Here is a 1,153,433-nt window from a genome sequence, read left to right on the forward strand (position 1 = left end):
TGACTTCCCCAAGGAAAGGCAAGACTAAGTGCTGGTTTTCCACTGGAGCCAAACTTTTTCTCCATCTCAGGAGAGCGATTCCATTCTTGTCAACTCCTGTGGATATGGTTTTCATTTTTTTTTTTTTTCTTTCAGATGTTACTACTTGAAAATTGTGGGTTTTTTCCAGCTCATTAAGCCTTATAAATATTATGATTTGACAGGTCACATCCCCCAGTCAATTTCCCCTTCATAAACTCTGGGCTGTTTGGACAGTCACAGAAACTAGGCAGGGAGGGCGTAGTTGGCAGGAACGAAGACGTGCCCCCCTCCCTTCCTGCACATGCTGTCCAGCCCATGGCACAGCTCTGCTGGAAAAGTACACTATGAGGGAGAAAAACTTTTAAGAGTAATTATTATTGTGCTGAGGAAATAAGATTGATTTTCCTTAAAACCACTTCTTTGGAGTATCAGGCATATACCAAACATCTTTCAACCTCTTGAGTTTGAAATGGGTTTGTAGGTACACTTGACAACTGACTTTAAAACAAAGGCTTTTGGAACTAGTCGCTCTCTTCTCTAAATATGTTTTTTAAAAAGGCATATGCTCATGGAGGGAGGAGTGGGATGAGGAAGTAGAGAAATAATGGAAAAGAAACAGAGGCGGTGGGGGTGGGGGGGGCGCGGGCAGTGCGGGGAGGGGAATGGGGGAAGGGCCAGAGAGAGGGAGAGTCAGAGACAAAGGACACATGAGGTTTAAGTGTTCAGCTTCCTTTTCCCTTTCATTAGCACAAATGATGGGGCTACCCGTGGGTTTCAAATCCACTTAAGCTCTTCTTGGGAGCTGGCGGCGGCCTGAGGCACAGGCTGACTCTCAGAGGAGAACTTGGCAGCAACAGACTCAGAAGTCAGACAGAAAGGCTCTGACATGTGAGCTGTCAGGTGATGTCAACAACAGCTGACTTATCATAAGGCCTTAGGAGGAAAACCAATGGGAATCTTGTTTCTGAGCGTCCAGTGCCGAGCTCGCTCCCTGCTAGGTGCTTGGAAACAGATCGAATAGCATAATGGAGTGATTTTGTAATCTGTCATAATACCATAAGCCACAGACTTTGACCCCTTACAGGTATAATAAGCTCCTTTGAATAAAGCTGCACATGTTCTCCCTATGGGGAGGGAGGGAGGGTACCCTTCTTCTAATTACATATCCAAAGCAGATGTTTTGCCTGAGAACAAAGCATTATATTCATTAGCAGCAATCTTATAAACCAGGTTCTTTTTACTAGCCAGTTAACTAATTGACAGTTAAGAATTTGTATTAATAATATACTGCAGCCAGGCATTGCTTAATCTGACAGTTTTATTAAAAATGTAGGCAAGCTCTGCAAGCCAGCATGACTGCTAGCCCTTATGTAGGAATCCTGCTTACCCAGGATCTTCACTCGCCCATAAAACAATACCACAGAGACAGAAAATTCCCAGGTCCAAGTCCAGAAGTCAGCAGAGTCACTCGCTTGGATGGTTTTTGTTCCTGCTCCCTTTGTGACACATCTGAACAAGGGAGTGATTTTGTCCTTATTTTCTTAAAGTCTTATTGGTATGATTCACTTCTTCTCCAGATTATCCAGATAGTAAATTATCCTGACTCTTCCTTTCTGCTTTTCTGTGTTCCACACCCTCTTTTTTCCCCCCAAATTTATTTATTTGTTTATTTGTCTGCCTTGGATCTAAGTTGCAGAGTGTGGGATCTAGTTCCCTGACCAGGGACTGAACCCGGGCCCCCTGCATTGGGAGCACAGAGTCTTAGCCACTGGACCACCAGGAAGGTCCCCCACACCCTCTTTTGAAAAAATTTACTTTATGGTATAGACAGAACTGTTTCTCAAGTCATTAGCAACTCCATCAAAGGTTGTGTAAGTGAAAATGGATAACCCACAAGGTCTGACTGTATAGCACAGGGAACTCTGCTCAGTGTGATGTGGGCAGCCTGGATAGGAGGGGTGTCTAGAGGGGGATGGATACACATATATGTATGGCTGAGTCCCTTTGCTGTCCACCTGGATCTATAATAACATTGTTAATCGGTTATACTCCAATATAAAATTAAAAGTTTTTTTTGTTTTTTAAATCATGTAAGTGGTGGTAGAGATGGTGAAAGGGAAAATCTATCATCTTACTTCCCTTTCCAGTCTTTGTCTTCAAAATTCTACCCAATTTTCAAGAACCAGCTTAAAGACTTCCTCCTCCACTACATCTTCTCTAACTCCCCTCACTGGTGAAAATCAAATATTTCCCTCTTCCACTCTCCCAGCATTTGCACCAAACCTCTCCTATGCCCATGACTCACCTGATTCTAACCCCCTCAGGGCAGAATCTGTCCCATCTACACCCTCATTCTCTCTCCCAAGATCCCTTGTTTATAGCCAATACTGACTAGATACGTCTAGATCAGATAGCAATTCCTCTTGTAGCTATAATCTCAGTCAGTCTATAAACACTCTTCTGGTCTCTGGTTTTTTTAAACTAGGTTTAGATTCTAGTCCTCTGTGGCAGGACCTTAAAATACCTCTTGTCCATCTTCCTGCTTCAGTCTCAGCCACCTTCAGAGGGATCTTTCTAAGATATAAATATGGACATGAGATTCCTCTGCTTAAAATACTTCTACAGTTGTTCATTCACTCATTCGTTCATCCCCAAAATGTTTACAGAGGAGCTCAAACTGTGTGCTATCCACTGTGTTGGGGCTGGGAATTCAGCCGTGAAGAAAAATACTCCAAAATCCTGCACTTGTAGAGCTGACATTCTAGTGGCGGACACAAACAATACATAAACAAGTGAGTATTAATATATCGTATGTCAGATGGTGATAAGTGCTATGGGGAAAAGAAAATAAGTGGGTGGGGCATCTGGAGCAAGGGGAGGAAGCCCAGCACTATCCTGGCTTGGTCAGGAAAGGCTTCTGTAGGAAGCCTACTGAGTAGGCACTGGGGGAAGTGAAGCGGTGAACCCAGTGGAAACTGGGCCTGGGAAAGCCCCCCACTCCCCAGAGGCAGAGGGAACACAGTGTCAGGAAGGCCCTGGGGCTGAAAGGAGCATGCCAGGAGGGGTGTGCCTCTTGCTCTAAATCCCTCTTCCTCCTCTCCTTTCCCTCCACAGAAATGTTTTGGGTTTTTTGGGTCCCCTTTCTTTGTAACTGCATAAGCACTCATGCTACCTCACAGGGCATGTGACAAAAGGATTTGATTGGATAAACACTGACTTGGCTTGGAAACTCAGGGATAAAATTTTATTTGCATTCTTGGATATGTTTTAAAATTTCAAATGAGGGAATTTCATGGAGGTGCAGTGGTTAGGATTCAGCTCTTTCATTGCCAGAATCCAGGTTCAATCCCTGATAGAGGGACTAAATCCTGCAAGCTGCATGACATAGCCAAAATAAAATAAAATATCAAATGAATTTAAGACTGCTTTAACTATCCACCAAGTCAGGTTGTGTGGTAAGGAATGACAGCCTCCAAGTTCAGACTCAGGGAAGCTTTCTTACAGGTCATGGAATAGAAAGATTCATGGACCAAATTAAATTTCCAGAATAATATTGTTTACTGAATCTATTTAAAACACAGAATGGGAAGTGGAGGGACATGGATGGGATGGGTTGCCCCATCCTAAGGATTGGGGCAAGCAGCATGGAAGGAAGCTCACTCTTCTCCACTTGTGTTGTAGTTAGGAGCACCCAAGTTGAGTCTGGACAAGGTAGTGGGGGTTAGTAGTAAGATGAGCTACCCTAGAGCTACCTCATGCTTGCTTTATTGGAAAGACACAGGGCAAGTACACACGCACAGAGTCAAAGATTGCCAATCCGTTTACTGAAGCTATGAATTCTGTCTGCATTTCTGGGGCAGAGCACATATGGGGCCATAAAGGATGATACTGACGTGACTGAAAAGTCACCACTTTAGAGATGACATATCTACCAGCCTAGAGATAGTATAAGCCAGAATGCATGTCTTTCTGTTCTGTCTTTTTAAAATATATAACATATCTTACAAGTTACCAATTACTCCCTAATACTTAGCGTATCTTATGAATTCTATGTTTCATAGGCTATTTACTCACTCATGTATACTTATCAGATCCTGAGTTTTCTTTTTCATAAACTTACTCATTTACTTTCTATCTATGCTGAATCCTTATAATGGGTTTTATCCACCTATGGGTTTTTCTTTCTTCTACAGTACAATTGGATATACTTAAATAACACAGCAAACACAGACACTATAGGCTGGAAAAGAGAGATTCTAAAACACCAGTTTAAGTGTATCTGTGCCCCAAGGCGATGTCTAAGGGAGGTAATTACACCCAGCAATTTAGGCCTCTCACCACCTGCAGCGCATTCCCATGATTGGCTTATTGAAGAGCGTGAGCATGTTTAAAGGCAAAAGAAAAATGAAAGTCATAAAAACCTCTGAGATCATTAATTATGTAAACCCATGCTGGCTGGTTAATAATCATAATAGTTCATTGGAAATTTTTGTTTCCAGTCATCTTAGTAACTCAGAATCTTTTTTCTTTTCCTGCTTACACTCAAGAATTTCTAAACTGTTTCCAGAATGGTATTGGTCAGCTGAAAGAAAGGAATTTCAGGGGCAGTTGTTTGTTTGTTTACTTATTTTGGAATCACTAATTTTTATGCAAATTGCTTTTTAAAAGTAAACTTTTTTGAGAAGTATGCTTTGCATCCAATAAAACACACCCATTTTAAGTGTGCCATTTGATGGGTTTTGACAAATATTTACACTTATATAAACACCACCACAATCAAGATACAGAGCATTTCCATCATTCTCCCCAATTTCTTCATTTCCACAGCAGCAGTTGGACACAAAAAGGAAGTTTCCAAAGCACCCATTTTTAAAAGATTTACCTTTAAAAGCCTAATTCTTCCCTTTTTGGGCAAACTGAGATAATTTTGTAAAACATCATTTAGAAATTTCTTTCCAGTAGGTGCTAGACAGTGCCTCAGAGAAGGCAATGGCACCCCACTCCAGTACTCTTGCCTGGAAAATCCCACGAATGGAGGAGCCTGGTAGGCTGCAGTCCATGAGGTTGCACAGAGTCAGACAAGACTGAAGCGACTCAGCAGCAGCAGCAGACAGTGCTTATCCAACATATTGTTTTTAGTTATTGGTGTCAATTAGGAATATCAGTTCAGTTCAGTCACTCAGTCATGTTTGATTCTTTCCGACCCCATGGACTGCAGCACACCTGGCCTCCTTGTCCATCACCAACTCCTGGAGTTTACACAAACTCGTGTCCATTGAGTTGGTGATGCCATCCAACCATCTCATCCTCTGTTGTCCCCTTCTCCTCCTGCCCTCAATCTTTCCCAGCATCAGGGTCTTTTCCAATGAGTCAGTTCTTCACATCAGGTGGTCAAAGTACTGGAGTTTCAGCTTCAGCATCAGTCCTTCCAATGAATATTTAGGACTGATTTCCTTTAGGATTGACTGGTTTGATCTCCTTGCAGTCCAAGGGACTCTCAAGAGTCTTCTCCAATACCACAGTTCAAAAGCACCAACTCTTCGGTGCTCAGCTTTCTTTATAGTCCAACTCTCACATCCACATATGGCTACTGGAAAAACCATAGCTTTGACTAGACGGACCTTTGTTGGCAAAGTAATGTCTCTGCCTTTTAATATACTGTCTGCTAAGTCACTTCAGTCATGTCCGACTCTGTGTGACCCCATAGACGGCAGCCCACCAGGCTCCCCCGTCCCTGGGATTCTCCAGGCAAGAACACTGGAGTGGGTTGCCATTTCCTTCTCCAATGCAGGAAAGTGAAAAGTGAAAGTGAAGTCGCTCAGTCGTGTCTGACCCTCAGCGACCCCATAGACTGCAGCCTTCCAGGCTCCTCCATCCATGGGATTTTCCAGGCAAGAGTACTGGAGTGGGGTGCCATTGCCTTCTCCGAATATACTGTCTAGGTTGGTAAAAGCAAGAGAGTTCCAGAAAAACATAGGCTTCTGCTTTATTGCTTACTCCTTGGAAGAAAAGTTATAACCAATATACTGTCTAGGTTGGTCATAACTTTTCTTCCAAGGAGTAAGCAATAAAGCACAAGCCAATGTTTTTCTGGAACTTTCTTGTTTTTACGATGATCCGACGGATGTTGGCAATTTGATCTCTGGTTCCTCTGCCTTTTCTAAATCCAGCTTGAACATCTGGAAGTTCATGGTTCACGTACTGTTGAAGCCTGGCTTGGAGAATTTTGAGCATTACTCTACTAGCATGTGAGATGAGTGCAATTGTGTGGTAGTTTGAGCATTCTTTGGCATTGCCTTTCTTTGGGATTGGAATGAAAACTGACCTTTTCCAGTCCTGTGGAAAAGATGAGCTGAGTTTTCCAAATTTTCTGGCATATTGAGTCCAACACTTTCACAGCATCATCTTTTAGGTTTTAAAATAGCTCAACTGGAATGCCATCACCTCCACTAGCTTTGTTCATAGTGATGCTTCCTAAGGTCCACTTGACTTAGCATTCCAGGATGTCTGGGAGTGGCGGCTGTGCAGTGCTGGAACAACTTTGAGGAGAATTAGCAGTATAGGTGTTTTAATAATTGGAGTCAGCCTTGCCTTCTGCCCCTATCTTGAGAAACAGTCTGACCACATTTCCAGAGTTACTTGTTCCCACTTCTGGACCCTCAGCCATGGCCAGACAGGATGTGTGACTGCCCTTTAAATGCACCACATTCAACATGCAACCCAATACAACCTTTGTGCACTTGCCCATGTGATGTTCCAGCCATGAGAGCCCTTCTCCAGGGGCCAGTTCAAGCCCTGCTTCTTTGAGGAGCCTTTCCCAAGCCACCCAAACTGTTGGAAATCTCCAAAAGAGATCGCCTTCTCTCCAGCACATCCACATTGTGCACACTCAGCGCACACGGTTAGCATCACTAGCTTAGCGTCCCTTGTGTGTCCCTGTCTCCTCCACAACTGGATCGCTGACTGCTCAAAGGCAGGGGTGACCCGCCTCGACCCCAGCAGTGTGCAGTGCTCAGTGAACAGTCACTGAATGACTGTGCCCGTGAGACGTTTCTTGGCAGAATACATTCTATTTGAATAGGACCCACAACACTCCTTGACTCACAACAGATAATTGGATGTCTATGCCATGCTCTAGCCAACCATCTCAGAGGGACACAATGGGTATGTTGGGTCCTGCAGTCTAAAAAAGAAGCCATACTGCCTTAGGGAAACCTGACGTGTGACAAACTTACAGAGTATATAAATTATGCCTTTTTTGGAGAGCAGGAAAGAGCTTTCATAAAGGGGAAGGAAGAGGAGAGAAGAGAGAATGTCCATAATTACTTTCCTTACAAATTATTGTTTCACTGTACAGAAAGCCGTCGTCACAGGGTTCCTTGAAAGCTTGATTCCCTTCTCCTTTGCACTCTTGCAGGACTTCCTCCGTGCATCTTCTTTCTCTTCAGTTACAGACTTCTCCTTTCTACTGGGTCCTTCCCCTGATGCCATGAACAACTCTAGTTTTCTTTAATTAAAAAGAAAAAAAATTTATTCTTTCAAGGTCCTTGATCTCCTACAGCTGTGACTGTCTCTCCCTCCTTCACTTCTCATCCAGTTTTCTGAGTCACTTCCATTCATTGTCTTCACTTGCTCTATGTCTTTTCACTTCTAAACCTGCCCCAGCCTGGCTTCGTTCCAGACCACCTAACTGACATTGCTCTTGCAAAGACCACTGAACTTATAACTGCTAAGGCAAACAGTTCATTTTCAGCAGCATCTTTGCTTCATTCACAGAGCAGATCATTCTTTCTTCCTCCAGGTTTTCTTCCAATTTTCCCAAAGCTTTCTCAGTGTCTTTTTTTGTACATCTCTTTCTTTATCTGTTATCCTCCAAAATGTAGTCATTACTCAAGATCCTGCCCTTGACCTACTTTTTTTTCTTTATATTCCTTTATATTTCTCTTTCTAATAATATTTGTTACCAAGCTTGTACACCTGTACAATGAGAACACTGGAATCTATTTTTCCAGCCCAGGCCAGATCTCTTCTCCCAAGATTTAAGTGTCTTCTATCAATATTTCAATGTCAACATGCACAAATTCTATTCATGCTATTTTAATAGCATCACTATCTCCTCAATACCTAAGTCAGAAACCTGGACATCATTCTGACTTCTTTCTCTGCTTTCCTTCTGCCCCTCATTCTTCTGGCTCCACTTTAGGTAAACACCACCCCTCACCCCTACCACCTCCAACTTCCCCTGTAATCTGGTCTGGAGTTGAGTTTTACTTGGCCAAGAGTGAATTCCAAAGACAGTGAGTGAGCACAGTGACATTTGGAAGAATTTAAATTAACCCAAAAGATTTTTGCTTCAGACTATGAAGGATTAAATATTGCAGGAATTTCCCTTCAACCATAAACAACTAGAATACCAAGGGGTTTTTTTGTTTTTTTTCAGGCCAAATATTTGAAACAGTTTCCAGACATGGGACAATGGGTCATGAATTGTAATCCCTGAAAGAAGGGAAAGAAACAAAGAATGAAGAATAAGAAGGAATTGAAGCAGCCTGATAACCTTGCCAAGTTAAAAGAGATCAAGAGTTTGGGGAATTTGTGTTGGACAGTGTCAGAGTGGAGGGAGGTAAACAGAAAGAGAGCTCTAGAGAGTTCTGTGCCCGGGACCATTTCAAGGCAGAAAGCTGGGGCAATCATAGGAGTTACCCCATTTGTTTCCTAGCTCTCAGGGATCACTGTCCTTCATTGCCTGATAACCAATGTTTCATGCATTTAATCTAGTTCCCTATTGTTTCAGGCGGGAGAGTAAATCCAGTTCCTGTTACTCCATCATGGCTGAAAGCAGAAGTCCTAAAGGCTACTTTAGATCTGCCCTAAAAAATTTAAAAGAAAACACTGAAAGGATCAAACTCAAATAACTTAGCTAAATGTCAGAACAAAGTCCAAAACCCTTTAACAATACAACAAAATCTAATGTCCAACAAAGTAAAATGCACAATGTCTCTCATCTGCTAAAAATTATCAGCCATACAAAGAAGCAAGAAAATACGACCAGTACCCAAGAGAAAAATCAACAGTAGAGACATTCAGAAATGACAGAGGTAATGGAATTAGCAGGCAAAGAACTTAAAACGTCTGTTGTAAACCATATAGGTGTATTTGACAATGCTTTTGTTTGTTTTTTTGACCTTGTTGTGGCTTGTGGGATCTTAGTTCCATGACCAGGGATCAAACCTGGGTCCCTTGCAATGGAACCACAGAGTCCTAACCACTGAACGACCAGAGAAGTCCCTTATATTTGACAATATAAAGGAAAACATAAGCATGATGAGGAGAGATATGAAAGATCTCATTTTAAAAAGAACCAGAGACTTGGATTATAATATTGTTGCTTCCACATGTTTGTTGTTTGACCCAAGAGAATGACCTCCCCTCTCTGGGCTAATGACATCCCTGCTAATACTCTTTTCCTCCAAATCGCTTTTTCATCCCATAAATTCTGTAGTTGAAATATGTACATGTCTCCAGCTCTATTTCCCAGTCATCTCTGCCTAGTTTATGGCAAGTCTCCTATCATAATCACCAATCTTTTTCTCCCATAATAACCAGAGAGATTTTCCTAAAATAAGAAATGAACCATACCTCTCTCCGGGCCTTTCATGGCCCTAATGATGAAGTCCACAGTTCACACTGCAGACTCCAGGCCCTTCCTGGTCTGGTCCCACCCTTCTTGCTTCTTTGAGCCTTTCTAGAAACCATTCTTTCCTTTTCCTCATGGCTCCACTCCTACCCTTTCATCTTGAAACTTCCTGCCTAGAACATTTACCCCAGTAATTTTTTCAGTCAATTTCTGATCCTTGATTAAACACCACTTCCTCAGGAAAGGCTTTCCTGACCACCTGCATCCCTCCCCATGACTCTCTTAAGTGCCACTCCTGCTCTGTAACTCTTATATATTTCTGATTTGATAGTCACGGCACTTATCTCACCATATTATAATCGCCTAATTGTCTCTCTCCATGCCAGCCTCTGTGCCTGTTTCCCTGTGGTAGCACAGCACCTAACCCAGTATCGGGTTCTAAAAAGAACGAAAGAAAGTTTACCCTCCATGATATATTTCAGTTCTGCTCCTTCCAGACCCCTGCTCTAGGACATGCCCCTGTAACCCTGCATTCCCAAAATAGCCTCAGATCAGCCTCCCAGTCTGAGGGTCTCCTTCATCTAATCCACCATGCTCACAGCGGCAAGAACCATTGTCCTCAAGCATCATTTTGATCATATCACTCCCCTTCTTAGAAACCTACAATAGCTCCAATTGCCTCTTGAATTAAATTAAAACTCTTAATCATGGGTTTCAAGGGTCTCTACCAATTAGCTGCCTCCCTTCCCCCACACATAGCTGCTGTCATCTTTTCACAGGCCCTTAAGCATGGCTTCTCCTGTGGCCGCAAATCTGCTCCACGACCTACCTCCTAAGCTCACCCCTATGGCACTGTCTCCTTTCTTAGCTTTCTCCTCTCTTCTTTCTTTTTCCCTATTATCTTTCCCTAGTTTAAAAATATTGCTCAATAAACATTTTCTTCATGATGGTTTCCTAAATCAGATCCACATGACTTTGCCCTTTCTATTATAACTTGTCTTCATGTATGTAGAATATTTGTGCTTATATGTACGTCATTAGCATCCCATGCCCTGTGGCTTCCCCTAACTTATGTTTGATACTGTCTGCACTTTAGGATTCAGCAATGTCTTTTCATCCTTCATGACTTACTCACGCATGTTCTGTGCCTGAGGTCCTTGTTTATCTTTGCAGTAGTGATGAAGGGGAGACTGGAAGGTGGGAACTCCTAAAGGAAACCTAATTTCCTTCAGGCTGATGACGCAGTCCTAGCTGAGCAGCAGGTAGTCTGTGCTCAGGATCCCTGTCATGGGGGAAGTCTTAGTGTTGTACAAGGGACAAAAACAAACATTTCTGAGTCCCCATTCTGTGCCAGACACTGTGCTAGGAGCTTTACACACGCAGTCTCATGTTTGCCTCCTAATAACTGGGTGAGTTAGGTTGACGTTTCTTGACTTAACAAGTACATTCAGAGTCAGAGAGCTATGTATAATCTGTGTTGTCTTTGATAAAAGTCTTTCTGATCCAAAATTCATGCTTGCATTCTCATACAAGGAAGACATGGAAGAATAGACCTTCTGGTAGAATGCCCCAGAAGGGCACCAAAATCAGGACGTGTGCTCCGACAATGCTGTGTCATACAACATATATTGTACAGTGTGGCCTATCGCTTTGTTTATGAAGAAGACGCTTGCCAAGCCCGCATCGAACGGCTCTGTCACCCTGTTTGCTTGTCTAGGTCTAGTGAGAAAAGACTCCTCCTATAAATGATTACTTTTAAAATTTTAGTTAAAGATTTCTTTAAGAACTTGATGAAAGCCATGGACTCTTTCCCTCCAAAAGATAATAAACATATGACATTTACATACAAATCAGGGTGTTTGCAGACACTTCCTTTCTTACTTCTGGCCTATGTTTATCAAGACCCCAGGTCTACACAGAAAATTACATTTTCTCCTTATGCCTTTCCTACTTTGCATAATCCAGAATCTATTAATGGTAAATGTTTGAGGACTCTGTGTTAATATCGTTCATATACATGTTTCAATATATCCTGGAGGACTTCCCTCATGCTCCAGTGGTTAAGACACCATGCTTCCGCTGCAGGGGGCTCAGGTTTGATCACTGGTCTGGGGAAGATATTGCACGTCACGTGGTGTGCCCTCCCTCAAAAAATTTTCAAAAGATAAGCTGCATAAGTTTTTACTTACTTAACGATGCAAAGGTTGATTTTAAAGTGGAGACCTAAGAGAAAACCTTGAGATTGAAAAGAAGTTAGAGAAGGAGCTTTGGGGAAAGTAAACAGGATCCTTCATTCTGGTTGTGCCCATATTCATCTGTGGTCTCCACTGTTCGTTTTAATCCCAATACCTTAATTTCCATATCAGATTCATTGGGATGGGAGATAACATTATCATTTGTTTCAACCTACTTTTTTGAAGCACTGCACCAGAGTCTGCTCTGTTTACAACGGGTAAACTCATTTTCCTAGGAAACTCTTTTCCTCAAGGAGAAAGAAAAAAAATATAAAAACACGTGGCATCTTTTGGAATGGCTTTTTGAGGCTGAAGAGTGACATCTTTTGGTGGAAAGATGGAAGGGACTTCTTATTAGGCCACTTTTAACTTAGACGTGTAGGAGACCAAGTGTCGATTTCTTCATAGTGTCTATGAACCCCCTAAAGTTGTATGTACAGTTTTGGATGTAAACTGTACCTTTTTCTTAAAAAACAGTCCAGAGCTTTTACAAGGTCCTCGGAGGGTTCTTTGCTCATGAAAAGCCGGTCCACTGAATTGGGTCTGGGTTTTCTTAAAGTGTTTGGGGTCAGAAGATTACCTGCCGTAGAATCACTGGGAGAAGCTGCTGAGCATTAAAAACTCAGATTCCTGGGCCCCACCTGCCATCTTCTGAATTAGAATTTCTATGGGAATGATCTGGAACTCTGATTCTTTAACAACTTACCCAGGTGATTTGGTTAAACTTCTGAAATAGCTAGGTTTCAAATGTTTAACATCAACAACAACAGTTACTTCAGTTGTGTCTGATTCTTTGAGACCCCATGGACTGCAGCCCACCAAGCTCCTCTGTCCATGGGGATTCTCCAGGCAAGAATTCTGGGGTGGGTTGCCATGCCCGCCTCTACAGGGTCTTCCTGATCCAGGGATCAAACCACATCTCTTGTGTCTCCTGCATTGGCAGGCAGGTTCTTTACCACTAGGGCCACCTGGGATCACCTGTTAGAATAAAACGAACAATTACAATGTAGGGATGTGCTTACATTTACCTAAACAGGCCTGGGTTCAAATGCCAGCTTGGCTACTCACTAGCTACATAACTTGGGCAGTTATGAGTCTCTCTGAACACTAGTTCCCTCATCTGTAAATATGTGGCTAAATAATTTATCTGTCTTGAGGTAATATTGCCTAACATGTAGTAGGAGTCCCTAGAATATTATTTGTTGTTCATTGCTTCTCTTAAACATGGAATATTTCCCAAACTCTCCAGGTCTAATTTTTTCAAGTGCTTTATGAGGCTCTTTTTCATAAAGATATTGTCAATAAACAAAAAGATTCACCATTTTCTATAATGATCCACATGCCATGTATAAAGAGGTTTTGTTATGCCATCAAATATGCCTGAACTGTAAACTATAAACTGATATTTTGTCTCAATAGACAAATTAGCAATATTCATATTCTGTAGGTTCTACTATACTGCAACTCTCTCTGTGGACTCATAGTGATTTTAGCAAAACGAAAGCATATATACCAGAATTTACCAACAAGAACAAAGTCTTTTATGCTTAATAGGCACAAAATTGAGAATGCAAAATTTAATGAAGTATCTACTTAGTAGAACATCTCCAGAAGCAAAAGAAGAAATTCCTATTTTTGTAAAACCAGTTGTAAACTCCTAAGTTTGGTAAGAACACCCTCACCAACCTTCCTCACTCCCATTCCCATGCATACACTGGATTGTTTTGAGCAGATTCCTTCCTTCTGGTGATTTTGTAGTTCTGATCTACTACAGCTGTATATTTTTCATCACTGGGAAATCATTTACACAAACATTCATTTTTACATACCAGTGGACATTTATCCTGGCTTACAATGTAAGCAGAAAGTCTACAGTAAATACAATGCCTAATAAAAACAACAAACTCTTCTAATTCACTTTCTCATAGAGTTCCCACTTGATTAACTAAAAAAATCTAGGAATTTGTCCCTGGTGCTTCTTTTGAGGCTAGACATTTATTTCAGTTCCTGGCAGAAAAAGACTTGTTTGTTTGGAGCAGAAGAAACTGTGGCTTCATGGAGAATCGGTATTCAAAAGGTGGAAAGCAGTGGTCTGCTTATCTTTAAATTTCTCATCTTATTTATCATTCTTCAACCTATTTATCAAAAATCTTGAATAGACTCAGGTTTTGTATTCTTTGATTGCCATCTGCTGGTGGTCCTCTATACTAGAAAATAAAAATTCCCAGGAAAATTGCAACAACCTGGTTATTACTTGATTTGAGTAGTTCTCAAAACCCCAATGGAGAAGGAAATGGCAACCCACTCCAGCACTCTTGCCTGGAGAACACTGGGGACAGAGGAGCCTGGTGGGCTACCAATAGAGTAGTCTATGGGGTCGCACAGAGTCAGACATGACTGAAGTGACTTAGCAGCAGCAACAAAACCCCAGTGAGAAGGGTATTTTTAATGCCCACAGTAATACCAGAGAGTTGTGCGAAGGTTCCAGAGGACACGCCTCTCAGGAATCATGTCATGTAGTTGTTTCCTGGGAAGGTGGTTGCACAGCTACTCACTCTGCAGGGCCAGTGGCTTTAAAAGAAAGAAAGAAAAAAAGAAAAACAAGACTTTATTGTTTAGAGAAGTTTTAGGTTCTCAGCAAAATTGAGTGGAGAATGCAAAATTTGCACATACTCCCTGCCCCCACACAAGCACAGCTTCCCCTACTATCAATATCTGGCACCAGAGTGGTACATTTATTACAATCAATGGACTTATATTGCCACATCTTTATCTTCTGAAGTGATAAATAGTTTACATTAGGGCTCACTTTTTGTATTGGACAATCTATGGATTTTGACAAACGTATGATAACGTGTATCCTTATTCACCATTGTAGAATCATACAGAATCATTTCACTGCCTTAAAAAATCCCCTGTGTTCCATCTGTTCATCCCTCCCTAACCCCTGGCAAACACTGGATCTTTTTACTCAATAGTTTTGCCTTTTCCAGAATGTCACTTAGTTGGAATCATAAAGCAGGTAGCCTTTCCAGATTGGCATCTTTCACTTAGTAATACGCAACTGAATTTCCTCCTTGTGTTTTCATGGCTTGTTAGCTCTTTTTTAGTATTAGATAATAATCCATTGTGTTGATGTAGAACAGTTTATTTATCCATTCATCTATTGAGTCTTGGTTGCTTTCAAGTTTTGACAAGTTACGAATAAAGCTACTCCAAACATTCACATTCAGGTTTTTGTGTACATGTAAGTGTTCAGCTTATTTGGGTAAGTGCCAAGGAATGCCACTGATGGATGATGGTATGGTTTCTGGCTGCTCATTTTTAAAAGGATTATGTAGGTAGTATTGGTCATAAATATTTGTTAAAATCTACTTAACCTTTAGTCCCTAGACCCATGATGGGTTTCAGGTATTCAGAAATCCCACCAAAATAATACACAAACTAAAGGGTAATGTGCATTTTCTGGGGGTATGTTTCATTGTTTTCCTCAGATGCTCAAAGGTGCATCAGGAAACAGCTCTCTGGAAACTTTGAAAGGAGTATAGCTGAGGTGCCCACACAGGTGGTATGACAGGTGTCATACCACACAGGTGGTATGACATACCACCTGTGTGGTATGCCCACATAGGTGCCCACACAGGTGGTTCTCTTTGCCACCAGACATCTGTTACTGGGAATTTGCCATATTCCTGATACTATTAGCTCCCACATTAAAAAGAAAATAATAATAGTAATGCTAAAAACAATATCTGGGACTTACTAAGAATCTAATTAATAAGTTAAACTTTACTTAAATAAAGTAAAAAAGTTTAACTTATTACTATATGTCAAGTCTTACAATGACCCTATGTTTAGAAACTATTTTCAGTTTATAAAAATGATGAAGGGTCAGAAATATGACATTGCTCAAGTTTGTACAGCTAATTGTGAGGCTGAAATTCAAATGCAGGCCTATTCAGATTCCATTCCTGTATAATGAAGACAGTAAATCAAAATTCCTGCCTTTGATGACTTCCATGAGGGACGACTGAACTGGTTCCCTCTGCTGGAAGGAGACCTGCTGCTGCTGCTGCTGCTAAGTCACTTCAGTTGTGTCTGACTCTGTGCGACCCCATAGACGGCAGCCCACCAGGCTCCCCCGTCCCTGGGATTCTCCAGGCAAGAACACTGGAGTGGGTTGCCATTTCCTTCTCCGGTGCATGAAAGTGAAAAGTGAAAGTGAAGTCACTCAGTCGTGTCCGACTCTTATTGACCCCATGGACTGCAGCCTACCAGGCTCTTCCGTCCATGGGATTTGCCAGGCAAGAGTACTGGAGTGGGGTGCCATTGCCTTCTCCGGAAGGAGACCTAGGGATCCCCAAAGAGAAGAAAACATCTGAACTAAATCTTTAAGGGCAATAAAGACCTGGCTAGGCAAAGAAGATGGAGGCAGTGATGGAATTCCATGTAAGAAAGCATCACTTGCCATGACACAGAACGTGAGAAAGAGACTGAATTTAAGTCATACTGACTACATCCCAGCAACGCCTGGCAAAAATAACTTGCCAGCTCTTGGGGCAATAGGACAAAGATCAATCATCTCTGGCCTTAAAGAGGAGAAATTTCAAAAGTGGATCAAAATAGATAAACCAGACTTCACTAAAGTTATAAACCTTTGTGTTTCAAAGGACACCATCAAAAAAGTGAAAAGACAACACATAGAATGGGAGAAAATATTTGTTAGTCCTACAAGTAAAATGGGACTTGTACCAGAGTAGATAAAGAACTTTTATAACTTAACAGTAAGACAACTCCATTTTAAAAAGGGCAAAAGATTTGGATACATTTGTCTTTAAAGACGATATACAGATGGCATATAAGAATATGACAAGATGATCGACATCATTAGTCATTAGTTCAGTTCAGTCACTCAGTCATGTCTGACCCCATGGATGGCAGCATGCCAGGCTTCCATGTCCATCACCAACTCCTGGAGTTTACTCAAACTCATGTCCATTGAGTTGGTGATGCCATCTAGGCATCTCATCCCCTATCATCCCCTTCTCCTCCTGCCTTCAATCCTTCCCAGCATCAGGTTTTTCCAATGAGTTACTTCTTCCCATCAGGTGGACAAAGTATTGGAATTTCAGCTTCAACATCAGTCCTTGCAATGAATATTCAGGATTGATTTCCTTTAGGATGGACTGGTTGGATCTCCTTGCAGTCCAAGGGACTCTCAAGAGTCTTCTCCAACACCACATTTCAAAAGCATCAATTATTCAGCGCTCAGCTTTCTTTATAGTCCAACTCTCATATCCGTACATGACTACTGGAAAAACCATAGCCTTGCCTAGATGGACTTTTGTTGTCAAAGTAATGTTTCTGCTTTTCAATGTGTTGTCTAGGTTGGTCATAACTTTCCTTCCAAGGAGTAAGCGTCTTTTAATTTCATGGCTGCTGGCACCATCTGCCGTGATTTTGGAGCCCAAGAAAACAAAGTCTGTCACTGTTTCCATCGTTTCCCCATCTATTTGCCATGAAGTGATGAGACTGGATGCCATGATCTTAGTTTTCTGAATGCTGAGCTTTAAGCCAACTTTTTCACTCTCCTCTTTCACTTTCATCAAGAGGTTCTTTAGTTCTTCTTCGCTGTCTGCCATAAGCGTGATGTCATCTGCATATATGAGGTTATTGATATTTCTCCTGGCAATCTTGATTCCAGCTTGTGCTTCATCCAGCCCATTTCTCATGATGTACTCTCACTAGGGACATGCAAATAAAATCCATAATCATTTTATGCCCACTAGGATCACTAAAGCAAAAAAAAGATGATAATAAATGTGAAGAAATTGTAACCATTACACATTGCTTTGGGATTGTTTCCAGTCCAAACTCATACTTCTTGCCCCACAACAGGCCAATAAATTGAGAGATAAGGTGTTTGGGCAAGGAATATTCATCTTATTTGGAAAGCCAGTAGGCTGAGAAGATTGTGGATTGGTATCCTCAAAACCCATCTCACTGGAGTTAGAATTCAGACTTCTTTTACACTAAAAGCGGAGGAGGTGTGTGGCTGGTTGTTGCAAACTTCTTAGTGCTGGCCAGACCCCAGAGGGGAATGTAATGATCTTTTGTTTTTGCATATGTCCATGTAGATCTGCTAACAAAATTCCTAAAAACCTCCAACAAGATAAATGTTCTCTGTTCCACAACTTTTTATCTCTATATGAATGAAAAGTGTTATACCTTTAAAGGCTTGGGAGGCAGAGCCTTGAGAACGGGCTATGATGCATATTTCAGGCTATAGGCAACATTCCTTTACAGAAGTGCAGGGCCAGCACGACCAAGCAGAGGCAACAGAGCACAAGGGCTAGAGCTAAAGGACTGGATCCAGTATGGAGTTAGGTTTGTTTTTCTCCGTTATAGAACTGTAAATGGGCAGACACTTTGGAAACCAGTTCTTCAAAATGTTAAATATAGAATTACTATGTGATCTAACAATTCCACTCCTAGGTATCTACTCAGGTGAATTAAAAACATGCAACCACACAAAAACCTATACATGACTGCTAATAGCAGTATTATTCAGCCAAATGGTAGAAACAGCCCAACTGTCCATCAACTGATTGTATAAATAAAATGTGGAATGTCCATATACTAGAATTTTATTCAGCCATAAAAAAGAATGAAGTGCTGGTATAGGCTAAGCATGGGTGAAACTTGGAAACATTCTATGCAAACTGAAAGAAGCCAGTCACAAAAGACCACGTGGCACATGATTTTATTTATATGAAATATTCAGAATAGGCAAATTCACACAGACAGAAAGTAGATTAGTGGTTGCCACAGGCTGGAGGGAGACGAGGGAGAATGAGGAGTGACTGCTACTGGTACAGGGCTTCTTTTCAAGGTGGTGCAATTTTAATCCTGTCCACCACCTATGAAGGAAAAGGAAATGGCAACCTACCCCAATATTCTTGCCTGGAAAATCCCATGGACAGAGGAGCCTGGTGGGCTGCACCCCACGGGGTTGCAAAGAGTCAGATACAACTGAGCGACTAACACACCACCTATGAAGTAGAAACTGCTATTATCCCCATTTTTTTACTGATAAGAAAACTGAAGTAGAGAGAGAGATGGAGCTGGTATTTAAACCCAAGTATTGTCCTTTTATAACAGTTTATAACTTTTCAAAGCTCTTTCATACAAATGGAATAATATATGCAGAAGTGCTTTGTGGATGATAAAGTACTATGCAAATGAAACTAATTAAACTATTTTAATGTAATCTGATTTGACCTCCACGATATTCCAGCGAGAGAGATAAGGTGTGTAATACTAGATCATTCTGTATACAAAAACAAACACACACAATTGTGAAGTGCAAAGTAAAGTGACTTGGCCAAGGTCACAAAGTTAGTATTTTCAGAACTAGTACCCACATTTTTTAAGTTTTATCTCTTAGGATGATAAATACTGTAAGTATTTTTCTTGCCAAGTGTATTTATAACTACATTAATTAATAGAATTAAAAGCATTTTAGTGCTCATAAATAAATCTTCGAATTATCCCTTCTGTTTTTTCAATGCCAGTCACTCCATAGATATCTTCCTGCTCCTCCCCATTTTTCCCCTATTCTCTAATACCTGGACTCTGATAGACTTTCTCTTACCCACTCCATGAATTAGGGAAGAGCCATCCAGGCTTCAGATTCCTCAACGCAGGGAAGACACATTCATCCTCTTAATAGAATGAGACCAGAGCATTAGCTCTTAAGACAGAGTCAGAGTGCAGTCACTAGGAGAAAGATGGATGTCTACACAGCATTTGAAAATCACTCTTCAAATTAAAAAAAAAAAGAAAAGAAAATCACTCTTCAAAGTGATTAAATGTACTTGAATTTAGATGCTAGGGATCAGAAGGAATTAGCTAAACTCAAAAAAAAAAAAAGGTCGGATGAGTGAACCTAAATCTGGTGAAATCCTACACACTTGGGCTACGTTTATAGAGCTGTAACAACGATTTGGCTTACCCAGTGGCTCAGCGGTAAAGAATCCGGCTGCAAAGCAGGAGACACAGGTTTGATCCCTCAGTTGAGAAGATCCCCTGGAGGGAAGAAATAGAACCCACTCCAGTATTCTTGCCTGGAGAATCCCATGGACAGAGGAGCCTGGCGGGCTATGGTCTATAGGGTCACACAGAGTGCAACACACGCACACAACAACTTATTGAAGACCTACTGTTGCCAGGCATTGCGTTGGGGAACTTTCATTTACTAAGCACACACACACACACAAGGTTCTTTCCATTTCACAGATGAAATTAAGCCATTTCCCTAAGGTCACATAGGTTGTAAGTGGTAGAGCCAGGATTTAAATTTTAAACTGATTTGGAAGCCCAAGCTCTTGCTTTCTATTCTCCCTTGCTTTTCTCCATCTACACTCTAGCTATCGTTTTCAGTTGAACTTTGGCTATCTCAGTTCTGTCTCATCAGATTTGGTCTGCAATTGTTTCCACCTGTGTTTCCTCAAGTACTATTTTTTATGATGTGTAGTAAACTTTATTGTGTCCTGCCTACATGAGAGACACAGTCACCTATCCCTTCTATCTTAGCTTATTTGGTATAGCTGTATATTCTTCTGCTGCTTTTATTTATTGACACTAGATTTGGGGGACGATTTATAGCTGTGCTACTCAAAGTGTAGTTTGAGGTCCAGTAGCATAAGCATCCGGAGAAGGCTTTGGCACCCCACTCCAGTACTCTTGCCTGGAAAATCCCATGGATGGAGGAGCCTGGTAGGCTGCAGTCCATGGGGTCACTAAGAGTCAGACACGACTGACTTCACTTTCACTTTTCACTTTCATGCATTGGAGAAGGAAATGGCAACCCACTCCAGTGTTCTTGCCTGGAGAATCCCAGGGACGGGGGAGCCTGGTGGGCTGCCGTCTATGGGGTCGCACACAGTCGGACACGACTGAAGCGACTTAGCAGCAGCAGCAGCAGCATAAGCATCACCTGGGACTTGTTAGAAATGTGGACTCAAAGGTCACACCCTGGACTTACTGAATTAGGACTTTCAATTTATTAAGATTCCCCAAGGGAATGTCTGACCAACTCTTTGTGACCCCATCAACGGTAGCCTGCCAGGCTCCTCTGTTCATGGAATTCTCCAGGCAAGAATACTGGAGTGGGGAGCCATTCCCTTCTTCAGGGGATCTTCCCAATCCAGGCATCGAACCTGGGTTTCTCTCATTGCAGGCAGATTCTTTATCATCTGAGCCATATTTAAGTAAATGAATGAGTGGTTAAATGATTCCGAAAAGGAGCACTAGAGAGCTGGAGGAAGGAGCCAGCAAGCAGACTGTCTCCCTTATTCCTGGCTTTTGACCTCCTACTCAGACACAAATTATAGTCAGACATCCAACTAGTACAACATATTTTGTTTCAATAAACTTGACATATGACAGACAAATTAGGAAGTGGTTATTCATTGTACAAAAAGATGACAATGATTCTCTAAGACAGTGTGGCTTCCAAACTAGCAGTATCAGCCTCACCTGGGAATTTGTGAGAAATGCAAATTTTCAGACTGCCCTTTACTGCCTGATTCAGAAACTCTGGGGTTGGAGCCCAGCAATCTGCATTTTAATAAGCTTTCCAAGTGATTTTCCTGCAATTGAAATTTGAGAACTACGGTGCCAGAGGATTAAATGAGAAGCTCCCCACCTGATAAAAGAATGTTGAAGAACATATTTACTGTTGAAGGAGACCTTATTTGTATTCTATGATTGAGTTTTTCTATGGGGCTTCCTAGGTGGCTCAAATGGTAAAAAATCTGCCTGTAATGCAGGACACCCAGATTCGATCCCTGGGTTGGGAAGATCCCCTGGAGAAGGGCATGGCTCCCCACTCCAGCATTCCTGCCTGGAGAATTCCATGGACAGAGGAGGCTGGTGGGCTACAGTCCATGGGGTTGCACAGAATTGGACATGACAGAGTGACTAAGAAATGGATCTTCAGAATCTTCCAGATTGTAGTTGTGTTTCTTTAATAAAGCATTTAACACATAAATAAATTACTACTTATACATTTACTATGAATAGATGTATAGGGTACAATAGAAAAATATCACACCACACTGCACATGATGAGGGTTAAGTATTCTTTTATGACACTTCTACTGAGCTATTACTTAAAATATACCTCTTGCTATAAATAATGGTCAAAAACAATGTGAAAAGCATGGCTGTATATGGCACAAGGTTTGGTAGTTCTCATCCATAGCAACAGGAAAAGAACTGTAAACAGGCACACAAAAGAGTTAATTTTAAGGATCAAATTAGTAATCCTTGCTAAGGGAGAACATTCCTCAGGTTTTAAAAACGCTTTATATTTCTGTGCTCCTGTCTCAGATTCAAGCAGCGAGTTTGATTTCTTAGGTTGGTTGGGTGGTTGTTTTTTCCTGAGTGTCTGGGTTTTAGTGAGATGAGATGAAGGCACCCAGCAAATTATTAAAATCCCTATGCTAGACTACTATCAATACTATGTATGTCAACAACTATTAAAAGCAATTCATTGTTTTGGGATGAAATGTCCTATAGATATCAATTAGGTCTCTCTGGTCTATTGTATCGTTTAAAGTTTGTGTTTCCTTGTTAATTTTCTTTTTAGTTGATCTACCCATAGGTGTGAGTGGGGTATTAAAATCTCCCACTATTATTGTGTTATTGTTAATTTCTCCTTTCATACTTGTTAGCATTTGTCTTAAATATTGTGGTGCTCCTATGTTGAGTACATATATATTTATAATTGTTATATCTTCTTCTTGGATTGATCCTTTGATCATTATGTAGTAACCTTCTTTGTCTCTTTTCATAGCCTTTGTTTTAAAGTCTATATTATCTGATATGAGTATTGCTACTCCTGTTTTCTTTTGGTCTCTATTTGCATGGAATATCTTTTTCCAGCCCTTCACTTTCAGTCTGTATGTGTCCCCTGTTTTGAGGTGGGTCTCTTGTAGACAACATATGTAGGGGTCTTGTTTTTGTATCCATTCAGCCAGTCTTTGTCTTTTGGTTGGGGCATTCAACCTATTTACGTTTAAGGTAATTATTGATAAGTGTGATCCTGTTGCCATTTACTTTATTGTTTTGGGTTTGAATTTATACGCCCTTTTTGTGTTTCCTGTCTAGAGAATATCCCTTAGTATTTGTTGGAGAGTTGGTTTGGTGGTGCTGAATTCTCTCAGCTTTTGCTTGTCTGTAAAGCTTTTGAATTCTCCTTCATATTTGAATGAGATCCTTGCTGGGTACAATAATTTGGGCTGTAGGTTATTTTCTTTCATCACTTTAAGTATGTCTTGCCATTCCCTCCTGGCTTGAAGAGTTTCTATTGAAAGATCAGCTGTTATCCTTATGGGAATTCCCTTGTGTGTTATTTGTTGTTTTTCCCTTGCTGCTTTTAATATTTGTTCTTTGTGTTTGATCTTTGTTAATTTGATTAATATGTGTTTTGGGGTGTTTTGCCTTGGGTTTATCCTGTTTGGGACTCTCTGGGTTTCTTGGACTTGACTGATTATTTCCTTCCCCATTTTAGGGAAGTTTTCAACTATTATCTCCTCAAGTATTTTCTCATAGTCTTTCTTTTTGTCTTCTTCTTCTGGAACCCCTATGATTCGAATGTTGTAGCATTTAATATTGTCCTGGAGGTCTCTGAGATTGTAAGACATACAGATGGCTAACAAACACATGAAAAGATGCTCAACATCACTCATTATCAGAGAAATGCAAATCCAAACCACTATGAGGTACCATTTCACGCCAGTCAGAATGGTTGCGATCCAAAAGTCTACAAGCAATAAATGCTGGAGAGGGTGTGGAGAAAAGGGAATCCTCTTATACTGTTGGTGGGAATGCAAACTAGTACAGCCACTATGGAGAACAGTGTGGAGATTCCTTAAAAAACTGGAAATAGAACTGCCTTATGATCCAGCGATCCCACTGCTGGGCATACACACCGAGGAAACCAGAATTGAAAGAGACACGTGTACCCCAGTGTTCATCACAGCACTGTTTATAATAGCCAGGACATGGAAGCACCCTAGATGTCCATCAGCAGATGAATGGATAAGAAAGCTGTGGTACATATACACAATGGAGTATTACTCAGCCATTAAAAAGAATACATTTGAATCAGTTCTAATGAGGTGGATGAAACTGGAGCCTATTATACAGAGTGAAGTAAGCCAGAAAGAAAAACACCAATACTGTATACTAATGCATATATATGGAATTTAGAAAGATGGTAACAATAACCCTGTATACAAGACAGCAAAAGAGATACTGATGTATAGAACAGTCTTTTGGACTCTGTGGGAGAGGGAGAGGGTGGGATGATTTGGGAGAATGGCATTGAAATATGTATAATATCATATATGAAATGAGTCGCCAGTCCAGGTTTGATGCACGATACTGGATGCTTGGGGCTGGTGCACTGGGATGACCCAGAGGGAGGGTATGGGGAGGGAGGAGGGAGGAGGATTCAGGATGGGGAACACATGTATACCTGTGGCAGATTCATTTCCATATATGGCAAAACCAATACAATATTGTAAAGTTAAAAAATAAAATAAAATAAAAAATAAATAAAACCTTTAAAAAAAAGCTACAAGGGGGAAAAAATAAGAAAATAAAAGCAATTCATTTAGTATTTACATAATGTAGAAATAAGTGAAGATAATCCAAATGAGAACGAACAGTAGTTATTTATTCAGACCTGGCTATACAGCAAGAGATTCTGCCGCCATCACTTGAGTTTGGGAGAGACTCAAAGCCAGGCAGGGGAGTGGGGATGCTTTAGGGTAAAATAACAGAAAGGCTTCAGTGTGCTCTGATGGAGAAGCTGAAGGCAGGCTGGCTAGGAGTGGAGTATCCTCCTAGTAAGGCAGCATATTTGACTTGTTGATTCTGATTTGCAAATGGGGTGCAAAACGTTGGAAGGCTATTCCTGATGTTCTGGGGCAGTTGCTGAAGACGTTGTGTCTTGGCTTTGTGGATTACTTTTTGTAAGGGGTTAGAGTTCTATGGTCAGATACATTTGGCCATTGCCTCACTATCCAAAAGGCAAAGCAACTATTGAACCAGCAGGGCAAGTTTATTCTTTTATTCAATACTTACAGTCTCTTGCCAACCTGCCCAGTGAATCAAAGATTAAATGACGGTTGCATCTTGTCAGCCTGTAGGTCAGTTTCCCTCCCTTGATCTGATTAGTTAACATTGGCAGGGATGGCACACACCAAGCTTCTGGTGAGCTGGAAATGCCTGCTGATGCTGAAACATCCTCACTGGCTATCAGTCAGCTCTAGGATGGCTACACTGAGCCTGTGGTAACCTAAGTGAGCCATAAGAACTAGGGACCCCACAGTGGCCATAACCGTTCACCCCTCTGCAGCCCCACAACAAAGCAGGTCCCCAGTCCAGCTGCCTGCCCTGACTGATTCGGGCTGCCATGTCGCTTTCACTTGCTTCTGAAGTTACTCAGCCAATCTCCACTGTGGGTGGGATTGTAACAACTTCAGCAACTCAAAAAAGTCAAACATCTAATATTCTCCTTTTTCAACTAAAGATCTCAGCAAGATAACAACTGCAGCACATGAAGCAATGGCGAGAGGATCTCACCATAAAGCCCAATTACCATGGACCAGTGACATTCTTAGTGACATGTGCACCCTTTCCAAAGTTCGGGATCTTCCAGCTTATGAGGCAGAAATTTTATCTCACCATAGAAGATAAAAACACTAAATACTCCCTTTTCGCCTCTCTTAAAACCAGGGGGCTGGCTGTGGCCTGGGCTCCACCAACTGGACAAACTTATATAAACCCTAAACTTCTCTATGCAAATACAAAAATCCCTTAAGAAATCCCTATTTCTCATTATTATGTCTTCTGATATTTAATAGTGTGTATCAGAAAAATGAAGGAGAAACAAGGGAAGGAAGAAGAGGGAAGAGTCAATGAGATCTGTTTTAAACGGGAGATTTTTTGACCAGATTTTTCAAGTTTAAATAGAAAGTCCAGTTTCTGAGATTATAACAATTAACATGAATTTATCTAGCACCAAAAGACTAGAACATAGAATCTGACAGGTTTAAAAACAGTTAAAAATGGTGCATCAAAAATTTCAATATGACAGTATAAATTGTGTATTCATTCATTCAACAAATAATTTAATGTGCACCTTCCATATGCCAGACATTATTTTTCAGGTACCTAGAGTACAAAAGCAAACAAAACAAGATTGTAATTTTGTAGAGTTTACATTCTAGTGAAGGAATAAACTTTATAAATAGACAAATTAATATAGAATATATCATCTGGTGACAAAATTGCTGAAGAAAAGTAAAAGCAAATGAGGAGATAGAAAACGAAAGAGATCAGGAAAGGCCTATCTGAAGAAGCAATATTTGACCAGAGATCTGAAGGAAGAGGGGAAGGGCTCCACTGGGAGAATTGGGTGAAGAAAATGTGTAAAGGTCTGGAGAGCAACAAGGCCAGTGTGACTGGAGTGAAATAAGGAAGGGGCAGTGATAGCAATGGAGTCAGAGAGGTGGGGGGTTGGGTAGGTGACTCATGACCTCTGTGGACCCAAATCCTCGGCTTTTACTCTGAGGTAGTATTGGAGAAGAAAATGGCAACCCACTCCAGTGTTCTTGCCTGGAGAATCCCAGGGACAGGGGAGCCTGGTGGGCTGCCGTCTATGGGGTCACACAGAGTCGGACACAACTGAAGTGACTTAGCAGCAGCAGCAGCAGGAAGACTTTGGGCTATTTTGAACAAAGTTACATCAGCTTATAGGCTTTAGAAAAATCACACACACACACATACACACACAAGCGTGTTTGTATGTAAAATGTGAAATCTGAATAAGACCTATAGATTATGCCAAAGACAATTTTTTGATTTTGATATTGTACTATAGTTTTTATAAGATTTTACCACTGGCTTTAGCAATACGTGAACCGTGAACTTCCTGATGTTCAAGCTGCTTTTAGAAAAGGCAGAGGAACCAGAGATCAAATTGCCAACATCCGCTGGATCATGGAAAAAGCAAGAGAGTTCCAGAAAAACATCTATTTCTGCTTTCTTGACTATGCCAAAGCCTTTGACTGTGTGGATCACAATAAACTGTGGAAAATTCTGAAAGAGGTGGGAATACCAGACCACCTGACCTGCCTCTTGAGAAATCTGTATGCAGGTCAGGAAGCAAGAGTTCAAACTAGACACGGAACAACAGACTGGTTCCATTTCAGGAAAGGAGTACGTCAAGGCTGTATATTATCACCCTGCTTATTTAACTTATATGCAGAGTACATCATGAGAAACGCTGGACTAGAAGAAACACAAGCTGGAATCAAGATTGCCAGGAGAAATATCAATAACCTCAGATATGCAGATGACACCACCCTTATGGCAGAAAGTGAAGAGGAACTAAAAAGCCTATTGATGAAAGTGAAAGAGGAGAGTGAAAAAGTTGGCTTAAAGCTCAACATTCAGAAAACGAAGATCATGGCATCCGGTCCCATCACTTCATTGGAAATAGATGGGGAAACAGTGGAAACAGTGTCAGACTTTACTTTTTTGGGCTCCAAAATCACTGCAGATGGTGATTGCAGCCATGAAATTAAAAGACGCTTACTCCTTGGAAGGAAAGTTATGACCAATCTAGATAGCATATTCAAAAGCAGAGACATTACTTTGCCAACAAAGGTCTGTCTAGTCAAGGCTATGGTTTTTCCTGTGGTCATGTATGGATGTGAGAGTTGGACTGTGAAGAAGGCTGAGTGCTGAAGAATTGATGCTTTTGAACTGTGGTGTTGGAGAAGACTCTTGAGAGTCCCTTGGACTGCAAGGAGATCCAACCAGTCCATTCTGAAGGAGATCAGCCCTGAGATTTCTTCGGAGGGAATGATGCTGAAACTGAAACTCCAGTACTTTGGCCACCTCATGCGAAGAGTTGACTCATTGGAAAAGACTCTGATGCTGGGAGGGATTGGGGGGAGGAGGAGAAGGGGACGACAGAGGATGAGATGGCTGGATGGCATCACTGACTCGATGGATGTGAGTCTGAGTGAACTCTGGGAGTTGGTGATGGACCGAGAGGCCTGGCGTGCTGCGATTGATTCATGGGGTCGTGAAGAGTTGGACACGACTGAGCGACTGAACTAACTAACCACTGGAGGAGACTGTCTTGTCTCTACTATTTTTGTAGCTTCTTGTGAATCTATAATTATTTCAAAATAGAAAGTTAAAAGAAGAAAAGGATCCCCGGCTGCTGTGTAGAGAACAGATGTGAGGCAGGACAGAGGTGGGGAAGCAGGACTGGAAGTAGGGAGTGAACAGGATGTGAAATATAGGGGCCAGCAGAGAGAGGTATGTCAAAGTCTTTTAGGGGACATAACTATTGATATTGAAGAGTGAAAACTATATGGTGGGTAAAGGAAGAAAGAAAAAATAGTAGAAATGGTGACATGGTTCACCCTCTTGTATTCTGTAGGCCCATACTTAAAACTATGTTAGTTAGAATCATTTTTCTCTCTCTTTTTTAAGGTATCCAATGGAGATTGCAATGTCTCCCACTTATGAAGTCCTTTAACAAAGCTCATTAAATGGTAATATTGCTAACATGTTGCCTGTAACCTGGACTGAAAAGTATTTTCCCATCTTTGTGATTCCCATTCACAGCCAGACTGGACTTCATGGGTTTCTCCAAATGTTCTCTGAACTGATTCTACCTGGATTTTTTCCCTCAATTCCTATTTCAGTTTCAAGGCCTGGTTCAATTGCCACCTCTTCTTTGAAGCCTTCTGATTCTCTCTGCCAAAAGAAAGAGCTCTTTACTATGAACTCAGAAATAATTTTATTTATATATTTCTTAAAGCATTTATCAATTCCTTTCTCTGGTTTTTGTTACGTATTGGAAAAGTATGTCCTTCTCATTAGACTGTAGACAAGTTTCCAGAGGTGAGAGACCCTGTCTCACCTAGCTGCTAGAGAGTAGTCCTTGCTAGCTCCAACTAGAGAAGCCCACACACACAGCAACGAAGGCCCAGCGAAGCCCCCACCAAATGTTTAAAAAAACACAACATTCCTGTGCTCCCCACATTGGCTAATAGTATATGCGAGCTCAATGAATTTTTTAAAATTTATTTTTAATTGGGGAAAAATTGCTTTACAATGTTGCACTAGTTTCTGCCATACAGCAACCCAAGTCAGCCATTCAGTGAATGTTAAATGTTGAATGACTGAATGATATCACTGGGTGATGTTTTCATGTAGCTTACAGTTACTTCTGTGTATAGCTATTAGCACTTCCAGGAATACTTCTTCCACCTCCAACCCTGGGGCAAACTTACTTAGCATTGTAATGTGAAAGAGTGATACATCTTGATTCATGATATGAATATATTCCATTTGGCCTGGTACTTGAAGTATATAGGTAATGGAGGAGAAATATTGTTTGAAATGTTCAGAGACAGAGACCACTCTGTGGAAAATTCTTCCACTCATGAGCTTTTCAAATTATATGCAGAGGATTTGGTTGTCATTGGAGCCTTGTTAAAAAGGAAAAATCTCTCTTTAGTTCAGTTCAGTTCAGTTGTTCAGTCATGTCCAACTCTTTGTGACCCCATGAACTGCAGCACGCCAGGCTTCCCTGTCCATCACCAACTCCTGGAGCTTGCTCAAACTCATGTCCATCGAGTTGGTGATGACATCCATCCATCTCATCCTCTGTTACCCATTTCTCCTCCTGCCCTCAATCTTTCCCAGCATCAGAGTCTTTTCCAAGGAGTCAGATCTTTGCATCAGGTGGCCAAAGTATTGGAGCTTCAGCTTCAGCATCAGTCCTTCCAGTGAATAGTCAGGACTGATTTCCTTTAGGATTGACTGGTTGGATCTCCTTGTAGTCCAACGGACTTCCAAGAGTCTTCTCCAACACCACAGTTCAAAAGCATCAATTCTTTGGTGTGCAGCTTTCCTTATGGTCCAACTCTCACATCCATACATGACTACTGGAAAAACCATAGCTTTGACTAGATGGACCTTTGTTGGCAATGTAATGTCTCTGCTTTTTAATATGCTGTCTAGGTTGGTCATGGCTTTTCTTCCAAGGAGCAAGGGTCTTTTAATTCATGGCTGCAGTCACCATCTGCAGTGATTTTGGAACCCAAGAAAATAAAATCTGTCACTGTTTCAATTGTTTCCCCATCTATTTGCCATAAAGTGATGGGACCAGATGCCATGATCTTCCTTTTTTGAATGTTGAGTTTTAAGCAAGCTTTTTCACTCTCCTCTTTCACTTTTATCAAGAGGCTCTTTAGTTTCTCTTCGCTTTATGCCATTAAAGTGGTGTTATCCACATATCTGAGGTTGATATTTCTCCCTGCATCTTGATTTCAGCTTGTGCTTCATCCAGCCTGGCATTTCGCATGATGTACTCTGCATATAAGTTAAATAAGCAGGGTAACAATATACAGCCTTGACGTACTCCTTTTCCAATTTTGAACCAGTCCATTGTTCCGTGTCCAGTTCTAACTGTTGCTTCCTAACCTGCATACAGATTTCTCAGGAGGCAGGTAAGGTGGTCTGGTATTCCCATCTCTTTAAGAATTTTCCACAGTTTCTCTTTTAGTAGAAATATATACAATATGTAGCTTATACAATTGAAAATGTCATATTTTTAAAAATCCTGGTGAAAATCATGCAAAAATAGAATTTATCAGACTTCATTTGTAGAACACAAACCTATAGCAATTATAATTATTACAAACAATAGCTATTTTTAGTAGACTTTATTTTTTTAGAGCAGATTTAGGTTCACAGCAAAACAGAGTGGAAGGTACAGAGATTTCTCATGTATTTCCTACTCTCCCCCCCAACTCCACCCCCATGCTGTCATGCAAAGCCTCCTCCATTTTCAACATTCCTCACTAGAGCAGTACATTTGTTACAAGTAATGAACCTACCTTGACACATCATCACCATCAAAGTCCATAGTAAATACGAACTTTCTGAGCTAGTGGTAAAGAACCCGCCTGCCAATGCAGGAGACAAAAGAGATGAAGGTTTGATCCCTGTGTAAGGAAGATCCCCTGGAGGAAGAAATGGCAACCCACTCCAATATTCTTGCCTGGAGAATCCCAAGGACAGAGAAGCCTGGAAATTTACAGAGCATAGGGTAGTGAAGAATCGGACATGACTGAAGAGACTTAGCATATTTTAATAATAATTCTACATATTTTTCTTAATTAATGCTTTCCAATTTTATAAACTTCAGGACCCACAAATATTTGCTTTTCAACAAGGTGATTAATGTTTCCTTTTAGGTTCTAGTCTCTATTGAGAATTATTCTTCTTATGCAAATATACAACCTTGAAATTGCCTGAAGTGATCTCTCCTGTTTATTTCTGGCCAGTCTTCCAAATTATATTTCAATCTGGGTGGGAAATTTAATTAAGTGCTATTTTAAGGCTTACTGTGAGATGTCAATCCTTTTTTTTTTCATTAAGAATTTAGATATGTTGGTAATGAATACAATTAATTCATAAAGGAATACTCTAAGTTTGTTGATACATTGTTGACAACTAGCTTTAGTGCAATAAATTATCGGCTTTGTAATCATAAAAGTAGGGATAGAATAAGAACAATATTGACAAGTCCAACAAACTCAAGCAAAGAGAGGAGCCAAAATGCAAACCTGCTCCCAACACTAAAGAAAACCACAGCCTTCAATTTCTTTCTTAACATTGTTTTCATGCTTTCAGAGTGGAGCTGCAGTTCAGTTCAGTTGCTCAGTCATGTCTGACTCTTTGCCACCCCATGGAAAGCAGCACTCCAGGCCTCCCTGTCCATCACCCACTCCCGGAGTTTACTCAGACTTATGTCCATTGAGTCGGTGATGCCATCCAACCATCTAATCCTCTGTCATCCCTTTCTCCTCCTGCCTGCAATCTTTCCCAGCATCAGGGTCTTTTCCAAGGAGTCAGTTCCTCTTATCAGGTGGCCAAAGTATTGGAGTTTCAGCTTCAGCATCAGTCCTTCCAATGAATGCTCAGGACTGATTTCCTTTAGGATGGACTGGTTGGATCTCCTTGCAGTCCAAGGGACTCTCAAGAGTCTTCTCCAACACCACAGTTCAAAAGCATCAATTCTCTGGTGCTCAGCTTTCTTTATAGTCCAACTCTCACATCCATACATGACTACTGGAAAAAACATAGCCTTGCCTAGATGGACCTTTGTTGGCAAAGTAATGTCTCTGCTTTTTAATATGCTGTCTAGGTTGGTCATAACTTTTCTTCCAAGGAGCAAGCATCTTTTAATTTCATGGCTACCGTCACCATCTGCAGTGATTATGGAGTCCCCAAAAATAAAGTCTGTCACTGTTCCCCCATCTATTTGCCATGAAGTGATGTGGCCAGTTGTATGAAGACCTACAAGACCTTTTAGAACTAACACCCAAGATAGATGTCCTTTTCATTATAGGGGACTGGAATGCAAAAGTAGGAAGTCAAGAAACACCTGGAGTAACAGGCAAATTTGGCCTTGGAATACAGAATGAAGCAGGACAAAGATGAATAGAGTTTTGCCAAGAAAATGCACTGGTCATAGCAATCACCCTCTTCCAACAACACAGAGAAGACTGTACACATGGACATCACCAGATGGTCAACACCACAATCAGACTGATTATGTTCTTTGCAGCCAAAGATGGAGAAGCTCTATACAGTCAACAAAAACAAGATCAGGAGCTGACTGTGGCTCAGATCATGAGCTCCTTATTACCAAATTCAGACTGAAATTGAAGAAAGTAGGGAAAACCACTAGACCATTCAGGTATGACCTAAATCAAACCCCTTATGATTATACAGTGGAAGTGAGAAATAGATTTAAGGGTCTAGATCTGATAGAGTGCCTGATGAACTATGGAATGAGATTCGTGACACTGTACAGGAGACAGGGATCAAGACCATCCCCATGGAAAAGAAATGCAAAAAAGCAAAATGGCTGTCTGGGGAGGCCTTACAAATAGCTGTGAAAAGAAGAGAAGCAAAAAGCAAAGGAGAAAAGGAAAGATATAAGCATCTGAATGCAGAGTTCCAAAGAATAGCAAGGAGAGATAAGAAAGCCTTCCTCAGAGATCAATGCAAAGAAATAGAGGAAAACAACAGAATGGGAAAGACTAGAGATCTCTTTGAAAATTAGAGATACCAAGGGAACATTTCATGCAAAGATGAGCTCGATAAAGGACAGAAATGGTATGGACCTAACAGAAGCAGAAGATATTAAGAAGAGGTGGCAAGAATACACAGAAGAACTGTACAAAAAAGATTTTCACGACCCAGATAATCACGATGGTGTGATCACTGACCTAGAGCCAGACATCCTGGAATGTGAAGTCAAGTGGGCCTTAGAAAGCGTCACTACGAACAAAGCTAGTGGAGGTGATGGAATTCCAGTTGAGCTATTCCAAATCCTGAAAGATGATGCTGTGAAAGTGTTGCACTCAATATGCCAGCAAATTTGGAAAACTCAGCAGTGGCCACAGGACTGGAAAAGGTCAGTTTTCATTCCAATCCCAAAGAAAGGCAATGCCAAAGCATGCTCAAACTACCATACAATTGCACTCATCTCACATGCTAGTAAAGTAATGCTCAAAATTCTTCAAGCCAGGCTTCAGCAATATATGAACCATGAACTTCCTGATATTCAACCTGGTTTTAGAAAAGGCAGAGGAGCCAGAGATCAAATTGCCAACATCCGCTAGATCATGGAAAAAGCAAGAGAGTTCCAGAAAAACATCTATTTCTGCTCTATTGACTATGCCAAAGCCTTTGACTGTGTGGATCACAATAAACTGTGGAAAATTCTGAAAGAGATGGGAATACCAGACCACCTAACCTGCCCCTTGAGAAACCTGTATGCAGGTCAGGAAGCAACAGTTAGAGCTGGACATGGAACAACAGACTGGCTCCAAATAGGAAAAGGAGTCCGTCAAGGCTGTATATTGTCACCCTGCTTATTTAACTTATATGCAGGGTACATAATGAGAAACGTTGGACTGGAAGAAGCACAATCTGGAATCAAGATTGCCAAGAAATATCAATAACCTCAGATATGCAGATGACACCATCCTTATGGCAGAAAGTGAAGAGGAACTCAAAAGCCTCTTGATGAAAGTGAAAGTGGAGAGTGAAAAAGTTGGCTTAAAGCTCAACATTCAGAAAATGAAGATCATGGCATCCAGTCCCATCACTTCATGGGAAATAGATGGAGAAACAGTGGAAACAGTGTCAGACTTTATTTTTCTGGGCTCCAAAATGACTGCAGATGGTGACTGCAGCCATGAAATTAAAAGACGCTTACTCCTTGGAGGAAAAATTATGACCAACCTAGATAGCATATTCAAAAGCAGAGACATTACTTTGCCAACAAAGGTCTGTCTAGTCAAGGCTATGGTTTTTCCTGTGGTCATGTATTGATGTGAGAGTTGGACTGTGAAGAAGGCTGAGCGCCGAAGAATTGATGCTTTTGAACTGTGGTGTTGGAGAAGACTCTTGAGAGTCCCTTGGACTGCAAGGAGATCCAACCAGTCCATTCTGATGGAGATCAGCCCTGGGATTTCTTTGGAGGGAATGATGCTGAAGCTGAAACTCCAGTACTTTGGCCACCTCATGCGAAGAGTTGACTCATGGGAAAAGACTCTGATGCTGGGAAGGATTGGGGGCAGGAGGAGAAGGGGATGACAGAGGATGAGATGGCTGGATGGCATCACTGACTCGATGGACGTGAATCTGAGTGAACTCCGGGAGTTGGTGATGGACAGGGAGGCCTGGCGTGCTGCGATTCATGGGGTGTCAAAGAATTGGACATGACTGAGCGACTGAACTGAACTGAACTGAACTGATGGGACCAGATGCCATGATCTTAGTTTTTTGACTGTTGAATTTTAAGCCAGCATTTTCACTCTCCTCTTTCACTTTTATCAAGATGCTCTTTAGTTCTTCTTCACTTTCTCCCATAAGGATGGTGTCATCTGCATATCTGAGGTTATTGATATTTCTCCCGGCAATCTTGATTCCAGCTTGTGCTTCATCCAGTCCAGCATTTCTCATGATGTACTCTGCTTACAAGTTAAATAAGCAGGGTGACAATATACAGCCTGGACGTACTCCTTTCCTGATTTGGAACCAGTCTATTGTTCCATGTCCAGTTTGAACTCTTGCTTCCTGACCTGCATACAGATTTCTCAGGAGGCAGGTCAGGTGGTCTGGTATTCTCATATCTTTCAGAATTTTCCACAGTTTATTGTGATCCACACAGTCAAAGGCTTTGGCGTAGTCAATAAAGAGTGGAGCATTACCCATTCTAATGTCTTTTCAACCCATACTTCCCTTCACATTCTCTCCAGTGTTAAGACTGAGGTTTCATTGCACCCTAAGGGCCTTAGGAAGCTACTGAATGAAAGGACTGCAATGGGTTAATACTTTTTACCTCGTCAAAGTTCCAACATGTGGATCATGCTCTCAAATTTCAACTGGAATAATGTTGAGGATGCTTTTTGTAAATAATTTGTACAGGAATATCCCTGGTGGTCCTGTGACTAAGATTCTGTGCTCCCATTGCAGGGGGCCCAGGTTCCATCCCTGGTTAGGGAACTAGATCCTACAGGTAGCAACTAAAGATCCCTCATGCTGCAATGAATATTGAAGATCCCACTGCTGCAGCTAAGACCAGCACAGCCAAACAAATATTTTTTTAGAAGTGTTGTACAAATGTTACTTTGTTGATGTTATTGTTGTCATCATAATGCGGATAACTTGTCACCTCTGTGAAACCAAATAATATCCTTCAATTTATATTAGAGGAGATTCAGCTGTTAATGGGGAAAATCCTGACACTGAAATCAAGTAATGAGGTATAATGTTAAAGAAGATTTGCTAAGCTTTGATAGTGAAGGTTATCCTAGGGTGGAGAAGGGGGAAAAGACTGGAAATAATTGCATGTATCTTATTAATTTGGTTCTTTCCAGTCTCTTTGAGGTTAATTACATTAAGCAGAAAATTAAATCATGTTGACTATGGCTACACAAATGTATTTTGGTATGTATAAATGTAAGTCAACACCAGTAGTTGCAAGCATGAATGAGTGAAAGATTCACTCTAAGGAAAAAGCAAATTATTAGGAGGAACGAAAGAACAGCTAGGCTTTTTACATTTGAGAGGAAATATCTACCTAGTAATTAAAATGAATTGGTGAAAATTGTCACCTACAGAATAAATTTACATATAGAGAAAACTTTAAAAATGTCTTTTAACATGTCCTGTAGACTAAAGAAAATGTATTGGTAGCTCTAGTTCAACCAAATTCACTGCTATTATATCTTTCAATTAAAAGATATCTTGAAAGAAACAATTGTCTAAAAACAATTAAAAAAATTAGAGTCAGAAAATTGTGATTAATTAAAGGTATGATTCGGATTTGCCTTGGAGAATATTTGGGTGACCTGAGTTCATCTATGATGAATAACATTAAGTTCTAAGACAAAGTGAATTTATACCTTTGAAAATAGAAGATACATTTTCAAATCTTTAACATTTTAATTTGGTAAAAAAATTCATATTTTAGATTGGTCTAGAGTTTAGCAAATAAATGTGATTTGTTCAAAATTTTGTTTCACGGTTCAGTTCTGTTCAAACCACTCATATGCATGACCCAAAGCTGCAGCAAATTACTCCTGCAGAAAAAGCATCAGAAGAGGAATATTTATCATGAATAATTTATATTGACACAAGGTTATAAAACTGATGTATTATCTTTATACAAATGCTGAGTAAAACCTATAATCAGAGTAATAAAAAGCAACCATTTCAGCAGTATTAAAACCTGGGAAAACTTTATTACAAATTCAAGAGAAACAAGAGGAACTTCGGGATCCTACCCACTGCAGTTGAGCCAATTTTATGACAAATTTGTTTCTGAAGCAAGGCAAATTGCTTTGGGCATATCAGCATTCGGTGATCACAGTGCTGTGCTGACTTCATAGTCCAATTCTCTTCCCCTCACTTCTGTTCTACTTCTTCCCCTCAAATACCGTCTTTGAAAACGTTATACAGAAAAAAGTGAGGATAGGAATACAGAGAATTGATTTTTTGAAATTTCATTTCAAAATGGGTAGGTAGGACATTTGAAAGGGGAGAATGCATGTGCATATAGTCTGTTATGAAGTCATCCCTGATTATGATAAATACTATCTTTGAGGACATGAAATAGAAGATGATAAGTGACCAGATTTCTTTTCTAACAATGGAAGGTATATTGAAAGGAGCCTAGTAAATAGACTATATAACCTTAAAGTGAGTTAAAATACAGTGTAATATTTATCATATTGTTTTCCAATTTTCACTGTGAAGTGAAGTGAAGTCGCTCAGTCGTGTCCGACTCTTTGCGACCCCATGGACAGGCTCCTCTGTCCATGGGATTTCCCAGGCAATAGTACTGGAGTGGATTGCCAAACAGCCTTTAATCTTCACAAAAGCTCTGTGAGGTGAGTCGGGTGGGCCTTTCCTTTTGGTCCCCTGAGGGGCGATGCAGATGTTGGGACAGGCCCCGGTCAGAACTGCCTCGGGAAAACAGGCTCGTTCGCAGATCAGGGCACCAGCAGTCTCGGCTCCCAGTTTGGCTGACACCAGCTTCTGGGATCTCACAGTCGGCGAACAAAGAGGCTGCAGAGAGCGTCTGCTCCCCCAGCGGTCCCTCCTCCTAGCGCAGATTCCTGCCCACGCTCTGCGCTGGAGTGCCAGTTGCTCTCAGGGGAATGCGAGGGTCAGCGACGAGTTGGTAGTCAGGGGGCTCTGGCTTTGTGGCGTCAGCGTAATCTGAGTTTGAACCCCCAGACCTTCTCTTACTGTGCTTGACTGTAGGCAATCTATCTGAGCCTCATTTTCCTTTATCTGGAGAGTGGGCATGCTTTATTCCAAGGAATTCGCCGACCATCATTTAAAGCAATAAAGGTCTTTGCCTACCACGTGTGTCGAAGAAAATGCTATGAATATTTTAGCTCTGGGATAGGTCGGTCACCATCTCTACCAGCGTGGGAAATCTCCATCTGCAAAATGGGCGCAATGTAGATTGCGGTCTTTTAAGAGCTAACATCGCTTTGCAAAAGGCCCCTAACAAACCCCTCACCGGCCCTCCTCGCAGCTCCCGCTTTGTCCCCACGCCGCCCTATCCTGAGAGACCCTAGTTTCCAAACTGTGGAGGAGCCGATTCGGAACTTAAAGAAACATTCTTATCAAACCAGGGAAATAGAAGAGAGTGTATGACAGGGTGACGTAGGTATGGAAGACAGGGGAGGCAAGGAAGACTCAGCTCTGCTTCGAATGGGTGCGACCCCGCTCGCAGGCAGGTGAACCGCCCGCGCCCACTGCTCGGCCGGGAAGCCTCGGCTTGGACCCAATAAACAGATCTTCGCGACCTGGAGTGGGACCCTGGGCCAGGAAACGGAAGTGGGGGGGGGACGAGAAACTTTAGGGTAGACGCGGGGCCTTAAAAGAGGGTCTACCAGAGCTCGAGGGGCGGAGCTGAAGCTAAGCGGGCAGGGCTAAGGGCGGGACCTCGCGGAGATCTTCGGCTGCGCGCGCCACGTCTCCTTCAGCGAGCTAGTGAGGGAGAAGCGAGGGGCGGGGGAGGGAAAAACCGAGTGGGGCGGGAGCTCTCTCTTCTCGCGAGAGCTGGAGAAGGCAGCGGCAGTGGCGGCGGCTTGTCCCTGAGAGTAGCGTGGGGGCGGGGAGGAGAGGCGGCGGCGGCGGCGGCGTAGGAGCTACGCCACACGGGGCCGGGGAGCTGGGAGCTGGATTGCAGAGCGGGGTCGTGGCGGCGGCGGTGAGAAGAGGGAGGCGGAGGAGGGGGTGCCATGGCGGGGCAGCAGTTCCAGTACGATGACAGCGGGAACACCTTCTTTTACTTCCTCACCTCCTTCGTGGGGCTCATCGTGATTCCGGCCACATACTACCTCTGGCCCCGAGATCAGAATGCCGGTGAGTCCCGCCGGCAGCTGCCTGTTGACCCGCGCAGGCCCCACCGGCTCCTCCGGGCCGCGTCGCTCCGGCCCAGCCCAGCCCGCCGTGCACAGGGTGATAACGCCCGCGCGGCCGGGCCTCGCGTCCAGGCGTCCGCCGCCCGCGGGGCCCGGGCTCGGTGGTGTTTCCCTGGGTGTCTCTCTGGGCTCCTCCCACCCCCCTTATTGTCCTCCTCAGGAGTTTCGCTGTGCTCCCTCTCCCCTATTGTTCTGAACGTTCCTTGCAGCCGTGTCCTGCCCCTTTGTCTTCTCTGCCTCGGGTTTTATTGGTATTTTTCTTTATGGAGGGAGCAGGATGGGATCGCGAGGATGGGAATTGGAAGGTGAGAGAAGAGTTGGCAAAGGAAGAAGACAAGCGTGCAGGCTCCACTCTGAGCCGCCAAGCCACGGTCCTCTTTCCCCGACACCCCCGTTTCCCTGTTGCAGCTGTCGTTACAGATGTTTAGGGCACCATCTGAGTTGGGTGGCATGTATAGGACTCCAGCTGAGCTCCCCAAACGTCCCCCACCTCTCCGTGCCTTTCCCTCGTTGCCTTTTCATTTGTTCACTCACACTGTGGGGGTTGGAAGCAATGATGTTATTCTCCTTAGCAAGAATTAGGCATTTCTCTATTTCCTTCTCTTCGAAGTTTCCTGTTTATGGCGAAAAAAGCTTAAGTATGAAGGAAGGATTAAGGCTTGTAGGTAGATCGGTTGTGAGGTGGTTGGTCCATTTTCTTTCAGTTCTAAATTTTTTCACTTTGAACGACATTGGTGTAGAACACATAATTAAATAGATTCTTGTCAAGGCATTTTATGTTTGGGTAATGTTTAGATTCCATTTGTTGCACTCTTGTTAGGACATATGGCAGGTGATATTCTTAAGACTGATAGAACTGCAAGGCCTTAATAGGTTGTTTATGGAGGTTGCTTATGGTGCGTTAACAGTAACAGGTTTTGAGTATGAACATTTAGGGAAGGTTTTCTGTTTCTCAAGAGCTCTGGTAACTTGAGTAAATAGACTCTCAAGTTGGGTGTGTTGGGGGTCTACGTTGTCCAGGTGATATACTTTACTTTGGGGACATTGTGACCCAGTGAAGCATTGAATCAACCCAGGTCTTGTTAAGCTTTAAGACTGATTCAGTGCTTTTGGCTGCTTACTGTTTCACAGGAAAATAAAATAAGTTCAAATATTAAAATATCATATTGTATTATTCAAAATTACTACTACAGACCCACACCCTTTATTCAAAATGCTTGAGGACAGATATACCACAGAATTTTTCAGATTTTAGAAAGATAATACCTGCCCTAACAAGCCATTAAGGGTCTAAAACATCACTAATAATCAAGCAAATTATTCCAACAGCTTTTTAAGTGAGTGACTTAATGACTACTTTTTAAGTGAGATGAATAAAGATTATAAATAGCCTCCTATCAGTACAAGTCACCAAATTATTTTCCTTCAAACATATGTAGGCATATGATGATTTTGAATTTCAGAGTTCTTAGGGCAGTCTTGACTTTTCAGGGGTATCTTCTATGTGAAAACATAAAAAGATTTCCTTTGCCAGCAGTTATACAACCTTAAAGTTGAGTTTAATCTTTGTTTAGTTATTTTTTACAAGATAACACTTTTGGGGGCTTTCAGTTTTCAGGTTGACGGTTGTTTCAGTGTTGCTCTTTCGGAATTGTTGGGCCCATGAGTCCATCAAGAAAGCATGGCGCCATTTCAGGTGTGCAAATCTTGGATTTGAAAAATAGAAGTAGCTTGGTCTTTGCATTGGCATATTTGAGATGTTAGTTGAAGTTACTCTGTTAGCATTATTACTGGAATCCCTTTTCTGTTGTTGCTGTTTAGTCCCTAAGTTGCTTCTGACTCTTTTGCGACCCCCATTGACTGTAGCCTGGCAGACTCCTCTGCCCATGGGATTTCACAGGCAAGAATACTGGAATGAGTTGCCATTTCCTTCTTCAGGGAATCTTCCTGACTTAGGGATTGAACCTGTGTCTCCTGCACTGGTTGATGGATTCTTTACTGCTGAGCCACCTGGATAGCCCCATTTTGCCTTAACTTTTGTCTAATCTGTTGGGCTAAGTGCACTTATAATTAATACCCCTTTTAGTAGTTGAAGGGTCCTGTTTATCTTACTCTCTTGGTTGTTTGCAAGTTCACTGAATAAGTGACTGAATACTTTTTCTGACCATTATGAAAAAAGTTCTGTTTGAAGTAATAACATGGAGGATTTGGATTTCCTTAGTGGTTAAGGAATAGTGGTTCTTAGCCCTGACTCCTTGTTAGAATCATTTGGGGGAATGACCATCACCAGGTACTCTGATTTAATTGATCTGGAGTGAGTGCTATGTATTGGTTTTTTACAAGGTTGTAAATTGTAGCTAGGTTGAGTTGCTAAAGTAGGTAGTGGTCTTTAGCTGGAATTGTCGTTTGGGGAGGTGGCATATTTCTTTTGATATGGGCACTTTGATAAAAACAAAAAAGTCTCTAATGTCTTAGCCTTTTGGTTTTACCAAGCTAAGAAGCATTTAGAGTAAAACAGTGCTATAAAATAATGTAGTTGAAAGCAGAATATTTTTGTTAAAGTAACTTTAATAGGTTTACAGTGATACTTGACAAGAGAAAATTAATGCTGTAATTATTACAAATTCAAATAATCCTGCTGCTGCTGCGTTGCTTCAGTCGTGTCCGACTCTGTGTGACCCCATAGACGGCAGCCCACCAGGTTCCCCCGTCCCTGGGATTCTCTAGGCAAGAATACTGGAGTGGGTTGCCATTTCCTTCTCAAATAATCCTGAGAGGACTTCTATTCTTTCCATAGGTTAAGGATTATAGATCATTTGAATTGAGATAAAATATGTCATTACTTTTTCCCAAATTTGGGTTTTTGTTTTTTTTTTTACTCCTTACTTTTCAAAACTAGTTTTGAAACCTGGGTCTGCCAATTACTGTGTTAATCTTAGGCAAGTGGTTTAACTTCTCTGTGTTTTAGTGTACTCATTTCTGAAATAGAGACAGTAGTTATGTTCCATAGAATTAAATTAATAAAATAGGTATATGTAAAGTGTTGAGAACAGTGTCTGGCACATATTGGGGCTGTTAGGGCCTGCTGTTTTTGCTGGTTACTTGGACTTTCTGGAACAATTTGATTTGGTACACTCATGTACTCAGATTGTTTGAAAGGATTAATGAAACTTTAAAAGTTGAATTCCTTTATTCTTTGTTCCTTGCCTTTCAGATATGTACAAGTGATTTAGCTCTCTGACTTGGGAATGTAAGAGTTCACTTTTAGTGCTCAATAGTAAAGTGAAAAACTCATTTGAATTAGAGGTTTTGGGTTTAAGTTTCAGCCTAGTCCCTGATTAGTTGTTTCTGAACTCTCATCCTCATTTTCTAAGAGTAGTAATAATAAACTGCTCTACCTACCAAGAAGTGATGATGAGAAGCAAAGAAATAAATGCATATAAACATGTTTGCTTTAAAACTAAAGGCACTGTAGAAATTTGTTCATTTTGCAAGTTATTTATAGAGCATAATGGGCTTCCCTGGTAGCTCAGTGGTAAAGGATCCACCTGCATTGTGGGAGACCTGGGTTTGATCCATGGGTTGGGAAGATCCCCTGGAGGAGGAAATGGCACCCTGCTCCAGTATCTTTGCCAGGAAAATCCCATGGATAGAGGAGCCTGGTGGGCTACAGTCTGTAGGGTTGCAGAGTTGGACACGACTAGAGTGACTGAGCACACACATAGAGCATATAAGACTGCTAGATGCTGCTTCTAGGTGATAGATCAGGCTTTTAAGGGTTTAGAGCTTTTTTCTTAATAAGTTACATATACTCAATGCAAAAAAGATCAAAGGGACAGAACAAAAATTGCTTGTAATTCTGTCACCCAAAAACAGTTAAAATATTTTGGTGTGGGCATCTCCTTTGAGATGACTTTAGGTATAGTAGTCCCTTTTCGTATTGGGGGAGATCCCACATCCCATTCCAGTCTGAGACAGATGATTGTAATCTTCATGTCAGGCGCTGCAGCTGTTCATTGAATGTTTACTAGCCTCAGGATGGGAAGTGCTGAATGCACTCACTGTATCACTTTGAGTTAGACTCAAGTGTTATCCCAATTTTATTAATGAGAAAATAGAGCCAAAGAAGAGCTAACCAACTTGCTTAAAGCCATATTGCTGCTAAGTGGAAGATTGGTTGTTGGACCCAAATTCATCTTATGCCAAAGCTTCTCTTGCTAGCCACTACCTTGCACTCCCTCCGTAATTAGTATAACGCATTATAATAAGTATTAAAATGAGAAGTGCAAAGCGCTGTGTGCAAGGCAGTATATTTTTTGAATGTTCATATTCCACTTAGAACATACAGTCTTCCTAAAATTTTAGATTTTGAAAGGGGTATTAGAGATCTAAAAAGCTTGACTCATTTTAAAATCAAGTCATTGTCTCTGTTCTGTCCAGACAGAAAGGGTACCAGACATGAGCATAGACACATTTAAGTTCCACACAGTCGAGGAAACCAGCTGAAAACCTGGCAGTACAAGTTTAGGTTTTATAAATATGGTGACAAACATTGGAATTAGTAAATGCATTACATAAATTGTTTTTATTTAAAGGTCATCTTGCATTCTAGCTTGATCTTGAAGAAGCTGAAAGACAAAGATAGGTTTATTTTCATATCAAATACAACTTTCAGATGTTCATTCCCTTAATTATACTTTTTGTTCAGAAATTTAAAAGTCCAAACAAATGTATCCAGGCTTCCCAGATGGCTCAGTGGAAAAAGAATCTGCCTGCTAATGCAGGAGATGCAGGTTCAGTCTCTGCATGGGGAAGATCCCCTGGAAAAGGAAATGGTTACCCGCTCCAGTATTCTTGCCTGGAAAATCTGATGGACAGAGAAGCCTGGTGGGCTACAGTCCATGGGGTTGCAAAAGAGATGGACACAACTCAGCAACTAAGCAACAACAACAAATGTATCCATATTGTACTTGGACTTCTTTGAAAAAAAGTTTCCTGTTACCAGACTTTATTGATAATAAATATATTTACACCATCTCACCATCATATTGTTTGTTTGAAAGGCATTATTGTTCATTTTCTTAATAAGTGAAAACTAAGTCTCCCTAGAGCCTGAGTTCCTCTGCAGAGTTTATGATTAACTTCTATCCAAAATTATTCCCTTCCTTGTCCTGTACCTATTCTTTTCAAGAGTGAAGAGTATCAAAGGAATGGGGGACTGAAACCAAGCAGGACCCTGCAGGACCCTCCCAGGTACAAAAGCCTTTTGGTGTTCCCCATTTCTTGTTTGTAGAAAAAGACTTCAGTCTCGTGGGCCTTCCTTGAGTTCCATAGAGCAGGCATAGGTAGTTACTTAAGTAGGGAAGTCATGAGTAAAAAGAGTGCTAGTTCATCCTCAAGGAATATACAGGACAGTCTGAAGGATCTCTTGGAGTTGTTCTTTAGGAACTAAGACCCGCATCCCTGAGGTGACATTGGAAGGTTGATAGTTGAGATTCCTGAAACCACTCCACCTCACCACCCCAGTCAGAAGAAAGTCGTGTATCCTGCATCCCCGAAGCCCCCAGAGGTTGCCTTTAAAAACCCTTGGAGTTTGGGTTGTGGAGTTTGGGTCTTTTGAGCATGAGCTGCCCCTACTCCTTGCTTGGCATCCACGATAAACACTGTAGTGTCCTTCACCACACCTAGCATCAGTGAATTGTCTTTGCTGTGGTAGGTGGGTGAACCCAAAGTTGGGTATGGTAACATAAGGTGTTCCTTACATTTTGGAATTACATTTGTGTCAGTATGGATGAAGGAATTTTCTCATGTGTATTCCAGATGTTTTTTGCTATAGATTTTTGCCAGTTTAGTTAAATCTAGTAGTTATTGATTGAGCACTCACTGTTTACCTATATAAAAACAGCCGACAGTACAAAGAGGCATGCAGTGTAAATACAGTCTTTTGTTAGTTTATAACCCTGATGGGGTGGGAGAATTAGAATTAGACAAATACGAATTATTATTAATATATCCAAAACACAGCAAAGAAAATGTAGGAAAAGTGAAAATAAGTGCTGTGGAAGTTAGTTGGATAAAGTATTTGCATCTAATTGGTGGTAGTCGTCAGTATCTAGAGGTGAGGAAAGTCTCTTTAGAGTTAGGTTGATTTTGACTGGACTATTAAAGGATGAGGGATTTCCCTGGTGGCTCAGTGGTAAAGAACCCTCCTGCCAGTGCCAAAGACACGTGTTTGGATCCCTGCAGTGGGAAGAACCTCTGGAGAAGGAAATGGCAACCTACTTCAGTATTCTTGCCTGGGAAATCCCATGGACAGAGGAACCTGGTGGGCTGTGGTCCATGGGATCACAAAACAAAAGGGAAAATTTGTAGTTTTACTGTTTTAAGTGTATAGTTCAGTATACACTGTAGGGTTCACAATGCAGCGCAACCATCACCACTGTTTCCAAAATTTTTCATCAACTTAAATAAACTCTGCCTGTTGAGCAGTAGCTTCTTATTGTCCCTTTCCTTCAGCCCCTGGTAAACTCCATATATATAGACAAAACTATATAAATTTGCCTATTACCAGTCCATTCTGAAGGAGATGAGCCCTGGGATTTCTTTGCAAGGAATGATGCTAAAGCTGAAACTCCAGGACTTTGGCCACCTCATGCGAAGAGTTGACTCATTGGAAAAGACTCTGATGCTGGGAGGGATTGGGGGCAGAAGGAGAAGGGGACGACAGAGGATGAGGTGGCTGGATGGCATCACTGACTCGATGGACGTGAGTCTGAGTGAACTCCGGGAGTTGGTGATGGACAGGGAGGCCTGGTGTGCTGTGATTCATGGGGTCGCAAAGAGTCGGACACGACTGAGTGACTGATCTGATCTGATCTGATTCTAGATATTTCGTATAAGGGGAATCATACAGTATTTGCCTTTTCATGTTTGGCTTATTTCATTTAGCATAATTTTTCTAGATTCATCCATATTGTAGCATATATCAGAACATAATTCTTTTTATGGCTGAACAATATTCTGTTGTATGGATATATCCATATTTTAATTCACTCATCTATTGATGAACACTTGGGTTATTTCTATTCTTTGTTGTGAGTGATGCTGCAGTGAACATTGTATACCAATCTGTGAGTTCTTATTTTCAGTTCTTTTGAATATATTCCTATGGGTGGAAATCCAGTTGTCCAAGCAGTATTTATTGAAGAGACTGTTCATTTTTCACTGAATGAACACAGTCTTTTCAAGAATCACTTGGCTGTAGATGTGAGGGTAGTATCTGTTTTTTCTTGGGATTTATTGAGCATAGTTTACCAGTGAGGACCTCAATATTAGAATACCTCTAGGCTGATACCTTAACTTCTTTTCCATCTGTACTTCCTTTGGTGATCTCACCCAGTCTCATGACTTTAGGTATCATCTATGTGACTCATAAAAATTACATTTCCCAGACTTACATTTCCAATCTAGAACTCTTCTTGAACTCTCCACATTTCTATTTGTGTATCTAATAGAGATCTTATTATGCAAAAAATCAATGTGATTTCTGTCCATTCTCCCAACCTTCCTGACCTGTAGTCTTTCCCATTTCAGTTAATCACAACTGTTTCTTCAACTGTTCTGGCCAGCAGTCTCGGAGTTTCTCTTGGCTTATCTCTGTCTTATGTGCTGCTTCCAGATGTTAGTGTGTCCTGTTGGCTCTACTTTCAAATTACATCTAGTCTGACCATTTCTAATTGCTTTGCTACCAGCACTGTCCTGTTTTATTGCCTAGATTATTGTTAGTCTCCAAACTGGTCTCCTTGTGTCCACCCTTGCTCCTTGCAGTCTGTTCTCGAAATAGTAGCACAGTGATCCTTTTTTAACTGAAGCTGGCGCATGTCACTCTTGGACTCAGAACCCTTTAAGGCTCTCCCATCTCAATCTGAATAGAAGCTAAAGTCATAGAGTGGTCTATAAAATCCTTCATGAACTTTTGGACTTCATTTCTTGTTCCTTTCTCTCTTGCTCCTTCCATTCCAGTCAGACCAGCTGCTCCACCGTTCTTAGGGCACGTGAGGCATGCTTCTCTGGAACCTTTATGGTTATTGCTTCCTGTGCCTGGAATGCTTTTCCTCTAGATAGCCTGTTGTGATCTTCCTCATCTCTATTATGGCCTTGCTCAAATGCCATCTTCTCAGTGTTGCCTTCTTTGAGCACCTTATTTTAAGTTGTTAAGTTTCTTTCTGCCTGCAAAAAAGCTCTTCACTTTTTCTGTTTTATTTCTCTTCACAGCACTTATCATCTTCTAATATACTATAAAGTTTATTTTTTTACTGCTGTCTTCTGAACTGGAATGTATGGTCTGTGAGAGCTGGGACTTTTATATTGTTTTTTGATGTGTCCTCAGTGTCCAGAAAGATCTGGGCACATAGTAGGTACTTACCAATGTGTACTTAATAAAGGACATGTAATAATGTTTTCTAGATAAAGGAATTCTGTACGTTCTTTACAAATATTTATATAGTACCTATTATATTCTTGGCAGCTGGAAAGGGGAGGGGTGATTATGTATAAGAAAACAATGTCTGCTTCCAGGAGTTGAGTGCAGATTAATAAAAATGGACTTTATTACTGGCTGCTGCAGAATGGTAGTGCTATTCATGCAAACTGCTGAAAAAGAATGTATAGTCCTACTTCTTTTTTTTAGAAGAGAGCTATATACATGTTAAAAACTTTAGTAATTCCACCTCTAGGGCAGTGTTCTAAGGATATAGGTCTAAATACAGGACTAGAGAAAGATACTGTGATATTGTGACTTAAATATATTATGGTCATCTGAATGACCAAATATGTACTTCTTATATACATTTATGTATAACCTCCTTGCCCTTTCTCCAAACCCTGCTCTGTGCATCTCTTCTGTTTGTCCATTCCTGAGTTGTATCCTTTTATAATAAACTGGTAATATAGTAAGTAAAATGTTTCTCTGTGTTCTGTGAGCTGCTTTAGCAAATTAAACCAAAGGAAGAGGTTATTGGAACCCCCAGTCTATTATCTGGGCTAATGACTGGCATCTAAAGTAGGGGGGCTTGGGTGTACAGTCTTGGAGGACTGAACCCTCAACCCTACAGTCTGGGTAGATGGTGTCAGAGTTGAGTTGAATTCTTGGACACCTAGCTGGTGTTCCAAGAATTGCTCATTGGAGGTATGGAGACTTTCCCCACCCTCACTTTGGAAATTGCTTCTCAAAGAACACCCTGTATGCCCATAATGCCAAGAAGTTAGGAACAGTTTATATGTCTAATTATATAGGATGGTAGGTATATTATGGTGTCTTAATTTATTTGGTTATTAGTAGTCATTAAATATTGTTTACAAGTTTCTAAACATGGAGATATTTAGAAATTAAAAAACTAAAACTTTAGCTTTATGTGTTTGTGTCTCTCCATTGGGACATTGGTACATTATACAGTGCTTTCCTTAAATTAGCTTTTGTATGTCCTGTTTGTTCTGCTGTCTGAGAAACTCACTTGGGCATTTGTTGCACTGGGAATAGTAGTAGATGTCATGTTTACTGCTGAAAAGAGGGTTTTGAGGGTCCTTGAGAGTCTTGATTGAGGCAGCCCCACAGCCCTTCAATTGAGGGAAGCATATTGTCCCTAGAAATTAGTTGCTGGAATTGCCTTGTTCACAGAGAAATCTTTCCTGAGTATGTACCATCCACCTTGCCAGCTTTTTTCCTGCTTCCCAGATGTTCTCCTAAAGAGGACTACAAAGGAAACATATTAAAATGTTATTAGTGATTATTACCTGGGTGTTGGAGTGGTGAATGTTTTCTTCCTTCTGCTCTTATATATATGCTGAATTTATTATATGGATTTATATTAATGTCTAAAAGCTTATTTAAAGAATCTCTGGCCAGATTGGCTATGATCTTGAGGAAGACATTCTCAGTACCTCTTATGTCTGTGGGTCCTTTCAGCTCAGTGAATTGTTTTTACTTTGGGGTATGTAGTGTTTAAGGTTCTAGTGGGATGTACATCCTTGTGTTTTAAGTTGCTTTTTTTTTTTTAAAGCTATTATATCTTTAACAGTATTTGAGTTTCGGAGACAGGGATCAAGACCATTCCCATAGAAAAGAAATGCAAAAAAGCAAAATGGCTGTCTGAGGAGGCCTTACAAATAGCTGTGAAAAGAAGAGAAGTGAAAAGCAAAAGAGAAAAGGAAAGATATAAACATCTGAATGCAGAGTTCCAAAGAATAGCAAGAAGAGATAAGAAAGCCTTTTTCAGCAATCAATGCAAAGAAATAGAGGAAAACAACAGAATGGGAAAGACTAAAGATCTCTTCAAGAAAATCAGAGATACCAAAGGAACATTTCATGCAAAGATGAGCTCGATAAAGGACAGAAATGGTATGGACCTAACAGAAGCAGAAGATATTAAGAAGAGGTGGCAAGAATACACAGAAGAACTGTACAAAAAAGATTTTCATGACCCAGATAATCACGATGGTGTGATCACTGACCTAGAGCCAGACATCCTGGAATGTGAAGTCAAGTGGGCCTTAGAAAGCGTCACTACGAACAAAGCTAGTGGAGGTGATGGAATTCCAGTTGAGCTATTTCAAATCCTGAAAGATGATGCTGTGAAAGTGTTGCACTCAATATGCCAGCAAATTTGGAAAACTCAGCAGTGGCCACAGGACTGGAAAAGGTCAGTTTTCATTCCAATCCCAAAGAAAGGCAATGCCAAAGAATGCTCAAACTACCGTACAATTGCACTCATCCCACATGCTAGTAAAGTAATGCTCAAAATTCTCCAAGCCAGGCTTCAGCAATATGTGAACTGTGAACTTCCTGATGTTCAAGCTGCTTTTAGAAAAGGCAGAGGAACCAGAGATCAAATTGCCAACATCCACTGGATCATGGAAAAAGCAAGAGAGTTCCAGAAAAACATCTATTTCTGCTTTCTTGACTATGCCAAAGCCTTTGACTGTGTGGATCACAATAAACTGTGGAAAATTCTGAAAGAGATGGGAATACCAGACCACCTAACCTGCCCCTTGAGAAACCTGTATGCAGGTCAGGAAGCAACAGTTAGAGCTGGACATGGAACAACAGACTGGTTCCAAATAGGAAAAGGAGTCCGTCAAGGCTGTATATTGTCACCCTGCTTATTTAACTTATATGCAGAGTACATCATGAGAAATGCTGGACTGGAAGAAACAGAAGCTGGAATCAAGATTGCCAGGAGAAATATCAGTAACCTCAGATATGCAGATGACACCACCCTTATGGCAGAAAGTGAAGAGGAACTCAAAAGCCTCCTGATGAAAGTGAAAGTGGACAGTGAAAAAGTTGGCTTAAAGCTCAACATTCAGAAAACGAAGATCATGGCATCCCGTCCCACCACTTCATTGGAAATAGGTGGGGAAACAGTGGAAACAGTGTCAGACTTTATTTTTCTGGGCTCCAAAATCACTGCAGATGGTGACTGTGGCCATGAAATTAAAAGACGCTTACTCCTTGGAAGGAAAGTTATGACCAACCTAGATAGCATATTCAAAAGCAGAGACATTACTTTGCCAACAAAGGTTCGTCTAGTCAAGGCTATGGTTTTTCCTGTGGTCATGTATGGATGTGAGAGTTGGACTGTGAAGAAGGCTGAGGGCCAAAGAATTGATGCTTTTGAACTGTGGTGTTGGAGAAGACTCTTGAGAGTCCCTTGGACTGCAAGGAGATCCAACCAGTCCATTCTGAAGGAGATCAGCCCTAGGATTTCTTTGGAGGGAATGATGCTGAAGCTGAAACTCCAGTACTTTGGCCACCTCATGTGAAGAGTTGACTCATTGGAAAAGACTGATGCTGGGAAGGATTGGGGGCAGGAGGAGAAGGGGACGACAGAGGATGAGATGTCTGGATGGCATCACTGACTCGATGGACGTGAGTCTGAGTGAACTCCGGGAGTTGGTGATGGACAGGGAGGCCTGGCGTGCTGCGATTCATGGGGTCATGAAGAGTTGGACACGACTGAGCGACTGAACTGAATATTTATGTTGCCTTGATAGCACACACAGACATGCACGCGCATACAGATAAAAGTAGCGTCAGAAATTTTAACATGTCAAAAAAAACTTCTGGATGTGTTAAACTTTCCTAATGTTCTTTGGCCATGTATGCCAAAGCATTTAGAGGTGAAGTGTCTTGATGTCTTCAGTTTACTCTAAAAAAATGGGGGAGAGAGAGGGAAAGAAGGAACTAGAAATAAAGCCAAGAGTTGCAAAATATTAATAGTTGGTGAATTTAGGTGAAGGGTATTGTTCAATGTAATATTCTTTCAACTTTTCTGAAGGCTTGAAAATTTTCAATATAAAAATTTGGGAAAAATAGTCCCGGAATAAAACATTAATTTTAAGAAGGATGTGTCAGTAGTATAAGAAATGACTTACTAGGATAAAAATATATTACAATTAGGATAAAATTATGTGGGGGAGGTAGGATGAAGAGCTTGTTCATGAATTTCTGTAAATGGATGATGGTGGGTATGAAATTGCTATGGTTTTCACATTTCATTGGTACATCTAAAAGCGATGAAACTTTTATTTTAAAATGTCAACTTATGTTGGAAATGACATATTTGCCACCTCTTCAAACGTACAATGAAAATTTTAGATGCCAAATTAGAAGTCTATAAGAAGGTACATGATTTTAAATTCTTTTGTAATAAGCAGGCACACAGATTTGAAGATCTCATCTGGCTAACATTCTTTTAGCTCTTCAGATTCTAGGAGTACAGTGCTAAGGGTTCACTCTGTACTACAGACTGGCAGATCATTCTGCAGGACAGATGGATGTGACTGTTTTAGTGAAGGCATTGTATAGCTTATGAATCACAATCATAATAACCTATCCCCAAACCTGGACTATTCCTGTGAACATACAGACTTTATGATTGCTGAGAGCAGTCATCATGTGTTGCTCTGTTGTTTTCTAAATCACAGAATTATTTTATGACCTTGTAATTTCCTTTTTCTATAAATGTGAGTAATTTCTTTAAAAAGTATAAATTAATGATATTACTTAGGTAGTTTTTCCTGGCCATGAAACTAGTAATTGTATAAACTGCTACTGCTAAGTCGCTTCAGTTGTGTCTGACTCTGTGCGACCCCATAGACGGCCTCCTACCAGGCTCCCCTGTCCCTGGGATTCTCCAGGCAAGAACACTGGTTGCCATTTCCTTCTCCAGTGTATGAAAGTGAAAAGTGAAAAATAAAGTCCCTCAGTTGTGTCCGACTCAGCGACCCATGGACTGCAGCCTACCAGGCTCCTCTGTCCATGGGATTTTCCAGGCAAGAGTACTGGAGTGGGGTGCCATTGCCTTCTCCTAATGAATTCCTTTTTATTCTAAGTGTCTTTAAAAGAAACCATCTGGAAGGACTTCACTTTTTTTCTTTTCCATTATGGTTACAGGGTGTCGAGTACAGTGCCCTGTGCGGTTACAATAGGACCTTGTTGTTTATTCATTCTGTATATAGTAGTTTGCATCTGCTGGTCTCAAACTCCCAAGCCAGCCCTCCCTGTGGAAAGATTTTCCTTTTGACAGTTACTTTGACTTGAGGTCTATAGCATTTTGGAATGTGTACTGTGAATATTTAGTTGTGCTGGGTGCCACTGTGTTACTGTGTCAGCCAAACCCCATGCTACTTACTGATTAAATATCCTCCTACAAGGCTAGGGTGTGAGTTTTGGATTGGGAGTAAGAAGACAAGGTTCATTACACATTGTGCAAGACTTTGGGGGCTAAAAACCATGTGTACTTTCTCTTGGACAGAAACATTGGGAGAATATCATTCCTTTGAATAGATCAAGCCATCTGGTTATTAAAGAGACTTCAGCATGTTCTTGTAACATGTTTCCTTGGTTTTATGCTTAAAATGGGAGACGGTGGAGGCTTAATTTAATGAAATACAGATTTAAAAATCTCCAGTGATGTTTTCAAAAGTGTCCATAATTTAACTGTGAAAATCAGGAAATTAACATTATAACCGTATCATTTTCAGACCTATTCAACTTTTGTCACTTGTCTCAGTGGATGTCCTTTTCAGAAGATTTGTTTAAGAATCACACATCACATTTAGTTGACGTGTTTCTTGCCTGTCCTTCACGCTGGAACAGTTCTTCACTTTTTTCTTGACTTAAGATCTTAGGCCAATTATTTTGTAGAATGGACCCAAAGTTCTGTTGTCTGATGTTTTCTTATGATTTGATTCAGGTTATATATCTTAGAGAAGAATTTTGCAAAACTGATTCTGTGTTCTTCTCTTTGTGTTCTATCAGATGGCATATAATTGCATTTGTCTCATTGGTGGTGATGTTTACTGACACCTGATTAAGATGGTGCCCATCAGATTTTTTGTATTAGTTTCCTGTTGTTGCTGTAACAAACCACAACCTCAGTGGCTTAAAACAATACACATTTATTCTTTTATAGTTCTGAAGGGCAGACTTGCCAGGCAGGTTTTACTTGGCTTGTCATGGTGTTGGCAGGGCAGGTTCTTTCTGGAGGGTTTAGAATAGAATCTTATCTTTTCCAGCTTTTGGAGACAGCCCGTATTCTTTGGCTTGTGGCCCCTTCCTCCATCTTCAAAGGAAGTCACTCCAACCTCTGCTGCCAAGGTCACATCATCTTCTCTTTGACCCTCTTGCTTCCTTATTAGGAACCCTGTGATTATATTCAGTTCAGTCGCTCAGTTGTGTCCGACTCTTTGCGACACCGTGAATCGCAGCACGCCAGGCCTCCCTGTCCATCACCAACTCCCGGAGTTCACTCAAACTCAAGTCCATCGAGTCAGTGATGCCATCCAGCCATCTCATCCTCTGTCATCCCCTTCTCCTCCTGCCCGCAATCCCTCCCAGCATCAGAGTCTTTTCCAGTGAGTCAGCTCTTTGCATGAGGTGGCCAAAGTATTGGAGTTTCAGCTTTAGCATCATTCCAAAGAACACCCAGGACTGATCTCCTTTAGAATGGACTGGTTGGATCTCCTTGCAGTCCAAGGGACTCTCAAGAGTCTTCTCCAACACCATAGTTCAGAAGCATTAATTCTTCGGTGCTCAGCTTTCTTCACAGTCCAACTCTTACATCCATACATGACTACTGGAAAAACCACAGCCTTGACTAGACAGACCTTTGTTGGCAAAGTAATGTCTCTGCTTTTGAATATGTTATCTAGGTTGGTCATAACTTTCCTTCTAAAGGAGTAAGCGTCTTTTAATTTCATGGCTGCAGTCACCATCTGCAGTGATTTTGGAGCCCCCAAAAATAAAGTCTGCCACTGTTTCCACTGTTTCCCCATCTATTTCCCATGAAGTGATGAACCAGATGCCATGATCTTCGTTTTCTGAGTGTTGAGCTTTAAGCCAACTTTTTCACTCTCCTCTTTCACTTTCATCAAGAGGCGCTTTAGTTCCTCTTCACTTTCTGCCACAAGGGTTGTGTCATCTTCATATCTGAGGTTATTGATATTTCTCCTGGCAGTCTTGATTCCAGCTTGTGCTTCTTCCAACCCAGCGTTTCTCATGAACTCTGCATATAAGTTAAATAAGCAGGGTGACAATATATAGCCTTGACGGACTCCTTTTCCTATTTGGAACCAGTCTGTTGTTCCATGTCCAGTTCTAACTGTTGCTTCCTGACCTACATACAGATTTCTCAAGAGGCAGTTCAGGTGGTCTGGTATTCCCATCTCTTTCAGAATTTTCCACAGTTTATTGTGATCCACACAGTCAAAGGCTTTGGCATAGTCAATAAAGCAGAAATAGATGTTTTTCTGGAACTCTCTTGCTTTTTCCATGATCCAGCGGATGTTGGCAATTTGATCTCTGGTTCCTCTGCCTTTTCTAAAAGCAGCTTGAACATCAGGAAGTTCACAGTTCACATATTGCTGAAGCCTGGCTTGGAGAATTTTGAGCATTACTTTACTAGCGTGTGAGATGAGTGCAATTGTATGGTAGTTTGAGCATTCTTTGGCATTGCCTTTCTTTGGGATTGGAATGAAAACTGACCTTTTCCAGTCCTGTGGCCACTGCTGAGTTTTCCAAATTTGCTGGCATATTGAGTGCAGCACTTTCACAGAATCATCTTCAGGATTTGAAATAGCTCAACTGGAATTTCATCACCTTCACTAGCTTTGTTCGTAGTGACGCTTTCTAAGGCCCACTTGACTTCACATTCCAGGATGTCTGGCTCTAGGTCAGTGATCATACCATCGTGATTATCTGGGTCATGAAGATCTTTTTTGTACAGTTCTTCTGTGTATTCTTGCCACCTCTTCTTAATATCTTCTGCTTCTGTTAGGTCCATACCATTTCTGTCCTTTATCGAGCCCATCTTTGCATGAAATGTTCCCTTGGTATCTCTAATTTTCCTGAAGAGATCTCTAGTCTTTCCCATTCTGTTGTTTTCCTCTATTTCTTTGCATTGATCGCTGAGGAAGTCTTTCTTATCTCTCCTTGCTATTTAGAACTCTGCATTCAGATGCTTATATCTTTCCTTTTCTCCTTTGGTTTTCGCTTCTCTTCTTTTCACAGCTATTGGGACCACCCAAATAATACAGAATAATTTTCCCATCTCAAATGTTTAATTTAGTTACATCTGTGAAGTCCTGTTTGCTATGCGAGATCATACATTCACTGAATCTGGGTACTAGGATGTCGTAGACATCTTCAGGGGGAGCAGTTATTCAGCATATCACTTCCCCATTGTAAAGTCATTCTCTTCCTTTTGTAATATTTTGTGGGAAGATACTTGGATCTCTGGTTCCTGTTAGTGGAGAATACTATTTGGAAATCAAGATCTGGGTGCTAGGTGTGTTCACTGCTACTGAGATGTCATTGTTCCTAGGCTCACTTAGTCGAGTTAGGAAAGATGTATGTATGTATGTGTATAGGTCTACATCTGTGTTTCTATATTAAAAGATATTAGTTGGTTCATACTGATGCCTTCAGTTCCAGTCTTAATACCACAGAGGTCATTTCATATTTTCTAATCATACATGTAACTCACTTCTCTGACATGAAAAACTGACTCCAGTTGTCCTTACTGTATTAACTTACTTGATAAGTCTCCTTGCATATTACCACTCTCCCTTCTGCAACTGCTCCTCCCCCTTCCTGAATCCCTCTTCATCTTACCCGATTCTGATAAGTCTTGCCACATAGCGCTCTCATGGGGATTCTTTCCTCAAAGCATGGTGGTAACAGGTAGGTAGACTTCTTAGATGGCAGCTTTGGAGCATTCTATTATATGCAGAGTTCTTTTATTTACTTATCTGGTATCTCGTTTAAGGACTTTGGTTTTGTAGGTGTTTTTTTATTTTTCTTGCCATGCCACGTGGCCTTTGGGGATCTTAGGTCCCTGACCAGAGTTCAGACCTGCACGCCCAGCAGTGGAAGTGCAGTCTTAACTACTGGACCACTAGGGAAGTCTCGTTGTTTTTTTTAATATTATGAAAGATGTTTTACTTGATACTAAACAGCTAATGATCTGTTTTGTTGGCAACATCCAAAGCATTATAGTGAGGGGCCTGTTGAACATATACCTTCCCTCCATCAGCCCTAATCAGGGTGTTGACCTAGGCCAGATCAATGTTGTAGAGCTTCTTCGTAGATGTGATACTTTGTCTTTGATATCCATAATGAACACAAGTGTATTGCTTGCTGTCTTCTATTGTCTTCATGACCATCTTCCTGCTCAGGGGGAACTTGATGATGACACAATGATTAAGCTTATTGCTCTTCCAAGGGTAATTGGGCTGCCTTTGGAGTATCGTGGGCCACCTAGAAGGTGGGTAATGTGATCTTCTCTCTTTCTGTGGCTGTGGATGTCTTTTAGCACTGCCTTCTTGGCCTTCCAAGCTTTCGTCTTTGGCTTTGGTGTGACATAGGCTTCTTTCTTTGCTTTTTGTATGCCGTCTTCATGAAAAGGTAGATTTTTATTTTAAAACTTAATCTAAAACTTTTTTAAACTTGGGAGACTTATTTAAACCAAGTGATTGTGGTGAGCTTAGAAAAACAGTATATGGTATCTTGTCTTTGGTTTAATTCCTTTTAAAATTGAATTGCAGATTTTTCCTGGGGACTAGAATAATGCCTTTTGTTACAACTTTTAAATCTGTTTGAATTTCTTATGAGTTTGTGTGACTTTTCTCATTTAACTTAATTATTTTTATGTTTGAAGAGTATCAAACATATTTCATATTTCAACTATTTTGCACTTTTTGTTACTTCTATAGCAGAAGAAGAAGGAGGAGAGAATTTTCTTAGAAACTACTATGTAATTAAATATTTTGGGTTCAAGTCAGGTTTTAAGTTTTTCAATTAAAAGTTATATCTCACATGAGAAATGATTGCCTGGTAGTTGAATAAAATTTTCCAGATAGATCACTTGTTCTAAGTGGTAGAAAATTGAGCCTATCTTGTGAATTTTTCTTAAAACGTTAAGTAGAGAGTACTTTGAGGAGGGCATGGCAGCCCACTCAGTATTCTTGCCTGGAGAATCCCTATGGACAGAGGAGCTTGGTGGGCTGCAGTCCATGGGGTCACAAAGAGTTGGATATAGCTGAGCAACTAAGCACAGCACAGAGAGTACTTTGATGTTCCAGTGAAGTATTAGCATGATAATGAAGGTTAATATGGTTTTAACTCTGATTTTGCCTTCACTGTGAAAATGGTTTAACTTATCCCCTTCTTTTTCTTTTTTGACAGAGCAAAATCGATTAAAGAATATCAGAAAAGTATATGGAAGATGTATGTGGTACCGTTTACGGTTATTAAAGCCCCAGCCAAATATTATTCCTACAGTAAAGTAAGTAATTGGTTTCAATTAAAAACAAAACAAAACATGAGTTGTGTTTACTCTTTGCTAGGTATCATATGAAATAGGGGTATAAAGATGAATGGGCTTCCCAGGTGGCGCTGTGGTAAGGAATCCTGCCAATGCAAGAGACACAAGGGATCCAGGTTCAATCCTTGGTTGGGAACTGCCTGGAGTAGGAAATGGTACCTCACTCCAGTATTCTTGCCTGGGGAATCCCATGGGCAGAGAGGCCTGGTGGGCTACAGTCCGTAGGGTTGCAAAGAGTCAGATACAACTAAGCACATAATGATGAATAAAATCTGTGTCTGTGAAGAAATTGTAACCTTAGTAGGAGTAAGATGTGATTAGTAAATTTGAGAACAGTCTGAACTGAGTGGTTTAGAAGTTCAAAAGAGAGAGAGGGTACTTCTGACTAGAGGGAGGAGAGGAGAAAGAAGTCAAATTTTGAAGGAACATCTTAAATATCTTGTGTCAGGATTTGAATTTTGTCTCAGACTATGGAGGAGTCTTTAAAAGATTATCAGAAGCATGGAGGTGACATAGTCAAGTTTGCATTTCATAGTGATTGAAGTTTGTGGATGCATACTGTGTGGCAGGTGCTGTACTAGGATTTCATATGTTACTCATTAGCTTTATATTAACTTTTAGGTAGATGTTTTTGCTTTTTCTCAAGTGAGGAAACTGAGACTAAGAAGATGAGGAAACTTGACTAAGTTCTTGCAGCAAGAAGTGGTAGAGTGAGGATCTGATTACTCTTTATTTTTGCAAGGCCATCTACATAAATAGGCCATTAGCATGTTTAATCAGAGTAGATGTCTTTGATTTTTCGAGGCTTTGTTGGTTAGCACCTGGGCTTTGGATCTTCACCCTAAGTCATCAGTTTAGAGGTAACATGAAACTGAGGGCAAGTGAAAGAGCTGTCATTAGTGAAGGACTGCTGCTGCTGCTGCTAAGTCACTTCAGTCGTGTCTGACTCTGTGCGATCCCATAGACAGCAGCCCACCAGGCTCCCCTGTCCCTGGGATTCTCCAGGCAAGAACACTGGAGTGGGTTGCCATTTCCTTCTCCAATGCATGAAAGTGAAAAGTGAAAGTGAAGTTGCTCAGTCATGTCCAACTCTTAGTGACCCCATGGACTGAAGCCCACCAGGCTCCTCCGTCCATGGGATTTTCCAGACAAGAGTACTGGAGTGGGGTGCCATTGCCTTCTTTGTCTGAAGGACTTTACCCTGTGAATTACCTGCATATATCTATCTAGTAGATAGGAGGGCAAGACCTGGCAGAGGAAATTAGTAAAAGCAGAACCAGTTATTTTTAAATCTTGGTTTAAATGATGATAGTTTTCAACATATGTGTATTACTTAAGGAGACTTAAATAGTTCCTTTGTAGAGGGAGGGAAATCTTAGCTTTAATGTTATGAAACTAAAAGGCAAAATTAGTGTTTACCAGAGTAGTTTCATATTTGCTATGTATTCCTTGCTATTGCTTCTCTTTTTAGATTAAACTTACGAGGCACCAAGGCAGGTATATTTGGCTTTCCAGTTTCTTCTCTTTTGGGCTTTGGTCAACACATTGTGGGTATCTGAACCTCAATTTCAAGGGGAAAAAACCTAACTTTGTGATGTTTTCTTCAGTAATTAGTAAAGATATTTACTTAAATTGAACTTCAGATTATTGGATGTTTAAGTAAGAATTAAATAATACTGGTAAAAATATAAATAAGGTCAGGAGCCATCAAAACTTTTTTGCTACTTGACCCTGAAGCATTCTTTCAAAATTAAGCAGTCATTATCTGTTACTTTAATTTCTGGAAGTTGCTTCCAAAATGACTTTTAAGGTATGCTTAAAGAAAAAACATAGGACACTAATTATTGAAGCCACATGTAAGGAAAATGCATGTCTTTTCAGAGAAACCAAACATGCTTTTAAAAAACTGGACCCAGAGCATGATGTAATCTGTTATGTTTCTTCCTTTGGTCTCGCTCTCAGGAAATCAGGATGGTTTTTATTGGTTGTGGTAGTTTTCATCAGTTTGGGAATTCTCTCAACAACCTGCTTGTCCCTTTATGCATTAGCTCAGAGGGCCAGATGCCGCACATAGAGCAGTCTAACACGGGGTGTAGTGCATTTTAGGTATTTTGTTCCCTTTCTCTTCTAACCTTGTTTGCTTTAAAAATTTTACTTTAGTGGTTTTCAGTTTCTCTTTTATCTTTGTTTTTTGAGCTTTGTAGCCTTTTGGGAAAGTTGGCAAAACAAGATGTGGAGTTACTAAGTTTGTGTGGAAATAAAATATAATTTAAAATGTTCTTTAGCATATTGAAGGTATTAGCAAACTTTGGCTTTGAGTCACAAGTTCCTATTTTAAATTATTTTCATTATTCAGTCAATAAGTAGTTACTGTGTGCTGTGTATGTGTCAAATATTATACTAGGTGCTGATATACTGTGAGTAACAAAATACTGGCGAGTAAACAAATGATAATAGTTTAGTAAGGGTTGTAAAGGAGGATTGGGGTGCCATGAAAGAACAGAGGTAGGGCTCTTAACTGGCTTGAGACAGTGAAGGCATTCTTGAGTAAGTGAGGGGTCCTAGTTGAGAGCTGAGACGTGGGCAAGAGTTAGTGGTAACAGCCGAGAGCTGCCATGAGTTGTTTGTTTATCATCTGTGAAGCGCCTTTTAGATGCTTTACATACCTTTGTTGTTGTTCCTAAGTCAGGTCCGGCTCTTTGCAATCCCACCGACTGCAGCACGCCAGCACACCAGGCTTCCCTGTCCTTCACTATCTCCTGGAGTTTGCTCAAACGCATGTCCATTGAGTCAGTGATGCCATCCAACCATCTCATTCTCTGTTGCCCCCTTCTCCTCCTGCCCTCAATCTTTCCCAGCAACAGGGTCTTTTCCAGTGAATCGGCTCTTTGCATCAGGTAGCCAAAGTACTGAAACTTCAGCTTCAGCAGCAGTCCTTCCAATTCAGGGTTGATTTCTTTTAGGATTGACTGGTTTGATCTCCTTGCTGTCCAAAGGACGCTCAAGAGTCTTCTCCAGCACCACAATTTGAAAGCCTCAGTTCTTCGGCACTCAGCCTTCTTTATCGTCCAACTTTCATATCCATACATGACTACTGGAAAAACCATAGCTTTCCTTCCAAGGAGCAAGCGTCTTTTAATTTCATGGCTGCAGTTGTTGTCTGCAGTGATTTTGGAGCCCAAGAAAATAAAATATGCCACTGCTTCCACTTTTTTTCCCCCCTCTATTTGTCATAAAATAATGGAACCAGATGCCATGAGTTAGTTGTTTGATGTTGAATTTTAAGCCAGCATTTTCACCTCTCCTCTTTCACCTTCATCAAGAGGCTCTTTAATTCCTCTTCGCTTTTTGCCATTAGAGTGATATCGTCTGCATATCTGAGGTTTTTTATATTTCTCCTGGCTATCTTGATTCCAACTTGTGCTTCATCCAGTCCGGCATTTCACATGATGTACTCTGGTGGCTCATATGGTAAAGCATCTGCCCGCAATGTGGGACCCTGGTTTGATCCCTGGGACGGGAAGATCCCCTGGAGAAGGAAATGGCAACCCACTCCAGTACTCTTGCCTAGAAAATTCCATGGATGGAGGAGCCTGGTGGTCTACAGTGCGTGGAGTCGCAAAGAGTCAGACATGACTGAGTAACTTCACTTCACTTGACTCACTTTACTCTGCATTTAAGTTAAATAAGGAGGATGACAATATACAGACTTGACATACTCCTTTTTTGACATACTCCAATTTTGAACCAGTCTGTTGTTTCATGTTTGGTTCTGTTGCTTCTTGGCCTGTATCTAGGTTTCTCAGGAGGCTAGTAAGGTGGTCTAGTAATTCCCATCTCTTTAAGAAATTTCCACAGTTTGTTGTGATCCATACAGTCAAAGGCTTTTAGCTTACTCAGTGAAGCATAAGCAGATGTTTTTCTGGAATTCCCTTGCTTTCTCTGTGATCCAACAAAAGGTGGCAGTTTGATCTCTGGTTTCTCTGCCTTTTCTAAATCCAGCTTGTACATCTGGAAGTTCTTGGTTCACATACTATTGAAGCCTAGCTTGAAGGATTTTGAGCATTACCTTGCTATCATGTGAACGGAGCACAGTTGTGCAGTAGTTTGAACATTCTTTGGCATTGTCGTTCTTTGGGATTGAAATGAAAATTGACCTTTTCCAGTCCTGTGGCCTTTGTTGAGTTTTCCAAATTTACTGACATATTGAGTGCAGCACTTTAACAGCATCATCTTTTAGTATGTTAAAAAGCTCAGCTGGAATTCCATCACCTCCACTAGCTTTGTTTGTAGTAATGCTTCCTAAGGCCCACTTGACTTTACATTCCAGGATGTCTGGCTCTAGGTGAGTGACCACACCATCATGGTTATCCAGGTCATTAAGACCTTTTTTGTACAGTTCTGTGTATTCTTGCCGCCTCTTCTGCTTCTGTTAGGTCCTTGCTGTTTCTTTGTTTTATTGTGCCCATCTTTGCATGAAGTGTTCCTTTGGTATCTCCAGTTTTCTTGAAGAGATTTTTAGTCTTTCCCATTCTATTGTTTTCCTCTATTTTTTGCATTGTTCACTTAAGAAGGCTTTCTTATCTCTTGCTATTCTCTGGAACTCTGCATTCAATTGGGTGTATCTTTCCGTTTCTTCTTTATATACCTGCTGCTGCTGCTGCTGCTAAGTCGCTTCACTCGTGCCCGACTCTGTGCGACCCCAGAGATGGCAGCCCACCAGGCTTCCCTGTCCCTGGGATTCTCCATGCAAGAACACTGGAGTGGCTTGCCATTTCCTTCTCCAATGCATGGAAATGAAAAGTGAAAGTGAAGTCGCTCAGTCGTGTCCGACTCTAGCTACCCCATGGACTGCAGCCTACCAGGCTCCTCTGTCCATGGGATTTTCCAGGCAAGAGTACTGGAGTGAGGTGCTAATCTTATTTAATTCTCGGACCCACTCTAGAAATTGGAAACTGAGCTAAACAACTTGCCAAGATCTCTTAGGTAATAAGGGGTAAAACTGGGATTTGACTTTTTGTTCCAGAGCCTATCACTGGATAGGAAGGTAAAACTGGAAGTATTCTAGGTATTCTTTGTCTTTGGGCATGTGGAAAGCAGCTTCCAGTATTATGCCCTTTAATAAGGTTTAGAACGTGGATTTGGCCAGGTAGAACAAAATTTGTGTCTGAGTGCCATTTGTGTTTGTTACTCTGAGGTTAGTTAGAACTGAGCATAAAATCCTGTCCACATGCTCAAGGAGTTTGCAGTGAGCCAGAGGGTCATGGTTTATGTTTCTTTGACTGTAATCATAGTCTTCCTGTTGATTATCTTGACAGCGGTTATGGATTGGGTAGATAATTTGAGTTGAGTCTTGAAGGATAAGTACAGTTTGGATATGTAGAAATGAAGAATGGGAATTCTAGGTAGAAAGACCCAGGAGAGCAAAAGCATGATGGTGGAAAAACTTAGGGAACTTTGGGAGGTGGCGATTTATTTTGTTTGAAAAACTAGGATGATAAAAGTAAAGAGGTAGGTAGGAATTGGGCCTGAGAAACTCAGTCCAGATAAACATGTTTTAAGCTATGTTTCTATCAAGAGAGCTTAAATGCATGAAATGTTTTCTTTTTGTGTTTGAAAACAGATCACTTCGGTTTGTTTGACTAGGATTCCTATGATTCATTTATGTCTTTGTTTAACAGTTCCTATCTAATATAACAGATTGTGATACAAAACATGTAAAAAATAAAAATTATTCCATTTCATCACTTAAAGATAAACACCATTAAGATGATTTACCTTCTATATTTTTATTTATAATAAACTTTATTTACAAAAAATAGGATTACATTGTACATACAGCTTTGAAATCTGTTTTTCTATTTTAACACTGTAAAGTAGAGAATCTTCCACAGCAAGTATTTTTAGAGTCTAGATAGCATTTCTCTATAGATATACTGTTACTGATCTGTTCAGTACTCTACTGATGGACATTTATATGTGTTTTCAGGTATTAATTATATCTGTTACCACCCTTATACTTTATAAACTTAGTTTTAGTTTATTTGCTTCTTAATTTCTTGAAGTGGAGTAGATTGATAGTTTAAAAGATATATAGTTCTTTAGGGCTTTTGATAACCTTATTGCCAGATATTCCGTCAGAGTGTACATTGTATGAGAGTTCCTTTTTTCCTTAGCTTCTCCAACACTGGTAATATCAATTTTTAAAATGTTTTTATTAAATAGAACATACTGAAGTAGAAAGAAATGATTTTTCCCCCAAAACTATATATTCTTTTATGTCTTTTTTTTTTTAACCTGTAGTGCACATCTTTCTATCATGCTCAGTTGCATCTGACTCTTTGTGACCCTTTTGACTGTAGCCTGGCAGGCTCTTCTGTCCATGGGGTTTTTCAGGCAAGAATGCTGGAGTGGTTGCCATTTCCTCCTCCAGGGGATCTTCCCAACCCAGGGATGGAACCTGAGTCTCCAGTGTCTCCTGAATTGCAGGCGAATTCTTTACACATTGAACCATCTGGGAAGCCCACATGTCTTTCTGTATTTGTTAGCTAAAAATGTTCCATTTTGTGGCTTTATCTTGGTTTATTTAATTAGTCTCCTATGAATGATTTAATTAGTTCCCAATAAATGGACATTAAGTTTGTTTCCAAATTTTTACTGTTATGGTAAACAGGACTACTTAAGGCCACTTATCTTTGCGCAATTGACCAATTATTTTTTGTAGTTTACCTTACTAGAAGTGTAATTGCGAGGTCAAGAGCAGTTCTTTTTTACATTAAATGGTTAACTGAATAGTAAGTATAATGTATTTGATCTAATTTAATGCATCCAGTAAATGAGAGTTGAATTAACTTCTTACTTAAATTCTGCAAATAGGAACTGAGAGAATATTACATGCCAGGCACTGCTAGATTCTAGAGAATTCAAAGGGGCATAAAGACACTGTCATTATTATATCTTACAACCCAGTGATTACAGAATTTAAGTCAGTAACACTAATTTAAGTCAGTGAGACTACTTTAGATTATTCTATGCCTTGGTCTTGCCAAAATGTCTTTAGAATCTAAAGGAAACCCAAAGAGTTGTATTTACTTATATTTCACTTATCTTTTTTCTCAACAGGAAAATAGTTCTTCTTGCAGGATGGGCATTGTTCTTATTCCTTGCATACAAAGTTTCCAAAACAGACCGAGAATATCAAGAATACAATCCTTATGAAGTATTAAATTTAGATCCCGTAAGTAGTATTTTTATATAATGTACATTAGTTTAATGATCCCTTGAAAATACTGTAGGCCCACAGCCTAAAAGAAAGTGAGTTGTGCCTAAAGAAATCAGACTCCGATCAGTTAAAAAGATACCTAATCTGTTTTTATTCTAATGCATATATATATATATATGTTTTTGAAGCTACAGAGGTCAATTACCATCCTATTAAGAGTTGGTTTGTAATTGCTAAAATGTAAAAAATATTTGGAGGTGAGAAGTTAGTATATTTTTAAAAGACGTTTCTAAGATTGGTTTAATGCAAAGTTAGAACCAGGAGGTTTATTTATGTTAGTTGGATAGGACCCTGTTTTAGTTGACACTAAGGTAGTATGTTAAGTCTTTATGTCTTGTAAAGAACTGGTAGCTTTGTCATAGAAATTGAGATTAACCTGGAATGTATCTGTTAGGTGACTTTCTTCTTTTTTTTTTTTAACATTTTTTAAAAATTAGTTTTTATTGGAGTATAGTCGCTTTACAGTGTTGTGTGTTAGGTGACTTTCTTAATTGAACTTGATTGATGGATCTAAGTAGAAAATTAGTCTTTTAAATTTATCTGTGGCAAGTTAGAACTGAAATGTATGCTAGAGATCATCTAGCATTTTCTTCTGATGGAGGAAATGAGGCCTGGAAAATCTGTGTTTTGTCTGGTGTCCCATAACTTCTAGTAAACAAACTGAACCTAGTGCTCTTTCCATTTCTCCCCCATACTGCTCTCTTTTATTTCTTGTCTCTGCTCAGTAGATGGCTTGATCCAGAGATTCACATAACGCAAAGTAAGGAGTGTATTTATCTTCTGGTTTTCTGCTTTGTAGAAGAAAAGTTTGCATACCATCTGAATTTTCTTATTGTGATGATTATGGTCATCAAGAGAGCTATTTTAAGTTTTAAAGGTTTGGGGACAATTTAATGCCATAAAAAAAATCAATGTGAAAAATTGATGAATAGAAATTGAATCTAATTAGGAAACAACTAAGGTAAACTAAGTTACTTAATATTAAAATGTTGTCAAACAGATGAAACCAAATAGTCTTCAGATTATTTCTTAGAAAAGAGGTTAACCTTTGATTTTTTTTTTCAGCCAGACTTAATTAACTTGATCATTCTTTGATATTTAAAATTCTGTGTCATTTTATTTTATTTAAATGGCATTCATATATTATCAATCTCAAATCATCTATGTGCATGGCATATAGTTAGATGCCCAGTAAAATAAAATATATCGAATAGCATAAATATTTTTACTTAAAAATATGTGAGTGAAATTTATAGGACAAGATATATAGGATGAAAACTTCATTTTCTGTAACTATTGAGTAGTTCAATATTTTAAGTTCAGAATGGGATGGATTATATTTTACAGTAGCCTGCCTATTTTTACTAAAAGAAAGTCTTTTCTTTTAGGGGGCAACTGTAGCAGAGATTAAGAAACAGTATCGTTTGCTGTCTCTTAAATATCATCCAGATAAAGGAGGTGATGAAGTTATGTTCATGAGAATAGCAAAAGCTTATGCAGCGTAAGTATTTTAGGACTTGTTATACATTTTTAAGTTTTCTATTGGAATAAAATAGTAATCAGTAAAATAATTGTCATATACTTTTTTCAAGTGTTGACCTCATATGTTGAGTCTTCTATGGAACTTCCTGATAACCCTGCAGGGGTAATTTAGCTAAACCTTAATTTTAAGTAGTGCTTTTGCCATGTGAGTTGATTAAGTAGTAAGTGATATGTTAATTGAGCTATTTTCAAAGCATACTGATTAGAAGAGGATATACTAACACTTTGCTTTCATTTCTAGGCTTTTTATTAGGCTAGATCTAGTTCTTTTAAATGAGACAAGCATACAAGCATTATAGCTTGTTTCATTTAAACTATTTAAAGATGAGTTTAATTTTTGGAAAACAGGATAGAGGATATAAAATTTAGTTATTTCTTGGGTGTTAATATTGCAGGAGATAAAAAGGCAGCTGGATTCTTCACGAATTATGATAGGTATATCCCACACAACCCTTACGTTGAATTAAAGAGTAAAATACAGACAAGATGTTATCTGTTTTTGAGGAAAACTCAGTAATGTACAATTTTGTAAGCTAACTTAAAAAATATAAGTAATAGAATATGCAGATATAATAGCAGGCTGTGAAAGTGGAATATGAATGACAAAAGTTTGGGAAATACTGTCTTATGCATTTTTGTGCCTAATAGAAGTATATTGACCGTGTCTCCTTTCTCCCTGCAGCCTCCTCCCCCACCCCCTCCATTGGGTGTTTTCTGTGTGAATATGCTTCTGTAATAAAGCAGTACTTGCAGGAGCTTCTGAAGTGTGCTCTACATTTTCTTTTCTGTACAGCAGATGTTCTCCAGATTATTCTTTCAGTTGGTGTGTTCTTTCCCCCTTTTTTCAGTGTCTCCTTCATGCATTTACCCTTGGTGCACAAGTATCACAATATAATGCCTTAGTTGCTGTCTTCAGGTAATTGAAGAACTGGAGATTTCCAGATGTCAGATAGCCAAGATTAATTAGTGTTTTTGGTACAGTTACTTTGCCCCCCTTAGTTTTCAGGTATTGTAACCTTTTCAAGGTCATGATTTTGTTCTCAGGTTACTGGAAATCTGGCTTTATTATGTATGGTCACTATTCTAAAAAGTACTGAAGAATAATGTATGGCTTTTGGTTTTAACTTAGTTGCATGATCATGATGTAGTGTTTTGTATGTAAAGGGTCTAAAATAGTTGATGGTCTATCAGGCAGATGAAGAAGTAAAATGATTACAGGACCCAGAACTCTTGAGTTGTTGTAACTTGTACAAATATAACTAGATTAGTTAAAAGGGCACATTTTACTGAATATGTATGTAATAGGTTTGAGTCATTGAATTGAAGCTGCTGTCCTAAGATACGTATTTCAAGCAACTTGTGGAATGCAGTTATAGACTTTGATCTACAAAGTTTTTCAGAATTTGCCTTGGTTATTTAAGCTACTTTCTCTTCCCTTATTTGCTCATTATAATAAATAAGTGGGTCATTTCTATTTCTTCGGGCCAGATTGTTACTTGAAGGAGGTATGGTTATTTTTGAAGAGTTAGGCCAACTTATGAATTCTCTGATTCATTTTTCTGGATACAGTTGGGATTTTGCTTTTGGGTGTAGAACCTGTGTTTAAACTATTTTTTAACACATGGGCAGCATGAGTTAACATCCTTAAAACTATTTTAATTTTTATAGCCTATGTTTGCACATATTCTTACGTATGAATACATAACTTAGCTGTGTATAGCCAACTCAGGCCACTCATATATAATTTAGTGAAGGCATTCTCTGGATTAGGATTTAAAATCTGAGGTCCCTGAAACAGTATACAGAATTTATGTGTATTTGTAAATGTGCATTTTTTTTCCAGGACAAGAGGGGCATAGATTTCACTAGATTTAGATTCCTAATAGGATTTATGGTATAACCTCCCACCCTCAAAGTCAAGGAATATAATCATGTTTCGGAAACTTGACTCTCCTTGAATTAAAAAAAAAATTACATTAGTACCAGTGGTGTTGTGTGAGCTTATTATATATAAATTATACTGAAATCACACAGCTTCTAAGTTCTTTAAGTCTTAGAAATGGTATTATACTGAAGCACTAACAAGAAGTGAAAAATCAGTTGCTTTCTTAAACTGACTTAAAAAAAATTGATAATTCCTTTGACTATACAGACTGGTTATACAACAGTTGTACACAGATTGGTTTAATGAATGAATTAATGAAATTTTAATCAGATGTGTGTGCAGGTTGAAAAATCAAATGCTTCTTTGATGTGAGCTGTGCTTTATTTTGCTAATCTGAGGGCATTGAATAGAGAACAGAACAGTTTATGTTCCTGCCATCATTAGAAAGGCAGAAAGGAACGAGATAATTATTTTGGGAAAAAGAATCTGATTAGGAGACAGAAAATTTAAAGAAACAATAGCTAAAGCTCTTGATGAAGTGGACAATTATACAGGGAAACCAAGGCAAACGTTTTTGAGAAATATCCCTTCCTTAGCAGAAAAGAATCTTAGCACCACTCCTTATTAACTTGCAGTCTAATAATGCCTTTCCTCGGCTCTTGTATTTTACTGTGGCCTTAGGTCAAATAGTGTAAGTGAAGTTACAGTTGAATAAGGACTAAAGATGTCGAGGTGCTTGTTTTCATAAGTGACCAAATTGATAAGTGTAAAAATATTTTCAAATCATTGAAAAATTTTGCAATTTTATTAAGGTATTTCTGCATTCTTTGTCTCAACTTGGAGCTTTATTAAATAGAAAATACATTGTATCCTAGGTACATATGCCCTGGGAAATAAATTTATGGCTAAAATTCAGTTCAGCTCAGTCATGTCTGACTTCCTGCGACCCATGGACTGCAGCATGTCAGGCTTCCCTGTCCATTACCAACTCCCAGAACCTACTCAAACTCATGTCCATCCTGTCAGTGATGCCATCCAACCATCTAATCCTCTGTCGTCCTTTTCTCCTCCTGCCTGCAATCTTTCCCAGCATCAGGGTCTTTTCCAATGAGTTGGTTCTTCACATCAGGTGGCCAAAGTATTGGAGTTTCAGCTTCCCCCTTCCAATGAATAGTCAGGACTGATTTCCTTTAGGATTGACTGGCTGGATCTCCTTGCAGTCCAAGGGACTCTGAAGAGTCTTACTAACACCACAGTTTAAAAGCATCAATTCTTTGGTGCTCAGCTTTCTTTATAGTCCAACTCACATCCATACATGACTACTGGAAAAACCATAGCTTTGACTAGACAGACCTTCATTGGTAAAGTAATATCACTGCTTTTTAATATGCTGTCTAGGTTTGGCATAGCTTTTCTTCCAAGGAGCAAGTGTCTTTTAATTTCATGGCTGCAGTCACCATCTGCAGTGATTTTGGAGCCCCCCAAAATAAAGTCTGTCATTGTTTCCATTGTTTGCCCATCTATTTGCCATGGAGTGATGGGACCAGATGCCATGATCTTAGTTTTCTGTATGTTGAGTTTTAAGCCAACTTTTTGACTCTCCTCTTTCACTTTCATCAAGAGGCTCTTTAATTCTTCTTTGGTTTCTCCCATAAGGGTGGTGTCATTTGCATGTCTAAGGTTATTGATATTTCTCCCAGCAGTCTTGATTCCAGCTTGTGCTTCATCCAGCCCAGCGTTTCTCATGATGTACTCTGCATAGAAGTTTATAAATAAGCAGGGTAACAATATACAGTCTTGACATACTCCTTTCCCAATTTGGAACCAGTCTGTTGTTCCATGTCTGGTTCTAACTGTTGCTTCTTGTCCTGCATACGATTTCTCAGGAGAAAGATCAGGTGGTCTGGTATTCCCATCTCTAAGAATTTCCCACAGTTTATTGTGATCCACACAGTCAAAGGCTTTGGCATAGTCAAGAAAGCAAAAGTAGATGTTTTTCTGGAACTTGATGATCCAGAATGTTGGCAGTTTTGTCTCTGGTTCCTCTGCCTTTTCTAAATCCAGCTTGAACATCTGGGAAGTTCATGGTTCACATGCTGTTGAAGCCTGGCTTGGAGAATTTTGAACATTACTTTGCTAGCATGTGAGATGAGTGCGATTGTGCAGTGGTTTGAGCATTCTTTGGCATTGCCTTTCTTTGGGATTGGAATGAATACTGACCTTTTCCAGTCTGGTGGCCACTGCTGAGTTTTCCAAATTTGCTGGCATATTGAGTGTAGCACTTTAACAGAATCATCTTTCAGGATTTGAAATAGCTCAACTGGAATTCCATCACCTCCACTAGCTTTGTTCATAGTGATGCTTCCTAAGGCCCACTTGACCTTGCATTCCAGGATGTCTGACTCTAGGTCAGTGATCACACCAACGTGGTTATCTGGGTCCTGAAGCTCTTTTCTGTATAGTTCTGTGTACTCTTGCCACCTCTTCTTAATATCTTCTGCTTCTGTTAGGTCCATACCATTTCTGTCCTTTATCGAGCCCGTCTTTGCATGAAATGTTCCCTTGATATCTTTAATTTTCTTGAAGAGATCTCTAGTTTTTCCCATTCTGTTGTTTTCCTCTATTTCCTTGCATTGATCACTGAGCAAGGCTTTCTTATCTCTCCTTACTATTCTTTGGAATTCTGCATTCAAATGGGTATATCTTTCTTTTTCTCCTTTGCCTTTAGCTTCTCTTCGTTTTTCAGCTATTTGTAAGGCCTCTTCAGGCCTTACATGCAAAAATGCCTTTTTGCATTTCTTTTTCTTGGGGATGGTCTTGATCACTGCCTCCTGGACACTGTCATGATCCTCTTTCAATAGTTCTTCAGGCACTCTGTCTATCAGATCTAATCCCTTGAGTCTTTTTGTCACTTCCACTGTATAATTGTAAGGGATTTGATTTAGGTTATACCTGAATGGTCTGGTGGTTTTCCCTACGTTCTTCAATTTAAGTCTGAATTTTGCAATGAGGAATTCATGATCTGAGTGACAGTCAGCTTCCGGTCTGTTTTTGCTGACTGTATAGGGCTTCTCCATCTTTGGCTAAAATTAGGTTTGAACATAAACATAATCTTTTGCCAGTAGGTCTGTAAGAATGTCTTCCTTATTATGTTATTGGTCATTTTTGTATGTTTTTGACTGCCTTGTCTCCTTAACAACATTGTAAAGTTTCTGAAGGAAAGAGTTCTTTTAATGTTTTTGTTTTTATTTTTATTTTTAAAAACATCTATGCCAGGACCTGGAATAAAGCTACTCTTACCCCGTGCCTTGAACCATTGCCCAGGTCATATATGTTTACATATTTTTTAAAAAAATCACTGTCCCTCATATTGCCTGAGTTGGGAAGCTGTTGCTTTAGCAAGTATTTGCCTAGTCTTCCTGGAAGTTGGCTTAGGAGAAAACTGTGATCTCAGCACAGTACAAATGACCTTTACCACAGCAGTGGAATTTTATAGGTGTTATTTTTTTCTTTGAGAATGTGGTGCAAGTTTTGGAGGGATTATTATTAATCATGTATTAAGTTTATATTTAAAATATAGGTATATGTCATTATTAAAAGCATGCCCATTGAAAAAATTTTGGAAAATAAGTGAGTGTATAAGATTGAAAAAAGTCACGTCTAATTTCCCCTGCCTCCTTAGAAAATGTAATAGCCTTTAAAGTTTGATCTTCTGTCTTGAACTGGCTAAACTTGAGAACTCTTGGGCCAACTAAGAATTTGTATCCGGGTTCATTAATTAGCATTTTTTGTTAATGCTGAATTCCTTCCTTACCTGTCCCTATTTTTTTTTCAGATTTCAGAGGGTTTTTCTTGATTCTCTGAAATTATTTCTTTTAAGAAATGAGTTGGTTGGTTAATGGAGTTTGTGTAGTTGAGTACTTATTTTTCAGATGTGGTTTTCTAATTTTGCACCTTTGTTCTTTTTATGCTAGTTTAACTGATGAAGAATCCCGGAAAAATTGGGAAGAATTTGGAAATCCAGATGGGCCTCAAGGTGTGGTAAATGATGATTAAAAAAATACTGGGGTTAAGGTATTGCGTATATTATGAAAATGTTAGATTTAAAAGAACGTTTTGATTTTCTTAGTTTGTGAATAGAAAAATTACAACCACACAGAGTTAAATGGATACGTAAATTGAGCTTCCTTTACTTAATTTTTCTAGAGATTAGTTGGAAAGATAGGTCTTTGATTTGATGAGAAGAGTAGTCAGTTTCATTATTCATCATTTCCAGTTCAGTTCAGTCGCTCAGTCGTGTCCGACTCTGCGACCCCATGAATTGCAGCACGCCAGGCCTCCCTGTCCATCACCAACTCCTGGAGTTTACTCAGACTCACGTCCATCAAGTCGGTAATGCCATCCAGCCATTTCATCCTCTGGTGTCCCCTTCTCCTCCTGCCCCCAATCCCTCCCAGCATCAGAGTCTTTTCCAGTGAGTCAACTCTTCGCATGAGGTGGCCAAAGTACTGGAGTTTCAGCTTTAGCATCATTCATTTCCAGTTAGTGGTCGATAAAAACAGGATGAAAACTCTGTTTTTTCTTTACTGACTAAACATTTTCCCATATATTCATAGTGTTTACATAAACTCAGGACATGTAAATGGATTTAAGTGTTCTGAGAAGAAGGAATTCATGTACTTTGATTTTTTTTTTTTTTTTTCTTTTGGGAAAATTTGAAGTTTCAGATGATAAACCATATCACATCAACTTTTGTGTATGAGACACACATAGTAAGATAATCTTAAAGTTTTTTGGAAGTGACAGGGGAGGTAGAATTTCGGGATATAAATAAATGAAGCTGGAAGTTCAGACTCTTCAAAAATACTCTTCCTTTTTTAGCCACAAGCTTTGGAATTGCCCTCCCAGCTTGGATCGTTGACCAGAAAAATTCAATATTGGTGAGTACACTTAATAAGACACATGATAATGTGTTAGATATATCTTGGTAATATAAAGATAACATTACAAAGAAAATTCCAGTATAGTGTTTCTAATTTAACTGTGTATTATGGAAACTTCTTACGTAATGGAGAAAAGAATTGGTTCTTATTATTACATTGAGGTTTGGGGGACTGTACTCTAGTGTGGTTTTAGAACCTTCAAATTGTGATTTGTTTTGGAGGTAGTTTCAGATTGGGTCCTACCCTTGGTTTAGGGAACTACTGTTTCTTATGGTGTTGACATTTATCCCTAAGTAGTACTCAAAATTTAAATTACCCTGTATTCTGCATTTATCCAAGCTAAATTAATTTTAATGTGTCCTAACATAATGGTATGTATTCTATATGGTACTTTAAGGGGCAGCAGGATGATCATACTTCAGTCAGTGATGAGAGGCTGCAGCTCTTAAAACGTCAGAGATTATCTTAACCTGTTGTTTAGGAATTCGCTACTTCTCCTTTCTTGAAAATAATTATCTAGGGGCTGTCTTTAAAGCAATAAAAACCAGTCTGTCATTTGTAACATTACAATCCTTACAGTCATTTGTTTTGAAAATGGCTAGTGTCATTTTATGGCTATTTATTTACATGTTTTCTTCCAGGGTATATAGTTGTTGTATATAAGCATGTTGAGGGAATACTAGAGAAGAGAAAGATTGTTAGCTACCAGATTTGGGATTGAGTAGTAGGACAAAAATCCTACCAATGGAAATTACCTGCAAACAGCATTATATGTTCTGTTTGATATTGAGGCAAGGAAACCAGGTTCTATCATTTATTTCTGAGGCACTAACTACTTGCTAAGATGTGGATGACTCTTGAACAACAGGGGCTTGAACTGTGTAAAGTGAAAGTGAAAGTCGCTCAGTCGTATCTGACTCTTTGCGACCCCATGGACTACACATCCATGGAATTCTCCTGGCCAGAATACTGGAGTGGGTAGCCTTTCCCTTCTCCAGGGGATCTTCCCAACCCAGGGATCAAACCCAGGTCTCCTGCATTGCAGGCTGATTCTTTACCACTGAGCCACCAGAACTGTGTAGGTCCACTTATATATGATTTTTTTCCCCAATAAATATGGACTACAGTACTCCACAATCCATGGTTGAATCCATGGATGCAGAGCCACAATATGGAAGGCCAGCTCTAAAGTTATATGTGGATTTTCCACTGCAAGGAGGTTGGTCCCCCAGCCCCTACATTACTCAAAGTCAACTGAAGTTGGCTCTCCCTATCAGCGTGTTTCACATCCCTGGATACTCTTTTACCACCAATTTATATAAAGGACTTGAGCATCCCTGAACTTTGGTATCCTTGGGGGTTTGGAAACCAGTTCCCCTCAGATACCAAGGGATGACTGTATATGCTGCAGATTCCCTATCTGCAAAAAGAAAACAATAATGGTACCTTCCTCATAGAGTTTGAAAGTAAGGATTAAATGAAATACATAAGATGTGCTTTTAATAGTGCCTCTATGTAAGCCTCAAAATAAGTGTTCATGGATGTTGTAATTTACCTCATGAAGGAATAAATGGTCTTCTTTTTCTCCTTTTCAATTCAAGGTTTTACTTGTATATGGCTTGGCATTCATGGTTATCCTTCCAGTTGTTGTGGTAAGTTCCAGCTCTTTTTATTAACATTTTTTAGGGAAGAGAGTGGATGGCATGATTTGGGGTCTCCTTATAAGATCGTAATTTGTGTTAGAATATAATCCATAATCCATTAATCCTTGAGTTTTAAGAATTTCATATTCAACTATCCTTTAAGGTCTTCTAAAGGTGACATCACTTTAGTATGTTAAAATGTGTCTCCTCATGATTCAAAAGTTACACACACATGAGATAATACAGATATATTTAGAATTTAAAATGAAAGTCTTCTGTCACCACATCCCCCAATTCCATTTCTCTGTTGGAGATAATCGCTGCTAAGTTTGTTGATTTCCTTTTCAGATCTTTTTCTATGCATTAAATGTATATACATGTTTTTTAAAATGTGGTCTTATTATATATATTGTCCTGTGATTTTTTTGCTTCATACAGGAGTACAACATGTAGAACAAGCTCATTTTTAAAAACGGCTGCATCAGTTCAGTCAGTTCAGTCACCCAGTCGTGTCTGACTCTTTACGACCCCAAATATAGAGATACCATAATGTTTATGATTTTATTGTTTATTACCTTCATGACTGGTGGTATTCTTACTGATCTTAGGGTTCCTATGATCCTGGAGTGAGGCTTACAGTTAACCTGTCTTGCTTTCTTCATAGGATTGTTGTGTTAGAATCCAATTGTATGGAATAATGTGAATGAAAGTAGTATATCAACTGTAAAATTGCTCTTACACTTATTTGTCAAACATTTATTGAAGACATGCCATGTGTCAGAAACCAACTTGTTGCTTATAGCAGTGGGTTGTTTCATTCCTGTTTTGTCTATAAACAATTTCTAGTTGAAACTTAAATCTTTAAATCATATATATGTAATGAGATAGGCTGGTATTTAGGCATCATGCAGCATAAATACTTGCCAGATAAATCGTTTGAAATTTATAGTAAAGGTATTTGTTCTAAAGAGCAGATATTTTTATTGGTTTATGAACATTTAGAAAATTTGACCATAAACATTCTGCATCAAAGTTAACATTTATTGTGGTTTTCATGTTTTTTCCTTGTTTAATTTTGTGTCTTAGGGCTCTTGGTGGTATCGCTCAATACGCTATAGCGGAGACCAGATTCTAATACGCACAACACAGATTTATACCTACTTTGTTTATAAAACTCGAAATATGGATATGAAACGTAAGTAAATTTAAGTAACTGTGATAGTAAATTATTTTCTGAGTCATTTATGTGGAATTGGTATATGTATTCAATTGGAGAAATTCCATTTTATAGTTTTAGGGATATTCAGTTCATTATAGCTGAGCTGAGCATAAAGCTGGAGGAAGATGCTAATGCCTTTTGTCATATTTCTTGATCTGTAGCTCTGTTATTCTCATTCACTCAGCTGTATGTATATGTATACATTTTCCCTTCAGAGATTTTATGGTAAAGCTCCTTGTGGACTAATTTTGTAGTAATTCCAGCTAACATTTCTTGAGTATTTGTTGTTGCCAAGTATTGTGAGGCACTATCATGTATATGCTCCCATAAATAAGTGCTGTTTTTAAGCACATTTTATAGATGAAGAAACTGAGCTCAAGGATACATAGTGAGTGACAGTTGGGATAGAACTCAAGCAGTGTGGCTCCCAAGCCAGTACATTATACCATGCTAATGGCGTAAAATAAGTAGAGGTCCTGGGAGTGTTTAAAGAAGTTTGCCAAAATATTTCATTCCCAGAGGCTTATTTCAGAATTTATTATGACATAAAAAGTAACATCCTAAATACTTTCTTTGATCCCATAAAGCTAACATTGTAAATTTTATCCCTGGAATACTTTATATTACCTTTCAGAATCACTGCTCTGTTGAAATCTTATACATTAAAAAAAAAAAAAAGGACCTAAGTTTAAAATTGTGCTTCATGGGTGGATGCATTTTTGTTTCAAAACCTGAGTGGACTTTGTCATATTTTGTGTTTGCCCATTTGATTAGCTCTTGGTAATGAGAAAGAGATTTATCATATAATCCCAGGATTATATGACTGTGTGAGTTGATTTTGTATTTCTGAAGAACAAGCAGGTCTTTTATTTCTGAGGAATGAGTGAATGTTACTCTCCCTTGTGCACATGTACACTCTTCTTTGTGCTGGGTTGAAATATTAATGTATAAACATTCTCCTTTATGAAAATATTTCCTGTTTGTAACCAGTTTTAATACGTTTTTTGGATCAGTGATGTTGATTTCTGTTTCATTTCTGAGGGTGGTACTTAGCCTTACACAATTCTGTCAGAAAAGCTTTGTTTAGCTTTATTTAATTTTGTTTGGTTAGTTATCATTGGTTTTAGGACTGGCACCATTTATATAGCTGTCTTAGGAACCGTTGATTTCATTCAAACATTTGAGGGTAGTAATAGTAATAGCTCACACACATTACTGTGTTTATGTGTATGAGGCACATATGAAGAAATTGAGGCCCATAGAGAAGTGAAGAATATTGTCTTAGGTCATTCAGCTAGGACTTGAAAGCTTCAGGGTTTATGCACTTAACTCCTATACTGTCCTGATTTTTGTGAGAACACTGCTTGCATTTCCTGCCATAAGGTGAAGATTGATAACTCTAGTGCCAGTCATTAAAGAGCTTGTATAGACTAAGAAAAGTAACACTAATATATGTGACCTCAACTCGTGTATTTCAAGGAACACTGTTCCCACAAAGCCCTCCATGATTCTGTAATAAAAATTTTTGTAAATTACAGTATATTTTAGATTACTCATGGCATTGAGGAGTCATGAAGTGAAGAAACCTGAAACCCTTTTGAACCCCCTTTTCTCTTAAAGCAGTTAGTAATGTCACATAGAATCCTTGCTGCTGCTGTGTAGCTCAGGGAACCCTACTCAGTGTTCTGTGGTGACCTAAATGGGAAGGAAATCCAGAAAAGAGGGAATATATGTGTACGTATAGCTAATTCACTTTGCTAAACAGTAGAAACTAACACAACACTGTAAAGCAGCTATCCTCCGATAAAAATTGATTCTTTTTAAAAAAGAAATTTTATGTGGAACACATGATAACCTCTAGAAACCAGTGCTATTTGTGGTGATTTTAATGCACCTAGTTGCTTCTGGGTCCTTAATTTGACGTGTATTTCTCTTTACTTGTGATAGGTAATATTACAAACACTTTTTAAAAATGAGATGTTTCTTTTGTTGTGAGAGAAATTTATACCTGTTAATATTGATTTTAGCATTGTGTGTGATTAGAAAACTGCCTCCCTCTAGGATTAATCTGGTATCGTTTGGGGAGGATGATTACGGGTCAGTAAATTTATTTTTCTTCATATTTCTTTTGTTTTTTTAGGTCTTATCATGGTTTTGGCTGGAGCCTCTGAATTTGATCCTCAGTATAATAAAGATGCCACAAGCAGACCAACAGATAATATTTTAATACCTCAGGTTAGGCCTGTCTCCCAAATTCTTTGATAAACATTTAAATATTAAAGTTTATGCTTTATTAAGTATACATTTTTTAAATAATTATTTTTTTTCCCTAGCTCATCAGAGAAATTGGCAGCATTAATTTAAAGAAGAATGAGCCTCCACTTACCTGTCCTTATAGCCTGAAGGCCAGAGTTCTTTTACTGTCTCATCTTGCTAGAATGAAAATTCCTGAGACTCTTGAAGAAGGTATTTTGATTCTACTGTCTGTAGGGTTTTAGTGGTACAAAAGCAATAGATGTAATTAGGCCTCATGGTGCAGTGTTTTTGTCACTGTTCTTTTTTGCTCAATCACATAATTACTCAAGGACCTTTTAAAAACAAATCTATATGCTACATACATAATTACTTTCACAAATACTTTGAAGGTCTTAGTAAAGTCAAATGATTTGGCAAATGTTAAAATGTATTTCAGGGTAAGAGAATACTCTATGAAAAATGTCTAGTTAATTGCAGATTATTCAATAATTCCTGATGACTTAAAAAAAAAAAAAGAATTTGAAGCTTTTTGCGGGGAGAAAACATGGATTTCACAACAGATATCTCAGTTATCACCACTAGTACCACCACCATACTCCAGCTGCTGCTGCTTCAGTTGTTTCCGACTGTGCGACCCCATAGATGGCAGCCCACCAGGCTCCCCCATCCCTGGGATTCTCCAGGCAGGAACACTGGAGTGGCTTGCCATTTCCTCCTCCAATACGTGAAAATGAAAAGGGAAGGTGAAGTCGCTCAGTCGTGTCCGACTCTTAGCGACCCCATGGACTACAGCCCACCAGACTCCTCCATCCATGGGATTTTCCAGGCAAGAGTACTGGAGTGGATTGCCATTGCCTTCTCCCCATACTCCCGTAGTAGTTACCAATAAAATGTCTGTTTAATCTTTACTTAAAACTTTATCAGTACTTGAAGCCATCTGTTCTACTTAAAAAAAATAAAGCATTAGATTAGGACTGTGGTGTCTCCAGGAATATTGTGAATTTGAATGTCACCTCTTTTCACTTGTATTATTTCCATTGAAAGTTTTAAAAGAAAGTTATTATCCTTAGAGAATAAATTTTCTTTCTGAATGAACCAACCCACCCTCCCCCTGCTTTAAGCCAATAATGCAGTGAAATGCCTTTGAAAACAAGGTCAGTTGATGCTCAGTGATTATTGATAGTACCATAGGCTACGTATGATGGAATTAAGGAACACTATTAAGGCGTTGTTTATTGAAGTTGCAAAGTAGTAATTCTGTTGCTAATGTTCTGTACAGATATGAAGCCATCTCCATTTTTACCAATTATATAAGGAACAGGAAACAAATTTATTTTAGTTTTATCAACCCCACTGAATGATCTCAGTGGTTAACTATTATTGCAGTATAAGTGAAAGAATCTCTCTCCCCTTCTCCTATCCTCTCTCTCCATTTAGTTGACATCTATTCTCAGTCTTAGTCTTTGGACTTATCCATAATTATAGAAACTTAGATGCACAAGAAGAAAATTTTTGAAGTTCTTCAGTTAGTGAGGTTATGATTAAGTTTAAGACTGTTACCAGAAAAAAAGGTAGGGAGTAATTTATAAAGCCAAAAACCATGATATTAAAAGTTTGCCTTTAAAACATTTAATCTGAGCTAGGGTTTTCTGACTGATTTTTTGATGTGGTGCTGCCGAGGAGAAACAGTTGTGTTCAGCCTATAAAATTCTGAGGTCATATGAAAAATTTGTTCGACAACTTAAATTTAGCTTTAGTCTTGGACTACAGGTAATAAAAATGTTTTTGTATAAAAGAAGAATGATTTGTTTCAGGTGTTTTATTGTTTTGCAGATCAGCAATTTATGCTGAAAAAATGCCCTGCCCTACTTCAAGAAATGGTTAATGTAATCTGCCAGCTAATAATAATGGCCAGGAGCCGTGAAGGTGAGGAGGAAGCATAATTATGTTGTACTTTTTCTCGCAAGCATATAGTACAGATTATACTTTTAAGATTTATGGGAACCTAATATATTTCTGTCTTTAAGTTGAATTGGCTTTCCCAGTTTTGCTTATGGTTTTTCTTATTTTTCCTGTATTTTCTATCATGTAAGGTACCACAACTTATGGTTTTTAATTCAGTTTTTTCATTGTTTTATTGTTTATTTTTTTCTTGTTTACAAAAGTTTAAAATATCCTTTTCTTCCTCTGAATATTTTTAGAATTAGGTTAACAATGAGTTTGAAATAATTCTTTTATGTGCTGTGATGATTCATCTGACATGTGTTTTTTGCATCAAGGGAAAAAGAACAAGGGAGTTTATGGTCTATAATGGAAAGAGACCCTTATAAAAGAAGGGAGTGGTTGTGTTTTGTTGTTATGGATGATGTAATTTTGTGGCATGACATCAATATGTTCTTAATACCAAAAACGTCTTATGATTTACTGGTTTGGAAGTGGTACAAAGAATGTTTCTATTAAAATCAATGGTTGTTGCTGGTTAATGTACATTTGATCAAGTTTGTATATTTTCTGTGTCTTACCAGTAACTTTTAAAGGAAAGTCAACACTGTGATCATAAAATTTGAGGTGTTAAGGATGTTCACGTGGATTTGTGTTTGTTATGAATTGTGTACTCTGAACATATAAATAGTCCAGCCCTGTTTTTGCTTTTCCTTCTGTTCTTTCTAAGAAAGGGAGTTTCGTGCTCCAACTTTGGCATCCCTTGAAAACTGCATGAAGCTTTCCCAGATGGCTGTGCAAGGCCTTCAGCAGTTTAAGTCTCCCCTTTTGCAGCTCCCTCACATTGAAGAAGACAATCTTAGAAGAGTTTCTAATCATAAAAAGGTAATTTGGCACTTTAATATTAGTTTTAAGCCGTTTGTCATGTCACTTAAAGGTAACATTAATGAAAATTTTTCTAGAAGTGGTTATATAAACATCTTAGATTTACAATGTTTCAGGCATTCTAAAACTATGCCTCAAGTGATTCTGTTAACACTTTCTTGAATAGATAGCTGTTTGATAACATTTTATTAATACTACTGAAATGATCTTACTACTTTGAGGGGGGTCAAAATTTTAGCAGTTAACACTTTGTTCTTTATGTTGCCAAAAGTAAATGTACTGTGTAAAAATGCACTGTATACTTTTCATTTATTTCATTAATGGTTTAAAGCTTGAGCAGCAGTTTGTTGAGTATGAACAAAAAAATTAAGCATTCAATATATAAGTAGGTCATATAAAGATAATTCTTATTTAGAAATTATAGTCTGTATATAGATTATGAGAATGAATCTTAAGGCACAGCAAAATATGTATATAAATGAAAAACCTGAGGAAATATAGGAAAAAATGGAATGAAATTATAATTTTAAACCACTTTGTATATATTAGAGGACAGAAGATAGACATTGGACTTGATAGTAGTAAGGTAGAACTAATAAATGTATATTAGAAATTTTTAACAGAGCACTCTTCTCTCAAGTAAGTGTGTTGCTCTTTTAAATTTGATCACATTTAAAGTCATAATTGAAAACTTCAGCATTCAAAAGCAGGCATTTCACATGCCTTATGATCTAATCCCTATCTGTGAAAGTAAAAATTAATAACTGGCACCAAGTACTCAGAAATTAAAAAACCTTCTCCTTGGTATTCATTTAGCCAGGATTGGTACTACTGCAGTAACAGTTATATTTAGAAAATAACAAGAATGAGAATATTGCATCAGTTCAGTTCAGTCACTCTGTCCTGTCCGACTCTTTGCGACCCCATGGACTGCAGCACGCCAGGCTTCCCTGTCCATCACCAACTCCTGAAGCTTGCTCAAACTCATGTCCATCAGGTTGGTGATGCCATCCAACCATCTCATCCTCTGTCGTCACCTTCTCTTGCCTTCAGTCTTTCCCAGCATCAGGGTCTTTTCCAGTGAGTCAGTTCTTTGCATCAGGTGGCCAGTTATTGGAGCTTCAGCTTCAGCATCAGTCCTTCCAATAAATAGTCAGGACTGATTTCCTTTAGGATTGACTGGTTTGATCTCCTTGTCAAGAGTCTTTTCCAGCACCACAGTTCAAAAGCATCAGTTCTTTGGCACTCAGCTTTCTTTATGGTCCAACTTTCATATCCATACATGACTATTGGAAAAACCACAGCTTTGACTAGATGGACTTTGTTGGCAAAGTAATGTCTCTGCTTTTTAATATGCTGTCTAGGTTGGTCATAGTTTTTCTTCCAAGGAGGAAGTGTCTTTTAATTTCTAAAAAATAAAAGAATATTGCATAGTAAAACCTAAAGAGTACACATGTAGCTATATACTTGGAAATAAATTCATATTCTTAAAGGTTTTTATCATTAAAATTAAAAATAGAGGTCTGCAAACTGAACAAATTAAATGACAGTAGTTCCTGTTTGGGTCAAGAGTCTATATGAATGTTACTATTTTTTTCCTCCAACTTTAGTTTTTTCTAATTTAAAAAATAACTGTGTATTAACTTTGTAATAAAAAATTCTTAGATTTAAATTTCCTTGGAGAAAAAGGCTGTGAAATGCCACTAAAGTTGTATTTTCTACTTTGAAATGTATATAATTTTAACATTTTTCTAAAAGCTTTTGGATTTTTAGTAAACATACTAGTAATTTTCTTTTTATGAAGAGTTTCATGGCTTTAAGATTTATTTTCTGTCTCCTTTTAAATTTAGTTCAAAATTAAAACTATCCAGGATTTGGTGAGTTTAAAAGAATCAGATCGTCACAATCTATTGCATTTCCTTGAAGATGAAAAATATGAAGAGGTTATGGCTGTCCTTGGAAGTTTCCCATATGTGACTATGGACATAAAGTCACAGGGTAAGTGAGAGGTTTCCTGTTGTTTCCCTTTTGATGGACCGGCTCTTGTTTATTTGGCTCAAGGTTCTCAAAACACTTCACTTCATAACTTTTAATTAGACTGTAGAATTGTAGTTTACCTGTCAGATTTGCTGTGATGAAAGATGTAGTTTTGGTTTGAGAACACTTTTGTTCTATAGTTCAACTCTTAACTTTTCAAATAATAGAAGAGATTTCCAAATGTAATGGAAGATATTTGAAATGTGTCTATTGTTAGTATAAAATGGCTGCTTAGTTCTAAAATTAATTTTTTTAAAAACCTAACTTATTTATACATATTAAGCTTTGAAAATCACCACGTTCTGTGCCACATTTCATGTGTTTTTCTTGACTTATTTTCATTTTTATGTCTGCTTGGAGTGGAAAAAGAGAGATTATTTTTTACTTACATAATTGTCCTATGATTCCCATTTTACAACTGAATATAATATTTTAGAATGGTGACAGAATTAGAGATTATTCTGCTCCATTCCTTCATTGTGACATTATTCTGAGCTTTGGCATTTACTAAGTTGCTGTTGTTAGAATATTCTTGTGGGACCAAGAATACAAGGATGTGTTAGGAATCGTTCCTATTTTTAAAGGGCTTGTAGTTAAGTTCATTTTATTATTAAGACTTTTGGGGATGTGTATAGCAAATGTGTTTTAAAAAAATAAACAAAAAAACATTGCAGAAAACATCTTTAAGGTGCTTTTTTCATATAAACTATTTTGAAGTTCTTGCCTTAAAAAATAAGTATTTTTAACATTGCTTAGAATACTAGTTTGGAGGTATTTGATTATACAGGTAAAATCTTGTGAGTATAAAGTTTATACAATTTAATAGAGTGACAGAACCCTCTTTTATTATCACTAAGAGAAAGCTATGGTAATCCTCAATATACTATATTTTAAAACATCTGGACTTGAAACTTGGCAGTGCCAGCATAGCCATTTTGTGGCCTTGGGCATTTTACTTTATTCCTTAACCTCAGTCTCTTTAAAGAAATAATAATAATGCTTCATAGAGCTAATTTAAGGATTAAATGAGTACATTGTTGAAGACATCTTCTGGAGAAATTTATATAGAGTAGATAGTAAATTATTTTTCATTTAGTAGCCTTAAAATTTTATATGTTTGAAATACTAAAGTCTCAGATTGATTTGGATAAATAAAGTTTTGCTGTTTGCCTTGACGTAGAGCTTGATTTTTATTTATTTTTTTTAATGTCTTACAGTATTGGATGATGAAGATAGCAACAACATCACAGTAGGATCCTTAGTTACAGTTCTGGTTAAACTGACAAGGCAAACAATGGCAGTAAGTAGTCTGTATTTTTATGCTTTGAAAGTTTATGTATCTGAGAGTTTAAGATATTTATGTTTATTTTCTCACTTTAAGTTATACATTTTCAAAATCAAAATTATATAGTTTTGCAAATCTAATTTTGCAGATTGTTAGCCATTTTGAAATTTTAATTTTAGATTTTCTCATTTGTTTTCACACACACAAAGTTGGAAGATAGATGAATTCTTCAAATGATGATTTGTTAATTCCCTATAAAGCATTATAATGTAATCTGGGTATCTTTCTTAAACTATAAAATGTTATACAGAGATTGATTATTGATTATTGTTGAGAACTTACATTACCTACTCCTTTTTAATCAGTTCTTGAGAGAATTTACTCCCTTTTATTTTTTATTTTAAAAAGTACAGTAAAATAGCTCTTTTCCTAATTATGTAAAAAATTTATGCTGTCCAGGAAACAAATTTAGGCAATGCAGAAAAGTATGAGAAGAAATTAAAATGACCTAAAATTCTACCACTCTGAGATCATCATTTTTGAAGCTCATCCCTTTAGATAGCCTGATGCCTGAATACCCACAGAATTAAAATGATATTGATAACATGGATCCCTTATTTCACCCCTGCTTCCTTAGAAAGCCACCTTACCAGACCCAGATGACCAGAACTCAGTCTTGTGTAAATCCTTTTGTATCTTTCTCCATGCTCATGTTTACTGTCTGGACCTTTCAGTGCATATATGTACATGCATATATATGATTTGCTGGTACTTTTCTCATTCCTTTTCATTAAATCTAGTCATATGTATGTTTCCTGCATCTTGTTTTTCTCAGTTTCTGTTACATATTTATATTACCTGCCAAGCTAAGCACACCTCCCAAGTTGCAAGTATAGTTGTAACTACTTTTTACTAAACTATATAGTATTTCAGCTCAGTTTTATTGAACCAGTGGTAGATTTTAGCCTATTCTACTCTGAGGTCTATGGGCATCTGCAGGAAATATGCTGCATTTAAAACCCATGTCTAAAACCTGTGGTAGAAAAAGCATATTTTTAGTTGTTGTTGTGTTAGTTGCTCAGTTGTGTTGGACTCTTTGGAACCCCATGGACTATATAGCCTGCCAGCCTCCTCTGTCCATGAAATTCTCCAGGTAAGAATACTGGAGTGGATAGCCATTCTATGATTCACAGTAGGACATATCAAAACAAAGCTACTGATTTTATGGTAGCAGGTGGTAAAGGAAGCATTTGTATATATCATGGACTCTGGATGAGAGGTGCCTCCTGGGAGATGAGGCTGCTCTAAGCTGGTGGCCAGGGTTAGGTTTCGACACTGCCTACGTGCTTTGGAATTCCCAGCCCGAGAAATGAGCACAAAGTTGTCCTTGGGCTGTTGACATTTCTCAGGTAATTGGTAAAGAAAAAGCAGACGTGGCCTGGAGAAAGGGGAAGAATCAAGTATTTATCTTCTAGTATCAATTGTATTTCAATATAATTATTAGAATTCAGCTAACAAATGAAGAAATGAAGCAGAGATGATAGAATTAGGCTAGGTGATTACAAACTTTTTCTCTAAAGGTTCAGTCAGTAAATATTAATATTTTTTATTTTTACAGACCATACAGTCTCTGTAGCAATGGCTGAACTCACAAATGGGCATGCTTGTATTCTAATAAAAGTTTGTTTACGCGGGTACCTGTGGCGGATTCATTTCGATATTTGGCAAAACTAATACAATATTGTAAAGTTTAAAAATAAAATAAAATTAAAAAAAAAAAAAAGGCAAAAAATGGGCCATAGTTTGCTGGCCCCTGCATTAGGCCAACAGTTTAGAGCCCAATAGTTATCATCATTTTTCACTTGTTAGCTTTAATAATTCTGGGGAGTTTATGGAACAACTCACTTATCATGTTCTATATAGAGTCGCATTGAATTCTTACTGGATTTCAAATTCTAAATTTATAGTGTCTGTACTGATTCAGAATGGATTATTGGGTAGGTGGGTATGTCTCAGATATGTAGATTTTCTTGGTGTTCCACTTAGTTATATCTAAGTTATATCAGTAATAATAGCAATATTGCATACAATCATAAATAAACTAATATTGGTCTCATAAAGTTTTGATGTTAGAGTAATATAATGTATTCAGATTTTCATAACTTTAAAATAGTGATGTCTGATTACTGTTAGAATAAAAGTAAAAATTTAAATTATGAAATGACTGACTTTATAGTAATTTTACATATTTTAAGGCATTGCATTTATAAATTTAAATAGAATGTACTTTTCAAAATACATTCAAGACAGATGTGAGATACTTCAGAAGGTAACTTCTAAGGTGTCCTTTAGTGATGGCCAAATTTGCACACATACATCATTTAGTAATTGCTAAAAGCCCTCTGTCTAGCCATGTGTTTGTCCCCACCTCCTGTGTTTGTCAGCAGTTAATAAACTTACTGATAAGGCTTCCCTGATGGCTCAGTGGTAAAGAACCCACCTGCCAGTGTAGGAGATGGGTTCGATGCCAGATCCAGGAAGATCCTACATTCTGTGAAGCACCTAGTTCTGTGTTCCACAACTATTGAGCCTATGTTCTAGAGCCTGGTAGCCACGACTGCTGAGCCCACGTGGCGCAACTGCTGAAGCCTGTACGCCCTAAAGCCTGTGCTCTGCAACGAGAAGCCACTGCAGTAAGAAGCCTGCACACTGCAGCTGGAGAGTAACCTCTATTCTCCGCAACCAGAGGAAAGCCTGCACAGCAACGAAACCCAGCACAGCCAAAAATAAATAAACTTACTGATAATATATATTGAAAGATTGTTTTATATGAAAGTTAAATATAAGTGGAACAAAGGTTTTATTTTTCTTGCTCCCTCTATTCTAGGAAGTATTTGAAAAGGAGCAGTCCATCTGTGCTGCAGAGGAACAGCCAGCAGACGATGGGGTAAAAACTTGAGTTTACCTATCTTTTCTGGTAAAAGAACTCTTTTGTTTAGTCCTCTGATTGGTTTATCTTGCTGTGGAGAATAATTCACTTTACTAAAACATTTTATTAGTTAAGCCATTTCCATCTAAAATTTACTATGACTGTCAAATGAAACTATTGCTACAATGTCTGAGTGTGTATGTGTGTTGTGATTTATAGCAGGGTGATACTAACAAGAACAAGACAAAAGGAGGATGGCAACAGAAGAGTAAAGGACCCAAGAAAACTGCTAAATCAAAAAAAAAGAAACCTTTAAAAAAAAAGCCTACACCTGTGCCCTTATCTCAACCAAAGCAACAGAAACAAAAACAGGCTAACGGAGTCGTTGGGAGTGTAAGTTTACTATCTTACGTAAAGACTATCATTATTATCATCTTTGTTGAGATCTGAAGTACACTAAAATGTTTAAATCTTATATGTACAGCTCCTGAAGTTTTATAAATGTATGTACCCATGATACCCAGATTAAGATATAAAACCCACCAGCACCCTAGAAGGCTCCCTGGTACCCTTCTCAGTCAGTGACCCCTCCGTCCACCCCCACTCCCTTCCCCACTATGCTGTTATTACCATAAATTAGTTTTGCCTATTCTTAAAATGCGTGTAAATAGAGTCATTTGGCAGCTTTCATTCAACATTGTCTTTGACATTCTTCTGTATTATGTGTAGCAGCAGTGTGTGTGTGTGTGTGTGTGTGTGTGTGTGTGTGTGTGTGTATGTGAGAGAGAGAGAGAGAGACTGAGAGATTCCATTATATGAATATACTACAATTTGTCCTGTGATTGGTAGACATACAGGTTTTTCTAGTTTTTGCCTATTACGAATAAAGGTGTTATGATTTGATACATGTCATTTTGTGGATATCCATTTTTCCTTGATATGTGCCTCTTAGTAAAATTGCTGGGTCATAAAATAGGTGTATGTCTAACTTGCTGAAAGAGCCCATTTTCTAAAGTTGTACCTTATTATGTTCCTACCAGCAAAATATGAGTCCAATTGTTCTACATTCTCACCAGTACTTGGTTTTACCAGTCTTTTTTATTTTAGCCACTGTAATGGATCTGTAGTTGGTATTTCTGTGTGTGGTCGTTTTTGTATTTACCTTATGACTAATAGTATTGAACAGCTTTTCACATGCCTACTGGCCATTTGGATATCCTCATTTATTTTTGGATTATTTGTCTTCAGACAGCTCTTAGGATTCTTTTATGTATTGTGGATAAGTGTTTCTTTTAACTCTTAATGGAGTTTTAGATGATTCTTTAATAAGTGTTTCATCAGTGTTTATGGTTAAGGGCTTTTGTGTCCTGTTTAAGATATCTGCCTATCCCAAGGACACAAGGAGAGGTAGATACTTTGTTTACTTCTATAAGTATTACTACAGTAATTTACTTGTTATATTTAGCTCTATGATGCATCTTTAATTTTTGTGAATAGTGTCAGATTGGGATTATGGGCCATTTATTTTAGCACCATTTATTGGAAAGCTCTCTGAATTGCAGTCATAATTTGTTGTAAAATGAGTTACTTTAACTGTATATGTGGAAATCTCTTTATGGGCTCTCCTTCCATTGATTATTTGTCTCTTTTTGTGCCAGTGCCACACTGTCTTAAATATTGTGGCTTGAAGTCTTAAAATGGAATAATGTAAGTCCTCAAACTCTTATTTTACTTCTTCAAAATTGTCTTGACTACTTTAGGTCACTTGCATTTTCAGCTAAAAATTTTAGAATAATTTTGACAATTTCCACCCCCAAAAAAGCTGCTGGCACTTAGACTGGTATTGTGTTTAATCTTTGGTGCAATATGGGGAGAATTCACAGATTAACAGTATTGGCTGTTTTTATTCATAATTATGCTTTATCTTTATTATCTCCCTTTTTCTCAGCAGTGTTTTGTGATTTCTCTTGGCAGAGAATGACACACCTTTCATTAGATTTACTCCTGTGTATTTGATGCTTTCTAGTTCTGTTGCAAACAGCATTAAAAAAAAGTTTATTCTTCAGTGTTTATTGCTGGTGTATAGAAATACAGTTGCCTTCTAAATATTTACCCTGTATCAAGGGTTCTTGATGAATTGACAATAATTGTAACAATTTTCAGATATGAAAAAAAGATTTTTTGGCTGCAATCCAAAAGTCTACAAATAATAAATGCTGGAGAGGGTGTGGAGAAAAGGGAACCCTCTTACACTGTTGGTGGGAATGCAAACTAGTACAGCCACTATGGAGAACAGTGTGGAGATTCCTTAAAAAACTGGAAATAGAACTGCCTTATGATCCAGCAATCCCACTGCTGGGCATACACACTGAGGAAACCAGAAGGGAAAGAGACACGTGTACCCCAATGTTCATTGCAGCACTGTTTATAATAGCCAGGACATGGAAGCAACCTAGATGTCCATCAGCAGATGAATGGATAAGAAAGCTGTGGTACATATACACAATGGAGTATTACTCAGCCATTAAAAAGAAAACATTTGAATCAGTCCTAATGAGGTGGATGAAACTGGAGCCTATTATACAGAGTGAAGTAAGCCAGAAGGAAAAACACCAATACAGTATACTAACGCATATATATAGAATTTAGAAAGATGGTAACAATAACCCTGTGTACGAGACAGCAAAAGAGACACTAATGTATAGAACAGTCTTATGGACTCTATGGGAGAGGGAGAGGGTGGGAAGATTTGGGAGAATGGCATTGAAACATGTAAAATATCATGTATGAAACGAGATGCCAGTCCAGGTTCGATGCACGATACTGAATGCTTGGGGCTAGTGCACTGGGACGACCCAGAGGGATGGTATGGGGAGGGAGGAGGGAGGAGGGTTCAGGATGGGGAGCACATGTATACCTGTGGCAGATTCATTTTGATATTTGGCAAAACTAATACAATTATGTAAAGTTTAAAAATAAAATAAAATTTAAAAAATAAATAAATAAATAAATAAAATCAAGAGCCAGAAAAAAAAAAAAAAAAGATTTTTTACATACACAATCATGCCATCTGGGTATGGAAACAGCTTTACTTTAATATTTATGCTATTTCATCCTTTTTGCCTTACTGGTACCAGCCAGAACTTGCAGTAGTTGATTTGAAGTGAAGATGGCAGTCACCTTGTCTTATTGGTCTCATGGAAAAAGCATACATTATTTCACCACTGAGTATGATGTCTAAACTGTTTATCTGGGTTTGATGATACTTTGTTTAGGATCCCTGTATCTATTTTTAGGAGAGGATATCAGTTTGTCATTCTTGTATTATTCTTGCCCGGTTTTGGATTACATTTATGCTGGCCTCATTAGTTAGAGATTACTCTCTTTTTCCTGGAAGGATGTGTAAGATTGGATTTGTTTCTTATTTGGAAGAAGTACATACAGAAGCCATCTGGGCTTGGAGTTTGAAAAAGAATTTAGTTAAAGAGTCTATTTCTTTAACATAGTCTACTTTTTTTCTCATATCAGTTTTAGTAAATTGTGTTTTTCAAGGACTTTGTCTATTTCCTCAAACTTGTCAAATTTATTGACAAAGTTATTCATAATATCCTTATTTTTGATGTCTCATAATATCCTTATTTTTGATGTCTTTTGGATCTGTAGTTATATATCTTTTATTCCTAATGTTGGTAATTTTATTGTCTCTTTTCCTTTATCAGTCTTGCCTAATTTATGAATTTTATTAATCTTTTTAAAGAACCAACATTTAATCTTGTTTGGGTTTCCCTTTTTCATATCTGCTTTCTCTTTAATTGATTTCTGATCTGTATTATTTGCTTCTGATTTCTTTGCATTTAACTTGCTGTTGTTTTTCTTGCTTCTTGAAATGGACTATTTTGTCTGGGACATTGACTTTCCTTTCTGCATTATGCTATTAGTTATTGAAGATAATATTAAATTCCCAAAGCAGTTCTTTCCTATAAACTTCTTATTATATTGTATAAAATGTTATATAATTGATGTTTTTGAAAAATGAATCAGCTTACCATTGTCATAGTATATTTTGCAAATAGAAATAAAAATTTTTTTTTGTTTCATGAGCTATGAAGAATGAATAAAATAACTGACAAATAAGCAAATAAGTCAAACATTAAAGCTCCTCAGCCCGACTCCCATATATTTATATATAAGAATGTTCATAAAAATTTTTTTAAATTCTATATCAATAGTGAAATTGTAGTCTTGAGCCAGTTTAATTATAATGACCATAGATTAGTTTCAGGGACTCAGGATGTATTCACTGAAACATTCAAAACTTTTGTGGTTGCTTTTTCCTTTTAGGAAGCTGCAGTAAAGGAAGATGAAGAAGAAGTTTCTGACAAAGGCAGTGACTCTGAGGAAGAAGAAACCAACAGAGACTCTCAGAGTGAAAAAGATGATGGTAGTGACAGAGACTCTGATAGAGAGCAAGATGAAAAACAAAACAAGGATGATGAAGCAGTAAGACATAGGTTTAAATAACTGGAATTATACCTCTGATGATAGTTTTGGTTTTTGTTGTTGTTTTTGTTTTGCTTGCTTACTTTCTTTGCTTGTTTTAAACAGTACTGCTGCTAAGTCGCCTCGGTCATGTCCGACTCTGTGCGACCCCATGGACTGTAGCCTACCAGGCTCCTCTGTCCATGGGATTTCCCAGGCAAGAAGAGTACTGGAGTGGGATGCCATTGCCTTCTCCGTTTAAACAATATTAGTATATTTTATACTGTTGCATTACTTTCAGACAATGTTTTTGAGAGATGGTAGTTGTAATTATGAAGAAAAATTATTTCTGACAAGGACTGGAAATCCTAATTTTCTTAAATCTTATATTGTTAGAGTAAGACCTGGGTCTGAGGTGAACTTAGCTTGTTCTCCTAAGGCAATTTTTTGTGTTGGAGATAACTCTGGAAATATGAGGAAGGAAAGGTGGGTTATGAAATAGGTAGCAGTTACTTGGAAGAGGTTCTCAAAAATTCCAGGCAGTGTTTAGGGTAAAGAAACATTGCTGTGGGCTCTAACGTCAAGAGGTTGGTTAAGGGAAAAGCTAATATTTACAGAATGCCACCTTGTTTCAAGAGGTATATAAGACGTTGAGAAAAAGGGGAAGTCACTGAGGGATTAAGATGGTAAGGGTATAGGGAATAGAAAAAATCTCATGGCATGGCATGAAGTTGCACATGACTTATGAGAAGGCTTCAGCAAAGAATATTTGGTGAACAAATAATGGCCCATAGATGCTCACTGCAGATGAACTGTAACTTGATCAGCCAACTTTTTTTTTTTTTTTAATGTTTGTGTTGTTCTTGACTGGGCCATGGTCTAAAAATAACTCCTGTGGTTTAGGAATTATAAAGAGATTCCCTGAATAGCCTCTGAAGCAAAAGCAGAGGCCGGAAAAAAAAGGGGTGGGGGAGGGCAAAAGATAAAAGTATAAGGAGATAAAGTACTTGCCTTTGGGATGGGAGAAAAATAAGGATGTCTGTTTTTAGCAGTTGCTGGCCCTTGAGTGTTTTCTGTACTTTGAGAATTAAGTTGGTTGCCATGAAATTAAAACCTATCAAAGAAATTATTACCTCTCCCTTTCTTTGAGAAGGAGTTGACATATTTCTTTCTGATTATGGCTCAGTTGGTAGGAATCCTTCTGCAGTGCAGGAGACACAGTAGATCTCTGGGTTAGGAAGATCCCCTGCAGAAGGGCACGGCAACCCATTCCAGTATGCCTGCTTGGAGAATCCCATGGACAGAGGAGCCTGGCAGGCTGCAGTCCATGGGTCACAGGAAAGTTGAACACAACTGAACAACTAAACACAACATTCTTGCTTTGACAGAAAGTTGACATATTTCTTTGTGATTATATTAGGGTTAGTAGAGGTGACTTCGGAGAAGGCAATGGCACCCCACTCCAGTACTCTTGCCTGGAAAATCCCATGGGTGGAGGAGCCTGGTAGGCTGCAGTCCATGGGGTCGCTGAGGGTCGGACACGACTGAGCGACTTCACTTTCACTTTTCACTTCCATGCATTGGAGAAGGAAATGGCAACCCACTCCAGTGTTCTTGCCTGGAGAATCCCAGGAACGGGGAAGCCTGGTGGGCTGCCGTCTATGGGGTCGCACAGAGTCGGACACGACTGAAGTGACTTAGCAGCAGCAGCAGAGGTGACTTTGGGGTTTTGATAAACTGATTTCTTCAGATGACCAAAAATACATTCATTCAGTTGACAATTATACAAATAGCAAATACTAATAGGAATACAAAGCCAAATGTGAAACAGTTTCTGCTCTTGAATGATAGTAGCCTGAAGGGGAAGGCAGACTAGTGAATAAACATTATAGTACAAAAGAGACTATGCACATTGTGCAAGGGGCAGTGATGGCACAAAGACCGGTGTGATCAACTCAGCTCTGAGAGGATGGTCTGTGGGACCCAGGAGCTCGTACTTTAGGCTCCAGGTGCTCCTGAAAAAATAATGAGTAGGAATCTGCCAGGTAGAGAAAAAAGAAAGCAAAAATCCAAACAGGGTTTAAGAGTGAAGTAAGTCTAGCAGTTTGAAATGACTAGAATAAAAAGTGAAGAGAGGAAAGCAGTGACAGGAGACTGGAGAGACAGGCTCAGGTCAGGTCATGATTGGCAGTGTAGTTCATGCTAGGCAGGTTAGATTTGATTTATGAAAAGAAGCATTGGAAGTTTTGAGCAGGGAAGTGATTTGTGGGACTGAACTCTAGTATTTAGCATTGTCAGGAATGCCATCTGGAAGAAGATGGACACCCTTCAAAATGATAAAAAAAAACATGCTTGATTTCCATTATTTCTAATTTTCACTTTACTAGGAGTGGCAAGAATTACAACAAAGTATTCAGCGAAAGGAGAGAGCACTACTGGAAACCAAATCAAAGATAACACATCCTGTCTATAGTCTTTACTTTCCTGAGGTGAGTTATTCATCCACAGCCTAGTGTTTTCCTTCCTCTAGTCAGATATTTCTTAGTTGCTCTTGATCCTTTCTGTAGCGTGAATTGACTCTTATCCTCTCTGTAGCGTGTACTGACTCAGATGCGCTGAATGTGTTTTCTCGATATGTCACATTTTTGAAGCATATATTTCAGTATGCATTACTTTGAGTAAATGAGTTGTTTAAAAGGAGAATTGTCAACTTTTTGAGTACCTTGTTGTTGTCCTGGGCTTCTCTCTCTCCTGTGCCTGGATTTCTGAGGGTTGTACTTACTGATGATTTCTCATTTGCAGTTCAGGCAGTCTTAATCAGACAAATGCATATTTTGCCTCTGACTTTGTGTGGCTTTTGTGAGTCTCACGCTTGTCTCTTACTTCTACCATGTTTTGAATAGGATGAAAATGTTCTTAAATTCTGCTCATGGATTTTTTTCTGGGGGTCCTATACTGGCCATCTGGAGACACTAGACTTGTTCTGATAATTGCCCTGATCCATGGGAAAAAGGCAAGCCCAGGCCTGAGGGACCCACTAAGTTGAGTAAGAGCTGATCCCCAAGCTCCAGGCTGATCATTTCGATGTTCTTTGTTCCCTTGTGCTTGTTTACTTTGTGGTTGTGGCCTGTTGAGCTTTCGATCTCTTTGATAGGCTGTTTGTCTTTCAGATGAATTTGAGATCAATTTGAGATCTTGACATATTGCTTTTGCAGACAGTTCTCTGTGGCTAGAGGTCAAGGACTATTGCCTTTTAGTTCAGGGAAGCAGTTCCACAGACTGCTTCACAGCTTTGCCACAGAACCTTCTGCTCACCACTTGTGTTTGGCGGGTGATTTCATGTATAAATATGCTTTCTGCTCTAGAATGTCAATCTATAGTTGCTGGGGGCTGCTGAAGGCAAGTTCCTATTACTAGTAATTTGGCTCTCCTAATAAATGAGTGGCTGTGCACAGACTTTTGTTTTTTGACTTGGAGAGCAGTCAGCCCAGGATTCCATCTTACTGTGCACGCTGATCTTCTGGCATGTCCTGAGCTATAGCCCATCTGTTAGGGGCTTTTCGCCCATTGCAGTATAGTCTGCCAACACCAAGGCTCCTGAAATCAAGCGAATAAATTTCATTCATTGATTGGTTTTAAAAGTACCATGGGATGCTGTAAGCTGCATAATTTGTACCCTTATTAATAGACAGCTTCATTTTAGACCATGCTTAGTTAATAGGCAAAGCATTCATTTACTCCCTTAGAACATTTTAGCAGTGAAAGTGCCTTCTTGTAATTTTATCTGCATGGTAAAACATCTCAAAGTGCTGTTTATCAGATAGACTTTATTTGGGATTTTCCTAACTTCCTACTTGTTTACCTTCTCATTTACCTACCTATCCACCACACTAACCACTTATAGTACTCAAAGTTTTATGTTCATAATTGACTTAAATGTTATTAAAACTCATATATTTAACAAAAATGGTTGGGAATCCCACGCAACAAAAAACCAGTTTTGTTTAAAGTGCAAATAACTCATGGTAGAGACTCTTTTCTGCTTTAACCATGTGCATCAAGAGAATCTGGGTGCAATGCCATAGGTTGACAATCACTAGCTTCTTAATGTTTATTTTTCTTAAATGAATCTGATTTTAATCAAATAGATTTGGGGCAGTGGGAGGCATTCTCTAAATAGAGATAAAGAATAAATGCACATTCTTGAACATGTATGTTCTAGTAATGATTCTGAAAATGAAATGTCAGACTGCTTAAAGATAGAAATGTTTACCTCATTTCATTAATAATCATTACTTTTAAAATTGTTATTGAAATATAGTTGACATACATTGTGTTAGTTTTAGGTATACCATCTAGTAGTTTGATATTTGCACACATTATGAGATGATCACCACAGTAAGTCTGGTGACTGTTCCCATACAGAGTTACTATAATATTATTGATCATCTTCCTTATGCTGTACATTACATCCCATGACTTATTTATTAATATAGCTGGAGGTTTGTACTTCCAAGTCTCCTTCATTATTTCTCCTGCCACTTCCACCCCTCTCGCATATTTGTTCTGTATCTATGAGCCTGTTTTCATCTTATTTTGTTTCATTTTTTAGATTCTACAAATAAGCAAGATCGTGGTATTTTGTCTTTCTCCGACTTCACTTAGCATGATATCCTCTAGGTCCATCCATGTTGTTTCTGATGTCAAGATTTTGATTTCTTATGGCTTGAGTAATATTCCATTGTTTATATGTACCTTCTTTGTCTGTTCATCCATCAGTGGACGCTTCAGTTGCTTGCATATTTTGAATATTGTAAATAATGATGGAATGAATTGATGTGCACATATCTTTTCAAATTAGTGTCTGCTTTTTTTCCTTGGGATAAATTGCTAGAAGTAAAATTGCTGAATCATATGGTAGTTGTAGTTGTAATTTTTTGAGGATCTTCCATACTGTTTTCCAGAGTGGTTATATTGATGTAACTGTAATTTTATTGGACTCTGTGTCCTAGGCATTTTAACAGGGTTTTTTTTTTTTTTGTATTATCTCACTTTATCTTCACAACACAACTTGAGGTAAGCATTCATCACTTAACAGAGAAAAAGGGTGAGGTTTCAAGGAGTGAAATAATTGGGTCTGGATGACTTTGAAATAGACATTGGCAGACTACTTGCCTGCAGACAAATCTGCCTCCCAGCTTGTTTTATAAATGAAGTATTATTGTAAATGAAGTTTTATTGGAACAGAGCCACACTCATTCTTTCTGTAATACAATGGCAGAGTTGAGTAGTTAGAGCAGAGTTGAGTAGTTATAGCAGACTCTTTGGCCCTCTAAGTCTGTGGGTTCTGCATCTGCAAATGTGGCGGGCCAACTATACCACGACATTTTATGTAACAGACTTGCGCATTCATGAATTTTGGTATTCTGGAGGTGGAGTGATCCTGGAATCGATCTCCTGTGAGTACAACAGTACTCCACTTTGAGTCTGTTGTGTTTCTGCCCATTTTGTGTGTGCAAAACACACGTAGAAAGACATGTGTATACAAACTATACCTTTTGTTGTAGTCCTAACCCTTGGATTAAGCAGAAGTTGAGTTAGTCATCCACTTATGATTTGTTATCCTGTTTATTAATGTTACATTGCCTTGTAGTTTAAGGCATTTAAACAAAAGCTTTTAGTTGCGCTTAGTGTACCGTTATTGGGAAGATAATAAACTGTATTTTAATGTCTTAAGATTGAAATAAAATAGAAAGCACAAGTGATTTTGGCTTAGGGACATTCTTCCTATGAAACTATTTTCAATAAAAAGTTATTTTTTAAAACTTTTCTTGGATAATTGAGACTCTAGTGTTGCTTTGGTTAATTGGATACAATTTATTTTACTTTTAGGTCTAAAACTTTTTTTAAGTCATTTTAGAAAGGTATCTTCCCTATCCCATTCTTAAACAGTGGATGCAAAGTGGATGAATGAATAAAAAGTTACTGATCTGTGCTGTGATGCAGTGGTGGTTGCTGACCACACTGAAGTTTGGCGCTCCCAGACTGGTCTTCTATTTTTTTTTTTTCCCTAGATTTTTGTCTCCTGTCAGTGTTTCCTGCTGTCATTGTGCACTCTGGTGACAGTTTCTTTACTCAGCCTTTTTTATGCTCCTAATCTTTTATGTAGTACAACTGAAAATGCTGAGCTTATTGAAATGGTATACCGTAAATGGTACAAATAGATTCTTAGAATCTGAGATGCTGTCTTATAAGTAACATGTTTTAATGTATTGATTTCTGGTATTGTTACCATTTAAGTCCCTTCCACTCCTGCTTTCTGCCTTTTGCTTATTACTAGGTAAGATTACTAAAATTATTTGCTAGATGAATTCGTGATAGCTTATACTGTTTTATTTTTTAGCATATCTTTTATCATTTAAGGTTAATCAGGAGTTTTTAAAATACAGAGGTTCATCAGTAGGGTTTAAGGGGCCATTTGAAACCCCAAAATTACATACAAAATTCTTTTGTTGGAGAGTGGCTCTAAGAACAATTTATTCATTCAGTAAATGTTTATTGACATCTATTTTGTACCAACCATGGTGTCTGTGCTGGGGATACAGCAGTGGCTAAAGGGCAATACAGTTGACCCTCTGCATCTGTGGGTTTTGCATCCATAGATTTGATCACCTGTGGATTGAAAATGTTGGGGGTGGATTCCAGACAGTCTAAAAAGGCAAACTTGAATTTGCTGGGTATTGGCATAGCAATTACATTGTATTAGATATTATAAGTAATCTAATCTAGAGGCTAGATAAGGTGTACAGGAGTATGTGCATAGGTTATATGCAAGTACTGCACCAATTTATGTAAGAGATTCCAGCATTCATGGATTTTGGTATCCGCATTGTGGGGGTGAAAGGGGAGCTTGTCTGGAATCAGTCCCCCTCAGGTACCAAGGAGTAACCATACCCCTAAAATGAGATAAGGCAAAACTGTATTTCTGTAATTCTTTCTGGCTGTTTATACTCTTCTCTTTTTTTCTTTGCAGGAAAAGCAAGAATGGTGGTGGCTTTATATCGCAGATAGGAAGGAACAGACATTAATATCTATGCCATATCATGTGTGTACACTAAAAGATACGGAAGAGGTAAGTATCCAACAACATTATTTAGATATAGAAAACAGTATAGAAATCCATTTATCATATATGGCTTATTGCATTTTATTGAAAACACATTTTATAACTGTTCTCTGACAGCTTTTGGAGGGAGCTCATTGGAAATTTATAGAGTATTAAATTGAGGTAGACAACTTGGTGGTCTTTTAAAACCTTGTTCTCAGCTATTAGTTTTCACTAATACTTGCCTTACCATATCTCCAGAATTTAGTTATGTTTTACAAACGCTTGTGAGTTTTATCCTCGTTGGATTGGTGCTCAGAAATTATGGTTTGTATCCTCATTGAATTAGTGCTTTTGTGTTAAAAACAAATGTAAGTACTAGTGGTTCATTTTTTAAAGTGGAATTTTTTATTTTATTGGATTGTCCACTGTCAGTGACATCATTTAAATAACATTGTGATGAACATATTTTGACCTTGGATTTCCTTGTTTTTCTTCTTGATTTTTTTACGTTACTATTTGAGAAAGAAGGTTCTGTCTACCTGGACTTGGTGGACAAGAGCAAAGCTTTTGAATTTCAAGAGAGTTCTATAATGATGATTTTTTAAATCCCAAAAGTTTTTTCCTACCTTTGTAACCAAGTAGTAAATGTTTAAAGTAGTTTATTGTTGTTTGACACTTAGCGATAGTGCCAACTTATGGGTATCTCTTTCTCAGAGTAATTTTAACATTTTTTAAAATTTAAATTTTACCCATTTTTGAATGGATAATTCATTTGCCTAGTTAGTGTTTCAGAAGATATACCGAAGTGCACACACTGAAATGTATCTTGTATTCCTGTCTCTCAGTCACCCATTCCACTTCCTGGAAACCATCGATATTACCAAATTTTTATGTATTTTTCATGTGATATTGTAGTAAAGTACAAGCGTATACATAGGTATATTCTTCCCAGTTTTGCACAAAAAGTAGCATACATCATGTTCTGCACCTTACCTTTTTCTCAGTGATAAAACTTGGAATTTGTACCATATTAATACAGAAAAAAGCTTCATTGTTTGTTTTTACAGCTGCCTGATATTCTTTTGTGTGGAAGTTTATTTATTCAGTGCTCAGCTCTTTAGTGGACTTACAAGGTGTTTCTTGTCTTTTGCTGCAATGAATAACCTCATATCATTCAAACACATCTATAGGATAAATTCGTAGAGGTAGAATTAATGAATTAGAGGCTCTGTACATTGTAATTTTGATAGATATTGTTAAATGTTTATTTCTCCATAGGGAGAAAGAATGGTCAAGTGTAGTATGTTCATTGCCTCTCAGTTTGTGAGATATAGAAAAATGTTGCAGGCATATTATCATGCCCCCATAGACCATTCATCCATGGTTTTGACCTCTTTCTTTTTCTCTGTGACACCAGCTGAGTGTCCTGTGGTTTAACTCAGTGCTGACACTATTTCCCCAGACAGCTCAGATTAAGGTTCAGTCCCAGAGGACTGCTGTTGCCCCGCTGTCCATCTTTAGATGCCAGTTGCAAGTCCCAGGTTGTCATCTGTAATTCTGATCAACTGGCTGTAAATCATGGTTTCCACGATCCCTTCCTTGGGTTCAGTAATTTGCCAGAATGACTCAAAAACTCAGGGTAACATATTTACCAGTTTATTATGAAAATAGTATGATGAAGTAGATGAATATCCAGATGAAAGAGATATATAGGGCAAGGTATATGGGAAGGGATGTCGAGCTTCCATGCTCTTTCTGAGCAATCCGCTCTCCCAGCACTTCTGCATGTTCACCAGTTTGAAAGCTCCCTGAACCCCTTATTTTGGTATTTTTATGGAGGCTTTATCACATAGGCATAATTGATCATTAACTCAGTTTTCAGCCTCTCTGGAGAATAGGGGGTAGGACTAAAAGTTCCAGGCTTCTACTCATGGCTTGGGCTTTCTGGTGACTGGTCCTCATCTAGGAGACCAAGAATTGCCTCATTAGAAGAGAACTCATTCTTACCATCCAGGAAATTCCAAGGGATTTGTTAGCTCAGTGTCAGGAACCAGACCCAAAGACCAAATTTTACAACAGAAGATGCTCCTTATGTGCTCTTGTCACTTCGTAATTACAGGGATTTGAGAAGCTCTGTGCCTGTGATTGAGGGCAGAGACACATATATATATGTGTGTGATGAATGTATTTTCTGTTCTCTCAACATTTGTTCTAGAAATAAGAAAATTTGGCAAGAACTATTCCTGTTTGGTGAAGTCTGTTTTAGTTCAACATTTCATTTATTTTACTTTTATACACAGCTTCATTTCTTCAAATTATCAAGATAGAACTTGGTTGCTTTAAATATGTTTTCTTGAATTCTGGAGATAGAAATTAACCCCATCAATTCTGCCTATTTTTATTTCCTTTTTACATAGTATATATATGACACAATTGTCATATATGTAAATACATTTGTTGTCATTAGAACTTTTGTAACATGTTTTAGGACCTCTTCTGTCATCTGAGTAAGCATTGGCTATTAAATACTCTCTGGTCTAAATAGGAGGGCGCTATTGTTTCTTCCACTCTTTAAAATACAGATTTTAAGTTCTGATTTATCTTCTAGGTAGAACTGAAGTTTCCTGCACCAGGCAAGCCTGGAAATTATCAATATACAGTGTTCCTGAGATCAGACTCCTATATGGGTTTGGATCAGATTAAACCACTGAAGGTAAGAATAATGACTATTCTGTAAATATGGTGTTCCCTAGAAATTGTCATACTGAGTGAAGTAAGTCAGACACAGAAGAACAAATATCATATGACATTGTTTATATATGCACACTTAAAAAACTACAAATGAACTTATTTACAAAACAGAAATAGAGTCACAGATGTAGAAAACAAACTTATGGTTACTGGGGTGATAAAAGTGAGGGGGCAGGGATAAATTGGGAGATTGGGATTGATCATATGTATAGTACTATATATATAAAACAGATAGCTAATAAGAACATGCTGTATAGCATAGGGAACTCTACTCAATACTCTGTAATGCCCATATGGGAAAATAATCTTAAAAAAAAAAAGTGGATTTACGTATATGTATAACTGATTCTTTTTGCTATACACCGTGTCAATCAGCTATATTCTAATAATAACGTTTCTTTGAAAATGAATTTTGTTTTAAATTTATGGTGGGTATGGATTTGCATTATTATACTTGTGTGGGAAATAAAAGTTACCACTTCCTCCTTTTTGACAAATTTTCAAATACCTGAGAAGGAAGGAAGAAGAGAGATACACAGAGAAAAAGAGTGAATCAAACCACGCAAAAAAATTTTTTATACATTTTTGAAGTAATAAAGGGAACTTAAAAAAATAAGGTTATCTATTTGAATAAGTGTATTACATCTTAGGGAAGCAGTTCTAGTTTTGAAATGTAGAATAACAGGGAAAGAGATCCTGTCATACTTTAACATAATACACTTGATGGACTGCTCTCAATAATAAACTTGTTTTAAAGGAGTATGATGATTTAGAACCTTGAGTATAACTTACCAGTGTGATAGGTTGCAAAGAGTTGGACACGACTGAGCAACTGAACTGAACTGAACTGAAAGTATGCCATACCTTTATAGGGCCTCACCAGATGGTTTCTGTTTTCTTTAGAAAGACACATGTATTTCATTTTAGAGTATACACTTGTGTGAGTATCATTTGAAGCACATTCTCATCGATGTTACCATTTCACTTGTGAAAGTAAAAGGAGTGAAGTTGCTTAGTCATGTCCATTTCTTTTCGACCCTGTGGACTGTGTCCATGGGATTTTCCAGGCAGGAGTACTGGAGTGGGTTGCCATTTCCTTCTCCAGGGGATCTTCCCGACCCAGGGATCGAACCTGGGTCTCCCACATTGTAGGCAGACCCTTAACCATCAGGGAAGTCTCTTAAGCTTTTTATAAAAGGCATGCTATTGTGTTAGAGAGATTGTGCTGAAGAAGTGTTGCGCTGTGTACTGGGACTCAACTGAAAGGAGCCAGCAAAGGCATGGCTTTTTTTCCCCATGAGGGCGCTGTATTTCTTTCCATTGGCTATAGGATGTTAACTTCATGAGTAGTCTGGAGGCTGTAAATACCTCTTTGGAAGTCACACTTGAACTTTTTTTCCATCCACAGAAGACTTATTAAGAACAGTGTTCCTGCTCAAGAGTCAGAATTATTCATCTTTCATGCTGCAGAATAAATAGTATATAGCGCCTGTAAAATCATACTATTAAACTACACTAGAAACTTAACTATACTAACATGTTACTAGATTCATGTTTTTATTTCGTGGATGAGTGTTCTTAAATATGTTAAATTTAGAGTTAAAAGATGTAATCTTTTCAAGTGCTGCTGTCAAAGAAAACCTTTTCTGTACCAGATATTTCTTCCATTATTCCTCCTCAGATTTCTAATGTCTGCATTTAATTCTTTTTTCTAGTTGGAAGTTCATGAGGCTAAGCCTGTGCCAGAAAATCACCCACAGTGGGATACAGCAATAGAGGGGGATGAAGACCAGGAGGACAGCGAGGGCTTTGAAGACAGCTTTGAGGAAGAGGAAGAAGAGGAGGAAGATGATGACTAAGCAGGGACCACAATATTTGCACATATTTGCAAATTTTTGCTGTTTTGGAAGTGTATAATAAACCAAAAGCAGTGCAGAACTGATGTTGAGGGAAGTGTTCCTAGAAATGGGTGTGTTACCGAGGCAGTGGTGGTGCCTTGGTACAGTCTGAAAGATGCTTAAGGTTTGTGAAAGCTTTCAGGTATGGGATGGTGCATTTATTTCATCTGCAAATGATAATAAACCCTTTGTTATAACTGTCCAGAAGTGTGGGCTATGTATTATCTGATCATCTGTGGTCCCAGTAAAAGTAAAGGTACATGAAAAACAATCTATAAATGAGTGACCTTTCTTTGTTTAGCTTTAGTTTTAACATTAAAGTATGTGTGATAAACACCACAAATGTTTTAAGTAACATCTGCTCAAGTTTTAATGTCTTAATAAGCTCTATTATTCATTTACTGACATGTTGCAGTGATATAAGACTATTTATAACAGCTCCATTCATAGCTTTAAACATTTTATTTTTGCCTGTCTTGGTCATAAGTTGGCATTCTGCCACATTCCACATAATCTAGAGGGCTACATTTTGGGATTTTCCTTTTCTTAATTGCCCAGAGTTACCAGAAAGATTATAAAAATGGCTTTTAATGGCTTAAAACATTTTTAAGCCTCTATTTTAGCAGATCAATGCAAGATCTAATTCTTTTTATAAGCTATAGATCTAAAAATGATTGTGGGACCATACGTTCTCTGATGTTGGTGATTGTGTTACTAAACCTTTTTAAAAAGGTCACTATAAAAGCTGAAAGACATTGTTAGCTTTTAATCTACCTGACTCTGTCAGAAGCCTTTTAAGGTAAAATATAACATGCAAAGGAGGCGTTTTTTTGTATTCATTTTGGACTCCTGTCAATAAAATAGAAGTTTGACTCATTTTATGTTTGTAATGGTGTGTGTCTTTTTACTCCCAGAAAGGGATATAATAGGAGAACTCATTCTTTTATTTTTCAACTAAAAATTTAGTGATACTGTCCATGACTGCTAAAGTGACTGCTGTTTCTGTATACTATAGAAAAACCTGTGATTGAGGGGAACTTCCCAATCTTATACTCTCACACAGTACAGCCTGCAAGGATCATGCTTACAAGGAGTAGAAATGTGTACATGATGAATTATTGAGGTAAAATGAATATTTTTGTTACTAAATATGGAGGAAACATAAGTTTATATTATAGTACTTATGGTAATAATCCTCCCCTATCAAAATCTCCATAGATCCAAGTGCTGTCAGAATACTAATTTGTGGCCTTGTTTATTTAAAAGGTTGCCACTTCCCATGCAGAACTACCACTGGTATTTTGTTACTGCAGTAGTTGGAAATAAAATTTGAAACTGACCAAAGCATGAATTATTATTTTTTTTCTTGGTTCTAAATTTGGGATGTAGTATTTCCTATAATATGGTCAAAGCAGATTTTTTTCTCTGGAGCCTCCATTGTCTGTTTTTGTTTTAAAGGTGTTAGTGAGACCCTTCCTTGGCAAGCAGGAGTACCACTGATTTGTTTGTGAGGATTTGTTTCATTTTGTAAGTAGAGGGTAGGTTTAATTTTCAGGTGAGGTTTTGCTGGGAAGCTGCTGGTCACCTAAGTGAGGTGGAAGGGAGCAAGCCAGCCAGTAGCATCCAGGAAAAGGAGAGGTTAGAGAAAACTCAGGCGGTGTGAAAATGAGCAAATGAAACGGTGTCGCTACACAGTCCTGGCTTTCTTGAAAGACACTTTTGCAGAAAAGTACTTACTCTAGTGGCTGTTTTGTCTTAAAGAGGTTTTATAAGTTATTCAAACAACTGGCTTTCTCATTAAGACAAGAGGATGATTTCACAACCTAGTAACTCACCACAATGCTTAAAAAAAGCCAGCATCACCTTATTGGGAAATCCTACAGGTCTGTGTTGCTTTGCCATTTGTGTGATATATCTGTACTTCACAACCAGTAACACATTTTCCTGTAATGAGTACTTTCAGTAAGCTCTTTCCATATTGCCGTAGTGAAATGACTGAGCTTTCATTTTATCATTCTCTTCTCTCCAGCGAGTCTCGAACTCTGCATCCCTTCTTTCCTTCTCTTGAGATTGAGTAACTAATTTACCCTTGTGTGCATTTAATCAAATGGGACTTTCATTAAGTGTAGTTTCAATTTGGTCCCATCAAACACTGACATTTTGTCAACAGAACAGATGAACATACAGATGAAAACCATCAGTGTGTGTATGCAAAGTGAAAGTGTTTTTTTAATGAAATTAAGCCACTTAAATTGTGTAGTATTTTTATCTTTTTGAATTGGTGAAGTACCTATTAAAAGGTACTCCTCCAGAGGAGACCATCAGTGAAAGTCTTTCAGTTAAAAATTTTTGTTGCACAACTTGAAGCTCTACGTGCATATCTCAATCTCAAAGTCAGGTGTTCATATCCTTTAAAAATTATAAAAAATTTTTTGTGAATTTTTTTTAAATTAAGGAGTACTTGGAATAAGGTTTTCTGTGTAGAACATAACTGTGTTCTCTTTATCCCAATTTGCACTGCGTGCTGGAGAAGGATGAGCCTGTCTGGCCACAGGGCTCCCCCGTGAGGGGGGAAGCTCAAGTCCTGGGTAGAAGCAGAGCAGGTGGACCAATGGCCTGATGTGGGAAAAGGGAGCAAGGGTGTGAAGGAATGTAAAGAGGCTCTGAGCGTGTTATTCCTGACCACAACATTTATCCAGTCATTTGCTTCAGCCAAGCAAAGATGGATACTGGAGTGGTCTTTAGCAACAATTGTAATTCTACATGTAATTCCACATCTCACATATTTTTTGAAGAGTTGTTCATTGTTCACCACCTGTTTACTGAATTTCAGTGTGTCCAGGTCTGTGATCAGACACTGGGGCTATTTAAAAAAAAGAATTTGTGTTCTTATGGCTCACAGGTATTAAGGCAGGCAAATAAATGTATGGCAATCTATTTTAATCCATTTGCATTCTAATGGTCATTGTTTGGAATGCGTTTTTTTGTTTGTTTTTCCACTGTAGGCAGAGGAGTTTTTTTTTTAGGTGCTAGCTATTTGTTGGTTTTCAATGTTTCTTTAAAGCTTTTCCTCCCCAAATATTAAACTTTACAGACTCCCCAGTGTAATCTGCTCTATGATAACTGAGACAGCTATCCTATAGTGTGACATTTTACCAGCTGTGCAGTGATTAGTCCAATTATGTCTTAAAAAGTTAGCATCAAGCATCTTCACATTTAAACTTGATGCTCAGGCTATTTTGCAAAACTTAAAAAAGCTGTGATCTTGTACATTTTTCTGTAATTAGCTAAAAATTCAAATCTAGCAATCATTGGCATGCTTTAGGGCTGTGGTTTTAGCTGGGGATGTGTATCTCCCAGGAGTATGCAGTAATCAGTCTATTGGGAAAATGTTAAAGTGGTTGTTTGTATTTAATCTCAACCTTTTAAATTTCTATTTTTGTGTGTTTTATAATGTACATAATATATTGTACAATTGTACACTATAATTTATAAATAAATACATTTATTGGCGTATTAGACATTTTTTTCTGATTTCAATGCTTGATCAAATATTTGGATATGCTGCCTTAAAGTGTTGCTGTAGTGCTGTTTAAAGTGTTGGTATAGTGCCATTTAAGCAGAAATGAAGGTTTGGGGTTTTAGTACTTGCCATTTGAGTTCACAAGATGATGCTCCTTTGCTAGAGTCAAAGGGTCAGCATTCACTGTGTAGCAAAGTGGTTATTTTCTGCGGTGGAACTGAGTAGGTATGGTGACTGTTAATAGATGAGCAGAGGGTTCTAAGCAGCTGTTGTCCACAGAATGAACGTGGAACGGCTGAGGGCAGAAGTGCTAGGTGCGGCTGCCAGGGACTTCAGCAAAGTCTGCAGCTCTGTTAGTGGTCCCTGCAGTCAGTGGCTGCTGCAAATTGCAGGTGAGTGTGAGAAGGGCTGTCCACTCTTTAGCACTAGATGGTCCAGCACTGACCTGTCAGGCTTGGTATGCAAAGGGAGCTGTGTACCTTTTACCTTCGTGAACACCTGAAGTTTACTTTTTAAAATCTGCATAACTGCTGCAGTGGATACCACTTTGTTGTTAAGTTGCCAAGTCGTGTCCTCGTCTTTGAGACCCCATGGTCTGTCACTTGCCAGGCTCCTCTCTCCATGGGATTTTCCAGGTAAGAATACTGGAGAGGGTTGCCTTTTCCTTCTCCAGGGGATCTTCCTGACCCAAGTATAAAACCCATGTCTCCTGCATTGGCTGGAGGATTCTGTACCACTGAGCCACCTGGGAAACCCCTGGATACCACAAAGGGTATGAGCAAATTTCAGAAAACTTTAAACCACTTTCCTGTAGTTTCTAGCTTGGTTCCGGTAGAGGGCGATAGGGCTACAATTTTCTTTAGCAAAAGAGTGGTTTAGTTTGTGAGACAACCAAAATTGAAGACATGCTGTGTAATTTATTTCTGTCATCACCTTCTAGGCTTACCTCCTTCCCCCTTAGTGTTTTACTTCTTATATATGTCTTTTAATATATTAAACTTCTTGGTTTTCTGGCTTGATCCATTGAGCCCCTTTGTAGCAAACTCCAGAAGACAATCCACATTTATTAATTGTGCTATAATTGTATCAGATTGTTTGCCTGAGAGAAGTGGGAAGTCAGGTAGGACAAAGAAATCCTTTTATTGTACGAAATTGGTTTTGGGATGGCAAGTGTCAAAAACCATGAAAGGGTCTGACTGTGCAAGCTAACACTCTGTGCAGTGTCATAGATGTTGGAAGAAGACAGGAGACCCCAAGTCAGAGGCATCGCAGACAGCTTCCTGTTGCCTAGTTACTCTCTGTCCCCCCTAGTTCCGACATAGAGGGACAGGTAGACGCTCTACAGCCCCACCTGGGGCCAACGTAGAGCAACCCAGGTGGACGCTGCATATGCTGAGGAATTCTGAGCTCAAGAAACCTCTCTCACGTGTATTGCAAGCATAGCTCCCCAAGAGGGAGGTACTCTTTCTTCCAAGGCTGTTCCTTACGCAAACATAAAAGGATAGTTTGGAACAAAAGCAGTGTGCCTCTGCTCACAAGGTTTGTAGAAACATGAGATAGCTATAGAAAATTGTGTCTCAAAAGTTGGAATTCAAAATATATAGTATCTGTATTTACAAAGACATGAGCTTCCCCAGTGGTTCAACAGGTAAAGAATCTGCTTGCAATAAAGGAGACACAAGAGACTTGGGTTTGATCCCTGGGTCGGGAAGATTCCCTGGAGGAGGGGATGGCAACCCACTCCAGTATTCTTGCCTGGAGAATCCTCTGGACAGAGGAGCCTGGCGGGCTACAATCCATGGAGTCGCAGAGTCAGACATGACTGAAGTGACTGAGCACATGGGGTACTTATTTTCAAACAGAATGAGTTCTATTTAGTGAAAATTAGGACCAGTGAGCGGAGAAGGCGATGGCACCCCACTCCAGTACTCTTGCCTGGAAAATCCCATGGATGGAGGAGCCTGGTGGGCTGCAGTCCATGGGGTCGTGAAGAGTCAAACACGACTGAGCGACTTCACTTTGACTTTTCACTTTCATGCATTGGAGAAGGAAATGGTAACCCACTCCAGTGTTCTTGCCTGGAGAATCCCAGGGACGGGGGAACCTGGTAGGCTGCCGTTTCTGGGGTCTCACAGAGTTGGACATGACTGAAGTGACTTAGCAGCAGCAGCAGCAGGACCAGTGAGACCGTCCTCCTTGACAATAAACCTCTCACAAATGTTTTATTGTCAAAGATAATTTTATGTTACAGTTGACAGTTTACTTATGTGTGCCAACTAAAAAAAGGTCCAAAATTTTCCAAATTGAATCCAGAGCAGTGTGACAGTGGAAAAACAGGTGTCTAAAAATGAACAACTATAGTTGTTATATATTGTAACCATAAAATCTTTTGATAATTGCCTCTGTGCCTTTCCCCAAAACCTCAAACTAAAACATGTCCTTCGCCGACACCCATCCACCTTCTCTCCTAAATCACACTCTTCCCAACAAACTGAACTTGTGCCTCCAAGTGAGTCTGGATCCTTGTAGAACAGCTGCCAGTCCTTTTTTGTAAGATGCTACCCAAGTCCAAGAAGTCTTCGGAACATCTTTGACTGAAATAATCGAGAGACCTCTGAAATATTTTTCTGAACAGTTGTGCTGGCATCTGATCATCCTTTGAAAGAATATTTATTTTTTTCCTGTGAAAAGTATTTAGAGATGATGCAAATAAATTTAGAGGGTAGTCACATTTGCTGATTATTTCAATGAAAAATTAAGCATGTGACTAAAATTCAATGAGTGACTTTTTAAAAATCATGATTTTTATTTAAAGTGCACTGAGGACTCCCAAGGAGACATTCAGTAATATTACAGGATAAGTACACACACACACCCACACACACAAAGTCGCTCAGTCTTGTCCGACGCTTTGCGACCCCATGGATTATAGCCCACCAGGCTCCTCGGGAGGGATTGGGGGCAAGAGGAGAAGGGGATGACAGAGGATGAGATGGCTGGATGGCATCACTGACTTGATGGATGTGAGTCTGGGTGAACTCTGGGAGTTGGTGATGGACAGGGAGGCCTGGCGTGCTGTGATTCATGGGGTCACAAAGAGTCGGACACGACTGAGCGACTGATCTGATCTGATCTGATCTGAGGCTCCTCGGTCCATGGGATTTTCCAGGCATGAATACTGGAGTGGGTTGCCGTTTCCTTCTCCAACAGGGTAAGTATAGCCTCCCTCATTTTTAGGAATTAATCCACATCTATATATATCTTTGTGGAATTAGTCTACTTTATAATCGCATCCACAGTGTCTCCAGCTTTTAAATTTCTTGATTCTCTGCCACTTTTCTCGTGACTCCAGGTGCCGACTATCCTGTACATCAACTTTTCAAATTTTTCCAGGAGCCTATAGTTCCTCTTTTTGACATGACAACACATATATGAGTGAGAGAGAGAAAGGGGAACACTGAGAGAGGTGCCCCCAGTTGAAGGGAAGCAGGGCCTCCCTTCCAAGTATCAGAGTTGCAACTCTTCCCACCACCAAGTCCGCATTCAGAACTCCACAGTTCCTTCACCATCCTGAGAAGATACTGCTCCATCTACCCCACCCCGCTCCCCAAGTGCTGATCTGGGTCTATTATCATGGAAATTATAAGGATTAATGTGATTTTCAGCAGGGTGCTCTTGAGAATTGGAAATGAAACTAGTGTTATGACTCATAGCATTATTTCTTTATACACTGAGCCCCCACATCTTTCAAGTCTTCTGACTTAATGACAGGATATCACTTTGAGTGTCAGGAATGACACCTCAGGAGCAGCACATTTCAGATGAGCTTAGGTTTGAATTTTGAGTAGAATCATGACTGTTTCAGTGTATTGAAATAATAATTTTTAGAATGAGAAAAAAAAAAACTCATCTCCCTTGGTGTGATTTGTAAAGTTTTCTTTGCATTTAGTACCAGGTACTTACAATCTGATTGAACCAAGTGCCTGCCCACACCTCCCCTCCCTCAACCCCCTCCACAGCCTAATAAAAGAGCCCGGGATATAGGTATGGAAGCAAAATCCATAGATTTTAGTCTTGGTGCTACCTCCATCGGGTGGCATTACAGTAGGGAGTTAATGAGAGCATGAGTGTACATGCCAAGGCCCTGGGAGGCTCCCTGTCCCCAGCTCTGATTCGGAGTAAGTCGTACTCCCATCTGCGCCCACAGAGGGCAGGGGATTGACCTGAGGGAGAGACAAGGAAATGAAGATGCCGGTAAGAGAAGTGACCCGTCACAGCTGGTGACAGACCTGGAGCTGCTTCCAATAGCAGGGCGAGACCCAAAGCCCACCACTGCCTGGGCTCCTCCAAGGGCTGCAGGTGCAGGTACCTGAGGTAGAGGGGAGCAGCAGAGGATGCGCGAACAGTGGACTGTGGTTTACAGTTCTGGGTGCTTGGGATGCAAAGAGAGCAACACAAGAAAAAATCAGACAAAGATCCCTGGGGACATTCTAGAAGAGGAGGAAGAAAGGACAATAAACAAAATTTATATAGTATCACTGAAGGTGATAGGGCTTCCCAGGTGGCTTAGTGGTAAAGAATCTGTGGCCAATGCAGGACACTCAGGAGACTCCCATTCAATCCCTGGGTCGGGAAGATCCTCTGGAGAAGGGAATGGCAACCCACTCCAGTATCCTTGCCTGGAGAATCCCCATGGACACAGGAGCCTGGCAGGCTATAGTCCATGGGGTCACAAAGAGTTGGACATGACTGAGCATGCACGCACACATTGATGGTGATAAGAGTGATGGGAAAAAGAAAGTAGAGAAAAGCAAAGCAGGCAGATGGAAAACAGGTTTTAATTTTTATGGTCAAGACGGGTCTCATCTCAAAGCTGACATTTGGGCCAAGGAGTGAAGAAGTTAGCCTGCAGATGTTTGGGTGAAAAGCGTTCTAGTCAGAGGGCGAAGCGGACACACAGGCTGTAAGACAGAAGCAGCTGCAAGCGTGGGGAGCAGCAAGGGGACATCAAAGTGGCCGGAGCAGAGCCAGGGGAGAACAGCAGGAGAGGAGCTCAGAGAGACGAGGAAGGTCAAGGGTGCAGCAGGAAAGGCCCTGAAGGTTGTTTAAGGACTGTGGTTTCTGCTCTGAGTGAAGAAAGAGCCACTGCTGGGTTTTGAATACAGGAATGACAGGATCTGGCTTCTGTCTTCAAAGGATTCCTCTGGCTATTGTGTTTAAAAAAAAAACCAAGTGAAGGAGAGAGGGGTTGAAGTAAGACTACCAGTTAGAAGGTTACTGAAGAATTCTCCCTGGAATTTTTACATGTGTTATGAGGCAATGGGTAATATACAGACAGACCTCAGAGACTGCAGCCTTGTTCCAGACCACTGCAGCAAAGCAGGTATCGCAATAAAGTGAGTCACAAGGTGGTTTTTTTTGTTTGTTTCCAGAGCATATAAAACTTATATTTGCACGATACTATAACAGTGTGCAATAGCATTATGTCTAAAAAAACATATGTACCTTAATTAAAAATGCTTTATTGCTAAAGCACCATCATTTGAGCCTTCAGCGAGTCAATCTTTTTGCAGTAGTAATATTAAAGATTACATTTACAAATCATCACAACAAATACTATAGAGAAAAAGCTCGAAATATTGTGAGAATTACCAAATTGTGACACAAAGACATGAAGTAGGCAAATTCTGTAGAAAAATGGGCTTGATAGACTTTCTTGAAACAGAGTTGTCAAAAACTTTCAATTTATAAAAAAGAAAAAAAGCACAATGAAACTAGGTATGCCTGTATGAAGGAAAGAAAGTGTTAGTCGCTTAGTGATGTCCAACTCTTTACGACCTTATGGACTGTAGCCCTACGCCTCTGTCCATGGGATTCTCTGGGCAAGAATACTGGCATGGGTTGCCATTCCCTTTCCAGGGGATCTTCCTGAGCCAGGGATTGAACCCGTGTCTCCTGCCTTGCAGGCAGAGTCTTTACAGTCTGAGCCACCAGGGAAGCCTCTATGCCTGCATAGCTCTCCCTTTGTCCAAGTTGGGGCTTCTATGGGTTGGCAGCCGTGTGGAGGTGGGGTGTAGTGTTTGGATTTGGGATGTGCATATTTTGAAGGTAGAAGGTGCTGATCTCTATAACAGCCATTTCAGTGGAACAATTGGAGACAAAAACCCTACTCCACGCAGGCTTGAAATTCCAAATGGAATTATAACTGCAGTATTGGGACCAGAGCAGACAAGGAGGCCCATGACTCAAGAGTGGGAATCCAGAAACAATCCCACATGTGCAGATAGACTCACACACTTAATATATGTGACAGTTTGGCACTGCAGACAATGGGGGAAAGGAAGCCATTTTCAAAATATGGTGCTGGGACAATAGGAAATCCATTTGGTTAAAAAAAAAAAGATGCAAGGCTTCTGTCTCATGCTTTATACAATAATTAATTCCAGGTTGCATGCATGTAAGTCTAAAATTGAAAGGCAAAACAATGAATGCTTTTGAAATATAGGAGAATTTATTCATGACCTTAGGGTAGGATACAATGAGCATGTCTAAAAAAGAAAATTGAGAAACTGAATTATATCCAAATAAAGGACTTCTGTTCAAAGACACAATAAAGAAATGAAACAGCAAGCCCCATAGTGGGAGAGATATTTGCCACACATGTATTTGACAAAGGACTTGTATCCATATTAAATAAAAAATGCTGACAAAACTGGTAAGAAAAAAAGACAGATAACTCAATAGGAAAATGGTCAGGCTTAAAAAGACACTTTGTGTCACAGACTGGGTTCTTCAGAAGCAGACCATGAGAAGGAGTTTGTGGTATGAGATGTTTGTTAAGAATCAAGATGCTTATTGTGAACCAAAGGGAGAAGAAGGTCTGGGAGGAGAAAGCAGCTGAACTTTGAGGCAGGCTCAGCAAAGCCCAGGTTAATCCAGTGGAGGTTGCTCATTGATGTGTCCTGTGTCCCGTGCCAGGTTGATGCAGCTGTACCTTGCTCAGCCAGAGTGTGAGCTTTCCAGGAAGAGCATGACCTCGGACAAGGTGGTTCTCTGCTGTTGAGGCTGACCCTGAAGAAGCCGCTGGTTGGAGGCTGTCTGGGGACCACACTTCCTGCTGCTGGGCAGTAAGTCCTTCCTGGAAGAAGGAGCTGAGTACCATGTCTCCATATCTACTACAGTTCACAAAACACTATATCCTAAGGTCCAAAAAGACACACAAAAACCTGCTCAAATCCTTTAGCCATCAGGGAATGCAAATGAAAACTACAGTGAGATATCACTACAGACTCACAAGAATGGCAGAAATTGAAGAGATTGACAATGCCAAGTGATATTGAGGACAACTGGAAATCTCATCTACTCCTGATAAGCTTGTAACTTTGTAGATTACTATATAAAACAGTTTGCCATTTGTTATTAAACTTGATGGGGTTTCTCAGCTGGCTCAGGGGTTTCTCAGGTGAAGAATCCACCTACCAATTCAGGAGACTCAGGAGACGCTGGTTCAGTCCGAGTGGTGAAGATCCCCTGGAGGAGGAAATGGCAACCCACTCTGGTATTCTTGCCTGGGAAATCCCATGGACAGAGGAGCCTGGCGGGCTCCATAGGGTTCATAGGGTCACAAAGAGTGGGATACAACTGAACAACTGAGCACACCCCGCTCCCCCCCGACACTAAACTTGACATGCATATACAGTGACTTAGAAATTACACCTTTAGGAATTTATGCAGCAGAAATGCATGCATATATGCACCAGTAGGCATGTACAAGAAGCCCTATTCATAATAGTCCCAAACTAGAAGTAACCTAAGTATTGATTGATAATAGAACGGATAAATCAAGTTTTCTATGTTTATCCAAAGGTTGAGGTGGGCAGCCTCCAAGGTGACCCCCAGGGATGCCTGCCTCCTGGTGCTCACACCCTAGGTGGTCCCCTCCCACACTAGACCAGGACGATCTGTGTGACCAACAGCTTACAGCAGCAACGTGTCACTTCTGAGATTAGGTTACACAAAACATTGCAGCTTCCATCTTGGGAGCTCCTTCAGTCACATTTTTTTTTTTTCTCTTGGACTGTTTACTCTGGGGAATCTATGTCATGAGCAGCCCTATGGAGAGGCCCCTGTGGCAACACTCTTGTCAACAGCCATGTCAGTGAAAGCGGAAGAGGATCTTCCAACTCAGACTAAGTCTTCAGTGATTATAGTCTCAGGCAACCGCTTAACTGCAGCTACACGAGACACCCAAAGCCAGAATACCCAGCTAAGCCATAAATGATCCCTGACTTTTAGGAGGTAGGTGATATCATTAATGCTAGTTTCAACCCACTAATCTTGGGGTAATTTGTTACACAGCAGTAGATAACTAGCGCAATGGGGTTTTATAAAGTAATGAAAATAAATGAAATACAGTCGAATTTGTCAACATGGGTGAATTTTACTAACATGATATTGCACGAAAGAAGCCAGGATCAGAATCCATTTTTTTATTATCCTACTGTTAAAGTTCAAAAACCAGGTAAAACTACAGTGTTGAGGGATGCATGCCTAAAAGGCAAAACAATAAGTCAAGCAAGTGTTGGTCATAAAAGTCCGGATGGTGGCTACCTTTGGGGGCAGACAGGGAAGTGGGAGAGGGCCTGAGGAAGGCTTCTGTTTTATTTTAGCAAAGGTATTTGTTTCAAATAAATCATTAAGCATTATGGTTCTGTTTTTACCTTCCACTCCCCTCCCCCCTTTTTTGTATATGTGTTGTATTTTCATGATAAAAAAGGTAAACAAAGAATGGGAGGAGAGAACTGGAGAAAGAGTGCAAGCAACTCTTTAGAAGAATATTGTTACAAAAAGACCAAAGGTGGGGGTGGGGGGGGTGGGGGAAGAAAGAGAGTAGTGGCTGGAAGAGAAATGAAATAACAGTGTGTCTTATGCAGAAGGAAATCATCTACTAGAGAGGAAAAACTTACAAGACGAGAGAGGGGAATTGCTGAAGCCAGGTTCTGCAGTAGGCGAGAGGGATGAGCTGGACTGAGTCTGGACTGAGCTGGGTGTCAGCCAGATATAGACATCTCTATATCTATGTATCTGAGAGAGGGAGACAGACAGGCATTTTAAGTAATTGGCTCAAACAATCGTACAGACTCAGTTCAGTCAGTTCAGTTCAGTCGCTCAGTTGTATCTGACTTTGCAATCCCATGGACTGTAACACGCCAGGCCTCCCTGTCCATCACCAACTCCTGGAGTTCACTCAAACTCATGTTCATTGAGTCAGTGATGCCATCCAGCCATCTCATCCTCTGTACAGGCTGGGCAGGCCCAAAATCTCTAGGGTGGCTGCTGGCAGCCTTAGAGACCAGGGAAGGGTTGGTGCAGTCTTGAGTCCAAAGGCAGTTTGGAGGCAGAATTCCCACCTTCCTTGGGGGAAGTCAATCTTTTCCCTTTTGATCTCTTCAACAGATTGGATGAGACCCACTCACATTATGGAGGATAATCTACCTTACTCAGAGTCTACTGATCAAACTGGTAATCTCATTTAAAAACTACCTTTACAGCAACATCCAGACACGTGTTTGAAATATGAGAGTCCTTTGGCCCAGCCAAACTGACACATAAAATTACCACTCACTGTGAAGACTTTGACAGTATTTGTCAATTAACTTGCTTGGGTGGAGAAGGAGGGAGACAGTCAGTCGGCTGCTAGGACTCCTTGCCTTCAGTTTTCACTAGAACGTCTGCCTCCTGATTTTTCTGTCCACCTAGAGAACGTGCACACAGCATTGTGGGAAATGGAGAGGATGGACTCATTGTGTGAATCAGGTAAAACAAGGCCCAAGACCTTGATCTTTTTGAGTTTGCAGCAAGAGCCTGAGGATATTATTAATTCTGAGTAAGCAAGATATCCACTTACATCTTTCTTACACTTTGGCAAGTCTTGTGTTTGAAAAGATGGGCTCTTCATCACATTTAACGCAAGTTATTCTAAGTGGTGGGGCTAGCAGAGCATTAAGCTAATACCTGCAGAAGTCATGGGCAAAAGTGCTCTCAGAAGTAGTGAGGTTGTTCCTGGGGGACTTTTAACCAGGAGCTCAGTTATTCCCTTGTCTCTGAAGACCCTGAAAGAGGTGCCTTCGGTTGAAAGGGTCACTTTCTTCTGCCCTGTCCCGTGAAGCACTGGCTCCCCCAGGACTCTGCCCCTTCCATGCAGGTGTTCAGTGCAGGTGTTCAGATTCAGGCGGGAAGGGACTCAGGATGTGCCGCGTGTCCAGCTGCGGCCGCCAGGGGGCGCGAGGAGGCCGAGGAGGAGCCGGGACATCCGGGGCCCCTTCCCGGAGCCGGCGGTCGGAACCTCTGTGGCGGGAACGCCGCTGCGCTCCCGCAGCCCCGCCGGCGCCTGACGGCCGCAGGGCAGGCCCCCGCCACTCCCGAGGTCCGGGCGGCCCGGAGTCCAGACCACGAACCCCCTTCCCACTCCCCGGACCGAGCTGCTTCTCCTCGGACCTCTGGAGGCAAAAAGGAGTCACTGTCGCTTTGATTGTTGGTCTCTCGCCCTGCCCAGAGTCCGCCCCCCTCCCCGCTGTCCCCAGGACTCAGCCCCTGAGCCCTATCCTGAGGGCCGACAGCTTCCTACGGTCATTGCCTCGGAGGAGTGACCCAGGGAATTTGGGGGTCTTTTGCTAGAGCAGGGAGAAAATACAGGCACCCCCAGGATAAATACATTCCTTCCGAGCTGCCAGGGGCCTGGCTCTGGGGCCAGGAACAGGGTTGCCAGACTTAGCACACACACAGAAGAATGCCAGGTAAATAAGAATTTCTCATAGACAACAGATTATTTTTTTAGGATGTGTGTCTCATGCAATATTTGGTACACACTTATACTGAAATGTATTTAACTATATATTTTTATACTATGTGTTTAGGAAAATATGCTAAATACATTACATAATATGTATAAACATTATTAATAAATATACATGTATCAGGAATATACGTTTGGTATACTAAATGTATATGTGTGTACGTGTGTGTGTTTCTTGTTTCTCTGAAGTTTGAATTTGACTGAATGTCCTATATTTTTTCTGGTAACTGGCCAAGAATGCATGTATGTGGAGGGAGGAAGGGCAACCTGTAGATGAATGGAAGAATGCGTGACGCGCTCAGTACTCAGACACTCATTTCCGTTCTTTTGAATGTCTTCTTATCTATATATTTTAAACTCCACTCGTAAAAACCTGGATAGTTTTTTTTTTTTTTTTTGTAATACAATTTCTCTCTGTTTTGTGTCTGGTAAACTCAAGTACAGTTTTGTCTGTGACTTTTCTCCCAAGCCATCAGCTTTCTTAACAGATTTTAAAAAGAAACAGCCAATCACTTAGATCATGGAATTCAGTTAAAGCTGCTGCCCTTTATGTCTATGGAACCTTTCCTTTTGAGAAGCTTAATGTTTTTATATTGTTGTTGTTGTTCAGTTGGTAAGTGGTGTCTGACTGCGACCCCATGAACTGCAGTGTGCCAGGCTTCCCTGTCCTTCACTATCTCCCTGAGTTTGCTTAAACTCATGTCCATTGAGTCAGTGATGCTATCCAACCATCTCATCCTCTGTCGTCCCCTTCCCCTCTTGCCCTCAATCTTTCCCAGCATCAGAATCTTTTCCAGTGAGTCAGCTCTTTGCAGCAGGTGGCCAAAGTAAACTTCTTTTAATAGGCAAATTTGTGCTTTGTCATTTTGGCAGAGAGGTTTACTTTCTGACTGGAGACCAGGCTGAGTAGGACTGTTGGGTGGGGCAGAAATATGGAATTCATGATGCCACTGATACACCACCCTGTGCAAAGCCTGCTGGAAGCCTCCTGGAGACTTCACTTCTGGATAAGCATTTTACAACCACCATCCTATAGGACACACACCCCCCAACAGTCTGTGTGTCTGTTACATTTAGATTTTGGGTCAAAGGACTCAATCCCCAATGAGGGACCTGATCCCTTATAAAATTCCTAGTAACACTGCTTGGCCCTTGTTGAGCTTATTTCCTCACTCCACTGTGGAACCCCATCCAAAATAGGACTGACTCGGATCTAGATATGCTCTCCTTGGTCCTGACGTGCTTAGTCTGGGAGGAGAGGAAGTCAAATGTATTAGTTTCCCAGGGCTGCTCTAACAAGTCACCACGAACGGGGTGGCTTCAACAACAGAAAATGTATTGTCTCTGTTCTGGAGGCTAGACTTTTGAAATCAAGCTGTCAGCAAAGTTGCTTCCTTCTGAGAGCTGTGAGGAAAGGATCACTCCAGGGTCTGTCCTTTGCTCGTAGATGGCGTTTTCCCCTGGTGTCTCTTCACACTGTCTCCCCTCTATACATGTCTGTCTGTGTCCAAAGTTCTTCTTTTTATAGGGATACCAGTTCATATTGAATTAGAACCCACCCTAATGACATCACTGGAGAAGGGAATGGCAAACCACTGAAGTGGTTTCAGCATTCTTGCCTTGAGAACCCCATGAACAGTATGAAAAGGCAGAAAGATAGGACACAAAGATGAACTCCCCAGCTTGGTAGGTGCCCAATATGCTACTGGAGATCAGTGGAGAAATAACTCCAGAAAGAATGAAGGGATGGAGCCAAAGCAAAAACAAATCCAGCTGTGGATGTGACTGTTGATGGAAGTAGAGTCCGATGCTGTAAAGAGCAATATTGCATAGGAACCTGGCATGTTAGGTCCATGAATCAAGGCAAATTGGAAGTGGTCAAACAGGAGATGACAAGAGTGAACATCGACATTCTAGGAATTGCGAACTGAAATGGACTGGAATGGGTGAATTTAACTCAGATGACCATTATATTTATTACTGTGGGTAAGAATCCCTTAGAAGAAATGGAGTAGCCATCACAGTTAACAAAAGTCCGAAATGCAGTACTTGGATGCAATCTCAAAAACAACAGAATGATCTCTGTTCATTTCCAAGGCAAACCATTCAATATCACGGTAATCCAAGTCTATGCCCTGACCAGTAATACTAAAGAAGCTGAAGTTGAACAGTTCTGTGAAGAACTAAAAGATCTTCTAGAATTAACACCCAAAAGAGATGTCCTTTTCATTATAGGGGACTGGAATGCAAAAGTAGGAAGTCAAGAAACACCTGGAGTAACAGGCAAATTTGGCTTTGGGAGTACAGAATGAAGCAAGGCAAAGGTTAATAGAGTTTTGCCAAGAGAATGCACTGGTCATAGCAAACACTCTCTTCCAACAACACAAGAGAAGACTCTACACATAGACATCACCAGATGGTCAATACGGAAATCAGATTGATTATATTCTTTGCAGCCAAAGATGGAAAAGCTCTATACAGTCAGCAAAAACAAGACTGGGAGCTGACTGTGGCTCAGATCATGGACTCCTTATTGCCAAATTCAGACTTAAATTGAAGAAAGTAGGGAAAAGCACTTGATCATTCAGGTATGACCTAAATCAAATCCCTTACGATTATACAGTGGAAGTGACAAATAGATTCAAGAGATTAGAGCTGATAGACAGAGTGCCTGAAGAGCTATGGACAGAGGTGCGTAATATTGTCCAGGAGGTAGTAAGCAAGACCATCCCTAAGAAAAAGAAAAGCAAAAAGGCAAAATGGTTGTTTGAGGAGGCCTTACAAATAGCTATGAAAAGAAGAGAAGTGAAAGGCAAAGGAAAAAAGGAAAGATATACCCATTTGAATGCAGAGTTCCAAAGAATAGCAAGGAGAGATAAGAAAGCCTTCCTCAGTGATCAATGCAAAGAAATAGAGGAAAACAATAGAATGGGAAAAACTAGAGATCTCTTCAAGAAAATTAGAGACACCAAGGGAACTTTTCATGCAATGATGGACACAATAAAGTACAGAAATGGTATGGACCTAACAGAAGCAGAAGATATTAAAAAGAGGTGGCAAGAATACACAGAAGAACTATACAAAAAAGATCTTCATGACCCAGATAACCACGATGATGTGATAACTCACCTAGAGCCAGACAACCTGGAATACGAAGTCAAGTGGGCCTTAGGAAGCATCACTATGGACAAAGCTAGTGGAGGTGATGGAATCCCAGCTGAGCTATTTCAAATCCTGAAAGATGATGCTGCGAAAGTGCTGCACTCAGTATGCCAGCAAATTTGGAAAACTCAGCAGTGGCCACAGGACTGGAAAAGGTCAGTTTTCATTCCAATCCCAAAGAAAGGCAATGCCAAAGAATGCTCAAGTTACCGCACAATTGCACTCATCTCACATGCTAACCAATAATACTCAAAATTCTCCAAGCCAGGTATGTGAACAGTATGTGAACTGTGAACTTCCAAATGTTCAAGCTGGATTGAGAAAAGGCAGAGGAACCAGAGATCAAATTGCCAACATCTGCTGGATCATCGAAAAAGCAAGAGAATTCCAGAAAAATGTCTACTTCTGTTTTATTGAAGCCTTTGACTGTGTGGACCACAACAAACTCTGGAAAATTCATAAGAGATGGAAATACCAGACCACCTGATCTGCCTCCTGAGAAATTTGTTTGCAGGTCAAGAAGCAACAGTTAGAACTGGACATGGAACAACAGACTGGTTTCAAATAGGGAAAGGAGTACGTCAAGTCTGTATATTGTCACCCTGCTTATTTAACTTCTATGCAGAGTACATCATGCGGATAAGGTAATGGCACCCCACTCCAGTACTCTTGCCTGGAAAATCCCATGGATGGAGGAGCCTAGAAGGCTGCAGGCCATGGGGTCGCTGAGGGTCGGACACGACTGAGCGACTTCACTTTCACTTTTCACTTTCACGCATTGGAGAAGGAAATGGCAACCCACTTTAGTGTTCTTGCCTGGAGAATCCCAGGGACAGGGGAGCCTGGGGGGCTGCCGTCTATGGGGTCGCACAGAGTCGGACACGACTGAAGTGACTTAGCAGCAGCAGCAGCAGCAGCAGAGTACATCATGAGAAATGCTGGATTGGATGAAGCACAAACTGGAATCAAGATTGCTGGGAGAAATATCAATAACCTCAGATATGCAGATGACACCACCCTTGTGGCAGAAAGTGAAGAACTAAAAAGCCTCTTGATGTAAGTGAAAGAGGAGAGTGAAAAAGTTGGCTTAAAGCTCAACATTCAGAAAACTAAGATCATGGCATCTGGTCCCATCACTTCATGGGAAGTAGATGGGGAAACAATGGAAACAGTACAAGACTTTATTTTTTTGGCCTCTAGAATCACTGTAGATGGTGACTGCAGCCATGAAATTAAAAGACACTTGCTCCTTGGAAGAAAAGCTATGACCAACCTAGACAGCATATTAAAAAGCAGAGACATTACCAACAAAGGTCTGTCTAGTCAAGGCTATGGTTTTTCCAGTAGCCATGTATGGATGTGAGAGTTGGACTATAAAGAAAGCTGAGCACCAAAGAATTGATGCTTTTGAACTGTGGTGTTGGAGAAAACTCTTGAGAGTCCCTTGGACTGCAAGGAGATCCAACCAGTCAATCCTAAAGGAAATCAGTCTTCAATATTCATTGGAAGGACTGATGCTGAAGCTGAAGCTCCAATACTTTGACCACCTGATGAGAAGAACTGACTCATTTGAAAAGATCCTGATGCTGGGAAAGATTGAAGGTGGGAGGAGAAGGGGACGACAGAGGATGTATAGTTTGATGGCACCACTAACTCAATGGACGTGAGTTTGGGTGAACTCTGGGAGTTTGTGATGGGCAGAGAGGCCTGGCGTGCTGCAGTCCACGGGGTGGCAAAGAGTCGGACACAACTGAGCAACTGAACTGAACTGAACTAATGATGTCACTTTACTGTGATAGACCCTATCTCAAATAAGGTCATGTTCTGAGGAAGTAGGGGTTAGGATTTCAATATATTTTGAAAGTATATTCAACCTGTGTGTGTGTGTGTGTGTGTGTTAGTCACACAGTCGTGTCCAACTCTTTGTGACCCATGGGCTGTGGCCCACCAGGCTCCTTTGTCCATGGAATTCTCTAGGCAAGAATACTGGAGTGAGTAGCCATTTCCTTCTCAGGAGATCTTCCCAACCCAGGGATCAAACCCGGGTCTCCTGCTGTGGGCAGATTGTTTACCATCTGAACCACCAGGGAAGCCCTAATTCAACCCATAACACCAAGAAAACCCCGCTGAATGAAAGTGCAATTCATTGGTACCTGAAAGATGACTGGGGGCGAGGGGCATCCCATCTGGACCTTGATAGCCAGCATTTTGGCTGCCAGGCTGGAGCTATGGTTAGGAAGCTCCCCAAACCCAGGAAGTGCTGGCTTCCTGGGAGAGCCCACTGTTCCCATCAGATGCTTAAACTTGGTCAAAGAAACCAGCTGAGCTCCTAACAGGAGAGGTGCTTTCCTCTCCACATATGAGCCTTTATGTGGTAGAGATGCTCGCCCCAGGGAGGGGGTTCTTGTCTTCCCCAGGGCAGAGGCCCACTTGTCTTCTTTCACTGCAGGTGAAAACAGGACCCTGAGCAGAGCATCCTCCATGGATTTGTCCAACACACGTGACACCCAAGTTCACTGGGGAACTGGGAATTGGTCCAGGAAAGAAAAACAAGGGCAGGCATTTGGAGGACTTGAGGTAAAATTTTAATAATGTGTAGTAAATGTTTATCATAATTTGGGTCTCATAAAACCCTGCCTCCCTGGACTGTATGTTCTTACTTGGATGATAGAACTCTAATGCAGTGCTGTGTTCTGTCATATACAATTGAAATCTGAAGATTCAAAACAATGCTTTGCCTAATTCTTTCTGAGTATAGTCACTGTAGAGTTTCAAACTCAGGCTTTGGTCACCTTGTTGTTCCGTAAGATTTTAATATTCTAATTAGTAACAGGAAATCTTTCAGGTAAGTGGGAGAATCCCAGTTCCTCCAGTGATTTATGGAGACAAAAAGAATCCAGTCAATCACTCTGTAGTTTCCAGAGAACCATCACCTGTCCAGTAGCTGCTAAGTTCAGAGTGAAATCAGGCTAATAGCACGTGCGGTCTCCCAGCATTACTGGTCCTCCGGGAGAGTCTCCAGGCCCCACCGATGCTAACTTGGTAGTCAGGGCCATCACGTCCTGCCATGTTTGGAAAGATTTTTGACAACCCTCTGCCCCCAGGCCTAATTTTGAATGATCCTTCTTGCCAAAGTGAGATCTGTTGTCTTATTATGTTGGGGATATGAATTTTCAATTTCCCTACAATATTAATGTACTGAAGGTGCAAAATTTGATATGTGAACAAATGGGATGGAGAATGGCTTCAGGGAGGAAGTCCCCATTCTGTGACGGCCAGTGCCATTTGGGGCTTTGGAGGTAGTTTGTAAAATGAATTGGACTCTGTCCTTAAAAATAAAGTTATTTGGCAAAGTGAGGAAGCCTTGATCCAGCAGAGAGCCCTTAACACCCTTCTGTACACCTTTAAAGATGTTGGAAGCTATGACTGCTAATCAGTGCCTACAGATCATTTAAATCATCAGTTTCTTGATCCATGGTGAGCACGTTAATAATGTTCCTTCATGCATTTTAGGTGAAAAGAGATTTTGGGTGGAAGACTAATCGAATCGCTCGTGTGCACGGGCGCCGCCGCCCTTTTTCCTGCCTTCCCTCTTCGGCCCCCTCCTTCAACACGTACCCCCATGCTTTTGTGAGTCAGCTCTGCCCCCGGGTACCCACTCACCTTCCCGTGCACAACATATGCTTTCTTCCTGTCAGTTCATTTCTTTTTTCTCCTCCTGACATACATTCATACCTGTGTCCCATCATTTAATTGTTCTGTGTCATGGTATACATTTTATCTTAATTTTCTTGTCTACCATCTTATCCACCTGCAATGCAGGAGACCCTGGTCTACCATCTTACATCTAGCTTTTCTTTAGCAAACACATGCTTGTTTTATTCTGATACTGTGCTCTTGATTGTGTCTTCTACTCAGTTTGCCATTATTACAGTTTTTCTTTTTTTCTGTTGCTTTGGTTTTTCTCTCCCAGTGGTGGAAGTGAAACTGAAAGTCACTCAGTCGTGTCTGGCTCTTTGCGACCCCATGGTCTGTACAGTCCATGGAATTCCCCAGGCCAGAATACTAGAGTGGGTTGCCATGCCCTGCTCCAGAGGATCTTCCCAACCCAGGGATCAACCCCAGGTCTCCCGCATTGCGGGTAGATTCTTTACCAGCTGAGCTACAAGAGAAGCCCAAGAATACTGGAGTGGGTCACCTATCCCTTCTCCAGCAGATCTTCCCGACTCAGGAATCGAACTGGGGTCTCCTGCATTGCAGGTGGATTCTTTACCAACTGAGCTATGAGGGAAGCCCACTCCCAGGGGTGTGGAAACCAAATCGCAGGTGCTGAAACTGATCAACATCGCCAGCAGCCCTGGTACCAGCAGCCCTGTTGCCATACCTCCCAGGCTCTTCACCAGTGAGCTCTCTAGTTCTTGCGAGAGCAGGTGTGATCAATCCCCATCTGGCCCCCTCCAGCCTGTTTCCAGAAATTTGGGTGGGTCATTCCCACCTGGCAATATGTTTAGTCTCCTTCCCTGAAGCTGAATGTGCCTACAGGGGTCCTGCTCTTCTCCAGTGCCCCTCTGTAGGGCTTGTGGGGGAACAGCTCAGAAGTCACCTGCAGGGCTGGTGGGCAGAGCAGGCAGGTTGATGAAGAAACTGGTAAATGAAGTGTATGGTGTGGGGAGTTGTTCTTCTGGATTATTTTGAATAAGGCGCTTCTCTAATGTCTTGTGCTCAAAAGGCACGTTATTGAAATTGTTAAGATTGCTGCAAAACAGATGCTCCAGGTTTGGTGAAGTCAATTCTGTTTTTTCCTTTTTAAAATTTTGGATTGATGATCTTCTAAAGAGGTACTGGAATGATGTTTCTGACTACTTTTTGAGAGTCTCTAGTCTTCCCCAGGGAATGTAATATGCCTTTTTTCCCCCTCTGACTGTCTTCAGGATTTCCTTTTCATCTTTTATTTTCAGCAGTTTGAAAATGATATATCTAGGTATGATGTTTTTGTTTTCTGCTTGATGTTTCTGAGCTTTTGGATTTGTGGTTTGGTGTCTGTTATGAATTTTGAAAAATTCTCAGTCATTAGTGCTTCCAGTATTTCTTCTGCCTCATTCTCTCTCTTCTCCTTCTTATATTTCAATTGCTATATTAGACCACTTTATATTGTCTCGTTTTAAATATAAAAACATATATACATTGTGAGTCAAGGATGAAAAATAAATATGCAAACACTAAAGAAAGCTGGAATAGCTATATTATATTAATAGCTGAAAAATTAGACTTTAATATAAGGTATATTGTCAGGGATAAATAGTGATGTTACATAATGATAAAGGGATCAATCTTCTAAGAAGACATAGCAATCCTAAATATCTGTGTATCTAAGGCAGTACTTAAAAATACATGAGGAAAAGACTACTGGAACTGCAAGGAGAAAGAAAAAAAATGGAGAAAGAGACTTCAACAATTATAGGTGGAGACTTCAAGGACTGATAGAAAAAGTAGACAGAAAACAGTAGACAAAAAAGATCTGAATAATATCAATATTGACCTAATTGATGTTTATAGAATACTCAGAAACAGCAGAAAACACATTTTTTTCCCCAACACATTTATTTCCAACAAAATATTCACCAAGGTAGACCATATAGTGGCTCATAAAGAAAACCTTAACAGGCTTAAAATGGAAACCTCTTCTTGGTTCCTGGAGTTTTGGCTTGTGGGCAGGAGTGGTCGTGCTGCCTACAGAGTGTGCTTGGCATCCTTGCTGGGCCAGTGGGACGGAGGGCAGGTGGGCAGGTTAAAAAAAAGGGAATCTCACAAAGTATGTTCTTAAAGTATACTAGAATTAAGCTAGCAATCAGTAACAGTAAGATATCTGGAAAATTCCCAAATATTTGGCAATTAACACACTTCTCTGTAACCTATGGGCCTCAAGAGGCTAGAGATGTTGGTCTGTTTGTTAAGCTGAGCCGAGAATGGTGCCTGGCACACAGAAGGCACTCACTGCATACTGTTGAGTGGATGAAGGAGTAAACATTTCCGGTCATTCCACTTATCATAAGTTAGGGGAAGGGCATTCCAAAATTAGTAATCTTTGAGCACCTGATATACCAGACAGCTCAAAAAGTGCCTATTTAGTATAAAATCCCTGTAAAAATAGGGGTGTACTAGACACAGAATGGGTAACGTCAGTTATTCCAGATCAGGACCCCAAAATAGATCCAACGCTGTCTCTGCTTTCAAGGAACTCTTTTCTCCTCACTCAGAGATAGGGTTAGAGTCACTGAACTCTTAATCTAGAAAACTAGATGTTCACAAGTGTTTAATGAGTTAGTATCTCTCATTCATTTATTCATCATTTAACAAACATTTATGGAGTGCCCACTATATGACAGGCACTGTTCTAGGCACTACATTGCTCACTGGATCTATCCAAGAAAAAAATTTCCAGTGTCCAACTAGAGAGCAATGGTTGGTATTCTCCTAAAGAATCTGTAATAACACAGACATTTTTTATTATGTGTAAAAACACCCAGTGTGATTGATTAGATTTACTTTAAAATCTTAAAAAATTTTATTTTATGGTTGGATTTCATTACATATTTTTTAAAAATGCCAACTCTTCTTAGGTTGAAATGCCAACTCTTCTTAGCATGAAAAAAATCATGCTCCTAGGATTTATAAGTTCCTCCACTCTCAGAGGTATAAAATCAGTGATCTTTTTTCTATTTTAATGGGCATGCTTAAAATTTTGTACTTAATGCTTTTTGCAGTTAAACTTATGTGTATATGAATATATGTATGTATTGAGAAAGAAATTAAAAGGGGAAACAACTCTGTAAAATTTACATAAAGAATAATTGTTTCCTGTCCCTACTCTCCAGTGACAACAGTGTTTTCAGCTGTTGTTTCTGATATTTGCCTAAATTTCTGATTAAACTGCATATAATACCCTTTCTTATTTTTTTATTTTAGATACAGTCTGTTGATCTCTTTTATCTGAAGATAAAGTTTTATCTTGAAGACCTCATCCCACCTTTTTCTCTTTCCATGCTCCCAATAAAGTTATGGCATAATATTTAGTGAAATCAATACTTAATGATAATATTGTTTTGAAAAACTATATATCATTTGAATTGAACCATGTAATGTACTACATTTACATTTTCTTTGTCTTTCTCTGACTTAATAATTCTGTCTCTTTCTCTATTAAAAAATTTTTTTTTCTTGGTTTTCTAAGTACCTATCACAAATTTACCCACAAATGGTCTGCCAGCACTGATAGTACCTACTGGACATGGGAGACATGTATGGATGTTCTCAGGCTCTCTGAAGAAGGTGGGTGGGGAGGGAAATCGAGACTGGGAGTCAAGAACCCAGGATAAGCTCCAGAACAGCATTTGAATATACAAATCCTGATGTATGGAGGGACAAAGACCACTTGAGAGATTGGACATATATCACTGTAGGAGTGATGGCTCTGAGAAGTGTGGTGCTCCACAACTTCATAGCCCTGATCATATCCCCACTGAAAATGGAAGAGTATGTGATATTGTGGGGAAGACTGTGGTATTTGTATCCCAGCAACTCACCAAACATCCAGAGTCTAGCAAGGCAGACATAAAGAAATGGCTAACTTCAGGCAGATTTTTGAGTAAACCCTGGGATATGTATTCCTGATTAGCATTTCTGGGGGGAAGGAGTGGGAGCTTATATAATATAATGTGTATCATGCTTTGTTTTGTATGAATTGGTTGTACTAAAATACTGATTAACAGATGCCATCACCTGTTTGTGGAGTCACCACACCTATCTGGGCGATCAAAATTATTAGTGGGAGAGCTCCTCCCATCCCTGACTAAAGAGATGAATGATGTATGCTGTGGCCAGGGTGGTGCTTGGGAGGTCCAGAGACAGTGAGGGTGCCCCCTGTTGTTGGGAAGGCCTGGGTGGAAAGTCCCTAGGTCTTGTGATATGGTTAGAAGTTTCAGTTCAGTTCAGTTCAGTCGCTCAGTCGTGTCCAACTCTTTGTGACCCCATGGACTGCAGCATGCCAGGCCTCCCTGTCCATCACCAACTCCCGGAGTTTACCCAAACTTATGTCCATTGAGTCAGTGATGCCATCCAATCATCTCATTCTCTGTCGTCCCCTTCTCCTCCCACTTTCAATCTTTCCAAGCATCAGGGTCTTTTCAAATGAGTCAGCTCTTCGCATCAAGTGGCCAAAGTATTGGAATTTCAGCTTCAACATCAGTCCTTCCAATGAACACTCAGGACTGATATCCTTTAGGATGGACTGGTTGGATCTCCTTGCAGTCCTAGGGACCCTCAAGAGTCTTCTCCAACACCACAGTTCAAAAGCATCAATTCTTCGGTGCTCAGCTTTCTTTATAGTCCAACTCTCACATCCATACATGACCACTGGAAAAACCATACCTTGACTAGACAGACCTTTGTTGGTAAAGTAATGTCTCTGCTTTTTAATATGCTCTCTAGGTTGGTCATAACTTCCCTGCCAAGGAGTAAGTGTCTTTTAATTTCATGGCTACAGTCACCATCTGCAGTGATTTTGGAGCCCCCCAAAGTAAAGTCTGCCACTGTTTCCACTGTTTCCCTATCTATTTGCCATAAAGTGATGGGATTGGATGCCATGATCTTAGTTTTCTGTATGTTGAGCTTTAAGTCAACTTTTTCACTCTCCTCTTTCACTTTCATCAAGAGGCTCTTTAGTTCTTCTTCACTTTCTGCCATAAGGGTGGTGTCATCTGCATATCTGAGGTTATTGATATTTCTCCCAGTAATCTTGATTCTACCTTGTGCTTGATTCAGCCCAGTGTTTCTCATGATGCTTAGAAGTTTAGCATCTGAAAATTGGACTTTACCCAAAGTGGTACCTGAAGTGCAGTTTTATCAGTTAAGATGTTGATGATGTGGCCTTTGGGTAGGTGAGGGATAAAACTGAGAATAAGGCAACAGGGCCCTCTGACCTACAGGATTCATTCTTGTGCCAGCTCCAGATCCATCTGTGTGTCTTTAGAGTACTTCTCCTGCTAAAGTATTTTCAAATGAGAGAGCAACAATATTCCAATTGACATACTTTTCCAAACCAGAATGTTTTCTTAAAAGGATGTATAAATCTGCCTTAAGAAATTTATTCTCTGCTTCTAATATACATCTTAAAGCAGGGGAACAAAAATTGCTGCAATCAAATTTTACTTAAGATTATTCATGTCAGCAAAATGGTCTAGAAAGCTCCAAAACCCTTGTTTCCCCCAAAAGACATCCAAATACAACCAAAACCTGGCTATAATAAACTTGCAGGAGGGTTGAGGCCAGGAGGGGCATGTATCTCACTTCTGCGGACCCCTCAAGGGGCATCAGCCTGCCATGTTTCTCCTACACTGCCCCTAATTTCTTCTAGTTTCTTTTAGTTTTTTCTCTCTTATCTTGACAATATCCTTTGATCTTTCTATTTTCCATTTCTACTCTCATATTTTTAATTCCAAAGATCCTCTTTTATCCTTTTAATGTCTTTTTTTTTTTTTTTAATAACAACCCATTCTTATGTTAGTGATGCAGTATGCTATGTCATCCAGGACATTAATGGTAGTTAAAAAAATTTTTTTCCTCCCTGAATTTTGCCTGTTTTCTCCAGAAATCATTTCTTCTTGTTTGTTGGTTTTGGTCTCTGCCTTTTATGTTCAAGACCCAAATTTAGTGAAGTTCTTATTTATTTTGGCCACACCACATAGCGTGTGGGATCTTAGTTCCCAGACCACAGATGAAACCCATACCCTCTGCAGTGGAAGTGTGGAATCTGAACCACTGGACCGCCAGGGAGTTCCCTGCTGCTGCTGCTGCTGCTAAGTTGCTTCAGTAGTGTCCAACTCTGTGTGACCCCAGAGACGGCAGCCCACCTGGCTCCCCCATCCCTGGGATTCTCTAGGCAAGAACACTGGAGTGGGTTGCCATTTCCTTCTCCAGTGCATGAAAGTGAAAAGTCAAAGTGAAGTCGCTCAGTCGTGTCCGACTCTTCGCGACCCCATGGACTGCAGCCTACCAGGCTCCTCCGTCCATGGAGTTTTCCAGGCAAGAGTACTGGAGTGGGGTGCCATTGCCTTTTCCGAGGGAGTTCCCTAGTGGTCCTTAAAATGTGACTGGAAGCTTTCTGTGTATGGGCAGCCTTGTCACTGGTGGGGGTCTTGCTGGGCCTTTCACGTGAACCCCACCTGTCCAGGTGTGTAGATCTTTTCTCCCTACGATATCCTGCCTGGGGGTCTAAGTCTCACTGCAAACAGTCTGATGGCTGAGTAGGGTGGGCTCTGCAGGTCCCACTGTTAAGGATACGAGTTTTCCTGGATCTGGTTTTGGTTACAGCATCTCCGCCCTCAGCTGCGTTGTGTTGAGGGGCCGTCACCAGCAGCATGAGAGGGGGAAGGGGTCTGGTCTTCTTGTTCTTAGTCCCCCCTCACTTCCACTTTTGGAGATTCCCAAAGTCTCTAGTTTCAGAGGCTTTCATGGTGTGAAGTGTGTGCTTCATGGGATCCCTAACTTCAGAATAAACGTTCAGATTTTAGGAGTCCCCACCAGATCTGTTTCCTCTTGTCCATTGGCCCAACTGCTTTGCAGATTCTACAGTTTTGTTACTTTTATCTCCTTTTCCTCCTGTTTCTCAAGTGTGTTTGTGTCATTTGGATTCCCTTTTCCTTACTGTAACTATTCATTCATTCATTCATTCATTCTAGGCACTATTCTAACATCTTGACTTTATATCAGTTCTAACTCATTTAATCCTCACAACAGTAGTACTATCTCCCATTTTACAGATGAGGGAAGTTAAATAAAGCACAGAGCGGTTGAGTTTCTTGCTAAGAGTACAGATGTGGTCAAGCCAGAATTCTTGCTCTAAGCCACTGAGCATCACATGAAAGTTACATGTTTCTTGTTAAAATTTATTTTCATTTTAGTTTTTGCTATTCCCATCTCTTTTAGTGTTCATATGAATATAACTCCCACAAACCAGGAGGAGATGGGCATCCCTCACTCGGGAGTCCCCCAGACTCTCTGGGTTTTGTACTAGTTCAGGATTGTTCCTGGTTTCAATCACTGGAAGGTCAGTAAAGGACCATTCCCTGATGGTGCTGCCATGTCCTGTCACTGCCGAAAGCCAGTAGTTCCTACATCCCCACAGTATCCCTGAGTTCTCACCTGGCTGTTTTCCCAAGGCTTGCCTACAGCCCCCATGTGGTTCAAGAGAAGATCCCATCCTCCCATCCATTACCTGCAGGCAAGGCCTGGCTTTTATCTCCCATTCCACAACAGACACACACAGCCGAGGGACAAACTTCACAGCTAGGCTAAGGTCATCTTAATAGTTCTCAACACTTTCCTCAGACTGTGAGTTTTTCAATCTTGAATATCTCATCTGGCAAGTTGCAATTCCAGGCAACCCTTTCCCTCCAGAAAATCCCACCTCTTTACTAAAGGATGCAATACGGCTAATTATACACCTAATCTACATGGATCTAGCCCCTTTGCCTGCTGATTGCCTTTCCGTCCCTTAAATTCAGGATTTTCACATCCAGGGAAGTCCACAGAGTCCCACCACTTTGGCTTAACAGTTACCTACTTCTCCAGGCTTAATAGTTGCTAAATCCCTTTGGTATTGGCCCCTGGCTTCTCATGTGCTATCTTGGTTTCACCTGCATCAACCCAGGATACAAAACTCAGCCTCATCACCAGTTTCTACAAGAACTTCAACCACATCAAGCACGTCACAATTTCTGTGGTCTTTCCTGGAGATCGTGACTGAGAGTGCTGTAGGGCTGAGGGCCACATGTACAGCGTACACCATCCTATTGTCTCTTCACCCCCGGCCCCTGCTCTTCTCTTCTCCTACCTCTCCGCCTCCCTACCTTCTACTACTCAGTCACTTCTTGCTAGTTATGGTCCTTTAGCACACATTGCAGAACATTGCAATTATTCAGTTGTGCAGCTGCCCTCCCCAGGCAGCTACTGTGCCTGGAAGAAAGCAGAATCCATCCCCCACCTTCTCCAAAGGTGGACTTAAGCCAATCAGCATGTACTAGTGGCTGTCATTGGTTCAGGGATGGGGCATGGACCAGTTCCAGCCAACGAGATGAGAAGATTCTCTAGGAAAGAAACTTCTTAGCTCCTCTGTGGGAGGTACCTTGAGAAGCTCTCTCTTATGTTGAATGTAAATGGGGAAATACGTAGCCTGAAAACAAGTGGAAGCCATACTGGGATGCTGAAAGCCAGGCATGGGATGATTCACACCAGCTCTTTGGTTGTATTGGGCTTCCCTTGTGGCTCAGCTGGTAAAGAATCTGCCCGCAATGTGGGATACCTGGGTTCGATCCCTGGGTTGGGAAGATCCCTGGAGAAGGGAAAGGCTACTCACTCCAGTATTCTGGCCTAGAGAATTCCATACAGTCCTTGGGGTTACAAAGAGTCAGACATGACTGAGCAACTTTCACTTTCACTTTTGGTTATATCACTGAGTTGGGTCAGCGTCACTGAAAACTCACTGGACTCCCTGCCAATGAATGGTCTTTATTTTAAAGCCAATCTTGAGGTGGGTTTTTTTGTTTGTTTGTTTTTTCTGTTAATGTAACTTTACCTTTCTCTTCCTTCTTATTTGCCCCAGACTCAAGTTTTCTGGGTTCAGCTTCTAACACAAGTGGGCTTGTCAAAGAAATGGCTCATGGTAAAGCTGATTATCCTTATAGAGAACTCATCAACTATTTGCTTCTTATTCACCAACCAACTGTTTTTAAATCTAAAGACAGTGAAAAAGTTTAGGCTGCATTATCTCATTCAAGTTCTGTTTCAAGGACAATGTTTGTATTCTTGCCCTTCGGTAACTAAAGGTCCCATCTTGGAGATCTTCCCTCAAGTAAAGGGAGATGAAGCTTCAGATGATCAATGACTTTATTCCAGAAACTGAAACTTCTGGCAACCCACAACAGGCTATTCTATAAGCGACATTTTAAAAATGTAGTTTCTCTTAGCTGGGCCCCCTGCTATGTCCTTCCTACTTTATACACACACACACCCTTTTCTGTAGAAATTGGGTCTAGAAGCAGTAACTGTTATCAGCTAAATTGCATATATTCCTTTTTTTTTTTTAATTGAAGTATAGTTGATTTACAATGTTATGTTAGTTTCAGGTGTACAGCACGGTGATTCAGTTGTGTGTGTGTGTGTGTGTGTGTATACATATGTATATAAATTCTTTTTCAGATTGTTTTTCCTTATAGTTTATTATAAAATATTGAGTATAGTTCCCTGTGTTATACAATAGGTCCCTGTGGTTTCAGTTCAGTTCAGCTCAGTTCAGTCACTCAGTCATGTCCAACTCTTTGTGACCCCATGAACTGCAGCACGCCAGGCCTCCCTGTCCATCATCTATTCCCAGAGTCCACCCAAACCCATGTCCATCGAGTTGGTGATGCCATCCAACCATCTCATCCTCTGTTGTCCCCTTCTCCTCCTGTCCTCAATCTTTCCCAGCATCAGGTCTTTTCAAATGAGTCAGCTCTTCCCATCAGGTGGCCAAAGTATTGGAGTTTCAGTTTCAACATCAGTCCTTCCAATGAACACCCAGGGCTGATCTCCTTTAGGATGGACTGGTTGGATCTCCTTGCAGTCCAAGGGACTCTCAAGAGTCTTCTCCAACACCACAGTTCAAAAGCATCAATTCTTTGGTGCTCAGCTTTCTTCATAGTCCAGCTCTCACATCCATACATGACCACTGGAAAAACCAGGGGCTTGACTAGACAGCTTGTTGATAAAGTAACATCTCTGCTTTTTAATATGCTGTCTAGGTTGGTCATAACTTTCCTTCCAAGGAGTAAGCGTCTTTTAATCATCTGCAGTGATTTTGGAGCCCCCCAAAATAAAGTCTGACACTGTTTCCACTGTTTCCCCATCTATTTCCCATGAAGTGATGGGACCGGATGCCATGATCTTAGTTTTCTGAAAAAGCCAACTTTTTCCACTCTCCTCTTTCACTTTCATCAAGAGGCGCTTTAGTTCCTCTTCACTTTCTGCCGTAAGGGTGGTATCATCTGCATATCTGAGGTTATTGATATTTCTCCTGGCAATCTTGATTCCAGCTTGTGCTTCCTCCAGCCCAGCGTTTCTCATGATGTACTCTGCATAGAAGTTAAATAAGCAGGGTGACAATATACAGCCTTGACGGACTCCTTTTCCTATTTGGAACCAGTCTGATGTTCCATGTCCAGTTCTAACTGTTGCTTCTTGTCCTGCATATAGGTTTCTCAAGAGGCAGGTCAGGTGGTCTGGTATTCCCATCTCTTGAAGAATTTTCCACAGTTTATTGTGATCCACACAGTCAAAGGCTTTGGCATAGTCAAGAAAGCAGAAATAGATGTTTTTCTGGAACTCTCTTGCTTTTTCAATGATCCAGTGGATGTTGGCAATTTGATCTCTGGTTTCTCTGCCTTTTCTAAAACCAGCTTGAACATCTGGAATTTCATGGTTCACATATTGCTGAAGCCTGGCTTGGGTGACTTATCTATTTTGTATATAATAATGTGTACGTGTTAATCTCAAACTCCTAATTTATCCTTCCTCCTGCCTTTTCCTCTTTGGTAACCATAAATTTGTTTTCTATGTCTGTGGGTCTATTTATGTTTTGTGAGTTCATTTGTATTTTTTTTTTTTTTAGATTCTACGTATAAGTCATACCATAGGATATTTGTCTTTCCCTGTCTGGCGTACTTCACTTAGTATGATAATCTCTAGGTCCATCCATATTCCTGCAAATGGCATTATTTCTTTCTATTTGGCTGAGTAATATGCCATTGTGTGTGTGTATACACCACATCTTCTTTATCCATTCCTCTGTTGATGGACAGTTAGGTTGCTTGCGTGTCTTGGCTATTATAAATATTGCTGCAATGAATATTGAAGTGTGTATGTCTTTTCCAATTAGGATTTTCCCTGGATATATGCCCAGAAGTGGGATTGCAGGATGAAATGGTATTAGTAACTCTATTTTTAGTTTTTTAAAGAACTTTCATATTGTTTTCATAGTGGCTATACCAATTAACATTCCCACTAATAGTGTAGGAGGGTTCCTTTTTCTTCACACCCTCTCCAGCATTTATTTGTAGACTTTTTGACGATAGCCATTGTAACTGGAGGGAGGTGATACCTCATTGTAGTTTGGATTTGGATTAATCTAATTATTAGCGATGTTGAGCATCTTTTCATATGCCTGCTGGCCATCTGTATGTATTCTTTGGAGAAATGTCTAATTTCATTTTTTTTCTATTTTTTGATTGAGTCATTTATTTATTGATTGATATTGAGCTGTATGAGCTGTTTGTATATTTTGGAAATTAACCCCTTGTCAGATGCATCATTTGCAAACATTTTCTCCCATTCTGTAGGCTATCTTTTCATTTTTACATAGTTTCCTTTGCTATGCAAAAGATTTTAAGTTTAATTAGGTCATTTGTTTATTTTTATTTTTTACCTCCATTACTCTGTTTAGGAGATGGATCCAAAAAGATATTGCTGTGATTTATACCAAAGAGTATTCTGCCTATGCTTTCCTCTAGGAGTTTTATAGTATCCAGTCTTATGTTCAGGTCTTTAAACCATTTTGAATTTATTTTTGTATACTGTGTTAGAGAATGTTCTAATTTCCCTCTTTAACAAGTAGCGATTCAGTTTTCCCACTTATTGAAGAGACTGTCTTTTCTCCATTGTATATTCTTGCTTCCCTTGTTATAGATTAATTGACCGTAGATGTGTGTGTTTATTTCTGAAATGTCTCTCCTGTTCCATTGGTCTGCGTTTCTGTTTTCATGCCAGTACCATACTGTTTTGATTACTGTAGCTTTGAGTATAATCTGAAATCAGGGAGCCTGATTCTTCCAGCTCTGCTTTTCTTTCTCAAGATTGCTTTGGCTATTCAGGTTTAAAAAAAAGAGAGAGAATATTGCATACACTCTTCACTTTATTTGAAGTCTCTTTTTCTGTCTTTTTGGAGTATATATACAGATTTCACTGATGCTCACTTTCTCCAATTCTAGGAGTTTCTCAGCACTCCAACATTGGTTTCTCATATTTAACTTAGGGAAAATATTTTAGGGGGTAAAAGGAAAACTAGAAAATAGCCAAAAGTGTTGGAGAGTAGCTGTATGAATTCTGAATAAAAATTCATCAGTTTCAAACAAACATGGTTCAAAGCAGTAATGATGCCAAGGAGACAGCATTTTCAGAGCATAGAGGAGGTGGGAGATGGGAAATGAAAGTCATCCATTCAATTTTAATAAATTAAGATTTTTTTTTTTTTCTGATGGCAGATATCCAAAATCAATCCTTTTTGGGGTGGGGAAAAGGAAGGAATTGGGTGTAAAGGACTATACTAATATTGATTAAAATTAGGTCACTTTTTTAACCCCTAATTTCTTTTATTCATTAAGCTTAAAGTATTTGTTGATTTCCTACTACAGACCAGACACATGTTGGGGATTTAGTGGAGAGCAAGCCTACTTCCCTGGCAGCTTACAATCTACAAACTAGTGACCAAAGGAAAAGCCCTGGCTGTTGTCCCCCGCAGCTCTGCTGGCTGTCAGCACACGCCGTCACTGTACCAACTCTGTTACCAGACACTGCCCTTGGGATTAGGGTCACCAGACTTGCTACCACCAAAACTGCCAGGTCCTGAGACAAATATTTCCACTAAGTCAATCCCTGAATATCAGCCAAGGCCACAGGCCCAGAGCCACAAAGTTAGAGGCCCCATCTGAAAGGAACTATGTTTTAGGCCCAGGAGAATTGGAATGAGTCACTTTTTCCTTGAATGGGAGTGATTTTAACTTCATTTGATCACCTTTCCCCCTCCTCAACTCTTTTATCTTTAAAATTTGGCTTTACTAAAACAAGACTACATATTATCAGGTCTAAAAGAACCCCATAGACTCTGGAAGCTCTTAGGTATGGAAGGATAGGGAGTCTGTCCCTGATTTTGTGTTAGTTGTGCTGAGCACGATGCATGGGCTCAAAGATATGAGGTGATGATGAAGCTGAGTGGGGACAGGAGGATAACCTGAATGAGTTGAGGAGCAATCTTCAAGCTTAAAGCACTGGCTGAGGCCGTGGCTGAAGGTAGCCTACAACCACCAGGCAAAGGATTAATTATTATTTCATTGATGAAAAAGAATTGAGATTTAAGATTTATGACAATTATAAGCAAATATGCTTGCAGATGTGATAAGAAAAAATTATCACTAATCAACTAATTCACATTAACTTTTTATTACCACAAAAGTAAATCTTCCTTTATAGAAAATATAAAAAAGATAGATTAAGAAGATAGACATTACTCATAATCCTATCACCAAGTGATCATCACTATTACTGTAGTGATGTATTCAGTATTTGCAAATCGCTGTTTTTAAAAATAAGATTCTATTCTGCATATTCTTTTGTAACTTGTGTGTTTTCATGTCATGGCCTTCAGTGGCATCCTTTTGGTGATTATGTTGTATATTCTATAATGTGGACATGTGACTGTTGTTCAGTTACTAAGTCATGTCCAACATTTTGTGACCCCCATGGACTATAGCATGCAGGCTCCTCTGTCCTTCACTATCTCCCAGAGTTTGCTCAGATTCATGTCCATTGAGTAGGTGATGCTATCCAACCATCTTATCCTCTGCTGCCCCCTTCTCCTTTTGCTGTCAATCTTTCCCAGCATCAGGGTCTTTTCCAATGAGTCAGCTCTTCGCACCAGGTGGCCAGAGTATTGAAGCTTCAGCTTCAGTATCAGTCCTTCCAATGGATATTCAGGGTTGATTTCCTTTTGGACAGACTGGTTGGATCTCCTTGCTGTTCAAGGGACTCTCAAGAGTCTTCTCCTGCACCACAGTTCAAAAGCATCAATTCTACAGCACTCAGCCTTCTTTATAGTCTAACTCTTACATCCGTACATGACTACTGGAAAAACCATAGCTTTGACTATAGGGACCTTTGTCAACAAATGATGTCTCTGTTTTTTAATACTGTCTAGATTTGTTATAGTTTTCCTTTTCAGGAGCAAGCGTCTTTGTGATACATTAACTTAATCTCTTTTTATTGGTCATTGAAGTTGTTTCCTGTTTAACCTCACTACAAAGAGCAGTTTTGCTTTTCATTTCCAAAGATTCCTGCTTGTATAGTTTAAACAAAGATCTGACCCTGTGGAAGGCAGAGCTTTGAATTGAAGAAGTGGCAGTTTGGGGAAACCAAGAAATCTGGGTCTACAAATTGTGTCTCTTGTCTGATTAATCAAGTTAACCATTTGCCTCAACTCCCCCTCTGGCAAAATGTGATCATGAGCTTCATGCCTTCCATAATGCTGAATTTCTTAAATTCTCAGGGACATTTTAGGGAAAAGTATGCTTTGAATAATGTAGAAACAGTGTCACGGGGCCTCTTGAGCATGGAAAACGGGACTCCTTTTATTACTTTAGGGATGGAATCTTGGCCTTTAAAACTTCCCTGTTCTTTCTCCATGCTCTCTCCCCCACTGTCACCGTCCCAAATTGACAGTTCAAAGCACTAGTTTATCAGATCTTATTCTCATGAAAGAGAGGGTGCTTTTTCCCCCTTAGTAGTCATGGCCATAGCCACAACCGCAACTGAATTCACGTCCAAACCAAAGTATTAGTCTGTTCCAGACCAGCAGGTAAAGCAATTCATCAGGCTGTAGAACGATAGGACCATAAGAGACCAGAAAGGTGTTCTAGTCTCCTACTCCCATCCCTACATTATAGAGAGTGATTCACCCAGTGTTATTTGGTTAATGGCAGAGCTGAAACAGGAGCAGTGCCAGGAGGCTGTGTGACCAGATGACTAAGTACTGTGTCTTTGGGACAAACAGCCTGGGTCAGTCTTGTATCTAACACTTCTGAGCTATGTACTTGAGGAACTTATTTAAAATCCTCAAGTCTCAGTTTCCTTATCTGTAAAATGGGGGTGATACTCATAATACGTACTTCGTAGGGTTGCTGTAAATGAGATAACATATGAAAAGGACTGGTACATAATATTTCCCCAGTAAATGTTTGTTATTATTATGATAACAAGGGTTGTGTTTTCTATAGCACTGATGCCCTTGTCCAGGACACAGTCTTAGTTCTTTACCTGATTCTTGTGTTGGAACCACAGCTCTCCACCAGCAGCTGACAGAGGAGGATTACTCTTCAGATAGAGGCTACTCTAAGTAGGTTTGTGTTTGGGAGGCCCTAAAATTAGCCTGCTCCCTCTGGACACTTCTTGCTTACTACAAATCCAGTAGCATTTGTTTGGAAACAGTGGAGCATGCTGCCTATGGTCTGAGACAGAAATGTAACCACAGTATCAAAGAAAATTGACAACATGGCACAGCTAAGCATCCTGATCATAGCCCAGGGATGTAGCCCAAGACCTGGAGATACATTAGCTCGGAAGGGCCCCTTTTCTTCCCACAGACTCCTGAGCTTGTCTGCAACCATCCTACCAAATTTCTTTTCTCTTATGTGTTTGACTTAAAATTTTCTTGGAATTAAAAACATGAACTTAATTACTTAAGACCTATAGTCATGGTTGTGTAAAGAAAGAAATCCCAGTAAAATTGCCAATTTTAAAAAATCTAGCTGCCATCTATCTAGTTTTTTAAAGCAAGTTTAGTTAATTTCTATTTTAAGCCTCATTATACGATTTACCTGTGCTACCAATGCCTGTATCCCAGATACCCTTGACTTAAGGACAGGTCTTGTGGGCCCCAAGGACCAGAATTACAAACCCTCACAGAGCTGGGTAGAACAACTGAAAATTCCTTTATTTCAGGCAGATCCTGCCAAGCCTTTTTCTTCTTTTACCGGATTTGGGAAATAGTCTCGATTATTTAGGAAAATTTTATTTGACTTCTCTGAAGAACCATTTTAAAGTGAAGACTGGTCGTCTCAGGCCAACATACTTTGCTGAGTATAGTGTAGGATTATGTTCAAGGCCATGGGCATAAAATACTACCACTGCTGGCCAAACGGAAAGCATCCATTGGGTCCTGTTTTCTTTCCTCCTCCTCTTCCTCTCCCCCTTTAATGAAATAAACTTGTATTAAATGAGCAAAATGAAAAACTACCAAACTTGCCTTTTCCCACACAAAGCAAAACAACAAAATTACATGATTAAGTAAATTAAAGTGGTGAATTTACTTCTTGCTCAATAAGTACAATGCTTTGATTTCAGAAAAATTTAACTTTTTTCTGTGTTTATAATCTGAGGAGGGAGATTTCTTATTTCTTTCTTATGGGACTCTGTATATATATTCAGAAAAACCTCAAGTTGTAATTTCATTTTTTCACTCTCAGTAACTGTCCAAGTTGTGGCCTAAACTTTAATTAGCCCTGGTTGATGTTTGGTCCTGGCTAAATTTGCTTGTTGCTCATCCCCAGGAGTAAGCCTGTGGGTGGTCACATATTAAATGGATGTTTCATTTTGTAGGAAATACTTGGGAATAAAACATCAGGATGGGGTGAAAGAGGTGGGCAATGGGGAGCCTTGCTCCACTTAACAAAGAAAAGAAGAAAAAGTCCCTTTACCAGTATAAATTGATTTGCCACAGAGAATACAATAGGGCATGGAGGGTGAATAGCAGCCCTTCTCCCATGTAAGGACCATTCCACCTCATGAGGCCTCTATTATATTTATGAGTATAAACCATGTTTACACTTCTGCATTTACATATAGGTCCAGGGCCCAGGTCAGTGCCCTGTTTAAAAGAACTAACCATATGCGTTGTATGTAGCTGTATACATATGACCATGGTATGTTCACCTGTGTAGGCACACTCTTCTGGCAAATGCAGTCTCCTAAACAATGATGTCATTAGAATAATTCTTTTTGTTTTATTTGTCCAAGGTCAAACATTCACTCTTTCAGATCACCGGTATCTTATAAGCCCGGTGCTGGCTCACACTGCTGCAGGACTGGGACAAAGAGATGATGTTACAGTCTGGTTTCCATGGCAACAGAGGAGGGGTAATGAAAACCAAAATGTTGGAAACACCCATTCTGACAATTGTAACATAATTCAGGTTATTACAAGGATGTAACTACTAAAGAAGCAGAAGTGTCATTACCTTGCAGCTCGTGTTGGCAAAAAAGCTACATTGCACATTTCTCTAGTTGGGCTGCTAAGAGGAAGGAAACACACACACAGACACACACACACACACACACACACTCGCGCGCCTCGTTTTCTGCATGTAAAATGTGTGTGTTCTTTAAAAGCCAGTGGTTGGCTGGTTTTCCGGACATGATGTGGTTGAAGCTGTCATCGTAATGGAAATTCATTGCTGTAGCTATGGTAAATCGAGTTTTCTGCCTGTGCTGAATGCATTAGTCTAATGAGATGTTTGCAGCCGGAGAGCAGGGCTGCTGGAGACTAACTATGAGCTACTAACACACGGGTGGAAGATTAGCTTTTGCAACACTCGGTTTGCATGTACTGAAAGTCATCTGTCTTCTGAGTCAACATTCCCGGCCTGGTAAAGAACCTGATCAGGGCTCTGGTGCACGAACTGTAGGTAAGGGAGATGCACAATTGGTGGGTGTGCCGCTGCCATGGGATCCTTCTGTTTTCACGATCAGCATGACAGGTTACCTGTTTCAGATCTTCTGGGTTGCATGTCTACCTTTACAACAACGCACAAGCATCCTGCACTAAAACTGCTGAGGCTGGCAGGTAAACTTTAGTTCCTTCTGCTCAGAATACAGTGATGTCTTGGCCAGATCTCAGAGGGGGAGATGTGGTATAGAATTATATAGTTTACCCATTTGGTGTGCACTCTACTTTCACTCTGCATTTGAATATGTAGAGAGTTACTGTTTTTCCCAAATGTGAACTCAAATAATTGGTTCGCTTATTTTTGGGCATGGTGATTTCACTTTTTTTGTTTTTTAATTATAAAAAAATTACAGTTCATCTCGGGATAAAATATATTAGCCTAAAATTTAATGTTTATAATCAATATGTTGTGAACATGCAAGAGTGCTTTTTAACATTGAATTTTGTGTTTTATATCTCAGATGGAATATTTCATATGTCTTTGTGTTGGTTTGCCTAATTTACCAGGATAGATGAGAATACTATTTATTGCTAGATGCTGGTGTTGGTTAGTTTGGGCAAAACAAACAAACAAACAAACAAAACACAACAAAAAAACCCAGGTGATTGTGGAGTGTCAGGAACAGTTTACCCAAGTTCGAATACAGAGTCACCTCCTTCCCAGGTGGGGCTTTTTGTGACTTGAATCCAGCAGCATGAAGCTGCCTATCAAGGTTGCTTGCTGTACAGGACAGGACAGTGAATGAGGGTGAGGTGCCAGCTGCAAGGGAATCATTTCATTGATGGTTCAGGTGCAAAGTCAAAAGTTCTTTCCACTACCTGTAGCAGTTTAGGAGAAGAGGCTCTGGATTCTACAATAATACTCATGAGGGTCAAGACAATCAGTAGCTTCCTGAGAAAGTGGCTTTGGGGTTAGTTTCAGAAATTGTGGTATTTGAGAAAGTAATCCAGTCACTTCAGAATCCAGATATTTGTTGTATACTTTGTTTTTCTTCTTTTTCTGAGGAACCATTTTTGAAAACTGAGAAACTTGGTTCTTTTTCATCCTCACTTTTTTTTTTTTTTTTTAATAGGCTATTTAGAGTGAAAGCATAAAATAACTTTGAAGGAATTTACAGTATGGAAAAGTAAACTACCTAGGGTGCAATATTCCTGTGCAGCGATTTTGTGTGTGTGCTGTTTGGTAAAACTAGCCTGAAAAAATGAAGCGGGTATTTGAGCAACAGCGCTCGGTGATTACCTAGCAAAGCATTAATGAATCGTCTAAACTCAAATAAAATGTGAATGTAGAACCTTCGGTTTTAGGGAAGTAGTTTGGTGACTTCACGGTCTTTATCTTTCAAACGTATTTGTGACAGATATTTTTTAAAAAATATGAATGTACTTTCTTTATCTCTGTAAGTTGTGCATGTGGAGAGGCTATGTATCATTTTGGTAAATATATGTCTGCTTGATTTGTTGAATTATAAGAAAAGTGAAAATTCCACAAACACCCAGTTCTTTTATGTTTAACACGTTTAAATTTCTTCCCTGTGCCACTTAAATTACTTTTATTTTGCTGCCAGCGCCCACCGCCCAAAACAACAGCAATAATAAAAACCTAACAAGAAAATGAACAATAATAGAAAGAAAACAAGAATAAATTGCTTTCGGTCATTTATTTGCTTTTTGTGGTGTGTTTTTGAGGCAAGTGAAACCAGCAGAAGCAGTTTCACTTTCTATAGTTCTTGGTTTCTGGGGTTTGGGGTCGCAGGGGTTCTTCCAGCAGCAGGTAATATACGCAGTCGAGCTGCTAGAACACAAGCCAGCCCCAGGTACTGTCTCTGCTCTAAAGCTTTTGTATTGAAAATTCAAAAAATAATGACTTTTTAAATGTGAAATAATGTTTCCTTATTATAAAAATTCAAGCGATGCCCCAAAGTACAAAGATAGGATTTCTTTTTTTTTTTTTTTTAAATTTTAGACTTTAATTGATGTGAAAAATCAAAAGCAGAAACCTCTCATATTGTGGGGGCTTTTATGTATTTTTAAATCTCAAATTTGGACCTTAAACACTTCAACAAGTTTAAGGAAACATTGCTGAAGTGCCCTTTAAACAAGGGATGTCCAGAGAGAAATAATCTTTATGCACACGTGGGGAGTTAGATTTTACAGGGTTTGGTAGGTTTGTTTACAGTCTGGCGCGGTGGGCGGACACATCTCACATGTTCACTCGCTCCTGAGGACGCTTTAGAGCGAATGCGAGTCGGGCAGAGATGAGGCGGGGCTCAGAACTGGCACCCTGGGGCTCCGGACAGAGCTCCGCGGGTTGAGGTTCCTCCCGAGGCTTTACCCTGGAAGCCGCAGCGTCACCCCAACGCCAGGTGGCCGGGCATGCTTACCCCGATCCACCCGTCCCGGAGAGAGCAGGAGACCACACCACCTGGGAACTTAAGAGCCCAGACACCTCCAGTTTCATTCCCTGAGGCTTCTCCTCCACCGAGCCTCTGCTTTTATTTGGGGATGGTGTGGGAGAGAAAAGAAAAGAGATGAGGAAAGACTCTTTTCCATCAGATTATTGAAGGGCATACAATTTGGTTTAATATTTTGGAGCTGAAGTTTGTAAAAGCAGTCCCTTTTGGTGTGAGCACACGTGCTTCTTCATTTCCTTGGGCAAATCTGACATTTCTAGGAGAGAACTTTGTGTGAGTGCCCCCTGGACATTCTACTTCTTAATCCTGCAGTCTCTGGAAAGGCTTTTTAAAGATTTACACGTTTTTAATGCTTTTGTTGCTTTCAAAGGCAGACAGGTGAGGAGAGGCAAGGGGGATTAAAAACAGCCACTGGGAGAAAAATCAAATGGTTTGGTCCCTATATAATACAACAGAAGCCACCACTGTGTCTAGTAAATTACTCTAAATTTTAATTAATGAGTCACAAAAGCCACACCATAAGCTTTAAAAATTACCCCTTTATCAATAAGGTGATAATTAACTTTCTCTGGAATTAGCAATTCTCTCAGCCCCGGGCAGTATGAAGCCTAGTAAATTCTCTGGAAACTTGCCAATTTTTAACAATTGGTCTTTTGGCAGACCTACTGGATTTTAATTCAAATGTCTATTGTGACATTTTCTAACGTGATTCAGAGACCATTAGGATCACCCAAATTGTGGTAAATTTCTGAAGTTTGAAAGAGTGGCTCAGAGTGTTTGGATTGCCTTTGCATCTGTCGCTTTGTCTTTCTTCATTTTCCTTTTCTACCTTTCCCCGCGGCCCGCCCCCCGCCCCCGAAAAAAAACCTCTGCATTTGCAAGAACGCCACAAGCTAGTCTCTGCTGTAAATCTCTGCTAGAATCTCTGCTGTAAATCTATGTGGTGAAGCCTGCGTTTGTTGCTACGTACAGACCAAGTTCGAGTGTTTGGCTCTGAGCCCACGTGGTTCTAAGTGTTTTTCATTGTTGTTGCGTTCATCTCGGTTTCAGTTCTGGCAAGGGTTCGTTCCTCAATATGTCTGCAAACTCTCACCCGCGGTTTGTCCGATGCCGAGATTGACTGAGACTGAAGAGTTGCAGGCCATTTTCGACGTGCTCCGGGCTGTTTGAAATCGGGCTTATTCTGAGCTATGAGGATTAACGTCTGAGGAGGCAGAGGAGCCCTGAGCAGCCTGCTCCACCGCGAACCCTCCCCTACCACACACTCCCGGGGCTGCTGGTCACTTGTGGATGGCATTCAGGGGCAGCCTGAGTAGGGACGCTGCTATCCGGCCACAGAGGCTGGAAGGCAAGTGGTGATGGGTGTAGATTGCTCCTTCAGGAGTCAGACCTCTCTCTTCACCCTCTGGGTTCTTTAAACATTAGCATCGGTGAGCTGTTACTTCTCTCAGTCAAGAGGGCTGGATAGGATGGGATGCTGGAGACAAAGCTTCCTACTGGGTTAAGCTGACAGCTCTGACGCAGTCAAGATCATTCCTCCCTTGGCGGGGTGGGGAATGGAGAGGAACAACCAGCAGAATTTGTGCATTCTGGAATAAATCAGCATTTTTCAATCTGAAGAGGCACTTTGCCACCACCGAGATAAAACACCTCTTGCTTCTTGCAGTGATTACTTCGTGGACTACTATTTTAGCCCAGAAAGGAATTTATTACCCAGTGGCAGTTCTCACTTTGCATTAAACTGAAAAGTCATTCCACCGAGTCTGTGTGACACCCTGAGTAACCGGAGTGTATTCTGAGATCCACAACGGGGCTTCCCTGGGATTGCTGTCGTTACTGTTTGACCAGTTGTGATTTATAGAGAATTGTAGGAACGCTTCTTTACCATCCCACCAGCTCAGACACATTCTCCCTGAATTTTTATTTGTGGGGAGGCAGGTGTGCATTTCATTGTCATCAGCTGCATTTATTGATTACATAAGTGGAAGCTGGTCCCAGTGTTGCTGCTTCCCACCCCACCCCCTCTTCATGTTAGTGCTTTTTAGGAAAGATTGCACCCTCCTTTGAGCCCTTTGGGGAAGGGGTTGGGCTGAGGAGTGGTGGCCTTCCTGTCTCCATAGGGCATTCAGCACAGAAGCAGAGGAGTGGAGTTGGCTGTTGTGAGAAAAGTAACGTGCCAGGGAAAAATAGTGTCATCGCTATACTTTGAAAGGCGGTAATGTTGTTTGGTTAGCTCCATGACTGTGACTCAACTTTTGGGAGCTGAATCTTTGGTAACAAAAGCCTTGCCCTTTTTGTCTCTCTGTGCTGACCATTCTAGAGCAAAAGCCCCAATTCTTTCAAAGCAGAAACATATGGCTGAAATTCATTCTAATGAAATAGACAGCCTTTCATCAAGATGGGCACTAAACTTGGGAGCAAATGCTGATCAGGGCAAAGCAAAGAATTATACGGGTTGGGTCCTAGTCCATCCCAGGGAAAATAGCACTGAACGAAGGTAAAAACCAGGGAGAGAGCCTGTTTTATCCCTCTTCCAACGAGGACTTGACCGTTACCCTGTCTTCCTGTATCCCTTGGTGCAGTTCAGAAAGGATTCAGTAAGAGCCGACAGTAGCTCATGTCTGTCAGCTCACAGAGCTTATGGGTCGTTCGTTTTCTTTGGGAAGGAAAGATTTTCTATGTTCCCTTTCACATTTGTCCACAAGTCATCCTGAGACATGGTTGTTCTGATGAGAACACCAGGGTGGAACGCCAAGGAGTGTGTTTTTCTCTGGTGTCCCGAGCCAGGCCTTGAGCCCTCTTGCTGGACTGACATTAACACTCAGTGGCCATGTGTCGGGGTCTGCCTTGAATGCAGCCTTTGAGCAGGCCTGGGGCTGGCGTCAGGATTTGAATCCTGTTTTGACAGAGTTCTGGTAAAAGAAAAAAGGAAGAATTGAGAAAAACCCATGGTACAAAACAACTTTAGGGCATTCATGTTTTTTGTTTTGGAGCTGGTAGTTGGAGCTTGTGTTACTTAATTCCTCTGGGTCTAACCATTTCTAAACTATTACAAGCCAGGAGGAATCATTCTCATTCTTTGTGGCCTTCCAGAAAAGAGACTGACCTCTTTTCTTCACAGCCTTTAGGATTTAGTGCCCTCACTTGGGAAATTATGGTGATGTCAAGGTTTAATTAAACCATTAGCTTTGAAGATATGCTCTTTATTCTAAAGTGAATAACTCCTAAATTCACTTTATCCCAAAGTGAATAACTTTATCCGAAAGTGAATAATAAAATGTTGGGTGAGGCATTGGGTTTTTTGATCAGGAAAGAACTCCACTGTCGGAATGCAGCTCTATCATTTTTCAGTCCGGAGAAACCTGTGGTCACTAGTGTGGTTCATGCTGTTGCCATTGTTGCCTGTGCTGGGGGGCTTTGCTGCCAGATTTGGGGGTCAATAGCCATCTGTGCGTTCCCACTTCTATTGAGCATTCCCCCTTACAGATGCCAAAAGATACTCAAGCACATTTGATTTGACTTTACAATCTCATTTGCAAAGGTGCTTCAAGTGGAAAGCTGTAGAAAGTTTTAAATTTTGGTGCACATAATTATAAAGCATAGGAACAGTGGGGAAAAAAATCCATCTGGCTCTAATGCCTGAAATCATCACCTACAGTGTGAAAATATAGCCCTTGTATTGAGTGTTTGCAATGTAATTAATACTAAGTATTTAGCATAAATAATAAGAGCAGACTGTAAGGTGAGACTGTGTTGGTGCCTAATGTGGAAATAGTTAATTGGTCCCACAGTGAGAAGCTGTACAACTGTTTTGTGTTAATGAGACTAAGTGAATATAAACTCTCTCCAGGGAATTGAAGTTAGAAACTGAAGTTGGGGTGCAATGTGTGTGGTGATGTGTGGGGGCCAAAGGTACAAGATGCTATAAATGGTCTGGTCCTTTCTTTCTATTGCCCTTCTTTTAGTTATGAAGTCATTTGGCATGAACCCAGTAAAGAATAAAGTACCTAAAATTCTCTGATAGCAGAGTAAAGAAAAAATACATTCAGAAAAGTTTGTCTTTTACACACATTTCCCTGGAAGCAGCCCAAATCTGCTAGGATGAAGTGTAGAGAAATTGAGTTCCTACTAGTTGGCTTGAGACCAGAGTAGTGTAGGATAAACTGGAAGTACAGTCAAATCCGCCTGCAATGTAGGAGACCCCAGTTGGATTCCTGGGTTGGGAAGGTCCACTGGAGAAGGAATAAGCTATCTACTCTACTTCTTGGGCTCCCCTGGTGGCTCAGACAGTAAAGAATCCACCTGCAATGCAGGAGACCTGGATTTGATCCCTGAGCTGGGAAGATCCCCTGGAGGAGGGCATTGCAACCCACTCCAGTATTCTTGCCTGGAGAATCCCCATGGACAGAGGAGCCTGGCAGGCTACAGTCTATGGAGTCACAAAGAGTCAGTCACAACTAAGCGACTAAGCACAGCACAGCACAGTCATCAAGAAAAAAAAAAAAAGATCTGTTTCTCTTGGGCCACTGCTTTTATGACTATACTTGACATTTCTAAGCCCAAGTAAAAAATATTTCCATGGGACCAAGACTTAGCTGGTCTTTGTAGATTTCCAACAGTGGACAGGGTGGTTTAGGTGGCTTCCTGGACAAAGTTAAGCAGTGACCAGCTGCCCTTTGGTTGAGATTTCATATATTCTGCTTGTGCACTTGCTAGATTTGGGACAGGATAAGAAGAATTTACACTGAGACTGTGGATCCACTTAAGTCTTGGACCATTTTCTAGCCAGCTCACCCCTCAGTGGAAGCTGGAAGGTTAAAATAATAGCCTAAATAATGATATTGAGGGAAAAACATCTGACATTTGAAGAGTTAAAAGTGAAAACATACTCTGAGAAGTGGTCTCTAAGTGATCACAAGATTCTTTGACTGAATGGGTTTTGAAGGTCTCCCTCCCAGGGCAAGCCTCAGTCTAGTTGTTGGGAAGGGTACTTGGGATAATGTACATAAAGTTCAAAGGAGACAGTATATGGAAAAGGGCATTATAAACTGTAAAGTGCTATACAAATGGTAATGTTCTTAGCCTCCTTAATCAATGGAAATTGATCAAAGGCCAGGAAAGAAATTCAGGCAAGGCTTTATTGGGGCCCCTCCTGAAGCAGGAGGGAGCGAGGACAAGTAACAGGTTCCCTTGCTCCCTTGCTTACTCCCTGAGGAGGGCTGAGCTGGTTGCTTATATGGGGTGAGCTGTAGGGGGTGTGTCCAGGGGTTGGGCAGAGTGGGGTTTGCCCACCCCGTTGGTGATGTTGTGTGCAGGGGCCATGCATAATACCCTGCTTTTGCTTCCATCAGCTTTCTTTTGCTTCCCACTTTTAAGAAGTGGCAGTCGGAGAAGGCGATGGCACCCCACTCCAGTACTCTTGCCTGGAAAATCCCATGGACAGAGGAGCCCGGTGGGCTGCAGTCCATGGGGTCGCTAAGAGTCGGCCACGACTGAGCGACTTCACTTTCACTTTTCACTTTCATGCACTGGAGAAGGAAATGGCAACCCACTCCAGTGTTCTTGCCTGGAGAATCCCAGGGATGGGGGAGCCTGGTGGGCTGCCATCTATGGGGTCGCACAGAGTCGGACACGACTGAAGTGACTTAGCAGTTGGGTTTTTGGTTTTTTTGTATCTCGTTATCCATAATTTGCCTCAACTGCACATGCACATAGCTATTTTTAGTCCCATATAATTTCTTTGTCTTTTGTTGCTCCAAGAGACATTTGTCCAGGTGCAAGCACGAAGCAAAGGGTGCCAGGTCCCAGCCTATCCCAGTAGTAAATGCCTGTTTCCATTTATTGAGCACCATATGCTCAGGGGTGTTGAGGAAAGCACGAAACATGCTTTATCTCATCTGTCTTTAATCTGATTTAATCTGATTTAATCCACATAGTAAGTCAGTATGGGAGGGGCTATTTTTACCTTCATTACACAGATAAGGAAACCAAGGCTTAACTTGTCGTGGGTCACATGGCCCCGTGAAGTCTGCTGAGCCTTGCCTTCAGTTTTGAAAAGCTGATGAAGTGTCCGTGTCTCTTCACCACTGAGGGTGAAGAGAAAGAGTTCTTTCGTGCCTTAGTGCCAGCTGCTCCTGCTCAGCCTGGCTGGGCTGCTCCTAGGTCCAGCAGGTTCCAAAAAGGAAATGATTCCCTGGTGTTTCCACTTGGCAAGCCATTTTTGATCCAGAGCAAACTTTTTCTTTTTCTTTTTTTTTTAAAGCAATGGGCTCTCAGGCTTGTCAAACTCAACTCTCATTTTTATTACAAATACTTTTTCACACCCTGTTTACAATCCTGGGCTTCCCTTGTGGTCAGCTGGTAAAGAATCTGCCTGCAATGCAGGAAGCCTGGGTTTGATCCCTGGGTTGGGAAGATCCCCTGGAGAAGGGAAAGGCTAGGCACTCCAGTATTCTGGCCTGGAGAATTCCATGGACAGTATAGTCCATGGGGTCGCAAAGAGTCGGACACGACTGAGCGACTTTCACTTACAGTCCTGAAGTAAATTTCCCAGATAATATAACCCACCCACATCCATGATTTAAGAAAAGTCTGCATGATGTCACCTGTGAGGTATTACAAAGAGGAATGAAGGCAGCATAACTTGTGATGACTTCCAGCGCAGGTGCCCGGCTCTGGATGCTCCACAGTGACGAGATCAGGTGCATGACCTGCCACCTCCAGTGCAGCTGGAACAGTGAGTGGGACTGGGCCCTTGGATAGCACGCACTCACGCTGCTGCCAGTGACAGGATTTTCCAAAGTGGTAAACAACTCTTGGAGTTGAGAAGAGTCTTTCCTTGATTTATGTACTGATTGAATGCCTGGAAAATATCATAGCCAAATAGAAATACATTATGTTTACATGTACAGGAAGTTAGTTCTAGGTTCAGAAAAATGAGGTCTTCCCTCATGTGATGGTCTGGTATGACACTGCCACCTTATGTGGGACAGCTCCGCGCACTCAGTGTCCCTGGTCGCCACCCTCCAGTAATGTTCACCCTGCCCCCAGCTGCGGACCAGGTAAAAGCATCTCCCACACACTTCTAAAATGCCCCTCCACAAGCGGTGTTATCACCATCACCAAGCACCTGGAGGATCAGAGCCTGCCAAGTTGCTGTGCATTTCACTACCTCCTCAAACACTTGATTAATTATGGCTTAGAAAGAAGATGGTGCTGTTTTGCCAGCTCCCTACATGATTACTAAGCAGAGCCATCTCAGGTATCACGGTAGGAATTTGGGGGTAACTGACATTCTAAGAAGATGCTTGCTGGTGAATTTCCTCCAAAAACTGTAGCTTTTAAGCTAAGTGAGAAGGCTCTTTCTATTATGTCTCATTTTCCTTCAGAGTGTGAGTAGGTTTTATGGTAAATACAGTATTTTATAAATACCTTTGTAAAATCATCACTGTTTTCCTGGGCTTACTTAAGCTCATTAATTCTTACTGATTAAAGTTTTTATTTTTACTAGGTATCCACACAATAACCCTGGAACATACCATTATTCCACTCTACAGACAAGACTCCCCCATGCAACCCCCATACCCCCTGAGATTCAGTGAGGTTAAGCTCAAGGTCACCCAGTCGGTGGTATATGTGGTCTCGAAGCTGACTGTGCCTGACTTCAAACTGATGCCTTTGCTCCAGTGTGACCTGGCTCCTGCCTTCGTTCTGGATACATGATACACTTTTATCCATGATGTGGAAACCTCATGTCGGAGTACTTTCTCCTTCTTCCGTACACAAGAATGGGGTGAAGGAATAAAGATGGCACAGATTCTTTGACATTTCTCCCATGGAGCTGTAGGGGTTCATTCCCTCTCTTTGACTCTGGGTTGTCCTAAGTGACTTGTTTGGCTTGTAAGATGTGACTTCCAGGACAGAGGTAAAGAGCCTCTGGGACTCTTGGAATGCTCACACTTGGAGTGCTGAGACACCACGCAAGAAGCGTGACTGCCCCAGGGCTGCCAGGCCACAAGAAGCTCTGGAGACCCTGGAGAATGAGACACCCAAAGGGACAGAGAAAGAGATAGGATACATGGAGCCACTAGATATGTGAGCGAAGATGCCGTCCTGGCAGTGGACCTTCCTGTCCCAGCCTCCCCAGCTGATGCCTCAAGGATCAGAGACAGACTGCTCAGTTGGGTCCTTCCTAAGTCCCTGACCCACAAAATGATGACACCTGCATAATAAGCCACAAGTAGTTGGAGTAGTTTTTAAGTGTGGCCACATTAAAGCACATAGTAATGTCACTCTGTGTGTTGTACTGTGTGTTGGGTATTATTTTTGGTGCCTAAGAGAGAAGGGTTTTCCACTTAAAAAGGAGGGTAAGATTCACTATAAAATATACTTGATTTCCATTTGGTAGGAATTGAAATGAGAGAAGTTTGGTCCATGTACAGTTACCATCAGGAGTATGTATTTTCAGGGGAGCTATTATTTTAATGCGTGTATTTAATCTTACAGTTAGCTTATATGTTTATATAAAAATGTTTGATTTAAACATCAATATTACAGGGTTGCTGGAGAAGGCAATGGCACCCCACTCCAGTACTCTTGCCTGGAAAATCCCATGGACAGAAGAGCCTGGTAGGCTGCAGTCCATGGGGGTCACTAAGAGTCGGACATGACTGAGTGACTTCACTTTCTCTTTTCGCTTTCATGCATTGGAGAAGGAAATGGCAACCCACTCCAGTGTTCTTGCCTGGAGAATCCCAGGAACGGGGAAGCTTGGTGGGCTGCCGTCTATGGGGTCACACAGAGTCGGACACGACTGAAGTGACTTAGCATAGCATAGCATGACAGGGTTGCATTTTAAAATTCATTTATTTAAATAGGCTGTTAAAAGATTTAGTAGTTATTAGGTAAATATGGTACAGGAGGCATATTATTAGGGTTCTCCAGAGAAACAGAACCAAGAGGATAGATAGACTAATTAGAGATAGAGATTTATTATAAGGAATTGGCAGGAAATTGCCTGGTGGTCCAATGGTTAGGACTCGGCTCTTTCACTGCTGTGGCCTGGGTTCAATGCCCAGTTGTGGAACTAAGATTCTGAAAGCCACGCAGCGTGGCTCCCTGCCCCTTCCTCCCACTCCCACCTTGGCTCAAATGATTATGGAGGCTGAGAAGTTCCATGATCTCTGGTCAACAAGCTATAGACCCAGAAGAGCCAATAGTAGTTCCAGTCTAAAAGCTGGCCGACTTGAGACCTAAGAGGAGCTGATGTTTCAGTTCAAGTCTGAAGGCAGGAAAAAACCTGATGTCCCAGCTCAAAGGCCATCATGCAGGAAGAATTCCCTCTTACTTAGCCTTTGTGTTGTATTCAGGCCTTCACTACCCACATTAGAGGGAACAAATCTGCTTACTGAGTCTACAGACTCAGATGTTAATCTTATCCAAAATCATCCTCACAGATACACTTAGAATAACGTTTGACCAAATTATCTGGTTGTCCTACAGTCCAGTCAAGTTGACACACAAAATTCACCATCACCATAGGAGATGTTCAGACATGACAGACATCACAAAAGTTGTAGCTAAGGATCTAAAGTTGGCTAAGCACTGTATTGTACCCTGGGCCATCCCTATTGAGGGTCTGAGAGTTTGGAGCTAAAATTCTTGGTGATATTGCTTAGTTCACCTATAGAGGCTGTGAGACTCTGAATCCTCCCTGTAATGTGCCTGGAGAAGTTATACTTTGGCTTTCAGAGGAGATTTTAGATCAGAGAATTTCCTTGTTGGTGACTCTTCTTCTGGGGAGATTTGAGCCATCTTTCAGACTTCCAGCTGTCTTCCTGGGAATGGCCATTCCCTGCACCCCACAGCTGGTTGCCCTGTTTTCTGTGGGCACCTCAGGCCACCCCTGCCAGCTCCTGCACAGAATTGTATGTCACAGCCAGCTTGGTCCTCTCGTAAGAGAGTGTCTACCCTGGGAGTCAGGGTCGCTGGACATCCTCTCTCAATACGTAATGTGAAGTCTGGCTCTATGGTGACAAGGAGCTCAGATGTGATGTATACAGTGTGACATCATAGGTGCTATAATAAGTCCATGTCTCATGACCATGACGGGAGTTGGACATTTTCATATGCCCCTCTGGGCTGGGCTTGTTTGGATGATGCTGTGTGACACCATCAATTTCACTTATCTTCTGTCTTCTCTCTGTGAATTTGTGTCCAAACTGCCCTTGGAGGTGGGATGAAAAGTCCTTAGAACAACATTTTTATCTCTTTGACCCCTTTGACTTAGGTTTATAGCAGAACAGAAAATCAGAGGTGGGTACCTCAGGGGATTGAAGAAGACACATCTTTTCCTCCAGGCGGGTTCCTTCGACTGGGGGTACTCTGGACAGCCCTCACTCACACAAGGAGCTGTGAATCAGCAGAGCCTGTACTCGTCCTCTCCCTGACTTCAGTGTCTGAGAGACAGATGGAACTTTCCACAGTGCATACTGCCCCTCTCAGTAGGACACAAGACCTCCTAAGATAATGTCCTGGGAGACATCCTAAGATGCTTTGTGCACCAGTTGGGTGGGGGGAGGCTTGAAGATACAGATTCTACTTAAGTGAAAACTACTAATCTACATTTCATCCCTTTAACTAGATTTTCTTGAACTCTTCAGTGTAGTAGTTCCTTCTTATTCTTGAGAGGTTAACCTGTTGAAAATGAATGATAATTATTGTGACCTGAATTTGACACTGATGTTCGGATGCATGTGGTTAACAGGCTTTGTGTGAGGAGGCTGACATGCTCTTGCTGCTGTGTCTATGACAGTAGCAGGGTCAAACATCCCGAAGAGGTGTTTATGTTTTCTTTTTTTTTCATCCAGCTTCTCTATTACTCTGGGTAAAATATGTCTCCCACAGATGAGTGTGGAGGCATGCAGCCAGACCGACAAAGCAGGAGGGAGTCATTGAGGGAGATGTGCAAAAGTAAACTGAATTCTGAATATCACGCAATTGGGCTGATGTGATTTGGAGCAATGTGATGCGTGATGTTTGTTTTCCCCTGACACTGTAATTAATTCAAGGAAGCACTATAGATGGTTAAATTTTACTAAGCAGGTAATAGAGCTGTTCTTTGAAGTAAAATCAGTGGCAACAACCTAGTCGTTTAACAGTCATGTGAATGGAAGACAATTACAGTTTGTGGGAACTGTCTCCATCAAGTTTGGAGAACTGTCTCCATCCAATGCAGACAACATCGGCAGGGCAGGGCGGCTTGTCTTTGGCGGGGTGTTGCTGTGAACACAATTCACAGAGTTGATGAGTGTGCAGGGAAACGGCCAAGCATTTTTCCCATCTAGCCAAGGAGAGTGCTTAACTCGCTTTTCAGATATTCCAGCCAGTGTCCAACAGGGAATTGTTCTAATAAATATGACAATAACATTGTAATGGGACAAGAAGGGCTGACACAGCATTTAGTTAATTTGTGTTCGGCATTAGCAGGGAGCTTTGCAACCCCTGGGCAATGAAACAGGAGCATACTGGTTGACTGTAGGCATTTTAATTAGAGGTCTTGGGAATATTTCTCTGCTGTTGTAGCTGAGTGAAACCTGGCCCCACAAAGTTTACCCAAGGCGGGCTTTCCTCCTTGCCCTCAGCAGCCATTAAAAGGTCTTACCCAAGGCAGGAGCTGGGGGAAGGGAGGAAAAAGTTTCTATGAAGAGAAGGACTCCTGGTGGGCTGGCATCCAACACCAATTAGCTACTCAGCTGTCAGCACCCAGAGCCCTCGTTTTAAGCAAGTGGTGGCAAAGATTGACAGAAATGGCTCGACCCCATGATGGGTCCCCAAGCATTTTTAAAAGGTTCTTTTGACTCTTGCTACCTTTTCATAATTTGGCATAAATACAATGCAAGAATAAAGACATTGTAAATCAAAAGCTGTTAGCGCACATGGCCCCTGAAATTTATGGGTATTAAGTAGAAAAAGCTTAGGAACATTTCACCAAATAATTTTCCAATCCCCTAAGACTCATTTAAATTTCCCTCCTCTCCCTCCCCTGTTGCTGATGCACATGCTCTGGTTGCCAGCGATTTATCACAGAGGAGCACCTGAGCCCTAAGGTGGGGGAAACCAGTTCTTTGCCATCAGACAAGCTGGGGGATTCTTGTAGGGTGGAGATCAAAGCTCTGCCCAGATACCAGCACCATATGGGCAAAGAGCCAGGGAACCAAGAGAAAGATATGGCAGCTGCCCTCAGGTCAGTGATTTGGCCTTGGAGATGCATGAGTCAGAAGAGATGAAAAGAGGCGATCTAATCACCTCGGCAGTGGCAGGGCTGAGATTCAAATCCTGGGTTGCTCAGACACCAGTCTTGCATCACAACCTCAAGTGCGAGGCAGCAGCTGTCCTCAGAGATTTCCCTCAGTGACAAGTCACAGTCACACACACGAAATAGATAACCTCCAATCTAAGGGGATTGAGGTATTGACCTGAATGGCTCTCTAAGAGAAAGTACAAGAATTGGGTGAAGGCAGGGAGGCTTCCTGAAGGACGTCATCCTTAAAGGGCAGGAGACTCACTTCTGGTGCTAGTGGATCTGACTTTGTCTATCTGAATGGCCAGAGTAAGTTTCTTCTGTGTGTCTCACCTGTCAAGAGGAGTTTAGTAATTTTTTGTCAAGTTGACTAATTAACTATTACTAACAAACATTCAGATGGTGACTGCAGCCATGAAATTAAAAGACGCTTACTCCTTGGAAGGAAAGTTATGACCAACCTAGATAGCATATTGAAAAGCAGAGACATTACTTTGCCAACAAAGGTCCATCTAGTCAAGTCTATGGTGTTTCCTGTGGTCATGTATGGATGTGGGAGTTGGACTGTGAAGAAGGCTGAGCACCAAAGAATTGATGCTTTTGAACTGTGGTGTTGGAGAAGACTCTTGAGAGTCCCTTGGACTGCAAGGAGATCCAACCAGTCCATTCTGAAGGAGATCAGCCCTGGGATTTCTTTGGAAGGAATGATGCTAAAGCTGAAACTCCAGGACTTTGGCCACCTCATGCGAAGAGTTGACTCATTGGAAAGGACTGATGCTGGGAGGGATTGGGGGCAGGAGGAGTAGGGGACGACAGAGGATGAGATGGCTGGATGGCATCACTGACTCGATGGACGTGAGTCTGGGTGAACTCCGGGAGTTGGTGATGGACAGGGAGGCCTGGTGTGCTGCGATTCATGGGGTCACAAAGAGTCGGACATGACTGAGCAACTGAACTGAACTGAACAAACATAAGTAACAATACCAGTTGGTTTCTACTTCACTACTAGCAGAGGGACTTAGTAACCACCATCCAGGGCACAGCTGGGTGGTTCTGCTCCTTATGTTGACCTCTGATGGGCCCACTGCTCTGCAGACATGAACACCTGTATCCCAGGTAGCTCTGGAAACAAACAAGGTAAGATGGGTATAACACTAGCATATTGCCTGGCCACAGGGAGTGTGCAATAAGTTGAAGCTAACGTGAGTCTGTCTTTTAGCACGTGGATTTTCAACTGAGCCCCTGTTCATTGTCTGTGAGGACAAAGTCTCCTTCTGATTGTCTGTCTTTCTGAGTTGATAGGGGACCCTCTAAGTTGATAGCTGCTTGGAAGAAGTAGAGAAGGTAGTAGGCCCAGAACTCCCTATGTGTCTCCTGGCCCTATGATAAATCTTATTTTATTCAGTGAGGAAGGAAGAGAAGATGAACTCCTCCTTAGATATTCTTCTGAAGCTGGCAGAAATCTGTAGATCAAGAACTCATAACTGTGGCCTTCTCCACATGAATCCCTGGGCTCTCATGCTCTCTGATCCCCAGCAATCCTGGTTCTCCTCAGAGATAACATTTGTCCATTTCAATGGCATTGTTCCTATTATAATTAAGAATGTTATATTTCAGACCCAAGCTAACTTCTCCTCAGGTCTCCAATATTCTAGCTATCATGTGCTCTTAGATCTGAGGGCCCATAAAACCGCTCACCATACATATGAAACTTTACGTCACTCTTCACTTAGCTAAGTTGGAAATTTTATAGTTTAGGAGAACACAAAGTCAGGTTGAAAATATGGCTTTGGCTGGGTCTGGGCATAATTGGGGTTTTCAGGTGTAGTTTGGCAGCTTTCATCTAACAGAAACATCAGGGCTCATAAAATCAGTCCAATGTCAGAGCTTCAAGGTACTCTATTAAATATTCCTGCACTGGCTGCCATCCCTCACTTTTTAGAAAATGAGGGTATGCTAATGGCATGATATGTTGCTTTAAAGGCCACAATCTCCATTGTTCTCACAATGAGGGAGAAAAAGCACGCTATTAAAAATAAGTGGTGTCTGATGTTTTCCCATCCATTCATATTTTAACATCTAAGAGCAGTTCTACATTTTAGGCACTATTTTGGAATACAAGAAAAAAGTTAAGTCATGGTCCCAGCCTTCATGGAGCTGATGATATACTGGAGGGGTCAGCAAGCATTTTCTGTAAAGGGCCAAATTGTCAGATGTTTTAGGATATGGGCCATTCTGTTTGCAGCCCCTCAATAGTGCCTTCTCCACGCCCCTCAGGTCTCCAGTCCCCCCTCCCTCCCTTCAGCCTGCTGACCCTCACTCCTCACCTTATGCACACCCAGGGTCTCCTCACCCAAAGGACAGCTGTCAGGATCTCCAGCACAGGCTGATTGTCAGGATGAACCAAGGTGACAGTGTAAAGCTCTCACTCAGACCCTGGCTGCCTCCCTTCCTTCCAGAGGAATCTGAGAAAGTAACATCCCTCCCCTCTCCGAGGTTAGATCATTGACTCATGCCCCACTGCAACCCAAACATCTTCTCCAAGACTACTATCCATACAGCTCTTTCTCTTGAACGTTCTACCGTCCCTCTGTCCTGTTACACTTTGCCTAGAAACACACTTGAAGCTGCTAAGTCACTTCAGTCGTGTCCAACTCTGTGCGACCCCATAGATGGCAGCCCACCAGGCTCCCCTGTCCCTGGGATTCTCCAGGCAAGAACACTGGAGTGAGTTGCCATTTCCTTCTCCAATGCATCAAAGTGAAAAGTGAAAGTGAAGTCGTTCAGTCGTGTCCGACCCTCAGCGACCCCATGGACTGCAGCTTTCCAGGCTCCTCCATCCATGGGATTCTCCAGGCAAGAGTACTGGAGTGGGGTGCCTTAGCCTTCTCCGAGAAACACACTTAGGTCTCCTCTATTTAAAGAGGGCTTTAAAGGAGGAGAGTTGAGGAGGAATCTCCTCTAGCCACCATTCTTTTTCTTGTCAATCCAACTGGTCTCCAGCTACTTTAACTTTCCCATCATCTCTTTGTTAATTTCTGTTTCTTCCTTATGCTTTCCCCTCTTAAAGATAGATTGAGCTGTAGAAAAGGAGGGCTTTAGAGTCAAGCACACTTTCTGCATCACCGTCTGTAATGTTACAGAGCCTGGACAACTTACATAGCACCAAGAACCTCACCTACAGAATGGGAACAGCAAGACCTCCCTCATGAAGGGATTTATGAGAATTCAGCAAGTAGATCAGTGAAAGGCACTGTGTCAGCACTTGGCATGTGTCAAGTGATGCTCAATAGATCTCTTTCTCCTCCACCAGCTGCTTAAGGAAGGGCAGGGGCCTCCTTCCTTGGGGTTTAGGGAAGAGGGGGCTGTTTACTGTTCTCCCCCCATCTTTGTTAAGACTTGGAAGAAAGCAATATAGGATTCAGGTCATGTGAAAATACATAGGTGCCCAGGTTAATTTCATTAAATAATAAATCTACTCAATATATACTTATTCAGCATCAGCTATATGTTCATCTCTATGAAAGGCCTGGGGATGAAAAGTTTGTGCTTGCCTAAGAGAAGCTCTTAGTCTGGTTGGAGGTGCAGAGAAGCGAGCCAGGCAAGTCACACGCAGCCATCATTACCAGGCACTGAGAGGTCCGCTGAGGAGGAGTTCCTACAAAGTGCCATGGGAGTGTAAGAAGAGGGTGGTCCTCATTGCTGGACAGGTAGGGAGTCTTGACACAGAAATGACCTAGGAAGCTTCTGGAAGGATGACTTTCAGTGTGCCAGGGCAGAGGTGGGAAGGGATTGCACAGGTGAAACAGTGTGTACAAGACAGTCTGTCTGTAGATCAGGGGGAACATGCCTTGGGTCTGGAATGGAGAGAAACAAGGTGAGAAAGGCAGGCTAAAGGTGTGAATCTCACCATGATTATCCTCTAGAAACAAAGAATTAGCTTCCATGTGGAGGGGAAAGCAGACTTCCCCATGTAAATCCAGAGATTGAGCTAGGACCAGGGGAGAGGAGTTTCTGGAGGGCAAGGTTCAGCTCAAGATCAAGAAGAATTTGCAATCAGTCATATCTAGCAATGGAGCAGGTTTCTGTAGACCATGTGTAGGCCCATGGCATATGAGGGCAGCAAATGTGGAGACTGGCTCCTCTGCCAAACATAGGAGGAATCATAAATGGGATGAGAGGGAGAGGTGAACTTGAACTCCACCCTCACCCAACCCTGCTCAGATGACAAGTGCTGGTCTCACGCCTCAGGCTAGGATGAGAGCAGGGCTTCCTCCCAGGTAAGGGCTGTGTGTCCAGCTCAGCTCTGGGTTGCCTCAAGAGCCTCAGTTTTGTCACACTTTTTCTTTTTAAGGGACGAGAAAAAGTGGGACAGCTGGATAATATCCTCTGCTAGCAGGAGAAATATAGAGGGCTGGCCAACTTTTAAAATTAAAAGGTTTTATGTGTCTGTGTGTGTATACACATATACATAGGTATAAAATATTGTGTTTGGATTCCAATATTAGGTCCTTGGATGCTTCACCAACATATTGCAATTTCAACCTGGCTCCATTTTCTCTGTCTCTTTGTACACCCCTCTGGGTATCCTGCATCTGTAAGGCTGAAATGAAACTTGAGAAGCAGAGCCCTGGACCCCACCTTTCCTTGCCAGGGGGTCTGGCCTCAGGCAATGGTGGGCACTCTGCCAGGGCTTAACTTTGTAGCAGGCTGTTGAGGGTTATTTATTTATTTTAAACTTTTTTTTTTTTTAGTTATACAAGTTGTACACACACATGTTCATGTTTAAGATGAAAATGAGTAAATTGGTATGGAATTCACATAGCTGTGTTCTCCACACAGCAGCCAGAGCAAGTCACATTACTTCTCTGGCTCGGAAATGTCTGGTGATTCTGCATCTCAGAGGAAGAACCAACACTCATAAGTGATCTACAGGGTACTACACTCTCTGGCCCCTTATTCTCTCTTTCACTTCTCCCACCCCACCCCTCAGACTGTCTGCACCGAGTATTCTGGCCTTCTCACTGTCCTAGTACACCAAATACATAATTACTGTGGGCTTCTTGCTGTTTTCTCTGCTTGCTATATTCTTCATTCACATATCCTCAGGGCTCACTCTCCAAGTTCGAGGTCTCTGCTCAAATAGACCTTGATGAGAGGCTTTCCCAGGCCATCAATATAAAATAGCACCCTAATTACCATCAGACTTTATCCCCTTTAACCTAACTTATTCTTATAGCATTTATCATTACCTAGCTTATCACATATTTGTTTGTTTATTGCCTGTCTCTTCCCACTAGAATATAAATTCCATGACAGCAGTGACCTTTTGTTTTTATTCATACTATATTCAAATCCTGAAAGATGATGCTGTGAAAGTGCAGCACTCAATATGCCAACAAATTTGAAAAACTCAGCAGTGGCCACAGGACTGGAAAAGGTCAGTTTTCATTCCAATCCCAAAGAAAGGCAATGCCAAAGAATGCTCAGACTACCGCATAATTGCACTCATCTCACACGCTAGTAAAGTAACGCTCAAAATTCTCCAAGCCAGGCTTCAGCAATATGTGAACCATGAACTTCCGGATGTTCAAGCTGGTTTTAGAAAAGGCAGAGGAACCAGAGATCAAATTGCCATCATCCGCTGGATCATGGAAAAAGCAAGAGAGTTCCAGAAAAACATCTATTTCTGCTTTATTGACTATGCCAAAGCCTTTGACTATGTGGATCACAATAAACCGTGGAAAATTCTGAAAGAGATGGGAATACCAGCCCACCTGACCTGCCTCTTGAGAAACCTGTATGTAGGTCAGGAAGCAACAGTTAGAACTGGACATGGAAAAACAGACTGGTTTCAAATAGGAAAAAGAGTATGTCAAGGCTGTATATTGTCACCCTGCTTATTTAACTTCTATGCAGAGTACATCATGAGAAACGCTGGGCTGGAGGAAGCACAAGCTGGAATCAAGACTGCCAGGAGAAATATCAATAACTTCAGATATGCAGCTGACACCACCCTTATGGCAGAAAGTGAAGAAGAACTAAAGAGCCTCTTGATGAAAGTGAAAGAGGACAGTGAAAAAGTTGGCTTAAAGCTCAACATTCAGAAAACTAAGATTATGGCATCTGGTCCCATCACTTCCTGGCAATTAGATGGGGAAACAGTGTCAGACTTTATTTTTCTGGGTTCCAAAATCACTGCAGATGGTGCTTGCAGCCATGAAATTAAAAGACGCTTGCTCCTTGGAAGGAAAGTTATGACCAACCTAGACAGCATATTAAAAAGCAGAGACATTACTTTGCCAACAAAGGTCCGTCTAGTCAAGGCTATGGTTTTTCCAGTGGTCATGTATGGATGTGAGAGCTGGACTGTGAAGAAAGCTGAGTGCTGAAGAATTGATGCTTTTGAACTGTGGTGTTGGAGAAGACTCTTGAGAGTCCCTTGGACTGCAAAGAGATCCAACCAGTCCATCCTAAAGGAGATCAGTCCTGGGTGTTCTTTGGTAGGACTGATGTTGAAGCTAAAACTCCAATACTTTGGCCACCTGATGCACAGAGCTGACTCATTTGAAAATACCCTCATGCTGGGAAAGATTGAGGGCAGGAGGAGAAGGGGGATGACAGAGGATGAGATGGTTGGATGGCATCACCAACTCGATGGACATGGGTTTGTGTGGACTCCGGGAGTTGGTGATGGACAGGGAGGCCTGGTGTGCTGCGGTTCATGGGGTCCAAAGAGTCAGACACAACTGAGCGACTGAACTGAACTAAACACTATATTCTTAGGGCTCAGAAGTAGGTGCTCGTACAGTGGTGTATAGTAGGTGCTCAATAAGTAGTTGCTGAATAAATGAATGAATTAACAAAGATCATAGTAGAAAGCAAATGACGTCTCTCTTTACCCATTTATGTGCTCAAACCCATTCCACGCTTGGCATTGTATTAGTATATACTTCTGGAAACTGTCTTTGCATGTGTAAGAACACCTAGAGGCTTCTACTTCCAGTTAGGATGTAAAAACAATGTGAAATATTTTTGGTCATGGAAAGCAACAAGAAAAAGCTAGAAAAATAAAATCCAAATTTTTCAATGAGACTAGCAAAAAGTTGAAGGATGCAAAGATACCTTGATGAACTATATTCCAGAGAGAAATGAGCCCTTCCTAGGTGTAGCAGAGAACTCTAGCTTCCATACCTAAGGGATGGCCAGGTAATAGGTAGGTGTAGAAGTAGAGTTTCCTCAAGGAAATGCCTTTGAGCCATCTGGAAGGATGACTTTGAGTGCACCAGGCCAGGAAGGGAGGTGGGGGAAGGGATATGAGGAGTTGAGAATAGTGTGTGCATAGACAGCACTGTGTGGGGACCAGAGAAAGTGTGGGTCTATAATGGAGTAGGCCTGTAAAAGGGAGTTTATAAGAAAAAAACAATTTTTGGACTTTATATAACAGTGTGTGCTGGTAGGAAGCACTAAAAGACCCCTGGGATCAGTCCAAGGTGTAAACCACACAGCAACTTTAGTAGGAAAGATTTAATATAAAGAATTGCTAAGTAAAAGATGGTTAATTACTGAGAGAGGTAAAGAAGAACTCTAAAGTAGTAACTGCAGAGAACAGTAACTATCCCTAAAGCTGAAGGATAAGTGATTAATGAAGAAACTTAGAAACTCAGAGGAAGAGGCCCCTGTAAGGCTAGGATTCAGACCTCTGCCTGTGGAGACAGTGTGTTGACATGTGTTGGAGAGAGCCTGCTTCTGAACCCAAGAGCCGTCTTTCGTGCTGGGAACACTGCCAGGGCCCCTGCATACTGACCCACTTGCCACCATGTAGGAAAGCGAAACACTGGAAGAAGAAAAAGCCTTTCTCTTCCAGATTTGCAATGTCTTTCCAGTACTGTCTGTTGACAGGGGCTAGCATCAAGCCAACTGGCAAAGGTGAAATGCAGTCTGTAGAATCCAGCTCTGGTATCATGGAATAGAGCAAAGAAAGACACATTTGTTGCTGGGAAGCAATGAATTAATAAGTGGCACAAAAATATATTCACAACACCTGCAAAAACCCCAATATTATTATCTCCCCTTTGTAAACCTTTTGGGACAGCACCAGCGGAAGAGTGGCTTGTAGGCGGAGAGAAGCCACACAGTTTCAGATATTCTCCTGGGGCTTAAGTTCTGGGCGCTGTACAGGAGTTCAAAGGTAAACAAAAATCAAGGAAACTGGCCGGAAGTCGGGCAGATTAATCTGAATAATTTTAGGTAGACTCAGTCTAAATAAAACTGCACCAGCACCATTTCAGCTCAATTCTAGGTAAACCTGAAGAGCTACCTGGCAGAGGAAAGGGCTTGCAGCCTGGGAAGTAAACAAAAGCAGGGTAAAGATTATGTTCCATTCTCCACTATTTTTCTATACACAATTCTCTGAAGCATAACTTTGAAAGAGAGAGGGAGAGAGACATGTAAAAAAGCAGAAAAAATGTCACTCGTTATTGATTAAAAATATAGACAATAGGAACATATTCTTGGATGAACTCAGTATTGGAGTTATCAGATAAGTACTGATAATTATATAACTGTTATAAATATCTTAAATAATGTAAGGAAAAGAGAAGGATATTTCAGGAAAGAAATGAAAACTCTGAAATAAAAATAAATGGAAATGGAAATTCTAGAGCTAAAAAGTAAAATAAAATATAAGATAAAATACAAAAATAAAATATAAGACATAAAATACAAGACAAATAAATGAAATTCAAGACACGCTTGGATGGCCTTAACAACAGATTAGCCATTGAAGAACAAATGATAAGTGAACTTGAACACAACTAAGAAAGAAAGCAAACAGCTCAAAATTGAAAGGCAAGGGTAAAATAAAATTTGAAAATTAACACAAAATAAAATAGGAAAAGAGAAATAAAGGACCAGTAGTAAACAAATAGCAAGATGGTAGACCCAAAGTCAACTCTTTCAATAATTACATTAAATACAAATGGACCAAATACCTCATACATATAGGCAGTAATTTTGTCAGATTGGATAATAAAACAAACCTAGCAAGCTGGCCCCCAGAGACACATTTTAAATATAAAACTGAAGATAGGTTACAAGTAAAAGATCAATAAAATATAAATTGCATGAACATTAATCATAAGAAAGATGGAGTTACTATGTTAATATCAGACAAAGTAGACTTAAAAACAGTCAGTTTTATCAGAAATAGAGATACTCATGATGATAAAACAGTCAAATCATCAAGAAGACATTAAAATCTTAAATGTATCTGTACCTCAGCAACAGCCTCAAAGTACATGTTATAAGATCTGTCAGAACTAAAGGGTCAAATTAACAAACTCATAATTAGTGTGGCAGACTTTAATACTGCACATTTAGGTATACTTGGTAGAACAACAAGTATAGAAAAAATTTGTAAAAGTATAGAGGATTTGAATAGCATATCAGCCAAATTAACCTAATTAATATTTACAGAACACTATACCCTACAACTGCAGAATAGTCTTTCCTTTCAAATGTACATAGAACATTCACCAAGATAGACCAAAAATTGGTCCATAAAATAATAACAAATTTCAAAAGATTGAAGTCATACAGAATGTTTTGAAAGTCAATAATGGAAACATTAGGAAAATCCTAAATATGTGAAAATAAAAAATATGCTATCAAATAACCATTATGTTAAATAAGAGATGATAAATGAGGTTGTAAATGTTTTGAAATTATGGAAAATGAAATAACACTACACTTAAGGATAAAATATTGAAAAACTTCTCCCCTACAATCAGGAACAAACCAGTCTATCCTCTTTCACAATTTATGTACAGTGTTATCCTGGAGGTGCCAGATGTTGTAAGAAGGCAAGAAAACAAAATTTTAAAAAAATTATAAAGAAATATAATTTTAAATTCACAGACAGCATTGTGTATAAAGAAAATCTAAAGGAATGTACAAAAAAACCTTACTATATCTGGTCATTAGAAGTAGTTTACTAGTAGAATACAGAGTCATTGTGCAAAAGTCAATTGTACTTCCATACAAAAGTAACAGTTGGAAAAAGAACCATTCCAATAGCATCAAAAACCAAAGCATATTTAATGATACATTTAATAAAACATGTGCATTATATCTTTATGTATATTTTGGTGTTTGATGCTACTGGAATGGTTCATTTTCCAGTTATTGCTTTTATGTAGAAATACAATTGACTTTTGTACACTGACTATATGTTCTATTAAAAGTAAGCTACTTCTAAATGACCAGATATCTACACCAAAAAACTACAAAAATATTTCCAAGGAAAACCAAAGGAATCATAAATAAATGGAGAGATATACTCTGTATACATGTTATAAGACTCCATATTAGTAACATTTCAATTTTTCCAAAATTTATATATAGATTCAATGCAATCCCAATTAAAATGCTAGCAGAAATTTCTTCGTGGCCTAATGGTTAGGATTCTGGGCTTTCACTGTTGTGGCCTGGATTCAAACCCTGTTCAGGGAACTGAGAACGTGCAAGCCATGCAGCACAGCCAAAAAAAAAAAAAAAAAAACAGATTTTTTTTTTTTTTAACTTATGTGGAAACTCACGAAATAAACTTGAAAAAGGAAAATGAAGTTGGAGCACTCACATTACCTGATTTTAAAATTTACTATAAAGTTATAGTAACCAAAAGACATTGGCACCAAGAGAGTCCAGAAATAGACTCAAATTTATACAGTAAATTGATTTTTGACAAAGGCACCAGAGCAATTCAACAGAGAGAGAAAACCTTTTGAATTAATTGTTTTGGGGATAACTGAATATCTGTATGGGGGAAGAATGAATTCTGAATCTTGTCTCCACACCAAATGCAAATGTTAATTTGATGAATCATAGACCTAAAAGCTATGACCAACCTAGACAGTGTATTAAAAAGCAGAGACATTACTTTGCCAACCAAGGTCCATGAAGTCAAAGCTATGGCTTTTCCAGTAGTCATGTATGGATGTGAGAGTTGGACTATAAAGAAAGCTGAGCACTGAAGAATTGATGCTTTTTTGTTTGTTTGTTTTTTAATTTTATTTTATTTTTAAACTTTACATAATTGTATTAGTTTTGCCAAATATCAAAATGAATCTGCCACAGGTATACATGTGTTCCCCATCCTGAACCCTCCTCCCTCCTCCCTCCCCATACCATCCCTCTGGGTCATCCCAGTGCACTAGCCCCAAGCATCCAGTATTGTGCATCGAACCTGGACTGGCAACTCGTTTCATATATGATATTTTACATGTTTCAATGCCATTCTCCCAAATCTTCCCACCCTCTCCCTCTCCCACAGAGTCCATAAGACTGTTCTATACATTTCTCCAAAGAAGACATACAGATGGCTAACAAACACATGAAAAGATGCTCAACATCACTCATTATCAGAGAAATGCAAATCAAAACCACTATGAGGTACTATTTCACACCAGTCAGAATGGCTGCGATCCAAAAGTCTACAAATAATAAATGCTGGAGAGGGTGTGGAGAAAAGGGAACCCTCTTACACTGTTGGTGGGAATGCAAACTAGTACAGCCACTATGGAGAACAGTGTGGAGATTCCTTAAAAACTGGAAATAGAACTGCCTTATGATCCAGCAATCCCACTGCTGGGCATACACACTGAGGAAACCAGAAGGGAAAGAGACACGTGTACCCCAATGTTCATCGCAGAATTGATGCTTTTGAACTGTGGTGTTGGAGAAGACTCTTGAGAGTCCCTTGGGCTGCAAGGAGATCCAACCAGTCCATCCTAAAGGAGATCAGTCCTGGTGTTCTTTGAAAAGACTGATATTGAAGCTGAAACTCCAATATTTTGGCCATCTGATGTGACTCATTGGAAAAGACCCTGATGCTGGGAAAGATTGAAGGCAAGGAGGAGAAGGGGATGACAGAGGATGAGATGGTTGGATGTCATCACTGACTTGATGGACATGAGTTTGAGTAAGCTCTGGGAGTTGGTGATGGACAGGGAAGCCTGGCGTGCTGCAGTCCATGGGATCGCAGAGTTGGACACGACTGAGCGACTGAACTGAACTGATAGGCCTAAACTGTAATAAGTAGAATCACAAAGCTTCTAAATTAGAGGAAAACAGAAGAATAACTTCATGATCTTGGGGTGAAAAAACATTCCTTGGAGAGGGCACAAAACTCACTAATCAACTAGAGATTGCTATGTTGGACTTCAATGAAAAAAAAAAAAAGACAACCAAAATTTCTGCTCATTAAAAGACACTAGTTAGAGAGTAAATAGGCAAGACTGAGAGAAGTTTTGTAGTACAGGTATTTGACAAAGGACTTGTATCTAAAATATATAAAGAACTCATACAGCTCAATAATAAAAAAGACAACTCAATGAAATTCAGGCAAAAGACTTGAACATGTACTTTCAACAGAAGATGCGTGAACAGCCAGTATACACATGAAAAAGTGTTCAACATCTCTACTCATCTAAGAGATGAAGATTCAATTCCACCCACTAAAATGACTGAAATGAAAGACTGACAGCACTGAAAGTGAGGATATGGATACTCACACTGCTGGTGGAGTGAAGAGGGCACAACCACAGGAAAATTGTTTGGCAATTCCTTACAAAGCTCAACATAAGCCTATCCCATGAACCAGATAGTCCACTCCTAGGCATTTACCTTAGATAATGAAAACATATGCCCACAAAAGACTTGTTCATGAATCTTTTTATCAAAGTTGTTCAAAATAGCTTAAAAACAGAAATAACCCAAATGTCTATCAACAGATGAATGGATTAACAGACTGTGGAATATTCATACAACAGGATACTATTCAGCAATAAAAAGAAATGAATTACGGATACATGCAAAAATATACTTAATGAACTAATGAAGCCAGATGCAAAAGAATACATATTGTATAATTCCATTTATATGAAACTCAAGAACAGACAAAACTAATCTATGGTGATAGAAATCAGAGCAATGGTTGGCTTTGGAGGAGTGCAGTTGACTGGAAAGAGGCATAAAGGAACTTTCTGAGTTGAAGAAAATGTTCTGTATTTTACTGGGGATATATGAATTACATTGGTATATACATTTGGCAAAACTCATTAAGCTGTACCTTTAAGACCTGTGCATTTCACTGTATATATTTGTATCTCAATTAAAACAGATATTTGTACTTGGGAAATTTAAATGGAAAATGGAAAACTTGACTTGCACAAGTTAGCTTGAATGTAAATAAATCATGATTAAATTACAAAAAGGGCTATCAGGTTTTCTTCTTCCCAGGCGATATAGGAATAAAAATGCTTTAAAGTATAGCAGAAGACTTCTATAAGAAATTCATATTCTAGTTAACATGCCACCACAGATGGTAAGATAAAGACAGTGCTTGTGCTTAATTGTTTAGTCATGTCCGACTCTGTGACCTTTGGACTGTAGCCTGCTAGGCTCCTCTGTTCATGGGATTTTTTAAAGCAAGAATACTGGAGTGGGTGCCATTTCCTTCTCCAGGGGATTTTCCCAACCCAGGAACTGAATCCAAGTCTCCTGTGTCTCCTGCATTGCAGGCAGATTCTGTACCCACTGAACCATCAGGGAAGCCCAAATTGATTTCCCCAAATCAAAGATCAATATATAGTACTTATACTGCTCTGGATAGTGTTCCTCCAAAGTTCATGTCAATGTAGAACTTCAGAATGTGATCTTATTGTCGTTAACTAAAATTCCTAGATCTTTTCCACATAGGAAACCTTTCCTGTCAAACCTCTCCTTTACATTTGTAAATGAAGATGTTAAATATTTCATTTTTTAAAGTTTCTATTTCATTGATTTGGTCTACCTGGCTAGAAAAATTTTGAATTTTAATTCTGTAATGTGTAGCATTAGCTGTCCCTCCCAGACTTGTATCATCTGCTTTTATTTGATAGGTCTGCTTTCCGGATCCTCATCCATGTTATCAGGGAGAATGTGTTAATAACTATTAATGAAACTAGAGACATGTAGCATGCCAATGGAGGCAACTGGTAGATTGGTGTTTTCATTAATTATGCAAGTTGGAACTTGATTAGTTACAATTCTACCCAAAAGTATTATCCTCTGCTCACATTTACTATCTTGATCCATGAAATAATCTTGGGAAATTTTGTCAAAACTTTGCGATATCAAGACAGGCCATGGTTATAGCATTCCTTATTTCCACCTAATCTCTACTTGCCCATCTCACCCTCTTACCCCACCAATAAATCTAGTTAGGTTAACCCTTAAATTTTAAGGGAATTTGCGCTTAGTGAACCAATGTTCCAATGTTAGCGATGATCTCATTCTTTTATAAGAGCTTACCAATTTGTTTAATAATCAGTTCACTAATGGATTATTCACATTCAGAATTCAAACAGTTTTGAAAATTGGGATAAAATATGCCCCTTTGCTCTTCTAGTACTTCTCTTTCTATGAGTCCTCAGAGATTTCTAACTAGCTCTGAGACCCTATGTGTAAATTGTTACTGCCCCAGAGGAAGGGTTTGTCTGAGCCCAGAGGGATTGCGCTCATGAAAGTGATGAACAGTTTTCAATTCTTCTGCACTGGCCCCAGGCAGCCATCCTCTCTATTAACTCTGTGTTCTGCCATCTCCCAGTTTGAAATCCTTCCCCTTCCCATCCTAAACAGAAGCAAATAGTCCCTGAGCTGTTGTATCAGTTCACTGTCACTTGTGACCTCTCGAGTCTACTTCAAGCAGTAGGCTAATCCCATCCTTGTTCTTCTTGTTCTGAAAAATAAAAGTTAACCCAGTGGCACCCCCCCTGTACTCTTCAGCACTTTTTGCTCCTCAGCTCCTTCTGTGCTTTGACTCCTGCTGAGACTTGTCCGCCTGCTTCCCGCGGCAAGTATGCAAGGTTTGTCCCAGACCAGGTGCACCTGCCGCTGCAGATACTTTTCCATTTGTAGGCTTGTCCCGATCCCCCTTTGTATCTCCAGGACCTGGCACACATGCTCCGCGCTTAGTAAGTCGTAAGTGTTCAATAAATATTCATATAGGTCTGGATTTTCAAAAGATAAATGCTGAAAGCTAATTAAGAATTGATTTAACTGCTGTTGCACAGCCTCAGGAGACCTCTGAGAAGGGGAGAAGATCTGGAAAATTATCCGGGAGGCCCCTGTTTGCTGACTGCTATCCCACTGGAGAGGGGCCAGGATGAAAGTCATTATTTGTTTTCTTTTTTTGACCTCTTCTTTCACAACCCAGCAATAGAAGGCCACAATTGTGTCATTGTGTGCTCTTCTCCCTCCCTTTCTTTTTATGAGTCAGTAAAATCATATTTGATGAGGATTCAGTGCCTGCAGGGCCCCAGGAGGTCACACTAACTTTACCCTGCCCAGGTACAACAATAATAACATCCTTGATTTCTCTCAAATTGTATGCGAGGCTTCCAGACTTTTTGGTCAGGTTTAAAATGCAACATCTTCCACTCCACCTCCAGCCAGAAGCAAAAAGCCCTGAGAGGTGACACCCCTTTGGGTCTCAATGGCTAACATCTTGTTAACCAGGTGGTGGTTGGGAGAGGTTGTGTCTGGCACAAGACACAGAGCCTCTCTGAGCCGTCATCTGTGTAGGTTTGACAGACTCTTCATCTGTGTAATGGGGGTACATAATAATACTTGCCTTAAAGGCTCATAGTGAAAATTTAACAAAATAATGTGTGCACGTTCAGATGCTTCTTTCATCCATTTACTGATCCATCCTCTGTTTGTTACCTTGTTGGTCCTGTGTGTTGCCACGTCTACCAGGGCCAGCACCTGCAGCATCTCAGGCACAGATGTGAGGGAAGCAGCTTACGGGGACTGGTGGGACCTGGGATCCCATGCTCCATGGGTGGTGTGTCCCAAGGGAAGCAGGAGTTGCTCAGGGAAAACCTGAACATAAACTTGGCTGTTGTACCATGGGCTGGCAGGCCTGTTCTGCAGAGGCTTTGTATTTGTGGTGACCAGCCACCGCTCCTTATCTGGACCCCAAGTGTGTGCTATGACCGCTTCTCCTTTTCCAGTGACCTGAGAGCATCATCAGGCTCTGAGCCATCCTGAAAGACTGAGACTGAGAATTTGGCCGTGCTCTGCACACCACAACATGCCAGAGGGGCCACCTGGAAGGTGGTGTGTGTGTAGACCTGATCCTTGCTCACTGGCCGCACCAGCTCCTCCTATAAGCCCCACAATCAAAGAAACACACAAGGTCCTTGTACACTGGGAAAGCAAAGCTCTGCCAGTGAACACAGAGGACCAAAATCAGTTTTAAGGGCTGTTGCCATTCATCTCTAAAATACATCTTTCCTTGACTTGCAAAGAGGCGAGGGCTTTGGTTCCTGAGTTGTTTTCGTATTTGTATTCTATTGAGTGATGTACCATGCCTACGTGGAGCCAAGGTGTGTATCTTTCTTAGACAACAAATTCTTCAAGGGCAAACATTGAGTTGCTAAGTCTTGAGACAACTAACAAAGTGTCTTGGATACTTTAGTGTTTTGTGAAGAGTATCATAATGCAGATATCATAGTTACACATTTCTGCACTTCAACCTGGACAACTGTGTGCCTGAAATTTTGTGTGAAAACATTTGTGTTGAAAGGATGCTGTCTAAAACAGCCCTGTGTGAAATCCTTGAGGAATTCACAACCTTCAAGACTGCTGAGTGGATTCCCACTTCATGAGACATTGATTTAGAGAGTTGTGATTTGTCTTATTATTAAAGCTTTAAGAATCTTTCTGAGCAAAGTATTCTAAAGGAATCTAGGCCTACAGTTCACTTATATTACAAAACATAGTCTTGAAAAGAAAGTTTGCTTTGTTGATAAAGATTGAACTAGAAACAACCAAAACACCAAACCGCTAGTGCTTTCTTAAAACTAAATGTAAAGTATAAATAGAGAACAAAACAGGAAATCGTGGTTTGCAAAAAAAATGATATAGTTGTAGCTGCCCTAAAAAGTGACTTTCCTTGCACTGTAAACTGAGTTCAGAGCCCAAGTGACAGAAATTCACTGATTCCACCTCCCAGCAGAGACAGCGTCTTCCAGTACAAGCTGCCCTACTGCTACGGAAACTATAATAATCCTCTAAAAGTATTTAGATCAGCCCGTGGGTCACAGGCACTGGCCAAATAAGTGTGTTCCTGTATCTCTCCAGTCATCACATGCTCAGTGAGTTGATTGTGTTGCCTAGTGAAACTCCAATACTTTTGCCACTTCATGCGAAGAGTTGACTCATTGGAAAAGACTCTGATGCTGGGAGGGACTGAGGGCAGGAGGAGAAGGGGACGACAGAGGATGAGATTGCTGGATGGCATCACCGACTCAATGGACATGAGTTTGAGTGAACTCCAGGAATTGGTGATGGACAGGGAGGCCTGACGTGCCGTGATTCATGGGGTCGCAGAGAGTCGGACACGACTGAGCGACTGAACTGAACTGAACTGAGTACCACTTAAGCTTTCTCTTGTGTCAGTGCCATCTCTTTAGAGCCTATAGAGATGTGGAAATGTGTCTTGAAGGGTCAGGTTCCCCCCTTGTGCCTCTAGCAAGCTCCATTGCCAGCTCCTGGCATGCTACTCAGGGCTGACCCTGGGAGGCAGCTGAAGGAATTTGTGAATTTGTGAATGCCCACTGAAATGGCTGCTGGTCCAATCAGTCACATCACTGGGATATTAGGTATCTGGTCAGTGTGAATGCACACAACGATGGCACCTGATGAGTGTGGCGCCCACAGGATGACTTGTGATTTGTGGTCCTTGAAGAGTCCAGGGCACCTGCCCCATCCTACCCCCCACATGTTGGTGCAGGGAGCCCTGCTGCTCGGTGGTTGTGGATGACAGAGCCACTCACTCATTCTTCTCTGGAGTAAGAATTTGTAGATGCGCTAATTTATTTTATTTTTATTTTTGAATAGACACGAAATATAAAAGGTAGAAAAGAGTGTGCAGAGAAAAGTTCCAGTCCCCCTGCTACCAACTTCCAGATGATTGCTGCCATTTTTTAATACTTTCTGAGATATTTTATGCATATAAAAGTGTATGTATTTATCTATGAATATATGTATATGTAAGTATATCTTCCTCACCTACCATATGATAGCAGGCTATCCGTGCTACTATGTAAAATTAAACATTTATCTTGAAGATTATGTGCTCTTATTTTTCTTAACCACAATTCTGCTGACCACAGCAATGGCAGAAAGCATTCTATCACCTCCCTCCTCCACACAACCGAGGGGTTTGCAGCTATGCAGAGCTCCAGATATGGCAACAGAAAGACAGACTCCATTCTTTGAGATAGAAGGAAAGATGGGAAATTCCCAAAGGAGTCTTTCTTACAAAGTTCTGCCTGGTCACTAACTGACCTGCCGTTCCATGTCTGCCTGTAGGGGTCTAACTAGGAAATCTCATTAGTATTTAAGGGCTGGGCATGTCACGCAGGGAAATGGAGGTACAGGGATGGACGGGCCAACCCAGGAGGCTGGACCATTAGCCACAGTCCCTGCAGTGGTACTACTGTAGGCTAGAGAGGAGGTGGTGGTGCTGCAGGCAGGGCCAGGCCACCTTGCAGAGTGTGGGACTGTGTGGGCCTGTCTAGTGGGAGCTGGAGCCTCAGAGCATAGGTGGTTTCTGGCAGAGCCTAGCAAAGCAAAGATGGTGGATGATAGAGCCCTTGGCTTCACCCATGCCATCAGCCACCCTCCAAACTCAGATTGGCACTTCCCATTGGGCAAACCCAGCCAGCAGTCAGCTGTCATGGCAACCTTGGAAAGCCATCTTGGGTACCAGGCCTCTCATATAGAAAATTGCTGGGCAGTGTGAAGGATGGGACTTGAAAGAGATAGGCCCAGTGCTGGCCCACAGAATCTCCAGAGAGCTCTTTTCTGTAAGAATGTCACCTGAAAGGGAAGAAAGGCCTCTCGGTGTGGGGAACTTGATTTTTTTAGAAAGGGATGAACATTTGAAACAAGAAAGTGTGTTTTGCCAAAAATTTTACTTACGTTTTAGGTTCGAAAGATTCATTAAAAAAAGAAATCACTCATCACACAAAATAAACAATTTCAATATTTAATAGAGGATTATTTGGCTTAATTTGAAAATACAGTCATTAAAAGAAGAGAAACAGAAACAACAGAAAAGAGTTATAGCACGTACATCACCAAATTGGGTTGACCAACATCCAGACTTAAACAGCGCTGGGAAAGTCCCTTGTTAACAGCAATCGGGAATCCCAACTGGGAAAAGGTTCTGGGCAGTGCATACACCCCATGGGTGAGACTTCAAGTTGCAGTTTGGGGGCTCCTGGTTCTAATTCTAGGCTGCACACTGATGTTACCATTAGTTTGCATGCAAAAATGAAGCTCTGATTTTACTTTTTATAATGCTGTTTGTTTCACCTTGTGAGTCATAGGATTTCCTTAGACCCCAGGCAGGGTGGGGAGACAGGGTTGGCCAGACCTCTGGGGGCCTAAGACTTCTAAGACCCACTCCGTTCCTTTCTTTTTAAAGTGCCACCTGACTTGCTATGCTTGCAGGCATGCACAGAATCTGGTCTGGGTCCAGGCAGATCAGAAGCAGGTCAGAGGCCTGGTCTCCTGCTTCTGAAACCCAAACAAGACTTCTTTCATGTTCATTTCCCCAACAAGGTAGCAGCCAGTGCCTTCTGGGCTTGTCCTCTGCTTTCCCTTGTTCTCTCAAGTACACCTCTTAGGAGCAGCTTTAGGCCAGACGGCAGTGCTGGAGTTAGAAGCAAATTTCTCTTCTTCCTGTGCTGGCTGAGGGGACTGGTGAGACCCAGAAAATAGTTGATTGATTTACTGCCCAGTCAGTAAATAATTTGTCACTCTGTAGTGTGCCTATCTCTCATGCTTTCAAATGTTCTAATGTTTTCTCTAACCCTGAAGATCGGGATGCATGTTTTCCCCACTTTGAGGTGCATATTCTCTGCTCTTGCTTCATGTATCTTTCCTCCTTAAATATATACATTTTGGCTATCACCCTGCACCCTTACTGCACCCTTACTGGATACAAGGAAGGTTCCAGTATTAGCAAGGAAAGAGCTTTTATAAGTTTGGCCAAGGGTGGAATGGATGTGACAGGTTTTAGAATCTGCCCTCTCAGCCAACGACCAGTTAGTTACAAGGGAGTGGGAAGGCCTTTCACCTACCTGGCAGCAGAGCTGGAAGTTCTGGCTGTGGGCAAGGAGACACTTATGCCTTGAAGTCTCTATATACTTACTATCTGCATCTAGAATCTACGTGTCAGGGATTGAGGGAATAAGTCTGCACATTGTAACCCCTCAAAAGACATTTAACAGACTCATCACCTAAGAATGTTCTGTTCAACCCACTTTTTACCTGGTTATTATGTGCAACAACTGGGGCTACCCAGTCCTTTTTGTTCCTAAGTTGGTTCTTATTTTTCCAGAACAAATTGACTTATTTATAATTTCTTTGTATTAGATATGGAAAGACATTTATCATCTCCATGTGTATTTAAACATGGAAAGACAAGGGCACATCAGTATGCAATCAGTGGAACAAAAATACCTGTAGATAAACCCTCCCATGGTCTTCCCTGGTGGCTTAGTGGTAAAGAACCTGCCTGCCAACACAGGAGATGTGAATTCAGTCCCTGGGTGGGGAAGATCCCCTGGAGAAGGTAATGGCAACCCATTCCAGTATTCTTGCCTGGGAAATCCCATTGACAGAGGAGCCTGGCAGGCTACAGTCCTTGGCGTTGCAAAAGAGTCAGACACAACTTAGTGATTAAATGACAATGACAACAACAAAACTCTCCTATACTTATTAAAATCAACAAAAGAAATGTAAATTATATTTTATTCTATTCTTACTTCTATTGCATTAAAAAAATTACAAATAGAGTTTGGTGCACCTTAGCTTACTCTTCTGAATATCATAAAGAACTCATAGCCTTTCACAATCGTTCCAATTTACTATACCACCATTTATTATTGTTGATTCATAAATTGTTACAACTTGCTTCTTTGTCCTCTTAGCAGTCATCCTTGTCTGGTAGTAATAAGATGTTCCAAGCTAATTCCGACCTTTCTCTGTCCCCCAGATATGGAATCAGCTCTCTAAGGAGTGTTGGTTTTATTTTAAGTGGAAAATAGTATCAGAGAGCAAAAAGTGAGTGCTAGGAGTGAGTCTACATGAGTGTTGGTTTTGGCTTCTGTTGGCCCAATTCTTGTGACAGAATTGGGGAAAAAATGTATCTTAAGGGAATATACTTTTCCATTCAACAGATTATGTTACTGTCCTGCCTCTTATGGTATGAAGCTTTCGTTGACCAGCAAAGTGTTCTATTATATTGATACGTTTCTATCCAAAATTAAAACATTTGAACCCAGAGCTTTGACCCTGACTGTGGGCCATGAGCCTCAGCGAGATGGCAGACTCCACAGTGAACAGCGTTGCCCCAGGTGCCAGGTGCACTCTGTGGGGGCAACGTTGTACCAGGTGCTTTGAAGTGCAGAATGACAGAGGAAAGAAACATAGCCCCTGGCCTCCAGGGGTGCACAGAAATCACGTATGTGCATGAAACAATGAGAGAATGAGATAAACCATCACTCAATCAGTGCCTGCTGAAACTAGTGGTGCAAGCAATAGGCAGTAAGAAAGTTGAGAGAAGACAGAGACCAGTATGTAGAAGGGAAAGTCTCTGAAGCAGAAAGACTTGGGCCACCATGCAGAGCAGCCGAATTTTAGACAGATGGCAAGGCGCATCTTAATTGCTTGAAACCACCTCACATACAGACCTAAACAGAGTGGGGAGCCGTGGATATTAAGGTGCATACAAGGCTGCTGGTAAAAAAAATGACACTAGAAATTCTGGCTTATGGTGAATTCAACGGGTGCCCCAGAACAAGAGAAAATAGGATTCTGGTTGTACTTTTAAAGTGACAGTGAGAAAGAGTGTGACACTAAGGTCAGGGACCCATCCCATGCAGAAGGAAATAATCTCAAGTCCATTAGGAGGTTAGAGAGCCTTGTAACTACCTCCTCTCAGTACTTCTAGAAACAACAGGCAGCCATTGCCCCTGCCTCCAGTCTGGTTGGCCCATCCCTTCTCCAGGGACCACCAAGCATCCCTGCACATACCTACTCTGTTGCCAGTTCTGTGCGCTTAGCTTCTTCTGCTTGGAAAAGCCAGGCTCCGATGTCACCTTTTCTGTGCTTCTCCTGCCTCCACTCTTTCCAACCCAGTTAAAAGAATGATTTCTTTCATCCCTGATGTTCGCATGTCATTTAATAGGAAATCTTTGTTATACCCTCTACTCCATGTCGGAGAAGGCAATGGCACCCCACTCCAGTACTCTTGCCTGGAAAATCCCATGGACGGAGGGGCCTGGTAGGCTGCAGTCCATGGGGTCACTAGGAGTCGGACACGACTGAGCAACTTCACTTTCACTTTTCACTTTCATGCATTTGAGAAGGAAATGGCAACCCACTTCAGTGTTCTTGCCTGGAGAATCCCAGGGACGGGGGAGCCTGGTGGGCTGCCATCTATGGAGTTGCACAGAGTTGGACACGACTGAAGCAGCTTAGCAGCAGCAGCTACTTCATGTATTATTGTTGCCTTCTTACTTGTCTGCTTCTCCACAGTGAGTATCTGAGGAGATGTGAATGATTTATTCTCATCTGTAATCCAAGTGCCTGTGCATAGTACTCGACACTCACTGCATATTCAACAGATATTTGTTGGATAAATTAATAAATGAAAGAGTGAATGAATGAATGGATATATAACACATGCCTCAGGATTGAATTAGGTGACTCAGTGGTCCCATGGGGTTGGTGTGTGCTTTGAATTTGGTAATTCCTTGTTCTTTACCTTGATGAAGCACCATTAGCCAGAATCTTGATTTATGTGTATTATATTTGCAAGGTTAACAGGGAAACTGTCATCCCCAAATTCAAAGACTGGATCTTAGTTTCTCTTGGCTTCAGCTATAATATTTCTAGCCAAGCCTTTTTTTTTCAGTGAGGGGGGGGGTGGTGGTGGTATAAGATGAAGGAGACTTAGGAAACCAGCAGCAAATCACTTGATTTAATATGTTGCCAGGTTTTGACAACTGCTTAAGGGGTTATAACTTGGAGATTTAGAAACTTGAATGTTAAGTTGTTCTAGGGACAGAATCTTTTAATGTTTACTAAAACTCTTTGCTCCAAGATGGCTCTGATTCTGAAGTGAACAGAGGCCATCTGTATTCACTGAAGTCCTCAAGAGAAAGCAGAGAAATTCAGAGGTGTCATATACACCTTGAGATTTTGACAGTTCTCAAATGATTTATATGATTGGTGATATTAGATTATGTGTCCATGGCTCAAATGTCCTTGGACAGCATTTGAGGTCTTCGAAGGTCTTTGGAGATGAATGGAAATCTCTGGGTGGAGAGCAGTAATCCAGGAGCCAACTAGATAGAAGAGCCTGCAGGAGGTGGTGTCAAGGTGGGTAAGGGTGGTGAGCTGGTTCTCTTAGGGGCCCAGCAAAGCACCCCATCCACCATCTGTTTATGGATAGTCTTCTTAGCTCTCAAACAACCTTCTCTGTAATGTTGGTTATAATGTCTTTTTGGCTTTTGTTACAGTTTACTTGAGATGCTAAAGCAGTGGCCAGTGAAGTTCTGTGGCTTTGGAGCCCAAAGCATTAGAAAACAAGAAAACAAAAGGCCATCGAAAGAAACAAAAATTTCCAATAGAAACTTTCAGAGAATGAGAATTAGTCACTCATTGTTTATTTTTCCCTTTAAACTGTTTTCCTACCTATGGTTTAAAGTTTTCAAACAATGCAGAATGGTACAAAAAAGAAAGCAAAAACATCTTTCAGTATTCTTTTGCCCAGAGACCACTACTATCAGACTTTTTGATGATTATCTTTCCCAGACCTCTTTCTATGCCTAAGCACATGCAGATTTATTTCAATCTGTATATATAAAAAGGTTATGAATAGAATCATACTATAAATGCTACTTTATAGTCTTTATAGATGCATGTATATATATGTATGTGTGTTAATATATACACACAAGTATCCCATTTTATGAATGCAAAATAATTTACTAAACTGAGGCTGCTTTGAGAGATATTTTGATTGCTTTCAGTATTTTACTATTACTAATATAAATGATGTTTGAAGAATATCCTTAGCCTTATATTTTTGTTTTTTTCCCCAGATTATCTTCTTAGGACAAATCCTTAGGAGTGATATAGCTAGAATAGTAGCGTGCATGTATACAGTTTGTAAATGGTGGTGGTTTGGTCACTAAGTTGTGTCTGACTCTTTGTAACCCCATGGACTGTAGTCCGCCAGGCTCCTCTGTCCATAGGGTTTTCCAGGCAAGAATACTGGAGTGGGTTGCCATGTCTTCCTCCAGGGAATCTTCCAACCCAGGGATCAAACCCGGGTCTCCTGCACTGCAGGCAGATTCTTTACCGACTGAGCTACAGCACAGCAGTAAAGTTTGTGATTTTCAAATTGCCCTCCAGAAAAGTTAGCCAATTTCTAACTCTACCAACAATAAATGGAAATGTCCTCTGCACCCTCACCAACATTTAGTATTGTCAGAGTTATTCACATTTGTCAATCTGATAAATGACAAATGTACCTCAATTTACTTTTTGGGAAATAACCAGTAAAGTTCAGAATCCTTTTTTTTTTTTTTTTTCTGTAATAACTGATCATTTATTTCTCTCTCTTTCTTCCTTCTTTCCACCCCCGACCCTTCCTTCTCTTGTTCTTTTCTTTCTTGCCTTCTCTAACATAACCTGCGCTTTTCGTGAGTTTTCCGTGTCCTTTGTCCATTTTTCTATTGGAGAGTCATTTTTGTTTTAATAATTTAAAAGAGTTCTTTATATTAACCTTCTGTTGGTTCCATATGCACACATAGTATCCTCAGATTTTCATTTATTTTCAACCTTCTCCATGATTCTCCTTTTCCTGTATGAAGGCATTTGTGGTCATGTCTGTCAGTCTTTCCCTGCCCACTTCCCAAGTTTTCCATCATATTTAGAAAGTCCTTTCCAGTCCCAAGAGTATAAAAGTATTGACTTATATTGTCTCCAGCACCTCTTAATATTTCTTTTATTTTTGTATGTATTAGTCTTGGATATCTCTAGGATTTATAAATATAGTAAAATGTTATTGGTTTCTAAGTGCCCTTTGTCCACAAACCATTTATTGAGCTGTCTACATTGATATGAAATGATTCTAAATTTCAAACAAATGAAAATATAAGTTTAATTTCTGGACTAATGTTTCTATTGATCTGATTGCTTATTTCTGTACCCAAACTACTGCCACTTTTACAGTTTTCTCCCATGGACAGAGGAGCCTGGCAGGCTACAGTCCATGGGGTAGCAAAAGAGTCAGACATGACTTAGTGACTAAACAACAACAAAAAACACATTTTAAGAAACAGAAGGGCAAGTCTGTCCTGAGACTTGTTTTGTCTTTTTTTCCCCCCAAATTAGTTTGGGTTTTTAATGTGATTGCACTTAATTTACAGAATAATTTAGGTAAAATACCAATTTGTCCAATGATAAACTTTTTCTTTATTCAAGTCTTATTTTAGGGTATAATTATAATTTCAAAAACTATTATTTTCATCAAATGAATCCTTCAACTTCTTATTAACTCTATATGAAAAATAGTGAAGGGTCTGAACTTTTATCCTCTGCAAGCAAACAAGTTAGCCCACCCTGGTGTCATAGATGTTGGCAGAAAAAAAGATGACTGCTAGGTCAGAGGTATTGCAGGTGGTATAATCCTCACATTCCAATCTGCTTCTTTTGTCCAAGTTCCATTGTGGATACTTTACATGCAATTGTCACAACTGAGGAACTCTAAGCTTAGAAAACTCTAATGAGAGCTCAAGGTGAGTTTTGTTGAGTTAACTGATGAAGAATGAGAGGACTAAGCCAGAGCGAGAGGAAAGAGCAATGTAGGCAAAGGGAACTATATGTGCAAAGTCCCTGTGATGGGAGGAAGTTTGGAGACTGTAAATAACGGGAAAAATGACCATCATACTTATTCCATTATCTTCTGGCTAATGGTGCTGAAGACAGCTAGCCTTTTTATTTTTCCCACTGTAAATGATCTGTTTGTTCTGCCTAAATGCTTATAGATTTTTTGCTTTTGAGTATTTTTTGTTTTTTTTTAGGAATTTTTTGCTGTTCATTCTTAAAGAAAAAATTTTAAGACACATAGAAACTCTTAATGCTTGATGACAGCCTTTTAATATATCTTTGAGTATTTTAGTTTGCTATTAGTCTTGACCTTATCCTTAAACATTTGATAAATTATGGTTGTCTATCATCCATAGTTACATTTTCCCTAAAAAATATGCATCTTTTTTGTTTCCACTGTATTCTAATATTGGTACTTAAAAAAAAAAGTATTCATATTTGCTATTCTTACTTTTCTTTGTTCATATCTTGGTTTTGGAAAGGGAGATTTGGGGGACCTTGGACTTTTGACACCATCTTTTCCAGAATGTCTAGATTTGTTACTGAAAGGACCATTTTGTAGATGCTTTCCTCCAATTCTCTGAAATTATTCCAAGAAGTTATTTTGAGACTCCCCTATTAAATAACCTATTTAATTTTTTAAAACCTATTTAATTTTTAAAAATTTCTGTCCCATTACTTAAAATTGGATTTGACTCTGTGTTAAAATGGTCTATATTTGTAACAAGGAATTGGTGAACAGCATCTCCCTGATTGATGGATGAAATACAATACGTAATCATTCAGGTGTTTTGTGAATTGAGAGGACTGTGACAAGACTCTCTCCAAGTATCTCCCCAACCACGGAGGTACTTAGTATTCCACTAAAAATACTTCACTGTTGTTCCATTGGCATGAAGTCTGTTGATCAATTTAGTTCCCTGGAAGGTCCTTTGTACTCCTGAGATTGATGTGCTTTCTATAGAAGGACTTGGAAAGCAGCACAAATCCTGGCTTTTCCTCCCTCTAGGGAGAGGGAAGTAGAAAAAAAGAATGCAATTTAAAAGATGACTATTTTTCCTTAGGAAGTTATTGCTGGCATATTGAGAGATTTGGGGATAGTTAAGTGTAATTTTGAGTAATACGAATTCTTAGGGTAAAGTACTAATTAGTTTGTTACCCTCTCTTTAATCTTCAAAACCTATTCAACAAAAGGAGCTTTGTAGGCCTTCTGTGGTGGTCCAATGGTTAAGACTTTGCCTTCCAAAGCAGAGGGTGTGGGTTCAATCCCTGGTTGGAGCACTTATTTTAAGTATTTTTAATGCTGAGCATAGTAGTACAAGGGGGAAAGGATTTGTACATGGTGAGCAGTTACCCATAGTCCCACCATCTTTGCTATTGGCCACTTAATCACCACATAAAATTTTGCAGAGTTGAGACAACTTTTACCTGCACTTTGTGGGATGCTTTTTCACTCAACCTCATGTTATTAAAAAGAGTATTGTTAAAGGCTTGTATTTAGCTGATTGTGCTATTCTTTAGATGTATTAACCATCCCCCGATTGCTTGTTATTGGGCTCTATTCATTTTATTTTTGAGAGTATGGAAGCTGGATCACATAAAAATGAACGTCTCCATATGCAAATCTCTGTCTACATTTTGATTGAGGAACATAATCAACTTTAATACAATTGATTTCCTCTATTAAATTTATTTCATGGGGGGAAAAAGGTATAACTATTTGTTACCCAGCCAAAGGGATAGGAGTGAATGTGAGAAAAAACTGGTTGTGTTTATTTAATGCTATTATTATTTCAGTTCAAAGTTGAACTAACTGGGAAATTGAGGCACATAGATAAAACTGTCTCCTTGCTGATGATACTACTGGTTGTACTGGTTGCTGGGAATCTATTGTCCTCTTTACCTAGCCAGTATCTTCCTTACTTCACTATAGTCCCCTGGAAATTCACTATCCTTGAAATTATACCAGGAGCCCAAAAGCACTTTAAAAGCTCCAACTAATGCCTGGCTCTCTCCTATTTGGTCTTCCCCTCCCTTTGGGGTAGGTATGGCCAAAATCACCAAACCGGATCCATGTTTGCCTTGCAAACCAAACAAACACTTCTGTTTTTGTTTTGCTTTGTGTCTGGACTAATTCTTAGCACCTCTTCTGCCTGTGAGCGATTTGTCACTTCCTTCTGTAAGACTGGCACCAGCAGAAATGCAGTCTCAGAGGATCCCGGGGAGAAAGCGAGGCCGACCCCCACTTCACTCGACACCTGTGAAGATGGCAGTTCATAACATTTATTCTGCTTCAGCTGGTTCTTTACCAGCAGTGAAGATCCCAAAGAAAAGAGGGCGGAAACCCGGGTACAAGGTATGGCTCCATCATCTCCTTTCTCCAAAGTGGGATTGGGCCGGGGCATGGTGCTTGGGCAGACCTCCAGTGCAAAGTGTAATGAAAGGTTGGAAGTTGGGTAAAGACAGGGTGAGAAATAAGTTTCTCTTGGTGAAGAATGTGCCAGACGAAGCTTCATTGTTGCAACATGGCACACGATACATGCTGTTGCTGTCGTGTGCATTTTTACAAGTAGAGAAAGCAAATTACACCAGATGGGGAAAGTTGTGAGGCGAGCAGATTTTAGGGTCATAGCTAAACACACGTTATTAAGCTTCGCATCTCAATTAGCGTTTCAGACACTGAGCTTTCCCCTGACTGTTCTTATGAGGGCGGCTCTGGAAGCCACTTTCCAGAACTCATTTGTCATTAATTTTAGTAGAAGCAGATGATGTTCCTGAGACATTTAAATTAATAATGCGAGCAAGTTAGTGTCAAAGGATGTGAAGAATTTTCCCTAACACAGCCTCAATAAGGGGACTCATCATGAAAATGCAGGGTGTTAATTCATAGTTTCCTGCTTACAAAAGGTGCTGACGTCAAGTTTGGCTACAAGGAGGCACATGAAGCGAAATGAAAATCCTGTTACTCTTTCAAGAATTAATGATTTGGCGAGGCTTGAGGGGGTGGAGAATAAATTCTCTGATGTAACTGAAATCACATAAAACAACTCAAACCCAAGGGAGTGCTTCTCCTCCAAGATGTTTGTGAAGAGTCTGCTGGAGAAGAAAGACCACTGAGTTGTTTTCCATGAGCCTTTTGGGCATTAGAAAATGAGCTTCAGACGTTTTCCTTTGTCTATTTTTCTTGAAATAAAGGGCTTATGTTTCCATCTTGAGATCTGAATACTCAAACCAAGATGCAAATTGGCAATTAACTCTCATATATTTAGGAAAATGTATGGAAATTATTTCTGGTCAGCAGAAAGACAAAGCTTCCAGAAGGATCGGTCATGAATTCAACCTCTGTCCCTTTGGCTCTCCATAGTTCTTCCAACTGCTGGGAAATAGATGCAGTGAGGTAGGGGGAAGGTGACTCAAAGTTTTTTGGGGGGTCACTGTTTTTCGTAAAAGAAGCTTTTACTCGGCCAGCTCTTGCAGCAAAGTCTTCCATCACTGGTTCTTTTCCTAACAAAGAGAGCTTCCTTTTTCTCATGGACACACCGGTTCCAGAACTGTGTCTCTGAAGCTGGCCCAGGGCAGGTCTCTCTGCTCAGCTACGTGTACAGTTGCTGGGGTCTGGGAATGGCACCTGGAAGGCTGGAGCAGGGCAGCCCTTCTGCATGCTAGAGCCAGGGAGTGAATCTAGGAACTGAAGAAACACACAGAAAACATTTCTCTCCTATTTGCTCTTTCTCCTGCTCCCCTGGGAGCTGTGACCCAAGAATGAAAATTACCGACAGACACAGCATTTATGCGGCCAGGAAAAATGGAAATTCACTCTGTGGATTGAGCCCAACTTTGCAGTTTTCCCATCTCTTGAAAAGGGCAGTTTTCAGGGCTCCCAACGTTCAGAGACAACTCAGGGCAGGAAGAAAGTTTTGGGAACCCTTAGCTGACACACAGCAGGTGGATCTGACTCCCATGCCTCAGAAGATCTCTTTTCTGGGGATAACAGGCCACTGCTCCTCCTTTCGGAGAAGGCACTGGCACCCCACTCCAGTACTCTTGCCCATGGACGGAGAAGCCTGGTAGGAAAATCCCACGGACGGAGGAGCCTGGTAGGCTGCAGTCCATGGGGTTGCTAAGAGTCAGGCACGACTGAGCTACTTCACTTTCACTTTTCACTTTCATGCATTGGAGAAGGAGCTGGCAACCCACTCCAGTGTTCTTGCCTGGAGAATCCCAGGGACAGGGGAGCCTGGTGGGCTGCCGTCTATGGGGTCGCACAGAGTCGGACACGACTGAAGCGACTTAGCAGTAGCAGTAGCAACTCTTTCTTTAGTCCATCTCCCATATGTTTGAGGGAATTGTGGGAGTTATTTCAGGCCAGCAGCTCCCAGATAGCTCCCCAAGCCATGGGCTTCATGTTCTAGAAAAACAGCTCCAAACCAGGTGCCAGTCTGCACGAAGTCCTGACCTGTTGATGGTGAGAGGAGAAAAATATCTAAAAGTCCTCACAGACTAAAGGGACATCTTTTATTCTGAAATATCTGCTTCTTGCTATTTTGTTGTTCAAAGTTTATAAAGTGCCATATGTTGCAAGGCTTTGGTAATCTTAAAAAAAATAATGTCCTTACTTGGCAAAATAAAGTTAGCAACCTGTTAAGTCTATCCGATTTTATTTTGGCAATTTCTTAGACCCCGAAGCCCCATTTTACCATTAACAAAATGGTTTTAATTGTGGAGAAGTCAACAAGGAAACTGTACAGTTTGATTTCATTTACCAAATGGTCACTCATTTTGGCGATTTTAACTATCTGGGATACAGTTGGGGAGCCAGAGTTGTTAAAAATAAAAACTCCTGAGCAAGTGAAATAAGATATTATTTGGTCTACCCTTAAAGATCTTGTACTTTATTACTAAGAATATGCTTCCAAATCCTCCCTCAGAGTCTATTTACCTTTGTTGTAGACACATTTCTTACAAGCTTGATTATCACAGTTTAATAGCCTTCGATTTAAAGGTAAAGATATTTGGGGAAGATAGCATACACAGCTGGATACTGAAAGTATAATTATATGATTTCATATTAATAATTTAGAACAATAATATTATCAATGTTATAAAATCATACATAATATAACTTTTATTATATCAGTACATTATCATGATATATTTATGTTAGCAATATTATCATAAAATGACAAGTGTTGAGCCTTTGACAGGCTTTTCCCCAGGGGATTCTGAGGAGGCCTTGTTGTAGCGACTGTATCACCGGTTTGTATTCATTGAAATTTGCCACTTCCTGCCTAGTGCTGTCCCAAGCGGCTCAGTCAGCCACCTCCGTGTCCCAGCAGACATGGAAAATCTCTCAGGTCCAAGTATGAGGACAAGCCTCTCCCTTTGAGACTCAAGCACAGCTGAACACAGGCTGTGACATTTAACCCTCTCTCTGTGTCTTGAGAATAACATGAGTAAATTACAGGCAGAAAAGGAAGAGTCTAACTAGCGGTCAGATGTCAGCGCTCCAGAGTTCATGGGTCAGCCCTTCTCCCAGGGCCCATCTGGCTATGTCTTTTGGCCTTGGCCTGCAGCCACTTTGCTGGGGCATGCTCACTACTGTGAGAGCATCATTTTATGGCCTTATTGCCCCCTTCTCATCCCAGTCAAAGGAAGGAAAAACCTCTTAACATCATAATTTCTCCTTAAGAGCCATGAAAACAACCTTCCTCATTATCAAATAGAACATTTATACCTCAGTTTGAAGAATCTGTTATTGATTTAGGTTGTCAGCTCAGAGACTCCCCAAGGCCAACAGGTAGGCTTTCCTTACATTTCATGACTAAGGAGACCATTGAGGTCTTTTTAAAAAGATCAAGAGAGAGGGTCTGCTCCAGGGACAAACCCTAGCTTCCATTCTGCAAACATAGCTGATTATAATGGTTCCATATAGCAGAATTTTCAGCTTCTGTGTCTTTATAATTTAAGCAGGAGAAAAAGTGATGGGTTTTTAAGATAGCCATTTGTCCCCAATACACAATTACAGTAATCAATACTAATAGCAATAATAGTCATAAGTAACACTGAACACTTTCTACATTTGAGTCTCTGAGCTTAAGCACTATATATATATGTATTTCTTGTATATCCTTGATAGTTCAATAGTGAGAGGAGTCAGAAAAGTGGCAGGAATTAGGCATGAATTAACCACACCCTGCAGTCTGAGACCACATAACTGTCAGGTCAGGAGCACTCTAGACCCTCAGCAATCTCTTTGCATTATTGTTCAGAATAATATTATGTTTCCTGATTCAAAAAAGAGTAGATTACGTTGTTCTGTTTAACAAGCTGAGGAAAGTGTAACATGTACAAAGAACATCATTCCCGAAATATTAAAAACAAATTCAGCTGCTGTAACAAAGACTGAAGAACAGTGGCTTAAGGATGATAGAAAGTAATTTCTATCTCATGTTAGTGTCTGGGAAGGCCATCTGGGGCTGATTTCGTGCCTTGGTGTTGAGGACCCAGGCTTCTGTAATATTGTTGTTTTGCTATCCTAATGGGTTTCCCAAGTGGTGCTTAGAGGTAAAGAACCCACCTGCCAATGCAAGAGATGTAATAGACATGGGTTTGATTCCTGGTTCAGGAAGACCCTCTGAAGGAGTGCACAGCAACCCACTCCAGTGTTCTTGCCTGGAAAATCCCATGGACAGGGGAGCCAGGCGGGCTGCAGTCCATGGGGTCGCAGGACTGAGGTGACCACAGCTGTGCTATCCTAAGACACAGTCTCTACTTCATGCTCTAAGATGGCTCCTCCAGGTCCCACAAGCCGATTAGTCCAGCCAGCAGAATGGGGACAGAGGTAGCGGAGGGCAAGTTGTTCCTCTTTAAGGATGAAAGCTTCAAAATTGCATACAACCCTCATGCTTGAACTCACTGGCCAGAACTCACTGAGTCACTTGGCCACACTTAGCTCCACAGGAGGTGACAAAATGTAGTGCTGAGTGACAAGGTGATGAGCTAAAATTCAGAGATCTCATTAATTAATGAAGAAAGAGGCATGGATATTTGGGAAGAACTAGCAATCTCTGCTAAGAATTTAAAGGACAGTCTTCCATTAACTGGAGAATTAACTTTATGAAGAAAGTACTTTTCTAAAGAACATGGGTAAATGCAACATTTGGTTTTGTTCCTCCTTTTTTATTGTCATCCTTTTCCCCACTGAAAAACTGTGTGTTCTTGACATTGTAACAAGGATGTCAAATTCCCAAAAATCTCAATTAAGAGAATGCTCAAGCTGAAAGTAGAAAGGATTTTGTTTATTTCAACAAAATTCTTTAAAGCCTCTTTCTAAAATGTGTTTTCGTTATAAACGCTGAATGGGTTTCAATGCTTCTTTGATTATCCAGATCTTGTATTGCCTTGAGAGTCATAGTTATGAACACTAAATGTAGTCTAATAGTATGCAAGGGAAGAATCAACATCTAACTCTTCCTGTGCCTACTTCCTGTCCCTCACCTGCTGATGGTGCATATGATGTGCCACCTGTGGCCATGAGGGAAATGACTACATGGGCACAAGGCAGGGGGCATTCCCTTGGGCTGAACAGTGTGCAGCACCTAGGGCAGGGACCGTCTCCCCTGTGGTTTTTCTGTGACACCCCCACTCCCACCCTAGGGCTGAGCAGTGATCAGAGGTGGGGCTGAGCAGTCATCAGAAGTGAGGCTCAGCAGTGGGTCAGGGGCAGCGGTACCTGGTGAATGTTTTCTGATCAGCATTTTGAATGTAACTCAGAAATGAATGTTAGTTGGTATTTTCACTTATTTTGAGGAGTAATAGAAATGTAAACAGTGAAGTTGTATGTTGAAATTTCACTCATTCGTCAAGGATGTGATTGACTTTGCTGAATCGGATACCAGTTGGTGAAAACAAAAAGTGTTTGTTTTCATGCTGTTCACTGTGTAATGGCTACAGAAAAGGCACACTTTAAGTTTAATTTGCATTTTAAGTATTTTCTCCATTACTCTCTTAAACCTGTGAGTTAACAAAACAGTAAATCCAGCCCTATTTGTAGCATTTGCCAGTTTCCAAGGTGTAAATATTCCCAACATGGCCAATTTCAAGGCACAAATGTAATGTTCCAGAACGTGGAGCTGGTCAAAGATACTGCAGTATCACTCCTGTAACTGTATTTCCACACAGATGCAGCAGTAAAATAATTAGAAAGTGGTGAGTTTTGATTAATACTCTGTGAGTACATGCACTTCAGTTTTTAATAATTGCTGTGTTTAAACACAGATATTGCAAACAACTTGCAATATTCCTGAAAATTTAACAATCATATCTTGTGAACTGACATAAGCTGCTCCATCTCACCACTGCTCTGAGCTCTGCTATGCACAGAATGCCTGTAACTGCACGTTCCATGTCCCCCCTCTTATCTGCAGGGCTGACCCCATGCCTGCTAATGCATAGAACTTAGCTGCCTCCCCCGTTTCTGAAGAAACTCAGTCACAGCAATTTACATTCCTTGAAGTGTGTGGTCTCTACTGAAGGTTGTCGGGGTCACAGGACAGAGTGGACACTCCATTAAATATTTCACATGAATGGATCTGTTTTTCTGAATTCCACTTTAGCCAGTGATGGTTATTTTTGTTTTCCTTTTTCTTCCTTCTGTCTCCTGATAACTCATGGAGTACTGGCTTCATTGTCTCCTCTCCAGATCGCCTCTGTCAGGGGGAATTTAAGTCATTCTCTTCAGTCCCACCCAGACAGAACAGTAGCACCACCACCACCACCTCCCCCCATGCCCACCCACCCTGTTGCACTTCACCAGTTTCACTACCTCTCTGGGTCCAAAGGAGAATATAAACCCAACATAGAGTTGGTGGGAGAAAGTTCCAGCATCCTCATGTTATTCCCATCCCGTTTGCTCCCCTGAAAAGCACAAGAGACTAGACCATTACCCTCCCATCTCTGAGCATCCTCTTCTGTCTTCGTTATTATGCAGGCAGTATATCGTATTGGAGTAATTTTATTTTCCTTGAGAAGTTTGTGCAAAGATTGGTTAACTGGGATCTCAGATTTGACTGAGGGGTATATTGCCAAAGCAGGTCCCAAGGCCAAAGGATACTGGCCCCTCCATCCCTTGCATGTTTAATCTCTCCCAAGGGCAAGGAGAAAAAGGTGTGGGTAGACTCAGACAGGCTGACTCCTCGGAATGGAATTAGGTCATTGGCCACAAACTTCTTGTTGTTGGAGCTGATTTGCATTTCCAACAGGCAAGTTTTTCTAGACTGAAGTCTGAGGTTAAACACGGTGAGGTATTCAGTTTTCCCCAACCCCACTTCCTGCATCGCTGCAGAACCCTGAGGGAGTTTTGTGTGAAGAAATAGAGCGAACCTAAAGGAGCAATGTGTCCCCAGGGAAAGCAATGGGCAGGGACGTGGACAAAGCTATCCTCCAAAGGAGTCAGAGAGGAAAACATGATTAAAAAGTGAAGGTAGGGAAAACATGATTAAAAAAAATAGAACCCAGTATATTAGTTTCCTAGGGCTCCTGTAACAAAATACAACAAACTGAGTGACTTAAAAAATACAAAATTTTATGAAAATTTTATTTATTTTTAATTGAAATATAGTTGATTTACAATGTTGTGTTAGTTTCAGGTATACAGCAAACTGAATCAGTGATATATATATATATATATATGTATTCTTTCATATATAAGAAAATATTTATTCTATATTATATAATATAGTTATAATGTTATATAATAGTATATATTATAATTGTATATATAATTGTATATATATCATTATATAATTGTATGTATATAATATTATATATAACAACATTATATTATAATGTTGCTGTTGTGCTTAGTCACTCAGTCATGCCCAACTCTTTGTGACCCTTTTGGACTGTAACCCACCAGGCTACTCTGTCCATGGGATTTTTCAGGCAGCAATACTGGAGTCGGTTGCCATTTCCTCCTCCAGAAGGCTCAGCAGGTAAAGAATATGCCTGCAGTGCAGGAGACAAAGGAAACACTGGTTCAATCCCTGGGTAGAATATACGTATATATTGTCTTTCTCTGTCTGACTTACTTCACTTAGGACAATAATCTCTAGGTCCGTCCATGTTGCTGCAAAAGGCATTATTTTAATCTGAATACTATTCCATTGGGTATATATGCCACATCTTCTTTATTCATTTGTTGATGGAACAGTAGAAACTTATTGACTCACTGTTCTGCAGGCTGAAAATCAGATCAGGGTTGGCCAGGTTGGTTCTTTCTGAGGGCTGGTAGGGAGGACCTTTTGTAGGTCTCTCTCCTGGCTTCTGGGGGCCTCAGATGTTCTTTGGCTTGTGGATTGTCTTCCCTCTGTGCATGTTTGTCTCTGCGTCTGAATTTCCCCCTTTTATAAGGACACAGTCATACTAAATTAGCGCCCAATCTAATGAGCTCATCTTAACTTGATCATCTGCAAAGACCCTATTTCCCAATAAGATCACATTCATAGGTGCTGGGGGTTAGGACTCTAACATCTTTTGTGGGGAGACACATTTTAATCCATAGCATTCAGTGTAATAATCTTTATCTTTAAACTAGGCATTTAGTCTATTTATATTTAAAGTAATTCTTGAAAAATTTGGGTTTAAATCGATATTTTGTGTATTCTATTCATCCTACTCATTCTGTGTTCCTTTTACCTGTCTTCCTGCCTTCTTTTTTTAAACATATAATTCTTTCTTTTCTACTCCTTGAAGTTTAAGCACTGTTTTCTAGTATATTACTGATTGCTCTAGAAATTACAGCATGCTTACATAGTAGAGTTTTCTAAAGTTAATCTTACATTTGCTTCTTCCCAGATAATACAAGGACCTTAGATCACTTTTAACTCGATTTATCACCATATTTGAATATTATTGTCAACACACATCTTAATTATTTTTTGTTTTTTAGTCCCCTTAAAACAATTATTTTTGTTTTGTAGAGTCATTTTCATTTAGAATCACTTGCTTACTTACCACTCAAAAATTCTTTATTCCTTTTTACATATCATACATCCTACCTGAAATCACTTTCCATTTGCCTGTAGTACATCTTTTAGAAGTCTTCTTTATAGATCCTCTAGTGAGGAATTCTCTTAGCTTTTGTTATCTAAAATTACCTTTAGTTCATCTTCACTTTTGGAAAAAAAATATTTTTTCTGCGTCTGATTGTAGATTTCTAGGTTTTTATTTCCTTGCAGCACATTGAAGATATTATTTTGTTTATCTCCTGGGGTACATTGTTGTAAAGAACTCAGCTATCCATCTGACTTACTGGAGCGTTCCCTCCAATAAGGTTTTGTATTTTTAAGCTAATTTTAAGATTTTTTTTTCTTTTTCTTCAACATTCTACAATTTCATCCTGTTGTGTCTACCTATGGATTTCTTTTTTATTTAGTGTGTTTAGAATTTGTTGGACTTCATGAATCTGTGTATTAGAATTTTCATCAGCTCTGGAAAATTCTAAGCCATTATCTTTTCAAATGTAACTTCTGTTCCATTCTTTCTGGAACTCTAACGTTAAAATGTCTATATTTGCCTTGTCTATTAACCTTTCTTCCATAGTTTTTATGCATTTATCTACTTTTTAATGAATTTCTTCTGACATATCTTCTGGCTCATTAATTCATTCTTTAGCTATATTTGTTGTTGTTGTTTAGTCGCTAAGCCATGTCCAACTCTTTGTGATCCCATGGACTATAGCCCACCAGGCTCCACCGTCCATGGGATTTTCCAGGCAAGAACACTGGAGGTGGGGTGCCAACCATGTCCAGCTCTTTGTGACCCCGTGGACTATGGCCCACCAGGCTCCTCTGTCCACGGGGTTTCCCGGGCAAGAACACTGCAGCAGGTTGTCATTTCCTTCTCCAGGGGATCTTCCCGACCCACAGGTTGAAACCATGTCTCCTGCTTGGCGGGTGGATTTTTACCCTTGAGTCATCTGGAAGCTATGTTTAGTATGCTGTTAGATCTGTTTATTTAGTTTTTAATTTTAGTTATTGTATAGAAGTTCAATTTGGTTCTTTTGTAGTTTTGCTGTTATTTTTATAGTTTTCTGTTCTCCAGAGATATTTTCAAACTTGTCTTTTATATCTTTATACAGAATATCAGAGTTGCTTTCATGATCTCAGTCTGATAATTGAAATATCTCAAGTATTTGTAGAGTTTGATTGCTGTGTGTTTTTATTGCCCATTCTTGCTTGGTTCCTTGCTTTCTTGTGTGTTTGAGCTGTTATTCATTGACTTTGAAAAATTATTTTGGAGATTTCTTTGAGACCTTTCTCCAGTGATGATTTGAGTTTGTTTTTTCAGGTAATCTGGGAGCATTGCCAGATTGGGTAATTTTTAAACTAACTTCACAGCCTAAAGTTTTCTTGGTGACCCAAGTTTTGTGAATTTGGGCTGCAAACCTATGTGAGCTCTGGCTTGTGGCAATATCTTCCCAGGGATTCTGCACACCCTCTCCCCCTGTATTAAGGCAACTTTCCTGAGAGTCAGGGATGGGTGTGGTGAAACAGGACAAGTTTACAGCTAGCTGGCTCACCCTTACCCGAGGTTTTAACCCTTCGGGTGAACCCTGGGATCTATGGCAATTCCAAGGCCTAGATTTCACCTGTATTTGGGCCCAATTATTCTTTATATTATATATTGTTAGCCCCTCCTATTTTTACTAATCTTACATTTTATCCATTGTAAGTAGTTGTTTTCAGTTGATCCAAATAACATAGTTTTCTATATTCCCAGAAACAAAGCTCCAAAGAAACTTAGGATGCCACATTTCTTCTAATCAACACTCAAAAATATGGCACTGACACTGGTTTTATCTCAAACTCTTTGTTTTCAAAAGTGGTCTAATGCAAGGTACATAAATAACATTATGAGTTGAAAGAGAACTTAGAAACCAACAACCCGGACTTCCCTGGAAATCCAGTGGTTAAGACTCCATGCTTCCACTGCAGGGGGCATGAGTTCAATCTCTGGTCAGGAGAACTAAGATCCCGCATGCTGTTGGTACAGCCAAAAATAAATAAATAAATCCAACAACCCTATCCTCATTTAGGGCTTCCCTGGTGGTGCTAGTGGTAAAGAACCTGCCTGCCAATGCAGGAGACATAAGAGATGCAAGTTCTATCCCTGGGTTGGGAAGATATCCTGGAGAAGGGCATGGCTATCCACTCCAGAATTCTTGCCTGGAGAATCCCATGGGCAGAGGAGCCTGACAGGCTACAGTCCATAGGGTCGCAACGAGTTGGACACAACTGAAGCAACTTGGCAGGCACACACCCTCATTCGGAGGATGAAGCCCAGAGGTATTGAGTGGTTTCCTCAGAGTCCCGTGTGAACTGGGGGCAGGACCAGGATTAGAACTCCAGCATCTCTGAGGCCTGTGTTCTCTTCACTCCCCTGCAGTTTGCTGGGCAATATGAAATCATGTCAGTTCTCAGTGTCCATTTCCCAGATGAGGAAATGTGGATGCTTAGCTTCTCTTCATGTTTTCTCCCAGAAGTACTATGTAGAACCTATCGTGTGGTATTTTGCAGGCTTACTGCTTGAGTAGTAGAGGAGGAATATTTAGAATCTTGGAGACAAGTGAGTCTTCCGCAAAGTTAACTAAATGAGCAACAAGTAAAATGCTAATGTTTTAAACTAATGTAATAGAAATATATTATCAAAACAAAGTTTATGTGAATAAATCTAGAAGTTATCTTTGCTTTTGCATTTTATCTCTCCCATCACCCTAGTTTCAATTCCAAAATACACCTGAATCCAACCAATTCTTTGTCTTCACTACTTTTACCCTAGTTCAGCCACCTATGCCTCTTGCCTGCACCATATGACAACCTCCTCACTAGTGTTCTTTTTCTATTTTTGTACCCCCTCATCTATTCTCTGTATAGCAGCCATACTTTACTTTATAAAATAAAATCTAGGATGTGTCTTTCTCTGCTTAAAATGCTGTAATTGTTTCCATTCCTCTTAGAGACTGTATTTATTTACTCAGGCTGCTATAACAAAGTACCACAAAGAGTGTGGCTTGAAACAGGAGTTCTGGAGGCTAGAAGTCCAAAATTAAGATATTGGCAGGGACATGCTCTCTCTGAAGGTTCTAGTGGTTCTGAAGGTTCTTGACTCTTCTGAGCTTCTGGTGGTTGCCTGCAATCCTTGGTGTTCCTTGACTGTAGACCTATCACTCCAATCTCTGCCTCCATTGCCATATGGCATTCTACCTGTGTGTATGTGTTCAGATTTCCCTCATCTTATAAGGACACAAGTCACTGGTATTAAGGCCCACTCTAACCCAGTGTGGCCTCATCTTAACTTGATTACATCTGCAAAGACCCTATTTCCCAGTCAAGTCCCATTCACAGGTACTGGGGCTTAGGACTTGAACATGTCTTCTTGAGGGGGACAGGATTCAGTCTACAGCACTGACCTAGAAAGTCCTCATGATTGGGCCCTGACCACCTGGCTAACCCCATCTTACCTCCTTCTGCCTTGCTTACAATTCCAGCCACCCTGGCTTCCTTGTACTTTGAAGAAGCCAAGCTTTAGGAGGTTTACACTGACCACTCTGTCTGCTTGGAAAGTTTTTTCCCCAGGCTCCCTCTTGTTATTCAGATCTTGAAGTAGGTGTCACTTCCTTATCGGCCTACCCCAGTCACCGGTTCCCTTTTATCACATCACCATATTCTACCTCTCAGAGTAGTACTTATCACAATGTGACATTTTTGTTGTGTGTTTCTTGTTTCCTCCTACTATGATATTAGCTCATCAAGAACAATGACCTTATCTCCCCCATTCACAGCTGTATCTTCAGCGCCTAGAACAGTTTCCTGTGCACAGTAGGTGCTCAATGAATATTTGTTGAGTGAATGACTACCTCATGGAATGAATTTTTTTTCCCTTTTCAGACTTAGCTTAAATGATGCAACTTGGAAAGAGCAGCTCCTGCCTAAGCAATACTTAGGGACCATTGCAAAATGTATTGGGAATATGTTTTTTAAAGGGGATCATGAGCAAGTTGTAAGGTAAGAAGGTGGGTCTTCAAAGATTGGGGAGATATGGTCCCAAGTGGGTAGGTGTAGAAAATGTAGATGGGTCCTGGGAGGAAGATGGACAATTCCCTTTCCTGCTGTGGCTACAGGAGCAGGAAACTTGGAACTCATTTGTATTTCTGGAATTTCTAATAATAAAAGTATAATACCAGCAGCAATAATGATAATAAATGTTTACCGAGTTCTCACTTTGCACTAGCCCTGTACTAAATGTTTATACTTCATTCTTACCATCCTTGTGAGAAGGTATCATCCTTACAGATGAGAAAAGGCAGACTCTGAAGGCTGAGTAACAAGACTTAGCACAGCGTTAATGAGTGACTGAGCTGGGTTTTGAACCCAGATCCAAAAGCTAGTGCCCCACTGCATGTGCCCACTGCTGTCCTGAACTTAATTATTTCTGGCTGTGCCGGGTCTTTGTTGCTGTGTGTGGGCTCTCTCTAGTTTGGCGGGTGTGGGGTGGGTACTCTCTAGCTGCAGTGCATGGGCTTCTCATTGTGGTGGCTTCTCTTGCTGGAAGAGCACAAGCTCCGGAGTGCGCGCCTTCAGTAGTTAAGTCAGTTAGTTGCCCCACGGCATGTGGGACCTTCCCAGGCCAGGGAGCCAACCCGTGTACCCAGCATTGGCAGGCGAATTCTTAACCACTGGACCACCAAGGAAGTTCCTGAACTCATTTTTAAGTTCTGCTCTGTTGTTTCATCCTCTGCTGATATGCAATGTTAGTCGCTCAGTCATGTCCACCTGTTTGCGACCCCATGGACTGTAGCTCTTCAGACTCCTCTGTCCACGTAATTCTCCAGGTAAGAATACAGAGTGGGTTGCCATCTCCTTCTCCAGGGGATCTTCCCGACCCAGGGATTGAAGCTGGGTTTCCTGCATTGTGGGCAGATTCTTTACTATCTGAGTCATCAAGGAAGCCTCTACACATATGTATACTCCCCAGATCACACTGCATATCCTTCATTTACCCACTTCTTGTTGTCAATCTAACAAATACTGTTTAGTTAGTACATCTGTTTCTGCCACACTTGCATATTTCTAGAAAAATACTTGAATTTTACATTCTGACCCCTTCTCCTTTAGCATGCCCTGGCCACACATCTCAGTTTGTAAGCGAATCCCTTCCCAGCTGTTGTCAGTGATTTTCTATAGCAAGTGTCTTAGAGAAGGTCTTCCACTGAAGACAGCAGGAACAAGAAACACTCCAGGCCCTTACTTTGGATCTGTGAATGGAAAAGAAAGATGAGCCGCTCCCAAATTCCCCAGCCCCTTTGGTGGAGGCTCCAGCTGGCAGGGGCCACCTCTACCCTTCTGCTTCATCCCTTCACTATACTTCAACACAGCAAAGCACAGCCACTGGCAACCAAGCCCTGGATGAGGAATCGCCACACCCATTTGATTATGGTTTTGAATTTCAGGTAAAGGTGCCAAAGCTGACAGCATCTGTATGGGGCTGTTGGCTTTGAAGGCCAAGGGTTAGCTCTTGTATGTCAGAGCAAGGCGTCCTGGGCAGCAAATCTACGCTGCCAAGAAAGAGGCCTCTTCTTCTTCCTTCCTATTTGTGTTTTTCTTTTTTTTCTATTTGTGCCAGATTCTGTTTTTAAGATTTTTAAAATAAATTATATTTTAGAATAATTTAAGTTTAGAGAAGAGTAGCAAAGATACAGAGGATTCTCATATACCAGACACCTAGTTCCCCTTATTGTTAACATCTTACATTATAGTGTTACATTTGTCACAGCTAGTGAATTAATAATAATACATTATTGTTAAATAATATCACTATTTTAATGAGATTCATTACTTCTTCCCTGTTCTGTTACAGAATTCATCCAGGATACCTCATCACACATTCAGTCATCATGTCTCCCCTGGGCTGTGAAAGTTTCTTAGACTTTTGTTGTTTCTGATGACATTGGCAGTTTTGAGGAGTATTGGTCATGTATTCTGTAAGGGCTTCCCTGCTGGCTCAGATGGTAAGGAATCTGCCTGCAGTGAGGGAGACCTGGGTTTGATCCCTGGGTTGGGAAGATCCCCTGGAGAAGAGAATGGCAACCCATCTCCAGTGTTCTGGAGAATCCCATGAACAGAGGAGCCTGACAGGCTACAGTCCATGGGGTCCCAAAGAGTAGGACACAACTGAGTGACTAGCACTTTCACTTTCATTCTATGAAATATTCTGCAATTTGGACTTGTTTGAAGTTTATCCCATGATTAGATTGGGATTATGGGTTTTTGGAAAAGAGGTCTCACAAGTAAGGTGCCATTACCATCATGTCTTATCAAGGGTGCATACTACTGACATGGTTTATCACTGTGGATGGCGATCTGGCTCCCCTAACTGAGGTGGTGTTTGACCGGCTTATCTCCTGTAAAGATACTTTTTCCCCATTTCCATACTGTCCTCTTTGGAAGGAAGTCACTATGCGTGGCCCACACTCAGGAGTGAGGAGCTATGCTCCACAATAAAATACTTAGAATTGTTATCCCTGGGAGATTTGTCTATTCTCCCCATATATTTACTTAGTCAGTCATTCATTTATGTAAGTATGGAGTCATGGATATTCACTATAACTTTTTTTTTTTACTACTTTCTTTATCTGTTGCTCGTGTTGCTCCTGGTTTGACCACTGAAACTCTTTCAGATGACTCCTTTGTCCCTGGGACCTACCCCTTTCATTGTTTGTGTATGTAGGTAGTTTTTTAATTTAGTACTTGCCTTTTTGGCACAGTAAGATGATCCAGGCTCATCTTGTATGTTTCCTGTCCTAGCCCTAGAATCAGCCATTTCTCCAAGGATACCTGGTTCCTTTGATTGAAGAATGGTATTAGAAATCAAGATAGCAGCATTTTGTTTTATATTATCCATTAAAAACCAAAACAAGCCATTAAAAAAGAAAGCAGCAATGAAAAGCAGTCTGGAGCAGGGTTGAAACACAGGTCAGCAGTGAAGAGGTGAAGTAACTGACTTACTCATATTTTTAGGGTGGAGAACTGAAATTAGAAACTTGTCTGTTGAACCATGGTACAAAGAGTGATTTGTTGGTATTGATCCATCACCTAGTCATCTCTCCCTTAATCCATAACAGCAAATTTCAGCTCCTCATTTGTGATTTCAAGTGAGCAACGTTCAAGGTGGCTGCTTGTCACCACTAAAGAATGCACTCATCTGCACTCTTAGGCTCCACCGCAGGAAAAAACCCCCGAGAAGCATTTGGAAGACCAGCTCCTGCTCTCTTTGCCAGCAGGATCCAGTGCGCTCTGTGAGCAGAAAGCTCAGCAGAGTAGACAGAGCTTCAGGGCTGCTCACTGGCTGGCTGGCTGGAAAACCCTGTCTTAGGAACCTCAGGAGCACAGGGGCTCAGGCGGGGAACGGACCCCACCCTGCATCCTGCCCTCAGGAGGCTTATGGGCTTCAACTCTTCACACCTCTGTGTGTCCCACACCCACTGCCTGACACAGTCATTTCCTGGGCGGCTCCACTGTAAGGACGGGGTGCAGAGCTCAGCTCTGGGTGTGATCCAAACTTGAGTCTTGCTCATGAACTCGAATCTGAAGTTCAGCTTCCAAAGCAGCACAGTAGGAAGCATGATGGAGTAGCAGTGGTTAACTGAGCCCAGGAATGAGCTTGGGAAGGTGTAGGGAGCATCTCCAGATTTTTCACTGATTCCATGGGTTCTCTCTTGCAGCTTAAGTCTCGAGTTCTCATGACTCCTTTAGCCCTGTCTCCTCCACGGAGCACACCAGAGCCCGACCTCAGCTCCATCCCTCAGGATGCAGCCACGGTACCCAGCTTGGCAGCCTCACAGGCTCTCACAGGTAGGTCAGGTGAATGAACTCCAAGGCTGTGATGACTTGTCCACAAGCTAAAGTTCTTTTGTGAGCTAGTGAGCTACCACCGAGATGGCTCAAATGAAGGATTTAATGTGTGTTAGCTGGACAACACATAGGATGACCAAATTCTCTGAGAACATCTATTCAAATGTCTCACAGCCTGAATTATTTGCAGTTGTTTTTCAATGCATCTTGAATTCGCTGGTTGCTGTGAGTGGATGGGGACTAGAAAGAGTGGTTGTTGGCCCATCTTCTTCTCTTCAGAGACAGGTTAACTTTGTACCAATAGTGAGCCTGCTCACCTCAAAGAGTTTCTGTCCCTGTGTTTGTGCTTCCAGATCTCCTAAGGATCCTGATGTCCCCCAGTCCCACCTAGTACCAGCCAGTCCAGTCAGGGTAGACCTCTGCCCAGTCTCTCTGATGGGGTGTCCACCAGTGGACCGACAGTTCCATCCCAAGAGTAACAGCAATAGGATGGTCTCTTTCTCTCTACACACACACACACACACAGATCCTCCTCATCACAAACCACCCCCAGCCCCATCCCATTTCAATTCCTTGGTGCCCTCCCCATACTGTTGGGTAAAAACCAGACTTTGCAGTATGGCCTACAAGGCCCTGCTCTAGTCTTTAGGGCCCACCATAGGATCATTGCATATTCTCTCTTCTCTTTCTGGAATGATCTTTCCTCTGGTCACCCTCTCTTGTATCTCAGCTCAGGTAGTGGTGGTGGTTTAGTCGCTCAGTCATGTCCAACTCTTGTGACCCCATGGACTGCAGCCCATCAGGCTCCTCTGTCCATGGAATTTTCCAAGCAAGGATATTGGAGTGGGTAGCCATTTAGTACTCCAGGGGATCTTCCCAACTCAAGGATGGAACCCAGGTCTCCCACATTGCAGGCCGATTCTTTACCATCTGAGCCACCAGAGAAGCCCCATCTCAGCTCAGGTACTTCCCTCAAAAAAGCCTTCACTGACTTTCCTGCCAGGGTTCCCAGGAAGAGCTCTTCCAGCCCCTCCCTAGTGTTTTTGCAGCCAAGGTCCCACTTCACTTTCTGTAGTTCTCTGAGTAGGTCTTTCTCCCCTGCAGGGCCCTAAGCTCTCTGAAGCCGGGGATCATGTCGATTTGGTTCACCATTTTCTCTGTGGGGCCTAGCACACTACTGCCTGGCATGAAGGTCCCTTGTCAGTTCGGGGTTTTACCGAATCATCTGGGCTTAGTAGGGGAGAAGGCAACCTGGTAGAGTGAAAAGAGCACACAGGTCATGACATCAGAAAGACGTGAAACAAATCCCTGTCGCACCACTAATTATACTTTCTGAGCAGCCACTTCACCACTTTTTACCTCAGTTTCTTCATTACCAACAAAATAATAATATGTAGTTCTCAGGTTTATTTTGAAAATCAAACAAGGTAAAGTATATACAATGCCTGGACTATATAGTAGCTGCTCAGTAAAAACTAATTTTCTTCAACTTTATTACTGTTTAATCCTTCCAAAATTCTTATGGTTTCCTCTTAAAGTCTTTCTTCAACACTCCTCTGCACTAGTGGCCCCCAAGGTAAGATGCTCATATCTGGGCTGGGGACATAGGGAGACGTAAGAGGAGTCATTAACCTGTAGAAGAAAATATGATAGCTACTATTAGTATTTCTTTTTATATCACCCTTTAAATTTTTCTATTTTTTGGTTGCATTTTAAATGTATGCAATACATTAATATGGTTGAGAAGGTCTATAACCTATAAATAAATAAACACATTTGGGGACACATGCTTAAAAGATTTTTTTACCAGTATGATGTATTTAAAACTGCAGGGAGGATTCCCCTGGTTATCCAGGGGTTAAGAATCCACCTGCCAATGCAAGGGACACATGTTCAATCCCTGGTCCAGGAAGATCCCACGTGACTCGAGGCAACTAAGCCTGTGTGCCACAACTACTGAACCCATGCTGTAGAGCCCATGCTCCGCAACAAGAGAAGCCCACAATGGGAAGCCAGTGTACTGAAACTGGAGGGTAGCCTGCATGCAGCAACAGAGACCCAGCACAACCAAAAATAAATAAAATTCTAAAAGAAAAAAAAACAAAACTAAAACTACAGGGGCTTCTGGTTGGGCTCACCTAAATGGACTACTGAGTGTGCATTATCCCTGAGATTGTTGATAGAATTCTCTTTAGAACTCATCGAATATATAGTTTTTGGAGTAATTAGCATCATGTCAATTTTTTTTTTAACTGAAGGTTAACAACAACAATGATGGCAAATGCCAAACATTATGTATAGCTTGAGAGCTTCTTGAGAGGAGGAGGGAAGGTTTTTTTTTTTTTTTTAAATGGAAGATAATTGCTTTACAATGCTGTGTTGGTTTCTGCCACACAACATGAATCAGCCATACACCTGTCTCCTCCCTCTTGAACCTCTCTCCCACTTTGCACTCCATCCCAACCCTTTAGGTCATCACTGAGCATCAGGCTGAGCTCCCTGTGTTATATAGCAACTTCCCACCAGCTATCTATTTCACATATGGTAATGCATATGTTTCAGTGCTACTCTCTCAGTTTGCCCAGAGGGAAGATTTTATATGTGTATATTCCCAGCATAGAAATACATTTGTACACACGGTCCATAACTGTCTATGCTTCAGATTTGAATACATCGGAGGGGACACACCTGTCTGTCTCTTCCCAACCAGGAGGCTGTCTTGAGAGCAAGCCCTGGCAGTTGGGCTTTTTTTGTCTCTTTTACTTGTCAAGTTGGGAAGAATTGGTGCCACTTTGGCCTTTTCAGCTTTCCCAAGGCCAGAGCCAAGGGGACATGGCTGAGGCATCCTGCCCCCGCCCCCCATCCCCAGCCCCGCATACAGGAGCCACTGCAGGCCTGATGTGCTTTGATACTGAGGGCTTTGTGGGTCTCTTTCCACAGTCTGCCTCTACATCAACAAGCAAGCCAATGCAGGGCCGTACCTGGAGAGGAGGAAGGTGCAGCAGCTCCCTGAGCACTTCGGGCCTGAGCGGCCGTCAGCAGTCCTGCAGCAGGCTGTGCAAGCATGCATCGACTGTGCCCACCAGCAGAAGCTGGTCTTCTCCCTGGTCAAGCAGGGCTACGGTGGCGAGATGGTGTCAGGTAAGGCCCTGGAGTGGACGGTATGAGGAGGGCAATGCAGGAGACCCTGGTTCAATTCCTGGGTTGGGAAGGTCCCCTGGAAAAGGGATAGGCTACCCGCTCCAATATTCTTGGGCTTCCCTGGTATCTCAGACAGTAAAGGATCCACCTGCAATGCAGGAGACCTGGGTTTAATCCCTGGGTTGGGAAGGTCCCCTGAAGGAGGACGTGACAACCCACTTTAGTATTCTTGCCTGGAGAATCTCCATGGACAGAGGAGCCTAGTAAGCTACAGTCCATGGGATCGCAAAGAGTCAGACACGACTGAGCGACTAAGCATGGCATCCATGGGTGTCTCCAAAGAGGAAAGCAGCTGAGTCAGGCTTGGGGGACTGTGGCCAGGGTCTGTCTCCATCTGCTGGGCTCCAGGGGCCTTAAATGAGCCTGTGTGCCAAAGGGGCCTGAGGAGAAGAGGCTCCCGGACCTGGGTAAGAAGACTAGACATCTGAATCCTCTCCCTTGACTTGTTCCTTTCTCTCATCTCCACTTCCAGCTCATCAATAAATCCTATTGTTCTAACTTCCAAATACATTCAGAATCAAGCCACTTTTCATGACCCACAGTAATCACTCTGGTTCTTTCCAAATCTAAGCCAGATCATGCCCCTCCTCTGCTCCAAATCCTCAACAGCTCTCATGTCACTCCCAGAAAAAGCTCACATCCTTACAAGGGCTCCCAGGCCCCATGTGACCTGGCTCTGGTCACTTCTCTCTCTTGTTTTTTTTTTTTTTTGGTCACTTAAGTCCTCCATTTGACTCTGGTCACAATGGCTTCCTTCGTATGTCCTCCAACCACGCTCCTCCTGCCTCAGGACATTTGCACCTGCTGTTCTCTCTTTCTGGAATGTTCTTTCTCCAAGTGTCCATGTGACTTGCTCCTAGACTTCCTTCAGATTTATAGTCAAATGCCACCTTCTCAAAAATCCCTTTCCTGACTACCCTGTCTGACATATCAGCCTTTGTCACTATTTATTCTCCCTTCCTCCATTTCATTCCTTTTTCATAGCACTTGTCACTGTGCAGGGAAGTGGGGAAAGTTCATGGTCTCAACCTATCTCACAGGATATGTTTTTGTTTGTATTTAACAAGAGCTCAATCCCACCTCGCAGCACACTCCTCCAGTTTGCACCCTGACTGAACAGCATCCAGAGGGAGGGGGAGGTGTCACCACAAGGCGGAGGCGGACTTTAGAGCTCCACCCCCTCAGCTGCTCCCCTGACCGAGACTGCCTGTCTTCTCCACGTGTACAGTGGTTGTCACCACTTGCCCTTAAGGCCTTGGAGCTCCACACCTTTGCAAGATGCTTTGAATCCGAGAGGACAGCCTGGTGTCTTCTCTGGCCCAGCATCATGGACACAGCCTCCATATACCCAGGCAAAAGGGAGCCAACTTTCCATTCACAGGGCAGTACAGGTGACCCTGCTGGCTGGCTAAGAGAGGATTTGAGAGAGGGGCCTCTAATGTGGCTGTGTCCTGCAAAACCAAAACATAAGTGTTTTCCTGGACTCCAGGTCAATAACCAGGGTTTGCAGGTGGGGAGATATTGCAGCACAGCTTCACCAGCTCATCCTGACTCAGCCCTCCTTCTGGAGCTCCCTCTGAGAAAGAAGCTGGATCTGTCTAGCTGGTAACTGATTAAAACAGAACTTGGCGAGGTCTGGGTGCATGTGTCTGACCCAGGGTGACTTCTAAGAGACTCCAGTAGATGCGGGCAGAAGAGAGGAGGAAGAAGAACTGCACCAAGAGGGGCCCAAGAGGAGAGTCCCACTGTCAGACCTCTGAGGGCTCCTTGGTTGTTCTTTCCTGATCTGAGAGTCAGGTTCTCGAACCTGGACTGCTCTCTGAGGTTGAAAGCCTTGTCCTTTTCCTGGCTAAACAGCAGAGCTCAAGACACAGACCAGTGCTCAGAGAAAGCTCTTCCTGCACTCTGTGCCCCTCCCTCTTGAGTGAATCCCACCCAGGTTCTTTGTGGCCCTGCCCTCGGCTGGGAGAGCAGACCCCTAACTCTCTGGTCTGCTGCTCAGCCTTTCTGTGGCCTCAGGGGCCTTGGCACTGGCGAGGAGGTTCTGCAGAGCCTGACACCAACATCCGAGCAGGCAAAGCCCTGCCAAGTTTCCCTTGGCTGAGGGATTCCCAGGAAGGCCAGAGTGGAGTGCCTGGTCTTGGAGAATGCAGTGGCACTGAGGAGCCTCCTCCTTGAGGTTGTGAAGCGGCACAGTGGTCTTCCACTTTTCTGGTGGTGATGTGGAAGCCCAGCAAGATGATGATTGCTCCAAGGTGGTTTAGGGAGGGGCCTGAGGAGAAAGACCCAGTCTCCCCCACTGTCCACCTAGAACCTGAGCCTTCAGACACTGCTTTTTAAACATCCTCGTGGGCACAACGTGTAGAAAATGGTGACACTAGTGTGGGCATCGTGGACCTGAAGAACTCAAACCTCCATGCTTGGGCCTCGGGCCACCCCAGAGGCTGAGGGCCCATGTCCCAGTACCATGGCCCATTCCCGGCACACCTGTTGGGATGCTCTGCCTTAACCATGTTCTCCCAGAGGGGTAGCTATTGAGATCTCACATATTACATGTCTGCTTCCAGGAGGTGGGATTTTCCCACTGTGTGAGCTTCCAGGAATCTCTGGGAATGTGGAAACCCTGATCTAAGGCACAGGCCTGATGCCCCAGACCCACCTGCTGTGTGGTCAGTCTCCATCTCAACTAGTCTTTTAAGGTATGGGAGGTGAGCAGCAGTGCCTGCCCCTCCCCACTTCCCCCCCTCCCCCCACCCAAGAGGGAATCTCCAGCATGTCCCAGAGGTCAAGATCCTCCTTACTGAGCCCCTTGGCAGCTCTTTGCTGACCCTCCCAATCAGAGTCATTATTATGGAGCATTAAAGTGACAGGCAAACGCCCCTTAGAGGCCACAGGAGCTGGAAAAACACTTCAGGCCTTCTCAGTTTCCTCGTCTACATTATGGGATCATAACCTTCTTTCCACTGTCTTCACAGGACAGTCAGACAGCATAAATGAGGTGATAGACATGAAAGCTCTTGTTAAATTATTAAAAGTTACACAAAAGAAATGATTCTTTTTATTTCTAATTTGAATGGGTAGGTGTGTGTGAGAGTTTATTTTTCAGTTCTGAAATCAAAGTTAGCTCTGGTCGCCTTGTCCCAGTCCTTGCAGTGCGCTAGCCTTTGGGAGCTAGAGTATAAAAGTCCAGGCTGCGTTCCACATGTGCGCACTGAGGGCAGAGCCTGGAGGAGGAGGGGAGCAGAATGTCCTGCTGGGGATCTTTTTATGTGTTCCCCACACTGGAGCTGGTGTGTGAGCTTCACATGGCAACAGAGTTCCGTGAGGAGGATTACACAAAGAAACAAGTTCTCAGCTGGAGGAACTGGATGTTTCTTCAAAATTCTGGTAGCCCTAGAGAAATTGAGTGTGATCTAGCATCACTACGGAGAGAACACCGAGAACACCTTTGGAGTTCTTTTATAAAGACTCCTCCCCAGAAGGCTGAATGAACCCTGAACACTGGGTTAGAATTGGACACCTCAGTATGAACTCAGTTTTATTTGAATACACATATATATCTAGATCTGGGCTTCCCCAGTGGCATGACGAATCTGCTTGCAGTGCAGGAGATGTGCAGGAGATGTGGGTTCAATCCCTGGGTCTGGAAGATACCCTGGATGAAGGCATGGCAACGCACTACAGTATTCTTGCTGGGAAAATCTGGTGGACAGAGGAGCCTGGCAGGCTACAGTCCATAGGGTTGCAAAGAGTCAGACACTACTGAAGGGACTGAACACACACACCCGTGCACACACACGCACACACACACAGTCACATCTAGATACAGACATTTATCAAGACCCACCTTTGATCCAAGTCTGTTTATCTAGAGTTGCTTAAAAAATGACGGTGTGTCAGAGGGATGCAGGAGTAAATCTGCAAGCTCCCAAAAGATAAAAACTGGAATAATTTAGCAATAAAATAAATAACATAGTGTTGGACAGCCCACAGTACAAAATAAGTATATTGAGTCTACACTGTTATTAATGAATAAACAAATAAATAAGTGGAGGAGAAGGGACAAGTCTTCCTTATGGAAGAATTTCAGATTATATAGAGACTGTTCCCTCTTCAGGAGGTAGAGCCTAATCCCTCCATTGCCCTTGAATGTGGATAGGACCGTGTGACTTATTTCCCAGGAACAGAATATGAAGAATACAGTGGAGAAACATAGCAAACACTTTCTTGGCCAGGAGATGAAGGTTAACATCCCAGAGATGTCATGTGTCTATCTGATGCAAGGAGAAAGGCGCTTTGCCTCTGCAGTCTTCCTCCTCAAAAACTCATGTGAAAGTGGGTGTTAGTTGCTCACTTGTGTCGAACTCTTTATGACCCCCTGGAGTGTAGTCCACCAGCTTCCTCTGTCCATGGAATTCTCCAGGCAAGAATACTGGAGTGGGTTGCCATTCTCTTCTCTAGGGGATCTTCCTAATCCAGGGATCAAACCACAGACTCCTGCATTGCAGATGGATTCTTTACTGTCTGAGCCATCAGGGAAGCTCCCCAAAAACCATAACCCCAGTCGAATCATGAGAAAAATGTCAAACAAACCAAATTGAGAAACATTTTACAAAATACATGATCAGTACTCCTCAACACTGTCAAGATCATGAAAAACAAGAAAAGACTGAGAAACAGTCACAAACCCGAGGATACCAAGTTTACGCAACAGGTACAGCCAATGTGATCTCCTGAATGAGATCCTGGAACTGAAATAGGGTGTTAGTGAAAAAACAGGTGAAATCCAAATAAAACTTAGTTAAAAGCACAGCAGAACTGACCACACCAAGACCTGTTCCCCAGGGCTGATGGGCTTGTGGCTTTCTCCAGAGTCCTGCTCTGAGTAGCTGTGTCTGTGCTTTTCCAGTCTCCGCCTCCTTTGATGGGAAGCAGCACTTGCGGAGCCTGCCTGTGGTGAATAGCGTCGGGTATGTCCTCCGCTTCCTCACCAAGCTGTGCCGAAGTCTCCTATGTGACGACCTCTTTAGCCACCAGCCCTTCCCCAGGGGCACCAGCGCCTCCGACAACGCCCCCGAGAGCCAGGAAGGCAGGATGGAGTCAGGTAGGCTTTTGTGGTCTGTCCTCGGGGCCTGCAGGTGGTTCCAGGTGTCCCTGCCCTCCCAGGGCAGAGGAGGCTGCCACTGAGGGGGCTCCTGGGAGCTCTAGGAGCTAGAGGTTCCCTCCTTCTGCTAGAGGTTCATGAGCTGCCCCTCTGGGCATCTGAGGCACAGTGAGAGCCGGCCAGGACCAAGGACACCCCGACGGTCCCCACCCAGGCTGCAGTGGAAGAGATGGCTCCAGCTACTGAGAGCTGACATTGTAACTTTTAGGCCTATGTTATTAGAATGTAGACACTGAGACAGCATCACTTGTAATGAGTGATCTTTTTTCCTCTCTTCTAATAAAGACTCTTGAGCATTTATTCATCATTGTCGAATAATTGAAAGACTACTAACCTAAGTAACAAAGAAATCCTGAAGAAACAAGGGCTAACGAATTGATTACGTTGGTCCTGTCTGGGGGCCTCAGGTTCCTACCCAGGTCAATAAAACGTGTAATACAGTGTCTATCATGGCAGGAATTTGACCTGGCTGTAAATCATATATGTCCTCCAGTGAGATTTAGTGTTTCTCCCTCATCACAGGACAGAAGGTATCCCAGGAGCTAAATGCCTTTTGTACCACCAGCCCCAGAATAGCTCAGTGTAGGGAAGTGGTCGGTGGGAAGGGCAAGACCACCTGGACAAACTTGCCACACCATTGTCTGCCCAATAGGCTAGGTGCCAGTGGGAGCTGCTCATCCCCCACGTAGTGGCCCTGAGTTATGGATTTGAAGGCAATGGCACCCCTCTCCAGTACTCTTGCCTGGAAAATCCCATGGACAGAGGAGCCTGGTAGGCTGCAGTCCATGGGGTCGCTGAGGGTCGGACACGACTGAGCGACTTCCCTTTCACTTTTCCTTTCATACCTTGGAGAAGGAAATGGCAACCCACTCTAGTGTTCTTGCCTGGAGAATCCCAGGGATGGGGGAGCCTGGTGGGCTACCGTCTATGGGGTTGCACAGAATCGGACATGACTGAAGCTACTTAGCAGCAGCAGAACATGAGTCCAGATTCTAGATTTCAGGTTTCAAGGATGAGGAGACATGTCGCCTTTTTTCTTTCTCTGGAAGCAGTGTTGTTGATACATAAAGAACACATAGATGGTGAAACTGAAATCTAGCCATTATGTCATTCTGCAAACATTTGCTGACCCCTTTCCTATTCCAAGTACCTTGTGAGACCCTGTCTTGGAATAAGGCAAATACGTGAGCTTAGGAAGTTTTTGAGGTATTGAGTGACCAGTGTGAATAATGAAAAAACCAATACATTTGCAGTTATGTGCTCACAGACAGGTTTAGAGAGTTCAGCAGAAGGATACTTATAATCAGAGTGGCTATATTTTAAGCCTAGGAGGACATCAGGGAAGATTCTTAGCATAGATTTTTCTCATATAATGTCAAGAATCTTGTCTACAATTTTACTTTAAACTCTCTGAGACCTGGGAAACAGGAAGAAATCTGGCCTTTACAAAGAAAGGTACCTAATTAAATATAGCCTGTGTGAGCAGATGCTCTATACTTCTGTGTTTTCTTGATGCCTCTATATGTCTGAACTTGAGAAAGTCTTCTCATGTCTCTGGGCCTCAGTTTCCTGTGTGAAATGAGGGGTTGAGTTGCTCATGTATAACCTTCTGGTTCTGACAGTCTATGAATCTGGCCTCTCCTATAAACCTTGGTTGACTCAGAAACATATTGTAAAGCTAATGTATCTTCCAGTGAATTTTGCAATGAGAACAGCAGATGACTGATTTCATTTGACAAACTCTTAAGTCATCGTTACATTGAATAAGCAATGACCTATGGGACATAATCATAAAGTCATAGAACTCATGTCTCCCATTCTCCTTGAAATAAATGTCACCTGTGAGACCACTTATTCCCTGTCCATGGATGAAATTTAGGGCAGATCTCCTGCCTTTCCTGGCTCCTTTCAGAAAACAAAACATTCTTTAGTGAATAGTTAACATCCAGGTCAGTGTGATCATCAAACTTTAAATTTCACTCAAAGATGTAACTACTTCCCATTCCCAGCACAGCCCTGCTTTGGGCCAGTTGCCTGCAGCAGCAAAGGAAGATATGGTTGGCTTCTCTTCACCTCCTGCCTAGTCCTGTGTTTTTGCCCCTTCTGTGTGGAACTAACGGTGATTCCAAATCCTTCCTGATCAGAGTGAGGGAAGGAGGAGAGAAAAGAGGTAGGAGAGTTTTTGCTTGACTAATCCCACTGTGAGCTGGCATGAGGCTCCCTGGTTCTGGCGGGTGTTTCAAGCTGATTCTTCATCCTGTGGGCTCTTGTTGTTATTGTTCAGTTGCTAAGTTGTGTCCAACTCTTTGCGACCCCATGAACTGCAGCACTCCAGGCTTCCCTGTCCTTCACTGTCTCCCTGAGTTTGCTCAAACTCACGTCCATTGAGTCAGTGATGCCATCCAACCATCTCATCCTGCATTGTTCCCTTCTGCTCTTCCCCTCTATCTGTCCCAGCATCAGAGTCTTTTCCAGCGAGTCAGCTGTTCACATCAGGTGCCCCAAGTGTTGGAGTTTCAGCTTCAGCATAAGTCCTTCCAATGAATATTCAGGGTTGATTTCCTTTAGGACTGACTGGTTTGATCTCCTTACTGTCCAAGGGAATTTCGAGAGTCTTCTCCGGCACCACAGTTTGAAAGCATCAATTCTTTGGTGCTCAGCCTTCTTTATGGTCCAACTCTCACATCCATACATGACTTCTGGAAAAACCATAGCTTTAACTATGGACCTTTGTCGACAAAGTGATGTCTCTGCTTTTTAATATACTGTCTAGATTTGTCATAGCTCTTCTTCCAAGGAGGAAGCATCTTCTAATTTTGTGGCTGCTGTCACTATCCGCATTAATTTTGGAGCCCAAGAAAATGAAATCTGACAGTTTCCATGAGTCCTTTGGAGAGTCCCCATCTCTCATCTGCACGTTCATTGTCAAAGACAAAGGCAACTCTTCTCTGGCTGATCATTTACAGTTCTTCCCACAGCCTCAAGGCATCTGCAGGTAAATCTCTGGCTTCTCTTTCCTGAGGCCCCTTGTGCCTCCAGATAGTCCCATAGAAAGGATCTAAGCTGATCTCACTTCAGATCTGGTCTCTTAGAAACACTCACACATCCTTTGCGCAAACAGACTCAGGGCCTGCGGGCTGATCTCTGCAGCACCTCTCCTTTGTTCTTCCATCAGACTTTTTTCTCATGGAAATGAAACAATAATACTTTCTGTCTCTTGAGCTCCAGGGTCGGAGATCAAGCTACTCACAGGGCCACACTGAAGCCCATGGGAACATGGGACAGTTTTTTCTCCACAATTTGTCTTCTATTCAACCTGCTTTTCAGCCTCTGCAGTTGGGTGCGCTGCTGCACGTGGGTGGTCATCTACAGCTGTAAAACTGGCTTCCCACCACCTCTATCTCTTTTTGCAAGATTTCCACACTTGACTCTTGTATGGGGAGCCTACTGTCGTGCAGCTTCAGCCAAAACTAAAACTAAAATAATTTCATGTTAACATCCTGTCCCAGGAACCCCCCTCCAGCTTTCCTTAAGTGATCATTGAAGAAACCCTTGCCTTGGTTTCCACCATATTCTCTCCCCTTCCAAACTCACCATGCTGAGTGAAGTTCCTGTCTTTTTCCTGGAAGTAGCCACCTTGTTTCTTCCCTTGACTGGGGCAGGTATTTCTACCTAAAGCTGATTTCCTTCCTAGGTGTTGTGGCTTTAGAAGCAATTACTTCAGTTGTCGTCAAGAACCTTTCCCCAGCCCATGGATGCTTTGAAAAAATGAATTGCTCCAAATCAACCAACTTTGTGGAAATTGCTCCTTATGCCCTAGGTGTTACAGGACCAAGTGCTGTGTGTTTCATGTGTCTCGGGGCCTCGGAGAGGGTGGAAGAAGCAGCAATGGCATGGTAGGCTCTGAGCAGCCCTCTGGCACATGTCTCTCCTACCTGTCTCCATGGGGCCTAGGATGATACCATTAAAGAGTTTGCCTTTAGAATAAGACATTGCCTCTTTAGGACTGCCTTGTCAAAGTTCCTTTGTGTGCATGCTAAGTCGCTTCAGTCATGTCCGACCCTTTGCGACCCTATGAACTGTAGCCCAACAGGCTCCTCCATCCATGGGATTCTTAAGGCAAGAATACTGAAGTGGGTTTCTCTGCCCTTCTCCAGGGGACCCTCCTGGCCCAGGAATCAAACCTATGTCTCTTATGTTTCCTGCACTGGCAGGTGAGTTCTTTACCACTAGTGCCACCTGGGAAGCCCCAAAGTTCCCTTAAAGGATAACATATCATGTTATTATTACCTTGGATGAGGAATTAGTTTATTACCCACTTTCCCACCATTGTGGCAAGAAAGGCAGGTGCATTTATGAGGGAAGGGCTGGAGGTCTTTGTTGACTTAAGGCTTCATATCCATGTTATTCCTAAACAAGATCATACAGTCTTGAACTCATTTGAACCAGATCCTGCTCTGCCCCAAGGTTGTTCATTCAAAGCTGGAGTGTTCCAGGCTTGGTGCCACACAGTTAGAGGGTTTGTCAGCATTCATTAGGGCATTTCCAGAAGACAGTAAATCAGACAGTTAAGAAAATACAAAGCCAGGACACACAAGGAACTGTCACAGAAACTAAGATGTTTGTGGTTTTGTTTTGTTTTGTTTTTTTAAAAAAGGATGATTTGGGAAAGAAATGATTTTCTGTTCTAGGATGTGACACCAGGTCACATGGATTTGTCCTCTGTGGTCCTGAAGATATACTTAATTAACCTTCAAGTCTTGTCACTCAAGTTCTGGTCAGGAGCATCACCATCAGCCGAGAAAGGAAAAGCTCAACAGCCCTCCCTCACTCCTTCGCAACAGATCCTAGGTGTTTAAAGACACATTAAAGTTTGAGAAGTGTGGGTGTAAGGAGTACTCTCCCAGGTAAAGGACTTGGAAGCTGAATAACACAGTGGAACTCTCAGAAGATGGCTCCCTCGGGAGTCAGGTGGCATTGACATTGTAAAGATCTTTGAAAAGTCAAAACTGGTTAGAAGTAGATGGAGCTCCTTGGATGGTGTGATCTCCTCATGACTGGTGACAAAAGCAGATGTCCACTTGTCAGGGCCGTCAGGCTGAACTCAGGCATCCAGAGGATGTAAGAGCAAGATGTCCTCTCTGGTCCCTTCCAAGCTGAGAGTCACAGCTGGGAGTGGCAGAGAAGAGCCGCAGATAGTAAGAGGTGAGGGCCCCCAGGAGCCCTGTGGTGGGATCCCCCAGGAGGGAAGATGAGGATACCAAGGTAGAAGGGCTCACAGTGGAGCAGAGAGCGTGCTTCTTCCACATCTCTTCCTCAGACCTTTCAAATATAAACTCTCTCACCAAATGATCTTTCTCTTGTGTTCAGGGAAAACCAGCTTCAGACCCATTCAGCTGCCTGAATTCAGTCTGGACCGTGGAGTTCTTGGCTTGAGATTGGGAAGTTCAGTCATTTTCCTCTATGTCTATTAACTGACCACCAAATGTTCATGTTATCTGGTGGAGAGCAGCTCTCTGGGTGCTTTAGGAAAGTGGAAGCAAAAACATGGATTTGATAACATTTTTGGTTCTGGATTTGCATTTATAACAATTTTACTTTACCTTTGAATGGTGGCTTCCCTGGTGACTCAGAGGGTAAAGTGTCTGCCTGCAATGCGGGAGACCTGGGTTCAACCTCTGGGTCGGAAAGATCCCCCGGAGAAGGAAATGGCAACCGACTCTAGTAATCTTGCCTGGAAAATGCCGTGGATGGAGGAGCCTGGTAGGCTACAGTCAATGGGATAACAGAAAGTTGTACATGACTGAGAAACTTCACTTTGAATGTTGGGGGGAAAAGGTCTGTTATAAGTAAGCTTTAGCCAGTGCTTCTCCACTTTGACTGTGCCCTGGAACGACCCGGGCATCTTGATGAAATATGGACTCTGGCTCAGGATGGCTGGAGTGGGCTGAGAGCCTGTGTTTCTGACAGGCTCCCAGGGGATGTCCTGTGCCGTTGCTGCTTAGGAACACAAGGAATGAGAAGGTGTGTGCTGACTGAGTCCTGCTCACAGAGGGAAATTTATGTCAGGTTTTCAGTAAAATACACCTATCTACTCTAGGATGCTGCCGCCCTGTAGGAGCACTGATGCTGAGGATGAGCTGGATGAGATGTCCATGGGTGTGAGGGGCAGAGTGGTCAGGCAAAGTGGCACAGGTGAAAATGCAGGTGAGAAAAAGGAGGTTTGCAGTGCTGGGGAAGAAGGTAAAAGACAGAAAAGAATGATGACTGGCACATTTCTCAGTGTGGCAGCACGGAAAAGCACTGTGACCTCCGACCAGCACTGGCAGGAGGGTCTTTGTTGCCTTCCGAGCTTCCCAGAATCCCTAGAAGACCCTAGGGATCCATTCTCTCAGACCCTTGTCTGCACAGCATTCATGGCTCTTAATTCTGCCTTATACTGCTAGAATCCAGGTCCAGACCTCATCTCCCTAGGTAGACTTGACAGTGGGAACTTGAGGACAGCCTGAAACACAAGTCCGCAGTAAATATTTTACTGACTCCAATTCGGTGTGACACAACAGAACAAACTGTGCTCACCAAGCATTGGGGAGATCTTCTTTGGAAACCACAAATGTGATAGCTGAAGTCTTTTGCGAGATCTAATTTAGTGATTGGTTTCCTGCCTTCTAAAGGTTTGACTTGATGGGAACAAATTGTTTACTTTTTGTTGAGTAGCTTTTTTGATACACAAATGGTGAGAATGGGAGATGAGAAAGGCCATTGATTCTTGACGCTTGATGTTTTTGTCCTTGGCTGGTGGTCTTGGAGACAGGCACCAGAAAACTCTTGGAGTAACAGACATGCACAGTACCTTCTGCATACCCAGCATCTAGAAATCAAATCTGCTTCTTTGTTGAACTACAAATTTGTCTAATGTAATAGCTCTACAAAAGAATGACTATCCAGAGAATATCTCTTTCCAAAAGGTTGTTTATTTCTAAAAGGCAATAGAGTGTACCAAGTGGCATGAGTTCCATTATATAGAAACATCCATATGGCCAGACAGCAAATGTGTTCTGAGTTCCCTCTACTTGTGATGCCTGCAGAGCTGAGGCCACTTGTTCAAAGCCAACCAGAAAGGCAGCAGCGAAGTGGAAACTGAGCCCAGGTCTCCTCCCTGGCCCTTTGCTTTTCCTCCCAAGCCTATTGATAAGGCCCCATTACCCAGCACTCACTGAGTGGGGTATATGTCTTGTTTCCTGGCTCAGAAGTGTGACCACACAAAATGGATGTTCACAAGTGGCTTGTGGTACCCTTGTGTCACTTCTTCTAGCAAAGATGTAAAAGAACAAAACAAACACCAATGCCCACTTAGCAAAATCCAGGCAGAAACTGAACTCTAGGTAGATCAGTTATCCTTTCTCCTTCTGGGTTAATATCTTGGCCACAAGGAGTGTCTCATCCTTATCCTCGTGCCCTAGTTGCGTCATTGCTGGATGACATCCACAGGATAGGCAGAACCTATCATCCTAGACACCAGGAGAACTTCCTCATCCCTACAAAATCCAACAAAGTGGCCTACTCCACCAATGCTAGGCATGGTTTTCGTGCTCACTCAGTCATGTCCAACTCTTTGTGACCCCAGGGACTGTAGCCCACCAGGCTCCTCTGTCCATGGAATTTCCCAGGCAAGAATACTGGAGTGGGTTGCCATTTCCTACTACAGAGGATCCCAACCCAGGGATCAAACCAGTGTCTTTTGCATCTCCTGCATTGGCAGGTAGATTCTTTACCACTGAGCCATCTGGGAAGCCCCAGGCATGGTTTAACCCAGTATTTTAAATAATATATGAAATGATTGGGTTAAAAAAAGAGCAATGAAGGAAGGCATGTGCAGGCCAATGATCAGAATATTGCAGAGCTATGTTCATCCTGGTATAGCCATGGGCTATGTGAACAAAATGAGTGGTTTGATTTTCGAGCCATGTATTGAAATTGGGGTCATTTGGAAGGAGAAAAGAGTATTAGTGCCAAGCTCAGTTTTTAAGAATCTTTGAGAGAGTCTTGATGGACACATGAAAAGGAAAATGTCCAGGACTTCTTTGGCAGGCCTATGCTTAAGACTCTACTTTCAATGCAAGAGGCATAGATTCAATCTCTGGTCAAGGAAGTTCCATATGCCACAGGAAAAAAAAAAATAGAATGTCCACAAGTTCTGCAGTAAATACAAAGGCCTTCCTATATTTTTAGACAGATATGTTCAGGAGAAGCCCAGCCAGAGCTCTTACAGCATGGGAGAGGGACCGATTGCCAGTGTAGAATTCCTGATCTTAATTCTGCTTGTATGCCTATATGAGTTCATTTAGGAAAAGCTATTTATTCTATTTTCAATGATATCATTCATGAAAGTATACTGTCTGTACTTTTTAAAACACTGAACTAAAAGGGAAAAAAGGAACCTCTAAGTAAAACACTGGGTTTTGTAGAATCTTAAATAGATTTTTACAATGTTCAGCAATTTATTGAATTCTTTTGCATTGTAAGGCTTAGGTTCTCTTTCAAATCCTACAGATATTGAGGAAGCACAAAGATTCAATAATTATTGGTTAAATGAATGAATGAATGCTCCAATTAAATTGTTGGAACCTCCCAAGGTATTTTACTCATTTATTTGGCTGTACCAGGTCTTCATTGCAACACACGGGATCTTCGAGCTTTGTTGAGGCATGCAGTCTCTTTTAGTTTTGGCATGTGGGATCTTTAGTTGCAGTGGGCAAACTCTTAGTTATGCCATGTAGCATCTACTTCCCTGACCAGGGATGGAACCCCAGCCCCCTGTATTGGTAGCACAGAGTCTTAATCACTGGACCACCAAGGAAGTCACTCAAGGTACTTTCAATATGAGATAAATAACCCAGTATTGAATCACGTTGACCAATTTGGTAATATTTTAATGTTAAAATGAAACAAAAAGAAACAAAGATAATGCTCCTCTTTCAAGGTCACAAATAAAGTCATGGTGTGGATTAAAGACACCAAGACTTGAGGAGCAGAATGATGATGGTTGTAAATCCCTAGTAGGCTTTCTCCTGTTTGGGAGAGCTCCTTCTAAGAGGGAGTAAGAAGGAGAAACGAGGCTGTCAAAAAAGAGGTGGTGTAGACTCTTTCTTCCCACAAGGCTGGCCTCAGGAATTCTCTAAAAGATACCTCTACCCCAACGCCATGCCTCTCTTCAAATAATGAAATCTACTGGAAATCTTTTCCTTTGTTTCATGAAGCTAACTGTCCTTTCAGGTGACACCCTACCCATTAGTCGCCCATGAGCCACTCTAGTACTGGAGATCATGCTGGGGACATCTGGGTCAGCTGCAGAAGGCCTTCTGTGTCTCTGGCAGGCCTGTCCAAAGAGGCTCCTGCCTGTGATGGAAGAGTATATGAGATGTGGCCATCCCCAAATCTCCAGGGCCCACAGGAGCTGTAACTGGAGACTATCTTTTGGGCTGCTCCTCTGGACCTGTACCCTGAGCCTCTGTGATGGGTTCTAATGTAATAGCTGCAGGTTATCCACACCAGTATCTACTGACCATGTATCAGAACTAGGAATAAGATGATAAACCTTGTCAAGAGGAATTGAAGCAACTTTGGAAACCAGTAGGCATCTAAGATAAATTCCACAGACTTTCTCCTATTAGTGGGTCATTTCTGGGTCTCAGACATAAGTAGCAAACCCTTTGACAATTGGAAAAAAAAAAGAATCCCATAAACTTCCTGACAGAGAATTAAATATTCTAATAGCATATACATCTTAACTGCTATTGAATTAATAATTGTAACTTCCAACCTAGATATGCAGAGTCAAGAGGAATGTATTATTCCTTTCCCACCTGTAATATTTATATATTGCTGTGTGACAAATTACCCTAAAATTTAATTTAACATGTATCATCTTACAGTTTCTGTGATCGGGAATTCAGGTGCAGCTTGACTGTGTTCCCCAGCTGTAGGTCTCTCACAAGGTGGCAAGCACCTCAGAGCTTAGCTAAGGAAGGACCCAGTCCCTAGCTCATTCATATGGTTGTGGGCAGGATTCTGCTTCCCATGAGCCATTGATTCCTTGCCATGTAGGCCCGTCCACAGAGATGCTCACAACATGGCAGCCTACTTCACCCACTCGAGAAATATTGGAATGCCTTCCTAAAAGTCAGGATGTCCATTTGGAACCAGAATTTATATGGTGTCCTCTATTCCAGGGACTCCAGCATTTTCCTGAGTAAGGGTCACTCTAAGTTTCCCCAGTTTCCTATGAAAGACCCAAAAGTTGTTGAAGAAACAGAGCTTGACGGCAGAAAGCCCCCCACTCTTGCCCTCCCCCTCCTTCTGGAAATTCCCAGAAGCCTCTGGGTAAAGGCCTTGGCAAAGCTGCAAAGAAAAGACTACAGAGAGGGAACCTGTTCTCCTCTGGAGACTGAAAGGGCATTCACTGTTCTAAAGTGGCCGACATTGGGCCAAATTGCCTTTGGGCAAAATTTCTGCGAGGGGAGATCTTAAATCATAAAGAACAAAGTCTCAGGCAAACCATCAACATTAGAAAGGACTAAAGAAGTTCAGGTGTCAGGCATTAAAATTACGGTTGGTTTCTGTACATCTCATTAGGGAGGATAAGTATAAATGTGCTTGAATGGACCCGAGGGGAGTCGTAAGGTTGATTCTGAGGGCTGAGCGATCTGAACTTAGAGACAAGCTTGAAGGGAAGACCTATACTGGCCAGAGACCAAGTTAATGGAAAATTTAATTGAGGCGAATGAAAGGCTAAGCCTCATAGGTGGTGTGGCCCAGTGCCCTTTGAACCAGGAAGGCTGGGACAAGAGGCTGCAGAGGGCCCTGAGGGAAAACACGATGAGCTTATCTGAGCAAGAACAAGGGGCGGGACCAAGCAGGAGAGAAGGAAACCTGCAGACCTCCGCGAGAACCTCAGCGAAAGGCGGCAGGAAGGCAGAGAGGAAATCTGGGGGTTTCTGACACCAGGCAGTCCCTCAGAGGTCCCCCCTAGGTCCCACAGCACCGAGCACGGGCTGGGCACCTGCGGTGCTGGAGAGGAGCGTGTGTGAGGCACCTGGTGGAGCAGCCACTCAAGGTAGGAACCCAGGTGTCGGGCTCTGAGCCGGGGAGGGCAGCTCTACTGGGACCTGCGGTTGTTTCCTGGCCCTCCTCCCTAGCTCTTTCTGTTTCTCTTTTTGCAGGTCTCTTTCCCTGCTTTTCAGAGTTTACTGGCTGTGCTTCTTAGGTGGTGGCACCTGATTAAGCAGAGGGGAATAGTTACCCCACAGATAATCAAGAGGCGGTGTAATCAGGTTGACTGTATTACTTTCTCTTCTAATCTGGGGTTCAGGGCTAGGGATCCGTGGTGCTGCCATCTCGTTATGCAGCAGAGCCAAGGCATTCACACACGGAGCCCTCTGGACACTGATCCCGTGGTCTGACCTTCCTGCCAGCCTGGGCAGAGTTGTGTGGCCGGCTGGGCTGGTCAGACTTGCTGGCAATCAATCTGCCAGGAATAGAGATGACTGAGGAAAGGGTTCACTCTGTGCAGCTGTTCCTTCAGCTGGAAAGTTGTGACTGATGTGGGGAAATAAGATGGGGAATGGAGGGTGAGTATGTCTGTATGTGTGTGTGTGTGTGTGTGTGTGAGAGAGAGAGAGAGAGAGAGAGACATAGAGAAGGGGTGGGGAGAGAGAGAACTATTTAGTGCTGGGAAGAACAGGGTCTGAGATGGGTGTAGGGTTATTATTGCATGTAGAGATCCTATTTGAGAATAATTTTGCAGATCGTGGTGTTGCCACTTTTCAAGGCTTTGTTTTAGAGAATCCAAGTTAAGTGCCATAAAAATTCTTTAAATAAATTAAATAGTCCAAGCTCACTTAACTGTGAGCATTTGGGTCTTGTGTCCTACATGAAAATAGGTCAACACCCCCCAAAAGAACTCCCTGGCCACTCCTGCTGCTCTCGGACTTTCCTGGCTCTTGGCTTTCTCCCTCCTGTACCTCTGCCTCTTCTTGCTTCTCCTCAGAGGTTCTCCACATTCCAGGCACTCAGTTGACCCGGAAATGCAGCAGGCTGGGCCGTGCTGGGTGTTTTGGAAGCTGAGGATGCAGGGGCATTCCCCCGACAACCCTGCCCCAGCCTCTGCAGGGGCACAGGCAGAGGGAGGAGTCCACACTCCGCAGACCCTAGAGCTTTGTTCCCTGAACGAGGAGGCTTAGACCTGGTGCAGATTCAGGAGCAAAGGGGTATCCTTTGAGGCTGAGCAGGTTTGAACTCTTCTGGAGTATTCTTTGGGCTTCCCAGGTGACTCAGTGGTAAAGAATCTGCCTGCCAATGCAGGAGACCTGGATTTAATCCCTAGGTCGGGAAGATCCCTGGAGGAGGAAATGACAACCCACTCCAGTATTCTTGCCTGGAGAATTCCATGGACAGGGTAGCCTGGCGGGCTACAGTCTCAGTTCAGTTCAGTTGCTCAGTCACATCCGACTCTGCGACCCCATGGACTGCAGCATGCCAGGCTTCCCTGTCCATCACCAACTCCCAGAGCTTGATCAAACTCATGTCCATTGAGTTGGTGATGCTATCCAGCCATCTCATCCTCTGTCATTCCCTTCTCCTCCTGCCTTCAATCTTCCTCAGCATCAGGGTCTTTTCCAATGAGTTAGTTCTTCACATCAGGTGGCCAAAGTTATTGGAGCTTCAGCTTCAGCAATCAGTCCATCCAATGAATATTCAGGACTGATTTCTTTTAGGATTGACTGGTTGGATCTCCTTGCAGTCCAAGGGACTCTCAAGTCTTCTCCAACACCACAATTCAAAAGCATCAATTCTTCGGCACTCAGCTCTCTTTATAGTCCAACTCTCACATCCATGCATGACTACTGGAAAAACCATAGCTTTGACTAGACAGACCTTTGTTGGCAAAGTAATGTCTCTGCTTTGTAATATGCTATCTAGGTTGGTCATAGCTTTTCTTCCAAGGACCAAGCGTCTTTTAACTTCATGGCTGCAGTCACCATCTGCAGTGATTTTGGAGCCCAAACAAATAAAGTCTGTCACTGTTTCCACTGTTTCCCCATCTATTTCCCATGAAGTGATGGGACCAGATGCCATAATCTTAGCTTTCTGAATGTTGAGTGTTAAGCCAACTTTTTCACTCTCTTTTTTCACTTTCATCAAGAGGTTCTTTAGTTCTTCTCCACTTTCTGCCACAAGTGTGGTGTCATCTGCATATCCGAAGTTATTGATATTTCTCCCGGCAATCTTGATTCCAGCTTGTGCTTCATCCAGCCTGGGATTTCGCATGATGTACTCTGCATAGAAGTTAAATAAGCAGGGTGACAATATACAGCCTTGAAGTACTCCTTTCCTGATTTGGAACCAGTCTGTTGTTCCATGTCCAGTTCTAACTGTTGCTTCTTGTCCTGCATACAGTTTTATCAGGAGGCAGGTCAGGTGGTCTGGTATTCCCATCTCCTTAAGAATTTTCCACAGTTTGTTGTGATCCACACAGTCAAAGACTTTGGCGTAGTCAATAAAGCAGAAGTCTTTCTCATCTTCATTACCTCCACCATAGTTTGGTCTCAGGGCTACAGTCTGTGGGGTCACAAAGAGTCGGACACAACTGAGCGACTGAGCACACACAGAGCACGCAGCGTATTCTTTGGCCTAATAGGCAGACTTTATATGTAGCAGCTGGGGGAAACCATAGTCCACAGACTAGCCACGGTGAAAAAGGCACACCAAGCCTCTTTTGAAAGTTTCCAAGACACCAAATCCTGAAAGTGTGGCAGGCTTCTGTGAGAGCCGTTTGTGCCTGTGCCTTTCTATTTAAGCACACTCTTGTAATCGTACAAAAGCAGATCAGTCCTTTTCCGGGAGGAAAGACTTCATGATTTACAAGTGGCATCCTTAGTGTCTTAGATAGAGGCAGGGTTTATAGAAGAGAAGTACACAGAGTGCCTCCTGTTCACCCTACTGTGCTGGTGTCCACAGCGATGAAACAGCTTTAACTAGAGGCTGGGTTGTTGCCTCCTGTTTAATGAGAGCTGCCAGGTGACAAGACAACTCATTTCAGATGAGAAGGAATTTTCTCTTTCATCTCATCTGGGGGAAAAGGACCAGGAATGTGTTAATCTGTCAGCCCTCTGGTTTGCCATGAGTCTGCGTGTGGGAGCCGGATCTTCATAAGGCACTCTTGCCAGACAATCCCAGGTCTGCTGGCCCCATCTGGTGTTCACTCCCCAGTCATCCACAAAACCACTTGAAAAATATAGTTCTGTCTCCAAGGATAGGTTTGGTCCTTCTTCTTCTTCAAATAGTCGTTTTGTAACAAACAATTCATGAGCCACACTTCATTAAGTTCTTAAACTACTAGAAGTTATGCTTACCTGTAATATATCTTCCCTGTATGTTGGATGGCTTAATGGTTTTAAGAGTATAAACTGTATGTATCCAGCAGTCATTTTTTTAACTGAAGCAATAGGAACTGGGGTTAGATATAAGGAAGAAGTTTTAGGCAGTGAGGTTTGTGGCATAATGACCTGTGAGGAGACTGTAAAATCTCTTTGGGGAAGCTTTTAAATAAGAGGCTCAGCTATTTACTTTATTTTCCATTCCAAACACCACCCCTGCCTGAAGAGAGAATTTGGAGTGAGCTCCAGGTGTTCCTCCGTTAATTTACCACCTTCGTAATTTTTGCTTTGTTTGAGGAAACCTATAGAAGTATTTACTCAAGATATTCCTTTAAATGGATTCATTTCTTTTAACCTTAGCCTTTAGTCATCTCAAGCAGTGATGTCTTATCAGTGGAAGCATAGTTTGATGGGTTAATTATATTTTATTGCTGTGCACTAAAATACATGGCCATAAAAAGATAACGTTCACCAGTTTTTGTGTCTTCCAAAAAGAAACACGTTTAAGTCCTAACTGCAGATACTTGTGAAAGGGACTTTCTTTGGAAATAGGGTCTTTGCAGTAATCAAGCTGTGATGAGGTCACACTGGACTATGGGTGCCAATCTAATGACTGGTATTCTTATAAGAAATGTGGACACAGATTCAGACACACAGGGAGAATGCCATGTGGCAACAGAGGCAGCGGTTGGAGTGCTGTGTCTGCAGCCAGGGAACACCATGGGTCGTTGGCTATCACCAGAAGCAGATAGAGGCAAAAAAGGATCTTCTTCTGGAGACTTCGGAGAGCATGACCCTGCCAACACCTTGATTTCAGACGTGTAGCCTCCAGAACTAGGAGAGAATAGATTTCTGTTGTTTGAAGTCACCAGATTTGTGGTAATTTCTGCAGCCTTAGGAAACGAATACACCTAAGTACCACCAAGAATCAGCCCCTGGTGGGCCAGTGGGACACATTTTAACACTTGAGGAAATGTTGGGCAGGGTGCTCAGTGAGGGTCCTTTTCAGTCCTGTGGTTGAAAGACGGCCTTCACTGGGTCAGTTATTTTTACCCTCAGGTGTGATGTAAGTGTCAGCACCCCTATTTGTAAAGGTGAGGAAAAGGCTGTCTTAGTTGGGTTGGAGCAGGTGCATCTCTTCAATTCTTAACGGCACCCTGGTGAGTGTACCTGAGCGTGCTGCTCTCTCCTGGGCTTCCCGGGAGCTGCAGGCTGTGCGGGACCATGTCTGCGGCTTAGTGATCCGTCTTCACGACTGTCCACCTGACCGCCTTTGGAGTCACTGGCACAGCCTTTGCCAGGTAGAGGGCTATTGTTTGACGCTCTCTCAAGTCAGTTTTACTTTATGATGAATTCATTTGGATCACAGCCCAGAAGCTGACTTTTATTACCTTTGATCTCACCCATGGTTGTCAGCAGTTTTTAAACCAATACAGTCCACATTCCCTTGTTCCACATCTCCACACGTTGTCATAGGAGAACAAAATTCCATCTGCATCTGTATTTTTCAGCCATACTGCAGATTGGTGAATTATCTACATTCACTACTGTAGACTGTCAGACTTCCATAGGCATATTTAATTTGGATTTGAAATATTTAATAAACAGAATAAATGTTTTAGAGTTTTTCATTGTTTGTCATGCATCTACATGAAGCATTCATATTTAGTTCTTAATAATATGAATTTTAATGCATCCTCTCTGTAATAGCAGCCTTAGTGCCCAAATGCCTACTTAATAAATATGTATTGAGCACCTTCTGTATGCCAAGCATCAGGCCAGACCCTATGAGTAGCTTCCTCACATACACCAAACCACCTGCCACTGGGGACGCAGAAAGGATTAGTATCCCAGACTAGGAATACTTTTTGATAAAGGGAATGGAGTGGCAGCCTTGCTGCTGACTGGCTAGGAATGTGCTGGCCATATTAGTAGATTCTTAAAAATGTTTGTCTTCCTCTTCAGCACTCCACTCAAGAAGCAGCCTAGTCCGTAGCTTTATAGCCAGCTCCTTCCCGCTGATGTCTTCTGACCAGGAGGGATGATGAAATGGAGGCCATCCAGGCAGAGGTGTGGGGTTCCAGGTTCTTGCAGACCTCTTGCAGCACTGCGTTAGCCACAAAAGACGAGCACAGGGCACGCAGGCCTCCCCTCTGCTTCTCACGTCCCTGTCCTAGTAGCCAAAGCAGTGTCAGACTGGACTGCATAGCACTCTCAGGAATCTGTTCACAGCCAAACACTGGGGCCTCTGCGATGTTTTTAAAAACAGCTTTATTGAGATATAATTCATGTATCATACAATTCACCCATTTAAATTCAACAGCTTTAGTAGAATCACAGATTTGTGCAGCTCTCACCTCAGTCAGTTGTAGAACGTTTTCCACACCTCAAACACAGCACACCCCTTAGCTAGGACCTCCAGCCCCCACAATCCCCAGGTCCTAAGCAACCACTAATCTACTTTTTTGTTTCTATAGATTTGCCCATCCTGGACATTTCATACAAATGAAATCATTTAATATGTGATATTCTGTGGCCTGGTTTCTTTACTTAGCATAATAGTTCAAGCTTCATTCACACTGTAGCATGGATCAATACTTCATTACTTTTATGCCTGAATAATATTCCACTGTATGGATATGCCATGTTTTGTTTATCTATTCATCAGCTGATAGTTATTTGGGTTGTTTCCACATTTTGGCTCTTATGAATAGTGCTTCTGTAAATATTCATGTGTAAGTTTTTGTGTGGAAATTTCATTTTTGTTGGAAATTTATATACCTAGGAGTAGAATTGCTGGGTCATATGGTGCACTTATTTTTAACCATTTGAGAAAGAGCCAGGATGTTTCCAAAGAGGTTGTACCATTTTACATTCCCACCAGCAGTGTGGAGGGTCCAGTTTTCTCTGTGTGTGTGTGCTGTTGTGTCTGACTCTTTGCAACCCCATGGACTGCAGCACGCCAGGCTCTTCTGCCCTCCACTATCTTCTGGAGTTTCCTCAAATTCAAGTCCACTGAGTCAGTGATGCTATCTAACCATCTCATCCTCTGCCACCCCTACCCACCCAACTCCTTTTGCCTTCAATCTTTCCCAACATGAGGGTCTTTTTTAATGAGTCAGCTATTCACATCTGGTGGCCAAAGTAGGGGAACTTCAGCATCAGTTCTTCCAATGAACATTTAGGGTTGATTTTCTTTAGGATTGACTAGTTGGATCTCCTTGCAGTAAAAGGGACTCTCAAGAGTCTTCTCCAGCACCACAATTCAAAAGCATCAATTCTTCAGCGCTCAGCCTTTTTTATGGTCCATCTCTCACATCTGTACATGACTACTGGAAAAACCATAGCTTAAAGTACAATTGATATTTACATATTTTGTATCCTGTAACTTTGCTGAATTCATCTTTTAATTTCAGTAGTGTTTTATTGGATTCCTTTGAATTTTCTACATAAACAGTTTTAATTTTTCCTTCCCAAATTAGATGGCTTTTCTTTTCCTTACCTATTTACCCTGGCTGGAACCTCTAATTCAGTGTTGAATAGAAGTAGTAAGAATAGAGACATCTTTGCATTGTTCTTGATTTTAGGAGAAAAAGTGTCCCATCTTTCAACGTTAACTATAATGTTAAGTGTAGGGTTTTTTGTGGAATGCCCTTTTTTCAGTTGGAGGAAGTTCCCTTTCATTCGTAGTGTGTTGAGTGTATTTCTCATGAAAAAATGTTGGATTTTGTTAAATGCTTTTTTCTGCATATATTGAGATAATCATATGATCTTTGGTTTTCATTCTATCAATGCTGTCAGTTCAGTTCAGTTGCTCAGTCATGTCCGACTCTTTGTGACCCCATGAGTCACAGCACACCAGGCCTCCTTGTCCATCACCAACTCCCGGAGTTCACTCAAACTCATGTCCATCGAGTCAGTGATGTTGTCCCCTTCTCCTCCTGCCCCCAATCCCTCCCAGCATCAGGGTCTTTTCCAATGAGTCAACTCTTTGCATGAGGTGGCCAAAGTATTGGAGTTTCAGCTTCAGCATCAGTCCTTCCAATGAACATCCAGGACTGATCTCCTTTAGGACGGACTGGTTGGATCTCCTTGCAGTCCAAGGGACTCTCAGGAGTCTTCTCCAACACTGCAGTTCAAAAGCATCAATTCTCTGGCACTCAGCTTTCTTTGTAGTCCAACTCTCACATACATACATGACCACTGGAAAAACCATAGCCTTGACTAGACGGACCTTTGTTGGCAATGTAATATCTCTGTTTTTAATATGCTATCTAGGTTGGTCATAACTTTCCTTCCAAGGGGTAAGTGTCTTTTAATTTCATGGCTGCAATCACCATCTGCAGTGATTTTGGAGCCCCCCAAAATAAAGTCTGACACTGTTTCCACTGTTTCTCCATCTATTTGCCAGGAAGTGATGGGACCGGATGCCATGATCTTCGTTTTCTGAATGTTGAGCTTTAAGCCAACTTTTTCACTGTCCTCTTTCACTTTCATCAAGAGGCTCTTTAGTTCCTCTTCACTTTCTGCCATAAGGGTGGTGTCATCTTCATATCTGAGGTTATTGATATTTCTCCCAGCAATCTTGATTCCAGCTTGTGCTTCTTCCAGCCCAGCATTTCTCATGATGTACTCTGCATAGAAGTTAAATAAGCAGGGTGACAATATACAGCCTTGACGTACTCCTTTTCCTATTTGGAACCAGTCTGTTGTTTCATGTCCAGTTCTAACTGTTGCTTCCTGACCTGCATACAGGTTTCTCAAGAGGCAGGTCAGGTGGTCTGGTATTCACATCTCTTTCAGAATTTTCTACAGTTTATTGTGATCCACATAGTCAAAGGCTTTGGCATAGTCAAGAAAGCAGAAATAGATGTTTTTCTGGAACTCACTTGCTTTTTCCATGATCCAGCGGATGATGGCAATTTGATCTCTGGTTTCTCTGCCTTTTCTAAAACCAGCTTGAATATCTGGAAGCTGTATATTACATTAATGGACATCATCATGTATTACATTAATGGACGATGTCATGTATTACATTAATTGATTTTCAGATGTTAAACCAACCCTGCATCCCTGAAACAAATCCTACTTGACCATGATGTATAAGTTATTCTGTATGTTATGGATTTGTTTTGCTAGTATATTGTTGAGAATTTTTGTACCCATATTAATAAGACATTGATCTCTAGTTTTCTTGTGATGTCTTTGTCTAGTTTTGGTGTCAGGGCATTGGTGTTCTCATAGAATGAGTTGGGAAATATTCTCTCCATATATTAGTCTGCCAGGCTTCCATAATAGAAACCTTATCCTCTATCCTTTAACTTTATTTTCTCATAGTTCTGGATGTCAGCAGTCTGAGATCCAGCTGTCATCAGGGTTGGTTTCCAGTGGCCCACTCTTCCTGGCTAGTGAACAGCCACTTTCTCTGTGTCCTCACATTGCCTCTTCTCTGTGCGTGTGTATGAAGAGGGAGACTCTCTTATGTCTCTTCCTCTTCCTGTCAGTACTTTCTTTTTAATCAGTACTATTGGGTTGAGGCCCTACCTTTAAGACCTTAATTAACCTCAGTTATCTCATTATGGCCCCTCTCTCCAAGTATAGTTGCCTGGGGGGGCTAGAGCTTCAACATATGAACATTTGAGGGGGACACAATTCAGTCCATAGCACTCCATTTTTACTTTTTGGAAGACTTTGTGAAGAACTGGTTTTAATTTTTCTTTAAATGCTTCATAGAATTAATTTCTGAAGCCATTTAAGTCCGGGATTTCTTTGTTTTTTGATTACTATTTGATCTCTTTACTTGCTTTATGTTGATTCAGATTGTCTATTTCTGTCAGTCTGTCCATTTCTTCTAATTTACCTAGTTTATTGGTGATAATTGTAATATTATTTAATAATCCATTTATTTCTTTGAGATTGGTGTTAATGTCATCTCTTTCATTTCTGAGTTTAGTAATTTGAGTCTTCTTTTTTTCTTAGCCAATCTAGCTTAAAAAGTTTGTCAATTTTGTTGATCTTTTCAAAGAGCTAGGCTTTGGTTTCATGATTTTCTCTATTTTTCTGTCCTCTATTTAATTAATTTCTGCTTCAGTCTTTATTATTTTCTTCCTTGTACTTGCTTTAGGTTTGGTTTACCCTCCTTTACTCCAGCATTTTATTGAGGAAGATTAGGTTATTAATTTAAGATTTTTCTTTTTAAATATAAATATTAACAGATAAAATTTGCTCTAGGCACTGCACTGCTTTAGCTGTATTCCATATGCAGTGGTTTTTATTTCTAGGCAAGCTCCATATGCATCCCCATATGTGAGAAGACCTGCTAGTTGCCCTAATTAAATCAAGTCTTTATCTTTTAATACCTATATTGTGGGAATAACCCATACTGGTTTACAGAAGAAGACATCTGGATCTCATGGCCCCAGATGTGCTTACTTATTGCCAGCCTTGGGGGTCCATTGGTTTTTCTTTTTTAAAGTCACTTTGGGGATGTCCATATCTGTTTTTATCATGTGTGGTATTTGGATGGTTATTGATGGAGTTAGACAGATATGATCTTGTCTAGGGTCAAGAAGAAAAGGAATTGCTAGAATATTTTTCTTCCTCTTTCTATCCCTATAATTCCTCTAGGCCTTGTCTTTTCAAACAAAACAAAACGCCCCACACCATTTGTATAGCTCACAGATAGAGTTCAACAGGCTGTAAGAATGAGCTTTAAAAGTGGAGAAAGTCCTGATCTGTTTCGGTGAGGGAGCTGAGGAGGAGATTGGCAGGCTCTTCAGGTCCTCTACTCTCTCTGTACTTTAGATGGGGTCTTTCTCTCTTATCTGCAGGGTTTGGGGAGGACCATGGGGCCATCCAGATCGTCATTTATGTCCCTAGTTTGTTCACCTTGGTGGAAGGTTAGTGCCCTTATGTATACTGGAACTGAAAGTGTGGGGAGGAAGCGCCGCCACACCTGTACCAGAACGCAGGCCAAAGTTGTTTCTCCTGACTCTGGGACACCGTGACTCTGGCTTGATCTCTCCCAGGAATCTTGGGCCAGGTGAGGAAGGCAGTGGTTATGGGCAAAAGAAGAGGGAGCCAGGAGATTCCAACAAGCTGGCAGAGACTCCTGGAGGAGCAGAGCCATAGAGGAAGAAAGACCTTTGTTTGAATTTTATTTACACGTCATCAATAACCAAGATGATCTCATTTTCCTTGGAACACGAAGGGTCACATGTCCTAATCCCTACTAAAGTCTGCTTTGTTGGTGAGGCAGGTGTCATTCTGCTGAGGGCTGAGCTACTGGGGTGCATGCCTTGGGGTCCATTCCTTCTCCTCTGTCATGCCCGCACACAGTGGCACCCGGGTCCATTCCTTCTCCTCTGTCATGCCCGCACACAGTGGCACCCAGGTCCATTCCTTCTCCTCTGTCATGCCCACACACAGTGGCACCCGTGCTGCTGGGGAAAGATTTTCCAAGACCCAGCGCCTGGTGGCCTCTTGACTGCTCTCTAATCTCTGCTTCTCTGCTCTGCCTTCTTGCCTAGCAAAAACAGTCACCGCCGAGGAGTGCCTGGTGAACCCTGCGAGCATGAACCGCTACGGCGTGGACCCTTCCTCCCCCACCTTTAGCCACAGGGGCTCCCTGCCCACCTCCTCTTCACTGTACTGCAAGCGGCAGAACTCTGGAGACGGCCACCTTGGGGGCGGCTCAGCCACCACAGTCGGTGGTCCCCGTGCCAGCCCCTTGTCCCCCGGAGGCCCCTCAGCACCTGGGCTGCGGCCTCCTGGCTCCAGCCCCAAGAGGAACGGGACCGCTCTTGAAGGAAACAGATGTGGTAATGTAACGCATGATCTGGCTTCCCCACGACCTGACCTCCTGTGCCCTTGCCCTGAGACCACCGAGTATAGAGGGACTGGGGACGGTGGCTGTTTGAATGTGGGAACACAGGGAAATTAGATCTTTCCACAAATCCCTTTGTGGACTTTTGTTGTTCTTGAAGGCAGCTGACTTCAACCTTTGACCACAAGCAAAGACAATGGTGTATAAGAGTGGGCTAAACTGTAGGAATAAGTAGAATCCAAAATGTACAGTGGCTCAGCTACAGTAGAAGTTTTTATAGTTGGTGTGTGCATCACAGTTCAGAGACCTGGGATCATCCGTTTTGTGGCTCTGCTGTTCCCTGTGGCCGCCATGCTCCGTGCATCTAGCAGGTGGATTGGGTTGGTAACTAGCAGTTTTCAGCCATTGCTGATTAGAAACGTTCCTTCCTTCTGCCTGTTTCCTCCTGTGGTGCTGTGTCTCCTCATCTCTCGTACTTTTTCCCTTCCATCTCACAGTAGGAGCCAAGCTCTCGGCTTCATGAGGTCTTCCCTCTAATTCGAATCCTCTGCAGCCCCAGAAAAGTGGCCTGTCTGAGGCATAGCCTAAATAGCTATGTACTGAGCACCTACTATGGGCCAGACACTCTCCACACATTATTTATGACTTTTATGAGTTATAAATGAGCCACCAGGGAAGCCCTATTATTATGTCAGGTGTATATTATTATTGTAGGCATTATTAGATTCGATACACAGATAAAGCATGTGAAGATCAAGAGGTCAGTCAAGCATTGAGCCAGGATTTGACTTAAGCTGGCTCCAAAGCTGGCTTTCAAAAACTGTGCCTGGGATTTTCACATGCTCAGTGGGCTTCAGTGGGTCCCTCTGAGGTTCTAGGGGAAGGCTGGAGGGGGTGGGAGCAGACAGGACTCTATCACCACCCTCTGTAACCAGGGCCTCTTCACATTTGCAGAGTGGGGTTCTCCATTTGTGTAGCTTAAACAGAGCTTGCGCAGCTAAACACATGTGGAAACCATAGAGATAAACCATGCTAAACTGAGTGAAGGTAGATTAAAATAGGAGAGAAAATCCTGGCCTCCTTACCCATTAGTCACCTAGCAGTCAGCTTGGGTGCTGCCGCAGGCCCTCTGGAGGGCTATTAAGTTTTCCCTCTGCCCAAAGAAGTGCTTGGTATTGCTCTGAAATTGCATCCCAAGTGAAAGCAGTCGGTATTAAGAAACCATATTTCTTTAAGAGGGTTTGACCCAAGTCATAAAACTGGAAGGGACCTAGAAATGGATTTTCCCCCATGGTGCTAACCTTAATGGTTTAAACCTGCAGAAATCAGAAACTGGTATGAGACTGTGTGAGAAGGTAGGTATCAGTGATGTGACAGACTTCTCAGTCCTCTCTCTCACGTGAATTCTTACCCTGGACTACTACTGGCTTGATATATCGTCTCTGCCCATGGACTCAAGGGATGTATTCACAGGACACATTTTCCTATTTTTTGCTGATACTCAGGTGAAAATCTGAGAGCTCACCTCTGTCTCTCATCCAAGATATAATCACTAAGAACTAGTAATATAAAGAGATTTTGGATAACAGGAGATGCTGTAGAATTCCCAACTGAGAGTGCATCCAAGCTTCAGAATTGAAGTGACTTCAACATTGTTCTTACCTTACCACGTACCACCATGGGTTCGAGTTTGAGTCTATAGGGTATGGCCTTGGGTGGTGCATAGAGAATGATTCAGCCAGAAAAAGAAGAATGGGAACAGCACTCTATGTGGGGCAGAGGGTAAAGTGAGTGAAGGTGTAGTAGGGCTTATTCATTCCGAGGAATGAGAAGAGTTTGTGCAGGGACATGGACGGAAATCATGCTGGGAGATTTGGGGTTCAAACCAAGCAGATCGGGCTTTCTTTACTCTGTGGAAATCAGACATTTCTGAACAGGGACGTGAGATGTGGTGGCCACAGAACTCAGGAAGACAAATCTATTGGCCACTATGGAATTGATGTATAACAGTAAGAAGACTAGCAGCTACCTTTAATTAATTCTTACTGTTTAATGCTTCACATTATCACATTTAATCCTCACAGTGTGGTAGGTAGTTGACTGTTGAGGCAGCTAAGACTCAGAGGGATTTTGGTCAGTCCTGGCCAGCATATACTCATGGAGCACAATATGCTTGTCTAAGGTCTAAGGGTGGAGCTGTGAGCAAGATAGATATGGGCCCTGTTCTTGGACAGTCTCCAATTGCAGAGAGACTGATGGTTAACAAACAAAACCGAGGGGCCCCTTTTGGAAGCCGATGGGCTTCCCTTCAGGATGCTTGTCATCAGGCTCCAGCCCAAAGCCACAGAATCACATGATTCTTACAATACTCTAGAGAAACAGCATGAAGAACCTGAAGCCCATGAAGAATAAGATGATCAGGTCTGGGAAGGGGTTGGAAACCTGGCCACCGGCTCTCATTCACTGCACTTTGCCCACAGACACGCTGATAAGGCTTCAGAGGTGTGAGAATGTAGTGCCTTTGTGTTGCCCAGGAGAGGCGGTGGTTTGAGGGGACCTTGGCGATCCTTCCCAACTCCTCATTTCCCAGCAGAGAAGCACAGAGACACTCGCACGGTGGTGGGTGGAGGGGCCTCTGACTCCTGGATCATTGATCCTTCTCTTCCTTCATCGGATTCTATCATGAGCTATAAAGTGTCTTCTGAATTATGAGTGAGCAAAAGGAAATTATGCTTGTGCTTGTGGGCCTGTGTGAGACAGAGTGATACACAGGCAGCCGCAGGCGGACCGGGCTGTGAAGGTGCCCGGAATTACTTTAGACGGATTCACAGTCATTCCATTCCTGGTGGGTATGAATTCAGCATTAGAAGGAGCCACCACCATCTTCATCCTACATCCATTCACAGCTGGGTTTCACTCTGCACATGTCTCCAGCAGCACCCAGGGAACAGACCTGACCGTGCACCAAGTTCTCTGCACTGGAGAATGCCCCCCTTTCACAAAGGCAATCAGCGAGTGCTTTGCACACTCTGTTCTTTTAGGAACAAGATTTTTTTCACATCTATTGTGTCTGACCACTGTGCAGTCACATCTGCCTAGCCTGGCCATGTCAGCCCAGACCCATGTGTCTTCCTGACAGCCTGACAGCAGCTGAAGGGACTGTGTGGTTATTATCTTTGTGTGAGCATGGCAGAAGCTGGAAAGCTCCCTCTCTCCCTCCTAGAGCTAGTTCACTTTGGATCCTGAGCTGGTCTCTAGGTGTGACAGCTTCCTGCTACTGTCTGTCTTGTGTGACTCTAAGGCCCCTCAAAGAGGAAACACAAAAATGCCCACAGCTAGGACCAGGTGCCAGGAGCAGAGCCACTTTCCCTCCACGCTCATTGCCTGGAGAGCCTCACCCTAAAGACAAGCCAGACCCCTTGCTCAATCCCATGGCTGTGGCTCACTGAGAGAGCCTTTCCCTGGCCTTGCTCAGAGGACCTTAGGCTCCCATGGATGGTGTTGTGAGTCGGTCTGGTGTTTTTCCTTCCTGTCAAACATGGGAAATTAGATTTGACCTCTGCTCTGATCACTCTAAAAATCATTCTTGGCACTGAAGGCTTCCCGCCTTTGTAATCAGAGCATCTATTATCACCCTGATTACTGCCGACACTCCGATGGGGCAGGCTCCAAAGGCAAATGCGATTTCCATGGTTCCTCCTCCCCTTGTTGAGTGCAGATGTCCTTAAATGCAATGAAATCATCTCTAATAAGCATGCATCCACATTCAGATAGCCCCGGGGTGCATTAACAGTTTCCTGGCAAAATGCACCCCCCACCTTATGCCAGATCACCTAAGGGGACCCTTCCAGGTCTAACAAGGAAAAGGCAGGGAAAATCTCAAAGAAAATCCAATTCTCAACCAAACCATTGTATTGAGGATAGACACAGCAATGTGATAATGTACTTTTCTCAGCACCAATGCAGAGCTGTGCCCTTCTCAAGCACATTGAAAAGAGGAGGAAAAAAGAGACAGCAGAAAAACCGCTGCACCCTGAAATTAAAGAACATAAATGGAAAGGAAGTCTTCTCAACTACGAACTTAGAATTACTCGGTAGGGAAGCTGCTTCATTGTTCAGAGCCTGAAAATAAGATTAAGGATTACACACACAAAGCTTTTGTGTAAATTACTAATACTGTTTTTGCGAAGTGTATTGATTTGTTTTACATTCATTGAACCCATATTACAAATATATTTGCTTGGAGCCATGGAGGACTTAACGATTATAAACCCTGTAATGAGAGGATTCTGGGCTTCCCAGGTGGCACTAGTGGTAAAGAACCTGCCTACCAACTCAGGAGACGTGAGAGACATGGATTCAATCCCTGAGTTGGGAAGATCCTCTGGAGGAGGGCATGGCAACCCACTCTAGTATTCTTGCCTGGAGAATCCCGTGGACAGAGGAGTTTGGCTGGCTACCGTCCATGGGGTTGCAAAGAGTCAGACACGACTGAAGTGACTTAGCATGCACGCACACAATGAGAAGATTACATTTTTCACCAAACTCTTAGCCCAGGACCTGGTACAGAAGAGATGCTCATTAGGTGTCTGTGGATGACTAGGGGGAAGATGAAAAAGATTATCCTCAAGAATTTAAAAGATAACTGGAGGTTACAGGCAAGCACATGCATAACGGTAATACTAAGCAGAATGTGCAGAGCATCTTTAAGAGAAGAACAAAGATTTGGGGGTTAAAAGTAGAGGAAGGTGACATCCAGATGGCAGGACATGGAAATGCTGCCTGTGAAGGGATCTACCTGAGCTTTGATGGCTACTAGAACTTCTTTGGAAAGGAGGAAGGATAAACACCTTAAGAAGAGGTGGCAAGAATACACAGGAGAGCTGTACAAAAAAGATCTTCATGACCCAGACAACCACAATGGTGTGATCACTCACCTAGAGCCAGATATCCTGGAATGTGAAGTCAAGGGGGCCTTAGAAAGCATCAGTACAGAGCTAGTGGAGTTGATGGAATTCTAGCTGAGTTATTTCAAATCCTAAAAGATGATGCTGTGAAAGTGCTACACTCAGTATGCCAGCAAATTTGGAAAACTCAACAGTGGCCACAGGACTGGAAAAGGTCAGTTTTCATTCCAATCTCAAAGAAGGGCAATGGCAAAGAATGCTCAAACTACCACACAATTGTACTCATTTCACATGATAGCAAGGTTGTGCTCAATATCCTTCAAGCTAGGCTTCAACAGCACATGAACCAAGAATTTCCTGACGTACAAGCTGGATTTCGAAAAGGCAGAGGAACCAGAGGTCAAATTGCCAACATCCGTTGGATCATAGAAAAAGCGAGAGAATTTCAGAAAAACATCTGCTTCATTGACTACACTAAAGCCTTTGACTGTGTGGATCACAACAAACTGTGGAGCATTCTCAAAAAGATGGGACTATCAGACCACCTTACCTGCCTCCTGAGAAACCTGTATGCAGGTCAAGAAGCAGCAGTTAGAACCAGACATGTAACAACAAACTGGTTCAAAATTGGGAAACAGCTACACCAAGGCTGTATATTGCCACCCTGCTTATGTAACTTATATGCAGAGAACATCATGTGAAATGCCATGGATGGATGAATCCCATGCTGTAATCAGCAGGGATGGAAGAGAGGAGAGCCCTGTGAGAGGCATCCTTCTAAGAGCTTCAAAATAATTAAATTTGAGGAGCAAATAAAGGACAGGAAAGATGACTGAGGTTTCAGAAGCATGAAGAGGAGGAGATGCTACTTCTAGGGAAAGAGGATGGATTAGTTTGGGACATACAAAAGAAAAACAAAACACACCATCCCCAAATATTGCCTAAATACTGACTCCCCACTCTTTTCCTCCTTCACTGATCTTACACCATTTAATCTGCCCTGGGGGAAAAGCATTTATGCCACAATGCAACTCAAGTCCCTGACCAGCATGGACCAGGCACGGAACCAGGCTCCTGTTGTCCAGCAACCCCGTCTAGTGGTGAGGTTGGAGTGAGCGCTTCGGCAGAACCAAGGGCTGGGGAGGTGCTCAGAGTGGGTGCAGGGTACAGACCTCTCACAGACAGGGCTTCCAAGACCATGGCAGTAGAGACCCAGGACAAGCACCGAAATGTGGCCTCCATTCTGCCATGTCATCTCAGGGTGATGCCAGTGAAGTCACACAGGACCTGACGTCATTTTGGCATCACAGCACTCCAGAGCCTATCATAATAAGCATTCTCTGGCCACCAAGGCCTGGGTCACAGGAGGTCCGAGGCCCACGGAGACAGAAGTGGTCAGGAGGGGTCTTTGAAGTCTAACATGGGTCAGCATTTCCACTGCTGGAGGAGATCCGTCTTCTGGTGCTCTCCTCTGTACAGATGAGGGGGTGGGGGGCTGCCTCTGGGAGCCGTCTCCAGTGCACTTCTAGCCTCACTCGGCCACAGGAGATCACTCAGGCCACCTTGGACTCAAGGGCCAGGCAAGGGGGCAGGCAGCACCAGGTGGGCATCGAGCCCAAGCCCGCAGCCTCACGGCCTCCCTCTCTGTGCTCTCCCCTCCAGCCTCAAACCCTTCTCCGGACAGGCAGGATGCCCGGCGGCCAAGGAGCAGGAACCCTTCCAGCTGGTCCGTGGAGGATGTGGTCTGGTTCCTGAAAGATGCAGACCCGCAGGCTCTGGGGCCCCATGTGGAGCTCTTCCGGAAGCATGTATGCACCGTGGTGGGCCTCGGGAGTGGGGTTCAGGGAGCTGTGGGGTTGGGGAGCGTCTGCACTACACCCTGGGGGCACCACTCAAGGGAGGCCAGATGGGACCACAGGTTTCTCAGAGCAGAACAGCCACTTAGTCTTGTACCGAAGGCACGTTTGTCCCATCTGTTCCCTCACGTGGCCTTTATCAGGAGTCCTGTTTTCTCGCCCGTCTATTTGTCTGTGCAGTCAGCAAACATTGGTAACACACCTACAACGTGCCAGCAAGCTAACAGTGCCTATTCTTAAGCTGCTTTGAGGATTAAATGAAAAAATGCACAGTGCCTGGTTTGAAGATGGCCTTTGGTTAGCAGGCATTTGTATCATTATTTAGGAGATTCTAAAATATATAAAGATGGTAAATTAGATGGGTAATGATTAGTATTTTATCTGCCAAGCCTTGTGTGTCATGGTTACAATTGTTGCCGTAACCAGTTACCACAAATGTAGTAACTTAAAATGACAGAAATTTATTATCTTACAATTCAGTGGGTCAGAAGTCTGACAGGGGTCTCTCTGAGAGAAGACTATGGTGTTGGTGGGGCTGACATCTTTCTGGAAGCTTTAGGAAGAATTCATTTCCTTGCCTTTTCAGCATCGAGATCCACCTTCATTCTTGGCTCCTATCTTCCCGTCCTCATCCTTGGAGCCAACAACATCAAGCTGAGTCCTTCTCAAGCTGCCAGCTCTTTGGTTCTTTATTCTGATTTCTTCCTCCACTTCTGAGGACCCTGTGATTGTATTGTCTCCCTCCCTCTCCGATAATCCAGGACACTCTTTCTATTTTAAATGCAGCTGGTTAGTAGCTTAATTCCATCTGCAGCCTTAATTCCCAGCTTTCAGGGACTAGGATGTAGACATCTCATGTGAAGGAGAGGGAGCATTCTTCTACCAGCATTACCACTTTTTTTTTTCTCCTTGTCTTTTATTTTATTTGAAATGAAGCTCACAAAAATCATACACTCGGACCTGGAGAGGATCGTCATCTCACCCAACATTCATATTTTATTAGGGATATATTTGACTTCAGTTAACAGTGGGGACTTGAGAGCAAGGACTGCAGAGGGATGATGTTTAGACAGATCTGAGTGGGAGGACTCTGGCTTCCTTCCAGCATGAGAGGAGTCAGCAGAAGTCTAGGCAGTGAGTAAAGAGAGAACATTAGGCAATGAGGCCCCTGGGAGGGCTCACAGATGAGCTTTGCCTTGCTACCAAGGACATGGAGTGTGAGTGACACAGAGTAGGTGCTTCTCTGGCTGAACAGCTTGGCTGGTTAGAGGAACGGGAGGGGCTGATAACACTTGAAGTTATGTGAGTCCTGTATGTGCCTCTTCTTCCCACCCGAGCACCTAAAATCTCCACCCTCTCTCTCTAGTGATCTGAAACTAGCACTATAGATGAAGGAGGAAACCCAGCCTTACTAAGTTTGTGAACTCAGCATACAGTCTGGATGGGTTACCATTTTCAGAGACAAATGGGAGCAATTTCAGGACCTCAAAGGATTGGCTTTCCCTCAGTATGTGTTTGTGCTAAACCCTGGGATGAAGCAGGTGCATTTTTTAGTTGTGTGCCACCTAGTATTCTTGACAGGGTCAAAAAGCACCTGAAATCCCTTTTAGATTGTCATTAGCAATTTGATAATCCGTTGAAAGCTGGTGGGCTTGCCAAGAATAGAAACCAGCAATTAGGATGATGAATGGAAGTCAGGGCCTTATACTAGCGCCTGGAATGGAAAGGGAACCACTAGTTTCAGGGTCTCATGAGATGATATTTTGTCTTAGTCAGTTCAGGCTGCTGTAACAAAGCACCGTAGACTGAGTGGCTTATGAACAACAGCAATTCATTTCTCAGTTCTGGAGGCTGGAAGTCTGAGGTTGGGTTGCCATCAAGGTCGGCTTTCAGTGAGAGCCCTCTTTCAGGTTTTGGACTGCTACCTTCTCATTTCATGAGGACACTAATCCCCTTCAAGAGGGCTCCACCCTCATGGCCTATGCACTTTCCAAACTCACACCTCCAAATACCATCGCTTGAGGGTTAGGATTTCAACATATGAATTTGGGGAGCAGTTGGGGAGGACACATTCAGTCCACTGAAGCTTTCTCGCTCCTACAGCCCTAGATTGGATAAAGAGGTAAACATATGCATGGTATTGGGAATATGGCTGGGATTAGGTTAGATTCCTTCTATCAGGACAGAGCAGGAATATGAAAGATCCAGTGGATTATGACCCCAGGGCGAATGTGGCATGACGAGCACATAGTATTTGTGGGCTTTCATTTATTTTTTGAAGACACTGCTGTGGGACCAGGAGAGTATACATCTAAGTAAATCTATATTCCCTTACCTTATTTCCTGACCACACTCTCACCGTGGCCACTATTTGATTACTTTGACCACCTTCTGGGTTTTCTCTTTTCTCATCCTGTTCCACCAGGAGATTGATGGCAATGCCCTCTTGTTGCTGAAGAGTGACATGATCATGAAATACTTGGGCCTGAAGCTGGGGCCTGCGCTGAAACTCTGCTACCATATTGATAAACTGAAGCAAGACAAGTTCTGAAGGTGTTTAAAAGACACAAGCAAAGTCCAGACAGCAGAATCTCCAGACCATCTGCCTTACCAACATCACCACCATCACAAGGACTCTCTTCTGAAAAAGAACTGTCACAAAGGCTTGGTCTTTTTTTTTTTTTTTTTAATAAAACTCATAGTTCTTGACCTTTTAAAAAATTCAACATGGCCCTTTTGAAAGGTTCCTCTGTTTTAATGATTTGCCAAAAAATTACCCAAAAAAGGCCCATTATTTTTAAACATTTCTAGTTGGTTTGTTGCTCTTAGGGTAGGTCCTGTTTTTATAATGAGAGTTTGGGGAACTGAAGGCTATCACCCAAGGAGGACCTTGGAGATTTCCAAGCATGTGGGAAGAACCTTTGTCTCCGCAGGCTCTGTGGGGATGCCCACCACAGCAGCTCCCCGTCTTTAACTCTGACCTGGAGACCTATCATTGTCAACCTTGCTTGATTCAGCTCTGGAAGCTGTCTTCTGAGGATAAATGCCTCACCTTGCACTATCCGGAAAACTTGAATTCTTTTGCTCTCTGAAAGAGAAGAAGAAGAAAAAAAATCTTTTCTATTCCTAGTTATCTGAAGTACTGTGTTGCCCCACTAGGGGGCAGGCTGCCAATGTAATTTCAGGACCCTCACTGCAGCAGCCTGATATTCAGTACCCAGTGGATGAATTAGGGTTTCTGGGAACAAGATCTAGCCTACACAGACACAGAGAATTTATTCCACAGTCAGCACCACAGATTGCAATGTGGGAAGAAACCATCTTCTAGAAGGTTCTTGTTCATAACCAGTCATTATCGAGCGACTGAGATGAACAAGCAGCAAAGGCAAAAATTTGGAAGCACGTTCTTCCCAGATGGGGCTTTGGAGTCCCTTCTCTTCCAGAGTCCTTACTGAGGTGTCAATGTTTTGGCACACTATAGACTCTTAGTGACATTTAGCCACATCATTTCTTTCAAAAAGAAAAAGCTATCCCAACTAAGCTTTGAAATCGGAAGGTGTTGATTTCTAGTTACACTGTGGGATTATATAGTTGTATCTGTGGCTAATTTTAATAATAATAGCATGTATACAGACATGCTATTATTGGGTTTAATTCAATTTACAAATCGGTTTTCCTTTCTCACTCTGGAATAATAGAAAAAAATTGATTTCTACCCCTTTGCAGCTGTGTCCAGGGAAGGGCAGTGAATCCACAATTTACTAGGCAGAAGGGGAACTGCATCTCCATTCTTCTTATCTTCTCCTTTCTCTCTTTTCCTGTCTCCTTTTTCCTTCCTCTCTCACTGAATAGGAAACATATCTTCAAAATGAATTCGTCTTTGCCATGGGCATATCCTCTTCTGTAAAAAAAAAAAAAAGAAAGAAAAAGAAATCCATATTGTTGGTCATGAGGAGATGAATCTTAGACTTTGTGTTCCCTGGGAGGGGGAGGATCAACGATAACTCCAGACCTCCCTTGGCCCAGTGATCAGAAAAGGCACACCGTCCTCAGGATTCAACCTGGACAGGTGTCTCTCCGGTGAGTAGAGCAGGAGGTGAGTGCAGCCTCCCACCCCTCTACTAGGACTTCCCTGGAGGCTCAGTGGTAAAGAACCCACCTGCCAATGCAGGAGATGAGGGTTCGATCCCTGGGTCGGAAGATCCTCTAGAGAAGGAAATGGCAACCCACTGCAGTATTCTCGTCTGAAAAATCCCATGGATAAAATCCCTAAGAAACCTCCCATGCCATGCTCTTAGACCCATTTAATGAGTGATATTTGAGGAAGCACCTCAGAGCAGAATCCTTTTTAGACACACAAACAGTGGCTGACTTAAAGTGCGACAGAGAAGGGACAGAGGAGAATGTAAAGGACAGAGGAGAATGTCCTAAAACTGCCCACGAAGCTGAGCTGGAGTTATCAGGCTACAGAAGAGCTGAATGTCTGTCGGTCCCGGCCGCTGACTAAACTATCCTGAATCAGGCCTTTACGATTTTGAAGCAATAAATTGACTCTGTCTCTCTAAGTTTGCTCATCGTGAAGTGCTCACAGCTGGTCTGGAATTAAATAGTCTCTCTCAGAAAACCATGGGGAGTGTATATATTCAGAACAGCCAGGATGAAAGCAGTGAGATCCAGAAAAATTCCACCACAACCCATGTTCCTCACTCCAAACCCACTGAGACTTGTGGTGCCTCTTCCATCAACATATACCCTGTATGCTGTTGTTTGCTAAGGCATGTCCAGCTCTTTTATGACTCCATGGACTGTAGCCTGCCAGGCTCCTCTGTCCATGGGAATTCCTAGGCGAGAATACTGGAACAAGTTGTCGTTTCCTTCTCCAGGGGGTCTTCCCAACTCAGGGATCAAACCCGCATCTCCTGCATTGGCAGGCAGGTTCTTTACTACTGAGCCACCTGGGAAGCCCTGTACCTCATACAGAAACTTTCCAAACTTTCTACCATTCTTGCTAGTTCTTCCCTTGGCACAAAAATACCGACATTGGTGCCACCAAGTGAAAATCATCCTCAAACAATATTGAGGAGACACTTGGAGGAGTTTTCAGGGGAGAGAGATTTTTCCATCTTGAGAAAATTGGGTCCATGTTCATGTGGATCTGCTCTCACAGAGGTGCTGTCTTATTTTGCTTTAAACTTTAAGCAAGACAGATTGCTGCAGCCATGATATTTAAGGTTTGACTTTAAAAAAATCTCATTACTCTTAAAATGAATGCTGCCACATCAGAGAATAACCCAGGGAGGAAATTCTTCCTTGCCTGTTTTTACACTGAGATGCAATTAGCTGGCCAAATTATTGTCGTCAATCCTGCAATTATAATTAATTTTCACCCTTTTCAAAAATCTTGTCAAACCAGGCAGATAAATAGCTTAGCAAATGTAAAACATGCCGGCCATCTCCGCTACATGGACCTTACAGAGTCAGGCCATGTGTGTCGCTCTGATCCAAATGGGAGCTTATTTGGGGGGAGGCCTTGCGCTTGTACAGATGTGGTACTTGTTATTCTATGGCAGTAGCTTCGCTTCAGGTTGTGGTGAATAATGATATAGTTTTGCATAATTTCAAATTAGAGTGTGTGTGTGCGCGGGCGTGTGCGTTCATGTTCGAAACATTTCCAATTATACTTGTCTGTTAAACACTTAAAAAAAATCTGAGACAATTTTATTGCCTAAGGCATTTAAAATATTTTATAAAGCACATTATTCCTTTTGTGAAGATTTTAGGTGAAAGATGTGCATTTCGTATGTGTGTGTGCGCGCGCGCATGCAGGCACATGCGTACTTCCTGGCAGTGCGGTGGGAAGAGCCTTTGAACGTGGCTGGGAAGGTATCAGCTCTCGCATTTGCTTTGTTTCTAATGCCTTCTCAGTTCTGTAGCACTGAGGTAGAACCCGCCCCAGGCAGCAGGGTGCACCCTTGAGGCAGCTGGCGGGCGGTGCTGGGATTCTGGACCTGCCTGCTGTCAGGCACTGACTGGGCGCACCAAGCCAGCCCAGGCTCTGCTCCCCGTGACTGAGAAGACAGGCCTCGCCAGGGAGCCCACTGGGCTCCTGAGCGCCTGGTACGGTGCCCGCCAGAGCTCCACGCACTCCCATCATTTCCCGGCAGCAGGGCTGTCCGGTATTTTCCTTTACAGCAGGAGAAAGGAATGGGACGCTCCTCAAGAGAAACAAAGAGGATAGTAAAATACACTGGGAAGGAAGACTGAGTTGAGATTGGCGAACGTGAGGAGGAAACTGAGGAGAGGAAGCCAAAAGTGACTGTCTTAGAAAGCAGACACCCCTCTAACAGGCCCAACTCTTTCAGCTACAAGGACCTATTTTTGTATTTATGTGCTGTATGGAATATGGAATATTTCTCTTTTTTAATTAAAATTATTTTTCTTATTACTTTCTGAGATTGTTTTAAGGAGAATTTTGTTATAGCTCTGAAGATAAGATTGGAAATGCCCAAAAGTGACCAGGGACTCAAATTTAGTCATTGTCAGAAGGTCTCAAAAGATGGAGACACTTTGTTTTCTTTCTAAAGAACCAGACAGGTTTCCATCCGTGCGAGAAGGTGAGTTGTGATACTTGCTCTGACCAGTGCTTTTTCAACTTTTCTCTGATGGGCTTAGGGGAGGAGGAGAGACTCATTGTTTTCCCTTACACCTCAGATAACAAGACAGAAGATGGGGAAGGAGGAGATGATTTTTGGTTAAGCAGAGGGATGAACACCTGTCTGTGGGCAAGGTTTATTTGTAGTTACTAACACACTCCCAAGAATTAACACAACCCTGCTGTAGTCTTGCCACAGCCCCGGTGGCAGGGGAAGACTGTGCTGAGAAGACGGGTGCTGAGCCCCGCAGATGGTCAGCCACCTAGTGGTACAAAGAGTCCTGCTCCCATCTCGTGACGTCACCCCAGCGGCTCCTCTCACGTGACTCCTGGCCACACTGCCCCAGGAAGAGGGCTGGGAGCCCCCGCTTCCAGGGTGCCCTTCCCTCCAACCTTTATCCTAATCGAAGACGATTCCTTCATGGACAATTGGAAGCTGGATTTTTTTGAAATCTAGCATTTACTTGAAAGAGAATCGTTCTTATTTATTGCCACCAGTTAAATATTATGGAAACATGTCTGCTAACAATTTGCTTTGTGTAATTTGTTCTAATGCTAATAAGCAACAGCTGGGACACTTCCTGTGGTGAATTCCTTTGTGGTTACAGTGGTATTATCACACACGGACTTCACCAAATCGCTGAACTTGAGAAGAACACTCACTCCGGCTCTCCCAGGCTGCAGGAAATTCCCCTCACTTAGAAGCAGTTCTGGGCAAAGCATTTTTTTTAGAGGAGGGTGTACTTTTCCTTGACTCTCTGCTTCTGAACAGGCCTGCAGACCTGTGCTCTTCAAGTCCCATCTAGAGAGCCTGGGATTCTCCTCCCTCTCAGCCATGAGCTTGATCTCCTCCAGAGGAAACACAGCCAGCAGAGCTAAAGAGTGACACCTTCCTGCAGGTCAGTGCATGGTGCCCAGAGTGAATACAGAGTAAAGACTGAAAAACGCAGTGGAAGGTGGTCTTCTGTCCACCTCATGTGGGCTGTGCCTTCCCCACCGGGCCACCATCAGCAGACGAGGCCCGAGAGGAATGGAGATGCATCTGAGAGCCAAGAGCTGCTCAGAGTGGATGAAGTGATGACAGCAGACAGTGTGGGCATCTTCCCTCTGAAGGGTCTAGACGTACCACTCAGACCTGCTCAGGGCCGCCGGCCCACCGTTCTCTGCTCTGTAGCTCCACCTCATGGCCTGAGCCTTTGTATTGTTCCCCATATCAGATGCGTGTTGTAAAGGCCAACACAAACGCCTTCTATTGGATCCTACTTTGGAACACAACCAAAGCCTTGCTTCTCCAAGCAGCTCACTATGAAATAGCAGACCCTCGCTGGGTGTCATTTTACAGTAAGCATATGTGACCGGAGGCTACCTCCACCATAAATGTAGCATCCTCAAACCTCAGGTGGGCCCCACCTCCCCCTCCAATGCTGGAATGCCTTCCCTACACCCCTGAGAAATGGCTCTGCCTGACCACTTCCCCTTAGGGGGAGTTCAGTCCCATAGGAAGTGGCTTATTTCTCTGTTGGACGGCTCTGGTTGTGAAAACGTTATTTCTCAGGGAGACACAGATGTCTGTGAATCAGACACAGACGTTTGAGACGAAGCCAACTCTGCAATCTTTCTCTTTTCAACGGAGCTTGTCCGTGCAGTAACCACACCTATAATACAAATTGACATTGGCAAGTAGGCCCCAGCCCCACTATATTAGCGTAGAGGGGCAGACAGTGTGTATAAATGGGGGACTTAGATAGGTCATGGCCATCAGATTCATCAGCCCTGTCAGGAAAAACTATCGAAATTCTTGCGGCCTCACACACACAGAAAAGGGTGTCCTGGGAGAATCTTTACTGTAGTTGTAAATCTGGCTGTGGTCACATAAGCATGTGAGTTAGAAAAGATTGCATGAACAAATCTGTAAGTCCATGTTCCTCAAAAACTGGAAAAGACGTGGAGGTCCTACCTCTTAATTGTACTCGCTGGTGATGTAATAAACTAAGGAAGCTTTAGTTTAGACAAAAACAAGGTCTGTTGTGAATTTAAGCAAGAGTGATGGAGTTTATGACGCCAAGCCCAAGCTTGTGTGTGCATGCCCTGGCAACTGTGTATTTGTGAGTTTGTGCAATAAGAGGTGGGAATTGAGGAAGGTATGAAAAGGGATTGCAAAAGGGAGCTTTTGCTTTCTAGAGCGTTCTTATTCAGGAGAACTATCGAGCAATGATTTAGAAATCAGATCCCAAAGTAACATGTAGATTATGTAGTTTGCTGAGATAAAATTCTAGATAATGGAACAGATTCTCTGAAAATATTTAAAACTTGGTATTTGGAAAAAGTAGCTACCATCCAGCAGCTTGCCTCGTGGCACCTGCCATATAAAAGGTACCTCATTAATATTCATCGGCTGAAAGCAGGAATGCTTGACTAGTTTTCATATTTTATTCAAAAAAGCCACTGATTTCCTTTTGGGACACCATATCTTTACTGAAAGGAGAAGTGCTGAAGGGCGGAGGCCAAAAGAAGAGCTGAAGCCTTTCGTTTCCTCTAGTTTCCCAAACGCTCAGGGAGGTCAGACCCTCAGTTGTAAACTCCATCTCACTCCTCTTTTCGTCTTAGGATCTCACATTCTCAGTGGCCTCATGTGCTACTCAAAGTATCAGAGAATAACAATAGACTCTTTCCAGCTTTACTATTAAGACATCTTTTCCTTCCTAGTCCATGATGGCTCTCAGCACTGAGTAGGGTTTCCATGGGCTGGTTAATCACTCGAGGACAGTCAGGGTCCCCGGGAGTCAGAGGGCATGTCCGCTGAGCCCTGCACTCCCAGTGCCTTGCTGACTGTGGAGAGGGCAGGTCAGCAGAGCTGACAAGCCCCCCACAAGCCACTCTGTCATCTCTTGGTGGTGGCCCGGTTGGGAAGGCACACCCTACAGGAGGTGGTAGGGGACCACCTTCTCCTGCCTTTTCACTCTTCACCCGTCTTTACCCTTGAGAGCTGATTTGGAGAGATCAGGGGCTTCTGTCTCTCCCACATAGTTACACAGGAGCATTGAAAATAGAACTACGTGACAGACTTTTTTTCCCCACAACCACACCAAATTTTGGAGTGTTTCACTTTCAAAGAAATCAGCTCAAAAGCCTGAGCATGTGTCCCAAGGATGTTGTCATTGCTTAGAATATTTCTAGTGCATCTCTTTTGGGGGTCATCTTTAGAAGCTAGAACACATTCTCGTCAAAGTGGAAAGCCCATTGTCGTCACTTGAGGGTGGATTCTTTTTTCTTTCTGGAGTCAAAGGGATTGGGTTCATGTCTGCACAGCAGCACAGCTGATCGACTTGAGATGTCAGTGTGTCTCCATACTCATCAGTTCGTCTTTTCCTCACATTTCCTTACTGGATGCAGATGGTCTGAACAATAACAGCCACAACTCATTTGTTAACTTGAATATATCAGTATAAGGAGCTGCACCGCAGAGACTGCTTTGGAGGGCAACATCACCTGGATGAACATTCAACATGTTCATTGTAAAGCTCGTTTGTAGTTCGCCGCTGTATCTCTAGGCATCGTAAGCTCAGGATCTTGTGACTGTCCCTACAGCCCCAAATGGCAGGGGAACTGGGAGGAAGAAGCCTTGGGGGACACCTGGATGGCTCACCTCCAGGGGAGAGCCTTCTCCCACTGGTTCTCACCATTCTGGAGGCAGATTATGGTGCAGTGCGAAGAAATGAGCCCTCCGAGTTGCCTCATACCCTATCTCCTCATCTGGAAAAGAAGTGGGATCCAGATGTCCTTCAAAGGCATTTACAGATATTACTTCCAGCAAAGGCCAGTGGGGCTGTTGGCTCCTCCATATTCTGTTTTACGATTTCCAGCTTCTGCCTCTCCTCCTGTCTGACCTTGTCTAGATGTTTTCTCATTCTCTTCTCTCACTGGCCCATTGTGGTTGTTCAGTCACTCAGTCGTGTCTGATTCTTTGCAACCCCATGGACTGCAGCACGCCAGGCTTCCCTGTCCATCACCAACTCCCAGAGCTTGCTCAAACTCATGTCCATCGAGGTATTGATGTCACCCAACCATCTCATCCTCTGTCGTCCCCTTCTCCTCCCACCTTCAATCTTTCCCAGCATCAGGGTCTTTTCCAATGAGCCAGTTCTTCCCATCAGTGGCCAAAGTATTGGAGCTTCAGCCTCAGCATCAGTCCTATGGCTCCTCCTCAAAGCCACTGAAGTATCACTGTGATACCCTTTCTCATTATTTTTACTTTCCATTTCTTTCTTTCTTTCTGCCTCTGTGTTTCCTTTGTTTCCTCTTTTCTGTTTTTCTCCATTCCATCCGCTCCAGTGCCTTGGGGGAGAGAGAGGAGAAATGGAGAGGGAAATAAAGAATTAACAAGTAACCTCTTCCCTGCCTAACTGGGCCATCCTGGCCCTTGCCTGCCTCCCACCATCCCATCGTTAGCCACCTACAACATTCCTCAGCTCTGTGGTGCTTCCGGCCCAATCTCCACCTGCTCATTCCACTCTTCAAGGTCCTGCCCTCTCAGTCTGTCCTTGAGTTTGGGAACAAGAGTCCTGTCCCTTTAATGGCTTCACTCTGGATTCGCCCTGACATTTCCCTCCTAGGCCTCCTCAGCCTTCGCCCAGCATCGGCCCTAGTGCCCACCCTGTCAGCTGTCCCTCCTCATTCAGCCTCAAAGGCCAGAGCCAAGTGACCTGGAGCCGCTGGGACACACACGCCTCTTGAGAAGCATGAGTTGTTTCTCCCAGCGGTGCTGGCTCCTGTAGCCTGCATGGAGTCACTCTGCCCTCCAGAAGCAATGCTGTCCATGCTACTGTTCTTCATAGAACATGTAGCTCTGTCCAGACCCGCTGAGCACGGATTGCACCTCCCAGTGACCAAAACCAGGCCAGGGTCTCCGTTTAAATGAGGAGGGCAGCCAGGATCAGAGGTGAGGCACAATGACCTACATCAGAGGCACTTCTAGGGTGAGGGTTGTTTTTAGGCATTTTACAAGTCTGCTGAGATGTGTGCAGTGTTAAGGGGCTTGTGTCTCAGTAGGGGAAGATGATGACATATTTCGCAAAGGAAAATGTGGTTTCGACGGGGGAGAAAGGCAGCAAAATTCTGGAACAAGGATGCTCTGTTCCTGGCCTTTATCTAACACTGTCATACCTGCTCAAGGTCTTTCTAGAAATCAAACTTGTTTGCCTCCGCAGGAACCGAAAGTGTCTCTGCTCAAATGTGAAAGAGTTTGGAGAACTTTGATTTCTTTCATTCTCCACTGTTTACTAAGTCACAGTACTTAATTTTCTGTCAACTTCCAGCTATATCTTGGATCACATGAGGATTTTAAAAAATGAGCTCTTCTTATCTCATCCTCCAGATCTTTTGAAATAGCAGTTGTCTTATATAGTGTATATTTTCATTTTATAATTATTGGTTGATTAGATTATTTCTTTCCTGTATATACATAAAATAATTTTATTAATACAAAGATTTTATACTAAAAGTACATCCGTAGATAAATTGACTTTTTATTCCATACACATGAAAACTAAATAAATAGATGAAATAAAATCATTTCATCATAATTGTATTCTGTTGCAAATTTTTCTCCACATTGACAGTGAAAACTTTTTAATAAGGTCCGTTTTAACATCACAAAGCATCGTGAGGCTAAAAGTTTTGTGTTTTACTATGCTAGGTTGTGATTATCTGACAAGGCTCTAGGTAAATAACGAGGAATTCTGAGTAAGTGGAAATCATTGTGTACTAAACTCTCGAGATTGAATGATGATGATTGAAATGTTGTGCCTTTTGTTTGGTAAGCTGAGGAGTTTATATTCAGATTCTTTCTTTCAACTCAGCCTTAGTTAATTTCACATTTCCACCTCCTTATTCTGTGTCTGGTCCTCAATATGCCAACACAGGGGACCCTCTGCTCTCTCCACCTGGGGGACTGACTGCAGCTGCTCACTTTCTCTGGTGAAGTTCTGCTTTTAATGAAGGTGAAAATAGGCCATCCCCTCATCTCAGTAAGAGAGAAACAGGGTTGACTCCGTCCCTTTTCTCAACCTAGATGGTCTCTCCTCCTTTCTAATTAAAGATTGTGAAAGGGTGCGTTTACATGGATGTTCACATGAGTGCTTGTGATTGAGTTTGTAAATTTGAGGCAAAGTTCATCCAGCATTTACTGGATGATGGAAATTTTTACAGCATTTGCTTGTGCCGAGGCATGTGTGCAAGAAGGGCCTGGTGAGTGTGATGCAGATACTCTAATTACTTGAAAATCCACTGTGCTTTTACTTTTTATGGTTAGAAGTTAATTCTGGAACATTACTTCAACTCCCTGCTTTATTTAGAAGTGTGCAAGGAATGCAGAGCTTCGATTAGGAAATGGTGTTGTCTTAGGATCTGGCTTTTTTATTTTTAAAATACTAATGGATCTAAATTTGCAGACCAGAAATCAGTGAATGGAATTCATTGTAATGGGGAACAGTATTTACATTAGACAGAGCAGTAGACTCTATTATCTGGGGAAAGAGCGGCTCCTTAATTTTTGCTCTTTGCGAGCATGATGCAATCAGTGTTTCCTGACATTGGGACAATCCTCTCACCTCAAAGTGTTCCTGTGTAGTTGTGTCACATGATGGGAAATTGTAATAGGCAATTTGGTTCTGTAATTCGGTTTGCAAAGCATGCAAACATAAGATAACTAGGTTAAATGCAATAAGCATTACACTAAGGTACAAAAACACGTGGGGAGAAAAGATGCTGTGTCCGTAACTTAGAAAGAACATGAATTTTATTCCTCATGTGCCTCAAGGTGTAGATCTTATTAAAGTTATTTATCCTCTAGTTTAATTTCATCACACATTGTCCATACAGATGCATTATCTGTGTATGAACATACATGGTTTTTTACCGCACATATTTCCAGTTTTTCTCTTACTTGTAATGTGCAGGCTCCAATGAACTGCATTCAGGAGTGAGCTGATATGCTTATTTGTTACAGCGTACAGTGCAAATGGACTATTAACAAATAGACTGTTATGTGAGACACCATATCAAAATGTGCTTTAAATTTTTCAAAACCTTTTGATTATCTGTAACTCTTTGCCTTTGACAATTCTTTCATTATTTAGGGGTCTGTTTTTAATGTATTCCCTTAAATGGTCACTACAGGTACATGATAGATATGTACAGTTTCATTACATAAACACTACTGGCCTTAATGATTTTAATATTTTTCAGGTGCTTTTTCCCCCCATTTTTGATGCAGTATTTTTTTTTTTTTTTCTAGCACAGTGTATCATTGACCTGGGACTGATTCAATAAAATTTCTGAATCCTAAGATTCCAAGACAATGCAGTATTTTCTGTTCATGCTGTAAAAAGTATTTCTGTATTTTTAATAAAGAATGGAATTTCTATGAGCCTCTGTATATTTTATCTGATCAACTTTTTAATGTTCATTATTATTACATTAGGACTAGTTCCTGTAAGTGGCTAACAAGGAAAAGTCTTTCAGATGAAGGTTGTTGCCAGCCAAGACCCCAAAGGCCTGATTCACAGCTGTCTGGAAAGCCACTCCCACCGGCTGCCTGAGGCCCAGCCCCACAACTGTACAGGAGGGACTTGTTACAGGAGCCTGCGGGTCTCTGCTGAGTACACTTCATATCTCCCCGGATCTTCTAATTTCAGCTCATGACTACAACCGGGCAGCCCCTGGGCAGGGAAGGAAAACTCGATCTGGTCGGAGGCTCAAAGTGAGGGTCCCCCAGGGGTCATCTCAGACCAGGATCTTCTTCTAGGTCAGTAATCAGAGACAAGAGGGCTGCCTCCTGTGACAGTTGGGAAGATTAAAATTGCAATGCTTGGACAGCTCCTCAAACAGCGTCCTTTGAATCTGGAATCCTTGTTCCAGGCTGTTTACTCCCATTGGTTGTAGCTGTTTAGGGGTCATGGCTCCTCCTGGTTTTTGATCCAGCCCTCACCCTGAGTGGCCAGTTCCCTGCCCAGAGGCCTCCCACCCATCCCTGGCACTTTGCAATAATCCCTGACAAGGGCAACGTGGTTCTCAATGAAACAATCCGGGATGGGGGATCCTCTCATGTCAGTGTTCTCTGGGCTGGATAAAGCCAGCAAGAAAGGTTTGGGGACAGCTCTTGGGAAGGGTTGGGGTGCAAATCTCCAAAGCCTTCTCCCACTATCTGCCATGCTGCTGCTGCTAAGTCGCTTCAGTCATGTCCGACTCTGTGCAACCCCAGAGATGACAGCATACCAGGCTCCCCCGTCCCTGGGATTCTCCAGGCAAGAACACTGGAGTGGGTTGCCATTTCCTTCTCCAATGCATGAAAGTGAAAAGTGAAAGTGAAGTCGCTCAGTTGTGTCTGATTCCTAGCGACCCCATGGACTGCAGCCCACCAGCCTCCTCTGTCCATGGGATTTTCCAGGCAAGAGTACTGGAATGGTGTGCCATTGCCTTCTCCAGCTATCTGCCATGGGTTTGCTTAAAACTTAATAGCCTCTGAAAATATTAACCTTACTATTTGCCCTGCCTCGAACACAACCATTTTCAAACTCATCTCTCCCTTCTCTCCTCCAGTCCAGGACCAAGCTAGTGGCCTTTCTCACATGTCCATGAGCCCCTGAGCCACCCCAAGAAAACCCAGGCACACAGGTCCTAAGGATCCCTTCCCTGAGCCTGCTCTTCCCCAGTTGTTAGATGAAAGCTCTGAAAACCCACCTTCCATGACTAGTTTTTTCTTATTTTGTACCAACTGTAGTATCCTAATTATAAACTGTCCATGTGGAGAAGAAATCCTGAAATAAATGCTATATGCTTTTCTGTCAAATCTGAACATAGATTTGACCAGCTGAATGCTTGCAGACCTGGAAAGGAAGGAGGGAACTTCACGACGGAGGGATACATCTTGCCTGAGATTTTAACAGCTACATGATGTGCAGACATCACTGCAGGGCAGGATCAGTGTAGCAGGTGTGCATGGTCAGGTCTGAAGCTGGCGTGTCAGCGTGTAAACCCCTGAATGCGTCTACATGCACGCACAGACCCTGCCTCATTCTCTGTTTCTTAAGGGCCAGAAGATATTGTTAATGAAAAAAATTAATCAGTAGTCAATCTAAGGGAGAAATGGAAAATTTTTATCCAAGCCAACCTGCATATTATAATCCAGGAAGTTCTGAAGACCGGTCTGTCCATTAGAGGTCAAAACAGTAAGTTTTTGAGATAAAAGGTTATGCATCCAGTGACATTCTGACAGATTGCACAATCCAGAGCTGCACGGACAAAGCAGGCAGTGGGTCGTCACAGCCCTTTATGAAATGAAGAAGGAACGTCATCCCCTAAGGAGGTCTGGGTAATGCAAATGCACAAACACACCTAAAGGAGAAGGAGGAGACCCAAGCAGGCAGAGAAACATTTTATTTACATTTTTGTCTTGCCATAAAAGATGGATTTTATTTCATCAGTAGATTGGACCAGAAGCCACCCCAGCCTGGGTTTTAGTTTTGACTTTCCCACCGACCAGCTGCGGATGTTGGGGAAATGACTTCAACTTTCCAGACCCCAAGGGTGTTAGACTAGCCAAGGTCCACGTTCCCACTCTCACCCTGACCACTCCAGCCGCCCTGAGCCTGCGGCTTGGTCGCAGAAAGACCATGTGTGCCTAGATTCTCCTGTCAAGATCTTGAGAGTCCTGAGCTGGTGGGAAACCCATGGGGCCCTGAGGAGAAGAGAGGAGTTTAATTAGCTGGGACCAAGATGACCACCTATGTCAGGGTCTCTCCTTAAGGATCGACAAGGGAAAGTTATTCTTAAGAACAGAATGCAGTTGATTTTTCTCAGACAAGTTACCAGAAAAGAGAGTTTCCTGTGAGAGAGATACTGCTCCACTGCAGGAAGGTAAAGTACCGTCACACTGAGGGCGGACACAGCTTGCCTACTGATGGCTAAGAACTTCCATTCATTTTAGTGCTCAATGAACTTGCACATTTTCCAATTACCCCTTTCGTTAAAAAAAAATCATTTTTTAAGGAAAATTACTTTTCTCCTTGAACTCTTCACCAAGGTTGATTCAAAAATCCATCTAGGAGTAGCTGGTAACTTATTGTTAACCTATTAGTGGAAGCAATAAAAAAAAAAAAATCTATTGAGAGGCAAGGGCTATTTAAATATTTCTGTAAAATCCCCCGGGATTGGGAGGTGAAGAATAAGTGGATCTGACAGTAGCTCTGTTGCCGGTTTCAGACTAACAGGTTTGGCAAGGATGTTTTGTTAGCAGCAGTTAATCAGCGAATCCCATTACTTAATAAGGTTATCACTTAGCAAAAGCTGCAAATTACAGTTTCTTTCTCTCCAGGCTGAAGATAACATCCTTGAAATTTTGCATCTACAAGTAGTATCTCGTTAGCAGAAATAGGGTAAACAGAAGCACATTGAAAATGCTGTTTGTGTGCAAATCAGACTGATGCTTTCATCCAAATACTTTATAGTTGTGCTAGCCTGCCACTTCCCTGCTCACCCATTGTTTGGTGCTGGTGTGGAGTGTAAATCAGAAAGAGGTAGGAAGCAGCTCCTTTGTTCACCACCAGCTGAAGGAAACACACTCTCGAGTCCACTGAGAGTAAATTCACAGGCTTGTAAGAGCCTGGCTAAGTCAATGCCAATTCCAGGTCGCAGTGCTTATCAGCCTTGAAGGAGACTTTGCAGTGATTTAGTGATCCAGGAGAGCCACTTGGCCTCAACAAAACCACTTCCATTAACCCCCCTCAGCTCTCACTTCCAGGGCTCTGAGCTCTGTCTCCCTGTCTCCTCACACCTCCCCACCCTTGGCTCTTGCTGATGTTTAAATCCCAGAGCCTCATCTGCCAAATTTCCTCTGCATGCATTCATACAGGCTCACCCATCGCTTTCCCCACAGGCCTGGGGAAGGACCAGGTGGTGCTAAAGATGTTGGCGTCTGCTTTGACCTCCTACCAAGATGGCGTCACATCCCCTGTGAATTGGGAGGCGGGGTCCTGGCGAGTGTGTCCTCCAGCTGTTGGGAGGCACTGTGGGATGGAGAGATGTAGGCGAGAGGAGCCGTTTCCTCCATGCAAAATGCAGGGCGGGAGCTGCTGCCAGAGCAGGCAGTGGAGCCCTTTCAGCCTCATCTCCAGAGGGGCATGGCTGTGTCTCAGCCCCTCCCCGACACTCACAGATGCAACCCAGCCGACCTGCTATGCCCTCGCCACACTGCTCCACTTTCCAATTCAGCTATTTTGTTTGGTTGATTTTTTTCCTTTTGGCTTAAAAAGCTCCAGAGGGTATGAATTTGAGAATTTTTCTGGGGCGTGGTGTGTGTGTGGAGTGTGTGTGTGTGGGGTGTGTTATGTTTACACATGGAGGCTCTCTGCCTCCTTGCATTGTGGATGACGTTCCCTCCCACCCTTTCTCCGTTCACCCACCCCTTCCCACGCATCCTCTGGTCCCCAGCATTTCTTGGCGCTGCATATGATTTCCCCTGGGAGGGACTTTGTGTTTTCTGGCTGAATGACTCTTTACACATCTCCAGTCCAACTCTTTCGCCTTTTGGTTGCACCTCTGCATCCTTCCTCCTCTTGGCTCTCGGAGTACTTTTTCTCGGTGTTCTGCTTCCTCCTCTGCCTCCTCTGCCCCCACCCCAGCAAGGCCATCCCTCTGCAAGTCTCACTGCCTTACATTTTCCACCCGCAAACACTCTTCCAAGGGCCTCAGTGACTTGTGAAAATTCCTTCCAAACTTGTCTCCTGGAAACAGGACGGCAGATGAAAGATTTCTTCATTAAAATTAGACACTTTAGAGAGGCATCCAGTAAAGCTCTGAGAGTCCCCCATGGGCCTCCATCTGCACAGAGCTGGAGAGGGGCGCTGGGCTTTGGGAAAGGCCAGGACCAAGTGCTCTGGGCTTCTCTCCCTCCCCTTTTACTGACACAGACCCCCTCTCTCCCCAGACAGGGAGGATTTGAGCCCCGTGGGTTGTCGCCTGGTTTCCTACCCATTGCTTGCATTCTGACTGCCGCTGAAATCGCTCTTTTGTGAGGTGCCCTGAGGGCCCCATGACCCATGGTTCTCAGAGAACTGACTTTGATTTATGACTTGAGAAGCTGGTGGAGGCTCTGGATGTAATTCTAAGCTGTGATTTCTCATTTGGGCTCCTAATGTTTGATTATGCAGCTGGGCGGCGGCCCCTCCAAGAGGCCAGTTCCCAGCATGCAACCCAAGCCTGCAGCAACCTCCCAGGCAGGGCCTTAGCGAGCTCGGGGCCTGGGAGGGCAGCTGTGGAGCTCCAGCTGGAGCAGGCCAGGTATGGGCACCCCTCGGTTCCTGCTCAGAGTCGAGGTCAGCCCTGGGTGCTTCACATGAACACGTGGCTGATTCCTCCACCCACCCTGCTCTGTGGGCATCTGGAGGGCCAGATGAGCACGCCCCGAGGTGCTCTGTCCTCTGGGAGGCCTTTGTTCTCCATGAGGATCGAGGCTGGTCACCGGGTCTGTTGATCAGACCTCTGTCCTAGGCTAGAACCAGCTCACAAACCCCTGTCCTCAGTCTAGGGGGACCTTTTCCCTTCTCTCAGAGACTATGAATATAAACCTCTCAAAAGCTGTCAAAATGCCAAGCACAAGAATGAAGGGAAATTTTGGTTTTTGTCACCTTGCCCACCTGGAGGAAGGCAAGGATAAAGCCTCCTCTCAGTAGAAGCACACGAGCTCACACTCACACACTCAAAATACACTCAACAACTCTTACACATTCACACAGCACTCCCAGCCGATGTGCTCTATCCTTTACTGTAGACCCTCGTGGTGTGTAAGTTTCAAGCAAACTCAGGATTCACATCCCTGCCAGCACACTGAATCCCGTGGCACTGGTGAGTGACCCACGTCGATGGAGTCCTCCTTGTCTGGCTAGAGTCTGCTCTCATCGGTCCCACCTCTGCAGACTCACAGTCACGTGTGCACTCGCTGCTCTGCCAGCAGACGCTCACCAGGTCCCGGATGACATGGCGTGTGAACATGCCCTCCTGAAGCAGGGCTGTGTGTCCTCACTTAGCTCTGCTGAGCCCTGCCCCTGGCAATCCACCCGGAGGCAGCCAGGGCCTGGAGTGAGGTCAGGGGGAGGGGGCAGATCTCGAAGAGTCCATGGACCAGCTTGTGAGGCTTCAGAGGAAGACTTTACGTTGTCTCCAGGCAAAGGGAACCCCTCTGTTCAGTGAGAGGGGTCTGCTTCTGCTGACCTGGAGAACTAAGGAAAACTGGGGGGCTGAAGATTCCCAGATGCTTCCAGTCAATGTCTCCATCCCAAATCTCAGGGTCCCACTCTGTCACTTTTAGAACCGTGGATTAGCTGCAGGAAACCTCAGGCTGTCCACTCAGTGTCCTTGGCAACTCTGCCTCTACCATGATCAGATCTCAGGGCTGATTTTCAGCACAATTTGCACCATGGACGCAGGCGATGAGAGTCACGGGTGGCCACAGAGAACCTTGGCTTTCCCAGCATGCTCTAAGTTGGCAGTAAAGTATCCCAAACATTTTTTTAATCAAGTGTTACAATGCCATCAAAAGCAGCCAGCACCTTCTTCAATCCTTACCATTATAATGATCCCATTTCACCAGTCGGGAACCATGGTCCATGCATAGACCATGTGCTAAGTTCTTTAGTCATGTCTGCGTCTGTGTGACTCTATGGACTGCAGTCTGCCAGGCTCCTCTGTCCATGGGGTTCTCCAGGCAAGAATACTGGAGTGGGTTGCCATGCCCAGGGGATCTTCCTGACCCGGGAATCGAACCATGTCTACCTCCTTTGACAGGCAGGTTCTTTACCACTAGTGCCACCTGGGAAGCCCATGCATAGTTCAAAGGTTCCCAAATTTTGGTGCATACAAGAATCACCTGATAAATTTCAAAAATTGTTGACACCTGGCTTCCACCTAGAGACAGTTCCATTTAATAAATAAGTGGTGGGGCCCAAGCGGGGGGTTGAAAGCTCCCCCACATGATTATAGCATGCAGCAGTTTGGAAACTACTGGCATATCCTGGCACCTTGACTCGCATCTCCCTGCAGTGCTGTGAAAGTATTAGCGTGGCCACTGCACGTCAGGGCACATCAGGGTTGTTCCCCCAAGCAATGGGGGTCCAGCACTTTCAGACCAGGAGGTGATTCAACTCCCAAATCCATCCTGAGGATCTGCTCTCTAGGGCCACACTGGGAATTGTCTCTGCCCAGAATCCCTAGAAAACAGAGTCTGAGCCAAGGTTAAATGCTAAGACTTTCCTGAGAAATGGGGGAAGCAGAACTGAAGATAAGAGAAACGAGAAGAGAGAAGGCAAACACATAAGGAGGCGGGTCACCAAGTTGCTCATGGCTTCGCGAGAAAGCAGTTGCTCAGTCCTGCAGCACGTCCGTGCAGAGACCACACGACACAACCCATCCTCAGACAGTCCCCCCAAGGGGAAGAGGGAGATGGACTTACCTCCAGCTCCCATCTTCCACTGGTACTGGCATGCCAGTTGCCATTTCCGGGTGTGTCTGTATGGGCACCGGTGGCCTCCCACATCTCAGCAGGTTAGAGGCAGGAACTGGGTGGTTGGCATGTGGGAGGGCACTGTGACAGGTGTGTGCTGCTGCGGAGCACACCACCCTAAGTTAAAACAACAGCACTTTCATGAGAGCATGACGCTACAGGCAAGCATCTTGGGCTGAGTGCCGTGGAGCGTTTCCTCTATTGGTCTTGCCAGGGGTTGCTCATAACCACAGGCATCCGGTTGCTCACTTGGGCTCACCTGGGGCTGAATGGTCTAGGCAGCTACACTCAGTCATCTAGCTGCTTGCTGATGGCAGGGCCTCTCTCTGGACATGGTCATTCACCCTCAAGGGGGCAGCCTGGGCTTCCCAACATGGCAGGATCGAGCTCTAACGAGGGGAGACAAGGCTGCAAGTTCTCTTGGGGCTGAGGCTCAGAAGTCACACAAGTCCTTCCTACACATTTTATTAGTCAAAGAAGTCACAAGGGCTTCAGGGAAGGGGAGACAGGCCTCTGGATGGAAGGGACAGGATAGGCACATGGCAATGGCTATGGATATGGCAGGGAAGCAATAATTCCAGCCCTCTTTACAAGGAGTGCATGGCAAGCATGGTCACTTCATGCCTGCAAGCCGCCCTGGGCCGAGGGCAGTGGTGGAGACACAGCAGCCACCCAGCTCCAAGATGGAACAGCTCAAGGTGTGGTTAGAGCTACTCCAACTCCAGCCGGAATCCAGGGAGAGGGTGCAGACCTGGAGGACTCGTACCTGAATCTCATCTTAGAGAGCAATGTGGTGACATCTAACAAAGTTGAACATGTGCCTATACTACAACAGCAAAATTCCACTTCTAGAAATTCTCATCGGTATTCACAAAGAGGCCAAATATATTCACAGCAACATTGCTTGAAATAGCCAAACATTAGAACCAACCTAAAAGCCTATCAACAAGGGAATGGATAAACTAACTCTGATATATTCATTCAATGGGCTGCTGCCGCCGCCAAGTCACTTCTGTCGTGTCCGACTCTGTGCGACCCCATAGATGGCAGCCCACCAGGCTCCCCCGTCCCTGGGATTCTCCAGGCAAGAACACTGGAGTGGGTTGCCATTTCCTTCTCCAATGCATGAAAGTGAAAAGTGAAAGTGAAGTCGCCCAGTCGTGTCCGACTCTTCGTGACCCCATGGACTGCAGTCCATCAGGCTCCTCCGTCCATGGGATTTTCCAGGCAAGGGTACTGGAGTGGGGTGCCATCGTCTTCTCCAACAATGGGCTACAATACAGTAACTAAAATAATACAGATGCGTCAACATGAATAAAGCAAGAAATACAATGGTGAATGCAAAAAAAGAAAGTCGAAGGATATTGATAAAATTTGTGTCAATCTTAAAAAATACAAAAATGATACCTTATTGCTTAAGTATGTAAATACACATAGAAAAATAGAAAAACACACATGGGAAAGAGACTCAACCTCAGGAGGGTGGTTATCTCCAGGAGAGAGGAAAGGGTTGGGGGTGGGGAAGGGTATCAAAACTCGGCCACATCGTGTTTACTAAAACAAAAGGTATCTGAAGTAAATATGCAAATGTGTTACACGTGGGCCTTGGCTTCTTGGATTTTTGTACTATTGTGATTTGAAATATATCTCAATAAATAAAAGCAAATACTCTTAAAAGGACCGAGAGGCCTTAATTCTGGTCTAGGTTCAACTTCTAAACTTGCTCTTTGCTAAAATTAAATTTGGAAATATACACCAAAATATAAAGTGAGCTTTCCTCTGGGGTGACGAAATTTTAGATTATCTTTTATTGTTGTTCAGTTGCTAAGTCGTGTCTGACTGTTTGTGACCCTGTGGACTACAGCATGCTAGGCTTCCCTGTCCTTCACTGTCTCCCAGAGTTTGCTCAAACTCATGTCCATTGAGTCAGTGATGCCATCCAACCATCTCATCCTCTGTCATCCCCTTCTCCTGCCTTCAATCTTTCCCACATCTGGGTCTTTTCTAACCAGTCAGCTCTTTGCATCAGGTGGCCAAAGTACTGGGGCTTCAGCTTCAGCATCAGTCCTTCCAATGAATATTCAAGGTTGATTTCCTTTAAGATTGACTGGTTTGATCTCCTTGCTGTCCAAGGGACTTCTCAAGAGTCTTCTCCAGCACCACAATTCAAAAGCATTAATTCTTCAGTGCTCAGCCTTCTTTATGGTCCAACTCTCATATCCATACATGACGACCGAAAAAAACCATAGCTCTGACTACACGGACCTTTGTTGGCAAACTGATGTCTCTGCTATCTTTATTTCCTTAGTTTTCGTTGCATTTTTAGTATTGTTTTTGTTTTTTAATTAATTTTTTATTGAAGGATAATTGCTTACAGAATTGTGTTGTTTTCTGTCAAACCTCAACATGAATTAGCCATAGGTATACGTATATCCTCTCCCTCCTGAACCTCCCTCCCATCTCCCTCCCCACCCCACACCACTAGGTTGATACAGAGCCCCTGTTTGAGTTTCCTGAGCCATACAGCAAATTCCCGTTGGCCATCTATTTTACATATGGTAATGTAAGTTTCCTTGTTACTCTTTCCATATATCTCACCCTCTCCTCCCCTCTCCCCATGTCCATAAGTCTATTCTCTATGTCTGTTTCTCCACTGCTGCCCTGTAAATAAATTCTTCAGTATCATTTTTCTAGATTCTGTGTTTATGTGTTAGAATACAATATTTATCTTTCTCTTTCTGACTTACTTCACTCTATATAATAGATTCTAAGTTCATCCACCTCATTAGAACCGACTCAAATGTATTCCTTTTTATGGCTGCGTAATATTCCATTGTGTATATGTACCACAACTTCTTTATCCATTCATCTGACGGTGAACATCTAGGTTGTTCCCATGTTCTAGCTACTGTAAATAGCCCTGCAATGAACATTGGGATACATGTGTCTTCTTCAATTTTGGTTTCCTCAGGATATATGCCTAGGAGTGGGATTGCTGGGTCATATAGTGGTTTTATTCTTAGTTTTCTAAGGAATCTCCATACTGTCTTCCATAGTGGCTGTATCAATTTACATTCCCACCAACAGTGCAAGAGTGTTCCCTTTTCTCCACACCCTCTCCAGCATTTATTGTTTGTAGACTTTTTGATGATGGCCATTCTCACTGGTGTGAGGTGATATCTCATTGTAGCTTTCATTTGCATTTCTCTAATAATGAGCAATGTTGAGCATCTTTTCATGGGTCCGTTAGCCATCTCTATGTCTTCTTTGGAGAAATGTCTGTTTAGGTCTTTTGCCCACTTTTTGATTGGGTTGTTTGTGTTTCTGGTATTGAGTTGTATGAGCTGCTTGTTTATTTTGGAAATTAATCCTTTGTCAGTTGTTTCATTTGCTATTATTTCCCCCCATTCTGAGGGTTGTCTTTTCACCTTGCTTATGTTTCCTTTGCTGTGCAAAAGCTTTTAAGTTTAATCAGGTCCCACTTGTTTACTTTTGTTTTTATTTCCATTACTCTAGGAGTAATGGAAGTATTTCTATTACTCAGATGATCTTGCTTAGATTTATGTCATTGAGTGTTCTACCTCTGTTTTCCTCTAAGAGTTTTATGGTTTGTGGTCTTACATTTAGGCCTTTAATCCATTTTGAGTTTATCTTTGTGTATGGTGTTAGGAAGTGTTCTAATTTCATTCTTTTACATGTAGCTGTCCAGTTTTCCCAGCACCATTTATTGAAGAGACTCTCTTTGCAACATTGTCTATTCTTGCCTCCTTTATCAAAAATAAGGTACCCATAGGTGCATGGGTTTATTTCTGGGCTTTCTATCTTGTTCCATGGGTCTATATTTCTGATTTTGTGCCAGTACAGTACTGTCTCAAGCTGGAATAAAGATTGCCGGGAGAAATATCAATAACTTCAGATATGCAGATGACACCACCCTTATGGCAGAAAGTGAAGAGGAACTAAAAAGCCTCTTGATGAAAGTGAAAGTGGAGAGTGAAAAAGTTGGCTTAAAGCTCAACATTCAGAAAACAAAGATCATGGCATCCGGTCCCACCACTTCATGGGAAATAGATGGGGAAACAGTGGAAACAGTGTCAGACTTTATTTTTCTGGGCTCCAAAATCACTGCAGATGGTGACTGCAGCCATGAAATTAAAAGACGCTTACTCCTTGGAAGGAAAGTTATGACCAACCTAGATAGCTTATTGAAAAGCAGAGGCATTACTTTGCCAACAAAGGTCCGTCTAGTCAAGGCTATGGTTTTTCCAGTGGTCATGTATGGATGTGAGAGTTGGACTGTGAAGAAGGCTGAGCACTGAAGAATTGATGCTTCTGAACTGTGGTGTTGGAGAAGACTCTTGAGAGTCCCCTGGACTGCAAGGAGATCCAACTAGTCCATTCTGAAGGAGATCAGCCCTGGGATTTCTTTGGAAGGAATGATGCTGAAGCTGAAACTCCAGTACTTTGGCCACCTCATGCGAAGAGTTGACTCATTGGAAAAGACTCTGATGCTGGGAGGGATTGGGGGCAGGAGGAGAAGGGGACGACAGAGGATGAGATGGATGGATGGCATCGCTGACTCAATGGACGTGAGTCTGAGTGAACTCCGGGAGTTGGTGATGGACAGGGAGGCCTGGCATGCTGCGATTCATGGGGTCACAAAGAGTTGGACACGACTGAGCGACTGAACTGAACTGAACCATACTGTCTTGATGACTGTAGCTTTGTAGTGTAATCTGAAGTCAAGAAGGTTGATTCCTCCAGCTCCATTCTTCTTTCTCAAAACTGCTTTGGCTATTCGAGATCTTTTGTGTTTCCATATGAATTGTGATTTTTTTTGGTTCTAGTTCTGTGAAAAGTGCCATTGGTAATTTGATAGGGATCACATTGAATCTGTAGATTGCATTTGGTAGTATAGTCATTTTTATAATATTGATTCTTCCTGCCCAAGAACATGGAATATCTATCTCTCCATCTGTTATGTTGTCTTTGATTTCTTTCATTAGTGTCTCATAATTTTCTGTGTACTTTTCTTTTGCCTCCTTAGGTAGGTTTATTTCTAGATATTTAATTCTTTTTGTTGCAATGGTGAATGAATTGATTCCTTAATTTTTCTTTCTGATTTTTCTTTGTTAGTATATTGAAATGCAAGTGATTTCTGTGTATTGACCTTGTATTCTGAAACTTTGCTAAGTTCACTGATTAGCAATTTTCTGATACTATCTTTAGGGTTTTCTATGTACAGTATCATGTCATCTGCAAACAGCGAGAGCTTTATTTTTCTTTTCCGATCTGGATTCCTTTTATTTCTTTTTTTTTCTCTGATTGCTGTAGCTAGGACTTCCAGAACTATGTTGATAATAGTGGGGAAACTGGACACCCTTGTCTTGTTCCTGATCTTAGGGGGAATGCTTTCAGCTTTTCACTATTGAGAATAATGTTTGCTGTAGGCTTATCATATTTTGTCTTTACTATGTTGAGTTACGTTCCTCCTATGCCCATTTTTTGGAGGGTTTTAATCATAAATGTGCGCTGAATTTTGTCAAAGGCTTTTTCTGCATTTATCAAGGTTATCATATGGTTTTTATCATTCAATTTGTTAATATGATATATCACATCGATTGACCTGCATATATAGAAGAATACTTGAATCCCTGGAATAAACCCAACTTGATCATGGTGTATGAGCTTTTTGATATGTTGCTGAATTCTGTTTGCTGAAATTTTGTTGAGGATTTTTGCATCTATGTTCATCAGTGATATTGGCCTGTAGTTTTCTTTTTTTGTGTTGTCTTTGTCTGGTTTCAGTATCAGGGTGATGGTGGTCTCGCAGAATGAGCTTGGAAGTGTTCCTTCCTCTGCAATTTTTTGAAAGAGTTTTAGTTAAAGGCATTAGCTCTTCTCTAAATGTTTGATAGACTTCTGTGAAGCCATCTGGTCCTGGGCTTTTGTTTTTGGGGAGAGTTTTGATCACAGTTTCAATTTCAGTGCTTGTAATTGGGTTGTTCATAATTCCTATTTCTTCCTGGTTCAGTCTTGGAAGATTGAACTTTTCTAAGAATCTGTCCATTTCTTCCAGGTTATCTATTTTATTGCCATGTAGTTGTTCATAATAGTCTCTTATAATCCCTTGTATTTCTGCATTGTCTGTTGTAACCTCTCCTTTTTCGTTTATAATTTTGTTGATTTGATTCTTTTCTCTTTTTTTTCTTGATGAGTCTAACTAAAGGTTTGTTGATTTTGTTTATCTTCTCAGAGAAACAGCTTTTAGTTGTATTAATCTTTACTATTGTTTCTTTCATTTCTTTTTCATTTCTTTTTGCTTGGATCTTTATGATTTTGTTCCTTCTACTAATTTGGGGTTTTTTTTGTTCTTCTTCTTCCAGTTGTTTTAGGTGTAAAGTTAGGTTGTCTATTCGATGTTTTTCTTGTTATTTGAGGTAGGATTGTATTGCTAAAAACTTCCCTCTTAGAACTGCTTTTGCGGCATCCCACAGGTTTTGAGTTGTTGTGTTTTCATTGTCATTTGTTCCTAGAAGTTCTTGAATTTCCCTTTTGACTTCTTCAGCAACCTGTTGGTTATTTAGAAACGTGTTGTTTAATCTCCATGTGTTTGTGTTTCTTACATTTTTTTTTCTTGTAATTGATATCTAGTCTCGTAGCATTGTGGTCAGAGAAGATGCTTGATACAATTTCAATTTTCTTAAGTTTACTGAGGTTTGATTTGTGACCCAAGATGTGGTCTAACCTGGAGAATGTTCCATATGCACTTGAGAAGGTGTATTCTTCTGCATTTGGATGGAATGTCCTGAAGATATCAATGAGATCCATCTCATCTAATGTATCATTTAAGACTTGTGTTTCCTTATTAATTTTCTATTTTGATGGTCTGTCCATTGGTGTGAGTGGGGTGTTAAAGTCTCCTACTATTATTGTGTTACTGTCAATTTCTCCTTTTATGTATGTTAATGTCTGTCTTATGTATTGAGGTGATCCTATGTTGGGTGCATAGATATTTACAATTGTGATATCTTCCTCTTAGATTCATCCCTTGATCATTATGTAGTGTCCTTCCTTATCTCTTGTAATCTTCTTTATTTTAAGGTCTATTTTGTCTGATATGAGGATTGATAGTCCAGCTTTCTTTTGCTTCCCGTTTGCATGGAATATATTTTTCCATCCTCTCACTTTCAGTCTATATGTGTCTTTAGATCAGTTGCTCAATCGTGTCTGATTCTTTGTGACCCCATGGGGTTTTTTTGTAGATAGCGTATATATGGGTCTTGTTTTTGTATCTATTCAGCCAGCCTGTGTCTTTTGGTTGGAGCATTTAATCCATTTACATTTAAATAATTATATATATATATATATATATATATATATATATATATATATATATGTTCCTATTGCCATTTTCTTCATTGTTTGAGGTTGATTTTATAGATCTTTTTTCTTCTTTTGTATTTCTTAAATATATGAGTCCCTCTGACATTTGTTGTAAAGCTGGTTTGGTGGTACTGAATTCTCTTAACTTTTACTTGTCTGAAAAGCTTTTTATTTCTCCATCAATTTTGAATGAGATCCTTGCTGGTACAGTAATCTTGGTTGTAGATTTTTCCCTTTCAGTACTTTAAATATATCCTGCCATTCCCTTCTGGCCTGCAGAGTTTCTGCTGAAAGATCAGCTGTTAAGTGTATGGGGTTTCCCTTGTATGTTACTTGTTGCTTTTCCCTTGTTGCTTTTAATATTCTTTCTTTGTGTTTAGTCTTTGCTGGTTTGATTAGTATGTGTTTTGGCATGTTTCTCCTTGGGTTTATCCTGTACGGGACTCTTTGTGGCTCTTGGACTTGGTTGACTATTTCCTTTTCCATGCTGGAGAAATTTTCAACTATAATCTCTTCAAAAATTTTCTCATAACCTTTCTTTTTCTCTTCTCCTTCTGGGACCCCTATAATTGAAATGTTGGTGCCTTTGATATTGTCCCAGAGGTCTCTGAGCCTATCCTCAGTTCTTTTCATTCTTTTTACCTTATTCTGCTCTTTAGAAGTTATTTCCACCATTTTATCTTCCAGCTCACTGATTCATTTTTCTGCTTCAGATATTTTGCTATTGATTCCTTCTAGAGTATTTTTAATTTCAGTAATCGTGTTGTTTGTCTTTATATGTTTATTCTTTAATTCTTCTAGGCCTTTATTAGTTGATTCTTACATTTTATTCATTTTGTTTTCAAGGTTTTTGATCATCTTTACCATCATTATTCTGAATTCTTTTTCAGGTACTGTGCCTATTTCCTCTTCATCTATTTGGACTTCTGTGTTTCTAGTTTGTTCCTTCATTTGTGTAGTATTTCTCTGCCTTTTCTTTCTTTCTTTCTTTCTTTGACCTATTGTGTTTGAGGTCTCCTTTTCCCAGGCTTCAAGGAAAGTTGAATTCTTCCCTTGAAGAAGGTTGAATTCTTTCTTCCTTTTGGTTTCTGCCCTCCTAAGATTGGTCCAGTGGTTTGTGAAAGTTTCCTATAAGGTGAGATTTGTGCTGAGTTTTTGTTTGTTTTTCCTCTGATGGGCAAGGCTGAGTCAGGTGGTAATCCTGTCTGCTGATGATTGGGTTTGTATTTTTGTTTTGTTTGTTGTTTAGATGAGGTGTCCTGCACAGGGTGCTACTGGTGGTTGGGTGATGCTGGGTCTTATATTCAAGTAGTTTCATTTGTGTGAGTTCTCATTATTTGATACTCCCTAGGGTGTTAGTTCTCTGGTGGCCTAGGGTCTTGGAGTCAGTGCTCCCACTCCAAAGGCTCAGAGCTTGATCTCTGGTCAGGAATGAAGATTCAACAAGTGGTTTGTTATGGCATTAAGTGAAATTAAAACAAATATCCAAAAATGAGAGACCAAAGATGAACCCGACAAATGGCAGTTACAAAATCAGGCAAATCACAATTAAAATAATGGAATATACATGTATACATATACACCCATGAGCAAAGTCAAAACAGTCCAACAAAAATAAAGTACAGTAGATTGACCTGGCAAACAAAGGAAATAAAAAATAATATTTACCAGTTAAGAACAAAACTAATTAAAGCACAAACTGGAAAAGAAAACTAAAGCAAGGGGCCAAGTGGGAAATAAAGCAATGAAAACAGAACTAACAAATATGTTGAGAGGAAAGGAAAGAAAGAAAGAAAGAATAGATATGCAAAGTTAAATAGAGGTAGATGAAGAAGATTTATTTACATTAAAGATTAACTGCAAGGGGAATAGTAGGAAAAGCAAACAAAGGAATAAATGTAGAAAAAATAATAATAAGTTTAAAAAATTAAAAAAAAAAAAGAAAAGATTTTTTTTTTTTTTAAAGGGAGAACTCCACAGAACTGCAAAAGTCCAATGTAGAGGCAGAGGTTTATAACAGCAATAAAAAATGTGACTGAGGGAAAAAAAAAAGCTCAAAAGGTTAATTGGATGTCATAATGCCAATAAAATCTACAACTACAATGGGCAGAGGAGGGGCGCAGGGATGGGGAGAAAAAAAAAAGAAAAAATCCAAAAGATTCTACAGAACAAGTCAAAAAATAAGAATAATAAATGTTTTTCTTGAGTCACTGCTGTCAGAGTCCTTTCCCTCGCTGGGAGTCACAGTCCACCTCATCTCCCTAGGAAGCCCTCCAACACTGTGCTGATCTCTGGACCTGCTGTGGGGGCAGCTCAGACTCTAATCTGGTCCTACTCCTGTCCACAGCTCTCAGAACTAGTGCGTTTTCTTTTGTGGGAGCTCTCAGTGACCTTTTATATATTCCATAGACACAGAGTCTGCCTACCTGATTGTGTGGATTTAATCTGCAGCTTGTACAGCTGGTGGGAAGGTTTTGGGTCTTCTTCCCTAGCCACACTGCCCCTGGGTGTCAACTGTGGTTTTGTTTCCACCTCTACAAGTAGGTCCTCCACTGGGGTTTGCTCCTGAGGCTGCCCTGGAGGACTTGGGTTTGCCCCTGTGAGGGCCAGGTGTGGAGGTGGTGCAGCTGCTTGGGTCGCAGGGGTTCTGGCAGCACCAGGTACTCAGGAGAGTTGGTGGCTAGGGCAGCAGGAAATACAGTGCTCCAGAAGGGTATGGCAACCAGTATTGGCCAATATGCTCCAGTATTCCTGCCTGGAGATCCCCTCTCCCTGACAGAGAAGCCCGGCAGGCCACACAGTCTACAAGGTTGCAAAGAGTAGGACACAACCAAAGCAATCCTGCATGCATAGATGCAAGACATTTTTTGCCTATGGCAGCTCTGCCCCAGTGAGAGTTGAGCGTGAAGGTGGCACAGCTACTTGGCTTGTGGGGACCCTGGTGGCACCAAGTGTGCAGGGACACAGACTGCCTCTGCCCCAGGAGTTATGGCCCTATCAGAGTCTTTTTTCGAGCCTCTTGTAGCTGGCGATCAGAAGGCCTTTTTGGCCAGTCTTTCTCCATAGCTCTGCCCATTCAGGCACTTAGAGGGTTCCCTTCCCTGGGGTCCTTCTCTGTTGTTCGGTGTGTCAGGCACATAGAGGGGCCCCCAGGCTGGGTTCCTACTCTGTAGTTCAGTGTCCGCACTTGATGGGCCAGCCTCTCTATTGTTCAGCTGCTGATGCTGGCGCGGGAGGAGGCTATGGTGATGGCTCCACACCGCTATGTGTGACTCAGCAGTATCACCTTGCCTCCATGGCTGCCTGACTTTCCTCCACAGGCATTTCCCCTCACAATTTCCTTCCTCACATCCCCTCGATCCTTCTCTCCGCAGTCAACAGCAGCCCTCACCCTGGGATTGGTCCACAATCCCTAATCCTCAGCTCCCAGCCTCTGTACCTTCCAGGGGACCTGCGTCCCTGTCCGGGATATGTATGGCTGCAGCAAGGACTGTCTGATTCTCACCCCATTTAGGCTGCCACAGATCAGCTATTTCACTCTCAGCCTTGAATGTTTCTCCTCTGACTCAGACAAATGCCCTGCTGTGGGGATCAGACCCTTGCTTCAGTTCCCCCACCAGCAGAGGAGAGGTCCAGTCCTACTAATACTCCCGCTTTTCTCCCTAGTTCCTTCGTCCTACCGAGTTTTGCATGGTTCTATATATTCTTTTCCACTGGTTAGGTACTTCTGTCTGCTCTCAGCTGAGATATGTAGGTGTTCTGCATGCACGTCTGTGTCTGAAGGTGTATTTCTGATGTATCCATGGAGAGAGATGTACTCCATGTCCACCTACTCCTCTGCCACCTTCTTCTCTCTCAGTATTGTTTTATTATCAGAGGAAAGTAAGATGTTTCCAGAACACCTTGTTCTTTGACCTTAGACAAATCACTCAACTTTAAAGCCAAATTATACATCATAAAGAAAAAAAAATGAAGGGATACACTACAAAACACCCAACCAGTATGCAAAACTGTCAGGGTCATGAAAAAGAAAGACAAGTGGGAAACTATCATAGACCAGAGGAGGCTAAAGAGACAAAGGAATCAAACAGTGTGGTTTCCTGCCTCGGATTCTGGGACAGAAAAAGGACATTCATGGAAGAACTCCTGAAATCTGAATAAGATCTGGAATTTAGTTCAAATCAACGTGCCAGTTTTGGCTTCTTAGTTTTGACACGGGTACCATGTTCTGTAAGATGCTAACAGTGGGAGAAACTGGGCGGGGTATACAGGAACTCTGCATCCTATCTTTGCAACTTCCTTGTAGACTAAAATTGTTCTGAAATAAAATATTTATGCAAAAAAAAAATTCTTTTCTAGTCAGGAAGAGTGGTAAAATGACCTCATAATGCTAATCAGCACTGGAAGAAAACAGAAAGAAATAAAGCATATTTAGGATTAAAAAGGAAAAACTAAAACTGGTATTTATTTGATATGATTATTTACACAGAAAATTCAAAGCAACAGGCAAATTGTTAGAACTAATAAGGCTTCAATCAACTGTTACATACACACACAGATAATTAGATGTAGATATTCTTTTTTTTTTTTTTTACTATATGTATACTTATTTATTTTAAAATTGTAGACAAAGTACTGTGTCAATATCTGTTGAGCATAGCATAAAGTCTATACCATTATAACCCAAAGAGACTGAGTTCATGATGAAATAAACATGGTTTTATTTTTATTTTAATTATTAAAGAAAGTCTTTTTGTTCTCACTGAAATTATTTTTATATTTGAATATGCTTCACTATTTTCTGAAACTCAAAAAAATGTGTGATACAATCATTTACTTCCATTCAGTTTAGTCGCTCAGTCATGTCCAGCTCTTTGTGAACCCATGGACTGCAGCATGCCAGGCCTCTCTGTCCATCACCAACTCCCGGAGTTTACTCAAACTCATGTCCATTGAGTCAGTGATGCCATCCAACCATCCCATCCTCTGTCATCCCCCTCTCCTGGCTTCAACCTGTCCCAGCATCAGGGTCTTTTCCAAGGAGTCAGCTCTTCACATCAGGTGGCTGAAGTATTGGAGTTTCAGCTTCAACATCAGTCCTTCCAATGAATATTCAGTATTGATTTCCTGTAGGATGGATCGGTTGGATCTCCATGCAGTCCAGGGGACTCTCAAGAGTCTTTTCCACCACCATAGTTCAAATGTATCAATTCTTTGGCACTCAGCTTTCTTTATAGTCCAACAATCATTTAAATGTTTCTTAATTCATTTTCTCCAGTGTTTTGTTGTAGTGGTTTTTGCAACTAAGGAATATGTCTCATGAAGAAACATAAATCCATAATTTTCTTTATTGTCTGTTTTAACTAAATTTCATTCACCAATTATGGAAAGACTTTTGTTAAAATTTGGCTATAGATTTCCATCTTCTCTGATGTCAATCAGTTGTTCTTGCAAAGCAATAAACAGGTTTTTAGAAGAGGTAGCTATTCTTAAAGATACCATTATAATAGCAATAAAAGCTATAATTTACTTAGGAATAAATCTACCATACGATGTACAATAGCTTTATTAAGAAATAAAATTTTATGCTGAAAGATATAAAGAAGAAATGAAATGAATGGAAAGATGCACCATGTTCATGCAAGGAAAAATGTTATATCGTAAAGATGCCACTTTCCTACAAATTAACATAGAGCATCAGAGTTTTTCATAGGATATTTCCAGAGTAGTTAATTTCCATGGAGGGACAGGCCACAGGAAAAACTCCACAGAGCAATGACCACTGACCATAGTCTGATCTCTTCTTTGCCACCATCCCAGGGTGATGGGGTCTGGGTCTCAATCCCCACTCACCCCAATAGGGTGATGAGCAGAGGAGTATCCAGTCAAACCTACGACGGGGTATGTTTCAATACTGGCTGAGTTCTGTGTTTTTGAAAGAGGAGGAACATAGAAAATTGGTTCCTGCTATTTCTATTGCTCAGGAACCAAAGCCTCTTCAACCCTTGGCTCTGGCCAACTAGGACATAATAAATAACCCCACTAGTGGAAAAAACGCCTTCATTTCATTCCATGAGTTTATAAATCAGTATGTTACTCAGTTATCCCCTGACTTCATCTAATATTTTTCTCCATCACTCCACCATTGGGGAGAGTGTCCTGCAGGAAAAACTTACATTCTGAAATGTGCATTTCATCTTCTTCCAGTATGGAAAAGCAGGCTCACTGGAGGAAGGGGGAGCAGCCACTGCCAGCGCTCTGCTTGGAAACCTGCCACAGAAAGGCATCCAGGAAGAATCTCACTGGAAGATGACTATCAGGCTGGATCAGGAGTTGACAGCCTGCAGCTCATGCACGAACTGCAGTGACCCTCTGGGAGAGGAGCTGGCCCCTTGCCCTGCCGGTGTCTGTGCCTCCAATCCCAAGAAAGCGCTGTGACATGGCTCAGCTCAAAAGACCAACCCCAACAACGACACCCCTGTGTATATGGGACATCACAGTTTGCAAACCATTTTGTCTCCTTTGATCCACAGAACAACCCTGCGACTACTGCCATTTGAAAAAGGAATGTGGCATTTTACAGATGGGAAGCAAACCTAGGCTTCAGATTCACAGCTCGCAAGCAAACAAGCCAAAACTCACGCCTAGATTAAAAATAAATTTAAAAACTGTCCTTACTCTTCTGTCTCCACACTTGGTGCATCACTGCTTTCTGGACGTTTCCCGCCCCCGACTCCCACCTGTCTCCGCCTCTTTAAACTGTGGTTTGGTCAAGAAGCCCCGCAGGGGCCGTTTTACTCCTCTGAAGTGAGAGAGGCCTGTGGTTGGTCCATTGGCAAGACTGAGGGAGGGGCTTTGGTAACTTCAATACAGTGCTCCTGCTAAAAAGAAAGGCAGTTCCTCAAAAAATTCCTCTCAAAACGAGGAATTTTAAAGAGCAGCCGGCGACACCTTCTCCGCGTGCTGGGCGTTCCTCCTGGAGCCGCGCAGAGCAGGCACCTGGCCAGCCCACTGCTGCCACCTTGTGGCAGAGAGAAAGAGCGCCCACCCACTCCCCCCGCCCCCGGAACCCCATCAAGCAAGGAAGCTGAACAAGGCTAGGGCCGGCCGGATCTTTTCTGTCCTTCCCGGGCTCCCCTGGCAAGCCCCTCCTCTGAACCCCTACTGCCAGGTTTGCTAGGGAGCTGGTGTAACCTTCGGTGGGTGGCTGCAGCGCTTCCTCAGGCCCCGGGACTGTCCAGCTCCTGACGGTGAGCACGGTGGCTGTCACAGGGCCCTCTAGGTGGCACCTGCTGCCCAAAGCGGTAACCAGCACGCAGGGCACTCGCCAAGCAACTGACAGATGAAACAAGGATTTGCTCGTAAAAATAGGCCTGAACCGGACACCTGAATGCCGGGTCTGCTGCTACAGACCTGAGCATCAGAAAGCGGGCAGAGAATACTGCTGGAAATAGAGCTTGTGACAGACAGCCCTGCTAACAGCCACTGAGGCAAGTTTAGAGGCAGAAAGCATCTGGGGCCTTGTTCCACAACTCATATTCTCAGGGGACGCTGATAAGCTCTGGAAAAGGGGTGCTTTTTGATACCTGTTTGTACGTCCTTCTAGTGGAAGCATTATATCTGAGTCTGAGATGCAATCGCTCTTTTAAGATGCAGTGTGCAGTGATTTCAGTCCAGGATTTGTTTTTAATATTCCCACCAGTAACCATCCGTGGGGTTGTGATTTGCTTAATAAGAACTTAAGACCATTCTATCTCAAAGCACCATGACATCCCATTACACTTGGTAGCTTAGGGTCCTGAAGCAGATCATTTCTTCTCTAGTCCTCTGTTTCCCCACCTATGAAATGAAAAGATTGAACAAACCTGTATTTCTTAAAATGTGGTTTGTGAACATGTGTGCATGAGAGTCACGTGGTCTTATTAAAGACCCAGATTTCAAAATGACTGCTTTGGGGTCTGGGTGGGGAGTTGGGGGCGGTCTGCATTTTAATCCATTCTTCAGGTAATTCTTATGTACTAGTGTTTGAGAGGCAGGAAACAAGCTGATGTGGGATCTAAGGCTTATTGAGATCTATATGCACCAAACACTGACCAGAGCAGATCCTTTCCCTCAAAAAGCCCACAGTCCTGCTGGGAACAGAGACGAGTGAACAGAAGGTACAGCAAATGATAACAGATGCTGTGGAGGGAGGAGGAGAGAGTGGTAACCATCTAGGACATCGCCCCTGAGGGCTTCGAGGGGACTCTGGGGTTGTCCGGAAAGACTGGGTCACCCGGGGCAGACAAGGTGCTGCTGACGGAGGTCGGGATGGGCGCTGTAGGCCTCGTGAGCAGCATGTGACCTTCCGCCCGTCCTAGGACAGAGGGGGACTGTTAGATCTCTGATGCCCCACCCCTAGGGTGAGGCGGCATCTGTAAGCCGAGAGGGAGACGCTAAGGATTAGCCTGACGTTTTCATTTGATCCAAAAATGGATCCAAAGCTCTGGTAATCTCATCCTCCCCTTCCAAAGCAGTAAGAGGTCAGGTCCTCACGAAGGGAACTGCCCAGGGCGGCAGCACTGTGTCCGACAAGGCACACACGTGGGCGGGCCGTGGGAGCCTCCGCAAAAGCTGGCCTAGGATTTGGGTCAGCACATTGCTTTCTCCATAAAGGATATTTAAAAACCCTAGTCCTTTTCCTCCTTATTTCTCTTTCTCCTGCCCTCCTTTTCCATTCAATTTCCTTGACTATCAATTTCCTTTTGAATTCCCCTGATAAGGAAGCCTGACAGTGCTGCAGTCCATGGGGTCGCGAAGAGTTGGACATGACTTGGTGATGGAACAACACTGTCTAATATTTAAAACTTTACTTTCTGTAACTTTTAGAAAGATGTATAAAAACTCAACCCCATCTTTATTCACCTGCTACATAGGATCTGATCTATGATGTTCAATCTGCCTTCTATGCCTCACCTGAGTTCTGTCCAGGCCTTCTTACCCAGATGGCCAGTGTCTGGTCTCCTCAGCCTGGTGCCCTTTTGCATGCCCTGAGCAGGAACAAAGCACCTTCCCACCCATATCCTGCTAGTGCTGGGCTGGAGGCTGCTTCTATGGGCTCATAGGAGCTGATTCTTAATTTTCAGGAATTTTCTGAGTCAGTTGTTAAATACAGACATTGTTAAAATTTAAATTACACATATTACAATTCAATAAGATGTTAAAAAGTAATCAATGCTCAAAACATACCACTTCCCAATTATTTTCCACCTTATACTCTTCTCTCTGCTCTTGGGGTTATTTACACCTACTGTATCTGAATAATGGAAATACTGCATAATGTGGAGCCTCTGCACAGGTCTTGCCAACTCCGAGTTCAGTGACATCACACTGGTAGCTTGATCATAATGAAAATATTCATGCCACAGAAATCAGCATATGCTAGACCCGAGGGCTTGATTTATTGTTTGCTGATTGTCTAAACTTAGGAAGATGATGGAAAATATTAATATTATATTGAGGATTAAACTCAAAACATGTCCTATCTATGGCTGTGATATTGCAAATAGCACAAAAACTTGAAAGAATATCCTCCCCATATTTGAAGGCTACTAGCTGATTTAGGAAAATATCGTTGCTGTCACTGAAGAATAAGCAAAGTTTCAACTTGTGTTTTTGTGGCTTTACTTTTGTCTTGTTGGCTAATGTACAAGAAAATACCACTGAACATTTCTTCATTTTTGCAGCCAGGTACAGGTACAAGAATTCAGCCAAGATCAACAAAAACATCCTGTGAGAATTAACTGGCAATAGGGAATAGATAACAAAGAGGGTTGAATTATATGATGTGTAAATTGTATGCTAAACATGTTTTATATCAGCAAAAATTTATAAAGCACGTGTGTATTTATGTATATGCACTTGTGTATTTTCCGTGGAGCCCAGGGTTAAACACCAGGGCACACTTAATCATCTCTGAGTGTCATGTCAGTGGAACACAACTCACACGCATCAAGGCAACAAAAGCTTTGTTGGTTTTAATCACCATAGGGTCACTGGAAGGAGCACTAGATTGAGGTCCCTGAAGACCCATGTTCTCTCCTTGACACTGCCCCTCACTGGCCACCTGCCACTGGCCAAGTCATGCAACCTATGTCCACAGCTCAGTTCCCTCAGGTGCAAAGACAGGTGCATTGAACGGCATGAACAGTCAAGTCCATTCCAGGCCTGAAGTGTTATGATTTTATGACTGTGTGAGGAACACATGAGTCTAAATTGCAAGGCTGCAATCCGGGAGAGGTTGGAAGCACAAAACTAGGGATACCCCCATTTACACTTGAGTGTACAATGTCATCTATGAGGTCGCAGGTGTGTTTAAAATGCCTGCATGTGGTTTGGTTAGTATACTTTCAATAGGAATGACATGAATCCAGTCAAAGGGGAGGAGAGAGACATACCCATAAAGAATGTCTTCCTAGGCCTGTCAGTTTGAGATGAAACAGCATAAATCTGCCCATGGAGATGGGAGTGAGAAAAATGCATTAAATATACTCCTCAGGCAAAGGCACTCTTGTCCTAACTGTCCCCCTCCCCACACGGCACCAGTAGCCCAGGACCCGAGGAGAGATGCCCACAGAGCACAATGATCCAAAACCCAGCACTTTAGAGCTCCCGTGGTGCCTTTGGAGATTTCACGATGCTGAGCAAGAAATGGTTAAGCAAGACTGTCCTGAGCCCGGCAGCCACCGGCAGGGGAGGGGCACTGATTAATAACGCGAAAGGGAAGTTGGGCCTCCTTCTCTCTGCCCAGTGGGGAAATCCATTTTCAATTTGACCTCAATGAGGAAGTTACACTTCCTGCCAAAAGGAGTGGAGCACAACCTTCCCATCCCTGCAGCACAGAAGAACCAGAAGACAGAAGGCAGATGGAGAGAGAGAGCACCAAGGGCTGAGCAAGCCCAGGAGGGACGGAGCAGGGCGCTGATGGACACACATACACACCCTCCTTGGTAAGACAGGGATGCTCATTCACTGAACTGGAGAACACAGCTGGGAAAGGAGAAAACGCTCCTAGGTGTGGAACAGGAGTAGCAGGAGACTCAGGAGGTCAGCGACCGTGAAAGAGTCTAGACACACCAGGCCACACCGCCTATAGTTGCCTTAGGAGAGAGTGCGTGGAAAGCAGACCAGAAGTCCACTGGATATTGGCATTATAGTATGTTTTTAAACTAATGTATGATTTTTAAAAAATATGTAGATCTTATCCCATTTTTCTGTCTTTATAAAAGCCCAAGTTGAAGAACCCCTCTGGAAATTGCTTCTGATTGACAGCTGGTGCAGGAAGACCCCGACCTCATGGTTAAAGCCCAGGATCTGATGCTTTAGAGTGAGAAGAACCAGGTTAGTGGCCCTGCCCCCTTGATCTTCGTGTGCTGAGATCTTCAGGACATCTGTTTCCTCTAGGTGTAAGATACATTTGCACGTTCACACACTCTATCGGCTAAGGTCCAACCAGAGAAACAGAAAGCACCTCAGCGCTTACGTTCACATGCAAGGGAATTCAATGAAGGGGATGGCAAGCTGAGCAGTTAGGCAAGGGTGGTGAGACCACCCCAAGACAGAGGAACAGAGGGAGGAGGCCACTCAGGGACCTGCCATACTCTGGGCTTTCCAGAGGGGACAGGAGACTCGACAGAGAGGAAGTTGTTACTGGAAAAGCTGCCTGAAGCAGGGGGCTGGGGTGAGGGGTGGGGAAAAAACCTTTCTCCCACATTCCCATTGGCTGAACTCAGTCATAGTCTGATTCCCTCCCATACAGGGCAGAGCAGGGAAAGTGAAGGAATGGGCCCAGAGCTAGCGCACACTGGATTATTTAATCCTGGAAGTAACCCCGAGTGACTATTACGATTTCCATATCACGAATGGAGACAGCAAGCCTCAGAGATGATAAAAACCAACACAGCCAACAGCAGCATAAATGGTGGAGCTGAGACAGAAACTTAGATCTTCCATCTGTCCCCCCACACTCTGTCCACTCTCCTTATTTGGTCCTACAGTGGTGTGAAGGCAGGGCTGTCTACTGAGCCACATGGCACTTCCAAGCCACTGATGGTCGTGGTCCTTAACCTGCAGCTCGTGCCTGGGCCAGGAGTCACAGTCAGGGCACCACACGGTGCTCTGGCAAGAGGGGAAGCTGCTGGGCGCCAGGACTGCCATCCAGGGAGGGGAGCTCGTGGAAGGTCTTGCCCAACCTCCCCAAGCCTCCATGAAAGGGCCCTGTGTGCTCTTCAGAAGGTAGAGCAATGGGCCAGCACGTAGGGTGTGCCAGCTCATTATCGAGCCTTCCTTCTGCTCCCTGGAAGCCCAGCCTGGGTGGGCATTCTGTGTTTCTGATGTCAGATGGCCTGGTTCCATCTTTCACTGGGGCTGGTATTTGGTTGATCCTTCAGGCTCCCATTTGGCTCATAAAACACAAACATCTGCTGGGGTTCTGGTTGGCCTGTGGCAGGCTTCAGAGTGAAGCGGGTGGAGAAAAGGTGAGAAGGAGAGAAGGAACCAGGGGAGAGAGGACAAGAGCAGCCTTTCTGGACGAGTTCATTAGCTACCGGGTGATGGAGAAGCTTCATCCAGCCAGAGCCATGGTCAGCCCCCAGGGACAGGAGAGGCAAAAGAGATGAAGTTACATGGAGCTTCACTGGAAAGCTTGGAGTTGAGTCTGTGCAGGCTTTTCCTCCGTTGCTTTGCTTCCTCCAACTGTTCCTTTTCTCACCAGTTGGCTATTATTTTCTAACCCATTTTGATAATTACTTTATCAATCAAGAAAGACAAACAAAAGCCTAAAATTACATCCAAGGGAATGAGTTCCTAGAGCCAACCAATCTTTAGTATTATGATTTTTATATTTAACTTTTTTTTTTTAAAACGGAAGTGCTTGGGAAACCGTTTTAAGGCTTGGTACTTCATTTGTGGTTCCCTAGAAGATATTAGCCACCCTCTGCCCTCCTGGCGCTGATCCAGAGGGCCAGAGAAATTACTTAAGGAAATGCTATCCAAGCAAAATAAACACTCTAAAAAGATTCACTTTCAATTGTATCCTTATTAGAACAACAATTTGCCTTTGATTGGCTTATTAAATTAAGAGAGTATTGGGTTGAGGGAAAGCCACTTTTAAAAGGTAAAATGCAGGGAGTCTACTCTACATCATTGCAACTGCTAAGGAAGAAAGAGTGTCAGTTAATGAATAAAACTCATCTTTCAGAAGCCAAAATGTTGTCTAGATGTGCCCTGTGACTGGACATAAACCCAATGGGGGGGCGGGGCCTCAACTTCCGCCTGTATCCTAAATCCTTGACTTTGGAATGAAAAAGTCATTGGGGCCAAGCACCCTTGTGACCAATTGGAAAGGCTTGCATGGCCTGCCCCACCCCACCCAGACCCTCCCTGGGCTCCTTAACTCTGTGCCCAGCCAGGAGGAGGCCTGGGTTTTCTGTCCCATAGAGAACACTCAGGACTAACATCTTCAGTGATTACTCCCGACAGTCCTTAGCAGGTTCCATAGGGATAGCAGACCTGAAGGAAGCCATCCAATTTATAGCTGCTCACGTAAAAGCCATCAGGAGAATCACGAAATGATTCTCCATATGGTGCCCTGAAGCTTCCAAAAACTATACGAGAAAGGGGCTTGGAAGGAATTCTCTCCTCTTCGGAGACAAGGAGGGTTGAAGCCAAGCATCTGTGGCAAGCGAGGAAAGACACTGCTCCCCAACACCCACCCCCACGTGTCCCCAGGGGTGGCCTGGAAGATCGTCTGTGAATCGGCCCCGCACCCGGGGTCACCGACGTCGGCTTGTTCGGCTTTTCCATTAACCAAGCTTGTGTTTTCTAGTGTAAATGAACTCTACAGTTACATTGTGTGGAAGCATCGGGACATGGTTTGCCAAATGGAAAAACATTTGGAGGTTGGGAAAAATATCTTGCACATAAATTACTGAAGGCACAGAGAATCTAAAAGAGGGATGAAATCAGAAGCCAAGGAAAAGCCGGGAAGGCGCCAAAATAAAAAACGGAGAGACAGAGACAGGGAAAGCGATGTAATGATTTCTCTTAATGACCTGCCTTCAGACCAGAGAGGCAAGTTTCTAAGCCATGTTTGAGCCTCATAAAAGCCATGTGCCTGCGTATCGGGAAATATCCTTTAAGTGGCAAGATCAAGCCCACATTTTTCATCCTTTCTGAGTGGAGCTCTCCATTGATTATGTTAAGTGCTCACCACCGGTAAGAAACACAAAAAGCTTATTGTCTTTGACTGTGGCAAAGGCCAGTTACACACTTGTTAATTTCCTGATTTATGACACTGAGGAGATGAACTGAGGGGCAAAACTTCCTTCTGTCTCTCCCTCTCTCTGTCTCTGGCTCTCTCCACCTTTGTTTCTGTCTCTCCCTCGCTGTCTGTCTTTTGGTGGTGGTGGTGGAAACTATTAAAACAGAGGCAGATCAGGAAGTTTGTGATAAAGAGAAGCCAGGCTCTCGTCTGACATACAATCTCTCTTGGCTTAACTAAACTTGCTCCTTCAAGGCCTGCCATCAACAGAGTTGGGCTCACGTTTCACCACTAAATCTGAGTCAACAATCTCTAATCTGGACACTGGGTTCGGAATCCAGGCTCAGGTTGCACTTGGAAGCTGACAGCCGGGACGAGAGCTGAGAAAAATACGGCCTTTGTTTCGGGTTTGCTCGTCCCCGCTGAGCTGAGCTGAGGTCATGTGTCGTTTTCTGTCATCAACAAGATAAAAGTTTGCACCTCTCTGGCCCCGAAATGACTCTCCTGCCATTTATATTAAGGCCAAGAAGCTCTCTGCCCTGGGATCGGAGGGCCAAGTGTGTGGAGAGCTGGGGTTTGGAGTCCTTTTCATCTTTCTGACACATGATACCGTGACATAGGCAGCCCTTGCTGGGTTGCTATGCAGATATACAATTTCTGAAAAGTTACACCCGGAAAATGAAAACCCTGGGCTGGATTAGCATTTCACAAAGAACAGGGATAAAATGTGTAGCAGTTAGGCTAAAAAGCTAAAAAAAAAAAAAAAAGTGAATTAAAGTTTCATGAAAACAAACTCTTTTTTAAAAGGATCAATACATAGAAAAGTATCTTATTGCATTCCTGGCCTCTGGTCCTGAGCCCTAATCCAGCTACCGAACGTGAAGGGTACTGTGAGGCGTACGGCCGAGCCCTGGAAGGGAGGTCTTGGTGTGGGCTGGGGGCTCCAGTGCTGGGAGAACGTGATCCAGAGGAGCCCTCCTGGGTGCTGTTATTTTATGAAACTCTGCTTTCTCTGCCTATAATTGTTTTCATTTTTCTATGTTGTGATCATCTTTCCCTTTTGTTTAAATAAACCTAGAAAGAAAGGGATAAGAATACCCCACAGTCCAAAGCTTGTGGCTAAATACGCTTTGGCACTGACCTTCCCTTTCTTGGTCAAGGTCAAAAGGCACGCCTTCCAGAGCTCATTCACTCCAACACCAGCCTTTCCTAAACAAAAAAATTTTTTTCAACTACTTCCAATACCAGAAATTATCTTACACAGGACATTTAAATGAAACGTGAGTGAAGTGTTGGCAGGAGAAGTAGGAGAGGAGAAATAAGGAGCGGTTTTTCCTTTTTCTCCCCAAACAGCTGAGGCTTCCTGAGCCGGCCTGTCCACACCGCTGGGCAGGTGGTGGCCTCTTACTGCTGCTCGGACATCCTGGAGGGGAACAGGAAATGGGGTAGGGGGTTTCACAGACATAGAGGGTGTGGAGGAGATTTGAGGGACTCAGGGTCCCACAGTGAGGGAGGTGCAGCAGCCAGAATCTACATATCTAACAACTCCTTTGACACTGAGTGTGCCCTGCGTGACAGGTGTGTGAAGGGAATGCAAAGATGAATTAGCCCTGGTCCTTGCTCCCAGGCTGTTAAAAGGAAGCACACGAGTGGAAATAAGCACAGCAAAGAGCTTTGGAGTGAATCCCCTTGAGCATTCCTATTTGCTGGATTGTGAGGCCAGCAGGGTTTGCAGAGAAGAGTTCTTTTTCAGGACAGGAATTGATGGGCGGTTAGGTGGAGAAGAAATGGGCAATTAACTTTTTCTATAACTCAGGGAGATGGGAACCACTTCTGTGCTCGTCCACATGACTTCCAGGATTGATGCTCCAGCCACTCTCAAAGATGATGACGTACATGAAAGTGTATGATTTGGCCTCAAAATACTCAATTAAATGCTCTTGCGCTCACAAGATGCTTTCAGGCATCCATCCATCCATCCACAAGAGGGAAGCTGAAACGTGAGTGTGCTGGTGAGGCGAGGGCCAGATATCCGACCGCCCAGATGCAGCAGCGGGCTCTGCCCTTACTTAGCCTTTGTGTGCTCAGCTTCCTCATCTGTAAAATGGGAATAATCATAGTAATCACCTCCTAAGGGCTGTTATGAGGCATAAATAAAATAATGCAACCAAGGTGGCATTTAGAACATGTTGGGTAAATGCCCATTAAGATGAATGGTGGGGTTTATTCTGGTGGAGTTCATTCCCTCTTGGAGGGGGTCACATCTGCTGGTTTGGCCCTACCCTGCAGGTGAGGAATGGGCGAGGAAAGAGAGGGTGATCTCTTTCCAGAGGTCTAGAAGCAGACTGGAATGATGTCATCAGGCATGTGCCCCGTTGGCTGATTCAAATTCGTACTGAGTTGTGACCTGAGTTGACACTGGTATTTCTGCAGCTGTGTTACCACCAGAGAGCACTGCACGTGGGGGCTGAGGGCCCAAATTGTGAGTTTCTTCCTTATCAGCTGAGTGACCTGAGCAGATCACTTAATCTTCCTGGACTGTATCTTTCTCATCCAGAAATGAGGATCACACTGACTGTATAGCATGGGGTTTATTAAAAATTGTCTGGGCCCATCTGAGTGACTGCCCTGTGTGGAGTCTGGCACTTGGGGACTTTCAACATTTTTGTCCATTTGTGCAGTCAGCTAGCTGACCTTGGATCCAGTGGTCCAGCCCCAAAGTGACGGTGAAGACGGGCTCTAGCCCCCTGCCACTGGGCAGAGGGACACAGTCCTGTGTGGCCCCAGCAGTCCCATGCTGCTCTCACTTGACACCCCTTCACCATCCAAACAAGAGCTGCAGGAGAAAGCCCCGCTTACAGCTCCCCGAATCAGAATAAGGGAAATGGAAACCAGCCCCTGGCCCACATGCCCCCTTTCTTCCTGCCGCAGGAAACCTAACACGAGACCAGAGTGCCTTTCTCTTCTCTTAGCTGCGGGCCCAGGCCCCTTCCCATCTCCCTCAAATTTTCCCTATGGAAACAGTGACAGTCGTGTTTTTGGTGATGTTCAAAACCAGGCATCAAGAGAAGTAGATTAGTTTTTCCTCTCTGAACACAATATAGAGGTCAAAGCTATCTGAAGTGCATGGTTTGGGTGCCAAGGCTGGGGCTTCCCAGGTGGCACAGTGGTAAAGCATCTGCCTGCCAATGCAGGAGACGCAGGTTTGATCCCTAAGTCAGGAAGATCCCCTGCAGTAGGAAATGGCAGCCTCTCCAGCATTCTTGCCTGGAGAATCCCATGGACAGGGAGCCTGGCAGACTACAGTCCATGGGGTCACAAAGAGTCAACTCAGCCACAACACGACTGAGCAACTGAGCACCCCCCCCACCCCCACACACACACACACGACCTGAACTCTGCCTGGACCGCCGGGCCTCCTGGGCACTGGTGGGCACTGGTAAGGTTGTTTAGCGCCGCACAGAGAGTGTGGCCACTGGAGCCCGCTGCTGGGCTCTGCCTCCATTTGCGGACAGAAGCCCCCTGCATTGTCACGCCTCAGGCTTTTTTGACTGAAATGGGGATGATGGTCAAGCTAGTGCCTCTCTCACAGGGTTGTTATGAGAATTTAGTAGCGAATGTATGCAGAACTGGGGCTGCGCACAAAGGAAGCACCTAAGGATGGGACCAGCCGAGGCTCCTCCTTTCACGAGAACGCCACACACTGATGGCAACTGCTCATTCCGTCCACCATGGCGAAGATGGAGAATAAGAGGCCGTTTCTGGGTGACGAAGACTAACTTGCCATCTATATATGTACCCGAGGGTCAAGGAATGATCTCTAAGGCTTTTGGGGGGAAAATGTGTAACCGTCCCATTGCCTGGAGTCACTGCAGAGCACAGAAGCCTTGGGGCAGCGCTGAGTCTTCTCCCTTTTGTGTCGTGCCTCGCTTTTAAAAGCTGCCTGAAGATGTACTGAACTGGGGCTGCCACAGCACCTCCTCTCTTGAGCCTCAGAAACAAAAAATGAAACTCCAAACGCAGCCTTCCCATGTCTGCCTCACGGTGGCTCTGGTTTCTGGGGTTCCCTGTCCTCTCCTCCCATTAGGCTTGTAGGAGAAAAGGGCCTCAACTCAGCCGACATTTTCTGTTGCAAGGATGGAGAATAGCTCCTCAAGGATGCCGAGTTAGGAAGGCCAAGGTGCCCTCCCTTGAGGAGCCTGGATGATGTGGGAAGAACAGTGTGAGACGAGGCCTCGGTGCATTTAAACAAGAGCCGTGGGAGCCAGAGGGAGAAACGACCAATTGCCCCTCAGGGAAGCAGGCCTGACTCCACGGAGAGGTGGCACATCAACTAAGCTTTGAAGCGGTTGGCTTGTTCATTGTGGTTACAGACAATAGTAAGAAGGAGGGCTTTCCACGTGAGGGGCCTAGGAGACACGAGGCAGATAAGCAGGATCCGCTTCCTCAAGGACTTCACAGACTCGTAAAGGCATGGCCAGGTGAGTGACTGGACAAATTGAGTGTGCTGTGCACTGGACGGAGGTGGGCTTGGAGGGGCCTCAGCCCAGAGGGGAGGGGAGGAAGTGGGCCCTGCAGCCTCCCCAGGAATGCGTTCCTAGAGTAGTTGCCAAGTCTTGAAGGGCTACTGATACTGCCCTGGGAAGACAGGGACAGACAGTCAAGGCCAACTCCCTGTGCAAAGACACAGGAGTGGGAGAGAGAGCTGGGGTGTCAGGAAACAGTTCCTAATTCTGCAGATGGTGTGCAGGTGAGGCTGAGGGCAGGGAGCCAGTGGGGCTAGAAAGGCCAGCAGGGGCCAAAGCAGGAAGGGTTCTGGGTGCCACTCCATAGGCCACAGGGAACCGCTGAAGAGCTGTAAGCAGGGTAGACACATTCCCGGGAGGGACCCTGTGGAAGCTTGTCAAGGAAGCGGAAGCTAAGCTCAAGTGTAGAGGAGGAGCCAGAGAGGACAGGGAGCAGGTGTGAATCCTGAGTGCCTTTGCCCCTGGGTCCCAGCCCTGGCCTTTGGCTGTGCCCTCTGGGCAGCACCAGCTGGCATCTACAGGTCTGCTTGAAGCTCAGGCTGCCCATCCAGTGTCAAGGGAACATCTGCAAAAGAAGTGGCTTTGTGTAGCTGTGAATCCAGGCTCAAAGTGTGCATTCATATAAACCTTAGGAACTTACAGAGAGGTCCTGCTGAGACCAAGAAGTGGTCCATCTTTTCCACAACCCCACCTTCCCACCACGTGTAAGCCACCCGGGGCAGGAGTGGTGAGCTCTGGTCTCTCCTGGGCTACCCTCAGCATCACATATGGGTGTGTTCAGTGGGCCTTTGCTAACCAACAGGGAATTCACTACCTAATTTCTCCGAAAGCAGAGTGGCCTCAGCCTATCCACACACCCAATAAGCCGTGGAGTGGGGTAACCATGAACACTCAACTCTCTGGCTTAGTTTTAAATGAGGGCCACTTTAGAACAACAAACTGAATCACTGCCAGGAACTTACAAAAATGACAATCCATGAAGATGTCAACATGCAGATTGGACGTGCAACCTGGGTTCTGGGCCAAACCCCTGGGTTTGAATCCCATTCTGTCACTCACTGGCTGCATGATCTGGGGTGACTACTAAACACACTGAGCTTTTAGATCCTAACATGCAATTAAAAAAAGGGGAGAAATACTAGGACCTTCTGTGAGTAAATGAGGCTAATAATGTACTTGTACTCAACACGTGTTCATAAATGTTGGCATAATTATTTCTATTTTTCTCTATACAGTTTTGATAGCCCAAGAGGATTCTGTATTTCAGGGAACACTGAGATTAAGAGAAGGTAGAGAAAGAGGAAAAGGTGTGCTGTCTGATGAGACACCACGGAATCTTTTCTTATTGAAACAAAGGGAGCTTTTGTTTCCTGAAGGGTCAACATGTTTGCTGGACAATCTTGGACTACAGACAAAAGCAGAATCAGTATCCTGGGCGATGGTGTCTACAGCCAAGTCCAGATAAATAATGCTATCAGGGACTCTGCACCAGACCGCCCCAGCTGGTGCCCGCCCCTGTATGAACTCGGCTGGGGCTGAGGGATTCCCATGGAGTCATAACCATAAACCCACACTCGAAGCCTCCAAGATCGCTCAGGCTTTACAAGAGAAAGAAACTAGGTCGTCAGAATCCACCCCAAGAATGGTTATTTAGAGAAGATTGCTGATGGTGCCTACGTTTTTTTAATGAACATTTATTTTTTGACAAGTGAAACCAACTCAGTGTGGAGCCTGGGCAGGTCAATTCACTTTTCTAGGCTTCAGTTTTTTTTTTTTTTTTTTTTATATATGTAAAACAAGAGGATTGGGGTAGATCTACATTGACTAGAACTAGGTATTCATGTACTCTCCATCTTAGAAACTTTCTGATGTTTAATTCAGGTACCAAAGCAAAACCAGATTGACTCTTCCCATTCATGAAGCACTCCTGACCTACAGGTGAACTGATGTACTGATGGGAGCGGAGTCCACCGGGGAGTTTTGCTTCTAGCGCATGGCGCTTCCTGAGCCTTAGAACCAAACCCTTGGAACCAAAAAAATCAGGACTTGGAGAGCCTTTGGGAAGGGGTACCCCAGTCTACAGGCCCAAGAGCTCACTCCACATGTGCTGTGTGTTGTCAATGATGGACATGGTGGGAAATCAGACCCTCAAACAGACCAGGTGGGCTCTTGTTTGCAGAGATGCAGGTTGGGAAGGGCCAGCTTCACTTCTTCTATTTCGACATCTTTTAAAACTAGCTTTATGTAAAAAAAAAAAATTTCCCTGGGGGAAAGACATGAATACCTTCTGTAACAAGGAAAATAACAACAATAGTCATAATAATGAGAAAAGCAAAATAAGCACATATAAGTGCATTTTTCTTTCTTAGAGATTTATTTTTGTTTGATGAATCGGACACTGTGTCAGGGAATGAGGAAACGTTGGGGGCCCCCCGCAGGGAAAGGGGTGCCCAGAGGTGGGGCTGCTGCGTCCTGCATGGGCGGGTTTGGTGTTGGGGTCGGTTGGTTGGTTTAATCGGTGGCTGGAAGTTTTCCTTTTGTTCACTTTTATAAATCTCTCCCTGGGCTTGCGAGCTTCCCCTCCCTCCCGCCCCCTTCCCCTGCCCCCCCACATTTCATTTTTAAAAAGCGAGCTCGCTCGCCAGGTGTGTCCCCCCAAGCTCTCACAGCTCTAATAAATAAGGAGCACCTGTAAGACAGTAGCTTGACTTGTTAAGTGACTCTGTACAAAGGAGGATATAGAAATACAGTATGTACACCGCATCCACGGCCCCGTGGTGCTTCAGGGCCAGCGTGACACCGTCCTTGCCTCACCCGCCCCCTCCTGCTGCCAGCTCAGCGGCCTGTGGGCGGGGGCACCTGGACCCCTCCAGAGGGAACAATTGCTTTATTGGAGTTAGTAAACAGATACACTGAATCACAAGGTGATTTGATTTTTTTTCATTTTTTTTTTTTTTTTCTTTTTTTTGGATTTTTTTCTTATTTTTTCTTTTTTTTTTTCTGTACTCATCAGAATGGGATACTCCACAACTGTCTCACCAACTCAGTGCCAGTACACATGCTCTAGAGGACTTCTGGACTCCCAGCTACAACTGTACAAGTGCACACAAGAAAATCTACCCTGTTATCCTCCACCCACTGATTGAGGATCGAATTGCACATTTCTCTTAACCATGACAGGAGAAAGCAAACAGTGAAACAGAATCATGGGTGAGCTTTCTCACTTTCCCTCCTGTTTTCATTGGTTTGTCCATACCATTCTAATTATCATGAAAGGGCTCTGCGTATAGAGAGATTGCTTCACTGACTTCCTGGATCACCGAAAACCATCAGGGTTGAAATTTCATCCAAGTCTTTCGTGACGCCCAGCAAATATTCCCCCTCGGATTATTTTACACCTTCAGGGCATTTTGGTCTTCAGTTCAACACTCTTGCTCTGTTCCCAAATGGGGCGCTATTTAGGGGAATTTAAAGAGAAAGCTGAGAAGAATAAACATTTACCGAGTTCTCTTGGCATTCAGTCTCTGAAAAACCACAGTATAAACTATTCATGCTGCTTCTTACATCTGTCAAATCGAAAATTAAAAGCCATAAAAGTGTAACACTGAAAATATGGCATTAAAAAGGATAAAGGTGGCCTTTGTAAAAATAACAAGAAAAGTATATTAGCCAATAAAATATTCTAACTCTTCATTTAAAAGTGCATCCTGGGCAGGACAGAGATGAATCTGGAAGCGTTGGGACTCCAGTACGATCCCTCTCCGCCGTCAAAACGTGAACAGTATAGGTCCAAAACCATACAATGCAAATCACAACTCTTCGTGTAGCAGCAAAACCACAGCAGTTTTTAAAAAGATTTAAAAAAGATTTTTGTTTTCAAATCCAGATCGTCTTCCAGCCTCACCCTCTGAGCCTTGGAAGATGGGGCGGGGAGAATACCTACATTGGTCCTTGTGGCTTGTTGGTGTTTTGTTGTTGGGTTTTTTTTTTTTTAAACCAGGGGCAAAATCCCTAAGTTCCTCTGGGGAGAAGCAGAGATGGTGGCGGCAGGAAGGCTGGGCCCGCTTGGTGGGTCCAAGACGTGCTGGCTTCTCTGGGCTAGAGGCCACTGAGGGAGAGCTGCTTCCTCTGAGATGCTTAATGACAGGAAGCGGCTTTATTTGCTTGAGTTTTAGCCAGAGGGGGTGGTGAGCGGACCAGCTGGTGTCATTGGATGGCGAGATATGGTTTGCTCTGCGCCCTCTCTCCATGCAAGTTACCCTGTGAGTGCGCGTTCCTAGAAATAGAGGAGAAGGGGTTTGTTAGAATCCACTGGACCAAACCGCCCCCCACCCCCAGGCTGGGGAGAACCCCGGCATGAGTCAGAGCAGCACGCTCTCCAGCCGGCAGGTCAGACTAGAGAGGAGGCCCCACAACGGGGCGGCACAGCCTGGTTTCCACACAACTTTCATTCACGGTTCTGTGCAGGGTCAGCCCTGCCAGCTTTGTGTGAGGAAATGAAACTCGAGTCGCTTTTTGGAATACCATAATGAGCATGGCGCACCACGCCCTCGCCCAAAGACCACAGTGGCATCCTTTGCGACCCGGCAGCTTTCGCTCTCCACGTTAGTGCACCCTTAACTGGCAGGAGGTCTTTGGAGCTGCTCAAGGGCACCCCCAAAGACAGGCAAGCTCGTTAGGGGACTTGGAGTTGCAGACCTCACCCCATACCTCATGTAACAGCCCCGAGGTTTGCTGCAAAGGAGGAAGGCCATGAGATGAACGTTTTAGCATGTGAAAAATTCCTGAGACACCTAGACCTCTCTTTAGGGGTTTCCTACAGGGACCACTGAGCTGGAAGAAGTGTCCCTCTCTGTGGGTCAGCCTGAAAGGTGAGCCACTCACATCCCTTCCTATCCAAACCCAACGTGGGACTCATCCCAGTACATCAGGTATGAAGGACGGTCACCAGGAAAGTGGGGAACGCCCATCCCAACTTCCACCACAGATGTCGGGCTCTGCCTCTCTATCTTTACTGGCTTATTTCATTTGCTACCAGTTTCCTGGCTTAAAATACAACCTCCTGAAGACACTCTACCATCACCGCTAGGAAGCAGCCATTTAGAAGTTGGCCAACCAAACTGTAAAGTCCCTGAGGTGTGGGGTAGAGTCTGTTTTGTTCACGTCCCTACACCCAGGGACAAACGTGTTCAGCTCAACACACATTTGTCAAATGAATGGGAGTCAAACAACTCTTGTCCCCCATGTCCCCAAACAGTACTTTCTTCCCCCCTGCCCATAAATGGAGATGTCAGAAATGTGAATGGGTAGAATTTGGCTAACATGATGTGGTAGCAGAGGGATCGTAAACATCTTTACAACTGTTGAGATTATTCCTAGAACAATGAACAAATAATTTCAGGTGATAGAATGGAGAACTTGAAGAGACCCCAGAGATAATATACACAATTTCCTCATTTTATAGACGAAGAAATAGAGGCCACAAAGAGACCTGGAAACGTGCTCAGAGTGTCTGCAGCATGAATTTAGCGCAAGTGTGAAGAGGTCAAAATGCCCACTGGGAGGACTACATCCAAGCTTGTGCTTTGAACCCTGCTATCCAAATCCTGGTGTTAATGGTAACCATAATAATGACCAGCCAAAAAACAAGACTTGAAAATCTGAATGTGCATGACAGGAAATGCCTGAGTTCCCCAAATCACATTAAATCACCAGATCCGTGTGCATTTAATATGTATATTAAATAACCAAAGTGAAAATGCAAAACACCACAAATATGCAATGGGAGTGGAATTACAAGGCCATGGAAACCTTTTCATTTGGCATGGTCAGATTTGGAAATGTGGCTATTTATCTCAGAATAAAGAGCTCACTTTAATTTCTTTTCCTCTTATTCTTTCTCTCTCTCTCTTCTTTCTCTTTCATTCCTTCCTTTCTCTTTCTTTCTTGTTTTCTTTAAGACAATGGTGAAAAAAGGTACCAAAACAAAAACACTAAGAGCCACCATCAAATAAGAGGTCACAAAGGACTGAGACGAGAACTTGGAAACTGATCCAAATGGACAGAGCATAGCTTTTCTGGGGAGGATTTATTTTTGTGTAAGAAGCACAGCAAGAAACTTGCTGTGAAGGGAGGAAAGCCATCCCTACCTCTGGGCTTGGGACCAAGAGTGACCAAATCTCATAGTCAGAGGGGACCTCTGAATCCTTTCTTTAAAAAGGAAAAAAAAAAAGGTGTTTAACGCTTTCTTCCAGTGACTGGGAAGCACCACCATTTTGAATTACTCACTTAAGAATGCTACAACTGCTTTTTCAAGGATATAGCTTTTTTCTTTAATGTGAGCATGACCGCCTCCAAAGGGGAATATGTCTCAAATAAGTCTCCTTATATTGAAATCGCCTTTGGACAAAGGCCAAACACGGACAGCAACAGCCTGCTTGGAGAAAATCTCCAGGCTTTCATAAGGGACCAGGAAAACGGGATTATAATGAGAGCCATTCTGGAACCTTAACTACAGCGTTTGCCATCCCAAACACTATAATAATCATTATTATTCGCTGGTATCTATTATTGTCTGGTAAATAATACGTGTTTCCCCCCAAAGCTCTAAAGGGTGCAGCTGCACCACACTCTATTTTTTGCAGCCCCACTCCTGCTGCTCGGAAAGCCTCCTCACACCAAGCTTATTTTAATGGCTAAAGGCAAGATCCGTGCCATGTCCTTCCCTCTCCCCACGCATGTGCCGAGTCTAGGACACCCACCCAGGCAGGATGGTGGTGTTGCCGAAGTGCGAGTTGCTCTCAGCGGATGATATCTGAGGAGGGGGTGAACTGAAGGCCTCCTCCTCTGTCCTCCTGGCTCTGGCTGGTCAGGGCAGCCCCTCTGTTGGTGACACAGGAATCAATGAAAATGAAGAACCAAGCTTGGGAGTCACCTTCCTGAGAGCTACTGGCTGGCAAGGTGTGAAACTCAAGAGTGGGGAGGGAGTGAGCTTGGGGTTTTAGAAAGTTTTCCAGGGCCCGAGCTGACCCTTGCCCAGCAGAGACATCATATGGGACAATCTGTCCTCTCTGTCTAAATTTCCTGATCTGAGTAAAGGGGAAAGTTCTACAATAAGTGAGACAGAGATGTAGACTATAGTCCAGCACGAACCCTCTGCAGCCGTGTGACCTTCATTCCTTAACCCCCTGAGCCTGGATTCTTCCTCTGTGAAATGAAGGCCTCAGTGAGATTTTCTATCTTCCATCTCTCATATTCTGTGACTGTATTTATAGGATCTTTGGACCAAAGCCATCATCAAGTATGGAAGTACACACTGAGAAGAAAGACTATTAACATCTCTACCCTGAAGTCCTAAGTTTTAGAAAAAGTCTCCTTCTTTCTCTCTCTCTCTCTCTCACACACACAGACACACACACTCCTCTCTTAAGTGTCTCTTAATGCAAGCAGTTCTGTTTGTGCCTCACGTTTGGGTTTTCCTCTGAATTGGGGGTTTGCTGAAGGCAGGACAGCCCAGGGCCCTGCCACATGGAATGTCTCTCACACACACGCACGTAGCCCACCCCATGGACCACGCAGGCACCGTGTTTGAAAACCGCTCCGCAGTGCACGATCTCCGACAGGCACAACAGCTGGTGCCCTCAGAACTCCAGGCCCAGCTGCCCCGTTGGCCAGAGAAATGCAGTGTCTCCTTCGTGGAGTCACAACTGCATGCCAAGTGCACTGAGCGAGCCTCTGTCCACCAACACTTTCCCTTTTCATGAGGACAGCACTGCTAAGGCCGACTGAGTTACTTTTCCTTTATCACACGAGCACTTTCAGAGCACAATAGAAAACAAAAATAGGCCTGAGTGTTAATAACTTAACATTGATGCTGTCAGCATGCAGTCACTGTCACCTTTTCTTCTTTGCCCTTTACAGCCTAACTATCGGCTCAGCGATAATGAATTCGTCTGCCAATCCAGGAGACTTGGGTTTGATCCCTGGGTCAGGAAGATCCCCTGGAGAAGGAAATGGCCACTCACTCCAGTATTCTTGCCTGGAGAATCCCCATGGACAGAGGAGCCTAGTGGGCTACAGTCCATGGGGTAGCAAAGAGTCCGACACAACTTAGTGACTAAACAAGATAGATGCAGGTTGCATTTAAAAGGAAAATTTCTAATTTACACATTCCCAAATGTAAATGTGTAGCCACAGAAAATGTCTTATTCTGTATTCCAAGGAAAAGTGTCTTACTCTGTATTTTCAAGATAATCCCTCCGTGATACAAGATTCCACCTCTGTGAGGAAGCCTGCCTCCATTAATCTAATCCATTTTCCAAACTTTTATTCTTCTTTGATTCCTTAAATACCTTTGTCATTAGCATAATCAAAATCCTGGAGGTCTGTCCTGTCTTCTAGAATGTAAGCTCTCCAGGTCTGTCATATATATTCCCCAGAATCCAAAATCCTGTGGCATCAACCCTATGATGTGCAAGAGATGCCCACTGCCAGGCTGGCTTGTCTTTGTCCAGTTATCCCGGCCCTGCCATGATGCCACTCACTCGGGCACGTCGGCCCATCACTTATCACAGTTAAATACAGCTATTACGTGCTGGCTTCAGCCATGCTGTTTATCTGTGACAATAATGAGTCCCCAAGGACTGGACTGCTCTCAGGTAGCTGCAGCTATTCTGGGACACTCACAAGGGGAGAGCCCCATGGTCAATGAACAGAGCCGCCTGCACTGGCTGATAAGCCCGGGTGTGACGCCAGATCGTGGTCTCTGCACCAAGCCCATCCCAGACAGGGCTACAGCTTGGGAAGGTTTTGCCAAAAAATGGTTCCCTTTTTCCTCCATCCACCATCGGTTTGTGAAGAGTTCTGAAATGGCTTTTACCAAGCTGGAAACCATTTTAATTTACAAAGTACATGGCATCTCTTTTCTTAGAGCTTGCTTGCTAATTGATGAAAGTAATTTTAAAACATCGCTTCTTGTTTATAGCATGATTGCTTTGGGAAATAACCCATGATGAGAAGGCTGTGGGACCAATGGTAAGTTCCATCACTGCTGAGCTGCCCACCCCACAGCTCTGATAAGCTAAGGTTCATATTATCTAAAAGAAAAAAAAAATTAGACCAAACATAAGGCCTTGATTTTTTTTTAATAATTTTCCTCCTTAAGCAATATCTCTTATTTTACTCTTTAATCAACAAAAATTCCAACCATATAAGACCCCCAACGGGGATAACTCCATCTTTAATTCTTTGTTTTACAAATTTAAGTTTTGTTTTTCTTTGTTTAGCTGGTTCTATGAGTCAAATGGGCAGAGAAACTTGTTTATTCACACAAGTGGCCACGGCTATCTCTCGCTGACCTCTAAAAGATCCTGGGGGACAAAGAAGCCTGAGCTGCAGAACCCCTCCTGTGCACTGCAAAAGCCTTTATCTTTTCCCTGGACAATGGATCTTCTTTAGCCACCTCAAGTCCTTTCTAAAACCTGAGAGTTTAAGCAAAACAAATTACCCTGTCTCTGGTCCTTTTCTAAAAACAGGCAGGGATTCATGACTAACTGCACACATTTTTACAAATGTGCTGGAGCAAGTGGCTACATCCATTCATGAAAGAGAAAAATAAACAAAGAATTACATGATATAGCTAATGTTTTGCAAGAAATTTTGGAAGAAAAGCCTCGATCCCTATGCCCCTTGACTTTCGGGACCAAGCTCTTCCTGTTCAGTTTGGGAAAATTGCAGTGTTTTCAAAGAGTCAAATTTTAAGGAGCACTTACTTTATGTCAAGTATTGGACTAGGCACTTTTACATATTTATTTCACTTGAAAACAAGTGTATTTTATATACTGATTTATTGAAACAACAATGCTAATGAAGTATTTATCACTGTCCCCATTTTACAGATGAGGAAACTTTGCCAAGAACTTACTTGCTCAAGGTCACCGGCTAGAAAGGGACAAATCTGAAGTCCAGCTCCTACAACCCCAAAGTCCACGCTCCCCTCGGAGTGCTGCCCCCTAGTCCAGGTTTCATCTCTCCCCTTCCTCCCCCTGACAAGCAGATGTCAAAGCTGGCAGAGGCCTTAGAGACAAGAACTCCAAGAAATTATTTGACAAGAAATAATAATTGCATTTTCATTCAAGTCCTAGCCAATACACAAACTAGCTGATGTTGGCTCATGTGCCTTCCAAAAAATCTGCCTTGGACACAAAAGTAGATGTTTATTGTACTAAGATTGAGTTTGTTATTTATTTATATAATCTGAATGAGGCAGTCTAAGTTTAAAAAAAAAAAAGGAAAGAAAGAAAAGATAAGAAAAAAAAAAACTGAGAGAAAAAGGCAGCTTTATGTGGCAAGTAGCTATTGTCTATGGATTAACAGACTTTAAGATTTTTAGGCTAGGTCTGGGAAAGAGGTCTGACACTTCTTTTATTCTTTACAACCAGCCCTTTAGCTGAAAGACAGAAGGAGAAATAGAGAGAGAAGGGCTTCATATTTAAGGAAACTTCATGTGAAAAATAAGAGCAAGCATACTGATTCCCAGCCGCCCCCTCCCCAACAGACAATGAGATGGAGTGTGTGGCTAATAATTGTTTTTCTCCCGCCTTTCCACCCAGATACTCAGGTACAACCTATTTCCTCTCTGAAATCAGCTGCCCAGTGTGAGGAAGCAATGCTGCAGGTGGCAAATGTATGATTCTGGTCCTTGGCACCAGGTGTGTAACTCAAGCAGCCCAGGTCGTATCCCGTGTCCCACTGGGGGAAAGGCAGAGGACTCAGGTTCTAATCCTGGCTGCACCACTCTGTGACCTTGAGCTCTGCGTGCTCTGCGTGTCCCAGTCTCTGCTTATAAAAGTGGAACCAGACATCTTAGGAGGGTTTCTGGAATAGTTTCCCTAACTTCCGAGGTTGGTAGCATGGAAGTGTTTCATGACCTCCCATGACACGTTGAGGGAAGAAGTTCTGGGCTGCAGGCGTTACCCCGACAATTCTTATAATGAGCACCTACTATACATATGCCAGGAACCTCCTGGGCATTGTACTTCTGTTGTTTACACTAGAGCCCGATAATTCTATGAAGTGGGGCTTATTACCTTCATTTTTTTTGTATATAAGACATGCTCAGTGGTTTTGCAGGGACACTCTGAAGCTAGGCTGCCAGTCAGATCCCAGGACTGCCATTTACTGGCTAGTGACTCTGGGTAGGATATTTAACATCTCTGTGCCTCAGTTTCTTCATCTATAAAATTGGTTTAATAACGAAACCCCAGAGGGTTGTTGTGCACATATAACATCTGGAACACTGCTTACATCTAAAAAGGCTGCAGGAAATATTAGTTATTACAACTGTTTAGTGAGAACGATGTAGGCACAACACAGTTATAAAACTTGTCCAAACTCACAGCTGGTAATAAGCAACATAGCCAGTTTCAGACCCAAGCAGACCTCACTCCAGCCCCGGGCTCCTCTCCCAGGCACTGTAGCTTTTCTAATAAGACAGGAACTCGCTTTCCTGGGTACCGCACATGCACCACACTCTACCTAGGTTTCCTCATCTGTTCTTCCCAGCAACGTGATGAGCTAGGGACTTAGGCTCCAGGAGAGAAACCACTTCCTCCCTCAATCATCCGCTCTGCTGGGATCTGAACACAGGCCGGCCCAACCTCAAGGCATAGGTGTGTACCCCTAAACCAGACACTGCCTCCCTTTCCTACCGGGAGTCCACTTCACCACGAGGAAAAGTTTCAGAAGGCCTTTGGTCTGGGGAGTTAAAAAGATAAAAGGACATCTCCCACAGTCACCAAACTCAGTACCTGCTGGCCCTGGGGGGATCTGATTCAGCTTCTGTGAAGATCTCTCCCGGTGTCTGACCTTGAGCAAGCTACCCAAGCCTGTGGCTGCTCTTCAGTCCAAAGACAGAGCTTTGGGCATCACTATGGCCACTGTCCAGGCTCCGCGTCCATCCAGGGACGTCCCTTGCTAGGTGAGCCACTGCCTTCCTTGACCACCTAAGAGGTGACTGACAGCCTGCACCACGCCCTGCCCCAGCAGCCTAAGGTTCAGAGCAGCCGTGGGCTGGGCGGCGGCGGCGGCGGGGGTGGTGTGCTGGTGGGTGGTCAGAAGGATGGAGCCCTATTTCCATGACAATCTGGGGCCTGAACTTCAGGATGATCTGTCGTCTTGAGGTTTCCTTCCACTGTGTGCCATGAAGCCTTTTAGGCCTACTCTGGGCTCAAAGAAAAGAGTCCATCCTCCTTGTGCATTGCTACGATGGCTTTTCATACTTAACATGTGGATGTGGCAGTGCTCATCCCCCCATGTTGCAGCGAGAACGTCCTGCCATGTTTAGAATTCACTCTGGTAATTAGCCTGTCATCAGAATGCAGGGATCAGCTTCAGCGATGCCAGTCTCTCTCTTGCTTCCTTTCAGTCTGCAAACAGCTGCTAAAGGAATTTTCCTCAAACACAGACCTCCAGCCATTCCTGACGTTGCCTGATGTTCTGAGCACAAGCTCCACGACCCCCTGCTCCACTACCCACCTGCCCTCGTCCAGCCTCCCGCCTCGCCCTCTCTGCAGCCAAGTCCTCTGCTCTCGTCCAGCCTCCCCCCTCGCCCTCTCTGCAGCCAAGTCCTCTGTTCCAGTCGGGTGCAGGGGACAGCCCTCCCTCATGTGGCTTCTCTTCTCTTCACCTGAGGCTTTTGACACCCTACTGCCTCCCCTATTCCCCCATTCCTGACTGCCAGTTTACGGCCCTTCTGGGTTTTAGAACCTAACCCCAAATTCACCTGCTGTATGGAGCCCTACCATGGTACCATTAACTATGCCCTTCCTGACCCTCTCTTCTCATTCATGTGCCCATCCTGCCAGCCCCAAGCTGGGTACTAAGTTATGACAAAGTGTGAACTGCCTGGGTCCCTGCTCTTGTCAAAGCACTCTGTCTATAGTATCACATCCATTCACAGGTTCTGCATGAGGCTTGTAACAGTGACCTTGATTATTTCTTGTCTCTCTCAGGTCACTGGCTCCTCAAAACAAGTCAAAGACTCCTGCCACGCCCTCTCCCACTTTTTGGCTTTTCTCTTCCTCCCCTCCCCACCTTCCTACCTCCCTCCCTCCATCCTTCTTTCCTTCCTTCCTTCTAATTCTTAATAACAGCGTCTCCTGCATGGAGTCAGTATTCAAGACAGTTGGTTGAAAATGGATAAGTTTTACCCTCTAGGGAAATAAATGAAGACTAACTTTGAACCATAATGAGTAAAAGGGGATTGCCTCCCTTTGTTCGGATATGATTAAGAGTTTATTAACTTTTGTGGATCGTGGTATATTAATTAAGTAAAAATTAAGCATTTCAAATACAGGATCTTTAAAAAGTTATTATTCTGTACATCAAACACACACACACACACACACACACACACAGCTGAGACAGAGAACAAGTTGATCAGAGGATCAGACAGTGAGAAGTGCTATCAAAATCACAACTCTGAACCAGTGACTGCTCATCTTCATTTTCAAGGTCATATGGTTTTTCCACAAAAAAATTTTTCATAGTTTTTCTGTTAGTATTTGGGAGTCACATTGCTCAAACCCTGGTGGATATGAAAATAGACATTCAGTCCCATGCTTATGATGCCATCGTATTAAATGAGAGGAATGGAGGGACCTGGATATATTTTTGGTTTGGCAAATTGTAGAACTATTTTTTTCAAACATTTGGGGTTTGGCTAAAACCAAAACTTATTTTGCCAAGCACTTTGGCCTTAATTTTTAAACCCATGTGTATTTTAAGAGAAATTCAATCTATATGTTTCTGACTCATTTACACTTAACTCATGAAAATGCTGTTTGGTAAGAGCTAGTAGATGTCCAAGCAAGTTTATGAGCCCTTTTAAAGCCTTCTTTCCCCCATTCTTACCAGAAAGTTGTATTTTGCCAGCCATAAAGAGTGTGAGCCCCAGAGGCCTGTGGTCAGTTTGAAATTTATAACTTCTGAAGGTTAAATGGATTTTAAGTTTGGAAAAAGGTTTTTTCCTCCCCCTCTCCTCTTTTTCATATTAAGTACTCAAACAGGCTACTTATGATAAAGATGGGATCTTATGTCTCAGTTTCTGATGGCTGAGGGTGAATAGTAAAGAATTCAATCTAACCACCAATAAACTGTCTCTAAGACATGTCAGAGGAACAATATGACACTTTTAAGTTCCTACGAGCACAGATTCCAATCCAACACTCTAATGGAAAGTTTTATTAATTACTCTCAGGATAAAAAAAAGAGGTAGGAATCGACATAATTCAAGTTGAACATTTTACCTTTGGGGGATTTGGTCATTAAAAAAATATCAGAGACAACCAATCCAGTTCATGACTTTTTATACAGTTAAAAAATAAGCTGAATCTACTAAAAACGACATTTGAATCAAAACCAGAAAAGCAAGAAGAACGTGCATGCGTGTTGCAGTGACTTCACCCTCTGTCTACTATACGCTCAGTTGATGCTCAGATACCACTCAATTATACTATTTTAGCAGGAGAAATCTTTTGGATAAAGTACTTAAAAACGGCTTATAAATATTTAAAATAAAAGCATCCAACAAATCATAATGACAAAGTTTTACATTTAACCACAAGTGCTCCAAATATCTTGAAATTACTCTAAATATGGGTTTAAAATATCAAAAGGGCTTGTTGATGGGATGCAGAACTTTGCAGAGAAACCTAAACCTGCTCATTCTTGCTCCCACAACACCCAATATGCACAGTTTTTAAAGTGTGCATGTGTAGATTTCCTTAGAAAAAGATCATGTTACGGTTCTGAATTTCCAAAACAAGAGTTGAAGGATGAAATATAGGGTTTCCCCTTCTCTCACCAAATGCAGCTCAGCCACGTTGCTTCCAGATAATTTGTTATTGTAGGTTGGCTCAAATTTAAGACAGTAACATTTTAGAAACAGTTGGAGAACTAAGCCAGCTGCAAGGAGGATATCATTACAAATTGAGACACATGTTGTATGGGAATACCATTCATTTTCAATACCAAAAACACGTCTAGGGAAATAAGCCATGCAAATGAGGAGAGATATACTCTTTAATTGCATCTTTTGGACATGAGGTCAACGTTTCATATCAAACGAGTCCATAAAGTGTGTTTCTCCCTTCTGTTCTTCTGTCACATTCTTACTTCCCTTTCTACCCAAAACAAAACACAGCTTGCTATCACAGAAAGACAACAAACCAGAGGTTCAAAGGGGGAAATGATGAGACAACCAGCATCGCAGCCAAGTCTCTGGATGGAATGAGGCCGGGCAGCGTGAGGCAGCTTTGACTGTCCCAGTCCTGACCCCACACCCGCGTGGCCAGGCAGCTCTGCTCTCGCGTTCCCGTCTCCCTATTCAGACTTGTGCATTGGGTAAAATCGCACAGGCACATTCTTGCTTATGGCCACAGCGTGGTCCTAGGAGCTCAGAGCTAAGGGATCTCAGGGGCAGCTTGAGGAGGGTCCAAATTAAGAACGTTTAGTACATGCAGGAGCTTTTCAAAGCATAGGAGATTTATTCCAACGTTTGTTGTTGCCTTCCTTTGCTTCTGCTCTAGTCATTTTCACTAGAATCTTTTAAATGACTCTTGAAATAATTTGCATGCGTGTGTGCATGTTTCCCCTCCTTGCTGATGGCCTCATGTTCCCCATCCTGACCCCACCCTGATTTTTCCTCAAGCCGAGTGCTGTGGAAATCCACAGATCTGGAGAACTCCTCTCTGGGGTTAGTATTTAGAGCTGGCACCTGAGATGGCATTTACTCCTTTTTCTTGAGACTAAGACCATGTTAAATGATGCCAGGGCTAAATTGTTTATCTTTTAAAACTAATTTATTTGTTTCTCTTAAATAGATTCCTTTTATGTTTGTGAGGCATTTCAAAAAAAAAAAAGTTTACAAATGCAGAATGCATTGCCTTAACATGCATCCATGTATATTTATTTAAACAAGCAACAAAAGAATACAAAACAACTCTGTATGGGAGAGGGTGAAGGAAGATTGAACGGCGGCCACCCTCAGCCGCTGACACAATCCCTTTGACAAGAGAGTCTGGGAAAGGCAGTGTATTGGTGGTGGGGGTGTTCCACAACATGAGGTAAGTGTTTCATGCTGCAGAGTGTTTTGGTCCTCAAACACCTCTGCCCCCCATGATGCTTGTCTGCATGGAGGTAGGTGTAAATGATTGAACCAGGATGCCCAGGCAGTCATTCGAGCCAGCAAGGGAGCGATTCATTGGAAACTAGATGGGGAGCTTATTTCCAGTGCCCTTCTGGGCCATGGCTTGTTAATAGCTAGTCAAATGCCTTCACCTTTCCAAGCACACTCTCTCCAGGTGAAGAAGCATGTGCTAAGGAACAATGGGTATTGGTGGTGCTCCCAGATATGGCCACACCAGTGCTCTGGTGTTTACTGATCTACCCAATTCTCCAACTCGAGCCATTCCACTCCCTTGGCCTTAACAGCAGGGTTGATGGTTTTCCAGTGAAGGACAGCCGCTGCCTACACAGCATAAACTTTGAAAGGCCAAGTGGTGAAGAAGCATTGAACCTGTTCCTTTCCTTGCTTCCCTTTTCTGCTTTCCCCACAGATACTCACAGGTTATAGTAACTTGAAGAAAGGTCTGTGACCTTTTGCATTTTGTCACTTAGGCAATCTTACTGAGACAAGGGCTACATTATATGGCTGTAACAATGATTTTGCAATATTAGGTCCACAGCAAAAATTGCTAAAAGTAAATTCCAAGGTTTAAGGGAAATTTACAATTAATTCAGCTTCCTCAGAGTAACAAGAAAAACTTCCACTCAGATACTGCTTGGTGATCACATAAAATAACCCTGCAGATACGTCAGATATGTAAGATACTTTTTTCTGAAGTCAAAAATCTATGAACTGCTCCTCCCAAGAAAATGCCTCCACTCACAGGCACATAAAGCTTTCCACAAAATTCCAGGGGGAGTGGCTGAAGGCTGTGCATAGACTAGTTCATGGAGACCAGCTTTGGTCGGGGAGCTGCCACACAGATCAGGATCAAGTCCATGACTCATGCCACACTGCCTGACCCTGGAGTCCTTGCTAAGCATTTCTCTGGCCTCACTCTAGTCCCAGCCCTGTTGAAGGAGGAGGGCTGTGGTATATCTAAAAGAAATAAATACCCGATCACAAATGTCATTTCCTATTCCATCATAATTTGATTGAAATAATATCTAAAGTCAGATGCCTACATATTAAAACCCTCTTTCAATCTCCTTGTCCTAAAAGTTAAAAGAGACCCAGCAATACTAAGCGAGATGTGTCTAAGAGCAGCTTTGACACTGTTCATCCATAAGTCTCTCCTTGATCCATAAGTCTCTCCTTGATGAGTCTGCAATGATCATAGCAAGCGCTCTCTCCGGTTCTCACCACTCACGTGTGTGCATGACACAGACCTGGCCGTTCCTCACTGCTGGCTCTTTGAACCACCTGGACCTAGAGCTGGGCAGCCATCTGCATCCCAACAAACAGGCAGAGCTGCACCACCAGGGATGATGTCGCCAATGAATGTTTCCAGTAACTAAGTACTAGCACATTAAAAATCTTAAGTCTGGCAGAGAATCTGAGCACATCTTATTTGTATTGACTTCCTCTTCTCAGTCGAAGGGTTTCCTCTTTTACTTGCTTTCATGGTTGGCATCCATAGTCAATTTCGACTGTATGGACTTGACTTTGCAGACAGCCGACTCTCTCAAACTTAGCTGGAGAAACTGAACTGGCAAAAAGTTACTTGTCACCTCCATCCTTTGGGCTTTCCTAATGAGGCGAGTCCCCTGCCCTCTTCTTGAAACAGTCCTTTCTGGGATTGTGGCTCCGTGGTCAGGCTAATAATTAAACTCTAAATTCCCAAAAGTCAAAACTACACCCCCCATCCCTTCTTCAGCCCTCTCAGAGCAAACAAAAAGTGGAAGGAACTCCTGCTGCTGGAGTTAGGGGAGCATCTTGGAGTGGGAGCTGGGGACAAGACTCTCAGATTTTCTTTCTGGTCTTAGAAACACGTAAGAAATTTGGGAGCCACAAAGGTGGGGAGTTCTTGGTCTTGCCACTCCTTGGGAATGGAAAAAGTGAGGGTGAAAGGGTTACTCAGGGTACACATTTTTTCCATTGATTATTTTACTTAAAGAGAAGATGTCATTTCCCTGGAAAATCAAGGAGGGGGGATATTTTCTTTTGAATAACTTCAAACATTTGCAAATGGTTACTGTGAACTCCCCATTGTACCATAAACAAGTGTAAACTGCTGAAATTCAGAAAATGCACAAATACAAACAGCTATCCCCCAAACTCCAAGGCAAAGACAAAGAAAGGAGTATTCCATTTATAAATGGAATTCTTTGTGGAGAGAAGAGTTTGGGAAATGTTTATACATTGTTTTCCTTATTATTTGGAGGGATTTTATTTTCAGCTTACAGAAGCTGCAGAACTGGTATTTGGCATCTTAAAAGTTGAAGATTAAAGGAAGTTTCCAACCTTTTAAAATCTTCAACTAAACTTAATTAGTTCTGCATCTAGGAAAATATCTGCCTATTTAAATCACTTGTAATCATATCAACGAACAAGAATGCATAAAGTCAGGTAACCAGGAACAGAAACAGTCAAAAGGAAAAAACAAAACCCTGTGATTGCCGAGAACTAGCAAAAATGATGATTTCTTTGAAGGTAACAAGCAGCTGCCTGGACTACTGATTTCAAGTTACAGTCTGCTTTGAATCTATTTTAAATGATTTTTTAAAATAGTCATACTGTACGAAAATTGTGGGCATAGCAAAAGGAATGAAAAACCTGGATGGCAGTTACTGACAAACTCTATGCCGAGAGATAATACGAGTCACCAACAAGCTCAAGAAGAATCACTCACCTCCGCCTCATCTGCCCCAACTCAGCCTGGGTTTGCTTTTGGTTTTTAATGCTTCCCCTTTGGCTTTAACTTGTCACCAAACAGTGTTCATTGTCAGGTCACAAAAGTCATGCAGTCCTTTATTTAATGGATGCATTTCCAATTTCTGTAACCACACATGGGCAGGGTTTCTGAAGGCATAGAAGAAAAACAGCTCCACGTGTGCAGAGAAAATCAGGAAGGGTCAGAGAATGTGAGTGAATTACAGCAGGTTGAGACTGTGCTATGAGTTGACATGGAACTACAGAGGGCAAGAGGCGATGTGATTTAGAGGGGCAGAAGCGTTCTTCTCCCAGCTTAAATCACTTGCCTTGTCACCCCCACTATAGCTGGCAAAGACTGAGAGTCTCTAGGTTTAGAGAAAAGCTGTAATTTCTTGGGGAAACCCATCATAAAAAAGAACTTTCCAATCTCAGGGGGACCGTAGGCGATTTCGTCACTGCATCTTCTAAAATTGACTGAAGCCAGGTTAATATTTTTAGTAATGACTCTGGTCCACGTACAAGACCCTTGCCTGATTCCTTATTCAGAAATATATATCATCGAAATAGCCCTCATATATTTCATGCTTTTATGTTCTTTTGGCCCCATGCTACTTATGGACTAGTGACACTCTCCCTGACCTGGTCACTTCTCACTCTAGTAATGGTAGTAAAAGTTTTCACCCTCCTGCTCTTTCTTTAATGTCATTTGAATGAGTGACACTAGAATGTGTTTAAAATTACAGTTCCTGATGCTTTTTTGGCTTTCTAAAGGCCATCACTTTTTTGGTAGTACATCTTTGCATTACTCACTGCTTTGTCAACCAGATTAAACTACGCTGGTAGAGAAATTAGGGCCATTTTCAACTGAGGTGACTAGCAGAAGGCTGAGACTGTCTTTAGAGAATAGAACTTGCAGATGTAAAATCAAGGATTGGTGAGCTGAGTTTTAGTATTCTGCTCCTACTGGCAAAGCCATCAATGAAAAAGGAAGCCTCAAATTATGAGAAACCCTTCTTGCATCATCCATCAAGGTCCCTTTCACGGGCTCCGAGCTTCCCAGGCAAACTCCTGGTTACAAGTCAGGTAAGTGTCTGGGTAAAGGTGCTGACTTCGAGGGACAATGGTTTGGACACATCACATCAAGTGTTCTTGTCCACATCTGTATTTCCTACTGTGAAGTAATGGGTTGGTATTCTCGTTTTTTCATTGTTCTTGCTGAAAAATACAACTGAAAATGCTAAAAACAAACAAACAAAAAACCACTGTCTAAACACTTAGAGAAGCTGGTGGGTAGGCTTAGTTTTTATCTAGGAAATTTCCCCCAAGACAACTGAGGTGAATAAAAGAATTTCATCAAATAGGATAACAAAGGGACCAATTAATATCTACAGTGTATTCCCTGGAGTCAGACAGCCTAAATTTGAATCTCAACTTACTAACATGGAAATCCTGGAATCTTGGGCAAGTTACCTAATTTCTACACCTTAGTCTTCTCATCAGTAAAATGAAGACAACTGCCAAATGAATCCTGACCCAAAGACATCCTACTGAAAAATACTTAGAGAAAGACCTGCACATACAAATATGAGCCACTGTTCTTCCTAAAAGGTACACTTCCTGCCAGACCTCCTTCCTCCCGGCGTACACCGCCACCAGACTGAAAGTGCCTTGAGGACAGGCGCTGCCCCAGATTCACTTTGTCCCCCGCCCCACTCCCCTGACCTCCGCTCCTGGAGAGAGCTGTGCACAAGCTTTGTGCTCAATAAATATTCATTCCCCTGCTTTCCTCTCCATAAACAGCTGATAAACCCCAGCAGAACATTAACTGTCCTTGTGGACAGAGGAGAGCACCCAGGCTTTGGGTCCAGCAGGCCCGAGTCGAATACCAGTTCCCTCACTTACCAGCTTTGATTTGGGCAACATCTCCAAGCCTCATCTTCATCCTTGTAAATGCAGACAATGCTTATTCAACCAGGATTGGCGGGAGGAACAGGCAGCCACACAGGCTCACTGCCCTCCCCCTAACTGAAATTCTGGACTTGTTATTCATGGTTCACTTGGTATTAATGATTCCTGCCCCCACCCCCCCAAGGTCAGGGATGTGCACTCTCACCCACTTCAACGACTGTTGCCCTTTTCTCTGCCAGAGCCTCCCACTGCTTGGCGAGGTGAGCAGCCCATCAGCTGAGCTGCTGAGTCCCAAAAAGGGGAGAAAGCAAAGCTGGTCAGTGATGCTTGAGGCCTAGCCTGGGGAATGCTGGTTGGTGACAAATGAAGGAAGAGATCCCAAGAACAGGAGCTGCTCTAACACCTGACCAGGCAAATGGGGCTTCATGGCCTGGGTTCAGTTGGCATAGGCATCTAAGAAGCTTAGATTTTATTCTCATCTTGCAAATGGAATTCCCTGGTTATTGAGCACATTTGGTGAGTTGGGACATTCTGCCAATGCCTGTACCAGCTAGCTCCAGGAAGTGGCTCAGCTCACCTTTTACTACAGTCAGTCTATAATCTCATGACTGAACACGTACAGGTTCCGAGTAATCGTTTGCTCCTTCCTCCCTGCATCCTCCTCTACTTACAGACAGGAGCCTAAGAACAAAAGTGTAATTAGTAGACAGTGTTTCAATTCAGGTTCAAGACTGGGCTTTATCACTAAGTGACCTCGGGCATGGCACTTGCTATTGACTCAGTTCCCTCAGCTGTAAAATAGGAATTGGATCAAAATGATGGTAGTATGTGACCACACAAGGCGTAGTGTACAACACATAACGTAAAACCATGATTGTCAACACAACTCTCTCTCCCTCTCTATCCCCTTTGCACGCGTTTGCCTTATAAGAAGTAAGGAGCAGTGCACTGACTCGTGCGGAGAAGAGCCCCGGTGAACATACAAACCTTTTACTTATTCTGATTTCTAATTCGGAGGCACCTCCTTTTGAGTGGAGGCTCCAGGTCCTCGGGCCCGGCGCTGAGCATGGGCGAGGAGATGATGCAAGGCGCCATGGCAGCCTTCTCCGCGGGTTTTGGCACAGGCTGGATCACGCAGCCCGTCTTGGGCAGCATCCGCAGAGCGTAGGCGTGGTCCTCGTCCGCGGGGTTATTAAGGTTCGGGTCTGACTTGTCGCCCCCCGCCAGAGCCTCCTCCCCCATCAGCTTTTTGGCCGCCTCCCCGTCCAGGTGGCAGTTGGAAGCACAGTTGTTCTCCTTGACCGACTCCAGCTCGCTCACCGCCGGCTCCTCCGGCGACAGTAGCTTCTTGGGGGGCGCGGGAGGCGGCGGCGGCGGCGGCGGGGGCTGCTCGGGCGGCGGCTCCGCGCCCTTGGCGCCCTCGGCGGCGCCCCGCGTGCCGTTCACAATGACATTGCAGGCCGCGGCGGCCTCGGGGCCCGCGGGGGCGCCCGGGCCCGGGTCGCCAGCGGCGGGCGGGCTGCAGTGGCCGTCCCTGCAGCCGCCGCAGGTCCTGCGCTCGGCGGCGCCGGGTTCGCGCTCCGCCTTGACGTGCGCGTGCAGCGCGCGGTGGATCACGTTGTGCAGCCGGGCCCGGTGGCCCACCGTCAGGTCGATGACGCCGTCCTGCGGGCCCTGCAGCACGCCGCCGGGGAAGCCGAGCTGGCCGCCCGCGCCGGGGGGGCTGCCGGCGCGCCGCGTCAGGTCCACTACCTCGCTCCGGCCGTGCTCCGCCGGCGCGGGCGCCAGGCTCAGGGCCTGGCTGGAGCAGCCGGGCGGCGAGTCCGCGGACTTGGACGAGCCCTGCTTGGAGTCCCGGGGGGACAGGGAGTGTCCGCCTGGCTTGCCTCCTGCCGCCGAGGAGTCGCCGGGGGCGCTCGGAATGAAGTTCTCCCCGTTGCTGGAAAACCCGTTGGGGGGCTTGGAATCACTGACATGGGGGACGGGAATGGGAATGGGGATGGGCACGGGCAGGGGCACGATCACGGGGTATGGCACGAGCAAGGTGGGGGGCGGCACCAGCGGGGCGAGCGACGGCAGCCCGAAATTCATCATCTGGGGCACAGGCATTGGGCCATTTGGCATCATGCTTACCGGCGGGAAGGGGAGACTCGGCAAGGGTGCGCCGGGAGGCGGCGGGGGCAGCAGACCCGGGGGGTTCCCCGGCATGGTCGGGGTGCTCGGGGGGTGGATGTGGGGCGACAGCAGGGGCCGGTGCATGGGGCTGGAGGTGGGGCCCAGGTTCCTGGGGCCGCCTGGCGGGGGCCCGATGCCGGGGAGCATGGGGTTGGACAGGGGCTGTTGGGGTTGGAGGCGTGGTGCGGTGGGCCGCGGATGAAGGGCGGGCGGAGCTGCTGCATGATCTGTTGTTCCATGAAGATGGGCAGCGGGACCGGGCCGCGGTTGGTCATCACCATGGGAGGGCTGCGAGGCGGGACTCCGAGGGGAGGCCCGATGCTCGCAGGTGGCTGGACGGAGACAGGAGGGATGTTTGGCGTCTCGCTGATGGGCATGGACTTGGGCACTGGCGTAGGGATTTTAGTGACAGAGCAGTTGGCAGTGTCAGATGGAGAGACGGTGGTGGACGCCGATGGGCCAGGGCCCTGGCTTTGGCCAGCTGCAGCCACCGGGGAGGGGGCCTTCCTGCGAGCATCTGTTAGAGGGATATTCCAAGAGTCTGGAGTGAGCAGCTGCACCCCGGTGCCTTCTGTTTTATTTTCCATGGGAGGGTGTAATGTGCTGCACAGCCCAGCTGGAAGATTGGCCTGTGTCTCTTTGTAGAAAATGTCCATTTTGTACTGATTGAGACATTTCGCGCTGCAGAACTGAAGCCTTCTTTCCCCGTCCCCAAAGTCCAGGTATTCTTTTGTGTGTCTTATGTGCTTACACCAGTCACATACCTACAACACAGTAATAAGAAAAAAGATAAGCAATCTACTTTGGTAGATAGCATTTCATGTTTTACATAGAGGTTCTTTTCAAACTTTATCATAATTTTTCAACTAGGTGGAAGTGTTTCCTTCTAAAAGGTAAAATTCTTAAATGTTTGTAAAATGATTTCTCTTTGGAAGCCAGAATCGCTTTATAAATATTAACTCTTCAGACTAGCAATTACCACCATCTCCTATTTTAAAAAAAGAAAAAGAAACTCTTGTTCCCCTTTAAGCATAACTTAAAGGTGGATCTGACAAAGAGTACATATACCTGCCCATATATTTTCCGCAAAGAGGCTCATTGTTCATGCAAATCTAGATAGTTTTGGTGAAAAGAATTCTCCCAAAAGTTCAGTGGGCTTTGAAATATAGACCCTTAAAATTCTCCTCACACAAAGTCACTTTACACTACTGACTGTTGGATAATGCAGTTGGAAGGGGTGTGCTGTGTTAACCAATAACACAGAGCACTGAACATCATTATGTCTGGCTTCCAAGGGGAAACTTGGAATTAGTCATGAAGTCTGTGTGAGGTTTAGCTATTCCCAACCTGTGATGTTGCAGCAAGCTAGAATTATTTTTTGAGCTGTTTGCCCACTCTCTCTCAGTAGTCAGAATTTTTGGTGACATTTCTTGGCAGGCAGTCTTATTTAACAACTTTTCAAACACCAGAGAACGTTTTCCAAAAGTTTTTATGGCTTTTCCGCCCTTCAAATCTACTCCTGGCAAAAGAAAGACATCACCAAATTTATTTTAAAGTTGGGCTGCAGAACTAATTAAAGGCTGAGAGCTTTTCCCAATTGGAAATCACTAGACATCAAAGTTCAAAAAATAGTCATTCTCGGCTTCAGAACCCATTACTTTGGAGAAATTATTGTGATTTCATTAACACATTAATTTTGCAACACCATCAGCTCTCACAGATGGTGAAGACATGATCTACAATTCAAATATGACTCTTGTTTGCACAAATGTCTTTCCTTCATATGGCATTTTAAACAAGAATTAATATGAGTAATCTTGCCATAGCTATAAACAGATAAACAGATGTCAAAATTTTCAATAGTTCTTTCAGTGCCTTACTTTTTTGACTGAACATTACACACACAATCTTTTTTTCTTTTTTTTTTTTGGTCATTTCCTCAGCACTCAAGCCATACAGCAGGAGAGGAAGAATTCTGAAACACAATGCAATGGTGAGTTCATTGAATCTGAATCTCTTTTCAATAAAGCCCTGGTTCCAGTATTGCTCTGAACGGAGCCCTGTTTTTGTTGAGAAGGGTGTCTGTTGTTCTGTTGCTGGTGCATGTTGTTTTTTTTAACTATGGCAAACTGATAGCATTAAAAATGATAAATTTTAGTAATGATTGGTCACATAAACAATGCAAAAACAACATATGTTGGGCATTTGATTACTCATCTCATTTAACTCTCAGCTTTCCTAGACTGTAAACAGTGGTGGCAGGCTAGTATGTGATTTTGAGTGTACACACTCATGGCAGATGTGTCTGTATGTGTAAATCCACTCTTTTCTTTCTCACTTTTCCCCCTGATATTGCAGGTAATATATTTGATGGTGTGAGACTGAATAACACATACTTATTGGCATACATTAGTTTTTTGTTTGGTCTCATATCAAAAAACCCTTTCAAAATGCTTGTTGCAAAAACAAACAAACAAACAAAAAAACAATGCTAAGACACTCCTGTGTTTCATTACAGTGTTTCAAGTTTCTCCAGAATTAAGAGTTGTGTTTTTATTTTTATCACAGTTGAGATGTCTAGTTTACAAATAAGCACAGAATTGCCTCTGATGAGAAGAGACACACACAATCTCTCAGACTCTTAAAATTCTCATCTAGATAAAGGCCAAATAAACTATTGAAAACTTGATGCTCATAAGTTATTGATTTTAAAACCTGATCATTTTTATAAAATTAATGTATAATGACATGACATTTACATTCCAATATGAAATAAAGCCACCAGATTCTGTTTCAACATTAGGAATCCATAGAAAGCCTAAAATGAAGCCTAAGTGAAGGATCAAATATAGCTTCTTTAATCATGAACTAAAAAAACAAACATTATCAATGAATTAAACTAATTAAAATAATATATTAAAATTTCTGGCATATTTCTTTTGGATCATATTTTTTAACCATAAGGGGAAAGAGTTTTCTGAAATCCTTAATTGGTTTTCAAATTGCCAGACTGAATTATTTGCCTCCAGAGGATTCCTATGTTTCCTCAAGCTAAATAAATATTTTCAAGTAGAGTAACAAAAAATAATCTAAATATAACTTAAATGCTCTCCCTTTACTTCCTTCACTTTCAATAATTCATTGATGAATAAGGAATGCTTATAGATCTAACCCAATTATCCAAGGAGTGTTCTCCACCATATTTTATTTATTTCCTCATAAAAGGAATTACAGACATCAAAGTTCGAAGCAGATTCTATTTTATCAGGCTTTCCAGTTAAAGCAAAAGCCTAATGGTTACCTACTTGGTTTTCTGCAGCATCCCAAAGGGTTTACATAATATTGTGACAGTTTATGACTATCTCATTTTGGGTAAGAAGTGTGAGTGTGTATGCTTGTCTTATTACATTTCAATTCTGAACACTGGTCTAAAAACACAGTAAAGCAATCTTTCTGGTGAAGCGAAAAATTATTAGAGGAAAAAAATTGTCACTTAATACACAATGAATCACGTCTGTCTTATAGGACACATCGTTTAAGATTGGGTCAATGAATTTATGGCACAAATGGCTATATCATGTGAAGCAATAAAATGCAACACATCATTCATTCTACATCTAACTAATGACACACTTCTCATAATTAAAGATTTCATCATAAGAGCCTGAGCTGATTACTTAAGATGTAGTAGTTAGGTGAAAAATATATACTGTAGATCTTTCTCTTTAATAAAATAACATTTGCATATCCATGAAATACATAGCATGTGTCTCATAAGCTATGGTTTTTCTGAATTGTGGTGTTATAGGGTATCCTTCCCGTCTTTTTTCCCACAGACGGCTTTAATTTTTTCTTTTTAACCTTTTGAGGCATTATTTTTTTCCTCATTATGCCAAGAAGTACCAAAATTCCTTCAGATATTTTAGAAGATAAAGAGTAAGAAGTGCAGAGCTCAACTCACTGGGCTCTGGAATGATTTCCCCTAATTCCACCCGGCTTTGTTTCTGTTGGAATCTGGCCTCTTTGGTTCCACTTCTCCCCCTAACAGGTCCCAGATTGGATGGAGCTGAGGCTGAAGCTGTTTAACGATGGCAATCTGGGGACTGAACAATCAGCTAATGCGAGGCCTTTGAGCGAGACAGCTGAAATGCTTCGTATCACAAATACATAATGTATCACGTGGAAGACAAAAAGATCACAAAGGAGATAAACAAATGCGTATTCCATTCAACCCTATAACAGCAGTCCTCAAAAAGATTAAATTTACCTTCCTGGGATGTGTCCAATTCTAAACAACAGAATGAACATTTCCTTTAGTCCATTTAGAGTATTTATATTTTGGTGGCTGACTGCCAGGGTAGTACTTATAAGCTCAGTGGCCTGATGGATTCACTCCTTTCCTGTGAAATAAATGTGGCAACCTACACCACTAAACTGCTCAAAAGACACTGCCTCAGCAGAAATATCACTTGCTCTTGATACAAGAAAACTGAAAAGCAGGACTTCTGGTTCCTATAACTCTTTCCATCTTGTATTTCCCCTGGAAAGAAAGAAAGCTATTCATGTTGGCAACTGAGCCTTTATTTTTATATAAACGTCCAAAGTCAAAGCCAAAATATGCCATGAGGTTACCCACATGGGCACAATATATACACTCGGCTGGGCTTAGAAGAAGATTCGGGTAGTGAGGGAGGGGGGACAGGGTTCCTAATTAACACATTAATCAGCTGTCAGCTGTGGGAGTGAAGTTCATCTTCCAGTGGAATCCACCCACCACTGCCTTCTGAGTGGTGACCAGCATCAGGCAATATTAAGAAACTCTTGCTGAAATCTTTCTTACTGGGCAAAGACATTTGCAGCAATGGAACAGTAAAAAGATATTAGCAAATCCTTGGATACCATCAACAACTTGAAAACAAAACAAAAGGTTCCTGTGCTCCTGACTTTTCATGAATACAGCACTCAGGTAACAGCTCAGAAATTGTAGCTGCTGTAACCAAGACGGGAGCTTGCCATAAGAGGCTGATTCTCTAGATCTTGGCCTGTTGAACACAGCATTGATCCTGCAGTCCAGGCCAGCTCAAAAAATCATGAGCTCACCTAGGAGTGAAGCCAAGGAGGCTGGACAGACATGGACCACAGGGGTGATCACTGTTTTGAAGGGTTTGGGTCTGCTTTACCTATAGATAATCACCTCATAGCATGAATTAAGGACCTTAGACTGATCCTGCCTGAATACCTGCTTTCAGCTCAACCCTGCAGTCCATGGCCCCAGCACCAGCTGTTCCTTTGGATTCAGGCTCTGCCTTTATCAGAGCCCTAATTTGGTGCACTTGGGCAGCAGATTGATTTGGAATCAGAAGATATGGATGTGAGTTTGGGCTCCATCATTTTCCAGCAGCACAGCCTTACGAAAACATCAGCTTCAGTTTCTTCGTCTGTGAAATGGAGCTAATAGTAGTGATGGGTAATGCTGGTGTACTGGGCATATCAGTAACCTTTATGGAATATTTTTTCAGTTCCTAACCTGCCTCCCTCATGGTTGTTGATTTCCTAGGAACATCCCATATGTTTAAGTTCAGTTTAACTTAATGGGAGGATGTTTCTAATGGCAGCGTGAGGAGGAAAATGAAGGTTTTCATCCAGGCTTTCCTAGGAGCCTGCGTGTGTTTGACATAGAATGGAGCCTATCTCTCTCTGGGCAAACACATGCTGAACCTCACAGAGCCAGCTCCATCCTGCCACTCCAGGGTGAAGAAGGACTGTCTGCAGAGACAAGGAACTGGATGACAGACCTGTGTGAGTCCCACTGCCCACCCTCCTGGGAAGGCCTTATTCAGTTCCTGCTGAGCCCACTTTTTCTAAGGCCAGTCATTCTCCAGTTCAGGCAAAAGCTTGAAAAAGCAGCACGGCTGCATGGAAATGAGTGTTAGAACCATTAAGATGAGTAATTCCTCTTAGGCTCAACTGCTGTTTGAATAGTGGAAGCCATAAACTGTGCTATTCATGTTTTATTAAAAAACAGAACTGATGAACGATCTGCTTGACTCATTACATGGCAGAAACTATCTTCCAAAGGAAGGGCCAGAAGCCACGGTATCACATGCCCTGAAGACAGGATGACCCGAGCCGGCACGGCAGAATGTGTGTGAGGGCAAGCCCCTGTGGAGAGGGGCGCCAAACTCTGATGGGGGAGACCAAGTTCACCATTCCAACTTTCCTTGCAGAGTTGGATTACAGTGAAGGAAGGAAGAAGATGACCTAACCTTAGACGTGCATAGCCACACAGAAATCAGGAGAGGGATTTAGAATGAGCAAAGGCTATTATTGTGTTGTTGTTTTTTTAAGTCAATTCATGGAGAAGTTCATTCTCAAAAAAACTAACTTTCTGCAGGTTTAGAGTCCAACATGATGGTGTTTGCTACATAGTGCTTTTTGTATAAGCGTCTTATTTGGTTTTTTGTTTGGCTTTGCTGTTGGGCTTCTCTCTCTCCAACCCCCACCCCTATCTCTTGGTCTCTCTCTTCCTCGTATAGGATTTGGAACTCAAGAAGACACTAACAACCATCTTTGTTAGAACTGAACATCTCCCTAGAAAGCTGCCCTGTAGGAACTTTATACCATGACTCAATTACTACTTATAAGTTTCCAGCTGGATTTCAGAAACCCTGGGCCAGGTCACCAGGGCAGAGCCTTCTCTTTCACACATGCCATGAGCTCTGAGAGGCAGAGCAGAGATATGCTTGGTTTTTAGGATCTCAAAGCGCTGACAAATGGCTTTCAGGATTTCATGAGTGCTGACAAATGCCTCCTTACTGACCCAAGTCTCTGTTTCTACAGCCAAAGCAAGAGATGGACTCCTGCCCTGTATTCAGTGATGGAGGGTCCATCCATCCTCATGGCCAAACATATGACTCAGAAGAAGGTGATTTTTCCCTTTGTTCTGACAAGTTTGGTTGCCTAAGCGCATTAGTGTATCGTCACAAAACTCTCCACTTCATTAAAACTGGATAAATGCTACTTACATCTTCCTAACACAAGTCATCCAGATGGAAACTGAAAAATTCAAACATTGGAAAATCTGGCCCACCTGATGCCAAATGTTTGCCTCTCTGTTTTTCAGTTCTGCAGCTCTGAGAGGACAGACACATAGTCCAGGAGATCTCAGAGCAATGAAATTCAGCCCTGAGCAGAACCTCAGAGATCACTGGGGACACCCCTCCAGCCTCCAGCTCCTGGTAGGGCAATACTTAATCATGCTCAGCTCAGGTGCTCAGCTGTAAACTGAGATCATCTCTCGGGACGCACTGCCCAGGAAACACGTGGCCAAGAAAGAACCAGCAAGTGACTGCAGACATGGAAAATGTGCCCCATAAAAGCAGAGAGCCATGTCCTACCCTATCCTCCAGGGAATTGCTGCTGCCATGCCCTGTGACTCGATCTTTTCTCCTTTATATCAACTCCAGATATTCTAATTGTGACCTGCCCTGAAAATTCTGCCATCACAAATCCAATTATTCATTCATTGGATTCCTTGTTTCAGGAGGCACTGAACTGCGAAGCAGTACAGTAAAGATTTAGCACCTGCCCTCAAGAAGCTCAGAATCTGTTAACAGACATGGGAGGGACTTCCCTGGTGGTCCAGTGGCTGGGCTCTGTGCTCCCAATGCAGGGGGCCTGGGTGTGATCCCTGGCAAGGGAACTAGACCCACAGGCCACAACTAGGAGTTCACATGCTGCATCAAAGATCCTGCATGTTTCAACTAAGACCTGGTGCAGCCAAATAGATAAATATTAAAACAACATCAACAACAGTCATGGGAGAAATTTGTGTGCCCCACTCCCCAGATTTGTTCTGAATGCAACAGTTTTTAACTAAAAAATAGTCTTAATATTTTACTCTCAGTATCTAACTCCCCTTTGCTGCTCTACCCTGTGACTCCTCTTTTATCAAATGTATATCAGAATCTTCTTTCAGATATGTATTTACCTTGGTTATTGTAAACTTTCCTTGTTTTCAAAATAGATATATGGATCTCTTTTGAAATGTACTTTGATTTCATTTATCATTACTCTGTTTCCTAAATGCATACTTGAATATTTGAAATTTCATTATAAGAGCTCTCTCTCTGCCTGAAAAAAACTATATAGAGGGACTCTGGGTTGCACTTGTATAAAAGGAGAGCCATCAATGTGATGTGTTAAAAAGTGAAGTATACTAGTTACCTGGCTTCTTTTTATCTGTGGTCACTCACCTCATTTCTTCCTTCATACAGACTTTTTAGAAAATGCAAAAAATCATATTTCAATACAAGGTTTTAATTCCACAACATAGCTAATCGTACATCAATAATATGACTCTTGGAAGGATTGTTATTGTTATCTGTGATATTTGAAACCATCTCTTTTTTCCCTAGGGATGTTATTTGTATCTGCCTCCTCACCCACCCGGGCTGTGTCTTGGCATCAGTGATGAGCAGCACCATTGAAATGCCACAACATTAAGGCTGGGTGCATGCTGGTGGTCCAGGTCAAAGGCACTTGCTGGGCAGAATTCACAGCTCCTCTGGCAATCATGCTCCTCAGCTCCCTCTCTGGCAGCTTCTCGAAGGCTCACAGCTGCTCCTGGTGATTCTCATTTATTTACCAACTATATTCTGATTGCTCAAAATCTTCCAGCTACTTGGCAAAGGGCTTCACCTGCAATGCCTCATTCATCCTAACCCAGGGATTGAACCCACGTCTCCCGCACTGCAGGCAGATTCTATACTCTGAGCCACCAGGGAAGCCAATGCCTCCTTCATCCCAACCCAGGGATCGAACCCAGGTCTCCTGCATTGCAGGCAGATTCTATACCATCTGAATCACAGGGAAGCCCAATGCCTCATTCAATCCTCTTTTAACAGTTTTGCACATTTCTGTGCTCCTGGGTTCCAGACTGAACCAGCTCCTATCTGTGGGTGCCAGGCTTGCCCATTTCACCCCCTGGTATCCATGGCTGCCCAGTTCTCAGATCTCTCCAGGACACTCCATCAAAAGCTATGGTTTTTATTATCACGCCTAGTGGAAGCACCAATTTGATGTAACAATAATAGATTCTATGAGTAATAAGAGCTTAGATTATTTAAGCACTAGTCACCATGCTAAGCATGTTACATGAATTACCTCTTTTAATCTCCACAAGTACCTTACCACCTAGATAACTGGGGTTTAGATGGGTTAAATAATTTGCCCAAGATTACCTATGCAGATAAGGGATGGCAGATCCAGATTCTAACTTAGATCAGTCTGGCTCAAAGCCTATACTGCTCCACTATCTCAAGGATTTTTGGCATTTTCCTTTAAAACTACAAATTAAAATGACTGACTAATACAGACACACCTCGTTTTATTGCACTTTACTTTATTGCACTTCTCAGATGTTTTTTTACAAATTGAAGGTTGGTGCCAATCCTGCATCGAGCAAATCTATTGGTGCCTTACTTCCTGCGGTACTTGCTCACTTCGTGTCTCTGTGTTGCACTGTGGTAATTCTCACAATATTTCTAACTTCATTTTATGTTTGTTATAGTGATCTGTCATCAGTGATTTTTGATGTTACTCTTGGGAAAAGAATAAAACTTGCCGAAGGCTCAGGTGATGGCTAGCATTTTTCAGCAATAAAGTATTTTTTAATTAAGATATGTACATTACTATAGACAAAGTGCTATTGCACACAGCCTAGAGTATAGTGTAAATGTCACTCTTATATGCACTGGGAAACCAAAACATTCATGTGACTCACTTTATTCCAATATCTGCTTTTATTTTCAGTGACCTGAAACCACATCCACAATATCTCCGAGGTATGTCTGTATTTGATAACTTTAGTTTGAAATTTTGGAATCGCAGACATTTAGACCTCTGAGGAACTTCACAGGTCAAGCCAAACCCGTGTCCCCCAGGAACGGTGGGTTTCCTTCTACAGAGCTGGTCTTCCAGGTGGCCCTATCTTCCTATGACAGGGTGGCCATCCAGCTCTGTCCACATGGCCAAAGAGTTCCAGAGAGGCTGCAAGACTGTGAAGAGCCCTGTGCAGCCTATTTTGTCCGTGAACAGCTTTGAGTGTTAGAACGTTTAACCATTCAACGTCCCTGTCACTTCCACCCACTGTTAGTAGCTCTGTTCACCGGGGTGTCCTAGCACAGGTCAAAACCTCTTCCAAAGCTCAGCCTCCCAAATACTTAAAAAGAGCCGTCATTTTCCCCCCAGGCTTTTGTTTTTAAACCTCCACAGATCCTGCACCCATTCGCCAGGGACAAGTTCCGAGAGCCCTCCCGTCCTGTCTGTCCTTGACCCAGGTGTCCACTTCACCTTGGGAACGCCCAGAACAGCATGCAGCCACCTGGCCGCGTCCAGGGCGTTCTCCTCTCCCTCTCTCCCGTGGAACGCCTTAGCTCCACTAATGCCACCCTAGAACACATGTGCTTAAGCTAGTTGTATCCCGCTGTTAGTTATTTGCTTTTTCAAAACAAACATTTATTGAATGTCTCTTATGTACGAAGCTTGAAGCTTTCACTGATCTCCTTTAATACTGACAACAAACTTGTAAAGGAGCTACAGTTTTTCCCATTTTACTTGAAAATGAGGAAACACGAGTTCAAAGAGACGATGTGGTTTCCCTAAGCTCTCACAGCCTACAAAGAATGGAGCTGGGATCCAGATCAGAACTCCCAACCCATCCTCCTTTCACTCCACCATGCTGCTTGCTTCACTCTGAGTTGTTGCTCAACCAAATCCCTTTTCTCTTAAGTGCTCATCAACCACTTGTTTAATGATATATTCAAAGACTTTTGAGGGTAAGCCATGAAGCCGACTGGTCTAGACTTTCAGAAATCAGAAACCCTTTCCCGGTTTTGAAATGTTAGTCCATTTATGTCTTTTTGAAACCCTTCCTATTCATCATGATGGAAGAGAGATTATGCAAAAGTTGATATGAAATAATCTACACACTTCCCCACATGGCAGGGAGAGCTGAATTTGGTGAGTGCGGCAGGTGCTGTCTACCTCTTTGCCCTCAATGTGGGATTCATAGTCCTCTTTATGGATCTGTTTTACCCTTTCCAGTACAAAGAGCACTGTCTTTCTGGAAACAATGGAAAAAAGAACAAGTAAAAGTGTCTAGCCTTGCCTTCTCACCCTCTTTTGTTAAACATTTCGCCATTTGCTCTGAACACTGATCTCTCCAAGTATACTTCATGCTTCTATGAGCAGAGCCCTAAAAAGTTCCTTTTATTATCTTGGGCAGTTCCCCCAAGCGTTTATTCCTTCATGCACCCTAGCCTTCCTGACACAATATCCATTTTCAGAATTTCCCACCTTCCATTTCCCCTCCTCACCGGCACAAACTACACTGAGCTTCTGATTTGGCGAACGAAGCAACCTTTCCTTGGATTAAAAATGTCTGCTTTTCTAAATTCCAGGGAACATAGTTGATCACATCCGTGCACATTCCAAGACGGTTGGGCCACTTCCATGCCAAGCAGCTCTCCTCTGTATTAAGCACCATGGTCGTCAAAGTAGGATTCCTCACACAGCTTCTCTGCCTTCTCAGAACTCTCCACGAGGCATGGGAAGAAGGATCACCTGCTGTTTCTAAGAGACTGATACTCTTAGCAAATATGTAGGTAAACTGCCCTTATCTTGCTTTGTTGCTAATTGATCTGTTTTTAATCTCTACTTCAGGTTTTGTACTCATTACCCTCCAAATAATTCTTTGGTTGTTTCCTTTTATTTCCTTAAAATTCCCACTTTGAATTTCACCATGTATTGCCATACAAAGATGTATTTTCCTGAATTTTACCCACCTACTAGCTATGTTGGTGGGATATGGTGTTTTATGTTTTAGTTCTATATGTCAGCTCTCGTCTAGGCATAACCCACCCCCCACACACAAGTCTCAGTGGTATCACTGAGATTGTTTTTATCTTTTTGTGCCCACAGTCCAGGGTAACTTGGTTCTTCCAGTCTCTGCATCAGTAGAGAGACGTCAGAAGCCATCGTTTGTTCCTGCTCATGACTTTATTTACTCTTGAAAGGGACTGGCCCCCTTTTTCACTATCCCATTCAGCACTATTCACACATGCTGCCTTCACTGGGTCCAGTTTTACAGGTTTAAAACAGAGCTCCCTGGTTTACCTATACTCTTATTTACTCATTATTCTTTTATTAAATCTCAGTTATTAAAAACAAAGAGAAAACTCACTACTGTGAACCTTCCTATGATGTACACTTCAAAGTCAAAAGCATACCACAAAAATAAAACCCAGAAACCCAAATCAACAATACATTTGACCCCAAATTTTCTCCACTGTGTTTGCAAAGGCTGTGGAGTGTTTGACAGTAACATAATTGCACTAATGAGGAGGCTTGCCAGCCAGGTTGTGGTCTGAAGCTCATGGATGTTTTAGCCCTAGGCTCAGCTTCAGGCCAGCAACGGTCACCTGGGCCAGAGTCACCGATGGAATCCCTTATGCTCAGTTACACACAAATGTGACATTAATGGTACCTGGTACACAATGCTACAAATTCAAAAGGCTCAGAGAGCTGAACTCACAAACTTGGGGAAAAGAAATAATTTAGGCTGCCTGTTGTCTTATTTTTTTAGTTAATCAAAGCTAGTGTGAGAGCATCCACTTAGCGACACTTTCCTAGGTGTCTGGCAAGGATGTGAGGGACTGCTTCTGACTTCAGATCCGCACGTTGGTTCCTTTGTCTCTGAAAAGCTTCCTGCGTGTTTGTGGGCCTCAGCTTGCCTAGTTCTCTTCCATCTTTGCTCCGAGAATGCAGCTATTATGCTGGGCTAACTACTTAGTGGAAAGCCAGCACCCCACTAATGCTAGGCTTGCCACTGAGCGTCTCTCTTACACTTCCATCCTCATAAGTGAATCCTGGGTTAGCTCAGCCCAATCTCCCCAGGCAGGCTGAATGTCTGAAGTGCTAAACAGTAGACAGCAAGAAAACCTGGGACAAAGATATGTATTCATATAGGCTTAAACACATTTGTTATCTCTATAATTTCTTTCAAAATTCAAGTGGTATAACAGACACTATCATAATATGACTCACCAGAAGTCTGCAAGAGATCAGCAGTCAGGTAACATACCTTATTTTAGATACAGATAAATTAAGACTGCACCGTGCTGTGCTTAGTCACTCAGTAGTGTCCGACTCTTTGTGACCCCATGGGGGACTCTTTGAGCCCGCCAGGCTCCTCTGTCCATGTGGATTCTCCAAGCAAGAATACTGGAGTGGGTTGCCATGCTCTTCTCCAGGTGATCTTCCCAACCCAGGGACTGAACCCAGGTCTCCTGCATTGCAGGCAGATTCTTTACCGACTGAGCCACCAGGGAAGCCCAAATTAAAACGAGCAATAACTATATATCCACTATTAGTATTTGGGTAAAAGTCCCCACCTCATAAGCCATGGGTAAATAACTACATCATTCTTTGATCAACTCTGAAGAAAGGAAATGAAATGGGAAAGGATCCTGCTATTTGACGCACTGTACAATTGGACTATTGGCTCCTTTTTTTTTTTTGGACTATTGGCTCCTGAGTGAAAAAAGAAAAGAGTATGATGCGCTGTCTAATCCAAATCGCCTGTGTAAGGGACCTCAGATCCAGTAAGATACAAAAGAAAGGTGTACAGGAGGGTAATCAAAACACTGGAGATGGAGCGGCTCTTCTAGCACTCACACTGGATACATTGTGCATGTACAGAAGTAGGGAGGATCAGGAACGGGGAGACAGAGGAGGAGAAAAAGAACTTGTAGGGACTACCTTTATATCAGAACAGAACCCATTACACATTGAATGCCTGCTGTGGCCACTGCCCAGCTGGTTTCCTGGATTTAGCAGACTGGACCCAAGGATACCTCAAGACCTGGGGTGGGGCTCTGCCTAACGAGACGAGTAATCCAACAAGCCAATCAGATCTTCTTCTCTGGGGTTTGGGAATCAAGGTAACCCCAAGAGACTAAGTAGTGGTGGGAACAATGACTGTGAGCAGAAACACATGGCTGAAAGCCAGAGCACCACGGAAGCCAGGCAGTAAGCAGAAGCCCCAGGGCAGTGCAGGTCATGGGGCCGACTGGAGCTGAAAGAACTGGGAGTGGCAGGAGTTGCAAGTCCTCCAAGGATGTGTGCTAGAGCAGGAAGTAATGGTGCCAGCTCCTTGGGGGCAAAAAGACAGTCCAGCCACCAAGTTCTTAGGCCTGTGGGGTCATCTTTGCTGCCAGAACAACTGCCCAGGCTCCGTGAGCATGGGCAGCAATGGCTATTTCTGTCTTGTTTCCTTGATCTTCTATACAGTGAGCCTCCAACTTTAGGGAGGCCAAGAATCTAACCCAGCTGTGTATACTTTCTCCGATTTAATCCTGACCACAGCCCTTTTCATTTTCACTTTTTCTCAGCCCTTGTCAGTGTTACTCTCTATTAAAAGATGAAGAAAATCTGGGAAGGGGCAGTGACTTCAAAGTCCCTTCTGGCCCGACACTACTTCCTCCTGTGGTTAAGGAGCTCCTTGTGGCCTCATCCCACCAGGAACCCTCTGCTATGGGTGTGAGGTGCACAGGGCAGCCTCGGCCCAGGAAAGCAGGAAGGTGACCCCAGGACAGCCTCTGACACAGGCCTCTCTATACCGGGGCTATTTCTGAGGGTCACCACAGAAAGGAAATGTGACTGCCACATCGAGTCCTTGCCTGTTCCTAAATCCACTGCAGCATCCTCCCCCTTGCCCCACTCACTGACCACTCCTACCCCCAACTCTATTGCCTACAGGGTGTCCTGAAAAATACCAGGCCCATCAATGCTCTGCCCTAAAAGTGGATTCCACGGTCATATAAGTTTGGGAAAAGTTGTACACCCTATATTCCTCTGGGAGATTCTCAATGTATGTTGCCATATTTAAGCCTCTGAGAAGTTCTGCAGAAAAGAAACGTTTCACTTCACTAATCCAGAGTTTCCTCAAATTTCCAAAAATAGAACTTTTCTTTTTTTTTTTTTCCTAGTAGGATCCTGAAGAAAATCACTTTGGAAAATGCTACTGTCATGATTTGGATGCATGTAAGAGCCAGGAAACCCGGGCCTTAGGATTTTTCCTTTGATGAAAAGTTTCCTCTGTGGTACCGGGCCTGGGCCCTTACACCCCAGCACACTCTCGCACAGGAAAAGGCTTCCCATAGGCAAATGTCTGTTGTTACCTGAACGGTCAGAGAAGGTGATAGTATTCCCATGCCTTTGCCCTTCTGGATGTTCGCAGGCTCTGTCCTGCCAGCAATCAAGATTTTTCGTCCCTTTACAGCACTTTTCTCAGCCCTACAGCTCCCCGCTCCCCTCTAATCAGCTTCCTGTGCTCACCCAGGCCTGGACCCTATTACATTTCACCCTGTGGTTTCAGCTTCTGCAGTCACTACAAACTCAATTTCTGTCCTCTCAGTTCTGGTTACTTCATACCGCCCGCCAGCCCACAGGATGTCATGAATGCCATTACCTCTCGTATGACCTCCCACACCCTGAAGCTCCACCCAAGAGCATTTTAGGTCACACTGCATTTTTCTTGTTATAGATGAATGCATGAGCATCTCCTGAGAACCAAGGTGTCACAAGAGAGAAGCAAACTCACAGAGTACAACAACAAGGAAAACAAATGGCCCGTTGGTATTTTCATATTCAGACACATGGTCACATAAGAACCATCCTTATCTGTCCTGCTGAATAAAAATATAAAATCAAGAACTACTACCCCAACCAGCCTTCCAGGCACACTGACTTTGAATGGAATTCGACTTGCCCATGAGGTTTATTCTACTCCAAGCCACACTGATCGTGTTATCTCTTCCTTTGGCTATTGTCCACCACAGGTGTCTGGGCAAATCCACCCTCATCGAGAGTGTGAATGTGTGTCCCAAAGGGCCAGGAGAACTGTGGTCTCCAAAGGAGAATGGGTGGTTAGCTATCCCTGGGCTAAGTTTGTGTTTCTAATCAGACACCTGCATCCTGTAACACACACTTCATGGCCTGATAAACCAGCAGCAGCATGGAGGGCCTCATACTGTGTTTCCAACAGATCACCTACTATCCCAAGTCCTGTTAGTTGGAAGTACTTCAAACTCTTCTCTAAGTCCTGTTAACAATGGGTACACATTTTGCCCAAAAATCTGACTTAAATGAAAGGTTGCAACAATTGTCTAATGGGAAAGCCTAACATGACCTAAGCCACCCATACCTGTTTCTAGACACTTTCAGAGAACACGGGCTTGGGCCTGAGGTAGTCAAAATGAGCCGAAGGGTGAGCAGACTCGCTGGCTTAATTGAGTTTTTTCGCTGAGCACCAGTGAGACATGAGTTCAGATTAGAATTCCATTATGGGTTTTTAATAATTAAACATTACATGTTTGGAACCTCATTCTTCTGTATTAGTTTTTAAATATTAATCTATTTACATCAGCTGGACTTCCTGCAGCTTGACACGCAGTAAACGAGAGTCACGCTGTGAGAGACGACTGTGCTCCTAGCTTGACATCTTTGATGTTCAGTAACAGTAACGTGACACCAGCCCTCGGTTCAACCCAACCCTGCACCATAATTACCCGCCTTTTACAACACAGCTTCTTCATTTTCCAACATACTCATTATTACGCTGACATTTTTAATTAGCAAGAATCCAAATTCATCTTATTTGGAGAGTTTTATGATGCCCCTTGAGACCTCAGGGGTGGGAGGCATCCTGCCCTCTGCAGAACCAGGGTTGGGAAATGGATGTGAAGGCACGTGAGGGTTTCCTTGGCTACTATCTCACACTGTGATGAGATGCCAGCAGAAAACTCCAAAACCCAGAGCACACATAAAACCTCATTAAGGGCTAACCCTGCTTTGGGCAGTGCCCCCATGCCAAGAGGACTTTTCCTTGGTGGCCGGCAGACATGGTCCTCCGGGGCATTCTGTGGCCTCCCTGCCTCCTGTCTCATCAGCTCTGTCACCAGCTCCTCAGGGCCCTTCTCTCTGCTGCTGGGGGTTTTTGACTCTGATATTGGCTGCCTGTCTGCCTCTCCCAGCTCCAAGGCAGAACATCCTGATGACAGAGACAAGGGCTTCCCAAAAGCCTAAATGCAACAGCGGATGGCCTGAGGCTGGACAATCTGTGGAATCCAGGACCTGAGACCAGGCAGGATGATCAAGGGCTGTCTAAATCCAAGGACAGGGGGAACCCGTGCAGTGAGGCTTCCATGACTCCACGGTCTCCAAAGTCGGGGTCATCAGCAGACCCGTGTGTCCTCTTAGCCCTCACAGAGTGTGCCACGGAATGGTCTCCAATTTGGTTTCAATTTATGAATTTTATTCCCTTTTAAGATAAAGCTGACCATGCAGACCAGTGATGGCCTGTTTTAAAGAGTAAAATCCTATTTTATTTCGTAAAAAGAGATGCAGGATTCAAAATGGAAAATTACCTGGGAGCTACCTTTGTAATAGAAAAGGAGCACCCCTATTCGGACCGCCCACCTCTGTACCACAGAGGAAGCTGGAGGTACTGATACCTCAAGAGGTTAAACATAAAGATCTCTACCAAATGTCAACATGTCTTTCTCTGTTTTACCTGTCAGTGTCATGGAATGGCTTACGCAAAATACCTCAATGCAAACATCTCTAATTAGTCTCAGAAGGAAGCCCAGTCCCACACCCTCCAGGCAATGCATGGCGCCTACAATGGCTAGTCCGGGAAGGCTTGGAGCCCCAGACAGTGACTGGTGGTCCCCAGGAGCTGAGGGCCTCCTGGAAGGCTTGTCTGTACCAGACTTCAGGAAGAACAAGTAGATTTCTAGTGTGTAGGGGAAATGCTCTTGGCCCTTGGGGGCTTCTGCAGTGGCTGAGGCCTCCATCTTTCTCAAGCCATTGCGTTCAAATCTCCCTGCAGCAGGCATCTCCTTTTGACCCAGAGTTTCAAGGTCCTTTCCACCAATCACAGGAACAGATGACTTTCGCCTCCTCTTCCTGCCCTTCAGAGACATCACTAACAAGCACGTGGAGCAGTCAGATGCCTGCTCCACCCTAGATTCTTCAGAACGCTCCACTGATTCTCACATTCAGATTTTACCCTTGGGAACACACCAACATTTGAATAATTCCTGGATTTAAGAAAAGCAAGTACTTGCTATAGGTGGACAGAAGTCATTCAGTAGGAGATTGCCCAGTGAGCTTTTTAAGTTTATGAGACAGACAAGGAAGCAGAAAAAGTTAAGCATTCTCTGCCTGATCCCCAGAGACTGTGGTTTCCTCAAGATTATCTCAGCCTTTGTCCCTCTGATTTTCAAGTGACTTGGAAAACACAGGATCATATTCCCTAGAAAATATCTAAAAGCTTTACCAGTCTATTGCTTGGAAGTAGCCCACTAATATTCAGTCTAAATCTTTCTTTGCTTAATTTCATTCCCTCATTCTTACCCTAATGAAACCCCTTGTCTCAAGCTAAATAAATTCCTTCCTTCCTCAGTGTTTATATCCTTTAGATGTCTGAAGACCATGGTCATGCCAACCACCCAATCCTCAGACCTAACGTGAGCCAAGTGCAATAGGAAGAAGGGTAACACAAACAGTCCCTGTGTTTGCCTCAGACTCCAGCTGGGTCTTCCCTGCTTTGTTAGCTCCCAGGATCCTTACCCATGGAGCGGCTCCATTGTGAGTGTTCCAATTATTAGTCTAAAAAGGGAAATTCCAACAGGTCAGAGCAGTAAACAGTTATCGGAGGGTATTCAAATGGATGCTCCCACTGAATTTATAAACAGGGGACAAAATCCCTGCAGAATAATTACCTCTAAATATTTAAAAAATTTCCATCAGTGATGCTGAGAGACTTTTTTTAAGGAAGCATACAAGGTAAACAGTGAAAATGATAGATTACTACCAAACTCCTTTTCGATATTGGTTTTGCATTCCACATATAACAATTCAGCAACTTTCAGAAGTCCAAAGTCATAACGCCTTGAGATGAGCGGGCACCAGGGTGTCATTTGCATTTCACCTTCCAGTCAGTGCAGGCAGCCCTGCCGCTATATGCTTGGCTGGTCATCTGACTCAACTGTGACGCTTCTGCCAATGGGGAACTCACTACTTCACAAGTGTGTCCATCCTACTTTTGTTAGCAAACTCTTTCTGATACTGAGAAGAGATCTGTCCTCCTGCAACCCCTACCCATAGGCCTGGCCCTCTACCCCAGAGCCACTCAGCATGGCTATATCCTTTTCCACACAGCTGCCCTGAATCTACCTGGCAATGGGCTTACGTGTTCCCTTGGCCTTTTTGTCTAAGCAGAGCATCCTTAGTCACTTCCATTGTCCTTAAGGCATCATGACTTCCAGACTGGCCCAATCCAGGCTGCCTCCATCTCACCTCCATTCCATTTTTAATATGTAACACCCAGGGTAAAACAAAACACTCTTCTGAGACTGCCCTCCAGGGATTGCTAGCGCTTAGCTTGCAGGAGTCTTCGTGGTGTGGTTTTGTTGGAAAGGTCTTCCTTTCCTCTTCCTCAGAAATGGCATTCTACCTTTAAAGACTTATTTCTTTAGGTTAAGATGTTACAAATTCCAGGAGTAAAAATCCAAATATCCCCAAAGGGATAATATTTTAAACCACTCACAGCCAGTATAAATTGATTTATTCAGCAATTTTGGACTGTGACCTAGATTCTAATTGCTGGCTTTGTCATTTTCTAGCTATGCAACCACAAGCATATTATTTAACCTCTCTGAATAGGAAGAATAATTAGTTGAGAATAAGGTATTGGGGTCGGCAAATTAAGACAATAGTCATTGAGGGATTCCCTGGTGGGCCAGTGATTAAGAATCTGCCTACCAATGCAGAGGACACAAGGTCAACCCCTGGTCTGGGAAGATGCCGCATGCCACTATTCAACTAGGCCTGTTTGCCACATCTACTGAAGCCTGTGCATCTACAGTCTATGCTCCGCAACGAGAGAAGCCACTGCAATGAGAAGCCCCCACATACTGCAACTAGAGGAAGCCTATGCCCAGCAATGAAGACCCAGTGCAGTCAAAAATAAATAAAAATAAAATTTTTTACAGACAATAGTCATTGAACATTACCCAAGTATCTATGAACTTACAGCAGATACACTTTTCCTTCTCACTTTCTTTTCTTTCTACTTACCATCTCTACAATTCTCAGAAAAAAGATAGTAGACTGTGTCATCATCATAGTTAATACCGAGGTCATCAAGGGTAACATAAAACATGTGAGTGAAATTCCAGTCAACAACAAATGGATGGATAGGCATTTTTAATAAATGTTTTTCTGCTATCCTTCTGAAATATTGTGAGGCATCATCCTTGAAGTTAAGTTAAAGAGAATCTCTAAATGGGACAGGTATTTTTATTCTGGGATCAGTCTTAGAAGGACCCTTAAGAAATTCTAAATATTGATCCCTGTGTGGAAAAATAAAATGCAAGTAGCCACAGAGTTGACCCCTGACTGGAATGGATAAAGCTGCAGTAGGGCACACTGCACTGAGTGTTCTGCATAAAGACAGCTCTGGGGCTCTGAGCCAGAGCTTCTCCAACTTAGATACACGCCAGAATCACCTGGTGGTTATGTTAAAACACAGATTCCAGATATCGATAGGCCAGTGTTCATTGAAGAATTATTAACAGGAGCCAAAGGATGGAAACAATCCAAGTTTCCATCAACAGATGAATGAATAAACAAAAACGTGGCGTATGCATATGATGAGATACTATTCAACCATAAAGATGAACAAAGTGCTGACGCACGGTACACCATGGATGGACCTTGAAAACACGGTTAGGTGGAAGAAGCCAGACGCAAAAGGCCACATATTCCAGGATTCCACTTGTGTGAAACTCATACAGACAGAAAGTAGATTCGAGATTCTCAGGGGCTGGGGGAAGAGGGAAGAAGGGAGTTATTGCCTAATGATTAAAGAGTTTCCGTCTGGGGTGATGAAAAAGCTTTGGAAATATACAGTGGTGACACTTGTACAACATTGAGAATGCCACTGAATTACATGGTTAAAATGGCAAATGTTATGTTACATTATATTTTACGATATTAAAAAATTATAACCCCACACATTCCAGGGCCACAGCCCCAGAGTTTGTGATTCTGGTCTGGGAGGGGGGGTCTAAGAATCTGCATTTCTAACCAGCTTCCAGGTGATAACTGGTGCAGCTGGCCTGGGGACCACATTTTGAAATCACTGCCCCGAGCCCAAAATGAGGCTGATCAACCCTTCAACTTCTCCTGCTTTGCTCATCGTCTAGAAAAGGTCAAACTTCTCTGCATGTATAATAATGCCAACCCAATGCTACTGTTTAGTTACTCAGTCGTGTTTGACTCTTTGTGACCCTATGGACTGTAGCCCGCCAGGCTCCTCTGTCCATGGAATTCTCCAGGCAAGCATACTATAGTGGATTGCCATTTCCTCCTCCAGGGAATCTTCCCAACCCAGGGGTCAAACCTGCTTCTCCAGCATTGGGAGGCAGATTCTTTACCACTGAGCCATCAGGGAAGCCCAATGTCAACTGAGGTTGGGGATAATAAAAGCAGCTGCATGCAGGTCGACTTGAGGCTCTCAGGGCTGCCCTGTGATTTTCTCCCTCAGGAATGCCAGTAACTAACACCAACATCAGCAGAGTGGAGACAGGAACAAGTCCGAATGGGCAGTGGGCTCATGGAGAAAGCCATCTTCAGGGGCTTCATTCTCAGAGGACTGTCTCCCTCCCCAGTCTAAACTCACCACTTTAATGATGAACTATTTTCTAATGGGATTTATTAAAGTCCTTGCTGCCTATGTGTCAAAAGAATTTGTGTGCCAGGCTTCCTGATACTGACCTGGGCGAGATAGTCACACGAGGCATAAAGGATGTAATGCATGTGTCTCGTTTAGGGTCCACTAAACTGCCAAAGAGCTCACATTTCTGAGATTCTCTTTTTTGACATTTTTGGGTTCACCTCAAGTTCACTGGTTTTCCCAATGGTATTACTTAACTTCTACAAATTTAATATATTTTTATTCCTGCTCATTTGAGAGCTGTATTTCCACACATGCATGCTTAATTGAGCAAAGTGCACTGGGCATTTTTCCCTACAGAGGTAACGGCGCAGCTTTCTCACCCGGAAGAAACAGCACCCCTCATCACTGCTGTTGAGTAGCCTGCCATCAGAGGCTGATGTGAATATCCATGGCAACACAGGTGAACCCAATGCCCGGCCGGGCGGACCGCGTGGAGCGGGTCCTCCCACCAGGCTGAGGCAAGGCGATAGCTTTTACTCAGCAAGCAGATAGTACTGGTTCTTTTCAATTCACAGGGCTGTCATGTTTAAATATGAAAATGTTGCTTATAGACAAATGTTAGTGACAGCAGCCTGTGGAGACGATCACGGTTTGCACTCTCACTCCTGCTAAAAATAGGCTCGCTTTCTCTGGATTCCTTCAAATTCCACATCTGCAGGAAGTTTTTGTTGCTGGTGCTGGCCCTTGTCTTTCTTTTCCGAAGATTACTGTTCTTTGGCTCTGCCAGGGCCCCCTCCTGAAGGGAGAACGCCATTCAGAAGGATAATAAACACCCCAGGCTCAGACAGTCCCACAAAGGCCTCATGTGGGTTCTCAGTTATTATCACAGGCCCTTGCCTCTGAAGTGTTTAGGGAAGAGGGAACCAAGCAGAATCCAGGCGTAGGATCACTCGACCTTCGGAAGGAAAAGATGGAGCCTGACAGGACGGGCTGAGCAGGTTGGGAAGCAGAAGACTCCTGTGTCTGGGGACCGATCAGCAGCCACACCTGCTCCAGCCAGGCAGACGGCCGGCTCCCTCCCGCGTGCTGGAAGAATTTTGTTTTTCAGGTATTATATTCACACCCAGCAAATGGTAACTATGGTAATGATGCATTTTGAGCAAATGTTCAATTTTTCTCAAGACAAGTATTCAATAGCCTTTATTATTCCTTTTTTCCTGCCCAAGGGTGTGTGTGAGGGGGAGAGAGAGAGAGAGAGGGAGGAAGGAAAGGGAGAGGGAGGGAGGGATGGGAAGGAGGGAGCCAGGGAGAGAGGGAGGGAGAGAGAAACGTTGCCTTAGGTATTTTCAGGACCAGCCAGAAAATATTGCTTGGAACATGACCTAAGCGCCTTCAGATGCCCCGAGTGTTTCACTGCACCCTAGAATTACTGGGGAAGCTTTGCTCGGTCCCCACTCTCAGGGGTTCTGACTCAGCTGGCCTGCAGCTGGTGGGGCCTCCGTCAGGGCTCCGTGGCAACCCCGTGGCACCAGGCCCGGCCTCCTTAGCAAAGGCCACAGGTTCACTCACAGATCCTTTGGCTGCTCAGATGTGCTGGGTGCCTCCTTCCCAGACCAGCCTGCCTCACTCCCTGCTGCCTCTGTGGGCCAGCCACCTCTGATACGCCCTGGTGAGGATTCTAGACAGGAGACAGTCAGGAGAGCAGTTATGGCTCCTTCTCCCTGAGAAAGAAAGATGGGCCAGCTCCACAGTCCTGGCCCAGCTGCCTTGCTCAGGGTCACCCCAGGCAGCTCTGGACCCAGTGAGTGCCACTGGAAGGGAATACCCATATAATTCCCCTCCCATCTCCAACTGGGAGAGGAGATATGACTAAGAAGAAGGCTCTTTGGGACTTCCCTGGTGCTCAGTGCTAAGAGTCTGTACTCCCAATGCAGGGGGCCTGGGTTCAATTCCTGGTCAGGGAACGATTAGATCTATTAGAACTATTCGATTAGAACTAATAGATTCTACATGTCACAACTGAAGATCTTGCATGCCACAACTAAAAAAGATCACCTATGCCACAGCAAAGATCAAAGATCTCGTGTGCTGCAAATAAGACCCAATACAGCTAAATACATATATTTTTTTAAATCATAAAAAAGCAGGCTCTTTAAATTAATTCCTATGAATTGATCCCTCTATGGGACCCAACTTTGCTTATGGAAATTGGAGATGAGTGTTTATGGTGGGGGGAATCCTCCTAGAATTGGATCCCAAGATCAGAAAGGGGTCAAAGAGCACCAGAGGATGGAGCCCTGAGAAAGCCTGGGGGCAGCATCTAAGATCATGACCCCACTGCCCAGCCTTAACTTAGTGTTTTCCTCACAGTTTAGTCCTCACCAGGGATAGTGGTGATCTGGGGGTGCAGGGTTTCCCCATTAGTCCTCCCAGAAACTCTGTCCTCTTCCTTCTACCTGGGATTCCTAATGCCTAATGCAGCCAGTGGGCAAGGTCACCCCGCGGACCAGGGCTGCTAACACTATCTACCACCCCAGGCTGAAAACTCCTCGGGATCCAGCAGATAGGACATAGGCAGTGTATCAACTACCTATGCATTACACACAAATTCTGCATTACAAGCTGAATTACAACCAAGATCTCAGCACTGTGCCCCACGGTTGTTCTATAATTTCTATCATACACAAAAATCCATGTATTCTTGAGATTTGCTCAGAAATAGGACATGTAGCCTACCAGTATACATCCTGGGGCTTTTCATGTCTAGAGGAGCTATTCCTACAAAACCCAGTCTCCTTCAGCAGCCTATGTGCTCCTCTCTAGACTGTCGATATCTGAGGCAGGGTTGGGTACCCCAGAGGGTGCAAGGACAATCCAGTGAAGGGATGGAAGAAAATATTAGGGCATCTAGTTTTTGTTTTTTTTTTAACTGATTGGGCATGTAATCAAAAACCCACAGGTTTTTTGACTTGAGATCATAGGTCTAAGGCACAATGGGGCCTCACTTTTTATGAAACACTGAAAGCAGCAGATTAGGGTGTGAATAGCTGCAGGGCAAGGATGATTACTCCTTAGGTTTTCTTTACACTTAGGAGTGTAAAGAACAGATGAAAAGTGATGAATGCCCCTCGTTTCTTAAGGAGCTTTTGGACGCCAAATCTAATAGACTCACTTGACTTCCTTTCTCGGATCTGATGTAAGATTTTCCTGCCTTGGGACCCTCTTTGGCACTTTTCCCCTTGCTCAAAGCTCAGGTCACTATTAATCTGAAGTTACTTGAGTTTTTATCATGTCTGTCCTAGACTCTTAGCTTCTTGAGGGCAGTGTCTGTTTCTTAACTCATCTCCTAAAGACTTTGCATACAGTAGCTGATGGAGAACACCTGCAACATAGAGCTTTCCTTTTAAAAAAGATGACCATGTCAGAGTGAGGTCACTGGGCACTAAGTATTTCCCTGATTTCGGATTCCATCCCAGTAAAAACTCAAAAACAGCTTTTAAATTCGCCACCTTATCCCTTAAATTAATTTTGCCTAAAGAATTTTGTGGATATGTGATCATTCGTGTCCCTTTGCAACCCCACGGACTCTAGTCCATGAGGCTCCTCTGTCCATGGGATTCTCCAGGCAGAAATACTACAATGGGTTGCCATTTCCTCCTCCAGGGGATCTTCCTGACCCAGGGATAGAACCCACGTCTCCTGAACCTCCTGCAATGAAGGCAGATTCTTTACTGCTGAGCCATCAGTATTTATTATCACTGTAATCTCATTTTTTAAAAGAAAAGAAAAAAGACATTTTAATGCCATACAACTGAAAGACATAAGCTCTGAAAGAAAAGATCATCCATCCCCGCAAAAGACTGGGACCTTATACCTCCATATAAATTAGCACCTAAACAGCATTCTCATTTCCCATTTATCATGCCCTAGTCCAGCAATCACCATTTAGACACAAGTGAGGTGAAGGGAAGCCACAGCACAATTCCAACCAAGTCACTGACAACCCTCTGTTCCCCTGAGCGGCTGAAGAAGAGAGAAGTCCATTCCCAACAGAACTATGACGTGTGAGGTGTAAGGTGTTTGTCCTACCATCTCCTTCATCAGTCTGTCTTCCCCTTGGTTATCTATCCTTCTTTCAGGGCCTTGATCCCCGACAAATAAACCCAATATGTCAAACCAAGGCTTTCACCTTGGATAGCCTCAAAACCCAAGGAAAATAACCTCTGATGGTAGAATTTCAGGTGAGTGGGTGGCCATACCTTCCCTTTGAGGGTATGGCCTCTCAAATCACAGCATATTAATGACTACAAACCAATCCACCTCTCTCCAGCTGGCCCTGTAAAGAGGTCCACAGCTCCAGTTGCTGTAAGGATGCTGACTGACACAGAGTCTCTCATATTGGTCAGAGAACAGCATATAATGCTGATACGGTTAATTCTATCATTCAAACTGAAAACAGTGTTATACCCAGAAAATGTGACTGTACTGACTGTACTACATGTGCATCATTAACAAAAGCCAACCGCAAGCCACGCACTCCCCACCTGCACACAAAAGGCTCCTGAACCACACAGGAGCAGCTTCTTCCTGAGCTCTTCAGTACTAAGGTTTTTCTCTTGCATCTTCAGCTTATCAAGTGCTAGCATATGCTTGCTACAGCATGTACCAGGAACTAAATGCTTAAGAAAAATTAGAAGAAAAACTCTTCAATGAAAAAAAAAACTATATTCATTAACTTAATTGTTTTCTGCAACAATGCCTGTATTTGACATCAGCAGTAGAACAAGAAGGCCTAGCTGGAGGTGCACCAGTGTTCCTTGGGAGTTTCAAGATAACAGGCCAGAATATTTTACACCAGGCCTATTCCAGAAATTCCAGGTGGCCATAGACCTGATCCTTTAACTGTCCACTTCTTGTTGTGCAATAAATTGTCACCAATTGCCTGAACAAAAGAAATCAGGAAACATGATCTGACCTGTATTTGATCTGCCCTGATGTGTGAGGCAGACTGGGATGTATAGCTGAGGCCCCAAGTCATCTTGATGATTTATAGTGACAACAGGCAGAACATTGGAAACCAGGTGCCCTGGAAAATGTACAGTAGCTGTATGAATAACATCAACCAGAGCACATCCCCAGGACCAGACTTAAGGTCAAATGCTCACTGGCCCTAATCTCTTGTCACACACGTCTTCTTCCCAGTTCCCTTTCTTGGTGTGGACAACAGCCTCTGTCCCCAGACAATGAGAAACCCAAGGCCTCCCAGTCTGTCATGTGCTAAGCTCCCTCACCTGTTCCATGCAGAGAGTGGGGAAGGGAGAGAGGAATGGGGACGGTGCTAAGCCCCAAGTTCGGAGCCACTGTGGACAGCTACTTTGAAGTCACGTGGCAAGCACTGGGACTGTCCGGCTATCCTTCCCACTGCACATTGTTGCTCTGTCTGAGCAGAGGGAGGCCAGCCAAGCCCAGCCTCTCCTGGTCCTCCAGGCAGAAACAAGGGGGTAAATCCTGGTGCTGACCCTCCCCCCCAATCCTCCACCCCACCCAGCCTGTGACCCACCTCCCATCCCACCCTGCTGAGCCATCTCCCCTCAGATGAGAGGCCACACAGGAGCCCTCCCTTTTCCCTCCAGAGATTAAACAATGAAGCCCAAATTTCAGGCTCCAGAATTCAGTCTGGATTTCAGTTTCCCATCAGAGTCCTCACCTTCTCTTCCTAAATTGGAGCCCTAAGGCTCAGACTTCAAATATGCAAAGGCACTGAAGCAGTGGGCTGACTTTCCCGTGGAGCTGCAGTCATTCGAAGCTGTGTCTGTCCCCCTCCCACCTACCTTTACCAGTCCCCCAACCTGCTCCTTCTAAAGTTTCCCAGCAAGATACTCTCTCAGCTGAGGAGACAAAATTCTATCTGTTCTAAGTTTTTCAATGGCTGTGAAAGCAGGGGAAGGAGTGTGGGGTGTGAATTTTTCAATAAGCTGTGGGCACATGTCCTGTGAGGATAAGGGAGGGGCCCACTGAAACAGACCCAAATTTATAGGATAAAAATCCTAACCCAGAGCTTCTCAAAAAACTTTAAGGTACATATGAATCCCCCAGGATCTTGTTAAAATACAGGTTCTGATTCAGGATGGCTGGGTGCAGCCTGAGATTCTGCAATCCTGCCAGGGGCCCAAATGGAATCCAGGCTGCTGGTGTGTGGACACTTTGATAGTCAACTTGGGGTGGGAGGGTGAGCCCACCGTCAAGGGAAGCATACCTTCTGAACCTCAAACCAGGGCCTATGGGCTGAGGAAACATTTGGGATTGCTTCCTGGAGCCAGAGGCGGTGTGGGAACGGCAGCAGGAGGCTGAAGCTTTGCACTTCCTGGGACGTTCTCAGAGACTGCGGGTGGTGGTTCTCAAATTCAACTTCTGAGGACACACTGTTTGCCTGTAAGCTGGACCAGCTGGAGCTGCTATTGCAATCAAATCACTTTTGTCTTCTCCCAGACCACTGAGGAGAAATGTTAATGCACTGATTTTGCAAATTTATGTTTTTCCCCTATATATCTTCCTCAGCTTTCATTAGAAGCCTTCAAGACATAGCTATGGCAGGAGAATCTCTAGTAGGAGAAAGGCAGCTAAGTGAGCAAGAGGCAGTGACCCCAGAGCTCCACCACCGCGGGGGTCCCCCCACTTCAGCCCTGTTGGGCCCCCGTGGGTCTGTGAAATGGCAGCTGCCTGGTCTTCAAAGCACAAGCCTCAGCTTCCTCTGACCTGCTTTATTCCCAGTGGAACTTCAAAAAAGCTCTTACAGTACACAAGATGTGAGAACGAGAGGGAAACGGACTCAGAATACGGGACGCACAAAGGATGCTGGGTGACAGCTAGTCCATTCAGCATAAAAAGTTGAGGGGATTTGAGCCTGAGGTGTGGACAGGCAGAAAGGTGAGAGAAAGAGGGGAGGAGGGGAAGGTGACTCTGAGCAGGCTGACAGGTGACCGGAACCTGGGGGGAAATGTGGCCAGGGAGAAATTCCTGGGGGCAGGTGGCTGGAAAACTTTTATGAACTGGAATGTCATATTTAAGCTTTTCACAGTCCTGTGATATAAAAGCCCTCGATGACTCAAACCTTCCGTAAAAACTGCATGCACATGCACGCCCACGTGAGGGCACACAGCACACACACACACAGCACACACACACACAGCACACACACACCACAGTCTGGCTGAGAGAACCTAAAATATCAAACTCACAGGTCCTAAAGTGCTGGCACTGTTTGCAGGCCTGGGTCCAGAGGCAGGATCCAACTTCGGGGCCAACTTGGAGGGCGTTATTATACCGCAAATCACTAGGGGGCGCCCTCACAGACATCCACACCGTGGTCAGGGCCAAGAAGAGCCTGCCTATCCCCAGACTTCACTCTTCTCCGTTCCCGAAGGGAAGGGGAAATAAGGTGGTAACTGGGTAGGGCTAGAGATGTGGGAAATACGAGCCGCCACTCGCTTCAGGTGAGACCCCAGTCTCTTCAGACACGGAGTGGCCAGGTCTCCAGAACAGGCTGAGCAGGGAAATCAATTCACAAGGCAGTAACCAACAGCATGCCTGAATAGAAATTACTCAGATTGAGTAGAAAAGGACTTTCTTATCTCACAGACCGAGCCTTCTGTGTCTGCTAGCAAGCTTTCAAAGATGACAAAGTCAACGGGCAGGCAGCAAAGGAATATGAGTGGGAAACAGGAAACTGTTGGTCCTGCTTAGTTAGCTTAATAATGTATTTGGTGAACTGTTTATGATTTTATTTCATAAGTGGATTACAGATGGCAAAAATTACTCCGAGTTCACACAATGGGGATTAAATAGGTCAATAATTCATAGTGTTCCCAAGAGTGACGCTCCTTCCAAATGCTGGGCACCTGAACTCATTTGAGGAGGACCACTGGTTTATGAAAACAGGTGATAAAGGTGAAATTGGGAAGGCTGTGCAAATCCTGGGCTTCGCGGGTGTCACCCCGAGAGCTAAGGTTCCTGTCTCTGCCTCTGGGTATGACGCCACCAACAAAGGATGCCCCCTGATACAGCCCTGAACCCCAGAGCAGCAAATAATGAAAGTTTCCCAGGGCAATCCAATTTGCTCAATCCAAACTTAGCAATCCAATTTGCTCAATCTAAACTTATCTCCTTACTTTCCAGTCTTTATGGAATTATTACAGGGATTGGGGTTTGGGGGGACTCTTGGTCCCCAAAGCATGAGAGCCACAGGCACCCCCTGCCCCCTGTCCCTGCCTTCCCTTACAGTACCTCCCGTCTCTGGGAGAAGGGGGCTGGTGTGGACAAACCAGCTGGCGCATCTCCCCGGGCATAGAGGCTTCCTTCATGCTCCTATAGCACTTTTTTCAGGCTGCTATTACATGGTACTTAAACTGCTTTTGAGACAGTTTTCCACTGTGTTTTCAAAGCCAGTCCTGGCATGTCTGTAAACATCAGTTCATATTCCTGGAATAAATCTTTTTTTGTGTTCCATCCTACTACCCACAGGGGTACAGATGGCATGTTTTATGTGGTGGCCACTATTTACAACTCAACCCCATGGAGGCCCATGGGATGCCACAAACGGAGCCCACACAGGAAGACGGCCCCTTCGGCAGAGACATTTGTCCCGACAGGCCAGGAGTGCCAGGAAAGGGCACACCCTGAAAGTACACGGGGTGCCTCTGCCACTGACACACATCCTCTGTCCTGGGCCAGCGGGGTCTTGGGCATCCCTCGGAGGTGCACTGAGAGGCAGGCTTTGCCCAAGTGATGGCGGAGTATGACGGCCAGTGGCTGTATGCGGGGGAAACAGCACACAAAATGTCCCAAATTGGCTGCAGAGTTAAAAACATCAACAAAGCAAATCCTCCTCTAGCAAGGAGGCTCACCACATTCGTTTGCATGTGCGTGGGTATCTGATAGCTGAGGATCAATGTGTCCTCCTTACTATCCTGATGGAAAGCCATTCATCACAACAGAATTGACCATGTCAGTACCTCAGTGAGGAGATGACAGAAGCAGAGGTTTTAATAGAGGAGGAGAGAGGGAAAGAGAAGAACCACTTTACTCTGAAAAATACTCTGACGGAGCCACGGCTGCCTCTGTCTCAGACGAAGATAGCATTTGCCGAAAATGTCAACAGATTGCTTCTTGAGTTGGAGTTGTGCAGACATCAAAAGCTTATTTTAACAGGGCATTTGCTTAAAATCACTTGGTTGGTTTAGGCATTTAGAATGTCTCTGACTATATAATTTGGATTAAGAGGTTCTTGTTGGGTTTTACTGATTTAGCATAAATCAGAAGGACATACTGGAATAGACCCCTTCACGTAACCAGGGCCTTTAGGCCATGAACGTAGTAAAATTTGCTCTTTGTTTGTGCTGCACTTTTAGGGGGTTCTTTTTTCTTTCTTTCTTTGTGTTTTTTTTTTTTTTTTTTTTAACGCGGCTTAGTTGCTATGCGGAGGCTTAGCGCTCCTGCCTGGGGATCAGTTCCAGACTTTGGTTTGATTTGAAACAAGCCAAGCAAATTTGCCTGAATGTGATTTCAAAAGGTTTTCCTATTTCTCTCATCAGGAGGTTGAAGGAAGCTGGGAAGCAAGACACTATTTGAGTTCAAATAATGTCGGCCTGATTTTCTCAAGTATTTAGTACGATTCAGTAGACACGGTTCTGACAGACGACAACCAACCACTGCTGCGATGGCTCTCAGGACCAGGTCTTGGCAAGCTTCATTTCAAAAGACAGATTACTCACACTCAGAGATTTTCCCTCCATTTTTACTTTTCTTTCAGTCTTTTTCACTTTCTCCATATCACATTGACTAGATGTGACTCAAAAAGTTAATGGTAATTGGTCTCATCTTAATTTAGCAAAGAGAGAGGAAGAGAGGGAGAGAAATGAGTGTAATTTGCAGAACTCAGTGCAGGTCATTACAGGTGTGTTATATTCGTGTATTCATGAGCCCCCCGGGACAGACATGCTGCGATATCCAATAACTTTCTTAATGTGTAATTACACACCATCAGACTATAATTGATTAATTGAAAAGAGAATGTAGGCAGATGTGAGGGCAAGACTTCTGCTGCTCATTAAATGAATATGTCCTTGCTTCTCTTTAATAAGTTAAGTGGAACTACTCAAAAGCAATTAAGTCAGTAGTGAAATTCATTAAATTTTAAGTAATTATTGGTATTAAATTCTGTAATAAAATTCAAGACTTTGCACAGTTCTATTTCAAAAAGAAGTATGATCATTCTATGGGGCCAATTGAGCAGAATGAGGGTCCCAGAAAAAAACTACATCTTGGACTCACTGACATTTTGTATGAAAATCACCTGAGAGAGAGAGGGAGCTGGAAGGAGGGTTATGAGGGTCTCTGGAAGCTTGCTTTGCTTATCATCCTTAGAGCTAGTGTCTCATTTAAACCTAGGAAGGTCGTCATGTTTACAAAGCAATTCTTTCATTTAAAAATCTTAGTTTAAATAGTTCAAAAAGAATGAAAAATTACATATTTTTAAATCTAATGCCTTGAGGACTACATCTGATACCTTCTCTAGTAGCTAAATTCAGACATATACATGAATATGGAGGCGCTGAATGCAGTTTGGAGAAAATTCTTTTCAGGCTCCATTCTCTTATTTGGGAAACAAACATGGACCACGATTGGGGTGGTGGGGAGGATGAGGTATACCATAGTTTAGAGAGGGAGCCCCAGAGATTTCTCAGAACCCCAAGGTGGCTCCTCCATCTTCTGCCATTATTCATTCTGCCCAAGAAACTGGACAACTCAGAAATGTGTCAGAAAGGAGGTCCACTCAGCCAAGGCTGCGGCATTCCAGACATTCCTGACAACTCCCTAGACACAGGAGAGACCTTGCCGTCTGAGCTGGCTGTGGAAAAGTGCCCACAGGGAGCCACATGAGGACGGTTTGTTCATTCATTCATACCGTCGGTATTTCTTGAGCACCTATTCAAGGCCTATAGTAAGATGATTTTAGAAATACTTATGTTTATCTATATCTATCATCTACCTATACTATAAAGTAAGTATACAAAGAATTTATAAAAAACCACGGGGGACTCTGTGAAAATGCAGCTCACTTCACACCCACCCAAGATGATCGTATGCCCTGAACATGACGTGTGTGTGTGTGTCGTGTTAGTCGCTCAGTTATGTCCGACTCTTTGCGACCCCGTGGACTGTAGCCCACGAGGCTCCTCTGTCCATGGGATTCTCCAGGCAAGAACACTGGAGTGGGTTGCCATTTCCTTTTCCAGGGGATCCTCCCAAAATCATGCTGACTGAATGATGGAAGAGATTGATGACATGGGCTTTGAGGAAAGCTTGACTGTGTGTGGCACTTGCATAAAGTTCCTTAATTTATGGAAACAGTTAAGAGATGTTAATGCATGGCCAAGATAAGCCAAAGAGATGTAACAATGACAGCAGCCTAGTGAAGGAGAACTGACTCCAGAATCTTTGTCTATTTCCAGGTCTCTTGCTCTAACCATTAGCATCCTTACCAGTCCAGTCATTCCTTTCTTGCAATAGAAAACTTAAAATGTAAACCTTTGTATTGCAGTCATTAAAAAAAAAAAACCAAAAGATTCAACCATGTATTTTAAAGTCGTACTTCCAAATCTAAAATTAACTTTATATGGTAAGTTTCACAATCTAAAAAGACATTATTGTACTTTCATTGTTTGCTGGGGCTAATACACTGGTGACATGAGGGCCCGTCTAGATGCAAGGCTATGGGGCTGTTGGTTTGGGAGGTATGGTTCCCATAGTAGGTGTGGTGAGAGGCATTCCCACAGCAGACTGACCAGACACAGAGACAGTAGGGAGATATGGAATTCTACCATTCCCTGAGGGAGGAGAGAAAGCATATTACATACACTCTCATTCCTGCTAGAAGGAAAATTCCAATCTTCACACACATTGTAATTTTAGAAACCATAACTAATGCTAAAGCTAAATTAGACTAAATAGGTGTATTAGGCTCAGAAGGAAAAAAAAATCAGGGCATGTGGAAAGATATTAGGTCTCATTTTCTGTTTGTATGTTTTTCTGCTATAACAGGCAATTTATTGTCCCACAGCTCATTTTAATCTTGAACATGACCTTGATAATCTGTGTAGGGTAGAGGCAGACCAGCAATTTCAAAGAGGAATTCTAACCAAGAGAGATGCTCTCCAGCTTTACCAGGTTCACTTAATGACATTTTGCTCACATTATTTTGGATTTTTTCTTTTCTTTTTTACAACTGCATCGAGTCCCCAGTGCATTCCAAACTATTAAATCAGACAAAGAAAAACTGATTTATCAAATAAGTAAGTGCCTAACTGATATACCCTGAAATTTATCAGTATATGAACAAAGAAGATGCCCAAACAAGTGGGTGATGGTGTTTACTTCCTAAAGAAGAGTAGAATTTAAATAGTCAGTTAATTAGGAAAATCAGGGAATGTGGGATTATAAGAAATTTGATTTTGGGTTTTAACTAGCAAACCCTCTTTGTGTAAGACTATTTTACCCCAAAACCATTTAATATTAGTCTAATACTCTATCTTAGTAAAGACAGTAAACTCAATAAGATGTTTTTTCTTTATGAAGATCTTGAAAATCTTTAGGGTCATTACTAGAAAAATACCAGTTATCCTTCTAGAGTCCTGTACACGTGCAAGGTGTAAAAGAGTAAGCTAAATTCACACAATCAAAACTATATGTCGTAAAAATTTTCTCTTTATTTTTAAAAAGCAAGGAATTGAAATATTCCTGTGAGTTTTATTTATTGGCAATTCCTTCTCTCTCTTGAAAGTTAAATACAAAAAGAGGCAGGGGGGCTTATTCTCTTTACTAGTAACTTTTTACTGAGGCTTATTATATACCAAATACTTTATATATATTATTTCATTTAGCTGTTACAGACACTCTAAATGGTGTGTACAGCTATTATTTCTGTTTTACAGCTACAGAAACCAACCTTCCCAAGGCCACAAAGCTGGTCACCACCCAGCCAGGTTGGTGTAACTCCAGGGCACGTAATCTGCACTGCCTCTGTGCAATTCTCTGAGAGGAGGGGTTCTCACATTTTTGTGAAGGGAGACTCTATGCCTCTTTAACTCAAATTTAAGAGCCTTCTTCCCCCAGTGTGTGTTTTTACAGTGAAATCACACTGATCCCTGAATCATTCTGGATCACAGCTCAGTTTCTTGCTTCTACTTTGCTCTCACTTTTTCCCATTGCACACAACTAGCTACTTACTCAATTATGACTCTTATCCAAAATCTAAATTTATAAGAAAATTGGCTGGAGATGAAATCTTTGCCAGTTATTTATATTAACATGGTCATAAGAACTTGATGACCAATATTTTTGGACAGTCATCTGCAGTCTCTTTCTTGCCTTTCCAGCTGTGAGAAGCATTTGTCCTCATCACAGTGTACCTAGACTTCTATCTGCCTTCTAGAAGCCTCACCACTCCCATTCTCCAAGGGGTGGAAGCACGGCTTTCATAACTGTGCTTCATTGCTCAGGTTCCTAATACAGATCCCCATAGCCTAAAACACCAAGTGTAAAATTAGCTGCCTTGCTCTCACTGTTTTTATTATCTGACCATAACCTACTGAGTTAACTATTCTCACCACTCACACAATGATGCCAGGCAGTGTCTCAATGGCCCCCCTGTACTCCATGCTCACCTCGCTCCCATCATTGTACCAACAGCCTCCTCTTCCTCTGTGGTATACTTCCTTTCCCCATCTACCCTACAGGAACCAGCCCAGACCCCACATCCCCTGAGGATCTACTCCTGATGACTCCAGCTCACCATCTCTTCCCCATTAAATGAACTTTTACTTCCTTTTTGTACACATAATACTTTAATATGTATTTCTATTCTCTAATCATACAACCCCATCTGGCACTTTAATCAACATTGGAAGTTCATTGTTCACACCAGCACAGTTTGCATATAAATGCCTAACGAGAAGGATCCACATCTTACACCATCTTTTAAGCACAGCACTTAGGACAGAGTAGGTACTCAATAAATGCATCTTGATTGGAAGACAAATGTCTTCAAAATCTAGGTCATATACACACCCATAACCACTTACTCATATTAATTCCACTTTCTGGGATGTGTCTATGACACTAAATATTCAGGTTTTTAGAAAAGGTTTTAAATATTTATAGATATTGCATTGAATTATATATATATATATATATATTGTTTCATGCAAATTACACAGAAGAAATTACAGATGTAAGAAACTATCCAGACCAAACACACCAGAGAATATATCCCTTGAGAAAAGGACTTTGGGGTTTGAATTATCAAGACCAGCTGTCTCCACTGATGCCACTCAATTTTTAACTTGGATGATTTGATGACAGTCAGAACACTGTTTAAAAATAAAAGTGCTAAGGAAAAATGAAAATTTCACTACAATTTTATTTTTCCATGTTACTTATTTTTATGTGTTCATATATAAACATCAAATTATGTTTTGATATTTACATCAAATACTGCATAAATGATTGAGATGTGTTAAATGCCATAGGCTCATAAGCACTTCTGTAATGCTCCAGTCTATTTTCATTTTCTTTTATGTATGTATCGACATTTCTGCATGGGATATATGTTTGCTTCCATATATTGTATTTTGTATGTGTATATACACAATGATATCACATATTGTCAAGATTCAAGCTATCTGGCAAGTATATAAATATTTCTCTAAGCCAAAACTAGTGTTTATACTCTTTTTGTCCTAACAGTTATCAGACAATTTAAAAATTAAAAAACATCACTGTGTGAAATGGCTACATAATGGAGACCCCAAAGTGTTTCATATATGTTAATAATCAGGATATCTCCCCGTGAAGGTCTTATCAGAGCATATGCTCAATATTTAAATATTGCCTCCCTTCCTATCTCAGGCTCTGACATTTAAAAATGTTTATGTGGTTTTTTTCCCCTTCCGTGTTCACACCAAGAAGACTATAACAGATTCTGCTGCAATATCAGAATCAGATTCAAATTTTCCATTCAAAGGAAACTAAACTATATTGAGATCTGAACACTATAAAACAGCAGAGTATTTCACACAGTTAAATTTAGGGTATAATTCGGTTGATATCCTGAAGGTGGATTACAGATTCAAAGTGCAGGGAATGTATGTGTCTATGTGTATTCGTCTCTTCTCCAGATTGGGAACCTCTCTAAGAGATGATGGTGTTGGTGATGAGGATGGGTTAAAAAAAATCCCAATTTATTTAAAAAACCCATACTTTATCCTAATGAAATCTACAGCTTGTTCTGTTGAGAAAGTGTGAGAGAGAGAGAAGGCATTGCTTCTCCACCAATGTATTTTCATGGATATTTAAGAGAAATACTGATGGATATACAATCCAACGTAGAACATTAAGCAATTTTCTCAATAGTTAAGGCGGAAGTACTGCTTATTATTTTAAACCTGATTTACTGAGAGTATGTCTAAACTGGCTCAATATTTCACTTGAAGTTATGAACAAAGCCATCTATCAGCTCCACTGAAAGGTAAGTATACAGCAGTCAAATTCTCAGCCAAGACAACAGGCCCACCCTCCGCTCCACTTTGTCCTTGGCCCATGAACAATCCAGACCCAACCTTAAGCATTTTGTTTTTATCTGAACTAGAACCAGGAGAATATGTTATTTCATGTATTCATCCAACAAATAATTTTTGAGTACCTACTTCCACAGTTCATAGAATCTATATCACCACTGATTGTTAAGATGCTATTCTTTTATACCAGCAGGGAAAAACATTGCCAATTTTTTAAAAATGACAGGTCATCAATTATACCACGAAATCCCATTTCTGAGATGTAGACATGTTGGGGGGTGCATCATAAAATACGGGGTGGGCAGGCACGGTTGTCAAGGGTACAGTGAGTAAAGACGAAGGTCTTGTCTCGCAGAGTTCTGAGCCAGGGGAGCCTTGTCTGGAATTAAAGGAGGGCATCTCAACTTCTGGTTGAATATGGCTAGGGAGGAGAAGCTAAGAAGAGAGCTCTCCAGGAAAGTCCAATGCCTCAAACCAGAAGAGCAGAGAGTGTGCAAAAAACATGGCCACAAAAGGCATTCCAAGCCAAATGCAGTGGGAAAATACATTAAAGACCTTATCTGCAGCTTCACCATGGTCTTCTTTCTTTCTTCTCTCTTAAAATTCCCTCTCACCAGTCCCCCATCACCTCCACATCCCCATCTCCAATGTTTTGCCTCCTTTATTACTCATGTATGTCATTCTTCTCAAGTCCAGATATTTTTTATTCCTTTTCCTTTTTCTCCCAAGAGACTTTCGTTAGCTTGTTCTAGCCACAAACCAAGCATATGACTAAATATGATTAATATTATTTCCGGCTGGTTTCTTGGGCACCTTTATATTGATAATTAATATCCTGTCTGGTTTTCTGGTTTTGTTTGATATATGATCTAGAGTTTCTATCAAGCCATCAGAGGTGAATTCTCTTTGGTACTTTAGGTAATAGTTCAGTCTTAGCAATTAAAACAATGAAGGAAAATGTCACTGACACTTATCTCCAGTATGCTAACTTGATGGCCAGAGGTCTTGAAGGCAAGATCAGTTTAAACCTGGTTTACCAGGTTCATCCCAAAGAATACAACTCCACCAAATCAAAAGAGGCCAAGTTTTTTTGAAATGGCTTTACTGATCATAAAAAAATAAAAATCTTCAAAAGAAGATTTAACATTTATCAAATACCATCTATTGCTGTCAGATTTTAAAAAAACCCACTCAAAAGCTTATTACACACTGAAAGTTATATTTTCTACAGACTACCAAATTTAAAAATATATACTTTGGTTCCTTTCCCTACAATTTAGTACTCACTGGAAATTCTCAAACACTGACATGCCTTTCTGAATAAACTCCCCTTCCTAACATTCCCACAGATGTTCCTTCTGGATTCAGAATTCTACCAAAGAACCGTTACCATAAAGAAGCCAGAAAGAGTGATTCTGGATTGATTGCTTAATTCATCCCACAAACATAGATTGGACCCTCTCTCACCCGCGGATGGAAGAGTATATCAGACCTGGTCCCTACCTGGAGAAGCTGGCAGTATTTTGGCCTGAGCACAGGTCACAGAGATGTGAATCAAATCAGGCTCTGCAATCTGTCACTACATCTCCTCCCATCTCCCAGAGCAAGGAATGTAACATCTCCAATTCGTAATTCCCCCCTCCATGAAATGATAATAACAATGTGTGTGCCATGCTGTGCTAAGTGAATTTATTCATGTCCGACTCTTTGAGACCCTGTGGACTGTATCCCTCCAGGCTCCTCTGTCCATGGGATTCTTCAGGCAAGAATCCTGGAGTAGGTTGCTGTGCGCTTCTCCAGGGGATCTTCCTGACACAGGGATCAAACCTGTGTCTCTCTTACATCTCCTGCATTGATTGGCAGGTGAGTTATTTACCACTAGCACCATCTGGGAAGCCCTGATAATAACAATACATACTAGCAAAGGTATAGAGCATACAGGGTCTCAAAAAGGGTCTATAAAGTCCAAGCACAGTGGCACACTGGAGGCACCCCACAAAGGATGGTTTCTTGTCTCTTTCCCTTAACAAGCTTATCAGAGGCACATTCATTTGCTATTGCAGATACTTCCATGTGTAAATTATATTTTCCTTTGCTTTGCATTTATTTTCTTAATAGTTGCCTATTTCTAAGATTAACAATTGTACTATTAAATGGGAAGGCAAGATGAAGGGGTCTTGGACCCCATAGAATCTTCTTTGATAGTTTTTTTAAAGCTTAGCTCTAAGAATTATCTGCATGATATACCTTGTTCCTTTCATTGTTCACAAGGAAATTTCATGGCTTTGGCTTGCAAATATTCATACTCAAGACTTTCAGATAATCAATTGCTAGAAAATTCAGTCAGTGGTATTCTATGATGTGCTAGTAAGTAGACAACCTTGAAAGAAATAATCTTAGTTACAACAACCTCAATGGAATGCCAAGTGTTTGCCAAATACTGTTCTAAGCATCTTGCGGGTATTCATTCATTCAGACCTCACACCAACCCTACCAGACAGATATGATTGTTCTCCCTATTTCACAGACAAGGACATGGACAGAGAGATATGTTCAGTGACTTGCCCAAGGTCACATAGTCAGTGGGGGAAGTGAAGGAGCTTCCTGAATTTAAACCAAATAGTCCGGTTCAAGAGTCTAAGCTCTTCAACCTAACACCATACTATTTTGGGGAGGTTTTAAATCCTTCTTTGAAAATTACCCTAACATTACAGTACCTTACAAATCAGAAACATTTGCTGTGCAGCCAGTAGGGATCTGTAGTGTTCTTGACATAAATATAGGCAAGTGAGTGGATGTTCAAGAGTTTCTCTGAAGTTTTGTCTTAAATTAAAATATTTAATTTTAAATATTTTATGGGCTTCTACAAACCGAACTGGGAAGAGACTCTAGTAGAGAAGAAAGGCGGGTGCTTCCAGCATCTGCCTTAAGATTTTGCTTAAATTAATGCTACTTTCTAGATCCTTTCTGTTAATAATAAAACTAAGGCTTATTGAACTTTTACTCAGTATATGTCAGGCATAGTAAGTGCTTCATATACATGATCTCACTTATTCCTGAAAACAAACCGATGAGGCAGTTACTATATTTATCTTCATTGTATTGATAAAAGCACTGAGGCTCAGGGAAACTTGACCAGCTTGCACAGCTGGTATGTCTGCAGAGCAGGGCTGGGACACCCACTCTTACCTGAAAAACACATGGTCCTCCGTGTCTCTCTCAAGAACCACTGTGATGTACTGTTCATGTAGGTCAACATGAACACCAAACCATATGCCTCTTATCTTTTTTGTGCAACGGCCCCAAACTGGTAAAGGCAAAGATCTCCATGCCTTGGAAAAGGGAGCTTACAGGGGACCAGGGGTCTCCAATTAAATCTCATCCTAAGAAAAGTACCTACACCAGAGCAGAAGCAGGGGAACTCCAGCCTTCCTGCAGCTTCTCTCCCAAAGAAAGAAACTAAAAAGAGACAGTTAAAGTACGATTTGCCTGGGTGGTAAGTGAGGGAGACAGTCTTTGTGGGAGAGGGTCTTTGTACAGGAGAAGAAAAGGCTCTGAATCACAAGACCATGGCAGTCATGGGAGCCAAAGGGCTAAAAAGAGAAAGAGAGAAGCAGCAGGGCCAGCTGGAAAGAGGGTGAAACAACAGCACAGATGGAAACAGGAATGTGAGGGGAAATAGGACAGCTCAGGCAGAATCCACTCTTCTGCCTGTGTTAATGTCTGGATGGTCTAGATGGAGAATGTATTGGGGCCACCTCTAGCAGAACTACTCCTTGCTTAGTCTAAGATTGGTCCTCTCCTCTCTAAAAAGTTTTAGTATTCTAAAAACATTAGTTCAGAGAACCCTTCAGAGAACACCAGAATAGCTCTAGACTACAGGGGTCAGGAGCAGGGGTGGTGAGGGAGGGGAAAAAAAAAAAGGTTGAATAGGCCAACTCTCTCTAGACAGCAACCAATCCCTGGGGATTTCTGGGTCATTTTACACCTTTGGGGTTTTTACAATGACTATTTCAGGAAACGGGTACACAGCATACTACATACGCATAGGTCATATGATATTTTATTTGATGTTATGGGAGTCCAAGTGTGTTACCATGAATTTTAATTCTCAATGCCTGGGCTGCTCAGCTGTAACATCAAAGAAACAGTGTGTCAAATCAAGTTGAACCAGGGCATGTATCTGGCTTTCTGCTAGACTAGCAGCATTAAGGGAGGTCTTCGGCCAATTATACCTGTTTTGAAAAGCCTATCAAGTTTCACGTGAAATGTGGCTATTTCTATCATCCTTTTGGAGGTTCTCATTGAGATTCCATAATCTAGCTAGAAAGTCCTAGCAATAGCTAATATCTGACAGCAATCCAGAATTCCCCCTCACTGCTGTGATGAAGTCAACATGTACTGGTAAGATGGGCTGGGTTGCAAAGAGATCTTAATTTTTTTGCTTGTAGAAATGTATTTCTTACATTTAATTTTAAATTTTGATCATAAATTTTGTCCTATTTTCTTGCCCATGTAAGCTTCAGTTCAGTTCAGTTCAGTCGCTCAGTCGTGTCTGACTCTTTGTGACCCCATGAATCACAGCACACCAGGCCTCCCTGTCCATCACCAACTCCCAGAGTTCACTCAAACTCATGTCCATCGAGTTGGTGATGCCATCCAGCCATCTCATCCTCTGTCGTCCCCTTCTCCTGCCCCCAATCCCTCCTAGCATCAGGGTCTTTTCCAATGAGTCAACTCTTCGCATGAGGTAAGCTTAAAGAGATCTTATTTTTAAATAAATACATTTAAAACCAGGGGTGTATGAGAACTATTCTATATTGAATGGATAAACAACAAGGTCCTCCTGTGTAGTAAAGAGAATTACATTCAATATCCTGTGATAAACCATAATGGAAAATAATATAAAAAAGAATGTATATATACATAAGTGAATCACTTTGCTGTACAACATAAACTAATACAATATTGTAAATCAACTATACCTCAATTTTTAAAAAGAAAGATAAATAAAACAATAAAACCAGGGGTCTAACAGTAAAGAAAATAAAGTCATCACTAGCACTGTGGCATGTCTTTCACCTTAAGGGTTTTTAACACTCCATCTGACCATCCAAGCCTCACAGAGTTGTGCTGAGCAGGGAGGGAAGAGCGCACTGCATAACCAAGAGTCATTTGTTTCATGTATTCCTAATCCCAAAGCTCCAATTCCCAATTTAATCAGTCTCAATGGATTCTTTCTAGCCAGATAAGCAGTGTGCTAATCTTTACCAAAAAAAAAAAAAAGTTAAACCAAACAAAAAAGCATATGTTTCACAATACTTCAGCAGAATAAAAGGGTGGAGTGGGTAGAGGGTAAAGGGGTAGATGAAGCAAGATTAATAGTTGATAACTGTTAGTACATGGACATTTGTTTTATGACTCTCTACTTTTGTATGTTAGGAATTTTCCATAATAATTTTTTAATCCACAGAAGTACTAGGGATTTCCAAAAGTAAAACTACTAAAGTCTAGACTTGATAGGATGGTGTCAGTTATTTGTGTGTGCTTATTCACTCAGTCATGTCCGACTCTTTGCGACCCCATGGACTGTAGCTTGGCAGGCTCTGTCCATGGAATTCTCCAGGCAAGAATACTGGAGTGGGTTTCATTTCCTTCTCCAGGGAATCATCCTGACTCAGGGATCAAACTCTTGTCTCCTGTGTCTCCTGCATAGCAGGCGGATTCTTTACCCACTGAGCCTTTAACCCAAATATAAGACAGTTATTTGCTGCTGCTAAGTTGCTTCAGTTGTGTCCGACTCTGTGTGACCCCAGAGACGGAAGCCCACCAGGCTCCCCCGTCCCTGGGATTCTCCAGGCAAGAATACTGGAGTGGGTTGCCATTTCCTTCTCCAATGCATGAAAGTGAAAAGTGAAAGTGAAGTCGCTCAGTCGTGTCTGACTCTTAGCGACCCCATTTCCTCTGCAAATGGACCAGCCTGCCAGCTCCCTCTGTATCCTTCAGCTTCCTTCACTTCAGTCAACTTAATTGCCAACCGAGATGTGAGTTACTTGATCTGAACTTTCTCACCTCCTTGCCTTTGCACATGTTATTTCCCTCTGCTGGGAATGACCCTTATACCCCAGCTCCAACTACAAAAAAATCCAACCCTGGAAGGCCTATATCAAAAGTATCCTTGGTTAAGTCTCTAATTACAACATGTGGAAATAATCTCTTCCTCCTTTGTACTCCAGAACTTTGTTGGTGCCCTCTTGGGCCACAGCTCATTGTGTAACAATAATAATCATGAAATAAAGAAGGAGCATGACCACAGCAGCCAATATGTACTGAAAGTTACTATGTACCAGGCACGTTAAATGTGTCATCACTTTCAATCCTGACAGTACCCTTTGAGGCTATTACCTTTTAGTATCACATTTTACAGATGAAGATCCGAAATGCAGAGGTCCATGAGGCACAATGGTGATCCAATATGATATGATGTCAGATGTGTCACCATAAATGTTAAGCCTTTGTGCCCATGATCCTTCACTATACCATCAGAGCAATATGGTATAAATCAGACAAAATTCTAACTTCCAGGAAGACTGGAGAGCCCATGTTCCTGATGACTACAATACTGACTATCCTTGTTCTTCCTACTGAATTTAAGCTCCTTCAGGGAAGGGACTGTCTTTCTCTATTTCTGTCCCTTACAAACACTGTCTAGCATAATGCCTTATACATAGATGCTCAGTAATGTCTTCTTAACTGAACTCTGAATTAATACAGAGCAGTTCTGCTTAGAGGTAAGATCCAACTCTTATAATCCACCTCTCTGCCTCACAAGGAAATCAGATGGACAAAGCAGCCCACAGAACTGCCCAGCATCTCTCCTCTCCACCAGCTCTATATACAAGGCCACAAAACTAAAATAGTTTTCACCTTCTCCTTACACTGGCATTGTAAATGACCAGAAAGAATTATTTCCTGATGCTATTTCTATTTAGCCTCCCAACTAAGGGGCTTCCCACGTGGCTCAGTGGTAAACAATCTGCCTGCCAATGCAGGAGACGCAACAGATGCAGGTTTGATCCCTGGGTTGGGAGGATCCCCTGGAGGAGGAAATGGCAATCCCCTCCAGTATTCTTGCCTGGAAAATCCCATGGACAGAGGAGCCTGGTGGGTTACAGTCCATGGGATCTCAAAGAGTCAGATATGACTTAGAGACCGAGCAGACACCCGTGCACACACGTATGCACTCCCAACTAAGGGCATCTCCCCCTTTCCTCTGCAAAACTGCCACCCTCAACAGCCTAAGGAAAAGCCAAAAGGAATCAGACTGTCTAGGTAATGATCCGTAATCTGGAGCTAAAGAAGATAGGCTGCTTTCCCCTTCCCCTTTCAGACTTCCTAAACCTAGTTTCTTTCCAACCAAATTATACCACACTGGTTTCTGCACATCTTTGACTATATTTTGACCTTATTCCTGAATACACTGACGCTCTCTGTATTCTCTGAACTGCTCCGAAGAACACTTGGGCTCAGTTCTTACCTAAGGTGCTGCTAGGTCTTACCCAAGGTGGCTTTCATGAACTGAGTGAGTACTGACTAACAAGAAGGTATAAGCTCCTGGTATGATCGAGGCCTTCCTCCCATTCTGGCTCTTAATCCAACTCCAACCATCAGTATGAGCATTTTAATAGGGGAAATAAGAAGGACTTCCAGTCCCAAAAGAATGAAGCAATAATGGTAAAGGGATCAGCAACAGAGTTGTAATTTAGGACAAGTGTTGGTCACCAAAGCTGGCTCTAAATGCTGCCTCCTCTGGGCTCTCATAAGCTATGTTGCTGTATTGTTTTTGATTTTTAAAGATTTTTTTTTGGACCATTTTAAAAGTCTTTATTGAATTTGTTACAATACTGCTTCTGTTTTACGTTTCAGTTTTTCTGCCACAGGGGTCTTAGCTCCCTGACCAGGGATCGAACCTGCACCCTTGCATTCGAAGGCAAAATCTTAACCACTGGACCACAAGGGAAGTCCCCCGTGTTGTTATATTGTTCAGGGAAGGGATATGAATTCCCCACATTGTCTTTTACTGTAAGTTATTTGCTTTGGTCATAAGCTTAGACAGACCAGCAAAATACCCTGAGGAGTGTGTGTGTGTGTACACATCTATTTATGAAGTGGTAGATGGGGCCACAGTGAATTGTGATATATCAAATAATATGCACATTTTATCTTATGTCACTCATCTTGACAGCCTTGCATTTTCAAAACTAATAAGAAAACATAAGGAAACTGCTGCACAATCACCAAGCAAGGAATCTTGGCCACCAAGCTAAACATCTAGTCATTTGTGTTGCACGTTAGGTGTGAAGGCACACATCATAGTTTGAGGTTTAAATGGGCAAATCAGTACCTACAGGAAATCGACAGTTGCGTGGCAAATTTTTCTTTCAGCCAATGCTTTCTTTGTCAGTGCCTTCTGATTACACATACTTGTGCATTCTAGGCATCGCTTCTACTTTGCTTTTGTTTAGGTTACTTAATATTCCTCCTCTTCCAACAAGCAGAGACTGGGGGTATGGGAAGGAGGGCAGAGATCATCAACGGTCAGTAACAGAGTCAGAGGCTATGTCCTGTCTCCCTGGCCAGGACACTTTCTGTCAGGAGCTGTGGGCCAGAGGGTTAACCTTCCAGCCATGTGTCCCTGATCACCTGGGAACCCAGAATAATCCATTCCCTTGACGCTTTCTCCCAAGAGCCATCATCATCCCTCAAAGAGCTCCCCCACTTTCTAAACCCACGCCTGTTATAGTGAACTGCACAGGAGGGCAGACTCACCCTCAAGCTAAGAAAAGCCCTCTGGACCAGGGCTTGCAATCTTCTTTTACAGTCTTTTAAATTTGCCCTAAGCTGCACTGAGAAAACTCCAAGGACTTCCTCTCTTATGAAGGAACAAATCTCTTTCACAGAGAAGCATAACTTCTCAGAGATTCATAACCAGCCAAACACCATCGCTTCTCTTGCAGCTGAAAAAAATTACGTTTCTCCTTGGAGAAATAAGCTCACTTGTTTTTTCACTCTATTAATTTTTTTCTCTTATCACAAGAAATTATGGTGACCAAAATAAAGTATTTCTAATAGCTACTAGAAGGACAAAGATTGCACTGATTTCTCGAAACTACTGGCAATACAATACTCTATTTAAGCACATCAATGACTAAACATATATTTTCTCTAAAGATAGCTGGAAAAGATGTTCACATGTATGTTTTACTTTCTCCAGTATAAACTGACCACAGTCTGGACTCAAGCACATTTGTTTTTCCAGTAAATAGGAAAAAAGTAAAATATGGCATATTACTATACACAGTATCTCTAAAAATAAGCAAGCTATCCCCAAAGCATTTTAATACCAAAACACAGAATAAATGGCCCCTATGGTCTTCTGCTAGAAAACCAGAGTTACAGAGTGAAACATTAAAATGGAAATAAGTGAAAAGGGTTTCCCCGAAATAGGTAACACTAGCAACCCTGGAAGTTTAAGAGCCCTAGGATAAAATACGAGGTGAGTTAAAATTTCAGGAAAAAATTTCATTTATAAGCAGTAAATTTGCCTGCAGATTGATTGGTCAAGGGACGACACACACAGTAAGTGATGCTACCGTAACCATGCAGACTGTGGAGGGGGAAGGAGTTTCTTACTGTCAACATCTAGCTACTGTGGCTAGAACGAGTAAGAACTGTATTTTCCTCTCTTCTCCTGCTCTTTGGACATTTTATTTTTAATGAATAGTTGGTATCAGAGCTAAGTCCAAAGACTCTTACATGTGCGATTTCCTAATGTGTTCCGCCAAAAAACTAAACAGAAATGAGACTACCTCAGAATCTTACAAGTGAGCATCCTCATTCTCTTTCAGTGTTTTCATTTAGTTGGAGCAAATGTTTTGCTTTAATGCAATTGAAAAGAAAAGAACATTTAGGGACAACATAGCTAGATTCCTCATAAAGCTTCATTTTCAAAAGCAGTGTTTGAACCTCTAAATAAATGACAATTCATTCTCTGTTTACTTTAGGTAAACAGAAAATGCATTGCGGAGCACTCGTTTTCAAAAGCTAATCAAGAACATTAGGTCCCAACAGATTCATTTAATAGAAATATAATAGGCATTCCTGCTCTCTTTTCATCTTGTCTCACTGTAATGCTAAAATGAACAGCAAATTAACCCTGCGTTGGAACAGAGTCCCTGTCACAGCTGAGATCCTCTCTCTCACGACTTGGAAACATCCCCGCATCCTGTCGCTGCTTTGACTTCTACATAGGAGAGACGAAAGCGCCTGATTGAGTTTGGCAAGAGAGTGCAGGAATACTTGAATTCTAAAGGGAGTACTGCGTGTCAACTCTGCTATCTTTCCTAGCAGAACAAAATATTACCATGTTGTCGCCTAAAATAGTGTACAATTAGGAAGTAGGAGGAGGGAAGGGGGAGGAATTGTTGTGTTTTTTTTTTTTTCTCTCTCCAAGCTTACATATATCAACTGTCTTTCTCTATATTTTTAACTTTACTAGCCATTCTCCAAATGGCTGCTAATCAACTACTACACAGAACAAACTAATAAAGACAGGGCCATCCAAGCTCTATAATCAGATATAAAAGATGTGCAAACAATTTGAGATCTTATACTTCATATTCAGTGATATCAGAATTAGCAGTAAGAACTCTATACAGAAAAACTATAATACTTCAAAAATTATGTAATAATGAACAAACCCTTTCAAAAACTGTTTTCACTGTGCTAAAGTAACATTCTAGACTTGTTGTAAGTATGTTATTCTTACAAGTAGTTCGCAGTTATTCTTGAAGGCAAGCCTTGGAGTTTCCTTAGCATAGTGCTGCTGGGGAAAATTTTCAGCATGTCCATCTTCATCTCTAGCCTGAAGGGAAATATAATGGCCTATTTAGGGACTTACAAATAATGGAAGAAAAAAAAGCTAAAAGCATAACAGCTCAGATCATTAAACAAACGGGAATCCAGAAATCACAACATCATTAAGAAATTTGTTTAAATACGCAGTACGCCTTTTAGATATCAAAATTTGGGATTTATTTTTCTTCACATAGTTCAGTTTGAACATGCAAATTCATTGTGGTGTAATATTTTAAATGACATGAAACAAAACAAAATCAAATAATTTTGCTGAAAATTACCACCACTTCAGACTTCCAGTGACTTTTTTTTGCACATTTAGGATTATATGACATACATACGTGTTTAAACTTTTTGGCATGCTTAAGCAATCTGTAGATAATGCACTTTAAAAAAATTCTAATAGCAAGGCCATAAGAAAAGCAATTTGCATAGTTATATTTTGCATTGTCATACTATTAGAGATAAACTGATTCCCCTCAATTTTTAAATAAAGATCTGAAAGGAGCAATGATCTAGTAAGAACAATGATTCTTAAATCAAATGCAGTAAAAAAAAAAAGATTTAATTAAGAAGCTGCATTAAAAGTTACTGGTTATTTTCATCTACACTGTTAATTAAGAAAGCTGAAGTTTAAATGGAGACATTAACAGAACCCATTAGCAATACCCCTTGCATACAGTCTTCCCTTTCTAATCTCCATCAGTTTCTGGTTTGGAGTTGGAGAGAAGAAAACGGTAGGTGAAAGGAGGCGTGTCCGCAGCGCACTCATTAAACCATCCATTTGGGTGACACTTGCACTCCGCTCTGCTCTCCTCTTATCGCAGCCCTAACTGCTCTCTCTTTCCTGGCCCTTCTGAAATTCACAGCTGAGCTGTCTCCCTCACATATGGCTTGCATATAATTATGCATATTCCATTTTGCACTGCATTAAAATGATGAGCTCCTGGCTCCCTGCCAGCTGATTTTAAAAAGCCCAAGTGAAGTAGGAAAAAGGAGAGAAACACAGGGAGAGCCGCACAGGAAGCAGCAGGTAGTTCTGTCTGCTGTCTCTTTAGATAAAATGTATGTCTGGCACCGGGGGAACAGCTGAGAACTACCTGTTGTGATGTATGGATTGAGGGGGAGAAAACAATGAGCATACGTCGGCACAGAGCGGTGGCAGCGCCGAGTAGTGTTTCTCTGTTAATGGCGTGAAAGCTGCCCCTGACAAGCACCACTCAGAGCTCTCAGCTAGACTAGGGATTGTCATTTTAGAAAGGGATCCCTATTCTGTACATTTTAGAAGGGGCAGCTTGTCTTTAATAAAGGCTTCTGCTATTTATTGCAGGGAAGGAACTGATGGAATTTGCAAGTGGACTATCATGGTAGGAATACTGGGATTACAATAAGTATTTTTGAGATTTACAAACATCTCTGGGATTTTGTACCCTTTACCTGTACCTTCCCTCCCAACCCACCACCAAATCAGAGTAAAATGAAAATGTAGTTGCAGGATTGGACTGTGTGTGACAAAGAAAAAAGTGTAAGCGTGCTCATGCCCAGTGGCTATCAAGGCACTGGAACCAATGATATTTCTTCTCCCAGCATCAGTCCTACTTTGCAGCTCCATCAGAGAGTAAGCCAATAGAGCCTTAAACGGGGCCCATTTAAGCAGAGTGTAAACATAAAAGGCAGCAGTATAAAAAGCAATAAGATGCCAATGGGTAGCAAACACGTCAGATTCTTCTTAAGTGAGTTTTAAGGCACTCTGTAGAGCTACAGGTTTCCTGAAGGCAGAGACCACATCTATTTCATCTTTCTTAGCCTGCTACACCCAGCACTTACTTTCAGTCAGTGCTTAAACATTTCAGTGGTGAAAAAAACCCATACATGGATAGTAACTAGACCTAAGCACAGCTCTGTAGAAAAATGCCACCTCAAAATATGCTAAACTTGGTGGTAGGTTTATTATATTCCTGATGCACTATGATGCAAATGCTTGGAAACATACATTGCATATAGTTTGCAAGGGCTACTATTTACATATATATGTCTATATTCAATATATATGTATTTTGTGTATAAATATTCATAAGGTGGAATATGTTTATTATGCATGTACTATGTATACACATTCATACACACCAGATGCCTGGGGATATTTTCAACATTAGTGGCAAAAATACATTCATTCCACTTACATGTAAGGTGCTCACAATGCTTTTTCTGTTTTTAAAGGACAAAAAAAAAAAAAACCCATTAAGATTTGAATGTGCTTCGTCAAAGGGGCCACAGATTTTATATAAAGCCTCATAAATTATGAGGTTAAATAAAACATCAGGGGAAAAGAAAGGAAAAGGAGGGTTGGAATGATTAGGAATGGAGAGAGAAAGGCAGAAATTTGCTTCTTTACTAAGCCATGCATTTGCCTCTGCGTCACACTCCATGGAGCTTGGAACGGTCTGCCTCTGACAATCAACCTGATTCTTGAGTCTAAGAAATTCCATCCCCCGGCCATTCACTGTGTTTCCACCACACACCGGAGACGGAAAGCACGCAACATACTGGGAGACCCAGCACCATCACCCTCATGTGTGCACACAAGCACTCACACACCTCACAGGGAAGTAATCCCCTTTGAGTTCGCAAGTTTTTTTTAATGTAAAAGTTTAAATTACTTTTCAGCCTAAGTGAAATTAACTGAATCCATCTAAGGCAGTAGTTCTCTGCTCTGGCTACACAGTAGAATCGTCTGCAGTGGTTTTTAACATATTGGTGCCTGACCCCCACAATCCCACCATGTTTCCAAGATTCTAATTTAATTGGGCCTTGACATGGGTGGTTTTTGTTGTTGTTTTAAGCTGTCAGGTAACAGTAATGCACAGGCAGCCCAAGAAGCACTGATATAAGAAGTTTGCCTGGAGGGGAGAATTGAGAGGAGACCCTGAGTGAATTTGGATGGTCTACAGCCAGGCCCCAGGCCCTCTGGAGTGAACAGCTATGCAACACTAGGAAGATCCAGGATGTGGACCCAGCAGTGGGGCTTACTCTGAAGATTGAAGAGATTACATGGCTAGTTGTGGTGGGTTTGTTGCTAAATTGTGTCTGACTCTATGCTACTCCATGGATTTAGCCTGCCAGGCTCCTCTGTCCATGGGGATGTTCCAGGTAAGAATACTGGAGTGGGTTGCCATTTCCTTCTCCAGGGGATCGTCTCCACCCAGGAATCAAACCTGGGTCTCCTGCAGTGCAGGCAGATTCTTTACCAACTGAGCTACCAGGGAAGCCCCACATGGCTAGTTGCTTGTAAGCAAAAAAAAAAAAAATCCATTTATTTTTAGTTTCTAGTATGACAGTCTTGAAGACCTACTATACCTCATCCTCAAAAAGACCTTCCTGAACCTCACTAACCAAGTCAAATAGCTCCCATCTGCCTCTCTTAGGCCTGACACAGATGCACCCTTACACTGGCTGCTGTGACTTCTGTCTTCCCCACTAGACTTCGAGTTTCCTAAGGGCTTCTCACCATTGGATCTTTGGCCCCAGTCACTGACTAGAGCCTGGTAAGTGCTCTGTAGGAACAAGCTTCATTGTCATTCCATATCAACTATGGCAACATTAGATAAAACCCACTAGAACTTCCTTACCCTATATGCAGATTCACTTCAGTATGTTTTATAAGCTCTTATGTATCGAAGCCAGTGCCTTCTTCTGTATCAGCCCCATTTTGGGTGGCAGACAATGGCATAGCAAGGTGAGTGGACAGAGGGAGCCCCTGACCCCTGCAGGGAGGGTGTGCAAACACTGGAGTTTCTCGAAATCACTGCTAATGGTAATAACACAAGGCAGATCGACTTTCAGCTGGTTTTATTATTGTTCTTGAATTCTCTACAGACAGTGCCCCCTCTATTTGTCCGTCTCAAGGCAGACCACTGCCATGGGCTCTTAGCAACTACTGGGGCACAAGACCAATGTTGGTGTCTGAGTTCATTTTAAAGTGACCAGTTCACACAGAAGTAATGTTGACACGTCATGATGAACTAAGTCTCTCCATGTGTCTCATTCTCAACAGCTTTATTCTGACTAATATGCTAGATATTTATGCCAACTATGGGGAAAAGCAAACGGGAAGCTGTTTATCACATTTTACTACAAATGTGATTGTAAGACCAAGGATGCATTTTTGATCTATTACTCTCAGAAACCTTCACTTCTTGCCATTAAATAGAAATTAAGAAGTTCAACTAAACTGCAAAGGGATTTCCCCATCTTGCTGCCAGTCATGCATCTATTTTCATGCCATGCCTAATATTTGAATAAATAATAGATTATGTGAGAAGGGTTTCTCAGGTGATGCTAGTGGTAAAGAACCCGCCTGCAGACATAGGAGACATAAGAGACATGGTTTTGATCCCTGGGTTGCGAAGATCCCCTGGAGAAGGAAATGGCAACCCACTCGAGTATTCTTGCCTAGAGAAGTCCATGGACAGAAGAGTTGGTGGGCTATGGTCCACAGGGTTGCAAAAAGTCGGGACTTAAGGAACTTAGCATGCACGGATGTGAGAAACTTAAACTAATTGCCTCTCTATCTCAAACATCTCTGGCTTAAAGTACTCTTTAGTCACCTCTCTTTCCCTGTGAATCATCACTAATTTACTTTTTAAATATTGATTCTTACATATAGCAAACTTAAGTTCTCTTTCAAAGAATCCACTTCTTCCTTCGGTCTAGAGCCTTGGTATCATGTGCAGATCCAAGCAAGGTTAGCATTTTTTCTCCTGTGGAGGACTCCTTTAGAAAACGTGGAACATTCTAAAAACAACTCCACTACCTGCCCAGAAAAGTGAGATGTCTCTGACTCTATGAAAAGGTTAATACTGTTGCCATTTAAGTGGAAAGAAAACTAGGCTTCAGAGTTAATACCTCCCTGTGATGAATGGGGTTTTACACTTTCGTGTCATTGTGATTTCAGAATTTCTTTTGAAAACAAGAAAAGGTTCTGCCTAGAATCAGAGCTTGGGAGAGTGCTGCAGAGCTTCCAGACTTTGCTTTGCAACTTTTCAGCAGATGTAGCACATGTCAGCTCACACATGTGGTGTGGTGACTAGACTTGGGAACATCAAAAATAGTGCATCTCAAAGTTGTGGGAATAAGTTTAGAGATGAAGAGTTGTAGAGCAAAAAGAAATTATATTTTTATAACTAATTTTTGGAACCAGAAGCCATAGAATATGTTTTCAAAATTCAAAATAAATTAACTCTATCAGTTTAGCAAGAGAAATGGAATTTATCACGGGCCGACAACTTTCAAAAACCCTTGGAATTCATTTTCTGCTACGTCATTTCTGGTCCGTCCTTCCTTTGCTAAGTGTCTACACATGCTGTCCTGAGGAAGCTCAGCAAGGAATGACGGCAGCTGCCACACGGCCTTCCAGTGCGCTCTGAACATCCTGTGAACTTGATGTAAGCATCAGCCCAGTGTCTTCACCTCTCAGTGAAGTGCAGCCAGTGCCGGCCCTGGGCTGGAACAGCACAGGGAGGCCTCTGGAGTCACCGCCCAAGTCCTCATGACTGAAAGTCCATTCCCTTCACCTAGATTCCTGACCCTTACCTCATTTTACCAGGGCAAAACCAGACTCCATCTCTCCTCCCCACTTCTCCTGGAAAATCCGCAAGCATCTTGTAAGCCTTCATTCAGATTGCAGCTCCTTTAGGAACCGATCTGAGACCTCTTCCTCCTGGTCTAACCTCTCTGTGCTCTCCATATCCACTCCATCCATTGCACTGTACTATGACCATCTATGTGTTTGCCTTCCCCACGAATCTGTGTGGTCCTGTGAATAGACTGCAGAAACTGCGGTCTATTCAGCTGCAAGCTGTAAGAGCCTCATCTAGTTCCTGTCGTATTATAAAGGCCACATAAATGGAGAATGAATGAATGCGTTCCTATCCTTTAACCCTAACAACTGGACATTCTGCCTTGCACTGCAGTCCCCAGAGGAAGTGTTCTGCCCCCGAACCCAGAAGTACTTGCCATGTTGCGTCTCAGCCTCTGCTGGAGCTCTTTGATCACATCTGCCTCACACTTTGACCTCTCACTATTCCATGCACTTCTGCCCAACACACATCCCTCCCATGTGGTTAGACATCAGGGTCTTAGCTTACAGATCAGTACTCAATTTGGACTTTAGCCAATAATCCCTTTTCCCCACGTTTCTTTCCTCTACCGCCCACCCAGATGGACTTTCGCCTAAGAAAAATCAATCTAGCCTCTGGTCTTTGCCTACAAAACTCTCATCCCCAAAATTCTGTTCCTGGATTAACCAACCTGGTGCCTTGCTCTGTTTTTCTATCTCACCTAGTTACACTGCCCCAAGTCCATCCAGGACACCTTGGTGTAACTCACCCGGCTCAGGACTCCTGTCTTATCTTTCCAACCAGAATGGGCAGAGGCTATGCATTATGTACCAAGGCTCCATGCTCAGCGAGTACCTTGTAGAACAAGCCTATACATATATGTCGAGTGAGCGAGTGATAGTTGCTCAATCATGTCCTACTCTTTGCAACCCCATAGACTGTAGCCCACTAGGCTCCTCTGTTCATGGGATTCTCCAGGCAAGAATACTGGAGTGGGTTGCCATTTCCTTTTCCACATATATGTTGAATGGATTCATTAATCCTTCCCCTTCCTTAAGGCAAGGCCCGGAAGTGCGCTTTCTTCACTCTGAACTGCCTACATCGATGTAAGTACATATTCAAGTCACTGAATATCAGATGGCGGATGGGGCATGGACAGGATTGTGTATGCATGCAGCCTGGGCAGAGAAATTTCTCCTAGACTGGGGACTCCTATCTGGCCTCAGGCTCCCTGCTCTGCGACATCCCAGGCACCCAGAAACATGGGTGTGTGGAACCAGGCGCTCGCTCAACTCAACACTGCTCCTAATCTTTGCATCTGTATCCCTTGCCTTCCCTTTCATTAGCTTGTCACTGAAGACTGACTATGGGATCCTGCAATGACACCTGTTTTACTTTGTTCTTTTAACAAAATGTATTTAAATTCCCACTTAGCGTGTGGGCCAAGGGAGAAGCTGTTTTCCGCAGCAAAGTTCCTTCTAAGTCTCCATCCTCCTCAGCTGGCAAGCAGGGGGCTCTCTCCATCCCTCTTCAGGCTCCTCTGACAGCTCACACATCTCTGATGAATGAGATGGACTTATTTGCTGCAGCTATTTTTTCACTCCATACAAATCTTTATATATATCATAAATTTTTAATATCCAACTTGGAGTCTTCAAAGAATAACGGTAACAAACATGCAACACGAAGATAATGGGAATCGAATCATGTTTATGGCCTCCATGAGCATCGCCTTAAACGATGTCAGGTCAGAGCCACTCAGAGCCGCAAGCGTGTGAGGCTGTGGGGCTGATCTCCTGCCTGATTAATGGCTGCCCTCACTCAGGGGCCTAATGGATTGCATGACAGTTACGGCAACAGATTCCACATCAGCCTGAAATACAGCTACCACGTGGACAAAAATATATCATCCTCCATCCAGCATGCTTTTCAGCTGTGTCTGGAATTATCAGAGCAGTTGCTGAGTGGTTCTGAAATCCCTGTTTCTGCTTTTCATTTTTAAAATCTATTTTCCCTTTATCGAACAGGTGGCCCTTCAGGATTTATCTCGCACTGCTCTTTGTCAGGTCACCTGAGCGTCTTTGTTTGGTAAGAACAGCTTTTTCAAAGTGACCACAGGTAAGACTCAGCAATTGGGGCATGTGGCTTCTTCTTTTCAATTCTCAGCTAAAGCGATACCACCGTTACATCTAGGCAGCTTCTGATTATCCCAGGACCCTTGATCCAGACTCAATGACTGCTTCCCTCCCCCACCTCCAGCCTCTGGCCATCTCTTGCCTTTTGACTTTTCACTGCTTATTTGCATCTATTACCCTGGGACCCTAGAGGGGAAACAAAAGGCAGGGAAACACAGATAACACCATTTTGCTACCAATTGACCCCTATAAAATGCTCAAATAATTGAGCATTTCGGGTGGTTCTTTTATTCCTGTTCTTTGAAATCACTAGGCAAAGGGTCTGGACCCTGGTCTTTATATATAGCTCTCATGATGGACCTGAGAAATTAGAGAAAATGTGAACCAGGCAAGGACTGGAAGGAGACCTCAGGACCCCACCTGTAAGGCTAGGAAAGGATCCAGATGTTACGGGGGAAATTTACTATCCATAGGAAGTCTCCCCCCAAAACAACCTGGTCTCCAAGGGGAATAAGAAACACACTAGAAACAGACGAAGATACTGCTCTGGATAATATCAGGGATTAATAGGAACAGCTCACATTCCTGCAGCGCTAACGTACTCACCAGACAGCATTCTAAGTGCTTGATACATATTAACTGCTCTTACATACACACTCACACATACACCATACAAAACCTTAGGAGTTTTGTATCAGTATTAGTATTAGCCTCCATTTTTATATGAAGAAATTAGAGCACAGACAGATTACACAGTTTACACAAAGTCACACAGCTAACAAGTGGTAGAATCAAGATTCAAACCTAGGCAGTGTGCCTTCAGGGTGACCACTTGAAACTCTGATGCTCCACCACCTCTCTGCTAGTGACAAAAATGAATCAATACGGAATAACTTGAAAATACTAATGCCATTAATTTTAAAACATGTATTATTTATTATTAAGGGAATTTTTTTTTAAGTCTTTGGTTTAGCAGTCCAAGATTGAATACACCAAGGAAATTAGAAAATGAGGGTATTTAATGGCAGATACAACCGAAGAGGGAAGGATGGTCTGCAAAGACACTAGGAAAAGAAATCCAAGAGCAAGCAGGAGACAGTAATTCTCTTGCACAACCTGTGGCAGATGGCACTTCAAAAGCTATAAAATTAACCCTTAAAACAAACCAACCTCTTTAACCAAATTCTTACTAAATAACCTTCAGATGGTTGATCAGGACAGCTAAGTCCATCAATTCCAGAAGGATGCCCCCTGCAGAGTTCACTCAACTATTCAGACCCTTTAGTAATTTCCTTTGTGAATTTCTAAAAGCATTATCAATATCATCATATGATTTTTTATTAATCCCATAGAAAATGCCATACAAATTATAAAAGATGTTTGTGTGTCTTATCTCATTTACTCCCAGCTCTCTGGTACATAAGTGCAGGTTGTGACTTTAGTTAACATGAGTCAGTTCATCAAAGCAGTGGAACCCCCTATACAAATTCATGACACTGAGTCCCTGGACTTGCCTAGAGGAGAAATAGGGCCTGGACTGTGGTGATTCTTGAAGGGTGAGGGGTGGGGAGCCAAAGGCCCAGTATATGGGCCTCTGCTCATTACTACAACCCCGCCCACTACTAGGGACAACCGAGACAGAGCATCAGCAATGCACTCTGATCAGGTTGATGGCTGCTTAGCTCAGTCGGTGGGCATAATATGGTGGGACGATGATGTAAGAGGTGCGGGTCATGGTCCTGGGACAATTAGCTTGCTCTGTGTCTCCATCCCAGAACACACCCTTCTTCGTGACATATGCACACAGGTCTTCCAAAGGGTGATAGATACCAGAAAACATGTGAGAGGATGTGGCTGGATCAGGGCATGTCTCTCACTACTTCTGGAAGAAATATCTCAAAGGGCATATCCCAGTGATAGTGGTCATGGAGAGCTATGTGTCATGAATGGAAACAAATGGTCTCTCTGAATTATTCCCTAATTCTGAGGTCAAGGACTATAAGCTCTGAATTAGCAGCAGTATTTTTCAATGACCATGATGTCACAATTGTTATCTGTGATAAAAGTTCAGTGCTCAGACCAATTTAACTTTCTTTTCTCCCACCAGCAGCCAAAGAAATGCCATAATCAATGTCCAGATACAGCAGGGTCACCTACATCTTCTCTGGATGGTTCGTATGCTAAGCTGCAGTCAACCCTGTCCCCTGGGTGTCCACTAAGCAGCATGACAGAGGCCCCAAGGCTGATCTCGCAATCACTCTGCACTTTGTCACTGGTTCCCTACCAGCTTCAACTTTGAGTCCACTTCCATACCACTCTCAGCTCTCCACCCTCACCCTTGGCTCTGGCTTTGCCATGGACCCTCTGACCCATGCCCTTGGCCTGCCTGGAGTTTGCTTTCTCTCATGGACTTAGCTGTGGATCCACCACTCTGGTCCTCCACTCAGGACAGACACAGGAGACTTACTCTGGTCACTGCTCTGGCCTGGGACAGCTTTATGGTCAGCATCCAATATGTTATGTCAAGTACAATTTGCCTTAAAGGTAAGATTTCTTTAGCAAGAAACAGATCTTGAAATTATACAATGTTTATAAAACTGGCCTGAACATGAAGAAAGATGAGGACTAGGAGGATAACTCTGGTGTCACTGTGCACTGTCCACACAAATGTTCTGACCAACGTGGAGTGGTGCTGTGATTTATGTGCTGGAGGCAGGCAAAGGAGAAAGGCAGGGTGACCAATCCATTGGCTCTGCCCCCTGGGTCTTTCAGAGTGTGAAGTTGGAATGCAATTGTGAACGGGATGGACCCTCCTGACAGCTTCAATTAGAATTCGTGTGCCACTTGACCTGTCACATCAATATAGGCATTATCAGGCTGGGAGCAACAAAGTCTAAATTACCTTGCTTCCAACCCTAGGGCCAATCAGCCTCTCTGAGGACCCAAATGCAAAGATGGTGGCTCAGAGGCTTCATGAATAATGACCTCTACTCAAACAATACTCTCTGGAGTCTTAGTTTTAAATCCTAGTCATTCTGTAGATGATAAATGGAGGTAATAAAAGGTGGGGTTGTGTCATGTTTAAATGGGAGATAATCATTCTAGCAGAATTTGGTGTTGAGGGAAAGGCTCATTGAGGCCAACAGCTGAGTATCAGGTTGAGACTCATTTTTGGATGACAATTTCAGTGAACACTTGCTCCACTATCATTATTATTATCCCATGAAGTAGATTTTGGAATCAAGGTCCATGTGATAAAAGACAAAAAATGACCTGGGTTTCCACATCCTCTCCCTTTTTAGAACAAGAGATGAACAGGTGCTCTGCACAGTGAGCAGTCCCCACCTGCCACTCCTGTTTTGCTCTATCCGCCCCACCCCTAACCCAACCATCCTGGTACCAAAATTCCCAAGCTCTTCCAGTTCCTCTGCACCCTGGTATCTCAATTGCTCAGTGTGATTCTAGATATGAGATGTGGTAGATCTAGATATGGTAGGTATCTCCCAGAGATAATGGAGGTTCCAAGACCACAGATTGGACTGAGAGAACATTAACACTTCCAGAAACTTCCCACTCAATGACTGCTTCATGGAGCTGTCACCACAAAGGAAGAAAACCCAATATAGAAGTCCCTCTGACAGTAACACAAGACTCAAGTTTGTTCTGTGCAAGACACCACACTAAGAATTTTGCAGACTTCATCTCATCAAAGCCCCCCAGCAAATCCTTATGAGGTCTATATTATCATTACCACCTCCATTTTGCCAGCAAGGAATCTGAAGTGTAGAGAAGGTAAGTGACTTGTCCAAAGCTAAAGAGCTGATAAAGTCAGAGCTGGGCTCTGAACTCAGGCATCTCGACGCTAAGCGCAGGCTCCTGCCCCCACACCACAAGGGGCTCTTCCACATCAGCACAGCCAGCAGCGGAAGCCTGGCTGATGACGAGCAAGAGAAACTGAAGACACTGCCAGGAGGCAGAGGAGTGACAGCTCAACATCCCTGGGGTGCTGGTGGGAGAGGGAGAAACCTTGCCCTCTGGTCTCCTTATTTCATGGTGAAGCACTGATGCCCAACGCAACTCAAATGGAGGTGTTCGTGGAAGCTGTCCCCCTCCCCACCACCGACAGGAGACTGTGTCTATTAGACCACAGGCAACACAAGCAACAAAAACACAGCCAAAGGCTGAGCAGACCCAAACCCTGAGCCCACCCGAGGCAGCGGTCTTTCCAAGCATCTGCCCCCGAGGCGTGGGGCAGGGATGGGGAAGAATGAGTGGGGAGGGGGGCTGGGGAGCGGACAAGGAAGTGGGAGTGTGCTGGGGGGTCTTGTGCAGCAGCCAGAGAAACTGCTTGGAGATGGGGAAGGGCACATCCTTTGAACTTGACAGACTTCTCATTGGGGGGCCGGCTTGTTTTCAAATCTCTCCTATACTTTGGTTTCATTTACACATCCTATGAATTTAAGACTATGGAATTCTAACTGAGAATGGGAGCCCAAATCTCTTCTTGGATTTCAAGATGGATTGAGACATGTTTTCAAGGACAAAGGATTCTAAACTCATAAAACTCACCCTGTGGTTCTTGCCCTAAGTGTCAAACAGAAAATTGTTATGGTTTGATATCAGATCAGATCAGTCGCTCAGTCGTGTCCGACTCTTTGCGACCCCATAAATCGCAGCATGCCAGGCCTCCCTGTCCATCACCAACTCCCGGAGTTCACTCAGACTCACGTCCATCGAGTCAGTGATGCCATCCAGCCATCTCATCCTCCGTCATCTAATTTCTACCAAACCACTAATACGTGGCTTTCTGAACCCGCAGAAAATGGGTAGCAATGACAGGGGCATTTAAACAATTTTTTCCTTAGGTCTCATTCATTCATTCATTCATTCATTATTTATTGAGCATCTACAACGAAGGATACAAAATGAATGGGATCCAGCCCATTCAACATTCAACACACGTTAATTTTTTAACTTCAATGATAACAATAGAACAAACGATTCCCTGACAAGGTCTAATCACACACCTTTCAAAGTGTCAAATATCATACATTTATATCCTATTTAAAATTTAGATTTTTAAATAATTGTAAATAAACCACAAAAGTAAGGACTAGAAAATATTCTCATAATTACATAAGAATTATGAGGAAGTGAAAACCAAGGGGAAAAAGAGCAAATTCTTAAAGGCTGAGCACCCCATGTGCCATTTGGCTGAAGATGTTAATACAGAAAAGGGGTGAGGAGAGGCATTTGATGCCTATAATGAGCTGAGTTCCATTTCTGGGGCCACCGTAAAAACAGGGGATGTTAATATATCCAGCTCAAGAATTCGTTGCAAGGATTGAATGAGAAAATCCATTACATGTCCCATACAATGTCTGGCTCAGGGTAAGAACTCAATAAATGACAGTTATTTAAATTTTACAAACCCATTGCTTTTCTGGAGGGAAAAACTCAGCTGACTGGAAGGTCATAGGGACTCAATATCTTTTCTTATCGTTAAAGTCTTGATTAAAATTAAGTTGCACGCAGTTAAAGGGCATGCTCAGCAGCCAAAGGCAAAGGTGAAGATACTGGTGAAGGTCTGAGGGCTTTTAGAAATGCATAAATACACTCTCTAATCAGGGTCCTATCCCTCTATGCAGCCTAGACACAACAGGCACTTAATGACCTCTTCTCTCTTCTGCTTTCTGACTACCATAGTGCCCCCTGCAAATAAGGCATCGTTTTGTTTTCTCTCTTTATCTCCTCTTATGTTTCATGAGTAACATCTCCCTCAAGAAACTTTCCACCCTCACTGGGCAGATCCCACCCACATAAGCGGCCTAGGGTTGCATGTTGGGGGGACTGTTGCATGTTGAATTCCACTGCCTTCACCACACTTCCTCCAAATAACAACCTAGGTTTTACTGTTAGTCCCCCTTCTTTACCGTTCACACCATCTCCCTTGATTCCTTATTTCCCAGCTACTAACTTCATCCTGTATCAACTTTGTTTCTAACTCAGTGATAGAAAACACATGTATCAGCTGCTTCAATTCTCTGCAGAGGCTGGACATATGCTTGTTGGTACAAGCACATCTCCCAAGCCGAATGGCCTCACCAAAGATGGACAGGAGCAGACAAATAAAGGAGAGGGAGAACTTCTGAACAGTCTAATATTTGATTCAGCATTCTCAGTCAATGCAAATGAATGGATACTATTTTCTTATTCAAAAGGCTAGGGCTTTTTTTTTTAACTAAATGTTGCAACATTTATTAGGTCCTTATTTGTTTTAGAATTAAGTTCAAAATTGTTGCCTTTGAGGTTTGTTTGTTTGTTTGTTTCTTAATGTGTTTATCCCCATCTTTCTGAGACATCACTCCTCCTTTGAAACCCCCAGACAGGACCCTGAATCACCTGGCAATCCCCTCACCACAAGTGGGAATCCCCTCCCGCACTTAGTCACCTGTACAATCTGAAACAGCTTTCTTTTTCTGATCTATTTCATCATAAATTCAAATGTTGTCCTTGTACAAAACACTTTCATTTCTTTCCACCCCTGCCCTGTCACAGGAAGCTGCTGTACAGGCACCATATAATGTTTATGCTCATTTGTTTCTTCATATTACATCCTGCCCTCCTGTGCTCTAGGATGTGAGAGCTACAAAGATATAATCAGAATGAAATTGAATTAGTTTAGATTAGCATCTGTGGCCTCAATTCCTATAAATGATACAGACAAGGCAGTAGCTCTAATGCTTGTCTTGTTTCAAGGTAAAAATGAAAAATGACATCTTTGATGGAGAAGGCTCCACGGAGACCCGGGAAGAAATGCAGCCAGTCCCCCTGCTCACAGACAGCTCTCTTCCCCGTCACATGGCTGACAGGTGTGTAATCATGTTCCTTAGTCACAGTTTGTGTTAAAATAACCAATTACCCAATGAATGTGGGTCGAGCCCTTGTGTGACTGTCGCCACCACTGCAAAGCATCTGAAACACGGGCTTGAAGGAGAGTCTCTGTGCTCTTCCCCAGCCAAGGAAGGATGCTCTGCAAGCCTTGGAAAGAAGATTCTCCTGCTCCACAAGGAATCTGCTAAAATGCAGGACATTTCTCTGCTGGTCGCTGCCCTTAGGATTAAAGCTTCCAACAGGGCCACCAGGGATGGTCAGTGGGGATCTCTCAACATCCCTGTCATTTTCTGTCCTTGGCCTTTCCAGAACACATCAGCTTCACCTCTCATAGAGCACACGTTAGCACAAGGGCTGTCTGCTCACCCAAATTTCCACATGGACAGGGCGAAATCTACCATCAGCCTGTCCTTTCCCCTGTGGTGTGCATCACCTTCCCCCAGCCACCACAGTGGCACAGGACAATGCTAAAACCCAAGGGCCCTGCCATTCCCACTGTATCCTCCCAGGCAAAGAGTTTCCAATAGATCTCCAGCTCAGGAAAGGTGGGGTAGCAACACAGAGAGCCAAGACAGAAGCCGTGTATTGTTCCATGTTGTGGGCATGGTCGAGAACAGCAAACCCGTCAGCACTCACAAATAATGTAAACCCAAAGATCACACTTTCGATTGGCCCAAAGGTTATCTGTTAACCTGCTGGGGAAAAAAGCCGGAAAATAACTCACACGAAATCAATGTAGAAAGTTGAGATAATGATTTAGTTGCAACAGATTGATTATAATAACACTGTTATTATGCTTCATCAAATATAATACACCAACTGCTCCGGCTGCAAGGCCTGTGGGTGGAGGAGCCCTACCTCCCAGGCCAGTGGCTGAAGAATTTGAAGGACAGGTGAAAGGCAGTTACTGCCCTGTGGCCTGGTTCCCCAGCTGTGAAGATGTGCTAGTACTTGTTACCTACATTTGGTTGAATGAGACAGTGGTTATGACCTCCATGTAAAACTAACATGGAGGTCATGTTAAGAAGAGAGTTTGAGTCATGAGTCCACTGACATCTTCTGGCCAGAAATACTATATGCTTTCAAACAAATAAGTTTTCAGAAAAACCAAGGGAGGTGACAACTCAAATTTTAGGCAGCAAATATGAAAGTAAAATACAATGAACCAAAAACTCTCTGAATTGGCTTATTTCAGCTAAAGGAGACAAGGAGATACAAAGAGTTGAGTGAAAAGCACAGTTCTTTTATATCTCTCATCTTTTTTTTTTTCTTATCATGAAAAGTGTTCCACTGAAAGATTTACCTGTAAAGACCAGACTAATGTTACTTTCCTGTAAAAAGGCTCAATAAGCTATGCTTGCCTGAGATGAAGAACAATAAACATTTACAGGGAAGAAAAAAAAAATAAAACATCAGCTGGTTTTCCTCTCATGCCATTCCTCTCCATAACTGATGAGTTTTTAACCACAGTCTTATTATCCTCATCAGGACAAATGCTAATTACACCTCTCCTCTCCTACTGGAAGGGCATCCGGGACCCCACACCAACCTTAACAATGGCAGGCACCCCACACCCAGGCTGAGGGAAGAGGATGAGGTTAGGGGAGCCGTGTCAAGGTGAGTGGAACACAGCGGGACAGAGGAGCTAAAAAGGAAGGGTAAAACTACAGGTGGGTGTTGAAAGCAAGGGTCTTCTTCCAAGCACAGGGTGAGGCCTGGCACCCCATCCATCACACGGCGGACGGGGTGTCTCTCCTCCACTTATTCATGTGCTCCTGGCAATTCTGGCAGTGGCACCTCGAGTGAAAAGCACACTACTTTGCACATATGGTGGAAAGAATCTTGTGCATCAGTTGAATGCATGCTGTACTACATACACATTCTGTTTTATCTCCGGGCCCAGCCGTGCTGCAAACGCTTGCAAATTGGGAAACCTTCTGTGCAGTAAAAATACGGACAGGAGAAGCTAGACTGTGACTTATAAGATGCGACACTAGCCAAAAAAGCCAAAGTAACTAAAAGTTAAGGCATGTGCTTCACACTCATTGCAACAAAAGGCAGCTTTGCAAGGTGAGGACTCAGAGCCTCATTCCTCTTCATCCTGTGGTTTCAGACCTGAAGATGGGCTTCCCTTCTACACACACAGTGCCCCCTGGGGAACCTCTGCCTGGATCCAGAGCTGCTTTCACTCTTGGAATGCTTGAAATTTATATGGAAAAATGTCAGCAAAATCTCTCAGATTTACCTTGGTAGGGGCTAGTGATGCAATGGCTATTTTTGTCCTCAGTTTTATCCTGAAGTCTTCAGCTGACCATCCTGTCATGAGACGCCACCGCCTTTAGCCAGTCAATGGCTTCATTTACACTTCCTAAGTGTTTCTAAAAATGGAAATCTGATATGGCTCAAGATTCAGGACTCCCTGTTTACTGGGGATGTAAAAGGGGCAAAGTGCTGGATGGTTCTGATTCCTTCTTTACCTCTCTTCCTTTCCTGATCGCGCCCCACCACCAACTGAAGTATGATTTCTTAAGATAACTCTTTTCAAATAAATGGTTCCTAATGAAGGGGATTGATATAAAAATCCATTCTCCCTTTAAATCAGAGGTCTTCCCTTCTTTCCTATTAGCCTTTTATATACATAGGGAAAAGGTGTGAGAGTGTAAAGATTTCTGTAATAAATGAAGTCAGTTTTTATAGGGGTCAATGCATTAAGGTTTCCATTGCACTTTTTCAGCCTGCTGAGAATGGTAATGTGTCCCTGTTTCACAAATGGAAGATACTGAGGTGTAACTGGGTGATCCAACTGAAGGCATGAAAGAATCATAATACGGGGTTCTTGGCAAGACACTGACAGGTTAAGGGATAAAAGGAAAACAGCAGAAGGTACCCAAGGTCATGCCCAATACAGTCCCCACTATCTGCTAGCAGCTCCTCCCCATTCAAGGACATCCCTCTCCCCTCCTAAACCTTTTGTTGGTGCAACATCGGAGGTTATAAAGGAGCAGTAGGCTTAATAATGCTGAGTGTGTTTGTTCCTTTCCTCACTTAATCTGTGTGTAGAATTTGTGACTTCGATTCCATGTTACTCAGAATCTCTCGCAAATGTTATGAGTGACAGAAGTTAACCCCAAACTGGCAGGAAGCCCTGAGTTGCCTGAGGCATGCTTCGGCTTACTTCAGTCAGTTGTTCGTTTTCAATATGGTTTTAGTTTGTCGAGTTGCTAGAAACAATAAAATACATATTTAAAAGACTGTGTTTTATAAGGACTCCACAGGCAACTTCGCCACACTTTCCACTGTTCAGCACTTTGTCCTGCCTTATTCTTCTTTGTTTTGCTCTTGTGGTTGCTTTCTTTCTTTTTTTTTTAAAATGAGTTGAAATATACAGAAAACAGAAGAAAGTCAATCATTGGAAGTGACTCTTGCCATTTAACTCTAATCTATTAACACAGTGTGTGATGAATTATTACTGATACATTTGAAATTCTTAACAGAGTCTTCTGAGCAGTATATGTAAACCAAAGGGAAAGAAACATATTACATTTTTGGATAAAGCCCCAGGTTCTTAAAATGAACAAGGTCATAAGAGAACCAGCCAGCTGAGTTTAAACATTGCCCCTCTCCACATACACCCACACTACAGCCAGAAAGGCAGAGGCAAGGGAGATGCTCTGGGCTACTTTCAGAGTATCTCTATAGTTCTCCCCTTCGAACCCCCAGAGCAAAGGCACACCTTCAGCACCACAGCTCACTCCTGGATGACCAACCACTGTCTACACCACATCCTTCCTCAGTCAAGAGCTCTGCTGTTTCATATCATCAAAATACCTGCATATGTTACTAACTAAATTCTGGGACTGGACTGCATTTTCACACGTAGTATATTCAAATCATTAATCAAGGCTCCTCTTAGATGAACTTATTCCAGCATTCTGAATTCACTTTCTTTATCTCATTGGCTATGGGAATTACGGGAAAGAGACACATAAGATCTGGCCCCTTCACTCAAGGAGTTTTCTGCTTGGTTAAGAAGATGAGACCTATATATATATTAAAGGGAGGAAAAATGTGACAGATTCTTGCTTAAATACATACATACATGCTTGCCAAGGTCATGGGAGAGAGGTATCTTTTTGGGCTAAGGTGGTGGGGAAGAGATGGGATTTAGTTGAGCCCTGGAAGGAGGCTTTCAATAGGGGTTTTTAGTCATCTTTAAGGATCTGCCCATCTTTTCACACCCAAAGAGCAAGACTAAAGAGGAAGAAAGTACACTCTGGATTTTGGATCAGAACCACAAATTTGGTTATACATGATTAAATCTACTTTTAACATCTTCCTCATGTGCTCCCTGCTATTTCTTATCTGCTTCTAGATGGAGCCATTTTTTTTTTTCCTTCCTCCTTACTACATAAATAGGGGGAAAAGGCTTTTGATCACCCGTGATGTCTAGCAAAGTGCTTGACACAGGTCAACACTCAGTAAATGCTGGGCAGTAAACTTGAGATATCAATCAAGGTGTCAACCCATCACATTCTTTCTAAGAGAGTGTGTACTCTGTTTTGTACCATGTGACCAGCCTTAGCTGAGTGGAGCATGTGACCCAAGGGCAGCCATTAAACAAGGTGCCCAGCAACCCGTGAAATGCCCTGTTGCAAAATGATGGAGTGATTCCATCAGATTTTTTCTCTCAGGAACAAAAACTAGAACACAAAGAGAGATTATAACAGGTAAGAATGGGAGCTGAACTAAAAAATCACAATATTGAGAGGAGCTGGAGAGGCCACGATGGAGTTGTGCATACGGAAGTAATGAAGACTAAGAATTGTGGGGAAGCAACGAAGTCTGGTTGATAGAAAAACATGAAGCCAACAGCCAGAGAAACTCAGAGATACCGAGAGAGAGGAGGTGGAGAGAAGCCAAGCCCTAAATATGCCTCGGTTCTCACTGTTTCCTAGTTCCAATTCCAGCTCCCCTTCCCAAACAGCCTGGCTAAAATAGACAAGAACTTCTATCTTCAGTTTAACTCCACTCACTTTCAAGCGTACCGAGGCTTGTGTTCTTTCTCTCCATGGCGGAGAGGGGACGTGGCTACTGCAAACACAAGGGGCCTCCCAGGGTGACCAAACATGAGGATTCTGCAATACCACATATCTCATCACAAATATCCATCACCTGTTGGGTCCGATGCAGGGGGCGCTGCATTAAACCTTAGGAGAGTGAGGATGGTTCTGCTTTTGTTTTGCAGGAGAAAACAGCAGTGTTAACACACACAACGAGTTTGCCCGTTTTCCTTTGTTATCTGAAATCACCACTAAATGCGTGGATTAGACAATGCTGTCTGTTTGGTGAAAAGTGGAGTCTGAGTAGATTCTATTTTTTTACAGAAAATCAGCCACTGCCTTTCACCCTTCAGGGCATCTGTCATTTCTAATTTCCGAGAGTGGCAGATGTCAGCTCCCTTAGCAAGGGACAATTTTTAAAATCTGTTTGTACACATAAGCTGACACAACCTGAGCCGAAGCCCACGGGGGACACTACAGGATTATGCTTGAAGCAGCTGGAGAACATGGCTTCTAGCGCCTTCTCCGCCCAGGAGGGGTGGGATGAGGCAGGATGCCTTCCTTTCCCAGTTCCCTTCATTTCCATCTCACGTATTCCATCTTACAGTTTTGGAAGGTACAGAGACTGGTCGATTAATCTGAATACTCAGATTAGGTGCACTTTGATTGTTCAGTCTCTGGCTCTGCACAAATGCCTAGAGATTAGGTGTATAATCTGGTACCTAACAGAATCTCATTTTTGTTTTCTGTTTCTGTTCAGTTAATATTATGCATGCATTTTACTTATCTCTAGACACCTCCAGTTATAGCCAAAGTCCAAGAAAGTGCTAAGGAGTAAAGAGTTATTCTCTGAACTCTGCCTCCTCTCCTGGGACTCCACCCACTCCATTCCACACCTACCTGGTTCTATTCTTAACCCAGGAGCCCTGGGAACCTAGAGTAGGCTCAAGTCACCTCCTACTTAGGTGACCATATGGAAACAGAGTCATATTTGGTGCCCCCCTCAATACACATGCACATGCACTCATGCACACACACCCTTTTCAGTACTCAAACAATCTGAATCAGGGCCTTTCGCCTGCCTTGTGCTGGATTTGGAGAAACCAGCATGACAAGGCAGGGAATAAGTAGGGAGAACCCTACCATGGTGGAGACTCTGAAGCAACATGGCCTCCACCACACAGAACCTGCAAGGGTGGCCTTGTGCAGATAGTCTACAGCAAATCAAAACAGAGGCCAGCTCAACAGGGCCTAACAGAGACTCTGGAAGCCATGGACAGCTAGGTCTTATTTCTTATTATCTATATCCCCTCCTTTGTGCCATTAAATATCACTGAATCCTGAAGAAAAGACTTCTTGAGCTCTCTTGACCCCTCAAATGACAAGGGGACTTCACTTCTTTGTTATAGCAGGATGTGAAATACCACCAGTTGATCCAGCCACAGAATCCAAACTGAAGGAAAAAACACGCACAATCTCAAATTTTGTGTTCCCGCCACCCGAACTTCAGCTTTCAAGAGCCGTCTCCTCTTTCTCTCTTGCCCTCTTTATTTTGATTTGCTGCCCTTCCAGGCAGTGATGCTGTTTTCTTTAGCAGACCAAAAGCAGTTTGTTTCTGAGTTAAATGTCACTTCAATATTTCCCCAAGTGAGATGTTTGAACCAGTTTATGAGTTTCCTAAGCAACCGAGAAATGCTGGAAAAATATTTGGTATCTCAGGTCTGAAAGTTGCCTTAAACTTTGGCTCCCTAAGGCAAATGAAACAGATAGATTGAATACTCCAGTCTCACTGAAGTTTCAAGTTAAAAAAAAATAAAGTATCGGCCTGAAAGCCCAGAAGCTCTAAAACCCAGCCTCCTCAAGCCGTACCATCAGGTTGATGCCCCCAAACAAGGTTGGCGCCCTCCAAACACTGCAAAATTCCAGTGATAGTAAGAGACAATGGCGGTGCAAATCCAGACTAGAGAAGCCACAGTCAACAACTAATGTGTGAGGAGGGAAGGAAGCTTCCCTAGGCAAACACAGAATTCTGCGGGTAAATTCCCGCGAGAGCCCAGATTATGCCCTGAAGGCTGAGATTTGATTAACCTTCTTGTAGCATGTGTAACGACAAATGTTATTGGTCATAAAATTATCCAGCCCTTATTAAAACACAGCTGCAGCTCTGGGCTCACTGACCTCCTAGGGGAGACATTTCCATAAGACAGCGAGAGACTTTTCGGAAGGAGAGCGCCTTCCTAGCGTCGAAACTACAGGAGAGTGTTTTATACTTTAATGAGGAGTTCTTGAGAGAGACCAGGCTCCCTGGTATTAAAAGCTTTAAGAAATAGAAGGACCAGATTACATCCAGTCTGCTACTTGGTGGGCAGCCAGCCTACGGCTCACAATATGGATACATCTTCTCTTTACAGGGAACATGCAGAGGCACATTTGCAGACATACCTATCTTACATACAAATACCTCAGTTACTGCTGAGGATGTCTTCATTTCTCTTTGTTTTGATAATCAAAAAAAAAACCCTCAGAATTTGAAGGACACTTAAAAACTCTCTGGTCCAACTACTCATCCAGTTCCATCGCTAAGTAGAACTATCAGAAAATGGGAGCGGTTTGGAAGTGTTCCAGAAAGGCTAGGAAACCCTACGGGACATTATCGAGGGCTAACACAGCCAACAAAATTGATTCCTCCCAAGAGCTGAAGCTAGTTGGCTCTCCATCTCAAGTTGTGGAGGGAGGGGGGCTTCCCTGTGCTTTCCTGAGCCTCCACATTCATGGAGAGTGTAGCTCTAAGACTCCATCCCAAACCAAAGACCATGGTGAGAAGGGGACCCTCTGCTTTTCTGGGCATATAGGTGAATCCATGAGCAATGCTTTCTTTTGTCTCTGACAAGTTTTTAAACAGCTAGGGATAAAAAAAGAACAATGAAAATGCATATTCTTTTCTGTAGTCTGTTCCTCATAATTTATATCCAATTTCTTTTCTTCCACCTGAGCCACTAAACTCACTTTTACTAATGGGGCTTCCTTTGTGAAATTTAAACCCGCTCCTAGAAATCCTTCCCCCAATACAGAGTATTTCCCCAGTTTAATTTCTCCTAAATCACTAATTCATCTGCTAAAAAAAATCAGAACGTGAAAGATTGCAGAGTTGTGTCTCATTAATTTTTTCTCAGTTATGTAAATTTTCCAATGATACGCTTTTTTTCAAATGATGTAAAGCTTTTCTCGTGAAATTATCCTGGGCCCATCAAATTGCTACCATCCATGATCCTGTTTTTCTACCTCATGCATACCATGTTCCTATTAAGATTTTATCACTTAAAAATTTTTTGTTATGAATTTTTAAAATATCCACAAAAATAAAGATAACAGAATAGTAAATCTCCAAATTCCCATCGCTTAGCTTCAACAATTATCAAATTGTTATTCCACTTGCTTCATCCACTCTTTCTTTTCTCCTCAAAGAAGCATTTAAAATAATTCTGAGTCATTGCATCCTTATGAAAGTGTTAGTCGCTCAACTGTGTCCTGACTCTTTGCAACCCCACAGAGTGTAGCCCACAAGACTCCTCTGTCCATATTTCTCCAGGCAAGAATACTACAGTGGGTAAGCACTCCTATCTCCAGGAGAACTCCCCCACCCAGGAATCAAACCAGGTCTCTCTTGCATTGCAGGCAGATTATGTACTGACTGAGCCATCAGCAATATATATTTCATTCTATCGATTTTTGAATAATTTTGATATTATTTTCTTTTCCTTTTTGAGATTTTTTTCAGGTTTGGTCTTCATGTAAACCATCACAGAAGGTTTCAGAGGATCTCAGCATCTCAATGTACCATATTCACTGTCTCTGCTTTGGATAGAGGGTAGGCAGGGGGTAGGGAGAAGGCTTGCCATACAAATAAGAAGACCCTATCATGAAATATGAGATTCTGGCCATCAATTTAAATTTTAAGCAAACTGGCATACAAAATTACTTGGGGTAGACAAGTGAATGTGCATAACTATACCACTCAGTAACCATGAGATAAAATATGCTGTTGCCCATATTCTCATCAAGACAGCACGGCACCATGCACTGAATGACCTGCCGGTGTTTAAAGACAGCCTTTCTTTAAAATTTCTTTTATTAACCTCTAAAAGGTTTCCTTTTAATCTACCATCATTAAGTGAAATTCAGTATTTAAGAACCAGGGAGTCATTAAGAAGCAAGCGTGTGATGATTTAATAATATTTTAGTTCAAAGAATACATGATTTTAATGATCTGTTTGAACACCATAGAATCACAGACCCTGGAAAGAAATAGAAACGTATGACACACCATTCAAGGGATCTATTTCTCTCTGTTGTTCTTACTTCTTTTTAAACTATCAAGCTGTAATAATTATTCAGTCTAAGCAGCCCCCAGTAAATGAAACAGTCCTTAGACAGCTGTCAAGGCTCAGTCTTCCGGAAGCTTTGATTTTAATGAAACTCATTAAGGAAAGAAATTAACAGAAAATATCATAATTTGTCTTGTTTCAGAAAACTAAACAGAAACAAAGGGCTTCCTAACCTGACAAGGAGTCTGACCAGCCAAGATCCTTTGTGCTATTCAGAGCTCGCCACCAGGCAGCTCTGCACACACACAGGACTAGGTTAGAAAAAGTACCTCGTCCCAGAGGAATGGCCCAGCCCAGCCCAGTGACTTGTCTTGGCCTCATGGAGAAGACCTCCTCAGCCACAGCAGGGTGTTTTTGGAGCCATGCTGTGCAAGCACAGAATATTCAAGGAAATGAAAGTCTATGGAAAATGTAATTCCCATTAAAGGACTCTAGTTGGAGAAATTGTCCACACACCTGGCGGAAAACACTAAGTCCAACTTCCCTCCAACGATGATGAAATTTTAGCTTAGGTTTCTTTCTTAAAAAAAAGAAAAAAGAAATTATTTTTATGTAAAGCGTATATGAAGTATATAAGCTCTCTGCTTTCCCTTTCACAATATCCTCTGGATCAAATGAAGCTGGAATGTTTTAAAGACTGGCAGAAGCATTCACCTAAACTTCTATCTACTAGCTAGGACACTTCCAAGGAAGGTGCTGATGACCCTACAATCTTTAGGCTCGGCACACCCCTGATTTGTAAATGTTTATAGATTGCACATGGATTTAATTGGCATCTCGCGCTCATAGGTCAGATAACCCTGGAAACAACTTCCTAGAGAGAAGGCATCGGAAGTGTTTATGAAACTGAAAGCAAGTATATCATTGACAGTAGGCTCACTGCAAGCACACATTTCTGAAAAAACAAAAACCAAAACCTGAAAAGACGGTTGGGCTTTTCCAGGGATTTAGGTTGTGTGAGGAGAAGACAAGGAGCAGAGCAGAGCACTGAGCGTGTGCATGGCACTGCTGCACCCTTGGACAGTGTGCAGCCACCCTCAGCCTGGTGCAGGGATAGTCAAAGGCAACATCTGGTGGGGCAGGAGACCCAACCCGGTCACTACGGGCTGCCTGACCTGAGGAAGCGATTTAACTTCTCTGAGTTTCAGTTGCTCCCTCTTAAGATGAGGACAAAAACACGCTTTCCATCAGGTTGTTGTGAGGATTAAACAACATAGAGCGCTTGGCTCATCTCATGTAGTGAGAACTTTAAAAACGGGAGGAACTATGAGTATCTACAGGTTTATAGACACACACAATAACCCTTGGGGTCATGAAGACTCTCAGGGCCAGGATTTGGGGAAAAGATTTAGAAGGAGAGGAACAAAAGAGGAAGGAACTCCTTGGGGGATGGGTAGAGGTGACACCTGGAGGGAGTGCGGGATAGGTTCCTGCAACTTGGCTCACCTCTCATTCTGGTGTTGCATTGTCTCCTAAGCAGGTGCCCAGGAAACCTCTCAAATGAGCTAGTCCTGAGTTAGTCCTATCCTTACCATGAGAATCCATTCTGAGCTAGTCCTATCCTTACCATGAGAATCCATTCAAGGGACCCTAGAGAGAGCTGCATGAAGTTTATCTGAACATCACTTGGGATTGGGAAGGTTAGGTAAGGCTCCTGAAATCCTCTTTTTCACAGGCTGGTTGGTAAGATGAAGGCAGGAAGCTGTTAAGAAAATAGAAATCACCAGGCAGACATGAGGGACGGTGCGGGGGGTGGGGGGTGGGCAGGGGTAGAGGTTCTTTTATGGCACACAGTATTATTTCAACTATCCAAAAGGTTATTTTGAATTAGTTATTTTTTACCTTCTTCTAGGCTCCATTTTCTATACACTGGGGCACCAGACAACCCCTCCTCACTGCTGCTCTCTTTCCTCATAAGTCTGTAAGTCATTCACTGGTTTGCAATATACATGTCAACTTTTTTCATGCAATGTACATGTCAAGTTTATAACAACTTGAAGGAAAGAGTGTTTTTGTCCTCATCTTAAGAGGGAGGCAACTGCAACTCAGAGAAGTTAAATAGCTTCCTCAGGTCAGTCATTCTATGCAATGCATTGAACACTGTGCTTTTTCAAAGGAGAAAAAAAATTGACATATATATTGCAAATGAGTGAGTGACTGATGACTGAGATTTCTACTTTAGATCACAAGTCTGTGTTTGCTGCAAGGTACAAACTATGTGTGGATAGTATTGAGAAAATAATCAGATCTATATGTCACCTGAACTTTGGCCAAATCCGTATTCTTTCACACAACAAAAAATAAAAGTTTTGTATGGTGATACCACTGAATGGCTGATAACAAGATAATTATTCTTACTATTATAAACCTGGGAAGACAGATTTGTTCATCTGCAGGGGTTTTATACAACCCAATGATTCGGGAACAAAGCCATGTGGATAAGCAATCAGGAGAATAAGGACCCCGACTCTTGGTCCATTTACCTCAGACAGGATTATGCATACATTGTAGTTCTGTCTTTTCCCAATATTTCCTCTTTTTCTTATTTCATGCCTATTTCTATTGTTTTCTTGGCTAAAATTAATTTCATCTGAATCTTTTAATCTTTAATCCATTTAGATTATTTGTACCAAAGGATTTACATATTGAAAAAGAAAAACTACAACGATCAACTAATTTACCACTTATTATTGAAGCCTTCCAGGTTAAAAAAATGCAACCAACACTTGATGGTAAAAATGAGGTTATCTACTGGGTTTCCCTGATAGCTCAGTTGGTAAAGAATCCACCTGCAATGCAGGAAATCCGGGTTTGATTCCTGGGTTGGGAAGATTCCCTAGAGAAGAGAAAGGCTACCCACTCCAGTATTCTGGCCACGTGTCCAAGGGGTTGCAAAGAGTCAGACATAACTGAGCAACTTTCACTTTTATTAGCCTATAAACTAGATTTTTTAACATTTAATTCATCTAATTTGGTAAACAAATTAACATTCCTTTCCATGATCCTAGTCTGATCTAGTTTATTGAGTTCATCATTTAGTTCAGACCTAGTTCATTCATTCATTCAATGAATATTTATCAAGATTCTTTTATATGGCTGACACTATTTTAAACATTGGGGATATGCCAGTAAACAAGACAGATAAATTGCTGTCTTTATAAGGTTTTATTACGATGGGAAGTACAGACAATAGACAAATAGATAAATCTATTAAAAATATATGATATCCAGTAGTATTATATGCTATGAAAAGAAAAGCAGTCGAAAGATGTTAAGAGTGATGGGGACTGAGGATCTTAATAGATATTTGTTGAATAAAACAACAAGTGCTCAATTTTTAATGTCATTAGAGTGAGTTTAATTTTTTTTTTCTCACCTTCCCTAGTGTGCTATGAATTAGTACACTGGAACAAACATGTAGCCCTGATGTTATGCAGTTTTATTAATATAATTTTGTTTATTAATTTATTTATACACTCTCTCATTCCTGACAAGATTTATGGTGGAGCCACTATGCAGTTCCACAAATTGCCCTATCTCTTTACTACTGAAGAACTAGATCTTTATGAAAATAGAAGACACACAAACTCATTTCCAAAATATTTCATTTTCTCTCAAGTTGATTTCCTTGACAATTTAAGTGTGTCAGTAAGTACTCAGAACCAAGATTTTCTAGGAAGAGCAAATGAAAAGGCTAAAAATCAATACAGGCAGCAACCACTTCTTATAATCCCAATTTTCATAGAAATTTAACTTTGTGATTTTTTTTCACAATGTGTCAATCTCAGAAGCATATCAGGATTGATCCTGCATTTAGCTTTGTGACTTTAAAACGTTAAGATTTCATATTCTTGTTGACATACAGTGAATATTAATAAGACATGGGAAAGTGGAGGCAGAATGAAGGGGGAAATTATTCAAAAATTGTGCAGTCACCTTCTGCTTTTCCTCTTTGATAGGATGGGAAAAGTCTGAATCACAAAGACAAAGGCTAATCTAAAATTTGCAATGGAACATGCATAACTAATATCCCCTCCATAATCAATCTTGGTCCCTCAAAGTTTCTCTTGGCAGCCAGAATTTAGGGTGATGATGATGATAGGCAAACCCATGCACTGCTGTGAAAACTCAATTCCTGGATAATCAAGTTTGGTCTGTACAAAATGTTAGCAATGTGAAATCTCTTGGCACTCAGTGTCTATCTGTTGAAACACTTTAGAATAACTTTCTGAAAGTTTGACTAATTTTGACCACACCCGATATGCAACTATAGGAATTAAGACACACTTTGATTTGTGGTTCGTTTTGCCATTCTCAAAAGAGTAGCTGTTAACAGTTTTTAAATGGCTGCATATTCCATAATTTTTCATAGCTTGAGAAAAAATTTTATATGGAAATAACAGAAACAGCTTTCTGCTGGTAAAAGTAAGCCTATGGTTCACAGAGGCACTAAATATTTTAACTATTTTATTTAATAATAAATAGTTAAAATATATTTTTATTTTTCAAATCACCTCTACTGGAAGTATTTATTAATTACATACGCAAAGAAAGTTTCATATGTTTTCATTTTTGTTTATTTCAAAGAAAAAAACTTTCTAAAATGTGAAATACATTTTCTCTCCCTAATTTTAGCTCTGCTTTGCATTCATACTATGTTTATCTACAAAGTAATCCTTGCACCAGTAACAAAGTGAATGTACCAAGTGTACACAAAATATGTGTAATTAAATAACACAATTGGTGAAGATCAGAGGAAAGGCTAAGTCCAAGCCTGGAGGGACGTGACTGTTTTGTAAATGATAAAATGTGATAGAATCTTGTCTTCTTATTCTTACTATTGCTACTAGTGACATCCCATCAATTGATTTCCCTTAAGGCTCACTCCATAATAGGTTAGGCCACAGCTTTTTGAGTTACCATGCAGCTTTCTTTTATCAGTCACCTGATTTTCAGAACTGCCAGATGGACACATCTGTTCTGAGGTCTGACTAGACTCTGATTCACCCAGGAAGAAATAAGTTCAAACAGGCCAGTGCCTACAGCTGCCAAAAGATCCGCCCCAGCTGACTACTTACATGCTACCTCTTGTTCGTGTATAATAACCAGGATTCTCCTGCTCAGAGTCAAGGATTGTGGATGAGACTGTGCCACTAGCTTTGTTAGGCAAAAATTAATGCAGTTGGACTAAATAATTAATTCAGGCCATTCTGTCAAGCCAATTCACAAAGAAAGAGAATTGGGAAACCACACCATTATCTCATTTGGTATCTCTAAATCATGTTCAGTCATTTGTTCTCAGGTGCGATGGATAAGGAGGGTTTCCAGAAAAGTGGCTAAGGTGGTGGAAATCACACTACCGTGAGCCCTATGAGAGTCTGAGTAAGCTGATTTGTGTGTATGCATGTAGAAGTATGGCACTGATATAACAGAAAACCTCTGACTGCATGGAGGTTTTGGAGAGGCCATTATTAGGTCATTGGCAATGGCACCCCACTCCAGTACTCTTGCCTGGAAAATCCCATGGACGGAGGAGTCTGGTAGGCTGCAGTCCATGGGGTCACTAGAGTCGGACACGACTGAGTGACTTCACTTTCACTTTTCACTTTCATGCATTGGAGAAGGAAATGGCAACCCACTCCAGTGTTCTTGCCTGGAGAATCCCAGGGACGGGGGAGCCTGGTGGGCTGCCGTCTATGGGGTCGCACAGAGTCGGACACGACTGAAGTGACTTAGCATAGCATAGCAGCATACCAAGGACAAAGCACTGATATACTGTATTAGCTTTAGAGTGTGGGTTTTCTGCCTTCTACAAATCCCACTGAGTGGGATCTCTGCACACCATCCTTGACTCAGGACCATCTTAGAACACAGGTCACCTGTGCCCTGTTATAACACCTCTATTACTTTAACAAGCAGAGTTGAGGTCTGGTTTCCCTGATTCACCACAGAATTCTCAGGCCAAGTGTGAATGCATATTACAGCGCACTCTCTGGTATTGTTAAAGCCCTCATTAAAGAACCTCCGAAAGTCTTCCACTGTGCAACTGGAAATGTTTCCAAATCCTCTTATCCCCAACATAACAAATCCCATTGTTTATGAAATCTGATGTTTGGTAAATTTGATACTGCCTGGCTTATAGGGAAGGGGTATCTTCCAAAACAACCCAAGAGAGTTCTTTAGGGAAAGAAAAGCAAATCATGAGAACCCCCTTCCGTGGTAGGAAGACAATTCTAGGATGTAGAGACACAACAGTGTTGCTAACCAGTTACAGTTCTGTCTGGGTCAGGCGCTATCTGTAGCAGAAAGAGGCAAGATGGCAGACGCCCTGGGTTATTTTAATTAATTTAATCATGTGACTAATTGGTCTCTGCTGGGTTTCTGTGGTAACTGCTTCCTAAGTGCTGATGGGCAATTGTGTTAAATGTAGCTTGGAATCCGCACGTAGGGTCCAGGGCCTTGGAGAGCTCGAGAGGAGAGCCGTGCAGCTGCGCTCGGAAGGTGCCCCGCTGGGCCTCTGATTGTCTGACTGCAGAGCGCTTACAGCTGCAGCAGCCTCTGGAAACGACCTCCCTTTTCTAAAAGAGCACTGCTTACCTACCTTATGTGGGTGAGAACTCACTTCGGATACAGGAAAAGCAGCTGTGATCAAAGGATGCTCAGGTTCGGCAGGGAGTTGGAAATTACATGGAGAAAGTGATCTGTTAATAAAGGGACACTGGAATGGGAGGGAGGGAAGGAAAACCCAGGCTACTCTTCTGGGCATCATATGCAGCCCCAGAAGCGGCCATGTGTTATTCATAGCTGCCCAAATGATACTAATAAGCCATCCTTTTAAATGCCTCCTGGGGTTCATCTTTTTTTTTTTCCTGCTCTTACAATGCCATCTCTTCCTTGTCACCAGGAAGGTGCGTGGGAGAACGGGTGGGTGCATGGCCAGTTTTAGAGCACAGTCTACTTTAGACAGATGGAAGGAAAATGACTTCCAAATTTTCTCATGAAGTGGGATATGTTTGTATTTGTGCAATGCATTCTAGCACCTGTGCAGAGAAAAAAAAATGTCATCACAGATTTCCCTCAGAAGGGGGTTAAAAAAAAAACACAAAAATCTAACTGCAGCACAAAGCTGCTGGATTTGACCAAGGCCTTCCATCTACAGTCCCAGTCTTAGAACTACAGTCTCTCCCTAGCCCACCCTCCAGCCCTGAAGAAAGAATGGTCAGTGCTTGGACCATTCCAGTGTCTGCAGAATGGTGGTATGAATGATACTTTTATCCAGAGTGGGAGTGGCAGACAGAAGCAGGGTGGCACTGCTCTCACCTAACAAATGCCACCGTGACCCAAAGAGGCCATTCTGTGCCACGTGTGCTCCAGACTTCTGCAAAGGGGAAGCTCCGATGGACTCCGGCCCTGCTTCCTCTCCCCCAAACATGAAGGGACATCTTGGTAAATTAAACTAAATAGCCTTCATCTAAAATTTTCACATTGGAGATGAGCATTAAATGGGCTGCAGTTAAATTCCTTTAAAAGTAGCAAGGAGTTTGGTTAAGTACTACAAGGCATCTGACGGGACATCCAGGCATCAAGTGTTACTTAATCCAGTATCTTGCTAAGACTGATGGCTTCCCCACATCTGTTATGTCTCTGCAATGCAGATGGAAGAACCTGTCCATAACATCATTAGTTTTTGTGACTTTAATGACATCCGTTTTGAGAAGTATCTGTCTGCTCCAAGTACTGGACAAATTGATTTAAAAAATGTGCCACTTGATTCTCAAGGCCTAAAGGAGGAGCATCATCTCTGTCACTAAGGGAGAAATTATTATTTATTATTATATTGTATTGTTAATCGCTCAGTCATGTCCAACTCTTTGTGGCCCCACAGACTGTAGCCCGCCAGGCTCCTGTGTCCATGGGATTCTCCAGACAAGAATACTGGAGTGGGCCACCATTCCCTTCTCCAAAGGATCTTCCCAGTCCAGGGATCAAACCCAGGTCTCCTGCATTGCAGGCAGATTCTTTACCATCTGAGCTACAGGGAAGTCCCATTGGACCCTTATTCTAAAAATCTGTCTGGGGACATTCAGCAGTAGCAGTCAACCCACAGTCTGCTTGTATTGTCTCTCATGCTAACGGATTTACCTCTCACCTCCACCTGTTCCAAACCTCTATTCTAGGCTGCACAGGTCAGAAAACCTTTTGTCTTCTATCTCTGGTTTAAGGGAAGAACTCTAACTTTTAGAACAGACGGGGAGCTGAGTTCTCCCACCTCCTGTAATCCTTACTTAGAACTCTAAACCTGGAATCAAGGGGTCTATGAATTTCAGAAAGCCCATGAAATTATCTGTAAAATCTGTGTGTATATTTATTCCCTAGAGAAAACATCTACTCTGATGCTTTCTTGAATTACCCAGGAAGGCCATGATTCAAACAAGAGGTTAAGAGCCCCTGCCCCAGACAAGCTTCTATAGGTTTATGTCCCACTCCATCCTCACTCTGCGTCTAATCTAGCTGTGAGTATCGAATTATTTAAATGGGGAAAGCCTTCATTGTCATTTCTTCATCAACCTACTAAAACCTAGATTCAACCACTCTTTCCTTGACAGCCAAGTTGTCCTCCCAAACAATTCCCCTGGCATTGCCAGCCCTTGTGAGGAATGACCCTCATGTCATGATGAGCTGAGCAGCTCTGGCCTGCAACAGGCCTGGCTGTTGTTTCTTCGACTGTGGTGAGAAAACCAGGCCAAATGTTGGATAGTCCGGTCATTTAACTCATCACCTTTGGCCCAAGACTCAGAACTACAGTGGAAGCTGTTTGGGAAGCTGCTCCTCCTCCTTCACACCTCTTCTCTGACCTCTCCTCCCTGTCCAATTTCCCTCCATCCCCCTGGCTTTCTTCACCAAGTCACCTCTACCTTCCTTTACTTCATTTTCACCTGATTCAAGAGATTGGCATAGCATATTTTAAATGTGAGATTTCTTTTCCCGTCTGATCAGTATATCCATCACTCTAAGTTCTCCATCAAGACAAATGCATACTTGAAAACAAATTATAAATGGGGCACCCATAGGCCATTTTAAGGGATACATATGACAATTAAGACAGTCCACAATGAAAGTTTAGAATAGCTGATAGGAATACCTCAATTTAACCTAGTAAAATTGTAGAGTTAAGGTCAGGGAGAATCCAATAGTGAGAACTTGAAGGGTCCCTATTGTGCGTGCATGCTCAAGTCATGTCCAACTTTGCAACTCCACGGTTCCTCTGTCAATGGGATTCTCCAGGCAAGCACTGGACTGTTGTCACAGTCCAGTATGAGGTTGCCATTTCCTTCTCCAGGGGATCTTCCTGACACAGGGATCAAACCCACATTTCCTGCATCGCCTGCATTGGCAGGTGGATTCTTCACCAGCTGAGCTACCAGGGAAGTCCTTAATTACATTTAATACAAATCTATCTATTCATCTATTTTCAAGCTGGGTTCTCAGTCCATTCATGAGATCCAACCAGCAACTTTTTAATGAGATAGAACAGAACAAAACAGAAAATATCAGAGTACATCACATAGAAAATTAAGTATTGTTTCATGAAACTTTTGTTTCAGTTTTAAATAGATATACCCTGTTTTGTGTATTCTAAAGCTTAAACCTTTTTTCACATTGCAACACTTCTAAAGTCGTGATGCATCTTACAGTTGCTGTCAGCCAGGTTGCAGTTATGACATAATTGTGGAAAAATCTTCTGATGACACTTTCTGGTAAAATCAAGAAACTGCCAGCATCAGTGACTTAGATACATGAATATGGTATGAGCTTATGTGTGTGTGTGCGTTGTTTGATGGGAGAGTGTATACTAAATTACAAAGTGAAATTTATTTCTCACCACAGGTTCATGGAAAATAAAAGCTTGAAAAATAGCATACTAAGCCCTTTCATAAAATTTATATGTGCACTTACTAATACTGATATTCTAATTAGACAGAAGAGCGGTTTCCACCGCTCTTCAGACAACCACCATTACCACTCTCCACCCGTGGTGACTTCTGAGACCTCACCCTACTCGCAGTAACTGAGGTATCTGCCCTTCACAACTTGTGTGACCCCTTCTCTTTTCTCGTCTGAACGAGGAGGATGCTGGAGAAGCTTTCTAACAGCACTTTCATTCTGAGCAGTCCAAGAAGTGTGCAGATACCCGTGCGACTCTTTACATGTCTGTCCTGAGCCCTGTGGGATGTCTCCTTCCCTGCTTCCTTTCTCTCCTGTAGAAGCAGCTTCCCATAAAACCGAGACAGAATGATGTTAAGTATTCCTATAATGTCTGTAACGTTTTAAAAATGTTAAAACATAACGTGGGAATGGCAGTAAGGGTTATACCATTGTGTTTTAACATGTGGCATGTGGAGCTCTCGTTCCTGACTCAGAGCCTTTTTTCCTGCCTCACCATCCTTAGCTTTGTTCCTGGCCATTCCATTTCTTGAATTTACATTTTGGTCTCCATCCTCACATGTGTTCATTCGTGCTGGCCCCTGGGCTGGAGGAGGCCCCATCTGGGCCCCAGTTCTTCTTACCCACATCTGTTCAGCCCGCCTTGTACCATATTATTTGTTTACATGTCAGTCTCCCCTGTTCAACAATGAGAGCCTTGGAGGCAGAGACCTCTCCTTATTTACCTTTGTCTCCCCAGCTACACAGCACTGCCCAGTGTGCTGTGGATGAAGCATAAGTGGGTAAAGGAAAAGAAGTGCTGCATGAGGTCAATTTCCACGCAAGCACAGGCAAACACACACTCAAGCAGACATTCTTCTGAGCAGAAACCACGGCTCAGATTTCTGTGTTCCATGGCACCCAGCCCTGAGACAGGTCCAGCCTTGGAGAACCTAACTGAGCTGCTGGTTCATTCACTGGCCCCACAGACATGATCTGTACCCAAACCCCTGTGCTTCTCTCCAGCCTTTCACTTCCCCAACCGAGGCCAGTATTCTGGCCCGAGCCAAGAGCACTGGGTCCCCCTGCTCCTAGTCTTGCTAGCAGCAGCCCCTGGGGAGGGGCTGAGTGACAGAGGGAGTTATTTCAGGACCCACAACCAAGAAGGAAGCAATCAGCTTCTTCCTGTCCCTGGTGAGAGGAAGCTGTGCCTTCCAGGTGTGGGAGGGAGGAGCCCCACGAGTGCGGGGCTATGCAGGAATGAGTGAGGCCCACGTCCCTACCTCTCACACCCTGAACAGCTGGTTTAAAGCAACATGATTGGTGACTTCCAGGCCCTGGATGTCTCTGGAGAGCACAGGTGATGGAGGAAAACTGTAATAATCACTTTGATATAGGTTTTAATATATCCTCCTATCTCCCTGCATACACTGGGAGAAAGAAATTGAGATCCACAACACCATTGTCAGCCCCAGACCAAGTATTCAGGTGCTGGCGAGTCAAACGTCTCCTCATCTAGAGTTGAATTTCATAGTTACAAAGAATTAAATTTCACTGATATTTGGTAAGTAATAAATGGCTGCATTAGAAATGCAGAGGAAGTGAGCAAAACGGCTTGAATGAGGAGGCAACTTCTGCATGCAGGGAATGGAAATGTTAGTATCGCCTCTGTTGACTTTGGTGCACTTTAATTTTCTTCTCTCATCATATTTAATACAAAACAATGCCCTAAATGAAACACGATAAGGCCTCTAAACTTTTCACCCAATTCTTCCCGAATTTCTATTTAATTCTGGCTGTCTTGATTTAAGCTTCAATAAATACAAATAATTTCTATGAGCTCCATCCCTGGCCTTGGGAGTACGCCTCTTCATAATTAATTTTCTGGCGTTTATCTGTTTTTAATTCACTTTTTGTGTGCTCAGTTGCTCAGTGGTGTCCGACTCTTTGCAGCCCCAAGGACTGTAGCCCACCAGGCTCCTCTGCCCATGGAATTTTCCAGGCTAGGATACCGAAGTGGGGTGCCATTTCCTACTTGGTGGAATCTTCCCGACCCAGGGATTGAACCTGTGTCTCTTGCATCTTCTGCGTCGGCAGGCGGATTCCTTACCACTCTTTAAGTCAACTTTAATGCTCTGGAATTTGGGAAGCCAGTACTTTTTTTTTTTTTTTTACTTATTAAACAATTAAGGATATAGGAAAATGAAAATTACATCATTGGTACATGTTCTCTATGGTGCTAACAGGCTATAGGATTGGGAATTCTTTTTTTTTTTTAATCAGTATTGACTTGCTAATCAGATTCCAAGTTTTACTAGATTTATAGCAGTGATGTCCACTGCCTTCACATTTGCTTCACGAATTCCTCACACTCTGTGTACTCTCGCTGGTACCATTTTAACCAGAAGTAAGAAGTCAAACTAAATCATGGGCCTGGGATATGAGTCCACCTTGTCTCCCTTCCATCCAGCTGACATAGTCTAAATCACCCCTTCCCTGAAGCATGCCTCATCAGCTGTGCACTGCAACACAAAGGGGAAAATGTTTTCCCAACCCAGAAACTCATCAACTTGAACCCTGAAGCATGACATCTGAATACCTTACTGCAAGAGCAGAAGCAGCTCACGACTGCTATACACGATCATTAACAACCTGCTTGCATTTCCAGGGCTGCCTCGGTGGGTTAATATATGCACTATGTATTAAACCATCTGCCACGAAGTCTGACCCAGTCTTTCTCCATGGTGGCCAACTGCAAAGGTTACCTGTGAGTGTTAAGAGGCACAGTATACTATCATTACATTTATCTGTACCAATTCTTTGGTTTTATTATTGGTTCTTTTGTCCTCAACAGAATATCTTTTCAGGCTCTTGTGTCCCATATTTGCATAGCCTAGAGTCTAATGAAAATATATTTAATCCTCTATGTCAACTCTTTTAAAGTTCAGCATTAGCCTTTTATTAAACTCAGGCTAAAGAAGAATGAACTTCACATTTCCTGTGAAGATGGGACAAAACTTGATTATCAGCATATGGTCTCATGTATTTTTGTGCACTTTAGAAACCTGTCTTTAATGCAGCCAAAGATCGTTTTGTTTTGTTTTTAGTCTAGGTAAGGAGCACAACTGAGCTCCCTTCACACATGACCAAGTTCCCCTCTCTGAAGATGCTGAGAGATAGGCCATATCAAGTAGTATGGAAACTGAAACTTTTCATTCTCTTATGCTAGCTCACAGGCTTCCCCGGTGACTCAGAGGTAAAGAATCCGCCTGCAATGCAGGCGATGCAGGTTCAATTTCTGACTGCGGAAGGTCCCCTAGAGAAGGGAATGGCAACCCACTCCAGTATTCTTGCCTGGGAAATCCCATGGATAGAGGAGCCTGGTGGGCTACAGCCCATGGGGTCACAAGAGTCAGACACAACTTAGCAATTAAACCACCACCATCATCATGCTAGCCGACAGCTCAGTGAATGGAATTGCATCTGATGTCAGGTTACTTTATTATATGTTTGTAGAGCAGAGGTTAGCAGGGGGAGGGGGCAAGGGGGATAGAGATATTTTGCAGATATTCCTCTGTGGTGTTTCAAATGAATGCAACTTAGAGAAAAGTAACAAACTTCTCCTCCTTCCTAGACATCTACTCCCAAACAAGCAATCAGTATATTAAGTGACACTACTCCTAATATAAACCCCTGAGATGGAATGCTATTAATTTAACTGTACTCTGAGGAATATCATCCACTCCCTACCTAGGTTCTTAATCCAAGACTAGGCTTTATTCCTTGCCTTTGGTTATTTATTTTCCTCAAGGGTCCCTTCAGAGGGAGTCAGCCAAACTCTAAGTGAACTACTTAGATTTTTGAAAATCCAAACTTACCTGACATTTTGCAAGGCTATATTTGGTCGTGTGTGTGTGTGTGTGTGTGTGTTATCACTAGTGGTGTCCGACTCTTTGTGACCCCATGGGCTGTAGCCAGCCAGGTTCCTCTGGGCATGGTATTCTCCAGGCAAGAATACTGGAGTGGGTAGCCGTTGCCTTCTCCAGGGCATCTTCCCCACCCAGGGATCGAACCAGGGAGTCCCAGATTGAAGGCGGATTCTTTACCATCTGAGCCAGCAGGGAAGCCACTTGGTCCTTTTTAGTTAGGTTTATATTGAATGTTAACCCGAAACACAAGTACTATATTCTTTCCTCTGGGGAGGTTTCTCAAACGGTAACCCTATAAACTCTGTATTGTTCTGTGATTCTTCAGAATCTGACTTCTCTCAAAATTATAACAGAAGATCAGCAACCTAAAGTCTGGGGACTTTCTGTGTATGCGTGTGTACGCCCCTGCACTGCACGTGCAAGGAACGCACTGCACGACTGCACCCTTAAGCACTCTGGGGTCCCCAGAGAGGCTGGAGGCCCTCCCATGCAGTGAGTTCCCACTTCTCAGGTATGCTTACAATTTTTAATAGCAACATCGTAATTTATTTCCTTCATGAGCTTTGGACCTTCTGATTTACTGCACGTAAGCTTCTCAAATTTGCCTCAGCTGATTTTTCTTGGAGATTCAACTCACCATTTAAGGTGCATCGAATTCCCTATAAAAATTGCTCTGCAGGACAGGGAGGCCACACCCAACTCTCCACACACTACATCTTTCTCTCACACTGCTTTCTGATGTCCTAGGAGCACAGCTTCTGATACCCTAGGTACTTACACACGTTACATGTTTTTGCCATCTTTGGTTGCTTTTTGAAATGTCATCCATTTGCCCTCTCCATTTCTCACTGGTCTTTAACATGTCTTCTGAGTTTCCTGAGACAGATTTTTCACTTTTCTAAAGGATGCCTTTTTAGTACTAATAAAACTTTCATACTTGTCTGCTTAATCACGCCAGCTTTACTGTCCCTTTTTTACTTTTTTGTTTTTGGCTCAGAGGTATATGAACCATCTGTGCCTCGAAAACAGTTTGCTTAAATAGCCTCCAGGCAGATTTTATGGTTTTTAAGTTTTTTACTTTAACCTTCAGCCTGCTGTTAGCCATTTTCATCACAGTTTTAAAATCAGCCTCTTTTGGAGACGGCTGTCACTATATGTAGTTTTCAGAAGTTACTGGAACTGAAAGGGGGCCACTGACTCCAGCTGAACTGTACTGGGTTTCCATTCACAGTCTCCTGAGGCAGGTGCAGGCATGACGGAGCTTGATAAGGGTCCCCTTCTCTGCCTGGCATCCTGAAGACTGGTGGAGACCCCCTTGATTTAGAATAGCCATGTCCACATCACCCAGTAAGACCCAGGAACATTAAATCTGATTCACCTACCTCCTTTTTATTATTACCACATGTCTATGGCTTTGTCATCCTGATCCTAGCCACTAAATGAAACAAGAGGCTGAAACAAAGAATCCAGAGAAAGGGCGGGGATTCCTCACTTCTCACCACACCACTGTGCCCTGAGAATCGCCCTGTGTTGGCATGCCAGCAGAGGAGCTGCTCTGTTTCCACTTTAACAACTTGTGTAGTCTGGGGAGCTGCGTGTCAATAAGCATTCCTCTTTGTTGGAATATATCATCACCCAAACTTCCTGTCTGCCCTCAACATTAATGTTAATATAGCTCTATGTGCTGTGCTTAGTCACTCAGTCATGTTCGACTCTCTGCGACCCCATGGACTGTAGCCTGCCAGGCACCTCTGTCCATGGGGACTCTCCAGGCAGGAAGATTGGAGTGGGTTGCTGTGCCCTCCTCCAGGGGAATCTTCCCAACCCAGGGATCAAACCCAGGTCTCCTGCATTGCAGGTGGACTCTTTACCATCTGAGCCACCAGGGAAGCCCAACATAGCTCTACGGTTTCTTTCTATAACAAAACCATACCTCTTTCCACACTAAGTGTCATGGGTAGGGGGTGGAAAGGGGTTAGGTTTATTTCCAACCATATCTATCAGACAATAATAACACTATTGCTCTCTTTCAAATCAGCACATTTTTACCCAATCTTTTCTGTTGTCATTGCTGCTTTTCTGATATAGTTGATAACTAAACACACTTGGGTTCTTAGTCTTATCCTTATTTTGATTATTATTTATTTACAAATTGCCTCTACCCACAGGAGTTACGCACTGTCAATATACTCCCTGAAATGAATTAGTACCATGAATGGGCGAACTCTATAGTTATGAGGTTGAGTGAAGGATCAAAGAAGGCAGAGGCCAGCAGGCAAGTCACGCATTTCTAAAGGTTGGTGGGATGAATAAACAAATGGATGAATGAACACACAAACAAATGGATAAATGAGATTATTGTCCTAGGCCATGTTTATTTGTTCAATTGTTCTCTTGCTTGTAGGTAAAATTCCATTCCTTCCAAAAAACTTGAAATGAGCAAAGCAGCAGCAAACTAGGGCCAGGACTGGAAATCATGCTGCTGTGTTCTCAGCCCAGTGAGTTCTTCCTTCCCCGTTTCCCCTACTTAACACCCCTTCAGATCTCTCAGACTTCAATTCAAGCAGTACTTTCTCAGAGAAGCTTCCAGATCTCCCGACTGGTCAAATCTCCCTATGAGAGGCCCTCACAGCACTGCGCCCACACTGTCATAGCTCTTGCCACAGTGGTGATTTCACAACTGCATTCTTATTTAAACAAATCTCTGTCCCCCACTGGATTGTAAGCTTCATGAGGGCAGTAACTAGGTCTTTTATTTATTTATTTATTGGCCACTGTAGTTCCAATGACTAGCACAGTGTCTGGCACATGGTAGCTACTGAACAAATATTTGTTAGATTGATTCATTAATTAACTAATAACTGTGAAAGCTGAAGTCTCCAAGGTCTCTGCTCTTTTGCCCACCTGAACTTGTATTCCGCCTCAGACTAAATCACAATTTGTTTGGACACTCTCCCTTCCCTTCAGTTTAGGAGACTCAGTTTTCAGCCAGAGAGAGAGAAGTTTAAATGTATAGGCAAGCAGGCTAACTCTTGATGGGTAACAGCAGCCTCATCCCATCACCATCTAGTCCCAGGCATCTGACTCCCCACATCCAATATGGGCCATGGCCAACATCTCCCAGGCCACTACACTGATGAAGCCACATGCTGGGTTATCTGCTGTTCTAACTGCACCCTTGTTCCTCTTCCTAAATGAGTATATCTAACAGCTAACTACAGTCCCTTTGTCTTAGCTTTGTGCAATCTCGTGTTCCATAGACTCCAAAAAGAATCAAAAGAGTCAGCACTTTGGTCCTGGCACTAAAACCAACATTCTAATTATCGGGTTTGTCAAAGCAGCTGGTCCTGGAGAGATGAGGTAGTGCATCTAAAGGCCCTTTGATGAATGTTAACCACATTTTTATCTTTCAGTCCACACACGGGTTTCAGAGTCCTTCCACATGACAAAAGTTGATGGGCATGACATGGTTGTTGTGTAAAGAATTCAACATCATGAGATCACTTCTCCTTCTCTCTCATGGACATTTGCTGGCACATATCATCAGCCATCACACTGACCTCATCCCTCTTTAAAAAGTGTCCAGATTTTCATTCTGGTAGCTACCCTTCCCCCATGCAGCTTCCCTTGGGCTTTAGAGGAAAATGAGCCCAACTCCATTGTCAGAAGGAAATCATCACTGGCTCAAGCTAATTCAAATATCCATTGCTCTGGTCACAGTCCCAAATTCAGGCCTAAGCATGTGACTTCAGCACAGACAATGAGTGTGAATTTCAACATTCTTGCTCAGAACACTAGGCCATACGCATTCTGTCTTCTATTGGATGTGAACGAAGAGACATCTATCCCTGATTGCTGTTATTAGCCATTCCATGGTCCTGAGGAGCTTGCCTTGGAATATGGTCAACACTCTATCCAGAAGAATATAGAAGTGGGAAGAAATGAGACCATGATAAGACCATTGCACTGCAGGATCAACCTACCCTGAAGTATACTCTAGCTTAGGACTCTACAGTTCCATCAGATAAAAGAAGCTTTTTATTTCTTAAATCAGTTTGAGTTGGGTCTTCTGCTACTTGCATTAAAAAATTCTGAAGTGAAGTGAAGTGAAGTGAAGTCGCTCAGTCGTGCCCAACTCTTTGCGACCCCATGGATAGTAGCCTGCACCAAGCTCCTCCATCCATGGGATTTTCAAGGCAAGAAGTACTGGAGTGGGTTGCCATTTCCTTCTCCAGGGAATCTTCCCAACCCAGGGATCGAACTCAGGTCTCTCACATTGTAGACCGATGCTTTACCGTCTGAGCCACCAGGGAAGTCCTACACCCTAAAAGTATGCAGTCACCAAATTCAGTCTACTCTTAAAATAAATTGGGCTTCCCTGGTGGCTCAGATGGTAAAGAATCTGCCTGCAATGCAGATTCTGCAATGCAGGGATCAGGTTTGATCCCTGGGTTGGGAAGATCCCCTGGAGAAGGGAATGGCAACCCACTCCAGTATTCTTGCCTGGAGAATCCCATGGACAGAGGAGCCTGGAGGGCTACAGTCCATGGGGTCACAAAGAGTTGGACACGACTGAGTGACTAACACACTTAAAATAAACTTTAAATAATTTTTATTTAAATAAAGTTTAAATAATTTGATCCAAAGATGGTCCCTTCAAAGTTTCCACCTCCTTTTCATCATGCTTCTTTGAGGGGTAGAGCTTGAGAAGGCCTGTATATGTTATATGTCTCCCAGGACAAGACTTGAGTTCCATATGGCACTTGAGCTTGCCTCCTGAGGCCTTAACCTCCCCATTAGGTTGGGAGCAAGCCTTGTCAACTGCATAGAAAGAAAACTGCTGTGTCAGATCATTTAACCAACAACATCCATCCTTCATTCATTTCTTCCCACAGTGTGCCCCAAAAAAAAGAACAAATGAAAAAGAAACCTAAATTGGTTCAACACACTTTTGCTACTGGGAAATGTTTCATAACTACGAATGAATAATTCAGTGAATATGATATTTTAAATTTTCTATTGCCAGACACACCCAACTTTGATGGGAATGCTGTTGCCTTTCTTACTCTCAAAATCCCCTTTGCCTCCAGGATCTTAAATCTATTACTTCCTTGATATAGAAATCCAATCAACAACAAAAATCAGATGTCACACACCCTATTCAATACCTTCCAATAGCTGCCATCATACTTAGAATAAAATCCAAACTATTACCTCTCCACCCTACATGATCTGGCCACTAACCACCTTGATCATTCAACTGCAGACACAATGGCCTTCTTGCTATTGCTCAAAAATGCCAAAACTGTTCCTGCCTGACCGCTGCCTTTCACTCGCTCCCTCTCTGGAGCCCTCTGCTATAAATGCTTCACATGACTACTCCATCACTTCATTTTGTCCCTACCCACATTTCACCTCCTCAGAGATAACTTTTGTGACCATGATGTACAAAATAGCACCTCACCACTATCCATCCCCTCACCCTACATTTTCTTCATAGCATATATCACTACCTGAAATTGTGTTCAATACATACATATTTTTAACTTGTATATTATCTATCTCCCTTCAAGAATGGACTGTAAGTCCCTTTAAGGCAGGGATTTTTCTCTTGTTCAATGATGTAGCCACTAAGCCTAAAATAGTACCCAGTACATTATAGGAGCTCAATATACTTTTCATTTTACCTTCTAAAAATGAATGGATGAATAAGTAACAAGGTTTTTTTCCTTAAGCTTGGCCAAAAACAAACAAAAGAGCAGCAGAGAGGCACTTGCCTCTGGTTGGACAAATCCCCCTTGTTTTTACCTTTTGCCCAGCTTTATTTCACCGGCTCCTGGATCTCTGTATCTCTAAAGCATTTGACACCAACAACTTAAATTGCTCCCACTTATGAAACAGGCAATCCCACAGATGATCACAGGAAGTATCAGGGCCTTCAAAGGCTCTTATAGCAAAGAATTGGATGTACAGTCACAGAACTGCTTGCCACATTATAAATAATATGCAACCTTTCTATCAAAACAGAATACAAGATAACATATTATTTATTGGATCCATATAGAAATCACCAATTTATCTTGTGATATTCGCCTGTGAAGAAGACTAGCAGTCTTTATACCTCAAAATTCCTATTACCCATTGAACCCCCCAAATATACTTATTGGGGTAGGAGCCTGCATTAAGAGAGCAGACTCTCTTAAACTCAGTTTAAGTTTTTGTGACAAAAATTGGATGCAAAATCTTTCATTTGTCATAAAATCTACTATCTCTGTGGGAGAAAAATAATCATTCCAAAGTTGTTTTCTCACAATCAAAAGTGATTAAATACTTTCAAATACCTTTCAGCATATTTAAGAAGGAATTCTCCTACATGCATCCAAAACTCTCTCACAGATCAGTATGTTTCCAGAGCACATTTGAAAAAAAACGCACATCTACTAACTATATTTTCTTCTATTAGAAGATGAGTTAAGCAGGAAATACATTAAATACATTACTATCTGAATTTATAATAGAAGAGGTTAACCCTTAACCATAGCAAACTAATGAGGAATATTTTACCTTAGAAGGATTAATCAGGGCTCTTAACACTGTGCAATTTGACATTTTGAGGACTTAATCAAGAATGAATTTTATTCACCTATTTACTTTTCATCACAGGGATGCCTTTCAAAGCCACCACGTGTTAGAATAAATATAATTCTTGAGCTTAATCATTCTGCCTTAAGAAAAATTTATTTTAAATAATATCTCATAGCTTTTAAAAACAGTTCTCACAGAAGTAGCACTATTACACTTATGTCATCTCCAGGCCAAATTCAGCTCAAACACTCAGAAAAGATCAATACAGATGTGGTGAGCTCCAGAGCCTTGACCTGACTAACACTCTGTTAGCCAGGAGACCACAACACAAATTCCGGGAGGTTGTGATTATCAGACACTGGCTTCTATCTATAGCCATTGATTATCTCCATCTTTGCTAAAGACTACAGGAGTTTCATTTAACTAGAGTGCTCAGTAAATTGCAGCAGAGTTCAAGCATCTTTTATGGATTCATTAAACCATTGATCTGCCTTCCAGAGCTTGTAGTAGGCCCCTGCTCTGGCCCACAGCCTGTGTTTACAGAGAATACAACAGACTGGCATTTGTAACCTCCAAGGGCAGCCTGTCAGGAGACATTAGACTTTACTGTGTGCATGGCCACCCTAAGAGTGGATAGCAACCTAGGGAATTTCCCATTCTCAGTCTGAGCTGCTGGGGCAGAAATTAAGTGGCCCTCTGCTGCAAGATTTTCTTTACTCTATCCTAATCTGTGAGAATAAGAACAAAGAGCAGAGAGCCCAAGGAACAAAAAATTGCACGTGGCTTGCCCAGTTCATACTTTTGCTTATGTGTACAAAAGCTATCCAGAGGTACTGAGATGGGAGAGAAATAAAAATAACCACGGGTGTGCCTATAGTTTGCATCTCCTGCATATGGCCCTCTTGGGCATACTAGGTTTTATGACCAGACATTGCAAAAGTGTATGAGAGAAATTCTGGACTCAAACTACTATCTTAAAATATCTCAAAGCAAGCCACCTGGCCTGTCTTATGCATGCACTTATTTAGACAGTTAACGTTTTTAACGAAGCATTTGAATTTACAGAGCATAACTACAATCCTAGGAAAATGCACAATCATCTCTCTTGGTTTCTCCAGACAGTGCACTAAGCACTCTTAGAAACTTCTCCCCTCCTAGTCGTTACTAGTACAGTTGCATGACACCTTCCTTTTAAAATCAGCACAAAGACTAACTCTGAGCTGCATGGAGCTGACGACTGGAGAAGGACAAGAAAATGAGCCATTTCTTCAAAAGCTCATTCTTCAGATACACCTAAACACTGTTAGCAGCAAGGTGAGAAAGTTGACGATGTGAGTGACTGGATCAATAAGGAGAACGCAGGTCCCAAATAACTAAACCCTTCCTAATCATTTGTTTCCCTGAACTGCCCACTAACCAAACAGACACCGGACGAGGAACTCAGAGCACAAACATTCATCACTGTGCAGCCGCAGCCACCGGAGCACAGTGCAGCTGATGCAATCTGACACTGTGGTTAATGTGAAAAGGGAGTGTGCCTTTGAGATGGATTGGATAATTACCGGCAGTTCAGATGAGAAAAACTTGATTTAAGTGTAAAGCATTAGCTATCACCAGAAGGATGGCCAGAGACTGTCTGAAAATTAACATTCAAGCATCTATGTCAGTAACCCTGTGTATCAGTCTCTGGGTGACGGGATTTGAATCTATGGAAAGTAGCCCCTCTTCCTTCTGCTCATTGAAAAGAAACACTGAATAAAGTATTGGTGCTTGAAGCTATTTTGGAGTTTTAATCATCTTTTCATATTTAATCTAAAATATCTAATATTATTCAGAAGCTGACATCTATTCTGGGTAATAGTTTAAAATTATTTCTGTTTCCCCACAATATCCCAACATGTAGCCCATTCAAAACTATGGGACATGGTTGCTATTCCTTTCTTTCAGTACATGGTTGTGATCCCTTTTTCTTTTGCTTGCCCCATTCTCTTTGTGTTCTGGGGGTCCCTTGAGTTCAGTGTCTCTCAAGTAGTGTTCAAGTGTTCTGATAAACTCAAGATCGCATGCCTCTCCCCCAAGCTTCTGATTGATGGCTTCCTAGGGCACTGGATCCTACCTGGCCTGCAGAAGCTCTGCCCTCAGACTCTTTCTGTCCCTCCTCAAGGGTCCAGGCATCACTTTAACCTGATTTGCTTCTTATTTCTCTGGCCAGAATTCTTTTGCTCTACCCCTGCCCTGAATGTGTTTCAAAGGACTAACACAGTTCCTCTCCTCTGCTGGTGTTTTTTTCACGGGTTCTTATTTGCAGAATTTCATCAATATTCCATCCCATATTTCAAAATACTAGAGAACAAGAAAACAGGTGGGTTTGTTATTCTTTCCCCCAAAGCTTCCTGAGGACACCTTTGTTTGCTGTAACTGAAAAGGGACTAACTGCCTCGGAGCCTGTGGGTTAAAGTCCTGGGAGGCAGCGGCCACTCTATAGGCAGGCAGTGGGCAGGCTCGCAGCACAGTTCGAAGACAATGAAGAACCAAAGCAGACATTCTTCAGGCCAGAGTGCAGCTATATAGTCATAGAGTCTCAACCCCATAAAAACATTGGCACCAAAAAAAAATGGCACCCCATAAAAACACGGTGAATCTACAGGAAGAAATCTGGTGCTCCCTAAGAATTCTGTCAATGAAGAATATTTGCAAACAACTGGCAAAAGCAAGTCCGTGGCCTAAGCTTCAGGCAACTGGGACATTAATTACAGGTAATTTAATGTCCTTCCCTAAACCTTCATGAATGATAGCCATTTTGCAAATTAAATCTTGCAGGTGTTTAAATGAAAAAAAGTAGACAGGTTAATCACTAGATTAACAAGGCAATTGTTACACATTTCTTCTGCACTACTAGGTTCTATAGTGAGGTCTGAAACTGAGAATCTTCCCCAGGATATATTCAAGTTTAATAAACAGCCCAATAGTCTAAACAAAATGTAACTCCAAATACTATGATGATACATGCTGTGTATCCAGCAATATAGCTTGAAAGTAAAGGAAATGCTTATTATACAATATTCTCCTCACTGAATATTTGTTATTATTACCATGATTGTTATGAAGATCTTATTGATATCATCTGCAAATGTTGTTTCTGTCTATATAACCTTTTTATTTTTAATTCATCTTTATCTCTTATCTACATAGATATTTTCCCACTATAGTCTGTGGAAGAACAGCAATGTTGTGATACTGAAGACGTATTTCCATCTATTCTTATCTCAAATTACAGAACAATTAGAACAAAAAGCAAAACTTCGGTGCTATTAGGAATTTGTGTCTATTACTAAAGTATCAGTGAGACCCCTATAAATTTGGTATCTGAACAAGGAAAGAAAACCTCCTTACGTTGCCTGTGTTAGCCTTTTGTCTTGAATTTTGATTTCTTGCTTGATTTGTAGACATCAGTTTAGACAACAGGATATTTCCCATGCAGAAGGAAAAAGATCAAACACAGGATATTTGGAAAAGACTACTATTTGTGGTCTTGTTTGTTACTCTTGTTTTAAGTGGGATAATGGTTACAAGGCATCACTCCCTTAGGAAAGAATATTTTTAAGTGTCTGTTATTGTGCAAAGTAAAACTGGTATTAGTTGGACTAAACACTTCAGCATCTCTTACAAAACCACTAAGGAGTATACGACTTTCCAACTCCTAGGGAAAACACTAGGCTAGAAATGTTCTCAAGTTCTTCTCTACTTGTGGCCTCAAGAAGGGGCTGGGAAAAGAATGAGCTATTAGTTCCCTGAAAAGTCTGCAGTGCATCAAGTAATGAGATTGACATCCCATTGTTCGGCTGATGCCCACAGACTACAAAAGTATTTGTCTTACCCATTGTTTCAAACATTTTGGAGTCAGCAGTCGAGCCTGTTGGGGATAAGGATTCTATGAAATATGATTATGAATCAACACCATACACTTCCTAGAGCCAACATCCTGAAATGTGTAAGCTGGTAGTTGGGCTCCTTAAATGAATACAGCTGTGACTCACAGTTCTAGCAGAAGCATTCCGAAGAAAGCCTACATACTTACAGCAATCCAAATTACTCTTCAAATTGAATTTTAAGTTGGTTTAAAATTATAACCTACATGCCACAAAGGGTTAACTTGGCTTCCTTCCATCCCCCCTTACTTCACAGCACCAGGGTTTGGAAGAGAGGGATGTGTCATTCTTAACCTATTCCATCAAACAAACACAGAGACCCCAGCAGAAAGGAGGTTTGAGAAGCAAATGAAATTTAAAGAGCCAATTTTCAGCGGGCCTTCATTCTGAGAGTTGGGCTATTTTTGTCCTTGTTTTTTAGCAGAAAATCAGTTCCTGCCTTTATACCCAAGCATTTGTGAAGAGGATGGCAGGGGAAGCACAGGCACAGCTGTCCAATTTACATTCACAAATGCAGGTGTTGCTCAGACACAAAACAGAGGTCAGCTGAATACTGCTCCTAATTAGCTACCTTTTCTACCAGGATTTTTCTTTGTAAAGTTATGCATGCAATTTGGGTTCAACTTAGAGACCATTTTTAGATCCCAGCATGCTATCTACCAAGAAGTGGGCTGTCATTATAAAGCACAATTTACAACATAGTTAATTTTACATGTTTTTTTAGATTCTACATTATACCTAAGGCAAAATTCTGTTCTGCATACACATTATTCACTCTGTTTTCCATCCACTTCTCAGTATTTAAAAGTGTAGAATTTAGCCAGAAAATCTTTTATGTAGGAATGGGAGGAATTCTGCCCTCTAAGATTAAGCAGTCCACAATCTTAATAATGAGGACTAAAGACTTTGTTAAATGATACAAGAACAGAAGTAGCTATTTGCTATTGTCTTCAGTGAGGAACACCCTGGGGCTTAGTACGGCAGTTCTTAGAAATGGCAGGATGGAGACTGGTATCTAATACAATCCATTAGGAAACCCAAGCCCTAAATGAAATGACCACAAAATCCTATCAGTTAACAGAAATGCAGCAGCTGTACATGTTTATTGTAATACAATAGGATATTGTTGCAGAGATAACACTCTTGAAATTAAAAAAAAAAAGAATCTAGCAAGCGATGTGACCAGTTTATTTCTCTATCTGAAAAACGATACCGTCTAGTGGGGCAGAGGTTTGGAATACATAAATAAGCATGAAGATTGCAGAAATGACAGGTATTGTATGTACACTAATGGGCTGGGGGGGTCAGCCCTCAAAGTCACTGGCTAAACGTCAAGTCACTGCCGCTCCCAGGTTTTACAGGATATTCAAAGAACTACCCCAATAACTACTTGCAGGAAGTGAAGAGTAATGGTCTTTCTCCCTTTGCTGATTTTACCTACTAAGTATTCCAAATACTCTTATCTTGGCTCCCAGTTATCCATTTTTCAAAACTGTATGCTATGGAATTTTAAATTCAGTTTGACCTTAAACTTTATAATTATAAATATGTATATCTTATATATATGATATGTATTATATGGACTTTTTTTTCATATTGAATCAGATACCTTTTATCAAAGGCTTAAAAAGTTGGATCACTGTGCAAAGTGCAACATGTATTACCAGGATTGTGACAAATTTATCTTGCCTGATTTTATTCACTACAGGCAGTCCATCAAGATTCAGACCCATAACCCTTTGGAATAATAGAAAGACAAAACCCCTGTTCTATAGCCATCTTCTGGGATGGAATGCAAAGTATTTTGTTGTGGTAAGTACGGCTTTGAAGATGAAAGCTCTGGGCCCACTCTTGTGATTGTTACCCCAGTGCTCAGCATTCAAAACGGGAGCCTCAGGGTCTCAGAGATCATTTTAATCCCCAAATATTAAAACAAAACGTGTCTCCCATGCGTTGTTCCAACCACCCTCCTCTAAAGCCTCACCAGCCCCTCCCGTGAGGCCCCTCCCAGGGGAAAGTGAACTGTTGACTGTCCCAAAAGAATTCCAATTTCCTTACTTGTCTCCCTGTTCCAGTGAAGATTATGAGACTAATTCTTAGAGACTGCTACTAAAATTCCACCTCGCTGAATTCTGCAGCCTAATTCTTTTGGCATTATGCTTTTTGGCCGAATGATGTGACCCAAATTTGAAGGAGATAATTTGCTGCAACAGTGCTTCTTGCAATGCAGTGAGCCCCAAATTAGCATTTCAGGATTGCAAATATCAGACTTAAAAAAACAGTAACTGTTTGCTTCAAAGAAGGACAGATTTTGACATTGTTTAATGGAAATGCTTAGCAAAATGTGGACGATTTTATGAATTAAGGAAGATTTGCAGATCAATGGAAAATCAAGAACTAGCAATTGACTTCAATTATTAGTGGCAGAATGCAATAGCGGTTCTTAAAAGATCAGGAAATTAACTGAGTGTGTATGTTGATTGTAAAAACATCATGCATTCCACTTCCCATCAATGGTGGCTAACGCTATTCTAAAAGGACACTTTCAGATCTGAGATGTCTTAAGGCAAAACAAAAAAAGAAACCATAACCATGGCTGTTCCTGTGTTCACCCACCATGCTTCTCACAAACACTTCGCTGTGTGAGCTAGGTTGGTTCATATATTCATTATTTCATCTTCTCTCAATATCAATCAATTTTAATGTAAGGTGTCAAGAAAAACTTGACTTTTTCCTGATTAGAATTTGTGGGTCGGATTTTGGAAAGAGCCAGAGCAACATTCACCTTGCAAACAAGTATAAAGCTGAGCGGACTAAAGGCTTTCTGGCCATGCTTCTGTGGCTAGTTTTTCAGCCTCGACAGGAAATTCCTACCACTTCTCTTTCACAGACCCTCGTCTAGTACTCTACCGCCAGAGAGACTGTCACTTAGGGTACCGGCTGCGACCACTGCGTCTTCATCAGATTCATTCACCCTCTCAGAATTCAAACACCAAGACAAGAGAAATTGAAGGACAGGTTACACATTAGAAGGGGGCTCTTTAATCCAGAAGGTTAAGTATGACAGAGAAAGAGAACAGACAAAACAGAAAGAATCAAAGTACGGGGTGCGCAGTGAATTCAGCTAGAAGCTAAGAGGCGCATGCGCACGGGGCGGTGAGGCCTGCATGGGCCGCCTCTCTCTACGGTGCTCTTACCTTATTTCTCTTGAAGTAGGCTCGTCGGCAGGCGGCAAAGCACTTCTCGCTGCAGAAGCTTTTCACCTCACTTCCCATACTCAGGGAATAGCGCTTGATTCCCACTTTCTGGCACCAGGCACACATTATTTGTACATTTGACACATCATCTTCTATAATAAAAGTATAAGAAAAATGTTCATATCAGAAGCAAACATCCCTTCAAACTTAGACACACCCTGAACCTCAGAGAATTACTTGAGGTCTGATCTTAATTTCAGTACCTCACCACTTTCTGACCTAGGAAAATAGGCAGCTCTTGGTGGAAAGACTTACTGCTTTTCTCTCTCTCGTTTTTCTTTCTTTTTTTGGTTGGCTCCTATGTTTCCAAAAGACATCATTTATTTAAAAACCAAAGCATGACTGCAGAGCCATGAGGGTTCCCAGGGCTTCTTGTCCTGGTACAAATGCTTATTCTGCCTAGTTAAACCAGGCTCTGTACTAATGAAGCTTGGAAAGTGACTCCTTTCTTCAAGGGTACTGCTGACAGCCTACAAGATCCATATTGAGTGGGTTGCCCAGTGCTAACCTACAAAAGTGATGTCCCCATGTGAATTGGGACAGTCAGGAGCCAGGCTCAATCTTGCTGTGTTCCCAATTACTGTTACGTGAAAGGGGGTGTTGTTGACTCTTGCAATATAATGATTTCCAGGTGATATAGGGTCAGTCAAAGAAAGGAAAGGTGTGAGTGGCCAGGTTCTCCGGAAGGAAGGCAGTATCCCAGCTCACTCAGCAGTCTGCTATGAGACAGCCTTCCCTCACGGCTATCCTTGGGGAGGCGCAGGACTGATTCAAATTCCCCTCCAGGTGATGTGGTTCATGGTCCTTGGATGGAGGATTGGTAATGGGGGGTGTCAGCCATGAGGCCTGAGGTCACTCAGCTGCCCAGATCATTCTCAGCCACTGGTGGTCCTAGTAGCTTCTGTAGAACCTGCTACCCATGTCGTGGGAACACTTAGATTAATGTTAGGTGGTAGACAGATATTTTCAATATTTTAACTACTGTATTTCTTGTCCTTTGTAAGAGAAAAAAAACAAATTTAACTGGCACAACAAGCTCAGAATATCACAAATATTATTGCTTAAGACAAACAAAGGCTTTTAAAGTGAGTCACTTAATAAAATATATTTTGAGTAAATCATAGTGCAGGTGATAAGATGCTGTAACAAAATGTGATGGTGATACTCAAATGACTGGAGTCAGGGAAACACTGGAGTATTTACACAGAAAATAGGAGACGATTTCTTAGTGGAAATCTAAGGAATATTTCCTTGCTACCTCCTAGGGGGTTCTCACTGTATCTTACGTTTCCATGGTCATCCCAATTGACCGTGTGTGTGTGTGTATGACTGATTGCCACTATTAGCCATACGTCTTCCTCCTTTATGGATTTTTTTTGTACTAACCAAACTCATGCTCCAGACATGGGTGGCAATCATAAAATCCCCAACAAGCTCTGGTATAGTATTGTCTGATTTCCGAATAAAATCCCCCAAAGACTAATTGCTAAGCAAGGCCTGGTTCATGAGTTGTTGACATATTCATGGTTCATAGAGCCTGTCATGCAATCATTCCATTTCCAGTGGAAAAGATTTGGTTTGAGGCAGTATGGTCATCAGCCTGCAAAATTAGAAGCAAACTAATTTGTAGTGCAGTGATATGGCTTCCCCCCGCCCCACCCCCTGCCAAGTGTCATCACTCAGAACTCTGGATAGCATTTTGTTTACCTTAATGGAATAAGTATTGTCATTTTAACGATCATTTTTATTTCACAAATTACATGTTGTAATTGATTGTTAATTATCAAATGAGACACTATAAAAAAAGAACCTCTGATGTTAATCAAACATATTTGATAAAATAACTTCCTTTAAATGGAGTCATAACATGAATTCAAATGTCATGCAATGACTATTTAATAATGTATTCTATTCAAAGAAAGCTTTATTTATATTTTGTATGATTACTAATATGGCACCTGTCTACAGACGTTTTACATGGTATGAAAAATTAACAAGACTCTATAATTTACCTTAGAGTATGGTGTTTTAAAATTAGATTAGAAAGAGTATATGTAGAAAATAATCATCTATCATTACTAAACTAACTAGCACTAATAGTTTCTATTTTTCCAGTTAGCTACTTTAAAATCTTAAATTCCTGAAAAAAAGATGATACAGCAGAATTCTCACAAATGATCCACTGGCAAAAAGCTTGATTCTGGTGAAATAAGGGAAAAAAGATTTTACGGGGGAAATTATTTGGCCTCAAAGTTCAATGAGGAGACCCCACTTCCTCGGGAGCCACTTTAGAACATGCATTAGGTTTCCCCTTGCGGTTTCTTCCTTTAAATAGTCTGATTTGGAGGGATGTGGGGGAAGTAAGTGTTTTAGTCCTAGATCTTTAACTATCATAGGCTAAAAGCAAGATGACAGAGGGTAAAGAGCAAAGCTATAAGAAGGCTGGGCAGCTGGCCTGAATCCTGGCCTGACCTGAAGGAATGATGCCCAAGGCAAAAAGGCCACTCACAGGTCTGTCTCATATTTACTCCATCATCACCACACAGTCCTACTTGTCTTTTTTAAAGGAGAGGCAAGGATAGTTTTTTACAATAGAGCTAACAAATAAAAAGTATAATTTTAAAGCAAATTATTTTTATAAATAATTTGTACTACAAAGTAACGATAGAGAAAATGAGACAAAAGAAATTGTGCACTTTTGTATCTGGCAGTTGGAAAACTCTTAGAATGGTACTTAGCATCTGTCTTGTTAAATAATTCAGTATTCTCTTCCGTTTTTCATAAAATTGTGTTTCATAAAGGCAAACTCTTTGGAAAACTGCCATCAGATATCTCCTGTTCTGTCACCAAACTGTTATCAACAGCTAATGCTCCAAAGAAGAGTCAGATAAAGGGATTATTCCAAAAGTTCAAGAAAACATTTTCAGATATCTCAGATGTTCTAGTCTTAATAAAAGTCATTTTTATTAATATATTTAAGAAACAAGAAAGAACTTTGGTTATTAAAATTGTCAGCTAAAACTTAGCTGAAAATTCTGCCACCAGACATGAGATGGTACCCCATCTTAAACAGCATGTCCTTACCCCTAGAAAATGAGCTTTTCTTAAGTGCTTAAAGCCAAAATGTATGTGTGCATGCTAAGTCGCTTCAGTCATGTTTGACTCTTTGTGACCCTGTGGATTGTAGCCCACCAGACACCTCTGACCATGGGATTCTCTAGGCAAGAATACTGGAGTGGGTTGCCATGCCCTCCTCTAGGGAATCTTCCCGACCCAGGGATTGAACCCAGGTCTCCTGAGTCTCCTGCATTGGCAGGTGGGTTCTTTAACCAGTAGCATCACCTGGGAAACATTAAAGCCAAAAGAATTGGTTTATTTTAACAATCACATCTTTTTCTAAAAATCTGAAACCCAGGAATTGTGTGCATGCTTTACATTGGCAAAAGAGAACGCCCCAGCCCTTTAGTCTTTTGAACCTTATCTGCTTTAAAATTTTTTAATTTTAAAAATATTTCTTCAAACTAGGAAAACCTGATCTCTTATATCTAGGCTAAAATCTGGGTCATTAGAGACAAGATTAGCCCCCCAAAAATTCTTGTAACAGATTTTTCCTTTATAGCCATTATTAGCCTGTGTATTTTTCATAATGAACAATGCAGCAACAAATGCAAAATACTTACAGCTTTAAATCACATTCCCATAGTGAATAGTTTATATAACATGATAAATTCTTCATATGATAATATCACATAAATATGCATCAGTCCAAACCAGCATGTTTCAATTAATCATGAAAAGTTTGTACCACCTCTTTAGGATTTAATTAAGCAAAATGTTTAGGGCATATTCTTTCCAATCTAATGTTCAAAGAGCTATAGAACATTATTCTACTTTATATCCCAGAAGGAGAAATCTAAATTAATTACTCTGAGATAAAATCAAAATTGTATTTATTTATCACAAGGCAGAGAAGTATGAAGTCAAGCATTTCTGGAATGCCTTGCTGAAGTTGAAAAATTACTTATCTGGGGACTTAAAAATAAGGATGGCCTTGGTCAATGCCATTCTAGAGGCATTTTAATTGGTTATGAACATGCATACTAGCTTACCCGACCAGAGCACAAAGCAAATCAGGAGGGCCTTAATGGACTCCAAGTGATTCACCACCCTTTTGTAACTTTCATGGGAATCTAAGACTGAGAAAACAAATCTAAAAGTATCTGCTGGTGCTGTTTCTCTCCTCCAACAGTTCCTAGAATGCATATGTCCAGATAATCATTTCAAGACTTGAATTATGTTTGAAACAAGCTGGAAGACAGCTTGAAGTGATTCTTGCGTGTTTTCCACACTATGAAACGAAAGCACAGGTAACATTCAAACTATTTGCTGGAGAAGTTACACTTAAGAACAGAATAAATACATGGCCTGGAAAGCAGGCAAGAAACTAAGATTAAAGTTTGCTTTCTTTGAAGCCCTTCTTGGAATAACTGAATTTCAAGAACCTTAAGGCAATCTAATTTAAAAGTCTCTAGAGTCCTACAGAAGCTCCTGTACAATTCCTTGTGTTCTAGAAATAAACATAAGGGAGACCAAGAGAAAATCTGGACCACTGAACCAAAAGGAAGATAATTATGGCTAGTAATTATTTCATATTTAATAGGTGCCAGGCACAGTGCAAAGTTCTTTAAATCCATCATTTAATCTTAATCACAGCTACCACCCCCCAGGCAGGTAGGTACCAACAGTATCCCCATTATGCAGATGTGGAAAGTGAGGTTTAGAAGCCAAGTAGTTTGCTCCAAATCATACAGTCATTACACACCAAAGCCAAGATGAAAACTGGGGCATCTGACTCCAGGGCCCAAGCTCTTGATTACTACACCTTAGAGACCACAGTCTTTCTAAATGGGTGAGATTATACACCATCCACACAGACAACCTTGCAAGAAAAAGACTAAAAGCTGTCACAGATTCTGCTACTTGCACAGCACACTGCTCCATAACACTGCTGCTGCTAAGTCACTTCAGTCGTGTCCGACTCTGTGCGACCCCATAGGCGGCAGGCCACCAGGCTCCCCCGTCCCTGGGATTCTCCAGGCAAGAACACTGGAGTGGGTTGCCATTTCCTTCTCCAATGCATGAAAGTGAAAAGTGAAAGTGAAGTCGCTCAGTCGTGTCCAACTCTTCTCGACCCCATGGACTGCAGCCCACCAGGCTCCTCTGTCCATGGGATTCTCCAGGCAAGAGTACTGGAGTGGGGTGCCATTGCCCTCTCCATAACACACTAATAGACAAAACAGAATCAGAAAGGTCAAAATGTCTTTGAGGAGGCAGCTGAAGTGTTAATCAGTATTTGTTGGTCGATTTTAAGAAACAAGTTAAAGGCCCACAGTGCAAGCCTATGCTTCTTTATGACTATGCGACTTGGATTTGCTGCAAACATTCTGTCTGCACCCTCAAGGGCCACTTGAACATTAAATGATGAGACAGAACCAATATACTTGGGTCTCATGAAGCAGTCATTCTACTCATAGGCAAGCAATACTTTTCTCAGCTTTTTCTTTTGTAAGGAGGGGGATCAGGAGCAGGACATGGATAAGACTGACTTTCCATGTGGGTGAAGTAGGGAACAGCTTATACATGTGTAACTTTGAAGATTCCAATAAGAATATTCTAGCTTCAAAAATTATCCTTACCTACTCACAGAAGTCCAATTCTACCATTATGGAGTAATTTCCTGGGCTAAATATTTCTTATATTTCATTAAAACATGAATTCCCTGAAAGCAGTAAGGCTCAATACATATTTATCTATAATGATTTATGCTTTAAAATGAGTGATTCTTTCGGAAGAACAAGTTTTCACAGAGAATGGAGAGAAGAGCTAAGAAGAGAGCTCCATGAGAAAAAAGGAGGGCAGAGATGGGAGAAGCTAAGGGCACAAGAAGCCTCTGCTCACTACTTGGCTAATGTTTAGCCCTGGGCATAGAGGTAGAGCTAGCTGAGGACCAAGAAGTGAAGGCAGAGTGGCCAAAGCCTACTGTCTGATCATACTGCAGCATAATGTCAAATATTTTCAGAATGACTGTTAGATGTGAATTTAAAGCACAGGAGAAGCTGAAGGAGGTGGGAAGAATGGCATATAGCTAGGGATCTCCAGAAAAGAAAAGCAACAGGCAGATCCACTTATTACAGCTCAAGGGGGTGACTGTTTTTAAGCAAATGAGGTAACAGATACCTACTCCTTTGCAAACTTAAGTCGCTATTATTTGAAAGACAGTATGATAAAGTGTGGAGAGACGGAGACAGAGAACACAGGTGAAAGTACTAATACTGCCCCTTCCAGTTGTGTGACATGGGCAAGTCACTCAAGGAATAGTAATACCCACCTTAACTCTAGCTGCGGTGAGGATCAAATGAGAGAAAGTAGGCACATTCCCCATGTAAATGAGACTTCCTTAAAATTACTGCAATTAGAGCCATAAGCTGGAGAATCCCATGAGCAGAGGAGCCTGGCGGGCTACAGTCCATGAGGTTGCAGGGAGTTGGACACGATTGAGTGACTAAGCACAGCACAGCACAGCACAGCGCCATAAGAAAAGGGTAGGTGACGGCTGTATGCAGTCTGGGAGTCCCAGTGAGTAGGTACCAGCCCCTTCTATCACATCCTTCCCACCCAGTGGATGATATCTATAGACCCAATATCTCTGAATACAAAGAACAACCCAGTAATTGGTTAAATTTCATTAACTCAGACTATTTAAGAATAAAGCCATTTAATAAAAGCTTCACTTACACTTATTCTTTTTAAAAATTAGTTAAATTAATAGTTGACAAGGTGTTGCCAAATATATCACTGTACTGCTAGATATTCTGTAATTAATAGATGGGAATTATTTGTAATTATTACATCAACTATCCATACATGGGTGGATCTTTCTACACACTTGAGAAGTTTGCTCTTTTAAAAAGTATATAGTAACAACTGAAAATGTCTGCCACCTTGGTAACTGAACTATTAAAAATTGCCAAAGAATAGAGTCTGAATTAATAAAATTTTATTGCACTTAATTCTCATTAAAAGGAGAGATGCAATTAAATGATAGTGGTTCCATACAGTTATGATTTTTTATAGTACCTAAAATAACCCCCATTTTTCTTTTGGAAGTAGAATTATCTGAAGTGATTTCAAGATTTAAAATAGTCCACATCCCTTCAAATAGGGTAGCTATTGTTTAGTCGCTAAGTAGTGTCCACCTCTTTTGCAACCCTATGATCTTGTAGACTGCCAGGCTCCTCTGTCCACGGGATTTCCAGGCAGGAATCCTGGCGTGGGTTGCCATTTCCTTCTGCAGGAGATCTTCCCAACCCTGAGATCGAACCCATGTCTCCTGCATTGGCAGACGGTTTCTTTACCACTGAGTCACCTTGGAAGCCTGAATATAGTACTTAACTCCAAAATAAAATTTAAATTGCTATACATAAACTAAAATTTGGTTCCAGTATATAAAAGGAAGGGCTTTTCTGGTGTGGAAGGGCCCTTCTGGACTGCTGTGGTACAGTCCATAGGGTCACAAAGAGCTGGACACAACTGAAGCAACTTAGCACACACACATATAAAAGGAATGAGCACATTATACAAATTATATAATATGTATACAAAGCATTATATACATATTATACAGAATGACAGGAAAAAGATGGAATCATAGAAGCATATATGATAACAGATATAAAGAGCTAGCCAATGGGAATGTGCCGTATGACTCAGGGAACTCAGACTGGGGGTCTGTAATAACCTAGAGGGTTAGGAACAGGTGGGAGGTAGGAGGGAGATTCAAGAGGGAGGGGACATATGTACACCTATGGTTAATTCATGTTGATGTATGATAGAAATCAAACCAATATTGTAAAGCATTCAACTGATTAAAAATAAATAAATATTAACAAGAACTACACAAAAGATTTTTTAAGTTTGCTAAAATATGTACAAAGTACAAAAAGTTAAAAACTAATAAAATTAATTTTAAATTTTCTAATGGAACTTTTCTAGCTAATTTAGAATTACTTATATATATATTTATGGGGATATATATATGACACATAAACATACATATTTGTCAAAGATACGGCTCCAGAATGAATTAAACACTTACATCCAGGTGCAGGTCCCTGCACTAGGTTACTGGTCAAGAATGCTGAGTTGAACAGGACATGACCCTGCTCCCAAGAGAACAGACCCAAGAAGTCTGTGCCTCATAGTCTAAAACAGGAGAATGTGGGAAGAGAGAGTTCAGAAGCCTGTTAAAGCCCAGAGAACACAGCTTGTGAGTTGGGCCTTGAAGAGGGAGAAAGTTCAAGAGAAGGAGGCACAGGACAGAGGACCAGCAGCAGCCAGGGAGTGGCAGACACGCTCAAGGACTGGGAGAAGCCCTGCGGTCTTCTCCTCAGTTTCCACAACTGTACGAAGGGAAAAGTCAGAGATGAGACTGGGACCGCTGGGGCCTGCATGAAGGGTCCCTTAAATATCATCTTGCTCTGGGGTGGAAGGGGCTCCTCCTCATTCCACAGGTAATAAGGAGCTCCCAAATGTTTCTTAAAGGACATGACAGGATCAGAGATGTGCTGAGAAATTCAGAAAGGCTGGACTCTCGTTCCACATCTTAGAAATAGGCAACAGGAGAGCAGGCACCACAACTCGTTCACCTTTGTGTGTTCAGCAACTAGTACATGTCAATGCTGAGAGTATGTTGAGTGAATGCATAAAAGCATGGATGGACGGATGGATGGATGCAGAGGAAAGGAGATGAAGTTCTGAACCTATACAGTAACAGTACAAATGAAAAGGAAGGGATAGACTTAAGAGACTTCAACAATCACAACAATGTAGGAATGTAACTCACCCAAATTCAGAGAATTCATCTCCCTGTGTCTCTAATCAAAGCATATCAGGATGGGGAACACATGTATACCTGTGGCGGATTCATTTTGATATTTGGCAAAACTAATACAATTATGTAAAGTTTAAAAATAAAATTAAAAAAAAAAAAAGCATATCAGAGGAAAAGTCCAAAGAGTTCTTTGTGAAAACTGACTCTGTAGTCAAATTCAAAGTGAATTTGCTTTACTTCCAGTGTCCCTTCCTTACTCATTTTCCCAACATTTGAAGAAAGAAAGTATTAAGAGGAGAGATCCCATAAAGTCCCAAAGTAGTCATTCCCTCTTGCATACCATACTAAACTTGAATTCTTTAACAAGACGCTACTGAGTATACATGCCTGCAGCAGCTTAACATTAAGTTAAATACTTTCACTGATTAGCCAGTGAAGGGACGTCTTCTAAGTCTCTTCGAAAACCTCACCTTCACTTCTCAGTACTCACTGTAGAAAGTCTGTCTTTCCTATGTACCCACCCTAAGAAGGGGGAATAAGAAAGGAAGAGGGTAGAACTTAAGAGGTAAAAAAAAAACAACAACAAAAAAAACAGAATTCTTGATGCAACATTTTCTAAAATACACCCCCACAGAACACTAATACCATGGGATACTTAGAGCGGTGTTATTTAAAACAAAAAAAACTGCCATGGTCAAACATGTATGGGAAGCATTGGGCCAAACAAAGCTAAACAACAAGCTCTTTGCTGTAAGACTTCTGGGTTCTACCAATGTGTCACTAGGAATCTTCAAGAGGGAGACAAGAGTGTGCTGTATTTCACAAATGTGACCACGGACAGGTGTTTTCAGAGAGAATCCACAAGACTGGATTTCCAAGGACATCTGCCTGAGATGTTCTACAGTCCTGCCCTGTATTAGTACCGAAGCATGAGCACTTCTGTGTGGGTCGTTAATTACCAGGAAGGTTTCTTCTCTTCAGCCCAGAATTTGGATCCTCCATTGCCAGCAGCTCTGTCTGCACTGAGCAAAAGGACAAGGCTAGCCGCTGTGGGGCCCGTGCTAGGTGTGCTGAGACACCCACTAGTCCTCAGTAAATGCCGCCAGGCTGAACAAAGACACCCATGGGCCACTAAGTCCTGTGGTGTCTGCTACATGCATCATATACAGAGAAGGCGACCCTTTCTACTGTAAAGTCCTACAGAGAAAAGGGCAGACATCAATAATAAGGCAATGGGAGAGTAACACCACTCCTAATAGACCGAATAATTCAGGTTCACTGGGTGGTTGCCATGGACAAGAAACGCGATGAAAATCTTGTCCCCCATCCCTGAGTCCTCGATTAGACCCTCTATCCAACCTCAGGTGCTCTGGGACGATTCTGCTGCAGTGATGGGTTTGCTCTCCTCTGGACCTCTCTCTCTTCTACATGGCTCAAGTCCAGGCACCAAGTCTCAGCATCTAGCCAACAGATGCACATGACTAGGGACAAGGGAGCAAGGTCAAAAAGTGTGCAGCAGCACATTGATCACTTCTGGAAAAGCAATTCCAAGCCCCTGCTCTACACAGAGGGGTATCATCTCCAAAGAAAGACAAATAGCAGCGTATTAGGACTAAAGGGCCAAACTGCTTCATATAGGACTTCAGGATAAGAAAAGTATTCCCATTACCCACTATTTATCTGAAGGGCTCATTTCTCCTTCTGAAATCTGGCTGTCCCATTAATTATGCTTAATGGGCCTCACAGCGGTTGACAAATCTCCCCAGAGGGGAAATCTTCATTGTAGACAAAGGATTCGTTTATTTACTCAACTTTGTGTCTGGCAAACAAGACAGACTCGATCCCAGTCCTAAAGGAGCTTTCCATGGCTGCCCCTAGCATAAAATGCCAACAAACAGTAGAAAAGGACTGTGGGAAAAGCAAGCCTGCTCCCCAGGGCTCTCTGTCACCACCCAGGGGTCACAAAAGTCAGGCATTCTTGGTGACCACAGAGGGGGTATCGGCAGCCCCAGTGTGACTGACCAGCATGCCATGTTCCACCTCTCGGCATTTCAGGTAGTTTAAACAGGCAGAGTACCTGCTGCAGCTACCATCCTAGGGAACAGGAACTGACAGCCTAGAGACCGGGGGTCAGAGGGACACGCGGGGAGGGTAAAGCCTTCGCATCACACACTGCTGTCATCTCCTCAGCCCCTCCCCTCCCTCCATGACCTGAACTGCAAGTTCAGCAGACTGAAGAGTGGGAAGAACCTTCACTGAACTAAATTTGTTGAAAGAACCAAGATGAACCTGCTGGAACACTGTCAAAAAGATAATTTACTTTCCTCTTCATCTTCCGATCTTTGAAATATTCGTTTAGATTTCTTGAATGAGAATAATGAGTGATTGCGGGGCTCTCTGAAGGGCCCCCATGCCAATCCCTGTCTGGAAATATCATGAGCCATCACGTGCCCCCAAACAGCCCTGCGATGGAAAAGCAGAGGGTCACACCCACTGTAACACTGCAGAGTCCTCTCTTCTCTCTGCATATTCCCATCGGGCCATATCATCTACGCACTCCTGTGACCCCCGCTACCATCCATAAGATGAAGATTTCCAAATCAATACAGTTACTACTCAGTTTATATCCAATTGCCTCCCAGCATCTTAACCTGTCACGTCCAAAGCTATATATACACCCCTCCCATTACCTGCCCCTTCAACCTTCCCATAACTTGTTTTCCATCTCAGTTCCTGGCCATCCATGCAGTTACCTGCGAGCAGAAATCTGGTTATCTTTCCTGCCCCTTCCCTCCCTTTCACCTCCTATATTCTGATTAATTATCAGGTCCCCCTAAATATTTTTTACAATATATCTATTCATTCATTCAGTTACTATTTACGCAGCCTAATTACGTACCAGGCACTGTCCTAGGCTATACAACACCCACTACCATGGAGTTTACTGCTGTCCGTTCCAAGGAAGCCACCAACACCTCTCGCCCATACTACAGGTGGCTTCCCACTTCACTCCCATCTAGCTCATTCCCTCCACTGTGGAAATGAGGAATTCTTCTGAAGCAAATCTGATTAACTGCTTTCACCTGCCCCAAACCCTTCAGTGGTATCCCCTGCCCTCAAGAAGTCAAACTGTCCCATGGCTCCCATGCCCAGGACAGCCTCTCAGCTTGTCTACTCTCTGGGCTGTGCCTCCTTTTGTTTACCTTGAGGTGCTCTCTCCTCTGAGCCTTTCCATGTGCTGCTTCCTCCCTCATGTACAACCTCAAAATCCTTAGCCGATTCGTATCTTATCTTAAATCTCCTCCTATGGAAGCTCTTCCTGCCCCTAAACCTGATCAGATACCAAAGCACTGTGGACTTGATCATCATCAGACCTGATAGAGGTTTCTTTTGTTTTTGTTTTTAATGTCTGTCCTTTCCACCAAACTGTGAGCTAGTTCAGACAGAGATCGTATCTGTCTTGTCCACTAGAAGGAAATGTCTGACTTTGGGCATCAGCATAAGAAGAAAAAGCAGAATCCTTACTAGACACACTTTGTGTACTTGGATGTCCAGAGTTGGGGCAGGAGGTGGGAGAGGAAACCAAGAACACCCTCTTTGCTAATCACTCAGAACAAAGTTGCCTTAGAAGGAAACACCAGTGAAAAGCCCCCAAACAGAATGCAATGGTTATTTCCACTCTCCTTGGCCAAGCCCATGAACTAAGTCTTCTCAATTTAACAGAAACTTTGAGAAGTCAGCATTGAGAATGTCCCTAGAATGACAAGAGTTACCAACTTAACCTCCACTCCTCTCTCTCAACCAAACTTTATTTATACCTTCAAATAATTAATTTCAAACACTTCAGTCAAGTCTTAATTAATTTCAGAAACACACCTGCCCTCTACAAGCAAGGGCAAGGACAGCTGACATTTCCTCTTATTTCCTGTTAGCATCTTAGCACCTTGGTGACCTGAGGCAGGGTGTTCTAAAATCCTAGTTTGGTCATACTCCTCAAAAGAGTTTATAAAATGCCAAGAAAAGTTCCAGGCTGCCTCAGGTATCACAGAGATGAGTGATTTAGCATCCATGTTTAGATGGTGTCCTTAATTCTGCCATGAAAAGTTCCAGGCTGCCTCAGGTATCACAGAGATGAGTGATTTAGCATCCATGTTTAGATGGTGTCCTTAATTCTGCCATGAAAGCAACTTGGTGACCTTAAGAAGCTCATTTAGCCTCTCTAGCCTTCTTTTCCTCATCTGTAAGAGAGGAAATTTCCATAGGTGATCTCCTAGGTTCCTTCTAACTAAAAATCTAGGATTCTAAATTTCTCAAAACAAAGATCCATTTAAAGGAGTGCAGCCAGGGGATAATCTTTTTCCTTTCGTTTCCTTTCTTGAATCCCTCATTTAATTTCTTTCTTTTTTCTCCTTCTGTATGACCACAACTGTTGTCCCTTGCCCTTATAGAAGAGGCTTAGAAAATTCTTTGGCTGATGGGACAATTTTAGAAGTGGACCTTTCTAAGCTCTCCAATATTTGTGCCACCACAAATCTGGTACCCTCTTTTTAATACTATATTACATTTTCATGTTTCACTTTAAAGAAATAAACATGAATAAAATTCTGACTTTTTATATTATTTTCCATTAATTTCTGACCTTTCAGTGTGAACCTCCACACACATAGTATTTTATCCTGAGTCTTCCCAGAAAACACAATCTGAGACAAAGATTTGCATGCATGTGCTTTACTGGGCATGTGATTCCAGGAAGACGTAGGGGACAAGGGAAATGAACCTGGGGAGCCAAAGAGCCAAAGTAACAACGTAGTACTAAGTTGGCCACTATTAAAGGACACTGGTATTCAGTCATAGAGAACATTCTTTGGAGTGTGAAATAAATTTCATAACTCTTTGAAATGAAAAAGTGAAAATGTTAGTTGCTAAGTCGTGTCAGACTCTATGACCCCATGGACTGTAGCCCACCTGGCTCCTCTGTCCATAGAATTCTCAGGCAAGAATACTGGAGTGGGTTGCCATTCCCTTCTCCAGGGGGTCTTCCCAACTCAGGGACTGAACCCAGATATCCCTCATTGCAGGCAGATTCTTTACCATCTGAGCCACCAAGGAACCAGGGGGGCAAAAGGAGAAATAACTTATTCATCACATCTCATGTCCCATTGACCTAGTGTGTCAATCCCTCTATATTTCTGGTTTGCACTTGTGGATGTGCTGCCAAAATGATTTACATGAAGCCCATGCTGCCATATCAGGGAAGTCCCAGGGCAAGAAACTAGAAACATATGGCAGAAGCATGAGGCAAGGCCCTTTCAGAATGCACATGTCTAAGGTGTCAAAGTACCACAGGAGTCACTGTGGGACCAACAGGAGCTGGAGTGGTACACAAGAGGTGTCCCACACACAGAGCTGCCATCACTGCAGGCAACTCATTCTGCAACTAACACTGCAGGTTTTAATTCTTGTGTGGGGCTGTCATGTGCATTGTAGGATATTTAGCTGCATCCCTGGCCTCTACTCACTCACACCAGTATCATCCCTTCTACCAGCTGTGACAACAAAAAAGATCTCCATATACTGTCTGATGTCCTCCTCGGTGGGGGCGGGGTGCAAATTTACCCACTGGTAAGAACCATACTGCTCTAGAGTAATGTGTATCCTACTTTTTTGTCACTCATTCAGTGACCCTTCATTTCTCTCTACTTTACACCATATCAAAAGCAGCTCTCAAGCAGATCACTTTGAGAGACATTTATGTCTCATGCCTGTAACTTAATTTTTAGGCTTCACCATGATATAATTTATGTAAATAAATGATAATTCCTTAATAATAAGGAATGATGAGATTTTAAATACTCAATTTGAGAAAGCTATGAACAGGCTACATAAAGGATAAAAATGTTAAAGCTACATTCTAGGGCTTAGTTGATGAAATCAAGAGAGGAAGCAGCTAATTTTTTTTTTTTTTTTTTTGAAATCTAGGTCTCTAAGTCAAGGACTCAAGATCTTTTGAGACAAGGGTTTTTCAATCTGAATTTTGTGCATGTCATATACACACAATTTCACACTTAACTTCAAGGCCCACACTCATCTACATAGGCCCATCCAAGGAATCCCTAGGAGACAATGTTAACTACTGTTGCTGAGCATTTAAATAGTTTCCAGTTTTTAGCTATTATGAATAAATGCTACTATAAAGGTTCTTTAAAATGCTTTTGGCTCTCTCTCTCTCTCTCTCTCTCTCTCTCTATATATATATATATACACACTGTGGTGCTGGAGAAGACTCTAGAGAGTCCCATGGACTGCAAGGAAATCAAACCAGTCAATCCTAAAGGAAATAAACCCTGAATATTCATTGGAAAGACTGATGCTGAAGCTGAAAGTCCAATACTTTGGCCACCTGATTTGAAGAGCTGACTCATTGGAAAAGACCCTGATGCTAGGAAACACTGAAGGCAAGAGGAGAAGAGGGCGACAGAGGATGAGATGGTTAGATAGCATCACTGACTTAACAGACATGAATTTAAGCAAACTCCATGAGATAGTAGAGGACAGAGGAGCCTTGCGTGTTGTAGTCCAAGGGGTTGCAGAGCTGGACATAACTTAGCAACTGGACTATATATATATATATACATACACACATACATACACACACATTTATGTTGAGTATATACCTAGGATGGAATTATTGGATAATGGGATATGTGTATGTTCAGCATTGGATTTCCCAGGTGGCTCAGTGATAAAGAATCTGCCTGCCAATTCAGAAGCCACAGGAGATGTAGGTTGGATCCCTGGGTTAGGAAGAACCCCGGAAGGAGGAAAATGGCAACCCACTCCAGTATTCTTGCCTGGAAAATCCCATGAACAGGGGAGTCTGGTGGGCTATACAGTCCATGGGGTCACAAAGACTCAGACACAACTGAGCAACTGAGCACAAACACACGTGTTCAGCATTAACAGATGCTGGCAATCAGCTTTCAAGAGTGGTTATATACTGGTTTATACTCCCACCAGCAATGTACGAGCATTCCAGTTGCTCTGTGTTCTCCAACACTGGGTATTGTCAATTTTTTTCATTTTTGCTATTCTTGTTTGTATACTGGTATCTCACTGGGATTTTAAATTTTATTTTCCTAATGACTAACGAGACTAAACAACTTTTAATACGTTTATAGGCCACTGGGATATTTTCTTTAATGAAGTGCCTGTTTATATTTTTTGCTCATTTTGCTATTGGGATGTTTTCTTTTTTATTTTCAGGAGTTCTTTATGTATTGTGAATGAGTCTTTTGTGGAACATGTATTACAAACACAATTTCCCACTTTGCTTTTCCGCTTCATTTTTTTGAAAGATATCTTTTAATCAACAGAAATTCTTAACTTTAACAGAGTCTATTTTAATCAACCTTTTTCTTTATGGTTAATGTCTATAGTATATAGTTTAAGAAGTACTGGCCTGCTGCTGCTGCTGCTAAGTCGCTTCAGTTGTGTCCGACTCTGTGCGACCCCATGGACGGCAGCCCACCAGGATCCCCCATTCCTGGAATTCTCTAGGCAAGAACACTGGAGTGGGTTGCCATTTCCTTCTCCAGTGCATGAAAGTGAAGTCACTCAGTCGTGTCTGACTCTTAGCGACCCCATGGACTTCAGCCTACCAGGCTCCTCCGTCCATGGGATTTTCCAGGCAAGAGTATTGCAGTGGGGTGCCATTGCCTTCTCCGACTGGCCTACTAGAGATCATAAATATATTCTCTGAGGTTTTCTTCTACAAGCTTTAATGTTCTACCTGTCACATTGAGATCTATGGCTAGAACTGATTTTTGTGAATGGTGTGAAGAATCAACATACATTTTTTATCATTAGAACTTTTATTGAGAAGAATATTCTTTCCTCACTGCTTTACAGTCATTTTTGTTCTTACAGACTGAATGTTTCTGTCCCTCCAAAATTCATGTTGAAGCTCTAACTCCCAAAGTGATGCTGCTAGGAGATGGTGTGTTTTGAGAGTTAAGTAGGGTTAGATGAGGTCATGAGGGTAGAACCCTGGTCTGATGGGACTCTTGCCCTTATAAGAAGAGACACAAGAGAGCATGCTATCTCCTTCTGCCATGTGAGGACACAGGGAAAAGGCAACCTCCTGCAACTCAGAGAGTTCTTGCCAGATGTTAACCCTGATGACTTTGCTCTGGACTTCCGTTCTTCAGAATTGTGAGAAAATTAGTGTTGCTTATTTAAGCAATGCAGCCTATGGTATTTTATTATGGAAACCCAAGCTGACTAATACTTTTGTCATAAATAATCAATCGAGATTATTTTCTGGATTCTATTGCAATGGCTTATATATATATCTTTATATCATTATCTCCTTGTCTTTTTAAAAAATTCAACAGAAATCATTTATTATTGTTCATGGTTTCTGTGGATCAGGTATGTGAGAGTGATTTGGAGCAATTCTGACTCGGGATTGCTCATGAGATTACAACCAAATGTCTTTGGGGGCTACAGTCACCTGAAGACTTGACTTAGATAGGGGGATCCTGTGGTTCTAAGGTGGTTCAGACACAGGGCTGGCAAGTCAGTGTTGGCTGTTGGTAGGAGGCCTCAGTTCCTGCCTATGTGGGTCCTCCTCACAGGACTGCTTAAGTTTCTTCATGCTCCCCACAGAGTGAATAATGTGAGAGAATTATGCAGAAACTGCAATAACCTTTTATGATAGCCTTAGAAGTTGGTCATACAGACTATCCCTGATTCAATGTAGGAAGATACCACCAGGAGACTATGATAATTGGGGGTCATTTTGGAAGCTGGCTACCATAATTTCATAAAGTCCAAAAAAAGGCAAAACTAAGCTATATTACTTAGGGAGACATACTAAGTTGTTTCAACTATAGAAGAAAGGAAAGCAATAATTACCATGAAAGTAGTTACCCTATGGAGGAAAGAAGGTTTGAGTACACAAGGATCACTATTTGTAAAAGAATGCATATATGTTTTATGCACATTTACAAAATTTATATATTTCATAATTGCAAGGAAAAGTTCTATACAACATTAAACCAAAAGAGAATTGACATGAAACAGAAAGTGTTCTTACCTCTTTTATATCTCAAATATAGATCAATAAATCCTAAAGGATAATTTTAAATATGGTTGAAAGAAGAATAACAACAGCAACAATTAACACTAATAATATTAATAATTATTCTAGTCTTGTAATAAATATTGATATCTGACAGTATGTCTTCTAATTTTGCTTTTATTCTTCAAGATAGTTTCAGTTACTCATACCTCTTTGCATCTCCATGTATATTTTAGAAATAGCTTTTTAATTTCCACAACATTTTATGATGAAATTTTTATCAGAACTGAATTAAATGTATCAATCAATTTAGGAAGAATCTGCCTTTTTAGAACATTTAGTCTCCACTTCTTAAACATGACGTGTCCCTTCACCGATTTAGGTTTTCTTGGTGTTTATAGTTTATATGTTTATGGTTCTTTGTGTAGCAATCCTGCACACAGTTCATTAGGTTTTTCCCCCCTTGGTATTTGATGGTTTGATGCTATTTTAAATGTATTGTTAAGGTTGTGTGTGTGTGTGTGGCTGAAATATAGAGATATAATGGATTTGGGGGTACTAATTTGTTTAGCACTAATCATTCATTATAATAGTTTACCTGTTCACTGTTGAGGAAGAGAGGTTCTAAACAAAATAGCATTTCTACCTTTAAAATCTTATATTTTTTGCTTCTTTTATTGTCTTCTTACATTGTCTATGCATTCGAGTACAAAATTAAATAGAAACGGTGACAGTGGTTATCTTTATCTGATTCTGGACTTCAAGAGGAAAGCTTTCAATATTTCACCACTATGTACGATGTTAGCAGTAGGTTTTTGTGGATATTGCTTGTCACATTATGGAAGTTCCATTCTATTCCTACTTTTATAAGAGTTTTTATTACTGTATTAAATTTTTATCAAATTTTAAATTTCTGCATTTTTTTAGAATATTCCATGAGCTTTATTTTGTTCTGCCAATTAGTTAATTATATTAACTAATTTTTACAATTTAAATCAATCTTGCATTCCTAGAAAAAATTCTTTAGTCATGACACATTATCCTACTGTTTATATCACCGACTTTGATTTGCTATGATTTTCTTCAGGATTTTTGAATCATTGTTCATGATATACGATTTTTCCATGTTAATATAAACTAATTACATTAAATTATCATTTTTATTTTTAACTCCTTTGTCATGTGATGAGATCAAGGTCATGCTGGGATCATAAAATGATTTCTATTTCTCTAGGAGAGTTTCTCTAAGTTTGTTTTTATTTTTTCCTTAAATTGTAGAATTTAACATTGAAGCGATCTGGGTCTAGAATGTCCTTTGTAAAATGATTTAATTATTTAATTTCCTTACAACTCAGGAAATGTAGAATTACTCAGGTTTTCTATTTATTCTTGTGCCTGTTTTGGTAAATTAAATTTGACATAATGTGACTTCTCTTTGTCAGAAATTTTGGAAAATACTTTTAGTGATCACAACTTATGTATAACATCAAAATGATTAGATTTAATAACATATGAGTGATATAATCTTGTTATTTACTCATATTTAACACTTTAGCACTTTTTCTCAATTTTACTTTTATTAATTTTTATGGGAGTATAGTTGATACACAATGTTGTGTTAGTTTCTTCAGTACAGCACGGTCAATAAGTTATACACATATCCACTCTTTTTTAGATTATTTTCCCATACAGCTCATTAAAGAGCATTAAGCAGAGTTCCCTGTACTATACATAGGTTCTTTAGTCTTCCAGCTTATCCCTCCTTCCCACCTTTCCCCCTTGGTAACCATAAGTTTATTTTCTGCATTTATTTATGACTCTTTCGAAGTAAAAATTAACAATAATTGAAAGTTGCCCTAAGTAGCATAAATCTTCCATCAGACTTTCAGCTGCTGTAACTATACACATAGGTAACTGGCTTTAAATACATTCAATCAATTAACAAACGTATATTGTGCTGGCAAGAGTACTGGAGTGGGTTGCCATTGCCTTCTCCAGGGGATCTTCTTGACCCAGGGATCGAACCCAGGTCCCCTGCATTATAGGCAGACACTTTTACCGTCTGAGCCACCAGGGAAGTCCATGTTAAAACAGACCCTTTCAAATCATAAAATTATCTAGGCTATTCACTATATAAGTCACAAAGTGAAGATTTTACAAATATAGGGAAATTACAGATTACTTAAATTAACTACATCATTTTTCAGACAAGGAAACTGAGGCTCAGAGAGGCTAAGTAGCTTATCCAAGGTTAGACAACCAATAAATGGCAGAGCTGGCATTAACAATCCAGGTCTCCTGGTTCTTGCTCTGGTAGTTTCTCCACCGCATCATGCTAGCATTCAAACTACACGTTCCATTTGGCATTAAGAATGACTGAACAGCACTCTAGCTGCAACTACTAAAGCCTGTATGCCTAACGCCTTGTTGCTCCACAAGAGAAGCCACCGCAATGAGAAGCCTCTGTGTACTGCAATGAAGAGTGGCCACCGCTCACCTCAACTAGAGAAAGTCTGCGTGTTAGCAAGGAAGACCCAGCACAATCAATAATAAATTCATAAAAAAAAAAACAAAAGAATGACTGAATATGTTGAAATTTGACATAACTTTTCAAGACCCCTTGATTATATTTAAAAAGATAAAACAGGACCCATATCATAGCAGTTAACATTTTAAAGCTTCATTTTGTGTCTTTTTTATCACTTGGAATTTTCAGTGACTATCTTCTAGCCTACATTATGTTTCAGATGCCATTTCTCCTTAACTGTACAAACACAACAGTTCCGGAGAATCTGCCTGTAGACTTTCTACTGCTCCACTTTAACTGCCTTCTACTGTCACCATGTACCCTCCCAATGCTGCTAAAATCGTATTATACTTCCCAAAATCAAAGTAGAATGATGTTTTGATTGTATACCAAGAATACTGTTAAGTGCTTGGTGGTCAGGGATGATAAATATATTTGTACCATGTACGTGTGCTTGTGTGTGTGCTAAGTCACTTCAGTTGTGTCTGACTCCTTGCGACCCTATGGACTGTAGCCCGCCAGACTCTTCTGTCCATGGGGATTCTCCAGGCAAGAATACTTGAGTGGGTTGCCATGCCCTCAACCAGGGCATCTTTACAACCCAGGGATCGAACCTGTATCTCTTATGTCTCCTGCATTGGCAGGCAAGTTCTTTATCACTAGTGCCACCTGGGAAGCTCACCATATATATATGTGTGTGTGTGTATATATATATGATGTTTCATAATATATATATTATATATAATTTGTGTTTATATTGATGTATCTATATTGTATATATTTATCTTATCTCATACAATATAAAGAACATTCAGTAAATACATTATTGACTAAAAGACTGATACTGTGTTTTCGATAGTCCAGTGGTATGAATATGAGTTAAGGAGACATTGCACCTAAGTTCAGCTAACAGCTTGGCCACTTATTACCTGTGTGACCTCAGACAAGTTGCTTAACTTTTCTGGGTCTCTGTTTCCTCATCTGTAAAACAAAGTTAATAATAGCATACACACAGAGTTGTTCTGAGAATTAGATGAGATAATCTATTAGCACATTGCCTGGCCCATAATAAGTGCTCAGAAAATATTAGCTTGATGAGATTATATCAATACTGTTATTAACTACTAGTACTCTTGCCGTTTACCATAACTCCTCCTGTCCTTGTCCTAAGTGGTTTGGAAAACTCTCCAAATCTGAGGATTCAGTGAACCTCTTCTTTTTGATGAGAAATATATCTGCTACATAAATAGTAACCCATCCAAATCCCATTAACCATAGGTAATTTTATTTAATAATCATATTTTAAAATTTGGACAAAGAAATAAATGGCAAAGCAATTTGTATTAAATCCTGTTTTCTCAATGGGTATTTGGAATACAGCATTCATATGCAAGCCCCAAGAATATTGAATAACAGATAAAATAAATAATGATCGTAATGCAAACCACATTCTGATTCCCACTTCCCTGCAAGTACAGCTCCATGTAAGAATTACAAGAGCCAAAAAGTAACATGCTTATTAACTGTGGGTTACTCAGCTATATACATAGAGCTTAGCAGATCACGTGAATATTTCCATATTCTCCGTTAAGCTAATGGTTCCTTAGAGCCCAGTTCTTATAACCCCTAAAGAATTTCAAGATTTGCCTGAAAAAATACATTTCCATGACTATGACTGAACATAAATGTGGAAAGCTCACTGAAAGCAAACCATCCTGGAAGATAGGAAATGGTCATTGTTTTCCAAGAAAGGCAAGATGCTTCTGCACAAAGGAAACCAAACTGGTCTTAGGAGCTTAATCTCAAGCCCCCCACATAAACCTGCAAGCGCCGTGTGGATGGGCCCTATGTCTCAGCTCACACATGGGGACATACTGGAATAAGAATATGGGCACTTACCATTGAAGGTAAAAGACATGTTATTCAAAACTGCCATATAAATGCATCCAGAGAAGTATATTCCCTCCTTTTTTCACGTTCATTTTATTTTTAAGGTATTCAGAGATCTAGAGGGATTCTGGACTTGTAACCGGCAAGTTATAAGCCTCCAGAAAAACCTGTCAAAAGACTCGGATCTAAAATGCTGTTTCCTAGATACACAGTGTTTTCTGCAGCCGGGCTCAGTGAAACTTTCACTAGCAAAGTCTCTGCTACCTCATCAGCAAAACAAATCATACTAATCGTTTCACTGATATTTTTAAGTCTTGGGAACAAAATGTTGTTCTTGGGACAAGTCTAAGAATAAGAGATAAAAAAATCTTGGTTCAAGTTCCAGCTGGTTACTTTAACCAGGAGTAGGCAAGGTGGGGAGACCTAACCTTGCCCAACTACTGCAGAGGGTTGATGTCTAGTCAATGTAAATGGAAGTGGAAGTGTTGCTCAGTTGTGTCCAACTTTTTGTGACCCCATGTACTGTATAGTACGCCAGGGTCCTCTGTCCATGGTATTCTCCAGGCAAGAATATTGGAGTAAGTAGCCACTCCCCTCTCCAGGGGATCTTCCTAACCCAGGGATTGAACCCAGGTCTCCTGCATTGCAGGCATATTCTTTACCATCTGAGCTACCTGGTCAATGGAACTGAGTGCTATTACATATGTAAAGCAATAAAGACCAATATAAGGTCTTTGTAAAAAATTACTGAATTTAAAATACATTTTGAATGGCTTTGCTTCAGCAGTCAAACTTGTAGGGAGCAGAGCAGACATAAGTATTTTGATGGAGACTCACTATTGTACAGCTCTTATAATCCATGCCGAAAGTCCTTTAGTGGTACAACCCTCTCTGAATGAAGTCCCAAAGGGTTGAACCCATATTAAAAATCTCTAATATGAGAAGATTTACAGCAAGGTTACAATGTAATTAACCTGAGTTATCTTTCAAAACTCTTGCTGATATATATTCTGTCACTTCAGACTATGCTTACACTCTGGTTTTTTAAATTAGCAAAGAAGGAGGTTTTCATATTCATTCTAACTTAAAGGATAAAGGAATGTTTGCATAAAAAGAGTTGGCCAATACTTTCTATTATTTTCTAATATTATTCTTATAACTATATTCTTACAGTTGTTTTTTTAAATGGCTACTCTGTATGGCAAAACCTTACTCTGTCCACTGCAGAAAAGTTTGTGATTTTTATTTAAGGATCATGGTGATTCCCTTCATTTGTTTGGTGGGGGGAAAAAAAAGTAAAAGCAGAGCTATTATTCTGTGTTTATAACAAGTCTATTACCACAGCAACGACCGTGATGTCACAAACCCTACACCAAGGGCCAGATTCTGTCTCCGAGGGAGGAAGGGCAGCTTAGCCTCGGGGATTGGTTGAAATTGGATGGAAACATGCAGCCAAAGCGAGGTCAAAGCTTGTGGTAATCACCAAGGCATGAGGAGTTCCCCTCCTCAGAAGAAAAGGGGTGCAGGAACAGAAAAGCAGTCCCCGAGGCCCAGAAATAACCTACCCCCACACTTCTGTCTGCAGCTGTGCAAAAGCAGAGTGGAAATCCAAGCGAGTGTGGTATCACCGTGTTCCCGATCACAAGAATTCCACTGGGCCCACTGGCTGCCAAACGTGGATGAGATCCAGTGGTGAGCCTGCCTGAGCACATGAAACACTCTCTGGAGCTAGTGCCTGACCAGATGTAGCCTTCTGGTACCTCGGAGCAGAAGTCTTGCCTCATGATGGCAAGACTTTAAAACCAAGCTGGGGTTTTACTGCTATTACTAGGTCACCCAGGCTCACAGAACCACAGATGCTTAGAGCTAGAGAACTTATCAAGTCTCCCAAAAGATGTGGGCTTGAAAAAAATAACCTTCTGCAGAAACAAGTTGTATCCCCTGTCATTAAGGAATCTGAAGTAGCATATTAACAAGTATTCCTATTCTGATACAGTCTAGGGAAATTCAATATAAATATGCTGAAATGGCAACTTTATATTAAAAAGAATATTGGATTAGGAATCAGAAGACTTTAGTACTAGTCTTGACTCAAGTACTTGGAAGCCACCTGACCTTGAGAAAGCCATTTAACTATCTGAGCTTCATTTCTTTACTTAATGATATCTCAAATGCTATTTCCCGGGGTTATTATTAAGATCAAAGTAAATAAAATAATAAATTTGAATGAGTTTCATAACTACAGGATTTACTATGAACATAAGGTATTGTGAGCATTTTCACATAGCTAGTTTACAGTATAACAGGAATAATTTGAACACTAATTGTTATTTTCTTTCCAGGAATCCAGAGTACACATACAGTGCTCATCTTCCCTATCCTGAGAGGTGGACACTTGCATGATACAGTCAACTCTAAATTATTCAGGGCCTGATTATCAAGGGGCCACTTTCTTTCAGCCATTGTATGATTAGTTTCCCTCAGAAATGCCACATTAACCTATATATGGCGAGAAAATTGACAGTGAGTGTCCCTCAACTTATCTTGAATAATAACTCTGGTAAAAGTTTTAACAAAAGGAAGAACTGAAATAATTAACTAGATAGGATAATTGGTGAACTTTTTGGATAATTGGTGAACTTTATACTTATCTATGGATAAGTACTCAAACCACTGTCACAAAGGCTATGGTCATGGTCAAAAAGCTTGAGACTAACTCAAACAAGATCCTCGCACTTTCTCAGTGAACAACAAAGTAGCCTGTACTATCTTATATATGTGCAACAGGAATTTGAATATGTCGTTCATTCATTTATTCAACAGACCCTGGTGGACTACTATTATGTGACAGAGCTCACCACATTCCCTGAAAACCCTGCTGTTTTCCTAACCTGTCACTGTCCCTTCCTTATGATGTAACAGACAGCACTTTGACAAAGCTCACAGCCCGACTCCTAGAAACTCTATTCACCTTCCTGTTATCATGAGACTTTTGCCAATCTTACCCCAACGCAAGGGTCAGCAAACTGTTTTCCCTGAGCCAAACCCTGTTTGCTGCTTTTTTTGTAAATAAAGATTTATTAGAACACAACCAGGCTCATTTGTTTATGGCCTGTTTATCTATGGCTGCTCTTCTGCTGCCACAGCAGAGTTCAGTAGCTGTGACAGGACAGTATAGCTCCAAAGCCTTAAATACTATCTGGCCGTTGACAAAGCTTTCTGACCCCTGCACTAGATAACATAAGTCAAAATTCATCTCTCCTCTAAGTTTCTGCTTAGGGAATAATAGAGTAAGCTCCTTGAAAGCAGAGAACTTTGTGTACCTTTGTCTTGTCATATGGAACCCTGGAGTAGGATTGGGTCAAGGTTTAGAGCAGACACAGAAAATTAAACATGTCCTCCCCTATATTCTGTTTTCAACAGATGAGTGTCCCAGAATTCCATGGAAGACAGCACAAAACCACTGGTGTTCAGTTACTCTGGCTTTTAATTCCTTAGAGTTTTTACATCTAAGACTTCCAAGGCTCAATTTTTGGCCTCTATCCTTTGCATATTTATTTCCTGATCTGATGTGGAATTAGAGTTAAATAGGAGCTGTGTGCTTGAATTCCACGTGGCTGGCTCAGCAGGAAACTCCAGGGCAGGTTTTTTGGCATGCCAAACTCATGTTAGCCTCAGCTATGCTAATTTCTAGAGCTGTTTGCTTTGCTCAAATAAACCTTAGAGGGGAATTTGCATTTGGATGCACACCTTTTTATGCACAAATTATGTGCATGATAACTCTAGGGCAGAATAAGGTCTGAAAAAAAAAAAAGAAAAAGAGGCATGGTATGTACCGAATGGTTTCCATGCGGCAAGCACTATGCTGGTCCTTTACACACATTTTCTCGTCTCAGGGCCACAACTATCTCAGGTGGTGAAACTGCGACCCCCATTTTATACAGGTGGAAATTACATAGCTTCTCTACACTCACAGACCCGGTAAATGACAAAGTCTAGATTCAAACCCAATCTATCTGAACCTGAAACCCGTGTTCTTTTCACTTAGTCAGGCTATTTTACTGGTATCCTCCTCAACATCACCACACACTGAAGCCACTGGACATACATCGAAACAAAGAATCCTACATTTACAAAATTAGTCAATTTTCTCTCCAGTTGTCCTACGCAAAATATATCTTTGACCCTTTAGCAGATAAATTTGGGTCCCTCTGCACCATAAAACAATCAACCAAAGAATAACAGTGGCATTACAAAGACAAACATTACATGAAAGAAAAATTATGTTAGTATTTAGTAGACAAACACAATCACAAGTGATTTTGATATGTAAATGGATTTTCATGACATATGTGAGGACCTCAGTATGAAAGGACACTTTTGCTGCTAAAATGTAATAGGTCAAGTAAGAGGATGTGCCCATACCATGAAGGAAAATGTTAGTAACACTTAGAAGATGGTATAAATATATCTATAATGTAAGCCCAGTAATTTATATCTTACAAACATATTCACCATTTATGGAAATATAACCAAACACCTATCTTCTCTCCCCGCAAAAAAAAAAAATACAAGCGTTACCTTTAGTGAGTTATAAGTACTGCTATCAAAATTCATTATTTATCATTGCTTAATTCAACATACAGAAAAATAACCAGCACAGCAATTAAGCATTCTAGCAAAATTCTAACATTTTACAACAAGCCAGATACAATATTACTGAACTTCTTTCTCCATGTGGAACAAAACTGTAACCTAACTTGCAATATAACATCATGTTCAGCCTATTGCCATCTAGCTTAATACACTGCCATCTAATTTTCTGGAAATATACAAGAACTGATTACATTTTCATCCAAGTAAAATTTGAATCTCCATTTTTCAAAAAGCTCTTAAAGAAAGCTTTCCAGGAATTAGAAACAACTCTGTATGAGATGAGTAACCTGGGTTGTTTCTTAAGTGGATTCAGAAGAAAGGCATGCTGGGGAACAAGCCTGCCACACACGCTTTATAAATCGCCCCTTCCTTTGGGAAACGCGCCAGGGAGACGTGGTCCTCACTGCACCACACCAAAGAGCTCAACCATGGTTCCTTTTTTTCTTGTTGACCAATCAGTATATATCTTTCTTTTTAAATTAATTTATCCTTTTTAATTATAAATAGATTTCAAAGAAGGAAAGTAACTTTTTTTGTAGCCAGGGGTAGGAAAATTTATTGCCAGTTGAAGGTCAACAGCCTAAGCAGTAGTAGATTGGGGGTATTTGCTTACTAAAGTAATGCTCTTCAAATGATACATACACTCACATGTCTTAGCTGCAATGTCCCTAAAACAGTCTTTTCCAAAATAAACTTAAGCATTTAATAATTATCAGAGGGCAGTTCAAACAATTTTCTGCAAATCATTATCACTGAAACCCCAGTAGTGACTTACCTGCCGGCGGCTTTATGAAAGGTGGCGGAATTAAAGGTACAATAATGGGCACATTGCCATGATCCTTCGACCCTGCAGGTGAGTCACTGAGTCCATTTCCTGTGGCAAGCCCTGAATAGCCTGTGCTTATATTGTATGGTGAGATAACACTGTCCTCAGGTAATTTGGGTTTTGGCAAAGAATTTTCTGTAAAAGAAAAAAAAAATCATTCAATATGATGAAAAGACTTACTTTCCTTACAACCACATTTTCTCAAGTAAAATGGCTATGGAATAAAAAATTTTTTCTTGCCATTCTTTAAACACTTTACCAGAACTTAATCCTGAACCTTTCTCAGCTATGTTACCGTAAATTTCTTATGGGCTCCTTCATAATTTGCTCCACCATGATAGCTAATATCTCTACTGTATCGTAGTGATGAATTTTAGCACTGTAAAAGCCCATAGAAAAGTGAGAGGCAATTAACCTTTTACATGTACAAAGTGATATATGGCAGGCATCGCTCTCTGGCTACCAAAGGAGAAGCTTAAAAAGTGTCCCCCTACCATGGTAACCAGGTCCTGATATATTATAAAGTTGAGTGGTAATATAATCAAAAGAACCAATGAGAATGAAGCTGATGATTAGGAAAAAAGAACACAAACTGTTATTTCACAGGGTAGACTCATTAAATTAACCCATTAATAGCCATTAAAATTAACAAAAATGGGGCTTCCCTGTAACTCAGTGGTAAAGAATTCGCCTGCCAATGCAGGAGACACGGGTTCGATCCACAGTCCAGGAAGATCCCACATGCCTTGGAGCAACTAAATCCATGCACCACAACTATTGAGCCTGTGCTCTAGAGCCCAGGAACCACAACTATTGAGCCCACGTATTGGCCGCAACTTGAGAAAGGCCCACACACAGCAATACACATACAGCACAGTCAAAAATAAATCAAATAATTTTTACAAATTAACAAAAATGATCATAAAGAAAACTTATAATGATACGAACTTTGTGAATTTTATCCTCACATATGAACCATTAAAAAAATAAATAAAACACTCAACCATGGAAAACAACTTTTCCCCTTCAGTAGCATATCATGGCATTCTCTCCAAGTTCCCCAGAGGCAAAGATTATTACCTAGACCAAGTATTAAATGAGCTATTAGTTTATAGACTATAAACTCATGACTTGCATTTTTCATTTACAGTGAAATTGATATTATCTCTGTAACACGATAAGTACAATTTCATAGCAAGCTTAACATAAAATTTGTCACGTACGTTCAATTCCACATGCCCGCAGGACAGCTCATTTACATTTCGTTGCTTGGCATATAAGAAGGAAAAGCACTATCTTAGAAACTGGAAATAAAGTGCATGAACAGGTAGTATATGCCAAAAGATTTTGAATGCAATGAAAATACAGATCAAATTGCCAATGATATCACACAATTAGTTTAGCCCACATTTTATTCAAGTTCCCCAAATGGATAGCTTCTTCACATATTCCTCTTCTTTTCTTTGATGAACTAATCTTCAATCCATATTTAGGTTAATTCAATATGCAGAGCAACACCCACCAAGGGTTCTAGGCTTCCCTCATGGGGTATCTGGCATTGCTACCCACTGGGAGAATCAGTGTTAATTCAACTCTGCCAAGCCTCTAATTTCTACTCTCTAGCCAGGCTTCGATGATAATTCCTAAAGAATAATATAGGATCCAATCATCTACTACTCTCTTACTTTTCTTCTTACCCTATCCAAGGCTGTGGGGATAAGGTGAAAACTTCAAACAGAAACTAGAAGTAGGGCTTTCCTTTAGAATTCTCACCTAAAACTGGGGGGCAAGAAGAGAAATTACCAAATTAACCATGATTGTCTCTTGCAGTCTGAAACTTTAAACCTAACATTTCACTTAACAGAAAGCACCAGCCCTTAACAATTGATGTATCAAAGGGTTTAGGAAAGTAGAAGTTAGCAAACGCTGTCCCTTTCTCTACCTTTGTGAGCAGGACCGCAGTGCTTAGGATCCCTAGCATTGTCTAGCTAGCCCTCCCATTGCTGGAAGGAAATTAAGCTGTGACTGTTTTTGTTTTATGTTGTGCTCTTATATTCTGCTTATGGGAAAGCACTCCTGGGGATGTACATTTAAATCAACTATTGGCATAATCAACAAAATGAGTCCCAGAGCAACTCAATTCTGGCAGGTTGAGATAGTTAATCCTTGTTTGCATGAACAAAGGGACATTAAATGTCATTACCTTTGAGAACAGAAATGTGCTGCCGGCTCTCTCCATCTGTAGGATAGCTCCTGAATTCAATATCTTCACCATCTTTCAATTCAACCTTATCATAGCCATACCAGCCAAGGAGTTCATTCATGGTGTTTTCTGCAAAGTTCTGAAAGAAAAGCATAGGCTACTTATGTATATAACCAGAAACTATTTGAAAGAGAATGCATACATCGAATTCTATTAGCACCATCCTGTGTTCTGCCAGCCTCGCCCTTCCTTCATTAGAGTCATGTTCATTTTTCAAATCACGTTTGAAAACTGTCGTGCATTTAAATCTCAGGATGACACATCCAATTATGACAGGCCTTCAGACATTTGCAATTTAAAGATAATAAGAAAAAAGGCATTTGTCAGTTTTGCTTAAGAATGGGAAGTCATATTTTGGCATATCCTTCTGCAGAGTCTGTATCTTGAACTAATATGAAAATATTGAAAGGTAAAAGTACGAAAACAGCTAAGGAGAGACATTGAAACTGAAAACAATCGAGCATTTTGTGGCTCAGATTAATTTAAATTAGAATTGCCTTGTTTCTTAACATGACTCTGATCTCAGGTAAAGCAAAATCTCAGCAAAGAAATAATTCCTTGACTGTCAACCACTACCATCTAGGGAGATGAATAGGCTACAGGGGTTTTCCTTTTTAATTTTACCTTTTGTAACAGTAGTCTTTAAACATCAAAGCATAATTTCCTTTATGAATTCCATTAGCGACGGATTCTTTCCCCATGAAATCAAAGGTCACTATGATTGTCTTCTGACAAATAACATAAAAGCACCTAATAACTTTGAGGTTACTAGTCAGCTCAGATTTTGGATAACACACGAAAACACTTTATGAACTACAAATCAATATACAATCAGCCCTCCGTATCTGCAGGTTCCTTATCCACAGATTCAAGTTACCCCTGTGGAAAATATTTAGGAAAAAATTTTCAGAAATTTCCAAAAAGCAAAACTTGACTTTGTCATGCTGGCAACTATTTACATAGCACTTATATTGTACTTACAACTCTTTACCTAGCATTTATATTAGGTATTATAAATAATCTAGAGATGAGTTAAAGTATATGGTAGGGATGCGCATAGGTTATATGAAAATGCTACAGCATTTCACACAAGGGACTTGAGTACTGAAGAATCTGGTATTCCAGTGTGGAGGTGGGATGCCCTGAAACCAATCCCCTGTGGATTTGGAGGGACAACTCTATAAATGTAAGGTATTATTATTGTTGTTAGTATAGATGTCAAGCTGTGGAAATAATGGGTAAATAATAGTTGAACAAATTTAAAGCTTATACTACCAGGTGACTATTTTTAATGAACTTAACAAATGCTAGGTCTTAATTCTTGTGGGTGCCTTAAAGTATTTCTATCTGAGAAACGCAGAGTAGAGAAGGGATTACCGGGGCTGAGGGGTGGCAGAAATGAGGAGACTGGTCAAAGGGTATAGTACAGAATGGTGCATACTACGGTGATTGTAGCTAAGGACACTATCATACACTTGAATGCTGCTGAGAGAGTTGATTCTACGTCTTTTCACTGTAAAAAAGGTAACTATGTTACAGGATAGAGATGGTAGCTAATATTGTGGTTGTAGTCATTTTACAATATATAAATGTATGAAACCAACACATTGTACACCTTAAACTTATACAATGTTTTCTGTCAATTATATCTCAATAAAACTGGAAAAATTAATAGAAGGAAGAATCCTATACCATAGGGTAAGAGCTTAATAAATGCTTGCTGAATGGATTTTTTTCAGTTCAGTTCAGTTGCTCAGTTGTGTCCAACTCTTTGCAACCCCATGAACTGCAGCACGCCAGGCCTCCCTGTCCATTACCAACTCCCGGAGTCCATCCAAGCCCATGTCCATTGAGTCGGTGATGCCATCCAACCATCTCATCCTCTGTCGTCCCCTTTTCCTCCTGCCTTCAATCCCTCCCAGCATCAGGGTCTTTTCCAATGAGTCAGCTCTTTGCATCAGGTGGCCAAAGTATTGGAGTTTCAGCTTCAACATAAGTCCTTCCAATGAACACCCAGGACTGATCTCCTTCAGAATGGACATGTTGGATCTCCTTGCAGTCCAAGGGACTCTCAAGAGTCTTCTCCAACACCACAGTTCAAAAGCATCAGTTCTTCGGCGCTCAGCTTTCTTTATAGTCCAACTCTCACATCCATACGTGACCACTGGAAAAACCATAGCCTGGACTAGACGGACCTTAATTTTTTTAAGGCATCTAAATTTTTTAAGGCATCTTTATCAGGCAAGACAGCCTGAGCACCCTAGATGGAGTTAGAAAAACTATATATTTTAACCTACTCTGTGACTCAAAGAATCTTTTCTCATTCTCCCTAGAAGTTGTCATTTCTGAATTACTCTGGGATGTATAATTTATACCTGAAACAAAGCACCCAGGCTCAACCAGCAAGCGCACAGCCTCAACATGCAAGTTCCATGTTCTTTTGAATTTCACTTTAGATTTCAGCAGAGTTGCATAAAAAAGAAAGGATATTACACTACTCCACAAAAAAAAAAAAACCCTGGCATTTCAATCCACCTACATGATGCTAGACTTTTTTTCTTTTTGCTTTAGTACCCACTTGAGCTCAGAGCTCCAAATGGGTCAATCTGTGATGGTATAATGCACAAGCAATTTTTTAAAAATCTAGACAGATTGATTCAGTGTTACCATCCACAAGGCCAACAGTCAGCCATATCAAGCTTTAGTGAGGCATTTATTCTCTCTGATGGCTGGTCATGTCCACATTAAATAGACATTCCTTTCATGAATGTGCAAAGATGATATGATTGATATGTATAATAAGCTCAGCAACTTCTGGACTACCACTGAGGAGGATTCAGCTAAACACTGCACTACTCAATCAAAAGACATTCCTAATTGAATGAGGTGTCAGTCTTCCCTAGCTCTCAATTTCTTGCACTGAACTGAGTGCCTGACGGAAAATGACAGTCCTAGGTACACAAACAGAGGTCTTCCAACAGGGGTCTGGCAGCAGAAACCTCAAGGATAACGATTATACCTTGCATTAAAAAACAAACCAACAACAAAAGCCCCACAATTCCCAACAGTGTTAAAAGCCAAGTTCAAGCCATCCTACTGGTAATGTATATTGTCTGCCTGAATCTCTAAGAGAAATGAGCCAACAAGATAACTGCTGGCCACCATATCTAATTTTCTAGGCCAATTATATCCTGGGTGCCTCTCGCTGGTTGTGTCTAACCTCGGAAGTGACACAAAAGCTACAGATGCATCATTCATGGAGCAACTTCCCAGTCAAGGATACAGATTTGTTTGTTTCAGTCCAGCTGCAAATCCCTTCAGCCTTTCAGAACCAATCCCAAGGATGGGATCCAGAAGTTTCAAACATTTGGGTAAAAACTGAAATTGCAACTGGATTATTGATACCCAATTTGTATTATTTGGGCACCTTAACTGCATCACTCAGTTTATGGTTTGTGCTGAAAACTCAGAGGCCTCATGGAACAATCAATATGAACGTGATCTATTTCATGATTTTTGAGTTACTGAAAATGTCAGTGAAAATAAACTCCAAGCATTTCCTTTCTTATCACTGAAAATAAAAAGAAACACCTTCAGTTTAGATATATGATTGCAAAATCAGAAAACAAAAGGTTTGTAAAGACTTGAGCCACAAATCTGAAACCTTTCATAAAAAAAGGAACAAGATAAAAGAGAAAACAAACACCAAAGTTTCTTGTAGTATAACTTACAAGAAATAGGTATTACCTCTGTCTTATATACTATACTATACTAAGAAACTGAAGAACCCCAAGGAATAAATAATTTTTAATTTGATTTAGAATTAAAACTTAGAATTTGATGCTAGACATCATATGGGCTCGTTATGGTGCTAAATCAAAGGAAATGAAATGGATTTTTGCAGTAACCATCCTAGAAACATAACATATTCTAAGAGAAGTGAATTTAATGTTTATGGTCCATAAGGGTTTTCAAGTTTTTCTACCAGAAAATTGAGGTGATAAGAGTTAAGTGCAGACAGATTTTTGAGGTAAGGATGTTCAAATAAAAGGTCAAGCTACTGTACTGATAGAAATTGTAAAGTTGGTTTCCCCCAAAATCTTTACCCAGAATTTCTCATGGAGACTTACATCAGGAAACTCAAGTACAGTCTCTTAAAGACCCTTCCAGCACTAAGATTCTGTGAAATCAAAGAACTACTTACACATGAAACAAAATACATTTCACAAAGAAATATCATAATTACAGTGATCACACACCATAAATTTCACTGAACAGCCACTATCTCAAATATTTTATCATTGTTCCCATACACCACCAAAAGTGCCAGAATTTCAATATTCTGGCACCCAAAACACATTTTGCAGACTGCCTCTCGCCCTTGGAAGTGACACAAAAATCCTCTCTCATACCATGTGGTCCAATTTGGGTTTGGAAAATAGGTCACTATAATTACAATGATAATGTCTAACACTCTTATAGCACTTGACAGTGTTTCCACATCCTTTAACTCTCTTGTTCCTTTCAACAACCCTGCAAGTTAGGTGTTTGGTTTCTACAGTAAACTTTTGGTGAACCTCTGTGACATCCTCATTTTACAACAGAAAACTGGAATATACAGAAGGTAAATGGCAGGCATGAGAGATCACCTAGTAAAGTCAGAACAAAAATATAGATCTTCTGATTCTTATGCCCGGACTCTTTCTACTATAAATTCTGTTCAGTCCAATGTGTCAGCAGCTCCAAAATAACTACTTCCTTGGTCCAACAAAGGACTGCAAAGAAATCATATTACAGGATGTCAATTTCACATACAAAGAGCTTTCCAACCAGGACATATCTACCTCTGGTAAACTTGTTTTCTGATTTGGTCATTGATCTCTACTCTCCTTAATTATCTGTACTGTTGGAATAGTGGTTCTTAAATTCACAATTAAAATTTAATCTTCTCATTTGACAACTTTTTGACATCACATCTGACTCTAATGGCTTTGCACTTTTAATACTTTACCCCCATACCCTTCCTCTCCCTTTCAGATCCCCCTCTCATCTCCAGGGTTCCTAAAGAAAGAAGAAAATTCTAACATTTAGTCTGAAAGCATGATCTTTTCCTAGAATTAAAAAAAAGGTGGAAATAATAAATAGTAGAAAGATGGGAAAGTTTACTTTTCCTTATTCCTCTGAGTTCTTTCTACGCTGGCAAAATTTACTTTTATTGGAATTTAATTCTCAGGACATTCATTAGACATTCTCCTTACTCAACTAGAAATACTGTATGCATGTCAAAGTTCAATCTAAATGGTTTTTAATTGAACATTTTACCAGGTAAACAATAAAGACTTGACTTCAAGTCATTTTGAAAATCACAGTAATTACAAAAATCTCAAAATACTTCTGAAATGAAAGTACTTCAAGGTCTTCAAAGAGGACTAATGATTTTATTTTGAACACACCAATCCAACTTTAAAATATAGGGTGGACGTCACTGATGTCTTTCATCTCAGGCCTTGCATAACCAAATGTCGATTTGTTTTCAACTTGGTATCCTACCCAAGAAAGCAGAAAGTTTTCGGAAAGCTCCCAATCATTCATTCAAATGAGGGGAAAGCCACATTCTCCCTCTTCTCACAAATATAATTTCCATTTCACTCCAAGTCCTATATCCCTTTCCAGTGCTAGTAAAATATATCCTCCCTCACAAACACACTGTAAGTTATCTGAGGGCAGAAACTTTTTATTTCATTTTATGCCTCATCCAGCACAATGCCCAGCACTTAGGAGCTAATCAATAAATGTGGATACATCCACAAATATTTTTTTGAATGTGTAAATATAGAAATATGATTTTTCCATATTTTTCTAATGTGTAAATATAGAAACAAAATTCAGGACACATGATTCTAAAAAAAAAATGTGTGAAAGTTTAAAAAACTATACCATCTAATGTTAATGAACATCCTCAAACTATTAGGAATTCAAGTTGATTCATTTTTTAGAAAAGGTAACTTGACTGTATGCAATAAAAGCTGAAGAATTTACATACCCTTTGATTCAGCAATTTTATTTATTTCTAGGTATAAACTATTCTAAGGATATATGTGCAAAACAATGCATGTTCAGTGTTGTTTTCTTAGAAATAAACTATACACAATCAGAATTTGGTTAAATAAATATAGCTTAGTCATAAAATTACTAAGACGGAATACTATTTTGCCACTAAAATATTCTGTGGATAAATTTTTACTGCCATGAAAAACTGTTAACACTATATTAAATTCAAAAAGGAAGGCTAATACATTATAAGACCATTTTTTAAAAATGTATCATACATAAAGAAGAACATGGAAAGACATACATCAAAATGTTGACAGTAATTGTGTCTGGGTGGGAAAATTATAGCCTTTGTTTTTCTTTTTTTGCTATTTGTATTGCTTATTCTGCTATTTCTGTCATGCCTATGATTATTTTATAAAAATAAAAAAATAGTTTTAATTAAAAATTAACACATAGTCTTCTCACAGACAACCATGTCAGTCATATTCATAGTCTTAATGACAGTAAAAAGGATCTGTCAGTTACATTACTTAACTTCAAAACATTCTGACACACATTATCGAAGAAAGTGGAGCATATGAGAAATACTTTCAAAGGAAAAGGAAACCCCCAGTCCTGAACAATTTACAAGGCGGGGAAAGAAATGCTAGTATCTCTACCAGTTAAGGTTATAAATAATAGAATGATGGTTATTTCTGGAAAATATTTTATCTCCCTTTTCACCTCCATGTGTTCTGACTGAGTAGTAAAGTAGATTTCTATTAAGCATCATTGGACTTGCTAATTAAGATTTTTAAAGGGTTGGGGACGACAGAGGATGAAATGGTTGGATGGCATCACCAACTTGATGGACGTGAGTTTGAGTAAGCTCCAGGAGTTGGTGATGGACAGGGAAGCCTGGCGTGCTGCAGTCCATGGGGTCACAAAGAGTCGGACATGACTGAGCAACTGAACTGAACTGAACTCAAAGGGCTCGGGGGAGGAAGCCGTAGAAGGGACGCAACTTCTTCTGTAGGAAGTAGGAATTAAACTTAATTAGAAATCAGTTTCTAGCTCTATCTATCCCCTAGATCTGAAATTTAAAAAAAAATATAACATCCAATGTTAACAAGCACTCTCAGACTGTTGGGAATTCAAGTTGGTTCAACTTGAAGTCATCTCTCTTAACACAGATCTAATGGATCAGTTTCATTTTAAAGGTTTTAGCAAGAAGGAGGTAAAATTTAGGTAGTGGAAAAGAAGTGTCTACAGACTACAAACTACCTCCATGCTCATGACTTCACAGGATCAGAAGGCAGCTTAAGGAAAAGCCACTGACACAGACGTCTCATTAGAGAATCATTCACATGAATGTCATGAAGAGCTGCCAGATTCATACTCTGTATGCAGACTGCACCCATTGACCCTGTTGTTTGTCCCTGAACCACACACAGATTCTTGGCCTGAAATCCTTTGAAGAAGGTCACTGAGCTCCATTTGGGTCACTTTGCAGCATTGTTCTCAGCCAAGACCAAGGATTATAACACGGTTCTAAGGGCAGGGGATACATCAGAACACTAAAGTCCAGCTCCGACCTGGAGCAGGCTTGAGGAGAAAGTCTTGCTCTCTTGCTGACACAGTCTCAATAGGAAGGTTGTATAATTATCACATGAAACCAAAATGTGTGTGTTTCCACATGTAAAAATCTACGTTGCTTCACTGTCTTGTTGTGACATGGAGTAGACAATGATGACCCCATGTTTTAATCTGTGGCCAGGACATCAAATGTCCTAAAAAGGTCAAACAAATGTGTGAAATCGTGGAGGCCAGCCCTTGGGCTAACACTTTGGCGGGCATAGCAGGTGTGCAGCTGTGGGCAGCTGTGTCCTATTCACAGCTGCAGCACTGGCTTCAAAATCCCCAAGACTTGTGACATTGTTTTCCTGTCCATCCCAAAGCCACTAGCCTTAAAGCAGGAGTTCCACAGACGTTTGGTTATATAAGAGATATTAACACCCATCGGTCTACAGATTTGATAATATACATTTAACAAATTTCACCCACCTCAGGCTTTCATGTCTGTTTACATGTTTCAATTGGCACCATCAAAAACAAAGTTGCTTTTTTTTTTTCCATTCTACCCTGGAATATCTCTTTTCTTTTAGGAAAATATTCAATAATCTTATTAGCTTAGGAGTGTAAATGTGGCTGACTTCCCATTCCACAAAAGGAAGTTTTAGACTTCTGAGATTTTTAAAGGATCCACCTTCTACTACTTCTAATAATTTTTTCAAAAGAAAAAGTATAAAGACTCAATAAAAAGAATACTTCCTTAGAAGATATAAGAAGTCTGGTCACCCTAGCAAGATAGTCTATTTCCCTGAACTCTCCATTTTCAAACAGTCACTTGTAGTGTGTATTCACTGATATTTGCCCTTTTTGAGGCCCTGTTTTTTGACTTCCTTTAAAAACTCTGTTACCTCTTGGTTTCTATGAGTCTGTCTTTCACACAAGGAGAGTAGAGCTTGGCTTCTCAGAGCAGTGCTTGGCAAGCACAGAGGCAGGAAACGCAGAAGGGAATGAGTCTGTCAGACTCATTTTCTTCTAGTTCAAATGTTTATTTCAGATTCGGGAGGAAGTGGAGTGGTTCCTTTCCATTTCCTCCTCTCTGGAACCTGTGAGTTGAGTAAGGCTTAGAGAGTCTTGCTCTACCACACATCATCCTCACAGGTTCACAGATGGAGAAAGAGACTCTTCAGAAAACTCCAAGTTTGAACAGAGCAGGATTCATAGCTCTTTCTGCCCTCCCAGGAACTTCTCTTATGGGTTGAGACTAGAGCCTTGAGCAGGACAACTGAGAGCAACGCAGAGGACAAGGCCAGTGGGCTAGGGAACATCCTATACCAGCTCCCAAGGAGCAAGGGCCATGTCCCACCTGACATAAGTTCCCAGCCCTGCCGCACAGCACACCCCAGACCACTTCTTAGCCAGGGAGGTCTGACATAATTTGTGAATGCCACAGTGAGATCTGGTCCCAAGCCCACTTCCTAGGTTCCTGAGACTTACTGTTTCTGACATCAGGATGGAGTTTCAGGAGCAAAACTTAAAATATACCTGTTTTAGTAATGAGCTGGTTTCAACCTTAAACATGCTGACTTTTCCAATCCACATTCTGATATCACTGTTTTATTTTATGACAAGCTATTTAAATCACCACACTCACAAGCTCAACTCTGCAACTTGCTTTATTGTCTATGCAATTAACACAGGTCATTTTTAATGCCAAATGGGGACCATCAGAAACTAAACTAGAAAATCTTATGGTGGGTTTACTACTAAACTCTAACAGATGTGCCTGACTCTAACATTAGGACTGAAGCATAATTTTAGGTACAAATTACTTATTAAGAATATTTATAGACAGAGAACTTCTTCAGCAAAGAACCTAAGACATTTAACACAGCTTATCCTGTAGCTGAGCAATTGATAAGGAAGCCAAACATTGTAAATGCGTTAATTTTGGTTTGTTTAGGAAAGTTTCCAGGGCAGAGTGCATGATCTAATCACATTGGTTTTGTCAAAGAGTTTTAGAAGATGAAAATCTGACTCATTATCTCTACTCATAGCTTAGACTTTTTTGAGCTGTATTACTGTTTGCTAGTCACTAATCATGTTCATGCTCACCAAGATCTCTGCATATAAAATACATACCCTTAAGTGCAACTATATTTACACTTACTCATATATGTACATTTACACATCCAATATTACATCTAGTTTCTATATTATGTTCTGGATGAACTCCTGAAACAAATTAACACTTCCATATGTCAAATTTCCTCCTAAGGGCCACTTATTATGATTCATGTGAGCTAACAATATATTGAAGGCATATTACATTAGATACAATCACAATATTCACTTTAGAAACCGAAAGTACTCAAAATATAAATTGAATTGCCATCTGATTGTTTAAAATTCCCTCTACTGGTCACTAACTAAACAAGTCGGACTGATTGTAAGTATGGTAATGTAACAAGTCTTTTTAATTAAGAAAAACCAGGATGAAGTGGGGGAAAGGAAAGATAATGAAACATAGTAAAGATCATAATGAGACAAACATTTCTACTTGAAGATATTTTCACTAGAGGACACTAAAGGCAAGCTATGCCAAGTCATGTACTTTTCACACACAAAATTATATTGTATCAAATTTAAATTTGTTACAACTGCCATGTACATTACACCAGTGATAAGGAAAATGTAACTCAATATCTGATCTAGTGAAACAGCAACCAACATTAGCTTCTAGCCACATGAAGACAATCTCCAATGACATTACTGGTGTCAGCTAAACCTCTGCCAGTTTGTCTTCTCCGTCCATTTTTAAATAAATGTGTGACTATCTCAATTAGGAAATCTTGAAGTCTCTATGATGAGGCAGTTTTGGTGCTCATTTTCAGTGCCCTGCATTTGCTGTACTTAAAATAGACACTTGTACCAATGTCCTTTCTATTACCCCAAGGGGAAAAAAAATCACATACACACCAGTCCTTTTTCTTTCAGCTCACAGAGAAGCAACTTGATCCAAGCAGTGTTGAAACCTGAGTAGGTCACTGTACACCACGATAAAATTCCCTAATCCCTGAGCCAACTCTCCCTAAGGGGGGCCTCCTCCTGATCCTCCACTTCCCAGGCTGACTTTTGCATTCGCTCTCTCCTCTTTCCCCCTTTCATTTCCCCTACCTTCAAGCCTTGATACGTGATCCCCGGTGGGGGCTCAGGTTTCCGTTTTTACAGCTTAGGCCGGGCTAGCTGTATACATTCCTTTCTTTCTGCCGGGCAGTGATTACTTACCAGAGCTTAGTTTACGCTGGTCCAGATGAAAGCCGTTCAGATGAAGGCAAACACAGCCAGGCAGCTCCAGCAGCACCGATACGAAGCTGCACAAGGCCACATTGTGTTCTCGGTGACATTTTGTTGCACATATTTTTACATAGGGCAATCAACTTGTTGCATTACTCTACAATTTAGGTTTGGGGAAATGGAGAGGCAGTAATACCAGGAGGTTTGGGGAGGGGCTTTATGGATGTGGTTATTAATATTAAAAGCATAAAATATTGATGAGTTCAAGATAACCCACCTTTTGACTTTGAGAAATCACTTTAAAAATGAGAACTTTGGGCGCTATTATATTAGAAGAATGCATACTGAAGAATTGCTCTAGAAATGGGATTTCATCATTCACTGGCGTGCTGTGCACTGACCTGACTAAAGATTTTGACCTGGGGTCTCTTACACATTGTTCCAAACTAGGGAAAAAATATGGATCCTTCAAGCAATTGAATTATTTGCTGCATAAAACTTCTTATTTAATGCTACTCTGTACTGAAATGACAAGGATTAAAACTTCAAATAGTAGATGGCGATTTGGAAGAAAAATAACATTTTAAAAAGAGGAAATTCTGTGCACGAAGGTTAATTCCATACTTAGTCCTGCAGCACTGGCTAAAAATTGTGTAATTTTTCCCCTTCACACAATGTTGTTTTTGTTTCTTCCTCACCAGTTCAGACAAACATCTGTTATACTGTAGAAGGACAACTATCTCCCAAACCACGGAGTGCTCCTGCAGCCAAAGTCAACAACGTGAGCCCCAAGCATCGAGCACAGTCAGCCTTTATATCCAGCCGGGATAACATTTCACATGTTTTGATTAAAATTAGCTAATTTGTAATCCTAGAACCTATGAAACTTAAAAGCTGCCATCCATATAGATCACATTAGGCAGAGTGTTTTAAAGGGCCAGTGCACACTGTGATTTCTTGGTGGCTTCACCTCCCTCCTCTTCCTCCAAGCCCAATCTAAAATGAAACAGAAAAGTAATCTGGAAATGCAGGACAGGAGGGAAGGGTGAGTGAGGAAGAATGGTTATCCTAAACTGAATTCCAGCCCCCATGGGAAGACAACTCCTACCAGTATCTTCACAAAAAAAAACAAAACTATCAATGGAATCAGTGGTGGTTTCCATCACAAGGAATGGCACTGATTTCTAAGGCAAATCTTCCTTAACTCTCCTTGGACTGAAGCTGCACCGCACGCTTCCAGGTGCTAAGTTCCTCACCCAGAAATCAAAAAACTCTTATTCCAAAACGTTGATTGCTACAGACATTTTCTGAAAGAAAGGAACGCTAACCATACACACCTAGGTACTATATGATAATATAAATAGTATTATTATCCATGGGCCCCTTTCAAGGCACTCTCTAGAATATGCTTGTTCTAATCAAGACGATGTCAAATTGCAATAGATTTTACTTAGTTGCTTGCCATTTTCCTCGTTTGTCTTTTAAATACCAACTTAACCAACCAGACCAAATCAGTGGGCAGTGTTAAGGATTCTATGCAGAAGATGTGGAACACCAAGAGGGCTGCAGAATGAAAACCAAAGTCCTCCCTGAAATCTGCTACTTGCTTGTAACTCACAGAAAGACAAAAATTACAAATAAAACATTAAAAATAAAAATCAAGGGAGACTCGTGAAATCAACACAAAACAAAACCCTCACCGGGCAAAAGCTGCAACTTCATGGAAAATAAGTTGGTGGGGGTGAAGGGGGACGAGGGGGATCCGGAGCTGAGCGGGGCTCTTGTGCAATCACTCCAACGCGAACAGCTGGAGCGCCAGGCTGCCGCGCTCGCCACCTCTGGAGCACCGCTGGCCTGGCGGGGAGCCCGGCCTCGCCAACAGCACTCCGGGCCGGCCTTTCCGAACAATGGGCAGGCGCTCTGCGAAGGCCGCCCCTCAGACAGCTATCTTTTCAGCAGGGCTTGCCCGGGTCTGCTTAAACTGGGAAGTGAAGCATGCAAAGGCTGAGAGGGAGGCGGAGGCAACCTAGTGAGAGGAGCTAGCAGGGGCTGGCGAGGCGAACCGGCCGTCAAAAACGGTACCTAGACCCGCGCCGCTCGGGCCACAACTCGCCACGGCACTGACAGCCCCTTTACACCGATGCAGCAGGCTACTAGGAAGCGGTACGGAGGAACCGGGAGATGAACTAGGAAGAGGGGGGTGGAATCGAGCGCTCCCGGGGTACCCTTGGCTCGGCGGCTTCCTAACTTTGGAGGGATCCGGGGATGGCTGCCGAAGAAGAGGGGAAAAAAAACTACCCCACCGACCAGGAAAGCCTCTTCACCATACCCACCCTCAACTTGGGCTCCGGGTCCCCTCCTCCCTGAAACGCGCCTGTCCCAAACTGGGGTTTATAAGGTTAAAGAGTCTGTGGTTTCCCGGTCGCCCCTCACCCCCACCCCCATCAAATCCGAGGCAGGCAAATCTCCGGGATGCAGCCCGACAGTTGGCCTCTGTTTTGCACCTGGAGGAGGAGCTGAGTCGTTCAGGGCATCCTACGGAAACTGACAAGCGCTCCTCTTACACCCCCTCCCCCCTCCCAAAAAAATCCATACAACAGCCCAAAGGGAGCGGGCGGAAGAAAGAGCTCAAGCTCTCTGGTCCCGAAGTCCAAAAAATACCTTCATTTCCTCATTGATCTCCCTTTTCACTGGGTGAGCCGGTTTCCTGCTCCTTTTATTTTCCGGAGGTCTCCCTTCTTTCTCCATTTCTGCCATGTTTTTGTGTCTGGTTTCGGTGGAGATGAAATGGCTGCTGCCGCCGCCGGCGGTGGTGGTGGTGGTGGTGGCGGTGGTGGAGGTGGTGCTGATGGTGGCGGTGCTGGCGGAGGTAGCGGTGCTGGCGGGGCCGGGGCCGGGGTTGGGCGCGGGGCTGGGCGGGGGAGGAGGGGAGGCAGGCTCCGGAGAAGCGCGGTCTCTTCTAGCGGCGGAGAACGTCAGTGGCTGTCAGAGGGAAAGGTAGCTCGAGGGGTCTCGGGGATGCCGCCGCCGCCGCCGCTCCGGCTCCCGCCACCGCCGCCGCCAACGCCGCCGCTGCCGCCAACGCTGCCGCTGCCGCCGCCGCTGCTTCTGCTGCTCCCGCCGCCGCTCCCGCCGCCAACGCCGCCGCCGGGCTGCATCCTCGGTGCCCCGTGGAGTCGTCAGCCATCTTCCGGCGCTCTGTCCGTCTGCATGGGCGAGGGGGACGAGGGCCCGGCGCGGAGACAGCGGCTCTGGGCGTGCGTGCGTGGATGTGTGTGTGTGTGCGTGTGTGTGTGTGTGTGTGTGTATGTGTGTGCGCGCCCGGGAGAGCGCGCCAGCCCAGGCACCCAGCGCCTCCCGCGAGCCGAGCCGGGGGCGGGCCGGGGGCCGGCGCCGGGAGCAGGGGGCGGGCGGGGGAAAGGTAGTGGGGGGGGCGCTAGGACAGCCCCCAGCTCCCGAGCGGGCGTGGCTTCCACCGTCACAGTAGACGCGGATGCTGCGCGGCTCCGGGGGGCTGCTCGCGGCCGCCGGGCTCATCCGAGGCCGGCCCGGGCGGGACACGGCGCCCCTCGCGGCCGCTACCTCGGTACGATGCCCCCCCGGGGCCCCGCTCCGACCCCGGCCGCCCCCTTCAGCTCCGTGATGAGCTCTCGGATGGGCTTGGAGTTGGGTTTTGAGCCCGAACTGGAAGCTGCTTAGGAAAAATGAATGGGGTTGCGGGGAGGAGATAGGGCGGTGGGAGGGCGTGGGGACCAGAGGTCGCGTTGATAGAAGGCCGCTTTCCGCCCCCTGCCCAGAAGAAAGCAGACTGAGCTCGCCCCCTTCGGATGGCAAGGTCGGGGTCTCGGGAAAAGCAAACCACAGTCCTGACCTCCCCACAGCTGTCGGGGACAGTGTCGCCTTCTGGGGGCCACCTCAGGGCTCTGGAGGCTGGAGGCCCCTTGGAGATCCCTGCGCCTTGCTCGGCTGGTCCCCAACGCGGCGCGGGTGACGACTGCGCTTGCAAGAAAGCTTTTGCCTCCCAATGAACCACTTAGAAGTAGGACATCTCGGCCTACAGCTCCCTGCTCTTTCTTTTCTTTCTTTTCCCTCCAGTTCTCGCTCACACATACATACACACACACGTGTGTTTGTCTCACTACAAAGTTAACAGCGTTACCCCGTGCGCACCCGTCTCCCGGTGCGCTTGATATAAACCACCCCCCCAAGATTAGGTGCCGCTGGGAGTGCAGCGTCCCGCGTGGGGTTCCATTCTCCAGAGACCAGGACTACCTGGCCACCTCCGGCGGGACCGTCCCCACCCGCTGGGTGACTCTTTGCCCTCGACTGCCCTGCGCGCATCTTCTCTCAAGTCGACCTCGCTCCCCCTGCGCTCGCGCGCCTCCCCTTTGGCCCTCTGCGTCCACGCCCGGGGCCAGGCTCGGATGGCGTTTGTCCCTCTTTGGGTCGAGGCAGTGGCCTAAACGGTTTGATGAGTTTTCGGTGAGACACGCAGCTCTAAACGCCTCGTACACGCGGCGGGGGACAAGCTGAGGTTCCCGGCTTCGGTTTCCCGCGCCGCGACACTTCGTAATTACCTGACACAATGCGATATGGGGGTGTCCATTGTTCCATTCAGTGTTATTGTAGAGTGTGCACTGTGACAGTGGTGGAACTTAAAATTGCACAATTAAAATTTTTTTTTTTTTTTACTAAATTTTTACTAAAAGAATGAATTCGGTGTGCAGGATATGAGTAAGCTTTCCATTAAAATCTCAGTTTGGCCTGTCAAACGAGGCTCATCCTGGGTATTACGCTGCCTAATTTGCATCTTGGCATTGTTTTTTTTTTTTTTTTTTTAAACGTCGAATTAGAGCTCTTTGGGAGCGTACTCGGGAGGACTGAGTACCTCCACGTTGGCTATTTTTCCGTTTAGCATCGTTTTGTTTCGTAAAGGTCAAATTACAGATGCTTGGGCGTGTACCCAGGAGAGCTGAGCACCTCCTTTCGTCTCTTCTCTTCCCTGTCTGGAGAAAGAGGAGAAGCCGCACCCCGCTCCGCGTGGCTCGTGGATCCCAGGCGAGCCAAGAGGCCAGAGGCAGCGGGGCCAAACCGGGCTCCGCTCCTGCAAGGGGTCCATGCGAAACCCTTGCCCCAAGGAAAGAGAAAAATCCTGGGGCGGTTATCCCGGACGAGAAAAACTCAAGAGGACCGTTGAAGTATTAGGGAGTGCTCTGCAGTACAAGAGTTGGAGGTTTTTTACGGTAGCCTCTGGGAGCGTACCCAGGTATACACCGGTTTTGAGCCCAAGTGCTGTGGCCAGCTAGGGCCAGGAGTCCTCAGGAACCCACAGTGGGACCCAAGACCATCCAGACAGCGAGAATACCGGGAGGAGCCAAAACCTGTTTGCGCTAACCCCCGCCCCCTTCCTGGAACGCTAACACAACATTCTCATTTTTAAATGAGTGTGTGAGAGTGGGTGTATTTCTCAGTGAGAAATAAGCATCCTAATGCCATTGCTGGAAGAGAGAGAAGAAGAAATCTTTTTGATTTTTCAAACTGAATTTCATCCAAAACATCTGATAAATAGGATGTGGGTTGGAGTTAGTTTTCTCTGTTTTGTCCTCTCGGTTTTTAATGAGAAGTAGTGAGAAAACTTTTTTTTTTTTTTTACTTTTAAATAACTGTGGAAAGGTATGTTGTAAAGTGTACACAGAAAAAAGCTTTTTGTCTTCTGGAGACATATTTAAGTCCCCTCTGTTTCCTTTGGTGCCAGAACCATTACAATTGATTCACAGTTGTTTAGTTGATATCAAATAACAGGTTATATACCCCAAGTCCTAAGATACAGTTTCACAAGTTAAGAATAAAATAAACAGAAAAGGTGAACTGTAGCCCAGAGTTATATTTAGAGGCAGCTACACTTCCTTTAAAGAAAATTACTTGCTCTGCCATAGTTCAGGCATTTAATACAAATAATCATATTAATCAGCCACCTGTTCCTTCACAGGCACATGTCTTCCAGAAAACTGAGGTGAGAACATCAAATTAGAATCCACAATGCATGTCATCATTGACAGAATGAAAGCTCATAAAGTATGTGTGAGGAGAGTTTTAGTCTTGAATAAACCTCAGAAGTTATGATTTTTACATCTTAGCAAAGACAACATGTAGTCAAAGTTGCTCTGTCATGTCTGACTCTTTGCAACCCCATGAACTGCCAGGCTCCTCTGTCCATGAAATTCTCCAGGCAAGTATACTGGAGTGAGTAGCCATTCCCTTCTCCAGGGGATTGAACCCAGGTCTCCCCCATTGCAGGAAGATTCTTTGCCATCTGAGCCACCAGGGAATAGATGAAGACAATTATATAATGGGTTGCTGTTTTATGAATTTGGATATTATCATGAGTCCAATAATGTTCCCTGGATAACTTCAGACACTCTGTAAGAGTATAACCCAGTGTGGACAGGACAATCTCTTACTTATCTTGGAAGAGCCACCCTTTATTCTATGAATTACCTTTATGCTTCCCAATCATTAGCGCCCTCTCTCTTTCACACACACACAGACACTCAAGCGCACATCCAAGACAAACCCTGAAAGAAAAATTCCCTTTACTAGCCCTGCCAGTCACCAAAATAGGCACAAGATTGACCTTTCATTACATTCATTCCTCAGATACATTTTTATGACTTTTACTCTTCAAGGTCGCTCTTAATGTTCATTCTAGCCTGATAAATCCAGAAAATACTTCAGAGAGTAGATAGGAAGAAGACCCCAGTGTGATTTGCCTTCAGCCCTCAACCTCTCAATCTGCTTCTTTGTTATCTCCAAGAACACCTAACTCAGAGGCCTAGTCTTCATGACTTAAAAGAAATTAATAGATATTTGCTGATTGATTAGTATGATATAATAACAAACTTACTTTTGTATATTGTCTAAAATTAATGCTCATTTTGAACAAGCTCTGTAATCTAACCAAATGTGGAGACTAAAATATGTGGGAAAATTACTATGCTGAACACATTATAAGAATTATCTCATCTAATATCCACAGAACCCTATAAGGCAGCATGTACTGTGATCCCCATTTTACAGATGAAGAAACTAAGGCTTGCATAAGCTGAGTTAAGCTAGTAAGTATTGGGATTTGAATCTATAACTTTCTTTTCAACTCTGGATTTGGAGTTCTTGACACTATGCTAATCTACTTTGACATATTCCTTTTGACAATTTGTATTTTGTATAATCTAAGGCCCACATTTTTCAAATTTTAACATCTCTGAAATTGTGACATATCTTATAAGACTTCTTTAAATTATAAGTAACAACAGCTCCCCCCGCCCCCGTCACGTTGGTATATGAAGAAATCACATATTTTCCAAAACAGTGGTGTATTTGGTTATGGTAGGTTATGCTTCAATATCAAATATCAGAAAATCTAAGAGTCTTAAAACAAGATCAGTTTGGGACTTCTCTGGTGGTCCAGTGGTTAAGACTCCACACTCTTTATGTGGGGGGCCCAGGTTCGATCCCTGGTCAGGGAACTAGATACCACATGCCTCAACTAAAGATCCTGCATACCACAACTAAGACTGTGCAGCCAAATTAAAACACACACACACACACACACACACACACACACACACATGCACACACACACAGGAGAGGCTTATACTACTTGCTCACACAAAGTTTGCTGAAGATCTGTGTGACCCTCCAGCGGGCACTGCATCTTTGTACCAGTATGTACTTCCTGTAGCTACAAAGTAGAAGGTAAAACCTTGGAGGATCTCACACAGCAATTAAATGCTCCAGCTTAGCAGTGACATAGGTCACTTCTGCCTACAAATCATTGACTAGAATTAGTCACATGGCTCTGCCCAACTGCTAGGGAAGCTGGGAATTGAATCTACCACATTCTCCAGAGTGAAGAGCCGGATATGGGCAAGCATTTATGAAATATGATCATTAGAATCAGTTAATGTAAATATCATGGATCTATTTTAATAAAACCAATGAGCAACAGTTGGCCTATGATCTGTTATATCCATCATAAGTGCACTTTCAAAATTCATGTTCATGCTTAACTTCAAAGAACAAAATTCAGAATTCTTCAAAAAGAACGTTATGAAACAGCATAACTATAATTCAGGAAGTCTACAGGTGAGCCTCAGGGCTTTGGAACCTTCTAAAAGGATATACCAAATCATCAGTGCATTGTTTCTGAGGAATGGGTCATTCTCAATTGGGATTCATGATTTATTCATTCCTTTATTCAACAACTATGTGTTGAGAGCCCAGTATATTCCAGGCATGATGTTCTGAGTTCCTGGGATCCAGCAGCAAAGATGACACACAAATTCCCAAATCTCATTAAGTTTATAATCTGCAAAGGGGACAATAAATAATAATTTAAAAAGAGACAATTTTAGATTCAGATAGGTGAGAAAAAAGGACTTTGTGATAGGAACTGGAATTGAAAAAAGAGGTTGGGGTCTACTTTAGCTAAATAGTCAAGATTAACCTTTAGGAGGGAATATTTGATCTGAAATAGGAAAGATGAGAGGGACTGCCTCTGCAGAGGTCTTAGAATCCTTGAGAAAAGTGTTCTGGTTCAAATTCTAAAAGAGCTGAAGAATGCACTCAGTACACTGGAGACGTTGAAAGTGTCTGGACCATGGAGAGTAGTAGGAGAGGCAGTGAAAGAGGAAGGCAGAGGCCTAATGTGCTGGGGCCTGTAGGTAAGGGATGGATAAGAGATCAGGATTTGCTAGGTTTGGAGTCTGAAGGTAGAGGGCACAGAGTAGAGGTGAATCATGCCTCCTGCCTGAGATGGAGCCCAGAACAGCACCTGTGCAGCATGGCACAGCCAGGCACAGTGCGGGTAGGCACAGTGGTGTGCAGGAACCCGGACAGAAGGTTCTGGGGTTGCTATAAATACCCTCCACTCACCATAGTGTGCGTTTCATGTGTGCCTGAGAGTAGAGTAGGTGTGGCTCTGAGAGACTGCAGAATTTTTTTTTTTAATTTATACATAATCTTGTATTGGAGTATAATTGAGTTACAATGTTTTATTGGTTTCTAGTGCACAGCAAAGTGACTCATTGTACATATATATAGTCTTTTTCATATTCTTTTCCATTATGGTTTCCTACAGGATATTGAATATAGTTCCCCATGCTATACCAGGAGGACATTGTTGTTTGTCTATTTTATATATAGTAGTTTGTATCCGCTAATCCCAAACTCCTAATTTATCTGTCCCCCTACCCCTGTCTGTGAGTTTGTTTCCCTTTTGTGAATAAATTCATTTGTATCATATTTTAGATTCTGCATACAAGTGATATCACATGGTATTTGTCTTTCTGTTTTTGACTTACTTCACTTAGTCCATCCATGTTGTTAGAAATGGCGTTAATTCACTTATGGCTGAGTAACATTTCATTGTAGTATGGAATATTATACCACCTCCTTCTTTGTATATTCATCTGTTGAAGGGCATGTAGGTTGCTTCCATGAGACTACAGAGTCTAAGTAGACCTGCCCCTAAAATGTTTGATCAGAGACTCCACTAGGACTTCCACATCAGAGGAGGCCAGCTGGAGAGGTGACTGTGGCTGAGGAGTGAATGCTACCCACTCACCCACCCCCCTGTCATGTAGATGCCAGCCCAGTGAGAAGAGTGTAGGGGTGGACACAAGAGAAGATTAAATCAGCTGAGATTATCTGGAGGTTTCATTTCCACCTCCTAGCATAGAAGTCTTGTGAAACAGATGTTGGGTTCAGTTATAAAGAAATGAAGTTTCAGTTCAGTTCAGTCAGTTCAGTTCAGTCGCTCAGTCGTGTCTGACTCTGTGACCCCATGAACTGCAGCACGCCAGGCCTCCCTGTCCATCACCAACTCCCGGAGTCCACCCAAACCCATGTCCATCAAGTTGGTGATGCCATCCAACCATCTCATCCTCTGTCGTCCCCTTCTCCTCCTGCCCTCAATCTTTCCCAGCATCAGGGTCTTTTCCAACGAGTCAGCTCTTCACATCAGCTGGCCAAAGTATTGAAGCTTCAGCTTCAACATCAGCCCTTCCAGTGAACACCCGAGACTGATCTCCTTTAGGATGGACTGGTTGGATCTCCTTGCAGTCCAAGGGACACTTCAAGAGTCTTCTCCAACACCACAGTTCAAAAGCATCAATTCTTCTGCGCTCATCTTTCTTTGTAGTCCAACTCTCACATCCATACATGACTAATGGAAAAACCATAGCCTTGACTAGACTGAACTTTGTTGGCAAAGTAATCTCTCTGCTTTTTAATATGTTGCCTAGGTTGGTCATAACTTTCCTTCCAAGGAGTAAGCGTCTTTTAATTTCATGCCTGCAATCACCATCTGCAGTGATTTTGGAGCCCAAAAAAATACTCAGCCACTATTTCCACTGTTTCCCCATCTATTTGCCATGAAGTGATGGGACCGGATGCCATGATCTTAGTTTTCTGAATGTTGAGCTTTAAGCCAACTTTTTCACTCTTCTCTTTCACTTTCATCAAGAAGCTCTTTAGTTCTTCTTCACTTTCTGCTATAAGGGTGGTGTCATCCGGCAATCTTGATTCCAGCTTGTGCTTCTTCCAGCCCAGCACTTCTCATGATGTACTCTGCATAGAAGTTAAATAAGCAGGATGACAATATACAGCCTTGACGTACTCCTTTTCCTATTTGGAACCAGTCTGTTGTTCTATGTCCAGTTCTAACTGTTGCTTCCTGACCTGCATACAGATTTCTCAAGAGGCAGGTCAGGTGGTCTGGCATTCCCATCTCTTTCAGAATTTTCCACAGTTTATTGTGATCCACACAGTCAAAGGCTTTGGCATAGTCAATAAAGCAGAAATAGATGTTTTTCTGGAACTCTCTTGCTTTTTCCATGGTTCAGCAGATGTTTGCAATTTGATCTCTGGTTCCTCTGCCTTTTCTAAAACCAGCTTGAACATCAGGAAGTTCATGGTTCACATATTGCTGAAGCCTGGCTTGGAGAATTTTCAGCATTACTTTATTAGCGTGTGAGACGAGTGCAATTGTGCGGTGGTTTGAGCATTCTTTGGCATTGCCTTTCTTTGGGATTGGAATGAAAACTGACCTTTTCCAGTCCTGTGGCCACTGCTGAGTTTTCCAAATTTGCTTGCATATTGAGTGAAGCACTTTCACAGTGTCATCTTTCACATGTAGCAAATACCTGAAGTTTTTACATTGATACTTATAGCTCACACATATATTTTACGCTATAACTCAAATCTGCTTTTAAACAATTTTTAAAGGAAGTTTTCTGACTCCTGAAGTAAATTTTGTGCATTATCTGCCTGATTATTTACTATCTAAAATGTATCACCCAAACCAGAATGGCTTTCCTTGAGGGTATGGCCTTAATATCATAATAAGACCAACTTAAACATAGAACATTTTCAATAATTATCCCAAATTTCTTGTAAATACAAATTTCAACTTAGTATCTGAGTTATCTTGAATTGTCATTGCCTTCCCCAATGAAATCCGTTGATGAAATCAGGTCTCTTCTCTGTATTAGATTTGCTGCTGCTAAGTCACTTTAGTTGTGTCCGACTCTGTGCGACCCCATAGACGGCAGCCCACTAGGCTCCTCTGTCCCTGGGATTCTCCAGGCAAGAATACTGGAGTGGGTTGCCATTTCCTTCTCCAATGCATGAAAGTGAAAAGTGAAAATGAAGTCTCTCAGTTGTCCCCGACTCTTAGCGACACCAAGGACTGCAGCCTACCAGGCTCCTCCGTCCATGGGATTTTCCAGGCAAGAGTACTGGAGTGGGGTGCCATTGCCTTCTCCGTAGATACTAATGTAGATATAATAATATCGTATTTCCTTTAGACAATCAAATGCCATTAAAATGATTAGCCCTCTTACAATCTGATGTTGAGTTGTATCATCAACAATCATGTCTTGAAGTCCTGCTAGAGCCAAGTATTTTGCACAAATTGTGTCAATTATTTCTCACAAGCATTCTTAAGAGTGTAATTGTTCCGTTTTACACCTTAGGAGACCGAGGCTGAACTCAAGGTCACACTAGGAAATGGCTGATCCAGAAAAACATCTTCAGTTGGCCAACTTGCAGACAGGTGAGGTATGCTGCCACCTACTCCACACTCTGCTCTTCTCTGCTCAGCACTTCTATCACTTTTTTTGGGGAAAAGAGAATATGCAGATACAGTAAATAATTCTAATTCCTACTTTATTCTAATTTACACCTGGATGTTATAGGAATTAAAATATCCATGACCAATACTCAACCTTTCAAAAATAACATACTACACTGTAATATTCTCAAACCAAATATGGTATTCAGTGAATGGTTACAGAGAATTGATATCTATGTTTTGACCCACCTCCTTTGAGAAACATTACATGTTGTAAGAAACATTTTTCTTTCACAGAAAAATTGTCTCCAATGTGCTATTGAGCCATAAGTTGTTTCTTTATTGCATCCCAGAGGGAAGAAGTTGAGTGGAAAAGATTCCACAGTTTAACTATGAGAGGACATTACACATTTCAGTGGAAGAAAAAATTTTTCATCAAAAGCTAAGTAGATAAATTAAAGATGCTATAATAAGTCTTGGGATATATGTTGTGCATTTGTTTTGCCTTGTTTTTTAAATCCATTAAAGTTACTAAATCTGTATACCAGATGCTGAAGTAGGACTCACTCAACTCAGTTTTGCCTTTCCCATCTGAAGTTAGTCAGTCTTTAGGGCAGCTTATTGCTTTTGGAGTCTGGAGGTGAGGGAGAGCTGGCAGGGACAGACGGAAGGGAAGAGAGAAGATCCAGGGACAGTGACTGCAGGCTGCGCTCCCCGAGGAAGTCTCGGGATGTACAATATGGGAAAGTGCCCAAGTCCTAAGCTGGAAAACAAAGCAAAACCAAACCAAACCCCAGCATGGGGAAATAAAAGGAAGTTCAACACTGAACAGAGTGTGCACACGAGCATCTCTTTATGTGAAGAGCAGTAGAGTTTTGTGGCCTGAACACACAATTACATAGAATTTAGTAATACAAAAGCTACTATTTATTGAATGCTTTTTAATAAATAGGACTTTAATAAGTAGTACTGTGCTTAATATCTTAAAGAAATTATTTTATTCGATCCTCACACAGTTGACACAATTACAGACTGTGTCCCATTTTGTAGATGAGGAAATGGAAACATTAAGCAGTTGCCTACTAAGTGGGCCAACAATCTGACCAGAATCCAGAATTCTTCCTGCCACCTTGCAATACCAATGGTTTTGATGAGGGTTCTTGCTTGCAAGCAACAAAATGAGCTCTTACTATCTAAAGGAAACAAAATGTTGAAGGAAAGGGGGCTCATAGAATCTGAGAGGCTGGAAGAACAGGCTTGGGAAACAAGGCAGGACCCAGGACCCAAGGAGGCCAGGCCATAGGAACACTCTATCCAAGATGCCACCATCTCTGCTTCTGCTGTACCACACCTTCTAGAAATGACTACTGGACATCATGCTGACCCCTTGAACTGCTCCAGATGCTCCTCCTTCATCTCGGAGTGCACGGGCCTGTGTGGGAGGGTCCATGGCCCAGCACTGGGGCCCCTGCTCCATATTCCAGGATGAGGGGAGAGTGAGATTCAGTCTGTTTGGCATCTACAGTGGAAAGTGAGGTCTTATATCCCAAGATCACATGCAATGAAGAATTCCCCTAAACACAAGGACAGATGGATTTTGACAGCCAAAGGAATGTTATAATGTCCTTCCAGACTACCCGCTGTAGCCGCTTTGTAGCAAATCATTCCATTAGGAAAGTAAATGTAGGGCTGTTAAAATAATTTTGAAAGGTCAGGCAAAGGTGGAATTATGCAAACATTAAATATTGCAAATCAAAACCTGACTGACCTAGAATTTCATCCTAATAGATTTATCTGCAATCTCTAAATGCAAACTTAAAAAAGACAAATTTGATAACCCATATGCTAAACAGCAATTAATTGGAATGTTTAGGGAATGGAATAGTTCTTGTTAACTTAAATTTCTAACTAAAAGTGATTAAGCCCCTAAAAAGACCCACAAACCTTTATATTTGAGATCTTGTCACTGCAATTCTTTATAAAATACTTAGATTGTGAAGATTTTTCAATGCCTCAGAATTACTGATGCCACCATATGTGGTTGTAAAGTGCAGTGGGCGTAGATTGCGACAAGTGTGTATAGATCTCAGGGTATACATTCTATATACATTAGGCAAACTTCTGTTTTTTTATTTTAGGCTAATCCTTTTGTAACCTTTTATTAACATTTTTATTTTGTAAAAAAGAATTATCACTTCCTAATGTAAAGGAAGAAATGGCTATATATTCAATTACAAATGCAGAAACATATAGTACCACTTGACCTTGAAAATGTAACGGCCATGAAAGCATCCAATATTAGTTTATTAGCCAAACTTCTGATCGGCTTATGAGTTTGCCTAGGGAGATAAGAAAAAGGGAGACTAATCCTAGTGAAGGATAGAAATGGCAACCATTTGAGTTGGGCCTTGATGGACGATGAGTAGGATATTGACGAGGGAGGGAGAAGGAGGAGTATCCTAGGCAGGAAGAACAATATGAAGAAAGGTGTCAAGGCATGAAAGTGCAAATGGAGCAAAGGGAAGGGGGATAATTCAGTGGGTTTAGGATGAGTGTATTAAAGGGGATCTGTGAGATCACCCCAAAGGTAGGATAGAAACAGATTATCAATGGCTGCAAATGCCATCCTAAAGGAGCTTAAATATTTGCTGAACTAAAATCAAAATTATTTCATAATAAGGTATTATATAGGTATTTTTACATCCATTTTAAGATGAATAAACCAAAACATAAAAATGTTAAGTGATTTGCCTAAAGGCATTCAGCTAGGAAGTAACAGAACCAAGATTTAGATTTAGATCTAGCCTGATTCTGGAGCCTAGGATCTTAACTTTCAACCTATGCGATTTTAACAAACCATACTCCAGAAGGCATTATAAAAGGAAATTTAAAAGCAGTGGTAATTTTACAGTAATAAATAGGACCTGAGGAAAACACGTATGCAAGATAACAGACTATTTTGAGGTTGTAATCAATAAAGATGATTTTCACATTAGCTTTCATAGCTGCAAGAGGTAGTATTATAGGAACCCACAGAAGGATGTGGGTTCATTTATTTTTAGATCCCTCCCACCATACAAATATGTTAACATTATATCTATATAAATACTATCTGTGTTACTTATTTCCTATCTACCTCTTTTGAAAGGGAAATCTCATTTATTCTGGTCATTACAAGTAACCTAATATAAAGGAATTATAAAGTGTCTCCTTGTAAAACACACTTGGGGACTTCAGTGGTAGTCCTAGTAAATCAATATTAAAAATGATGAAATCCAATAAAAACATTAAGTCCAAGTCTTAAGAGGCATGCAAATAGTCTTGTATAAAAAAAACTGAGACATGATTATTAAATATGAGAACCAGGGTGCAAATATCCCCAATAAATCCTTTGGAAATATTTTTAAGAAAGAGACTGTCTCTCTTAGAATCTGAGACAGATGAAAAACAGAAGGGAGTTCTGCACCCAGAGGACTTCAAAGATTGAGATGTTGACCAGTCCATTTGGCTTCAGTGTCTTGGAATGACCACAGACAGGCTGTTTTTTAACTCCCTATGCTTAGTATGGCACAAGTACTTTAGAAGGATTGTTTTTCTTCTTTCTACAGTAGTAAAAGAATCTACTGTCATGAAGTAGACCCTGGGTCAGTGTTACAAGCAAAACCCGCACCTACTATGAGATTCCTACTTCTCACTCTAGCTTTCTCTCCTCTGTTATCATGATGATTTCAATTTCAAACTGCAGCCGTGGTCATTCATTTCCCTTTAGAAAAAGCATGAAGCTGAGACAGCTTCCAAAATATAAAACCAGATACTTAGAACTTAAACTACCCATTTCACATTGTTTGGATCTTAACTTAAATCAACCATGTGAAGACATTCTTGAGACAATTGGAATATTAAGAATTTTGGTCATTTTGTTAGGCGCAATTGTAGTTACTTTTTTTTAAAAAAAAGAAGTCCTACTTTTTATAAATAAATTCTGAAATATTTTGAGGCAAAATAGGATATCCAGGATTTGCTTCAAAATACTCCAGAATTGTTGAGGAGTGAAAAATGTGAATAACTGCCCAAACTGGGTAATAAGCAGATATGGTCTCATTATCCTATTTTTCCTACTTTTGTGTAAAGTTTGAAAACTATAATAGAATGTAATAAAAAGTAAAAAAAAAAAAAAAAACCCATTTAAAAACACCACAAAAAGACCTCTGTAAGAGAAGTCTAATTCAAAAGAGGGCTTCAACAATGAATGGGTTTCTATCTAAAATAAAGTTCTAAGCCATATAACTTGCAACATCTTTAGAACAACTCATGACTATAATATTTGCAAGCAAACAGTATTTCAATCATTTTTGCAGTGTATACATGCTTATCCTATGTGGGTAAATTGCATGCTTTGTTCTGGAGTTAAAAACAGCCATTCTCCTAGAAGTATCAGAAACAAAAGTACTTTATATCTATATTGTTTATTGATTTGAAGTTGGGAGGATCTATGGTTGAATAGTGGAGAATGATGATAGAACAAGGTTTCTATGTGCTGGGCACTAATCTAAGTACTTTACATTTATGAACTCATGAAAATATTCAAAATTACTCATTAATATAGGTAATATTGTTCTTCCCACTTTACTGATGGTAAATGACATATTTTGCCCAGCTTGCACTATTGGTTAATAGCAAAGCTGGGGTTCAAATGCAAGGAATCTGACTCTTGTGTCACAAGCCCTTAATCACTAAGTTCTGTCACTCTCCATGGAAAGAGTGTCTTGTAGAGTTGTTTGTTTAGACTTTGGGGAGCTAGTCTGTTTTATTCTTAGAAAAATAAAGTAACTCTTACTCCCTTTGACATCAGCATATTCTTTTTGTTTTGTTATGCACTTCAAACTTATTACTCCCAACATGGTCATACCAGCCCTATAATATTCAAACATATTTATTACAGATATTTGTTTATGGTGTGATTTCAAAGAAGAGAAACATCACAGCAAGCTGTTTTGATTTAAAGCAGGGTACTTTTGAGAAAGAGGTTCAACACTGTAGTAGTTGACAATGACATCTCTCTTGTGTGGGTGTCAGCTGTTGGGAAATGACCTTAAGTGATTTGTCCTAATCACTTATCACTTTCTCTCAGATGGTCTTTTGCGAGTTCTTTTCAGCCCAGCAAGTTGATATGACTTCCATATTTCCAAGTTTAATAATGGAATCTCTTTCTCATTCTCTCTCTCATTTAGACACATTATTTGGGAAAGAAGAGTTTTTCAAAGATCTATTTATCTATGTGCCACATCACAATAACCTTTGCATATGATGACTTTAATTTGGGGCTTTTTAATCCATGCAGCATAATTAAGAATTTATTTGAAATACCTATGTTATAACCTGAAATAAACTTGGCAAACTACAATTATTCTGCAGTTTTAGTCCATGAATTCAAATTGGCCTACTCCTGAAGCCTCTCCATCCCAATTCCTGGAGGACTTTTAATAGCTATTTCTAGATAAGAATTAGTTTGAGTCTACATGGGGCTTTGTACTGACTTATTTAATTGACTTGATCATTGAACTTATGAAAAGAATGGCTTGACTGACTTCTTTCAGTAAATTTGTGAAAAGTGATTTCTTAGAATTAACTGGCCATACTGATTTGATTGTTCACCCATAGATATCTATTGTTCACCCATCTATCCTTGAATTTTCCATTTTCCAATTTGGGAAGAAAACTGCTTTTTAAGGCAGAGAAAATATTTTCAGGTAAAATATTTTAGGTGTTATATTTATGACTGCAGAGCAGCATCCTGACAAGATTCCTTGACAACTCTGTAATTTGAAGTTGTCAACCTTTATAAATATAATAAATGCAGTATGTCTTAATCCCTTTCTGCCTGATGTTACCTATATATACATTCCATGCAACAAAAGGAGGTTTTTCTCTATATAGAATTCTATTACAATTTCTCTAAAACTTTAGGTAATGTAGTCTGACCTATATATTTATTTTTAAAAAAAGAAACAAAGAAAGAAAATAAATGAGGAAATTAGATATAAGAGAGAGAGAACCAATAAGAAATAATAGGAAAAAAGTTTAGATTACAATTTTTTAAGAATAGTGATGCTCAGCCCTGGCTGCATATTAGAATCTCCTGAGGAATATTTGAAAAATACTGATACCTGGTCCTCAACTCCAGAGATATTGATTCAGTTGGTCATGGGGGCTTTTTGGTCTTCATCAGAAATGTTTAAGTGGCAATGAAGAACTAGCTGAACTTGTAGTCATGGAGACATTCTCTGCGCTGGACTTCCTGCTCTGAAAACACAACTCAAATAACTTCTGAACTTGAGTGTGATGGTGAAGTGAAGATAGGAATGGAGAATAAAGATCCAGTTCATTCATTCATTATTCAACTGGCCAACAAATATTTACATAGTGTCTGTTTTTCAGCAGACACTGTATTAAGACTGAGGATGCAATTACAAACAGAACAGTTAAAAAAGAATTATGAGGTCCTCTCTAAAATCTTCCTTGTGGGCTTAGTGTTTCAACCTATGTTAATGTCAAGATCAATTGGGTTGGCTGGACCAGAGAGACAGAGAATGAAATGATAGTAAGAACCAGATTAGTCTACTAGCTAATTTTTCATAATGGAATAAAGACATTTTGATACTTAGCTGGACCTCAGAGATCATCTCCTTTTTTTTTTTTCAGATGAGTAATTTTAATCTCAGAAGGTTTAATGACTAACCCATGATCATATAGTGATTAGGTCAGAGCTGTATTACTCAGATTGCAAGTCATTTTTAATACTGTCTATGTTCAAGTAAAAACCTTCTCAACAGATTTTTTTTCCATCCTAAGATCCTTAAAGAAAATTGTCTCCCAGAAAGACCCTTTGTAAAAGAAAAGGACCAAGTTCTTCCCCTGCATTGAGCTAATCCTAGTGTGAAATTAACTAGCAGCACTGCTAGTCAATTCAACATTGCTCCTCTGTAGGGCAGCTCAGATGGTGAAGAATCTGCCTGCAACACAGAAGAGCTGGGTTTGATCCCTGGGTCAGGAAGATCCCCTGGAGGAGGGACTGGCAGCCCACTCCAGTATTCTTGCCTGGAGACCCCCATGGACAGAGGAGCCTGGCGGGTTACAATTCATAGGATGGCATTGGAGAAGGAAATGGCAACCCACTCCAGTGTTCTTGCCTGGAGAATCCCAGGGATGAGGGAGCCTGGTGGGCTGCTGTCTATGGGGTTGCACAGAGTCAGACACGACTGAAGTGACTTAGCAGCAGCAGTAACAATTAAACAAAAATGAAAACTACAATGAAGAATTATATATACTTTCCCATATCATCTTTGAAGGTTAAACTGTAAGATGGAAAGGACATTCAGTGATGTGGGAAATGCAGATTACTACTGTAAAGAGATTTCATTATATACCCATTTGTTGGAAATTTAAGAAGTTTGACAATATCAAATGTTGAGAGGGAGTGATCAACTGGATCTCTCATAAATAGCTGGTGGAGGTATAAACTGGAAAAGATACTTTGGAAAACTGGCATTATCTATTAAACTTGAATATTCACATACATTTTTGTGTGTGTGTGTGTGTGTGTGTGTGTGAGCAACCCAGTAATTCCAATGGTAGATGTAAACTCTTAACAGGTGAACCTGGAGACATTTGTAAACCTCTTCATGGCAACATTGTTGTAATAGAAAAAAAAATCTGGAAGAAATCCAAATGTCCATTGACTGGAGAAGGGATAAAGTGTGGTGTTTTCACCCAGTGGATATTATACAGCAGTCAAAACAAATGAACTGTCTCTACAAACATCAGCATGGGTGAATTGCAGCAAAATAATTGAATAAATAAAAATGGTCACAGAAAATTACATCTAGCATGTGTGTGTGTGTGTGTGTATGTTAGTTACTCCATCGTGTCCAACTGTTTGTGACCCCATGGACTGTAGCCCATTAGGTTTCTCTGTCCATGGAATTCTCCAGGCAAGAACACTGTAGTGGGTTGCCATTTCCCTCTCCAACATCTAGCATGGGGCCACCTTTTTTAAGCTAAAAATAACCAAATAATATACTTTTAGGAATACACATAGTGTTAAACTATGTGTTATAAAAATCATGGGAATGATAAATACCAATTGAAGATAAAAATAACCTTGGATTAAGGAAGAAATGAGAATAGTATGGAGGAAGGTCACATAGTCAAAAATAAGCTATTGTCAATATTCGAGTTCTTGTGCTGACAATAGGGTCACTATATATGTTATACAAAGATTTATAGATAATTGTATTAGTTCTTAAATTGTAGCATAACAAACTATCCTATAACTTAGCAACTTAAAAATAGTTATTATTACACATAGTTTCTTAGGTTCTTGGGTCAGGCATCCAGTGCACCTTGGTTGGGTGGTTTGGCTCAGAGTTTCTCATGAGGTTACAGTCAAGCTGTGAGTCAGAGCTGTAGTCTCTGAAAGAGCTGGAGGATCTGCTTCCAAGATGGCTCATTCACATGGCTTTTGGCATAAGGCTCAGTTCCTTGATCCCTGGGCCTTTTCATAGGACTGCTTGTGACTTGCCTTCTTCCACCAGAGCAAATAATGAGAGAGAGACAGAGACAGAGAATATGAGCAATCAAGAGCCCACGAGGGAAGCTGCGCCTGGTCTTCATTGCAGTGTGTGGTACCTTTGTTGTGGCATGTGGGATCTTCAATTGCGCCATGGGGGATCTAGTTCCGAGAGCAAGGATCGAATCCAGCCGCCTGCACTGGGAGCACGGAATCTAATCCAATGGACTGCAGGAAAGTCTCTGCAATGTCTTTCATAAAACTAATAATGAATTAACACATCATCACTTTTGTTGGACTTTATTGATCATTCATACCTACCCTGAGACAAGACGGAAGGGGACCACAGGGTATGACAGGGGTCACTGGATATCATCTTGCAGGGTGCCTACCACCATAATAAAACAAAAAAGAGCAATGCATGGACCAATGATAAAAATGTGTTAAGAAGCAATTATGTGGGAGCTGAGGCTGGAAAATAAACGAATAAATAAACAAATGCATTCAGTTCTGAAGACAACAGGATACAGGGGAAGGAGTGAGATGAGCTTTAATTCTAGCTCTACCACTTCTCAGCTTTCTGACTTTGGGAGATTCATTTGACTTCCTTGCATTTATAAAAAAGGATATTTACTTGCTGCTTTAATTTTTTTATTATGGAAATATTCAATCATACACAAAATTGAATAACAAATACCATATATTTATCATCCTAAATCAACAACTTTGAAAATTTTGGCATACTTGCTTTGTCTATTTTTCCCCTCCTCAAGTGTCTTAAAGTGAATTCTTGACATTGTGTTATTCTATATATTCTATATTCTGTATACTTTAGTATGTATCATTTTAAAATATGGACATTTTTCTTATAGACTCACACATAAGATTAATAATAATTCCTTTGGAATATCTAATATATCAAACCTATGACTTGGAAGTGAAAGTCGCTCAGTTGTGTCTGACTCTTTGCGACCCCATGGAATTCTCTAGGCCAGAATACTGGAGTGGGTAACCTTTCCCTTTTCCACGGGATCTTCCCAACCCAGGGATTGAACCCAGATCTCCCACATTGTAGGCAGATTCTTTACCAACTGAGCCACAAGGGAAGCCTTGAATTTCTTTAAATGTCTCAAAACTTACTTTTTTATAGTTGTTTTTTCAGAATCAGGATCCATACAAGGTTCACACATTATACTTGGTTTGGTATGCCCCTTAGAAATCATTCAATGTAGAAGGAGTCCTTTTACTCATTTCCATCTTAACCTCCTTGTCTTGTTGAATAAATGCTGTCAATTGTCTTGTAGAATATTTTACAAGCAGTTTTAGTCTGTTTGCTTCCTTGTGAGGCTGTCTCACTTGTCCAGCTCCCTTCTATGTTTCTAGAAAATTGGAAGTTAGACCTACACACTTGATGAGATTTAGTTTCAACTATTTGGGAAGAGGGCTTCCCAGGTTCCTCAGTGGTGAAGAATCCATCTGCCAATGCAGGAGACGTGGGTTCGATCCCGGGGTTGGGAAGACCCCCTGGAGAAGGAAATGGCAACCCATTCCAGTATTCTTGCTTGGGAAATCCCATGGACAGAGGAACCTGGCAGACCACAGTCCATGGGGTCAAAAAGAGGTCAGACACAACTCAACGACTAAACAACAACAACATTTAGGCAAGAATATTTCATAGGTAGTTTTGTGCTTCATAATGTGCCACATCAGGAGGAACATCAGTGTGGACTCCCCGCTCCTAGTGATGCTGACATTGGTTAGTGCTTGCAGGTGGTGTCAGCCTGAGCCTCCATTGTGAAGTTTTCTACCAGCCTCTTATCTATTGATGACTGTTACCTGGATCGATTGTTTTATGAAGAATTACAATATGGTGATTTCCTAATCTTACCTTTTATTCCCCTTCTATTCAATGGAATTGTGTGATAAACTTCCCCCTCACCAGCCTGAGCTATTTGGTTACCGCATTAGAAGAGGCAGTTGTTCCCAATATCACATCCTCTCAGTCTGCCTCCTGCTACAGCCACCACTGAAGGAACCTGCTTCCTGCAGGTATAACCTGACAGCATCTTTCCCCATATGCACTGCATACATCTCACATTCTGCTCTTGAGTTCCTCTGACTCTGACTCAGGGTGGGACATCTGCTAGCGCTCACAGGGCAGCTTAGAGATGCAAGGGACTGAGGTTCCAAGGGGGAAATATGGACCAATAGGCAGTGCAAGTGGGTTGATAACTGCTCCTCTCTTGCATCAAGCTGATAATTATGAAGTGTATTCTACATAGCAACTCAAGGAGTCCCCTCAGGCTTGAGGCCTTTTTTACGCACTGTGACTAAGTAACGACTAACTGAAGAACACCCTTGTATTGACGTGCTGTGTTTCACTCTCCTAGTCATCCGTTGCTGTTTCCTGAGATTTCTGTCCAAAATAAACCACCTTAAAGTAGGCCCTTGTCTCAGGTTCAGCTTTCAAGGGGGTAAACCAGGCTAAGACACCACTAAATATAATTCATACAGGGAAGGCAGGATAAATGCTCAATTCTTTCATTATATTGCAAATATTCAGAGTACTACCTTAGCTGTATCTAATAATAAGCTCTAGGATTTATATGTCATCAATGAATTTCAATCAGTTGTTGTCTTACTCTTTTTAGATACTCACATTGTCCTTTTTTCAACCAATGAAACTGTTAGTCACTTAGTCATGTCAGACTCTATGTGACCCCATGGACTGTAGCCTGCCAGGCTCCTCTGTCCATGGGATTCTCCAGGCAAGAATACTGGAGTGGGTAGCTATTCCCTTCTTCAGGGGATCTTCCTGACCCAGGGATTGAACCTGGGTCTCCCACACTGCAGGCAGATTTTTTACTGTCTGAGCCTCCTTTATGTTGATAGCTTTCCCCCTTTGACTTGTCCCATTAGATTTTACACTTGAATAGCTTCTGGTACAACAGGATGTCCTAGCTGATTATGCACATTTCTAGCCCCAGACCTGATATCTGTCATTCCTCCAAAGATTGCCCTTCCTTTTAATAGGAAATGATGTATTGAAAGTACATATTATGAGCTAAAGGTGCTCATTGGTACATAATTATCATTACTTCTAGGCTTTTTCAGGGGATAAAGCAAGTAAATGTTTTTCTTCTTCAATAAATGTAAAACTTTTCTTTTGGGGACATAAGAAACTTTTTTTTCCCCTGAAAAGTACATAACTTATTTTTTTTTAATTCATTTTATTGAAGTATAGTTGATTTACAATATTGTGTTAATTTCTGCTGTACAGTGAAGTGATTCAGTTATACACACACACACACACACATTCTTTTCCAGTGTGGTTTATTACAGGATATTGAATATAGTTCCCTGTGCTGTGCAGTGGGACCTGTTGTTTATCCATCCTATACATAATAGTTTGCATTTACTAATCCCAAACTCCTAATCCTTCCCTCCCCACCCCACCTTGACAGCTACAAGTGTGTTCTCTATATCTGTGAGTCTGTTTCTAAGAAACATTTTAGAAAAGGAAAAACCATAAGTTCATAGAATTTTCAATTTACTTTTAATCTTACATGGATTCTTTGAAAATCATCCCTAACAACTCTAACATTAGTATTTACTGATAATATACAAGAAAAATTTGAAAGTAATATTTCTACTAGCAATAAGACACTGAACAAAATTTAAAACTTCTATAAATTATTTATATAATTAGATAAATTTATATAATTAGATAAATAGATAAATCTATCCCTAGAACATATTCCTCCATGAATATACAGTGAAAACACTATTTTCTAAAGTGATTAAATTATTTACTTGGTGTGATTATGCCACCAACTTAATATACAGTTAGGTGATTTACTTCAGTTGTTTTCAAGTTTTAGGTACCACATTTTTCTTTTGCATTTAAAATTATTTTGAATATAAGAATAAAGTCTATATATATGATTCTAAAGTCAGAACTATACAGTCAAGGTCTATTCATCAGAGTAGTTTGCTTCCATGCCTGTCTTCTCCACCTGTGTTCCCCTATCCCAAATGTATGCAATATATATTTATAGTTCACCTATCTTATAAAAAAGTATACTATACTATTCTGCCCGTTGGTTGTGTTTTTATTGTTATCTAAAGCCAATGTGTATTCTGGAGACCACTCCACATCAGTGTAAAGAGATCATCTTTTTCAGAGTTGCATAGTGTGTTTCATTGTATGGATCTACCCCAGTTTATTCAACTAGTCCCTTACTTATGGTTATTTGGTTTGTTTCCAGTCTTTGTTGTTGTTGTTATTGTTGTTTCCAATCTTTTGCTAACACAAATAATATTGCAGTGAATACATTTGTGCATAAGTCACATATAAATGTGGTTCCTAAAACTTGAAAACAACTGAAGTAAATCACCTAACTGTATATTAAGCTGGTGGCATAATCACACCAATTAAATTTTATTCATATAAAGTGACTTATGCACAAATGTATTCACTGCAATATTATTTGTGTTAGCAAAAGATTGGAAACAACAATAACAACAACAACAAAAAAGATTGGAAACAAACCAAATAACCATAAGTAAGGGACTAGTTGAATAAACTGGGGTAGATCCATACAATGAAACACACTATGCAATTCTGAAAAAGATAATCTCTTTACACTGATGTGGAGTGGTCTCCAGAATATACAGTATATAAATATATGGGCTTCCCTGGTAGCTCAGAGGTTAAAGCGTCTGCCTGCAATGCAGGAGACCTGGGTTTGATCCCTGGGTCGGGAAGATTCCCCTGGAGAAGGAAATGGCAACCCACTCCAGTATTCTTGCCTGGAGAATCCCATGGACGGAGGAGCCTGGTGGGCTACAGTCCACAGAGTCGCAGAGTCGGACACGACTGAGTGACTTCACTTTCACTTTCATGTAAATATATGGGTTTCCCACGTGGCGCTAGTGGTAAAGAACCCACCTGCCAATGCAGGAGACTTAAGAAACAGGTTCAGTCCCTGGGTCTGGAAGATCCCCTGGAGGAGGATTCCATGGCAACTGACTCTAGTGTTCTTGCCTAGGAAATCCCGGATAGAGGAGCCTGGCAAGCTATACTCTGTAGGGTCACAAAGGGTTGGACACGACTGAAGCGACTTAGTATGCATGCATTTAAATGTATATATAATTTTGCTTCAGTTCAGTTCAGTTCAGTCTCTCAGTCGTGTCTGACTCTTTGCGACCCCATGAATTGCAGCACGCAGGGCCTTCCTGTCCATCGCCAACTCCCGGAGTTCACTCAGACTCATGTCCATCGAGTCGATGGTGATGCCATCCAGCCATCTCATCCTCTGTTGTCCCCTTCTCCTCCTGCCCCCAATCCCTCCCAGCATCAGAGTCTTTTCCAATGAGTCAACTCTTTGCATGAGGTGGCCAAGTACTGGAGTTTCAGCTTTAGCATCATTCCTTCCAAAGAACACCCAGGACTGATCTCCTTTAGAATGGACTGATTGGATCTCCTTGCAGTCCAAGGGACTCTCAAGAGTCCTCTCCAACACCACAGTTCAAAAGCATCAATTCTTTGGCGCTCTGCCTTCTTCACAGTCCAACTCTCACATCTACATGACTACTGGAAAAACCATAGCCTTGACTAGATGGACCTTTGTTGGCAAAGTAATGTCTCTGCTTTTGAATATGCTATCTAGGTTGGTCATAACTTTCCTTCCAAGGAGTAAGCATCTTTTAATTTCATGGCTGCAATCACCATCTGCAATGATTTTGGACCCCCCGAAAATAAAGTCTGACACTGTTTCCACTGTTTCCCCCTCTATTTCCCATGAAGTGATGGGACCAGATGCCATGATCTTTGTTTTCTGAATGTTGAGCTTTAAGCCAACTTTTTCACTCTCCTCTTTCACTTTCATCAAGAGGCTTTTGAGTTCCTCTTCACTTTCTGCCGTAAGAGTGGTGTCATCTGCATATCTGAGGTTATTGATATTTCTCCCGGCAATCTTGATTCCAGCTTGTGTTTCTTCCAGCCCAGCGTTTCTCATGATGTACTCTGCATATAGGTTAAATAAGCAGAGTGACAATATACAGCCTTGACATACTCCTTTTCCTATTTGGAACCAGTTGTTCCATGTCCAGTTCTAATTGTTGCTTCCTGACCTGCATATAGGTTTCTCAAGAGGCAGGTCAGGTGGTCTGGGATTCCCATCTCTTTCAGAATTTTCCACAGTTTATTGTGATCCACACAGTCAAAGGCTTTGGCATAGTCAATAAAGCAGAAATAGATGTTTTTCTGGAGCTCTGTTGCTTTTTCCATGATCCAGCGGATGTTAGTAACTTGATCTCTGGTTCCTCTGCCTTTTCTAAAACCAGCTTGAACATCAGGAAGTTCACCGTTCACATATTGCTGAAGCCTGGCTTGGAGAATTTTGAGCATTAATTTACTAGCGTGTGAGATGAGTGCAATTGTGTTGTAATTTTGCTAGGGATTATCATTTCCCTTCCACAGGTGCTGTTTACACAGCGTTTTACATTCTTACTCGAAATATGTGCCATCCCTGTTCTCCAGCCTGCCAACTCAGTAGGTGGTCAAACTTTTTGATTTTTGCTAATCTGATTACTTGCCTCCTTTTATTCTGCCCTAAGATATATGTCATGCTTTCATCTACTTTTGGAAGAACTCTGTTAGCATAAACAATAGGTGATTGTAATGAGGGTAATGGGAGGGTGGCTATACTGTCCCTATGTATTTCCACTCACCTAATCATGGAAATGCCAAAGCCCAAAGCACACACCATCTGTGTTAAGACCTTGTATTTCCAAAAGCTGGTTTGGGTTTCCAGACAAAGTAAAGGACAACAAATATGACCTCACTTCTTTCTAAGGTCAGGAGAATGCAGAGAGGACAGGAAGTGAAGTTCACTGGCACTTTACCAGGTTCAGGATCCCGAGAAAGATGAAGGAGGAACTGTGGTCATTTTTTGTCAGGTTTCTGTCTCCAGAACAATCCCAAAGCCAAGGAGGAGCCATCCCTGGGTATGGGTGCTTTCCACAGAGTGTGGCATGACTATTCTTTCACCTGCAGGGCTGCCTACACCCAGGACCTCTTCTTTTGCCGCCTTGTAGGAGGAGTAAATGTCATGGATAGAAATTTTTTTCTTTCAGCAGCTCCCATTTCTCTATATTCTCATGGGCAATTTTGCCCCCCAGGTCACATTTGGCCAGGTCCTCAGACAAATTTGGAGAGAGGCACTCCTGACATCTAGTGAGTAGAAGCAAAGAATGCTGCAAAACATCTAGTATGCACAGGATAGCCTTCGCCTCCCAGCCCCCTGCCTCCCCTAACAAAGCCTTATCTGGTCCAAAAAGTCATTAATGCCAAAGTAAGGAACCCTGCTGTATTCTTCCTTTATGCACACATTCACAGACATCCTCAAAGTGACTGTAATCTGTGGCAGGGGAAGGGCAGAGTCACAGAGACTCCCTGTCTTTGCACCTCCAAAAATCAGTGGCAATTTAGAAATCTCTTTATTCAAACTCTAAGGAGTTATGTATTTATCTGGAAGATTAAATAACAAATACCATTTTAATCTTCTAAAAACTGATAATCATTAGGTATAATGCAACCTTTTAACTGTAAGAATAAAGAAAAGTGCTATTTATTTAAAGTAAATGGGACTGAAAGTCCCATGAATAATCAAAAACTTGGTTAATAGAGTATGACCAGAGAATAATGCACTTGGCTTCTGTGGAGAAATTAAAGTACATGCTGTGAATTGGTATTAAGGAAATTGCATGAAAAGTTAGTCTTAAAGTACCATGATCCTGAGGCAACAGCCTCAGGTGCACAATATATCACATTCAGTCTTTATCTCCCTTCATTTTTTCCTGACTTCTTTCACCTTGGATAACCCAGATGCTCAGACTTTGGAACTTTTGAGAATGGTAAGGTAGCTCACTCTCCACATTTATTTTCATCTAGAACAGACCTAAATTTTATTGCCAAGAGGCTATTATCTCTTTCACACGAATTGTTTTTGAACTTTGGCTTGCCTTATTTATTTACTGGGCATAGACTGTTTTTAATACTTCTGAGCATAATTCATTTACCTAAAATGTACCCCTGAAAAGTTATGCCTAAACTGAATTTTTGGAAATAAAAATTTTAAATCACAAGGGAAATTTGCCATTCAAAGGGAGTCTGAGGCTAAATCTTTTAAGAGAAAAGCATCTTTTGTACAAAGCAAATAATAACTCTTTAATTTGCCCGATTTTAAGTCTGAATTTTTTTTAATGTAGCCCAAGTCTTACCCAGTATTATGCATGATGCTAATTTAAAAAATATCAATCATGAATTTTAAAAGATTTTGAAAGTTAAAGAACATTTTACAAGCTATTTTTTAGGGTGTAAAATTCAGTGATACATCTTTATTACTAACAAGGGTTTGTTAATACTTGTTTTGGGTGATGAGAAAGGGAGTAGGATGCTAGGCATACCTGATATAAGAATAGGCAGCATTATAGAGCCACACTGACAGAGCGAGAAGAGTGGTTGGTAACCTGTTACTTAAACAGTAACGTTATGACTAAGAGCATGGATTCAGAAACCAGATTGCCTGGGTATAGTATCCTGCCTAGTGTGGCCTTAGGCAATTTACACTACGTGGCTGTGCCTAAGTTTCCTCATATGAAACACAGAGAATGCCAATATTATTTACTTAATGGGGTTGATCTGAGGATTAAATGAGCTAATACATGAGTTGTAAATGAAAGCACTAGAGTAGATGATAATTATGGATCTGATGGGCAAAGTTCAGCTTCTCTGTACATCGGTGCTGAATTGAATCTCAGAGACAGAGTTCTGAGGGAAGTAGAAAAGGATAGCTTCATTACTTTGCCAGGCAAAAGGGGGGCGACAGTGGGCTAATGCCCTCAGAACCATGTGTCCCAACTTGGAGAAGATAGTGGGACGTTTTATTGTAATTGTTCAAAGAGGGTGTGATCAGCTCGTGGACATTCTTCTGATGGGTTGGTGGTGAGGTGAGTAGGAGTCAGCATCAACAATCTTCAGGTACAACTGGTCATCTACATGCTTGGGGGCAGCATACCATTGTTAATCTTTAACTTCTTCCACCTGGAGGGGGTTTCAGTGTCTGCAAAATAGCTCTAAGATACTGTTATGTGTATCCATTGATGGGGAAACAGGGCCTTTGCTCTTGACTGTTTCTCCCTAGTTTTGTATCCCTTCCCTTCCCTAATTAACAGCTACTTAAATCTGCACGTTGGAGCTCAGGGAAGGTCTTGGTTGTTGTTGTTGAGTGGTGTCTGACTCCTTTTGACCCCATGAACTGCAGCACGTCAGACTTTCCTGCCCTTCACTATCTCCTGGTGGTGGTGGTGGTTGAGTCACTAAGTCATGTTTGACTCTTGCAATCCCATCTACTGTAGCTGGCCAGGCTTCTCTATCCATGGGATTTTCCAGGCAAGAATACTGGAGTGGTTTGCCATTTCCTTCTCCAGGGGATCTTCCCATCCCAGGGATTGAACCTAGGTCTCCTGCACAGCAGGCAGATTCTTTACCAACTAAGCTACCAAGGAATGCCATCCATCCATTTCATCCTCTGTTGCCCCTTTTCCTCCTGCCCTCAACCTTTCTCAGCATCAGTTTCTTTTCGAATGAGTCGGCTCTTTGCATCAGGTGGCCAAAGGATTGGAGCTTCAGCTTCAGTATCAGTCCTTCTGATGAATATTCAGGGTTGATTTCCTTTAAGATTCACTGGTTGGATCTCCCTCCTGTCCAAGGGACTCTTAAGTGTCTTCTCCCGCATCACAATTCAAAAGCATCAATTCTTCAGCGTTCAGCCTTCTTAATAATCCAACTCTCCCATCCGTACATGACTACTGGAAAAAAACATAGCTTTGACTATATGGACCTTTGTCAGTGAAGTGATGTCTGCTTTTTAATATGCTCTCTAGTTTTCATAGCTTTTCTTCCAAGGAGCAAGGGTCTTTTAATTTCATGACTGCAATCACCATCTGCAGTGATTTTGGAGCCCAAGAAAATAAAATCTGTCACTATTTCTATTGTTTCCCCGTCTATTTGCCATGAAGTGATGGGATTGGATGCCATGACCTTAATTTTTTGAATGTTGAGTTTTAAGCCATATTTTTCACTCTCCTCTTTAACCCTCATCGAGAGGTTCTTTAGTTCCTTTTCACTTTCTGCCATTAGAATGGTATAAGCTGCATATCTGAGGTTGATATGTCTCCTGGCAATCTTCATTCCAGTTTGTGCTTTATCCAGCCTGGCATTTCACATGATGTACTCTGCATATAAGTTAATTTTGCAGAGTGACAATATATAGCTTCGACATAATCCTTTCCCAATTTTGAACTAGTGCGTTGTGCCATATCTGGTTCTAACTGGAACTTCTTGATCTGCATACAGGCTTCTCAGGAGGCAAGTAAGGTGGTCTGATATTCCTATCTTTTAAGAATTTTCCACAGTTTGTTGTGATCCACACAGTCAAAGGCTTTAGTGTAGTCAATGAAGCAGATGTTTTTCTGGAATTCCTTTGCTTTTTCTATGATCCAGTGGATATTGGCAATTTGATCTCTGGTTCCTCTGCCTTTTCTAAATCCAGGTTGTACATCTGGAATTTCTCAGTTCATGTACTGCTGAAGACTAGCTTGAAGGATTTTGAGCAAGACCTTGCTAGCATGTGGAATGAGAGCAATTGTACAGTAGTTTGAATAGTCTTTGGCATTGCCTTTGTTTGGGGTTTAAATGAAATCTGACTTTTTCCAGTCCTGTGGTCACCGCTGAGTTTTCCAAATTTGTTGACACATTGAGTGCAGCACTTCAATAGAATCATCTTTTAGGATTTGAAATAGCTCAGCTGGAATTCCATCACCTCCACGAGCTTTGTAATAATGTTTGCTATGAATGAAAGCTGTTTCCTATAATTTAAAAAAAATAGGGGACACAAAGGCTTTGTGCCCAGGAATCCCATAGGGCTCTGCTCTGTATCAGATCCTCCATGGTGAGGGAGTACATCCTTCTAGAAGTGCCTGTCTGCACCCTTTCAGGAGGCACAGCTGGTTCTGCCTGAGCTGCACACAGGGGAACCCAAGGTTCAGCGAGGAGCCAGAAGCAAGGACCCAGGACAGACCCTGGGGAAATTAAAAACAAAAAACACCCTTTCTGCGAGGCCGTGCCACATTTCATAGGTTGGGCACAGATGATACGAGAGAGTGCCCTCACGCCCGTTCACTACCACTGCCAGAGTCTCAGGATAGCTTCCCAGAGGAACTGGCGCTTCGGCTCCATCCCTTTCTCCAGGGAGGGCTGGGGGCCAGCAAAAGACACTTAGCAGACACCAACCCTGGTTCAGAACACATATTTATGCGTGCCTACTCCGTGGTGGGCCCTGGGTATCCCACGATGAATCGGACTCTGCCCAAACTCCAGGGGCTGGGACACCGCTCGCCCATCCCTGTCACCCTCTGCCCTGACAGGCCAGGAAGAGGTGGGAGGAGCTGAGGTTTGCACCCTACCCCGCCTTCCCGGGATCACCTCCAGAGCCCCGCCCCTCGGGGCGTCCGGGCTGCGCCGCAAAGTAGGGAAAATTCTTTGCTGCAGAACAGCCCGCCTCCGTCTTTACGGCAAGTCGTATTTCACTCCTCTAATATGGCGTTCCCCATTTAGGCAGCGGCCGTGGTTTCTACCATAGATGGATGTGGGCAGTGCTGGGTTGAGGGTGTTATGTGTGTAACCCAGACTGCGGGATCTGCAGTTAAAGTTCGTTTCTGGTCACGACTCCAAAAACCCACCCTCTTGAGGGTCAAGAATCGCCGCTTTTTTCTAGTTCCCGCAAGTTCCTCATCTGTCCCTGGCTTGTTCCCCGCGCCACCTCCGGACACCCTCAAGTCCCTGAAACCCTCAGACTCAAACTATGAGCCTTCGGCAGCTGCTTTTGCGCTTGCCCCGTTATCTTGGGGCCTCGGGTCCCCTGCGTGGCCCCCTCGACACCATCTCTTCGGTGATCTCCTGTCGTGGTCAGTCCTCCAGGTCCCCGGCCCAGTGGAACCAAGTGGTGTCAGAGGCGGAGAAGATCGTGGGCTACCCCACGTCCTTCATGAGCCTCCGTTGCCTGCTGAGCGACGAGCTCTGCAACATCGCTATGCAGGTGCGGAAGCTGGTGGGGACTCAGCACCCTCTGCTTACCACAGTCAGGTGAGCTACACCTTCGCCCTGACACACTCTCACCCACTCTAGTCCTTTTTCCTGGCCGATACACTTTTCCTGCCTCTCTCAGACTGCCTGTTTATTTCTTTTTACTCCTTAATTTCCTCAGCCATCCTAGACATTCGGTGTTGTGTCTTAGTCCACTCACCTTAACATACTTTTATTAATATTTGCGATGCAAGAATGAGAACACGTGCGATTTTCGCATTTTTGCTTCATGGCTATTGAAGGTGAAGTTGCCTCGGTGATTTGTGGAAACATCGAGTAGGGATGTGGGTTTGAGTCACTTCCTAGAAATAGTCTTTTAAACGTGGGATAGTTTTATTTTCGGTTCTGCATTATTCAGGAAGTCACCTCTAGAAAGAATGGGTTGGGGGGAGATAGGCCAAAAGTTCGGCAGTCATTTGCAACTTTTGTCTCAGGCTTGAAGTAGGAATTTATCCAGTCAGTATTCATTTTCCCTTGGGATTTTTATCACTTTATGCTGGACTGCTACTGTGAAACCTGCTTTTAGGACTTTAAGGACCACAGCTTTGGGTTCCATTTTAAAAAACCCCACCTTTATATTAACAATTGCAAACACATAGAAAAGTTGCAGAAATAAAATTAATAACATACTTTAATTATATTCACCTATTATACACACACACACACACACACACACTATTCATGTATATGTAAATAAAATATATATACATACACATGTTTTTCCTGAATCGTTTGTGGTACATTTCATATGTCATTCCTTTACCCCTAAGTACGTCATTGTGTATTTCTTAAGCATAGGAATATTCTTTACATAACTCTAGTACAATAAGCAACTTACTTATCCCCTAGGGAACATTTGGCAGTGTATGGAAATGTTATAACTGGGGTGTGCTGCTGGTGTTTAATAGGTAAGAGGCCAGAGATGCTGTTAAACACCCTGCAGTGCCCAGGGCAACTCCCTACCGTGAAGAATTAGGTACACTAAAATGTCATTAGTACCATTGTGGAGAAATCTTGGACAAAATTATCATTTTTCTTAAAGAAAAAGCACAAACTTTTGAAATAATTGGAGGTTCACATGCAGTTGGAAGAAATACTATAGAGAGGTCCAATGTATCCTTTGCAGTTTTGTCCCACAAGCAGGATGTTGACACTGATACATTTCCATCACTACAAGGATCTCTCATATTGCTCTTTTATAGCTACCCTTACTTCCCTTTCTCTTGCTTTAATTTTTTATGAGACATCTGCTATTTCTTTGTTACTATAAAAGTTACCAAATAGCAATACCAAATAGCAGTAGTAGAGAGATTTTATTTCTTGGGCATCATTCCCAGTTATCAGGAATGTCATTTTATGAGTAGGTTAAACTTGTTTTGAAGCTGAAATGTTAATTCTCCAGAGATTCTAGATGGTACACACTCAGAACACACGGCATGTATCTTTTAAAGCTTAATAGTGAGAGGAATGAGCTTACCACCCAGTTGAAGAAATATAACTTTCATCAATCCTGTTGAAGCTATCTCTATTCACTGGTTTATCTCCCTGATCCCCACTGAACTGAATTTTGCGTTTATTTTTCCTTTTTAAAGTTGCATGAGTGTTTTCTTAAATAGTAATGTGTCTAATAATGCTCATTTTTAAAATTTACAAATATTGTAGTTTATTGCATGTAGTCCTTTGTGACTTGCTTTTTAAATTTGTCATTGTTTCTAAGATTTATCCCTGTTGTGTTAACTATACTTTGTTAGTTTTTCACTGATGTGTGAGATTCTACTGTGTAAATACCATAGTCTTCTTTTGATCAGCATTTGTGTTGTTTGCAGTTTGTGGTGTTATGAAAAGTACTGCTGTGAATATCCTGAACATGTCTTCTGGTGTACTTGTCTTGAGAGAATAAAGGCGGGTGTACACATGGTCAGCTTTAGGAGATAATAACAAATTGTTTTCCAAAGTCGTTATACCAGTTTACATTCTTACTAGCAGTGTCTGACAGAGAAGGCAATGGCACCCCATTCCGGTACTCTTGCCTGGAAAATCCCATGGATGGAGGAGCCTGGAAGGCTGCAGTCCATGGGGTCGCTGAGGGTCGGACCCGACTGAGTGACTTCTCTTTCACTTTTCACTTTCATGCATTGGAGAAGGAAATGGCAATCCACTCCAGTGTTCTTGCCTGGAGAATCCCAGGGATGGGGGAGCCTAGTGGGCTGCCGTCTATGGGGTCGCACAGAGTTGGACACGACTGAAGCGACTTAGCAGCAGCAGCAGCAGCAGTGTCTGAGTTCAAGTTACTCTGTGTTCTCACAATACATGAACCATGAAATGTCTTATTTTTTGCCAATCAAATAGTGGGTTTCTCTGTATGTGATGGGAATATGGTAGTGTTAGCAGTGGAGGATGTGGTAGTACAGTGAGCCCTCCAGATCTGTGAGTTCACAACCACACCCTGAACCAATTGTAGGTTCAATATTCAGTGGGGATGTTTCAGAAAGTCCCCCTGAAACAAAACTTGAGTTTGCTGTGCACCAGGAACTATTTTTATAGCACTAATATTGTATATACAACCATTTACATAGAATTGGCATTGTAAGTAATCTAGAGATGATTTAAAGTATAGGGGAAGATGTACCTTGGATTATACACAGATACTGTGAGGGACTTGAGAATCCTCAGATTTTGATATCCATGGGAGTTCCTGAATCTAATCCCCTTGGACTACATATTACATTGTGCATATGCATATTGTAGTGTCTATAATAAAGCATTGACATGAAAAGGGCAGAACTAGAAAAAGCCTTAGAAATGTGCATATTCTGAGAATTCCAGTTCATCTACTTGTCAGAGTATCAGTTGGGGTCTTAGAGAAGACTCCTTCTGAGACCACCAGAGACACTCTAGATGAAAGCTTGTAAGACTAATGGCTCTGAAACTTTCCTGATTGTAGCCTCCCCTGCCTGCCTGTCCCTGATCTAATACAGTGAAAGAATTGGAGAAAGTTTCAGCAAAGCCATAGTAACATATGTGGATTACTTTATTTTGTAAGAAAAGGAGGAGTTAATCTGTATATAGTTTTGTTACATGTTTAAATTCTTTAAACAGTCTAAACTCACAGGCAGTCAGTGAACAAAAACCTTTTGGGGAGGTGATCCTGTATACACCTATTTCAGCAAAGAAGCAAGCATTTGATCCATAGGGTAGGCAGATTGTGGTTATTGTAAATTATAGCTAAAAACATGGATTAAGTAGCTATATTGTTTCACATGCTGCACCTTACTTTGTTGAAATCTTGTTGGCAAAGCATTGATAATTAAGACAGAGAGTATCTCAGTATGCTAGCCAAAGGACACAAAGACCCCATATAGTTAATATAGATAAGACCATAAAAAATTGGGTTTGGTAAATTCTTTTACTTAGTTCCGTTTTACATTTTGAGACTCCATTATTTACTTATATTGATATTCTGATCCCTTGGGTCATTTTACTTTTTGGGTAGATAAACACAGTGTATTAGGGATGAATCATATCTGATGGCCCTAAAATTTAGATGTACAGTGACATTTTTTGGCAAACAAGAGGAGAAAAGAAGGAAATCACCATAATTCATTATTCACTACCTTCTCTTTCTTTACCTAAGCTATCTCATCAATAAGAAGGGAAAGAGCCTAGAACTTACTTTTGTAACAGTTTAATTGAGAAGTGAGATTAAATTTAAAATCTTAAGATTTGGTGAGATAATGATCATATTGCTAACAATAGTATAGCAATTAATTTTTTTACTCTTGTTCTTCTAGATGTTCTAGTATCTCTGTGTTGTAAGTTCCAATTAGATAAATAATCCTCAGTTCAATGTTTATTAAAGCTTGTGGAGGAGTATAAAGAACTCTATAACATGGACCATGTCCTTTGAGAATAGGCATCGTGTTGGACACAAGTATATTTACAGATATCTAACAGAAGGAGATAAATGACTTGTGACTAGTGAGTAGTAGAGATACATTAGCTATTACATTTAGAGATACTAAAGTGACCTGGCGAAAGATAAACACTGTATGATATTAATTATATTTCAAATAAAAAAATAATCTAGTGAATATAACAGCAACAGCAACACCAACAACAAAAACAGATTCACAGATATAGAGAACAAACTAGTGGTTACTGGTAGGGAGAGGGAAGTGGGGAGGGGCCAGAAAGGAGTAGGGGATTAAGAGGTATAAACTACTGGGTATAAATTAAATGAGCTACAAGAATATATTGTATAGCACTAGGAATATACCTAGTATTTTTATAATAATTATGAATAATTATGAATTATTTTTATAATAATTTAAAAATTATGATTCACTTTGTTGTACACTTGAAATGTATACCATTGTACATTAACTGTCCCTCAATAACAAACATAAAAAATAAAGTGGCCTAGAATAGTAGAGAATCTTTCATGAAGAAATTGGGGTGTGATGAGAATAGATGGATGAAAACTACATGTGTAGTCTTTTTAGGATGGTGGTAATTTATTACAGTTTTTTTCTTCTTGATTCTTTTCATTTTCCTTTCTTCTCCAGGCTGACATACTTCTTCTATAGGCATAGTGAGTGAGTGAGTGAAAGTCGATCATTCGTGTCCGACTCTGCAACCCCACAGACTATACAATCCATAGGATTCTTCAGGGAGGACCTTAAAAGCAACAATAAGCAGTGTGATAAAGTGAACAGTATTAATAGAGCTATAATAGCTAAAGCAATATTGAAGAAAATAAAAAGAAAATGGAAGGAGTCATTCTACCTAATGTTAAGTCTAAGATATATATATAACTTCATTGATTAACACACTGTGGTATTGGCAGAGGAATAGATAGATCATTGAAATAGAATAGGAAACTCAGAAATAGATCAACACAAATATACCCAAGTTGATTTTTGACAAAGATGCAAAAGCAGTTTGATGGAGGGAGAATAGTCTTTTCAATAAATGGTGCTGGAACAATTTGGACATTATATAGGCAAGAAAGTAAACCTTGACCTAAACTTCACACCATGTTAAAAAAAAAAAGAATCTAGGTTAAATGGAATTAAATGTGAAATGTAAAACTACCAAATAAAACTTAAGAAAACATAGGAGGGGATATTTGGAATGTGGACTCGGTAAACAGTTTTTAAATGTGAAACAAAAAATGCAGTTCATTAAAGAAAAAAAGATCAATGATTGGATTTCATCAAAATTGAAAACTTTGTTCTGTTGAAAGACCTTGTTAATAGGTTCAAAAGATTAGCCACAGGGAGAAAACATTTGTAAATCACTTACCTGAAGGACTTGCATCCAGAATATATAAAGATCACTCTGAACTCAGTGGTAAGAAAACAGTTAGAAAATGGGCACAAAGCCTATAAAAACAGAAAATGAGTATATGAAAAGTTGTTGAACAATATTAGCCATTAGAAAAATGTGTGTTAAAACCATGATGAGATACCATTGCATACCTATTAGAATGACTAAAATAAAAAATACAATATGAAATCTTGGTGAAGATGCAGAGAAACTAGATTTCTCATACATTGCTGATTGTCATTGTTGTTTAGTCATTCAGTTCAGTCACTAAGTCGTGTCCAACTCTTTTTGACCTCTTTGTAGCACGCCAGGCTTCCCAGTCCATCACCAACTCCAGGAGCTTGCTCAAACTCACGTCCATTGAGTTGGTGATGCCATCCAACCATCTCATCCTCTGTTTCCTTCTCTTCCGTCCTTCAGTCTTTCCCAGCATCAGGGTCTTTTCTGATGAGTCAGATCATTGTGTCAGGTGGCCAAACTATTGGCGTTTCAGCTTCAGCATCAGTCCTTCCAACGAATATTCAGGACTGATTTCCTTTAGGATTGACTCGTTGGACCTCCTTGCTGTCCACAGGACTCTCAAGAGTCTCCTCCAACACCACAGTTCAAAAGCATCAATTCTTCAGCACTTAGCTTTCTTTATAGTCCAACTCTCATATCCATACATGACTACTGGAAAAACCATAGCTTTGATTAGACGGAGCTTTGTTGGCAACATAATGTCTCTGCTTTTTAATATGCTGTCTAGGTTGGTCATAACTTTTCTTCCAAGGAGCAAACATCTTTTAATTCCGTGGCTGCAGTCACCATCTGCAGTGATTTTGGAGCCCAAAAAAGTAAAGTCTGTCACTGTTTTCACTGTTTCCCCATCTATTTGCCATGAAGTGATGGGACCAGATGCCATGATAGTAGTTTTTTGAATGTTGAGCTTTAAGCCAATTTTTTCACTCTCCTCTTTCACTTTCATCCAGAGGCTCTTTAGTTCGTCTTCACTTTCTGCCGTAAGGGTGGTGTCATCTGCATATGTGAGGTTATTGATATTTCTCCCGGCAATCTTGATTCCAGCTTGTGCTTCATCCAGCCCAGCAGTTCGCATAATGTACTCTGCATGTAAGTTAAATAAGCAGGGTGACAGTATACAGCCTTGATGTACTCCTTTGCCAATTTGGAACCAGTCTGTTGTTCCATGTCCAGTTCTAACTGTTGCTTCTTGACCTGCATACAGATTTCTCAGGAGGCAGGTCAGATGGTCTGGAATTCCCATCTCTTGAAGAATTTTCCACAGTTTGTTGTGATCCAAAGGCAAGTGCAAGTCAAAGCGTTTGGCGTAGTCAATAAAGCAGAAATAGATGTTTTTCTGGAACTTGCTTGCTTTTTCAATGATCCAACGGATGTTGGCAATTTGATCTCTGGTTCCTCTGCATTTTCTAAATCCAGCTTGAACATCTGGAAGTTCTTGGTTCACGTACTGTTGAAGCCTGACTTGGAGAATTTTGAGCTAACGTGTGAGATGAGTGCAATTGTGCGATAGTTTGAACATTGTTTGGCATTACCTTTCTTTGGGATTGGAATGAAAACTGACCTTTTCCAGTGCTGTGGCCACTGCTGAGTTTTCCAAATTTGCTGGCATATTGAATGCAGCACTTTAACAGCATCATCTTTTAGGACTTGAAATAGCTCAGCTGAAATAGTTGAAATAGAAACTTGAAATAGTTTAGTCGCTCAGTCATGTCCAGGTCTTTGCGACCCTATGGACTGCAGCATGCCAGGCTTCCCTGTCCTTCATCATCTCCTGGAGTTTGCTCAAACTCATGTTGAGTCAGTGATACCATCCAACCATCTCATCCTCTGTCACCCCCTTCTCCTCCTGCCTTCAGTCTTTTGCATCATCAGAGTGAAAAGTGAAAGTCAGTCAGTTGTGTCTGACTCTTTGTGACCCATGGACTATATAGGCCATGGAATTCTCTAGGCCAGAATACTGAAGTGGATCAAACCCAGGCCTCCGGCATTGCAGGTGGATTCTTTACCAGCTGAGTCACAAGGGAAGCCAAAAATACTGCAGTGGGTAGCCTATCCCTTCTCCAGCAAATCTTCCCTACCCAGGAATTGAACCAGGATCTCCTGCATTGCAGGCAGATTCTTTACCAAATGAGCTATCAGGGAAGCCTTTTCCAGCATCAGGGTCTTTTCCAGTGAGTCAGTTCTTCACATCAGGTGGCCAAAGTATTGGAGCTTCAGCTTCAGCATTGGTCCTTCCAGTGAATATTCAAGGTTGATTTCCTTTAGGATTGACTGGTTTGATCTCCTTGCAGTCCAAGGGACTCTCAAGAGTCTTCTCTAGCACCATAGTTTGAACATTGCTGATGGGAATGTAAAAATGTTACAGCCACTCTGGAATACCTGACCTGCTTCTTGAGAAACCTGTATTTAGGTCAGGAAGCAACAATTAGAACTGGACACGGAACAACAGACTGGTTCCAAATAGGAAAAGGAGTACATCAAGGCTGTATACTGTCACCCTGCTTATTTAACTTCTATGCAGAGTACATCATGAGAAACGCTGGGCTATAAGAAGCACAAGCTGGAATCAAGATTGCCGGGAGAAATAACAATAACCTCAGATATGCAGATGACTTACTGCAGAAAGTGAAGAAGAACTAAAGAGCCTCTTGATGAAAGTGAAAGAGTAGAGTGAAAAAATTAACTTAAAGCTCAACATTCAAAAAACTAATATCATGGCATCTGGTCCCATCACTTCATGGCATATAGATGGGCAAACAGTGAAAACAGTCGCTGATTTTATTTTTTGGGGGTCCAAAATATCTGCAGATGGTGATTGCAGCCATGAAATTAAAAGATGCTTACTCCTTGGAAGGAAAGTTATGACCAACCTAGAGAGCATATTTAAAAAGCAGAGACATTACATTGCCAACAAAGGTCCATCTAGTCAAGGCTATGGTTTGTCCAGTAGTGATGTATGTATGTGAGATTCGGACTATAAAGAAAGCTGAGCACTGAGGAATTGATGCTTTTGAACTGCGGTGTTGGAGAAGACCCTTGAGAGTCCCTTGGACTGCAAGGAGATCCAACCAGTCCATCCTAAAGGAGATCAATCCTGGGCGTTCATTGGAAGGACTGATATTGAAGCTGAAACCAATACTTTGGTCAACTGATGTGGAGAGCTGACTCATTTGAAAAGACCCTGATGCTGAGAGAGATTGAGGGCAGGAGTAGAAGGGGACGACAGAGGATGAGGTGGTTGGATGGCATCACCAACTCAACGGACGTGAGTTTGGGTAAACTTCCAGAGTGGGTGATGGAGAGGGAGGTCTGGCATGCTGCGGTTCATGGGGTCACAAAGAGTCGGACATGACTGAGTGACTGGACTGAACTGACTCTGGAATACAGTGTGGCAGTTTTTTATTAAATTAAACATACACATAACATACAACCCAGCAATCACACTTGAGCATTTATTCCAGAGAAATAAAAACTCATATCAAAACCTATACAGGAATGGTTATAGCAACCTTATTTGTGACAGCTAAGAACTGGAAACAACTCATACCTCACTGAATGGTGAAATGCTGAACAAACTGTGGTGCATCCATACAGTGGAATAGTTTTTGTTTAGTTGCTAAGTTGTTTCCAACTCTTTGTGACCCCATGGACTGTAGCCCTCCAGACTCCTCTGTTCATGGGATTTCCCAGGTAAGAATACTGGTTAGGTTGCAGTTTCCTTCTCCAGAGAATCTTCCTGACCCAGAGATGGAACCCGGGTCTCCTGCATTGCAGGTGGATTTTTTTAACCACTGAGCCACCTGGGAAGCCCTAAAACTCTATATGGTGGTGGTGTTCAGTTGCTAGATCACATCCAGCTCTTTGTGACCCCATGATCTGCAGCATACCAGTCTCCTCTGTCCTTTACCATCTTCCAGAGTTTGCCCAAATTCAGCGTCCATTGAGTTGATGATGCTATCTAACCATCTCATCCTTTGCCACCCTCTCCTCCTTTTGCCTTCAGTCTTTCCCATCATCAGGGTCTTTTCCAGTGAGTAGGCTCTTTTCATCAGGTGGTGGAAGTATGTTATTTTTTTATTTTGTTTTATTTATTTATTTTTGGCTGCACAGGATCTTTGTTGCTGTTGTAGGCTTTTTCTAGTTGTGTTGTGCAGAGTCTACTCTAGTTGCAGTTAGCACATAGGCTTCTCATTGCGGTGGCTTCTCCTTTTGTAGAACACATGCTCTAGGGTGTGCAGGTTTCAGTAGTTGTGGTGCATGGCTCAGTGGTTGTGGCTCACAGGCTTAGTGGAATCTTTCTGTACCATGGATTGAACCCATGTTCCCTACATTGGCAGGCAGTTTCTTTACCACTGGACTACCAGAAAAGTCCCAGTGTTAATTTTTAGTTTTGGTATTATCCTACAGTTGTGTATTGAAGGAAGCTGGGTCAAAGATACATAAGGACTTTATATCCACAAGTTCCACATATACGTGGATTCAGCCAACCATGGATCAAGAATATTTTGGGGAAAAAATTCCAGAAATTTCCAGAAAACAAAACTTGAATTTGCTAAGCCAGGCAACTTTTGATATAACATACATTGTATCTACTACTATTTGCAGAATATTTACATGGTATTAGGTATTGTAAGTAATCTGGAGATGATTTAATGTAAACTAGAGGATGTGCATAGGTTATATGTAACTACTACACCATTTTATAGCAACACAAATTTTGGGGTCGTGTAACCAATCCCTCTCTGGATACCTAGTGAAGACTGTACTATTTTTATGTCTTTCTGTGAGTCTATAATTATTTTGTTATGTTGAAAAGCTAAAGAAAAAAAAAATCACCTCTAACAGAGAGAATGAATGGATGGATGGATGGACGAACAAATGAACAAACAGTAAGTAACCTGCAGGACAGGAAGCTTACATGTATGTTTTAGTTTCATCTCTGTCAGTAGGTGTCAACAGTGTGACCTTAAGTAAGTTATTCTATCTCTGGGCTTTAATTTCCTAAGTAATGAAATAAGAAGTTTGACTAAATGATTTCCAAAGGTGTTGCCAATTCTGCCTAGTAGAAATTGGTATTGTAACTGAGCATGGTAGCTAAGGGAGCTGTTGTCACTTCTCAGACAGGTAATGATGAGTAGATTGAATGCAGTATATAATACAAATTTATCATCCTTTTCCTACTGTTTAAAAATCCTGAAAAGTCAGGGAAAAAAACATTTTCTTGGAAAGAATGAAATACTTAGGAATATATCTACCTAAAGAAACTAAAGACCTATATATAGAAAACTATAAAACACTGGTGAAAGAAATCAAAGAGGACACTAATGGAGAAATATACCATGTTCATGGATCGGAAGAATCAATATAGTGAAAATGAGTATACTACCCAAGGCAATCTATAGATTCAATGCAATCCCTATCAAGCTACCAATGGTATTTTTCACAGAGCTAGAACAAATAATTTCACAATTTGTATGGAAATACAAAAAACCTCGAATAGCCAAAGCAATCTTGAGAAAGAAGAATGGAACTGGAGGAATCAACCTGCCTGACTTCAGGCTCTACTACAAAGCCACAGTCATCAAGACAGTATGACAGAGACAGAAATATAGATCAATGGAACAAAATAGAAAGCCCAGAGATAAACCCATGCACCTACGGACACCTTATCTTTGACAAACGAGGCAAGAATATACAATGGAGAAAAGACAATCTCTTTAACAAGTGGTGCTGGGAAAACTGGTCAACCACTTGTAAAAGAATGAAACTAGAACACTTTCTAACACTATACACAAAAATTAACTCAAAATGGATTAAAGATCTAAACGTAAGACCAGAAACTATAAAACTCCTAGAGGAAAACATAGGCAAAACACTCTCTGACATACATCACAGCAGGATCCTCTATGACCCACCTCCCAGAATGTTGGAAATAAAAGCAAAATAAACACATGGGATCTAATTAAAATTAAAAGCTTTTGCACAACAAAAGAAATTATAAGCAAGGTGAAAAGACTGCCTTCAGAATGGGAGAAAATAATAGCAAATGAAGCAACTGACAAACAACTAATCTTAAAAATATACAAGCAACTCCTGCAGCTCAATTCCAGAAAAATAAACAACCTAATCCAAAAATGGGCCAAAAAACTAAATAGACATTTCTCCAAAGAAGACATACAGATGGCTAACAAACACATGAAAAGATGCTCAACATCACTCATTATCAGAGAAATGCAAATCAACACCACAATGAGGTACCATTACACGCCAGTCAGAATGGCTGCGATCCAAAAGTCTACAAGCAATAAATGCTGGAGAGGATGTGGAGAAAAGGGAACCCTCTTACACTGTTGGTGGGAATGCAAACTAGTACAGGCACTATGGAGAACAGTGTGGAGATTCCTTAAAAAACTGGAAATAGAACTGCCATACGACCCAGCAATCCCACTGCTGGGCATACACACTGAGGAAACCAGAATTGAAAGAGACACGTGTACCCCAATGTTCATCGCAGCACTGTTTATAATAGCCAGGACATGGAAACAACCTAGATGTCCATCAGCAGATGAATGGATAAGAAAGCTGTGGTACATATACACAATGGACTATTACTTAGCCATTAAAAAGAATACATTTGAATCAGTTCTAATGAAGTGGATGAAACTGGAGCCGATTATACAGAGTGAAGTAAGCCAGAAAGAAAAACACCAATACAGTATACTAACGCATGTATATGGAATTTAGAAAGAAGGTAACAATAACCCTGTATGCGAGACAGCAAAAGAGACACAGATGTATAGAACAGTCTTTTGGACTCTGTGGGAGAGGGAGGGGGGAGATGATTTGGGAGAATGGCATTGAAACATGTATAATATCAAATAAGAAACAAATCACCAGTCCAGGTTCTATGCGGGATACAGGAAGCTTGGGGCTGGTGCACTGGGATGACCCAGAGGGATGGTATGGGGAGGGAGGTGGGAGGGGGTCCAGGATTGGGAACACGTGTACACCCGTTGCAGATTCATGTTGATGTATGGCAAAACCAATACAATATTGTAAATTCAGTTTATTCAGTTGCTCAGTCGTGTCTGACTCTTTGCGACCCCATGAATTGCAGCACGCCAGGCCTCCTGTCCATCACCAACTCCCGGAGTTCACTCAGACTCACGTTCATCGAGTCAATGATGCCATCCAGCCATCTCATCCTCTGTCGTCCCCTTCTCCTCCTGCCCCCCAGTCAATCTCTCCCAGCATCAGAGTCTTTTCCAATGAGTCATCTCTTCGCATGAGGTGACCAAAGTACTGGAGTTTCAGCTTTAGCATCATTCCTTCCAAAGAAATCCCAGGGCTGATCTCCTTCAGAATGGACTGGTTGGATCTCCTTGCAGTCCAAGGGACTCTCAAGAGTCTTCTCCAACACCACAGTTTAGAAGCATCAATTCTTTAGTGCTCAGCTTTCTTCACAGTCCAACTCTCACATCCATACATGACGACAGGAAAAACCATAGCCTTGACTAGACGGACCTTTGTTGGCAGAGTAATATCTTTGCTTTTCAATATACTATCTAGGTTGGTCATAACTTTCCTTCCAAGGAGTAAGCGTCTTTTAATTTCATAGCTGCAGTCACCATCTGCAGTGATTTTGGAGCCCAAAAAAATAAAGTCTGACACTGTTTCCACTGTTTCTCCATCTATTTGCCATGAAGTGATGGGACCAGATGCCATGATCTTCGTTTTCTGAATGTTGAGCTTTAAGCCAACTTTTTCACTCTCCACTTACTTTCATCAAGAGGCTTTTGAGTTCGTCTTCGCTTTCTGCCATAAGGGTGGTGTCATCTGCTTATCTGAGGTTATTGATATTTCTCCCGGCAATCTTGATTCCAGCTTGTGCTTCTTCCAGCCCAGCGTTTCTCATAATGTACTCTGCATAGAAGTTAAATAAGCAGGGTGACAATATACAGCCTTGACGTACTCCTTTTCCTATTTGGAACCAGTCTGTTGTTCCATGTCCAGTTCTAACTGTTGCTTCCTGACCTGCATATAGGTTTCTCAAGAGGCAGGTCAGGTGGTCTGGTATTCCCATCTCTTTCAGAATTTTCCAGTTTATTGTGATCCACACAGTCAAAGGCTTTGGCATAGTCAATAAAGCAGAAGTAGATGTTTTTCTGGAACTCTCTTGCTTTTTTGATGATCCAGCGGATTGTTGGTAATTTGATCTCTGGTTCCTCTGCCTTTTCTAAAAGTAGCTTGTACATCTGGAAGTTCACGGTTGACATGTTGCTGAAGCCTGGCTTGGAGAATTTTGAGCATTACTTTACTAGCATGTGAGATGAGTGTAACTCTGCAGTAGTTTGAGCGTTCTTTGGCATTGCCCTTCTTTGGGATTGGAATGAAAACTGACCTTTTCCAGTCCTGTGGCCACTGCCGAGTTTTCCAAATTTGCTGGCATATTGAGTGCAGCACTTTCACAGCATCATCTTTCAGGATTTGAAATAGCTCAACTGGAATTCCATCACCTCCACTAGCTTTGTTCGTAGTGATGCTTTCTAAGGCCCACTTGACTTCACATTCCAGGATGTCTGGCTCTAGATGAGTGATTACACCATTGTGATTATCTGGGTCGTGAAGATCTTTTTTGTACCGTTCTTCTGTGTATTCTTGGTACCTCTTCTTAATATCTTCTGCTTCTGTTAGGTCCATACCATTTCTGTCCTTTATCAAGCCCATCTTTGCATGAAATGTTCCCTTGGTATCTCTGATTTTCTTGAAGAGATCTCTAGTCTTTCCCACTCTGTTATTTTCCTCTATTTCTTTGCATTGATCGCTGAGGAAGGCTTTCTTATCTCTCCTTGCTATTCTTTGGAACTCTGTATTCAGATGCTTATATCTTTCCTTTTCTCCTTTGCTTTTCACTTCTCTTCTCTTCACAGCTATTTGTAAGGCCTCCCCAGACAGCCATTTTGCTTTTTTGCATTTCTTTTCCATGGGGATGGTTTTGATCCCTGTCTCCTGTACAATGTCACGAACCTCCGTCCATAGTTCATCAGGCACTCTATCAGATCTAGTCCCTTAAATCTATTTCTCACTTCCACTGTATAATCATAAGGGATTTGATTTAGGTCATACCTGAATGGTCTAGTGGTTTTCCCTACTTTCTTCAATTTAAGTCTGAATTTGGCAATAAGGGGTTCATGATGTGAGCCACAGTCAGCTCCTGGTCTTGTTTTTGCTGACTATATAGAGCTTCTCCATCTTTGGCGGCAAAGAATATAATCAATCTGATTTCGGTGTTGAGCATCTGGTGATGTCCATGTGTAGAGTCTTCTCTTGTTGTTGGAAGAGGGTGTTTGCTATGACTAGTGCATTCTCTTGGCAAAACTCTATTAGTCTTTGCCCTGCTTCATTCCGTATTCCAAGGCCAAATTTGCCTTTTACTTCATGTGTTTCTTGACTTCCTACTTTTGCATTCCAGTCCCCTATAATGGAAAGGACATCTTTTTTGGGTGTAAATTAAGTAGCCTCTAATTAAAATAAATTTAAATTAAAAAGAAAAAGAGTAGTTACATAAAAAAAAATGTTTTCTTAGACTCATAAATCTGACCTGAACTGAGGTGAGATCATTCATAGTCGTTCTTTATACAAGTTAATGCGAATATTCTTGCATTTTGCTATAGAAATATAAATTTGTTTGCTTCCAGGCTGCTGCCACAGATTATTCTGGAGTGCTAGATGAATTGCACCTTTCTAAACTCAGAAAAATGTTGAATTTTGAAAGACATTCAGTTTCAGGGACTTTGGATGAGATTGTGGACCTGTCCAAGCCAGACAGAGGTATGCAGGGTGGAGGAGAAGTCCACATATGTGTGTGGATGAGTCACGTGGGAGAGGCTGAAGGTCATGACGGTGTATCAGTCTCCATCTTCCAGTACCGCCTGCACCCCATGGTCATTGCCATCTTGCTGTTGTTGTTGCTTAGTCGCCCAGTCATGTCCAACTCTTTTGCGACCCCATGGATTGGGATTATCTGGGCTAGAATACTGGAGTGGGTTGTCATTTCTTTTCTCCATGGGGTCTTCCCAACCCAGGGATCAAACCCGTATCTCTTGCATGGCAGGCAGATTCTTTACCGCTGAACCCACCATTTAATACAAGGAATTAAATGTAATTATCCATTTGTGCAAAATATACATTTTTATATATTTATTTAAAATTTTTAAGTGTTTATTTAATTTTTGGCTGTGCTGGGTCTTCATTGCTCACAGGTTTTTCTCTAGCTGTGGTGAGCAGGGGCTATTCTGTAGTTGCAGTGCATGGACTTCTGATTGCAGTGGCTTCTCTTGTCGCATAGCATGGGCTCTAGGGCACGTGTGCTCAGCAGTAGTGGCTCCTGGGCTCTGGGGCACGGGCTCAGTAGTTGTGGCGCACGAGCTTAGTTGCTCCAAGGCATGAGGGATCTTCCCTGATCAGGGATTGAACCCAGGTCTACTGCATTGGCAGTTGAATTCTTTACCACTGAGCCATTGGGGAAACCCTATATTTTTATTTTTAATCATTTAAATTTCTATAAATCGTATTATTTTTGAGTATTTCTAGCTTTTATGAATTCACTGCATGTGCTGTCTGTTGTCAAGAACTTAAAGCTTTTAATAGGAGAGGGCGTGGCACCCCATTCCAGTACTTTTGCCTGGAAAATCCTATGGATGCAGGAGCCTGGTGGGCTGCAGTCCATGAGGTTGCGAAGAGTCGGACACAACCGAGCGACTTCACTTTCACTTTTCACTTTCATGCATTGGAGAAGGAAATGACAACCCACTCCAGTGTTCTTGCCTGGAGAATCCCAGGGACGGGGGAGCCTGGTGGGCTGCCGTCTCTGGGGTCACACAGAGTTGGACACAACTGAAGCGACTTAGCAGCAGCAGCTTTTAGGAATTCGCTGCATGTGCTATGTATCGTCAAGAACTTTTAATAAACATGGAGGACACTTAATTGTTTGAAAGGTAATGAATAATACTTTTTTTCATGTAGAATTGATTACATTTTTGTTGTTTAACATAACTGATTCCATTGTGCAATATGGCTGTTTTCATTGATTACTCTTGACAGATTTGACTCTTAGGATAAAATTTTTGTTTAAATGTTTTGTCTTTTTACTGTTGCCTTGAGAAAACTGTGATCTCTATTTCAGGTTTAGATAGATGGGATCAATTTGGTATGCCTCTATTGGAGACAAATTATGACATTTAATCCCTCTCTTAGAGGGTGTTGATACCTTGGTAGAGACTTTTTGTTCCTGATTTTACTGCAGTTTCTTACTACTTAAAAAACCTTATTAGTCTTTTCTGCATGGTAAAATTCTTCAGAGCTCTTTGAATTTATTATTGGATATTTAATTTTAGTCTCTTCCATGTTTATGAAAGACCCTTTCTAGACTCAGTTCTGTAATTACTGTACTGAAAGCCTACCTTACTTATGAAGGACTTTTTCTTGGATGAGTTGGAGAAAATTATAAATTTTAATTCATTCCACAAATATTTGAGGTGCTCTCGGCATGGATGTACAAACAAGAATAAGACATAGTTGCTGCCGTTCAGGAATTCATGAGAGGCAGTATAGTGAGCACGAGCTCTGAAATCAGACTATCCTGACTCTGCCCCTACCAAGGTATGGATCTCAGGAGATTTGCTTAACCTCTCTATGCCTTAGTTTCTTCATTTGTAAAATGAGGATAATAATGGTACATATTAATATGTCTTAGGGTTTTATGAAGAGTAAATGGGCAAATATAGAAGAGTACCTGGAACATAAAAAGTAGTCACAATTTAGCAGTTATCCTTATTATTAGAAAGTTTTTTTAGTTGGGAGGCATGCAGATAGAGGATATTGAGATAAATTCTGTAGTATGTATGAGCAATATGCAGAGGGGGGAAAAATCTCTAGAGAAAACTGAAGACTTCCAAAGTTGAGGTGACATATGAATTGGGACATGTTGGATGAGAAGGAAATGACTAAGGCTGGAAAAAATAAGACAAGAGAAGTTGCCTAGCAAAGTGTAGGGAAGTAGTAGTTAGGTGTACCCTGAACATGGGATGGATGAGGCAAAAAGAATAGACTGGAAATGTCTGCTTCTTCTAAGATAGGATAACATGCTGCAAACAGGTCGGAAACTGGATTAAAAATATGAACAACCATATTCTGCTTAGGGTACAAGGAGCACAGGCTTGTGATCCCTCTGAGTGAGAAAACAAATGAGGTGAGAGCTATGATCACTGAAACTTTCTGCTGAGAGGTACATTCCAAACAGCAGCACAGAGAGAGGAAACTCTAGCAGAGGATGCTGACACTGCTGAATTGAAGAGATGGATCAGATTTGGGGGAGGCTGAGGCAGCTGGAAATGTGGGACAGAATGCAGAAGAGGAGAGAGCATGCACAGAAGGGCTCCAGAAATCTCAGGTGCCCACTTGAGTCTGTTGCTGAAAACTAAGCAGCACACACAGGAGGAAGCTCGCTGAGGCAGGAGCGCTGTAAAGCTGCATAACTCTCAGAGTTCTTGGGGAACCAGGAGACATGCAAGTTGACTGGACAGTGTGGAAAGGACTCTTGGATCAGCTAGACACTCTAGAGAACCCAGAACAATTATGCCTTAGTAATGGGACAAGAAGTATTCTTAATGCCTACTAATTAATGTTAGCTCAGAGCTAGTAGGTAAAAATTCTCAAGAGGATTGGGTATTTCCCTTTTGCCAACTCACCATTATCTGGTTAATGGACAGAGATGCATTTGGGAAAAATAATCTTCCAGAAGGGATTTGGCCTCTTATCCAAGAACCGAGGGTCTTAGATTTGACTGAGAGGCCAGGACTGTCTATAGTAGTGCCTCAGATAGGTCTCTGTTCACTAGACCTGGAGTTATTTGTTTTTGATTATTTAAATCAAAACAGATCTTAGTGGGATGGCTGTTGGTTTGAATTCTTGGGTCTGATCAATTAAATATAGACAGGGATTTCTGCCTATCACAACAAAACCTGAGAAATACCTAGTATTCCCAATATCCACCTTGCTGCCTCTAAGAGTCACCACGCCCCCTTTGCTTCTGGCAGTTAATTGCTTCCACTAGATCCAGCCTTCCCTGGGCTACTACCATCACTTTCTGAGTTCAGGGAGTCCATTTCATTTGTAGTCTCTCCCACCTAAATCCTTAGCCCTTTCTAGAAGCCACTAAAGTGATTAGTAATGGTTGTGGGATACCCTTCACTAATCTTTTTCTTGTGTCAAGAGTGAAGATGTTACTGAATTGCAAGTCCGTGTGCCTGATGCACAGTGAAGCGAATCAATACTAAAACATTAGCGTTTGGAACAGAGAAAGGTTTATCACAGGTTCATAGAGAGAGGTGATGGGTGTCTCATGCCCTAAGAACCCCAAAGTTAGTGAAAGCTTTCAGCAAGTCCCTTTAAAAGCAAAAGGTGAGAGATAGGCCTGGTTAGTTGTTGCAGACTTGGTGCCAGATCCTTTGCTCTTGAGGTCAGGTAACGATGTTGCCTTGAAATCTCTACCAAACGAATGTTATTCTCTGTCTCGATAAAAAAGGGCAAGGTCCAAGGCACAACTTTCATTCTCTAAGGTCCCAGTCCTGGCTAAGAGGAGTAGATCTCAGTTGGCAGCTCTCGCAGGGCCAAGTCCCCAGACACCACCCATCCATAACCAGGCTCCCACACCTTGCCCAGCTGTCATCTCTAAGGGAGCCAGGCACCCAACCCCACTGGCCTCAGTCTCCTCAGGCTGCCCAAGTCGGGGAGACCAGGTCTCACAGCCTGCAACCCAAGCAGATGATCACTGCTATTATGTCTCAGAGACAGGGATGGGGGAGAGGTTCACTGTTGGCTCAAGGCCTGGGCCAAGACATTCAAGGGCCTTAATTAGGGCTCTGGACCCTGCAGGATGTAGTCCCCAATCTGTTCCCTGGGTCCTCCAGCTCACCCACTGGCCCAAGGTTGGGTGAGCTGGAGGGCTTCCAGGAGAAGGCCTAAATCTGCCTCTTACCTCACTCTCTACTTGATGACTGTTACACCACTGACTGTTGGCTGAATCACTTCTTTAATAGTCCCTCATTGACAGTTACTTGTGGGCAGGGTCCACTGTGGCACTGACCAGTAGCTGAGCAGGACAACCAACAGTTGCTCATGGACAGTTGGTTGCTTGTGGGCAGGGCCCTGAGGACCAATGGCTGAGCAAGACCTGTTGCCTAGTAATGGGGTGTGGAGTAATGAGGCACAGCAATGGGTGCCTGCTAAGGGCTGGGCTTATCCTGCTCTTTTACAGAGTCTTCTGGGCCCAGTTATATGAATATGAATATGTTAAATGAATAAAAGTTTTGTATAGTTTGAATAAAGAATAGTGGTGAGAGGATAGCATCTTTCCCATGCATGCGTGCTAAGTCACTTCAGACGTGTCCAACTCTTTGCAACCCTATGGGCTGTAGCCTCTCAGGCTGCTCTGTCCATGAGATTCTCCAGGCAAAAATACTGTAGTGTGTTGCCATTTCTTCCTCCAGGGGATCTTCCCAACCCAGGGATTGAACCCACATCTCTTACATCTCCTGCATTGACAGGCAGGTTCATTACCACTAGCACCACTTGGGAAGCCTATCTTTCCCATGGGATTTACTTATTTCAAGATCCACCCCATACGGTCAGAACCATTTTCATACTGGTCTTACATCTCCTGCATTGACAGGCAGGTTCTTTACCACTAGCACCACTTGGGAAGCCTATCTTTCCCATGGGATTTACTTATTTCAAGATCCACCCCATACGGTCAGAACCATTTTCATACTGGTCATTGCAATTTAGCTTTGTAATAGCATGTGGCCAGTGCAGCCCTTAGCACACAGAACTTGCTGTGCGCCATTACCTGGACCCCCCCACAAGCAACCAACTGTCAATGAGTGACTGTTGGTTGTCCTGCTCAGCCATTGGTTGACACCACAGTAGACCCCTCCCACAAGCAGCCAACTGTCAGTGAGCAGCCGTCAGTGGGCCATTCAGCCAACCGTCTGTGGAATGGTGGTCATCTGGTATAGAGTGAAGTAAGAGGTGAATCCTGGCCTCCCCTGCAGCCCTCCAGTTCACCTGGCCTCGGGCCAGTGAGTGAGCTGGGAGGCCCAGGGAACAAACTGGAGGCTGTTTCCGGCAGGGCTCCAGAGCCCTCATCAACCCACTGAATTTGGCCCAGGTCTTGAGGCAGCAGTGAACATCTCCCCTGTCCCCACCTATGGGACCTGGTGGGGGCCTGCCGCCGCCCCGCCTCCACCCCCCTTGAGCGGCCTAAGGAATCTGAGGGCCAGTTGTGTCCTGGGAGCCTGGCTATGGATGGGCGGTGTCTGGGGACTTGGTCTTGTGAGAGCTGCCACGTGAGATCTGTCTTTCTCCTCCAGGACCAGGACCTCAGAGCGGGAATTGTGTCTTGGGACCTGGCCGTTTCTTGTCAGAACAGAGAGTAACGTTCATTTGGTGGAGATTTACAGGAATATCATTACCTGACCATGACCTGACCTCAAGACTGACACCAAGAAGTTTACAACAGCTAACCAGGTCTCTCCCTCACCTTTCCTAGAAAAGGGCTTTGCTAAAGGCTTTTGGGGAGTTTGGGGTTTTTAAGGCAGGAGCCATCTATCTCCTTGCACAGCCCTCAATAAACCTTTCTCTGTTCCGGACTCTGACATTTTTGTATTGTTTGGCTGCACCGAGTGTCAGGCACACAGACTTGCATTTCAGCAACGGTTTCAGTCAAGCACCATCATCTGTCATAGTAACTTAATGCCGATTTGTAATTTTAGTTGTTTAAGAACCATATCCATACAGTGTTTATTATAATTTTCATATTAATACACATTTAAAGAACATCTTAATAAAAATCATTTAAGGCATACTGGATAGCTGAATTTTTACCCTTTAAAAATATTCCAAATATTGCTCAAAGTTGAGGAATACTGACTAGCCTGTGTTCTTAATTCTGGGCCCAGTTAATAAAGTTGGTTGTAGGTTCTAAAGTGCTATAATACTTATTTTTTTGTGTTTGAATTTTCATGAATTAGGATTCAGATATCCACATCTCTCTTCTCATGTTCCTCATTACTGCATCACCAAATGCTTTTCATCAATATGTATTCTATAATTGTCCTTGATTCTTTTATAGGATTCAGAATTTTCTTGTGTGTGTGTGTATGTGTGTGTGTGTGTGTGTACATGTTTTACACACCTGGGAGGTTTTTTCATTACCAACATTTATTTATCTCTGTTTTGTGGTTTTCAGAGCTTAATGAATGTTTTCCCCAGGAACAGCTACCCTAGAGTAGGTTTTAAAATTGGATGCTAGATGTTAACCATTCACATAGTTGTTTCTGATTTAATCCTTATTCGAAGTTCCAGATACAAATCTTTGGTTTATGGAGTGCAGCTGGATTTGCTTTTCTTCCTGTGACTCACCAGTGTCTTCTCAAAGCCTTTCATTTTTTTCTATTTTTGTGCACTGAAACTTCATTTTAACAAATATTTAAAAATAGCTTTAAAAATTACCATTCTCTTGGAATCTCCTTGGAAGTTTATTTTGTTTGCTCCAGAGATTTTTTTTTTTTATTTAGCAAATTGATTTGGTTTTATTTCCAGAATTGTGAGGCTGCAGATACTTCTACTGAATATTATGTCATATTCTAAAAACTTAGCAGTGTGTTTTGAATGTTTCAAGCATTGGTAATTTGCATAAGCATATTCTTTATAGTGTTTAATAATTACAGGGCTTTGTGACAGGTACTTTCTATATCTTAAATGGTTAAATATCACCAAATAAATGAAATGTATTTTATCCTCAATAATAGTGGCTTTACAAATCTTCATCAACATTTCTTTGTAACTGTAGGCTGTTTCTTTTATATTACTGTGTATCTAAAAGAATGTCATTTAGTTTCATAAGACTAACAAAGCTTTTATTAAAAACATTTTTATGTAGTTATATTATTTTTAAGTATTATTTATTTTTTCATGTGCTTATTATTCCATAGTACCCCTGACTAAAAATAAGCATGACTATATGACAAAGTGTGCCTGGTATGAATTTATGAGTATGTAGAAAAGAGCCCCAGAAATAAACATCGTGGTCTTGGATCCAGCATTTTAACCTAACTTTAAAAATACTTATGGATGTACCTGGGCAACTTACGGAAAAACTGAGATGGAGCTTTTCCATCCTCGGTGACTTCTACTGTTTCATAGGATATGTTAAAAAAATAATTTCTTGATATTGAATGTTTGTTAGAATAATATATTCATTTGTTAAATGGTTAGGGTAATGTCTCTTGCCCCATAAAAGGGTAGTCCTGGGAGCTTGATAGTTTAATTTTTCTTGAAACTTTATTGAATTTCTGATTATCTATGTGTCAGTTTTCCAGTGAAGAATTTCTTTTAAATTCCTGGTTGATACTATCCTGCCACCTGTTTGCTGCTTGTTCCACTTTCATTTAGTGGTGGCCTGGGGAATGCATATGGATTTTAATTTTAACTTGGAATTTCAAATAAATTTTGTTTAACTTAATTACAGTGAGAGCATAAAAAAGGAGCACTGCTTACAGGGAGGCAGTACTGGCTGAGGTTTAGAGAAGAGCATGGGCTTGTGAGCTAACCAATACCCAAATTTGAATTCCAGTACTGCCATTTCCTAGCTGTGTGAACTGCAGAATATTTTGAGCCTTGTTACCTGATGCTGAAGCTGAAACTCCAATACTTTGGCCACCTCATGCGAAGAGTTGACTCATTGAAAAAGACCCTGATGCTAGGAGGGATTGGGGGCAGGAGGAGAAGGGGACAGCAGAGATGAGATGGCTGGATGGCATCACCGACACGATGGACATGAGTTTGAGTGAACTCCGGGAATTGGTGACGGACAGGGAGGCCTGGCGTGCTGCGATTCATGGGGTCGCAAAGAGTCGGACGTGACTGAGCGACTGAACTGAACTGAACCTCATCTGTAAAAGAGATGACATTATTATTCACAAGATTGTAATGAGGATTACAGCAGACAACACTGTAAAATGTTCAGCTCAAATGCTCTATAAACTTTGTTGCTGTTATTAGCTATTATTTGTGCCTAGTAATTTTTTTTTCTGTGATTTTAGATTAGTTTTTTTCCCCCCATTGCCTATGTTTACTTGAAGGATAGTTTTAGGAACCCAGAGAGATATTTCAAATGAAAATGATTTGAAAGGTATACTGCACTGTAAAAATATAAGGTGGAAGTGGAGTATTATGACTTATTATTAGAAACAGCAGTTGAAGCTGTTTAATATAGTGGAAGGAGCATAGTTTTGGAAGCAGATTGACCTGTTCAGACATGGCTTATGTCATTTACCAGCTGCTGTTGGACAGGTTGACTATGCAGAGCTTCAGTTTTCTCATCCCTGAAAATGAGAAGAACAATGCCTATCTTGTGGAGTAATGATGATACCTATCCTGTTGTGAGGCTTGAATGAAAGGCCTAGGGGACAACATAGTTTCTTTCCCTGTTTCTAAGTGGAGACTAGGAAATGTCCCTGGCAAAAACAAATATCCTTTCTGAAGCAAAATACAGATTAATTTTGGGTTAGAGTTTATTGCAAGTAAAATAGGATCAACCAGTGGGTTAGGTAGATAACTAATGGGTTAGGAGGATGAAGAAAGTAGGGGTATTGGTTAACTTGTGGCCCTGAAAGATTTTAGAATTTGAAATGGTTTAGTATAAAGAAAGGAGTTCAAGCTAGGAATACAGTTGGCTGCTGTGAGTGTATTATAAACCAGACAGAGTAGAAAATAAGAAGCCAAGGGATCTCTTAGCTGGGAGAGAATAATATATGTCAAGATCTCTTAACTCTAGGTCATTTTAGCAATGAGTAAGGTATTATCTCTCTCTTTCCATTTTTAAAAACTCTTGCCAAGAATAAAGGAGAAACGTCTGGAGATGGTAGATCTCAGAAAACTTTCTTTTGGGGTTTAGTAAAGCCTTTGTGTGGATCACAATAAACTGGAAAATTCTGAAAGAGATGGGAATACCAGACCACTTGACCTGCCTCTTGAGAAATCTGTATGCAGGTCAGGAAGCAACAGTTAGAACTGGACATGGAACAACAGACTGGTTCCAAATAGGAAAAGGAGTATGTCAAGGCTGTATATTGTCACCCTGCTTATTTAACTTATTCTTTTTTTTTTTCCAAAACACTTAAGAAGTTTTATTGAAAACAATAAAATACAGAAACACCATATTCTCATTTTAAAGTAAAACTGACAGCATCTTCCAGAACTTTCCTAGTATTCTGCAGAGTACATCATGAGAAACTCTGGACTGGAAGAAACACAAGCTGGAATCAAGATTGCTGGGAGAAATCTCAATAACCTCAGATATGCAGATGACACCACCCTTATGGCAGAAAGTGAAGAGGAACTAAAAAGCCTCTTGATGAAAGTGAAAGAGGAGAGTGAAAAAGCTGGCTTAAAGCTCAACATTCAGAAAACTAATATCATGGCATCTGGTCCCATCACTTCATGGGAAATAGATGGGAAAACAGTGGAAACAGTGTCAGACTTTATTTTTTTGGGCTCTAAAACCACTGCAGATGGTAACTGCAGCCATAAAATTAAAAGACGCTTACTCCTTGGAAGGAAAGTTATGTCCAACCTAGATAGTGTATTCAAAAGCAGAGACATGACTTTGCCAACAAAGGTTCGTCTAGTCGAGGCTATGGTTTTTCCAGTAGTCATGTATGGATGTGAGAGTTGGACTGTGAAGAAGGCTGAGTTCAAAAGCCAAAGAATTGATGCTTTTGAACTGTGGTGTTGGAGAAGACTCTTGAGAGTCCCTTGGACTGCAAGGAGATCCAACCAGTCCATTCTGAAGGAGATCAGCCCTGGGGTTTCTTTGGAGGGAATGATGCTAAAGCTGAAACTCCAGTACTTTGGCCACCTCATGCGAAGAGTTGACTCACTGGAAAAGACTCTGATGCTGGGAGGGATTGGGGGCAGGAGGAGAAGGGGACGACAGAGGATGAGATGGCTGGATGGCATCACTGACTCTGTGGACGTGAGTCTGACTGAACTCCGGGAGTTGGTGATGGACAGGGAGTCCTGGCGTGCTTCGATTCATGGGGTCACAAAGAGTTGGACATGACTGAGCAACTGAACTGAACTGAACTGATACTCTTTTCCATGGGTAAATTGGCTGCTATCTGTTTAAGCAGTCATTGCTGCTACCAGAGCCATATGAACAGTTAGACATCACAGTAGTTAGAGGTCTAAGACAAGTTTTTAGATATGACAGTGCTCCCTCTAGCTTTATGGATTATGAGCAAGGTGTCTAGTTCTAAAAATGCCTATCAAAGGTTGACCTCTCACTGGATAAATTTTGGTAAAGCTTCCTACTTTGATAGATCCTACCCTTCTATGATGTGGGGTCAGAGACTCCTTAGTAGCTTCCTGTGTTCTGTAGGATACAGTTTGACCTGTGCATGGCAAAACATCCCTTCCTTCTCTAGTCACTTCTGGCACTCCCCTCTTTCCACCCTAGGCAATAGCCATAGAAGATAAACCAGCTACATTCGTATCTGGTTAAGCATTGCTTCACCTTGAGGACTTAAATGTTAGCTCTTTTGCTAAGCATTCTGTGATTTCTCCAGGTTAGATGTTTTGCTCATCCTCTACCTTTCATTCTCTTCAAAAAATTGGAAGCTATGACACTACTGAGCTTGCATTTTCCATTGTCTTAGTCTGCTGGTGTCAAGTGGTGGCTGCCTTAGACTGGGCATGTACACTTTAAATATATACAATTATATTTGTCAGTTATTCCTCAATAAAACTGGGGGAGGGGGGAAGATTGGGCCTATGTCCTCCAGTTTACCATTCAAGATTCTCTAGCTACAGGCACTTCATAGATTAATTGGCCTATCTGGCTCCTTTATTTTGAACCTCTGATTTAGGTATTAGTATTTCTAAGACTGAACTTTTTGAAAGAGATTGTTTTATCTTTATATTCATATTACTTGGCATATATTTGATACAGAGAACCTTTCCTAACCAGAGGACTTTTTCTGACCTTTTTGCCTTATTCATCAATTTAATTAGATCATGGGTGTTTATCTTACATATTATTCTTCATAGCATAGATTGTCATGGTTGAAGATAGTGATCAACTCTGCCTGAAGACAGAGAAGGAAAAATAATGCACTTGAATTGTAGCAGAGTTGATTACAATTAGGTAGAGAAACTTTTTCCTAACTATTACATTTTTCAGGAATGAATTACCATGAGAGGCTATTATATCCTTTTATTTTGAAATCTTCCATGGGATTGGCACATACCTTCTTGAAGGCAGAAAAAGCAAAATTAAATTCCTTATGAGTCTAGTGATGTTCAGAATGTCTCAGACAATTTTTACTATATTTAATATATAATATTGAAAATATACTAGCTTTAAGACTATAGATTTAGACAGAATTTGAGAACAGATTATAATCAGCAGGTGCACAAATTCTGCAAAAAATACGGAATTTGTCATTCCATAATTTGCTCCTCTGTGAAAAATAGCTGCCTCCAAAGAGTGCTTCTTCATACTATTGGCAAATTAATTACAAATGCAGGGAGCAATCTCTGTTTCGTATGATTGTAAAAATAATTTAGATGTATGCTATACACAAACAGTTTTTTAAAATAAAGTAGCAATCCTATATCTAAATCCTCATATTTTGACATTACATGTATGAGTGTCATAAGTTTAAATTCTGGGACTTTGAGGCAGAAATACAAGAGCTCATTTAGGACGGAATGGCAAACATTTCTAACTGGGGGGATCCTCATTTTGATTTCTGCCCTCCTGCCTCCACCCTTAACCAAAAACCAAAGCAAAACATCTGGAGTTATTTAGGCACTATAAATATTCCTAAAAGAATGGACCCCTAATCATAAAACTTTTCTGGCACAGAATAATTCTCTTGAATAGATAGAAGTCATATGATTGGTAAAAGTATATTTGAATTCATGAAGGCTCCCACAAGTCATGAGTGCAGAGTTTGGGAGCACTGCGGGCTGACACTGATGGAGTTCATATGCTTTTAGAGAAAAGCAATCCTTTAAAATCCATTAGTGCACAAGGGTTATTCCTTCAGCTTTTCCCTTAGATTCTTCCTCAACAAAGGTAGCTTATTTGTTAAATGATGGTTGTTTTACTTTCAAAGACATTTGCCAAAAGTATAAGTTTAGTTTTATTCTCTTTTACAATGTTTAAACAAGTTTTGCTGCAAGGAGAAAACAATGCCCTTCCAAGTCCCTGTCTTCAGCCTCTGTTTTGTAGTTCTGTCCCTATAAATAAAGCAGAGGGAAGGGAGGAGGAATAATAGCTAAGACTTGAAGAAAAAAATTAGCATCAGTTAAGGAGTGAACTTGAAAGGAATAGCTATGATTCCAACCAATATTTATTGACCATCTACTGTGTGTTAAAACATAGTAAAAGAGCTTCCTGTATGTACTCAAGGAATCGATGTCCTTGAGGAAACTGGATGTAAACAAATGAGGTTTAAAGTGTGGAAGTCTGGAAGAGAGAGTTACTATCATGGTAATTTTGAATAAAAATCAGCAGTTAACTATGTGGGAGAATTGTAACTTCATGAGCCAGGGAAAAACTCTTGATGATTTTGACATATTTTAAATCCTCTTAATTCAGGCCTGTAAAATAAAAGCAAAAAAGTTTTTTAAATGCTGGAAGGGCTTAGAGAGTGATGCCCTCTGAGATACTCACTATTAAAGCAGCGATATTTTATTTTTAAGCTTAGACCTTCAAGCAGATCTAAGCATGAGGGAAAGAACATGCTCAAAGGAGCCATGTGTCTCTACTGGATAAACCTTAGCCTTCAACATGTTAAGACAGTAAGTCCTGGTAACTACATAGTATCAAATAAGCTTTCAGATATTCTGAGCTTGATACAAATTACCAGAATAAGGAGGAAAAAAATTTTCTTGGTATCTTTCTTCTTTCTTGTCCTTAGTACTAAAGTGCTTCTGTACTTCTTAAGATCATTAAGGAAGATGTTATTATCATTATTGTCATTGTAGTCTCTTTTCCCTTTTCCCTGTCTTTCCTTTGCTATATTATAGAGTACACTTATCAGTATGTTTTAATATCTATTTAAAGATATCTAAATCTGTACTCATTGCCATTTATAATTAGATATAAATAGAGATGTAGAGATTATTAACTTCATGGGGAATGGACATAAACAGTCCTTAGGTTGCATGGACTGTTTTCTAAAGCATATTTGCTCAAGTTTTGTTTGTTTTTGGAATAGAAATGAAGGACATCTTTCCAGGAACCTGGCAGAATCATAGCAAAAAAGCAAATGTTGCTGTACTGGACAGGATGGTTTTATTTCTTCTGTGACACTAAAAACATCAAGTAGGTTTCAGGATTATAATATATAAAAATCTCTAGTTGAAAGAACCTTCTTTAGTATGTGTTGTTTGATTTTAAATTTTTTTCATTTTTATATAAAATGAGACAGTATAGCAGATGACACCACCCTTATGGCAGAAAGTGAAGAAGAACTAAAGGGCTTCTTGATGAAAGTGAAAGAGGAGAATGAAAAAGTTGGCTTAAAGCTCAACATTCAGGAAACTAAGATCATGGCATCCGGTCACATCACTTCATGGCAAATAGATAGGGAAACATTGGAAACAGTGTCAGACTTTATTTTTCTGGGTTCCAAATTCACTGCAGATGGTCATTGCAGCCATAAAATTAAAAGATGCTTACTCCTTGGAAGGAAAATTATGACAACCTAGACAGCATATTAAAAAGCAGAGACATTACTTTGTCAACAAAGGTCTGTCTAGTCAAGGCTATGGTTTTTCCAGTGGTCATATATGGATGTGAGAGTTGGACTATAAAGGAAGCTGAGCACCGAAGAATTGATGCTTTTGAACTGTGGCTTTGGAGAAGACTCTTGAGAGTTCCTTGGACTGCAGGGAGATCAAGCCAGTCCATCCTAAAGGAAATCAATCCTGAATATTCATTGGAAGGACTGATGCTGAAGCTGAAACTCCAATACATTGGCCATCTGATGCAAAGAACTGACTCATTTGAAAAGACCCTGATTCTGGGAAAGATTGAAGGCAGGAGGAGAAGGGGGCAAAGAGAATGAGATGGTTGGATGGCATCACCAACTTGATGAACATGAGTTTGAGCTAGCTCCTGGAGCTGGTGATGGACAGGGAGGCCTGGCATGCTGCAGTCTATGGGTCACAAAAAGTGGGACACAACTGAGCAACTGAACTGAAGTGAATGATGATTTTGAGCATTTTCTCATGTGCTAATTTGCCATCTTAATATCTTGTGGTAAAGTGTCTCTTCGGGTCTTTTTGCCCATATTCAAATAGATCGTTTTCCTTTTGACTTAAAAAAAAAATAGTTTTATTTATTTATTTTTGGCTGTCTGAGTCTTTGTTGCTGTGAGGGCTTTTCTCTAGTTGCAGTGAGCGAGGGCTCCTCTTTACTGCAGTGTGAACGAAAGCTTCTCACTGCAGTGGCTTTTCTTTTGGAGCATGTGCTTGAGGGCACGTTGGGCTCAATAGTTGTGGTTCTTGAGCTCTAGAGCACAGGCTCAATAGTTGTAGCACATGAGCTCAGTTGCTTCATGGTATGTGGGAACTTCCCGGACTGTGGATGTAACCTGTGTCTCCTGTATTGGCAGGCAGATTCTTTACCATTGAACCACCAGGGAAGCTCATATTGTTTTCTTGTTTAGTTTGGAGAGTCCTTTATACACTATGGATACAAAATCCTTTGGATTTGCAAATCCTTTGCAAATATTTTCTCCAAGTCTGTGGCTCATCTTTTTATCTTGTTAACGGGGTCTTTCACGAAGTAAAAATTTTTAATAAAGTTCAATTATTGATTTTCTTTTCTTTTATGGATCAAGTTTTTGGTGTGATGTTTAAAACTCCTTTCCTAGCCCTGGGTCCAAAAGATATTCTTCTGTTTTCTTCTAAAAGCTTTGTAGTTTCATTTTTTATGTTAAAATTTGTGATTAATTTTGCACATGCTTTTGTATATACCTTAAGCTTTAAGTCAAGGTTCATTTTTGTCTATAGATGTCTGGTTATTCCAAGATGATTTGTTGAAAAGATTCTCTTTCCTCCATTGAAATGTTTTTGCATCTTGATAAACAATCAGTTGATGCATTTGCATTGATCCATTTCTGGGTTACCTGTTCCATTGATCTATGTTTCTCTTCCTTTACCAGTACTACTCTGTATTGATTACAGTGACCATATAGTAAGACTTTACATCAGATAGAGTGATTTTTCCTGCTTTTCTTTTTTGTAAATTTGTTTTCAAATAAGCTTGTCTGTCGTTGCTCAGTCACTCAGTCAGGACCAACTCTTTGTGACCCCATGGACTGTAGCCTGCCAGGCTTTTCTGTCCATGGAATTTTTCCAGGCAAGAATACTGGAGCGAGTTGCTGTTTCCTACTCCAGGGGATCTTCCTCACCCAGGGATTGAACCCAAGTCTCCTGGGTCTTATGCCTAGACAGGCAGATCCTTTACCACTAGCACCACCTGGGAAGCCTCAAGCTTGTTGTAGTTATGGTGGTGGCAGCAAACCCTGGTACCTCTTCTTGCCAGTGTGTGGAACTGACTCTGACTGAGGCCAGGAGGAGGTGAGGTGATAGTGCTCTGCTGGGGTGAGGTTTTGAACATTCAGTTGAGCCCAGGGTGGGAAGGAGAATTTTTTAGGAAATATAGATGATAGTGCTTTGGCCACCTCATGCGAAGAGCTGACTCATTGGAAAAGACTCTGATGCTGGGAGGGATTGGGGGCAGGAGGAGAAGGGGACGACAGAGGATGAGATGGCTGGATGGCATCACTGACTCGATGGACGTGAGTCTGAGTGAACTCCGGGAGTTGGTGATGGACAGGGAGGCCTGGCGTGCTGCGATTCATGGGGTCGCAAACAGCTGGACACGACTGAGCAACTGAACTGAACTGAACTGAATGTTAAACAGTGGAAACAGTGTCAGACTATTTTTGGGGGGCTCCAAAATCACTGCAGATGGTGATTGCAGCCATGAAATTAAAAGACGCTTACTCCTTGGTAGGAAAGTTATGACCAACCTAGATAGTGTATTCAAAAGCAGAGACATTACTTTGCCAACAAAGGTCCGTCTAGTCAAGGCTATGGTTTTTCCTGTGGTCATGTATGGATGTGAGAGTTGGACTGTGAAGAAAGCTGAGCGCCGAAGAATTGATGCTTTTGAACTGTGGTGTTGGAGAAGACTCTTGAGAGTCCCTTGGACTGCAAGGAGATCCAACTAGTCCATCCTAAAGGAGATCAGTCCTGGGTGTTCACTGGAAGGACTGATGCTAAAGCTGAAACTCCAATACTTTGGTCACCTCATGCAAAGAGTTGACTCATTGGAAAAGACTCTGATGCTGGGAGGGATCGGGGGCAAGAGGAGAAGGGGACGACAGAGGATGAGATGGCTGGATGGCATCACCGACTCAATGGATACGAGATTGAGTAAACTCCGGGAGTTGGTGATGGACAGGGAGTCCTGGCGTGCTTCGATTCATGGGGTCGCAAAGAGTCGGACACGACTGAGTGACTGAACTGAACTGAATGTTAAACAGATACATGGCATCATTTAATATTATTTTTGTAGAAGATTTTCCTTTAATGATATCAATTCAAGACTATTTTGTAGTGTTTAGAATGGCATTATCCTGCTTGAAAGCAAAGTAGTATATGGCTAAGTACTCAAGGATCTTTCTGTTGTTTTCATTTTATCCACTGTTGTCAGGGACTTGGTTTTAGGTTTCTACAGCAACTGCAGTCTGGACTACATAATACCAACACTTTGTGTGCATGTGATGTTAACTCTGATGCCTTCTATGCTACATGTGGCAGAGTTGCAGTTGCTATGGAGATCAACCTTTGACATGCTTGGTTGATAATGATGTTTCTCATATATGGATATTGCTGCTACGAGTTGACCAAGAGATGCGTAAGACTTTGCCAGTGATTTCTCTAGCTGAGAATATTGATCTCGGCTTTTATTTAATTGTTTTAGTCTTTGTTGCCTTACATGGGCATTCTCTAGTTTTGCTGAGTGGGGGCTACTCTTCTTTGCAGCGCATGGGCTTGTTGTGGAGCACAGGCTTTAGGCTGTGGGCTTCGGTAGTTGCAGCACATGTGCTTGGTATTGCAGCTCACAAGCTCAGTAGTTGTGGCACATGGGCTAAGTTGCTCGCTGTTATATGGAATCCTGGATGAGGGATCAACCTGTGTCCCCTGCATTGGCAGGCAAATTCCTACCCACTGCACCACCAGGGAAGTCCTTCAGTCTCAAATTTTAAAACTCCTAAGTTATGCATTTGCTCACAAACATACTAAAGTATGTGTGTTGTATCTTATTTTTTTAATGTATAAGCTTGCTACTTGGAAAATTGAGGGGAAATACAGTTTGAAAGAATACATTGTAAGTGGAATTTGACAGACTTGGATAGTCTGTACTATTTTTAAAACATTTCACAAAAAATCGAAGACTAAATATCTTACATAGTTTTAGTAATAATAAAATCAGTTGTTAATAGAAAAGTGAGAGAAGAACAATTTTTCTTACAGATTGCTCTTATTTAAATATGAGGCCTCGAGGTAATAGCTAATAAGAAACTTTTTCTTGGAGTACAGTATCTCTAAAGAGATATTAGCCCTTTGAAGTCCACAAATGAAAACCATTGAGGAAGAAGAGGAAGTGATTATTTTTTCTTTCCCTTTGACAGTATCAGTTCAACTAGACACAGCTCTCCATCTTAAATTTAAGACAAGTTATCATTGAGTATTTTCATTTTCAGAATTATTGAAAGAAATGTAGTTTTAGATAGGTAAACATTCCTGTTTTGAGTTAGGGAAACTTGTCAGTCATGAGAGGATATATAAAAACATTGATTCTCAACCCTGGCCACACAGTAGTTTTTAGGACATTTAAAAAATACTGATGTTTGAGCCTAAAACAGTTAAATCAGAATCTCTGGTAATGGTAAGAAAGCATGGCGTTCATATTCTTTTTTTTTCTTAAAGCTGATTATTTGATACAGGCATACTCGTTTTATTGTTCTTTGCTTTATTGTACTTTCCAGATATCACAAATTGAAGGTTTATGGAAACCCTGTGTTGAGCAAATCTTCTCAGCACCATTTTTCCAATAACGTTTGTTCACTTTGCATCTCTGTGTCACATTTTGATAATTCTTGCAGTATTTTAAACTTTTTCATTATTATTTTTATGGTGATCTGTGATCAGTGAGCTCTGATGTTGCTATTGCAAAAAGATTATGACTTGCTAAAGGATCAGGTGATGGTTAGCATTTTGTAGCAATAAAGTGTTATTTAATTAAGGTATGTACATTGTTGTTTACACCTTATGCTGTTACACACTTAGTAGACTGAGTGTAGTGTAAACATAACTTTAACATAACTTTTATATACACTGAGAAGCCAAGAGATTTGTGTGACTTGCTTTTTTGTACTATTGACTTTATTGTGATGGTTTGGAACTGAATCTGCAATATCTCTGAGGTGTGCCTATACTGATATGCAACCAGAGTAGAGAACCACTGCAGCAGAGTAAGTTTTTCATCTAGAATCTTAATTTTAGCTAAAGTTGTATATTAGAATGCATCAATAGAAGTAATTTGAACATTGCAGAAAGTTTAGAAAGGGCAACCTTACCATCTATTAGTTTTCTGTTGTTGTAACAGATTACCACAAACTTAGTGGCTTAAAATAGCACGTTTATTATCTGACTTTTTGAAGGTCAGAAGTCAGAAATGAATCTCATGGGGATAAAATCAAGGTGTCAGCAGAACTGAATTCCTTCTAGAGACTAGGGCGAATCCATTCCTTATCTTTTCTAACTTCTAGAGGCTGCCCATTTTCTTCAACTGTGGTTGTGGTCCGTCATTCCAACCTGTGCCTCTGTTGTGATATCTCCTTTTCAGAGTAACTCTTCTGAATGCCTCTTATAAGGACTCTTGTGATTATGTTGGGCCTATCCAGATAATCTAGGACAGTCTCCTCATCTCAAAATCCTTAACTTAATCACATCTGCAGGGTTCTTATTGCCAAGTAAAATCACAGGTTTTAGGCATTAGGACCTGAACATCTTTGGATGGTGGTAGTAGGGGGAGGGGCAGTTATTCAGTGTATCATACCAGCTTAATATGATTATCACTTTGGTGTTTTCCTTCCTAGTCTTTAATATGCATATGTTTAATTTAAATGTGATCACCTTACATACAGTTTTCTAGCCTTTTCTACTTAGTTTATCATAATTATCACTTAAAATGGCCACACAATATTCCATCTATGATTATACCATATTTTACATTGTATCTTTATTGTCGGATTTTTGTTGTTTCAGATTTTTATTACTGATATAGATGAAACTGTGATAAATATTTTTGTTTATTAGATTCCATGATGTGGGAATACAGAACTAAAACATAAACATTTTTATACCTCCAAATTCAAAATGCCTAATTGTATTTTTAAAGAGTTCTAATCAACTTATTACAAGAAATAATCACAGTGTACCACAACATTGTTAAGCTGACTACAAAATAAAAAGGTTAAAAAAAAAAAAAAAAAAATAAAAAGATCCTGATGCTGGAAAAGAAGATTGGGAAAGATTGAAGGCAGGAGGAGAAGGGGGCAGCAGAGGATGAGATGGTTGGATGGCATCATTGGCTTGATGAGCATGAGTTTGAGCAAACTCCAAGAGATAGTGAAGGACAGGTGTGCTGCAGTCCATGGGGTCACAAAGAGTTGGACATGACTTAACAACATGACTGTACAACAATGTGAGAGTACAAATGTTGCTGTATTTTTGCCAATATTGGTCATTATAATTTTTAAAAAGGACTTTTTATTATTAGATATATAGAAAAATGTTGCCCTGATTTAAATTTAATTTACTTGAAATTATTTTTTATGTTTCTGTTTATTAGTTTCTCTTTGTCTTGTTCATTTATTTCTATGGTCTGAGTTTCTTATTATTAATACTTTTGAGGTTTTTATACAGTGGATTTATTTTATGTGCTACAAATGCTTTTTAAACACATTTTTAAATTTTAGATGTTCATATATGTTGTTTCCTTTGTGATTTTTCTGTGCTTAAGTTTTTCTATCTAGCAGAGAGTTTTGTGGTAAATATTCAGTCTTATTTTCTTTGACTTCTTTCATGATTTAGTCACTGCCCTCAGTGAATTGTCAGCAAGCTAAGAAGTTTGGAGACTTATGAGTCCAAACTTACTGTATGACTTACTGTATGAAAGCAAGTAGCAAGTTAATTTGGTTCCATTCACATAATTTATCAAAATTGGAGACAAAATTTTAAAAGGACTAGAGAAGAATCTAGCAATTTTAGTGCATTCCTAAGATGTTTATTGCCCTTCGCTGAAAGGTTTACTCACCATGCTTGTCATGTTGTGTTTTCATGCAGATAATTGAGAATTATAGTGAGCTATCTTAGTCCATGATAAACAGACAGAATGCACTTTAATTACATTCTAATTTATTATCTGGTGAAAGTACCTTGCTAACAAATCAACCCGGATATGACTTATTGGATAGCCTTTGCACTTAGAGGGATAATCAGTCTGTAATCATAAACAACATGAACCGTTCATCTTCTAGATTGCTATTATATTTATTACCCTCAAATGCCTATGCCCAGTTTCTTTCCTGTTTGTTTCCCATTTCATGGCTCATGTACCCCTACTCAGCCTGCTGTAAGTTGGTGGAATCCTGTGCTTACAAATTCTTTTTTTTTGAAATAAGGTTTAGGTACATGCCTGGGAGGGAATTCTGTCACTTTACTATAGGGATAGAATGCATTCCCCCCAGTAACAGTAAATAAACTGTCACCATAGTATACTAATATGTGATTTATTCCTTGCTGCCCTGGTAAAAACTAGCAGTTCTAATTCTATAAAGAAATAAAAACTGTGCCCCCTAGAATAGCCATCACATCCTTTAATATCCTCTATTACTGCCCACTAGTTTCAAAAAAGAGATACGCAGATTAAACTGAAACAGCTCCTCTTTCTTTCAAGTCAGGCTTATGTAGGAAATTGGTATTAGGGAGTAGATTTTACCAAGTGAATGCATTTTTCTGATGCAATACCTTCCTTAAGGCTGATGGCAGGATGAACAGCCAATGGCACTAGTTCCCAGAATAATTTAGAAGTTTATTATTGGTTCCACAGAATAATTTAGAAGCATTACATTTCCTTAGTTGACCCAAATATATTTGAATACCACCATGATAGGGTGAACATTGGAGTGGACTAGAGTGTGGGGGTACAGTACAATGAAGAACAATCTGAAGAAAATTATAATCAGCCTCCTTGATGTAGTTACAATAGAGAGTTGTTAATTGCCTTTTTAAATTTCAGATCCCTTTTTTCCTTCTTTTCTACTTCTACCTTAATGATTTTAGTTGAATCTACTGATCCTGTTTGGGATCTTTAGCATCCAAAGAAAATTTGGGATATACCTATTTGGGAGTATCCTCTTTTAATGAACAAGGATCTTATACCTAGAAGAGATCTCATCAGGGCTTTTTGGTGTAACACAGTTAATGTGCCTAGATCATGCAGCTGGTATATGGTGAGGGGATCTGGAACTCCTGCCTGTTAGTGCTGTGATCTTTTTGTTTCTGTTCTTGGTCCAAATTTGTGCTGTAGGAAGCATTATTATGAACAAAGCTAGTGGAGGTGATGGAATTCCAGCTGAGCTCTTTAAAATCCCAAAAGATGATGCTGTTAAAGTGCTGTATTTATTAATTGCCAGCAAATTTGGAAAACTCAGCAGTGGCCACAGGATTGGAAAAGGTCAGTTTTCATTCCAATCTCAAAGAAGGGGAATGCCAAAGAAGGTTCATACTGCTGCACAATTGCGCTTATTTCACATGCTAGCAAGGTAGTAGTGCTCAAGATCCTTCAAGCTGGGCTTCAGCAGTACGTGAGTCAAGAACTTCCAGATGTACAAACTGGATTTAGAAAAGGCAGAGGAACCAGAGATCAAATTGCCAACATCCGTTGGATCATAGAAAAAACAAGGAAATTCCAAAAAAACATCTACTCTTGTTTCATTGACCACACTAAAGCCTTTGACTGTGTGGATCACAACAAACTGTGGAAAATTCTTAAAGAGATGGGAATACCAGACCACCTTACCTGCCTCCTGAGAAATCTGTATGCAGGTCAAGAAGAAACAGTTAGAACTGGACACGGAACAACAAATTGGTTCCAAATTGGGAAAGGAATACGTCCAGGCTGTTTATCATCACCTTGCTTATTTAACTTATATGCAGGGTGAAAGTGAAAGTCACTCAGTCATGTCCAGCTCTTTGCGACCCCATGGACTATACAGTGCATGGACTTCTCCAGGCCAGAATACTGGAGTGGGTAGCCGTTCCCTTCTCCAGGGGATCTTCCCAACCCAGGGATCGAACCCAGGTCTCCCTCATTGCAGGCAGATTCTTTATCAGCTGAGCCACAAGGAAAGCCCTATATGCAGAGTACATCATGTGAAATACTATGCTGAAGAAGCACAAGCTGGAATCAAGATTGCTGAGAGAAATATCAATAACCTCAGATATGCAGATGACACCACCCTAATGACAGAAAGCAAAGAAGAACTAAAGAGCTTCTGGATGAAAGTGAAAGAGGAGAGTGAAAAAGCTGGCTTAAAACTCAGCATTCAAAAAACTAAGATCATGGCATCCAGTCCCATCATTTCATGGCAAATGTATGGTGAAACAATGGAAACAGTGGCAGGCTTTATTTTTTTGGTCTCCAAAATCATTGTGGATGGTGACTGCAGCCATGAAATTAAAAGACACTTGCTCCCTGAAAGAAAAGTTATGACAAACCTAGACAACGTCTTAAAAAGTAGAGACATCACTTTGCTGACAAAGGTCCACATAGTCAAAACTATGGTTTTTCCAGTAGTCATGTATGGAAGTGAGATTTGCACTATAAAGAAGACTGAACGCTTTCAAACTGTGGTGCTGGAAAAGACTCTTGAGAGCCCCTTGGACTGCAAGGAGATCAAACCAGTCAATCCTAAAGGGAATCAACCCTGAATATTCATTGGAAGGACTGATGCTGAAGCTGATGCTCTAATCCTTTGGCCATCTGATGCAAAGAGCTGATTCATTGGAAAAGACCCTGATGCTGGGAAAGATTGAGGGCAGGAGGAGAAGGGGTGACAGGATGAGGTAGTTGGATGGCATCTTTGACTCAATGAATATGAGTTTGAGCAAACTCCAGGAGATAGTGAAGGTCAGAGACACCTGGCATGCTCAGTCTGTGGGGTCGCAGAGTTGGACACGATTGAGCGACTAAACAAAAACAACAGTGTTCATGGGATTCTCAAGGCAAGAATACTGAAGTTGTTTGCCATTCCCTCCTCCGCTGTCTGAATATTAGGAAAGAATTAAGAATAATTCTTACCTAACTTCCTACCAGTATCCATACTTTCCTACCAGGGAAGTCTGCATGCTTCTATTAGGACTAACCAAAAGAGAAAGCACAAATGGGATTTGGGGATGAAGTTGAGGGAGGGAGAGAGTGGAATCTTGAAAAGATGCAGAAGCAAGTATTTCTGAGCAGTTGGGGCTTGTTCATTGCATCTTATTTAAGGAGTCACCTATTTTATCTGAATCTCCAGCTGTGCTTTAGAATGTTAGCAGGGCCTAACTTCAGGCCAAATCGTTCTGTAAGGTTATAGCTTAGTTTGATTTGGAGAAAATTTGCTTCATGTTTGCCATCCCCTTTGCTCTACAGCTGTTACTTTCTGCTCTGTTTCCTGATACTTCTTTCTATTGGCAGTGTTTTCTGGAGCCATGCATTCTTTGCATGAGTTATTCCACAGCCCTTTTCTAAGACTATGGTTGAACTCCATTTTAGGAATAATTATGTAGAGTTGTATTCCAAATTTAGTGCATTTTGACTTCAGGAAGACCCTTTTAGGATCAAATTAGAACAAAATTGTTATATTTGGCCATAATGGAATAGAAGTCCCACTGTGGCTTCCAGCCTTATAAGTCTCCCCAAAATAGATCTGAGTGTGATCACTAAAGACTTCTGTATCAGCAAATCTAATGGATTTATTTAAAAATGTTTCTGTCCTAATTGTTGACAGTTTGTTTTCTTGAAAAACATTCTTTGCTTGATTTTATTCTTTCTACCACTCCTTCCCCCGTTGGCAGGCTTTTCTGGGTGATTAAATGTTACTATGCCCTCTTAACCACCCTATTCTCTCTCCAGTTTATCCCTTCTGTATCCTTCACTTACTACAAACTTTATTAGTCTAATCTATCCGCCTGGCCTCCCTCCAGTCTACTCCCCATATTCCTGAAAAACTCAAAAGTAGATGTCAGCATAAACATATCATGTTCTCAAATAGGAAATCTCAACATCATAAAGCACTGATTCTCCCGTGTGTGTGTGTTAGTCACTCGGTTGTATCTGACTCTTTGCCACCCCATGGACTATAGCCGGTGGAATTTTCCAAGCAAGAATATTGGAATGGGTTGCCATTTCCTCCTCCAGGGGATCTCCCTGACCCAGGGATTGAACCCCGGTCCCCTGCATTGCAGGCAGATTCTTTGCCATCTGAGCCACCAGGGAAGCCGATTCTCCCATGCTAATTTACAAATTAAAGTGGTTTCAATGAAAATACTTGAAACATTAATCATAAAGTGCATACTGAACCCTGAATAACATTGAAGAAGAAAAGCAATGAAAAGGGGATTAGCCCTTCTAAATATTAAGACATACTATGAAGTTTCAGTTAGAGCAATGTAATACTGGTGCATGAATTGACAAGCTAATAGAGCAGAATTGAGAATTCAGAATAAATTAGAAAGTATAGTAACTTAGGATATGGTAAAAGCAGTATCTTATTTGAGTGGGAGTAAGGATGAACTCTAATAACTGGTATTGGTATAACTGTGTAGCCATCTGGAAAGAGAGTGTGTTAGGTCAATACTTGACATTATGTATTTGGATAAACTCCAGATTGGTCAGAGATTTAAACATAAAATGTGAAATGATGGGAGAATTTAATTATAACTTTAGAGTTATAAAGCTTTTCTAAAATTATGACTCAAAATCCTAAGCTCAAAGTGTTGGTTTATTTGCCTTTAAAAGATCTATATGACCAAAGTCTGTGAGTAAAGTCAGAAGAGAAATTCAAGATTCATTGCAACCCCTATTAAAATTCCAGTGACAGTTTTCATGGAAATAGAATAAACAATCCTAAAGTTTATGTGGAACCTTAAAAGACCCCCACATAGTCAAGCAATCTTGAGAAAGAATAACCAGTCTGGGGCTATCACTTCCTGATTTCTAAACTAAATTACAAAGCTGTAGTAATCAACACACTATGGCACTGACCTAAAAACAAGCACATCAATGAATGGAACAAAGTAGAGACCCTAGAAATAAAACCGTATATCCAGGGTCAATTAATTTATAATAGAGGAGCCAAGAATATACAATGGGGGAAGATGTCAAGAATATACAATGGGAATAAAGTTTCTTTTAATAAATGAGGTTGGGAAAGGGATGGCTACATACAAAACAATGAAACATGGACCATTATCTTAACATACACAAAATATCAACTCAGAATGGATTAAAGACTTGAATATAAAATCTGAAACGATAAAATTCCTAGAAGAAAACAGGGGATAAATTCCTTGACATAGGTGTTGGCAATGATTATTGTTATTTTGTTATTTGACACCAAAAACAGGCAAAAAAAAAAAAAAAAAGCAAACAAAAAAACCCAAGTGAGACTACATCAAACTAAAAAGCTTCTATACAGCAAAGGAAATCATCAACAAAATGAAAAGGCAACCTACTAAATAGAAGAAATTATTTGCAAAATATATATTTGATAAGAAATTCTAAAATATGTTTAGAACTCATACACTCAGTGGAAAAAACAATCCAATTAAAAAGTAGGCAAAGGATCTGATAGACATTTCCTAAGAAGATATGCCAGTGGCCAACAGGTACATGAAAAAGTGTTTACTATTACTAACCATCAGAGAAAAGCAAGTCAAAATAACAGTAAAACATCATCTCATACCTATTAGAATGTCTTGTATCAAAAAGATAAGAAATACGTGTTGGTGAGAATATTGGTGAGACTTTTGCACTGTTGGTGGGGATGTAAACTGGTGCAGCCACTATGGAAAACAGTATGGAGAGTACTCACAGAAACTGAAAATAGAATACCATATTACCCAGCAATTTCACTTCCAGGTATTTATTTAAAGGGAATAAAATCACTATGTCAAAAAAAAAAAAAAATCTGCAGCCCCCTGTTCATTGCAGCTATCTTTACAATAGCCAAGATATGGGAACAACCTATGTTCGTTCATCAGCAGATGAATGGATAAAGAAAGTCTGGTACACATGCACATAGACACTGAAATATTCAGCCATAAAGAAGAAGGAAGTCTTGCCTTTGTGAAAACGTGTATGAATCTTGAGGGCATTTGCTAAGTGAAATAAGTCAGAGAAAGGCTCATACTGTATTTTCTCAGACAGAGACAAATGTGTAATATCACTTGTATGTGGAATATAAAAGAAGAAGGACTTACAGATTACAGAGAATAGATCGGTGGTTGTGAGAGGTGGTAGTAGTTTAGTTGCTAAGTCGTGTCCAACTTTTGCGACCCCATGGACTATAGCCCTTAAGGTTCCTCTGTCCGTGGGGTTCTCCAGGCAAGAATACTGGAGTGGATTACCATTTCCTTCTCCAGGGGATCTTCCCAACCCAGGAATTGAACCCGGGTCTCCTGTATTGCAGGCATATTCTTTACCAACTGAGCTACAAGGGAAGCCGCCTTGTAGCTTGTGAGAGGTGGGAGGTGGGCAAAATACTTGAAGGTGATCAAAAGGTACAAACTTCTAGTTATAAGATAAATAAGTCCTGGGGATTAACATATAGCATGATGAGTTAACAATGCTGTATTGTGTATTTGAAAATTGCTAAGAGAGTAGATATTTTTACTTTTATTTAAAAATGCATAAAGATACCCACAAATCGAATCATGCTGTCTACCTCTTTTTCTAATAACTTTAGTGGTTTTTGTTCCTCTGAAGATGGAGACTTGTAAGTATCAGGGCCCTGGATGGCCTCTTTCTTCTGCCCTAACCACACAGCATGCTTTCCCTTGTTCTTTTTCTCTTTGGCTACATGGGCTTTTATACTCCACCTCAAACTTACTGTGTTTGCTTCCATCACAGGGCGTTTTCTCATGCTCTTACCCTGGCCAGGAGACGTTGCCTAGATGAAACATGTTTAGCCTTTGACTCAACAGTACGTTAACTTCCTCAGAGATGTCTTCTTGGATAAGATTAGATTTGCCTTTTCCATGAATTAGTAGTGCCTTACCCAACTCCTTTTAACTCTGGTATTAAATGATGCATGCGATATGCTTAGCATGGTGCCTAGCATAGAAGCATGTAATGCTACTGGATCCTAGTATATATTTTGTTTTGAGTAGAAGGAAATGGTACCATTTGTGGATAAATTAACTGGATAAAGTTTAAGGAAGAATTCTGACTCTTCTTGGCCAGAGACGGGATTACCTTTGGAGGGTAGTAGCTAGTTTTATTTGTAAAGTAATTAGTCTCCAATGAAAATAAATAAATTAAAAAATAAAAACAAACAACAAAGAAATTAGCTTTTATTTCACCACTGTTCTTGGCTCCTGTATCTGTCAAACTGCAAGAAAGCAGCTTTTTTCCCAAAGTATTTTCCTTTTTCCAGTTGCATTTCTCCCTTCCTTTATCTTTTTCAAGTAGGAGGTAGTTTCAAAAAAAATTCACAAAATAGAATTTTTCACTTGAAATCTGGGAAGTTGCACCTACACTTGCAGTTCTGTATTTGTCATATCAACCGCAGTTGTAAAAATCAGGTAGAATTCAAGATAGTGGGATCAAAAATGATACAGCAGATATTTCATGTTGTGCCATAGAGGGACAGGTTTATTTTAAATCACTGGGATCATATTCCCTATTGTGTAATTTATAGTGGCTTTAAAGAGTTTTAAAACTTTTATTCTAGCTGCTTAGTTGTTTTTTTTTTGCTGCTTAGTATTTTCTTCCACTGTTCTCCACTTATCATAGCCCTCATCTCAGTTCCTTACATTGTGAAAGTTGAATGATTAAAGTGCCAGGTTTTTACTTTTCATATATTAAGTATGTAAATTTTCTTTTTGGTTCACTCCTTTGGTTTCTTTATGTTCCTTGAATGTTGCTTGCTGCCTTGCTTTCAGGGAATTGACGTCCTTATGCAAAATGAGATATGGCATAACTAGAAAGTATTGTTTCCTGCCATTTTCCTTCACGGTTTGGAGAAGGATATGCATGGAGCAAAAAGCACAGATTTGGGGTCCATAGGCTACTTGGGGTCCTCAGATCTGTTTTGCTTAGCTTTTAGAGTAAGTTGAAAAATCTGAATTTGCAGCCTTTTTTAAAAAAATTCAGAAAGTATGGGAAATGTGGGCTAGCATTACCACTTGGCAGCAATTGACAGTGCTCTGTTGGTATGACAGAAACACTCCAGGCTGCTCTAGCTTTCTTCATCTTCCTGCTTCTCCCCAAATTCATGCCCATGCTTCATTAATTTACATTTCTTGCCTGGCTTCTGGCTTCTTTAGGCTTTTGAAATGTGACCCCAGGCACAGTGAGGTAGGACACTATTAGATTAAGAGCAAGAGAGGCTAAAGTCAATGATCTGCTGAAATGGTTCAGTTATTTAGTCTCAGAGGTCTTCCATCCCCCTGGCATCCTGATGAAGGGAGTTCTTGGTCCCTCCCCTGGTAAATGAGATTTTTTAAAAAATGACAATGTCTTGTAGAAATAAGTTTAGGACGATTATATAACCATTGAATAAGAACAGGATTGGTTTTACTGCCAGGACTGTTTTCTGGAGCTACCTGTAATTCTTATATGTTTGTCAAAATATGTACCTGTTGATGAAAATGTTTGAGTTTACTAATTTTTTCAAGAAATGCTTTTAGGGGAAATAACTCTTAACTAACAAGGTGATAAATTAGTGAGTAGCCTAGAAAACCAAAAATTCCTCATACATCCAAAATTCTAATTTTTTCATCCATTTTTTTCCATTGTGATAAAATATACATAACATAAAATTTACCATTTTAATGTATATACTTCACTGATGCTAAGTATAATCACATTGGTGTACAGTCATCACCACTATCCACTTCTAGAAATTTTTCATAATTCCAACAGAAACTCTGTGCTTATTAAATAATAACTCCTCACTCCCATTCTCCTCATGCCTGGTAAACTCTATTCTCCTTTCTGTCTCTATGAATTTGCCCATTTCTGAGTACCTCATATAAGTGGAATTATACAATATTTGTCTTTTTCTGTCTGGCTTACTTCACTGAGTACTTTTCAAGATTCACCATGTTGTAGCATGTATCAGAATTTCAGTTTTTTTTTATAAATGAGTAATATTCTATAGGAATAAGTTTATGGATATACCAAGTAAGTTTATGGATATACTAAATTTTGTTTATTCATTTATCTATTGATGGATCAAAACTCTAATCTTTTGACTGCACTGCACCTTCCTTAGTGGCTAAGTTGTAGGGTAGATTATTTTTGTTCTTCATCCTTACTCGCTTCTTGGGTTTCTTTCTCTCAAATTGCCCCAGGAAGCTTGCACATCAGCATGACTTTTGGTCATTGTGACCCCAAAGCAATTGTGCTCCCTTTGGCCATTAATGCAGCTGTTGTATTATGTATATTCTGACCTCATCCTAACCCACTGTTTTGCTTAATTCTAGGAATATAGTAATTTCTGACTTGGTTCTATATGACTGTGGGTTCTTCTTGTGAATTACACCTTCTTCTTGCAATTCCTTAGATATCTAGAAGGCTTAGCTTTCTGGTCTCAATTGTGTATATTCACTAACTGTGTGAGTTTAAGCTACATTATTCTTAATTATGAAATGAAGGGTTTTAGAGCAGATATTTCATATTTCTTCTCAATGATATGCTATTCAAAACATGCTACTTGCTTTCATCCTGGTGATAAAAGTAAAAATTGATGGAAATCCATTTAGGTGTTTTGTGAATTAAGTAAGATTATATATCAGAAAGTACTTGGTAAAGGTGGTTTTACCTTGATTAAGACTGACTGTAAAAAGAAAGTGCTTGGTAAAAGGTGATTTTACCATGTTTAAGACTGTAAAAAGATTTCCATGCAAAGCTGTTAGAAAAGCTTAAGAATTAAGTAAGGAACATAATTCTTTATTGCATAAATAGGTGGGTCTAGTATTTCAGAAGGTAATGAGTTTAAGAATAGTTAACTGAGTCTAAAGGCAGGAAGACAACAGTATCTTTTTTTGAACATTTTGAAAAACCAACTGATAAGGCCTGTTTTGTGCAATTGGGCTTCCCCCGTGTCTCAGTGGTAAAGAATTCACCTGCAGTGCAGGAGCCACGGGAGACTCAGGCTTGATCCCTGGGTCGGGGAGATCCCCTGGAGGAGGAAATGGCAACCCACTCCAGTATTGCCTGGAGAATCCCATAGACAGAGGAACCTGGCAGGCTACAGTCCACAGGGTCGCAAAGAGTTGGACACAACTAAAGTGACTTCGCACATTGGACCATAGTGAAAAAATTTGCTATTAAGTCTACTTTTGTGAGGGTTTATATCATAACCATATATCCATAATTCATAATCCATATATCAATTGGATATATCATATATCCAATTCCATCATAGAATTGGAATTTGGACAATTGCAGCACATTTCTAACTCTTTGATACTGACCCCAAAGTTACTAACTTTTATTACTTTTGTTTGGGCTGTCTTTGAGAAGAATTCCTGACTTGATATACATGATGATATTAGAGAAGCAAGGAGTCAGTCAAAAGCAGATCCTGATAAACTGATAATGTTAGTATAGATGAGTAGTTTGCAGATTTTCAAATCTCCTAGATCAGTAAATTTTTAAAACAAATCAACCAAATAACTTGGGAATCATTATAATATTGTCAACTTTTCAATTCATGAAAAAAATTTTTTTAAATATTATCTATTATCACAATTTCACAAAAGAAAAAAGACTTTAACAATAAAATATAGGAATTATCTTAGAATTAAGGATAGATTTTAAATAGAACAACACATTATATTACTGTTTTTTTATGCACCACAGTAGACTTTTGGTTATGGATCATTGGGAATTACTAACGTAGATGTTTCTGAAATTTAGAGGAAAAGAAAATTATAATTGCCTGGATTGACCAAAGGTGGAAAGGATGGTAACAGTGAAAGAGCAATGTTTGGAAAAGGAAGTTTTCAGGGCGTGAAGAAGAAACATACATTGGTTTTAGATACGCTGAATATCCAGGTTGAAGTTCAGCAAGCAGTTAAACAGATTAGACCTAGAGATAAAGATTTAGATATTTTCACTCTTGAGCTGTTAGTAACAACCATGAAAATGGGCTAAGTTTCCTGAGGGAAATGGGTGAATTTAACTCAGATGACCATTATATCTACTACTGTGGGCAGGAATCCTTTAGAAGAAATGGAGTAGCCATCATGGTCAACAAAAGAGTCCGAAATGCAGTACTTGGATGCCATCTCAAAAACGACAGAATGATCTCTGTTTGTTTTCAGGGCAAACCATTCAATATCACAGTAATCCAAGCCTATGCCCCAACCAGTAATGCTGAAGAAGCTGAAGTTGAACGGTTCTATGAAGACCTACAAGACCTTTTAGAATTAATACCCAAAAAAGATATCCTTTTCCTTATAGGGGACTGGAATGCAAAAGTAGGAAGTCAAGAAACACATGAAGTAAAAGGCAAATTTGGCCTTGGAGTATAGAATGAAGCAGGGTAAAGGCTAATAGAGTTTTGCCAAGAGACCACACTGGTCATAACAAACACTCTCTTCAACAACACAAAAGAAGACTCTACACATGGACATCACCAGATGGTCAACACCGAAATCAGATTGATTATATTCTTTGCAGCCAAAGATGGAGAAGCTCTATACAGTCAGCAAAAACAAGACCAGGAGCTGACTGTGGCTCACATCATGAACCCCTTATTGCCAAATTCAGACTTAAATTGAAGAAAGTAGGGAAAACCACTAGACCATTAAGGTATGACCTAAATCAAATCCCTTATGATTATACAGTGGAAGTGAGAAATAGATTTAAGGGACTAGATCTGATAGACAGAGTACCTGATGAACTATGGACGGAGGTTCGTGACATTGTACAGGAGACAGGGATCAAAACCATCCCCATGGAAAAGAAATGCAAAAAAGCAAAATGGCTGTCTGGGGAGGCCTTACAAATAGCTGTGAAGAGAAGAGAAGTGAAAAGCAAAGGAGAAAAGGAAAGATATAAGCATCTGAATACAGAGTTCCAAAGAATAGCAAGGAGAGATAAGAAAGCCTTCCTCAGCGATCAATGCAAAGAAATAGAGGAAAACAACAGAATGGGAAAGACTAGAGATCTCTTCAAGAAAATTACAGATACCAAGGGAACATTTCATGCAAAGATGGGCTTGATAAAGGACAGAAATGGTATGGACCTAACAGAAGCAGAAGATATTAAGAAGAGGTGGCAAGAATATACAGAAAAACTGTACAAAAAAGATCTTCACGACCCAGATAATCACGATGGTGTGATCACTGACCTAGAGCCAGACATCCTGGAATGTGAAGTCAAGTGGGCCTTAGAAAGCATCACTACAAACAAAGCTAGTGGAGGTGATGGAATTCCGGTTGAGCTGTTTCAAATCCTGGAAGATGATGCTGTGAAAGTGCTCCACTCAAAATGCCAGCAAATTTGGAAAACTCAGCAGTGGCCACAGCACTGGAAAAGGTCAGTTTTCATTCCAATCCCAGAGAAAGGCAATGCCAAAGAATGCTCAAACTACCACACAATTGCACTCATCTCACACACTAGTAATGCTCAAAATTCTGCAAGTCAGGCTTCAGCAGTACGTGAACCAAGAACTTCCTGATGTTCAAGCTGGTTTTAGAAAGGAAGAAGAACCAGAGATCAAATTGCCAGCATCTGCTGGATCATGGAAAAAGCAAGAGAGTTCCAGAAAAACATCTATTTCTGCTTTATTGACTATGCCGAAGCCTTTGACTGTGTGGATCACAATAAACTGTGGAAAATTCTGAAAGAGATGGGAATACCAGACCACCTGACCTGCCTCTTGAGAAACCTATATGCAGGTCAGGAAGCTACAGTTAGAACTGGACATGGAACAACAGACTGGTTCCAAATAGGAAAAGGAGTACGTCAAGGCTGTATATTGTCACCCTGCTTATTTAACTTCTATGCAGAGTACATCATGAGAAACGCTGGGCTGGAAGAAGCACAAGCTGGAATCAAGATTGCCGGGAGAAATATCAATAACCTCAGATAAGCAGATGACACCACCCTTATGGCAGAAAGTGAAGAGGAACTAAAAAGCCTCTTGATGAAAGTGAAAGTGGAGAGTGAAAAAGTTGAGTTAAAGCTCAACATTCAGAAAACGAAGATCATGGCATCTGGTCCCATCACTTCATGGCAAATAGATGGGGAAATAGTGTCAGACTTTATTTTTTTGGGCTCCAAATCACTGCAGATGGTGATTGCAGACATGAAATTAAAAGACACTTACTCCTTGGAAGGAAAGTTATGACCAACCTAGATAGTATATTGAAAAGCAGAGATATGACTCTGCCAGCAAAGGTCTTTCTAGTCAAGGCTATGGTTTTTCCAGTGTTCATGTATGGATGTGAGAGTTAGACTATGAAGAAAGCTGAGCACTGAAGAATTGATGCTTTTGAACTTTGGTGTTGGAGAAGACTCTTGAGAGTCCCTTGGACTACAAGGCGATCCAACCAGTCCATTATAAAGGAGATGAGTCCTGGGTGTTCATTGGAAGGACTGATGCTAAAGCTGAAACTCCAGGACTTTGGCCACCTCATGCGAAGAGTTGACTCATTGGAAGACTCTGATGCTGGGAGGGATTGGGGACAGGAGGAGAAGGGGATGACAGAGGATGAGATGGCTGGATGGCATCACTGACTCGATGGACATGTGTTTGGGTGAACTCTGGGAGTTGGTGATGGACAGTGAGGCCTGGCGTGCTGTGATTCATGGGATTGCAAAGAGTCGGACACGACTGAGCGACTGAACTGAACTGAACTTCCTGAGGGAAAAATGTACAGTAGATAAGGCAAAGGTTAAAGACTTGGAAACCAAACTGCTGGATTTGAATTCTAACTTTACCAGTTATAAGCTGTGTAACTTTAGTGACAATACCTTATCATGTTCTCTTGAGAATTAAATGAGTTCTAAGCATTATATAAAATGCTTAGAATATTGTTTGGCAGCTAGTTAATAAGTGTTGGCTATTGTTATTTGGTAGCAGCTCAGTGGTAAAGAACCCCACCTGCCAAGCACGAGACACAGATTGGATCCCTGGGTCAGGAAGATCCCATGGAGAAGGAAATGGCAACCCACTCCAGTATTATTGCCTGGGAAATCCCATGGACAGAGGAGCCTGGTGGGCTAAAGTGCAGGGGTCACAAGAGTGAGACATAACTTAACAACTAAATAACACCAGCAAGTGGATCATAAGGCCTGCGTAATATGGCAATGGCATCCCACCCCAGTACTCTTGCCTGGAAAATTCCATGGACGGAATAGCTTGGTAGGCTGCAGTCTATGGGGTCGCTCAGAGTCGGACACGACTGAGCGACTTCACTTTCACTTTTCACTTTCATGCACTGGAGAAGGAAATGGCAACCCACTCCAGTGTTCTTGCCTGGAGAATCCCAGGGACGGGGGAGCCTGGTGGGCTGCCGTCTCAGGGGTTGCAGAGAGTCGGACGCGACTGAAGCAGCTTAGCAGCAGCAGTAGCAGCAGCAACAGTGAGTAGTGGCAGGCTATAGATGTTATGCAGAAATTGGATAAATTCTAAAAATCTTATTTTGAAAGCTATAGAGCTATGGAAGCAAAGAGAAGAGGTAAACTTAAATTCTAGAGATTCCTTCTCATGTGAACTGAGATAGCTAGCTGTTTTTTCCTGAGAGCAATTGCTAAGTATGGGCATGTTTTTAGGATTAGTTTTTTTCCAGGCAGAGGGAATCCAGAGGAGAAAAGAGAAATCAGAAGAACTTTTAACAGTTGTGTGGGCTAGTTTGACAGATGGAAATTGAGGTAAGCCCAAAATGCATAGCCTTTTTTTTTTTCTTCACTGGACACTTGGGCTTCCCAGGTGGCGCTAGAGGTAAAGAACCTACTTGCCAGTGCAGGAGAGGTAAGAGACATGGGTTCGATCCCTGGGTCAGGAAGATCCTCTGGAGGAGGGCTTAGCAACCCACTCTAGTATCCTTGCCTGGAGAATCCCTTGGACGGAGGAGTCTGGCAGGCCACAGTCCCTAGCATCGCAGAGAGTCAGATATGACTGAAGTGACTTAGCACAGACACTTGCTAAGTGTTGGGGCAGTGTCAGAGGCTGGAGTTAGCCTGGTATAACTGAGCAAAATCTCTTACAGTTTCACAGTACTTAGACTTGCTAGGTTCTCAAACTTCTGGATTTCAGGACCCCTGTTCAATGCTAAAAATTATTGAAGATAGCAAGGAGATTTTGTTTCAGTGGATTGTATTTGTTGGTATTTACTATAAGAGAAATTGGGATGACCCAGAGGGATGGTATGGGGAGGGAGGAGGGAGGAGGGTTCAGGATGGGGAACACATGTATACCTGTGATGGAGTCATTTTGATATTTGGCAAAACTAATACAATTATGTAAAGTTTAAAAATAAAATTAAAAAAAAAACAATAATAATGAACTCATTGAATGTTAATATAAATAATACTAGAAAGAGTTAATTGTTTTATATTTTTGCTTAATAGCAGACAATGGAATATTCATATCTGCTTCTGCCTTCAGTTTGTTGGAAACTGTTGTTTTGGTTGAAGTAAATGAAGAAAATCTAGTCTTAGGTATTTAGTTGGAAAAGGTGGAGAAGGCAATGACACCCCAGTCCAGTACTCTTTCCTGGAAAATCCCATGGACGGAGGAGCCTGGTGGGCTGCAGTCCATGGTGTCGCTAAGAGTTGGACATGACTGAGTGATTTCACTTTCACTTTTCACTTGCATGTACTGGAGAAGGAAATGGCAACCCACTCCATTATTCTTGCCTGGAGAATCCCAGGGATGGGAGAGCCTGGTGGGCTGCCGTTTATGGGGTTGCACAGAGTTGGACACAACTGAAGCAACTTAGCAGCAGCAGAAGCAGCTGGAAAAAGAAGGAGTAATTTAATCATTTTTTCAGGTAGTTGAGTATTCTTCTTTGATCTTATGGCAGAACTTGACAGGTAGTAGTTTCTTAAAGGTTAGTTGCAGTGTGGAATCTGAAATCATTTCAATGAACTTTTGTATATTATTACATTAAAATCTATTGTTCTGTCTTTTATTTTGAATGAATATTTTACTCACCCATAATTTTGTACCATGCGTTGGTCATTTGGAAATACTGGTTCACTGAGGTGTGCAAACCATTAGTACACAGTATAAAAACTCCAAACATGTGTTAGTATCACCACTGATCTTATCTGAAAAGTAGTGAGGAGTAAGTATTGGAAAGCTGTCAAGGTTATGGTCCCTGATATGTTTTCTGCAATTCTAATTTTTGCCTGAAAGTTCTAATTTTATTGTTGGCAACAAATGCTGATATTTTTAACTTTTGAAGTAATAGGCTGATTGCACTCATTTTTGTTAATGTAGTCTCTACAGTTGTTTTATATATAGTCAAATACTGTGAGAAAGGACTTTTGTTTCTCACCATGAGAGTACGGGATCTAGAATTGCTGCTCTATATAAACAACTGGAAAACTGGACAGATACTTGAAACAGTTGTCCTCACAGACTGGACAACTGGCAGTCTAACAGTCTGATTCCTAGAGGAATCAGAAGACGTGAGCTCTGCAATTGCTGTGGCTCTTTGCCTGGAGGCAGTTTCCAGATTGTGGTACAGGAGGGAAATCCCAAATAGAACCCGATGGTATTGCTGAGTGGTGTGAGACACAAACTTCAGAGTTTGGGGAAGCCATGGTGGCTAGAATTTAAGGGTAATATACCATAGAGGAAGGAGTTATATAGATAAAGAGCTCTAGAAATCCGTATAGGAGTCCCACACTTGTGCACATTGGCTATGGTGAAATGCCATGATGTTGGAAAAAAACTGATTCTAGGAAAGAAGTTATTGAGAGCTGTAACCTGAACAAATTCCCAGTGCTTGTACAGAATCAGAAGTCATTTGGGTTCCCATCAGCAGAGTAAAAAAACCTTTCTGAATACATGGGAAATTCAGAGAAGACTTCAGAAGGGTCACCCACTTTGTAGTAGGACTAAATTCTAGAATGAAGACTATTCTACACCCACCCTGAACATAAGCCCCATGTGGATCAAATTGGTTTAGATGTAATTTAACTGCCCATTAGAACGAAGTCCAATCCTCTTTTAACAGAATCTAACACTCAAGAATATAAATCAGCAATATTTAGCATACAGTAAAAACATTATAGATGTGTCAAAAATTGAGAAAATATAACTTACAACCAAATGAACAGACTGAGTAAAGGCAGAAATGATGGAACTAACAGACAAGAATGTTGTAATAGCTAAAATAAATATGCTCACTTTAAAACAATGGTGTAATCTTCTAGCTGAAGTCTGTTAGAAAAGAAGAGCAAAGTAACCCCACAGTAAGTAGAAGGAATGTAAAAATAAAGATAAGAGCAGAAATCAGAGATATAGAAAATAGATAATAAAGGAAAAATAGTAAAGCCAAATGCTGTTTTTTGTTTGTTTTTTTAAAAAGATCAATAGCCTCAGCAGTATCAGAAATGATATTGAGAAGAGTAGGTAGAGACATAGGCAGTCCGCAGTTGGACATAAAGACGGGGTATTGAGTTATGGGGCAGCAAGAGAAGAGCCAAAACAAGGGCTAAGCTTCAAGAAGAGGAATGCCAAGTTTTCTTAGTGGAACCATTCTGAAATCAATTCCAAAGTATACCTATAACTTCTGACATTAGAGTGAGGTGAGGAGAAAGCGAAGGGAGGCCAGGATGGAAGTCAGGGGGATCCATCAAGTCATCTATTCATATCAGTGTAAGTGGGAATGAAAGGAAAGGTGGGTGGAAACAGGGATAACTGATTGCTTAGAAGAGAGTATGTTTTGTTTGCACTGAATTAAAAATTCAGATGCTGTGAAAGCTTTAGATATGGTCATTTTCACTCTCAGATTTAACCTAGTGAATCAAGCCCAAGTTAACTTAAAATTGTATTTAGTAAGAAAATGCCTGAACTTTTTTCTGTTGAGAATTTTCAAGATGAACATGGAAGTAAAAATCAAGAGAAATGTGCAACGACTTGTGTAGCTCCCTGTCTTCACCCCTCTATCCCTGCCTTTGAATGTGATTTTCAACACTTAAGTATTTTACTGTTTTTTTTTTCCTTTGGTTTTGTTTTGTTGTTTACTATTACTTTTTACTGCTGCAGATAGTAAGTGACCATTTATGTACCATAGGCTAAGTAGAAATAGTCAGAGAAAAGTTCTATTAGATAAATTTCAGGTGAAGGAAAATCATTGGGCTGAATTTTCAGATTATTTTTAATAAGGGTAGAGTCTAGGGTTAATATTGATTTTTAAATTCAAATTTTTAGCTGAGTTATCCTTTATTTTTTTAAAGAAACTTACTTGAAAAGTGGCTAAATTGCTTTTAATAAATTAATTATTAATGTGCCTGACAAAAGAGGAATGTCTAGATTCTTTTTCACCAAATGTTAAATGCTGGGTGTATTAAGTTGTAGAATGGTTTTGACTGCCTTTCATTTTTGTACTTGTTTGAATTGTAAAATAATGAGCATGTATCTTTTCTCTCCCCAAACAAACAGAGCTGTTAAAAAAAAATGTGCCTAGCACATAAGGAATGTAAATATTTATTGACTAAATGAATAAATAAAATGGATTCTATGGGAAAATTAAGGGTAATATTTATTGTGTTACTATTATATTAGGTTCAGGTATAATGCACATTGGTATATTGGACATACTGAAAAGTAATTTTGTCTATAATTCTAGTTTGTGATGCACCTCCCCGGAGAAGGCAATGGCACCCCACTCCAGTACTCTTGCCTGGAAAATCCCATGGACGGAGGAGCCTGGGAGGCTGCAGTCCATGGGGTTGCTAAGAGTCAGACACACTGAGAGACTTCACTTTGACTTTTCACTTTCATGCATTGGAGAAGGAAATGGCAACCCACTCCAGTGTTCTTGCCTGGAGAATCCCAGGGACGGGAGAGCCTAGTGGGCTGCCGTCTATGGGGTCACACAGAGTCGAACACATCTGAAGCGACTTAGCAGCAGCAGCAGTGTACTTAAAAATACCTGTAACTCCGTTAAACACCTCTGCTCTTCATACAGCTATTGAAGGGAGAAGAGCATCAAGAAAAATGTTTGCTTTCAAATGATTTCTATACTCAATCTGTAATTTATTCCCACCCACCACCCCCCCCACCCCACCCCCCACCAAAATAGAAGGTATTTCTGGCAACAAGAGCTCTCTAAGGAAAATGTTCATCTTACTTCAGCAGACAGAGTTGTTTTAATACAAAAAGTTAATTAAAACATGCAGCCTGTTTGCTACCAGCCGAGGAGAGAAGATGGCTTGTCAGTTTTCAGTATCTTCTTTTACTCCCGTTTATCCTTATAAGTGATCTTTGAAACTCTACCAATTTGTTTCTTACCTCTCTTGAGGTACAGTAGCGTTGTGGACTCCCCAGTTCATCACTGATCTTGTGAGTAATGGGATTTCTTTTCCAGTTGCCATGTTGTTCTTATCTCCTGCAAGAATAAAATATTTAAGCCCTAAATATAAAACCTGAACAGAAAGGAAGTTCTAAATTTCATAACAAATTATCTTTTCTTATGTATCCCCAACACCCCCTCCCCAAATCAGCTCAGGGAGCCTTTTTTAAAGCATTTTTAAAATATATATTTATAGCTAGAAATTATAAAAGCAAGTCTAAAAAAATCTTTTTTAGCAGTGATGGAATCCAGTTAGATTTTCTATTTATCACCAGATAGCACAAACTCAACTGTTGTGCTCTAGATTTTCAACAAAGGATGCTGAAAGTGAAGGTAGACTTGGACCATACATGAGATGAGTACAGTGTCCTATTTTTTTCCTTTTTAATCACACTGTTGGAATAATTTTAGATTTACAGAAAAGTTACAAATATGTTACAGAGTTTTTTATCCCTCATCTCATTTTCCCCATTGTTAACATGTAATACAAACATGGTACATTTGTCAAAACTAAGAATCAGTAGCAGTTCATTACTATTAACTAAACTCCAGACTTTATTCAGATTCTGCTAGCTTTTCCACTAATGTCTTTTTTCTGTTGTGTGATTCAATCCAGGATACCACATTGCATTTAGGTATCATGGCTCTTTGTCCCCTCTGCTCTTTGACAGTTTATCAGTCTTTATCTCTCATAATTTTAACAGTTTTGAGGAGTATTGTCAGCTATTTTGTTTATTATCATGTCTCAGTTTGGGTTTGCTTGATGTTTTCCTCATGTAGACTGAGTTTATGTTTTTGGGAGGAATGATACCACAGAAATAAATTGTCCTTCTCATCACATAATATTAGGGGTACATTCTATCAATATAACTTACCATTGTTGATGTTAACCTTGAGTTATCTGGCCAAGGCAGTGTTTGCTAGGCTTCTTCACTATAAGGTTACCTCAACGCCCGATGCTTTGTTCTTCATAAGTCACTAAGTCCAGCCCATGATCAAAGGAGGGGTATAATTAGAGTATCTGCATAAATTATTTGAAATTTTGTATGGAAGATCTGTCTTTTCTCCCTCATTCATTTCTTCAGTCATTTGTATCAATATGGACTTGTGCATATTTATTTTATACTTAGAGTTATAATTCCTTACTATGTTACTTTGCTGTTCGGGTGGTTCCAACTTGGCAGATGGAAGCTCTTTCAGGTTGGCTCTTAAGTCCCCATCCTTTTGGGTTTTTTGAAAACTTCTTTACTTTTTGGCACTGCAGGATGCTATGGGCTCATCTTGTATTTTGCCTACCCTAGTCCTAGAATCAACCATTTTTCCAAGAAGTCCTGGTTCCATGGTTAGTGGTATTTATAAACCAATATCTGGGCAATGAATATGCTCATTGCTACTGGAATGTCACTGTTTCTAGGCCTTCTCAACAGACAGAGCAAGGAAATACATGTATATATACTAATTCTCATATATATATATATATAATCTCACATCTGTAGTTATTTCTGTATCTTTTAATCTGTTGTATATTAAGCTAAACATCAGTTCATACTGATAACGCTAACTAATCCCGTACCATAGAATTGTTTTAGCTTTCCCCTTTTGTTTATCTGAACTTTTTAGCCTGGCTTCCACCGTCTGTCATCCATCTCCTTATTTCTTCAACTATGGCATACAGGTAAAGCAGTTTCAGAAATGTTAACTTCTACCACTATAAGAACAACCTGCCAACTAGAAAACTGTTCACATACATTTCCTTTTTCTTCTACTCTTATTGTTTCCAATCAAAACATTATTTTCCAAAGTAATTTTAAGTCAGCTCCTTCCTTTTTTTTTTTTTTTCTTGTACCCTTTTCAGTGAGATTATGTCTGCATTCCATCTTGAGGTCCCCAACCTCTTGGTTGATTTTTTTTTTTAATGTGCATATATTAAAGTTCACTTTTTGTGTTGTAGGGTTTTTGTGCTTTACCAGATACATAGTATCAGGTCTCCACCTCTCCAGAATATTTCCTCCACCCTAAAACTTCCCATGTGTCCCCTTTAGTAAACTGATGCCCACTCCCCCAGTCCCTCACAACCACTCACCTGTTTTTCTGTACTTTTAGTTTTCACCTTTTGGAGAATGTCATATGAAGAGAATTGCATAATATGCAACCTTTCAGGTCTGCCTTTTTTCGCTTAGGAAGATGCATTTAAGTTATATCCACCTTATCTGAATCATTAGCTTGGTCCTTTTTATCACTGAATAGTATTACATTGTATGGGTGTCTCACAGTTTGTTTGTCCATTACCGTGTTGAACAGTATCTTGGTTGCTTCCAGTTTTTAGTGATTATGAATAAAGCTGCTGTAAAAACTTACATACAGATTTTTGCATGAACATGTTTTCATTTCACTTGGGAAAATAACTAGAAACATGACTGCTGAGTTGGTTATATGGTGGGTATATGTCTAACTTGGTGAGAAACTGCCAGACTATCTGAAGTGGCTATTAACATTTTGCATTTCTGTCAGCAGTAAATGAGAGTTCCTGTTTCTCTGCATCCTTTCCTAGTGTAAGTTTTAATAGTGTCCCCTTTCACTTTTGGTAAGTGTCCTGGTAGGTATGATAAGCAATGCAGTGTTAAGTAAGCATAATGACATATTCTGTCTTCTTATGTTTTGTGACTCTCTTTGTGAGGAATTTTGGTGACTCTGTTGAGTCCAGTATATTTTGTTGTTGTTGTTGAGAGATATGATTTTCCTCATTAGAAGCATGATTTTAGATCTTCTAATTTTAATAATGGTGGATTAAAGAATAAATAGGTAAAGGAAATCAGAATTAAGTAATTCAGTTGGCTAAATGGTTGACATTGTGTAATGATGCCAGTCTCCTTGTGAGCTTCCTCGTTGTGATATCACTCTTCTAGCCGTCTATTCACTTTCTTTAATGGCACCCACAGGCAATTCTGTGCATTTTTTTTTACTTTTAGTTTTGCAGTCTGATCATAATTTGGACCTTTCTAATATCTCAAAGGATAGAGAAAATGAAATCATTACAGCTTAGAATGTAGTTCTATATCAGACTTAAGGTTGAAGCCTCTAGGGATAGACAGCAGAGCCAGAAAGCCATCTTTGTCTGTGGAACATCTGCATAGTAACTGTGGGTACCTGTTATCCTTCAGATCTTTATGTCTCAGTGTTATTTTAATTTTCATATTTATTCTTTGGATTCCAGATTAGATATTTTGGTTAACCATTGGCATGCTGCATATTAGCTTTATCTTGAAGCCAAACAGAGCAAATAACGCTTTTCTTTCTTTAAAAAATTTCTACCGTCAGATCTCTTTACTTACTCTTTCTTATTATACAAAAATAATGGTGTCAGTAAAAACAAAGGTTAAGGATTTGCTAAGAAAATTTATGAGCATCTCATTTGTGGTATCTACCCAGGGTCTCTAGAGATAATTCATTTAAATGAAAATTGCTTATATTTCTAGAAATCCAGGCTGGTGCTTCACTTTGTCATGCAAGTGAGAATTCTGCTCACAGGTCAGAGGCCACAGGTGCATCTACAGGCCTGTCATCTCATCTTTAGGACCCGCCAACTAACCTTTCTGATCTTTTTCACAGGTGGTGGAGAGAAGATGGGGAACAATGCAGTTTCCAGATGTCAGGGTCTAAGTAGGTCAAGTCAGACCCTCTTTGGGAATGTCTAGTCCACAGTGGTCAGGATAACCAAAGCATATTGCAATGGTTAGCAGAAAATTGACAAACCCATCAGAATTATTTGAGGAGATGGCAGTTTGTGGATTAAATTGCTCCATTAGTGATTTTCCTTTCCTAAGATTGAATTCAGATATAAGATTCCTGCATCTACTACTGTGGGAAAAAGATAAAAGGGAGAACCCTAACTTTGGACTTCCTTGGTTAATTTTTATTCATTTATTTATTTTTATTGAAGTATAGTTGATTTACAATGTTGTGCTAATTTCTACTGTATATCAAAGTGATTAAGTTTTATATATGTATTTACATATATATACATTCTTTTTTATATTCTTTTCCATTATGGTTTATTACAGGATATTGAATATAGTTCATTGTGCTAAACAGTAGGACCTTGTTCTTTATCCTGGATTATTTTAAAATTTTCCATTGCTTTAGCTCTTGAGGAAATATTTGAAGGTTTCCTTTATTAAAAAGTGATTGCTACTTAATGTTCTTTCAAACTCAGAAAATCACTTTATGGTGAAAGTAAAAAATTAAGCTTTTGAAAGATATTTCTTCTTGATTAAATGTGATTCAGATAGTTTCAATGTTAAAGATAATAAACCTAGCATTTTGCTCTGTCTGAATCTTGAGAGCACCAGGCATTTTGGACAAATCAGTTAACAAGTTGGGCCTCGTTCTTTTGTAAAATGAGAAAATTTAGACTAGTGAGCTCTTGGATACCTTCCATCTCTATAGTATGTAGTCTTATGACATGAGTGGCCATATTAGATTTTACCCCAAAATGAATAATTACCAAATAATGTCAATGATTTAAATGTAAACCTAGCCCTGCCGTGAGCCTTCATAAAACACAGAACAATGTTTACTGTGTTCAAATGACATTTTAATATAGGATCAACTTTTTAGTTTTTGTTTTTTAAAAATCTATATCCCCAATTATAATTGTTTAAAATTATAATCTTTCAGCATGTATCTAATATGCATGAGGTTACTTGTCTAATTTATAGATATCTTTTGTAAATTGTTGTGATTCCTGTATATGGGAATTCAGAAGAAAAGTTCAGCGCCAGATTTTTCCCCTTGTGAATACATATAGCTATTTCTTAGTTTTTAAAATGTGTTAGAGTTGATTTTCAAAGAGGAAACTTTGCAGCTGCCTTTTCAAAGACACTATCTTAGGGGACAGGCTAGAGAATGAAGAGAGTGGGGTAGGGAGGCTAACCTCACCTTCACTTAACATGTAGTTCCAAGGTAGATGTTCTGTTTACTTAAGAAGCAATAAGACATTTTAGTATTACATATGGTTTTCTGGAGACTTTTACTGTGCCTTTCATGGGCTATCTCTTGTTCCAGTAAGCCACCCTGTTAGATATTTTAAGCAGTGTATTTTTGCTGATGTGTACAGTAGTGATTTTTAAAGGTGGAATTGGCAACACCTGGAAACTTACAGATTTGATGAAATTTCCAGGCTATATAAAATTGCTGCTGTGAACTTAACTGTAAAAGAGCATTATAACTCTGCATCCGTGAATGCTTGGCCTGGTGTGGTTGTCTGTTTCTTGGAATGGACACAGAGAAAGAAATTAAAAGGCACAAATAAATAAATTAGCTTTTCTCTTTTTGTGTCTTCATCAAACCAGCATTTGCAGAGATCCTTCTGTTCCACCTCTCTTTATAGTCCACCAAACATTTCATATTTGAAAGACTGTATGAAGCTTACTCCTTTGATCCCTCCTCTTTGAAAGGATTCCCAAATGCCAGCAATCCTCCTAGTTAAGTTTTCATTCAGCTTTTCTTTCGTTTTGCTTCATAATTTAGTGGTAAATTACAGATTATTTGTTTTTTAAAAGATGTTTCAGCGTGCAGATTTGAGCTTTTAATTTTCTTGGTTTCACCGTCCTGTAGTAAAAATTAGTCTATCTGGCATTAACTGAAACTTCCTCACTGAGTACACATGCAACAACAACCTAACATAAAGAATAATGATAGTTGGTTACAGCCGTGACCCTAAGGCAGTGCAAGATACCTAAATATTGTCTGATTTATTCAAGAAAGATAAGATCACATCAACTCAATTTGTTGTACATTTTGTTCCAATTCATTTGACAAGTACTGATCTATGTTTAATGAGTGGATATTAACCAGACTGCCCCATTCCCTAGTCTAAGAGGGTACAAGGGTGTTTGTTGTGTTTTATGTCAACTCTGCTGTTAGAGATGGTCTGTATGAAAGATGTTTTTAATTAAAAATTCAAGAAGGTAATACTGGCACCCTTTATATTAGGATCATGTTCTGAAGATTTCTCAAATCTTCAGTTAGTCAGTTCAGTCGCTCAGTTGTTTCCAACTCTTTGTGACCCCATGGACCACAGCATGCCTGGCTTCCCTGTCTATTACCAACTCCTGGAGGTTGCTTAAACTCATGTCCATTGAGTCGATGATGCCATCCAACCATTTCATCCTCTGTCGTCCCCTTCTCTTCCCACCTTCAATCTTTCCCAGCATCAGGGTCTTTTCTAATGAGTTAGCTCTTTGTATCAGGTGGCCAAAGTATTGGAGCATCAGTCCTTCCAATGAATATTCAGGATTGATTTCCTTTAGGATTGACTGGTTTGATCTCCTTGTAGTCCAAGGGACTCTCAAGAGTCTTCTCCAACACCTCAGTTCAAAAGCATCAATTCTTTGGCTCTCAGCTTTCTTTATGGTCCAACTCTCACATTTCAAATCTTTCCTCCCCTCAAAATGGTTGAAGGCTAAAAATAGAAAGAGATGGAATTCAGAAATCAGTACTCCTCTGGAAAGCCTCACTATAGCAATACTTCCTTCTAACCATTCACATTCCTAGAATTTTTTTTGAAGATTCATTTGAGCAAACTTTTATTGCGCGCTCACTATATGTAAGATAATGTGATAGGAAGTAAACAACAGGGTCAGGAATGAAGGGAAACAGAACTATGCTATTGATAGTTTTATGGCTGTCAAGGACTTCACACTCTAACAGTTCCTTAAATTAACTTTCAGGCCTATAGTTATAAATCTGGAAGAGTTTTGGTATGTTTTATTTTTGAAATTTGTTTGAGCATTTTGCAGCAGTCAGCTGGAAAGCACCAGGGAGGGGAATGATCTATTCAAAAGTCCAGAAGTGTGTGTGTGTGTGCTATCTTAATATAGTTTTATTGAGATATAATTTACATATGATAAAATTCATCTTTTAAAGAGACTAGTTCTTTGAGTTTTGGTATACTCACAGAGTTGTACAGCCATCGCCACTTTCTAATAATTTTATAACATTTTCATTGTTCCCGAGAGAACTGAACTCATTAGTGGTCTAATCCTCCACCATCAACCTGAGGTGACCATTAATCTGGCTTCTTTGTTTATGGATTTGCGTATTCTAGATATTTCATGTAAATGGAATTATAGAATATTTGTGTTTTTGTGTCTGGCTTCTTTCACTTTGCATAATATATTCAAGGTACATCTATTTTGTAGCATATATTAATACTTAATTTCTTTTTATGACTGAACAGTATTCTGTTATATGGATTTGCCACATTTATTTATCCATCAATCAGTTGCTAGATATTTGAGTTGTTAACTACTTTTTTGCTATTACAAATAATACTGCTGTGTACATGTGTATGTTAGTTTTTATATAAGCTGTATGCTCTTAATTTCGCTTGGATATACCTATGAGTGAAACTATTGGGTCATATGCTGACTTTGTTTAACCTTTTAAAACTGTTTTCCAAAGTGACTATATAACTTTTCAATTCTATCATCAATGAGTGAGGGTTCTAGTTTCTCCATACCATCATCAACACTTGTTCTCTCTTTTATAATTTTAGCCATCCTAATGGATGTGAAGTGGTATATCACTGTGGCTTTAATTTGCATTTTCTAAACGGCTAATAACATTGAGCATCTTCGCATGTGCTTTTTGGCTACTTGAGTATTTTCTTTGGAGAAACATCTATTTGAGTCCTTTCCACATATAAAAATTGTGTTATTTGCCTTTTTGTTGTTGAATTGTAAGAGTTCTTTATATAATCTTGGTACAACTCTTATCAGCTATATAATTTGCAAATATTCTTTTCCATTATATGGGTTGTTTTTTCACTTTCTTGATAGTATCCTCTGTAGCACAAAAGCTTTTAATTTTTATGATATCCTACTTATTTATTTTTTTTTCTTTTGTTGCTCATGTTATATCTAAGAAGCTACTGCCTAATTCATGGTTATGAAGATAAACTCCTGGTAATTTCTTCTAAGAGTTTATAGTTTATTTCTATGATCCATGTTGAATTAATTTTTGTATATAGTGTGAGGTAAGAGTCTAGCTTCATTCTTTAGTATGTAGCTACCCAATTGTCCCATACCATTTATACCGTTCTTTCCACATTGAATGAACTTGGCACCCTTATCAAAAACTAACTGATTTTAAATGTAAAGGTTTGTTTCTGGATTTTCCAGTCTATTCCATTTATCTGTTTGTTTATCTTAATGCCATTGATACACTGTCTTTATTATTTTTGCTTTGTAGTAAGTTTTGAAATTCCACACATGATATTTTACTTTTTACTTTTCCTCAATGCCCACATCTTTTGGTTACCAGTTTTCAAATCTCACTTTTTAATATTTTTCAGGCTGGTTTGAGACTGTGCCCCTACTAACAATTCATTGGTTTAGGATCTTAATTATTTGTTGTTGTTGTTTTGTTGCCCAGCCCCACCCAAAAGCATTAGCTTCTTAACTGGTTGTTTATGTTAATTCATTCAGCCACTTTTGTTTTTTACCTGCTGCATGTGACATATAGGTATTGGGGGGTATAACAATGAATATGTCAGATATAATCTATATTCTCCTAGACTTTACACTCTAGTTGGGGAAGCATAATAAATAAGTTTAAAACAATTAGACAGTGTGATGAAGGAAATGAAACAAAATAATCTTTATAAAAGTTAATCTAATTACTTTCCTGATTAAAATTCTTAAGTAACTTCCCATTACTTTCAGGATGGAGTTCTTATTTCTCATTTAATTTTAATATTATCTTATCAAATTATGAGAACTTTTTTCAACATTAACATCTTTCTAGTAAGTTCCCTGCTATCTTCCTTTGTGAATATTTGTTTTTTCTTATAAACTGTGTATCTAGTATTAAACCTCTTAAAATTTTATCTGTAGCTGTAAAAAATTTGCAACAGGCTCTTTTTATCTTAACATATTGGCTTCCATATTGCCAATATTGGCTTGTATATTGTAGTATACTTTAATTAAATACTGTAATTTTAATGAAATATGTATAAGTAAGATGATGGAGAAGGCAATGGCACCCCACTCCAGTACTCTTGCCTGGAAAATCCCATGGACAGAGGAGCCTGGTAGGCTGCAGACCATGGGGTCGTGAAGAGTCGGACACGACTGAGCGACTTCACTTTCACTTTTCCCTTTCATGCATTGGAGAAGGAAATGGCAACCCACTCCAGTATTCTTGCCTGGAGAATCCCAGGGACGGGGGAGCCTGGCGGGCCGCCATCTATGGGGTCGCACAGAGTCGGACACGACTGAAGTGGCTTAGCAGCAGCAGCATAAGTAAGATGAAGTATTTTAAAGTATATTGACATTCTAAAATGGAAGTCAAAAAGTACAGCTGCAAAAGTTATCCCGTAACGAAAGCATTCTAGGTGTACTGCGTGAAAGTCAGTCATAGCAGATCTAATTGTGGTCTTTGAATGTGCCAGATGTTCTAAATATTAAATTCTGCCTTTGACCATACTGCCTAGATCTAATGAGTTTACTACTTCAGTTTCTTGGATATGGTAAGTAAACATAAGCAGTATCATAAGAAAAAATGGAACATATCCATAAATGAGGTTAAAAAAAAAAATCTCGTGTCCAAGATGACCAAGAGGATGAGTCAGTTTTCTGTTGCCGTAAAGAATTCTGTTGTTACTGAGTATTTAATAGTATTTTAAATATACTTTAAAGCTCTTTGATTTAAAATTGTTTTCTATTTCAGTTGGTGATGAAACACAAAACCCAGACGACGACAAGGGCTGGATTTGGCCCCTTTCTAGCCTTATAATAATGGAGATCAGAGTCAAGAAAAGCACCTTATCTCCTAGCTCAGTAGTTAACAAATATTTATTGAATGCTTACTGTGTGCCACATGCTGTTTTATGCACCAGGCATGCAATATGCCCATGGCTAACAAGGCTCCTGCCACAGTAGGGTAGAGTGATAAAGAGAAATGAGAGGATGGTGTATAACATAATCTAGTGGGTATTGTTTTACCTAAAATAAACCTTAAATTTTTTCTTTTACCTCTTTTAGCACATTCTTTGCCTTAATTTAGATTATTAATAACTTTTGGGGCAAGAAATAGTAGAAAAATAAATCTATATCTCTTGAGACTTCCAGTTTCTGCTCTAACATGTGAAGAGCTTAGAAGTTGTTGTTCCCCTTCTTACAACAAGAAACTGAAAACCAGTAACTTTTAATATATTTCTCAGAGTTGAGGTCATAGGACAGTCACCACTCTGAAAACTAGAGAGGTGAATACAGATCACGAGCTGCTGCAGTTTGTAGGATCACTTAAATGATAGCTTACTAGTTGCTTGAAGACTGAGTGTGGACTAGCTTGAGACTTAAGAACTCCTGGGAATCCAGTCTAAGGAGATTCCCACACTTTTATGACTTTTATCTCCAGGTATCTCACCACTTTTTCATGTTGAAGATCTGAGAAAAATCCCCTTATGCTTCTGACAAGTGGAAAGGGAAAGTAAGCATTTTGGAGTGCTCCCAGTTCTATTCTCAGTAAGGAGGGTCAACGCTCCAAGGAAACTCCTGGAGCTTTATCTCACCTGCTGCTGCTGCTGCTAAGTCACTTCAGTTGTATCCGACTCTGTGCGACGCCATAGACAGCAGCCCACCAGCTCCCCCATCCTTGGGATTCTTCAGGCAATAACACTGGAGTGGGTTGCCATTTCCTTCTCCAATGCATGAAAGTGGAAAGTGAAAGGGAAGTCGCTCGGTCATGTCCGACTCTTCACGACCCCATGGACTGCAGCCTACCAGGCTCCTCTGTCCATGGGATTCTCCAGGCAAGAGTACTGGAGTGGGGTTCCATCGCCTTCTCTGTTATCTCACCTAGGAAAGGGCAATTAGGCAGCTCAGCCCCCTGTAGGCTTTCTTTCTCATATAAGGGGATGGAAAAACACTAAGAATTTCTTCTTTAGAGGGACTCAGACCCGCTAAAAAACAACAACAACAAAAAAAACCCAAACTGAGCATCAAAGGAGTGAAAATAATGAGTTATAATTCATTGAACCAAATAAGAACATGTGAGTTCATACTGATGAAAATAGATAGGTAGGTAAAAGAAAAGAGAAATTTCTTTGTTAAAGTATCAATATAATGCCAACTATGAAAGTAGAAAGAATAATTGAAATAGAAAATCAGCAATTGGCATCCATCAAAATAATAATTGTTTTAGGCAAAAATCATCAATAGACATTAAAATTGGTAGGTAGTTTATCAGTAATGGAATATTTTGATAGTTTCAAAGTATCTACCCATAATATTCTTATTAATTACTAAGGGAAACATAGTAACTGCTGACACAGTCTCCTTCGTGTCTGCCACCAAGGACTTTGGGGCTCTGGATATGCGCGGGGCTCTGGGCCTTTGGACCGTCACCTGGCGCCTGATTTGGCCCTTGCGGCTGGAGCAGCCTGCCCGGGCCTGTGCGTGGGCTCTTGTGTGCGCGTATGACTGAGCCGACTCGCGGTACCACCTCTGGTCTCTGGCCAACCCAAGGGCGGCGGGCGAGGCGGAATGGGTCTTCTATCCTGTGTACTCCCTGCCGCAGGCATCTGGTGGTGGCTGGGACAACCTCCATCCTGTAGGCTCCATGCCACGTGTCAGGCATTCTCCACCTGGGGAGAAATAGTAACGGGAGAAAACCAGCAGATACCACCTTAACTAAGTTGTAAACTAACCACCTTAAGTTGTAAACCCAGCCTCGCCAATATTGTGACAAACTGACCTCAACATTACTTCCATGGTGTTCCTGCCAAAAATGTATAACCTGAAATCTAATCATGAGAGAAATTAAGAAAGGCTCAATATGGGGGACTTTCTACAAAATAAATTTTAAAATTTTGCTTTCAAAAGAAAAAACAAAGACTAAAAAACTGTTCCATGTTAAGGAGACTGACAACTGAATGCAGTGTGATCTGGGATTTTCTTTTGCTGTGAGAGGCATTTTTGGGATGACTGGCAAAGCCAAATGGAGTCCATTGATTAGATAATCATATCGTATCACTGTTAATTTCCTGATATTTGTACTGAATTATATAAGAGAATGACCTTGTTGTTAAGAAATACACAATGAAGTAGTTGGGGTAAAAGCTCATCAGGCTAGCAACTAGCTCTCAAACAGTTTAGGAAAAAATGAGTGTTTTATATAGAGAAAATAATAGAGCAAATTGGTAGATTGTTAAAATTTGGAGAATCTGGGTGAAATGTATGTTGAGATTCTTTCTGCTAGTCTTACAACTTTTCTATGAGCCTCAAATTATGGCAAAATTAAAAGTTAAAAGGAAAAAATTGCTCAACAAAAGGAGTTTTGCTCTAAGGCACTTGAGAAATTATTAATTTATATTTGTCCTCCTAAGGACTTTAAACATTTCTCTTTTCTTTCTTAGTCTTGTTTGGGAAGGAAAGGAGACTCTAGAGTAAAAAGTGACACTCTTGGTGATCATCTGATAAGAAAAAAAGAAAGAAAGGGAAGTCGCTTAGTCGTGTCCGACTCTTTGAGACCCCTTGGGCTGTTCAAATGATCTGTTTTGTTTCTGACCTGAACCACTGTTTTTCTTCTTAGGCACTTGGTGCTTAGGAAAAATGTGGCTTAAATGCCTTTCTCAGTGTATGTGTTGGAATGATACAGCTTCAGTAAAGATGTTTTACTCACCAAAAAGTGAGTATTTCAGAAGACCTAAGACATGGTCACCATAACTGTAGCTTGGATACCTGAATCCAGAGACTTACGTTCAATCTCCTGGGTTGCTAGGATGAGCTTATGCTAGCTACCATATCTGACACTATTAATGTCAGCTGGGTAGTGTTGGACATGCAAATTCCTACAAAAAAATGGAATCCACAGTGGAATTGGGGTCCCTCCGTTTTCCACAGTTCCCCTTTGGTATCTAACTGCTCTTTGATCATCTCCATCAGGATATTGACTGTGCATTTAAAATCGAATTCCTCATCTCAAACCCTTTTCTCCTACAACCCAAAATCTACTTGGCTGCTCAAACTACAGATCTGGAACATAGCCTAAATTCTTTCTTCTTCCTGATTCTCTAATCCATATTCATTGTAACTCCTTAAATTTCTGACCTCTACCTTTCTCTCAGTAACTACTATTACTGCCACAGTTCGGAGCTGCATCTTTGGCCTCTGTTCTCCACTTCCCCTCTTACCCCCACCAAAGATATCTGATCTTTCTATTGTCAGGTCCCCCACCCCCAACCCAAATCTGTATGCTGTATAATCTGTTGAAGTGATCTACTGAAATATGTCTTTACAGTCTTTGGTGGTTCCCATTTCCTACAGAAAAACTTCAAGCTCCTTAGCTTGTATTACAAAGCGCTTATTATCTAGCAACTACCTACCTCGCCATCTCATTTCTTGCCACTTATTACCTTGTATTGCCTCTGCACTGCAACAGTAGTAGATTTCTTAGAGTTCCAGGGTGTAACCAAGTTGTTACTCAACTGAGTTTTTGCAGATGCTGTTTTCTCTATGTAAAATGTTTTTCCTTCTCTCTCTACTTGGCTAAAGAGCTTACTTTTCTAAACATGGTAGAATGTAATCATATGGAACCCCTCTTGTTGCAAGTATCCCACAGTATATAAAAAACAAATGGTGTAGTTTAAATACACAGCTTAGCTCACAAGAAAAATAGCAAACTCTCAGAATGCTAGAAAGTAAGACATACCCCAAAGTCACAATAAGTATATTACAAGCTAGTCGTGTTGGCCTTTAGTGGGGAGAGAGAGTTATTGGACCCAGAAATAGACTCTCCCAAGTTGGGGCTTGAGTCTTAATGTCCATTCAGAGACAATGAACCCTTGGGCTTTTAAGATAAAGAGAGTTGCATACCCTTGCATAAAACCAAAATCTTTGAAGGGCTACACAGAGAGAAAGGCTATCTAGAGAAATTTTATGCTGGCTCAGGAAGACTGCAAGCAATGTTGTTTTCTTAAAAAAATAAGGCCACAGATTCAAAGGTTTAAAATGAGAATATTTCAATTATAAGGACTGTGTTGCAGGAAGGAAAGAAAACAGGTTTCTAGCCAAAGGCTGGGGACCACCATACTCTGCTTCCTGTGTGCATCAAAATAATAGGCTTTTTTGTTATACATATGTATAGTTGAAGACATGCCTCCATGCACTAAGAATTGGCTTGTGGTCAGCTGGGGAGGAATGAACCTATGACACTCAGGTGGAAGATATAAGACCCTGTCACATGAGGAAAATATATGAGGAAAGGTGTACCTGAAGTTTGTAGTCCTAAGTTAAAATTTTCAGAAGGGTAATTAACAAGGGTGCTGATAACATACACTTGAAAGAGGTTGTATTGTTTGTCCAGTAAAACTTGTCTATTATATGTTAGCATGCAGTACAGTTTTATTACAGAGGGATATTTCCTCAACAGTATCCGCTTGATACTCAGAATGAAAAAAAAAAAAAAATCTAGTGAAAAGAGGAGATTCTGTTTTATTTATCTGTTGTTACATAAGAAACAAACCACTGTAATAAAGTTTGTGATTTAAAACAAGTTATCATCTATTTTACTCACAAAACTACATCTCTGCCCCATATGGCGCTGGAGTGGCTAAACTAAGGCAGGGGGAGTCACTTTTTAGGTGTTTCAGTCACATGGCTGATATGTTGCCACTCAATCACCTGGGAGCTTGACTAGGGTCTCAGTTTCCTTCCACATGAGCCCATGAGCCTCTCCATGGGCTGATTACACTTCCCACAGCACTTGGCTCAGTTTCAAGAACAAGCATCCTAAAGGAACTAGCAGGATGTATGTGGCATTTTAATGACTTACCCTTTGGCGTCATAGGGTCACTCCTACCATATTCTGTTAAGGTAGTCACAAAGGCCTGTCCAGTTTAGCGAGATAGCACATAGATTCTACTGCTTCATTGGGAGAAATGTCAGGATCTCAAAGAACAAAGAACATTTGAAATGGGAGCTGCTGTTATAGCCAAATTTGGAAATATAGTCAGCTACCACCCCCAAACCTGTGTCTTATTGTGAATTTAAAGTCTGATTTTAACCTGCTTATGTGATGTGGGATCCTTAAGCCCAGAATAAGGAATAGAGATTCCTTTGTAACCACATCATAATTTGGTCTTCTGGGACTACAGTGTTAACAAATACAAAACTGGTTTGGAGTTACATTGCCAGAATCCAGAACATGTAAGATTGCCATGATGAAAATAATACTTGGTGGTGTACACTCGAACAGAAATGACAAAACATGGACATTACCCACCAGAAATAAAAGTAAACAGGAGACTTTGCATCTCCAGAACCAAAGATATAGGAAAATATGAAATGGACTATAAACTAAGTGATTAAAAAGATTAAAGAAAATAAGGAAAAGAATAAAAATAAAATAAGTAAAGAAAACGTTTCTATAAAAATGCTCATCTAGCATCATCTCCTCTCAGAAATATTTTCTGTGCTCAGGAGTAAGCTGTGCAAATCACTGTTGTGTCATTTAACACACTTTGTTAACAGCTTCCTCCACCCCACCCCCCACCCCACAAACAATCTAAGTTTTGAGCACGTAGATTTGGTAGCAACTGAACTTCGTTATTTTTATGTCCAAGGTTTAGCATTTAGTAGGTTCTGGCACTTGGTAGGTTCTCAGCATTCGTCAAACTAAATAAAGACTGCCTAATTCCATTTTAAATTGTAAAAATGAATTAAATCAGAACATATCTAGATTATGTTAGCAGTTTGGATGAAGAAATCAAGTTTTTCTGTCTTAACATTCAGCATTGACATTGGCAACAGTACTAAAGAATATTAGCTTCCTTTAGTTGTTTAATTAGTGATAATTTATTAGATGTTCACACAATCTCCTTTGTGAAGAGAAAACCTTATCTCTTAAGGAGTAACCCAGGTCTGGAAATGGGACAGAAGGCTCTGCTAAAACTTCTATATTATCCATCGTCAGAGTGACAAAAACAGGTTTGATCCCCAGAACCATGGATTTTGTGCTTAATGAACTGTGGTCTCTAAAAGAAAGAAGGGGGTGGATAATTCCTTTCTCATCCATATAGAGAGGCACTAGGCTAGCAGGTGGTTCAAGGGAGGAGAATGGCTGCTGCTTTCTTCTTTCACTTCAGTTCAGTCACCAGTCGTGTCCACCTCTTTGCGACCCCATGAATCACAGCACGCCAGGCCTCCCTGTCCATCACCAACTCCTGGAATTTACTCAAACTCATGTCCATCGAGTTGGTGATGCCATCCAGCCATCTCATCCTCTGTCGTCCCCTTCTCCTCTTGCCCCCAATCCCTCCCAGCATCAGGATCTTTTCCAATGAGTCAAGTCTTCGCGTGAGATGGCCAAAGTACTGGAGTTTCAGCTTCAGCATCAGTCCTTCCAATGAACACCCAGGACTGATCTCCTTTAGAATGGACTGGTTGGATCTCCTTGCAGTCCAAGGGACTCTCAAGAGTCTTCTCTAACACCACAGTTCAAAAGCATCAATTCTTTGGGGCTCAGCTTTCTTCACAGTCCAACTCTCCCATCCATACATGACCACTGGAAAAACCATAGCCTTGACTAGACGGACCTTTGTTGGCAAAGTAATGTCTCTGCTTTTCAATATGCTATCTAGGTTGGTCATAACTTTCCTTCCAAGGAGCAAGGGTCTTTTAATTTCATAGCTATCTGCAGTGATTTTGGAGCCCCCAAAAATAGTCTGCCACTGTTTCCACTGTTTCCCCATCTATCTGCCATGAAGTGATGGGACCAGATGCCATGATCTTAATTTTCTGAATGTTGAGCTTTAAGCCAACTTTTTCACTCTCCACTTTCACTTTCATCAAGAGGCTTTTGAGTTCCTCTTCACTTTCTGCCATAAGGGTAGTGTCATCTGCATATCTGAGGTTATTGATATTTCTCCCGGCAATCTTGATTCCAGCTTGTGTTTCTTCCAGCCCAGCATTTCTCATGATGTACTCTGCATATAAGTTAAATAAGCAGGGTGACAATATACAGCCTTGACATACTCCTTTTCCTATTTGGAACCAGTCTGTTGTTCCATGTCCAGTTCTAACTGTTGCTTCCTGACCTGCATATAGGTTTCTCAAGAGGCAGGTCAGGTGGTCTGGTATTCCCATCTCTTTCAGAATTTTCCACAGTTTATTGTGATCCACACAAAGGCTTCGGTATAGTCAATAAAGCAGAAATAGATGTTTTTCTGGAAATCTCCTGCTTTTTTGATGATCCAGCGGATGTTGGTAATTTGATCTCTGGTTCCTCTGCCTTTTCTAAAAGCAGCTTGAACATCTGGAAGTTAACGGTTCACGTACTGCTGAGGCCTGGCTTGCAGAATTTTGAGCATTACTTTACTAACGTGTGAGATGAGTGCAATTGTGTGGTAGTTTGAGCATTCTTTGGCATTGCCTTTCTTTGGGATTGGAATGAAAACTGACCTTTTCCAGTCCTGTGGCCACTGCTGAGTTTTCCAAATTTGCTGGTATATTGAGTGCAGCACTTTCACAGCATCATATTCCAGGATTTGAAATAGCTCAACTGGAATTCCATCACCTCCAGTAGCTTTGTTCGTAGTGATGCTTTCTAAGGCCCACTGGACTTCACATTCCAGGATGTCTGGCTCTAGGTCAGTGATCACACCATCGTGATTATCTGGGCCATGAAGCTCTTTTTTTACAGTTCTTCTGTGTATTCTTGCCACCTCTTCTTAATATCTTCTGCTTCTGTTAGGTCCATACCATTTCTGTCCTTTATCGAGCCCATCTTTACATGAAATGTTCCCTTGGTATCTCTAATTTTCTTGAAGAGATCTTAGTCTTTCCCATTCTGTTGTTTTCCTCTATTTCTTTGCATTGATCACTGAGGAAGTCTTATCTCTCCTTGCTATTCTTTGAACTCTGCATTCAGATGCTTATATCTTTCTTTTTCTCCTTTGCTTTTCGCTTCTTTTCTTTTCACCACTATTTGTAAGGCCTCCCCAGACAGCCATTTTGCTTTTTTGCATTTTTTTTCCATGGGGAAGGTCTTGATCCCTGTCTCCTGTACAATGTCATGAACCTCATTCCATAGTTCATCAGGCACTCTATCAGATCTAGTCCCTTAAATCTATTTTTCACTTCTGCTGTATAATCATAAGGAATTTGATTTAGGTCATACCTGAATGGTCTAGTGGTTTTCCCTACTTTGTTCAATTTAAGTCTGAATTTGGCAATAAGGAGTTCATGATCGGAGCTGCAGTGAGCTCCCGGTCTTGTTTTTGTTGACTGTATAGAGCTTCTCCATCTTTGGCAGCAAAGAATATAATCAATCTGATTTTGATGTTGACCATCTGGTGATGTCCATGTGTAGAGTCTTCTCTTGTGTTGTTGGAAGAGGGTGTTTGCTATGACCAGTGCGTTCTCTTGGCAAAACTCCATTAGCCTTTGCCCTGCTTCATTCTGTATTCCAAGGCCAAATTTGCCCTTTACCCCAGGTGTTTCTTAACTTCCTAATTTTGTATTCCAGTCCCCTATAATGAAAAGGACATCTTTTTTGGGTGTTAGTTCTAAAAGGTCTTGTAGGTCTTCATAGAACCATTCAACTTCAGGTTCTTCAGCATTACTGGTTGGGGCATAGACTTGGATTACTGTGATATTGAATGGTTTGCCTTGGAAACGAACAGAGATCATTCTGTCGTTTTTGAGATTGCATCCAAGTATTGCATTTCAGACTCTTTTGTTGACCATGATGGCTACTACATTTCTTCTGAGAGATTCCTGCCCGCAGCAGTAGACACAACGGTCATCTGAGTTAAATCACCCATTCCAGTCCATTTTAGTTTGCTGATTCCTAGAATGTCGACATTCACTCTTGCCGTCTCCTATTTGACTACTTCCAATTTGCGTTGATTCATGGACCTAACATTCCAGGTTCCTATGCAATATTGCTCTTACAGCATCAGACCTTGCTTCTATCACCAGTCATATCCACAACTGGGTATTGTTTTTGCTTTGGCTCCATCCCTTCATTCCTTCTGGAGTTATTTCTCCACTAATCTCCAGTAGTATATAGGGCACCTACTAACCTGGGGAGTTCTTCTTTCAGTATCCTATCATTTTGCCTTTTCAAACCATTCATGGTGTTCTCAAGGCAAGAATACTGAAGTGGTTTGCCATTCCCTTCTCCAGTGGACCACATTCTGTCAGACCTCTCCACCGTGACCCATCTGTCTTGGGTGGCCCCACACAGCATGGCTTAGTTTCATTGAGTTAGACAAATAAGATGGTAGGTGTTGTGAGAGGCATCAGAGGGCAGACACAAACCATAATCTTAACATTATCCTCCTCTTAATATGGGAGCTAGAAATAAAATCTAAAATACTCTATTTCCTTTCTCATTTTACATGAATTTTGTGTATCCCAATTTTTTGGTAAAAAGAAGTTCGTCCATTTAAACCAAGTTGAATGATTGTGGTAACCTATAAATTGACCTTAATGAAATTTTATAGGATAATCTTATATTCAGTAAGGTTTTCTTTGGTTTTTGATAGTTGACATTTTTTTTAAAACACTTATTACATCTGTATTTAAAGAGGTGAAAAGGATTGCTCTGATTATGAGCTAGAAACTGGAGGCCTAGAGGTACCTAGATTTTCTTAGCATTGTAAAGAGCTATCTTGCCTTCTGCCATTTGAGAGGAGGTGATAAAATACATTATTCTAGAGCTGTTATCTATAGATCGAGGATTGATGTTTGTTAAGTGAGGAAAGAACAGAATTGATGTTGAATACTCTGCATTATAACTGGAGAGGGAGAAATTAAAATTTCATTATTTTTTAATATGTACTTCCTTATCTTTGAAATATACTCCAGCTGTGTTCAGGTGGGAGACATTAGATTCAACATTGTAAACCACACCATACTATCTTTCAGTTCAGTTCAGTTCAGTCGCTCAGTTGTGTCCGACTCTTTGTGACCCCATGAATCGCAGCACGCCAGGCCTCCCTGTCCATCACCAACTCCCGGAGTTCACCCAGACTCACGTCCATCGAATCAGTGATGCCATCCAGCCATTTCATCCTCTGTCATCCAGAGATTATTTAATTTTTTAGATGTTATTGGATGCCAAGTTCCCAGTGGAAACTACAGATCAAGATTTTTTCTTTTACTGATGAAATTTTTGTGGAAATCAGTCTGGTAGGTTATTCATGTCTTTGCCTGGTCTTGTTTTCTTCCAATTGGGTTACTAAATAGAACTACAAATTGAGATACCTTTGAAGGTGATCTTATATAAGTCACCCAGAGAAGATTTGCTCATGTGTTCACTGGTCCATCCCACTTAACACTGGTGAATATTATCTAAATTACTTAGGACTTTGCTGGTAATTTTTACTAAAAATATCTGAACCTCACAATGATGATTCTGTAAGTTTTAACAAACCTGCCACAACTCTTCAGCATAATCCAGAGAGAACTGTAACTGGAGGATTGGATATGAGGTGATACTCTCAAAGGTATCTCTTGCTCTTTATCACTCCAGCTCTTTAGTGGTTCCAAACTTCAAAAGTTCAAAACTATGGTTTATTTTTCATAGTTGAGAAAACTATTTCTCATTGTTAAAGGTCTTTTGGCATTCATTTTATGCCTTAAAAGTGCTTATTACTAAGTTCTTTTAAATCACTTAATAGTAATAAGTTTTGTGGAAATATGTGTGTTGTCTTTTTTCTAATGGTCCCTTTTAGTAGTTAAAAATATCTACAGAAAAGGGTTGCCAGCTTTGTCCCGGGTCAAAACAAATACAAAATATATATGATATATATTTACCATTTCAGAAGTAAAAGAAAATAAATTTGCCAATTATCCCATCATGATAATCTAACATATATTTTGAGGGGCAACCTTCCAATATTTTTCCTTTCCAAATTTATTCATATTTATATGTTTTATATAGATGTTGTCATAGTATATATGTAGTTATTTTTGACTTTTCATTTTGGCTAGATGTACACATTTTCCATATTGCCATAATCTTCATACTTTTTTTTTTAAACAACTGTCTAACATTCTGTCCAGTTGAATATACTTCCTTTTTATTTAACCTTTTATTTCCAGATTTTCAATTGTAAATTATACCATAGACTCTCAAGAGTCTTCTCTGCTACAATTCAAAAGGATCAATTCTTGGGCACTCAGCTTTCTTTATGGTCCAACTCTCACATCCATACATGGCTACTGGAAAAACCATAGCTTTGAAGGATGTACCTTTGTTGGCAAAGTAATGTCTCTGCTTTTTAATATGCTGTCTAGATTGGTCATAGCTTTTCTTCCAAGGAGCTGCTGCTGCTAAGTCGCTTCAGTCGTGTCCGACTCTGTGCGACTCCATAGACGGAAGCCCACCAGGCTCCCCCGTCCCTGGGATTCTCCAGGCAAGAACACTGCTAGTGTCTTTTAATTTCATGGCTGCAGTCACCATCTGCACTGATTTTGGAGCCCCCAAAAATAAAGTCTGTCACTGTTTCTGTTGTTTCCCCATCTATTTGCCATGAAGTGATGGGACCAGATGCCATGATCTTAGTTTTCTGAATGTTGGGTTTTAAGCCAACTTTTTTACTCTTTCACTTTCATCAAGAGGCTCTTTAGTTCTTCGCTTTCTGCCGTAAGTGTGGTGTCATCTGTGTATCTGAGGTTATTGGTATTTCTCCCAGCAGTCTTTTTTTTTTTTTTTTCTCCCAGCAATCTTGATTCCAACTTGTGCTTTATCCAGCCCAGCATTTTGCGTGATGTATTCTATGTATAGATTATTAAGCTGGGTGACGATATGCAGCCTTGATATATTCCTTTCCCAATTTGGAACCAGTCTGTTGTTCCATGTCCAGTTCTAACTGTTGCTTCTTGACCTGTATATAGGTTTCTCAGAAGGCAGGTAAGGTGGTCTGGTAGTCCCATCTCCTTAAGAATTTTCCACAGTTTGTTGTGATCCACACAGTCAAAGTCTTTAGCATAGTCAATGAAGCAGAAGTAGATGTTTTTCTGGAATTCTCTTGCTTTTTCAATGATCCAATGGATGTTGGCAATTTGATCTCATATAGAAGAGATGTAAAGATGAATAAAACGATCTTTCTCCTCAGTTTAGTTTGTAATCTGATGAAACTGACAGAATTAACCAAATGATGCAGGACTTTGACAGAAATTGAATGTAGATAGGGAAATTGCTGGGGTGAAAAATTTTGGAATATTTACTTGGCTACTAGATTCTGACTTGAAACCAGAGTCTTAAGGCTGTTGACGCTGTTTTTTACTGATAATTGGATCTTGGAATGAAAAAGTAGGATTCTATTATAAGTCTTTTTATGGCATGACCTTGGACTAACCCTCCAATTTACTTAGGTGGCAGAGTATGTTGAAGTCATTTTCCTTCAAGTGATATTTGGTAGGACCAAAATGACCCAAATCAAGTGTTCATAGTAGTCCACAGTAGTAGCTGTTAACAGCTTAGGAAAACTATAGTAAAGTATGGAAAGGGAATTTGAGAAGATTTTTGTCCATTTTGATTTTTTATTTCCTTTTAAGTGGGGAAACTCAGTATTGTCCAACTCTTAGCAACTTGGATCAGCTTGAAGACCAAGAATGGTTTGGAATCCACTGGCTATAATGAACATTATATCTGAGACTAGAGGTAAAAGAAAGCACAATACTAAGTTTGATTATTTGAAAATATATTTCATATAACATGTAATTTCTGATGTTTCTTATAGTTGTTATGTTCAGTTAACATTACATTATTACTTTAAAGTACAAATTGAAATTCTTAAATTTATGTGAAATTTTAAAAAATCACCTGACTTAAATCTTTTATCAAACAAAGTAAGGTAAAAATAAACTTTGAACTTGAAAATAATGGAAATAAAATATTTTAGCAGCATAGGTGATGTTATAATGATTGTATTATGCTAAAAGGATAATTATACTCTTATACTAAAAGAATTACTGTGCTGGAAGAATAATTATGGTAGGACAAACTTATTAGTGAGAAGACTATGTCAATTTTAACATACTTTTTTTTCTGTGAACTAGGAAAAATTCAGGATTACTCTGGTTTGAAAGTACTCTGCCTCCTGAGCAATTTGATAACCCCCTCCTATAAAAGAAAATCTAATAGTGAGTCTTCCATCTACTCTGCCCACCCATGTTCAAGGTATTCAGCTAGTTGGCTGCCCACACCCTAGCACAATCCCCTATTTTGATTACAAAAGGTAGAGTCAATTTTGTGTTGCTTCTTTTTTAAATTCAACTTTGTTGAGGTGTTGTTTATATACCATAAATAACTTTTAATAACTGTATAGACTCACGTAGCCATAATCATCATCTTCTTTTATAACAGAACATTTCCATCATTCCAAACAGCCCCCTTGACCCCATTGGCAGCTAGTCCTTGCTCTAACCCCCAGCCCCAGGCTGCCATTGATCTGCTTTCTTCTCCAAATTTGTCTTTTCTGACATTTCATATAAATGGATTCATACAATACATAATATTTTGCATCTTGTTTCTTTTACTTAACGTATAACATGTTTTTGAGATTCTCCGTGTTCTAACATGTATCTGTATTTTGGTCCATTTTCATTGCTGAATAGTATTCCATGGTATGGATATCCATTACCAGGTAATGGACAGTTTTTCCATTTTTTTGGCTCTGATGAATAATGCTGCTATGAACATTCATGACAAATTTTCATGTACACATAGGTCTACATTTCTTTTGTATTAGATACCTGTGAATGGAATTGCTGGATCCCATGGTAAATTTATGTTTAACTTTTTAAGAAATTACCAAACTGTTTTCTGAAGTAGGATAACTACCATTTTACATTCCCACTGGCAGTGTATGAGGGTTCCAGTTTCTCCACAGGCTCATCAATACTTGATATTATCTCTCTTTTTTTATTGTAGTCAGTCTGCAATATGGGTTTGCAGTGATATCTCGTGTGATTTTATTTTGCATTTGCCTAATGTCTAAAGGTGTTGGCACCTTTTCACATGCTTATTAGTCATTGATATGTCTTCTTTGATGAAGACTTCAGTTTCAGCTCTTTTACTTAGATCTGTGATTCATTTGAGTTAATTTTTGTGGATGGTATGGGATGAGGATCTGAGTTTATATGTATAATGATTGGGAACAAGGTAAGATTGCCAGTTCTTGCCACTATTTTCAACATTATATTAATGTTTACAGCCAGTACAATAAAAACTTAAAGACATCTAATTGGAAAGGAAGAAATTAATCTTTTATTCAAGTCATATTTATGACTTTTCAGTTGCTCTAGCACTATTGAAAAGATTCTTTGACCACTGAGTTGTGTTGGTACTTCTATAAAAAATAACTGACCTTAATGTTAAGGATTTATTTCTGTACTCTCAACTCTATTCCATCTATTTGTGTACCTGTCTTTAGGCTAATACTGCACTGCCTTAGACCAACTGACCTGCCTTAGACCACTTGACCTGCCTCTTGGGAAATCTGTATGCAGGTCAAGAAGCAACCGTTAGAACTGGACATGGAACAACAGACTGGTTCCAAGTTGGGAAAGGAGTACGTCAAGGCTGTATATTGTCACCCTGCTTATTTAACTTGTATGCAGAGTACATCATGAGAAACACAGGGCTGGATGAAACACAAGCTGGATTCAAGATTGCTGGGAGAAATATCAATAACCTCAGATATGCAGATGACACCACACTTATGGCAGAAAGAGAAGAAGAGCTAAAGAGCCTCTTGATGAAAGAGGAGAGTGAAAAAGTTGGCTTAAAACTCAGCATTCAGAAAACCAAGATCATGGCATCTGGTCCCATCACTTCATGGCAAATAGATGGGGAAACAGTGGAAACAGTGACAGACTTTATTTTGGGGGGCTCCAAAATCAGTGCAGATGGTGCCTGTAGCCAGAAATTACAAGACGCTTGCTGCTTGGAAGTAAAGTTATGACCAACCTAGACAGCATATTAAAAAGCAGAGACATTACTTTGCCACAAAGGCCCATCTAGTCAAAGTCTACGGTTTTTCCAGTAGTATTGTATGGATGTGAGAGTTGGATTGTAAAGAAAGTTGAGCACCAAAGAATTGATACTTTTTAACTGTGGTATTGGAGAAGACTCTTGAGAGTCCCTTGGACTGCAAGGAGATCCAACCAGTCCATCCTAAAGGAAATCAGTCCTGAGCATTCATTGGAAGGACTGATGGTGAGGCTGAAACGTCAATACTTTAGCCACCTGATGCGAAGAACTGACTTATTTGAAAAGACCCTAATGCTGGGGAAGATTGAAGTCGGGAGGAAAAGGAGACGACAGAGGATGAGATGGTTGGGTGGCATCACCAACTCAATGGACATAAGTTTCAGTAAACTCTGGGAGTTGGCAGTGGACAGGGAGGCCTGGCGTGCTGCAGTCCATGGGGTCACAAAGAGTTGGACACGACTGAGTGACTAAAGTGAACTGACACTGCCTTAGTTGCTGTAGCTTTATATTGAGGCCAGAGAGCATAAGTCCTCCAACGTTGTAAATTTTAGAATCACCTTACCAATTTCTATAAAAAATTTGCTGAAATTTTTATAGCTGTTGTATTGAATCTGTATATCGATTTGGGAAAGATTAATATCATAACAGGGCTTCCCTGGTGCCTCAGATGGTAAAGAATCCGCCTGCAATGCTGGAGACCTGGGTTCGATCCCTGGGTTGGGAAGATCCACTGGAGAAGGGAATGGTTACCCACTCCAGTATTCTTGAGTGAAGAATTCCATGGACAGAGGAGTCTGGCAGGCTGCAGTCTATGGAGTCACGAAGAGTCAGACACTTCTGAGCGACCAACACACACACAAAATATCTTAACAGGGCTTCCCAGGTGGTGCTAGTAGTAAAGAACCTGCCTGCCAGCGCAGGAGACATAAGAGAAACGGATTTGATCCCTGGGTTGGGAAGATGCCCTGGAGGAGGTCATGGCAACTCATTCCAATATTTTTGCCCAGAGAATGCTATGGACAGGAGCCTGAAGGGCCATATCCCATGGCGTCACAAAGAGTTGGGCACAACTGAAGCGAGTTAGCATGCATACCATATCTTAACAGTATTGAGGTTAACAGTCTGCAAAAATGAAATGTTTCTTATTTAGATCTTCTTTCATTTTTCCCAGTAAAGTTTATAGTTTTTAGTGTTAAATATTGCATTTTTGCAGGGGGAGGTTAGGTTTATTCCTGAGTATTCTTTTTAATGCTATCATGGATAGAATTGTTATTTAAATTTAATTTTTGCATTTTTAGCTAGTATAGAAATATGGTTCATTTTGTTTATTGATCATGTTTATTCTGATACCTTAAAGAATGTTGTATAAATTCTAATATTTTTATTGTAGGTTCCTTAGGATTGTGTACAAAAATGATCACCCCTGAATAAAAACTTTTTTTCTTCTTCCATTCCAGTTTGAATGCCTTTAATTTTTTATTGCACTAGCTGGAAATATTAGTACAATGTTGAATAGAAAAAGCAAGAACTGATGTTCTTATCTTATTCCCAGTATTTGATGGGAAACATTCACTCTTTGATTGTTTTATGACGTTAGCTGTAGGTTTTTTATAGATGCCTTTTATTAGGCTAACAAGGGTCTCTTCTGTTCTTGTGTATTGAGAGTTTTTATCATGGGTATTGGATTTTGTTAAATGCTTTGTCTCTTGAAATAGTCATTGGTTTTTTTTGTTCTTTATTCTATTAATATAGAATTACTTTATTACAACCAATTACATTACTTGGTTTTTGGATGTTAAACAAACTGCTTTCCTAAGATGAATCCTACCTGGTTGACTTAAATGAGCCTTTATTTGTGTTGCTGAATTCAGATTGCTAAAATTTTGTTGAGGATTTTTGGGTCTGTATCCATGAGGGATATTGATCTATGCTTTTCCTGTGATGTTTTTGTCTGGCTTTGGTGTTAGGGTATACTGGCATCATAGAAGGAGTTGGGAAGTTTCTCTCCTCTTTTTTTTCCTTCTCTCTTTTTAGAGAATTTGTGAAGGACTGTTGATATTTCTTTTTTGCAAATATTTGATAGATTTTGCCAGCAAATCCTGAGATTTTTTGAGATTTTTAATAAAAATTCATTTATTTGCTTGTTATAGGTCTATCTATATTTTCTATTATTGTCTCAGATTTGGAAATATGCTTCTCTCTAAGAATTTGTCCATTTTTCCGAGTTATCTAATTTGTTGGTATAAGGTTGTTTATAATATTCCCTTGTGTGTGTGCTCAGTTGCTCAGTCATGTCCGACTCTTTGCAACCCCATGGACTGTAGCCCACCAGGCTCCTCTGTCCATGGGATTCTCCAGGCAAGAGTACTAGAGTGGGTTGCCGTTTGCTTCTCCAGGGGATCTTTCCAACCTAGTGATCAGACCCGCGTCTCCTGCTTGGCAGTCGGAGTCTTTACCACTGAGCCACTGGGAAAGCCCTAATCACTTTTTAAGTTGCATCCTACAAAATTTGGTACATTGTGTTTTTGTTTTCATTTAGTTCAAAATATTTTAAATTTTTTTCTATATGATTTTCTCTTTGACTCCTGTGGTATTTAGAAGTATGTTGTTTAATTACTAATTATGTCAATTTTCCCAGACTTCTTTCCACTGGAGATATTTGACTTAATTCATTTGTGGTCATGGAATACTTTTAATGATTTAAGTCTTTTTAGATTTATTGAGACTTGTTTTGTGGTCCAGCATATTACATGTGTGCTTGAAAAGAATGTGTATTCTGTACTCATTTTGTGGAGTACTCTATCGGTGTCAGTTACATCATGTTGGTTGATAGTGCTGTTAAAGTCTTCTGTATCCTTGTTGATTTTCTGTATAGTTGTTCTATCAATTACTGAAAGAGGAGTATTGGAATCGCCAACTTTTACTGCTGAATTGACTATTTCTCCTTTAAATTTTCAGTTTTTCCTTCACTTTGGGTCTCTTATTGGTGTATATACATCTATAATTATTATATCTTCATGGTGTACTCATGCTTTTATGATTATGAAATGTCCTTCATTGTCTCCGGTAACATTTCTTGCCTTAAAGTCTGCTTTGTTTGATGTAAATATATCCATTCCAGCTCTCTTATGGTGACTATTTGTATGGCATATCATTGTCAATCCTATTTTAAACTATCTCTGTATTTGTGTCTAATGTTTGTCTTTTGGATATAGCATACAGGTGGGGCTTCCTTTTTAATGTAGTCTGAATATCCCTGCCTTTTGAGTAGGGTATTTGGACAATATATATCAGATCTAATTATTGATATAGTTGGCTCTAAGTCTGTCATTTTTTTTTTTTTGGTCTCATGTCATTTTTGTCCCTCTCTTCCTTCTTTATTCCCTTCTTTTATGTTACATACATATATTTTAGTATACCATTTTAAATTCTCAGTTGTGCTTTTTAAAAACTATATGATTTTGATTTATTAGTGGTGGTTCTAGGATTTACAGTGTGCCTCTTCATTTATCACAGTCTGCTTCAGAATGACACTAATTTTAATTCCAGCAAAATGTAGAAATTTCCTCCAGTATGTCTCCTTTCCCCCTTTGTTTGTATTATTATTAATTTGTATGTAGTATCTGTATGTATTATAATCCATCAATACATTGTTATAATTATTCTTTTATATAAACTTTGAAAATTTAAGAGAAATGAGAAAAAAATTATTTATAGAAACTTTCACATTTACTCATATATTCACTATTTGTGGTGCTCATTGTTTATTCATGTGGATTCAGATTGCTTTCTGATACCACTCTATTCAGTGTGAAGAACTTCCTTTAGTGTTTTTTTGTAAGGCAAGTCTTATAACAGATTTTCTCCGCCTTTTGTTTAGCTCAGAAGCCTTTATTTCACTTTTATTTTTAAAGGATATAGAATTCTTAGTTGCTAGCCTTTTAACCCTCAGTTCAGTTCAGTTCAGTCGCTCAGTCGTGTCCGACTCTTTGCAACCCCACGAACCGCAGCACACCAGGCCTCCTTGTCCATCACCAACTCCCGGAGTCTACCCAAACCCATGTCCATTTGAGTCGGTGATGCCATCCAGCCATCTCATCCTCTGTCGTCCCCTTCTCCTCCTGCCCCCAATCCTTCCCAGCATCAGGGTCTTTTCCAATGAGTCAGCTCTTCTCATGAGGTGGCCAAAGTATTGGAGTTTCAGCTTCAGCATCAGTCCTTCCAATGAACGCTCAGGACTGATCTCCTTCAGAATGGACTGGTTGGATCTCCTTGCAGTCCAAGGGACTCTCAAGAGATTTCTCCAACACCACAGTTCAAAAGCATCAGGTTTTCAGCACTCAGCTTTCTCTACCGTCCAACTCTCACATCCATAGCACTTAGTTTATACTGGCTGCACTGTGTGATTTGCAGGATCTTAGTTCCCCAACCAGGGATCAAACCCCCTGCAATGGAAGGGTGGAGTCCTAACCAGCTGGACCGCCAGAAAATTCTCTTTCCCACAGCAATTAATTTCACTGCCTTTTGGCCTCCATCATTTCTGGTGAGAAATCAGCCATTATTATAGTTCCTTTGTACATAGTGAGTCACCTTTCTCTTACTATTTTCAGTATTTTCTCTTTGTCTTTTAACAGTTTGTCTATGATGTGCTTAGGTGTTTTGTGCCTGTTCTATAGCACATTTCATTGAGTAGGTTAGCTCTATAAATTAATATTTTATTTAGATTTAGGAAGTTCTCATCCAATATTTTATTAGTTTTTCCTGCTTTTTTCCTGCTTTTCCTTACCTTCTGGACCCTTATCACACATATTTTAGTTTGTCTCATAGGTGTCTGAGGCTCTCCTCATTTTTTTTTGTTTTTGGTCCTTTTTTGCCCACTGTGTTCTTCATACTGAATAATTTCTATTGACCCATCTTCAAATGCACTGATTATTTTTCTGCTGTCTCAAATCTACAGTTGAACCTCTCTGGTGAAATTTTCACTTCACTCATTGTGCTCTTCTTCTCCAGAATTTCCATTTTGGTTCTTTGAAAAATAATTTGTAAACTTCTACTGAGATTCTGTAGATACATATATATAATAGCTAGCTTGTTTAATGGGCTTCCCTGGTAGCTCAGCTGGTAAAGAATCTCCCTGCAATGCAGGAGACCTGGGTTTGATCCCTGTGTTGGGAAGATCCCCTGGAGAAGAAATGGCAACTCACTCCAGTATTTTTGCTTGGAGAATCCTCATGGACAGAGGAGCCTGGTAGGCTACACTTCATGGAGTTGCAGAGTCAGATATGACTGAGCGACTAAGCACAGCACAGCTTGTTTAATGCAAGATCTAAAGACAACTGGTGGCATTTTCTATTGACTGCATTTTTTGTGGATCACATATTTTTGTTTCTTGCATGACTCATAACTTTCTTTTGAATTCTGAACATTTTAGAGAATATAGCAACTCTAGTTTGTGACTTGCCCCCTCCATCGGTGATGTTGGTTGTTGTTTTGTTTGTTTTAATAACTTGCCTGAACTGAGTCTTTGAAGTCTGTAATCCCCCACAGTGTGCAGCTGCTGCTACCTTTGCCTACTGTTTTTTCCTTTGTTTTATTTGTAAGCTTGGCTTTCTAGGGATGGCCCCTATATCTAATGACCAATGATTGATCAGAAGTTATGCTGAAACACCTTGAGCCAGTAAGTTTTCAAACCTCTCCTCCTGGGTCTGTGTGCAAAAGGCTGGGGTAGCACATTCACACTTCAGGCTACCTGGGCTTTACTCATTATTGGACCCTCTCATGTCTCACCTCACATGCTTGAGTCTCCATCATCCAAGGACATAGGGACCCTCTCTGGCCTGTGCAGCAATGCACAGTCAACCCCAAACATAAAAGGTCAGGCCCCCTTTGGCTGCTGGAACTCCCTGTTAAATCCCTGGCTCATTTGCTTGTCTGCAACAGGCCTACTCTCAGGCTTAAGAAGCCACTGGCCAATTCTGTTTGCTTGCCACAGAGATGACCACTATGACAGTGCTCCAGATCAAGTGATCCCTGTTTGACAGAGGGGATGATGCTGCTGGTGTTCACAGCCTGCCCTGCCCTGATTGGACTGCTGCACTGATAGAGCCAGGGGTTGGCCTGAAGCAGCCCCCCAAAAGACTCACACTGTGCCTCTCTGAAGTTCAATAGTTTTCCATGAAGTGTATGCCTTTAAATTCTAGAGTGCTAAAATTGCTGCTTTTGATAGCTTTGTCCAGCTTTATTGTTACTAAGGGAGGATTTGTCCACCACCTCACTCATCATGACAGTCAGAAGCCTCTATACTTTTTAAGCAGTAGTAATTTGGGTTATGTTACATGTGTGACATGTTGACATTATATATAAATATCTAATTGCTTGGGTTTCCCTGGTGGCTCAGCTGGTAAAGAATCCTCTTGCAGTGCAGGAGACCCTGGTTCGATTCCTGGGTCAGAAGATCCCCTGGAGAAGGGATAGGCTACCCACTTCAGTATTCTTGCCTGGAGAATCCTCAAGGATGGAGGAGCCTGAGGGGCTATATAGTCCATTGGGTCGCAAAGAATTGGACAAGACTGAGCGATTGAGCACAGCACAGCAGCATCGAATTGCTTAGTCTTTTGGGGAAAGTTTCCATTTCCATTGTGTAGAAGTATAGATGATTTCTTACCTAAGTGAAATAATACTTTAGAGAAAAGATATTTGTAGGGTCAAGTAGAAAATGTCAACCCTAAAAATTTCCTTTGAAACACAACTTTATAAATGAAATGGGTCAGAGAACTCAATTTATTTTAGTACTTCTTCCTCTTTAGTTTTCAGCAGCATGTTGCCTATAATAACTAAAGAATCATTTGTTGAAGTAATCCTGTACCTGTGTGAAATATCCACAATATGTATCTAAAACGCAGGGTTCCTGTTTACTTTATAAATTTAGAAATTTATTAGCATACGTGGTGTTTACCTTTAATATTTAGAATTATTTAAGGAATATCAAAGGAGCCTGAATTTATTAGTCATAGGTTCAGTATCATTTGCCAAACTGATGTGTTTATTGTTTTTTCTAAATGAGAGCATTCTTTAAAATGTGAAACACCATTTTGTTAAAATTCTGATTTTTCACAATGAAGGTTTTCCAAATAGGCTTTGGGTATTTAGCATATATCATGAATATTGTAATATATGTAAATTATAGCATTAAATGCAAACTACTTTGGCATTGCAGTTTTTTTGCAACTAAAAATAAGTTGTCTTCTGTCTAAATCAGATTTCTCAGTATCTCTAACATTTGAAACTAAATTTTCATGTACCATAAAATTACTGTTACAATTAGACTTTGTTAAAGGAAATACTGCCCAGTATGTAAATTCAGCTTTAGCAGATTATGTCCAAATTTCTAATGTTGGAGATATCACTATACATAGAGTCAAAACAAAATAGTATTAACAGAACTTTTCAGCTTGTAGGCATCCCTTTGTGAAAACAGACCGTTATCTTCTTTCATAATGTTGAAGAAACAGAAAGTTTGTTGAGATGTGAAATGAAGACCACTTGTAACTTTTCAAGTAAAAACAAAACCAAAGTGAGCAACATTCTCCTCTTAATGTTTATGATTCTCAAATTTTTCAGTTGTTCAAACTACTTTTTGTTTGCTTGTTTGTTTTCAGTACAGATCCTGTAGGTTCCCAGAAGCCATGGGGGCACTAATGACAATCCTATTTCATGGACTATGCCTCCAGTGGCCCTAATTCTTTTAAAAATTCATTCTGAACTGACTCATGCTTGGTCACTGATTCTCACACATTCCTTTCCATCTTTTACTGTTAGTGGTCTTCTTGTCGAGTACTTTGCCCTGTGCCCCAGATTTTTAATGAAGTGCTGCCATTACCAAGCAATTGTTTTGAGTGTCATAACTTCAGCAGGAGTGAAAGCTAGAGAAGCGAGCGAGAGAAGATGATGCATGAGGCAGAGGAAGTCAGTTCTTCCCTTTGTTATAATATGTAGACCTGACTTTGCTTGCCACATTAGTAGTGGCCAGCCTGGAATTGTACTTGGAAGGAATTCATGATTTAGCAAAATGACAAGTTATATTTTGGAAAGGTAGGAAAGGAAGTGCTAAGGATTTCTTGAAAGGTGGCAGAGTTATTTCTAATTTGAGAAACTTAAATATAATGAAAGATAACCTCTCTCTTACCAGGAATATGGACCTATTCGTATTTCTTTGGACTTTGGGAAATGAGTGGCAGAAAACGGTAGAATCAGAACCCAGGACACACCTTGATGTTGTGTTTGTGCTTTTACTCCTCTCTTCAGTACCCTGATGCTTGATGCCTTAGAGCCAGAGCTATCTTTAGTACAGCTTTAGAATACTAAAGCTTCAGATTTGCTTTGTCTGTACACGATATTTAGTACATGTCATTAGCTTGAAAAGCAGCATAAGATGTATTATTCTGCCTTATCCATTGTTCTCAACCAAGGATGATTTTGCCCCCTCAGGACATTTGGCATTGTCTGGAGATGGTTTGAGTAGTTTCAGCTGGGGGGTGCTACTGGCATCTCGTGGGTCGAAGCTAGGGATGCTACTAAACAGCCTACAGTGTGCAAACCCTTACAGAAAATAATTTTCCAGCTCAAAATGCCAGTTGTGCCAAGTTTGAGAAATGCTGGTCTTATGAAATTAGTCTCAACATGGCAAAGATTTGGAATGATGGACTAAAGAGTTTATTAAAACAACAGAGAAGTTACAGCTCAGTTATAGCTCAAGCAGACAGAACTTTTATTAAACGGACACTCCAGAGACATGGGAGCAGGCTGACCCTGAAGGAGTCATTGTCCCTCTTGGCTTCCCCCATTTTTATACTTCCTGTCTCCTTTCAGTTGTGCCCTGGGCAAAACAGGGCTTGTATCTGCCACCAATCAAGAAAGAGAAGGCAAATGGACATATGCTCAAGGCCTGTTAACCGCTGCAAGTTAGGTAGCAACAGACTGTGTTGCACATGTCTTCCCATAATTCAGTCTGTTATAATCAGATGTATATATACATATAGGATATTTATAAACCCTTAATGGTCTCTTAACTGCCTAAGTTTGCTTGAGGAGGCCCCTGCGGTTAGTTTGTGTCCACTGTGTGGGAGGACACATTGGGTGGTGTTGGAGAAGCCCCTGTGGTTGGTTTGTATCCATGGTGTGCCCGGGTGCCTGTGCAGGAGTTAGAAAGTCTCAGTGCTTGTTTTTGTAGCATATCTATGAGCTCTCCTGGGTGTGTCTGGGGTGGGATTTAGAGATCAGTTTCCATCCTTTTCAGCTAGGCCACACCTGGTTGCTCATGCCTAACTCTCTACCTAACATTTTTTGAGAATCATAATTCGATCTTTGACTTATTCATCAATCTCTCAAATTTTTCACCATTTCATTTCTACAGTGGCTTTTACTAGATTCTTGTGGATATAGATCGTGCTGTACCATCTTTATTCTCCACAGAGTATGGCACAAAAAGCACAATCACTTAATACTTCTGCAACAAGTAGAAATAATATCACTATTAGAACATACATAAGTGAATAAACCAAGTTTTTTTTGAAAAAACTATAGGTAAATCAAATAGTTTGAAATAACATTAAGATCAGTAACACATTGAATTTTCATAACATCTTTGGGAGATAGATATTATTATTACTAATTTTACAGTATAATAGCATATTGACAGTTTATGTTGTCACATATTGCTATTTAGGCAAATAAGCCTCACTGTATTTATTTCCTTATACGTAAAATATGTATCAAACTTTGTCCCTGTTGCAGTTCCAACTCATTATTCTAAGTATCTTTATTAAGATGTACAATTGATTCCTCATAAATGCCCAAGTATTTAGGTTATTAATCAGTATTTATAGATGAGACAGTAAAAATTATCAGAAGATAGCCATTGCTATTCATGTTTTTCAAAGTAAAGAATATAATGTGAAATGCACTGAATAAAGTGGGAGTGTATGTGAGTCCCTCTCCCAGTTTCCCTGGAGAAGGAAATGGCAACCCACTCCAGTATTCTTGCCTGGAGAATCCCCATGGACAGAGGAGCCTGGTGGGCTACAGTCCATGGGGTTGCAAAGAATCGGCCATGACTGAGGACTTGACTTTCACTTTTCTCCCAAACTGCATGTTTGTTTCATTATTTAAGTTTGGATAAAAACTTAGTTCTTGGTAAACAAAGCTCTTATTTGCTCTTATTCAGTTCAGTTCAGTTCAGTTGCTCAGTTGTGTCCAACTCTTTGGACCCCATGAACCGCAGCACTCCAGGCCTCCCTGTCCATCACCAACTCCCGGAGTCCACCCAAACCCATGTCCATCGAGTCGGTGATGCCATCCAACCATCTCATCCTCTGTCGTCCCCTTCTCCTCCTGTCCTCAATCTTTCCCAGCATCAGGGTCTCTTCACATCAGGTGGCCAGAGTATTGGAGTTTCAGCTTCAACATCAGTCCTTCCAATGAACACCCAGGACTGATCTCCTTTAGGATGGACTGGTTGGATCTTGCAGTCCAAGGGACTCTCAAGAGTCAAGACAAAAGGCCACTCATCAATTTTTTGCATTCAAAGGAGATTTAGTATGAAGGTTTTTATTTGGGGACTTAGGAAATAATGTATATGAACTTTGATATTCTCTATGATCAGGACCATAAAAAAATACCTTTGTGTTAAATTAGACTCTGGAAAGCTAGGCATTGCTTTCACATGCTAATAGATTGAATTTAAATTCGTATTTATTTTTAATCAGTTGCCTAGTACTAAAATAAATTTGGATACCAGCAGCTCGTAATAGTTAATAGCCTGCATAAATGGGTCCCAAGACACCTGTTCCTTTATTGTTAATGAAGCTCTATTCTATGTGCAGGAAGACTAGAGTTCCTGTTGATTCTCTGTCCTAGCACATCTCCTCGTCTCCTGTGTGTGTGTTTAAATAACATTAAGAAATGTTGTTTCCTCTTGTTTTCTGTCATCTCTAGAATTCTGCCAGACACACATATTCCGTTTAATAGGTTGTTTCTTCCCAAATGCATTAGGGTGATATTTTTTCCTGTTTTGTGTGTTTTGAATTTTAGGGGGAATTAAACCTCAATTATGTTATACTATGAGGATTTGATATAAAATTACGATGAGTTAATAGCACCAGACACACAAATAGCCAAATAAAGTTCCTCAAGGAAAGAATAAATGACTTGTGGAAATCTTAATAGCCTGTGGAAATGTAAGAAAGCAAACAAAAATGTAGAAATAGACTCCAAGGCCCTTGTATTATCATGGTTTGTCCTCTGAGAATACTTAACTGCACTTCTCTCCCTATTTACTATCACTGACAGTTCAGAGAGTTGGTAGTTGTTTTATTTCTGTTTGATATTTCATAGCAAGCAAGAAGTAATTAGTCTTCTTACAAATACTTTGAAAAGAAAAAAAGAAAAAATAATATATATAAAGAATTACTATCACAAGCTACCAGACCTTTGCATTTTTCTACATAGTAGAATTTTACTATGAGTATCTGGCTTGAAATAATATTTGTGATTCATCGCTTTCATTGCTACTTCCTTTTGGGGATAGCATATCAACAAGTTTCTTTAAATTGTTTGTGTGTATGTGTGTGTATATATATATATATATACACTCAGAAGAAGGTAAATGGCATCATTCTTGGGCAGCTTTTCCTTCTTCAAACACCTGAATTTTCACTGCTGTTGGTGATAGTTTAAAGATCATTCTTGAAACAGTATCTTATCTTTGAAGTAATAAGTGAGAATTACACTGCTGATCATTTAAATCAGTTCTTCAGAAAATGTGTTAAGTGCACTAGAAATCCAGAAGGCACTTATTTTCTGACTTTTGAAGATGGAGAATACATTGTAACTAGCTCAGACACAGGGTATGTGCCAAAAGGAGTGCAAATAAAATCACCATTCAAAAGTCTTCTTCATAATGATAGTCTTTTTAAGAGACAAACATTACTATCTGGGATAGTTCTTGGGAAAAGTTTTTTCACACCTTGGTTTTGTGTTTTGTTGAACTCCTTCATAATAAAATTTACCATATCAAATAAATCAGTCCAGCAATGCATGTTCTTTAGTCTTGTTCCTATCTGTGGATAGGAAATATAACTCTAAACTGTGTATACTGAAAATGAGAGTGGTGATTTGAGATTTCTTTCTCACCATGGATAAAGAGAAATGTGAATCACAGTCTCTGCTTCCCAGGTGGTGTTAGTGGTAAAGAATCTGCCTGCCAATGCAGGATATGCAAGAAATGCAGGTTTGATCCCTGAGTCCGGAAGATCCTCTGGAGGAAGAAATGGCAAACACTCCAGTATTCTTGCCTGGAGGGCTACAGTCCATGGGGTTGCAAAGAGTTGGACACGGCTGAGTGACTAAACACACACAAACACACACTGGGATGGTGTGTGTGTTTTTAATGCTGGTTGTATATTAAAATAATACCTGAGGAGTGTTTTTAATCTACCAATGCCTGAGCCCCACCCCTGGAGCTTCTGGCTGTAAATTGGCATATGTTAGAATATGGGTATTGTTATATCTAAAACTTTGCAGGTACTCTCCCATACTACATGTACTATAGAAGGCAAACTGAAAATCCTTTGAAAAGGGCTTCTGATTACATCGTCACTCAGATAGTGATCCCTCACTGTAGGTAGGCATGTTTTTTGGCTAGATGAGCTTGGTACCTTGTTGGAGACTCTCCAGCTTGCTTCATATGAGAAAGGAGGCTCTTTCCTGAGTTCTCCAGATTTAAATAATTCCCCTAGAACTGTGTAATGGGAACAGTTTTTAATAGACTGTGGAGTTCACTGTAGCTTATCCAAGATACATAATTTTTAAAAATTTTCCTAGTTTTGATTCAAATATAAATCAGGGACAATTTCTACCAGTTTTAAAAAGTTTTAAATTTTTTTGTTTTTCATGTAAACCATCATTCAAAATTCACTCCTTTCATAAATATGCATACCCCTTTTCTGTATTTCCATCATGGGTTGTTCTGTAAAATGAAATATCTTGTTTCCAATAAACTTGCTGTGATGTGAGAACCATAGGAAGAATTTATAGATGATAAAATTTATCAAATTTATGGATAGATACATGAGAGAGAAAATGTAGCAGAGATACCATTTACCAAATGTTATTTTATAAGTGTAATTAAAATAGCCATTTATATAGTTTAAAATAGTAAGTATTGTCCCCTGTTTTCTTAATGTAAGCATTCCTTGCCTTGTTTGGAAAATATGTAGAAGCCTCTAAGATGGGCCTGTTAGCAAGGAGTGCCAATGCCCCTGTGAAGCCCCGACCTCATGTACGGCCCCTTCTGACTGACTGCCTTCCAGACACAGTCACTGCCCCAAATGTGTTGATGATTCATGTAGGAATTGGCTGTTCAAACTTTTACTGCCAGACTAATCACATTTATGGTTTCTTGGCTTATTAGTTTTTTAGCAGATAGTACCTAGCGGGTAACTACAGTTAAATCAGTAGAGTTCAGAGCACCTGCATTTCTGAAGGCATTACTTTGTACATGAAATGGATCTGATTTTTAAACAACAGTTTTGCTATTTGCTTTACAACCTATTGTTTATTGTAAAGAAACTCTTTGTGCTTCTTAATTTCTCATGTGTTCTTTAAGAAAAGATGGCCAAGGAATATATTTACAGATGTGGTTCCACTTTTATTATTTCAATGCATTATTTTCTCCTCATCAGATTCATATTTGTGGTGATATGCCCTGCATGGCAAGTGCTGAGAAAACATTTGCTCAAAGTCTTGCCAAGAAACACTGTTGACTCTGTGGAGTATAGTGACTTCACTGTTCAAGATCCTCATGTGTTTATTAAAAAGGAAAAAAAAAAACCCACCCAGATACTAGTTAATTATATTCATCTGTCTAAATTACTAGATCTCATGGTTAGTATATTAAATTTATAAAATTGTTCAAGTGTATTCAATACTGTATTACATCAGTTTTATTGATATACTGGCAAAGAAACAAACATGACCACTCTTTACCATCTGTTTATAATGCTATATAAAGAAGACCATGTTGGTTGCCATGGAAACTACATTTCCAAAACCACTGAGTGTTTGCTTAAATTCTCCAACCTTAAAGTCATAAGCATTTTTTCTGAGCAAAAGAATAGAGTACATTTTAAAATTTCCTATGATTTTCTTAAAGTGAATTCTCTGTAAAATTCATTTATTATTTCTAGGCTGATATTTTGCCTCAAGATTTCATGAATTAAATTGAGAGACTTTTAATTTGAGAATTCTTTGGTATTTTCAAGAACTGGCGAGAAAATGTTAGCAATTTTCTATTGAGGGCTGCCACCTGTCTTTATAAGTAAAGGCTTTACTTCTTCAGAAAAACTTTTTGCTAGAGTAACAATAGAAAGGAGCCTGAAGAAGTGACAGATATGACAACATGGTATCTGGGAAGGAAAAGCAGTTGTAATGTAGTTACATAAGCTAACAATGTTTAGTTATTGCTGTCATATTAGCTGATATGATAAAAATTACCGAGGGAAGTACTTGACTTTAAACAGAATGGTTCTGACTTTAAAATTGTGGCTACTAAAAAATATTTTGTTAACTGTAAATAAAATCAGTTGATGTTCCTGGGAATTCTCCCTAGGGAAGAAAGAAGTGAAGTATTGAGATATGTTGTACTGTTGTTCTTACTGTAAATAAAAACTAGAACTAATTTTTTTTAATCCCAAATAACTGTACATTCAAATGTTTTGTTTATGTAAACCTGGGGTCTACATAGACACTCAGGAAGCTTGTTTGCTATATTCTTTTTTAAAAAAATTTTTTTCCAACTTCTTAAAAGTTATTGTTAATGTTTTTACACTGCGGGAGATAAAATAGGATTACACCTGTTCTAGCTTGAATATGGAGGGTAAAGCGTCTGCCTGAAATGCGGGAGACCCGGGTTCGATTCCTGGGTCGGGAAGATCCCCTGGAGAAGGAAATGGCAATCCACTCCAGCACTCTTGGCTGGAAAATCCCACGGAAAGGAGCCTGATAGGCTACAGTCCATGGGGTCACAAAGAGTCAGACATGACTGAGCTACTAGCTTTCACTAAAGCCAAAACTTTTTGTCTTATGTGGATAACAATAATAATACTGATAATAATAATAACGGATGCGTATTGTGCACATAGTTGTGCCAGAGAGTATACTTAGCTTTTTACATGCTAAATGTTTATATTTAACGTCATAATAATCCTATGAAATAAGTCCTATAAATACATAGTACAGTCTTTAAATTCAGGTTTCTCCTCCTTGGCACTATTGATATGTTGGGCTGGCTGGTAGTCCTTTGTCATGTGAGACTATCAGTTATGTTGTAGAATGTTCAACAGCAGACCTGGCCTCTGCTCTTTAGAAACCAAGTTGTAACAACCAAAAATATCTCCAGACATTGCCAGAGTCTCCTGGGGGACTAAAATTGCCTCCCATCTGAGAATCACTGCTCTAGATGAACCAGCAGTTTGATTTTTTTTCTGGTAGAAATAGTTTTTAAACCACTTTCTGCTGTTCACATGCTGTATACCCCTACTACCATCCATTTTAATACCAGCTAATCTCCAGTTTTGTTTGATATTCATCTGAATAACTTAACCAGACCCCATGTATTATGATAGCTTTTTTTAATCCAGGATTTTGAAAACTTGTGCAACAAAATGAAACAAGTGGAGTAATTAATGTAAGTTGCACCAAAATTACATATTCATAAAAGAATTTTAATAACAAAATTTTAGAATTATCTGCTGATTTTCATATATTAAAAATTGGAGGGAATCCTTTCCATGTATTCAACTCTTAAGTGCCAAACTAAGATGATTCTCTTTTTCCTGTTATTGACCTCTAAATATTTTCTGAGGAATATTTGAGTATAGTTCAGTCTTGTGTGAATATTTTCTCTGATTCTGAAAAATTAGAAGATTGTCAGTCATGGACCTTTCTTACAAAGTTAAAAAATCCTAAAAAAAATACTCATACTAGCAATGCTAATTTGTTGTGGTGGCTAATTTTCTGCTGTTTTTGAAAAATATGACTGTTTTGTTGTATTTTCTTATGAATGTTTTAATAGAAAAAGCATTTATTTCTTAGCAACATTTAAAAATTGTGATACTGTGAAATGGAACTCAGCAGGCCTCTGAATTGACAAAGTTAATCAGGTTTCTGTGATTCTCAAGTTTCTTTACCAAATAGTCTTAGCTTATAACCCATTCTCCTAAAAATCTAAAAATATGAAAACATTTTTCTATCATCTGAAAGATTACTTCAGAAATGTATATTAATAAATGACTCTATTTAATGTAGTTTGGTAGGAAATTACTGCATTTCACTACAGTTAACTGAAGAACACTTTGAAAGAATGCAGACGTAGAGAAAAATACCTTTTTTGGAAAGAATAAGAACATTAGGCCTTTTAGATGCACTTAAATGATTGTGAATTTTAGCTATCATTTTTATCCAGGCAAAAGCTTGCACAGTATATCACATTTTGAGACCAGATTGAACGAGGCCCAGGTTTGCTAGTGCTTCTATTAATATATTGTAAAGTGGGACTTCCCAGGTGACTTAAGTGATAAAGAATCTGCCCACCAATGTAGAAGATTCAGGTTCGATCCCTGGGTCAGAAATATTCCCAGGAAAAGGAAATGGCATCCCACTCGGGTATTCTTCCTTGGGAAATCCCATGAACAGAGGAGCCTAGTAGGCTACAGTCTGTGGGCTCACGAAAGAGTTAGACATGACTTAATGACTAAACAACAGCAACAACATATTGTGAAGTACTTTTCAATTCAGTCGCTCAGTCGTGTCCGACTCTTTGGGACCCCATGGACTGGAGCACACCAGGGTTCCCTGTCTATCACCAATTCGCGGAGCTTACTCAAACTCCATCACATCCGTGATGCCATCCAACCATCTCATCCTGTGTCATCCCCTTCTCCTGCCTTCAATCTTTCCCAGCATTAGGGTCTTTTCCAATGAGTCAGTTCTTCACATCAAGTGGTGAAAGTATTGGCATTTCAGCTTCACCATCAGTCCTTCCAATGAATATTCAGGATTGATTTCCTTTAGGATTGACTGGTTTGATCTCCTTACAGTCGAAGGGATTCTCAAGAGTCTTCTCCAACACCACAGTTCAAAAGCATCAGTTCTTTGGCACTCAGCTTTCTTTTTAGTCCAACTCTCACATTCATACATGACTACTGGAAAAACCATAACTTTGACTAGATGGACTTTTGTTGGCAAAGTAATGTCTCTGCTTTTTATGTCTAGGTTGAAGTACTTTTCAGCTCTTGAATAATATGCAGCAGTTAGAACCATTCACCAGGCCTTGATTTAAATATACAATATTTGAAGGTGCGAAACGCATCCAAACAGTCCAACATTTTGATAGGCCTAAATAGCCTATTGATAAGTTTCTGGTTTTTACCTGCGCATGAACAAAACAATCCTGAAATATATTGGCCACAGGCTTCACCAGATCTCAAAATTTAGCATTTATCTGGCTACTTTTGGAGAAAGGGGGAAACTTTTGGTATCAGGTGATGCAGATAATCCAGTTCTTATTAACATAACCACACTAGAACTTTATACCAAGGAAAATCATCACCGCATTTGGGGACCAAAGTATCTGTTATATGTCTTTGAAATTTGTTAGATTTTTGACACATGTGCTTAGAGACAGAGTTTTCACACTTTTGTCATTGTCCTCAAATCCATAGGGTTTGGAACTGTATTTGTACCATGAGAAGAGTAATTTCCTTTTTACTTTCATCAAGGTTATTTTTAATTTTAATGTAGTAAAAAACATTTTTTGCCCCTTTAATTTCGTATCTACCCTAGTTTCTCTCTCTTTGCTCAATTCAGTATTTTTTCAGTATCAGTATATTTTTTAAAGCCATCATTAAAACAAAATTTGTATTTGTGACCATGGCCCCTACCACTTACTTATGGCCCTACTTATTACTTATTACTTAACTTCTTTATGTCTCAGTTTCTTCATCCATAAAATCAGGATCAAGAATAGTACCTTATAGCCTTGTATGAGGTTTAAGTGAGAAAATAAGTAAATAAATACATACATATAAACATACATATAAATATACATTTTTATATATTTAAAGTGTAAGGATAGTTTTTGCAACAGATATTAACGTTGAGCCTATTGCTTTTTCCTTTCTAGGACAAAGTTGCAAGATTGGGTCCCTAGTGTATCAATGAGCAGTGTTTAGTTTCTTTTACCTTTTAAAAATGAATTATTGTAGTATGAATTAAAATGGGAACAAAACCTCTTCAGATATAAATTTCCTGTCTTATTTAACATATTCCTAGAAATTAAAACATAGAATGTATATAAATTATTTTTTTAACTAAGTAGTCCTTCAGTGAAATATTTCAATCGAGGAATGTGTATTTTGCCCAATTTCAAGGAAAGGAACCAAGGTATTCAGTAAAGAATGATGAAAACTATGATCTCCTCCTTCCCTAAGAGTTATAGTTTTGTGGAGTATTTTAGATTGACTGTTGTAGGCCACCAGAAGGGCATAGAGCCACATGCCACAAGCAGGCCTGTGCAGACCCTCATTTCAGTTTAAGACTCCTTGGCTGTGGTATAGACCCTGGCTACTCCTGCCGTCTGTGTGGGTTTTTGTTGTTATTGTTTTTTAGTTGTGGTTTTTAACCTGGACTGTATTTTCACTGCAGTGCCAACTTTTCTCAGCCTCCTGTGAATGGGGGCTATTCAAGACTTCCCATGGCTCTGTGTTTAATGGACCGCACATCCTCTGCTCTGTTCTGCTTGGGAGTCTTGTTGAACTTGCATGTAAGGAGAAGGCAGCACCCAAATTCGTGTCTAGCTATTAGTGCACCAGCCAGTAATCAAGAGAAGTTTCAGGGAAGTGCTTACGAGAAGTCAACTATAAAATTTTTTTCACGTCTTTACCTGTAAGGTCCTTTCTGAGCTCTAATTCAAGCTATTGCCCATTTTTGCTCAGTGTGTTATTGCTGTGATCATTATTTCTGTAGGCTGGCTTTGGAAGCAGACATCTGAATTGAACCCCAGGTCCTTCATTTATTGGCTATATAATTTTGGGCAGATTACCTTATTAATTCATCCACAAGTATTTATTGAATGTCTATGTGCCAGGCAGAATTCTAAGCACTGGAGATACAACTGTGGACAAGTAAATGTGCTGTAATATGCTTGTGTTCTAGTCAAGGAAGACAATAAATAAGTGAATACAAATATGTAGTTTATCAGTGTACTCATTGATGTGTAAAAAATAAACTTGCTCTGTGAGCCTTAATATCTTCATCAGTAAAATGAGGAAAACTACCACCTCCCAGGATAGTTGTCAGATTAGATGAGCTGGCACCATGAAGGCTTGAGGATATACCAGGGTGGATGAGACAGTCTGCCTCTCGGTCACTTGCTGGCCATCTGGTAAATGAGGGATGTCTTCCCAGAACCTTTTGACCTGCTAGAGTGGAGCAAGTGTTATGTTCTCTGAGAATTAAATTGGCTAAAGTAACATGTGTGTAATTTATTCCAAGTGTCTCTCTCTCTTGGTTCAGTAGGTGCCATCTATTAATTAATACCATGTAAATGAAACTTTAAGAAATCGAATCATGTTTCCCTATTGACACCTATAATTTGAGAGATGCCACTATTATGGTAATGATTGTCCTTTACTACCTCTGTTGGTGGCTATTTTAAATATTTATAAGGCCTTATTGTTATTTGGGTAGCAATATTTGGAATTTTGAGAGCTAATAGATTTTAACTTGGGAAACCAAACATGGAATCTTTCCTGGTGAAAGTTTTTCTGTGGAAGATGAACACAAGCAGTGTATGTCCTGCACCTGTCACTTCTAATTCTCCCATGTTTTAGTCTCCTGTACCTTGATTTCAGTGTTGATTTTGGAAAAATAAATGAGTTTTTCCTAAAAATTTTGCACTTGTGTTGAGGTTTGACAGAAAACAACAATATTCTGTAAAGCAGTTATCCATCAATAAAGAGTAAATTAATTAAAAAAATAAAAAGCAAAACCAAAAAAAAATTTGCACTTGATTTCTGAACCATCATATTTGCTATAATACAGTTCTAGGTTTTAATTTTTTTTTTCCATTCATTTTTTTCAAGAGTAATTTCTCCAGCTAAAACCCATGATGGTTTCTGTCCCTGTCCCATTCCCACTTCAGTTTGCCTTTGATGTATTACCTGTAAAGTAATTTATAATTTTTTTAATTTGCTTATTTTTACTGGATTCCTCCATCTCCTGTTGTAGCTTCTACATTTGGCTTTAGCCTCTTAATAGTATGTTGTGTAAAGCCAATTGAATGACCTTCTCTTTTTGTCTTTTCCAACTTGTCCTAAGGCAAATATTCTAAATTTTGCACAACTGAACCACCTTCATTAGCTAGTAGGACTGACCCACCAAGTACTAAACAAATACTTATTACTTACATTGAGATATTCTTTTTGATAAAAATGTATTTCTACCCAAGTAACCACCCTCCCCCCAATTATAGAGGATTAGTCTGACAGCAGTTCCCTTGAATTTGAGTGTCAGAGTCTGCTGAAATGAGGACTTGAAGTTGAGAAAAGCACTGAGCACTAAGGGAGCACTCATTCACGTTTGGTTGACTTATTCCCTACACAGGCGGACTCTGATAGTGGAAGGTGTGATTCACAGCAGGTCAGCTTTTAGCCAGTGTCACTGCTTGAGTGGTGGTGTGAGTCTCATGTGTCGAAATAGTGTAATGAGGCTTATATTCCAGCACTTGGTTTTTCTACCCCTTTGCTTCAACACTAAATTGATTTTTTTCTAACGTGAACAAAAGGGGTCTATGTGTAAAACTTGTGTGAGATCATTTTAATGGAGTTTTCAGTGTGGCTGAAATATTTTTTAATGACCTGTTTTACTACGTTAGTATTTTAAAATAAATCTTCAGTTATCATTTGAGTTCAGAAATCTTTGTTCATTTTTTTCTCCCCCTAGTGATAGTTTAATTCTAAGGCGGCCAGCTTATATCTTGCTGCAAACTTGATTATTAGCATTATTTTACTTGTTTTTTATTTCAATCATATTTTGTTAAACTACTGGTGTTCATTCGTTAACTATTTCTAAAAAGCTCTGTTTGATTTCCCCTCTGTTCGACAACTCCTGTGCCCAATACCTGTTCTACTTTCTCTTCTCTCTTCCTTTCTTTCCATTGCCTGTCTTCTGCCACATGCCCATCAGACCTAATTGCCACTTTGTGAGAGCTTTGTTGAGGCAGTTCCTTGGCCCTGCTGTCCCTTGGGGATTTAATGTGGGTGAGATGTGCCTGTGGCCCTCGAGCCATGTCAGTGGCTGCTATAGCTCCCAGATTCTAAAGACTGGTCCACCTCAGGCCCTAATGTTGTTTCAAGTCTAGAGCATTTTAGTCTCAGGATAGATATGGCAGGAATAATACAATTTGGGTCATTTTTGTCAATGGATATTAACCTCCAGCTTGTCTGCTAATTTTATATAAAAATCTGTGACATGCAGACTATTTTTAGTCTCCTTCAAATTAGAGTGCTTTAAGATAATTTTTATGAGTGCTAATGTTTTTCTTTTACAACTTAGTAATATTACTGTCACTGAATTACTAATCATATATATATATTTTATATATATATATATATATTTAACGTCACTTTGATACCATTTAAACTTTGGCCTTATATCTAAACCTTAGAGAAATTAAAAGTGAGATATAAGAACCCAAAAGACATCTAGATAGAACTTTGGGGTTCATTAAAGGTGAGTTAAATTTTTTCTTCAAGTGAGAAATACAGCTATAATATAGTAAGCCATTTGCCTTTTTAATATTCTGATATTTTAAAAAAAGTTATCTTTTTCTCCAGACTTACAAAGAGATCTGTGCTCTTATGCAATTTGGAAAATATGTAAATCACCCTTAATCTGAAAATCCATTGATTAACACTTGTTACCATTTAGAGGCATTTTCTTCCTATTATTTCTCTTCAATTTTTAAACAAAATATTTTAAATACACTAAAAAATACATGGACACTCTGTGTATTGAATACCAATATAGTGACACTCAGATTTTAAACGTTACTGCTTAGAAAACAAACATGGTTACCAAACGGGAAAGGGGTTGGAGAAGGATAAATTAGGAGTTTGGAATTAGCAGATACAAACTACTGTATATGAAATAGGTAAACAACAAAGTCCTACTGTATAGCACAGGGAACTATGTTTAATATCCTACAGCAAACCATAATGGAAAAGAATGTGCAAAAGATATATATATTACTAGAAACTAACAGGATTATAATCAACTATACTTGAATTAAAATAAAATGTTGATGTTTTATTAAATTTTTCTTAGTTCATGGCCTTGTTTATTATATATATATGTGTGCATCTATTGAAACATAATTGGGATCATATTATATTTATAGTTTTATAATTTTATCTTTTCTTTAACATTTTAAGTATTTTCCCATATCATTAAAATTTGTTTAGTGCTTTGTTGCAACACTAAATTTGTTCTAGTGTTTGCACAGATTTTATTTTTAAATAATGGTAATTCTATCCCTATTTAATTGTACATTTACTTCTAGTTCTTTTAACTTAATATATCACATACTATACATGACTTAAAACACTTTTTCAAAAAACTGCAGGTTAAAACTCATTAGTAGGTCACAAAGGCAATTTAACAGGCTATAGTCAACATAAAAAAAAAAACAATAGAGACGATCAGGGTATTCCTGTGATTCTTTGGCAAAAAAAATGTACATCTTCTAGTCCTTTTGCTTCCATTATCTATATAAACTTAAAATTTTTTTTGACTAGGGGTCACAGTCACAAATATTATTAGAAACCTTTTTAGCCAATCTCCCTCATGTATATTAGATTTGACACCCATCTTTTATGCTTACATTTTCTGGATTGATTTATTAGAACTAGATATATTAAAGTGAGGTAGTCAAATAGTGAAACAAACTCTATACCTCTAGATTTTAGCATTGGAAGGAGTTTTTCCACTGTGGGGATCTGGGAAGTTCTGATTTTTCCCATTCAGTTGTACTTTAAGAAGCTTTGAGCTAACTAACACAGGGCTTTCCCAGTAGCTCAGCAGTAAATAATCTGCCTGCCAAGCAGGAGACATAGGTTTGATCCCTGGGTCAGGGAGATCCCCTGGAAAAGGAAATGGCAACTCACTCCAGTATTCTTGCCCAGGAAATCCCATGGACAGAAGACCCTGGTGGGCTACAATGGGGTCGAAAAAGAGTCGAACATGACCTAGTGACTGAACATGCATGCACAAACTAACTCAAGGGTTATGATCCCTTATAGTTGATAAGTTGTTTCCTTAATATTTGATTATCAGTTTACCAAAAGACTGTGATCTGAGTCACTGGCATAAGTTAGAATTATGAACTCTTGAACATAAATCTTAGGTTTCTCTCCTCTGGTTCTGCCATCCTACCTCAGCTCACCATCTGGAACTTCCCCTACCTTCTGTTCAAATTGAGTGTAGCCTCTCACAGGCACTGCTGCAGTAGTGAATTCAGTAAGTTCTCCTAAACGAAGAGACAAAGCACTTAAACCCTCCAGTATATTGAGTTCTGTCTGCTTAAAGCTTAAGAGATAGGTCCTTTGATACGGCATGGTTCTTATATACAATAATTTTTCAACATCACATTAAACTCTCAGCATGTCATTTTGTAGTGCATTGGTCCTTTTCCCCAGTGTGGCTATCACTTTTAAAGAATCCACTATGATTTAGGAAGAGGGACTCAAGACACTGAACTCAAGGTTCAGTGTGTGTGCTAAGTTCCTTCAGTTGTGTCTGAATCTTTGTGACCCTATGGCTCCTCTGTCCGTGGGATTCTCCAGGCAAGAATACTGGACTGGGTTGCCATGCCCTCCTCCAGGGAATCTTCTCAACCCAGGGATCAAACCCATATCTCTTCTGTCTCCCGCACTGGCAAGCAGATTCTTTACTACTAGCACCACCTGGGAAGCCCCCTGTTCAGTGTAGCAAATGGAGATGACGGAGAGATGAGTAAGGTTGGGACTAGTAATAGGTCTCTTTGGGTAAGATGGTAAGTTGGTGTCTGCTGCTCTGCTTCTTGGAAGTCATTTGCTCTCTCATCTTGCATTTTTTGAGACTTATTCTGTATCAGTTACTCTGCTGGGTGCAGAGCATCCAAAGATGACTAAGCCTGAGGGCCCTTAAGATTCTCACAGCCTTGTGAGGAGTACCTTAGAACAGATACAATCATTAAATAGCAAGACTGAAAATTATATCTAAATCCTGGCACTTAAATTACTAATTGACTAGTAATTGTTTAGCTTTTCTAAGCCTGCTTGCTAGTTTTCCTCATCTGTAAAATGATATTACTAGTTCTTTTACATGGTTTTTGTGAGAATAAGAATGTACATATATAAATTAGCACGTGCCTGGCATTATAGCATGTTTATAGTATGCTGTAGCTGTGTCATTCGATGCCGTTTTTATTATTCAGCGTATTAAGTGCCAGGCTAGACGTTTATAATAAAAAGCCCATGGAAGAGGCAGCTGCCTCACCCCAGGTTCTGCACGCCGCACAGCCACCGTTCGCTGCTTCCACTGTGCGTTTATGTTCACTTTTCTTTCCAGGTGTCGGTGGAGACCCTTTTATCTGTGGACATGCTGTGTTCCTTCCTGTGGGTCACACTCATCCTTACTGAGTTCCCTACATATATAGGAATCCTCTAAAACTCCTTTTCTCTTCTCATGCCCTCCTTTCCCCTTTTCCCTTCCCTTTTTTTCTTCTTTCTCCACCCCCCACCCAAAACTCATCCATCAATTCCTACTGCTTTAGCTATCACCCCTATGAAGATGCTTCCCAAATGTATATCCACAGCATTTCCAGATGCCTGCTGGGCATCTCCATCTGGAAGTCCTTCTTGCATTCAAAGTTAACATGTCCAAAACTGAACTCATTAATTCCCCATTAACACTCCTTTTCTTTCCAGTCCTTGCTAATGCTAGCGTCATCACCTCCAGCAGACAAGTTTGAATCTTAAATTCAGCCCTGATATTTGCTTCCTGGTGCCTTCCTGATGTCTTGCTCATACAGTCAGTTGGCCAGACTAACCTGACCCACCTCCATGCTGCTGCCATCATTCAGGTTTTCTTTCCCATCCCTGCTGCTACTACCCTAATTTAGGCCCTCATTATCTCCCACCTGGAATATTGGAAGAAGCTACTCCTAACTAATCTTCCCTCTCCTTTCCCCTGTACCCAACAACACACTATTGCCAGAGTGACAATATTAGGCCCCAAGTAGCAGTTTTAGTCTTTAGCCCTAAACACATTAGTCCCTTGCTGATAAACCATCCATGCCTTCAAATTGCCTGCAGAATAAAGTCCTGATTCTAAACCTCTCAAGGCCCCTCACTCTTCAGGCTGTCTCCTGGGCTTATTCACCTTCACACTTTGCCCAAATGATTAGCCCCACAGGTCCTGAACCTGCTTCCCATTCTTTTACCTGCTATCACTCAAACCTATTCCTTTCTCCCAAAGTACCATTCTTTCCATTCCAATAACTCCATCCCTCTCCTCCCTCCATTCTCTGCTCAGGAAAATTTGACCATCTTTAAGGCTCAGTCTGAAGTCTGTCTCCACTGGGAGGGGCACCTCTAACAAGAAGCCGTTTTCTTTCTTCCTTTGTTTATGGATAACTTATTGATATTCTACTGTCTTTGTTATCTGTTTTTATATTATTCAATTTAACCACTGTTTTTTCAATTTAACCATTTTTGAAACATGTCATTAATAGCTCTTTTAATAGACCTCATTTCTTTGTATTCCTCATAGTATATATATGTGTTGAAACAGTGGAATTTGAGAGAGTATGGAAAGGTTCCATAGCTGTCATTTGAGGATTTAAAATAGTTAATAGTTATGGAAAGATAAGATGATGTAGTAGAAACTGCAGTTAACCACAGAAACAACGATGTGAGAAGGCCATACAATTGTGTTGCATGAAGTTCACTTGTAAAATCCTTATTTCCATGAAATTGTAAAGCTATTAGGATATTAGTGTTAATTGTTGCTCTGTTGTAGTTCTAGAGCAGAATTTTGAAGAAGGCCAAATTCCTTCGCCCAAAATTCAACTTATAGACTTTTCAGAATGATGTTATTTAAAATTAGTGATGTGTCTGCTGCTGCTGCTGCTAAGTCGCTTCAGTCGTGTCCAATTCTGTGCGACCCCATAGACAGCAGCCCACCAGGCTCCCCTGTCCCTGGGATTCTCCAGGCAAGAACACTGGAGTGGGTTGCCATTTCCTTCTCCAAAGCATGAAAGTGAAAAGCAAAAGTGAAGTCACTCAGTCGTGTCCGACTCTTAGCGACCCCAGTGATGTGTCTATAGTAGCTAATTTCCCAGGACTACATAGTATCTGACTTATCTTTAACTTGATTGAAATACTGTTTTAGATTTGGTACATCTCTAGTTTGTCCACTAAGCTACTACCTCCATATTTCTCATTGACTACCGCAAAAGCATCCCAACTGATCTCCTCATATCCACTTTGTTCCCCCACCGCCAACACACCCATCAGTCACTTTTCCACACTGATGAGGGAAGACATTTTTTGTATATTTTTTAAAATATCTGATTACATGACCAGATGCTGAAGTTACTGCAGTGGTTTCACATTACTCTTTGGATAAAGAGCCAATGTCTAATCACAAGCTGTTTGACCTGTGCGGTCGAGTCCCTGTTTACTTCTAGCCTCGTTTGTACAGTGTTCTCAGCTTTGCATGTGCTCATTCTTCCTTTGGATGTCAACTCAGTCATCATTTCCTCAGGAAGCCTTTGCTGGCTAGGCTAGTTCCCAGTTGCAAGCTCTCAGAGTATCATCTCTTTTTACTCTGTGGCATTATTAGCATTGTAATTTTACATTATTTGTGATTCTTTCATTATTACTGGTCTCTAGCATCAGCTTGTAAGCTTCGCAAGCTCTTTGCCTGGTTTTGCTCACCGTGGCATCTGTGCCAAGCGCAGTGCTTAAAGTATGGAAGGTATTTGGTCTATATTAGTTTAATGAATGATGAAGGGTCTAAATATATGTGTATGTATATATATATTAGCAAAAGGAAAACAATTCTGTAGAATTTTAGTGATATAGATTACAAGGGACTAAATATTGCTTTCATTTATGATACTTCGATGATGTTAACGATTTCTCCCAATTTTTATACTTATTATATATATTGTAGTTAAAAAAAAGTAAACTGCTTAGTTACCCAGTCGTGTCTGTCTCTTTGTGACACCATGGACTGTAGCCCGCCAGATTCCTCTGTCCATGGGAATTCTCCAGGCAAGAATAGTGGAGTGGGTTACCATGCCCTCCTCCAGGGGATCTTCCCAACCCAGGGATCCAACCCAGGTCTCCCGCATTACAGGCAGATTCTTTACTATCTGAGCCCCAGGGAAGAGTATTAGATAATTACATGTAGTAAAGTGAAATCATAAAGAATCACAGAGTTAGGGGAAAAAAACCCAGATGTCAAATAATCCAGGCTTCCCTTTGATGTGTTGTTTCAGAGGCTGTGCAGCTTCTTGAACATCTTTATTCACAAGGGACTCAGCATCAATAGAGGCTCCTCTGTTCTTTAATTTCTTCATGTGAAGCCAAAATTCACCACCTATATTTTCTATCTATTAGTGTCCTCTAAAGTAATACTTACCAAGTCTGTCTTCTATCCACATGGTACCCTTTCGGATGAGCAGACAGTCATCATGTACTCCTTTAGCTTTAATTCTCCCAGCCCTCCCCTGCACACACACTGCGTTCCTGTCCTGTTGGTTCTGGAGACAGTTGTGTCCTTCTCTCTGTCCTCAAACCTGCACACATGTTGTCTCTAAAACACTCTTTTTTCACTTCCCCTCCTTGCTTCAGATCCTGTGACTCCTTCCCTCTCATCCTTTAGGTCTCAGGGAGGTCTCTTTCACCACTCCTTCACCCCGCTTATGTTGGTTGCCCTTGTTCATATCCCTAAGTAGCTCATGCCACATTTTATTATTATTTTAAATCCAGATTATATAATCCACACGAAGGGAGATCACAACACACAGTGTATGTCATTATGTCCTCCACTGTCTGTCTCGCACTGTGCCTGACTTACAGTAAGCATTTACTACATTTTTGGCTGCGTAAATTTGAGAACACCGTTTTTACTATTCTCCAAGCTAGCATTCTTTTTTTTTTTTTTGTCAGCCAAGTGTGTGGCAGTAAATGATTTCACGATCTTCTGGATATGCTCCAGTTTGTTCGTATTTCTCCTAGAGAGGCACTCAGAATAAATTGTAATGTTCCAGGTGAAAATATGACCTGGATTATATGAAACGTTATCTCTGCAAATTTAGAATCTGAGGGACTTTTTTATGCTCAGGAGCTGAATTTCTTATTTTTCTTGTGAGCTAAGTTTTAAGTAGTAGACATTATCAAATGATCTTATTTCTTTTTTTTTTTTTTTAAGGCTGTTAATGAAGTGAATTTAAAGAAGTGGTGTTTTGGAAACATTTAATTTACTCACACTATTAATCTGTTCTTTGGATTGTCAACTATTGTCTTGTGTGAAAATTGATGCTTAGAAGGCATGCTTTTCTGACTGCTCTCTTGATTTCTATCAACTGGTGGGTGCACTAGAATTTCTTCTCCTGACCTTTTTCAGTAGTGCTTTCTGAAAGTGGAATGTGTTTCAGCCATATATGATGTTTCAGGCTCATAGAAGGAAGGATTCCTTAACTTTTGTTATTTTGGGGGAGTAGAAGAAGAAACAATATAGGAAATTATTGGTGGCTCAAACGGTGAAGAATCTGCCTGCAGTGCAGGAGACTCGGGTTCAATCCCTGGGTCAGGAAGATCCCCTGGAGAAGGGAATGGCTACCCACTCTAGTACTCTTCCCTGGAGAATTCCATAGACAGAGGGGCCTGGCAGGCTGTAGTCCGTGGGGTTGTAAGATATAAGAATTAAGAAAAATACATGGCAAAAAAGTAGAGGGAATGTAGTTTTCTGACTGCCTTATCGCCTTGCTTGTGCTTCCACAGTGGTGTATGCTTTACTCACGTCGTCTCTTCCACACGGTGACTACAGGAAACACATGTCGTTTAACGTCGTTTTACAGAAAAAGTGATAGTCTGAGTCATACAACTAATAAATGGCAGAAGGATTTTTCAGACCTGGTTCTAAAGCAGTCACTATTCTACTGACTCAATAAATAGTTGGTATATGAATGAAATGAAGCCGATGGAGAGTCGCTCTAGCATAATGGATAAACATGTATATAGACTTTAGAGCCAGGTGGCCTGGATTCAAATCCTGGCCCTATCAGGGTTCTAAGGCTTACTATCTATGGTATCTTGGGAAAGTTGCTTGATCTCTCTGTGTGCCTCATTCTCTTCATCTCTAAAATCAAAATAATTGTGGTACCTTCCTCCTAGAGTTGTTGTGAATTAATTTGATTATTATATAGTAAAATACTCAGAACAGTTCCTGTTCTGAGTTGCATTGGCGTTGTGAGGTTCTATTTAAGGATTTGTTGCTACTGCTGCTATTGTATTTTGATGATGATGATGATGTATGTGTCCTCTGTGAAAGGTCTCCTCTCTCAGAAGTTTATGGAAGGTGTTATCAGAACTGTTGCCAGGACTGTTTCTTCAGTCTGACTTGGCCCGATGTCTCAAAACTCACAACTTAAGTTTTAAGTTTCAAGTTGTTAAGTGTTACCCTCATATCTTTCATTCCTCAGTTCAGTTGCTCAGTCGTGTCCTACTCTTTGTGACCCCATGGACTGCAGCACACCAGGCCTCCCTGTCCATCACCAACTCTAGGAGCTTGCTCAAAATCATGTCCATCGAGTCGTTGATACTGTCCAACCATCTCATCCTCTGTTGTCCCTTTCTCCTCCTGCCTTCAATCTTTTCCAGCATCAGGGTCTTTTCAAATGAATCAGTTCTTTGCCTCAAGTTGGCCAAAGTATTGGAACTTCAGCTTTAGCATCAGTCCTTCCAATGAATATTCAGGACTGATTTCCTTTAGGATTGACTGGTTTGATCTCATTGAAGTCCAAGGGACTCTCAAGAGTCTTCTCCAGCACCACAGTTCAAAAGCATCAATTCTTCGGCACTCAGCTTTCTTTATGGTCCAACTCTCACATCCATACATGACTACTCGAAAAACCATAGCTTTGACTAGACCATAGCTTTTCATTCCTAAACAGGCTCAACCCCTCAAACACACAGACACACACACAGCCTCACCTTCCTCTTTTCCCTTTCTGTAATTAGGAGCCAATTCACAGCTTCTCTTTAATATTATTATTATATACCTCAGGTAAAACATGTATAAGGATCTAGTAGCGTAAGTTGGGCTTCCCAGGTGGCTCAGTGGTAAAGAATCCACCTGCCAATGCAGGAGACATAAGTTCAATCCCTGGTCAGAAAGATGCTCTGGAGGAGGAATTGGCAACCCACTCCAGTATTATTGCCTGGAAAATACCATTGACAGAAACCTGGCGGACCACAGTCCATAGGGTTGCAAAGAGTCAGACACGACTGAGCACCCACACACAGTAGCATAAGTTAAAATCTGTAATTCAAAGCAAAAAACTTGGAAAGCACTCCATTTTACATTTTCTTCCAAAATACTATGCTTCCCAGCCTCCCTACAGTTCAGGTCTGTAGGATTTAAGTAGATTGTTACATTATAATAAAGAGCTTTGGATATTTCTGTTGATTATTTGTTTCTACTATAGTATAGCTTAATTACCTTAAATTAACTTCCTTTTTCTAGGAAATTAGAACTTCTTTGTAAAAATCATTAACCCCTCTAACCTACTGAAGATCACTTACTAGATTAAGGAGAAAATATAAGTAAAGAAAGAACTGTAACTGTTATTTTGCAGGAAGCCTGAAGATGTCTTATTTAGAAACTAATGAAAGAGTAAGGGGCCCTTTTAAAAATTTACTTGGAAGCATGAGGGTGAAAATTTTCTTAAGTAATGGGCTAACTCATTAATTTTGACTATATAAACTTAATTTAAATTAATTCTTTGTTCAGAAGTCACCCAAGGAAGTCTTAATAAGTCAGTGACGTATCAGAATACAAATTTTCCTGTTTTTAGAAATAAAGTCACAGATGTAGAAGACAAACTTATGGTTACCAAAGGGGGAAGGGGAGGAGGGATAAACTGGGAGATTGAGATTGACACATATACACGACATATATAAAGTAGAAAACTAATAAGAACCTACTGGATAGCACAGGGAATTCTTCTCAATATTCTGTAATGCCCTATATGGGATTAGAATCTAAAAAAGAATGTGTGTGTGTGTATAGCAGATTCACTTTGATGTACAGCTTAATTAATACAGCTGTATTAGTTAAATTGTGAATCAACTAAACTCAATAAAAATTAATAAAAGTTTTTTGCTATTTTTACCACATTCAAGAATTTTGTTTGTATGTTATTTATGTATACTTTTTAGTATAACTTATTTGACTAGTGCTCATGAAGATTGTTGTAAGTGTTAATTTATTATAATATGTTGTTCTTAGTCTTTCAGTCATGTCCTTTGAAACTCCATGGACTATAGCCTGCCAGGCTTCTCTGTCCATGGGGATTTTCCAGGCAAGAATACTAGAGTGGGTTGCCATGTCCTCCTCCAGGGGATCTTCCCAACCCAGGAATAGAATCCAGGTCTCGCACATTGCAGGTGGATTCTTTACTGTCTGAGCCCATTATAATATGTTACCCATAATTTTCTGTCTTTTTTTCTTTTTCTAATATTGCCCTTTAGTTCTTATATGATAACCTTTTGTGATACTTAAATAAAAATGTAATCTAGGAAAGTATTCTGACCTTAGTTATAGTAGAAATTATAAATATTGAATATTCATAGCAAAAAAATTATATTCTATGTTAAAGCTTAATGTTGCCTAGAATGATTATTCTTTTGCATAAAAAATAAGAAATGGTAAAATATTTGCCCATGGCATTCATTTCCATTTTAATTCTCAAATTTTCGACCTGTGAAGACAGAAATCATTTTGTACCCTTCCCCTTACCAGCACCATCACCACATAATACAACTTCATCAAAGCCATACAATGTATATTTCACCTGCAGTCAACTACCACAAAACAGTTTAACACTATGGGTTCCTCTCATTATCAGACCACATGGTTAAGATTGCATGGGAAAACCCAGAAAGAGGAGGAAGCCAAGTCAGTAGGCCTTACAGTTTTGAGACTATCACTTTCAAAACTAGCTGAGGGTTTCTCTAGATGTTTCCTGCAGTCACTGCTTCCTCCTGTTAACTCTTTCTTCCACAATCCTATTTCTTTTCAGAGGGTCCCATTGTCTGATTTTGGAAGCGTGGGCGTATTTGCAGCAGTTCTCTTACTTGATCCAACTTATTTTGTGATTTTCTTTCTTTCCTTGTTGGCAGGGGTCTTATACACGACAGACAGAATAACCTCCAGTTGAGGGGCTTGGTGGTGTTACTTATTTCTAAGGCAGCTGGGCCCAACAGTGTGAATGCTTCGTGTCAAAACTATGACATGGTCAGTGGGATCTATTCATGGTAAGAAGAAATTTTGAAATTGCTCTCTAAATTGTATTTTCATACAGTGGTCAGTAGAAATCACTGTTTAGTTCTTTGTCATTCTCTGATTCAGAGATAGATTAAAACATTTTGTAAGGTTAAAATATGGATTTTTATTGTTCTTAATAAATCTAATAGTCTTAGCTACTTTGTATGGAACTCTGGTAAATTTTCCCTTGTGTTTTTGTCTAATACTTTCTACCTTGAGGATTTACATTTTTTTATTGAATACTACCCTTCTGCCCCATCATGATATCATTTTATTTCTGTAGAGAACTCTGTATCATTTAGTCCAGGATTCATGGTTTTTAAACCTCAATAGGATAACTTAGCTGTATAGATAATGATGCAACTACCATTTTAGGAGATGTCTACTTCAATGCTATATCATTAACTTTATTTTGTTTATTTTTATGGTGAAGAGGTTTTTATTTAACTGGAATAAGAAACTTTTACCTCTCACATTTAGATTAAAAAATAAATTGATGAGTACATATTATTTTGCTGCATATAAAACAAACTTTAAAATTTCAGTTGTGATTTTTTAAATGTGATTTTAAAAATGTTTTTTAGTAATAATATATCAGCAATAACTTTACTTAATCTTAGAAGTGTACTTGGCACTGTGTTGAAAACCTGTATAGAAGTAACAGTCTGCAGGTGGACTTTGGCACATGAAACTAAAGCACCCAAAAACATGGTGACAAGGGAATTTTCCTCACAAAAAGAACTATTTCTCGAAGCTTAGACTTCTGGTTAATACATCTTATTGATTTACTTTAAAAATCAGTCCTCATCACTATCACACAATTGTGCTCATTTCACATGCTAGCAAGGTAGTGCTTAAAATCCTTCAAGCGAGGCTTCAACAGTACATGAACCGAGAACTTCCAGGTGTACAAACTGGATTTAGAAAAGGCAGAGGAACCAGAGATCAAATTGCCAACATCCATGGACCATAGAGAAAGCAAGGGAATTCCAGAAAAACATGTACTTCTGCTTCATTGTCTATGCTAAAGCCTTTGACTGTGTAGATCACAACAAGCTGGAAAAATTTTAAAGAGATGGGAATACCAGACCACCTTCCCTGCCCCCTGTGAAGCCTGTATGCAGGTCAAGAAGCAACAGTTAGAACTGGTCATGGAACAATGGACTGGTTCAAAATTGGGAAAGGAGGACATCAAGGCTTTGTATCATCACCCTGCTTATTTAACTTCTATGCAGAGTACATGATGAGAAATGCTGGCCTGGATTCCCAAACTGGAATCACAATTGCAGGGAAAAATATCAATAACCTGAGATGTGCAGATGACACTACCCTTATGGCAGAAAGCGAAGAGGAACTAAAGAGCCTCTTGATTAAAGTGAAAGAGCAGAGTGAAAAAGCTGGCTTAAAACTCTGCATTAAAAAAAGAAGATCATGACATCGGGTCCTATCACTTCCTGGCAAATAGAAGAGGAAAAAGTGGAAGCAGTGACAGACTTTATTTTCTTGGTCTCCAGAATCACTGCGGATGGTGACTGCAGCCTTGATTGCTTCTTTTCAGGAAAGCTATGACAAACCTAGACAGTGCGATGAAAAGCAAAGGCAATACTTTGCCGACAAAGGTCTGTATAGTCAAGGCTGTCGTCTTTTCAGTAGTCACGTACAGTTGTGAGCTGAATATGTAAAGAAGGCAAAGCGCCAAAGAATTGATGCTTTTGAACTGTGGTGTTGAAGACTTTTGAGAGTCACTTGGACAGCAATCCACCTGTAATGCAGGAGGCCCCAGTTCAATTCCTGGAATGGGAAGATCCACTGGAGAAGGGATAGGCTACCCAATCCAGTATCCTTGAGCTTCCCTTGTGCCTCAGCTGGTAAAGAATCTGCCTGCAATGCAAGAGACCTGGGTTCGATCTCTTGGTTGGGAAGATCCCCTAGAGAAGGGAAAGGCTACCCACTTCAAGAAGGGAAAGGCTACCCACTTCCAGTATTCTGGCCTGGAGAATTCCATGGACTGTATAGTCCATGGGGTCGCAAAGAGTCAGACATGACTGAGCAACTTTCACTTTTGGACAGCAAGTAGATCAAACCAGTCAATCCTAAAGGAAATCAACCCTGAATATTCATTGGAAGGACTGATGCTTCATTCGAAGCTGAAGCTACAATACTTTGGTCACCTGATGCGTGCAGCCTACTCATTGGGAAAGACCCTGATCCTGGGAAAGATTGAAGACAGAAGGAGAAGAGGGCGACAGAGGATGACATGGCTGGATGGCATCATCAATGCAATGGACATGAACTTGGGCAAACTCTGGGAGATGGTGAGGGACAGGGAGGCCTGGCATGTGCAGTCCATGGGGTCATGACGAGTTGGACTCGACTGGGCGACTGAACAACAACAACATATCTCTAATGAATATCAGCTGGTTTACTATCACTAATCTTAAAATAACACTTGGAAGTCTTTGAGACTTAGTAAGTGTTAATTAAATATTTACTGCATAAATGAATCATTCCCATTTTATAGAAAAAGAAACAAACACTGATATTAAAACTTGTCTAAAATTCTCTCGGTATAAAATGATAGAGTTAGAATTTAAATCTAAAGTGTATTTCTCTCCACTGTGCAGATGCTGTTACCTGTATGTGCAGTGCACTGTGTTGTGACGCTGTGTTTCCAGTCTCTTATCTAGCCTCTAAGAAACAGCTGCATTGCCTTCCGATTCTTCATAGGAACATAATATATTTGGTTGATGGTTGTGGTAATATGAATATTATAAAAGAACTTTGCAAAAGAGTAGGTAGTACATTACAAATGTAAAAATTCCCCAAATAGTATAAATGGGTTTCACATCCAAGTGTATAGAATCCACAGTTACCTTTAGGAAATAATATATGGTTCCAGGCTGTTTTTCTGTAATCAGACTTTATCTAGTAAGTCACTGGTGATGCTTGGGTGTTCTACACACTTGTTAATGTGAAAATGTAATTTGGCATAGTACTACGAGAAACCATTCGTTTGTTTCTGTATCCCTAAAGTCATTTGTTTGGCTCCTACTTCCTTAATTGTTCAAGTGTAACTTTTGCTGGAGGCTTGTATCTATAATGTCACAGTGAATTATTTAACATTTGAGGAAAGTGCTGATTTGGGAGCTTTTTAATTCACTGCCAAACTACTGGGATTTACGTTGTTGGTGATTTTCTCTCATAAACTTGACTTTGATGTCAGTTAATGGGACCTGAGTAAATTACCTAAGGGAACAAAAGGAGTTAGGTGATCTCTTTTTTTTTGGCCTAAGGCTATAACTGCTGGATATATCTTGTGGATGTGTCTCATGAACTTATCACATAATGGCCAGAAGAGGCAAAATTTTGGCTAAAATGTAATAACATTTTGAAAAATAGGTAAGTGAGTCACATTTATAAAAATGCACTATAAACACCTACCATGACCTTTTGCTAGCAAGACCATGGGCTTTAGGTTGATTCCTCCAACCCTGACTTTAAAAATTGGTTACAAAGGTGATCAGGCAAAAAGTGTATTTTTAAATTTGCAAGCGTCCCTAACTACAACTGAGAAAATAAGTTTACAGCTTATTCTATTAGTGATAGGATATTTTTGTGTATAGAAGATAGATAACTATAATACACAGTATTACAAAGTATAGACTTCCCTAATGTGACATGATTATTACATTTAAAGAAATGCACATGAATTTTGTGAATAATGATTCAGTTTTCTCAGTTGCTTTAGGAAGAACCAACTCAAATATTTCTCATCCAACTAGTGATTGTAAACAGACCACAAAATTTCACTCTACCTTCATTCCCTGAAATTTCCTACCACCTCTTGTTATCTATGTTAGAAGAGACTGAAACAAGTTTGCCAAACATTTTCTTTTCTTCCTGAGTATTCAGCTAGACTACATTTCTCAGCCTTCCTTTGCAGTTGGCTGGGCTATATAAATGAGATCTAGCCAATAGGATATAAGTGAAATTTACTGTTTCCTGACCGTAAAAATCGCACATTTGCAGTACACCTTAAGCAGATGATCTTGGTAGATACCTATTCAAGATGAAAGGTGCCTACACCCCTCGAAGGAGAGCCACCTGTCCATCAGAAATATCCATATAGTCTTGATGTATGAGAGGAAAACCTATTTGTTCAACCACTTAACTTTAGGGTTTATCTGTTAATAATAGGGCCATGTGTCTATCAGTCTCTGAGTCATGTTAGACCCTTTGCCATCCCATGGACTGTAGCCTGTCATGGTCGTCTGTCAACGGGATTCTCAAGGCAAGAGTACTGAAGTGGGTTGCCAGATCCTTCTCCAGGGGATCTTTCTGACCCAAGGATCAATCCCAGTTTTCCCGCACTGCAGGCAGAGTCTATTATCTGAGCCACCAATAGTGCCATAGTAATTAATATTTTTCTGCTTTCTGTCTCCTGGTTATCCCTATGAATTTGGTGGTTCTTGATTACTTTGTCTTTCAGCTTTTGTGCCCAGTAAACCACTGACTCACAGGTTTCTCCAGGTTGTTTTTTCTTTCAGTCCACTTTCCTCTCTCCTGTTCCAGGCCTCTATTACTTCATGTTTAGATTTTAGCAGTAGCTGTCTATCAGGTTTCCCTGTCTCTATATAGTTCTCCTTCAATTTTTTTTCTGGGTCTTGTTAAATTTAACACCTGCTTTGATCACTCATTAAATGGATTCTTATTAAGCAGTCACTATGTCAGACTTTATTTTTTTGGGCTCCAGAATCACTGCAGATGGTGACTGCAGCCATGAAATTAAAAGACACTTACTCCTTGGAAGGAAAGTTATGACCAACCTAGAGAGCATATTGAAAAGCAGAGACATTACTTTGCCAACAAAGGTCCGTCTAGTCAAGGCTATAGTTTTTCCAGTGGTCATGTATGGATGTGAGAGTTAGACTGTGAAGAAAGCTGAGCACCAAAGAATTGATGCTTTTGAACTGTGGTGTTGGAGAAGACTCTTGAGAGTCCCTTGGACTGCAAGGAGACCCAACCAGTCCATTCTGAAGGAGATCAGCCCTGGGATTTCTTTGGAAGGAATGATGCTAAAGCTGAAAATCCATTACTTTGGCCATCTCACTCGAAGAGTTGACTCATTGGAAAAGTCTCTGATGCTGGGAGGGATTGGGGGCAGGAAGAGAAGGGGACGACAGAGGATGAGATGGCTGGATGGCATCACTGACTCAATGGACGTGAGTCTGAGTGAACTCCAGGAGTTGGTGATGGACAGGGAGGCCTGGCGTGCTGCGATTCATGGGGTCGCAAAGAGTCGGACACGACTGAGCGACTGAACTGAACTGATGTGATGTTCCAGGCAGGTGCAGGAAGACAGAATCGAATAGTGAGTATATTTACCCTCAGTGACATTATTAGCGTCAAACTAGGGCACATACAAGTTTACAGCCAACTATAATACAATGCTGTAGATGCTGTAAGTAAAGTATAAGTAGAATTCTGTGGAGGAATTGAATGGGAGAAGGAAAGAAAATTTCATTAAAAGAGCTCATATGAACTTTTACAAAGAGGGAACTTATAAATGGATTCTGAAGGTAACTAGGAGGTTATCAGAGGAAAGCAGGTAGGCAAGGGGTTTGGTAAAAGGTGGCTGTGTTCAAGGTAAAGAAAGTGAGGAACACACTCACCAAACATGTGGTCTGGAAGTACATAGCAGGTCCTGCACCGTGCTGACACAATAATGGGTACTTGGTACATAACTTGTTATGTGAATGCATGAATTTGCATAATAGAGACTGGGGCATCATGCATGTAAGTGTTATGGGTTGAATTCTGTCCCTGCTCCCAAATTCATACATTGAAGCCTAACCCCTCATTCCTGACAATGTGCCCGTGTTTGGAGATGGGGTCTTTATTGAGATAATCCAGTTAAAATGAGGTCATTGGAATGAGCCATAATTTAAATGACCTTATGTAAAAAGGGGGGAAATTTGGGCACAAATGTGCATATACAGGCAGAACACCCTATGAACATGAAGGTGGTCATTTTCAAGTCAAGGAGAGGGGCATAGAACAGGGTTGTCCCTCATAGCCCCAGCAAACTAACATATTGCAGACCACTGATGAGGAAATGGCCTAGAAGAGAAAGGTTGAAGTTGGATTGTGAAGGTTCTAAGGGATCAGAGCTCTATCCTGGAGAAACAGTGGGGAGCCATCCAAGAGGCATAGACTAGCCTTGGAATCTGGAAACAGGCTACCTCACTTACTAGCTGTGCCTCAGATTTCAGCTCTCACCTTTCAGAGAATGGTTTTAAGAATTAAATGAGTGAATAGAGTAATGCATAGCATAGTAAGCATTCTGTACATGTTTATTTTTGTTTATAGACATTATAAAGGTCTTTAAGTGAGGGGATCATATTAATATATCTGTGCTCTAGAATGTAATCAGTTGAGAAGATAACCCAGAGAGTTGAGGTTCAAGAGGTAAAGAGGACCAGCCAAGGAGTTATTGAAATAGTCTAAGTGGTTGCTGAGAGCGAAAACTGAGACTTGGAGAGATTACAGAGTCTTTACCCAAAGCAGCAGGTTAGCAGTTGGCTGAGTTGGGTTTAGACCCATTAGGTCCTTTGATCTCATGCCATTTTCTACCAGCATTTCCCAATTTGTGCTTCATTTAGGATGAAGGTTTTATTAAGTAGTCTGTGAGACAAAAGGTCCTGTGGTCAAATAAATTTGGTTTTGCCAGGTTAAACAGAGTTTAAAAGATTTCTTCATTTCAGAAATCTCAAGAATTGTTAGGTATATATGCCATCCATCAAGAATCTTTAAGAAGAGATATTATTTCCTGGTTATTTGACTATAAAACCCTTAAACCCCTGTCAGCAGTACATCTTATGGAATACTGCGAAACAGTTTGGTCCACTTTATGTTGTGTTGCAACTCTGCGTGACCCCATAGACGGCAGCCCACCAGGCTCCCCTGTCCCTGGGATTCTCCAGGCAAGAACACTGGAGTGGGTTGCCATGTCCTTCTCCAATGCATGAAGGTGAAAAGTGAAAGTGAAGTCGCTCAGTCGTGTCCGACTCAGTGACTCCCATGGACTGCAGCCCACCAGGCTCCTCCATCCATGGGATTTTCCAGGCAAGAGTACTAGAGTGGGTCACCATTGCCTTCTCCGTATGTTATGTTAGGGTACCTAATTTTGAGTGCTAATGGAAACTCTGTGATGCAGAAATAACAGAATCACCAATAAGAAAACAGAGTCAAAAAGGTGAAGTAACTTTCTGAGATCCTGCATTTAGTGATCAAGTAGGGGAAGAAATATATCCTGCTGGTGGCCTCAATTTAATTCCTTTTTCTGTCACTTATTTGCTGTGTGACCCCAGATAAGTTAGGTTACCTCTCTGTGCCTCATAGGTTTGTTGAGTGGATCAAAGAAGGTAATTGGAATAAAACACTTAGACAGTGTGTATAGACTGAATTTAACAAGTGTGATTTCTTATTGTTATTTCAGAGCCCTGTCATGCTGCTTTGTGTCCTCTACCAGATTTTTCTCACTCCTTCAGGACAGGCCCTTGGCTTTGTGCATATTTTCATCTCACCAGTGTGTTGGACATAGTATTCATTTAAATCTTTGTCTGGATGATTGAATCTTCAATATACATAACTGTTCTACACCAAAACAAACATTTGAATCACACATTTTACAGAATGTGCTTTTTAGAGTAGTTTAACATGGACTCTACCTAACTTTGGCCACCTGATATCAAGAACCAACTCATTGGAAAGACCCTGATGCTGGGAAAGATTGAAGGTGGGAAGAGAAGGGGACGACAGAGGATGAGATGGTTGGATGGCATCACTGATGTGATGAACATGAGTTTGAGTAGGCTCTGGGAAGTGGTGATGGACAGGGAAGCCTGGCGTGCTGCAGTCCATGGGGGTCGCAAAAAGTCGGACACTACTGAGCAACCGAACTGAACTGAACCTACAATCACTATATCTTATTATGTCCTTTACAACTTGTAATTTAGGACGTGAGCTGTAATCAGACACTAAAGTACTCTTCATGGAATAGTCTTAATTTTTACCTTAGTTATCATGTAAAGCAATATATAGTTTTATTTAAAGAATGAAAAGTGTTAATGAAGTATCAACAAAAACACACACAAAAAAGCCAAAAAATTTTTAAAGTATTGCCCAATATCTACTGGGCAATCTTAAAAGTCCCATCAAAAGTTCATTTTGTTTCCTCAATATTTCCACCTATTCCTTTCCTTTTTTAAAAATTATATTTTGATTACTCATCTCTGTTATCTGCAACTTCCATTCTGGTATCTATACGGCTTGAATTTTACTAATAGGTTGTAGACTCTTCTGAACTTAATTCCCTCTGGGCAGCAGAGGGAGGAGAAAGAGCTGCTGCTGAGGGACCATTGCGGTGAGAGTGTTCCTGCAGCCATTAGAATCATAGCAGAGCAGCCTGTCTGTCTGGAACTGTAATGCATACCTGTCATTTTGAGGCATAGCCACTGAATTTAATTAAAGATCTGCAGTGTCCTGATATGTTATAAACATGGTGCCACCTTCTTCTTGCCCACCTTTCTCTGCCTCTAATCTATTTGCTAGAGATAAATTCAGTGATAAGTAGAACCTACAAGAAAAAGTATTGAATGAATCAGGAGTAAAGTGATTGTTGGGCTTCCCAACAAACTGCTGATTGTTGAGGTGTTGAGGTGGCTCAGCAGTAACTAAGAATCTGCCTGCCATGAACAAGATGCAGGTTTGATCCCTGGGTGGGGAAGATCCCCTGAAGGAGGAATGGCTACTCACTCCAGTATTCTTGCTTGGGAAATCCCATGGACAAAGGAGCCTGATGAGCCACAATCCATGGGGCTGCAAAGAGTCAGACATGACTTAGCAACTAAACAATAGCAACAAAGTAATTGTTGTTATTTTTGTCCTTTAGATTGTCTTTTGGCCAGGATACATGTGGGTCAATACATTTTTCAATTATTCCAATCATGATACATTTGTCAATCATTCCAGTTCTGTTTGTAAAAGAAGTACTTTTATCATATTACTTATTTGGCTTCTGAGTGGCAGGTGAGCTGATAAATGGGAATAAAATTATGGATTGATCTTTTTATGTATTTATTTGTAGTGCTGATAAAAGGCAATTGTGCTGTGTGTGCCATTAAACATAGTTCAAATGATCTGTTTTCTTCATAGGAGCCCAGTGTTCAGCATGTTCCTAGTACTTAGATGCCAGTCAGTTGACTATTGCTTAGAGTGGAATAATCCTGGTAACTGTTGTTATCTTTGTGATTATTATTATTTAATCTTGAAGCAAGGAAGACCTTCCTAAAGTGTTTCAACATTCTGGACCCATAATCAAAAAGATTTGACTTCATTAAAAAAGAATTCTTCAATGGAAAGAAATGTCCCATAAAGTCAAAAGCTAAGTGCCAAAGTTACAAAAATATTTGCAACATACATGACAGAGGGCTAAGTTTTAATAAACAGATCAGTTGAGGATCCTGTAAATCAGGAAGAAGATAGTAGTATGCAATCATGGACGAAAAACATGAACAGGATGTTCAGGGAAGAAAACTCATAGATGGTTAGTAAACAAAAGAGAAGAAAGGCTGGACCTCATCATAAAGGACAAATTAAAATCATAGTTTCCCTCCGTCAGGTTGGCAAAGGTTAAAAAGTTTGATAGCCAACATTTCTCTGTGAGGAAAAAGGCACCTGAATGCTTTGTTCGTAGGGATGTTAATTGGTATGCTTGCTTAGAGACCAATTTGGTAATAGCTGTAAATTTTATTTTAATTCAGCTATGCATTGATTTAGCAAAATTGTGTACTAATGTATTAACATAAGTGCCCAAACATATATGTAGAAGAATGTTCTTTGTAGTATACTTTGCAGGAACAGCAACAAAAAAGGAAACAACCAAAGTGTCCATCAGGAGGGGACATGTTATGTTATTGATGCAAAGGAATATCAAACGATCATTTAAAAGAATTAAGGAAATCTGTATGTGCCGATCTGGGAAGAGCTCAAAGAACATGTAAGAAAAGCAAGACTCCGAAACGTACTCTATAATAGTTTGGTCCCACTGGGGCTTGAGTGAGTGAGTGGATTTTTATTTGCATGTAAAATATCTCAGAAGGGAAGAGACAGAAACAACTGTTAATAGTGATCACCTCTGGGGAGTGGCAGCTATAGGGGAAACGGGATGAGAGACTTTGTTTATTCTATGTCCTGTTCAGTGGTCTGAATTATTTTTCATTTATACAGGTTTTACTTATGTACTTGTTAAAAAGGAGTGAAAATTTTTGTTGATTGCAGGTAGTTAGCTTAGAAATTCTATCCTACTATTAAAATGAAGGACTTTGAACTGATTTAAGCTTTTATCTTTTCCCCTTTGACAGGATAAAATGTCCTATGAAAATGCATGGACTCTAGATGTTTTTTAAATAAAGAAAGCAGGAGTGATGCAAAATGACATCTTTTAATTAACTTTCTTAGGTTTGCCATCCATGTTAAAATGGACACTATCAACTTTTTGGTAACTGGACTAATTCTTTTTCAACTCAGTATATTATTCAATTGATTAAAGTTAAATTAATGATTAAGGTTAAACATCAAAGATAATTGTTGGGCTTAAAGAACTAATCAGATAAAAGGCCTTATAAATATAAGTTAAATCTAGAAAATAGCTTATAATCAAATTATTAATCTAAACATTACTTTCTCCTCCAAGTGAAAATTGGTCAGACTTGGTGTACTGTTAGGAGAACTGGTAGTAAAATATTTGGAGGCCTATTTGAAATCTTAATTTATGAAGGTAAGTGGAGAACATGAAATGCTGTGAAGAAACAAGATGATTTTTTTTCTTTTAAAATAAATCTTTAAATTTAGGGACTTGATTTCAGCTGCAAATATTATGGTGCATAATTTATCATTTTAATGTAGTCCTAATTAGCTTCTGATGACTTCTGATTATACTCACAATAGGCTGTGACTATCAATTCTTACCTTCACACTGCATATTAGTATTTGGCATTTAAAAATGCCAAACAAAATTAGACAGAGTGCCTAAAGAACTCTGGACAGAGGTTCATAACATTTTACAGGAGGCAATGATCAAAACCATCCCCAAGAAAAAGAAATGCAAAAAAGCAAAATGGTTTTTTTTTTTTTCTCTCAGATAGCTGAGAAAAATAGAGAACCGAAAAGCAAAGGAGAAAAGAAAAGATATATCCAGTTGAATGCAGAGTTCCAGAGAATAGCAAGGAGAGATAAGAAAGCCTTTTTAAGTGAACAATGCAAAGTTCAGTTCACTTCAGTCATGTCCGACTCTTTGCGGACCCCATGGACTGGAGCACACCAGGCTTCCCTGTCCATCACCAACTCCCGGAGCTTACTCAAACTCAGGTCCATCGAGTCGGTGATGCCATCCAACTATCTCATCCTCTCTCGTCCCCTTCTCCCACCTTCAATCTTTCCCAACATCAGGGTCTTTTCAAATGAGTCAGTTCTTTGCGTCAGGTGGCCGGACTATTGGAGTTTCAGCTTCAGCATCAGTCCTTCCAGTGAATATTCAGGACTGATTTCCTGTAGGATGGACTGGTTTGATCTCCTTGTAGTCCAAAGGACTCTCAAGAGTCTTCTCCAACACCACAGTTCAAAAGCATCCATTCTTTAGCGCTCAGCATTCTTTATAGTCCAACTCTCACATCCATACATGACTGCTGGAAAAACCATAGCTTTGACTTAATGGATCTTTGTTGGCAAAGTAATGTCTCTGCTTTTTAATATGCTGTCTAGGTTGGCCATAACTTTTCTTCCAAGGAGCAAGCATCTTTTAATTTTGTGGCTGCATCACCATCTGCAGTGCTTTTGGAGCCCAAAAAAGTAAAGTCTGTCACTGTTTCAATTGTTTCCCCATCTATTTGCCAGGAAGTGATGGGACCAGATGTCATGATCTTAATTTTCTGAATGTTGAGTTTTAAGTCAACTTTTTCACTCTCCTCTTCCACTTTCATCAAGAGGCTCTTTAGTTCTTCTTTACTTTCTGCCATAAGGGTGGTGTCATCTGCGTATCTGAGATTGTTGATATTTCACCCGGCAATCTTGATTCTACCTTGTACTTCATACAACCTGGCATTTCGCATGGTGTAGCCTGCATATAAGTTAAATAAGCAGGGTGAAATATACAGCCTTGATGTACTCCCTTCCCGATTTGGAACCAGTCTGTTGTTCCATGTCCAGTTCTAACTGTTGCTTCTTGACCTGCATACAGATTTCTCAGGAGCTAGGTCAGGTGGTCTGGTGTTCCCATTCCTTTAAGAATTTTCCAGATTTTATTGTGATCCACACAATCAAAGGCTTTGGCATAGTCAATAAAGCAGAAGTAGATGTTTTTCTGGAACTCTCTTGCTTTTTTGATGACCCAACGGATGTTGGCAATTGGATATCTGGTTCTAATGCAAACAAATAGAGGAAACGTTGCAAAGAAATAGAGGAAAACAATAGAATGGGAAAAACTAGAGATCTCTTCAAGAAAATTAGAGATACTAAGGCAACATTTCATGCAAATATAGGCACTCAAAAAAGACAGAAACGGTATGCATCTAGCAGAAGATATTAAGAAGAAGTGACAAAAATACACGGAAGAAATATACAAAAAGGTCTTAATGACCCGGATAACCATGTTGGTGTGATCAGTCACCTACAGCCACACATCCTGGAGTGAGAAGTCAAGTGGGCCTTAGGAAAATCACTACCAACAAAGCTAGTGGAGGTGATGGAATTCCAGCTGAGCTATTTCAAATCCTAAAAGATGATGCTGTTCAAGTGCTGCATTTAATATGCCAGCAAATTTGAAAAAGTCAGCAGTGGCCTCAGGACTGGAAAAGGTCAGTTTTCATTCCAATCCCAAAGAAGGGCAATGCCAAAGAATGCTCAAACTCTTGCACAATTTTACAATCTAGGAAAATAATGCTCAAAATCTTTCAAGCTAGGCTTCAACAGTATGTTAACTGATAACTTCCAGATGTACAGCTGGTTTTAGAAAAGACAGAGGTCAGATCAGATCAGATCAGTCGCTCAGTTGTGTCCGACTCTTTGTGACCCCATGAATCGCAACACACCAGGCCTCTCTGTCCATCACCAACTCCCGGAGTTCACTCAGACTCACATCCATTGAGTCAGTGATGCCATCCAGCCATCTCATCCTCTGTCGTCCCCTTCTCCTCCTGCCCCCAATCCCTTCCAGCATCAGAGTCTTTTCCAATGAGTCAACTCTTCACATGAGGTGGCCAAAGTACTGGAGTTTCAGCTTTAGCATCAGTCCTTCCAAAGAAATCCCAGGGCTGATCTCCTTCAGAATGGACTGGTTGGATCTCCTTGCAGTCCAAGGGACTCTCAAGAGTCTTCTCCAACACCACAGTTCAAAAGCATCAATTCTTTGGCCCTCAGCCTTCTTCACAGTCCAACTCTCACATCCATACATGACCACAGGAAAAACCATAGCCTTGACTAGACTAACCTTTGTAAGCAAAGTAATGTCTCTGCTTTTGAATATGTTATCTAGGTTGGTCATAACTTTCCTTCCAAGGAGTAAGCGTCTTTTAATTTCATGGCTGCAGTCACCATCTGTAGTGATTTTGGAGCCCAGAAAAATAAAGTCTGACACTGTTTCCACTGTTTCCCCATCTATTTCCCATGAAGACAGAGGTACCAGAGATCAAATTGCCAACATCCACTGGATAATAGAAAAAGCTAGAGAATTCCAGAAAAACATCTATTTCTGCTTCATTGACTGCACTAACGCCTTTAACTGTGTAGATCACGACGAACTATGGAAAATTCTTCAAGAGATGGGAATACCAGACCACCTTACCTGCCTCCTGTGAAACCTGTATGCAGGTCAAGAAGCAACAGTTAGAACTGGACATGGAACAACGGACTGGTTTATAATTGGGAAAGGAGTACATCAAGGCTGTATATTGTCACCCTGCTTATTTAACTTACCTTATTTAGTTTATATGCAGAGTACATCATGCAAAATGCCAGGCTGGATGAAGCACAAGCTGGAATCAAGATTGCCAGGAGAAATATCAGTAACTTCAGATGTGCAGATGACACCACCCTTATGGCAGAAAGCGAAGAGAAACTAAAGAGTCTCTTAATGAAGGTAAAGGAGAGTGAAAAGGCCAGCTTAAAACTCAACATTCAAAAAAAACTAAGATCATGCCATCTGGTCCCATCACTTCATGGCAAATAGATGGGGAAACAATGGAAACAGTGACAGACTTTTTTTCCTGGGCTCCAAAATCACTGTGGGCGGTGACTACAGCCATGAAATTAAAAGATGCTTGCTCCTTGGAAGAAAAACATTGACCAACGTAGACAGCATATTAAAAAACAGAGACATTGCTTTGTGGACAGAGGTCCATATAATCAAACCTATGATTTTTCCAGTAGTCATGTACAGATATGAGAGCTGGACAATGAGGAATTGATGCCTTTGAACTGTGATGCTGGAGAAGACTTCTGAGAGTCCCTTGGACTGCAAGAAGATCAAAGCTGTCAGTCCTAAAGGAAATCAACCCTGAATATTCATTGGAAGGACTGATACTGAAACTGAAGCTCCAGTACTTTGGCCACTGGATGTGAAGAGCTGACTCATTGGAAAAGACCGTGATACTGCAAAAGATTGAAGGCAGAAGGAGTAAGGGACAATAGAGGATGAGATGGTTGTATGGCATCACTGACTCACTGGACATGAGTTTGAGCAAACTCCGGGAGATGGTGAAGAATAGGGGATCTGGCATGCTGCAGTCCATGGGGTTGCAAAGAGTCAGACAGGATTAAGCAACTGAACAACAAAAACAAAATTAACAAACCATATTTCCCTTGGGATTGACCACATCAAAAAACACCTTAAGAAATGAGGCTTAAGTAGAAACTTATTATTATATTTACTTAGTGCTTAATTATATTAAAGTGCAATAATTAATATTGTATAGCATTTTTAAAAACTATTGTTATTATTATTTTTTCAAATGACATGTGTAAATGTATAGAAAAAAGTCTTTGAGGAAACCTTACTCACTTGATGGTAACTGTTTGGAGGAAGTGGGGACAGGGAAAAGTTTAAGAATGGGAATAATCAAAGGGAACTCATTTCTTTTTTTATATAAAGAAAATCTAAATTAACTTGAAAATTAAAAGGAAATTATATTTCATTCTTATAAAACATTAACAACCTATTTAAGAAATGTACCTTTTTGTACTACAAGAAATTAGAAAATGAGGAATACTTATTGACAGTGATTTAAAATGACTATGCTGAATAACTGAATTTAGAGTAGGCTTTTGAAGATAATTTCTTAAAGATATCTCAGCTCCTTTTCAGAGATTTCTCAAGAGATGAAAGCATGTGCAGTTTGATTACATATTACTATTGATTGTATTCCATTTATAGCAATAAAAATAAACTCCAGATACAAATCCAGTAATATTACTAATTCATTACAACCCGTACTTATTTTCTTCATTAACTTTTTATTGTTATTTTCAACTTACACAGCATGCACAAATGCAGCAATTATATGTTGAGTACGAAAGGGGAAGGCTCTTTATGTTCCATGTACAGTACATCAGAAGTCTTTACTTCACCAGAGCTGTTGGAAAAGCACAAAATAGGAACAGCCTCTTACAAAACAAGTATAATTAACCACAAAAAGTAGGTGGGCTCAGCTACTAATCTACTCTGCTGAGAGTTAATTGTATATAAATATCTTGATATAGATTAGCCTGCTTGACTACATAACAACAGAAAACAAGCTGCATAAATTGTTTTGTCAATAGTAAAAAAATTAAACTCTGTTTTAAAGAAGGGCTCTACATTAACTAGTAAGAAGCCATAGGCAAAGGCATTATCCAGTGTCTAATCTAAATTTAAACGGTGCTCAATTCTTGACATTTACTGTAGTAAAATGTTAGTTCTATCAGAAGAATTGCAGCCATTTAAAATGTTTAATGACAGAGTTTGCTTAATAGCTTCATGACTTAATGCTTATCCTTTGAACCCAAACTCAAAGCACCCTGCATTGGTAAACAGTGTGATGTAAAAGAGACATGGATAAAGGTTCTTGTCTCAAATCTGTAACTGATTAGTTATTTGATCTTAGGCAAGTCACTAATCATGCTGTGTGATTACTCATCTATAATATAGATAAAGATAAAATGAACTTAAATCAGAGAGCTTCACAGGCACATATCCAGCTAAGTTCAAGTAGACTCTGGTCTATCTTGACCACCTCCTCCCTGCAAGTCAGAGGGCTGAGCACTGAGGGAAATGTGAATATTAATCAGAAGTAGTCTTTGACCTCCAATGACAAGGTAAAGAAACAATTTATACATCTATTAGCCTTCTGACTCCATTGATGCAACTTCATTTCTAGAACTCTGTTTCTTGAACTTAACTTCCAGAGCTGTAACCGTATTCACTATTGGGTCCACAATCCACCCATGTCCACTTGCAACCCTTTGTTTAATTAAAGACAATCATGAATATCCTTCACCTGAGATCCTTGGGGGGCTTCCCTGGTGGCTCAGTTGGTAAAGAGTCTGCCTGCAATGTAGAGATGCAGGTGTGACCCCTGGGTCAAGAAGATCCCCTGGAGAAGGAAATGGTAGCCCACTCCAGTATTCTTGCCTGGAGAATTCTGTGGACAGAGGAGCCTGATGGCTACAGTCCATGGGGTCACAAAGAGTTGGACATGACTGAGTGACTAATAATAAGATCCTTGGAGAAACTGGCGTCCATTGGTAGCTTAGTGCCCAAGGAACTCCTCCTTCACTATTCTCTTCTTCTTGCTCTTGGACAGGTAGCTGGGTGGTGATGGTGGTGGTTGTTCAGTTGCTAAGTCATGTCTGACTCTTTGCGACCCCATGAACTACAGTACACCAGGCTTACCTAGCCTTCACTATCTCCTGGAGTTTGCTCAAATTCATGTGATACCACCCAACCATCTCATCCTCTGTTGCCCCCTTCTCTTCTTGTCCTCAGTCTTTCTCAGCATCAGGGTCTTTGCTGGTCATAGAGGCAAAAATTCTCAGGTTGGTTATCTCAAACTCTAATCCTTCTCTAAAGTTACTGGCATACTGAGTGTGCATTTTCTGTTACTAAGATTGCCCCATTCCCTTCTATTTTGTTCAAGTTTTTAAGTGGAATAAAATCCTTAATTTTTCAGTGGTATCCTATTACCTACAGAATTAAATCTGAATTCCTTAACAGCAACAGGTAATCTCTAGCTGCCCTAAAGTAGAAATAATAGAGATAAAAGCATGATTATGATTTTTTATTTGCCCACCTAGTAGAACTATTTAGGCTCAGGAAGGAAGGAAGGCTGAGGGAGTCCAAAATTAGGTTAAATCAGATCAGATCAGATCAGATCAGTCGCTCAGTCATGTCCGACTCTTTGTGACCCCATGAATCGCAGCACGCCAGGCCTCCCTGTCCATCACCAACTCCCAGAGTTCACTGAGACTCACGTCCATCGAGTCAGCGATGCCATCCAGCCATCTCATCCTCTGTCGTCCCCTTCTCCTCCTGCCCCCAATCCCTCCCAGCATCAGAGTCTTTTCCAATGAGTCAACTCTTCACATGAGGTGGCCAAAGTACTGGAGTTTCAGCTTTAGCAGTGATCAAATATTGGAGGTCATGAAAATTCATATTTTAGAGGGAAAAGTAATAGTGAATGAGAGAACTAAGAGGTTTGGAGATTGTAGGTAGACGGTAGGATATATGAATTGATTTCAGAAATAGAATAGTTGTAAATGGTAAGTTCTAGTTTTCCCTCAGAGTGGGGTTGACAGCATTTGAATTGAATAGATTGAGAAACTACAGTGTGGACATTTCACGTGACTGATGTCAATCAAGAGAACCAAACTAAGCAAAATGGTGAGGACTCCAGTCATGTCACAGAGTGACGGCCAGAAGTAGTGGTAAAAAGTCCACCAGTGGTTTCTCAAGATGGTCCCGAAACAGAGCACCAGTCCCACCTCTCAACTCCTCAGTCTGTGGCTTGTAGGAGGTTAACTGAATCTACTCACAAAGATATGGGGATTTCAGTACCCCAGGACAAGCTATGGCTCAGTTAGAGCCAGAACTTAGAGGGATATTCTGTGAATTTTTAGTACGCTTAACACATGGTTATTTTTTTTTTTATTTATTTTTTGGCTGCGCCATGCAGCATATGGAATCTTAACCCCCTAACCAGAGATCTAATCTGCACCCCCTGAATTCGAAGCATGAGTCTTAACCACTGGACCGCCAAGGAAGCCCCAACATATTTTTTGTAATGACAGATTTAGGTATGTTTCCCTAAATTCCCAGTTCTTGAAGTCAGCGCCTTGTGTTTTAGCCATCTTCCAAGTCAGCACCTCTCCCATCACTGAGCCTTTTATTATATTTTGTACCTCTGAGGCCCTTTTTTTTTGTTGTTGTTAATACTGTAGTAATTTGTATATCTGGGTTTCCCTGGTGGCTCAGATGGTAAAGTGTCGTCTGTCTGCAATGCAGGAGACACAGGTTCAATCCCTGGGCTGGGAAGATCCTCTGGAGAAGGAAATGGCAGCCCACTCCAGTATTCTTGCCTGGAAAATCCCGTGGACGGCGGAGCCTGGTAGGCTACTGTCCATGGGATCGCAAAGAATCGGACACGACTGAGCGACTTCACTTCACTTTGTATACCTATCTGGGCTTCCCAGGTCGTGCTAGTGCTAAGGAACCCACTTGCCAATGCAAAGACATAAAGGACATGGGTGTGATCCCTGGGTCAGGAAGATCCCCTGGAGAAGGGAATGGACAACCCACTCCAGGGTTCTTGCCTGGGAAATCCCATGGACAGGGGAGCCTGGTTGGCTACAGTCATAGCGTTGCAGAGTTAGATACGACTGAAGCAGCTTAGCACACATGTACTTATCCTTCTACTACGTTTGTTCAGTCACTCAGACTCAACATTTGTTGAGTGCCTGCTATATGCAAAGCTGACTGTGATAAATATAGAGAAATAATCACTAAATAGTTAACACATACTGAATTTTCTGTATGTCTGCTAATCCTCCCTGTGCTTTATAAATGTTAACTCATTTAATCCTTACAGTACTGGTTAACAAAAAATCACTTTTGGGAGGAAACAGGCTTAGAGAAATTTAATAACCTAACAAAATTGATAGTGTAAATAGATGAAGGAATTGGGATTCAAACCGCATTTAACCATGGAATTCATGCTCTTTCCATTATTGTAGGCAGCCTCTGGATTAGAGTGCCCCAAATATACTGTTGCCCCTTGTTATCCACAGGGGGTTTATTCCAGGAGCTCCCATGGATACCAAAATCCACAGATGCTCAAGTCCTTTATATAAAATGATACAGTACAATGAGTACATTCAGCTCTCTGCATCCATGGGTTTCTCATTTGCCGATATAGCCAGCTCCACAGTTGGTAGAATCCAGGGATGCGAAACCCAAAGATACAGGGGGCCAACTGTACTTTGTTTTTCATCTTGACATCCTCACCTCTGAGCACAAATCTTTATATTTAGTGGTATTGAATTACATAGTGCTTAGAAACCAGATTATAAAAAAAAAAAAAGAAACCAGATTATAGACTTTTTTTTTAGCCTCTAAAATCTAAGCACCATAGTGGGCACTCAAGTGCTCCATCAATTATTGTTGATTTATTCAGACAAAATTCTTTTGTTTAGAGGTTGAATGTGGATCATAGTAATGTTCTATATAATTTAAAAATAAAAACATTTCTGTTTGCAGACTATACCTCTTTCATTGCACATCTCCTTTATTCTTTCATCTGCTGGGAATATAGATTCCTGCATATTTTCTTTGATACAGAAACCATTTTTAAAATTAGACCTGCCCCAAATAGATGTTCTGTCTAATGGGCTTCCCTTATAGACAAAGAGGAAAGTCTGTTTCATTTGTCTTTAGTCCTGAAATGCTCAATGCTATAAATTTTGGTATTAAAACCCATTACATTCATACTCATTGGAGACACTGTTTCAAGGAAGTACTTGGATAATTATGCACCTACAAAATTTGCTGCTGTCCATGGATAATTTACATCTTGCAGTAATACGGAGCTTCTAGTTCTCTACTATAATTACAATGAATAACTTACATATTCATTGCAAATAATGATGTAACAGATTTTTAGAGGCTATGCATAAGAGAACCAACAAACTGAGACGCAAAACAAGTTTCCACCCCTTCTTTCCAAAGCTGTAGTTAATCACTTGAACCCTATCCAATATAGTAGCTGGCAGACTTTTCTTTGCAGCAGGCTATGTAAAAATGTTTATAATTTACAGCTTATTATGCCATGCAAACGACTGTGTTCTCAGTGAAGGAGAGTGAGAAAATACGGCTGTGAAATTACTTAACTCCCCTTTGTTAGTAGTTTTCTGGCAACAGTGGAAGGATACTTTGCACTTAAAATACATCTCTGTATTTAATTTTATACCATTCAATTCAGAACTTTAGAAATAGGAATTTATTTTTTATTTCTTTGTACAGGCCAGAGTAGCTCAACAAAAACAATAAGCTGAAAAATCAGTTGTCAGAGAATTTAAATGGAATGGTACTAAATTATTAGAATTTAATTCAATTTATGATTTTGATTTTATAAAAGCTAGCTTTTTAAAATATATATCTACAGTGTTTAATAGACAACTTGTTATTTTTCAAAGATACTTCATGCAGATGTTGCTTTATATTGTCTATACCACTTTGACTGCAAGTTAATCTTCCTCAGGAATAGTTAGAAGGGTAGGCAAGATAACTTGGACCTTTCTATAATCCACCTATTTTAGGTCTTTCCTGGAGAAGGCAATGGCACCCCACTCCAGTACTCTTGCCTGGAAAATCCCATGGACGGAGGAGCCTGGTAGGCTGCAGTCCATGAGGTCGCTGAGAGTCAGACACGACCTAGCGACTTCCCTTTCACTTTTCACTCTCATGCACTGGAGAAGGAAATGGCAACCCACTCCAGTGTTCTTGCCTGGAGAATCCCAGGCATGGGGGAGCCTGGTGGGCTGCCATCTATGGGGTCACACAGAGTCGGACACGACTGAAGCGACTTAGCAGCAGCAGTAGCAGTTAGCATTTTCTAATTTTATTGTTTCACTCTTAGATTCATAAAGCCTTTAAAGTCAGGGTACCGCGTAGTCTTATGTGGTTGTGGTTCTCTCTGTGCCTGGTACACTACTGCAAGTTTATATTGGATACATATGCCCAGACCATGACTTCCATTTTGCTGGGAAAGTAGCTCCTCTGTGAAGGACTGGAGCTCACTTTTGGGTTCTGTACATTTTAGGTGGGCCTTCAGTGAAGGAGCTTCCTAAGAGAGAGAAGTAAAGACACAGGAACTGGTGTTTAAAAGTCTATATCGTTTTTTCTTGTAATTCTTCAGCTCTTGATGAAGGAAGAGCTTTTTATTTAGTTTATACTTCCCTGGGGGTAAAAGAGAGGAAAATTTTATGTTTAAATACTTAAAACATTCAAAACAATATGTTTAATTTTTTCACTCTTTGTTTAAAATTAATTTAGAAGCTGGAACATTGTCATAGGAAAATGTTTTCTATTTCAAATCTCTTTTTTCTAAGTTACACATTACAGTAGCCTTAAAGTCATCTCTGATTGTGACAGAATAAAAAATTGAGTATAATGATTTATTCTGGGTTTTGTGTGTGTGTGTGTGTGTGTGTGTGTGTGTGTGTGTGTGTTTGGCTTCTTCCTGTTGAGTAAACAGAGGCCTGAAAAGTGCCAGAGTCCAGACGTCTGGGTGCGAGAATGGGTTGCCTAGCACTGCTCTCCACTGACCTCTTCTGGCCTCCTGTTAGATGTGTCGTTGAAGTGGACAGCCGCTGTCTTTTAGGTGAAAGCAGATGGCCAAGGAAAAGTAGAGGGAAGTTAGCCAGCCGTAGGCTTGGTGATGATAACCTCTCAGCCTCTTCAGCACTCAAGACTCCTTTTGCTGTTCCCCTGACCTTCTGTAAAGGAGTCTGTTTACCAAGCACACTTTATATGTAATATGATGATTAGTGGATTTTCTATGTTATCAGATGCACTTGTAACTGACAGTCTTGGTGCCTAGTGACCAAAATGTAACTGTTACTGTCACATCTTTTTAATGAATACAGCACTAAAGGAAATTGGTGTTTTTATTAACAGATATACCTTTGTCTAGGGGTGAATGAATGAGTTTCCTTAGACATTTTGGAAAGGGGAAAAAAAAGCTCATTTCTCTGAAGAATTTTTCACTTCCTGTGAAGAATCCTTAAAGATCTAGGAAATCCAGACAGGAGCTACTCTCTTAGAGTGTATTATCGAGCAATTAAGGGCTCAGATATTTTTGCTATACAGATGGTGATCATTTCTAATTTAGTGCCACTTTCGAATAGTAAAATGTGAGCCCCTCTGTTATTGTTATAAATGGTGACTCAGAAGCTTTTATTTGTACTCATAGAATAGGACTTGGAGCTATAACCCAAAGCCATGAGGGTTTCTAAAACAGAATTTCTTTCTTTCCTAAAACTGGGAGGTCAGGCAAGATTTTAATCAAGGTACTGTCTTTGGTTTGGTGATACAGCTCAGCCATTAACATTTTGAGATAAAATGGCACATTTGTTACACGCAGGAAAAGGCTCTGTTTCTGGGTGCTCCATTAAAGTCAGTAATTCAGACTATTAGCTTATTGCTGTGGGTTCCTGCCTCCCTTCCATTTTGTGCTTTTCTTTCTCAATGTATCATACGTTATCTCATTACACTTTTGTCTCATGTTTTCCCCACATCTACTGGTTGTGCTTTTTATCTGCTATTGAACATACCTAAAACATTTAAAATTCTGTAGAATAAGACAGAGATGAGATCAAATGAATAAATTATAGTCCTTAGAATGGTGGGAAGAAAAGACATTGACAAAACAGCTGTTCCTGCAGGGCCTCTGGATGCTGTCATGAAGTGGGCCACCCATGCTCTTCTCTCCATACACCTTCAACAGTCTCTTTTTTTTTTCCTTGCAATTCATAATTACACATGGTAATGATGTGAACTTAGAGCAATAAATAACCAGTGTGGGACCTCATTGCTTTTTCTTTTTCTGTAGTTTAACAATATGAATTCTTGTTGTATTACAGTTACCATTTCATACTGCTTACCTCTTGTAACTTCTGATGTGCATTAGCTAGGGCTTTTCTTGATAGAAAAAAAATTGAGCCAAGCAAAATTCAAAGTCAGGAACGATGCTGCAACCATTTACACAAAGCTATATGTACATAATATGTACACAGTTACAGATGTTTTGCATATAGTTTTTTTTTTAATCTTTGGAATCTTTACTTTGTTCAAGAGATGAATGTCTTAGAAGGTCAAATACTACTTCATTAAAACAGCATAGATATATAGGACCTCATTTAGAAACATCACAATACTCAAAAAAAAAAAGGATACCTGTTATACTCTGGAAGAAATGAAATATTCTCTCATGATGCTACAGTCTCTTAAGGAATTCACTGTATCATTGACCATAGCTATGTATAGAGGCTGTATTAGGACATAATGGCATTTCTGTTAAAAAAAGAAAGCAAACATTTGTGAGTATCTATACCTGTACTGGGTGCCATAACAAAAGAATTAAATAGTTCTATTCTCTATTCTCTAAAAGTGTGCTATGTTTTACACGTATTTTGAGAGCAGGCACACATAGACTACAGTATATTATAGTTCATATTTTTATCAGTGTAAGGGAAAAGAGACAAGATACTTCTCTCATTTTTAGGGGTAAAGAACAATTAGAATAACCAGTGAAATTCAAAATTTGGTCATGGCAAGATAGAAGTTATTCAGTTGGTCTCACAGTTAGCATTAAATGGGTAAAACATGTATTCACTCTGAAATTAGATTAATCATACATAGACCTAACCAAAAACTGTTTTCCTTAAGATACTTAAAAAAAAAAAAAGATCATTTGAACTTCCTAGACCTTTCTTGCAGACTTTATTTCATAAAGTCCATGATTCCAATGTCGGGATACTTTCCTCTAATTTGGATCAGCTTTTAAGAAGTTCCTTAAAACTGTGTTTTCTGATTCTCTGAGGTGAATGATCCCACTTCAGCCCCCTCGCTCTCCACTTCTCCACGTTCTCAGTGTATTTCTCCCTCCCCTTCTCTGCAGGGTAGAATTCTCCTTTCTGCCCCACTTTAGGTGTTACTGTCTTTGAAAGCCCTTGCCTTCCTTCATTAAGATTTGGGCTCCCCTGGCCCCTGTGTGTTTACTTCTTTGATCAAAGTTGTCGCCTGTGATTGAAATCATTTAGTTCATGTCTGAATCCTTCACTGCTCTGGCCATGAGCTTCTTAAGGACACAGCTCTAAGTTTTCTGCCCCTTCCTCCCCATTTTTGGATGAATTCTCAAAGCTTATCACATGGTTTGACATGTGGCAGACACTAAATAAATGTCCACCAAATGAAAGTAAGAGATCTTTGAATATCCACTACAATTACAGTCTGTTAATAATAAAATACGGGCAAGGTATACAACCAAGCAGGACTTTAGAAATCTCTTCAAAAGATCTCTTTGGTACAACTGTTTACTGTCCCTAATTCAGGTGCTGTTAATCAGCTATCTGATGATTTGACAAAATCCACTATTTATTATTTGGTAGTACCTATTTTAGTGCTTCCATAGTAGCTCAGCTGGTAAAGAATCTGCCTACAATGCAGGAGACCCCGGTTCAATTCCTGGTTCAGGAAGATCCCTTGGAGAAGGAATAGGCTACCCACTCCAGTATTCGTGGGCTTCCCTGGAGGCTCAGACGGTAAAGAATTCGCTTGCAGTGTGGAAACCTGGGTTCAATCCCTGGGTTGGGAAACTCCCCTGGAGGAGAGCATGGCACCCCACTCCAGTATTCTTGCCTGGAGAATTTCCACAGACAGAGAAGCCTGGCGAGTAACAGTCCATGGGGTAGCAAAGAGTCAGACGCAACTAAACACAGTTTAGTTTTTATTCAGTTCAGTTCAGTTCAGTCGCTCAGTCGTATCCGACTCTTTGTGACCCCATGAATCGCAGCACTCCAGGCCTCCCTGTCCATCACCAACTCCCGGAGTTCACTCAGACTCACATCCATCGAGTCAGTGATGCCATCCAGCCATCTCATCCTCTGTCGTCCCCTTCTCCTCCTGCCCCCAATCCCTCCCAGTATCAGAGTCTTTTCCAATGAGTCAACTCTTCGCATGAGGTGGCCAAAGTACTGGAGTTTCAGCTTTAGCATCAGTCCTTCCAAAGAAATCCCAGGGCTGATCTCCTTCAGAATGGACTGGTTGGATCTCCTTGCAGTCCAAGGGACTCTCAAGAGTCTTCTCCAACACCACAGTTCAAAAGCATCAATTCTTCGGCGCTCAGCCTTCTTCACAGTCCAACTCTCACATCCATACATGACCACAGGAAAAACCATAGCCTTGTCTAGACAGACCTTTGTTGGCAAAGTAATGTCTCTGCTTCTGAATATGCTATCTAGGTTGGTCATAACTTTCCTTCCAAGGAGTAAGCGTCTTATTAACTACTCCAAAATTTGCTTTCTCGACCAGATCTTTCTGATTATAATAGTTTATCCAAATTTCCAATTTAATAGATATCTATAAATGTGCATTTGCCCCAAAGATGAGAACCTAGGTTATCTTAAGAAAGTAAATACTGTATAGCAATAAGTAGATTTATAATCAAATTGTGCACAAAGGCAATTTTAAAAATGTTTAAAAATAAGTTGATGTGAACAAAGCATTTCAAAGTATAGGTTGGTGCTTCATCATTAACTTTAGTCTTGTGACTTTTGTCAGTTGATGTCACAACCTTAGTATTATTTTTAAAATAGTTTTTTTTTTAAGGATATTTAATTAAGTAATGTGGTGTTTACTTATTTCAAACAGTCTGTCTTTGTTCCTGTCAAAGCCATGCTGGCAGGGCATTGCTTTTCTTTTCCCTTTCGTTAATATTCTATGTTAGATAATGGTTTTGCAAATAATAGATTCTGAGGACCTTTGATCCACCATTACTGTAAAATAAAATGCAACTTAATTTTTTTCTGGGCATAATGGTTTTAACCTTGTGTACTAATTTGACTGTGCTTGTGGGGGCAGATCTTTAAATGAGACGCAAATGAAGGAAAAATTGCTAATGCTGCCACTGTATATCTAATGAGCACTGTGTAATAAACCATAACCTCTTTGACATTTCTCTGGAAAGCGACATGATTATTTTGGATGGCTAGCCCTTTGTGGATGGCTCATTACCGTCTGGCATAATATGTATTGATAGAGACTGTAATTGTCAACTCCTATTTGACATGCTGCTTCTAATAAATATGGCTTGCATTGCTGGAACCCACCAATTGTTATATAGGAAACTGTAATTAAAGAAAAAATTATATATTTTAGGTTAAAAAATTGTATGTATGTATATAAAATATCTCTATACAGGATTGTCTGCTCTTCTCTGCCCCTCAACCCCCCTTTGCAGCTTCTTGTCTTTGAGTATTTGAAGTTTCCCCTGAGGATTGGTGCTCTTTTATCACTATAGGACCAACATGTGACAAATCCCGTGTGTGTGTGTGTGTGTGTATGTGTGAGAGAGAGATTGATTTTCCTCCCCACTTAAAAAAGTGTCTTCATTGACAAAGAAGTGACAATATGAAAAGCTCCTAGATTTGTGTAAGATCCACAAGACCATCGTGTATACTTCTGAGTTCAACTCATGAAGTTAATGCTTTGTAGCCAGACAGTCTTATATTATTCACTTTTCCCATGGTTTTCTTTAACTTTATTTTTTCCTGGCTTTATTCTCATTTTGTTATAAGAAATTTATATTCTTTGGCAGGAAAAAAAAAAGGTACCTGAGAAGCCAGATTACTATGAAATATCAATCTCAAGTATATTAAAATCCCACCAAACACCTTATACAATACTTAAGTTTGTGGGGATGGGGAAGGAAATTAAAGACTAGAATTGGGCCTACCTCTTGTTATAAAACAAATGTAGGTCTAGTCAGGTTATGTCTGAAAATGTAAAATTGGGATTCTAAAGAATTGTATTTCTGTTACCCATTGTGTAATTGTAATATGCTCTGAACTTCAGACAAGCAAATGTACGCTTGATTTATATCCTGTAGTTCATGATATTTATGAAATGGAATCCTCAGCATAGCACATGAAATCATACCATGAAATATGTTTATATTTCCTGGAGTAAGCCCAAAAAATCGTGTAAAAACTTAGGCAGCTCTCAGGTTTCTTCTTAGCAATGTGAAGTTTGATATCATAATTTTCAAGCTAAGAAAATGGAGGCCCATTTTCACCATTTTGGTGAAGAGAAGCAGGTGTTTGGTGGAAGAGCATAGCTCTATATTCATCTACCCATGGTTTTGAATCGTGGTTTTGCCCATTTGTCTCGGCACATTTCTTGATCTTTCTGAGCCCCAGTGTACCCATGTATAGAAACAGGGACAATCAGACCTAGTAGGTATTCAATAAACATCGTACTTCTTTTTATTCTCCCTTCTTCCTCTGCCCATCACAGATAACATTTCTAATCTAGTGCATTCTCTACTTTCTCAAGGATGTCCTGTCCATGAAACATGGAATCGTAATTTTGTTAGGTGATATTAGCTAATCCTTAGTAGCCGGACCCTGTTCAAATTTTCTTACATGTGTTAGCTCACTGAATCCTCCCAGTAATTCTGAGATTATTCTTATCCCCTTTTAACAGATAAAAATGTCTGAAGCACACAGAGGTGAAGCAACTTGCCCAAAGTGACACTGATGGGACCAGTATTTGAACCCAGGCAGTCTAACTCCAGAGCCCACACTCAACTCAGCTGTATTACTTCAGCAGTTTACCCTTTCTCATGTCATAAAAGAAAGAGAAGATTCTCATAACGTTCTAGAGAGGCCTGGTCTGCCTATCATTGTGAGGCTGAATTATTCTTAAAGGACAACACCAACATAGCTGTCAGGGATAGGTTGGGTATTTCTAGGGAAGATAAATGGTAAACTATGGGAAGAATAAAGCAGCTATGCTATGGGATACGGAGGAAAGGGGGAACTGAGAGATGACTGTTCTTGTGCGAGACCTGCCAGCAAATACCAATTATTTGCAGCGCCCTTCATACCCTGTGGTGTTACCTCAGTATGGAATGCCATTCCTACTTTTCTTCATCTGACTTAACTCTGGGTGGTAGTGGTTTAGTCGCTAAGTCATGTCCGATTCTTGCAATCCCACGGACTGTAGCCTTCCACGCTCCTCTATCCATGGGATTCTGCAGGCTAGGGGAGTGGATTGCCATTTCCTTCTCCAGAGGATCTTCCCGACCTGGGAATTGAACCCGGGTCTCCTGCATTGCAGGCAGATTCTTTACCGACTGAGCTATAAAGAAAGTGTTCCTTAGTATACAGCTTAGCTCTCATCTTCTCCAGGAAACCTTCCCTGACCACCAGGCTAAGCTAAATACCTTTTTTCTGGACTCTTATAGCACACTGGGCATAAGCCTATACAGATATTAGTGGGAATAGCATTAATAAGTGAGAGTAATAACTATCATATACTGGGTACAGACCATGTGCCAGGCAATGTGTTGAAAACACTTTACACATGTCTCACAACGGTCTTAAAGGGTCAATAGTGATAGATTGGGCTTCCCTGGTGGCTCAGCAGAGATTGGGCTTCCCTGGTGGCTTCAGTGGTAAAGAATCTGCCTGTAAAGGCAGGAGATGTAGGTTCAATCCCTGGAGAAAGATTAGAAAGATCCCCTGGAGAAAGAAATGGTAACTCACTCCAGTATTCTTGCCTGGGAAATCCCATGGACAGAGGAGCCTGTCAGGCTATAGTCCATGGAGTCACAAAAGAGTTGGGCGTGACTTAGCAACCTAACAGCAACAGTGGTAGATGAGGACAGTAAAGGTTGGGGACATTGAGTAGTGTAGCCAAGATCATACAGCCATAAGTGGCAGATGTGAGATTTAAACCAGGCCTTTCTTACTCCAAACTCCTATTCGTAATAACTGCAGTGTATTTGCCATGCTTTGTTGACATTGTTTGCTTTTGTCTTTAAGAGTCAGATTGCAAACACTTCAAGGCATGTACTGTGTCTTAGTCATTTTTTACCCTTAGATCCTATCAAAATTATGCTTTAGAGAAGAAAGAAATGAAATGTTAAACCATGCTTATTTTTTTTAATGAACTTAAATTTTAAATGTTTTGTAATGAGCAAAATTTAATTTTCTTTTGACTTTAGTATGTTATCAAACAATAAAAACTATATACAGATATTGCTGAGTAGGTTATTCTATGTCTTGATTTAGAATTTAAATCAGATATTATATAAAGAAATGTTCATAATTGATAACATAAATATCCAACGAAAGGTAGTACCACAAAATTACTCAAGATATGGCATTAATAATATGAGTGGAATAATTATAAGGTTTTTTTAGAAATACAGAGAAGTCAAACTCTGTGTATTAGCAGAGATTCAGAATGACAGCCACTCACCTTTAGCCCCCTGAGGAGCAACCCAGCTTCATACCCTTTTCTCTCTGTGGGCACCAAGGCTTCACCAGCAACCCTCTCTCAATACCCTCTCTTGGGTCTCCTGGCTTATTAGTCCTTTCCTATGGAGAAGGGCAAGACCTTTATGTCTGAAGGCAGTTCAATTAGGAATTATCTAAATTAATGCCTAAACCTAAGACCCAGGGAGGCTGAACTATGGGTACATTTTTATCTTTCAGGAGGGCTTGCTAAAAGGGCAAGCCAGGGTGTTTTCTGTATCACCTTCTCTGATAAAGTCTTCACTGCATTCTTCTCTTTAGAATGAAGTTGAAGACAAAGGGCTAAGTTAGCTTATTCATTTATTTGCTTTCAGTCTGAGTTAATTCTGTTCTCCTTACTTTGTCCAAGTCATTTGGGCTGTGGCCAGAGGATGGAGGATGTTCCTGAACTTTTTCCCTCCTTTCTTGTATTGTTCTCATTTCTTTTCCTCTCAAGCCCTGAGAAAAGATACCCAAGCCTTTGTCCTAAACCTATGCTTCACCCATATTCCTCTTTCTGACTGCAGCCATTCTCGAACTATTCCATGGCAGCAGTTGACTTTGCTTATTGTCCAGCAGGGGCAGTGAAACCTGTTGAGGCCAGCAGCATCAGTAGTATCAGCGAGCCAACTGCAGAGCCATTCTTCGCCCCTCACCCCCCACCTCATACAGATAACCCCCAGCAGTGCTGTGGCAGCCACACATGGCACGGTGGGGCTATGGCAGCCATGCAGGGCACAGTGGGGGATGAGCAGCAACATCTTTGTTCTCATTGATCAAGAAAAGCCCAGATCTCCTGTTACTCTTCCATGAAGCCTTCCCATTCTCCCCCCGTATCTTCAGTGATTATAATTGTGTATCCTTACAGCAAGTACAGACTGTGGCATTCATTTTACACTTATCATATGCTGTATAGTTTTTTTTGTTAATTTTTTTTGTCATTATAGTCTATATGGAACTAAACTGTGAGTCCTCAGGGCACAGACCATGTCTTAAACAATGTTAAGAGAAAGAATACATGTGTACTCATACTTTGATACACACTCATGGATAGAACAAAAAAAAACACTTTTATAATTTACATTTCTGGGGTCTGGCAAGTAGGTACTCTATTAATAATTTTACTGACAATGGTGATAATCAGATAACCCAGATTAACGGTTTTCTCAATTTTCACCTATTCTGACTTGTTTGAGTTACAAATAGTCAAGGTATTGCTTTTAAAGCTTTTCTCCCATAAATTAACTCAGGAGTGAGCTATTTCATATTGTTATATGTATATTAAGGTTAACATAGTTTATTGTAGTGGAAGTAAATGTAGTCTGAATTGAGTGAGTGTCTATTAAATAACGATTTCTCATTTCTTACTACATTTTTTTGAGCTTTGACTTCCCAATTAGCTTGTGAACCATTTGATATCATCAACTATCAGGAAGCTTTTTAATAAGGGAAGTTGGTGACTTATACTCAGTTATTTCAGGTTTATCTTATTCTTTATAGCCTTCTTATTTTTAAAACTTACACATTTATAAAGAAAAGAGGGATCAGTATTTTTAAAATCACTGTAGGCTTAGATTACTCTTTAAATGATTGGACTTGATTGAAAGAATATCTTAGAATGCAGAGTGGTGAAAGGAAGATGGTATCCTTTGAGAAAATCGTGCTGTGGACATAAGAACTAACTACATTACTGGGTGGGGAGGATAAAAATGGTAACAGAGTACCAAGATGATTAAAATCATCTTGAGAATGTATAAAAGCATGAAAGGCAAGATAAAGCCCATAAGAAGAGGAAAAAGACCAGATTACTTGGAAAGTTAGACATTGCAGAATTTGCTCAGAATAAGCACAATAGTACAGGCAGCCATACTCTCAACTGCTTGCCTACAAAAAATGTCTTTGGAATAGAACTGCTTGTCTATGGGTTGGAAGTGTATTAGATGAGCTTCAGGGTCATTGTTTAATTCTTTTTTAATTTTTGGCTGCCCCAGGTGGCTTGCAGAATCTTAGTTCCTTGACTAAGGATCGAACTTGGGCCCATGTCATTGAAAGCAATGAGTTCTAACCACTGGACCACCAGGGAATTCCTTCCATTTAATTATCTAAATCTGTCTGGATTTACATAATTAAATGGAAGGAATTCCCTGGTGGTCCAGTGGTTAGAACTCATGGCTGCCGTCTGTGGGATCGCACAGAGTCGGACGTGACTGAAGTGACTTAGCAGTAGCAGTAGCAGCAGACATTTTAAGATGCTGCCTTGTATTTCAGTTGAAAGCATGAATAAAATGTTTGCTATTTGGGATATATAGTTTTATCCCTTCATAAAGTTAATGTATTTTCTGAGGTGAACAGGGGGCTTGTTCAGATGTCTCTGTTTCTAGCTTTGTTGGGATTTTTTGCAATTTACTTTTAATTGGAGGATAATTGCTTTACAGTATTGTGTTGGTTTCATACAGCAACATAAATCAGCCGTTGATATACCTATGTCCCCTTCCTCTTGAACCTTCCTCCCACCTCCCACCCCATCCCATCCCTCTAGGTTGTCACAGAGCACCAGGTTTGAGCTCCCCGCATCATACAGCAAATTCCCACTGGCTGTCTGTTTTACACAGAGTAATGTATATGTTTCAATGCTGCTCTCTCAGTTTATTCCACCCTCTCCTTCCCTCACTGTGTCCACAAGTCTTTTCTCTATGTCTGCGTCTCTTTTCCTGCCCTACAAATAGGGTCATCAGTATCATTTTTCTAGGTTTCATTTGTACGCATTAATATACAATGATTTTGTTGTTTTTGGTTTTGATTTTTTGTCCCTGCTAGGCTTTAAGCTCCTTGGGAATAGTAAGTACGCTAGTGTGTTTATGGGGTAAGGGCAGCACCAGGCACAGTGCCTGGCACATCACAGATACAAGATTGGCAGAACTGTGTGCACGCTTGGCCATCCTTTGGAAGTATATTTTGTTAGTTGTTTGTTTAAAAACTATGTTCTTAAAATGTGTGCTTATTTAAATAAGCATGTTACTTGCCTTTCCAGGAGTAGAGGTGAGCACTGTGGGTCCAGAAGGCCAGGATGAGAAGTCATAGTTAGATGCTGGGAAAGGCAAAGATAACTAGAGGCAGGTAGGGAAGGTGCAGGCAAAAGTAATGTGGTCTTAGAAGTCTCTGTAAACATGTTTACATGTAAAAAAAAAGTCTGAAAGAAAATTTGCCAAAGACAGATAACTCCTGGAGAAGGAAGTAGGATGAAGGGATGATGAACCTGGTAGGACCTCGTAGGGATATAATTTTAAATTTGCTAGTAACCACACTAAAAATATAAAAGAAAACAAATGAGTAAAATTATTAATATATTTTATTTAAGCTAACAAAGCTAAAATATTATCATTTTAACATCATCAATATAAAGCATTTGTTACTGAGATTTTTTTTTTTTACTAAGTCTTTAATGCTTAAGCACGTCCAAATTCAGAGCAGTGATGTTTGAAGTCCTTAATAGTTGCATGTGGTTAGCATCTACCACAGTGAACGGTGTAGCTCAATATATTTTTATATTGTTTGTATTTTTTTACCATAAAAATATGCTTTCATCTGACTTGTATGATTTATTTTTGTAAGTAGTCCATTTAACTATTGTGAAGGTTTAAAGGTGAGTTTTAGTCCTATCTTTTTTTTTTTTTTTTTTTTTAAATATTGTATTGGTTTTGCCATACATCAACATGAATCCGCCACGGGTGTACACGTGTTCCCCATCCTGAACCCCCCTCCCTCCTCCCTCCCTGTACCATCCCTCTGGGTCGTCCCAGTGCACCAGCCCCGAGTATCCTGTATCCTGCATCGAACCTGGACTGGCGATTTGTTTCTTATATGATATTATACATGTTTCAATGCCATTCTCCCAAATCATCCCACCCTCTCCCTCTCCCACGGAGTCCATAATCCTATCTTTTAATCTTCCTATACCACTTTCCTATTTAAAAGAAATTTGGATGGAATGCTTGCTTCACTTGAAATCAATAGTCAAGAATTTTCATTCCAATGAACACACAGTAAGTCCATACTAAAATAAAGTAGTGTAATTCGAAAAAAAGAATTGGAGATAGCTTTTTATCACATCTAAATTGTGATTCACAGACTTTTTCGTTACTTCGTATGTGTTGGTTGTTTGGATGTAAACAAAAACACACTAAAGGAGAAATGTGAAACTGAAGGGTTGCCTGGGATGTGGGCTGTGATTATAAAGTTCAGTTCAGTTCAGTTGCTCAGTCGTGTCCGACTCTGCGACCCCATGAATCGCAGCACGCCAGGCCTCCCTGTCCATCACCAACTCCTGGAGTTCACCCAGACTCACCTCCATCAAGTCAGTGATGCCATCCAGCCATCTCATCCTCTGTCGTCCCCTTCTCCTCCTGCCCCCAATCCCTCCCAGCATCAGAGTCTTTTCCAATGAGGCAACTCTTCGCCTGAGGTGGCCAAAGTACTGGAGTTTCAGCTTTAGCATCATTCCTTCCAAAGAAATCCCAGGGCCAGTCTCCTTCAGAATGGACTGGTTGGATCTCCTTGCAGTCCAAGGGACTCTCAGGAGTCTTCTCCAACACCACAGTTCAAAAGCATCAATTCTTCAGCGCTCAGCTTTCTTCACAGTCCAACTGTCACATCCATACATGACCACTGGGAAAACCATAGCCTTGACTAGATGGACCTGCGTTGGCAAAGTAATGTCTCTGCTTTTGAATATGCTATCTAGGTTGGTCATAACTTTTCTTCCAAGGAGTAAACGTCTTTTAATTTCATGGCTGCAGTCACCATCTGCAGTGATTTTGGAGCCCAAAAAAATAAAGTCTGACACTGTTTCCACTGTTTCCCCATCTATTTCCCATGAAGTGATGGGACCAGATGCCATGATCTTCGTTTTCTGAATGTTGAGCTTTAAGCCAGCTTTTTCACTCTCCACTTTTACTTTCAACAAGAGGCTTTTTAGTTCCTCTTCACTTTATGCCATAATGGGTTTTTTGTTTGTTTGTTTGGGAAATTTTTGATGAATAAACTGACTGTGTACATTTACCTTTTAAAGTAATTTGCTTGAAAGTTGTATAGATACCATTTTCTGCATATGTCCTTTGGGATACCTTATAGTCTGTTTTTTAAAAAGCAAACTTTACTTTCTGATACCTGATAGATCTGTCACTTATATTTGGGTTTGAAGAACATGTATATCATGTGGAGATTTCACTCTTTGTCATAGATTGTGTTATTTTTTAGTAAAAGTATATTGACATTTCCATTTTATAATTGTTGCTCTTTATAATTAATTTAAAACTTCAAATACTTGAAAAATTAAAACAAAAATCAAAACAAAGAACCTGAATAAGGAATGACTCTAAATGAACATCAGGTTTATTTTTTAGGGTGATGGAAATGTTTTAAAACTTGATTGTGGTGATGGTTTCACAACTCTGTAAATAGTAAAATTCAGTGAATTGTACAGTTAAAAATGGGTGAATTTTATGATCTATAAATTAAATCTCAACAAACCTGTTTTTTAAAAAGAAGATAAAGTAGTCTTCAGTGACCATATTAATAGTTTTTATAGCCATATATGTGATCTGAAAATAGCTTTATGCTTGGTAACAAGAGTATTTTGTAGGATCTAATATTAGTGTTTAAAGTGGTATTTGGAAATGCCATTTGATGTTAAATCTTCCTGTCTTTCCCTGTCTTGGGCAGTATTTCCTGGAGAGGATCTCTAACATTTCTTTCCCCTGTAGAAATCTATTTCTTTGTCTATAAAATGTAGTTAAGAACTAAACTTGGTGAAGGTTAAATGACATTTTGTTTTTAAAAATCAAAGTATCTGGGTTGTAGTAGGTTATGAATTGTGCCTTAATCTGCACACTGAGTACCTGCCCATGGTTTTTACTGTCTATGGTTTAAACATATGGGGACCCACCATACTTTCATACACAAAATATTTGGGGTAACATTTAGGATCTGTGACTCTAGATTCCTAGGTTGATTAGGTAGCCAGTGTAAGTCATCAGATTTAAAGCATGTCATTATATAGCCTATATCCTGACACCTTTTTTCATACGAAACAAATCTTTGCCACTTTATGCTCACCTTACCTTCACATTTCCCAGCCTCAGACACATTTCATGGTCTAAATGAAGCCTGCCAAGGTTCCCTTTGCAGACATCATTGCCTCCTGTTATTCAGTTGGAGAGGTCTTTGCAGAATGACATTTCCCTCCCACAGTGCTTCCTGTGCCCCATTTAACATGCAGCCTTCGCATTTCTCCTAACCCCTACTTGCTTTCAAAAGAAGAGAAAACTCAAACCACCGTCTTTCATGAACAGTTCAGAACTCACAGAGCCCTGGCAATAGGCAGTGGATCCAGCACTAAAGTTCAGTAATGATTCTGATTCCCCTTATTTTTAAACAATTTCCGAGAATCACAGGTAAAAATCTGCATATCTTCTTTGTTTGCCATCCCACTCCTAAAACCAAAGTATGTATGCCAACTCCAATTCACTAAATATTTTTAGGTTTCTCATATTCTAATATAGCTCCCAAGCATTTTCTGGTGTACTGTCTGGGTTTCACTGAACTGTTAATTCTCCCAGTCTGATTGAGCCTGTAGGAAATTTCATAACTCAATGATGAATCTTCGAAGAAAGGTTTGTATTGAAAATTGAAACACCAGCTTGCTCTTTGTAACCAGTTCTTTAATCCTCCACCTGCCCTAATGTAGCGATGGCTCATAATTATCAGAGCAGAGAACCAAACTCTTGTATTTCAGCAGAAAGAATGACACTGTAGGGGGGCAAGTGATAGAATCTACACTCCAGCGAGAAGAGGGACAGGTTTTTTGGAAACTTTGACACAGAATCATCAGATGTATTTGTATAACCATTTCATGTAGAACTGTGCTGCAGTCAGAGAGGGGATTTTGCTTTTCTCCATTAAAAGCTTATTAAATGAAGAAATAGGACAGTGGTTTTGCTTCAGTAGATGGGGGTCAGAGAGGCGGGTCTGATCTCCTCAGGATATTAATGTCTGCCTTCAGCCGGGGGAAATGAGCCGTCACTTGAGTTAGAGGCAGCTTTATGTGCTCATCACTAGGGATTCCCATATGTCCAGGGAGCTGCAGCAGTAAAAAATGGCAGAGCTCAGTGGTAGAGTGCAGAGGGCTCTCATTGGAATTCATGTCAGGAAGCTCAGCTCAGTCTGCCCAGAGCAAATCTGTTTAATGTTGATCAGCTGTCCATCTGATAAACCGAATTGATATGGGCATTCCCTCCAAGGACTGTCCGGACAGTGACAGCCGCAGCACCCAGATGTCTTGTTAGGTTTTTTGGTAGTCTCAGGTATTTTTAACCCCTTTTGTGATATGCAAACCCAAAAGTACTTTTAGGGACCTAGCTAAGGAGGCCTAGCTAGGCTTGCCCTTTGCTTCTCTGGCAGAGAGCAGCCCAGCCCAGCAGCCTTTCCAGAAACCACATACTCTTAGGTTAGCTGTACGTCTCCTTAGAATAAGCATCTTGGTAACCTGCAAGATAATTATGTGACAGTGTCAAGTTGTGTCTAGTTTTTCAAAGTAATGTTTCTTAAAATGTTCTTAAGGGCAGTAAATTACCTAGCTTGGTTATGGTTTATTAGTTTCACAGGTGTATTAGATGATCACTAAGCAGAACTTTATTATGTTCATGCATAAAGAGAAACTGTATTACAGATTTTCTTTTGGTTGGCTGATTTCTAGTAGTAACTATTATGACTCCTGCTGAGTCCCTGCATCTTCTGCTTTCTCAAGTATGAGTACCACCACTGAAGGCAGCTCACCTCCCTGTAGATTGTTGGCAGATATCAGTTCAGTTCACTTCAGTTCAGTTGCTCAGTCATGTCCTACTCTTTGCGACCCCATGAAATGGAGGGAATTGATTACAGAACAGATCAATACTGAGGAATCATTTCACTATATGTTTATTAAAGCGTCATGTTGAATACATTAAATATATGTAATTTTATTTAAAATCTTAAAAAATACTGAACTTTCTTTTATGGAAACTAATCAAGAGGGATAAATCTTTGTGTTAAGTTATAATTATTTAAAAATCATTTCTGCAAAACTATTAGTAGTTCAAAATTATAATATTGAATATGAGAGAACTTTACTTTTGTTTATTTTAAAGGTTCTCATTGAAGTACTGCTTAAGGATTTTGTCTTTTCTTACCCCTCACTTTGAGATCTTGTTTTCATGGGATAGAAAGATTCTAACATTGCTTAGATATCTAATCATTTGAACGAAACCAGATGCAAAGACCGTTTGCTTTCTGCCTCTTTTCTGTGTATTCTAACTTAGACTGTCAGGTTAGCTTTCCTAAAAGAGATATAGAGCCCCTAGTCGTTTTTAGGATTGCTCAGTGTGTGTGGTCAGAGCTGGAAGAAGGCCTGGTCAATATTTCAGCCCTTGAACCTGTGACTTGATCTCTATTTGGAAGTCACCATTACTACAGCATACAGGTTTGAGATTCTGGGTTTAGTCACCATTTTTAAAATCAGAATTCTCATTCAGGTATGATAGAATGAAGCAAGATCAGTTTTGATTGCTGCAGTCATGGAGAACCTTAAATTCAGAGTTGATACTTAGTTAAAAGTTATCACCATGAAAGTTCTTTTACCTAGTGTTAAAAGCATATAGTGTTTCTTTTTATTATTGCTATTTTGATATTTTGGTATTTTTGAAGTACATGTAAGGAATTCTGTTGCTCTTATCAGGTTTCCTCCCTACTTTCTCCATTCTTTGCTCTTGTCTGTGGCGCCCTGGAGAGAGAAACAAAATGCAGATGGAATAACTAGTGTAAGTGCTGTGGAGGGGGAAAAAAAGACAGGAAGTAGAGCCTGACTTGAATGGAAGGTTGCTGTTGTAAATGGAGTAGTCAGAGAAGGCCTTACTGGTCATGTGCACTTTGTGGGTTTTTTTTTTTTTTTCTTGTTCCTTCATCTGGGACATAATCCTGTGCCTTTTTGTTTAGTTTAACTTTCTGTAGTGGTGGGTTTTGTTCTGGAGGCTGCAAGATTGTAGTCCTTCTTGGTTCTCCTGTCTGTGAGGCTGATGGAACAAGGGTGGAAATGCTGTTTTCAGAATCACAGTTGAAGTTGTGAAGGAAAGACCATCTGGTTAAGACCCATAGACATGGAGGCAGCAGAGAAGAAATAAATCTCTCTGTGTCCTCCCAAACTCCAGTTTCCTTCTGTCAGCTCCCAATCTAAGTGGAAACCAGCTGTATGGGAGCTCAGGAGATGCAGAGTGTTAGGGGGTCAGCCTCCCCATGGTGGAGAGAAGGGCAAAGAAGGGATTAGAAGAATGGTTTATTACTGAGGATATTAAAGCATCAATCTTAAAGGAAACCAACCCTGAATATTCATTGGAAAGACTGATGCTGAAGCTGAAACTCCAATACTTTGGCCACCTGATGCGAAGAGCCATCTCATTGGAAAAGACACTGATGCTGGGAAGGACTGAAGGCAAAAGGAGAAGGGGGCAGCAGAGGATGAGCTGGTTAGATAGCATCACTGACTCAATGGACATGAATTTGAGCAAACTCCAGGAGATAGTAAAGGACAGGGAAGCCACGTGTGCTGCAGTTATGGGGTTGCAAAGAGTTGGACTGATTAGCAACTGAACAGCAACAAAATAAAGCATAAGAACCAGTAGCCAGATGAAGAGATTCATAGGGTAGCAAAGGAACTTTGGTCCTCTTGAAGTTTGGAACCTGGCACAGTAGCACCTGAAGACTTTCTGCTCAGGTACACTTTGAAGGGACCTGAAGAAAGCAAGTGACTAAACCTTGCAAAATATATAAGGGAAGATTAGTGTAGACCACAGTGCAAAAGCCCTATGGTAGGAACAAGCTTGCCATGTTCAGGGAGCACCAAGGAAGCTAATATAGCTAGAGAAGAGTAAGCAAAGAGGAAAAGAGTAGCAAATGAAGCCAGAGAGGTAAGAGGTAAAGGTTCAGGGGAAGATTGTGTTGGTCCTTGGAATCCATTGTTGGGACTTTGGTTTTATTCTGGAGTGAGATGGGGAGCCAGCCCCTGGAGGGTCGTGAGCAAAGGAGCAAAGTGATGACCTCATGGTTTCTTCATCTTCCTGCTTGCCTCATTTCTAATCATTTTCATTTTTGCAAAGCTAATGGACTAAAAATATTATCTCATTATTCTTCTAATACTCCATTTCCAAATTATTAGTTAAGCATCATTTTATATGGTTTTGGCCATTTGTGTTTCTTCTGGAATTACTTCATTATATCCTGTCCCATTTTGTTCTTAAGCTGTTTATCTTTTTCCTATTAATTTCTTGTCCAATTTGGACAAGCTCCACATGTATTTTGAATGTAATCTTTTGCCTGTTGTGTATGTTGCAAATGTGTTACTTCAAGTCTGTATTGCCTCAGCCTGTATTTTATTATATAAACATTTTTGTATATTTTAGCCACTCATTTTTATTCATTATTTTCCTCATAACTTATGATTTCCTATTTTATTTTGCAAGGCTTTCTCACCCCAAGGTCATAAGAATGTTTTCCTAAAGTTACAGTTTTGTTTTTCACATTTATATATTTGGCTTATCTAAATATATTAATATTTTTATCCATGGAGTATAATAGAGATCTAACTTCATTATTCTTTCCCTTAATAGATAGCCAATTGCCCCAACATTTTTTGTATATAAGAATATTCCATCTTTTCTCTAACAATTGGAAATGTTACCTCTTTCTGGAATTTGTTCCACTAATCTGTTAGTTTGTTCTCATGGTGTTTCTGTTATTTTAAAAATTGCAATAACTTCATAAGTTTTAAAATCTAGAATGACAGCCTCTTCCAAGATTTTCAAATTCTTCCCACATGAATGTAAAAATCAGTTTTCCAACTTAAAAAAAAAATCTTTTAGGGCTCAAATAAAATGACTTTAAATAAGTGACTCTTGCCTACCATTTTAAACTTTCAGAAGAACTTGGAATTTTGTATATTTTGTGTTTTGGGCTTTGGAATCAGAGAGCCCTGGCCTTGAGCTCCAGGTCTGCAGTTTACCTCCTAGGTAGACTTGAGCAAGTTACTTACTCTGCCCACCCAGCTTCCTTCTGAAGGAAGTTGTAGAGATAATGCTTACCTCACAGAGCTTTTGTGAATTTTACATTATGAATAATGCAATAAATGAAATTAAAAACACTCTGGAGGCAACAAATAGTAGAATAACAGAGGCAGAAGATAGGATTAGTGAATTAGAAGATAGAATGGTAGAAATAAATGAATCAGAGAGGATAAAAGAAAAACGAATTAAAAGAAATGAGGACAATCTCAGAGACCTCCAGGACAATATTAAACGCTACAACATTCGAATCACAGGGGTCCCAGAAGAAGAAGACAAAAAGAAAGACCATGAGAAAATACTTGAGGAGATAATAGTTGAAAACTTCCCTAAAATGGGGAAGGAAATAATCACCCAAGTCCAAGAAACCCAGAGAGTCCCAAACAGGATAAACCCAAGGAGAAACACCCCAAGACACATATTAATCAAATTAACAAAGATCAAACACAAAGAACAAATATTAAAAGCAGCAAGGGAAAAACAACCAATAACACACAAGGGAATTCCCGTAAGGATAACAGCTGATCTTTCAATAGAAACTCTTCAAGCCAGGAGGGAATGGCAAGACATACTTAAAATGATGAAAGAAAATAACCTACAGCCCAGATTATTGTACCCAGCAAGGATCTCATTCAAGTATGAAGGAGAAATCAAAAGCTTTTCAGACAAGCAAAAGCTGAGAGAATTCTGCACCACCAAACCAGCTCTCCAACAAATACTAAAGGATATTCTCTAGACAGGAAACACAAAAATGGTGTATAAACTCGAACCCAAAACAATAAAGTAAATGGCAACGGGATCATACTTATTAGTAATTACCTTAAACGTAAATGGGTTGAATGCCCCAACCAAAAAGACAAAGACTGGCTGAATGGATACAAAAACAAGACCCTACATATGTTGTCTACCAGAGACCCACCTCAAAACAGGGGACACATACAGACTGAAAGTGAAGGGCTGGAAAAAGATTTTCCATGCAAATTGGGACCAAAAGAAAGCAGGAGTCACAATACTCAGTATCAGATAAATTAGACTTTAAAACAAAGGCTGTGAAAAGAGACAAAGAAGGTCACTACATAATGATCAAAGGATCAATCCAAGAAGAAGATATAACAATTATAAATATATATCCACCCAACATGGGAGCACCGCAGTATGTAAGACAAATGCTAACAAGTATGAAAGGAGAAATTAACAATAACACAATAATAGTGGGAGACTTTAATACCCCACTCACACTTATGGATAGATCAACTAAACAGAAAACTAACAAGGAAAAAAAAAAAAAAACATGTATCTATAAAGTTCACTAAAGCAAAGCACAGTAAAATGAGGTATGGCAATAAAAGGCGTTAAATTTATCAAATAAAAAAAAAATAAAGTGCTGAAAAATTAAAGCTGTCAATTCTGTAATAGATATTCATTGAAAGTATCTTTTGAAATGGGGGTGAAAACACCTTCAGAGAAATGAAAGCTAAGGAAGCATGCACGAGCTATAAAAATGATAAAGTCCTTTATGAATGATGATAATATCAAAACAAAACTTGGAAATACAGGAAGGAGTAAAGAGCACTCTGAACAGTCAATACATGGATAAACATTAGAAACTATTCTCTTTTCTTAATTTCTTCATGGTAAACTATCAACATTATATTGTGAAATTTTTCAGGAAAAAAAAAAAAAAGAATATGGTATGACATAGTTCTGTCTTAGATATTATGCAAGTGGGATGAATACTGAAAATAACTAAAGTACCTCATGGTACATATTTTCACTTATAAATTGATTTCATTTAATTGGCTACTTGATAGTGTTATATTAAGCTTCAAGCTGAGTCAAAGATTTCCTTCAGGAAGCAATTCTTTTTTTAAAAATAGTTATTTATTTGGCTGTGCTAGGTCTTAGTTGTGGCATGTGGGATCTAGTTCCCTGACCAGGGATAAAAGATGGGCCTGCATTGGGAGCTTACAGTCTTGGCCACTTTAAAGGAAATCCCAGGAAGCAATTCTTTACTAGTAGCCCTTCCAGGGATCATAATATTTTTCCTCATTAAAAAAAAATAACACACGCTAGTAATGGAAAAATAATGAGTTATCCATAATCTTACTACTCCTAAGGATTATCACTATTAATATTCTGGTGTATTCTTTCTCAATCTTTTTTTCATATATATGGATATCCATTCATGTATTAACTTTGAAAAACAAATTATCCCTATCATATATAGTTTTGTATCCTGCTTTTTCATTCTTGTCCTAAGTATTTTATTTCATTAATATTCTGTATATGTCTTTGAACACATTTCTGATTAAAAAATAAATAAATAAAATAAAATCCTGCCACTACCTTTTCTAATTTAAAAAAAAAATAATAATAATCTGGAAGGAGAATGAAAGATGTAACTAAAACAAGGTTAGGGTCACGGAGGTTCTTTATGCTACATTTTCAACTTTTTGTTATATTTGAAAATTCGCAAATAAAGTTTTTTCAAGAAATACATCTTTTTTTTTTTTAAGAAATACGTCTTAAAATTGTTGAAAATGGCAAAGGGTAAACATTTGTTATTTCTAAGGGGAAATATTTTTTATTTACTATATCATAGATCTCTCAAGAAGAAAAGCAAGGAAGGAAGAGGAAGAAAAAGGAAAAAATAGAATAAGAAAGAAGACTGTTGTCTTTTATCTCCTTTGCCTGAGTGATGAAACACTATTGACTCTTCTGTTACTTTAACACAAACTTAAACGTGTGAAACATTTTTAGAGATTTCAAGTTAATATTTCCAAACTGGCTTTGTGGCTCAGATGGTAAAGAATGTGCCTGCAATGCAGGAGACTTGGTTTCGAGCCCTGGGTCAGGAAGATCCCCTGGAGAAGGGAATGACTACCCCCACTCCAGTATTCTTGCCTGGAGAATTCCATGGACAGAGGAGCCTGGCGGGCTATAGTCCAAAGGGTCCCAAAGAGTCGGACATGACTAAAGCAACTTAACATGCAAGTTAATATTGGGAACAATTTCTGATAAAACTGTTCATCAGCAGACTTGGCTCCTGTGTAATTTATTACTCATCCCTGGAAGGGGCTAATTGAGCTTAATTGACCTCTGGGGTCACTTCCAACTCTGAGTCTGTAAATCTGACTTTTTAGTTTACATCATTCCTTATTTTTTGAAACTCAAGAGTGATGGCTGTTTCCTCTACCTTTATAAAATTGATTACTAAGTAAAGAACTATTAATTTAAAAGAGGGAAATAGGATAGTATCATTTATAGTGTTGGGAGAAAGAGAGGTGGCAGAAGAAAGATGGCTCAAGTAATAATTACAGCATAGTACAACAAATGACTGAGTTATGTTCAAAGGCTTTCAAGTGCAGAAAGAGTTAACCTTGGGGAAGCGAGGAAAGACTTCCCAAAAGTGATGCATGGACTGATTCTTAAAAATTACTTAAACAAAAATTCACTTCTCATTCACCCTATAGCAGCAAAAGTATGGCACATCTATACAATGGACCTCTGAAGAGATGTTAAATAGAGCAAGGAGATTTTATTTGTAAATAACATGAAACTATCTCCAAGAGATAATATTAGGTAAATAAAATCAGAGTGCAGAAATATAAACATATTTTTGTGATATAGTTTTTATTGAGTATCTTTCAACAAACAATAGCTTAAAGGAAAGTGGTATTTATTTATCTCAGATATCAAGAAGTGTAAAGATAGGTGCATCAGAGCTAGAGTAGCCCTAAGACATCACCAGAGGTCCAGGCTTCTCATTTTTTCATGCTCTACCATCCTTGGGTTGCGGGCTCTCTTGAGATGCTTAAAGTTTCTATGGTGCCCCCAAGCAGCTGAGCCATATTCCTAACAGGAGGAAGGGGTAAGCTCAAAATGCCAAAGGTGCATGCCCTCTGAATCTATTCCCTTATACTAGAAACTCAGTAGTTTCCTTAGAGACTCACCTAGTGGACTTCTACTTACATTCATTGGCCAAACTGTGCTACAGGATCACCTCTAGCCTCAAGGGATTTTGAGGAGGTGAGTTTTTTAAATGAGTACTTTGTCTCTCCAAATACAGCCACAGGTATGTTAGTAGTGAGGAAGGAGAGAGGAAATAGGTAACTAGCAATGTCTGTCCTCTCATATCTAAACCTTAGGATGCTAAACAATTTGGAGAAATGTTGGAAGAATATGTATCAAAGCAGATTAAGTTGTTTAACATATAATAGAAAGAAAGTAATTTGGTGAAACTTTTTGTAAAAATATTGGTTAATCCTCAGGGTTACATTCAATGTAGTAATTACTTCCTTACTCTGATTACTTAACATAAGCAGTATTCACTTATGACTTTTATCCAATCAAGATTTAGCATGAAAAAATACCTGAGTACTAAAATATATGTGCATAAAATAAGATACTTTTTAAAATCCAGTACACTGAAAGTTTACTAGATTACTTTCAGTGGCTAAACTAGGAATAAGATAATGAAAAGGAAAAATTCCCAGATTCTTATACTGTCACTGCTGTAACACTAAATTATAAGTTGTATAATGTGGCCTGAAGTTGTTTTTCTAATGATAAAATCTTAGAAGTTGTGAACACAGTACTAGAGTGGACAGATTTCAAGATGACCAATCAGTTCATTTCTGTTTCTTTAGAAAGTATGTACTAATCATCACAATAATTTTGTCTTTTTTCACTATTAACTGGGCTCCCAGGTGGTGCTAGTGCTAAAGAATCTGCCTGCCAATGTAGTAGATGCAAGAGACGTGGGTTTGATCCCTGGGTTGGGAAGATCCCCTGGAGTAGGAGATGGCACCCCATTCCATCATTATTCTTGCCTGGAAGTCTCCATGGGCAGAGGAGCCTGGTGTTCTACAGTCCATGGGGTCCCAAAAAGTTCGACATGACTGAGCAACAAGGCACACACAAAACTATTAAACTACCAGTCTAAGTAGTTCTTTAAATCTCCAAATCTTAGAATTTTAGGACTGAATATTAAATTTAGGACAGAAATCCCTGAATCTTAGAACTAGAAGAGACTTTCTCCAGTTCCCCTCCTTTCAGAGATAAGAAGACGAACGACCTTGGAGTTTTAAGGGATTTTCCACAAACTGTCTGTTATAGGCAGAAGGAGAATTGTTAGCTCCCTCTGATTGAGCTAAATCACTTATTTTGGTATAACCAAATTATTTTTGAAACAACTTGTTACTTTCTCCAGCTACTATAACAGAGAGTCAAGTCTAGTCATACTTTCTCCCAGAGAAGTCTTCTGTAGTGCTTAGAACTAAAGATGAAAATTGGACAAGTCTGTGGTGAGCATGTATCAATCTTGGTAGTGTTGTAACTTTGCCCCCTCCCCCATTTACTGTTCATCAGGTAAATAAACATTTTAAACCATCATTGGACACTATGACCATGAGGCTCTGAGTTCCAGCTTTGTCTTTCATAAACTGAATGTTCCAACCAGGTATTTAAGCTCCCCACACATGCTGTAATTAGAATCACAAGTAGATAAAGTAAGTAAAAGTTCTTTGTGAATGGTGGGTACTATACAAATTATGGTTTCACTTTCATTATTACCACTGTTCTTGTTGTTTCTGGCCATGAGGCTTTTAGATTGCCGTTTGTTTAATGAATGGAGCTTTATGATTATGGATGTCTTTATTAAAAGCTCCCAGTAATTCATTTTCATCCTTAGGGTAATTCAAAACACCTACAACTTTGACTTGCCTGGTTGTTGCTTTCTTTCATAAGCTGAACTGCATGAGAGATTTATCCAGTGCTTAACCCTTCTTGAGGTTTATACTTGCTCATAATCTCATTGTGCTAATTTTTGTGAAGTGTAGCAGTGGACGTTTTTGTAAACTAGAATACATTTGCAGGGTACCAATAAAGTACACTTTTATTCATTTCTTTTAGTTACTCTTTTAAAGGACAGTTTTAACTGTTAGCTCCCTTTAAAAAAATGTTTTCTGTTAACTTCTCAACAGTCCTTAAGTCTCCATCCTCAGTGATTTTCTTTGGGATGTAGTGAGGTTTTCATCTAAACCATGAATTTACTCTTTTCAGAAGCTGTTTAACTCACTGGTTCCTCTTTTCCTACTTCCCCAATTTGTATTCAGGTACACTATGTACACTGGAACATTTTTACATATTCTTTTACTTTTTTTAAGCAAAGGAATAAATTAGAAACATGCTTTTTCTTTATAGATGCCAAATTGTTTGGTTCCTTTACTTTATTGCATCTTTATATAATTTATAGTTGTCAAACTAGTAGTACATTGTTTTTAGAGAAGAGTCTTTTATTATTTGATTGTTTTATATATATTTGTCTCCTTTTCTAAGGCTGTTATTCTAGGTCAAATCCTTAAATTTGACCTTTAGGTCAAATCCTTTTGTTAGATGTCCCTTGGGCCTTTGTTATAGCTTCTTCTGATCTCTCTACTTTCACTACCTACTTTTTAAGATTTTATTTGGATATATTTTCTATCTTTCAAGTTACCACAGGCAAGTTTTGCAAGTTGTTTCACTCCCTTATAATACCATATGTCCTTGCTCTCTCCTCCAGTAAGTTTCCTCACTGCCTTTCCAGATTCTGCCGAGAGTTTGTCATTTATTCAGCCTTTACCTCTAGCCCCAAACATTCAGACTCAAAGCCATTGACATATATTTTAGGCTTTTGTTGCCACAGCAGCCACTCCTAGATGTACAGTTTCTGTATCAGATACCTATTGCTGTATAGCAAACTATATCCTAAATTTTAGTGACTTGAAACAGCCATTTTATTTCTTACCATTCTGGGATCACTCATGTGACCGCATTGACAAGCCTTAATGCATAAACACTTACCAGGCCTTGCTTATGTCACTTCTGCTAATATCTTTTTGGCCAAAGTAAGTCATATGGTGAAGCCCAAAGTTAGTGTGGAGGGGACTACACAGGGGCCTGGAATGAAGAAGTATGGTTCACATGGGGTCATTTGTAACTGATTTCAATGCATTTCCAGCTCTGTATTACTGTGTGCCTTTGGGCAAGTCATTACACTATGTATAACAATTTTCTCACTTGTAAAATAAGAGTTAATAGTACCTTCATAGGGTGGTTCTGAGGTTTAAAATTTTTAGTAATTGTTGATTTTCTAATGATTATAAAGTAATTCTTTTGTCATTTTAGAAAATGTACAAACTATAGAAAAGTATAAACAAGAAAACAAACATCTGAAATGCCATCTGATACAGTCCTATACTATAAGTTCCTCAAGGGTCTTCTTTATTTTAATTACTACTGTAGGTATATATCGTGGTTCTTATTCTGAAAGATAAGGTCCTTGAAGGAAGGGACCACATCTGTTCATCTTTGTAAATCCCACAGCCTTGTATTTAAGATTAAAAGTGATCATGTGTAAAAGTGCTTGGCGTAATGACTGGCACAAATTCTATTTCCACCTAAATTGGAATTTTATAAGATACTAGTAAGGATTCTTAGAAATCCTGAAGTTATACTGATAACAAACTATCTGAATGGAACTGTGGGGGGTGGCCGTTATTGGTTGTCTTCTCTCTGGGGCATCCTGGTGACTCGTGAGGTAGAGAATAGGGAATGGTAGAGAGAAGGAAGGTGGTGTCAGGATCTACTTATAGCTCCCAAGTAACTCAGTGGAAAAGTCTCTAAGAAAAACTTCATTCAAGTCTCTCTGCAAGGGCACTGATACAAAGTTACACCAAACCCTCAGCTGCACTTGCCATAGTTCTGTCTTCAGCTTCATGGTGTTTCCCTGAGTTTGATGCATTCAGCTAAGACAGAGACACCAGAAATGTATGCCTGATTTCCAGTGCAAATATGGTAATACTAGTGGAGTCACTTTGTGTTGCTATGTGGGTATATGCAGCAGCACGGATTAGAATACTTTGGACCCTGTCCCCTACTGGCAATATTGAACCAGCTAAATCAGTAATCATCTAGCCGTATAATACTGAATTGCCTCAAAATGAACTCATAATTGATGCCACGTAAATAAAAGCACTGTGTACCCATTAAAATATGGCATGATTGAAGAAATAAAGTACATTTGAAACCTTAAAAAGAAAACAAAACTCCACAAAACTTCAAAATGCTAAGTGAAGTATGTCAAAGACAAATACTATATGACTTCACTTATTTGTGAAATATAAAAACAAAGCAAAACCAAAAACTGAACTCATAAAATAGATTGGTGGTTGCCAGACGTTGGGGGGGATGGTGGGAATGGGCCAAGGGAGGGGGGAAAAATGGGTGAAGGTGGTCAAAAGTTACAAGCTTCTAGTTACATATTACCAAGAAAAAGAAGACAAACATGAAGATATAATGTACTGGGGATATAGTGTGTAAGCGGTGACTGTGGTTAATAATACTGTATTGTGTGTTTGAAAGTTGCTAAGAGAGTAGATCTTAAAAGTTCTCATCACAGGGAAAAAAATTGTGACTATGTATGGTGACAGATTTAATTAGGCTTACTGCAGTGATCATTTCACAATACAGTCGTCCCTTGGTGTCCACAGGAGATTGCTTCCCAGACTCACTTCAGATGTCAAAATCCACGGATGTCCAAGGCCCATAGTCTATCCTCTGTATCTGTGGTTCCACATCTGCAGATTCAGCCAACCTCAGATTGTGTACTACCTACATATTTATTGAAAAAATCCTCATAAAAGGACTCACATGGTTCTGTGCTGTTCAAGAGTCAGCTGTGTGTACAAATACTGAATCATTATATTGTACACCTGAAACTAATATAATGTTATGTGACCGTTATATCTCAATAGAAAAAAACTTCATTAAAAAGGAATAACCTGAAAAAAGAGACACTAATCTATGAAATATTTTGTTGTTGAAACCTGAAATCTGACAATACTGATAAGATGGTATTCTTTACACTCAGACAAATCTTACCTTTGTGTTTTAGTCAAAGAAGTTTGGCAGAGATCACAGAACTTATCCATACTGCTCTCCTTGTACATCGTGGGATTGTAAATTTAAATGAATTGCAATCTTCTGACGGGCCACTGAAAGATATGCAATTTGGAAATAAAATAGCTATCCTGAGTGGAGACTTTCTTCTAGCAAATGCCTGCAATGGACTCGCTCTCCTACAGAACACCAAGGTAAAACTGGGCAGGGTTTGTTCTTATCTGAACGGCCTTTAGGTGGCTCTTGGTTGACTGCGGGAGCCACAGAGGTCTGGACACCCTGCTGCCCCAACTCCACACACATAGATGCTCAGTAAAATTGTGATGAGGGTAATGATGATGATGGCAATATCAACCCTAGTTAAAACTGGTAAATGCTAGGAAAGAGTTTTGAAATTAATTTCCAGTTGTTGGTTTTTTTTTTTTTTTCTGGTAACAGATGGAATTATTTGTTAATTATAGGTAGTGTTAAATACTCAGGATAAAGATGATGTCATCAATATTACCTATCATCTCACTATCCAGAGATAATTACTATAGGTTACTGTTTTCATATATTTCCTTCCAGTCTGTATTTGTTTATTCATACCTTTGGATGTGTGGATTTGGGGGTAGCATAAGTGAAAACTTAACATGTGTAAGCTTTCTTTAATCCTACCTTTTTCTCCCATTGCATAAATGACATGCATTTTCCCATATCATTAACATTTTTCATAAGCTTACTAATGGTTGCACAGTATTCAGTTATTTTGATGTAGTGTTGTTTATTTAACAGATTCCTTATTTGGGGACATTTAGGTTGCTTCTAATTTTCTACTCTCATAAATAGATTTGCATTAAACATTTTTACACATCAGTTTTTCTTCATTTCAGATTATTTCTTTAAGGTAAGTGCCTAGAAGTGGTTCAGAGGGTTTAGTTTTAGTATTCTTGATGCATATTGTCAAGCTGCTTTCTAAAAAGACTGTAGATGTAGTCTTCATTTATCAGTTAGGATTTGGTGTGACTATAAAATAACAGTGACCAAAACAAGATAAGAATTTATTTTTTTCTCCCTCTCTCTCTCTCTTTTTTTTTTTTAAACATATTATTACTATCTGGGACTAGGCAATCCAAGGTTGGTATGGTGATTCTAAAATCAGGAACCCAGGCTCCTCTTATCTTACTGCTCTGCCATTCCTATCTTGCCACTTTGTGGCCCAAGATAGTTGCCATTATGTCTTCACTCCAGTCAATAGTAGGGAAGGAGAAGGAAGGGCAAAAAAAGGGCAGATCTCCTCCATTAAAGATCAAGTAAATACGCATCCTGGACACCCAAGTACAGCCTCAGTGTAAGTCTGCCATCCCAGAATCCCATCTGACTTAGCATTTGTCCTAGACTTTTATTTTTAAAAGAGAATGGTTACTTATAATTACATTAGAATAATGGGTTGGTAGAGCTCTGCTTTCTACTCCCAGCTTCTGCCTCGATTTTCGTCTCACATAGGCCAATAATAGGTGAGACCCATGTACTGTAAGGGAAATTCTCATATTAAGGTATTATTAAATCTGAAAGAAAAGCAGCAATAACTCTTCTCTTTTCCCAGTGCATTCAGATACCGCAATCAAGGACAGAATATAGGACAGTTGTTAATACAAAGTACACTGAATGTCTAGAGACAGTTAAAGCTCCTTCCTGTCTCAGGTGGTAGAAGTATTTGACACTGCTGCTCCAGCTGGCTGTTTGGTGTATCACCCAATTTCTTGGAAAAGTTAATTTAATAAGGAATGTATAACTTGCATAAAATGTTCCTTGACGTTTGCTGTTCACTGTGGAGGCCATAGTTGGGTCACTGACCACATGGAAAAGAGAAGATTCAAATCTGCTGAAAAACTGTCAAGATTAATAGTAGTTACTACTAAAATTAGTAGTTACTTTAGGGAGACTTCCTAAACATGATGGTTTAACACATATGGCTGGAGAAAGTATATGTACATACAACTCTGTAATGCCTAATTTTTGTTGAGATAAATTACTATTGCTCTAAATTAATTTCATTCATTTTTGACCAAAAGCAGTAGCTTTAAGTCTGTTGACTCCAATGATAGAAGAATTTTGCAAATAGCTAGATAATTCCAGTTTCAGTTGAATGTTGTCAGGTACGTCAAGTAACTAAATCATTTTTGTTAATTCTAAAAATGTTTTCTTTTTCAGTCCATTCATGAAATCAAGGTAGAACTTTTGGAAGTATATTCTATCAAAGGTAAAGCCATTTTGAGTGAGACTGGAAATTCAGTTTAAAAGTTGAACATGAAAGAAAATTGTTAGCTCATAATAATAATACAAGTACAAATTTAAGCAAAGCACACCACGGTGTTGTGATAAAAGTAACCATCTTAACTATACTGAGAAACTTGTAGACTAGTTGGAGCTAATTGAAGCACACTCATAGTTCATATTTGCGTCAAAACAAGCATCAACATTCTACTAATTGAAATAAAAGCTATTGTTACCAAAACTAACAAATATCTTTATAGTCAGATCTCAGGACTATAAGATTTGGGGGATATAGCTGATGTTGAGTGTAAAACTATACTTCAGCACCACATATTTCAAAGAAGTATGTGCCTTCTCTCTTTGTTACCTGTCATTAGTCAGATTTTAGAAATCTTTATGTCCAAGGATGGTATTGAACTTTGTTCTAAATGGACATCATAGTTTTGGTTACATTTTGTTCAAAATCAATTGGAAATCTGAAATCAAGTGTTCAACAAATGAAGTACTCAATGAAACTTTTGTAGAATTGCAATTAATGACAACAGAGTTTCCATTGGAACTTTTTCCTACAGAAGGAAAGAAGGAATTGAACAAAATAAATGGTAAGAACTCAAATGCAAAGAATAAAGATTACAAGATTAAAACATGCAGTTCTATACTTGTGATTTGGAATATCTCACCTTGCAGGAAGAATCTTTTGGTGGTGCTCCTATTTTGAATAAATTATACACATATATGAGTGAAATGAAATTGAGAAAATATAGATTTTGCTACATCTAATTTTGACAAAACATTCAAAAGAATCATAGTCGATTTATTTGACAAGTTTTGTCTTATAAAAATATTTGTCAAAGAAAGGTACTCTGAAGGAAGCAAAAATACAGTACCTTGAAAATATCTGGGGTGGAATAGTTACAATTTTCAATATGAAAAGAAAATTAGAATTGAGTATCTCTTCCATTTAGCAAATTTGCTCTGAACTTACCAAGTAACTCAGAACCTGTAGAAAGAGCATCTTTCTCAATTAAATCTACCAATTATCATCTACCAGTCATCTACCAATACCATCAATGATGGTATTGTCATCTACCAATAAGAATCCTTTAAAATGTCAATAATTTCAAATTAATTAATTACAAAATGCAGCTGTGGAGAATGTTGCTGGAGGTTTTATCTTTAAATGCCATGTTTTTGAAAACACATCCTTCAGAAAAATGCCAGTGACGCTATATTAGAGACAGATATGGCTAAGAAAAAAAGTATGTGAATATGTACCAAGAATAGTGATTCTACTATTTTTTAATATTCATGTAATCAATATAAAAAGTTCTTTTTATTTTATTTTAATGTACATGAATATATGTTATTTTTATTTCTTTTGAAATTTTGTGTATTTTTTGGAAGTAATTTTTGAATAGAACTAGTTAACAAGTCCCCCAATGTAATAAAATCAATTATTAGTTAGTACAAGTTTCATCAGATGCTTCCCTGGTGGCTCAGATGGTAAAGAATCTGCCTGCAATGCAGGAGACCTGAGTTTGATCCTTGGGTTGGGACCATTCTCTGGAGAAGGGAATGGCAACCCACTCCAGTATTCTTGCCTGGAGAGAGGAGCATGGTAGGCTACAGTCCATGGCGTCGCAAAGAGTCAGACACAACTGAGTGACTAACACACACACACACACACACCCCCCACCAAAAGAGTCTTCCTGCAAGGTGAGATAGTCCAAATCACAAGTACAGAATGGCATATTTTAATCTTGTAGAGCATTTGAGTTCTTACCATTTATTTTCTTCAATTCCTTCTTTCCTTCTGTAGGGAAAAATTCCCATGGAAACTTTGTTTTCATTAATTGCAATTCTACAAAAGTTTCAAAAAGTACAAAGTTTTAATTATTTTATTACTGCCTTTTACATGGCCCAGTTTGGATGATAAGTTTTATAGTGTCATACCGCTTTGAAGACATTTCTCAGAAGTTATTTGAAATCCTTCTGCATACATTCTGTTGGCTAAAATTTAATGATACAGTCACACCTAGCTCTCAGAGAAACTAGGATATACAAACTTTTGTGGGTTGCCATGTGCCCAGCCAAAAATCTGGAAGATACAGAGAATAGATATTGGGAGACAAATAGCATTCTGCCCTACCTTCCCTTCACACTTTTTGGTTAACGCGTAGTTTCACAAGACAGACCTGCTGGTTTTAGGGAGAACAGTATGGTGCCTTTAGTATGTAGTTTGTGTTCATCTGAAGAGGAGGCTAAAGAAAGAAATTCATTGGCCATATAAAATGGAATTATAAATAATCTCAGTTTACTTGGGAGCCACCCTCTACGTTTTCCCTCTTCACCATACCTGCCATGGTCTCTGTTGAACTTTGGGTCTTGGAGAAGGAGGAAGCCTCAGAAAGTGCGGATCTGGTATGGTTTCTGGCTGCCTTGAGCTGCACATGACTAACCACACACACTGACCCCTCATGGTTTAGATCCACATACCTGAGAGGAAGACATGTCATGGGACAAATTTATATCTGTTTGCTCTGATCATCAGTTTTAACTCACTTTAAGCTATTCTGATGAAGTCCTTTTCTTTTTTTAAGATTTATATATTTATTTTTTGGCAGTGGGGGTTCTTTGTTGTTGCACGTGGCTTTCTCTAGTTGTGATGAGCTAGGGCTACTCTTCGTTGCGGTGCACCAGCTTCTCACTGCAGGGGCTCCTCCTGTTGCAGAGCACAGGCTGTAGGTGTGAGGACTTCAGTTATTGCAGCTCATGGGCTGTATACAGTTCTGGCCTAGTAGTTGTGGCATAGGGGCTTAATTGTTCTGTGGCATGTGGTATCTCCCTGGACCAGGGATCAAACTGGTGTCCCTTGTACTGCAAGGCTGATTCGTAATTACTGGACCACTAGGGAAGCCCTTGATGGAGTCTTATATAAGATTGGGCTTCCCTGGTAGTTCAGTTGGGCTCCCTGCAATCCTGCAATGCAGGAGACCCTGGTTCGATCCCTGGGTCAGGAAGATCCCCTGGAGAAGGAAATGGCAAACCACTCCAGTATCCTTGCCTGGAAAAATCCCATGGAAAGAGGAGCCTGGTAGGCTGCTGTCCATGGGGTTGCAGAGTCGGACACGACTGAGCGACTTTCACTTTCATTAACCTTTTATATAAGGTTAAGATGGTGGTATTAAGTACAAATATTATTAACATACTATAATGACACAAGCAAGTGATCACTTGCTTTAGCCACTTCACTTTATAGAAATAATATTTAAAATGTTCCTTTTCTTAGCTAGCTTGTATCATTCACACATTCTTTCTTTCAGTGTGGTTCAAGTTCAGAGAAAATGGAGGCTCTGTTCTCATCAAAATCAAATCAGATTCATAGCCTGTGAAATCCATTCTTGGTGCTTTGCATTCAGAAGCATCACTATAAATGTTCCAGAGTCTAAGACCTCCACCATCTGCTCCATTAGGCACTGGATTTCAGTAGCACTACTTGATTTACAAAAAAAAAAGAAAAAGCTGATCATATCCAAGCAACAGTTCAGCCTGAAGCTTCTCCTTGAAATAAGAATGGTCAAGCATTCCCTTCCCATCAAGTCCTGTACCTTCATGATCTCTGCACAGGTTTGCACCTTTAGATTGGCATTTTATCAACCTTTGTCTGGTGAGGAAGTTTTTTCTTTTTAAGCCATGGTATGTTTTTTTCTGAATTTGATAGTTGTGTGTTAAATTGAAGCCTTTATTGTATGCATCCCCCCTGTTCATCTGAAACAGATCTTTTGCACATTGTTCTTCAAAGGGTCATTTGAAGGTTCTACAAGTTCACTTTCAAAAGATGCTTCACTGGCTCACTTTTTGTGAAAGACCTTGAGTACCATATCTAGGGTCCATAATTGATCTACAAATCTAGGCTTTCTGTAGCCGTATTTTAATCATAATGGATGATTTCCAAATCATGTGAATATTGTTTTAAACTGAGTAAATTGTAAAGGGTAACTAAAGTGCTCTTTCAGAGAAAATCTTTTGATAAAGCAAATCTCCCATATTCAGAACTGGTTCCTTTCATTTAAATACATGGTGGTATTCCCCTTGGAATTTTTTTTTTTTTAAGGAAAGTAAAGTTTTATCTCAAAAGAGGACTAATTTTATTAAATGAGCTCCCAGAAGCTTCAGTATACTACTATTAAAAGAGGGAGTCCGAGGGGAGGAAAAGGTGGCGATAAGTAAGATCTCTACATATGATAATGTCTTAACAAAGCTAGATGTCTGTTTGACATTTTCACTTTCTTTCATAAGAAAGAAAATTTGTCAGCATTAACAACATAAACAGAGACCTCAGCATAAGGGGACAGGCAGAACATAGCACAAAAATGCTGTATATAGTATTCTGTTTTTTCACAGTAACAGCCTGGTTTTTCTTTGAGAGTATATATTTAACTTGGTAATTAAAGTTAGCATATTTGTAGCAACTTCTAATTTTCTATAACTTACTCATTCTACCAACATCCCACTTTATTTTGCTACTGAATTCTTGTCTGAATTTCTGTGTTATATGTTTGTCATTGCACTTCTCCTGGGGCAGACCATTAGATGAAGTGTTCTGCAGTCATATGAAATTCAGAGCTCTTTTATAATTGCCAAGGGTAAAATTAGCAAAGTCAATTATTCTCCCTTTGGCTTTTCCCTGAAGATATGAGGGGTCTTCAAGGTAATTGCCTTAGGTAACACTTAGATTTTTAAATATCTCTAAGTATAGAAATTGGTATATTAATCCTCTGGTAATTGTCTTACTATTATAGCTATAGTCACATAAGTGTGAATTAACAAGATTTTGAATTCAGTAGTGAATTTAAAAATTAATGCTTTAAAAATTAATGAATTTTCATTCATTTTCAGTTATGGAACCTAAGGGCAACTTTTTATTTTAGTACTTCACTATATAAAGACCCTGAACTAAGAGACCTCAGAATACCTCTTTTTAAGCCATAAATTCTCTGACTCCTTTGAAATAAATTGCTCTATATTGTGTTCGTGTAAAACATCGCTGAGTGCTGAAATGATGAGGTCATGCCAGAATCTAAAATTTTAATGTTTGAGCATCAGGCTATCAACGAGACATGCTAGATAATTGGGAGAAAATCATGACATGGAAAAGCACTATAATTTAGAAATCTGGCTGACCGTTACAGTTTTTCCCTGGTTCCCTGTATTTATTTGTGGACTAGATTTGTATTTTAGGATTAAGCCACAGTGTAAATAAGACAGTGCACATTACTACTTGTCATCTTAAAAAAAATATATAAAAAGAGTGTTTTATTTTATATGTACAGTGATAACCCTAGTATTTAAAAAATTTAATTCACCATATTATTTTTAACCTTTGTAGTGATTTTCATTTAATGGACCTATCCTTACACATCTGAGAGTTAGCCTGGGTCTTGTCTAAGCACCCTGGAACATCATCATGATATCACTACTGGGCACCATTTTATTAAGCATTAGTGATTTATATTTCTAAATAACCAGTGGCACAGATGTACTTCTTACATAGCTGATGTATTTCCTTATGTTAACTTTGTTTTCCTAAAGGCATAAATATGTTGTTTACAAGGAAGAAATTTAGTTGTATAAATACGCTCAATTTATGCATGTAAATCTCCTTTTGTACCGTCTATATATTTTAATAAAGCAGCTGCTATTGGTTATTTGATGTTTTTCTTATCTGTTATATTAATTTTACTTATAAATTCCTGTTGAAAAGTGAAACCTAAAAACATGCCTATGTCATATGAAATTTAAGTTTTTCTCTGTCATATTCATTTAAAATAGCGATTACTGTGACCTTGTGTGTTTACAGACCAGGGTCACGTGGCTGAGGATGAAGAGGAAGGAATCAGCTGTTTATCTGCCCAGTACTTTGTAAACTCTGAACTCAGGAAGTCCCTTGAATAAAATCAATAGAAAGGCCAAATTAGAATACTGAATAACTCAAGTTGGAAAATACTTTTCTTTCCTCTCTCTGACTTTGGAGAAACAGCAACTTATGCTAGTGAAATTGGTGGGGGAAAAGTAGATTTAATTCATATGAATTCTAGAAAGTGGGTAAAGGGAATTACAAAAATTGAGATTGCTGAAGTGTACAATAAGATTGCCATAATCAGTATATTTCTACCTCTCATGGCCAACCATGGTTCAACTCTGTCCATTTCAGAGGGTGTATTTTTGTAGAAAACAGGCTTTAAAAAAAATAAGTTTCTTTAAATGCCAAGCATATGGAAGAAATGCTTCTCTTGCTCTTTTTTCTAGTCTTCAGGTTTCTGACATAGACAATTCAGAGAAGTATCTATTTTGCATAATGGCATTTGACCTTGGACTTCCCTGGTGGCTCAGACGGTAAAGCATCTGTCTACAGTGTGGGAGACCTGGGTTCGATCCCTGGGTCGGGAAGATCCCCTGGAGAAGGAAATGGCAATCCACTCCAGTAGTCTTGCCTGGAAAATCCCATGGACAGAGGAGCCTGGTAGGCTGCAGTCCATGGGGTCTCAAAGAGTCCGACACGACTGAGCGACCTCACTGTCTCTTTCACTTCACTTTCACCCGCAAAAGACATTTCATTGCTTTTTGGCACCAAAAGGGTAAAGTTCAAGGTTTTAATGAGATAATAAATTTTAAAAGAACATAATATTTTGTCTTATTTCTAGTACACATCTCAAACATGTATTACTTTTATTTTATATGCAAGGAAGCAGATTCAGACTATAAATATAGTGTCTGTTTAATACTTGGCTATGTTAGCATCATATGATAAGAAAAAACTGGAAAATTATTCTGAGAATTTTGAAACTGTGATTTTATAATAGCATTCTGACTTCTCTAAGTGATACGAAGATAGTTTCCTTTATCATTACAATATATGACACCTCCCTTAGGTTCTGTGCATATTTATTCTAGTCATGAAAATCTACACTTGAGTGGGTTATATGAAGAAAAGAATATTAATCCTGGGTGTCAAACCACAGAGGATGAAAACAATTAATTGAATGATTTCCACAAGTAAAATACTGATGACAAGACTCTTCTCCACCCACCCTTTCTTCACGCAGTGGACCTGTACACGGTGCCCCTTTCTTTGTCTCTTACTATGCATTACTCAGTTCATTTCACCTCAGGCAGTCTTCAGAATGTATACACATCCTCTTTAATTGTTTTCCTTCAGTTTTTCGTTTTCCTTTTACCTGTTATTTCAGAAAAATTGTCATCCACCTTTTTGCCTTCTCTTTACTTTTTTCAAGAGGAAAAATAAACCAACAAAGTTTGCTTGGAGTTGGAAGAACTAAAACTTGGTATATAAAAGGAAAATTATAATAGAAATGAAATAGGCATGGGAAAGAACCAGTGTATCTATCCTCATTCTCTTACTGAACCAAATTTCCCTGTAACTATCAGCATTTAAAGATCATTTTTAAATATTTCATATTTAGTTTTGTTTTTCTATTTGTTTAGTTGCAGGTATTGGAAGATTGTGGTTTTCTATCCAATTTTTTATTACAGGCATAAGGTATTTCTAATATTGTGGACTAAATAAGCTTTTGTGGGTTGCCCTGGAAACCGAGCCATCATATATAACCTTATATTTTGGGAAAATGTAGTATGAGCTCCAAAAAATTTACTTATAGATAAAAAATTTTAAATGTATTACAGTTGTAATCTCATGCCTACTATATTAAATTAATACTGAATTTGGATACCATAAGCAAAAGAAAATTTAAGAGCATCCAAAAGGATCCATGTGACTACTTTTCATTAATTATAGTGATATAACTTTGGTTTTAGCATTTCCATCATTTTCTTCTGAGTTGTAAATACTCAACGAAAAAATTCACTCTAAGCCCAAGTTGGCTTACAGGGCCTTAACCCAGAAGCAAATTTTATTTATTTAGCAATAGTGATTGGGAAGAGCCCTTTTCTGGCAGCTAATGACCTACTGGAGGACTTGTGTGCCCAAGGCAAAGCTGAAGGCCATTAGCCCAACTGGTCATTAACTGACAAATGCCTGACCCTGAGGTCATTTCTGATATCATAAATTGTGAAAACATTAAAGTGGGTTGTTGGAAAGTATGGTTGTGCCAAGGAACTTTCTTTTTAAGAATTTAGAAAATACATTGAGTTGTTTGCTGTTATTCATGTGGCTTAATTGTCTTTGTTCTTTATTCAAGTCAGATATCAGTAAACACTAAAACTATACTGTGTGTGTCTGTCTAATCTTTAGTTTTTGAAGGACAGTTTTCCTATTTAGAATATCAGATTAATTACTTTATTGCTAAGCAGCTACACTCTTGTGGATTACTTATGTTTTCATAATGTGTTAAGCTTTATAGCATTTATCTATTTTATATTCCTTAGTGATGTCATATAAAGCTACAAAGAGACGTGGAAATAGCCCTGATGTTGAAGTGTGTAGACCTACTTCCTATCTCTACCTTGTTTAAAAAAGATAGTCATTTAACATTGGACAACTCATTTTATCTCTCAGAATTCCAGATGAAACCTTTTTCTCCAGATTGTTTATCTAATGTCTTAATACACCATTTTGGAAATGAAATTAGAAACTTCATAATGTAGAATATATAATAGTTATTAAAATTACTACCAGTTATTAAAATACTAACAGCTTATACTTTTGAGTATTTACTATGTAGTAGACACTGTTGTGATTTTTGTATATTAACCTATATAACCTCTCCCAAGACAAAGGAAAGAGCTAATTTCCTTGTGATAACAGTGCTAATAAGTGGTAGAGTTGCTGTCTAAATCCAGGCAATCCAGCTTTGAAATCCTCATGCTTAACTGAAGAAGAAAACAAAGAAAGAAAGAACCACAATAGCTTTTTTGCCAGAAATTTTGCACTTAGAGATATTGGAATTTATAATATCTTAAACAATTAGTGGTTTTTAAATAAACATTTCAATAAAAATATCAATAAGCCTTTATAAAACATTTTAGAGAAACAACTACTAAGCAAAGGCAACTTGTTTTCTTAGTTTCCTCATCTATAAAAGCAGCATTATTTCCATCCCCTGCCTCCTTGCCAGTTCCAATATTCTGCAATTCTGAGTGTTGTGGGAAAAACTCAAAAGCTACAACATACAACCAGATTCTGAAAAAGACATTCAATATAAAGAAAAGCAATCAAGAAAACTTTGTAATAAAATCAGAGGTGTAGTAGAAAAATCAAAATGTTTTGTAACTATCAGAGATCTTGAGATTGGACATGCGTATTTCAGCAATCTAAAGTAATACCCCAAATTTATGCACTCATCTTTATGGCTGATTTGTGATGAGAAACTTATATTTTGTGACGAGAAGCTTCACTTTTTCAAGTAGTTTAAGCCATAAGGTGGTATACAAATGAAAACAGCAATTGAACAGAGTGGTAATTGTGCAAATTTATTTTGAAATAGTTAAGATTTATACAGTGAATTCACACATTAGAACAGTATTGATAATTCAACAAAAATTTTTGTTCATGTGCTAAGCATTCGAGATAGAGATATCAGTTTAAAAGTCAATTGTGTATCTTTATAAATTAGAGAATTTCTAACCCAAGGGTATTCATTATTTGATTCAAGGGAACAATGCAGCTAGTCTCAATTCTCACTACCTAATTTTTTTAAAAGGAGGGGAAAATGGATTGTCTTAATTTTCTAGAATGCAGTATTAGTAGGGCCCATTATTTTTAGAATTTCACTGAATCACAGATTTTGAAGAACTGTGAAGGTATTTGGAAGAAATACAGTTTTAGACAAGATGCATGGGTTTTTAACACATATGAGCCATGCTTTTATTTCTGTGACTGCTTTTGAAGTGCAGACCTTGGGACGTCTCTAAATTACAAACATCTGCCTTTCATGTGGCCCAGTTTGAACAGGAACTGATTATGCTGAAAGGTGAACTGTGTTACCCAATAGGACATGGTATCCCTGGAATTTACAAGATGTATATGTGAATCCCAGAAAAATGCTGAAGTTTTTAACTCGTTGGCCAAATGTGGTCTAAGCCAATTTGTTTTCATGAATCTAATGCAATTAAAGCTAATAGTCAACATCAGTAATATAAACCAACAAGATTGATATGTACCCTAACAGAATATACCCTACAGTACCCAAGAATGATTCTGTTTTATCCTGCCTCTGTTTATACTCAGTTGATTTACTTGTTTTTGGTATAAAGTGATAAATTAACACCTTTACAAATATATTTCAGAATAACAATGTTTAAACTGCATATGAAAAATTGGGGGATTTTGCAATTAACATGGCTAACCAAGGGGCTTCCCTGGTGGCTCAGTGGTAAAGAATCTTCCTGCCAGTGCAGGAGACATGGGTTCAATCCCTGATCCAGGAAGATCCCGTATGCTGCTGAGCTACTAAGCCTGTGTGCCACAGCTGTTGAACCTGTGCTGTAGTGCCCCAGAGCTGCAACTACTGAAGCCCGCGTGCCCTGGAGCCCATGCTGCACAAGAAAAGCCACTGCAATGAGAAATCTGTGCACCACAAGGACAAGTAGCCCCCACTCACTGCCACTAGAGAAAAGCCCATGCAGCGAAGAAAACCCAGCACAGCCCAAAATAAATAATTAATAATAAGTTAAAAAAATTTTAAAAGATGGCTAAGGTATGAGCTATACATGACATTATCAGCATGATATAATGGTTCAAACCACATATCAAAATATGAGTCATATATGACAAGCTATGAGCTATTCATGACATATCAGCATGATGTGAGATAATGGTTCAAACCACAGATCACATCCTGCTTATTGGTGGGTGGTGAAATCGATTTAGTAAGTAACTATTAACACCTTTTTTTTTTTATGAAATACAAAAGAAAATAGGAATAATTAAACCTTTGTTTTATAAAGCTTTTCATTCATTTTTATACATATGCATGTATACATGTACTGTGTCATGATGTAAAATACAGTTCTTACTCTGGGTTACCATTTAAAAATTTTGAAATCCAGTACTACCAGGCAGTGTCCTAGCCAGCAGCATCCTCAGTTGCATGAAATACTCTACTATGATTCTGGTGTTCTGAAGAGTCACACTGTGAACTTCTCAAAAGTGGAATTAACTTTTCAATAAAATCATACTTGGAAAACACCACTTAACATCACTGAGAGGGCCCTCAAATGAAGAAGCAGTGAAAGCAAAATGTAGGTTATTGGCCACATGGGGAAAAGTGTGCAGATCACTGAAATGGCAGACATTATTTTCTTCAGAGAAAGTCCAGTCATAACAAGGTATGTTGTTGTTATTAGTCGCTCAGTCATGTCTGACTCTGCACCACATGGGCTGCAGCACACCAGGCTTCCCTGTCCTCACTATCTCCCGGAGTTTGCTAAAACTCATGTCCATTGAGTCGATGATGCTCTCCAACCATCTTATCCTCTATCATCCCCTTCTCTTCCTGCCCTCAGTCTTTCCTGGCATCAGAGTCTTTTCTAATGAATCGACTCTTCGCATTAGGTGGACAAAGTATTGGAGCTTCAGTTTCAGCATCAGTCCTTCCAATGAATATGCAAAAGCATCTCCTTTTTCTTTATTTCTTCTGAAAAGTTTGATCTTGATGTCAGCATTTTAAATTACCCGCCACTTTTTCAGGAACCTAATTATTTGGAAGGAAAGTTATGACCAACCTAGATAGCATATTCAAAAGCAGAGACATTACTTTGCCAACAAAGGTCCGTCTAGTCAAGGCTATGGTTTTTCCAGTGGTCATGTATGGATGTGAGAGTTGGACTGTGAAGAAAGCTGAGCGCCGAAGAATTGATGCTTTTGAACTGTGGTACTGGAGAAGACTCTTGAGAGTCCCTTGGACTGCAAGCAGATCAAACTAGTCCATCCTAGAGGAGACCAGTCCTGGGTGTTCATTGGAAGGACTGATGCTGAGGCTGAAACTCCAATACTTTGGCCACCTCATGTGAAGAGTTGACTCATTGGAAAAGACCCTGATGCTGGGAGGGATTGGAGGCAGGAGGAGAAGGGGACGACAGAGGATGAGATGGCTGGATGGCATCACCGACTCGATGCACATGAGTTTGGGTGAACTCCGGGAGTTGGTGATGGACAGGGAGGCCTGGCATGCTATGATTCATGGGGTTGCAAAGAGTCGGACACGACTGAGCCACTGAACTGAATTATTGTTTAAATAAATGATATTTGTCACTGCTCAGTGACAAACACAGCCAATCATACACCCTCATTCAAAAAGTAAGCAACTTTTGAATTACTTTTGTATTGCTAATAAAAGAAATCCACATTTTTGGCTAATTGGCTATAACTTACTGCACAGGCCTCCCTGGTGGCTCAGACCGTAAGGAAACCTCCTGCAATGCAGGAGACCCGGGTTCAATCCCTGGGTCAGGAAGATCCCCTGGAGAAGGGGATGGCAACCCACTCCAGTATTGCTGCCTAGAAAATCCCATGGACAGAGGAGCCTGGTGGGCTACAGTGCATGGGGTCACAAAGAGTCGGACACAACTGAGTGACTAACACACATACAATTGCACATTGTAATTGACGTTCCTTACAAATGTGCACAGTATAGGTGCACATTTAGGTATTTCTGATCCTGGGGCTTACTGTTGATACAGTTACCTCTTACCTAGATAAGCAAACTGAGCCCCTAAGAAGTGATGCACTGGCCCAAGGTCATGCAGCTCATCTGTGTATTATCCTTCTAGGTGATCAAAGACAAATAAATGGCCTTTTTCTCTGTATGGCCATCACTTCTCTCACTAATACAGTACCAGGTACATAGTAGGCTATCAACACATGTTTTTGAAATGAGTGCACTACCCAATGTAATATTAAATTTCAAACTTTATATGCAAGCCATTTTCCTGAACTTGTGGACTATTTGTTTTATCAGCTGTGATTTTTTACTTTTCTGTAGTTCACTGAATTTTCATGAACCCTTTTGACAAATGTTACCAGTAGTTAGAGTTTATAAACCAATGTATCAGCTGTTCTAAATTAAAAATTAAGATTATCAATTTGCTTAGTTTTTGCTGCACCTGTCCTACTGGTAGTGCCATTTCTCTCTCTGCTCTTCCCCCTTAGCCAGAAAGAACTTCCAGCTCACTTGAACAGATTGCCATCCCTCCCACAAATAAGCACGGCCTTACACATTTGGCAGCATTGAAAAGACTCCCTTCAAAAAGCCGAGTTAGAAGCTTCTTCCAGAACTCCTGTGAGTTAGTGGTGTGTTTGCTACAACAGACTTTTTATCATTGTCTTCATTAAACCTGGTCCTTGTCTGGTAGGAAGGAGTGGAGAGAACCGTTCTTTCATAGCCTTCATCAATGGCTTATTAAAGCCACTCATTTATACTAATCAGCATACAGATTAGGGCTCATCTGGGTGGTTTGTGCCCAGGTGGTGAGTGAGCAGATTCACCCTATATTTGGCCACTGCTGCTGCTCCCCATGTTCTTCAGAGATTGCTTCTCCACTGAAGCTGCCAGCCTGGAAGCTCTGGCCAGGTACTGAGGACTGAATCCACCTGGAACCAGATAGTTTGCTTACACCCAGTTTGTAAATGATGAAGTGCTTTACAAATGTTAGATATTACTGGCCTCTATGGGAGAGCGCTCATCCTTTACCAGTCCTCCTGTACTTTACCTTGGTGATATAAGTAAATCTTTCATCTTTAAAAGCATCTCTCAAATACTTTGTGCTCCATTTGAATGTAGAGGAATAGAAGTGTGAAGCTAGTGGCTCTGATTACTGTTAGCAGGCTATTTGGCATCCTTTACCTATAAAAGTATTTTTCTGTAAAATGTTTTCACTGAAAATATAATTTCTGTGGCTTAAAAAAAAATTCTTGACAATATCCCTTCAAATGCCAAAGCTCTTTGAAAAGGACGTATTTGCACCAAGTCCATCTTTTGTTCCTCCCAAGAATTAATTCTCCCTCAAGGGTGTTTTACCTTTGCTACCGCTTCATGCTTTGCTATTTGTTCCTAGGGGCTGGGGGAGGAATGCAATAAATTTGTGCATAATTAATGCCATGAGCACGGCAGATGCATGCACACACATGACTGTTTCCTTTGCTAGCAGCTGTTAAGAGTACTAAAGGCTGAGGGGCTGTGTGTTCTTTTGCTTCCCAGATAGCATGATGGATCATACATTGTCCTGTCATTCCAAACTGTAGTAAAAAAAAATCATTAAAATAACCTTCCAGTGCAAATTTTTGAAAGGTATAAAATCTTTATAAATTATAAAGATTATAAATAGATTATAAGACTATTATAAATAGTCTCCACAGTTTTAATATACCAGGCAGATTAAGTACATAGCGACCTTTTTAAAGTGAATTAAAATACAATTATACCACCTTCTTATATAAACTCAGATAGCTTATGATGGCTTAAGTTTCAGTTGAGCCACATCAGTTTAGAATTAACATTTTTCCAAAGATGTGGTTGCATTTTACTTTAAATTTAGAATAGGCACTCCTTTGCTGAAACCAAAGTGGTCTGGTTTACTAGTGAAACATCTACAACTCTGTTGAGTCTGTTCCATCTGTCAAATGCTAACTGACAGTACTCCTGAATCACATTTATTGAGAAGGGCACAAGTTGTCTGCACAGAATGCTTATTACCAGTTCCTGATCTTATTTTTGCGAATCCAGGGACTTTCTGTTGCTATATTCCATAAATCAATTTGTGGACACAGCTTTGCTTGAAGCCTTTCTGAGGCTAAAGCAGGGTGTGCTTCCTCCTGCCCTCTGCCTTAGAAGTAGGTTTTCTGTTGTATCTGATTATAAAGGTAAGATATATAAAGGGGGAGAATATGTAATACATTATATAGTAAGTGATTATAAATTTAAGCAAATTAGAAAAGTTGAAAAAAATTTAATTAAAAACATCTAGACTCTTACCACTTACAGATTACATTATTATTATTATTATTTTGTTGTATCAGACTTTTCTCAGCATACATAAACATTGATTGAGCTGATTTTTTTAAAAAGAATACCTGTCATGTTATTCTATTTTGTAACCAGCTTTTCTTTTTCTTTTCCTTAAGAATATGTTACCGACATCTTTGTAGAGCAGTGAGTGAGGATGCCACCTCCTACTTCTCTCAATTTCTAATTTTTAAGATGACAATTTTATTATAGCTTAGGGCATAATAATCACAACACTTTAGTTTTTCAGTTGAAAAAATTGTTGAATTGTGGTTATCCTTGCCAAAAGATAAAGAATGAAGCAATGACATATTCCCCTGCAACTGGTAAAATTTGTCCCGTGAATTAACCATTTAACAAAGCCATTCCAAAGATCACTTATATCGGATCTGTAATTGTGCTAAGGTTCAGCTGCATCTAAAAAATACCTAATCTTTAATCTTCGGTGAGAGAATAGTGATTAAAATGGGAAAAGATCAACATTTTGCTTGAGAACAGCAATTTGATGTCCACTTCATTTCTTATGCAGCCTTCTCCCTGGTAGCCAAAAACAAGGTGGCAGGAGAAACCAGCTCATAACACTGACATGGGGAATGGTTACGACTTCTGGCTCACTGAGATCTAAGGCGTTACTTAGAAGATTGGAGATAGTGTATGACATTGCCGCAGAGTCAGACTTAAACACATGACACAATCCATTTTTGTGCAAAAAGCAGTTTTGCATCTGCCTGTACAGGTAAGCTATTCTGCTGTTCTCACAACCTCTAGAAATGTAGAAATGAAGAAACATGTTTCCTGTTTGATTACTCTGTAGGCAGTAGTAAACTCTCTAAAGTTTATTATAAAATAAACTTTATATTATTGATAATGACAGTCATATAATCTGAAATAGTGATTCAAAAAACTGTAAGTCAGTGTTAGAGACCTCTGATTTTGGTTAAAATAGTCTTTTCATGTGTTCAGTTGTTGAATTAAAACCCACTTTCTTCCCAAATATCTGGACACACTTTAATCTTGGTTTCCATGCTGTGCCTTTCATCTGTCTAACTTATATTGTACACTCCCTGAGACTATGTTCCAGATTCCCTTCTAAGTGCTCTACATACTTACTCATTAGAGAAGGAAGGAAGCAATATGGTCAATTATGCCGTTATTGTTTGTTGCAACTTTGCACTTAAACCTGTTATTGTTCTGAATTCAATATATATGAGTTATTTCCAAGTATTAGAGCCCTTCAAGACCAGAATTTAGCAGTGTGACCTTTAATTGACCCAACTAGGACTTCTTTGCCAGTTGGTGGAGTGGGCTGCCAGTCATTATAGTTTAAGAAATGGAAATGACTTAAAGTGGTTTAAAAAATAGAAATAGTTTCATTATAATTTCAGATATTGGAACCAAGAGGGATTGTGTACAAAAAGTTTCACAAAGAAAGTGATCATTAAAGTTTAGTTGGAGGGAAAGGTCCATGTGAAGAGAACAGATTAAAAATAATATCATGAGCAAAGATGTCTCATCAGTTTACAAAAAAAGCAGTTTTCAAATTAATTTCTTAATTATAAATACTAAGATTTGCATTTCTAAACTCAGGATTTTATTTATTTATTTATTTATTTTTTAACTCAGGATTTTAGAACTGGAAGAAACTTCAAGGAATTATGCTTTGCAACTGCCTTCCCATTTAATAGTTGAGGAAAACCAAGATTCAGAGAAATAATTGATTTGCCCCAAATCTCACAATGAAATTGGTAGTTAACGCCTTGCAGTAAAATTTAGATCTTCTCCCTTGTAGTGTTTTGCTTTATTTCATTACAGCTCTCTAATCTGTTGGGCTTCTGAGGGTGGCTAACTTCGGGGGTCTTTTTAGCCTATCTTTTTCTAATAGAAAGTATTTGCTTGCCCCGCCTATCCTCCTCTGCCCAAGGGCTTGGAACAGTAGTCCTTGAATCCTTCTCAGGGTCACTTCTATCTAAAGCACCGAAGTGTGGCAGTTAGGCTATAGGTTCTTCTCTGGCTATCATTATCCTTGCTACTGTAAATTTTAGATAGGTTGCCTAAACAAATCATTCCTCAAGAATCTGAGGCAGGAATTGGGGATGGAGGGGAGAGCTCATTAAGCAAGTGCCTTTTTAAAAAATTACTTACTTACTGCTGTGCTATGTCTTTGCTGCTGCATGGTCAGTGGCTTCTCGTTGCAGAGCATGGGCTTCAGTAGTTGTGGTGCCTGGGCTCAGTAGTTGCGGCTCCTGGGTTAGAGCACAGGCTCAATAGTTGTGGCACGTGGGCTTAGTTGCTGCATGGCGTTTGGGATCTTCCCAGATCAGGGATTGAACCCATGTCTCCTGTATTGGCAGGTGGATTCTTTACCACTGAGCCACCAGAGAAGCCCCCGGTGCCTTCTTATATTTAAGTACAGTAAATATCTAAACAGGTGAATGCCTATAGTAGTAAGCCATGTAATGAACAAAAAAGATCGGATCATTAAATGTTCTTATTAACATATATACGGGCTGATAGCCCTATCATCTTCCTAGAAATATTTGTGGTTCTAAAGGAGAATGGTACACATCTTTTTGGGGTATAATTTTAAAAGTAAACATTTCAAACAGTGGAAAGATACTTAAGTGTGTGCTGGATAAGTCACTTTTGTCTGGGACACAAGCAGCTCCCTTAGGCTATTCTGCTTTTTATACTCTCCTACCTTCCTGGACTTGTTAACCAAAGCGAGTCCAAAGTTTTTTCTTTGATGGCTGTTGTTGGCAATGGAGGTATTATATTCTGCTTAAGCAAGGATGGTCATTTGGAAGTACAGGTCACTTATAAATTATAAATTTGTAAATACAGGTATATTTGCTAATTGCATTAACAGAAAAAGAATCAGAAAATAAAATGTTTTTGTTGCTTCTTCCTGGTCTGGAATTTCAGAAAGTAAGGGAACACAATTCTGGTTATCCAAAACCCAAGTCCACTGTTAAAATTAGTGTCGGAGTTTCTTTTTGTAAATCCCTCTTCACTTTACCAGTGCTGATCTCAGACCTCAAACTGTTTCAAAACCATAACATTCTTAGTGACTGATTGATCTGTATTATGTGTCCAGCCATCAGAGGGACCTTGGGATGTTGCTTGTGTAAACTGTAATCCAATCTGATGCTGTGCATTTAGTTACAGTCTTTCATAGACCTATTGGCGATACTCTATCCTCCTGGATTTGAGAGCAGAGCTTATCTGATACCTTCAGGGGGAAAAAAAATCCATTCATTTTTCTCTTTTCCCCACTTAAATAACTCAACACATCTGGTAACACTGTAGGATCATTGTCCTTGTAGTTCCTCTGCAGCTTATATTGCTACAATATTTCTTAAGTATTTGGTTACCTAAAGGGCAATGCGATGAAAAAAAAAAAAAAGACTTTGTATAGGTCTTACAAATTAACCCATCTGCAGAGCTAGAAAAAAAATATCCCTTTAATCAGCAAAATTTCCATATCAGCAGCCTTGTGTGTGTTATGCAGGATGAATGTAAATATAAATTTGGAGATAAATGCTTATGTGTTAAAATTTTAAAGCATACCTTTCTACAAATTAATGTCATTTACCTCTAAGAAAATGTTTATTAAATCCAAGGTACCTGAGGTTGAAGTAACTTGTTGTTTGAGTCTGTATCCTTTGGCTTAATAATGTCTTCAATTACAAGAATGATAAAAGCTGAAACAAAATCCTTTAATTCAATCAGAACTAAGCTAAATTTTAGGAAGCCAAGAGTGGGAATTTGATATAAGACTGCATAACATAGAGAGCTAAATATACAAGATAATAAGACTTGGTAAGAAACAGATAGGGTTTCCTTGAGAATTGTTGTTTGAAATGACTGCATTGAACATTATAATAAATACCACTATTTTATCCTCTTGAATTATGGTTTATGCAAACAACTCTAAATTGTACAGTAGTTCCAAGGAGACCATTTCTGTTTTCTGCTTGTTTTTCATTCTGGAACAAGTTCAAAGCTTTTGATTTTGTTTGATTTTTTAAATAGTCTAAGCCTTGAAAATAATACAGGTTAGATGAATACAATTTTACTATTACAGTTCTATTAAAATTTTCAGTGTTGTAGTACATTTGACCCAAAGGCCCTATACCAAATATATCCACAGCACATTTTTAGTGCAACAGAATGAACACATTAGAAAGGTTAACTGTTCTTTTGCTTTTGCTTTTCTTTCTGTGTTAAGTATGAAAATTGGCATTGTGATGGCTCCCAGAATGGCGATATTGAAAAAGTATCCACCTGACAGAAACAAACATTCAGAAAATAAATTGGGTTCAGATTTTATTCATTATCTGAAATTTAAACTTATGTTCAATATGACTGTTACTGGTTTTTCACATATTAGTTAAATGCTATGCTTGTAAGATTTTTTTTTTTGTTTGAATTGTGACTGGAAAAATTGGATCACAGCTCTAATATCCAGGTGGACAATGCCATTTGCCAGGATTTTTGTGCATAATCCCCCCTTTTTTTTCTATCAAACACAATACTCCCTTGCAACTGAGCCTCCTGAGGCAGTCTGAGGTAAAAATGGGGATACATTTTTTAAATTCTTCTGATTTTTTTCTTGTTTTCTTGTTTTTTAGGTTGTGGAACTTTTAGCAAGTGCTCTTATGGATTTGGTACAAGGAGTATACTATGAAAATTCTACTTTAGCAAAGGTAAGGATTTGGTACTCATTATAAAATGTTAGATTAAAAACCCTCATGGCAGAACTAGAATTGAGCGAAAATGTCATTCTTGTTTTGTGTTTAGATTAGTGTTTTGGCTACAAATTCATGGCCATACGCTTAGTACATAGCAGATTTAGCCAATTAAAACAACCTCTTATCCTCTGGCTGGATTCACAGTCTGCTCCGTCTGCAGCAGCCCAGTAGACACCAGGATGCTTCTGGCTGGCAGGTAGCACTGTCAATAAGGCAGACAGGCTGGAGAAGCAGCTCATGGTGAGGTGCTGAACCCAGGCTTTCCTCGGAAGAAGAGGCTTTCCGTGTCCCAAAAGTGTGGATGTGATCCCAAGAAGGTGACCTGTTGGGGGCATAAGGGAGGAATGTCTTTTATATCCAAGATCTAGAATTTACTGCACTATTAGATTCTCTATGATAAGATGTAGAGTGATTGCACAGTTGGATTATTTTGATTAATTTTATAGATCTAGAATTAAGGTTTTTTGACTCATTTAGCAGGACATCTCAAAAAGGGTTATGTTTTATTTCCTTAAAATGCAGTTATTTCATTTCAGCAGGATATTGAATATGAAGCAATTGCTTCATTGACCACCACCATCATTTAACATGTTATATGCTATTATAAGGGACTCCTTTATTAGTGTTTCATTATTCTAACTTCTTTAGCTTTCTGCATTAGCAAGATTCCACTCACTAAAATTAGGAAAAATATGCATGTATGCACATCTTAAGCTTTTTGACATTTCCATTTGAAAAAAAAGAAAGATAAATTTTACTGGAAGTGAAACATAGGGCATGAGCAACCTGGATATGAAATTTTAAATTTAAAAGTATAACCCAGGGATTCTGGATGGCTCAGAGAGTGGTTAGTGAAATATGAAGAACGGTACCTTGAACATCTGCTAACATTTGGTTCAGGGAACACAGTTCCTGGCAGGCATATCTTAACTTCAGCTACGTAGCATAGTGCTGTGTGGTGACTGGCAGGATATATGACCACAGTAGACCCCATTGGCTGTGTTTTTCAAAAACATACCATGGTTCTCTGCCACGGCTGAGGGTAAATAGCAGTTTGTAAATGGAGGACCTGGTCTAGTTCCACTCATAAAAAGACACCTCACATAAAGTATGAGGAAGATGATGGTAGGTAAGCACATAATGGGCATCCCTGGTGGCTCAGTGGTAAAGCATCCACCTGCCAATGCAGGAGACCTGGGATTGAGCCCTGGGTTGGGAAGATCCCCTGGAGAAGGAAATAGCAGCCCACTCTAGCAATCTTGCTTGGGAAATCCCATGGACAGAGGACCCTGGCAGGCTTCAATCCACAGGGTCGAACAGGGTCCAACACAAGTTAGCAACTAAACAACAACAAGCACATAACACTATGGTAAGTAATTCATGAGTGTCTTCCTTGAAGTCTTCACAGTAATCCTGCTAGCAGAGACTACTGCTCTGCCCATTTTACATCTGTGAAAACTGAGGCTTAGAAAAGATTAATGTACCCATAGTCATACAACTTGCCAGTTGAGATTTGAACTTAAGAACTCAGCTCTTAACCTCTCATCCTGTACCTTGATGAAACCTGATCTGCAAGCATGCCTCTGCCATACCTGAGATCCCACCATATATGATGATTGCAGTGACCTCTTCTGGCAGTTTTGGAGAAGGAAATGGCAACCGACTCCATTATTCTTGCCTGGAAAATTCCATAGACAGAGGAGCCTGGCGGGCTGCAGTCCATGGGGTCACAAAGAGTCAGACATGACTGAGTGCGCATGCATGCTTCTGGCAGCATTGTTTTTCCCCTGGGATATTTCTTAGGTGTTTATTGGGATTCCCTGGTGGCTCAGATGGTAAAGCGTCTGCCTGCCTAGATAATTCCATGGATGGAGGTGTTATTAGGTTGGTGCAAAACTATTTATGGTTTTTGCATTGTCAAAATTTGCTGTTTGTTATTGAATACGTTCTTAAATAAATGTGATTATGTTATATATCGGGCTTCCCTAGTGGCTCAGCTGGTAAAGAATCCGCCTGTAATGCAGGAGACCTGGGTTCGATTCCTGGGTTTGGAAAAACCCCTGGAGTAGGGAACGGCTACCCACTCCAGTATTCTGGCCTAGAGAATTCCATGGGCTGTATAGTCCATGGGATCACAAAGAGTCAGACATGACTGAGCAACTTTCACTCACTCACTCATGTTATACATCATTTTAATGTACATTTCTTGCTTTATATTTTTTGCTAATGACTTATTACTTGCTACTTATTTTATATTTATTTTAGACTGTGGAAATGATGTTAGACAAAAAGCAAATTCTAGCAGTTTTCTTATTTGAATTCCAAATGGCTTGGTTGTAAAGCAGCAGAGATCATTTGCAGCTTCCTTGGTGGCTTAGAGGGTAAAGCATCTGCCTGCAATGCAGGAGACCTGGGTTCAATCCCTGAGTCGGGAAGATCCCCTGGAGAAGGAAATGGCAACCCACTCCAGTACTGTTGCCTGGAAAATCCCATGGACAGAGGAGCCTGGGAGGCTGCAGTCCATGGGGTTGCGAAGAGTTGGACATGACTGAGTGACTTCACTTCACTTCAGCACATTTGGTCCAGGAACTGCTAATGAACATACAGTGCACTGGAGGTTCAAGAAGTTTTGCAAAGGAGACAAGAGCTTTGAAGATGAGGAGCGCAGTAGCCAGCCTTTGGAAGTTGACAACAACCAACTGAGAGCGATCGTTGAAGCTGATTCTCTTACAACTACATGAGAAGTAGCCAAAGAACTCTACGTACGCCATTCTATGATCATTCGGCATTTGAAGCAAATTGGAAAAGTGAAAAAGCTCCGTAAGTGGGTAGCTCATGAACTGACTGCAAATCAAAAAAGTTGTTCTTTTGAAGTGTCATATTTTCTTATTTTACACAACAACAACGAACCATTTCTTGATCGGATTGTGATGTGCAAAGAAAAGTGGATTTTATATGACAACCAGTAACGACCAGCTCAGTGGTTGGACCGAGAAGAAGCTCCAAAGCACCTCCCAAAGCCAAACTTGCATCAAAAAAAGTTCATGGTCACTATTTGATGGTCTGCTGCCTGTCTGATCCACTATAGCTATCTGAATCTTGGAGACACCATTACATCTGAGAAGTATGCTCAGCAAATCGATGAGATGCACAAAAAACTGCAATGCGTGCAACTGGCATTGGTCAACAGAATCAGCCTAGTTCTTCTCCACGACAGCGCCTGACCGCACATCACACATTCAACACTTCAAAAGTTGAACAAATTGGACCACAAAGTTTTGCCTCATCCGCCACATTCACCTGCCCTCTTGCCAACCAACTACCACTTCTTTGTGTGTCTCGACAACTTTTTGCAGGGAAAACGCTTCCACAACCAGAAAGCAGAAATTGCTTTCCAAGAGTTCATCGAATCCCAAAGCACAGATTTTTATGCTACAGGAACAAAGTTATTTCTTGTTGGCAAAATTGTGTTGATTGTAATGGTTCCTATTTTGATTAATAAAGCTGTGTTTGAACCTAGTTATAATGACTCAAAATTCATGGCCCGAAACTGCAATTACACTTGCACCAACCTAATAGTTCCATATAAGATATTAATGTTTTGTTGTTAAATATCTGTTAAGTTTTAAGTGAAAATGTTATTGTTGATTTTAAGGTTCTTGACTTATTTACTCTTACCATTTGTCCATTATAGTTGCTACAGTTTATTAATAACTTTGTGAACATCTGTTAAATACTTTCTGTATTTCAGGCAGAACTACTAGCAACAACAATAATAAATGCTTAGCACTTCACAGTTTGCTTATACTTTCTTTCTACATAATCACCTATGAAAACGGTATCATTTCTTGGTATACCCATTTTATAGAGGAAAAAGCCTAAAATTCAGAGATGACAAATGCCAGGAAAACATAGTGTCTGGAAATGGTTAACACATGTTTGACAGTGACATGATCCGAACCCAGGTTTTTTTGACTCCAAGTCCCGTATAATCTTTCTTCCTGGGAAAGAGAAGAGAGGTAGCAACAAAGTCTTCGATGAACCACCTGTTAGTAGGCACCAGTTGCTGACTTTGATTATCTAGTAAATTTTACTCAGAAGACTCTAGCAATGCTTTGTCATCTGTCCTCTTTCCCTGCTACCTTCCCAGACACTTCAGTATTTTTTTAAGCAGTTACATTTCTGAATATAGCCAAACCATTTAAAGGGCTGTTCTTTTTTTATAACGGAAACAAAAATGCATAGTTGAACTGAAGCAGAAGTCCTTCTTGATGCCTCCATTTGCTCTCTAGGACCAATTTAGGTTAACCACATTTCCCTTCCTAACCAGAAAAATTCTGGGTTTTTTACCCTCCTTCTGAGTGTGCTTTCCATTGTAGTGGCTCTTCAGAATTTGGTTTTTCTAACTTGGCCCAGGAGTCACTTCAGAGGCAGAGAGAGCACTGCCCCACATGGAGTGCCTTCAAGGTTTTCATGTTCTGACACGATTGGGAAGCAGCCACAAGTGGAGGTCATGTGGAAAGTGAGTTGCACAACCTCCTCTCCTGGGGCCAATTCGTACACAAAAGAATTGCTTTGTGATTTAAAATGAGCTGCAAACCATTTCATCTCTCCAGGGATAAGAGGATACAATAGTGGTCTGTTTTCTCCCTCCTTAGTGCTCCTTTCTTAGTGCAGTGATGAAGAAGCCGGGTAGTATAAAAATAGCTTTCTATGGAGTAGTATCTCTGACTAGAGTAGATGCATTAAAACAAATGGAGGGGAGTTGTAACTAAATATGTTAAAAATCACCTTCTCTGGAAGTTTGTAGAGTAATTACCTAATCCTCCTTAAAACTATGAAAATTTATGTGACTTATGTTAGTAATGCTTAACAGATTGTATGTAAATTGGGATTCAGTGTTATTTAGAAAATTCATCCTTGTGCTATCCTTTGCAAATAACATTTTTATTTTTGTATTTTTGCTAGTTTTTGAGCCATTTCTTCCTTGCAATAAAAATTAGTCATTGTGCTTTTTTTAGTGTTTATATCTTCCTTCCATTTACCTGTTTTTTCTTTTCTTGTTAACTAATTAAACAAAGAAGCACATCAGATTTAAAAATACACTTTAAATGGTCATTTGCCATGCTAAAAGTTCCCTCGTTAACATTCTATTCATATTATTCACTGTGCATACTAAATATTTTATAGATTAGCTAAAGTTGCTTTGAATCCATAGGCCATTATATCTAAAATCTTTTTAACACAATTATGTTATTATTATAACTTAGTTTCTAATTAGAAAAGTAAATACGTGTTCATTAACTAAAAATTGACAGCACAGGAAAAGGTCGAAGAAAATAAAAATTATTTTATATAAGCCACCCCCCAGAAATGAATCATGATTACATTCTAGTGTATTTCCTTCTAGCTTTCATTCTGTATTCCTCCCATTTTTTTTAATTTCTCCCATTTTTGAGTTATTATTGTATATATAATTTTTTCATTCTGATTTACTCCCCAGGATAGTCATTTTTGTTACTAAAAGTCTTCAAAATATCTAATGGCTATTTAATATTTCTTCATTACTTTCATTCATATACTGTACTATAATTTACTGAACCATTCCACAGTTTTTGGACACTTACTTTGTTTCCTTTCCTTTTTTTTTTTTACTAATGTAAACGATATTATGATGAACATTTTAGCGTATATAACTTTGCTGTATTTCATACTGTTTGCTAAAAAAGTTCTGAATGAAAGTCACATTCTTGAATCAAAAAGTAAGAATATTTTTAATATATCCCTATGCAAAAAAGGACTACTGTCCTTAAAAAAAACCTGCTTGTAAGGTTAGCCCTTGGCTAGCATCTGGAAACTTGGATTTTAGAAATGTTTCCCCCATTCTCTAACTGATAAGGGCAGTTCACTGTACCTAAACAGTCTCTGCCAACAGTATGGTTTATGTTGATCACCTACTTTCCTTCTGAGAGTCTAGAGTTTTGGTACATGTTAGGCAGAGGATACCTACATTGCCAGCTCCAACCAAAACCCTGAGGACTGAGTCACCAGTGAATATACCTGCTAGACAGCATTTCACGTGTGTGTTCATATGTGTTAATTCTTGGAGTAATTAATCACATCTTTTGTGACTCTACCAGAAGAGGAAGAATTCTTAACACCTTATACCTGGTTTCCTCCAGTCTTCATCTCATGCACCTTTTTCCTTTGCTGGTTTTACTTTGTATCCTTTTGGTGTAATAAACCATACCTGTGAGTTCAACTATATGCTGAGTCCTGTGTATCCTCCTAACAAATCATCAAACTTGGGAGTGATCTTAGGAACCCCAACACTGACTTTTTCTGATTTTTTATTGTTTATTTCCCATCCACTCCTGCTCCCTCCTTAGGAATCTAATCAAGGTCCTCTGCAAGGCATGTGTCTTCAATTTCTATTGCTGTTGAAATGGGGAACAGCAGACTTCTTCCCTATTTTCAGAGGTTTAGTCACTAAATCATGTCCAACTCTTTTGGGACCCCATGGACTGTAGCTTGCCAGGCTCCTCTGTCCATGGGATTTCCCAGACGAGAATACTGGAGTGGGTCACCAGTTCCTTCTCCAGGGGATCTTCCCAACCCAGGGATCAAACTTGCGTCTCCTGAGTTGCAGGCGGATTCTTTACCATTGAGCCACTAGGGAAGCCGAGAGAGGGTTTTAAAGCGAATCAAATTCTCAACTGATTTTAACACTATCGCTGAAATAGTAAAGATCCATTCTTTTTTTTTTTTTTCTAAACACATTGTATTTTCAGTAGATTATTGTTTTGTGAGGAATATCATTATTTTGTGGGGCAAGATAACTTCTATCCACTTACTTGTTTTATCTTTATGTTTATCTTATTTTGATTCTTATGCAACTTTCAAGTAAAACATGAAAATAAGCTATTTCAGTCCACTAGGAAGTTGTACATTATCTCTTATTTGCAAAAGCCTATGCCACCATCTAATATATAATAAAGAGATAAACAAGCTAAGTTTTCGCCATTGAAAACCATAACAGGAGGAAAATGTGAACAAAAATTTTATCTGTTTGGGAAAAATCAGAAAAAATATTAAGATCATGATACTTTAGACAAGCATTTAAGTATCTTTCATATTTACCCACATAGTTAATATCTACAGTGCTTTTCATTTCTTTGTGTTGATCCCAATTTCCATGTGGTTTTTTTTTTTTTTTTTTCTTCCTAAAAGATGTATTTTAACACTACTTATAGTGCAGGCCTGCTGGTGATTAATTCTTTCTTTTGTGTGTCTGAAAAAGTCTACTTCAACACTGCTTTTGAAAGATACGTTCACTGGATATAGAATTCAAGATTGATAATTTTTTTTTCTTTCAGTGTTTTAAAGGTATTGCTTCATTATCTTTTCACTTAATTGTTTCCAAAACTGCTGTTTGTTTTTCTGTACATAACATGTGTAAATTTCTCTGGCTGTTTTTCTGATTTTCTTTTTACCACTGTTTTTGAGCAATTGGATTATGATGCCTTGTGTCATTTTTCTTTTTATTTTCATGTTTCTTGTGTCTGTGGTCCTTTGAGCTTCTTGGTTCTGGTGACTTTATTTTTTTTTTTAATCAAATTTTGAAAATTTTTGGTCATTTTATCTTAAAATATTTTTTGATCTTTCCTTCTTTCTCCTCTATCATAGGGACTCCAGCTACATGAGTAATAGACTGCTTGAAGTTATCACAGAGTCCACTACACTGTATTTTTTTTTTGTTCCCCTGTAATTTTCTTTTTGTATTTCATTTTAGATAGTTTCTGTTGCTATGCATTCAAGTTCACCAGTTCTTCCATGCTTCTACTTAACATACTCAGTATTTGTTGTAGCTCCCAGACCACATGGAAAATATTTTACTATCCCTATCTACTAATTCTATCATCTGTGTCATTTCTAAGTTGATTTCAATTCACTTATTTTATTCCTCATTATGTGTTGCTATTTTCCTCCCCATTTGTTTTTTCTTGCATGCTTGGTTATTTTTGATTGGCTGCCAGACACTGTGAATTTTATTGTTTGATGCTAGACATTTTTGTGTCTCTATGAATATTCCTGAACTTTCTTCTGGAATGCAGTTAAGTTACTGGAAACAGGTTGATACTTTCAGGTCCTACCTTTAAGCTTTTAGAGGATCAGAGTAACATTTAGTCTAACATTTTTCCCGCTGCTAAGGCAAACCCTTCAGAGTAGCCTACTGATACCCTGTGAATTGTTTTCCCACTCCAGCTGATGGGAGCAGGAGCTATTTTTTTCCCCCACACTTTGTAGTTTCTTTGCACCCATTGGCAATACTCGGCTTGTTATTCAGTTGCTCAGTCATGTTCGACTCTTTGTGACCCCATGGACTGCAGCACGCCAGGCTTCCCTGTCCTTTATCATCTCCTGGAACTTGCCCAAACTCATGTCCATTGAGTCAGTGATGTGATCCAATCATCTTGTCCATTGTCATGCCCTTTTCCTTCTGCCTTCAGTCTTGCCCAGCATCAGGGTCTTTTCCAATGAGTCAGCTCTTCGCATCAGGTGGCCAAAGTATTGGAGTTTCAGCTTCACCATCAGTCCTTCCAATGAATATTCAAGACTGCTTTCCTTTAGGATGGACTGGTTGGATCTCCTTATAGTCCAAAGCACTCTCAAGAGTCTTCTCCAACACCACAGTTTGAAAGCATCAATTCTTTGGTGGTCAGCCTTCTTTATGGTCCAGCTCTCACATCCATACATGACTATTGGAAAAACCATAGTTTTGACTCTACAGACCTTTGTTGGCAAAGTAATGTCTCTGCTTTTTAATATGTTGTCTAGTTTGATCATAGCTTTTCTTCCAAGGAGCAAGGATCTTTTAATTTAATGGCTGCAGTCACTATCTGCAGTGATCTTGGAGCCCAGGAAAATAAAGTCTGTCACTGTTTCCACTGTTACACCATCTGTTTGCCATGAAGTGATGGGACTGGATGCCATGATCTTAGTTTTTGAATGTTGAGTTCTAAGCCAACTTTTTCACTCTCCTCTTCTACCTTCATTAAGAGGATCTTTAGTTCCTCTTTGCTTTCTGCCATAAGGGTTATATCATCTGCATATCTGAGGTTATTGATATTTCTCCCAGCAATCTTGATTCCAGCTTGTGCTTCATCCAGCCCAGCATCTCCCATGATGTACTCTGAACAGAAGTTAAATAAACAATATACAGCCTTAACGTGCTTGTTTCCCAATTTAGAAACACTCTGATGTTCTGTCCCCAGTTGTATGTTGCTATTGACCTGTATACAGGTTTCTCAGGAGGCAGGTAAGGTGGTCTAGTATTCCCATCTCTTGAAGAATTTTTCCATGGTTTGTAGTGATCCATACAGTCAAAGGGTTTAGCACAGTCAATGAAACAGAAGTAGATACCCTTCTGGATTCTCTTGCTTTTTCTATGATCCAACAGATGTTGGCAATTTGTCTCTGGTTCCTCTGCCTTTTCTAAATCCAACTTGAATATATGGAAGTTCTCAGTTCATGTACTGTTGAAGCTTAGATTGGAGAATTTTGAGCATTGCTTTGCTAACATGTGAAATGAGTGCAATTATGTGGTAGTTTGAACATTTTTTGGCATTGTCTTTCTTTGGGTTTGGAATGAAAACTGACCTTTTTCAGTCCCATGGTCACTGCTGAGTTTTCCAAATGTGCTGACATATTGAGTGCAGCACTTTAACAGCATCATCTTTTAGGTTGTGAAATAGCTCAACTGGAATTCTGTCACTCCACTAGCTTTGTTTGTAGTGATGCTTCCTCAGGCCCACTTGACTTTGCATTCCGGGATGTCTGACTCTAGATCAATGATCACACCATCATGGTTATCTGGGTCATGAAGATCTTTTTTATATAGTTCTTCTGTGTATTCTTGCCACCTCTTCTTAATATCTTCTGCTTCTTTTAGGTCCATACCATTTCTGTCCTTTATTGTGCCCATCCTTAAATGAAATGTTCCGTTAGTATCTCTGATTTTCTCGAAGAGATCTCTAGTCTTTCCCATTTTACTGTTTGCCTCTATTTCTTTGCATTGATCATTGAGGAAGCCTTTCTTATCTCTCCTTGCTGTTCTTGGGAACTCTGCATTCAGATGGGTATATATTTTCTCTTCTCCTTTGCTTTCCCTTCTCTTCTTTTCTCAGCTATTTGTAAGGCCTCCTCAGAAAACCATTTTGCCTTTTTGCATTTCTTTTTCTTGGGGATGGTTTTGATCACTGCCTCCTGTATAATATCATGAACCTCTGTTCATAGTTCTTCAGGCACTCTATCAGAGCTAATTTCTTGAATCTATTTGTCTCTTTCATTGTATAATCATAAGGGATATGATTTAGGTCATACCTGAATGGTCTAGTGGTTTTCTCTACTTTCTTCAATTTATGTCTGAATTTTGCAATAAGGAGTTCATGATCAGAGCCACAGTCAGCTCCCAGTCTTGTTTTTTCTGGTTGTATAGAGCTTCTCCATTTTGGCTGCAAAGAATATAATCAGTCTGATTTTGATATTGACCATCTGGTGATGTCCATGTGTAGTGTCTTCTCTTGTGTTGTTTTAAGAGCATGTTTGCTATGACCAGTGCATTCTTTTGGCAAAACTCTGTTAGCCTTTGCCCTGCTTCATTTTGTACTCCAAGGCCAAGCTTGCCTGTTACTTCAGCTATCTCTTGACTTCCTACTTTTGCATTCCAGTCCCCTATGATGAAAAGGGCACCTTTTTGACTGTTCGTTTTAGAAGGTCATGTAAGTCCTCACAGAACTGTTCAACTTCAGCTTCTTTGGCATTAGTGATTGGGGCACAGACTTGGATTACTGTGATATTGAATGGTTTGCCTTGGAAATGAACAGAGATCATTCTGTTGTTTTTAATATTGCACCCACTTACTGCAGTTGGGGCTCTTCTGTTGACTATGAGGCTACTCTATTTCTTCTAAGGGATTCTTGCCCACAGTAGTAGATATAATGGTCTTCTGAATTAAATTTGCCCATTCGAGTCCATTTTAGTTCACTGATTCCTAAAATGTTGATGTTCACTCTTGCTATCTCCTGTTTGACCACATCCTGTTTACCTTGATTCATGGACCTAATCTTCTAGGTTCCTATGCTATATTGTTCTTTATAGCATCGGACTTTACTTTCACCACCAGACACATCCACACCTGAGCCTTGTTTCTGCTTTGGCTCAGCCTCTTCATTCCTTCTGGAACTGTTTCTCTGCTCTTCTACAGTAGCATATTGGGCACCTACCAACCTGAGGAGTTCATCTTTCAGTGTCATATCTCTTTGTCTTTTCATACTGTTCATGGGGTTCTCAAGGCAAGAATGTTGAAATTATTTGCCATTCCCTTCTCCAGTGGATGACATTTTGTCAGAACTCTCCACCATGACCTATCCGTCTTGGGTGGCCCTGCATGGCATGGCTCATATTGGGTTAGACAAGGCTGTGATCCATACAGTTATTTTGTTTCATTTTCTGTGACTGTGGTTTTCATTCTCTCTGCCCTCTGATGGATGAGGTTAAGAGGCTTGTGGAAGCTTCCTGATGGGAGGGACTGGCTGTGGGGTAAACTGTGTCTTGCTCTGGTGGGCAGGGCCATGCTCAGGAAATCATTATTCCAATTTTCTGTTGATGGGTGGAGCTGTCTTCCCTCCCTGTAGTTTGGCCTGAGGTCAAACTGTGATAGGGTTAATGGAGGTAATGGCAACCTCCTTCAAAAGGACTTAGGCCAGCACGCTGAGGCTCCCAGGACTATTTATTCAGTGCCCCTGATGGTCAACTTCTGCCTCCACCAGAGACTCATGGACACTTACAGACAAGTCTGGCTCAGTCTCTTGTAGGATCACTGCTCCTTTGTCCTGGGTCCTGGTGTGCTCAAGGTTTTGTTTGTACCCTCCAAGAGTCTGTTTCCCCAGTCCTGTGGAAGTTCTGTAGTCAAATCCCACTGCCCTTCAAAGTCAAATTCCCTGGAGGTTCTCAGTCCCTTTGCTAGATCCCCAGGTTGGGAAATCTGTTGTGGGCCCTAGAACTTTTGCAAAAGTGTGGGAACTTCTTTGGTATAATTATTCTCCACTTTGTGGGTTGTCTGCTCAGCAGCTCTTCAGTGGGGCTAATGGCGACCTCCTCCAAGAGGACTTATGCCACACGCTGTGCCTCTCAGGTGTGCTGTAGCCAGAGCCCCTGTGTCCCCGGCAGGCCAGTGCTGACCTGTGCCTCTGCCGGAGACACTCAAACACTCAAAGGCAGGTGTGGCTTAGTCTCATGGGGGTCACTGCTCCTGTCCCTGGGTCCTGTGCACACAAGGGTTTTGTTTGTGCCCTCTGAGCATCTCTGGTGGGTATGAGGTTTGTTTCCAAACACAGTTTCGCCCTGCCTACCGTCTTTCTGGGGCTTCACCTTTGCCCCTGGACGTGGGATATCTTTTTTGGTGGGATCCAATATTCTCCCGTTGATGCTTGTTCAGCAGCTAGTTGTGATTTTGGTGTTCTTGCAGGAGAAGATGAGCACACATCCTTTTACTCCACCATCTTGGCTAAATGCTTGGCTAAAGAACTGTATTGGCCATTTTGAGGAAGTGCTTATTAGTAAACTTCAATTGCTACTATGTCTACAACAGCACACTGAGTGCTACTAGAACACTCAAAACAAAGCTACCACAAAAAACACACAGATGCTCTTGGGGATCTGATGATACATATGTGTGTGTGTTAGTCACTCAGTTGTGTTCAACTCTTTGCAACCCCATGGACTATAGCCTGCCAGACTCCTCTGTCTGTGGAATTCTCCAGGCAAGAATACTGGAGTGGGTAGCCATTCCATTTTCCAGGAGATCTTCCCATCCCAGGGATTGAACCCAGGTCTCCTGCATTGCATGCAGATTCTTTACCATCTGAGCCACCAGGTAAGGCCTGCTTGAATTGCAGCTATATCTACAACAGCATACTAAGTGCTACCAGAACACTCAAAGCTACAACAAAAATGGACATATGCTCTTGGGGATCTGATGATACCTATAGATCAGAGAAGAAACATGTGCATGGAACCACTGGAGAGCAATTTACCCAGAAGACCACACATCAAATTATGATATAGGCTAAATGCATAGGTGAATGTACAACATCAGGAATGAAGAGTATTTCAGGGGAAGCTTTTCAAGGAGCTAATTTTCTTTTAACTAGAGTCTTAGGAGGTATAGTAGAAATGAATTAAGAGAAGTTGTTGAGGTTTGTTGGGATCAGAGCATTATCTGGGAGATTGAAAATAAACATTATTTGTTTATTCATTCATTTAACATCATCTTTGAGCATCTGCCAGATGGGCAGCCATTAGCAATATAAGTGCTCAGTGAATAAGACATCTTTGTTCTCATGGAGCGTACATCTTTGTAGAAAGGCCAACTGTAAACAATCACATAAATAAATGAACAAGAGAAATAGCTGATACTGCACAGCATAGAACTAAAAAGAGAGACACGATAGTTAAGGATTGAGGGAATTACTTTAGAGTGCATGTTCATGGAAGTCCTCTCTGAGGAAATAATTTTAAACTGAGATCTTAATGACAAAAAGCAGCTAGCTGAATGAAAAAAAAATAACAAAAAATAGGGAAAAGTGTTCCAAGAAGAGGAAGCAGCTTAGGAAAAGGCCTGAGAGAGGAATGAGCTTAATGTATCCAGAAAATAGAAAGTAGGCCCACTCAGCTGAAACATGGTGGATGAACAGAAGAGTGGTTGGAGGTAAGTTTAGAGAGGCAGACAGGTATTATGAAAATATATGTGGCTCAATTATGAAGGTACTTTGAACACAGATTCAGAGGAACTGAGAAGAGAAGGTTATAATTTTGTTTTAGGTTACCTAGTTATTTTCAAGGTCTGCTCATTCAGCAAGTGCATAATGAGTACCCATTATTCACTAGCAGCTGTGCTGGACAAATCAGATGCTTATGTTTTGAAAGCTGAGATGGAGACAAAGCTATTGTCAGAGCTGGAGCAAAGGGCTTTTGCTAGGGATGGCTGATAGTTTTAAGAGGAATCAATGAATGAATGAATGGATCCTGAACATGTGTATTGAGGAGTTTGGATTTAAAATGGTATATAGAAGGAAAGTATCATAGGATCTTACACAAGAGAAGATCTTTGATAAAGATTATTTTAAGAGACTTCCCTAGTGGTGCAGTGGCTCTGACTCTGCACCCCCAATGCAGTGGGCCCTGGTTGGATCCCTGGTCAGGGAACTAGAGCCTACATACCACAACTAAAAGTTCACATACCTCAAATAAAAAAAAGATGTTCATGCTGAATAAAATTTGAAGATCCCGGGTGCCATAATTAAGACCTGGCATAGCCACATAAATAAATTATTAAAAGAATAAATATTAAGAAAATAAGCTACAGTTTTTTATAAAAAGATTATTTAGAAGCTGTGAATAAGGTAAATTGGAAGCCAAAGCAATCAGAAGCAGAGATACCATCTGGAACAGTGTTGAAATAACACAGGTATGAAGCAAAAGACAAGATTGTTGGCAGTAGAAACAAGCATAGGGCAAGGGCCCAGGAATTCCGCAGGTATCCTATCTCTCAGTTTATAAAGTGATTTGCAATTTATGTCTCCTGTTTTATTATTCCCTTGCTATGTATTTTGTGGAATTGAGTTAATGTTCACCATCTTTTAGCCTATTGTTTAACAATCACAGTACTTATTTTGCTGCTAAAAACTCTCTAAACAACATTTTCCCATAAAATGTATTGCATTGCACAAAAATATATTTTAATAAATAATAGACAATAATTAGAAATATAGGATATTTGTACAGGAGTCTCTTTGTCTACAAAATAGAGCATTTTTGGTCTTTCATGAGAAGCTCCATGCTACCACCCAGCTGGGCCATTCCTGACCACAGACCTTCTGAAACATAATGTGTTCATTATTGTTTTAAGCCACTGAGTTTGAGATAATTTATTATGCAGCAATAGGTAACTAATATATGCATTCAGACTAGAGATCTCTTTAAGAAAATTAGAGATACCAAGGGAACGTTTCATGCAACAGTGGGCACAACAAAGGACAGAAACGGCAATGACCTTAGAGAGGCAGAAGAGATGGAGAAGAGGTGGCAAGAATACACAGAGGAACTGTACAAAAAGGTCCTAATGACCTGGATAACCACACTGGTGTGGTCATTCAACTCAAACTAGACATCCTGGAGTGTGAAGTCAAGTGGACGTTAGGAAGCATTACTACAAACAAAGCTAGTAGAGCTGATGGAGTTCCAGCTGAGCTATTTTAAATCCCCAAAGATGATGTTGTTAAAGTGCTACACTCAGTATGCCAGCAAATTTGGAAAACTCAGGAATGGCCACAGGATTGGAAAAGGTCAATTTTCATTCCAATCTCAAAGAAGGGCAATGCCAAAGAATGTTCCAACTACCTTACTATTGTGCTAATATCACATACTAGCAAGGTAATGCTCAAAATCCTTCAAGCTCGGCTTCAACAGTACGTGAACTGGGAATTTCCACATGTACAAGCTGGATTTAGAAAAGGCAGACGAACCAGAGATCAAACTGCTACCATCTGTTGGATCATAGAAAAAGCAAGAGAAATCCAGAAAAACATCTACTTCAGCTTCATTGACTGTGCTGAAGTCAAGTCTTTGACTGTGTGGTCACAACAAACTGGGAAATGTTTATGGGAATACCAGACCACTTTACCTGCCTCCTGTGAAACCTGTATGCAGGTCAAGAAGCAACAGTTAGAACTGAGCATGGAACAATGGACTGGTTCCAACTGAGAAAGGAGTATTTCAAGGCTGTATATTTTCACCCTGGTTATTTAACCTCTATGCAGAATACATTATGCGAAATGCTGGGCTAGATGACTCACAAGCTGAAATCAAGATTGCCTGGAGAAATATCAACAACCTCAGATATGCAAATGATAGCACCTTAATGGCAGAAACTGAAGAGGATATAAAGAGCCTTTTGATGAAAGTGAAAGAGGAGAGTGAAAAAGCTGGCTTAAAACAGCATTCAGAAAACTAAGATCATGGCATCTGGTCCCATCATTTCATGGGAAGTAGATGAGAAAAATGGAAACAGTGACAGACTTTTTTTCTTGGTCTCCAGAATCACTGCAGATGGTGATTGCAGCCATGAAATTAAAAGGCGCTTGCTCCTTGAAAGAAAAGCTATAACCAACCTAGACAGCATATTAAAAAGCAGAGACATTACTTTGCTGACAAAGGTCCATAAAGTCAAAGCTATGGTATTTTCCAGTATTAAATGTCCTGATGTGAGAATTGGACCATAAAGAAAGCTGAGCACCAAAGAATTTATACTTTGAAACTGTGGTGCTGGAGAAGAGTCCCTTGGACAGCAAGGAAATCAAACCAGTCAACCCTAAAGGAAATCAACCCTGAATATTCATTGGAAGGACTGATGCTGGAACTGAAGCTCCAATACTTAGGTCACCAGATGCAAAGAGCCCACTATTGGAAAACCTTGATGCTGGGAAAGATTGAAGGCAGGATGAGAAGGCAAAGGCACCAGAGGATGAGATGGTTGGATGGCATCACTGACTCAACGAACATGAGTTTGAACAAACTCCGGGAAATAATGAAGAACAGGGAAGCCTGCCTTGCTGCATTTCATGGGATCACAAAGAGTTGGACACAACTTAGTGAATGAACAACAACGTATACATCTATGTCTTTGCCGTGTAATTGTGATGCATTTGGGTAGGGTGTTCTTACACTTAGCCCTTTGCCTCTGATTTGCTTTGGCCAATAGGAGGCTCTCTTAGGCCTCTGCCATTGCCATGAGAAAAACATATCCTGGCTAGACTGCTGGTCCAAGAAGAATGAGAAACATTTGGAGCAGACCAGATGTCTCCAGCCAGTCCAGAGACATGCAGTGAGAAGCAGAGCCACCAGTCTAAATTAACTGAATCCCAGCTGATCCACAGACACATGAGCAATAATAAATGATTATTGTTTGAGGCCACTGAGTCTGGGGTAGCTTTTCTAATAGTGAACTGGAGTCAGATAGAGTCAGAGGAGCCATGGAAACCTGAAGGTCTAGGCTAAGCCGGTGAGTAGGCTTCTAGCCTGAGGACCGAAGCCTTACTTTTTAGGGGCTAGGACTCACTCAGTAACTGGAAAGCCAATATCCCCCTGGCTAGAAAGAGAAGAGACTTGGTATTTGGAGTTGCAGGAAATTCATATCAAGACTGTTCATGAAACACCTGTAGTGGGGTTTTTTTGTATTCTTTTCCTGAAGTTTCCCTAGTATATTCTCTTATAAAAAAAATTTGCACAATCACCACAGATAGTCATTGCAAAATCTGCACCTTCTTTTTGCCAGCACCAACTTTCTTCAGTCTGTTTTTATGTTTTCAGTTTTCTTGAGATCTTTTTCTTCTCATTAAGACCATGTCTTACAAGTCTGTGTTTGGCTTCATGAATTTTAAATCAGACTGAAGCCAGGTGTCTTGCCACTACCAAAAAGGGTTTTTTTAATCCAAATTCAAAGATGACATCAAGTGTGGTACATTGGGCAAGCTTTCCCCAAATTTCTATCTAAGGCACTGAGGATGAAAGTCATCAGTGATCATTTGTTTCCACTGAAGTAGTTTATTGGTCATGTACTTCCTGGTTGGGACATTTACCATGTTGTTCATGATGATAATTAATCCTCAGGCAGTCAGAGAGGACTACAGTGTTTTCTGTGGAGAGATTATTGTGCCATGTGCAAACAAGCACAGAATAATGATGGGAAATTCAGGGCCTTGCAGACTATCCCAATAAAAATGGGTAAAGGTGGCCCGGGGAGGTTAGTTAGAGAGAGGAAATCAGTGAGTTTGAGTTCAAGGATGCTAATTAACATCATCAAAGTGGAATGGAATTCATATTGAAGGTTTTCTTTTGTAGATTAGAAATAGGAAAATTTTATTTATCTTTCTTTGAAGTAAGAAATATCCCAAGTATATATACATGTAAAAGCTACCTTTAAAAAAATACATATTTTAAGAGGTTTAGAAGTGGAACTGTGAGTAGAATATAAAAGCATTAAGATACTCTGGAGTATATTTCATTGGTACATTTACTCACAACCTGTCTTTCATATTGTACCCAAGGCATGTGTTAATGAGCTAATGAAACAGGCCATGTCATGTTTTATTGTTTGCTGGGCATCTGTTCAAGCTTATATCACTCACATATCCAAGACTTTGAAGATGCTGGTGGTGGTGATAATAAATACCTATAATTTTAATAACATCCTTTTTTCATAAAATAGACATAGTCTTAAATCATTTGTTGCAAATAAAAATTTAAGGCTATTGAAAATAGTTTAAATGTTTTTTGTTATGAAATGTATCAAGCATACCAAAGAGTGTATATGGCAGATACATACAGTTTAAAGAATGAAAATAAAACACCTAGCTGCCCATACCACATTTAAGAAATAGTGCTGTCTATATTTTTTAATCCACAAAATGTTTTTATTTAAAGGAAAAAATAGCACATGTATCATGAAGTAAGCATGTTAGAAATCAAATATAGGAGTATTAGGTTAGATAGGCAAAGGTGAGAAAGCAAAAGTTGATATAGAGAAGGCAGAAAAGCTGTTAGTGACTAAGAAAGCTAAGTGTATATAATGGCCTTTTTGATTAAGCAGGCTCTCAAGTTTAGAGTGGGTATGGTTGGTGAATGTTTTTATTGTTTAAATTGAATTTGTGCACCATTTAGAGGTACTCCAGGTCACTCACTGACAGCTATTGCAGCAAAACATCTTAAAAGGCAGTTTATTTGCCTGAGAGATGAAACATCACTATTAAGCTTGTAAATTGTTTAATAGAATACCATTTTGATCACAGGACAAGAACAGACCTTTTAAAAAATGAAGCTCAAGCCTTCAATTACCATCTGTCTATATGTCAGTAAGTCCCAAAGTAATCTCCATCCCAGTTCACTCCTGAGCTCTGGAGCTGAATATTTTGTTGCTTATTCAATATTTCCATCTGGTGATATCCCACTCATCTCAGACTCAGTACTTATAAGACCAGATATATGATCTTTCTCCCCAGACCCACTCCATTATCCTCTGTCTTCACGAAGGGCACCACCATTCATCCAGATTTTCAAGTCAGAAACTTATGAGTCATCCTTAATGCTTGTTTCCTTCACCACACTTGTCCCCATGACTACCTTACTCCATCTCCTATATCCTCAGCTTAGCCAGAAATATAACTGGGAGAGAGCAGAGAAAGCAAGTTGGTTTCCTCAGCGCCCTCTTCAGCGGTAGACTATGGTAGTTAAGAACAAACAATAAAAGGCCTCAAATTCTTTATCTTTCCTCCCATCACTTCCCATCAAATGGTATGGATCTATGACTCTTTCCCTTGAACCTCAGTAGGATTGTGAGCCCCTCATTCGATCAGAGTACAGTAGAAGTGACACTACCTGAATTCTCAGTCTGTGCCAGGAAAGGGTCTCTTAGAATACTCACTCTCTTGAAACACTCCCTCTCCCCACTCCCCACCTCAGAACCTAAGCGCCATGAGTGAGAGACTGAATAAGGGCTCCAGTCATCCATCCCAGGTGTGCCTGGTTGATGTATGGGTCAATAAGCCATTTTATTGGAAGTAGATCCCGGGTAGTTCAGCTGTTCTAGCCCCAACCCTCTGGGGCTAGATTCATCCCCAGCTTTTTTAGGTCTTCCCAGCTGAGAGCCCAGACATCATGAAGCAGAGTCAGATCTCTGTTCTCTTCCTGAATTCCTGACCCATAGGATCTGTGATCATAGTAAAATGGTTGTTGGTTTTTGCCACTAATTTTGGGGTTGGTTTGCTATACAGAAATAGATAACTAGACTATAGATCTTTTCTATGTGCTTGTTGTTAAGACAGTGCTGAAAAGATGTTGGGAGGAACAGTATAAATATACTTTCAAAACTTCACTGATTGAATTCTAAGGTTTAGAGAGAAGTCAGTTGCTCTAGTCAGCTCTGGCTGCCATACCAAAATATCACGGCCTGAATTGACTTAAATGACAGAAATTTATTTACTAACAGTTCTGGAAATGAGAAGTCCAAGATGGAGGTTCTAGAAATTTGGTTTCTGATGAGAACTGTCTTCCTGGTTTGCAGATGACTGCCTTTTCACTGTGTGCTCACGTGGTAGAGAGCCCAGCAAGCTCTCTGGTATCTCTCCTTATAAGAACATTCATCCACACTCTTATGACTTCATTTAACCTTAATTACTTCCTTACCCTAAATACACTGGCAGTTAGGACTTCAACTTGTGAATTTTGCAGGGACACATATATCCGGTCCATAAGAAGTCAAGAGCAGTAGCTGGGAGGGAGTTTGGGGGAGAATGGATACATGTATATGTAAGGCTGAGTCCCTTCGCTGTTCACCTGAAACTACCACAACATTGTTGATTGGCTATACCCCAAAACAAAATTAAAAGTTTAAAGTTTGAAAAAAACAAAAAGGGCAATACCTTGTTGATGCCCTCACTGGCCCACCATCGATGGCACAAGCTGCAGTCTAGCTTTACCCCATGCCTCCCGCTTTTGCATGGTCCACAATGTCATCCTCTCCGGCCTGAGCAATTCCTATAACTTCTTCCTTCACCTCCATGTTTACAATTCTCCCATCCACTAGTCTTTCTCCATACCACCAGAGATCTCAAAATGCAAATCTGATGCTGTGGTGCCTTCATCTCAACCCCCAGTAACATCCCATCACTCTGTGGATAAATACTGAAATCCTGAACGTGACCCAGAAAACCCTGCATAATCTGACCCAGTCTATCCCTCCAGACTCTCGTCTTACCATTTGAACCCTCACTGTCTACATATCAGCCCCAAGAGCCTCTCTCCTACCTCAGACTTACCATTCTCTTTTGTATGTGCAGTCCTTGCAACCTACTATGCAATCCTTGTGTACCTCTTTACTTTTACTAAATTATCCCTTATTCATCCTTCCTGTGTCAGCTCCAGTGTCACTTCCTCACGGAAACAGTTCCCGAAAGCCTCAGTCTCAGTCAGGTACTCTTAGTGCTGTTGTCATAAAAGTATGTTCATTTTCCCCATTGAAAGTGTCTCAGTTTGGAGTTACATGTTTATCTGTGTGGTTATGATTGTCTGACTTCCCTTCTAGACTATAAACTATGAATGCAAGGATGCTCTGGTTTTCTCACTGGTGTGAACACCTAAAACAGTGCCTTATATGTAGAAGATACTCAGTAAATAAACGAATAAATGGAGGAAATACAACTGGTTAATCAATGAAATTGCTTTCCACTTTCGCCACTTTTCACCTGTTAAATTCACAAGTAAAACAATTCTACTCAGTGACAAGACAGTCTCAAACTTAGCCGGTCAAGGTACGTATCAGAAGAAACTTTCTGTAAAACAGTTTGCAGAATGTTTAAGAAATTTTAAAATGTTCAGATATGTTTACCTAGTGATTCTAATCATAGACTCTATCTGTGGTAGCCAGCTTCCAAGATGGCCGCCAGTGAGCCACACTGCCTAGTATTCCTTGTCTCACTCCTTCTCATACTGTGCTAGGTTGGTCTGTATGACGAATAGCATACCACAGAAAAGACAGTGTGTCACTTCCAAGATAGGGTATGAACAATTCTGGAACTCCCCTCCTGGGTGTGCTCTTACTCTACTAGATCATTTGCTCTGGGGAAGCCAACTATAATGTCAGGTGAACCACCCTACAGAGCGGCCCAGGTGGCAAGGAACTAACACCGACTGTCAACAACCACCTGAAGGAGCTTGGGCGTGGATTATCCAGCCCCTTTAAGTGACTGTAACCCAAGCTAACAGCTTAACTGCAATCTCCTGAGAAATCCTGAGCCATAACCAGCCAGCTAAGCCATTCCTAGATTCCTGACCCTCAGAAACTCTGAGATAATAAGTGTTTGTTGTTTTAAGATGCTGTGTTTGTGGGTAATTTGTTATGTGGCAATGAATACTCCATCCTAAGGAAAATCTTCTTAAAATGTTTTAGTAGTTTGTTAATGTTGGCATATGCAGACTTTATATAGTATAAACATTTTTCATCTTAAGGAAAGAATTAATTCATGGAAATGCTTTCAGTTGCCAAAGAATGGGAAATCCAATTAAATAGATATAAAAGTAAGGAAACACATTTTACTCTAACTGAACATGCAGAAGCAATCAGGCATCAAGGGACAGTTAACAAGAGAACTCCAGATATCAAGGTTTTTCCTCTCTGTTCTGCTTCCTAGTGTCCTCTTTATTATCAAGCTTGTAGCGGTTTGGCTACAGTAGTCCTGAGTGTGGCTCATCAAGACAGAGCACCTTCCACAGGTGCCACTTTTTTCTGGATCTCTTTCTAGGAGTTCTGCAGTAGATTTTCCTTATGTCTTATTGCCTAAAATTGGACCACATGCCCATTCCTAAATTAATCGTTGGCAACAGCAGTGACTGCCTGAACAAAATTAGGGTTCGTTAATAAGGAGGGAGAGGAAAGTAGATCCTTGATGAATGACGGTCAAGCCTCTCATTTCCCACTGGCTACCACTTTATGTCATCCTGCTCACCTGGAGTATAACTTCACCCTTAATGGATATCCCAGTTGTTGCCCCTCCAGTCCAAACTGCCTCTGAAGCAGCCCATGTGATTGCACATGTAGTCATATAATTTCCTGCTGAAGTCAGTCTCCTAGCACCTAAATAACAAGATACAACCCTCTGGACCTCTTACCTACCTAACTAGTCTTGTCCTTCACCTCCTTTTTCCACTGTCTGCTTCAGCAATATAGAACTAATACTGGTGCCCTAAAGGCATTCATACCTTATTTTCCTGGTTAATTCCAGGTTATTATTCAGAACCAAATTCAGCTAATAGTTCTCACACTGAAGCCTTCCTTGGTAAAACTGGTCACTCCCTTCTCTATACTGTAAGCATAGCTTTCTTTTCATAAAACCAAACTGTTTCCTAAGTATTGTCTTTCTCCCTTGCTGAACTTCTTCTAAAGGTCAAGGGGGAATACCTAATTCTCAAATCTATGATGCCTGGCATAGTAAGCACACACAAAAATTAATTAAATATGCCTGGCATAGTAAGCACACACAAAAATTAATTAAACTGCATCTGCTGCACATTTACATGGTATGTCAAACACCGTCATATACTGTACATCTCAAAGCAAGCCAAGTTTCCCTTTGGTGCTCTTTGCTTATCTCAAAGAATTAATCAATCAGCATTCCCTACTGCCCCTCTAAGCAACCCCTTGGAAGACTATCTGCTGCCCTCTAGCTATTCAAAGCTTTCCCCATCTGAAGGCTACCCCTTGCTGGAGAATTTGAGCTGTCAAGTCTTCCTTCTCCATCCTGACCCTTCTTCATCAGAATCATTCCCATTCATCTCAGCAAGAACTGACTGGTGGGGAGTACAGGAAGGGGCTGGCTAGCCCTAGACCAAAGAATTCCTGACATTTACATTCCCTGACAACCCTGCTCTCTAATGTGTGAGGAAAAGCTTAATACTTTATTATATAGAAGCACTTCTTAAAACAGACTTTAGTTATACACTTATCACATCTTATCAGTTTCTCTCCCATGATTTACATCAGATCAGATCCTCAAGATTCCTGAAAAAAAAATACTATGATATGTACTGTTTCTAATCTTGTTACTTATATGCTTTGGATTCTTGGAACTTTTAATTTATATTATTAGAAGACTTAATTATAGGTTTAAAATTCTTTGTTGATACATCAATGAAACATGTCATTTACTCATATATAAACCTACTTTTTAAACTATTGAAGATATTTTTAAGTATTTCTATTACGTATTAAACAAGATAGAATCTAAGTGCTAATATAATAATGAACATGGAAGTGTCATCATATATTGTTGGCTCCCAGGAAATAGGAGATTCTGTTTTCCCCTTTGCTTCCTTCTTATCCCTAAATTTAGAGAGTCTTTATTAAAATTTTCCTTGCCTTTTTTTTTTTTTTTAAAAAGGCTAGTAGGGACTTTCCTGTTGGTCCAGTGACTAAGACTCTGCATTCGCAATGCAGGGGCCCAGGTTCAATCCTTGGTCAGGAACTAGGTCCAACATGCTGCAACTAAGAGATCGCCTGCTGTCACTAAAACCAGCACAGCCAAATAATATTTTTTTCAATTAGGCTGATAAACATTTTGGCTCTTGTTTAGCTTCTTAAAATAGGTGAAGAGGCTAATTCAAACCAGACATTTAAGATGGTAAAATGTGACGTTAGAGAATGTGATCTCTCACCAAACCCAAATTTATGCTGCATAAATATATTTTAAAGTTAAATTATAAAGGTAGCAGCTTAGTATATGAATCTGAAGTAGGAAGCATAAAACAGGAAATATTTGCATTCTTTCTTTAAAGTACCCTTATCACTCTTCTGAAAGTTTGACTTGGCAGGTTCTGGTTGGGGCTTGGACATCTTCCTGGGTCAGTTAGCTTGCCTTTGTTCTGTGACCATGGACTAGACCTTTAATCCCAAGCAGCAGCCACTTTACAAAATACACTTTGATCTCATGTAAATAGGTATATACAAATGCATTACTACCATTAGGAAAGCAGCTTAAAGTGCATGTCCCGCAGACAGCTCAGCAGCAGAGCAGAGCATTGTGTCTGAGGAAACCCAGTGCCACTATCTTGGGAAACACCTTGCAAGCTTCAGGTTGTGTTTTTGAAACTAGCCTTACTTGAGCAAAAAGGTCAGGTTACAATGAATAAGAGACCTACATTTTAAAATTAATATACTTCAGTCTGACAGTCATTCAGTAGGTATGTTGACATATATTATCTTTCTGAAAAAGAGAAAATCCCATCAACAGTGAATATCAACTGTATGTATCTTCCTTCTGTAAATTGCACAAATGTAAGTTGATGCTGTACGTATATCTGAATCTCATTTACTCTGACTGCATTCATTCATTTCATATCAATTCTATATATCTGATGTATGAAGATACTAATTCAGATATGATTATTAAACCACATCAAAAATTGTGCATTAACTTTTCCTTTGTAATAAAGCATGCTCTCTTAATGTATACATGGCAAGCTGACAGAAATGGATGGAGGGGCTTTGTTTCATTTGTAACCAAGTTCACGACAGGTAGTAATTTAATATTCAGGGAATAAATTTTCTGATTAATTTAGAATGGAATTACTGATTTATGACATGATTAACTTACAATAGCAGATTTCAAAAGACTATACATTAATTATTTCTTGGTTATCTGAATTTGCTGAGTATTTTCAGTGACTGTGTATTATTGCATTAAAAATGTAAAAGTGATGAATAATAAAATGTCAATCACAGTAAGGAAAATATAAAACTGAATCTTTTATTGGAAATCTTCCAAGAATTATTCTGAGATAGAACTCTATCAGATAATTTATCTATTATATTAATATTCACATAGAGATAGATATATAGATGCCATACCTGGATTGTGAGTTTCTTGAGAACAGGCTATTTATTAATAAATATATTCGTATTTATATTACTTTACAAAGAATCTAACTCAGAAACTAAATAAATGTTATATGAATAAATGAGGATGGTATACAAGCCACAAAAAATTAATTTCTTAAATGATAATTTAAGCATTTGAGACCAAGAAATGTAAAATTTTATATTCATTACCCTTTTTTCTTTTTTAGCAGCTTTATTGAGATACATCTTACATATCATAAAATTGTTGTTCAGTCCCTTAGTTGTGTTCAACTCTTTAGGACCCTGTGGACTACAGTACACCAGGTTTCCCTGTCCTTCACCATCTCCTGGAGTTTGCTCAAACTCATGTCCATTGAGTTGGTGATGCCATTCAACCAGTTGGTCTTCTGTCCTCTGCTTCTCCTCCTCCCTTCAATCTTTCCTAGCATGAGGGTCTTTTCTAATGAGTTGTCTCTTTGCAGCTGGTTACCAAAGTATTGGAGCTTCAGCTTCAGCATCAGTCCTTCCAATGAATATTCAGGATTGATTTCTTAGGATGGACTGATTTGATCTCCTTGCTGTCCAGAGGGCTCTCAAGAGTCTTCTCCAACACCACAATTCAAAACATCAATTCTTCTGCACTCAACCTTCTTTATGGTCCAACTCTCACATCCATACATGACTGCTGGATGTAGCTTTGACTGTAGCTTTGACTATACGGACTATACTACAGCTTTGACATATTTTGACTATATGTCAGCAGAGTGATGTCTCTGCTTTTTAATATGCTATCTAGTTTTGTCATAGCTTTTCTTCCAAGGAGCAAGCATCTTTAAATTTCATGGCTGCAGTCACCATCCGCAGTGATTTTGGAGCCCAAGAAAAAAGTTTAACCCATTTCAAAATTACAGTTAGTAATTTTTAGTAACTTTATCAAATAATACAATCATCACCATAAATCAATTTTAGAAATTTTCTCACACACCTCATTAGCTCCCTTATGGCCATTTACAGTTCCCACCCCGGACCAGGCAACCACTAACCTCCATTTCATAAGAATAAAATCATACAGTATGTGGTCTCATGGATGGCTTCTCTCACTGAGCATCGTGCTTTTGAGGTTCATCCATGGTGTAGTGGGTGTCAGCACTTCCTTCTCTTTTTTTGCACAGTAGCATTCCATTGAATAGACATATCTGCTCATTAACTTTTAAATTGTTTAAAAGAACACAAAATTACTTAATGTAACAGATAAACATATTTTTGTTCATTTAACAAGCATTTGTTGAAAGTTAAATATGGCCTAAATGATTAAAAATGGTGAAGGTGACTAACACTATATCCAGTCCTTAAGGAAACAAGCAAATAAGCAGGCATACAATTCATAGAGAATTAAGAACTGTTTTGAAATATGCATAAGGTTATGTTTGTTTAAAGAGGAAAGTATATGTTGGGGGTGTTTGCAAATGCTTCTTAAAGAAGTGATATTTGAACTGGATGTGTTCTATTTACTGGGCACAGAGGCCTGAGGAGGAACAGGCCTGGATTGTTCAGCACAAATGCCAGTATGCTTCTGTCTGGCTTATGTTTTAAAAGGATCACCCAGGCAGCTGGATGAACATTAGACCCTAACCTTGTATGTATTTAATTTCACAAGTGTGGGGGCTTATATGAAGGATTAATTCCTGGAAGTAGGACTGACAGGTCACAGGGCAAATACATTTGTAATTGTGAAAGAAATTACAAAATTTCTATCCAGTTTCCACTCCTACCAGTCATATTTGATAGGTCTGTCTCTTTACAGCCTCACCAACACTGAGTGAAGCCTTAAGGAGATGGAAAGTGTGGGTGTTTTTGATCAGAAGCCCCCAAATCAAGATGTTGTCAGGGTTGCATTCCTTCTGGAGGCTCTAGGGGAGAATCCCTTTCCTTACCCGTTCTAGTCTTCACTTTCATTTTTTTGGTTTGTGGCTTCATCCTCCATTTTTTATCCTTGCTACTTCCCTTTTATGAGGATTCTTTTGACTGCATTAGGCTCATCCAGTTATGGGATAATTCCTCCATCTCCGGGAGTTGGTGATGGACAGTGAAGCCTGGCATGCTGCAGTCCATAAGGTTGCAAAGAGCCAGACATGAATGAGCAACTGAACCAAACTGAACTGAAGATCCTAAGTTTAATCAGAACTGCAAAGTCCCCTTTACCATGTAAGGTGACATTCACAGACTCTAGGGATTAGGATGTGGCTGTCTTTGTGGGGGACCATGATTAGCCAACCATAGGAAGATTTGTCATTCATCTGTGGTAGGAAATGCAAATATTTGATTGGCCAAAAATGTTGTTCAGGTTTTCCTGTTAAGCTGTTATCAGATCAGATCAGTCGCTCAGTCGTGTCCGACTCTTTGCGACCCCACGAATCGCAGCACGCCAGGCCTCCCTGTCCATCACCAACTCCCGGAGTTTACTGAAACTCACATCCATCGAGTCAGTGATGCCATCCAGCCATCTCATCCTCTGTCGTCCCCTTCTCCTCCTGCCCCCAATCCCTCCCAGCATCAGAGTCTTTTCCAATGAGTCAGCTCTTCACATGAGGTGGCCAAAGTCCTGGAGTTTCAGCTTTAGCATCATTCCTTCCAAAGAAATCCCAGGGCTGATCTCCTTCAGAATGGACTGGTTGGATCTCCTTGCAGTCCAAGGGACTCTCAAGAGTCTTCTCCAACACCACAGCTCAAAAGCATCAATTCTTTGGCGCTCAGCCTTCTTCACAGTCCAACTCTTACATCCATACATGACCACAGGAAAAACCATAGCCTTGACTAGACGAACCTTTGTTGGCAAAGTAATGTCTCTGCTTTTGAACATGCTATCTAGGTTGGTCATAACTTTCCTTCCAAGGAGTAAGCGTCTTTTAATTTCATATGGGAAAACCCAAATGACCTTTTTTGGCAAATCCAGTACTTTTCCTTATTGTCTTTTGTCTTCAGTTATTGTCTGTGGTTCTTTTGTTTTTATTTTTACTATGTGGAGTTTATCCTGATAAATTGTGTGAAATGCAGATCAGTGTTGTTTTTCCCAGAAGGTTGTTCAGTTATTCCAGCGCCATTTACTAAAAAGTCCAACTTTTCCCTAAAATATATTAAATTCCTGTGTGTAGTTTGATTCCTGGACTTCCTATTTTGTTTCATTGTTTGTCTGTCTAAAGGTGCACATTTTTAAAAAGTTACTGAGGTTTTATGATGTAATATCTGCTACCTTACTGAATTATCTTTTTGCTTTAGTAGTTTTTCAGTTGGGTCTCTTGGTTTTCCCCAATATGCAGTTATATTATCTTCAAATAGTGATAAACCCTTCATTTCTAATTTTTATACACCTATCCTTTTTCACCACTTCTATTACTTTGTTAAATAGCCATGATATTGTATTCACCTCTGTCCTGTTCCTTATTTTAGGAAGAAAGGATCATATGTTTCCCCATAAAGTGTTTGCTAACTTTTGGGTGATCATGTGTGTTCATGTGCATGCACACACACACACTTGTCATATTAAAGAAATACACATCTGGAATGAGGGCATTTTTCCCCCCTTATTAAAATAGTTCCTGGGCTTCCCTGGTGGTCCAGTGGTTAAGAATCCACCTTGCAAGGTGAGGGAACCTGGTTCAGTCCCTGGTCCAGGAAGATCCCATATGCAGTGGAGCAACTAAGCCCATGAGCCACTAGTACTGAGCTTGTGCTCTGGAGCCCACTCGCTGCAACTACTCATATGGCTCATATGCTAGGGCATAGCTCATATGCCCTAGAGCCTTTGCTCCACAAGAATGGAGAAGCCACCACAATGAGAAGCCTGCCCATGGCAATGAAAGGTAGCCTCTGCTCCCTGCAACTAGAGAAAACCCTTGTGCAATAACGAAGACCCACCACAGCCTGAAAAAATTAAGTAAATAAATAAATCTTTCAAAAAATAGTTCCTGTTTCTGTAGAAACTTCTTTTATTTATTTATTTGGCTGTCCCGGGTCTTAGTTGCAGCACTTGGGATCTTTAGTTGCAGTGTGCAAATTCTTAGGCGACATTTGGGATCGAGTTCCCTGACCAGGAATCAGACCAGGGCCCCCTGCCTTGGGAACACAGAGTCTTAGCCATTGGACCACCAGGGAAACCCCTAAAAGCTTCATTTTTAGATTAATTTGTGATGGATTAAGCTATCATAATTCAACTATATAGTTCTTTTTTTCTATCCACTATTCAATGTCATGCAATAGTAAAGGCAATAAAAATGCAGCAAGCTTATGAAGTACTATTTTTCTAAAAGGAACAGGAGGCATTTTCATTTTTATTATTGTACTTTTGGTTATGCAGACACTTTAATGATATAAATGTTTATGTCCCCTATAAATCTCACCAGAAATTACTTTTGTTTCTGTTGACTAAGTTGAACAGTCTATAGTAGGATAGAGTACTGGGTACAAGTGGTCCAAAGTAAGATAAAAGACTGTGATAAAAATGCCAGGTCTTAAAAGAGAAACTGGTTTATGCACTAAACATTTTGTGCTTTGGTCTAATATTAACGTGATGTCTGTGTTAAATGACAAAAAGAACCAGCGCTGAGTCACATTATATTTCCCAGCACTGTATACTTTCTGTCCTACATGACAGTTTTGTCATTGTAAGAGATTTTAGAAATTAAAATGGGAAATAGGGTCTTAGGTTATCTTCCTGACCAAAACTGTCTTTCTTGGAATCACAATATTATGATGGTTTTTATGCTCTTGTATCTTGGATGTCATAAGCTGTGTGCAATTTAGGGGATCCTTTCTCATTACAGGAAGGTTCTTCTTTCCTTTAACACTGTGATCTGTCCTGTGACAAATCTGTACTATACACTGTGTAAATGGCTAATAAGTCAATTGCAAACCAACTGAACGTACAAATCTTAGTACTGGTGCTGAAATCTCTTCAGAATAGTCATTGTGATATCAAAGTTTGTTTCAAAATTTGCAACCGTCAAGTGTCAATCAAAACCCAAAGATGAAGCTTTAATGAATTCTCATGCTTTAGGTATGCTGCCTTTTTAGATTTTTTTGGTTCTCTGCTATTTTTACTGTACTGTTTCATTTAAATTTTCTACACACTAACTTCATTTATGTATTTGAAATAGGATTGCAGTATATACATTTAAAAAAACACATATTTTAGTAAGTGCTTTTTTTTCCCATCAAGAATAGAATTTTGTAGAATTCATCTTTAGTATATCTGGAGAGATAATATGGTTTTTATCTAGGCTATTAATATGATATATTAACTTTGTACATTTTAAAATCCATTCTCAAATTTCTAAAATTAAATGCTGTTATTTGTCTGTAATGTTTTATGAAGCAGTCTATGCACTGTTTCTCCCTGTGTGGCTTTTTTGATTATTACACAATAGTAGGTTGCATATTTGTAACTGTTGCTATAAGTGGAACTCTCTTTTTGTTTAAAAGCATATAAAATTGAGAATTTGATCTGACCGATGGTTGAAGATTCCCTTCAGCGTGGTGAAAGAGGTGGGGCTAAATCTGAGGTCATTTTTCAGTGACCTCTCTGTTTAAGTGTTCTTACTGTTTTTTATTTTGTCACCACTTAATGGTGGAAGAAGAAGGATTGCGGTGTGGGCAGCAGGAAGTAAAGTGTTTAGGTTCATTCATCTTTCTGGATTAATGGGTGCTTTCTAGTTAGTTTGAGGTTTCAAAGAAACACTGTGAAATGAGCTTTGTTCTACATATGGCTTCATCATTCTTCTCAGGGAGCTCGCTGCCTAAAGTAGAGCTGTCCACTAGGATAGCCACCAACTCCTTGTACCTGTTGAGTACTCGTAATGTCACTGGTGATATGCTATAAGTGGAAAATACACACTTAGTATAAAAGACTTAGTATAAAAAAGAATATAAAATATTTTAATAGTAATTATGATTATGTATGATTGTATATGATTATTAATATTGATTCTATGTTTTAGTAATATTTTAGATATATAAGGAGATAAAATGTCATTAAGATTAATGCCACCTGTATTTCTTTTCTCTTTTTTAATGTAGCTACTAGCAAATTTTTAATTGCATATGAGGTATATACATTATATTTTTATTTGACATCACTGGTCTAGAGTCAGTAGGTTTGTGTATGCTTACTTAAAGACACTACTGTAATTTTTGTAATGTAAAAAGATGAAATTAAATAAACTACAATTATATCTTCCCTTATACCTTTTTTCTTCTTATGGGAATAAACTTTGTTGAATAGTGTGATTTAATCATACTCCGTTATAATAATGGGTTACCTCCTCTGATTTTTCTGTCTACCTGGTTATAAGAGGATGCAGTTCCTTCATTATGCCCTTGACATTTTAACACAAGTTAAATAGGATTCCTGTATCTTGGAATACTAGCACTTAATTAAGAACTGATACAAATATAGAAGAGTTAGTTTGAAGGTTTAAGTTTCTATTAATATTTTTGCCTTATCCTGTAAGTATATATAGAGAGAAATATAGATAGAGATCTACAAATACATACTTTTTATATCATTTTTAAAATTTGTTTTGTCTGTTTTTGCCATGTGGCTTGTGGAACCATAGTTTTCTGACCAGGGATCTGTCCTGAGTCCCCAGCACTGGAAGCGCAGAGCCCTAACCACTGGACTGCCAGGGAGTTCCCCTAAAGTATATTTTAATAGAAATTCCTTAGTTCAACATAAAATTTGCTTCAACATTTCTTTCATTTTTTTCAATTACCCTAAAAAACAGTTCCCACCTCCTTAGTTCCCTTCAGGTGGAGGTGAGTGTCAACATCCTTCAGTTCTGTCTTGTTGTGATAACCTGAGTGTTTTAAATAGTTCGTTTCTTTTTTAAAAAAAGAAATTATTTGAGTGTGCCAGGTCTTAGTTGCGACTCATAGTATCCTTAGTTGCAACATGCAAACCCTGGGTTGGGGCACGTGGGATCTATTTCCCTGACCAGTGATCAAACCTCGGTCCCCTGCATTGGGAGCACAGAGTCCTAGCCACTGGATCACTAGGGACATCCCAATAGTTCATTTCTTAACACTTGCTCTTCAAAAACCGAAACAATTAAATTACTCCTAAAATCTTTTTAATCTTGGCTTTTGTTGCATTTTTTTAGGAAAATCGTATCACAGATGATATTGGAATATCGACTTGGAAGGAGCAGACTTTTCTCTCCCATGGTGCCTTACTAGCAAAGAGCTGCCAAGCTGCAATGGAATTAGCAAAGCATGATGCTGAGGTTCAGGATATGGCATTTCAGTATGGGAAGCACATGGCTATGAGTCATAAGGTATTTGCACACCATTTCTGTTTTTTCAGTATTTAAATAGCTAAAATGATACACAAGAAGCCTTTTACCATTTAATAAACTGCTTTTATATATCAGAAACTGTTTACTGAGTACATAAAATCTATTGTTCATGGTGATTATTATGTAATATAAACAGTATGATTAGTGAGCACTGCATAATTTTGATAGAAAGCTAGAGCTTACTTAAGCCATATTTGTGATGTTTGTCTTTTCTTACCACCTGAAAGGTTTTTGAAAGAATTATTGCAAATTATTAAATAACATGTAATGTTGCTAGTAACAAAATGCAAGAATATTTGCGTTTTTGTTACAGTTTCCGTATAGTTCCTATGTAAAACATATTGTGGAAAGTTAATGAAATTTAGAAATATATGGAGTAAAATTGAAAGCTTTAATTCCAATAACTGAAATATAAAATGTCTTAAAGGAGGGAGGTTGAAGAGAGAGGAGATATATGTGTATTTGTGCCCGATGCACATTGTGCAGCAGAAACCACACACTGTAAAGCAGTTATCCTCCAATTAAAAATAAATTTTAAAAAAAGTCGTGTATACCTGTGGTGGATTCATGTTGATATATGGCAAAACCAATACAATATTGTAAAGTTAAAAAATAAAATTAAATTAAAAAAAAGTCTTGAGATTAGCTGTTATATTGTTATGTCTGTTGCTGCTGCTAAGTCGCTTCAGTCATGTCCAACTCTGTGCGACCCCATAGACTGCAGCCCACTAGGCTCCCCTGTCCCTGGGATTCTCCAGGCAAGAACACTGGAGTGGGTTGCCATTTCCTTCTCCAGTGCAGGAAAGTGAAAAATGAAAATGAAGTCGCTCAGTCATGTCTGACTCTTCGCAACCCCATGGACTGCAGCCTACCAGGCTCCTCCGGCCATGGGATTTTCCAGACAAGAGTACTGGAGTGGGGTGCCATCACCTTCTCCATTGTTATATCTATGTATATGTTATTTTAAATTCCATTTAGTATGTATTTCTTAGATGCTGCTTAAACAGCTCATAAGAAGGGGGAAATATGTAATATTTCCAGATGAGTTTTTATGTACTTTATTAAATCATTGATTAGTTTATTAATATATTAATATAATTTCTAAATACTTAGCTTAAACTTAAAAAGGAAAATAAACTTAAATAAAAAAGGGATATTTTAGGGAAAAACTATTTAAAAAATTTTTTTAAGATTATTGTTAATCATATGAGCTGTTCTTTTGCTTATTACGGTACATTTAAAAACTGTTCCTTAAGCTTTATTTTTCACACTATAATTGGTGCTTTCTGAATATGATTGAAACATGCCAAAGTATATGCATTTACTGATTTAACTCTTTGACTACTCTTTCTAGATAAATTCTGATCTCCTGCCTTTTATTAAAGAAAAGACCGTGACTCCTTGACTTTTAATCTAAACTCAGCTCCTGTAGTCTTACACCAGGAGTTTCTTGGAAGAGATTTGTGGATAAAGCAGATCAGAGAGGTAAAATGAAATTGCTTTTATTTTAGATACCAATAGTATTTAGTTAATTTTAAAACATAACTCATATTTTATGACGATCTAAGAGCAATAGTCATATAGAGCATATAGATCAGTCATATAAGAGCTTATTCATGTAACAGGTAAAATTCTTACTTTATAATATACAATTTTTGAGAGTTAAATGTTAGTTAAAAGTTAGAGACTACAATACTGTATTTTCTTGTTATTTGAGTTTATAGAATACTGTAATACAAAACTAGTGCCTGTGGTGAATGCTAATTAACTCAGATGATTTTTTTTCCTAAAGGCTTTCAAAAATTGGGCTATGGTAATAGCACCACCCTTTAACTGACAGCAATTTCCCATCTGTAGACTCTAGCACAAGCTGCAGAATTCCAGGAGCTCCGTCTGTCAGCTCATTGGGTTATTTTAAAACAATCTTGGACCCTGAATACTCAAGTTCTGAGGCATTATCAAAGAAGAAAGAAAGAAAAAAAAAAGTGTAGTTAAGTAGGAGGAGTTAAGGAACTTGAATTGGGTAAATTTTCTACTTTTGTGTGAGAGAGAGACGGTATGGAAGATGAGAGGAAACTTTTTTGGATTTTTTTTAATCCAGAAACTCTGGTTTTAAAAGTTCTTGGCCTTTTATCCAGAGCTTCATGGAATTTATTTAACTTGGTGGTTCTAATTGATTGGGTTAATCTGAGACACAGCCTGGGGAACCAGGCCCAGTTGAGGTGGAGGTAGATAACATATGTAAAGCAGAGAGAGCAGAGATACCTGCTTTTGGAAAAATAAGATTTTCCCTCTCCCACCTCTCCTCTGTAACAGATCTCAAAATGCCAACAGCCAGCTTAAAATTCCTCATATTCACCAGGTAGAAAACGAGAGGATTCCTTTCTGGAGAAACTGTCAAACTCAGAGGAAAAGCCCTGCAGATGTGGACATTTGGGGCTCCCTCAGTAAACATGCCGTGTCCCTAACCAGCTGCTTTACAGTGAGGTCCAACAGTTGACAAGCCTCGGAGTGTCCAAGGGCACAGAACTATCCAACTGAAGTAGAATAGCTAATAAAGGACCCTTGGGCATTTCAGAGCAGCCTCTGCCGTGAAAGAATGAGTCAAAAGCTAACTGATTAAAAAAAAAAAAGGAAACAGAGACAGTGCAAGGAAAAAACAAAAATTCAAATGTACTGTAATCAATATATTCAGTGAGATAAGATAATAAATCCATGAAATAAGAACAAGTGATATGGTGGGCTTCCCTGGTGGCTCAGTGGTAAAGAATCTGGCTGCCAGTGCAGGAGACACAAGTTCAAACCCTGATCCAGGAAGATCCCACATGCCACAGAGCAACTAAGCCCAGGGGCCACAACTATGAGCCTGTGCTCCGGAGCCTGGGAACTGCAGTTGCTGAGCCCGCACGCCACAACTGCTGAAGCCCGTGTGCTCTAGAGCCTGTGCTCCACGGCAAGAGAAGCCACTGCAATGAGAAACCCACGTGTGGCAACCTGAGAGTAGCCCCCGCTTACTGCAACTAGAGAAACGCCTTCACAGCAATGAAGACCCAGCACAGCCAAAAATAAAGAAATAAATAAAATCATTTAAAATAAAAGGAACAGGTGATATGTAAAATGGGACAATTCAAAAATAAGAAATCAGAATTATAAAGTATAAAAATATGAAAGTAGATTTAAAAAAATCAAATCAGAAGTAGAATAAATAAATAAGAAAATCCCCAGAAAACTGACTAAAAAGACAATAGGAAAATAGAAAAGGTAAGAAAATTAGAGGACCAAATGAAAGATCTTACATCTATGATGAGTCCCAGAAAGAGAAAACTGAAAATGAAGATGAAAAAATTAACAAAGGATTAAAGAAAAGAAAAATTCTAAGAATTGAGGGACCTGAAGGTGTCTCCAAATTGAAATGGTACTCTAAATTATGAATTTTAAAAGACCGACACCAAGTACTATCATTATCAAATTGTGAAACAGTGGGGATAAAGAAGAGATCCTAATACTTCCAGAAAGAAAAAGAAATACCAATGTACAAGGGATCAAGAGTTAGAATTGTCTTAGTGGTGACACTGAAAGCTTCAAGGCAGTGAAGTAATAACTTCAACAGTCAAAGAGAAATTATTTCCAACTTAGAATTTTATGCCAGTCGTACTAGCAAATGTGATATTAAATAAAGACAACTTAAAACAGCATTTCAGAAAACCTCCTAAGCATTTTTTTTTTTTTAGGGAACCGGTTGTATATTCTATCAAGGGAGTAACCAAAAAAGAAAAAGGCATGGAGTTTAGGAACTAGGGCATCAGCCATAGGTGTGAAGTGATAGGTATTCCCAGGACACTGAAAGGAACAGTAATAAACAACAAGAAAGAAGAATGCCAACGATAAGAGCACTTGCTGTGTGCCACCTACCGTTCTAATGAGAAACCTGAGGCAAAGAGAGATTAACTTGAGCGCAGTCACACACCGCTGGCAAGTGACGGAGCCAGTGTGCAAACTCGGGCAGCCGACTACAGGACCCATATCCTTAAATACAGCAGCATGCTATACTATCTCTCCTCCAAGCAAGTCCTCGCTGATGGCTCTGCATCCAAGCCACATTGGAACAAGAGGACAGAGATCTCCAGAAGAAATATCTCTAAGGAAAACATGGAACTGATGATCCCCTAATGTGCTTGGCCATATTGAGAATTTAGGAACTATTAATGACAGGAACATAGAAACTAAGTGTACTAGTTACTACTTTTACCTGACACATTACCCCAAAACTTAACTGCTTAAAAATAACCATTTTAGGGGGCTTCCCTGGTGGTCCAGTGGTTAAGACTCTGAGCTTCCAATGCAAGGGGTGTGGGGTTGATCTCTGGTTAGGGAACTAAGATCCCACATGCTGCATGGCCTGGCCAAAAAAATATAATAATAATAATAATAATAATAACCATTTTATTATGTTCATGGATGGAATTGGGACAGTGCACAGAGGGGATGACTGCTCCATGATGTCTGGGACCTCAGGCGGGAAGACTCACAAGCTGGAGGTGATTCAGTGATGCTGGAAACTGGAATCATTTGGAGGCTCTAGTCACATCTGGCACTTGGGCTGGGCTGTCAAGAAAACAAGGTTTCTTACCAACTCAAGTACTCATACATGCCCCCCCACCCCCCAACTTAGCTTGGCTTCTCACAAAATGGCAGCCTCAGAGTAGTCAGACTACTTACTTGACAACTCAGAACTCCAAACACAGAGCGTTCCTTCCAGCAAACAAGGCAGAGGCTGCATTTTCTTTTATGACCAGCCTCTGGTGTCACCTCTCATTTTCATGGTCTCCTTTGAAAATAATCACAGGCCCCCCCAGAATCAAGGGGAGGCACCCATGTACCTCATCTGTCACTGGTAACAATTTCAATCAGTTTGGGGTCCACTTCTATAAACAGCCACATTAAACATGTGAAATTAAATGAGGCAGTTCTTAGCCATAGTGAAAAAATTTCAATGTATAAGAAAGGAAATATAATCATAATACTTTACATGGCTTAGAGAATAATATTTATATAGCATAAAAATGTGAATACCAAATACTAATTTAAACCAAAAAATACAATCACTGAGGAGAGGGTAAGGGAAAGGAATATGTTTGGTCATATGAGAAATGTAATTATTCCTGTTATCATAATAGAATCAATAGATAATGTCTAAAACTTAAAAATCAAGAAAGAACAGTACTTGAAGATAAAAGAAATAGCCAAAGAGAGGAAAAATGAGACAGACGAGATCTGAAGAGTGCTAGGGTATTTTGTTAGAAGCCTTGCGCTATTTGAGTCTTTAATTACTATACATATGTTTGTTTTTGTTTTTAAACCTTTAGTTTAAGATTTTATATACTTTGCTATAGTAATTGCACTTCTAATAATGTATCCCAGGAAAAATATCATAGATGTGGGCAAGATTTATATATTAAAATATATAGTAAGATACTAATTATAAAAGGAAGAAAATGAAAATTGATCCACTTGAAAATAGAAAAAAGTTAAATGAAGTATAGTACAAAGAAACATTATACAACTATTGAATATTGTATTACAAGGATTGTATTTGTGTGCTTTTTGACAGCTGAACCAAAAATATATATATACAGATGGCGTTAGTAGCTCTAATTGGGTTACATTAGAATACATTGCAGATTTATATACTTTGGTTGAAAAGATCCAGCTAAATATGTTAAATGAAAGCTATGAAGTCTCAGTTGGCTATTCACATATATACATATATAATATATATATGAGTAACACAGGTAAGAATTTTAAAGAAGCTTCACAGAAAAGGGACATATTTAACTCTTAGTGTCTTTGCAAGCTTACAAAGTTGTAAATATAGACTATATGAGAGTCCAGGATTTCCTAAACAGCTGGTGAAATATCCCCAAATCATTATCTTAAACTTGATTTTCAGCTCAAAGGGATATCCTTTCCAAATAGCCTATGCCTTAGGCATGAATTCAGGTAACTTCCCTCATAGCTCAGTTGGTAAAGAATCTTCCTGCAATGCAGGAGACCTGGCTTCGATTCCTGGGTCAGGAAGATCCTCTGGAGAAGGAGATGGCAACCCACTCCAGTATTCTCGCCTGGAGAATCCCATGGACAGAGGTGCCTGGCAGGCTGCAGTCCATGAGGTTGCAAGAGTCAGACACAACTTAGCAACTAAACCACCATCTAGTCATTAACTCTAGTAAATTAACTAGATCTTGTCCAGCGGTCAGTAAACTCTGCTGAGATGAAACCCATGAGCAAACAGGGTTATGTCCATCAACCTAGGTCTCCTGTGATCATCTCTAAATCCTCATCCTTCAGGAAAAACTAGCAGTTTATTACTCACTTCAGGGCTTTTAGGCCCTTCTTATATCTGCATGTCTGAGTCATGAACAGGGTCACAGAAGAAAAAAAGATGAATTCATCTGAAGCAAATAAGAAATGTAAGAAGTTAGTTTCTATCATGCAGGGAACAACATTCCTCAGGTTAAAAAACTCCTTACTTGAGTTTATTTTAATTTTCTAAATTATATTCATGTTTATATAAAGCTGTCTACAATAATAATCTTGTTCTGTGCATATCCCCTAGTCAGAGTTAGGGAACACAATTTGGGTAACACTTGAGAGGGACATTCTATCCTCAATCTCAAGGAGGCTGCTTATTAATCCTGAAATTACTTCTAGTGCTCTCTTTCCAACTTCCTGTGATATTTTTCTCCTCTGCATTTTTATGATACTTTCTTCCCCCAGGTTTTGAATTTTATTGTAAGATTCTTAAGGATAATAGTGAATTTACTTTTGAATTACCAATGATACTTGCATAATGACTCACTTGGAGTAGTCATCCAATTGTGCGTTCTTGCTAAGTCGCTTCAGTTGTGTCCAACTCTTTGTGGACCACCCTATGGACTGTAGCCCTCCAGACCCCTCTGTCTATGGGATTCTCCAGGCAAGAATACTGGGGTGGGTTGCCATGCCCTCCTTCAAGGGGTCTTCCAGACCCAGGGATCAAACCTGTGTATCTTATGTCTCCTGCATTGGCAGGTGGATTCTTTACCACTAAAGAAAGACTATCTTATGTTTCCTGCATTGGCAGGTGGGTTCTTTACCACTACTGCCACCTGGGAATCCCCAGTCATCCATTCAGTTCAGTTCAGTTCAGTCGCTCATTCGTGTCCGACTCTTTGCGACCCCATGAATCGCAGCACGCCAGGCCTCCCTGTCCATCACCAACTCCCGGAGTTCACTCAGACTCACGTCCATCGAGTCAGTGATGCCATCCAGCCATCTCACCCTCTATCGTCCCCTTCTCCTGCCCCCAATCCCTCCCAGCATCAGAGTCTTTTCCAATGAGTCAACTCTTTGCATGACGTGGCCAAAGTCCTGGAGTTTCAGCTTTAGCATCATTCCTTCCAAAGAAATCCCAGGGCTGTATTTGTCAAAAAGTGTGTGTGGTGTAGTCTTCTGGGGACAAAACTGGTGGCAGCTTGTTTTGTTAAATAGAAATAGACAAGGTGGTATTAACAGAAATGGCCCATAGAGGACCAGGATTTGGGAGACCTAGATTCTGGTTTGGGCTTTGCTAGCATCTGTTTCGGAGAAGCGAATGGCGACCCATTCCAGTACTCTTGCCTGGAAAATCCCAGGGACGGAGGAGCCTGGTGGGCTGCTGTCTATGGGGTTGCACAGAGTCGGACACGACTGAAGCAACTTAGCAGCAGCAGCATCTGTTTACCTTAATCACTTTCTTTAACATCTTTTTTATTATTTTTTTGTAAAATGATGGCATTGAACTAGATCATTTCTAAGGTCCCTTTCAACTCTTAAATCCAAGAAATTTCTTTTTTAAAAAACTCTTAAACAGGAAATGTGTTGTAAGAAAAAATATTTATCTGTATTAGAAGCTAAGTACTACCTTTGACACCTTTGAGAAATAGAAACATCTTGCTCCCAGTAATGAAAGACAATTATGATTTCTTATTGTCACATATAAAATTATTTCCCTGCTCTGCTCAGGTAGGTTTGAGTCCCATCTATCTTCAATTTCCTGCTTAGGGAGAGTGAGAATTAATGACTAGACAAGGAAGAGAAGAGGGAATTACATACCCTTAGTGCCCATTCAACATCACTGCAAAGCCAAGAAGCAGAGCACCTCTGAAATTTTTCATATCACTCTATCCAACTCCCCCTCCTCCCCAAGTCTTAAGATTGGATGGCACTCTTCCACTGCAGCCGCAGTGCACACACTATGCACTTCTATAAGAGGCAGTGTAGAGCCCCAAACCAGATCAGAAACAGCTGAAAGATACTTGTTGAGCAATGTCTCCATACTAAATTCTACAGATCCCTCCCTACCTAAATTTTAAATTTAAATTTGTAGCTGCTGAAAAATAATGATCAGGTAGAAATACTGATAGTGAATGGGTGATTCACCCTAGGGAAGTGAAGTCATTACTCAGCTATCATTTTGATTCCTAATAAAAGAAAGTTAGAATCTTTCAGAGAACCACAGAGCTCTGACTCTCTCAGGGACTCCAGGGGCTATTGCAGGTCAGCATGCTTTATTTTTAATGATCCTTCTAGTTTCCTGCTGCCATTACAATAAGAAATAAGAATTATGATAATTTTTTTCTTGGCTATGTCTGAAAGTACTGAAATGTCACTTAGGCTTGTGACATTCTGACACTGTCATAGCCGTCCACAAAATACCTTAAGTGAATACATACGACTGGTACTAAACTATAACTCACTTGTCCCTAGCTATCGTACTTTTTATTCAAAAAATAAAACATTCAAAAAAATTTGCTAGAAAAGGCTAGTGTGCACAAACGTAACACATGTATATTCTTAAACAAAAGAGAAGGTACACATTCAGAGAGTCCTCATTAATGCCATATGATATTTTTCTAATTATTTATGTTATTTTTTAGTAGTTTCAAAAGGAATAATACTGACAACATTCTCTACCATGTAGAGTATAGGCATTTGAAAGGGGACCACAAACACTTTGAAATGGCTCTAACTATCTCCTAAATTAAAATACTTCTTAAGGTTTTCTGATGCACCTAAGGAAACAAAGTGCTTGAATATAGGAGATAACAGCAGTTAGTTGTCTGAAGGTTGTCTGTGGCCTTGTTAAGAGAAACACAAATGTAAGGAATACTGTAGTTGATGCCATTTGGGCAGCTCAGAGGAAAGAGAGTTTGAATCTGGATGAAAATGTCAAGAAAGGGTTTGTAAAGTAAGTGATATCTGAGATTGTCCTTGAAGAAAAGCTTAACAATGAAGATGGGAGTGAGGGCTTCCTACACAACAGAAGCCATGAAGAAGAACAGCTGCAGATGGGCAAGTGTGCCATGTATTCAACGGGAAAAAAATTATAATTTGGATGGAAGACAAAAAACATAGGGCAGTATAGAGAAGATGAAGAATTGCCAAAATAGTACATAATGACTATGCTTAAAGACTTTGGTTCAAACAAAAACATGTATAGCAATAGCCAAAAAATGGAAGTGACTCAGTGCCCATCAAATGATGAATGGATAATGTATCCATGCAGTGGATTATTATCTGGCCATTAAAAGGAATGAAGTATTGATACGTATTCCACCATGACAAAAATGTTCTGGAACTGGATAGTGGTAATGGTTGCACAACATTGTGAATGTCCTAAATGTCATTGAGTAAAATGGTGAATTTTTCATGATGTGAACTTTGCCCCAACTGAAAAAATAAGACTTTGGGATGTTTGTAGAAAATGAACTTGATTCAGAAGTCATGGAGCAGAAACTGAAAGTTTTTGAGCCAGGTAATGTCAGGGTTTGAAATGTGTTTTAGAGAGGTGTATATAACTACATTATGTAGAAGCAGAAGAGCAAGAAGATGCTATAGATACTGCAGTCAGAGTTGTGGGGAATCTGTTGATAAGTGCGGGGGGAAGGTCCTAATCAGAGTGTTGGCAATGAAAATGGAAAAGTAAGGAGGTTAGTTATAACCTGGAACTGGACAAAAAGATCTCTGTCAGCCTCACTCAAGATAATCACGTCAAACTGGTGTGATCACTCTTCACCCAAGAGCCAGACATCCTGGAATGTGAAGTCAAGTGGGCCTTAGAAAGCATCACTACAAACATAGCTAGTGGAGGTGATGGAATTCCAGTTGAGCTGCAGACTATTTCAAATCCTGAAAGACGATGCTGTCTGCAGGAAAGTGCTGCACTCAATATGCCAGCAAATTTGGAAAACTCAGCATTGGCCATGGGACTGCCTCCAAAAAAGGTCCCAGTGGTTTTCATTCCAATCCCAAAGAAAGGATCAATGCCAAAGAATGCTGTTCAAATTACCATACAATTGCACTCATCTCACACACTAGTAATGCTCAAAATTAAGAAGAGGTGGCAGAGCCAGAACTGGCAAAAATATGTGAACACGTGAAACATCCAGATATTCAAGCTGGTTTTAAAAAGGCAGAGGAACCAGAGACCAAATTTGGAAAACTCAACATCCAGGCTGAATCATTCCAATCCCAAAGAAAAAGCAAAGGAGTTCCAGAAAAACATCTATTTCTGCTTTATTGACTGGTTTTATGCCAAAGCCTTTGACTGTGTGGGTTCCAGAAAAACATCTAAACTGTGGAAAAGTCTGAAAGAGATGTGGAAAATGAAAGAGAGAACCACACCTGACCTGCCTCTTGAGAAACCTATATGCAGGTCAGGAAGCAACAGTTAGAACTGGACATGGAACAACAGACTGGTTCCAAATAGGAAAAGGAGTACGTCAAGGCTGTATATTGTCACCCTGCTTATTTAACTTCTATGCAGAGTACATCATGAGAAACGCTGGGCTGGAAGAAACACAAGCTGGAATCAAGATTGCCGGGAGAAATATCAATCACCTCAGATATGCAGATGACACCACCCTTATGGCAGAAAGTGAAGAGGAACTAAAAAGCCTCTTGATGAAAGTGAAAGTGGAGAGTGAAAAAGTTGGCTTAAAGCTCAACATTCAGAAAATGAAGATCATGGCATCCGGTCCCATCACTTCATGGGAACTAGATGGGGAAACAGTGGAAACAGTGTCAGACTTTATTTTTCTGGGCTTCAAAATCACTGCAGATGGTGATTGCAGCCATGAAATTAAAAGACGCTTACTCATTGAAGGAAAAGTTATGACCAACCTAGATAGCATATTGAAAAGCAGAGACATTTTGCCAACAAAGGTCCGTTTAGTCAAGGCTATGGTTTTTCCAGTGGTCATGTATGGATGTGAGAGTTGGACTGTGAAGAAGGCTGAGCGCCGAAGAATTGATGCTTTTGAACTGTGGTGTTGGAGAAGACTCTTGAGAGTCCCTTGGACTGCAAGGAGATCCAACCAGTCCATTCTGAAGGAGATCAGCCCTGGGATTTCTTTGGAGGGAATGATGCTGAAGCTGAAACTCCAGTACTTTGGCCACCTCATGCGAAGAGTTGACTCATTGGAAAAGACTCTGATGCTGGGAGGGATTGGGGGCAGGAGAAGGGGACGATAGAGGGTGAGATGGCTGGATGGCATCACTGACTCGATGGACGTGAGTCTAAGTGAACTCCGAGAGTTGATGATGGACAGAGAGGCCTGGTGTGCTGCGATTCATGGGGTCGCAAAGAGTCGGACACGACTGAGCGACTGAACTGAACTGAACTGAACTGAAGAGCCCAGCAAGGATTGCTTCCCCTCCCAAACCAAACTCAGCTAGCTGGCTGCTTCAATGTGGAGGCTGACAGATCTAGTAGATGTCTGATTTGTTACCTTTTGAAATCCTCATACACTGTACCCAAACCATTCTAGGATGAGATATCCTTCCTCCCTTCCTCTGTCCACCAATAGATCTTATATATACATACTAAATTATACAGCTTCACACCAATGCAAATGCAAAGCGAACTTGTTTTCAGTAAGACCTGAAATTCCTTTTCTCAAAAGGAGTCAGTGATATTTCTGGCAGTACCAAAGCAGACCTTTAAAATATCATTATCTTTTTAATTTTTGCAGCCACCAATGTAATCTTTTATTCAAACAAGAATCATTAGTGAATAATTGGTTAAAACAGTTGGATGAATAGTTAGTAAGGGAACCAAATAGTCACAGGGACTCAACGCACCCTTACAGATTACATATTGAAGACAGAGGGGAGAAGTGAACAAACTTAGTCTCACCAATAATAAGACAGCTGATACTGCATGACTCCTAATGTAATGGAGAAGTGTGCAACATCATCTGTGTAGCTGTCTTTCAAAACTATCTTCACCTAAATCTAATCATGTGAAAACAAGTCCAGGATAAGGGATATTCTTCAGGGCAACTAACATGGATTCCTTTTTAAAATGACATAAAAGAGAGAAAAGGTGGTGGTGTGGAGACTGTTGTAGATGAGAAGAGATTAAAAAGCTGTGACATCCAAAGGGAATGTATAATTTTTAATTTGATCTTGGATTGGGATATACATACCTCTAAAGGACTCCATTGGTTGGACTAGAAATTTTGAATATGGACATTATGTTAAATATAATAAATGTTAAAATTATTAGATGTGGTCATGGGTTTGTAATTGTGTAGGAGAAAATGTTCTTATGAGATAAATGCTGAGGGACATATTTAGAAATGAGACATCGTTATGTCTATAACTTAATCCCATATAGTGAGCAAATGATCATTTAGAGAGAAAACAAAGACGGCAGTATATTAGCAACTAACCAGTCGAGTTGGAGAGCAAATAGGTGTTCTTTATGTTCTTTCAACTAAAAAATTTTAAAAGAAAGTTAGTTTAAGATGAGAATCTTATTTTTTAAATTGTTATTCTAAAACATAACTGGTAGCATTGGGGAAGAATAACATGATAAGTAGAGGTGATCCGTCTCTAGCAATTTCTGCACTCCCTGCTGTGGAATATTATTTTTCTGCTTTTAGAAAAAGGTTTTTCCATATCCAGTTTTCAAGTCCAGATAATAGTAGTTAGAAACTGGAAGCAGTTCATTTTTGTCATCCAGTCCTTCTTTGTTACCTGACTTATAAAAAAGCATTTGTTTCTTAAAGTAAAAGACCACATTGTACATCCATTACTTACCAACAGGGAATCTATCTGCCTTTGGTCTGCAGAGGCTAGTATATAAACGTTTTGGAATTAATCCCTCTGTGCATCCTCTCAAGTCAGAGCACTGGCTTTGTTTTCTCTGGTGTGGAATATTGTTTTGCAGCGCTCACTGTAGCTGTCAGAGGAGGCCTTCCATGTCATGAGCACTGGCACACAACTTGTCTGTTTTCACATTTTTTTTTAAGATAAAACAAGGTTCAAACCACACATTCTCTGTGAACTGCTAAAGACCGGAAAAATTACTTTCTTTTCTCGTGACCTGGATTGACAAGAAGCACACCTACAGGAGCCAAAGGATGAGTGAATCCCTTTTAAAGACCCAAGTAATGAAGCCCTCAGGGAATTGGCGTGCGTGGCAGAATTTACAGTGGCTTCTGGAGATGAACAGTGTAGCAGGAAGAGGTTCAGGACTGCTGGCTGTTGAAATACAGTCTGCATTTATTTTATATCAGCCTATTTTGGGCCCCAGTGAGAAAGTTATTTTAATATCTTGCTCTGCTAGAAATATACATGCTAAGTGGCAGATGTCAAAAAAGGCGGGGGGGGCGGATAAAGTTACAGCACTGCATTCTCCTTGAGACTTACAGAGTTTATAGAGTTGTTCTCTTTTTAGCCTTTGAAATAAACCCTGATGCATACAGAAGCCGGATGATAGGCATAGTCCACATCAGTGACCCTCAAATGACTCAGAATTCAGGGCTAGGGTATTAAGGACCTACATTTTCAACAGGCTGCCCAGGTGATTCTGATACAGCCAGGCCAGTACTTGGGAACACCTGGTCTGACCCAGTATGCTTATTTTACAAATAAGAAAATGAAGATCCATGTAAAAATTTAAAATTTCTTGAGGTGTTATCCTATTATGGACTTGAAACCATATTTCCTTTCTCCCAGCATATCCATTTCTCAGGAGGTCACAGTGCCTCTTAAAGTGGTCACAGTTAAGAGCTTAGGTCACCAGTTTCCCTCCGTAGACAGGGCCTACTTACCACCTGAGGTTTGGAGGTGCACATTTGAAATCTGAGGTCTCATGACCTCCATTCAGGCTCTTTTCTTTTCAGTCACTGTTATCAAGGTTGAGACTCTTAATTACTCTAAACCGCTGCATCTATGAGAGGCTTGGTAGATTATTTTTCTCTGTTCTCTTCTTTTGTTGAGTTTCACAAATTTCTTGAATTTATTTTTTATAGATTCCTATCTTCAGCTTACTTCTAAATAGAAGTTGAGTAATAAAATCAAAATACGGTACTGTTCAATATGAGTAAAAATTATTTTTAAGACAGCAGATATTGACTTCCCATTAACTGAATACTGACTGAATCTAAACACCCAGCTTCCCTAGAACTAGGAATGATATGAACTTTGCTCTGTAAGTCTCCTGAATAAACAGTATATAACCAGCACTTACTAAGAAAGAGCGTTTATCCATTTATTCGCTCTTTCACCAGATACTGACCATCTCCTGTCTATAGGCACTGATCTAGACATGGACTACAGTTATGATCAGGAGAGAAAATGTCCATATTCTCATGGAGCTTAGAGGGAGATTGTATGTGAAAACAAGATTATACAACCCCCTAGAGGAAGAGGTATTTATTTGTTCTGTTCCTTCCTGTGTCTCCAGTGCCAGAGCAATATCTAACACCCATCAGGTACACAGTGGACAAGTATTGAACGAATGAGCACCGTCAGATGAAACAGAAATTATGGCCCTCCTGAAATTAACTGTTTTATAAGCTGAAACAATTGGTAACATTCAATAAGAAATGTTATTTATGTAGGGGATTAAGCCATGTGCACTTTTTTTCTAATTTGCCGTATTTTATAAGCTCTAAAAGCTTTTTGTGAAAAAAAAATTTTATATCAGAGTGTACTTCCAGGTGTGTGTCTGACATACGTGGATATTAACTCACATAGCAGCTGAAAATATGTATCTATAAAGATCTAATTATAGTATTTTATTTTATAAAATAAATGATACTTTTATGTACAAGCTAAAGCAGTCAAGGATGAAATGGTCTTCACAAGACTGGAATGTTTGTTGTGACAAAATAGAAAGGACATTCAGGTGAGCAGCATGTCAACAGTTACAGTTTGTTCAGGTTGTATTGGCTGTGGCTGTCATTGTATGTAGGGTTCTAGTCTCTCAGCTTTCAAACATTTAAGAGCTGATGTTAAACAAATAGGGATTTACATACATGGTATTTCTTTGCCATCATCCCCAGCAAAGCATATCTCCACCATGTAAAAGGTGGTGGCCAATCTAGGAATACAAAATAAAATGAGAAGGTTTGCAAATAGCTGTGACTCTATTAAAAAAGAAAAAAAAAAGGGTGGGGTTTAGCTTCCCCAGTGGCTCAGCAGTAAAGAATCCACCTGCAACACAAGAGCCTCAGGAGAAATGGGTTTTGTCCCTGGATCAGGAAGATCCCCCTGGACAAGGGCATGGCACCCCACTCCAGTGTTCTTGCCTGGAGAATCCCATGAACAGAGGAGCCCAGCGGGCTACAGTCCTTAAGGCTGCAAAGAGTTGGATACCACTGAAGCAACTTAGCTGGTAGAATGGAGGTGGGGGAACTTAGCATGCATGTGATTCTATAAAAATGTTGAATCCTGTACACTTGAAACTAAAATAATATTGTAAATCAATTCTTCAATTAAAAAAAAGAAAGAAAATAGCTTGTGACTGATTAAAGCACAAGTACTTCAAAATAATAGAATTCTCTGTGATGATTAGTTTATAAGCAATGTATGTGATGAGACTACTCTAGATGTCTTTATCTGTAAGTAGCATTGTAGTCACTGTTACTATATGAAGAAACTGATTTTTTTTTTCTGAGACTATTGGGGAAATGGCTTAGTACCTCCAAAAGGAAAAGTCCACCTCCATCGTTGTAAATTATAGTTTCTCTGCACTTTACCCTGCAACATTAAGATATGAAAGGTACTCAACTTTCTAACTTTCAACAAACACCACTTTCAACACTTCTCACATGTCCTTTATGTTAAACACTAAGATGAGAACGTTGAAAGTGCTAGAATGAAGAGGAGGTAGATAGAACAGAAACACAACTAAAAGTAGTGAGGAAATTGCTGACACGTTACAGAAATGAGTTGTTTGATAGTATAATTCTGTGGGGCTCCCAGTTTGTGCATCATTGGAAGAGTGCTGTGCCTGAGAAACCCATGCAAGAGACAACCCTTGCCTGAGAAACCCAGCAAGAGACAAGGGAAAGGACGAACAATTGAAAAGGTGGAAAACTGGTGACCACAGAATCAGCCTCCATGTCAGATATCCCTTAATCCAAAATGAATTTGAGAGACAGGTGAGAATTTGAGAACTTGAAGACTAAGCATATTATGAAATGCTGCTGCTGAAGTTTTGGTCACAAGCCATGGATTATTCATGAGATCAAAGCCAGTTCATATTTGCATGATATCAAAGTGAGTAGCTAGGTCATGAGTGCACCATGCAGATGTTCTGGGGCTCCACACCACGCCTGCAGAAGTTACAGTGTTGGGAGAGAGATTTCAGTGTAGACAGAATTGTTTTAACTTGGGGAAAAGACAAGTCTGTCCCTGGACAGTAGATATAAAATACCTGAGCAGAGAGAAGAATGAGCCTCATTTTAAAATATCTGCAAGAACCGACTCTTATTCCTGTATATTACATCTCAGGACTAAATTCAAACCCTTCTTAGTTCACTAAAAATCTTAGATCCCAAAAACATCTTTGAAGAACAGATTGAAAACCACAGATTCTTTTTTACAATACATAGGTTGCAGAGGCCTTTTGTTTCATTGAAATCTTGCAATTCCCAGTTTTAACTAAGTCATTTGTGATGGTGTCAAAAGCTATACATGAGCAGTATCTTATTAGAAGTTGCTTTTTATGAAAATAAGAAAAACAAAATTAGGCCTCTTAGGATAAATTTTTTTAAGATTATAAAGAAGCAAAAAGATTTTAAACTAATGTTATAAAGATCTCATTTTCTCTCATGAAAATAATTGCCCACATTTAGTGTCATTATCTGTATAGTGTCACTTTGGACTCAGAAACAAAATGGTCTCAAGACCTAACCTGTGTATAAGTTGAAGGGCACTCGTTCTGTGCAGGGGTGGCAGGAGTTTTGTTCTCAAGTCCACAGAAGATGAGCTAACCTACCAGCAAAGACTAACACATTGGTTGTCTCTATCATGTTCAGATTTGATAAATAATGCTTTTGAGTATATGTTTTAATTTCAAATTGTTTTTTAATAACTAAAAATATTAAAATTTGACCTTATATAGGATGTCTCCTCACCTCCAGCTTTCTTCCTTCTCCTCATCCCTGGTGACAGTGGGATGAGGTGGGGGTCTTTTGCACAATACCACATATTAAAAATTATGCCAAAGGGAGTGGGGAAAAAATGAACCCACAGATTGCTTACTAATTGTACAGAAGGAAATAGATCATTACAGTGAAACCATCTGATAGTCACCACTTAAACCCAGTGATCAAATTTATAGCATTACCGAGATACAGGAGAGCCTGACATTTGGTGCCTCCTGAATTGATGCAGTTGAAGTATATAGTATTCCATAGAAGATATTCTTGCAAGAAATGTTTAATCTAAATCTAAGCAAGCTTCTTCAGACCCAACTTTCAGTTTGTAAGCAAACAGGGACAAGTTAAATGACACAATGAAAAAGTGATAATAATAAAAGAGAGACATTTTATACAACAGCTGCCCTGGTCTCCTCAAAAAGTCAGTTATTTCCATCAAAAAAGTTAATGATTTTTATTTTCATTTCTTAAAAAATGAGGAAAGGCTAGTCTAGATTTAAAAGGCAAAACAGAGATAAAAGCCAAATGCAATGTGTGAATCTTGATTAATTCTAGTTTGAGAAGAAAAGCTAAAATAAAATATATTCTTGGGACAACTAGAGAAATATGAGTATGGATTGTATATCAGATGGTATGGCATTATTGTTTTGTTTTGTTTTTTTTAATTTGAAAGTGATCGTGTATGAGTTGTACTATGCTTAGGAGATGTTTGCTGAAGCATGAAGGAATGAGGAGTCATGGTGTCTGCCACTATCAAACCTAGAGTATATATGTGTGCTTGTAGTACTGAACTTTCAACTCTTCAATACATTTGAGAGTTCTGTATATATGTATATACATACAGATGTGTATGTTTCACTATATACTATGTAGAGATAGAAGAGGAAGTGGAGAGGGGGAAGAAAGTTGGCTTATTCTTTGAGAAGAAAAGTTATAGAAATACTAAGTGACTTTTAAAGAACTAATTGATTTTCCCCTCTTTTCTATTTTAGGCTCAAGAGAAAGGAAGATTAGACTATGCTAAGGTAGGTAGATTTTGTACATTCTACACAATTTTATACACTTGTATTTGCTATTTGGTTTTTATTTATATTTGAAAAGTAAAAAGAAAAGCATCACATTCAAAACTAAGGGACCTTCCATGTGAAGTAACAGGTAAAATGGGATTCATTTAATGGTAAGTTTATTTATTGAATGCCTACTTCTTTCCAGACACTGTGTTAGGCATCAGGAATACGAGAATAAACCAGATCAGTTCTTTCATTCATGACATTTACAAACTAGTTGAGGAGGTGATTAATAAACAACTAAATGGATACATAATATAATGTTAACTGGTGGTAAGTGCCCTGAGGAAAAATTAACTGGGTAAGATCACTAACTGTTGCTGGAAAGATGTCTTTGGACTATGGAAAAGAGCTTTTAGCATCATCAGGTAATACCTGGGAAGCACCATCCAGGGAAGGTTTGGATTCCTAGAGGCAGTAGTTTTCATATAACCTGTGGAGCTTTTGAAAACATACATGCCTGTGTTACCACAGCACCATACCTCTTTCACCAACATCAGAATTCCCTGGTAGGCAGAGCTGGCCAGGGACAGGATGGAAGGGTTTGAAAAAAGGCTCCACAGATCATTTTGACACATAGCCTTGTTCAAAAACTGCTGTGGGATTTTGGATTTCAGTGCACCTGTGCAAGCCTTTGAACACACTTGGGTTTTCTCCTGAGGAACAAATGGAGTATTTTTGCAGGTGTGTGGGATGTATACAGCTGCTTGACTAAAGGAACGTGCTAACCATCTGGTTTTTATAACAGTCAAGAATAGCCAGAGCGTGAGCACACCTGTACTCCAAAGACAAGGAGGAAGAAATGGGACCTGTAAGAGCTCTGCTTGCACTGGGACAGCTGGAATCCCCCCGGTGATCTCTGCAGGGCTGATCTAGAACCTTGTGCTCTTGGCAGCCCTGAAGTGCACACCCACGGTTCCATGCCTTTTCTTTGCCTGAAGTGCAGTTCTTTCCTTCTCTGTCTCACAAACATATGTGTGCTTCAAGAAAAATTAGATTAAGAGTGGTATCTCTATACTGAAGACTTCTGTGTCTGTCACTCTATCTTTGATGTCTGTGCTAAGTCATTTCAGTCATGCCCAACTGTTTGTGACCCCATGGACTGTAGCCCACCAGGCTCCTCTGTCCATGGGATTCTCCAGGCAAGAGTGTTGGAGTGGGTTGCCATTTCCTTCTTAGATGTCTACTTGAGCCTTATACCTAAATGGTCTCCCACAGGCAGAGATGCTCAAAGCATCTTAAACTGAACTCGATATCTTCCCAACATCTCTGGTCACCTTTTCTTTAGTAGACTTTATTTTTTAGAGCAGTTTTTAAGTTCACAGCAAAACTGAGCAAAAAGTGTAGAGAGTTTGCATTACCCCCTGACACCACACAAGCACAGCCTTCCCCACTGTTAGCGTCCTACAGCAGATTGGAACATCTGTTATGATCAATAAACCTGCATTAATATATCTTTATAACCCAAAGTCCATCATTGACATTACGGTCTAGTGTTAGTGTTGTATCTCTGGTCCTTATTACTTGTTCTGTCTCCTGATGTTGTCTATCATCTCACCAGTGAATCATGTGAGAAAATTAGAAGTCACTCTCAAATGCTCTTACCCCTCACCCCTGTGTTCCATGACCAAGTCCTACCAGTTTTATAGCCTACATTTTCTTAAATCCAGTCCCTCCTCTCCATGCCTCTTCCATTGCTCACATTGTATCCTGCTCTGAACCACTAGAAAGCCTGTGACTGGTCTCTATGCCTCTCTTTTGTCCCCAAAGATCCATCACCAGCCAGAATGTCTATCTAAACCACAAGTCTGGCAGTTTCACACTGCATCTTAAAACGCTTCCTTGGCTCCATGTTTTCTATAAGGCACATTCAAAGCTTACTAGAGTGGCATATAAAGCACTGTGATCTCGCTCCTTGGAGGGACTCTGCAGCTTCATGTCCTCCACCCTGTGCTCCAGTGGCACCAAATTACATAAAACATACTGTTTCTGTTCTCTGTGCCTTGACCCGAGCTGTCCCCTCTGCTTGGAATGCAGCGGTGTCCCCCTTTATCTGGCTTCCCCTGCCTCTTCTGTAAGGCTTAACGTAGGATCATCTCCAAGAGAAAGTCTGCCTGGTTCCCTGGGCTGGATGAGGTTCTTTCCTCCTTTCTCTAGTACACTGTGCATCTCTGTCATGCTTCACTCCATTATTCATCATGACCATTTGTGAGAAAGATCATAGACTGTCAGCTCTTTGAGGGCAGAGATGGTAACTTATTTGTACGCTTGGTGCCTAACACAGTGCTTGGCACTTGGTAAACGGTGAGTGAGTGAGTGAGGTTATAAGAAAATAGAAGACCCATGCCATTAGTTGCAGGAGAAATTCTGGTATATGGTTTTTTATTTCAGTCACAGAGGAAAGGAAAGCTTTTGACACAAGTTGCAAGTATCAGCAGGGATAAGAAGATTGCTTGAGAAAGTTAATGAACTAACTTGGAGATAAATGCTGGGATTTCACTATGATAAAGGAAATAACTTATAAGCAAAAAATTAAGGGCAGTGACATCATGATTTGGCAATAGAATGATTATATATCATTGCTGCTTATTTATGACTCAGAAAACTCTGAGGATTTCTTATTGCAGAAGTACCTGCCAGTGGAAGAGACTGGAAGAAAAGGAAAAAAGAAAATGGAGACACAGATAAACACTCTGAACCAAGCAATGGCTCTGTCACCAACTCACTGCAAAATTGTTATCAGTCACTTAATCTTTTTGGTTTCCCCTTAGTTTCCTTAGTATGAGAGGAGCAGGTTACAGTATTTTCCAGTATGCTTGCCTGGAAAATCCCATGGATGGAGGACCCTGGTAGGCTACAGTCCATGGGATCACAAAGAGTTGGACACGACTGAGTGACTTCACTTACTTTTTTTCTTTCAGTTTCCTTAGTATGAGAGGAGCAGGTTATAACAGTGCTGTTCTACTCTCCAGGCCCAAATTTGAAAGGAGACATTCTTTTTTGGGGGGGTGGGTGGAGGGAACATTCTTATCTTATATACTATTAAGGTCCAGATTCATTCCTTCATCTACTTCATCCACCCAAGCATGGTGGATCTGATATTTAATATATGCAAAGACCTAACCTAGACCTTCCTATCAAAAGTCCCCCTTTGCTCTGTTTTTTTCCTCCTTAACATTTATCATAATCTACAATTATCATTTTTATTTAGTTCCCTGTGTTCTGTTTCTTTTTCCAGTAGACTGTAAGGCAAGACCTGAAGGCAGGGCCTTCAGTGGCCTTGTCCATCGTAGCATCGTCTGTGCCCAGCACAGGCTTATATACAGGAGTGCTTGACAAATGTGTATGGACAAGGGCTGCATTAGTGAGATGCTAGAAGTGCAGGCAGCTCAGACGTCTGGGATTGGGGATCATAGACTCAAATTAGCCATTATGTAGTCAGTGTACGATAGGACACTGTCCATCCCTATGTTCAGTAGCCCTAAGATTGCCTTCCCAAGCACCCAGTGACAATAGTTCTCATGCCAACTAACAGAAACCCACCCTACTGGAGTATGTGGTGTTGTGCAGATATTTAAGGGCATAACTTGATCTCAGCTGTTAACCCAGACCTGTTATCCATGCATAGACCCAAATCCAAGCACCACAGGTAGAATGATTGTATCCATCTCTGCCAGGTGTCCGGGAGACGTCTGCAGAACTGTCTCTTATGCTGCATATCATGGGCCCATGATGAAGTCCTGGTCTCATGCTGACTGATGCAGGCATCGTGCTTTGGCAGCTTAGGGCTCCCCTGGTGGGTTTACCTGTAAAACTACATTTTAAAAACTCAGTGGCCATTTCTGGAGAGTGTCATGAAATTTATTTATTGCTGGATGTTTCTTTATTTCCAAGTGGTGAACATTTTCTCAAAAGCCAAGTTTTATCTGAAAAATCAGATTTTAAGTACAAATTATTTTGGCCATTTTCTCTGTGGCTTCATATGCCATCTCTCCAATTTTGTCAGTCTCAGAATGGCAAGAAAGTAGAGGAGAGGGTAGAAGTGGTGATCAAAATCGGTCTCAGCTAGATCTCTATAGAGTGTCAGTCACATTCAACAAAACAGTGGTGTGTCCTCAAACACTCAGAAAAGAAATTGAATTAATTCTTAATTGAGTTCCTGTTGCGATGGAGCATGGATTGTGAATGCTTTACACTGCTGCAGTGCCTTTCATCTACAGATATTAAAGCACTCAGCAACTATCCCTTCATTAAGTCTGTCGCGCTTCTGGAAGGTGGTTAACATCATTCCCAGAGCACACTACCCACTCCTGAAGCTCATTCACCTGAGGCTGGCCTAGGATGGAAGCTGTTGACTGTAAGGTGATCCTACCCAGCTTCTAAAATGAAAAAACAAGAAGTGACTTACGTAGTTAAAACTGTAGAAGTTTTATTGGACAGAATGTATTTACCAGAAGTGAATTGTGACCAAAAATCTGGTGCTGACAGTTTTGCTCACGTATGCAGTACAAAGAGGATCTTCTTTACATGACTGGTGTTCAGCCCTGAGTGTGCCTCTCTTAGGGAATAGGGGACTATTCCGTGTTCCCAAGGTTTCTGGCCCCAAGCAGATTGAGCTCAGTGTTAGATGGAAGAGTGCCACCTATTGAATTGTAGAAATTCATGGACATGTGTGGGGACCCGTGGAGAAGTGTCTCAGGCCACATTCACTCTTGGTTTGCTATGGTAACTTAATATGTGTCTGAAGGAAAACAAGTATGTTGGCTACTCTTAGAAAAACATCTACAAACGTCTGTGTATTTTCCCCAGCTGGAGCTGAGCGTATGCCTGTAGTTTAGCCTACTGCTCCTTGAAAGAAGCATGCTGCTCAAAGACTGAGGCAGATGGTATTTTTACCACTTCAGGCAAAACATGGCACCTATGGTTCGGGTTTCTACAATTTTAATTTTTTAACACTTTCGAGATGGCAGGGATACAGAACTTTTCTCAATTTCTTTTTAATAATTGCCTCAGATATACAGATTATGGATAAATATCACTTGGTCAGAACCAGACTCTCAGCCCTGTGGGCTACCCTCCTGCTCAAGTGCCTAGGACTAGGCCTTACATGGGCTTTGACAGTCATGCCAATTTTGACGCAAAGACTCTAAATGGTTTACAGGAGCTTTCTTGGTATTCATCTCCAGCCTTTACTGTGTGTAGTTCATATAATTTTCCCATGACGCAGTACAGAAAAGAAAGTTGTTTTTTGTGTCTTCCCACTGAGGTTCACTTGAAGCACAGAGAATTGCTCAAGGTTAAGCACTTGGTAAAGAAAGATTTTGCATGTGTTAGTTTATCAGGCATCTAATTCTCAGTCAAATGTGAGAGAGGCTTTTTGAAAGGAGTGGGGTTTTTGCTATCCCCTCTCCCGGAATTCGTTCAGGTCTCAGGGTAGCCCTTTCCCCTGCCTCAGGAGCAACGTCTAGAGCCCCTGCCCGCTTCGTCCCTCCCCACGCTCAGGCCTTGCACATTTTATTATAAAACACATTTGCATAGGGTACACATTAAAATTCCCTTCCCAACAGCAAACTGCCGTCCACAGACATTTGCATTTGCATGATCACACATCATCACTTCCTCTCGTGTCCTGGTTCTCCTTTCCACGGCTTGCCCTTTTAGCCGTTTCTTCCCATGTATTATCCATAGGTTGCTTCAACCATTTTGCTGCATATCAAATCTAAAATTCTTTTTTGAACCAGTGTAGGAAATTTTCTATAAATATTATTGTCCTTTCTTTACTGACAAAGCCAGATTTTTTTTTTTTTTTTTTTTGGCAGACAGTTTTAGCCCGCTTGTTCTTTCTCATAACCCTAGCTAACTGGCTCTGAGAATTTTTCATGTTGGCACATTTAGAGACCAGATGTTGCTGTATTTTCTTTTCCCTGTACCCCTTTCTTGGGCAGATGCTCCTTCTCCTACTCTGGGACTTTGCATTAGCTCCTTTGGTAAAATTTTCCAAACAGCATCATTGTATGCACTAAATCTCTCATTTCCTCTAACCTCTTGAAGCTGTCTTAACATTTAGGATTTCTGGTTTTGTAATAATTATGGAGACTATCTAGAAGCAATGACATTCCCCCCTCTTTTTTCATTAAGAATTTGTGGCCTAATTATATGAGATGTTTATAATATAATTTAAAGGAAAAAATCCAAATCCAGATACCATTAAGATATGAGTGCAATTATATAACATTTTATATGCTTGATAAAGACTGGATGACAACTTGTAAAATGTAAAACGGGCATTAAGATAATAACTTTTTTTCTGAAAGGTATCAGTTTTAAGTGTAGACTCTGATTTGAATTGGAATTTTTCTGTATTACCACCTGAGCTACTGAGACTTGAAAAATAATTTTCCTGAACTCATGTTTTTAGTTCATAACCAGAATTTAATCCTAGGCTCCTAAAGTATTGCTTGCTTCTATGGCAGTAGAAGGAATTCACTGGAAAACATGGATTTTTAAAAATAATGTTTTAAATTGAAGTATAGTTGACTTATAATGTGTTAGTTTCAGGTGTACAGCACACTAATTCAGTTTTATACACATATACATGCATATATATTTATTTATATTTTCAGATTATTTCCCTTATAGATTATTATAAACTACTGGGTACAGTTCCCTGTGCTTTACAATAGTTCCTTATCAATTATCTGTTTTATATGTAATTGTGTATATATGTTAAACTCCTGATTTATCCCCCCCACTTCCTCCTTTGATAATCAAAAGTTTGTTTTCTGAAATATGATTTTTTACACTGTGAATTTTTGTGCAAGGCCTCAAGCTGTGGTTGAGGTGCCAGGGAGTAGTTGAGAAAGATGAAAAAGAAAACCCTGGGCTCAACCTGTGGTGCAGCACTGATATCCTGCCCACCGCAGAGGGGTGCGGCGGAAAGACCCCGTCAGGATGGCCATCTGAAATTTTTAAATCCTCCACTCCCTGTTTCCTGAAAATCAGATATAACCAATTATTTTTCTTTTGGCAGTCACACTTCAGAAAAGTAGAGAGATTTTGTTTTGGGGTTTTTTCCCAGCAATAATGAATAATTTTGTTTAATCTTTTTTTCAAAACAATTAATTTACTAAAGCTGGTTTTTGCAACTACTGCTTTGGTTCCAGATCTCCTTCAAATACAGTTATCAATGATGAAAAGTAACTGTTAATCTATTTCTGTTCATAATAAAGCCAAAAAGCTTTTGTACCATGTAAAATTTTTCATCAAAAATAAGTTCTAGTTGCAGATGCAATAGTTAGTCTCCAGAGCCAGAGTTGTGCCTTATTATGACCCTCAAGTCTTTTTGCAAAACAATCACCCTCTGGACATTCATTCATTCATTCCTTCCCCTATTATCAAGCTATTTCTTTTCCTCCTTAAGTCTCTGAGTATATTATTTTGCATTTGTCCCCAGTGACTGTCATCTTACTTTGATGATCTATTCTGCTAATTTCTTAATGTTATTTTAAAATTAGATTCTCGTTCTCTGAGGTGTTTGCAGTCCCACACATTTCAATGGCATCAACAGATTTAATGATCATAATCTCTAGTCCCTCATGGATCATGAATAAAATTATTAAATGATGTCAGTGATAAACCTCTTTATGACATCATAAAATAATGCCACCCTCTCAGCTGTTTGCCCAAATATTATTGATATTCTTTGAATTAAATCCCCTAAACAGTTATAAATCTTCTTTATTTTTCTTTATGTCATATGTTTCTAGCTTATTGGCCTTTCATCCTAATTTTATATATAATATATTGAATTATTTTGTTTATAGCAATAATATTTAGTGGGGCAATCTCTGCCATCCTTAGGTTTATAATTTTGAATTACTGGTTCTTGAAAAATTACATGTCTGCATAATATCTCACATTTATTAGGAAGCTAAGGCAAACTTGGATTGTTGGTGAAGAGGAGTTCTTAGTTGTAAGCCTGGAATCGTGTCTGGTTTTATATCCTGAGGGCCTAAAACAGTTCCTGCCACATACTGGGTACCCAATAAATATATGCTGAACTACTATTGAATGAATGAATAACCCAAGATGTGCCAGCTGTTTGTACCAATGTTCCATTTAGTTCATAAGATGTATTTGACTCCGTCTTTGATCCTCTTATTTCTCCCCTAGTATATTTAATCAAATGCCTCCTCAATGCCATACACTCCCTGGGTTAAAACAAAGATTCATTTGGGGTAACCTTTTGAATATTAGTTTAGAAGGCTAACTGCACATGCTTACCAGGCTGGTTCTGTGGATAAATGCTCCGCACGGTAGGGTAGCTGGATTCAATTATTGTTCCCAGTTTGTGGTATCAGGACCCACCTGTGCACAGGGAGTGACTGTGTGACTTTATGTGGAGGAGTGAGACTTTTGTCCCCTGGAGGAGTCTGCTTAGTCCATGAAACAGTTTTAAGTAGATCTGAAGGGAATACTGTTTCTTGCCGTGTCATCAAAAGCAGTGGAAGGACATGAGTTTTCCAAAAAGAGAATGAAAAGAGAGGCACCTCTGTGTCGATGTTGAATCTGGTTTCAGTAAGTCGGAAGTCTTTGTCATTGCCTTAGATTGTTATTTCCAAATTTATTCCCTAATCCTACAGCCTGATTTTACGTGGAATTAAGGACTTCTGTGATGTCAAGATGTTTGATCTTATAGAAAGCTATAATTCATTCAGATGGTATATCTGAAGCCATTCCCTCGTGTTTCCTCAGCTGTGTCGAAGGCACTACTTAGCCTCCCTGCTGACACGTGAGACTGAATATCGATCCTAGATGTGCTTAACCGCCTTTCTGAAATGGCATGGTAGCTGTGCACCTCAATTTTAAACAGAATTACTGAGGTCACAGTAGAGATGACAGAACCTATAACATAGATCAGTGATGTGTACGATGCTACTAACTAAAGATTACCATTGAGTAGATCTTTTCTTTCTTCCAAGTGCTTGACTTTCTGGCTTGAGGAAAGATCTTACCTATCCATCAGATAGTACTGAAGCCAAAGATGTGCCTCTGAAGATTGATTCATGCATGGTGCCCCCTATGGAAGGTCTCCCTGTTCTAGATCCAAAGAAATCTTGCTGCCTTTTGTCTTCATTCCTATGTACCTGTTAGAAAAGGTTGTAGGCCTTTCTACATCCTATGACCCTGGTAAGATGCATGTCATTGTAAGCATGTTCTTCAGTGTGCACTCTGTTCAAAACATACACTGAGCACTTCAGTCAAGTGGTTCTATCAGATTCTGTCTCTGAATCCTTTCATTTTATGGAGAAGAGATTAAATAAGCTAACAGTGTTCACACAGTTACTATCTCACAGTCATGATTCTAGCCAGGCCTATTGACTCCACACTGTACTCTTCACTCCCGCACTGTTTTCCAGCGTGCTTTAGACATACAACAAAAAGAAGTAAGAGAATTTGTAGTCAGTCTCTGGTCTTAACAAAATCCAAAAAATGGTATGCATTACTCTATAATCCTAACATAATTCTGGTCTCGGAGATAGTGACTGTCTAGTAAGTGAATATCTTAGGATTTATTTGCTGAACTAGTTCAGTAATTATTGTGATTTTTTTCCTAAGATGGTATGCATTCTTCCCTCTTTCAAAAAAGTTTTAGAGATACGAGCATTTAAGACAAGTTCTCAAGATTTCCCTGGTGGTCCAGGTCAGCCTTGCAGTGCAGGGGATGCAGATTCAATCCCTTGTGGGGAACTAAGAGCCCACATGCACTGCAGTGAAAGATCCCACGTGAGCATCAAAGATCCCGCATGCTACAACTAAGACCTGATGCAGCCAAATAAATACATATAAAAAAATAAAAATAAAACAAGTTCTCATCACTGTTCTCTCAATGAAAGCAAGGGTCTGTGTTAACAAATGCCATAGCACCATAATGTCGAGCCCTGCTACATCTGGAAGAGGTGTTAATCCTGTAGATATGATTACACTTATATGGTACAGAGTAACAGCATCAGCCCCATAGCATTGCTTCCTGCATGTGCCCTCAGTCTGATGTGATCTGCCTGGAAGGCCTGGCTGAGGTATACATTGGTTGTCATTGCTCTCAGTAGGTATTGTTTTTGTGTCATTTGATGTGCCTTCCAGTGATGGATGGAGGGTTTCCCAGGTGGCGTTAGTGGTAAAGAACCTGGCTGTCAGTGCAGGAGACATAAGAGATGCAGGTTTGATCCCTGGGTCATGAAGATCCCCTGGAGAAGGCAATGGCACCCTACTCCAGTGCTCTTGCCTGGAGAATCCCATGGACGGAGGAGCCTGGTAGGCTGCAGTCCATGAGGTCGCTAGGAGTCGGACATGACTGAGCGACTTCACTTTGACTTTTCACTTTCATGCATTGGAGAAGGAAATGGCAACCCACTCCAGTGTTCTTGCCTGGAGAATCCCAGGGACGGGGGAGCCTGGTGGGCTGCCGTCTATGGGGTCGCACAGAGTTGGACACAACTGAAGCGAGGTAGCAGCAGCAGCAGCAAAGTGACTTAGCATGCACACAAAAGACCAGTGATGGAAGTCGTGTGTTTTGAGCTCATTTTGTATCAGGTTGTATGTTGGGATGCCAGGAATCTAGGCTCAGTGGATAGTAGTAATGCTGGTGGTAATAGTGGTTTTGAGGTAAGTGATCCCAAGGTTTTCGCGGATGAAAAATCAGGATATGAGGAGAATTTAAGAAATGAATGAAGGGACTTCCCTGGCGTGCAGTGTATAAGAATCCACTTGCCAATGCAGAGGACACGATCCCTGCTCTGGGAAGATCCCACATGCCTTGGAGCACCTAAGCCTGTGCACAACTGCTGAGCCCATGCTCTAGAACCCATGCTCCAGAAGAAAATAGGCCACTGCAATGAGAAGCCCACTCACCACAACAGAGTAGCCCCCACTCACTGCAACTAGAGAAAACCCAAATGTAGCAGGAAAAACTCAGTGCAACCAAAAATTTTAAATTAATTAATTAATTTTTAAAAAGAGAAATGTATAAGATATAGACTCAAGTCAAGCTGGAAACCCAAATCACTCTTGCATAATTTGTGTGTTTCTCTCATAATCTCCAGGATGGTTTACATACATGATGTGCGTGCACCATTAAATTTTCCTCTAGAAGACATGATAACCAAGCAGTAAAAATGGCTTTTCCTGTGGAATTAAGCCTCAATTTAATATAATTCCATACATATGTCAGATGGGGCCTCCCAGGTGGTGCAGCGGTAAACAGTCCACCTGCCAGTACAGGAGATGCAAGAGACGCAAGTTTGATCCCTGGGTTGGAAAGATCCCCTGGAAGAAGAAATGGCAACCCACTGCAGTATTCTTGCCTGGAAAATCCCATGAACAGAGGAGCCTGGTGGCCTGTAGTCCATGGAGTTGCAAAGAGTCAGACATGACTGAGCACCACCACCACCCTCAGATACCTTACTTACCAAATGTTAATGAAAATTTATAAATTAACTTTAAAAACTAAAATTGTTTAGTTCCCTTTAATTACATTTTGAAATCAAGCACATCTACTGAAATCAGCACACACCCTGAGCTCCAAGCTGACCTCTTGTTTCTTAAGCAACAAGCACAACTTTACCTGAATACTCAGACATAGAGTGAACAGTTTTGGTCAGTTTTGATTATGCCAATGAAATGTTTTTAATGATATGAAAATATTTATAAATTATATATGTATCTATGGGTGTTTGTTTAGAGGTATTTATACATATAATATGGGCTTCCCTGGTAGCTCAGCTGGTAAAGAACCAGCCTGCAATGCCGGAGACCCCAGTTCATTTCCTGTGTCCAGAAGATCACCTGGAGAAGGGATAGGCTACCCACTCCAGTATTCTTGCCTGGAAAATCCCCATGGACAGAAGAGCCTGGTGGGCTACAGTCCATGGGATTGCACCAGTCAGACATGGCTAGGCGACTAAGTACAGCATACATATAATATACATATATATTCAGATATAGTAATTTGTATGCAATGAGTTGTTTGATTATGTTCAGGTCTTTGTAGATAGTATTTCACAGCACAGACTCAGATGTACTTAGCTGACAGGTTGAGCCTTGAAATGAGTTTTGAAATCTCACTCTCAACAGGAGGCTACACATCATCCAGACTGAGCTTAATAGACTCGTGTGGAAGAGAGGGCAAGAAAAATGATACCTTATCTGTCTTTATCATGTGTTTTTCTTTTCCCTTTTAGGGAGAATAGACTGAATTTTCAATGATCAAAATGATTTGGAAATTCATTTTTCAGAACAAGCATGTTTCCTATTTTCTAATAATCACAGTTTTAAAATATTTAAAATACTTCCATGAATCTATGTAAAATAGTCTGTGAATCTTTATAATCAAAGCCAGGTCAGTCAGTCAGTCAGTTCAGTTGCTCAGTCATGTCTGACTCTTTAAGACCCCATGGACCACAGCATGCTAGGCCACCCTGTCCATCATCAACTCCCAGAGTTTACTCAAACTCATCTCCATTGAGTCGATGATGCTATCCAACCGTCTCATCCTCTCTTGTCTCCTTCTCCTCCTGCCTTCAATCTTTCCCAGCATCAGGGTCTTTTCAAATGAGTCAGCTCTTCACATCAGGTGGCCAAAGTATTGGAGTTTCAGCTTCAACATCAGTCCTTCCAATGAACACTCAGGACTGATCTCTTTTAGGATGGACTGGATGGATCTTCTTGCAGTCCAAGGGACTCTCAGGAGTCTTCTCCAACACCACAGTTCAAAAGCATCAATTCTTCGGCACTCAGATTTCTTTATAATCGAATTCTCATATCCATACATGACTACTGGGAAAACCATAGCTTTGACTAGATGACCCTTGGTTGACAAAGTAATGTCTCTGCTTTTTGATATGCTGTCTAGGTTGGTCATAACTTTTCTTCCAAGGAGTAAGCGTCTTTTAATTTCATGGCTGCAGTCACCATCTGCAGTGATTTTAGAGCCCCCCAAAATAAAGTCAGCCACTGTTTCCACTGTTTGCCCATCTGATTGCCATGAAGTGATGGGACCAGATGCCATTTAGTTTTCTGAATGTTGAGCTTTAAGCCAACTTTTTCACTCTCCTCTTTCACTTTCATCCAGAGGCTCTTTAGTTCTTCTTCACTTTCTGCCATAAGGGTGGTATCATCTCCATATCTGAGGTTATTGATATTTCTCCTGGTAATCTTGATTCCAGCTTGTGCTTCATCCAGCTCAGCATTTCTCATGATGTACTCTGCATATAAGTTAAATAAGCAGGGTGACAATATACAGCCTTGACGTACTCCTTTTCCTATTTGGAACAAGTCTGTTGTTCCATGTCCACTTCTAACTGTTGCTTCCTGACCTGCATACAGATTTCTCAAGAGGCAGGTCAAGTGGTCTGGTGTTCCCATCTCTTTCAGAATTTTCCACAGTTTATTGTGATCCACACAGTCAGAGGCTTTGGCATAGTCAATAAAACAGAAGTAGATGTTTTTCTGGAACTCTCTTGCTTTTTTGTTGATCCAGAAGATGTTGGCAATTTGATCTCTGGTTCCTCTGCCTTTTCTAAAACCAGCTTGAACATCTGGAAGTTCACGGTTCACATATTGTTGAAGCCTGGCTTGCAGAATTTTGAGCATTATTTTACTAGCATGTGAGATGAGTGCAATTGTGTGGTAGTTTGAGCATTCTTTGGCATTGCCTTTCTTTGGGATTGGAATGAAAACTGACCTTTTCCAGTCCTGTGGCCACTGCTGAGTTTTCCAAATTTGCTGGTATATTGAGTGCAGCATTTTCACAGCAGCATCTTTTAGGATTTGAAATAGTTCAACTGGAATTCCATCACCTCCACTAGCTTTGTTCAAAGTGGTGCTTCCTCAGGCCCACTTGACTTCACATTCCAGGATGCCTGGCTCCAGGTGAGTGAGCACACCATCGTGATTAGCTGGGCCGTGAAGATCTTTTTCGTACAGTTCTTCTGTGTATTCTTGCCACCTCTTCTTAATATTTTCTGCTTCTGTTAGGTCCGTATCATTTCTGTCCTTTATTGAGCCCATCTTTGCATGAAATGTTCCTTTGGTATCTCGAATGTTCTTGAAGAGATCTCTAGTCTTTCCCATTCTATTGTTTTCCTCTATTTCTTTGCACTGATCACTGAGGAAGGCTTTCTTATCTCTCCTTGCTGTTCTTTGGAACTCTGCATTCAAAAGGGTGTATCTTTCCTTTTCTTCTTTGCTTTTCTCTTGTCTTCTTTTCACAGCTATTTGTAAGGCCCCCTCAGACAGCCATTTTGCTTTTTTGCATTTCTTTGTCTTGGGGATGGTCTTGATCCCTGTCTCCTGTACAATGTCACGAACCTGTATCCATCATTCTTCAGGCACTCTGTCTATCAGATCTAGTCCCTTAAATCTATTTCTCACTTCCACTGTAGAATCATAAGGGATTTGATTTAGGTCATACCTGAACGGTCTAGTGGTTTTCTCTACTTTCTTCAATTTAAGTCTGAATTTAGCAATAAGGAGTTCATGATCTGAGCCGCAGTCAGCTCCCGGTCTTGTTTTTGTTGACTGTATAGAGCTTCTCCATCTTTGGCTACAAAGAATATAATCAGTCTGATTTCAGTGTTGACCATCTGATGATGTCCATGTGTAGTCTTCTCTTGTGTTGTTGGAAGAGAGTGTTTGCTATGACTAGTGCGTTCTCTTGACAAAACTCTATTAGCCTTTGCCCTGCTTCATTCCATATTCCAAGGTCAAATTTGCCTGTTACTCCAGGTGTTTCTTGACTTCCTACTTTTGCATTCCAGTCCCCTATAATGAAAAAGACATCTTTTTTGGGTGTTAGTTCCAAAAGGTCTTATAGGTCTTCATAGAACCATTCAACTTTAGCTTCTTCAGCATTACTGGTCAGGACATAGATTTGGATTACTGTGATATTGAATGGTTTGCCTTGGAAACAAACCAGGTACATTATATAAATGTTAATGTGAGCTTTGCAATGTATCCCCATGCTCCCTTATTCTTCAAACCTTATATTTGTAAAGCATTTTATTGATGTTAATTTCACATATATTATCTTATTCATTCCTCATAATAATTGCCTGTGGCATAAATATTATCTTTGTGATTTTATAGGTGAGGTGGGCTTAGAGAAGTTACTTTGTCCAAGGTCACACTTGTCCAGGCCCAGAGTTTCCCCACTGCCAGGGAGAGAGGCAGTGTGCTTATTGCCTCTCTATGATTATTTTTTGTATTATTATGAAACAGCATAAATGAATTAATCAGTCTTAGGAAGGGAACATCTCATCCTGTTATAAGATTTAAAAAAGGTTCCTGTGTGGGTTCTGGAGGATTCTGTTCCAAGGTGCTTGAAAGGCCATCATGTCTGGAAATACATGGCATTTTGTCCCTCTTGGAGTCCACCTCTCTTACCTCCCATCTCCATGGGCTTCCAGAATTTAGCCAGGGAAAAGGAGAGCAGTGTAACAAATGTCATGTGTGTCCTGAACTCTCACACAGTTATACAGAATGATTTTAATCCTTCAAAACAATAAACAGAACTTGTTAAAAATTAGTATCTCAAAACTCAATACAGATCTATATTACAGTAATTTTACAGGCTCTTTTACAAAGGAAAAATACTCTGATATTTTATTAGAGAATAGTAAAAATGTTTAAAGCTTGTGATAAATTATGTTTGTCATTTTGAACTTATCTTTTATCCAGTGACTTCAATGTAGCATGACGAACAATGAAATTTTTTTTTAATTGTGAAAATGATAAGAGGCAGTGTCCAGTTGATTGCATGAAACCCCAATACCAATGTTGCAGTCAGAGTCTTTGGTTGAGATTTTTAATTAAAACAAAAAGTGTCTGTTATTAAGAATTTTTTAGGTACAAATATACTAGTTTCATTTTATTCACTGCCTTTTTGTTTAAAAAGTATGTCTAGAAGAATATACTTACTCAAGTATATTGAGGTATTTATGGCTTTTTCTTAGCAGAAAATGTGGGCATTTTCCACCTCCAATTCCTATTGACATTTGTTCCACAACTGTATGGCATTTTTACTTGTGGTAGAAAAAAAAATGTGTATGCTGTTAGAGGTACATAATCTAATGATGGCTTAGGTTTCTGTCATCTCTGTAAATATGGTTTTATCCAAAGGTATTTGATTTGATGTATTTTTTAAAATCTGTGATTTGAATGCGTATTTTAAAAGTTTGCCCTGCGCAAAGAACAATATTAACATATGTGTTCTCTTCTCAAATGAAATTTGAATTTTTCCTAGATAGATAGATCCACACACACATACACCTCATAAGATATATAGAACAGAAGGTATATATGTTTGTGTATGCAATCCTCACAGTAGTCCTATGAGGTAAGTACTATTATATGTATCTTATATGTATTATATAGATATATTGGAAGAGTGCTGCTGCTGCCAAGTCGCTTCAGTCGTGTCCGACTCTGTGCGACCCCATGGACTGCAGCCCACCAGGCTCCCCCGTCCCTGGAATTCTCCAGGCAAGAACACTGGAGTGGGCTGCCATTTCCTTCTCCAATGCATGAAAGTGAAAAAATAAAGTGAAGTCGCTCAGTCGTGTCCGACCCCTAGCGACCCCATGGACTGCAGCCCACCAGGCCATTGGAGAAGGCAATGGCAACCCACTCCAGTACTCTTGCCTGGAAAATCCCATGGACAGAGGGGCCTGGTGGGCTGCAGTCCATGGGGTCGCTAGGGGTCGAACACGACTGAGCGACTTCACTTTGACTTTTCACTTTCATGCATTGGAGAAGGAAATGGCAACCCACTCCAGTGTTCTTGCCTGGAGAATCCCAGGGACGGGGGAGCCTGGTGGCCTGCTGTCTCAGGGGTCGCACAGAACCGGACACAACTGAAGCAACTTAGCAGCAGCAGTAGCAGGCACATGTAAGTACTATATATGGGGTTGTCTTTGTTGCTATTGCTATTATTATTATATTATTATTACTATTTTAATATTGGGACACACTACCATTCTAATTGTGTCTTCACCTGTGAATTCATATGATGGAGGAAATAACTAAAAATTCTCTTATTTCCACTTCCTTCCATTTTTGCCAAAATAAGACATTTAATTAAGGTCATTAGATCAATAGATTAAGTAATTAAGATCAGTAGATTTTTTTTCCTGTAGATTACTATAGATTCTTTTAAATAATTTGTCATTCTAGTTCAGTTTAGTTCAGTCACTCAGTCGTGTCCAACTCTTTGCAACCCTATGGACTGCAGCACACCGGGATACACTGTCCATCACCACTTCCCAAAGCTTGCTCAAACTCATGTCCATCAAGTTGGTGATGCCATTCAACCATCTCATCCTCTGTCGTCCCCTTCTCCTGCCTTCAATCTTTCCACATCAGGGTCTTTTCCAATGAGTCAGTTCTTTGCATCAGGTGGCCAAAGTATTGGAGCTTTAGCTTCAGCATCAGTTCTTCCAATGAATATTCAGGACTGATTTCCTTTAGGATTGACTGGTTTGGTCTCCTTGCAGTCCAAGGGACTCTCAAGAGTCTTCTCCAACACCACAGTTCAAAAGCATCAATTCTTTGGCGTTCAGCTTTCTTTATGGTCCAACTCTCACATCCATACATGACTACGAAAAACCATAGCTTTGACTAGACGGACCTTTGTTGCCAAAGTGATATCTCTGCTTTTTAATAAGTAAATAAGTCATTCTAAGTAAAATAAGTCATTCTAAGTAAAAAGGAAATTTTTATGTTGTTTGTGATACATTTCACAGTTTATTGTATTAAAGAAAGGTTTTAATTACTGTTTTTCATTTTGTACCAAGTCTTGCCACTCAGAAGCTGGCAAAACCATTCAGTTGAAGCACAGTCAGCTTGAATCTTAAAGTGGCGTGGCACCTTGGAGACAGCCTTGTCCCACCTCCCTCTTCAGCTTAGAGTTTCATTTATACCTTCTCTGATGTGGGCATCAAGTTTCTGAGGACTTTCAATGATAGGGAGTTTACAGCTTGTCAAAAAAAATTATTCGTTGTTAGACAACTCTAGTCTTTTGAAAGGTCTTTCTTACTTGTAATTGAAATTGAAGCTTCCCAGAAATTTCACCTGATTGCTCTTTGTTCTGTTCCCTGAAGCATATAAAACAGGACTGCTCCTTCTTCCATTTAATTGCTTTGGTAGTTTGAGGATGGGTTTAATATCTTCCTTTAACCCTTTCCTCCAGGTTAAGCATTCCTTAGATGACACGTTTCCAAATACTTCTTCATCCTCATGCTGGACCCTATCTATCTTGTGAGTGTCTCTCTTGAGACATGGCACCCAGGATTTGAACATAGTTTTCTAAAAATGATTAGCTATCAAAGACTGCAGTGAGACTGTTCTTGCCTGTCTTTTGGACATGTGCATCTGTTTATACTGCCAAGGTTTGCATTTGCTTTTTTTTAGTATCTGCGTCACAGTTTTGGCTTATATACAGAATGTCATTATCAAAGATTCTCAGCATTTTTCTATGAGTCACTGCCAAACTGGGGTTTACATTTTTATAATTAGTTTATGAAACCTAAATGCTCAACTATACGGTTGCCCTGTTCCATTTCATCTGGCTAGTATCAGTCTATTGCTCAACATGTCAAAACCATTAAAATTTTGATGCTGTCCATGTGTTAGCTTTCTCTCTTGACTGTGTGACATCTGAAAATTAAAATTTAACCTGCATTTCTTCTCCATCATCTTTCAATCACTGTGATAAGGGAAAGGAACCAAGTACTGAGTCTTGCAGTACAATACCAGGTATCACCTTTCTGCTCAATATAAATCCACTACTAAACATTTTCTAGGAATAGTTGTTTTACATATTTGAATCCATATTACCAAACTCTAATACAGATCCTGTTTCTCTGTCTTATCCATGATGAATATCTGAATGTACTTTACTATTTCTGAAGCTAGCAGTCAAGTTAATATCAAAAGAAAAATGAGATTGTTCTGTTATAATGTGCTCATTGTGACCTATCTATCCTGGGGCTGTGATCACCACTGCTTTTTCTCTAGAGTTCACAATCGGTCTATTAACCTCTTCTGGATTTTTGCCATAATTTTCATAAGTTCATGGATCTGTGTTACAGAATGCACATTTGTTCTCATTTTTTTGTCCAGTATTGGAAGGCATTAGTCATTTGACTCCCATTTCTGACATTTCTCACAGTCTTTCAGTAGCTGGGAAGGACAGTTATATGCATTCCAAGCATATGAGAGCAGGACAGAGGTGGATGGGTGCGTCTGTGAAGGTGCTCTAGACCAGGAACTACATCTTCAGAGGAAGATGACGTGAGGAGGAAGGCAAAGAAGAAAGTGTCAGAGAATGAAAACTGGACAGGAACATCAGGTACAGGAAGTGAAAAAGCTGCACAGCTGTTTGTCTTAGAGGATAATACAATGTTTAGAATGAGAAGAGTGGGTGGTCTTGGAAAGCTAAGGACACCAAAAGCCAAGATGGTAGCTGTATCCAAGGTTCCCTGACAAGCTGTAATGGGCTATTTGAATGCGTAATATCTTATGCATCATCTTTAAAGGCCCATCTTTGTGGAATTTAGTCTTTACAATTTTGAACTCATTCTTCAGTTGTTCTATTTCCTTTGTCTTCTTTTAATAGTACGTTATCTTTTGCAAATATTTGTACATACTTGCTCTTACTCAGCATACAGCCTTTACATTTCAAAGCCCCTCATTTTTGTCATCATCTCCTCCCCGTACTGCCCCCGTGAATGCCCATCACACTTCAGCAGGTTTTGATAAGGTTGTTTGTTTCTGAACATTTTCTATGAGGCGTCCTGGTGACAGTACAAACCTATTGGTGGAGTCCTACACAATTTTTACAGCTTTCTGCCTCTCTTTCTGTCAGCTCCTTCAAGCCAGGGATAGGACCCGATCTCCACGGTGGCTCTCTGTGCAGTGGAGGGGTTGGTAGGCTCCTCCTTTTACACCCATGCCTTCTCAAATGTGAGTCCTGAGAGAGTTTTTTCAGTAGCCATTATTTTGTTCACTTTCATAATTAATTATGACTATTGTTGGAGCTTAGTTTTTCAGTAGCTTCTGTCACCCTTGAACTGTATTTCCAGTTATAGATTCTTGGAATCATGGCCATCTTTTCACTAACTCACTTTTGCAATGCACTTTCTTAACACACAGTCCAGGTGTCCAAACCCACACCTGCTAGTCCTTTCTAAGGACTGATTCTAATACCAGTGAAAGTGTTAGTTGCGTAGTCATGTCTGACTCTTTGCGACCCCATCGACTGTAGTCCCATCGACTGTAGTCTGTCAGGCTCCTCTGTCCATGGAATTCTCCAGGCAAGGATACTGGAGTGGGTTGCCATTCCCTGCTCCAGGGGATCTTCCCAACCCAGGGATTGAACCCAGGTCGCCCGCATTGTGGGCGGATTCTTTACCATCTGAGCCACCAGAGAAGCCGATTCTAATACCAGGATGCCATTAATTTTTTGTTAATCCCTATCACATTTATAGCCAGTTATGCTGACATAACTAAGCAAAAGTGCTTCTTCTCTCTTCTGATACATAAGATTATCAGTCAGGCACACCAAGAATTTGTCAACCATAGAATGCAAGTTTTAGCAGCTGTTCACAGGTTGAAGCTCCATGTCATTACTGCATCGTACCTTTCTTCCAGCTTATAATCTCTATTAAGCAAGCATGGTCCACTCCTACCTCTTGGCTGGGAGGTATGTGGTCTCTTCCCCTAATAGCATGGCTTCTGTTTGTTTTCTTTCACCCTCATCCAGCTGTTTTCAACCACTAAAAACAAACCCAAAACTTTACATTGTTTCATACTCCCTTACTGTGTTATACAGGTTCTTCAGAACACAGTCTAACCTGTGTTCCAGATGGGTTTTAGTATCCCTGTTCTGGTTGGGTGAAATAAAACTTGGGGTTATTTCCAAGTCTTTTCCAGTGCTATAGGCTGGAAGAGCTCGGGATGTGCAGAAATGAAACCCAGGCCATTTCTCAAATTTGCTGTTGACTTGTCCATGCCACTTAGCCTCGCTCATCCAGTATCTTCTCCTGCAAAACGAGGTGAGAAGACAGTGCTTGGGGTTTCTTCTAGATCTAAAGTCTTCCTCTGTTTTCATCGGACGGAAGGAGCTGCTGCCTCCTCATCTTCTAAAGCTACCGAGACCCTATGGCAGGGGCTTGTCTTTAATTTTCAGAGGACTTTCAAACCAAATAGTTTTCAGAGGCTTACAATGATTTCTTAAAATGGTCTCATAAAAGATACATTTGTCACTGAAAAGTGATACCTTTTGATAAATACTAATAATAATGCACTTAATTTTAAGTACTATGCATTCTTTTCTCTCTGTGTTAATATCTTTAATGGATCCTCTATCAGGCAATTTGGACTTAATTTATTTCAGGTGATACTGTACTTATACAACTATTCAGTTCACTTAATTAGAGGTTCAATTAAATTATTGCCCTAAAGTGCTAAATCATGGAAATAAATGCAAAATGATAATTCACCTTTTTGTATTTTTTTAATTTATCCTACAGCTAAAGTGGTTTTCAGGTCATAAAGGCCAGAATGGGCTTATGAGCATTTTAGCCACATCCTAATGTGGAAAGTTGTATTTGTGCATCAGTTGGGAATTTGCCCAGTCAAAATGTAGGTGAAGGCAAAAGTGAAAAGAATTTTTTTTATTGTGGTCTTTTCTCTTGCAGCTATAAGAACCAACATCCTGGGTCCAATCCCTCCAGGTTCCACTCAGCCCTCCCTGGTTCTGCAGCCCAATGACAAGTCCTCTAACAAGCAGTCCTGGGAGGCAGCAACTGTGTCTCTTTCTGTACCTCTAGCCCCTACTATATAGCTATGGCATGCTATGCTAAGTCACTTCAGTCGTGTCCAACTCTGTGCCACCCCATAGACGGCAGCCCACCAGGCTCCCCCGTCCCTGGGATTCTCCAGGCAAGAACACTGGAGTGGGTTGCCATTTCCTTCTCCAATGCATGAAAGTGAAAAGTGAGGAGATGGAAATGGCAACCCGCTCCAGTATTCTTGCCTGGGAAATCCCATGGACAGAAGAGCCTGGCAGGCTATACTCCATGGGGTCTCAAGAGTCAGACACGACTTAGTGACTAAAACACCTAAACTCTTCATTCCCATCTCAGCCCCATAATCACTGATCTGCTTTCTGTGTAAGTTTGTGTCTGGCTTCTTTTCATTTCACGTAACATCTTTGATGTTCATCCACGTTGCATTGTTTATCAGTATTTCATTTTTTAGTGCTTTTTAAAATCCATCCATTGATAGTTGGATTTTTCTCTACTTTTTGGCTACTGTGAATAAAAGTGCTATAAATATAAAAAAAAAAAAAAAGGAAAGTGAAAAGTGAAAGTGAAGTCGCTCAGTCGTGTCTGACTCTTAGCGACCCCATGGACTGCAGCCTACCAGGCTCCTCCGTCCATGGGATTTTCCAGGCAAGAGTACTGGAGTGGGGTGCCATTGCCTTCTCCGAGCTATGGCATAGAGGTGCCCAATAAATGCTTGCTGAATTTAATTTGATCACCACAAAGACAACAGTTTGCAAGTGTGGTTAAAACAGTATAAATCCAACATGATAATTTTAAAATATCATCGCTCCAAATACATGCCCCAGTGAGTGAGGTACTCCCAAATCTGGTTAATCATTGAGTTACCTAAGAAGTATTTTTTTAAGGCCTTACTGAATCCATCTCCAGGAATGAGGTCTAGGTATCTGTATGTTAAAGCTCCCCAGGTGAATCTTATAATCAGCCAGGTTTATGAACTCCAGTTTAATGTGTCTTGTGTATTTTTGTATTTTGCTGTATTTGTATTTTTGTATTATTTTTTTGTTTATTATTTTTATATTATTTGTATTTTGTATATTTGTATTTTCTGTTTTTGTATTTTTCTATATTTTCCAATATTGTATTTTTCTGGATGAACTCATGGCCTATTCTAATTTATAGTAAAAATGAATCTCAGTTATGCCCTATTAATTATATCTGAAGGATTTCCTTTGAACCAGTAGTTTATGTTTAGTTGGTGAAAGTGTATACAGATGCCTATGAAGAAGAATATTAATGCCTTCCATGAAGGATTAGATTACCAGTGAGTCCTGAAATGGGACTTTTACACATGGAAGCTGTTGGGTCCTTGGTATGCAACATCTTGTGAGCCAGCTCTGTGGAGAGCAGATTGGAGTATTAACTGGAAGTAGAATAGTCATTGGGAAGGAGAAATTAACTCTTTTTAGGGCATGAGTAACTTTTAGAGTTGTCCTCCTGGGTGCTTGTGTGTGTTCAGTTGCTCAGTTGTGTCTGACTCTTTGCGACCCCATGGACTGTAGCCCATCAGGCTCCTCTGTCCATGGGATTTCACAGGCAAGTATACTGGAGTGGGTTGCCATTTCCTACACCAGGGGATCTTCCTGACTTAGGGACTGAACCTCGTCTCCTGCGTTGGCAGGCGGGTTCTGTACCACTGAGCCACCAGTGAAGCCCTCCTGAGTGCTGTTTTGCCCTAATCTGAATTACCCTTCATTGTAGGATTAAATGGGCTTCTCAGGAGGTGCTAGTGGTAAAGAACCCGCCTACCAATGCAGGAGGGCATGGCAACCTACTCAAGTATTCTTGCCTGGAGAATCCCATGGACAGAAGAGCATGGCAGGCTACCATGGCGTTGCAAAGAGTCTGACATGACTGAAGCAACTTGGCATGCACACACGTAGGATTAAATACCATACCCCACCAGGCTCCTCTGTCCATAAAATTCTCCAGGCAAGAAAACTTAGTGGGTTGCAATTTCTTTCTCTAGGGGATCTTCCCAACCCAGAGAGTGAACCCAGGTCTCCTGCATTGCAGGCAGATTCTTTACCATCTGAGCCACCAGGGAAGCCCACTAAATGCCATGTAAGTCAGCATCAAATATTCAATGGAGCCTGACTGAATAAAGTTTATAGACTAACAAACTCTGCATAGCAATCAGAGAAATGCAGAATGTAGAACACTGTACAACATAGCTTGGTCCTTTCAAAATGGCAATACAGTATGGGGAGGAAGAAATTTAAAGTGTCATAACGAATGAAGTGTGTGAACCAGGATTTATTAGTTTCAGGGAAGGGGGTAGGGTGGGCCTTGAAAGGCTAAAAAAGAAATTTTGGAGCCAGTTGGGAAAACTTACAGGTAGACTAGATATTACATAATAGAAGAGTATTACTGTTAACTTCCCGAGCTCTGATAATAGAGTTCTGACCGTGTAAGAAAATGTTCTTATCTTAGGAGATACTTCTCAAAACAAGGGTAAAGCATCCTACAGCTTGTGGTGCATCCAAGTCATGTCCTGCCAGCTCAGAGCCAATTGTTAAATATTTAAGAATTTTGTGATTCTGCAACCATTGGTAGCTTGAAATCCACCATGATGGGAGTATGCAAACCACAAAATCTACAAGTAGGGCTTTTTCCTCCTCTAGAAAATTAATTTCTCCTCTGGAGAGTAATTAAGCAGCTTACCACTGCTTACAGTTTACTTTCAAATGATTCAGAGATAGGACAAAAATAGCAAAGTATTAATGATTGTTGAGTCTTGGTAGAGGATATGTGTTCTGCTAGTCCAGGAGTCACAGACTTCCTGTAAAGGCCAAAGTGTAAATATTTTAGGCTTTGCAATTCATACAGTCTCTGTGGCAGCTGTTCAACTCTGCATCTCTGCCGTTACAGCACAGAAGCAACCATAGACAATACTTAAATGAATGGGCATGTTATGTTCCAATAGAACTTAATTTATAAAAACAGGGAAGCCACATTTGGTCTGAGGCTCAGTTCAGTCACTCAGTCGTGTCCGACTCTTTGCAGCCCCATGGACTGTAGCATGCCAGGCTTCCCTGTCCATCACCAACTCCTGGAGCTTGCTCAAACTCATGTCCATCGAGTCAGTGATGCCATCTAACCATCTCATCCTCTGTCATCCCCTTCTCTCCCTGCCTTCAATCTTTCCAGCATCAGGGTCTTTTCCAATGAGTCAGTTCTTCACATCAGGTGGCCAAAGTATTGGAGCTTCAGCTTCAGCATCAGTCCTTCTGATCTGAGCCTCTGGTCTGAGGCTATAGGTTGCCAACTCCTGTGCTAGTCTTTCAACTTTTCTGTACTTTTAAAATATTCAAGGGGCTTCCCTGGTGGTCCCATGGTTAAGATATCAGGCTTCCACTGCAGGGGCCACAGCTTCAATTCCTGGTTAGGGAACAGATCCTGCATGCCATGCAGCACAGCCAAAAAATAGAAAAGAAAAATTAAAAATATTTGATAATAGAATTTTTTAATAAAGTTCTTAGGTTGGTTTTCAGAGCGCAGCCCCCCCCCCCCCGACCCTGGTTCCCCTAACACCTGCTAATGAAAATAAGAGGTATGTCCTTTCTTTTCCTTTTTTTTTTTTTTTTTAATCTTTAAGCTGATCTGATCCAAGTTCAACTACCTATGAGGTTGTTATGCATCAAGCTAAAATAGACTTGATCATGGTGGCTGGAGTAGCTTTCCTGGCAGTGGCAAAGGGCTTGAGAAGGAAGAAGAATTAAGTCATTCTGAATATCCGTAGTGTTTCAGACACTGTCAAACACCCTGTACTGTCTCACGTAGTACCCACCAGCAGTCCTACAGGTGAAGTGAGTGAAAGTCACTCAGTCGTGTCCAACTCTTTGTGACCCTATGGACTATACAGTCCATGGAATTCTGCAGGCCAGAATACTGGAGTGGGTAGCCTTTCCCTTCTCCAGGGGATCTTCCCAATCCAGGGATTGAACCCAGATCTCCTGCATTGCCGGTGGATTCTTTGCCAACTGAGCTATCAGGGAAGACCTCATCAGATGCAAGTAGGTTCCCTAAGTAATGATGAAACAGGGAAAGGGAAGGAACAGGCTGAGAAAGAGCTAGATAGATAAAGGACTTCCATGCCTCATGAAAGAGCTTGGACTTCTTTTTTTCTTAGAGCTCTTGGAAGGCAGTGGAGGGTTTTAAGCAAGATCATATTTGCATTTTATAAAGAGCTCCTTGGTAGTATGAAGGATGGAGTCCAGAGGGAAAGAGCTGATAGTGGGAAGACTCTTCAGGAGGTCATTGCAAAAATAACCCAGGCGAGGGATGATGATAGCCTGAACTAATGTGGCAATGAGAGTGAAGAGTAGATGATAATATGAGGGCTCTGTATGAGCTAGAATGGCTGGGACTTAGTGAGTATATCAGTCAAGATGACCACAGACAACTTGACAGTCTCTTCAGACAACAGACATGTTTCTTGCCCACACGACGTTCTGCTCTGGTTGGAGAGGCTCCATGGTGCTCACTGTGGTCACTCCGGTCCCTGAGGAACTTCTCCAATAAGACCAGTTGATGTACCAGAGGGAAAGCTCTGGCGGGACTCCCATGGATGGCTAAGTGCTACAGCCCAAAAGTGACATGCACCATTCACGTCTCATGGACTAGAACTTGTCAGTGGGCCTCACCTAACCGAGGGGTGTGCAAAAAGTTCAGCCATGGGTGAGCCATGGTGCCTGAATGGATGAAGGAGGACTCCCAAGTATCTGGTTTAGGGAGTGAGGCAGACATTAGAGGTTTTCACTGAGAAAGAAAAGATGGAATGGGGCAAGGAGAAGTGGACCGGCCAAATTATTACCACTCTTCTTCAGCTCTAGAGTGTAACTATTGTATTGGTCCTTTCTGGTTGTCAAGGAGAGGGACTGGAAATCAGCTCCATTTGGGAGCAAGAGTTGACCTTACGCTTTACAAAAGGCATTTTAATTCATTTGCCCCAGTCTTACAGCTTTAGTAATGTAGTGTTCAGATCTTCTGTGTGTCTTTCTTGAATTTTCATGTGAACTATTGTGTCAACATACGGTGTAAAAATATTAGTTATTAATAGGATGTTAATGAAATCTTCCTCACCTTAGAATATCAAGCTGCTGAATTCAAAATGCCAGAGATGTAAATGCCCTTCCACCTTCCTCACCTCCACCCCCTAGCCGGGCTCACTTCAAGCTATCACAGCGTGGCAGTTGGGGAGGAGGTGTAATTAGGCTGATTGGAGCCTATTGTTCTGCTCTGGAGGGCTGACACCTAGCAGCCTTAGGCAATGTTAGTGCCTCCGAATCAATGGGGAATGATGTCCTCTTTAACCTCAAAAGCAGAAACAGTGAATCTGTTCTGTTTCTCCCCTTCTTTGTTTTCCAGCTCCCCTCCCCAGTTTAATTGTAGTACCTTAAAAACTGACTTTTTCTGTGCTTTTGTTTCTTAACAGTTACGAGAAACAATCAAAGCTGGCAAAGGTGTGACTTCAGCTATTGACCTGTGTCGTTACCATGGAAACAAAGCATTGGAGGCCCTGGAGAGCTTTCCTCCCTCGGAGGCCAGAACTGCTTTAGAAAACATTGTGTTTGCTATGACAAGATTTTCCTGATACCAAATTAAAAAGACTGTTGTTTGTTGGCTGAAAAAATTGGGGAAGGAGGTGATCGGGAGAGCTTTCATGATGAAATATCTAAATGTGTTAATGACTTCAACAATATATACATTTTTTTTCTTCTTTTTATCACACTGCTAAATGAATACTGCCTTCTTTTTGGAACTGCTGCAAACAAAATTAGAAGAAAAAAGGTCAAGCAGTTTTCAGTTGTCATGCCAGAAGCACACTTGAGGCTTCAGTAGCAGAAATAATTAATGAGATTCGCTCCTGTGACCTCAGCAAATGGACAGGAAATAAGTCCTTATTGATTGGACCGAGCCAGGGATGGCGCCAGGGTGGTGGCCTGTGGTTTTCCTTCTAGAGAGGACAGGGCAAGCTGGGAGCTGCAGGTGTCAAGAGAAACGCTATCAGTGCCGGCCAGGGAGGACTGTCAAATGAAAACCCAGTGACCAATTTGTCATAATGGAGGGTAATCTAGTGATTAAGAAAAACACATGCTTTGTCTTCTTGCAACTATGTCTTTGTATTTATAGATACAGTCTGGATATACTCTTTGCTTCTTGGTTTTTGTAAGATTTGGGGGAGGAGGGTGGAAATTGTTGAAAAAATAATGCCAAATATTTGAAGTAGGAGATTAAAATGTTGTCAAATATTAACTTGGTTATAGTAGAAATTGCCTGCTTTGCTTTCTGGACCAAATTTTTTTTCAAGTGCATTTCAAAGAAGCAAACTTGTTTTTTTTCTTTTAAGCTGAACAGGATGCTTTTTTTCTTTTTTTTTTAAAGTAAATGTATTCATTTGTAATACTTTGGTGTAAAGAATACCCTTAATTTTTACAAGCGTCAGATATATAGTTGTTGTACTGGGGAATTCATTGGTGAGTTTTGATTGTTTGTTTTTAACCTCAGAATGTCAGATTTTGGTCTTGAACCACAGACTTCCAATTACGGACAGAATTGCAGTCTCACAGGCCTGCAATCGGACACTGTCTCTGTGTGGTTCATAGGAGATGATTTTTGCGGTTTGGAGGCAGGCAATATGAGAACACCGTTGACAAGAAGGCTGAGTTTACATAAATGATCTAGGCTGAGATTCAGCCACCTTTCTTCCTTATGTGGTGTAATTACAGCCCTATCTGGAGACATCGAACACAGCAAACAGATTTTATTACCTACTTCACTCAAACACTGTAAGTGAAGTCATTTTAGTTACATTCCTTCTCCAAAAGTTACAAAATCATTTTAGCAGGACCCAGCATGTGGCATGCAATGAAGAGAAAATGGAAGTTACAGAGGTTAAGGTATTGCATTATGAAATATTTTTAAGCATACTTGAAACACTGTAATTGTGCAGTTTACGCTGCTATAATTTGAAGGCCTATAGATTTAGCTGAAGAGAACACAGCACTCTTCTGTTTGAAATGTCTTTTCTCACAGAAATTGGCTTAATTAGTAACTAGGGTTAGATGCTTTAGATCAGACTAGGTTTTAATCATTAACTTCCACAAAGGAGGAGGCTTGCTTTGTGTTCTCTGGCTGTGCAGGAACTTCAGCAAGCTGTAGGTTCTATCAAATGGATGGTCAGGCACCGGGGAACACAGCACAGGATTCTAGGGCTCTTCTAGGTCTGCTTGAGCACCAGGTTCACCGTGTGACCTTGAACAAGGCACTTCCCTCTGAGCCTCTATTTCCGCATTTGTAAAATAAGGTTAAACAGGGAAATACGTGAAGTCCCCTCCACCTTTGCTTTATTGTCAAAAAGTTTCCCATTTCTGACTCTCTAGATAACAGAGATGCTATGTGAGATTCAGAGAAGAGAGAAGGTGAAACCCAAAGACAGGTGATGAAGGAGTGCATGAGTCTTAATGGCTGTCTTCTCGCCCAGCTGCCCCACAGGTGACCGAAAGAATTCCCAGCTCTCCAGTTGTGTGACTTACAGTCTTGAACTCGTTTCAGCACCCGCCTTTCTGCTTTCTTTGGTATGTTTCCTACCTCCCTCTCATCTCCCCAGAAGCCCTGCCAGCCTCTGTCCCCTCTCCTGTACCTCGTGTCCTGGCTCCCTGGAAGCAGCAGCTCTGCCCTCACTGTGGAGTGACAGCCCTGCCTTTGTTAAACCTCCTGTGTTGGCTTAGTCACTCTAAAGTATTAAACATTGATGGTCTTCTCCACTCCCCTTCTTCAGGGATATTTATTTATTCATCCATTCTAAACCCTTGTAACTTCGGACAGTCTCTCGGGGGAAATTTGGGCGCAGCAAGACACATTTAATTACACTTTTTTGGCCTAGTGCCAGGGTGCTGTCAGCAGAGTTAGTGACTTTAGTATGCCACCTCCTTCCCCGTCTGCATCACCGTAGTCTTTTGCTAGAGGGAAGAATTCATTCATTAGCCACTGTCCTGTTCCTTCCACCTGGACTTGCGAACCTCACTCACTTCAGCCCCTGAGCCACCTGACTTCTGCCTCCCTGTCGGTCTTTTCTTCAGGCTTAGTGAGGGCTCTGCGGGCATGCCAGGCACTCTGCTGAAGGCTTTAACAGTGCTATCTTGTTCGAATCCCATAGCTACTCTCTGGGGCTAAGATTTATCCCCCATTTATAGATGCAGTAGCCAGCAGAGAGGACCACCTCTGCCTGACTGGCTTGCCTTCACACTCCCCTCCCCATTTTAAAGTCTTTCCAGACAGTGCCTCTTTCTCTCTTCCTTTTCTTCTCTTTCCAGATAAGACTCTACTCTTTTCCAAAGATGCTTCCCAGGTGGCACAGTGGTAAAGAATCCGCCTGCCAGTGCAGGAGATGCAAAAGACGCAGAGACCTGGGTTTGATTCCTTCCTGGAGGAGGAAATGGGCATGCCACTCCAGTATTCTTGCTTGGAGAATTCTATGGACAGAGGAGCCTGGTGGGACTACAGTCCATGGGGTTGCAAAGAGTCAAACATGACTGAGCACGCACGCATCTATTGACACTCTCCAAAGATCTTCAGCGTGCAGCCTCCTGTATCATGTCTCTGGTTTTGAGTTTTGGGTTTCCTCTGCTGGCTATGAATGTGCTCAGTTCTCCCTTAAATGAAATTTCCCTCACTTCCCCTGTTTATCCTTCCACCTCCACTCTTTTCCTCCTAGCATTAGCAGTACACCTTCTTACAGGCTAGTATTTAACCTTTGCCGTTCATCATTCACTGAATTCACTACTGAGTCCCCACCATCTGGACCAGCACTGGCACTTCAGATACTCAAAGACATTTAAATCTATCAGGTCTCATAGCACTGCTCCACAGAGATGCCTTCTTGCTCACAGGTGGTGGCCTCACTGTAAAATTTACAGCCCTAGCCCTGCACACAGACGTCCTACATGATTTTACGTAGCCAGCTGCAGCTTCCTCCCTCACCCCCAGCACCTGTGATCCACTCCCACCCTTCTCAACTACACTTCTTTGGTGTCTCACACATCTCGCTCTCAGTCCCACCCCTAGAGACATTCTTTTCTAAAATGTAAGGTTCTATTTCCCCAGGAACTACAAAGCAGTTTCCTGTGCCACTGTCATCTTCCTTTAATTCCCCCAACTTAGAAAAACAGTTTCTAAAAAAACAGTTATCAATTAGATACTGATTAGATAGTTATTTGCCATATTCCCTGGTGGCTCAGATAGTAAAGCGTCTGCCTGCAATGCAGGAGACCCAGGTTCAATCCCTGGGTCGGGAAGATCCCCTGGAGAAGGAAGTGGCAACCCACTCCAGTAGTCATGCCTGGAAAATTCCATGGATGGAGAAGCCTGGTGGGCTACAGTCCATGGGGTTGCAAAGAGTCGGACACGACTGAGCGAATTGCAAATTAATTACTCTGAAAAAAGATAAGGATTATGACTATCGTTAAACTTGGTTGTGCGCTTTACTTGATGACAACATTAAATCCGCATCATGTTTTTCTGCTCCTATGATGTAGTTACCTAGTCACACCTAAAAATAAATGATGGGTGACACTGTGTGCCTGATCCAGGCCTCATTCTCTGAAGTTTGAGACTGTCTCTTATCTATATTAATGTTATTACTATGGCCTGGGATGCAGGTGAAACCTATAAACCTGGGGTAGAAGATGTATACTTCAGTGCAGAATGCTCCAAAAAGATGTAGACCTTTTTTAAGGCCGAGAACCCACCACACAGTGAACCCAGGTGACCAGAAAGCAATCTGAATAATCCTTGATGATATTTCACAACCTGATAAGTTGCTGTAATATAGATCTCTTTGGGCAAGAAGGTTTGGGAAAATTGTGGTTAATCAACAAAATTGCAGCTAAAGGATACTTCTTTTTCTCGCTCTCTTTTTTTAAGATTCTTAACTAGAAATTCCTTGGCAGTCTAGGGGTTGGGACTTGATACTTTGGCTGCTGTGGCCTGGGTTCAATCCCTGGTCAGGGAACTAGACCCTGTAAGCCAAGTGGCATTGCCAAAAGAAAAAAACAAAACTCTTTAACTGAGCAGCAGGTCCATCACATATACAGAAAACTTGCTTTTCAGAAAACTCTTTTCACATTGCTTCCTAGATTTCTTAGTTTCAGGAAGATTCTTTCCGCCCCTTCATTTGTCTTCCCACTATGAGATCCTCTTGTTAAGATCTCACCTTTCTGACCAATAGAAGTTCTGGGATTTATCTTTAGAATGACTGACTGCCTTTCAGTCCGGAGAAGGCATGCCATACCTTTGCTAAAACCCACAAGGACAGAGATAGATCGAGTTGATTTTTCAGTCTGTTTAACTGTGAGGACACAATTGTTATTCCATTATTAATAGTTTCCATTACTGTTAATCACCTTTTAGTAATAATAAAATTATTTGCACTTTCTTTTTAAAACATGAAGCAATCTAATAAGACAGTCTTTTACAAAGCCCCTTTCTTCGTTTCCTACCAGTCACTCCTAATCTCTTCTCAAATCAGCTGTTTTATTCTTTCAGAATGGTTCCTGCCTTTCCACTAAGGAGATAACATACTTTTTAAAAAGAAGGTCACCTGCGGAGACACCAGAGGGGCCAGAACAGAGGGGTCCACCTCTCCCTTTAGCTCCCCCACCTGCCCTTGGAGCTCTGAAGTACCAGGTTTTAGGCCTCTGCTGGTGGAGGAATGTTCTTCTTGAATAGATATTTCTTACTCTTCCATAGAAAGGGAAAGTTTGGCAGGCTTTCATTCCTTTTTCATAGATGCTATTTCCATCTTCATGGAAAAGCTCTTAGCATCTTTCTCAATGTGGCCTGTTCATTTCAAAGACTGACATTGTACCTGTCACTGCATCCTGTGAGCAGATGAGTAGGCTCCCCATTGCCCTGACTGTTGTTGGGAAGATTTCACTTTTTGATACATTTAAGTAAATAAACATAAAAAATTTTTGAAAGATAGAAAAAAATTATTCTGAGTCTCACCATGTTCACATAATCAGCATCACCATTTCCTTTGTATTTCTTCCAGCCTTTTCTGCCATGCCTTTTTTTTTTTTTTGCATGATTGTAATTATATGCAGTAGTATCAATTCAGTGAAGCGAAGTGAAAGTGTTAGTCGCCCAGTCACATCCAACTCTTTGCAACCCCATACAAAGAGCCTGCTAGGCTCCTCTGTTCATGGGATTTCCCAGGCAGAATACTGGAGTGAGTTGCCATTTCCTTCTCCAGGGGATCTTCCCAACCCAGGGATTGAACCTGGGTCTCCTGCATTGCAGGCAGATTCTTTACCATGTGAGCCACCAGAGAAGCAGTCTTCATAACCGCTATTAATAAGTAGCTTAAATTCTACACAAGTCACCTTGAATTTCTATTCCTGATTGGTTTCTCTGAGGTAAATGGGTATTCTCTTAAATACTTACGAGTATTTAAGAAAGTTTCTGTCATAGAAAGATAATGCCCCTGCAAGTTCTCCACAGCAGCAGGTTAAAACTGTGACATGAATTCCCTTAAAACTCTTCAACCTGAATGAGTGATCTTTTCCGTTGGTGGTTCCCATTCCTTCAAGATGACGCTCAAAATAGACTACCTCTGTGCATTTTCCTCTTGCTTCACTGCAAGTTCTCAGTCAGCCACACTTCTGTAGGATGACTGTTTCCTTGTCACTGAAGCTAACTATCTCCCAGGACAGAAAAGGCCCTTGGGCAGTTGTGGTAGGTTCTGCTCTTGCCCAAGACCATGTAGAAATCATTTTCTAAGAATTGATAAGCTATCTTTGCTGCTTCAAAGACTTAGGAGAAGGAAACTCCTCAGGTTTGTTTGACGGGAAACAAAATGACCTTTATCTGACTTGAGTCTTTCATGCTGTGACAGCATGAGCTTACCGTGTTTTGTATTGTCTTGCTTTGTTTGAATCCTTTTTTTTAAGCCTTCAAATGGATGAGAAAACAGTATCATTCTCAAAGAATTAAGCTATACCTGCAGCCTTTCTTTCCTTAAGTTAGTCTTCATAACTTTACTATTTGCATCACTCGTCACTTTCCAAATTTCAGTGAAGTCCCCTGCCTGCCTCCTGCCTTATATCATGAATTGCAGTTACTTGACTTGTACATGGAATATGATCAAGTTAATTGTGAACTTCCTAACTGCTGCCTATTTATGCATCTTTGTTTTTATCCTTTGTTTTTATCCTCTTTCTTTTTTGAAGATTTAACATTGTTTTAATTGAATTGTTAAAAGCAACTTTATTTAAGTAAAATTTACACATCATGAAATCCATCTAGTGTAAGTATACAATTCAGTAATTTTCAATAAATTTGCAGAGTTGTGTAAGCATCATCACAATTCAGTTTTTAAAGATCCTTTGTGCCCATTTGCAGTCAAACGGCAACCTACTCCAGTATTCATGCCTGGAAAATCCGATGGACCAAGGAGCCTGGTGGGCTACAATCCATGGGGTCGCAAAGAGTCGGACACGACCGAGCGACTTCTGTGTGTGTGTGTGTGTGTGTGCAGTCAACCCTTACTCCCATCCTCAGTCCTAGGCAGCCACTAATCTACTACTCTCTGTCTCTATAGGTCTGCCTTCTTTGGATATTTGATGTAAATGGAGTTTTACAATACTTAGTCTTTTGCATCTGGTTTCTGTCACTTGGCATAATGTTTTTGAGGTTTATCTATGTTGTGGAATTAATCATTATTTCATTCATTTATTGCTAAATAATATTCCATTGTACAGATACATTATATTCCTTTATCCATTTACCAGTTGATTGGCATTTGGGTTATTTCTACTGCTCACCTATTATGAATAATGCTGTTGTGAATCCTTGTGTACAGGTCATTGTGTAGACAAAAGTTTCCATTGCTCTTGAGTAGATCCTCAGGAGTAGATCCTCAGGAGTAAAATTTATGATAAATTTATGTATAACATTTTAGAAATTGCCAGACTGTTTTCCAAAGGTTTCATTTTACCTTTCCAACACATGTGGGTTCCGGTTTCTTCACATCCTTGCCAGCTCATGGTGTTCCTTTTTTTATTATAGCTATTCTAGTAGGAATGAGACTATTATCTCATTGTGATTTTTGCTTGCATTTTCCTAGTGATTAATGATGTTTAAGCCTCTTCTCACGAGCTTGTTAGTCATTTATATATCTTCTTTGGTGAAATGTCTGTTGAGATCTTTTGCCTATTTGTTAATTAGGTTCTTTATCTTATTATTGTTATAAACACTTTTTATGTATTCTGAATATAAGTCCTTTATCTGATATATGATGTGCAAGTACTTGCTCCCAATCTATGGCTTAAATTCATTTTCATAATGATTCCTTTTGAAGTGCAATGTCTTTAATTTTAATGAAATCCACTTTATCAGTTTTTTTCATCTATAGATCATACCTTTCATGTCATATCTAAGTGATCTTTGCCTGACCCAAAGTCACAAAGATTTTCTCCTATGTTTTTTTCTTAGAGCTTTATAGTTTTGGCTCCTACATTTACGTCTATAATCCATTTTTAGTTAATTTTTGTATATAGTATGAGGTAAAGGTTTAAATGGGAGTATCTCATCCTCAGCACCGTTGACACATTGGTCTGGGTCATTCTTTGCTGTGAGGGTTGCCTGTGCATTGTTGGAGGTTTAGCAGCATTTCTGGCCCCTACCCACTAAATGCCAGCAGCATCCTGCCCCTAGCTGTGACAACCAGAATCGTCTCCAGAAATTGCCAAATGCTCCCTGCCTTTGGGAAGCCAAAATCTTCCCCATCAAAAACCACTGGACTAAATTAATTAGTTTTGTATGTGGATATCCAGTTGTTCTAGAACCATTGGTTGAAAAGATAATTCTTTCCTCCTTTGAGTTGCTTTGACAAGTTTATAGAAAATCAGTTAACCCTAAATCTAAGGGCTTGCTTCTGGACTGCTAATTCTATTCCATTGATCTCTGTGTCTCTCCTTATGCCAATACCACACTCCTTGATTACTGTAGCTTTATATTAAATTTTTAAATTGGGAAGTAGAAGTCCTGCAGCTTAATTCTAAATAAACTGTTAATTTTAAGATAATTGTAGATTCACAAGTCGTTGTTCAGTCACTCGGTCATGTTCAACTCTGTGACCCTGTGGCCTGCAGCATGACAGGCTTCCCTGTCCTTCACTATCTCCTGGAGTTTGCTCAAACTCACGTCCACTGAGTCAGTGATGCCATCCAACAATCTCATCCTCTGTCACCCCATTCACAAATAGTCATAAGAAATAATACAGAGAGATTCTGTGTACCCTTTGCCATTTTCCCTGATGGTAGCATCTTATAAAACTATAGGATAACATCACAACCAGAGTGTTGACATTGATACAATCCATCAATCTTATTCAGATTTCCCCATTTATACTTGTAGTTCTTCTTTTTCAGAATTGTTTTGGCCACTCTGGGTCCTTTGCATTTCTATAAAAATTTTAGGATCAACTTGTCATTTTCTACAAAAGAGTCTGCTGGGATTTTGATAGGGATTGCATTGAGTATATAGATCTAATTTCAGATCTGTGTCCAACTCTTTGTGACCCCATGGACTAGAGCATCTAATTTCAGATCTGTGTCCAACTCTTTGTGACCCCATGGACTAGAGCATGCCAGGCCTCCCTGTCCAAAACCAACTCCCGGAGTTTACTCAAACTCATGTCCGTTGAGTTGGTGATGCCATCCAACCATCTCATCCTTTGTCATCCCGTTCTTCTCCCGCCTTCACTCTTTCCCAGCTTCAGGGTCTTTTCAAATGAGTCAGTTCTTCACATCAGGTGGCCAAAGTATTGGCGCTTCAGCTTCAGGATCAGTCCTTCCAATGAATATTCAGGACTGATTTCCTTTAGGATGGACTGGTTGGATCTCCTTGCAGTCCAAGGGACTCTCAAGAGTCTTCTCCAACACCACAGTTCAAAAGCATCAATTCTTCAGGGCTCAGCTTTCTTTATAATCCAACTCTCACATCCATACATAACTACTGGAAAAACCATAGCTTTGACTAGATGGACCTTTGTTGGCAAAGTAATGTCTCTGCTTTTTAATAAGCCTTCTAGGTTGGTCATAACTTTTCTTCCAAGGAGTAAGCGTCTTTTAATTTCATGCAGTCACCATCTGCAGTGATTTTGGAGCCCCCAAAAGTAAAGTCTGTCTGTTTTGACTGTTTCCCCATCTATTTGCCATGAAGTGATGGGACTGGATGCCATGAACGTAGTTTTCTGAATGTTGAGCTTTAAGCCAACTTTTTCACTCTCCTCTTTCACTTTCATCAAGAGGCTTTTTAGTTCCTCTTCACTTTCGCCATAAGGGTGGTGTCATCTGCATATCTGAGGTTATTGATATTTCTCCCAGCAATCTTGATTCCAACTTGTGCTTCATCCAGCCCAGCGTTTCTCATGATGTACTCTGCATATAAGTTAAATAAGCAGGGTGACAATATACAGCCTTGACGTACTCCTTTTCCTATTTGGAACCAGTCTGTTGTTCCATGTCCAGTTCTAACCGTTGCTTCCTGACTTGCATACAGATTTCTCAGGAAGCAGATCAGGTCATCTGGTAATCCCATCTCTTTAAGAATTTTCAGATAATTGCCATTTAATGATATTAATCTTCTAATCCATGAAGCATGATTTTCTTTTTTATTGTGGTTTTATCTATCTATCTATATAATGATATGGGCCATTACAATAATTTAAAGTTTTCATTTTAGTGACATTAATTACATTCATATTGTTTTGCAATTATCACCACTATTTCTATAAATTTCCATCACCCCAAATGGAAACCATGCTTTTCTTTAACCAGCAGTACTGAAATTGCCAACTTACTAGTTACCATATGGTCTCCTATGGCCCCCAAAATTCTTTTTCAGATCAGTAATTTAACACCAAACCCTGAATCCCAGGGAATCCTGGTACTTGTCTTTAGAAGAATATAAATGAGTCTTTGTTAAGAAATTGGGCTTTAGAGTCTTCAAATCCCAGCTCTGCCATTGACAAGCAGGTTAATTTACTTCTCTCAGTCTTCCATTATCATAGACAAATTTAAACGGTTTCATTTCTATCACCCTTCCAGGTGTGGGCATCCCTAAATGGGGTGCAGAGACTCCCAGGGATACTCAGCAGCCTGCCACATGCTGTGGAAGCCACAGAATGAACACACACATTGTCCAGGAACATATTTTTCCCCCACAAAGCTAACATTAGGTAATTTAACTGCAAATGAGTTTTTAAACTTTTATAGCATACTATATATATATATATATTATAGAATTACATGTAAGATTTACACTCATTATAATATAAAAAATAAGACTTACAATAAATCTAAAGCCTTTATTTGTGTGCTGTGAGCTAACTCTTCTTCCTTTCCACCTCCCCACATGCCCCTTAGCAAGTCTTCTACCCTTTAGTCTCCTTCTCAGGTCTAACAGACATTCACTCTTCATTCACAGCCCTTTTCCTACAGAACCTCAGAATTCTCAACACAGCTCTCCAGGCAGGCGCTGTTACTGTATCAACTTGAAGTCTGTTTGCCATCTCTGTTCAGCTAGTCAACAACTATATGCTTAACCTATATTTTACCATTTCAGGCTATTTGAAATAAAATTAGTAGTTCTGAAAATCAAGGTGGTTTTATTTACTTCTGGCTTTCCAAAGGTTATGTTCTTCCTTTCAAATTATTTTACTTTCTCTGTTTTTACATATAAATTATAATAAAGATAATGAAAGACATCAGATGATATGTTGACTTTAAAGATGACAGTATCCATCATGTCATCTTAAATCTGCTGGTCCAAAGGTATTTAAATTTTGTGTAACTTTGTTCTTCTAATAGCCATAATGGAAATCACATGTCCACTAGTATGAAAAAACCCTTTGGAAACATCTTTGCAAAACACTTGTGGCTCAGATGGGAAAGAATCTGCCTGCAATGCAAGAGACTCAGGTTCGATCCCTGGGTCGGGAAGACAGCTTGGAGAATTCCATGGACAGAGGAGCCTGGTGTGTTACAGTCCATGGGAGTTGCAAAGAGTCAGACATGACTAAGTGATTAATTTTTTTTTTCCATGCACTGTGATCATTAGATCCTATTTAAGAAAGATTAAATTGTGTTTCATTTCATATTTAGGAAAGGTTTGATTTCTGTTTTATTACATCAATTTAAACACAGAGGTTTGTTTGGGATTCTTTTTTAGATCCTCATCTCTTTATAGAGAGATTCAGAGATAGAAGATGAAGAGATGGACAAGGACAGGTAAAAGAACAAGTCTCTTTTTGATTAAACCATTAAATATCTAAACATCTGTATTTTTCTTCCCCGTGTCCTACCTACCAACTTTTTATGATCAGAAGCTAGCGTGACACATTGCCTTAATTTGTATCTAGCTGTTGCTAAGCTGTCACTATGGTACCAATGCACTCAGGCAAATATAATAGCTAAAAACAAATGTGTAGGAAGAAAATTTTGTCCCTAGCCCCCTCACCTCTCCTGTCATCTGGATGAGTAGTTCAACATTGAATTTCTGTGTCATAATTGCTTTACATCTGTAACAAAACAAATTAACCCGAAACTTTTGAAAACCAAATTATTACAGTGCATAAAAATATAATGATGTCTGCAAATGTCATTTACAAAAGTCATCACTAGTCTTTGTACCTATACCTTGTAATGATTGAAACAGCCTGCGTGGTAACAGTGATTGATTTTTTTTGCCCTCAAGCAATGTAAAACAGCAAAAATACTGTCCTATTAATTATAATTTTATGGTAATGCAATCACAATGAATGGCATCTTTTTGTTCTTTCTCAATGGTTAAAATTTTTCAAATAGTTTTAAAATTTTCAAATTCTAGTAGATAATTTCAGCAAAATGACCTAATGTAAGCTTTATCTTCAAGAGTGGTATAAATATAAACTGTACTCTCCAGTATTATATCTCAGTCCTGTTACTTTCTTTGCCTCACTGCATATGCAATTAATCCAAAAGGAAAAGCTTAATTTTCTTAAAAGGGCCCATTAACACTATTCAACTATGTTTATAGACTGGATATATTACTTGTTTACCTAAATAGTAGCATAAATATAGGTTTTTAGAAAGCTTAACATAAGTGTTTCTGTATGATTGGATTCTTAAACATGTCTATGATTAGTTAATAAACCACTTTCCCTCTTGACTAGTTCTAATGAAAGCTTACCAACTTAAGCGTTGTGTGCTAACACTTCCTCCTTTCGTAGCAGTCTTCCACTTTTGCCCATCAAAAAGAGCTTTCTGTCTGCAGTGTGTCAGCTGTACTATTTATAATAGAGTTAACAATGCCAACTAGAGGCAGTGAAAGGTGTATATTTCATATGCAAATCCCCAGCAATAATTTCTGCAATTACATATAGTTGATTATGTTCAACATCAGTATTATAAAACTGAGTCCAGGAAGGAGAAAATAGTACTGATTTTACTTTTTTGAATCTCTTAAAGACTTTTAGTGAATTAATTAGGAAAATAAAGAGTTCAAAATGGAAGTAGCCCTAGCTTGTTATAATGGATATTTTCACATAATGGGACTTTGATGACCTATTAGAGTAGCTGTTCAGAGGAAGAAATTCTCTGTATGACACAGACTGTTCTTTCTGTTTTGTCTCTGAGTTTGTGTTTTTCCGAACAGTTCTCTCTCTCTTCTTTTTTTGACTGTCACATGCAGCATGTGGGATCTTAGTTTTCCAACCATGGATTGAACTAGTCCCACTTGCATCGAAAGCACTGGAGTCTTAACCACTGAACCCCCAAGGAAGTCCCAAAGAGTCCTCTTTATTTCTTGTTTTACCAGATTGTGATTCCCCTGACCATAAGTAGAACAACAACAAAAAAAGAAACCAAGGATAAATTCATGTTTTCTTTTCACTGATGTATATTAAGTGTTATTATGTGCAAAGCACTATCGTGGATACAAGCATGACTAGAAAGGGAGATTATTTGTGTCTTTCCCCACTGTACTGTAGGTTTCTGTGGACCAGAGTCTCTTTGAAGGCAAGTGGGCTATGACAAGTAGAATAGATAGATCTGAGTTCAAAGACTAGCTTTTCCATTGAATGTGATGTTAGGCAAATTCTCCAAGCTTTATCGTGCTTTCTGGTAGAAATGGAGATAGTCATGCTTGCTAGTGAAGTAGCTGCTGAGTGCCTGGAAGTGTATTTCTACCTATTACAGAGATTGATAGTAAATGCTGTTAAAGGAAATACTGTTTTTTTAATTATTTTATTTTATTGGCCATGCCACGCGGCTTGCAGGATCTTAGTTCCCTGACCAGGGATGGAACCTGGGCCCATGGCAATGAAAGTGCCAAGTCTTAACCACTGGGCTGCCAGGGCACTCCCAAGAAATGTTGAATATGTTTGCTTTTATAATGATGGAACAAGCAAGTAAAATGGAATAATAGTAAAGGAGCAATGGATTGGAAACTAATTAGAATATCTAAAGTAAATCTAGAGCATTCTTCTAACATATAGGACAATATAAGGTGAGAAAAGATCTAGAAAGGAGGTGATAGAGCCCACCCAAGGGTGTATCTTTACACCCTAAATAAAGCAATATTTAAAGGGCCAAGACAGGTGTAAAGCTTACAGTTTGGAGAGCTGTGGGGTTGGATGGGAACAGTTTTCCTATGCTGTGGTCTGTGAACCTGCATCAAAATCTGGGACTTGATGTAGAATCAGGACTTTACCCAGACCTACTGAGCTGAATCTAAAGAGGAGGTCCAGGGTCAGTGTTTCTCATAAATTTCCAAGTAATTTTCACACACACACCAGTTTTAGATCCAGTGGGTAGATAACAAATTTATAAGGTTCTATTGACATCTAATTCTTGGTGTGGTACAAAAGACAAAACATGAACTTTGAAGTAAGACAGATTCCAGCCAAATTGGAATGCTCAACATTTAAGCCAAACAAACAAAAAGAACCCTACCTAATAGAAGGGGGGCTTAGCAGGTGGTTCTAGGGGTAAAGAACCTGCCTGCTAATGCAGGAGACCTAAGAGATGTGGGTTTGATTCCTGGGTCAGGAAGATCCCCTGAAGGAGGAAGAGGCAACCCACTCCAGTATTCTTGCCTGGAGAATTCAATGGACAGAGGAGCCTGGTGGGCTACAGTCCATGGGGTCTCAAAGAGTCAGACACCACTGAAGCAACTTAGCACGCACACACCCAGGAGAAAGCAGGAGAGAAAGATAAATCCTGTAAGATCCCACTTAATATATGGAATCTGAAAAAAAAACTGAACTCATAGATTCAGAGAACAGATTGGTGGTTGCCAGCAGCAGGATTTGGGATGGAGGGAAGAGGGGAATGAATGAAGGTGGTCAAAAGACACAAACTTACAGTTATAAAGTAAACCATGGGGAGGTAATGTATAGCATGGTGACCTATAGTTAAAAATACTGTGTTGCACGTTTGAAAGTTGCCAAGAGAGTAAATCCTAAAAAAAATTTGTAACTATATATGCTGATGGATGTTAACTAGATTTATTGTGGTAATCATCCCTCAGTATATACAAATATCTAATCATTATGTTGTACCTGAAACTAATCTTATATGTATTTGTACCTCAATTCTTAAAAAATAAAGCAAAAAAGGGAAAACAAGTATAAAATGTGTAAAAAGTGAAAAATATAGAATGGATATAAATACATTAGTATTTATATTAGAATGAATTACAATAAATTAATTAAATTCACCAACTCAAAAATAGAATCTCAGATTCAGTTAAAAAGCACTATCCAATAAGCTGTCTAAAAGAGAAACTTAAAAACAAAAGACAGAGAAAGATTGAAAATAAAAGATGGGGAAAATATGAACCAAAAGGAAAAATAAAGAGAATATTAGTATCTGACAATATAGGATATAAGGCAAAAAGTATATATAAGGGACAAAGAAGGTCATATGCTGGTAAGAGGAACAATAGAGCAAGAAGATACAACCATCAAAAACATGTATGCACCTAACAATACAACCTCAAAATACACAAAGGAACAACTGAAAAAAAGTAGCAGAGAGAAATGAATACATCAAATTATAGTTAAAAGATTTTAGCCACGTCTTTCAGAAACTGATAAATCAAGCAGACATAAAATATACATAATGAAATTTTGAATCATGTAATTAATAAGCTCAAGCTATGAAGTATACATAGAGCTCAGCACCAAAGGGTTAGTAAATATTAGATTCAACTATGTGAAACTGTGAATATGAGAACTTTTTGCCTCTTAAAAACAGTTTCATATTATTCCTCATAGTTTGTTGAAGGAATTAAACTAGCTAATGTCTGTAAAGCAATTAGCACAATGTCTAATTTAGTCTCCTTTGGTATTTAGTTTACAAAAAGAATACTTTCCTCAATTATTAGTAATTGGATAAGTGAGATCCAAAAATTCAGTCATGTGAAATATGAGGTCACAATTTGTTTTTTAAGATTAACAAACAAATGACTCATATAGACCTAGCTGGTGAGGAATTTTGGGAGCCAGCTGCCCTACCTAAATTCATGCCGAACTCAGCTGTGATTTGGTGCCACCTGGTGGTGGTGGTTGGAGCCAACTTAAATATTGGTAGGGATAATTCTGAGTCCAGAGGCAGCAGGACAAGATCAGTGATCCCAGAGATGTACCAGTTTGTAGGCCAGATTCAAAAATTCAGCTGGGAGAATACTGACGACTAGAGACTCACTCTTCACCCTTCTTTCTGAAACAACTTCCTATGACTTTCCTTCACCTTCATGACCTTGACCTCCATTCCAAGATCCCCTTCCCCACCGTAGCATAGACCTTTAACCCCCACCTCTGACCCTTGGGGCTTCCTTGGTGGCTCAGGCTGTAAAGAATCCACCTGCAATGCAGGAGACCGGGTTTGATCCCTGGGTCAGGAAGATCCCCTGGAGAAGGGAATGGCTAGCCACTCCAGTATTCTTGTCTGGAGAATTCCGTGGACAGAGAAGCCTGGTAGATGATAGTCCATGGAGTCACAAAGAGTCAGACACAACTGAGCAACTTTCACTTTCATGACCCTTATCCCTGCCTTGTTTTCAAGTAGAGGCTAGACAGGAAATGGGGGCCAGTTGCCCATTCTGCAGAATATCTAAAATTATATTTTAATATAATGGGGTTTATATATTTTTTAAAAATGAGTTTTTACTGTGTTTTATCCAGGATGCCCTGAATGCTTACAACATAGCAACACTATATTTTTTATTTTAGCGTCTTTACTACAAGTGTTTCTGGTTGGTTATAAAAAGCTTTTACTAGACAGAAACCAATTGAAATTCAAGGGAATTCCCTGGTTGTCCAGTGGTTAGAACTCAGTGCTTTCACTGCAAGGACCCAAGTTCAGTCACTTGTAGTCTGGGAGCTAAGATACACAGGCCACATGGTGTGGCCAAAAAAACTACAATAACATATCAAGCAGCAAAAATAAGGGAAGACAGGCAAAAGTAGAAAAGTTCATCCTGAGAATATGAACCCTATTACATGAATGCCATGAAATTTTAGATATATAACTGCTTTTGTGGATGATCTCTTACTGCCTGGTAGGATCAGAAATTCTTAGTTCGGTTATTTCTTTGTTGAACTTCTCGATGTGGAGGAGCAGCTTTCCCTTCCTTGTATAAACATGCTGTCCTGCTCCATTATTTTCAGGCGCCCCCCCTGAACACACCTCCTAGGCTTCTTGGAAGCTGCATGGAGGGGCGCGACAACAGAGCGGGTAGTGATCAGTTATCATTTACCTTTAGTTTCTGTCCCCATCACCCTTCTGGGTATCCTCCCACTTTTGCGTTACCTGGATCACTACAACAGAGTCAGGGCAAAGCAGTCTGAGAGACCGGCAGAACTAGCATTTTGAGATCAGAGTCTTCTTGCCTTATGGCTTCCAGAGGTCACAGGTTTCTTCAATGAAACTGTCATACACCAAGCTGAGTGTCAAATCTTGGGAGAACCGTGGCACAGACCAGCAAAGGCCTTAACCTGTCCACTGCCAATCGCTTTGATCTTACCTGTTACTTCTGCCCACCCTCTAATTTCAAGGCTCTCTGTGTTTTACTCAAAATGGCTGTTTAAAGTTTTCCAAATAGGATCTGCAGTTCCCTGCCGTAGCTACTGCCTGAAGTTTTGCCCACTCAGAATGCCCTTCACCTGCCCTTTGTGGGTCAGAATCCCTCAGCCTTCCTGCGGGCTCCCAGGACAGCCCCTTCTCCACAGAAGCTTCTTGGTTTATTCTGACTCTGCAGTCATCCCCACTCTGGGTCTCTCCTGTGATGCTGCCTTCTGCGTTATATCAGTTTTCAGGGTTCATGATTGATTCCTGGGCTAGAATGACATCTCTTTGAGGACAGGGACCTTGTTTATCTGTTTCTTAATTCCCCAAAGAACTCAAAGCTTTGCAGTCGTAGGTGTTCAATAAATATTTGTTTAACTTTGAAAGCCTTTGTCACATTAAAGCCGGCCAGGCCATCTTCCAAAGAAGTCTCACCTCCTCCTGCCAACTGCATGGGTGCCCAGCCCTATATTTAGGTACTAAATGGTCTCCCCCACCTTTCTCTACAGTTGACATGAGCCAAATTCTGTCACTGCAAAAATTCTCCAGGAATATAGGCATTGGGAAAGCACATTCACTCACCCCAGCCTAGATTAGCCATCTCTTTGGCACTGAAATAATTTGCTTACTTTCCTAATGTCAAGGCTGAATAAATGCAGTTTCCACAAGTACAAAGTTTACTTACTGAAAACCAGGATTGCATCAAGAATATCATGAAGAACGTGCGTGGTTATAGAAGCTGTACCTTTTATGTGTCTTAATTTTTTAATATTTAAATATTAAATCATTAGATATCAACTTGGATGTAATATATTTTACTATAGACACCATTTGAAAACTTCAGTATCTCTAGAAAAATTCAGGAAATACCAAATGTTTGAGTCTTAGGGAATCATAACATAAACACCATATTTGTCCTCAAACATGGGTTTCTCCCTGCCATCATAGATATACCATTTGATTCTGCTGTTCCTAACACCTTCTTTTTAAAAAAAGTTTGTAACCTTACTAGAGACAAGTAACCGAGAACTTCTCTAATTTCTAGTGTAAAACATTCAGGGGGAAGAAGCAAGTAATATGGATTATTGGATTCCTCTGGTAGCTTTCCTCAAATTCACACACTTGAGTTCCAAAGCACAATCATTTCTCTTTGCTCCATGCTGATTATATAGGTCAGGAGGGTAATAAGGTCATTTATTTGAAGGATTTTCATCTGGTATATTTCTAATATTCTTGCCCCATTCCTGACCACTCAAATCAGTATTACAGGGAGACCTGCATCTCTCTCCCTCCACCCAAGAAAATGATGAAACAAATGTAATTTGAGTCTGAACTTTCTGCTCCCAAATTTGTCATCTTCGCGGAGCACAAGGGTTATATTGCTTTAGTCCTTCACACCAGTAATGACTCCTGTAATAACATTAGTCCTTTAAACCAATGATGGCTCAGTAATAAGTAGCACTGTGTTTACTATTAATATTAACTCAATGCATAAAACCTCAAAGGTATTACATATTTTTTTCAAAAACCTCATTACTGAAATCAGAAATTGCCCATGGCAGAATCAAGAAAACACGGGACATATACTAATAAAAGTAAATGTTACATCGTACTATCAATATATTATTAAGAACATGCAGTGTTAGATACATCTATTTTACTGTAAAAAAAAAAACAACAACAAAAAACGGAATTTTTGATTAATTGGCTGAACTGAGATTTCCTTTCTAAAAGATTTTCCTGGTGCTTCTTTCCTAGGAGTCCGCAACATAGAGAAATTCTGAAGCTGTTTTATAGTAACCTCAGATCAAATATGGTCAGTAAGTATGTGTGCCAAGAGTGTATCGTTGAGATACTAATCTATATTTTTATTCTCCTGGTATTTCCTCCTTTCCCTTCCCTGTCTCCAAGCAGATATTCCCATCTGGGTTTATTATCTTGGTGAAGGGACGAGATGGAGTAGAAAGTTGAAATTGCCCTCAAGCTTTTGTTTCTAAAATCTTAAAACCCAGCAGGGAGAAGATTTGAGCCATAGGCACAATGCGTGGGCAGAAGCAGGAGGACCCTGGACACGGTGGTGGGGACGGGCAGGCTGCTGTGTGGGTGGGCTCTCCAGCAGTCTGGCTGGGAGGCAGGCCTGCCCCCAAGAAGCTGTGGCTGTGGCTGGGAGCTGAGACCGCAAACTACAGGCATTACATCTGACTTTGTTCGACCATGTGAATTTCAGTCACTGAGCATTATAAATCTAGGCAATTTTACACAGAAGTCCAGGTTGGAGCTTCTCTTGAATAATTAGCAGATTTGGCCACACTGTGTTCAGTCTCTTATGGCACCAAGGCTGCCTGCCTTAGATAAGGAATAAATGCTCTAGTTTGCCAGAATCCCTGGAAGTCATCGCTACACTGATGCCAGGGGTTAGTTGTCACTCATCGTGACACTGGCACTGTTCCCGGCAATAGAAAATGGTCCTCTTTACCCCAGATTTTTTCCGTAAATGAAGAAATGAAACATAAACTAAAGATGGCTCAGGAAAGAAAGAGGAGCCAGTGCACTCCTCCATGGAAGGGAAGATGTTCTTATGTGTCTGATAGGCAAGCTGCACGCTTCACTCACGAGCTCTCCCAGCCTGGTCCCTGTAGGCATTTGGATCATGGCTTCCGCGTTCCAGGCAGCCTTGCAAAGAGATGACCGCGTCCCTGGTTGGGCATGGCAGAGCCACTGCCTGCAGGGTACAGCATGCAGAATGATGGACGTCTCAGCCAGAACCCATGTGGGCAGATGCCTGGAGGCCAGAGGCCGCTGGAAGCTTCTGGTGGGAGTAGGGAGGACTCCAAAAGGACAGGGCTCAAGACAGAAAGTAAATTAGAAAAATCGTTATTTCACAGATGCAAGTGTACGGACTGAGATTTGCATGCAGCACCTTTTCTTTCTGGCTGATTGGTTACTTAGCTCAGGGCTCTGATGGCACCAACATGCACTCATGGCAGAGGTGACCGGGGCCTGTCCTAGAGAAAGACAGCAGAGACACTGTCTTTTCCTTATGAGAGGGGTAAGGAGAAAGGACATGAGGGTTGGGGGCATCACATGTTTTAGAATTACATGATGATGTCTTTTTCCCTTTCCTGGGTGGAATTTGAATTTAAAGTGGTGTCTTCCAGACAGCATTTAGGACCATCATATGAACCTTTGTGCTTTTGCTGCTAAACTAGAAATGTGTTTTTCAAAACCTTAACTGTTATGTGCCCAGGCTAGTTATTTCAACAGTTTGCTCACCCCATTTATAACCAATAAAAATAACTATCCTTTATTGAACTTAGCTTCTGCCAACCGCTCTGCGGTGCTCCCCATAGCTGCCTGCCTCATTTAAAACCATCCTGCATGGTGCCCCATGCCTTGACAAAGGAAATGGATGCTAAAAGCTTAAGCAGCGTCCAAAATCCCACACTTAGTACATGTGGGAGCCTGAATTCAAATCCAGGGGTCTGTCTGACTTCATGAGCCCTGCACTCTGCAGCCAACATCACCTTGATGTCACCATCAAATATGACAGCATTTATCAGCACCTGCTACCTGCAGGGCAGCAGTAGGGCTGGAGGCATGGAAATGTGAATGCAAAGGGCCAAGTCCCCAAGCAGTAGCAAAATTAAATTAGGCACATTCTTTAGAAAGAAAAGGGAAAGCATATTCATGCAGTGACAGAGATGTTAGCAGTGATCCTTGGAGTTGTGGTGTAGCAGAGAAAGCCACCATGTCAGCAGATATTCACTCTGGGACCCAGTGCTTCTGGGATGTTAGGACTGAGTCCAAGTGAGCTTAGTCCTTTTTCCCCACTGTTATGAGTTATACTGTGTCCTCAAGATGATGTTGAACTCCTTACCCCCATTGTCTGTGAAATAGGGTCCACTTGGAAGTGGAGTCCTTGCAGATACTCAAGATGAGGTTATTTGTGGGGGGTCCCTAATCCAGTATGACTTTGTCCTTCTAAAAAGGAGAAATTTAGACACAGAGACAGATATGTACTGGAGGAAAAGGATGGGAAGATCCATGGAGAATATCATCTAAGAACCAAGAAACTTCTGAGGCCCCCAGAAGCAAGGAGAGAGCCCTGGAACAGAGCCTCTGCATAGCCCTCAGACAGAGCCTATTCAGCTCTTGATATGGGACTCCTATCCTCCAGATAACCACAATGGTGTGATCAGACACCCTGGAATGCGAAGTCAAGTGGGCCTGAGGAAGCGTCACTATGAACAAAGCTAGTGGAGGTGATGGAATTCCAGTTGAGCTATTTCAAATCCTAAAAGATGATGCTGTGAAAGTGCTGCATTCAATATGCCAGCAAATCTGGAAAACTCAGCAGTGGCCACAGGACTGGAAAAGGTCAGTTTTCATTCCAATCCCAAAGAATGGCAATACTAAAGAATGTTCAAACTATTGCACATTTGCACTCATCTCACATGCTAGCAAAGTAATGCTCAAAATTCTCCAAGCCAGGCTTCAACAGTACATGAACCGTACATGAACAGTACATGAACCAAGCTGGATTCAGAAAAGGCAGAGGAACCACAGATCAAATTGCCAACATTCGCTGGATCATCGAAAAAGCAAGAGAGTTCCAGAAAAAATCTGCTTTATTGACTATGCCAAGCCTTTGACTGTGTGGATCACAACAAACTGTGGAAAATTCTGAAAGAGATGGGAATACCAGACCACCTGACCTGCCTCCTGAGAAATCTGTATTGCAGGTCAGGAAGCAACAGTTAGAAATGGACATGGAACAACAGCCTGGCTCCAAATAGGGAAAGGAGTACGTCGAGGCTGTATATTATCACCCTGCTTATTTAACTTATATGCAGAGTACATCATGCAAAATCCCGGGCTGGATAGAGCACAAGCTGGGATCAAGATTGCTAGGAGAAATATCAATAACCTCAGATACGCAGGTGACACCATGGTTATGGCAGAAAGTGAAGAAGAGCTAAAGAGCCTCTTGTTGAAAGTGAAAGAAGAGAGTGAAAAAGTTGGCTTAAAGCTCAACATTCAGAAAACGAAGATCATGGCATCCAGTCCCATCACTTCATGGCAAATAGATGGGGAAACAGTGGAAACAGTGACAGACTTTATTTTGGGGGGCTCCAAAATCACTGTAGATGGTGACTGGAGCTGTGAAATTAAAAGACGCTTACACCTTGGAAGAAAAGCTATGACCAACCTAGACAGCATATTATAAAGCAGAGACATTACTTTACCAGCAAAGGTCTGTCTAGTCAAAGCTATGGTTTTTCCAGTAGTCATGTATGGATGTGAGAGTTGGATTATAAAAAAGCTGAGCCCCGAAGAATTGATGCTTTTGAACTGTAGTGTTGGAGAGAACTCTTGAGAGTCCCTTGGACTGCAAGGAGATCCAACCAGTCCATCCTAAAGGAAATCAGTCCTGAATATTCACTGGAAGGACTGATGCTGAAGCTGAAACTCCAATACTTTGGCCACCTGATGTGAAGAACTGACTCATTTGAAAAGACCCTGATGCTGGGAAAGACTGAAGGCAGGAGGAAAAGGGGATGGCGGTGGACAAGATGGTTGGATTGCATCACTGATGCAATGGACATGAGTTTGAGTAGGCTCCGGGAATTGGTGATGGACAGGGAAGCCTGGAGTGCTGTCGTCCTTGGGGTCTCTAAGAGTCGGACACAACTGAGTGATTGAACTGAACTGATCCTCCAGAACCATTGAGACAATAAATTTCTGATGATCTAACCCATCCAGTTTGTATTATTTTATGATGGCACCCCCAGGAAAGAAAACTATCACCCAAGGTGTACACACTTTAAAAAAGAAGATTCTGTTGTGTGGGTTTGTCATTGTCCATTTCAGAGACCTGCTGAGCAGGGCTGGTACCCAGCCACTGGGAAGTCTGGCATCATCCACATGCAGCCTTGAGCAACTACTCATATTTCAAGCCTCAGCCCTCAGTCCAACCAGCTGGAGTGTCCAGTGCATGCATCAGTCACAGCAGGGGGGAGCCACTTGAGATACTGCAGAAGGCAACAGGAGGGATGATGTTGAGGCTCTGTGGAGTCCAGTACAAGAGCATCATGGAAAACATGAATAAACAGTACAGTCAAGTAATACCAGTTAGGCTGAAATAGGGGTCGTCTACAGTAGAAGAGTAACTAGAACACTGGGAGTACAGGCCTGCCTGTGGGAGAGGGATGGTGAAAACCCCACAACAGTGTAGACATTTGGCTGGGCTTCAAAGGATGAATAGGAGTTCACAGGAGCAGTGTAGAAGCATCACAAGCAAAGGCAAAGAAGATAGAAATGCCCAGCCTAAGCAGGAAGGTGTGCCTAAGGACTCCCTTGTGTCTTAGAGTAGGATGGAATTTTCTGAAAAGAAAAGATTAAATTCTATTCTGGTCAGTACTGCTGATGTTGCAAAGAACTAAACTGGGAAATAACCAGACTTAATTGGGAAACAGTAGAAGAATTAGTACTTAGGATATAGTATAAAGGAAAGTGAAGTCGCTCAGTCGTGTCTGACTCTTTGCAACCCCATGGACTGTAGCCTACCAGGCTCCTCTGTCCGTGGGATTTTCCAGGCAATAGTACAGGAGTGGATTGCCATTTCCTTCTCCAGGGGATCTTCCCGACCCAGAGATTGAACCCAGGTCTCCCGCATTGTAGACAGACGCTTTACCGTCTGAGCCATCAGGGAAGTCCTCAGGATATAGTGTAAGTCATGCCAATTGCCAGTCATGCATCTCAAGTCTGGCACATATTAGCTTGAGAGAATTATTTGTTAAATGAAAGAATGAATTACAAGCCATGTCATCTCTCTGGGCTTTATTTTTTCCCCACTTGTTTAAAAATGAGGTGGGTTGGTGTGGGGAGGTGGTATGGCTCCTCATCTCTCTCAGGTCTGTGATCAAGAGCAAACAGAAGGACAACATGTGAAAACACTATTATTATAGATTAAATGTTTGTGTCCTTCACAAATTCATATGCTGAAGCCCTGACTGCTGATATAATGGTATTTGGAGATGGAGCGACTAGGAGGTATTTAGGGTTAGATGATGTTATGAGAGTGGGGCCCTCATGATGGGATTAGTGGCCTAATAAGAAGAAGCTGCCTGCCAATGCAGGAGACATAAGAGACGCAGGTTCGATCCCTGGGTCAAGAAGATTCCCTGGAGGAGGGCATGGCAACTCACTCCAGTATTCTCACCTGAAGAATCCCACAGACAGAGGAGCCTGGCCAGCTATGGCCCACAGGGTCACAGAGAGTCAGACACGACTGAAGTGACTGAGCATGTATAACAAGAAGAGATACCAGGGACGGAGCTTGCTCTCTATCCACCATGTAAAGACACAGCAAGAAGGTGACCATTTGCAAACCAGGAAGACAGCTCTCACCAGAACCCATCATGCCAGCACCCTGATCTCAGACTTCAGGCCTCCAGAACTGTGAAAAAATAAACTTATTCTATTTAAGGCACCCAGGGTATGGTATTTTATTATGGCAGCCTGAGGAGACTAAGACAGCTATGGAAAGAACTTTATACCTGTGTGATATTATTCCAGAGTGGGTATAGAATGGTGGATGAAGTCCTCAACTGGGAGGTGAGGGGGCTCTGACATGTGGCCCAGATCCTGCCAGGACCCAGCCGCCTGTCTTTGGGCTCTTCCCATATAACACATAGGTGGTATAGGGGCCATTCCAGGAGGCACCATTCACATAGACTAGGAGCTGTCCTGCTCCAAGCCTTCAACCATTTTTTCTTCATCTATAGAAAGGGGAAGAGAAATGGGACATATGATATCTAACAACAATTCACTTATTCTTCCAACAACCGTTTGTTGAGAATTGATTATGTCTCAGGCACAGAGCCAGGCACTTGGAGATAGTGTAGGATCATGGTCTTGCCCTCCAAAAGTTTACATTCTACTTGAAGAGACAGACAGAAAGTCCATTATAGCTTCATGTGAACAGGGTCTCTGTGCCAGTCAGCTCAGGCTGCCATAACAAAATACCATGGACTGAGGGGCTTAAACAACAGAAATCTATTTTCTCACTCTGGAGACTGGAAGTCTAAGATCAAGCTGCCGGCAGGGCTCTCCTGAGGCTGTCTTCCTGGCCTACAGCCAGCCACCTAAATGTCCTGACATGGGCTTTTCTCTGTGTAGGCACATCCCTCTTTGTATAAGGATACTAGTCACATGAGCTTGAGGCCCACTCATATAACCTCACCTAACCTTAACCACCTCTTTAAAGGCTCTGTATACAAATGCAGCCACATTCTGAGCTACACCGGGGGTTAGGACTCCAACACCTGGAGGGACTAGGTACCGGGATGGGAGGTGGCACAGTTAAGTCCATAATAGCCTCTATGACAGGGAGATTCAGAGCAGGGACCTCCACCCCAGGCTGGACCCACGAGGCCTCTTGAGGAAGAGAGCTAAGCTGCTGAGGAGTGAAGATTGAGGCCGGAGTTGAGCTACCACGTTCGTGAATACAACTGTGTGAAACCCTAACCTTGTAAATTTTCCTCTTTGGTGGACTCTGATTTATTTTGAAACCTGTTTGGCCTTTGGTAGGCGTGACATACCAAAAGGAACCCCAAAACATTGTTCCAAAGGCCAGTGTGCCTTGGGCAAGCTACCTTTTCTTTTTGCCTTGGTTTCCTTATTGGTAAAACCAGGCTGTTGGCATCTATTATTTCTCAGGCCCTAATGTGCCATGATTATAGTGAAATCCTTAGACACTAAAATACTGTGCTGACATTTCAGAAGTTTGTGGAAAAGGAGCTGTGGATTCTGTAGCCAAATATTATATTTACTTTGGGAGCATTATTACTGAGATTTCTTCTAACTCTCTTTTTTTTAAAGGCAAAACAATAGATTGATGAAGGGGAGTCAGGTGACAGGTGTCAAGTCAGGCACTCACACCAATGTTGCATGACTTTAAAAAAAAATTATTTATATATTTATTTGTTTGTTTTTGGCCATGCTGGGTCCTCTTTGATGCACAGGCTTTTCTCTAGTTGCAGCAATCGGGGGGTTACTCTCCAGTTGTGGTGCACAGGCTTCTCAGTACAGTAGCTTCTCTCGTTGCTGAGCATGGGCTGGAGGATACTGGGCTCAGTAGTTGTGACTCATGGGCTCTGGAGCACAGACGCAGTAGCTGTGGCACACAGGCTTAGTTGTTCCGAAGCATGTGAGATCTTTCTGAATTAGGGACAGAACCCATCTCTCCTACATTGGCAGGCAGATTCTTTACCGCTGAGCCACCAGTGAAACCTTGCATGACTTTTAGCTACTCCAGGGTGATTTGTTCCTTAGGCCAAGGTGACAACTCTTTTTTGGTGTGTGGGGGGAAAGGGTTACAAAAGCAATAGATGCTCATTGTTGGGGGACAACAAGGAAATCAAATATTTCACAAAGGTTGAACATGAAAAAGGACTAGTAAGTTCCTTCTTTCTACCATTATATACCTCCAGGGTAACCACTGTTACCCCTGTGCTTTCCAGACCTTTTCTATTCACACCCAGATATAGGTACATACATGTTTTCCTTTCTTTCTCTCTCTCTTTTCTTTTTTTTTTTACAAAAGTGGGTTTACACTACATAGAGATCTGTAATTTTCTTTCTACTCAATATGTCATAGACACTTTCTGTACCCATAAAAAAAGATTACCTTCCTCTTTCTAAAGCTGAGATAGTGTGCCATAGCATGTGTCATCATATTGACTATTTTCCAAGTTGTCTCCCAATTTTTCTGTTATGAATGATCCTGCAATGAACATCCAACATTTGCTTGCAATGTTGCAGTGAACATACAACATTTGTTTGTAGTTGTAGCCTTGGTTGAGTTAGGATGGATTCCTCGAAGTAGAATCACTGGATCTCAAGTTCATTTCTACAAGGTATTTAATTTTACAGAGGAGATTTCAGGCAAGTCCAATAAGACTTTAAAAATGTATATATATGTATGGAGAGCATTTCATTTAGAGTCTTTTGGCCCAAAGCAAGAAATAGTTTCTTAAAAACCAGCCAATTACTAGAGGAGTGTATACCTCCTTTTTTTTTTTTTCTTTGTTAGTGTACTCTGATTGGCTGGGAAACCAGCCTCCCCTTGCTCCCTGCTCCCTGCCTGTCGCTTTGCTGTGTGATCTGTGTGGGGAACTCCTCCGACTGCAGGCCTTTGGGCACCCCTCTGGGCTTTGGGCCCTGGTGGCTGCAGCGCCTCCAGCTAGCACTCTGGGTTCAGAATGAGCTATCGTTCAGACTGGCATTTTTTTTCTCAAGGGCTTGAAATTGAGACTGGGATTGCAGCAGTTTTCGCTCTCCTTAAGATTTCCTTTTGCAGACTGCCTATTGTGCAAGCCAGATATTCTACTAAAATCATATCTTAATGGTTATGCTGGGTGCTTAAAATCTCAAGGTACTATAAATTATTCAATAGTTCTTCTATACATAAGGAAAACTGCCCAGCACAAATTCTCTGCAACTTTTCATGCAACACCTCTTTTTTTTTTTTTTCTTTCCCACACTGGATCATGGTGTGTCATTTACCTGCTCCAGATTCCACTAAAGGTGGGGTTGGTTCCCCTCACACCCCATTCCCAGCACACAAAGGGTTAAACTGAAGCCCTTGAGCCCACCTTACCAAACAAAAGTCAGTTTTGCAAGTTACTCAGCGAGATGTCTTTCAGTAGGTTCTATTTAATAAAGTTAATATAAGCTTCTCTGCTCCTCCTCTTTTTCCCTCTTACTTCATTTGTGAGTATTCACGGAATCTGGATCTGCCAGCTACTTCTGTTTGAAGTTGAAGGCTTGGCAAAATTATACATCCAGCAGGCAAGTAGTAAAGTGGAAATGTCTACAAGTAACAGTGAAATCTGTTGCATTGTTTTAAGACTTAACTACTGAGGGATACAAAGTCCTATAAATACTGTTGAGGCAGCTATAAGTACATTTTATGATGATCAAAAACTTTAGAACAACAGCTAAAGGATATGTGAAACCTGATGTCTATCTGCCACTCTTTATTATATACATTGATTGATATTAAAGATATCCCACTCTTCATTAAATGCTGGATAATTTTGAGTTTTTACATTTAGTGTTTTATGTGAGTCCTTTGTATGGCCAAATTTACTCCCTGCTGCCTTTTACTCAGGTAAAATTGGAAATGAATTCATTAGATCAATTGTAGCAGCTCTAATTTGAAATCTTGAAAAATGCATTTCTAATGAAGAAATTTCCAATCAAGCAGACCTCTAAATCTAAGGTTTTTATTTTTTTCAGGTCTTTATACATATTCTTATGAATCATTAGCAGTCACTCCTGCTGACTTCTTAAGATTACCTCAGGCAAGAATTGTGCTTTTTAAAACTTCATTCCTCTCCTCATGTTCTTGTTTAGTCTCCAAATCATGTCTGACTTTTATTTGACTCCATGGACTATAGCCCACCAGGCTCCTCTGTCCATGGGATTTCCCAAGCAAGAATACCAGAGTGGGTTGCCATTTCCTTCTCCAGGGGATAATCCCGACTCAGGGATCGAACCCGCATTTCCTGTATCTCCTGCAATGGCAGGAGGATTCTTTACTACTGAGCCACCAGGGAAGCCCTTCTCCCCATCTTACTCCATGTTTATTCATATTTTTTCATAAGGCATTACATTTATCCAATAGCACTTTCAAAAATATTGTTTTTCAAAGACTCTAAGGTACAACTGGAACATGACAACTCCAATGCATGTTTTTACCTTTTTAAAAAAATCTTTTGTCCTGCTTTTTCTCCTTATTAAAAAAAAAAAAAGAAATTCATATAAACATACAAAACCATTTGAAGGTAGGTAGTTTCCTTTCCCACGTTGCAGTAACTTCCATTTTTGCTAACAACTCATTTGGAATAGCTTACTTTAAGTAGCAATGTTCATCCAGTTATGCAAATTAAGATACATAATTTACAATAATACTCAAGGTCACTTTGTAGTTTCCTGAGAGATTGTTTTGAAAAGTCAGTTTGTATCAGTTAAGCAGGCTGCTTGTTTTAGATGCTATAGAATTATTGTTATTTCACAAAACTTCTGGTTCTGAACAATGTGAACAGGGAAATGTTCATTTTTAATTATTTTATTTCCACTGATGTATTATTTAATTTTTCCTCCAATACCTGTTAATGATTGGCTATAGATATATCCTATAACACATTTCATCTAGTCCCCTTTGTAAAAACGTAAGAAGGTCATTTTACATTTTTAAAGCACTAAGTAAAGTGGTTTAAAAATGCAAAGTGAGCTTAAATGCTTCTCTTAATTCTTCCTAACTCTTCCACTGGGAAACCCTAGAAAACTGAATTAATGAAATGCAACTTATACTTTTTAAATTCAAACTGTCACATTAAATTGAAGGTGAAACTAAAACTGCTATATGTTAACTAAGTCAAGCGATGTACTATATCAGACATGTTATTTAATGTGCGAATGTTAAAAGTCAAGTTCCCGGCAGAAATAGAAGTGCCTCCATTCTGTCTTCAGGGAATGTATAAATTAACCATTCTGCCCCAAGCGGTCCTCCTCCCTTTCTCCCTCCGCCCTATTTTAAATGTAGATAGGGCGACTCAAGTCTTTTGAATTTGAAGGGCTGCTATCTCGGCCCCATTCTTTTCATCATCCTCTTTTGAATGACACTGAGCACGTATGGATTCTTTTATAAAACACCCCCCGGACGCAGGGCTAGGTTCTCCCTGCTGCTTGCTAATTTTGCATAGCAATTAGTACTGACTTTTCAAAATCAGTTCGAGAATGTTCCATGTAGAAACTCAAAGGTCTTAGATAACCACTTGCCTATAGATTTCAAACCCAAAGGGGAAGAACTTGCATAATTGCTAAATTCCCAGTTGGAGCGGTCTGGAAGAGGATACGTAATGCAAAACTATACGTTAATTCAAACCCTCCCCGCGCCCGGGCAGCAAGGAGCCAGCATATGCCTTCTTTTTAAAATCTATTCTACCAATTCACTGACCGCGCAGGGCCGGGCCACATGGTCCCCCCTTGCAGCCAGTCAGCTGTGAGCAGCAGATGGGATCATTTGCATTTTTCTTTTTATACTTTCTTCGACCCGCAAATTAAAGGATTTTTTAAATTTTACATTCTCATTGTTTGCCTTAAATATAAACGTGGCTTAACTGTTGGGTTGGGCTTCCCTGACCCTCACACACCACACCCCTTGAAGTCATTGAGACTGGAGAAAATACCCGAGGGGTAGGTTTCGTTATTTATCAACTTGCAATCTCCAGTCCGGGAGTCAGGAGTAGAAAGAATGAGCCTTTATTGAGTTGGTGACTCGTGTTTTTCTATTTTAAGCGCTCGGCGCAGCTATCCCGTGGGTTTGTCTGTGGCATGTGGGTCTGTGAGCCCGCGCACTTATGAATCTCAGACTCCGCAGCCTCAAACCTCAAAACTTCGGGTTACAAGTAGAAGGCAGATTTTAGCTCTTAGACTTACAAGAGAGGGCGGCCACCCTACTGGGGGAGTGGCCAGAGCCAGTGTTTCCCAGCGCCGGGGTCAGTCTCCCGCGGCCCGCCAGACTCCATGCAGGCTCCGCGGGGGCCACTAGGGTCCCCGCGCCCCGAAGTCTTTGTGCCCATCGGACGGGGGAACTCTCGCCCGGGGGGTACAGGGCCACGGCCGAGATCCCAAAAAATGCGGGAAAGGCGCGGGCGCGGAGGGAGGCGCCCCGCACAGTCGCCGATCCGCGGAGGGAAAAAAAAAAGTAGAAAAAGAGGCTTTTCAGGTTAAACTCCTCGGGTCTGAGAAACCACGTTTTAGAGAAATGAGTCGCGGGGGGAGAACACACGATGTGCAGGGTACATTGTTAGCCAGCGCTGGCCCGGCGCACCGTGGGTGCGCGGCCGCCGCCCCCCGCCCCGGGCAGCGGGCGCGGGCCCACGTGGAGCGGCGCGGCACCGGATGAGCGCGCTGGGCCGCCCGGGTCCCCGGAGTGCGCGCCCCAGCTCCCTGCCGCGGCCGTTCACGCCCGAGCGCCGCCGCCGGTCCCGCGTGTGCCCCGCTGAGGGGGAGGGGCGGGCTGGGGGTGGGGGCGGAGGGGTTGTGGTTCCACTGCAGCGGGGGCTCCTGTGTCCTTGTGCGGAAATGACACACGGAGTCCCGTCACGTCACGCGAGAGCGCAGCGCACGGACACACACAAAGAGAGGGGAAAATACACGGCGCCCGCCCGCTGCCCCCAGCAACTCCCCGGGCCGCCCCGGCCTGGCCCTCCGCGCGCGGCCCCCACTCCCCAGCCCCGCGCTCCCCCTACCCCCCACGTGGCGCCCCAACTCGGCGCGGGCCCGCTCTGCAAAGTACAGAACTCGTGTCCCAGGTAAGTGCGGGGCGGTTCAAGCCGGCCGCGCGGTGGCGGCGGCTCCAGAGCAGACGGACGGGCTAGTGGCTGCAACATCCATGCCGGGGTGGGGGGCGGGAGCAAGGGAGGGGACGCGTAGGGGGGCTGCCCGGAGAGCGCTCGGCGGGAGGGGCGCCCACCCCCGCGCAGGGCCGAGTCGCCGGAGCGGGCGCCGGGCGCCCACGGGCTCGCCGCGCCCATTGTGCCGCGCGCCCCTTTGTGCCCGCTCGGAACGCGGCGGCTCCATGGCGTTCCGGGGAGCACGCGCGCCGCGCGGGGGCGGGGGGGAACGCGCAGTGGAACAGTCCGCGCCGCCACCGCCCCACTCGCGCCGCGCGCCGGCCCCGCACCCCCGCCGGGCGCCGCGATGGAGCGGCCGGGGCCGCCGGAAGGCTCTGCGAAGCCATCGGCGGGCTCGGTGTCTGCGCTCCGCCGGGCTGCGGCTGGGAACGGGCTCGGCGTGCAGAAGAGGGGTGTCAGAGCAGGAGTAGGGGGCGGGGACAGGAGGAAGATACGGAGCAGGGAGCGGGAGGCCCGAGAAGCCGCCGCTCGGAGGGACGCTGCCTCCGGAGTCAGCAAATGGAGCGAGGCAGGCCCGCGGCGGCGACGGCCGGCGGCCGGCAGCGGACAGGGACGGGCCCCGCCGCCAGGGGGCGCAGCGCTCCCTCCCGGGCCGTCCACGGCGCGGTTCGCGGTTCCCGCTGCCCGGGAGCAGGAGGCGGGCCCGGCGCCTTGGGCGTGCGCCCGGCTGGCGCGAGGCCTTCCCGGCCGGCCGCGGAACCGGAGCCCTGGCGCCCGCCGCCCCTCGTGACCGCCCCCTCCCTCTTTCTTGTAAACGTGATTCCCACGCAGACTTTGTGCACGCTGCGCCCGTGAGTTGTGCTGCAGTGCTCGTCAGGGCCTTGCGTGCCGAAACGTTTTTTCCCAAGGTTTTTTGCAGAGGTAAAGGAATTTGAGTGCTCAGGTGGCCTGTCTGGAAGAATTTTACACTCAAATGCCAACTGGGAGAGGATGTGCGGAAGAGAGCTGTGCGCTTCAGCGTCGGAAACGTTCAAGTTCACCTTCTTAACGTAACTTTTGTAACTTATTAACTGTTCCCCGTGCCACGGGGCAACACGTGGAGTGCCCTGAAGCTGAGGCTGTGGGAAACTGAGGCAAGGAAGTGAATTCTCGGGCTGGGGCTGGCTCCTGTTGTCCCAGAAGGATTGACACTGTGGAGGGGTTTTTTTGTTGTTATGCACACTCCCAGTCCCACCCTCTTTGGTTTTTCTTTCCTCCCCCACCCCCCTTTTAAACCATCCATCCTTAGTTTCCAGTTTCATGTCCCTTACCTCAGTACTGAGGTTGCGTGAGATTTTATATCTTAACAGTTTTACATCCCCAGCCACTAACCCAGGATCTGATAACTTAGTAGGTGCTCAGTAAAGTTTTGCTAAATGAATACGGAGAACCTCTTGGATTCCAGGAGAAAGAGGACCAGTGTATCCTGTTCCTATTAGTGGGCTGGCTGGCATGCTCATGGCCCTTGAAATAAATTTATGGAAAAACCAGAGCCTTTAAAATATCCATCACATAACAACTCCACAACTGAACGTAGATATTGCCATAGAGGCCATCTCCTTGTTGAAGGGATTTAACAAAGTTTTATGTCCTTCCCATCTCCCATCACGCACAAAGCATTAGTAACCTCCAAAAGCAAGACCATTTAGGACCTAGTAGACAAGCTGGTCAGCATCCCAGTAGTCTGTTAAAGGTACCACTTAGACACATTTACTTTACCCACTTGCGAACTTCTGAGTTTTTAAGCATCCCTTAAGTGAGCAAAAGAAGAGGAGAATGTCTAATAATTAGGAAGAAAAGAACTGGAATCTACCCTTGGTTTGATTAGGTGAAATTTTAAATCTCCTGCAGAATGTCCCACCAGCTACTTGTCTGGAAAGCCCTGAAGCAACAAGAAATAGCATGCTTTTATGAATTGTATTGATTCCACGGTGAAAAAATAGAGGGATGTGGCTTGTAAATACCTCAAATTTTATAATATAGAGACACATGAAGGCTGCTAGTCAACCAGCAAAAAAAATTCAGTGTATGGGAGGTTGGAGTGTGATGTGTTTGTTTTTCCTGGCACTTAATTTTGATGACAAATTATGGTTCCTCCCCTGTTATTCATTGTGCCTATTATTGGCTAAAGCAAGTTTGGGGGAATTATTTGTAGAATCAGCTTTTGGGATGGTGGAACTTTTCTGTATCCTCTTGATGGTGGCTACAGGGATATGTATATCTGTGCTACCTTTCATAGAACTGTATGCCCTCCCCCCCTCAACCAGAGAGTAAATTTTGCTGTATGGTAATTAAAAAAAATAAAATTTAAAGTCACACACAGACACACACACATGAAATACGTGCTTTGTGAGCATTATCTTGCTGTTCTTTCCTCAGCAGATTGAACAGTGACTCTTCCCCTTCTGATGTTCCAGTATCTCTTGCAGGATTATCATTTCAGTCCAGGCTCTTGTGGTGGTTTCTGGAATGAGCTGCCACACATGGCATGCACATGCCTAGCTAAGGGCTCTCCACCCTGGCATCAGGCCTTCAATGTGTCAAACAGGAGTGGTGCAGTTTCACTTGGACTGGTGTTAATGCCTGGTCTATTAGTCACTGAAAGATCAGACATTTTACAAACTGTTGTTTTTCTCTTTTTTAACTAATTATTTACTTTTTGGCTGCACCTTACAAGATCTTAGTTCCCTGACCAGGGACCAAACCTGCACCCCCTGCACTGGAAGTACAGAGTCTGAACCTCTGGATGCCAGGGAAGTCCCGCACAGCTGCTTTACAGCTCAATTTTCTCAGCAGCTCACCTGGTAACATACTCTTCCTCCGTTTTTTTTTGTTTGTTTGTTTGTTTTTTAATTTACTCAACTTATATATTTTTTTATTAATTAATTTATTTTAATTGGAGGATAATTACTTTACAGTATTATAGTGGTTTTTGCCATACATTGACATGGATCAGCCACGGGTGTGCATGTGTCCCCCATCCTGAACCCCCTACCCACCTCCCTCGCCATCCCATCCCTCAGGGTGGTGCCAGTGTACCAGCCCTGAGTGCCCTGTCTCATGCATGGAACCTGGACTGGCGATCTGTTTCACATATGATAATACACATGTTTCAGTGCTATTCTCTCAAATCATCCCACTCTCGCCTTCTCCCACAGAGTCCAAAAGTTTGTTCTTTATATCTGTGTCTCTTTTTCTGTCTCGCATATAAAGTCATCTTTACCATCTTTCTAAATACCATATATATGTGTTAATATACTGTATTGGTGTTTTTCTTTCTGACTCACTTCACTCTGTATAATAGACTCCAGTTTTATCCCCCTCATTAGAACTGATTTCAAATGCATTCTTTTTAATAGTCGAGTAATATTCCATTGTGTATATGTACCACAGCTTTCTTATCCATTCGTCGGCCGATGGACATCTAGGTTGCTTCCATGTCCTAGCTGTTGTAAACAGTGCTGCAGTGAACATTGGGGTAAACGTGTCTCTTTCAATTCTGGTTTCCTCAGTTTGTATGCTCAGCAGTGGGATTGCTGGGTCGTATGGCAGTTATATTTCCCTCTTCCTCCATTTTTAATTCTACCTGAAACACATGTAACAGCCATCTCTCAATATTTGTGTGGAATTGGATACAGGGCCCCTTTCAGATTCCAAATCTCCAGATGCTCAAAGTCTGTTACAGCAAGTCCTCCATATCCTCGGATTAGGAACCCACAGATTGGAAGGCTGGCTGTTCTTAAAATCAGCCCTTACAAGGTTTTTGTTCTCTACTAACCACCATCTCTCCTCTCCTCTCCTCTCCTCTCCTCTCCTCCTCCTCTGATTTTCAGTTATCAATGGCCAGTGAAACACCATTGCATTGGTATCTGTAAAGGCACTGATTGCTCAGTTCTTTTCTTGTTTGCAAGGGGTTGAGCATGGAGCTAGTAAACTGAAGGAGGGAGGCTGGGAATGTGGGGGTTTAGTAATTAGCTCATGTGGTCACAAGACGGCACATTTGTAAAAGTGGGAAGTATGGAGGAAACTCTGCTTATATCTCTAGGAAAGTTAGTCACCATTGTCTAATCCGTCACGTGGGTGGCTGCTGGGATATGCTGGCCTTCCTTTTCTCCTTGACCCCAGTTTCTGGACGCCAAGGTTAAAGTTAAAAGCAGAGTCTGACACCTCCTACCACTGATGTTGAAGGAGGTAGCCAGTCCTTTGTGAGGCCAGGGAGGGCTTAATAAGCAGAAGCCCTTAGCTGAGAAAGACGTCACATTTAGTCACATTCAGCAAATGCAGTGTCTGAAGGGTGAGACGCCGCATCGCAGGCTGTGAGGTCGTCCTTCACTGCACCGAAGGATGAGGCTGTGCTCCGACAGAGTAAGGAGGGAAGCGACAATTAGAGCTTTAGAAAAACTCGAGGGGGAAATTGCCCTGGTTTTCTGAAGACTGGTATTTTTCGAACTGCATTTGCAGATGTGTCTAAAAATAAAGACAAATTACAAACATGTCCTGCAAGTCCCATGGGCAGGATGCCACTGCCTAAAGGGCCGGGTTCTGAGAGCACCGAGGCTCCCAGCCATCCCTGCAGACCCAGAGACTGAGCCCAGCAAGGGTGGGTGGCATGGGAACATTCTTCCTGTCCTTAGGGAGAGCATTTTGATTTCTTCCTTTCCAGTGTAATGTTTCTTTTTTCTTTTATTTGAAAGAAACATTACCAAACTTTTTCAAAGTTTTAAACCATTTTTTTTAATTTTAAAAATATTTAAAATATTCACTATTAAAATGTGCTTAATGCATCTTTAAGGAAAAAAAAAAAAGACTTTATATTAAGTAACATTTACTGAGTGCTGTGTGCCAGGCACTTTCTCCTCTGTAGTTTTCAGAGTCTAGGAGGTAAGGTAGTGGTGTGCAGCTCCTTTTACAGAAGAAAGCACCAAGGCTTGGCTGGGTAAGCCTCTTGCCCAGCGGTAGAAGCTAAACGTAGGTGAAGCCAGGGTTAGATAGAACCCAGGTCGTCTGCCCCTGAAGTTTAGTAGGGAGTTCCATTTTCTTCCACATCAGCTGTACTGATCAGCTGTACTTGGTAATCCAAAGGCCCATTTGGCCTGTTGACTTGCTTCTGCATCTGAGCCCAGCCTACAGATGTGTGCTCAGTAAGGAAGGGAGAAAGCCAAGCAGGGATGGTTGAGCCCCCTTTAGTCCCAGCTCTTGCTGGAAAGCCAGCATGAGTCCACCCCACCTCTTTCCCTCGGCTTACTCTCTGGAGCACTCCAACGGAGGCACAGCCTGCTGCTTCCCACTTCTCTGCCTGTGAAGTAAGAGGATTTTTGCCAGGATTGCACAGGTGAATGTGTAAAACTTAGCCCTTGGAGCCAGTGCTACATGAATGTTAGCTGATGTCTTCCTTTTAAAAAAAAAAAAATTTAATTGGAGGATAATTGCTTTACAATATTGTGTTAGTTTCTGCCATTCATCAGCATAAATCAGACATAGGTGTACATATGTCCCCTCCATCTTGAACCTCCACCGCATCCCACCCCTGTCGTTTTCTATGTTTTAATTTTTAAACATCAGTGTGACCTGCAATGGGGAGGTTTCACAAAGTCAGATCATGTGGCTTTCCGTGAACAGCAGGTGCTGTGCTTAGTCTCCGTCGTGTCCAACTCTTTGTGACCCCATTGACTGTAGCCTGCCAGGCTCCTCTGTCCATGGACTTCTCCAGGCAAGAATACTAGGGTGGGTTGCCATGCTTTCCTCCAAGGGATCTTCCTGATCCAGGGATCAACTCAGGTCTCCCACAATGTAGGCAGATTCTTTACCCTCTGAGCCACCGGGAAGCCCGAAGTATAAACCGTTTAAATCCTAGCGTGTATTTTGTTGATAACACCGTTGAAATGGTCTGGGCCTGTTCTCCCTTTGTATGTGGCGGGGCTGCACAGCCACTGTCCCCAAAGTCTCAGGCTCTTATCACTCCTGTTCTGGGTCTCAGATTCTCAAGGAGGCCCTGGGGGAGTGCGAATTTGCCTCACTTTGCTTCCGGAAACAGGAATGGAGGTCAGGAGGACTTGCTCCAGGGTAGCCTGAGGGTACACAGCTGGGCCAGGTCTTGGGGACAAACCTCGTTGTGAGGCGAGTCCTAAGTCCTGTGGACATTTCCGAGGCGGTGGAGCAGAGTTCTGAGTCAGCTGGCCGGGATTTGCACGTCGAGGTTTCAGGAAGCCCAAGTACTTCCCATTTCTGGGCCTGGCGCTTGTCCTGTGTGACTCGGGCAGCCACAAGTCTCCGGCGCCTCTGATTAGCCTGGGCTAGAGTCTCTCAACTGAGGCATTTTGGGTGACTCCCAGCCCCTGGGGGCGGCCCTAGAGGACATTTGGGGCGCTTAGGGAAGAACCCAAGAGCCCAGTGATCCAGTGCAGGCAGAGGGCTTTGCCAAGGGACCTCTAAGCCAGGTGCCCCCTGCTTGCTCTGCTGCGGTCTCGCATCCAATTCCTAACAAAGACACCCCACCACCCCACCTCTCTGGCAGATTCTCGCGTGACTCCTTGTTACACACTTGGAGCCGGTGACCTCGGCACACTCCTTCCTTTTTCTGTGGCCCAGCCACTCCTCAGCTCCCAGACCTCCCCTCCCCTCTCTGCTTTGCATCCTGCTGCTTCACCCTGGAGCCACGGCCCCTGGAGCAGGTCCCTGACTTGCCCAGTTTAGTCTGGTTTTGAGAAGTCAGAGAAGGAGGGCTCCAAGTGTGGGTAAAAAGTCTCCCAAGGTACTCGGGCACAGACCTGAGAGAACCCCGAAGGGGCCAGCCGTCATCCAGAAAGCAGGAACCCAGCAAGCCTGGCTGGAGAATTGCTAAGGTGCTTCCCTGGACAACCACAGACTCTCTAAATGCCCTGACTTCAGCGCTCAGCTCAGGTCCCTGATCCGGAGTACTTGGTCCAGGCTTGGGGGTTTTTTTTTCCCATCCCATGAATGGATTTGGCTTATTTCGAAAAACACTCCCACATATCATGCAATGAACTGATGAAGCCTATAATATACCCACAAGGAAACGATATTTCCTTACTGTTCAAAGCTGATCTTTTCACCTTCTTGTTCACACCTGAGCTTTTGAGATGAGACTTTTTTCTGATCTTCCGCATACTCTGTACTGAGGAATTTTTTACACTTTCAGAGTCAGTAATTCAGGGACAGTTACAAAATGAAAGGTCTGCACTAGTTTGTCAGTTATTGTATTGTTTCTTAGAGCATCAGTAATTTCAGTGCTTGAATGGATTTGATTTTATGTTCTTAGCTTGTTGCTGTTATGGGTATAACTTAAGAATATGACATGGCTAGGCAGTGAAGATTGCAAAACTTCTTATTTTTTATTTAAAAAAATGTCTCAGTTTCAAAGAATTGCATGCTCATTGTAGAATGTTTGGAAAGTAGAGGAAACTGAAGAAGAGAATTTTCCATAATCATCCTAATTGGAGGTAATTAACATTTTGGAATGTTTTCTTCTGTCTGCTTTATGGCATTTTTTAATTATAGAGATATCCCCACTGAACTTTGAAGTATGTTGTTATTGACTATGTGGCGCTGTGATGAACGATTGATTTTGAATCTTTATACTTAATTTAATGCTCAGTTCTTCCTGTCAGTAGAGGTTTAGAAGTCATGTTGGGAAAAATGTCTAGCAGTTGACTTTCTAACTTTGTATATTGGAAATAACAGTAGTGATCAAAGGTGGTCTCAATCCAGGTCATATTGAGTTTGTTGTTCCTTCCATTTTTTCTGCAGCTTTTTGTGAATTTATGAGTAATTAGATGCCCTAGAGAAGGAAATGGCAACCCACTCCAGTATTCTTGCCTGGAAAATCCCATGGATAGAGGAGCCTGGCAGGGCTACCGGTCAGTCCATGGGGTCACAAGAGTTGGGCACGACTGAGTGACTAAACCACCCCCAGTAATGACTGCAGTTACAGGGGGCTTCCTCTGCCCCAGGATCTCCTCAGCCTGACACTAGAGTTCCTGCCTGTGCTTAACCTGAGATCAGCTCAAGTTAAAGACCCCCAGCCCAGGTTCTTTGCTCTTCTGACCTTTGCTTGTTTCCTATCATAATTGTCAAGTGTGTGGGGCTCTCTGTGACAGAAAGATTGGCTGTAGGTCTTTAGGAGCTGAAAGTGATGAAGAAGATCAAGATATACCCATTTAAACATTGGCAGCATTATTTCCAAAGCAAATACTTTCTTCAAGCATGTTGAAAGTATATATCAATTTAAAATTATTTGTATCCATGTCACAAAATTGTAAGCACCAGTGGTCTTCTACACAGCTGCGGCATGCGGCCTGTGTTTATTAGATGGGACTTATGGTTGTTATAGAAACTTCAATGTAATATCTTCTAACCTTGAGGTTCTGACTGCTCTTTCCTTCCTGTTCCTGTTATCATCTGGTGTTTACCCATCATCCCCTCCCAACAGAAGTTCCCAGAGCTCCATCTTCATCCCCCAGGCCCTCCCATCTCTACCCTGTGTTGGCTTCAATCCCTGTAAATAAGCTGTACGGTCGGTCGATCCCCTCTGCACAGAGGACAGTCACCCCACCAGCAGCCATCACTCAGTGGGAGTGTAACTGCTAAAGCACAGGGCTCCTGGGAGTGACTCCCGACGCAGGATCTTGAGCATGCTACTAACTAACCTCTCTGAGCCTTGGGTATCACACCTATTAAACAAGATGATTTCTTTTTTAAAAATAATTTTATTTATTTTTGGCTGTATTGGCTCTTCACTGCTGCATGGGCTTTTCTCTTGTTGTGGAGTACAGGCTTTGGGGTGAGCGGACTCGGCAGTTGCAGTTCCCGGGCTCTGGAGCACAGGCTCAGTAGTTGCGACGCACAGGCTCAGTTGCTCCACAGCATGTGGGGTCTTCCCAGACCAGCGATCAAACCCGTGTCTCCTGCATTCTTTACCACTGAGCCACCCAATATGATTTCTGAGGCCCCATTTGCCTCTGAAACTCTACCTCAGTTTCCTCACTTGTAAAATGAGCCTAAGAAGCGTGTCTGCTCCCTAAGCTTGTTAGCTTATGTCCACTTAGTAGAGCTCTTAGCACAGCCTCTTCCATGGTGTAGGCAGCTGTCTTTTGCATTGAGTCCTTGTGGAGTGGCAGAGCACTGGGCAGTGTGGGGAGGAGGTGGAAGGGAATGGCACAGCAGGGCTTCCGCTCCAGGGGTGCCCAGGTGAGCTGGGGAGCCCCTCAGCTCACCCACCAGAAGCCCATTAACAGGCCCCCTTACTGGTTTTCAGCCCTTCTCTGTCTTCTCCCAAAGAAACGACTCTCTCCAAATCCTCGCATCAAAATCTGCTTCTAGGGGAATTTAAACTAAAATAAAAAGTGATACAGAGATTTTCATGATACATTAAGCCAAAGAAGCAAGGAACAAGGATATTAAACCTTTTAGTCTCAAGATCCCTTTTTACCTTTAAAAATTATTTAGGACCCCCAAAGAACTTTTGTTTATATGAGTTCCTGTCAATATTTACGTGGTAGAAACTAAAAAAAAAAGTTTAAATATTTATTTACCAATTCACTGAAAAATAACCAAAATAAATCCATTACCTGAAAAGTGAAAAGTGAAAGTGTTAGTTACTTAGTCGTATCCCACTCTTTGCCACCCTGTGGACTACAGCCCACCAGGCTCCTCTGTCCATGGAATTCTCCAGGCAAGAATACTGGAATGGATTGCCATTCCTTTCTCCAGGGCATCATGAATTAATGTCGACACTATATTTTTATGGAAAAAAAATTATTTTTCCAAAGAAAATAAGTGAAAAAGTGGTATTGTTTACATCTTTTGCAAATCTCTTTAGTATCAGACTTAATCGAAGACTGCAGAGGTTTTATATCTGCCTCTGTATTCAATCTTTTGCATAATAAAGTATCATGTAGCACACCTGTGAAATGAAGGAGGCAACAGCACCCCAGTGTAATGAAAATAGTTTTGATTTCATGGACCTTGTGAAAGGGCCTTGGATGTGCTGATAAACAGACTCTCCAAAAAGGGAAAAAAAAAAAGCGCAGAACCCAAGGTTTGTACAAATGTCAGTTTCCGTGGTGTAAGTTCCCACCACCGACAATTGCAAGTTACCAGCTTGACTCCACTAGCGCTGGAGTCGGGGAGAGAAACGCAGTCCGTGCAGGCAACTCACGTCCCATTTTGAGACCCTCTGGTACAGAGTGTCTATGGAAAAACTCAGGAAAACCAATGAGATGCCTCCAAGAGACTAATAACCTGGTGACTGGAGAACAGGGAGCTTTTTTAACCAATGTCCTTTTATACCTTTTGAATTTTCGGATGCATGTGTATCTAGTCAAAAGAAAAGAAGACTTTAAGTATCTTCCCTTTATAAAGTGCACTCTCTCAGTTATCTATAATTGGTAAGTCTTTTCTGCTTTTCCACTTGTTTGTGGGATCTCTTAGAACTGGCTCTTTGGAAACACCAGTGACTGGTTCCCACTGCTCCGCTCGCCCCTTGTCTTGCTCCGCCCTCACTTCCAGCTCCCAGCCAGGATAGGCAGGAGGCAGATTCAGCCATTTTTCCAGCATGAGGCCCAGAGGTAGGCCTCCCAGGGCTACTGCATTTATGTAGCCAATTTAAGCAACTTATCCTTTGTAATTTGGTATTTGAGTGTCTCAAGCATCCTGTTGTTTCTTAAACATTTGGGGTTACACTATCCTCTCACTCTATGAAGAAAGATAAAGACTATTGGATATTCTAACAAAATTATATATACTCTATGTATACTCTATGTATACTATGTAAAACTTAAAGGTTTTAAAGTATTTAAAACCTTACTTTACCAGTGATGGTCACCTCACCTGAGGCTTTCTAGGCTATTTGGTTAAACAAAAAACTAGCATTTTCACTAATTGGAGTAACTACTGGAATTGGGCTTCCCTGGTGGCTCAGACAGTAAAGTGTGCCTGCAATGCGGAAGACCTGGGTTCAATCCCTGGGTCAGGAGGATCCCCCGGAGAAGGAAATGGCAAACCACTCCAGTACTCTTGCCTGGAAAATTCCATGGATGGAAGAGCCTGGTGGGCTACAGTCCATGGGGTTGCAAAGAGTTGGACATGACTCAGCGACTTGACTTCACTGGAGATTAGTCCTGTTTGAGAGTTACCCTCCCAGAGGTCATCCGTGTCTTAGGGCCTATGCGTTTTAACTAGAGGCAGCAGCAAGTGACACACGCCCCTTTCGCTAGATTCAGTGTTCCCCTGGGCTTGGTCAGGAACATGAAACAGGCACCTTTAGGGGAGAAGCTGATTTTCAGGGACACGGGGATGCATGGTTAGACTGTCTCACATTTTGAGATTCGTGGTGAAGGGATAAGAAGATTTTGAGAAGGAGAGAATGGTAAAACAAATGCTCCAAAGACTTGCAGGCAAAGGAGATTGTAATCCTAGCAGCCTGGTGGGGGACGCTGCAGAAGTTGGCAGCTCTCACAGAACCTATAGTTGTGTAATCGAAAGGAATTTCTGCGGCATGCTTGGCATGCGGGTGTTTAGTGTCCGCCCAGGATGCATAGCCTTGTGACCTTCATCTGGAAGGTGACCAGGAAGTGGAGGGATGGGATGGTGTTGACGCGCTGTCTGTACGTCAGCTTGGAATACCCGGAAGCAACCCACACGTCCCATCCTTCTTGTCAGTACTTCCAAATTATGGAGTCTGTATAAGCACAGAGCAGCCTTGTCTTCCTGGTAGTGACATGCAGGTGAAAGGAGATTTCCAGATGCTAGTGGTCAGAGACATCCAAGGCTGGAAACTGCCCTCGGTGTTCATCAGAAGACTCTTAACAGAAGAATGCAAATTCTATTATTCCCTCTCATGGTGGCTGACTGGAGATATACACAGATTTGGTTTGAATCCTAATTCTACCACCTATTAGCTGCGTGACACTGATCAAGTACCTCCTTCCCCTTGCAGTAGTCAAATTCTTTATTCCTGTAATCAGAATGACATAAAAATAATTTTTCAGCTTCATTGAAGTATGCATGACAAATAAAAATGGTAAATATTGAAGGTATATGCCCTTGGTATTTTTTATTGGTAAAATTGGGATTGAAATCGCTCAGGGTGAGATGGAGGCCACATGAAATGGCCGGGCAGCACCAGGCCCCAAGTTTGCAGGCCAGGGATGTGAATGGGGACCCTCACCTCACTCCCCAGCACATGAGCCAGAGGCACTTAGTTTTCCAGGCCTTGCAGATGGGACATTGCCCAGCTTCTCAATGAGCATGGCTTCTTCACTGTCTAGGAGAGAAGGGGCCCACCACACTGCATTCTGGGTGATTTCTGTGCTAATCTAGCATCTGTCACTGGTCTATAAATGAACACGGAAATGTTTTCCAAAGCAGATGCACTCTGAGTGCCCAGGAAGCCGCCACCCCTGCCTCCCACCTCACCCGTGAGGCTGCGCAGCCCCCTCCGGCCCTCCTGCCACCCGCAGGCGGCTCAGGTGTGTACCCTTCCTTCATCGCCTTCTGCCTTGGGAAGCAGCAGAGCTCGGGATTCAGGTGCTGAGCTGGCGGCGTGGCACGGTGGCGCTCACCGAGTCTCACTCTCGTGGGGACCTCCACATTCGCTGCTCCTCTGAAGTGGAGTGTCAACTATCCAGACCATCTTTGCTTGGTGCCTGTGGTTCTCTGCCAGGTTTTCTCATCACCTCCTGTTTTCCTCTAGGAGTCACTTGTCCTTTTCATGCTTTCTGCTTAGCCGGAGAGGCTTTGTGGATTTCCAGCCCGCACCACCCCCAAATAAGCCTTGTGCCACCTTCTCCCATCCCTGCCTCTCCTCTCCAGAATGTCATTGGTTTTGTGCACTGGGCCCTGTCCGGCTGCCCCGCACTCTCTCCTCCTCCGCCGTTCGGCTGTTTCTCACTTGAGGAGACCGGTTCTGTGGTGGTGCAGTAGGGTCTCCAGGGGCAGGTGGCAGCCCAGTCTTGGTCAAGGTTGGGCCGGAGAGGCTCATTCTCATCTCCTTGAGAAGCCCCTTACCAGTCAGGCCTGAGTTTCTACCCAGCGTTGGCCAACCTTGCTGTCTGAAAAGAGTACTGATGCCCCGCCACCTACTTGGAGCTCTCCCCTCAGAGATACCCAGACTTGAGGTTTATTTCCCTGGAATACAGTGGAGATTGTCTTTGATAAAAATTCAGCTCTGGTAAAGTGGTTCTTGGCCCCTTGAAGTTGACTGACTCACTGTCTATATTCACTCAATCTCCCTGCATGTCTTTTTCAGATAGTAGATAGTTTAGTAAGTAGTAATTAATTTCAGTTTCAAATAAATCTTAAAATTTCTTATTCATTCCTTTGAAAATTAGTAACACAGAGATGAAGACACTTGTTCCTGTCATGAACTAATTGTGATGACTGAGAAGAGTGCCATGCATTGTGCATTGCTATTCTTAGTGACCTTTGAAGTTGTTAGCCTGTACACAGGTCATCCTCTGGTTGTCCCTCCACTGACCTGTCTAAAACGGGACCGCACACCATTCCACAGTTGCTTGTTGAATGGTTTACTGAACTTTGTAGATGGCATCCCCCTTCCTTATACAAATTTCGTGAAGTTACGCCTGTTGCCCTCTGATCAGTTAACTGGAATGGGCACCCAGTACTTGCAGGCAGCTTCACCAGTGGTAAGAACCACAACTCCTCAACGTCATCAGTAAAGGCTGTCAACATTACTACCACATTTATACTTTATCCGATTTGTGGACATGCTGTTACGTTATTTGGGGAATCTCAAAGGCATAATGGTACTTTTAACCATGATGTCCATTCCATTTCGGCTGGGGCAGGGAAACCAGCCCCTGATTCTCCACCAGACCCTGCAGCCCATACGAAGGAGGTGCTGCTAACCCCTCCAGTCTCATTCCCTCATCAATAAATAGAGTGGTTTGGACCAGACTGTATGGAGCTCAGGAGCTTTAAGAACCCATAGTGCCTCTCTCCTCTTGCTTCTGAAGAAAGGGCTAGACCAGCATCATCCAGTAACAGTAGTGAAAGCCACATGTGCAATTTTAAACTTGCTAGTGGCACTCACATAGTGCTATAATGTATGGCACTATTCTCAGTGCCATTTTTAAAAAGGTGAAATTAATTTTAATACTTAGACCAATAAATCTGAAATATTATCATCTTAACATGTAATCAGTATAAAAATTATTAACAAGATATTTTACATTCTTTTTGCCCTGCTGAGTCTTTGAAATCCAGCATGTATCTTACACCACATCTCCATTTGGACTGGCCACATTTCGAGTCCTCTGGAGCCACGCATGACTAGTGGCCACCCTCATGGACAGCACAGGTCTTTTTGGACCACCTGGAATCTTAGGACCTCAGCTCAGGTTCACAGGCTCCACAGCCTGCTGTGGACCTTTGTCAGCCTTTTCACATTGTGGTTAGATGTTTAAGGCAGGGACTGACAGATCATCCAAGCTGAGGTCTTTTGTAAGCCTTGAGTTTCTCAGATCCTTTCATTCCATAAGTGGCTCTCAGTTGATGCTTTAAGATGCATTCTGCCCACATAAAGTCTTGGAGAAGAACTCCCAGCAGGTGCACAGGAGGCTTGGCTGCTTCTGAGCATTTGCAAACAAGAGGATGCAGTTTTCCTTGATGTTGCAGAGTCATATCAACTTAACCTTCTGTTACCCAGAGCCAGGGTTGGGAGGGTAAGGGGATTTCTTATGGGTGGGTGAAATTTTAAAAAATAAACAATAAGTCAAGACTTTGCCTTTGTCTTTTCTTTTAGTGGAACAGAAGATGAACGCAACTGAATTCAGTGAAGATGTAGAAGAAGGTAAAGAAAAAAAAAGCCTCTTTTTAAAAAGTAGTTTAACTTAATACTCTTTTCAAGATATATTCACGTGGTTCAAAACTACTGGATTGGCCAAAAAGTTCCTTTGGTTTTTAAAGTAACACTAAAAGACACATTTTTCATTTTCGCCAGGAACTTTATTGAACAATATAGTCACTGCTGTGTTTCACTACCTTTTGCCATTTTTCAGGCAACTTCATAATTCTATCATCCTAAAACTTTTTATCTTTCTGAGCAAAGAACTATTCCAGGTGCCTTTTACAGTCTTCTAGGGAATTGAAGTTTTTTCCATTAAGAGAATTTTGTAAAGACCAAAATAAATGGACATTTGAAGGTGCCGTGTCTGGTGAAACAGAGGATGAATCAGAACTTCCCAGACAAGCTGTAACAGTTTTTGCCTGGTCATCAAAAGAAACATGAGGTCTTGCGTTATCCTGATGGAAAATCATGCATTTTCAGTTGACTAGTTCCAGACACTTTTTGTCAAGTACTGCTTTCAGTTGGTTTAATTGGGAGCGGTACTTGTTGGAATTGATTGCTTTTCCAGAAGGAGCTTGTAGTAGAGGACTCCCTTCTAATCCCACCATATACACAACATCACCTTCTTTGGATGAAGACGTTTTTGGTGTGGTTGGTGGTGGTTAATTGTTTGCTCCATGATCACTTCTGTTCCACATTGTTGTACAATATCCACATTTCATCACCCATCACAACTGGTTTTAAAAACGGACCATTTTTGTTATATTTAAGTAGAGAATTGCATCTGGAAATGCTGTCAAGGTTTTTTTTCACTTAACTTATATGGAACCCAAACATCAAAGCAATTTAATATAACCAAGCTGGAGAAAATGATTTTTAGTGCTTGATTGAGGTATTGGGAATATATTGGCTATCTCCTGAGTGGTATAATGTTGATTGTGCTCAATTAATGTCTTGATTTTATCACTGCCAACTTCAGCTGGTCTGTATGACCGTCTCTGGACTTCTGAAAGTGAAACTTCACAGTCCACTTTTCATGCATTTGATCAGTGACAGCACCTTCTCCATACACTGCTCAAATCTTTTGTGTGTTTCAGTTGCATTTTTACCTCTCTTGAAGTAATAAAACAATATACTGAAAACATTGCTTTTTCTACTTTTCATCTTCAATATTAAAACGGCTGCACAAAAATTCACCAATTTTGATTTTTTTTTAAATGCACACTGATATGATAGTTATCACAGTACAGTCTAACAAAATTGTTTCTGATGAAATTAAAGACAGTTAAGAGCTACTAGAGCTATCTTATGGAAAAACTTAACGAACCTTTTGGCCAACCCAGTATTAAAAGATACACAATGAAAAATCAAGGAAAAGTCTCCTCTCGTTACTGATTGCCATCCTTCTCCACTCACACTTACGGTATCTTATGTATCTTTCCAGGGTTACTTTTTTAAAAGCACCATTTAAAAGAGTAGTGTGTTTTTCTCCTTCCATCTCTTCTCCCTTCTCCAAGAAAAGACTTTAAAAGCTGCTTTAAACTGAATGTTCTTGGAATATAATATCAGTGTATAGCATGACTAGTGTGGTGAAATATAAATTGGCTGGTTGGAAAGCCAGTTTCATTGATTATTACTCTTGACACTGTTGTTTGAGAATATCAAAAGGTGGCTGCATACAGCCTGGTGCTTGGGGACCCTGCTAAACCAGGCTCTGCCCAGTGGCCTCCCCACTGAGCCCCACTTCTTCTCTGCCACAGTTCTAAAAAACAACACTGTGAAAGTGGAGACAGAGGCCGAAGATGCTGCTCTGGACTGCTCAGTGAATTCCAGGTCCGCCGAGAAGCACCCTCTGGATGGCGTCTTCACTGCTGTCCAGGATTCCAGCAAGAGAAAGCCCCTGGGTGGCGAGGGCCCACTGGACTCAGTCCCGAGCGTGAAGAGGCGGCGGCTTATTCCCGAGGTGAGGGCTTACTGGGAAAGCAGGAACTTGTTGACAGCAAGGACTGTTAATGAAAGCCTACCACATTTCACATAGCCTGCACCTTACTGGAGCAAGTGAGGCTCAGCAGGGCTTTTCCTAAATCAGGTCCATCTTTTGTATTTATTCGGGGAGCTTGTTCAGTGAATCTTTTTGTAAAGAGGACAATTATTTTATAATATGCCCGTTACCCCTAACCTACCTATTTTATAAATTTGCTTTATTTCCTAATCACCTGCTGGTTATAGTGAACTTGGCTGAATTCTGAGAGAGAGAAAATGAAACTGGTCATGGTGGTCCCCTCGAGCAGCCTGCAGTTCCCACGGGAGACAAGACAGGTTCACAAAACAGTGAAGACTGAGGAGAGAGGGGAGTTTGGGAGATGAGAATGCCTGGTCAGCAGAGCCTCCCTGCAGATAGCCAGATCACACCTTAAACTCTTAGCAGAACATTTTCCCAAGCTCTCCAGCCCCCTCCCCTCCCCCTCCCCAACACACTTTTTGGGGGACCCAGGTAGGCATTTCAACTTCTTCATGTCTGTCCAACAGAGCCCAAGTTTCAGAGCTCACTGTCATTAGCCCATACATGGGGTGTCCGCCTGGGACTCCCTGGGTTGCTCTTGGTTTGTTTTAATTCTCCTCTGTTAGATGCTACAGCAGATTGGGAGTTGATAGGTTTTAGAGATTTAGTGAGCCTTTGAAAAGTAAAAACTATCCTTTTTCTTAATTAGCAAAGTCATAAGATTTAAGATTTTCACTGGATTTCAATATGCATGTTTATATTACATTATAATGAGGACTGCTCTGCATTCCACATCATGGAACACTGAGGTTTACATTCATTTATTTATTTTATTTTGGCTGTGCTGGGTTTTCTCTAGCTGCAGCAAGCAGAGGCTACTCTGTAGTTGAGTGTGGACTTTTCAGGTTGAGGAGCACAGGCTCAATAGTTGTGATACATGGGCCTAATTGCTCCTTGGCATCTTCCCAGACCAGAGATTGAACCTGTGTCTCCTGCATTGGCAGGCGGATTCTTTACCACTGAGTCACCAGGGAAGCCCCACATACCTTTTCTTGTTTCATTTAATCCATATAACAGTGATGAGAGAATTAGTATCTCCTCCACATAAGTTTAAGTCAAGTGCCAGAACGCCAGTGGGGCAGCCTTGTTGCTGGTGTGAGGTGTCAGGAGTGACTTAGAACACTCAGCACCCTGCTTCATATCGAGGAGGTGAGCCCCACCTTCTCTGATCCAGCCCATAGGAATGGTCAATTCCAGAATGATCGGAGCCTGGAGTCAGATAAGGGGGAGTTCACCATGGAGCCTTTGGCTGGTACTATGAGCTCCCAAACTCAGGTCCCTCTATGGTGATGGGAGTGACACAGCTCCCTCATTGGTTCCTTGTGTGGAGCATCGAGACAAGCCCAGCAGAGAGCCTGCCCCATGTCAGTTTTCAGAAGGGTTTATTTATTGCTCCCTAACCCCCATCTCCAACTACCACCCATTATGGTCAGCTGCCTCCCTCCACATTTATCAGGAGGAAAATGACATGCAATTGCCAAGAGAGGCCTTCTGATGCCTTCCCAAACACCCCAGGCCTGAACGCCCTTGATTCTGAGCACCTTCCATCTTCTCCCTCGACCCCAAGGAAGGGGGTGAGGGCGAGGGGAGGAATTGATTGGCAGCCCTGATGCTAAAGGTCCATCACTTCAAACCCCTATCATTGCTGAAGGCCTGTTCATGAGTGACATTTAGTACAATGCTTAGAAGAAAAATAAAACCTCCCTCCAAAAATTTAACAAAAGGCTGTATAAAGACATATTTGGCGCTTCCGCTGGGAAAGGCACCATAGCCAAATACAGCAGATGTGGGAGGTGAGTAGCCAGCATTTTTATTGCTAATCATCTTTTTGTTCACAGAAGTGGGAGTGATATTCAAGAGCCCTGTGCCAGGTAGAAGTTAGCTTTGTTCTCCTGGGGTTCCTTGTATCTTTGTTTTTAATCCTAAAGTGTGCCTGTGGTTTGTTTTTCAACTGGAGAGTGGAAATGCCATCTCGTTGAATCAGTGCAAATGTACTGAAGACCTCCTAAGTGTCATTCACTGTGATCCCAGCTGGAGGTTCATCGTCGTTTCCACAGCAGCCCTAGCGGATAGGCACTGTGACCCTTCCCAGTTGAGTGAGCCTCCAAGAGGCTAGCGCTCCCACGCCTGCTTGATTTGGAACTGCACTTAAACACGGATGACCCTGAGGATTGTGGGGTGTTTGTAAGATGCTGTGAGGAGCTCCTGCTCTGATATTTGGCCATCCCTATGGTCTTTCTCTTCACCCCTCATTATAGTTGCTTTATCCCCCCAGATTCTCATTTTTGGGGGCATGTTAGCACATTCTTCATCCTTGCCATACACTGTCAGCAGTGTAAGGATGACCCAAAGGATAAAAGCCATGAGGGCAGAGACTGGCTTGTTCCCTATGTCCCCAGGGCCTTGTAATATTTGTTTACTGGCTCTGTGTGGTAGACAGCTTATCCATTCCTTGTCACTAGCTATACCTGGTTATTTAAGGATGATGATGATGAAGATAAACATTCTATTAAAAGTGAAGAGCGTCACCCTTGCCTCACTTTGAGTGGTGCTGCCAGCCCCCTAGGAGCCCTTTTGCATGGTCTGCCCTTGATGCCACAGCAGTCCTCAGTTCCCTACACTGGAGGCATGCTGCTTTCTTGGTGTTCCAGTTTGCTGACTCTGGGCACCATTTAGCTATTCCTCTTTCATTGAACTGAATTCAGTGACTGCTCTTGCATTTGGAGTCCTGAAGAAGATGCTCAGTGCTGGGAGCCTCTCCGTGGTGACCCAATCCCCAAGATGTCACTGGGCATGGACATGTGGGAGCCCCCTTAATAACCTGCTCGTGCCTCACTGGTAACTTTACGTCAGCTTCTTCTTGATCAGTCAGATTCTCCACCTGAGAGAGTCGGGCATTCCTGCTTGGGTCTGAGTGCTAGCAGAAGAACGAAACGTGCGATTGGATCTGGTACTGCAGAGCCTGAGCTGGGTAGCAGAGTTCCCATATGGTTGGAAGATGAGCCTTGGAGAATTGGGAATGGTGTCAGCCAGACACCAGTGCCAAGTAGCTCAGATTTAAAGATTTCCTGATACTCCTAGACAGCTGAGCAGAGATTTTATCAGCAGCAGCAAATGCAGCCAGTCCATCGTCACCTTGGCAGTGTTTGTGGAATTAAATGGAGCACTGAGTGGACAGAACCTCAGTGTGGGCATATCTTAGGACCTTCTCTTTGGTGCTTGTGTCGTGTTCTATGTTGAATTGTGTATCCAAGGTCTCTGGGAGCGAGGAATATTGCCCTCTGCTGGGACTCTAACTTAATTTTTATTTAAGCAAGTTAGCCAAAAATGTTTGTATTGATGGCAGTGTTTCTAACATGCCTGGTAGAAACTAAAATATTTTTATTAATGAGGCTGACTAGTGAGAGTTATTGGGGATTTCCAGTTCTGATCGACTCTGGCCTCTGCCTGCAGTAGGAATGTGGGGGGGGTCAAACTACTTCTGTTTGTTTTGTTCAGACAGTTCACCCAAAAACTTTTCTCTGTGCTTATTTCCTACTCCGAGTATTAATGAAGGCAGATCCCCTTCAAGAACATGTACTCTTGTTGCATGGCATGTGAGTTTCTGGTAACCTCTCTGCATAGAATCTTATTTTAAATGTATTAGTGGAACTGCTTGTTACAAAGCCTTTGCTTGTCCCTTTCTAAAATCAGCTGTAATATAATTATGATTTTCTTTAATAATTGGCATTACACACTCAAATTTCTCTACATTGGTAAAACCTCATGTAAATCTCATAATCCGTAGGACCTCCAAAATTATTTTGGTGCAGTAAAATTTAATGGTGAGTAAATTGCTAAAAATCTTATTTATAATCTATAGGAATTAGCAGGTAAGAAGTTTTGAATTTATTAGGGCAGTGCTTTTCAACAGTTGTAAATCCACCTTACAGAGTCATTCGGTTCACATATTTGGATTTGTATGTAAATATATAGACACAGAGAAAGAACAGAATTTCTTGAATGTATTTACTGTGTGCAGTGCCCTCTGATATTTTCTGTTGTTTTCTTTCTTTCCTTCCTGTCTTTCACACTTCCTCCTCCCCTCCCTCTTTTATGCTGGTCTTGATCTATCAAATCAGTGTCATCATTTCTGAATGGGTCATATGACAAACCACAGTTCCAAACACGCTGCCTCAGGGGTAAAGATTTTCAACCGTCTCCATTCCTTCCTTTCTCCATATTTCTGATGTGTGTAACGTGGTTTCTTTCCTTTCTTCCTTCCTTTTTAAAATTATCGTTTGCTCTCTGCCATATAGCAGAACTAAACAACTGAAAAGAGTCTGAAACCCTACCTCGAGCTCACCTGTGCTTCTTGGACTCCTCCAGCCCAGCCTTTAGGGCAAACAGACCTCTAAGAATTCCTTCTATGAGTGACTTACACTGTTACACGGGAGGAAAGTTCTCTTTTTATTTAAGTTCTTAAGTTACTTATACCTTCCTTAACTCAGGTTCTTAAGTTCTCCTCTTTATTTAATAGTTAAGAGTAATCATTACAGAGAAGGCAGTGGCACCCCACTCCAGTACTCTTGCCTGGAAAATCTCATGGACGGAGGAGCCTGGTAGGCTGCAGTCCATGGGGTCGAGAAGAGTCAGACACGACTGAACGACTTCACTTTTCACTTTCATGCATTGGAGAGGGAAATGGCAACCCACTCCAGTGTTCTTGCCTGGAGAATCCCAGGGACAGGGGAGCCTGGTGGGCTGCTGTCTATGGGGTCGCACAGAGTCCCAGACACAACTGAATCGACTTAGCAGCAGCAGCAGTAATCATTACAACTAGTTCAATAAAAAGCCCATTGTATTGTCACTGCTCTGGCTGGGAAGAGCACTGTTAATAACAGTCGTACTATAACAGTAAACATTTATTAAGCACTTACTGTGATTCAGACGTGGGCTCAGCGCATCATGTTCATTATCTAATTAGATCCTCATAGCTACCCTGGTACCTGAGACAGGGACCATTATATATTCCTGAGTGACACACAGGAAGCTGACATGTGAGGGGTCACGCAGAGGACCCATCCACTCCCTTATACCTCCCTTATTTTTGTTGTTTAGTCGCTAAGTTGTGTGTGACCTTTTGTGATTCCAAGGACTATAGTCGTATTTAGATATGTATGACTCTTCTGCACCCCCACGGAATGGACCCCACCAGGCTCTTCTGTCCATGAGGTTTTCCAGGCAGGAATACTGGAGTGCGTTGCCATTTCTTCCTCCAGGGGATCTTTTAGACCCAGGGATTGAATCGAACCCGTGTCTCCTGCATTGGCAGGCAGGTTCTTTACCACTGCGCCACCAGGGAGGCCTTATACCTCCCTACACTCATGTTATTCATGAAGCTAGTAGCCTCTGTGAACATTTTTCTTAAACATTTATTTGAGAGGGATAGACACTTTACCCTGCTTAACAAATGTTCAGTGAGCGCTCTGTGTCCCAGGCACTTTGCAGGACACTGGAGATGGAGTAGGGAAGACCTGGTCCCACAGGTAACCATCATGCAGTGTGGTGAGGGTACAGATAGGTCTCAGGGACGAGACCCCACCAGGGAGAGGGGTGGACAGCAGGCTCGCTCCAGCCCAGTAGCCCTTGGTCCTCTGCTCACGGGCAGTAATAGGAGGGTCAGGGATCTCTGACCCTAATTACCTAATTACCTCCATGGGATAATTAGGGCTTCCGTGATAGCTCAGATGGTAAAGAATCTGCCTGCAATGCAGGAGACCCAAGTTCCATCCCAGGGTTGGCTCCATGGGGTTCCAAAGAGTCAGACATAACTGAGTGAATAATACAGTCATACATGGGATAATTAAAGCACTTGAAAGAATCCTATTATTTTTTAGGTTCCTGAGAGTAAGGTAGGTGTTTTTTTGCACAGTTGTTGTCAGCAGAGATGCAGGAGAAAAATTAACCTGTGTTTAATATGAGTCTGATGATTCCATTATCTAAAAAAGAAGGTCTGGGGAATTCTGTGACGGTCCAATGGCAAGGACTCCCAGCTTCCATGCAGGGGGCACGGGGCATGAATAGGGAGATCTGTCCATGGTCTCTTTCCAACTCAGGCCTTTGTATTGCTCACCTGCTGCTGTAGTGGCAGTCCCCTCAGAGACTGTCTCTTTTCCCTGTGTTTTTTCTTTTTTTCCCTAAGGTTGCAAGAGTAAAGCACCTCGTGTACTGTGTTACGCTGGCATTAGTGTTATCTGAAGGCTTATAAATGACACCCAATCTGCCTGCATGAGATAAACCAGGGATAAACACTGTCTTCTAGCCCTGGCCATCCAGAGAGGCCCAATGGGTTGTTGGAAATGCAGAGCCTTGAATCAGAATCTGTATTTTCACTAGATCTCAGGCAATATATATGGACATTAGACTTTAGAAGTGCCGCGGTAGGTCAGACTACACAGCCATATTTTCCCCCAGCGTCCTAAGGATGCTTTATTCTCTTGCATTTTCTAGTTGCCCAAGGCTCGCACATGTCTGTAGAAGAACATGCTTTGTGCTTCGACCCTACCTGCTCCCCTGACGCCCACCACTGCTCTCCAATTAGCTCTTCTGCTTAAATAGGCGCTCAAAAATATATTCCAGTATACTTTGGGGTCAAATTCAACATTTGTCAAAAACAGGTTTATGAGTGAAATGTAATGAACAACATATTTAAAGCATACCATTTGATATGTTTTGACGTGTATATACCAGTGAAACCACACCACATAAGATGAGAAACAAAGCCATCACTTGTTACCTTGAAAGTTTATTTGTGTCCCTTTGCGTCCTTTCTTTCCCCTGCTTTCTGTCACTAAAGATGCGTTTGCCTTTTCTAGAATTTTATACGAATGGCATCCTACAGGCCTCTTTTATCTATCTGGTTTCTTTTACTCAGCTTAATTATTTTGAGGTTCATCATGAGTACCAGGTTGGTCAGCTCTGCTGCTGAGTAGTACTCTGCTGTAAACACAGTGCATCTATATACTTGTTCATAAAAATTAGGGTTGTTTCCAGTTGGGAGCTGTTTATAAACAGGGCTGCCATGAATATCTGCATAAAAGTATTTGATCGTGTGCTTTCATTTTGCTTGGTAAATAAATAACTAGGAGTGGAATATACCTGGATCATATGGTCCAACATATAACTTCTTAAAAAAAATACCAACTGTTTTCCAAGGTGGTTATACCATTTTATATCTACCCTAGCAGCCTATGAGAATTCTAGTTCCTTCATGTCATCTCTGTCACTCAGTATCATCTGTCTTTTTTGATTATACCCATTCTTGTGGGGAGTGATATGCTATCTCAGTGTGGTTTTAATGTCATGCATGTTCTTAAGCATCTTTTATACAGGATCTTAGTTCCCTGATCAGGGATCCAACCCATGCCCTGTGCAGTGGACGTGTGGAGTCTTAACCACTGTACCTCCATGGAAGTCCCACTGAGCATCTTTTTATATGATTATTTGCCATTTATATAGCTTCTCCAAAGTGACTGTTGAAACTTAATTGGGTTCTGTGTCATTGAGTTTGAGTGTTCTTTATGTAAGCTGGATTCAGGTCCTTTATCAGATAAATGATATGTCTGATTTCTTCCAGTCTAGGCTTGTTTTTCCGGAGAAGGCAGTGGCACCCCACTCCAGTACTCTTGCCTGGAAAATCCCATGGACAGAAGAGCCTGGTAGGCTGCAGTCCATGGGGTCGCTAGGAGTCGGACATGACTGAGCAACTTCACTGTCACTGTTCACTTTCCTGCATTGGAGAAGGAAATGGCAACCCACTCCAGTGTTCTTGCCTGGAGAATCCCAGGGATGGCGGAGCCTGGTGGGCTGCTGTCTATGCGGTCGGACAGAGTCGGACACGACTGAAGTGACTTAGCAGCAGCAGGCTTGTTTTTCATTTTTTAAAGAAGTTTTAAATTTTAATGAAGTCCAGTTTATTAATTTGTTTTCTTATGGATTGTGCTTGTGTGTTATATCTGAGAAGTATTTGCCTAAAACAGTTTCATAAAGGATTGCTCTTCTGTTTTCTTCTAGAGGTGTTAGAATTTTAATTTGAAAGTGAAAAGTGAAAGTCGCTCAGTCGTGTCTGACTCTTTGCGACCTCATCAACTATACAGTCCATGGAATTCTCTAGACCAGAATACTGGAGTGGCTAGCCTTTTCCTTCTCCAGGGGCTCTTCCTAACCCAGGAATCGAATCCAGGTCTCCCACATTGCAGGTGGATTCCTTACCAGCTGAGCTACAAGGGAAGCCTGGAATTTTAAGTTAGTTTTTATTTTTACATTCATGATCCATTTTTTAGTTAATTTTTTATATGATACATGTAGGATGAAAGTTTTTTCTTTTCTTTTTTTTTGCATATGTATGTCCAATATTTCTAGCATCATTTGTTGAAAAGATTCTCCTTTCTCTACTGAATTGCCTTTGAACCTGTGTTGAAAATCATTTGTCCATATATATGTCAGTAAACCTCTTAAACCATCCAGGGCCTGGCAATAGGGAAAACCACTAATAAAAGCAGTGAGGACCCTGGGATCCCAAATGGTCTGGGCAGTCGCCTTCTGGTATGAAGCTTGGACTCAAGCTTTGGTATCTCGAACAGGTCCTGGGAGTACATTGAGAGTGGACCTGCAAAGTATGTCAGCCTTGGGCAAGTTGAGGAGATAATTCCTAAAATCATTAATTCTCTCACTGTCTTTTATTGAGCAAGGCTGGAGAGTACATTGAAAGTACCTTTCTAGATGCATAGGAAAGGTGTTAATTCATTACACACAGGGGGTACTTCAGGACCTGGGGCTTAAAACTCTTTGGCAGTTCTGATTGAGAAGGGCTGCTGGAACTAGGAGACTGAGACTTAGAAACCTGGGAGGCCTCACCGCTTCACGGAATCTGCAGTGGGCTGGGCTTGGGGCAGTTCTGGGCCTTTTCAGTCTGAAATAAGACATGACTCCAGGCAGTGGTAGAGTTGGCAGCTGACTGTGGTTCTCTAGATTCCAGTTCTTCCATGCTCAGCACCGTGCATCTTGGGAGCTGTCCAGAGTAGAGATGCCTGCTCTCCTAGAGTCTGCAGACTGGACAACAAGCTGTGCTTTCTGTAGATGCTATTGGCAGGACTCCTGCCTGTCTGAGAGCAGTCAGGGCAATTAGGTGACCTGTCCATAGCCAGGTTGCCACAGGAGCACTTCCTGTTCCTGGGGTCTCTCTCCCATCCCTCATGGGCTCTCGCCAGGCCTTGTCAGCATCTGTGCTCGGTCTGTGGACAGGAAGTTCAGGGATGGTGTCCTATGGGAATTGAAAGCCACCAGGGTCCAGCCTGAGCCTCTCAGGGATTAGGGAGAGCAAGCAAGTTTGGCCCTGGGATGCAGGTTTGTGTTGGTGGCTTCCCTTGTGGCTCAGACTGTAAAGCGTCTGCCTACAATCCCGAAGACCCAGGTTTGATCCCTGGGTCAGGAAGTTCCCCTGGAGAAGGAAATGGCAACCCACTCCAGTATTCTTGCCTGGAAAATCCCATGGATGGAGGAGCCCGGTAGGCTACAGTCCATGAGGTTGCAAAGAGTTGGACACGACTGAGCGACTTCACTTCACTTCTGGACCCACAGAATGGTTCCCAGGCAAGGGAAACACTTTCTCATAGGCTCCTGAGGTTGACCTGGGCCCCTCTGTGTGTGACATAGATCAGAACCCTCACCTGATATACCTTTTGTCTTTCAGGCACTCCTAGCAGGCATGCGGAACCGGGAGAACAGCTCGCCCTGCCAGGGCAACGGGGAGCCGGCAGGCCGGGGCAAGAACTTGGTCTCCATGTGGCCGGGAGAGGAGGAGCCTGGCCACGACGTGAGCACGCCCTCCTACAAGAAGCCTCTGTATGGTATCTCACACAAGATTATGGAGAAGAAGAACCCTCCCGCGGGGGACATGCTCAACACCTATGAGCTCTCAGAGAAAGTGAATCCCAGCAACAGCCCCTCACCGCTGCGGCTCCTGAACGAGACACAGAAGCGGGACACTGGCGGCCCCGCAGCAGCCACCGACAGCGACCCCAACATCTACTTTCTCATCCAGAAGATGTTCTACATGCTCAACACGCTCTCCTCCAACATGTCGCAGCTGCACAGCAAGGTGGACCTGCTCTCCCTGGAAGTGAGCCGCATCAAGAAGCAGGTGAGCCCCACTGAGATGGTGGCCAAGTTCCAGCCGCCGCCCGAGTACCAGCTCACGGCGGCCGAGCTCAAACAGATCGTGGACCAGAGCCTGTCGGGCGGTGACCTGGCCTGTCGCCTGCTGGTGCAGCTTTTCCCAGAGCTCTTCAGCGACGTGGACTTCTCCCGGGGCTGTGGCGCCTGTGGCTTCGCGGCCAAGCGGAAGCTGGAGTCGCTGCACCTGCAGCTCATCCGGAACTATGTGGAGGTCTACTACCCGTCGGTGAAGGACACGGCCGTCTGGCAGGCTGAGTGCCTGCCCCAGCTCAACGACTTCTTCAGCCGCTTCTGGGCCCAGCGGGAAATGGAGGACAGCCAGCCCAGCGGCCAGGTGTCTGGCTTCTTCGAGGCCGAGCCCCAGGTGGATGCTGGCCACTTCCTGGACAGCAAGGAGCAGGAGGAGGCCCTGTCCCTGGACCGCAGCAGCACCATCGCCTCTGACCATGTGGTGGACACGCAGGACCTCACCGAGTTCCTGGACGAGGCCTCATCCCCGGGCGAATTTGCGGTCTTCCTTCTGCACCGGCTGTTCCCTGAGCTCTTCGACCACAGGAAGCTGGGCGAGCAGTACAGCTGCTATGGGGATGGCGGCAAGCAGGAGCTGGACCCGCAGCGTCTACAGATCATCCGCAACTACACAGAGATCTACTTCCCCGACATGCAGGAGGAGGATGCCTGGCTGCAGCAGTGTGCCCAGCGCATCAACGACGAGCTGGAGGGCCTGGGGCTGGACGCGGGCAGCGAGGGCGAGCCCCCGCGAGACGACTGCTACGACTCATCCAGCCTGCCCGATGACATCTCCGTGGTCAAGGTAGAAGACAGCTTCGAGGGCGAGCGGCCCGGCCGGCGGTCCAAGAAGATCTGGCTGGTGCCCATCGACTTCGACAAGCTGGAGATCCCGCAGCCCGACTTCGAGGTGCCGGGCGCCGACTGCCTGCTGAGCAAGGAGCAGCTGCGCAGCATCTACGAGAGCAGCTTGTCCATCGGCAACTTTGCCTCGCGCCTGCTGGTGCACCTGTTCCCGGAGCTCTTCACCCACGAGAACCTGCGCAAGCAGTACAACTGCAGCGGCTCCCTGGGCAAGAAGCAGCTGGACCCGTCCCGTATCAAGCTCATCCGCCACTACGTGCAGCTGCTCTACCCACGGGCCAAGAATGACCGTGTCTGGACACTGGAGTTCGTGGGCAAACTGGACGAGCGCTGCCGGCGCCGGGACACAGAGCAGAGGCGCTCCTACCAGCAGCAGCGCAAGGTCCACGTTCCGGGCCCTGAGTGCAGGGACCTGGCCAGCTATGCAATCAACCCTGAGCGGTTCCGGGAGGAATTTGAGGGGCCCCCGCTGCCCCCCGAAAGGAGCAGCAAGGACTTCTGCAAGATCCCCCTGGACGAGTTGGTGGTGCCCTCGCCCGACTTCCCGGTGCCTTCGCCGTACCTGCTGTCCGACAAAGAAGTGCGCGAGATCGTGCAGCAAAGCCTCTCCGTGGGCAACTTCGCCGCCCGGCTGCTCGTCAGGCTCTTCCCCGAACTCTTCACCACCGAGAACCTGCGGCTGCAGTACAACCACTCCGGGGCATGCAACAAGAAGCAGCTGGACCCCACACGCTTGCGGCTCATCCGCCACTACGTGGAGGCCGTGTACCCGGTGGAGAAGATGGAGGAGGTGTGGCACTACGAATGTATCCCGAGCATCGACGAACGCTGCCGCCGCCCCAACAGAAAGAAATGCGACATCCTGAAGAAAGCCAAGAAGGTGGAGAAGTGAGGGGTACCAGGGGCACTGAGCGTCGCCCCTCCCCCATGAGCCCGAGCCGCGTCCGCAGCCGCGCACGTTATATCGGCGGGGCGGGGCCTGCTGCATTTGCACACGCGATCGCCCAGCCGGTCACGGCCACACAAAGAAGCCTCGCATTTGGTCTCTTGTACTTAAAACTTTTGTCCTGTGTTCCTGTGGTGCAGCCAGAGTCTGGGAGAGCAGAGCTGCGAGGGCAGAGGGGCCGTCAGGGTTCCCTCTCCTCGGCAGTTGTCCTCCCAGCCCCCTCACCATTTGAAATGCAAATCAAGCAACCCTCTTGTTCCTCTGCCCACATTTTACGTCTTCAATTTTTATTAAAAAAAAATTTTTTTTTTAATTAAAAAGAAACCCTTTTTAAGTAAATCATTGGGCTCTGTGGAGGCCATTTTACTCAGAAAAAAAATTTTTTTTCTTTAATATTTGAGATGTACTGTAAGATGACTTGAGTCACTGGGAATTTTTTTTAAGATGGTTTCAGATATATGAAATTTTTAGAAGTGCCATGTTCATGCATGATGGCTGATAGCTTCAGGTGGCATAGAGACGGATTTTACTGACCTTGTCTTTTATTAATACATCGGATTTTGGAAGAGTCAGGACGCCTCTTGGATGGCGGTGGAGGGGATGGGGTAGCTCGGTGTCCTTTCTGGCCACGGTCAGTTGCTCGCTCCCTCCCACTGTGGTGCTGAGGAAGGGGCTGCGGGGACTGCTGGCCTGGCCTGTCTCACCCTGCTGTGCCAGGTGAATGTTGCTCACCCTGTAGACAAGAACACTGGATGGCGATGATGGTGATATGAATGTAGATAGACGTGGAGACACGTTCACAGTGTCTTCATTTGAGCTGTGTCCTTCCACTGCCCTCTTTCCTTCCTCCTCAAGGATGCTGGTTAGAGGGGCAAACATTTCCTTGGAAAACTGTGTGTGGTTATTTGGCTTCTTGTTTAAGGATGGGCCCCATTGGGCTCACTAAGAACTGTTTACTTTCCATGTGTGTATTTGTATAAAACCCAGGTTCTGGGAGCTGTATGGTGGCTTCACCACACCTCAGTGTTGGCTCCTCCAGTCAGTACACATCCTTGTTCCTCAGGGCCGGGCCTAAACCGTGGCCTGTCTTGAGGATACCTGGTGTTGGAAGGACACAGGCCATCCGAAATAGGGCTCCCATATCCCTTTCCGGGGTCCACTCAGAGCTTTCTCTTTGGGCCCCCAGAAGGTCCTGCTCTCCTACATCTGGCCGGTCCCTCGGCCTCAGGATGAGACACCTCTTTTCTCTTCCCTGGTTGGGAAGGTCACACTGCTCCAGGCCAGTGGCATGCTCTCCAGGATTCCAACCAGGAAACTCCCCAACAGGTAAAGTCCTTAATGTAAAAACAGTACTTTTACCTACCTGACTTTGGGGGCTAGTGCCTAAGAGGGAAAGGGAACAGTCTAAACACAATACATTATACCAGAAAGCAAGAAAATAAATTGAATCACACAGGGTAGTCGTAAAACCCTTGTGGAATGTTAATTTAATAACCTAATGGCTTAATATTTTGCTACCTTAAAATGCAGAAATAATAGAAACAATCTGTGAATTCTTTTCATACAGATAAGGACTTCAGCATTACTGACTGATGGAACTTTGCCTGCACTCGCGGCCATTTTTTTTTTTAATGCCAGGATTCTGAGCAGTGTGAAGTTGCCGATCTAACTTTAGTAAATCTGCTTTTAAATGTCATTTACAGATTATTTCAGTTGTTAACTGCGGACCTAAATTATTACAATTTGGAAACACACAGGGACTTAATGACTCTTTCTCACCCACCCACATACATGTGTACACACACATTTCTTAGTAAAAAACTGAAGTGAGATGAAGGGGACCGACATGAATAACAAGCTCAACCTCTTTGTGCCTGGAAAGGAGGAGGACTGGAGCAGCCGGAGACTCACTTCCCCCTCTCCTGGGCCTTTCTCTATGCCTTAGTCTCTCCAGCACACAGATGCATGCCTGCGTGCATGTGCGTGCACACACACCCAAAGATGGCAGTGGCACTCTCTCCCTCACCGGGATCCTGCGAGTGGGAGGGTGCTGTGGAATTTGTTCTGGTCTCTAGGATGTATCCAAGAGGATTCCAAGCCATGTGAAAATTGCCCTGCTTTCTAGAGGGTGGAATGTGACCCTGCAACTTCAGAAGCACAATCATTTAATAATTTTTTTTTAATCATCCTGTCTACCCACAAGAGACATCAACAGGTTCTAGGAATTAAATATATCTCTTTACAACCTAGAGCATGTCCAGTTTTTGGAAACCGTGTTTTGATGGTTTCTTTAATACTTTTCCTGTATGGGGCTTCTTCCCCCAAATCTTAGAGTCCCTTCCAGTGAAGAGAGGTGGACGCTCTCTGTGAGCTGTATCTTGTCTCTCTGGACCGACTCACCAGGAACCACCTGCAGGTCCTGAGTCTGTCTGTGTGGTGTTCTCAGCCTCCAGCCATACAGGTGGGCTCCAGGGGCTTTTTTTTTTTTTTTACATGAAGCAATAGAATTATAAAATACCTAAATTTTTTTCAAAATGTAATGTTTTCCATAATCTGTTGGCAAAACCCCTACTCCCTCCCCATCTAAATTCTTTGATTTTTGTTAATACTTGCTTGTGTTTGGGGAATTTTTTCTCCCTCACATCCAGAAGTAGCACAGACACATTCTGATATTGAGTAAAATAGCACGTCACAATAGGTGGTAGTGTCCCTCGTTTTTCTGTTAGTGAGTTTTAAAAGAATGTACGAAGATAGTCATGAATGTACTAAGTGTTCTAATCCTGCTTCCGTTCACTTTGGCTGTGTCTACATGACAACACAGGTTTGACAGGGAATAAAGTTGTGCCCAGTGTCATGGGTGTTAGTGTGCCCCTCCCCCTCAGTGTTGGACCCCACCCTTCCCTGCTTTTTAAGTTTGGTGGGAGGGGGTACCACATCAGCAGCAATCATCAACCAACCAATGGGATCTACTTAGTGGTAAGCGGATTAACTGTTTAAATGCTAAGAGTCACTGGCCTAACCACACCATAGTATGGCCACTTGGGTTCCTGCAGACATGGCTTCATTTTCCACCTTTCCCCCAAATGTTTACTTCTTGCCTGATTGAGGAGGAGGGTCTCAAGACCTCAGATTGGAGGCCATTGAGCTCTTAACCCTGCCTCACCATGGAGAGAGATGCTATGAAGTGGTGGGACTTCCTGGTGGTCCAGTGGTTACCACTCCCTGCTTCCACTGCAGGGGGCACGGTTTCTATCCCTGGTCAGGGAACTAAGATCTCACATGCTATAGGGCCAAAAAAGAAGTGGGCCCCTGGGCCAAGGGACTCTTAATGTCGTTCAGAGATACTTGTCTCTTGTAGATCCAGCCTTAATGTTTTTCTGACATCCTAGTGATAGCAGACCCTGCGCAAAGTGGATATCAGAGTTAATACTGTGAGGAGACAAAATAATGAGAATAGTTTTACCAAAGATAATGAAACATTGCATAATGTCTGCATTTTACCATTGATTTGAGTGCACCCTTAGAAAACTGAATGTAACAAAAACCCAGGACATTTTTTGGAAATTGTATGCTCTCTAGCAACTGTGTGAATTTTTATACAAGCACTGTTTTATGAGCTATATAAAATGTTATAAAAATACGGTCTCCTAACATCTTATTTTCTTAGGGCAGAGGTCTCTCAGAAGGTATGGGTCTATTTGTCTTTGCTTGGGGCTTCACCACCCGCTCCCAGGGGAGGGCAGGGGCACTCGGGGCACCATGGCTTCTCGGGCTTCCACACTCTGGGTGACGCGGTGCAGTTTGTCACAGCTGAGTGACTGAGACGTCTCCAAATGAGCCCTAGAGCATTTCTTACACAAACCGCGTCCCAGCCATGAGGTAGAGGCACAGCTGACCTTTCCTTTCCTGGTCGGCTGCCACACCCGCCCTGTTGCCAAACTGGAGGAGTTTCAGTTCACTCTTTCTTTTCCACTTTGGATTAAATGGGATTTAGTTCCTCAAGGCAAACCTATTATTAACTGATAACAAAAGGATGCATGTTTTTCTCTTGCCTCATTGGCGAATTATAAATCATTAATATTTCACAGTAAAAATAATATCAAGCTATCAAACATTTTTTAGACCTAGAGGTCACGTGGTATAAAGTGCGTCATGGCCTGTGATTGGAGCGAGCAAGCACTCGGCCAAGAGCGCGCACACCTGTGCGGGCAGCCGTGCACAGGTGAGGGCTGGTCAGGGCTGGAGCCTGATTTACTCCATAGGCAAGTCGAAACAAGACTTGAAGGCGAGATTCTTTAGAGCCTTTCTGGCCGTATGTATCTTTGTTTTCGACCAAAAAAAATAAAGTCCGTTTCCTCAGCTGCCACTAAGGTGCTCGGTCCATCCGAGCGTCACACGGCGGGCGGCAGCCCCTGTCCGCAGCGTGGCCTCCATCCACTGAGTTCACTGGCAGCTGTTCGCCTTCAGCCTTCAAGGGAACGGTGAGGTGGGTGAGGTGACCGTCACTGAGGGTAAGGTCAATGCCCTCATTAGAGCGGCGTGTGAACGGTGAGCCTTTCTGGCCAGGCTTGTTTGCAGAGGCTCTGGTCAATGTCAACATTGGGTACCTCATCTGCCGTGTGGGGGCTGGGGGACCTGCCGGGCAGGAGGTCTTGCCCCTCCACCCCTCCTGCCCCAGCTGAGGAGAAGGAAGTGAAAACAGGACTCTGAGAAGTGTGATGATCACCTGGGGCTTTGGTCTTTTTGACTAAACCTCTTTAGAGACAGGCTCAATAAAAAGCTGAGCTCTTTGCTGCTGCTGTCTTGCGAATAACAATAATAGAGAATTTCAGTGGGCTTACCTGTAAAAGCCAGTTCTCAGAAATAAGAATTCCACACCAGATTATTCTGATTATTGGAATGGTGAGATGCAGTGGACACTTTAAGAGCTTCCAGAGAAACCTAAAATCGCCAAACCAGTGATGGGAAAGACACGAACATGCATCGCCCACTTGCTTGGATGGCAATGTTGGGCCTACCTGAGTGTATACAACATGCCAGGCACACTGCTGAGAGTTTCTCCTGGATCATAGCTGGTGAAGATCTCAGAAGCCCTGTGAGGTAAGTTCCCTAATTAAGCCTGTTAAGAAAGCTAAGGCCCTGAACAGTATGTGTACCATCTCATTTAATTCTTGTAAAAACTCCGTGTCTTGGGCAATGTTGTTATTTCCGTTTTGTGGTGAGGAAGCAGAAAGAAGGTCCAAACAAACTGCGATGCCAAGATGAGAGTCTGCCTTGTACGCCGCACCGTCTCAGACACTAAACACCCCCTGAGCCGCATGCAGTATAAAACAGAGATTCAGACCTGAAACTCAGTTTGTCTCATCTTAGATATAGGTGCCGGTTCTCAAATTGCCCTGGCTGAAATAATTGTGGCCATTTGTGGACAGACATGTTCTGGTAAGAGTAAATTTTTTGAGATTGTGAAAGTAATTGCCATGGATTGGATTCCTTAGGAACAGAGTCTGAGACTAGGGTTCTTGTGCAGTTGATTGACGACCTGCTCCCAGGAGAAAAGGTGCGAAAGAAGCAGAACGGGGCCAGGGAAGGCCATAAGCAGGAGTGTGGTCTCTGCAGGCCAGCCTCACTGCCAGGCGCTGTGAGGCCCTAGAACATGAATTGTTTTGCAGAATTAGTACCAGGTGAAGCAAAGGCGCCAGTTGGTCATTGAGGTCTCCTCCAGGGAAAGGGGTAGTTGGCCTGGCAGGGTGGCTCCCTTTGCCAAGGGCAGTGTTCCAGAAGGGCCATTGTGAGTGGTTAGCTGGCCCTCAACAGTGAGGGGGTGGGTGTGCCAGCACAGGGGATCTGGGTGGGACTCCATCGGCATCCATTAAGGGGCAGACCCACCAGACTGCACGTTTAACCAGGTCATGGGGCCCCATCTGCCAGAGGTTCTCAGTCTGTTGGAACCTGAATTCTCACAGTGGGGCCTGAGAATCTGCATTTCTAAGAAGTTCCCCCTCTCTAACGAGATGGTGCCCGGTGCTGATGTCCAGAGGCTGCAGAAACATGTAACTTCAAAAAATACATTGTACATCCCAGAAACGGAAAGCTTAGCACTTAGTAGAGCTAGATCTGAGCTGAAATAAGTGGTTTCCAAATTGACTTTTTGAAAATTACAAACTATAAGTTTATTAATGAGGGGGTCCTTAATACTATGAAACCAGGGGGGCTGGTCCTTGGTGGAGTCATCAGGGAAAACTTCCCCAAGGAACTGGATGGCTAGCCTAGATTTGAGAATGAAGAATTAATTAGGTGAAAAGTTCAACATGCAAACAAGCTTTGGGGTGTGAGAAGCAGCTCTTAGGAAACAGTTAAAGGTGGCCAATGGAGGGTGGAACTAGAGGAGGAGGAGTTTCGTGAAGCTGCAGAAACAGTCTGGGGCTGGAGGACTTTGTCTTCACTGAATTGCCCTTGGATCAGTAAGAAAAGAAGAAACCCTTCACCTGTTCTGAGTAGGGAGGGGAATACTCAGTTCTGATACAATCGTGTTGAACTCTGCCTCCTCTGCCCAGTAAGGCTGCCCTCCTCTGCTGCTGTTCTAGTCACCTTGCCATCATGTAGCTTTCAGGTCAGTGGAAGAGGCAGCTTTACAAATGTTTCAGCATCAGGCCAAATATGGTGGCTGGCGCCAGAACATTTCTGCAGAGGGAAGCCTGTCCGTTGACTTTATTTTAAGGAGTGGGAATTTGTTCATCCTTCTAAAGTGTGTAGTCCAGATGGTGAATCATGTCTTTGACAGAGGTTGAGAATGTGGAATGCCATAGCTTCTCCTTCAGAGTCTCCTGCAGTGTGACAGCTGTGTATTCAGAAGTGACAGTCGGGCCCTAAATTACAGGGAGTTCTGTTTTCCATAAGAGCTCCCATTTCCTGAGCTCCTGCAGTGGGTCAGGAATGTGCTAGGGATGAGACATACATTATTTCATTTATTCCTCACAGAAACCCCGTGGGATAGATATTTGTATTCCCCACCCTACAGATGGGGATGCGTTTAGAGATTAAGTAATTTGGTCAAAGTCACATGGCTGGCAGAGCCGGGGGCCTCTAATGATGGCCAGGCTGACTCCAAAGTTTGTGCTCTTGATTTCCATGCTGCCGCTTGTGTAGCTGGGCAGAGTAAGTCTGTTTGTCTGCCTGGTGGTTCCCCATCATTTAACTTGGGGTTTTGCTGACTGTTCACAGTCTCTGAGCTTCTGGATCCGCCCCAGTCAGAGTATCAGACTCGGGAAACCTCTCAGTGCCACAGGAAATAGAACAAGGAAGGCAGTTAAGAATCATCTCTACCTCTAAAAGAAGTTCATTCATTTAGCAAAAATATTTGTAACACCTACTATCTCCTGAGCATAGTTCCATGATTCTAACAAGTCTTATTGGTAGGTAAGAAGCCTGTTTAAGCTTGGAGAGAAGGTTCTGATCGTTAACAGCACAAAACCTAATGTCTCTTGCCTTCAGTTGATTTTCAAGATGCACTTGGGTATAAGCCGACCGAGGACCTTGGCTCTGCCCCGTGTAGACAGCTGAGACCGTGGCAGGAGGCACACCTACCGGAAGGCAGGTTCCTGACTCTCCTGGCTCTCAGAGCTGAAACAGAGTTGCTAAGTTATCCTATTTCCGACATGATATATTAAACCCAAATCTCCCCACTGTATCCGATTAGCTGAAATCTCAGTGCAGGCACAGTGTCAGGCATGACAAGGCATATACTTCAGTATATGGTGGTGCCTACCTTGTCTTCATGTAATTAATACTATTTTCTTGAATCCAATGAGTTGGCTGCTATTATTGTAGCCTCACTTTTCTCTTATGTCAGAATCAAAAGTTAAAGGATTTTCTCCTACAATCCTAAAGAAAATTCCCTACATATTCTGTGGGGAAGTATCTAAGTAAGCCCTCTGAGTGGGTTCCAGAAATGGGTTTTACCAGTAGAGATCTCTAAACAGAACTTGCCCATTTTAGACACATGCTATTCTACTCTGACTGCAGTCTTTAGGCTTTCACTTGTCTGCCTTGGGGAAGGTCTCCCTAGGTTTAAGAAAAAAGTCCCAGGATCAAAGTTCCATTGAATGCAGTTGACATCTCTACAAGGGAATCAAGTGCATTGTGAGTGATCCACGTCCTCAGGATCTTGCAAAATTGTTGACTTTCACCATTCTTCTTTTGATGTACCTGATCTGTTAACCAATAATGAACCAAAAAAAAAAAAACTTGAAACGAAAAAAAGGGCCAGCAAGTGTATCTTTGAGGGAAAGAAGTGAGTGTCAGTCTCAGAGAGTTTTGTCCAATTTCAGAGCCCTCAGAGAAATGCTAAGCACACATTGGGCAGTAGCAGTTACCAAAAGGCAGAAGCACAGGCAGAACACTCTTAAGAAGAGTGTATATCAGACTATTCATACATTTTTTTACACTCATAATTAGACTAGCAGAAATCAGAAAGCTGGGTCATGCCAGGGGCTCAGTGAGGCTGTGCGTCTTCAGTCACTTTGGTTGTGGCTGGTGAGAGGGCAGCCTGGCGCAGATGTCCCCGAGAAGAAGCAGTGCTGTGTTTTTTGCAGTAAAGGGAGTCGGGTGGGAGAATGTCACTGGGAGAGTGGGTGGGCAAAACGTAGTGGATGCACTTCGGTATTTATTAGGCAGCAACGGAGCAAGAAGCGATGGATCATCTGTACCTAGAGTGACATGGATGGATCTGAGTAAGAAAGTAAGACCCAAAATGAAATATATAGTAATGTCACTTATGAAACTATAAATATATCTGTACAAAACAACAAAGCACATTTCACAAGAATGCAAACAAAAAGATATACATTAAACACATCCGATGATTGGCTAAGGTAAGGGACGAGGACGTGAGAACAAGAGAAGAGAAACAGTGACTTGAAAGAACTTGGAGGGTAGGGACTGGTGCCCCAGCATCTCCCAGTGGAAATTCTGATAGGTGCGCCTCTCCATTCCTCCCGGGGTGTGTTGGTAAATGTGTGACAGTTAGCTTTCCAAGGGAAAAAAATCAGTCCTGGTTCATGGTGTTTGCTGATTGCCAAGGTGAAATTCCTCCTACCGTGGCTGATTTTTAAGCCAACCCTGTGACTCATGAAAGCAGTTTGGGAGATGCTCACGTTCTGCTTTTTGCAGTCTGCTGGATGGAGTTTCTAATGTCTCAAGATGGTCAATAAGCTGACTGACAATTCTGGCAGTAACTTTTAGGAAACCAAAATATATACAACCAAGATAAGGCAGGACTTCAGTACAGTGTCATCTTATTTGCCTCCTATACATTGCACACCCTGTAAGAAAGTTTATAGAACATGTACCACCTTCCTGAAGGAAATCTGTTTTCTTTTTAGTTTCTTGAAAAATTAAAGTTTCTACCCCCCTAATAATTATTGATCAAATAAACTATGACCTAAAAATTTCTCCACAAATATCTACTTTTATCCCCAAAATGCTAAAAAAGAAAAATAATGATGATGAAACTATTGCCCAGCCATCTATATAATTTTCCATGAAAGATGGTAAATGCTATTTGGCAGAGAAGTGCAATTAGCATCACATTTCCCAGAGGAGAGCTATTTCTTTGAAAGGATTAACCATTACTGGTAAAAAGGCTAGATGGGTCTCTACAAAAATAGTCATAATTTTAGATTGTTCATCTTTAAAAAACTGCAAACATGCACTAGAAGCATTTTCAGACTTTGCTGGGAAAGCCAGACCTATTTTTAAATTTTTGTTCTATTTTTACATTGAAGTATAGTTGATTTACAATATTGTGTTAGTTTCTGGTGTGCAGCAAACTGATTCAGATCTATATATGTGTGTATACACAAACACATACACACACTTTTTCAGATTCTTTCCCATTATACAAGATACTGAATATATTTCCTGTGCTATTTAGTAAATCCTTGTTGTTTATTTTATATGTAGTACAGCACATCTGTTAATCCCGTACTGTTAATTTATTCCCCCCTCCGGTAACCATAAGTTTGTTTTCTATATCTGTGAATCTGCTTCTGTTTTGTAAATAAGTTCATCGTATTATTTCTTAGATTCCACATATAAATTATATAGTATTTGTTTTTCTCTTACTTTATGTAGTGTGATAATCTCTAGGTCCATCCATGTTGCTGCAAATGGCAATATTCCATTCTTTTTTTACATATGCCATCTCTTTATTTGTTCGTCTGTTGATAGGCACTTGGGTTGTTTCCATGCATTGGCTCTTGTAAATAGTGCTGCTTTGAACTTAGGGGTCCATGTATCTTTTCGAATTAGTTGTCTTTTCTGGATATATGCCCAGGAGTGGGATTGCTGGATCGTATGGTAACTCTATTTTTAGTTTTTTAAGGAACCTCTATACTGTTTTCCATAGCAGCTGTACCAATTTACATTTCCACCAACAGTGTTGAAGGGTTTCCATCTCTCCACACCCTCTCCAGCATTTGTAACTTGTAGTCTTTTTGATGATAGCCGTTCTGACCTGTGTGAGGTGATAGCCCATTGTAGTTTTGATTTGCATTTCTCTAATAATTAGCAGTTTTGAGCACCTCTTCACATGCCAGTTGACCATCTGTGTCTTTGGAGAAATACCTGTTTAGGTCTTCTGCCCATTTTTTGGCTGGATGTTTTTTAAAATTATTATTGAGTTGTATGAGCTGTTTGAGAATTAAGCCCTTGTCAGTCTTATCATTTGCAAATATTGTCTCCCATTCAGGAGGTTGTCTTTTCATTTTATGGATTCCTTTGCTTGTAAGTTTGCAAAAGCTCGTAAGTTTGATTAGGTCCCTTTTATTTTTGCTTTTATTTCTATTGAGAAAACATTGGTACGATTTATGTCAGAGAATGTTTTGCCTATACTCTCTCTAGGAGTTCTGTGGTGTCTTGCATGCCTTGCATTTAAGTCTTTAAGCCGTTCTATTTTGGTGTATGGTGTGAAGGTATGATTTAACTTCACTACTGCCTCGTTGAATTCATTTATCAGTTGTATGTTTGAAGTCTCAGGGTATTCTATAGAGTATCATGTCATCTGCATACAGTGACAACTTTACCTCTTTCCTTCTGATTTGGAGTACCTTTTATTTTTCTTTTCTGATTGCTGTGAAAGCCAGATCTATTGGAGTAAAAATTCTTCCTTGTCACCTCATTAGAGCAGGATATCTCAGCCTCAGCACCATTGACATTTGAGGTCTGGAGACTATCGGTACACTATAGGATGTTTAGTAGCACTGGTCTCTACCCTCTAGATACCCATCCTACCCCCTCAGTTGTGACAGACAAAAATATCTCCAGGCATTGCCAGATGTCCCCAGGGGGCAGAATCACACTGGGTTGAGATGCACTGCATTAGAAACACCCATATCTTTTCATCATGTTGGTCACATTTTCACTGAGGAGGCCTTGCCAAGTTGGCATTATGAAGCAGCTATCTTAGAGTGGGCTGCAAGAGTTCCATAAATCTTTATGAATTGCTTTTATTTCTGCTGTTTCATAAATATGTTCCAAGTCCCTTGTGCTATAGATAACTATGAGAGATACGTTTTTGACACTTGCTATGACCAAATCAACATTCTGTACCACCAGACGTCTTTTTTCTTATTTTGATTTTCAAAAACAGAGAAGCCTGGAATGGGTCAAATCCCACCAGCTAAGTTGAAGGACTTAATTACCAACAGAGTGAAAAAAGCCTTTCAAATGGCCCTTGCTGCTTTCTAGCTATTAATACTATCAGCTCATCCGGTCTCACACAACACATTTTTAACTTTCTTCCTCTTTAGAAGACTTGACAAGGTAAGGAAATTAGTATGCCAATCCCCTTCTGACCTGTGAGGAAGCTGAAGCTCAAGAGAGGTTAAGGCCAGAGTATGACCAAGGTAACCCAACTTGGTACAGGCAAGAGCCTAAAAACCAGGACCTCTGACATATCACTAGGTCATGCTGCCCCCCTCACCATACAAGAGATCTTCAGCTTTCTATTACTTTCCAAAGAGCAATCAAGAGAAGAGACTGTTTTACTATAAAACTTGTCATTATCTTCCCCAAGTTGGGACATTTGGTTTAGAGGGCATTAGCCCACTGTGTCCCCCTTTGTCTGACAAAGCAATAAAGCTATCCTTTTCTACTTCACTTCCACCCTCCTCCCCGCAACAACAAAAAAGGAAGAGAGGGAGGGAGGGTGGGAAAGAGTGGAAGAAAGGCACAGGGAGGTGAAGAGAATCATGGTCATTACTATAATTTACTAAAATAAAACTCTAACTCATGGTGAGATTAATTGTACTAATTATTTTTACTGATGTAAAAGCGTAATTAACAAATGGTAAAATAGGAAAATTCCTTTTGTTACACTGCAGAGTATTTATTATTTCTTCCCGGGAGTTTATTTAAGCTTTCAAATAAAAATCAATTTTTCCTGAGTTTTCTGAAATCGGAGCTGATAAGGCTACCAGACTCACGGGCCCAAACATCGCACTGCTTTGGGCTATAGAAGTTTCCCTTCTGCCAGTTAACCTGAATTCTCAAGAATTTCTGGAGGGCAGATAAAAAGACCCCAACAAAGTCTTTTTACATGACATAGTCTAACAAGTCTCCTATTTGAGCCGACCCTTCCAGTGCTAGGAAACTGCTCCTGAGAATCTACAAACCAGTTTATTTCTGCGGATGCCCTTTTCTAGATGATGTGTATATGTGTGTCCTTTCTATGACTGCTCTTGTTTTTTCAGTCCCTTTTACGCTTCCCTGTGGCTCAGATGGTAAAGTGTCTGCCTACAATGCGGGAGACCCAGGTTCAATCCCTGGGTCGGAAGGATCTCCTGGAGAAGGAAATGGCACCGCACTCCAGTACTCTTGCCTGGAAAATCCCATGGATGGAAGAGCCTGGTAGCTATAGTCCACGGGATCGCAGAGAGTCCGGACATGACTGAGTGACTTCACTTCACTTTACAACACTGTCTTGACAATTAAAATAATTGGCCTCTGATGCTTTATTCTCTTCACTGATAAAAAATCTGTGTATTTCCTACTTTCAGCTGAAAAGTACACCATCAGCTTAAACCAGAAAGGGTCATTACATTCTTTCTGTAAAGAGTCAATGTAAATATTTTAGGCTTTGTGGGCTACATAAGGTCTCTATTATATATTTCCCTCTCTCTCTTTTTTTTAAAAAAAGCCTCTCAAAATGTACAAGCCGTGCTTGTGTGTCAGACAAAAGGCTTGTGGCTGCCTTCGTCTGTCAAACCCTTGACCTAAACAGTTAATTTTAAATGGGCCCGAAATAAACCATTTGGAATTAGTTGGAACAACTTTACTATCCAGACCTCTGGAGACAAACTGAAGGGAACTCAGGCCAACACGTTGGTAACTGAGAAAGGTCAATGGAGAAAGGGGGTCGTCCAGTGCTGCTGCCCTAAGGAGAGGAAGGAGACCTGGCCTCAGCTTGGTTTTGCCTTAAGCCTGAACCCAGGGAAGCTGGTCGATGGGGATAAAACTGAAATAAAGACACTAAGAACAAGGTCAGTTTATTTTACTCTCCCTCCCAAGGCTGTTAACCTGGGAAACAGTGGGCTGATCATGTAAACTGTCTCTGAGTTTAGTTCATTCATTACAAATCTCACTCTTGCTCATGAGGTCAAAAAGTGAATAAATCAAGGCTGAGAGGGAAATCCAGTCCAAGGGAAGCGTCTTCAAGAGCCACGATGCGGATCCTGACTTGCACAAAACTGCTCAGCATCTTCTACAAATGGTGGGAGAACTTTATTTTAATACAAACATCTTCTTTTGAACCTGGCCCCTTCCTGCACCACTACAAAGCAGCTTTGTCACTGAAAAGCAATCCATTTATTTGAGCATACTCTTTTTAGGCAATTGTAATTTTTTCCACCGTCGTAACACCACTCTGTGCTTCTCACTGCTGGTCTTCTCCTCCAGCACTTTTTTCAGGATAATCCTCATCACTGTCTCTGTTTCTGCTTCTTTATCCTCTCCAATAAGAAGATCCAACGTATCTCCCACTTTCACCTGAAAATTAAAAAGAAAACAGAGCTGTCGTTTGGGGAAATGCAGGCCAATGCAAACATCTCTACTTTGGGTTTTCCCCAGAGAACCAGTCCCCGGCGGGGAGGTACTCCTTTGAAACAGTCACTTATCTTAGTGCCTCCAGGTGAAAGGGCCTCCCTCTCTGGGAAGGTGCCTCAAACCCATGTGGCTTAACATGGACCAGTGTCACTCCTTCAGGCTGAGACAGCTAGCTGCTTGAGGATGGGCCCTGTGTGGCTCTGATTTTCATCCCTATTGCATGACTTAAGGAAACTCTTGAATGGAAGCATTTATTTTGGTAACAATGGCAAAAAACAAAGGAAGCGGGACATAATTTTAGAGAGTATGAGCATAGTAATTAATACAGGCACTGGGAAGACACTGAGAAGACAATTTTCAGTGTAACACATTCACTGATTTCAACCCAGATAAGCTACATCATTGCATACAGGGCATAATTTGTTGGAAATTCATCACAGTGCAACAACAGCCGTATCTCTTTAAGAAATGGAAGTAAAGAAACTGCTTTCTGGTACTGGCTAGCCCCAGGGATGACACATCATCAAGAAGAGACAGGACTCCATGAACAAGGATGGAATGCCCCAGAAAAGAGGATGCTGACCTGGGTTAAAAGGGCTGAGATCAAACCCATTTTTATCCAGAGAGGAGCTCTGGCTTGAGTGAGTGCAGGACATGCCCTGGGGGGCAGTCACATTCGTGCTGCCTGGGTGCAAACAGCCCAAGACAGACACCGGGTCCTGGCAGCTCAGTATCCAGGGGATCTGCCCAGTAACTCAGGAAGGGGCTAAACTGACCCAGGTGCAATATGCGGCTTTTGCTACAACACAATCCAGGGTGACCAGAGGCCATCTCAGACCACTCACCACCACTTCCAAGCCAGGGACGGGCACAGGGTTGAAGAGGCAGGACAGGAAGACAGGGAGGGACCCTCATGTGTGGGCCACGGACCCTTAAGTGGGCATAGGTACCCATTTAAAAGGTTGCTAGGGGGCTTCTGTTTAAGAAGCCATCGTGCCAAATGCTTACGTTTACTGCATTTTCCAATGAATACTCCCTAAGGCGGTCCTAACTTCATGCTGTTGGAATATCTGTACTTCACTAGGGCAAGCGACCCACTCAAGACATCCGTAGACCTAATACTCAGTCAACAGCGTGGGAACGCACACCTGCTCACCACAACACCATACCGGTCAATCCTGGCAGCTGGATATAAAACTCACAAGTGAAGTGAAAGTCACTCAGTCGTGTCGAACTCTTCATGACCCCATGGACTATACAGTCCATGGAATTCTCAAGGCCAGAATACTGGAGTGGGTAGCCTTTCCCTTCTCCAGGGGATCTTCCCAACCCAGGGATTGAACCCAGGTCTCCTGCATTGCAGGCAGATTCTTTACCAGCTGAGCCACAAGGGAAGCCCAAGAATACCTGACCCAGGAATCAAACTGCAGTCTCCTGCATTGCAGGCAGATTCGGGAAGCCCAAAACTCAAAGGGCTGATTTTAAACCATTAACTTTCTCCCCTCTGGGCTGAGAAGCAGAGAGACTAACACCATAGCGAGGCATGATGACTGCTTCTCTTTGTGGGTATGAGGGCATCATCTGGGCCAGATGCAGGGGCAGAGGGGAGTCAGTTCTCCTGAAGTTCTGCTGGGTTCAATTTTTAAAAAATGACCATGTGGCCAACCTATATAGGCATTTAAAATCAATGTTCAGAAATACAAGACTTGGAAACGCTGCTTTACCTTTTTTGGCATAACTCTGTGTCATTAAAATTCCTTTTTAAATAAAGGAATACATTAATGCACATGATACAAGATGTAAAAGGTATAAAAGGATATACAGAGAAAAATCAACCCGTTATGTATCCTCAGCAGCTGGGCACAAGTCCCATGGAGCAGGCCACGGAAGGGGAGGTGTCCTTCATTCCCTTCAACTGTGGGAGACAGCGCAGTAGACACAAAGCAAGACTGGCTGGGATTAGGGGCTGTTCCAAGTATCTACATTTCCAATCTCCCCTTAGCTGCAGTTACTATGGCTACCAGGCCTCCTAGTAACAAGGCAGCCGTGTGTTAATGCTGGGCCCTTCCTTTGCTGACCCTCAGGAGAAATCTGGAAGGCAGCCAAGACAATAGAACACCCAAGGCAGAATGAAGAAGCAGCAATTAGGCTGTAGTTAACAATATCGCAAAGCAGAGGGAGAAAAAACAGATCTGTGGTATCTGCAAATGAGGCCCTGACAGAGGCATCCTGCACCAAGAACAGGTCTTGTCTTAGGAACACTGCGGCTGGCTAGAGGGGGCTGGGCTACACAGGGAAAAGCAATTAAGGGACAAGAAGGACTTGATGTCCAGATGCCCGTCTGGAGTGCCTGACTTCCTGCAGCTCACAGAGCAAGGGCTGACACCCGCAGTCTGAACCTGCCAGGCTGGGTGCCTTCAGAGGAACAGTGGCCTTGAGACTTGGTGGCCAAGAAAAGCACTGGGGATCCCCTCTTCAGTCCACCCAGCCACAAGAACCACTCTGAGCACAGGATCAGGGCCTCTGAAGACAGCCTCCGTGCTCATCTAGGTCCACAGCTGATGGCTCACACCCTCCCATGTCCCAGGGGAACGGGATGCAGCTCACGTTCTCCGATCCCAGGGTTGCTTTGAAATACGAGAGAAGCTAAAATAAAAACCTTCAAAAGTGTGTCTAACTCCGCTAGAACATTTATTCCCTGGACACTGACTGGGAGTTATATTCTGTCTGCTAATGCCTCAAGGGTCAGTGTCTGCCACACTTTTTAAGGGTCTCTGCCATATACTTTTTTAAACTGTCTTGTTAACTTTTACTATCATTATTATTTTTCCCAATTATGAAAGTGAAACATACTCATAAAAAATTCAGAAAATAAAACACATGAACATAACTCACAATGCCCACTCAAAGATAAATGCTGCTGCTGCTGCTGCTGCTAAGTCGCTTCAGTCGTGTCCGACTCTGTGCGACCCCACAGACGGCAGCCCACCAGGCTTCCCTGTCCCTGGGATTCTCCAGGCAAGAACATTGGAGTGGGTTGCCATTTCCTTCTCCAATGCATGAAAGTAAAAAGTGAAAGTGAAGTCACTCAGTCGTGTCCGACTCTTAGCGACCCCATGGACTGCAGCCCACCAGGCTCCTCCGTCCATGGATTCTCCAGGCAAGAGTACTAGAGTGGGGTGCCATTGCCTTCTCCGATTTTAATCTAGATATATGTATATATGTAACTTATTTTTACAAAAATACATTTTTATAAGAATATATATCATTTATTATAACATCAGATACTAGAAATTCATTTTCTTGTAACACTTATGAATGATTCTGTCATAAAACAACAATATCAACAGGGCTATCAGGAAATATAGAACCTTTTTGATGGCTGCTCTGCACACAGAGCAGTGTAACTTCTGCTGAGCTGAACAGAATCGCACATCTGCTCAGGTTACAGCAGGCCAAAGAAACCTCTACATGGATCAAACATTTCTTTTTGGCCTGATTATTATGATTTCAGAGAGGCTAACATTAATAACTTAAGAAGTTTAATTAATAGATTTTTTCTAGTTCTGATAGTGACTTGTCTTAAAATTTTAAAGAAAAAGAGGAAGCTTCATCTCAAAGTCATTATGGCTACAATCAGCAAGTGGTCTGTGTGACTGAAGCTGTGTGGCTAGGCCTGAGGGAGACCTTCAAGGTGGTAAGACAGACATACCTGAGGAGCCACTGATGCCCCAAGGAAGGAGCCCCAGGGGAGACTGGGGAAGGCGTTAACTGAGTACAGAACAACACACAAAAATATTTGGTTGTCATAGTATCTTACCGTTCTGCTTTTCTTCCATAGTTTTTCCCCATTCAGCCTGAGTTCACCTTTGTAGAATGCATCTTCCACTTTGCTTAAAAAAAAAAAGTCAAAGTACTTTAAAATAGAAATATATTCAAGACAATTATATAATTTTGAGGAAAATACTGGCTATTAATAATGCTTTTCCTGACAGTGACCAGCCTACCCACAAAATCTCCATTCTGGGCATTGGGAAAGTGAAAGTCAACTGCTCCTATATGAATCTAAACAGGGAGACCGAAGGGCACTGCTGAGTAGATGTGGCTGCTGCAAAGATCTGCTAGAGCGAGATGACAGGTAAGCAGCGCTCTGCTGGGACTTCACGCAGGTGATAGCTCCCGTGATCCACGACAGTCAACATGAGTGGGTGCTACCTTCCCCTCACATGCTCTGAGAGAAAAACCAGTTACCACACCTGTGGTGAGGCTGTTAAGAAACCCTCTGCTGATCTGCACTGAGGCTGGGGAAATGCCAATCCAGCCACTGCTGATCTCTCTGAATTTAATCAGTGGAGCGACTAGACCAAGGCAGATACAGACAAAAATGAGTGCCCTTTCGTCTTAACGCTCAGACTCCTGGTGATTGATGTTGGGGGTTTTCCTAATAACAGTACTAGCTACTACTGTGAGAGACAGGGAAGCCCTTAACGAGCCTGCCAGACTTTACAGAACATTGAAGTCCTGATGAGGGTGCCTGTGCGCTCAGAGTCATCTTTATGAGTCTTTAAGTTTCATGGATTAAAAAATTAAACTATGCCATTAAATTAGGACATAAAGGTACAAATTAGACAAAGGAATCTTAATTTCTTATTCATATGACAGTTCTTACTTTGCATGCAGTATGCACACAATGATTGCTAAAGGAATGAATGAACAGTGACGATCACTATTATTATATAATAGGTCTAGCGAAGAAACAAGGAGATTAAAGAAACCTTGAAGGTTATGCTTAATATCTCCATACACTATATACATGAACGCACATAGTATTTTCATCATCATAGCTAACATACATTGAGAACCCAGGTGCCACACATTGTTGTAAATGCTACAGGAAGATAGACTGACTTATTTAATCCTAGCCACCACCTTCTAAAGCCAGTTCTATTAGCCTTATTTTACAGATGAGGGAACTGCACAGAGATTTTAAGTATCTTGTCCAAAGTCACAGAGAGCCAGGATTAAAGCCCCGGTAGTCTGGGTACAAAGCCTGCAGTTTTAACCACATTATGCTGCTTCTAAGATATACCATCTCACGTAGCATTTGTGAAACCCAGGTGCATTCTATGCTTGCTATATACATCTAACATGGTGATTCCTTTTTTTCTCAAGAAGCTGTTTTTACATCAGTGGTTCATCTTACAGTTGACTATGTCTTAGAGTCAAGGAAACACGGCACATGGGATTTGCAGGCAGTCATTTGACTTCTTTGGGAATTAGTTTTTTCACGTATAGAATGAAATAATTGGACCAGGTTCCTGTAAGATTCTTTCACATCTGTGGTTACCCTTCACTGTAATATGAGCCATGTGATTGGTAATGCTGCTTTAAAACAACCAAGAAGACAAGTGATTTTTGTATGAAAACGCACATACTTCCTTCCGATATCTAGGCCCGTCTTCAGGATAACGTCATACCGGAAAGACTGTACTGCTTTGTCCAGGTCTTTATAGTCTTTGACCTCACTGGGGTTGTCCTCGGGCTCCTCTTCCAGCTCACTCATCTCATCCCTCTCTTCATCAGAGTCCCCTTCATCTTCCACTTTTTGTAGAGTCTTTTTAGTGGATTTTTTAGAGCTTATATTACTTTTGAGTCTTATGGAAAATGGAAAAATATATTCCGGAGATATTAAAAGCCCTGGGAGTCTCAGTGAGAAAATGTTATGGAGGAGTGTTTTATAATTTGATGCATTTAACTTGGCACTAGACAAATACAAGTATCGATTCCAGGAAGCACAGCCTTTATGTGAAGGTGTCCCTCGCAGCGCTCTGCAGAGTCCAATCCAGGCATCTGGCTTTCTTAAAATGCTGCTGGGCAGTCTGACACTAGTCATAGCCATGGCACATACTACCTGAAACAGACAATTCAGATTTAGTTCACAAGTGTGGTATCTTGGCATTCTTACTACATAAACCATGCACACTGTGAACACGTTACAGCTGATACTGTACCATGTTCCCTCCTACAAAAGGCCATGTTGGGTCCACACGAACCAAGGCCATGCACACTGTACCTGGTGAGTCTTCTGGCTGTACTTAATGTACTGACCTGATAGGACAGTCATGAAGGTCAAACTGGATGCTAATACATGTGAAAACACAGGTTCCACTCTTCTCACTCCCCCAAATTAGTTTGGGTACTGACTGCTCAGTGCTTTCCCCACCCTCTTTGGCTATGTCGTGCAGCTTGCAGGATCTCAGTTCCCCAACCAGGGATTAAACCTGAGCCCCAGCAGTGACAAGTCCAGAATCCTAACCACTAGGCCACCAGGGAATGCCCTTAATGATTTTAGAGAAAAAAAAAAAATCTCAGAACAAGAAACACTGTCTACTAACATACATTACAAGCTTACAATAATGGACTTTGCCAAGGATACTAGATCATCACTTTATAAACCCAGAGTAAGTCTCTCAACTTTCAACCTCCAACTACAGCAAATCAGAGCTAGGAATGAGCAAATTGTACAGATCTGCATTCTACCCCCTTTCACATCTTCTTCCTAATAGATTCATTAGCTAGCAGAGAAAGAAAGGGTAGGTCACAGAGAGCCAGGATTAAAGCCCCAGTAGTCTGGGTACAAAGCCTGCAGTTTTAACCATATTATGCTGCTTCTAAGATATACCATCTCACGTAGCATTTGTGAAACCCAGGTGCATTCTATGCTTGCTATATACATCTAACATGGTGATTTCTTTTTTCCTCAAGAAGCTGTTTTTACATCAGTGGTTCATCTTACAGTTGACTAACTGTAATCACCACTAACTAGGTGATTGTTCCCTGAGGCACTGAGGCACAGTCATGCCACATGTCCTGTATGCTCCACTGCGAGAGGCCTCCTGGAAGACTTCACCCGGTTTCCTCTAGACTTTGTCCCAGGCATCTTGAACCTTGCATGTTGTATCATTTTCTGTTGTAAATCATAGCCATGACCCATAGCTGAGTCCTGTTGAGTCTTCCCAGTGAAATCAGTGAACCTAGAGGTGGTCTTGCAGATCCTGACATAGTATCTGACTGCCTATTCGACATATCCATTTGGATGCATAACAGGGACTCCAGTCTTAATTGGCCCTGAAACAAACTCTGATATATCTGCAACCCCAAATCTGCTCTAGCTGCAGCCGTCCCCATCTCAGTTAATAGTAACTCCACCCTTCTAGTTCCTGAAAAGGAAAGCTTTCAGTCACTCTTGACTCTTTCCCCCCTACTCAGATCTATTATGTCAGGAAATCATGTTGGCTTATCTCCAAAACCAAAACATTGGTTTCCCTTTCACAATTACCACTGTTACCACAGATTCAGGCCCCGGTCTATCATCAGGATGACTACCAAGGCTCCATCACAGTCTGTTCTCCATACAGCAGTCAGTCAGATAGACTCTTTTAAAAAGAATTTGTACCACGTCTCTCCTTCCCTCACAATCCTACAAAAGCACTGAAAAAGCAAACTCCCTCCCTTGCCCTATAGGCCCTGTGATCTGCCCCCTCCATTTCCTCTCTGACCTCATCTCCCGCCTCTCTCACCCTTGCTTACTCAACTCCTTCCTGAAGATCCTCGTACACAACAGGCAAACTTCTGAGTAAACTCCTTTGTTCCAGGTGCCCTACTACACCCTTAGTCCAGGTTATCTGCAGGGATAACTCATTTTTAACTCAGTGAAGTCTACTCATTCCAACTCCATTTAACAGGTATCTTGTCCTCCCAATCTCCCCTGTTCTACTTTCTTCCATCATAGCATTATCTACTATCATGTTATATAATTTACTGGTTTGTTTTTGTTTTTTTTTTAATGACTCTGCTAGTAGAATATAAACTGTTACCGGTGCTTTTTTCCTCTGCTCAAGCCCAAGTGCCCAGAATAGTGCCTGGCACGTGGTAAGTACTTGATTAAATACTGTGAAGTGAAAGCACAGCAAAAGAACCTGTGCGTTAGAATGAAGAGCTAAGATGGGGTTGGGTTGACAGGTAAGAGGTGAGATCGCCAGGAGCCTTCCATATCAAAGCGTGGACTTATCCAGAGTGTGTGAGAGTTATAGAAAGATCTTAGGTAGGGAAGTGATCCGACAGTAGTGCTTTTTAAAAGATTTCTTTGGCGCGACAGCGTGGACATAAAGGGATGATCGCGGCAGGAGGCCTGAAGGTGGTTTTGACTGAGATCTTCAGGCGAGATATAAAATCTGTGAACTAACCAAAGTCTGTAAGAACAGCAACTACCTGAATGCAGAGGCGACGCTGTCCTGAACCCGCGGGACACTTGGAATCGCTCCACGTTCCTGAGCCCGTTAACTACTCCGAATGGAGAACCTGATTGAACTGCTTTTAGGTCAATTGCAACTAAAAATCTCTTGGCTCAGAGGCTGACAAACTGCTGAGACAAGGTCATGTTCCCCTCGCTCCCTCCCTACCCCCTCGGGCTGCGCACCTTCGCAGGTTCTCAAGGTCAAGGGAAACTGGACACCAGAGTCCTCGAGCTTGCAGTCTGCGTCTGCAGCCAGCAGGAGCAGCCAGACCCAGGAGCGGACAGCCTTGGCCCCCCGGGTCCACGGGGCGTCCCGAGCTGGCCGGGCCGGGGCAGGACGCGAGACACTCACGCGGAGCCCTGGCGGGAGCGCAGCCAGGGGAGAGGAGCTCGCCGCTCCTGTATTTCCCACGTGCGCGCGATGAAGCAACAGAGGGGGGCGCGGGCCTGGGTCACCGCTGGCCCGGCAGGGGCGCAGTTACCTGTACGTCAGCGCTGCTCCTCCCTCCCCGCCCCCCTCCCAGCGGCCTTGCAGACCGCTTGCCTCCAGGCCCCGCCCTATTTTTGCCCCGCCCCTTCCGTCGGCGCCGGCGCGTTGAGAGCGGGCTGGGCGAGGCACCGGGGCGCGGTGATGGCGACGCAGCGACCTCTGCTGCAAGCGGTATCTAGGAGGACTGCGTGGGGAGTGTGGGCGGCCTGGAGGACCGATTAGCTGTGAGCTGGACCGGAAGCCACCTCCGGGTGATTGATTCCACGTGGTTGAAGAGAGTTTTGGTTTTTTTTTTTTTTAGATAAGTAATTTTTTATTGAAGTCTAGTTGATACTCGTTTGTGTGTGTTTGTGAAGTCGCTCAGTCGTGTCCGACTGTTTGGGACCCCGTGGACTGTAGCCCGCCAGCCTCCTCTGTCCATGGGATTCTCCAGGCAAGAATACTGGAATGGGTTGCCATGTCCTTCTCCAGCGGATCTTCCCAACCCTGGAACCAAAGGGCCTCCTGCATTGCAGGCAGACGCTTTATCGTCTGAGCCACCAGAGAAGCCTGATACGTAATACTGCATAAATTATTGGTGTACAAAATAGTGATTCACAATTTTTAAAGGTTATACTCATTTGCTGTATTCCCCCTGTTTTATAAAATATTCTTGTAGTTTATTTAAAGGGAGTAGTTTGTGTCTCTTAATCCTGTATTTCTATATCGCTCCTCCCCCTTCCCTCTCTCTACTGTTATCCTGCTAGTTTGTCTTCTGTATGTGTGAGTCAGCCTTTTTATTATATTCCCTGGTTGTATTTTTTAGATTCCACATATAAGTGATACACAGTATTTGCCTTTCTCTGACTTATTTCACTTAGCATAATGCCCTCCAAATCATCCATGTTGTTGTAAATGGCAAATTTTCATTCTTTTTTTGCAGCTGAGTGGTTTTCCATTGTACTTGCATCACATTTTTTTCCATTCTTCTGTTGAATTAGTGTTTTATATTGTTTAAATATATATCCAGGAGCAGAATTGCTGGGGCACATGGTAGTTCTATTTTTAGTTTTTTTGAGAATCTGCCATACTGTTTTCCACAGTGGCTGCATCAGTTTACATTCCCACCAGCTGTGTACAAGGATTTCCCTTTCTCCAGTCCTCACCATTGTTTGTTATTTGTGTTCTTTTTGAGGATACCCATTCTGACATGTCTCTGATGGTATCTCATTGTCGTTTTAATTTGCCTTTCTCTGGTGATTAGCAGTGTTGAGCATATTTTCATGTGCTTGCTGGCAATCACATTTCTTCTTTGGAAAAATATCTGTTCAGTTCTGCTCCATTTTAAAATCAGGTTGTTTGGTCTTTTGATGTCAAGTTGAATGAACAGTTTATATATGTTGGGTATTAACCCCTTCTTAGTTATATCATTTGGAAAATTTTTCTTCCATTTAACAGTACCATTTGTGCAAAAGCTTTTCAGTTTAATTAGGTCCCATTCATTTATTTTTGCTTTTTATTTCCTTTGTTTTGGAAGAAGGATCAAAAAAAAAATTGCTGTGAAGTATGTCAAACAGTGTTCTGCCTGTGTTTTCGTCAAGGAATTTTATGGTATCCGGTCTTACATTTAGGATTTAATCCGTTTTGAGTATTACTGCATATGGTATAAGAGAATGTTCTAATTGTGTTCTTTTTCTTGTAGCTGTCCAGTTTTCATAGCACACTTATGGAAGAGACTCTCATTTCTCCACTGTGTATTCTTAGCTCCTTTGTCATAGATTAATTGGCCTTTAGTGTGTGGGAAGACAGCTTTTAAAAATACTGTGAGCCTTGAGTTTTCTGAAATCACCAACCCCTTTGAACATCTTTGAGAGTTATAAATGTTGTCTCTAGAAAAATACATATATTCCCAAGAATTTATAACCTGCTTGGTTATATTTGTGCAGTAAGCAAAGGCAGTTACAAATTATATCTGGTGCTGAAGTGATAAAACTTCATATATTATATGAATTTGTTGCAGGAAGGGGGACCCCTTCCAGGGCCCAAAAGTGGGCTCTTGTCTAACATTTGGAAATGAATTGTCCAAGGAGACACACATACTGACAAAGCAAAGATTTTATTGGAAAGGGGCACCTGGGCAGAGAGCAGTAGGGTAAGGGAACCCGGGAGAACTGCTCTGCCACATGGCTTGCAGTCTCAGGTTTTATGGTGATAGGGTTAGTTTCCCTGTTGTCTTAGACCAATCATTCTGACTCAGAGTCCTTCCTAGAGGTACATGCGTTGTTCAGCCAAGAGGATGCCAGCAAGAAGGATTCTGGGAGCTGATTGTCTCCTTTTGACCTTCCCCAAAGTTTTCTGGTTGGTAGTGGCTTATTCCTTCTGTGTTCCTTACTAGGACCTCCTGTCCTAAAACGACTCATGCAAATAGTCACTGCGGTGCCTGGCCAGGGTAGGCGGTCGGTCAGTGTGCTTACCCTAACAAATTCAGATTATACTGTTGACATTTTACACAGGTGATACACAGTTACATTTACTAGTTTAAGTCATTTGTAAAAGACTACAGATACACTGTTAAATCTGCCAGTAATAGGAGTTAATCAGTATTATTATCAACTGAGAAAACTGCTGTGTGATTATGCATGATTTTGGGAGGAGATATAAGAATACAGTGCTATTGGATTACATAAAGTCAACTTAGTCGCTGGCCTTTAGAAAAATCAACACTTTGTTAGATGACTATTTTTTTAACTTTAAATTGCTAAATAATATTTTTAAAACTGCTGTGAGGTTAAGAAGTAGTTTTGTGTGTGTACACACGTATTTGTGATTTTTAATTTTTTTCATAGAAACTGGCCCCTGCTGTGGGACATTGTAGTTCTGACTAGTTTAGACCACCTAGAGGGCCAAGTTTACATTCCCTCATAGGGCTACACTAGGTCAGAAGAAAAGACACTGAGAATTGAACTGAGAGTTGAGCTTACAAGTCTGGACTCCAGCCTTTAATATAGCTCAAATATTTAATTTTACATATAGTGATGTCTAAATCAGAGCACTTTTAGTTTTATGTATAGGTGAGTTTTAAGTTATATTTTATTCTTTTAGCCACACCACTTGGCTTGCAGTATCTTAGCTCCCCAACCAGGGATTGAACCCAGGTCATGGAAGTGAAAATGCCAAGCCCTAACCAGTGGGCCACCAGGGAATTCCTTCTGTGACATTTCTTAAATTGTAGTTCTGAGAGTCAGGATGTCTCTGGCCAGAGGATCATAAACCAAGTGATCAGGGCTCTCTGGATTTATTGTGCCATCAAGAAACAACCTGAGTTATTATGTTTGTGATGCTATCTGTTGATGGACTATGACTTCTTTCTAGGTTTTTTGTTGGTTTTTGGTTTTGATATAATTGAAAATGTGCGCATGAATTGCTTTTTTATTTTCAGGTTTTAATTTACTATCTTTTTAACAGAAGAAAATCAAACAGTTTAACATGTATACATGAGAGAGACCCAGAAAGACTAGGTCACCAAAATGGCTGAAATACCATTCTGAGCTAAAGATAAAAGAGGATGTTGAGGATGGGAAATTAGAAGTGGTCAAGCAGGAGATGGCAAGAGTGAACATCGACATTTTAGGAATCAGTGAACTAAAATGGACCGGAATGGGCAAATTTAATACAGATGACCATTATATCTACTATTGTGGGCAAGAATCCCTTAGAAGAAATGGAGTAGCCCTTGTAGTCAACAAAAGAGTCCTAAATGCAGTACTTGGTTGCAGTCTCAAAAATGACAGAATGATCTCTTCGTTTCCAAGGCAAACTGTTCAATAACACAGTAATCCAAGTCTGTGACCCAACCAGTAATTCTGAAGAAGCTGAAGTTGAAGGGTTCTATGAAGACCTATAAGACCTTCTAGAACTAACACCCAAAAAAGATTTCCTTTCATTATGAAATGAAGAGAAGTTGCTCAGTTGTGTCTGACTCTTTGTGACCCCAAGGACTGTAGACTACCATGCCCCTCCACCCATGGAATTTTCCAGGCAAGAGTACTAGAGTGTGTTGCCATTTCCTTCTCCAGAGGATCTTCCCAACCTAGGGATTGAACCCAAGTCTCCTGCATTGTAGGCAGATGCTTTACCATCTGAGCCGCCAGGGAAGTCTCCTTTTCATTATAGGGGATTGGAATGCAAAAGTAGGAAGTTAAGAGATACCTGGAGTAACAGGCAGATTTGGCCTTGGGGTACAGAATGAAGCAGGGCAAAGGCTAACAGAGTTTTGCCAAGAGAACACACTGGTCATAGCAAACACCTTCTTCCAACAACACAAGAGAAGACTCTACACATGGAAATCACCAGATGGTCAATACTGAAATCAGATTGATTATATTCTTTGCAGCCAAAGATGGAGAGGCTCTATACAGTCAGCAAAAATAAGACCGGGAGCTGACTGTGGCTCAGATCATGAACTCCTTATTGCCAAATTCAGACTGAAATTGAAGAAAGTAGGGAAAACCACTAGACCATTCAGGTATGACCTAAATCATATCCCTTATGATTATACAGTGGAAGTGACAAATAGATTCAAGGGATTAAATCTGATAGAGAGTGTGCCTGAAGAACTATGGTCGGAAGTTCGTGACATGTACAGGAGGCAGTGATCAAGACCATCCCCAAGAAAAAGAAATGCAAAAAGGCAAAATGGTTGTCTGAAGAGGCCTTATAAATAGCTGAGAAAAGAAGAGAAGCAAAAGGCAAAGGAGAAAAGAAAAGCTATACTCATTTGAATGCAGAGTTTCAAAGAATACAAGCAGAGATAAGAAACCCTTCCTCAGTGATCAATGCCAAGAAATAGAGAAAATCAATTGAATGGGAAAGACTAGAGATCTCTTCAAGAAAATTAAGAGATACCAAGGGAATATTTCATGCAAAGATGGGCACAATAAAGGACAGAAATGGTATGGACCTAACAGAAGCAGAAGAGATGAAGAAGAGGTGGCAAGAATACACAGAAGAACTATACAAAAGAGATCTTCATGACCCAGATAACCATGATGGTGTGATCATTCACCTAGAGTCAGACCTCCTGGAATGAAAAGTCAAGTGGGCCTTATGATGCATCACTATGAACAAAGATAGTGGAGGTGATGGAATTCCAGTTGAGTTATTTCAAATCCTAAAAGATGATGCTGTGAAAGTGCCACACTCAATATGCCAGAAAACTTGGCAAACACAGCAGTGGCTACAGGACTGGAAAAGGTCAGTTTTCATTCCAATCTCAAAGAAGGGCAATACCAAAGAATGTACAAACTACCACACAATTGCACTCATCTCTTACATTAGCAAATTAATGCTCAAAATTCTCCCAGCCAGGCTTCAACAGTACATGAACTGTGAACTTCCATATGTTCAAGCTGGTTTTAGAAAAGGCAGAGGAACCAAAGATCAAATTGCCAATATCCGTTCAATCATCAAAAAGCACGAGAGTTCCAGAAGATTATCTCCTTTGCTTCATTGACTATGCCAAAGCCTTTGACTGTGTGGATCACAATAAACTGTGGAAAAGTCTTCAAGAGATAGGAATAGCAGACCACCTTACCTGCCTCCTGAGAAATCTGTATGCAGGTCATAAAGCAACAGTTAGACTGGGCATGGAACAACAGACTGGTTCCAAATTGGTAAAGGAGTATAGCAAGGTTGTACATTGTCATCCTGCTATTTAACTTTTATGCAGAGTACATCATGTGAAATGCTGGGCTGGATGAAGCACAAGTTGGAGTCAAGATTGCAGGGAGATGGTAGAAAGTGAGGAGGAACTAAAGAGCCTCTTGATGAAAGTGAAAGAGGAAAGTGAAAAAATTGTCTTAAAACTCAGCGTTCAGAGAGCTAAGATGATGGCATCTGGTCCCATCACTTCATGGCAAATAGATGGGGAAACAATGGAAACAGTGACAGATTTTATTTTCTTGGTCTCCAAAATCACTGCAAATGGTGACTGCAGCCATGAAATTAAAAGACGCTTGCTCCTTGGGAAAAAAGCTATGACCAACCTAGACAGCATATTAAAAAGCAAAGACATTATTTGCTGACAAAGGTCTGTCTAGTCAAAGCTATGATTTTTCCCATAGTCATGTATGAATGTGAGAATTGAACCATAAAGAAAGCTGACCGCCGAAGAATTGATGCTTTTGAACTGTGGTGTTGGAGAAGACTCTTGAGAGTCCCTTGGACTGCAAGGAGATCAACCAGTCAATCCTAAAGGAAATCCATTTTGAATATTCATTGGAAAGACTGATGCAGAAACTGAAGCTGCAATACTTTGGCCACCTGATTTGAAGAAGTGAGTCATTGGAAAAGACACTGATGCTGGGAAAAGATTGAAGGTGGGAGAAGGGGATGACTGAGGATGAGATGGTTGGATGGGATCACTGATTCAATGGACATGAGTTTGAGCAAGCTCTGGGAGTCAGTGATGTACAGGGAAACCTGGTATGCTATAGTCCACAGGGTTTCAAAGAGTTGGACACAACTGAGCGACTGAACTGATTGACTGACTTGATACCAGTGGTTCAAGGACGGGGTTGCTGGTAAAGATCAGGGTGCGTGCAGAGCATGTACTCCTTTGTTCTCACTTCAGGTGGTCTCCTGATGAGGTTCTGTGGTTCTCAAAGAGGTTTTCAAACTGTGACCTCTGGAAAGAAGAATGATTCATCAAGTAGTTAACATGTTCCATTTGTTGGGTGTTTCAGTTCTGCCAAAGACTTCAAAGATATTGTTGTGTGTATTCTTTGAGGTGGATCCAGGATCCTGCCCCCCATCACACTGCTCTGCAGTGGAAGCAAGGCCTCTTAACCTCTGGACCACTAGGGAAGTCCCTGTGATGCTGAGCAAGGCCTCATGGGGCACCTGGACACGGAGCCCATTTTGTCCCCCATTTCTTATAGGCAAGACTCCAGCCTCCATGACTTTCAGTTCCAAACTACAGAGCAGTTGCTAATCAAGGGAAGAACAGCAAGGAAACCACCTGAGGTGAGATTAAAGGACCAGAGAGGCTCATCAAGATTAGGAGACTAGACCACCGGAGACCCTGCACACACCCTAATCTTGTCAGCAACCCCACCCTTTGAAACTTTGCAGAAGGAGGAATATAAGACTGTTAATGCCTTGATCCTTATCATATACTCCTGACTATAAAACCTTTCCCTACTCACCAGGGGTGGAGAGCGGGTGGAGTTATTGAGGGGCACTAGCCTACTGGGTTCTCATTTTGCCTGGCAAAGTAGTGAAGTCACTGTTTCTGTTGCAGGAAGGGGGACCCCTTCCAGGACCCAAAACAGCTCTTGTCTAACACTCAGAAATGAATTGTACGAGGAGACACATGTGCTGAGAAAGCAAGAGATTTTATTGGGAAAGGGCATCCGCGTGGAGAGCAGTAGGGTAAGGGAGCCCAGGAGAACTGCTCTGCCACTTGGCTGGCAATCTTGTGGTTTTATGGTGATAGGATTAGTTTCTGGGGTGTCTTTGGCCAATCATTCTAATTCAGAGGCTTTCCTGGTGACGCAAGCATCGCTAAGCCAAGATGGATGCTAGCAAGAGGGATTCTGGGAAGTGGACAAACACGCGGTGTCTCCTTTTGACCTTTCCCTAACTCTTCCGGTTGGTGGTGGCTTATTAGTTCTGTATTCCTTACCAGAATCTCCTGTCATAAAACAGCTCATGGGAATGGTTACTAAAGGGCCTGCCCAGGGTGGGTGGTTTCAGTCAGTGTGCTTCTCCTCTGTAACTGTCTCTGTATTTCTGGCGCATAGAGAGCCAAGATTTTGGCAACACCTGCACTGTTGTTTTTTGGCTGCTCCTCCCTGGTCTCTCCATCCCCTCCCTTACCTATTAGCAGTTGTTTGAATCTGCCCTTTGGGACTCGGCAAAGGTCATGAAGGCTGGAGTCTGTTCTCTACAAACAGTGCCCAGGAGCCTTACAGGATCCTGCCTGGTTTCAGTCACATGGCCTTCTTCCCTGTCTGCATCCTGTGACTCTCAGTCTGCAAGCGTCCCAACCTCAGGCAGTTTCTAGGCTGATGAGTGATGGTTCTCTTCTACCTGGAGATAGGAGGAGGAAGCTGTCATAAGGGAAAATTTACACACTTCCTTCAGGCAAGGGGCTTCCCTGGTGTCTCAGATGGTAAAGAATGCCTGCAATGCAGGAGACCTGGGTTTGATCCCTAGGTCCGGAAGATCTCATGAAGAAGGGAATGGCCACCCACTCCAGTATTCATATTCTTGCGTGGAGAATCCCATGGACAGAGGAGCCTGGTGGGCTACACAGTTCATGGGATCGCAAAGAGTCGGACATTACTGAGCGAGTAACAGTTTCACTTAGGCGAAAGGGGGAAGGAAGAGACCTTTTCTTGCATCTGCTGTTTCTTGCTGCTGCTGCTACTGCTAAGTCACTTCAGTCGTGTCCGACTCTGTGCGACCCCATAGATGGCAGCCCACCAGGCTTCCCCGTCCCTGGGATTCTCCAGGCAAGAACACTGGAGTGGTTTGCCATTTCCCTCTCCAATGCATGAAAGTGAGAAGTAAAAGTGAAGTCGCTCAGTCATGTCCGACTCCTAGCGACCCCATGGACTGCAGCCCACCAGGCTCCTCCGTCCATGGGATTTTCCAGGCAAGAGTACTGGAGTGGGGTGCCATTGCCTTCTCTGTTTCTTAGTTGCCTTCAACTCAAAATAATCCTTATGTTAAAGTGAGATACTCTCATCCCCTTCACAGTTGTCTGTATCTTATCATTAATGATTAACAGTTTGTTTTTTGTTTAAACCTCCTTCCCAACCTTGAAGTCATGAAGGTGTTCTTTTATAGTTTCTTCCAACAGTTCTAGTTTTATCTTTGATATTTAAGTCTCTGTTCCATTTGAAATTATTTTTTTTTATGTATGATGAGGGAAAAAGATTCAATTTCATCTTTACTCATAAGAACCACTAGTTATCTCAACCTGTTTTGTTGAATAAGCATTCTTTCATCAGTGATCTGAATGACATCTCTGTCACATGCTGAGTATTCATACATGGGTGTATGTGTTTCTGAGTTCTCTGTTATAGTCCATTGGTCCCTATACCAAATCTACAGAATTTTAATATAACAGCTTTGTTTGAATTTGTGCCCCAAAACCAATTCTAAAAATTCAGCTTGTCCATGAAAGTTTTTTAAAGGGAGAATCATTTGAGGAGGGGGTCAGAGTCTTTGGGCTTTCCTGGTGGCTTATATGGTAAAGAATCTGCCTGCAATCTGGGAGACCTGGGTTCAATCCCTGGGTTGGGAAGATGCCCTGAAGAGGAACGGCTACCCACTCCAGTACTCTTGCCTGGAGAATTCCATGGACAGAGGAGCCTGGCAGGCTACAGTCCATGGGGTTGCAAAGAGTCAGACACGACTGAGAGACTTTCAGAGTCTATCATCTTCCACTGTTTGCAGACTTTCTTCTGGTTGGTTGGTGGTTAGGTACCAAGGTGGTGTTCCAGGAAGCTTGTGCTCAGCCCAAAGTTAGCATCCCCCGTGTGGGTGGGGGCCTTAGTTCCTACAGAAGAACTCAAAGTTATTGTTACATATAATGTATATTCCTTGAGAAGGAACCAGGACACTGCACTACGGTGTTTTTTTGACTGTTCCTCCTTTGTTACTGTATTCCCTCCCTTCTCTGGTTAGCAGCTGTTTGAATCTGCCCTTCAGAACTCAGGGAAGGTCAAGGATACGGAATGAAGTTTATTTCTTACAAACAAGCAATGGGGGAAATGGAACAAATTTATACCCGGGAGACCCCATTGGGTCCTGCTCTGTTTCGGTCCCTCCTTTTCTTTGATGCTCCTCAATCCTGAGAAGAACAGGTATGGGACAAGAAAAGGAATAACATTTTGAATAGAGAGGTAAATCCTAAACTCTGCAAAGGAACTAAATTTTCTGGGAATCCAGTTTCACTTCTTGCTAGTGTTTAGCAATGCAATTAAGTTGGATATATTGAACTCCTATTGAGCCGTGAACTCACTGTGTTCTCATTTATTATATATTGATGGTTTCTATGTTTGTTTTTCTGTATACAGTGGGGACTTTCTATGTGGACAATCATATTGCATATGTATGATAAGTTTTGTTTCTTTTTAAATCTTTTTACTTCTTAAATCCTTTTCTTGTCTCTGTTGGTTAAGTGCTCTGGTACAGTGTTGAACAAAAGCAGTCATAGTGTCATTCTTCCTCATTCTAAAAGTAATGCTTATAATTTTTTTGTTTACCCTTAAAAGTAATAATTTGCTAATAATTTTTGGCATATACTTTTTTTCAGGTCAAGAAGCACCCTTCAATACTTATTTTACTATAGAATATTTTATATATTTTAATCATGAATCAATTTTGAATCTTATCAAATATCTTTTCCTCATGTTGTGAGAAGTTTATGTGATTTTTCTCCTTTAGTATGTTAATGTGATAAAGTGTATGCATAGACTTTCTAATGTTAAACCATTCTTGTATAAACCCAACTTGGTCATTAAAAATTCCATTATGACATTTATATTTAAAGTGGTTTTCTTGCTGACAACATAGGAGAGTTGTGTTTTTTGGTTGACACTCTTGTGAATTTCATTTGCTAATATTTTGTGTAGGATTTATGTACCTATGGGCAAAAGTTGCCTCTTATCTTTCTTATACTATCTTTGAATAGCTTTAGAATCTCTGTATCAAGAATATTGCCTTTTTTTTCATACCCTGGAAGAATTTATATAAGATTGGAATAATGTTAATTCTTTAAAATCTGGTAGATTATATGTCTTGACTCAGGTGTATATGTATGTGTGTTTGTGTGCCTGTGTATTAAGATTTTTATTTATCAATTCAATTATTTTTTAAAATTGGACTATCCAGGCTTCCTATTTCTTGAATTAGTTTTAGGTTAAAATTTTGTCAATTATTTTCATTGTGTATATTTCCTAATTAAATGGCATAAGATTGTTCATAATTTTAAAAAATCTTTGAAAATTTCTGATGTGTTTGTTTGCCTCCTTTATTCTTTTTCTTGATCCATCTTGCCAGAGGTTGTCACTTTTAATAGTGTTTTTAAATATCCAACTTTTGGCTTTTAAAAAATCCTTTTGATTGTACTTTCGGTCTTTAGTTTCTTTTTTCTTTATCATTTTCTTCCTTTTATTTTCTATGGACTTATCTCATTGTGTTTTCCTAACTTCTTTAGCTAGATGCCTGTCTCATCAACTTTTACCCTCTCTTACTTTCTAATAAACAATTGAAAGTATACATCCCCCTCTAAGAATTGCTTTAACTTTACACACAGATATTTTCAATACTATTGTTTGTTTAATTTTTTTTTTGATAGACAAACATCAGGGTTTTTTTTTCTTTTCAATTCCCAAAACAAGGTCTAGCCAAGTTTATTGTTTAGTGGGCTTTTTCTTTTTTCAAGAGATGAATAGTGAGATTCAAAGTGTATACTACTGGCTACAACTGATATAATAGCTTGAAAAAATGATAATACAGAAGTATGAATATAATACAGAAAGACAAGATTTTAAAACTGTACTGTAGGAATATAACTATAATAAAGATACATTAAAGCCAGGAGTGTGTTACACTAGTTCAGAACAGAACTCATAAGGCAGTCCAAACTGATGCTATTAATAGTTAAGGAAAAGGGTCTGTTTTTAGGAAGCATGTCCGGACAGATACCAACACAAAGAAATGCCAGCAGTAAGTACCTGTCCCCTCTTGTTACTTAATGAGGTGTCAAAGGTGAAATAACTAGGTTAACAACTTAAAGTTTCTCCAAGGATTTGTAGTACTGCATCAGCACAATCCAGGCCTTAGGAGCCATGAGACCTTCAAGAGATTTCTGGCCTTCTTAGGTAAAGTTTTTGCATTTGTGTTTTTAAGACAATTCAAAGTCTTCATGGTGCTCACTGTCACAGTAGTCCATCTGCCTCTTTTTCTTGTTATAAGCTGCAACTTGAAAGGGAACTATTTCCAAGGTGATCAGACCAGGGGCCATAGTCAACATTTGGATGCCATGAGTCTGCTCATAAAGATCCTTCCCTGTTTCTGGATGGGGCATGCCAGCCGAGTCTCATCCAACAATGTAAAAGTCGGTTCCCACAACCATCAGTGCTCTACAATGCCACTGGACCTCAGTTGGGACATGGGAAGATGGTCACCACTGTGGTCTCAAGATTGAGGACTCCTTCCTCCAGCACTGCAGCATGCTTCTAAGAGGGACATCATCATCCCTTGTCCAGCCACCAAGAGGGTGAGGGAGAAGGACAGGACACAGTTGCCCCTCTCTAGAAGCTGCTTATGGGTATCTTGCATTAATAGAGCATGGCCGTTGTGCACCGGGTTGTGTAATGGAAATGCAAAGACAGCATCTGCATTCATATCTTTAAACTTCTGCTATAACTCAGTAGGAGTAAAACAATACTGATCAAGACCATCATTCCAATAAATTCAATCTAAGACTTGAGGCTGTCCTTCAGTCAGCCAATCTCCTTGTTCCATAACCATCTTGATGTAAGGGTGGTTCTTGCATGTTTTTCCTGTTTCCTGGCACAGCGCTCCTCCTTCCTGTGCTCAAATAACTCTGGATTTCTGGATTTCAAAGAATAGCCACACAGAGGTCCTTGTATATCAGAGCAAATGCCGTGCAGCCATCTAGTCTCTTTATTTTCTTGAGTAGCTATCAGGACTTTAGGGTGCTGACAAGTTAATGACAGCCTCATCCAGAAGATAATCGAAATGAAGGTACTGCAAGTACTCATTTTCTCTCATAAAGCCATTCAGTGGGGTTGCCCAGTCTTCTGCCAAAACCTGCACCCACTACATATCCACTTTATTAATTTTCAGTGCCAGTAAGGTTTCTGTATGTTTTTGTCAAATGAAGTTTATTTTCTGGCACATACAGTTCTTTCACTTCATAAGAGGCATCCACAATATCCCATTTCTGTAGAAGCTCCACAACCTGCTAAACATAGTCATTTGCATCACAGAAATCAGTTTTTAGCACCAATTCAGGGGCCTCTGGTTTTTCATATCAGAAAATATGAGAATCAATCCCAATGAAACCTTTAATTTCTCCAGCCCGTGCTTTTTTGTAGAGTCCCTTGACATCCCTCTGTTCACAAACATTCAGGGGAGCATCAACGAACACTTCAAAGAAAAATAAACTTGCACCCTTGTGAATGTGCCTTACATTGTTGCATTTCTCAGTATTGTTGTTCACTTGCTCAGTCATGTCTGACTCTGTGACCCCATGGACTGCAGCATGCCAGGCTTCCCTGTCCTTTACCATCTTCCAGAGCCTGCTCAAACTCATGTCCATTGAGTCAGTGATGCCATCCAACCATATTACCCTCTGTTGTCCCCTTCTCCTGCCTTCAATCTTTCCCAGCATCAGGGTCTTTTCCAATGAGTCACTTCTTCAAATCAGGTGGCCAAAGTATTGGACCTTTAGCCTCAGCATCAGTCCTTCCAATGAATATTCAGGATTGATTTCCTTTAGGATTGACTGGTTTGATCTCCATGCTGTCCAAGGGACTCTCAAGAGTCTTTAACACCACAGTTCAAAAGCATCGGTTCTTTGGCGCTCAGCCTTCTTTATGGTCCAACTGTCACGTCCATACATAACTACTGGAAAAACCACAGCTTTGACTATATGGACATTTGTCAGCAAAGTGATGTCTCTGCTTTTTAATACAGTCTAAATTTCATAGCTTTTCTTCCAAGGAGCAAGTGTCTTTTAATTTCATGGCTGCAGTCACCATCTGCAGTGATTTTGGAAACCAAGAAAATAAAGTCTGTCATTGTTTCCATTGTTTCCCCATCTATTTGCCATGACATGATGGGACCGGATGCCATCATCTTAGTTTTATGAATGTTGAATTTTAAGCCAGCTTTTTCACTCTCCTCTTTCACCTTCATTCAGAGGCTCTTTAGTTTCTCTCTGCTTTCTGCCATAAGGGTGGTGTCATCTTCACATCTGAGGTTATTGATATTTCTCCCAGCAATCTTGATCCCAGCTTGTGCTTCATCCACCCTGGCATTTTGCATGATATACTCTGCATATAAGTTAAATAAGCGGGGTGACAGCATATAGCCTTTACGTACTCCTTTCCCAATTTGGAACCAGTCCATTGTTCCATGTCCAGGTCCAACTGTTGCTGCATGACCTGCATACAGGTTTCTCAGGAGGCAGGTAAGATGATCTGGTATTCCCATCTCTTGAAAAATTTTCCACAGTTTGTTGTGATCCACACAGTCAAAGGCTTTGGCATAGTCAATAAAGCAAAAGTATAAGGTGATATAAAATTTGTGATACACACTAAGCCAGCATCTGCAAACAGCTTAGCTGTTTCCGCCATGCATCGAACATTCTCTTCTCTGTCTTCAGGACTAAAGCCAAGATTTTTATTGAAACCTTGATGAATGTTGTCACCATCCAAAGTGTAGCATGAAATAATATGGCAAACCAAGTACTCCTCTACAGCCATGCTTACTGTGGTCTTTCCTGCTCCAGATAAGCCTGTTAGCCATACTGTGTAACCACAGAAGCCACCCGTGGTCCCCACCACTTGATCTCCCTTGTTCCTGGTGACATGGTGAGCTTGGTAGGTGATATTAGTTGCTCTCTGCATCACCCAGTTCTGTGCATTGTTGCTCAGTTTAACTTTCTTGCACAGGCTACTGAGGACCTTCATGGCTGCACAGTGTGTGGGTGCCAGGGTTCTCCTATTTTTTTCCTTTTTTTTTCCTTTTGGCTGCAACAGATCTTAGTTTTGCTGCGTGAGCTTCTGTCTAATAGTGGCTTTTGGACTTAGTTGCCCCACAGCATGTGGGATCTTAGTTCCCCAACCAAGGATCAAACCCACATCCCCTGCATTGCAAGGTAGATTTTAACCACTGAACCACCAGGGAAGTCCCTTCAATACCATTCTCTGGACCACAGTTGGGATTTCTGGTATAGATTGATTTATGGCAGGTAAATGAAAAATTTTGAGTACTTATTAAGTATAAGCCACTATGGTAATCACCCTAAGATATGAACATCTACAGGAAAGTAAATCTGTTGTATACTTCTGTTGTGACTTATTTCCTTGAAGTTCTGCAGTCCTAATATTTTCCTTTGCTATAAGGATGTTGAAATCAATAGGAATAAGACAATGTCAATAGTAAGCAAGGAAGCAAAGTGACCCAAACCTATGAAACAATGAAGAGAAACAGTCTCAGCCCCCAAATATACTTAAATACCAAGGATTATTATTCTTGCCTGGGAAATCCCATGGACAGTGGAGTCTGGCGGGCTGTAGTCCATAAGGTCACAAAAGAGTTGGACACAATTTAGCGACAAAACAACTAAGGATTATATTGGGGTAAATGGCATTTTTTTTTAATGTGCTTCTTATTTGTTCTCTACTGTATCCTGAAATAGAAACCAAAAATTACAGTTTACTAGTAAAATGAAAAGGGGAAGTTCTTTGGCCAGAAATTTTCTCAGTTCTTTGAACCATATGGTTTGGAAGCTTCTGAAGGCAGCTTTTCATACTCTAACTTTATAATTTGTTCTAATCTTCCATGAATATGCGCCTTGCCACCATTCATTTTCTTCTGTCCCATAATTTCAAGATCCATATGTGGGTGGATATTGGATAGGTAACTAGGAACATTTCTGTTATTGTTTCAATGACCAGGAAGTCATTAAAGTGCTGCACTCACTATGCCAGCAATTTGGAAAACTTAGTAGTGGCCACAGGACTGGAAAATGTCAGTTTTCATTCCAATCCCAAAGAAAGGCAATTGCCAAAGAATGTTCAAACTACCACATAACTGCACTCATCTCACATACTAGCAAAAGAAACTGAAGTTGCTCACTTGTGTCCGACTCTTTGCAACTCCATGGACTGTAGCCTACCAGGTTCCTCTGACCATGGGATTTTCCAGGCAAGAATACTGGAGTGTGTTGCCATTTCCCTCTCCAGGAGATCTTCCAGACCCAGGGATTGAACCCGGGTCTCCTGCATTGTAGGCAGACGCTTTACCATCTGAGGCACCAGGGAAGCTCAATAATGCTCAAAATTCTCCAAGCAAGGCTTCACGTACTGTGAACCAAGAAATTCCAGATGTTCAGGCTGGATTTAGAAAAGGCAGAGGAATCAGAGATGAAATTGCCAACATCTGTTGGATCATCGAAAAAATAAGAGAATTCCAGAAAAATATCTATTTCTGCTTCATTGACTACACTAAAGCCTTTGACTGTGTGGATCACAACAAACTGTGGAAAATTCTTCAAGAGATAGGAATACCAGATCATCTTACCTGCTTCCTGAGAAATCTGTATACAGGTCAATAAGCAACAGTTAGAACCGAACATAGAACAATGGACTGGTTCCAAATTGGGAAAGGAATACGTCAAAGCTGTATATTGTCACCTTGCTTGTATAACTTACATGCAGAGTAAATCATGCAAAATGCTGGGCTGGAGGAAGCACAAGCTGGAGTCAAGACTTCTGGAAGAAATATCAATAACCTCAGATGTGCAGATGACACCACCCTTATTGCAGAAAGCAGAGAGAAATTAAAGAGCCTCTTGATGAAGATGAAAGAGGAGAGTGAAAAAGCTGGCTTAAAACTCAACATTCAGAAAACTAAGATCACGGCATGTGGTCCCATCACTTCGTGGCAAATAGATGGGGAAACAATGGAAACAGTGACAGACTTTATTTTCTTGGTTTCCAAAATCACTGCAGATGGTGACTGCAGCCATGAAATTAAAAGATGCTTGCTCCTTGGGAAAAAAGCTATGACTAACCTAGACAGCATATTAAAAAGCAAAGACATTACTTTACTGACAAAGGTCTGTATAGTCAGAGCTATGGTTATTTCCTGTAGTCATGTATGAATGTGAGAGTTGGACCATGAAGAAAGCTGAGCGCTGAAGAATTGATGCTTTTGAACTGTGGTATTGCAGAAGACTCTAGAGTCCCTTGGATAGCATGGAGATCAAACCAGTCAATCCTAAAGGAAATCAATCCTCAATATTCATTGGAAGGACTGATGCTGAAGCTGAAACTCCAATACTTTGGCCACCTGATTCGAAGAACTGACTCATTGGAAAAGACCCTGATGCTGGAAAAGATTGAAGGCAGGAGGAGAAGGGGACAGAGGGTAAGATGGTTGGATGGCATCACTGACTTGATGGACATGTGTTTGAGAAAGCTCTGGGAACTGGTGATGAACAGAGAAAACTGGTGTCCTATAGTCCATGGGGTTGCAAAGAGTCAGAAATGACTGAGTGAACTGATCAAGAAGAATGAAGGAGGATTGCATTTATTTATATATCATGCATGTTTTAAATTTTTTATTTTTTAATAAAAATTTTATGTTTATGCAACATGATGATTTGATATATGTATACATAACGAAATGATTACGATCAGATCAGATCAGATCAGTCGCTCAGTCGTGTCCGACTCTTTGCGACCCCATGAATCCCAGCACGCCAGGCCTCCCTGTCCATCACCAACTCCCTGAGTTCACTGAGACTCAAGTCCATCGAGTCAGTGATGCCATCCAACCATCTCATCCTCTGTCGTCCCCTTCTCCTCCTGCCCCCAATCCCTCCCAGCATCAGAGTCTTTTCCAATGAGTCAACTCTTCGCATAATGTGGCCAAAGTACTGGAGTTTCAGCTTTAGCATCATTCCTTCCAAAGAAATCCCAGGGCTGATCTCCTTCAGAATGGACTGGTTGGATCTCCTTGCAGTCCAAGGGACTCTCAAGAGTCTTCTCCAACACCACAGTTCAAAAGCATCGATTCTTTGGCGCTCAGCCTTCTTCACAGTCCAACTCTCACATCCATACATGACCACAGGAAAAAACATAGCCTTGACTAGATGAACCTTTGTTGGCAAAGTAATGTCTCTGCTTTTGAATATGCTATCTGTGTTGGTCATAACTTTCCTTCCAAGGAGTAAGCGTCTTTTAATTTCATGGCTGCAGTCACCATCTACAGTGATTTTGGAGCCCAGAAAAATAAAGTCTGACACTGTTTCCACTGTTTCCCCATCTATTTCCCATGAAGTGGTGGGACCAGATGCCATGATCTTCGTTTTCTGAATGTTGAGCCTTAAGCCAACTTTTTCACTCTCCACTTTCACTTTCATCAAGAGGCTTTTGAGTTCCTCTTCACTTTCTGCCATAAGGGTGGTGTCATCTGCATATCTGAGGTTATTGATATTTCTCCTGGCAATCTTGATTCCAATTTGTGTTTCTTCCAGTCCAGCGTTTCTCATGATGTACTCTGCATATAAGTTAAATAAACAGGGTGACAATATACAGCCTTGATGAACTCTTTTTCCTATTTGGAACCAGTCTGTTGTTCTATGTCCAGTTCTAACTGTTGCTTCCTGACCTGCATACAGATTTCTCAAGAGGCAGATCAGGTGGTCTGGGATTCCCATCTCTTTCAGAATTTTCCACAGTTTATTGTGATCCACACAGTCAAAGGCTTTGGCATAGTCAATAAAGCAAAAATAGATGTTTTTCTGGAACTCCCTTGCTTTTTCCATGATCCAGCGGATGTTGGCAATTTGATCTCTGGTTCCTCTGCCTTTTCTAAAACCAGCTTGAACTCTCTTGCTTTTTCCATGATCCAGCGGATGTTGGCAATTTGATCTCTGGTTCCTCTGCCTTTTCTAAAAGCAGCTTGAACTCTCTTGCTTTTTCCATGATCCAGCAGATGTTGACAATTTGATCTCTGGTTCCTCTGCCTTTTCTAAAACCAGCTTGAACTCTCTTGCTTTTTCCATGATCCAGCGGATGTTGGCAATTTGACCTCTGGTTCCTCTGCCTTTTCTAAAAGCAGCTTGAACTCTCTTGCTTTTTCCATGATCCAGCGGATGTTGGCAATTTGACCTCTGGTTCCTCTGCCTTTTCTAAAAGCAGCTTGAACTCTCTTGCTTTTTCCATGATCCAGCGGATGTTGGCAATTTGACCTCTGGTTCCTCTGCCTTTTCTAAAACCAGCTTGAACTCTCTTGCTTTTTCCATGATCCAGCGGATGTTGGCAATTTGATCTCTGGTTCCTCTGCCTTTTCTAAAACCAGCTTGAACTCTCTTGCTTTTTCCATGATCCAGCGGATGTTGGCAATTTGATCTCTGGTTCCTCTGCCTTTTCTAAAACCAGCTTGAACTCTCTTGCTTTTTCCATGATCCAGCGGATGTTGGCAATTTGACCTCTGGTTCCTCTGCCTTTTCTAAAACCAGCTTGAACTCTCTTGCTTTTTCCATGAGCCAGTGGATGTTGACAATTTGATCTCTGGTTCCTCTGCCTTTTCTAAAACCAGCTTGAACTCTCTTGCTTTTTCCATGATCCAGCGGATGTTGGCAATTTGACCTCTGGTTCCTCTGCCTTTTCTAAAACCAGCTTGAACTCTCTTGCTTTTTCCATGATCCAGCGGATGTTGGCAATTTGACCTCTGGTTCCTCTGCCTTTTCTAAAACCAGCTTGAACTCTCTTGCTTTTTCCATGATCCAGCGGATGTTGGCAATTTGATCTCCGGTTCCTCTGCCTTTTCTAAAACCAGCTTGAACTCTCTTGCTTTTTCCATGATCCAGCGGATGTTGGCAATTTGATCTCTGGTTCCTCTGCCTTTTCTAAAACCAGCTTGAACATCAGGAAGTTCACAGTTCACATATTGCTGAAGCCTTCGAGAATTTTGAGCATTACTTTACTAGCGTGTGAGATGAGTGCAATTGTGCAGTAGTTTGAGCATTCTTTGGCATTGCCTTTCTTTGGGATTGGAATGAAAACTGACCTTTTCCAGTCCTGTGGCCACTGCTGAGTTTTCCAAATTTGCTGGCATATTGAGTGCAGCACTTTCACAGCATCATCTTTCAGGATTTGGAATAGCTCAACTGGTATTCCATCATCTCCACTAGCTTTGTTCGTAGTGATGCTTTCTAAGGCCCACTTGACTTCACATTCCAGGATATCTGGCTCTAGGTCAGTGATCACACCATCGTGATTATCTGGGTTGTGAAGATCTTTTTTGTACAGTTCTTCTGTGTATTCTTGCCACCTCTTCTTAATATCTTCTGCTTCTGTTAGGTCCATACCATTTCTGTCCTTTATCGAGCTCATCTTTGCATGAAATGTTCCTTTGGTATCTCTGATTTTCTTGAAGAGATCCCTAGTCTTTCCCATTCTGTTGTTTTCCTCTATTTCTTTGCATTGATCGCTGAGGAAGGCTTTCTTATCTCTTCTTGCTATTCTTTGGAACTCTGCATTCAGATGTTTATATCTTTCCTTTTCTCCTTTGCTTTTCGCTTCTCTTCTTTTCACAGCTATTTGTAAGGCCTCCCCAGACAGCCATTTTGCTTTTTTGCATTTCTTTTCTATGGGAATGATCTTGATCCCTGTCTCCTGTACAGTGTCATGAACCTCATTCCATAGTTCATCAGGCACTCTATCTATCAAATCTAGGCCCTTAAATCTATTTCTCACTTCCACTGTATAATCATAAGGGATTTGACTTAGGTCATACCTGAATGGTCTAGTGGTTTTCCCTACTTTCTTCAATTTAAGTCTGAATTTGGCAATAAGGAGTTCATGGTCTGAGCCACAGTCAGCTCCTGGTCTTGTTTTGGCTGACTGTATAGAGCTTCTCCATCTTTGGCTGCAAAGAATATAATCAATCTGATTTCGGTGTTGACCATCTGGTGATGTCCATGTATAAAGTCTTCTAATGATTACTATAGTTGACCTAATTAACATATTATCTTGTTACATAATTATTCCATTTGTGTGTGTGGTGAGAGCACCTGGGATCTATTCTCAGTAAATTTCTATATTCAATACTGTATTTTTAGCTATAGTTATCATATGGTATATTACATCCTCTTAGTCATCTTACATATCTGCAACTTTGTAACTTTTGACCAAACTCATTTCCCCCACCTGACACCATCTGCTCTCTGCTTTTATGTATCTGACATTTTTAGATTTCACATATCATTGAGATCATGCAGATTTTTTTCTTGTGTGTCCGGCTTATTTTGCTTAGTATAATATTCTCCAGGTTCACTCATGTCATTGCAAATGGCAAGTGTATTGGGTATATTTACATTAGGTCGAACTGCATGAGATATTTAACCATTTTTAACCTACAAAGATGCCAATTTCATATGGCTCAAATGTGAATATTTAGAGCTTGAGTGGAAGCAAATCTATGGCATTGTCATGGAAACTCTCTTTTCTGCTAAGAGAAAAAAATGGGAGAAAGTTAAAGAACCACCATAAGTAATTGTGTCACAATTGGTAAACCTTAAAATCCAAGGCTACTAAATGAATGTTGAACTTCTGATAAACCATTGGGATCTGATCAAGAAATAAGCCTTTTTTTTTGTACTTTGAGTCTAAAGCAGGGAACTGGTGGCATTTCAGTTGCTCAGCACACTGTTAATGGGCTTTGTTTTCTTTTAAACAACTTGGGGGGGAAATGACTGATATGGGGAGTTGAGGGGGAGAGCAGAAAGAGTCAATATCACAAAGAACTAAGTACAATTCACTCATTTACTGTCAGGCAGTATTAACTGTCAAATGAAGAACATTTGAATAACTTTAAACTCTGATGTTCCAGAGTGCACTCTTATTATGTTGTTACTGCCATCTGTCCCCTAGAATAGTTTAGTTGTTGAATTGCAGTAGTCTTATCTTCAGGGGTGTCATGGGGTTCCAATATCTGATATTTTTTGCACTCCCCTTGTGTGTGTACTGTGCTGACTCACATTCTTGGAAATTATGAATCTGATTTTTGCTATAATCAGTAAATGATACCCTTGTCCTCCTTTTGCACGTCCCAGGTGGTGCTGCTGCTGTCGCTTCAGTCGTGTCCAACTCTGTGCGACCCCATAGACGGCGGCCCACTAGGCTCCTCCGCCCATGGGATTTTCCAGGCAAGAGTACTGGAGTGGGGTGCCATTGCCTTCTCCGAAGGGATGGGCTAGGTGTTTCCAACTTATGTACACGAGTCCAGTTTTCTGAGAACTTAGGAAGGAGATTTAGCATTTTCTCTCCTTGGAGCTGGGGAATTGCAAAGTGCTTTTTTTTCCCTTTTCTTAACAAGTGGAAATTAGATAACAGGCTTAATAAACATGATTATAAACTCAGCTCGCCTTACAAGCCTCACTCTTTTAAGACTCAAAACTCTAAATGAAAGAAGCTGAATGATTTACCCCGACCCAGGTGGCTACCTGAGACAGCTCCAACCTGAAGAACAGAAAGGGCCTGAGGATGCAGTGCTTTGCAGCAGTGAGGCCTTTTCTCATTCTTCTTAAAGATTTAGAACATAGAATTTCCCCCAGTGACCTTAGGTGTTTTCAGTATGGTCATCTCACTCATAGGTTGGAATGATCCTACCGTTTGTAATTCAAACCTCTGGAATCCCTGTGGGTGCATAAGCCTATGCCTGCCCTTTCACCCTGGAAAGAGGTTGAGGGGTGCTTCCATCTGCTGTCCCTCCAGATGGTTTGCTGTGCAAAGACAGCCGAGCCCCAGAGCTTTACATCCCCAGAGCTCTGAGCTATCAGTCTTCCATTATCTAGTCCCTATTGCTGGCATTCACCCCACTCCAGTACTCTTGCCTGGAAAATCCCATGGACGGAGGAGCCTGGTAGGCTCCAGTCCATGGGGTCGCTAAGAGTCGAGCACGACTGAGTGACTTCACTTTTACTTTTCACTTTCATGCATTGGAGAAGGAAATGGCAACCCACTCCAGTATTCTTGCCTGGAGAATCCCAGGGACAGAGGAGCCTAGTGGGCTGCCATCTATGGGGTCGCACAGAGTCGGACACGACTGAAGCGCCTTAGCAGCAGCATTGCTGGCATTACAGGAGAAGGAGATAATGGAAAAGTTGAGAAAGTTCTCAAGATTACCTAGTTTGTTAGTGGCTAAGTTTTGGGGGTTTTATACAGAAAAATTATGAAGTAGAACTTCCCTACAATGTTTTGGGTTAAACTTGTCTAAAGCTATGCAAAGGAGAAAAGGAAAGATATACCCATTTGAATGCAGAGTTCCAAAGAATAGCAGGGAGAAATAAGAAAGTCTTCTTCCGTGATCAATGCAAAGAAATAGAGGAAAACAATAGAATGAGAAAGACTAGAGATCTCTTCAAGAAAATTAGAGATACCAAGGGAACATTTCATGCAAAGATGGGCATAATAAAGGACAGAAATGGTATGGACCTTACAGAAGCAGAGGAGATGAAGAAGAGGTGGCAAGAATACACAGAAGAACTGTACAAAAAAGATCTTCATGACCCAGATAACCATGATGATGTGATCACTCACCTAGAGCCAGACACCCTGGATCACAAAGTCAAGTGGGCCTTAGGAAGCATCACTATGAACAAAGCTAGTGGAGGTGATGGAATTTCAGTTGAGCTATTTTAAATCTTAAAAGATGATGCTGTTAAAGTGTTGCACTCAATATTCCAGCAAATTTGGAAAACTCAGCAGTGGCCACAGGACTGGAATGGGTCAGTTTTCATTCCTATCCCAAAGAAAGGCAATGCCAAAGAATGTTCAAACTACCACACAATTGCACTCATCTCACACGCTAGTAAAGTAATGCTCAAAATTCTCCAAGCCAGGCTTCAACAGTATGTGAACAGTGAACTTCCAGAGGTTCAAGCTGGATTTAGGAAAGGCAAAGGAACCAGAGATCAAATTACCAACATCTGTTGGATCATTGAAACAGCAAGAGAATGCCAGAAAAACATCTACTTCTGCTTTACTGATTATGCCAAAGCCTTTGACTATGTGGATCACAACAAATTGGAAAAATCTTCAAGAGATGGGAATACCAGCCCACCTGACCTGCCTCCTGAGAAGTCTGTATGCAGGTCAAGAAGCAACAGTTAGAACTGAACATGGAACAGCAGACTGGTTCCAAATCAGGAAAGGAGTATGTCAAGGTTGTGTATTGTCACCCTGCTTATTTAACTTAAATGCAGAGTACATCATGAGAAATGCTGGGCTGTCTGGAATCAAGGAGAAATATCAACCTCAGATATGCAGATGACACCACTCTTATGGCAGAAAGTGAAGAACTAAAGAGCCTCTTCATGAAAGTAAAAGAGGAGAGTGAAAAAGTTGGCTTAAAACTCAACATTCAGAAAACAAAGAACATGGCACCCCGTCCCATCACTTCATGGAAACAGTGAGAGATTTTATTTGGGGGGCTCCAAAATCACTGCAGATGATGACTGCAGCCATGAAATTAAAAGACTCTTGTTCCTTGGAAGAAAAGTATGACCAACATAGACAGCATATTTAAAAGCAGAGATATTACTTTGCCAACAAAGGTCCGTCTAGTCAAAGCTATGGTTTTTCCAGTAATCATGTATGGATGTGAGAGTTGGACTATAAAGAAAGCTGAGTGCCAAAGAATTGATGCTTTTGAACTGTGATGTTGGAGCAGACTCTTGAGAGTCCCTTGGACCTCAAGGAGATCCAACCAGTCCATCCTAAAGGAAATCAATCCTGAATATTCTTTGGAAGGACTGATGCTGAAGCTGAAATTCCAATACTTTGGCCACTTGATGCAAAGAACTAACTTATTGGAGGAGACCCTGATGCTGGGGAAGATTGAAAGCAGGAGGAGAAGGGAACAACAGAGGATGAGATGGTTGGATGGCATCACCGACTCAATAGACATGAGTTTGAGCAAGCTCCGGGAGATGGTGATGGACAGGGAAGCCTGACGTGCTGCAGTCCATGAGGTTGCAAAGAGTCGGACACGACTGAGTGACTGAACTGAATTGAAGGGTATGCTGTCCAATATAGTAGCTACTTGTCACATGTAGTTATTTTCAATTATTTAAAATTAAAAATTAAGTTTCTTATTTGCACTTTCCACATTTCAGGTGCTCAGTAGCTGCATTTAACTAGTGGCTACCATTTGTGCAAGTGAAAACAGAGTATTTCCATCACTGCTGAATGTTCTGTTGGATGCACAGGTCTAAAGTGATCTACTGTTGGCAGGTTATATGATTCAAAGTCACATCATTTGAATCACTCACTTGTTTGTGTGGAGCACAACAAACTGTGGAAAATTCTTCAAGAGATGGGAATACCAGACCACCTGACCCGCCTCCTGAGAAATCTGTATGCAAGCCAAGAAGCTACAGTTAGAACTGAACATGGAATAACAGACTGGTTCCAAATCAGGAAAGGAGTATGTCAAGGCTGTGTATTGTCACCCTGCTTATTTAACTTACATGCAGAGCATATCATGAGAAATGCTGGGCTGGCTGGAATCAAGATTGCCTCAAAGATAAGACTCAAAGATATTACCAAGAAAGGAGTGTAGGGACTTCCACTGGTTGGGGGCCTAGGATCCCACATTTTGTATGACATGGCCAAAAAACAAACAAACTAGCGAGAAAAGGTAATGCTCAGATCTCATTCAGCAGACTGAACTAAAAGGAAAGTGAGCTCCTCTGAGATATTCTAGATAGTTGCTCACATGTCTGTTGTTTACATGTTATTGTTCAGTAAATAGTACCTGTGTATATTCATTCAATTACTGTTTTAGTCAGTGTGCATTTATTGCATCCCTGTTGTGTTCCAGGAGTAGTGTAGGTGCTGAGACACTGCCCTGTCCATGAGGAACTACTGTCTAGAGGAGACAGGCATAAAAACAGGTCATGGTAATGCAGCATGACATATTGTAATATATATGATGATGTGGAAGCTTTTATGGAGACAGAGGAAATAAACTTCCTGGGCCTGGAAGAGTTTGATAAAATATCACAGAGAAGGCGATATTTGAGATTGGTGCTGAATCTCAGCCTCAGTGCACTGGTGCCGAATCGAATCTCAGAGACAGAGTTTAGGTGAAGTAGAAAAAATAGCTTTATTGCTTTACCAGGAAAATGGGAACATAGTGGGTTACTGCCCTCAAAACTTTGTATCCCAACCCAGGTGGATCTGGTGGGGAGTTTTATGGCAATGTTGAAGGGTGGCGTTGCTGATAAGGGTCAGGGTGTGTGCAGGGCCTCAGGTAGTCTCCTGATGAGCTTCTGTGGTCCCTGAGGTTATCAAACTGTGACCTCTCTGGAATGAAGAATGCCTCATCAAGTAGTTAATGTGTTTGTTGGGGATTTTGGTTCTTCGGAAGAGCTCAAAGATATTGTTAGGTGTATCCTTTGAGGTGGAACCAGGACCCTGCCCCAAGGCTGCACTATTGTTTCTGACTGCTTCTCCTTGTCTCCATATCCCCTCCCTTCCTTGTTTAGCAATGGTTTGAACCTACCCTTTGGAACTCAGGGAAGGTCATAAAGGCTAAAGCCTATTTCCTACAAACAAGAAACGGGATGCAGAAAGCCTTCCGTGCCCAGGAACCCCACATTGTCCTCTGTTTCAAGCTGAGGTTTGCAGGATGGGTAGGATTTTGCCAGTGGATTAAGGCATCCCCAGCCACGTGACATGACCAGTATGAGCAAAGGCACAGAGGCATGAAATGGCTGGTGTGCTAGGGACAGTGAGAAGGGCAGTATGCTGGGGGAGGGGGAGATTGGGTGGCTAATTAGGGCCAGGAGGACACAGGTGGCAGGAAGCTTACTAGTAAGAAATGGAGTATTTTCTGCCATATCAATAAACAAAGATGTCACAGCTCAGTTCAGTCGCTTAGTCGTGTCTGACTCTTTGCAACCCCATGGACTGTAGCACACCAGGCTTCCCTGTTCATCACCAGTTCCCAGAGCTTTCTCAAACACGTGTCCATTGATGAAATGATGCCATCCAACCATCTTACCCTCTGTCCTCTTCTCCTCCTGCCTTCAATCTTTCCCAGCCTCAGAATCTTTTCCAAGGAGTCAATTCTTTGCATCAGATGGCCAAAGTATTGGAGTTTCAGCTTCAGCATCAGTCCTTCCAATGAATACTCAGGACTGATCTCCTTTTGGATTGACTGGTTTGATCTCCTTGCAGTCCAAGGGACTCTCAAGAGTCTTCTCCAACACAACAGTTCAAAAGCACTAATTCTTCGGTGTTCAGCTTTCTTTATGGTCCAACTCTCACATCCATACATGACTACAGGAAAAACCATAGCTTTGACTAGATGGACCTTTGTCGGCAAAGTAATATTTCTGCTTTTTAATATGCTGTCTATGTTGGTCATAGCTTTTCTTCCAAGGAGCAAGTGTCTTTTAATTTCATGGCTGCAGTCACCATCTGTTGTGATTTTGGAGCCCAAGAAAATAGTCGGTCACTGTTTCCACTGTTTCCCCATCTATTTGCCATGAAGTGATGGGACCGGTTGCCATGATCTTAGTATTTTTAATGTTGAGTTTCAAGCCAACTTTTTCACTCTCCTCTTGCACTTTCATCAGGAGGCTCTTTAGTTCTTCTTCACTTTCTGCCATAAGGGTGGTGTTATCTGCATATCTGAGGTTGATATTTCTCCTGGCAATCTTGATTCCAGCTTGTACTTCATCCAGCCTAGCATTTCTCATGATATCCTCTGCATATAAGTTAAATAAACAGGGTGACAATGTACAGCCTTGATGTACTTCTTTCCCAATTTTAAACCAGGCTGTTCCATGTCTGGTTTTAACTGTTGCTTCTTGTTTCCACAGTTTGTTGTGACCCACACAATCAAAGGCTTTGGCATAGTCAATAAAGCAGAAGTAGATGTTTTTCTGGCATTCTCTTGCTTTTTCAGTGGTCCAGAGGATGTTGACAATTTGATCTCTGGTTCCTCTGCCTTTCCTAAATCCAGTTTGAACCTCTGAAAGTTCACAGTTCACATACTGTTGAAGCCTGGTTTGGAGAATTTTGAGCATTACTTTGCTAGCGTGTGAGATGAGTGCAATTGTGTGGTAGTTTGAACATTCTTTGGCATTGCCTTTCTTTGGGATGAAAACTCACCCATTCCAGTCCTGTGGCCACTGCTGAGTTTTCCAAATTTGCTGGCATATTGAGTACAACACTTTCACAGCATCATCTTTTAGGATTTGAGATAACTCAACTGGAATTCCATCGCCTCCACTAGCGTTGTTCATAGTAATGCTTCCTGAGACCCACTTGACTTCGCATTCCAGAATGTCTGGCTCTAGGTGAGTGATGTCACAGTCATCAATAATTCCAGCCCTCCAGGCCACTCAGAAAGGAAAAGAATACCTGTGGGATCTGGTAGCCATCAGGCTGCACCCACTCCCTATGGGGAGCCCTGAGGAACCTAGGATGTGGAAACAGGACACTGGCTGCGGATTGCAGAGATGTGTAGAAAGGAATAATTTCAATGAGCTCAGACTCTTGCATCTTCCCATACATAGAAAATCACTAAATCCCTTAACTTGAGATATCTGGTTTCCTTTAATTAATAATAATCTCTTGATATTCAGGCTACCTGCCCTTTGTTATAAAACTTCTATATGACCTTCTCCTTTCCTTTCTTCCTCGGAGCAGTTCTCTCAAGACCACTTGAGATGCTGCCTCCTGGGCTTAAGTCCTAAAAGTTTCTGCCAAATAAAACATAATGCTCAACTTTAAGGTGGTGACTATTTTTTAAGTCAACACTAGCCAGTTTGAACTTGCTTAATGAACTTAATGTGTGTGTATGTGTGCACGCATATGCATGCATGTTCAGTCATGTCTGACTCCCGTGACCCCATGGATTGTAATCCACCAGGCTCCTCTGTCCATGGAATTTTCCAGGCAAGAATACTGGAGTGGGTTGCCATTTCCTACTTCAGGGGATCTTCCCCACCCAGGGGTTGAATCCTTGTCTCTTGAGTCTCCTGCAGTGGCAGGGGGATTCCTTATCCCTGTGCCACCTGGGAAGCTATAGGCATTAATGCAACCCGCTAAAACCCAGTTCCACTGCTGAGTTTATGATCAACCTGTCTACCCAAAACTTAATTCCCTGTCTTGTCCCCTCTGACCACAATCCTGTGCTAACTGAATACTAATCAACCAGAGTCAGAGGACTGAAATTGCTGTTGCTGCTGTTAATGCACAGACTCAGGTTGTTTCTCCAGGGCAAGATGAGCTCACAGACCCCGGGGTCATGCACCACCAGACCAGAGACTCATAAATCACAGGCACCTAGACTCCTGAGATTACGATAAAGAAATGTCACAAGATGATGATTAATCCCAGCTACTTGGTTCTTCCTCTTTAAGACATTCCCAACTCAGAGACCAAGTTGGAGTGGATCTAAGGCTTGTTGTCCATTTCCTTGCTCAATGCTCTACAATACACCCTGATTTTGCTGAAAATGCTTGCCGTTTGGCTTTCTGCAAGGTGGGCATACGAGCCCATTGCTTAATTACATTAAAGGTTAAGTAGCCTCCCTTCTATAGCTTTAATATATTAAATCCTGTTAAAAACTGGTGTGTCATGTAGTTGAAGGCATCAGAGTATCTTAGATGCTTCAGCAACCCTTAATTCCTGTCCTTTTTTCCTTGAAGGTTTGATCCTCTCTCTCTTTTTTTTTTTTGATCCTCTCTTAAGTTGCTTATCAACTTGTCCATAGTATATTGCTGTCTCCAGGAGTGACTGATTTCTCATTTCCCTGGTGATAAAGTCTAACAGAATCTTACCCTCCTGTCTATTAGGGGCTCATTGATACGGTCCTTTCAACAACAGTAAATATATTTCCTTCAGTTTATCTGTTTTCTATCTCCTGCTGAGGTTTTCTTGTCCCTTTATGATATATGACCTTTTTGCATATGACTTTACAAAGGATGTCTCTGGTCTGTCTGTTTCTGTCCATGACATTCTGTCATAAGGCAGCATTATAAATGGACAATTTTCAGGAATAGCTTCATTTTTTAAAAAGACTCTCTATTTCTGAATGACCCCAGGGATTTCAGTTGTGAGTAAATGTGCCAGACAGAAACTGCTTTTAATTCTGATGGATTGGTAACAGGCACCTAATTCATCCTGGGTCACTAAAATGCAGGGCAAGCATTCAAATGGAGGCACATTCCAAGTGTCTACGTATTTAAAAGTTATAAATCAAGCTAACAGCTGTTAAATAAAGTATGCTTTGCCCTCCTACATTGATAAATATACCTTCATAATGACAAAAATAAAACATGTTTAAAGAGATGGTTTTTATATGACAGGAAGTTTAAATTTGACTACATCTTATTATTAATTGCACATGTTTGAGTGTTCTGTTGATGAGCTACTCATGTTTGGATGAGATTAAAAAAAGATACATAATTCATAAGTATTTCTGTAAATCTGTTTTTCTTTCACTTCAGCAAAATTACTAATAATGTTGTTATCAAGATTTTTAGCAATGGCCTAGAGGATTAAAACCCCATTCCAGTACTCTTGCCTGGAAAACTCCCTGGACGGAGGAGCCTGGTAAGCTGCAGTCCATGGGATGCCTAAGAATCTGACACGACTGAGCGACTTCACTTTCACTTTTCACTTTCATGCATTGGAGAAGGAAATGGCAACCCACTCCAGTGTTCTTGCCTGGAGAATCCCAAGGATGGGGGAGCCTGGTGGGCAGCTGTCTATGGGGTCGCACAGAGTCAGACACAACTGATGTGACTTAGCAGCAGCAGCAGAGGATTAAAAATGAAAATATAGTTGTATTCAAGTATTATTTGAAGAGATTTCCATTAAGCTGTGTATGTGTGTGTGTGTGTATATATATTTATGATTACATAGCTTATGCAGGCTATTTTTTTTTATTGAAGTATAGTTGATTTACAATGTGTCAGTTTCAGGTATACAACAAAGTGATTCAGATATATATATATATATATATATGTGAAAGTCTTAGTGGCTTAGTTGTGTCCAACTCTTTGTGACTCCATAGATTGTAGCCTGTGAGGTTCCTCTGTCCATGAAATTCTCCAGGCTAGAATACTGGAGTGGGTTACCATTGCCTTCTCAGGGGATCTTCCTGACCCAGGGATCAAACCCACGTCTCCTGTACCTCCTGCATGCAGGTGGATTCTATACTGCTGAGCCACTGGGAAGCCCATATATATATATATATATATATATATATATATATATATATAAAACATGCTTTTTCAGATTCTTTTCCCTTGTAGGTTATTATAAAACATTGAATATAGTTCCCTGTGCTATACAATAGGTCCTTATTGGTTATCTATTTTATATATAGTAGTGTGTATCATTAAACTGTATATTAAAGTTTATACAAACAATAGAAATTTTAATTATTTAATATATGTATTTCAACCTTACTTTCATTCTGAAATAGTCAAATTATCTGCTAAAATTAAAAAGTAAAGAGCAAATTTTTAATGAATATCAACATTTTAAATCAAAATTCTTCAAAGCATTAAAGAATAAAATAAAACATCTTGAATTAATTTTTTTTTAATTTAAATACTATTTAATAGTTTTGTGAAAGCAAAGCAATTAAAATTCTTGTGGTCAGTATCCACCTTGTTTCCAGTGTAAAGAACTGACTTCGTGCTTCATGCATGGTACAGCAAGTTTATCTGTATGAAAATTTCTGTTTCATGTTGCAAGATGCTCCTCAGCAGCTGTGGGCAATTGTGTTGAATACCAGTCTCCATGACCTGCTGAAGGGCCATGAGACCCTCCAGAACTTCAAATGACAACACAAACAGCAGCAGTTTCAGGCCTCAGAGAAACTAGTCCGTTATGTGAAAACCTACTGCATCTCAGAGGGAGGACTGGCAAGTAAATTAATTCAGTTTTTCTCTTACTTAAATGTTTGTGCCCTTCACATCTTTCCCACAGCCGAGGCAATGTCCATCTTCCACTTTGGCAGTGGCCCAACCCACCAACTGACCTGCCTTTGTCTTGAGGACAGAGGGTGAGAGATGTGGAGAAGTGCTTGGCCTTAGTCACAGAGTGGATGCATCCTAGAGGCACAGGTGCACAGGTGCACAGGCGCGGGCTGGGGCCCGCCTCATCTGGGTGTAGCATAGGCTTAGGTGTGTCTTGTTGTTGAGCGAGACCGAACAGTTGCTAAGTTGTGTCCGACTCTTTGCGACCTCAGGGACTGTAGCATGCCAGCCTGTCCCTCACTATCTCCTGGAGTTTGCCCAAGTTCATGTCCATTGATTTGGTGATGGCATCCCACCATCTCATTTTCTGTTACCCTCTTCTCCTTCCCCTTCCATCTTTCCCAGCATCAGGGTCTTCTCCCATGAGTTGACTGTTCACATCAGGTGGCCAAAGTACATGCCTAGATGTGCCTACACTTTGTCTTATTCAGTTCTGGCTGCTGCAACAGAATACCACAGCCTGGATGGCTTATAAACAACACATGTATTTCTAACAGTTCTGCAGGCTGGGAAGTCCAAGATCAAGGCACTAGCAGATTCTGTTTCTTCCTACTTTCTGGTTCGTAAATAGCCCTCTTCTCTCTGAGTCCTCCTATGGCAGAAACAGTGAGGGCGCTCTATGGGGATTCTTTATAAGGGCGTTAATCCCTAACAGTTCCCTAGGCCCAACCTACAAATACCATCATCTTGGGGATTAGGTTTCAACATATTGTGGGATGGCAAAATATGCCACCATAAAATATGTCTCTTTGGATCATGTTGAGGGGATGATTTTGAAAAACAGTAGACACAAGAGAACCTCTAAAAACCAGAAGTTACCTTTTGTAAGGAGAATTTGTATTTACAAAGGAAATCTCCATTTGTAAGGGTGACTCCCTCTCTGTACCAGGAAGGGAAATTGTTGAAATTGAAATTGTTAGTCACTCATTCATGTCTGACTCTTTGTGACCCCAGGGACTGTAGCCCACCAGGCTCCTTTGTCCATGGGATTCTCCAGGCAAGAATACTGAAGTGGGTTGCCATTCTCTTCTCCAGGGCATCTTCCCAACCCAGAAATCAAACCCAGATCTCCTGCATTGCAGGCAGATTCTTTTACTGTCTGAGCCACCAGGGGCTTTACCAGGAAGGGAAGATTAAATTGCTAAAGACTTGTCAGTGGTGAAGGCACCAAACTTCTCCTGGTCACCTACCCATAATTGGTCCCCTACATCTTTCCTTTTTTTTTTTTTTTTATTTAGCTGAAGATGACATTTAAGCCTGAATTCTAAGCCACCTCTCTAAGACTTACTAATTTTTTTCCTGGCTATCTCCCATGTATACATGAAGTATGCATGTTAAAGAACTCTTTTTTCCTATTTTTTTTTTCCTTGTTAATCTGTCTTGTTACAGGGGCCCCAGCCAAGAGCTTAGAATGATGGAGGAAAAAAATTACTTTTTCCCTTCTACAATATGAATTTTAGGGGGAGACATTCAGTCTATAGCACCCAGGGTCTGGAATTTTATTACTGAGAATTGGAATATTTCCTGCCATATCAATAAACAAATTGTCATAGTCATCAGGGATTCCAGCCCTTCAGGGGACTCAGAAAGGAGAAAGATTAGGCTGCAGCCACTCCTTTCAGGGAGTCCTGAGGAACTCAGGTTGTGAAAGTCACAGGATACTGACTCCAGATAGCTGAGATGTCTATGAAAGGAATGATTTCAGGGAGACTAGATTCTTGCATCTTCCCATACACAGAAAATCGCTAAATTCCTTAACTTGAGGTATCTGGTTTTCTTTCATTCACAAAAATACTTTTGATGTTCTGGCTACCTGCCAGTCATTGCGAACTTCTATATAACCTGAGTCCTCCCCTCCCACCCCTGACCTCCTTGGACCAATTCTCTCAGGGTCACCTGAGATGCTGTCTCCCAGACTTGAAGTCCTAAAAATTCCCAGCAAATAAAACAGCTCTCAACTTTTAGGCTGTGACTGTTTTTTAGGTTGATATTACAAATATATTAGCTCAGTAAATCAACTATGCTTCAATTTAGAATATACATATATTACCTCAGGTCTTGGTGATAAATGAAATTTTGGTCTCTTAGAATGGTTTGATAAAAGGTGAGTGGAGGAGTATGATAACGTCACACCATCATGATATTCTTTGTTTTATACGATTTGTAAAACGATGTTACTCTTTCTACTATAAGAATTTAACGAGTGAGGACATTTGTTTCAGTACATTATCCTTCCCCTTCATTAGCTATTCGTCACATAAAATCAAATTTGGTGCTATCACTTCTGTACCCTGGGTGCCAGTTTTATGAATCTTATATTTCATCTGACTGTGAGTCACTGATGAAGATTTAGGATGATTTTGTACTACCAGTTATCGTCACCAGGGGAACCATGAGTTGGGAGTTTCTTTTTTCCGTTTCCCCAAGACCAGGAATGTCCCTATAGCCTTGGTGTTTGAAGAAGGGAGGGACTGACTAAGACACTGAGGCACACTAATGGTGTACTTCCCTTCTCAGAGGCAAGGGTTTTCTGGGACACAGAAGGGGAAAATAACTCTGATTCATTCATGTCTACATATATGATTATATACACTCTGCTGCTGCTGCTAAGTCGCTTCAGTCGTGTCCGACTCTGTGTGATCCCATAAACGGCAGCCCACCAGGCTTCCCCGTCCCTGGGATTCTCCAGGCAAGAACACTGGAGTGGGTTGCCATTTCCCTCTCCAGTGCATGAAAGTGAAAAGTGGAAGTGAAGTTGCTCAGTCGTGTCCAACTCTAGCGACCCCATGGACTGCTGCCTACCAGGCTCCTCCATCCATGGGATTTTCCAGGCAAGAGTACTGGAGTGGGGTGCCATTGCCTTCTCCAGATTATATACATGGAGAAGATTAAACGCTTTCAAATTATGGGATCTATTTATTGTGTGGAAATAGCCCTGACCTGGGCAGTGCCACTGCATGGCTTCTGATGCACACCCCCCAAACCCCCCAACACACACACTCATCTTCTGTTCCACAGAACACCTCCAGTCCCTCACCTCACCAGTCCTTACTGAGGTTGACTAGCCCATGGAAGGGCATTTAATGTTTGACTTTGGCTGTTAGATATGCGGAGCAGAAAACAGAAGGGGAATATTCAGAGTGAAACATCCAGGAGGCAGTTGGTGAGGTGGGACTGTAAATTCCCACAAGGAATCAGGGTAGGTTTAGAGCAGTCTTAAGAGAAGTGACAGCAAAAGGCCTGAGAACAGATCACGTCAACAGCTGAAACAAGTGCACATTTGCATATGGAGTTAATGTTTGAACTGTATGTGGTGTGGCCCGAAGAGCTCAGAGGAGCTGGAGTGATGGGGTGTGCAGGCTCTGGTAAAGAAGCCGTCCCTCTGCAGACTTCTCTGACTACCAGCTCATGCTCAGGATTGTTACGAGATAAACTGAGGCACATTAAACCTGTGAAGAGTTTACTTAACCAAACGTCCATTCCAATTGGGCAATATCAAACCAGAAGTGGTTCGGAGAGACCCACCGACAGGGGCTGGGGCAAGACTTTTAGAGAACAGATGCAGAAGTAAAGCAAAGCAGTTTTTGACTGGCTGTAGAGCTGAAGTGTTTGCCTTATTTGGGAAAACCTAGTTGGCTGTTTGTGCTGGCTTGTCTTTAGGTTTCAATTTCATAACCTTGAGGCATTGACAGGCTTGGGTTTGGGTTTGCTTATGTAGGCTGCCAAGGCATAGAGCCACCTCAGACTAATTTAATTTAATTCCTGTTTAATTAATTTAACAGGAATCAGATCCTCTTCACACAGGGCTCCCTCACACAGGGGTCAAGTGGGAAACTGGAGAATTGCTTGAAAGTATCCCCAGCTTCATCCCTCCTCTGAGCCTCCTGTTTCTAGAAAAATGTTTTGCAAGGATCGATTCTTTGTGTTGACTGGCTAAAGTGGTCCGGCTAGGAATCAAGGGGAAAAGTATAAGATTACTTACCAAGATATCTTCCTGGGAGCCCTGTGATATTATGGTCACCTAACCCTTCTGCAAATTGCCTTTGTTTAGCTCATTCTCTCAGCCTATAGGACTTGCCCAATAAGCCAGGGGAAGTGTGAAGTATAAAATTGTAAAAACAAATGCAAAACTATTTTCCAGGCTTTACATGATTTGAGGATCCAGATTTAAAATGATAGTACTAAGTTCTTTACCTATTAAAAGCAACAAAATATTTTTAAACTTCTATATCTTTATACTTTCAATTTTTTGAGTTTTAGTTATCTATATAAACACATTTTTTACATCAGTGTTTGGGTCCCCTGTAATTCCCAGATATCTGGGCTTAATTATTACAGAATAGTGCAGCCCAATATGGTAGCCACTAGTCGGTGGCTACTGAGCATTTAAAATGTGGTTGGTCTTACTTGAGATGCATTGTAAGTGGAAAATACAAAGTGGATCTCAAAGACCCCAACTGTGGATAGACAGATTCTAGGATGGCTCCCAATAATCCTTGCCTTACACCTTTGTGGAATTTCCTCCCCTTTGAATGTGGGTGGGACCTGACTCACTTATACCTAACAGAATATAGCAAAAGTGATGGGATGACGTTTCTACAATCAGATGACATAGATTGTAATTTCCATCTGATCAGTAAACTCTTTCTACTGATGCTCATTTGCTGGCTTTAATGATACCTCACTAACCCACCATATGGAGAGACCCATGTGGCAAGAAACTGAGAGTGGATTCCAGCTGATAGCCAGTGGCAAGGTGAGCCCCTTAGTCTGACTGCCCACAAAGAACTGAATCCTGCCAACAGTTATGTGAGCTTGAAAGAGGATGGTTTCCCCAGTCAAGCCTTGGATGAGACCCTCCTCGGTTTTATACCTTGATTGCAGCTCTCTTGACTGAGAGACCTTGAAGCAGAGAACCTACTAAATCATGCCTAGATTCCTGATACTCAGAAACTATGAGATAACAAATGTGTTCTTTTCAGCTGCTAAGTTTGTAGTAATTTATTGTGCTGCAATAGATAACTAATAGAGAACCCAAAAAGAATATAAATTCCATCATCAATAATTATTTAATATTAAGTACATGTTGAAATGATAATATTTTGGATATATTGGGTTAAATAGAATACCTTACCAAAATTAATTTTACCTGTTTCTTTTTACTTTTTTAATGTTGTTACTAGAAAATTGAACATTTACAATATGTGGCTTGCACTATAATGATATTGGACAGCACTGGTGTAGAACCCCAGGGAGATAAGGGTTTCATGGAGCTTTTGTAACCCAGCATGCTGAAGGGAGTTGATTGTTATACCCTGAGTATCACCTGTCACTTCTTGGGGTATGCTATGGAAACAGTTCATCAGAAAATAGTTTGTCACATCTGGAAAAGAATGATTCACCCTTTTGAAGATGGGGGAAGCTGTTGTATAATTTCTGCCCGAAGCTGAAATCTGCTTAGTCTTCTTACTTTTGGATGCTGCCTTCGGGGTTTAATTTGCTTCAAATTAACAGCAGGTGGCAGATGCAATTAAAGGAAAAAATTACAAATTAAGCACTATATTTTGAAACTCCTTATTTGCAATGGCAGCTACACAACCAGGGAATAAATGCTAATTATTTTGAATTATTTGTTTACTCATTGGGTCATAGGTGTGCCTTTTACTGATTAATGCTTTATAACTTATGTTATACCCTCTGTGGTTAATTAATAAAGCTATAATGCTATCCCTAGTGATCTTAAACTCTAGGAAACTCTTTCAAACCACATGCCCTTTGAAGGCCTGACTTTCCCCAGACTTGTGCTCCCAATGACTCCCCTGGGAATTGGTTGCTGTCCAGAGTTACTGGGCTTCCCTGGTGGCTGATATGGTAAATAATATACCTGCAATGCAGAAGACCCAGGGTCGATCCCTGGGTCAGGAAGATCTCCTGGAGAAGGGAATGGCTACTCACTCCAGTATTCTTGCCTGGAAAATTCCATGGACAGAGGAGCCTGGTGGGCTACAGTCCATGGGGTCGCAAAGAGTCAGACATGACGGAACAACTAACAGAGCTACTGGTGCTAATGTAGCTTGTTGGGGCAGAAAAAAAGTGCTGAGAATACGTAGAAGGTCACCAAGGTATTTGGGTACCCTGGGCAGGATGACTAACTGTTGTGCCTTCAATACTTTAACGTAGAAGGTCTCCAAGGTATTTGGGTACCCTGGGCAGGATGACTAACTGTTGTTGTGCCTTCAATTTACTTTAACAGGATGAGAAGGTGCCTTCTACTTTAACGTAGAAGGTATTTGGGTACCCTGGGCAGGATGACTAACTGTTGTGCCTTCAATACTTTAACGTAGAAGGTCTCCAAGGTATTTGGGTACCCTGGGCAGGATGACTAACTGTTGTGCCTTCAATACTTTAACGTAGAAGGTCTCCAAGGTATTTGGGTACCCTGGGCAGGATGACTAACTGTTGTGCCTTCAATACTTTAAAATATTTCTACTTTTCTTTTTTATATCTTAATTTTTTTGGACTGTGCTGGATCTTCCTCGCTGCACACGGGCTACTGTCTGGTTGCGGTGTGTAGACTTCTTGTGGTGGTTTCTCTTGTTGCAGAGCAGAGGCTGTAGGCATGTGGGCTTCAGTAGTTGTGGCTCACGGGCTCCAGAGCAAGGGCTTGGAGGTTGTGGTGCTCGGACTTAGTTGCTTAGCAGCATGTGGGATCTTCCCGGACCAGGGGTTGAACCTGTGTCTTCTGCCTTGGCAGGTGGATCTTTACCACTGGACCACCAGGGAAGTCCATTTCTACCTTTCTTGAGAGAAGAGTTTCAGAAATTGAAGGAAGAGGGGCTCCCAGTGGCTGCACCATTCAACATGTCCTCCATTATCTCAAACAAATTAGCTGGCAAAATAAATAAGAAAACAGGTAACAGTTGGGATATTACTGCATTGAGTACTTCCCCATGTGCATATCAAATATTTCTTTTAACCACATACAGAATTTTCTGAAGAGGATGGTTTTAAAGAAAATGTTTTCTTTCTCATTTTACTTCTGACGATACTGTAGGGTCCCTTCTAGATTGGTACACTTGGTACTGTCTGGCCACCCTCAGCCTTAATTGGACTCTTGTCAGTTATAAGCATATGAGCAAACGCCTCACTCATATGAATCTCTAATGAGCAAATGATTCTTAATATGTAAAGAGTTCTTAGTGCTTCCCAGGTGGCTCAGTGGTAAAGAATCCACCTGCCAATGCAGGAGACACAAGAGATGTGGGTTTGATCCCTGGGTTGGGAAGATCCCCTGGAGAAGGAAATGGCAACCCACTCTAGTATTCTGGCCTGGGAAATCCCATAAACAGAGGAGCCTGGCGGGCTACAGTCCTTAGGGTTGTAAAAGAGCCAGACAAGACTCAGCAACTAAACACCAACAAAGGGTTCTTACAACACATAAGAACAGAACAGGAAGAGCCTTTTAGCTGACTCAAGAACTTATTAGCTTGATACCCACAGATATGTGAACAACTAAGACCTACAGTACATATTCTAACTTCCAAATGTATTTGAACTAGGATGTGTTCCTCTTTGAGGCTGAAAGTGATTAAGAGGACCAAGTTCGTGCCTCAGGGTACCATACCCTGTAATCATGAAGTGTGTAGTGTATCTCTAGGATTGAAGAGATGTTCCAGGTCTCATGGCTGTGGCCTGTAGTACATGTTTAGAGTTTACCTACAGAGTTGTTTTACTCTCATGTATGTAAGACCAAGTGTCAAGAGAGACCAGTAAGCTTACAGAAAGTCTGATCTCACCCTCATTCACCCAGATTTTATCACCTGCGATTATGTACCCCCAAGGATTTCAGGGTCTGAAGACATGTTCTGACTATCTTGGAAAATATATTGCAGATCTCTCTGTGAAGCCCTGCTGACTACACTAACCTACCTCTGCAACCCTTCCATATGTAGGTTCTAGATGAACTAACCAAGTAACATCTGAGTCTACTGTCTCCTCACCCTGAGCACACTCATGACACGTCACTTTTGTGGATATGAAAAATGTATGCAGAACAATTCATAGAAAGAAAATTCCAAATGACTAACAAATAGCTGATAAAAACCAGTCAGTCCTAAAGGAGATCAATCCTGAATATTTATTGGAAGGACGGATACTGAATCTGAAGCTCCAATACTTTGACCACCTGATGCGAAGAACTGACTCACTGGAAAAGACCCTAATGCTGGAAAAGACTGAAGGCAGGAGGAGAAGGGGATGACAGAGGATGAGATGGTTGGATGGCATCACCGACTCAATGGACATGAGTTTGTGCCAACTCTGGGAGAGTGGTGAAGGACAGGGAAGCCTGGTGTATTGCAGTCTACGGAGTCACAAAGAGTCAGACACAACTTTGTGACTTAACAACAATAGTGAAAATGCAAATAAAAATGAGATTTTTGTCCTATGAAATTTTAAAAAATATATAATTCTCACATTTAGCAAAGATTTGTGGATTTGGCAATCCCACACATTGCTGTTTTAAGTGCACATTTCTAGACAACAACTTGGCAGTTTATTTCAGGATCCAAACCAGGAATGTATCATAAGAAAATAGCTAGAAATGAAAACAAAATGCGTGTTAGGATGTTTATGAGGTTATCTATAAGAGGAACAAACATCCAATAAAAAAGAATTTTGTAAAGTCATTATGAATAATATTTTTGAAGAATATGTAATGACAAAGAAAAATACAGTAAAGCCTGCCAAAAATATGTCCTGAGATAACACGAATTCAGATACAATGCTACTGGCTGTCATCCTTATTGGCTCCTCTTGTCTAACGCTAATAAGGCTGAACTAAAGTCTTTCTAGGGTGTTGGGAATAGAGGGAGGACAAGGTTGGGCAGGGGGACCACAGACATCCCTTCTTGGAGATCAGGGATGCAGATACCCCAGTGTACTCCCAGCTCCAAAAACATCCAGAAATTGACACTGCTATCTCAGAAGTCCTGCCAACTCCCAAAGCCTGAATCATCCCCATCAATATTTGGAGCAGATAATTGCTCCCAGTGCACCAAACTGAAGCCAGGAAGCCCTAGGTGAATTTGGATCTTGCAGAAACCCTGGTTGTCACCTGCACAGGTCACCCTATCATTTCATTAATCATGTAATGTGATTTCAAATTTTATGATTAAGTTTTTTACTATTTTCTATTGAGTGGGAAAAAAAAGATAACTTTATGCACATTTGCTCCTAGTTCAGCAAAACAAGTCAGTCAGCAAACTCTGAATATATACGTATATAATCAAAAAGAAAATATTAAAAATTTATTATTAGTGGTTATTTCTGGCTAGTGGGCTATGGGTAATTTTAATATTCTTTACTATAATTTTTTTGTATTTTCCAAAATTTTCTATATTGGACCTATATTACTCTTTTAATGGGACGAGTTGTCATAGAATGGATGAACTGATGCAAAACTATAATTTCAAGAACCTGTCAATGATGGAAGGAGGGCTCCTTGGTGGGAGGGGGCATGCAAACACACTTGCTTTATAGGAGTCAGCTACAGAATGTATTGACATTACTTTATTTAAATAATTTTATCTATTTGTGAATGGAGTACAAACCAGCATGTAATGAAAAATGGCTCTTATTTCTTCTGTGGCCTGACCAGCCAGCTTCCTCCTCAGTGGCAAGTGCCACTATCTATTTCTCGCCTATTCCTTTGGAAATAATAATAATTTCTTTCTGCCTAGCCTTTTCTTTCTCTCTTTGTAAAACACAGTTCCCTAGTATATACATTATTCTGTACATTACTTTTTTTCACTTAAGAATTTATTTGGATATTTTCCTTTGTAGTACATATTGTGCTTTTCTAAATGATTTATAATATTTTGTGATATTTGGATATACTATCATTAGTTGGGACATTATCTGCAGATAATTAGGTAATTTCTAATGCTTTACTCTTAAAAGCAATGCTGCAAAATATCCTTGAACATATACCCTTTTGCATTTCTGTAAGTATATCTGTAGGCTAAGTTCCTAAAATTAGAACTGCTAGGTCTAAGGGGACATATATTTTTAATATTGATAAATATAAAATTCCATTCCATAATCCCATCAGCATGGATGAGAAGACTGGCTTTCTTACATCCTTGTCAAAACACAATGGAGACACCAAATTCGCCTAAGAGATTGATTGTTGTTACTCAGTTGTGTCCAACTCTGTGACCCAATGGACTGCAGCATGCCAGGCTTCCCTATCCTTCACCATCTCCCGGAGTTGGCTCAAACTCATGTCCATTGAGTCGATGATGCCATCCAACCATCTCATCCTCTGTCACCCCCTTCTCCTGCCCTCAATCTTTCCCAGCATCAGGGTCTTCTCCAATGAGTCAGCTCTTCGCATCAGGCGGCCAAAGTATTGGAGCTTCAGCTTCAACATCATCCCTTCCAATGAACACCCAGGACTGATCTCCTTTAGGACGGACTGGTTGGATCTCCTTGCTGTCCAAAGGGACTCTCAAGAGTCTTCTCCAGCACCACGGTCCGAAAGCATAATTTCTTCAGCACTCAGTCTTCTTTATTGTCCAACTCTCACATCTATACGTGACTACTGGAAAAACCATAGCTTTGACTATAGAGATTTTTGTCATCAAAGTGACATTTGTTTTTTAATATGCTGTCTAGGCTTGTCATAGCTCTCCTTCCAAGGAGCAAGCGGCTTTTAATTTTGTGGCTATAGTCACCGTTTGCGGTGATTTTGGAGCCCAAGAAAATCTGCCGCTGTTTCACTCCCCCCCCCCCCCCATCTATTTGCCATGAAGTAATAGGACCACATGCCATGATCTTAGTTTTTTGAATGTTGAGTTTTAAGCCAACTTTTTCACTCTCTTACCTTCATCAGGAGATTCTTTAGTAAAGTTTATTAGCTTTACAAGTCTTCAACATTTCAAGGCTTTTATGGTTCACACAACAGAGGGGTTTTATTTTCTGGCAGTGAGAACTGAGGGGTTTATATGGCCAGTAGGGGGCAGCATGTCCCCACAGAGAGTCCGGCTGCATCATCTGCTGATTGAACAAACTCTAGCAAGGGGACTTGGAACCTACTCAACTAAAAATGCTCCTTCACTTGGTTACCTTCACTGCCATCTCCCAGCTGGAGTTCCTGGGTGTGGAACAAAAGCTTAGCTAAAAAACCAGGATAGATCAAAATTAAATACATGGAATTTCTATCACATTTCACATCCATTTTGTTGACAATTGCTAAAAATGTCAAATAATATCTTCTGTCCCCCTAGAATTAGGATTACTATTTTGCCTTAAAAAGCAAATTAATCTGCTCCCTTAATATTAGCCTATTCAGCTAGTAAATATTGTTTGAGTGCTCAATGAAGAGAATGTGGGGTAAGGGAGATGGGCCTCTCAGAAAACACTTGGGACCTGGGTCAGGAAACCTTGGTTCTGGCTTTAGGTGAGGCACTATAAACTGGCTATGTGGCTGTGGGTAAGTAACTTAACTTCTCTGTGCCTCAGAAATGAAGTTTGCCTTACTGACCTCATAGGTGCCCGTAGAAAATACCACCTGCAAAGATGCTGAAAAAAAGAGTAATTGCTAAACAAATGAAAGATTTCAAAAGACACATTATAATTACTAGATCCTACAGCAGTAGAAATGGCAGCTTAGTGAGTCCTTACTATGTGCCAGGCACTCTGCTAAATGTACATGTCATCTCAATGAAGATCATAGCCCTGTGAGGCAGGTATTATTGGCCCATTTTCCAGATGAGAAAATTGAGTCATTGGAGGTTGGAAAACTCACTCAAAGTCAGATCCCTAGAAAGTGATAGAGCAGGGTTTAAGTCCAGGTCTGACCCCAGAGTCTGCCTAGGCTCAGGTTCTTCATCACTCTTCACAGTTCTGCATTTAGAAATTGTATGTATCACTCCCTTAATTTTACTTAGAACTAGCATCTAAAAGTTGGGTCACATGCTATCTCATGAAAAAATATTAAAACTTAAAGCTACGATTCCAATTTATGGAATCCATCAGTTTCAAGATCATTCCATGAAATACTTTCTTTATAAAAATGTAAATTGGCCATGTGTCTTAAATATTCCAGGATAACCATTGAGATTCTCAATTTAGTCTTAGGAGTATGAACTATTATTGGCTAAAGGGAAAAGCAAACAACTATGGAAAACCAGAAGAGAAGAATGAATAGGAAGAAGGAATTCACTGAAAGAAACCTGGAAGAAAGGTTTAAGAGGTTTACTTGAGATTCTTGCCATATAGGAAATAGAGCAGCATGGGAGTTTGTAATGAGGACTTCCCTAGGAGCGTTAAGCCTCCAGGCCACAAAATGGCCATAGGTAATGCCCCTTATAGGATGTCCAGAGGAACTGCTAGACAGATCTGAAGGGTCTTGCTTTGTGAATTATGCGTGATCATTAACTGGTGATGAGTTGCCTTACCAGATTTAAGTACTTTTTGGTGCTTGGTATGTCTTTCATGAATCATACAGCTGCAAAGAAGGTTCCTGGCACCTTCAGGGCAGGAACAAACATTACCTGAGAGCTCCCAGTGTAAGACAGGCTCTGTTCTAACACTTTATAGACAACAACCCTTTAATATTTATTCATTAATTTGGCTGGGCCAGGTTTTGGCTGCGGCACATGGGAGTTTTGATCTTCGTTCTGGTATGTAGGATTGTTAGTTGCGGCACTCAGGATCTTTTAGTCGTGGCATGAGAACTCCCAGTTGCAGCATGTGGGATCTAGTTCCCTGACCAGGAATTGAACTTGGGCCCCCTGCATTGGCAGTGTGGAGGCATAGCCACGGGACCGCCAGGCAAGTCCCGCAATAACCCTTTATATAAATTTAATAATGTCTCCATCATCTTCAATTTAAAGATGAAGAAACTGAGGCTTTTTGCCGCAGGTAGAAGTAGCACAACCAGGATTTGGACCAAGGAGAGCTGGCTCTAGAGTCTTTTCTTTAGCACTCCATTAGTTCATCTCTTGAAATCAGTAACAAGGAGGAGGGAGGAGGAGGAAAGAAGGAATAGGAAAAGAAGATGAAGGACAAAATAATTAATGTATCCTGTGAATACCACCATTTAGTTCAACAAGCATTCTCTGAAGAACTTACTATGGGACCTCCCTTGGGACTAGGCACTTCTGGGCCACAGCCCATTTATGCCCTGGAAAAGACCAGGTTATTTCTAAACAGTGTGATAACACTGTAAAACAGGAAAGTCCGCTGGTGCAGGACAGAAATTCCTGTGTTCCCAAGTATGTACTAAAGTGGAAAGTTACTGAGTTAAAGTGACTGGCCAGAAGGGCACAAGCCCATTCAGTCACAGACCGGGTACTGTGGATTCCATCTCTACTCTGCTCCCATAAAACAAACCTTGTTTAACTAGGCTGTTCTGCAAAAGTAACAGTTAAATACATTTACAGCCATACTGCTTCCCGGTGGCTCAGCCATAATGAATCTGCCTGCCAAGCAGGAGATGTGGTTTCATCCCTGGGTCGGGAAGATCCCCTGGAGGTGGAATGGGCAACCCACCCAAGTATTCTTGCCAGAAAATCCCATGGACAGAGGAGCCTGGCCGGCTACAGTCCATGGGGTTGCAAAGAGTTGGACAGGACTGAGCCACTAAACAATAGCTTTACTATGTCTGGACTCTGCTTCCAAGACCTGAAAACAGTCGGCAAACTTTAAATAAAAAAGATTAAGTAACGCAATTACAAATTAAATTTTTAAATATCCACCAGTAAAATAGTTTCTACTTTTCACTGTATTCTTGAAAGTTTTCACAGTAGGATGGTTGGAAAATATATTCCACTCAAATCTGCATAATAAGGACTAATCTCCTACAGGCGCCAGTTCATTAAACTGCCTAATGGCAGCTATGGAAAAGTAATAGCCTTATCCCAAAAGCTTTTGCTCTTTAAACAGAAAACAACGAGCAAGTGCGTTGCAACAGAGGCCAAAAAAGCCTGTCCCCAGGAATTCCACTGGGGCAGCGAATTCTAGAGGGACCGCCAGGGAGGTTCCCGCTCCCTGGGTGGGACCTAGTAGCAAAGCCACGTGGGGAGGGCTGAAGGGGCCTTTAGGGCTGGGGAGGGGGACCATCCGTCAGGGCAGGTCACGGTCTCTTCGCCCCTGTCCGCCAGCGGCGGCAGGGTGGAGCGCCGAGAACCAAAACTCAGTTGTCGCCAGTGTCAGGGCAGCCAGTCTGCGCCCGGTGGGCGGCTCCCCACCTCTCGGGAGGATGCGGACGTGGGATGCCCCAGGGAACCCTCACAGACCGGCGAGCACGAGGAGCTCCAAAAACAAAGCGAGTGGCGGGGGGAAGGGGAAGGCGCGACCGGCGAGGGGCAGAGCACACGCGGTGCTCCGAGCGCGGGCGCCGCCTTTGAGCCCGACCGACCAGCCTGAGAAGGGAGCGCGCCTGCCGGCGCCCGGTGCCCCTTGCCAGGTCCGGGACACCGCAAAGCCCGAAAACTCCCCTTTCCTATGGGGCGGAGATTTGAGAAAACCCAAGTCGGGGTCCGCGCAGCAGCTAGAGCCAGGACTGGAGGCTGCGCGTTGCGCGGGAGGCTGAAGACTTTTCTTTTGGGGGGATAAGATGGCAGGTCGGGGGAAACAAAGGAAACTTGGGCCCGGGCCTGGGAGCGGAGTGTGCGGCTCACGAGTTCGCCCCGGGTCCTGTGTGGGAGTCACTGGGCGCCCTGCGCCAGCCTGCACACTGCCCGCCGGGGGAAAACATAAAGCATCCCTCCGGGAGCCGGCGGCGCCGGCCGCCCACCTGCCGCCCCGGGGTCTCCGGGCCGGCGGAAGGAGAGGGCGCCGCGAACCCGGCCGGGGCCGGGAGGCAGGGAGGAGGGGAGGCGGCCGGCGGGCGCGCGCGGGGGGCGGCGGTGGAGGAGGGGAGCGCGGGTGGGCGGGCGGCGCCACGTCACGGCTATTGTGGCTGGCCCGGTATATAAAGTCCCGCCCGCCGGCCGCGCTCCCCACCTTGCCTGCACCCCGCCAGCGATCCTTCGGCACCCTGCAATCCAGCGAGACGCGCTGCGCACCGACGGAGCGGACATGGGGAGAGCGATCGTAGCCAGGCTCGGACTGGGGCTGCTGCTTCTGGCGCTGCTCTTACCTACGCAGGTGAGGTCCTGGCGCCCGGCGAGGGGGCTCAGGGGCCGCGCCCGAGGCGGGTGGGACCGCCCCCAGGGAACCGGTCTGCGCCCCCACCTTCGGTTGTGGACCCGAACTAGGAGAGAGAATCTAGTACAATCTGATCTGGGGGGAGAGGGGGCGGCAATTTGGAGCCCACTTTCCACTTCCTAGCAGGCTGTCCCCACCCTTTAGGCAGCCCCGAGAACAAAGCACCTACACGCGTGGGCTAGGAGGACCTTGCCCCACCCCAGGTTTCGCATAGCCCTTCACAGGCTGCCTGTCGCCCACTGCCCGCTTTCATGCAGAGCGGGAAAGAAGGCGCTCTCCCTACCCCTGGAGCACCCAGAGACCTCAGACCCTTTGGGGAGGTCGTCCCTGGATCCCACGAGCGCCCCGCTTCCCTGTACGAGTGTCTTCGCGTCCCCTAGCGCATCACACAAAGAGAGAGGAAGATCCCCTTCGGGGGGGCGCAGCTCTCGCCCATCCTCCACTCAGAGCTAGTTCGTGGATCCCTAGCAAGCCCCAGTTACTGACCCTGTTAAGCCACCCCAGTCCCGCGTGTTTCGGGGCTGAAGTCGGGGGAGGGGGGACCCTCTCCTGACCCTGTGCTATCCTGGGGACGACCTTACAAGTCACCAACGGAACCCTCTGTTAGCCAGATTGGCTATCTCTGGACAGGCGGCGGATGGGACATTTGTGTCCCGATTCCCCGCCAGGCTTTGTCCCTGTCCCCGCGGCCTCCTCAGATCCTCTGTCCCGGGAACACATCTTGCCCACGGTGTCCGGCGGGTGGGTGCGCAGCGGCCGCGAGGGAGGCCAGCGGCGGCTGAGCCTGAGACCGAAGTTGGGGGGCGCTGGGAGGGCAAGAAGGGGCATTTGTCTCCGGTAGCTTGGACTTGGAGGGTAGGTAGGGGTGCCCGAGCGGTTGGGTCTCCATCGCCTTCCGTTGGGGCTTTCTGAGGAGGGTCTCCTTAGCACTTCTTCCGAAAAAGTTGGGTGCGCCAGGTCCCCAGACATCCAGCCGCCGGGCTCACCTGGGAGCGCAGCCTGAGAGAGGTGCGCTCCTCGTCTTCCGCTCCGCGGACCGGGTAACTGTACCCTATTGTTTTGCGGGTCGGCTGCTCTCCCGAGCCTTTCTCTATTCCTCGGTGGGGGAGGGGCGTGGCCACTGGAAACGCTGGTCTCTCCCACCCCGCCCCATCTCCTTTCCCAGCCAGATTCCGTCCCACACCCCTAAATTTCAGAGGTTTGAGGTTAAGCAAATAAATCTTTGATAGCTTAGTAGGGAAATTTATGTTTACTGTCAATTTCATATATTAACATTAGTTTTTTTCATTGGTGTGGAGGACCCTTTGATTCTCCTATGGATGCACTGGGCTCTGGTTTGTTTTTTTTTTAATTCACCTGATGCACCAAGGCTTTGTTGGATAAGAACAGATTACCTTCAGGGATCCCAAATCAGGTCCTGCCCCCAAATAAGGAGCCCTGTTTTAAATTGTTCCTCATATTATTAATGCTTTCCTTTTACTAGGAGTGCTTTTCTTCTTGGTAGCACACTCTGTTGGGTAGGTGCCAAATAAATATATTTGATTTCATTGAGATTTTTAAAATTAGTCTATTTTAGATAGGCTTTATAAAATTTTTAGTCGATGTTTGCTGAATGTCCTTATGGGTTTTACAACAAAAGAAGCTGGGTTTTCTATGGATTTACAACAAAGGATAAAATGGTTTTATCTTTGAATTGATTGGTAGCCAAACATACATGTGGCCCAGACCTGCTTGGTGCCAGGTTCTTGTTCCAGCTGTAATCAGAAGCCCTTTAAAACCCTCTCTTGCAGTGAGAGCTGAAATCTCCCATCTGCCTTTGTTCCCTGACAAAGAAGAGATTACCATGTGCCCTGCTGGACTGTGCATTTTATGACTTGAAAAACAGTGTGGTGAATGATGCCACTTAGGCACTGGGGTTCTGGGGGACCTTGGTCCTTGGCCACAGTGCTGGGCTTAGTGACCAGGCAGGAGGGCTGCTGCTCGTGAAACCAACATCAAACCGTCTTGTCTGTTGTGAAGTCATTCCGACTTTCTGATGCTTTAGGTGAAATCATTTTGCCTTAAGGCAGAGGCTCATTATATTTTTCAACTTAAAACAAATATTGTGGCCATTTTTGAGAAGGGCTGTATACTGTTTCCAGACTTCAAAGGAGCAGATAAGATATCCAGGGCCCCTTAATTTTAATGCAAGGTTGTATTAAACAGGTAGGTGAAAGTTATCCAGCGAATTCAGGAAGACAGAGACTCAATTCTCCTAACATATGTCTCAAATTACTGTATTTTAAAATCCAAATTATTAGTGCAACTTTAAAATCTCCCCCTTCTTGAGAAAGTAGAAGAAGCCTATTTGTAACACCAGTAAGTCAGTATAATCACAGAAAGTGGGTTAGTTACCTTGGTTCCTTATTACTTTATAAAGAATTAAGGGTCAAGTCATACACTTGGGAGTTACATAGTTATTGAAGAACATTTTTGTTTGCTTGTTTTTGGTTATTGTTACTTGCAGTCATTAATCATCACTAGGTAGTTGTTTTTGAAACTAAAGGATCTTGGTGGGACTAAGAAATTCAGAATGAAATGATGTGGGTAAGGGAATAATGGGAAAAAAAAACCAACCTGAGACTGTATCATCTATCTTAATGGCATATAAAATGCATGTGGAGAGACAATGTAATGTGGAAATTGATCAGTGTAACTTTTTATATATTTTAGACTTACTCAAATCAAACAACTGTTGTAACACCAAGTAACTCCTCCCAGACTACCTCACCTGCCCCTCATCCAGCCAATGCCACCACCAAGGCAAGCGATGGTACTCTGCAGTCAACAGCCAGTCTCTTTGTGATCTCGGTCTCCCTTCTACATCTCTACTGTTAAGAGACTCAGGCGAAGAAACATCTGTACTCCACCATCTTCTAAATCCAGTTCAAATGGCATCTATACATCCTGTGTGACAAAGGAAAAAAAAAGAGAGAAAAAGAAGTCTTCATTGAATAAATCTGCTAATTCCACACCTTATTTAATTGACAGAAATTATTGAGGATCCCAAATTTGTTTGAAGAGCATGTGAAGGGTCTGACTAGATGATGAATGCCAATATTAAATCTGCTGGAGTTACCTGTACAAGATGAAGAGAGACAACGTCCAAAATTAGTTGAGATGATTTCCTTAAATGTGGCTTAAGAAGTATGGACACATAAAGCTCTACCTTGAAAATGAGAATAGATTTTATCTTACTTAGAGATAAAGAATGGGCTGTGGAACAGATTCAGTTTGCATTTGGTTTGTTAAATTTATACGGCCATAAAACAATTAGGTAAAACAGAAAGCTTCTATGATTCTATTTGTATGTACATTAGCAGAAACTTCCAGGAGTTACTGTAAATTCTCAAAGTGTTGTTTCAGCAGTACTAATTTAATGCTGACATACGATAGATTAAAATTTTATGTTAAGCTATCAACTGTTCTCTTGGGAACTGAACTTTTCCTCTGGGGCTTTGGGCTGACATTGCATTTGACTTTTTATATAGTGCCAGGGCAAAGATAGATTAATCTACCCCAAATTCAAGCATAATGAATACATTTTGCTTACATACTATTCCTATTCAAAAAGAACACTAGATTCATTTAAACAGATAACAAAGAATAGAAGTACATTGCTGTCAATGAATTTCAAAATATTTTTTATTTCTGCATACATTGAATAACTTTTACAGTTTAAAAAAATGATCTGTTTTGAAGGTAAAATTGACAAATTTTGAAATGAAAAAGGCTAATATGTGAAGGAGCCAAACTAAATCAAATATTTGTGAAGTCAATACTGGAAGCTTGCTTACATTGAATTTAGAAAAACTTTTATACTCTTTTCTGTAAATACTTCTTTTTAAACTGAATCAGAGTAGCCACATTTGGAACACTTTTTGTTATCATTTGATATTTTTAGGTAGTTAGAACCTGGTCCTAAGCCTAAAATGGGCTTGATTTTGGAAAATAAATCTTCTCACAACTGCCTTGATGCACAGTAACCTTTTTAAAAATAGATACTCCCTAAAGTCTTTTGTTCACATGGTCACACACTGATGCTTAGATATTCCAGAATCTAATATGGCCACAGTAGTTTTGAAAACCAAAGTCATTTTTTTTTCCATCTTTAGAAACCAACACTGGAATAAACATATCCAACAGATCTCAAGCTACTGTGTGTGTGAATGAACATTCCCTTTTGTTTCACACCTGAATGCTGTATATCTGTTTTGGATTGTATATTGTGTTTGTGTATTTATGCTTTGATTCATAGTAACTTTTCATGTTATGAAATTGATTTGCATTAAACACAAACTGTAAATAAAAAGAGATGGCTGAAAGAGCAATCCATTGAATTATAAGTTTTTCCCAACGCCTGGAATACTTTGTGAGTTTATCATGGTTGTATGAGTATTTAAACCACTAGGGACATACCTCAATATTTTCCTATTAAACAGAACATTTTAAGCTGTTTTGCATTGGCAACTAGCAACATGTCTTGATTAAAGGATTCATCTGAAAAATGACATCTTTCAGGCTTTAAGTGGGCATCCCTTACTCAGCAACTATTGAATGCCAGCTATGTGTCAGGATACTGAAGTTTTGATTGAATGCTGAACTTGCTCGACAAGGCTTTTTACTATAATTGAGAAAAAGAGTATGCATAATGACAAATAGGCAGTACACTGGCAAGTAGTGCTGTGAGGAAAACAGGCCAGAGTGGCAAGTCATGAGCTGTGACTGAGTATGGATGGTCTTGGACATTTAAGCTGAGGTATGGAGGAGAAGGCAATGGCACCCCACTCCAGCACTCTTGCCTGGAAAATCCCATGGATGGAGGAGCCTGGTAGGCTGCAGTCTATGGGGTCGCTAAGAGTCGGACACGACTGAGCGACTTCCCTTTCACTTTTCACTTTCATGCATTGGAGAAGGAGATGGCAACCCACTCCAGTGTTCTTGCCTGGAGAATCCCAGGGACGGGGGAGCCTGGTGGGCTGCCGTCTATGGGTCGCACAGAGTTGGACACGACTGAAGCGACTTAGCAGCAGCAGCAGCATGGAGGATCTGGAGGGAAATCATGGTGGGGGGAACAACACAAGCTAAATCCTTTAGTCTGCTTAATCACTGGCACTATTTTCATATCTGTACAGGAGGCCACATTTCCATCTGCTCCTTTAGTACTCCTGAACTCTTTTGACTCTTATTAAAGTGTAGTCCTGGACTTCCGCTGCTTAGTTGCTTAATCATGTCCAACTCTTTGCAGCCCTGTGGACTGTAGCCTGCCAGGCTGTTGTCTGTCCATGGGATCTTCCAGGCAAGAATACTGAAGTGGGTTGCCATTTCTTATTTCATGAGATCTTCTCGAACCAGGGATTGAATCTATGACTCTTGTGTCTTCTGCATTGGCAGGTGGATTCTTTACCACTAGCACCACCTGGGAAGCCCTGGACTTTTAGCTCTAGCCAGAGAAAGGCTGCAATTTGGTAGTAAGTTCCTTGATCAGAAGAAATGTTACGTGGGTCTCCATGATGGTTGATAGGATTTTCTGTGAGTCCAAGGATAGTAGTTTTGGTAGACGCATTGTATGCGGGGAAGGCAAATCCATATTCAGAATAACTGTTTATTTCTTTAAGAATAAAATGCTACCCTTCTAGATGATGTGGTCCCATGTAGTCAATATTCCACCTGGCTGGTCACCTCAAGCAATGGAGCATATAAGGAACTTGGTGTTGGTTTCTGATGTAGCAGATTGAGCACTCAGCAGTGGCTGTGACCAGATCAGTCTTCACATATGCCAACGTTGCTGGGACCATGCATAATCTCTGTCCTGCCATTGTGGCCACTTTGTTCATGAGCCGACTGATAACCAGAACGGTCAGGGGTCTGCATCCACACCCATCTTATCCACCTGATTATTAAAACCCCTCCTTGCTGTGGTTACCTTTTAGTGAGCATTCACATGGGACACTAATATCTTCAGATTCCCATTTGGAGAGGTCTATCCACATATCTTTCTCAGCTTGCCTTGTCACCAGTTTTCCAATCATATTGTTTCCAAGTCCATCCAGCCAAACTGTTGGCCACAGACCACGAGTTAGTATAGATTTACACCTCTGGCCACTTCTACTTTGAAGCAAAATGAACAACCAGGTGCACTGCTTTTAATTCTGCCCACTGGAGGTATTTCCCTTTACCACTGTCCTTGATGGGTGTCCCAGAAAGGGGTTGTACAGCTGGAGCTGTCCACTTTGAGGTGTCGCCTGCTTATTGTACAGCACCTTCTGTAAACCAGGTCCAAGTTTTCTCTTCCTCAGTCAGCTGGTAATCATTAACTCCTCACAAAGACATAGGTACAGACTAGGAGAGAGATGGTAATGCAGCAAAATTACAGCCCAGGGGCATTTGGACCACTTTCTCCTGTAACTTACTAGTATATTAAGTCCCCTACATGTGAACTTTTGAAGATGCAAACATGAAGCTTACTAATGAAGAACTGATGGAATTGGAAGCCCAGAGAAAGGACAAAGAAATATGAAAGAAAGAAGTAACTGGATAACTGAAGACATTCACGATGCAGGAAATGGCAGGGAATTGTCTTTATTGGAGGAGCCACTGTTGGTTCTGAGGCACAGGACCCGAACTTGGAATGGTACACGAAGGTCTCAGCAGCCATTTAGAGTGCAATCCAGTGCTGCCGTGTCGTCTGTGATGAGAAAAAAGGAACTACACCTGGACATCGCTGGATCCTATTTTTTCAAGCAGTTAAATAGAAGGAAACGGAACCTGTGCCATCAGCATCAGGCATGATTGAAATTACAGCTTGCCCTCCATCTCCTATTGCTAACAATCCTTTGGCTCTACCATCTCCCACTTCCTCTCCCTCTTCCAGCCAGTAACTCCTCTTGCTTATTGACTCAATGCCAGCCCCTGTATGCCAGCTGTTGTACTGTGCTTTTCAAGGCACTGTACTGTAAGATTAAAAATGTTTTCTTTATTTTTTTTGTATTTTTTTTTATGTATTGTGTGAAAAATATAGACCTATGACAATACAGTACTACATAGCCAATTGTGTTCATTGAGTACCTTGGATAATTTTGTTGGACTTACAAACAAATTGGACTTACGAACGTACTGTCAGAACAGAACTCATTTCTATGTAGGTGACTTACTGTATGTATATTTAGGGCCTCCTGAAGCTCAACATCCTCCATGCCACCTTTATTTGACAATGGGGTGCTATTGTGCACAGCCAGTTTTATGAGTTGATGATTAGACCATACCCAGGTCATCACGGATAGCTCAGGCTGCATGGTGGTCTGTGGTTACGCATTCAGTCTTTTTTTAAAAAATATTTATATGTATTTGTTTATCTGGCTGCCCTGGGTCTTAGTTGTGGCACACGGCATCTTTTGTCTTCGTTGTGGCATACGGGGTCTTTTAGCTGTGGCGTTTGAACTCTTAGTTGCAGCAGGTGAGATCTAGTTCCCTGACCAGGGATCACACTCAGGCCCCTTGCCTTGCGAGTTCAGAGTCTTAGCCACTGAGCCATGAGAGAAGCCCTTCAATCCCCTCAAGCATTCAGTCTTTACTAAAGCCCAGCAACAAGCCCAATCCTGCTTCTTCAGGAAGGGTTTCTGCCTGCCGAGGATGGCAGAGCTTTGCTCTGAAATCTTGAAACAGACTATTGATACCAACCCTGGGTCTAACATAAATTTATAGAAAAGCAATGAAAAAGCTGAGTTTAGTTTTTTAAGAAGTAATCATCAATACTCATGGAGGACGAAATATAACTAGTTTTTCAACTGTTCTTTGAAAATAGCTTTAAACAAACATGAACTGTTTTATTAGAAAAATACCCAAATTTCTATTTTGGGGTTATACTCTAAATATTCATGCTGAAATACTAGTCATATAATTTATGGCTAAATTGAGTAATGAGTAGCCATTGTATGGGTGTCTCTCGAACTAAGTTGAGCCTTAGCAGATAAAAGCAGATAATTTAGGGAAAGGTAGATAGTTGCTATGCCATAGGGTTAAGATGAGAAAAATCTGTTTAGAACTAAACATATTCTAAACACACACACCCAATGCCACCGTCCTTAAAATAGAGCTCAAATATTTAGGTAGCTGAAAAGTATGTGTTTTTCGTTCCTCATAGACCTTATTTGGGGTTAGCTTGATTATTTTTGGATTCTTTCCTTAGTATAAAGAGAGTATTTTTTCTAACTTTATTAGGATGGCACTTTTTGAAACAACACAATCATCATCATGATTTACTTGTCAGTTTCTCTTCAAATTACATCTAAATTTAAAATCATATGCATTTCTAAGAAACTTTAGGAAGTTTCCATATTTATGATTTTGCAAAGAAATCTCTTTGTGAGCCCAAAGGTTTAACTGTTATGCCTGTTAGCAATTGGCAAATGTTAAGGTTTGCGGATACAGAATGAAGCAGGGCAAAGACTAATAGAGTTTTGCCAAGAAAATGCACTGGTCATAACAAACACCCTCTTCCAACAACACAAGAGAAGACTCTATACATGGACATCACCAGATGGTCAGCACCGAAATCAGATTGATTATATTCTTTGCAGCCAAAGATGGAGAAGCTCTATACAGTCAGCCAAAACGAGACCAGGAGCTGACTGTGGCTCAGACCATGAACTCCTTATTGCCAAATTCAGACTTAAATTGAAGAAAGTAGGGAAAACCACTAGACCATTCAGGTATGACCTAAATCAAATCCCTTATGATTATACAGTGGAAGTGAGAAATAGATTTAAGGGCCTAGATTTGATAGATAGAGTGCCTGATGAACTATGGAATGAGGTTCGTGACATTGTACAGGAGACAGGGATCAAGACCATCCCCAAGAAAAAGAAATGCAAAAAAGCAAAATGGCTGTCTGGGGAGGCCTTACAAATAGCTGTGAAAAGAAGAGAAGCAAAAAGCAAAGGAGAAAAGGAAAGATATAAGCATCTGAATGCAGAGTTCCAAAGAATAGCAAGAAGAGATAAGAAAGCCTTCTTCAGCGATCAATGCAAAGAAATAGAGGAAAACAACAGAATGGGAAAGACTAGGGATCTCTTCAAGAAAATCAGAGGTACCAAAGGAACATTCCATGCAAAGATGGGCTCGATAAAGGACAGAAGTGATATGGATCTAACAGAAGCAGAAGATATTTGGATCTAATAGAAGCAGAAGATATTAAGAAGAGATGGCAAGAATACACAGAACTGCACAAAAAATATCTTCACAACCCAGATAATCACGATGGTGTGATCACTGACCTAGAGCCAGACATCCTGGAATGTAAAGTCAAGTGGGCCTTAGAAAGCATCACTATGAACAAAGCTAGTGGAGATGATGGAATTCCAGTTGAGCTATTTCAAATCCTGAAAGATGATGCTGTGAAAGTGCTGCACTCAATATGCCAGCAAATTTGGAAAACTCAGCAGTGGCCACAGGACTGGAAAAGGTCAGTTTTCATTCCAATCCCAAAGAAAGGCAATGCCAAAGAATGCTCAAACTACCACACAATTGCACTCATCTCACACGCTAGTAAAGTAATGCTCAAAATTCTCGAAGGCTTCAGCAATATGTGAACCGTGAACTTCCTGATGTTCAAGCTGGTTTTAGAAAAGGCAGAGGAACCAGAGATCAAATTGCCAACATCCGCTGGATCATGGAAAAAGCAAGAGAGTTCAAGCTGGTTTTAGAAAAGGCAGAGGAACCAGAGATCAAATTGCCAACATCCGCTGGATCATGGAAAAAGCAAGAGAGTTCCAGAAAAACATCTATTTCTGCTTTATTGACTATGCCAAAGCCTTTGACTGTGTGGATCACAATAAACTGTGGAAAATTCTGAAAGAGATGGGAATACCAGACCACCTGATCTGCCTCTTGAGAAATTTGTATGCAGGTCAGGAAGCAACAGTTAGAACTGGATATGGAACAACAGACTGGTTCCAAATAGGAAAAGGAGTACGTCAAAGCTGTATATTGTCACCCTGCTTATTTAACTTATATGCAGAGTACATCATGAGAAACTCTGGACTGGAAGAAACACAAGCTGGAATCAAGATTGCCGGGAGAAATATCAACAACCTCAGATGTGCAGATGACACCACCCTTATGGCAGAAAGTGAAGAGGAACTAAAAATCTTCTTGATGAAAGTGAAAGTGGAGAGTGAAAAAGTTGGCTTAAAGCTCAACATTCAGCAAACGAAGATCATGGCATCCGGTCCCCTCACTTCATGGGAAATAGATGGGGAAACAGTGGAAACAGTGTCAGACTATTTTTGGGGGCTCCAAAATCACTGCAGATGGTGACTGCAGCCATGAAATTAAAAGACGCTTACTCCTTGGAAGGAAAGTTATGACCAACCTAGATAGCATATTCAAAAGCAGAAACATTACTTTGCCAATAAAAATTCATTTAGTCAAGGCTATGTTTTTTCCTGTGGTCATGTATAGATGTGAGAGTTGGACTGTGAAGAAAGCTGAGCGCCAAAGAATTGATGCTTTTGAACTGTGGTGTTGGAGAAGACTCTTGAGAGTCCCTTGGACTGCAAGGAGATCCAACCAGTCCATTCTGAAGGAGATCAGCCCTGGGATTTCTTTGGAAGGAATGATGCTAAAGCTGAAACTCCAGTACTTTGGCCACGTCATGCGAAGAGTTGACTCATTGGAAAAGACTCTGATGCTGGGAGGGATTGGGGGCAGAAGGAGAAGGGGACGACAGAGGATGAGATGGCTGGATGGCATCACTGACTCGATGGATGTGAGTCTGAGTGAACTCTGGGAGTTGGTGATGGACAGGGAGGCCTGGCGTGCTGCGATTCATGGGGTCGCAAAGAGTCGGACACGACTGAGTGACTGAACTGAACTGAACTGAACATGTCCAAAACTGAACTCATTACTTCCCCTCCACAGACCCGCTGCTTCTCTATTCAGAGCACCTACCTGCCAAGTCACTCTCATCACAAACCCAGGAGCTTCCTTCCTCTTCTCTCCCAGTCTCCAATCAGCCACAAAACCCTGTCACTTCTGAATCAGAAATGTCTGAGCATCTTGCCTCTCTCCGCACTCTGCTGCTTTCTTCTGACTTGCATCCTCTGTCAAAGCCGTGCCTTTCTGCCCTTAGTCTTTCCACCCTGTGGCGCTTCTCTGAAATATAGATGTGATCATTTTGCTCCTAACTTAAAAAGTTTGGCTACACTTGGCTGATAGAAGATAGAATAGAAACCTCCATTCACAGACCTTAAGGCTTTTCCATAGCCTGGTCCCAGCCCCTTTTCAGCCCCATTTTCAGTCACACTGCATTGCCCACTGTTCTCTGAATCAACAATGTCTTTTTATGCCTCCATGGCTTTGAATACCTCCATGCATCCAACTGAGTATAGCGATTAAAGGTGTGGGTGCTAGAGCCAGGCTGCCTCAGTTTGACTTCTAGCCCAGCTGTGACTAGGGAAAGGAGCCCAGGCATGGACATAAATTCTCTGTGGCCCAGGAGTCCTGTCTGTAATGAGCTTGATAATAAAGGTACCTATCAATAAAGTTTTAGAATCTGGAACATTGCTAGTACTCAATAAACACTGGCCAGCATTCTTTCTTACAAATGTGTGGACATTGCATTGGCTTGTCTATGCCCCTTGAAGGCAGGAACTTTGCCACGTTTCATTTCTGGATTCCTGATGTGTGACTGAGAGTAGGTGCTTAGTTAATACTGAGTTAGTAAAACAGCCAGCAGTGGTATCTTAGCAGTGGTGTAATTGGGGGAGGGGAAGGAAATCCTCTGATACTATATTAGGTCTTGGGGGGAAGCACAAGAAGGTAGTTAGGGCTATTTCTAAATAGGCTGGTCCCTAGTGGCTGCTCAGCTTTCATCAGATAGGCAACCTGCTTATCTGCAACAATGGTTCTCAACTCTGACTACATATTAGAATCACTTGGGAAGCTTTTTAAAAAGGTGATGCCTGTCACCTTTGCCTACTTAGAGGGTTCTGATTTAATTGGTCTGGGTGGAGGTTAGTCATCGTAGTTTTAAAAAGCTCCCCAGGTGATTCTAAAGTGCAGCCAAATTGTGAAGCACGGGCCTGAGAGCAGCTTCGGGCAGCTCTGCTCTTTTAGATCATTTGGTTGGCAGTGGCTGGGGAGTCAGACACAGACCTGGCTCCTGGCTTCAGATCCCTGTGACTACCAAAGATGCTCACAGCAGGGTTAGCTGTGCTTGGAGGCAGGTAAGGTCACTTTAGTCCATTGTTTGGATTTCTACCCAACTCAGAAAGGACACAGAGACTCATGCTAGAGTCCTCTGGTTCTAGCGCTTCAGCCAGCATCATAAGTAGATACAGGTGCCAGTCCTGGTTCTGAAAACTTGCTCCATGGGCTCTGGAAGCCTCTCTGGGCTTTAAGAGGATTGGGCTTTTTGGAGATATTTTCTAGTTGAAAAATATAAAGATTTCATCCAACTTAAATTCTGTGATTCAGATCCCCGCCTCCCCCAACCCCCAAGCTTTTGGGAGCCTGTTCTCACATCCATGAAAAAATTGGTTCAGTACTCCATGCTGAGTCTACAAAAATTAATGCAAATTCATTGTTATTACTTGAGATACTGGGCGTTCATCATACTCATTTGTTCCGTTATTCGGTTGTCATTTTGCATTCTACTGCATTTTCTGAAGACTTGGAAAAGGGTTCTCTTAATGATAGATTAGCATAGTCTAATTGGTAGTTGCTGTTCAATTTAAATGAGATTTCAACAACTTTGAACTGTTTGGGCTTGTGAAATGTGACCAGTGACACAACCTTTGTTGAGGCTTGGGTGTGAACGCAGTGAGGAAACAGTTTCCCTTATTAGCCTCCTCATTGACACTATGTTTATCAGTATGCATTTGGTTTTGTGTTTACTTATTACTTATTAATTCTATGTTTTATTCCAATTAAAAAATTTCTTGAGTCCACTTACAGAAACATGCATTATACACCAGGTTACAAATAGATGAGGAATTTCAGGTAGAGGATAAATAAGGGTAGAAGGAAACCGTGAATTCATGGATAGGATTTGAGAACGCTTGTCGTAAGGTCATGAGTAGCTCCTGTAGTCACTGGAAGAAAAGAGCCATGATTAGAAACAGAAGCTTAATTGCCTGTGCATTTAAAATATGTGAGTAAACCTTAAGTACTGTGTTCTGGGGAAAGCTTCTAGTGTGGATCTGTAGGAGGAGGCCTCTGGGTGAATACGGTCAATGTCATTGACACCATTCCTGCAGCAGTGGCAACAGCGAGTTTCTAATGGATGTCTATTTCTAATCATTTTCATCCAGACAAGTGACACAGCAAAGCATAATTTAGCAGACATATTTTTTTCAGCAGCCAAAATAGTTTTAACCAAATCTGTGCCTCTCTAGTTGACTATTTATAGGGAAAAAACCCAGAATATTTAGAGGAATATATGGCCAACATGCTGCATGAATATTCTTTTTTGTAATTGAGCTTTTTTTTTTAAAAAAAAAAACTATTTATTTGGCTGCACTGGGTCTTAGTTGTGGCATGGGGGATCTTCAATTTTCCTTGTGGCATGAGGGTTCTTTAGTTGTGGCAAGTGGGGGATCTCGTTCTCCGAGGGGATTGAACCTGGGCCTCCTCCTTTGGGAACTGGGAGTCTTAGCCACTGGACCACCAGAGAAGTTCCATAATTGAGCTTTTTATATAAATTAAGCGGAAAATAATGGCAAATGGCATGTATCAGTAACTCTCCTAAATGCTTTTACATATAATTGTCCATTTAATACTTGACATATTTCTAAGGAGCCTAGTGGGCTACAGTCCGTAGGGTTGCAAAGAGTTGGATACTACTGAGCGACTAACACTTTGTCCGAGTACTTTGTCTTAAATAATCTTAGGACAAATATTGTGTGGTATCACTTATATGTGGAAGCTAAAAATGACAACAAACTAGTGAATGCAACAAAAAATAAACAGACCCCAGATGCAGAGAACAAGATAGTGGTTGCCAGTGCGGGGAGGGGCAGTACAGGGGTGGGGGATGGGAGGTATGAGATGGGCTCAAGGATATGTTGTACAACACGGGGAATATATCCAATGTTAGTAACAACTAAAAATGAAAAGTAACCTTTAAAATTAGTATAAAATATTTTTAAATTAAACATAAAATAATCTTAGGAGCTCTGAGAGAAAAAAAAGAAGAAAGACATTCCATAGCTTGCCCAAGGTTACCCCATAGTGAACTGGTATTTGAAGCCATGTCCTGTGGCTCCTTCTTCTTAGCCACTGCACCATCATCACCTCTGTTGAGGATGTGAAGGGACCCCCATGAGGCACATGGGGTGGGGGCAGATGATGAAGGAGAAAACTGAGCAGACTATGCCTCACCACCTTTTCCTCTCCACTTCCCTCTCCCCTCTAACCCCTTCTCAAACAGAGCACTGCCATGGTAATCTATTTCCTTTTTAGGGTTTATGTCTAAATGTCAGTTAGGCAAAAATTTCCAAGGCAAAACAATTAGAAAATTAGTGTTCTCTGCCATTGCAACCATAATAATATTTTTCAGTCTCCAAATTTACTGCTTCTTTCTGATTACGTAAGCAGTATACGTTCATTTTCTGAATGTTGAGCTTTAAACCAACTTTTTCACTCTCCTCTTTCACTTTCATCAAGAGACTTTTGAGTTCCTCTTCACTTTCTGCCATAAGGGTGGTGTCATCTGCATATCTGAGGTTATTAATATTTCTCCCGGCAATCTTGATTCCAGCTTGTGTTTCTTCCAGTCCAGAGTTTCTCATGATGTACTCTGCATATAAGTTAAATAAACAGGGTGACAATATACAGCCTTGATGTACTCCTTTTCCTATTTGGAACCAGTCTGTTGTTCTATGTCCAGTTCTAACTGTTGCTTCCTGACCTGCATACAGATTTCTCAAGAGGCAGGTCAGGTGGTCTGGTATTGCCATCTCTTTCAGAATTTTCCACAGTTTATTGTGATCCACACAGTCAAAGGCTTTGGCATAGTCAATAAAGCAGAAATAGATGTTTTTCTGGAACTCTCTTGCTTTTTCCATGATCCAGCGGATGTTGGCAATTTGATCTCTGGTTCCTCTGCCTTTTCTAAAACCAGCTTGAACATCAGGCTTAAAGCTCAACATTCAGAAAACGAAGATCGTGGCATCTGGTCCCATCACTTCATGGGAAATAGATGGGGAAACAGTGGAAACAGTGTCAGACTTTTTTTTTGGGGGCTCCAAAATCACTGCAGATGGTGACTGCAGCCATGAAATTAAAAGACGCTTACTCCTTGGAAGGAAAGTTATGACCAACCTAAATACCATATTCAAAAGCAGAGACATTACTTTGCCAACAAAGGTCCGTCTAGTCAGGGCTATGGTTTTTCCAGTGGTCATGTATAGATGTGAGAGTTGGACTGTGAAGAAAGCTGAGCGCCAAAGAATTGATGCTTTTGAACTGTGGTGTTGGAGAAGACTCTTGAGAGTCCCTTGGACTGCAAGGAGATCCAGCCAGTCCATTCTGAAGGAGATCAGCCCTGGGATTTCTTTGGAAGGAATGATGCTAAAGCTGAAACTCCAGTACTTTGGCCACGTCATGCGAAGAGTTGACTCATTGGAAAAGACTCTGATGCTGGGAGGGATTGGGGGCAGAAGGAGAAGGGGACGACAGAGGATGAGATGGCTGGATGGCATCACTGACTCAATGGACGTGAGTCTGAGTGAACTCTGGGAGTTGGTGATGGACAGGGAGGCCTGGCGTGCTGCGATTCATGGGGTTGCAAAGAGTTGGACACGACTAAGTGACTGATCTGATCTGATCTCTTTCCCTTTTTGAGGGGGACAAGGTCAAACCATTTTATTGAGGGGCTTTGGAGGAGGGTTGAAGGACTGGGAGGACAATGAGATTTCCTCACTTGGATCACTCCAGCTTCACAGTTGCTGGAAAGCTCTATTTCCTTGTTTTTTCCTCCAAATCTCTTCATTGGTATTTCCATTTTTTAAAGTTATAACTTGACATTTTTTAAATATAAATTTTGATTTTACTTTTTGGCTGTTCCTTGAAGCATGTGTGATCCTAGTTCCCCAACCAGGAATTGAACCTGCACACCCTGCACTGGAAGTATAGAGTCTCAGCCACTGGACCACAAGGGAAGTCCCTCTGTTTCCTTTTAGTGAATTCTTAGGAGTAGGATTTTTTTGGCAGATGTTGTGGCTGTCACCTGGATTCTCCCTTCAGGACCCAGCAACTCATTTCCCCACTTCTGAGGGTGTGACTGCTGACAGCTCACAACCGATCCCTTCCCAAGACCTCCCTTGGCTGAAAGAAGTTGCCTCTTCCTAAGATTCTGCCCTCCTCTGGGGCAGTTCACATCTGGCGGTTGTGGTTGTGGTGGTCAAAAGGCCCAGTCTCCTTGCCACGATCTCAGTCAGCTCTGGCATGCCAGCCCAGCTCCGGCTCCTGGGATCAGTTCAGTTCAGTCGCTCAGTCATGTCTGACTCTTTGCAACCGCATGGACTGTAGGTTTCCCTGTCCATTGCCAACTCCTGGAGTTTACTCAAACTCACGTCCATTGAGTTGGTGATGACATCCAACCATCTCATCCTCTGTTGTCCGTTTCTCTTCCTGCCTTCAATCTTTCCCAGCATCAGGGTCTTTTCAGATGAGTCCATTATTCGCATCAGGTGGCCAAAGTATTCAAGTTTCAACTTCAGCATCAGTCCTTATGATGAATATTCAGGACTGATTTCCTTTAGGATGGACGAGTTGGATCTCCTTGTAGTCCAAGGGACTCTCAAGAGTCTTCTCCAACACCACAGTTCAAAAGCATCAATTCTTTGGCACTCAGCTTTCTTTATAGTCCAACTCTCACAGCCATACATGACTAGTGGAAAAACCATAGCTTTGACTAAACAGACTTTTGTTGGCAAAGTAATGTCTCTGCTTTTTAATATGTTGTCTAGGTTGGTCATAGCTTTTCTTTCAGGAGCAAACATCTTTTAATTTCATGGCTGCAGTCACCATCTACAGATATTTTGGAGCCCAAGAAAATAAACTCTGTCACTGTTTCTACTGATTCCCCATCTGTTTGCCATGAAGTGATGGGACCAGATGCCATGGTCTTAGTTTTCTGAATGTTGAGCTTTAAGCCAACTTTTTCACTCTCCTCTTTCACTTTCATCAAGAGGCTCTTTAGTTCTTCACTCTCTGCCATAATGGTGGTACTATCTTCATATCTGAGGTTATTGGTATTTCTCCCAGCAATCTTGATTCCAGCTTGTGCTTCATCCAGCCCAGGATTTCACATGATGTACTCTGCATATAAGTTAAATAAGCAGTTGACAATATACAGCCTTGATGTACTCCTTTTCCTATTTGGAATCAGTCTGTTGTTCCATGTCCAGTTCAAACTGTTAGCTTCCTGATCTGCATACAGATTTCTCAAGAGGCAGGTCAAGTGGTCTGGTATTCCCATCTCTTTAAGAATTTTCCAGTTTGTTGTGGTCCACACAATCAAAGGCTTTGGCATAGTCAATAAAAGCAGAAGTCCATATTTTTCTGGAACTCTCTTGCTTTTTTGATGATCCAGCGGATGTTGGCAATTTGATCTCTGGTTCCTCTGCCTTTTCTAAATCCAGCTTGAATATCTCAAAGTTCATGATTCATGTGCTGTTGAAGCCTGGTTTGGAGAATTTTGAGCATTACTTTACTAGCGTGTGAGATGAGTACAGTTGTGTGGTAGTTTGAGCATTCTTTGGCATTGCCTTTCTTTGGGATTGGAATGAAAACTGACCTTTTCCAGTCCTGTGGCCACTGCTGAGTTTTTCAAATTTGCTGGGATCTGGTAGGGCCTTTGTTTCTGATGCATCACAGCCCAGCTGATCTTTATGCCCAGGACCACTTCCCTCCCCTTCATAGGTGTGACTCACAGGGCGTCTCCCTACCACCTCTGCAGGTGATCTCCTGTCAGCATCTGCTCCCTGGGAACCTGACCTAAGGCAAAAATGTTACATACGGTTTTAGAGAATTCTAAATAGTGTTAAAACAACAGGGATATATCCTTGTTAATAGTTCAAATCGGTGGGCCTGTCTGCAGAACTGAAAGGAGGCTAGAGTGGTAGTAGCCGAGAGGGGGAGGGGGAGAACAGTGTAAGATGAGTGTGCAGAGTTTTGCAAGGGCCAGACCATGAAGGACTGCAAAGTGGCACATTGGGGCATGGCAGGAAGCAGATGACACATCAGGTTGGGTAATGTGAGGACAGTTCAGCGATGAGATGACTTTCAAAGATGTGGACAGAGTTTAGTAAAGGTTGATAGGCATGGACATTATCCCTGGTGCTAGCAGGGTGCCCTTAATGACCAAAGCTTGAAGGAGCAGGTACTGGAACTGAGCTATTCACTGTGTGGAGAGGGCTGCCTGCCAGGAGCTGTGGCTTTTCAGTACTGTGATGCAGTCATCCTGAGGTGACTGGCAGAAGGGAAGGCTGGGGAAGGTGCCTCAAACTTACCCACCTTCCACCCTCCAGATCTCCTACTGGTCCCTTCGGTTTGCCAGGCCCTCCTGGCAGCCAGAGAGCATGTTCCATTAAGTCAGCCTCTAGGCTGAGTGGACGGGGTGAGGCTGAGTAGAGAGTGAATCGGGAGGAGCAAACCACAGATCTCCAGCCTGGCCATGGACACAACCTTGGATTTACCTAAGAGCAGTGGTGTTCGAGGCTGAATGGTGTCCATCCTCCCTTTATATGTTGAAATCCTAAGCCTAGTACCTCATAATGTGACTGTATTTGGAGATAGGACCCTAAAAGAGGTAATTCAGGTAAAATGAAGTCACATGGGTGGGCCCTAATTCAATGACTGGTGTCTTTATGAGAAGAGATTAGAACACAGACATGCACAGAGGGAAGACGGTCTGTGGACAGAGAAGTTAGCACCTACAAGTCAAGGGGAGAGGCCTGAGAAGAAATCAGCTCTGCCAGTAAAATTTCCAGAACTGTGAGGAAATTAATTTCTACTGTTGAAGCCATGCAGCCTGTGGTGTTTTGTTATGGTAGCCCTAACAAACGAACCCAAAAGGAAAGTCACTGAAGGTTGGGTGGGATGGGGTGATGTGATTAAATGTTTATTTTGGAAAGATGCAGCTGAGAACTGATTAGAAAGTGGTCAGGTAGGTACAGCTCAGTTTAGTCGCTCAGTCATGTCCAACTCTTTGTGACACATGGACTGCAGCACACCAGGCTTCCCTGTCCATCACCAACTTCCGGAACTTGCTCAAACTCATGTCTACCGAGTCAGTGATGCCATCCAACCATCTCATCCTCTGTCATTTCCTTCTCCTTGTGCCTTCAATCTTTCCCAGCATCAGGGTCTTTCCAAATGAGTCAGTTCTTTGCATCAGGTGGCTAAAGTATTTGAGTTTCAGCTTTAGCATCAGTCCTTCCAGTGAATATTCAGGACTGATTTCCTTTAGGATGAACTGGTTGGATCTCCTTGCAGTCCAAGGGACTCTCAAGAGTCTTCTCTAACACCACAGTTCAAAAGCATCAGTTCTTCGGCGCTCAGCTCTCTTTATAGTCCAACTCTCACATCCATACGTAACTACTGGAAAAACTATCGCTTTGACTAGATGGACATTTGTTGGCAAAGTAATGTCTCTGCTTTTTAATATGCTATCTAGGTTGGTCATAACTTTTCTTCCAAAGAGCAAGTGTCTTTAAATTTCATGGCTGCACTCACCATCTGCAGTGATTTTGGAGTCCAAGAAAATAAACTCTGTCACTGTTTCCACTGTTTCCCCATCTGTTTGCCGTGAAGTGATGGGACCAGATGCCATGATCTTAGTTTTCTGAATGCTGAATTTTAAGCCAACTTTTTCTCTCTCCTCTTTCACTTTCATCAAGAGGCCCTTTAGTTCTTCTTTACTTTCTGCCATAAGGGTGGTACTATCTGCATATCTGAGGCTATTGATATCTCTCCTGGCAATCTTGATTCCAGCTTGTGCTTCATCCAGCCCAGGATTTCGCATGATGTACTTTGCATATAAGTTAAATAAGCAGTTGACAATATACAGCCTTGATGTACTCCTTTCCTGATTTGGAACCAGTCTGTTGTTCCATGTCCAGTTCTAACTGTTGCTTCTTCTACCCTATTCTGCAGGGTAGGTGCAGATACACCAAAATAGGAGGCTACTCTGTAATTCAGGTGAGAGATGAAGAGACAGACTCCATTCCTAGTAGTGGAGAAGAAGTGGATTTGAGAGAGATTTAGGACTTCAAAAAGAAATCCCAGGGCTGATCTCCTTCCAGAATGGACTGGTTGGATCTCCTTGCAGTCAAGGGACTCTCAAGTCTTCTCCAACACCACAGTTCAAAAGCATCAATTCTTTGGTGCTCAGCCTTCTTCACAGTCAACTCTCACTATGTCTGTTGTAAAATGGCCAGATTTCATCTTTTCTATGCCTAAAAGAATAAATTTTTGTCATTTTTCAGCAACATGTGAAGGTCTAATTTTATCATTCATCTGTTGGTTGTTAGTTGAAGACAAATATGACTATTGTAAATAATGCTGAATTTTGAAAAAAGGATACCTTTGGAGTTAGTGTTTTGTTTTATTCTGGTAACACAGACATAGTAAACATGGATCATATAGTTTATTTCAATTTTTTAATTTTTTGGGAGGACTTCCATAGTATTTTCCATTAACAGATACACACTGCTCAAAGCGCACAAGTCATCCATCATGTCTACTTTCACCATAGACGGTATTCCTTTGGCTCCAATTATAGTCATCTCCAGACGCAAGGAATATCTGGAGTGGGTTTTGATTTCCCTTTTCCAATGCATGAAAGTGAACATCTTTCCATGTCGCTCAGCGTGTCCGACTCTTCTTGGAAAAATGCCTGTACAGTTAAGGCTCTGCCCCATGGATTTTAACTGGATTGTTTGTTTTGCCATTGCCTTTGTAGACATTCTTTGCTATTTTGATAAATACCCCCTCATTGAACAGGGTGATTTGCAAATATTTTATAATTATTCTATATACAGACATATAATAATGCTCTCACTCTACACACACAATATATATAATATAACCTTCTATATTCTGTTATAAACAAATCTTTTTGCTGTATATGGAAACTAACATAACATTGTCTATATTCTAGCTATCAATTAGAAAAATGATTCCTAAATGATCAATAGAATCATGGTGGATGGTAGAATCCCAACATGAGATGTAGTTTTATGTTATTGTATAGGACAAGGATTATTTCAAATTTTGTTTTCTTAAATAACCTGGATGCACTGATTCAAGAAGATGTCAAGTAACAGTACAAAACATTAGTAGAGTTTAAAGATGTTTGATCTAGACCCATAAATCTGCCTCTAGTGAATACTTTTTGGCACTCAGATGCCATAGGATAATTCAGACAAAAGGATAGCCGTCAGAGAGAAGCAAATAGCAAATTAAATTAGTTGTTTGGAAATGGGACTCCATTCTCTACTTTTCTCTGCCTGAAGGAAGACAAAATTACTGGCTGCCTTGTTAATGTGGTTCTTCGCCTGGATGTGTTTGACCTTAAAATACCAGAAGGAATAATGGGGGCACTAGCAGGGAGGCTTTGGAGGTGGGAGGAGCTGACAAAGTGTCAAGTCTTGGGGAACTGGTCATTGCATTTGGAAGGAGAGTGGAGTGGTGTTGGTGAGGAATTTTCCACAGTGGTGGCTTTGGACTCAGTAATGCTGTGGCTGGAGGGATGATCATGAGGATGTGGACTGTTGGGACTTCAGGTTTCCTTCTTTGGGAACCTGAATGCCTTTTTGTTTTTCCAAGTAACTCCTTCATTCAGTTTTTCAGTTAAAGTGCTTGTGGTGTTTATTGGCCTTGCCTGTTATATGTTCATTTGGCTACTTCCAAGGAGTAGCGTCTTTTAATTTCATGGCTGCAGTCACCATCTGCAGTGATTTTGGAGCCCAAAAAAAATAAAGTCTGACACTGTTTCCACTGTTTCCCCATCTATTTCCCATAGTGATGGGACCAGATGCCATGATCTTCGTTTTCTGAATGTTGAGCTTTAAGCCAACTTTTCCTCTCCTCTAGGACAATGAGATTTCCTCACTTGGATCACTCCAGCTTCACAGTTGCTGGAAAGCTCTATTTCCTTGTTTTTTTCCTCCAAATCTCTTCATTGGTATTTCCATTTTTTAAAGTTATAACTTGACATTTTTTAAATATAAATTTTGATTTTACTTTTTGGCTGTTCCTTGCAGCATGTGTGATCCTAGTCCCCCAACCAGGAATTGAACCTGCACACCCTGCACTGGAAGTATAGAGTCTCAGCCACTGGACCACAAGGAAGTCCCTCTGTTTCCTTTTAGTGAATTCTTAGGAGTAGGATTTTTTGGCAGATGTTGTGGCTGTCACCTGGATTCTCCTTCAGGACCCAGCAACTCATTTCCCCACTTCTGGGGTGTGACTGCTGACAGCTCACAACCGATCCCTTCCCAAGACCTCCCTTGGCTGAAAGAAGTTGCCTCTTCCTAAGATTCTGCCCTCCTCTGGGGCAGTTCACATCTGGCGGTTGTGGTTGTGGTGGTCAAAAGGCCCAGTCTCCTTGCCACGATCTCAGTCAGCTCTGGCATGCCAGCCCAGCTCCGGCTCCTGGGATCAGTTCAGTTCAGTCGCTCAGTCATGTCTGACTCTTTGCAACCGCATGGACTGTAGGTTTCCCTGTCCATTGCCAACTCCTGGAGTTTACTCAAACTCACGTCCATTGAGTTGGTGATGACATCCAACCATCTCATCCTCTGTTGTCCGTTTCTCTTCCTGCCTTCAATCTTTCCCAGCATCAGGGTCTTTTCAGATGAGTCCATTATTCGCATCAGGTGGCCAAAGTATTCAAGTTTCAACTTCAGCATCAGTCCTTATGATGAATATTCAGGACTGATTTCCTTTAGGATGGACGAGTTGGATCTCCTTGTAGTCCAAGGGACTCTCAAGAGTCTTCTCCAACACCACAGTTCAAAAGCATCAATTCTTTGGCACTCAGCTTTCTTTATAGTCCAACTCTCACAGCCATACATGACTAGTGGAAAAACCATAGCTTTGACTAAACAGACTTTTGTTGGCAAAGTAATGTCTCTGCTTTTTAATATGTTGTCTAGGTTGGTCATAGCTTTTTCTTTCAGGAGCAAACATCTTTTTAATTTCATGGCTGCAGTCACCATCTACAGATATTTTGGAGCCCAAGAAAATAAACTCTGTCACTGTTTCTACTGATTCCCATCTGTTTGCCATGAAGTGATGGGACCAGATGCCATGGTCTTAGTTTTCTGAATGTTGAGCTTTAAGCCAACTTTTTCACTCTCCTCTTTCACTTTCATCAAGAGGCTCTTTAGTTCTTCACTCTCTGCCATAATGGTGGTACTATCTTCATATCTGAGGTTATTGGTATTTCTCCCAGCAATCTTGATTCCAGCTTGTGCTTCATCCAGCCCAGGATTTCACATGATGTACTCTGCATATAAGTTAAATAAGCAGTTGACAATATACAGCCTTGATGTACTCCTTTTCCTATTTGGAATCAGTCTGTTGTTCCATGTCCAGTTCAAACTGTTAGCTTCCTGATCTGCATACAGATTTCTCAAGAGGCAGGTCAAGTGGTCTGGTATTCCCATCTCTTTAAGAATTTTCCAGTTTGTTGTGGTCCACACAATCAAAGGCTTTGGCATAGTCAATAAAAGCAGAAGTCCATATTTTCTGGAACTCTCTTGCTTTTTTGATGATCCAGCGGATGTTGGCAATTTGATCTCTGGTTCCTCTGCCTTTTCTAAATCCAGCTTGAATATCTCAAAGTTCATGATTCATGTGCTGTTGAAGCCTGGTTTGGAGAATTTTGAGCATTACTTTACTAGCGTGTGAGATGAGTACAGTTGTGTGGTAGTTTGAGCATTCTTTGGCATTGCCTTTCTTTGGGATTGGAATGAAAACTGACCTTTTCCAGTCCTGTGGCCACTGCTGAGTTTTTCAAATTTGCTGGGATCTGGTAGGGCCTTTGTTTCTGATGCATCACAGCCCAGCTGATCTTTATGCCCAGGACCACTTCCCTCCCCTTCATAGGTGTGACTCACAGGGCGTCTCCCTACCACCTCTGCAGGTGATCTCCTGTCAGCATCTGCTCCCCTGGGAACCTGACCTAAGGCAAAAATGTTACATACGGTTTTAGAGAATTCTAAATAGTGTTAAAACAACAGGGATATATCCTTGTTAATAGTTCAAATCGGTGGGCCTGTCTGCAGAACTGAAAGGAGGCTAGAGTGGTAGTAGCCGAGAGGGGGAGGGGGAGAACAGTGTAAGATGAGTGTGCAGAGTTTTGCAAGGGCCAGACCATGAAGGACTGCAAAGTGGCACATTGGGGCATGGCAGGAAGCAGATGACACATCAGGTTGGGTAATGTGAGGACAGTTCAGCGATGAGATGACTTTCAAAGATGTGGACAGAGTTTAGTAAAGGTTGATAGGCATGGACATTATCCCTGGTGCTAGCAGGGTGCCCTTAATGACCAAAGCTTGAAGGAGCAGGTACTGGAACTGAGCTATTCACTGTGTGGAGAGGGCTGCCTGCCAGGAGCTGTGGCTTTTCAGTACTGTGATGCAGTCATCCTGAGGTGACTGGCAGAAGGGAAGGCTGGGGAAGGTGCCTCAAACTTACCCACCTTCCACCCTCCAGATCTCCTACTGGTCCCTTCGGTTTGCCAGGCCCTCCTGGCAGCCAGAGAGCATGTTCCATTAAGTCAGCCTCTAGGCTGAGTGGACGGGGTGAGGCTGAGTAGAGAGTGAATCGGGAGGAGCAAACCACAGATCTCCAGCCTGGCCATGGACACAACCTTGGATTTACCCTAAGAGCAGTGGTGTTCGAGGCTGAATGGTGTCCATCCCCTCCCCCTTTATATGTTGAAATCCTAAGCCTAGTACCTCATAATGTGACTGTATTTGGAGATAGGACCCTAAAAGAGGTAATTCAGGTAAAATGAAGTCACATGGGTGGGCCCTAATTCAATGACTGGTGTCTTTATGAGAAGAGATTAGAACACAGACATGCACAGAGGGAAGACGGTCTGTGGACAGAGAAGTTAGCACCTACAAGTCAAGGGGAGAGGCCTGAGAAGAAATCAGCTCTGCCAGTAAAATTTCCAGAACTGTGAGGAAATTAATTTCTACTGTTGAAGCCATGCAGCCTGTGGTGTTTTGTTATGGTAGCCCTAACAAACGAACCCAAAAGGAAAGTCACTGAAGGTTGGGAGTGGGATGGGGTGATGTGATTAAATGTTTATTTTGGAAAGATGCAGCTGAGAACTGATTAGAAAGTGGTCAGGGTAGGTACAGCTCAGTTTAGTCGCTCAGTCATGTCCAACTCTTTGTGACACATGGACTGCAGCACACCAGGCTTCCCTGTCCATCACCAACTTCCGGAACTTGCTCAAACTCATGTCTACCGAGTCAGTGATGCCATCCAACCATCTCATCCTCTGTCATTTCCTTCTCCTTGTGCCTTCAATCTTTCCCAGCATCAGGGTCTTTCCAAATGAGTCAGTTCTTTGCATCAGGTGGCTAAAGTATTTGAGTTTCAGCTTTAGCATCAGTCCTTCCAGTGAATATTCAGGACTGATTTCCTTTAGGATGAACTGGTTGGATCTCCTTGCAGTCCAAGGGACTCTCAAGAGTCTTCTCTAACACCACAGTTCAAAAGCATCAGTTCTTCGGCGCTCAGCTCTCTTTATAGTCCAACTCTCACATCCATAACGTGAACTACTGGAAAAACTATCGCTTTGACTAGATGGACATTTGTTGGCAAAGTAATGTCTCTGCTTTTTAATATGCTATCTAGGTTGGTCATAACTTTTCTTCCAAAGAGCAAGTGTCTTTAAATTTCATGGCTGCACTCACCATCTGCAGTGATTTTGGAGTCCAAGAAAATAAACTCTGTCACTGTTTCCACTGTTTCCCCATCTGTTTGCCGTGAAGTGATGGGACCAGATGCCATGATCTTAGTTTTCTGAATGCTGAATTTTAAGCCAACTTTTTCTCTCTCCTCTTTCACTTTCATCAAGAGGCCCTTTAGTTCTTCTTTACTTTCTGCCATAAGGGTGGTACTATCTGCATATCTGAGGCTATTGATATCTCTCCTGGCAATCTTGATTCCAGCTTGTGCTTCATCCAGCCCAGGATTTCGCATGATGTACTTTGCATATAAGTTAAATAAGCAGTTGACAATATACAGCCTTGATGTACTCCTTTCCTGATTTGGAACCAGTCTGTTGTTCCATGTCCAGTTCTAACTGTTGCTTCTTCTACCCTATTCTGCAGGGTAGGTGCAGATACACCAAAATAGGAGGCTACTCTGTAATTCAGGTGAGAGATGAAGAGACAGACTCCATTCCTAGTAGTGGAGAAGAAGTGGATTTGAGAGAGATTTAGGAAATAAAATCAATACATCTTGATAATGGATTGGATATGTTGGGTGAAGGAGGAGACATAAAAAAATTTATTGATCAGATATCGATTGAATACATACTCTGTGCCAGCCACATTATCTTCTAGAAAATGAGGGATACAGATTGTCTCTTTTTCCACTGTATCAGTGACTGGCTGGTGATCCCTGAAATGGGAGACCCTAGAAAAATATTATGTTTTCAACTGTTCTTTTACTGATGTATATTTAAATGGTTTTCAAGTGTTTGTATATATAGACAGACACACACACACGTTTAGTGCTATTACACACAATGAAATAGTAAACATTTTCCTCTAAATTGATGTATAATTGATATACAGCATTATGTTGACTCCAGGTGTACAACATAATGATTTGATATTTGTATTGTGAAATGTTCACCCCAATCAGATCAGATCAGTTGCTCAGTCGTGTCCGACTCTTTGCGACCACATGAATCGCAGCACGCCAGGCCTCCCTGTCCATCACCAACTCCCAGAGTTCACTGAGACTCATGTCCATCGAGTCAGTGATGCCATCCAGCCATCTCATCCTCTGTCATCCCCTTCTCCTCCTGCCCCCAGTCCTTCCCAGCATCAGAGTCTTTTCCAATGAGTCAACTCTTCGCATGACGTGGCCAAAGTACTGGAGTTTCAGCTTTAGCATCATTCCTTCCAAAGAAATCCCAGGGCTGATCTCCTTCAGAATGGACTGGTTGGATCTCCTTGCAGTCCAAGGGACTCTCAAGAGTCTTCTCCAACACCACAGTTCAAAAGCATCAATTCTTTGGCGCTCAGCCTTCTTCACAGTCCAACTCTCACATCCATACATGACCACTGGAAAAACCATAGCCTTGACTAGACGAACCTTTGTTGGCAAAGTAATGTCTCTTCTTTTGAATATGCTATTTTGGTTGGTCATAACTTTCCTTCCAAGGAATAAGCGTCTTTTAATTTCATGGCTGCAGTCACCATCTACAGTGATTTTGGAGCCCAGAAAAATAAAGTCTGACACTGTTTTCACTGTTTCCCCATCTATTTCCCATGAAGTGATGGGACCAGATGCCATGATCTTCGTTTTCTGAATGTTGAGCCTTAAGCCAACTTTTTCACTCTCCACTTTCACTTTCATCAAGAGGCTTTTGAGTTCCTCTTCACTTTCTGCCATAAGGGTGGTGTCATCTGCATATCTGAGGTTATTGATATTTCTCCCAGCAATCTTGATTCCAACTTGTGTTTCTCCCAGTCCAGTGTTTCTCATGATGTACTCTGCATATAAATTAAATAAACAGGGTGACAATATACAGCCTTGACGTACTCCTTTTCCTATTTGGAACCAGTCTGTTGTTCCATGTCCAGTTCTAACTGTTGCTTCCTGACCTGCATACAGATTTCTCAAGAGGCAGATCAGGTGGTCTGGGATTCCCATCTCTTTCAGAATTTTCCACAGTTTATTGTGATCCACACAGTCAAAGGCTTTGGCATAGTCAATAAAGCAGAAATAGATGTTTTTCTGGAACTCTCTTGCTTTTTCCATGATCCAGCGGATGTTGGCAATTTGATCTCTGGTTCCTCTGCCTTTTCTAAAACCAGCTTGAACATCAGGAAGTTCATGGTTCACATATTGCTGAAGCCCAATAAGTCTAGTTAATATTGGTTACCAGGTATAGTCAACATAACTTTTTTCTTGTGATGAGAACTTTTAAGATTTACTCTCTCAGTAACTTTGAAATATGCAATACAGTGTTGTTAACTGTTGCTGTGCTGTACCTTACATCCCCATGACTGATGTATTTTATAACCGAGCGTTTGTACTTTTTGACTTTCTTCACCCATATTGCCTACCACCCACCCTCTGTCTCTGTCAACCACCACTCTTTTCTGTATCTATGAGTTTGCTTTTTTTTTTCTTTTTAAAGACTCCAAATAAAAGTGAGATCATATGGTATTTTTCTTTCTCTGACTTATTTCACCTGGCATAGTACCCTCCAGATCCATTTATGTGGTTGCAAATGGCAAGATTTCATCTTTTCTATGGCTGAAGAATATTTCTGTGTGTGTGTGTGTGTGTGTGTGTGTGTGTGTGTGTATGCTGCATTCTTCATTCATCTGTTGGTTGTTAGTTGTTTCCATATCTTGGCTATTGTAAATAATGCTGAACATTGGGGTGTATATATCCTTTGGAGTTAGTGTTTTTGTTTTATTCTGGTAACTCTCCAGAAGTGGAATTGATGGATCATATAGTTGTTCTATTTTTAATTTTTTGAGGAACTTCCATAGTATTTTCCATAGTAATTGCACCAGTTTACCTTCTCAATAGCGTACAAGTGATCCATTTTCTCTACTTTCTCACCAACACTTATTTCTTGTCTTTTTAATTATAGTCATTCTAACAGACGTAAGGTGATATCTCTTTGTGGTTTTGATTTGCATTTTTCTAATTAATGATGCTGAACATCTTTCCATGTACATGTTAGCCATCTGTATGTCTTCTTTAGAAAAATGCCTGTTCAAATCCTCTGCCCATATTTTAATTGGATTGTTTGTTTTTTGTAATTAAGTTGTATGAATTCTTTACATATTTTGGATATTACCCCCTCATTGGATATATGATTTGCAAATGTTTTCTCCTATTCTATATACAGACATATAATAAAATGCTCTCTATATATATATACAATATATATAATATATACTTCTATATTCTGTCTATATAGAATACATTCTATATATTTATATATGTTCTGTGTCTATATCTCTAGCTATCAGCTATATGTAACATATAAAATGATCAATAGAATCATGATCAATAGAATGCCAACATTAAGTATTTTAACTTATTGTATACTTCCAAAGATTATTTCAAACGTTTTCTTAAATAACCTGGACATGCACTATTCTGTAGGTTAATATCTATTAACATCTACAAAACATACAGAGTTTGGGGTTTTAGAGTGTTTGATCTCCACCCGTATAATCTGCCTCTGGTGAATACTTTTTGGCAGTCAGACTATGCCATAGGATAATTCTGTCTTTTCGTCTTCTCTGAGGGAAGTATGTGTTGGTTAACTTTCTGTTTGGCCCCAAGACTCATTCTCTGCTTTTCTCTGCCCTGCTCTGTGTCCCGTGGTGCTGCCTTGCTCGGGCTTCATCGCTGGATGCCCTTGACCTCTAGCTACTGGTTGGGTCAGTTAGTGGGGGCACTGGCAGGAGGCTGGAGGGTGGGAGGAGCGGGCTGAGGTATTTACTTCCTTAGCAACTGGGCTTCGGTCTGGTCAGTGGGCGCCTCCCTCTGTGTGCACTCTTCCACAGGGCAATTCTCTCCCACTCCAGTAATGCTGTGGCCCTTGAGGGAGGTCAGCACTTACTGTTGCTGGACTGTGTGCTTCACTTTCCTTCTTTGGGAACCTTAACCCTGATGTTTTTGCAAGTAACTCCTTCATTCAGTTTGCTTCAGTTAAACCTTTTTGGTGTACTTTCGGTGTTTTCAGGGCCCTGCCTGTTATATGTTCATTTGGCTCACCCCAAAGATCACAGTTAAAACATAGGGGACCCTCCAAGACATCTTAGTTTACCCTCTCATATTATCTGATCCGGTCCCTCTCTTGGTCTGTAGGATGTCTGCAGTGGTCCTGAGTGCTGGTCATGGTTGGGGACTGCCTTGCAATAAGCTTGTACTCCCTGAGCCTGTACTGAGCCAACATGACTTAGTGTAGCCCATGATTGGTTCCTGCCCAGAGTTAGAATGGGAAAGTGACAAAGCCCCTCATGGAACTCCTGGCAGATTTCTCCCCAATATGATATACACAAAGCCACTGTCTAGAGTGGAGTGGCCTGTCCCTAAAACTTATTGACTCTTCATATAGAACATGGATCCAGGAAGCACAGTTTCCATTTACCATGGAGGAGTTTTAGCATATTTATTATTATATTATTGATATATATAATATTATTATATTATATTATTCCAGTTCCAGTTCAGTCACTCAGTTGTGTCTGACTCTTTGCAACCCCATGAATCGCAGCACGCCAGGCCTAGGCCCTCACCAACTCCCGAAGTTTACTCAAACTCATGTCCATCGAGTCAATGATGCCATCCAGCCAGCTCATCCTCTGTCATCCCCTTCTCCTCCTGCCCACAATCCCTCCCAGCATCAGGGGCTTTTCCAATGAGTCAACTCTTCGCATGACGTGGCCAAAGTACTGGAGTTTCAGCTTTTAGCATCAGTCCTTCCAATGAACACACAGGACTGATCTCCTTTAGAATGGACTGGTTGGATCTCCAAGGGACTCTCAAGAGTCTTCTCCAACACCACAGTTCAAAAGCATAAACTCTTCGGTGCTCAGCTTTCTTCACAGTCCAACTCTCACATCCATACATGATCCAGGAAAAACCATAGCCTTGACTAGACGGACCTTTGTTGGCAAAGTAATGTATCTGCTTTTCAATATGCTATCTAGGTTGGTCATAACTTTCCTTCCAAGGAGTAAGTGTCTTTTAATTTCATGGCTGCAGTCACCATCTGCAGTAATTTTGGAGCCCCCCAAAATAAAGTCTGACACTGTTTCCACTGTTTCCCCATCTATTTCCCATGAAGTGATGGGACCAGATGCCATGATCTTAGTCTTCTGAATATTGAGCTAAAGCTAACTTTTTCACTCTCCACTTTCACTTTCATCAAGAGGCTCTTTAGTTCCTCTTCACTTTCTGCCATAAGGGTGGTGTCATCTGTATATCTGAGGTTATTGATATTTTCCCCAGCAATTTTGATTCCAGCTTGTGCTCCTTCCAGCCCAGCATTTCTCAGGATGTACTCTGCATATAAGTTAAATAAGCAGTTGACAATATACAGCCTTGACGTACTCCTTTTCCTATTTGGAACCAGTCTGTTGTTCCATGTCCAGTTCTAACTGTTGCTTCCTAACCTGCACACAGGTTTCTCAAGAGGCAGGTCAGGTGGTCTGGTATTCCCATCTCTTTCAGAATTTTCCACAGTTTATTGTGATCCACACAGTCAAAGACTTTAGCATAGTCAAAGGGACTATGGTTTCAATGTGTCTGCCCTCTGATGCCCTCTCGCAACACCTACTGTCTTACTTGGGTTTCTCTTACCTTGGTTGTGGGGTAAAGTGCAGCAAAGTGCAGCCACTGCTCCTTACCTTGGATGAGGGGTATCTCCTCAGGGCCGCCCCTCCTGACCTTGAACGTGGAGTAGCTCCTCTCGGCCATCCTGCACCCGCGCAGCCGCCGCTCCTTGGACGTGGAGTTGCTCCTCCCATATTATATTATTATTGATCTATTATTATCTGGAAATATATTCACAAATAATTATAGCATCAATTCCTTTTTAAAAATTTATTTATTTAATAGGATAATTAAACATGAATAGGCCATAGGCATACACATGTTCCCTCTCTCCTGAGCCCCCCATTCCTCCTCCCTCCATAGCCTATCCCTACAGGTTGTCCCAGAGCAATGGCTTTGGGTTCCCTGGGTCATACATCAAACTCCCACTGGCTATATATTTTACATATGGTAATGCGTATTTTGCATATGTTTCAATCTATAGCAACATAATGTTTATATTTCAATGTATAACATCAATTTCTACCTTGACATCATAAAGTAACTTTCCTAAAAAACAAACAAAAAAAACCCCTTTCAAATTATCAAGAGAAATTGTCAAGGATTTTAAGTTGGATCCTTAAGTGATTAACTTTGTGTGAAGATATTTTTTAATTAAGGAATTTATTGTTTCCAGTAGAGAGGGAAACAAAAAACCAAAAAACCCCCCAAAACACGAACCTTTTTATTTTTTCTTTTTTTCAGTTTTATTTATTTATTTATTTTTATTTTACAATATTGTATTGGTTTTGCCATACATTGACATGAGTACACCATGGGTGTACATGTGTTCCCCATCCTGAAATCCCTCCCACCTCCCTCCCCATCCCATCTCTCTGGGTCACCCCAGAGCACCAGCCCCGAGCACCCTGTATCATGCATCAAACCTGGACTGGCAATTCGTTTCACATATGATATTTTACATGTTTCAATGCCATTCTCCCATATCATCCCACCCTTGCCCTCTCCCACAGAGTCCAAAAGACTGTTCTATACATCTGTGTCTCTTTTGCTATCTCGAATACAGGGTTATCGTTACCATCTTTCTAAATTTCATATATATGCATTGCTGCTGCTGCTGCTGCTAAGTCGCTTCAGTTGTGTCAGACTCTGTGCGACCCCATAGACGGCAGCCCACCAGGCTCCACCATCCCTGGGATTCTCTAGGCAAGAACGCTGGAGTGGGTTGCCATTTCCTTCTCCAATGCAGGAAAGTGAACAGTGAAAGTGAAGTCGCTCAGTCATGTCCAACTCTTATCGACCCCATGGACTGCAGCCTACCAGGCTCCTCTGTCCATGGGATTTTCCAGGCAAGAGTACTGGAGTGGGGTGCCATTGCCTTCTCCAATATATGCGTTAGTATACTGTATTGGCAATGGCACCCCACTCCAGTACTCTTGCCTGGAAAATCCCATGGACGGAGGAGCCTGGTAGGCTGCAATCCATGGGGTCGCTGAGGGTCGGACATGACTGAGCGACTTCACTTTCACTTTTCACTTTCCTGCATTGGAGAAGGAAGTGGTAACCCACTCCAGTGTTTTTGCCTGGAGAATCCCAGGGACGGGGGAACCTGGTGGGCTGCCGTCTATGGGGTCGAACAGAGTCGGACACGACTGAAGTGACAGCAGCAGCAGCATACTGTATTGGTGTTTTTCTTTCTGGCTTACTTCACTCTGTATGATAGGCTCCAGTTTCATCCACCTCATTAGAACTGATTCAAGTGTATTCTTTTTAGTGGCTTAGTAATATTACATTATGTATATGTACCACAGCTTTCTTATCCATTCGTCCACTGGTGGACATCTAGGTTGCTTCCATGTCCTGGCTATTATAAACAGTGCTGTGATGAACATTGGGGTACATGTGTCTCTTTCAATTCTGGTTTCCTCAGTGTGTATGCCCAGGAGTGGGATTGCTGGATCATAAGGCAGTTCTGTTTCCAGTTTTTAAAGGAATCTCCACACTGTTCTCCATAGTGGCTGTACTAGTTTGCATTCCCACCAACAGTGTAAGAGGGTTCCCTTTTCTCCACACCCTCTCCAGCATTTATTGCTTGTAGAGTTTTGGATAGCAGCCATTTTGACTGGTGTAAAATGGTACCTCATTGTGGTTTTGATTTGCATTTCTCTGATAATGAGTGATGTTGAGCATCTTTTCATATGCTTGTTAGCCATCTGTATGTCTTCTTTGGAGAAATGTCTGTTTAGTTCTTTGGCCCACTTTTTGACTGGGTTGTTTATTTTTCTGGAATTGAGCTACAGGAGTTGCTTGTATATTTTTGAGATTAATTATTTGTCCATTGCTTCGTTTGCTATTATTTTCTCCCATTCTGAAGGCTGTCTTTTCACCTTGCTTGTAGTTTCCTTTGTTGTGCAGAAGCTTTTAATTTTAATTAGGTCCCATTTGTTCATTTTTGCTTTTATTTCCAATATTCTGGGAGGTGGATTATAGAGGATCCTGCTGTGGTTTGTGTCAGAGAAACACTAACCTTTAAATACTAGATTTATTTTTGGTGTAGTAGGGAGAAAGTGAATACAGAAAAGTATGTGGGGAGTTATAATCACCTGGATTTTCATAATTAGGGTAAATGTTAGCATTTTGCCATATTTGCTTCAAATCAATGTTTTTAAAAATTTGTTTTATTATTATTATTTTTAATTTTTGACCTTGAAAATGCCTTTAAAAGTCCCATGGGATCCTCTCTCAGGTCCCATTTTCCTCCCATACTCCTAGGAGAAATTATTATAAAGAATTTGGTATGTATCCAATCCATGCGAAGTTAATGCATACAATAATTTATTTACTTTGACATCTATGAGTATTCTATTATACAATTACACCTCAATTTATATGCCTAATTTCCTGCTGATGGACTTCTAGTTTTTTTCCAATTACCCTGCTGTGAGCAATGTTGACATGAACATGCTAGTCTGTGTTTCACTGAGCACTTTTTTTCCAGGGTTTATACCTAGACATGGAGTTGCTGGGCCACGGGGATATGTTCATTTTCAGCCCTACAAGATAGCTAAAACTGATTATTTTAGTCAATTAATTTACTCTGACCACATGTGTAGCTTGAAACAACAAGTAATATTATTTGTTGTGTGTGTACCAGTTTCTAGGACTGTGGAGCAAATTACTGCAAAATACAGTGGCACAGAGCAACTGTTGATTATGCTCACAGATTCTGGGCAAGGCGCAGAGGTGTCTGGGGCCTCAACTGAATGAAGCAAAAGCTGAGGCTAGTGGAATCATTCAAAGGCTAGTTCACTCACATGTCTGGTAGTCAATGCTGGCTCTTAGCTAAGGGAGGCCCTAGCTGGGCTGTTGGCCTGAACATCTCCATGAAACCTCTCCATGTGACCTGGGCTAAATCATGACACAGTGGCCAGGTTCCAAGGGTAAGGAGAGATGGGAAGAGAGAGAGAATGAACTAGGCAGAAGCTGTGTCATCTTTTAAGACCTACCCTTGGAAGTAATGCAGTCACTTTGCATCCTATTCATTAGAATCAACTCATAAAAGCTGGCCCCTTTTTAAGGGGTGGGAACAGAGGCTCCTTCCTAGCTCTCTATGGAGAAATGTCAAAGTCATACTGTAATAAAAGCATGGGGGGGTGAGAAATATACTGGTGCAGCCATCTTTGGAAATCTGCTACATTGTATTTTTGTTTTTTCTTTTTTATAGTAAAATGTTATTTTCTGCTTATAAAAGTAATACTAATTGCAGAGAAAAATTCAGAAAAATGCAGAAGGGTATAAAGAAGAAAATAAAGCCTATCAATTATCCCATCATCCAGAAATAGCCTGAGTTAACATTTCTTATGCATGTACACACATTTTTTGGAAAGTAAAAATCAGATCATAGTATATATACTGCATCTTCATTTAGCAAAATATCACTGACCTTTTCATCGTCAATCAATAGAGCTCTACACCATCATTTAAACAATGATACCTTCCATTATATACTGCCTTCATTTATCCAGTCTCCTCTTTATGGACACTTAGGTCATTTTAAATTTTCACTATTTGTATGTCTTTAAAGTATATATAAATGGTATTATACTGAATGAAATATTAAATATTGCTCTTACCCACTAAAATTATATTTTAAAGAGCTAAGTTAGTATGGATAGTAATCATTCATTTTAACATCTGTAAGTTAAAATTCTGTTATTCAGTTATAGAGTTATATTACAGTTTATGCATCTAATTTTCTGCTGATGAACTTTTAGGTTTTTCCCAGTTATGCTACTACAGACAGTGTTGAATGAACATGCTGTCATGTCTCGTATTTTTCCTAGTGTATTTTTGTATTTATACCTAGTCCTGGCATCTCTGGGTCATGAGGTCTTCTCATTTTCAGCTATACTAATAGCATAGCCATTAGTCACATGATTATTTTAGTCATGTGACTCATTGCCATCGACTGTTGGATGGATTTCTGAGGTTTCTCGGCAAGGTCTGGCATTTATTAGAGTCAGCGTGCCACTTCAGTTCTAGATGCATGCCCATGGACGGTGGGTGACCGGAGTGAATGATTTATAATCACATGCAAGAATGCAGAGTAGGCAGAGCTTTGATAATATTTTTGTTATATAGTATTTCAGTGTTTTGTTTGAAAATATTTTTAAAATGTCAGAAATATGAAGGTGTCATGCCTCTTTCATTTATTCAAGAAATATCTTGCCAAATATGAGTTAAACAACACTTTTTTATGCACCTTTGGCATAAAATCACTAAAACTGGTCTAAATAAACCTCAGAAACAGATGGTGTGAAGTCCCCTAGAAAAGTGACTTTATATTGGAACAGAAACACTACTGGTCAGAGACCAGTTATAACTGGTTTGACTCCGAAGATTTTTCCTGTTCTCTTGGTTCCTTTTGAACAATATTGCTGAGTTTGATTGCAAAGGGGGAACTTCATCAAAGTCATCTGGTTCCTTGGATCACATTACATAGGATCCTAAGATCCTAACCTGTGTTCACAATGGTACCTTTTGTCTATAAACCTCAGTACATATTTAAATGGATATTACTGGAAGGTATTTATCTGCTTACAAATGGCTTAGTGTTTTTTTCTTTTACATTGTGGCTTATTACAGAGTATTGAATATAGGTTCGCTATGCTATACAGTAGGACCTTGTTGTTATCCATTCGATATGTAATAGTTTCTATCAGCTCATCCCAGACTCCCAAGTCATCCTCTCTCACCCTCTCTCCCCCTTGGCAACTGCAAGTCTTTTCTCTATGTCTGTAAGTTTGTTTCTGGTTTGTAGATAGGATCACTTGTGTAATATTTTAGATTCCACATATAAGTGATGTCATATGGTGTTTGTTTTTCTCTTTTGGACTGACTTCACTTGGTGTGATACCCTCTAGGTCCATCCTTGTTGCACATGGCATTATTTCATTCCTTTTTATGAGTCAGATTCCATTGTTTATATTACCACACCTTCTCTATCCATTCTTCTGTCGATTGACTTTTGTTTCTTCTATGTCTTGACTATTGTAAATAATGCTGCTATGAACATAGGACTGCATGTATCTTTTTGAATTATAATTTTGTCCAGATATATGCAGATGGCTTAGTGTTTTGATTTTCTGGCAAGAAGTTGGCATTATTTCTCTTCTCTCCTGATCAGGTTCTATACTAAGCAACTGTACTAGATACAGGTTTTTTTTTTTTTTTTACATAGTGAAAACTTTTATATTTGGAATTAGCCAGCTGGACTCAGTTTAGATGATCCCAATTTTGTCGACAACATCCAAAGCATCATAGTCAGGAGCCAGTTGAACATATGCCTTCTTCTCTCCATCAGGCCTGATCAGAGTATTGACCTTAGCCACATCAATGTCATAGAGCTTCTTCACAGCCTGTTTAGTTTGGTGCTTGCTGGCCTTGACATCCACAATGGATACCAGTGTGTTGTCTTCCATTTTCTTCATGGCTGACTCGGTGGTGAGGGGGAATTTGATGATGGCATAGCAGTCAAGTTTGTTTCTCCTGGGGCGCTCTTCTGAGGATATTTGGGCTGCCTCCTGAGCCGCAGGGTTTCGGGCCGCCGGAAGGTGGGCGACGTCCAGATCTTTTTTTTGTGGCTGTGAACACCTTTCACCACTGCTTTCTTGGCCTTCAAAGCCTTTGCTTTGGCTTCAGCTTTAGGAGGGGCAGGGTTTTCCTTCTTCGCCTTCGGTGCCATCTTCATGAAAACGCTAGATACAGTTTTTAAGTGTAGTAGTTGTCATGTAATCTAGTGCCAGTTAAAATTTTGTTTTATATTTGCTACAATTCCTTTCTTGAACCTCAGTGTAAGATAAACCGAAATCCTACTCTTTGTTTCTGCTTGTGTTCAAATTTTAAAAGAAAAGGGAACAGGGCTACTTTTAGATTGTAGTTTCTATTTGGAGTGGAAATATTTCCACTGTTTTGTACTAGCCCTGGGAAAGAAACCAGATTGCCTCTGGCTAAGGGTTCTTGGTTAACCAAGTGAATCCTCTCAGATTTTGGGTCCCTGGCATGCATGACTGAGCCACTAGAATCTATGAGCAGCTAGCTTCTGGGAGTGAAATAGGGCTACTGAAAAAATGTGAAGCAAAATTCCAACATGGAAAATTACCCCACAAAGAACTGACTTGTAACTTAAGATATGATGTCACCACCTAATTTTCTATAATTGCATTTGCTATTGACCCTGTATAAGGATCCTCTTTGATGTTTTTAAGCGTTCTGCTCTCTCTCTCTTTTTAAAAAGACTTTTCCTGGGCTTCCTTGGTGGTTCAGTGGTTAAGAATCTGCCTGCCAATGCAGGAGACACGGATTCAATCCCTGATCTGGGAAGATCCCACATGCTGCAGAGTAAATAAGCCCGAGCACCACAACTGTTGAGCTTTGCCCTAGAGCCTGGGAGCCACAGCTACCAAGCCCATGTGCCTTTCCTGAAGCCTGTGAGCCCTAGAGTCCCCACTCCACAACAAGAGTAGCCACCGCAGTGAGAAGCCTGCACACACAGCTAGAGAAAAGGCCTGCAGGGCAATGAAGGCCCAACAGCCAGAAATAAATTAATGAAATTATTTTAAAAAAGGCTTTTCCTACTTTGTGAAAAATGATTACAAATAAATATGATTGAAGATCATAAACTATAAAAGCAACCATGAAGAATGACCTCTAGGAAGCTCTGCTTATCGCAAAACTTGTGTTTCAGAGTCATTCTTGAATGACTCATCATAAAAGCAAATTTCCCAGACAATATTAATAAAGACAAATCTTGAGGAAATCAAAATAAACAAATTCTTTTTTAATAGAAAATAAATTTTATTGTGAAATATGTTTAACATAAAATTTGCCATCTTAAGCACTTTTAAGCTCACAGTTCTGTGGCAGTAGGTACATTTTACATTGTTCTACAGCCATCACCATCATCCATCTCTAGAACTTTTTCATCTTGCAAATCTGAAACTCTATCCATTGAACAAGAACTCACTACTCTGCCCTCCAACCCCTGGCAACCACCATTCTACTTTCTGCTATGAATTTGACTACTGTAGATCCTCGTATAAGTAGAATCATATTATACTTGTCCTCTGCTGACTCTCTTATTTCATTTAGCATAATGTCCTCAAAGTTCATCCATGTTGTACATGTATCAGAATATCTTTCCTTTTTAAAGCTGATAGTCCATTGAATATATAGGCCACATTTTGCTTATCTATTTATCCATCGATGGACACTTGAGTTGCTTCTACTTTTGACCAACAACAAATAATGCTGTTGTGAGGACTGTGTACAAATATCTGTTGGAGTTCCTGCTTTCAAATCTTTCGGGTATATACCCAAAGTGGAAGTGGAAATCCTAGATCATATGGTAATTCTATGTTTAATTTTTTGAGGAATCACAATACTATTTTCCATAGCGGCTGTATCATTTTACATTCCCACCAATAGTACACAAAGGTTCCAATTTCTCCACATCCTTGCTAACACTTATTTTCTGTGTGTTTTAATAATAGTAATTCTAATAAGTGTCAAGAGTCGTGAACATATTTAATGTCAACACATGTATAGTTATCCTCTTGAAAGACATTTATTTTTTCACTGTGAAAACAAAGCTATGATCAATAAAATCTTTGTGGTTGTGATTGACTGTAAGCTTGTATTATATTACCAAAAGTTGAAGTACTGGATTAAAGGTATATATATTTATGGTGTTTGCTGCCATTTACACTCTGAGAGTTTCTAATCGTTGCATACTAAACAAGACCAGCTATTACCAAAAAATTTTTTTATTTTGCCAGTATGATGGTCAATAAGTGATATCTCATTGCTTTTCTTATATTCTTTAAGGGACAGAGTTAATATCTTTTCATCTTTTTACTTCAACCCTCAGTCAAATGGATTGAAAATTGCTGATGAGCAGCTTCCCAGGGAAAACTGGGGTTTCATTACCAAGATAAGGATGGATATATATTGCATAAGCAAAAGCAGCATATTTTTATAGTTTAATTTTCACTTCTGAGTCATCTAGAATTTATTTTAATGGCTTCATTATTTCAAATGGCTAGCTGGTTGTCCCAACATTGTTCACAGAGTAGTCCCTCTTTTCCCCAATGATTTTAAATGCTATGTCTATTATATTTTCAGTTGTATGGATTTGGATTTGACTCTTTTGGAGTATGCATTTTGTTCTATTTGTCTGTCAGTTCTTATGCTAGGAGTACATTGCTTTACTTATATAGCTATAGCTTTATATTTCAGTTGCCCATGGGACAAGCCTGCTCATTTTTTCTTTTTTTCCTCCCCAGAAATTTCTCACTAGTCTTACATGTTTATTCTTCTAGAGAAGTAATTCTCAGTGTTGGCAGCACATCATAATCACTCAAAGAGCTCTAATAAACACTTGGTCCTGCACTCAGAGGTCCTAATTTAATTGCTTTGGGATTCATCCTGGGAAAAGAGAGTTGTGAAAACTCTTCAGATGATTCTAACATGTAACCAAAGTTGATGGTGATTCAAGATGAAATTTAAGACTGCTTGGTTCCATTTCTGTTATGATTTTGGTGTGTATTTTATTGCAAACTGAAAGTGAAAGTCGCTCAGTCGTGTCCGACTCCTTGTGACCCCATGCACTGTACAGTCCATGGCTTTCTCCAGGCCAGAATACTGGAGTGGGTAGCCTTTCCCTTCTCCAGGGGATCTTCCCAACCCAGGTCTCCAGCATTGCAGGCAAATTACTAACCAGCTGAGCCTGTATTGTATTGAATAATAGATTAATTTAGAGGTAATTGACATCATTGTAATAGTATGTCTATTATAGACTCAGTTACAGTTATTTGGTTGAAAAAAATCAGAAGCAAATTTTTACTGACTTAAAGAAAAAGTGTAACATAAGGAATTCCTGAAAGGATGTGGAGGGGCTAACAGATGTGAAGAAAAGCTGAAGGACTGGATTTGGGCATAAAAAGAGCTAGAGTACTTATAGTGATCTGCAGCTCCACTCAAATTCCTCAGATCCACCAGCTTTCTGTCCGAGGCTCAGTTTTCAGATTCTGGAGAGAATTCAGTGATCCTTGCTTGGGTAACTTGTTTACCCCTTGGCTGAAAAAGGGCTAGACACATAGATAACAGGCATAACAAGTCTGCACACAGTGGGACAGGAAACCCACCGAAAGTGAAAGTGTTAATCATTCAGTTATATTCGATTCTTTGCAACCCCATGGACTGTAGCCAACCAGACTTCTCTGTCCATAGAATTCTCCAGGCAAGAATACTGGAGTGGGTTGCCATTACCTTCTCCAGGGGATCTTCCCGACCCAGGGATCGAACCCCAGTCTCCCACATTGCAGGTAGATTCTTTACTGTCTGAGCCACCAGGGAAGCCACAGAATAGGAAGCAGTTGTTCCAGAAACAGAAGCCTGGATGTTCTGGGGGACAAAGGCAGTAACAATGACAACAAGGGTGACAGAAATACGTGTGCAGTACACCCATGTTGGAGAAGGCGATGGCGCTCCACTCCAGGGCTCTTGCCTGGAAAACCCCATGGATGGAGGAGCCTGGTGCACTGCAGTCCATGGGGTCGCTAGGAGTCGGATACGACTGAGTGACTTCATTTTCACTTTTCACTTTCATGCATTGGAGAAGAAAATGGCAACCCACTCCAGTGTTCTTGCCTGGAGAATCCCAGGGACAGGGGAGCCTGGTGGGCTGCCGCCTATGGGGTCACGCAGAGTCGGACACGACTGATGCGACTTAGCAGCAGTAGCAGTGTTTCTTGTTGTTTTATGATTTTCTTAATTTGTACACTACTTATTTTGTTTATTTATAAGTGTCTTATGCATTTTGTTTCTATTGTGAATACCATCTTTTTTTTAACTGATATTGTCAACATATAAGAAAGCTTAGTGTTTAAAAAAAATTTCAGTTTTACTGAGGTATAATTGAGAAAGCTTTGTGTTTAATGTTAATTTGACCACCTAATAGAACTCTCTAATGGTTTTAATACCTTTGCGATTCAACCTGCCATGTTTTTCAGATAGATAGTAACATCTGAAAAATGATAATTTTGTCTGTTTCCAATATTTTGCACCTCTTTTTTCCCATTTCTGGTTGTTTGACAAGGACTTCTACAAGATTAAATCATAGACAACTTTAGCTTATTCATTATATTTATGGAAATAATTCTTATATCTAATTATTAAATGTGACACTATTTTGAATATATAATTTGTCATGTTTAAGACATCTTTGTGTCATTATTTTTTAAACTTTGGTTTTAATTGTCAATTGAGCACAATATTGTTGTTGTTGTTTAGCTGCCAAGATGTGTCCAAGTCTTTGGTGACTCCATGGACTATAGTCTACCAGGCTCCTCTGTCCATGGAATTTCCCAGACAAGAATACTAGAGTGGGTTGCCATTTCCTTCTCCAGGAGATCTTCCTGACCTGGGGATCAAATTAATCAGCAATTGATGTGGAATTTTTTAAATGACTTTTGGAATCTCTTAATGATGTGGTTTTTTACCTTGAAAAATTATGATGATGAATTTTATTAAAAGAATTTGTATGCTGAACCAGCTTTACATTTTTGAAATGAACTCTACTTGGTTTGGTATACTATTCTGTTAATCTAATGCTGGATTCACTTGGTAATGTTTTACAGAAGATGCTTGCATCAGTATTTATGCTTAGGGTGTTTTGTAATTGATTTGTAATTTTTGCCCTTTGTTTTCAGCACTATGCTGGCTGTCAAACATATTTGGAAGGCTTGCGTTCTTTTACTATGTGCTGGAATGATTTAAATAGCATAGACAGAAATGCTCTTGATGATTTCAAGGAATTCACATGTCAAATCATCTGGACCTGGAACTTTTTAAAATGCTTTGTCAAGATTCTCCATTCATCCCACCATTACTCAATGGAATAAAATTTAATAATTCATATATTCCTAGAAAATTCTTAGCTGCCTTCAGGTTTTATATATATTAGTAACGTTAAATGAAGTATCCACTGACAAATATCTTTAGTTTCCTTTGTATCTGTGTTTTTTTTTTTCTGTCTTTCTAATTTTTTGTATTGGGGAAGAATCTAACTTAAATATTACCAGTATGTCCTGCTGCTGCCGCCAAGTCGCTTCAGTCGTGTCCGACTCTGTACGACCCCATAGACGGCAGCCCACTAGGCTCCCCCATCCCTGGGATTCTCCAGGCAAGAACACTGGAGTAGGTTGCCATTTCATTCTCCAATGCAGGAAAGTGAAAAGTGAAAGTGAAGTAGCTCAGTCGTGTCTGACTCTTTGTGACCCCATGGACTGCAGCCTACCAGGCTCCTCCATCCATGGGATTTTCCAGGCAAGAGTACTGGAGAGTATGTCCTACTGAAGGACTATTTTTGGTGGATCTCTTGTAAATGATGTTTCTTGCAAGGTTGTTTAAAATTTTACTATATGCCATTCTCCATATTAATTTATAAAAGTATGGGGTTGGCCAAAAAGTTCATTCAGGTTTTCTGTAACATGGAAAAACCTGAACTAACTTTTTGGCCAACCCAATAGCATGTTCTAAGTTGCTCAGTCATGTCCAACTCTTTGCTATGTCCACCTCTTTGCCAACTCTTTAACCCTATGGACCATAGCCCACCAGGCTCCTCTGTCTATGGGATTTCCCAGGCAAGACTACTTGAGTGGGTTGCCATACTCTCCTCCAGGAGATCTTCCCAACCTAGGGATCAAACTTGCATCTCTTGTACTTCTCCTGCAGTGGCAGGTGAGTTCTTTACCACTAACATACCCATAAAATGTTACTTTTTAATTTGTAAGTCACTTTTCAGTTCAGTTTAGTTCAGTCGCTCACTTGTGTCCAACTCTTTTCGACCCTATGAATCGCAGCACGCCAGACCTCCCTGTCCATCACCAACTCCCAGAGTTCACTCAGACTCACGTCCATTGAGTCAGTGATGCCATCCAGCCAGCTCATCCTCTGTCATCCCCTTCTTCTCCTGCCCCCAATCTGTCCCAGCATCAGAGTCTTTTCCAATGAGTCAACTCTTCCCATGAGGTGGCCAAAGTATTGGAGTTTCAGCTTTAGCATCATTCCTTCCAAAGAAATCCCAGGGCTGATCTTGCAGTCCAAGGGACTCTCAAGAGTCTTCTCCAACACCACAGTTCAAAAGCATCAATTCTTCAGTGCTCAGCTTTCTTCACAGTCCAACTCTCACATCCATACATGACCACTGGAAAAACCATAGCCTTGACTAGCTGGACGTTTGTTGGCAAAGTAATGTCTCTGCTTTTGAATATGCTGTCTAGGTTGGTCATAACTTTCCTTCCAAGGAGTAAGCGTCTTTTAATTTCATGGCTGCAGTCACCATCTGCAGTGATTTTGGAGCCCAAAAAAATAAAGTCTGACACTGTTTCCACATCTATTTCCCATGAAGTGATGGGACCGGATGCCATGATCTTCGTTTTCTGAATGTTGAGCTTTAAGCCAACATTTAAGCCATTTTTCACTCTCCACTTTCACTTTCATCAAGAGGTTTTTGAGTTCCTCTTCACTTTCTGCCATAAGGGTGGTGTCATCTGAATCAGTTCAGTTCAGTTCAGTCGCTCAGTTGTGTCCGACTCTTTTTGACCCCATGAATCACAGCACTCCAGGCCTCCCTGTCCATCACCAATTCCCAGAGTTCACTCAGACTCACGTCCATTGAGTCAGTGATGCCATCCAGCCAGCTCATCCTCTGTCGTCCCCTTCTTCTCCTGCCCCCAATCCCTCCCAGCATCAGAGTCTTTTCCAATGAGTCAACTCTTCCCATGAGGTGGCCAAAGTATTGGAGTTTCAGCTTTAGCATCATTCCTTCCAAAGAAATCCCAGGGCTGATCTCCTTCAGAATGGACTGGTTGGATCTCCTTGCAGTCCAAGGGACTCTCATATCTAAGGTTATTGATATTTCTCCCAGCAATCTTGATTCCAGCTTGTGTTTCTTCCAGTCCAGCGTTTCTCATGATGTACTCTGTGAAAATGAGGTCTAAACATTCCTGATCAGTATTAAACCATGTAAGATAGGAATCATGACCACTAGTTTGCTTGCCTCTTTGTGATTTCAAGGACAACATAAATAAAGGACAAAGCTGACCTGGATAAATGAGGCCTCATGTTAAGAATTCATTCTTTGGATTATCAGGATAAAGCTTCACCTGTTTCGTTCTACTGGTATAAAAACAAAATTTATTTTACAAAAATTTTTATTGAAATATAGTTTATTATATTATAGAATTTCAGGTGCACATTGTAGTGATTTAATATTTTTACAGATTATATTCCAACACATGTACACCTGTGGTGGATTCATGTTGATGTATGGCAAAACCAATACAAGATTGTAAAGTAATTAGCCTCCAATTAAAATAAATAAATTTATATTAAAAAATAAAATTATCATGAATATTAGCTCTATTCCCTGTGCTGTACAATATATCCTTGTAATTTATTTATTTTATGCATAATAGGTTTTATACCTCTTCATCCCCTATGCCATTGAACCTTTTTTTTAGAACTTTTTTTTTTTTTAATTAATTTATTTTTATTGAAGAATAATTGCTTTACAGAATTTTGCTGTTTTCTGTCAAACCTCAGCATGAATCAGCCATAGGTTTTTATTGAGATCATGTAGATTTATATACAGTTGTAAGAAATAATGCAGAATGATCCTATATTTTTATCCACTTTCACCAATGGTAATATTATGCAAAACTACAGTATATGATATATATATATCTCATATGTTATTATATCTATATATACGCATGTATATGTATATATACACCACATCTGCTTTATCCATTCATCTGTTAACGGACTTATAGGTTGTTTCCAAATAGTGCTTGTTTGTAAATAGTGCCGCAGTGAATGTTCATGTATCTTTCCAAACTGTAGTTTTGTCTGAATGTATGCACAGAACTGGGATTGCTGGATCATATGGTAACTCTATTTTGGTTTTTAAAGAAACTCCATGCTGTTTTCCATGGTGGCTGCACCAAACAGCAGTGTGGGAGGGTTCTCTTTCCTCTACATCTTCTCCAGCATTTGTGATTTGTAGCCCTTTTAACGATGGCCATTCTGATTGGCATGAAGTGCTATATCATTGTAGTTTTGGTTGGCATTTCCCTAATGATTAGTGATGCTAAGCATATTTTCATGTGCCTATATATATTGACTATTTGTATTTCTTCTTCAGAGAAATGTCTTTTTAGGTCTTCTGCCCGTTTTTTGATTGGGTTGTTTATTTTTTTGTTGTTGTCGTCAAGTTGTATGAGCTGTTTGTATATTTTGGAAATTAAGCCTTTGTCAGTTGCATTGTTCACAACTATTCTCTCCCATTCTCAGGATTTTTTCATTTTTTTTTTTATGATTTACTTTGCTGTGCAGAAGCCTATAAGTTTGATTAGGTCCCATTTATTTATTTTTGATTTTATTTCTATTGCTTTGGGAGACTAACCTAAGAAAACATTGGTATGATTTATGTCAGAGAATGTCTTGCCTATGTTCTCTTTTAGGAATTTCATGGTGCCATATCCTATATTTAAGTCTTTAAGCCATTTTCAGTTTATTTTTGTATATGGTGAGAGAGCATCTTCTAACATCATTGATTTGCTTGAGGCTGTCCAACTTTCCCAATACCAATTCCTTGGTATTGGATCCACTGGATGTTTTTGCCTACTTTGTCGAAGATTAATTGACTGTAGGTGTGTGGGTTTATTTCTGGGCTGCCTATTCGGTTCCATTGATCTGTATGCCTGCTTTTGTATCAGTATCACACTGTTTTGATTGCTGTAGATTTGTATTATATTGTCTTAAGTCTGGGATGGTAATGACTTTGTGCTTTGTTCTTTTTCTTAAGGATTGCTTGGGCAATTCTGGGTCTTTAATAGTTTCATATGAATTTTAAGATTATTTGTTCTAGTTTTGTGAGAAAGGGCACGGGTAATTTGATAGGGATCACCTTAAATTTGAAGATTGCTTTGGATATCATGTTCAATTTAACAGTATTAATTCTTCCAATCTAAGAGCATGGGTTATCTTTCCATATCTTTGAATCATCTTCAAATTCCTTTATTAATGTTTTATAGTTCTCAGTGTATAAGTCTTTCACTTCCTTAGTGAGGTTTATTCTTAAGTATATTATTTTGGAGAGATTTTAAAAACTAATATTTTTTCACACTCTCTCTCTGATGTTTCATTGTTGGCATGAAGAAATGCCACCATATTAATCTTATGTCCTGCTACCCTGCTGAATTTATTTTTCAGTTCTAGTAGTTTTTGTGTGAAGTCTTTTGGATTTTTTATATATGGTGTCATATCATCTGCGTCTAATGACAATTTTACCTCTTTCCTTCCAAGTTGGATACTTTTTATTTCTTGTCTGATTGCTGTGTCTAGGACTTCTATGTTGAAGAAAAGTGGTGAGAGTGGGCATCCTTGTCTTGTTCCAGATTTTAGTGGGAAGCCTTTTGACTTTTCACCATTGAGTATTATATTGGCTGTGGATTTGTCATAAATAGTTTTTACACTTTTGAGATGTTCCCTCTATACCCACTGTGGTAAGAGTTTTTATCAAGAATAGATGTTGAATTTTGTCAAACGCTTTTTCTGCGTATATTGAGATGATCATGTGGTTTTTGTCTTTTGTGTATGTGTTGTATCACATTGATTGATTTTACATATGTTGAACCATCCTTGTGAAGAATCCCACTTTTTTTTTTTTGGCCTCCAATTGCAATTATCTGAGTTCCTGGAAAACCCAGTTGTTGGACTGAGAAGGAATCAATAGACTAAATTCACAGCAGTAGACTTTAGCTGACAGGTTGTTTTGGTTCAGTGTCTACATAAAAGGAAAAAGAGAGGTTTCACCTCTGAATGTCAGAACTTTCCAGGAGGTCATGATCAGAGTTCTTACTTTGTAGAAGAAGGAACTTCGTTCCAATGAGTTTAAGTGACTTGCCTGAGGTCAGTCAGCTGTTTTCCCTGGACCAGTGCTACAGTCTTCTGGCTACTTGAATGAGTGGCTCAGTCTTATATTTTGTTTTGCAAAGGGAGTCCAGCTGGATACAATCCTGGGCAGGACTCTGATGGGTCTGTCCTGAGTCATGTTCCCATCACTGGCAGGATCACTGACCACAGAAGGGTAGAGAGTACTTTGTGTTTCATCCAGCTTACATGCCCACTTCTGGTTTGGGATACAGTTAGTTCCCAGAGAAGCAGGGAGGATAAGGAAGACCAACAAAAACCATAAACAGTGTATGCGTTAATCAACGAGTCAAGTTTTGGCTGTGGTCCAGAGTAAATATTCTGGGTAATGTGCACACTTGGTTTTCACATGGGAATATTGTGGTTGGGATTATAGATAAGAAAGCCATGAACTATATAGAGGCTGCCTTACTGCTCAGAGGGAGACTCCCAGGGGAACTATCTGTTCTTGGGCCCCTATGTCCCAGCTTACTTCCTTCACTACACACTTTGCTCCTCAACTCAGGGGAACATCAAAAACACTCACCCAATGTTACTGTGCAAACCAGTTAGTTCACAATAAAGGAAATAAACCTTCAGTCACCACACCAGTTGTACTTTGCTAACCATCAGAATGTTGTGTGGTGAGCAGAGGATCAAGGAATCAAAGGTCAGGGAGATGGCCCCAGTGATGCTCAATGAACTTTCTTTCAAAGGGTACAAGTTGCCAGCAAGTTAGCATCCCAGTCTCTTTCTCTGCAGGATCTGGCCTTGGCACAGTATGACTTTTCAGATTAGTTAATTTTTGGCTGTGCTGTGTGCTGTCTTTTCTTTAGTCGCTGTGAGTGGGAGCTATTCTTTGTTACGGCGCACAGGGCTTCTCATTGTGGGGGCTCCTCTTGTTGTGGAGCACAGGCTCCAGGTGCATGAGCTTGTTGTGGCACGAGGCTCAGTACTTGTGGCTTGCGGGCTCTAGAGCACAGGCTCAGGAGTTGTGGTGCGTGGGCTTAGGTGCTCATTGCATGTGGAATCCTCTCGGACCAGGGATTGAACCCATGTCCCCTGCTTTGGCAGGTGGATTCTTAGCCACTGCACCATCAGGGAAATTCTGACACCATATGATTTTAATACTGGCCACCCAGTTCCTGCTCTATGGACTCTACTTTGTAGCTCCCATGCTAATGTTATCCTTTTGTCAACAACTTGGTGAGGTGAAGTCTGATTTTACAGAAGCTTCAGAAGCAATATACTCCTGATTTCCTTTCTCAAGACAATTCTCACTGCATAATAACATTAGCAATCACTTATTGACTGCTTATTGGATAGCAGCACTTTTTGGCTTCTAAGGCTAGATTAAATTTTTTAATTGAAAAATATAATTTTAAAATTTTTGACAAAGAGAAAAATGTTCACATTTTTTAAAGTTAAATAGTTCTGTGGGCTTTGTTATCAAAATAGTCTGGTCTCTTACTTCCTCATCCCCTATTTCGACCCAGTATGAAAATAAAATGAACTAAAAAAATCACAGTGCTTAGGAACAATTGGAGTTGATAGTCTTTTCTGGACATAAATATACCTTTATTTTATTTTTTATGAAAACATATTTTGTTATATATCCTATTTTGTAAACCACTTAAATTTTTTTTAATAATAATCCATGCTATGGATTAGCCAAATCTAAACTATTATACTTCAAAATTGTCTATAAAATTGCAACTCAGCCTATAACTGTCTCCTTAATCCAAATTTCATGACTGTATTTTATTTTATTACTTTTTATAATATTTTGCTCTTAGAGAAGAAAATAATGTGTATTCACTTGTGTTATGTTCTTCAGAATTCCCAGTCTGGCAATTGGTTTCTGGAAAAGATTTTAGAGTCTTTTGTGGGCATGATAATCTTTGCTTTATGGGGGAGTCTGGAAGCCCTGCCAAATGGAGAGAATGGCAGAGTGAGCCATAGCTGTTCCCCTGCTCTGCTTTTCCTTTTCCATTTACTTCTAATATCTGATGCTCACGACTCAGACCATAGACTGTGCACTGGACATTTGTTCAAAACAAGGGGAAAGGAAGAGGAGAATGGAGAATTGTGGCTAAGTGGCTTATCTAGGATCATGCATCCTGCCAACATACAGGGGCAAAAGAAGTAGACAAACCGTGTCCCAATTATCACGCTTTGGAGAGGAAGAAGCCTGTCTCCTTCATCCCTTAGAGCCCTATATCGGTCAGTTCTAGTCTTTTACCTGGTAAACACTCAGTGTGTATTTGTTGTTGTTTCTGATGATAATCATGATAATAGTACATGCAGTACACAATATGGAACCTCAAAAAAAGCAAATTTGGATAATTTATAGATTATGTAATTGTCTACAAAGAAAACTCAAAAGAGTTGACAGGTACTTATTAGATTTGGTCAGAAAATATAGCCAGCTTGTTGAATTTATGTGTGAGTGAGTTGATTTTTCTATAGTTTCTCACCTACCCCACTCTCCATTTGATAAGTATCTCTGGGTGAAGCAGAAAAGGACAACCCTTCTGCCCTGCCCATCCAGACTTTGGCAAAGAATCACCACCGTGTAATAAGAGATGATAGTTTTGTTAACTGTGTATGAGGAAAAGAAAATGTTGAGAGCCAGTCCAGAAGAAAGGATGATCCTCTTTCCCTTCAGTGTTTTTTCTCAAGTGGATTTTATATTGAAGCTGAGTCACAGCCCTGGAATAGAGAAATTTGATGTGAAACTTGAGGGCAGTCTCTAAACTTGGAATACGAGAAGGGTTAGAAGAGTCAATGCCCACAGGCAGGATTAGATAACCCTTGGGGAAAACAGCTTCTTTTCTTGGTGGCCTACAGGGAAATCTCACCCTGTGTGGAGACAGATACACTAGTAGGGGCCCTTGGAGACTTTCTGGATGTTACTTTGACTGCTCATGCCCAAGAGCTCCCTAAGCTCAGTTTGAAACTAGTGTGTCCCTATAGCGGCAATGATTATAATCACAGCCAAGCACACAAAGCCAACTGCATTGCCAGTGATGCCATTAAAATATTGAAAAATAAATTTTGGCATTTATGGACTTTCTGGCCTAATTTCCAATATTATAAAGTTTTTCCAACCAGAAAATTTAGCATTTCAAATGAAAACAAAGCCAAGGATAGAAATGTTAAAAGAAAATCACATTTTTACACTTAAATTTAATATAAATCCAAGAGTTTCTCTTTGTACCAAAACATAAATATTTTGTAGACTTAATCATGTGAAGGAAAAATTGTTCAATTTCAGTGCAGCAATAAGGAGTGAGTTGGATTTATTGAATTCATGTTCTGTGTTATATTTTTATGCTGCTGAGGAAAGAACTGACAGGTTGAGAGAGTTATTAACTTCTCGTGTGTATTAAAACAACACTTGAAGGCAAATGACTATAGATAAGACAAAATCAGTATAGCTTGTGATGTTACTTTAGTTTAAATCCAGCCTGCCCTGAAGCTCAGAGATAAAGAGCAAGAATAGGATGAATGTTTTCACTGAAGTTGTAACTTCAAATATTATGAGGTTCTCCGGAGGTTATTCAGTCTATTCCCTCTCTTGGCAGGATTATAGTTAAATCAGTTCAGGCAGATGGTAATCCATCTTATTTCTAAAATTGTCCACTCAAGAAATTCCACATGATAATTTTCTCTAAGGTATTTTCTATAGCCTCACTTGATTCTTCAAGTCCTCAGGAAATACATGCATACAATAATGGAATGCCAACGCAATGTGCAAATGTTCCTCCCAGTCCCCATCACTATGATTTGTAGACAATATCCAATCATATACCAATCCCTCTTCCTTCTCCGCCCACCTCACAGTCAACTTAACTAGCTCTTATCCTTTCTACTTCTCTTGTTTCCCTTGATTGCCTTTCTGTCCTGCCCAGAATTCCCCAGGAGGGTTTGTTTAAGACACTTTAGTGCCCCAGAAATAGGAAAAGCAACCCCTCCTCAGCCCACAGGGATGTTGTCAGCACCACGGACAGTGACTCACAAAGAGAGCCTGTTCATGAGGGGTCATCTTGCAGAAGAGCGGTATCTTTGAAGGCCTTTTAAAACTCATTCCCTGTTTCTTCCTAGCCTTCTATTTTTTGAGGTAAAGCCCTTTAATTTCTTCAACTTTTTGGTACAAGCCCACATCTCAGTTGTCTACGAGACTGACTGGCCCAGGACGACAGGAGGTAAACCCATCTGGGCTTGCTAAGGTCGGTTCATCACTTGGCCCTCCAGTTCAGGGAACAAGTTCCCAGAGGGCAGCAGAAAGGATGGAGTAGGCCCAAAAGGTGAATCTTCTTCCTCTTCTCTTGCAGATGCCCCAAATTGATTATATTTGACAAGAACTTAGTGTTCCCCCAGATGTACCATTCATCATGGCTCCTATTTTCTGGTTAGGAAACATTTGTTTTAACTCCAAATCCATTAAAAATTAGCTCTTCAGCCTTGACTAAGTCACCTGAAATCTTTGTCTAATCTGATGAAGGAAAATGTCACAATACTTCTCAAATTTTTAAGTCTATGTATTTTCTGATCCAACAATTCCAACACAGAAATTCTCCAATAGATACATTTGCACACATGTACATGCCACATGCATAAGGTTGCTCATTAAAGGCAAAGATGGAGGGAGTTCTCTGGGGGCCTAGTGGTTAGGACTGTGGGCTTTCACCTGTGGCCCAGGTTCAATTCCCAATCAAGGAACTATGATACCCCAAGCCATGCGGCTCAGCTAAAAAGAAAAAGTAGCAAAGATCAAAAGCGACCTAAAAAGTGCATCACTGTAAGACTGTTTCAAATACATTATACAGTCAAATACTATGAAACCATAAGAAAGAAGTTTGCTATATACTCATATGAAATATCTCCAGAATATATCATTACATGAAGAAGAACAAGGTTCAGAACTAATTAAATGAAAAAAAACTAGGTTCATCATCAGCGTACCATGTCTCCAGAAGAATATATAAGACACAGGAAAGGGCAATTGCCTCCAGGAAGAGAGACAGGTATTAGAGGTGAGGGGGAGTTGTTCACTGTAAACCCTTATGTTCCTTTTGAATGTGGACTAACGTGAATGTTTTGACTATATTTGTAAAATAAGCAGGAACTTCCCTGGTGGTCCAGCGGTTAGGACTCTGTGCTTCTATTGCAGCAGGCATGGGTTCCATCACTGGTTACCAAACCAAGATCCTACATGCCTCTGGACATGGTAAAAAAAGGGGGATTTTTTTTTTTTTTTTTTTAAATAATAAATTACCCATGACTCAGTTTTCTCAACTATGAAATGGACATATTCATACCTTTTTGATTATTCTGAGAATAAAATAGAATGATGTATGTAAAGGTGCTTTGAAAATATAAATATTCTTCATATATAATGCTTATTTCTAATAATAATGTATGGACACTCTTTATGTCTTTTTTTTAATTTTTCAGTGTATAATCAGACATAAAACTGATGTATGGCAAAACCAATACAATATTGTAAAGTAAAAAAAAATTTAAAAAAGTACTGCTAAAGAAAAAAAACCTGAAATAATAGTATAACATAAATTAAATATTTTTGAAGCATTTTAGAGTTTATCATCATAATTATAGCTCATAAATAAAAGAAACTTTGTTTCCTCTTGAACTTCTCATGCAAGTCAGTCTGATTTTTAATAATTGGTACTTCATAGGTGCTAGAGAAGAGGGTGAAGCATGCTCAGGATGATTGTAAAGGGCCTAAGGAGATTAGTGAGTAACTTGTGAAAAACCACTGTGTCTAAGAACAGAAGGGAATCAGCTGGAGCATAAAAACACCAGTGTAACCCACTGAGACACCAAACTAGAAATTCCTTTGTTTAATATTTGGAAGGAAAAAACACTGCTTTCTGGGGAAACAAATCCTTTGGGTCCTATACGACACATTTTTAAAAAGTAATAATAAAAGCCAGTTTAGATGTGTTCTTGTTAGTCCTAAAAGAAAGAAGGAGATTTGAAAGGTGGTAGTACACAACATCCCAAAGAGATGTGTTCAAAAAACCTCCCAGCTTTCCACATTCCACAGAGTCCCCCGAGATCATCCACACCTCATTAAATTTGTGAGCAGGCACAAGACTTGGAATCTCTGTAGGGACTTTTGGCCTTGCCTGGTAGAAAAACGATGAGAGATTTGTGGGTCTTTGTGAAGCAGACTGTACCAGCTTCAGCTTCTACCAAGTGAGAAGACTATAAAAGAGGAAAATAAACTCACAATCTCATTTCAATTTTTTTTTCTCCTAATGAATATTTTCCCTCTGCACAGTTGATGCCCAGAAAATACGATTTGTGTACAGAATATCTTTGCTTTCTCCTTTTTCCATCCTCCTCTCCTCCTCTTCTCCTTCTATATCAAGAGTTGGCAAGGGCCAGAAAGTTGCATCTTTTAGGCTTTGCAGGCCATGCAGCTTCTGTTGCTACCACTCATCTGCCTCCTAGCACAAAAGTCGCCACAGACAGTACAGAGATGAATGACCGCAGACACTGTTTACAGAAACAGGCTGCGGGCCAGAGTGGGACCACAGGTCGTAGTTTCTCTGCCTTTGTTCTATGCTGAAACAGTTTAATAAATGGGACCAAAGGGATACAATCTTCATAAGTGTTTGGTACAACAGGGTAGCCATCTGGAAGACAATAAATAGGTATCCATAACTCACATTTCTTTAAAAAGATCAAAGATTTAAATCTTAAAAAATGAACAATAATGATATGGAAAAGAACATGGGAAAAGTATTTTAATACCTCACAAATTCTTCCTAACTATGTAAAACTATTTTAAAATGACAGGTTCAACTACATTAACATTTTTGCAGAAAAACTATCAGCTCATTCATAAGACAAACAACAAGCAAAAAAAATGTTCCCAACACATGTCACAGATAATGGGATAACCTCCTTAACATATTTCTACAAATTAATAAGAAAAATAAACAACCACCCAGTAGAAAGTTGGGGAAACGCTGTGACCAGAATCCACAGAGAAGGAAATACAAAGAGTTGTCCAATATCTGTTGATGTATGGCAAAACCAATACAATATTGTAAAGTAATTAGCCTCCAATTAAAATAAATAAATTTATATTAAAAATAATAATAATAAATAAAGAAATTTTCCACATTATCCATAATAGGAGATACACAAATTTAAATTATACTTATTGCATACCTTTTTTCACATATCAGATAGGCAAATTTCCAGATACTGGATAAAACATTAGGGTGGCAAGCACTCTTTATATTTCTGGTGGAATATAAATTGGTACAACATCTATGGAGGGCAATTTGGCAGTAACTGTCAAAATTTAAAGTGCACATCTTTTAACAGAGCAATTCATTTTAAAGAATTTAGCTTTATAGACATACCTGGGTGTACGCAAAATGAAGTCCATACAATGTTAGTTACTGTACTTCTTATAACAGCACAAAAGGAAATGATTGCATGTTCACCAATAGGGGATTGGCTAAATCTGTAACGACATATCCATAAATCCATACCATGGAATATTCTTTAGCTATAAGAAGCAACAAAACAAAACAACTCTTTTATGTTCTGATATAGGTAGATCTTTGATATACATAATCAGAAAAAAAAACCTACAGAACAGTGTGCATGGTGGCTTCCAACTCTACAAAAGGAGGGCAGAATACATATTTGTGTATGTTTGCATAAAGGCTCAGAGAAGGCAATGGCACCCCACTCCAGTACTCTTGCCTAGAAAATCCCATGGACGGAGGAGCCTGGAAGGCTGCAGTCCATGGGGTCGCTGAGGGTCGGACACAACTGAGTGACTTCACTTTCACTTTTCACTTTCATGCGTTGGAGAAGGACATGGCAACCCACTCCAGTGTTCTTGTCTGGAAAATCCCAGGGACAGGGGAGCCTGGTGGGCTTCCGTCTATGGGGTCGCACAGAGTCGGACACGACTGAAGTGACTTAGCAGCAGCAGCATAAAGGCTCCCTAGAAGTATACACAAGAAACAGATGTCAGTAACAGTGGCTCTCTTAGAGGGAAGTGGGAAGAATTGGATGGGTAGATGATAGAGGTAAAAGGAGACTTTTGACTGTATGCCTTTTCTTCTTAACTTTTAAACCACTTGCCACCATTATTAATATGCCAAAAATAAAGTTAGTGAGATTCACTCAGATAACTTGGCTTTACACACACAACTTTGTTGTCATTTTTAGATGCATAGATTTTATAGTACTTTGGGCATGCTAATAATAAAGTCTAAGTATTTAGTAAATCTTGAAAAAAGTGTTCTACTCCATGTTAGAAAGATGATTAACTGGAAGGATAAACTGTCTTACTGTATTGTTGTTGTTTAGTTGCCAAGTCGGGTCCGATTCTTTTGTGACCCTGCGGACTGTAGCCCGTCAGGCTCCTCTGTCCATGGGATTTTCCATGCAAGAATACTGTAGTGGATAGCCATTTCTTTCTCCAGGGGATCTTTCTGACCCAAGGATCAAACCTGTGTCTCCTGTGTTGCAGACGGACTCTTTACCATTGAGCCACCTGGGTCTTACCAACTAATTATCAGACACTTTTATCAGTCAGCGTGGTGTGGAGAGGGACTGGGGCTGCTTTGTGGGACATTCTGCATCTCAGGGCTTGTTTAAACCAGTGTGCTGCAAGGTGGTGAAAGGGTCAAAATCTGTATTCCAATTATGAGATTCTATTATAATTGTTAGGAAAAGGGTGATGTGAACGCTTTATCTTTTATCATAAGTAGTAAGCTACTTTGAAAAAACAGATTTATACACTTTAGAAATCAGTTTGATGATTACAAAGAAAGTAACAATGATGGAAGGAGAGCTGAGGATAGTTGGGGATGGAGGGGCAGTGAACCAAGCCAGGTCAGGAGGAGGGCCCAGCCCCATGCTGACAGTCTCGTCATACTCATTATAGTATGTGAAGTGGATAAAGTTTCTAGTATGCTGCTGTCAGAACAGAGCACACACTTTCCAGAATACTACGTGCTGTGCAGATGGAAATAAATTTTTTAGAAAATGGCTAGAAATGATTGATGTTGATTTTTCAAATCATCCTCGTTTGTTCAGCTGGAGAAACACCTGATAGCTAATGCTTTCAAACACTCTAATTGGAAGTCTGCTTTAGCTGATGTTCATCCCTTAGCTGGATACAGCATCAAATACAGTACAAAACAGTAAATTTTTGATGAGAATAACGCTGGATAACGTGCAGCGCTCTTCCAGGGAACATTTGAAAGATGACAGGTACAGCAAACGGGTGCTCAGTAACCCTTTCCCCTCTTACTTCCCTTTCTCTGCTCCCTTCTTTTTTAATAGTTAAGTCTGTAGGCCCCCGGAAGAAAAGCATGAGTAGTCTGTGGGTAGTGCTCAGAATTGTTTAAAGCTTCACATAGCTGCATGTATCAATACTTCTGCTATCCTCTCAATGTGAGGGAAAGGATGATATCCTTTCCTCTGTTGATGCTCAGGAGTAAACTGATAATCAGAGATGTTGAAGTTCCTGGCACAGTTTCAATTAGATACTGGGTGCATTTCATGTAATCATGGGGGTAAAAGAGATTCTGAGGGGTTGTGGAGTTAAATGTGATGGTAAATTTTATGCATCAACTTGACAAGGCCATGAAAACCAAGTATTTGGTCAAACATTCTGGATGTTGCTGTGAGGGTATTCTGAAGGATCAGATTAATGTTTAAATCAGTGGGCTCCGAATCAGGTAGATTGCCATTCATAACATGAGTGAGCCTCATCCAATCAGCTGCAGGCCTTTAATACCACGAAGACTGACCTCCCAGGAGAAAGAAGGAATTCTGCCCACTGATAGCCTATGGAGATGAAGTGTAGCATCAGCTCTTCCCTGGGTCTCCAGCCTGCCAGCCTGCCCTCTCCTACATGCGGCTCTCTCTCACACGTGGAGAGCCAATTCCTTAAAATAAATTTATCTTTCGGGACTTTGAGTATATCTTGCCACTCCTTTCTGGCCTGCAAAGCTTATGTAGGAAAGTCAGTTGATAGCCTTATTGGGGTTCCCTTATAACTGACTCTCTTTCTCTTGCTGCCTTTAGAATCCTCTCTCTAATTTTTGCCATTTTAATTTTGATATGTCTCAGTTTGGATCTGTTTGGGTTCATTTTGTTTGGGACACTCTGTGCTTCCAGTCCCTGAATAATCTGTTTCATTCTTTTTAGATTTGGGATGCTTTTAGCCATAATTTTATCAAATACATTCTCAGTTCCTTTTTCTCTTTCTTCTTCTGGAATTTCTATCATGCATAGGTTGGCATGCTTTGTATTATCCAATAATATTGCTGTCATTTTTAAAAATTTGTCTTTCTGTCTGCTGTTCTGATTGGACAGTTTCCATTATTTTATCTTCCAGATCATTTATTCATTCTGCATTATTTAATCTGATAGCCAATGCCTTTAGCTTGGTTTTTATCTCAGCAATTGAGTTGTCTAATCTTGATCAGTTCCTCTATATAATTTATAGTTCCTTGTTATAGTGATCTGAATTTCTATAAACCTCTCCCTGTATATACCATATTATTGATTCTGTTTCTTTGGAGAACCCTGACTATTACATTAACCATGCTCATTTTTGGGGAGGGGGGTATAACTGTCATTTGAAATTATATATAATTTGCAAGTGAAACTACTTCATGACTTAATTCTTCATGATTTAAGGAGCAGAAGTTTCATCTGTATTAGTCTCTGAGTTTCAATTTCCTCATCTGTATAATGAGAATGGGTTGGTGGAAATTGTTAGTCACCTACTAAAATCCATTCTCTTTGTGGGCACATTATCCTACATTTCCCAGCCTCCTGGCAGTCAAGGTGGCCACATTTTTCCCAATGGCCTGTGAATGAAAGGGACGTGAGTACGTTGCACTGAGCCTGGGGCTCAAAACACTGGATGCGCTTCATTTGTGCCATCACCCCCTTTCTGTCAGGGATGGATCTTTGACTACCCGGCTCTGACCATAAGAATGCCTGAGGGAATGACGGAGCTACATGATGGAAGGAACCAGAATCTCTCAGCAACTGTGTGAAGCAGTATGGTAGCACTGCATTATTCACCTCAACACTGTTACTTGAATGAGAAATACATTTCTTTGGTCTCCGAGGCACTGTCTTGATGGTCTCTTTGTTACAGTAAGTTGGCCTTTGCTGTAACTAACACAGATGATCATAACAACTGTCTTACCTACTTTGTGGGATTTTTGTGAGGATTAGATAAAAGAAAATGGTAAGGCTCTGCACAAATATTTATCTTCCTTGATTATCCAGTATCAAGCTTCCTCCAGCCCTCTCTGGCATCCCTGTAAGATGGGGACAGTAGGCCTGATAATTTCTAGGAACTGCCCTGTGCTTTCTCTGATGGGAAAGAGATTACCCTGGGATAAAGAATGGCATGAGAAACAGAAAATGACTAACAGGTTTTGTTAAATACCACCAACCACGTCTGGATCGTACTTAGGAACTAATAGCTAATATAAGCAGTGGGGAATGAGTATCTGTGGAGAGCATCTGATATATTAGATAAACCTTGATTTTACAGCCATTTCAGAAGTAGTGGTGATTCTGACAGTGGCCAGGTAAGCTATAATACATTAAATGTCATTAGTGTTCTAGACTCTACCAGAAAATGTGTTTAGAGTGACAGGGTTTATGGTTTCATACTCCTGTGAAGGCACTGACCACATTAGTTTGGTAAGAGCAAAGAATTAATCTTTGCTATTTCTTACTTTATACATAATAGAACAAGTTCACATTCAAAGCAGATATGAATAGACATTTAAAAAAAAAAGAAAGAAAAAGAAAGTGGTTGACTGCTTTAAAAGACCGGGTGTCTCCTTAGAGCTTTTGAAAGAAACATTCCACAATTCCACTGACACTGCTTTTATCCAGTTATCAAAACTTAGCTGGAAAGAAAAACCATTAATAGTTCCCACAGGGAAAAGTGATCTATTGGGAAATGCCCCAGGGAAGCACTTTCAGATTTGAAGAGCAGTGCCATGAACTGAAGTCCAGTTGTGAGCCTAGAATGATGGAAAAGGACATTCAGGAGAAAAGAGGTACAAATGTACAACTTGTGACAGCTGATTACTTCCCTGCTGAGTAATGCAAGGAAGTTTCTCTGGAATCACACTATCTACTTACTGTAAATAACCAAGTTCTCAAGATCAACTATTTCCTTATGACACTGCGTCTCCCAGCAATGGCCTAAACGGAAAACCATAGGAATTATTTTGGCAGGAAAGAGGGATCACCTTAGGTGCTTAATGGGAGAAAAAAGTCTGAGGTCGTTTGTAACAAGAAGTAAATATTAGTGGTTCAGGGCACATTTGGAAATTTTCATCATGCTTAGTAAATGTCAAAGAGAAGCATTCTCCTAAAGGAAGAATTATTAGACTTAAGACTAATTTACCCAAATGTGAAGTTGACTTTGCACAATGAAAAAGACAAAAATAAAAGTAAATGAAGTAAACAGAGGAAAGAAAATGAGGCTATATGTGGCATACAGTTCATGAGGTTCTCTTTGAACTGAGGAGCATGAAGTGTTCTAAGGAGTTTATGCTGTGGGGAGTTGATGGGATGGACTTCTGATGATGAGAGAAACGGGGGTGAATATGTAGCTCACTCAGATGTCTCCAGTTTCTTGTTTACCATCTTGTAGGTGAGAGTATAAGGTAAGACGTCACAGCAGAACCGAATGCCATATAGCTCTGTATGAAGAATCACTAAGTCTGGAGTGAAATACACTTTCACTTGCTGTTGTTCCTGTTGGTTTGATTTTTGTGCATTTGAGTCATTGTATTAGTTGGGATTCTTCAGAGAAATAGAATCAAACCGACAGGAAGCTTTTGTGTGTGCACATGTACGTGTGCCCATAGGCGCTGTGAGGTTTTGGTTTACACAGTTATGGAGGCTGAGATGCGACAAAGTATGCAGGCGTGAGCCCCGGGAGACCCATTACTATAGTTCTAGTCTGAGTCTGAAGTCAGGAGACTGATGGTCCAGCACAAAGACAAGCAGAGACAGTGAATTCTCTCTGACTCTCCCTTTTATTCTCTTCAGGCCCAGACGGGTTGGACGAGGCCCACCCACATTGGAGGCGGGCCATCTGCTTTACTTAGGTCATCAGTTCAAATGCTAATCTCCTCTGGAAATGCTTCTATAGATACACTGAGAATAATGTTTAACCAAATATCTGGGCACCCCCAGCCCAGTCAAGATGGGCTTATAAAATTAACCATCACAGTCATATTATGCAAATACTGAATTTAGAAACCCAGTACTAACTCTGCTGATGACTCAGGACTTTCCATCCTCCTCTGAAATACTCCTTTATGAAATTGGCATCATTACCTGACTGGCAGAAATAATGGCAGTTCCGGACAGATCAGTCTGTCACTACGTGTACTCCTGGAAGGTACTTCATGGATTCTGCCCGGACAGTAAGCCCCTCTATATCATTGTGCCCCTTTTATCCCCACCCTTGCCACAGCTGATTGGACCAGGGTAGGAAGCAAATCCATAGGCTGGCCAGCATGACCTGACATCAAGATGGATAGAACCAATCAATGTATCTCTCTAGAGAATGTGAAGCAGAAACTGAAAACCCCAGTTAGCAGTGGATCTGAGGCTGAAGTGATGCTACATAAGGTAGGGCCTGGGTCAGGAAAACAAATGTATGTGAGAGAACATAAAAGAATGAGTGAGCCAGCCTAGAAAAAAGAGGAAGTCAGATAATTGAGGAGAACAGAGATGTTGAGAGGGTCCCTCTCTTAGAAGTTTTTTGCTTTCTAGGATTTTCAATTCCAGTACCTGGCCACATGGGTCCTTATGTTAACTCATTTCTCTTGAGGCAAATCAGATAGGTCTCTATACTTGGCACAGAGGAGCTCCCCTTGGTTTCACATTGTTTGTATGGGGGCCTGTATGGAGATTTTACTCAGGTAAGGTAAGTGAAGTCGCTCAGTCGTGTCTGACTCTTTGCGACCCCATGGACTGTGTAGCCTACCAGGCTCCTCTGTCCATGGGATTTTCCAGGCAATAGTACTAGAGTGGATTGCCATTTCCTTCTCCAGTGGATCTTCCCGACCCAGGGATGGAACCCAGGTCTCCCGCATTGTAGACAGACGCTTTACTGTCTGAGCCCACCAAGGAAGTCCAACTTTCCTTTTGCAAATTAAAAAACTGAAATATAGAAAAACCATTTGATCTCTGAGGCCACCTTCACCTCTGGGAGCAAGTTTGAGTCCATCAGTCACAGCTTATGCATATTCAGCACTGTATTCTTTGCAAGTTTGGCATAGAGGTTAATTTTGATAAAGCCCACTTTTTTTTTACAGCTGGTGCTTTTGTGTCATACATAAGTAATCTTTGCCTAACCCAAAGATACAGAGATTTATCCTATGTTTTCTAGATATTTTATAGTTGTAGCTCTTATATTTTGGTCTATGATTCATTTGGGGGTATTTTTGTTTGTGTTTGGTATGAAGTATATGATTGTCTAATTGTTCTAATACCTTTCATTGATGAGATTGTCCTTTCTCTATTTAGATACATTGGCATCTTTGCTGAAAGTCAGTAGACTGTATATCTATGGGCCTGTTTCTGTTCCATTGCTTTATGTTAGGGATCAACAAACGTGGCCCAAAAGCCAAACCTGTCCTATTCCCTGTTTTGTAAATAAAGTTTTGCAAGGAATTCAGTCAAACCTATTCATTTCTTTGAATATCCTCTACGACTGTTTTCATGCTACAAAGGCAGAGTTGAAACAAATTACAAATTACAAACAAATTATTTGGGCCTTTATAGAAAAAGTTTGCTGACTCCTGATCTATATGTTTATCCCTGTGCAATATCACACTATCTTGATTACTATAACTTTACAGTAATTCTTGAAATCAGGTAATAGAGCCTTTCAAAATTTCTTTTATGAAATTGTTTGGCTATTCTATGTCCTTTGTATTTCCATATGAATTTTAAATTTAGCTTGTCAGTTTCTACGAAAAAAGTCTTCTGCAGTTTTACTTGAGATTGCTCTGAAGCTATAGATAGATTTGGGGAGAATGGATATCTCAACAGTATTGCATCTTCCAATCCACGAACACAGAAAGTCGTATCTCCATTTATTTAGGTCATCCTTAATTTCTCATAAAAATGTTTCGAAATTTCAGTTTACATGTCTTGCACGTTTTTGTTAAGTGTATCCATAAGTATTTCACATTTCTGATGCAATCTCTTAGGATTTTTACATAGATGGCTCATGTCATCTGTGAATAAAAGCAGTTATTTTTTTCCATTCCAATCTGGATACCTTTTATTTCATTTTTTTCTTGCATTATTTCACTGGCTAGGACCTCCAATACAATGTTGAACATAAGTCATGTGAATGGACATTCTTGCCTCTTTCTTTTCTTTTCTTTCTTTCTTTTTTAAACCCAACATTTATCTGTTTATCAGGCTGTGTTGGGTCTTAGCTGCAGGCACATGGGGTCTTTGTGAGTCACTTGGATCTTTCATTGCAGCGTGAGGACTCTGGTTGCACAGAGGCCCTGGAGCACACAGGCGCAGGAGTTGGAGCACTCGGGCTTAGTTGCTGGCAGGTGGGATCTTAGTTTCCTGACCAGGGATCACACCTGTGTTCCCTTCATTGCAAAGTGGGCTCTTAACCACTGTACCACCAGAGAAGTCCCTTGCCTCGTTTCTAATCTCTGAAAGAAAGCATTTAATCTTTCATCAGTGTGTTAACTGCAGACTTCTCTTGGTTGCCCATTGTTAGCTTTGTCACATCTAGTTCTGGTTTGCTGAGAGATTTTATCACAAAGGGATGCTGAATTTTGTCAAAGGCTTTTCCAGCATCTATTGAGATGATCCGGAGAAGGCAATGGCACCCCACTCCAGTACTCTTGCCTGGAAAATCCCATGGATGGAGAAGCCTGGTGGGCTGTAGTCCATGGGGTCACTAAGAGTCAGACATGACTGAGCGACTTCCCTTTCACTTTTCACTTTCATACATTGGAGAAGGAAATGGCAACCCACTCCAGTGTTCTTGCCTGGAGAATCCCAGGGATGGGGGAGCCTGGTGGGCTGCCGTCTATGGGGTCACACAGAGTCGGACACAACTGAAGTGACTTAGCAGCAGCAGCAGCAGCAGCATTGAGATGATCAGATGTTTCCTGCTCCCATGAGCTTTCAGTCCATTGATAAATATAGACACCAAGTAAGTAAAAACAAAAAATGTAATGTATGTAAGATAGGGAAAATCCAGGTGCCTAACCCAGCCGAGGGTCAGAGAAGATCTTTTTCAAGAAGTGAAGTTTATACTATATATAAAATGGATAAACAACAAGTTCCTATTGTATAGCACAAGGAACTATATTCAATATCCTGTAATAAACCATAATGGAAAGGAATATGAAAAAGAATATATATATATACACACACACACACACATATTATACATATATATAAAATGAATCACTGTGCTGTATACCAGAAGCTAACATAACATGGTAAATCAACTGAACTTTAATAAAAAATAAAACTTTTTAAAAAAGAAGTCAAGTTTAAATTGAGGCTGAAAGAGGAGTAAGAAGCAGGTAGCTAAAAGGAGTTGAACAGGAAACAGAAGCTGACATATGACCTGATTCCAAATCTCATTCTGCTACTTTGTGGTTAGGTGAGAGGGGAGGGTTTCCATAGAAATGCCATCTGTGAATTCTGCTTTGGAGTCATCCTCTTAGCTGTGTGTAAGAGACAGCTTCATGAATTATTCTCTTGATGATAATGTAAAGGTGTTGTTACCATATCTCTCTTCCATCATCTTATGAAGGACCATGAAGAATTTATCTTTTAGAGACAAGAACCGTGTAAACCCTACCTCAGCAACTGTCTGTTGTCTTCTCATGGGGAGTGAGAATTGGGTAAACCCATCTGATTTCCCTTTCCTCTTCAGGTGCCTGAAAATTCAGAGACAGACCCCAGCCTTCCATGAAGTAACTGAACAGTACTTTATGTGGACATGTATCCTAACTTTCTCCTAGTCATGATCTCTTTTAAAAATTTACCTTTTCCTGCCCCTGACTTTATATCTTATTGTATACATTTCTTATATTCTATAAGCTACTTAAACTTTTTGTGGAACAATGTAGGTTATAAACAAATAAACCAAAAATGCATCATTGCGTAAAAATCAAAGCTTTAAGGCAACCTTAATGACTAAGTTTCTGGAACACCTAACAGCCTGAATTGCTGTTCCCGCCTCCTTCTCACGATGCCCATCTGCCCTCTCCTAACCGCCTTACTTGCCCTGTTCCTCCAGGCTGCCTCCTGGGCCACTCCACCCGCGATTAACTGTTGCTCTCAAAGCAAACACAGAGACTCCTTTTGCTTTAATGGTTTTTACAAGTTGTGCTACCAGGAAGGACACTAGACAGTGTAAGAAGCAAACATGAGGAAATTATTGAGGTTCCAAAAAGTTTCCGAGGTCTCGCTCATCCTGGCCCTGACCTATGCGTGCTGATTTCTTTTGGCATCTGAAAGTTTCTTTTGTTATCTGTTTGGCATTTTCATCCCTTGTGTGACACTTACTAACTCTCTTCCCCCTTAGGCAAAAAGCCTCAGAGGCCGGTGAGGACAGTCAGGGCCACGCAGTGTGTTCCTCCCGTCGTCACGGTAATCTGCTTCTACGAAGGCTGCAGGATTCGGGTGGCCCGTACAGGAATGAGCCCCCCCGAGTATTTTCTCCTATCCTGTACCTCTCACTGTTGTCTTTTTGCCCTCCTCAGAGTCAAGGCCCTCTATCTTAGGTGCAGAATAACGGGAGTGTTGTTGGGATGGCCTCCGGGAGCTCCGTTTTCGGCAGCGTAGTAGCGTCAGAACCTGGAAGAGGTGCTGAGGCGGGACAGAGGGCTGCGTGAGGAGGGCAATGCCTGCATTGCTGGGGCAGTCGACCTGCGGACCTTGGTGCACAGTTATACAGAAGACCTCTTCTAGGGGGATGCCCTGGTGGACCAGTGGTTCAGACACCAAGCTCTCACTGCTGAGGGCCTGGGTTAGATCCCTGGTCAGGGAACTAAGAAGATCTCATAAGCCTCAAGGTACAGCCAAAAAAAGAAAAGAGAAAAGATCTTCTACCAAGAATTCACAGGCGGAGAGGCTTAGTTTCTGGCTCCCTCTCCTTTCATCTGAGACAGGTTCGACTCCTCTTCTTTGGCCTGGTCCCCCTCCTCAAACCAATCTGTACCTTGATACTGCTCCTTTTTATCAAATTATGCTTCAAAAGTGACTTTCAAGGGGATTCTCTGGCAGTCCAGTGGTTAGGACTCTGCTCTCGCTACTGAGGGCCTGGGTTCAATTCCTGGTTAGGGAACTAAGATCCCACAAGCCATGCAGTGTGTTCTCCCCCACAAAACCACCTCCCAAAACAAAATGACTTTCAAACAGCAGTTTTTAATCCCAGGCTTTCATAGATATATGACCAATATGACCAGTGACTCCACACACAGAGAGCGAGTAGTCTTTCTCTAAGCATTATTTTCTGTAGAAACTTACGTTTGCCTTTGAGTACTTTATCTCTGAAACACTAAGTCTTTCCTGTCAGCTCTTGGATAATCTTTGTGCCGTATGATACTTTAAGTAAACAGTATGTGGTGTTGCCAGTGGTAGTGAGTTTCCCGGGGGGAATTCTGACTATGCTCTTCTTTCTTCATGCTATGCTTTGTCTTTCTTTAAAGACACCAGTTCCTTTTCCTTGCCAACAAATTCCCATCCCTTGCCTTGCAATGTTGATCAAAACTGAACCCAAAATGGAGATGTTGCCTCACAGAAACCCTGTGGTGAGATTCCTATTATATTAAGATACCTTCCGGCAGTCCCTCACTAAATATTTAGTGAATATTGAATTCCCAAGAGCACAGATACTTTGGAACAGGAGCATCTGGCCTCTATTTACCTCCCCAAAGATGGGACTGGAGGGACTAAACCCTCCTGGGGAGACTGTGGTGCCCAGGGCAGGACATTCACGAGTGCCCCGTCTCACAATTTGTGTTGTTTTTTATATTTTGTGGGCTTTCCTGCTTTGTTAAAATCTTTCAACTTCTCACTCTGTGCATCCATTCTTCTCCCAAATGTTTGATCATCTTTACAATCACTATCCTGAAATCTATCTAGGGTAGATGGCCTATATTCACTCCATTTATTTCGTCTTCTGGTTTCTATCTGTTTCCTTCATTTGGAGCATGTACCTCTATTGCCTCATTTTGCCTAGCTTCTGTTTGTATTTCTCTGTATCTGGTAGGTTAGTTATTTTTCCTGACTTTGGATAAGCAGCCTTTGTAGAAGATGTCTTACGCGTGCCAGCAATGCTCTCTCCTCTCATCACCATGGCTAGATGCTCTAGGGGTGTTCCAATGTGGGCTCTTCAGATCCTTGTTTGGTTGCAAGCTGACTCCTGTGGGTGGTCTGGTAGGCTTGATTGGCCCCTGGTCAGATGGGGAAACAGTGGAAACAGTGTCAGACTTTATTTTTTGGGGCTCCAAAATCACCGCAGATGGTGATTGCAGCCATGAAATTAAAAGACGCTTACTCCTTGGAAGGAAAGTTATGACCAACCTAGATAGCATATTAAAAAGCAGAGACATTACTTTGCCAACAAAAGTCCATCTAGTCAAGGCTATGGTTTTTCCTGTGATCATGTATGTATGTGAGAGTTGGACTGTGAAGAAAGCTGAGCACCGAAGACTTGATGCTTTTGAACTGTGGTGTTGGAGAAGACTCTTGAGAGTCCCTTGGACTGCAAGGAGATCTAGCCAGTCCAACCTAAAGGAGATCAGCCCTGGGATTTCTTTGGAGGGACTGATGCTGAGGCTGAAACTCCAGTACTTTGGCCACCTCATGTGAAGAGTTGACTCATTAGAAAAGACTCTGATGCTGGGAGAGATTGGGGGCAGTAGGAGAAGGGGACGACACAGGATGAGATGGCTGGATGGCATCACTGACTCGATGGACGTGAGTCTGAGTGAACTCTGGGAGTTGGTGATGGACAGGAAGGCCTGGCGTGCTGCGATTCATGGGGTCACAAAGAGTTGGACACGACTGAGCGACTGAACTGACTAACTGACTGGTTGGTTGCCATACAATAGACAGTGTGGAGGAAGAGGGTGGGGAGTTTAAGGTGAAAAGAAAGGAGATGTGACAAAGTCTCAATAGGCAAGCTTTCTCCAGGGTGAAAGGACTCTAGATGACCTCCTTCCTTTTAGGCTCCTGGTATATTTTTACTTGAGAAGAAAGGATGAAACAGGATTGCATGTTGTTTACATTTAGCAAAGGAACATTTTCACACACAGAAATACAATGGTGTATGTATAATTTCATTTGACAACAATGTCAAAAGCAGAACTGCATGGATGTGAACTCAGGCCATTCTGTCTTCATCCCCTTCCCTCTCCTCCCCACCTCAATCATCACTGTGATGGATTCCGGGAGGAGTGCCCTTTTGGAAACCACACTATATGTATGATCTGTGTCCTTTCTCCTCCCCCTATACCCTTTGTCCCCCCATCCCCAGGCAAATTTTTTTTTAATTTAATTTTTTGGATAGGTAACACATTCACATGTTTCAAACATTAAAATTAAGAAAGCTATAAAGCAAAAGACTGTCTTCCACCTTATCCCTCTTCATTTAGGTCCTTTCCTCCTCAACAAATAAACACTGTTCTTTCTTTTTTATCCTCTCAGATATATTTATGCATAAATCAGTCATGTAGATGCATTTTATTCCCCTTTATCTGTTACATACATGACAGCCTCTTTTACATACAGATATGGTATGTCTATTTGTATTCTTCTGTATGACTTTTCCATACTGATTCATTAAGAACTCCATATTTTGTTTTTCTTTTACAGAATATTTAATTGTATGGATTTACCACAGTTGATGAAGTCAACTCTCTTTTGATAAACATTTAGGTGGCTTCTGATCTTTGGCTATTACAGACAATGTGTCATAAATAGCTTTTGTACAATATGTGAGTATATCTGGAAGATAAATTCTTAAGGTTGAAGGGTATGAGATTTAGCTTTTGTAGTCTAAGTGAAAAATGGTATTTCTTTATAATCTTAATTTTCATTTCTTTTGTAATAGGCATTAAAAAAAGTTTAAGAGGTACTCATTTTCCTTCAGTAAACTCTCTACATAGACATGTGCAACTTCTCTATTGGGTTGTTGATAGTTCTTACTAATTTGTAGGGGACATCTTTAATATAGGTTAAAAAAGAGATATTAGGCCCAAAAATGAAGTCACATTTGCCAAGCCCCACATCACCAAACTGAGAATTAATACGTAACTTAATTACTGTTTCAAACTCTCCCAGGAGTGGAATCTTAAACCAGTCAGTCTGGAATTACCTGGTCAACACTAGTGAGGTAATCCACCTGCTAGACCCCTGTGTTCCTTCAAGGAAGGTGACCTTGCCACAAACAATCCAGTCTTTGCTAGTAACTTCCTTGATCCTGCTCCCTTCTGCCTATAAAAGCCTTGCATTTTGTACAGCTTCTTAGAGCTCCTTTCTGTTTGCTAGCTGGGGTGCTGCCTGATTCATGAATAAAGCCAGTAAGATCTTTACAATGTATCAGTTGGATTTTGTTTTTTAACAGGGTGACATAAGTTGTAAACATTTTCCCTAATCTGTCATTATCTTCTGACTCTATGGTTTTTTTGGAGAGGAATGCATCTTTTAACAAATTTTAATTTTTATATAGTCAAAGATATCAGTCTTTGCTTTTGAGGGTTTTGGATTTTGTGTAATAGTTAGACCTAATCTGTTCTGAAGTTATAAACATTCTTCTGCATTCTACTGTAACATTTTTTTTATAAATTTATACTCATATTGATCTTGTAAAGGAGGAGAAACAATTTTCCCTCGACCTTTCTGAATTTTTGCTGAGACTCCTGTAATAAAAGACAGATTAACTAGGGAAAGACAAACACAAGTTTATTAACGTTTGTACCTCATGTGTATATGGGAGACATCCAGGGGAAAACGAGGAGCTCCCTGTAGTGGCTTAGAATTTAGAATTAAATGCCATCCTAACAGGGAAAGGGGACAGGAAATGGAGCCCTCCCAGGGGAGAGGAAGTGATTCTCAGGAGAGATGAACGCGCTTTTGGGAGAGTAGGTGGGAGGTATGGCAGCTTGTGACACAGTTTGTCTGGGTGCCGTGTGGATGTCTAGTCTCCTCTCCTGTGGGGAGTCAATCCTCCCCAGTTGATGAGGCTCCGGGGAGGGGATCTGAGACAATTGAGTTCCTTTTGCAGGATCTGTCTTTAGGCAGATAAGGGGAGTTCAGAGAAAGCTTCTTCCTGTATTTGCTGTTTTTTAAGTGCCTTCAGCTCAACATAATCAATGCACCAAAGCATCGTATTTTAACAAAGTCTTGTATTTGGGGGTGGCAGATCCTAAGCTCCCAGGGTTATATTTTAGGATAGGTATTCTGTTGTCTTTCAGTGTTTTTGTTTATACAGAATTTATTCTGTGTCAGTTTGCTTCCACATGGCTATCCAGTTATGCTGACACTGTGACACCACGAGTTGACTAGTCCTGTGTTTTTCTTTAGGTGTTGGGGACACCTCCTTATGGGTTGTGGCAGTCTCATTCCTGAGCACTGTGGGGTGCGGGGGTGGGGATGCTGACAAAGCAGACGCCCCAGGGCAGTTCTCCCATCTGCTGTGACAGCAGAGTAGGGGCTTTTCTCAGGTACTCAGGCCATCTTGCCTCAGAGACAGTCTGCTGTCCAGGGATGTGCTGGTTGGGGATCCCCAGCATTGCCTGCCCCACCCCCTCCCCCCTCTACTGGGAGTGCAGCAGCTCAGATTCACTGCACTCAGGGGTGGAATTAGGCTTTGGGCCTGAATAAATAATTAGAAACTGGCTGCTGAGAGAATGTCCCTGGTGATTGCTTGCTCTGGAATTTTGCTGGGTGGCACACAGAGTTTTATTACCCAATTAAAATGCAGCAGATTAAATCGTGCAAAAGGAAGATGGAGAGGGCCACTAAATCTGCCATGGAAAGGGCTGTGGAAGGCCCGCCTGAAAGGCATGAATTGATGATTCAGAGAGAATCGAGAAAAAGAGCAATCAGGTTTCGCCAAAAGAAATCACTAACCAAGCGTATTGGAAGGTGACTGAATATTTGCCTTGGGGAGGGGTCGAAGGTGTTGACACTGGGGAAGAGTTTTTCAAGTTTCCTGTGAGGACCCTGGATGGAAGAGAAATAAAGAGCAGGTAAAGGCAACCAAAGTTAACACCATCCACCTCTGTAGTGGATAGTTTTGTGTAACATATAAACACTGAATACATATGGGTGATTTGGTGGTACCCATTGCCCAGCACTACATACTTAAATGATCAGATCACAGCCAGTTCTAAAATATTAGAAAAGTAAAATGAGGCAGAATTACCATATTAACTACACATTGAAAGGTAATTATATTTTTAAAAAGTTATTTTTAAATTTTTATTTTGGACTCTGCTGGGTCTTCGTTGTGGCGTGGGCTTTCTCTAGTTGCAGCAAATGGGAACTACTTTCTAGAAGCCTGGATTCTAGAGCAGGGGCTCAGTAGTTGTGGCTCATGGGCTCAGTTGCCCTGTGGCATGTGGGGTCTTCCCAGACCAGGGACTGAACCTGCTCCCTCTGCTTTGGCAGGCAGATTCTTAACCACCAGACCATCAGGGAGATCCTGTAATGGAATTTCTTGTGGTGTTAGTCTGCCAGGGCTCCCATAACAAAGGACCACAACTGGGTGACTTCTGCAACAACAGCTCTGGAGGCTGGAAGTCTGAGATCAAGGTGTCAGCAGGGTTGGTGCCCTCTGGGGGCTGGGAGGAAGGGATCTGGTCAAAGGTCTCTCTCCTTGTCTTGTGGATGGCCACCTCCTCCCTATATCTCTTCACATCCTCGTCCCTCTGTGTATGTATTTGTCCAAATTTTCCCTTTTCTAAGGACCCCAGTCATATTGGACAGGGCCCACACTAATGGCCTCATTTTAACTTGATCATCTCTGTTAAGACTCTGTCTCCAAATGATCACATTCTCAGGTGGGAAGGGGATTAAGAGTTTAGCATGTGAATTTGGGGGGTCATATATTTGGTGGTGCTGGTTTAGTCGCTAAGTCATGTCTGACTCTTGTGAACCCAGAGGGTTGCGACTCAGAGGAGCCTGATGGCTACAGTCCATGGGGTCGCAATAGTCGGACACCATCACCAATTGTGTGCCCCCCTCCAAATTCATATGCTGAACTCTTAAACCCCCCTCCCACCTGAGAATGTGAGCATGTGGAGATAGAGTCTTAACAGAGATGATCAGGTTATAATGGGGTCATTAGAGATAGTAGCCTCCGTTCGCCACAACTAGAGAAAGCCTATGCCACAGTGAAGACCCAGCAGAGTCCAAAATAAAAATAAATAGTTTTTTTAAATGAAATTACATTTCAATGTGTAGTTAATATGGTAATTCTGCCTCACCTTACTTTGCTAAAATTTTAGCACCCATACAATTCACACAGTTCAATCCATACACTTAACTAGCTTGAAAAAGAGCGATTTTCTTATTTATGTGTATCACACCAGCTTCCTCCCCCCAGGGCTTATTGATACATCTTGTTCATGGTGTCTCACGGAGCTGCCTTGCAGGACTAGGTTTCAGCTCACTGGTGAGACCCTGTGACTGAAGCTCTAGATCATTTGCACGTGTTTGGTACTTGACGAAGGGAACAAGCATTGAATGTTCTTAACATAATGGTGAGGAGGTAACTATTTCTCTTTGGAGGAGATAAAGAGACCGGTGAGTCTCCCTCTGGCTTCCCTTTCCACCTTGCTTAGAGAGGCCAGATATTGTGTTTGAGACCAATTAGTCTGCAACTTGCACCTTCTGAAAGGAATATCAAGTATATCCATATGGAAATGTATCGCATACATGCAAGATTTTAGTTGAAACCATCCAGATGCACTCATCTGTCCTGGCCCCCTGGGCCTGCTACATGTCTAGCCTTGAACAAAATGGAGCCTATGCTCCATAGATACCATAGAAGTTGTCTTTGAATTGTGTCAACATTAATGTCCTTGCCTTTGTCCTGCAGCAAAGCAGACTAGTAATGAAGACAAAAGTCTCTGTGCCAGATGGTTCAGTCCCTGGAGCTTGACTATGAACCTCAGCCTGTATCTGTCAATAAGGATAAGGCTCACTCCCTAGCACATGAGGGCTGTGTCTGGCACAGACACAGGTCCCCTAGTCTAGGAGCCATGCTTGATTGCTGGTTGGTACAAATGGATTCCTTTCATTCATTCAGCAAATACTTATTGAACTGTTGCTCTGCACTATTCACTTTTACAAATGATAGGAATAATAGGGATCAAAACAAAGACATCCATCCTCATGGACTCATGGACTTTACAATCCAGTCAGGCTAAACAGCATCAGAGATAAGGTGATAAATTCTGAAAACAAAAAAGCAGGGTAAGTGGATCAGGTATGTGGGGCCTGGGGCAGAGCTGTAATTTTTTTTTTTTTTTAATAAGGGTCAGTTCAGTTTAGTTGCTCAGTTGTGTTCGACTCTTTGTGACCCCATGAATTACAGCATGCCAGGCCTCCCTGTCCATCACCAACTCCCAGAGTTCACTCAAACTCACATCCATTGAGTCCGTGATGCCACCCAGCCATCTCGTCCTCTGTCGTCCCCTTCTCCTCCTGCCCCCAAACCCTCCCAGCATCAGAGTCTTTTCCATGAGTCAACTCTTTGCATGAGGTGGCCAAAGTACTGGAGTTTCAGCTTTAGCATCAGTCCTTTAGCATCACACCCAGGACTGATCTCCTTTAGAATGGACTGGTTGGATCTCCTTGCAGTCCAAGGGACTCTCAAGAGTCTTCTCCAACACCACAGTTCAAAAGCATCAATTCTTCGGCGCTCAGTTTTCTTCACAATCCAACTCTCACATCCATACATGACCACTGGAAAAACCATAGCCTTGACTAGATGGACTTTTGTTGGCAAAGTAATGTCTCTGCTTTTGAATATGCTGTCTAGGTTGGTCATAACTTTCCTTCCAAGGAGTAAGTGTCTTTTAATTTCATGGCTGCAATCACCATCTGCAGTGATTTTGGAGCCCCCCAAAATAAATTCTGACACTGTTTCCACTGTTTCCCCATCTATTTCCCATGAAGTGATGGGGCCAGATGCCATGATCTTAGTTTTCTGAATGTTGAGCTTTAAGCCAACTTTTTCACTCTCCTCTTTCACTTTCATCAAGAGGCTTTTTAGTTTCTCTTCACTTTCTGCCATAAGGGTGGTGTCATCTGCATATCTGAGGTTATTGATATTTCTCCCAGCAATCTTGATTCCAGCTTGTGCTTCTTCCAGCCCAGCGTTTCTCATGATGTACTCTAGAATACATAATGCATAGAAGTTAAATAAGCAGGGTGACAATATACAGCCTTGACGTACTCCTTTTCCTATTTGAAACCAGTCTGTTGTTCCATGTACAGTTCTAACTATAGCTTCCTGACCTGCATATAGGTTTCTCAAGAGGCAGGTCAGGTGGTCTGGTATTCCCATCTCTTTCAGAATTTTCCACTGTTTATTGTGATCCATACAGTCAAAGGCTTTGGCATAGTCAATAAAGCAGAAATAGATGTTTTTCTGGAACTTTCTTGCTTTTTCCATGATCCAGTGGATGTTGGCAATTTGATCTCTGGTTCGTCTGCTTTTTCTAAAACCAGCTTGAACATCAGGAAGTTCACAGTTCACATATTGCTGAAGCCTGGCTTGGAGAATTTTGAGCATTACTTTACTAGCATGTGAGATGAGTACAATTGTGCTGTAGTTTGAGCAGTCTTTGGCATTGCCTTTCTTTGGGATTAGAATGAAAACTGACCTTTTCCAGTCCTGTGGCCACTGCTGAGTTTTCCAAATTTGCTGGTATAGTGAGTGCAGCACTTTCACAGCATCATCTTTCAGGATTTGAAATAGCTCATCTGGCATTCCTGACAGAATGTGGTCCACTGGAGAAGGGAATCGCAAACCACTTCAATGAAAAGGCAAGATGATAGGATACTGAAAGAGGAACTCCCCAGGTTGGTAGGTGCCCAATATGCTACTGCAGATCATGCTAACTCCAGAAAGAATGAAGGGATGGAGCCAAAGCAAAAACAATACCCAGTTGTGGACGTGACTGGTGATAGAAGCAAGATCCAATGCTGCAAAGAGCAATATTGCATAGGAACCTGTAATGTTAGGTCTATGAATCAAGGCAAATTGGAAGTGGTCAAACAGGAGATGGCAAGAGTGAACGTCAACATTCTAGGAATCAGAGAACTAAAATGGACTGGAATGGGTGAATTTAACTCAGATGACCATTATATCTAGTACTGCGGGCAGGAATCCCTTGGAAGAAATGGAGTAGCCATCATGGTCAACAAAAGAGTCCGAAATGCAGTACTTGGATGCAATCTCAAAAATGACAGAATGATCTCTGTTCGTTTCCAAGGCAAACCATTCAATATCACAGTAATCCAAGTCTATGCCCCAATCAGTAATGCTGAAGAAGCTGAAGTTGAACGGTTCTATGAAGACCTACAAGACCTTTTAGAACTAACACCCAAAAAAGATGTCCTTTTCATTATAGGGGACTGGAATGCAAAAGTAGGAAGTCAAGAAACACCTGGGGTAACAGGCAAATTTGGCGTTGGAATACAGAATGAAGCAGAGCAAAGGCTAATAGAGTTTTGCCAAGAAAATGCACTGGTCATAGCAAACACCCTCTTCCAACAACACAAGAGAAGACTCTACACATGGACATCACCAGATGGTCAACACCAAAATCAGATTGATTATATTTTTTTGCAGCCAAAGATGGAGAAGCTCTATACAGTCAGCAAAAACAAGACTGGGGGCTGACTGTGGCTCAGATCATGAACTCCTTATTGCCAAATTCAGACTTAAGTTGAAGAAAGTAGGGAAAACCACTAGACCATTCAGGTATGACCTAAATCAAATCCCTTATGATTATACAGTGGAAGTGAGAAATAGATTTAGGGGACTAGATCTGATAGAGGTTCGTGACATTGTACAGGAGACAGGGATCAAGACCATCCCCATGGAAAAGAAATGCAAAAAAGCAAAATGGCTGTCTGGGGAGGCCTTATAAATAGCTGTGAAAAGAAGAGAAGCGAAAAGCAAAGGAGAAAAGGAAAGATATAAGCATCTGAATGCAGAGTTCCAAAGAATAGCAAGAAGAGATAAGAAAGCCTTCTTCAGCGATCAATGCAAAGAAATAGAGGAAAACAACAGAACAGGAAAGGATAGAGATCTCTTCAAGAAAATTGGAGATACCAAGGGAACATTTCATGCAAAGATGGGCTTGATAAAGGACAGAAATGGTATGGACCTAATAGAAGCAAAAGATATCAAGAAGAGGTGGCAAGAATACACAGAACTGTACAAAAAAGATCTTCATGACCCAGATAATGATGATGGTGTGATCACTGACCTAGAGCCAGACATCCTGGAATGTGAACTCAAGTGGGCCTGAGGAAGCATCACTACAAACAAAGCTAGTGGAGGTGATGAAATTGCAGTTTGATAGGGGTAGGTCTCATTAAGAAGGTGATATCTGAGCAAAGATTTGAAGGAGTGGAGGAAGTTAGCCTTGTGGCTGTAGAGACCAGTGTTTCAGCAGAGAAAGTAAGTCCTTTAGCTGGAGTGTGCCCAGTAAGCATGCAGAAGAGAGAAGAGGACATTGTGGCTGCAGGGGAGTTCTCCAAACAGAGAAGAGCAGGTGAAGTGGGTGTGGCAGAACACATCCTTCTAGGCCTTTAAAAGGGTTTTCGCTTTTGTCTTAACAGAAAGGAAATCCATTTCAGCATTTTAAGCATTGGAGATAAATGAGCTGAATTATTTTGTATCTTGTTAGAAAGTATATAAGGATCATTCTGGCTGCTTTGCTGAGAATAGGTTGTAGGAAGGTGAGGGGAGAAGCGGGGACACCAGTTGGGAGCCCTTGCTGTCACCTAGGATGACAGATGCTCTGACTGGGAGGAGCCATGGTCCAGGCAAGTGGTCAGGTTCTGGAGGTATTTGGAAGGTAGAGCCTAGAGGATTTCCTGATAGACTGGACACTGGAATGAGGGGAAAGGAGCCATGGAGGACACTAAGAGTTTGGCCTGGGTATCTGGAAGGATGGAGTTGCCACCAGCTAAGAAGGAGTGGGCTGTGGGTAGTGCAGTTTACAGGGGAGGGTCAGGAGTTCAGTGCTGGATAAACTGAGTGTAAGACGCCCATTAGTTCTCATCAGAACCAAGCATAGACTAATAGGTACACTATGACCTCATCACTCAGTCCTGGAAATATTTAAATAAGTACTGTTCCAAAAGGCAAAGTAGATAGATATGTTTGCCTCCCCTGAACACCACATTTAATGTTTTGAAATCCTGACCCCTAGAGGTGATGACATTAGGAGGTGGGTCCTTTCAGAGGTGCTTAGGTCATGAGGGTGGAGCCCTTGGGTGGGATTAATGCTCTTATAAAGAATACCTCACAGAGCTCCCTAGCCCCTTCTACCCTGAGAGGATGCAGCAAGAAATCTGAGATCTGATCTGGAGGAAGGCCTCACCTGACCATGCTGGCACTCTGGTCTCTGACCTCCAGGCTCCAGAACTGTGAGCAGTGAATTTCTGCTCTTTGCAAGCCACCCTTGTGACTTGGTATTTGTATTGTTTTGTTTTTGGTTGCAGCAGCCCAAATGGACTAGGACAGGTGGATAGAGAAATAGGAAATTGCTTTCTTTATTCTGGTCTCTTAAAGGACATCTAAGGAAGTCTAAGTTATAATTCCCAGCATTCTTTCCCACGTCTCTCTCCTTTCCTCCTCAAACTCTGCTATAATCCACACTCTCAGGTGTCTCTCCATGGCTACTACATTCCTTCCATTCCTCCTCTGGAGTCTCAGGTTGTAGACTGACTAAGTCTCTTTGAACTTGAAGGGTAACAGAGTATGCCACCCCTAGCTGTACCACTATGGCATAAAGGATAGTTTGAGTTGAAGGCAGTTGAGAAGAAACAGATGCAGGAAAAGTTCTCTGGCCTCTTCCTATTTGCCTAAATGCAGGACATTTACCATGAAGGACAGAAATTGATCACCTGAGACAACTCTAGAGCCCAATCAACCCAGGGTCGGCACCCAAGGAATCTCCATAACAAACCTTGCTAATGCTGCTGCTGCTAAGTCGTTTCAGTCGTGTCTGACTCTGTGCGACCCCATAGACGGCAGCCCACCAGGCTCCCCCGTCTCTGGGATTCTCCAGGCAAGAATACTGGAGTGGGTTGCCATTTCCTTCTCCAATGCATGAAAGTGAAAAGTGAAAGTGAAGTCGCTCAGTCGTGTCTGACTCTAGCAACCCCATGGACTGCAGCCTACCAGGCTCCTCCATCCATGGGATCTTCCAGGCAAGAGTACTGGAGTGGGGTGCCATTGCCTTCTCCATTGCTAATACTAGCACTCATCTAACATTACTTTCCCCGTATGTTTGCCTTCCTGCAATTTACCACCCCTAAAAACTCAAGGTCCTTTTCCTTTGTCTTGTCACTGCTCTAAAATGTATTGTTCTTTTATTAAGATGCTATATAAGCCTAAGTTCTAATCAGCACTTTGAGTTACTCATTGTTGACTGTTCCCATGTGTATGCATAAAGCACATGTTCACAAACTTCTGTTTTTGGTTTTCTCTTGTTAATCTGTTTTTGGTCAGTCTAATTTACAAAGCTCCAGCTGGAGAACCTGGAAAGGTAGAAGGAAGACTGTTTGGTTTCTCCCCCACAAACTCTTTCCATCCTTCTTTGGCTTCCCCATCACACAAAGTCCAGGAAGAAATGTGTCATGGGTGGCTTGTCCTCAGAGGCTGGGGTACAGCTTGGAAGAAGGGACTAGAATGTTGAGACTCACAGAGCAGATTAAGGGAGCAGACAAGTTGGAAAACTCACCAGGGTTGATACATGTTGCCCTCCCATGCATGCGGGTGTGGAATGCATAGTGGCCCTTGGCCTGGATCATCTCCCATCACCTTTATAGCCACATCTGGATAAGATCAGGAGAAGCACTCACAAGATTACATAAATGTTAGCTATTTTACACTTTGTACTTAAGAAATAATACTTTTAAGCTCCTCACCTCTCTCTCCACCAGTAACGAATAATAATTTTCATGAGTTCATCATTACTTAGATTCATAAAGTGATTCTTATGTACCCTGATAAAAAGTAAGGACCTGCAGTCCTGTTACCAGCAAAGCATTCATTCAACATTTATTAAATGTATTATTTGGGCTAGGGCCTGAGCTGCATACCAAGATGAGTAGGTGAATTGAATCAGCTCTTGGGGTGTGTGTGGTGGTGAAGGGGTCAGGTAATGTCAATATCCAGTAGTAGGAGCTGTGATGGAAGGGCTTCATCCAAAGCTGGGAGCCATGCTCCCCCCAGCTGAGGGGTGGGCCAAAAAGAATTACCCAGGAATTTGCATCTTTAAAAAAAGTCTTAATCTGGAATTTAAGTAAACTCATTGGGACATCACTCAAAGATTCTAGCTGCCCCTGTCTCTACTCTCTGGGTTCCAGGCCCACAGGTTGATTACTGCTGATGGCCTGTTTCATTGCCGTCATTCCTCACCAGGCTCTAGCTTCAGAATGCCAGATAGGCCTGTCTCCTTCACCACTACATCCCCAAGACTTCAGGGGGCTCAGGAATTGGATGACTGTTGAATGAATGGATGGAGAGATAAATGATTCCCTTATTAATAGAATTATATTATTCATTGTTTTGAGTACATGCACAACTTTTTTTTTTTTTAATTAATTAATTAATTTTTTTACTTTATAATATTGTATTGGTTTTGCCATACATTGACATGAATCCACCATGGGTGTACATGTGTTCCGTATCCTGAACCCCCCTCCCACCTCCCTCCCACCCAATCTCATCCCTCTGGGTCATCCCAGCACGCACAACTTTTAAAAGTACAACATGTTCACTACTGAGATGTTTCTTTTTTCCCCAATTTTAAAGATTGAAATATTTATAATGTTGTGTTAATTTTTGCTGAACAGCAAAATGATTCAGTTATACACACACACACACACATATATATTCTTTTTAAATCTTCTTTTCCATTGTGGTTTATCATAAGATATTGAATACAGTTCTCTGTGTTATATAGAACCTTGTTATCCTTTCTATACATAAAAGCTTACATGTGCTAACACCAACCTCTTATTCCATTCCTCCCTCAACCCCCTTCCCCTCGGCAACCACAGGGTGTTCTCTATGTCCATGATCCTGTTTCTGTTTCATAGATGGTTTCATTTGTGTCATATTTTAGATTCTACATAAAAGTGATATCATATGGCATTTGTCTTCCTCTTTCTGCCTTCACTTAGTATGATAAGCTCTAGTTGCATTCATGTTGCTGCAAATGGCATTATTCCATTCTTTTGTAAATGGTTAAATAGTATTCCATTGTACATGTGTACCACATCTTTAGCCATTCACCTGTCAATGGACATTTTGGTTGTTTCCATGTCTTGGCTGTCATGACTAGTGTTGCTATCAACTTAGGGGTGCATATATCTTTTTGAATTATAGTTTTGTCTGGATATATGCCTAGGAGTGGGACTGCTGGATCATAGAGTAATTCTGTTTTCAGTTTCCTGAGGAACCTCCACGCTGTTTTCTGAAGTGGTTGCACCAACTTAACGCTTCCACCAACAGTGTTAGGAGGGTTCCTTTTTCTCTACACCCTTTCCAGCATTTATTATTTGTATACTTTTTAATGATAGCCATTCTGACTGGTGTGAGATGCTACCTTATCGTAGTTTTGTGAGATTATTCTTTCTTATTTAACTTTTTAAAACATCATTTTAGTGAGAGAATTTTTTTCAGTGCAGTGTCAATCAGTTCAGTCGCTCAGTCATGTCCAACTCTTTGAGACCTCATGAACCGCAGCATGCCAGGCCTCCCTGTCCATCACCAACTCCCGGAGTTTACCTAAACTTATGTCCATTGAGTCGGTGATGCCATCCAACCATCTCATCCTCTGTTGTCCCCTTCTCCTCCTGCCCTCAATCATTCCCAGCATCAGGGTCTTTTCCAATGAGTTAGCTCTTTGCATCAGGTGGCCAAAATATTGGAGTTTCAGCTTCAACATCAATCCCTCCAGTGAACATCCAGGACTGATCTCCTTTAGGATGGACTGGCTGGGTCTCCTTGCAGTCCAAGGGACTCTCAAGAGTCTCCTCCAACACCACAGTTCAAAAGCATCAATTCTTCAGTGCTCAGCTTTCTTTATAGTCCAACTCTTACATCCATACATGACTACTGGAAAAACCATAGCCTTGACTAGATGGACCTTTGTTGACAAAGTAATGTCTCTGCTTTATAATATGCTGTCTGCTGCTGCTGCTAAGTCGCTTCAGTCGTGTCTGACTCTGTGTGACCCCATAGACGGCAGCCCACCAGGCTCCTCCATCCCTGGGCTTCTCCAGGCAAGAACACTGAAGGCCATTGCCTATTCCAAATATGCTGTCTAGGTTGGTCATAACTTTCCTAACAAGGAGTAAGAGTCTTTTAATTTCATGGCTGCAGTCACCATCTGCAGTGTTTTTGGAGCCCAGAAAAATAAAGTCTGTCACTGTTTCCACTGTTTCCCCATCTATTTGCCATGAAGTGATGGGACCACTTCATGCCATGATTTTAGTTTTCTGAATGTTGAGCTTTAAGCCAACTTTTTCACTCTCCTCTTTCACTTTCATCAAGAGGCTTTTGAGTTCCTCTTCACTTTCTGCCATAAGGGTGGTGTCATCTGCATATCTGAGGTTATTGATATTTCTCCCAGCAATCTTGATTCCAGCTTGTGCTTCCTCCAGCCCAGCGTTTCTCATGATGTACTCTGCATAGAAGTTAAATAAGCAGGGTGACAATATACAGCCTTGACGTACTCCTTTTCCTATTTGGAACCAGTCTGTTGTTCCATGTCCAGTTCTAACTGTTGCTTCCTGACCTGCATACAGGTTTCTCAGAGGCAGGTCAGGTGATCTGGTATTCCCATCTCTTTCAGAATCTTCCACAGTTTATTGTGATCCACACAGTTTTCAGTGCAACCACATCATTAATCAGTGAGAGTCAGCTGGAAATGAGATTTGTGTCAGTTCTTATAGTTATTTTGGGGGAAAAATATTGTGTCAAACCAGGGCTATCTTATTCTTATCTTTACTTTAATCTAAAGAACTGTGGTGTTGGAGAAGACTCTTGAGAGTCCCTTGGACTGCAAGGAGATCCAACCAGTCCATTCTGAAAGAGATCAGCCCTGGGTGTTCTTTGGAAGGAATGATGCTAAAGCTGAAACTCCAGTACTTTGACCACCTCATGAGAAGAGTTGACTCATTGGAAAAGACTCTGATGCTGGGAGGGATTGAGGGCAGGAGGAAAAGGGGACAACAGAGGATGAGATGACTGGATGGCATCACCGACTCGATGGACGTGACTTTGAATGAACTCTGGGAGATGGTGATGGACAGGGAGGCCTGGCGTGCTGCGATTCATGGGGTCGCAAAGAGTCGGACACGACTGAGCAACTGAACTGAACTGAAAAATATATATATAAAGTTTTTTAAAAAGAAAGAAAATGTTCTAGGCTCAATTTATTTAACAATGTAATTGCATTTTCTCATTATGAATATTACATAAACTCATATAGAAAATTAAAAAGAAAACATATTTTGATGTATTTTCCTCCAATAATTTTTTTTCTTTTACAACCATGCTCATTTTAAATAAAATTTTCAAGTGGTGAAGGGTAAATTTTTGGGAACTGGCCTGATTGCACTCTAAAATGACTTAAGATTTGGAGAGATTTCTCCAAACAAGAAAGTTAGGCAGTATAATTAAATGGGTGCAATAACTGGGTCAAACCAGGGTAATAAAATCCTCCACACAGTGAAAATAAAGCCTAAAGTGATACTCAACAAATAGAACATAAACAGAGGCTGCTATGGCTGGTACTAGAGGTGAAGGAAGAACTAGAAGCCCCACTGGCTGTTTATGTATATTCCAGCTAAGAATCACCCTCACTCATCTGTTGGAATCACCCAGATACCCAGGTGGCAGAGGGAAACATTAGGAGAACAAACATACAGTGGAGGAGTTAATCATTCATTTGTATCAAATTAATATATGGAAGTGAATTAAAATAAGTCTCTGAGACTGATTGCATCTATCTTTGTGTCAGCATGGGAATCAGAGAGCCAGGAATCTAAGCTGTTCCTCAAATCAAGTTACTGGTCACAGGAGACAGGCCATGTTACAAATGTGGTCAGTTAATGTTGAGAAAAACCCAGGTACCTGTAAGATAGCAAATCTTCTGAAAAAGAAAAGGAAAATTCTGTTTTGGTGGCCACCATTTTCAGAGCACCCTCTCCCTGTCCCCAGCCCCCTGCCAACTTCCATGGACTTTATTAGGTTTGTTGAAGAGGCAAAAATTTTCCTTTACCCTCTTAGTGACTCTGGCTGGGTCTGAAAATTAAGTTGGGCTTCCCAGGTGGCTCTAGTGGTAAAGAAGCTGCTTGCCAATGCAGGAGACATAAGAGACATGGGTTTGATTCCTGTGTCAGGAAGATCCCCTGGGGGAGGGCATGGCAACCCATTCCAGTATTCTTACCTGGAGAATACCATGAACAGATGAGCCTGGCAGGCTATAGCCAATGGTGTCGCAAAGAGTCGGACACAGCTGAGGTGACTTAGCATTTAGCAAAACATTAATAGGAGAAAAGCATCCAAATTTTGTCTTTATGTATGTGTGGGAGCCTTCACAGGGAAATGAAAACCACCAAGGCAGTGAAGCCTAAGTGTTTTATGTACTAGGTTGAGCAGAGAGTAGTAATTATGAGAAAGTAACTATACGAGGAGACTAAAGGAAGATAAGGGTTATTTTAACAAGGTTTCTTTGTTCCAATACTTCTTCGCCTGTACTTGCCATCTCTGAAGAAAAGAATGTTCTCTTCCTCCAGGTTCAGGCAGGATATGTTCCATACAGGAGTTCTGTCTCCTGTCCTCAAGAAGGAAACAGTAAATCAGGAGTCTTTCTTACACCTGTTGCTTTTCAAGTGCCTTTAGCTCAAAAATAATCAAAATGTCAAATTGGCATATTTGGGGGCAGCATGTTCTGAACCCATTCCTTCAGCCCTGTGTTGCCCTTAGTCTCACTCTGGGGAACCCAGGTGGGCTCTAGAGGGATACACAAGGTGATGGTAATCATCTGCAGGAGGGCGGGGGTATGTGAGGCAGTCAAATGGCCGTAAGAGTAAGGATCACTCAGGGAATTCCTTGGTGGGGCAGTGGTTAGGACTCCGTGCTTCACTGCTGAAAGTGAAAGTCGCTCAGTCATGTCCGACTCTTTGCGACCCCGTGGACTATACAGTCCATGGAATTCTCCAGGCCAGAATACTGGAGTGGGTAGCCTTTCCCTTCTCCAGGGGATCTTCCCAACCCAGGTATCGAACTCGTGTCTCCCACATTCGTGGATTCTTTACCAACTGAGATATCAGGGAAGTGGGCATAGCCAAAAAAAAAAAGAGTAAGAATCACTCAAATTTCTGCCCATTGTGCCTCTCCTGATTCATTTACCTGGCCTTCAGGGGAGTCTGAGCCTGGCAGCAGTTCCCTTGGTTCCACTAACTCTGGCCTGTGTTGACGGGTACGGCTGTAGCCTTGCTATAAGTGGCCATTAGAGTTAGGGTTAGGGTATATAAGCCCTCACCCCTCTGCTGCCCTATGACTTTTTCATTTCCCTTGTAAGGGAGTACAGATTTTATTCATCTCATAACTTTAAGAAAATAACCAAGCTGAAACCATTTACCTCAGATTGGGACTTGAACCTATGTGCTGGGACTTGAACCCAGTCAAAACCCAGTTTGGGACTTGAACCTACGTGGCTTGGACTTGAACCCAGCCAAAACCCACGGTACCTGGTTTCAGGGCCTAATAAAGCTCAGATTCTTGATGTCTCAACACAGAAAGAATTCAGTGGGAGACAAAGTGATAGGTAAGAAGTGGATTTATTCAGATACAGAGAGAATCACACTCCACAGACAGAATGTGGGCCATCGGACAGGGAGAGTGTGTCTGTGAAATGTGGCGAGGTCAGTTTTTATAGGCTGGGTAATTTCATATAGTAGAAACTGAAGAAGAACTAAAGAGACTCTTGATGAAAGTGAAAGAGGAGAGTGAAAAAGTTGACTTAAAGCTCAACGTTCAGAAAACTAAGATCATGGCATCTGGTCCCGTCACTTCACGGCAAATAGATGGGAAAACAGTGGAAACAGTATCAGACTTTATTTTTTTGGGCTCCAAAATCACTGCAGATGGTGATTGTAGCCATAAAATTAAAAGATGCTTGCTCTTTGGAAGAAAAGTTATGACCAACCTAGACAGCATATTAAAAAGCAGAGACATTACTTTGTCAACAAAGGTCTGTCTAGTCAAAGCAATGGTTTTTCCAGTGGTCATGTATGGATGTGAGAGTTGGACTGTGAAGAAAGCTGAGCGCTGAAGAATTGATGCTTTTGAACTGTGGTGTTGGAGAAGACTCTTGAGAATCCCTTGGACTGCAGGGAGATCCAACCAGTCCATCCTAAAGGAAATCAGTCCTAAATATTCATTGGAAGGACTGATGCTGAAGCTGAAACTGCAATACTTTGGCCACCTCATGCAAAGAACTGACTCATTTGAAAAGACCTTGATGCTGGGAAGGATTGAAGGCAGGAGGAGAAGGGGACAATAGAGGATGAGAAGGTTGGATGGCATCCCCAACTCAATGGACATGAGTTTGAGTAAAATTCTAGGAGTTGGTGATGGACAGGGAGGCCTGGCGTGCTGCAGTCCATAGGGTCACAAAGAGTCAGATACTGAGCGACTGAACTGAAATTTCATATGTTAATGAGTGGGAGGATTATTTCAAGTATTTTTGGGAAGGGGTAGAAACTTCCAGGATTTGGGCCACTGCCCACTCCTTGGTCTTTTGACAGTGCCTTGAAACTGCCATGGCACCCCAGGGTGTGTCATTTCACTTGCTGATTGAAGAGCAAGGTCTAGTCTTGTCTGCGTGTCTTGGTCCCATTTGACTCTAATTGGCTTATGTTGTGTCCTTGGGCTATGTCATTCTTTCAAAAGTTGTGTCCTGCCCCTTTCCCTCCTGTTACAAAACCACAACAAAACAAAAACCACCCTAACTCCTATTGATACCATGGCAAAATATTCATAGGAGCCAAGTTTCCTCCAGACAAACAAGGACATTCTCTTACAAACCATATGACAACCATCAAAATCAGGAACTTAACAGAGATAGATCATATCCAAAGGAAAATATTCTTTTACTATTTTATATTTGAATGGTGGTGGGAGGGTGGTCTGTGAATGAACTCACAATAGACAGATTAACAGGATAAGTCTGTTTATGCATGTGGGAGCTTTCAGCTTTAAGAGGCAACTTAAACAGCTGGAGGTAAGGGTTTACATATCAACTTAGTGAAGGGGGTGGTAGTGGTGATTGGGGCTTCAAAGGATGGAAGGTTGGGATAAAGCTTGTTTACACTATCTTTTGGAACGTCCTGGTGCCCAAGGTCAGGTCTCTGACTGGAAGTCTCCTTGGAGAGGGGCTGACTCTCATAAAGCCATGTGTTAGATAAGGGAAGTTCAGATAAGAGTTCTTTCCAGTTGGTTGTAGGGTAAATGTTCCCACCTTGAAGTAATCTTTGTGTCATTCAGGTGGGCTTTAAGTCCCATGAATAATACCATCTAATCCAGAGTCACCATTCAGATTTCACAGGCTGCCCTAACAGTGTCCTTCAGAGCAAAAGATTTCAATTCAGGAGCATCCACTGCATTTAGTTGTCATATCTCTTTGACTTTCTTCAATCTAATCATTGTTTCTGAAGAATGGTTTTAAAGATTTCAGACCATATATTATGGCAAAGGGGCTTCCCTGGTGGCTCAGATGGTAAACAATCTGCCTGCAATGCAGGAGGCCCAGGTTTGATCTCTGGGTTGGGAAGATCCCCTGGAGAAGGAAATGGCAACCCACTCCAGTATTCTTCCCTGGGAAAATCCCATGGACAGAGGACCCTGGCTGGCTACAGTCCATGGGGTCGCAAGAGTCAGACACGGCAGCGACTAAGCCACCATATTATGGCAAAATTTAATTAGCATATTTTAATTCATCTATTTACTCCTCTGTCTGGAGAAGGAAATGGCAACCCACTCCAGTACTCTTACCTGGAAAATTTCATGGATGGAGGAGCCTGGTAGGCTATAGTCCATGGGGTCTCAAAGAGTTGGACATGACTGAGCGACTTCACTTTCTTTCTTTCTGTAGTTCCTTTTGGAGAAGGAAATGGCAACCCACTCTAGTGTTCTTGCCTGGAGAAGCCCATGGACAGTGAAGCCTGGTGGACTGCAGTCTGTAAGGTTGCAAAGAGTCGGACACGACTGAGCAACTAACACACACACACCCTCATCTGTAAGGGAAGGAAAAAAATTCTTGTCCCTCTGTCCTTCAAAATTTTTGGTTGGGCCCTTGTAACAAAATGCAGATTAACTAGAGAAAAACAGAAGTTTATTAATGTGTATGTCTCCTAGAAGGGAGAAACTCAAAGAAAGAGAAACTGAAGGAGGTGGCTTAGAACTCTGGTTTACATACTACCTTCAACAAAGAAGAACACATTTATAGAGAAATAACTGGAAAAAGAAAGTGGTTTTAGGTTTCCAAGGGTGGCAAACAGTGGGAAGGTAAATATATGATAGAAAACTTAATGAAGTAAGTTGTTTGCAGATTCCTCTTATGCCATCTGATAAGGGTCTGTCTTCAGAGATGGAGAATCTATATCCTGCCTTCATGCAGAACAGGAGAAGGTTTCAGAGACCTTTTCCTGCATTTGCTGCTTCTTAAATGCCTTCATTTTAAATAGTTCGGCTAGAATTCCAGGTGAGCTACTTAAAGTCCTAAATGATGATGTTGTTAAAGTGTTGTGCTCAATATGTCAGCAAATTTGGAAAGCTCAGCAGTGGCCAAAGGACTGGAAAAGGTCAGTTTTCATTCCAATCCCAAAGAAGGGCAGTGTCAAAGAATGTTCAAACTATCAGACAATTGTGCTCATTTTGCATACTAGCAAGGTTATGCTCAAAATCCTTCAAGCTAGGCTTCAACAGTATGTGAACTGAAAACTTCCAGATGTACAAGCTGGGTTTAGAAAAGGCAGAGGAGCCAGAGATCAAATTGCCAACATTCATTGGATCATAGAAAAAGCAAGAGAACTCCAGAAAAGAATCTGCTTCATTGACTACACTAAAGCCTTTGACAGTGTGGATCACAACAAACTGGAAAATTTTTAAGAAGATGAGAATAGCAGACCACCTTACCTGCCTCCTGAGAAACCTGTATGCAGGTCAAGAAGCAACAGTTAGAACCAGACATGGAACAACAGACTGGTTCAAAATTAGAAAAGGAGTACATCAAGACTGTATATTGTTATCCTGGTTATTTAACTTCTATGCAGAATACATCGTGCAAAATACCAGGCTGCTTGAAGCACAAGCTGAAATCAAGATTGCCTGGAGAAATATCAATAACCTCAGATATGCAGATGATACCCGTCTAATGGCAGAAAGTGAAGAAGAACCAAAGAACCTCCTGATGAAGGTGAAAGAGGAGAGTAAAAAAGCTGGTTTAAAACTCAACATTCAAAAAATGAAGATCATGGGATCTGGTCCCATCACTTCATGGCAAATAGAAGGTGAGAAAGTGGAAACAGTGGCAGATTTTATTTTATTGAGCTCCAAAATCACTGTGGATGGTGGCTGCAACCATAAGATTAAAAGACACTTGCTCCTTGGAAAGAAAGTTATGACAAACTTAGATAGCATATTAAAAAGCATAGATGTCACTTTTCTAACAAAGGTCCATATAGTCAAAGCTATGGCTTTTCTAGTAGTCATGTATGGATGTAAGTATTGGACCATAAAGAAGACTGAGCACTGAAGAACTGGTACCTTCAAATTGTGGTGTTGGAGAAGACTTTTGAGAGTCCTTTGGATAGCAAGCTCCAAAATCACTGCAGATAGTGACTGCAGCCATGAAATTAAAAGACGCTTACTCCTTGGAAGGAAAGTTATGACCAACCTAGATAGCATATTAAAAAGCAGAGACATTACTTTGCCAACAAAGGTCCATCTAGTCAAGGCTATGGTTTTTCCTGTGGTCATGTATGGATGTGAGAGTTGGACTGTGAAGAAAACTGAGTGCCGAAGACTTGATGCTTTTGAACTGTGGTGTTGGAGAAGACTCTTGAGAGTCCCTTGGACTGCAAGCAGATCAAACCAGTCCATTCTAAAGGAAATCAGCCCTGGGATTTCTTTGGAAGGACTGATGCTAAAGCTGAAACTCCAGTACTTTGGCCACCTCATGCGAAGAGTTGACTCATTGGAAAAGACTCTGATGCGGGGAGGGATTGGGGGCAGTAGGAGAAGGGGATGACAGAGGATGAGATGGCTGGATGGCATCACTGACTCAATGGACGTGAGTCTGAGTGAACTCTGGGAGTTGGTGTTGGACAGGGAGGCCTGGTGTGCTGCGATTCATGGGGTTGCAAAGAGTCGGACACAACTGAGCAACTGAACTGAAGTGAACTGGATAGCAAGGTGATCAAACAGTGAATCCTAAAGGAGATCAACCCTGAATATTCATTGGAAGGACTGATGCTGAAGCTGAAGCTCCAATACTTTGGCCAGCTGATGTGAAGAGCTGACTCACTGGAAAGGACCTGGATCTTGGGAAAGATTGAAGGCAAAAGGAGAAGGGGACAACAGAGCAGATGGTTGGATGGCATCACCAACTCAATGGACATGAGTGTGAGCAAACTCCAGGAGACAGTGAAGAACAGAGAGACCTGATGTGCTGCAGTTCATGGGGTTGCAAAGAGTCGGACATAACTGAGCAACTAACTGATCAAACAACAACAAATATCTTCAGCTCAAAATAATTTTGATGTCAAAGAGACATATAAAAAAAAGGCATATTTTGGGGTGACATATTCTGGCTTCCTTTGATCTGTAAATTCATTGACTGGGGACGAGTAATTGATCATCTGTTCTGGACTGAGGCTTGTCAGGCCTTGGGATCTGTGGGTGCACTAGATAGATGTGGACCTGCCCTGGGGAGAGGCTCAGCAGTAAAGAATCTGCCTGCCATGCAGGAGATGCAGAGTTAGATCTCTGGATTGGGAAGATCCCCTGGAGGAGGGTATGGCAACCCACTCCAGTACTCTTGCCTGGAGAATCCTATGGACTGAGGAGCCTGGTGGGCTACAGTCCATGGGGTTGCAAAGAGTCAGACACCATTGAAGTCACTGAGCAGGCATGCAAACTATCCTAACCACCTCCTTGAGTCACATTTTCTGTGAACTCCCACACACATATACATGTATAAAAATCTGTCTTTTCTCACTAGTCTGTCTTTTGTTAGCTTAATTTGCAGGTGCTTAGAGAACACCTGCCAATGCAGGAGATTCAAGAAATTTCCTTGAAGAAATTCCCTTGAAGAAATTCAAGAGATTCAAAGATTCCCTGGGTCAGGAGGATCTCCTGGAGTAGGAAATAGCAACCCACTCCAGTATTCTGGCCTGGGAAATCACATGGACAGAGGAGCCTAGTGGGCTATAGTCCATGGGGTCACAAAGTCCAGACATGACTGAGCAACTGAGTGTGCACACACGCACACACACACACACCACTTAAGAGAGTATAGAAAATGTTTTTTTCCCCTTGACACACTTAGATATTATTAACAATGGTCACATTAAGGAGCAAAATGTTTAAAACATTGATCACCAGAAAATTAAAACAGTTGCTTTATGTATAGTAGCATCTCTTCCATTGTAAATGCTATTTTTATTCCTTTAATTCCTTATCCACCATTCTCTTCAAACTTTCTCAACTTTTCTGGTACTCTTTGTATATTGTTGTTGTTTAGTTGCTAAGTCATATGTGACTCTTTTGTGACCCCATGGACTGTAGCCTGCCAGGCTCCTCTGTCCATGGGATTTCTCAGGCAAGAATATTGGAGTGGGTTGCCATTTCCTTCTCCAGAGGATCTTCCTGATCCAGAGACTGAACCCATGTTTTCCGCATTGCAGGTGGATTCTTTACCGCTGAGCCACTGGGGACGCACTCATTACACAGCTCTGGGCAAAACACAGTGGCTCAGTGGGGAAAGCACTGGTAAACGCATTCAGGACCAGCGGCAGTGACAGGGCATGACTCATTCTGAGCATGATGCTCTGAGGTCACTGGAAGCATCAGCAGTGTCCAAAGACTACCTCCGCTTTGTGGGTGCTTGCTGTGCTTTTCAAAATGTCTACAATCATTCCTGCTGTTCTACTGCTTGACTTTGGATGGTAACTGGAAAACATTCCACCACATTGTTTTGCTAAAATATATTACATTTTTTGAGATGTTAATATAAAATTTTATACCATCTTAAAACAGACAAATTCTGTATTGAGAGATACATACATTCTATGAAGTTTGTATATTAAAAAACAAAAAGTGTTTTGGAGAGTTATTTGTCAGGCTGTACTTGCATATATAAAACACTTAAGACAGTGCTTGGCACAAAGAAAATATTAGCTTATTATTTTACCTTTAATGACATAATGTTCTCGGGGGGGGGGGGGCGGGAAACAGGCAAGAAGACACAAGATGGCTAAGATCACTGCAGACTGTGATGGGTTTTCTGAAGAGATTGAAAGCCATAATAGACAGTACTGGGGGAGGGACCTTCTTCATGTAGGTGGTCAGGGTGGCCTCCCTGGTGAGGTGATGTCTAAAAATCAAAAGCTTTCCAGGCAGAGACAACAGCAAATCCCAAGGCAAAGGTGAGGCGGAGCTGTTGGAAGGACATGATTAGAGAGTGGGGAGAGGGGAGACCTCTGTGAGATGAGGCCAGAGATATCAGGGTGAGGACCCAGGTCGTGGAGAATCTTGGAGGCCACAGAGAAGAGTTTAGATTCTATTGTAAGCACAATAAAAAATCATTTTAAAGATTTAGGTGGAGGGATGAAATGATCTGGTTTGTGGTTTGTTTGTTTGTTTAGATCACTTTTGCTGAGGAGATTGGGCTAATGGAGATTTCAGGTGGAAGCTGGCAGACCAGTTATGAGGCTTCTCCATTGATTCAGGTTAGAGATGAAGCAACACTAAAGATGGACTGAAGTCGGGGTGAAGAATGATTGGACTTGGCGTTGGGTGCAGAAAACGGATGACACAGGGATGGCACTTGGACTCCTGGCTCTGATAACCAGGTGGGTGCTGAAATTCTCAACTGAATTGCTCAAATTCTGAACATTTGCAGAGTTATCTCTGAAGTCTGGGCACATACACACATACCCATGAATGTAGAATTATGTTTGCCGTGTCTTTGGGGAGGTATCATTATTTATAAATGTCAATGTTGCTGCAAAAGGACTAGATGGTGTAGAGGCTCCATACCACGTGGCACAGGAGAATACTGAATTACAGTGATTTGCTTCAGCCCCTTTTCATAGTACCTGGTAACATTTGCTTTGGCCCTACCTTATAATAGCATCTGCTGTGATGCAAGGCTTTTTGTTTGCTTCGCCTTTTTGACTGGAAGCATGAAACGTGTGGCTGTTTTGGTTGTATAAGCTAAACATCAGAAAGGTCTGCCATCATTCCTCAGCAGGCCACAGCTACAGTGTGTCTGTTCCCTTTTTCCTTGCTTTTTAATAGAGTAATGGTGGTTAGGAGCAAATGACCATTCTGAAGAGATTAAGTGTAAGATGCTTTGGGATGAACAACCCAAGAAGAGTTGTAGATCACTACAGAAGGCTGCACAATATGCCACCTCCAAATACACCACTCTGGAATAAGGGCTATTTTGAGTGAAAGACAATTGAGAGAAGACTGATAGAAGAAAAACTGTCTGTCCCCCTTCTATTTACCTAAAAGCAGGACATTTGTAAAGTGTTCTCACTTCCCTCCACTACTGGAGATAACTCTAGACCCTATTAGCCCAGCGATGGCACCACAGGAATCTACACAATAAACTGGACTGACCCTTATCTTTCATTACTGCTGCTGCTACTGCTAAGTCGCTTTAGTCGTGTCCGACTCTGCAACCCCACCAGGCTCCCCTGTCCCTGGGATTCTCCAGGCGAGAACCACTGGAGTGGGTTGCCATTTCCTCCTCCAATGCATGAAAGTGAAAAGTGAAAGGGAAGTTGCTCAGTCGTGTCTGACTCTTAGCGACCCCATGGACTGCAGCTCTCCAGGCTCCTCCATCCATGGGATTTTCCAGGCAAGAGTACTGGAGTGGGGTGCCATCGCCCTCTCCGTATCTTTCAGTAGTTTCCCCATATGTGTGCCTTCTTACAATCTGCTGCCCTAGAAACTCAAAGTCCTTTTCCTTTGTCTTGTCACAACTCTAAACATGTTCTGTTCTTTTGCTGACATTATAGAAGCCCAAGTTCTAACCACCTCTTTGAGTTCCTCATCCTCGGGTGCTCTCCCATTTGTATGCACAAGCATTAATAAACTTCTGTGCTTTTTTCCTCTCAGTCTGTCTTTTGTCAGTCTGAGTTGCAGTGCCCCCACCCAGAGATCTGAGTAGAGTAGAGGGGAAAAGATTTTTTTTCCTTTCCTACATGACAAAGAACAGAAAGTATACACTGAGAACCCCAGAAACAGGGTGGCTTTGGTGTAGAGAGGCCCAGGGGCTGGCTGCCTCATTTATTAGTTATGTTAGCTTATGCAGACTACAGGCATCACTGAGCTCTGGTTCCCCCATCTGTGAAATGTTTTGGAGGGAGATGGGAGAGTGAATAATAATTGAATAAGATAGAATATAGTGATAGAATATTCTGGATTGTTATGGAAACCCAGTCTTTGAAACTCAGTGGCTTAGCACAACCAAAGTGGATTCAGACGTAGGTCAGTGAACTTTCTCCTCCTTCTGAAAACCATGAAGTCTGTATTTTCATCGTCTTGTGATATAGCCTGAGCATGTAGCCTTCAAGATTATTGAAGAAAGGGAAGAGAGGATGCAGGACTTCATGATATATTTTAATATTCAGACCTGGAAGTGGTTTATGTCACTTCCACCCATCCCCCACTGACCAGCATTGAGCCACATGGCCCCAAAGAACAGCAAGGTAAGCTGAAAAACAGTTTCCCAATGCCCAGTAAGAGAAAAATAAAATTTGGTGAAATAATGACATTCTCTCTATAACATGTAGGGAAAATATGTGTTATAAAATTATCTCCAGCTCTTCTCTAGTAATAATAATTTGAAATTACTAAAACAGGAAAAGAAGTTAATGAGCAAAGGGTATAAATGAGCCGCAAGATGGATCACCCATCTCTGAATAATGGGGAGGTAATTGCCTTTCTAAAACAGCACAGAAAAGAGGGCTGAGGAGTAAGAGGGGGAGTGGAAGGTGGAGGGTTGAAGACTCAGAATTGGAAAGAGATGAAATGTCTTAGTTAATAAAGTTCACAATTGAGGTGAAAGTATGCCTGGAAAAAAAAGTTTTATGTCTAAATTGAAAGCAAACAACATTTTTCAGAGAGGCAACAATTGTGTTGCCGGCAGAAAGGTAAAGTTTACAATGTTCATCTGAGAGTAAGAAGTTCCAAAATGAAGATCTTTTCTGCAAATAAAAAGAAAGAGCTATCTCTGGAAAGTATTTCCAAGTTAAATGTTAAGGATGAAAGACACCAATAAATGATTTGCGGGATGACTTATGCATGTTAGGAAGATTAAACCATGCTTCATCTTCTGATGTGGGAAGACATGGGACAAGTGCTCTGGGGGTCAAGGCTGTGCTGTGAGATGTGTACCTTTCTAAGAATGTCTTGTCTGCTTTGAGAAGGAGAAATCAGAGTTTTCATGTTGGGGGGAAAAATTCTATTTCTTAGTTCTCAGCAAAGGCCCCTATAACAGAAGACAGACTAATAAGAGAGAAAGAAATAGAAGTTTATTAACATGTCTGCTTCATGGATGCATGGGACAAACACCCAGGGAAAAATGAGAAACCCTGTGTGGTGACTTAGAACTCCAGCTTAAACACCATCACCGACTCAATGGACAGACGTTTGAGCGAACGCAGGGAGGTGGTGAAGGACGGGGAAGCCTGGCGTACTCCTGTCCATGGGATTGCAAACAGCTGGACGTGACTTAGCGACTGGACAACAACAGTGGGGAGACTGGTTATGAGGAAGTTACCAGGGAAACAGGGTAAACAGGGTAAGGCTTGTTGTACAATTTTAAGTGGTGCCTTCTCCAGTGACAAGAGTCTCTTGCGATTTCGTGAACCTTCTCTTCCTGGTACGCTTCCCTGATGGCTCAGCTGTTAAAGAATCTGCCTGCAATGTGGGAGACCTGGGTTCAATCCCTGGTTTGGAAAGGTTCCCTGGAAAAGGGAACAACTACCCACTCCAGTATTCTGGCCTGGAGAATTCTATGGACTGTATAGTCCATGGGGTTGCAAAGAGTCGGACACAACTGAGTGAATTTCACTCACTCTCTTCCTGGTACAGAGAGGGAGAGACACCCTTACCCAGGGAAATTTTCTTTCTAAATATAAATTTCCCTTATGTAAGAGGAACTTCTACTCTGTTTTCTGAGCTTCTCCTGTGTTTGCTGTTTCTCAAAATAATCAGCTCAAAATAATCCTTACACTGAAGAGGCATATTTTGGGATGCCACATTTGGCCATCCTTCCCTAATAAACTCCCCTTCGCCCTCTGCTCACCCTACTTCAGCCACACTGGACATTCAAAGATTCCAGCTTTGCTCCAGCCTCCCAGCGTCCACCCCAGCTTCTCTCGGCCTAGAAGACTTCCCCCTGGGATGTGGAGTCCACTCCGTGACACTGCCCCACCCCCAACTCCTCAGTGACACCTACCCTGTCCACTCTATTCAGTATCCTCAGACATACCGCATAGTTACTCTTTACAGTGTTTACTGCTTGTCTATCCCACTGGAATATAAGCTCCCCAAGGGTAGAGGTTCTTTATGATTATTTCACTGATGTATCCTAAGCATCCAATAGATGCACGAAAATATTTGTTAAATTGAATCGTTCACAGGTTACCAACTAGCTCCTAATGGGTTAAGTGGCATAGAGGTTTGTTTTCCCTTAAAACAACTGCTGTGAAACAGAGAGTGCTTGTGCTGCCCTGAATGATGGGGGAAGAGAGGGGGTGGAGAGGGTACAGCAGGGAAACCAAAATTAGGGGGAAAAATCCGTGTGAACACTTAAAGAGTCTTTTTGTGTTGCTGATTTTATATTTCAGGCTATATGACCAATGGCAATAGCATTATTTAAGCTATAATTTTTAGTTTTTAGAGTAATTTCTTTGGAATGTTTTTCTTTCCTTCTAAAACAAGCGAACTCTGTGAAGCACATAAGCTTCAGTTTCAGCTTAAGAGAGAAACCTTTAGGTGGAGATAAAATAGAAACCGGCACCTCTATTCACTCTTTCAGTACCTGGTCTGTTTGAAGAGCGGACGTGTTTGGACAGTAATGCTTAATGAGATCATTTCTGTTACTGTTTGTGAAGGGCTTAGCTTTGCCTCCATCTCCTTTGGGGCTTAAGAACTTGGACATTTCAGAATACTTTCTTAACATTAAATACAGAGTTTCAGTTGCTTTGATGCAATACTAGGGGACACAAAAAAGCCTGTTGAAAACGATCTCAGAACTGAAACTGAACAGCTACAGAATCCTTGTGAAAATACAAATATCAGAAGAAGAGAGTCAACATTTTAGGCATAAATTAGATTTTATACAAAATTACATTTTGAGCTTGTGGGATCTGTGGTTGTTTTGAAATATTATCTCTGTTCTAGAAACTGTAGGCCTTCCTTTGAATGATTGCCCAAAATCTCACCTTTGCTGCAGTGATTAGCCAGTCCCGGTATTTAGGGTTGAATTTACATGTGTTTAGCAGTCCCTTAAATTCTTCACCCTGAAAAAGAACCCCTTTATCCTCTAAGCACAGGTGTGGTGGATGCTTTTGCATCATTCAGTTACATTCCAGATTTGGGGGAAGTTAGCTAAGAGATGTGTCTGCATATTATGCTCTGGCCATCTGTCTGTACTATTTACCATGCTCTACACTGGGCCTTATATCAAAATTAATTGCACCACCAGGTCCCAGCCATTAATTTTAGTATATACAAACTATGTAAGAGCAGTGAGACATTTATTTATATTTTTTGCTTCAACCTGTAATTCTTGACCCCATAACATTGGGGGATCAACCCCCTGCTGCGACTTTATTAAACTATCAACTGTAACAAATAGCTCTTCTGCGTAATTACTTTGTCACAACAATCAGAATTTTAGGAAGCACATTGATAAAAGTAAGAATTAGACTCTTCATCTTATGCTAAGCCTGATTATTTCGCCCTAGAATTTTGGGTAGAATTGATCCCTTCTTCAACGATGCTAGTGGTGGTCATGAATATATTCTACTACCTTGGAGAGAATAAGCTGAAGGGTTTTTCCATGAGGTGAGTGATATGGGGTTGGCCATCTGTGATGGGGGAGTCACCTTGCATTCTGAATTTAATCCAAACTGCCCCTAATTACCAGTAAAGGATCTGTCAGCAGAAAGAAGTCTCCTAACTTGTCTTGCTTATAATTTAGTCAGGGCAGTACCCGAGCCAACCTGTTTGTTAGGCAAGAGAATTATTTCTGAAAGGATCTCCAGGAAAAGGAATACCCGCCTCTCTTGTGCTAATATGAACTGCATTTCATCTTCAAATTCTCTGCAGGAAGAGAGAGCCGTGCTTTGTTCCCCACCTGGGATGGCTGAGAGGCCTGGAATGTGAGTGGCTATGGTTCCCAAGATAAGAAATTGTCAGCCTCCACTGTGAGGATTATGAATAGGATCAGAGAAGGAAGAGAAAAAAGCAACGTCAGATTAATTTTAAAACCAATTTAAAGGTTAAATCTTGCCAAAAAAGAGAAATTACAATCTCAAGGTCGAGTAGAAAATTAGTTATTTCCCAATCCTGAAAGTGTCTAAAAATTTATCTTTTTAAAATTTCACATTTTACTGGGAGTTCCTTGGTGGCCAAAGGGTTAGGATTCCAGGCTTTCAATGCCAGGGCTCGGGTTCAGTCCCAGGTTGGGGAACTGAGATCCCACAAGCTGTGCAGCACAGCAAAAAAAAAAAAAAAAAGTAAAATTTCACCTATTACTGGTCAAATAGCAAAGAAGCCAGAACATGTGACAATTCAGTAGTATTTATTATTAATAAATAGATATAAATGTTTTATTGTCAGCCACCTAGAAGAAATGTCTCGTAACAGGCAAAGAAAACCCCATCGGGGTTTTGAGATACCCTTCCTTCCTTGCTGCTGCTGCTGCTTCTAAGTCGCTTCAGTCATGTCCGACTCTGTGCAACCCCATAGACGGCGGCCCACCAGGCTCCCCCATCCCTGGGATTCTCCAGGCAAGAACACTGGAGTGGGTTGCCATTTCCTTCTCCAATGCATGGAAGTGAAAAGTGAAAGTGAAGTCACTCAGTCGTGTCCGACTCTTCACGACCCCATGGTCTGCAGCCCACCAGGCTCCTCCGTCCATGGGATTTTCCAGGCAAGAGTACTGGAGTGGGGTGCCATTGCCTTCTCCACTTCCTTCCTTAGCAACCATCATATTAAACACTGTGTCACCACAACTTGTTGATCTAGTTGGTGATAGAAAAGGTGGGGCAAGCCGTAAAAAATAGCTAAGATTAATGATGTCTGTCAATAGCCATCTTCTTCAGCACTCTTTGATAACCCCAGGACTGGGCTGGCCCATTCTTGAGTGTGGGGTAATTTGTCCAGTGGAGCCCAGGGTAAAGCTGGGCCCTTTCAATGCAAGATCATTCAGGTCAGCTATGCAGTCCCTGTTGAGGTCATCAGCAGCTTCAGCAGAGAAAGATTTTAGAAAGGATATATTATTTGATAAACAAAAAAGTATTGATGTAATCATTATAAAAATAGAATATTTTAAACTCCCCATCATTTATTTTATAGTTTAATTTTATTTTGAAATATACATGAAAAGACTGATGCTGGGAGGGATTGGGGGCAGGAGGAAAAGGGGACGACAGAGGATGAGATGGCTGGATGGCATCACCGACTCGATGGATGTGAGTCTGAGTGAACTCCGGGAGATGGTGATGGACAGGGAGGCCTGGCGTGCTGCCATTCATGGGGTTGCAGAGAGTCGGACACAACTGAGCAACTGAACTGAACTGATACATGTAGGGGACAGTTTACCTTTTAGGTAAATCTTTTTGGCCTTTCTTGCCCAGCCCATTGCCCAGTGAGACTAGATACATTACAGCTGATTTTATAGGCCCCTCTTGATAAACTGTACAAGGATTTTTTTTTCCATTCCATGGAGCTTAATAGAGAGGGCCTGGAAAAGGCAAGAGAGTAAGAGATCAAACACAATTCCTGGGACTTATGTTTGGCAACAGTTAAAAAAAAAAAAAAATCAACAACAAATGAGTAAAACCTATCCAACTAGTTCATCCTGTTTCCACAGAGTAATCAGGGCGAAAGTGAGACTGTAACAATTTAGAGAAGACACTTCAGGCTTCCCTTTGGAATCACCACTCTTGGGTTTCTGTTGTTTATTTTCTTGGTCTCTCTGCACCCTCCTGCTTAGATGCATGTGTGATCCTGTCTGTGGCACTCCTTCCCGTGGTCTGGGTTACATTAGACAATACCATCAATTTCTTTGATAGAGTCCAGAGCTGAACCACTGTGGAAAATAATGAGCTTATTATGAATATGCAACTGTATCCTTTTTTTAAAAAATTGGGGTATAGTTGCTTTGCAATGTTGTATTGGTTTCTACTGTACAATGAAGTGAATCAGCCACAGGGAATTTATCCCCTCCCTCTTGGGTCTCATCCTCCCCATCCCACCGCCCCAGGTAATCACAGAGCACAGAGCTGAGCTCCCTGTGTTCTATAGTGGGTTCCCACTAGCTATCTATTTTACACGTGATGGTGTATATATATACACGTCAATCCCAGTCTCCCAGTTCACCCCACCCTCCCTGATCCCTGTGTCCTTGCATCAGTTATCTACATCTGCATCTCTATTCCTGCCCTGCAAACAGGTTCATCTGCAACATTTTTCTAATTCCACATCTATGTGTTAATGTACTATATTTGCTTTTCTATTTCTGACTTACTTCACTCTGTATGACAGATTCTAGGTCCATCCATGTCTCTGGAAACGACCCAGTTTTGTTCCTTTTTATGGCTGTATCTATGTACCACATCTTCTTCATCCATTCATCTGTCAGTGGACATTTTAACTCTCTTAGATTTGATTTATTAATTCTTTCTGTATGCAGTGTTCATGGGTTGATGGGGCCAACTAGTCACGGGCTCATCAGAGCTCCCTCTCTCTCTGGGAGTTAAAAATCTGCAAACAGCATCCAGATTCTTTTACAGTGCCCCATTCTAGGCTCCACAAAGGCAGGAGCAGGTTTTACTTCCTGGGGCCGGTGCTGTAGCTGTTAGGAGTCAATTCTCCTTAGGACTCAGATTGTCAAGTTGTTTCAGGACTCTTGGGTTTGTTTGACTTCCTTCCTAGGACCTTGGGAATTTTGGTATAAAACTATCCTTTTCTCTAGTTTTCAGAAGACAAATAGAAGACTTTGCCAAGGAAACAGAGAAGAAAAGGTTAGAAAATATATTGATTTACAAAAATAGATGGATCTTTAGTAGAACAAAAGGACAAACTACAGGCTGGGAGAAAATACTTGCAAAAGACATGTCTGATAAAGGACTGGTATCTAAAATATATAAAGAACTTTTAAAACTCAGCAATAAGGAAACGAACAACCAACTGAAAAGAGGGTAAAAGATTAGAGCAGACACTTCCCCAGAGAAGATGTACAGATAGCAAATGAGTATATGAAAATATCCTTAGGGAGTTGCATATTAAAATAAGATACCACTGCACACATAAAAGAATGATTAAAATCCAAAACAGTGACAATACCAAAAGCTGGCAAGGATGTGTAGGATCTCTTACTCATTGCTGGTGGGAATGCAAAATGGTAAAGCCACTCTGGAAGATAGCTTGACAGTTTCTTCCAAAACCAAATATACTCTTACCACATAATCCAGCAAATTATGCTCCTTGGTATTTACCCAAAGGAGTTAAAAAATTATGTTCACACAAAAACATGCCCACAGATGTTTAGCAGCTTTATTCATAATTGCCAAAATTCAGAAGCAACAAGATGTTTTTCTGTAGGTGAATACATAAACTATGAGACATCCACAGTAGAGTATCATTCAGTGCTAGAAGAAATGAGCTAACAAGCTGTGAAAAGACATGGAGGAACCTTAAATGTATATTGCCAGGTGAAAGAAACCAATCTGAAATGCATACATACTGTATGACTCCAACGATGTAACATTCTGGAACAGGCAAAATTATGGAGATAATAAAAAGATGAGTGGTTGGCAGGGGTTGTGGTGAGGAAGTGATGACTAGCTTAGGGAATTTTTAGGGCAGTGAAAGTACTGTGTGATACTGAAACATGGGGTACATGACATTATACATTTGTTCAAACCCATAGGACGTACAATGCAAAGAGTGAACCCTAATGTAGACTGTGGACTTTAGTTAATAACATCAGTATTGGCTCATCAACTATAACCAATGTGCACTTAATGCAAGATGTTAATGACAGGGGAATTGGGACGGGGGAAGGAGGATATGGGAACCCTGTACTTTCTGCTCAATTTTTCTATAAACCTGAACCTTTTAAGAAAAAGGTCTACTAACTAAAAGAAAACAAAAAGCCAGATCTAGGAAAGTGTGGGAAGAATCGTGCCATTAGAGGGTCAAGGGAAGTGTGGTCAACACTGATCTGAATTTTTCTGAGCCACCGCAAAGGCAGGCCTCTGAGGCGATGTTTTCACCACCAAGAGTCTAGCCGGTGAATTTAAGTTGCTGGTCAGCCGAACAGCACTGCACTGTTCACCATCTCAGAACAGCTAATGAAATCACAGACTCCCATCTTAGGGAGCTAGGGGGAGAAGAAAGGGGCTTTCAACTGAGTTTAAAGGTAAGAAATAGAAACATCCAGAGACTTTTGTAGCCTGTAGCATTTGAAAAGCTCTTCAAATAAATCATCTCAAGCACTGGAGTTGGAGGAACCTTGAAATAGGATAATTATGAGCTTTGATGTGGTGGTTTGTGCTGCATTCACAGTATTTACTCCATTCGAGTGTGTGTGAGTGAGAGAGAGAGAGAGAGAGAGAGAGAGCCGCGCATGCGCACGCCTGCATTCACAGTATTTACTCCATTCGAGTGTGTGTGAGTGAGAGAGAGAGAGAGAGAGAGAGAGAGAGAGCCGCGCATGCGCACGCCTGCCTGAGAGCCAGGGAGACCAAAAGGAAGGAAGGGAGAAAAGATCTTCATCTTCTCTAATTTCTTTGTACTGGTGGAGTCTAACCTGACCAGGTTATTTCTTTTACACTAACTTCGAGCAGCTACCCACATGTCTTAGTCAACACATCTTTGTACTTGCATTCCTTGAAACCACATTCTGCTTCTTCCTTTTCCCACCTTGCCACCCTCCCCCCTGCCCTTTTTTTAAAGAAAGCGTTGTTAATATGTTCAAGATCTTTCCGGTGTTGTCACATGGCTGTCATGTTGTTCATCACGTTTTCTTCCCTCCCTCTTAAAGTCCCACCTAGCCTCCTTGGGAGAGGTGGTGTCTACTTCAGCCCCTTGCCTTCTGGTTTGCAGACACAACTCCAGGGGTTTGATTAGCCTCAGCCTGAGATGACCCAGATACTTTAAGGGAGTAGAAACAATAGAATTATCCATGTTCACAGTGTTAGTGTTGTATTTAACACTTAGAAGGCAAATGCTACTTTCTGAGGAATACACATGAGCGTTGTCTTAAGGAGAAACAAAGGCCAGAGGAAGATCTGGTTCTTGCCCCAGACAAATGTATGACCTTGGGAAAATGCCAATCTGTCCAAGCCTCAGAGCCTTCATATGCAAACTAGAGATATTCTTCCTGCTGAAAGGCAGAGGACCAGACCTTTGGTTTCCCAAAGCCTTGTCAGGTTTAAGGTTCTGTATTAAAACTTTAGCCTTTTCCTTCTCCAAGGGATCTTCCCAACCCAGGGAAAGTAGCCTTTCCCTTCTTCAGGGGGGTCTTCCCAACCCAGGGATTGAACCCAGGTCTCCTGAATTGCAGGTGGATTCTTTACCAGCTGAGTCACAAGGGAAGCCCATATTAGAACCTAAGAAATGCTTTTCACCCAAATGGATAGATCTTAACTGTCTGGAATGTGAGTTGGGTCATATTTCCCTTGACTAGCCCACAGCACATAGCATGCTATTAGTAATCTTAACAGCTACCCTTTACTGAACTATTTATGAGCCACTTGCCTGCCTGCCTGGGGACTCAAACTTGTGGAGCAGTGGCTATTATGGAGAGAGAGGGGAAGGGAGTGGGCCATGGCATAGAGCCAACCACCAACCCAGGGCCTCCAGCTTCTGAGAGCAGGCAGCCCCCTGGGTTAGCAGGCTCTGCCCAGGAGCTGGAGGTGAGTGGGAGGTGGAGCCTTGAAGGTCTTTATCTCTTCTCTTGCTACTGTGCTGAATCTGACATAACGCATACATAGCTTCAAGGTAGAGGCAGCCGTGACCTGGAACATTGTGTCATCGGAAAAAAAAATTACATATTCACAGCATTTCCTCTAATGTACCTGTAAAGCTGGCCTGCTGGGCTGTTTAGGTTATGGGTGGAAAGAAGCATCTGAAAATTATCCACGTTAAGAATGAAAAACGCGAGTGAGAACAGCAGGCCTTGGTGAGAGGGTTATCTAATGAGGATTTGAGAATGTTTCTGATGGAGTCTTTCCCTCTTCCCAGGCTGCACACCCTCTGCCATGAGGAAGTTTAAAACTACTCTTTGGGATGTTTTACATTCAGGGAATTCCCAGGCTGTCCAGTGGTTAAGACTCTGCTGCAGGGGGTATGGGTTTGATCCTGGTCAGAGAACTAAGATTTCACATGCTGCGCACAGCCAAAAAGGAAAAAAAAAAAAAAGATGTTTTACATTCAGATTTCTTCTCCTCCACCTGGTGCTAAGATGAGCCTAGGGTGGCCTGGGTTTAGGTTAGATTGGCAGGAGAAGCTTTTCTGTGCAAACAAAATCAATCAGTTCTTCAAACAACCCGCGGGTTTCAAAAAATCTTGCTGAGGGGAAAGATTGTGCATAGTGATGGGCAAAGAGTTAATGGCAACAAAGATTTGATGAAGGTTTGAAACACAGGTCCAGCAGTTCTCCATAAAAAGACGGCTATCCTCTCCTGTCAGAGAAGGCAATGGCACCCCACTCCAGTACTCTTGCCTGGAAAATCCCATGGACGGAGGAGCCTGGTGGGCTGCAATCCATGGGGTCGCTAAGAGTCGGACACGACTGAGCGACTTCACTTTCACTTTTCACTTTCATGCATTGGAGAAGGAAATGGCAACCCACTCCAATGTTCTTGCCTGGAGAATCCCAGGGACGGCGGAGCCTGGTGGGCTGCTGTCTATGGGGTCGCACAGAGTCGGACACGACTGAAGTGACTTAGCATAGCATCCTCTCCTGTATTCTGGCCTGGAGAATTCCATCAACTGTATAGTCCATGGGGTTACAAAGAGTTGGACATGACTGAGCGACTTTCACTTCATATCTCTCATGGCTAAGAGTTTACAAAGCTCTTTCCAGCCCGTTGTCTCACCTTTATTGCCACACTAACCTATGAAGCCCAGCATAGTAAACTAGCATGATCCCTCCTTAGCGGAGAGGAAACTGAAGCTCAGTGACCTGCCCACTTCCCACAGCTCAGGCCAGGGCCAGGGCGAGAATCCAGCTATGTGACTCAATTTGTCTTCATTCTAGGCTGTTCGCCACCAGTAGCATCCCCTTATTCTACCTCCCTGCCCCCTCCCCACCATCCATCCTAGCCTTGAATATGAAATTTATCAGGATCAGGTGCAACAGAAAATGCATCACTGCTAGAAAGCCCAAGAGCCTTTTTGCATTTTGCACATATTTTATTGAGAGAAGTACAGCTTTTGATTATCTATGGGACCTGAACTCAGTAGCTTCCAGGAGATCTGACTTACTGATACGTGAGAAAATCTGGGAAATAAGCCATAAGATAAATAGCTCAGTCTCCTCTCTCTGCCATGGCTTATGATCCGGCTGTCATGGGAAGGTAAGTGGAGGTGAGGTATTAGTCAGCTGACTACATAGAACATTAATTTCTTACTAACTTTATAAAACAAAATCCTTCATAACTCTGAAAGCATAATTGGAACTCCCCAAGCACGTTCGAGGGAAGTACTCAGCTCTGGCCTGTTTAGTATTTCTATCAGCAACTTGAAGAGTCATGTAAAAGGAATGTTCACAGATTATTCAACTGACAGCGGTGGGGAGGGATGGCTGATACAGTGTGTAGTGACAGAGGGGTGAGCATCCACGCCAGGAAGCCTGGCCTCACACCTCACACGATGTATCCCTGTCCCTGAGGACCGCCCATCTGACACCTGCAGCTCACAGGTCCTGGGCCTGTGCTTTCTAAGGAGTTTTGTCTTTTTCAATATCATGACCACATTCTGGACTTTGCTGTTACTCTGGCTGCTCCCCGCCAGTACCCCTTCAGCACCACACTCTCGAAACTGTTTTCCATGATTCTAGCTCTCACTGCCACCTCTCACACTACACCTCTTATGAGCTCATCTTTTCTAATCACGTCCTTGGTCATCTGCATTAGCGAATGCCACCACTTCTCACCCAGGTTCCAAGACAGAAACTGAGTCTACCTGCCATTCTGGGTCTTCACTTCTTGTCTATTAAGGCCTCCTGTGCACAATAAAAAAAAAATTAAAATAATAACATCAAATAAAATTTGTGTACCTTTTCTAAAGGCAATGCCAAAAAAATGCTCAAACTACCACACAATTGCACTCATCTCACACGCTAGTAAAGTAATGCTCAAAATTCTCCAAGCCAGGCTTCAGCAATATGTGAACCATGAACTTCCAGATGTTCAAGCTGGTTTTAGAAAAGGCAGCGGAACCAGAGATCAAATTGCCAACATCTGCTGGATTATGGAAAAAGCAAGAGAGTTCCAGAAAAACATCTATTTCTGCTTTATTGACTATGCCAAAGCCTTTGACTGTGTGGATCACAATAAACTGTGGAAAATTCTGAAAGAGATGGGAATCCCAGACCACCTGATCTGCCTCTTGAGAAATTTGTACGCAGGTCAGGAAGCAACAGTTAGAACTGGACATGGCCATCAGCAGATGAATGGACAAGAAAGCTATGGTACATATACACAATGGAGTATTATTCAGCCATTAAAAAGAATACATTTGAGTCAGTTCTAATGAGGTGGATGAAACTGGAGCCTGTTATACAGAGTGAAGTAAGCCAGAAGGAAAAACATCAATACAGTATACTAACGCATATATATGGAATTTAGAAAGATGGTAACAATAACCCTGTGTACGAGATAGCAAAAGAGACACTGATATATAGAACAGTCTTATGGACTCTGTGGGAGAGGGAGAGGGTGGGAAGATTTGGGAGAATGGCATTGAAACATGTAAAATATCATGTATGAAACGAGATGCCAGTCCAGGTTCGATGCACGATACTGGATGCTTGGGGCTAGTGCACTGGGACGACCGGAGGGATGGTATGGGGAGGGAGGAGGGAGGAGGGTTCAGGATGGGGAACATATGTATACCTGTGGCGGATTCATTTTGATATTTGGCAAAACTAATACAATTATGTAAAGTTTAAAAATAAAATTAAAAAAAAAAAGAACTGGACATGGAACAGCAGACTGGTTCCAAATAGGAAAAGGAGTTTGTCAAGGCTGTATATTGTCACCCTGTTTATTTAATTTATATGCAGAGTACATCATGAGAAACGCTGGACTGGAAGAAACACAAGCTGGAATCAAGATTGCCGGGTGAAATATCAATAACCTCAGATATGCAGATGACACCACCCTTATGGCAGAAAATGAAGAGGAACTTAAAAGCCTCTTGATGAAGGTGAAAGTGGAGAGTGAAAAAGTTGGCTTAAAGCTCAACATTCAGAAAATGAAGATCATGGCATCCAGTCCCATCACTTCATGGGAAATAGATGGGGAAACAGTGGAAACAGTGTCAGACTTTATTTTTCTGGGTTCCAAAATCACTACAGATGGTGACTGCAGCCATGAAATTAAAAGACGCCTACTCCTTGGAAGGAAAGTTATGACCAACCTAGATAGCATATTCAAAAGCAGAGACATTACTTTGCCGACAAAGGTTCCTCTAGTCAAGGCTATGGTTTTTCCTGTGGTCATGTATGGATGTGAGAGTTGGACTGTGAAGAAGGCTGATCGCCAAAGAATTGATGCTTTTGAACTGTGGTGTTGGAGAAGACTCTTGAGAGTCCCTTGGACTGCAAGGAGATCCAACCAGTCCATTCTGAAGGAGATCAGCCCTGGGATTTCTTTGGAAGGAATGATGCTAAAGCTGAAACTCCAGTACTTTGGCCACGTCATGCGAAGAGTTGACTCATTGGAAAAAACTCTGATGCTGGGAGGGATTGGGGGCAAGAGGAGAAAGGGATGACAGAGGATGAGATGGCTGGATGGCATCTCCGATTCAATGGACATGAGTCTGAGTGAACTCCAGGAGTTGGTGATGGACAGGGAGGCCTGGCATGCTGCGATTCATGGGGTCGAAAAGAGTCGGACATGACTGAGTGACTGATCTGATCTGTTCTGATCTCCTATTAAACTAGTCTTTTGTCAGGTTAATTTGCAGGTCCCAGTCCCTGAACACAGAGGCTAGAGGAAAGTCTTTCCTTCCCTACAATGTGAAATTTGGGCTTGTCAGGTTCTTTGTTCTCCACACCTACTGGTTACTGATTTCTGTAGGTAAATCTCTCTCTCCTATACTCTCTCCATTCCCTTGGCTGTCCCCTATAGTCCCTCTAAATGTATTAATAATTGTTACACCTCCCTACCAAAAACCGCCAGGAGCATCTTTATTATACTTTCAGAATCCCTCTTGATCTGCTTTCTGCTTTTGTGATTCTTATGATCTCTCAGCCTTGATTGGATTGTGGCGCTACACCTTCTAGCCAGGTGCTTGGTATGTCCTTGGCATCCCTCAAGGGAGGGGGATTGAATACCACTGGCCCCGTCTAAGCTTAGGCCCTCATCACATCTTGCCTAGATTACAGTTACAGCCAACATTCTCTGACCTGCCTGCCTTGCTGCCTCTGGTTTTGATCACCTCAATCTCCTGCCTCAAACACCAGGAGATACTGGAGGTAGGGATTTGACTGAGCCACAGTGAGGTTGACTGAGTGAAGTTCTAATTAGAATGGAAGAAAAATGATGGAGCCATGAGTCTGGCCATGGGGAGAGGACATCAGGTTAAAACCATGAGAATCAACATGTTGTAGAGTCTAGCCTTGTGGGTGGTGGATCCGCCTGGCTTCACAGGGCAGAGATGGGGTGGACTGGAAGGTATGATAATATTTGGAAATAGTAAGAATGTCTTTATTTTATAGTATTTCTTTTGTTTGGAGGAGCTATTTTAGAGAGGAATCAATGAGTGGATAGACAGTGTAGGTCTCTGATAAGTGACCCCTCTGCACCCTGTGCCTCCCTGGGGCTCAGGCTTCCTAGGAGGACCTGTGATGGGAAGGGCTTTGTGGTGTGTTAGCTAAACAGTGTCTTGGTTGACCTCCCAGCCTTTCCCCATGACTATCTCAGAGAGGTGTGGAGAAGGGGTGGGGGGAGTGACGGATGGAGAAAAGGAGGTAGGGAAGGAGAAGGGGAGAGACATCAAGCCCTGGGCCTTAGGAGCCCCGTGGGAGGGGAGGACCAGAAGGCCAGCTCTGCAGGTGTCCTGTGGACCCTTGACCTAGAAGCAGGAGAGGTTAACAGCCATATCGGTGGAGGAATGCAAAAACGATGGCCAGGTTCCAAGACCTCCATCAGGTGCCCCTGGAGACCCCCTGAAGCCTAGACAGACAGCGTCAGGGATGGGGCAGAGGAAACCCAAACTGACTGAAATTGAGTTTCTGCACCCGGTAGAATGGGGGCTCCTAATGGAAAATTAAATAGAGATCTTAAAAAAACCAAGGACGTTTAAGGACAGAGCTCTGTCCCCACCTCAGGAATGACCGATTTGCTGGCAGCCAGCTCTTTGGGAGCAGAAGTGTGAGTTATGATCCTTGTGTGCCTGGCACGAAGCACAGCACTGACAAAGGGAGGGGCTTGCTGTCTCTGACCACACGTGAGAACTGCCCTTCGTGCCTAGACACATAAGGCCCCCGGCTGCTCTGGTCATATGTGAAGGACTGTGTCTCGCTCTGAAAACCTGGAGGCTGAGAACACAGAGAGAATTCAGAAGAGGATGTTAGGATACTAAGAGGTTATGAAAGTTTCCAACCTGTGCCTATGAATTGAGCTACAGAAATGTACATCCGTTGTCTTCTGACAACATTTTTCAATGTCGCACCATTCCCTCAAACCTAAATGTGCAAAACTAAACACAACACCTTATCCCGGGCCTGCCCTTCCCCTTGTCTCAGTAAACATTCTACCCTGCATCAGTGGAACTGGCAGAACCTTGGACATCATCCTTGATGCCTCTCTTTCCCATAGAATCTTTGATTCAGTAGCAGTCATGACAACAACCATGGGTCACGTGCACTAAGCTCTTGCACTGTGGCCAGCATTGTTTTAAGAGTGTCACATGTATGAGTCCACTTAATCCCTCATGACAACGCTATGAGGCAGGCATTGTATCTATGGCTTTCACGAATGAATGAACTAGGGTCAGGAGATTAAGTAATTCGAAGACACAGTGTTAGCAAGTGATGGAGATGCAATTTGAATCTAGGCAGTACATCTCTACATGTCCTGAGCTCTTTACCTCTGCACTCAACTGTGGTTGGTTTTTCCCTGTCTTTTCTGCTTTAGAGTATAAAGCAGGAAGTTTCCTTGTTTCTTGGTGAATCCTCAGAACCTAGTGAAGCTCTTGTCTCCAAATTGAGGCTTAATAAATGCATGATGATTGAGTGAATGTTTGAAATAAGAGCATATAAAGAAGATTGAGGGATGGCCCAGTGTAATGAATTGTATAGCTGGATAGGAAACTAGAGTTTATCCAGTCCTGGGGACATTTGGCCTGGAGAAAAGATTTAGGGAGGACATACTAACTGTCTTTTGATATTTGAAGAGCTACCAGATGGTGGAAGGGAGACACATTCCCTGGTGCTCCCAAGCAGTGAACCTCAGCAGCGTCTGAGAAAGGGGATGGGAGAGAATGTGAGTCATTGGAAAGAGTTGTATAGAAAACTACAAAAAAATTAAGCGCAACGTATCTTCTGTCTGCTGGGAACAAGTAGGTGACAGAGTGAAAAAGGCTTGGTTTGGCAAGGGGGAAAAACTGAGTCACAGGAAGTCTGATCTCAGCTGACAGTAAGAAAGGACTTCTATTAATACATCCTCTAGGTAGAGGGTCACCATACAGGGAGGCTGCACTTCCCTTTGCTTTTGGGTAGAGTCTGACATTGAGTTGTGGGGTTGCAGCAAAGATCTCATGTCTCTTCAAGCTCTCAGAGCCCTGCCCGTCTTCTCTGTTCACTCTGCTTCTCCCCGACCTTTGAAGTTCTCTCTCCAGAATCAGTTGGTCCCTAGAGAAATAGGCCTTTATCTCTGGGCCCCCAGATTTTCCAAGCTCAGATAACACAGCCACAGGTAAGGGGTGCTGTGGTCTCCTGCCCAGCTGTCCCTTCAGCACAGAGGCTCTCACTGCCCCAAAGCCCCAGCTGTTGAAACAGAAGCTGATGGCTCACAGCCGAGTCCCTCCCTAGGATGTTACCCCCAGTGGAAGGAAATTGCCTGATCTGAGGTTTCACCCCTTGCTGGGTCAATCCAATGATGAATGGATGCCGGAGGCACAAAGGCCCTCTGCCTCCATCTGAGACGTTTCTGTAGGGTCTTTCCAACTCCGAAGCTTCCCAGGGGCTGAGGCCGCTTTGGCAGCCGCATCACAGTTCAAGTTCACTGCCCAGTCCTACCTCTCTCTCTTTGTCTTCCCAACTGTTTCTGTTTCCTAAGGCTGCCCTGCCATAAAAAATATCACAAACTGCTACTGCTGCTGCTGCTAAGTTGCTTCAGTCCTGTCCGACTCTGTGTGACCCCATAGACGGCAGCCCACCAGGCTCCGCCGTCCCTGGGATTCTCCAGGCAAGAACACTGGAGTGGGTTGCCATTTCCTTCTCGAATGCATGAAAGTGAAAAGTGAAAGTGATGTCGCTCAGTTGCGTCCAACTTGTAGCAACCCCATGGACTGCAGCCTACTAGGCTCCTCCATCCATGGGGTTTTCTAGGAAAGAGTACTGGAGTGGCTTGCCATTGCCTTCTCTGATATCACAAACTAGGCAGCTTTAAGAGCAGAAATGTATTCTCTTACAGTTCTGGAGGTTAGACATCTGAAGTTAAGTTGTCAGTAGAGCCATGCTCCATCCTGAAGGCTTTAGGGGAGAATCTTGTCTGTTCCCAGCCTCCTGTGATGCTGGCATTCCTTGGTGTTCCTTGTAGATGCATCATTCCAATCTCTGCCTCCATCACATCATGATGGTCTCCTGCTGTCTGTGTACAACTTTTCTTTTTCTTATAAGGACACCAGTCATACTGAGTTAAAGGCCCATCCTAATCCAGTAAGATCTCATCTTAACTAATTATGTCTGCAAAGACTATTTCCAAGTGAGGTCATATATGCAGGCATGGGGATTAGGACTTCAATTTCTTTGTGGGGAAGGGCCACAATTCAACCCACAGTACCAACAAATTACCCGCCTGCAAATCTCTATCTATTTGCCAGGGAATCAGATCTATGACACAACCCAAACCCTAGTTTTTTACGATTCTGCTTTCAGACCCACAGCCATCCTCCCCAGGGCTTCATGGCTAACTCTTAGCTTCCTCATCTTTGGTGCCCCTCCCTGCAGGGCAGTTCCACTTCTACCAGGATATCAAAACCTTTTATCCCCTCCCCTTCTACAACTGCCTTTTTCTTTTCATGTATTATCCAGGTGCTAACTGTTTAGTGCCATCTCTGAGCTGATGGTATAAGTCAGCTGTCAAAGCTACCAATTTACATAGTATGTGGTTCACTGGTGTTTACGTCAGAGATCAGATAAGTCGATCAGTCATGTCCGACTCTTTGCGACCCCATGAATCGAAGCACGCCAGGCCTCCCTGTCCATCACCAACTCCCGCAGTTCATTCAGACTCACGTCCATCGAGTCAGTGATGCCATCCAGCCATCTCATCCTCTGTCGTCCCCTTCTCCTCCTGCCCCCAATCCCTCCCAGCATCAGAGTCTTTTCCAATGAGTCAACCCTTCGCATGATGTGGCCAAAGTACTGGAGTTTCAGCTTTACTATCATTCCTTCCAAAGAAATCCCAGGGCTGATCTCCTTCAGAATGGACTGGTTGGATCTCCTTGCAGTCCAAGGGACTCTCAAGAGTCTTCTCCAACACCACAGTTCAAAAGCATCAATTCTTTGGCAATCAGCCTTCTTCACAGTCCAACTCTCACATCCATACATGACCACAGGAAAAACCATAGCCTTGACTAGATGAACCTTTGTTGGCAAAGTAATGTCTCTGCTTTTGAATATGCTATCTAGGTTGGTCATAACTTTCCTTCCAAGGAGTAGGCGTCTTTTAATTTCATGGCTGCAGTCACCATCTGTAGTGATTTTGGAACCCAGAAAAATAAAGTCTGACACTGTTTCCACTGTTTCCCTATCTATTTCCCATGAAGTGGTGGGACTGGATGCCATGATCTTCATTTTCTGAATGTTGAGCTTTAAGCCAACTTTTTCACTCTCCTCTTTCATTTTCATCAAGAGGCTTTTGAGTTCCTCTTCACTTTCTGCCATAAGGGTGGTGTCATCTGCATATCTGAGGTTATTGATATTTCACCCGGCAATCTTGATTCCAGCTTGTGTTTCTTCCAGTCCAGCGTTTCTCATGATGTACTCTGCATATAAGTTAAATAAACAGGGTGACAATATACAGCCTTGACAAACTCCTTTTCCTATTTGGAACCAGTCTGTTGTTCCATGTCTAGTAATAACTGTTGCTTCCTGACCTGCATACAGATTTCTCAAGAGGCAGATCAGGTGGTCTGGGATTCCCATCTCTTTCAGAATTTTCCACAGTTTATTGTGATCCACACAGTCAAAGGCTTTGGCGTAGTCAAGAAAGCAGAAATAGATGTTTTTCTGGAACTCTCTTGCTTTTTTCACGATCCAGCAGATGTTGGCAATTTGATCTCTGGTTCCTCTGCCTTTTCTAAAACCAGCTTGAACCTCAGGAAGTTCATGGTTCACATATTGCTGAAGCCTGGCTTGGAGAATTTTGAGCATTACTTTACTAGTGTGTGAGATGAGTGCAATTGTGCGGTAGTTTGAGCATTCTTTGGCATTGCCTTTCTTTGGGATTGGAATGAAAACTGACCTTTTCCAGTCCTGTGGCCACTGCTGAGTTTTCCAAATTTGCTGACATATTGAGTGCAGCACTTTCACAGCATCATCTTTCAGGATTTCACATGTTTGTATACACAGAAATGTCTACTGCAGTGAGATAGAAGAATCCATGCATGTTTACACTCTTGAGTAAAAGCTCAGGTGGAGGATGGATGGGAAGGGAAAAACATTTTGCAGGAGCCAAAGCAGAGAGGAGAAAAAGGACTATATTATTTGAAGGTTTCTTTTAAATCATAAGAGTAATTCATTTTATTAAAAGACATTTGGAGAATAGAGAATAGAGAGAAAAACAATTCTAACAATAATTCTAATAGAATTCTATATAATAATTCTAATAATTCCCCGAACACAATTTTGAAACATTTTATATTTCCTTTTTTCCCCTTTTAAACTTTTGTATAGTTGAGAGCATAAATTTTATATTCTGCGTGTTTTCATTTGGCAATAAGGAGTTCATGATCTGAGCCACAGTCAGCTCCTGGTCTTGTTTTTGCTGACTGTATAGAGCTTCTCCATCTTTGGCTGCAAAGAATATAATCAATCTGATTTCAGTGTTGACCATCTGGTGATGTCCATGTATAGAGTCTTCTCTTGTGTTGTTGGAAGAGGGTGTTTGTTATGACCAGTGCATTTTCTTGGCAAAACTCTATCAGTCTTTGCCCTGCTTCATTCTGTATTCCAAGGCCAAATTTGCCTGTTACTCCAGGTGTTTCTTGACTTCCTACTTTTGCATTCCAGTCCCCTATAATGAAAAGGACATCTTTTTTGGGTGTTAGTTCTAAAAGGTCTTGTAGGTCTTCATAGAACCATTCAACTTCAGCTTCTTCAGCATTACTGATTGGGGCATAGACTTGGATTACTGTGATATTGAATGGTTTGTCTTGGAAACAAACAGAGATCATTCTGTCGTTTTTGAGATTGCATCCAAGTACTGCATTTCAGACTCTTTTGTTGACCATGATGGCCACTCCATTTCTTCTGAGGGATTCCTGCCCGCAGTAGTAGATATAACGGTCATCTGAGTTAAATTCACCTATTCCAGTCCATTTCAGTTCACTGATTCCTAGAATGTCGACATTCACTCTTGCTATCTCTTGTTTGACCACTTCCAATTTGCCTTGATTCATGGACCTGACATTCCAGGTTCCTATGCAATATTGCTCTTTACAGCATCGGACCTTGCTTCTATCACCAGTCACATCCACAGCTGGGTATTGTTTTTGCTTTGGCTCCATCCCTTCATTCTTTCTGGAGTTATTTCTCCACTGATCTCCAGTAGCATATTGGGCACCTACTGACCTGGGGAGTTCCTCTTTCAGTATCCTATCATTTTGCCTTTTCATACTGTTCATGGGGTTCTCAAGGCAAGAATACTGAAGTGGTTTGCGATTCCCTTCTCCAGTGGACCACATTCTGTCAAATCTCTCCACCATGACCCGCCCGTCTTGGGTTGCCCCATGGGCATGGCTTAGTTTCATTGAATTAGACAAGGCTGTGGTCCTAGTGTGATTAGATTGACTAGTTTTCTTTGAGTATGGTTTCAGTGTGTTTGCCCTCTGGTGCCCTCTTGCAACACCTACCATCTTACTTGGGTTTCTCTTACCTTGGGTGTGGGGTATCTCTTCACAGCTGCTCCAGCAAAGCGCAGCCATTGCTCCTTACCTTGGACAAGGGTTATCTCCTCACTGCCGCCCTTCCTGACCTTCAATGTGGGATAGCTCCTCTAGGCCCTCCTGCGCCTGCGCAGCCACAGCTCCTTGGATGTGGGGTTATTGCCAAATTCAGACTGAAATTGAAGAAAGTAGGGAAAACCACTAGACCATTCAGGTATGACCTAAATCAAATCCCTTATGATTATACAGTGGAAGTGAGAAATAGATTTAAGGGCCTAGATCTGATAGATAGAGTGCCTGATGAACTATGGAATGAGGTTCGTGACATTGTACAGGAGACAGGGATCAAGACCATTCCCATAGAAAAGAAATGCAAAAAAGCAAAATGGCTGTCTGGGGAGGCCTTACAAATAGCTGTGAAAAGAAGAGAAGCGAAAAGCAAAGGAGAAAAGGAAAGATATAAACATCTGAATGCGGAGTTCCAAAGAATAGCAAAAAGAGATAAGAAAGCCTTCCTCAGCGATCAATGCAAAGAAATAGAGGAAAACAACAGAATGGGAAAGACTAGGGATCTCTTCAAGAAAATCAGAGATACCAAAGGAACATTTCATGCAAAGATGAGCTCGATAAAGGACAGAAATGGTATGGACCTAACAGAAGCAGAAGATATTAAGAAGAGATGGCAAGAATACACAGAAGAACTGTACAAAAAAGATCTTCACGACCCAGATAATCATGATGGTGTGATTACTGACCTAGAGCCAGACATCCTGGAATGTGAAGTCAAGTGGGCCCTAGAAAGTATCACTACGAACAAAGCTAGTGGAGGTGATGGAATTCCAGTGGAGCTATTCCAAATCCTGAAAGATGATGCTGTGAAAGTGCTGCACTCAATATGCCAGCAAATTTGGAAAACTTAGCAGTGGCCACAGGACTGGAAAAGGTCATTTTCATTCCAATCCCAAAGAAAGGCAATGCCAAAGAATGCTCAAACTACAGCACAATTGTACTCATCTCACACGCTAGTAAAGTAATGCTCAAAATTCTCCAAGCCAGGCTTCAGCAATATGTGAACCATGAACTTCCATATGTTCAAGCTGCTTTTAGAAAAGGCAGAGGAACCAGAGATCAAATTGCCAACATCCGCTGGATCATGGAAAAAGTAAGAGAGTTCCAGAAAAACATCTATTTCTGCTTTCTTGACTATGCCAAAGCCTTTGACTGTGTGGATCACAATAAACTGTGGAAAATTCTGAAAGAGATGGGAATACCAGACCACCTGATCTGCCTCTTGAGAAATTTGTATGCAGGTCAGGAAGCAACAGTTAGAACTGGACATGGAACAACAGACTGGTTCCAAATAGGAAAAGGAGTTTGTCAAGGCTGTATATTGTCACCCTGTTTATTTAATTTATATGCAAAGTACATCATGAGAAACGCTGGACTGGAAGAAACACAAGCTGGAATCAAGATTGCCGGGTGAAATATCAACCTCAGATATGCAGATGACACCACCCTTATGGCAGAAAGTGAAGAGGAACTCAAAAGCCTCTTGATGAAAGTGAAAGTGGAGAGTGAAAAAGTTGGCTTAAAGCTCAACATTCAGAAAATGAAGATCATGGCATCCAGTCCCACCACTTCATGGGAAATAGATAGGGAAACAGTGGAAACAGTGTCAGACTTTATTTTTCTGGGTTCCAAAATCACTACAGATGGTGACTGCAGCCATGAAATTAAAAGACGCCTACTCCTTGGAAGGAAAGTTATGACCAACCTAGATAGCATATTCAAAAGCAGAGACATTACTTTGCCGACAAAGGTTCCTCTAGTCAAGGCTATGGTTTTTCCAGTGGTCATGTATGGATGTGAGAGTTGGACTGTGAAGAAGGCTGAGCGCCGAAGAATTGATGCTTTTGAACTGTGGTGTTGGAGAAGACTCTTGAGAGTCCCTTGGACTGCAAGGAGATCCAACCAGTCCATTCTGAAGGAGATCAGCCCTGGGATTTCTTTGGAAGGAATGATAGTAAAGCTGAAACTCCAGTACTTTGGCCACGTCATGCGAAGGGTTGACTCATTGGAAAAGACTCTGATGCTGGGAGGGATTGGGGGCAGGAGGAGAAGGGGACGACAGAGGATGAGATGGCTGGATGGCATCACTGACTCGATGGACGTGAGTCTGAATGAACTGCGGGAGTTGGTGATGTACAGGGAGGCCTGGCGTGCTGCCATTCATGGGGTCGCAAAGAGTCGGACACGACTGAGCAACAGATCTGATCTGATCTGTTTTCATTTAGCTTTATCTCAAAATTTTATATAATCCCCACCAAGCGAATATGTTACAATTAATGTAAACACAGAGCTAGACCTGGGCATTTAGGGTTTTTCTATTTTTTTATTATCACTACTGATGCTACTATGAATATCAGTGTTCCTAGAAGGTTTTTCTTCATTCAGAATTTCACTAACAGTGATGCATATGCTAAAGGGTATGAACTTTTTCCCGGATAGTATTTTTCCTTTTTATAAAATAATACACGATCATTGTGAACATTTAGGGGGAAAACGTGACTTTCTATTCCTAGATGCTGACAAACTCCTTCCAGCCTCAGGGCCTTCGCATAACTGTGTCCTCTCCTGGGCATGCTCTTCTCCCTGCTTTTCCTATGGTTCCTTCTCTTCCTTCAGACTTAGCTGTCATCACCTCAGAGGGGTCTTCTTCGATGCTCAATCCAAAGGAGACTCCAGTCAATCATCTACCAAATTATCCTGTTAAAAATGTCCTGAAACAATTAACATCTGAATGTTTCCTTATTTATTTGCCTATTTTCTGTCTCTCCTCAAGGTAGCAGGAATGTGGTTTATTTGCTTTGACATCACAGCCTCAGCCCCTGGCATACTGCCTGGCACACAGTAGCACACAGGAGATGCTCCATAAACATTTGGAGGATGAATGCGCTTGCATTCAAAATCCACAGGCTAGTCACTAGATGATGGCCTTCCTCTTTTTCTTGGTGAGACTCAAAGCACTTACTGGTGTCAAAGAAGTGAGTCTCCCTTCTCCATTCTCACCTTCTACAAGTCTGCTTTGGCCACACTGAGGCTGATGCACTCCAGCTAGGAGAGGAAGAACATTGTATTTTCAGAATTTTACCTGGTAAAAAAAGAAATGTAGAACATGAGGAACTGTTCAAGGTACAGAATTGCTGTGAGTGTACCGACATACTCAGTACTTGCTTCAAGATTAATTAAAAAATTAATTAGCAATTTTAAGATCAACTAGTTTCTTCCAACAAGGGCTGGAGTTAGTGGCATCACTAATAAATGGGCTTCCAGGTTCTTGTACAGGTTTATTTCTCTTTGTTGAACTGCTTTGGTTGCACACATTTCCAAGCACACAGAATGACTTTTGTTCAAGCTGAATAAAATTAGTTCTGAATTCTATGATTATCTATGCTGTACCTGGTCTGTTCAAAGATAAATACTAAATGAGGTACAGACTCAACTTTCACTGCTTAATAAATGTTTAAGCAGTATAATATCAACAGTATAACATTTACTAAAAAGGTCAAATATTGACTAAAGCTAAAATAAATATGACTTGTATTAGCAGTGTCCCTGAGTAGGCAGTCATAAGAACTGAACAAAACAGGTGGTGATTATAGAAAGATTAAAGCGTACTTAAGAAATTTAATAAACCTCTGACTTGAGTATTGAAACCCATTACCTTTTTAAAATACCTTTTTTGAGGCCTAAATTTCATTCCTGATTATCTTTACCAGAAGGAGGACTTCAGGAAGGCTTTAGTGAAAAGATGTATTTCCTCTCAAAATCTTCTAACTCATAGCATTAGACATGGTAACTCTGTTAGTACCTGCATGCTTATAAAACTAGAGGACTTTTGTTACACACATTTCTGGGATCCATTAATAAAAATCTTGTTTCCATATTCAGAAAGAAATGTAATTTCTATTTAAAGAAATCACTCCACTGAACTAAAAGTTGGCTATAAATTGGAAAGTCAGTTTGACTGCTGCTGTCATCAAAGATGAAGGCTGGCTGAAGTTTCAGCATTTAGTTTGTCTCGGGATTTCATGAATTATGCCCACATTTGGCACAGTATTGCAAACACAATAAACATTCAAGAGCATGTGTTTACTGAATAAGTGTTTATTTGCACTCCCTGTTAATCTCTGATGTAGAATTATGCGACATTTTAAGACTTTCATTTTTACATGTCATTGTCTTATGAATTCTTCTCCACCATCCCCTTCTCTTAAGTCATTCTCCCAACACCCATGAACACTTGCCCTCCAACCCCGTACTCATGCTGGGTCCTCCACCTAAAATCCTCTCCTCTCTGCTAGCCCTAATATCATCCATCTTTCAAGATGGCAGTTCAATCCCGAGATTACAATGTGCCCTCTTCTGCCCACTGGGACTTACACTATGTATCCCTTGCTTTTCATTTCTGTGCTCACCTCCTAAGTCCCAGGAGAATCCCAGGTGAATCATGTACCATGAGTGTCGATTCAAGTCACAAACACCCAGGGGCATCTACAAAAACTGGCTGTGTGAGCTTGCTAGGCTGCAGTAACAAGGAACCACCACCAACTTGAGGGCGTGTAGGGGCTTAAATAACAGAAATATGTTATCTCACAGCTGGAGGCTGGGAGTCTGAGATGAAGGTGTCAGCGGGGCTGGAGCCTTCTGAGGGCTGGGAGGGACAGCCTGTCCCTGCACTCTAGCCTGCTGTTGAGGGGGTTTGTGGGCCATCTGCAGAGTTCCTTGGCTTGTGGACGGGTCCCCCTGATCTCTGCCATTATCCTCACTTGGCATTCTCCCTGTGTTTGTATCTATGTCTGTGTCCAAATTTCCCCTTTTTATAAGGGGCTTGGTCATATTGCCCTAATATCTCGCCCTAATACTCTCATACTAACTTCATCTGTAAAGACCCTGTTTCCTAACTAGGTCCCATTCTGAAGTGCTGGGGGTTAGGAGTTTAGCATATCTTTTTGGGGGGGAGAAATTCAACCCCTAACAGTGACCTGTGTGAGAAATTACTCCATCGTGAATATACCCTGGTGCACTGGGGCCTTTGCTCTCATAGCTTTGGTTTGGGGTTTATAGGTGAAAAACACTGAAGGTTTCTATATTGATTAATTTTTTTCAGTGCAACTTATTTCTCTCTCCTCCTCTTTTTTATTGAGATACAGTTGATTTACAATATTATATAAATTTCAAGTGTGCAACATGCTGTGCTGTGCTTAGTTGCTCAGTCATGTCTGACTCTTAGCGATCCCATGAACTGTAGCTCGCCAGGCTCCTCTGTCCATGGGGATTCTCTAGGCAAGTATACTGGATTGGGTTGCCATGCCCTCCTCCAAGGGATCTTCCCAACCCACGGATTGAACCTAGGTCTTCTGCATTGCAGGCAGATTCTTTACCATCTGAGCTACCAGGGAAGTCCATGAATACAGGAGTGGGTAGCCTATCCTTTCTCCAAGGGGGTGTACAACATAGTGGTTCCCAAATTTTAAAGGTTATACATCACTTATTGATATTATAAAATAATGGCCACATTCCCTGTGTTATCCAATATATGATTGTAGCTTATTTATTTTATATGTGATAATTTATATCCTATGATCCAAGAGGCACATTTCCCTTCTCGTCACCAAAGCTATAGGGGTGCCCCCGTGTGACTGGTGTGGGTCCTTCTGCTGTGGCAGGCTGACTATGAGGGTGATCCGGTTGGCTCAGCTGGTCCCCGGTCCGGTTGGTACCAGGCCCTGTCTCATGCAGAGGCTGCTGGTTGGCAGGGCTGGGTCACAGGGTAGCAGGCTGTGGAACCTTGGGAGGGGGCAGGGCTCATGTTGGCTCATTTGTGGGTGGAGTTGGGGTCCAGCAGACGTGGGGGTGGACCCCAGACACAGGTCAGTGAAGCCAGGTCCTGGGCTTGTGTTGTCCCACTGGTGGACAGATCTGGGTCCTGGGGTCTGGCTGCAGGGCCCAGGGGCCCCAGAGCTGGTATTGGATTGCTGATGGGTGGGACCTTTTCCTAACACAGCTGTCTGTGCAGTCCAGGGTGTCCTGAAGCTTGTGTTGGCCTGCTAGTGGGTGGTGCCAGGGCCCAGCCAGTCCAGGGCTGGTGCTGGCCTGCTGGCAGGTGGGCTGCAGTTATCCTGCCAGTGGTGTCTATACCAGCTGCCGGGGGAGGCTGGTCTTGCTGCTAGAGCAGGCTTGCTGGTGGGTGGGTCAGGGATTCTGGGACAGGTATCTGTCCCCTGGTGGGGGGCGCTGGGTCCCAGAATCTCTGACTGCAAGCCCCTGGGGTTCCTGGACCTAGTGCTTGCACACTGACGTAAGGGGCCTGGTTTGGGACCTCTGGTGGGCAGGGCTGGCCGTGGGCTCAGAGGGTCTTTGTATGCTGGTGGGTGAGGTTGTGTCCCTGTTGTTAGTTGCTCAGCCTGAGGCATCCCAGTACTGGTGCTGTGCCCATCAGTCAGAGGTGGGGGTACGGCTGGGTCCCGGTGCTAAAAAACTAAAAGGAGAATTCCAAGATGGCTCTTTCCAGCACCTTAGTCCACATGGTAGAGTGAGTTCCCCAGAAGGGTTTCTACCCGTGTCTGTCTCCAGGGTGCGTTCTAGCTGCTTCCTCTGGGAGACTCTGTAAGATCAGCAGATAGGTCTGACCCAGGCTCCTTTCAACGTACAGCCTCTGTCCTGGGTCCCAGAGAGTGTGAGATTTTGTGTGAGCCCGTGAAGAGCAGAGTCTCTCTTTCCCGTAGCCCTCTGGGTCTCCTGAAAGTGAAACCATCACTGGCCTTCAAAGCCATACATATGGGGGCTAGTCTTTCTCGTACAGGACCCCGAGCTGCGGAACCTGATGTGGGTCTTGGATCCTTCACTCCCTTTGGTAAAAGCTCTACAATGGTATTGGGTTGGCCAAAATGTTCCTTTGCTTTTAAGTAAAAATAAAAGACACATTTTTTTCATTTTCACCAAGAACTTTATTGAACAACATATTCACTGAACAAACAAACTTTGGAGCAAACAAACAAATCCAATAATCATCTTCTCTTTTGTGAGTCACCTACCCTGGGGACATGCATCTTGACTGTATTGCACCTCCTTCTCACCTCATGATGGCTCCTTCATTATATCTTCAGTTGTAGAAAATCTTTTCTGGTCAGTTCCAGTCTTTTTCATCAATGGTTGTTCTGTTTTGTTGGTTTTGTTCAGTCACTAAATCGTGTCCAATTCTTTTGCAACCCCATGGACTGTAGCCCACCAAGTTCCTCTGTCCATGGGATTTTCCAGCAAGAATACTGGAGTGTTGCCATTTCCTCCTCCAGGGGATCTTCTGACCCAGGGATTGAACTCATGTCTCCTGCATTAGCAGGTGGGTTCTTTACCACAGAGCTTCCTGGGAAGCAGCCCCAGTTGTTCTGTTCAGTTCAGTTCAGTCACTCAATTGTATCTGACTCTTTGTGGCCCCATGGACTGCAGCATGCCAGGCTTCCCTGTCCATCACCAACTCCTGGAGATTGCTCAAACTCATGTTCATCGAGTCGGTGATGCCATCCAACCATCTCATCCTCTGTTGACCCCTTCTCTTCCTGCCTTCAATCCTTCCCAGCATCAGGGTCTTTTTCCAGTGAGTCAGTTCTTTGCATCAGGTGGCCAAAGCATTGGAGCTTCAGCTTCAGCATCAGTCCTTCCAATGAATATTCAGGACTGATTTCCTTTAGGATTGACTGGTTTGATCTCCCTGCAGTCCAAGGGACTCTCAAGAGTCTTCATCAATTCTTCGGTGCTCAGCTTTCTTTATAGTCCAACTGTCACATCCGTACATGGCTACTGGAAAAAACATAGCTTTGATTATATAGACCTTTGTTAGCAAAGTAATGTCTCTGCTTTTTAAAATGTTGTCTAGCTTGGTTGTAGCTTTTCTTCCAAGGAGCAAGCGTCTTTTAATTTCATGGCTGCAGTCACCATCTGCAGTGATTTTGGAGCCCCACTGTTTCCACTGTTTCCCCATCTGTTTGCCATGAAGTGATGGCACTGGATGCCATGATCTTAGTTTTTTGAATGTTGAGTTTTAAGCCAGCTTTTTCACTCTCCTGTTTCACTTTTATCAAGAGGCTCTTTAGTTCCTCTTCACTTTCTACCATAAGGGTGGTGTCATCTGCATATCTGAGGTTATTGATATTTCTCCCTGCAATCTTGATTCCAGCTTGTACTTCATCCATTCCAGCATTTCGCATGATGTACTCTGTATATAAGTTAAATAAACAAGGTGGCAATATACAGCCTTGACGTACTCTTTTCCAAATTTTGAATCAACCCATTGTTCCACATCTGGTTCTAATTATTGCTTCCTGACCTGCATACAGATTTCTCAGGAGGCAGGTAAGGTGGTCTGGTATTCCCATCTCTTGAAGAATTTTCCACAGTTTATTGTGATCCACACAGTCAAAGCCTTTAGCACAGTCAGTAAAGCCCAGACAGTGGTTTCATGTTTCAGCTGCTTTAGAGGATGGAAAACTACAGCCTTGAGATGACCTTCCTGGGGCCCTAAAAGTGACTTTGTGTATACTTTAATAAAGTGGGATACTGGCATGTTCATTTTTTTATATTTATAAAAATTATTCCTTATTACTTGATAAGCCATAGAGTATAAAAGCTAAGACTGTGGGCTCTGGACCCAGACAGCCAAGGCTCACATCCCTGCTCTGCCTCTTACTAGGTGTCCAACCTTGGGTGATGGAGAAGGCAATGGCACCCCACTACAGTACTCTTACCTGGAAAGCCCCATGGATGGAGGAGCCTGGTGGGCCGCAGTCCATGGGTTCGTTAAGAGTCGGGCATGACTGAGCAACTTCACTTTCACTTTTCACTTACATGAATTGGAGTAGGAAATGGTAACCCTCCAATGTTCTTGCCTGGAGAATCCGAGGGACGGGGGAGCCTGGTGGGCTGCCGTCTATGGGGTCGTACAGAGTTGGACACGACTGAAGTGACTTAGCAGTAGCAGCAACCTTGGGTGAATACCTTGACCTCTCTGAGCCTTGTTATGCAGATTAAAAGACAGAGCACATATTAAGCTTCTGGCAGTGTCCTGCACCTGAATAGTGCTCATAAACGGCAGTTGCTGGCATCACCACCCTCGACGTGTACCTGTGCTTTGTGCTGGGTCTACAAAGCTGCAGACGCAGTCCCTGTCCTTCCTAGCTTATGCTCTAAAGGAGAGGCCATTGTCACATGGAAGAAACTGAATGTTCCGGCTCTTCTATGACTGGCACTTAGCTGGTTTGTTTTGTAGTTGCCCATGAAGGGAGGAGGCCTCCTGCCAGAAGGAGTTGGGTGAAAGGACTTAGCAAAGGGCCTCGGGCGGAACACTGATCCAGGAGCCCAGCATCATCGCCTGGGTCATCATTGCCAGCCAGCTGCCTGCGACAGGGCCTCTGCCGGTGGGTCCACCCACCCTCTGGTACCAGAGAGAACCCCCCTGGCCAGCATCTGGCACCTCACCCTCTGCTGCCCAGAGGGATCAATGCCTAAAAGGATTCTGACTCCAATTCCAGGGAAGAAGGGGGAGTTTTCCCACACCAACCAGCAATTGTCAGACCCTAGGTCAGTGTCCTAAAATTTGAGGCCTTAAGAATTGCAATTCAGAGACTTCCCTGGTGATGCAGTGGATAAGAATCCACCTACCAATGCAGGAGACACAGGTTGGATCCCTGGTTTGAGAAGATTCCACTTGCTGCAGAGCAACTAAGCCTGTGCACCGCAACCAACGAGTCCACGTGCTGCACTGACGAAGCCCCGTGCCTAGAGCCTGTGCTCTGCAACAAGAGAAGCCGCTGTGAGAGACCCGTGTACACCAAAGAGGAGCCTCTGCTTACCACAACTAGAGAAAGCCCAGGCAAAAGCAATGAAGACCCAAATGAATGAAGCAATGAAGACCCAATGAAGTGCAGCCAAAAATAAAATAAATAAATAAAAAGTTAAAAAGGTATTCTCACGAAAAAAAGAATTGCTATTCTGGAGATTTGGGTAAAAGTGAAAGAGTGTTCTGGGGAAGAGAAAGAGCTAGGGGCCTATCAAGGCAAAAGCCATGAAGTTGCGCTCTGATGCAAGAAAGGAAATATTTGTCTTTCAGGGATGAGTGTGACAAGTTGTTTTAGGGTAAGAGTCAGATAAGTGTCTTGAGTTTCTGTTAGCTGTGCTGGGTACCTTTGTTAGGATAGTAAGTGTCAAAAGGTTAGAATCTGTCCAGAATCAGGCTAAGACGTACATAAGTCACATTTCCTCAGTGGCTTTCTAGCTCCATTCAGGGAGCTCTCTTAGCAATACTGACTCCATTTTTTATTTTCCTTCCATACTGCTACAAGCCAGGAGGTGGACTCTTACCAGACCGCGATCTGCTGGCTCCTTGGTCTTGTACTTCTCAATCTCTAGAAATATGAGAAATAAATGTTTGTTGTTTAAACCAGCCAGTGGATGGCTTTCTTGTTATAGCAGCCTAAACAGACTAAGACAGAAGGTTTACGAGAGAAAGTTCTTAAGCTAATCCTTAAAGAATGGGGAAGCTTTTGACAGGGAAATGGTGGGGAGGAACAGAGACGTGATCTTAGGGGAAGTGCTGCCGTTTCAGTCTGGGAGAAGATTAGAGAGAAACATGGCCAGAGGTTAGTCTGTGAAAGATCACAGTATCAGGTCCAGGGTAGGGTGGGGTGGGAGGGGTGCTTTACTAATAGCTTTGTGCTTTGCCTTTATTTATTGGGACTTACTGGGAAAGTTCTGAAGTAGCTTAAAAAAAAAAAAAAACTTTTTGTATATTGACATCACACAGGCTTCTTGGTATTGGATATATTGGTGGTAGGGGAGGGAGTGGAGTGGGCAGAACAATAAGCCCAAAATGGAGGATAAAGAGAACATGCAGGGTTTTTTTTGTAACATCCAGGCAGGAAGTATTAAGAACCTGAGCTAAATCAGTTGTCATCGTGGGTTTGGAGAGGGAGGGACCTATTTAAAGAGACATTTAAGGTGTAGCCCTGGCAGGACTTAATGAAGATTAAATATAGAAGAAATAATGACACCCAGTTTTTTTTGGTTTGGATGGCAGGACATGTAATATTACCTCTAACCAGGCCAATGTATATGGGGAAAGGAATCAATTTAGAGAACAGGAAGGGGATAAGAACAAGCAAAGACAACGCATTCTCCATGGGAATTCTTCCTGTGCCTGTTTTTGGTTTGGTGGTGTCCCTCTGAAACTCGTATGCTGAAGTCCTAACCCCCAGTCTAGCAGTATGTGGCCTGCTTTGGAAATGAGATCTTTGCATACAGTTAAGTTAAGATGAAGTCATGAGGGTGGGTCCTAATCCTATATGACTGTGCCCTTATAAGAGGCAGAAATTTGGACACAGACAGGCACACAAGGAGGATACCACACTAAGATGAAGGCGGAGACTGGAGTGACGCATCTGTAAGCCGAGAAGCTGCAAGAGAGCCCCGGGACATTCCCCAGCCCTTCAGAGGGAGAGCAGGGCCTTGTCAACAGCTTGATTTGGGATTTCTGACTTCTCTAACTGTGAGACAATAAATTTCACTATTCTAAGCCAATCAGTTTTGGTGCTTTGTGGAGGCAGCCCTAGCACACAAACACAATGCCCAATGTCCTTCCACCTGGAGATGTCCGGGAGCCAGTTGAGGCACAGCTCTGGAGTTTAGGAAGCAGTACTAGGCCAGTGATGGACCCATCCATCCATCCCCCAGTGTGGTGGACGTAGGACGCTTCTATCTGATGTCATCCCTTCAGAACTATTTCTGAATGGAAATATTTTGCAGAAGTATTTCTCCGCCACTCCACTTGGTCTCAGTGGGACAGACAGATATGGTGCTGTCTTCTCCAGCTTATAGAGAGAGTCTGTCTGTAGCAGGGAAAGAATGTGGCAAACATTCAGAGAGAAAGCAGAGCAGGCAGAGATAAGAAGTAATGAGAGACGAAATGTCCTGGAAGTATTGAGTCCGGGTTTCTAGTCCCTGGGGCCAAATTTTGGCAGATCTTGTAGGAATTCTGTGAGCGCCAGCCCTGCTCCCCAACCCTTCACCCAGTTATTATATGAGGCAATATACTCTTCATCAGCGAGTTTGAATTCTCAGCTGCCTTCAAAAGAATACAAGTGTTAATAAAAATCATGAGAGTGGATAGGGCAGTGTGTGTAAAGTAATAAAATAATAAGGTAAAGATAAAATTCTGGGAACCAAGGGAAGGGATGGGCAGAGAAATGTTGATGCATGAAGTGGGACTATACAGAAGATAAGGGAGCCGAGTGCTTCATGATTCTAGAAAGGAATGTGAAAAAGAACAAGAAGTGTCACATATACAGAACTTGAGTCAAGTAAAGGGTAAAAACACAGTCATGAGGTTTGTGCCCTAGAAAGCTTAGTCATCCATGACTGTATATCTTAGGTAGATATACTTACTGCATATCACTACTGAGTTGTCCATTACTGTATAATGAATCACTCCCAAACAACAAACTTAAAACAGCAAACATTTAATATGTTACATACTTTCTGAGGGTCAGGAATCTAGAAGTGGCTTAGCTGGGTGGTTCTGGCTCAAGGTCTCTCATGGGTTGCTGGTCAAGTTGTCAATCAGGGCTATAGCCTCTGAAGGGTTGACTGGGCCTCAGGATCGACTCCCAAGATGGTCACTCACAGGGCTCTTGGCTGGAGGCTTCAGGTTCTCCCCGTGGGCCTCTCTAAGGGCCGGCTCTAGACATGGAGGCACACCGTGTTTTATTGTGCTTCGCTTCATTAAGCTTTGCAGTTACTGCATTTTTTACAAGCTGAAGGTCTGTGGCACCTGCCTCAAGAAGCCTGGCAGCAGCACTTTCCCAAAGCATGTGCTCACTTTGTGTCTGTGTGCCACATTTTGGTAATTCTTGTAATATTTCAAACCTTTTCAGTATTATTATATCCGTTACGGTGACCTGTGATCAGTGACCTTTGTTGTTGCTATTGTAATTATTTTGAAGTGCCGAAAGCTGTGCCCATGTAAGACAGCAAGCTCCATCAATATATGCATGCATTCTGACTGTCCACCCACTGACCACCCCCCCATCTCTCTCCCTCTTCTGGGGCCTCCCTATTCCCTGAGATGCAATAAAAATTGAAATTAGGCTTCAATGACCTCTAAGGTGTTCAAGTAAGAGTCACATGTCTCTTACCTTAAACCAAGCACTAGAAATGATTAAGCTTAGTGAGGAAGGCATGTCAAAAGCTGAGATAGGACTTTGGCCTTGAACCAGTCTGTTAGCTAAGTTGTGAATGTAAAGGAAAAGTTCCTGAAGGAAATTAAAAGTGCTACTTCTGTGAACACATGAATGATAAAGAAAGCAAACAACCTCACTGCTGATATAGAGAAAGTTTTATAGGTCTGAATAGAAGATCAAACCAGCCACAGTATTCCCTTAAACTAAAGCCTCATCCAAAGCTCGGTCCTAATTCTATTCAATTCTATGAAGACTGGAAGAAGTGAGGAATCTGCAGAAGAAAAGGTTGTGGTTAGCAGTTTTTAGTAATAAAGTATTCTTAAAGTAAGGGAAGAATTGGTGCTTTTGGACTGTGGTGCTGGAGAAGACTCTTGAGAGTCCTTGGACTGCAAGGAGATCCAACCAGTCCATCCTGAAGGAGATCAGTCCTGGGTGTTCATTGGAAGGACTCATGCTGAAGCTGAAACTCCAATACTTTGGCCACCTCATACGAAGAGTTGCCTCATTGGAAAAGACCCTGATGCTGGGAGGGATTGGGGGCAGGAGGAGAAGGGGACGACAGAGGATGAGATGGCTGGATGGCTTCACCGACTCAATGCACATGAGTTTGGGTGAACTCTGGGAGTTGGTGATGGACAGGGAGGCCTGGCGTGCTGCAATTCATGGGGTCACAAAGAGTCGGACACAACTGAGTGACTGAACTGAACTGACTAAAGTACTTTTTAAAGACTTCATGCTATTTCATACTTAATAGACTACAGTATAATATAAACTTAACTTTTATATGCAGTGGAAAAGCAAAAAGACTCATATGACTAGCAGACGTTGGTTCATGAGTTTTAAGGAAAGAAGCCATCTCCATGACATAAAAGTGCAAGATGAAGCAGCAAGTGCTGATGTAGAAGCTGCAGCAAGTTGTCCCGAAGATCTCGTTAAGATAGTTAATGAAAGTGGTTATACTAAACACTAGATTTTCAATGTCAACAAAACAGACTTATAGAACTTTGATAGCTAGAGAGGAGAAGTCAATGCCTGGTTTGAAAGATTCCAAGGACAGGCTGACTCTCTTATTAAGGGCTAATGTAGCTAGTGACTTTAAGTTGGATATTATTCCAAAAATTCTACAGTCCTTAAGAATTATGATAAATCTAGTCTGCCTGTGCTCTGTAAATGGAACAACAAAGCCTAAATGAACAGCATATTTGTTTACAACATGATTGAATATTTTAAGCCATTGTTGAGACCTGCTTCTCAGAAAAAAAGAATCCTTGAAAAATATTACTGCTCATTGACAATACACCTGGTCACACAAGAACTCTGATGGAGATGTACTGTACAATGAGATGAATGTTGTTTTCATGCCTGCTAACACAACATCTATTTTGCAGCCTAGGGATTAAGAAGTAATTTTGATTTTCAAGTCTTATGATTTAAGAAATACATTTCATAAGTCTGTAGTTGCCATAGATGATGATTCCTCTGATGGATCTGGGCAAAGTAAATTGAAAGACTTCTGGAAAGGGTTCACTATTCTAGATGCCATTAAGAACATTCATGATTCATGGGGAGAGGTTAAAACGTCAACATTCACTGGAGTTGGAAGAAGTTGATTCCAACCTTCATGGATGACTTTGAGGAGTTCAAGACTTCAGCGGAGGAAATAACTGCAATAGCAAGAGAACTAGAATTGGAAGTGGAGCCTGAAGACGTCATTGAACTGCTGTGAACTCGGGATCAAACTTTCCCGGATGAGGAGTTTCTTCCTGCGCCTGAACAAAGTGGTTCCTTGAAATGGAATCTATTTCTAGTGAAGACATTGTGAAGATTGTTGAAATGACAAAGGGTTGAGAATATCACATACACTTAGTTTACAAAGTTGTGGCAGGGTTTGAATGGAATGTTTCCAATTTTGAAAGAAATTCTACTGTGGGCAAAATGTCGCCAAACAGCATTGCATGCTACAGAGAGATCGTTCATGAAAGGAAGAGTCTACTAATGAGGCAAGATTCATTACTGTCTTATTTTCAGAAATTGTCACAGCCACCTCAGCCTTTAGCACCCACCACTCTGATCAGTCAGCAGCCATCAGCATCAAGGCAAGACCCTCTGCAGCAAAAAGACTGTGACTCACTGAAGGCTTAGATGATGGTTAGCAGTTTTTAGCAATAAAGTATTTTTAAAGTAAGGTAAGTACTTTTTAAAGACTTCATGCTACTTCATACTTAATAGACTACAGTATAATATAAACGTAACTTTTATATGCACTGGAAAAATTCATACGACTTGCTTTATTCAGCATTTGCTTTATTGTGGTGGTCTGAAACAAAACCCATAGTATCTCCAAGGTGTATCTGTAGCTTTATCCATGACAAGTGATCCAAGACAGAACTGTAGTCTTTTTACAGCCTAATCTTAGATGTAATAACCCACCATCTGTGCCATTTTCTCTTCACTTGAAGCAAGTCTCTATGCACAGTCCACTCTCAAGGGGACAGGAGTCACATTCCATCTCTTTAGGGGAGAAGTACCCAAGAATTTGTGGATATATTTTCAAAACCACTTCAGAAGCCATGGGTGATTTCTCCCAGAGCTGTGTCAGGAAATTGGATAAAAAGAAACTTGACCATGTGGGCCGTTGAGCAAGGGGAAGGTAATCCTGCTCTTTCTAGAAACTTGACTCTAAAGAGAAAGAGGTGTAACTTCATAATTAGAGGAGGAAGATTTTTTAAACCTTCTGTAGTATCTATTTGTTAGCGTGGTGTCTACATATTTATACCCCCAAATAGTAATGGGTTGAATTCAATATAGGTTATGTAAGTTTGGAGCTAGTAATGCATTTTCCCAGAGAAATGCCTTCCATAGGAAATGGGGCAACCCCAAAATTGCCTGTTTAACCCATGTCACATCTGTGGTACAGTATGGTGCCTGCGCTGTTGTAGCATCCACCACCATGTGAAACCCACTGTTGTGTGGGACCTGTCACCACGTAGATCGTTGTTGTTCAGTTGCTAAGTCGTGTCCATGGACTGCAGCACATCAGGCTTCCTTGTCCTTCACAATCTCCCGGAGTTTGCACCAAGTAGGACCTATTGTCTATTTCCACAAGGATCCCCAAGGGCACCGCTAGGGAGAATGCCAAATACAAACAGAACCTTTCACAGGGAGATCCTCTCAGGGCATAGACCTCAATTTTGTGTGGAGTCCGCTAGCACCTTTCTAGGAGGAAATATCCTCTTAGCATCCCAGCTGGCCATCAGTTGGAGACCTCCTCTATCTCCTGGGCTCCAGCTGGTCCTTCCCTGGACTGAGATCCCTGGTAGGAATGTGACTTCACAATGAGGGAGAGGAGTGAAAGTGCAATGTGAGAGGGAAAGGAGATGAGGGAAGCAGAACTGACATTAACTGAAACCTCATGTGCCTGTCATTTGGATCCTCACAAGCCTGGAGAAGTAGGTCTTATTTCCCACGTTTAAAAATGAAGGCCTTCCCTGGTAGTTCAGTGGTTAAGAATCTGCCTTGCAATGCAGGGAATACCAGCTCGATTCCTGGATGGGGAACTAAAGACCCACGTGCTGTGGAGTAGCTCAGCCTGTACGCCACAACCAAGGGGTCTGTGTGCCAGCAACAGAAAATCCTGCATGATGCACCAAAAATCCCACGTGCTCCAACTAAGCCCTGACACAGTCAAAATTAAATAAATTAATAAGTATTTAAAAATGAAGAAACAGGGGCTTGGCTGTAAAATATCAGACAGTTGTAGAGGACTTGCCCAAATAATAATAAACTATAATGAAAGTATTAGACTTAGTGATAGAAGGGCGCCTGCTCAGACCAGCTCATGAGAGCCTGTTGCACCGATCATTTCCGAACTGTGCATTCTGTGATATCACGTTGGTAGCCTGAAATTGGCCATGGTGGGAGTATTTACACCATGGGAATAAACAGACACTATAGTCTTTTCTGTCATGGAGCCAGTTTTTAAGTATTTACCAGCATCCTACTGGTTATAGTCCAATTGTGGGGTGAAATGTTAATGAAATCTAACTGCTCATTGAAGAAATGATGGCAGCTCAGTTGGTAGTTAGGGGCAGAGGGGCTGGTGCAGCATTCCACCATCCTAAACCAGGCAATGACATCTAAGTCCCTCGATGCAACTGTGAGGGATGTAATTTCCTCTTTCATCTCTACTTCCTGCCCTCTTTCTGCACACGCAAGTCAAGTGGGAGTGTGAGCTGAGTGGTGAGACTGAGGAAGTGGACGTTTTGGAGAACAAGCCCTGAATAAGTCTGTGGTTTCCTAGTGGGTGGAGACATGGAGGACTTTGTTCACAGCCCTCTGCCCTCATCAGCCCCTCTGATTGCTCTAGATAATCATAGGAATTCAGGGCAGACAGAAAACATTTCAAGACTTGTCTGTCCAGCTACTCTGAGGGGAAAACAGCTTGAGTTGAGCTAGGAGGAAGCTGTTGGTTTCTGTTGCTAGTTTTCAGGCTCTTTGCTTAAGATTTTACTGCTTTTTCAAAGACTTTACTGTAAAGTTTCAAAGTTACTGTAGAGTCTCTTCTTGCAATCACTGTTAACAACAGCAACTTCATTCATGACCTCACTTTTTTCCCTTGGAGTGTCCATGAGTGTCCAGAGGAGTTCCCTCCTCTGTCCATGGGATTCTCCAGGCACGAATACCCAAGTGGGTTGCCATGCTCTTCTCCAGGGGATCTTCCTGACCAATGGAAAGTAGTATTGTTCTTCTCTTCCAATCTTGGAGCTTGCAGGCTACTTGTTGCTTTTAAAATAGGGAATTAGAATACAAATACTAAGATGAAAAAATTTAGAAGGGTATATGAGAAACTGATACAGTGGATATTTGGGGTGTGTGTGTGGGGGGGTGCGGATATTGGACTGGAGATCCAATATGCTTTATCTGTTTGTGAACTTTGATTTCTTTTCTCCCCTTTATTATTAAATACTGCAGTAAATGCCATGACAAACACAAAGGCTAAGATCTTTCTAATAATTTACATGTAGCCACATGGTTTCCTCACTCCCATCTCATCCCCTTGTCACCACCTAAGCCAGGATCATCTTCATCCTGAATTAATCATTCTCTTGCTTTCTAATTTTTTTTTAAACTTTTAATTTTGTATTGGGGTATAGTTGACTAACAATGTTGTGGTACTTTCAGGTGAACAGCAAAGAGACTCAGCCATACGTATTCTTGCTTTCCTTTGTATAGAGTTTTATTGCAGCAAATAAATTTCTATAAGTTATATATCTTTATTACCATTGTCTTAGATTTTATGAAAGAGGAGTAATGTTTCATGTAAAATTTTGGCACTTGAATTTGGTAATTGATATTTACTAAACTGTTGAAATTCACCTGTTTGGTTCATTCATTTTGTTTGTGGTCTAAATGTTTTACCAAGAGTATTTTGTACATTTTTAACAACAACTAGTTTAAATTTTTAAACAGTTAATATAGTTATCAAAAGAAGTACCATGTTTATTAGAAGATTAGACAATTCTGTGCTGTGCTGTGCTAAGTCAGTCATGTCTGACTCTCTGCGACCCCAGGGACTGTAGTCCACCAGCCTCCTCTGTCCATGGGATTCTTCAGGCACAAATACCCAAGTGGGTTGCCATGCTCTTCTCCCGGGGATCTTCCTGACCAGTGGGAAGTAATACTGTTCTTCTCTACCAATCTAGAATCCTGGATACTTGAGATCCAGTGTTAATACCTTAATATAGTCCTTTTTCTGTCATTCTGCTTTCTAATTAAGCAGTCAAGGTTAATGGAGGTATTATGCAAAATGTAACATACCAGAAATAACTTGAAGGGCAGTATAAAAGCATCATGATTTGCATGATTTGTATAAAGTTTACATTTTAAAGATACCAAGGAATCTTTCAACTTTCTATTTGCTTATGCTTTCCAAAACACTAACTATCTTGGAGTAACTAAGCAGCCAGCATTTCTCTCCCCTTAACCTACCCTAAACCCTTGTCAGGGAGGATATACTTTTCCTCTAAACTCTTAGGTATAGTTCTTGAAGTTCTGCAAACTAAACTGAAAAAAGACATATTAGTGAGAGACAAGGCAAAATTTAATTACATATTATTTTTGTTTGTTTGTTTTTTCAAAGCTGCAGGTGGTGGGCAGCTTGTAGTTGATGAGGGGGTGGGAAGGAAATCTTCCTTCCTGCTTGTGTCTGTAAGCTGTGGTGAGTGACATATGTCTGAGAGCTCCTCCTTCAGGGCTTCCCCACTGCCTTTTTAAAAAATATGTGGTTGTGTGTGCTCAGTCACTCAGTTGTGTTCGACCCATTTTGACCCCATGGACTGTAGCCCACCAGGCTCCTCTGTCCATGGAATTCTCCAGGCAAGCATACTGGAGTGGGTTGCCATTTTCTTCTCTGAAGGATCTTCTCAACCCAGGGATCGAAACTGTGTCTCCTGCATTGCAGGCAGATTCTTTACTACTGAGCCATCAGGGAAGCCCCTATTTTTGTTTTTAAATTTGTTTTATTGAAGTATAGTTTGTTTACAATGTTGTGTTAATTTCAACTGTACAGCAAAGTGATTCACTTATACATATATATGCATTCTTTTTCATGTTCTTTTCTATTATGTTTACCATAAAATAGGTTTTCATATTCTTTTCTACTACGGTTTATCACAGAATGTTGAATACAGTTCCCTGTTAATTGCATATTATTATTAATGTATCTATAAGAATCCACAGAAAAATGTGACTCAAAGGTACAGTTAAAAAAAGTGGGACTTTTATATCATCTTAGTAGGGGAAGGGGAAGGGAGCAACATTTACAGGAAGACATGACTCTCTGGAAAGATAAAGGAGCCCTTGTTCTTAATCACTCAGTTGAGTTTGACTCTTTGAAACCCTGTGGACTGTAGCCTGCCAGGTTCCTCTGTCAATGGGATTCTCCAGGCAAGAATACTGGAGTGAGTTGCCATTTCTTCCTCCAGGGGATCTTCCCAACTCAGGGATTGAACCCCGGTCTCCTGTGTCTCCTGCATTGCAGGTGGATTCTTTACCTACTGAGCCATCAGGGAAGCCCTTAGGGGAAAAGATAGAAGATGTGATCATTCTGTGACAGTGTCTATGATAGTGTGTGGAGACTTGTTGTCTCCAGTCGCTCCTGGGGGAAGGGATTTATGATAATTGAATTTCTTTACTTTGGCTCTTCTTTGAGACAGATAAGCAATTTCAAGAACTCAAATGTCTTCTGCTCAGAATAATTTTTCTTCCACCATGGTGCATTCTGGAACCCTTTCTACGCCTCCCCCCTCTTCCAACCTGTACTAACAAATTGTTTGCAAAATTGTCACCAAAATTTCTAAGTGATCTTTACTCTACTCTTTGCCACTTTTAACATGTATGTTTGGTAAGGTATATAGGAACAATCTTGATTTGTAATTCAAAACAGTATTTGACAGAGTCTTATGCAGATCAGTGCTAAATAAATTATTTCTGATATCTATGGCAACAGTGGATAGTTCTGTCTAGAAGGGCTTTCTAGAGCCTATGGGCTTTCCCCAGAAATCCAATTACCCTTGGTTGGCCTTCCTTGGAACCTTTACCTGCACACCTGCCTGAAGGGACCAGTCCCCTACCAAGCTGCCAGACTAGAAGACTGTGGGTAAATGCCACAAAGCAAAAGCATTTTTCTCCTTGGAGCATTTCTCTCCCTGTGGGATGGCAAGAGACAAGAAGCTTCTAGGAAGAAAAGAATAAAAGGGGAACACTGAGAGGATAAAGGACTTGAGTCAAGATAAATGAGAAAAGCATTTTCTGCCAACATGTGAAAAGTGAAGGAAGTAAAAGTAAGCTGACTTTAAGGGCAGGACTAAAGACAACCAGGCAGGTGCCTGGTGGTCCAGTGGCTAAGCCTCTGCCCTCCCAGGGAAGGGGGTCAGGTCAGATCCCTGGTCAGAGAGTTAGATCTCACATGCTGCAACAAGAAGATCTCACATGTGGCAACCAAGACCCAGCACAGCCAAATAAATGAATGAGTAAAAATAAATATTTTTAAAAACCCAACAAAACAACTGGGCAAAAAAGAAGTTAACTTTTGCAGTAGAGAGTTTCGTAACAATGAGGCAAACCCCAAAATCATCTATGGAATACCCCAGAATAAGGCGTACTATAGGTGCCAGAGAAGACAGCTGTCCTTGTCAAGCAGGGGAGCTTCAGAGGCACCAGCAAAGGGCCCTGACCCCCAGGGCCTTCAAGTATTTTTTGTGACCTCCCCAAGGCCTGTGGCTGATGAGGAAAGTGGAGTAGAAACTAAGCCTGCCCTAGGAGCACTTCCAGCAACAGGAGGAAAAGAGTCTTTGCTGGGGTTGTGTGCACCAAAAGAAGCAGTCTTTTTCTACTTCCTAAGAAACTCCTTAATTCCTGAAAGACAATCCATTAAGAAAGAGCCATCCCACTCTGCAGAACACTTTTGTGCAAAGATTTCCCTCAAAAGGTTGACAGAAAAGATATATTATTTTTTAAATAAGCAGATACATTGTTCAGGTCAGTTCAGTCACTCATTCATGTCTGATTCTTTGTGACCCCATGTACTGCAGCAGGCCAGGCTTCGCTGTTCATCACCAACTCTCAGAGCTTGCTCAAACTCATGTCCATCGAGTCAGTGATACCATCCAACCTTCTCATCCTCTGTCGTCCCCTTCTCCTCCTGCCTTCAATCTTTCCCAGCATCAGGGTCTTTTCCAATGAGTCAGTTCTTCACATCAGGTGGCCAAAGTATTGGAGTTTCAGCTTCAGCATCAGTCCTTCCAAAGAATATTCAGGGCTGATTTCCTTTAGGATGAACTGGTTGGATCTCCTTGCAGTCCAAGGGACTCTCAAGAATCTTCTCCAACACCACAGTTCAAAAGCATCAGTTCTTCAGCACTCAGCTTTCTTTATAGTCCAGCTCTCACATCCATACATGACTACTAGAAAAACCATCACTTTGACTAGATGGACCTTTGTTGACAAAGTAATGTCTCTGATTTTGAATGTGCTGTCTAGCTTGGTCATAGCTTTTCTTCCAAGGAGCAAGTGTCTTTTAATTTCACGGCTGCGATCACCATCTGCAGTGATTTTGGAGCCCCCCAAAAACAAAGTCTGTCACTGTTTCCGTTGTTTCCCCATCTATTTGGCATGAAGTGATGGGACCAGATGCCATAATCTTAGTTTTCTGAATGTTGAGCTTTAAGCCAACTTTTTCACTCTCCTCTTTCACTTTCATCAAGAGGCTCTTTAGTTCTTCTTCACTTTCTGCCATAAGGGTGGTGTCATATCTGAAGTTATTGATATTTCTCCCGGCAATCTTGATTCCAGCTTGTGCTTCCTCCAGCCCAGCGTTCCTCATGATGTACTCTGCATAGAAGTTAAATAAGCAGGGTGACAATATATAGCCTTGACATACTCCTTTCCTGATTTGGAACCAGTCTCTTGTTCCATGGCCAGTTGTAACTGTTGCTTCTTGACCTGTATACAGATTTCTCAGGAGTGAGGTAAGGTGGTCTGGTATTCCCATCTCTTGAATAATTTTCCACAGTTTATTGTGGTGCACACAGTCAAGGCTTTGGCATAGTCAATAAAGCAGAAATAGATGTTTATCTCGAACTCTCTTGTTTTTTCGATGAGCCAACGGATGTTGGCAATTTGATCTCCGGTTCCTCTGCCTTTTCTAAATCCAGGTTGAACACCTGGAATTTCATGGTTCACATACTGTTGAAGCCTGGCTTGGAGGATTTTGAGCATTACTTTGCTAGTGTGTGAGATGAGTGCAATTGTGCGGTAGATTGAAAATTTTTTGGCATTGCCTTTCTTTGGGATTGGAATGAAAACTGACCTTTTCCAGTCTTGTGGCCAGTGCTGAATTTTCCAAATTTGCTGGTATATTGAGTGCAGCACTTTCACAGCATCATCTTTCAGGATTTGAAATAGCTCAACTGGAATTCCATCACCACTAGCTTTGTTCATAGTGTTGCTTCTTAAGGCCCACTTGACTTCACATTCCAGGATATCTGGCTCTAGGTGGGTGATCATACATACCATCGTGGTTAACTGGATCATGAAGATCTTTTTTGTGTAGTTCTTCTGTGTATTCTTGCTGTCTCTTCTTAATGTCTTCTGCTTCTGTTAGGTCCATACCAATTCTGTCCTTTATTGAGCCCATCTTTGCATGAAATGTTCCCTTGGTATCTCTAATTTTCTTGAAGAGATCTCTGGACTTTCCCATTCTATTGTTTTCCTCTATTTCTTTGCATTGACCCACTGAGAAGGCTTTCTTATCTCTCCTTGCTATTCTTTGGAACTCTGCAATTCAGAGGGGTATAGCTTTCCTTTTCTCCTTTGCCTTTAGCTTCTCTTCTTTTCTCAGCTATTTGTAAGGCCTCCTCAGACAACTATTTTGCCTTTTTGCATTTCTTTTTCTTGGGAATGGTCTTGATTACTCCCTCCCTGTTTGGGTGGGCCCTAAATCCAAGTGTCCTTGTTAGAGAAAGTCAAAGGGAGGTTTGAGACAGACAGACAGTAAGAAGGCCACATGTAGACAGAGGAAGAGAGCGGAGTGCTGCAGCCACAGGAATGCTAACAGCCTGCAGAGGCTGAAAAGGCAAAGAAGGGACTCTCCCTGACACCTTCTGGAGGAAGCAGGGCCTTACTGATAATGATGATATTGAACTTCTGGCCTGCAGAACTGGGAGAGAATATGTGTCTGTTATTTTAAGGCATCAAGTTTGTGGTGATTTTTTATGGCAGCCACAGGAAACTGATACACAGCCCTGCCCCGACACTCTCTGTCCCTTCATCCTTCGTCTTTGACAAGGTGTGCTCTTACCAGCGCCGGACATGTTATATATCTATCTCTGTCAGTCTGTCTCTCTAAGATTGTTTATTCTTTATCTTGAACTCAAACCAAAGGCTTTGTCTTTGTTCACTGCTACGTTGCCAGCATCTGGGACAGTGCCCAGCACATAGAAGATGCTTAGTGGTCGTCGAGTGAATGGATGGATGGATTTTGGATTCTGAGGCTCTGCAGACACCTGGAGTCATTAGTACTCTTTCATCCTCTGTGTAACCGAGCGACAGAAGGATCCCCGTTCTGGTGACATGGAGTTGAATAGTGGGGAGGTTCAGTGATGGAGAGATCTGGATTCAGGTCACGGCTCTGCCACTTACTAGCTGGGAGTCTGGGCTGTGAACCTCAGTACTGTTAATAGCAAAATAAGTTCTTACAAGGTTGCTGTAAGGGCTGCAGGGAATGACATGCATAGAGTGACTGGCTGAGCACCTGAGGAGTGGTGCTCAGTGTGGTGCCCTTTTCTCCCTGTTTGTGGTTCTAAGACTCACAGTAGAGGCAGGAAGGCTTTCCTTTGTGTGTCCATTTCCCCTTGCATCAGTCACATGGGTTCCTGAACATATAGCATCCTCCTAGGACTAGCCTTGCCAAGCTTTTTAAGGCTAGGATTTCCTTAATTGAACATAGCAAACCTGATGATTATTTTGAAATGATGGGCTCCATATCACCTTGATTTCCACCTTTGGACATTAACTCTTACACCCACTTCATTCTACCAGCTTTTGTGCTGCAAGGAGAAACAAGCATGCTCAGTAGCGTCAGTTGTGTCTGACTCTTTGCAACTCCATGGACTACAGCCCTCCAGGTTCTCTCTTCACGGGACTCTCCAGGCAAGAATACTAGAGTGAGTTGCCATGCCCTTCTCCAGGGGATCTTCTTGACCCAGGGATCGAACCCGAATCTCTTACGTCTCCTGCATTTGCAGGCAGGCTCCTTACTAGTGCCACCTAAGGAGAAACATAGAGACCATTTTTATACCTTCATTGTTGTGGTGGTTGCTGGCATCCATCGGTGTTAAAAAGGAAGGAACAGCCTCTCACAGCTTGGCCTGTAGGGTTAGCTATTTGAGGAATATCAGTAGTAAAATCTGTATGTGGAATTCCAGTTTTGTTTGTAAAAGACTACACACACACACTCACACACCCACACAACTGATCTAGTTGTCTTTCTCAAAAATATTGGTTGGAGACCCCTGAAATATTAGAAATAGTAGTTATTATATCTACATTCCAGGGTTGTTGAATAAAGAGTGGCTTGCTTTTTTTTTTTTTATACTTGCCTTCGTTCTCCAAAATGTAAATCGAAGATGTTTCTAATTCATTTTTCTGTCAGCTAAACCCCCAGGCCTGGCCTTTGCAATTTCATCTCTAGAACTGGTTCTGAATATAAATGCCAAAGTTAGTTTCAGTGCCAGCAGCTGGGGATTTCTGCTAGTTTCTGGCTATCATGTGCAAGTTGTATTTCTCATTTAATTTCTTTTCTGAAACCATCATTCAGACACCAGACTTCTGTGGCAAGAAGGAATAACAGCTATTGTCTATCAAGAATTATAGCCAGGATTTCTTCAATCTGCTCCTCAGTTTTTGCAATTTCGTTGGTTCCTTTGATGAGAACTTTTTCTTGAGGTTTTATGCAGACTTAATTTAAACCATTGATTTCATCACACTTTTTAAGCTTCTGGTTAAAAATAGAATATCTAATATAATTCCCAAGGAAAATCAGTGCTGTACAATCTCATTGCTAATTCGTAAAGGGCATTTGAGTGTTCAGATAGAAAAGTATAAGAATCCAATGGATATTTCCTAAGTTATTGTTTCTTAAAGGAGTTTAACACCCTATCTTTGGCAACCATGTGGATCTGAACCAGTTAAATTTAATCCAACAGAAATAAATTTGATTTTGCATGAATTAGGGCAGCATTCACAAAGTTCTTGACAGAATGTTTCATTCACATTCAATTCCAGTGTCTTTTGCTTTTCTTTTATGTCTGGGAAGAAAAGAGTTTCAACCACACATTGTAGGCAAATGTGTTACATGCTTTAATGTGGAGGGAGCATAAGTTGTTATTATGATAATTTTAATAACACTTTTCATGTACTACATTTTAGTTGACATTTAATCCTAATTGAGAAAAGTCTAAAATTAATCTTTGTAAGAAACAAGACCAGAGTGGCTAATCAGGTTTGGAAGTGGGACTAATTGTACCATAATCAGATTGATGGACTGTTAAATATCTGATGTGAAAGCCATGTCATGAAATGATAAGAAAGAATCTGTGCAGAAGTCCCCCTGAATTTTCCCCTTGTCCTTTATTTTGCAGTCAAAAGGCTTATTACATTGGCTTCAAAGCACAGATCCAAGATCTCTACCAGCTGTTTGCTTTTATTTTTTAATTAGCTCAGCTTTCCTGAGAGAGGTACAAAAAAAAAGTCTTTATTACCTATTTGTCCAGGGTAAGATACTACAGTGATGCTGAATTGGGGGGTGCTGAAGACCTTGTTGATTCTGATATTTTGTAGTTAATTTTCAAGTCTTCTTCCAGTTAAATTATTGCTTGTATGGGCTGTGGTAGAAAAGCAGAGCAGAGATGGGCCCAGAACCTTGACAGACTGGGATAGAGTTGAGCAGCAACTATTAGGCTTTTTATCAAGGTTAAATCCCTCCTTACCTCCTTGAGCTGGGAGTCTGCCTGGTGAGAGCCTTGGTCCTCAGGATCCCCCAGTCCCGTGAAGGTTCTTCCAGGGTGATGCCAGATGTGAAACACTAGTTGAACTTCTGTTTTTCTTCTGAAAGAGGCATAAGTCAGAGGTTGGCATTCTATGGTAGGACTCCATGTGTCTATATCAGAGACTGTCTAAAAATCCAAGTCCACTCAAACTTATAAAAGTGGACGCTCAATGCCACCAATCTGATGCCACTCATGAGGCCACCTGCCACTTGCTTACTGCTCTAGTCTGTTTCAGAACAGATTGCTAAAGTAAAGGGTTGTAACCTTGGATTCAAGTTCAAAAATGATACTGAAGGGGCTTCCCTGGTGGCTCAGTGGTAAAGAATCCTCCTGCTAATTCAGGAGACACAGGTTCAGTTGTGATCTGGGAAGATCTCACATTCCATGGAGCAATTTAGCTTGTGCAGCACAACTGTTGAGCCTGTAAGCTGTGACTACTGAGCCCATGTGCTACAACTACTGAAGCCCGAGCGCCCTAGAGCCCGTGCTCTGCAACAAGAGAAGCCACTGCAATTAGAAGCCCATGCCCCTCAACTAGAGAAAAGCTCATGCAGCACTGAAGACCCAGCAGAGCCAAAAAATAAAGCAAATTACCAAATTAAAAAAAAATGATACTGAGAGATTATATCAAGTTACAGAGCTATCTAAAATAATTAGGCTTGATATTTGGATGCAGGATTTGAGGCTAAAGATTATAGAAGCAGTATAAAGGTGTCAGAAATGAACACAGATAAGCAGCAGGATTGTCAATGCTATAGAAATATAGGAAGCTCTCACCTGGAGGAGAATTATGTGTATTTGTATATGCAAAGTATACATGCAGAAAATATCCAAAGATGATGTAACTTTTATTAGGGGGAGGGAAGAAAGACACAAATTAATTCCATGGAATTTAAACTACATAAATCTCAGTCCTCTTTGGTTCCACCTCTCTCCCCCCACCAGGTGAAAAATTACGTAGAGGGCATACCTTAACCCAGAATTTTGATAAGAGATTTAATGAACTGGAAAAAAAAAAAAAAGCCATTAGCTGGAAAGCAGGGCCCCTGAGAAACCAGTCAGTCACCTAGTCCCTAGGGGTTAGAGTCAGAGATTTACCTTGTTCTCTTGATCCTGAGCCTCTCTCGGTGCTCTGTGCTAGTTCTGGGGTCAGGACTAGTCTCTCATTTCTCTTAGCAGAAATCTGTCCAGGTTAGATCCATGAGACAGGGTGCTCAGGGCTGGTGCACTGGGATGGGATGGGGAGGGGGGTTCAGAATGGGGAACACATGTACACCCTTGACTAATTCACGTGAATGTATGGCAAAAACCACCACAATATTGTAAAGTAATTAGCCTCTAATTAAAATAAATAAATTAAAAAAAAAAAAAAGATATCTGTTGCACCTTTGAGCTTCTCCAGACTCTTGGCAGGGGAAGCCCTCCCAATTGCCCCTCCTCCCAGATTAGAAAGCTCAGGATTTGCCTTGTTCGGCAGGTGCGAGTCTCTGCCTTGAAAACGCTAGATAAGAGTCTGGCAAAGATGCAAGTGGAGAATTCCAGCAAACATGTGGGGTCTCCAATGCTGATCTTTCTGGCTGACCTTGACTCCCTCATTTCCAGGTTCCCTGCACAGACTGCTAGGTCCATTTTCCACACTGCCCTTCTGGCCTCCCACTCATGCCTTAACCCCAAGGACAGGTTGACAAAGTAACTTCATCGGCAAATCATCTCTGTGGGAGAGGAGATGAGAGCAGACGACACAAAATCCCCAGGGAAACTTCAGCTCACACCAGAAGCTCTGGCTGGAGAATTGGAGACCATCAGTTCTGGTGAAACCCTCCTCGCCAGTGCAGTGTCCAGGCACATATTTTCTTCATGGGATTTAATGATGTCACTGGGGTCTTTAAAAAGTGTGTTTGCCACATTCAGTGGAAAACATATCTGTTATAAAAAATAAAAAGCACAGAAGCAGATAAAGTAAAAAGTGAAAGTTCCATTTATCTTCCCTTACCCCCATCCTGGACTTCAATATAGACATTGCTGACATTGGAAATGAGTCCTTTCAGGCCGTTTCCTCTGCAGTATGAGTAAAGAGCATTTAGACCTTGAGTGCTGAATCACTGTATCCACAGATGTGGAATTTAGAAGCTTAGACCACCAGAATATGCCACTGGGTTATCAATCCCAAGGCCTCTCGGTGTTGGAGGCTCAGTTCTTTTCCTTTTTGTACTTCTCTATCCTATTTAGAAATATAAAGTCGTAATGAATATGTCTAAAGAGAATCTTTGCTCACCCAGAATTGCACACACATCAAAATTCTTAGTATTTAATGCTTCCCATTCCTCCTCCACCATCTCATCTGGGTCTGTGGAGCCTGCGGTTGAAATGAACTCTTAGCTAGACTTGTTCAAGGAAGCCTCCAGGCTTTTAGTTTCAGCCTGCCTTATATGTGACATGTGTACTTCTGGGTGCCTAGAAAACAATCCTAACTTATGTATATTATTAAAAGGCAGCAATCATTCCCACATTCCAAATCCCCCAAATTTCTTGTGCAATAACTGTGTTGAGAACTTCCTGGTTTGGTTGCTTCAGGGTGGAAGTGACAATAACCTGGGTTCTGCACCTTTGGTGGGTCACGCACACATGCAGCCTACATTGAATGAAGGTCCCCCAGGAGTGGCCTCTTTTCCTTATCAAGAGATGGACTTTAGCATTTCCTCTTTTCCAAGGACCATACACGCTGTGTCTCTCAGTTCTAGTATCTTAGCTGAAAAGAGAAGCTTGTTAAACTTGGGGTGATCATCCTAATTTACTATTTCTTTCAAAGAGTGAGACCCAGGAAGCGGAGAGACCCTGCTGGTTTCATGAGAAATTTTTGAAAATAATAACAGCACACAAGAGGGGCTTCCTTCTAGGGTCATGAGGGTCATGATCTGAAACTAGAAAAGTCAAGGATACTTCAGAGCATGTGAGTTGCTTCAGGGGAATCCCACCAAGCAGTCAGTGGGAATCCAGGAAAAGCCTTGGAAAGAGTCTCCAAGGCACTTCTGGAATCTCAAGTGTGACTGCTGAGGGAAACTCAGGCTTTTCTGGCTCCATATTTTATAGATGAGAAGGGGAGGAGACTTGGCAAGGCCCCATGACGGGAACAAGAGGCCAAGGCCTGGCTTATCACTCTGGGCCCTTTTCATTCTGTCCGGCTGCCCCTCTGCTGATGGTATCTCCAAATTCCTTTTCCTCTAAGTTTTTGCTTGAGTTGTCAATGAAGTTGTGTATGCTGCTTTTGCTACATCATTCACTGTACTCCTTTTAAACATGATGTTTTCATTAGGAGTTTTATGTGGCTGCCAAATAGAACCTGGGACACTTTAGGCTTTTGCTACAGACCCCAGGAGGAGGGGGTGGGACACCCCTTATACCTTACATCAAAATAAATTCCAGGTGGTCACAAACCAAAGTGTAAGAAACTGAAATCATAAAGAAACAAACATGAAAGAATTTTAAATGAGGCCAGACTTTCTGAGGCTAAGATACAGAAACTAGAAGCTATAAAAGAAAAAAGACTAGCAAGTTGATTGCATCAAAATTTCAATTTCTACATAGCAAAGAGGTACTATAAAGACATTCAAAATACAAATAAAAACTTGGGGAAATACTTGAGACATACATTTGTATATGTAGGAGGCAAAGAACTAATTTACTTAATACATATTTCAAAAGTTTTATGACTCAGTGAGAAAAGGACCTACAACTCAGTAGAAAAATGAGCAAAGATCAGCTAGAGGCAGACAAAAGAAATACAAATGCTTTATTGACATAAAGGAGAATGCAAGTACATGGATAATTAAATAAACGCTAACAAAAACAATAGCAAGATGACATTTTTCACCTGTCAGATTGTCAAAAATCAAAATGTTTTTATAACAAACAGTTTAGGGGAGGCTTCAGAGAGAGGGGCACTCAAACACAGGTGGGAGATGGGCAGGCTGGTACAACCTCTTTGGAGGGAAAATTGGCAATATTGACAAATATTTAAAATTCAAACACATTTTGACCTAGCAATTTCTTTTTAAGGAAAAATTTTAAGAGAGTTCTATACAAAGATGTTCATTACAGAACTGTTTGTCACAAAAAATTGAAAATCACCTAAATGATTTTCAATAGTGAGTTGACAAAATAAATTATGTATCTTCCCAGGATGGAATAAAGGATAAAGTTGCGTACTGCCCCATATGTGAGAGGACATCTGTAGCGGCATAGTCATCTCAGCTGGAGAAGGCAATGGCACCCCACTCCAGTACTCTTGCCTGGAAAATCCTATGGACAGAGGAGCCTGGAAGGCTGCAGTCCATGGGGTCGCTGGGAGTCGGACACGACTGAGCGACTTCACTTTCACTTTTCACTTTCATGCACTGGAGAAGGAAATGGCAACCCACTCCAGTGTTCTTGCCTGGAGAATCCCAGGGACGGGGGAGCCTGGTGGGCTGCTGTCCATGGGGTCGCACAGAGTCGGACACGACTGAAGTGACTTAGCATAGCAGTCATCTCAGCATTGTTCTTAAGTTGCAGAAGAGGGAGAGGAAAACCCAGGTGTCCTTCAACAAGGGCCTGGTTGAGTAGATTGTGGTACAGACCTGCAGTGATGGGAAACCATCATCAAGATGACTTGGGAGACAGATGAGAGCAAGTGTGGAGTCCCATGCTATTAGTGTGGTGATCACAGGGACACATATGTGTTTGTATGTGCTTTGATCATCTCAGGACTTAATCACAGGAGGGTGATGGTGTGCCTGCCTCTGGGGAGAGGACCATGGTAGAAAAGGAGAATGTACTTTTCATTGTCTATGCATGTGTACCTTGGACCCATATATTACGGTCATAAAAATTATTGCTGATTTCAAAGAACTTTAGTCAGCTCCCTTTATTGATATTTACCATATTAAAAACTGAAGCTAAAAAATTTGTAAAACAAAAGAAAACACAAACACATTCCATCATCCATCGGAGTACTGATGATGTGTAAGCATTGAGTAGCTGCTGGAGAACTCCACTGTTCATTGGTGAGAGATTAGAAGTAAAAAAAAAAAAAACCCAAGTCACATCTTAGCATTCTTTTTTTTTAAGAATTGAAGTATAGTTGATGTACAATATTATATGTTCAGGTATATGACATAGTGATTGACGATGTTTAAAGGCTGTACTCACAATGTTTAAAGGTTGTACTCAATTTATAGTTATTATTAAAATACTGGCTATGTTTCCTCTGCTGTACAATATATCCTTGTAGCACCCACATAGGAGCACCTAAATACATCAAGCACCTAAGTACAATATTAACAGACATAAAGGGAAACGTTTACAGTAGCACAATAAAAGCAGAGGACTTTGACACTGTACTTACATCAGTGGACAGATCATCCAGACAGAAATTCAATAAGGAAACACTGGCCTTAAATGACACTATGGACAGGATGGACTCAGGGGGCACGGTCAGCGGGAGCTCAGCCAGGCTCCTTCTGCCTCTTGCCTCTTACGTGCCGTCAGCATTGCAGGTTTCTGCCTCGAGCTGGCAACATTACAACAGGGGAGGAGGCACTCCTAAAGGTCTAGACCAAGACCGAGATAGGACAGGATAGGAAGGAGAGGGGAGAAATGAAGTCTGTCTCTGACTGAATCTTACTCTGGGTACACGGCAGGCATTTGCTGACCTAAGCCTTACAAACACACTGTGAGGTGGCTATTATTATCTCCTTTACAGAAACGGTTTGACAGAGGCTCAGAGAGATTAGTTCACTTGCTCATGGACACCCAGCTGGTACATTGTGGAGCCACACTCTACCGGGTCAGACTCAACGTCTATGGCCTTAACCACTGAGCACATTTCCCAGGAGCCTTCGTGTAGAAGGTTCCCTTTGAGCTTTGTGTCTTTGCCTTACCGATTCTGAGAGGAACCAACCAGAAACCCTTTATCTCTTGAGAGATATAACCGGTGAAAAATTTGATGGGGTGGGAGATGGGACATGTGCCTTTCTTTGAAATCTTGATGAAATTTTATTTGCAGGTAATTCTATACAAAATGAATCAGACCCAGTCTCACCACTGATTCCACCTCTGGGGAACTGAGGAATTTAAGTTCAGGTCAGAGACATGACTGAGAAAGTGTCTGATCAGGGGATCTGCAGGGTCTCTGGGACTAAGTCCAGGCCCTAGATTGCTGTGTGACTTTAGCCAATCACCGATTCTCTTTGTGATCTTTAGTCAATTCATTTGTAAAAAGGTTTGGCCTAAGGGTTTTTTTCTTTTTAAACAAAACAACAACCACAAATTCCCCCCAGCTAACTCTAAGCTCCATATTAAATTCCAAATTAATATGAATGGTGAGACTGGATCTGATTCCTTTTGTATAGAATTATCCACCAAAAATACTTCATTGAGAATTCAGTGACTAGTATTGATTTTTTTCTCAGCATAATTGGTTTTTGACAAACTTGTGCAGGGTTTTGACACAATCCTCCATTTTATGTTTGGATTTCATAGTACATGCATAAACAAGGTCACTTGTTTTTGCAAAAATATTCCAAGGCTTTACGTGTTTTTCCCAAGAGCTTCCGCCCAACCTTTTGATATTTAAATGATCCCTTTTGAAGCACCTGTCTTGTCATCACCCTCAGATTTTCTCTTTTTTCATTTGTTAGCTGGTATAGTTTTTCCAGATTCTCGTTCGTCGATGGCTTCATGTGTCTGATTTGAGCAGTTTGCCAATATCACTTTCTCCCACTTCACAGAAAGTTTCTATTTCCTAACATTTGCCATCTCTTTGCATTTTTGAATACATCCTTGCAAAGCAGTCTACAAAGAGCATAACATCCTTACTTCTGGGAAACTGACTTGTGTAGGGATGGCTGAGCAGGTCTGACATAGAAGAGTGGTCGGTTCCCTTAGCGAATATTTTTGTGTTATGATGACTTTTGCTTTCTCTGTGCAAGCTTGCATCTGAAACCGCGTAGTTTAACAAGGACTGTGGTAAAGTATCCAGCCACATACTTAGACGAGAAAGAACAAATAGGTGTCAGCCTGTGTGCCAACTCTAGTTGATTGCCAGTATTAATAGTTGTCTAAAGCTTTGTGTTGAGAAGAGTTCTGAAGCTCCTTTCAGCCTTACTAGGGAAGAGTAGTGTGATTGATGAATGATGGCTGTTGAAGTGTGGGAGGAGTTGTGTGGCAGTCTGTGTGCTAACATAGCCCACACGAAGTATCAGCAATTGCCTTTTTTTTTTTCCTTCTTAGAATGTGGCAATTCTGGGAGAGATTTTTCAAAAATGAAACACTACAGGGACTTCCTTGGCAGTCCAGTGGTTAAGAACCCTGTGCCTCCACTGAAGGGGGCATGAGTTCTATCCGTGGTTGGTGATCTAATATCCTGCATTCTGTGCAGTCAAAAAAAGAAAAACTATGACCATTACTCAGAAGTAGTTCATATTGAGAAAGAAACCAGAGTTGGTTGAACATCTATTCTGGCAGCACCTGCTTGGCTGCTTGGCCAGCCAGATGGTAAAAAAAAAAAAAAAAAAGAGGCCCGTTGGTTATTGGGAACATTCATGACATTTTTGTTGTAATGATTTTTTGTCTCTGTTATCTTGCAGTTGTGGAAATGTAGATGTAAAACAGGGAAGCAAGATAAGGCAGAAATGCTACTTCTTGTTGTGGCTCAGGCTCTGGAGTCAGAGAGTTGAGTTTAATTCCAGCTTCAATACTTACTAGATTATATGGGGAAAGTTACTAAATTCGTGTAGACCTCACTTGCCTCATCTGCAAAATGGGAATGATAATAGGTGCCACAAAGGATTGTTATGAGGACTATGAGTGTGCATGCAGCTATTTCCTTCTTCTTGAGATGGGGATGGCAAATAGTTCCCCCAGAAAAGTGATGTGATGAATAGCTAAGGATAATGCATGCAAAGTGCTGGGAGTGTGAATGCCACCAAACACACACATCAAAGTCTTGCCCCTGCGGTCACCGACTTGTCGCTAAAGCCAGGGAGAGAATTCACAGATGCAGAAGAAGCCGTGAGCCAGTATGCCTGGTGGAGTCAGGGGTTTCAAAGGGGAGACGGCTTCGGCGATCAGGAAACAACAGCTTATTTAAATGTTAATTAAAGATATAAAGAGTGGTTAAATAAGGATAGCTCAGTGAGAAAATTTAGTGGAGAAAAGAGGCTGAATAATTCAGCCAGAAGGTGAGAGAAAGAACGACATGGGGAGACCAAGCTTTGGTGAACAAGGCCCGCACTTTATTTTCCAAAGTAGTTTTTATACCTTAAGTTATGCATAGAGGATAATGGGGGAAGGGGTAGAGTCATGCAGTAAGCCAGGGTTTCTTCCTGCACACTTATCATATGCAAAAGTTTAGGTGATTTGCATCATCTTCTGGCCCAGAGGCCTGTTAACATTATAAGACCCTTTCTTCAGAAAACTTATTTTTCTCTAAAGGTGATTAGTCAGGCGCCACCCTCCAAAAGCACTAAAGTTGCATTCCTATAGGGCAAAGGTGTTGTGGGCTACAACAAAAAAGAATTAACTCAAGGGTCCAAGGTTACAAACATTAAAGCTACTACTTACACCAATTATATTAATCAATACACTGCCAGGGACACAGCAGGTAAGGGATATGGAGACTTAGCAGCAAACATTGGCCCAACAAGTGAAAAACCCTTCACCAATACAATTTCTAATCAATATTTTAACTGCTCAAAGGAATCTGTATTTAGACAGTTTAGAACATCTCATGCCCCTCACAGTTGGGAGGCTCTGAACAATCACATGTGGCCAGAAAAACCTATTCAGACAGACTAGAGGACTTCCAAAGGAGTTTGTAGGTTGAAACACTATCACACCCAGGAACTTTATTAACTAGAGCTGTAAGTTAACTCTTTTTTCAGAGAGAGGTAGTGGGGGACAGCCCCCCGTAAAGTCAAAGGTGTAGGTGAGAGCACAAAGCAGTAAAGTAGGCAGACTCTGGTTTTGGGGGTAGATGCTCGAGAATTTCCAGGGGGACTCCTGAGGCTTGATCCCGCCTTTGTGTATGCTGAGCCTCCTTCCTCATGACCTTTGCCATGGGCGGAGTTCCTCACGCTGGCTCCCGGCACCAGTAGGGCTACTGCTCAGGATTTTCAGCAACCCCCCTCCCCTTCCTGTGTCTCTCCAGGAATGTGGTTGTTGCTCAAGTAATACTCTAATCTCCACTAATTATCTTAAAAGCTAATCAGATGATACCAGGAAATACTGCATTCTCAGCATGCCTAACCTTTGCTGAATTCTCTTAAATGCTATTGTTTGAGAGAAAGTTGTTTTAATTCAAGTCTATTCAATCTTCCAGTTTCAACCTTCTCTGTTTCGCTCAAGCTAAGGGTATACTTACTCTCCAGCCTGGGAGGGAGCTCAAAGCTAAGTTTCATTTGCTCTAAAAGAAAAACAAACAAACAAACAAACAAACAAAACCCACCTGGGAGGAGGGGGAAGGAGTGGGGAGAAAGAGGGAGTAGTTTATTTTTTATAGTCTGAGAGTCAATAGGATGTTTGTTTTACCATCTTGTTCTGAGATTTTTCTTGTTGACATGAAGAGTTAGAGTTTTCCGGAGTGAAGAATCAAATGATTCAGAAGCAAAGGAGAGCCAAGATTGAACAGGTCACAATTTAAAACATCAATAATGACTTTTGCAGTCAGAAGCGTAGTGAGATAAACAGTGTGAGTATTGATTACTCTCCTAGCAGAAATTGTCGATGAGCCCCTTTGTAAACCTGGTTCCCTTGTAGTTTTACCTTAAAGTGTGCCAGCATCAGTTACGGGGCAGGGTAGAAGGGACTGGGAGAGAAAGCATGCCTTCCGTGCATCGAGACTGTGGTATCAGGTTTAACCATCCTCTGTGCTCTTGGAAGAGACAGTCCTGGCATCTACCAGTTCGGGGCCCTGTCACTTTCCAGCTGGAGTACATTGGATCATACTTCTCAAAGCTTTAGTCTCCTCAGCTGTAACAGAGATAATATTGACTTTTATTAGGCAGGCTAAACTGTGCTGCTAACGCTTCCACTCACTAATGAGTTATGAGTTGTCATGAACACTTAGTATTTTATTGTTGACTATCTCTATTTCAGGAAATAAAAGGCTTGTCCAGGGTCATGTGGTAACTAGAACAGCCAGGATGCAAGCACAACTCTGAATGAACTGCATCCCTTTCTCACTGTTCTTACAAGTGAGAAATATGGGTACTATGAATAGTTACTGCTCAACCAGACTGAAAGCAATTATCAAGGTTCATCCTGGTATAGCCTCTCTGGAAAAGTAAGCAAGAGGAAAAATCACTTATGTGGCTTTTACCGTCAAGCACAGTTTTTAGGAGAGGTCCACTGCCCTTTGTTATTTGAAAAAACAAATTATTTTCTTTTACGTCGCTTAGGCTTCCAGATGTTCAATCTGGATTTAGAAAAAGGAGAGGAACCAGAGATCAAAAAAGCAAGAGAGTTCCAGAAAAACATCTATTTATGCTTTATTGACTATGCCAAAGCCTTTGACTATGTGGACCACAACAAACTCTGGAAAATTCTGAAAGAGATGGGAATCCCAGACCACCTGACCTGCCTCTTGAGAAATCTGTATGCAGGTCAGGAAGCAACAGTTAAAACTGGACATGGAACAACAGACTGGTTCCAAATCAGGAAATGAGTACTTATTTAACTTATATGCAGAATACATCATGAGAAATGCTGGGCTGGAGGAAGCACGAGCTGGAATCAAGACTGCCAGGAGAAATATCAATAACCTCAGATATGCAGATGACACCACCCTTATGGCAGAAAGTGAAGAAGAACTAAAGAGCCTCTTGTTGAAAGTGAAAGAGAAGAGTGAAAAAGTTGGCTTAAAGCTCAACATTCAGAAAACTAAGATCATGGCATCCAGTCCCATCACTTCATGGGAAATAGATGGGGAAACAGTGGAAACAGGGACAGACTTTATTTTTTGGGACTCCAAAATCACTGTAGATGGTAACTGCAGCCATGAAATTAAAAGGCGCTTGCTCCTTGGAAGAAAAGCTACGACCAACCTAGACAGCATATTAAAAAACAAAGACATTACTTTGCCAAAAAAGATCCATCTAGTCAAAGCAATGGTTTTTCCAGTAGTCATGTATGTGAAAGCTGAACTATAAAGAAAGCTGAGCACAGAAGAATTGATGCTTTTGAACTGTGGTGTTGGATAAGACTCTTGAGAGTCCCTTGGACTGCAAGGAGATCCAACCAGTCCATCCTAAAGGACATCAGTCCTGGGTGTTCATTAGAAGGACTGATGCTGAAACTGAAACTCTAATACTTTGGCCACCTGATGTGAAGAACTGACTCCTTGGAAGAGACCCTGATTCTGGGAAAGATTGAAGGCAGGCGGAGAAGGGGGTGACAGAGGATGAGAAGGTTGGATGGTATCACCGACTCAATGGACATGAGTTTGAGTAAACTCCGGGAGTTGGCAATGGACAGGGAGGCCTGGCGTGCTGCAGTCCATGGGGTCACAAAGAGTTGGACATGACTGAGCGACTGAACTGAACAGGTTTCCTTGCATGAACTATGTATATTCCTAGGGACCTTGGTCTTCTGTGGTTTAAGGCTGATGACCTATGACAATATGTAGAGTGAGGGACACCTTTACTATCCTCTCAGTGGAGAAGCCAAAGCAGGGCTTTCTTCCTCTGTCTCTTCATGACTGTCTCTACCTCTCACTGTGGCCCTGGGGGGTGTTGCTATCAATAGTTCTGCCCAGAGAGTGGAAGCAGGCACTGACCTGGCTAGAGCATCATGCGTGCTCAGTCACTCAGTCATGTCTGACTCTTAGCGACCCTATGGACCATAGCCCGCCAGGTTCAACTGTCCATGTAATTCTCCAGGCAAGAATACTGGAGTGGGTTGCCACACCCTCCTCCAGGGTCTACAGCATTACCTCTTGTTTAAAGCCAGCCAGCACTTAGCTATCAACCTGTCCAGTGCTTAGCTATCAACCTGTCTCAGCCCTTCTTTGCCTAACTTGCTCTAAAGCGGTGCTTTTAGCATTTTTAAGGTGTACACAAAGCTTTTAGGGGTCTGTTTATATGCGGATTCTGGTTCAGCAGGTCTGGGCTGGGGTTTGAGATTCTCTGATTGCCTCAGGTTCCTGGCTCGTGCTAGTGCAGGCAGTCTTCAGAACCAAATTACAAATAACATTTACCAGCTTTTCTCGCCAAGGCAAATGGAACATCTTAAAGTCACATAGTTCTAAGAGATTTTTAGAAGTATTAATAATAGCAAAATAATGAATGCTGCCAACCATGCACAAATAGTTTATTAAAGGATCTGCTCTTTAAAAATAGTCCCTCTGCCCCCTCGCCCCAGTACCTTGAGAATGCATTTAGAGACAGCTGTCCTGCCAAGATTTTTTGCTGGACTCTCTTGCCCTGTGCTTTATCCACATGCACATGTATTAGCTTTTACCTATGTACTTCATATGCGGGTCTTGCAGAGAGCAGTGCCTCTAATTTGACCTCTGAGTTAACCACTGGAGGCTGATGGATGGCAGATGAGGCTGACACTCTCCTGTCTGTGCTTGAACACTGGCCTTGGCAGCTGTCTGCAGTTGTGAAGTTTGGTTCATAGAACCACGGTTTCCTGACCATGGGCTTGGCATCCCATCTCCTTGACACCGGTCACAAGCTTCATCCAGCCCTTGACAGCCCAGGATCCACTTTCTTACAGCTTTCTCTGCTTGGCTGTTTCTGCAAGTTAATGGTCTTTGGCTGTCAGCAGGCACTCTGGAATGTTAGCCGCAGTATGTTTCATTTTTTCATCTCCTTTCCAGCAGATCTAAGTAACTGCTGGCCTGCTTCTGTCAGTCAGACATGAATGTCCCTTTAGGGTGGGGAGCATAGGAAGTTTAGTTATTTCAATAATTTGTTTTATCCACATCCCCTCCACTGCCATCCTATTTTGACTGCGAATAGCTGAAAATGCAGCAAGAATCTGGAAGACCGCAGAAAGAGATCTGCAATACGGCTTTATGGACATTAACCAGGTATTACTACTTTCAGCGGTGATCAAATGCCTTTCAGACACTGTCCTGATGAGACCCATTGTGCAGATTTGAGAAGCTCTGTGGGTCTCAGGAGTGCACAGCCTGGTGGGGGTGGGGGAGGAGGGGGCAGAGAAGGAAAGTATCAGGTAAACTCTCTATTTGGTCTTTAAGTCCCTTGCACAATGCCTGTCCCATGGCAACCACTGACCCTGGAGATGGGTTTATAGAGGGCCTTCCTGAATCGGTAGCATCACTGATGGGCCACTGCAGGAACAAGATAATTAAAAAAGAGATTTCCATCAATCACTGAGATCTGCCACTTCTTCAAAATGCTTTCCGAGTGCAGCCTCTCCCCTCCATCCCCACCTCCTGCTCCACCTTGGTTCAGCCCTCCTCCCGGAGGCCCTTCCCTATGCTGGCAGCCACTCAGCATATGCCAGAAGACAAATCTCCCCAAAGTCTTACTCTCCTGTTTCTCTGCTTGGAAAACTTGAAAGAGCTCCACATTGCCTTGGAGATGGAGCCCGAATCCTTCTGATCGTGTCAAGGGGCTTTGCGCTCTGAAGTTCCCGAGCCTTCAGAGCTGTCAGCCTGTCTCTCCGCTACCCACTGTGGTTGATCAGGTCCAGCTCCTCCCCATGCTCCCTGCTCCTCAGAGGCCAGGCTTTGGGACTCCCTCTGCCCAATTTGGATGCTTTCAAACGCCTCTCATTCCTAGTACCTGGCACAGTGGTCATTCGTGCACTGATTGTGTAATGTACGTTTGTGTCTATTGTCTCTGTCTCTCAGGCCCTGCGAGGGCGGGGCACCATGTTAGTCCACCAGGGCTGCCATAACAAAGTGCCCCAAACTGGCACCTTCACAGCTGTGTACTTTTTCACACTTCTGGTGGCTGGAAGTCTCAGACCAAGGTTGTGGCACGTTTGGCTTCTCCGGAGGTCTCTCTCCTTGGCTTGTGGATGGCACCTGCTCACCTGCTCACATGGTCTTCCCGCGTACATCTGTGTCCCTGCCGCCTCCCTGTGTGTCCATGTTTCCTCTTCTTATAAGGATGCCAGTCAGGTTGGCTTAGGACCTACCCAGTGGCCTCGTTTTAAGGTAATTGCCTCTTTAAAGGTTCTGTCCCCAAATCCAGTCATTTCTAAGGTATTGGGGATTAGGGCTTCAACATATGAATTAGGGGTAACACAGCTCAGCCTGTATTAAGCACTGGCCTTCTCTGTCACTCAGGTGTGCCCAGCACCCAGCCCCATGTCTGGCCCATGGAAGGTGGCACTCAGCATAGGCTTATGGCTGGATGATTGTATGAAAGAAGCTCTTGTCTGACCCTGTAGTGTCCTGTCCTTCATCCACACATCACTCGAGGCTGGGATCCAGCCCTGCCCCGCCTGAGAGGCTGACTTCTCTGAACTTTTCTGCGCTATGCACAGGCTTCTGTTGCTGACACTTTTGGGGGTTTTCTCCTTGACCCCTTCTTCAGAGTGGGTGATGGGCTGTACCTTCCATGGATCAGGCAGAGATGTGTTAGTCATTCAGTCAGTCCAACTCTTTGCAATCCCATGGACTGTAGCCCACCAGGCTCATCTGTCCATGACACAGATCTAGAACAGACTCTCTTCCCTCAAACGTATATGGGGGTGATTTTCCCTTGGGAATGATCTAGCTCTGCTGTGATTAAAAACCTTCATTGATGGAGGGCCTTGAGCGAGCTCCAGCTGGATCCAGGAAAAGGTCCACTCAAGCTCACCCAGGCTCCCTGAGCAGATCTGAGACAGAAGTTGCGAGTTCGGGTCCTAAATAACAGACTGACATATTTTATCACTTCAAAACATTTCACATCTGCGTGGATTTTGTTCTGTTCCCAACCATTATTCTCTTGGCAACCCTGGGAGCATTTCTCCTGGAATTTAAGGAGTTAAGGTTTGTTATGTCTTGTACACATTCCCCAGCAACTTAATTATTGACCCAGCTTGTAAATCATTCATAGCTTTCCAGAGGTATCCATATACTTCTGCTGGCAGCAAACGGGACCCTGGGCTATTTGTGGGATGGAGGTTGGGGTCATGGAAAGTGTGAAAAATTAAGGAGAACAACACTTCCTTCCCTTCCTGAACTTTAATTGCCCTTTTAAGTAAAGCCGAAACTTTCTTCCTTTGCCACCTGCTCAGAGAACCTAAGTTAACTGCTAAAAAAGCTTTAGTTTCACTCACCATTCTTTATTCCGTGCACCCCAAGGACCCCGGGTGAGTTCAGTCTCATCTAGGAATGAAGTGGCTAAGACAGTCATCTTGCATGGAGTTACAACCAGGGCTTTAGGAAAGTAACATCTTGACATTATAAGTCAGTCTTCTAATCATATCCCTAAGAGGCTGGGTAAGAAGCAACAGTATTCAGCGGGCTTGCCAGTGGGGCGTTTAGGCGGGTTTGTGGTTAACCAAGGCCACACACCAAGTAAGCAACAAGGTGGGGTTTAATCTAATGGGGCTGGTGGGGGCCACACCTCTATGGTGTCACATATCAGCCCAGCCTGCTTAGTTCCAAAGGAGAGGAGAGGTCCGGTCAGGTCTTAAAGCTGGCAGTGGGTTCAGCTTCAATGCCTGTGAAAACAGACACCCAAATAATCAAAGCACTGCATTCCTGTGTCTAAATGGCAGCTAATCCCCACTCCTTTCAAGGAGCAGAAACCACAAGTGACAGTCAAGCCTTTAGCTATCTGGTTCGTTTGTCCTCAAGTCGTGCACTCTCAGAGCTGAACGGAACCGTAAAGATGTCTTAGTCCATCTTACCGGCGAGGAAATGAGGCTGGAACGTGTCCCTGGGTCGTTTCTGGTCACACGAGGCAGTGACCCAGAACCCAGTGTGCAGTCTTCCACTTCAGTTCTTTCTTGCCGTCAGACCAGAACTGTTTTTCTCAAATGGGTTAGATAAGACCCGGCTCCTTAAGAGCTTTGGGTTTCCCCAGTGGCTCAGCAGGTAAAGAATCTGCCTGCAATCACAGGAGACACAGGAGACGTGGGTTCGATCTTTGGGTCAGGAAGATCCCCTGGAGAAAGGAAATAGCAACCCACTCCAGTATTCTTTCCCTAAAAATCCCATGGACAGAGGAACCTGGCTTGCTACAGTCCAAAGGGTTCCAAAGAGTCGGGCACGACTGAGCAACTAAGCTCGCCTTAAGAGTTTAAATTAGCACAAGCTGGAAGCAGGCCTATTTTATTCAACCTAAACAAGAAATGAAAGCAAGAGGCTTTTCAGGATACACACTTGAATATTTAAAATGCCAAAAGATGACATCATAATGTGCCGAAGCTTGAGGCAAATCTTTCTCAACTTGCTCAGTGAACACAGTCTGGTTCCCAATCAGTTCCAGCCAAGCATGTCAGGACGCACATTTCCCCTGCCTGGGGAAACTCCTGGAATAGTTGGGCAGCTCCTTTGTGCTTTAGAATTGCTTCTTTGTTTCCCTTGAATGTATACCGGCTCATTGGTGGGGAGTGGCGAAGGATCTGGGAGAAGAGATCTGCTGGGAATTTTTAATAGGCTTTGAGTGTTTTACAAGCATCTTTGCAATCCGCTACAAGCTATAGCATTGTGACTACTTGTCCCCTTATAGAAGCTTCGAAGAGCCTGAGATTTCAAAATCAAACGTGGCAGGCAGGCAGTTCTCAATGCCTCCTTATCAACCAGTAACCGCCTTTCTCATCAACCTCATTTTTTCCCCTTTGGAGAACTCTGTTAAGAGCCAAACAAATCCTTTTTCTAAATTCTGTTGCTTGTTACTACTTCTGACCAGCTGCTTTTCATAGAGTCATTCATTCATTTAAGTATTCATGCAACTTCTATAAGGTGGGTTTTATCATCCCCAAATTTTCAAATGAGGAAACTGAGCCTCTGAGCAGGCAAGTAACTTCCTCAAGTAAATAAATAGTAGTATCATTGCGGCTGCCTTTATTCTTTAACAAAGTGCTGCTGCTGCTGCTGCTGCTAAGTCGCTTCAGTCGTGTCTGACTCCTAGCAACCCCATGGACTGCAGCCTACCAGGCTCCTCTGTCCATGGGATTTTCCAGGCAAGAACACTGGAGTGGGTTGCCATTTCCTTCTCCAGTGCATGAAAGTGAAAAGTGAAAGTGAAGTCGCTCAGTCTTCTCCGACTCTTAGCGACCCCATGGACTGCAGCCCACCAGGCTCCTCCGTCCATGGGATTTTCCAGGCAAGAGTACTGGAGTGGGGTGCCATTGCCTTCTTCGTAACAAAGTGCAGTATCCTATAATTAAACCCCCAAAACTCTTGACCTTAATGCAGAACTCTGCTTCGACAGATGATCAGAGAATGTTGTTGACTGTTAAGAGAATTCATGCTATGTGATTTTGGAGTCCTGTGCCTATTAATTGTGTGTGTGCACGCGTGCACATATGTGTGTATGTGTATGGACCAAATGTTTGTGTACCCCCCAAATCCATGTGCTAAAATCCTAACTCCAGTGTAATGATATTCGGAGGTAGGACATTTGTAGGGTGTTTAGGTCATGAGGGTGGAGCCCTCATGAATGCAATTAGTGCACATGTAAGAAGAGACACGAGAGAGCTTTCTGTTTTCTCTCTCTTCGTCACCATGGTGAGACACGGGAAGAAGGTGGCCGTGAGCAAGAAGAGAGGTTTTCATCAGAACCCGATCATGCTGGCATCTTGATCTTGAACTTCTAGCTTCTAGGACTGTGAGAAATAAATGTTTCTATTGTTTAGATATGTTTACAGACTAAACCTGTAGTGTATATGATCAGCATTTTCCTGCCAGGGTGAATTCCTTGTTGGTTTGAGGGTAAAGTCACTGACTGTGGGCTGCAGGGCTCATTAATTTGTTTGCATGGCAGAGCTATGGGTCCTTGAAGCGCAGTGCTGTGCTGAGTTGTTTTAGGGGTAGGTTGAGAGGGGCATCTTGTTTGCTCCTATAGGCTGCGCACCTTGTCCTGGTTTAAGCAGGTCACAGAGGGATGCTTGAATTCTGTGTATGAGAGGACTTTACCAAAACTCAGATAAAGCAGGTTGCCTGGACACACACCAGAAATGTGCTTCAGGCTGTCAGGTTCCTGCTGTTCTTTCTCTCCACACCTTTTTGGCTTCGAGTAATCTGCAGGAGCTCCAACCCCCAGCTCCCTCCCAGGCCTCTCTTCTCTGCCAGATTCCATGCTCCTGCAGTGGAGCTCAGCAACCCTCCTTGCTCAAGGGCTCCACCCCCACCCCAGCCCCGACTTGGTCAGGGAGGTAAAATCCAGCCCTGAAATATATATACAATAATTGAATTTTGCTTTAATAAATGATAAAACTGGCTTCACAGACATTGGAACACTGGTGTGGCTCTAAGGGCTGACGTAGTGCCTGAGATTTATGAGGGGTGAATTCTGTGATGTTTTCTCATGCTGGAGTTAGGAGGTAGCCTTTATGTGAGGAAGAACCTTGCTTTTTATCTGACCCCACACCCTTCCAATGATCTAATATTAGGTCTCTGTTATTCACACTGTTAAAGGTAAGAGAGATAATTGGAAATGTATCAGCATGCCTAATTTATTGTTGTTATTTTTATTTGTTACATTAAGTCAGGTTTTATGTTGCCTCCTCATGATTTTAAAATCATGAGCTATTTAGTATCTTAAACTTTACTCTCTTACAATAAAGAAATAATGCATCAACCAACAAAGATGGTTGAAAAGTATGCTTTTCATGAATGTGTGGCCCTGGTTTCATTTCTGTCTCTGAATTGGATTCCCCACCCTGATCTCAGTATAAATGAAGTTCTCTTATCTCTCTCTAGCAGGGAGGGTGTTCACTAGGATAAACATTATTATGTGGGAATATCTCCAGCCTTCCCCCCCGCTTTCCCAGATTACAAAAAATAATGCTATCTTGGCCTGCCCAATTTCTACACCCCCATACCCCCCTAAAGAGGGAGTGATTATATTCTGTTTTTAATTTCTGGGAGAGGGGCTGTATTAATTAATGTACACAATCAAGAGATAGAAAAGGAGAGAAAGAAAGAAAAGACAAGTGTGGGGTTGGGCTGGGACAAAAGCATGAGGAAATTGTGGAGAGAGATGCTTCAGAAAAAATGCAGCAGCTATGAGTGGAAATGGGCAGAGAAGAAAGGAGAATTCATAAATGTTGCTGTGCACCTTCATGGTTTTCAAGAACCTCAGCTAAAGAATGTGAGTCTTTGAAATTTCTTTTTGTGCTGGACTATATTCCTTTCTTTCTTTCTTTTTTTAAAAACACATTTTAATGAAGGGGTAATTTTTCATTCAGGAGATTACCAAAATATATTAATCATATTTCTATTTGTTTATAATTTTAATGGTATTAATGAATCCATAATATATACCATTATAAACCATTTTCTGTGTTTTAAATTTTTCTTTAGTTTCTACAAGTTGAATTACAGGCTCAGAGTGTGAATATGCTAATAACTCTTGATACATATTGCAAATTGCTTCCCAAAAAAGTTGTGCTAACAAACACAGCCATCAGCAGTGTCTTAGAGTGTCTGTTCCACGTCATCACCAGCAACAAACCAATGTGTTGAGATGAAGTGGTTTTTTCTGTTATATAAAAAAAGGATTGTTTATTGAAGTGTAGTTGATTTGCAGTGTTGTGTTAGTTTCAGATGTATAGCACAGTGATTCAGTTATACATATATAATATATATCTATTTCCTTTTCCTGGAGAAGGAAACGGCAACCCACATTTCTTTTTCAGATTCTTTTTCCTAACAGATTATTACAAAGTACTGAGTAGACTTCCCTGTGCTATATAGTAGATCCTTGTTGATTATCTACTTTTATATATAGATATTGATCCTGAACTAATTTATCCCTGCCCTCCTTTCTCCTTTAGGAACTATAAGTTTGTTTTCTGTGTCTGTGGGTCTATTTCTGTTTTGTGAATAAGTTCCTTTGTTTTTATTTGTTTTGTTTTAGATTCTACATATAAATGATATCATATGATGTTTATCTTTGTCTGGCTTACTGAACTGAATATGATCATCTCTGGAGAAGGCAATGGCATCCCACTCCAGTACTCTTGCCTGGAAAATCCCATGGGTGGGGGAGCCTGGTGGGCTGCAGTCCATGGGGTCGTGAAGAGTGACTGAGCGACTTCACTTTCACTTTTCACTTTCATGCATTGGAGAAGGAAATGGCAACCCACTCCAGTGTTCTTGCCTGGAGAATCCCAGGGACGGGGGAGCCTGGTGGGCTGCCGTCTCTGGGGTCGCACAGAGTCGGACACGATTGAAGCGACTTAGCAGTGAACTATAGTTCTTTGACCGCCACACAACTCTGAGACTCAGCCATGTGGATTCCAGTTCTATACAGGTTATCCATGAAAAATATTCTGGTGTTTCCTCCTTTTCTAAAGGTTTTCTACACTTAGCTCCAATTCAGAGGCACAATATTATGATCACACAGCTTCATGATTTGGATATCCTGAGATTGGTCACAATCCTTTGAATGGGTCTACAGTAAGTGTTGACATAGTTCATCTCTACTTTAACTAATCTGATGAATCTGAGAAGACCTGTGTTATTACCATAGATGAGAAATTTTCTTTTTTAAAAAAGAAATTTTATTTTGGCTGCCAGGCATGGCTTGTGGGTTCATCCAGGGATTGAACCTGGCCCCCCTGCATTGGAAGCATGGAATCCTAACAACTGGACAGCCAGGGAATCCCTGGTAAGAAACTTTCTAATCAGAGTTTATTAAATAGAGAGGAAACAATGATTCTTCTGATGTCCTTGCAATTAAAAAAAAATTATTAGAAAAATTTCTGCTGTCGTAAACTGTCTGAAAGATGTGGTACTGTGTTTATTTATAACAGAAATATCTTCGGTAATTTTTTTATCCTATATATTTTACTAGAGAAGTTGTTTATATGCTTTATCAGGTTCAAAAATGCATTCTTAGGTCACGTTTACCAGTTCAGCCTGTCAAGAGCAATCACAGGGTCCAGGAGAAGTGTGTGCTTCCCTGAACTGCCCAAAGTTTCAGAGTTGGTACTTGTCTCTCACCCTTATGAAATAGTGCACTCTTAATCTGGAGACCATAGACTAATATTTTATATTTATCTGGTTTTTCCTCTTTTTCACTGTTCAGGTGTTTGTTACCCCCAGGAAGAAGTTTGTGAAAGACAAGTTTTAAGTGATCAACAAATTAAAAGCTTATTTTTGGTGGCTAGAGTTTCCTTGGTCCTTTTTAGAACAGAAAATTGGAGTTCATCTTTATTCACTATCTTTTTCTCTACACCAGTTTAATCATTTAACTGATTTTTATCCACACAAGGCCTCATGCTCTAATTCTCCATCTTCCCCTGTTATCCAAAGCATTTTTTTCCTGTCCTACCTTCCAAGCTCATCTCCTGGAGCATGAAATATAGCTGTTGTTATGCTAAATTTGTACCAGTCCTGCAAAGGTCACCTAACCCAAGAGGACTTTCTTGATTACCTTGGGTTGGATGGAGTGGAGTGTGCTTTCTGCAAAACTCTTTAGATGCTTACATTATGTTTCTGTATGTGGCTTAACTCCACTTTCAGGATACTGGGCCCTGCATTCGGGGCCCACTGGGAAACACCATCCAAATCATCTAAAGTAGAAGCTGACTTTGCTAGGAGCTGGGGCTGTGGGTTCCTGCCAAGATCCACAGAGGTGCCAGGGTCTACAGAACCAAGTCAAGCCAGAGTCCATAGGCAGATTGAGGTCCAGATACCAGGGTGCACAGATGAATGTGACACCTAGGGGTCCTAAGGCAGGGATCTGAGTCAGGGCCTCCAGTTTGAGAGACAAAATTAAAGTGAAAGAAGATAGGGGTCAAGGCTAATGTGGGAGAAAGGAGAATTATAAGCAAACTTTTTATTTTTAAACTTTTATTTTGCATTTTGTATTTGTATAGCTGATTAGGGGCTTCCCTGGTAGCTCAGCTGGTAAAGAACCTGCCTGTACTGTGGGAGACCTGGGATCAATCCCTGGGTTGGGAAGATCCCCTGAAGGAGAGCATGGCAAGCCACTCCAGTATTCTTGCCTGGAGAATCCCCATGGACAGAGGAGCCTAGTGGGCTGCAGTCCATGGGGTTACAAAGAGTCAGACATGGTTGAGCAACTAAGAACAGCATAGCTGATCAAAAATGTTGTGGTAGCTCCACGTGTACAGGGAAGGGACTCAGTCATGTATATACATTCATTCATTCTCCGCCAAAATGTTTTGAACCATAGCCTGTACATCTTTGAGTCCAGGTGGGGCATAGCACTGGGGCAGACATCCGTGAGAGGTAAACAGTATGTACCTTGTCAAGTAAATGAACGATTGAGTACCTGTAAAGATGCTTCCTGTCTGAGGAACAGGCAGGGTATTTGAGTGTCAAAGAAGGGCCCAGTGTCACACAGGGTTTCTTGCTTAGGATAGAAAATATGTATTTTCATGCATCTCCAGAGGGTGTTTTTATTTCTTGCTCATTTTCCACAACTGCAATCAATACACAGTTAACACTTGATCTTCTGTTTAATCAACAAATTTCAAGTTCTGTCAGTTATCTCTTCTCTGAGAGGTAATCGATACGTAATTCTGTGTTAGTCAGGGTTGATTAAAGATGCAGAAGCACTGAAGGGTACAGAATAGGGGCCTATTTTTACGCTTGGATGAGGCGAGGGAGCTGCCTGTGAGTATCTTTGGCCCAGCGTCCAGGGTTGAGCCTGAAGTCGCTGTGGTCCGCCAGATGGACAGTTGAGAAGTGGATAAGCACAGGACAGACAGAGAGAGCAGAGACACACTGGGACCTCCATCTGTCTCTCACTACCCTCAACCTTCCTTACGAGGGGACCTGCAGGAGAAGCTGCTGCCCTTTGTGACAAAACTGCACTCACATCTGGCCCAGGCCTTAGGGAAATGGACAGGGGAGATCTAGCAGGAGCTGGAGGAAACATGGTCTGGGTGTTGCCTCTCACTAGCAAGCCAAGCCATCAGGTCAGGTGACAATGTTCACCAGCGGCTCTGCAGGTTCCTCCAGGAAGTGAGAACATGGCTGCTCCTTCACTCCTGCCTTCCAGATCTGAAGCAAAACATCGCCTGTGGCCAATGCAAACCTGGAACCCTACCGGGAAGGGAATTCTTGGAAACATAGTTCCATTTCAGCTCAGTTCACAAGGTACAAAGCCACTACAGTCTATGCTTTGTCAACCTGGCTTTCTCATACCCTTTTTTTTTGTTTTCAACTCCTGTTTAACTTCCAAATAAAGACAATAGCAACATTGTTTTTGCCTCACATGAGGCAGTTATTCTTGTATCACCTAAAACATGCTACTCTCTCCTGTAAAGAGGTTCAGAGTGCCTCATATGTCACTTGGGTGATGTTAATTCCTGTCCTAGCAAAGTCACACTCCCCTGTTGCCATTCTATAACTTAAATACTGAAGTATACAGTTAATTATCATGAATATGTCTTATGTTAGATGGGAGGGGAGTGAGAGAGAATCTTCTTTAGACAATCAAACATTTTAAACCAAAGCTACACTCAGTAGAACCTGTATATTTTAAATGAGATTACTGATGTGCTAAACTGCCGAAGAATTGATGCTTTTGAACTGTGGTGTTGGAGAAGACTCTTGAGAGTCCCTTGGACTGCAAGGAGATCCAACTAGTCCCTTCTAAAGGAGATCAGTCCTGGGTGTTCTTTGGAAGGACTGATGCTAAAGCTGAAACTCCAATACTTTGGCAACCTCATGCGAACTGTTGACTCATTGGAAAAGACTCTGATACTGGGAGGGATTGGGGGCAGGAAGAGAAGGGGACGACAGAGGATGAGATGGCTGGATGGCATCACTGACTCGATGGACATGAGTTTGGGTGAACTCTGGGAGTTGGTGATGGACAAGGAGGCCTGGCATGCTGCAATTCATGGGGTCACAAAGGGTCAGACACGACTGAGTGACTGAACTGAACTGAAACTGATGACATAGTTCCTGAGCTTAAGTTGGTTATTTCTATCTCTCTGTCTTTTTTTTTTTTTTCCCTATCTCTTTTTAATGCTGTTGAATTTGTCCTAAAATGAGTGGGGCTCACAGCCAAGCCTAACTTAGTGATTTTGCATTTTAGCCTGGTGCTATCTGATGAACTTGTATGCAGTGAAACCCCCAGGTATATCTTTACACCTGGGGGATCTGAACATTGTGGTGAAGAAGCTTTGAAAAGAGGGTCCTGGGTGACAGAGGTGGAGTCACAGGGAGGAAGGGCAGTGCCTGCCCAGCCCAGCACTGGGTCTTAGAAGTGTTAAGTGTTGCTTGGTTGTGGTGTCCAACTCTTTGCAACCCCCATGGACTGTAGCCCACCAGGCTCCTCTGTCCATGAGATTTTCCAAGCAAGAATACTGGAGTGGGTTGCCATTCCCTTCTCCAGGGGATCTTCCCGACCCAGGTGTCATACCCAGGTCTTCTGCATTACAGGCAGATTCTTTACTGTCTGAGCCACTAGGAAATTAGAGCTGACCTCCAAAGACAAGGGAACAGCAAAGACAAGGTTTAGAGGGTATATCATTCTGGCAGAGGCAATCCTGCTCTGGTACCCAGCTGGCAAAGTGTGACACAGGTGGAGGGTGGGCAGTCTTTCCATTTCTTAGAGATCAGTCATCAGTTCAGTCACTCAGTTGTGTCTGACTCTTTGCAACCCCATGGACTGCAGCACGCCAGGCTTCCCTGTCCATCACCAACTCCTGAAGCTTGCTCAAACTCATGTCCATTCAGTCGGTGATGCCATCCAACCATCTCATCCTCTGTCGTTCCCTTCTCCTCCTTCCCTCAATCTTTCCCAGCATCAGGGTCTTTTCTAATGAGTCAGTTCTTCTCATTAGGTGGCCAAAGTATTGGAGCATCAGCTTCAGCATCAGTCCTTCTAATGAGATCATCCTGAGTAAACTACACATATCATGGCTCCATTCAGCATATCTAAGGTTTGTAGGTTTGGGGAAGTCATGGAAGCCAGAGGGCATAGACCCAGGGACAGTGATGGCAGGAGGGACAGCACCGGGCCTGTAGGAAGTGACAGCATCAGGCATGCTTGGAGGAGGGAAGCATGTCTGAGGTTTCTCTGTGACACATCTCCTTGGGACTCACAAATAAATGGGGCCAGAGGTTAAGAATGGGGCAAGGAGGGAGGTGGGGTAGCACAAGGATCTTTGTGGAAATATGTATCTTGATTGTGGTGGTTGAATCTACACATGGGATAAAACTGCATAGAACTATATGCACTCACACAAATGCACACACCCACTTACACGTACAACTGATGAAATGTGTGGATTGTAGCAATGTCAGTGTCCTGGTTTTGTTCAAGATATTACCACCGAGGAAAACTGAGGGTACACAGAATCTTTCTGAACTATTTTTGCAACATCCTATGAATCAGTAATTGTTTCAAAATGAAAGGTATATTAAAAAACAAAACTGGGAGAAATAATTGTATCAAAATAGTTAGGTCTGGGCCTGGGCATCAATATTTTTTTTTTAAAGCCTACCCGATTATTCCAACTAAAGCAAGATTGAGAATTGTCACTTACCGTGGAAACCCTGTGGGTCAGACTTTGGGTTTTAGTAAGGACATATGGTGCACGTACCATATATTATATGTATCTCTAGGTGATTCTGGGGCAGCACTCTGTAATCAAACATACTAATACTTCTTCATCTAAATGTGTGACTATCCACACCAGTGAAGTGAAGTGAAAGTTGCTCAGTCATGTCTGACTCTTTGCGACCCCATGGACTATACAGTCCATGGAATTCTCCAGGCCAGAATACTGGAGTGGGTAGCCTTTCCCTTCTCCAGGGGATCTTCCCAACCCAGGAATTGAACTCAGGTCTCCCACATTGCAGGCGGATTATTTACCAGATGAGCCACAAGAGAAGCCCTATCCACACCAAGTGAGATAAATAAGAACCATAGAAACTGGCAGATACTTTGTAGCAAGTATCCAGTTCTTTCCTTTATGTTGAGGGGGTGAGCGGGTGATAAGAGGGAGGAAAGAAGAAAAGCTGAACTACTGTAATTTGGGCAAAATTGTTATTTGATTTTATTTGACCCACAGGTTGTTATGAGACCTGAGGAAATACAGGAACTAATCAGAATCACTTACAGATCTATGTACAGAGATATCTATCTGTCCACATTAAAAGTGGGAGCAATGAGAAGCAATCTAAGTATTCAACTACATGGAAATGATTACATAAATTATGTGATAGATTTATTGTGGAATATTATACAAGTATAAGGATTGTGCTTTCTGGGACGACCCAGAGGGAAGGTATGGGGAGGGAGGAGGGAGGAGGGTTCAGGATGGGGAACACAGGTATACCTGTGACGGATTCATTTCAATATTTGGCAAAACTAATACAATATTGTAAAGTTTAAAAAAAAAAAAGGATTGTGCTTTAAAAGAACAATGGTATGGGAAATCCTCATTATTGAATATTCAATGAAAACAGGTTTATTTTGATAAGTGTAATTTTTAAGCTGACAAGATAGCAATAAATCAGTATTAACACTGAGTGTCTCTAGATGGTAGGTATACAGACAATTTTTATTTCTTATTTTATACTTTTCATTTTTAAATTTTCTAAAATGAACAAGTTGACCTTCATCATTAGAAATGTTATTAATTGTCAAGTATGCCAAGATATGTTAGTGTATCCAAATACGCAAATAGCTAAATTGCAGCTGGTGAGCTTCTTGAGTTCTGCCTTGAGGCTATCAAAGTATCTAATTAATGGATTAAAAAGTTCTTGGGAACACTACTTTATGTAAATCTACATTGAAATGATAGCAATAGAAAAAATAATCAATCAGGATTTATTGGTCCTTCCAAAATCCATGTATTTTTCTTGTGAGAACTTTAATACACATGTGTTGCAAAGTACAACTTAATTTGAAGTTTTTCTTTTATATTTCTAGAGCTTAAGGGAAATAATCTGAGTCCATTAGCTGAAGTAAACCATTACAGTAAAATAATTAATTTTTACTGCATGCTAACACTATGCTAGGACCTTTCTGTTTCGCCTATTTAATCCTAACACCAGCCGTCTGGAATAGATGTTATTATTATTCATTTTTGGAGTAGGAAATGGCAACCCACTCCAGTATTCTTGCCTGGAGTATTCCATGGACAGTGGAGCCTGGCATGCTACTGTCCATGGGGTTGCTGAGAGTCTATTTTACAGAGAAGGAAACTAAGTCTCAGTGAAGTCAAAGTCACACAATTAGACTGTCTCAGCTAAGAGTCAGGACTCCAACACAGCAGTCCTCAAGGAAAGAAGTTTAGGCTACATTGGCATGGAGAGTAAGATAGGATATGAATTTTTCACGAAGGGCTCTGACAAAGGCCACTGAGGAATGGGTGGAGCTTGAGGCTGCTGCTGCTACTGCTAAGTCGCTTCAGTCGTGTCCGACTCTGTGCGACCCCATGGACAGCAGCCCACCAGGCTCCCCCATCCCTGGGATTCTCTAGGCAAGAACACTGGAGTGGATTGCCATTTCCTTCTCCAATGCATTAAAGTGAAACGTGAAAGTGAAGTCGCTCAGTCGTGTCCGACTCTTCATGACCCCATGGACTGCAGCCCACCAGGTTCCTCCATCCATGGGATTTTCCAGGCAAAAGTACTGGAGTGGGATGCCATTGTCTTCTCCGGAGCTCGAGGCAGGTGGAAGTTATTTGTGGGAAGGCACTGGTTATCTGGGCCTGTTTTGCAGTGTGCCTGACACAGAAGGCATGCCTGTGTGCCCTGGTGGAAGGAAAGGGCTCTCAGGGGCACCTCTGTGTTCCAGGAGTACATGGAGCCAGCCTGGCTCTAGCTGACACTTACTGCATTCCCTGCAGGAACAAGGTACATGTCTGGAGGCCACCCCCATGTGGGAGTGGAGCTTGGAAACCTGGCTAGGGATGCAGTGGAGCTGCCCTGGTGGGCAGGGACTTGGGCAGGAGAGAGAAGAGATCACCTTTTCTGGTGGGTGGAGAGTCGGGGAGTTCTGAGGGCTCCCACACTGCTGGTGGAAGAAGGAAAGACGTTGCAGGGAGGACAAAGCTCCCATTCGGGACCAGACGCTATGTCTTCAGGCCCTACTTGACTTTGATTTGCAGTCAGCTCATAAGACACCCACTTTGGAAGGTAGGAGGGAGAAAAGGACGATGTGAAGGAAGCTGATCTGGACCAGTCGCCATGCTGGGCTCCAGGGAAGTGTACGCAGCACCGGCACACAGAAGCCCGGGCATTAGGTGCTATCAGTGTTATTGACATTGCTGCTCATCCTCACAACGCCACAGGGAGGTCTTATTACCTACATTGTACAGATGACAAAAATGAAGTTCAGGAAAGAGAAGTGATTGGGGAGGGAGTCAAAATTTAAGAACAGTTTGTCTGACTCCAAACTCCAGGTGTCAGATCCCTGTAGTAGGGAGAGCCTGGCAAGGCTACAGCTGGTGTTGGTAAAGGCGCAGTGAGGGGAGAGAGTAGCAGGTGGAAAAGAGGGAGGTGGGGACTGGAAGTGGAGGGAAAGAATTCCTTCTGGAAAAGCTCCCCCCAGCGCTGGGCTGCCTTGTGAAGCTGCCCACCAGGAGTAGGGGACCAAGAGAGGCCAGGGACAGGACTTTCCTCTCCTGGACAGGCTTAGAGCTGCAGGCAGGCTCTGGGCATCAGCAGGAGCATCAGCCACTGTTAATAGAGAAGCAGCCTTGGCACCTGGCTGGGGCCATGCCTGGTAGGGACCAAGGCAGCCTCTGAGCCATCTCTGAGCCCATCCTGGGTGCTTCAGGGGCTGAGGCGGTTCTTGGCTCCCAGGAGTTTTGTTATCAGGTCCTCAGCCAAGACCATATGTGCACTTACTTGTTGCCGGTGTGATGGGATTCGCCTTCTCTGACTTTTACGCCTTTAGGCTAAATGAACCCAGAGGACCACATGACTCAAAAGTTGATTCATCTTTCCATGTCCAAGAGTTACAAGTATCAGAACTCTCAGGTGAGATCCACTCTTGGCATCATGACCACATTCCTCTTTTGAAATTCCTCTTTGCAAAGAGAGTGGCATGTGTTGTTTTTTCCAGCAGTAGAAACAATAGGTTGGTACAAAAGTAATTGTGATTTCAGACTGTGAATTTTAGATTATAACTAGGCTCAAACATATCTTTATTAATCAAAATAGGAACCATTACAATCAACACATTTTTACCAATGAGAAATAAGTTTGCTGATTCCTGTAGTGTAAAAATCCATGCTTCAGGATTCGATGAACTCTTGGAAAGCACTTTCTACCTGCTGCCAGTTGTGGTAGCATTTTGCCTGCAAAAAGTTGTCAAGATGCTTGAAGAAGTGGTAGTCAGTTGGTGAGAGGTCAGGTGAATACGGCAGACAAGGCAAAACCTCGCAGCCCAATTCATTCAGTTTTTGAAACATTGGGTTGGGCATTGTTTTGCAGAAGAATTGGGCCCATTCTGCTGACCAATGCCGGCTGCAGGCATTGAAGCTTTCAGTTCACCTAATCGATGTCCTGAACGAACTTCTCAGATGTAATAGTTTTGCCAAGATTCAGAAAGCTATAGTGGATCAGATGGGCAGGAGACCACCAAACAGTGACCATGACTTTTTGGGGGTTCAAGTTTGGCTTTGGGAAATGCTTTGGAGCTTCTCAATCCAACCTCTGAGCTGGTCACAGCCAGTTGTATACAATCCACTTTTCGTCCCACGTCACAATCTAATTGAGAAATGGTTCCCTGTTGTTGTGTAAAATAAGAGAAGACAACACTTCAAAACAGTGATTTTTTTTGATTGGCAGTCAACTCATGAGACACCCACTTATGGAGTTTTTTCACCTTTCCAATTTGCTTCAAATGACAAAGGACCATAGAATGGTCGACATTGAGTTCTTCGGCAACTTCTTGTGTAGTGGTAAGAGGATCAGCTTCGATGATTGCTCTCAATTGGTTGCTGTCAACTTCCAATGGCCTCCCACTACGCTCCTTATCTTCAAGCTCTCGTCTTGAACCACCACTTTGCAAAACTCCTTGAACCACCACTTCACTGTACATTCATTAGCAGTTCCTGAGCCAACTGCGTTGTTGATGCTGTGAGGTGTCTCCGCTGCTTTATGACCTATTTTGAACTCGAATAAAAATATCACTTGAGTTTGCTTTTTATCTAACATCATTTCTATAGTCTAAAATAAATATAAAATAAACAGCAAGTAACAAGTCATTAGCAAAAAAATATAAAGCAAGAAATGTGCATTAAAATGATGTACAACACAACCACTTTTGTTTAGGAAAGTATTCCAATATCAAATGGCAAAGTTCAACAGTGTAAAACCATAATTAGTTTTGCACCAACCTAATACAAATGTTTCCCTCGGAAACCTTGGCTGTTTTACTGATAACTAATTTGTTTAGTGATAATGATTACCCAGCAGCAGTTGAAGTAGGGACCCAGTATCACACTGCAAAATTTATTATGTTCCCTCTGTGTGCAGATCATTGTGCTAAGACGTTGGGGTGCTGCAAAAGATGTGGGGGTGCAGGCCTCAGCCAGGAGAGTTTACAGGCTAATCAAAGAAAGAAGATGGGAAAAACAACATGATACACAACTGCAACAGACAGGATCTATGCCGCTCACACAGCCATAGTGTGATAAGAATTGAGTCAGCGATGGAGACAAAGACTTCAGGAGAAGGAGGTCCTCCAGCCATGTTTTGGAAAAGAGAAGCCAGAGTCTGGCAAGGAGAAAGGAGGAGAGAAGGACAACACTGAAATTGACCTTGGGGTATTTTTTAAATGTTGCTCTTGTTCGTGTTGGTTGATTCAGATCAGCCATAGTGCATGAAGGATAAGAATATTTGATTTAAGAAGTCAAACAGGATCTTCTAAAATTAGGTCAGAATATTTGCCCAAGGAGAGGTCAGAGCCAGGTTTCAGAACTGTTTGGGAAATTGTTAGTATTGGTCCCAGGACCTGATGCTTTAGTAGTAAGGTAGGCCACGTGAATATTTGCTTTCTCTGCTGATGCAAATGGTAGATCTCCCAGGCGAATAGCTCAGTGAGCCTTGCCTTCACATCTCTGAAGGTGAAGATTTTGGACTGCCTTTGTGGGCAATGTGGTACCACTGGAGGATTTGAAGCGGAGAAGGCAATGGCACCCCACTCCAGTACTCTAGCCTGGAAAACCCCATGGACAGAGGAGCCTGGTAGGCTGCAGTCCATGGGGTCGCTAAGAGTCGGGCACGACTGAGCGACTTCACTTTCAGTTTTCACTTTCATGCATTGGAGAAGGAAATGGCAACCCACTCTAGTGTTCTTGCCTGGAGAATCCCAGGGACGGGGGAGCCTGGTGGGCTTCCGTCTATGGGGTCACACAGAGTCGGACACGACTGAAGTGACTTAGCAGTTAGATCATCATATCTGTATTTTAGAAAGACCATTCTATCATCTGTTAGTATTATTCTAGGCTATAATTTTGAAATACCAGTAGTCTTTCTTCTCCCAACATCTCTTTATTCACCTCTCACCGACCTCTCATCTCCTTGCTCCTTCAAGCAAGGTTAGTGTGGGTTTATCACCTCAGTGATGGAAACTCAACAGATAACAGGCATATAGGTGCCTGTTTTGCTGGCTTTTGAGTTTCTCAAATCTAAGCCCCTGTGTGAAGGAAGGACTCTGACATCCACCAGAGATTTGGGAGAAGATGTGATGCCTCACTTGAAGGTCCCTGTCTCCAGTCTCTGGGGAATTTGGGGGATAAAGGGGTGCAGAGGGAAAGCAAGAGCTGTATAGTCATTAAGGGATTCTTGAAGGCAGGGTTGTGTGTCCCAGGTGGCTGGAAATGGAACCCTAGGATAGAACCACCAATTAGGTTGTGAGACTGGAAAGAGGAACCTGCCCCTTACTTCTAGGATGGAGCCCTAGTAAAGTGGCAAGACCCTAAAGAAGTGGATCTGGGACCTGTCTTGGCAGACAGGGCTGTGAAACAGCCCCACAAACTTCCCCATGCCACAGCATGGATTGAGAGCAAGGGAATTACCCCCATGCTGCTGGGAGGGGCTGAGAAGAGTGGCTGCTTTGAAAGGGTTTAGTGGGTAGGAGTGAGGGCAGCTCAGCTGCTATCTGCATGGACGATGGTCAAGGTCAAATGAGATGATGATGGTCTCAGCAGATGCACATGTGGACAGATGACAAAGACTAGGTGTCTTCCCCAATCCTCCCCCCACCCCACCATAATATAGCCATGTGTGCCCTAGAACAAAGACATAACCTCAGATTGGTAAAGTTTTGACTCCTCTCATGAGATGAGGGCCAAAATAGATACTAAGTTGGACTATAGAAAAAATAAGGGAACTTTCCAGGTGGCATTAGTGGTAAAGAACATACCTGCCAAAGCAGGAGACATAGGAATGCAGCTTCAATCCCTGGGTGGGGAATATCCCCTGAAGAAGGAAATGGCAACCCACTCCAGTATTCTTGCTGGAGAATCCCATGGATGGAGGAGCCTAGCAGGCTATAATCTATAAGGTCACAAAGAATTGGACATGACTGAAGGAACTTAGCATGTAGCATGCATAGAAAAATAAATATTTACATATCTGTAGACTAAGGTTTGTATCTGCTACTGTCTGTTGTTAAATGATATAGATTTTTTTTTCCCAGTTAGTTAACCTGGGGTTCTATTTGACTTTATACAGAATTTTGGAGAGAACTCTGGAATTTTTAAATGTCACAGCTTTTACCTCTGATCCTGTGTTTTGGGCTCAATGTCGCCTTCTTTTAAGTCCAGAAGATGCTGAAAAACAATTGTTAGAGTAGTACAAGTTTATGTGAAGAGTAAACAGAGCAAAGGGTAGGAAAATCAGCATGTAGTAGGTCCTGGCCAGGCCAGCTCATAAGCCCCGGCTTACATGCATGCTCAGTTGTGTCCAATTCTTTGTGACCGCATGGACCACAGCCCACCAGGCTCCTCTGTCCATGGGATTCTTCAGGCAAGAATACTGGAGAGGGTTACCATGCCCTCCTCCAAGGGAATATTCCCAACCCAGGCATCAAAACTGGGTCTCCTGCCTTGTAGGCAGATTCTTTACCATTGATCCATCCGGGAAGCCCCATAAATCCCTCCTGCTGCCGCTGCTGCTAAGTCACTTCAGTCGTGTCTGACTCTGTGTGACCCCATAGACGGAAGCCCACCAGGCTCCCCCGTCCCTGAGATTCTCCAGGCAAGAACACTGGAGTGGGTTGCCATTTCCTTCTCCAATGCATGAAAGTGAAAACTGAAAGTGAAGTCGCTCAGTCGTGCCCGACCCTCAGCGACCCCATGGACTTCAGCCTTCCAGGCTCCTCCGCCCATGGGATTTTCCAGGCAGGAGTACTGGACTGGGGTGCCATTGCCTTCTCCACATAAATCCCTAAATGGATGTAAATAGAAAATTCTTAGGTTCCTGTAAAATAAGTGTAGATAAAGGGAAGTTGCTTAACATGGAGCACTGGCATTGGAAAAAAGAGAGACTATATGGGAGAATATTTTATCCAGTCCTGGAGATAGACCTGGGGCATGTGGCTTGTTGAGTGGCAGAACTGTTGCCTGGTACAGTGATATAAATCACCTCTGGAGACTGACATGGCTCTTCCAGGGGGGAAAAACCAGGGGGCCCCTTAGTCTTGGGCTCCTAGGGCCGGTCCACTCCTCACCCCGGGGGCTGTGACCCACAGCACCATCCTAGGTATGTCCAGCTGAGGAACGAAGGGGACCCTGGGAGGCTGGCTGTTGTGAGGCACCTGTATTCATTTTTAAATACCCTGGCATGAGTAATGTGATATGTACGTGAACAAGTAAATCCTAATCCTTTCACTCTTGGTGTGTGTGCGCTCAGTTACTCAGGCATGTCCAACTCTCTGCAACCCCATCCACTGTAGCCAGGCTCCTCTGTCCATGGGATTCTCCAGGCCAGAACACTGGCGTGGGTTGCTATTTCCTTCTCCAGGCAGGGTGGGCTAATTAGTAGATAAAATAAGCAAGTCAATTCTGGTCTCTGTCAACAATTTAGGTTGCATTATTTGCATAAAAATGTTAGAAGTAATTTTTGATTTAGTAGGACCCACAGATTTTTCGGTATGTGTTTGGGATATGTGTTTATACAATAACAAGACTAATCGCCTTGTGTGAATAAGGGTTAAAAATCACCAAGCCCCAGGTTCGCTGATGGTTCAGTGGTGATGAATTTGCCTGCCAATGCAGGGACAAGGGTTTGATCCCTGATATGGGAAGATCCCACATGCCGCAGGGCAGCTAAGTCCTTGCACCACAACTATTGAGTCTGTGCTCTAGAGCCCAGGAACTGCAACTGCTGAGCCCATGCTCCACAACAAGAGAAGCCAATGCAAAGAGAAGCCAGCGCACAGCAACTGCAGAGGAGCCCCCGCTTGATGCATCTAGAGAAAAGCCCATGCAGCAGCAAAGACCCAGTACAGCAGGAAATAAAATAATAAATAAAAAAATTTTTAAATCAGCAAGCTCACTATTATGTCCTCATGTAGGGCCAGGGGTTGGAGCCCACTGCTGTGGTGTCTCCAGGGATAGGATGGCTGTCAACCTCCCCCAACCCCACCCATTAACCAGAGGAGCCCAGTCTTTGTGTTCACTTCAAAAAGTCTGCCTCCAACAGAGGTTTGAAGAACGGGACAAGAGTACAAGTGGAGATCCATATACCATGTGTCCAATTGCACATGTCCAAATTCTGCTTTATTGACTATGCCAAAGCCTTTGACTGTGTGGATCACAATAAACTGTGGAAAATTCTGAAAGAGATGGGAATACCACACCACCTGACCTGCCTCTTGAGAAATCTGTATGCAGGTCAGGAAGCAACAGTTAGGACTGGACATGGAACAACAGACTGGTTCCAAATAGGAAAAGGAGTACATCAAGGCTGCATATTGTCACCCTGCTTATTTAACTTCTATGCAGAGTACATCATGAAAAACACTGGGCTGGAAGAAGCACAAGCTGGAATCAAGATTGCCAGGGGAAATATGAATAACCTCAGATATGCAGATGACACCACCCTTATGGCAGAAAGTGAAGAGGAACTCAAAAGCCTCTTGATGAAAGTGAAAGAGGAGAGTGAAAAAGTTGGCTTAAAGCTCAACATTCAGAAAACTAAGATCATGGCATCCAGTCCCATCACTTCATGGGAAATAGATGGGGAAACAGTGGAAACAGTAGCAGACTTTATTTTTGGGGGCTCCAAAATCACTGCAGATGGTGACTGCAGCCATGAAATTAAAAGACGCTTACTCCTTGAAGGAAAGTTATAACCAATCTAGATAGCATATTGAAAAGCAGAGACATTACGTTGCCAACAAAGGTTCGTCTAGTCAAGGCTATGGTTTTTCCAGTGGTCATGTATGGATATGAGAGTTGGACTGTGAAGAAAGCTGAGCACCGAAGAATTGATGCTTTTGAACTGTGGTGTTGGAGAAGACTCTTGAGAATCCCTTGGACTGCAAGGAGATCCAGCCAGTCCATTCTAAATGAGATCAGCCCTGGGTGTTCATTGGAAGGACTGATGCTGAAGCTGAAACTCCAATACTTTAGCCACCTCATGCGAAGAGTTGACTCATTGGAAAAGACTCTGATGCTTGGAGGGATTGGGGGCAGGAAGAGAAGGGGACGACAGAGGATGAGATGGCTGGATGGCATCATCGACTCGATGGACATGAGTTTGGGTAAACTCTGGGAGTTGGTAATGGACAGGGAGGCCTAGCATGCTGTGATTCATGGGGTTGCAAAGAGTCGGACACAACTGAGTAACTGAACTGAACTGAACTGAAATATAATTTTAAAGCTGTAAAACTAACCTAAAACCTATACTAGAGAATATATTCTGTCCTCTTGCCTTGAAAACTACATCAGAGGGACTCAGAATGCCCAGACTGAATATAGAATCCTCAGACCCATCAGGGTTTCACTTGCTCCCCTTGGCTCCCCCTTCTCAGCCCACACTCAACTCTGTCTCGCATGTTGAGGACTCCCCAGTTCTCTGTGAAGAGCTGTCCTCTGTCCATTCCTCAGGTCTAGGTGTGAGCTCAGCCATGGGTCAGTCTATCCTCAGAACTCAGAGTCCTGGGAGAGGCCTGTGTAGGCTGTGGAGGTGAGTTCAGGACCCTTGGGCAGGGAGGTCTCTGGGTACTTGGCCTAGAAGGTGAGGTATGAGCTCTAGGTAGACACATTCCTGGGTCCCTGGAACACATCACCCTGTATGGACAGGATGCCTGAGGAAGGCACTCTTTAAGGACGGTGTTGAGAACAGCAAGCCCTCTTGCCTGTGTGTTTCTGTTGACTTTTTGGAGGGTGGGTGGTGGTAGAGATGCAGGAAGAAAAGAGAGACATGTCTTCTCAACTACCAATGAGATAATTTTTAATTAATTTTGTCTGCTGTGTATCAAATGTCCCTGCATTTGACGGAATTTGTTGAGTTGAGACTTATATTTATTGCAACAGCTCCACTTGGCAGCAAACTTGTTGGGTGGGGGACGTACAGCCCCTGCTTGTGTCCAACCATGGGAGGCTACTGATATTTTCTATGGTGGAATCATAACTACAGGATGTAGAACCAGTCGTGGCTCCAGAGTCGTCCTTGTACCGACTCACGCCCATGCTGGTCTTAGCATGTGCTGAATTAGTTGGTTTATGATCAGACCATTCAAAATGGCTGTTCTCTCGCTCTTTGTTCATCCCCTGCTGGACCAGTCCCTGCTTTACTCACATAACTATCCAATCCTCTTATTTAGAAGGCTTCATACGTAACTGCCTATGTGCTTGCCCCTGCCCCTGCCACTGGTTTCCTGGGTAACTGATGAGCCAACCTGACATCAATTCCACCTATTGATGGTAGCCGCCTCCTCTCCCTTGCTGCTTCTTCTCTGGCTGCCATCTATGGTGGGAGGTTGCTCCAGGACCTTTTGCTGATGTCTCTGTTGTTGTCTCTGGGCTGGGCAACTACAAGGCTTGCAGACCTGTGGGGTGTGGCCCACCAGTTGGGTCCAGCCCACCAGTTGGGTCCAGTAAGAGCTTTCAATTCTCCCCCTAAACTTGGAAGTGGAGTTCTCAAGGAGGTGGTGTAAGTTCATGAAGCTAAGGTTTGTCTCTTTGAGTCTATAGTGGTCCTTTGGCAAGAACCCTCTTCCCACCAGTCTTCAAGTTTGGAGCTGGGATAGCGTGGATGGGAGCCTCATCCAGCCCCACCTAGAGGGCTGAGGAAATTAGGGTCGGGGAGTATGATTTCTAATAACACAGATTTTTCAGGAAACTGTAACAAGCCAGGAGAGCCACTGCATTCTCTGGGGAGGCACTTGGAGGAAGGGAGGAGAGTGGGTCCGAGACAGCCGGATTCTAGACTCTGCACTGCCAAGAATTTACCTGTGAACTTGTACAAACCTCTTTCTCTTGCTGGGCCTCAGTTTTCCTACCTATAAAATGATGAGTGTGAATTAAATGATCTAAAAATCCATCCATTCTAGTGTCAAAATCCTTAGGTTACCTTGGGTTTTGGTCTCATTGGGTAAGGTGACTTCTTATTAAAAAAATTTATTAGAGTATAGTTGATTTAAAATGTTGTGTTAGTTTCAGGTATATAGCATAGTAATTCAGCTATACATATATTCATTCTTTTCCAGATTCTTTTCCCATATTGGTTATTGCAGAATTTTTAGTAGAGTTCCCTGTGCTATGCAGTAGGTCCTTGTTGGTTATCTATTTTATATATAGTAGTGTGTGTGTTAATCCTTAACTCCTAATTTATTCTCCCCCCTCCATGTTTCTCCTTTGGTAACCGTAAGTTTGTTTTTGAAAACTGTGAGTATGTTTCTGTTTTGTAAATAAATTCTTTTATATCATTTTAAAAAAATTAGATTCTACACATGGCTCAGGTGGTAAAGAATCTACTTGCAACGTGGGAGACCTGAGTTCAATCCCCGGATTGGGAAGATGCCCTTGAAGGAGGGCATGGCAACCCACTCCAGAATTCTTGCCTGGAGAATCCCCATGGACAGAGGAGCCTGCCAGGCTATGGTCCATGGGATCGCAAAGAGTCAGACACGACTGAGCGACTAAGCACATATGATATAATGTAGAGTATCTATTATATATTCTACTAATGATTTAATATGATATTTGTTTTGCTCTGACTTCCTTCACTTAGTGGGATAACCTCTAGTCCATCCATGTTGCTGCAAGTGCCATTATTTTGTTCTTTTTATGATTGAGTAGTATTCCATTATATATCTGTATCACGTCTTCTTCATCATTTCCTCTGTCAGTGGACATTAAGGTTGCTTCAGTATCTTACCTATAGTAAATAGTGCTGCAGTGAACTTTGGGGTGCATATATTTTTTTTCTTGGTGGCTTCACAGCTGCAGAATCTTAGTTTCATGACCAGGATTTGAACATAGGCCTATGGCAGTGAACTCTCTGAGTCCTAATCACTGGACCTCCAGGAAATTCCTGGGTTGCATTATCTTTTCAAATTGTGGTTTTCTCTGGATATATACCCAGGAGTGGAACTGCTGGAACAGATGGTAGCTCTATTTTAATTTTTTTAAGGAACCTCCATACTGTTCTCCATAGTGGCTGTACCAATTTACATTCAAAGAACAGTATAGGAGGATTTTAAGGGGACTTCTAATGTTAGTGAAGGTAACACTCCTCTCTTATCCTTCTCTTTTCAGTCCTTCAAAAATGGACTTCATTCTGGAGTTGTGGTGGGCAACCTGCATCCCGGGGGCCCTGAGAAGAGACTCTGTCCATTTGCCATGAGTCAGCAAGAACCAGTGACCCTGCACTCATCTCTCTGTGGCAGGCTTGGATGGCCCTGCTCAGTCAGGCCATGCTCCTACAGGCTTCCCTGGACAATTTCTCTCCCATCGTTTTAGTTGAATTGAGTGTCCACGTGTCAGTTGTTATTCAGTGAATCATGTGGTTTATAGATGTAGAGCTATCGTTTGAATCTAGAATGCCTTTCCTCTCCACCTCAATAGCCCATGTGATCTGTATGCTTCTCTTTAGCTCCCTTCCTTTTCGAGAAAGGTAATTAAAAGAATACTTCTTGAGAAGGAGGTGGCTGGAGCAAGCTCTTCACAGCTTAACAGCCTATCAGGTGCTGAGTCTGTCTCCTGCTCTTAGAGATGGTTCCAGCTCTTAGGTGCTTGGCCACTATGCACAGAGGCAAATCCAGCCTGGGCACCAGCCAGACTCAAAGATCTTCCAGCTGCCTCACTGATTCCTTGAGAGTGGGTGTCCTTGAGTGTCACAAGTATGTAGGAGTGACTGAGTGTCTTAATTACCGGAAGAAAGGTCAATTTCCTTGGCCTTGTTTACATGTCTTAAACTGGCAGTCATGACCTCAAGATCAGTTGCAGGAGATTGGGAATAGGTTGTGTTGCCAAGTACTTGAGTCTGAGACTATGCAGTGTTGGAGGCAAATCTGGCTTTATGGGGCCCCTTCTCTTCTAGGTCACATCCACCTTCCTCTTCCTAGTGGCCACCTCAGTTCTCCTGTGGACCCTCTCCCTCCCGCAACCCACTTGGTCAGTTCAGACCCCATGAATGTTCCTCATCCTGACCCTTCTCCTCCTGGGATGCACTCCTCTGCTTGTTTGCTGGACTGAAGCAGAAAGATGACATGAGTTTGTAGCATGTAGCAGAGAGATGACTGTAGCAGAAAGACAACATGAGTTTGAGCAAGCTCCGGGAGTTGGTGATGGACAGGGAAGCTTAGCGTGCTGCAGTCTGTGGGGTCAGAAAGAGTCAGACATGACTGAGTGATTGAACTGAACTCAGCAGAAGGATGCCTGAGAACTTCTCATGGGAATGCAGGAGATGAACAAAGGAACTAGGCGGGATATCTGTTCCTTAGGAGGAGACCACTCTCCACCCTGCTTCCGCTGCCTCCCCTAAGAATGTGGTGGCTCTCCTGGCTTGCTGCTGTTTTCTGAAAACCCTTAGTTCAGTTTCCTGTTGACAAAATTATGAAGAAGGTCAAGCATACTTCAGGCCCCTGGCTTCCCTTTCTGATACACCTTTTCCACTCTCTGCTCCAGCCTACCTCCCCCAATCCAACTCTTTCCTGTGAAAACCTCTTTCCCTGAAAAATCTCCTGCATCATTTCTTTATTCTGCTAAGATGCAAAGTCAGTGCTTTACCCTCCTCAGGGATATTTTAAGCCTCCTCGCTAATTGCAGAGTGAGTGAGAGACTCTGTCCTCTGTTAAAGGAACTTCAGGCATATGCTAGCCCATGGGAGGTTTCGGGAAGAGAGAGCACCTTCTATGACATTCAGATCACACCGACTTTGAGCTCCATGTGCCACAGAAGGTCAGTTCAGAGTCTGCTGATTGGTTGAAAAATTGTTTCTAGTCTGAGGATTTTTGAAAACTCTTTCAATGCTGTACTGTGGTATGCTAACTTAAGAGGAAAAAAATCCTCCAGAGATTACTTCAAAGTATCACTTAAAATTTATAAATGAAGGAAATGATTCCATACTCTACCATGATGATTTAACTTGGCTAGGTCATCTTACACTAAAACATGGACTAAAAAGATGATTTTTAATGGTGGACCCCAATCTTTATGGCACCAGGGGCTGGTTTCGTGGCGGACAATTTTTCCCCAGACTGGGGGTAGGGTGGGGATGGTTTGGGGATGATTCAAGCACATTACTTAAAGTGCACATTATTTATAGTGCACTTTATTTCTATTTTTATTACATCAGGTCCACATCAAATCATCAGGTGTTAGAACCCAGAGGATGAAGTATCCTGTTGTATAACATTGAAAGTGAAGTGAAAGTGTTAGTCGCTCAGTCATGTCCAACTTTTTTCAACCCTATGGACTGTAGCCCTCCAGGCTCCTTTGTCCAAAGAATTCTCCAAGTAAGAATGCTGGAGTGGGTAGCCATTTCCTTCTCCAGGGGGTCTTCCTGACCCAGGGATCGATTCTAGGTCTCCCACATTGTAGGTAGATTCTTTACAGTTTGAACCACCTTGATGTAGATGGAGAGTATTCAACTGAAAAATACTTACAAGTCTTTTATTCTTGGCCACTGGAATAGGATTCATGGACTAGCGGCATCTGTGTCACCTGGGAGCTTGTTAGGATGCAGGCCCCCAAGCCCCACTCCTGAGTTGAAGAATCAAATCTACATCTTAAGGTCTCCCAGGTGATTTGTATACACATTGAAGTTTGAAAAAAAAAACATGGCCAGGGTCTTCCCTGGTGGTCCAGTGGTTAAGATTCTGAGCTACCACTGCAGGTGGTATGGGTTGGATCTCTGGTTAGGGAATTAAGATCTCGCATGCCACGTGGCCAAAAAAGAAAGAAAGAAAACCTGGTCACTTACTGGAATTATTTGATATCTTTAAAAATCTATAGCTACTTGGATTCTACATTCAAAGTCTTTTCAATGTGTTGGGAGTAGAGCCCAGTGATTTCTATATTTAAAAAGATCCCCCCAGGAACAGTCAAGTTTGGGAACCATCTTTTCTGATGAGGAAAATGACCACCAGAGTGGTAAAATGACCTTTCCAAATTATCAACAGATTAAAATCCAGATGCTGACCATGGGGCCAATCTAGCCTACACACACATACACACACACACACACAATCATATTATCACACGAGATTGAAAAGACTGTGTGTCTGTGGACTTTGTCCCAAGAAATAGAAGGGATTTTGTCTGATGCAGCACTGAAGCTTGGCAGTAATACAAAGGAATTAGAGGACTTGGGCATGGCTCTCAAAAAGCTTCTAATTCAATGGGGCAAAGATGGTGGTGGTCAACTGTTAAATAAAACACACAAGGGAATTATACATACATTTGTCACTCTAGACTATATACGTGCATATGTACATGTTGGAATTGTCTCCTCCTCCACAACCGCATAGCATTTTGTTTGTTTCCCCAGTGGACCATTTCTGACCTCCACTTTTTTCAGAAGTCTTTGTGTTAAGCTTTATGCTCATCCCATGTGCCAAACTCTTTCTTAATGACTCTTGTAGCCAGGCTGCTGGTGCTCTGCACACAGTAGGGACTCAGTAGTATTAGAGGGATATGGTGAAGGGTGAGGACTCGCCTCAAAGTAATCATGTGATCAGTTACTTAATGCTCAGTGGGTGCATTATACTGAACTAGTGGTGTCTAGAATGTCACATTTATAAACTATCAGTTCTACCTCAAGAATATTTATAATCTAGTAGGGGAGAAAATACAACTAAGATAATTAGATAGCATGTAATAAGGGCCAACTGAAGGACATAGCACCGAGATTCTCAACCCTCTCAGATCCCAATATTCTCTAATAATTTAAAATGGCTTTATTTTCTTAAAACAGAATCCATGAATAATAAAACGAACTCAAAATCTGTATAATGAATTGCTTAATTCTGATATGAAGAAATAAAATCAATTTGCAATGAAACAACATTTCAATATATAAATGCTCAGGCACATTTACACCAAAAACAAATGAAGTCATCAGATGTAAAATCACTGTTCTGGGGACAGCTACCAGAGCATATTGATACAGATATATTGTCCTGGAGATTGAAGTGCTATGAGCAGCATTCCTGTCAATGATGTGTTTCCAAAATGAAGAACAAAGGTAAAATTCTGAACAAAACAAAACACAGTCTTCCCTCAATTCACAGAAGTTGAATTCCTAGAAAATTCACTGGCTACTGAAACTGTGTAAACAACACTTTGTGTCTTTGTGGAAAAGGGGAATTAGGTTCCAGGTTTAGAGAATTAAATAAAGGTTTTTCAGCTTCCTGACCTCCTGGTGGCACTTTGGAGAGTCACATGATGTATGAGCCAAGTCTTTCTTCTGTGGGGCCATGCTGCACACTGCAGACTGCCCAGCTCCGTCCCGCCCACGGAGGCCAGGAAGGATCCCTCCCCATGGCACCCCCCACTGTGACAACCCCCGCCCCTCATGCATTTACAAGACACCTATAGGTGCAGATGCAGAGGTCTGGGGTGGAGCCTGGGACTCTGCATTTCCATCCCAGCCCTAAGTGATGCTGGAGAGATCTGGGGAGGAAGAAATGACCTTCCTTTCAAGAGAAAGGAACACAAACTGGGGCTTGAAGAACAAACAGCTGTGGAGCTGATGATGTTCCATGAGGCCCAGGCTGTGGGGAGGCAGGCCCTAGAGACATCTGGTAGCAAAGGGTGCCCAAAGCTGGTCGACAGCCTTGTGCCCACAGCCACTGTACCACTTGCCAGGCAGGGGAAAAAAAACAACTCCCTATCAGGGTTGGGTCTGCCAGACCCTGATGAAATTCATTCCTTTCAGTAAATCCAGCAGCTTCCCCTTTGATAAATACTGTCAAGTCTGGAACATGTGGTGCTAACAAAATATGGTTTTAATTTGGGGTCTGCTGCATGTGCAGTTAAATACTGTGCGTGTGTGCACAAAGGCTGACTCATGGCCAGCCAGCTTTATATGCCTGGGCTGAAAATGGCTCAGCCCAGGAGGATTCGCTTATACAGATTCTGCTGCTCTGAAAGGCAACCTAATCCCCAGCATCAATTTTAATGCTCCAGGACTTCTTGTGAACACGGAAGCTTTTAAAGCCCAGCCACTTGTGCGTTTGCATGCCAGGCAGGAACAGCGTACACTTGTTTTTCTGATATTTTATGCATGCTTCTTGATCATATGTTGTCTGACATTCAGGGAAAAAAAAAAATGCACCATTTTTGTTAGCAACTCAGCACTGCATTAAAACGTGATGGTCCATAGCTTCGTAGGAAAGGGAGTGTGGGGAGAGGAATCGAGAATCATAGTTCAGCAAGAGACCTGGGCTTATTCTAGTGGTACTGGTTCCTGGGAACACAGAAACTCTGGGTGTTTTTGTCAATCTGCATGTGCCCGTCTTGGAACAGCTCAGTGAAAGAAGGAAACTGGCTAAACAAGTTTCAGAGGTGAATCTGCTGGTAACTGTACCTCTAGTTTATCGTGAATAATGAAGACGTCCTGCCATCCAGGGCGCGGGTCACAGAACTGCGTGGAGCCAATTGCCCAGCAAACCAAAGACTACAGCACCTGCCCAGTAATCTCATCGGGGAAACAAACAAAGTTGAGAATGAGGTCAGCGGCAGGTGTCCTCTGCATGGCAGGATGCAGAGCAAGTGAAGAAGTTGGGTGAGTGTTGGGAGGGCAAGAAAGAGGAGGGAATCAGAGTATTTCTGCCCTGAAAAGGACCATCTCATCAAGAAGATGAGACTAGCGGGGAGTGAGCTGTTTGATAAAAACAAGCAAGGAATGAACTGATTTCCTGAAAAGACTAGGATTTTATCACCGAGGGAACCTGGGTATAAAAGAGCTGATAGGAATTTTTCCAGAGGTCTCTTCCATGTTGCATTCTTAAATTTGTCAGAAGTGTATTTCTTTTTATGATTAGACGCAACTGCAGTGACAGAAAAAGCCTGAAATACTGTGAGCAGCGACTGTGAGTCAGTCACTGGTTACAGAGGGAACTTCAACGTGGGCAAGGCATTGTGGAAATCCTGAAACTTTGAATATCCGTACTTATTTTAATTTTTTGTGGCAAAAGTGAAGCGTGCTTATTGTAGAAAAATGTGAGATCCTAAAATTTCAGACATTTTTTGAGAAATTGGGGAGAGTTCTTTTAATGGCCAGCCTTTACTGGGCTCTCTTAGGACCAACAGGTTCAAGTTAGAATGTGCTTAGGAGCAGTCAGTGGGGACTGAGTAGATCAAGAGGCTCCCAGAGGTATTTTTTCACTGGTCTCTGGGGTCTGCTATATTTTCTCTGCTTTCCTGGAAGCAGGGGGAGAAGAGGAAACCTCCACTCCCCCCGCCCTCCGATGCTGCTGGATGGTTTGGAACTGCAGGAGCTGCCGGTCAGGCATTGGCCAAGTCAATGAACGTTCAGCAGTGTTGCTGTATCTGGCGCTGTTGTCTTTTTTCCTTGGATTGCATCCTTACTATGGAAGAGATGGAAAGGAGGTCCTGGCAATTTGTCTGGGCAAAGAATTCAGACCTCTAACAGTATACAGAGTGTGTACCATTACGAAGGGCGGGGGAGAGGGTTTGTTTGTGAGAATTCATCACAGTGATGAAATGCTATAGGGACAAGAGGTCGGTGGGCATTTAACTCAAACCAAGTTTAACAAGTGGAACAAGCCTCTAATTGGAAGCCTGGATTCCACATTAAACGCCATTCTCCACCTGATCCCTTTTACAGATACTGCTATGGTATCTAAACTTGGTGGATATCACTCATCCCAGGTCCCCAGGCACTATCACCATGAAGCAATGACACAGCACAGCACCTGCCTCCAGCAGCCTCGAGCCGAGGGGCAAGTGGGAAAAGGGGCCGGTCCTTTAGATTCCCTGCTTCTCATTTTGTAACCTTTTAACCCCTTCCAGGTACCTTGGTTCCAGTCTCCTCCAATAACCTTTTTAGTGGGCTTCTGTTGTGTCTGCCCTTCTAGTGAATAAGAATCCAGATATTTATCAGAGGATAGGTTTCCTAGGTGGCTCACTGGTAAAGAATCTGCCTGGCACACAGGAGACACGGCTTCAATCCCTGGGTCAGGAAGATCCCCTGGAGAAAGAAATGGCAACCCATTCCAGTATTCTTGCCTGGGAAATCCCATGGACAGAGAAGCCTGACAGGCTACAGTCCATGGGGTCATAAAGAGTTGGATATGACTTACTGACTTAGCAGCAGCAGCAGAATTTGTCAGGAGACCTGTCCATTCCCCACTTTCAGCCTATGTAGGTCTGGTGAAACTGCCAGCCCTCTGACTATGAAGTGGAGCAGATGAGCCACACTTAGGCCAATCATTTCATCCTGTTTCATGGCCATGTGATTGGTCCTGTAACCCAAGCATGTAACCCAGGTAGACCCTATGAAAGGAAGTGAGATTTTTGTGAGTATTTATGAAAAATAGGCTTGCACTTTCTCCCCTGGACTGGACACTTGAGAGGATGCACAGCTGAACCTGTTGCCATCTTCTTGCAGTCACAGGAAGCTGAGATTAATTCTGTCAGTGTGATAGGTGGGTCTGAGAGCTGGGAACAAGAATCAAACCAAAACCCCTGCCTTCTGATGATACTATATAAGCCCTAAATCCAGCTATGCCTTAAGCCCTACCTTGGAGTATTAAACTAAGCTTGTCAACAAGTTCTCCTTTTGCTTAAGCCAAAATTGAGGCATGTTTTCTGCCACTTGTAATCAGAAGACAGATACACCCAGGAAGCTCTTGTTCTTTTTCATTGACCCATATCATACTTTCGGGAAAGGATTGGCCTTTGTAAATTATGAACTCTGCTAATGCTTCAAAGTATGGCTCCTTCAAGAGAATTTTTAGTTTCAGCAAATGTTCGTTCAGCAAATATTGAGCCCTTTCTGTTGCAAAGAGACAAGGGAGCGTATGCCAGAAGGAAGGGATAGGCTAACTTTCCCACTGAACTCACTGTTTTAGTGTCTAGTCTTGGCCATTCAGATTAGTTCTGACTTAGCAACTAAGTATCTGACTAATCCTTCTGCCAAAAACAATGATAAATTCTGGACCAAAAACAAGACAATAACAAAACCTGTTCTAAGGTCCTGGAGAGCAACCAAAATGGTTTTGTTCTGAAGACTAAAGCTGCAGAAGATATGACCTTGAGAAAAGGGAAGCCCACTGGGTGAGGTCTATGCCAATCAGGCATTTCCTCTGCTGGCACTCACTTCCTCCCATGGTGGCAGGAGACAGAGCTCAACTGGAAACTGGCAGCCTTTGGGGCTGAGGAGCAGAAGGTGGGCTTTGGGGCTTCCACAAGCAGCTGAAAGGTGGAAAGGAAGGAGTCTCAGAAAGGAGGGTGCCTCAGAAGGGGAGTGCCCAAATCTGGGGACAGACTTCCCTCCAATCCCCAGCTGACTCCTGGACAGCGCAGGTGCAGAGTGAGGTGCAGGAGCCCAGGGAAGAGCAATAGCTGGAAGGCTAATCTACGGCTGCTTTATGCTGGGAGATGGAGTTTAGAGTTCAATTCCTGCCTGGTTAGGGGGCACGACAAACACCCAAGACTTTCCACAGAGACCGGAGGGCACACCTTAGGAGTAAGGATCTCTTCCCAGGACTAGAGCCTTACCCTAGAAATAAAGGCAAAGCACAAATAGACTGCCCCCCTGAACAGAGCTTAAAACCAGTTCTTCGTAGCTGCATTATTTAATACAATAACCTCTACAAGCCTTAGTAACTTGATTAAAATGAAATAAAACTCAAAATGCAGTCCATCAGTCACTGGTCACATTTTAAATGCTTTTAGCCACTTGTGGTTGATGTCCATTGTATTGGACTGTGTATAGAACATTTCTATCACAAAAGTTCTATTGAATGCTGTGGCTCCAGAGGTTCAAGATAATATGCTAATAATTTAACTGCTTGCAACAAATCTCAACTTTCTTTAAAGAAAGATAGCAGAATCTAAATTCTCTTCAATTTATTGTCCACAAGACTCAGTACACAATAAAAAGATTAATGTGCAAAGAGGCAGGAAAATGTAATCCATAGTAAAGAGAAACAGCAGTCAATTAACCCAAAAACTAAAGAGCCTCTTGATGAGGGTGAAAAAAGAGAGTGAAAAAACTGTCTTAAAACTAAACATTCTAAAAACTAAGATCATGGCATCTGGTCCCATCACTCCATAGCAAATAGATGGAACAAAAATGGAAACAGTGACAGATTTTATTTTCTTGGGTTCCAAAACCACTGTGGATGGTGACTGTAGCCATGAAATCAAACGACTCTTACTCCTTGGAAGAAAAGCTATGACAAACCTAGACAGCATATTAAAAGCAGAGACATCACTTTGCTGACAAAGGTCTGTATAGTCAAGGCTATGGTTTTTCCAGTAGTCATGTACGGATGTGAAAGTTGGACCATAAAGAAGGCTGAGTGCAGGAGAATTGATGCTTTCAAACAAATACAGTGAATGAAATTGAAGACTCATTGGTTAGGCATGATAAAAAAGATGCAGTACGTGAAATTATCAGCAGACTTGAAGATAAATCAATAGATATTATCTAAACAAAGAGGGGAAAAGGTAAAAGAAAAAGAACAGGTCTTTAGGCTGTAGGGTAGTATCAAGCAATCTAGCATATGTGTAATTGGAATCCCAGAAAGAGAGGAGACAGTAGATGAAGAAGAAAAGGTTATTTGAATTTCACGCCAGTCAGAATGGCTGTGATCCAAAAGTCTACAAGCAATAAATGCTGGAGAGGATGTGGAGAAAAGGGAACCCTCTTACACTGTTGGTGGGAATGCAAACTAGTACAGCCACTATGGAGAACAGTGTGGAGATTCCTTAAAAACTGGAAATAGAACTGCCATATGACCCAGCAATCCCACTGCTGGGCGTACACACCGAGGAAACCAGAATCGAAAGAGACACGTGTGCCCCAATGTTCATCGCAGCACTGTTTATAATAGCCAGTAATGGAAGCAACCTAGATGTCCATCAGCAGATGAATAGATAAGAAAGCTGTGGTACATATACACAATGGAGTATCACTCAGCCATTAAAAAGAATACATTTGAATCAGTTCTAATGAGGTGGATGAAACTGGAGCCTACTATACAGAGTGAAGTAAGCCAGAAAGAAAAACACCAATACAGTATACATGGAATATATATGGAATATATAAATATATATAAATTCCATATATATGGAATTTAGAAAGATGGTAATGACAGCCCTGTATGTGAGACAGCAAAAGAGACACAGATGTATAGAACAGTCTTTTGGACTCTGGTCGGGGGTGGTGGGGGGGATGATTTGGGAGAATGGCACTAAAACATGTATAATATCATATAAGAAACGAATCGCCAGTCCAGGTTCGATGCAGGATACAGGAAGGTTGGGGCTGGTGCACTGGGATGACCCAGAGGGATGGTATGGGGAGGCAGGTGGGAGGGGGGTTCAGGATGGAGAACATGTGTATACCCATGGTGGATGCATGTTGATGTATGGCAAAACAATATTGTAAAGTAAAAAAATAATAATAATAATAAAATAAAATAAAATAAAATCAGCCTGAAAAAAAAATTAAATAAAAAATCCAAATTGTGAAAAAAAAAAAGAAATATTATAAATTTTAAAAATTTGAGAAAAAGTAATTTCAGCAGATCCCAAATGGAATAATTTCAGCCATTTAGGTGTCATTGATTCAACACCCAGTCTCACCTACTTACCAACAAGACATAGGAGAATTTCTGTAAGCATAATAGGGCCTGGGGTAGGCTATAAATATTGAGAAGCAGCAGTGATGCTGACAGAATCTGGCTGACTTCAGGAAGCAATTTTAGAGGACACTTTTCCTACCCAATAATCTGTTGTTCCTCTTTGAGGCCAACAGATGGGGTCTCCAAACATTTTACCTTGATTTGACTCCAGCTTAAATTCAACTTGAAGGTCATGTTATATTTATATGGAGATTAACAGGGATTTCTGAGAGCTAGAAAAAATGGGATGGGGTAGGGTAGAAACAAAGGAAGGCTAACTCAAAGCACAAATAGCCTCATATTAGGAATCAGGTTGAAGGAGGGAAATAAAGGAAAGATTGGGGACTTCTCGAGTGGTCAGCCAGTTAAGATTTCACCCTCCAATACATGGGGTGTGAGTTCAATCCCTGGTTAGGGAGCTAATATCCCACATGCCTCAGAGCCAAAAAACTAAAACATGAAACAGAAGCAATATGGTAACAAATTCAATAAAGTCTTAAAAAATGGTCCACATTAAAATTTCTTAAAAAAAAAAAAAAATGATTGGCAGGAATTACCCCCAGTAACTCATATTCCTGCTGGGTCCTGCTCTGTTACACAGGCCACCTAGGAGGCTTTTTGTGGCAAATAATAGCAATTTTAAAAAATTAAAAAGCAAACTATGCCAAACTGACTTACCTATGAAAAAACTCAACACCTTACAAAACTGAAACTCCAGAAGTAGGGTAGGTTCCAAGGCTGGTTGAATCAGCAACTCAGCGATGTCAGTAAAACCTGTATTTTCTCTTCCCTGTTTCACTTTTCTCCACAAAGTCTTCATCTTAAGATTGAGTCTCTTCAGGTTTTAAGAAATCTGCTGGTACACAGGGTTATGTATGTAGACTTGTTTACATCTAGCAGGAGAAAGAAAAAGCAAGAAAACTCCTCCTTCAAGCAAGGAATATAAATCCTTCCCTTTAGTCTGATTCAGCCACCTTAAGTTGTGCTGATAAGGGGAAAAGTGTTTACTGAAATAAGATTTCCAAACTGAGATGTGTAGGGTAACTTTAAGCTTGAATCTCTGCTCAGGTTCCTAGGAGGGGCCTCTGATATCAAGGAGGTTCTGAAGCTACTGATCTTGATCATTTAGAAGTAAATCTCCTGTAGCAAGAGTAAATCACATTCTCGCTTATTTTATGTTGCTAAGGAGCAAACTGACAAGCCTATGATCACCTGCACTGTGGTGATTTCTCTAGGATCAGTCATTTCTCCAGTCCCTCAAGACAAGCTCTGATAGTCAGCAAGGGCACACTGTTTGAGACCATTTATAAGCATTTTACAGATGTGAGAGCTGGATCATAAAAAAAGGCTGAGTGCCAAGAACTGATGCTTTCAAACTGTGGTGCTGGAGAAGACTTGCGAGAGTCCCCTGGACTGTAAGGAGATCAAACCAGTCAATCCTAAAGGAAATCAACCCTGAGTGTTCATTAGAAGGACTGATGCTGAAGCTGAGCTCCAGTATTTTGGCCACCTAGTGCAAAGAGCTGACCTATTGGAAAAGACCCTGATGCTGGGAAGGATTGAGGGCACGAGGAGAAAGAGATAACAGAGGACGAGATGGTTGGATGGCATCACTGACTCAATGGACATGAGTTTGAGCAAACACTGAGAGAGTGGAAAACGGGGAAGCCTGGCATGTTGCTGTCCATGGGGTCAGAAAGAGTCAGACATGACTTAGCAACTGAACAACAGCAACAAATAAGCATTTTAGGTGAGAGATGATAATAATCATAGTACCAATAATAGAGCCAATCTGCTCACAGCATCACCCATAATATATTGAGGACTCTCACATAAACAACAAAATCCCAAACAATAATCACAAGACAACATGAAATTGAACAACACTGATTGAAAATTACGTGAAGAGTTTTGAGTGAAAGCACCCAAAGGGCAATAATTTGTTATGTGACTATTCTAAGTCACTCTGTGGCATAGAGAAACAGTTTGTTAAGTGTATTTTCACATGTAACCAGATATGTAGTCTAACTTGGCCTATTTATTTATGGTGCATGAGTATCCTTCCTAGGAATGAGAAAAAACAATGACAAAGACTTGTGATCTATTTGTCAAGACTGGGTCACAGTTTTCAGCCTAAGAATTAGTATTAATGATCAAGTCAGGAGGAAAGGAAAAAAGCTTATTGGGAGAGCCAAAGGGAAAATTGGTAAGTTCAGTTTCACAGTTTACACATGGACTTTTGTTTTACTTACTGATACCTGCAGAGTTTGTTTAGCCACCGATGGTACAATTAAAAAGTCCTGAAAGTTTAGTCTCATGTCATCTTTTTTATTGAGAACAGACATCAGTTACATCGTCATCTACCAAGTGATCTTTGAAGCACCCTGGCTGCCCAGTAATTCCATTCATTGCCCTAGATGTGCTGACAATGGGTTGAAGCAGAGGGTGAATACCCACACAGAAGTGAAGAGGGGTTACAGCAGCACAGAGAAATCTTTGGAGGACAAGAGCAAGTACAAGGCCAAAAGATGAGGTAAGAGGCAGCATAGAAATCCTTGAGAACAGTGACCTACACTGTTCTTGCGTGCTAAACTGCTTGAGTCGCGTCTGACTCTCTGCGACCCCATGGACTGTAGCCACCCAGGCTTCTCTATCTGTGGGATTCTCCAGACAAGAATACTGCAGTGGGTTGCCATGCCCTCCTCCAGGGGATCTTCCCGATCCAGGGATCAAACCCAAGTCTCTCATGTCTCCTGCATTGGCAGGCGGGTTCTTTTCCACTAGCATCACCTGGGAAGCCCGAACTGTCCTTGGTGGGAGTCTTTTCAAACCACAGAGTCTGGCAAACTAGGAAAACAGGAGATGAAGGTAAAACTCATGCCAGACTCAGCAAACAGCAGCTGGAACCAGAGAAACCCGAGGACAGCCCTGAGCATGGAAAAAATACTTCTAGTTATATATTATTCTCCAGAGCCAGACCATACACAAAGGGTCACCCTTGAAAGTGAAGGATGATTTGACTTGGCATATGTGTCTGTCTTTGAAAAGCAGTATAACGCTTTCTGGACACAGATACTTATTTTGAATCTTCCTAATGGCAACTCTTTTTATAAGCTGTGATCCAAATGTACTCAAGTTGAAACTTCCCTCTTCATCCCTGGTCACTCCTGCTGCCTCTGCTCACGTCAGCTGCTGGAGAACCTCTCTCTCCTTGCCTGAATTGAAACTCAGCTCTACCCAGAGAGTAGCAATTCTTTTTCAGCTCTCTCAAGTACTCTTCCACCACTTACACCCCCAGGACAAGGGGTGGGAATAACCTGTCCTCATTCCCTGGTGCAGAATCCAAACATTCCTGTAAAAATGGCTGCTCTTGGAAGTTCTGGTGTTGTTGACACCCACTGGCCACCAGAACACTCCTTCTCCTTCCCCAAGAACTTCTCCTTCTGGCTCACCATATGCCCTTACACTGCAACCCTGCCATCCTCCTAGTAGATGGGACGATACCCATAGATGACATAATCAGCATTCTGGCCTCTCAGTTCTTTAATCAACCCCATCTCTTCCAGCACCTGCTTCTCTGTTACACCATAGATTTTGTCATCTGTCAAATCTCCCCTTTGTCCATAATCCCATCTCATTGTAGGCTAGTCTGCTTTCTTACCCACTCTGTGCCCAAACCTTGCACAAAAGTGAAAGTGAAGTCGCTCAGTCATGTCTGACTCTTTGTGACGCCATGGACTGTAGCCTACCAGGCTCCTTGGTCCATAGAATTTTCCAGGCAAGAGTACTGGAGTGGGTTGCCATTTCCTTCTCCAGGGGATCTTCCCAACCCAGGGGTCGAACCCAGGTCTTCCACGTTGCAGGCAGACACTTAACCATCTGAGCCACCAGAGAAGACCAAACCTTGCATACATGCATGCTAAATTGCTTCAGTTGTGTTTGACTCTGTGACCCCATGGACTGTAGCCCACTAGGCTCCTCTGTCCATGGGATTCTCCAGGCAGGAATACACGAGTAGGTTGCCTTGCCCTCCTCCATGGAATCTTTCTGACCCAGGGATCAAACCCTCATCTCTTGCATCTCCTGCATTGGCAGGCAGATTATTTACCACTAGCATTACCTAGGAAGCCCGTGCCCCAACTTTACTGAGGCTCTTAATCTCCCGGCCCCTCTACTTTTCCTTATCCATCAACCTACCCTATTTTTGCTTCCCTTTGAAGCCACATCAGACACGTGGTCCATCATGTCAGTCACTGTCTCACCAACACCCTAAACTTACTCATCTAGCTCATCCTTTTATCACTCTTTCACCTGGAGGAAAAAAGGCAATCCTGCAAGAACTCATTAATATACTTTTTTACACGTCCTACCTCAGCAGCAAGGCATAACTGGAGAAGGACCACCCCCTCCGCCCCCGCCGCCCCCGCCAGCCTAGAAAAGTCTTCATCATCACTCCCCTCCCTGGGGAATCCCACTGTCCTCTTGTCCACTCATCTTTCAGTCTTTGAACAGCCATTTCAAACTTTCCAAGGCTTTAGGCCCCGTCTCATCCCTCTCTAGTGCCAGGTGTCTTTGTTCATACTTCACAGAAGAAACAGAGGCCCTCAGGTGGGAATTCCTGCCACCTGCACCCACAATCCGACCTGTATCTGTACCAGCACCTGAACCCATTCTCTGCACTTCCCTCCTGACAAAATGCAAGTGGTGTTCCTCCTTCTTGAAAGGTCAGTTCCCTTCCCCACGCCATGGATTCCAACCGTCTCAGAAAAGGTATGTTGCCAAATATCCCCCCTTTTCTAGCCTCGTTCTGTTCCCTTCTTAAGGGATTTTTTGGTCAGCATCTGAACATGCTCTAATCACTCCTATACTTAAGAAATCCCACTCTCGGACCCCAGATTTCCTTCGTGGTTCTACTCTTTTCCTCTCTCCCCTTCACACCCAAACTGGTTGGGAGAATTGTGTGTAGTCATCCTTTGCCCTCATTCAGCACCTGTTTACCCATCAACCTCATCTAACTGGCATCTTCCCCTGCTTCTTTTTTAAAACTCTTTTTATTAAAGTGTCCGGTGACCTCCACACCCTAAATCTCAGGGGCACACCTCAGTCTTCCTTGTATGTGACCTTTCAGCAGAGCTGAACTGATTTAACCTTCTATTTTTTATTGGTATCTAAGCTGCCATACTCCCCTGGTTTTTCTTCCACCTCTATTTCTCAATTTCTCTGTCCCTTGGCAGATTCTCCTCTTCTAACTGATTTTTAAATGTTGAAACTGCTCAGGTTTAACCCTAGATCCTCTCCTTTTCTTACTCCTCACTGTCTAAGTCATCTCACCCACTTTCATGACCTCAGTTCTATGCTCTGGAATCTGTACAACAGCCCAGACTTTTCTCTAGTCTCCAGAGCTTCTCAGTTACCTGCTTTACATCTCTGCTTAGATGCCACCAGCCCATTTGTTTAGAACTAAAGTCATGGCCTTTTCCATCATGCCAGACACCTTTCATTTTCTCCTCTGAATCCACTCTCCATCCAGGAGGCTGATTTAGTTGACTATATCCATTGGCTTCCTTGACTCTGGCTTCCACTTGGGTTTGGCCACTGGGGATCCCTGGGAAGAGACTGGAAACCAGGGAGAGAGTGAGGTCAAGGTGTTCACTCCCACAGCTCCCTGTCTGTGAGGTTGCCACGAGCTGCCCGAGTCCCTTGACTGAAGGTCGCTGCTTCTCTTAATGAGGCATCTACACATGACCCTCCTCTTCAAGTCTAGGGCAGTTCTGCTCAGTGCTACCAGCACCAGTTATTGTCTTCTCCTTTGTGATTTCCATGTATTCTGTCTGTACTATCGTAAATAGTTCCCTCTTGAAATTATCTGCATATGAGCACCTGATGTTTCTGTTTGGTATTCTGACTGATAGAGTAATTGATACTAGAAGTTGTCCCAGGCAATAGATCTTCATAACATGCTTTTGGGATTGGGCTGATCATATTTGAGGAACTGAACCTTGCGGGGACACGGAGTTTCAAAGGATAGAAATGGACACTCATCATCAATGCATGCACAGTATCATAAGGATTCAGATGATCCGTGGTCATAGCAAGGGATGAAGAGTAAGTGGAGGGCAAGACATGGGAAAGGAGGCTGTGGCACTTAGTTGCTCTGTCAAAGGAAGTGATTGTAAAGGTTGTGGTGTCATCTAGTTTGTTTTTGTTGTTGTTGTTGCTTTTTACAGCTCCAAAGTACATATATAGGCAAAATGATGAGTACGAATATATATATAATATATATATTTAAGAATACCTGTAGTTCAGAATCAAGCCTCCATGGAAAACTAGAAGAAATCTCTTGATCTGGAGTCCTTACCATGAACACCCAAGCCCTGGACCTCATTGCAAGGTTGTAAAATTAAAGCGCCAATTGAAAGTTCAGCCTTTCTAGGTCTCTAATACCAGTGTAAGGCACAGGTGGGACATGGATAAGGCTGAGAACTTTGAGCTCTAGGTTTTCCTGAGCCCTCTTTCTGCAGAACAGTATTTTCAGTGACTACACCCAGAGCAGTTGCCTTTAGAGCTGCCTTTTCTCAGACCCACACTCTCTCCTCTGTTTGCCTCCAGCTCTGTAACAAGAGTTAGAGCTCAATATGGTCCAAAAGGAGAAATAGAAAAGTGCCATTTTCAGCTAAAATAGCCTATTCACCCAAAGAGTTACGAGATCTTAACACATGGTACCTGGAGGAGCAGGAAGATCGTATGTGGGAGGAGGTTGTAAGGGTGTTGGAGGAAGATAGTAAGGATCCATCAGCTGAATATACTGACATGGAATGTCTCCTAAGACTCAGGGTTAGCTCAAGTGCCAAGGACTGGTGTGAATTGTCTGCTGGATTGGCCAACAAGAGCCTGGAGTCTATGATGACCTGTGGTTCTTTAGGTCAAAATTCTGTAAATTCTCTGGCATAATATAGAACAGCGGTTCAAATGCAGTGGTGACTACATCACCTGGGACCATCAACATCAGCCTTGAATATGTTAGAAATGGAAATTCTTGAATCTCACCCTAGATTTACAGAATTGGAAACTCTGGAGATGGGGCCTGGGCATTTGCACTTTCAAAAATGAATCAGTTGCAATTACAGTTTAAGAAACACTGCTGTAAAACAAATGTTAATGTGTTTATGAATCACCTGGGGATTTTGTTAAGATGATGATTATGCTTTGGCAGGTCTAGGACTGACCTGGTTTCTAATGTGCTCTCAGGTGATGCCATGATGCAGCTAGTCCATGAACTGCGCTTAGAGAAGCAAGACTGTGAGAGGGGAGAGAGTCCAGAGGCCGAGGGAAACGGGAATGTTGGGAGGGATTAATTACTCCAACCGTTAAACCATCACCTCTCCAAATGCCCTGGGAGGACCAACCATGGCAAGAGAAAATGCACTGGTGAAGGAGGCACCAGAGTCACTGAAGAGCTCTGACGTGACTCTCTGAAGGTCAGAAATGATGATGCTGATGTGGCAGTGAGATTGATTTCCCTGGTTTCTGGTTTCCATCAGAGACAACATAAATGCAATTATCTTAATAAGCCATAGGGATGAAGAAATAAGAGTTTTATATGCAGGGATCTGTGGCAATCAATGGCTAACTGATCACCAGATTCCTAAAATGAACTGGATGGGAGGTTTACTAAGTTACTTGCTTACAAATGTAGGGAGAAAAATTCTAGCTCTGCTGGGCAGGGACCAAAGTTGCATCACCATAGTGGGAATGTATAGCCTCTTATTCAGTTTCCTGGCAGCTCAGATGGTAAAGAGTCCACTTGCAATGCAGGAGACCCAGGTTTGATCCTTGGGTCAGGAAGATCCCCTGGAGAAGGGAGTAGCAGCCCACTCCAGTATTCTTTCCTGGAGAATCCCATGGACAGAGGAGCCTGGGGTTGCAAAGTCCATGGGGTCGCAAAGAGTCAGACATGACTGAGGGACTAACACATCCAGTCCCAGACTGAAGCCAGTTCACAGACAAGGACCTTTTGAGAAAGGACTCTGCAACTTACCTCAAGCCTAGAGGGACAAGGGACCATTTATCAGGGTGACTGAGGAAAAAGCACTGTCCAGCTCTGTGGGGGGTTGTTACTGAACTTATGCTAACTCCCCTGATCAGAAATGCCGTCTGGGTTCACTAGAGTGGCTGTTGAGATCAGATGGTGGAGCCTTGACATGAGCTGTCAAGAGGTCCAGTGAGACTGCAGGCTGATGGGACCCCCTGTTCCAGGGTACATAGCTGGAGGAGACATCCCCAGTAACTGGAATGCTCCCCACATTGTCCCTGAGGGCTCTGATGGCAGTGCCACCACCTCCTGGTAAATGATAAACGCCCTACCCTAAATGCACACCAAAGCCATCTTTTACTCCTGTCCCCACTGGGAAACCTCTTACTCTCGACTGTCTGAGTTTCTTCTCAGGATACTCTCCCTTCTTCCCTTCCCTCAGTGCCTGTTCTGTTGCAGACCAATCCTTTTCTACATCCTCTGCGCCTCTCTCAGGCTTCTGGGCTTCGTCACCTTCACTGAAAGTTGCCTCTCCCCTGAACACCTCTTTTGGCCCAGTTTGCTTGAGGAGATACTGCCTGTCCTCTGGAGCAGTTGGTTAACCCTCATTATTGCTATAGTTAATCCCTCTCTACAATGAAAAACAAATGTTTAAGTCACGTAAGTCAGACATGCTGGTTGTAAAGCACTGCAACAGGATACACTAAATACAGACTGAAAAAGGGCTCTCTTTTTCCTTCCTCTTCTCAGAGGTAAGCAGTGTTAAAAAATTTTTTTGCTTACACATATAAGCTAACATGTGACTTTGTTGATCACAAATAGAATAATACTGTCCCTATTATTTTGTGACATGCTGTTCCCATGCAGCAGTATATCTTAGACCTCATATTATGTTATATAGATCTATCATATATTTTTAAAATTAAACTTTATGTTTTGAGATAGTGGTAGATTCATGGGAAGCTATAAGAAATAATGGAGAATGCAATGGCACCCCACTCCAGTACTCTTGCTTGGAAAATCCCATGGACGGAGAAGCCTGTTAGGCTGCAATCCATGGGGTCGCTAAGAGTCAGACACGACTGAGCGACTTCAGTTTCACTTTTCACTTTCATGCATTGGAGAAGGAAATGGCAACCCACTCCAGTGTTCTTGCCTGGAGAATCCCAGGGACGGGGGAGCCTGGTGGGCTGCCGTCTATGGGGTCGCACAGAGTCCGACACGACTGAAGTGATTTAGCATAGCATAGCATAAGAAATAAAACAAGGAGATCCCAGGTACCCTCTAGCAAGTTTCCTTCAGTGGTAACTTCTTGAAAAATTGTAGTACAGCATCACAACTAGGATATTGATAGTGACACAATCCATCAATCTTACACCTGTGTAGGTTCCTGTGTGAACCATCACAATCAAGACACAGAGCAGCTCCATCGCCATGAGGATCCTGGTGTTGCCCTTGTATACCCACCCCTCTGCCCTCTCGCACCTTCCCTTGCTTGTCACTCCAGACAACCACTCACCTGTTCTCCATTTCTATCCTTTGGTCAGTTCAGAAATGTTATATAAATGTAATCAGGTAGTTCATCGCCTTTTGGAATTGGCTTTTTCATTCAGCATAACTTCCTGGGGATTCAACCAGGTTGTGTATATCAACTTCTTCTTGCTGAGTAGTATCCATGGTGTGGATGTACCAGTTGGTTTAACCTCTCAATCACTAAAGGACAGCTTAAATGTTTCCAGTTTTTGACTATTATGAATAAAGTTGTTTTGAACATTCATGACAATTTTTGTGTGAACATGAGTTTATATTTCTGTGGGATAAATGCCCATGAGCATAATTACTGGGTTCTGTGGTAATTGCATGTTTAGAGGAAATCAACACACTCATATGCTATGAATGTAAGTGTTAAGTAGAACAGTATTTTAGGAGAGTAGATGGGCCATATTTATCTTTGTTCAAAATGCATATACATTTTAACTCAATTTTGTTTTTAGAAACCTATCTTCAGAAATATCTGTATATTTGCTAAAAGATATATGTACCAGGACATTCACTGTAGCAATGTTTGCACTGGGATAAAATGTAAAACAACTAAAATGGCCATACAATACTGTATAACTCTTTTTCTTTCAGACATTGAGTGGGTGCAAACTGTTACCTTGGGATTTTTTTGGTTTGTTTTTTTAACTTTTTGTTTTATATTTGAGGATAGCAGAATCAAGATTGCTGGAAGAAATATCAACAACTTCAGATATGCAGATGATACCACCCTAATGGCAGAAAGCAAAGAGGAACTGAAGAACCTCTTGATGAAGGTGAAAGAAGAGAGTGAAAAAGCTGGCTTAAAACTCAACATTCAAAAAATTAGGATCATGGCATCTGGTCCCATCACTTCACAGAAAATAGATGGAGAAAAAATGGAAACAATGACAGACTTTATTTTCTTGGGCTCCAAAATCACTGTGGATGGTGACTGTAGCCATGAAATTAAAAGACACTTGCTCCTTGGAAGAAAAGCTATTACAAACCTAGAGTGTATTAAAAAGCAGAGACATTACTTGGCCAACAAAGGTCCATCTAGTCAAAGCTATGGTTTTTCCAGTAGTTATGTATGGATGTGAGAGTTGGACCATAAAGAAGGCTTAGCGCTGAAGAACTGATGCTTTTGAACTGTGGTGCTGCCATCTATGGGGTTGCACAGAGTCAGACACGACTGAAGCGACTTAGCAGCAGCAGCAGCAGCAGCAGCTGGAGAAGACACTTGAGAGTCCCTTGGACTACAAGATCAAACCAGTCAATCCTAAAGGAAATCAACCCTGAATATTCATTGGAAGGACTGAGACTGATACTGAAGCTGAAGCTCCAATACTTTGGCCACCCGATGCAAAGAACTGACTCATTGACAAAGACCCTGATGCTGGGAAATATTGAGGGCAGGAGGAGAAAGGGGTGATAGAGGATGAGATGATTGGATAGCGTCACTGACTCAATCACTGACTCAACTCTGGGAGATAGTGAAGGACAGGAAAGCCTAGTGTGGTGCAGTTCATGGGGTTGCAAACAGTAGGACACAACTTAGTGACTGAATAACAACAAATAGCAGGTTAACAATGTTGTGATAGTTTCGGGTGAACAGCAAAGGAACTCAGCCATACATATACACTTATCCATTCTCTCCCAAACTCCCCCCGGCTACCCTCATCCAGGCTACCACATAACACTGAGCAGAGTTCCCTGTGCTATACAGGGATCCTTGTTGCTATATGGTGCTATATAATAGGTCCTTGTTGGTTATCCATGTGTTATCTTGTTTTAATTTGAAACTCCTTCTGTAGGAACTAGAGATGAAGCATTTTTTTTCCCTGACATATTTGATCATTTTTATTTCTTCTGGCCTAATCTTCACATTCTTTGCATAAAATACACACTTGAGTGATTGTTCTTTTGTTGAGTTTTAGGCATTTTTATACAGGTCATATTTTGGGTGTTAACCCCTTATCTGTTGGCCTGCTACTTGACCTTCATCAACTAAAGCTTTTGGATTTCTGTGAGATCAGATCTGTCACACTTTACTCTAATGTTTCTTGTCTTGTTTGGGGAGAGCTCGCCTACCTCCTATTGTGGTTTTATGCTTATTTTATTAGAGCTATGCTGTAATGTTAGCATTTGTAAGATGACTCAAATCCTTTTGAAAGGGACACGGATACTATAAATAAAGAAAAGATAGTAGATCCCATAAATAAAGAAAAATACTGTGTGTAACCTGGGAAATAATTTTTATTAATTTAAAATTGTCATGTTTCTTGACAAATATAATTCTTGCTGTGCTGTATCCGTGTTAGAGTGATGCCGGAAGGAGTAATCATATCATAGCTTTAAAGGATTATGAACACCTAAGGGAATGATGCTGTTTAAACACGTTGCTAATAATGTGTTTGCACATTTTTCAAACTGCTCCGATTACATTCACGTGGCTAAAGAGCATGGCTTGGACTGGCCTCCTCTGAGAAGGATGGAGAACGAGAGGAGGTCAGAATATTATTCCACAAGAGGTTGTTTAGGCAAGGAAGTCATTTATCTTGCTGTGGACAGAATGAAGAGCTTGCCATCCAGCAATTTGTAATTGATCACAATTATGTTCCCCAGTGGGGGTTGGAGGAACAAAATGAAGGGAAATGTTTGGTCAAAAGATGAGCACAACTCTGAGTATTTAGTCAGATCCCAAATTTAGGTTGATTTAGCAACAACATCAAAAAATGAAGTCATTCAGAAAAGAACCCCAAATGAAACAAAGACATGAAAATGGAGATTTATTCCACATGTTGTGGATTGATGTTTCCTTGGAAGGAGTGGTCAGGAATTCTTGAGGCTTAAAGCAACCACGTATTAAAGTAATTTAACTAATTTAGACATGTTTGCCGCTACCACAAAGAAAACAAATTATAGTGGGCTCTAGCCTGATGGCTAAAAAGCCAATTCACCGAAAATGGAAGGATGTTGATGGTATTCATATTAGGTAATCGGTACAGTATGTCAGCCTTAGTGGTCTGGTTAACCAAATGAATGCACATTTAGTGAAATTCAGTATAATTTTTTCCTAGAACTACCCTGCTCAATTACAGCAAAATAGGTTCTACTAATCACAGGTTGCATAACTTGGAGATTAAGTATGGTTTGGGGACAGAGATGCTTTTTATTATAGCGTTTGGTCTTCTGTGGAGCATAAGGGAAGATGTGTCAGCAAAGCTAATGTGGTTTCTTCCTTGTTTTAGGAATCTGCTTAAGATTTTAAGTGATCATAGGACCTGAACATACTTCAGTGCTCATTCAATCAACTCCCTTCATTTTACAAAAGAGGAAAGAGAAGAAAGGTGGTAACTTGTCTGAGGTCACATAGTGAGTTCATGACAGCCTGGATGATATTTGGGTCTTCCGACACCCAGTCCTGTGTACTGTAACTATAAGAAAATGCACACTCTGAATGTCCAGGCCGGATGGGACCTCTGGCCCAATTTCAGGTAACAGACATTTTCACAATCTTTCCTGAATGGAAGGACCATGTCAAGTTAATTCCATTGAACCCCTGGAGGAATGAAGAAGGGATTCAGAAACTAGGTCTCTGAACCTAAGGTCAAAGCTTGAGTCGTTGTTCTTTCTTTCCAGGGCTGACTTGGACTCTTCATTTCAGATGATGATCAGTATGTAGGCACCTGTTGTGGAGAAGCCAGGTCACTGCCCCTGCTCTCTCTGGCTTGCTCTCATTTGCTGGTGGCTTTGTAATTTGAAACAATGCACCTTAGGCTGAATGTTGGGGAACTCTGAGCTGGGGGTAGGAGTGTCACAGAAAAGGGGGAAAGGATAGCTAAACGCTAATTAAGCATTAAATATTTTTTTAATTTGCAATTTTCTCTGTGTATTTTGGAACCTGTAACTTCCCCCTGACTCAGATAATTCCTTAGTCTCTGAGAAGCTCACGGGCCCTAGGCACTATGCTTGTAGAGCCTGTGGGGTGAGGACTTAGAAAGGAGTGCCGTCTGGGTACTGTAATCTTCCCTTGTTTTTGGCAGTCCCCACCCTTCACATCTACCCAGGACTCCCTCAGTCAGAGTTGACGACACCTTAAGGAGATCAGGGAGTGACTCAGACTTGCTGAAAAATGACAGACAAGTTAAAAAATGTTGAATCACATGATCTTATCTTATTCAAGTCCTTTGGAAAACAGGTTAGCCAGTCAGTGATGCTTTCTTGTCTGTCAAATTCCCGTTCCCTGCCCACCCTGTAGGCCCAGGCCAGTGTTCTGTCACCACTTCTACCGTAATTACCATCCTGGTGTGAAAGGAATGCTGTGGAAGACAGGGCTGTGGTAAATATGTGTTAATAGTATTTCTTTGGCTACTCAACATCCATTCCCCCTTCCTGTTGGTGTCTGATTTCTTTTAGGGAATTACCTCTTCCCCACATATGCAGTTGTAGTGGGATATAAACCCAGGTGTCTGCTCAGAACCATGGAAGCTCTTAAAGAGAACTGATTCTGCCTCTCTCAGCCCTGAGGGTGGACATGTGGTCTAAGCACAACCTATCTGATAAGCTGTTCTGAAACTTTAACCTTGAACAACTGACGCAAGGATCTCAGAACAGTTGGCAGGAAGCCAAGCTGAATAGACTGAATTGTCTGCTCCTGACCTCTTAGAATCTCCTTGATTCCTGCCCATCTCTAGGCCTGACCCTTGATGCTCCTATCCATCATGTGAGTACCCAGATAGCTTTTAATACATTCCCTCTTGGCTATCTTAGCCTGAGCTGGTTTCCATTGCTTGCAGCCGAGAATTCTGGTACAAGATCACTTTCTGGCTGGACCATCACAGGTGTAGTGTTATCTTCAAATCTATCCTGTCTGGAATGTTCTCCTAGAATTAGCCTAAACTAGCTCTTTCCTCTACTTGGTGACACAGCCTCCAAGTTTGGCTTTTTAAAGCTGATACTAATAGACAATATTCCTCTGGTTTTCTCACCCTTATGTACTGTGCTTAGTCACCCAGTCGTGTCCGACTCTTTGAGACTCTGTGGACTATAGCCTGCCAGGCTCCTCTGTCCATGAGATTCTCAAGGCAAGATACTAGAGTGGGTAGCCTTGCCCTCCTCCAGGGGATCTTCCCAATCCAGGAGTTGAACCAGAGTCTCCTGCATTGCAGGAGGATTCTTTACCAACTGACCTACCCAGGAAGCCTCACCCTTATGGTTCTTTGTATTAAAACAAACACAGAAACTCATCAGGACTCCACTCCCATAGCTGTCACTGATATGAGGGCTCCATTCTTCTGCTCGGAACTCTTAGCTCAGGAACCCACCTTTCTCAGGCAAACATATCATAAATGTTTCTCTACCAGAGTAGTTAAAATTAATAAGACTGACAATACAGTGTTCACAAGGATGCAGAGCAACTGCAACTCATACACTTGCTGGTGAGAATGCAAAATGACACAGTCACTTTGGAAATTTGTTGACAGTTTCTAATAAAGTTAAATATATGCCTATTCTTTAACCTAACAATCCCACCTCTAGATATATATCAAAGAAAAATTAGTGCATGTGTTCACGACAAAAACCTGTATAAGAATGTTCACAGCTGCTTTATTCATAATAGCCCAAACCCTAGAAATACCCCCCAAGTGTTCATCAACAGAAAAATAAGAAATTGTAGTATATTCATACAACGGAATACTGAACACCAATGGAAAAGACAGATGACTCATACATATAACAGTGTGTATAAATTGTATTGAGCGAAAGGCTAGGAATCCACATGACTCCATTCGCAGAAAGCTTGAGGACAGGCAGAACTAACCTATGATAATAGAAGTCAGAATGGTGACTATCTTTGCAGGAACATTAACTAGGAAGAGGCACAGAGAGTCTTCTAGAGTACTGGAATATATTTAATATAGGTGGTAGTTAACATGGGTGTATACATGTGTAAAAATTCACTAAGCTGTACACTTAAGACTTGTATACTTTATTGTGTGTGTTATACTTTAGTGAAGAGGATAAAAAGAAAAGGTAAAAGAAGAAAATGATTATATGGATATCAACAGTTCTATAATTTAAGTGTCTTGTTAATTCTACATCCAGTCAAATTAGATTTATCACCAGTCCCATAGATGATGTTCATGAGGGACTGGAAACCTTTTTTATTTTTCCCCTCTGTGCTTTGTTACATCAAGGCATTAGGAAGCTAATGTGTTTCCCCTTCCAGGAGGATTTATATGTTCAAAGAAAAGCCATTGGGAAAAAATAATGATTAACACACAGGAATGACTGGTTCAATGGTGGGCTTTCGGGCGTCAGTAGAGGAGGTATTTCAGGTCAAGGGAGGGTCAAAGGAAGCTCCCAGAATATTCCACTTCCACTCTGAATGGGTAGAAACGAGCAATAAGTTCCTAATAGACATTTCTGCTGACCCACTGGTGTAGTCAACAGCCTTTAGCGTTCTGCTTCTGTGATGGAAAAACCAGCCTGCTTGTTTCCAACAGCCGAGGGGAAGTGTTTGTCTCCTGAGGCCAGTCTTTTCCTCTAAAGCTGGTGGAGAGGGTGGGTCTCTTGGGCAGCTTTCCCTCCACTTGGCAAACAGGAACAGAAAGCAGAAAAAAGAGAGGCCAGGATAGCGGGTGCTAAAGTGAGGTGGAAGTGGAAAAGCACCGGGAAAGTGAGTGCAGGGCAACACCGAGGGGAACAGACAGAAGACACGGCAGGGGTGAGGAGCGGGCAGGGGACCCAGCAAAGAGCGCAGTGAAAACGCAGATGGTGTCAGTGGACCAGACCCTAAGGCCAGGGCCCCTGTAGCCTTGGCATCTGCAGCCTGTGAGTCTTCTGTCCCTCAGGGAGCAGCTGGAGAGGCAAGTGGTGTCCTGGCTCCTTCCTCTCAGGCTCTGAGCTTGCCCCTCCCTCCACTGCCTACAACGTAAAACCTCACCTGATCACATTAACCTCCAAATTAAAATTATTTTATAGCTTGGCATTATCTCTTTAAAAAGTCTAAGTCCTCAATGTAGCTCACAAGAGCCTTTCATGACTGGTCCCCGCTTGCTCCTCCAGCCCCATCTATTTTGTGAATGAATAATGTGAAATAATGTGTAAATGTGTTTAGTAAATTTTAGTTACAATCCTGGTCACAGAATCTGGCTATCTAGTTTCGCTTTAAGAATCCTGGGAGGATAGGGACTGTACTTACCCAACTCCAGGAGAATATTGTGAGAAAACTCCCCAGACAGATGCCCTGTGGGACTTGATCCCTTGACTGCTTGCACCCTTCCCTGCTGAGCAGGCAGGAAGTTGGGATTGCCTCACTGAAGTTATGCATCCTCATCCTCTGACTTTCATCAAGGACCCTTGTCTTGACAGAAAGTCCTCTTTCCTACCTAATCTGAGTCCTGGCTGGCTTTCAAGACTCATCTCAAAAACCACCTTCATTACAGCCCACTCAGGCTCCAAAATGAGGCTCTCTGGCTCTCTGCCAGACCAGCCCCTGGCAGCAGCCCTGGTTTGTGGGGGCTTCCCTGGTAACTCAGCAGGGAAACAATCTGCCTACAAGGCAGGAGACCCTGGTTCGATTTCTGGGTTTGGAAGATCCCCGGGAGAAGGGGTAGGCTACCCACTCCAGTATTCTTGGGCTTCCCTGGTGGCTCAGACAGTAAAGATTTGCCTACAATGAGGGATACCTGGGTTGGATCCCTGGGTTGGGAAGATCCCCTGGAGGGGGGCACGGCAACCCACTCCAGTATTCTCACCTGGAGAATCCCCATGGATAGAGGAGCCTGGAGGGCTGCAGTCCATGGGGTCACAAAGAGTTGAACACAACTGAGTGACTAAGCACAGCACCTGGTTTGTGGAGAAAGGGAAGAATTTGGGACTGGAAACTGATCTTGGGGTGGTAAAATGAGAGCTAGTAGCCAGGGTCCAGTTCCAGGGGCCCACGGCAGACTCAGCTTAGTTCCTGTAAGCATCCATCAGTAACTGAGGGTCCAGACCCCTCCTGGGGCAGAGACACAGATAGCTGAAGTTAAGGGAGAAGTCTCGTCAGTGTGGCTCCAGGTAACCAGCTCACCTAGAGAAGAACCCCACCAGGGGATATGGAGCAATGAGTCTGGTGCCTGAGGTAAGAGGCAGGCAAGCGCCAGGCAAGAGTGTCAGGGCTTCAGCCTGGGTTAGCAAGGTGACTCAGATCCTAGTCATGCAGACCAAATGGACCCACCAGGGAGAGCTCAGAGAAGGTGGAAATTCTGTGGGCCCCAGGTCATAAAGATCCATGGATGCTGCCTCAGTGAACCATCAACAAACTGTTCATTTCAGCCTGACCAGCTGCCAGTCATCCTGGCTAGAGTTCAAGGACTAGGTAAGGCTAAGCTTGATGGCAGGCGGGGTGGTGGAGGGGTAGGTACTGTAAGCTGCAGCCATCCTGGGCTGGGAGGGGCAGGGTCTGAGCCTTTTCTGGGAACCTGCCCCACCCCCTTCTCACCCCTCACCATAGGGTGCCTCTCCTCACTTTTTGTAAAGCCTCTACTGTAAGTAACCCCTGCAGGGTGTAGCAGAGGTCCAGGCACACACAGCAAATTCAAATTCAGTCAGATCGAATTGCATTTAGGTGCTTGGCAGTTCAGGCTTTGATGTGTGCTATGCTCTCCAAAGGAACCCTTTCCCATGTGTCTTATATTGCCGGTCAGGATTCCTCTTCCTCCACATGCGGTAAAAAGGTATAGTCACTTCCCATTCTCCTGGGACACATAAAGACGTGGAGGTCCATGTGGGGGTACATGTACCCCACACTCACCTTCCTCTGCCCTCTCAGGGTGCAGCGCCTCAGCAAAAAGTGATCTATTCCTTCCTTCTTTCTGCCCCCAGCGTCAGTGGAAAAACTTGATCTGGTTGTCATGGAGACCAGCCACTGACTTCAGAGTGGCTGTTTATTAAAGATGAAAGTAATGTATGCCTGGCTGATCCGAGCAGCTGTCAGAGAGAGATTCGGCTGCTAGCAAAGGAAGTCACTAATTTCGAGGCATAATCCCTCATTTCAGAAAGAGAGACAGCCCTCCTTCATCTTCTGAGTGGCACTGTGCAGTGTGGATAAGATCTGCCCACAGCAAACATTTCTTGTTCAGGTCTTTTAGTTTATTTTATGATGAGTATGGTAACTGTACTTCTTTCCCCCTTATTTCCTACTAGAATATATAGCCTTTCAGTGGGGTGATAGATTAATTCAGCTCTGTGGGCAGGCTCAGGAAACCCAAACCCCCTCATGACATCATTTCCTTTGGAAAATGTATTCTGGATTCCATGCCACCTACTTTCCAATGAGCTTGTCTGTTTATTCATTCAACAGTCTCCACCAGGTGTGTGAGAGGGAAAGAGGAGGTGTTGAATGATGCAGAGAGTGAACCTGATGTAGTCTGTGTGTGCTTGGACAGGTGGGAGAGAAGTGGGCACCCTCCCAGGGAAATGATAAATTTGAAGACAGGTGGTCAGTCTCTCGTCCCCCAGCCAAGGGAGTTGTGTAATCAGAAAATCAGTCCATTTGTTTTTCTCTTTTTGTTCTCTTCATTCATTCAATGATAAAATCTGAAAGAAAATTTGATTTCTGAGATCCATTATTTTGATGAACCAAGTATTCTTGAAAACCAGAGAAGCAAACTGGGTTAATCTCTGCTGAGTCATAAAGAAGCAGCACAGTGCCCACTGCAGCACTTCGAGATGGACAAATCGACCTGGGACTCTGAAGAGGCTGCTGGTGGCTGGCCTTACGTCTGGAAACAAAGATCTAGCCCAGCTGTCTGGTCAGGGTCCAGCCAAGACCTCAGTTTATTCATCAGAAAACGAAGCAATGAGCAAACTGATTGTTTCCAGCTCTAAATTTTCTTTTGTAAGAAAAGGTAGGGATTGTAAGTGTAGGTCTGTCTAAAGAAAAGGGACTCCTAACTTTGACAACTGAGCAAGGGCTAACTCTGGGTCTAGGTCACTGTGAACCAAGGAAAAGCCATGCCCCCTGAGGTCAAGGGGATCTCAGGCCAGGGCATGTCTAGTCTCTGCAGTGAGTCTGGGCGTTTACGTGGTGGTCTGGACAGTAGTTCCTGCCTGCTTCTCCTGAGCCGCTTGGTCTGTGGGAACAAAGATGGTGTTTGCAGCTAAGGAATGGAAGCAAGTGTTGGTGCCTTCAGAGGCCAGGTCAGCCTGGGGCTCCAGGAAGGACACTTTCAGCAGGCAGGACTTAGAACTGCCTGTAGCCACCCCCTCCCACCCATCCCACTCTCCCCTGCAACCCCGCCCCTGTCCCCAGCAGCTTTTTTTTCTCACTCTCCATATGTAAGGCGAGCAGAAATTGCTGCTTGTGTCACTCTGATGCCTTCGTCTCCTGAGTTCTTCCAGAACCATTTTTCTCCAAAGGACATGCACAGGTCTTATGTTTACATGTGTCATTGAGAGAAATTTGAATCCCATTCATGGGATGTCAGGGCAAGTCATAACACTTTTTTTACACATCAATTTAAAAATGTTATCCCAATTGTATAAAACACTAGGGAAAAGGAATAATATTCATTCGTTCATCCATCCATTCGTTTAACAGTGGCATTGTACGCACTTACTATGTGTCAGGCACTGTTCCAAGTATCATGCCCTTCTAGGGGGATACATTTATTTTTCTTAAAACCAGCTTTATTGAGGTATAATTTCTATACAATAAATTCACCCATTCTAAGTGTAAAGTTTGATGCATTTAAAAAAATTTTAACTGAAGTATAGTTAATTTACAATATTGTGTTTTAGTTATACAACATAGTAATTCAGTTTTTAAAAAAAATAAAATAAAAAATATTTTAACTGAAGTACAGTTAATTTACAATATTGTGTTAGTTTTAGTTATACAACATAGTAATTCAGTTTTTTGTAGATTATATTTCATTATAGTTTATTATAAGATATTGGGTATAATTCTCTGTGCTATAGAGTAAATCCTGTTGCTTCTCTATTTTATGTATAGTAGTTTGTAACTATTAATTTCATATTCATGATTTGTCCCTCCCTGTCTCTCCCCTTTGATAACCATGTTTGTTTTCTATCTCTGTAAGTCTGTTTCTGTTTTTTGTATGTATATTCATCTTTTATTTGGCACCCCACTCCAGTACTCTTGCCTGGAAAATCCCATGGACGGAGGAGCCTGGTAGGCTGCAGTCCATGGGGTCCCTAGAGTCGGACACGACTGAGTGACTTCACTTTCACTTTTCATTTTCCTGCATTGGAGAAGGAAATGGCAACCCACTCCAGTGTTCTTGCCTGGAGAATCCCAGGGACGGGAAGCCTGGTGGGCTGCCGTCTATGGGGTCGCACAGAGTCAGACACAACTGAAGCGACTTAGCAGCAGCAGCAGCAGTATTCATGTTTCTCTGACTTATTCCACTAAGCATAATATTCTCTAGATCTATCTATGTTGCTGCAAATGGCAGTATTTCCATTTTTATGGCTGAGTAATATTCGAATGTGAGCGTGTGTATACATATATACACAATGGAATACACGTATATGTGTATACTCAGTGCATGCTTTGTGTGTGTATATATATATATTCTTAAGCCAGTTGTCTGTTGATGAGCACTTGAGTTGCTTTCATGTCTTGGTTATTATAAATAATGCTGCTATGGGTATTGGGGGACATGTATCTTTATGAATTAGTGTTTTTGTTCTCTTTGACAATATACTCAGGAGTGGGATTGATGGGGTAGTTCTTATTTCTAGCTTTTTGAGGAACCTCCATACTATTGTACACAGTGGTTTCACCAATTTACATTTCTACCAACACCGTATAAAGGTTGCCTTTTCTCCATATCTTCTCTAGCATTTACTATTTATAGAGTTTTTGATGATGGCCATTCTGACTGGAGTGAGATGATACCTCATTATGGTTTTGATTTACAGTTCTCTAATAATTAGTGATGTTGAGCATCTTTTCGTGTACCTGTTAGCCATCTTTATGTCTTCTTTGGAAAAATGTCTATTCAGGTCTTCTGCCCATTTTTTGATCGGGTTGTTTGTTTTCTTGATATTGAGTTGTATGAGCTGTTTGTATTTTTTGGATATTAATCCCCTGATGGTCGCATCATTTGCAAATATTTTCTCACATTCCATGGGCTGTCTTTTTGTTTTGTTGATGGTTGTTTTTTGCTGTGCAAATACTTTTAAGTTTGATTAGGATCTATTTGGTTAATTTTGCTTATATTTCTTATGGTCAATTAATCTACAACAAGGAGGCAAGAACATACAATGGAAAAAGAAAAAACAGCCCTTCAACAAATGGCACTAGGAAAGCTGAACAGCTACATGTAAACCAATGAAATTAGAACATTTCCTCACACCATATACAAAAGTAAACTCCAAATGGTTTAATGACCTAAATGTAAGACATGACAACATTGAGTTGCTAGAAGAGAACATAGGCAAAACACTCTTCTACATAAATTGTAGCACTATTTTCTTAGATCAATCCCCCAAGGAAAAAGAAATAAAAACAAAGCTGCTTTAAGTGATCTGTGTTTCAAACGTATGTCTCCTCTCTTGTTTCTTAACTAAGAAGATGAGAAAGGCTCCCTCAGTCCCTAAGCAAACACTGTAACTCCTGAGCGGTTCTCTTGCCTGCATGAGAACTCTAGTGTCTTACATGTTTTGTCCTTCCTCTCCACTCTTCTTTGCACTGACACTCACAGCTAATCCTTGTGACTGTTAATCAGCTGTCTGGGGCTATTTTAAAATATTTCTGCTTTCGTGTATAAGTCACACTCTTCTCGCATCCTTTGCTGCATTTTCCAAAGGGGTTATGTTAAAGGAAATTCAATACCCACTTTTCTCATTATTTGCTCATCAGCTTGCTCACTCATCAAAAGACCAATGCTATTTGATACTTCAGAAGATTATTTTCCCTGTTAGGTGATGTGTCAAGGGAAAGGAAGCTGGCCCTGGCATCAGGTGACTGAGTTTTGTTCCCAATTCTACACTTGACTCAGTACATGCCCTTGGGCAAGTCACTGAGCCTCTTCATGGTGCGGTCTCTGGGGATGAAATCTGCCAACTGCATCATGTGGATTTGAACCTAGTGGCCTCTGGGATAAAAATAGGAGGGAGACAGGTGTCCACGTGGGCTCAAACTGGTGGGAGGAGAATGACCACAGGAACTCAAAAATATCCTTAAACTGCAAACTCTGTAACAGAGTCAGGATTTATCATTGCCCTTGGGCGTTTGTCCAGTGGCCCGTGGGGTCGATTCTAGTACTTGAATTTTTCCAGAAAAAAGAAGGAACTGCAATAACCTCCCAGTTTGTATATTCTCTCTGCTCCATGTTCCCACACCTCTGTACATCCCCTGCAGTGATACTCACCACTCATTGTTGCTATTTGCTTGATCACTTGCCTCCTGGACTGGGAGCTACTTGAGGGAGGGGATCATGTCTGCCCCATGCAACATTGTACCCTCAGTATCAAGCACAAATATTACTGGCAAACAGAAGTCATGCCAGTAATATTTGCTGAATGGATGAGTACAGCACAGAGAATATCCCACTTCTGCTTCACTGAGGTAGCCTATTCCTAGCCAAGGCGTGGTGGGATCTGATTAACCCCATCTCTCCACAGCCCCACCTAGATGTAATAATGAAAGGTCTCAGACCAAGTGCTATGACACATATGTATTCATTAGTAAGAAGATCTGCTGCTGCTGCTAAGTCGCTTTAGGCGTGTCTGACTCTGTGTGACCCCATAGATGGCAGCCCACCAGGCTTCCCCATCCCTGGGATTCTCCAGGCAAGAACACTGAAGTGGGTTGCCATTTCCTTCTCCAATGCATGAAAGTGAAAAGTGAAAGTGAAGCCGCTCAGTCGTGTCCGGACTCTTAGCGACCCCATGGACTGCAGCCTACCAGACTCCTCTGTCCATGGGATTTTCCAGGCAAGAGTACTGGAGTGGGTTGCCATTGCCTTCTCCAACTAAGAAGATCTAAAAATGTTCAAACAGCTGGTTCTGTAAGCAGAGAAGTCCAGCTGCTGGACCTTTTAGGTGCTCTGTCCACACTTTACATGAAAAGTTCTCTTGAGAGTGACAGGACAATATTCTAAAGACCAGATTTTAGTTAGCATCAGACAAGCAGAATTTTCTGAGATTGTGGATGAGCACGGGAAAAGTTCCAAATCATGCCTCTGATGCCATTCTGAAAGGTGAGTGTTGAAGGTCTGGCTCGAATCTTATTCTCAGCTATGTAGTAGAGAGTATACCCCTGATGTTTTAGCCAAAGCTCATGTCTTGAACACCAGTAAGATTCAACAGTAAAACCCCATTTATAATATCCTTTATGTTAATTGGAGAAGGAAATGGCAACCCACTCCAGTACTCTTGCCTGGAGAATCCCATGGATGGAGGAGCCTGGTGGGCTACAGTCCATGGGATGGAAAAGAGTCGGACACGACTGAGCGACTTGCCTTTATGTTAATTAACAGCTCACTATTTTTGCCAACAGAAGCCATTGCTATTATTCATTTTGCTAATTAGCCAAACTTCTGCTGTTGATTCCAGATAAAGATAGTTAAAACTCTTGGGGCAACCACCTGAGTATGTTTTTATGGTGAACTAATGGATGCAGCAGAAGCAGCTGAGACTTTTAAAGAGCAATTAAAAAGGCCCCTGAGACCCTGCTCTTTGAAGAGAAGAGTAGCAGGGCCCCCTCTTAGTGTGCCTGCCAGTACTCAGGGCGATTCAGTCTACTCGCTGGCTTCCCTGGGTGGACCTCGGTCTGGAGGTTGTAACTGGGAGTAATTTACCTTCTGATTTCCCTTATGATCTCCTTAGATGAGTAGGCAATTTTGAGCCCAGGGGAGGATATCAGATGGGCCCTCAGAATCTTTTGGTTCTACTGACCACTGAAAATTCTTCACCTTTCTCCCTTTTTTTCTGATACTTAGAACAAAGGTCAGCTGAAAAGTCATCTGTCATGGCTACCCCAATTCTGTACAAACTCCTGTCTGTTCCCACCTTCTCTAGCCTCTGAGCTCTGGACATGGATGCCCTGCTGACCCCTCCACACCGGCCAAGAGCCCAAGCCATGTCATGGGTGGAGGTCCCAATTTATTTGTGTTACTACTGACTCTTTGTGTTATGGCAGCTGATATCCTCAGAGTCGTTTCAGTGTGCTCCTCTACATGTACACACACGTGCCTCATGCATGTTCCAGAAGAGTGAGCCTCTATCATGGGTGTCTGCTTAGCACTCCAGTTCCTCACTGGGTTAGTGGTTTGCTCTGAAGTTAGACAACATGGAGATCCTGTCCCACTCTTGTTGATCCTCCCTGTAGGACTAGAACCTATCCTGGTTATGATAAAACCACTTGCTGATTCTCAGCAGACCCATCACCCAGAACCACACCATTCTGCCTGACTGGCTACCATGAACCCCTTTGGATACAACACACAGGCTGAAGCTGCTAACTCCTCTGCTTATTGCCCTCCTGGCTGTCCCTGGGGGATGGAGCCCTGCTGACAGAGAGGTTCCCCCACCCCCAATCCTACCTAATTTGGGGTTCTTTTTCCCACTACCTGTGCTGCTGAGTTTGCCTAGTGAATTTGGTTTGCAGTGTTAACATAGAGTTAATTTCATATGTCTCTCTCTCTGGGGTAAACAAATTATTCGCATTTATGTGTCATTCCCAGTAACCCTGCAAGGGGAAACCTAAAGAAGAATCTTTAAGTTGTGGAGCTTTGTCCTGTATGACCCCACCTCTGCAGCTGGTCAGTTCAGAGTGGTCAGCCCTGAACTGTTGATCATCAACAGGCTGGCCAGCAACTCATTACACAACCTGGCAGACACACAAACATGTATGAAAGCTGGGTTAATCCCCACTTCTTTCTTGGAAATTTAAACAGGGAAATGTCAATAGAAGAGGACTTGGTAGGATGCTTAGAAATAAGAAAGTAAGAATTGAGGCCACAATGAGTCATAATGAGCCCAAATTACAAAATATTGAAGCTATGAGCAAGCAGAAGTGATGGAGGAGAGAAGAGTTTCAAGCCCAGCAGAGGCTGAGCTACATTAATCAGTGGGCATGACCCTCCAACTCCTGCCATGGAGCCCATGGTCTTCTGAAACTAGAGGAGCTTCCCAGGACCAGTGCCAGGATGCCCCCTCTGGTGCCAGTCCCTGGCTGTTGGTGAAAGACCAACCCCATTAATGCTCCACATTTAGTTTTGCCCAAAAAAAAAAATTTTTTTTTTTCCTCCTGAGCTAGCGTGCCTTCATCTGCTCCTTATGACCCCGCCTCCTGTGTACTTTACCATATTCTTTCTGTGTGGAAAGATGGGGGCCTGTAGCTTTTTACTCCTAATGCTATGCATAGTAAATAATGGGTTCTCAGGAAATGAATACTGAATCAGAGAATTTTTGAAAGCCCCAGTGAACAAACTGGTTCCTGCAATCACTGTCTTAGGTTGCAATATCTTCTTCAGTTTGGCTCTCTCAAAGTTGAACAAATGATGCCACGTTTCCTAGCACCCACCCACCTCTTCCCCAAGCCCTTCCTATTTCATGAGATTAGAGACACACTGCTAATTTTTTAAAATATCAATCCTTAATCAGATTTTAAGATCTCCCTCAAGAAGGTAAATTCTCCCATCCTATTCTCAGTCTAGTTTGTTGAACTAACCCACATTCACAGACATGGAAATAGACATGTATAAACACACATGTGCAGAGGAATTAAATTGATTTTGGATGGTACTCAATAGTTTTAGTACCCAAGTTTGTGGTTCCAACTGATTCACCTACAAATTAACCAGAACTGGTTTGAGATCATCTCCCTATTTGGAAGTTATTTATCAATTCACTCTATGGTAACTTTGAAGAACAGTTAACTTATTGTAAGAAAGCAGTAACCTTTTTTCCCCAAAGAAATAAAAATTAGTTAGGTTATAAGGAGAACTTATAACTAGAGCTCTGGAAATTTATTTACTGTAGGAGGAATATGTATTGATCCCTAATACAGCGATGAAAGCCATGGTCCCCCTCTGGTGTCTATCAGTCTATTGGTGGGGACTTTTCTGTCTGCTTTGCCCCACTATTTGGAGACCAGTGATAGCTTTCACTGGTCGGCAGGAATCGGGAGAGGGAAGTCATGCCTGACAAGGCTCAACGAATGTTTACTGTAAAGTACCAGATATTTTAGGTTCTGCGAGTCTTATGGTCTCCATCACAGCTACTTCCATCTCCCCTTGGAGCACAAAAGCAGCCACAGACAAATATGTAAATGAATGGGTACTGCTGTGTTCCAATAAAACTTTATTTATGGTCACTAGATTTGAATTTTATGTAATTTTCATATGTCACAAAATCTTCTTATTTTGATATTTTTTCAGCCATTTAGAAATGTAAGAGCCATCCTTACCTTGTGGGCTGTACCAAAACAGGATGCAGGTTTGAGGTCCCTTCTTCCCGCCCTTCATGAGTACTGGGGGTTCAGGGTATGGAACAGATGCCTCAAATAAATGTGGGGGACCTCAGGGTTGAAAAGTCTTGGGCTCTCCCCCCATCCACCAATGTGAGTTCTGGGGAGGCTATGAGCCTCCTATCGAAGCTTCATGTCCGCCGTGGTTCAGGAGCATCAGAGCAGCAGCGGTGAGTCTCTTCTCAGCCCAGCCTTCTCGGAACTGCTGGCTGCGGTCAGCCTCCCCAACAGTCTCTTCAAACCAGGGCTCGGCGGACTGCTTTTTTTTTTCATCCTTTAAAAACAATTCATTTTTTTGGTAATTGAAGGATAATTGCTTTACAGTGTTGGATTTGTTTTGAAGAGAGTGTTGGGAAGGTTGACTGCAGCCAGCAGGTTCAGAGAAGGCTGGACTGAGAAGAGAGACCCGCCCAGACCCCAGCCAGAGGCCATGACAGGACAGGGGACTTCAGCAAGGACTGCAGAGGCACAGCTGATGCCCAGAGACCCTGTGGGATGAGGGTGTCCTCAGAGGGAAAGCGGCCTTTCTCCACTCCTCCGGGGTCCTGGAGCTGATGAGGGGCATGGAGGGCTGTATCTGGGGCTGGGGGGCTCTTCATCTACTTGTGCTGGAGGGACCGGGGACCTGCATGCTCTGAGCTCCCCAGTGCCAGAACTGAAAGAGACCTGGGACCGTTGGGTCTTCTTAGCAGCACCATCTGCCTTTCCTCAGAGAACATTTTAAATCCACGTATAAGGAGCAACATTGAAAAGCCAAAGCCATATCTTACCACAGGACAAGGAGGGCTTCCCAGATCAGCTGCAGAAGGCCTGGCCATGCAAGGGGCTGTACATTCTATCTGAGAGAGGGGTCAATGGGCAGTGACAGGAAACTCAGCCAGCCCTGGTGTGCGGGATGCTCCCTGTGGGGCAGTGACATCACCCTGGAGACAGGCTGCCTTGGGGGAAAGTGCCTCCCTCTGCAGTTTAGCATCGTAGACCAAGCAGAGCTCCTGTGAGCAGGGCTGTGATCTCAAGGAGGTTATTCCAGAATTTTCCCAGTGTACCTGTTTAAATTCAGAGCCAGAATGAGGATTGGAAACAATGTAGCTGCCTGCCATTTGTTCATTCTGATGAAAAGCAAAGCTGTTGGTTTCTTTATGACTTAATTCCTTTACCTGCCTTATGGTTATATTGCATTTATTTAATTCTCCCAGCCTCTCCTTACCAGATTTTTTCTTACTGCTGAAATCCAGTCTGTAGAAACTAAACGTTGTAGAGTAGATATGAAATTTATAGAACCACTGTAGTCTGACGTCTCAGATACTTAACAACAACAAAAAAGAGCAAGCATTTATTTCTATAGAATTGAACTTACCAATTCAAGATAACTTCTGTTTTAAAACTCAGATGCCTCTGAATAGTCAATTTCTGGATTTTTTTTGCCTCCTTCTCCTTGGAGGCCATCCCAGTTCCTATGCAGAGAGAAAGGGGGCACCATAGTCCCCTAGCATTGGTGGGAGGAAGCTTCTGGATCATCGCCATCCTCTGTGCCCACCCCCCCAACTAGCATCTATTCAGCCAGAAGGTGTCACACCTGGTCCTCATAACCATGGACTGCATGCACCATTCATTCCCCCAGTCCCACCAAGGCTTCCGGTCAGCAGGCCTCCAAGTGCACATTCTCCTGATCCTCATCTCAGGCTCCTTTGGGTCTGCAAGCCGGCTGTGCTTGGTCCCTTGGGCTCATTTGGCTGCTTCCCCTTCCCCTTGAAGGGGAGTGGGCATCTCTGAGACATATCCTTGGCCCCTCACCCAGTCACTGCTGGTACCATGCCAGTCAGGCCATCTCCTGTATACTTTCAGAGCTCCCAGCCCACACCTGGGAAAGCACAGTTCTCTCTCCTCCCAGTTCCTCCTTGACCAACATGAGATTTTTTATTGCCCCACCTCCCTTGTAGCTCAGTTGGTAAAGAATCTGCCTGCAGTGCAGGAGACCCAGGTTTGATCCCTAGTTGGGAAGATCCCCTGGAGAAGGAGATGGCAACCCACTCCAGTACCCTTGCCTGGAAAATCTCATGGACAGAGGAGCTGCAGTCCATAGGGTCTCAAAGAGTCAGGCACAACAGAGCAACTAACACCTCCCTAGACCCAAATAAGGAGGTGTGGTGAGAACAGGGTTCAGGGCCTGCTCAAAGACATTTATGCATGGCTGTTTTAATTTCTTCTCACAATTCTCTTACCTCAGACATATCTTGAACTTAAATTAAAAAGATATCAAATATTTTCTAATTTATAAATTATAAATTCAATGTAATCCTAATAAAAATTCCAGTTGTAATTTTTTTAGAAACTTGATATATATATACTAAAGTGTAGAGGGAAAAATAAGTTTCACAGATAGCAAAATTAACATGAAACAGAAGAATAAAGAAGGGGAAATTGCCTACCCAATATTTAGACACTTGCGAAGTTGTTTTTAATGAGGCAGTGGAGTGGAATTGAAAGCCTGCTGGTAGCCCTGTGTTTACCCGTGAACTTCATCTAACACAGAGTTGTCACCACAGATCAACAGAGGAAAGATGGATTGTTTAGTCTGTGATGGGAAAATAGGCAGTGAAAGAAAGAATGGAAAAAAAGTTGGGTCTCTCCCTAACCCCACATACAAAGGAGATTTTCAAAGGATTAGAAACCTAAATACACAAGGTAAGACTATAAAGCTAACAGGTGAAAAGTGTTGTAACCTGGAATGGATAACAACTTCTTAAATCAGATTTTGAAAGTGCAAACCACAAGGCAAAATGATTGATCCAGTTACATCAAAATTAAGGGTTTCTTTTAACAAGGCACCTCAGTTGAATTGAATTTAAGAGATAGGTGACAGATTGGGAGAAGAGATTTATAAGGTTTATGATGTCTAGAAGTAACAAAGGTTATACATCTAGAACACACAAAGAACTCCCACAACTCCATTAGAAGAGAAAGTACACCAAAAGAAAAATGGGTTAAATATATAAATAGGCAATTTATAAAAGAGGAAACCCAAAGGCTGTTCAAGTATATGAAAGAAACTGCTTGTTAGTAACCAGAGCAATGTAAATTAATGCAAATTAAAGTAATGATGAGAGATCATTACTTTATGGTATTTGAAAGGAATTTAAGCTGTAAGGCATATAGCTACTAGCCTAGCATAGTTAGAAAGCTGGGTAATGACAAGTATTGGCAAGGTGTGGGTACAGAGGTTCCTCTTGCTTCTGGTGGGAGAACAGGTTGGAGAATTATCTGGTAGTAGATAATTAAGTGCACAGATGCCTTATAACCCAGCAGTTCCCCTCTTGACATAGGTCTTTTAGAAATTCTCACACATGCCCATTAAAGGAACATGTAGAAGCAGGAGTCAGTCAGGATTGGGTGGCTTGAAGTTAATACAATTTGGGGAACCCTATTTAAGAAAACGTACAAATTATGAATGTGAAATCGGGTACAGAGCTTTGAAGAGGCTTTGTGTAGGTGAGAAGTCACAATCAGCCCCGCTATGAACTTTTCTCTGTACATAGACAGGTTCACCACAACGCTGTGGGCAAAGTGGGAAGTTGGAAACTTCCTGGCTAATTTTGTTATCACATCTATGAGCTCTTTGAACATGAACGTGAAGTCGCTCAGTTGTGTCTGACTCTTTACGACGCCATGGACTGTAGCCTACCAGACTCCTCTGTCCATGGTATTTTCCAGGCAATAGTACTGGAGTGGGTTGCCATTTCCTTCTCCAAGGGATCTTCCCAACCCAGGGGTCGAACCTGGATCTCCTGCATCATAGACAGACATTTTACCGTCTGAGCCACCAGGGAAGTCCTGAGTTCTTTGGGGGTAAAGAATGGGGGGTGTTATCTCAGCATTCTCTTTAACAGAAAGACATCTACCTAAACTTAAAAAAAAAGAATGCATTTCTCCAGTTATGAGGAACCAGATCCTCAGAAAGGCTCAAATAATCTCCTATCACTTAAGGCTGAGGGCCACTGGGTGTAAATATGCAAACAGACCCATAGAGTCAGGAAGTCCCCATGCTCCTGTCATGGCAGGAATACTCAGTCATGCTTGTACAGAGAATATTTTGCAGTACTTTCCAACTAATTTCTTTTTAGAAATGCCTTTCTAAGTAAGGAAGAAGAGGCTCTGAGATTCCCCAGGGTGTGTTGGGGCTCCGTCCATCCATAGGCTGAGGGTCTTGGATGTGGCCCTAGGCAGTCTGCTAAGTTCGTCTGCCCCAGTTTTCTTGGAAGGGCAGTGGAAGGTAGAAACCCTGGGTCCTCTGAGAAGCACAGTACCAGCGGACGGGAAGAAGCTGGAGGGCATGGGCTTCCCCTAAGTGGAGTCTGGATGCGCCACTCCAAAGTACACCACTGTGGCATAAGGATTATCTTGAGCTGAAGACAATTGAGAAATAGCAGATGCTAAAACAAAGCTCTCTGCCCCCCATCTCCTTCTATTTGCCTGAAAGCAGCCTTAGATTCTTTACCACCAGGGACTCGTATCAGATCAGCTCAGTGACAACAGGAGAGGAATCGACTTACTAAAACAACACATCTTCTGTTAGTTTCCCCCGTGTATTCACCTTCCCACAGGTTTGCTGCCCTTGGAAACCTAAAATCTATTTTCTTGTCTTTCTCTACAAATTTATTGTTCTTTGTTAAGATGCTATATAAGCCCAAGTTCTGACCATCCCTTTGAGTTATTCTTCACTGAATCTCTCTCTCCTGTGTGTGATGCACAAGGTGATGAATTCTGTTTGTTTTTCCCTTGTTAACCCATCTTTTGTCAGTCTAGTTTTCAGGGCCCCAGATGGACATCTAGGAGGATAGAGGAAAAAGCTTTTTCCTTGCCTACACTTGTTGTTTTTTTGCCACTAAGTCATGTCCAACTCTTTACGATCCCATGATCTGTAGCCAGCCAGGCTCCTCTGTCCATGGGATTTCCCAGGCAAGAATACTGGAGTGCGTTGTCATTTCCTTCTCCAGGGGGTCTTCCCAACCCAGGGATTGAACCTGCATCTCTTGCATCTCCTGCATTGGTAGGTGGATTCTTTACCACTAATACCACCTGGGAAGGCCCTTGCCTATATTACCCACACACAAATAAAGAGTGAGGAGGAGATGGTGCAGGTATGTGAGTAAGAGTAACTGCAGAGGTGGGGACAGCCAAGATAAGACTAAATGATTCAGCAGGGACCAGGCTATGTTTCTGTGGCTGTGATTGGTGTGCACTTGGCCTATTTAACACCCAGAACAGATCCAGTTTTGTCCGTACTCATTTCAAAGCCAGACACTGCACTGTCCTTCTAACCTGTCCAGTCCGGGGCTTGGGAAGGTGTGTCTGGAGAGGCCCATCGGAAGGAGTGGAAAGTACACATCCCCATACTTATCCACTCTCCAGGGGGTGCCTGAGAAAACCAAGCACCAGATCCTGTCAAGATTTGGTGAGAGGGTAGATGGAGGTTTTTTAGAGCTTCTTCTTTGCCTCTTCAGAAGGATTTAAGTGGATTCCACTTGTTATGGTTTGAATGTTTGTGTCCCCCCAAAATTCATATGTTGATATTCTAAAGTTATTAGGAGATGAGGCAGCTGGGAGGTGATTAGGTCATGAGGAGAGAGCCCTCATGGATGGGATTAGGGCCCCCTCCACCATGTGAGGACATAGCAAGGAGACAGCCATCTGCAAACTAAAAGAGGGCTCACATCAGAACCCAGTCCTTCCGGCACCTGAGCTGGGACTTCCAGCCGCCGGAACTGCTGTTAGCAGCATGTTTCTGCTGCCTATAAGCCACCCAGTCTATGGTACTTTGTGACAGCAGCCTGAATGGATGAAGACACTATTGTAGCAAGGAGCATTCATGAAGGCTGTGCACGCGTGAGGGTAGGGGGCACATACAACTTGCCACCCAAAAAGCACCTCTTTGGTATGCAGATTGTCTCAAGCTGAAAAGTTTTAAAAAGACTCAGAAAGAACCTTTGATCTTTCCCTTAACTGCATAAAAGAATGTAGGTAGACCAAGGACCCGGCCCTCTGACTACATTTTAATGTAGATGATTGGGGCTTCCCTGGTAGCTCAATGGTAAAGAATCTGCCTGCCAATGCATAAGGTGTGAGTTTGACCCCTGGGTCTGGAAGATCTCCTGGAGAAGGAAATGGCAACCCACTCCAGCATTCCTGCCTGAGAAATCCCATGAACAGAGGAGTCTGGTGGACTACAGTCCATGGGGTTGCAAAGAGTCAGACACGACTTAGTGACTAAACAACAGCAATGTAAATAGTTGCATTATGAGCTAGGTATGCAGAGAGGAAGGAATCTAGCAAAGTCTGTTTATTAAAATTTCTCTGTGTCCCATTGCCTCTGCCTGGCCCAGGAAACTTCTGTTTACCAAACGTGTGCTCTACCATCTCCAGGTGAATTGTCCTCCCTGGGAAGTCCCGAATCACTACCCTCAATTTTCTCTTTAATCTTTAGCTGAGAGTGGTATATAAGGCGCAGCTTCAGCCATTGTGGCAAATGACTCTGTTTTCCTGGGTTTCCCTCATGGATGCAGGCCATTAAAATTTCATGTGACTTTCTGTTCATCTGTCTCGTGTCAGATGAGACCAGCCAGTAGAACTTGGAAGGGTAGAGGAAAATTCTTCCTCCCTGATAGCAGCCTGCAGTGGACCCAGTGGGCATGCATGCCCTGAGGCTAATAGGGATTGCTTGAGCATGTAACAGAGCACTGAGGAGGCAACCCTGGCCATCCTAGATGGGGTTCAGAACAGGGACCCACGGACACGGAGGAATGCGGTGCCTGGTTGGTGTACAGGACAGCTGGTCCACTCTTGTTGAAGGGCTGTCAAGGTGTATTTTGAGTCTATGGTGTGTGTGTGTGTGTGCGCACGCTGGGAGGTAGTCACTGCTGCTTCAGCTCCCTGCACTCACCTCAGGCTCAGAGCACAAGGTCAGACAACCAAGCCCAGCTGCCACCTGCTGGTGCAGCTGAAGTGTCCAGTCAGGAGCTCAGTCTGCCAAGGAGAAGCTGAGCAGAGCTGGCCTGAGTTACAGGGGCCCAGAGAAGGGATGGGCTCTGGCTTAGGAGCTGAGGGCATTAACTGGTAACGTTTCACCTGGAAGATAACGTATCACGTACAGAATAGGAGAAACCCCAGGAGCCAAATTGGAAGAGAGCTATTTTGTGACCCCTTTGGGGAATTCCTGGCTGGGACATGAACTGCATGGCCAAAATGGTGCAAGAACATGGAAGAGGAATGTGGGGTCGGGTTGGTGAGGTCCTTGAATTCTTGTGGGCCACAGAGTTTGGGCAATAAGAAGCAGTGGAAGGTTTTGATAGAAAAGAAAGAGGGAATTAAGTGTTTTAGAACTATGACTCTGGAAGAGGGAGCATGGGGGAGTGGAGAATTGAATGGAAGCAGCAAGATCAGCAGATGTTCCTGGGAGAGGTACCCGGGACCTCAGCTGGGGAACAAGGATGAAAGGCCCAGATCCCCATCAAACTCAGTGTAGAAGAGATGAAAAAACAGACCAATATAATCAATCATCAGACAGAGCCATGGGGACTGTGGTTACCATCTTTCTAAATTCCATATATATGCATTAGTATACTGTATTGGTGTTTTTCTTTCTGGCTTACTTCACTCTATATAATAAGACTCCAGTTTCGTCCATCTCATTAGAACTGATTCAAATGTATTCTTGTTAATGGCTGAGTAATACTCCACTGTGTATATGTACCACAGCTTTCTTATCCATTCATCTGCTGATGGACATCTAGGTTGCTTCCATGTCCTGGTTATTATAAACAGTGCTGCGATGAACATTGGAACCCATGTCTCTTATGTCTCCTCTATTAGCAGGCAGGTTCTTTACCGCTGGTGCCACCTAAAATTAACCTAGAAATTTTTACATACTTAGGTATGGGCAGGGTAGGAGGCTGGTCATAAGCCAAACTCATTTCTACATTTTTATATCAACAAATAGAAAAAAAAAAACCCAAAACCTTGTTCTTCCATTTGCAAAAATCTTAGTGATGTCTTTGATTTTTTTCTTTCTCCTACAAATGTTGGCCCATTCTCAACCTATATCCAGAACCTAACCACTTTTCACCACCTCTTCAGCTTCTGACATGGCCCGGGCCACCAGCATCTCTGGCCTGTGTCTGGGCTTTCACCCCCGTAGTCAGTGACTAGGTGGAGCCTATTCCAATATATATGTCAGAGCATGACAGTTCTCAGGTCAAAAGTCCCCCAGAGGTCGCCCAAGTTTCCCAGAGTACAAGCCAAAGACCTTCCTACATACCCTCCTGCCCCCTCCCTCCAATCGCCAGCCTGTTTTCCACCACCCTCCTCTCTCCAGTCTGCGAGGCCACACTGACTGCCTTGCTGTTCTTTGATCACTGAGCACATTCCTACCTCAGGGGCTTTGTACCTGCTATTCCTTCTACTAGAACACTCCTCACCCCGGTAAACGCAGAGACAGTGTTGCTGCTTAAAGGCGAATGAGGCCTTCTCCTGCCACTTGGTGTAAGACAGCACCCTGTCCCCCTTACACCACTTCATTTCTCTCCATAGCAGTTATCACAAAATATGATGTATATTTGTTTTCATATGTATTTCTTTTTATCTTCCATTAAAATGTCAGTTCCATTAGATTAAGGACTTTGTCTTTTTTATTCACTGTTGGATCCTCTAGACACAACCGAGAACAATGTTTCCCAGGCAGGAGATGTTCAATAAATGGTTAAGGGAAAGAATGCTAGGACTTTGGAGGTTGTTGTCTGGTCTCAATTCAGAGAAGAGACTAGGCTGCCACACGTTTAGTGAGTGGGAAAGCTGGGACAAGAACCCAGGTCTCTTTTTCATTGCTCTTCCCTTTCCACAACTTTCTACTCAGCCATGAAAGCTCAAGACTGATATTTGATAAGTAAGATAATAGGGAATAGTACAGAACGTGTTTCTGAGTGTTTGGCCAAATAAAACTATGCTGCTCTTTTAATCTACTAACTTATTGTCCAAAACAAATGTCAGCAATGAGTAGAAGAGGGTGAGGCATGAATTACTGTAATTGATAAAAACAGCAGGTTACTGACCAAGTGAGTCATTGTCCTGCACCAGGGAACAATGGTCTGAGTTGTCTGCAAAGGAAAATGACTCTGGGAAAGAACTTGATTTGTTCCCTTGATGAACAGGTGATGGAAGGATCTGCTCAATGGCTCCTTTTACCTGAGCGGTGGCTCTATAAACTGCTATTAATACGTTCAGTGTCTACCCTGCAAAGCTCAGAAAGGGAATTGCTCCTCTACGGAGTGGCTTGGGCTCCTTTTGCAGAGAGGATGCCTGTGGAGAAGACTGTTTTGTCCACCCCACACCCACCCCTCTCCAATCCCTTCCTCTGTCCCATCCTTCACCATCCTTTGTAGCAAAGTCTGCTTTGCTAAGACAATTTAATTAAGCTAAAACAACTTCCTAGGTCCCTGGGCCGTTTCTTTCCCCATCGTGTCTTCACATGCCTTTCTTCCTCTGTACTCCATTCAAATACATTTTCCATAATGGCTAAACATGGAGCTGGGATGCAAACTCAAAAAGCATGGTGTTATTTTATTTGCATATTTCCATAATTTCTCCAGCAGTACGATGGATGAGAGTAGTGGAGGGCTTTCAGATGTCCAATTTGCAGATAGGATGTGTCAGAAAGTCATCTCTTTGGTAATTTAAAATAATTCATTATAAACACTGCGATGCACATGTATAAATTAGCTCTAATTTTCACGCTAGGGATCATGGATAGCATGTGAAGAAAACTAATCAGGAAATCACCATCCAGAAGTGGTTATGTAAGCACTGTAAATAGTGTTATAAAAATCTATTCCAGAGAGTCAACTAGCCTAGGTGATGTAAAATAGACTTTTTTAATTGGCTAAATGAAGAGAGTTCAGGCTTTGAGGTTGGATAGAAGACCGATAGATCCCACCATCCTTCCATGGGAAGAGGGTATCTTTCCGACAAGCCCACGGGCCTTACATGTTGGGGCAGCGCTCCAGTCCAGAAATCCATCTGGCTCTGCCTCCTTCTACTGCCTGGGGACTCTGCTGCCAGATACCCTGAGAAGCTCAGCTGAGCAGCTGTCAGAACATTGGGATGTCTGCTTGCTTCTTTTCATGTAAGGTGCTTGTTAATATCTAAGTGTGGGGACTTGGCTGAGATTAAAGGAAGGATATGATGGTGATTTTTGTGCCTGATTGGGCTTCCCTGGTGGCTCAGACAGTAAAGAGTCTGCCTGCCAATGCAGGAGACCTGGGTTTTATCCCCAGGTCAGGAAGATTCCCTGGAGAAGCTAAAATAGCTACCCACTCCAATATTCTTGCCTGGAGAACTTCATGGACAGAGAAGCCTGGTGGGTTGTAGTCCATGGGGTCACTAACAGTCGGCTGAGTGACTCACACTTTCACCTTTTTCACTTTGTGCCTGCTTGATAATGAAGGTTGTTTTTGTTTTTAATAAATTTAAGTATTTATTCCTTCATTTGTAAAGTAATTTAAAAAATTGAGATGTAATTGACATTATGTAAGTTTTAGGTGTATAATATCATGGTTCGATATTTGTGTGTTAATGAAGGTTTGCATGTGTGGCAGAAACTGGCCTAAGAACGACTTTCACCATGATGACCTGCTTGGAGGTGAGATGGTGGGGGAAAGGATACCCTCCTCTAACCCCAGGTACTTAGCAACATTTACCACAGGGATGTGATAATTTCCAAGTGGTCAAATGGCTTGGGTCTATTTGCAACCCACATCTTCAGCCATGCTTTACAGTTGTTCTTGATGAAGGTAAAAGTAAACAAGTCCTACTGACTAGTGGAGAGCAGCGGGAGGAAACAGTCTCCCTCAGATTTGTCCGTTGATCTACTTAAGGATTCTGACACTTCAGACTTCTTGGTGCCTTTCATGTCCCTCATCTGGGACATGGTGGACACAAAATGATGGGACTTGGGTTCTCCAAGGTAATGAATGCTATTTAATGAAGGTGAATTTTTTCAATGGTAAATAAGTCAGGCTTGGGGAGTTCAGGACAAAGGATCAAAATATTATTTTTAAATGTGATTTTTGGCATAGAGGCCATTGGTACCTGAGGCTAGGAAGGAAGGCTACAGAAGGAAGATAATGAGATGAACCTTCAAACTGTAGCATCCTCACAGAAAATGGTCCTCCTGGCCAAGGCAGTCCCCTGGCTGAGGCATTCCCCTACACACATGGTTTGGGTTGATGAAGGGTGATTCCCAGAAGGCAAGTGATAGTCCTTCAGAAGAGGTCAGGTCTTCAAGGACCAGATGCAGAAGGGCATCCTTAATTACAGACTGAGAGGGGTGGTGTCCATGCAGACTGAGTGAAGCATTTCTACTGATCCAGATGATTCTAAAACACAGAGGGATGTTATCTTTGCCATTATATTATTGTTGGGTGGGCCTCCCCCAAAGCACACTTCCCAAGAGTCCAGTGCCGTTGTGCCCCAGCGATTCTCTCTTCTGGTCTGGTAAAGGCATGGAAGGAACGGTCGCTACAGGCAGCTTTGTCTTTTTTTCAGTTTGAAACACTGGGGGCAGATGAGTTGACATAAAACAAACATAAGTACCTGTTAACTTCAAAGATGAAAAATACCATGTACACTAAATTCCATAACCTGCCAGGAAGGAAATTATTCACACTGGCCTAATTTTATTTCAGACCTACCTACCATTGTGTAGAATAAAAATGTTGGTGGTTGACCTTATAATTGAATACTTTTATTAGAAAACAATTTTTAAATGATAATATATTGCAGAATGGAACATGCCTTGTCCCAATTGCATATTTTACTAGTAACTGATAATTATGGATAGTGGATGGCCACTTGGTAGAGAATTAAAATCTTTTTAAGGAGAACAGTATACAATCACCCATTTTTTGGTCTTTAATTTCTTGGTCTTTTATTTTATTATTATTACTCAGTTATCATTATTAAACATTGGTTTTTTTACTTTCTTGTTTTCATGCATTAACTCAACCTAGTTTGTGTCTAACTTTCTGGTGAAATGCATTATTATTTCACAACAGCTTTCTGGTTCATTTTATTTTAGATGCTACATTGAAAAGTAGAGATCAAAGGAATCTTGGCCATCATTCAATCCAATACCCTCACTTCAAAGATGAAGAAACTGGTATCAAACAAACTGATACAGCTTATCCAAGGTTGCGCAGCTGGTTAGGGACAAAGATGTATTTAGAACCAAAATTTCATGACTCCTGGGCCAGGGCTCCTTCTGCATACTGCTCCCAGTCTCCCTGTCCATTCCTTTTTTAAAAATGCTCACTCTTGTCATTCGAGTGAATTTAGACCTTTCAACAATTTTTGTGTCAAGATGGAATTTTGTTCATCCCTAGCCCTTGCCTTTTCTCCTCTCATACCTTGTAGGATCTTTGGGAGAATTTAAAAGGAGATTTTTAAAAATTTTGTTATACCTTAAAAAAAGTCAGGGGAGTGAGATAGCCAACTTAAGCAAGATTTGTTTGTTTTGTAGATGCTTCAGTTTGAAAAATCTGAATGACACAAAGGGATTTATTTGTTTAATTAATTTATTTAAATTGAAGTATAGTTGATTTGCAATGTTAACTGCTACACAGCAAAATGATTCAGATATATATATATATATATATATATATATATACACACACACATACTTTCTTTTTTTTATGTTTTTTCCATTATGGTTTATCATAGGATATTGAATATACTTCTCTGTTCTAAACAGTAAAACCTTGTTTATCCATTCTATATATAAAAGCTTTTATCTGCTGCTCCCAAACTCTACCCCTCCACCAAACCCCTCTCCCTTGGCAACCCACCAGTCTGATATCTAAGTCTGTGATTCTGTTTCTGTTGAAAGAAACAAAGATTTTAAGATCAGCTAAGGCTCCCAGGTTGGAAACCAGGACACTCAGGTAGGATCTTGAGGTCAGGCAGAAAAAGGGATGCTAGAGGTGGAGTTATGGAAGAAAAACTGGAAAGACAGAAGGGTGTTGGCTACACATCCAAGGAGGACCCTGTGTGGATTGATCAGAGAGATTTGGCACCATCCTTTAGACTCCATGTTATTGGGTGATCTGCTAATGGTAGGACTCTCTGTTTGGTGGTAGGCTCTATGTATACAGTTGTGAACCCAATGAAAATGTAGGCATATTATCAAGGTTGGGTTTTAATAATACTACTCTGCTATTTGGAATCCTGTCCCACTCCAGCTAATCTGGGCTTTCCTAAAATAGCTCTTATTATTACTGTGTCAAGCTGTTCCATAGGGCATCTGCTTAAGGAGGGCATGGAGAACTGTACAGGATGCACAACTAGAGTGATGCTTGAGACATTTAATTTCTTTTTTTCTCATCCCACCCCTACCTGCTGACTTCTAGACCATTTCATCTTATATGAGCATAATGTAGTAGAAAGGTTATAGCCTTTGGCTTTAGACAGATCTAAATTCTCATCTCATTATTTCCTAGTTGAAGACAAAGTTTCTGTAATTACCCAAATCTCAATTTTCTTATTTCCAAAGTGACAGTATTGATGCATACTTTGTAGGGTTGTTGTGAGAATTAAATAATATAGGTAACTGTATTGGTTCAGACGGTAAAGAATCCACCTGCAATGATGGAGACCTGGGTTCGATCTCTGGGTTGGAAAGATCCCCTGGAGGAAGGCATGGCAACCCACTCCAGTATTCTAGAGAATCCCCGTGGACAGAGGAGCCTGGAAGGCTATAGTCCATGGGGTCACAAAGAGCTGGACATGACTGAGCAGCTAAGCATAGCACAGCACGTGGCCAGCCCACTCACGATGGCTGTTCTCTTGCTCTGTGCACATTCCCTGCGAGATCAGTCCCTACTTCACCTATACCCAACTCACATGACTGTCCCATCCTCTTAATCATAAGGCTTAATCAGTACCTACCTGTGTGCTTGCCCCCTGCGCCAGCCACTAGTTTCCCTGGTAACTAATGAGCCAACTTGATATCAATTTCCCCTATCAATGTTAGCCTCCTCCTCCCCTTAGTGGCAAAGATTCCTTCTTGTAGCCATAATGATGGGGTGTCGCTCCAGGACTTTGCTTCAGATTTGTAAGACCCCCTAACCAATAAATTGTTGATGTCTCTATCTCTGGGCTCTTTCTTGGGTCTTGTAGCTGGGCAATTACAGGGCTTGCAGGTCTGTGGGGTGCTGCTGCTGTTGCTAAGTTGCTTTAGTCGTGTCCGACTCTGTGCGACCCCATAGACGGCAGCCCACCAGGCTTCCCTGTCCCTGGGATTCTCCAGGCAAGAACACTGGAGTGGGTTGCCATTTCCTTCTCCAATGTGTGAAAGTGAAAAGTGAAAGTGAAGTCGCTCAGTCATGTCCGACTCTTCGCAACCCCATGGACTGCAGCCTACCAGGCTCCTCCGTCCATGGGATTTTCTAGGCAAGAGTACTGGAGTGGCTTGCCATTGCCTTCTCTGCTGTGGGGTGCAGCTCACAGTAACACACTGAGACAGTGCTTGGCACCCTGTTGTCGATGAGTGGTGACTTATTTCTCTGGCACTACTGAGAAGAGACAAGAGGGAGATGAATGTCTGGGGCTGTGGGCAGGAAGTGGCAGGAGATCTTTTAAAAGGGGGGGGTGGTGGTGGTTGGGAGATGGTCGGGATGCCTGGTAGGAATAATGAGTTGACAAGAAGAAGGATGGATGGAGAGACGAAAAGAAGGATAGGAAAAAAAGAGGGATAAGGTAGAGAAAACAGACAAGAGCCCCAGGAAAAATAGTAAAAGGTGTCTCTGAGCAGGTACTGAAGGTGTTTTTATAGCCCTTATACTGAAAGTGTTCTAGGACCTGCAGCATGAGCCTCACCAGGGAGCTTGTTAGAAATGCAGTTTCAGGCCCCTCCACAGACCTTCTGATTCAGAATTCACATTTTAAGAAGATCCCAGTGTCCACTAAATCTGTTGATGGTGTTTTCATCTGCTGAAGGTAAAGCAGATTCAAGTCACCAGGAAGGTCCTGGGGCTCTGTGATCTCTGAATTTACCAGGAAGACGTCCCCATCAAATGGGTGGGATCCAGGATGTGACACTCCCCTTGGCACTCTGCTCTGGACAGAAGTGCTCCAAGCCAGACTCAGGCTGGAGGTTCCCAGGGGTTCTTCAAACTTCTCATCTGGATCCAGAGTAACAGGTGTGGAGGAACTAGGAAGTGGAATGGTTAAGCACCTGCACGACAGGCATGCTGCCACCTGCCCCTTCCTGCTCCCCTTCCTTGCCTCTGAGCAATGGAAGCGCTTGTCTGTGCCCTGTGTAGAGTGTCTTCATTGCAGGTGCCTGGGAAAGCTGGACTCATGCCCTGGGACAGCCACTTCCCTGTTCCCTGACATATCATAAAGCCTTCATATTGTGATGTTAGGGGCCCAGGGTTTCCCAGTGCAGTGGGGTCTTGACTATAACTTTCTGGTGACATCGTATTGCCCCCCCCCCTCCACCCCCGCACCACACATACACACACCCCTCACCACCGCCAAGTCAGCAGCCAGGCAGCTGATGAAAAAAAAGAGAAGTTGCTGGATATAAAAAAGTGTTGCATCTGGGGCCAACAGGAGAGTACCTCCCCCATCAAAACAGGGGCAGCTCCACTCAGACCCGCCGGCTGTCAGGGCCCAGAGTGGCCAGATGATCTTTATTCCAAGAAAAGCTAGGAAGTCCAGACTTTCATGTCAAAACCTTCGATTTTAAAGTTTGACAGTGAATTCATTTTTCTAAACCCTGCTGCTCATACAAAAGACATCTGAGGGCTAGATGCAACTCCCAGGCTGCCACTGCACCACATCCTTCCTGAGTCTTTTAAGGAGAATTGAAATTTTCACCAGACTGGAAATAGGCAAAGAAGACAAAGACTCTTGAATTGCTGCCTGCCCCAGTGTGGTAGGCCCTGGTGATACCTGCCTGACGAGGCTGAGGATGCTGATTTACCTTTCCAGGTGGACACAGTTTGAATGAAATATGGCTGTCGTACCCTTTTCATGGCAACTAGAAACAAAAATACCAAACATTCAATAAGTTATGTATAATGGGAAGGAGAGACTATCATAATTAGTTGATTAATCATTGTCAGCCTCTTGTCGTGTGCTGATACATGAGTAAATTATGTTCGGAGTATTGATTGCATCCAAGGTAGAATTCCTTTGAGGCTGTCACCTGAAGGACACTGTGCCCACAGAGGTCCACCTCAAGTTACTGCCTTTTGCAAAGTGATAATGGGGTGCACAGCCATGTGTAATTTAAGCTCATCTTCCTACAGGCAATGGGTGGTTATGGCCACACTGCTGAAGCTGTATTGCTTTCAGCTTTAATGGGAACCTTTATTGAAACAGAAACCTAATACCATTTAGGTTAATAATATGCCCACTTAATCTTCCTTTCCAGAACTAGCCTGATCTTTAAACTTTCTGAGGGGAGACTGGCAGTGATTCCTCCTTGCAGATAGGTATCTCATCAGATAAAGAAGGGTTGGGAAAAATGTTTTTATTGTACATCATTTTGATTGCTTTTTTCATAGTGAAAGTGCAGTAGTTCTCTCTTATCTCTGAATGCAGTGCTGGTAAAATCAGGGTGTGTTTGTTTCCCAGAAGGAAATTCAGGAATGGGATAAGCTTGTATTCAGGTATCGAACCAGGACTACAGCTATTCATTCCAACTCTGTTCTTTTAATCAGGGCTCCCCCTAGGTGATTAATGGCTATGAAAATAAAGTATGAGGGCTGAAGGGGAGTCCTGGGAATATGACCAACTGGATGCAACTTTCATCTTTCCTACTCTCAAACACTAAATTTCTTCCTCTTGGGAGCCAAACAGCTGCTAACTCCTGTGGTTGGCTGGGCGCAGGTGAGGCCTTGGGCTTTGGTGGGTTCCAAGTAGAGAGAATTGTGAGGTTCCTTCTCCCAGTGGGCTGGCTATGCAGGTGCCTGAGAATGATATCAAAGGCCAGGAGGGAGGAATGGAAGGCAGCAAATACTGAGAAGAGTTGGGTGACTGGGGATCAAGTCAACATAGGCCAAGTGTGACTGCACTGGGCTTCCTACCCCAAGAGGCTGCAGAGGAGCCGAATGGGGACTGGCTCCTCTACCCTGCAGTTGGAGCCGTGTGAGGAGTCTGCAGGGAGGGGATTTCCCAAAGCTTCTGTAAGTCAGCCCGTGAGACTGAGATGGCTTTACCTTCTGTCATCTGTGGGGCTCTCATCACTGGGACTCATAAACCACCATGTCTGAGATGTAAAGAACCCACACAGAAAAACACCATCTAAAAAGGGCCAGCAGCCAAAGAGAAAAAGCGAAATACATACCCAGCAAGGTAACTTTGTGAGAGGAGTGTTTGAGTCAGGGAAGAGCAGGGACATGAGCTTCCTTGACAAAATAGCAACTTTTGATGTGTGGACAGAGAGGGAGAAAAAAATAAGACTTTGAAAGCCTAAAGAAGGAAGATGGAAATTAAACCGTTCATCTTTAGCAGAGTGAGGGGGATTCAGAAGAGATATGAAGCATCTCTGTGGGGAAATGGGATTTCCTGGTGGCTCAGAGGGTAAAGCTTCTGCCCGAAATGCGGGAGACCCAGGTTCGATCCCTGGGTCAGGAAGATCCCCTGGAGAAGGAAATGGCAACCCACTCCATACTCTTGCCTAGAAAATTCCACGGATGGAGGAGCCTGATAGGCTATAGTCCATGGGGTCACAAAGAGTCGGACACCACTGAGCAACTTCACTTGTTGTTGTTGTTGTTGTGGGGAAATGGTGCCAAATTGGTGAGGAAAATAATACCTTGTTTTCATAAAAATGAATAAGTAAAAATTTATGTATGAAGCAGTTAGGTTTCCAGGTCTCCTCTCTTGCCTCAGCAAGGAGTAGGATCCCTTGGTCCAGGTCATCTTCTGTGCCATACCTGCAGAACGCTAGCATTCATGCTTATCCCTCTCATATACGTGTGTACGTGTATAGATATAGGAATAGATTTTTAAGATTCTTTTCTATTATAGGTTGTTACAAGATGTGGAATCTAGTTTCCTGTGCTGTACAGTAAATACTTGTTGTTTATCTGTTTTATGTATAGTAGGGTTTATCTGTTAATCCCAGATTCCTAATTCATCCCTCCCTCTTTGCTCCCTTTGATAACCATAAATTTGTTTTTTGTTTTGTTTTTTTAATGTATATAGTGCCTCACTTTTAAATAAAAGCAGACAATCAAGGGTCACCAGATCTGTGAGAAAATCTAATATGAAAGGCAGAGACCAAAAAGAAAGACAGTTGGAAAAAAAGGGAAAAAAGTATAGGCAACAGAAGAAAACTTAAAAAACCCTCAATGTCTCTGGAGAGAAAAGGTATTATATTCAAGAAACAAAAGAAGCAATTGAATAGTAACATTTAGAGAACAATTTATAGATATATATTTTTTGTTGAAGTATAGTTGATTTATAATATTGTGTTACTTTCTGCTCTATAGCTAAGTGGTTCATTCTTCTCTTAAATATTCTTTTCCATTATGGGTTGTCATAGGATATTGAAAATAGTTCTCTGAGCTACACGGTAGGACCTTGTTGTTTATCCATTCCATAAATAATAGCTTACATCTGCTAACTTCAACGATCCACTCCATCCCTCTCCCTTGTCAATCACAAGCTGTTCTAATAGAGATATAGTTTTAATTGGAGATTAAAAATAGGATAGCAAAAGGGAATAATTCAAGAGAAGAATTAGAGGAAATGTCAATATTAGCAAACAGAAATACAGGATTCTCAGTTTAATTTTAATTTCAGATTCAAACAACATTTTTTTTTAGTATAAATATATCCCATGCAGTGCTTAGTTTGTCTGAAATTAAAATTTACCTGCGTATCTTATACTTTATCTAGTTACCCCAATTGGAAGGCAAATTTGATGAAATTTCCAAGAAAATATAACCAGAGAGAGAGGAGATAATACATTCAAAGATCAGTTGAGGAAATCCAATATTTGAATGATAAGGGAGTTCCATAAATAGAGAACAGAAACAGAGCAAATAAATTATCAAGTTCAGCGAACTGATTGAGAGAGTCTACCCAGGGCCAAGCACAAGAATGAAAAATCTCCGACGAAATGCGTTATTATGAAATTGCATAGCACTTAGGATAAAGCAGTGAAAAAGATCAAGCCACATACAAAGAATCAGGAATGAAAATGGCAAAAATTTTCTACAGAAAACAATGGAGTAATGCCTTCTGAATTCTCAGAGAAAACTTATCTCGGGTCTATAATTCTACACCCCAGCCAAATAGACCATCAGTTTTGAAGACAGAATACGATTTTTTTTCTGGAATCTTTAAAAACAGCTTATCTTCTATGTATCCCTCCTTCAATAGACATATAAAGCCTTTGGGGGATGTGCTCCATCAAAATGTGAGAGTTAAGCCAAAAAGAAGCTGAAGACCCCAGGAGAGAGAGGCAGGCAATCCCTAAAACGATAAAAGAGGCTAACCTTAGGAAGACCGCTGAACATAGATTTATGTGTGTATATATATTCTTTTCCAGATTCTTTTCCATTATAAGATATTGACTATACCTTATAGTCATTAGATTATTAGATTATAGTCTTAAGTCATTATAGTCTTATAGTTATTATGAGATATTGACTATAGTTCCCTGTGCTCTACTGTAGGTCCTTGTGGTTTCTCTATTTTATATATAGTAGTTTGCATCTGCTAATTCCAAATCTCCTAATTGATCCCTGTCCCCTCCTTTCCCCTTTGGTAACCATAAGTTTGTTTTTCTATATCTGTGAGTCTATTTTTATTTTGTAAAATAGTTCATTGAGAGCATTTTGGGGGGATCCACTTATAAGTGATATATTTGTCCTTCTATGTCTGACTTATTCACTTAGTATGATAATCTCTAGATCCATCCATGTTGCTGGAAATGGCATTACTTCATTCTTTTTATGGCTGAGTACTATGCCATTGTATGTATATCAATGTATGTATATACATTGTATGTGTATCACATCTTCTTTATCCATTCATCTATTGATGAACTTTTAAGTCCTACAAATATTTTAAAATAAAATTTAACAGACATTCCTAACAAAGTAAATTAGAAAGAATAAAAATAACAAGATTTATAAAAGTGATAAAATGTATTAAAGACTCCCAAAATGTAAGAACAAATATCATCCTTAACGACAAAAGGAGAATGGTAGGAGATTTGGTCTTGAGAGGTAGCAGCTTGGTCTTGAGCAGCTTCTACATAATAACGAACTATTATTTGCCTGTGAAATTAAGAAATTTAAACTATGTATTTCCTAGAATCCCCAGAATATGAAGGACTATCTGCATTAGAAGCACTTGTTTTAGTGTCCCAGGAGTATCTACATTTCAAACAAGAGCCCCAGGTAAGTCTTTTCTGGATTAACTTAAAAAAAATTTTTTTTTTGCTTTTAAAAATGTTTTACTGAGATACTTTACATATCATAGAATTTGCCCATTTAAAGTGTACAATTCAATGAACTTTAGTATATTTACAAAGTTATATAATCATCTACTGTAATCTAATGTTAGAACATCTCCATCACTCCTAAAATAAATTTGTCAATCGCAATCTCTCAATTCATCCCACCCTACCCCTTTCCCCCTTTGGTAACTAACTATTCATTTGTTCTCTACATCTGTGTCTCTATTTCTGTTTTGCAAATAAGATTATCTATACCACTTTTCTGGAGAGGGCAATGGCACCCCACTCCAGTACTCTTGCCTGGAAAATCCATGGACAGAGGAGCCTGGTAGGCTGCAGTCCATGGGGTCGCTAAGAGTCGGGAACGACTGAGCGACTTCACTTTCACTTTTCACTTTCATGCATTAGAGAAGGAAATGGCAGCCCACTCCAGTGTTCTTGCCTAGAGAATCCCAGGGATGGGGGAGCCTGGTGGGCTGCCGTCTATGGGGTCACACAGAGTCGGACACGACTGAAGCGACTTAGCAGCAGCAGCAGCAGCATACCACTTTTCATGGGTTTCCTAGGTGGCACCAGAAGTAAAAAATCCACCTACCAATGTAGCAGATGAAGGAGATGTGGGTTGGATACCCAGGTTGGGAAGATCCCTGGAGAAGGGAATGGCTACCCACACCAGTATTCTTACCTAGAAAATTCCATGGACAGAGAAGCCTGGTAGGCTATAGTCCATGGGGTCACAAAGAGTTAGACATGACTGAACACACATACACAATTACTATTTTTCTAGATTCAACACTTATTCATGATAAAAACTGTCCATCAATTAAGAATTTTTAAAAACTTTCTAAATTTGATAAAGGCTGTATATTTAAAGCACTGTTAATGTAAATAAAACTATTAAGCACTTTAAAAAAAAGAAATTTGTGCCCATTAATCACTCCCTATTCCCACCTCTAGCCTAGGCAGCTACTAAGTTTCCTTTCCCTATATATTTGCCTTTTAGGATATTTCATATAAATAGAATCATACAATAGGTGTTATTTTGTGTCTGGCTTTTTTCACTGAGCACACTTTTGAGGCCATAGATCATCTTGGAGAACTGCTACTTAGGACAACAGAGGTTACCAGAGGGTTCAAACTGAGAAGCAACAAAATCAGATTTTCAAAGACCTCCTTCTTCCTCTTCTCCCAGCCAGTTCACCCATCCCCATGTTGTTACAGCAGGGTCTCAGTCAGCACGCTAAGTCAACCACACCACACTTTCCCTATGGAAAAGTTGGGTCACATTGCCATTCAATGCCAGAAAAGTTACTGGCAGTGGCCTTGGTTCCTGGAGCATCAGGCTTCATCTAATTCACACTAAACAGCAAGATAATATCTTCCTGGGACAGGGAGAGAAAAAAAACACTGAGTCGTGTCTGCAAATCTGAGCTGGTCTATCTTGGTTTTGAAAGTTTTGTTTTTTAAAATCCCATAATAGCAAAACCTGGAAGAGCTCTCAGAGGTGGAGTATCATTTTTACAAGTGCTAGAGGAGTCATCTGGAGAAAGCAATGGCACCCTACTCCAGTACTCTTGCCTGGAGAAGCCCATGGATGGAGGAGCCTGGCGGGCTACAGTCCATGGGGTTGCTAAGAGTCAGACACGACTGAGCGACTTCACTTTCACTTTTCACTTTCACGCATTGGAGAAGGAAATGGCAACCCACTCCAGTGTTCTTGCCTGGAGAATCCCAGGGATGGGGGAGCCTGGTGGGCTGCCATCTATGGGGTCGCACAGAGTCGGACACGACTGAAGCGACTTAGCAGCAGCAGAGGAGTCATCAGGGCAGGGGGAGTCCTCCAGGTGGGTCTCAGAGCTCAGTAGCAGCAGTTTTCATTCAGAATTGGGTGACATAGGAAATGGGCCATCTCTAGAGATCTGGGGAGCAACAACCCTAGAGAGCCACAGGGTATCTCAGGAAACTGAAATAACAATGAAAACAAACCGTCTTTCTGATCAGTTGGTTCCACAGAGAGTAAAGGAAATGACCAAGGGACCTTAGTGAAGCCTTCCCCTGCCCTGGGAGACTATTTTAAACAGTGGTTCTGAAGCTTAGCCTGTGTCAAATGACCTGGAGGTATGGTAAACCCTGATCCCTGAGCCCCATCCGAGTTTCCGACTTAGCAGATCTGGGGGCAGCTGGAGATTTGGCATCTCTAATAAGTTCCCATGTGTTTCTGAGACTTTGGAAATGACTGCCCTGTAGTAGGAAAAATCAATCCGCTCAGCAGCTCTTTTTTTTTTCTTTTTTGACCTTATGCCCCTACTGAAAGGGAAAACTATGGATGTCAATGGGCTGCAGGTTGGGGTCACACTCAGAGGTCTGTGGGGCTGTAATAAAATACTCCTTTTGAGGCCAAGGAACAGACTTGGGCCTACTTGGACCTAGGCACTTATTTACATCAATCAAACCACAAATATCTGATGGGTGACTATTGTAATTATAGCTACCATTTATTAAGCACTATCTTTACTCCAGGTACTCCATAGACATTTAATCTTCACAGCAGCCCTATGGCTCCCTCCACACTGAGCCTGCCAGGCATATCCTAGGGCCCCAGGGCCTTGACACAGGCCAGTCCCTTGACCTGAAATGTGCTTCTCTCACGTAGCTCTCTCCTCTGTCTGTTCAGGTCTTCATACAAACAGCATCTTGTCAGAGGGGCCTTCCCTGGCCACCCTCTCTAGAATCTCACCTGCCACCCCTGCCCTCCAACTTCCATCTCCCCCTTCACCGCCTTATTTTCTCTCCTGAGCAGTCAGTCATCACTAACATTCTATATAGTTGGCTTGTTTTGTTTATTATCTGCTTCCCTCATTAGCACATACGTACCAGGGCAGGGATTGTGTTCCTGTTGTTTCTTCAGGACGAACTATCTGGAACATAGTTAACAGTCCATGCATACCTATAAAATGAACAAATGAAACCTTCAGAGGGCCACGCCTTACTTTGTAGGGACGTGCAGAATTTGGTAATGTGATGATTAGAGCCTATCATTTAAAAAGCTTTTGTGAGTGCCGAATTGCTTTAGTTGTGTCTGACTCTACAACCTTATGGCTGGAAGCCCGCCAGGCTCCTCAGTCCCTGAGATTCTCCAGGCAAGAATACTGGAGTGGATTGCCATGCCCTCCTCCAGGGGATCTTCCTGACCCAGGGATCAAACCCATGTCTCTGACATCTCCTGCATTGGCAGCAGGTTCTTTACTACTAGTGCCATGTGCAAAGCCCCAAAAAGCCTTCACACTGGCATTGTTTCATTGGTGCTGTTTAAAGGCAAGCGAGGAAAATAAGTAGAAATTAGAACAAAGAGAGGATGGGGACTGGGGTTAGGGGTGGGAAATGGCTGGGCAGAGTGGAAGCATGGGCAGTGACACCTCTCACTTTGGCACTGAGGGGAGCTGCCCCTCATGTCTCCTGCCCAGGGGGGCTCTGAGTAGGTGGGTGTTTCCCCAGGACTCTTAATTGGGGCAGAAAATAGCTGCTGTAGTCAGCAAGCATGAAACACCCTGTCCAAGCCAGTTGCTGAAAAGCAGGATTGGTTTCTGAAGTGACAAAGCAGGGTTAGTTGAAAAGTTCAGTTCAGTTCAGTTCAGTCACTCAGTCGTGTCCGACTCTTTTCGACCCCATGAATCGCAGCACGCCAGGCCTCCCTGTCCATCACCAACTCCCGGAGTTCACTCAAACTCATGTCCATCGAGTCAGTGATGCCATCCAGCCATCTTATCCTCTGTCGTCCCCTTCTCTTCCTGCCCTCAATCCCTCCCAGCATCAGGGTCTTTTCCAATGAGCCAACTCTTCACATAAGGTGGCCAAAGTATTGGGGTTTCAACTTCAGCATCAGTCCTTCCAATGAACACCCAGGACTCATCTCCTTTAGGATGGACTGGTTGGATCTCCTTTCAGTCCAAGGGACTCTGTTCAAAAGAGTAGCTTGTAAATAGCCCAGTCAGCTGACACCGGACGGGACCAGAACTAGGTTTTCACCCAGAAGTGGCAGCTGGCACAGCAACCCAATGGCAGGAAAGACACAGGGTCAGAGATAGGTTGACCAGGAGCCAGCAACCAGACACCTGAGGCAGAAGAATCTAGACCTATGATTTAACCGCATAAACAGACTGATTGGATAAACACTCTCTGATAGCTTCCAGGCCATGTGGAAAATATGAAACATTTCCTCCCTTGACACCTGTCTCTAAAGGACAGGCTGCAGCCTTGATTACTTTGTAACAATATATAAATTCAGTTCCTTAAGGAACTCCAGACCAGTATGGCTTGTCCCTGTGTGAATTAAAAAAAAAGGTGGCTGAACGGTTGAGTTCACCGTGTTGTGCACACCAGCAGGTGCTCAGATCGTGCTCCATGGCACAGTGCCCCAAGGAAGAAGGAGGAAAAAAAAAAAACTAATATGAAAGCCAAGAAACAGACTTCACCCACAGCGATCAACTGACCAACAACTAGATGCAGTTCAGTTTAATTTCACAGTCATAGCAGAAATCAGAGTGGAAGTCTTTCAGTGAAAGCCAAAGTGTGATAGTTATGATCAGCTTCCCCAGTGTTAAAAAGTCCTAGAATTGTCGAGATGATTTGGCAAGTCTTACTTCAGGTCTCCATTAAGTGAATGTGGAGGACCTACCATGGACCACAGAGTAAATGCTGCATGGGTCCCCCCGTGACCAAGGGTGATGCCGAGATGTGGTAAGCAAAGGGAGGATCTGTGAGGCTAAGGGCTTGGTCTGGGGAAATGGAACTGTCGATAGAGGCTGTTTAATGAAGGGCAGCCAAGGTCAAATGTGCCGGGAATGCAACGGGTGAAACAGTTAAACGGATCTCTTTACAGGCTAACGTGCACTGCGAATCTACAAAAAGACCACAGTAGAGAGTGTTTCTCAAATATTTGACCCCAGAAATGTTTTTTCAGAGAACCTATATTAGACAAAAACTACTAAGCCTAGGTATCCCTCTGTACCTGTGCTTGGGAAGGAGGCTATGGGCTAAGTGTCCCGTTATAAGCAGATTCTACGCAACTAGTGGGGAAAGACTTGTTACCACTGTGTTAGTGAGTCCTTGAAATGGATATTCAGTTCAATTCAGTTCAGTTCAGTCGCTCAGTCGTGTCTGACTCTTTGTGACCCCATGAGTCACAGCACGCCAGGCCTCCCTGTCCATCACCAACTTCCGGAGTTCACTCAAACTCATGTCCATCGAGTCAGTGATGCCATCCAGCCATCTCATCCTCTGTCGTCCCCTTCTCCTCCTGCCCCCAATCCCTCCCAGCATCAGGGTCTTTTCCAATGAGTCAACTCTTCGCATGAAGTAGCCAAAGTATTGGAGTTTCAACTTCAGCATCAGTCCTTCCAATGAACACCCAGGACTGATCTCCTTTAGGATGGACTAGTTGGCTCTCCTTGCAGTCCAAGATACTCTCAAGAGTCTTCTCCAACACCACAGTTCAAAAGCATCAATTCTTCACCGCTCAGCTTTCTTCATAGTCCAACTCTCACATCCATACATGACCACTGGAAAAACCATAGCCTTGACTAGATGGACCTTTGTTGGCAAAGTAATGTCTCTACTTTTCAATATGCTATCTAGGTTGGTCATAACTTTCCTTCCAAGGAGTAAGCGTCTTTTAATTTCATGGCTGCAGTCACCATCTGCAGTGATTTTGGAGCCCCCAAAAATAAAGTCTGACACTGTTTCCACTGTTTCCCCATCTATCTTCCTCAAACCTCTAAACCTGACTTGGGACAAACAGTGAGCTGGAGATGATGCCTGCCTCTGTGGGAGAACTCAGGGTAGGCCTTTTCCAGATACGCCTCACCATTCAAGGCTTCAAATCAGACCTGCCATGGGAGTAAGTTTTTTGTGGATTTTTAAAATGCTATTTGCAATTTACTATATTGATTTTATCAATCTCTAAAGGGTTACAATTTGAAGAATACCAAATTCTATGTAAACTTAAGTACATTAAAAGCCTTAAACCTCTCAGTTGCATGCTAATCACCTCATGCTGTGAAGTGGGCCAGGGAGGCCTTTGGGTGGGTTTTTCCTTCAGGGATTGAAAATTAAAGCATTAGTCGGTCAGCCCTGTCTGATTCTCTGTGACCCCATGGACTGTAGCCCGCCAAGGCTCCTCTGTCCATGGAATTCTCCAGGCAAGAATAATGAAGTGGGTAGTCATTCCCTTCCTCAGGGGATCTTCCTGACCCAGGAATCAAACCCTGGTCTCCTGTCCTGTGGGCAGATTCTTTACCTTCTGAATCACCAGGGAAGTCTTCCTTCAGAGAAGGTAGTACCAAATACCTTCTTCATGGCAATACAAGATCTTGACTAGGCCCTGCTTTTGAAAAGAACAGGGAAAACTATGATTAAAACTGCTGTTAAAAAGAAGCTTTTAAATTTTGAGTGTGATTCTGTGTTCTAAGCGCCGAACAGTTCACAGCTGTCCCCGATTAGTTCTATTGGATCACAGGTGAGAACCAGGTAAGGCTAAGGCTGAGGCCTCGGGCTGCACGGCGGCGTCAGGAGGCTCACGGGCAGACCTAGCGTGGGCAGCCTTACCTGAAGACACTCTTTCCTCCCTTTGCTTCATGATTCGTGTCCGAATGCCACTTCCTTGACACCAGACCAGGCTCAGTGTCTGAGGAAGAGTGGACCTAACCACCCTGACCTAACTGCAGACCTCAAATGGCCTCCTGCTGCCTGGAGAAAGGTAAGAAAGATTAGCGATGTAAGTTTCTCTACCTATCCTAGTAGAAAGGCCTGAGCCTCGGGGGTCAGCCTGGACCCACAGGATGTGGTTTCCCAGGCCAGCCTAGGGCCCCCTCCCTGGGCTGCTTAAAGTGTGCGTCCAACAAAAGTTTTTTTTAAATTGATGTTTGAATGTGACATTTTGTGAAGTACTGTTTTTTAAGCTTTAATTTGGAGGGGCCTAGAAAATACGTGTTCTCAGTTTTCCTTTTCCACTCTCTTCTGTTCTCGATTCATTTGATTTCCTCCAGCATTGTCCCTTGGAATAATATCTGTACTAAAAAATATTGTTGTTTGGAAAATTAAAAAGAAAGAGAGAAGTGCAGGTAATGGGGACCTGAGGAGCAGCGAGACTAGTGGGTGGTGGGGGCTGAGGAGAAATGTTAGCAAAATAGAATAGCAAAGTCCAGTGTTATTTCAAGACTGAAAAAAAGTGGATTTTACTGTGTTAAATCAATTTAACTTTCCAAATAGTTATTGCTCCCCTACTGTTTATAAAAACACATGAAATAAACGGAGACAGATTCACACAGAGTTGAAGAGTTTTCAGAAACTCTGAGTATACCTATAAGCTCTGCTTCAGTTTTGCCCAGTGTTGTGAACCGTATTAATTCTGTCTGCAGAAATGAGATGGTAAGGCATAAGGGTCAAAGGGGGAACACTGGCATTTATCCACAGCTGTTCCAGGTTTTCAGGTTTAAGATGAATTGGTGGAATCACAGAGGCCTATGTAGGAGGGTTAGACCAATGAAGAAAGGATGGGCTTACTTTGAGGAATTTAATTTGGTGGGAAGAGGAATTTGTTTTTAACCTGGGTCCTGAGATTAAAGCACAGATATGCTAAATCTAAGGTGGGTATCTTGGTTGATAATTCATTCCTCAGGCCTGCTTAAAATATATATATAAATCAGGGTAGATCCTTTAAGGAATACTTATTTTGGTTTAAATAAATTTATAACTGTCCTTCCATAACTGTAGGTTCTGCATTCAAGAATTCAACTGGTTGGGGATAAAAAATATTTGGGAGTTAAGAAACAAGGATATATTGCATAGTAGAGGGAATTATAGCCATTACTTTATAATAAGTTTAATAGATTATAATCTGTAAAAACACTGAATCTCTATGTTATACACCTGAAACTAACATAATTTTATAAATATACTATGCTTCAATAAAATTATATCAATTGTAATTATTCTAATTCCTCAAATTCTTTAATCAATAAAAATGACTTTTAATGATTAAAAATATATATATTTGGGAAAAATACATTGAATAGAAGTGGTGAGAGTAGGCATCCTTGTTTTGTTCCTGAAGTTAGCAGGGAGGCTGTCAGCTGTTCACTGTTGAGTATTATGTTGTCTGTAGGTTTGTCGTCATAGATGGCTTTTATGTTGAAATATGCTCCCTCTATACCCACTTTGGTGAGAGTTTTTTCTATCATGGCTGGACGTTGAATTGTATCAAATGCTTTTTCTGTGTCTGTTGAGATGATTGTGTGTTTTGTCTTTCCTTTTGTTAGTGTGGTGTGCCACATTGGTTGATTTGCATATGTTGAACCATCCTTGTGACCCTGGGATGAATCTAACTTGATTCTTGTGTATGATCCATTTTATGCATTGTTGGATTCAGTTTGGTAATATTTTGTTGAGGATTTTACGTCTATATTCATCGGAGATATTTGCCTGTAATCGTCATCTTCTTCTTTTTTTTTTTTAATAGTGTCTTTATTTGGTTTTGGTACCAGGGTAATGGCGGTCTCAGAGAATGAACTTGGGAATGTTCCCTCCTCTTCAGTACTTTGGAATAGTCTGAGAAGGATTGGTATAAGTTCTCCTTTGTATGTGTAGTAAGAATTCCCCAATGAATCCATCGGGTCCTTCCTGGTTTTATTTGCAGGAAGTTATTATTGTTTTGTTTTGTTTTTTAACAGACTTACTTCTAGTGATCAGCCTGTTCAAATTATCTATTTATTCTTGGCATAATTTTGGCAAGCTGTATGTTTCTAGAAACCTGTCCATTTCTTCTAGGTTGTCCAATTTGTTGCTCATATAACTCAGTATAAAAATTAAAAAATGGGCCGAAGACCTAAATTAGACATTTCTCCAAAGAAGACACACAGGTGGCCTACATAAAAGATGCTCAACATTGCTAATTCTTAGAGAAATGCAAATCAAAACCACAATGAGGTATTACATCATACTGGTCAGAATGGCTGCCATCAAAAAGTCTAAAATAGTAAGTGCTGGAGAGGGTGTGGAGAAAGGGAACCCTTGTGCACTGCTGGTGGGAATGTAAGTTGGTGCAGACACTATGGAAAAATGGTATGGAGGTTCCTTAAACTAAAAATAGAGCTATGATCTGATTCTGGGCATATACCTGGAAAAGAGAAAAGCTTTCATTTGAAAACACACATTCACTTCAATGTTCATAGCAGGAGTATTTACAATAGCTAAGACATGGGAAAAAAACCAAGTGCCTGTAAATATATGATTAGTTTAAGAAAATGTGGTTCATATAGACAATGGAGTATTACTAAATATTGCATTTGCAGTATGAAAGGACCTAGAGATAAACATACTAAGTGAAGTAAGTCAAAGACAAATATCATTTGGTATCACTTATGTGGAATCTCAAAAATAATACAAACGAATCTATATACAAAACAGAAACAGACAGACTCACAGACACAGAAAGCAAACTTTTTGATTATCAAAGGAGAAAGGGAGGTGCGGGAACAATAAGTTAGAAGTATGGGATTAAGAGATAAACTACTACACATAAAATAGATGAGCAACAGGGATTTACTGTATAACACCAGGATATATATTTAATATCTTGTAATAACCTATTGTGTAATGGAAAATAATCTGGAAAAGAATTTTATATATATAGCTGAATCACTTTGCTGTACAACTGGTACTAACAATACTGTGAATCAACTGTACTTCTACTAAAAAATATTTGAGGATAGGCAAATCCATAAAGTAGAATAGAGGTTTACTGAGGTTGAGGGGAGGAGGGAATGGGGAGTTATTGTGTAATGGGTACTGAATTTGTTTGGAATGATGACAAAGTTCTGGAAATAGATAAAGATGATAGTTGCTCAACACTGTGAATGTATTTAGTGTCATTGAATTGTACAGTAAAAAATGATTAAAATGGTAAATTCTGAACTATGTATATTTTACCACAATAAAAAAGGGGAAAAAAATATTCTGGCAAAAAAATTCCAGGAAGTTTCAAAAAAGTAAAACTTGAATTTGTCATGCTCTGGCAACTATTTACGTAACATTGACATCATATTAGGTATTATAAGTAATCTAAAGATGAATTAAAGTGTGTGAGAAGATGTGCACAGGTTATCTGCACATATTACACCATTTTATGTAAGGGACTTAGCATCCACAGGATTTTAGTATCTGCAGGGATTCCGGAGCCATTCCCCATGTATACCAAGGAACAACTGTGCTAAATTGAGTGTGATTCTCTCAAATTTGCACAAATCAGATCCAAAAATATTCTAGATTGTTTTTGACAACAACCCCAAAGAGGGAATTCTTGATAATAGCCCCAAAGAGGGAGCTGTATCTTTAGGTCTAAACAACCTCCTACCTTCCTCAGTTTGTGATCAAAACATGAGGCACAAAAAAATAAGGCAAAGCAGAAAAACAGCTGAGAGAGAAACTGGTGCTTTGTGGTGTTCCTGACTTGTCAGGGTGCAAGCCTTCTTCCTAGCCATCTCACAAGAAGCACGCGCACGGACAGGGGACTGTTCCATCTTTGAGAGATGCAACATGGACAACAGAGTCCATCCTTGCTCTTGTCTATTAGGGAGACAGCCAGGCAGCAGCAGAATTTCTAAGGTGCAGGTTGGCAGGCCCAGGAGTCCTTCAGGCCACAGTCTCTTTGGCCTTTGCCTAAAGTTGCATAAGGGCCAATCCCAGGTCAAGTGGAAGCAAGAGTCAAGGACGGCACGCCTGACCAGGGAAGGAGAGTCAAACAAAACCCACCAAATGGTGCATGACCTTCCCATGTTAAACTTAGGTCAGTGCACCACTTGAACTGCTGTTATAGCTTATTCCTTTTTCCAAAATCCTCCTGAAATTTTTTTCATATTTAAGTGTCTTTGGAGCTTAACCAAATTCTCCTATGGCAATTTAAAATTGAAAACATTTCAAAAGAATACACAAATATAATAAGCCTCTTGATTTGGGAGGGGGTGATGGCCACATTGGGGCACACTGACTTGCCCCTTTCGGAGCAGAAGGCAGATATGAGCTTTCAAAATCATATTCCAGAATATCCACAGGAAGTGAATACAGATTACTCTGTTGTCCTATTTGGATGCTATGCCATTGTGAGCAGTGCCTCAAAATTTGATTGTATGGTCACCTTGTTGAAAGTATGGAAGTTTGAGTGATTTTCATAGCATTTATAGAAGTGGGTTCAATAAAATATTTCAAAACTGGAATGTCCTCAGAGCACTGACTTTTGGGGGCTCTGAAGGAAACATCTGCAAGAAGATGACTTTGTGATAAACATTGTATTTTGAAGTTTCCTAACTCACCATGATAAAGTAACAGCTTGTGTGTAACACTTAGCTCTGGAGAAGCTCTAATTAAACCTGGATATCTGTGTGGTCAGAAAAAATGTTTCCTTGATGCTTACAAGGGCAAAAAAGGCACCATAGAATAACGCACAGTGGTAAAAAGAGTAATGGACCAAGAACCCCAAAACAGACCAGCTTCTTACTTACCCTTATGATCTCAGATATTCTCCAGCCCTGTAGAGTTCAATTCCATCAGTAAAATGAAGATGGATGCTGGCATCTACCATGCACCCTACTGGGCTGTGAACATTTGAGAAAGCTTCATGAATTGTTGACTAAACAACCAGTGTCTTATGTTCTTGTCAAAAGGTAATGAGAGTTAGAATCAAATTGTATCCTATTAAGGAAATAGGTTTATAATCAGATTACTTCTGAAGAACTTCGTGTTTCCTGGCATGATCCTTCATTTCTCTCCTAATATAAAATTTGTCAAGAAACCTGTGGTTCATTGAGTAGAAAATAGCATAGCCAGTAAATAGATTTTACAATGTTTTATTTTATGGCCATCTCATTTGGTCATCCAGATGTGATCTTCTGGACGGAGTCTTAGCCAGAGAGCTTTTCATTACAGAAGGCAGAAACCAATCCAAGTTAGCTCAAAGAGAGATCTTGTTGCAGAAAACAAAAGCAGATCACCAGTAGACCATCTTACATGGCTCCCAGTCAAAGTAGAACCATTCTTCATGCCACTAGGCTTGAGAAACTTCCAAAATCATAACAGTACTTTCCTGTTTCTCAACGGTTTTGTGGCTTATTTTTCTCTTCTACACACTATAGACCCACACGTTACAGAGGTGGCCCAGCCAATACCCCCAAGTGTATATGACATTATTAGTCCAATAACCAAGTATTGATACTATATGTTTCTGAGTCTCTTACTTTAATCTTCTTCTTCTTGCCTGGAATATAGATGCAATGCTATTTTCTTCACATAAGCTTCCTTTTTAGCATTTAAAGCTCAGAATGCATGTCACCAAAGTTACAGAACAATGAGCCGATTTGGGAGTGTACTTTTACAGAACCACCTTTGGGCAAATTACTTAACCACTTTATGCCTCAGTTTCCTAATCTGTAAAGTGGGAATGATATTATGTATTTCCAGCTATATTGCCTGGTCTGTGATGCTCAATATCAGCCATTAACATTACTAGTTTAAAAGAGGTTAATTTATTACACTGACCAAAAGCAGGCATAGAACTATATAATTCAAAACTGTATCAGGTTATAAAATAAAATGAAATAAAGGTGGCACTGAATATGTCAGATAAGTTTCCAGAGAAGATGATTTGATGTAGGTCTTTTTTTTATTTTATTTTATTTTTAAACTTTACATAATTGTATTAGTTTTGCCAAATATCAAAATGAATCCACCACAGGTATACATGTGCTCCCCATCCTGAACCCTCCTCCCTTCTCCCTCCCCATACCATCACTCTGGGTTGTCCCAGTGCACTAGCCCCAAGCATCCAGTATCGTGCATTGAACCTGGACTGGCATCTCGTTTCATACATGATATTTTACATGTTTCAATGCCATTCTCCCAAATCTTCCCACCCTCTCCCACAGAGTCCATAAGACTGTTCCATACATCAGTGTCTCTTTTGCTGTCTCGTACACAGGGTTATTGTTATCATCTTTCTAAATTCCATATATATGCGTTAGTATACTGTATTGGTGTTTTTCCTTCTGGCTTACTTCACTCTGTATAATAGGCTCCAGTTTCATCCACCTCATTAGAACTGATTCAAATGAATTCTTTTTAATGGCTGAGTAATACTCCATTGTGTATATGTACCACAGCTTTCTTATCCATTCATCTGCTGATGGACATCTAGGTTGCTTCCGTGTCCTGGCTATTATAAACAGTGCTGCGATGAACATTGGGGCACACGTGTCTCTTTCCCTTCTGGTTTCCTCAGTGTGTATGCCCAGCAGTGGGATTGCTGGATCATAAGGCAGTTCTATTTCCAGTTTTTTAAGGAATCTCCACACTGTTCTCCATAGTGGCTGTACTAGTCTGCATTCCCACCAACAGTGTAAGAGGGTTCCCTTTTCTCCACACCCTCTCCAACATTTATTATTTGTAGACTTTTGGATCGCAGCCATTCTGACTGGTGTGAAGTGGTACCTCATAGTGGTCTTGATTTGCATTTCTCTGATAATGAGTGATGTTGAGCATCTTTTCATCTGTTTGTTAGCCATCTGTATGTCTTCTTTGGAGAAATGTCTATTTAGTTCTTTGGCCCATTTTTTGATTGGGTCATTTATTTTTCTGGAGTTGAGCTGTAGGAGTTGCTTGTGTATTTTTGAGATTAGTTGTTTGTCAGTTGCTTCATTTGCTATTATTTTCTCCCATTCTGAAGGCTGCCTTTTCACCTTGCTAATAGTTTCCTTTGTTGTGCAGAAGCTTTTAAGGTTAATTAGGTCCCATTTGTTTATTTTTGCTTTTATTTCCGATATTCTGGGAGGTGGGTCATAGAGGATCCTGCTGTGATGTATGTCAGAGAGTGTTTTGCCTAAGTTCTCCTCTAGGAGTTTTATAGTTTCTGGTCTTATGTTTAGATCTTTAATCCATTTTGAGTTTATTTTTGTGTATGGTGTTAGAAGGTGTTCTAGTTTCATTCTTTTACAAGTGGTTGACCAGTTTTCCCAGCACCACTTGTTAAAGAGATTTTCTTTAATCCATTGTATATTCTTGCCTCCTTTGTCAAAGATAAGGTGTCCATATGTGAGTGGATTTATCTCTGGGCTTTCTATTTTGTTCCATTGATCTATATTTCTGTTTTTGTGCCAGTACCATACTGTCTTGATAACTGTGGCTTTGTAGTAGAGCCTGAAGTCAGGCAGGTTGATTCCTCCAGTTCCATCCTTCTTTCTCAAGATCGCTTTGGCTATTCGACGTTTTTTGTATTTCCATACAAATTGTGAAATTATTTGTTCTAGCTCTGTGAAGAATACCGTTGGTAGCTTGATAGGGATTGCATTGAATCTGTAAATTGCTTTGGGTAGTATACTCATTTTCACTATATTGATTCTTCCAATCCATGAACATGGTATATTTCTCCATCTATTAGTGTCCTCTTTGATTTCTTTCACCAGTGTTTTATAGTTTTCTATATATAGGTCTTTAGTTTCTTTAGGTAGATATATTCCTAAGTATTTTATTCTTTCTGTTGCAATGGGGAATGGAATTGTTTCCTTAATTTCTCTTTGTTTTCTCATTATTAGTGTATAGGAATGCAAGGGATTTCTGTGTGTTGATTTTATATCCTGCAACTTTACTATAGTCATTGATTAGTTCTAGGAATTTTCTGGTGGAGTCTTTAGGGTTTTCTATGTAGAGGATCATGTCATCTGCAAATAGTGAGAGTTTTACTTCTTCTTTTCCAATTTGGATTCCTTTTATTTCTTTTTCTGCTCTGATTGCTGTGGCCCAAACTTCCAAAACTATGTTGAATAGTAATGGTGAAAGTGGGCACCCTTGTCTTGTTCCTGACTTTAGAGGAAATGCTTTCAATTTTTCACCATTGAGGATAATGTTTGCTGCGTGTTTGTCATATATAGCTTTTATTATGTTGAGGTATGTTCCTTCTATTCCTGCTTTCTGGAGAGTTTTTATCATAAATGGGTGTTGAATTTTGTCAAAGGCTTTCTCTGCATCTATTGAGATAATCATATGGTTTTTATTTTTCCACTTGTTAATGTGGTGTATTACATTGATTGATTTGTGGATATTGAAGAATCCTTGCGTCCTTGGGATAAAGCCCACTTGGTCATGGTGTATGATCTTTTTAATGTGTTGTTGGATTCTGATTGCTAGAATTTTGTTAAGGATTTTTGCATCTATGTTCATCAGTGATATTGGCCTGTAGTTTTCTTTTTTTGTGGGATCTTTGTCAGGTTTTGGTATTAGGGTGATGGTGGCCTCATAGAATGAGTTTGGAAGTTTACCTTCCTCTGCAATTTTCTGGAAGAGTTTGAGCAGGATAGGTGTTAGCTCTTCTCTAAATTTTTGGTAGAATTCAGCTGTGAAGCCATCTGGACCTGGGCTTTTGTTTGCTGGAAGATTTTTGATTACAGTTTCAATTTCTGTGCTTGTGATGGGTCTGTTAAGATTTTCTATTTCTTCCTGGTCGAGTTTTGGAAAGTTGTACTTTTCTAAGGATTTGTCCATTTCTTCCACGTTGTCCATTTTATTGGCATATAATTATTGATAGTAGTCTCTTATGATCCTTTGTATTTCTGTGTTGTCTGTTTTGATCTCTCCATTTTCATTTCTAATTTTATTGATTTGATTTTTCTCCCTTTGTTTCTTGATGAGTCTGGCTAATGGTTTGTCCATTTTATTTATCCTTTCAAAGAACCAGCTTTTGGCTTTGTTGATTTTTGCTATGGTCTCTTTTGTTTCTTTTGCATTTATTTCTGCCCTAATTTTTAAGAGTTCTTTCCTTCTACGAACCCTGGGGTTCTTCATTTCTTCCTTTTCTAGTTGCTTTAGGTGTAGAGTTCGGTTATTTATTTGACTTTTTTCTTGTTTCTTGAGGTATGCCTATATTGCTATGAACTTTCCCCTTAGCACTGCTTTTATAGTGTCCCACAGGTTTTGGGTTGTTGTGTTTTCATTTTCATTCATTTCTATGCAAATTTTGATTTCTTTTTTGATTTCTTCTGTGATTTGTTGGTTATTCAGCAGCGTGTTGTTCAGCCTCCATATGTTGGAATTTTTAACAGTTTTTCTCCTGTAATTGAGATGTAATCTTACTGCATTGTGGTCAGAAAAGATGCTTGGAATGGTTTCTATTTTTTTGAATTTACCAAGGCTAGCTTTATGGCCCAGGATGTGATCTATCCTGGAGAAGGTTCCATGTGCGCTTGAGAAAAAGGTGAAATTCATTGTTTTGGGATGAAATGTCCTATAGATATCAATTAGATCTAACTGGTCTATTGTATCATTTAAAGTTTGTGTTTCCTTGTTAATTTTCTGTTTAGTTGATCTATCCATAGGTGTGAGTGGGGTATTAAAGTCTCCCACTATTCTTGTGTTATTGTTAATTTCTCCTTTCATACTTGTTAGCATTTGTCTTACATACTGTGGTGCTCCTGTGTTGGGTGCATATATATTTATAATTGTTATATCTTCTTCTTGGATTGATCCTTTGATCATTATGTAGTGACCATCTTTGTCTCTTTTCACAGCCTTTGTTTTAAAGTCTATTTTATCTGATATGAGTATTGCTACTCCTGCTTTCTTTTGGTCCCTATTTGCATGGAAAATCTTTTTCCAGCCCTTCACTTTCAGTCTGTAGGTGTCCCCTGTTTTGAGGTGGATCTCTTGTAGACAACATATGTAGGGGTCTTGTTTTTGTATCCATTCAGCCAGTCTTTGTCTTTTGGTTGGGGCATTCAACCCATTTACGTTTAAGGTAATTACTGATAAGTATGATCCCGTTGCCATTTACTTTATTGTCTTGGGTTCGAATTTATACACCGTTTTTGTGTTTCCTGTCTAGAGAATATCCTTTAGTATTTGTTGGAGAGCTGGTTTGGTGGTGCAGAATTCTCTCAGCTTTTGCTTGTCTGAAAAGCTTTTGATTTCTCCTTCATACTTGAATGAGATCCTTTCTGGGTACAATAATCTGGGCTGTAGGTTATTTTCTTTCATCATTTTAAGTATGTCTTGCCATTCCCTCCTGGCTTGAAGAGTTTCTATTGAAAGATCAGCTGTTATCCTTATGGGAATTCCCTTGTGTGTTATTTGTTGTTTTTCCCTTGCTGCTTTTAATATTTGTTCTTTGTGTTTGATCTTTGTTAATTTGATTAATATGTGTCTTGGGGTGTTTCACCTTGGGTTTGTCCTGTTTGGGACTCTCTGGGTTTCTTGGACTTGGGTGATTATTTCCTTCCCCATTTTAGGGAAGTTTTCAACTATTATCTCCTCAAGTATTTTCTCATGGTCTTTCTTTTTGTCTTCTTCTTCTGGAACCCCTATGATTCGAATGTGTAGCGTTTAATATTGTCCTGGAGGTCTCTGAGATTGTCCTCATTTCTTTTAATTCGTTTTTCTTTTATCCTCTCTGATTCATGTATTTCTACCATTCTATCTTCTAATTCACTAATCCTATCTTCTGCCTCTGTTATTCTACTATTTGTTGCCTCCAGAGTGTTTTTAATTTCATTTATTGCATTATTCATTATATATTGACTTTTTTATTTCTTCTAGGTCCTTGTTAAACCTTTCTTGCATCTTCTCAATCCTTGTCTCCAGGCTATTTATCTGTGATTCCATTTTAATTTCAAGATTTTGGATCAATTTCACTATCATTATTCGGAATTCTTTATCAGGTAGATTCCCTATCTCTTCCTCTTTTGTTTGGTTTGGTGGGCATTTATCCTGTTCCTTTACCTGCTGGGTATTCCTCTGTCTCTTCATCTTGTTTAAAATGCTGATTTTGGGGTGTCCTTTCTATATTCTGGCAGTTTGTGGAGTTCTCTTTATTGTGGCGTTTCCTCACTGTGTGTGGGTTTGTACAGGTGGCTTGTCAAGGTTTCCTGGTTAGGGAAGCTTGTGTCGGTTTTCTGGTGGGTGGAGCTGTATTTCTTCTCTCTCCTTTCGAAGAGTTGGGTTGCTTTTCTGGGTGCCTGATGTCCTCTGCCGGCATTCAGAAGTTGTTTTGTGGAATTTACTTGACGTTTAAATGCTCTTTTGATGAATTTGTGGGGGAGAAAGTGTTCTCCCCGTCCTACTTCTCCGCCATCTTGGCTCCTCCCCCTGATGTAGGTCTTAAAAGAAGCAATTGAAAAGACTTGAAGAGAAGTGTTTTGGTTTTTCATGACTGTGTTAACAAACTATCCGAAAACGTAGTGACTTAAAGCAAAGAATCAGCTTTTGGTTTGGTTGAACCTAGGTGTTGTTTGGGGATCTGCTTTCTGTCCCCACGGTTGGGGTGGGGTGGGGTTGATAGAGAGTCTGAGGTTGGGAGGGGGAGACTGAGATGGCTCTCAATGTGGTTTTCTAGCTGGAGCTTGCAAGTCACACACCGGTGCTGCTCTCCTGCCCCAGAAATGATGAACTCAGGCCTTCCTTCTCATCACCCCCTTCTTCCCTAGAGAGCTGGTGGAGTCCTGTGAATAGCAAGGCGTTCCTAGCACAGAGAGGTGTCAGCACTTCTGCTGGAGGGTGGGGACTGCTCTCATGTTACAGCTGTTGTTCAGTTGCAAGTCAGGCAAGTCTGACTCTTTGCAACCCCATGGACCAGCACGCCAGGTTTCCCTGTCCTTGATTAACTCCCGGAACTTGCTCAAACTCATATCCATTGAGTTGGTGATGCCATCCAACCATCTCATCCTCTGTCATCCCCTTATCCTGCCTTCAATCTTTCCCAGCATCAGGGTCTTTTCTAATGAGTCACCTCTTCATATTAGTGTCCAAAGTATTGGAGCTTCAGCTTCTGCATCAGTCCCTCCAGTGAATATTCAGGACTGATATCCTTTAGGATGGATTTGTTGGATCTCCTTGCAGTCCAAGGGACTCTCAAGAGTCTTCTCCAACACCAGAGTTGAAAACCATCAATTCTTTGGTGCTCAGCTTTCTTTATGGTTCAGCTCTCACATTCATACATGACTACTGGAAAAACCATAACTTTGACTAGATGGACCTTTGTTGGCAAAGTAATGTCTCTGCTTTTTAATATGCTGTCTAGGTTGGTCATAGCTTCTCTTCCAAGGAGCAAGCATGTTTTAATTTCATGGCTGCAGTCACCATCTGCAGTGATTTTGGAGCCCAGAAGTGGGTCACTATTTCCATTATTTCCTCATCTATTTGCCATGAAGTTATGGGACCAGATGCCATGATCTTCGTTTTTTAAATGTTGAGTTTTAAGCCAGCTTTTTCACTCTCCTCTTTTTTACTTTCACCAAGGGGTTCTTTAGTTCCTCTTCACTTTCTGCCATCAGGGTGGTGTCATCTGCATATCTGAGGTTATTGATATTTCTTCCAGTAATCTTGATTCTGGCTTGTGCTTCATCCAGTCTGGTATTTCACATGATGTACTCTGCATGTAAGTTAAATAAGCAGAGTGACAATACACAGCCTTGACGTACTCCTTTCCCAATTTGGAACCAGTACGTTGTTCCATGTCTGGTTCTAACTATTGGTTCTTGACCTACATTACATACAGGTTTCTCAGGAGGTAGATAACGTGGTCTGGTATTCCCATCTCTTTAAGAAATTTCAGTTTGTTGTTATCGACAGAGTCAAAGGCTTTTGCATAGTCAGTGAAGCAGAAACAGATGTTTTTCTGAAATTCTCTTGCTTTTTCTATGATCCAATGGACGTTGACAATTTGATCTCTGATTCCTCTGCCTTTTCTAAATCCAGCTTGGACCTCTAGAAGTTATTAGCTCATTTACTGCTAAAGCCTAGCTTGGAGAATTTTGAGCATGACTTTGCTAGCTAGCGTGTGAAATGAGTGCAGGTTACAGCTGAAAGAAGGGCAAAGCCTCTTGCATTCACCAAATCTGGCTCTTCCTTAGCCCCTGTCTCCCCATCTTCCTTTGTCCCTGCCTCCTTACTGATTCTTCCACTTAGATCTCTGGAAGTTAGATTCCCTTCTCCCATTTCTTCATGCTGAGCTCCAAACTTCTCTATGATGCCTGCAGAATGTGAGTTTTTTGTTTGTTTTAAATGCACACAACTTCATCTTAGAGCAGCATTAGTCTCAGGGTTCATTAATTAAGACATCACACTTGACTAGATCTTCACTGATTCTCGCCATCATCCTCAGTGCCTGACTCAGAACCTGGCTCAGGATTGGAGCTCCAGCCACAGTGGTTGAATGACTAGCACCCTGCTGGGAATCACGTCCCTGCTCATGATCTGATATTTTGTCTTCAAGTTTGTCCCTTCAGTCTCTTCTCCCATCACAGACTGTATCTGGGGAAAACAAGAGATGAGTTTCTTAGAAACAGCTTCTGTCAGCAGTCGGTCTCCCTCCCGCCCCCTCCTCTGGCCAAAGTGGTGAGGCTGTAAACAGCTCTCATCAGGAAACTGACACTCAGAAAACCAATTAGGGAGCTGCCCAATGACTCAGGAGAGTGTCATCAGGGAGCCAGGCGGGGAACACACAGTGGACAAGAACCTGTAAGATGTGACCTTTTGGAGACAGTGTTGATTGTAAATAGTCAGGCTCTGAGTTTAATCATTCAGTAGCTACAGAACTTCTTTACATACATCTCGTGTTTTGTGAGACTGCTGGACTGAGGAGATTTTTCAACAGCAAAGTCTAGGTAGTTCCTCAGGGAAACATTTTATGTGGTATTCTTTGGCCTCGTATACGAATCTTCTCAGGCTGCCATAACAAAGCATCATGACTGAGTGCATCAAACAACAGAAATGTATTTTCTCACTGTCCTGGAGGCCAGAAACCTGAGGTCCAGGTGCTGGTGGGGTAGGGTCCTTCTGAGCGTCTCTCCTGGGCTGGCAGATGGCTGCGCTCGCGCTGTGTCTTCACCTGGTTGTTCCTCTGTGCTTGTGCCCCAGTATTCTTTCTTTTTATAAGGACATGAATTGTATCAGATTAGAGCTCATCCATATGACCTCATTTGAGCTTCCCTGGTGGCTCAGAGGGTAAAGAATCCACCTGCAATGGGGGAGACCTGGGTTCAATCCCGGGGTTGGGAAGATCCCCTGAAGGGAATGGCAACCCACTCCAGTGTCCTGGCCTGGAGAATTCCATGGACAGAGGAACCTGGCAGGCTACAGTCCATGGGGTGTCAAAGAGTCAGACATGACTGAGTGACTTTCATTTCACTTCAATGACCTCATTTAACTGTAATTAAATGGCCCTATCTCCAAGCGCGGTCACATTCTAAGGTACTAGGGGTTAAGACTAACATATGAATTTGGTGGGGGACACAATTTTGTCTCTAACACCTTTTTGGGAATTCCCTGGTGGTCCAGTGGTTAGAACTCAGTGTTTTCACTTCTGGGGCTCAGGTTCAATCCCTGGTCAGGGGACTAAGAAGATCCAGCAAGCTGCCTGGTGCAGCCAGAACAAACAAATAACAGCAACAAAATCACCTTGTATGCTTGTGGAGGTGAAGAGTGGCAGAATATATACCCCCAAATATACCACTGTGTCATAAGGATTATTTTGAGTTAAAGACTCTTGAAAAACAGCACATTCATGAAGGGTATGCTGAACTCACCTTTCTTCCTAAAAGCAGGAGATAAGTCTCCCATGTGAAAGATGCCTTCCCTGTACCAAGGGGAAAGAAACATACTGATGAGCAGAGATGGGAAGCTGAGGCTGATAGAAATCTGTACAAACAGAGCTTACTAAAATAACCCTCATCTTCCTTTTGTCTTCACAGATATTTTAGTGAAGTGAGTGAAAGTCATTCAGTCGTGTCCAACTCTTTGCGACCCCATGGACTATATAGTCCATGGAATTCTCGAGGCCACAATACTGGAGTGGGTAGCCTTTCCCTTCTCCAGGGGATCTTCCCAACCCAGGGATCAAACCCAGGTCTCTTGCATTGCAGCTGGATTTTTTTACCAGTTGAACCACCAGGGAAGCCCAAGAATACTGGAATGGGTAGCCTATCCCTTCTCCAGCTGATCTTCCCAATCCAGGAATTGAACCAGGGTCTCCTGCATTGCGGACAGATTCTTTACCAACTGAGCTATGAGGGGAGCCCTTTACTTTTCCACAATGACTATTTTTTGTTCAACCTGGTATATAAGCACTTAGGCCTAACTGCTTTGGGGTCTTCTTGTTCCAGTGAAGGCTCCTGTGTACATGTAAAAATATTAAATAGAATTTGCATGCTTTTCTCTCCTGTTAATCTGTCTTTTATCAATTTAATTCTCAGTCCCAGCTGGAAGCTGTAAAAGGGTACAGGAGAAGTTTTGCCTCCCTGCAGAGGCTTGCTAAATACTTTGTGTTGGATGAAAAACAGCATCCTTCCCCGCCTCCTGCCTTTTTGCCAATTCCTAGGATTATTGAAACAAAAATGGGTTGTAAACAGGGGAGGGGACAGCAGAGGGGACTCCAGGAGGAGTTATGTGAATGTGGACACCCACATTCACAAGATCCTTGGCCCTGTCTTTGTTTTGTCTCTGTCTCTCTTGAGATCATCTGATTCTTTTCTTGCTCTGTTTGGCAGAGCAAACAAACTAGATTTCAGAGTCATTTTGATGGGAGTGGGGGAGGTATAGGAAAATAATGACTGGATTACTAATAATATTTTCGGAAATTCTGTAGTTTACCCCTGTGGAAACCCTGTGGGAATTTGCATTACAGTATTTTCACTGAGTGTAGGGCAAGGAGTTGGCTTGTAGCTACCGTTTCCCTGCAAGTCTCAGGATGCGTAGCATTTCTAGCTTTTTGTCTTGAAGTGTCCTGGGTGGCATTAGAAGCCAAAGTCATGAACAACGGAGAGGCGCAGGCAAGCTGTCACGTGATGCTGCCTACTGGCTCTGTCACCACTGGCTGCCTTGACCCTGCTGCCCAGGAACCCCTCCCAGGATGACCTCCAGCAGGAAGGCCACCCTGACTGAGATGCAGAAACCATATGACAGGCTTCGCTCCTCAATGCCGTGCAGTAGATGGTGCAGATGAACCTATTCACAGGGCAGGGATAGACAGGCAGCATGAAGAATGGACATGTGGACACAAGGGTGGGGAGGGGAGAGGTATGAGACAAACTGTGTTTGGGAGAGACACATATATATATTACTATGTGTAAAACAGATAGCTAGCTTTTGGGCTTCCCAGGTGGGCGCTAGTGGTAAAAAGCCTGCCTGCCAATACAGAAGATGTAAGAGATGTGGGTTGGACCCCTGGGTTAGAAAGATCCCCTGGAGGAGGGCCTTGCAACCGACTCCAGTATTCTTGCCTGGGGAATCCCATGGACAGAGGAGCCTGGTGGGCTACAGTCCATGGAGTCACACAGAGTCGGATATGACTAAGCGGCTTGGCATACACAGTGGGAAGCTGCTATATACCCCAGGGATCCCAGCTTGGTACACTGTGATGACCTGGGGGTGGGGGTGGGGGCTGATAAGAGGGAGGTTCAAGAGGGAGGGAATATATGTATACTTATGGCTGATTCATGTTATTGTTTAGCAGAAACTAACACAACATTGTAGAGCAATTATGCTCCAGTTTAAAAAAAAAATTAAATGAACTGTCTATGTCTCACATGGGAGGGGCTGGAACATCTGACTTTGGCACGTATTTTTGGAAGATAGATTTTTGGTATTGCTGTGTTTATGAGAGCTCTATATTTCACCCCAGATCATAGCTAGACTTCTTATTTCTCAAAAAGCAGAAATTTTCTGATTATTTAAAAACTGATCAAATCTTAGGCAACCAACATACTTTACTTGAAGTGCAGTTTTTGTTTTTTCTTTATAAGAATGGAAAATGGCATGAGAGAGAAATGATATGGTATGTTTTTGCCTTATTTTATGTCGAGATATTAAAATAATTTTGTTTCAGAGCCATTTTATCTAAAGACTATGATGACTGAGTCTTCCATTTTTTATAGGCCGCACAAATACCTTTCTCTTCAAATAATGAATGGAGTGGTTATATAATTGAAGCAATTATTTAGTAGTGAATATAGAAATTTATCAAGATTTATTTATTGAGGTATTTCTCATGTGTTTTTGAGAATGATGGAGGTTTTCATGGAAAAAGACACATCTGGAGTCTGTGGTTGTTGGAGTGTATGAATGATTTTCAATCAAAGGCTTAACTCTTATAAAGGGCAGTTTTTATTAATATATATGCATATATGTTCATGGGGTGCTCAAGGCACGAGTAGTGAAATGATTTGCCATTCCCTTCTCCAGTGGACCACATTTTGTCAGAACTCTCCACCATGACCTGTACATATTGGTTGGCCCTGCACAGTATGGCTCATAGCTCCATTTAGTTACACAAGGCTGTGGTCCATGTGATCATTTTGGTTAGCTCTCTGTGATGGTGGTTTTTGTTCTGGAGGCTGTGGAATTATACTTGTTTCTTCTGTCTGCCCTCTGGTAGAGAAGTAAGCTTGTGTAAGTTTCCTGATGGGAGGCAGTGGCTGTGGGGAAAACTGGGTCTTGCTCTGGTGGGCAGGGCCATGCTCAGTAAATCTTTAATCCAACTGTCTGCTGAAACTTCAGGAGAGAGTGAAGGGCAGGGAAACCTGGCATGCTGCAATTCATGGGGTTGAAAAAAGTTGGACATGACTTAGCAACTAAACAATAATACATATATGTATATTGACATATACAAATACACAACCACAAACTTGACTGAAAATAAGAGAAAGCTTAAAATTAGGGAAAATGTTTTTAAAGAATAAATTTAAAAACTGCTCCTTAAAGCTTCATTTTAACCTATATTCATGTATTAGTTTCTACAAAACCCCGCCAGTCTTACTTTGCAGAGGTATTCAAAATCGATTCTTGTTACTACAGTGTTTCTTGTTTCTTCTTCTTCATAGGAATGAATTGATTTCCCAAAGTCCATTGGGAAAGTAAAAATGATAAAATTATATTAAAAAAAAAAAAAACTTTTCTAGTTCAGTTCAGTTCAGTTGCTCAGTCGTGTCTGACTCCTTGCCACCCCATGAACTGCAGCACGCCAGGCCTCCCTGTCCATCACCAACCTGGAGTTTACCGAAACTCATGTCCATGGAGTCAGTCATGCCATCCAGCCATCTCATCCTCTGGTGTCCCTCCTGCCCTCAATCCCTCCCAGCATCAGAGTCTTTCCCAATGAGTCAACTCTTGGCATGAGGTGCCCAAAGTACTGGAGTTTCAGCTTTAGCATCATTCTTTCCAAAGAACACCCAGGACTGATCTCCTTTAGAATGGACTGGTTGGATCTCCTTGCAGTCCAAGGGACTCTCAAGAGTCTTCTCCAACACCACAGTTCAAAAGCATCAATTCTTCAGCGCTCAGCCTTCTTCACAGTCCAACTCTCACATCCATACATGACCACAGGAAAAACCATATCCTTGACTAGACGGACCTTTGTTGGCAAAGAAATGTCTCTGCTTTTGAATAGGCTATCTAGGTTGGTCAAAACTTTCCTTCCAAGGAGTAATCGTCTTTAGCAGTTTCTAATTATACTCTACAAAAACAATTTTGATTTCATATAAATAAAGGGGTTTATTAATGTGTCAAGACATCCTGGAATGTGAAGTCAAGTGGGCCTTAGAAAGCATCACTACGAACAAAGCTAGTGGAGGTGATGGAATTCCAGTTGAGCTATTTCAAATCCTGAAAGATGATGCTGTGAAAGTGCTGCACTCAATATGCCAGCAAATTTGGAAAGCCCAGCAGTGGCCACAGGACTGGAAAAGGTCAGTTTTCATTCCAATCCCAAAGAAAGGCAATGCCAAGAATGTTCAAACTACCGCACATTGCACTTATCTCACACGCTAGTAAAGTAATGCTCAAAATTCTCCAAGCCAGGCTTCAGCAATATATGAACCGTGAACTTCCTGATGTTCAAGCTGGTTTTAGAAAAGGCAGAGGAACCAGAGATCAAATTGCCAACATCCACTGGATCATGGAAAAAGCAAGAGAGTTCCAGAAAAACATCTATTTCTGCTTTATTGACTATGCCAAAGCCTTTGACTGTGTGGATCACAATAAACTGTGGAAAATTCTGAAAGAGATGGGAATACCACACCACCTGACCTGCCTCTTGAGAAATCTGTATGCAGGTCAGGAAGCAACAGTTAGGACTGGACATGGAACAACAGACTGGTTCCAAATAGGAAAAGGAGTTCGTCAAGGATGTATATTGTCACCCTGTTTATTTAACTTCTATGCAGAGTACATCATGAGAAATGCTGGGCTGGAAGAAACACAAGCTGGAATCAAGGTTGCCGGGAGAAATATCAATAACCTCAGATATGCAGATGACACCACCCTTATGGCAGAAAGTGAAGAAGAACTAAAAAGCCTCTTGATGAAAGTGAAAGAGGAGAGTGAAAAAGTTGGCTTAAAGCTCAACATTCAGAAAACGAAGATCATGGCATCTGGTCCCATCACTTCATGGGAAATAGATGGGGAAACAGTGGAAACAGTGTCAGACTTTATTTTTCTGGGCTCCAAAATCACTACAGATGGTGACTGCAGCCATGAAATTAAAAGATGCTTACTCCTTGGAAGGAAAGTTATGACCAACCTAGATGGCATATTCAAAAGCAGAGACATTACTTTGCCAACAAAGGTTCGTCTAGTCAAGGCTATGGTTTTTCCTGTGGTCATGTATGGATGTGAGAGTTGGACTGTGAAGAAGGCTGAGCGCCAAAGAATTGATGCTTTTGAACTGTGGTGTTGGAGAAGACTCTTGAGAGTCCCTTGGACTGCAAGGAGATCCAACCAGTCCATTCTGAAGGAGATCAGCCCTGGGATTTCTTTGGAAGGAATGATGCTAAAGCTGAAACTCCAGTACTTTGGCCACCTCATACGAAGAGTTGACTCATTGGAAAAGACTTTGATGCTGGGAGGGACTGGGGGCAGGAGGAGAAGGGGATGACAGAGGATGAGATGGCTGGATGGCATCACTGACTCGATGGACTAAGTCACTTCAGTCGTGTCCGACTCTGTGCGACCCCATAGACGGCAGCCCACCAGGCTCCCCCGTCCCTGGGATTCTCCAGGCAAGAACTCTGGAGTGGGTTGCCATTTCCTTCTCCAATGTATGAAAGGGAAAAGTGAAAGTGAAGTCGCTCAGTCCCGTCCAACTTTTAGCGACCCCATGAACTGCAGCCTACCAGGCTCCTCCGCCCATGGGATTTTTCCAGGCAAGAGTACTGGAGTGGGGTGCCATTTAGCAGCAAGTAATAATGTAGAGTTTTTGCTATTTGTTACCAAAATGACAGCTTGCCTTCAGAGCAACTGTATGCGATGTTCCGTAAGGCCCAAAGTCCATTTCTTGCTAATTCCACAAGCCTTCTGTTTCACTCTTTGGTTCACCCATGCTTCCTAACACTATCCATTCATCTAAGCCAGCATTTGAGACAGGAATTGAAATATTTTTGACAAATATAATTTCAAATTCCACCATATGAGTTTTGGTTAAATGTGCCAGTTAAACAATTATGTTTAGTATCACTCCTGCTAGAACTAATTCTTAAATGTCAGTAAAGAATTTTTAAAACCTTTTAAATGCATAAAACCACAAAAAGTGAGAGTGGAAGGAAAAATGAGGAGGCATCCAATACCTGGAAGCTAGAAGAAATATTTGCACTGAATGATTTAGGGCAGGGTTTCTCAACATGGTACTATTGACCTTTGGGGGCCAGATACCTGTTTGTTGTAAAAAGCCAGGATGTTTAACAGCATCCCTGCCTTCTACCTACTAGTTGCCAGTAGCATCTCTTCCCCGGTTGTGACAAACTCAGTATCTCCAGTTATTGTCAGATGGCCCTGGCTGATAGCCATTGATTTAGAGAATCAGAAAAAAACTAAAAGTATCTCTAGGGAGAATCCAGAAAGCAGGCTTGTCAAGGCCAGAGAACACCCAAAAGGCTTGAAGGTGGAGGCACCAGCCAGAAAACAGGATTAGCTGAAGATCAGTGTGAAAGGTAGATAATCCCAGTCTATCCCCTCCCACCTCCTTTCCCCTCCCTCACCATTGGAAATTCATTCCTTGGAGAGCCTGAGTCTGAGAAGCTGAACTAAAGATTTTATACTGGGTGTGGGTATTATGTGAGAATCTAATAACGCAAGTGGAATTCTAGCCTCTTACTCAATTCAGCTCTAAAAACATAGGCATTCACATATGCATTGTCCAGACAAGAGACTAGAGAATTCTTATGAGAAACTGACCAAGCCTGGCCAGGTCACCCTACAACCTACAGTCGAATCTATCAGTCAATAATCTCTCCCTCCTCTGCCTCCCATGGCTTCTAAACTAGGTTTTCAGTGCCTTACTCTAGTGAAAGAGACAGCCAAGGTATGCAGTATTTTAAGAACATCTCCAGTATGAAAGAGAAAAAGAGGGACTTCCCTGGTGGTCCAGTGGTTAAGATTCTGAGCTCCCAGTACAGAGGGCCTGAGTTCAATCCCTGTTCAGGGAACTAGATCCCACATGCTGCAACCAAGGTTCACATTCTGCAACCAGGAGTCACATGCCACAGCCAAATAAATAAATATTAAAAGAGTGAGAGAGAGAAAAAAAAAAAAACAAGAAGGAACTTAGAAAAAACAAATATTATAGGGAGCAAGTGAAGACTTAAAAAACACTGTAAGTGAAGCTTCTCTTCCCAGATCTTGGTTTCTAAGTACCATTTTCCATGGGGCTGGATGCACAGAAACATCTTGTGCCAGAAGATAAAGAAATGCCAAAGAATGACAAAAGAAGATGGAAAAAAAAAAAAAAAAAACACAGGAGCCATCTTGAATGGTGTTTCCTCACCAAAATGGGGCAATTGGAGTACAAAAATAAAAAACATAGGATTATAGCCCTTGATTAAAATAGGAATCCATGAGTCCAGACTGAGAAAGACAAATAAGGGAGAAAGGAAATCCTTCCTTTCAAAGGACATCAGCTAATAATTGTAGAAAGAAAATGGGAATGGATAATCACCATCTGGCAACATAGTCAGTGGTAGCTGATACAGACAAGGTCATAAATAGAGGCTAAGACTCTTGTGGGTAGAGGTTTGGTGAGGAACAGATACTGGCATACACTCAGAATTGCCCTGCACAAAATCCCAATTAAATACAAAGGGGGAACTGGTCACTTCACAGTGGAGAAAACTGGCTGACACCAAATAATGGGAAATCGGAATTAATATTACCAGTAGTGGGATGGGTCCACACTGTGCATCTGATGTGAGGCGTCAAGTAAGAACACAGCATCATTTTAAAAATAATTTTATTTATTCATTTTTGGCTGTGCTGGGTCTTTGCTGCTCAGGCTTTTCTCTAGTTGCAGTGAGTAGGGACTCCTCTCTAACTGTGGTGCTCAGGCTTCTCACTGCAGTGGTCTCTCTTGTGTAGCACGGGCTCCAGGAGACATGGGCTCAGTAGTTGTAGGTCTCAGGCTCTAGAGGTCAGGCTCAATAGCTGTGCTGCACGGGCTTAGTGCTCTGTGGCATGTGGGATCTTCTCAGACCAGGGATTGAACCGGTGTCTCCTGAATTGGTAGATGGATTATTTACCACTGAACCATCAGGGAAGCCCCAAGGGCATCATTTTTTCAGTATTCCTTCCAAGAGTCTATGGCTCAAGTCCGATCATGGGAAGCATTGTACACACTGAGGTTGATGATTGTCTTATCTTGTGTTAAGATTGTTAATGACTTGAGAGACAGGGAAAGACTGCAGAACTGTTTAGATCAATATATAAATGTATTGTAGGTTTCTATATAGGATTCTAGATCTTAAAAGAGGAATTATTTGGAGAGTTGGTGGAATCTCTACTAAATGGGATCTAGCAAAGATACCACACCTGACACAGCCCCTGTTATCAGGGCTACTTCTTGTTTGTGTTTAAAGTCCACTGTTACCTTCAAATTATTGTTTTTTGTTTGTTTGTTTTTTTGCAGAGGGCAGAATGGTCAGTTATATGGAGATATTATGAGGTCCTCCTACTACCCCTGTATTCTTTACATTTTTAAGAGTGGCACTAATTTCTGCCAGATCCTCTGTGATGAAGTATTGTCTTTGATTTACTATCTTGGCCATGGATGTGTGTGTGTGTGTGTGTGTGTGTGTGTGTGTGTGTGTGTGGGTTGGCAGTTTCAGAGCTCTCCACTTGGCCATTTCACCATGATATCTCTTATCCCACCAGCCAAGGAGGAAGAATGGCGTTGTATCAATTACTGGGAATGTCAATGCCAACTATACATTCAGAGATCAGGAAAGTACTACAGATGGGTCTGCAGACCTGGCAGATGCACAGCAAGCCACACCTGGCCTGGAGCTCCATTCATTTCCAGACTACTCATAATCCTACCAAGGCCAACAACATACTTTGCAGGACCCAGCACAAGTTGAACACGCAGAGCCCTTTGTTCTAAAATTAAGAATTTCAAAAGGGAAATATCGGGATGTTGGACAAATATAAAACCACACTTGTAGTTGTTGTACAGTCTCTAAGTCATGTGTGACTCTTTGTGACACCATGGACTGCAGCACACCCAGCTACCTTGTCCTTCACCATCTCCCGGAGCTTGCTCAAACTCATGTCCATTGAGTCAGTAATGCCACCCAACCATCTCATCTTCTGTCATGCCCTTCTCCTTCTGACTTCAATATTTCTCAGCATCAGGGTCTTTTCTAATGAGTTGCCTCTTTGCATCAGGTGGACAAAGTATTGGAGCTTCAGTTTCTGTATCAGTCCCTAGAATGAATATTCAGGATTGATTTCCTTTAGGATTGACTGGTTTGATCTCCTTGCAGTCCAAGGGACTCTCAAGAGTCTTCTCCAACACTACAGTTCAAAAGCATCAGTTCTTCAGTGCTCAGCCTTCTTTATAATCCAGCTCTCACATCCATACAGACTATTGGAAAAACCATAGATTTTATCAGATGGACCTTTGCTGGCAAAGTAATGTCTCTGCTTTTTAATATGCTGTCTAGGTTGGTCATAGCTTTTCTTCAAAGGAGCAAGCGTCTGTTAATTTCATGGCTGCAGTTACCATCCGCAGTGATTTTGGAGCCCAAGAAAATAAAGTCTGTCACTTTTTCCATTGTTTCCCCACCTATTTGCCATGAAGTGATGGGACTGGATGCCATGATCCTCATTTTTCGAATGTTGAGTTTTAAGCCAGCTTTTTCACTCTCCTCTTTCACTTTCTCCGTGGCTCCTTTTCACTATCTGCCATAAGTGTTGTGTCATCTGCATATCTGAGGTTATTAATATTTCTCCCAGCAGTCTTGATGCTAGCTTGTGGTTCATCCAGCCTGGTATTTCACATGATGTACTCTGCATGTAAGTTAAATAAACAGGATAACAATATACAGCCTTGTCATACTCCTTTTCCAATTTTGAACCAGTCACTTGTTCCATGTAAAGTTCTAACTGTTGCTTCTTGACCTGCATACAGGTTTCCCAGGAGACAGCTAAGGTGGTCTGGTATTCCTGTCTCAGAATTTTCCACCATTTGTTGTGATCCACACAGTCAAAGGCTTTAGTGTAGTCACTGAAGCAGAAGTAGATGTTTTTCTGGAATTCTCTTGCTTTTTCTATGATCCAGTCGATGGCAATTTGATCTCTGGTTCCTCTGCCTTTTCTAAATTCAGCTTGTATGTCTGAAAGTTCTCGATTCACATACTATTGAAGCGTAGCTTGAATTTTGAGCATTGCCTTGCTAGCATGTGAAATGAGCTCAATCGTGTAGTAGTTTGAACATTCTTTGGCATTGCCCTTCTTCAGGATTGGAATGAAATTGAACTTTTCCAGTCTTGTGGCCACTGCTGAGCTTTCCAATTTTGCTGATGTATTGATTGCAGCACTTTCACAGCATCATCTTTTAGGATTTGAAATAGCTCAGCTGGAATTCCATCACCTCCAATAGCTTTGTTTGTAGTATGCTTCCTAAGGCCCACTTGACTTCACACTCCAAGATGTCTGGCTGTAGGTTTGTGATCACACCATTGTGGTTATCTAGGTCATTAAGATCTTTTTTGTACAGTTCTGTGTATTCTTGCCATCTCTTCTTCAGCTCTTCTCTTCTGTTAAGTCCTTACTGTTTCTGTCCTTTATTGAGCCCATCTTTGCATGAAATGTTCCCTTTGTATCTCTAATTTTCTTGAAGAGATCTCTAGTCTTTCCTACTCTATTGTTTCCCCCTCTTTCTTTGCATTGTTCACTTAATACGGCTTTCCTATGTCTCCTCGCTATTCGCTGAAACTCTGCATTCACTTGGGTATATCTTTCCTTTTTTCCTTTGCCTTTCACTTCTCTTCTCTTCTCAGCTATTTGTAAGGCCTCCTCAGACAACCATTTGTCTTCTTGCATTTCTTTTTCTTTGGGATAGTTTTAGCCATCACCTCCTTTACAGTTTTATGAACCTCTAACCGCAGCTCTTCAGGCACTCTATCAGATCTAATCCCTTGAATTTATTTGTCACTTACAACTACACTTACAACCTCACAGGTCACACACATGTCTGTGACACTGGCCCTGACTCCCACTCTTAACAGGATTCCAGGCTGATGTTTCAGGGCTCTGGGCATTAATGTCAACCTGGACCCTATGTCCAACTGTCCTTATAATGATTGGATCCTCCATTTCCACCTGTGTTCAGTTCAGTTACTCAGTCGTGTCCAACTCTTTGCGACCCCATGAATCGCAGCACGCCAGGCCTCCCTGTCCATCACCAACTCCCGGAGTTCACCCAAACTCACGTCCATCGAGTCAGTGATGCCATCCCGCCATCTCATCCTCTGTCATCCCCTTCTCCTCCTGCCCCCAATCCCTCCCAGCATCAGAGGCTTTTCCAATGAGTCAACTCTTCGCATGAGGTGGCCAAAGTACTGGAGTTTCAGCTTCAGCATCATTCCTTCCAAAGAAATCACAGGGCAGATCTCCTTTAGAATGGACTGGTTGGATCTCCTTGCAGTCCAAGGGACTCTCAAGAGTCTTCTCCAATAGCTTTCTTCACAGTCCAACTCTCACATCCATACATGACCACTGGAAAAACCATAGCCTTGACTGGATGGACCTTTGTTGGCAAAGTATTGTCTCTGCTTTTGAATATGCCATCTAGGTTGGTCATAACTTTCCTTCCAAGGAGCAAGTGTCTTTTAATTTCATGGCTGCAGTCACCATCTGCAGTCATTTTGGAGCCCAAAGAATAAAGTCTGACACTGTTTCCCCATCTATTTCCCATGAAGTGATGGGACCAGATGCCATGATCTTTGTTTTCTGAATGTTGAGCCTTAAGCCAACTTTTTCACTCTCCTCTTTCACTTTCATCAAGAGACTCTTTAGTTCCTCTTCACTTTCTGCCATAAGGGTGGTGTCATCTGCATATCTGAGGTTATTGATATTTCTCCCGGGAATCTTGATTCCAGCTTGTGCTTCTTCCAGCCCAGCGTTTCTCATGATGTACTCTGCATAGAAGTTAAATAAGCAGGGTGACAATATACAGCCTTGATGTACTCCTTTTCCTATTTGGAACCAGTCTATTGTTCCACGTCCAGTTCCAATTGTTGCTTCCTGACCTGCATATAGGTTTCTCAAGAGGCAGGTCAGGTGGTCTGGGATTCCCATCTCTCTCAGAATTTTCCACAGTTTATTGTGATCCACACAGTCAAAGGCTTTGGCATAGTCAATAAAGCAGAAATAGATGTTTTTCTGGAACTCTCTTGCTTTTTCCATGATCCAGTGGATGTTGGCAATTTGATCTCTGGTTCCTCTGCCTTTTCTAAAACCAGCTTGAACATCAGGAAATTCACAGTTCACATATTGCTGAAGCCTGGCTTGGAGAATTTTGAGCATTACTTTACTAGTGTGTGAGATGAGTGCAATTGTGCAGTAGTTTGAGCATTCTTTGACATTGCCTTTCTTTGGGATTAGAATGAAAACTGACCTTTTCCAGTCCTGTGGCCACTGCTGAGTTTTCCAAATTTGCTGGCATATTGAGTGCAGCACTTTCACAGCATCATCTTTCAGGATTTGGAATAGCTCAACTGGAATTCCATCACCTCCACTAGCTTTGTTCGTAGTGATGCTTTTTCTAAGGCCTACTTGACTTCACATTCCAGGATGTCTGGGTCTAGGTGAGTGATCACACCATCGTGATTATCTGGGTCGTGAAGATCTTTTTTGTACAGTTCTTCTGTGTATTCTTGCCACCTCTTCTTAATATCTTCTGCTTCTGTTAGGTCCATACCATTTCTGTCCTTTGTCAAGCCCATCTTTGCATGAAATGTTCCCTTGGTATCTCTAATTTTCTTGAAGAGATCTCTAGTCTTTCCCATTCTGTTGTTTTCCTCTATTTCTTTGCATTGATAGCTGAGGAAGGCTTTCTTATCTCTTCTTGCTATTCTTTGAAACTCCGCATTCAGATGCTTATATCTTTCCTTTTCTCTTTTGCTTTTTGCTTCTCTTCTTTTCACAGCTATTTGTAAGGCCTCCCCAGACAGCCATTTTGCTTTTTTGCATTTCTTTTCCATGGAAATGGTCTTGATCCCTGTCTCCTGTACAATGTCACAAACCTCCATCCATAGTTCATCAGGCACTCTGTCTATCAGATCTAGTCCCTTAAATCTATTTCTCACTTCCACTGTAAAATCA

General features: G+C 41.5%; 6 protein-coding genes, 3 long non-coding RNA genes, 1 other non-coding gene and 2 pseudogenes across 22 annotated transcripts; 8 read left to right on the forward strand and 4 right to left on the reverse strand.

The window, feature by feature from the left end:
- The first annotated feature begins 38,718 nt into the window (after positions 1 to 38,718).
- SEC63 (SEC63 homolog, protein translocation regulator) lies at positions 38,719 to 104,869 on the forward strand. Its single transcript, XM_005898203.2, has 21 exons — positions 38,719 to 38,967; positions 57,772 to 57,871; positions 65,033 to 65,147; positions 66,581 to 66,693; positions 72,594 to 72,655; positions 73,501 to 73,559; positions 75,164 to 75,214; positions 76,292 to 76,400; positions 78,565 to 78,659; positions 78,758 to 78,890; positions 80,514 to 80,606; positions 81,352 to 81,506; positions 83,357 to 83,504; positions 84,761 to 84,843; positions 87,716 to 87,775; positions 87,977 to 88,150; positions 92,099 to 92,257; positions 94,624 to 94,725; positions 99,270 to 99,368; positions 101,953 to 102,057; positions 103,811 to 104,869. The coding sequence occupies exons 1-21, from the start codon at positions 38,844 to 38,846 to the stop codon at positions 103,952 to 103,954; spliced, it is 2,283 nt and encodes a 760-aa protein (XP_005898265.2). The 5' UTR covers positions 38,719 to 38,843; the 3' UTR covers positions 103,955 to 104,869.
- A 38,050-nt stretch (positions 104,870 to 142,919) lies between these two features.
- Positions 142,920 to 254,285, forward strand: SCML4 (Scm polycomb group protein like 4). Of its 5 annotated transcripts, XM_070376511.1 has the most exons (9): positions 142,920 to 143,135; positions 143,222 to 143,293; positions 186,052 to 186,266; positions 202,692 to 202,821; positions 205,762 to 205,962; positions 210,932 to 211,126; positions 233,154 to 233,444; positions 240,019 to 240,164; positions 242,638 to 254,285. In XM_070376511.1, exons 2-9 carry the CDS (start codon positions 143,236 to 143,238, stop codon positions 242,761 to 242,763), a joined length of 1,362 nt encoding a protein of 453 aa, XP_070232612.1. In that variant the 5' UTR covers positions 142,920 to 143,135; positions 143,222 to 143,235; the 3' UTR covers positions 242,764 to 254,285. The 5 variants fall into 5 exon arrangements, with proteins under 5 accessions (XP_070232612.1, XP_005898255.1, XP_070232613.1 ...); XM_005898193.3 differs by lacking the exon at positions 143,222 to 143,293; XM_070376512.1 differs by lacking the exons at positions 143,222 to 143,293; positions 186,052 to 186,266 and having other exon boundaries at positions 142,923 to 143,135.
- Positions 254,286 to 279,679: 25,394 nt separating this feature from the next.
- On the forward strand, positions 279,680 to 290,776 carry LOC138989162 (uncharacterized). Its single transcript, XR_011465373.1, has 3 exons — positions 279,680 to 279,792; positions 280,072 to 280,183; positions 290,643 to 290,776. It is a non-coding gene; the product is annotated as an uncharacterized lncRNA (long non-coding RNA).
- On the reverse strand, positions 290,243 to 454,553 carry SOBP (sine oculis binding protein homolog). The gene is given in 8 exon segments (XM_070376515.1): positions 290,243 to 291,905; positions 309,465 to 310,816; positions 310,819 to 311,416; positions 358,921 to 359,016; positions 410,666 to 410,817; positions 438,546 to 438,731; positions 440,800 to 440,938; positions 454,420 to 454,553. Coding segments are annotated over 7 exon segments (2,616 nt in total). The 5' UTR covers positions 454,516 to 454,553; the 3' UTR covers positions 290,243 to 291,905; positions 309,465 to 309,467.
- Positions 454,353 to 472,985, forward strand: LOC138989163 (uncharacterized). Of its 2 annotated transcripts, none has more exons than XR_011465374.1 (3): positions 454,353 to 454,452; positions 463,794 to 463,873; positions 472,486 to 472,985. It is a non-coding gene; the product is annotated as an uncharacterized lncRNA (long non-coding RNA). The 2 variants fall into 2 exon arrangements; XR_011465375.1 differs by lacking the exon at positions 454,353 to 454,452 and adding an exon at positions 458,793 to 458,873.
- TRNAK-CUU (transfer RNA lysine (anticodon CUU)) lies at positions 459,212 to 459,284 on the forward strand. The gene has a single exon. It is a non-coding gene; the product is annotated as a tRNA-Lys (tRNA).
- Positions 472,986 to 484,110: 11,125 nt separating the features above from the next.
- On the forward strand, positions 484,111 to 759,491 carry PDSS2 (decaprenyl diphosphate synthase subunit 2). The gene is given in 9 exon segments (XM_005898195.2): positions 484,111 to 484,671; positions 597,642 to 597,776; positions 647,530 to 647,728; positions 669,403 to 669,477; positions 702,184 to 702,357; positions 703,733 to 703,769; positions 703,772 to 703,863; positions 720,851 to 720,883; positions 748,265 to 759,491. Coding segments are annotated over 9 exon segments (1,185 nt in total). The 5' UTR covers positions 484,111 to 484,390; the 3' UTR covers positions 748,424 to 759,491.
- A 20,375-nt stretch (positions 759,492 to 779,866) lies between these two features.
- Positions 779,867 to 812,936, forward strand: BEND3 (BEN domain containing 3). Of its 2 annotated transcripts, XM_070376516.1 has the most exons (5): positions 779,867 to 780,331; positions 792,797 to 792,900; positions 795,195 to 795,242; positions 797,000 to 797,202; positions 807,035 to 812,936. In XM_070376516.1, exons 1-5 carry the CDS (start codon positions 779,919 to 779,921, stop codon positions 809,282 to 809,284), a joined length of 3,018 nt encoding a protein of 1,005 aa, XP_070232617.1. In that variant the 5' UTR covers positions 779,867 to 779,918; the 3' UTR covers positions 809,285 to 812,936. The 2 variants fall into 2 exon arrangements, with proteins under 2 accessions (XP_070232617.1, XP_070232618.1); XM_070376517.1 differs by lacking the exon at positions 792,797 to 792,900 and having other exon boundaries at positions 780,201 to 780,331.
- Positions 812,937 to 822,863: 9,927 nt separating this feature from the next.
- Positions 822,864 to 832,274, reverse strand: MTRES1 (mitochondrial transcription rescue factor 1). Of its 7 annotated transcripts, none has more exons than XM_070376521.1 (4): positions 832,087 to 832,274; positions 828,874 to 829,345; positions 827,259 to 827,331; positions 822,864 to 823,381 (listed from the first exon to the last, which is right to left on the reverse strand). In XM_070376521.1, the coding sequence occupies exons 2-4, from the start codon at positions 829,335 to 829,337 to the stop codon at positions 823,202 to 823,204; spliced, it is 717 nt and encodes a 238-aa protein (XP_070232622.1). In that variant the 5' UTR covers positions 829,338 to 829,345; positions 832,087 to 832,274; the 3' UTR covers positions 822,864 to 823,201. The 7 variants fall into 7 exon arrangements, with proteins under 7 accessions (XP_070232622.1, XP_070232620.1, XP_005898267.1 ...); XM_070376519.1 differs by having other exon boundaries at positions 828,874 to 829,349; XM_005898205.3 differs by having other exon boundaries at positions 828,874 to 829,349; positions 832,217 to 832,260.
- An 11,735-nt stretch (positions 832,275 to 844,009) lies between these two features.
- On the reverse strand, positions 844,010 to 846,941 carry LOC102283489 (bifunctional 3'-phosphoadenosine 5'-phosphosulfate synthase 1-like; annotated as a pseudogene).
- Positions 846,942 to 878,376: 31,435 nt separating this feature from the next.
- LOC138989164 (uncharacterized) lies at positions 878,377 to 883,644 on the forward strand. Its single transcript, XR_011465376.1, has 2 exons — positions 878,377 to 879,214; positions 881,987 to 883,644. It is a non-coding gene; the product is annotated as an uncharacterized lncRNA (long non-coding RNA).
- Positions 883,645 to 916,674: 33,030 nt separating this feature from the next.
- On the reverse strand, positions 916,675 to 917,144 carry LOC102280976 (large ribosomal subunit protein uL23 pseudogene; annotated as a pseudogene).
- Between the last annotated feature and the right edge of the window lie 236,289 nt (positions 917,145 to 1,153,433).

Source organism: Bos mutus, chromosome 9 (assembly GCF_027580195.1).
Source record: "Bos mutus isolate GX-2022 chromosome 9, NWIPB_WYAK_1.1, whole genome shotgun sequence".
In the NCBI taxonomy this organism is placed as follows: domain Eukaryota; kingdom Metazoa; phylum Chordata; class Mammalia; order Artiodactyla; family Bovidae; genus Bos; species Bos mutus.

Coding starts and splice junctions, on each gene's coding strand:
- MTRES1 (XM_070376521.1), bottom strand. CDS start 829,337: ATGGCTATGACTAGTGTCAGACTGCCCAGCAGCATTTTAAGAAAGCCA. Junction 827,332..828,873: donor GGCCTAGATATCGGAAGGAA/GTATGTGCGTTT, acceptor TTTTTTTTTAAG/CAAAGTGGAAGATGCATTCT. Junction 823,382..827,258: donor TATGGAAGAAAAGCAGAACG/GTAAGATACTAT, acceptor TTTAATTTTCAG/GTGAAAGTGGGAGATACGTT.
- SEC63 (XM_005898203.2), top strand. CDS start 38,844: ATGGCGGGGCAGCAGTTCCAGTACGATGACAGCGGGAACACCTTCTTT. Junction 73,560..75,163: donor ACCAGAAAAATTCAATATTG/GTGAGTACACTT, acceptor TTTCAATTCAAG/GTTTTACTTGTATATGGCTT. Junction 78,891..80,513: donor TCCTGAGACTCTTGAAGAAG/GTATTTTGATTC, acceptor ATTGTTTTGCAG/ATCAGCAATTTATGCTGAAA.
- BEND3 (XM_070376516.1), top strand. CDS start 779,919: ATGAGCGCGCTGGGCCGCCCGGGTCCCCGGAGTGCGCGCCCCAGCTCC. Junction 780,332..792,796: donor GTACAGAACTCGTGTCCCAG/GTAAGTGCGGGG, acceptor TGTTTTCCAAAG/CAGATGCACTCTGAGTGCCC. Junction 797,203..807,034: donor GGCGGCGGCTTATTCCCGAG/GTGAGGGCTTAC, acceptor TTTGTCTTTCAG/GCACTCCTAGCAGGCATGCG.
- SCML4 (XM_070376511.1), top strand. CDS start 143,236: ATGTCTACCTTTACAACAACGCACAAGCATCCTGCACTAAAACTGCTG. Junction 186,267..202,691: donor GGCGGAAACCCGGGTACAAG/GTATGGCTCCAT, acceptor TCTCTCTTGCAG/CTTAAGTCTCGAGTTCTCAT. Junction 202,822..205,761: donor AGCCTCACAGGCTCTCACAG/GTAGGTCAGGTG, acceptor CTCTTTCCACAG/TCTGCCTCTACATCAACAAG.